At 48.3% G+C, this 1,153,433-nt stretch overlaps 3 protein-coding genes and 2 long non-coding RNA genes across 24 annotated transcripts; 2 read left to right on the top strand and 3 right to left on the bottom strand.

The window, feature by feature from the left end:
• Positions 1-26,541: 26,541 nt before the first annotated feature.
• LOC140392520 (solute carrier family 2, facilitated glucose transporter member 1-like) lies at positions 26,542-68,526 on the top strand. Its single transcript, XM_072477774.1, has 10 exons — positions 26,542-26,791; positions 39,309-39,404; positions 50,120-50,280; positions 53,537-53,777; positions 55,203-55,365; positions 58,275-58,462; positions 60,331-60,435; positions 61,161-61,262; positions 64,185-64,388; positions 65,026-68,526. Exons 1-10 carry the CDS (start codon positions 26,777-26,779, stop codon positions 65,227-65,229), a joined length of 1,479 nt encoding a protein of 492 aa, XP_072333875.1. The 5' UTR covers positions 26,542-26,776; the 3' UTR covers positions 65,230-68,526.
• A 193,479-nt stretch (positions 68,527-262,005) lies between these two features.
• rap1gapa (RAP1 GTPase activating protein a) lies at positions 262,006-1,071,204 on the top strand. Of its 20 annotated transcripts, XM_072477760.1 has the most exons (27): positions 262,007-262,159; positions 431,983-432,173; positions 434,637-434,672; positions 556,985-557,017; positions 829,376-829,466; positions 919,236-919,271; positions 926,868-926,915; positions 928,932-928,970; positions 933,702-933,887; positions 934,725-934,828; positions 958,672-958,750; positions 963,699-963,752; positions 963,938-964,021; positions 969,258-969,358; positions 971,213-971,342; positions 980,377-980,532; positions 981,750-981,821; positions 985,765-985,851; positions 993,450-993,596; positions 1,005,878-1,006,009; positions 1,018,495-1,018,572; positions 1,026,428-1,026,537; positions 1,029,191-1,029,304; positions 1,030,618-1,030,741; positions 1,036,739-1,036,850; positions 1,038,756-1,038,856; positions 1,070,743-1,071,204. In XM_072477760.1, exons 6-27 carry the CDS (start codon positions 919,254-919,256, stop codon positions 1,070,851-1,070,853), a joined length of 2,187 nt encoding a protein of 728 aa, XP_072333861.1. In that variant the 5' UTR covers positions 262,007-262,159; positions 431,983-432,173; positions 434,637-434,672; positions 556,985-557,017; positions 829,376-829,466; positions 919,236-919,253; the 3' UTR covers positions 1,070,854-1,071,204. The 20 variants fall into 20 exon arrangements, with proteins under 20 accessions (XP_072333864.1, XP_072333873.1, XP_072333861.1 ...); XM_072477761.1 differs by lacking the exon at positions 434,637-434,672; XM_072477770.1 differs by lacking the exon at positions 829,376-829,466.
• LOC140392519 (uncharacterized) lies at positions 404,928-523,675 on the bottom strand. Its single transcript, XR_011935385.1, has 4 exons — positions 523,423-523,675; positions 471,600-471,698; positions 436,449-436,596; positions 404,928-405,001 (listed from the first exon to the last, which is right to left on the bottom strand). It is a non-coding gene; the product is annotated as an uncharacterized lncRNA (long non-coding RNA).
• LOC140392327 (uncharacterized) lies at positions 739,633-740,438 on the bottom strand. Its single transcript, XR_011935286.1, has 2 exons — positions 740,153-740,438; positions 739,633-739,970 (listed from the first exon to the last, which is right to left on the bottom strand). It is a non-coding gene; the product is annotated as an uncharacterized lncRNA (long non-coding RNA).
• Positions 1,071,205-1,101,525: 30,321 nt separating the features above from the next.
• On the bottom strand, positions 1,101,526-1,117,576 carry ybx1 (Y box binding protein 1). The gene is given in 11 exon segments (XM_072477751.1): positions 1,101,526-1,101,757; positions 1,101,837-1,101,936; positions 1,102,651-1,102,816; positions 1,107,347-1,107,444; positions 1,108,177-1,108,368; positions 1,110,597-1,110,716; positions 1,110,954-1,111,043; positions 1,115,146-1,115,179; positions 1,115,416-1,115,479; positions 1,117,368-1,117,527; positions 1,117,529-1,117,576. Coding segments are annotated over 10 exon segments (1,026 nt in total). The 5' UTR covers positions 1,117,562-1,117,576; the 3' UTR covers positions 1,101,526-1,101,757; positions 1,101,837-1,101,867.
• Between the last annotated feature and the right edge of the window lie 35,857 nt (positions 1,117,577-1,153,433).

The following is a 1,153,433-nucleotide window of genomic DNA, read 5'->3' as shown; positions in this document are numbered from 1 at the left end:
GGTGTAAGGGCTGGAGGAGGTTACAGAGATAGGGAGGGGGTTTAGGGGCTGGAGGAGGTTACAGAGATAGGGAGGGGAGTAGGAGGCTGGGGGAGGTTACAGAGATAGGAAGGGGTGTAAGGTCTGGAGGAGGTTACAGAGATAGGGAGGGTTGTCGGGGCTGGAGGAGGTTACAGAGATAGGGAGGGGAGTAGGGGGCTGGAGGAGGTTACAGGGATAGGGAGGGGCTGGAGGAGGTTACAGAGATAGAGAGGAGGTGTAGGTGTTGGAGGAGGTTACAGAGAGAGGGAGGGGTGTAGGGGCTGGAGGAGGTTACAGAGATAGGGAAGGGCGTGGGGGCTGGAGGAGGTTACAGAGATAGGGAGGGGGTGTAGGGGGCTAGAGGAGGTTACAGAGATAGGGAGGGGGTGTAGGGGCTGGAGGAGGTTACAGAAATAAGGAGGGTTTTCGGGGCTGGAGGAGGTTACAGAGACAGGGAGGTGGTGTAGGGGCTGGAGGACATTACAGAGATAGGGAGGGTTGTAGGGGCTGGAAGAGGTTACAGAGATAGGGAGGTGTGAGGGGTTGGAGGTGGTTACAGAGATAGGGAGGGGTGAGGGGCTGGAGGAGGTTACATAGATAGGGAGGGGTGTAGGGGGCTGGAAGAGGTTACAGAGACAGGGAGGTGTGAGGGGTTAGAGGTGGTCATAGAGATAGGAAGGGGTGAGGGGCGAGAGGAGATTACAGAGAGTGGGAGGAGCGAGGGGCTGGAGGAGGTTACTTAGATAGGGAGGGGTGTAGGGGCTGGAGGAGGTTACAGAGATAGGGAGGAGTGGCGGGGCTGGAGGAGTTTCTTGAGATAGGGAGGGGTGTAGGGGCTGGAGGAGGTCACAGAGATAGGGAGGGGCGTAGGGGCTGGAGGAGTTTATAGAGATAGGGAGAGTTGTAGGGGCTGGAAGAGGTTACAGAGATAGGGAGGTGTGAGGGGTTGGAGGTGGTTACAGAGATAGGGAGGGATGTAGGGGGCTGGAAGAGGTTACAGAGGTAGGGAGGTGTGAGGGGTTAGAGGTGGTTATAGAGATAGGAAGGGGTGAGGGGCGAGAGGAGGTTACAGAGAGTGGGAGGAGTGAGGGGCTGGAGGAGTTTATAAAGATAGGGAGGGGTGTCGGGGCTGGAGGAGGTTACATAGATAGGGAGGGGTGTAGGGGGCTGGAGGAGGTTACATAGATAGGGAGGGGTGTAGGGGCTGGAGGAGGTTACAGAGATAGGGAGGGGTGTAGGGGGCTGGAGGAGTTTCTCGAGATAGGGAGGGGTGTAGGGGCTGGAGGAGGTCACAGAGATAGGGAGGGGCGTAGGGGCTGGAGGAGTTTATAGAGATAGGGAGGGTTGTAGGGGCTGGAAGAGGTTACAGAGATAGGGAGGTGTGAGGGGTTGGAGGTGGTTACAGAGATAGGGAGGGGTGTAGGGGCTGGAGGAGTTTCTCGAGATAGGGAGGGGTGTAGGGGCTGGAGGAGGTCACAGAGATAGGGAGGGGCGTAGGGGCTGGAGGAGTTTATAGAGATAGGGAGGGGTGTAGGGGCTGGAGGAGGTCACAGAGATAGGGAGGGGCGTAGGGGCTGGAGGAGTTTATAGAGATAGGGAGGGGTGTAGGGGCTGGAAGAGGTTACAGAGATAGGGAGGTGTGAGGGGTTAGAGGTGGTTATAGAGATAGGAAGGGGTGAGGGGCGAGAGGAGGTTACAGAGAGTGGGAGGAGTGAGGGGCTGGAGGAGTTTATAAAGATAGGGAGAGGTGTAGGGGCTGGAGGAGGTTACAGAGATAGGGAGGTGCTGGAGGAGGTTACATTGATAGGGAGGGACAAGGCCATGGAGAGATTTGTAAACATAGGTGAACATTTTAAAGCTGATGCAGCGTTGATCCAGGGGCCAGTGTAGACCAGCGAGTACAGGGGAGATGGTGAATGGGACGGTGCGAGGTTAGGGTGAGCAATAGAAGGAAGTGGCATTGCTGAGACTGGAGGTGCTTCTGTTGATGTAATAAGGAGGCTGTTCATGCAGAGAGCTGGTTGGGCAATGGGAATTCTGTACAGGCACCTCAGGGTGTTGGGTCTGACCCATCGGTGTGCAGTAACATTCATGAGTAACAGGATACAAGAGGGAAATGTACTCGTGTCTGATCATGTTCAGGGATGATCAGGAACAGGATTCTCCAATAATGGGGCTATGTCCCCATTCCAGCCTCAAAATGCGGGCGAATCACTCTGGACTTTCCTGAAGAAAGTTATTCTCCCACCTGGAGGGGGCTGGCAGGGCCCCGGACTGCTTCTCGCAGTTCCAGCTGCTGATACGGGGCCCTGCACTTCTGGTCGGGGGTCCGCGTATGTGTACGGAGGTGGCCTGCATCGTCCGCCCTGCGTGACATGGCGGACCCACACTGTGGCTAGGCTCCCCCCCCCCCGCGAGATCGCGGCGCCCGCGGATCGCTGGCCCCCGATTGATAGCCTGGTCATCTGAGAGGTTCCCCCCCCCCCGGGGAAGGATCGCCCCGCCCCCTACCAGGGCGCCCGCGGACTGAGTGCACAGCCGCCACGCTGAGTTCCCGACGGGTGGATCCATGAGAAACACACGCCGGAGGGAACTCGGCCGGTTACACTTGGACAATCGCCGCGGGTGCCTCTGTTAGTGGCTCCCTTACGCGCTGCATAGACCACGCACGTAGGATTCACGGCGATTCTCCGGGGACCGGAGAATCGTGGGAGCAGCGTAGCGGCGGATTTTGCCGTCACCCCCGCGGGTCTGCGCATGCGCTGTGGCTCCCTTCTCTGCACTGGCCCCGACGCAACACAGCATTGGGGGCTACAGGGGCTGGCGCGGGAAAAAAGAGCCCCCCTGCCCGAGAGGCCGGCCCACTGATCGGTAGGCCCCGATCACGGGCCAGACCACAGTGGAGGCCCCCCCTGGGGTCGGACACCCCATCACCCCCACCAGCCGCCCCGGATACATGCACACGGAGGTCCCGCCAGGTAAGACCACACCTGGACGGCGCCGGCGGGACTCGGATTTTTTGTACGGCCGCTCGGCCCATCGGGTGCAGAGAATCGCTGAGGGGGCCGCGTAGAGTGCCCGCCAACCGGCGCCGCGCCGACTGTACCGGCGCCAATGGTGCCGATTCTCTGCTCACCGGTGAATCGGCGGACTAATGTTCCAGACAGGGGAAGGTGACAGGGTGCATCAAAGACCGATCCGAGTGCTGCAACTGTCAGGAACAGACTAGCGACAGGGTTTCTAGCAAATTTTAAAATAAAGGTAAATGTTTATTATTCAACACCTGAACACAACTCCAACACTCACACACTGATACAGTCGCACACACAACTCCAACACTCACACACTGATACAGTCGCACACACAACTCCAACACTCACACACTGATACAGTCGCACACACAACTCCAACACTCACACACTGATACAGTCGCACACACAACTCCAACACTCACACACTGATACAGTCGCACACACAACTCCAACACTCACACACTGATACAGTCGCACACACAACTCCAACACTCACACACTGATACAGTCGCACACACAACTCCAACACTCACACACTGATACAGTCGCACACACAACTCCAACACTCACACACTGATACAGTCGCACACACAACTCCAACACTCACACACTGATACAGTCGCACACACAACTACAGCACTCACACACTGATACAGTCGCACACACAACTCCAACACTCACACACTGATACAGTCGCACACACAACTCCAACACTCACACACTGATACAGTCGCACACACAACTCCAACACTCACACACTGATACAGTCGCACACACAACTCCAACACTCACACACTGATACAGTCGCACACACAACTCCAACACTCACACACTGATACAGTCGCACACACAACTCCAACACTCACACACTGATACAGTCGCACACACAACTCCAACACTCACACACTGATACAGTCGCACACACAACTACAGCACTCACACACTGATACAGTCGCACACACAACTCCAACACTCACACACTGATACAGTCGCACACACAACTACAGCACTCACACACTGATACAGTCGCACACACAACTCCAACACTCACACACTGATACAGTCGCACACACAACTCCAACACTCACACACTGATACAGTCGCACACACAACTACAGCACTCACACACTGATACAGTCGCACACACAACTCCAACACTCACACACTGATACAGTCGCACACACAACTCCAACACTCACACACTGATACAGTCGCACACACAACTCCAACACTCACACACTGATACAGTCGCACACACAACTCCAACACTCACACACTGATACAGTCGCACACACAACTCCAACACTCACACACTGATACAGTCGCACACACAACTCCAACACTCACACACTGATACAGTCGCACACACAACTCCAACACTCACACACTGATACAGTCGCACACACAACTACAGCACTCACACACTGATACAGTCGCACACACAACTCCAACACTCACACACTGATACAGTCGCACACACAACTACAGCACTCACACACTGATACAGTCGCACACACAACTCCAACACTCACACACTGATACAGTCGCACACACAACTGCAACACTCACACACTGATACAGTCGCACACACAACTACAGCACTCACACACTGATACAGTCGCACACACAACTCCAACACTCACACACTGATACAGTCGCACACACAACTCCAACACTCACACACTGATACAGTCGCACACACAACTCCAACACTCACACACTGATACAGTCGCACACACAACTACAGCACTCACACACTGATACAGTCGCACACACAACTCCAACACTCACACACTGATACAGTCGCACACACAACTCCAACACTCACACACTGATACAGTCGCACACACAACTCCAACACTCACACACTGATACAGTCGCACACACAACTCCAACACTCACACACTGATACAGTCGCACACACAACTCCAACACTCACACACTGATACAGTCGCACACACAACTCCAACACTCACACACTGATACAGTCGCACACACAACTCCAACACTCTCACACTGATACAGTCGCACACACAACTACAGCACACACACACTGATACAGTCGCACACACAACTCCAACACTCACACACTGATACAGTCGCACACACAACTACAGCACTCACACACTGATACAGTCGCACACACAACTCCAACACTCACACACTGATACAGTCGCACACACAACTGCAACACTCACACACTGATACAGTCGCACACACAACTACAGCACTCACACACTGATACAGTCGCACACACAACTCCAACACTCACACACTGATACAGTCGCACACACAACTCCAACACTCACACACTGATACAGTCGCACACACAACTCCAACACTCACACACTGATACAGTCGCACACACAACTCCAACACACACACTGATACAGTCGCACACACAACTCCAACACTCACACACTGATACAGTCGCACACACAACTACAGCACTCACACACTGATACAGTCGCACACACAACTACAGCACTCACACACTGATACAGTCGCACACACAACTCCAATACTCACACACTGATACAGTCGCACACACAACTCCGACACTCACACACTGATACAGTCGCACACACAACTCCAACACTCACACACTGATACAGTCGCACACACAACTACAGCACTCACACACTGATACAGTCGCACACACAACTGCAACACTCACACACTGATACAGTCGCACACACAACTACAGCACTCACACACTGATACAGTCGCACACACAACTACAGCACTCACACACTGATACAGTCGCACACACAACTACAGCACTCACACACTGATACAGTCGCACACACAACTACAGCACTCACACACTGATACAGTCGCACACACAACTGCAACACTCACACACTGATACAGTCGCACACAGAACTCCAACACTCACACACTGATACAGTCGCACACACAACTCCAACACTCACACACTGATACAGTCGCACACACAACTCCAACACACACACTGATACAGTCGCACACACAACTCCAACACTCACACACTGATACAGTCGCACACACAACTACAGCACTCACACACTGATACAGTCGCACACACAACTACAGCACTCACACACTGATACAGTCGCACACACAACTCCAACACTCACACACTGATACAGTCGCACACACAACTCCAACACTCACACACTGATACAGTCGCACACACAACTCCAACACTCACACACTGATACAGTCGCACACACAACTACAGCACTCACACACTGATACAGTCGCACACACAACTGCAACACTCACACACTGATACAGTCGCACACACAACTACAGCACTCACACACTGATACAGTCGCACACACAACTACAGCACTCACACACTGATACAGTCGAACACACAACTACAGCACTCACACACTGATACAGTCGCACACACAACTACAGCACTCACACACTGATACAGTCGCACACACAACTGCAACACTCACACACTAATACAGTCGCACACACAACTACAGCACTCACACACTGATACAGTCGCACACACAACTATAGCACTCACACACTGGTACAGTCGCACACACAACTCCAACACTCACACACTGATACAGTCGCACACACAACTACAGCACTCACACACTGATACAGTCGCACACACAACTGCAACACTCACACACTGGCACAGTCGCACACACAACTACAGCACTCACACACTGATAGTCGCACACACAACTACAGCACTCACACTGATACAGTCGCACACACAACTCCAACACTCACACACTGATACAGTCGCACACACAACTACAGCACTCACACACTGATACAGTCGCACACACAACTGCAACACTCACACACTGATACAGTCGCACACACAACTACAGCACTCACACACTGATACAGTCGCACACACAACTCCAACACTCACACACTGATACAGTCGCACACACAACTCCAACACTCACACACTGATACAGTCGCACACACAACTCCAACACTCACACACTGATACAGTCGCACACACAACTCCAACACACACACTGATACAGTCGCACACACAACTCCAACACTCACACACTGATACAGTCGCACACACAACTACAGCACTCACACACTGATACAGTCGCACACACAACTACAGCACTCACACACTGATACAGTCGCACACACAACTCCAATACTCACACACTGATACAGTCGCACACACAACTCCAACACTCACACACTGATACAGTCGCACACACAACTCCAACACTCACACACTGATACAGTCGCACACACAACTACAGCACTCACACACTGATACAGTCGCACACACAACTGCAACACTCACACACTGATACAGTCGCACACACAACTACAGCACTCACACACTGATACAGTCGCACACACAACTACAGCACTCACACACTGATACAGTCGCACACACAACTACAGCACTCACACACTGATACAGTCGCACACACAACTACAGCACTCACACACTGATACAGTCGCACACACAACTGCAACACTCACACACTGATACAGTCGCACACAGAACTCCAACACTCACACACTGATACAGTCGCACACACAACTCCAACACTCACACACTGATACAGTCGCACACACAACTCCAACACACACACTGATACAGTCGCACACACAACTCCAACACTCACACACTGATACAGTCGCACACACAACTACAGCACTCACACACTGATACAGTCGCACACACAACTACAGCACTCACACACTGATACAGTCGCACACACAACTCCAACACTCACACACTGATACAGTCGCACACACAACTCCAACACTCACACACTGATACAGTCGCACACACAACTCCAACACTCACACACTGATACAGTCGCACACACAACTACAGCACTCACACACTGATACAGTCGCACACACAACTGCAACACTCACACACTGATACAGTCGCACACACAACTACAGCACTCACACACTGGCACAGTCGCACACACAACTACAGCACTCACACACTGATAGTCGCACACACAACTACAGCACTCACACTGATACAGTCGCACACACAACTCCAACACTCACACACTGATACAGTCGCACACACAACTACAGCACTCACACACTGATACAGTCGCACACACAACTGCAACACTCACACACTGATACAGTCGCACACACAACTACAGCACTCACACACTGATACAGTCGCACACACAACTCCAACACTCACACACTGATACAGTCGCACACACAACTCCAACACTCACACACTGATACAGTCGCACACACAACTCCAACACTCACACACTGATACAGTCGCACACACAACTCCAACACACACACTGATACAGTCGCACACACAACTCCAACACTCACACACTGATACAGTCGCACACACAACTACAGCACTCACACACTGATACAGTCGCACACACAACTACAGCACTCACACACTGATACAGTCGCACACACAACTCCAATACTCACACACTGATACAGTCGCACACACAACTCCGACACTCACACACTGATACAGTCGCACACACAACTCCAACACTCACACACTGATACAGTCGCACACACAACTACAGCACTCACACACTGATACAGTCGCACACACAACTGCAACACTCACACACTGATACAGTCGCACACACAACTACAGCACTCACACACTGATACAGTCGCACACACAACTACAGCACTCACACACTGATACAGTCGCACACACAACTACAGCACTCACACACTGATACAGTCGCACACACAACTACAGCACTCACACACTGATACAGTCGCACACACAACTGCAACACTCACACACTGATACAGTCGCACACAGAACTCCAACACTCACACACTGATACAGTCGCACACACAACTCCAACACTCACACACTGATACAGTCGCACACACAACTCCAACACACACACTGATACAGTCGCACACACAACTCCAACACTCACACACTGATACAGTCGCACACACAACTACAGCACTCACACACTGATACAGTCGCACACACAACTACAGCACTCACACACTGATACAGTCGCACACACAACTCCAACACTCACACACTGATACAGTCGCACACACAACTCCAACACTCACACACTGATACAGTCGCACACACAACTCCAACACTCACACACTGATACAGTCGCACACACAACTACAGCACTCACACACTGATACAGTCGCACACACAACTGCAACACTCACACACTGATACAGTCGCACACACAACTACAGCACTCACACACTGATACAGTCGCACACACAACTACAGCACTCACACACTGATACAGTCGAACACACAACTACAGCACTCACACACTGATACAGTCGCACACACAACTACAGCACTCACACACTGATACAGTCGCATACACAACTGCAACACTCACACACTAATACAGTCGCACACACAACTACAGCACTCACACACTGATACAGTCGCACACACATCTATAGCACTCACACACTGGTACAGTCGCACACACAACTCCAACACTCACACACTGATACAGTCGCACACACAACTACAGCACTCACACACTGATACAGTCGCACACACAACTGCAACACTCACACACTGGCACAGTCGCACACACAACTACAGCACTCACACACTGATAGTCGCACACACAACTACAGCACTCACACTGATACAGTCGCACACACAACTCCAACACTCACACACTGATACAGTCGCACACACAACTACAGCACTCACACACTGATACAGTCGCACACACAACTGCAACACTCACACACTGATGCAGTCGCACACACAACTACAGCACTCACACACTGATACAGTCGCACACACAACTCCAACACTCACACACTGATACAGTCGCACACACAACTGCAACACTCACACACTAATACAGTCGCACACACAACTACAGCACTCACACACTGGTACAGCCGCACACACAACTCCAACACTCACACACTGATACAGTCGCACACACAACTGCAACACTCACACACTGGTACAGTCGCACACACAACTACAGTACTCACACACTGGTACAGTTGCACACACAACTGCAACACTCACACACTAATACAGTCGCACACACAACTACAGCACTCACTCACTGGTACAGTCGCACACACAACTGCAGCACTCACACACTGATACAGTCGCACACACAACTGCAACACTCACACACTGATACAGTCGCACACACAACTACAGCACTCACACACTGATACAGTCGCACACACAACTACAGCACTCACACACTGATACAGTCGCACACACAACTACAGCACTCACACACTGATACAGTCGCACACACAACTACAGCACTCACACACTGGTACAGTCGCACACACAACTACAGCACTCACACACTGGTACAGTCGCACACACAACTGCAGCACTCACACACTGATACAGTCGCACACACAACTACAGCACTCACACACTGGTACAGTCGCACACACAACTGCAGCACTCACACACTGATACAGTCGCACACACAACTACAGCACTCACACACTGGTACAGTCGCACACACAACTGCAGCACTCACACACTGATACAGTCGCACACACAACTACAGCACTCACACACTGGTACAGTCGCACACACAACTACAGCACTCACACACTGGTACAGTCACACACACAACTACAGCACTCACACACTGGTACAGTCGCACGCACATTCAATAAAACATTGTAACAGAAGTAATGGCCGTGATTCAGTGACCATGTTAGGTCTGGCATGGAGCCGGGTGAATCCCGGGAGAGCCCAGCACCGGGCTCCATGCTGAGCCAATCATGTGCTGGGTGAAATCCAGACCTGCATATTGCAATGAGTCTCATGGCTCCTTTAAATACCCGGATGCTGGATTCAGCCGACGCCCAGGAGTCTATGGCCGTGGCTGCGACACCTCGACAAGGCACCGTTTAGTACTGCTTCACACAACCAGGTGAACCTGGCGTAACTGCACCTGGGGGGAGGAGCTTACAGGGCATTAAAGGCTCCTGAGTGATTGGGGGCAGTGTAGGGTGGTGCCTTGGCACTCCCCCAGCACCCAGGCACCATGGCACTGCCAGCCAGGCACTCTGGCTGTGCAACCCTGACACTGCCAGAGTGCCCAGGTGGCAGGTTGGCACTACCAGGGGTCAGGCCCAGCGGGGCCTTGCCAAATAGAGAAGGGGTTCCCAAGGACGTTGACAAGGTTAGGGGTGTAATGGGGGTGGCGGCTTGGGTCCAGAATGGATGGGGGGGGGGGGGAAGATCGGGGCTGCCGATCAAAATGCCGCCCGATCTGGGACCAGCGTTCCCGCTGCTGGATTGAGCTCGCCAGCAGAAAATCTCCCTGAATGTGGCCTCGGAAACTCCCGAAGGCCAAAGGAAGCGGCAATGTGCCATTTAAAGCGGATTCTCAGCACTGCAGCCAGCGAGAAACAACCCGCTAAACGCTCCCAAAGGCGGACTTAAACTTTTGTCCAGGGAATCGCGCCCAGTGAGTGTTTCCGTTTTGGATTTTGAAGATTCTCTGTTACACTCGTAAAGAATTGTAATGATGCGCTCTTTATGTCCACTGAGGGGGGTGGGGGGGGGGGGGGTCTCCCAAGCTATTGGAGACCCCTGGGCGGTCAGGGACAGGGTACTGTCACTCCCCCTGGCACCTGGGCACCTTGGAACTGCCAAATGAGCACTCTGGCAGTGCCACCCAGGTACCCTGACAGTCCCACCCTGACGTTGCCAAAGGGTGGCGGAGACACTGCTAGGGTGCTAAGTTGGCAGTGCCAGGATGCCTAGTTGGCACTTCCAAGTGTCGGGCCCCAGGGGGGCCTTGAAATTGGAGGGGGATGAGAGTGGTTCCCAGGGGCCTCGGCTATGTTGTCAGGTGAGGTAGGGTGCATAGAGTGGGGTGGGGGGGGGGGAGCTGTAAGGGGGTGGGAAAATTGGGAAATTTTCCAGCTGCGCCTGATCCTCTGGTCCTGCTGCTGTCTCTGGGGCTTCCTGTTTCATGCACCTCCACCACTGGGTCGAGAATGTTTCACACCCATCTTATTAATAATAATAATAATCTTTATTGTCACAAGTAGGCTTACATTAACACTGCAATGAAGTTACTGTGAAAAGCCCCTAGTCACCACACTCCGGCGTCTGTTCGGATACACGAAGGGAGAATTCAGAATGTCTAATTCACCTAACCGTACATAGAACATAGAACATTACAGCGCAGTACAGGCCCTTCGGCCCTCGATGTTGCGCTGACCTGTGAAACCACTCTAAAGCCCATTTACACTATTCCCTTATCGTCCATATGCCTATCCAATGACCATTTGAATGCCCTTAGTGTTGGCGAGTCCACTACCGTTGCAGGCAGGGCATTCCACACCCTTACTACTCTCTGAGTGAAGAACCTACCTCTGACGTCTGTCTTATATCTATCTCCTCTCAATTTAAAGCTATGTCCCCTCATGCTAGACATCACCATCTGAGGAAAAAGGCTCTCACTGTCCACCCTATCCAATCCTCTGATCATCTTGTATGCCTCAATTAAGTCACCTCTTAACCTTCTTCTCTCTAACGAAAACAGCCTCAAGTCCCTCAGCCTTTCCTCATAGGATCTTCCCTCTATACCAGGCAACATTCTGGTAAATCTCCTCTGCACCCTTTCCAATGCGTCCACATCCTTCCTATAATGCGGCGACCAGAATTGCACGCAATACTCCAAATGCGGCCGCACCAGAGTTTTGTACAGCTGCAACATGACCTCATGGCTCCGAAACTCAATCCCTCTACCAATAAAAGCTAACACACCGGACGCCTTCTTAACAACGCTCTCAACCTGAGTGGCAACTTTCAAGGATCTATGCACATGTACACTGAGATCTCTCTGCTCATCCGCACTGCCAAGAATCTTACCATTAGCCCAGTACTCTGTCTTCCTGTTATTCCTTCCAAAATGAATCACCTCACACTTTTCTGCATTAAACTCCATTTGCCACCTCTCAGCCCAGCGCTGCAGCTTATCTATGTCCCTCTTAACTTGTAACATCCCTCCGCACTGTCCACAACTCCACCGACTTTAGCCTATTCTGAAACAACGCCCATCGATACTATTCCACAGGTGGATCCAAGTAGAACAAGAATCGTTGTATTTTCCCAAGAATTTTATCACTTACGCCCATCTGCAACATTACAATATGGCTGGACATACCTGGCTGTTTGCTGGGTGGAGGGATTCTCTGGTCTCTCCGGCAATGCATCCCCACCCGTGGGTTTCCTGGTGGCGGGGGGTGCCTTCAATGAGAATTCCCATTCCCAACATCGAGAAACACGAGGCTGGGGAACGCAGAATCACGTCCAAAATTAGCATTTCCTGCTTTGGCCGGGGTTATATAATTACTGGTCCACATGGACAATGGAATCATTTCTGCCTTTCAGTTTCTTTTGGGTGGGGTGGGGTGGGGGTGAGGGGGGGGGGGGGTGGCGCTGAGTGTGGGGTGGGGGTGAGGGGGATGGGGTGGTGGAGTGAGGGTGGGGTGGGGTGAGGGGGGTGGGGTGGGTGGTTGAGGGTGGGTTGGGGTGAGGGGGGTGGTGTGGGGGGGTGAGGGTGGGGTGGGGTGAGGGGGTGGGGTCGGGGGTTGAGTGTGGGGTGGGGGTGAGGGGGGTGGGGTGGTGGGGTGAGGGTGGGGTGGGGGTGAGGGGGGTGGGGTGGGGGGTTGAGGGTGGGGTGGGGTGGGGGGGTGAGGGGGGGGGTGGGGGTGAGGGGGTGTGAGGGGAAGGGGGAGAGGGTGGGGGTGTTCCTCAAATTACTTTTCACAGCATCTGGTTCAGCAATTCAATGGTCACTTATATAGTTTGCGTTTAGATTGTCAAGTACTCGATTAAATTTAACAATTAAATCAGGTCCCTTTTAATCTTCTCTTCTCTAATAAAAACAAATGTAGCTCTCTTTATCTTCCTTCCTAACCTCGACTGTGCCCCAGAGCTAATGATTCTTCTTCTTCAACCTCTCTGCCATCTACCAGTGCCACAACCTCTCTGCCATCTACCAGTGCCACAACCTCTCTGCCATCTACCAGTGCCACAACCTCTCTGCCATCTACCAGTGCCACAACCTCTCTGCCATCTACCAGTGCCACAACCTCTCTGCCATCTACCAGTGCCACAACCTCTCTGCCATCTACCAGTGCCACATTCAAAATAGAGAAATATTCAAGTCCTGCAGATTTAAAAACAGCAACAGAGCTGGGGAATGTTTGCCCCCATAATACTGAGAATTCTTTTTTTAAAATATAAATTTAGAGTACCCAATTAATTTTTTCCAATTAGGGGGCAATTTAGAGCGTCCAATCCACCACATCTTTGGGTTGTGGGAGCGAAACCCACGCAAACGGGGAGAATGTGCAAACTCCACACGGACAGTGACCCAGAGCCGGGATCGAACCTGGGACCTCGGCGCCATGAGGCAGCTGTGCTAACCACTGTGCCACCGTGCTGCCCTTATACTGAGAATTCTGAGGGAATATTGTACCGATGGCTATGTGAAATCGATACCTGTTTATGTTTGAGTGTATTTTTGTAAGGAATGAACTTGAGGCTGTGTAAAGTGAACTGTTTATAAAGCTAAAGTATTATAAAGGAGGTGTTTATCCCTTTCATCGAACTGCCTAAAACCTGGAAATAGAGTGGCATGAGATAATCAGGTACAGATATTTAACCTTCCCATCTGGACATTTCCTGTTCCACACGAGGTTATTATTTCCCTTCAATCCATTCAAATTTCCAATCCCTCCCCATACCTTGACCCCACCATCAGGAGATCCTACCCGCGAATTTTACCCAAGTGACTTTGTCTGTCAGTCGGGATATGAATGTTGCCAAGATGTCGGTAATTGTAGCTGAAATTGTTCCCGTCACTTTTCGGCACCAGTCACAGGTAGCAATCAGGAGCAGGAGCCTGACTAATTATCCCCTCCCTGGCTCAGTGACACTGAGGCCAATTATAACAGTGCTACAATGTTGTCCTCTTCCCAAACATTCTGAGGTCACCTAATCGACTGATAATTGAACGTTGTCCAGGTTGCACATCACCATTCTGTAACCATCCATACATCATCTTACACAGTGCCTTTGACTAAGCTTTTGGTCACATGTCTTAACATCTTCTTTTTGTCCAATAATCACTTACTTGAAGCATCTAAAAATGCCCCACCACATTAAAGCTGCGACGTAAATGTAAGCTGTTGTTGTCATTGCTCAGTGCTGTCGCTGGCCGAGGTCTTGCTCCGCCATTTTTAATTCAAGGTTTGTGGCATTTGTTGGCTCTCCCTAATTGCCCTTGAACTGAGTGGCTTGCTGGGCTAGTCCACAGGTCAGTTAAGAGTCAACCACATTGCTGAGGGTCTGGAGTCACATATAGGCCAGACCAGGTAAGGACCGCAGATTTCCTTCCCTAAAGGACATTGGAGAATCAGATGGGATTTGCTGGGAATCGATGATTAGTTTCCTAGTCACTATAATTCTATGTAAAGATCCCACTAATGAGCCCAGCGATGTGAGCCTCCGCTTGCTCATCACGGGAGCTCGTATTCTATGAAGCCCCTGGGAAGATCAGTCAGCGATCCCTGGGGTCCTCGTGTGGGTTATCACAATCTACATTTATTCATTGAATTTAAATTCCACAAGCTGCCATGGTGGGAATTGAATCCAGGATTCCAGAGGATAAGCGTGGGCCTCTTGGTCACTGGGCCAGTCACATTACCACCAAGTCATCATCTCCCCGACCCTTGCCTTTCACATGCAGGATGTTGGTACAATTACAAGCTTCCTCCAGCAACACACCAAATTAAGGCATACAGTTCCTTCAGCTCTGCTAGTTTTCAGTCTCTTGTGTCAGGCAGCCAAGTGTTACAAAGGTTTTAGATTTGCTGTTTCCCAACAAGGTGGAAAATTACTGATAGCTCGCGTTTTACTCGGCAACACTCTCACTTGTCAGTTATCGAATTTGGGCTTTATCGTGGGATTTAGGGGCTGTTCAGGGGGGCACTATTGCTGCTTGTAAATTTGTTCAAGAACACTGTTTATTCTCATTATTTACAGAGTACATTTGGGATGAGAATATAAATCATTGAACACAGAGCCCCATGTCTGCAGCTGCTTCGTGACCAATGGGGGGAGTTAGGGGTGGTCTGAGTTCCACTGGCGACTTGTCCGAGGAGAATTGTGGGCATGGAGCCTGTAATTCCCAGAAATGATACCCTGCCACTGGCACAGACTCAAAACATTACTCCGTCCCCAATCTCCTTGCTCCAGCTCGGCTGACGTTAGTGGTTCTTGTTGGAACACCCTGGCGGTCGAAAGCCACACCTTTTCCTGTGTGTGGACAGGGAGTGTTCACTGTGAATGCCGAGCACAATTCTTTCTGCTCCTAATATGGACACACGCATCCCCTGTCAATCTTTCAGCACTTTTCATGTTTATACATCAGTAACATTCAACTACAACAATAACTTAGATTTTTATAGCACCTTTGACAGGATGAAATATCTCCAGGCGCTTCACAGGAATATTAGAAAACAAAGTATGGCACCGAGTCACATCAACGGCCGTATTCTCCATTCCCGGTGCCAATTTGATAATCAGTGATCGGGCGGAGAATACCTTTTTATGATGAAATCGTTGGCAGCGCCTGTTTTTGGATGCTCCGCCCCCTCCAAAACGACGTCATTGAGGAGTACGCCACACGCCATTTGGACGTCCTGAGGACATTACCTGAAGGCCTCCCTCGTGCTCCGCCCCCAACGGGCCCAGTTCCCAACCGCACGATTGACTCGGGGCGTCATTCTCCGACCCCCCAGCGGGTCGGAGAATGGCCGTTGGCCGCCGTGAATCCCGCCCCCGCCGGTTGCCGAAGTCTCCGAAGGGAGAAAAGTCGGCGGGGCGTTAATGGCGCCGCTGCCGCGGAGAATGTCACGGGTCTGCGCAAGGCAGCCGATTTTGGGCCTGCCGATATTCTCCCTTCCGGATGGGCCGAAGTCCCGTCGACGTGATGACCGTTCACGTCGACGTAAATGAAACCTCCTTTTCATCGGCGTGACCCGGTGCTCCAGGCTCACGCCGACCAGCGAGGAGGTGAGTGACGGCCTGGGGGGGTTGGCCGATGGGCAGGCGATGGCGTGGCCGCAGTCTGAATGTGTGGGGAGACGTGTGTCTCGGGTTGTGTGTGTGTGTGTGCAGCGGGGGGGGGGGGGGGGGGGTGGTTAGAGTGGGCTGGGCTCCGGGGGGAGTGCCGGGAGAGGGGTCCGTGCCGGGGAGGAGGATGGGGGGGGCAAGTGAGTTGGTCCACCTGGCCAGGTGCCAGCCTCCAACAGTTGGACCCATGCGGTCCATGCCACCTGGCTGGGGGGAGGAGGGGATATGGGCAATGATGACATGTCGTCGTTCCCCTCCCCCCCACCAGGCCGTCATGTTTTCAGACCATCCAGCGATGTTGGCCGCCGTGGTGGCAGCCGCTCATGTCTATGTTGCCCTGGATGAGGAGGAGGAGGAGGAGGAGGAGGAGCGTGCCAGAGAGGCGGCGCAGGCTGCCGCAGAGGGGCAGGCGGCAGCCGCCCAGGCTGGAGGGACACCTGACCGACAGGACGAGGAGGGGGAGGAGGACGTCGCGGCCCCACGGCAACGGAGGCACCCGAGGGCGCCCCGTGTGTACCGGCCCCGGCAGTCATACCAGGACCTCACGGACCGGGAATGCAGGAGGAGACTCCGGATGAGGCGGGAAACCGTGGCACACATCTGCCACCTGCTGGCACACCTGTCACCGCGTGGCACTGGCGGGGGACACCCTCTCCCCGTGTCCGTCAAGGTTACGGTTGCCCTGAACTTTTATGCAACGGGGTCATTCCAGGCACCGAGTGGGGACCTGTCCGGCATATCGCAGACATCGGTGCATCGGTGCATCCGGGCAGTGACAGATGCCCTATATGCCATGGCGCATCGCTACATCCGCTTCCCTGTGGACCAGGCCAGCCAAGATGCCCGGGCCGTGGGCTTCTCTGCCATGGCCGGGTTCCCCATGGTCCAGGGCGCGATCGATGGGATGCACGTCGCCATGCGGCCACCTGCAGATAACAGGGCCGTGTTCACTAATAGGAAGGGGACCTATTCGATGAACGTACAGGTGGTCTGCGACCACCTCATGATGATCCTGCACGTCTGCGCCCGTTACCCAGGCAGTGTACACGACTCATACGTGTTGTCGCGGTCCTCCATCCCCGGCATGTACGAGGGACGCCAGCCCCGGCTGAGGGGCTGGTTGCTGGGCGACAGGGGCTACCCATTGCGATCGTGGCTGATGACGCCTGTACGGAGGCCACGCAATGAGGCAGAGAACCGCTACAATGATGCCCATGTAGCGACAAGGGGAGTGATCGAGAGGTGCTTTGGCGTGCTGAAGATGCGTTTCAGGTGCCTGGACCTCTCTGGGGGCGCCCTCCAGTATCGGTCAGATAGCGTCGGCCGCATCATTGTGGTGTGCTGCGTCCTGCACAACATAGCCCAACAGAGGGGCGATGTGCCGCAGGCAGAGGAGGGCGGAGTGGAGGAGCAGCAGGAAGAGGCGCAGTCCTCCCCAGATGAGGGGGATGGGGGCAATGGTCAGGGCAGACGGGCTAGACACAGGCGGGTGGCTGTCCACCATTACCGGCTGGCCCAGCGGGCACGGGACAGGCTGATGGACGCCCGCTTCACTGACTAGATGGGCGTGGGAATCGGATAGTATGGCCACAGACCGCACACCATGGCAACAGCCGACCACCCACACCCCCCACCCATCCACCCACCCAGCACCCTCACCCCCCTTCCCTACCCCACCCACCCCACCCGCATGCGCACCCCCCCCCCCCCCCATTGCCGATCCACCTGCGGCACAACGGGCCGGGCTCACACAGTTGCGGGTGGACGCGTGTCTATTGCAGGCCATGGAGGATGATGACAACCCGCCCTGCGATGAGCTCCTGGCTCCACATCGTTGGACTATGTCTGACCCATGGCAACAGTACCACCATCCACCCGGACCATCCCTGCATGCGGCTGTGACACTGCAGCGCACGGTCCCGTCCTCTGCCCGGGGGGATGTTGATGGCGGGCCAGGGGGAAGGGGGCAGACTCACCTGGGGCTGAGGTAAGCCCACCCCTCACACACACACTTGCGCTCAACGTACATGACACCCCCGCACGCTTTGGACAGAGCACAAAGGCAGCTTCTGTAGATGTAACATTGACTTTAATAACCAAACGAGTTCATGCACGTGCCCTAGCCCCTAAAACTCATCTGTGCCCTGCACCCGTGCCAACTTACTCAGTGTCTAATTGTTTGGCCTTACGGGCCCTTTGACTACGTCTACGTGGTTCCCCAGACGGTACAGCAGAACTGGAGGTGGACTCCTGTGATTCCTGCCCTCTGACACTGGATCCCTTTGGCGGCCGTTTCCTGGGGCGTCCTGGCCTAGATGGGCCAGGCTGCGGCCCCGGGCGACTGGGATGGCGAGCTGCCAGCCTGTCCTGCCCGTTGCCCACCCGATGCACCTGGGACGGAAGGGGGGGAGTCCGAGGTGTCGCGGTGTTCCGGGACCTCCCCTACAGGGAGAGCCAGGACGGACCACACCACCTCCTCCTCCCTCGGGGTGCCCGATGGCCCCCAGAACTCTACATGGGTGGGGGATGCGAACGGACCGGCCATCCGACGCGCGCCCGACATCTGGCGCTGCCAGTCCTGGAGGCTCGTGCTGGTATCGACAGGGGTCTGCAGGTTTGCAGCCATGGAGCCCAGGGGGTTGTCAAACCCTGTCTGTGACAGTGCGACGCCGGCTCGCACATGGCCACTGGCGCCGATGCCCTCAGCGATGGCCTGCAGAGACTGGGACATGGCCTGCTGAGACTGGGCCATGGCGTTGAGCGCCTCTGCCATCTGGCGCTGGCACTGGCTCATGGCCTCCTGTGAGAGGGCAGCCATGTCCTGGGCCACAGATGCCGCCTGCACGGAAAGCCCCAGGCCTCGCAAACCGTTCCCCATGTCTGACACCGTCGCACCCATTGCCTCCACCGCGGACGCCACCCGTGCGGTGTCAGCCTGGGTGGCACGCATGACCGGCACCACTTCCAGTTCCTGGACGCGGGTGGACTCCTCCACCTGCAACTGCAGCCGCCGCAAGCCGGCCGTCACCCTCTTCGCTCGTCTCCGGGTCGGTGGTTGCATCGGATCTATGTGTGGGTGTGGTAACTCCAGGAACCCGGGATCCATCTGGGCGGCAGATGTTCGCATGGGCTGGGCTGCCCTCTGACCGCCCGGCCCCTCTGCTGCTCCTACCTCCACCTGCTGTACCGGGACGGCTGTGTTGTGCGCACCAGTGAGTGTACCAGACGCCTCATCACTAAAGTGCCCAACCGAGGTGAGTGTTTCTGCGATGGTGGAGGGTGTTGGTGACAGCAGTGGCGTTGTGTCGTGCTCTTCGTCCCACTCTGAGTCCATGGCACTTTGGGGTGGGGGTTCGTCTCCACCCATCCACTCTGAGTCACTGTCCGGTATTTCGTCTTCCTGGGTAGTGCTGTCCCGGGTAGGGGTGTCCTGGGCAGTGCTGTCCCGGGTAGGGGTGTCCTGGGTAGTGCTGTCCCGGGTAGGGGTGTCCTGGGTAGTGGTGTCCTGGGTAGTGGTGTCCTGGCCCGGATGTGACGGGGGCCTGTGCCTGTCCCCCTCGTCGCTGGGTGGTCGCTCCCGCACGTGACGGGGGTGTCGTCTCCCTGTTGCTCCAGGTCTCTCCGTCTCCCGTGGTGTGCGAGGGGCATCCTGCGGGCGTCGCATGCTGGAGGGTCCGGGTCTCTCCGTCTCCCGTGGTGTGCGAGGGGCATCCTGCGGGCGTCACATGCTGGAGGGTCCGGGTCTCTCCGTCTCCCGTGGTCTCCGAGGGGCATCCTGCGGGCGTCACATGCCGGAGGGTCCGGGTCTCTCCGTCTCCCGTGGTGTGCGAGGGGCATCCTGCGGGCGTCGCATGCTGGAGGGTGCGGGTCACTCCGTCTCCTGTGGCCTCCGAGGGGCATCCTGCGGGCGGTCTGCATCTGCGGGGATGGGTGCCTGGACGTTTGCTCCTGCGATACACAATGAAGCATGCATGGTTAGACACGCAGGCAGTGATCAGGTGATATGGGGGAGGGGGGATATGGGGGAGGGGGGATATGGGGACGGGCTGTCGGTGGCTCACTTGCTAGTACGCCCCCGACCTCTGCATCAGCAACCTCCCGGTCGTCAGGTCCGCCAGCCAGTTCCAGGGCCCTTTCCTCGTGTTCGGTCAGTGGCCTCTCATCAGCGGGGCCTCCTCCAGTCCTCACATGCTCCCTATTGTTGTGTGCGCACTTCTCCTGTGGCGAGGGGGTGGGTGGGGGTGGTGGCAGGGGTAAAAGGCAACAGTGTTAGGCAGGTATATGAATGCACGCCATCGGTTGCGCGTGCATTGCAGAGGTTAAGGTTAGGGCTGGATTCACTTGGGGATATGGGGAGGGGGATATGGGGGAGGGGGGTTATGGGGGATATGGGGAGGGGGATATGGGAAGGGGGATATGGGGGAGGGGGGTTATGGGGGATATGGGGAGGGGGGATATGGGGGGGATATGGGGGAGGGGGGATATGGGGGATATGGGGAGGGGGATATGGGGGAGGGGGGATATGGGGGAGGGGGGATATGGGGGAGAGGGGATATGGGGGACATGGGGGAGGGGGGATATGGGGGAGGTGGGATATGGGGGATATGGGGGAGGGGGGATATGGGGGGGATATGGGGACAGGGGATATGGGGGAGGGGGGATATGGGGGATATGGGGGAGGGGGGATATGGGGGAGGTGGGATATGGGGAGGGGGATATGGGGATATGGGGGAGGGGGGACATGGGGGAGGCGGGATATGGGGTAGGGGGATATGGGGGAGGGGGGATGTGGGGGAGTGGGGGATATGGGGGAGGGGGGATACAGGGGAGGGGGGATATGGGGGAGGGGGGATATGGGGGATATGGGAGAGGGGGGATATGGGGGAGGGGGGATATGGGGGAGGGGGATATGGGGAGGGGGGATATGGTGGAGGGGGGATATGGGGGAGGGGGATATGGGGGAGGAGGGATATGGGGGATATGGGGAGGGGGGATATGGGGGAGGGGGGATATGGGGGAGGGGGATATGGGGGAGGGGGGATATGGGGAGGGGGGATATGGGAGAGGGGGGATATGGGGAGGCTCACCCTGGCTGCTCTGACGAGGTTGTTCACCTTCTTGTGGCACTGGGTGCCTGTCCGTGGTGTCAGGGCCGCAGCGGTGACGGCCTCTGCCACCTCCCTCCACAGACGCCGGCTGTGGCGTGGGGCAACTCTGCGGCCATGCCCGGGATACAGGGCGTCCCTCCTCTGCTCCACTGCGTCCAGGAGCGCCTCCACATCGCGTGACTCGAACCTCGGGGCTGAGCGACAGCCAGCCATCCAGTCGGGTGTTCCGGTCGGGTGTTCCGGTCGGGTGGGGGGGGAGCAGCACGGCCTTATGAGCCGTCACGCCGTGCGGCGCGTATGACGCTGCACGGCGTGAACCACGTGCGCAATCGCGGATCCCGTTACGTCGCTGCTAGCCCATTTCGGGCCGGAGACTTTCGAACCATTTTTCTGACGTGACGCAAGTCGGATTTGCGCCGTTTTTTGCGCCGATCGGCGGACTTTGCGCCGATAACGGAGAATTTCGCCCCAGCTCTTTTGTCCATGTTTAGATGAAGGATCTGAGTGACCCTAAAGGAACCTAACCTGAGCATCAGTGAGTAGGTTATTGCTGAGTAAGTGCTGTTTGTTAGCACTCTTAATGGCCCTTCCATCACTTTATTGATGCTTTAGAGGAGACTGATAGGGCGGTAATTGGCTGGGTTGGATTTGTCCTGCTTTTTGTGTACACGACATACCTGGGCAAAAGAGTGACACGGTGGCACAGTGGTTAGCACTGCTACCTCACAACGTCAGGTCCCGGGTTCAATTCCGGTCTTGGGTGACTGTGCGGAGTCTGCACGTTCTTCCGGTGTCTGCGTGGGTTTCCTCTGGATGCTCCGGTTTCCTCCCACAGCCCAAAAATGTTCAGGTCAGTTGGATTGGCCATGATAAATTTGCCTCAGCGTTCAAAGTTGTGCCGGTTAGATGGGGCTGCGAGGGTAGGGTGGGTGATTGGGCCTGGGCAGGGTGCTCTTTCCGAGGGTCGGTGCAGACTCGAAGGGCCAAATGGCCTCCTTCTGCACTGTCGGGATTCTATGAGCCTGTGAATTTTCCACATTGCTGGGTAGATGCCAATGTTGTAGCTGTACTGGAACAGCTTGGCTAGGGGTGCAGTAAATTCTGGAGCACAGTTCTTCAGGACTATTGCCGGATTATTGTTAGAGTCCATAGTCTTTGCAGTATCCAGGGCCTTCAGTCATTTCCTGATACCATGCGGAGAGAATTGTATTGGCTGAAGACTGGCACCTGTGATGCTGGGGACATCAGGAGGAGACCGAGATGGATCATCCATTCGGCACTTTGGGCTGAAGAGTGTTGCAAATGCTCTGTCTTGTCTTTTGCACAGATATGCTGGGCTCCCCCGTCATGGAGAATGGGGGTATTTGTGGAGTCTCCTCCACCAGTGAGTTGTTTAATTGTCCCCCACCTTTCACGGCTGGATGTGGCAGGACTGCACAGCTTAGTTGGTTGTGGGGTCATTTAGTTCTGTTTATCACTTGCTGCTTCTTATGTTTGACACACACGTAGTCCTGTGTTGTAGCTTCACCACATTTAGGTGTGCCTGGAGTTGATGTTGACATGCCTTCCTGCGCTCTTCATTGAACCAGAGTTGATTCCCCGACTTGGTGGTAATGCTAGATTGAGGGTTATGCTGAGCCATGAGGTTACAGATTGTAGGTGAGTGCAATATTACAGCTATTAATGGCCCACAGTGCCTCATGGATGTCCAATTTTGAGTTGCTAGATCTGTTCAAAATCTATCCCATTTCGCAATGTGGTCGTGCCACACACAGGACTTTGACTCCACAATAATTCCTACTGATAATGTCATGGACAAATGCATCTGTGACAGGTAGATTGGTCAGGATGAGGTCAGGTAAGTGTTTCCCCTTTTTTGACACCCTTGCTCCAGTTGTAGACCCAATCTAGCAGCCATGTCCTTTAGGACTCCGACAGTTTGGCCAGGAGAGGTGCTACCGAGCCACTCTTGATACACTCACCCACCCAGAATACACTCTGTGCCCATTGCCACCCTCAGTGCCTCCTCCAAGTGGTGTTTAACATGGAGGGGTACTGCTTCACCAGGGCAGGCCATGGATTGATGGTGATCAGCAGGAGGTTTCCTCGCCTACTCCTTGTCCCTTTACTTAGTAATGGCACTACTGTCCCTTGGCATCAATCTCTTAATCGGATCCATTACAATATGCTTGCAATATGTTTATGGTACTTAATAACCTTTAACAAAAATCTGTGTGACAAAAAAATGAAGCAATTGAGAAATTACACCTTCACTAACCTTCGGATTGTGAGGTGAACAGTGCTTTTAAAATGCGTTTTCATTTTTTCTTCTGATTCTGAAAGTCATTGGAAAGGGTTTGTAATTTCAGAAATTACTCTTTCCACTTTTAAAATTCATTAAGTGACCTGTAGAAATATAATTGTGTAACCTACAGACAGTAATGAGCTGAACTCTGTTTCATGTCTAGGTATTGGGACCCAATTAATGTTCAAGTTAGCTATGCTTTTTAAACAAATTAATCTTATTTGTCAAATTCTCTGACAGTCATGATCTGAAAAGTAGAGATTTAAGTCTAAGATATTCATCAGTGTTTCCATGATAATGGCTTCACATGAAGAAAAACAATCTTTGAAATTTGAGTGGTAACATGCAGCATTGTGCAGTCAGGGAGGGAGTTCCAGGATTTTAGCCCAGCGACAGTGAAAGAACGGCGATATATTTCCCAGTCAGGATGGCTTAGAGGGGAACATGTGGGTGTTGGTATTCCCAGATATAAGCTGTCCTTGACCATCACATGGCAGGTTTGGAATGTTCTGTCTAAGGCACCTTGGTGAGTTTCTGCAATGTGTCATATAGATGGTGCGTACGGCTGCCACTGTGCATCGATGGTGGAGTGAGTGGGGTATTTTTTATTCATTGATTAGACGTGAGTGTCACTGTCTGGGTCAGCATTTATTACACATCCCTATTTTCCCTTGAAGGGGCATTGTACGAGTCAACCACATTGCTGTGGATCTGGAGTCACATTAAGGCCAGATCGGGTAAGGACGGCAGATTTCCTTCCCTAAAGGGCATTAGTGAACCAGATGGGTTTCTACAACAATCGACAATGGTTTTACGGTCATCATTAGCCTTTTAATTCCAGATTTCTATTGCGTTCACATTCTACTATCTGCTGTGGTGGGATTCGAACCCAGGTCGCCAGAGCATCACCCTGTGTGTCTGGAATACCAAAAGGTCACTGCCTGTACTTGTGGAAGGGGTGCCAATCAAGCAGGTTGCTTTGTCCTGGATGGTGTCGAGCTTCTTCAGTGTTGGTGGAGTTTTTTTTTAGAAATGTTTTTTATTGGGATTTTGAACATAGTATATTTACAGTTATGTACACAGATTAAAATATATATATATATAGAAGAGGAAAAATAAATAAAAATAAAACTGTGTAGAAGCTTCCAGAAACAATAATTTGGGACAAAATTAATAGTCATGTAGGCATATGTGGGTTAATCAAGGAAAGTCTACAATTTGTTAAAGGAGTGATGTTTAACTAACTTGAGGCAGCACAGTGGCACAGTGGGTTAGCCCTGCTGCCTCACGGCGCCGAGGTCCCAGGTTCGATCCCGGCTCTGGGTCACTGTCCGTGTGGAGTTTGCACATTCTCCCCGTGTCGGCGTGGGTTTCACCCCCACAACCCAAAGATGTGCATGACATGGAGATACATTTCATCCTATCCCGGAGCACAATTTATGGGAAAACCAGGGTGAATAAACAGAGAAAAAAAGTTACCAAAAAAAGGTTTTGGCGTTTGGTTAACACTCGGGAACTTTCCAGATTAGTAGTTTTCAATCTGAGCTGGCATGAGTCTGAGGAGCCAGAGTTATGTCTCCCTCTCCATTAATCACACATTCCCGTCGGTCCAGTGGCTGGTCAGGGTTCACTGTGCTGTAAATATATTGCACAGTGACTTTTAACATCTGACATGCAGTCAGAAATGTTCTTGTAAGTTTAGAAATGTACACGGAATGCAGTGGAGGATGAATCTGAGTGCAGTAGTGGCAGCGCTTGCTCCTGCGGAATGCTGCTTGCCAGCTCTGCAGGGAGAGGGAGGGGGAAAGCAGTCAAGACCACAGCAGACTGGCTCACTATGTCCTCAGCAAATGGGAATGTGGCAAGCCCATCACACACCTCTCCCAACGTCATTCTTGACATCCAATCCCATTTCAACCTCAGACACACAAAGAGCAGCTCGTTCTTCCCCCTCCCCTAGATTACATGAGCCATTGCAGGACAGAAGGACACACAGGAAACTTTCCACACTTGGCAGGCTGATTTCTACCCAAACTCGAAGAAGATTTGTTGTGAGGACTTATTACAGACTTTAATTACAGCAGGATTTGAACCAACGGCGAAGCAGATTAACCAGCCGAGGGTGTACTGGAACACCATCACAGTCAAAGGAGTCCATAACTGGGGGAGAAATAGGATGGCCACAGAAAAGGTAAGGTTTACATTGCTAACTGTGCTTCGGTGATTGTGTCCCCTTCCCCCACCTCCCCGAGCTGTAACTGAAAAGGAATTGAGACTTTTAACCTCTTGGCAGCTGTAAAGTCGCGATTTCACAATGCGGAAGGACATTGGACTTTAAAAAAAATGTGAGCCAGAATGGATTTCCCTGTGAAACTTTTCTCTGTGTGTTGGGGGAGCTGTAGTTTGTACTGAGACTGAGGAACAAGGCAGGCTGGAGTGAGGCGGAGGAGGGAATGATTGTATTTCCCACTGAGGGTGTGTGTGTGTGAGGGGCAATGTAAACATTACTCACTGGCTGCAATCACAAAGAGCTGGGTTAGAGAGAACGTGTTACTAACACAACCAGGAAAATAAACCCTTGGTTCAGTGATCCCAAACCAATGGACAGGTTCAAAAGAATTCAAAGCACGAAGAAGTGAAATCATTTCTAAGGAAAAGGTTTAGTTGCTGAAGGTGTTCTCGAGTTCCCAAGAATGCATTCCAGTGTTGGGAGGGTAAGGCTGTTTGATCAGGTATTTAAAAACAGGTTATGTGGATTGTTAGGCAGCTCAGGGGTCACACAACCTGAAGATTATCAGCGACCGTCACCTCTGCTTCTCTCTCTTGTGTTTAGTTAAATGGATTCATTGACAAACTGGAAAACAACACCAACATGTCAAATGTTTGTTTGGAATTTAAATCCTAACGTCAACATTTAAGCAGGGAACTGATAGAGCAGATGCCTGAATACAATATAGATCATTCTGATTGAAAAGAACTCCAGTTCATAAGTAAACACGATGCCACTAGATAGTCCAGGAACTTTTAGAGTGGGGAAAAAGACCCTTCGGCCCATTTGTCCGCACCTGCCCCAAACGTTCTGTTCCCATTTTCCAGTCTGTAGCCTTGCGCCCGCATCAAAATGCTTCTTGTATGTTTCAAAACTCGTTCTATTCATTGACAAAAAACAGTCTAACATCATTTACATATTTAAACATAATTTGTCGAACAACATTCTCTGCCTCCACATCGTTTTTGTTCCATCAGCTTCTTCCCCACTTTATCCATCAACACGCACTCCCCAGAGTCACCACTCTCTCCCCAGAATCACCACTCTCTCCCCAGAGTCACCACTCTCTCCCCAGAGTCACCACTCTCTCCCCAGAGTCACCACTCTCTCCCCAGAATCACCACTCTCTCCCCAGAGTCACCACTCTCTCCCCAGAGTCACCACTCTCTCCCCAGAGTCACCACTCTCTCCCCAGAGTCACCACTCTCTCCCCAGAGTCACCAGTCTCTCCCCAGAATCACCACTCTCTCCCCAGAATCACCACTCTCTCCCCAGAATCACCACTCTCTCCCCAGAGTCACCACTCTCTCCCCAGAATCACCACTCTCTCCCCAGAATCACCACTCTCTCCCCAGAGTCACCACTCTCTCCCCAGAGTCACCACTCTCTCCCCAGAATCACCACTCTCCCCCCAGAGTCACCACTCTCTCCCCAGAGTCACCACTCTCTCCCCAGAATCACCACTCTCTCCCCAGAATCACCACTCTCTCCCCAGAGTCACCACTCTCTCCCCAGAGTCACCACTCTCTCCCCAGAGTCACCACTCTCCCGGTGGGGGGTCGGCACCAACCAAACGCTGCTCAGTGACTTCCACTAAACTCCGCAGGATAGTGTCTGAGAGTGTGTGGGCGAAAAAAAGGAACAGATTACTTAATAGTGTGGGTGGGGGGGGGGGGCATTTTGCTGGTTCGTTGTACAGGACGTGTTGCAGTGGGTGTTCGCTTTTAACAGCAAGGTTTATTCTAAGAAGAAGGAACATGGAAAGTGACTGTGAATGAATCAGTTCAGTTGAGCTTTCGTTCTTGGAAGTCACTGTTCCCTAAAGTGTTCTTCACATTCCTGTGCTGACCAGTAACACTGTAAAAACTCCATGGGGAGAGAGAGCTGGCCTTGTGAATTTCAGTGGGATATCAGGATGTGACTAACTGCTGCGAGTGGTTCTGGAGTTAGCCAGTCACTCGGTAAGAAGTATGCAGGCTGCGTACGTGAGTTAGTGAGCATCCAACCCTCAAGCAGCTTGCTGGGAACTTGTGCAATTTTATGTTAGATTTCATGGATCTATAACTTTTCCATCCACTCTGTAATGGTTAACACTTTACATCCACATTCTCAAATCTGTTTGCCATTTACATCCTAAACACCAGTGTGTGTACATTGAGCAAATATGCCAACATGTTCAATCAAAACTATTGATTTTCAACCTATCTGTTGTGTATATTGACTAAATTAAACTTTAATTTCCGCACTTAAAATGATTGTAATCATTTCCAACATTAATTCATTTTTCTTATCTCGAGTAAGCAGAACCGAGGCAGCAGTTAGTGGATTAGATGGAAGGGAAGTGTAGTCACTCAGTCATGTGGAAGGAGTAAAACAGCTTAAGTGCTTTCAGGGATCTGTTGCTGTAGCAGCAATGAATCATAAATTCTTAATCAGCAAAATCCACATCTACTGAATCAACCAGGACCAGCAGAAAACCTATTTACCTTCATTCAACTGAAATAACACAGCTCCGCCGTCCATTATAATCATGGCTGATCATCAAGTTCAATACCCTGATCCCGCCTTCCCCCAGATCCCTTGATCCCTTTAGTCCCAAGAGCTGTATCTAATTCCTTCTATATAATTCCTTTTTGAAATTCCACAACGTTTTGGTCTCAACTACTTTCTGTGGTAGTGAATTCCACAGATTTGCCGCTCTCTGGGTGAAGAAATTTCTCCTCACCTCAGTCCTAAAAGAACTCCCCACCACCGGGAACATTCTTTCTGAACCTACCTGGTCTAATCTTGTTAGAATTTTGTAAGTTTTTTACAGATCTCCTCTCATACTTCTAAACTCCAATCAATATAATCCTAACTGATTTAGTCTCTCCTCATATGACAGTCCCACCATCCCAGGAATCAGTCTGGGAAACCTTCGCTGCACTCCCTCCATAGCAAGAACATCCTTCCTCAGATAAGGACACCAAAACTGCCCACAATACTCCAGGTGTGGCCTCACCAATACCCTACAACTGCAGTAAAACATCTCTATTCCTGTACTCAAATCCACTCTCTACCAAGGCCACTGCTTTGGCTGTGAAGTGCTTTTGGGACGCCCCAAATTAAGGAAATGTGTTCAATAAATCCAAGACCTTTTCTTTTACTGAGTCACAAAATAATCTGTGGAGGTCATCAGAAAAATGGTCACATGGAAGAAATGACAACCTAAGCGTTTGTCATGGGTGGGGAGACCCCCCCTGTAGACAGATCCCGCAGCTTTCTACAATTACAGCTATGATATAACTTGCTGTCTGTGTAAAACAATTTGTCAGAAAAGGTATTGGAAGCATGAGTGCTGTGAGCAATATCATGTTACTCGCTGCAGGAAAGTCACTTGACTCACTCACATGCAGGACACTGTCAAGGTTAAAAGGACAGGATAAGTCAGGAGGCAGTGATTATGTTACATTTGGAGACTGCGCTGGTGAACTTTATTTGGAACAGTTCTTGATGCAGTATTAAATAATTGTGCAGAGGAAAATGATATACTCATTACGCCTACTCGCCGATGCAAATGCACCGGGCCGGGGCGGGGGGGAGATACTGCTGGGTCAACTGTTAATATGGGATGAGGTGGAAGCAAGCTAAAGTTTTTGGAATAACTGGTGGACAATGGCAGCCTGCTGGTACTGCGGGCAAAGGGTGAGGGTCCCGTCGTGGTGAGCGAGGGGAGGAAGTTATGTGTCTGTATAACATAAACCCTCCTTGTGGGGCCCACATGAATACCCCAGCCCCTCCTGTCGCCATAAAAAGGAGAGTGAGAAGAACTTACCTGGATAAGGCCTGTTCAGCTGTGCAATCCCCACCACACTGGCTTTCATCTGGCAGGAGGACCAGGCCAAACTTCCAAACTTGGGCTGAAGTTAAAATCACCTTTGGGGTACAATAATGTCATTCGATCCTGATTAGCATTATGTGAATTAGGAACCCATCAGTTTTGAGCAGTCACCTTCATTTTGAAAGGTATGTTGAAGTTGTAAGCATCAAAAGTCCAGGCAGCCGTTCAGTGGGCGAGTCAACCTGGTTATTTTATATCAGGAGGAGGTGGGGTTAAAATCCAACTTCTTCAACCCCATCATCTTTTCAAAATGTTGTATATATTTTTTAAAAAATTGAATTGCAGAAGGTGGCACATTGGTTAGCATTGCAGTCTCACAGCGCCAGAGACCCGGGTTCAATTCCGGCCTTGACTGTCTGTGTGGAGTCTGCACGTTCTCCCCGTGTGTGCGTGGGTTTCCTCCGGGTGCTCCAGTTTCCTCCCACAGTCCAAAGATGTGCAGGATAGGCGGATTAGCCATGATGTATTGCTCCTTAGTGTTCAGGGTTGTGCGGGTTAGGGGAGGTTACGGGGTGGCAGGGATAGAGTGAGAGCCTGGTTAGGGTGCTCTTTCAGAGGGTTGGTGCAGATTTAATGGGCCGAATGGCCTCTTTCTGTACTATGGGAAGATCTCACCCTTTCGACCAACACCCAGAGTTTATACTGTTTAATATATTTGATAACAGACCCAACTAAAGCTTAGTCTGTTCGTCTGTTGCTCTGGATAGCACATTTGTTTAACACAAGCAGAAGGTGAGAGGCAGGCCCCTGCACTGGGCTCCAGAATCCAAATTCAAGGAATAGAATATAGTTTAAGCTGAGAAATATGTATGTGGAACTCTGACTGTGTTTGAGATAGTAATACTGTGAAATGGGAATGACAAATGGAACATTATTTACATTGTGTACATAGTCCAGGAAAAGCTGCATGCAAATGGAGGCTCCTGACCTTTAATCTGCTGCTTGGCTGTCTTTACTTTTCTTCCTGCTCCTGCCAATAATGAAAGCTACAGTCACGCAATTTTGTTAGATAAATAGAAGGAATCTGACTCCACAATTGAAAGTTTAACTGCAAACATGACAGCAGCTAAGGGCTTGTGATTCCTGTTTATTTGTTCATGAGATATGGGTGTTGCCGGCTAGACCAGCATTTATTGCCCGTCCCTAGTTGCCCTTGAGAAGGTGGCGGTGTACAGTGCTTACTGTACAGTGCAGAAGGAGGCCATTCGGCCCATCAAGTCTGCACCGACCCACTGAAAGAACCCTACCTAAGCCCATGCCTCCACACTATCCCCGTAACCCAGTAACCCCACTTAATCTTAGGACACTAAGGGCAATTTAGCATGGCCAATCCACCTAACCTGCACGTCTTTGGAATGTGGGAGGAAACCAGAGCACCCGGAGGAAACCCACGTAGACACAGGGAGAACGTGCAGCTCCGCACAGACAGTGACCCAGCCAGGAATCGAACCTGGGACCCTGGAGCTGTGAAGCCACAGTGCTATCCACTTGTGCTACCGTATTTATATAGCGCCTTTAACATCCTGAAATATCCCAGGGTGCTTTCCAGGAGCATTAAAAAGCAGAATATGACACTGAGCCCCATAAGGCCCTATTAGGCCAGATTGTCAATGTTTGGTCAGGGAGAAAGTTTTTAGTGGCATCTTAATGGAGGAAAGTGATTTGGGGAATGAACGGGTTAGCGAGGGAATTTCAGAGATTGCCGCCTGGGGACCAATGTTGGTGCGATGAAAATATATAATATTTAAATACACCTAGGATGATATGTGACCAATCCTGAGCGATGTATAGATTTGGACGATTTCAGATCAACCTTTTGGCTGCAGGATGCAGTGCTTACAGTCAGGGGGCAATTATCCCCAAAAATGACTAAGGCCGGGATTCTCCGTTGCGAGTCCGCCCGCGGCCAACAAGGACGGAGAATCTGACGCTCAGGCAAATTTCCCGTTCAATGCCCCCCCCCCCCCCCCCCCCCCCGGCGGCATGTTCCCTGTCACAACGTATCCGTACTTAACTCAATTTATTTGATTTTGGGGAGATTCTTATTGAATTGTCCCGCTTGTTGGTAAGACCGGCTCCTCCGAGATCGGGGCACCATTTTAAAAAGTTGCCCCCATCTCAAAGTTAAGTTGAAGATGCCGCACATCGCTCCGCCCGACAGACATGGGCAACAGTCTGAACCATTGATCCCGGAAGGGCAAACTCGCACCATCCGTCGCCAAATGTCTGCACCATCCCACCACACTATGTAGGTATGAGGGTGCCTCTACCCCATCCCACCATCCATCCTGGATGGCATTGGGCCCCCCTAGGTGAGCAATACCCTGATATGGGGTGTCGAGGATTCCCTCTTTCAGCACTCCCCCTTTCTGTCCCCCACCCTTTCATGGCCATGACCCCACCTCAGGCCTTACCCCTTAGCACTCTAGCACTGCCCTGGAACCCTGGCACACTGGCAGTGCCAACCTGACACCCTGGCACTTGAGGGTGCCAGGGGGCAGTGCCAAGGCACTGTCATGTCCCCAACCACCTGGGGGTCCTATGGCCTCTGAACCACACATGTCATTTCAGTCACGTTACCGTCATAAACAAGCAATGATGATGCTCTAATGTATTTAAAAGTGAATAATGTCATTGGATTGGATATTGTGACGAGACTAAAATGGGTTTCCCTCTGACGTCACTGCCTCTTTCATGGTCACTGCAGTTGGAGGTTTTCTGAATCATTTCGAATTAGAACTTCACAGCGGTACACAGGGAACAAATATCCCTTTGAACAGAATGTCTTTGCCCGAAGCTTTCAATTTCCCTTCCTCAACCTCTCTGCTTCTTTCTCCTTTATACACACTGCTTAAAACCTACATCCTTCACCAAGCTTTTGGTTACTCCTTATGTGAGTCCGTCTTAAATTAGTGGTCCGTCCTTTGAAGTCAAATTGCAGCTCTTTGCTGATCTATTCCTAAACGCTAACACTAACCCCTGTACCTACTCCCTGCAGCGCTCCGTTCCGTCTGCAAGAGTGACCCTGAGCCTCTGGACCCACAATGACAATCATTTACATTTATATAGCGCCTTTAACATGGTTAAGATTTTACAAAGTGCTTCACAGGAACAGTGTCAGACAAACCTTGACCCCAGTGACCAAAAGCTAGATCAATGGGACATGTTTTCAGGAGCCCTTTGAAAAAAAAAGGTAATACACAGGTTTTTGGGAGGAAGTTCTAGTGCTCGTGGCTCGGACATCACTGCCCTGTTCAATAAATCTCTTTTTTCTCCTCCCCTTGAACAATGTCGCCTTTTCACACACAAACATACGAATGAGGAGCAGGACGAGGCCACTCTGCCCCTCCAGGCTGCTCTACTATTCAATATGATCATGGCTGATCTGATTGTGAACTTGACCCCACATTCCAGCCGACCCCCAATAACCTTTCACCCCCCTTGTTAATCAAAAATCTATCTCGCTCAGCTTTAAAAAGATTCACAGATTCTGCTCCCACCGCCTTTTGAGGAAGAGAATTCCAGACACTCAACACCTTCTGAGAGAAGAAATTTCTCCTCATCTCCATCTTAAATAAGTGACCCAATACTTTTAAACAGTGACCCCTTGCCCTAGAATCTCCACAAAGAGGACACATCCTCTCCACATCCACCCTGTCAATACCCCTCAGGATGGTATCAAGACCACCTCTTATTCTTCAAAATTCTAGTGGGTACAAACCAAACCTCTTCAACATGTCCGAGTCTGCCGGCCTGGTGGCGCTGTGGTTAGCCTCACAGTGCCAGGGACCTGGGTTCCGGTGACTGTCTGTGCGGAGTCTGCACGTTCTCCCCGTGTCTGCGTGGGTTTCCTCCGGGTGCTCCGGTTTCCTCCCACAGTCCAAAGATGTGCAGGTTAGGTGGATTGGCCATGATCAATTGCCTCTTAGAGTCCAGGGATGTGCAGGTCGGGTTGTGAGGTTACAGGGATAGGACGGAGTGGATGGGTGAGTGGACATGTGTAGAGTGGTCTTTCTAAGGGTCGGTGCCGCTCAATGGGCTGAATGGCCTCATTCTGCACTGGAGGGATTCTATGTCATTCCTGGTATTATTCCAGTAAACATTCTCTGAACTGTTTCTAACGTATTTACATCTTTCTTTAAATAATGAGACCAATACTATCCACAATACCCCAGATGTGATCTCATCAATGTCCTGTACAACTGAAGCATAACCTCCCGACTTTTGTAATCAATTCTCCTCACATTAAATTCTAACATTTTATTAGTTTTCCTAATTATTCACTGCACCTGCACACTAACCTTTTGTGATTCATGCACTAGGACCCCCAGATCCCTCTGTACCTCCGAGCTCAGCAATCTCTCACCATTTACATAATCAGCTTCATTTTTATTGTTCCTGTCAAAATGGACAATTTAATATTTGCTCACACTGGGTGTAATTTTTCTCTTCCCGCACCCTCCACTCGCAGGCACCGGGCATCCTCCTCCTGCTAATTACCGGCATCAGGACCCCTCCCCCGCCCCCAATCGCTGGTACCAGTGCAAACCCCCCCCCCCACCCCCACCCCACAGATGTGTGACACCCCCCAATGGGGCTGCCAAATGCCCTGCCCCCTCATGCCCCACTCCCTCCCTGAATATTGCCTCATGGAGCCCTGGCAGTGCCAACCTCATGATGGTCACTGGGAATTGTAATCCAGATTACAGATGGATGGCTCTGTCCTTGTTTGTTTATATGGGAGCTAGTTTATTGAATTCCCTCTCAGTGTGAGTGTTCAGCTAGCTCCTGCCCAATGGAAGAAATTGGAAGAGTGAGTAAGCCGGGTGGGAGGGGTCTTTGATTATGCTGCCCGCTTTCCCCAGGCAGCGGGAGGTGTAGATGGAGTCAATGGATGGGAGGCAGGTTCGTGTGATGGACTGAGCGGTGTTCACGACTCTCTGAAGTTTCTTGCGGTCCTGGGCCGAGCAGATGCCAGACCAGGCTGTGATGCAGCCAGATAGGATGCTTTCTATGGGGCTGGTTTAGCACAGGGCTAAATCGCTGGCTTTGAAAGCAGACCAAGGCAGGTCAGCAGCACGGTTCAATTCCCGTACCAGCCTCCCTGAACAGGTGCTGGAATATGATGACTAGGGGCTTTTCAAAGTAACTCCATTTGAAGCCTACTTGTGACAATATGCGATTTTCATTTCATTTCATTTCTGTGGTGCATCACTAAAAGTTGGTAAGATTTTTAATTTCCTTAGTTTCCTGAGGAAGTATAGGCGCTGTTGTGCTTTCTTGGTGGTAGCGTCGACGTGGGTGGACCAGGACAGATTTTTGGAGATGTGCACCCTAGGAATTTGAAACTGCTAACCATCTCCACCTCGGCCCCATTGATGCTGACAGGGGTGTGTACGGTACTTTGCTTCCTGAAGTCAATGACCAGCTCTTTAGTTTTGCTGGCATTGAGGGAGAGATTGTTGTCGCTACACCACTCCACTAGATTCTCTATCTCCCTCCTGTATTCGGACTCGTCGTTATTCGAGATCCGGCCCACTATGGTCGTATGGTCAGCAAACTTGTAGCTGGAGTTGGAACCAAATTTTGCCACGTGTGTATACAAGGAGTAGTAGGGGACTAAGTATGGCATCTCATCTAGGTACAGTGATTTACACCTCAAGCACTATTCAATTTTCTTTCAGATGGCAGGCACTGGTGACGGACAATGGTTGTACAAGCACAATTGTTGAGAGTGTGGGCTTGTGCTTTGGGTGGGGATATAGACACGGGGATGGGAGCCAGGGGAGAGCTACTTGTCTTTCTTCTCACACAGTCCCAATCCACAAAAGCATTCCCTTTTCCATGTTACCCAGACTTCCTTTCCTTATTGTAACCATTCTTTTGTTTCCCTCCTCACGTTATCACCTCATTTTATCATCAGCTCTTTGGCTATTCCTCCCCTCCCCCATTACAAATCTCTCACTTTTGTTCTTTCCCAGATTTGCTTCAAACCTGTTCACCTCAATCCCAGTTCTGATGAAAGCACGTTGACCTGAAGCTCGGTTTTACTATTCTTTCTGGATTGTCAGGAATGCATTCCTGCATTTTCAAATTTTCTTTCCGATGTTTGCTTTGAATTTTGAAACTATTAAAGAGCTTTTGCTTTTGTACAAAATAGGGAACTACTTCATTTGATTCAGAGTTCATGATTCCAGCTCAGCTTAAAAAAAGGCTACATTTTGAATTTGCATTAAAATAATGAGCAGAATTCACCCAAAACATTTAAGTGTCATTTTGGGCGATTTGGCGAGGTGTTTTTCGCCAATTTATTTGGGTGAGATCCACAGCGCTATTCTCCCAGTCATTTTTTTTGGCCCTGGTCTAGCCCACAATTAGAAGTGTTTTCAGCAGTGGGGAGCTGAACTCGCCGGCGAGACCGGATCCTCAGAGATCGGGGTGCCATCTTGAAAGGGTGCCCTGATCTCGAAGTGAGCGGGAGGGTCCCCCACCCACCCCACCCATGGGCAGTGTCACCCCCCAACCTTTATGAGGCCCCTTCATACCCGCCCCTCCCTCCCCCAACCCTTCACAATCCCCCTTGTCCCCCGCTTCATGGGCATGGCCCCTCTCAGGCTGATCATTGGAATGGCTCCCTGGTGGTGCCACCCTAGCACCATGGCTGTGCCCCTACCAGCCTGTCAGTGCCACCTGGACACCCTGGCAGTGCCAAGGTGCCTGGGTACCAGAGGGAGAGCCAGGGAGCCACTCAGTGGTCTCAGATGGCCTGGATACCCCCTAGGTGCTGTAACACCTGCTCCACATTTGTGTGGACCAATAATAAATGACGCCTGGTCGAGACCTCGCTGGGGAGGCCTCGCGCGAGATTCAATGGCCTCGTCACGTCACCAAGTCGGGCACGACAAGTGCGATAAATTGTGCCCAAAGCCTTCATTAAAGTAAGGAAAGGCTTCACTTTAAAGGAAAGGGTTTTATATTTTGAAAGTGATTATTTGACATTTTTAGGTTCGAGGAGGATGTACTTTACTTAATTGCTCAGCTACGCAAATTTATTGAGCAGGATTTAATCTAAAGTGTTTTTCAATCAATTCAGTTCTTTGTGTTACGAGGGAAGTAAATAAAGCTGCTTAATGTACATGTTGAAAACAAGGATCTCCGATTCTGACAAGTGCAGCGTTTACTGTGCCCATTCTGAGATTTTTGCTGAGACAGAGTAAATGGATTAAACAATGTGACCCGGCTCATTAATGGTAACAAATGAATAATTGTTCTGTTAATGAAGCAGAATCAAGATGCAGACAGACTCTGGGCAACAAACCAGGAATGTGGCCATTCAATTAAAAGTTGGGTTTTGTTCAGGGTTGGTCAGCTGACTTTCTCCTTGAAGAATAAACGGAAAATGGGAGACATTTTAGTCAAACATAAAGTTGTTAATTGCTTATAATGACGACACATTTTCACTGAAATACATGGAAAACCATGGCAGAAAAAAGAAAATAATGAATGGGGGGGGGGATAAAAAAGTCTTCACGAACCAAGCATCTGGTGATTTTATTGGAATAATGGGAATGCGCCTCCAGGAAATGTCTTACCCAGAAACGCAGCCTGTTCTCAACTTCCCCCATGTGCGATATCTCTGAGTTTACATTGGTACACAAAGTACGGAATGTGGAGCTGGATTCTCCATTCTGGAGGCTGAGGCCGGGATTCTCCGAAATCCCGGTCAAGTGTTGACACCAGCATCAAAACCGGTGTCACCGGGCCTCCAGGCCCAGGCATTCACCCCTTCCTAGGGGGGCTATAACGGCGCGGAGTGCTGTGCGCTGCTCCGGCGCTGAAAGCCGGCCCACCACGGCTGGCACTTCGCCGCGCTGCAATATGGCGGAGTCCTATACCAGCCCGGCGTGGAGGAACATAGGCCCCCTCCTGGAATGAGCCCGCCCGCCGATCGGTTGCCCCCGATCGCGGGTCTGGCCACCGTGGAGCTCTCCCCCCCCCCCCCCCAAACCAGGACGGCCCCCGCAGCCAGAACGCCGAAGTCCCGCCGGGTAGGACCATACGCAAATGACGCCGGCGGGACTCGGCGGGCACTTGGCACGTCAAGCGCGGAGAATCGGCGGAGAGGCCGTTTTCAATGACCCCCGATCGGCGCCACGGCAATCTCGCCGGCGCGATTGCCACCGATACTCTGGTAGCCGGGGGACACCGAAGTTATGCACTTGACTCACAGCGGGATCCACCACGCCAGGGTCACTCTTGGGCAAACATGCACCAATTCCCACCGGAGGACTTCCCGCTGTGGGGATCGGTATATAATGAGGGCGGTGGAGTGGGCGTTGTGGAGACTCGACCGTCCTGCCCATTAATCAAAAGAAAAGGTTGCAAATCAGTGGCGGGCGTGTAGCTCAATTCTGCTCCCGATGGGAGATCGGAGCATTGGAAAGTGTTTGGTATCCGGCACTAATCCCATTTTTTCTCCCCTGGATCAGGAAACCGGTTACCAGCATCGGACAATGGCGAATCAATCCCGCAATCTTATCTGTACTTTATTTTTTTCAGAAAGTTACGGGAAGGTTAATATTTGCAGTGAGCACAGCAGTGCTGGGGTCGGTGCAGTTTGGATACAACACAGGGGTCATCAATGCTCCGCAGAAGGTAAGATGTTCAGAGCTGCTTCAAGTCAAAACATTAATTCAATTGTTTTATAACAGGGTTGTGCAAAGTTTGATGCACTTGGCATATATTACGGTAATAAGTTTCAAGCCCCTTATATTAATAGAATTTGAATAGGAATTCTTCATTTTATTGTAGAGTCGGACAAAATGTTGGAGAATGCAGCGTCCATTTACCCTTATAAAATGGGTTTATCCTGTAACCAGTGTTGCATTAAATGTACCTGGACTGAACTCACTGCACTGTATATTTTTCCCTCACACTAAAAGCTGCAAGATTACAGTTCACAGCCTTCATTAACTGGTCAAGTTGCCATTCTTAAGGTGTGAGCCGTCGACCGCAACTGCCTTGGATTGGCATCACCCTGTCCCTTGCTCAACATTCATTCCCTTTGTCTCAGGGGTCAGTAAATAACTATCTGGAACAGAAACATTGACCATTTTCTTCTAACTGTGTTCTCTGGGTTTTCACTGCAGCAGAGGTGAGCTAGTACAGTAGAGATCAGTGATAGAACTGCTCAGCCTGAAGGTGCAGTGCTAGTGATAGGCTGTGGGTTTAGTGGTAACCAAAGACCTGGAAGGTGCTGAATAGAAAATACTTTCTTCTACGTGGAATTTCTCACCGAGGAACTTCCAAGAAATTCCTCATGAAACATTTTGGTCTGTGTGAAATTGTTCCTGTTAATACCTATCTACAAATCAGCTTGAAGCCTTTGAAAATATAATTATTGGTTATGTATACATTCATCTGATTTGTAAATTAGTATTTGTTTCTTAATGTATTGTCAGTACATAGGGACAGCATGGTGGAGCAGTGGTTAGCACAGCTGCCTCAAGGCGACAAGGTCCCAGGTTCGATCCCGGCTCTGGGTCACTATCCGTGTGGAGTTTGCACATTCTCCCCGTGTTTGCATGTGTTTCACCCCCACAACCCAAAGATGTGTAGGCTAGGTGGATTGGCCACGCTAAATTGCCCCTTAATTGGAAAAAATGAATTGGACTCTAAAATTATTTTTATTAAAAAAAATATTGACAGCAATATTTTCCGTAAATAATTTTGCTGCTTGGAGATCCTTTCCACCAGCAGAAAGTAGATCGATAATCGGATCAATCTGGTCTCATGATGCACAGGATCTCAGGATGAAATATCATTGAATCAGTCAATGGGACATGGTGACATTAGCTGGATGTAGAGAGAAGCTTCTAGATCTTATCAATATTCTGTTTTTAAGTTGTTTTTATGTCACCGACTCTTATTAGTTTTCTTTCTTAAAGGGAAGGAAAATGCTAATACTTTGAAAAGTAAATTCATATTGAATATATTCCAGACTTTTCATTACGTTGCTGAAGTTGATAGCAGTGTTAATATCTTTTATCGAACACAGCCGCTGTTCAACTGTGTTTCCGTGATCTGAATCTATTATTGGAATTCTGACTTTGAAAAGCAAAATTACCAGGTAGAAATCAGGGCGGGATTCTCCCTTACCCGCGGGGCGGGGGGTCCCGGCGGGATGGAGTGGCGGGAACCACGCCGGCGTCGGGCCGCCCCAAAGGTGCCAAGCCCTCACCTTTAGGGGCTAGGCCCACGCCGGAGTGGTTGGCGCGCCGCTGGCCGGCGGGAAAGGCCTTTGGCGCCACGCCAGCCGGGGCCGAAGGGACTCTGCCGGCCGTCGGAAGTCCGCGCATGCGCGGGAGCGTCAGCGCGGGCATGTGCAGGGGGGGGTCACCTCCGCGTCGGCCATCGCGGATGCCATGGCCGGCGCGGAGGGGAAAGAGTGCCCCGGGGCACAGGCCCGCCCACGGATAGGTGGGCCCCGATCGCGGGCCAGGCCACCGTGGGATCGCCTCGCGCCCTCCCCAGGACCCCGGAGCCCGCTCGCGCCGCCTGGTCCCGCCGGTAAGGGAGGTGGTTTAATTCACGCCGGTGGGACCGGCATTACAGGGGCGGGACTTTGGCCCATCGCGGGCCTGAGAATCGGCGGGGGGGCCCGCTGACTGGCGCGGCGCGATTCCCGCCCCCGCCAAATCTCCGGTGCCGGAGAATTCGGCGGCCGGCGGGGGCGGTATTCACGCCGCCCCCCGGCGATTCTCCGACCCGGTGGGGGGTCGGAGAATCCCGCCTGAGCCTTAATTGCACCAAAGCTAAGTTTTCAAGTTCTGGCTATAAGGGCAAGGAAAATGTTCACTGCCAGTAGTCACTGAGCAGTCAGAAAAGGCAAAATAAAAATGTAAGTTGATATAACAAATTTCTTTTTTGCGTCTAACTTGGCAGCATCTCAGATTAGTGCTGGACAAGTGGGTTGTTTTGGCCAGAAGATCACTGCACATGTGCTCATGTTACAGGCAGTCATATCTTGGGTTAGAAACTGCAAAGATTATAACAGCCCACCAGTGCTTTACTGACTCGGGCAGTCAAACCTGTAGCACTGTATAAGTGTCGATATCAGTTCTGAGTGCCATCCTGTCAAGATGTGCAATGGATAATTCATTTGAAGCCTACTTGTGACAATAAGCGATTTTCATTTCATTTTTTCATTTCATAATGGAGCATTGGCATCAATTACAGCAGTTAGCAGAATGGATTACACTATAAGACTATCACCACATGGAGTAGTCTTTCCCAAAGAAAGTAAAAAATCCTTTCAACTGCTGAACAGCACTCTAACGTCACCAATGCAGACTTGTTTCCCATGGTTGCATCAATCTTGTCCAATTATGGTCAGCTTTGAGGTACGAGCACATTGACTGAATCTGCCCAAACTTGATTTACACTAGAAGCCAGGCAGTGAATAAGAGAGCTTTTTGTTTCAGAAACCGAATCTGTACAGGTTTCAAATACCTGTGCCACACATGAAAGCACAATGAGTCATTAGAGAGATCTCTAGCTTCTGACTGGGTTGATTGATATTATTTTGAACAAATTTACTTCGTAAACAATGATGTTTTGTTGTATTTAACTTAATACAAAACGCGAAAACATTTATGTTTCAATCCTTTGTGGACTGAAAGTGAACTTTCTTTTCATGGGAAGTGGCTGGCTGGGCAGGCATTTGTCGTCCATCGAACAGAGCGGTTTGCTTGACTATTTCAGAGGGCAGTTAAAAGTCAACCACATTGCTGAGGGTCTGGAGTCACGTGTAGCTAAGGGCGGCAGATTTTCCCCCTCGAAAGGAGACGAGCGAACTGGATGATTTATTTTTTCAACAATCGATGATAGTTTCATGGTCATCATTACTGAGACATTGGGCGAAATTCTCCATTATCGGCGGAAAGTCCGCCGATCGGCGCAAAAAACGGCGCAAATCCCACTTGTGTCACGTCATAAAAATGGGCCGATAGTCTGCGGCCCGAAATGGGCGAGCAGCAACGTAACGGGATCCGCGCTTGCGCAGTGGTTCACGCCGTGCAGCGTCATACGCGCCGCACGGCGTGACGGCTCATAAGGCCGCGCAGCTCCCCCCCACCCGACCGGAACAGCCGACCGCTACACCCGACTTGATGGCTGGCCGTCGCTCAGCCCCGAGGTTCGAGTCACACGATGTGGAGGCGCTCCTGGACGCAGTGGAGCAGAGGAGGGACGCCCTGTATCCCGGGCACGGCCGCAGAGTTGCCCCACGCCACAGCCGGCGTCTGTGGAGGGAAGTGGCAGAGGCCGTCACCGCTGTGGCCCTGACACCACGGACAGGCACCCAGTGCCACAAGAAGGTGAATGACCTCGTCAGAGCAGGCAGGGTGAGCCTCCCCATATCCCCCCTCCCCCATATCCCCCCCTCCCCCATATCCCCCCTCCCATATCCCCCCTCCCCCATATCCCCCCTCCCCATATCCCCCTCCCCCATATCCCCCCTCCCCCATGTCCCCCCTCCCCCATATCCCCCCTCCCCCATATCCCCCCTCCCCCATATCCCCCCTCCCCCATATCCCCCCTCCCCATATCCCCCCTCTCCCATATCCCCCCATATCCCCCTCCCCCATATCCCCCCTCCCCCATATCCCCCCTCCCCATATCCCCCCTCCCCATATCCCCCCTCCCCCATATCCCCCCCATATCCCCCCTCCCCCATATCCCCCCCCCCCATATCCCCCATATCCCCAAGTGAATCCAGCCCTAACCTTAACCTCTGCAATGCACGCGCAACCGATGGTGTGCATTCATATACCTGCCTAACACTGTTGCCTTTTACCCCTGCCACCACCCCCCCCCCCCCCACAGGAGAAGCGCGCATACAACAATAGGGAGCATGTGAGGACTGGAGGAGGGCCCGCTGATGAGAGGCCACTGACCGTACACGAGGAAAGGGCCCTGGAACTGGCTGGCGGACCTGAGGACCGGGAGGTTGCTGATGCAGAGGTCGGGGGCCCACGAGCAAGTGAGCCATCAACAGCCCGTCCCCATATCCCCCCTCCCCTATATCCCCCTCCCCCGTATCACCTGATCACTGCCTGATGTCTAACCATGCATGCTTCATTGTGTATCGCAGGACCAAACGTCCAGGCACCCATCCCCGCAGATGCAGACCGCCCGCAGGATGCCCCTCGGAGACCACAGGAGACGGAGAGACCCGCACCCTCCAGCATGCGACGCCCGCAGGATGCCCCTCGCACACCACGGGAGACGGAGAGACCTGGAGCAACAGGGAGACGACACCCCCGTCACGTGCGGGAGCGACCACCCAGCGATGAGGGGGGCAGCCACAGGCCCCCGTCACATCCGAGCCAGGACACCACTACCCGGGACAGCACTACCCAGGACACCCCTACCCGGGACAGCACTACCCGGGACAGCACTACCCGGGACAGCACTACCCAGGACACCCCTACCCGGGAAGACGAAATACCGGACAGTGACTCAGAGTGGATGGGTGGAGACGAACCCCCACCCCAAAGTGCCATGGAGTCAGAGTGGGACGAAGAGCACGACACAACGCCACTGCTGTCACCAACACCCTCCACCATCGCAGAAACACTCACCACGGTTGGGCACTTTAGTGATGAGGCGTCTGGTACACTCACTGGTGCGCACAACACAGCCGTCCCGGTGCAGCAGGTGGAGGTAGAAGCAGCAGAGGGACCGGGCGGTCAGAGGGCAGCCCAGGCCAAGCGAACATCTGCCGCCCAGATGGATCCCGGGTTCCTGCAGTTACCACACCCACACATAGATCCGATGCAACCACCGACACGAAGACGAGCGAATAGGGTGACGGGTGGCTTGCGGCGGCTGCGGTCGCAGGTGGAGGAGTCCACCCGCGCCCAGGAGCTGGGAGTGGTCCCGGTCATGCGTGCCACCCAGGCTGACACCGCACGGGTGGCGTCCGCGGTGGAGGCAATGGGTGCGACGGTGTCAGACATGGGGAACGGTTTGCGAGGCCTGGGGCCTTCCGTGCAGGCGGCGTCTGTGGCCCAGGAAATGGCTGCCCTCTCACAGGAGGCCATGAGCCAGTGCCAGCGCCAGGTGGTAGAGGCGCTCAACGCCATAGCCCAGTCTCAGCAGGCCATGGCCCAGTCTCAGCAGGCCATAGCCCAGTCTCTGCAGGCCATGGCCCAGTCTCTGCAGGCCATGGCCCAGTCTCAGCAGGCCATGGCCCAGTCTCAGCAGGCCATCGCTGAGGGCATCGGCGCCAGTGGCCATGTGCGAGCCGGCGTCGCACTGTCACAGACAGGGTTTGACAACCCCCTGGGCTCCATGGCTGCAAACCTGCAGACCCCTGTCGATACCAGCACGGGCCTCCAGGACTGGCAGCGCCAGATGTCGGGGGCGCGTCGGATGGCCAGTCCGTTCGCATCCCCCACCCATGTAGAGGCCTGGGGGCCATCGGGCACCCCGAGGGAGGAGGAGGTGGTGTGGTCCGTCCCGGCTCCCTCTGTAGGGGAGGTCCCGGTACACCGCGACACCTCGGACTCCCCCCCTTCCGTCCCAGGTGCATCGGGTGGGCAACGGGCAGGACAGGCTGGCAGCTCGCCATCCCAGTCGCCCGGGCCGCAGCCTGGCCCATCTAGGCCAGGACGCCCCAGGAAACGGCCGCCAAAGGGATCCAGTGTCAGAGGGCAGGAATCACAGGAGTCCACCTCCAGTTCTGCTGTACCGTCTGGGGAACCACGTAGACGTAGTCAAAGGGCCCGTAAGGCCAAACAATTAGACACTGAGTAAGTTGGCACGGGTGCAGGGCACAGATGAGTTTTAGGGGCTAGGGCACGTGCATGAACTCCTTTGGTTATTAAAGTCAATGTTACACCTACCGAAGCTGCCTTTGTGCTCTGTCCAAAGTGTGCGGGCGTGTCATGTACGTTGAGCGCAAGTGTGTGTGTGACGGGTGGTCTTACCTCTCCCCCAGGTGAGTCTGCCCCCTTCCCCCGGGCCGCCATCAACATCCCCCGGGCAGAGGACGGGACCGTGCGCTGCAGTGTCACAGCCGCATGCAGGGATGGTCCGGGTGGATGGTGGTACTGTGGCCATGGGTCAGACATAGTCCAACGATGTAGAGCCAGGAGCTCATCGCAGGGCGGGTTGTCATCATCCTCCATGGCCTGCGATAGACACGCGTCCACCCGCAACTGGGTGAGCCCGGCCGTTGTGCCGCCGGTGGATCGGCAATTGGGGGGGGGGTGGTGTGCATGCGGGTGGGGTGTGTGGGGTTGGGGAGGGGGGTGAGGGTGCTGGGTGGGTGGATGGGTGGGGGGTGTGGGTGGTCGGCTGTTGCCATGGTGTGCGGTCTGTGGCCATACTACCCGATTCCCACGCCCATCTAGTCAGTGAAGCGGGCGTCTATCAGTCTGTCCCGTGCCCGCTGGGCCAGCCGGTAACGGTGGACAGCCACCCGCCTGTGTCTACCCCGTCTGCCCTGACCATTGCCCCCATCCCCCTCATCTGGGGAGGACTGCGCCTCTTCCTGCTGCTCCTCCACTCTGCCCACCTCTGCCTGCGGCACATCGCCCCTCTGCTGGGCTATGTTGTGCAGGACGCAGCACACCACAATGCTGCGGCCGACCCTATCTGACCGATACTGGAGGGCGCCCCCAGAGAGGTCCAGGCACCTGAAACGCATCTTCAGCACGCCAAAGCACCTCTCGATCACTCCCCTTGTCGCTACATGGGCATCATTGTAGCGGTTCTCCGCCTCATTGCGTGGCCTCCGTATAGGCGTCATCAGCCACGATCGCAATGGGTAGCCCCTGTCGCCCAGCAACCAGCCCCTCAGCCGGGGATGGCGTCCCTCGTACATGCCGGGGATGGATGACTGCGACAACACGAATGAGTCGTGTACACTGCCTGGGTGACGGGCGCTGACGTGCAGGATCATCATGCGGTGGTCGCAGACCACCTGTACGTTCATCGAATAGGTCCCCTTCCTATTAGTGAACACGGCCCTGTTCTCTGCAGGTGGCTGCACCGCGACGTGCATCCCATTGATCGCGCCCTGGACCATGGGGAACCCGGCAACGGCAGAGAAGCCCACGGCCCGGGCATCTTGGCTGGCCCGGTCCACGGGGAAGCGGATGTAGCGGTGCGCCATGGCATAAAGGGCATCTGTCACTGCCCGGATGCACCGGTGCACCGATGTCTGCAATATGCCGGACAGGTCCCCACTCGGTGCCTGGAATGACCCCGTTGCATAAAAGTTCAGGGCCACCGTAACCTTGACGGACACGGGGAGAGGGTGTCCCCCGCCAGTGCCACGCGGTGACAGGTGTGCCAGCAGGTGGCAGATGTGTGCCACGGTTTCCCGGCTCATCCGGAGTCTCCTCCTGCATTCCCGGTCCGTGAGGTCCTGGTATGACTGCCGGGGCCGGTACACACGGGGCGCCCTCGGGTGCCTCCGTTGCCGTGGGGCCGCGACGTCCTCCTCCCCCTCCTTGTCCTGTCGGTCAGGTGTCCCTCCAGCCTGGGCGGCTGCCGCCTGCCCCTCTGCGGCAGCCTGCGCCGCCTCTCTGGCACGCTCCTCCTCCTCCTCCTCCTCCTCCTCATCCAGGGCAACATAGACATGAGCGGCTGCCACCACGGCGGCCAACATCGCTGGATGGTCTGAAAACATGACGGCCTGGTGGGGGGGGAGGGGAACGACGACATGTCATCATTGCCCATATCCCCTCCTCCCCCCAGCCAGGTGGCATGGACCGCATGGGTCCAACTGTTGGAGGCTGGCACCTGGCCAGGTGGACCAACTCATTTGCCCTCCCATCACCCACCCCGGCACGGACCCCCCCAACCCCCAACCTCCACCCCAGCACGGACCCCCTCCCCAACCTCCACCCCAGCACGGACCCCCCCCAACCTCCACCCCAGCACGGACCCCCTCTCCAACCTCCACCCCAGCACGGACCCCCCCCAACCCCCAACCTCCACCCCAGCACGGACCCCCCCCAACCCCCAACCTCCACCCCAGCACGGACCCCCCCCCAACCTCCACCCCAGCACGGACCCCCCCCAACCCCCAACCTCCACCCCAGCACGGTCCCCCCCCCAACCTCCACCCCAGCACGGACCCTCCCCAACCCCCAACCTCCACCCCAGCACGGACCCCCTCCCCAGCATGGACCCCCCCAACCCCCAACCTCCACCCCAGCACGGACCCCCCCCAACCCCCGACCTCCAACCCAGCACGGACCCCCCCCCAACCTCCACCCCAGCACGGACCCCCCCCCCAACCCCCAACCTCCACCCCAGCACGGACCCCCCCCTAACCCCCAACCTCCACCCCAGCACGGACCCCCCCCAACCCCCAACCTCCACCCCAGCACGGACCCCCCCACAACCTCCACCCCAGCACGGACCCCCCCCCCCAACCTCCACCCCGGCACGGACCCCCTCCCGGCACTCCCCCGGAGCCCAGCCTACTCTAACCACCCCCCCCACCCCCGCCGCACACACACACACACAAGCCGAGACACACCTCTCCTCACGCAATCAGTCTGCGGCCACGCCATTTCCTGCCCAGAGCCAACCCCCCAGGCCGTCACTCACCTCCTCGCTGGTCGGCGTGAGCCTGGAGCACCGGGTCACGCCGATGAAAAGGAGGTTTGATTCACGTCGACGTGAACGGTCATCACGTCGACGGGACTTCGGCCCATCCGGAAGGGAGAATATCGGCAGGCCGAAAATCGGCTGCCTTGCGCAGACCCGTGACATTCTCCGTGGCAGCGGCGCCATTAACGCCCCGCCGACTTTTCTCCCTTCGGAGACTTCGGCGGGGGCGGGGGCGGGGGCGGGGGCGGGATTCACGGCGGCCAACGGCCATTCTCCGACCCGGCGGGGGGTCGGAGAATGACGCCCATTAATTTATTAATCGAGTTCAAATTCCACCAGATATATCATCGGACTCTGTTGTTTTTTTTTCGGGGGGGGCTATATGGCGGAGAAAGGGGCCACTGCTGTTGGCAGCTTCAATGCCGCTTTTCCTGCTCGCTATCGGTCTTTGCTGATTTCCAGGGAAATTCAGCCCTTTGGCTTTGACTGAAGCAACATTCTAAAGGATGAAGACAGTTCCGTTTGTAGAAAATTACCTGGAAACTGCGAGGGCGGCACGGTAGCACAGTGGGGGTTGCACTGTTGCTTCACAGCCCCAGGTTCGACTCCCGGCTTGGGTCACTGTCTGTGCGGAGTCTGCACGTTCTCCCCGTGTCTGCGTGGGTTTCCTCCGGGTGCTCCGGTTTCCTCCCACAAGTCCCGAAAGACTGACAGGTAAATTGGACATTCTGAATTCTCCGTCTGTGAACCCGAACAGGCGCCGGGGTGTGGCGACTAGGGGCTTTTCACAGTAATTTCATTGCAGCGTTAATGTGAGCCTACTTGTGACGATAAAGATTATTATTATCATAGAAAGATACTAAAGCTCAAGCTTAACGACAATTAATTCGGACCATTCAGTTAAAATTCAGGGTCTGGTAACCAACTCACAGCATTTCCTGCCATGACTTCAAACATGAATCAGTGATACGGTTAAGTGGGTGAGAGGTAGCTGATAAGTCACAGTGATGTCAGTGAGCATAGAAAATTCAGTTAGAAAAGCCAGTGACAATAACTGCTATCAAAATGGTGGTATCAATGTGATATTGAGTTGGAGACCGATATGAAATCAGAAACATTAGCAGTGTGTTGCACTTGAAAGTCAATTTTGTGCCAAGATGGTAATAAGCGTACAATCAGGAAGATATCCTTTTGCTGTGACCTTTTTAGTAAATGCAAATTCTGTCAACGCCAGCAGATAAAACATGAAACTGTCATGGTAAAGGACGTGGTTTTCTCTGAACAAATGGCATCTTTGTGCCACCTAGTGGGAGGATTGTTTGGGCAGGATGGTCCATTTTGTTACCTTACTCGATGTTACTTCAAAAGCTTTTCACTAACATCCCACTCCCACTTAACTTTTCTCCCAACCTAAAGGAAGATCTGTAATATTATTCAATCATCGCAATATCAACATTTGGATTTCGTTATTTATTCAATATTTGGCAAACCCTGATGTACCAACTTATCACTGAGTTATTCTTAGCAAACAAGTATAAAATGAGGCTGCATTATTTGTCCCATGACCTCTGTTAATAGGACAATGGTAGAGCTGGTAGCAGAGCAACACTACATTCGAAATATGGGTCGACAACATTTGGAACAAATAGCGCTCGGGACAGAAGTCCTTGTTTAAAAGATTTTGGTGACTACAGTTCATCTGTTAGATTACTCAATGTTTCTGATTTCTCTTTCAGGTTATTGAAAGCTTTATTAATGATACCTGGATACAGCGTTACAATGAGCCCATCAGTTCATCATCTCTCACCACCGTCTGGTCCCTAGCTGTTGCCATTTTCTCAGTGGGCGGCATGCTTGGATCATTTTCAGTGGGACTATTCGTCAATCGGTTTGGAAGGTAATATTATTGATACAATAAATATATTTCCAATGCATACCAGATGTTCATTAACTTACTAATACACTGTAATAGCCCAGTGTTTGATATGCGACTTAACAAATATCACAGACTGGCACAGTTCTGGGGAATATATTTGCTGGTAGCAATTAAAGTGCTAGATTTTTACAGCAGGCTAACCACGTTATCGCTCATGGTGTTGCAAAGTCTGGCAACCCTGTTATACCAGCTTATCTCAGAATAATTCTTAACAAATATGTAGAAAGTGTGGTTGCATCTATTTGTGCCATGACCTCTGTCAATAGGACGATGATACAGCTGGTAGCTGAGCTCACTATATGCCAAATATGAGTTGGTGGTATTTAGAACAAATACCACCCAAATCTTCAGGACAGAACTCCTCATCAAGGACCGATTTATTGTTCAATATCTTTTGACGATTTCATGCTCTACTAATTTCCAAATACCAACATCAGGCATTTATCTACTCCCCTCCAATGCTCTGTCCGCTCTCCATTTCAATAACTTCAATTTCCACCGTGAAGATTGACTGTGAAGCAAATGAATGGGCCACATGACTGTGTTGTGTTCTTTCCTACAGCTGTGAATTGATTCTTCAGCTGGTTTGCTTCCTAAATTGGAGGTAAATCAACTGCAATTTACAATTGACTAACTGTCCTGAACATCTTACAGAGCTAAAGGACATGTCTGACCATCAACCATCTCTAACCAGCAGTTTCGACATCAAAAAGAATACTAAGCATAAAGTGGATGGTATAAGCAAGCCAAGTGGGACAGCCGCAAGTAGGACATTGCCTCTTGTATTGGGTTCTGTCTTCTCTTCAATAGATCCCGACCAAGCACGGGATGCTTAGTACTATACTGTGTTTCCAAACCTCATTAAGAAGCTAAGAAATGCACCAACTTTCAGCGCCAGTCTGAAGAAAATTAGACAATGGTGTTGGATATGGTGAGTGTCCTGGTCATGAACAGATTTAGTCATCAACACAACAGAGATGGTCGGAACTCTAAACGGTAGGATCCTCCGAATGGGTGACTGGGTGGTCAGAAATGATTGCGGTTTTGGGCCCAATCCCAACATCCCTTCAATGGACATGCTGACATTCCTGAATCTATTGGTGCAGAATGCTCATTTATGTTTCCAAAGTAATTTAGCAAAGGTTAGGGGAAAGCAAAGGATTCTAAAACAATTAGTCCAAAATAAGGCTCAAGGAAGGTAATCATCCCATTCAAATTTCAGGAATATTTTTGGCTCCACTGATAAAGATATTTGGGGAATTACAGCTCAACCCAAGGCATTAATTCATCCTCTGGTTAATTTATACCAACCTGTGTTTCAGAGAGTGTTGCATTATCTGAGTGACTCAACAAACTATCAGACAGGAAATGATCAAGGTCATCCCTGCCTTTGGAATTGTCCGTCACACCAAAGCAGATGTCCCAAACACTGTTTCACCATCAATTGTTTCCAGCCTGTTGACTTGCAACACTCTTTGTCCAATGAGTGAATTGGATTTCTCCACGATTCAACATCAAACAATAGTGCTCAACAGTTGAGTCATTCACGGAATTGTGTCTTGTTCAGAAAGTTATTTCTTGCAGGAAATCTGATTGACTGCTTATCTGACCATAGTTAATTTTCGTTGCTGAGGAGGGTGATTGGCAGTAACGGTGTTGCGATTCTGAAATCGAAACAGAAAATGCAGGAAATAATCAAGGGGTCTGGCAGCATCGACGGAGAGAGAAACAGAGTGTGGGCAGGAATCTCCGCTCCCCCAGCCACGTGTGCCTTGGCTGAGCGCCATTCGCTGGCGGTGGAATCCTCTCTTCCCGTGGCTTGTCAATGGGATTTCCCATTGAAGCTACCCCACGTTCCAGTGGCCAGGGTGTGCTTCCAGCGGGAAAGAGAATCCCAATGGCCAGGGAATTCCTGTCTCAATGTTTTGGGTCAGTGAACTGGCATTAGAGCTGGACAAAGGTAGCGATGTAACAGGTCAGAATCAAGTGCAGAGGTAGAGAAAGGATGGCTGGGAAGGGAAGGTCCGAGATCTTCAACTATATTGATCTCGCTCGCAATTCAACATTTATTTACTAATTACTCAGTCCATTTATGATTAAGGTAGAATTTTGTTTGGAGCTCAGGAATCTCACCCGTTGATAATTACTGTGCAGCACATAAAATAATAATAATAATCTTTATTATTGTCACCAGTAGGCTCACATTCACACTGCAATGAAGTTACTGTGAAAAGCTCCTAGTCGCCACACTCCGGCACCTGTTCGGGTACACAGAGGGAGAATTCAGAATGTCCAATTCACCTAACAGCACGTCTTTCGGGACTTGTGGGAGGAAACCGGAGCACCCGGAGGAAACCCACGCAGACACGGGGAGAACGTGCAGACTCCACACAGACAGTGACCTAAGCGGGAATTGAACCTGGGACCCTGGAGCTGTGAAGCCATAGTACTAACCAATGTGCCACCGTGCTGGCCTGATATTCCTGTGCCGTGCTTTTCTCCCAAATGTCAAGTCCTTTGTGGCACATTTGGGTTGAATCTTAATAACAGAAACTTTGAGCTTCTGCCTCCGGTTTCCTCCCACAAGTCCCGAAAGACGAGCTGTTAGGTCATTTGGATATTCTGAATTCTCCCTCTGTGTACCCGAACAGGCGCCGGAATGTGGCGACTAGGGGCTTTTCACAGTAACTTCATTGCAGTGTTAATGTAAGCCTACTTGTGACAATAAAAATTATTATTATTATTACAATAAGATTTCAATCCTTCTGTGACGTGTACTTAGTCATCAATTATGGGAACTGTTCTGCCCTGTTTTGCAACACTAGTGTACTTCCTCATGAGTTACTGTGTTTATGTTATAATTAAATATGAAAATAAAATCAGAAACATAAAATAATTGCGATAATTATTGGTCCTCTGTTTTATGTCCTCCTGTGAGTCTGACTCAGTTGCAAATTTGTCATCTATAAATGATGAAGTTGTTCTGGTTTGGACAGAAATATCTACCAAGCAATTTAACTTGGAATGTTGACGATAGAACAAACTGATCTGTGAAATCAGTGTGAAATGCATTTTGTAGTGAATCACTGTTTATAATACTGAGACGCATTTAATTTAATCTGGTAAACTAGTTCTTCACACTTTAAAATTAAATCATTTGAAGACTTGAAGATCTAATTCTGCTTCACTAACAAAATGTATTTGTTCTTCAATCCAGGCGGAATTCTATGCTGATGATTAGCGTCTTGGCCTTCATTGCAGCCATTCTCATGGGATTCTCCAAACTGGCCAAATCGTTTGAAATGCTGATATTGGGACGGTTCATTATTGGCATCTACTGTGGTTTGACCACAGGTTTCGTTCCGATGTACGTTGGTGAGATATCTCCCACGGCATTAAGAGGAGCTCTGGGTACCCTGCATCAACTGGGAATTGTGATTGGAATTCTCATTGCACAGGTGAGTGTTGGGCAGTCAAATCTTACATCGTTACAACGTTAACACAATGGCCGAGATTTTGCACACCCCACCGTGGAGGAGGTGGCTCACCTGGCGGGTTCACCATCGGTGGGAACAGGTGATCCCACTGGCAGCAACAGCTGGAAAATTCTGGCGAAGCAAAGAATTCCCTGTCTCCTTCACATTTCCTATTATCTGTTAGAGCCTTGGAAAATATGCAGCGTATCACTGCACTCATCTTCCAGACATGGATGACTATAATAATTTTATATTTAATGATTGTGGATTAATTGCATTACTCCTCCTAGAATGTGTGTATTCAACACCAGAACAGGGCCAAACTAGTCAGGATCAAGCACAAGCTTCATTTGTTTTGTTTTTATTGGCAATTTGCTGAAAGCACTGATTGGTTTCCCAGGGATTGATGTACGGGATGCCAGCTGTGCATCGTATGTCAATGGCAACATTTCCTCTGAATTTCAATTTTAAATCAGGCCAAAGAATTCCTGTTTAAATAGAGCATCACCGGGTCTCTGGAGCAGTGAATCCAGGAGCTGGGAAGTTGGGTTAGTATTCAGGGGCTGCAGTGTTGGAGATTGAAGTGAACCTACTGACAATGGGGTTGTGTTGCACTTCTCCACTTTGCTGATAATTAAATGGCGTCTCCCACTGTGGCCCACCTTCAGTTCCAACCCCTGCTCTGATTGTGATGTTGAAGTGGGATGCGGACCTCTTGCTGTGCTATCAGATATCTGAGCAGTCACACACTGTGTGTGACTCGTCCGCAGATAGGCTCACTGACAATTGGCTTGAGGGCTCTCCTGATGTTCTGCCATTATGGACTGATGTGAGGAGATGGTAGATGCTGATGCCCTCTTCAGATAGAATCTGTTCAGTGCAGAAGGAGGCCATTAGACCTATCGAGTCTGCACCAACCCTCTGGAAGAGCACCTTTGCTGAGGTCTACACCCCCATCCTATCCCCATAACCCCCCCTCACCTGCACCTCTTTGGACACTAAGGGACAATTGATCATGGCCAATCCACCTAAGCTGCACATCTTTGGACTGTGGGAGAAAACCGGAGCACCCGGAGGAAACCCACGCACACACGGGGAGAACGCGCAGACTCCGCACAGACAGTGACCCATGGCTGGGATTGAGTCTGGGTCCCTGGTGCGGTGAAGCAGCAGTGCTAACCACTGTGCCGCCCTAATTACTGATGTACTCAGACAAACAGTGGTCAGAACAGCATTACTGCATTCACACAGGCTGGTAGCTTTCTATGTAATTATCTGTGCTATTGCCAATCCTTCTAAATTCAGCAATTGTCAGACACTTTGATGTGATTAAACTAAGATGAACAGTTTTTTACTTTTTTGTTTCCAGATTGAAGGAATGAAAAATAATCTTTCTTGTAATTGCAGATTTTTGGGTTGGACTCTCTCATGGGAAATGAATCTCTCTGGCCATTGTTACTGGGGTTTCTGTTCCTCCCAGCCCTGTTGCAGTGTATCGCTTTGCCCTTCTGTCCAAAAAGTCCTCGTTTCCTCCTTATCAACAGGAATGAGGAAAGCAAGGCAAAAAGTGGTAAGACTCTAGTTGTTAAAAACACAGTTGTGTTTCCCCTCTGACTGGCTGAGGGATTGTTGTTTAAATCTATTGGGAGAATAATACCCGGGCCTGGATTCTCCCCTACCCGGCGGGGCGGGGGGTCCCAGCGGGATGGAGTGGCGGGAACCACTCCGGCGTCGGGCCGCCCCAAAGGTGCGGATTTCTCCTCACCTTGAGGGGCTCGGCCGGAGTGGGTGCCGTGCCGCCGGCCGGCGGGAAAGGACTTTGTGCCGTGCCAGCCCGGGCCGAAGGGGCTCCGCCGGCAGGCGGAAGTCAGCGCATGCACAGGAGCATCAGCGGCTGCTGACGTCATCCCCGCGAATGCACAGGGGAGGGTCACCTTCCGCAATGGCCGAGGCAGAGGGAAAAGAGTGCCCCCACGGCACTGGCCCGCCCGCGGATTGGTGGGCCCTGATCGCGGACCAGGCCACCGTGTGGGGCACCCCCTGGTGCCAGATCTCCCCGCGCCCCCCCCCCAGGACCCCGGAGCCCGCTCGCGCCACCTGTCTCGCCAGTAAGAGAGGTGGTTTAATTCCCGCCGGCGGGACTGGCATGACAGCAGCGGGACTTCGGCCCATCGCAGGCCGGAGAATCGCCGGGGGGTGGGGGGGGGGGCGCCGACGGCGCGGTGCGATTCCCGCCCCCACCAAATCTTTGGCACCGGAGAATTCGGCGGTCGGCGGGGGCGGGATTCACACCGCCCCCTGGTGATTCTCCAACCCGGCGGGGGGTCTGAGAATACCGCTCAAGGAGTTTAACTATTTAACAAACCACAGTGTGAGGAAGGTTTTATGGACATTCATTTGCTTCTTGGCCACTGGGTGCGATTGTTCAGCACAATTGAGAAATTGCAGAGTGTGTGAAGGAAATGAGGTGGAATGGTCGCTCTCGCAATGGCCGGTGATTTCAGTGGTGCCTGGTGTCTCCAGCGAGCGCTGAGGGTGACTCACTAAACCTGGTGTCTCCAGTGAGCGCTGAGGGTAACTCACTAAAACCTGACAACACAAATGGAATCGAGGGAGCCCGATTCATGGTAGGAACCATCGGGTCACATTGCTGTTTGTGGGAGCTTGCTGTGCACAACATGGCTGCCTCATTTCATACAGCTGTGAGTGCACTCAGTGGCTGGATAATGCCCCGAGGGCATGAAAGGGGTTATAGAAATGTAAATCTTTTTTTCTTTCTTATAGAAATGTCCTCAATACTCACTTCCTTGTCATGTAAAATTGCAGACAGCCCTGTTGTGTTTAGTTTGCATCAGATATCTATTAGAAATCTACCAATGAGATAAACACACTTTTTGAGTAATTTACTGCCCCCTCATCGCGGAAAATGCTTTGTGATCAATAAGTTCTGTAGGCACTCTCTCTGTTATGGATGCAAACATGACAACTAATTCTGTCTGCATCAACATCCCATAAACAGCAAAGGCGATGAGCACCCAATTCATCTGTTTTTGATCAAGAGACAAATATTGGCTTGGTCAGCGAACCATCCTTGCTCTTGAAGTAGTGTCACAGGATCATTTACATCGGCCTGATCATCTGGATGGAACCTTAATTCCAAATCTCGGGCGAAATTCTCCGGAAACGGCGCGATGTCCGCTGACTGGCGCCCAAAACGGCGCCAATCAGACGGGTATCGCGCCGCTCCAAAGGTGCGGAATGCTCCGCATCTTTGGGGGCCGAGCCCCAACATTGAGGGGCTAGGCCGACGCCGGAGGAATTTCCGCCCCGCCAGCTGGCGGAAACGGACTTTGTTGCCCCGCCAGCTGGCGCGGAAATGACATCTCCGGGCGGCGCATGCGCGGGAGCGTCAGCGGCCGCCGACAGTTTCCCACGCATGTGCAGTGGAGGGAGTCTCTTCCACCTCCGCCATGGTGGAGACCGTGGCGGAGGCGGAAGGGAAAGAGTGCCCCCACGGCACAGGCCCGCCCGCGGATCGGTGGGCCCCGATCGCGTGCCAGGCCACCGTGGGGGCACCCCCCCGGGGTCAGATCGCCCCGCGCCTCCCCCAGGACCCCGGAGCCTGCCCACGCCATCTTGTCCCGCCGGTAAGGTAGGTGATTTAATTTACGCCGGCGGGACAGGCAATTTATCGGCGGGACTTCGGCCCATCCGGGCCGGAGAATCGAGCGGGGGGGGGCCCGCCAACCGGCGCGGCGCGATGCCCGCCCCCGCCGAATCCCCGGTGCCGGAGACTTCGGCAACCGGCGGGGGCGGGATTCACGCCAGCCCCCGGCGATTCTCCGACCCGGCGGGGGGTCGGAGAATGTCGCCCCTCATCTGGCAGACAGCAGCTTGATAAAGCAGCAACTCCCAGTGCACTGAGCTCCTGCCCAGATTCTCTGCCTTGTTGATTAAACATAAGATGGGCTACCCAATATCTCAGGAAATGTACCCATGTAAATGTGGATACTGAGGAATTGTTTAATCCGTGCTGGTGCAGTGTGGGCCTTGTGTGGGCATTGCAATTAAGCTCACTGCTTAAGAGTTGGGGAAAGACGCTGGGGGCTGGCGCTCTTTGTTTCTGCCCCACAGTTGCTGCAGAGGGGTGTACGTGTTTGGATATTAGCCGAGTGAAAGGTTAGCCTTACCTGTGATGTGTCTCAGGTGGCACTCAGTTTTAGTGTGGGACTGATCAAACAGCCATGGGGAAGAGACGGAAGAGTTCGAGACATCCTTGGAGCTCTGGAGGAGGGTTCTCACTTTGGCATTCCTGGGAAATTGTATGTGTCCAGCATTGGGATTTTCTATCCATTCCTTTAAAGCCCCCCCCTCCCGAGTGCATCAAATTGTTGAATTCAATAAGAATATCATACCTGCCACTATTTTTATGGGCTGGGAATTAATATTTCTTAATGTAACACACGCAAATATTTTTAGTCCTGAAGAGACTTCGTGGAACAACAGATGTCAGCAGTGACTTGCAGGAGATGAAGGAAGAGAGCAGACAGATGATGCGAGAGAAGAAAGTCACAATTCCTGAACTTTTCCGATCGCCAATGTATCGTCAACCCATCATCATCGCGATTGTGCTGCAATTGTCCCAGCAACTATCTGGCATCAATGCTGTAAGTAGGGGCAAACGGTTCTTTGTCAATGGGCAAGGCCCATTAGACCCAGCAAGCCTGGCCTTTCCTGGTACCTTAATCCCAATCGCAACCTCCACATCATTCCCCTCAATCTCTCTTCAGACATTCACCTCATTGAAGGGGATTTTTCCTGCAGGAAGTCCGGAACCCAGTTATTTGTCTCTTTGATTCCACGAATCTTCCTCCCGTTGAGTTGCCTTCCTAATTTTAACGTCCACATTTATAATTGGTACCTTGCCTTTTGAACCCTTTCCTATGGCAACCCTTTTGGTCCAGTCCCTTCCCTTCATATTCTGGAAAACTCCAATGAATCAGCTCCGACCTACCCTCTCTGAAAGGAAACCAGCTTCTTGACACCTCAAATGGTCTTTCTTGCCCACTTCTCAAGAAAGGCCATTGGATAAGACAACCAGATATTAGGGGTAGGGGTTCTCTGGTCCCCAGCCGTCTGTTTCTCGGCAGTGCACCATTTGGGGGCGGCTGGAATCTCTACTCCCACCGCTTGTCAAAAGGGTTTCCCGCTAAAGTCACTGGGAATCCCGCAGGTGTGGGTGCATGGCCGGCGGGAGAAGCGAATCCCAACGGCCGGAGTGTTCTGGCCTAGATCTCCTTATTCGGAATGACGTTTGACTGCTGCCTTATGCAACAACACAGCCTTGTTTACACGTAAAATTGACACTTCCATAAGGAGTTTCATCTGCTCATGGATCATAGAACATAGAACATACAGTGCAGAAGGAGGCCATTCGGCCCATCGAGTCTGCACCGATCCGCTTAAGCCCTCACTTCCACCCTATCCCCGTAACCCAATAACCCCTCCTAACCTTTTTGGACACTAAGGGCAATTCAGCATGGCCAATCCACCTAACCTGCACGTCTTTGGACTGTGGGAGGAAACCGGAGCACCCGGAGAAAATCCACGCAGACATGGGGAGAACGTGCAGACTCCGCACAGACAGTGACCCGGCGGGATATCGAACCTGGGACCCTGGAGCTGTGAAGCCACAGTGCTAGCCACTTGTGCTACCGTGCTGTCCTAATGGTGAGGATTTGGACAAATGGGAAAGTAGCAGCCATTGCATTCCACACCCCCGTTCTCAATATTGTCACTGGTGATGGAAACTCCAGAGTGATTAGAAACCCAGGTAGGAGTTAGATTCACCTTTCCTCTCCTGGTGCGTGGAATCCGTAAGTTTCGCCTTCTGATTATCAGGATGTTGCCTGGTATGGAGGGCATTAGCTATGAGGAGAGGTTGAATAAACTCGGTTTGTTCTCACTGGAACGAAGGAGGAGGGGAGACCTGATAGAGGTCTACAAAGTTATGAGGGGCATAGACAGAGTGGATAGTCAGAGGCTTTTTCCCAGGGTAGAGGGGTCAATTACTAGGGGACAAAGGTTTAAGGTGCGAGGGGCAAGGTTTAGAGGAGATGTACGAGGCAAGTTTTTTACACAGAGGGTAGTGGGTGCCTGGAACTCACTACCGGAGGAGGTGGTGGAAGCAGGGACGATTGTGACGTTTAAGGGGCATCTTGACAAATACATGAATAGGATGGGAATAGAGGGATACGGACCCCGGAAATGTAGAAGATTTTAGTTTAGTCGGGCAGCATGGTCAGCGCAGGCTTGGAGGGCCGAAGGGCCTTTTCCTGTGCTGCACTTTTCTTTGTTCTTTGTTCCTACCCTGACTGAAACTCCCTGAGGCTCCTCATTATTTTATTTGGTGTGTACCAATGGTGAGAATGTTGCAAATTCCTGACTGAAAATGTGTGATTTTGAGATTGGAAATGCCTGTTGCACCATCATTTATATCAGCATTTTCTCAGAGTGTATTCTATTTTCTCCGCAGATATTCTACTACTCGACCAATATTTTTGAGAAGGCTGGTGTAGCGCAGCCTGTCTACGCGACCATTGGATCTGGTGTGGTCAACACTGCTTTCACAGTTGTGTCAGTATGTATCCCTTCAACAAATTGTTGAATTTCCCAACTGTACTGTACAATAACATTCGGAGTTAAAGGTAATAATGGAACACAACGCTCCGAAGGCTCAGTGTGAACCTGGGCCACTAGTGAGATTCCAGCTTTGGTCCTTTGTTTGTACTAAGCTAGCTGACTCCTGTTGGGGTCCCCGTACAACTGTTGCCACTGACCTGATATAAGGTCAGTCGGGGTGTTCACACTTGTGGACACGAAGCATAGCCGTAGCCCGCACATGAAGAAGGAGCCTCTTGAGTGGGGTCAGAAAGTTAGTTCAGTGTGTGGATCAATATAACTGAAGCTCTATAGAGGTCAAAACTCTCAAGGGACGAAGGGAGAACATTTCTTTAGGAGGGAGAGGAAAATTAAAGAACCTCTTATAAAGTCAAAAGCATCGCAGTTGAAACTGTTTGATCATTTTGGCAAAGTGCGGGAAATAAAATTCTCTGGGATAGAATTTGGATTCTTGTGTGCCTATATTTTGGTTGTAGAATGTGGACCAAAATCACCAGGTTTTGCAGTGTCTGTCAGCATCCAAGGGCACCTTAAATATTCCCAACGGCCTATTAGCTCCAGTGACGTTTAGACACCCCTGATGGCTGCCAAAGGCAGGTTTTAATCTCCTTGCGTTCTGCACCCTCAAACGGACAGGATTGTTTCTAGGTCTCAGTTTCAAATGCAATATTTTTGTTTCCGCAGTTATTTGTGGTGGAACGAGCTGGGCGGCGTACTCTTCACCTGATTGGCCTGGCCGGCATGGGGATCTGTGCAATTCTGATGACCATTGCACTTGTTCTTCTGGTGAGAAACTTGTTGAGTGATTCATTCTCTGTGCTTGTATTACGAAAACAACTTGCTTCATTTAGGTACACCATAGTCAAAGGAACACAACTTTAAAAGTAAAGCAGTGGTCTCGTAACAGTGAGATAGCCAAAGTGCAGCATGGTGGCACAATGGTTAGCACTGCAGCCTCATGGCACCGAGGTCCCAGGTTCGATCCCGGCTCTGGGTCACTGTCCATGTGGAGTTTGCACATTCTCCCCGTGTTTGCATGGGTTTCGCCCCCCACAACCCAAAAGATGTTTAGGGTAGGTGGATTGGTCACGCTAAATTGCCCCATAATTGGAAAAAAAAAATGAGATGGGTATTCTAAATTTATAAAAAAAGAGAGATAGTCAAAGCCACTTCATGTGGGACCAATAGAGCTCGTGGCAAAAGAAAACCTTCATGGCATTTGGGTCCATGTTCTAATGAGGAAAGGGCAGACTTTAATTCAACACCAATGGTGAGAGATATATGATGGCTATTCACACCTACTTGTGAGTAACTGGTTTTCATAGCCACCTTTTGTTAAATATTGAGCTCAGAGTCTGTGAGTTTAGGATAAGCAATAGCAGGTATAAATACCACAGATCGGTTTTGTCTTGGTACGTCCATTTAAATGGAAGGCCCACCCATGGTTATTCTATCTGGAACATTCTGGAAACCTGATGCAGAAATTGCAAAAGTCCCCTGACCCTCAGCAGCCATCTGGGCCACCTGTTAATATTGATTTTTTTTTTTTAAAGAACGTTTTTTCCAGAAGGTTCTAAACCGATTACAGCCTGTGTTTTAAAGTTATGGATAAGACATGTTTTTACTGGGTGTGACAGGAGCAAGATATGGTCACATTAACCCCATCAAATCCTCTCCTTCGATAGGACCTGTGGCACTTGTGCAAATTGATTTTATCCAGTTTACTTAATTTACTGTTGCGTGACCATGAATTTCCATGAATAAAGCTCTGTACAATCTTCCTGTGCCCTATTAACTCACACCAAATGATTGATTCGAGGATACAGCTCTCCAATGCCCTGATTTACACAGTGCTCATTGCAGAATGGAAATACTCCCAATGATTTAATACCAAACGGGAATTGGATATATAACTGAAAAAAAGCAGGGGTAGTTGGGGAGGGTGGGGGCGTGGAATAACTAATTAGCTTTTTCAAAGAGCTGGCACAGAAATGATGAGAAGAACAGCCTCTAGTGGTGTTTGATACGAAGAAAATGTTCGTTCAGTGACAAAAATCAGTAGTTGTAAAACGTTGTAATGGGATGTGTGACTTTTCCTCGGTGACTATTTTGAGTCTCTTTGGGCGACTTTACGCAAGTGTTCCATTTTAGCCACAGTTTGGGAAAATTGTGGCTCATGACAACTGTCCTTAAACCTTTGGGCATTCTCTGAAGACAGGTTCCATAAACTGGGCCCAAACTTCCTTCAGTATAGAAGATTAAAAGGCTGGAAGATGCTTTAAGGATTTGATAGGTAATAGAGAGAAGCTATTTGTCGTGATAGAGAGCATCCAGGATAAGGAGGAAGAACTTCAAAATTAGATGAGCCATTCAGGGGCGATTTCAGGAAACACTTCTTCATCCAAGTTGGTGTGAAAATCTGGAACTCTCACACCACCAGAACATTTTGCATCTGGGGTCAATACAAAATTTCAAAAATTAGTCAATATTGGGTTTGTGGATTCAGGTAAATGGAGCCCAGGTGCGGAATGCTCCGCATCTTTGGGGGCCGAGCCCCAAACTTAAGGGGCTAGGCCAGCTCCAGACGAATTTCCGCCCCGCCAGCTGGCGGAAAAGGCCTTTGGTGCCCCGCCAGCTGGCGCGGAAATGACATCTCCGGGCGGCGCATGCGCGAGAGCGTCAGCGGCCGCTGACAGTTTCCCGCGCATGCGCAGTGGAGGGAGTCTCCTCCGCCTCCGCCATGGTGGAGACCGTGGCGAAGGCGGAAGGAAAAGAGTGCCCCCACGGCACAGGCCCGCCCGCGGATCGGTGGGCCCCGATCGCGGGCCAGGCCACCGTGGGGGCACACCCCGGGACCAGATCGCCCCTCGCCCCCCCCAGGACCCCGGAGCCCGCCCGCGCCGCCTTGTCCCGCCAGTAAGGTAGGTGGTTTAATCTACGCCGGCGGGACAGGCATTTTAGCAGCGGGACTTCGGCCCGTCCGGGCCGGAGAATCGCGCGGGGGGGCCCGCCAACCGTCGTGGCGCGATTCCCGCCCCCGCCGAATCTCCGGTGCCGGAGAATTCGGCAACCGGTGGGGGCGGGATTCACACCAGCTCCCGGCGATTTTCCGACACGGCGGGGGGTCGGAGAATCTCGCCCCAGATCTTATTGAATTGTGGGACAGGTTCTGAGGGGCAGAATTGTCTCCTCCTGTACCCATGTTCCTAAAAGTGGCAAATTGTCATTGGTCAATGGGAAGAGTTCCATTGCCAGAGAGCCAATCAAACTGCGGCAGGGCAACAAAAAATAAGAAAGAAACCCCAGTGGGGATAGTGTTGAAATGAACTTTGAACAGCGTAACTGTGATGAGGAAAAGGTTTCAGATGTGACCCAGCATGGTGGCCTGAGGTGGGCTTGTTCTGTTAGCTTTTCGTGGGGCACATTCCCTCCCAGTGTTTTGGGCAGGAACCGAGTGGAGGGTTAATCCTTGATGAAAACCTGGCCCCTGCAGCTAGAGCCTAAGAACAGAACTCTCTCTCTCATCAGCTTAGTCGGGCAGTCGTCACAAACAGACCGAGGAAACAGGACAAGAAAAAAGACAAACCAGTCCTGATCCTAAAGTAAATATTGTCACCAAGGCGATTTTGTTCCATTTTATGTTTTACAAATTAGTTTTTTTTGTTGTAAGTATAAAACATTAAATATGTTGTGTTGTTTGTTCCGCAGGACCAGCTGACCTGGATGAGTTACGTCAGCATTATTGCCATTTTTGGTTTTGTGGCCTTCTTTGAGATTGGACCCGGCCCAATCCCATGGTTTATTGTGGCCGAGTTGTTTAGTCAAGGCCCCAGACCATCTGCCATCGCCGTATCTGGATTGTGTAACTGGACTGCAAATTTCCTCGTTGGCATGGGCTTCCAGTATGTCGAGGTGGGTGCATTGTGTTGTGTCAGCTTAAATTATAGGCAGGAAAGTAGAGACGAATCATTAGCCAGAAGCGTGCAGTCCCACCGGCCACGGGACTGGAAATTCCCGTCTGAAATCAGCAGACCCTGGCCGGTCCGTCAGACTTTCCGCTGTGCCTGCAGCGGGAAAATTGTCAGCCATTATCAGGACAATATGGAGACAACAACACCAATCTCATCTTCAGGCTTTCAGTAAATTGGTGGCTTTTAACCTTGGAGTCAGCAGGAACCATAACTGAGTGGTGGCCATGCCTGGCTGGTGAGTGAAGTTGACTGGTGACCATGCCTCGCTGCTGGGTGAAGTTGACTGGTGGCCATGCATCCAAGGACAATGCATCCAAAGTTGGGATGCATCGGCAGAAAATGCTCAATTAGCTACTCTGAACTGATCCTTATCACCGGGATGGCACAAAATAGCCATCACTTAGCCAAAATAGCCATCAACATTAATTGTTGCTTTGGCAATAGCAAGTGGTTAGCTCCATTTGTCCGAAATTGTGGTTATTCATGATAGCAGCGCAGGTGTCATTGGCAAGTACTCTATCAGAGAATGTCAGAACTCCTTTTGGTCACTAATGAGATTTATTTTATCCTTTTAACAGCAAATCTGTGGGCCTTACGTCTTCATCATCTTCACTGTGCTCCTGGTCCTGTTTTTCGTATTCACCTACTTCAAAGTCCCTGAAACCAAGGGAAGGACATTTGACGAGATTGCCTCTGGTTTCCGTCAGGGAATGGGGTCCAATAATCCGGAGAAGCTCAGTCCAGACGAACTTAACAGCCTCGGGGCAGATTCGCAGGTTTAAGCGGGAGCTGTAACACAGCAACCAAATAGGAGCCAATGGGACTAGTGTGTGCCCACACTACTGACAAAATCTGTAACGGAATGGAGTGGCTGGCCTGTCAGCAGATTCCTTGACTGTGTAGGAAGCAAGTGCTGACTGTTTACCAGTACACATCTCCATTGTGTAAAATGTTATGGTCAGTAAGCAAAACTAACCTTTTGAATATTTTACGGTTTTGACTGACGTAATTATCAATTAGTGTTTCAAAGCTTTCCATGTATAGAGTTAAATATTTATATGTTGAATATGTTTATAGTGTTTATAGGACAATAAATTATAGAGCTAAAATTAATGTAAATATAATAAGCTACACACATGACATGTAATGTTTCAGCATCATAGAATGAGCTGTAGTTTCTGTAGAAACGGTTAGTTGTAAATGAATAGAATTATTTTTTTGTACAGTTCACATTGTAGAAAACTTTCTGGTTCAGCAAATCAGCTCTTAATATTTTTAAACAAAGTTTGTTATTAATGAGGAGCATTTTAAATCATCTAGAATTCCTGTGATATTAGCGGATAAATGCTTAACACATTTCAATACAGTTCCTCTGTGCATTATTGTAGCATTATCGCTAGCCCGGCTGGATAAACAGTTTATCCTCATCAGTGAAACATCAACCAGCAGAACATTATCCCAACAAGTACCTCCATATGAACATGGCCAGCAGCAGTTGGCGTTTGCCGCTATCAAACTAGTATAGTTTTGTTTCCCCCCTCACCCTGAAACCCTTTTGAATTGTCAACTGCTCAAAGTGTGTCAGTTAATAAAACAAGTGATCTGTTTTTCCTCTCAGAAGTACTCCTCCGGGTCCCTATTTTCAAATGAAACTTTTACTTCCTTTGTGAAAGTCACAATGTTTGCAAAATGCTATGTTGTGTAGTATTCATCTGTAATAACTGTGGACTTTGACACTTTCAGTCCCGTGTCAATCCTCAGCCTATCCAAGTTTTCATTAGGTAAACTCCAGGAACCGTCCTTGCACAAAAAGCTTTCATTGTCAATTTCTACTGACTTATTTGAGGATTTGAAAATAATTTCTCCCAAAACGAACAGACTTGCTCACTCTGTGCTTTCATCTTCGCTATTCCTCCGTCTTGTGAATCATCTGTGATTGATAACACAGTTTGCTGGGGGAAGTGTATTTTAGGTTCCTCACCATCCAGTACCTTGTCATGAAGAGATGTCACACTGATGCTAATTGTATCTTTGCTGCTTTCCTGAACCCACATTCAAATGTCCAGTCTGTTCATGATCTTTCTCCCCATCCGAGGTTTCCTGTGACCTCTTCATGCTAACTCTATAGTCTTTGTCACTGTGTCGAGGTGGTGTTGAGTACAAGCTCTTCATACCCAGTGGCTCTGAATTGTGATTGTGTAAAGTGGGTGTTAGGGAGTCAGCAGCCTGTTTTATATCTCTCCCCATTATTATTCCCTCATTTGAAGCTGAAGGTCAGGATGTGTGGAACAGAGATTACCATTTTGCACAATCCAATCAAACTCAGATCTATCCCTGCGTTTGAATCCCTACCCAACAGTTGAAGACTTTAAAAAATCATTTAAAACTATTGATTCATCCTAAGTAAAAGAATGATTTTGCTTTATTTAGGTTAGACAGTTTTTATACGTACTTTAATCGGGGAAAGAAATAGGAAATAGGTAAACAGTAAGCTGCAAATTTACATCAAATATATTTTATTTAGGTAAGATTTGTTTGAAACATTTTTTGTATTTTAAAGAATTAGAAATAAAACTCGGGCAAAAATCGGCCGAACAGCTGTTAACAGGAGGCTAAGGCGGGTTAGATGTGGCTAAACCAATGGAAGTGCAGCTCAGACATTACAATCATAGAGTCATTGAATTCTAGACTCATTATGGCACAACAGGAGGTCATTCAGCTCATTAAGCCAATGCTGGCTCTCTATCTCCATTGGTAGTCAGTATCCTCCCCACACTATCACCCCCTCGCTCTATCCCCCCCAGCTCTAAACCACCCCGCTCTACTCCTGCTCTGCTCTATCCCTGTAGCCCCACACATTTATTTCCCCTGAGTGCCCATCCAATTTTCTTTTCAAATCGTTTGTTGTCTCCACTTCCACCTCTCTTTTGGCTATTGAATCAATGACTTTACAGAGAGTTACTCAGTCACCGCTTGAGCTAGTTGAGTGCATGGCTCCCACAGGGGATGCCAGGAAGAGTGTTGAGTGAGTGTGGTTGAGTTCAGAGGGCTGATGTTGGGTTAGCCATGCTGCCAGCAGAGGATATTAACGTCGGGAAGGAGTGATCAAGTTGGAAAGATGCATTAGGTTAGAGAGCCTAGCGTCAGGGAGTTATGAGGATGTTGGATGGACCATGGCGAGTCAAGTCAGGTTAGGGCAGAGAATGAGGGTTACCCAGGCAGGGAGAGCCAAACGTTGGGAGTTGGGTTGAATTAGGAGGCCTACAATGAGAAACAAAAGCAGAAAATGCAGCAGGTCTGGCAGCATCAGTGAAGTGGAAGCAGTTTAGTGTTTTGAGTCCTATGACTTCTTCAGAGATGTTATAGCTAAAATCTACAATAAGAGCTGAGTTGAAGATTCACAAAAGTCTCCATTGGTCCATTGCTACTCTCGCTGACCTGCAGCTGGTTAAAGTCATTTACACGACTGGTGCTGTGATGACAGTTAAGTGCTTGAGATCAGGATTGACTTTAACCAAACATATCAGGCAAGGAACACGGGATTTGGCAAGGCATCAATTTTGCTCCAAGATCGCTGTCCAGTGACGTCGAACAGGAATAAACTCGGTGTTTAACTGATCCCGTCAGTTTCCCGACAGGAGTTAAATTTGGCCCCCATTATATCTGATGAGTTGCGAATGGCTGGTTTTCGGCCATTTCCGACCAATGGGAAGAAAACAACGCCGTCCTCACTCACCGAGAATCACACTTTAGAAATCGTGCGAGGAAATAAACTTTCTGAAATGGAGGAAGTATTCCCCGTGGCGATGTGGTGTTGCGAACCTATCGGCTGTTTTTTCCAACTTTTCCTTTGGGTTTGTAACTGGGTTTCATTCGAAATGGAAACAGCTTTCGGGAAACTGTGGATCAGAAAGTGAAAAGAAACAGACCGACTCGAACAGTAAACCTGCGAGCACCTTTCCACTCACACTCCTGCTTTGAATAGAGTTTGTACGTGGAGATTTTGTACGTATTTCTTGTGGAACTCACCTGAGTGACAAACTGAGCTGAAAATAAATTTGAAAACTGAACCAAAACAATCTGTAGTTTTCTGCTTTAATGAGCAACTAATAATTCATCTCTAAAACGTAAGTGTACTTGTGGCTTCAAATATTCTTTTGTTTCTTTCCTGCCAGCTTCTCCAGTGTAGGGCCATGACTATTCTCAATGGCCAGCCAGCATTGTTTCGTGGAAGGTTTTTCACAAACTGGTTAGAATGTTTTGTGTTGATCAATAACTCTGCGATGTACAACAACAGCAGCAGCCTGCATTTGTAGAGCACCTGGAATGCAGTAAAGCTTCTGGAGACGCTTCGCGGTATCATTTATCGAACAACATTTAACACGGAGTCGCACAGAGAGATATGGGGACAAGTGATTTGGTCACAGAGTTCGATTTTAAACGGAATCTTAAAGAAAACTTTAAGGAGGGATTTCCACAGATTCGGGCCCAGGGCTGATCGATGTGAAGGTGGAGCCAATGGTGAAGTGGAGGAAGTTGGCGATATGCAAGAAAGCAGGAGCAAAATTCTCCTACCCGCCCCGCCACATTTCTGCCCCGACCGGCCGGCGGGAGTCTCCGTTACACCGGCCAGTCAATGGGGTTTCCCATTGTGGGGCAGCCCCACGCCGTCGGGAAACCCCCGGGCGCCGGCAAAACGGAGACTCCCGCCGGCGGAGAATGACGCCTCACAAATGGAGTTTGAAACTGCTCCATTTTTAAAACTTTGAAACTGCATATAACCGCAATAAAAGTATATTTGTAAACATTCCAGAAAGTTCTTGGGATTGGCACAGAAACATTTAAACGACGCGATTCAGCCACCAGCCTGGCACTGCCAGGGTTCCTGGGTGGCACTGCCAGGGGTTGGGCTCGGGAAGGTCTTGCCTATTGGAGGGGGAGGGGGGGGTTCCAGGGTCCTGGAGAAGGTTGGGGGGTGGGGGCGCCTGAAAGGGGTGGGGATACAGAGATCGGGGCTGACAGTCAAAATGGCGGCCCGATCTGCGAGGAGCCGTTCCCGCGAGCTCGAAATCAACGAAAGTGTGGTCTCTGCTGGAGAAATTCCCCAAGGCTCCAAAAAAACGCAAAGTGCCGGTGAATAGCGGACTTGGTTTTCAGTCCGCTGAATAGCCCCTATCATTGTGATGTAGTAGAGTTGACTATGTCGTCACTAACCAGGAGGACGATTTAACCTAATGAACTCTCTAACAAATCCATACATGAATATCCACTGTACCAGCCCATCGCTAAATAGCCACAGGCAAGTACAGACTCAAATAAAAATAACTGGAATTCAAGAACGAATAGGGAAATGCTGGAAATACATTCCCGGTTTACCAGCGACTGACAATGTTGACATTTCTGGAGCAAATGCTTCATCAGAGTTTGATGAATGAGCGACGCTTAATATGACAAGCGACTCGAGGATCCAGGATCTTCACTTCCCTCTTCGTTAAGGTAATCCTCAAAACAAAACAAATTTCTGGTTTGTTAGAATGAAGAATCAGTAATATCTAATCTTGTTACTAAGGAGAATTCATTGTGAAAATGGACAACGAGCAAAGTTTTGAATGAAGTGGATAGAGGTGAGTCAAGCCGACATCTCAGGAGGCTGTTATTAGGCCAACAGGAATGAACACACCAAAGGTTGAAAATGGGTGAGGAAGGTACAGACAAAATAGTTCAGAAATGGGGAGAAAAGTCAAGGAAAAAGGTCAAATAACAGCAGAAAGCAGCAACAAACAAGCTTCAACCTGAGCAAGAAAACAAACTCTTTGAGAAAGCAGTTTTCAAAGGACACATTTAAGAGGCACGTGGATGGGTCCATGAATGGGGAGGAAGTAGAGGGATACGGACCGAGTAAGGGCAGAAGGTACTTTTTAGTTAGGGCATCATGATCAGCACAGGCTTGAAGGGCCGAAGGGCCTGTTCCTGTGCTGTATTGCTCTTTGTTCCTCAGCAATGACCCTCCAGTGCCAATATTGCCAGATGTTCAAGCCTCACGGCATTCCTGACAAAGCACTCAGGAATGATCGTCACAAATAAATATCCATTAAACCCAGAGTTTTACTAAGGCTTTTGCACTGTGATTGAAGATAACCCACTCCCATTTCTTCAGTAAATTGCAAGTCTTACGATCTGGGTGAGAACATTTTCCTGATGAAATGTCGAAATATCCATTAAAGGAATCAATCCACAATCAAGGATTGAGTAATGCATTTCTCAATGCAGGAAATCTGCATCATTTGTGCTTTTTTTTTGTCAGTTTCCTCTTTCCCAGCAGAAAATGACATTAAAATAAAACATTGGAGCCATGAATAGGTCCCGTCAGTCTGCAGTGCCAATCAATAAGGTCATAGCTGATCTGATCAAGGCCTCAACTCTACTTTTGTGTCTGTCCCCAATAGCACGTGACTCCCCTTGAGTTCAAAAATCTGTCAATGATCCTGTTTGCAATGCGCTCTGGGGAAGAGACATACAAACATTCACAAACCTGAGAGATAAAATTCCTTCTCATCTCTGAATGGGTAAATCCGTGGTCCCCTAGCTCCAGCCTCCCCTTGGAGCGGTGCCATCCTCTCAGCCTCCCCTTGGAGCGGTGCCATCCTCTCAGCCTCCCCTTGGAGCGGTGCCATCCTCTCAGCATCAACTCTGTCAAACCCTCTCACAACTTCCGATGAGCGGGAACTTCCAGATCCCGCCTCGGGCCAATGGGGCGCTGCCCCTGCCATCGCTGTAGGGAGTCATTCTTCTCAACTTCAATGAGCATCAGCCCAACTTGTTAACCTTTCCTCAACGACAGACCCCTTCATGGCATGAATCCCGGGGGGTCTACCCTGAGCTGTCTCTAATGCGAGCCCCGGGGAGACTACCCGGAGCTGCCTCTAATGCGAGCCCCGGGGAGTCTACCCGGAGCCGTCTCTAATGCGAGGCCCGGGGAGTCTACCCGGAGCTGTCTCTAATGCGAGCCCCGGGGAGTCTACCCGGAGCTGTCTCTAATGTGAGCCCCGGGGAGTCTACCCGGAGCTGTCTCTAATGTGAGCCCCGGGGTGCCTACCCGGAGCTGTCTCTAATGCGAGCCCCGGGGAGTCTACCCGGAGCAGTCTCTAATGCGAGCCCCGGGGTGTCTACCCGGAGCTGTCTCTAATGCGAGCCCCGGGGTTCTACCCGGAGCTGTCTATAATGTGAGCCCCGGAGAGACTACCCGGAGCTGTCTCTAATGCGAGCCCCGGGGAGTCTACCCGGAGCTGTCTCTAATGCGAGCCCCGGGGAGTCTACCCGGAGCTGTCTCTAATGCAAGCCCCGGGGTGTCTACCCGGAGCTGTCTCTAATGCGAGCCCCGGGGAGTCTACCCGGAGCTGTCTCGAATGCGAGCCCCGGGGGCTCTACCCGGAGCTGTCTCTAATGCGAGCCCCGGGGAGTCTACCCGGAGCTGTCTCTAATGCGAGCCCCGGGGAGTCTACCCGGAGCTGTCCCTAATGCGAGCCCCGGGGAGTCTTCCTGGAGCTGTCTCGAATGCGAGCCCCGGGGAGTCTACCCGGAGCTGTCTCTGATGCGAGCCCCGGGGAGTCTACCCGGAGCTGTCCCTAATGCGAGCCCCGGGGAGTCTTCCCGGAGCTGTCTCTAATGCGAGCCCCGGGGAGTCTACCCGGAGCTGTCCCTAATGCGAGCCCCGGGGAGTCTACCCGGAGCTGTCTCTAATGCGAGCCCTGGGGAGTCTACCCGGAGCTGTCTCTAATGCGAGCCCCGGGGAGTCTACCCGGAGCTGTCTCTAATGCGAGCCCCAGGCAGTCTACCTGGAGCTGTCTCTAATGCGAGCCCCGGGCAGTCTACCCTGAGCTGTCTCTAATGCGAGCCCCGGGGAGTCTACCCGGAGCTGTCTCTAATGCGAGCCCCGGGGTGTCTACCCGGAGCTGTCTCTAATGCGAGCCCCGGGGACTCTACCCGGAGCTGTCTCTAATGCGAGCCCCGGAGAGTCTACCCGGAGTTGTCCCTAATGCGAGCCCCGGGGTGTCTATCCGGAGCTGTCTCTAATGTGAGCCCCGGGGGGTCTACCCAGAGCTGTCTCTAATGCGAGCCCCGGGGAGTCTACCCCGAGCTGTCTCTGATGTGAGCCCCGGGTGACTACCCGGAGCTGTCTCTAATGCGAGCCCCGGGGTGTCTACCCGGAGCTGTCTCTGATGTGAGCCCCGGGGTGTCTACCCGGAGCTGTCTCTAATGCGAGCCCCGGGGTGTCGACCCGGAGCTGTCTCTAATGCGAGCCCCGGGGAGTCTACCCGGAGCTGTCCCTAATCCGAGCCCCGGGGAGTCTTCCCGGAGCTGTCTCTAATGCGAGCCCCGGGGAGACTACCCGGAGCTGTCTCTAATGTGAGCCCCGGGGTGCCTACCCGGAGCTGTCTCTAATGCGAACCCCGGGGAGCCTACCCGGAGCTGTCTCTAATGTGAGCCCCGGGGTGTCTACCCGGACCTGTCTCTAATGCGAGCCCCGGGGAGTCTACCTGGAGCAGTCTCTAATGCGAGCCCCGGGGAGTCTACCCGGAGCTGTCTCTAATGCGAGCCCCGGGGAGTCTACCCGGAGCTGTCTCTGATGTGAGCCCTGGGGAGTCTACCCGGAGCTGTCTCTAATGTGAGCCCCGGGGTGTCTACCCGGAGCTGTCTCTAATGCGAGCCCCGGGGAGTCTACCTGGAGCAGTCTCTAATGCGAGCCCCGGGGAGTCTACCTGGATCTGTCCCTAATGCGAGCCCCGGGGAGTCTACCCGGAGCTGTCTCTGATGTGAGCCCCGGGGAGTCTACCCGGAGCTGTCTCTGATGTGAGCCCCGGGGAGTCTACCCGGAGCTGTCTCTGATGTGAGCCCCGGGGAGTCTACCCGGAGCTGTCTCTGATGTGAGCCCCGGGGAGTCTACCCGGAGCTGTCTCTAATGCGAGCCCCGGGGAGTCTACCTGGATCTGTCCCTAATGAGAGCCCCGGGGAGTCTACCCGGAGCTGTCTCTGATGTGAGCCCCGGGGAGTCTACCCGGAGCTGTCTCTGATGTGAGCCCCGGGGAGTCTACCCGGAGCAGTCTCTAATGCGAGCCCCGGGGAGTCTACCCGGAGCTGTCTCTAATGTGAGCCCCGGGGTGTCTACCCGGAGCAGTCTCTAATGCGAGCCCCGGGGAGTCTATCCGGAGCTGTCTCTAATGCGAGCCCCGGGGAGTCTACCCGGAGCAGCCTCTAATGCGAGCCCCGGGGAGTCTACCCAGAGCTGCCTCTAATGCGAGCCCCGGGGAGTCTACCCGGAGCTGTCTCTGATGTGAGCCCCGGGGAATCTACCCGGAGCTGTCTCTGATGTGAGCCCTGGGGTGTCTACCCGGAGCTGTCTCTGATGTGAGCCCCGGGGACTCTACCCGGAGCTGTCTCTAATGTGAGCCCCGGGGAGTCTACCCGGAGCTGTCTCTAATGTGAGCCCCGGGGAGTCTACCCGGAGCTGTCTCTAATGTGAGCCCCGGGGTGTCTACCCGGAGCTGTCTCTAATGTGAGCCCCGCGGAGTCTACCCGGAGCTGTCTCTAATGCGAGCCCCGGGGAGTCTACCCGGAGCAGTCTCTAATGCGAGCCCCGGGGAGTCTACCCGGAGCTGTCTCTAATGCGAGCCCCGGGCAGTCTACCCGGAGCTGTCCCTAATGCGAGCCCCGGGGAGTCTTGCCGGAGCTGTCTCTAATGCGAGCCCCGGGGAGTCTACCCGGAGCTGTCTCTAATGCGGGTCCCGGGGAATCAACCCGGAGCAGTCTCTAATGCGAGCCCCGGGGAGTCTACCCGGAGCTGTCTCTAATGCGAGCCCCGGGGACTCTACCCGGAGCTGCCTCTAATGCGAGCCCCGGGGAGTCTACCCGGAGCTGTCTCTAATGCGAGCCCCGGGGAGTCTACCCGGAGCTGTCTCTAATGCGAGCCCCGGGGTGTCTACCCGGAGCTGTCTCTAATGCGAGTCCCGGGGAGTCTACCCGGAGCTGTCTCTAATGCGAGCCCCGGGGAGACTACCCGGTTCTGTCTCTAATGTGAGCCCCGGGGAGTCTACCCGGAGCTGTCTCTAATGTGAGCCCCGGGGTGTCTACCCGGAGCAGTCTCTAATGCGAGCCCCGGGGAGTCTACCCGGAGCTGTCTCTAATGCGAGCCCCCGGCAGTCTACCCGGAGCAGTCCCTAATGCGAGCCCCGGGGAGTCTACCCTGAGCTGTCTCTAATGCAAGCCCCGGGGAGTCTACCCGGAGCTGTCTCTAATGTGAGCCCCGGGGAGTCTACCCTGAGCTGTCTCTAATGCAAGCCCCGGGGAGTCTACCCGGAGCTGTCTCTAATGTGAGCCCCGGGGTGTCTTCCCGGAGCTGTCTCTAATGTGAGCCCCGGGGAGTCTACCTGGAGCTGTCTCTGATATGAGCCCCGGGGAGTCTATCAAGAGCTGTCTCTAATGTGAGCCCCGGGGAGACTGCCCGGAGCTGTCTCTGATGTGAGCCCTGGGGTGTCTACCCGGAGCTGTCTCTAATGCGAGCCCCGGGGAGTCTACCCGGAGCTGTCTCTAATGCGAGCCCCGGGGAGTCTTCCTGGAGCTGTCTCTAATGCGAGCCCCGGGGAGTCTACTCGGAGCTGTCTCTAATGCGAGCCCCGGGGAGTCTACCCGGAGCTGTCTCTGATGTGAGCCCCGGGGAGTCTTTCCGGAGCTGTCTCTAATGCGAGCCCCGGGGAGTCTACCCGGAGCAGCCTCTAATGCGAGCCCCGGGGAGTCTACCCGGAGCTGTCTCTAATGTGAGCCCCGGGGAGTCTTCCCGGAGCTGTCTCTAATGTGAGCCCCGGGGAGTCTACCCGGAGCTGTCTCTAATGCGAGCCCCGGGGAGTCTTCCTGGAGCTGTCTCTAATGCGAGCCCCGGGGAGTCTACTCGGAGCTGTCTCTAATGCGAGCCCCGGGGAGTCTACCCGGAGCTGTCTCTGATGTGAGCCCCGGGGAGTCTTTCCGGAGTTGCCTCTAATGCGAGCCCCGGGGAGTCTACCCGGAGCAGCCTCTAATGCGAGCCCCGGGGAGTCTACCCGGAGCTGTCTCTAATGTGAGTCCCGGGGAGTCTTCCCGGAGCTGTCTCTAATGTGAGCCCCGGGGAGTCTACCCGGAGCTGTCTCTAATGCGAGCCCCGTAGAGTCTTCCTGGAGCTGTCTCTAATGTGAGCCCCGGGGAGTCTACCCGGAGCTGTCTCTAATGCGAGACCCGGGGACTCTACCCGGAGCTGTCTCTAATGTGAGCCCCGGGGAGTCTACCCGGAGCTGTCTCTAATGCGAGCCCCGGGGAATCTACCCGGAGCTGTCTCTAATGCGAGCCCCGGGGAGTCTACCTGGAGCTGTCTCTGATGTGAGCCCCGGGGAGTCTTCCCGGAGCTGTCTCTGATGTGAGCCCTGGGGAGACTACCCGGAGCTGTCTCTAATGCGAGCCCCGGGGAGTCTACCTGGAGCTGTCTCTGATGTGAGCCCCGGGGAGTCTTCCCGGAGCTGTCTCTAATGTGAGCCCCGGGCAGTCTTCCCGGAGCTGTCTCTGATGTGAGCCCTGGGGAGACTACCCGGAGCTGTCTCTGATGTGAGCCCCGGGGTGTCTACCCGGAGCTGTCTCTAATGCGAGCCCCGGGGTGTCTACCCGGAGCTGTCTCTAATGCGAGCCCCGGGGAGTCAACCCGGAGCAGTCTCTAATGCGAGCCCCGGGGTGCCTACCCGGAGCTGTCTCTGATGTGAGCCCCGGGGAGTCTACCCGGAGCTGTCTCTAATGCGAGCCCCGGCGACTCTACCCGGAGCTGCCTCTAATGCGAGCCCCGGGAATTTACCCGGAGCTGTCTCTAATGCGAGCCCCGGGGAGTCTACCCGGAGCTGTCTCTAATGCGAGCCCCGGGGAGTCTACCCGGAGCTGTCTCTAATGCGAGCCCCGGGGAGTCTACCCGGAGCTGTCTCTAATGCGAGTCCCGGGGAGTCTACCCGGAACTGTCTCTAATGCGAGCCCCGGGGAGACTACCCGATTCTGTCTCTAATGTGAGCCCCGGGGAGTCTACCCGGAGCTGTCTCTAATGTGAGCCCCGGGGTGTCTACCCGGAGCAGTCTCTAATGCGAGCCCCGGGGAGTCTACCCGGAGCTGTCTCTAACGCGAGCCCCCGGCAGTCTACCCGGAGCAGTCATTAATGCGAGCCCCGGGGAGTCTACCCTGAGCTGTCTCTAATGCAAGCCCCGGGGAGTCTACCTGGAGCTGTCTCTAATGTGAGCCCCGGGGAGTCTACCCGGAGCTGTCTCTGATGTGAGCCCCGGGGAGTCTTCCCGGAGCTGTCTCTAATGTGAGCCCCGGGGTGTCTTCCCGGAGCTGTCTCTAATGTGAGCCCCGGGGAGTCTACCCGGAGCTGTCTCTGATGTGAGCCCCGGGGAGTCTTCCCGGAGCTGTCCCTAATGTGAGCCCCGGGGTGTCTTCCCGGAGCTGTCTCTAATGTGAGCCCCGGGGAGACTACCCGGAGCTGTCTCTGATGTGAGCCCCGGGGTGTCTACCCGGAGCTGTCTCTAATGCGAGCCCCGGGGAGTCTACCCGGAGCTGTCTCTAATGCGAGCCCCGGGGAATCTACCCGGAGCTGTCTCTAATGCGAGCCCCGGGGAGTCTACCCGGAGCTGTCTCTAATGTGAGCCCCGGGGAGTCTACCCGGAGCTGTCTCTGATGTGAGCCCCGGGGAGTCTTTCCGGAGCTGTCTCTAATGCGAGCCCCGGGGAGTCTACCCGGAGCAGCCTCTAATGCGAGCCCCGGGGAGTCTACCCGGAGCTGTCTCTAATGCGAGCCCCGGGGAGTCTTTCCGGAGCTGTCTCTAATGCGAGCCCCGGGGAGTCTACCCGGAGCTGTCTCTAATGCGAGCCCCGGGGAGTCTACCCGGAGCTGTCTCTGATGTGAGCCCCGGGGTGTCTTTCCGGAGCTGTCTCTAATGCGAGCCCTGGGGTGTCTACCCGGAGCTGTCTCTAATGTGAGCCCCGGGGAGTCTACCCGGAGCTGTCTCTAATGCGAGCCCCGGGGAGTCTACCCGGAGCTGTCTCTAATGTGAGCCCCGGGGAGTCTACCCGGAGCTGTCTCTGATGTGAGCCCCGGGGTGTCTTTCCGGAGCTGTCTCTAATGCGAGCCCCGGGGAGTCTACCCGGAGTAGCCTCTAATGCGAGCCCCGGGGAGTCTACCCGGAGCTGTCTCTAATGCGAGCCCCGGGGAGTCTTTCCGGAGCTGTCTCTAATGCGAGCCCCGGGGAGTCTACCCGGAGCTGTCTATAATGTGAGCCCCGGGGAGTCTACCCGGAGCTGTCTCTGATGTGAGCCCCGGGGAGTCTTTCCGGAGCTGTCTCTGATGCGAGCCCCGGGGAGTCTACCCGGAGCTGTCTCTAATGCGAGCCCCGGGGAGTCTACCCGGAGCAGTCTCTAATGCGAGCTCCGGGGAGTCTACCCGGAGCTGTCTCTAATGCGAGCCCTGGGGAGTCTACCCGGAGCTGTCTCTAATGCGAGTCCCGGGGAGTCTACCCGGAGCTGTCTCTAATGCGAGCCCCGGGGAGACTACCCGGTTCTGTCTCTAATGTGAGCCCCGGGGAGTCTACCCGGAGCTGTCTCTAATGTGAGCCCCGGGCTGTCTACCCGGAGCAGCCTCTAATGCGAGCCCCGGGGAGTCTACCCGGAGCTGTCTCTAATGCGAGCCCCCGGCAGTCTACCCTGAGCTGTCTCTAATGCAAGCCCCGGGGAGTCTACCCGGAGCTGTCTCTAATGTGAGCCCCGGGGAGTCTACCCGGAGCTGTCTCTAATGCGAGCCCCGGGGAGTCTACCTGGAGCTGTCTCTGATATGAGCCCCGGGGAGTCTATCAGGAGCTGTCTCTAATGTGAGCCCCGGGGAGACTACCCGGAGCTGTCTCTGATGTGAGCCCCGGGGTGTCTACCCGGAGCTGTCTCTAATGCGAGCCCCGGGGAGTCTACCCGGAGCTGTCTCTAATGCGAGCCCCGGGGAGTCTTCCTGGAGCTGTCTCTAATGCGAGCCCCGGGGAGTCTACCCGGAGCTGTCTCTAATGTGAGCCCCGGGGAGTCTACCCGGAGCTGTCTCTAATGCGAGCCCCGGGGAGTCTACCTGGAGCTGTCTCTGATGTGAGCCCCGGGGAGTCTACCCGGAGCTGTCTCTGATGTGAGCCCCGGGGAGTCTTTCCGGAGCTGTCTCTAATGCGAGCCCCGGGGAGTCTACCCGGAGCAGCCTCTAATGCGAGCCCCGGGGAGTCTACCCGGAGCTGTCTCTAATGCGAGCCCCGGGGAGTCTTTCCGGAGCTGTCTCTAATGCGAGCCCCGGGGAGTCTACCCCGAGCTGTCTCTAATGCGAGCCCCGGGGAGTCTACCCGGAGCTGTCTCTGATGTGAGCCCCGGGGTGTCTTTCCGGAGCTGTCTCTAATGCGAGCACTGGGGTGTCTACCCGGAGCTGTCTCTAATGTGAGCCCCGGGGAGTCTACCCGGAGCTGTCTCTAATGCGAGCCCCGGGGAGTCTACCCGGAGCTGTCTCTAATGTGAGCCCCGGGGAGTCTACCCGGAGCTGTCTCTGATGTGAGCCCCGGGGAGTCTTTCCGGAGCTGTCTCTAATGCGAGCCCCGGGGAGTCTACCCGGAGCAGCCTCTAATGCGAGCCCCGGGGAGTCTACCCGGAGCTGTCTCTAATGCGAGCCCCGGGGAGTCTACCCGGAGCTGTCTCTAATGCGAGCCCCGGGGAGTCTACCCGGAGCTGTCTATAATGTGAGCCCCGGGGAGTCTACCCGGAGCTGTCTCTGATGTGAGCCCCGGGGAGTCTTTCCGGAGCTGTCTCTAATGCGAGCCCCGGGGAGTCTACCCGGAGCAGTCTCTAATGCGAGCTCCGGGGAGTCTACCCGGAGCTGTCTCTAATGCGAGTCCTGGGGAGTCTACCCGGAGCTGTCTCTAATGCGAGTCCCGGGGAGTCTACCCGGAGCTGTCTCTAATGCGAGCCCCGGGGAGACTACCCGGTTCTGTCTCTAATGTGAGCCCCGGGGAGTCTACCCGGAGCTGTCTCTAATGTGAGCCCCGGGGTGTCTACCCGGAGCAGCCTCTAATGCGAGCCCCGGGGAGTCTACCCGGAGCTGTCTCTAATGCGAGCCCCCGGCAGTCTACCCGGAGCAGTCCCTAATGCGAGCCCCGGGGAGTCTACCCTGAGCTGTCTCTAATGCAAGCCCCGGGGAGTCTACCCGGAGCTGTCTCTAATGTGAGCCCCGGGGAGTCTACCCGGAGCTGTCTCTGATGTGAGCCCCGGGGAGTCTTCCCGGAGCTGTCTCTGATGTGTGCCCCGGGGTGTCTTCCCGGAGCTGTCTCTAATGTGAGCCCCGGGGAGTCTACCTGGAGCTGTCTCTGATATGAGCCCCGGGGAGTCTATCAGGAGCTGTCTCTAATGTGAGCCCCGGGGAGACTACCCGGAGCTGTCTCTGATGTGAGCCCCGGGGTGTCTACCCGGAGCTGTCTCTAATGCGAGCCCCGGGGAGTCTACCCGGAGCTGTCTCTAATGCGAGCCCCGGGGAGTCTTCCTGGAGCTGTCTCTAATGCGAGCCCTGGGGAGTCTACCCGGAGCTGTCTCTAATGTGAGCCCCGGGGAGTCTACCCGGAGCTGTCTCTAATGCGAGCCCCGGGGAGTCTACCTGGAGCTGTCTCTGATGTGAGCCCCAGGGAGTCTTTCCGGAGCTGTCTCTAATGTGAGCCCCGGGGAGTCTACCCGGAGCTGTCTCTAATGTGAGCCCCGGGGAGTCTACCCGGAGCTGTCTCTAATGTGAGCCCCGGGGAGTCTACCCGGAGCTGTCTCTGATGTGAGCCCCGGGGAGTCTTTCCGGAGCTGTCTCTAATGTGAGCCCCGGGGAGTCTTCCCGGAGCTGTCTCTAATGTGAGCCCCGGGGAGTCTACCCGGAGCTGTCCCTAATGCGAGCCCCGGGGAGTCTTCCTGGAGCTGTCTCTAATGTGAGCCCCGGGGAGTCTACCCGGAGCTGTCTCTAATGCGAGCCCCGGGGACTCTACCCGGAGCTGTCTCTAATGCGAGCCCCGGGGAGTCTACCCGGAGCAGTCTCTAATGCGAGCTCCGGGGAGTCTACCCGGAGCTGTCTCTAATGCGAGCCCTGGGGAGTCTACCCGGAGCTGTCTCTAATGCGAGTCCCGGGGAGTCTACCCGGAGCTGTCTCTAATGCGAGCCCCGGGGAGACTACCCGGTTCTGTCTCTAATGTGAGCCCCGGGGAGTCTACCCGGAGCTGTCTCTAATGTGAGCCCCGGGGTGTCTACCCGGAGCAGTCTCTAATGCGAGCCCCGGGGAGTCTACCCGGAGCTGTCTCTAATGCGAGCCCCCGGCAGTCTACCCGGAGCAGTCCCTAATGCGAGCCCCGGGGAGTCTACCCTGAGCTGTCTCTAATGCAAGCCCCGGGGAGTCTACCCGGAGCTGTCTCTAATGTGAGCCCCGGGGAGTCTACCCGGAGCTGTCTCTGATGTGAGCCCCGGGGAGTCTTCCCGGAGCTGTCTCTAATGTGTGCCCCGGGGTGTCTTCCCGGAGCTGTCTCTAATGTGAGCCCCGGGGCGTCTACCCGGAGCTGTCTCTAATGCGAGCCACGGGGAGTCTTTCCGGAGCTGTCTCTAATGCGAGCCCCGGGGAGTCTACCCGGAGCAGTCTCTAATGTGAGCCCAGGGGAGTCTTCCCGGAGCTGTCTCTGATGTGAGCCCCGGGGAGTCTTTCCGGAGCTGTCTCTAATGCGAGCCCCGGGGAGTCTACCCGGAGCAGTCTCTAATGCGAGCTCCGGGGAGTCTAACCGGAGCTGTCTCTAATGCGAGCCCTGGGGAGTCTACCCGGAGCTGTCTCTAATGCGAGTCCCGGGGAGTCTACCCGGAGCTGTCTCTAATGCGAGCCCCGGGGAGACTACCCGGTTCTGTCTCTAATGTGAGCCCCGGGGAGTCTACCCGGAGCTGTCTCTAATGTGAGCCCCGGGGTGTCTACCCGGAGCAGTCTCTAATGCGAGCCCCGGGGAGTCTACCCGGAGCTGTCTCTAATGCGAGCCCCCGGCAGTCTACCCGGAGCAGTCCCTAATGCGAGCCCCGGGGAGTCTACCCTGAGCTGTCTCTAATGCAAGCCCCGGGGAGTCTACCCGGAACTGTCTCTAATGTGAGCCCCGGGGAGTCTACCCGGAGCTGTCTCTGATGTGAGCACCGGGGAGTCTTCCCGGAGCTGTCTCTAATGTGTGCCCCGGGGTGTCTTCCCGGAGCTGTCTCTAATGTGAGCCCCGGGGAGTCTACCTGGAGCTGTCTCTGATATGAGCCCCGGGGAGTCTATCAGGAGCTGTCTCTAATGTGAGCCCCGGGGAGACTACCCGGAGCTGTCTCTGATGTGAGCCCCGGGGTGTCTACCCGGAGCTGTCTCTAATGCGAGCCCCGGGGAGTCTACCCGGAGCTGTCTCTAATGCGAGCCCCGGGGAGTCTTCCTGGAGCTGTCTCTAATGCGAGCCCCGGGGAGTCTACCCGGAGCTGTCTCTAATGTGAGCCCCGGGGAGTCTACCCGGAGCTGTCTCTAATGCGAGCCCCGGGGAGTCTACCCGGAGCTGTCTCTGATGTGAGCCCCGGGGAGTCTTTCCGGAGCTGTCTCTAATGTGAGCCCCGGGGAGTCTACCCGGAGCTGTCTCTAATGTGAGCCCCGGGGAGTCTACCCGGAGCTGTCTCTAATGTGAGCCCCGGGGAGTCTACCCGGAGCTGTCTCTGATGTGAGCCCCGGGGAGTCTTTCCGGAGCTGTCTCTAATGTGAGCCCCGGGGAGTCTTCCCGGAGCTGTCTCTAATGTGAGCCCCGGGGAGTCTACCCGGAGCTGTCTCTAATGCGAGCCCCGGGGAGTCTTCCTGGAGCTGTCTCTAATGTGAGCCCCGGGGAGTCTACCCGGAGCTGTCTCTAATGCGAGCCCCGGGGACTCTACCCGGAGCTGTCTCTAATTTGAGCCCCGGGGAGTCTACCCGGAGCTGTCTCTAATGCGAGCCCCGGGGAATCTACCCGGAGCTGTCTCTAATGCGAGCCCCGGGGAGTCTACCTGGAGCTGTCTCTGATGTGAGCCCCGGGGAGTCTTCCCGGAGCTGTCTCTAATGTGAGCCCCGGGGAGTCTTCCCGGAGCTGTCTCTGATGTGAGCCCTGGGGAGACTACCCGGAGCTGTCTCTAATGTGAGCCCCGGGGAGTCTACCTGGAGCTGTCTCTGATGTGAGCCCCGGGGAGTCTTCCCGGAGCTGTCTCTAATGTGAGCCCCGGGCAGTCTTCCCGGAGCTGTCTCTGATATGAGCCCCGTGGAGTCTATCAGGAGCTGTCTCTGATGTGAGCCCCGGGGAGACTACCCGGAGCTGTCTCTGATGTGAGCCCCGGGGTGTCTACCCGGAGCTGTCTCTAATGCGAGCCCCGGGGAGTCTTCCTGGAGCTGTCTCTAATGTGAGCCCCGGGCAGTCTTCCCGGAGCTGTCTCTGATATGAGCCCCGTGGAGTCTATCAGGAGCTGTCTCTGATGTGAGCCCCGGGGAGACTACCCGGAGCTGTCTCTAATGCGAGCCCCGGGGAGTCTACCCGGAGCTGTCTCTAATGCGAGCCCCGGGGAGTCTTCCTGGAGCTGTCTCTAATGCGAGCCCCGGGGAGTCTACCCGGAGCTGTCTCTAATGTGAGCCCCGGGGAGTCTACCCGGAGCCGTCTCTGATGTGAGCCCCGGGGAGTCTTTCCGGAGCTGTCTCTAATGTGAGCCCCGGGGAGTCTACCCGGAGCAGCCTCTAATGCGAGCCCCGGGGAGTCTACCCGGAGCTGTCTCTGATGTGAGCCCCGGGGAGTCTTCCCGGAGCTGCCTCTGATGTGAGCCCCGGGGAGTCTTCCCGGAGCTGTCTCTAATGTGAGCCCCGGGGAGTCTACCCGGAGCTGTCTCTGATGTGAGCCCCGGGGAGTCTACCCGGAGCTGTCTCTGATGTGAGCCCCGGGGAGTCTTTCCGGAGCTGTCTCTAATGTGAGCCCCGGGGAGTCTACCCGGAGCTGTCTCTAATGCGAGCCCCGGGGAGTCTTCCTGGAGCTGTCTCTGATGTGAGCCCCGGGGAGTCTTCCCGGAGCTGTCTCTAATGTGAGCCCCGGGGAGTCTACCTTGAGCTGTCTCTAATGTGAGCCCCGGAGAGTCTACCCGGAGCTGTCTCTAATGCGAGCCCCGGGGAGTCTACCCGGAGCTGTCTCTGATGTGAGCCCTAGGGAGACTACCCGGAGCTGTCTCTGATGTGAGCCTGTCCCTCCTTCAGTTAAGTCACATGCTGAGTCCACAGAGCATCAATAACTGAATTGTGCTGGTTTGTAAGCAGCGAGAACTCAGGATGAACGAACAGCGTTGGGTCCGGTCATGGTGGCCTGTTACTACACATACACTCTCCAATGATACACTTCAGAACCTCCTTTGGAAATGGGCCTTCAACTCTCACTTAATGACAGAGCAGTGCTGAATTCTGTAAGAGAAACAGAGAGCGTTATATTGATTTAAAGAGTTTAACTGGCCCAATATTACATCTTTTAGGACATTAAATAAAACCTAGTTTCTGCTTCTCATCTATTGCAGTGTTTTCAAACTTCTTTTCCTGGGACCCACTTTTACCATCTGGCCAACCTTTGGGACCCATGCCAGCCGATCTTTGGGACCCACCATTATTTTTTACCTTTAATAAGACAGTGGGCCTTGTTGGTGCTCATGACCTCACGCTGACATCAGAAGAGGGGGTAATCTGCCCCGCTGGGCTCCGGGACTGCGCACTGCTGCATGTGTCTGAGGCGGTACGCAAGCACAGGACGGCCGGCATTCTGGAAAGCCAGTCATGGCTGTGGGTCGCTTCCCCCACGATCGGGAACGCTGTGGTCAATCTCTCCGCGACACTCCTGATTCCCGCCTACGACCCACCCATGGGTCGCGACCTGGGGTTTGAAAACCCTGGTCTATTAGATAGGTTCACTTGGCATGAATGGTGAGTTAACTAGCATAACCCTCGATCACCAGCTAAGCACGTCATATTTATAAACTTAGCCAATCTTTTTGGAAAGGAATCCAGTCACACATAGATTTCCTTATTTGAAGATGTTTGGGATCAGCTCTGATTAAATTACAAAATACTTTTTTGAATAAGTAACGTTTGGTTCCAAGAATCTTTGGGATTTTGGAATTGCTGGTTTGATATTGAAGGCAACCCGACCCCTCCCACAGCTTCAGGGAGGGTGGTACTTAACCACAGTCAGAAAACAACGTACAGCTCAGAGACTGGAATCTTCCTGTCCACCAGCAGCGGGGAGCTTGGCGGGAGCGGGAAATTTAATTTGGCATGAGAGCAGAAATCAGTTTCCCGATGTTGGGATGAAGTTCAGGAATGAACTTCTCGGGACTGGAAAGGTCGGTTAAAGGTGGGTCGAGGTTTCTGATGTTCAACGTCAGGAAGTCTGTTTGCACACATTAGCACGTCACACGCTCATTAAAAGGCCACCTCACTGGAATAAAGCTCCCTCCAGTCAGAATGTTCACATTTACAATTGTATTTGACCAGCACAGTGGTTAGCACTGCTGCCTCACAGCGCCAGTGACCCGGGTTCAATTCCGGCCTCAGGTGACTGTGCGGAGTCTGCACGTTCTCCCCGTGTGCGCGTGGGTTTCCTCCGGGTGCTCCGCTTTCCTCCCACAGTCCAAAGATGTGCAGGTTAGGTGGATTGGCCATGCTAAATTGCCCTTAGTGTCCAAAGATTAAGTGGGGTTACTGGGTTACGGGGATAGTGTGGAGGCATGGGCTTAGGTAGGGTTCTTTCAGTGGGTCGGTGCAGACTTGATGGGCCGAATGTCCTCCTTTTGCACTGTACAGTAAGCAGCGTGGATCCGGTGAGATTGATTCTCCCACCACTCTGCGGAGAGGGGTGGCTGGTCACGAGACGGGGGAGAGGGGTAGGGAGGATGGGAGGCTGGACACGAAAAGGGGCAGAGGGGTAGGGAGGATGGGAGACTGGACAAGAGAGATGGGGTAGGGGAGGAGCAAAGGCTGGACATGGGAGTCAGGCTAATGGTGAAAGGGAGGGGATGGCTGTCCAGGGAAGGAACACGAGCTGTCCTGGTGGAGAGGGAGGCACCGAGGGAATGTGAGGGAATGAGAGGGAATGCGAGGGAATGTGAGGGAATGTGAGGGAATGTGAGGGAATGCGAGGGAATGTGAGCGAAGTGAGGGAATGTGAGGGAATTCGAGGGAATGTGAGGGAATGCAAGGGAATGTGAGGGAATGTGAGGGGATTCGAGGGAATGCGAGGGAATTCGAGGGAATGTGAGTGAATTCGAGAGAATTCGAGGGAATGTGAGGGAATGCGAGGGAATGTGAGGGAATGTGAGGGAGTTCGAGGGAATGTGAGGGAATTCGAGGGAATGCGAGGGAATGTGAGGGAATGTGAGGGAATTCAAGGGAATGTGAGGGAATTCGAGGGAATGCGAGGGAATGTGAGGGGATTCGAGGAAACGTGAGGGAATGTGAGGGAATGCGAGGGAATGTGAGGGAATGTGAGGGAGTTCGAGGGAATGTGAGGGAATTCGAGGGAATGCGAGGGAATGTGAGGGAATTCGAGGGAATGCGAGGGAATGTGAGGGAATGTGAGGGAATTCAAGGGAATGTGAGGGAATGTGAGGGAATTCAAGGGAATGCGAGGGAATGTGAGGGAATGCGAGGGAATGTGAGGGAATGTGAGGGAATTCAAGGGAATGTGAGGGAATTCGAGGGAATGCGAGGGACTGTGAGGGGATTCGAGGAAACGTGAGGGAATGCGAGGGAATGTGAGGGGATTCGAGGAAATGTGAGGGAATTCGAGGGAATGCGAGGGAATGTGAGGGGATTCGAGGAAATGTGAGGGAATGTGAGGGAATGTGAGGGAATGTGAGGGGATTCGAGGAAATGTGAGGGAATTCGAGAGAATTCGAGGGAATGTGAGGGAATTCGAGGGAATGCGCGAGAATGCGAGGGAATGTGAGGGAATGTGAGGGAATGCGAGGGAATGTGAGTGAATGTGAGGGAATGTGAGGGAATGCGAGGCAATGTGAGGGAATTCGAGAGAATGCGAGGGAATGCGAGGGAATGTGAGGGAATGCGAGGGAATGTGAGGGAATGTGAGGGAATTCGGGGGAATGTGAGGGAATGTGAGGGAATGTGAGGGAATTCGAGGGAATGTGAGGGAATGTGAGGGAATGCGAGGGAATGTGAGGGAATGCGAGGGAATGTGAGGGAATTCGAGGGAATGTGAGGGAATGCGAGGGAATGTGAGGGAATGCGAGGGTGCAGAGACATGGGGTCGAGGGAAGTGACTTGCTTCTTGGGTCTAGGGGTCGCACTGGTTGGATGGGGAGGGGGTTTCTGGGCAGGGGTGGTGGTAGCGAGATGGTCCCAGAGGGCGGGGTTGCTTCTGTCTATGTGGGGTCCTGGGGGTTGGACTGCGGATGCTGGGAAGCAGGGGGAACAGTCACAGTCAGAGGGGACAGTGGGGTGCAATTAGGCTGGCAGGTCCTGGGTGATATTCAGGGTGGCTGAAGGTTTCATGGTTGGGGGGGGGTCCTGGAAACAGCTGAAACAGGTGCTGGGATAATGGGAGGGGTCAGGGTCGGGGTGGTAATGGGTATCGGCTCAGACTGGAGAGAAAGCTCGAGGAGGGTGAGGGTTAAAGGTGCAAGGGTAACGCGGGAAGGTTCGAGGGTGACACAGGGATGAGGAGTGGTTACATTGTGTGGGTCCAAGGTGATGGGGGAAGTTGGTGGGTATCAGGGGGGCAGCAGAAGGTGATGGAGTGAGTCCCCAATGTCACACACACCATTTAGAGGTTCTCAACAATACATCACTAAGCTGGCACCGGGCGGGAATTAAAAGGATGGGGGATTTATTCATCGAGGGGACTTTTGCCAGTCTGAGGGCGCTGGAGGAGAAATTTGGGTTACCTCCGGGGAATGCCTTTAGGTACATGCAGGTTCGAGCGTCCGTGAGAAAGCAGGTAGGGGAATTCCCGCTGCTGCCTGCCCGAAGGATACAGGACAGGGTGGTTTCGGGCGTGTGGGTCGGGGAGGGTAAGATATCGGAGATATACCAGGAGCTGCAGGAGGCGGAGGAGGCCTCAGTGGAGGAGCTGAAGGGCAAGTGGGAGGAGGAACTGGGTGAGGAGCTGGATGAGGGCCTGTGGGCTGACGCCCTGGGCAGGGCCAATTCCTCCTCATCTTGCGCCAGGCTTAGCCTGATCCAGTTTAAGGTGGTGCACAGGGCGCATATGACAGGGGCGAGGATGAGTAAGTTTTTTGAGGTGGAGGACAGGTGTGTGAGATGTTTGGGGAGCCCAGCGAACCACGCCCATATGTTTTGGACATGCCCGGCGCTTACCGAATTTTGGAAGGGCTTCGCAAAGGCTATGTCCAAGGTCTTGGACACTTGGGTAAAACCGAGCTGGGGGATAGCAATATTTGGGGTATCGGACGATCGGGGAGTGCAGGAGTCGAGTTCTGGCCTTTGCCTCCTTGGTAGCCCGGAGGCGGCTCTTGTTAATGTGGAGGGACGTGAAGCCCCCAAGCTCAGGTCAGTGACATGGCGGGATTTCTCAGGTTGGAGAGGATAAAGTTTGCCTTGCGAGGGTCCTTGCAGGGGTTCCCTGGGCGGTGGCAACCGTTCCTTGACATTCTCGCGGAAAATTGGTGGAGATCAGCAGCAGCAGCCCGGGGGGGGGGGGCTGATTTCTTTTTCTTTTTGTAAGGGGCGCACACTTTGAGATGGGTGTTAGGGTTAATCGTTTAGAGGGTTTAGTTGTTTGGTTTTGTTGGTATATTGCCCTGTTTTCTTTGTATTATTTTCCTTTTTGGAGTGTTTTGTAAAAATTATTGAAAAACCTTGAATAAAAACATTACAAATAAAAAAACTGCGAGACCTCGAAATGGGAGGAGGGTCTTTTCTGGTGGGTGGAGTTCAAAGTCAGAACGATTAGCCGACTAAAGTGACACCCCAATAATCATGAGGTGACTGGATAGCTATCATATTCAGCTGTGTTCCCCTCTCTATGGTGTGACCCACACGGCAGCAGGTTTGTTCCTGACTCGTGGATCTCAGAAGATCGAGGACCCAGCGAGGTGTGGAGCTGACGCCCATTCTGTGCCATTAGCCATTGGCTGCTGTCAGAAGCAGGGATGAAGGGAGATGGAGGCCTCCAGGGGGCACTGCTGGTGGAGGGCAGCAAATCCGCGACTCCGATCCTCCATCTTCCCGAGTGAATGGTCACGGCTGACAAGGGAGACGGAGATTCCCTGCCCGTCCCCACCACGCGATTCGGTCAGATCCTCGCGGATAAATATGCAATGAACCAAAGCAGCACAAGATCTTGTGTGTTCAGTGCCACGCCCTGTCTGCCCCCAACAGGAATTACTCCCTTCCCACATCCACCACCGAACTTTGGGCTCTCGGGTGGAATATTCCGGACTTACTCATAGTGCCGTTGACATTGAGCCCAACGCCCTGCGTGGACAGGAAGATTCCGGAACCGGCTCTCGCGATCTGCTCTCTGTCATATTTTCACCTGTTTCTGTTTTTCAATCCTCCAATTCTGAAGACTTTAATTCATAATTCAAAACTTAAACCACTGCAAAGGCCCCAATTGCATTCTCTTGAATAATGTTGCAAAATGCTCAGGTTGTTTTGCCACTTAAAGCTATTCAACCAAATTAGCGATGCGCAAGCAACAAATTCCTTTCAAAATGTTGTAAGTTGCTCAATGAAAGGTTTCAATGTTGTTAACATAGTCATTCCTGAGGGCAGCATGGTGGCACAGTAGGTTAGCACTGCTGCCTCACGGTGCCAAGGTCCCAGGTTCGATTCTGGGTCACTGTCTGTGTGGAGTTTGCACATTCTCCCCGTGTCTGCGTGGGTTTCGCCCCCACAACACAAAGATGTGCAGGCTAGGTGGATTGGCCACGCTAAATTGCCCCTTAATTGGAAAAAATGAATTGGGTACTCTGAATTTATTAAAAAACAAAAAAAGAAGAGTCATTGCCCTCCTGGCAGTGCACTGAACTGGAGACACAGGCAGCTGCTGCCATCTGCTGGAATAGTGCACCAATTACACAATAAAAGCAGCTTTCAAAATAAAATTGGAAATTTTGGAAATATTCGGCAGGCCAGGATTTAGGGAGAGGAACCAATTTAACGTTTCAGGTCAATGTTGTTTTGTCAGGACTGAAAGAGTCTGGAGGGCTAAAAGGGGTCATGAAAAGTCATTGGCAAATAGGGTTAAGGAAAATCCCAAGGCTTTTTACACGTACATAAAAAGCAAGAGGGTAGCCAGGGAAAGGGTTGGCCCACTGAAGGACAGGGAAGGGAATCTATGTGTGGAGCCAGAGGAAATGGGCGAGGCACAAAATGAATACTTTGCATCAGTATTCACCAAAGAGAAGGAATTGGTAGATGTTGAGTCTGGAGAAGGGTGTGTAGATAGCCTGGGTCACATTGAGATCAAAAAGAGGAGGCGTTGGGCGTCTTGAAAAATATTAAGGTAGATAAGTCCCCAGGGCCTGATGGGATCTACCCCAGAATACTGAAGGAGGCTAGAGAGGAAATTGCTGAGGCCTTGACAGAAATCTTTGGATCCTCGCTGTCTTCAGGGGATGTCCCGGACCACTGGTGTAGCCACCTGGGTTGGCCAAGTCCCGACGTAAAATGGAGAACAGCAAAGGCTGAAGGGAAATTCAGCCAACACAGGCAGAAACCAGCAGGTGCAAGTTTACTGTGTATTAGACTTTGCAAAAGCCCAGACAGCACTGATACAAGCAGCCATCGGCATAATAATTTAGCAGCCATCTACATACTAATGAGCGATCCCCGGGAACAATCGAAACATTCGAGGTAAACAAGGCCAAGCCAGACTCCTCGGCGCCAGCAGGAGCCAACACAAAAGAGGTTAACGGACACCTAAAGACCGCCCATCGATCAGGGAACCGCTCCAGTATTGGAAAAATCGAACCAAGCGATTGGAACGAAGTCCAATCACTTGGGACCTGGTACGAGGTCCGTCCCGAAAGGCGGGAAGCCCCTGTGGACTATAAAGTAAAGCCCCCAAGTTCAAATCGTCCTTCTTGACCGGGTCACCCAGCAACGCGAAGCAACCCTCGACAGTGACCTGTCCAGCTGCCTCCAAGAACATAAGTTTCAAGTCAACGCTCGCTACGAGATAGGCGCTCCGAGCTACCAGTCCATACCAGCTTTGAATCCCGCAGACTCAGGACCTGAACGAAAGGCCATTTGTTCCCCTGACCTGGTGGGCCAGACCGAAGCTAAGTTTCGGCCGGTTAGTGATAGAAATAGCTTAAAAAGTACAGTTTATGCATGAGTAGTGATTTACTATGTGTAATAAATGTGCTTTGATTTGAATCTTACTAATTGGTGTATTGAGTTATTGATCATTACTTGAACTTGAACCTCGTGGCGGCATCATAAAGATACCTGGCGACTCGAGAGCAAAGGTTATAAAACAGAGCCAATTGAACCAACCAAAAGTTAGCAACACTGGAGAATAGTGAATGTTGTTCCTTTGTTTAAGAAGGGTAGCAAGGATAATCCAGGGAACTACAGGCCTGTGAGCCTTACGTCAGTGGTAGGAGAATTACTGGAGAGAATTCTTCGAGACAGGCTCTACTCCCATTTGGAAGCAAATGGACATATTAGCGAGAGGCAGCATGGTTTTGTGAAGGGGAGGCCGTGTCTCACTAACTTGATAGAGTTTTTCGAGGAGGTCACAACGATGATTGATGCAGGCAGGGCAGTGGATGTTGTCTATATGGACTTCAGTAAGGCCTTTGACAAGGTCCCTCATGGCAGACTCTTACAAAAGGTGAAGTCACACGGGATTAGGGGTGAGCTGGCAAGATGGATACAGAACTGGCTAGGTCATAGAAGGCAGAGAGTAGCAATGGAAGGGTGCTTTTCTGATTAGAGGGCTGTGACTAGTGGTGTTCTGCAGGGATCAGTGCTGGGACCTTTGCTGTTCGTTGTATATAAATGATTTGGAGGAAAATGTAACTGGTCTGATTAGTAAGTTTGTAGATGGCACAAAGGTTGATGGAATTGCGGTTATCGATGAGGACTGTCAGAGGATACAGCAGGATTTAGATCATTTGGAGACTTGGGCTGAGAGATGGCAGATGGAGTTTAATCCGGACAAATGTGAGGTAATGCATTTTGGAAGGTCTAATGCAGGTAGGGAATATACAGTGAATGGTAGAACCCTCAAGAGTATTGACAGTCAGAGAGATCTAGGTGTACAGATCCACAGGTCACTGAAAGGGGCAACACAGGTGGAGAAGGTAGTCAAGAAGGCATACAGCATGCTTGCCTTCATTGGCCGGGGCATTGAGTATAAGAATTGGCAAGTCATGTTGCAGCTGTATAGAATCTTAGGTAGGCCACACTTGGAGTATAGTGTTCAATTCTGGTCGCCACACTACCAGAAGGATGTGGAGGCTTTAGAGAGGGTGCAGAAGAGATTTACCAGGATGTTGCCTGGTATGGAGGGCATTAGCTATGAGGAGCAGTTGAATAAACTCGGTTTGTTCTCACTGGAACGAAGGAGGTTGAGGGGAGACCTGATAGAGGTCTTCAAAATTATGAGGGGCATAGACAGAGTGGATAGTCAGAGGCTTTTCCCCAGGGTAGATGGGTCAATTACTAGGGGGCATAGGTTTAAGGTGCGTGGGACAAGGTTTAGAGTAGATGTACGAGGCAACTTTTTTACACAGAGGGTAGTGGGTGCCTGGAACTCGCTACCGGAGGAGGTGGTGGAAGCAGGGACGATCGTGACATTTAAGGGGCATCTTGACAAATACATGAATAGGATGGGAATAGAGGGATACGGACCCCAGAAGTGCAGAAGATTGTAGTTTAGTCGGGCAGCATGGTAGGCGCAGGCTTGGAGGGCCGAAGGGCCTGTTCCTTTGCTGTACCTTTCTTTGTTCTTTGTTCTATATGTGAGGTGACTCATTTTTCAAAATGTATTTAATGTTTTGAGTCAGAATATAGCTTGTTCAGAATTTCAGGAAGGTGGAAATGTGTTGGGCTTTATGCCGTTGGAAGGAAGGACGGGGAGGTGAAGAATATGGAAGGTCTGGGATACGGCGGGAGGGATTACATGACCAAGGCGACCTGGAACAAAAGGCAATGGGAGTGGTAAAGGAACAAAACTTTGCCCAGAGTGAGTGTCAGAACAATGACTGGCTCTGTCCGAAAGTAAAGACACTGAAAACGAGATTGAGATCAGCACACGGGGGATATAAGCAGAATCAAACTGGGGGTTGGGCTCCATGCTCTGAAACTGTTGCTCTCGTTGCTGAGTCGGGAAGGGTGTAAAGTTCGGAATGGGAAGGTGAAGTGCGGACCCTCCACTTTGTGTTGGGCTTCACTTTGCAGTCGGCTGAGGACAGAGATGTGAGTGTGAGCAAGATGCGGAATTAAAACAGCATGTGGCCAGCAGTCAGCCCCATGGCTACGGACAGAATAGGGGTGTTCCATAAGGCGATCAACCAGTCTGTGTCCCGTACCGGCCTCCCCAAACAGGCGCCGGAATGTGGCGACTAGGGGCTTTTCGCAGTAGCTTCATTGAAGCCTACTTGTGACAATAAGCGATTATTATTATTATTATCTAAATGTATAGAGACAGGGCATTCACCATTGCATAGGAACAGGACATTCCCCACTGTATAGGGACAGGACATTCCCCACTGTATAGGGACAGGACATTCCCCACTGTGTAGGGACAGGACATTCCCCACTGTGTAGGGACAGGACATTCCCCACTGTGTAGGCACAGGACATTCCCCACTGTATAGGGACAGGACATTCCCCACTGTGTAGGGACAGGACATTCCCCACTGTATAGGGACAGGACATTCCCCACTGTATAGGGACAGGACATTCCCCACTGTAGAGGGACAGGACATTCACCATTGCATAGGGACAGGACATTCCCCACTGTGTAGGGACAGGACATTCCCCACTGTATAGGGACAGGTCATCCCCCACTCTATAGGGACAGGACATTCCCCATTGTATAGGGACAGGACATTCCCCACTGTATAGGGACAGGACATTCTCCACTGTATAGGGACAGGTCATCCCCCACTCTATAGGGACAGGACATTCCCCATTGTATAGGGACAGGACATTCCCCACTGTATAGGGACAGGACATTCCCCACTGTGTAGGGACAGGACATTCCCCACTGTATAGGGACAGGACATCCCCCACTATATAGGGAGAAGACGTCCTCCACTGTATAGGGACAGGACATTCTCCACTGTATAGGGACAGGTCATCCCCCACTCTATAGGGACAGGACATTCCCCATTGTATAGAGACAGGACATTCCCCACTGTTTAGGGACAGGACATTCCCCACTGTGTAGGCACAGGACATTCCCCATTGTATAGGGACAGGGCATTCACCACTGTATAGGGACAGGACATTCCCCACTGTATAGGGACAGGACATTCCCCATTGTATAGGGACAGGACATTCCCCACTGTATAGGGACAGGACATTCCCCACTGTGTAGGCACAGGAGATTCCCCACTGTATAGGGACAGGACATCCCCCACTATATAGGGAGAAGACGTCCTCCACTGTATAGGGACAGGACATCCCACACTGTATAGGGAGAAGACATCCTCCACTGTATAGGGACAGGACATTCCCCACTGTATAGGGGCAGGACATCCCCCACTGTATAGGGACAGGACATCCCCCACTGTATAGGGACAGGATATCCCCCACTGTATAGGGACAGGACATTCCCCACTGTATAGGGACAGGACATCCCCCACTGTATAGGGACAGGACATCCCCCACTGTTTGGGAACAGGACATCCTCCACTGTATAGGGACAGTACATTACCCACTGTATAGGGACAGGACTTCCCCCACTGTATAGGGACAGGACATCCTCCACCGTACAGGGACAGGACATCCCCCACTCTATAGGGAGAAGACATCCTCCACTGTATAGGGACAGGACATCCCACACTGTATAGGGAGAAGACATCCTCCACTGTATAGGGACATGTCATTCTCAACTCTTTCGGGACAGGACATCCCCCACTGTATAGGGACAGGACATCCCCCACTGTAAAGGGACAGGTCATTCTCGACTCTATAGGGCCAAGTCCTTCTCCACTGAGCTGGATGTGCAGCTCTGCACTGTCTCCCACGAGGGATAGGGGTTCCACTGGTACAGTCCCTATCAGGCAGAAAACCACTGGCTGCTCCTTCAACCAAGCACCTGGATAGCTCATGGCCTCCCCCACCCGCCATCTCGGTCTCTTCCCCCGTCCCTCCTACCCTCCGAATTGACAGAATCACTGCAAATTCCTTCCAATCTTCTGGGCAGGTTATTGTGGGAGTTGAGGGGATTGGGGAAGACATTGACCCTCCTGTTTGTCAATCAGCTGTAACTGGTTAGTGTGAGGAACAAGTGCGAGGATTCCTGCAATTCTCATCCTTTCCGGGGGCAGCACAGTGCCGCAGTGGGTTAGCACTGCTACCTCACGGCGCTGAGGTCCCAGGTTCGATCCCGGCTCTGGGTCACTGTCCGTGTGGAGTTTGCACATTGTCCCCGTGTCTGCGTGGGTTTCGCCCCCACAACCCAAAAATGTGCAGGGTAGGTGGATTGGCCACGCTAAATTGCCCCTTAATTGGAAAAAATTAATTGGGGACTCATCCTTTCCTGGTACATTGCATAGATTTTTTAAATAATGGTTTGAAATGTGAGCTTGCCTTTCAATAAAATTTGACGGTTTCAACATTGCGTGAATAGCGTGCATCACCATGGTAATTTGTCTAACATGCACAGATACACGGTGGTCATGTCAGACAGAGCCAGATATTTCTATCTTTAGATTCCATTTCCTAGTTAACAGTTAAAATGACACCTGTTCCACTTTCCAGTGGTGACCTCAATAATCTGCGGTTCAGTCCAGCCTCTGTCAGTTGAGTGAGAAGCCGGTGTCTCTCTGTGTTATATACACGGGACCAGCAGCATCCTTATTCCTCATGGGAGAAGGCCAAGACCAGCATCTGATTTCTGAAGACCAGGAAAACACTTCTCCCCCAACGTCAATCCCGGAAATTATCCCCACCCCCGGTGCCTACATCACAAACGGCAGGACCTAGAAATGAGCCCGGATCAGAACACACACTCAGCCCAGACAGAGGATTTCGACTTGTGGCAAAGAACCAAGCTAGAGGCCATCAATATGTGGGAGTGGGGAGAATGTGGGAGCTGCTCCTACCCCACAGGGCTGCCGTGGGTTCAAGAAGGCAGCTCCCCACCACCTTCTGAAGGGCAACTAGGGATGGGCAATAAATGCCGGTCTAACCAGCGATGCCCACATCCCGTAAAAATTTAGCCTTAGTGTCCGCCCCTGTGTATGCACCCCCCCCCCCCCCGGTGGCATGACATCACACCGGCGCAAATCACGATCAATTTTCGAAAATCAAGGTGACCACGACAGGGGTGTGGAGGTTAATAGGGGGGTGAAAAAGGCATATGGGACACTTGCCTTTATCAATCGAGGCATAGATTACAAAAGCAGGGAGGTCATGTTGGGAGTTGTATAGAACTTTGGTGAGACCACAGCTGGAGTACTGTGTGCAGTTCTGATCACCACACTATAGGAAGGATGTGATTGGACTGGAGGGGGTGCAGAGGAGATTCACCAGGATGTTCCTGGGATGGAACGTTTCAGTTATGAAGGGAGGTTGGATAGGCTTGGGTTGTTTTCTCTGGAACAGAGAAGACTGAGGGGTGACCTGATCGAGGTGGACAAGATTCTGAGGGGCACGGACAGGGTGGATAGGGAGCAGCTGTTCCCCTTAGTTGAAGGGTCGGCTACAAGGGACACAAGTTCTATGGAACTCCTTGCCCAGTGAAGCAGTTGAGGCTCCTTCATTAAATGTTTTTAAGATAAAGATAGATAGTTTTTTGAAGAATAAAGGGATTAAGGGTTATGGTGTTCGGGCCGGAAAGTGGAGCTGAGTCCACAAAAGATCAGCCATGATCTCATTGAATGGTGGAGCAGGCTCGAGGGGCCAGATGGCCGACTCCTGCTCCTAGTTCTTATGTTCTTATGTGAGGGGTGGGATGTTTAGGGGGGATTTGAGGAAAAACCTTTTTACCCAGAGGATGGTGAGGGTCTGGAATGCGCTGCCTGGGAGGGTGGGAGAGGTGGGTTGCCTCACATCCTTTAAAAAGTATCTGGATGAGCACTTGGCCGTCACAACATTCGAGTCTCTGGGCCAAGTGCTGGCCAATGGGCTTGGGTAGGCAGGTCAGGGCCTTTCATGCTCGGTGCTGATTTGGGCGCCGTGCTCTGGTCCCTCCCTGGTACTGATGACGAGGTTTGCACTCTGTGCCGGTGGGACAGGCGAAACTGCCACCTGTGTGCATTTAAGTGTATTGAGCGCGTTTGACTTGCTATGTTCCGGGCCTCACCCGGATCACATATGCCCTCGCATCCCCCTTCTCCCCATCCCTGATTCCCCGGCTATCCCCATCATTCCCATGCTTGCACTTATTTTCTTGTTAGTGCCGGTCCTGTAAAGCCCAGAGGAAGCCCCGGAATTGTGTGCAGAATGTAAAGGAGTGAAGCCTGACGGCACAGGTCTTCGCCACTATGTGGCGTACTTCACACATTCCCGAGGCAACAAGCACAGGAACATAGCCCAATATGCGTAACTTCACCAAATTAGGGATTGGTTAAGAGATCATTTGGTTTCTCCTTTAATCAACTTGTCTTTATAGCTCCAGTTATTGGCAACACGGAATCTTTCACTATGTGTATTTATCTTTAAATGCTTTTCACCACAATTTGCCTTATTTCTATAGTTATTCAGGATGCTGTGATCTACGTTGTAGTTTAATGCAGTAGTTTTGGATTGTTTTTGATGGGTATAATTTCCAACAACATGAAAATGCCAGAAGGTATCTGGCCATCTGGATAATTAAACATTTATTGTGACAGCTCATGCAGCAGAAGCCAATTGCCTCATCATTTGAACATGTAACCGCAGTGTGACGAGCGCAACCTTCACAGGCCTTCGACAGGGCACACGCAAAACATGTTTAAAATAGCACAGGGCGGAAAGGAAGATAAAATAAACGAGCATTATTAAGACAACGCTTTGAGCTTCTCGTGGTGTATCTTCCTCGGCAGATATACTCTGTTTAGTTGGCTTATTATTGCGAGATGCTTTTCTCGCTGAGGGGGTTGATTCAGGTTCAATCCAATCAAACTGTAACTGTGAATGAATTGAAATGTATTTACAGTGAGTCTGCGTGTTTGTTTTTGCTCAAAAGAACAGACTGAGCCACAAATATCAAATCTCCAGACTGTGATTATGTTGATCTATTTACTTTCTTTGCTGTTGTTCATTTTATTTCTCCCCCACATCAGTGGGATTTTATTCAGTTTGTACACTGTTCAAAATGCTCCTTTCATTTCTGTCTCAGTGGTTATCTTTGCATCAGTATTTTGAAAACTCCTCAAGGGCCCCATAATGGGGAGTTGTGTGGACACCCAAGAGAAGACCAACAGTCACCACTGAACCGAACTGGAAGCTCATTAAATCTTCATTATTGTCACAAGTAGGCTTACATTAACACTGCAGTGAAGTTAAGCGCTGGGATCACAACAGTTTACAATTTACATAAATTACTTTGGTGAATGAATTGCTGGGATGGTTGTCAAATAATAATAATAATCTTTATTAGTGTCACTAGTACGCTTACATTACTTTTTGGGGGTTATTCAGGAGGCACAACAGAAATTCATCCCAAGGAGGAGGAAACATGCTAAGGGGAGGACAAGGCATCCCTGGCTGACGAGGGAAGTCAAGGACAGCATAAAGGCTAAGGAAAAAGTGGCGAGGATTAGTGGGAAGCCAGAGGATTGGGAAGCCTTTAATAGTGAGCAGAGGACAACTAAAAAAGCAATAAGGGGGGAGAAGATGAAATATGAGTGCAAGCTAGCGAGTAATAACAAGGAAGCTAGGAATAGTTTTTTTCAATATATAAAAGGTAAGAGAGAGGCAAAAATAGACATTGGACCACTGGAAAATATGGCTGGAGAAGTAATAATAGGAAACAAAGAAATGGCCGAGGAACTGAATAGTTACTTTGCATCAGTCTTCATGGTGGAAGACACCAGTGGGATGCCAGAGCTCCAGGTGAACCAGGGGGCAGAGGTGAGTGCAGTGACCATCACTAAGGAGAAGGTTCTGGGGAAACTGAAAGATCTGAAGGTGGATAAGTCACCTGGACCGGATGGGCTACACCCCAGGGTTCTAAAAGAGATGGCTGAGGAGATTGTGGAGGCATTGGTGGTGATCTTTCAGGAATCACCGGAGGCGGGAAGGGTCCCAGAGGACTGGAAAGTGGCTAATGTAGCACTGCTGTTTAAGAAGGGAGGGAGGTGGGCAGCACGGTGTCGAGGTCCCAGGTTCGATCCTGGCTCTGGGTCACTGTCCATGTGGAGTTTGCACATTCTCTCCGTGTTTGCGTGGGTTTCGCCCCCGCAACCCAAAGATGTGCAGGTTAGGTGGATTGGCCACGCTAAATTGCCCCTTAATTGGAAAATAATAAGTGGATAATCTAAATGTGTTAAAAAAATCAAACTACCTCGCACCAAAAAAGAAGGGAGGGAGGCAGAAGACGGGAAATTATAGGCCGGTTAGCCTGACTTCGGTCATTGGTAAGATTTTAGTATCCATTATTAAAGATGAGATCGCGGAGTACTTGGAAGTGAGTGATAAAATAGGACTGAGTCAGCACGGCTTCGTCAAGGGGCGGTCGTGTCTAACAAATCTGTTAGAGTTCTTTTAGGAAGTAACAAGGAAGTTAGACAAAGCAAACCAGTGGACATGATCTATTTAGATTTCCAGAAGGCCTTTGACAAGGTGCCGCATAGGAGATTGTTGAATGAGTTAAGAGCCCATGGTGTTCAGGGTAAGATCCTGGCATGGATCGAGGATTGGCTGACTGGCAGAAGACAGAGAGTGGGGATAAAGGGGTCTTTTTCAGGATGGCAGCCGGTGACTAGTGGTGTGCCTCAGGGGTCAGTGCTGGGACCACAACTTTTCACAATATACATTAATGATCTGGAAGAAGGAACTGAAGGCACTGTTGCTAAGTTTGCAGATGATACAAAGATCTGTAGAGGGACAGGTAGTATTGAGGAAGCAGACGGGCTGCAGAAGGACTTGGACAGGCTAGGAGAGTGGGCAATGAAGTGGCAGATGGAATACAATATGGAAAAGTGTGAGGTTATGCACTTTGGAAGGAGAAATGGAGGCATAGACTATTTTCTAAATGGGGAAATGCTTAGGAAATCAGAAGCACAAAGGGACTTGTGAGTCCTTGTTCACGATTCTCTTCAGGTCAACGTGCAGGTTCAGTCGGCAGTTAAGAAGGCAAATGCAATGTTAGCATTCATATAGAGAGAGCTGGAATACAAGACCAGGGATGTATTTCTGAGGCTATATAAGGCTCTGGTCAGATCCCATTTGGAGCATTGTGAGCAGATTTGGGCCCCATATCTAAGGAATGATGCACTGGGTCCAGAGGAGGTTCACAAGAATTTTTTATTTGTAAATTTAGAGTACCCAATTATTTTCTTCCAATTATGGGGCAATTTAGCGTGGCCAAACCACCTAACCTGCACATCTTTGGGTTGTGGGGGTGAAACTCACACAGACACAGGGAGAATGTGTAGCCTCCTGTCATGTGAGAGTACCTTTAAGAAATGGGTGTTTATAAATGGGTGTGTATATAAATATCTGTAGTGAGAGTACCTTTAAGAAATGGGTGTTTACTACTGCAGTGATGTCAGAGAGTGGGTGGAACTGGGTTGTCTGTCAGCTTTTTACTTTTGTTTTAGGCTGTTTGCTGCAGGGTGTGTTGCAGTTTTGTTTTCTGAGCAGGATAGCTGCAGTCACAGCCAGAAGGTGTATGCATCTCTCTCTCTGTAATCTAAAGACTGTAAATCGATCCTTTGGTGATTTAAAACTAATAACTGCTCATAGTAGTGACTTTAACCTGATGTGCTTCCGTTTAAAGGTTTTTTTAAAGTCTTATGGATGTTAAAAGGACAGCCTAAGGATTACTTAGTGTTGTATTCTTTGGGGGTTGTATTTGATTTGATGGTTGCTAAGATGTTCACTGTATGTTTTAAAAAGGTGAACTTGAGTTCATAGAATAAACATTGTTTTTCTTTAAAAATTACTTTTCCATTTCTGCTGTCCCACACCTGTAGAGTGGGCCGTGTGCTCCCCATAGCACAATCTATTAAAAGTTGTGGGTCAGGTGAACTCCATGATACACTTTGGGGTTCTCTAAATCCTGGCCCATAACACTCCACACAGACAGTGACCCAGGGCCGGGATTCAAACCCGGGTCCTCAACGCCGTAGGCAGCAATGCTAACCCCTGCGCCACCGTGCTGCCCTCGGAGGTTCACAAGAAGGATCCCTGGAATGAAGACCTTGTCATATGAGGAACGGTTGAGGACTCTGGGTCTGTACTTGTTGGAGTTTAGAAGGATGAGGGGGGATCTTATTGAAACTGACAGGTTACGGCGTGGCCTGGATAGAGTGGACGTGTAGAGGATGTGGAGGCCAATTCACTGAGTGTCTTTAAGATAGAGATAGATTCACGAATGGACGGGGGTCTGACTATTTTCGGCTCCATAGAGGGACGAGGCAGGGATGTCCTCTGTCCCCGTTATTGTTTGCACTGGCGATTGAACCCCTGGCCATGGCACTGAGGGGTTCCAGGAAGTGGAGGGGAGTACTTAGGGGGGAGAAGAATACCGGGTATCTCTATATGCGGACGATTTGTTGCTATATGTGGCGGACCCGGCGGAGGGGATGCCAGAGATAATGCGGATACTTGGGGATTTTGGGGATTTTTCAGGGTATAAACTGAACATGGGGAAAAGTGAGTTATTTGTGGTGCACCCGGGGGAGCAGAGCAGAGAGATAGAGGATTTATCGTTGAGGAAGGTAACAAGGGACTTCCGGTACCTGGGGATCCAGATAGCCAAGAATTGGGGTACATTACATCGGCTTAATTTAACACGGTTGGTGGAACAGATGGAGGAGGATTTCAAGAGATGGGACATGGTGTCCTTGTCATTGGCAGGTAGGGTGCAGACGGTTAAAATGGTGGTCCTCCCGAGATTACTTTTTGTGTTCCAGTGCCTCCCGGTGGTGATCACGAAGGCTTTTTTCAAAAGGATTGAGAAGAGCATTATGAGTTTTGTGTGGGCTGGGAAGACCCCGAGAGTGAGGCGGGGATTCTTGCAGCGTAGTAGGGACAGGGGGGGGCTGGCACTACCGAGCCTAAGTGAGTACTACTGGGCCGCCAATGTTTCAATGGTGTGTAAGTGGATGGGAGAAGGGGAGGGAGCGGTGTAGAAGAGAATGGAGAGGGCGTCCTGCAAGGGGACTAGCCTGCAAGCAATGGTGACGGCGCCGTTGCCGTTCTCACCAAAGAAATACACCACAAGCCTGGTGGTGGTGGCTACATTGAGAATTTGGGGGCAGTGGAGACGGCATAGGGGAGGGACGGGAGCTTTGGTGCGGTCCCCGATAAGAAACAATCATAGGTTTGTTCCGGGGAGAATGGATGGGGGATTTGGAGCATGGCAAAGAGCTGGGGTAGTACAATTAAGAGATCTATTTGTAGATGGGACGTTTGCGAGTCTGGGAGCGCTGACGGAGAAATATGGTTTGCCCCAAGGGAATGCATTTCGGTATATGCAATTGAGGGCTTTTGTGAGGCAACAGGTGAGGGAATTCCCGCAGCTCCCGACGCAGGAAGTGCAGGATAGAGTGATCTCAGAGACATGGGTGGGGGACGGTAAGGTAGCGGACATATACAGGGAGATGAGGGACGAGGGGGAGATCATGGTAGATGAGCTGAAAGGGAAATGGGAAGAAGAACTGGGGGAGGAGATTGAGGAGGGGCTGTGGGCTGATGCCCTACGTAGGGTAAACTCATCGTCCTCGTGTGCCAGGCTAAGCCTGATACAATTTAAGGTGTTACACAGGGCGCATATGACTGGAGCACGGCTTAGTAAATTTTGGGGGGTAGAGGATAGGTGTGCGAGATGCTCGAGAGGCCCAGCGAATCACACCCACATGTTCTGGTCATGCCCGGCACTACAGGGGTTCTGGGTGGGGGTGGCGAATGTGCTTTCGAAGGTGGTGGGGGTCCGGGTCGAACCAAGCTAAGGGTTGGCTATATTTGGGGTTGCAGAAGAGCCGGGAGTGCAGGAGGCGAGAGAGGCTGACGTGTTGGCCTTTGCGTCCCTTGTAGCCCGACGCAGGATATTGTTAATGTGGAAGGAAGCTAAGCCCCCGGGGGTGGAGACCTGGATAAATGATATGGCAGGGTTCATAAAGTTAGAACGGATTAAGTTTGTGTTAAGGGGTTCGGCTCAGGGGTTCACCAGGCGGTGGCAACCGTTCGTCGACTACCTCACAGAAAGATAGAGGGAATGGAACAGAAGTAGACAACAGCAGCAACCCAGGGGGGAGGGGGGGGGGGGGGGGAGGGGGGGGGGAGGAATCGGATGGACTCTCAGGGATGTTATTGTACATGTATAGGTATTTGGTATATGTAATTGTATATTGGACTGTTGGACTGTAATTTTGGAGAGTATTTATTTTGGACAAGGCAGTTGCCATTTAGTTTTGTTTTTCTTTTGTTTTTGTTTATATATATAATTTCGTTATTCGTTTAAAACTGGCCACGGCTATTTATATTGCTTTATTGTTGTGTAAAAGAAACACTACGTATTGTTATGTTAGGCCAAAAAACTCGAATAAAATATATTTTTTTAAAAAAGATAGAGATAGATAGGTTCATGATCAATAATGGTATCAGGGGTTATGGAGAGAAGGCAGGAGAATGGGGATGAGAAAAATATCAGCCAGGATTGAATGACGGAGCGGACTCGATGGGCCGAATGGCCTAATTCTGCTCCTATGTCTTACGGTCTTATTAACACCGCAATGAAGTTACTGTAAAAATTCCCGAGTCGCCACATTCCGGCGCCTGTTCGGGTACGCAGAGGGAGAATTCAGAATGTCCAATTCACCTAACAAGCACGTCTTTGGGATTTGTGGGAGGAAACTGGAGCACCCGGAGGAAATTCACGCAGACACGGGGAGAACGTGCAGACTCCGCACAGACAGTGACACAAGCCGGGAATCGAACCTGGTGCTGTGAAGCAACAGTGCTAACCACTGTGCTACCGTACTGATGTCACAAAGACAGATAGCAGAGTAAGTTGTGAAGAGGTCATAAAGAGGCTACAAAGGGGTTTGGGAGATTACATAAGTGGACAAAAATCTGGCAAATGCAGTGTAATGTCGAAAAATGTAAAATTGTTGATTTTGGCTGGAGAAATAAAAAAGAAGCTGATTGTCTGAATGGTGAGAGATTGCTGGGCTCTGTGGTACAGAGGAATCTGGGTGTCTTAGTGCATGGATCACACAAACGCTGGGTTTTGGACAGGGAGGTTGTGGAGATGCAGATTTCCTCTTGTTGGAGAATCAAGGGTCATTTTTTAAAAATAAGGGTTCACCCATTTAAATCTGAGGTGAGGTGAAATCGATTTCCTCAGAGGGTCGTGAGTCTCTGGAACTCTTCCTCAAAAGCTGGTGGAAGTAGCGTCTTTGAACATTTTTAAAGCAGAGGTGGATAGATTCTTGGTAAGCTGGGGGCGGGGGGTGAAAAGTTATCGGGGGAAGGAGGGGAATGGAGATTTGAGGTTATCATCAGATCAGCCATGGCCGTATTAAATGGTGGAGCAGGCTTGAGGGGCTGAATAGCCTCTTCCTGTTTGACTGTTCCTGAACCTCCGCAGTCCGTGTGGTGTAGGTACACCTACTGTGCTGTTAGAGAAGGAGTTCCAGGATGTTGCCCCAGCTACAGTGAAGGAATGGCAAAATATTCCCAAGTCAGGATGGTGAGTGACTTGGAGGGGAACCTCCAGGTGGTGGGTTTCCCAGGTATCTGCTGCTCTTGTCCTTCTAGATGGTAGTGGTCATGCGTTTGGAAGGTGCTGACTGAGGAACCTTGGGGAATTACTGCAGTGCATCTTGTAGATGGTACACATGACTGCGTTGGTGGTGGAGGGAGTGAATGTTTGAGGAAGGGGAGCAATCAAGCAGACTGCTTTGTCCTGGATGGTGTTGAGCTTCTTGAGTGTTGTTCGACTTGTACCCATCCAGGCACGAGGAGACTATTCCATCACACTCCTGATTTGTGCCTTGTAGATGGTGGACAGGCTTTGGGGGGTGAGGAGGTGAGTTACTCGCTGCAGAATTCCCAGCCTCTGACCTGCCCTGTTAGCCACAGTATTTATATGGATAGTTCAACTCAGTTTCTGGTCAATGGTAACCCCCAGGATCTTGATAGTGGGGATTCAGCAATGGTAATGCCATTGAATGTCAAGAAGAGATAGTTCGATCCTCTCTAGTGGCAGATGGTTTCTTCCTGACACTCTATCAATGTGAATGTTACTTGTCACTAATCAACCCAAGCCTGAATATTGTCCAGGTCTTGCTGCATTTGGACACGGACTGCTTCAGAATCTGAGGAGTCGCGAATGGTGCTGAACATTGTGCAGTCATCAGCGAACATCCTCACTTCTGAACTTATGAAGGAGGGAATGAAGCAGCTGAAGATGGTTGGGCCTTGGACACTACCCTGAGGAACTCCTGCGGCGATGTCCTGGGACTGAAATTATTGAATTCCAACCACCACAACCATCTTCCTTTGTGCCGGGTATGACTCCAACCAGCGGAGAGTTTCCCCCCTGATTCCCATTGACTCCACCTTTGCAAAGGCTCCTTAATACCACACTTGGTCAAATGCTGCCTTGGTGTAAAGGGCAGTCACTCTCACCTCATCCTGATTCACATTCCACCATTTGGTACTGGTCTAGAAAGCAGGCTACTGTCAAAGCACAAAGTAATATAGATTTAATAATAGGTTCAAAAAAAATTACCACAAAGTTACAAAGAAGACATTAAGGAGTAGAGCTCTATCAGCAGAAAGCAACCCCCTTTAGACTTCCCTTCAGATTCGCTCAGAGAGGATGGGGTTTCAGATTTCAGGCACAATAAGTAGGAAGGGGGAACAGAGGCAGAACATCGAGACAAGGAACTGGTGGAATTGGATATAGAAAGGGGATTGGAAACTGAGAAATGGACTGTGGAGTAAAATAAATATAAATTAAAACTTGCTTTGTCATTTCAATCTTTCCCAATAAATTATATCTTAAAGTTCAGATGTCGTTTCCCACAGTAATGGCACCAAAGAACACACAAACTATTCCTGGGCAGCCTGAATGATTGAATTCAAGTCTAATATTTGCAGTTAATAGAATAAAACCCTGAAAAGCGTGCTGGAATTACTGTATCTCTGTGCATTTCACACTTTCTGTTTCGCAAATATTGAATATCTTGGTTAAGTGCACCCTTCGTGTTCCACATAAGACCTGGGGGAGATTGGGATGTGAACAAAAATGCAGATCTGTAGAAAGACAATGTGGCAAGGTCCCAGGATCTCAATGTCTTTGTATCTCTCGGACTCAGTGACTTGGTTCCACTTCCAGTTGCTGCATTTTAGGAAATTGTCTAGACTGAGATATCTTCCTGAGTACAGGCTGCTAGGCTCCTCCAAGCAACTTAACAGCCTTGATAAATTCCTTCATCATTTCAAACACTTGGAAATGTAACAGTTCACAGTCACTTTCACCCTCACAGTCACCAGTAATGCAATGGAAATTGCGGATTCATTATCTGACTCATTCTGAAAGTGATGGGTAATTTGAAGATTTTAGACAGACTGTGGCCTTCTCTGTGACCTGCTCCTGCCATACAGCTGTTTCTTCATGTACAGAAAAAAAAATCACTTTCTCCCACAACCAGAGCAGAGAAGTGGCTTTCGTGGAAAAAGGATTCAGTTTACACCTAATCCAGGAATTATTCAAACAAAATTTGGCAACTGGAACCTGGGGAATTTTCAGAAAATCGTACCTCAGATTATTGAGTTGATTATAAGGTAACAATTTGGTTATTATCATTACTTTCCGCGATGAAATTACTGTGAAAAACAGAGAGGCGGTAATTTTATTCAGAACTGATTTAAAGAGACACAACAGGGGACCACAATTCCCAGACTCCTCAAAGAACCTCAGACACAATGAATGATTTTGGAATGCAGTGACGAGTCTTATCCAATCAAACATTGTGAATACAGCATCAACCCAGACATAGCAATGAAACGAATGGCCAGCCCTGCGTTTTGGTGAGATTTGACCAGCAAAGTGTTGATCAGACATTTGGGAGAATGAATCCTCAGCTCTTATTCAAATAATGCCATGATTTTAACACAAAACTTGGGAACAGACAGTCAAGCATTGATACTTCAAAAATGCAGCACCCCACATAAACTGTGCTGAAATATTAAACTAAATTATTTGCGAAATTCCTTGCCTGGGACCTGAACCCAGAATGTCCGGACTCCGCTGGAAGTGTTCCTGTTTGAGGTTAGCTGTGGGTTGAATTGGCCGAAACACTCGAACACCAACCTCTTGTCAGTGATAAATCCACAAAGTGAGATCTCCTTCCTCCACCTGCCGGAGAACTTATTATTTGTTTTGTTGAGGTTTCCAGAGTTGATACGATGGACCCACCAAGGTACAGGCAGCTGCAATCACAGAATACTACAGTGCCAATGAGGCCCTTCGGCCCATCCAGACCTACCGACCTAATCCCATTTACCAGCACTTGGCCCAGAGACTCGAATGTTGTGACGAGCCGACCGCTCATCCAGGTACTTTTTAAAGGATGTGAGGCAACCCGCCTCTCCCACCCTCCCAGGCAGTGTGTTCCAGACCCTCACCATCCTCTGGGTAAAAAAGATTTTCCTCAAATCCCCCCTAAACCTCCCGCCTCTCACCTTGAACTTGTATCCCCCGCGTAACTGACCCTTCAACTAAGGGGAACAGCTGCTCCCTCTCCACCCTGTCCATGCCCCTCATAATCTTGTCCACCTCGATCAGGTCGCCCCTCAGTCTTCTCTGCTCCAGAGAAAACAACCCAAGCATATCCAACCTCTCTTCATAACTGAAATGTTCCACCCCAGCAACATCCTGGTGAATCTCCTCTGCACCCCCTCCAGTCCAATCACATCCTTCCTATAATGTGGTGACCAGAACCGCACACAGTACTCCAGCTGTGGTCTCACCAAAGTTCTATACAACTCCCAACATGATCTCCCTGCTTTTGTAATCTATGCCTCGATTGATAAAGGCAAGGGTTCCATATGCCTTTTTCACCCCCCTATTTACCTGCCCTTCAGCCTTCAGAGATCTATGGACAAACACGCCAAGGTCTCTTTGTTCCTCGGAACTTCCCAGTGTCAGGTTCTTCATTGATTACTTCCTTGTCAAATTAGAAGATGAAAAGATGCATCAAGTGGATTTGGAGAGGCTAAGCGAATGGACAGACATTTGGCAGATGGAATACAAGGTGGAAAAACGTGAGGTTATACACTTTGTCAGGAGAAACAGAAATACAAAGTATTTCTTCAATGGTGAGAGGCTAGGACGTGTTGAACTTCAAAGGGACTTGGGCGCCCAAGTCACTGAAAGCTAATTTGTAGATATAACAAGCAGTTAAGAAGGCAAATGGTACATTGGTCTTTATTATAAGAGGATTTTTGTACAGGAGTAAAGATGTCCTACTGTAATTATACAGAGCCTTGGTGAGGCCGCATCTGGAATGTTGTGTTGCAGTTTTCGTCTCCTTTCAGGAGGATGTGTAACTTGTTACAGCCGGGAATGGTGGCAGCGAATGGTGCATATGTATTGAAGGGAAATCTAGACAAACATATTGGGAGAGGAGAATGGAGGGTTCAGATGGTAAACCTAGATGAGAAAAGGTTGGGGGGGAGGCTCGAATGGAGTCAACAGCATGGATGGGTTAGTTTGAATGGCCTCTTCCTGTGCTCTATGTCCTCTGTAATTCTCAGTAACAGGCTCGAGGTTTGTTCCCCCAGTATTGGGGATAGCGTTTACAGCAACACATCATGGAATGGAAAAGGAAAGAGTCTAGTAGTTACATAGGTGTGAGATTATTTGTAACTAGAATGTCAAAAAAAAAAATTAACCAATTGCACATGTAAATCAAAAGCAACATGGATACAAAATGGGGATTGAATGGGGGTGGCATGGCGGCACAGTGGTTAGCACTGCTGCCTCCCAGCACAGGGTCCCGGGTTCAGTTCTGGCCTCAGGTGACAGTCTGTGCGGAGTCTGCACGTTCTCCTCGTGTCTGCGTGGGTTTCCTCCGGGTGCTCAGGTTTCCTCCCACAGTCCAAAGATGAGCAGGTTAGGTGGGGTTACGGGAGTAAGGTGGGGGAGTGGGCCTAGGTGGGGGTGCTCTCTCAGAGGGTTGGTGCAGGCTCGATGGACCAAATGGCCTCCTTCTGCACTGCAGGTATTCTGCAATTCTATGGATTGTATGCAGCTGGTTTGATGCATTATTGTTGAAGGTCAGGAGCCATTCCAGAGTCTATCGCTGTCATGGTTTTAGACATTTATCTTTTAATTTGTCTTTTTTTCTAAGTGGATTTTAACAGGTTTGTGGAACTCTGCTATAGAATTCTGATTGAAACTGTTTTTATTTTTGATCAAAGTGATACATATCAAAAGCGATGGAAGCAGTTTTAATTTATGCATCTGAATTGTAGGTGCAGTAGTCGTCAGATGTTGCCATGGTTCTGAATAAACTGTGCATCTAACATCACTTTCAGCGCTAACTAGATGGCAAGCTATTGATGTGACCCAATTTCTGTTCCGTTTTCAAATAAACAACCAGACGTCAGAATCATAGAACGCTTCAGCCAAGTAGGAATACATTTAGGCCATGTGCCTGGGGCAACACTTTGAAATTCCTCTGTAAAATCATCGAATGACACACTTCCTCTGAGCCTGAGTGGATAAGAATGTTATCAACAATAAACAAGAACTTCCTTTCTGCCAGATTTCCACCAATAAATTCCAGGTTTTTTTGTGGAGGATTGTTGACAACCGGGGCGAAATTCTCCGGAAACGGCGCGATGTCCGCCGACTGGCGCCCAAATCGGCGCAAATCAGACGGGCATCGCGCCGCCCAAAAGGTGCGGAATGCTCCGCATCTTTGGGGGCCGAACCCCAACCTTAAGGGGCTAGGTCGGCGCCGGACGAATTTCCGCCCCGCCAGCTGGCGAAAAAGGCCTTTGGTGCCCCGCCAGCTGACGCGGAAATGACATCTCCGGGCGGCGCATGCGCGGGAGCGTTAGCGGCCGCTGACGGCATTCCTGCGCATGCGCAGTGGAGCGGGTCTCTTCCACCTCTGCCATGGTGGAGACCGTGGCGGAGGCAGAAGGGAAAGAGTGCCCACACGGCACAGGCCCGCCCGCAGATTGGTGGGCCCTGATCGCGGGCCAGGCCACCGTGGGCCAGATCGCCCCGCGCCCCCCCCAGGACCCCGGAGCCCACCCGCGCCGCCTTGTCCCGCCGGTAAGGTAGGTGGTTTAATTTACGCCGGCGGGACAGGCATTTTAGCGGCGGGACTTCGGCCCATCCGGGCTGGAGAATCAAACAGGGGGGCAACCGGCGGGGGCGGGATTCACGCCAGCCCCCAGCGATTCTCCGACCCGGCGGGAGGTCGGAGAATTTTGCCCAGGTTGACTCCATGGTCTTTGCAAATATGGAATTTCAAAGCATGTGAAGATCAAGCCTTGCATGTGGACCGTGTGCACTGTGTGTGTTGTGTGTGCTGACTTCATGATGCTGTGCACGAGTGTTTCTGCACCTGGTTTTAGGAAGGAGGGGAAACAAAGTTTGTGCAGTTAGTCTATTTCTAAGGGGATCTGGGTTTTGTTTTGTTTCTAATGATTCTACGATTGGCTTCATTCTGCAACACACTCACACAGTCACCACACTGATAATCCCCTGAATGGTGATCAATCAGAGAGCACAGACTGTGAGGTACTGCTTGTCAAAAGCAGGGCCTCAACTATCCCCCTGTGCAAAGCCTCATCCAATTTTATACTTCTATTATTTTACATTGGCAGGTAAATGGTCGAGCAACAGTTTTACTTTGACGTGTTTTCACAAGTGAGCAATTTGTGACAGTCTTAGAAAAATTGTGCCTTGTTCTTCAACTTAAATATACTTTAAGGTGTCTTCCTCGTCTATTTGAGTTTTAGTGATGCTCAAAATAAAACTGATTTGTAATGCTATTTTTTCCACTGTTTACTCAGATTTGTTTTCCCCACTCATCTCAGAACAGCTAAACTACTAAAAGAAAACTGGTTTCAGATGTCCATACGAACAAATGTGGCTTTATTTGTATAGACATATGAGACAGGACTGTGAGAAGTGGTAATATATTCACAGAATGTGTTTGATGTTTGCTAAAACATTTGCCTCGCGTTAGATCAACCTTCTCAAAAAACGATGAAGCACAGAAATATGCCTTTGCAATATTGAAGGAGAGGAAAGGAACGCTCGACGTGACCGCTGGATCCTCACCACTTTGTTCGGTGAATCTGTCAGATCAATCAAGAAATATGTAACCGTGTCAGATTTTTGTTCTTCTGCCAGATAATAAAGTGAGAGGAGAAAAGGGATTGTGAGTAACCGAAAGGCTGGGAAATTATGTATAAAAACTGTGAGTTCTGTCTATTGGAAAATTATTTTATTCTTTTAGGAAACTGTCCTCTTGCAGTCTTCACTCCTCCCCGCTTCCTGAAGTTTGTAATTATTTTACAGGACACAGTCCCAAGGGTATCTTTGTGAATTAGGTTTTTCTAGATATTGAAGAAATGTTTTGGTAATCTGTTACTTTTTCCGGGACAGAAGCTATTCACATTTTGTTGGATCGTCTCGTAGAACCTCCGCTTGAATTTTCTTTTAACCGCTCACAAAGCAAATGTATTAAATGTTAACCCATAAATATTCTGGAATCATTTGTAGAGTTATATCATTATGTATTCTCTCTCTGTACAGAGTCCGGATTGTCCATTGGATTGTTAATGATGGGCCGGATGCTCCGGTTTCTCGACACCGAGCCGTTCGTTGGCTGCAGGATTCGCTCTTCCCGCCACTTGTCAACGGGATTTCCCATTGAAGCCACCCCACACCACTGGGAAACCCGTAGATAGGGGTGCGCTGCCAGCGGGAAAAGCCAATCCCCACGGCCGGAGGATTCCAGCCATGGATCTCCACGTATCACTCTGCTCTGATGTTACAATGGGGTAAGGAGAAAAGAGCAGCCCCGAGGATTACCTCAGCGAGTACAGGGACTGAACCCTCATCATTATCAGACACCACACTCTGGGACAACTGAGCTAGCCACCCCACCAATCATTCATTTCATTCCTAAATTCTGAGTTTGGTTTTCCCTCCCACCCTGGTTTTCCTGCGTTGTTCTCCTGGGGCAGATGATTTACGCTGGATGGTGCCATCCCTCCCCTGGGTGGAGTGGTTGTTTATTGATGTGATCTGGGCAGGGAGCGAAGGCGGGGTGGGTGGGTGGGGCTCTCCCTACTCTGTGCCCGCACAAGCCCACTTTTCAGCATAGGTCACTGGATCATTCTCAGAAATGGGATGCTGGTTACATTTTTCTCTGTAAAACTCTGAGAAGCTGCGGATTGCAATTTGTAACATCATCCAATCGTCCGACCTGTTCTGATTCACTGGTGTCTGAAGCGAGACTGATCTGCAGGCTAGTGCAAGCCCTTTGCCCCGCTCCCTCCCCCTTTCGAGAATCTTCAAAGGACAAAACATTAGTCAAGGAATCGAATTGTAATTTCTCTCTGACCGTACATATTACATTAACACTGAAATGAAGTTACTGTGAAAATATCGCAGGTGCTTAGTTTGACCAACTCAACATATTTCATGAATATTTGAATTTCTCAATAAAATATTCATAGAAGCTGTCGTTCATGAACTAATAGCAGAACTGTTACCAGAGATGTGAGTGGGATGGATTAAATAATGTAAGAATAGGATGAATTATAGATCCACAGAGTAAATAACAAACATCCAGGCCTGTGGCAAAATAAAATCTGGATTGTGCTGGCAATTAATGCAACTGGATATAATATAATTGAGCTGAATAACTCTTGTCAATCCAACGATACAGCCAAACTGTAGTTACAAATGAAACTGTTCAAACATCAAGAGTAATACGCTGAATAAAACGAGCGATGCTGAAATCTACACTTGATACATTACAATAAATTATACCATGAAGGAGCAGTGGGCAGATTATCAATTCACATATTGATATGAAAAAGCTGCAATCTGAATCGAGGTTGTGCATTTCTGTGTGAAATCAGCTAATTAAATTGTGGAGTTTAATGTAAACGATTGTCAAATGAAATTGGAGTGCCTTTAAATTGGGGCTGGTTTAGCACACAGGGCTAAATCGCTGGCTTTTAAAGCAGACCAAGGCAGGTCAGCAGCACGGTTTAATTCCCGTACCAGCCTCCCCGAACTGGCGCCGGAATGTGGCGACTAGGGGCTTTTCACAGTAACTTCATTGAAGCCTACTCGTGACAATAAGCGATTTTCATTTCATTTCAGCTACCCCTGGGCAACACTTTGATCAAAAGAAACATCTGAAATTATTTTTTTTAACAATTGCATCCAAAGTCATGGGAATGCGATGTGCGGGGAATATGGAATTGTGCTGCATGTTTAGTAGGATTATGTTTGGGATTTTTTATAAAAACTTGATCCATTCTTCAATCCGTGAAAAATAACTGCCTCAATTACCTGAGGAGTGTTTGTACAATAACGTTGTAAATGATAATCAGCAAGGCTTCAGAAATCCAGCCTGAGCAATCTGCTACATTTCTTTGAGGAAGTGACAAGTTAAGTGATCTGTAGGAATCCCTGTGGTGCAGTGAAATCTTCCAAAAACATTTGATGAAGTTCAACATGACAGTCAATAAATTAAGCTCAAAGGTGTTGGGATTCAGGGTAATTCAGGAGAATGGCAGATAAATTAATCGAAGAATAGAAAACAATGGAAAATTGTGAAAGGAGCCACGGTGGATGAGGACAGTTCTGAGTGAGAATCACAGAATCGTAGAACTTACAGTGAAGAAGGAGGCCATTCGGCCCATCGAATCTGCACCGGCCCTTGGAAAGAGAACCCAACTTAAGACCATACCTCCACCCTATCCCTGTAACCAGACCTAACCTTTTTGGGCACTAAGGGCAATTTAGCATGGCCAATCCACCTAACCTGCACATCTTTGGACTGTTGGAGGAAAACGGAGCACCCGGAGGAAACTCACGCACACACGGGGAGAAGGTGCAGACTCCGCACTGACAGTGACCCAATCCGGGAATGGAACCTGGAACCTGCATAAGATATGTTTTATAACCTCCTTACAAAGCTGTACATAACTGTAACGATATAGTTAGGGTGAGGGAGCAGTGTAATATATTCCTTGTTTAATAAATGTAATATTTGCCATTGAAGCCACCCCACACCGTCGGGAAACCCGTGGGTGTGGGTGCATTGCCAGCGGGAATAGAGAATCCCAACGGCCGGAGAATTCCGGCCTTAGTTTTACAAAAATCCTGATGGTGGATCCCACGACATCATTACGGCGGGGTAAGTTCTGAATGAGCTCGCTGTGTGGGTTCTGAATGGACTCTGAATGAGCTCGTTGGGTGGGTTCCGAATGGGCTCTGAATGAGCTCGCTGGGTGGGTTCCGAATGGGCTCTGAATGAGCTCGCTGGGTGGGTTCTGAATGGGCTCTGAATGAGCTCGCTGGGTGGGTTCCGAATGGGCTCTGAATGAGCTCGCTGGGTGGGTTCTGAATGGGCTCTGAATCAGCTCGCTGTGTGGGTTCTGAATGGACTCTGAATGAGCTCGTTGGGTGGGTTCCGAATGGGCTCTGAATGAGCTCGCTGGGTGGGTTCCGAATGGGCTCTGAATGAGCTCGTTGGGTGGGTTCCGAATGGGCTCTGAATGAGCTCGTTGGGTGGGTTCCGAATGGGCGCTGAATGAGCTCGCTGGGTGGGTTCTGAAAGGGCTCTGAATGAGCTCGCTGTGTGGGTTCTGAATGGGCTCTGAATGAGCTCGCTGGGTGTGTTCCGAATGGGCTCTGAATGAGCTCGCTGGGTGGGTGCTGAATGGGCTCTGAATGAGCTCGCTGGGTGGGTTCCGAATGGGCTCTGAATGAGCTCGCTGGGTGGGTTCCGAATGGGCTCTGAATGAGCTCGCTGGGTGGGTTCTGAATGGGCTCTGAATGCGTTTGCTGTGTGGGTTCCGAATGGGCTCTGAATGAGCTCGCTGGGTGGGTTCCGAATGGGCTCTGAATGAGCTCGCTGGGTGGGTTCCGAATGGGCTCTGAATGAGCTCGCTGGGTGGGTTCTGAATGGGCTCTGAATGAGCTCGCTGTGTGGGTTCTGAATGGGCTCTGAATGCGTTTGCTGTGTGGGTTCCGAATGGGCTCTGAATGAGCTCGCTGGGTGGGTTCCGAATGGGCTCTGAATGAGCTCGCTGGGTGGGTTCCGAATGGGCTCTGAATGAGCTCGCTGGGTGGGTTCTGAATGGGCTCTGAATGAGCTCGCTGGGTGGGTTCTGAATGGGCTCTGAATGAGCTCGCTGGGTGTGTTCCGAATGGGCTCTGAATGAGCTCGCTGGGTGGGTTCCGAATGGGCTCTGAATGAGCTCGCTGGGTGTGTTCCGAATGGGCTCTGAATGAGCTCGCTGGGTGGGTTCCGAATGGGCTCTGAATGAGCTCGCTGGGTGGGTTCTGAATGGACTCTGAATGAGCTCGCTGGGTGGGTTCCGAATGGACTCTGAATGAGCTCGCTGGGTGGGTTCCGAATGGGCTCTGAATGAGCTCGCTGGGTGGGTTCGGAATGGGCTCTGAATGAGCTCACTGGGTGGGTTCCGAATGGGCTCTGAATGAGCTCGTTGGGTGGGTTCCGAATGGGCTCTGAATGAGCTCGCTGGGTGGGTTCTGAATGGGCTCTGAATGAGCTCGCTGTGTGTGCTCATTCGCTGGGTGGAAAACTCTTCCTGGAAATGGTTTGCACTGAGTGCTGAATTTGATGCATTTGAGTGCGATAGTGAGAGTTTGGTGACCGAGGGAGTATAAGGCTTCATTTTTATCTAAAGTTTAGTCTTTCTTTTATTTAGTTAATTAACTTAAAAGTTGCTGTTTGGTTTAGAAGAAGGTGAATTTTCAATAAGCTTTAAACAGGCTTCTACTTGTGGGCACTTGCAGCTGGAGCTTGTTAATTAGTTAATTGGATTAGGCCAGTTTTCAGAGGCTAGATTCACAGTATAAAAGTGATCCCCTACAGTGCAGACTTTGTTTGCACTGAGTGCTGAATTTGGTGCATTTGAGTGCGATAGTGAGAGTTTGGTGACCGAGGGAATGCTGAATTTGGTGCATTTGAGTGCGATAGTGAGAGTTTGGTGACCGAGGGAGTTAGCTGAGGAGGGAGTAAGGTGCTCCTTTCATTTTGTTTCTGACATTTCCGCAAAGAGTGCGAAGAGAGCTAGGAGTTTACAGAAAGTGTAGCTGACTGGGAGCAGGGTCGGAGAGCGGAGATCTAGTTAGTCCACAGGGCAGCTATATTCTGTCAGGTAAGAGGGGATGGAGGCTAGGCTAGTTACATGCTCCTCCTGTAGGATGTGGGTGGTGAGGGATACCACCGGTGTCCCCACTGACTATACCTGCGGGAAGTGCACCCAACTTCAGCTCCTCAAAGACCGTGTTAGGGAACTGGAGCTGAAGCTGGATGAACTTCGGATCATCCGGGAGGCAGAGGGGGTGATTGAGAAGAGTTACAAGGAGGTAACCACACCCAAGGTACAGGACAAGAATAGCTGGGTTACAGTCAGGGGGAAAAAAACAAACAGGCAGAAAGTGCAGGGATCCCTCGTGGCCGTTCCCCTTCAAAACAAGTATACCGTTTTGGATGCTGTTGGGGGGGATGACCTACCGGGGGAAGGCCCTAGCGGCCAGGTCTCTGGCACTGAGTCTGGCTCTGGGGCTCAGAAGGGAAGGGGGGAGAATAGAAAAGCAATAGTTGTAGGAGATTCAATGGTTAGGGGAATAGATAGGAGATTCTGTGATCGCGAGCGAGACTCCCGGAAGGTATGTTGCCTCCCGGGTGCCAGGGCCAGGGATGTCTCGGATCGTGTCTTCAGGATCCTTAAGGGGGAGGGTGAGCAGCCAGAAGTCGTGGTGCACATTGGTACCAACGACATAGGTAGGAAAAGGGGTGTGGAGGTAATAAACAAGTTTAGGGAGTTAGGCTGGAAGTTAAAAGCCAGGACAGACCGAGTTGTCATCTCTGGTTTGTTGCCGGTGCCACGTGATAGCGAGGCTAGGAATAGGTAGAGAGTGCAGTTGAACACGTGGCTGCAGGAATGGTGTAGGAGGGAGGGCTTCAGGTATTTGGATAATTGGAGCGCATTGTGGGGAAGGTGGGACCTGTACAAGCAGGACGGGTTGCATCTGAACCAGAGGGGCACCAATATCCTGGGAGGGAGGTTTTCTAGTACTCTTCGGGAGGGTTTAAACTAATTTGGCAGGGGAATGGGAACCGGATTTGTAGTCCAGCAACTAAGGTAGCCGATATTCAGGACGCCAAAGCATGTAATGAGGCAGTGGGGAAGGGAACACTGACAAAGGAGAGTACTTGCAGGCACGGAGATGGGTTGAAGTGTGTATACTTCAACGCAAGAAGCATCAGGAATAAGGTGGGTGAACTTAAGGAATGGATCGGTACTTGGGACTACGATGTGGTGGCCATCACGGAAACTTGGATAGAAGAGGGGCAGAAATGATTGTTGGAGGTCCCTGGATATAGATGTTTCAATAAGATTAGGGAGGGTGGTAAAAGAGGTGGGGGGGGGGTGGCATTATTAATTAGAGATAGTATAACAGCTGCAGAAAGGCAGTTCGAGGAGTATCACCCTATTGAGGTAGTATGGGTTGAAGTCAGAAATAGGAAAGGAGCAGTCACCTTGTTAGGAGTTTTCTATAGGCCCCCCAATAGTAGCAGAGATGTGGAGGAACAGATTGGGAAACAGATTTTGGAAAGGTGCAGAAGTCATAGGGTAGTAGTAATGGGCGACTTTAACTTCCCAAATATTGAGTGGAAACTCTTTAGATCAAATAGTTTGGATGGGGTGGTGTTTGTGCAGTGTGTCCAGGAAGCTTTTCTAACACAGTATGTAGATTGTCCGACCAGAGGAGGGGCAATATTGGATTTAGTACTGGGTAATGAGCCAGGGCAAGTGATAGATTTGTTAGTGGGGGAGCATTTTGGAGATAGTGACCACAATTCTGTGACTTTCACTTTAGTAATGGAGAGGGATAGGTACGTGCAACAGGGCAAGGTTTACAATTGGGGGAAGGGTAAATACGATGTTGTCAGACAAGAATTGAAGTGCATAAGTTGGGAACATAGGCTGGCAGGGAAGGACACAAGTGAAATGTGGAACTTGTTCAAGGAACAGGTGCTACGTGTCCTTGATATGTATGTCCCTGTCAGGCAGGGAAGAGATGGTCGAGTGAGGGAACCATGGTTGACAAGAGAGGTTGAATGTCTTGTTAAGAGGAAAAAGGTGACTTATGTAAGGCTGAGGAAACAAGGTTCAGACAGGGCATTGGAGGGATACAAGATAGCCAGGAGGGAACTGAAGAAAGGGATTAGGAGAGCTAAGAGAGGGCATGAACAATCTTTGGCGGGTAGGATCAAGGAAAACCCCAAGGCCTTTTACACATATGTGAGAAATATGAGAATGACTAGAGCGAGGGTAGGTCCGATCAAGGACAGTAGCGGGAGATTGTGTATTGAGTCTGAGGAGATAGGAGAGGTCTTGAACGAGTACTTTTCTTCTGTATTTACAAATGAGAGGGGCGATATTGTTGGAGAGGACAGTGTGAAACAGATTGGTAAGCTCGAGGAAATACTTGTTAGGAAGGAAGATGTGTTGGGCATTTTGAAAAACTTGAGGATAGACAAGTCCCCCGGGCCTGACGGGATATATCCAAGGATTCTATGGGAAGCAAGAGATGAAATTGCAGAGCCGTTGGCAATGATCTTTTCGTCCTCACTGTCAACAGGGGTGGTACCAGGGGATTGGAGAGTGGCGAATGTCGTGCCCCTGTTCAAAAAAGGGACTAGGGATAACCCTGGGAATTACAGGCCAGTTAGTCTTACTTCGGTGGTAGGCAAAGTAATGGAAAGGGTACTGAAGGATAGGATTTCTGAGCATCTGGAAAGACACTGCTTGATTAGGGATAGTCAGCACGGATTTGTGAGGGGTAGGTCTTGCCTTACAAATCTTATTGAATTCTTTGAGGAGGTGACCAAGCATGTGGATGAAGGTAAAGCAGTGGATGTAGTGTACATGGATTTTAGTAAGGCATTTGATAAAGTTCCCCATGGTAGGCTTATGCAGAAAGTAAGGAGGCATGGGGTAGTGGGAAATTTGGCCAGTTGGATAACGAACTGGCTAACCGATAGAAGTCAGAGAGTGGTGGTGGATGGCAAATATTCAGCCTGGAGCCCAGTTACCAGTGGTGTACCGCAGGGATCAGTTCTGGGTCCTCTGCTGTTTGTGATTTTCATTAATGACTTGGATGAGGGAGTTGAAGGGTGGGTCAGTAAATTTGCAGACGATACGAAGATTGGTGGAGTTGTGGATAGTAAGGAGGGCTGTTGTCGGCTGCAAAGAGACATAGATAGGATGCAGAGCTGGGCTGAGAAGTGGCAGATGGAGTTTAACCCTGAAAAGTGTGAGGTTGTCCATTTTGGAAGGACAAATATGAATGCGGAATACAGGGTTAACGGTAGAGTTCTTGGCAATGTGGAGGAGCAGAGAGATCTTGGGGTCTATGTTCATACACCTTTGAAAGTTGCCACTCAAGTGGATAGAGCTGTGAAGAAGGCCTCTGGTGTGCTTGCGTTCATTAACAGAGGGATTGAATTTAAGAGCCGTGAGGTGATGATGCAGCTGTACAAAACTTTGGTAAGGCCACATTTGGAGTATTGTGTACAGTTTTGGTCGCCTCATTTTAGGAAGGATGTGGAAGCTTTGGAAAAGGTGCAAAGAAGATTTACCAGGATGTTGCCTGGAATGGAGAGTAGGTCTTACGAGGAAAGGTTGAGGGTGCTCGGCCTTTTCTCATTAGAACGGAGAAGGATGAGGGGCGACTTGATAGAGGTTTATAAGATGATCAGGGGAATAGATAGAGTAGACAGTCAGAGACTTTTTCCCCAGGTGGAACAAACCATTACAAGGGGACATAAATTTAAGGTGAAAGGTGGAAGATATAGGAGGGATATCAGAGGTAGGTTCTTTACCCAGAGAGTAGTGGGGGCATGGAATGCACTGCCTGTGGAAGTAGTTGAGTCGGGAACATTAGGGACCTTCAAGCAGCTATTGGATAGGTACATGGATTAAGGTAAAATGATATAGTGTAGATTTATTTGTTCTCAAGGGCAGCACGGTAGCATTGTGGATAGCACAATTGCTTCACAGCTCCAGGGTCCCAGGTTCGATTCCGGCTTGGGTCACTGTCTGTGCGGAGTCTGCACGTCCTCCCCGTGTCTGCGTGGGTTTCATCCGGGTGCTCCGGTTTCCTCCCACAGTCTAAAGATGTGTGGGTTAGGTGAATTGGCCAATGATAAATTGCCCTTAATGTCCAAATTGCCCTTGGTGTTGGGTGGAGGTGTTGAGTTTGGGTAGGGTGCACTTTCCAAGAGCCGGTGCAGACTCAAAGGGCCGAATTGCCTCCTTCTGCACTGTAAATTCAATGATAATCTATGATTAATCTAGGACAAAGGTTCGGCACAACATCGTGGGCCGAAGGGCCTGTTCTGTGCTGTATTTTCTATGTTCTATGTTGTATGTGTGGGTTCTGAATGGGCTCTGAATGAGCTCGCTGGGTGGGTTCCGAATGGGCTCTGAATGAGCTCGCTGGGTGGGTTCTGAATGGGCTCTGAATGAGCTCGCTGGGTGGGTTCCGAATGGACTCTGAATGAGCTCGCTGGGTGGGTTCCGAATGGACTCTGAATGAGCTCGCTGGGTGGGTTCCGAATGGGCTCTGAATGCGTTTGCTGTGTGGGTTCCGAATGGGCTCTGAATGCGTTTGCTGTGTGGGTTCCGAATGGGCTCTGAATGAGCTCGCTGGGTGGGTTCCGAATGGGCTCTGAATGAGCTCGCTGGGTGGGTTCGGAATGGGCTCTGAATGAGCTCGCTGGGTGGGTGCTGAATGGGCTCTGAATGAGCTCGCTGTGTGGGTTCTGAATGGGCTCTGAATGCGTTTGCTGTGTGGGTTCCGAATGGGCTCTGAATGAGCTCGCTGGGTGGGTTCCGAATGGGCTCTGAATGAGCTCGCTGGGTGGGTTCGGAATGGGCTCTGAATGAGCTCGCTGGGTGGGTGCTGAATGGGCTCTGAATGAGCTCGCTGGGTGGGTTCTGAATGGGCTCTGAATGAGCTCGCTGTGTGGGTTCTGAATGGACTCTGAATGAGCTCGCTGGGTGGGTTCCGAATGGGCTCTGAATGAGCTCGCTGGGTGGGTTCTGAATGGGCTCTGAATGAGCTCGCTGGGTGGGTTCCGAATGGGCTCTGAATGAGCTCGCTGGGTGGGTTCTGAATGGGCTCTGAATGAGCTCGCTGGGTGGGTTCCGAATGGGCTCTGAATGAGCTCGCTGGGTGGGTTCCGAATGGGCTCTGAATGAGCTCGCTGGGTGGGTTCCGAATGGGCTCTGAATGAGCTCGCTGGGTGGGTTCTGAATGGGCTCTGAATGAGCTCGCTGGGTGGGTCCGAATGGGCTCTGAATGAGCTCGCTGGGTGTGTTCCGAATGTGCTCTGAATGAACTCGCTGGGTGGGTTCCGAATGGGCTCTGAATGAGCTCGCTGGGTGGGTTCCGAATGGGCTCTGAATGAACTCGCTGGGTGTGTTCCGAATGTGCTCTGAATGAACTCGCTGGGTGTGTTCCGAATGTGCTCTGAATGAACTCGCTGGGTGTGTTCCGAATGGGCTCTGAATGAGCTCGCTGGGTGGGTTCCGAATGGGCTCTGAATGAGCTCGCTGGGTGGGTTCTGAATGGGCTCTGAATGAGCTCGCTGGGTGGGTTCCGAATGGGCTCTGAATGAACTCGCTGGGTGGGTTCCGAATGGGCTCTGAATGAACTCGCTGGGTGTGTTCCGAATGTGCTCTGAATGAACTCGCTGGGTGTGTTCCGAATGTGCTCTGAATGAACTCGCTGGGTGTGTTCCGAATGGGCTCTGAATGAGCTCGCTGGGTGGGTTCCGAATGGGCTCTGAATGAGCTCGCTGGGTGGGTTCCGAATGGGCTCTGAATGAGCTCGCTGGGTGGGTTCTGAATGGGCTCTGAATGAGCTCGCTGGGTGGGTTCCGAATGGGCTCTGAATGAACTCGCTGGGTGGGTTCTGAATGGGCTCTGAATGAGCTCGCTGGGTGGGTTCCGAATGGGCTCTGAATGAGCTCGCTGGGTGGGTTCTGAATGGGCTCTGAATGAGCTCGCTGGGTGGGTGCTGAATGGGCTCTGAATGAGCTCGCTGGGTGGGTTCCGAATGGGCTCTGAATGAGCTCGCCCCACCAGCAATCTCGGCAATCAAGAGATCGGGTTGCCCTTTTAAAAGGGTGACCGAATCTGAAAAAAAAAGACCACCCCACAGACATAAGGAACACCCCCCCTAATGCAGAGGTCCCCCCCTCCCACAGTCCTCCCGAATGGAAGCCCCGCTTCACCAGGATCAGTGCGAGGATGCTGCCCAGGCATCACCCTCCTCCCCTGGGGGCTTAACTTCCCTGTGTGCCCCAGTGGGTTTTCTTTGCCAGGTCCCCATTTGTCAGGACCTGTTGCAAACCCTCGTGTTGTGATGTTGGCTGGCAGTGGGGTAAGTGGGGATTATGATGTTGGCTGGTGGTGGGGTGGGGTGGGGGGGGGGGGGTGGGGGGGGGGGGGGGGTGGTGGGCGGGGGGGAGCGGTGGGGGAGACGATATAGTGGGGAAGCCCGCTCATGATAGTTAACTGGATAGTAATGGGTTTGCGATCATTCATGGTGGGAACCGCATTAAATCGTTGGTGGGAGGCACGGCCAAAGGGAATGGGAATCCTGCAGGTTTAAAAGCTGTTTGGGGACTTGCGTTGGATCCTCCGCTCCCTCTAGTTTTCTCGCCTCATGAATACGGGGTTGGAGGGGCAGAATTCTGGCCGATTACATATTTCCTAACACGTGAGATGTGTTTGGATGTATGATGGGTTTATGAGAGTGAGGGTTGAGAGTGATGAGAAGAGTGACTTATTCTGGTGGAACGGGAAAGATCATTGACCCTCTTTCGGCGCTGAGTGGCTGGCCTGCCCTCTTTGCAGAGTCATGGCTCTGACCACCATTCGCACCACCCCCCAGGGTAGATTGGTGACCTTGTATGGCCTTACCCCAGAGAGGGTATAGAGGGATACATGGTGGGCCTCCATTGCGTCCAGTTGGTGTCTGAGGAACTCATCACAAATTTTGGGACAGCATATTGCCTCCTTTTGGCAGCCGTAACGTTTCAGAAACTTTAGATTCCTCAGAGAGCGTGCTCACATCGTGCAGGGTCATCCTTTCAATATGGTACCTGGATTACTGACGGTCTGAGGTAACAGAGGGATGGGCAAATGAGAGGCCACTCTGCCAGCAATCCATTGACTCCTGAGAATGCATTATTAATTAGGTGTGGCACGATGAGAATGGGAGGATAGGGCACAAAAAACGATCATTGGGACCAACGGGTAAAATATCCTTTTCCCACGCACTGCTCCACATTGTGCAAATCCTCCCTGACTCTAACCCCGAGTGCCAAATGCCTCAGGTGACTGTCCACACCCTACACACCATTCTGGGAAAAAACATCACTATCCAGAGAGACGTCCTCCTGCTCAGACTGGGGCCAAGACATGGGGCGAAATTCTCCCGAAATGGCGCGATGTCCGCCGACTGGCGCCCAAAACGGCGCCAATCAGACGGGCATCGCGCCGCCCCAAAGGTGCGGAATGCTCCGCATCTTTGGGGGCCGAGCCCCAACATTGAGGGGCTAGGTCGGCGCCGGAGGAATTTCCGTCCCGCCAGCTGGCGGAAACGGCCTTTGCTGCCCCGCTAGCTGGCGCGGAAATGACATCTCCAGGCGGCGCATGCGCGGGAGCGTCAGCGGCCGCTGACAGTTTCCCACGTATGCGCAGTGGAGGGAGTCTCTTCCGCCGCCGCCATGGTGGAGACCGTGGCGGAGGCGGAAGGGGAAGAGTGCCCCCACGGCACAGGCCCACCCGCGGATCGGTGGGCCCCGATCGCGGGCCAGGCCACCGTGGGGGCCCCCCCGGGGCCAGATCGCCCCGCGTCCCCCCCAGGACCCCGGAGCCCGCCCGCGCCGCCTTGTCTCGCCATTCAAAAGGAGGTTTAATCCACGCCGGCGGGACAGGCAATTTATCGGCGGGACTTCAGCCCATCCGGGCCGGAGAATCGAGCGGGGGGCCCGCCAACCGGTGCGGCGCGATTCCCGCCCCCGCCGAATATCCGGTGCCGGAGACTTCGGCAACCGGCGGGGGCGGGATTCACGCCAGCCCCCGGCGATTCTCCAACATGGCGGGGGGGTCGGAGAATGACGCCCATGGTGTGTGGTGCAGAGCCCTCTAACATGGCCCACAAAGACCCAGGACCGTACCTTCAATATGCCCCCGGTGGCATGGCCTCAGGCCCAGGACACTCTGAACCTTACCTGGGCAATATTTTCCCTATTACCCAGGACAGTCTTTCACTCTTTCCCTCTCACCTTCGCCCCCTCTTCCCCCCACAGTCCTGCCTCCGACTCCCCCTTCCCCACTGGTTGGGCTTCCTGTCTGCATCTTGTGCTACAGGCGCACAATATAAGCAGGATTTTCCCGTCCGCCAGCTGCGTTTTCTTGCGCGGCGCCCTCGCCGGCAGCGGGTCAATGGGGGGCGCGATTCTCCACTCCCGCGCCGGTTGGGAGAATCGCCTGGGCCGCCAAAATTTCCGGGGACGCCCGTCCGACGCCCTCCCGCGATTCTCCCAAGTGGCGGGAACGGCCCCGTCGAGCTTCGCGGGCCGCAGGCCGGAGAATCGCCGGAGACACCCAAAATGGCGATTCTCCGGCACCCCCGCTATTCTCAGGCCCGGATGGGCCGAGCGGCCAGACCAAAACGGCGGGTTCCCCTCTTCCGGCGCCGTCCACACCTGGTCGCTGCCGTCGTGGGCGGTGCGGGAACGCTGGGGGGGCGGCCTGTGGGGGGGCGAGGGGGGATCCTGCACCGGGGGGGACCTCAAATGTGGGGTGGCCCGCGATCGGTGCCCACCGATCGTCGGGCCGTCCTCTCTGAAGGAGGACCTCCTTCCTTCCCGGCCCCGCAAGATCCGTCCCCCATCTTCTTGCGGGGCGGACTCGGGTGACGTCATCTATGCGGCGCCGCCTTTACGCGGACGACAAGGCCTGGCACGTGTAGATGACGCGGCCCCGCTCCTGGCCCATTGTCAGGGCCTGAATCGGTCGGGATCGGGGCCGTTCCGCGCCGTCGTGAACCCCGACGGCATTCACAACGGCGCGGCCACTTCGGCGTGGGAGTGGAGAATCCCGCCCAGGATTTCCCATTGTGGCCACCCCACTCCGTTGGGAAACCCGCGGCGTGGGAGTGTCCCGGCAGAGCTGGGGGAGGATCAGGTCACTCGGGACTCACCCCCCCGTCCCCGGCACTCACCCCCCCCGTCCTCGGCACTCACCCCCCATCCCTGGCATCCCCCCCATCCCTGGCACTCACCCCCCCCTACACGGCACCAACCCCCCATCCCCGGCACTCACCCCCCATCCCTGGCACTCACCCCCCCCCCCCCCCGGCACTCAGCCCCCCGTCCCCGGCACTCACCCCCCATCCCTGGCACTCACCCCCCATCCATGGCACTCACCCCCCTCCCCGACACTCACCCCCCCCCCCCCGGCACTCAGCCCCCCGTCCCCGGCACTCACTCCCCATCCCTGGCACTCACCCCCCCTACACGGCACCCACTCCCCGTACTCGGCACTCACCCCCCGTACCCGGCACTCACTCCCCATCCCTGGCACTCACCCCCCGTCCCCGGCACACACCCCCCATTCCTGTCACCCCGTCCCCCCTCGTCCCCTTCCCCGGCACTCACCCCCCGTCCCCGGCACTCACCCCCCGTCCCCGGCACTCACCCCCCATCCCTGGCACTCACCCCCCATCCCTGGCACTCACCCCCCATCCCTGGCACTCACCCCCCATCCCTGGCACTCACCCCCCATCCCTGGCACTCACCCCCCCTACCCGGCACCCACCCCCCATCCCTGGCACTCACCCCCCATCCCTGGCACTCACCCCCCCTACCCGGCACCCACTCCCCATCCCCGGCACTCACCCCCCGTCCCCGGCACTCACCCCCCATCCCTGGCACTCACCCCCCATCCCTGGCACTCACCCCCCGTACCCGGCACTCACCCCCCATCCCTGGTACTCACCCCCCGTCCCCGGCATTCCCCCCCGCCCCCATACCCGGCACTCACCCCCCATCCCTGGCACCCCCCCCATCCCTGGCACTCACCCCCTGTCCCCGGCACACACCCCCCATCCCTGTCACCCCGTCCCCCCCCGTCCCCTTCCCCGGCACTCACCCCCCCATCCCTGGCACTCACTCCCCATCCCTGGCACTCACCCCCCGTCCCCGGCACTCACCCCCCATCCCTGGCACTCACCCCCCGTCCCCGGCACACACCCCCCATCCCTGGCACCCCCCCCATCCCTGGCACTCACCCCCCCTACACGGCACCCACCCCCCATCCCTGGCACTCACCCCCCCCGTCCCCGGCACACACCCCCCATCCCTGGCACTCACCCCCCCCGTCCCCGGCACACACCCCCCATCCCTGGCATTCACCCCCCCTACACGGTACCCACCCCCCGTACCCGGCACTCACCCCCCCTACACGGCACCCACCCCCCGTACCCGGCACTCACCCCCCATCCCTGGCACCCACCCCCCGTACCCGGCACTCACCCCCCATCCCTGGCACTCACCCCCCATCCCTGGCACCCACCCCCCTCCCCGACACTTACCCCCCCCCCCCATCCCCGGCACACACCTCTCCCCCACACACACAGACAGCGGCCACGCCATCACCTCTCCTGCGGCCACCCCCTAGGCCGTGACCTACCACCACGCTGGACGCCGTCACCATCAGCACTGGTTGACGCCGTTAAAACGGTGTTTAGATTAACGCTGACGTGACCCGTGGTCATGTCGGCGGGACTTCGGCCCATCCGGCCGGGAGAATATGGGCAGCCCCGGAGTCCATTGTCTCCCGCCCGCCCCTGCCATTCTCCCTGGCGGGCGGCAGGACTGTCCCCCCGCCGACTTTTCACCCTTCGGAGAATTCGGTGGGCGGCGGGGGCGGGATTTACGCCGCCCCCCAGCGATTCTCCGACCCGGCGGGTGGTCGGAGAATCCCGCCCCGTTCCCAACATTGCTCGGCGGGAAATTCAACCCACCTTCCACCTACCTGAAAAGTCAGGGGGAAAAAATCCCAAATTATTTTCCTGCAGCTTGCAGGGTGATTTTTCATTCATGCCAATCTGAGTGCCCCTGCCCACCACTGGTGTCAGGAGCAGACGATTCCACCCACCGACAGCTTCGCTGGCGATGGGGCTGACTGCCAGCTGGTTCCTCATGTCCCTGCCACTGGGGACTGTGACCTCCAACATCACAGAAACACTTCACACAGCAACAGAGCTGTGCGGAAAACGGAATTTCGTTTATGTCACTTTTGAGCCACTTTTGAGCTCCTTGTTTAGTTATTGACGGAGATTGATCATTTTAGAGTCTCCCATTGAATTGGCAGAAGCGTCTCAGTTGTTCTGAATGTATGGATAGGACAAATACCCAATTGGGAATTCATGCATTTGGCTGCACATGTCACATGGAATGCCAGATGAAGCAGATCTCTGGCAGACAGACCTGACCAAGAATCCTCAAATGCATTCAAATCAACTTGGGGGACATACTGACAGCTGTGATCTGTCAGTGACTTCGCCATCCCACACCTGGGTTGCAAGATGTCTTAGATTTTTTTAATAGCAGTTCGTTTGTTCAACTCTGTTTTGGTGTCCAGACTGTAACATGTTGCCGAATTCAGCTTGGGAATTACATAATCAGGGAGGTGAAGGATATGGCCCCACAAACTCAACCAGAGTTGTTCAATCGGGTGATAAGCATTGGCACAGTCACGTTGAGGCAAAGTGATCTGCTGTGATGTTCTGCGATGGATTATGGATTAAAGGAGATTGAATTCTGGCAGTGATGACAATAGAGGAATGATCACTGACAGGTTAGGTTCCGATGGCTTTGTAGCTGTCAGTGCGAGCTTGTTGTAGCTGATTTTATTGATGATGCCAATTTCTGTTTGGTCAGGGGTTAAGCCATGATAACTCGATCTAAACTGAGATAGAGTGGATTTCAAGGTCACCTACATACTGAAGGAGGGAAGGTTCCAGCACTTTGCCCTGTCTGGTGTGAGGTAGTTTGATTTTTTAAACACATTTAGAGTACCCACTTATTATTTTCCAATTAAGGGGCAATTTAACGTGGCCAATCCACCTACCCTGCACATCTTTGGGTTGTGGGGGTGAAACCCACGCAGACACTGGGAGAATGTGCAAACTCCACACGGACAGTGACCCAGAGCCGGGATTGAACCCAGGTCCTCAGCACCATGATGTAGCAGTGCTAACCACTGCGCCACCGTGCCGACCTCGGGTTGTGGGGTAGTTTGGCTGGAAATCTTTGTCTAATTTGTGGAATGATGGAAGAACGTCCTGGGTGTAATGGTGGGGTCGGGAAAGCAGTGAAGGGTGCCCATTAATAATGGACCAGCAACATTAATTCACGGGGCAGCACGGTAGCACAGTGGTTAGCACTGTGACTTCACAGCACCAGGGTCCCTGGTTCGATTCCCCGCTGGGTCACTGTCTGCGCGGAGTCTGCACGTTCTCCCCGTGTCTGCATGGGTTTCCTCCGGGTGCTCCGGTTTCCTCCCACAGTCCAAAGACGTGCAGGTTAGGTGGATTGGCCATGATAAATTGCCCTTAGTGTCCAAAACGGTTAGGAGGGGTTATTGGGTTACCGGAATAGGGTGGAAGTGAGGGTCTGAGTGGGTCGGTGCAGACTCGATGGGCTGAATAGCCTCCTTCTGCACTCTATGTTCTATGTTCTATTCGATCTACTTGGGCCCTTAATGAAAGAGCTAATTTTATGAGAATTTAATAATTTGTTTTGGGAAGGACTAGGGAATTGGCAATTCCTCCTGAGCTGAGGAATGGCAGCTGAAACCTTCTAGATCTATTGAGACGCCATGTTTTAAACATCTGGGGCAAGCCGAGAATAATAAATAGCCTTCCTTATAAATCTCCAAAAACAACTTGATTCTGAAATTTATTTTAAATGAGGAAAGATCACTGAGGATAAGGAAATACACACACCATATACCATGGACTGGAAGAATTGAACCTCAGCAGTAAAGGGGGGGGAGGGGGAGAAAAGAGGAGGCATGGCAGTGTTAGATAAGGACAGGGAACTCAATATAGGTCATTAGGGAATGGAGCGTGGGCATTAGGGGACATGGCTTTTTAGGTTTTTTTGTGTGTGTCGGCCCATGCGGCTGTTTAAGAAATGTTAATGTGTTAAACTGTGAAAATTCCAAATGCTTCAATAAAATTTTTTTCTTAAAAATAAAAAAAAGATAATGGACTGGAAGGGACCATTTAAATTTTGACTGCAATAATATTCAAGGGGGGGCGGCATGGTGGAGCAGTGGTTAGCACAGCTGCCTCACAGCGCCGAGGTCCCAGGTTCGATCCCGGCTCTGGGTCACTGTCCGTGTGGAGTTTGCACATTCTCCCCGTGTTTGCGTGGGTTTCGCCCCCACAACCCAAAGATGTGCAGGGTAGGTGGAGTGGCCACGCTAAATTGCCCCTTAATTGGAAAGAATAATTGGGTAATCTAAATTAAAAAAAAATAAAATAAGAATATTCAAGGGGAGTAGGGTTTTCCTGATTTTTGTTTTTCAAACCTTTTTTCCCAGGACCAACCGGCCACTCTTGGTGACCCATGTGGCCCGAACTTTGCGACCCAGCATTTCACTTGTCTTTAATGCGACAGGTGAACCTGCTTGGTCCTCACAATCTCACTTGCTTTGTCAATGTTACATTTCTGCTAAGCATGTCAGCTGACGATTTAAGTTCTCGCTGCATCCTTTGAAAAAGAGCAGGAGATTTGTCCTCGGACTCGCCATGCCTTCGTCTACAAATGCCTTTGATGTTTTGAGGGTTTTCATCTTTGATTTGCCAGTACTTCCCTGCAATTTACACACAAAGGGCGGGATTCTCTGACCCACCAGCCCCGTTTTCCTGTGCTGCGCGCACTTGCTGGCAACGGGATTCCCCGTTCCCGCAGCAGACCAATGGGGATTCCCAGTGTGGGCCACCCCACGCCTTTGGGAAATGCCCAGCATGGGTGCACTGCCAACGGGGTGGAGGATCTTGCTGATGGAGGATCCCACAACAGGGCTTTGCATCCTGATTTGCATTGGCACAATTAATAAAACCATACCTCGAGAAATCATCTTTCTACTGCTTTGTTCCAGATTTCAGCTTCTTCTCAATCTGAGGTCCTGGAGGTCACACCACCACTGCTTTGTCCAGCCATGGACTCTCCCGACAAGCTCTCTCCAGCAGATTTAATTGTGGCCCTCTCTTCCTTATTCTGTAACAATCCATTTTCAATTCTTCAGTCCTGTTGCTGGCAATGACAAAATGGAGGAATCTCTCCTCCAATTTTGCAGCAAGAGCACATGGCGTCAGTGTATGGGGAGCGTGACTTGCTCTCTTCCACGGCTTCTGGTGGGAAGACTCCATCAATGAAAAGAAATCTGGTCCTGGGACAGAGCGCTGACGTCAGGAGGACGTACCGCTGGGCTCCAGGTCTGTGCACTGCCAGATCCAACTGGAGAGACACGCATGCGCGAGACAGGCAGAATTCTGATCAGTGATCAGGAATACTGCATCCGATCGCTCGGCAACCCTCCCAACAACTGCCCGCCAGTCACCTGTGGGCCGCGACCTTGAGTTTGAAAATGACTGCTCTACATTATTCCTTTCTCAGCCAAAAGCAGCTAAGCAAATTTACTGGCTTTCATCTCTCTGCCTTTTTGTGGGATCATGCTTCCATGTTTGTCAATTTAACAGTTCATTTCAAAGCAGGTTGAGACATTTTGGGGAGGTCCCAGGTTCGATTCCAGCTTGGGTCACTGTCTGTGCGGAGTCTGCACGTTCTCCTCGTGTGTGCGTGGGTTTCCTCCGGTGCTCCGGTTTCCTCCCACAGTCCAAAGGTTAGGTGGATTGGCCATGATAAATTGCCCTTAGTGTCTAAAAAAGTTTAGATGGGGTTACGGGGAAAGGGTGGAAGCGTGGGATTAGGATGGAGGTATGGGCTTAGGTAGGGTGCTCTTTCCAAGGGCCGGTGGAGATTCAATGGGCTGAATGGCCTCTTTCTGCCCTGTAGATTCTATGATAATATCCGATTATTTAAATGTTAATCTTATTGGGCGGGATGCTCCGTCCTGCCAGCCCCGTTTACCGCCGCGCACCCTCACCGGCAGCGGGATGCTCCATCCTGCCAGCCCCGTTTACCGCCGCGTGCCCTCGCTGGCAGCGGGATGCTCCGTCCTGCCAGCCCCGTTTACCGCCACGTACCCTCGCTGGCAGCGGGATCCTCTTTTCCGGCAACCAGCCTATGGGGCTTTCCATTGTGGGTTACTGTCGGGAAACCCACGGGTGTGGTGCGCTGCCGGTGAAGCAGAGGATCCCACCGATGCAGAAACCCACATCAGTTTAAATTGAGTTTAAATTATTGCTTTGTCTCCGATATTGCTGACATGGTCCACCTTCACAGCTTCTCAGCTTATTGCAGGAGCAAAGAAGTAGAAGAAATTGATTTGAGCCAGAAACATCAGGAGATAGCTCGACCTGGGTAACATCAGATTGCACGGAACGCTCCTTTATTGTCATAGCTTTCCAGAATTGCTTCATACAATGCACATGTCCTTCAGCTAACTCAATCCAAACCAACCATCAAAACAGGAACTGGGTTTGAATAGATTTGTCTCTGCTTGAGACAGTACCACAGTATTGATTTAGTAACAGAACTCCCTCCTTGCCACACATTTGTCAACACAATTATTTTAATTTTAATTGCAAATTAATTCAGATACAGCTGCATAGCAATTCAGCTGTGATTTTGAAACATCTCCCCCATATTGTAATAGAGTTATTCCAATATCAAAGACAGGGGTTTAAAAAATATCCATATTCCCTGTTCTGATTGTCTGTCCTCCTGCCCAGAAGAGCCAATGAGTGCACAATGCGAGCTTCCCTTCAAAGGGCGACATTTATCACAGCTAATTGTGCTACTCCTCCACAGTCCTGGAAATCGTTGTTCCTGTGATGGGGTTCACTCTGTCTTCCGGCTCCTGGCACACCCACAACACAATACATCGACTCTAAGAGGGAACGTTTTTATCCATCAAATTCACCACCGATGTGCGGCGCAGTGGTTAGCCCCGCTGTCTCATGACGCCGAGGTCCCAGGTTCGATCCCGGCCCCGGGTCACTGTCCGTGTGGAGTTTGCACATTCTCCCCGTGTCTGCGTGGGCCTCACCCCCACGACCCAAAGATGTGCAGGGCAGGTGGATTGGCCACGCTAAATTGCCCCTTAATTGGAAATATTTTTTAAAAAATCACCCCCTCTTCTGTGCTACTTCTGCAGCAGGGTAGAACGTGAGGGTTACATAAAGAGAAATAACTAAAGTGCAGAAGATACATAGAAAACAACATCAGGAAACAAGTAGGAAATGAACAAGAATTGTGTGAAGAGAAACACATTTTCCTTCCTTTTTGTCCAGGGGCCACACCATGGGAGAAAAGCACACTTATAAAATGAGTTGTAAAGGGTATTTTTGGGACAACATCTGGGGTATTGCAAAGAACTGGTCTTCTTAATAAAGGAAAGGTCGAAATGCGTTAGAACCAGTTCAGAGATGGTTTACTGGACTAATACTGGGAATGGGTAGGTTGGTTTATGAGGAAAGGTTGACAAGGCTGGGCTTGATTCTGCCGGAGTTTAGAAGATTAAGAGGTGACTTGATTGAAACATACCAGGGGCGTCATTCTCCGACCCCCCGCCGTTGGCCGCCGTGAATCCCGCCCCCGCCCCCGCCGAAGTCTCCGAAGGGAGAAAAGTCGGCGGGGCGTTAATGGCGCCGCTGCCGCGGAGAATGTCACGGGTCTGCGCAAGGCAGCCGATTTTCGGCCTGCCGATATTCTCCCTTCCGGATGGGCCGAAGTCCCGTCGACGTGATGACCGTTCACGTCGACGTGAATCAAACCTCCTTTTCATCGGCGTGACCCGGTGCTCCAGGCTCACGCCGACCAGCGAGGAGGTGAGTGACGGCCTGGGGGGTTGGCTCTGGGCAGGAAATGGCGTGGCCGCAGACTGATTGCGTGAGGAGAGGTGTGTCTCGGCTTGTGTGTGTGTGTGTGCGGCGGGGGGGGGGGGGGGTGGTTAGAGTAGGCTGGGCTCCGGGGGAGTGCCGGGAGGGGGTCCGTGCCGGGGTGGAGGTTGGGGGTTGGGGGGGGTCCGTGCCGGGGTGGAGGTTGGGGAGGGGGTCCGTGCCGGGGTGGAGGTTGGGGGCGGGTCCGTGCTGGGGTGGAGGTTGGGGGTTGGGGAGGGGGTCCGTGCCGGGGTGGAGGTTGGGGGGGTTCCGTGCCGGGGTGGAGGTTGGGGGGGGGTCCGGGTTGGGGTGGAGGTTGGGGGTTGGGGAGGGGGTCCGTGCCGGGGTGGAGGTTGGGGGGGTTCCGTGCCGGGGTGGAGGTTGGGGGGGGGTCCGTGTTGGGGTGGAGGTTGGGGGTTGGGGAGGGGGTCCGTGCCGGGGTGGAGGTTGGGGGGGGGGTCCGTGCTGGGGTGGAGGTTGGGGGTTGGGGAGGGGGTCCGTGCCGGGGTGGAGGTTGGGGGGGGGGTCCGTGCTGGGGTGGAGGTTGGGGGTTGGGGAGGGGGTCCGTGCCGGGGTGGGTGATGGGAGGGCAAATGAGTTGGTCCACCTGGCCAGGTGCCAGCCTCCAACAGTTGGACCCATGCGGTCCATGCCACCTGGCTGGGGGGAGGAGGGGATATGGGCAATGATGACATGTCGTCGTTCCCCTCCCCCCCACCAGGCCGTCATGTTTTCAGACCATCCAGCGATGTTGGCCGCCGTGGTGGCAGCCGCTCATGTCTATGTTGCCCTGGATGAGGAGGAGGAGGAGGAGAAGGAGGAGGAGCGTGCCAGAGAGGCGGCGCAGGCTGCCGCAGAGGGGCAGGCGGCAGCTGCCCAGGCTGGAGGGACACCTGACCGACAGGACGAGGAGGGGGAGGGGGACGTCGCGGCCCCACGGCAACGGAGGCACCCGAGGGCGCCCCGTGTGTACCGGCCCCGGCAGTCATACCAGGACCTCACGGACCGGGAATGCAGGAGGAGACTCCGGATGAGCCGGGAAACCGTGGCACACATGTGCCACCTGCTGGCACACCTGTCACCGCGTGGCACTGGCGGGGGACACCCTCTCCCCGTGTCCGTCAAGGTTACGGTGGCCCTGAACTTTTATGCAACGGGGTCATTCCAGGCACCGAGTGGGGACCTGTCCGGCATATCGCAGACATCGGTGCATCGGTGCATCCGGGCAGTGACAGATGCCCTTTATGCCATGGCGCACCGCTACATCCGCTTCCCCGTGGACCGGGCCAGCCAAGATGCCCGGGCCGTGGGCTTCTCTGCCGTTGCCGGGTTCCCCATGGTCCAGGGCGCGATCGATGGGATGCACGTCGCCGTGCGGCCACCTGCAGAGAACAGGGCCGTGTTCACTAATAGGAAGGGGACCTATTCAATGAACGTACAGGTGGTCTGCGACCACCGCATGATGATCCTGCACGTCTGCGCCCGTCACCCAGGCAGTGTACACGACTCATTCGTGTTGTCGCGTTCATCCATCCCCGGCATGTACGAGGGACGCCATCCCCGGCTGAGGGGCTGGTTGCTGGGCGACAGGGGCTACCCATTGCGATCGTGGCTGATGACGCCTATACGGAGGCCACGCAATGAGGCGGAGAACCGCTACAATGATACCCATGTAGCGACAAGGGGAGTGATCGAGAGGTGCTTTGGCGTGCTGAAGATGCGTTTCAGGTGCCTGGACCTCTCTGGGGGCGCCCTCCAGTATCGGTCAGATAGGGTCGGCCACATCATTGTGGTGTGCTGCGTCCTGCACAACATAGCCCAGCAGAGGGGCGATGTGCCGCAGGCAGAGGAGGGCGGAGTGGAGGAGCAGCAGGAAGAGGCCCAGTCCTCCCCAGATGAGGGGGATGGGGGCAATGGTCAGGGCAGACGGGGTAGACACAGGCGGGTGGCTGTCCACCGTTACCGGCTGGCCCAGCGGGCACGGGACAGACTGATAGACGCCCGCTTCACTGACTAGATGGGCGTGGGAATCGGGTAGTATGGCCACAGACCGCACACCATGACAACAGCCGACCACCCACACCCCCCACCCATCCACCCACCCAGCACCCTCACCCCCCTCCCCAACCCCACACACCCCACCCGCATGCACACCACCCCCCCCCCAATTGCCGATCCACCGGCGGCACAACGGGCCGGGCTCACCCAGTTGCGTGTGGACGCGTGTCTATCGCAGGCCATGGAGGATGATGACAACCCGCCTCCGATGAGCTCCTGGCTCTACATCGTTGGACTATGTCTGACCCATGGCCACAGTACCACCATCCACCCGGACCATCCCTGCATGCGGCTGTGACACTGCAGCGCACGGTCCCGTCCTCTGCCCGGGGGATGTTGATGGCGGCCCAGGGGGAAGGGGGCAGACTCACCTGGGGCTGAGGTAAGACCACCCGTCACACACACACTTGCGCTCAACGTACATGACACGCCCGCACACTTTGGACAGAGCACAAAAGCAGCTTCGGTAGGTGTAACATTGACTTTAATAACCAAAGGAGTTCATGCACGTGCCCTAGCCCCTAAAACTCATCTGTGCCCTGCACCCGTGCCAACTTACTCAGTGTCTAATTGTTTGGCCTTACGGGCCCTTTGACTACGTCTACGTGGTTCCCCAGACGGTACAGCAGAACTGGAGGTGGACTCCTGTGATTCCTGCCCTCTGACACTGGATCCCTTTGGCGGCCGTTTCCTGGGGCGTCCTGGCCTAGATGGGCCAGGCTGCGGCCCGGGCGACTGGGATGGCGAGCTGCCAGCCTGTCCTGCCCGTTGCCCACCCGATGCACCTGGGACGGAAGGGGGGGAGTCCGAGGTGTCGCGGTGTACCAGGACCTCCCCTACAGAGGGAGCCGGGACGGACCACACCACCTCCTCCTCCCTCGGGGTGCCCGATGGCCCCCAGGCCTCTACATGGGTGGGGGATGCGAACGGACTGGCCATCCGACGCGCCCCCGACATGTGGCGCTGCCAGTCCTGGAGGCCCGTGCTGGTATCGACAGGGGTCTGCAGGTTTGCAGCCATGGAGCCCAGGGGGTTGTCGAACCCTGTCTGTGACAGTGCGACGCCGGCTCGCACATGGCCACTGGCGCCGATGCCCTCAGCGATGGCCTGCTGAGACTGGACCATGGCCTGCAGAGACTGGGCCATGGCCTGCAGAGACTGGGCTATGGCCTGCTGAGACTGGGCCATGGCCTGCTGAGACTGGGCTATGGCGTTGAGCGCCTCTGCCATCTGGCGCTGGCACTGGCTCATGGCCTCCTGTGAGAGGGCAGCCATTTCCTGGGCCACAGACGCCGCCTGCATGGAAGGCCCCAGGCCTCGCAAACCGTTCCCCATGTCTGACACCGTCGCACCCATTGCCTCCACCGCGGACACCACCCGTGCGGTGTCAGCCTGGGTGGCACGCATGACCGGGACCATTCCCAGCTCCTGGACGCGGGTGGACTCCTCCACCTGCGACCGCAGCCGCCGCAAGCCACCCGTCACCATATTCGCTCGTCTTCGTGTCGGTGGTTGCATCGGATCTATGTGTGGGTGTGGTAACTGCAGGAACCCGGGATCCATCTGGGCGGCAGATGTTCGCTTGGCCTGGGCTGCCCTCCGACCGCCCGGTCCCTCTGCTGCTCCTACCTCCACCTGCTGTACCGGGACGGCTGTGTTGTGCGCACCAGTGAGTGTACCAGACGCCTCATCACTAAAGTGCCCAACCGTGGTGAGTGTTTCTGCGATGGTGGAGGGTGTTGGTGACAGCAGTGGCGTTGTGTCGTGCTCTTTGTCCCACTCTGAGTCCATGGCACTTTGGGGTGGGGGTTCGTCTCCACCCATCCACTCTGAGTCACTGTCCGGTATTTCGTCTTCCCGGGTAGGGGTGTCCTGGGTAGTGCTGTCCCGGGTAGTGCTGTCCCGGGTAGTGCTGTCCCGGGTAGTGCTGTCCCGGATAGTGCTGTCCCGGGTAGGGGTGTCCTGGGTAGTGGTGTCCCGGGTAGGGGTGTCCTGGGTAGTGGTGTCCCGGGTAGGGGTGTCCTGGATAGTGGTGTCCTGGGTAGTGGTGTCCTGGCTCGGATGTGACGGGGGCCTGTGGCTGCCCCCCTCATCGCTGGGTGGTCGCTCCCGCACGTGACGGGGGTGTCGTCTCCCTGTTGCTCCAGGTCTCTCCGTCTCCCGTGGTGTGCGAGGGGCATCCTGCGGGCGTCGCATGCTGGAGGGTCCGGGTCTCTCCGTCTCCCGTGGTCTCCGAGGGGCATCCTGCGGGCGTCGCATGCTGGAGGGTCCGGGTCTCTCCGTCTCCCGTGGTCTCCGAGGGGCATCCTGCGGGCGTCGCATGCTGGAGGGTCCGGGTCTCTCCGTCTCCCGTGGTCTCCGAGGGGCATCCTGCGGGCGTCGCATGCTGGAGGGTCCGGGTCTCTCCGTCTCCCGTGGTGTGCGAGGGGCATCCTGCGGGCGTCGCATGCTGGAGGGTGCGGGTCTCTCCGTCTCCTGTGGTCTCCGAGGGGCATCCTGCGGGCGTCGCATGCTGGAGGGTGCGGGTCTCTCCGTCTCCTGTGGTCTCCAAGGGGCATCCTGCGGGCGGTGTGCATCTGCGGGGATGGGTGCCTGGACGTTTGGTCCTGCGATACACAATGAAGCATGCATGGTTAGACATCAGGCAGTGATCAGGTGATACGGGGGAGGGGGATATAGGGGAGGGGGGATATGGGGACGGGCTGTTGGTGGCTCACTTGCTCGTGGGGCCCCGACCTCTTCATCAGCAACCTCCCGGTCCTCAGGTCCGCCAGCCAGTTCCAGGGCCCTTTCCTCGTGTACCGTCAGTGGCCTCTCATCAGCGGGCCCTCCTCCAGTCCTCACATGCTCCCTATTGTTGTATGCGCGCTTCTCCTGTGGGGGGGGCGGGTGGTGGCAGGGGTAAAAGGCAACAGTGTTAGGCAGGTATATGAATGCACGCCATCGGTTGCGCGTGCATTGCAGAGGTTAAGGTTAGGGCTGGATTCACTTGGGGATATGGGGGATATGGGGGAGGGGGGATATGGGGGAGGGGGGGATATGGGGGAGGGGGGGATATGGGGGAGGGGGATATGGGGGAGGGGGGATATGGGGGAGGGGGGATATGGGGGATATGGGGGAGGGGGGATATGGGGAGGGGGGATATGGGGAGGGGGGTATGGGGGATATGGGGATGGGGGGATATGGGGGAGGGGGGATATGGGGGATATGGGGGAGGGGGATATGGGGGAGGGGGGATATGGGGGAGGGGGGATATGGGGGAGGGGGGATATGGGGGAGGGGGGATATGGGGAGGGGGGATATGGGGGATATGGGGGAGGGGGATATGGGGGAGGGGGGATATGGGGGAGGGGGGATATGGGGGATATGGGGGAGGGGGGGATATGGGGGATATGGGGAGGGGGGATATGGGGAGGGGGGGATATGGGGGATATGGGGAGGCTCACCCTGCCTGCTCTGACGAGGTCGTTCACCTTCTTGTGGCACTGGGTGCCTGTCCGTGGTGTTAGGGCCACAGCGGTGACGGCCTCTGCCACTTCCCTCCACAGACGCCGGCTGTGGCGTGGGGCAACTCTGCGGCCGTGCCCGGGATACAGGGCGTCCCTCCTCTGCTCCACTGCGTCCAGGAGCGCCTCCACATCGCGTGACTCGAACCTCGGGGCTGAGCGACGGCTAGCCATCCAGTCGGGTGTTGCGGTCGGGTGTTCCGGTCGGGTGGGGGGGAGCTGCGCGAGCCGTCACGCCGTGCAGCGCGTATGACGCTGCACGGCGTGAACCATTGCGCAAGCGCGGATCCCGTCACGTCGCTGCTAGCCCATTTCGGGCCGGAGACTATCGGCCCATTTTTATGACGTGACGCAAGTGGGATTTGCGCCGTTTTTTGCGCCGATCGGCGGACTTTCCGCCGATAACGGAGAATTTCGCCCCAGATCCTGAGGGGTATTGACAGGGTGGATGTGGAGAGGATGTTTCCTCTTGTGGCCTAGAGGATCACTGTTTGTAAATAAGGCGTCATCCATTTAAGGCAGAGGTGAGGAGAAATGTCCTTCTCTCAGGGTCCTGAGTCTCTGGAACTCTTTTCCTCAAAAGGCAGTGGAGCAGAATCTTTGAATGTTTTGGGGGATGAGCCAGATTGCATCTTGATTAACATGGGGGTGAAAGGTTATTGGGGATCGACAGGAATGTGGAGTTGAAGTTACAATCAGATCAGCCATCTTCTTATTGATTGGTGGGGCAGACATTACAGGTTGATTGGCCATGCCTGCTCCTAATTCGTGTGTTTGTGTGTATGTCAGAGTTTATCGGACAGCACAGCGGTCATTTCTTTCTCGTTGATGGTTTTTAGCTGACCTATTGATTCGTTGTTCCTTTAGACATCTGTCCATTATTTTCCAACTCTTAAATGTTTCAATCGCAGAGATTCAGAGCCATTTCCCTTCCTTGAAGGTCAATTAAGAGTGAAGCACGACACGGTTAAGCATTGTGAAGAATTGCAAGTGCAGCCGCCTGTCACACCTGTCCATGGGGCCCCATTTCGGAATACTCCTGAGAATGGACTCGAGGCTAATGGTCATTAGATGAGGCCAACTGACCTCATTCTCAGGCAATTCAGTGAGAACGTTCGTTCCACCAGATATCAGTCACTGCATAAATCTCAATTTAATATACTCGACTCAAATCTCAAATCCAATGGTTGGCTATCTGTTGAGCAGCGCTACTCCCATACAGGAACATTTCACGGAGATTTAAAGTATGTTAAGTTGAAATGACTCAGGTGCAGTCCTGATGGAGAAATCTGTCTGCTGCTATTACTGGATAATCCTGGATTAAAATGCCTTTTTTAGATCACTGCTTCAGGACTCTCAGGGCGATGATCCTTCTGGCCAAGAAGGTTATAAAAATAGAATACAAAATGCTTTCCTTTCATGTACTGTCACAAAGTGACCACGCTGAGTAAGAGGGCACAATCTTCAGACATCTATTCGAGAGAAACCAATTTTTACCAGATGAGAAACAGTAGTCTAAATTCAGGATAAATGTCTCTCCTGCACTTAAAACTATTAATACTCAGATTTTCCTGTACTTTTGAATTTAAACATTTTCGCTCCATTAACTGCCAGCACTGCAACAGGTGGGTGGGTGATGGGGGTGCAATTCAACTTCACCTTACAGTCTCCTGGTTTCTGATAGTTTCATCATGTCCAGAGGAATTCTGAAATAATTCTGAGACTATCAAATTCATTAATGTGAGTCCTTCAAATACCTCATCTGTAAGTCCAGTAAGAAGTCTTACAACACCAGGTTAAAGTCCAACAGGTTTGTTTCGATGTCACTAGCTTTCGGAGCGCTGCTCCTTCCGCAGGTGAAGGAAGCTTTCTCACCTGAGGAAGGAGCAGTGCTCCGAAAGCTAGTGACATTGAAACAAACCTGTTGGACTTTAACCTGGTGTTGTAAGACTTCTTACTGTGCTCACCCCAGTCCAACGCCGGCATCTCCACCTCTCATCTGTAAGGGCAGTGTTATCTAACCCCACTGTTAGAAATGTTACCCTTTTCCTTGCGACCAACTTTTTTGCTTTATTAAATTCTATGGCTTTAATATAAAAAATGCTTTCTGCTCAACCTTTCCACTCTGAGCTCAGCGAAATTTCAATTGTGGTATTAAAAAGATTGTAAGAAGTCTTACAACACCAAGTTAAAGTCCAACAGGTTTGTTTCGATGTCACTAGCTTTCGGAGCGCTGCTCCTTCCTCAGGTGAATGAAGAGGTATGTTCCAGAAACATATATATAGACAGATTCAAAGATGCCAGACAATGCTTGGAATGCGAGGATGCGTGTGCCAGGATGTCCCGAAGCGTGGTACATTGGCGAGACCATGCAGACGCTGCGACAACGAATGAACGGACATCGCGCGACAATCACCAGGCAGGAATGTTCCCTTCCAGTCGGGGAACACTTCAGCAGTCAAGGGCATTCAGCCTCTGATCTCCAGGTAAGCGTTCTCCAAGGCGGCCTTCAGGACCCGCGACAACGCAGAATCGCCGAGCAGAAACTTATAGCCAAGTTCCGCACACATGAGTGCGGCCTCAACTGGGACCTGGGATTCATGTCGCATTACATTCATCCCCCACCATCTGGCCTGCGAAATCCTACCAACTGTCCTGGCTTGACACAATTCACACCTCTTTAACCTGGGGTTACCCCATCTCTGGATCTGTAAAGATTTAATCACCTGCTAATGCTCGCATTCCAAGCATTGTCTGGCATCTTTGAATTTGTCTATATATTGTAGCCACCTAAATTGGCCAGCTCCCGATTTAAAATGGCGAACGGCAAAGGCTGATGGGAAAGTCAGCCAACACAGACAGAAACCAGTGGCTGCAGGTTTGCTGTGTATTTACCTCTGCAAAGGCCAGACAAGATCGATACCAGCGACCATCAGCATAACAATGTAGCAGCTATCTGCATACTGATGAGCAATCCCCGGGAACAATAAGTAACATTTGGGACACACAAAGCAAAGCCAGACTCCTCAGCGCCAGCAGGAGCCAACACAAAGGAGGTGAACGAGCACCTCAAGACCGCCCATCGATCAGGGAACTGCTCCAGTATTGGAGAAATCGAACCAAGCGATTGGGACAAAGTCCAGTCACTTTGGACCAGGTTAAGGGTCCGCCCCGAAAGGCGGGAAGCCCCTGGGGACTATAAGAGTTAAGCCCCAAGTTCAAATCGCTCTCTTCACCTCTGCGTCCTGCCCGGGTCACCTAGCAACATGAACCAACATTGACCGTGACCGGTGCAGTGACTCCCGACAGAGGTAAGTCTTAATTCAACGCACGCTACAAGATAGGCGCTCCTAGCTACCAATCCGTACCAACTTCGAATCCCGCAGACTCAGAACCGAACGAAAGGCCATTTGTTCCCCTGACCTGGTGGGCCAGTCCGAAGTTAAGTATAGGCCTGTTAGTTGTAGAAGTAGCTTAGACGTAGAATTTGTGCATGAGTAGCGATTACTGTGTATAATAAATGTGCTTTGATTTGAATCTTACTTATCGGTGTATTGGGTTATTGATCATTACTCGGACTTGAACCTCGTGGCGGTATCATAAAGATACCTGGCGACTCGAGAGCAAAGGTAATAAAACAGAGCAATTGAACCAAGGAGAAAGTTAGCAACAATATATGTTTCTGGAACATACGTCTTCATTCACCTGAGGAAGGAGCAGCGCTCCGAAAGCTAGTGACATCGAAACAAACCTGTTGGACTTTAACCTGGTGTTGCAAGACCTCTTACTGTGTTCACCCCAGTCCAACGCCGGCATCTCCACAGCATTAAAAAGATTGACAATGCATTAAATTCTTAATAGAGGCTGCTTTCTTTCAGTGAATTGTTCACTATGGGTCTGCACAAAATACGTTCCCATTTTTTTGCCTTTCCTGCAACATTTCTCAACTGGTACTGATGGAGAAAATGAAATAAAATCTATGACATGAAGATTATTCAGAAAAAAGCAGTAAAACATCTGTGACCAAGTCCACTCAATTAGGAAGGCTCGTTTTAAATCATTGTAAAAAAAAAATCTACTGTGATCACTCAGTCAGTTGAATGAGTCCAAACGTCTATATGCACTGTACAAGCTGTTCTTGCTAACCTGATTTAATGGGAATGACACTTAACTATAATACTATGCAAATGAATTAACAGGAATTGGTGCTGATGCTGTGCCTTACCTTAACAATGGAACATTGCAGTATTCCCCCCACCCCACACACTCACACAATTATAGCCTGTGCTCAACTCACATCAAATTACGGTCATTATGTGCTACAAAGGCTATTGAAATGGATGGGGTATGAACAAGACAGCTGCAAAAATGGGGACATCTTTTTAATTAGGACTCTGTGCTTTTCCTGCCTTATTTCGTGGTTTGACTGTTCAGCATTTGCTACAATTAGCAATGTGTATCTTCCTAGCTTGGTGGCATCTTGTGTGCTAACTTTCACACAATGGGTGCTGAATCTGAAGAAATTTTCAAGAGAAGAGATAACACAATTGTGCTGTAAGTCGACACAGAATATTGCTTCTATTGATAGCTGCTCCTATCCGATATATAGGGAATGCACAGGGTAATCAGATAGAGGCAGTGACCTATTGCAGCACAGACAGAAACAATATGATCCTGCATCACTGGCTGCTGTTAGATTTTTTGGGGAGTAGAGACATATGCTGAAATCAGCCATGATCGTATTGAACGGTGGAGCGGGCTCGAGAGGCTAAATTGCCTACACCTGCTCCTAGTTCTGAAGTTCCAAGAAAGAGCTATTTTGTCTGATTTCACCATTTAGTTCTTGGTCAGTAGCCTGATAGGTAACAGCATCTCAAGCACAATTCTGGTGCTCTTGATTAAAAAGAGGATTTCCTGATTAATATGAGATCAGGGATTATGGAGAGATGGCAGGAGAATGGGTATGAGGAACATTTCAGCCAGGATCGGATAAGATCTGTAAGATCTGCCCTCTCTGTTTCTGGTGCGGAGGTGATTTTTCAGCACTTGATACAGTTGGGCAAGTGCATTAGCTAAGTCAGGGTGAACTTCGAATAATACACAACAATCTGAATGAATGGGCAGCACGGTAGCACAGTGGTTAGCATTGTTGCTTCACAGCTCCAGGGTCCCAGGTTTGATTCCCTGCTTGGGTCACTGTCTGTGTGGAGTCTGCACGTTCTCCCCGTGTCTGCGAGGGTTTCCTCCGGGTGCTCCGGTTTCCTCCCACAGTCCAAAGATGTACAGGTTAGGTGGATTGGCTATGCTAAATTGCCCTTCGTGTCCAAAAAAGGTTAGATGGTGTTACGGAGATAGGATGGAGGTGTAGGGATAGGGTGGAGGTGTGGGCTTGGGTTAGGGTGCTCTTTCCAATGGTTGATGCAGACTCGATGGGCCGAATGGCCTCCTTCTGCGCTGTAAATTCTATGTTACTATGAATGTTTGAAGTTCTTCCTTGTTTTCTCATCTTGTTCCTTTTGAATTTACCTCAACCTTCTTGGGTGTTGAGTGGATACCTTCATCATCTATTTGGTGACCCAGGTATGTCACACCTGACATCAAGAAGTAACACTTGCACTTTTTAACTTTGATGCCGTACTCTTGAAGTTGATCTAGTACTTTGGTCAACCTTACAGTGTTCTTTTTATCTACCTTACTGCTAATTTGAATGTCATCTAAGAAGTAGCAGAAGCCTTTGTCATGATATGATAGGTGGTAATTGCCAAGCTAACCAAATCCCAAAGGGTAACTTGACAAGCTATCACAAGGTTTTTCAATTTGTTTTTTACTATGAGAAGATACGTGTACTGAAGTCAGGAGTCACAAATTCCAATAATATGTTTGGAGATTTTAAATAGTAAATAAAAAATTTATTAACAAAAGAAAAGTAAACGTAAACACACAAGGTTACATTTACACAGTTAAAATTAATCTTTCAGAACGATTCCCCCGAAAGGATTTCCACTTGGCTAGTCTCATAAATAAATATTCCTTTAGGCAACAGTTCCTATAGATACTTAATCTATAAACGTTCCAGTAATGTTACCACAAGGCACCTACTGTTCCTATAAAGAAGATTTCTCACAGGGCTTCTCTCGCTCTCTCACTCTGCCATGGAGAATTTCAAAAAGCTTTGGAACAAAACCCTGCTTTTTGAAAACAACAGGTTTTCTTCTGGACTGGCTTCACTGCACTTCGTCACAGAAGTGTTCCAGAACAGAGCACACTCCAGGGGCTTACATGGCATTCCTCCCAAAACAGATCCCAACCTTTCCTTAAATATTTTTTCTCTATCATCCTTAAAACCATCACCCGCAGCAGCATCTCTCTAAACATGACTGTCTCCAAAATACAAAAATCTTTAATGTTTACTATTGACCCCACTCTTGGGTCAAATAAAGCTTAATAACTTTATAAAAACTTAGTAACTTAATAACCCTTCCCAAAGAGTCAAATATTTTATTTCCCTTTGAAAGTTAACAACAGAAATCAAAACCCTTACCTGTCACCTCATGCAAATTTCAACCCATGTCTCATTTACCTGCAGAATTTCCAACTTAGCCAGTTCGCTTCAAGTGCCTGCTTTTCACACCCAGCCCCATGGAGGTTTTCAGCTCTCTTCAGTTTAATGAAATCAGCCACACACAGGCACAAACCTTTTACTCAGAGTGCCACAATACACCCTAAAGAATATTTTTTTAAATAAAATTTTCTACAGTCCATTCAACCACTTATTCCCTGATCCATACCTCTCTGGGGCACGACGGGAATAGCCGACATCCCAAATGATAATCTAAGAAATGTGCAGAAAACTCCTTGGGAAAGTCACTTGCAGCTAAAATCACTCCTCGTGGGAGGCGGAATAAACCATTTGTCTTGGAGGAGTAAGAAGCGCTAAAGAAACACCATCACAATAACATTGCTCAACTTCACTGTGCCTGTATCATGTAAAAATACTTCGTTCTGATTCAAGGTATAGAATTATTGGAGATATCTGAGCATTGCCACATAGGGGGAGAGTTTTATCTTTTGGGCAATTGATCAGAGAGGGCGGGCGTCATTCTCCGACCCCCCGCCGGGTCGGAGAATGGCCGTTGGCCGCCGTGAATCCCGCCCCCGCCCCCGCCGAAGTCTCCGCTCCCGGAGATTGGGCGGGGGCGGGAATCCAGCCGCGCCGGTTGGCGGGACCCCCCGCTGGATTCTCCAGCCCGGATGGGCCGAAGTCCCGCCCAGGAATTGCCTGTCCCGCCGACGTAAATCAAACCTGGTATTTACCGGCGGGACCAGGCAGCGTGGGCGGGCTCCGGGGTCCTGGGGGGGGGCGCGGGGCGATCTGACCCAGGGGGGTGCCCCCACGGTGGCCTGGCCCGCGATCGGGGCCCACCGATCCGCGGGCGGGCCTGTGCCGTGGGGGCACTCTTTCCCTTCCGCCTCCGCCACGGCCTCCACCATGGCGGAGGCGGAAGAGACTCTCCCCACTGCGCATGCGCGGGAAACTTTCAGCGGCCGCTGACGCTCCCGCGCATGCGCGGGGAAACTGACAGCGGCCGCTGACGCTCCCGCGCATGCGCCGCATTTCCGCGCCAGCTGGCGGGGCAACAAACGCCATTTCCGCCAGCTGGCGGGGCGGAAATCCCTCCGGCGTCGGCCTAGCCCCTCAATGTTGGGGCTAGGCCGCCAAAGATGCGGAGACTTCCGCACCTTTTTGCCGGCGCGATGCCCGTCTGATTTGCGCCGGCTTTGGCGCCAGTCGGCGGGCATCCCGCCGTTGGGGGAGAATTTCGCCCGGCATTCCTGCCACTTCAGGGTCAGGGCTTTGGTTGCGATGAGCTGGAACTGCAGAGGGTTGACTTCAAACTGATGCGTTATGGTGACTTTAATGCTTTACCTGTCCATAGTGGGACCATAACATCATAGAATGATATTCCTCCACTCATCCCTCATAGCCCGACAAATGCTGTACCCCCATTCTTCAGGTATTTATCCAATTGCTTTCTGAAAGCTATTGCTGAATCTCTTTCCATCGCCCTCTCAGACAGCACCTTCCAGATCACATCAAGTCGCTGATTAAACCATCTTTCCAAGTCCCCTCTGCTTCTTTAACCAATTACCTTAAATTTGATCTGCCTGCTTACTGTCCCCTCTACTGTTGGAAACAGTTTCGCCTCATTTGTTTGTCAAAATCCTTCATGATTTTGAGCCTCTTCATCAAAACTGACCTGAACCTTCTCTGCTCTATAAGAACAATCACAGATCCTCCAGTCTTTCTACAAGCTGAATTCCTCATTTTAGTAAATCTCCTCTGCATCCTCTCCAAGGCCTTGCGATCCTTACCAAAATGCGGTTCTCCCAACTGGACACCGTACTCCAGCTGGACCTTCCTCAGCTTTTTCTGAAGGTTTAGCATAACCTGATTGCTTGTACGCAGGCTTCAAATCATTTAGCGAAAAACTCCACAACTATTGGTTAAAAACCCTCGTTGTGGCTTCCCTTTCACCAAGCGAGATGTCACCTCCTCAGGGAAAGGGTGGTATTGGCATTCAAAATGAAGCTGTTACTCAGTGAGAAAATTGGATTGCTTTCAACAAAAATTAAATTGTGGATGTTTACATAATTTCTGGATGAGTTGGGATTTCATTTCGTGAGCAGGCACGCAGCATTGAGTTACAGTCCAGAGGCATCACACTCATCCAGTCTCAGCCAATGGCAGCGTGAGGGTATCATTGCCCATACTAATTGGACATCTTTCTCACTGACAATTGAAATGTTTTGGCAGGTGCGCATCTCAGCTTATCTTCAAATCCAAATGCTGGACAATGATTGATTTCCGAGATCAATCAGCCTTGAAATTTGTCTGTGACATCTATTGATTCGGAGCCAGGCGACTGACAGTCAGCCTGACATTCTGCTGATGCTTTAGTTAATCTTGCTTCCAGTCTGCTGCCTTGTCTATCAGCATTGCTAGCAGACTAGCAGTAGTCAGGATGTGGGACAGAAAATAAATCAAGAGATAGAGGAAGCATGTAAAAAAGGCAATATCACAATAATCATGGGGGACTTCAATATGCAGGTGGACTGGGAAAATCAGGTTGGTAGTGGATCCTGATGTGTTGGGTATGCTGGGTCTGCGAGGACTGCGTTTACTGTAGCAGTGAGAGAGACAGGCTTCCAACGCTTGAAGAAATGCAACTCGATTTTATTGAACTCTTAACTATCAGACATACTTTAACTGTGGGTTGACACTATGCTGACTTGACTGGAGACCGGAGGCTAACCTGACCAGACTATCTTACTACCACATGGTGTATGTTCTAGTTGCTGCTCACGGGCTCTGACTGTCTCAGAGGCTGGATCCCGAGAGAGCGGGAAAACTAGTGCCCTCTGGCTTTATAGTGGTCGTGTCCTGTCTGGTGATTGGCTGCTGTGTTCTGTGTGTTCACTGGTCACCCTGTGTGTCAATCACTGCCTGTCTGTGCGGCATCATATACCTGTGTGTATATTATGACAGATCACAAGAAAAGGAATTTGTGGAATGTTTGAGAGATGGTTTTTTGGAGCAGCTGGTGTTAGAGCCCACTAGGGGCAATTCTGGATTTGGTGATGTGTAATGAGGCAGACTTAATTAGGGAACTTAAGGTGAAGGAACCCTTAGGGAGCAGTGACCACAATTAGATAGAATTTACCCTGCAGTTTGAGAGGGAGAAGCTGCAATCAGATGTAACAGTATTACAATTAAATAAGGGCAGCTACAAAGATATGAGGGAGGAGCTGGCCAGAGTTGATTGGAGAAGGAGCCTAGCAGGGAAGACAGTGGAACAGCAATGACAGGAGTTTTGGGAGGTTATTCGGGAGGCACAACAGAAATTCATCCCAAGGAGGAGGAAACATGCTAAGGGAGGACAAGGCATCCCTGGCTGACGAGGGAAGTCAAGGATAGCATAAAAGCAAAACAAAAAGCATACAAAGTGGCGTGACTTAATGAGAAGCCAGAGGATTGGGAAGCCTTTAATAGTGAGCAGAGGACAACTAAAAAGCAATAAGGGGAGAGAAGATGAAATATGAGTGCAAATTAGCGAGTAATATAAAGGAAGATAGGAAGAGGTTTTTCAATATATAAAAGGTAAGAGAGAGGCAAAAATAGACATTGGACCACTGGAAAACATGGCCGGAGAAGTAATAATAGGAAACACAGAAATGGCAGAGGAACTGAATAGTTACTTTGCATCAGTCTTCACGGTGGAAAACGGCAGTGGGATTCCAGAGCTCCAGGAGAACCAGGGGGCAGAGGTGAGTGCCGTGGCCATCACTAAGGAGAAGGTTCTGGGGAAACTGAAAGATCTGAAGGTGGATAAGTCACCTGGACCGGATGGACTACACCCCAGGGCTCTAAAAGAGATAGCTGAGGAAATTGTGGAGGCATTGTGATGATCTTTCAGGAATCATTGGAGGCAGAAAGGGTCCCAGAGGACTGGAAGGTGGCTAATGTAACACAGCTGTTTAAGAAGGGGGGAGGCAGAAGACGGGAAATTATAGGCCGGTTAGCCTGACTTCGGTCATTGGTAAGATTTTAGATTCTGTTATTAAAGATGAGATTGTGGAGTACTTGGAAGTGCATGATAAAATAGGACTGAGTCAGCACGGCTTCGTCAAAGGGAGGTCATGTCTGACAAATCTGTTAGAGTTTTTTGAGGAGGTAACAAGGACGTTAGACAAAGGAGAACCAGAGGACATGATTTATTTAGATTTCCAGAAGGCATTTGACAAGGTGCCGCAGAGGAGATTGTTAAATAAGTTAAGAGCTCATGGTGTTCAGGGTAAGATCCTGGCATGGATAGAGGATTGACTGACTGGCAGAAGGCAAAGAGTGGGGATAAAGGGGTCTTTTTCAGGATGACAGCCGGTGACTAGTGGTGTGCATCAGGGGTCGGTGCTGGGACTACAACTTTTCACAATATACATTAATGATCTGGAAGAAGGTACTGAAGGCACTGTTGCTAAGTTTGCAGATGATACAAAGATCTGTAGAGGGACAGGTAGTATTGAGGAAGCAAGGGGGCTGCAGAAGGACTTGGACAGGCTAGGAGAGTGGGCAATGAAGTGGCAGATGGAATACAATGTGGAAAAGTGTGAGGTTATGCACTTTGGAAGGAGGAATTTGGTCATAGACTATTTTCTAAATGGGGGAAATGCTTAGGAAATCAAAAGAACTTTGGAGTCCTTGTTCACGATTCTCTTAAGGTTAACTAGCAGGTTCAGTCGGTAGTTAGGAAGGCAAATGCAATGTTAGCATTCATGTCAAGAGGGCTAGAATACAAGACCAGGGATGTACTTCTGAGTCTGTATAAGGCTCTGGTCAGACCCCATTTGGAGTATTGTGAGCAGTTTTGGGCCCCATATCTAAGGACGGATGTGTTGGCCTTGGAAAGGGTCCAGAGGAGGTTCACAAGAACGATCCCTGGAATGAACAGCTTGTCGTATGAGGAATGGTTGAGGGCTCTGTCCTCGTTGTACTTTAGAAGGATGAGAGGGGATCTTATTGAAACTAACAGGATACTGCGAGGCCTGGATAGACTGGACGTGGAGAGGATGTTTCCACTTTTAGGAAAAACTAGCACAAGAGGACACAATCTTAGACTAAAGATTAAAACAGAGATGAGGAGGAATTTCTTCAGCCGGAGGGTGGTGAATCTGTGGAATACTTTGCCGCAGAAGGCTGTGGAGGCCAAATCACTGAGTGTCTTTAAGACAGAGATGGATAGGTTCTTGATTAATAAGGGGATCAGGGGTTATGGGGAGAAAGCAGGAGAATGGGGATGAGAAAAATATCAGCCATGATTGAATGGCGGAGCAGACTCGATGGGCCGAGTGGCCTAACTCTGCTTCTATGTATTATGGTCTTATAGTCTTACTGCTTTGTTGGCCAGAGATTTGCAACATGTGCTCAGCCTCCAACGCTGCTGCAGGTGAGGCTTTGAGTTCCGATATTTATTTGATGGAGTGTGAAAACTGATTGAAAACATCAACAGACCGGGAGAGAAATGAACTCGCTGCTTTTAAACGTCAGATTGTTTGCAGCGAGGAAGTTTCCGACAGTCGAAATCTGAATGCGGAAGGTCGGCATTTCTGTTATGGGGGACAGGTGGCCGCTTGATACATATTCAATGTGTTTTACAAAACTAACATCTCAAAGCGAAAGCTACTTCTTCACTTGAGAAAGTCGGGGGCCTAAAGTGTTTTGTTTACAAGAAAGAGGCACAGTTTTGTTCACAAATTAGCAAGTGTGGTCTTTCTTTGATCGGATACAGTGTAATTAAATGTGAATATACATACAGCAGTCAACACCGCATGATGTCATTTCTGTTTATTATTCGGTGTTGAGGGGGTTCCGTGGAGATGTGCAAAAACCCAGGAAGGAACGACAGGAACGAGACAGAACCTATAGCACAGAGACATGGCCGTCAGCCCATCGAACCCATGTTAGCCTTCATAATCCACATAAATCTTCTCCTACTTTTTCTACCCAGTTCCTGCTGCTCTTTATACATCAAGTCTCTCTGTTTCTGTACACTGTCTGCTACAAACCAGTCTATGCATTGGTGAGATCCACAGTCACAACATTCTGAGGCAATAAATTCTTCCTAAATTCTTGTAAGAAGTTTTACAACACCAGGTTAAAGTCCAACAGGTTTGTTTCAAATCACTAGCTTTCGGAGCACTGCTCCTTCCTCAGGTGAATGAAGAGGTATGTTCCAGAAATATATATATATCGACAAAGTCAAAGATGCAAGACAGTGCTTTGAATGCGAGCATTTGCAGGTAATTAAATCTTTACGGATACAGAGAGAGGGGTAACCCCAGGTTAAAAAGGTGTGAATTGTCCCAAGCCAGGACAGTTGGTAGGATTTCGCAAGCCCAGGCCAGATGGTGGCGGGCTGAATGTAATGCAACATGAATCCCAGGTCCCGGTTGAGGCCGTACTCATGTGTGCGGAACTTGGCTATAAGTTTCTGTTCGGCGATTCTGCATTGTCGCGCGTCCTGAAGGCCGTCTTGGAGAACGCTTATCCGGAGATCAGAGGCTGAATGCCCTTGACTGCTGAAGTGTTCCCCGACTGGAAGGGAACATTCCTGCCTGGTGATTGTCGCGCGATGTCCGTTCACTCGTTGTCGCAGCGTCTGCATGGTCTCGCCAATGTACCACGCTTCGGGACATCCTTTCCTGCAGCGTATGAGGTAGACAACGTTGGCCAAGTCGCACGAGTATGTACTACGTACCTGGTGGGTGGTGTTCTCACGTGTAATGGGTCTTATGGGTGATTGGCTTTCTAATATTTGTAACATTTGTTCTGAGCTCGCTCACAAGTGGAAGCAATTTCTTCACCTTCATCATTTCAAACTCGTGTAAAATATTCAAAACACCTGGCTATTTCGTCTTCTCTTTGAGACGTGAGTGAGACCCAGTCTCCTCAGTCTGCCCTGCAGTTCTGTCCTTTTGATCCTGGTAACATTCATTTTCGACAGAGTTTCAATGTGCAGACCTGTGCCCATTGTAGTCCAGCGGAGATTCCAGATAAATTTAACATCGGCCGTGATTCAGCGAATGTGTTGCATGATCCACGCCAGGTCATTCGCGAGAGAGGGCAAAATCGAGACTTGCGTTAGGCGTGAGACAGTTTGCGATTCACCTGGCTCGGTCCCAATGGTGATGTCGCCCAAAAATGGCAAGAATATCATTCACCTTAATTTTTGATCTCAAACCACCATGCCTGGGGGGTAGGGGTTGGGGGCAGCTGAGCCCAGGGGGGGTGGGAGTGTGGGCAGTCCCGCTGTGAAGATTAACATGACAGAGGCTTCACATGTATGAGAGGTGACATGTTTTAATAGTGAACATTTTACTGTGACAGATTTCCATTCCCCCCTAGCTACAGACAGTGACCCCAATAGTGCCCACTCAGTGTTCCTCACTCTTCTTGATTTTTCGTGGGCTACTGCTATGTCTAGATGTGTCCCCAGGATGTACATCCGAGGTGGAGGCAGCTCACTGCTTCCCGTGCCCCGTGGCCTTTGATGCTGTGGACCAATGGCCTCTGGAGGGCCCGGAGTCGGGTGGCCCCCGGCTGACTTACTGATGTCACTGGCATCACCGTGCCACCCTTCTCTGCCCACTGCCCTTGAGATGCACCGGTGTCAGGAGGGGCGATTCGGAAAAACTGGAGTACACCAGAGTATCCTTGGTGTCTGGCCCTGTGTTGGGCTCCAGCGCTTCCTCCTCCCTGATGGCATCCTGGGGTCTCCATGGGATGGAGGGGCTGCTGGAGTGAGCTCCAGAAGCCTCTGAATCATCTGGCACTGCCAGTCCTGGAGGCTCTGCATTGTCTGTACCATGGTGTCGACACCCTCTGATGCCCCTCAGTGACAGGATCACGCTCTGCAGTGCCCTGCCAATGTCCACTTGTGTCTGGGACATGTCCCTCAGCCATGGTCGTCACAGATTGAGCCATGCTTTGGACACCACCACTCAGGTAGTATGGAGGAGGTGGGGAGGCTGCAGAAAGATTTAGACAGTTTAGGAGAGTGGTCCAAGAAATGGCTGATGAAATTCAACGTGGGCAAGTGCGAGGTCTTGCACTTTGGAAAAAAGAATAGAGGCGTGGACTATTTTCTAAACGGTGACAAAATTCATAATGCTGAAGTGCAAAGGGACTTGGGAGTCCTAGTCCAGGATTCTCTAAAGGTAAACTTGCAGGTTGAGTCCGTAATTCAGAAAGCAAATGCAATGTTGTCATTTATCTCAAGAGGCTTGGAATATAAAAGCAGGGATGTACTTCTGAAGCTTTATAAAGCATTAGTTAGGCCCCATTTAGAATACTGTGAGCAATTTTGGGCCCCACACCTCAGGAAGGACATACTGGCACTGGAGCGGATCCAGCGGAGATTCACACGGATGATCCCAGGAATGGTAGGCCTAACATACGATGAACGTCTGAGGATCCTGGGATTATATTCATTGGAGTTTAGGAGGTTGAGGGGAGATCTAATAGAAATTTACAAGATAATGAATGGCTTAGATAGGGTGGATGTAGGGAAGTTGTTTCCATTAGCAGGGGAGACTAGGACCCGGGGGCACAGCCTTAGAATAAAAGAGAGTCACTTTCGAACAGAGATGAGGAGAAATTTCTTCAGCCAGAGAGTGGTGGGTCTGTGGAATTCATTGCCACAGAGGGTGGTGGAGGCCGGGACGTTGAGTGTCTTTAAGACAGAAGTTGATAAATTCTTGATTCTCGAGGAATTAAGGGCTATGGAGAGATAGCGGGTAAATGGAGTTGAAATCAGCCATGATTGAATGGTGGAGTGGACTCGATGGGCCGAATGGCCTTACTTCCGTTCCTATGTCTTATGGTACGTATCAAAGGATCGATGATCTCCGGATGTGTGATTGACGGGCAAGCGTGGCCAAGTGGGAATCGCCAAAGTGGAGAGCGGGTCTGTGCGCTGCCATGTTTCTGTGTTGACTGGGAGTGAGTGATGAGGGGACGTTTAAAAGCTGCTCCCCCTTGTCAGCGGCGAGACGCTGAGGTGCGAGTCAGATGAATCAGATGGCGAGGGTGCCAGTAATGTCCAGAATATCATGGGGGTTCATTTTTGGCACTATGTGCCATTTTATACGGGCCGCGATCTCGCCAATAAGGCCGTTGGCAAACTTCCCTCCTAATGCGCCCAAAACCGGACTTTAATGTTGGTCCACTGACTCACGTCAATTAACCTCCAGCTTGTGTACTTTGTTCCTCTAGAAATAAGGCCCAGTGCTTTGTTGCTCAATGAAGATGCTCCCGCAATGCTGTTCCCGAGGGAATTCCAGGATATTGAGCCAGTGACCAATGAGGAACAGTCATATATTGTCCAGAACGTGGAACAGTGAGTGACATGCGAGGTAGTTTGATTGAATTGAAGAGGCTAGATGAGAAAGAAAGGATCAGAAGGATTTGGAGATGATGCAAGGAGTGGGTGTTGGTTTGTGCGAGGATAGAATCCAGCAGGGACCTTTTGGGCTGAATGGTCTTTTTTAAATTCAGTGCAATTCCATTTAACTGTCCGACTATCAGGTAAAATCAGCCATCGGGACAGCATTTGCTGGTGGCCCAGGGAATCCATTCTTTAAGGGCTGCTGCAATTGAGGATGTTTGAATTTGAAACCGAGCGGCTGATTTGCTTATGATGACGACAAAGGAATGTCTGCAGCCAATGGGACAATTACTTCCTGGTCAGAAGAAAGACTCGGGCTGGAATTCTCCAGCCGTTGGGATTCTCTGCTCCCACACTGCAGCGCACCCCCGCCCATGGCTTTCCCGGTGGTGCAGGGGTGGCTTCAATGGGAACTTGCCAAGTGGCAACAGGGTAGAACCCGCTGTCAGTGACCAGCACGCCACCGAGAATCCCGCCCTGAGTGTCCTTTTGGGAGAGGGTCAGCACACAGAGAGTGACCCCACCCAACCTGAGGACAGACACCCTCCTCTCCCCCAATCCCCACTCCAAGGACCAATCCCTCCCGATTTCCGGCCCCTCCACCTGATCTTCAATCCCGCCCGGATCGATCACCCCCCCCCCCCCCCCGCCCCCGCTGACGTCTGCCCCTGACCCTCCGACCTCGGTCACCCCAACTCTGCCCAACATGCCATCAGCTTCCCTCAGACACTTCCCTTCTCCTCGGCCTGTCAAGGACCTTTCAACACTCCTGGTGTACAGGGGGCGGGTCCTATCTCCTTCACTTCTGGATTTCGTCATTGGGTCGTTGAGTAGCTGCCTTGATCTCACCTGGCCTGAGTCGGAAGGTTGGGAAACAAATCTACATACATAATTGGACACGGAATCTGATGTTGATTGCCAGTGGAACCGGGTACACTGGTGCCAGTGGAATCGGGTTCAGTGGTGCCAGTGGAACTGGGTGCAGTGGTGCCAGTGGAACTGGGTGCAGTGGTGCCAGTGGAACAGGATGCAGTGGTGCCAGTGGACCTGGGTGCAGTGCTGCCAGTGGAACTGGGTGCAGTGGTGCCAGTGGAACAGGGTGCAGTGGTGCCAGTGGAACAGGGTGTAGTGGTGCCAGTGGACCTGGGTGCAGTGGTGCCAGTGGAATCGGGCACAGTGGTGCCGGTGGAATCGGGTACAGTGGTGCCAGTGGAATCAGGTACAGTGGTGCCAGTGGAATCGGGTGCGGTGGTGCCAGTGGAACTGGGTGCAGTAGTGACAGTGGAATCAGGTACACTGGTGCCAGTGGAACAGGGTGCAGTGGTGCCAGTGGAACAGGGTGCAGTGGTGTCAGTGGAACTGGGTGCAGTGGTGCCAGTGGAACTGGGTGCAGTGGTGCCGGTGGAACTGGGTGCAGTGGTGCAGTGGAACTGGGTGCAGTGGTGCCAGTGGAACAGGGTGCAGTGGTGCCAGTGGAACAGGGTGCAGTGGTGCCAGTGGACCTGGGTGCAGTGCTGCCAGTGGAACTGGGTGCAGTGGTGCCAGTGGAACTGGGTGCAGTGGTGCCAGTGGAACAGGGTGTAGTGGTGCCAGTGGACCTGGGTGCAGTGGTGCCAGTGGAATCGGGCACAGTGGTGCCGGTGGAATTGGGTACAGTGGTGCCAGTAGAATCGGGTACGGTGGTGCCAGTGGAACTGGGTGCAGTAGTGACAGTGGAATCAGGTACACTGGTGCCAGTGGAACAGGGTGCAGTGGTGCCAGTGGAACAGGGTGCAGTGGTGTCAGTGGAACTGGGTGCAGTGGTGCCAGTGGAACTGGGTGCAGTGGTGCCAGTGGAATAGGGTACAGTGGTGCCAGTGGAACTGGGTGCAGTGGTGCCAGTGTAACTGGGCGCAGTGGTGCCAGTGGAATCGAATACAGTGGTGCCAGTGGAACTGGGTGCAGTGGTGCCAGTGGAACTGGGTGCAGTGGTGCCAGTGCAACTGAGTGCAGTGGTACCAGTGGAATCAGGTACAGTGGCGCCAGTCGAATCGGGTACAATGGTGCCAGTGGAATCGGGTTCAGTGGTGCCAGTGGAACTGGGTGCAGTGGTGCCAGTGGAACTGGGTGCAGTGGTGCCGGTGGAACTGGGTGCAGTGGTGCAGTGGAACTGGGTGCAGTGGTGCCAGTGGAACAGGGTGCAGTGGTGCCAGTGGACCTGGGTGCAGTGCTGCCAGTGGAACTGGGTGCAGTGGTGCCAGTGGAACTGGGTGCAGTGGTGCCAGTGGAACAGGGTGTAGTGGTGCCAGTGGACCTGGGTGCAGTGGTGCCAGTGGAATCGGGTACAGTGGTGCCGGTGGAATCGGGTACAGTGGTGCCAGTGGAATCAGGTACAGTGGTGCCAGTGGAATCGGGTACAGTGGTGCCAGTGGAACTGGGTGCAGTAGTGACAGTGGAATCAGGTACACTGGTGCCAGTGGAACAGGGTGCAGTGGTGCCAGTGGAACAGGGTGCAGTGATGTCAGTGGAACTGGGTGCAGTGGTGCCAGTGGAACAGGGTGCAGTGGTGCCAGTGGAATAGGGTACAGTGGTGCCAGTGGAACTGGGTGCAGTGGTGCCAGTGTAACTGGGCGCAGTGGTGCCAGTGGAATCGGGTATAGTAGTGCCAGTGGAACTGGGTGCAGTGGTACCAGTGGAATCAGGTACAGTGGTGCCAGTGGAACTGAGTGCAGTGGTACCAGTGGAATCAGGTACAGTGGTGCCAGTGGAATCGGGTACAATGGTGCCAGTGGAATCGGGTACAGTGGTGCCAGTGGAATCAGGTACAGTGGTGCCAGTGGATTCGGGTACGGTGGTGCCAGTGGAACTGGGTGCAGTAGTGCCAGTGGAATCAGGTACACTGGTGCCAGTGGAATCGGGTACAGTGGTGCCAGTGGAATCAGGTACTGTGGTGCCACTGGAATCAGGTACGGTGGTGCCAGTGGAACTGGGCACAGTGGTGCCAGTGGAATCAGGTACACTGGTGCCAGTGGAACAGGGTGCAGTGGTGCCAGTGGAACAGGGTGCAGTGATGCCAGTGGAACTGGGTGCAGTGGTACCAGTGGAACAGGGTGCAGTGGTGCCAGTGGAATAGGGACAGTGGTTCCAGTGGAACTGGGTACAGTGGTGCCAGTGGAACTGGGCGCAGTGGTGCCAGTGGAATCGGGTACAGTAGTGCCAGTGGAACTGGGTGCAGTGGTGCCAGTGGAACTGGGTGCAGTGGTGCCAGTGGAACTGGGTGCAGTGGTGCCAGTGAAATCAGGTACAGCGGTGCCAGTGGAACCGGGTACAATGGTGCGAGTGGAACAGTGTGCATGGTGCCAGTGGAATCGGGCACAGCGGTGCCAGTGGAACAGGGAGCAGTGGTGCCAGTGGAATTGGGTACAGTGGTGCCAGTGGAACTGGGTGCAGTGGTGCCAGTGGAATCGGGTACACTGGTGCCAGTGGAACTGGGCGCAGTGGTGCCAGTGGAATCGGGTACAGTGGTGCCAGTGGAATCGGGTACACTGGTGCCAGTGGAACAGAGTGCAGTGGTGCCAGTGGAACTGGGTGCAGTGGTGCCAGTGGAACTGGGTGCAGTGGTGCCAGTGGAACTGGGTGCAGTGGTGCGAGTGGAATAGGATCCACTGGTGCCAGTGGAACTGGGTGCAGTGGTGCCAGTGGAATCGGGTACAGTGATGCCAGTGGAACAGGGTGCAATGGTGCCAGTGGAACTGGGTGCAGTGGTGCCAGTGGAACTGGGTGCAGTGGTGCCAGTGGAACAGGGTACAGTGGTGCCAGTGGAATCGGGTGCAGTGGTGCCAATGGAACTGCATGCAGTGGTGCCAGTGGAACAGGGTACAGTGGTGCCAGTGGAATCGGGTGCAGTGGTGCCAGTGGAACTGGGTGCAGTGGTGCCAGTGGAACTGGGTGCAGTGGTGCCAGTGGAACAGGGTGTATTGGTGCCAATGGAACTGGGTGCAGTGGTGCCAGTGGAACAGGGTACAGTGGTGCCAGTGGAATCGGGTGCAGTGGTGCCAGTGGAACTGGGTGCAGTGGTGCCAGTGGAATCAGGCACGCAGTTCCTTGGCATTATCTTCACAATCTTCACAATTAGGCATACAAAATGATCAGGGGGTTGGATAGGGTGGACAGTGAGAGCCTTCTCCCGCGGATGGATATGGCTGGCACGAGGGGACATAACTTTAAACTGAGGGGTAATAGATATAGGACAGAGGTCAGAGGTAGGTTCTTTACGCAAAGAGTAGTGAGGCCGTGGAATGCCCTACCTGCTACAGTAGTGAACTCGCCAACATTGAGGGCATTTAAAAGTTTATTGGATAAACATATGGATGATAATGGCATAGTGTAGGTTAGATGGCTTTTGTTTCGGTGCAACATCGTGGGCCGAAGGGCCTGTACTGCGCTGTATCGTTCTATGTTCTATGTTCTATGTTCTAATCCGGTCGGGCAGGAACGTTAGGAACTGAAGGAGGCCATTTCGATCTTTGAGGTGGTTCCACCATTCAGTGGTGATATGTGACTGTATGACACGTATTCAGCTTTACCTCATGTCCTTTATTCCCTTTGGTTAACGAAAGCCTTTCAATCTCCGATTTCAAATGTAGAACTGACCCAGCATTATTTGTCATTGTGACAGAGAACTCAAACTTCTCCCCTTGTGTGTAGAAATGTTTCCCGCTGTGCTGTGAAAACACATCACCATTTATTTCCCTTCAGCTTCATTGTTTTGTTCTATTATCGTGGCGAAGATTTAAAAGTCGAAGGAAAAGATTTGTTTCAGAAAAACACATTGAAGTGATTAATCTGAAAAAGGGGTTAATTTGTGCCCGGAAGGTTTGAGACAAAGACTGATTGACGGTGGTTATAGGACATCTTCAATCCTCTGGTTGATGTCACAATGTGTTTGTTGTACCTGCAGTTTCTTCCAGTATTTATTTTACTTTTATTATATAATTAATTGGGAGCATGGTGTTGTTTCTTCTTCCTGTAACTAGTAGTGCAGCGCACGGTAGCACAGTGGTTAACACTGTTGCTTCACAGCTCCAGGGTCCCGGGTTTGATTCTGGCTTGGGTCTCTGTCTGTGTGGAGTCTGCACGTTCTCCCCGTGTCTGCGTGGGTTTCCTCCGGGTGCTCCGGTTTCCTCCCACAAGTCCCGAAAGACGTGCTGTTAGGTGAATTGGACATTCTGAATTCTCCCTCTGTGCACCCGAACAGGCGCCGGAATGTGGCGACTAGGGGATTTTCACAGTTACTTCATTGCAGTGTTAATGTAAGCCTGCTTGTGACACTAATAAAGATTATTATTATTTTAAAAAATAAATGTAGGTTACCCAATTATTTTTTTTCCAATTAAAGTGTAATTTAGCGTGGCCAGTCCACCTACCCTGCACGTCTTTGGGTTGTGGGGGTGAGATCCACGCAGATACGGGGAGAATGTGCAAACTCCAAACGGACAGCGACCTGGGCCAGGGCCGAACCCGGGTCCTCGGCGCTGCGAGGCAGCAGTGCTAACCACTGCGCCACCTTGCCGCCCAAAGATTATTATTATTAAGGCAGACTTGCATCTGATTCCAGCGCTCTTTACTCCTGAAACAGGTCACTAGTCTGTTGCCAGAGGCTTATAGCTCGAGAGATGCCATTCCACATCAAGCGTGGCTATAACCTGCTCTTACTGCCAGCCATTTTGCTGGTTGATATTTAACCTGTTTGACCGCGTTATGAATGTATCGCCCTTTGCCTTCGAGCCCTTGGGTGGGACTTGTACCTAGAACGTCTGGCTCAGGGGAGGGGCACGACTCACTGAACCGCAAGACCTTCAGGAAGAATGTGTAATTATTATTAAAATGATGACAGTGTCCTGAGCTAAATCAAATTAGCTTTGCTACATAAATCCAGAAGAAATATTTTTAAAATCCTATTGAAGAATCTTGATGACGATACCTGGGAATAGAGCTTTTTATATATTGCAAATCTTTATTCATGGAATCCTCAAACCTAGTCATCTCTAAATTTAAAAGAGTGAACACTTATTCTGTGCCTCTCCAGACTCCTTTTTAAATAAATCTTATTGTTGATTGATAGATCCATGTTCCATTTCTCTCTCCACCTCACCTTAGGCCTCAATTTAACGGAGAATTACAGCAGCTTGCAGCACAGTAGGAAACCTTTCAGTTCAGCATGTCTGTGCTGACCTTTTGGATGAACTTAATCTCACACCTGCATTTTTGACCATCATTTTCCTGATCCTCAAATACTTGTCCAACTCTCTTTAAAATTATTTATGGAATTTGCTGCCTGTTTGTGTCGAAGCTTTCAGTTCCTGACAACACTCTGAATAAAATAATTCTCATCTTCTCTAGATCTTTGGCAAATGATTTTTTGAGACCACAATTGGGCTTCTCTATCATGGTCACTGATCTCCCCTGACCTTCCTCAGTCTCTCTGCTGCCCTATGATCACACACTGGCCACCACCCTAATAGCCAGGCTGTGTAACCACCCCCCTTGCAATCTCTAAGCTGAGGAGTAAGAAGCCTTGCTGTTCCTGGGCAACATTCCCCGTCCGACAGGGGAAACCAGGCTGTCCTTTAAGCTGGGAACTTGCTTAAACAAACTCGGACGGCTTGGAGTTAACATTTTGTCAAACCTGAACTCTTTCCCCGAGTTGGAAATTCAACCCTAACAAATATCATCGCTATTACTCAAGAAAGTAGCCCTGTCTACATAACAAAAATTCCTACCCTCCACTGTCCTTGATGTGGAGATGCCGGCGTTGGACTGGGGTGGGCACAGTAAGAAGTCTTACTGTCTTCCATCCCTGGCATGATATTTTCCCAGCCTCCATTAGGGTATTTGCAGTCTCCTGATATTACTACTCTGTTGCCGGTTACATTCCTTTGAAACATAAATTTGTTCCTTCACATCCTTCTCACTATCTGGATAAATATAACAGCCTCCCCTTCTGTTCCTTAACTCATGTTGAATAGTTCAGTCCCACTCGAACCATCTGGTATCGCCTTTCTATTTAAAACTCATGTCAAATCATCCTTAATCAATATTATGTCCCCACCCGCTTTTCCTTCTGTATCGTTTCTTAATATTTGATAACCAGGAATATTACCCTTTTTTGAGCCACATCTCTGTCATTGAAAATTCATCAGAATACCCTGTGCACCAGCCTCGGAGGATACAGCATAGATGTTGAACTACAAAGGCCCGGTGGCACAGTGGTTAGCACTGTTGTTTCACAGCGCCAGGTGTCATAATATACACCAGTATATCATGGTGTAGACACACACTGATGGACATGCAGTAGGACCAATCAGCATACACAAAACCGCAGCCAATCACCAGTGAGAGCACACGCACTATAAAGACAGGGGACAGGAGAATTCCCGCTCATTCTAGTAGCAGCCAGCTCGGAGCACAGAGCTCACAGCCTGCAGCACAGACATTCACCATGTGCTGAGTGCATCACCTGGTTAGGACTAGGCAAGGGTCAACAGTTAAAGCTGGTATTGCATTTACCCACAGTTCAAGTATGTTAATATAGTTAACCTTATAATAAAATAGAGTTGCACCACTTCCAGTGTTGGTGACCTGTTTGTGATCCAGAACACCGAACACATCACCAGGGTCCCAAGTTCGATTCCCGGCTCAGGTCACTGTCTGTGTGGAGTCTGCACGTTTTCCCCGTGTTGCGTGGGTTTCCTCCGGGTGCTCTGGTTTCCTCCCACAAGTCCCGGAAGATGTGCTTGTTAGGTAAATTGGACATTCTGAATTCTCCCTCCGTGTACCCGAACAGGGGCCGGAATGTGGTGACTAGGGGCTTTTCACAGTAACTTCATTGCAGTGTTAATGTAAGCCTAATTGTGACAATAAAGATTATGACAAATTTAATACCTTCAGATGAAATAAAATGCAAGTTTTTCTTTCCTTGTTATTTTTGATAACGTACTCAATCCGGTGCCTACAATATTTGGGATATTTCTTTTTTTTACGGCTGATCCTTTTTCTGCTTCACCTCAACTTCAAAGAAGTTTAAACTCTTCCCAGCTGTGCTTGTTCACCTTAGTGTGATGTTGCCCCTGGTACTATTTGATGTGTTGGGTAGGCTGGGTCGATGCGGACTGCACTTGATGCAGTGTAGCGAGAGACAGACCACCAATACTTGATAAGATGTAACACGATTGTCTTTAACATCTAAACTATTATACATGTTCAACTGTGGGTTGACACTATGCTGACTTGACTGGAGACCTGATACTAGCCTAACCAGACTTACTAGCTACCACATGGTGTTTGCACTGGCCAGCTCACTAACTCTGACTGTCTCAGAGGCTGGGTCCCGTGATAGCGGGAAAACTGGTGCCCTCTGGCTTTATAGTGGTCGTGTCCTGTCTGGTGATTGGCTGCTCTGTTATGTGTGCTTACTGGTCATCCTGTGTGTCAATCACTGCCTGGCTGCACTCCATTGTATACATGGATGTATATTATGAAACTATTCAGGTACAACCTGCTCATCTTATAGTTGCATACCCTCAACTGAAACCCAGTCCAGGGCCCCAAGGATCTGAACCGTCTCTCTCCTTCAGCTCTTCTCCAATCAGACATTTACTACTGTGCCTGGGTCACGTTGGTCAATACCTTCAGAATCATGGCTTCCATCGGTTTGAAAGGTCACCAACCTGGAACAGGGGAAATTTTATCAAGACAACAGGAGTGTCGGCCAGAGACTGGAGAGTTAGGAAGAGACCCTCAGACTGGAGAGTTAGGAAGAGACCCTCAGACTGGAGAGTCAGCAAGAGATTCACAGACTGGAGAATCAGCAAGAGATTCACATTGCCTCCTTTGGAGAGGTCCTGCTAAATTCCAAGCCAATCACATAAACACGCACACACACACAAACACGCGCACACACAAACACGCACACACACAAACACGCACACACACAAACATGCAGACACACAAACACGCCGGCACACACAAACATGCAGACACACACAAACACGCAGACACACACAAACACCCACACACACAAACACGCACACACACAAACACGCACACACACAAACACCCACACACACAAACACGCGCACACACAAACACGCACACACACAAACACGCACACACACAAACATGCAGACACACAAACACGCCGGCACACACAAACATGCAGACACACACAAACACGCAGACACACACAAACACGCACACACACAAACACGCACACACACAAACACGCACACACACACAAACACGCGCACACACAAACACGCACACACACAAACATGCAGACACACAAACACGCCGGCACACACAAACATGCAGACACACACAAACACGCAGACACACACAAACACCCACACATGCACAAACACAAATGCAAATACACATCCACAAACATACACACACAAACACATCCACAAACATTTACACATCTACAGACATGCGCACACAAACACACACAAACTGAGCGGAACCTTCCCAGAATTTGGCAAAGCGTCCGGCTCAGAGCGAAAACTGGTATGTAAAACTCTCCAGTTGTAAATCCTCGCCAATCGCAGAGCCTCTTAGGGAGATGAAAATGAGTGGGTGTGGTAGTGTGGCCCCTTTAAGGGGGCGACTCAAAGGATCATGTGACTGGCTCAGGCCAATCGCAGAGGAGCCCGCGAACCCTGGCCAGTAGGGAGTGGGTGTGGGGCCCAGCGAGGAGGACAGTGGGTAGTGTGGACTCTGGAGCTGAAGTGATCAGACCTGTTATATTGATTTCTGTGCCTGTTTTTTCCGGTCTTTGCCTTTAGTCAATAAACCCCTTGTTAACTACTGTAGTCTCCAGTTTATGTCTCGAGCCACCACTCAAACCTTAGCTATGCTGTATAATTGGCCCCTTTCCCTTGTGAATTTGAATGGTCTGAAGTTCAGAATCCAGGAAATCCTAAAATCCTTCTGCAGGATTTTTGAAGTGCTGTGCAATTTCGATCCAGACACCTGATTGAAAGAGTTGGGGAGGAGCTGATTAGTTGGAAGCTCCTTAAAGGAAAATCAGTTAAAATTTCGAAGGAACAATTTGGTTAAATAGACTCCATCATCAGTGCTAAAAAATATTAAGACAGTAACATAGAGATTATTTTGTTCATTTATTACTTGGGTGGAAGAATGTACACTGTAAATAAATCATCAAATTATGTGATAGTACTTTTTAACTTACTCTGTATCACTAAAGCATAAATTGATACAGACACAAAAGGAAACCATTCAGCCCACCCTGCCTGTGGAGAAAGAACTATCCAGTTAGTCCCACTTTCCTGTCATTTCCCACCAGTCCTGCAAATTTTCCCTTTGAAGTATTGATCCAAACACACTGAGGCAGGAAATTAATTTCACAATGAGCTGTGTGTTTTTTCTTTGTCTAATTGATGTAGTCTTTCAAATAAATCCCACCAGAATTCACTAGAGTAAGTGATCATTGATTCCAACCCTTCCTGACGTGACACAGAGGTTCCTTTGCTGTTCCGCTGTCCTGCACTCGGCCAGACTGATGGATCAGCTCAGGCACTTCACCAAACTAATCATTTCAATAAAGTGACTGTGATTAAACAACTCACTTGAAAGTCAATGAATACACAATCTAGATTCGAAAGAAAGTATTTCAAGGGATTATTGTATTTTAATGAATTCTATCCTGCTGTAATCTGGGAAATAGGTTTCACAAAACCAGTTTACATTTATATAAAATAATCAAAATCTAGATCATGTTAGATCCATGTTTATTGAAATTGCGAGCATGGCTGTAATTTTCTGGTTATCCCCAAATGCTAAGCTTTATCAAATGAATTAACCTTTTGATTGATTTTGATGTGAAGCTTGTTTATTTATAGGTGTGTCACACACTCTGCATCTGTTCCAGATATTCTCTTGGGATTGTAAGAGGTTCCCTCACCTTTTGCATTAGGAATGCGCCTGCACCCTTCAATATATGGCACCTTCAGGGTGGAACAGTCCAATACTCCGACAATCGGAACCATATATTGGCCGGAATTCTCTGGCATTTGGGTTTCAGTCTTGCCACCGGAAGCGGACCCTTTCCTGTGGGTTTCCCGGTCGCGTGAGGTGGATTCAATGGGAAATTCCATTGAGAAGGGGCGGGATATTAGAATCCATCCGCCAGCGAACAGCGCGTTGCCGAGAGAAACACACGGCTGCGGAACCGGAGTCTCCAGTCCATTGCGTCTTTCACATATTGGGCCATCAAGCTGGAATTTTATTCTTCCAGGCGAACAGGAGTTTGAGGGAAGACCACCAGAAAGTCATCCTCCTGTCCGCCTGTGGGCCCCCAACATTTGGAATTATAGAGTCTCACTTACCCGACCACAACAGTCTTCCTCATCTACGGGGGGGCACGTGCAGCACCCTGGCGTGCAGGGATCTCAGAGGCTGCCTTGGGTGGCATTGTCTGTGCTGATTTGGATGGCTCTGGCCAACAAGTGTCCTCCAACCACAGATTTGGCAATGTGGCCGACTCTCCCCTCGTCCCCCGGGCAAGGAGCCACAGGTCTGCGGTGGCTCCGGAGTGTTTGGCCCGGCTGCAACTACCACAGGGGAATAAAAAAGCAAACCACAGGCTCTCTGGGCAGGTGACTGGCTCGGTTCATTTTTAACTACCGCACAACGCCACACGGAGATAGCCCCTGCGGAAGGGCTGATGGGCTGAATGCTCAGAGCCCGGTTGAGACTCACATTTCCAAACCTCGGCAAAAAGGTGGAGGTGCAGCAGGGGGCACCGAATCAGCACCATGACCGGAGGACACCAGGGCGGTGGTTCCACTCGGGGAACGTGACCGATTGTGTAGATCGTTAGGTCTACACAAAGCCGGCCCAAGCAGGGCCCGGAGATGTTTGTTGTCCCAATACATCAAGCTGGACTGGGAGAGAGTTACTGCCGCGGGCAGAGTAAATCATTTTTCGACTATCATTGGGTTCCTTAGTTACTAAGACAGTGGGCAAAATTCTCCTCCACCGCCGGAAGCAATGTTCCCGATGCAGCAGAGAATCGGGCGTCGGGGAAGAATTGGCATTGGAGACCATTTCTGATCTCCAACCCCCTACTGGAGGTGGGATCAAGGTTTACTCCTGTTTGCCAGCGGGAGGATGCAAATAGATCTTAATGGTCCATTTTACTTCCACGTGACGGCACCGTATTCACTGGTCCTCTGGGCCAGGGGTCACATGGGCGAGAATCACGACAAGTATTTCCCAGCATTCCCTGACGTGGTGGACATCGCCAAGGGCCAAGGGAGGTTCCCACAGAGTCAATCCGAGGGAGTCAATCCATCAAGTCTGCACTGACCCTCTGAAAGAGCATCCTACCTAGGCCCCTGCCCCTACCCAATCCCAGTAACCCCACCTAACCTTTTGAACACTAATGGGCAATTTAGCATGGCCAATCCATCTTTGGACTGTGGGAGGAAACCGGAGAACCCGGAGAAAACCCACACAGAGAATATTCAAACCTACAGTCACCCAAGGCTGGAATTGAACTCAGGTCTCCCGCGCTGTGAGGCATCAGTGCTAACCACTGTTGCACCATGCTGCCCCATATCCAATCACAATCTTGTTTACCTGGACATTAATCCACACTTTGCACCCTTGTCTTCCGTGAATTTAGCTCCTCAAGATCAAACTACATTTAGCTTAATTGTGGCAATTTTAAAAACATTTCACCAAGATCCCCTCCGAGAAGCAGAGTGGAAAATCCCAGTCTGTAGCACTTGGCAATATCCTGAATTATTTTTATTTTTAACCTTAGCAGAATTCTTCACTCTCCATTTTGCTCCATTTGTTTTCTTGATTAAAAAAAAAGAAATCAACCACATTCAAAAACAGGCCTTAATCCTTGTGCAGGTTTAAGTACTTAGGAGTAATTTCCGGAAATTAAGTATGTAATCCCATCATGTATCACTCCTTATACTATTAAATAAGCTTAGGGCTACGCTCATACCATCTCCCACAACGATCTACTTACTCATTAAAATAGTACAGGATAGAAACCTGCCCATGGAAAGTTGTCCCAGCTACTTTTTATAAAGCGTCGAAGGAGTCCACACCGCGGAGTTCAAAGATACTTAGTTTATTTACTATAACTATTACATACGCCACACGGTAGATCCCAATTGGTTCTGCCTTGCCAGCGCCGAACTAGCCGGATTTATGTACCCCACAACTAGACATTGTTCAGAGGTCCCTCGTCCCATTAACGGGGGAGTTTGTATTCTGCGAGGTTCACGGGGAAATTAATTGTTTCCACCCCGTAAGGTACTTGCAGGATATACACTACTCCTTCCTCATTTAGTGGGAGGGTGGGTGGAGCTGGAGTGGGGAGAGGGGTGGAAGGTTGGGATTGATGGGGTTAGTTCACTCTCGCTGTGATTATTTGCATCTCTCTCTTTATCTGTTTCTTGATACTATTGTCACTGTGCGGACTGAGGTGTCGTCAGTAACTGGAGTTTAAAAAAAAATTTAGAGTACCCAATTCATTTTTCCCAATTAAGGGGCAATTTAGCGTGGCCAATCCACCTAACCTGCACATCTTTGGGTTGTGGGGGCGAAACCCACGCAAACACGGGGAGAATGTACAACCTCAACACGGACAGTGACCCAGAGCCGGGATCGAACTTGGGACCTCAGTGCCGTTAGGCTGCAGAGCTAACCACTGCGCCACCTTGCTACCCCCAGTAACCGGAGTTGAGGATAGGGGGTGAGGGTAGCCCTGGGCTTTCTTTGCATGGCGGTGGTTTCTGACAATTGGTTTGGGTGGCACCTCCCTGAGGGTCTCTTATTTCCTCTCTCGACTGGGCGAGTGTGGGTCTGGTCCTGGTTTTGGTACGGCGGGGTGGATTGGGGGGAGCTCTTGGGATTTGTGGAGGAGGGCAGCCTTCCCTGTCAGGGCACCCAGTCATTGGGTGTTTTGATGGTCCGTCTTCCTTTGGGTGGGATACCATCCTGGCTAGGGCTGGAGGATTATCCTTTCTTTCCTTGTGTGAGTGGAGTGGTGCCCTGGCCTAGATGGTGTTGGGTAGGTGCAGGCTCGGTGGGGTACAGTTCGGGGTATGTCCTTTTTTTTTAGTGCGGTGCTGGGCCAGGCCAGGCTCAGCGCCGTGGTGGGTATCCTGGTGCCCCTGTGGATCGGGGGTGCCCTCTTCTGGGAGGCCTTTGGGGTGGGTCTTGGGGGCAGGTGGATCCCCCAAGTGTGTGAGGACTTGCAGGTGCTGAACGGTCCCTAGGGTAGGTGAGATGCCCCTTTGTTGACCGAGTAGTTCATTTCCCCTCTCGTTAGCTTGAGTTGGGCTATTGGCCGAGAGGTGCCGGTTTAGGGTTGGATGTTGCTTCGCTGTTAACCATGTGATTAGCTATTGCTCCAAGATGGTTCTTGCTTTTCTTTCCCTCGAGGTTGAGCCCTTCGCTGAGTCCCTCACTTTGCCTTCACTTTTTCCCTGAGCTATTTGCAGGTGTAGGTCAACACTGACCGTGCTCAGGTCGGCTGAGTTTCAGTGTTCGTTGGTTTCTGGTGCTGTTGGCTTTTTTCCTGGGTGGTCCCAGTTGAAGGGGTGGTGCTAGCGGGCGGGGGGGGGGGGAGTGGGTTGGCCTTCTCTCCCAGGGCATCTTGATGGCTCCCCTTCTCCCCGGGACAGGGCCTCTTTTTGGCAGTGACTGGAATGATTATCCTTTCAGAAGGTATGGGCTTTGCGAGTATCCTGTCCTTCCCCAAGGGTGAGGGTCAGTTCTGGGAGCTCTGGTCTTGAGGGAGGATCAGTTTTGGGAGCTCTGGTCCTGAGGGAGGGTCAGTTCTGGGAGCTCTGGTCCTGAGGAAGGGTCAGTTCTGGGAGTTCTGGTCTTGTGGGAAGGTCAGTTACCATAGAACATAGAACAGTACAGCACAGAACAGGCCCTTCAGCCCTCGATGTTGTGCGAGCATTGTCCGAAACCAAGATCAAGCTAGCCCACTCCCTGTTATTCTGGTGTGCTCCATGTGCCTATCCAATAACCGCTTGACAGTTCCTAAAGTGTCCGACTCCACTATCACAGCAGGCAGTCCATTCCACACCCTAACCACTCTCTGAGTAAAGAACCTACCTCGGACATCCCTCCTATATCTCCCACCCTGAATCTTATAGTAATGCCCCCTTGTAACAGCTACACCCACCCGAGGAAATAGTCTCTGAACGTCCACTCTATATATCCCCCTCATCATCTTATAAGCCTCTATTAAGTCGCCTCTCATCCTCCTCGGCTCCAAAGAGAAAAGCCCTAGCTCCCTCAACCTTTCCTCATAAGACCTATCCTGCAAACCAGGCAGCATCCTGGTGAATCTCCTTTGCAACCTTTCCAATGCTTCCACATCCTTCCTATAGTAAGGTGACCAGAACTGCACACAATACTCCAAATGTGGTCTCACCAGGGTCATGTATAGTTGCAGCATAACCCTGCGGCTCTTAAACTCAAGCCCCCTGTTAATAAACGCTAACACACTATAAGCCTTCTTCACGGCTCTATCCACTTGAGTGGCAACCTTCAGAGATCTGTGGACATGAACCCCAAGATCTCTCTGTTCCTCCACATTCCTCAGAACCCTGCCGTTGACCCTATAATCCGCATTCAAATTTTTTCTACCAAAATGAATCACCTCGCACTTATGAGGGTTAAACTCCATCTGCCATTTTTCGGCCCAGCTCTGCATCCTATCAATGCCTCTTTTCAGCCTACAACAGCCCTCCACCTCAGCCACTACTCCACCAATCTTGGTGTCATTAGCAAATTTACTGACCCACCCTTCAGCCCCCTCCTCCAAGTCATTGATAAAAATCACAAACAGCAGAGGACCCAGCATGTACCCTGTGGTACACCGCTGGTAACTGGTCTCCAGTCTGAAAATGTTTCATCCACCAGCACCCTCTGTCTTCTGTGATAGCCAGTTACTTATCCAATTGGCCAAATTTCCCTCAATCCCACACCTCCTTACTTTCTTTATGAGCCGACCATGGGGAACCTTATCAAACGCCTTACTAAAATCCATGTATACAACATCAACTGCTCTATCCTCATCTACACACTTAGTTACCTCCACAAAGAATTCAATCAAATTTGTGAGGCAAGACCTACCCTTCGCAAATCCATGTTGACTATCCCGGATTAAGCTGCATCTTTCCAAATGGTCATAAATCCTATCCTTCAGGACCTTTTCCATTATCTTACCGACCACTGAAGTAAGACTAACTGGCCTATAATTACCAGGGTCATTCCTATTCCCTTTCTTGAACAGAGGAACAACATTCGCCACTCTCCAGTCCTCTGGCACTATCCCCATGGACAGCGAGGACCCAAAGATCAAAGCTAAAGGCTCTGCAATCTCAACCCTTGCCTCCCAAAGAATCCTTGGATATATCCCATCTGGCCCAGGGGACTTGTCGACCCTCAGGCTTTTCAAAATTGCTAATACATCCTTCCTCAGAACATCTAGCTCCTCCAGCCTACCTGCCTGAATCACACTCTCATCCTCAAAAACATGGCCCCTCTCCTTTGTGAACACTGAAGAAAAGTATTCATTCAACCCTCTTCTATTTCTTCTGACTCCATGCACAAGTTCCCACTACTGTCCTTGACCAGCCCTAACCTCACCCTGGTCATTCTTTTATCTCTCACATAAGAGTAAAAAGCCTTGGGGTTTTCCTTGATCCGACCCGCCAAAGACTTCTCATGCCCCCTCCTAGCTCTCCTAAGCCCTTTTTTCAGCACATTCCTTGCTACCTTGTAACCCTCAAGCGACCCAACTGAACCTTGTTTTCTCATCCTTACAAACGCTTCCTTTTTCCTCTTGACAAGACATTCAACCTCTTTTGTGAACCATGGTTCCCTCACATGGCCATTTCCTCCTTGGTCTTGGGGGAGGGTCAGTTCTGGGAGTTCTGGTCTTGGGGGAGGGTCAGTTCTGGGAGTTCTGGTCTTGGGGGAGGGTCAGTTCTTGAAGTTCTGCTGCGGGATTTTCCGTCTCGCCAGCCGCATTTTCCTGGGCGCGTGCCCTCGCCGGCGGCAGGACCCTCCGTTCCGGCAACCGGCAAATGGGATTTTCCATTGTGTCCCACATCATCGGGAAACCCAGGAGCGTGGGTGCACTGCCGGAGGAGTGGAGGATCCCGCTGACGGAGAATTCCGCCCCTGGTCCTTTCTTTCTTCTTCTTCCATGGGAGATTCTGGGTCTGGGAACTACCTGGACTTATTGTTGTCGCTCCTCTCTTCATTATGTTATTGACTATATGATTGGCATTGATTCTGTCCCTGGATGGGGGTTTAATTGTGTTTTGGATGTGCTTATATCTTCCTCTTAAAATTGGGATTTCATGGACTTTCTTTGTTTTTTTTGTAATGCTGAGTATGATCGTCCCACCTTGGCTTTTGAGTGGGTGCCGTTGGGTTTGATATCTGAGAGGAATGGCTGGGTTGGGTGGCTGATGTCTGTGGTGCTGCAGGAGACGAGGGTGCTGTGCGTTGCTATGTGCCCGATCTGGCTGCGGGTAGTGAAGTGTGGGACGGTCCACACCCTCCTGCCATGTCAGAGTTTTGCACTTAATCCTGATCTTGGTCTCTGGTAGGGTCGTGGGAATATTCGGTTTTGCCCAGTGACTGTACCGAGCCAGGCATGATGTCGTTCTCCTGTCCCATTTTGTACCCAGTTTATTGAGCCGTGTTTTTGTTTGCTGTTATCCTTCTGGTTTGAATTATTTTGTAACTTTGCTGTGTCTCTTTCTAAAATGTAAAATTCCAATAATTTACTTTAAAAATCAATTGCATGGTACTATTCAAACCAGAGCAGGGGACAGCCTTGATCAATCCTTATCCCTCAAATTACATCATTAAAATACCAGTCAGGGTTGCGATGAATGATCTCCATTTGCTTTGATGGGTCTGAATGCATCTATTTGATTGGGACACCATCCACCAGCTTAAACATTTATTCCCGCCACCGCTGTATTGTAGCTGAATGTGTACCTTCCACAAGTCACCAAAACTACTTTGGGAGGATCCCACCACTGAGAAGGATACAGATAGCAGCCACAGCAGCAAACCATCACCTTCTAGTTCCCCTCCAATTCAGGCAACATCTAGTGAGTTCAACAGATATTGCTGTTTCTTCACAGTGGCTGGGTTAAAATCCTGGAAGCCCCTTCATAACAGCACTGTGAGTGCATCTTCAACAGCACTGTGAGTGCATCTTCAACAGCACTGTGAGTGCATCTTCAACAGCACTGTGAGTGCATCTTCATCATCACTGTGAGTGCATCTTCAACAGCACTGTGAGTGCACCTTCAACAGCACTGTGAGTGAATCTTCAACAGCACTGTGAGTGCATCTTCAACAGCACTGTGAGTGCATCTTCAACAAATAGACTGCAGCAATTCAAGAAAAGATTCTCAAGGAGGGCAGCACGATGGCGCAGTGGTTAGCACTGCTGCCTTACAGCGCCGCGGACCCGGGTTCGATCCTGGCCCCGGGTCACTGTCTGTGTGGAGTTTGCACATTCTCCCCGTGTTTGCGTGGGTCTCACCTCCACAACCCAAAGATGTTCACGGTTGGTGAATTGGCCACGCTAAATTGCCCCTTAATTGGAAAAAAAAGCTATCTTCTCAAGATAGCAATAGCAATATATTTCAACAACAGCAAGAGTGAATAATTAATAATAAATGAAAGGATTTTTACATCAATAAGTTTTCCAAATATACTACAGAAACAAAAAATTGAAATAATCATGGAAATATAAAATTTTATTAGTAGACTGTTCTCATATACACCAAAGTGTTGTCAAGATTTTATATGAAACATCAATTATCAGGTTTTTAATAAGATTTGGTCCATAGTGGGAAGAGATATTGAATTATTACTACTTACGGTATTCTACCTGACTTAATCAAACATATTATTGCACAGTCTGTCTTCACGTTTGTTTTGTTAAATGGTTGCTGCAAAAAGAATATTGGGAGCCATGTTTAGAAAATTAGCAGGTACGTCTGATGCACACATACTTGCTTAATTCTTTTACATAAATGTTTGAAAAACAATCTTCAATGCAGCTGAGGGATGATGGCGTGTAGTTTTGTAATTTTGTAGTTTTGTAATTTTGTAGTTTTGTAATTTTGTAGTTTTGTAATTTTGTAGTTTTGTAATTTTGTAGTTTTGTAATTTTGTAGTTTTGTAATTTTGTAGTTTTGTAATTTTGTAGTTTTGTAATTTTGTAGTTTTGTAATTTTGTAGTTTTGTAATTTTGTAGTTTTGTAATTTTGTAGTTTTGTAATTTTGTAGTTTTGTAATTTTGCCACGATTACGCTCCCCATTGATTTCCAACACCCTACACTCGGAGCTTTGTCACATTATTGCGATGTTAACTCAATAGTCTCCTGATTGCAAAATGAAAATTCATGTTGACTGACCGCTCTGCGCTTTCTTTGTATTGAGCACATTAGGGGAGGCGCTGGCGTAGTAGTATTGTTGCTGGACTGGTAATCCAGGCACCCAGGGTAATGCTTTGGGGTCCTGGTTTCGAACCCCACCATGGCCGATGTTGAAATTGGAATTCAATAAAATATCTGGAATTAAAAGTCTAAAGATGAGCATGAAACCATTGTCGATTGTTGTAAGAACCCATCTGGTTCACTAATGTCCTTCAGGGCTGTCCTTACCTGGTCTGGCCTACATGTGACTCCAGATCCACAGTAATACGGTTGACTGTTCGAAAGCCACTCAGTTCGTGGGCAATTAGGGACAGGCAACTAATGCTGGTCTTGCCTGCGATGCCCTCATCTCATGAAAGGAAATAAAAAAGGAGCGTGCAATGAAAGTAATCATTCTCCAGCGGTGAGAGTTTCATTACTTTCTATTTCGATAGACAGTTGCAGCTTCATTCAATATGTGCAGAGCATTGAGACAACAGAATTAAACTTTGCCTAAAAGATACGATAATTTGAATTAAGCAGCTGTTGAGTGCACTGTCCAGGATTCTTCTTACTTGCCCACAAAGCATCTGAAGTGCTATTACCTGATGCAATTTATTTTGCTGCTTTCAAACCTGAGGAACCAATTTGGCAGTAGTACGTGTTTAAGAGATGTATAAAAAGTGGGGACACCTGTTCTGGTGGCACGGTAAGTCATGCTAAGAACGGAGCCCTTGTGGTGTAGCTGGTAGTGTACTGACCTCTGGCTCAGAAACTCTGGGTTCAAAGACTTGATGGTCACAGAAAGTGTGTTTGTAATCATAGAATCATAGAATTCGCAGTGCAGAAGGAGACCATTCAGCCCATCGAGTCTGCACCGGCCCTTGGAAAGAGCACCCTACTTAAGTCCCACACCTCCACCCTTTATTCCTGTAACCCAACCTAACCTTTTTGGACACTAAGGGCAATTTATCATGGCCAATCCACCTAACCTGCACATCTTTGGACTGTGGGAGGAAACCGGAGCACCCAGAGGAAACCCACGCACACACGGGGAGAACGCGCAGACTCCGCACTGACAGTGACCCAAGCCGGAATCGAACCTGGGACCCTGTTGCTGTGAACAAAGAACAAACAAAGAACAAAGAAATGTACAGCACAGGAACAGGCCCTTCGGCCCTCCAAGCCCGTGCCGACCATACTGCCCGACTAAACTACAATCTTCTACACTTCCTGGGTCCGTATCCTTCTATTCCCATCCTATTCATATATTTGTCAAGATGCCCCTTAAATGTCCCTATCGTCCCTGCCTCCACTACCTCCTCCGGTAGTGAGTTCCAGGCACCCACTACCCTCTGCGTAAAAAACTTGCCTCGTACATCTACTCTAAACTTTGCCCCTCTCACCTTAAACCTATGCCCCCTAGTAATTGACCCCTCTACCCTGGGGAAAAGCCTCTGACTATCCACTCTGTCAATGCCCCTCATAATTTTGTATACCTCTATCAGGTCGCCCCTCAACCTCCTTCGTTCCAGTGAGAACAAACCGAGTTTATTCAACCGCTCCTCATAGCTTATGCCCTCCATACCAGGCAACATTCTGGTAAATCTCTTCTGCACCCTCTCTAAAGCCTCCACATCCTTCTGGTAGTGTGGCGACCAGAATTGAACACTATACTCCAAGTGTGGCCTAACTAAGGTTCTATACAGCTGCAACATGACTTGCCAATTCTTATACTCAATGCCCCGGCCAATGAAGGCAAGCATGCCGTATGCCTTCTTGACTACCTTCTCCACCTGTGTAGCCCCTTTCAGTGATCTGTGGACCTGTACTCCTAGATCTCTTTGACTTTCAATACTCTTGAGGGTTCTACCATTCACTGTATATTCCCTACCTGCATTAGCCCTTCCAAAATGCATTACCTCACATTTGTCCAGGTTAAACTCCATCTGCCATCTCTCCGCCCAAGTCTCCAGACAATCTAAATCCTGCTGTATCCTCAGACAGTCCTCATCGCTATCCGCAATTCCACCAACCTTTGTGTCGTCTGCAAACTTACTAATCAGACCAGTTACATTTTCCTCCAAATCATTTATATATACTACAAAGAGCAAAGGTCCCAGCACTGATCCCTGTGGAACACCACTGGTCACAGCCCTCCAATTAGAAAAGCATCCCTCCATTGCTACCCTCTGCCTTCTATGGCCTAGCCAGTTCTGTATCCACCTTGCCAGTTCACCCCTGATCCCGTGTGACTTCACCTTTTGTACTAGTCTACCATGAGGGACCTTGTCAAAGGCCTTACTGAAGTCCATATAGACAACATCTACTGCCCTACCTGCATCAATCATCTTAGTGACCTCCTCGAAAAACTCTATCAAGTTAGTGAGACACGACCTCCCCTTCACAAAACCGTGCTGCCTCTCACTAATACGTCCATTTGCTTCCAAATGGGAGTAGATCCTGTCTCGAAGAATTCTCTCCAGTAATTTCCCTACCACTGAAGTAAGGCTCACCGGCCTGTAGTTCCCGGGATTATCCCTGCCACCCTTCTTAAACAGAGGAACAACATTGGCTATTCTCTAGTCCTCCGGGACATCCCCTGAAGACAGCGAGGATCCAAAGATTTCTGTCAAGGCCTCAGCAATTTCCTCTCCAGCCTCCTTCAGTATTCTGGGGTAGATCCCATCCGGCCCTGGGGACTTATCTACCTTAATATTTTTTAAGACACCCAACACCTCGTCTTTTTGGATCACAATGTGACCCAGGCTATCTACACCCCCTTCTCCAGACTCAACATCTACCAATTCCTTCTCTTTGGTGAATACTGATGCAAAGTATTCATTTAGTACCTCGCCCATTTCCTCTGGCTCCACACATAGATTCCCTTGCCTATCCTTCAGTGGGCCAACCCTTTCCCTGGCTACCCTCTTGCTTTTTATGTAAGTGTAAAAAGCCTTGGGATTTTCCTTAACCCTATTTGCCAATGCCTTTTCATGACCCCTTCTAGCCCTCCTGACTCCTTGCTTAAGTTCCTTCCTACTTTCCTTATATGCCACACAGGCTTCGTCTGTTCCCAGCCTTTTAGCCCTGACAAATGCCTCCTTTTTCTTTTTGACGAGGCCTACAATATCACTAGTCATCCAAGGTTCCCGAAAATTGCCGTATTTATCTTTCTTCCTCACAGGAACATGCCTGTCCTGTATTCCTTTCAACTGACACTTAAAAGCCTCCCACATGTCAGATGTTGATTTGCCCTCAAACATCCGCCCCCAATCTATGTTCTTCAGTTCCCGCCTAATATTGTTATAATTAGCCTTCCCCCAATTTAGCACATTCATCCTCGGACCACTCTTATCCTTGTCCACCAGTACTTTAAAACTTACTGAATTGTGGTCACTGTTACCGAAATGCTCCCCTACTGAAACATCTACCACCTGGCCGGGCTCATTCCCCAATACCAGGTCCAGTACCGCCCCTTCCCTAGTTGGACTGTTTACATATTGTTTTAAGAAGCCCTCCTGGATGCTCCTTACAAACTCTGCCCCGTCTAAGCCCCTGGCACTAAGTGAGTCCCAGTCAATATTGGGGAAGTTGAAGTCTCCCATCACCACAACCCTGTTGTTTTTACTCTTTTCCAAAATCTGTCTACCTATCTGCTCCTCTATCTCCCGCTGGCTGTTGGGAGGCCTGTAGTATACCCCCAACATTGTGACTGCACCCTTCTTATTCCTGATCTCTACCCATATAGCCTCACTGCCCTCTGAGGTGTCCTCTCGCTGTATAGCTGTGATACTCTCCTGAACAAGTAGCGCAACTCTGCCTCCCCTTTTACATCCCCCTCTATCCCGCCTGAAACATCTAAATCCTGGAACGTTTAGCTGCCAATCCTGCCCTTCCCTCAACCAGGTCTCTGTAATGGCAACAACATCATAGTTCCAAGTAGTAATCCAAGCTCTAAGTTCATCTGCCTTACCCGTAATGCTCCTTGCATTAAAACATATGCACTTCAGGCCACCAGACCCGCTGTGTTCAGCAACTTCTCCCCGTCTGCGCTGCCTCAGAGCCACACTGTCCCTATTCCCTAGTTCTCCCTCAATGCTCTCACCTTCTGACCTATTGCTCCCGTGCCCACCCCCCTGCCATACTAGTTTAAACCCTCCCGTGTGACACTAGCAAACCTCGCGGCCAGGATATTTATGCCTCTCCGGTTTAGATGCAACCCGTCCATCTTATACAGGTCACACCTGCCCCGGAAGAGCTCCCAGTGGTCCAGATAACAGAAACCCTCCCTCCTACACCAGCTGTTTAGCCACGTGTTTGTCTGCTCTATCTTCCTATTTCTAGCCTCACTGGCACGTGGCACAGGGAGTAATCCCGAGATTACAACCCTCGAGGTCCTGTCTTTTAACTTTCTGCCTAGCTCCCTGAACTCCTGCTGCAGGACCTCATGCCCCTTCCTGCCTATGTCGTTAGTACCAATATGTACAACGACCTCTGCCTGTTTGCCCTCCCCCTTCAGGATTCCCTCTACCCGTTCGGAGACATCCTGGACCCTGGCACCAGGGAGGCAACATACCATCCTGGAGTCTCTTTCACGTCCACAGAAGCGCCTATCTGTGCCCCTGACTATAGAGTCCCCTATAACTATTACTCTTCTGCGCTTTGACCCTCCCTTCTGAACATCAGAGCCAGCCGTGGTGCCACTGCTCTGGCTGCTGCTGTTTTCCCCTGATAGGCTATCCCCCCCGACAGTATCCAAAGGGGTATATCTGTTCGAGAGGGGGACAACCACAGGGGATTCCTGCACTGACTGCCTGCCCTTTCTGGTGGTCACCCATTTCTCTGCCTGCACCTTGGGTGTGACCACACTTACATAACTGCGATCTATGACGCTTTCCGCCACCTGCATGCTCCTAAGTGCATCCAATTGCTGCTCCAACCGAACCATGCGGTCTGTGAGGAGCTGCAGTTGGGTGCACTTTCTGCAGATGAAGCCATCCGGGACGCTGGAAGCCTCCCGGACCTGCCACATCTCACAGTCAGAGCACAGCACCCCTCTAACTGACATTGCGTCAATTAATTAAAATTAAAATTTGTCTTTTTTTTTTTATAAATACTTTTTTTAAATTTCAAAGTTACTGTCAACTATCTGTTTCCTAGCAATAGATTTCTAATAGAAATGCGATAGCTAACTATAATATTCTCCGATCTCTGGCTTAGATATCCTCTAAATTATAATTAAGTTATTATGTTTAATTAGTTCCCAAATACTCAAAAAAAATTTAGGTTAGAATCCCAACCAGCCACTCAGGTCACAGCTTTTCTGTGATGTCACTTCAGTTTCCCCCCGACACACACAATTTGAAAAAAAGGTATAAAAGTAAAAATCACTTGCTTACCTTCTGAGATGTTCTCAGGTTCTCTCGCTGACAGAGACTGCTCCTCCACCTCCAATCCTTGACCTGCACAATGCTAATAATATAATATGGCACTTACCTTACACCAATGGGTCTTATTATTAGGTTAGAGGAGGAGGGCGGGTGGGAGACACTACACGTGTAGTGTCTCGGGTTTCCTCTCCACCAGAATTTATTGGTTGGGGGGGGGGGACTTGCCAGAGGTCGAACTTCCGGTTCCCGCCGAAATCCAAAGGGCTGCTCCTGTAAAGGTAAGTGCTTTTAAATTCACTACTCACCTCCAAGAAGGCCCCTGCGCACCGCTGCCGCCGAAATCCAATGGGCTGCTCCTGTAAAGGTAAGTGCTTTTAAACTAACTACTCACCTCCCAGAAGGCCCCTGCGCACCGCTGCCGCCGAAATCCAATGGGCTGCTCCTGTAAAGGTAAGTGCTTTTAAACTAACTACTCACCTCCCAGAAGCAACTGTGATAACCACTGTGCGACCGTGTTGCCCCTAATGTGTTCATAACATGGCCAAACAGGTTGTTACTCGTTCCAGTACACCTGATGGCAGGGATACGTGTGGGAGAGTTTCCTGGTCAGGCCTGCTTCGGCAGGGTGCAGCAAACCACTGCAAAATTTTGCCAAACATAATCATGGACCAATCCAAACGGAACTCCATGGACAACATGTAGTTGTCTCTCAAAATGCCATCTGAAATGGTCGAGCAAGCCACTCAGTTGTAACAAACTGCAATAAAGTCAATAGGGAATTGAACTGGATGGATGAACTGGCATTGACCTCGGCACCAGAAATAACAGCGGCCGGACATAGTCATACTGACAGAATCATACCTTACAGACAACGTCCCAGACACCACCATCACCATCCCTGCTCTGTCCCAAAGGCAGGACAGACCCATGAAGTCTCATGGCATCAGGTTAGACATGGGCAAAGGTAGCTCCTGCTGATTACCACGTAACGTACCAAGACAAGGACATCCATGAGCACTGTGGGCCAGCAACAGCAGCAGAGTTGGACTCAATTACAGTCTGTAACCTCACGGCCCCGCATAACTTCCAGTCTACTGTCCACCAAGCCAGGAGTCAATACTGGTTCAATGACAATTGCAAGTGGGAATGCAAGGAACATCACCAGGCATACTGAAAAATGAGGTGCTACCCTGATGAAGCTTAAACTCAGGACCACTTGCATCCACACAGCACAAGCAGAATGTGTATGACAGCAAGGAGCCCGAGCAAAACTGGAGTCAATGGGAATCAGGGGGGAAACTCTCCGCTGGTTGGAGTCATACCCGGCTCAAAGGAAGATGGTTGTGGTGGTTGGAGGTCAGACATCTCAGCTCCAGGACATCATTGCAGGGGTTCCTCAGGGTAGTGTCCTGGGCCCCAACCATCTTCAGCTGCTACATCAACGACCTTCCTTCCATCATAAGGCCAGAAGTGGGGATGTTCGCAGATGACTGCACAATGTTCAGCACCATTCACGACTCCTCAGATACTGAAACAGTCCCTGTCCAAATGCAGCAAGACCTGGACAATATCCAGGTTTGGGCTGACTAGTGGCAAGTTACATTCATGCCACATAATATCAGGCAATGATCATCTCCAACAAGAGAGAATCTAACCATCTCTCCTTGACATTCAATGGCATTACCATTGTCAGTGTCAGGCTCTGACAGAAAACCGGAGGGCATCTCTCCAGACACAGTGGAGTTTTCAGACCATATTTGCTGACACTGCGCAGAAAGTCCTGGGGGGGGGGGGGGGGGGGGGTGCTGGTTTGTGCCATCACTCTGGCGCGGCTGGGCCTGATAGAATCGACAAGGCCGGCTCCACAGAGACCGGGGCGCCAGCTTAAAGGGCATTCTGATTTGTGCAGAAAACATACACCCTCCCTGGGCCATGGAGAGCCCCCCTACAAACATCGGGGAGACGCCCCACCAACACGGCAGTATCGGGGCAATCTCCCCCCTCACAGTCATCAACTCTTTCGTCCCAATACACATAAGGGATGCCCCAGAGGGCCCCTGGCAAATGTTGGCATGGCCAGGTTGGCACTGCCAGGGGGCAGTGTCAGCTTGTGGTGGGCAGTGCCAACCTGTGCAAAGGACCTCTTCCCCTGGGGATTTACCTACCTTCTCACCCCCAGCAGGTTCTCCTCAACTGATTCCTATTTTCATAAAGCTCGCAAATGTCCTGGCAGGTTGGCAAGGTGTGAATATTCAGCGAGGGGGGAGTCATATATAACCATATTAAAATTTATTGAAATTAGATTTCTGCCCTTTCTTGATGAGGTGGTGAGGGAGGGTGTGGGTCCGAAGGAGGGGTGGGTATTGCAGGAGATAGGGATTGACATCAAGACCTTCACTAACAAGCTCCCTTCCTGATGCCATGTCCCTCGATCAGGCACGGAATACCTGTGAATGAGGGATTCCCCCCCACCCTCCCCGGGAGCTATTAATGACGTTTAACGTAATGAATGTCTGTTCAGGTTCTGTATTGTTAAGAGACTTAGTTAGGTGTTTCATGTTTTGAAATTCAAGTGGTCCTCCAGCTGGAGACTTTTGCTTTGATTCTATTCTGCTGTTTAACCTTCACTTTGAATGTGCCTGATTCAGAGTTTATAGTCAAAGCCACAGAGTCTTCCATTCTCAAAGGACCAGGAGACCATGAAGGAACTTGTGACAATTCCTGTAAGCGAATAAAGCAGCAGGGCTTCTGACTGACGAACTCATATTCGCAGACATCGTGCACGATCAGGTGTCAGTTTATATGGAGAGGTGAGGATCTTGCTGCACAACATTAATATCAGGGATCAAGTCTAAAAATGTAAAAAAGGCCTATTAAGAAATAAACATTACAGGTCTGGGATAATTGCAGGATGTAAATTATTGTGAACAATCTCAACAACCTTCAGCTGTGGAGGTACAGGACCAGTCAGGAGTCCCAGCCTTGATTACAATCCACTTAACTCTGCGGAAACACATGAAAGGTTAAATACCAGATCAGGACTCAATTGATTTTTGTTGCCTCCAGTGTCAAACACTGGTATCCCGGCTCATTCTGACGTTGGGTGGGATTTGGGTGGGTGGGTAACAAAGCGATTTGAACTTTGTGGGCAGCACGGTACCACAGTGGTTTGCACAGTTGCTTCACTGCGCCACAGTTCCAGGTTCGATTCCCGGCTTGGGTCACTGTCTGTGCGGTGTCTGCACGTTCTCCCCGTGTGTGCGTGGGTTTCCTCCGGGTGCTCCGGTTTCCTCCCACAGTCCAAAGATGTGCAGGTTAGGTGGATTGGCCATGCTAAATTGCCCTTAGTGTCCAAAAAATATTAGGAAGGGTTATTGGGTTACACGGATAGGATAGAAGTGAGGGCTTAAAGTGGGTCGGTGCAGACTCGATGGGCTGAATGGCCTCCTTCTTTGATTTGATTTGATTTATTATTGTCACATGTATCAGTATACAGCGAAAGGTATTGTTTCTTGCATGCTGTACAAACAATGCACACCGTACATAGGGAAGGAAGGAGAGACTGCAGAATATAATGTTACAGTTATAGCAAGGTGTAGAGAAAAGATCAACTTAATACGAGGTAGGTCTATTCAAAAGTCTGATGGCAGTAGGGAAGAAGCTGTTCTTGAGTCGGTTGGTACGTGACCTCAAACTTTGGTATCTTTCACCTGACAGAAGAAGGTGGAAGAGAGTATGTCCGGGGTCGTGGGGTCCTTAATTATGCTGGCTGCCTTTCTGAGGCAGCGGGAATTGTAGATAGAGTCAATGGATGGGAGGCTGATCTGCGTGATGGACTGGGCTACATTCACAACCTTTTGTAGTTTCCTGCGGTCTTGGGCAGAGCAGGCTCCATACCAAGCTGTGATACAACCAGAAAGAATGCTGTCTATGGCGCATCTGCAGAAGTTGGTGAGAGTCGTAGGTGACATGCCAAATTTCCTTAGTCTTCTGAGAAAGTAGAGTCGTTGGTGGGCTTTCTTAACTATAGTGTCGGCATGGGGGGACCAGGACAGGTTGTTGGTGATCTGGACACCTAAAAACCTGAAGCTCTCGAGCCTTTCTACTTCTTTCCCATTGATGTAGACAGGGGCATGTTCTCCACTACGCTTTCTGAAGTCGATGACAATCTCCTTCGTTTTGTTGACATTGAGGGAGAGATTATTGTCGTCGCACCAGTTCACCACATCCTTTATCTCATTCCTATACTCTGTCTCGTCATTGTTTGAAACCCGACCCACTACTGTGGTGTCATCAGCAAATTTGAAAATCGAATTGGAGGGGAATTTGGCCACACAGTCATAGGTGTATAAGGAGTATAGTAGGGGGCTGAGGACACAGCCTCGTGGGGCACCGGTGTTGAGGATGATCGTGGAGGAGGTGTTGTTGCCTATCTTTACTGATTGTGGCCTGTGGGTTAGAAAGTTCAGGATCCAGTCGCAGAGGGAGGAGCCAAGGCCAAGGCCACGGAGTTTGGAGATGAGTTTCATAGGAATGATGGTGTTGAAGGCTGAGCTGTAGTCGATAAATAGGAGTCTGACATAGGTGTCTTTGTTATCCAGGTGTTCCAGGGTGGAGTGCAGGGCCAGGGAGATGGCATCTGCTGTGGACCTGTTGCAGCGGTAGGCGAACTGTAGTGGATCAAGGCAATCCGGGAGGCTGGAGCTGATTCGTGCCATGACTAACCTTTCGAAGCACTTCATGATGATGGATGTCAGAGCCACTGGACGATAGTCATTAAGGCACGCTGCTTGGCTTTTATTTGGTACAGGGATGATGGTCGTCTTCTTGAAGCAGATAGGGACTTCTGATTGTTGTGAAGAGAGGTTGAAGATGTCTGCGAATACCCCCGCCAGCTGATCCGTGCAAGACCTGAGTGCCGCGGTACCCCACCCGGGCCAGCGGCTTTCCGTGGGTTGACCTTCGAGAAGGCTGCTCTGACGTCTGCAATGGTAATCTCAGACACAAGTTCATCCGTGACTTCTGGGGTGGAGGGCTCACTCTCGCTGACCTCCTGCTCAAAGCGGGCACAGAATGCGTTGAACTCATCAGGGAGGGGTGCGTTGGAGCCGACGATTTTACATGCCTTCATCTTGTAGCTCGTTATGTCTTGCAGACCTTGCCATAGTCGGCAGGGGTCCGTGTGGCTAGCCTTAGACTCGAGCTTGGTCCAGTACTGTCTTGCACTGTGTTCTGCACTGTATGTTCTATTTTCTAAACACCGCAACATCCAAGCCACTCCCCACCCTGACTTGGAAATATATCAGCCGTTCCTTTACTGTCGCAGGATCAGAATCCTGGAACTCCCTCCTGTCATAACATACACCAGTATATCATGGTGCAGACACACACACACACTGATGGACATGCAGTGGGACCAATCAGCATACACAACACCGCAGCCAATCACCAGTGAGAGCACACGCACTATAAAGACAGGGGACAGGACAGTTCCCGCTCATTCTAGTAGCAGCCAGCTCGGAGCACAGAGCTCACAGCCTGCAACACAGACATTCACCATGTGCTGAGTGCATCACCTGGTTAGGACTAGGCAAGGGACAACAGTTAAAGCTGGTATTGCATTTACCCACAGTTCAAGTATGTTAATATAGTTAACCTTATAATAAAATAGAGTTGCACCACTTCCAGTGTTGGTGACCTGTTTGTGATCCAGAACACCCAACACATCATGGTACAAGGAGTGGTTGCATACTAGCATTTCTGAGACCCACCTGCAACTAATCAGCGTTCCGGCATCCTGAAGTATGGAGAACATCAACCCTCCGCCGCCGCTCCGCATCGCCAGCACCTCAGCGTACAGTGACAACCAGCAACGATACCCAGGCAAGATGTTCAAGATCCGGGTTCCGCAGCAGCTCCAGTGCCACGACGATCTCCGCGAAAACTGGCGGGCATTCCGGCAAACGTTTGAAACCTTCCTGCTGGCAGCCGAACTAGAAGACCGGGCTGCTCCTGAAAAAACAGAGCTTCTCCTCACCATCGCCGGTGCCAGAGCAGAAGAAATCTTTTAAAAATTCAAGTTCTCCAAGAGGCAAAACAGGAGCGACTTCCAGGCAGTCCTGGACAAATTCGGCAAATACTGTGAGGAAAACACACTCCAACCAGCAAGAAAAGGTAGGAGAAGCGCCAGTACTCACCTCGAGGCCGAAATCCCGGAGCAGAGAACGATTTTGGTCGGCGGCAATCTTTCTAAAGGGACTGCACATGTGCAGTTGCGCGACGCCGCCATGCGCAATCACGAAAACGGCCATCAGTAAAGGAACCGTGATCTGCACATGTGCAAACGCCTCCTACGTGCTACGTCACACGCGTCATGATGTCAGAGGCCCTGGACCATGCCCATTTAAAGGGGAAACGTCCCAAATCAAAGAGAAAATCTTTTAAAGCTGTAAAACAACCTTCCTTCACCTGGAATGACAGCACAATGCCTCAAATTGAACCAGGAAATGAAATAAACCTCCGAGGAACCCTGCAACAAGCAGTTACCTACGCCCAAACCAAGTCCGATTCCGACTTCCCGCAGACCAGTGACACCGAGGACCCGAGGGAGCCTTTTCGAGTCGCTATTATAACAAAGAACAGGCTGTCCCCGAATCAAAACCACCAGCCGCTGTCGGTGCACAGCAATGATCCAGACGACGAGTGGTGTGCCACCCTGACGGTCAACCAGAATTTGTCGTCCACCTCAGAGACTTGAATTATGAGTTTTACGATGTTGGACTCTTTGATCTGATCTGTTATCCTGTTTCATCGTGACAGTAGTATGTATATAATGTTCATTGCGTTGTTGGTGTGACACCCTATTTCCCGTGTAAATAGATTAGCCTCATGTACATAGTCATGTAAATAACACGCACACACATAGTCAGGTACATTCACTACACGATATTTATTGTCACGCAGGCACATGTTCTTTATATAAAAGGGGGGATGTCATAACATACACCAGTATATTATGGTGCAGACACACCCACACACTGATGGACATGCAGTGGGACCAATCAGCATACACAACACCGCAGCCAATCACCAGTGAGACCACACGCACTATAAAGACAGGGGACAGGAGAGTTCCCGCTCATTCTAGTAGCAGCCAGCTCAGAGCACAGAGCTCACAGCCTGCAACACAGACATTCACCATGTGCTGAGTGCATCGACTGGTTAGAACTAGGCAAGAGTCAACAGTTAAAGCTGGTATTGCATTTACCCACAGTTCAAGTATGTTAATATAGTTAACCTTATAATAAAATAGAGTTGCACCACTTCCAGTGTTGGTGACCTGTTTGTGATCCAGAACACCCAACACATCACCTCCCTAGCAGCACTGTGGGTGTCCCTACACCCCATGGACTGCAGCGATTCGAGAACCATCACCGTCTCAAGGGTAATTAGGGATGGACAGTAAATGTTGGCCTCGTCAGCGACGCCCACATACCATGAAAGAATTTTTAAAATCCTCGGAACATAGGCAGAGATGATTTGAAGGCTTTCCTCCAATGTCACAGGGGAACAGAGTTGATTGCACTCAATTCATTGACTGAGTGGGAAAATCACCTCCTTTGTCAGGGGAAATAAAAATGCACCTCTTAAAGCAAGGTTATGCCTCTTTGCCAGTTGCTGGAGTATTAAAGCATATCTTTCTCAGCAGCAACACTCTACAGTAGATATCTGAAAGTAGGTTCTATCATGTCACGCATCGCTGCAAGTCGCCAGAGCAGAGATTGACATCAGTCAGGTGCACCAGCTTTCAGGAGCGACAGTAAATCGAGACTCCTGCTGCCCATTCAAATGGATGAGAAAAATCCTGCGTACTATTTGAAGATCAGTTGTCTCTCAACGAACACCACTCACACAGATGAATTTTTAATGAACTCATTTGCTCTTTGTAGAGTGTTGCTGTCCACAAACGTATTTGCCACATCAATATGAGCACACTTTGAAAATGAATTCACTCGCTTTGAAAGGCTTAGGAATGTCCTGCGGGGTTAAGGATATCTGAAACCTTTGTGTTCTTCCATCAGCTTTCAACAAAGTGGAAAATCCTACTCTGCTTATGTTTATGAATACTGATGGAATTCAACAATGGAATATCAATATCTAATAAGTTGAGCAGCAAATGAAAATTGATTTGATATAATAACTTGCAGCAGAGTTATGCTTCCATCAGACATACCTTGATGTGACGTTAACTTTATTCTCAATTTGCAGTGAGACAGACTTGTCAGAGTTTGAACAGATACCTGGGGAAGATTTTCAGCATTTTCAGCATGATCTCAAGCTGGATTTATTTAAAACAAATCAACAACATCGCAAGCTGGGAAAATAAGGCTAAGATTGTGATACCAACTCATCCGTTTGTTGTGTGTAACCTTGTCTGTTCTTTCCTATAAAAGATTCAATTCTCAAAACTGAATAACGATACAAGGTAGTGAATGATTCATTATTGAAGGAAACATTCGTGTAATGTCCTCTAACCAATTATAGAGTGGATTTTATTCACAATAGGATTGCCTTTCAGGGGCTCGATTCGCCGCAGCCCCACACCGAAATCGCATTTGGTGCGGGGGCGGAGAATCCAATTTCACGCCAGAATCGAGCAAGGAGCCAGTCCGCCGGTTCCCCGGGACCCGAGAATCGGTGTGTTCACGGAGTACTCTGTGCGGCTGTGGGCCCATTGACAGAGGCCCGCCCAGTGATCCTCCGCTCCCGACCGGCCGAGTTGCCGGCGCCATGGTTCTAACCACCTATCGCCAGCCGTGATGCTCGCATGGCGGCTACGGACTCAGTCTGCGGCCGCCCTGGTGGGGGGTGTTGCTAACTTTGGTTGGCTCTTAATTCATTGCCCGTTGGATCTTTACTGAATTTGGTCTGTTTCTATAACCTTTGCTCTCGAGTCGCCAGGTATCTTTATGATACCGCCACGAGGTTCAAGTTCAAGAACTGATCAATAACTCAACACACCAATTAGTAAGTTTCAAATCAAAACACATTTATTATACACAGTCAATCACTACTCATGCATAAAACTCTACGTACTAGACTATTTCTATCACTAAAAGGCCTTTAGCTTCGGAACTGGCCCACCAGGTCAGGGGAACAAATGGCCTTTTGTTCGATTCTGAGCCTGCAGGATTCAAAAGCTGGTATGGACTGGTAGCTAGGAGCGCCTATCTCGTAGCGAGCGTTGACTGGAGACTTACTTGGTTGGTGCGGCAGCTAGGCAGTTCACTGTCGAGGGTTGGTTCGTGCTGCTGAGTGACCCTGCCAAGAAGACCGATTTGAACTTGGGGGCTCTACTTTATAGTCCCCAGGGGCTCCCCGCCGGTCGGGGCAGACCTCGTACCTGGTTCCAAGTGATTGGACTGCGTTCCGATCACTTGGATCGATTTCTCCAATACTGGAGTTGTTCCCTGATCGCTGGGCGGTCCCTGAGTGTCCGTTGGCCTTCCTTTGTCTCGGCTCCTGCTGGCGCCGAGGAGTCTGGCTTGGCCTTATTCACCTTAAATGTTTCCATTGTTCCCGGGGATCGCTCATTAATATGCAGATGGTTGCTAGTTTCAGTGCTGTCTGGGCTTCTGCAAGTTCTAATACACAGGAGACTTTGCACCTGCTAGTTTTTCCTGGCTTGGCTGAATTTCCCTGCATTCTTTGCGGATCTCCACTTTAAGTCGGGAAGTGGCCAACCCAGGTGGCTACAGGGGTGGGGGTATCGGACACCGGGGGCGGGGGGCCTCATGGGCGGCTGGGGGACAGATTGGGCCGGTCGGATCTTCGGGCGCGCGGATGATCGGGGGGGGGGGGCCTACATTCTGCAGCTGCCTCCGCGGTCCGAGTCCCCCATGGTGCTCGGTGTGACTGCTGGAATCCGCTGCCGGGCGCATGCGCGGACTCAAAAACGGAGGAGCGGGGGCCGTATCCGCAGCTGCGTGAATCACTCTGGGTCCCTGAAAGCCCCTTGAAGGTGAGTGAATTGGCTTATCTTTTATCGGAAACTCGGGAGTGAAACGCCAGCGTTTTTACATCGGTGTGGGGACATAGTCCCATTTTGGGAGAATCCAGCCCCATATCTTTGTGGTGAGCACAATTTGGTAGCAAGTGGAATTATTTGGAAGAAATACATTTTGACAAATAATCAGAGAGTGGACAATCCCAATCAGAAATAGGGGTAAGTAAAGAAGAGTTGAAAGTCAGGTGGGTGGGGGTGCAGTTGATAGTGCAGGCTGCTCCCACCGTGCTGTAGCCTCATACAAGCAGTGAGCGGCTAAGGCAGTCCTAGCTGGGTTCTTCAGTGGAATTATATCTCTGATGCACCACTGCCCCCTCACAGCTCCAGGGGCAAACCGACCTCGGGTGACTGTGTGGAGTTTGCACGTTCTCCCCGTGTCTGCGTGGGTTTCCTCCGGGTGCTCCGGTTTCCTCCCACAGTCCAAAGATGTGCAGTTCAGGTGGATTGGCCATGTTTAATGTGGGAAGTTACAGGGATAGGGCGGGGGAGAGGGGCTAGGTAGAGTGCTCTTCCAAAGAGTGTCAGCAGGCTCGGTGGGTCAAATGGCCTCCTTCTGCACCACAGGGGTTCTATGCATTCTGGGAATCGCTAGGGGAGGCAGTGACAGAGAGATGTCACCCACTGTGATGATACCTGTCTATCCACTCTATCCATGCCTCTCATCACCTTGTACACCTCTATCATGTCACCTCTCTGCCTTCTTCGCTCCAGTGAGAAAAGCCCGAGCTCCCTCAACCTTTCTTCATAAGACATGCCCTCCAGTCCAGGCAGCATCCTGGTAAATCTCCTCTGTACCCTCTCCAAAGCATCCACATCCTTCCTATAATGAGGCGACCAGAACTGGACACAATATTCCAAGTGTGGTCGAACCAGTGTTTTATAAAGCTGCAGCAAAACCTCGCGGCTCTTAAACACAATCCCCCTGTTAATGAAAGCCAACACACCATACGCCTTCTTAACAACCCTATCAACCCCTGGGTGGCAACTTTGTGGGATCTATGTACGTGGACCCCAAGATCTCTCTGTTCCTCCACACTTCCAAGAATCCTGCCTTTAACCCTGTATTCAGCGTTCAAATTTGAACTTCCAAAATGTATCACTTCAAATTTATCTAGGTTGAACTCCATCTGCCACTTCTCAGCCCAGCTCTGCACCCTGTCAATGTCCTGTTGTAACCTGCAACAGCCCTCGACATTATCTACAACTCCACCAACCTTTGTGCCATAGGCAAACTTACTAACCCACCCTTCCACTTCCTCATCCAAGTTATTTATAAAAACTACAAAGAGCAGAGGTCCCAGAACAGATCCCTGCGGGACACCACTGGTCACCGACCTCCAGGCGGAATACTTACCATCCACTACCACTCGCTGTCTTCTTTCGGCCAGCCAATTCTGTATCCAGACAGCCAAATTTCCCTGTATCCCATGCCCCCTGACTTTCTGAATGAGCCTACCATGGGGAACCTCATCAAATGCCTTACTGAATCCATATATACCACATCCACTGCCCGACCTTCATCAATGTGTCTCGTCACATCCTCAAAAAATTCAATGAGGCTTGTGAGGCATGACCTGCCCCTCACAAAGCCATGCTGACTATCTTTAATCAAACTATGTTTTTCTGAATAATTATAAATCCTATCTCTCAGAATCGTTTCCAATATTTTGCTCACCACAGACGTAAGACTGATGGGTCTGTAATTCCCAGGGATCCCACACCTCCACCCTATCCCCATAACCCCACTTAACCTTTTTGGACACTAAGGGCAATTTATCATGGCCAATCCACCTAACCAGTGATGTCTTTGGACTGTGGGAGAAAACCGGAGCACCCAGTGGAAACCCACGCAGACACGGGGAGAATGTGCAGACTCCGCACAGACAGTGACCCAAGCCGGGAATTGAACCTGGGACCCTGGAGCTGTGATGCAGCAGTGCTAACCACTATGCTACCGTGCTGCCCCTCACATCATCCGGTACTTCTTCAGTGGAGAGTGGCGATGCAAAGATCATCGGCAATGGCGCAGAAATCTCTTCCCTCGCTTCCTGTTGTAACCTTGGGTATTTCCCGTCTGGCCCAGGGGACTTATCTATCCTGATGCTTTTCAAAATTTCCAGCACATCCTCGTTCTTAATATCAACCTGTTCGAGTCTATTAATCTGGTTCACACGGTTCTCTGAGCAACAAGTCCCTCCCTCTAGTGAATACTGAAGCAAAATATTCATTTAGGGCCTCCCCCATCTCCTCAGATTCGAGGCACAAGTTCCCTCCACTGTCCCCGATCGGCCCGACTCTCACTCTGATCATCCTCTTCCAATTGGTTTGTAAAAAAACATTTCACAAAGTCTTATCTTTCAGCAAACAACTCGTTCAGATTTGCTGCCTGTTTCTACAAAAACGTCATCGGTCTAATGACTTTCATCGGCCCAAAGGGCTTGTGCTAATTTTATGAACAATGTTGTTGTGGGCAGATGAGGAATCAGTTTTTAATGCAAAGCTTGTCAGGAGACCATTGAACCCAGTTTGACAAATGCAGAAAACGTCCATTCTCATTCCGAGACTCAGTGCAGTTCAAAATGTTCAATACCAAGGTGGCAGGAAAATAGTTTGCTCCGATCACACCTGGAGTATTGTTTGTGACTCACCGTCCCTCATTGGACAATGCCAGAGTTCAGTCTAATACCAGGATGTCAGCTACTGCTCAATTGGCCATGTTTTCACTCTGAGTGAGAAGGTTCTGGATTTGAATTCATGATCACTCTAGAACTTGATTCAAACAAATCTAGGTTGCCACTGTGAGAGTGCTGCAATGTCGGGTGTGCTGTCTTTTGGTCAGTGATATTAAACCAAGGTCCTTCGGTGGACAAAAAGATTGCGTGGCATTAGAGCAGAGATGAGCAGGAGAGTTCATGTCACAAGGAACACAACGATTTGAATTGATGACTCTGTGGCTGGGCGGTATGTAATAATCCACTTAACTAATCATGCCATGACCAAAATGTTTCAGCTTACCCATGCCTACCACAGGACGGCCTTTTTATTGAAACCATCTACCATAGGTCATTTCCCAGTGTCCTGGTCAAAATTTATCCCTCAATCAACAGCACAGAAACAAATGATCTGATTGTTATCACATTGCTGTGTGTGAGATCCTGCTGTACATAAACTGGCTGCTGTGTCTCCTTCATTACAACACTGACCACACTTCAGAAATACTCCATTGGCTGCAAAGTCATTTGGGACGTCCTGAAATGATGAAAGGTGTGACAGAAACACATTCATTTTCTTTCTTTCAAATTAACCATTGCCCCTGAGACGGCCGAGAAAACATGTGAAGAACAACTGAGGGGCAAGGACGGTAATTGCCACATCCTTCTGCATTCGAAGTAAAAGCCAACAATCTTTGAGCCAAACAATTTTGTTACTGCTGGAAATTATTCTACTTTTGATGGTAACCTTGGTGATACTATTCAGAAACGTAAAAGATAGGGGGTGCGATTCTCCGACCCCCCGCCGGTTGGGAGAATCGCCAAATTTTCCCGCGACGCCGGTCCGACGCCCTCCCGCGATTCACGGAAGCCGCTAGATCGGCACAATCGCGTTTTGCGCAGTGCGGTACAGTGAATCGCCCGAGACAGCCAAAATGGCGATTCACCGGTACCCCCGCGATTCTCCGGCCCGGATGGGCCGAGTGGCCTGCCCAAAACGGCGGGTTCCCCCGACGCCATCCACACCTGGTCGCTGCTGGCGAGAACAGCACGGGAACGCTGGGGGGGCAGCCTGCGGGGGGGTGAGGGGGGATCCTGCACCGGGGGGGCCTCAAATGGGGTCTGGCCCGCAATTGGTGCCCACAGATCGTTGGGCCGTCCTCTCTGAAGGAGGACCTCCTTTCTTCCGCAGCCCCGCAAGATCCGTCAGACATCTTCTTGCGGGGCGGACTCGGAGAGGACGGCAACCACGCATGCGCGGGTGACGCCAGTTATGCGGCGCTGGCCACGTCATGTATGCGGCGCCGCCTTTACGTGGCGCCAAAGCCTGGCATGCGTAAATGACGCGGCGCCGCTCCTAGCCCATTATCGGGCCCTGAATCGGTCGGGATAGGGGCCGTTTCGCGCTGTCGTGAACCTCGACGGCGTTCACGACGGCGCGAACACTCTGCCTCCATTTCGGAGAATCCCGCCCAGGGAACTTGGACATGATTGAGCCCTCAGAATATCTTGATAGATAAAGGAGAAAGAGAGAAAGAAAGAGAGAAAGAGAGAAAGAAGGAGAAAGAAAGAGAGAAAGAGAGAAAGAAAGAGAGAAAGAAAGAGAGAAAGAGAAAGAAAGAGAGAAAGAAAGAGAGAAAGAGAGAAAGAAAGAGAAAGAAAGAGAGAAAGAGAGAGAGAAAGAAAGAGAGAAAGGAAGAGAGAAAGAGAGAAAGAAAGAGAGAAAGAAAGAGAGAAAGAGAGAGAAAGAGAGAAAGAAAGAGAGAAGAAAGACAGAAAGAAAGAGAGAAAGAGAGAAAGAAGGAGAAAGAAAGAGAGAAAGAAAGGGAGAAAGAAAGAGAGAAAGAGAAAGAAAGAGAGAAAGAAAGAGAGAAAGAGAGAAAGAAAGAGAAAGAAAGAGAGAAAGAGAGAGAGAGAAAGAAAGAGAGAAAGGAAGAGAGAAAGAGAGAAAGAAAGAGAGAAAGAAAGAGAGAAAGAGAGAGAAAGAGAGAAAGTAAGAGAGAAAGAAAGAGAGAAAGAAAGAGTGAAAGGAAGAGAGAAAGGAAGAGAGAAAGGAAGAGAGACAGGAAGGAAGGATGGAAGGAAGGAAGGAAAGAAGGACAAACAAATGGATATGTGTTTATTGTTCTCTACTGAGGGTGATCTGTCCATCTGTCATGTTCAGGTCTAGACCATGTCTTAACTAATGCCTTGTACATGGAACTTCTGAGAGACGTATTAAGGAGGAGTGGCTGGGATATTTATCCCGTTTCCTTCCTCAAAATTTCTTAACGCACAATATCTGCCCCTAGGCAAGCCGCATCTTCAATGGGAGAAGGTCACTTCCATTCATCAGACACATCTACCCAGCTGGATGGGGACTTGGTTTGTAGAATTGGTTCACTGGTCTTTGTTAACCAGGACTGTTCGCTATAGAGTTTACACAAAACCCTTCTAACTGCCACTGAGCTAGTGGTCACACTGTTGATTGAGGTGGAAAGCTTAGCTATCACTGAGGTGAGAGTTTCAGATTCTACCACCCACGCCCCATTCCCCAGCCCCTCCCCCCTCCTCCGCTAACATGACCTTTTTAAACTTCAGCCAAAGGATTTCATGCCCTGGCTTTCTGCAGTCTATTCTGAACATCTGATTAACCGGACTCACACTGTGAACAAATCATGACTATAATTATCCTCTGTAATGTCTATGGACAGTAACATTTTAATCATGTGCTACATGCTTATTAAGATAATAGTGCAGTGAACACAATGTTTAGGATATAATGCTGCGTCAGAAACAAGATGCTCATTTAGTGCCTCGCTATATGTCATGTAAAATATTGTTACTTTGGACACTTGTTTGAACCGTGTTTGTGCAAACTGAATGAGGGAAAATGATGTTAAGCTACATGATGACATGGTTAAAAATGTTTGTTTTTAAGATGTTTCGAGGATCAGCGAATTGCTGGGATACATGATTTGTCACATTCTCTCCCCACCGTTCGAAACCTCCAAGAAACTGAGATTTCAAGAAAAGTTTAGGCCAACTTTCCTAACTCACCATGGCATCCGTTCTGTAAACTATTTTGAATAATTTTTGCTCCCCTGTACTCGAAGGTTGTTGCATAAATAGAGTTTATTCATAAAATCAGCTCTAAAATCTTTCTTGTTGTAAAATGCTAAAACGTGAGTACTCCACAGATATGAGGATGTAATGCTGCAGTGCCTCAGTAACCTGAACTAAAACACACAGCGTGGACAACCAGCATGAAAATGACTTAGTGAAATTGGTGGCTGACTCATAGGAAATAGCGATTCATTGCTTTTCTCCCTGTGGAGACTTTCTATTTAAACATGACTGTGGCATTGCTTCTATCAGGTCCTTTCCCTTCACAGAACATGTAGAATATGCTTCACAGACCATTCCCCAATTTATTTAATCCCTTCAGGAAAGGGTTTTGAAAGGTGTTTCTTGCCCTCTCAATGGTAGATTTTTAAATCTCTGCCAATTTAACATTCCTATCCACTAGATTCTTTGTTATTATTGTTTAGCTTGTGTCAAATGGAGATGACTATCCCATCCAAACCCGTGAAGATCATTGCCAGCATGAGCGTGTATCTTGTGATCAAATGCTTCCTTGAAATAGGAGCACCCAAGGGAATATTCATGAGAAATGCAGTATACCAGTGAGAAACCTTTCACAAATCGCTGCCTTCGGTCTTAGATGTCACTAGCTTTCGGAGCGCTGCTCCTTCCTCAGGTGAATGAAGAGGTCTGTTCCAGAAACACATATATAGACAAATTCAAAGGTGCCAAACAATGTTTGGAATGCGACCATTAGCAGGTGATTAAATCTTTACAGATCCAGAGATGGGGTAACCCCAGGTTAAAGAGGTGTGAATTGTCTCAAGCCAGGACAGTTGGTAGGATTTCGCAGGCCAGATGGTGGGGGATGAATGTAATGCAACATGAATCCCAGGTCCCGGTTGAGGCCGCACTCATGTGTGCGGAACTTGGCTATAAGTTTCTGCTCGGCGATTCTGCGTTGTCGCGGGTCCTGAAGGCCGCCTTGGAGAACGCTTACCCGGAGATCAGAGGCTGAATGCCCTTGACTGCTGAAGTGTTCCCCGACTGGAAGGGAACATTCCTGCCTGGTGATTGTTGCGCGATGTCCGTTCATTCGTTGTCGCAGCGTCTGCAAGGTCTCGCCAATGTACCACGCTTCGGGACATCCTTTCCTGCAGCGTATGAGGTAGACAACGTTGGCCGAGTCGCACGAGTATGTACCGCGTACCTGGTGGGTGGTGTTCTCACGTGTAATGGTGGTATCCATGTCGATGATCTGGCACGTCTTGCAGAGATTACCATGACAGGGTTGTGTGGTGTCGTGGTCACTGTTCTGAAGGCTGGGTAGTTTGCTGCAAACAATGGTTTGTTTGAGGTTGCGCGGTTGTTTGAAGGCAAGTAGTGGGGGTGTGGGGATGACCTTGGCAAGATGTTCATCGTCATCAATGACGTGTTGAAGGCTGTGAAGAAGGTGACGTAGTTTCTCCGCTCCGGGGAAGTACTGGACGACGAAGGGTATTCTGTCGGCTGTGTCCCATGTTTGTCTTCTGAGGAGGTCGGTCCGGTTTTTCGCTGTGGCGCGTTGGAACTGTCGATCGATGAGTCGAGTGCCATATCCCATTCGTACGAGGGCATCTTTCAACGTCTGTAGATGTCTGTTACGCTCCTCCTCGTCTGAGCAGATCCTGTGTATACGGAGCGCTTGTCCATAGGGGATGGCTTCTTTAATGTGTTTAGGGTGGAAGCTGGAGAAGTGGAGCATCATGAGGTTATCCGTAGGTTTGCGGTAAAGCGAAGTGCCTCTGATCTCCGGGTAAGCGTTCTCCAAGGCGGCCTTCAGGCTCTTTAACCTGGGGTTACCCCATCTCTGGATCTGTAAAGATTTAATCACCTGCTAATGCTCGCATTCCAAGCATTGTTTGGCATCTTTGAATTTGTCTATATATGTGTTTCTGGAACAGACCTCTTCATTCACCTGAGGAAGGAGCAGCGCTCCGAAAGCTAGTGACATCGAAACAAACCTGTTGGACTTTAACCTGGTGTTGTAAGACTTCGTACTGTGCTCACCCCAGTCCAACGCCGGCATCTCCACATCATTCGGTCTTAGAATCATCGAATCCTTGCAGTGCATAAGGAGGCCATTCAGCCCATTGAGTCTGCACTGACCCTCTGAAAGAGCTCCGTGCCTAGGCCCACTCCCCTGCCCTATCCCCATAACCCCACCTAACCTTTGGACACTAAGCATGTCCAATCCATCTAACATGCACATCTTTGGACTGTGGGAGGAAACTGGAGCACCCGGAGGAAACCCACGCAGGCACAGGGAGAACGTGCAACCTCTACACAGATGGTCACCCAAGGCCATAATAGAACTTGGGTCCCTGGCGCTGTGAGGCAGCAGTGCCAACCACTGTGCTACCGTGCCATCCCCATGGAGAGATTTTGGTCCATACCCGGTAAGGTCCCTATATAGACACGTGTAAAGAGATCACCATCACTTTTCAACGTTGTTCAAATTGTTTTTTAGATTAATTTCAGGATTGTGGGTGTTGTTAGCAAGGCAGCATGTGTTGCCAGTCCGAATGACTCTCTAGAAGATGGTGGTAAACCACCTTCTTGGGTCAATTGAGTGATTTGCTGGACCATTTCAGGGTCCATTTAAGAGTCAACCACATTGCTGTGGGTCTGGAGTCAAATGTAGGCCAGACCACCTGAGGACGGCAGATTTCCTTCCCTAAAGGGCATTAGTGAGTAATACGTGTTTTTATAACAATCATGGTCACCATTACTCTCAATGGCTTTTTATTCTGGCTTTATTTTACGAACTGAATGGTGGAATTTGACACCTGCCCTTTAATGATTGGTCCAGACTTCAGCCAACCATAACCAGGCTGGCAGCTTATGTTGTATATCAGAGCTGTCAGGACATAAAACATTCAAAACCTAGATCTTTTAATGCTAATGGCCCAGCAATGAAGGTGATTTATTCCCTCGATATGAATACTACCACCATAACTGCTCAGTTATGAACATTTAGAAAGTTCTTTTGCATGTGACTAAGGCTATCATTGTACTACAGGTGCCAATTTGTGGCTGGCATATGCTTAGGGCAACAGAAAATCTCCAGGTCGAAGCTCTCTGCCAGGGAGGGTCAATACGAACGCTGTGTATCCCTGCACAGCGCCAAGAGCAAATATTCACATGTAAGTTCAATTTTCATGTTACCCAAAATTGATGTGATTTCAGAGGCTTCAACATGCCAACATTTTAGTGTTCACTTCTCTCCATTTGTGTCTATAGTGCAGTCGATACAAAGGCACCTCCTCACCAGGGTTTAAACTGTTACCCTAATTTTGATGTGTGTGTGTGTGATATCACACTAGGATCTCAATGCATTGGAGCAAGGGAATGCATATTGTGACTGACCCATTGTGGGTCTATACTGTCGACAGGGACTCTCATCAGTCTGTAGCACCAACAGGAAAATTCATGACCAGCAAACCACAGCTGTCTGAATTTCAATCTTTGCCTAGTCTGGAGTCCCCAGTTGGCAGAGTTTGTTCATAAACTCAGCTCTAAAATCTTTCTTGTTACTGGTTGCAATGATCACACTGAATTACTGCTGGTATCTGGACTATCAGCTCTGAGCTCCCCATGAATGGATATCTAATCCAGTTCTGCATGAAAAGAGAAAAACAATTGTGCACATTTGTCAAATGTATGTGGGCAACACACACCAATTATTATTTTGATAAATCTTACATGTCTTCAAAGATAGGTAAGGATGCACAAAACAATATTGATCACAAATACTTTTTTTAATTGATATTGCAGATTCATTGCATATTACACTTTGCCTGGTCTTCAATTCCCCTCAAGTTGAGCCCCTAAGTGAAAACCTTGGCCGGAATTCTCTGGTCGTTGGGATTCACTTTTCCCGCTGGCAGCGCACTCCTGCCCGTGGGTTTCCTGGCAGCGTGGGGTAGCTACAATGGGAATTTCTATTGACAAGTGATGGGAAGATAGAATCCCAACACCAGCGAACGGTCCACGGCCAAGTAACACGGGGCTGGGAGACCGGAGAATCCAGCTCCTTATTCAGGAACGCTGCAGCAGTGTTCATATTGAAACACGTTACACCGCTAGTCGGTGCTTATTCCCGGATAGAACAGCTGCTGCTTTCTGTCAATCTGTCATATACCTCAACTGAAAGGTTTGTTCATCAGTGCACCTGTTGGAACACTAAATATTCATGCAAAAGTCATAAATCAGTTCATTATTTCTTGCTGGCATCTGTTCAATCCATCAACTGCTCTGTGAAGAAAACATAGTTCTTCCATAACAACTTATGATTACACAGAGCCACTGACACAAAAAAAATGCCTTTGAGCACTTTGCACAGAGACATGATCAAACCATGGAAACTGACTCTGAGAAGAAGAGAGCTGGACTGGTGAAGCTTAATTGGTTTTCATGAGATCATAGAGGAGGCGGGAAAGTTGATGACGCAAAGGGCTTTATTAGGGAGAGCATTGTAGCGCACGTGGCCTATAGCTGAAGACTTAGCCGCCAGTGGGTGAAGGGAAAGAGAGTTGCACAGGAGACGAGACCCAGAGGAACAGAGAGCTTGGGGGGTGGGATGGGGGGGTGGGGGGGGGGGTGCAGTACTAACAGTAGGACTTAATGTGTTGGGTACTCTGGATCTGTGGAGACTGCGTTTACCTTAGCAGTAACATAGACAGGCTACCAACACTTGTAATAGTACAACTCTATTTTATTTAACTAAGAGCTGTTAAACATACTTGCACTGTGGGTCGACACTATGTTAGATTGACTGAAGACCTATGCCTAACCTGACCAGCCTATACTGCCAGCACATGGTGGCTGTTTGTGCTACTGACTGCGGGCTCTGTCTGTCTCAGAGGTGCATCCCGAATGAGCGGGAAAACTAGTGCCCTCTGTCTTTATAGTGACCATGCCCTAACTGGTGATTGGCTGCTGTGTTGTGTGTGTTGATTGGTCTTGCAATGTGTCAGTCAGTGTGTGTCTCTGCACCATCATATACTGATGTGGATATTATGACATTCCCCCTTTTCTAAAAAAAATGTGTGTTTGTGGCAATAAATAATGTAGTATGTGAATGTTCCTAACTATGTGTGGCACATGCATGCATATTTACAGGACTATGTACAGAAACTCTAAGATATTTACATTGGAAGGTGTCTAGAGCAGATGGACAGTATGTAACACAAAATATAACTAGAACAACAGTATGTACAAACCAGTGAGTTAATCAAACAGGGTAACGAAACAATCAGTTCATGAGTTCAGAGAGTCCATGAATTCAGGCAGCTCATAAATTCAGTCTCTGAGGTGGGTGACGAATTCTGGTTGACCGCCTCAAGGGTGGGTCAGGGGCCGCCTGTTCTGGAATGGGCGGGACTGTGTCAGACTCAGAGGGTGGCAGAGCAAAAGGGAGATCTGCAAAGTCCGTGATGGATTCGTCGTGACGGCGGGGCAGGACATGATGATCTGGTGGCGAGCGAGGAAGGAGTCGTAGTGCCCGTCTATTTCGGCGAAGAAGAGAGCCGTCTTGTAGACGAACCAGAAATGACCTGGGGGCCACTTGTCTGAGCACCACAGCGGTGGTGGACCAACCACCATCGGGAAGATGGACACTGACCTCGTCATCAGGAGCCAGAGCAGGGAGATCCGTGGCGCGGGCGTCGTACGCCGATTTGTGTTGGGCCCGAGACAACTGCATTCGACGAAGGACCTGAAGGTTGTCCAAGTCCGGGACATGAATGGCCGGCACCGTCGTCCGCAGCGTGCGATTCATCAACAATTGAGCCAGTGACAGGCCGTGGACAATGGAGCTGATCTGTAAGCAAGCAGGGCGAAGTAAAAATCGGATCCTGCATTGGCCGCCTTGCACAGGAGTCGTTTGACAATGTGCACCCCCTTTTCAGCTTTGCCATTGGATTGGGGGTAATGGGGACTGGACGTGACATGTGTGAAGTTGTATCATTTGGCAAAATTGGACCACTCCTGACTGGCAAAACACGGGCCATTGTCATGACCGTGTGTGGGAGCCATGGCAAGCGAAGGTTTCCTTGCACGCATGGATGACCGCAGTTGAGGTGAGGTCGTGTAGCCCAACTACCTCCAGGTAGTTTGAGAAATAGTCCACTATGAGGACGTAGTCCCGGCCAAGTGCATGGAACAGGTCGATGCCCACTTTGGTCCAGTGGGACGTGACCAACTCATGGGGTTGCAAGGTCTCCCTTGGCTGAGCAGGCTGGAAACGCTGGCATGTTGGGCAGTTAAGAACGGCGTTGGCAATGTCCTTGTTGATTCCAGGCCAGTAGACTGCCTCACGGGCCCGTCGGCGGCATTTCTCCACTCCCAGGTGGCCCTCATGGAGCTGCTCAAGGACGAGCTTCCGCATGCTGTGCAGAATGACGATCCTGTCCAGCTTCAGTAGAATTCCATCTGCCACCGCCAGGTCATCTTTAATGTTATAGAATTGAGGGCATTGGCCGTTGAGCCACCCGTCTGTCAGGTGGCGCATGACACGTTGGAGCAGGGGATCGTTGGCCGCCTCACGACAAATCTGGATGAGTCGTTCATCCGTGGCGGGCAGATTGGATACGGCGAATGCCACCTGAGCATCAATTTGGTACACGAAGCCCGCTGGGTCGCAGGGTGTGGTGACAGATCGGGAGAGTGCATCGGCGACGATGAGCTCCTTACCCGGGGTGTAGACGAGTTTGAAGTCGTACCGCCTGAGTTTAAGGAGAATGTCGTTAAGGTCTTTTTGAATGATATTGACCAGTGGCCTGTGGTCTGTCTCGACTGTGAACGTTGGGAGTCCATAGACACAGCCATGAAATTTGATGACTCCGGTAAGAAGGCCCAGGCACTCTTTTTCAATTTGCGTATAGCGCTGTTCGGTGGGCGTCATTGCACGTGACGCGTGTGCGACAGGAGCCCATGAGGAGGCGTTGTCACGTTGAAGGAGCACTGCTCCAATGCCGGACTGACTGGCATCCGCGGAGATCTTTGTTTCTTTGGCCGGATCGAAAAATGCCAACACCGGGGCCTTGGTCAGCTTCGCCCTGAGTTCCCGCCTTCTTGTTCGTGGGCGGGGAGCCATTGGAACTCGGTCGTCTTCTTAACCAGGTTCCTGAGAGCCGTGGTGTTTGAGGCGAGGTTAGGGATGAGTTTCCCCAGGAAATTGACCATGCCCAGGAAGCGGAGGACCGCCTTCTTGTCCTCCGGTGTCTTCATGGCCTTAATGGCAGATACCTTGTCAGCAGCCGGCTGCACACCAAACTGTGAAATGTGGTCTCCGAGGAGTTTAAGTTCTGTTTGACCAAAGGAGCATTTGGCCCTGTTGAGGCGGAGGCCGTGCTCATGGATTCGTCGGAAGACGCGTTGGAGGCGATCAATGTGCTCCTGCGGGGTGGTAGACCAGACGATGATGACGTCCACATATACACGAATCCCTTCGATACCTTCCATCATCTACTCCATTATTCTGTGGAACACTTCCGATGCAGAGATGATGCCAAACGGCATCCGGTTGTAGCAATACCGGCCAAACGGGGTGTTAAATGTGCAGAGCTTCCGACTGGAAGCGTCGAGTTGGATCTGCCAGAACCCCTTGGATGCGTCTAGCTTGGTGAAAAATTTGGCGCGAGCCATCTCGCAGGTGAGTTCTTTGCGCTTTGGAATGGGAGTGTTCTCTCATAATATTGCGGTTGAGGTCCTTGGGATCAATACATATGCGTAATTTGCCGGATGGTTTTTTCACGCACACCATAGAGCTGACCCAGTGAGTCGGTTCTGCAACTTTCGAAATTACGCCCTGGTCCTGGAGGTCCTGCAGCTGCTGCTTGAGGCGGTCCTTGAGGGGTGCTGGTACCCTGCGAGGTGCGTGCACCACAGGCGTGGCATTTGGTTTTAACAAGATTTTATAAGTGTATGGGTGTGTGCCCATGCCCTCGATACACCGTGGTATCGGGTGATGATGGCGTTCAGCTGTGTCCGAAAGTCAGCGTCCTGAGATGCGGAAGCGTCAGCGGGTGACAGGGAGTGAACCCTTTGGACAAGGTTTAGAAGTTTGCATGCCTGAGCACCAAGCAGGGAGGCTTCAGTGGATCCCACTATTCCGAATGGCAGGTTAGCCTTTAATGACCGGTGCGACACTTCAAGCTGGCAAGAGCCACTGGCAGCAATGGCATTACCATTATAGTCCAGAAGCTGGCAGGCGGATGGAAGCTTGACATGGAGGCTTTCGAGGTCTGACCGCGCAATGAGGTTGCTGAAGCGCCGGTGTCCAGGCGGAATCGGATGCGGGATCGGTTGACCGTGACGGTGGCACACCACTCGTCGTCCGGATCAATGCGGAATATTGGGAGAGACTTGGCTTTTGTCTTCTGGAGCATCTTGTGTTTGGTGATGATGCCCACCCGAAATGGTGCTTTAGGGTCCTCGGTGTCAAGGTCCGGAATCAAGTCGGAGTCGGAATCGGTGACCGGTGGCTGGATGGTTCAGATATCCCTGCGTGGCTGGTTGGAGCGACGAGAGGTAGTAGGTTGCCTGCATAGGGCTGCATAGTGGCCAAGCTTGCCACATTGGAGACAGCGTCGGGATTTTGCAGGACATTGCCGCTTTAAGTGGGCGGAGCCACAGTTGCCGCACGTCGTGACGTCAGAATGTTCGGTAGGCGCCCGCGCATGCGCGGTGCGGTCGTACGTAGTGCGCGCCTGCGCAGTGCGGTCTTCGGCCTCGCCATCCCCTCGGTCAGTGTGCACCTGCCGGGAGTCCGTGAAAAGCGGGTGAAATGGCCGCCATCATCCAGGCTTAGGCCCTGGAGTTGTTCAATGACTTGCACCCGCTCTGCCTCATGGGGACCTTGCCGCGCCGTTTCAGCCGCTTGAATGTGCGAGTATTGGTTAGTGGCGTGTTCATGCAGTACGCAGGTCTCGATGGCTATCGCAAGGGTGACCTGTTTAATCTTGAGGAGCTGCTGGTGAAGGGGGTCCGATTACACCGAAACCGATCTGGTCACGGATCATCGAGTCGGAGGTGGAGCCGTAATTACAGGACTGCGCGAGGATGTGAAGGTGGGTGAGGAAAGATTGAAAAGGTTCATCCTTACCCTGCAGACGCTGTTGAAAGACAGCGCTGAAAACTTTCATTGACCTCGATGTCACAGTGACTGTCGAATTTGAGCAGGACTGTCTTGAACTTGGACTTGTCTTCACCTTCAGCGAAAGTGAGAGAGTTGAAGATATGGATGGCGTGGTCCCCGCCGTGGAAAGGAAGAGAGCAATCTTCCTGGCGTCTGAGGCAGCTTCCAGGTCTGTAGCTTCGAGGTATAGCTGGAATCGTTGTTTAAAGATTTTCCAGTTCGCACCGAGGTTGCCGGTGATGCGGAGCGGCGGGGGAGGGCGGACGCTGTCCATACTACCGGATGGCTGATTGCTGGTCAAAGGCAGATCGCTTGAAGGTGGGTCTATTAAACTCTAACATCACATACTGGTACCATGATGTGTTGGGTACTCTGGATCTGTGGAGACTGCATTTACCTTAGCAGTAACATGGACAGGCTACCAACACTTGTAATAGTACAACTCTATTTTATTTAACTAAGAGCTGTTTAACATACTTGCACTGTGGGTCGACACTATGTTAGATTGACTGAATACCTATGCCTAACCTGACCAGCCTATACTGCGAGCACATGGTGGATGTTTGTGCTACTGACTGCGGGCTCTGTCTGTCTCAGAGGCTGCAACCCGAATGAGCGGGAAAACTAGTGCCCTCTGTCTTTATAGTGACCGTGCCCTAACTGGTGATTGGCTGCTGTGTTGTGTGTGTTAATTGGTCTTGCAGTGTGTCAGTCAGTGTGTGTCTCTGCACCATCATATACTGATGTGGATATTATGACAGGACTTCCTGCTGGAGAAGTTCATAGTTAGGTAATGGTGAGGCCCCCTTTTCAAGCAAGGTTGCCTTGAGGAGAAGTATCCTAACTTTCTAGACCAGCCTCTGGAATGCTAGGTCACTGCAGGTGGAGGATCACTGCAAACAGGACATCCCAAAAAGATTCAACCATGTCACCGTTTGAGGGTCGATAAAGGGAAGTTAAAGTCCCTGTAATCTGACCTGCAGCTGACTGAGTGGTTACTGCATCACTTACAGATTTAGTTACTTCATTTAAATGCCGAATGCTGATACTTATTAAACGTTGCATGTTAGCTTCCTGTGCTGGAATACTTAGTGCTGGTGTTGTGTGAAATTTCAGCAGTAGTATGCTCTTCCCACACACTCCAGCATTCTAATAAAACCCTGCAGGCTTCTTATGCTGAGTAATGCGGAAAGTACAGTTCTGTGTAGTTAATGCTTAATGAATAAGAGCCTTGCAGCCGGGCCTGGGATGTATGTAGCGGATTCATAGCACGGATCAATAGTATGTCAAAATAATCTAACAAATGACAATAACATGAAAAAAACACAAGACTGGAGTCAAGCAATGAAGTTGCACTAAAAAAGACTCCCTTGGCTTCTACTCTGCAATAGTAAACAAATGACTATTTATAACAGTCTAACAGCTAAACATTATCAGTGTTGACTTTGTTTAGTTTGCTGTGTGTGCATTGCACTGTTGTTTGCCCGGTAGTCTGCCATCTTCCATTGTTGGTATTCTTTGGTTTCCAAGTGGCACAGTTTATGACAACAGAGATGTCGCTTACAAAAGAATGCCAAAGGCCTGACACCTCCCCCATTCCACAACAAAAGCAATCGGCAAAAGGACCAGAGGAGAACGAGGAGACTTTTTTATTATGCAACAAATTGTTATGATCTGGAGTAGGCTTTCTGAAAGTTTGCTGGAAGCAGATTCATCAATTTAAATGGGGAATTGGATGAATATTTGAAGGGAGAATATTTGGCAGGGCGTGGGGACCTTGGCAGGATGCGGGTTAGAGCTAATTGGATGACCCTAAACATTTTTTTAAAAATAGCACGGAACTAAAAGCTTTTTTTTGATAAGGCAACCTATTTTTCCCACAGGGCCATGTCCAGTTCCGTTGGCATGACCTTCAACTTTATCACAGCCAGTTATTGTAATGAGGGGAATTCTGCATAAATATTCCATAATTCCCCAAAATGATCAAACAACGCTCCAGACTGTTCATCCATCACCAACACTCTGTATAAATGCAGATCTTTATTTTACTCACTGCGGAGTGCCCTTTGCCTCAATATTTTCCACTCACATTCTAGATGTGAATTAGAGGAATTATTGTACCCAAGATATTGAAGGAATGGATGGAAGGGTACAGATTAACAGGCAACGGGTTTGAACATTTTTGCTGCAGTGCTGGAATGCTGTTAAATAAGTAATTTGTCTTTCCTGCAAGCCTTTTATGTTGAATGATTTGGCCAGTAAATGTTATTGGTAGGTTTATAACGACATGCATATTTCATGCATTCTGCAGCATATTGTAAGCCTCAGTTGCTTTCCCTTTTCCAGGAATACCTCGTGATGTTGTTGCAATACCAACTAAAGAAGCGGGGCTTTACCTGCCAAGGTTTAAAACGACCTGCTACAATTAGTGCTGTAATATATTTCTTGATGCACCAAACGTTGGCATCACATCAGAAGTTGACTTCAAAGAATGATACTGCTGGCTTGTGGCCACTGGCAGTGTAAGGAGGTTTAAGGAGCTCCAAACTCTGTTTTTGATATTCCTTTGTTATGTCAGGCTATTTTCAATTTAAAAATATGTGGCAAGATCCATGGGCTCTGTGGAAACCAATCTAACGTGTATTTGGGAAAGAAATAGGTTCAAGTTTTGTGAAGAAAAGAAAATGTTCCTTGTGAGTGAAGTGAGAAGCTGATTGATGTGGAGAATTTTCACTTCTTACGGTTCTGTAAATTTGCTTCAGAGAATTCACCCTAATGCTCATTCTGAAACCACACTTCAACATTCAGAGGGAAATCATTGTGTACTGAGAGCGGCTGATTGGGAGAATAAGTAAACATAAGATTTGCCATCCTGTCTTGGGAGCACCCTGCTCCTAACCTGCTGGGTGGCACGGTGGCACAGTGGTTAGCAGTGCTGCCTCACAGCTCCAGGGACCCGGGTTCGTTTCCAGCCTCGGGTGACTGTCGGTGTGGAGTTTGCATGTTCTCCCCGTGTCTGCGTGGGTTTCCTCCGGGTGCTCTGGTTTCCTCCCACAGTCCAACGATGTGCGGGTTAGGTTGATTGGCCACGATCAATTGCCCCATAGTGTCCAAAAAGGTTAGGTGGGTTTATGGGGACAGGGCGGGGATTAGGCCAGTGTAAGGTGCTCTTTTAAATGGTCGGTGCAGGCCCGATGGGCTGAATGGCCTCCTTCTGCACTGCAGAGATTCTATGATTCTATGAAACACCATTGGCCTCTCCTTCACCACACCATATTGACAAGTGGGCTGCTGAGAGGTTTAGGTCCTCTGCCTGTGATGCAAAGTGTTGACAAGTTCAAGCTAAGAGAAGGAGCCGTAAAACCCTCGGCAAACCCACTTCACTGAGGTCCTATGGATTCCATATGGTATCGCTAGAGCTGGTGGGCTTTTAGACTCCATGTCCATTTTTTGATTAGAGGGTTGTGACTAGTGGTGTTCCGCAGGGATCAGTGCTGGGATCTTTGCTGTTCATAGTATATAAATGATTTGGAGGAAAATGTAACTGGTCTGATTAATAGGTTTGCAGATGACACAAAGGTTGGTGGAATTGCGGATAGCGATGAGGACTGTCAGAGGATACAGCAGGATTTAGATTGTTTGGCGACTTGGGTGGAGAGATGGCAGATGGAGTTTAATCCGGACAAATGTGAGGTAATGCATTTTAGAAGGTCTAATACAGGTAGGGAATATACAGTGAATGGTAGAACCCTCAAGAGTATTGAAAGTCAGAGAGATCTAGGAGTACAGGTCCACAGGTCATTGAAAGGGGCAAAACAGGTGGCGAAGGTAGTCAAGAAGGCATGTGGCATGCTTGCCTTCATTGGCCGGGGCATTGAGTATAAGAATTGGCAAGTCATGTTGCAGCTGTATAGAACCTTAGTTAGGCCACACTTGGAGTATAGTGTTCAATTCTGGTCGCCACACTACCAGAAGGATGTGGAGGCTTTAGAGAGGGTGCAGATGAGATTTACCAGGTTGTTGCCTGGTATGGAGGGCATTAGCTATGAGGAGCGGTTGAATAAACTTGGTTTGTTCTCACTGGAACGAAGGAGGTTGAGGGGCGACCTGATAGAGGTCTACAAAATGATGAGGGGCATAGACAGAGTGGATAGTCAGAGACTTTTCCCAGGGTAGAGGGGTCAATTACTAGGTTGAGGGGGCATAGGTTTAAGGTGAGAGGGGCAAGGTTTAGAGTAGATGTACGAGGCAAGTTTTTTACACAGAGGGTAGTGGGTGCCTGGAACTCGCTACCGGAGGAGGTGGTGGAAGCAGGGACGATAGTGACATTTAAGGGGCATCTTGACAAATACATGAATAGGATGGGAATAGAGGGATACGGACCCAGGAAGTGTAGAAGATTGTAGTTTAGTCGGGCAGCATGGTCGGCACGGGCTTGGAGGGCCGAAGGGCCTGTTCCTGTGCTGTACTTTTCTTTGTTCTTTGTTCTTTGTTCATGAAAAGAACCAACATGCTGAGCAAAAACAAACAATGGCAAAGCAATAAATTGATGACTAAAAATGAGTAATAAATAACGATGACTATTAATGTGCGACAGGGTGAGGATGGGTGTGACTGGCTCACTCTCAGTCTCAGGGCATTCACTCACTCACCTTCACCCACTGTGAGAGTGCAAGTTTGTGTGTGGCGATGAGGGTGATTGAGAATCCTGAGACTGTGAGTGAGCGAGATTTAGTCACACACACACACACACACACACACTCATACACACGCATTCATTTCTGTCTCTGATAAACACACACGCTCCTCTGTCACACACAAACATCTGTGCTCAGCAATTTCAACGTGAATTTCAATGTTAGAAATGTGAAATTCAAAGTAGTTTGCAGACTTAGTTCAAGGCGATCAGTTTGTTTTAACCTGCCAAAGTTACAAATATGAATTTTTAGAAGATTTAATGAAGCAATCCCAAGAATAATTTAAGTCTGTGTTTGGAAATGATTTGGACAAATATCCTGAAGGCAACAGAGGAGAATAACTGAGTTCTTTATTATTCATCTTTTCCTACGCAAGATCAAAATCGCTGATTACCTTGTCATATTTAATTCAAGTCTCTATTGAGAGTTACTAATAGGATTAAATATTCAAATATCCACAGCTTGTCAAATGAAATGCCTTACAGGTTTTTCTGAATCCATTGCATGATCTTTCAGTTAATGACAATTTTGTTCTCCAAGGTCCTCACAACTTACTTTCTTCTGGGCGTCTCCATTATATAGAAGAAAAAAATTGATTAAAACTGATGTGACTGTCAGAGATGTAGCAAGAGTCGAGAACGGCGAGTAGTAAGATCTGGGCTGCAACTTCAGTGGAGGAACCGTGGGAACTCTGGTCTATAAAACTGGCTGCATTGCGGCAGTTTATTGGGCACTAATGATCAAACTAAGCCCCCAATTTGACAAACAGGAAGGATGCACATATTTCAGTTCAGAAGGGTCCACAGTCCATCGCACCTGATACTAATTAGACCCAGGCCTGAATGTTTGCTCCTGGTTCAGAAGCGCAGGGTTGTGGCAATTCCTGACTCTGCAAATCCGACCCGAGAAAGATTGCCCTAGAAAATCCGATTTTGTTTTGGGGACGTGGGGGCGAAGGGGAGGGGGGTGTTGGTGGATTGGAGGTGAAGAGAGAGTTGGGCCCACCACCCCCAGAGGGAGTTTGAAGGTAGCATGGAGCATGGGGACTGCCAGGTGTAGAGCTGGGTGGCAAAAAAATTGCACGTTTTGTGTCCTTTGGCACTGCAAAAGGACGAATAAAGCAAAGGCTAGCCAGCCCTCACCCCTCACACCCCCAGCCTTCACAGTGTCCACATCCATGACAAACTATGCCATCTCTACCCATCACCTAAACCCTCATGCCAACCTATACCCCGCTACTCGAAACCCATGGTCCTTCACAACCTCTATACCAACTTAATCCCGACTCATGCCATCCAAGTTGTCCACCCATCATCATTTGCCCTTCCACTTTCTTGCCAACTCGCTCAGTATCGACCATTGTCAGACCTCAAAAACCAAATTGGGATTATTTTTTGAAGTGTCTAGTGATGCAATCATTATTTTTTTTTTAAAACACTCTCATTGGTAAAAATTCATTCTCTATAATTAAAAAAATTATGAGAATAAATGTGTGTATTCATAGTCCCACTTCAAAGAAGTTATTAGCATCTGGAGCTGTCAGTCAAACTGTGAATGGGGAGGCCCCCTGCTGTGATAACTATCCTGTGAAATTGGTCATGCAGCACTAATCCTGTATTTTATTTTATAAATATTGGATTTTTTATTGGGTTTTTGAACAATATATATTTACCGTTATGTACACAGAATAAAATATAGATATAGATGAGAAGAGCACACACACAATAAAATAAAATAAAATAACTGGTTGGGTATTATGCACTAGCTCAACAACAACAACACTGTACAATTGGCAATATTATTTTCAACACATGAATAGACACCTGTTTGTGGGGGGGGGGGGGGGGGGGGCGGGGGGGGGGGGGGGGGGGGGGGGGGGGTGCAGGGGGGGGGGGGGGCGGACTGGGGAGGTAGATATACATTTGGGTGCCGGAGAAACAATTACAGAGGGCAATACTCGAATGGGTCTGGTGTTGGTGTTGTCACTTGCTTCTCCCAGACGGGTTTTGCTGCCGTTGTCGTCTCGCGCTCACCTCCACTTCAGCCGTTCCTCCCGTCTTTCCCCCGGATTTTCCTTGTTCTCTGTTCCTGTACATGCCAAGTTTTTTTTAGTTTCCCGTGCCCTCCTTCCGGCTGTCATTTTCTTGCTTCCCCCCACCTCTCTGGTTCCCATCTATTGTTCCCTGTCTCCTCCCTCTTCCCCCCTCCCCCCCCTTCTGTTCCCCCCCCTCCCCCCCCCCCCCCCACTCCCCTTCTCCTGTGGTTCGCCTTTCTTTTCTCTTAGGATTAGTTGCTATCCCCCCCCCCCCCCCCCGCCGCCCCCCGCCCCCGGTCTATCCCTCCCTTCCCCACCTCGGCTACTTTCCCCCGTTTCTTGGCTACCTGGCTATTCTTCTGCTTGTTTGTTGGCCACAAACAGATCCCGGAACAATTGGGCGAATGGCTCCCACGTTCTGTGGAAGCCGTCGTCCGACCCTCGGATGGTGAATTTGATTTTCTCCATTTGGAGAGATTCCGAGAGGTCAGACAGCCAGTCTGCAGCTTTGGGCAGTGCTGCTGACCGCCAGCCAGTCTGCAGCTTTGGGTGCTGCTGACCGCCAGCCAGTCCGCAGCTTTGGGTGGTGCTGACCGCCAGCCAGCCTGCAGCTTTGGGTGGTGCTGACCGCCAGCCAGTCTGCAGCTTTGGGTGCTGCTGACCGCCAGCCAGTCCGCAGCTTTCGGCGGTGCTGACCGCCAGCCAGTCCGCAGCTTTGGGCGGTGCTGACCGCCAGCCAGTCTGCAGCTTTGGGTGGTGCTGCTGACCGCCAGCCAGTCTGCAGCTTTGGGTGCTGCTGACCGCCAGCCAGTCTGCAGCTTTGGGTGGTGCTGACCGCCAGCCAGTCTGCAGCTTTGGGTGGTGCTGACCGCCAGCCAGTCTGCAGCTTTGGGCGGTGCTGCTGACCGCCAGCCAGTCCGCAGCTTTGGGTGGTGCTGACCGCCAGCCAGTCTGCAGCTTTGGGTGGTGCTGACCGCCAGCCAGTCTGCAGCTTTGGGTGGTGCTGACCGCCAGCCAGTCTGCAGCTTTGGGCGGTGCTGCTGACCGCCAGCCAGTCCGCAGCTTTGGGTGGTGCTGACCGCCAGCCAGTCTGCAGCTTTGGGTGGTGCTGCTGACCGCCAGCCAGTCTGCAGCTTTGGGCGGGGCTGCTGACCGCCAGCCAGTCTGCAGCTTTGGGTGGTGCTGACCGCCAGCCAGTCTGCAGCTTTGGGCGGTGCTGCTGACCGCCAGCCAGTCCGCAGCTTTGGGCGGTGCTGACCGCCAGCCAGTCTGCAGCTTTGGGTGGTGCTGACCGCCAGCCAGTCTGCAGCTTTGGGTGGTGCTGCTGACCGCCAGCCAGTCTGCAGCTTTGGGTGGTGCTGACCGCCAGCCAGTCTGCAGCTTTGGGTGCTGCTGCTGACCGCCAGCCAGTCTGCAGCTTTGGGTGCTGCTGCTGACCGCCAGCCAGTCCGCAGCATTGGGTGGTGCTGCTGACCGCCAGCCAGTCTGCAGCTTTGGGTGCTGCTGACCGCCAGCCAGTCCGCAGCTTTGGGTGCTGCTGACCGCCAGCCAGTCCGCAGCTTTGGGTGCTGCTGACCGCCAGCCAGTCTGCAGCTTTGGGTGGTGCTGACCGCCAGCCAGTCTGCAGCTTTGGGTGCTGCTGACCGCCAGCCAGTCTGCAGCTTTGGGCGGTGCTGACCGCCAGCCAGTCTGCAGCTTTGGGTGCTGCTGACCGCCAGCCAGTCTGCAGCTTTGGGTGCTGCTGCTGACCGCCAGCCAGTCCGCAGCATTGGGTGGTGGTGCTGACCGCCAGCCAGTCTGCAGCTTTGGGTGGTGCTGACCGCCAGCCAGTCCGCAGCTTTGGGTGGTGCTGACCGCCAGCCAGTCTGCAGCTTTGGGTGGTGCTGCTGACCGCCAGCCAGTCTGCAGCTTTGGGCGGGGCTGCTGACCGCCAGCCAGTCTGCAGCTTTGGGTGGTGATGACCGCCAGCCAGTCTGCAGCTTTGGGCGCTGCTGACCGCCAGCCAGTCTGCAGCTTTGGGTGCTGCTGACCGCCAGCCAGTCTGCAGCTTTGGGCGGTGCTGACCGCCAGCCAGTCCGCAGCTTTGGGCGGTGCTGCTGACCGCCAGCCAGTCTGCAGCTTTGGGCGGTGCTGACCGCCAGCCAGTCTGCAGCTTTTGGCGGTGCTGACCGCCAGCCAGTCTGCAGCTTTGGGCGGTGCTGCTGACCGCCAGCCAGTCTGCAGCTTTGGGTGCTGCTGACCGCCAGCCAGTCTGCAGCTTTGGGTGGTGCTGCTGACCGCCAGCCAGTCTGCAGCTTTGGGTGCTGCTGACCGCCAGCCAGTCTGCAGCTTTGGGTGGTGCTGCTGACCGCCAGCCAGTCTGCAGCTTTGGGTGGTGCTGCTGACCGCCAGCCAGTCTGCAGCTTTGGGTGGTGCTGACCGCCAGCCAGTCTGCAGCTTTGGGTGCTGCTGACCGCCAGCCAGTCTGCAGCTTTGGGTGCTGCTGACCGCCAGCCAGTCCGCAGCTTTGGGTGGTGCTGACCGCCAGCCAGTCTGCAGCTTTGGGTGGTGCTGCTGACCGCCAGCCAGTCTGCAGCTTTGGGTGGTGCTGCTGACCGCCAGCCAGTCTGCAGCTTTGGGCGGTGCTGACCGCCAGCCAGTCTGCAGCTTTTGGCGGTGCTGACCGCCAGCCAGTCTGCAGCTTTGGGCGGTGCTGACCGCCAGCCAGTCTGCAGCTTTTGGCGGTGCTGACCGCCAGCCAGTCTGCAGCTTTGGGCGGTGCTGCTGACCGCCAGCCAGTCTGCAGCTTTGGGTGGTGCTGCTGACCGCCAGCCAGTCTGCAGCTTTGGGTGCTGCTGACCGCCAGCCAGTCTGCAGCTTTGGGTGGTGCTGCTGACCGCCAGCCAGTCTGCAGCTTTGGGTGGTGCTGACCGCCAGCCAGTCTGCAGCTTTGGGTGCTGCTGACCGCCAGCCAGTCTGCAGCTTTGGGTGGTGCTGCTGACCGCCAGCCAGTCTGCAGCTTTGGGTGGTGCTGCTGACCGCCAGCCAGTCTGCAGCTTTGGGTGGTGCTGACCGCCAGCCAGTCTGCAGCTTTGGGTGCTGCTGACCGCCAGCCAGTCTGCAGCTTTGGGTGCTGCTGACCGCCAGCCAGTCCGCAGCTTTGGGTGGTGCTGACCGCCAGCCAGTCTGCAGCTTTGGGTGATGCTGCTGACCGCCAGCCAGTCTGCAGCTTTGGGTGGTGCTGCTGACCGCCAGCCAGTCTGCAGCTTTGGGTGGTGCTGACCGCCAGCCAGTCTGCAGCTTTGGGTGGTGCTGCTGACCGCCAGCCAGTCTGCAGCTTTGGGTGGTGCTGACCGCCAGCCAGTCTGCAGCTTTGGGTGGTGCTGACCGCCAGCCAGTCCGCAGCTTTGGGTGGTGCTGCTGACCGCCAGCCAGTCCGCAGCTTTGGGTGGTGCTGACCGCCAGCCAGTCCGCAGCTTTGGGTGGTGCTGACCGCCAGCCAGTCTGCAGCTTTGGGTGGTGCTGACCGCCAGCCAGTCTGCAGCTTTGGGTGCTGCTGACCGCCAGCCAGTCTGCAGCTTTGGGTGGTGCTGCTGACCGCCAGCCAGTCTGCAGCTTTGGGTGATGCTGCCCGCCAGCCAGTCTGCATCTTTGGGTGATGCTGACCGCCAGCCAGTCCGCAGCTTTGGGTGGTGCTGCTGACCGCCAGCCAGTCTGCATCTTTGGGTGATGCTGCCCGCCAGCCAGTCTGCATCTTTGGGTGATGCTGACCGCCAGCCAGTCTGCAGCTTTGGGTGGTGCTGCTGACCGCCAGCCAGTCTGCAGCTTTGGGTGGTGCTGACCGCCAGCCAGTCCGCAGCTTTGGGTGGTGCTGACCGCCAGCCAGTCTGCAGCTTTGGGTGGTGCTGCTGACCACCAGCCAGTCTGCAGCTTTGGGTGCTGCTGACCGCCAGCCAGTCTGCAGCTTTGGGTGGTGCTGCTGACCGCCAGCCAGTCTGCAGCTTTGGGTGGTGCTGCTGACCGCCAGCCGAACAGGATTCTACGGCGGGCGATCAGGGAGGCAAAGGCAAGGGCGTCCGCCCTCCTCCCCAGGAATAGATCTGGCTGGTCTGAAACCCCAAAGACCGCCACTTTCGGGCATGGCGCACATGGAGGTGGAGTTGACCCTATGCAGTGCTTCACTCCAGAGTCCCCACCCAATTTCAATCCCCAGGTCTTCCGCCCATTTCTTTCTTGTTGCGTCCAGTACGGTGTCGGCCCTTTCTACCAGTCGGTCATGACGACTGGTCATCGTCATGGTGACTACAGTTCCCATTATCTAGGATGGTTGCATCCAGTAACTCTTCCAGTACTGTCTGTTGTGGCGGTTGTGGGTACGTCCTTGTCTCCTTTCGTAGGAAGTTTTTGAGTTGCAGGTACCTTAGCTCGTTCCCCCTGGCTAGCTGGAATTTATCCGTCAGTTCACCCAGTGTTGCGATCCTGCCGTCCGTGTACAGGTCCCTGACTGTCAGTGTCCCCCCGTCCTGCCACCACCTTTTAAAGGTGGCGTCAGTCAGCGCTGGTGCGAACCTATGGTTGTTGCAGACGGGAGCTTTGTCCGACATTTTAGTCAGGCCAAATTGCTGCCGTAGTTGGTTCCAGGACTGGAGGGTGGCTATCACCACCGGGCTGCTGGAGTGTTTTTTGGGTGGGGATGGGAGTGCCGCTGTGGCGAGGGCCCGGAGGGAAGTCCCCATGCAGGAGGCCTCTTCCGCGCCCACCCACTCGGCTTCTGGCTCCTTGATCCATCCCCTTTTTCGCTCGGCTGTCGCCGCCCAGTGGTAGAATTGTAGGTTTGGGAGGGCTAGCCCCTCCCTGGATTTACTAATCCTGTAATGGTAACCCTCAAGCTTATGTCAACAGAGCGAACTAGCAAGCACTAGTTCTTTTCAGTGCTGCAGGCGGTTTTTGCAAACACATAAAGGGTGAGTTATTTAAATGCTTTGATAGCTTGACAACTTCCTTTGACAACTCCCGTGGACCGTTCCGATGAGTTTGCCAGTTCCAATATGTTTGTCCAATTTTTATGCACATTCATGTCCATTTTTAACAATCTTCACCAGCACTTGACCTTTCTCAAAGGACACCTGTCCTCTCCAATAAGTAGCCCAGGAACAGATCCAAAAGACTACCCTTCCTTTCTAAAGAACATTACATTTAGAATTTCTCCTATTTATGTGCGCACTTTCTACTCTCTCCTTGTGAAACTCAGACTGAAGGCAGCTTTCTCCATGAACCAAGTGTGCAATGTTCGACCCCCACCCCCCTTCACGTACTTGGTGGGGGCTGGGTTTGGGAGACTGCCTTCTGGATTTAGGCCTCCGGACACACTGGGCGACATTCTCCGACCCCCCGCCGGGTCGGAGAATCGCCGGGGGCTGCCGTGAATCCCGCCCCCGCCGGTTGCCGAAGTCTCCGGCACCGGAGATTCGGCGGGGGCGGGAATCGCGCCGCGCCGGTTGCCGGGCCCCCCCGCTCGATTCTCCGGCCCGGATGGGCCGAAGTTCTGCCGATAAATTGCCGGCGTAAATTACATCACCTACCTTACCGGCAGGACAAGAGGGCGCGGGTGGGCTCCGGGGTCCTGGGGGGGGGGGCGGTGGGCGCGGGGCGATCTGGCCCTGGGGGGTGCCCCCACGGTGGCCTGGCCCGCGATCGGGGCCCACCGATCCGCGGGCGGGCCTGTCCCGTGGGGACACTCTTTCCCTTCCGCCTTCGCCACGGTCTCCACCATGGCGGAGGCGGAAGAGACTCCCTCCACTGCGCATGCGCGGGAAACTGTCAGCGGCCGCTGACGCTCCCACGCATGCGCCGCCCGGAGATGTCATTTCCGCGCCAGCTGGCGGGGCAACAAACGCCGTTTCCGCCAGCTGGCGGGGCGGAAATCCGTTCGGCGCCGACCTAGCCCCTCAATGTTGGGGCTCGGCCCCCAAAGATGCGGAGCATTCCGCACCTTTGGGGCGGTGCGATGCCCGTCTGATTGGCGCCATTTTGGGCGCCAGTCGGCGGACATCGCGCCGTTTCCGTTGAATTTCGCCCACTTTTATTTCAAATTCACTTTTCCTCCCTATTCCCATATCCTTTGGTTCCCTGAGTGTCCAGAAATCTATTGATTTCAGCCTTGAATATTCCCAGGGGCTCCGCAGCTTTCGAGGCGACAGAATTACAACAACAACCTTCTCAGTTTCCCTCATCTCAGTCAACCCTGATTCTGAGGCCAGACTCCTCAGTTCTCCCTGCTCCCGCCGGGAGAAGCAGCCTCTCAGTATCTATCCTGTCAAACAACCCAATACTTTTCTTTTACTGATGTCAATGGGAACAATGTGCTTCTTCAGTATTTAAAAGGTCAAACTAATTAAAGAAGCAAATATCGTTCCCGTTAGTGTTTTTCCCCTCCCCAGAAAATCCCCCCCCCCCCAATCAGACTGGAAATAATTTCTATCCATTTGAAGATCTCTGACAACCATGATATTGCTGTGGCAATATCATAGCCACCTAGGCAGCACGGTAGCATAAGTGGCTAGCACTGCGGCTTCACAGCGCCAGGGTCCCAGGTTCGATTCCCGGCTTGGGTCACTGTCTGTGCGGAGTCTGCACGTTCTCCCCGTGTGTGCGTGGGTTTCCTCCGGGTGCTCCGGTTTCCTCCCACAGTCCAAAGATGTGCAGGTTAGGTGGGTTGGCCGTGATAAATTGCTCTTAGTGACCAAAAAGGTTCGGAGGAGTCATTGGGTTACAGGGATAGAGTGGAAGCGAGGGCTTAAGTGGGTCGGTGCAGACTCGATGGGCCGAATGTATGTTCTATGTTCAATGTGACCAGAAAAATACCACAACGTTTGTTTAATTGGGATTCTGAATTCAAATGTGCTGTCATTATCCTATTTGGACTGTTAGGATATCGGAACAGATCCCAACTTCTGTCAGGATAAAGGACCAGACCCCAAGCAATTTTTCTATTTGTAAAACTATGAGGAAAGGATACTTCACCCCAGCAGTGATGACTCTGACCAATAGATATCTTTTATGTTAAAACAGACTTTAATTTAAACACAGAATTAACCACATTGACAGCAAAGAAATAGCTTTACCATTACCAATTGAACAATTTTTAAATAAAAGAAAAAACTTGAACTTACAACTTCCTGTTTCATTAGCCCTTTATCTGTAACCAAGTTAGTGGTTGGAATGAATTATTACCTCACCTTTTACATCACTTTAATTACAGCTTCAGCAGGCATACTGCCTGTATGTATTTTAAACCAGGTTTTTAAAATAATATTACTCCACAAGTATGAAATATAATATGTAACAATTTCTACATTCATCACACCACCAATTTAGGCAGCAGTGGAGGCTGGGCCGGGATCCTCCATTCTTGTGACGAAGTGCTCCCGCCAGTGGAGAATTGGGACTGGTCTCCACTGGAGTGGGGCCCTGGTGCGGGTCTCTTTCCTTAACCAGGCAAAGGTTTGCATGGTGGATAGTTCATCGGATTCCATCGGAATGCCAGTATCAGGTTGCTATTTTCAGCAGGTGGCCCGATCCAAGTATCCGGCGGAAGGCTCCCCGCCCCCCACAATGCTAATCCTGTACCTCTCCTTGCTGACAATGAGGAGACTTGTAAACACTGCTGGTTTAAAGGCATTTGTCTGAGGCAGCAGATGTTAGGGAAGGGTGAGTGAAAATGCAGCAATTTTTCACTCTACTGCCTGGACTGCTCTTAAGCTTTAAAGGAGGGGTGACTGATGGGGGTCTCTGATTGGGCGGGTTATCTGATGGGGGGTCTCTGATGGGGGGTCTCTGATGGGAGACCTGATGGGGGTGACTGATGGGGGGGGGGGGCGGTCACTAATTGGGGGTTTCTGATGGGGGGGGGTGTCTGATGGGGGGTTAGGGGCTTTTCACAGTAACTTCATTGAAGCCTACTTGTGACAATAAGCAATTTTAATTCCATTTCTATTCTGATGGGGGAGTCTCTAGTGGGGTTGACTGATTGGGGGGGGGGGTTGCTCTGATGGGGGTGAATAATGGGTGGTCTGAAGTGGGGACGGTGGGGGGGGACCCAAACCCCGGGACCCTTGGGTGATCCCCCCATTTGCAGCCTGACACTTCATCAGTACCTGCAGCCCCCCCCCCCCCGACCTCCCTCGGGCTCCATTGTGGGGGGGCTGCACCTGAGCAACCTGGCAGTAAAGCCTGCCCGGTGGAGTTTCCGATGAGCATCATAGTGGATGTCAGATTCACACTTCAAGCCCATTAATTGCCTGCTTAACATTGAGTTACACGTTCCCGCCGACGCGGAGCAGGTATCGTGCAGCTGCCGGTGGCGGAGGAAGGAATATAGCTATGGTCGCCAAACCCATTTTGGGGGGTGGCGCTCCATTCTCCTCCCCATCAGGAATCCCCATTCCAGGGTCCGGCATTGAAGAATGTACTCGTGGTTTATGTATCAGTTCTTTGAGAAAGTAACAAGCAAGTTAGACAAAGGAGAACCAGTGGACATGATTTATTTAGATTTCCAGAAGGCCTTTGACAAGGTGCCACATAGGAGACTGTTAAATAAGTTAAGAGCCCATGGTGTTCAGGGTAATATCCTGGCATGGATAGAGGATTGGCTGACTGGCAGAAGGCAGAGTGGGGATAAAGGGGTCTTTTTCAGGATGGCAGCCGGTGACTAGTGGTGTGCCTCAGGGGTCTGTGCTGGGACCACAACCTTTCACAATATACATTAATGATCTGGAAGAAGGAACTCAAGGCGCTGTTGCTAGTTTTGCAGATGATATAAAGATCTGGGGCGTCATTCTCCGACCCCCCAGCGGGTCGGAGAATGGCCGTTGGCTGCCGTGAATCCCGCCCCTGTCGGTTGCCGAAGTCTCCGGTACCGGAGATTGGGTGGGGGCGGGAATCGGGCCGCGCCGGTTGGCGGGCCCCCCCGCTCAATTCTCCGGCCCGGATGGGCCGAAGTCCCGCCGAGAAATTGCCTGTCCCGCCGGCGTAAATTAAAGTAGGTATTTACCAGCGGGACAAGGCGGCGTGGGCGGGCTCCGGGGTCCTGGGGTGGGCACGGGGCGATCTGACCCCGGGGGGTGCCCCCACGGTGGCCTGGCCCGCGATCGGGGCCCACAGATCCGCGGGCGGGCCTGTGCCGTGGGGGCACTCTTTCCCTTCCACCTCCGCAACGGCCTCCACCATGGCGGAGGCGGAAGAGACTCTCCCCACTGCGCATGCGCGGGAAACTGTCAGCGGCCGCTGACACTCCCGTGCATGCGCCGCACGTGGATGTCATTTCCGCGCCAGCTGGCGGGGCAACAAACGCCATTTCCGCCAGCTGGCAGGGCGGAAGTCCCTCCGGCGCCGGCCTAGCCCCTCAATGTCGGGGCGGCGTGATGCCCGTCTGATTGGCGCCGTTTTGGGCGCCAGTCGGCGGACATCGCGCTTTTGGGGGAGAATTTCGCCCCTGTAGAGGGACAGGTAGTATTGAGGAAGCAAGGGTGCTGCAGAAGGACTTGGACAAGCTAGGAGAGTGGGCAATGAAGTGGCAAATGAAATACAATGTGGAAAAGTGTGAGGTTATGCACTTTAGTAGGAGAAAGTTAGGCATAGACTATTTTCTAAATGGGGAAATGCTACGGAAATCAGATGCACAAAGGGACTTGGGAGTCCTTGTTCACGATTCTCTTAAGGTTAATATGCAGGTTCAGTCGGCAGTTAAGAAGGCAAATGCAATGTTAGCATTCATGTCAAGAGGGTTAGAATACAAGAGCAGGGATGTACTTCTGAGGCTGTATAAGGTGCTGGTCAGACCCCATTTGGAGCATTGTGAGCAGTTTTGAGCCCCATATCTAAGGAAGGATGTGCTGGCCTTGGAAAGGGTCCAGAGGAGGTTCACAAGAATGTTCCCTGGAATGAAGAACTTGTCATATGAGGAATGGTTGAGGACTCTGGGTCTGTGAGTTTAGAAGGATGAGAGGGAATCGTATTGAAACTTACAGGATACTGCGAGGCCTGGATAGAGTGGACGTGGAGAGGATGTTTCCACATGTAGGAAAAACTAGAAGCAGAGGACACAATCTCAGACTAAAGGGACGATCCTTTAAAACAGAGATGAGGAGGAATTTCTTCAGCCAGAGGGTGGTGAATCTGTGGAACTCTTTGCCGCAGAAGGCTGTGGAGGCCAAATCACTGAGTGTCTTTAAGACAGAGATAGATAGGTTCATGATCAATAATGGGATAGGGGTTATGGGGAGAAGGCAGGAGAATGGGGATGAGAAAATATCAGCCATGATTGAATGGCGGAGCAGACTCGATGGGCCGAGTGGCCAAATTCTGCTCCTATGTCTTATGGTCTTATGGGTCATTGAATATATCCAAGGCTTGAGTTAGACAGATTGACAAGTGAGTCAAGGGCAGACAGGAAAGTGGAGTCAAGGCCATAATCAGATGAGCTGTGATCTTACTGGATGGTTAAGCAGGCTCGATGGGCTGATTTGCCTATTCCTGCTCCTAGTTCATATGATTTAATGATCTCAACCTCCAATTTCCCTCAGGCCTCGGTAAGACAATTTGGGATGGTTACTGTGTTAATGGTGCTATGTCACTGCAACATTTAATTGTTGTTTTATCATTTTTACAGCGCATGTTCTGGTCAGCAGGCAATCATCTTGCATCAGAAAGATGGGGCCTTATTGGAATTCCAAGTTGGACGGTGATGATGTCATTCAGCTCCTAACTCTATTTTAATTGTTATTGCCCACAGTTAACACCCACCCCCTGAGCTGGATGTAAAGCTCCAGGGCACTGTTTGGAAGAGGAGCAGGAGAGTTTCCCCCGGTGTCCTGGCCAATATTTATCCTTCAAACAATATCACTAGAACAGGTAGCAGAACAAAGAAGGCAGATTACAATGGTTGTAAGTTGAGAGAGGGTAGTGTGCATCAGGACCTGGGTGTCCTTGTGCACCAGTCGCTGAAGGTAAGCATGCAGGTGCAGCAGGCGGTAAAGAAGGCTAATGGTCTGTTGGCCTTCATTGCGAGAGGATTCGAGTACAGGACAGGGATGTGTTGCTGCAATTGTACAGGGCCTTGGTGAGGCCACACCTGGGGTATTGTGGGCAGTTTTGGTTTCCTTCTCTGAGGAAGGATGTTCTTGCTCTCGAGGGAGAGCAGCGAAGGTTTACCAGACTGATTCCAGGGATGGCGGGACTGTCATGTGAGGAGAGATTGACTAGGTTGGGATTGTTCTCGCTGGAGTTCAGAAGAATGAGGAGGGATGTCATAGAGACGTATTAAATGCTAGCAGGACTGGACAGGGTAGATGCAGGGAAGATGTTACCAATGATGGGTATGTCCAGAACCAGGGGTCACAGTCTGAGGATTCAGGGTAAACCATTTCGGACAGAGATAAGGAGACATTTCTTCACACAAAGAGTGGTGAGCGTATGGAATTCATTCCCACTTGAAGCTAAGGCACTGAATACATTCAAGAGGTGGCTGGATATAGCCCTTGGGGAGAATGGGATCAAAGGCTATGGGGAGAAAGCAAGATTAGGCTATTGAGTTGGATGATCAGCCATGGCCGTGATAAATGGCGGAACAGGCTCGAAGGGCCGAATGGCCTCCTCCTGCTCCTATCTTCTATGTTTCTATAGTGTAGTCATTATCACATTGCTATCTGTGGGAGTTTGCTGTGAGTAAATTGGTCGTCTTGTTTCCTACATTACAACATACATTTCAAAACTGCTCTATTGGCTGGAAAGGGCGTTGAGATGTCTGGTAATTATGTAATTATGGGTTTCTTTCTCTATTGCATTCTTGCTGTTTTCATTGCTTCAGGAAATACAAGAAAAGGTGATTTTGGAATATTCACTCTCTCCCACTGCCAACACCCCAATCACAACAAAATGGAGTACAGTAGTGTGACTGACTAGACTTTGTACTTTTTATGCTTTTAACTTTTTATTATTTGAAAGTTGCAAAATTAAATATAGTCGCATGCTGAGCAAAATGATTAATGACTATAATTCTATTTTCAATAGCTGGTAGGCCGTTGATACTAGATCACTAGACTCTGCAATAAATCACTCTCACCTGTAGACTAAATTTATCCTGCTCAATAACTTTTAAAATGATGACAAATTTTGTTCAGTTTCGACTGTGGTGATTAGTGCGAGCACTGGAGATAGTTAACACAACTGCCACCATTCACCATGCTATTGTTTTATTCCATTTTCTACAAAGGAATGGCATCAAGATTATACTCAAATTATCATTCATATTATGGAAAATAATTACATTTCAAATTTTAATAATAGAAATTTAGAGTACCCGATTCATTTTATCCAATTAAGGGGCAATTTAGCGTGGCCAATCCACCTACGCTGCACATCTTTGGGTTGTGGGGCTGAAACCCACGCAAACACGGGGAGATTGTGCAAACTCCACACGGATAATGACCCAGAGCTGGGATCGAACCTGGGACCTCGGCGCCATGAAAGAGCAGTGCTAATCACCGCCCCACCGTGCCGCCCGGTATATTTCAAAATTATTGGCAGATAGGAATCAAGATTTTTGAGGGGACACATTTTTATTCTCACCACAGATGAAATGGGAAATGTTCTCATTGATTGGCAGCATCAAGCCCTCCTGGGCCAAGCAAACCATGGATTAGAGGGATATTGATGCTCGATCAGCACAACTCCAATCTTCAGGCACCCACTATGGCACAAACCAACCTTCTGTGCTGTTTGAGTGAGCCAAACAATAATTAAATAGATGCAGTTTTGGATTGAAACGTCAGTAGCGTCGGTATGACACGCCATTTCACTCAAGATTGTTATAGAATCATAGAATTTACAGTCCAGAAGAAGGCCATTCGGCCCATCGACTTTCCACCGGTCCTTGGAAGGAGAACCCTACCTAAGCCCACACCTCCACCCTATCCCCATAACCCAGTAACCTCACCTAACCTTTTTTTGAACACTAAAGGCAAATAAAAATGGCCAAACCCACCTAACCTGCACATCTTTGGACTGTGGGAGGAAACCGGAGCACCCGGAGGAAACCCACGCACACACGGGGAGGATGTGCAGACTCCGCACAGACAGTGACCCAAGTCGGGAATCGAACCTGGGACCCTGGAGCGGTGAAGCAACTGTGCTAACCGCTGTGCTATTGTGCTGCCCGATTGTTCAAGGTATCAGAGACACAGCAGATATTCCTTTCAGGTATAAGCGAATGACTAGGGAAAGAGTAGGACCAGTCAAGGACAGGGATGGGAAATTGTGTGTGGAGTCTGAAGAGATAGGCGAGATACTAAATGAATATTTTTCATCAGTATTCACTCAGGAAAAAGATAATGTTGTGGAGGAGAATGCTGAGCCCCAGGCTAATAGAATAGATGGCATTGAGGTACGTAGGGAAGAGGTGTTGGCAATTCTGGACAGGCTGAAAATAGATAAGTCCCCGGGACCTGATGGGATTTATCCTAGGATTCTCTGGGAGGCCAGGGAAGAGATTGCTGGACCTTTGGCTTTGATTTTTATGTCATCATTGGCTACAGGAATAGTGCCAGAGGACTGGAGGACAGCAAATGTGGTCCCTTTGTTCAAAAAGGGGAGCAGAGACAACCCCGGCAACTATAGACCGGTGAGCCTCACGTCTGTAGTGGGTAAAGTCTTGGAGGGGATTATAAGAGACAAGATTTATAATCATCTAGATAGGAATAATATGATCAGGGATAGTCAGCATGGCTTTGTGAAGGGTAGGTCATGCCTCACAAACCTTATTGAGTTCTTTGAGAAGGTGACTGAACAGGTAGACGAGGGTAGAGCAGTTGATGTGGTGTATATGGATTTCAGCAAAGCGTTTGATAAGGTTCCCCACGGTAGGCTATTGCAAAAAATACGGAGGCTGGGGATTGAGGGTGATTTAGAGATGTGGATCAGAAATTGGCTAGCTGAAAGAAGACAGAGGGTGGTGGTTGATGGGAAATGTTCAGAATGGAGTACAGTCACAAGTGGAGTACCACAAGGATCTGTTCTAGGGCCGTTGCTGTTTGTCATTTTTATCAATGACCTAGAGGAAGGCGTAGAAGGGTGGGTGAGTAAATTTGCAGACGATACTAAAGTCGGTGGTGTTGTCGATAGTGTGGAAGGATGTAGCAGGTTACAGAGGGATATAGATAAGCTGCAGAGCTGGGCTGAGAGGTGGCAAATGGAGTTTAATGTAGAGAAGTGTGAGGTGATTTACTTTGGAAGGAATAACAGGAATGCGGAATATTTGGCTAATGGTAAAGTTCTTGAAAGTGTGGATGAGCAGAGGGATCTAGGTGTCCATGTACATAGATCCCTGAAAGTTGCCACCCAGGTTGATAGGGTTGTGAAGGAGGCCTATGGAGTGTTGGCCTTTATTGGTAGAGGGATTGAGTTCCGGAGTCGGGAGGTCATGTTGCAGCTGTACAGAACTCTGGTACGGCCGCATTTGGAGTATTGCGTACAGTTCTGGTCACCGCATTATAGGAAGGACGAGGAGGCTTTGGAGCGGGTGCAGAGGAGGTTTACCAGGATGTTGCCTGGTATGGAGGGAAAATCTTATGAGGAAAGGCTGATGGACTTGAGGTTGTTTTCGTTGGAGAGAAGAAGGTTAAGAGGAGACTTAATAGAGGCATACAAAATGATCAGGGGGTTGGATAGGGTGGACAGTGAGAGCCTTCTCCCGCGGATGGATATGGCTGGCATGAGGGGACATAACTTTAAACTGAGGGGTAATAGATATAGGACAGAGGTCAGAGGTAGGTTCTTTACGCAAAGAGTAGTGAGGCCGTGGAATGCCCTACCTGCTACAGTAGTGAACTCGCCAACATTGAGGGCATTTAAAAGTTTATTGGATACACATATGGATGATAATGGTATAGTGTAGGTTAGATGGCTTTTGTTTCGGTGCAACATCGTGGGCCGAAGGGCCTGTACTGCGCTGTATTGTTCTATGTTCTATGTTCTATGTTCTATGTTCTATATATCCTGTCTCCGCAGGTCGCGCAGCATCTATGGAGGGAGAAACTGGAGGTAACAATTCAGGTCTGTGACCTTTCACCTGGGAAAAGCTGGAGATGGAATAGGGGACGGGATTGTCTGACCCCGGGGCAGGGTCGGAGAATTGCCGGGCCGGGCGCCATTCACGCGACGCCGGCCCCACGCCGGTCCGCCGATTCTTAATCGGTGCCATTGGCGCGGCGCGGTCTGTGCGGCGCCGTTCGGGGGCCGCTCTACCCGCCCCCCCCCCAGTGATTCTCCGCACGGGATGGGTGAGTGGCCGCCAATATAGCCCAGTCCCGCCGGCACTGTTCCCATGTGGTCTTACCCAGCGGGATGTCGGCGTCCATCCTGTGGGGGGCGGCCTGGTGGGGAGGAGGGGGGATCTGACCCCGGGGGGGCCTCCACCGTGGCCTGGCCCGCAATCGGAGCCCACCAATCGGCGGGCCGGCTTCTCCTGGTGGGGGCCTCTTTTACTTCGCGCCGGCCCCTGTAGCTCTATGCCATGTTGCGTCGGGGCTGGCGCGGAGAAGGAAGCTACAGCGCATGCACGAGTCCGAGCCGGTTGCAGCGTGCATGTGTGAATTCACTCCAGCCTCAGCACGCATGTGCAGACACGCGGAGCCCGTTTGACGCCGGTATCGGCTGCTGGAGCTGCGTGAGTCGCTCCAGTGCCGTGCTGACCCCCTGTAGGGCGCAGGATCGCTGCTCCAGGGGGCATGTTGGTGCCGTCGTAAAACGCGACGGCGTTTACTTAGCTTCAGGATCAGAGAATCCCGCCTAGGGTTTGAGCAAGGGGAGGGCGGGACAAGGACAAAAGGAAAGTCTGTGATAGGGTGAAAGACAGGAGAGGTTGAATAACAGAAGAGTTCAGTTTCCAGGGCCAAAGGGAATGCCGATGGAGCAAGAACAGAAACGAAAGAGAGAAAAGCCAAAACAAGCAAAATGGGGGCAGAGATGACATTCTGAAATTGTTGAACTCAATGTTGAGTCCAGAAAACTGTGAAGTGCCCAATCGAGAGAGGAGGTGCTGTTCCTCAAGCTGACACTGAGCTTCGCTGGAACGGTGCAACAGGCCAAGGGCAGAGATGCCTGCGTTAGAGCGAGGTGAAGAATTAAAATGTCAGTTCAGAGGAAGCTCCAGGCCATGTTCGTGGGCTGGATGCACTCACTCAGACAAAGCCACGCTCTATTATTGGAACATAAATAAAGGCATTAGGTACTCGGATACAATCCGAGTTTAACAATCAAAGGGTTAAGACGCACTGCATTCAGCTCTGCGGAGCTAATGTTAGTTCTCAGCCCAAGGGAAAGGCATTGAAGATCAGCCCTTGCTAATGGCTGTTCAAGGTCACAACTGAAGTGAGCACAGCAAACAGCCTTTTTGTTCCTAACTCCATCCTTATTTATTTATCGCCTGCAATCAAAGTGTTCCACAATGGAAGGCTCTAACTATCACCCGATTGCTGATAAGCTGCCTTCTCTGCAAAATATCAGTAGCTGCTGGATAAATTTTAGCTTGCCCTAGTAAAAGCTTATGCTTCCTTGTGTTGTGAAATCTCATTGAACTGATATCCAGATCGACTAAACTGCCATCGGTGAGGTGCTCCTTTTCAGTCAAATACAATGACAGCATCTCTTTGTTTCGATGCTATATTTTCTTGAATAAATGCAGGTACATATGTTTCATGCAAGCAATTTATTGAATGGGCATAAAAACTGAATACCTGGAACAAAGAGAAATCCTGATATTAAAAGAAAACCCACGAGGAGGTATCTTAAATGTCAACTGACAGCCACTGTGCGTGTCTGCTAAAAATACTGTCGGGTTGAAGTCATTCTAGCCTACAAGAGGATTCAATCTATCACAGGGAAACAATACATAAAAGTGGATTTCACATGTCATTGCCCCTGCTGGGTACTATTTACATTGATTCCTTCAGTTGTGCACTCAAACTTTAGCTGAACCATTTCGTAAAGATGATGTGGAGATGCCGGCGTTGGACTGGGGTGAGCACAGTACGAAGTCTTACAACACCAGGTTAAAGTCCAACAGGTTTGTTTCGATGTCACTAGCTTTCGGAGCGCTGCTCCTTCCTCAGGTGAATGAAGAGGTCTCAGAAACACATATATAGACAAATTCAAAGATGCCAAACAATGCTAGGAATGCGAGCATTAGCAGGTGATTAAATCTTTACAGATCCAGAGATGGGGTAACCCCAGGTTAAAGAGGTGTGAATTGTCTCAAGCCAGGACAGTTGGTAGGATTTTGCAGGCCAGATGGTGGGGGATGAATGTAATGCGACATGAATCCCAGGTCCCGGTTGAGGCCGCACTCATGTGTGCGGAACTTGGCTATAAGTTTCTGCTCGGCGATTCTGCGTTGTCGCGGGTCCTGAAGGCCGCCTTGGAGAACGCTTACCCGGAGATCAGAGGCTGAATGCCCTTGACTGCTGAAGTGTTCCCCGACTGGAAGGGAACATTCCTGCCTGGTGATTTTGTAAAGACACAGCAGACTGGGGATAGGGTGAGGAGAGATTCCAGCAATAGGGATCTTGTGGGAGGGTTTCATTGGCAAATTTGAATGCACATTTCCCTGTAGGTTGTGGCAAATTTATTTTTATTCATTCACAGGATGTCGGTATTACCTGGCAAGGCCGCCGCTTATTACCCACGCCTTCAGGGAGCAGCTTGGTTTTTGAACACAACTTAAGTGTCTTGCTCGGCTGTTTCAGAGAGTGGTTAAGAACCAATCACATTGCCGTGGGTAAGTCACATGTAGGCCAGACCATCTCCTACAAAACAGAGTCTAACCATCTCCCCTTGACATTTAATGGCATTTCCATCACTGAATCTCCCACTATCAGTTGTAATTGACTAGAAACTGAACTGGACTAGCCATATATTTCCGTAGAATCCCAACAGTGCAGAAGAAGACCCTTCAGCCCAGCAACTCTGCACTGACCTTGCGAAAGTGCACTCTAGCTAGGCACACTGGCCACCCCACGCCCCCATATCCCCGTTGTCGTGTTGGGTGTTCCGCTATACAAACGAACCAACACTGTTGTAGATGATACAACTCTGTTTTATTATTCTTGATAACATCTACTGTATACTTCTGGCTGTGGTTCGTACTTTACCAGTTAAGACCATAAGACATAGGAGCGGAAGTAAGGCCATTCGGCCCATTGAGTCCACTCCACCATTCAATCATGGCTGATTTCAACTCCATTTACCCGCTCTCTCTCCATAGCCCTTAATTCCTCGAGAAATCAAGAATTTATCAACTTCTGTCTTAAAGACACTCAACGTCCCGGCCTCCACCGCCCTCTGTGGCAATGAATTCCACAGACCCACCACTCTCTGGCTGAAGAAATTTCTCCTCATCTCTGTTCTAAAGTGACTCCCTTTTATTCTAAGGCTGTGCCCCCGGGTCCTAGTCTCCCCTGCTAATGGAAACAACTTCCCTACATCCACCCTATCTAAGCCATTCATTATCTTGTAAGTTTCTATTAGATCTCCCCTCAACCTCCTAAACTCCAATGAATATAATCCCAGGATCCTCAGACGTTCATCGTATGTTAGGCCTACCATTCCTGGGATCATCCGTGTGAATCTCCGCTGGACCCGCTCCAGTGCCAGTATGTCCTTCCTGAGGTGTGGGGCCCAAAATTGCTCACAGTATTCTAAATGGGGCCTAACTAATGCTTTATAAAGCTTCAGAAGTACATCCCTGCTTTTATATTCCAAGCCTCTTGAGATAAATGACAACATTGCATTTGCTTTCTTAATTACGGACTCAACCTGCAAGTTTACCTTTAGAGAATCCTGGACTAGGACTCCCAAGTCCCTTTGCACTTCAGCATTATGAATTTTGTCACCGTTTAGAAAATAGGCCATGCCTCTATTCTTTTTTCCAAAGTGCAAAACCTCGCACTTGCCCACGTTGAATTTCATCAGCCATTTCTTGGACCACTCTCCTAAACTGTCTAAATCTTTCTGCAGCCTCCCCACCTCCACCATACTACCTGCCCCTCCACCTATCTTTGTATCATCGGCAAACTTAGCCAGAATGCCCCCAGTCCGTCATCTAGATCGTTAATATATAAAGAGAATAGCTGTGGCCCTAACACTGAACCCTGCGGGACACCACTCGTCACCGGTTGCCATTCCAAAAAAGAACCTTTTATCCCAACTCTCTGCCTTCTGCCTGACAGCCAATCGTCAATCCATGTTAGTACCTTGCCTCGAATACCATGTTAACCTGTGGACCCAGCCCCATCACTATCTTAGAGAGGCACTCAGCACATGGTGTATGTCTGAGTGGCGCGCTGGGAGCTCTGTGCTCTGAGCTATCTCCTGCTGGAATGAGCGGGAACTGTGGTGTTCCCTGTTTTCTAGTGCGTGTGCTCTCACTGGTGATTGGCTGTGATGTTGCGTGTGTGTTGATTGGTCCGTCGATCTGTCCATCAGTGTGTGTGTGTGTTTGCGCGATGATATGTTTATATGAATATCACGACACCCGTAACCTCACGTATCGATCATGGCCAATGTACCTAACCTGCACATCTTTGGACACTAAGCGACAATTTTATAAATACTGGGCTCGATTCTCCGGCTGCCGATGGCGAAATCGCGTTCAGCGATCAGCGGGAGAATCACAGTTCCCGCATCAAATCGGGGGCGTCACCACTTCCACGATGCTCTGCCCCCTCCAAAGCACCACCTCGGAGAGTATGCCCCGTGCTATATCGACGGCCTCAGGCCATTGCCTGAGGCCCACCCGCGGTGCTCTGCCCCCGACCGCCGAGTTTCCGACGGCGTTGGTCACGTGTAGTCTCAGCCGTCGGGTACTCGGCGTGGCCGCTGTGAACAGTCCAGCGCCGCCAGTCGGGGGAGGGTCAATACACAGGCAGGGGGGTCTTTATTAGGGGCTGAGGGCACTGTTGGGTGGTAGTCTGGAACACCCGAGCCGGCCAAAGGGGTGGTACTATTTTGCGGGCCGCGTCTGCGAGCGGCCTCCGCCATGTAGCATGGCGCAGCGGCTGCAGGACCACCACCACGCGCATGCACGGCCACGGAGCCGCCAGTTCTTCAGGTCGTATCGGCAACTCGGGCCAGGTGCTACACGCTGTCTTCCTGCTAGCCCCCAGCAAAACAGCGAATCGGTGGCTGTTTTACGCCATTCTTTCTGGCAACACCGCCGTTCCCACGCCTGCGTGGGGACATACCCCAGAATCGGAGAATCCAGCCCACAGTGGCTACAAGAGCATAGAACATACAGTGCAGAAGGAGGCCATTCGGCCCATCAAGTCTGCACCGACCCATATTAAGCCTCACTTCCACCCTATCCCCGTAACCCAATAACCCCTCCTAACCTTTTTGGACACTAAGGGCAATTTAGCATGGCCAATCGACCTAACCTGCACATCTTTGGACTGTGGGAGGAAACCGGAGCACCCGGAGGAAACCCACACACACACGGGGAGAACGTGCAGACTCCGCACAGACAGTGACCCAGCGGGGAATCGAACCTGGGACCCTGGAGCTGTGAAGCCACAATGGTATCCACTTGTGCTACCGTGCAGGTCAGGGGCTGGGAATTCTGGGTGAGTAACCCACCTCCTGATTCCCCAAGGCTCAAATCAGGAGCATAGAGGCTAGCACTGTTGCTTCACAGCTCCAGGGACCCGGGACTGTCTGTGCGGAGTCTGCACGATCTCCCCATGTCTGCGTGGGTTTCCTCCGGGTCCTCCGGTTTCCTCCCACAAGTGAGTGGATGAAAATAAAGATGATTTCCTTTGTGAACCAAATGGGTTTTTAAACAATTCAGTAATTTCATGGTCACCATTAGTAATGCATCTTTTTAATTCCAGATTTATTGAATTGAATTTAAATTCTGTGTGCTATGATGGAATTTGAACTCATGTCTTTGGATCAGACATTGGGATTATTGGAATAATCACTGGATAAAAGCAAATTACTGCGGATGCTGGAATCTGAAACAAAAGAGAAAATGCTGGAAAATCTCAGCAGGTCTGGCAGCATCTGTAGGGAGAGAAAAGAGCGAACGTTTCGAGTCCGATGACTCTTTATCAAAGCTAACAGACAGAGGAAGTGGGAAATATTTATACTGAGAAGTGAGAATGAAAGATGAGTCAGAGCCACAGAAACCCAGGGGAACCGGGTGCTAATGGCCACAGAAACCCAGGGGAAAGATGCTAACGGCAGTCCCCAGAGAGAACAAAAGATGTGAAAGGTCAAACAGCAGGGAAACTAACATCAGAGGGTGAACTGTAGATGTGGGGGTGGGGTGGGGGTGGGGGGGGGGGGTGGGGGTGGGGGTGGGGGGGGGGGGGTGGGGTGGGGGGGGAAGCAAAGAGGAGAAAGGTTAAGGAAAGGTGGATAAGATTGGCGGGGGGGGGGGGTTAAATATATATTAAGAAAGAAAGAAATGGTAAAAGACAGTTAAAATGAAATGGGATGAAAACAAATGGGTCGAGGTGGGGTAGAGTTGATCATCCAAAGTTGTTGAATTCGATGTTCAGGCCGGAAGGCTGTAGCGTGCCTAACCGGAAGGTGAGATGTTGTTCCTCCAGTTTGTGTTGAGCTTCACTGGAACATTGCAGCAGGCCAAGAACAGACATGTGGGCCTGGGAGCAGGGTCTTGTGTTAAAATGTCAAGCAACGGAAGGTCAGGGTCCTGAATGTGCACAGACCGATGATGCTCAGCAAAGCAATCACCCAGTCTGCGTTTGGTCTCTCCGATATAGAGGAGACCACATTGGGAGCAGCGAATGCAGTAGACCAAATTGGAAGCGATGCAAGTGAAACGCTGCTTAACCTGGAATGAGTGTTTTGGGCCTGGGATGTTAAGCATGGAAGAGGTAAAGGGGCAGGTGTTACACCTTCTGCGATTGCATGGGAAGGTGCCATGGGTGATGGGAGAGGTACTGGGTATGGTGGAGGAGTGGACTAGATTATCTCGGAGGGAACGGTCTCTGCAGAATGCTGACAGAGGGAGTGAAGGGAAGCTGTGTTTGGTGGTGGCATCACGCTGGAGTTGGTGAAAATGACGGAGGATTATGCTTTGCATACGGAGGCTGGTGGGATGAAATGTGAGAACGAGGGGGACTCTATCCTTGTTCTGGGAGGAAGGGGAGGGGGCGAGGGTTGTGGCGCGGGAGATGGACCGCACACTGTTGAGGACCCTGTCCACAACTGTAGGTGGGAAATCACGGTCGAGGAAGAAGGAACACATTTTCGAAGCACCATTTTGGAAAGTTGGCATCATCGGAACAAATGTGACGGAGGCGAAGGAGCTGAGAGAAAGGAATGGAGTCCTTACAGGGTGTAGGGTGCGAAGAGCTGTAGTCCAGATAGCTGTGGGAGTCAGTGGGCTTGTAGTGGATATTAGTGGATAGTCTATTGCCGGAAATGGAGACAGAAAGATCAAGGAAGGGAAGGGAGGTGTCTGAGATGGACCAGGTGAAAGTGATGGAGGGGTGGAAACTGGAAGCGAAGTTGATGAATTTTTCCAGGTCCGGGCGAGAGCATGAAGCAGCACCAAAATAGTCATCAATGTATCGGTAAAGGAGTTGTGGGAGGGGCCCAGATAGGCCTGGAACAAGGAATGTTCCACATACCCCATAAAAAGGCAGCGTAGCTAGGACCCATGCGGCAACCCATTGCTACACCTTTGATTTGGGGAAAGTGAGAGGTGTTAAAGGAGAAGTTGTTGAGAGATAGAACGAGTTCAGCCAGGCAGAGGAGAGTGGTGGTGGATGGGAATTGTCCGGGATTCTTTTTGAGAAAGAAGCGGAGAGCTCTCAGGCCATCCTGGTGTGGGAAGGAGGTGTAGAGGGATTGCACATCCCTGGTGAATAGAGTGCGGTTAGGGCCCGCGAGCTGGAAGTTGTCAATATGACGCAGGGCATCAGAGGAATCCCGGGTGTAGGTGGGGAGGGAATGGACCAGAGGAGTGAGGATGGAGTCAAGATGGAGTCAAAGGCAGCACGGTAGCACAGTGGATAGCACAATTGCTTCACAGCTCCAGGGTCTCAGATTCGATTCCCCGCTTGGGTCACTGTCTGTGCGGAGTCTGCACATCCTCCCCGTGTCTGCGTGGGTTTCCTCCCACAGTCCAAAGATGTGCAGGTTAGGTGGATTGGCCAGGCTAAATTGCCCTTAGTGTCCAAAATTGCCCTTACTGTTGGGTGGGGTTACTGGGTTATGGGGATGGGGTGGAGGTGTGGGCTTGGGTAGGGTGCTCTTTCCAAGAGCCGGTGCAGACTCGATGGGCCGAATGGCCACCTTCTGCACTGTAAATGCTATGATTCTATGAAGATAAGAGGAAATAAGTTTGGTGGGCAGGAGCACGCTGACACAATGGGCCTGCCGGGACAGTCCTATTTGTGGATTTGGGGAAGTGGAATAATCACTGGGAACTGGAATAATCACAATGCTACAGTACCTCCACGCTCATTGTCTGGAAATATGAACAGCACACTGATGCTTACTTTAACTAAATCTGTGCCTTAACTTCATCAGGAACCTGAAGGGGCGCCATCAAATGTGGCACTCTGTCCTTGCAAGCAGCAACTCCGATCAGAAAACCTGGTAGTTGAAAATGCCAATAAAAAGATTTTAAAACAGTAAGAAAACTTGGTAGTAATTGCATCATTAAAGTCGATGTAGTTATTAGTTGATGAATGACTAACATATTTGGATAATATTGCTCTGTCAGCTATTTAAAAAAATGCCAACCCTGCTTATTCAAAATGAATAACATTTCCTTTAAAATACTGGTAATTCGCTGCTAGTATTTTGTCAAATTAATTTACAGGATCTGAACGTCACAGGTTAGGCCACAATTTATTGCCCTCAAGAAAGTGGCGGTGAGCTGCCTGGTGAGTTTCTTGATTTTGACCCGGCGACAGTGAAGGAACGGCGATATATTTCCAAGTCGGGGTGGTGAGTGACTTGGAGGGGAACCTCCAGGTGGTGGGGTTCCCAGGTATCTGCTGCTCTTGTCCTTCTAGATAGTAGAGGTTGTGGGTTTGGAAGGCTGCCGTAGGAGCCTTAGTGAGTTCCTGATGTGCATTTCATAGAATCATCACGTATACGTCTGATAGAAAAATGGGTTAAAGGGATATGGGGAGCAGGTAGGGAGGTGGATTTGAGACCAGGAAGAGATCAGCCATGATCTGATTGGATGCCGGAGCAGGCTCGAAGGACTGAATTGTTCCTATGTTCCTAGACAGTACACATGCCACAGTGCATCGATGGTGGAGGAATTGAATGTTTGCGAAATAGCTACCAATGAAGCGGAGCTGCTTTGTCCTGGATGGTGTTGAGCTTCTTGAGTGTTGTTGGAGCTGCACTCGCCCAGGCAAGTGGAGAGTATTCCATTACACTCCCGACTTGTGCCTTGTAGAGGGTGGACAGGCTTTGGGGGGTGGGGTCAGGGGGTGAGGTACTCGCTCCATTTTTACTAATTCTGGCCTGTTCATGGAGCCACAGTATTTCACTCCAGTTCAGTTTCTGATCAATGGTAACCCCCAGGATGTTGATAGTGGGGGACTCAGCGAAGATAATAACATTGAATGTCAATGGACAATGGTTAAACCCTCTCTTGTTGGAGATGGTCATTGCCTGGCACTTGTGTGGTGTGAATGTAACTTCCACTTGTCAGCCCAAGCCAGGATATTGTCCAGGTCTTGCTGCATTTGGACAGGGACTGCTTCAGAATCTGAGGAGTCGCAAATGGTGATGAACATTGTGCAGTCATCAGTGAACATCCCCACTTCTGGCCTTATGGAAGGAAGGTCACGACTGAAGCAGCTACAGATTGTTGGACCTAGGATACTCCCCTGAGGAACTCCTGCAATGATGTCCTGGAGCTGAGATGATTGACCTCCAACTACCATAACTATCTTCCTTTGTGCCGGGTCTGACTCCAACCAGCAGAAGGTTTTCCCCTGATTCCCATTGACTCCAGTTTAGCTCGGGCTCCTTGATGCCACACTCGGTCAAATGCTGCCTTGATGTCAAGGGTAGTCACTCTCACCTCACCTCTTTAGTTCAGTTCTCTGTCCATGTTTGAACCACGGCTGTGATGAGGTCAGGAGGTGAATGGCCCTGGCGGAACCCAAATTGAGTGTCCGTGAGCAGGTTATTGCTGAGTAAGTGCCGCTTGATAGCACTGTTGATGGCTCCTTCCATCACTTTGCTGATGATGGAGAGGAGGCTGGGCGGTAATTGGCTGGGTTGGATTTGTCCTGTTTCTTGTGTACAGGACACCAGTACTGTTGCTGTGATATTGTCAGGGCCCAGAGCCTTTGCAGTGTCCAGTGCCTTCAGCCGCTTCTTGATATCACCTGGAGTGAGTCGTATTGGCTGAAGACTGACATCTGTGATGCTGGGACCTCCGGAGGAGACCGAGATGGATCATCCACTCGGCACTTCTGGCTGAAGATTGTTGCGGATGCTTCAATCTTATTTTCTGCTGGACTCCTCCATCATGGAGGATGGGGATATTTGTGGTGCCTTCTCCTCCAGTGAGTTGTTTAATTGTCCACCACCATTCACATCTAGATGTGGCAGGACTACAGAGCTTAGATCTGATCCGTTGATTGGGAATTGCTAAACTCTGTCTATCACTTGCTGCTTGTGCTGTTTGGCTCACAAATAGTCCTGTTTTGTACCAGGTCAACGCCTGATTTTAAGAATACCTGATGTTGTTCCTGACATGCTCTCCTGCACTCTTCATTGAACCAGGGTTGATCCCCTGGCTTGGTGGTAATGGGGGAGTGGGGGATATAGAATTTACAGTGCAGAAGGAGGCCATTCAGCCCATCCAGTCTGCACCGGCTATTGGAAAGAGCACCCTACTTAAGCCCACGCCTCCACTCTATCCCCATAACCCAGTAACCCCACCTAACCTTTTTGGGGGGACAGTAAGGGGCAATTTAGCATGGCCAATCCACCTAACCTGCACATCTTTGGACTGTGGGAGGAAACCGGAGCACCCGGAGGAAACCCACGCAGACACGGGGAGGATGTGCAGACTCCGCACAGACAGTGACCCAAGCCAGAATCAAACCTGGGACCCTGGAGCTGTGAAGCAGTTGTGCTATCCACAATGCTACCGTGCTGCCAAGAGGTTGCAAATTGCGGTTGAATACAATTGAATACTAAGATTCCCAGTCTTGAGTTGCTGGATCTGTTCGATGTCTATCCCATTTAGCACAGTGGTAGTGCCACACAACAAGATGGAGGGTATCCTCAATGTGGAGACGGGACTTTGTCTCCACAAGGATTGTGCTGTGGTCACTCCTACCGATACTGTCATGGACAGATACACCTACAGCAGGCAGGTTGGTGAGGATGAGATTAAGTATGTTTTTCCCTCTTGTTGGTTCCCTCACCACCTGCTGCTGTCCCAGTCTAGCAGCTCAGTCCTTTGGGACCCGGCCAGCTCGGTCTGTGGTGGTGTTACCCAGTCACTCTCGGTGATGGACATTGAAGTCCCCACCCAGAGTACACTCTGCGCCCTCGCCACCCTCAGTGCTTCCTCCAAATGGTGTTCAACATGGAGGAGCACTGATTCATCAGCTGAGTGGGGGCGATACGTGGTAATCAGCAGGTGGTTTCCTTGCCCTTTTCCCATGGGGTCCCGAGTCGATGTTGAGGACTCCCAGCGCAACGCCCTCGTGACTGTATCCCACTGTGCTGCCACCTCTGCTGGGTCTGTCCTGCCGGTGAGATAGGACATACCCAGGGGTGGGAATGGTGATGTCTGGCACATTTTGAGGTCAAGTATGATTTTGTGAGTATGACTGTGTCTGAGAGACAGCTCTCCTAATTTTGGCACAAACCCCCAGATATTAGTAAGGAGGACTTTGTACGTCAAGAGGACTGGGTTTGCTGTCGTTGTTTCCGGTGCCTGAGGCCAGGCAGCATTCGGCCAATTTCATTCCATTTTATTTTCTTTGTAGCGGTTGGGTACAAGTGAATGTCTCACTTGGGCCATTTCAGGGGACATTGCTGTAGATCTGGAGTCACATGTAGGCCATCGATACAACGGACAGTAGGCTGTCAATTGGTAGGTTATCAGTGTAAGAGAAAGCCAATTTAGTTGCATTTCTTTTAGCTACAAAGCTGTTTGTTGTGGTAACGGTATTCAAGCTATTCTGGGACATAGAGATAAGTAACTAGGAAAGCAGATATGAGTGACATTCTAAGGAAAGTTAATCCTTGTTTATCACACTCATCTGTATCAGTGTTCGACACAGATATTTTAATTTGCATAGTTTGGGAATTTGTTGGCCTTTTGACAGATTTCACAGAAAACCTGATTTTTGGTCCTGTTCCGACGGTGTCAAAATTCATTAAAATCATCAGGCTGGCCCCATACCAGAATCCGTCTCCGACTCATCAGGAAGAACATCTTGAGTTTTCTAAAAGGCTCTGCTGGATTCAGTATCAATTAGTTTCTGTCACCTCAGTCACATCTCCATGTTTACGTCAGGATACCTCAACATTCTGTTTCAATTAAAAATTCAGAACGAGGGCATCACGGTGGCGCAGTGGTTAGCACTGCGGCCTCACGGCACCATGGTCCCAGGTTCGATCCCTGCTCTGGGTCACTGTCCGTGTGGAGTTTGCACATTCTCCCCGTGTTTGCGTAGATCTCACCCCCACAACCCAAAAGGATGTGCAGGGTAGGTGGATTGGCCACGCTAAATTGCCCTGTAATTGAAAATCAATCAATTGAAAAAAATAAATTAAAAGACAGAACAGAATACTAATGGAAAGGTTTTCTATTTGTGCAGATAATGTCCAGTATTATTCTGTGAAAGGCAGTCTCTTACAGCTTCAAATTCATACATTGTTCAGAGAACCATGGTTAACAAAACGACACATTACATCTGTGTACCTTTCACACAGTCAAACATCCCCAGGCACTTAACAAGAAGGAAAAATGGATGGCTCAGCTATCCACCACTGTTTGCCCATTAAGGACAGAAAGCAGTGGCAACACACCCTTCATTTCCTGAAATGAGCAGTTAGTGGGTCAGGTACACCCCAGTGTTGCACACATCCATAAAATCCAGCCCCAACAACCCTGGGGGTTTGCCCTGACTTTCGCCCCATTTTCACTTGACAAACTGGTGCAACCTGAACCAATGAGAGTGGGGGCACAGAGTGGGGTGATGGGGTGTGTAGTGGTGGGGGACAGGGAAACTCAGTCAAGAAGCCAATCCTACCAATCTCCTCTTGATATTGCTTCTGGGATTTTCAGCTGGTACTGACAGTGGGTGTGTAATGCATTTACCCAATTGGTGTTGTTAAGAATACACAGATTTGTCTACTTTGACGAAGGCATGTTGTAACAGGCATCATATATGGTGTCATGTTCTTGTGCACTGGCTGATAGAAATGATTCACTACAGAACATCTAGTTCTTGACTAGTTAAAATAAGTTATAAAACAAATGCGTGGTAAAGATGACTGGAATAAATATATTATAAACTACTAACACTAACTAATTATTCTTGAGCGACTGCAAAATACGTCTATCCACCAACACGGCTTACTTCCAACTCCCCAAGGCCCAGAGTCATATGGTAGGTTTACACTGCCATCTGCTGGTCGGAGGTCATGTACATTATTATATACAAGATTGCTTATGCATATCATCACATATAGTTCACACCTCTGCATGTGAAATGAAATGAAAAATGAAAATCGCTTATTGTCACAAGTAGGCTTCAAAATGAAGTTACTGTGAAAAGCCCCTAGCCGCCACATTCCGGCGCCTGTTCGGGGAGGCTGGTACGGGAATTGAACCGTGCTGCTGGCCTGCCTTGGTCTGCTTTCAAAGCCAGCGGACATTTCAGGAGTGAATGACTTCAACTCCCATCCAATATTCTGATAACAAACTGATTTCAATGAACATCTCCTCCACACTTTGACCAAATAGATTATCAGCATCGTAAGTTGGTAAGAATTAAATCATTATTCTTTGTTGCCTGTATCATTTGACATAGGCAGAGCTATCAACTGAGAGCAATATTTTGCTGACTTATTCCTGGTCTTATTCTGCAGTTCCACCAAGGACCTGAATGTTCCCTCTCACCTGGATCAATATTTTCAATAGTTTCAAAATTTTGGGGATAAATATTATGAATATAAAAATATCAACTGTTCCAAATATACCTGAATCAATAATGGGAATAAAATATTCATCAGTCGTCACATCATCACTTGTGGATGCAATCTTTCTTATTGGTAAATGTGGCTCGATCTTTACTCTGCAGTCCTGTCAGAGTTGGGGCCTTTGGGTCTTGTCATCGATTTGGTATCCTCGAGGAGGGAGATGCTTATGACTTAAATGTGGTGAGAGGAAGGCCCAGGTCGGGCTATAAGAGGACAACTTTGTCCTGTGAGGAGAGTATAAACGGGCCTATACTCTCTGGAGTTTAGAAAAATGAGAGGTGATCTCACTGAAATGTAAAATTCTTCAGATGGTTTGATGGGGAAAGGTTGTTTCCCGTGGATGGAGTGTCCAGAACTAGGGAGACAACGCCTCAGGAAAAGGAGTCAGCCATTTAGCACAGAGATGAGGAGAAACTTCTTCACTCAGAAGATTGAGAATGTAAGAAGTTGCCTACAACTCAGGGCTGCAGATACTCAATCCTTGAATGTATTCAAAGCATAGATATTTGGACACTAAGCAAATCAAGGCGAGAGTGGGAGAAAGTAGAGTTTCTCTAGAAAATCAACCATATACGTGTTGAATGGGAGAGCAAACTTGAGGGGCTGAGTAGCCTTAATGTTCTTAAACATACAATTTCTCAATTTGTGTCCTATCCCTCTGGTAATACAACCTTCTTTTTAATCGCATCCTGATACTGCACTCATGTTTTCAAAGATTCTCGACAGAAATCCATCCTGGGTTAATACACCACACCACTGATCCAATTAACTAGGAAGCTGGTAGAACTGGATTTATGGCCCACAGTTTCTCACACAGCCAAGCTTAATAAAGGGGTGACATTGGAGAGGGAAGGCAAAAAATACTTTTCATAAGAAAAATGCTTTCAGGCAAAAGTCTGACTTCACAGAGACTGTTCAAGAAACCTACACTTGTAATTTCTAATAGACATAACTTGTAGACTGGTGGGTAGCAGATTCAATCACTCTGTAAGCCTCTGACCTACTTCACAGTCTGAGTGCTCTCAGTTTCGTAAGCTCTTCAGTAAATGTTACAAGGCTGCAGAGCTAGAATTCTCGAAGGAGGCAGTCCTCTGTAGTGCGTACTCCAATTCCAACACAGGGCCTGCTCTTAATGTTTAATGTCATCATTTTGGAGCTCTTGACTTCATCAGAGTATTGCCTGGAAAAACTGCAATTTCCTGTGAACTTTAACATTGACTTAATGATTTTATAGAACAGTGACTGACAGGTACCCCAGTTGTTCCGTTAATTGTAGTTAATGCATTGATCAGTGGAGATGCCACCATTTAGAGCACTTTCTAATCTAGTTTCGGCTCCCAAAAGTACAGCACACAGATTTATAGCAGCATTGCAGAGTGGATACAGACAGCAGTAAGTGTCATCAACGTGGGCATTCATGCATAGCAGTTATGCTTTACAATTTCCAATGAAAATCATGTTTCCATAATATAGGAGCCTATAATCAGCACATGGCTATTAAGAACATAAGAACTAGGAGCAGGAGTGGGCCATCTGGCCCCTCGAGCCTGCTCCACCATTCAATGAGATCATGGCTGATCTTTTGTGGACTCAGCTCCACTTTCCGGCCCGAACACCATGACCCTTAATCCCTTTATTCTTCAAAAAACTATCTATCTTTATCTTAAAAACATTTAATGAAGGAGCCTCTACTGCTTCACTGGGCAAGGAATTCCATAGATTCACAACCCTTTGAGTGAAGAAGTTCCTCCTAAGCTCAGTCCTAAATCTACTTCCCCTTATTTTGAGGCTATGCCCCTTAGTTCTGCTTTCAGCCATCAGTGGAAACAACCTGCCCGCATCTATCCTATCTATTCCCTTCACAATTTTATATGTTTCTATAAGATCCTCCCGCTTCCTTCTAAATTCCAACGAGTACAGTCCCAGTCTACTCAACCTCTCCTCGTAATCCAACCCCTTCAGCTCATGGATTAACCTAGTGAATCTCCTCTGCAGACCCTCCAGTGCCAGTACGTCCTTTCTCAAGTAAGGAGACCAAAACTGAACACAATACTCCAGGTGTGGCCTCACTAACACCTTATACAATTGCAGCATAACCTCCCTAGTCTTAAACTCCATCCCTCTAGCAATGAGGGACAGAACTCCATTTGCCTTCTTAATCACCTGTTGCTCCTGTAAACCAACTTTTTGCGACTCATGCACTGGCACACCCAGGTCTCTCTGCACAGCAGCATGTTTTAATATTTTATCATTTAAATAATAATCCCTTTTGCTGTTATTCCTACCAAAATGGATAACCTCATATTTGTCAACATTGTATTCCATCTGCCAGACCCTAGCCCATTCACTTAGCCTATCCAAATCCCTCTGCAGACTTCCAGTATCCTCTGCACTTTTTGCTTTACCACTAATCTTAGTGTCGTCTGCAAACTTGGACACATTGCCCTTGGTCCCCAACTCCAAATCATCTATATATATTGTGAACAATTGTGGGCCCAACACTGATCCCTGAGGGACACCACTACCCACTGATTGCCATACACCCATTAATCACCACTCTTTGCTTTCTATTAATTAACCAATCCTCTATCCATGCTACTACTTTCCCCTTAATGCCATGCATCTTTATCCTATGCAGCAACCTTTTATGTGGCACCTTGTCAAAGGCTTTCTGGAAATCCAGATATACCACATCCATTGGCTCCCCATTATCTACCGCACTGGTAATGTCCTCGAAAATTTCCACTAAATTAGTTAGGCATGACCTGCCCTTTATGAACCCATGCTGTGTCTGCCCAATGGAACAATTTCCATCCAGATGCCTCGCTATTTCTTCCTTGATGATAGATTCCAGCATCTTCCCTACTACCAAAGTTAAGCTCACTGGCCTATAATTACCCACTTTCTGCCTACCTCCTTTTTTAAACAGTGGTGTCACGTTTGCTAATTTCCAATCCGCCGGGACCACCCCAGAGTCTAGTGAATTTTAGTGAATTATCACTAGTGCATTTGTAATTTCCCTAGCCATCTCTTTTAGCACTCTGGGATGCATTCCATCAGGGCCAGGAGACTTGTCTACCTTTAGCCCCATTAGCTTGCCCATCACTACCTCCTTAGTGATAACAATCCTCTCAAGGTCCTCACCTGTCATAGCCTCATTTCCATCAGTCACTGGCATGTTAGTTGTGTCTTCCACTGTGAAGACCGACCCAAAAAACCTGTTCAGTTCCTCAGCCATTTCCTTATCTCCCATTATTAAATCTCCCTTCTCATCCTCTAAAGGACCAATATTTACCTTAGCCACTCTTTTTTTGTTTTATATATTTGTAGAAACTTTTACTATCTGTTTTTATATTCTGAGCAAGTTTACTCTCATAATCTATCTTACTCTTCTTTATAGCTTTTTTAGTAGCTTTCTGTTGCACCCTCAAGATTTTCCAGTCCTCTCGTCTCCCACTGATCTTTGCTACTTTGTATGTTTTTTCCTTCAATTTGATTCTCTCCCTTATTTCCTTAGATATCCACGGTCGATTTTCCCTCTTTCTACCGTCCTTCCTTATTGATACATAAAATTCAGTAAGAAGAAAGCAAGCTTGTTTTTATTTTTGATATTAAGCCTCTTTTATGCATTGAAGTTACATAACAGTGAAATGACTCGTTAATGGAAAAAGTAATTGAATTAATCATTTATTGAATTACATGAGGATCGACTAGTTTAGGTTGCAAAGGGGCCTTAACTGTTTGTTTGAACAGGAATTTTGTCTTTAATGAATAAAGAAGCTTTCAATATAGTGCCCTTTAATAATACTGACATCACTGTATCTCAAAAAATAAATAAATAGTGAAATATTTTGAATCACTAAATCAAGATGCTAATTAGAGAATGAAGATCCACATCCTGGGTTGCAACTGAACTGGACTGCCATGTAAATGCCATGGATCAGTGGCTCAGAATTCTGCAGTGAGTAACTCACTTCCTGAACGCCCCCCCCCCCCCCCCCCCCCCCCCCCCCCACCAAAGCCTGTCCACCATCTACAAGGCACAAGTCCGGAGTGTAATGGAATACTCTCCACTTGCTTGGATGAGTGCACCTCCAACAACACTCAAGAAGTGTCTTGTTATGCTCTAGGCATAGCATAAGCGGCTTCCTTGTGGTGCACTTGACAAAGGAAGGTTCAGGCGTGGAGATAACTTCAACACGTTTATTAAACTATTTACACTTCTATTACTCGGGTTCGACACCACTGCTAATCCTACTATAGCTACCCAGACTGACTAACCAGTTGTTGCAATCCACGTGGTGGGTGTAATATTGAATCAACCCTGTATCTCTACTCACTGACTGTCTCCACTGGAAAGAGGAAGATCATGTGTGTTGTGTCCTTTATATATGGGTTGGTGTAATGCCCTCTTGTGGTCGTGTCACCTCTTGTGTGTATTGTGAATGCCCATTGGTCGTGTCCTATCTAACTGCTCTATTGGTTGAGTGTCTGTGTGTCGTGCCTCTGGTGCTCCCTCTAGTGTCTAGCTGATCTACTTGTATTTGCATTAACCCCTTGTGTCTTTACAGTGATGCACAAGAAGCTCAACACCATCCAGGAAAAAGCAGCCCGCTTGATTGTCACTCCATCCATAAGCATTCACTCCCTCCACCACCAACGCACAGTTGCAGCCGTGTGTACCATCTACAAGATGCACTGCATCAAGAGCCCTTCGACTGTGTGACATTATGTGTAATGTTTAGCACATTAAGGGTTAATGTAATACTCTAACCAACCACTAGATGGAGCTGGGGAGCAGCCATACAAAAAAAAATGCCTCTCAGTTACACCTGAGGAAGGAGCTGTGCTCCGAAAGCTAGTGATTCCAAACAAACCTGTTGGACTTTAACTTGGTGTTGTAAGACTTCTTACTGTGTCTCAGACTTCTGGAAGAGAGTGTAAGGAGAATGTAGAGAGAATAGGAGCAGAGCGGAGAACAATTTAAGATAGAGTGCATGAGACAGGTGTTAGTATAATGTAGATTGTAGTTTAGTTATAATATTGTTTGTTTTAAGAATAGTGGTCAAACTATATAATAAGTAGTGTAATAAATTTAGCTTTGTTTATTCGACTTCGCTTCTTGTGGTCTTTGTGTACACTATGAAATCCATCCTGAGTAATAGCAGCACAAAAAACACCACAGACAGTACCTTACAAGTCCACGGCCACTACCATCTAGAAGGACAAGGGCAGCAGCCACAAATATCCCCACCTGCAAGTTCCTCTCCAAGCAGCACAACATCCTGACTAGGAAATATAATCGCTTTGCCCTCACTGTCGCTGGATTAAAATCCTGGGACTCCCTCCCTAACAGCACTGTGGGTGTACCTACACCACACGGACGGCAGCGGTTCAAGAAGGCAGCTCACCACCACCTTCTCGAGGGCAATTAGGGAGGGACAATACATGTTGATCTAGCCAACGCTGCCTGCACACATGAAAGAGTACTTTTAAAAATAGATGGTAATTTAGAAAGGTGGAATTGATGGAAATCTGAAATACAGAGAGAAATGCATATTCACTAGCACCTGGCCAAGGATCAGTATTTGAAGCCCATCTATTCTCTCACTGTTTTCTGTTGAATCTGCTGTGTATTTCAATGAAGAAGTTCTCCATCTAAATAGGACAGCTCATTCACTTAAATTCAAATTGCAAACTAGTATTTTTAACATATCGGGCATTATTTTCCCTCCGCAGCGCGCCTGCCGCCAATCCCATTGGGCACGGAAGTAACCAGTCACTCTGACACGGATTAGTACTGCTCTCCACAAATGGAGAGCAGGCATGGTGGCCATTCTGGGGGGGTTCAGATGCCATCGAGCCCCCCGACTGATTGGTGACAGGGCAGTCAGTACTCTGGCACTGCCCCTGGAAGGCTGGCACTGCAAACATGGAACCCGGTCACCTTGGCAGTGTCTGGGTTGCCAAGGGTCAAGTTGGCATTGCCAAGGGGCGGGGCCTGAGGGGGCCCATGACCACGAGAGAGTGTGTGAAGGGGGGGGCATGAAGGGTGTTATAAAAGGTGGGGGGAGTTGAAGAGAGGAGGGGCCTGAAAGGGGGGGCACAAGGATGGATAGTTCACTCTCATGCCTGGGTGATGGGGAGAGGGTCACGCTAAGTGTTAGAGATGGGGGAAGGTTGCCCCTCGGGAGACGAGGGTTGCGTTTGTTGCCAATATCTGCGGAGGGGGGGGGGCTCGTGATGTCCGTGGGTGGGGCGTGTGCGAGACCCTCAAACTCACTTTGAGATGGGGGCACCCTTTCAAAATGGCGTCCCAATATCTGAGGAGCTGGTCTTGCTGGTGAGTTTGGTTACCCAATGCAGAATAGATTCTAACGGTGTGATCTACAGGCCACACTGCGGACAAAAAGCAGCTTGCCGCTCCCGGGATCTATCCGTCTCGCCACACCTCACAAAATCTAACGTGATCTGGTGAGACGGCGCGATGGGAAGCCCGCCCATTGTGGGCGGGGTCACATTTTGGGAAATCTGCAGATAGAGCTGGGCAGCTAGTCTCATTGTAATGTGCAGTTCCCTGTGGTAACCGAGGCGTTGGGATCGATCCCCTTCGCCTCGGGGACGTCGGGCGAGCGCCGTTCAGTGCTGGTCTCCACAAACGGGGACCAGGCGGAATGGCACGCGGGGTCTCGCAGGGGATTGGAGGTCTCCAGGTGCTAGCTCTGTGGGCTGGGTGGAAATAGAAAATAGGTGCAGGAGGAGGCCATTCGGCCCCTCAAGCCTGCATCACCATTCAATATGATCATGGCTGATCATGAAAATTCAGTATCCCTCCCGCTTTCTCTCCATACCCCTTGATCCCTTTAGCCACAAGGGCCACGTCCAGCTCCCTCTTGAATATACCCAACGAACCGGCCCCAACAGCTTTCTGTGCTGGAGAATTCCACAAGCACGCAACTCTCTGAGAGCCTCTCTGGGCACCATGGCGCCTCGATCTCTCCCTGTACTGTGGAGTTCCGGTGAGCGGGGCTCCTCAGTGCAAGAAACAGGAATAAATGTGGCCTCGGCCGCACGTTCCCCATTGAGGCCCCACTGAGCCACATTAGATAGTGTTTTGTTTCCGATGCTGCGAGCGCTGGAAACATGCGGCTAAATGCACTCGCTGTGGGACATAGTTCCCATTTAGTTAAATCGCACCCTAGGTGTGGGGTTTACCGATGGGAAACGCCCCAAGCTCCAAACAAATGGACCAAGTGCGGGAGAATACCGGTCTGGATCTCATCAGCAAACCCAACACAATTAAACTAATGCAGCAGGGGCATGGGAACCTGGATTGTAGTTTTAGGGTAAGGGAGATTGAGAGTATAGAGGTCAGGAGCACAGATTTGACATCGCAGGAGGGGGCCAGTGTTCAGGTAGGTGGTTTGAAGTGTGTCTACTTCAATGCCAGGAGTATACGAAACAAGGTAGGGGAACTGGCAGCATGGGTTGGTACCTGGGACTTCGATGTTGTGGCCATTTCGGAGACATGGATAGAGCAGGGACAGGAATGGATGTTGCAGGTTCCGGGGTTTAGGTGTTTTAGTAAGCTCAGAGAAGGAGGTAAAAGAGGGGGAGGTGTGGCGCTGCTAGTCAAGAGCAGTATTACGGTGGCGGAGAGGATGCTAGATGGGGACTCTTCTTCCGAGGTAGTATGGGCTGAAGTTGGAAACAGGAAAGGAGAGGTCACCCTGTTGGGAGTTTTTTATAGGCCTCCTAATAGTTCTAGGGATGTAGAGGAAAGGATGGCGAAGATGATTCTGGATAAGAGCGAAAGTAACAGGGTAGTTATTATGGGAGACTTTAACTTTCCAAATATTGACTGGAAAAGATATAGTTCGAGTACAATAGATGGGTCGTTTTTTGTACAGTGTGTGCAGGAGGGTTTCCTGAAACAATATGTTGACAGGCCAACAAGAGGCGAGGCCACGTTGGATTTGGTTTTGGGTAATGAACCAGGCCAGGTGTTGGATTTGGAGATAGGAGAGCACTTTGGGGACAGTGACCACAATTCGGTGACGTTTACGTTAATGATGGAAAGGGATAAGTATACACCGCAGGGCAAGAGTTATAGCTGGGGGAAGGGCAATTATGATGCCATTAGACGTGACTTGGGGGGGATAAGGTGGAGAAGTAGGCTGCAAGTGTTGGGCACACTGGATAAGTGGGGTTTGTTCAAGGATCAGCTACTGCGTGTTCTTGATAAGTATGTACCGGTCAGACAGGGAGGAAGGCGTCGAGCGAGGGAACCGTGGTTTACCAAGGAAGTGGAATCTCTTGTTAAGAGGAAGAAGGAGGCCTATGTGAAGATGAGATGTGAAGTTTCAGTTGGGGCGATGGATAGTTACAAGGTAGCGAGGAAGGATCTAAAGAGAGAGCTAAGACGAGCAAGGAGGGGACATGAGAAGTATTTGGCAGGAAGGATCAAGGGAAACCCAAAAGCTTTCTATAGGTATGTCAGGAATAAGCGAATGACTAGGGAAAGAGTAGGACCAGTCAAGGACAGGGATGGGAAATTGTGTGTGGAGTCTGAAGAGATAGGCGAGATACTAAATGAATATTTCTCGTCAGTATTCACTCAGGAAAAAGATAATGTTGTGGAGGAGAATGCTGAGCCCCAGGCTAATAGAATAGATGGCATTGAGGTATGTAGGGAAGAGGTGTTGGCAATTCTGGACAGGCTGAAAATAGATAAGTCCCCGGGACCTGATGGGATTTATCCTAGGATTCTCTGGGAGGCCAGGGAAGAGATTGCTGGACCTTTGGCTTTGATTTTTATGTCATCATTGGCTACAGGAATAGTGCCAGAGGACTGGAGGACAGCAAATGTGGTCCCTTTGTTCAAAAAGGGGAGCAGAGACAACCCCGGCAACTATAGACCGGTGAGCCTCACGTCTGTAGTGGGTAAAGTCTTGGAGGGGATTATAAGAGACAAGATTTATAATCATCTAGATAGGAATAATATGATCAGGGATAGTCAGCGTGGCTTTGTGAAGGGTAGGTCATGCCTCACAAACCTTATTGAGTTCTTTGAGAAGGTGACTGAACAGGTAGATGAGGGTAGAGCAGTTGATGTGGTGTATATGGATTTCAGCAAAGCGTTTGATAAGGTTCCCCACGGTAGGCTATTGCAGAAAATACGGAGGCTGGGGATTGAGGGTGATTTAGAGATGTGGATCAGAAATTGGCTAGCTGAAAGAAGACAGAGGGTGGTGGTTGATGGGAAATGTTCAGAATGGAGTACAGTCACAAGTGGAGTACCACAAGGATCTGTTCTGGGGCCGTTGCTGTTTGTCATTTTTATCAATGACCTAGAGGAAGGCGCAGAAGGGTGGGTGAGTAAATTTGCAGACGATACTAAAGTCGGTGGTGTTGTCGATAGTGTGGAAGGATGTAGCAGGTTACAGAGGAATATAGATAAGCTGCAGAGCTGGGCTGAGAGGTGGCAAATGGAGTATAATGTAGAGAAGTGTGAGGTGATTCACTTTGGAAGGAATAACAGGAATGCGGAATATTTGGCTAATGGTAAAGTTCTTGAAAGTGTGGATGAGCAGAGGGATCTAGGTGTCCATGTACATAGATCCCTGAAAGTTGCCACCCAGGTTGATAGGGTAGTGAAGAAGGCCTATGGAGTGTTGGCCTTTATTGGTAGAGGGATTGAGTTCCGGAGTCGGGAGGTCATGTTGCAGCTGTACAGAACTCTGGTACGGCCGCATTTGGAGTATTGCGTACAGTTCTGGTCACCGCATTATAGGAAGGACGTGGAGGCTTTGGAGCGGGTGCAGAGGAGGTTTACCAGGATGTTGCCTGGTATGGAGGGAAAATCTTATGAGGAAAGGCTGATGGACTTGAGGTTGTTTTCGTTGGAGAGAAGAAGGTTAAGAGGAGACTTAATAGAGGCATACAAAATGATCAGGGGGTTGGATAGGGTGGACAGTGAGAGCCTTCTCCCGCGGATGGAAATGGCTGGCATGAGGGGACATAACTTTAAACTGAGGGGTAATAGATATAGGACAGAGGTCAGAGGTAGGTTCTTTACGCAAAGAGTAGTGAGGCCGTGGAATGCCCTACCTGCTACAGTAGTGAACTCGCCAACATTGAGGGCATTTAAAAGTTTATTGGATAAACATATGGATGATAATGGCATAGTGTAGGTTAGATGGCTTTTGTTTCGGTGCAACATCGTGGGCCGAAGGGCCTGTACTGCGCTGTATTGTTCTATGTTCTATGTTCTAATTACTGCACCAAACTCACCCAAAAAGACACTTCGGGCTGGTTCTTCCGTCCCGCCCGCCGCAAGATCGCCACTGGCGGGACACAGGCCATGTAAATGCTCATTGACCTCGGGCGGAAATTTCCGGTCGCTGGGCGGGTATGGCTCGAGAATCCCGCCCTCAGCCATTTTGGGGCGAATCGCGCCCATAGGCCCTGGACTCAGTTATTACAACCTGCATTTATATATCACCTTTAACTCAAGTTGGTTTACAGTGTCTTGAGGAAAAACAGCCAAAGAAGGAAAGGTTAGGGCATGACCAAAAACTTGGTCAAAGAGGTGGATTTTAAGGAGAGTTTTAAAGGAGGAGAGGGTAGCTGAGAGGCAGAGAGGTTTAGGGAGGGAATTGGAGAGTGTGAAGAGTAACTTGCTGAAGGTGGAATTGCCAGTACTGGGGCTATTCACACATCACTCCATACTCACTCGTCTAATTGGCTCCAGCTCTCTCACACCTCATTTGAAATTCTCAATCTCTTCTTTAAATCTCTTTGTATCGATTTAACCTCCTGCAATCCTGCAGTATCTTCACACACACAAACTGTCTGCCCCTTTAAAATTGGCCTCTGGCCAATTCCCCTCCTCTCTCTATCCCACCACCGTTTTGTCACTTGCTGCCACACCGTGAAATTCCAAACCTCTCCTGCCTCATTCAATTCCTTTTAATGCTCTCTTTAAAACCAACCTTTTTCACCAGGTGTTTTGCTAACCTCTCCCAGTATGGCCCCCTTTGGTTAACCAATCTCCAGGTGCAATTTAACAGCCGGGTTGCGCTCGGCGTGGATCTGTGCAGGCCGGTTAGATCGTGGAAGAGGCCCAAATCTGTAATCGTGCCAGACGGTGAGCGGTTTGCGATCTAACCGGCCCACTCCAGTTGGCAGAATCCGGTTCCCACCTAAACTCGGCGCAAAGCTAATTGAGGCCGATTAAGGACAATCTCCATCTCATTCGCGAAATGGAAGTCAGTGATGGAATCCAGTACATGGTCCAAAAATTGTCATTAATGGATGATTCTCCATCAATGATGTGAATTTCCTGCCATGCAGGAATTGATAGAACCATTTCATACTAAAGGAAATTCCTCGGGCTCCTTTCTCTCTCTGCACAGTATTGTTTCCGGCTTCACTCAATGTTCTGGTTCCGAAGGCTGTCGGTTTCCCTTCACCTGTCGGCTTTGTCATAATATACACCAGTATATCATGGTACAGACACACACTGATGGACACACGGTGGGACCAATCAACATACACAACACCGCAGCCAATCACCAGTGAGAGCACACGCACTATAAAGACAGGGAACATCAGAGTTCCCGCTTATTCGAGTAGCAGCTAGCTAGGAGCACAGAGCTCACAGCCTGAAACACAGACATTCACCATGTGCTGAGTGCATCAACTGGTTAGGACAAGGCAAAGGTCTTTAGTTAAAGCTGGCATCGTATTTACCCACAGTCTAAGTATGTTTAAACAGTTAATGATTCAATAAAATAGTGTTGCACTATTTCAAGTGTTGGTGACCTGTATGTGATCCAGAACACCCAACACATCAGGCTTGATGTGAGAAACCACCGCCCAACACCATTGGGTGATGTGTCCCACGCCAACTGCAGGGGTAGGTTTGGATCAAAATGTGTCAGCAGTGATGCAGTGGTTAGCACTGCTGCCTCACAGAACCGAGGACCCGGGTTCGATCCCGGCCCTGGGTCACTGGTTAGTTTTTGGTCCATAGCCCGATGGAGCAAAGTCGGAGCTGAAGGGATGCAAAATGATAATCTTCTGTATCAAAATAATTATTTGTGGGAAATAATCGTCGGGAAGCATTGTGAATCCTAATCTATGTTCATTTGTAAATATACTTGACCTCCAGCCAACCCTGCGAACAGGCCGCCAATCAGAGGAAGAGGATATTGTGGGTGGAATGCCAGCACAGTGGTTAGCACTGCTGCCTCACAGCGCCAGGATCCCAGGTCCAATTCTGACCTTGACTGTGTAGAGTTTGCATACTCTCCCGAGTCTGCGTGGGTTTCCTCCGGGTGCTCCGGTTTCCACCCACAGTCCAAAGATGTGCGGGTTAGGTGGATAGGCCGCACTAAATTGCCCCTTAGTGTCCAGCAATGTATAGGTTACAATGATGGGGCGGGGCATCGGGCCTGGGTCGGTTGCTCTCTCAGAGGCTAGGTGCAGACTCGATGGGCTGAGTTGCCTACTGGAGGGATTCTGTATTTATGCACGCAGTACAGGATTAATAGCTATTTTGAAATCATCACAAATCCTTACAGACCCATCTTTTCTCATTCCTGGCACGATCGGTGTAGCCCATTCACTCACGGTAACAGGTTTGAGGACTCCCCTGTTGACCAGTCGATCTAATTCTGCCTCTACTTCAGGTCTGATTGCATAAGACACCGACATAGCCTTTAAGCATTTTGCCTGATTCTCCTCTTTGATCTTCACATTTATTAAGAGATCCTTCATTCCTCCCAGATCACTGTTGAAAACAATAGCCTGTTTCTTCTGGATTTTGGTAAGGCCTGATTCAGAATCTGTCATGAGATTTATCTCGGCCCAATTTAACCTGATATTTCCCAATCAAGTTCTTCCCATTAGTGCTGGATAATTTCCTTTGACTATGTTCAAGGAGAAATCTGCCGTCTGTCCGTTCATTGTACTGTGACATCAATATGGTCCCTCAACGAACCACTTCTCCAGTGTAAATTTGTAAAGCTATCTTTGAGGGTTTCCGAGAGATGTCATCGAATCCCTTCAATGCAGAAGGCAGCCATTCATCCTTTTGAGCCTGCCCCACCCCTCTATAAGGGCACGCTACCCAGGCCCAATCCCCACCCAGTCCCTGTAACCCCTCCTAACATTTGGACACCAAGGGGAAATTTAGCATGGCCAATCCACCAACCAATTCTCATCAATTGGTCCCACGGTGCCAAAAGCTCCTGTTATTTTTCTCGAAGGAAGGGCCTGAGTGTGCACAATATGCCACAACATCTTAGCACTAAAACGAAAGAGAAAATTCTGGAAAATCTCGGCAGGTCTGGCAGCATCTGTAGGGAGGGAAAAGAGCGAACGTTTTGAGTCCGATGACTCTTTGTCAAAGAGTCATCCAACATTTTATCCAACATTTTAGCACTACCTTGCTTCCCTTCTGCCAAAACAAGGCACAACTCGAGCTCAGCCTGATTTTCTTTGAGTTTTACAACATACCAGCTCTCAATTTGTTGCTGCAGGTGAATTACTACTCACGGCTATCGAGTTAATTACAGGCAGAGCATGTGGTGACCTTCTCTCGAAGGTTATTTTCTGTGTTCTTTATGATCCTCCAGATGGCTGCAAACCTGTCCCGCTTCCTCGTCGCCAGTTCCTGTGTGTGGTGTTCAAAGGATTGACTTTAGGAGGTTGTGGAGGTTCAACAGAAAACTAGGAGCTTTATTCATGTTACGGTGTTATACTGCTCCGTTACCAACACAAATGGTCGATGGCACAATCCCCGAAGATGTCACTCAAACATTCTCTTAAACTGCCCCGTTCAGCTGCAAGGCTGCAGGTAAGGAATCACTGAAAATATTATAAATTCACAACAATTGGCCAGACCTTCATTTATTTCCCACCCTAATTCTCCTTCAGTAGGTGGTGGTGAGCTGCCTTCTTGAACTGCTGCAGTCCCTGAGGTGTAGGTACACCCACTGTGCTGTTAGGGAGGGAGTTCCAGGATGTTGACCCAGCGACAGTGAAGGAACGGCGATATATTTCCAAGTCAGGACGGTGAGTGACTGGGAGGGGAGCCTCCAGGTGGTGGGGTTCCCAGGTATCTGCTGCTCTTGTCCTTCTAGATGGCAGTGGCCGTGGGTTTGGAAGGTGCTTCCTAAGGAACCTTGGTGAGTTGCTGCAGTGCATCTTGTAGATGGCACACACGGCTGCCACTGTTCACCGGTGATGGAGGGAGTGAATGTTTGTGGAAGGGGGAGCAATTTGCGGGCTGCTTTGTCCTGGATGGTGTTGAGCTTCTTGTTGGAGCTGTACTCATCCAGGCAAGTGGGGAGTATTCCATCACACTCCTGACTTGAGCCTTGTAGATGGTTGACAGACTTTGGGGAGTCAGGAGGGGAATTACTCGCTGTAGGATTCCCAGCCTCTGACCTGCTCTTGTAGCCACAGTATTTATATGGCTGGGTCCAGTTCAGCTTCTGATCAATGGTAACCCCCCCGGATGTTGATTGTGGGGGACTCAGCAATGGTATTGCCATTGAATGTCAAGGGGCGATGGTTAGATTCTCTCGTGTAGGAGATGTTCATTGCCTGGCACTTGTGTGGCGTGAATGTAACTTGTCACTTGTCAGCCCCGAGCCTGGATATTGTCCAGGTCTTGCTGCATTTGGACATGGACTGCTTCATTATCTGAGGAGTCACGAATGGTCCTTAACGTTGTGCAATCATCAGTCATGGGGTCTTTCTTGTCCATGTGTGTGACGAGGCTGTCTGCGTGGAATGTCTCATAAAAAGACAGAGGGCTGGATTCTCCATCGGCGGGATCCTCCCTTTCACCGGCAGCGCACTCACGCCCGGGGATTTCCCGACGGTGTGGGGGTGTCCACAATGGGAAACCCCATTGGCCGGCTGGCGGGATGAAGAACCCTGCTGACGGTGGGGGCACACCGCACCAGAAAATGGGTGCAGGAGGACAGAGAATCCCGCCCAGCATCTCTGACAGTGCAACACTCCCTCAGCACTGTATGGAATGTTGTCTGCCTAAAGGGAAAAACCAAGTTAAAGGATGGGTTGGGCATGTTGAAGATATAACCAGATCAATCTTGAGTCCTACGCTATTCAACTGTCTCAAAACAACTCCCAAAGTCTATCATATTCAAACAATTACCTTTCCATCTCAACATTACAGTCAGGGCAAATAGAAATGATTTGAAGCTTTAAAAAATGGAATTGAGATAATACAGTGCTGAATAAAACCATTTTGCTTGTGCTGAGTTTCTGAAAGAAATATTTCTTTATTTCTGTTTTCCTTTTGGGTGAAGATAAATCTCAGTGAATTGATGAGCGGACAGTGAAGAGGAATCAGAATGGAGGTGGGTCCTTTTTTTAAACTGTAGCTTTGTGGATTTTAATCATTCTGGGATCACGTGATAATGATGGATCTATTCTCTGAGTATCTTTGATGTTGCAAGCAGAATTTATTTGAACATCATAACTTTGTCCAGCACAGAAATCCAGAACAAGCCAACAGCCCTGCAGTTAAACTGACTTCGAAACGCAGTTTCCAATCGCACTTACCCTCCATGCTGTAGAATGACATCATTGTGGCAGTCGACACTGTATCGAACCTAAAGTTTGGAGGATGAAATGAGTTTACAACAACAAATATAACAACTTGCATTTATATAGCTCCTTTGACATAATAAAATCATAGAATTTCATAGAATTTACAGTGCAGAAGGAGGCCATTCAGCCCATCGAGTCTGCACCAGCTCTTTGAAAGAGCACCCTACCCAAGCCCACATCTCCACCCTATCCCCATAACCCAGTAACCCCACCCAACACTAAGGGCAATTTTGAACACTAAGGGCAATTTAGCACGGCCAATCCACCTAACCTGCACATCTTTGGACTGTGGGAGGAAACCGGAGCACCCGGAGGAAACCCACGCACACACGGGGAGAACGTGCAGACTCCGCACAGACAGTGAACCAAGCCGGGAATCGAACCTGGGACCCTGGAGCTGTGAAGCAATTGTGCTAACCACCATGCTACCGTGCTGCCCACGGTATGGCCAATGTCTCTTCCCAGGGGGCCATTGTCAAGCAATACTTGACACCAAGCTACGTCACGTGATATTAGAACAGATGACTGACATCTTGGCCAAAGAACTAAGTTTTAAGGAGCATCTTGGAGCAGGAGAGAGAGGCAGTGACAGGAATGAAAATGGGGGATGTGCAGGAGTCTGGGATTGAATAAGCGCAGCAATCTCAGAGGGATGTTGGACTGGAGGAGATTCCAGTTGCTTGCAGGTGCGATTGCCACTGGTGGAGTTGCAGCATCAACGGGGCTAACATGATCATGCTGCGTCTGGTATTCTGGGCAAAGTTTCATTTGCTTTGGGGGCCTCATTACAATAATGCAAAAAAGTATCACTGGTTGCTCACAGAGAGCATAAACAGAGCATTGTAAATCAGCGGGGCTGCCATGCCAATAATTTAATGGTGGGACCATTACAAATCAGATGGTTTACACCTGGGCAGGACTGGAACCAATGTCCTAGGGGGTGCTTTTGCTAACACTGTTGGGAAGGTTTTAAACTAATGTGGCAGGGGGATGGGAACCAGATTAGAAAGTTAGAGGTCAGTAAAGAGGCAGCAACTAAAGCCAGTAAGGTACTAGATAATAAACTCAATGTGACTAAGGGGAAGAGTAGACAGGGAAGAGATGATGAACGCAAAGAGACAGTTGGTCTGAGGTGCATTTGTTTCAATGCGAGAAGTGTAGCAGGTAAGGCAGATGAACTTAGGGCTTGGATTAGTACCTGGGAATATGATGTTATTGGCATTACTGAGACTTGGTTGAGGGAAGGGCAAGATTGGCAACTAAATATCCCAGGGTATAGATGCTTCAGGAGGGATAGAGAGGGAGGTAAAAGGGGTGGATGAGTTGCATTACTGGTCAGAGATGATATCACAGCTGTGATTAAGGAGGGCACGATGGAGGATTCGAGCACTGAGGCAATATGAGTAGAGCTAAGAAATAGGAAGGGTGCAGTAACATTGTTGGGACTTTACTACAGGCCTCCCAAAAGCGAGCGTGAAGTAGAGGTACAAATATGTAGACAGATTATAGAAAAATGTAGGAGCAATAGGGTAGTCGTGATGGGAGATTTTAACTTCCCCAACATTGAATGGGACTCATGTAGTGTTGGAGGCGTAGATGGAGCAGAATTTGTAAGGAGCATCCAGGAGAGTTTTTTTAGAGCAGTATGTAAATAGTCCAACTCGGGAAGGGGCCATACTGGACCTGGTATTGGGGAATGATCCCGGCCAGGTGGTTAAAGTTTCAGTCGGTGATTACTTTGGGAATAGCGATCACAATTCCGTAAGTTTTAGAATACTCATGGACAAAGACAAGAGTGATCCTGAAGGAAGAGTGCTAAATTGGGGAAAGGCCAAGAATAACAAAATTCGGCAGGAGCTAGGGAATGTGGATTGGGAGCAGCTGTTTAAGGGTAAATCCACATTTGAAATGTGGGAGTCTTTTAAGAAAAGGTTGATTAGAGTGCAGGACAGACATGTCCCTGTGAAAATGAGGGACAGAAATGGCAAGATTAGGGAACCATGGATGACGGGTGGAATTGTGAAACTAGCTAAGATGAAAAAGGAAGCATACATAAGGGGCGGGATTCTCCCCTACCCGGCGGGGCGGGGGTCCCGGCGTGATGGAGTGGCGGGAACCACTCCGGCGTCGGGCCGCCCCAAAGGTGCGGAAGTCTCCGCATCCCACAATCCAAAGATGTGCAGGTTAGGTGAATTGGCCAATGATAAATTGCCCTTAATGTCCAAATTGCCCTTGGTGTTGGGTGAAGGTGTTGAGTTTGGGTAGGGTGCTCTTTCCAAGACCCGGTGCAGACTCAAAGGGCCGAATGGCCTCCTTCTGCACTGTAAATTCAATGATAATCTATGATTAATCTAGGACAAAGGTTCGGCACAACATCGTGGGCCGAAGGGCCTGTTCTGTGCTGTATTTTCTATGTTCTATGTTCTATGTTTAGGGGCCAAGCCCTCACCTTGAGGGGCTAGGCCCACGTCCGGAGTGGTTTCCGCTCCACCGGCTGGCGTGGAAGGCCTTTGGCACCATGCCAGACAGGGTCAAAAGGACTTCGCCGGCCTGCATAAGTCCACGCATGCGCAGGGGAGGGGGTATCTTCCGCTTCCACCATGGTGAAGACCATGGTGAAGGCGGAAGAAAAAGAGTGCCCCCACAGCACAGGCCCGCCCGTGGATCGGTGGGCCCCAATCGCGGGCCAGGCCACCATAGGGGCACCCCCCCGGGGCCAGATCGCCCCGAGCCCCCCCCCCCAGGACCCCGGAGCCCGCCCACGCCGCCTGCTCCCGTCGGTAAGGTAGGTGGTTTAATCCACGGCGGCGGGAGAGGGTTGACAGCGGCAGGTCTTCGGCCCATCGCGGGCCGAAGAATCGCCGGGGGTGGGCATGCCGACTGGCGCGATTCCTGCCCCAGCCGAATCTCTGGTGGCGGAGAATTCGAGACACAGCGGGGTCGGGATTCACGCCAGCCCCCGGCGATTCTCCGAACCGGCGGGGAGTCGGAGAATCCCACCCAAGATCTAGGCGACTTAAAACTGATGAAGCTTTGGAGGAATATCGGGAAAGTAGGATAAATCTCAAACGTGCAATAAAGAGGGCTAAAAGGGGTCATGAAATATCTTTGGCTAATAGGGTTAAGGGAAATCCCAATGCCTTTTATTCGTATATAAGGAGCAAGAGGGTAACTGGAGAAAGGATTGGCCCACTCAACGACAAAAGAGGGAATTTATGTGTGGAGTCAGAGGAAATGGGTGGGATTCTTAATGAGTACTTTGCATCGGTATTCACCAAGGAGAGGGACATGACGGATGTTGAGGCTAGGGATGGATGTTTAAATACTCTAGGTCAAGTCGGCATAAGGAAGGGGGACGTTTTGGGTGTTCCAAAAGGCATTAAGGTGGACAAGTCCCCAGGTCCGGATGGGATCTATCCCAGGTTACTGAGGGAAGCGAGGGAAGAAATAGCTGGGGCCTTAACAGATATCTTTGCAGCATCCTTGAGCATGGGTGAGGTCCCGGAGGACTGGAGAATTGCTAATGTTGTCCCTTTGTTTAAGAAGGTTAGCAGGGATAATCCAGGGAATTATAGACCTGTGAGCTTGACGTCAGTGGTAGGCAAACTGTTGGAGAAGATACTGAGGGATAGGATCTATTCACGTTTGGAAGAAAATAGACTTATCAATGATAGGCAGCATGGTTTTGTGCAGGGAAGGTCATGTCTTACAAACCTAATAGAATTCTTCGAGGAAGTGACAAAGTTAATTGATGAGGGAAGGGCTGTAGATGTCATATACATGGACTTCAGTAAGGCATTTGATAAAGTTTCCCATGGCAGGTTGATGGAAAAACTGAAGTCGTATGGGGTTCAGGGTGTACTAGCTAGATGGATAAAGAACTGGCTGGGCAACAGGAGACAGAGAGTAGTGGTGGAAGGGAGTGTCTCAAAATGGAGAAAGGTGACTAGTGGTGTTCCACAGGGATCCATGCTCGGACCACTGTTGTTTGCGATATACATAAATGATCTGGACGAAGGTATAGGTGGTCTGATTAGCAAGTTTGCAGATGATACTAAGATTGGTGGAGTTGTAGATAGCGAGGAGGACTGTCAGAGAACACAGCAAAATATTGATGGATTGGAGAGTTGGGCAGAGAAATGGCAGATGGAGTTCAATCCAGGCAAATGCGAGGTGATGCATTTTGGAAGATCTAATTCAAGAGCGGACTATACGGTCAATGGAAGAGTCCTGGGGAAAATTGATGTACAGAGAGATCTGGGAGTTCAGGTCCATTGTACCCTGAAGGTGGCAACGCAGGTCGATAGAGTGCTCAAGAAGGCATACAGCATGCTTGCCTTCATCGGACGGGGTATTGAGTACAAGAGTCAGCAGGTCATGTTACAGTTGTATAGGACTTTGGTTAGGCCACATTTGGAATACTGCGTGCAGTTCTGGTTGCCACATTACCAGAAGGATGTGGATGCTTTAAAGAGGGTGCAGAGGAGGTTCACCAGGATGTTGCCTGGTATGGAAGGTGCTAGCTATGAAGAAAGGTTGAGTAGATTAGGATTGTTTTCGTTGGAAAGACGGAGGTTGAGGGGGGACCTGATTGAGGTCTACAAAATGATGAGAGGTATGGACAGGGTGGATAGCAACAAGCTTTTTCCAAGAGTGGGGGTGTCAATTACAAGGGGTCACGATTTCAAGGTGAGAGGGGGAAAGTTTAAGGGAGGTGTGCGTGGAAAGTTTTTTACACAGAGGGTGGTGGGTGCCTGGAACGCTTTGCCAGCGGGCACGATAGTATCATTGATAGTATCATTTAAGATGTATCTGGGCAGATATATGAACGGGCGGGGAACAGAGGGAAGTAGATCCTTGGAAAATAGAAGACAGGTTTAGATAAAGGATCTGGATCGGCGCAGGCTGGGAGGGCCGAAGGGCCTGTTCCTGTGCTGTAATTTTCTTTGTTCTTGTTCTTTTAACTGAGTGTTAATACAGAGCCATTAGCAATGAATGAGTAACCCTCAAATATTAAATTTGGTAAACTGATATCTGGGAAGGTTATGGCAAGAATGAAAGAAACAAGCTTATCTTTGTCATATCTTTGATGTGCTTCAAGGTGAATCGTTGCACCTTATTGTGGACAGTTTTTGACAGATGATTTCACTAATTTACTTTCTTTCTGCGTCAGCCAGGGTTACAGAGCATTCCCAGTTAATAAACAGATCCCATTAATTTACTAATACCCTGTCCGAGGGAGATAGGATTCTTTTTTTATGGAAATTATATTTCCCACTTTATTGCCAAGTCAAGTTTCCTTTAAAGCGAATGGCGGGACTTGCTTCAGCCTAGCGACCACATACATTACTGTGCAAGTTTTCAAATACAGACTGCTTCAGCAAGTTAAGAGATTTAATGACTGCGTATTTTTAGGATTCTAGCACACGGGTGGGTTTTAAAATGAGCCATTCCAGTCAGAATGCAGCATGCTCTGAACTGTGCAAAGGAGCAAATCATGTGACACAGGCAATTTTAAGAGAGAGAGAATAAAACAGAGCTTCGTCCTGCCGTCCTGCAAGCTGCATTGCTGTGGAGTTTCCACACTGTACAGGATGGCGCCTCACAGCTGATTTCCCATCCCACCTCCTATTGATCTGCCCTGATTACTAACACCATTCAGTCCTGCAGCTCTCTGCCGAATGCTGCTAGTTCTTCAGCAAGCACTGGACAAGGTAAATAGTTCACTTCTTGCCTTTAACTAATGCTTGTGGGGTCGAATTTCCCCCCATTCGCCTTTCCTGCTGCTGAAATTCATCTGCTTCATTTGAAAATGCAAGGAGCAGAAGTGCTTTCAGGTCACCCTGAAGAATTCTCTCTGTCAGCATTTTGTGTGTGTGTGTGGGGGTGGGGGGGGGGGGGGGGCGGGATTCTCATGTCACTCGTATTAATTTGACATTCAGAGTAGCAAGGGACTGTGTGCAGAGCAAGAATCAACCGAGTCCACCTGGAAGTCATTGAAACGGGACTGGACAGTGTCTCCTTCCACGGCGCACTCAGCTCCGGGAAGAAGTTTGCAAATCTCTGTTGCACATTGCGAGGGCGCAGGAATCTATTTGATATTTCAGGCTAGTAGCTGGACAATATGAGGCATTAGAAGCTTCAGCGATCCAGCTCTGATCTGCTGAAGAGTTGCTGTGTGTTCTGTGTCTCCCTGTTTGAAATGGATGGCAGTCTCCTCAGTGAGGATAGTTCCTCAGTGAGGACAGTTCGCCTCCTGTCATTCTCGCATTGAGCTCAGGGTAAACCAGGGACCAGTTTGGGACCAGCGGGCATTTCCATTCATCTTTTCTAGAAGACAAGTTCTGATCAGTGGAAGGTAACTGGCCACTCACCATACATCCCGATCCTAGAATATTCTGTCCCAGTCGCTTCTTGTATGTATTTTTCATTGATATCCATGGTTACGAGCAAAACCAGGGTAACTTTTGTGTCCCACCCCTCCCTATTGTGGTTAATGTGACATCTGTGCTATTGCTCCAGTTGAATTCAGCTAACTTACCAGCGAAGAGGGACCAATCCATGTGAGGCAGCAGCGTTACACACACTCCATTAACTCACTAATCCTATAGGAATTTTATATAAATTCCCACATTGCAACATTACCTAATCACAGCCCTGTTTATGTCACATGGTTTAAATCTATGATGGAGATGTAGTTTGAGCTGAATTTGCCAACATTAATAAGGTACAGGCACAGCAGACAATGCTCAGTACAGAAGTCACACCACCTCCCGAGATCACTGCTCCCAAAGCAGAGGGTGACTAGTAGTGAGAGTCTTGGCGATATCCGACATTTCCTCTGCTCATTCCACTAAAACTGGCCAAGTATCTAAAATCTCCTGAAATTCTTAATATTTTTCAGGATATTGGTTAGAGAAATCTTTAAAATGAAGGTCCCAGAAGATACTAAGTTAGATTAAGTTACTGATGTAGTGCCTCTATCTAATTCACCTGAACACATTTAAACCCCGTGACTATTTTTGAAGGATTAGCTGACAATCCTTCATGACTGTCATTTATTTTATACGAGCAGATAGTAGATTTTGGGAGGTCTTCTCACCCCCCTACCTCTGGCCAGAAGTCTGAGCCTACTCTGGGATTTGATGACCCTGGAAAGTGTGTTCGCAAGGTGGCCAAACTGGTAGATTATCAACCTGTAAATCCTTCCAACATGCCTGATGGCAGGCAGCAAGAGTGAGAGAGTCTCCTATCCAGCCAGAACATGCAGAGACAATGGTACTACCTTGACAATCATACTGGACAACACATTGAGGTCCATAGTCACCAATGCCCTCCAGGCCATGGTATCTGAAATGAGAGAGAATGTAGGGAACTTTTTGATTTGTGGCAGATTTAGAGGATTGTTGGAACGCCAATTGCATTTTGGTTCAAAAGTCTGAAATACCCACTGTCATGCAGGGCAGTGATAAGAATTGAATATAAACTTGGGTGAACATTCACTCTTTAACAGAAATGTAAGGGTTAAAATTCAAGTCAATTCTTTGTCAGCCACAGTGCTTTCTGTACCTTTTTAATTTTTGTGATTGAGATTTTTTTGTCAGAAATTGTTGGGCGATTTTGATCATTTGACAGCTGTTGACGGAATTTTCCAGGCCACTCTGAAGGCAGGATTAGTCCCGGGGGGCTGGAGGATTGCAAATGTGATGCTGTTGTTTACAAAAAGATATCCCAGGAAACGACAGATCTGCCAGCTTGACATCAATAGTGGGAAAACTGATGGAGCCATAATACAGGATGAGATAAATATACACTTGGAGAAAAATAAGTTAATGCTAGTCAGTCAACATGGCTTTGTCAAGGGCAGGCCATGTCTGACAATTTTCATCGAGTTCTTTGACGAGGTGGCACAGGCAGTGGATGCAGGTAGTGCCATGGATGTCGTATATTTGGACTTTCAGAAAGCATTTGATACAGTGCCACATGGCAGGTTACTTAGCAAATTAAAAATAGGGTGGCATGTTGGTGCAGTGGTTAGCACTGCTGCCTCACGGCGCTGAGGACCCAGGTTCGATCCTGACGCCAGATCACTGTCCGTGTGGAGGTTGCACATTCTCCCCAGTTTCTTGTATAATTTCAAGATGGTCAGCAAGAGAGCTGAGGACAAAGCTTGTTACTCAGAGAATTGTTGGGGTTTGGAATGTGCTGCCTGGGAGAGTGGTGGAGGTGGATTCCATAGGAAGTTTCAAAAGAGAGCTGGATATATATTTGAAAGTGATGAATTTAGAGGCTACAGAGATAGGGCTGGAGAATGGGACCAGCTAGGTAGCTCTTTTGGGAGCCTATGCAGACACGATGGGCCGAATGGCCTCATTCTGTGCTGTAAATAATAAAGAAAATAACAAAATTTGTAAACAATTTTGACAGTTGATGAAATAAACAAATGCTAAAGATGTGTACAATTGTATTCAGAATATTAAAATACTTGCAGCAAACCAGGGTAGTTCTCTGATAACCTGTAAACTCAGCTGCAAGTTTGAGATTCAACAAAATGAAGAATCAAATTACTGATGTCTGTATGCAGAATTATACTAATACAGCTTTCAAGGTGTGTCTCTGTTTCTGTCTAATTAAGACTCAATCCATAAAGATGTTGCTTTATATCGTACGTTTACAAGAATAAAATCATTACAGTTCACTAAAGTTTTGTCAGTGTACGATCTTTCATTATTCGTTTGATAATTGGCAGGGCACTGCTGAATTCAATAGTTTTTACTGCGTGTCAGAGATAGATTAAAAATGAAAGAATATGATATTTATGCATCGTTACTGATACAGAGCATTAATTACACTTTAAAATATTCACAGTTCTGTTATTTACTGTCACTGCCATTTACTGTATGGAGTGAGAAGCAGTGAGAGAGAGAGAGTCTAGTTGCATGCTGTTTGGCTGGCTTCACTTCACAAGTAAACTCACGTCACCAACACAATTAGTCTTGGGGCGAAGATGCACCATTCCTGGCTCCTTGCGAAGGAAAAGAAGGGAAGCAGAAGGCATGATAGAGAATTCCAAATTAGTCCGGTGTAATGCCTGGGTAGGGGTTTGCTACAACTGTCTGGAATAGATATGATTAGTCTGGCAAGAGGCAAGGTACCACTGCATAAACCACAGAATGGAAACATAAATGTACGAGCCAGGTGTGTGTTAACAATGAGTGGCCAAAAACCCATGTAACCATTACAGGATGTGCCAGGACTTTCAATATAACATCTCAATCCGGCTTTGTTGAAAGAGCAAAACAAGGAACCAGGCAGTCACTTTTCCTCAGCTCTTATAGATGCAAACTATGTTTCCTGGAATTATAGACAAATGGAGAAATGAAAACCAGAATGGGGATCATGAGGGTACAATTCCTGATTTATTTAGCATAAAGAAACAATTCTTGATTCATGTAGCATAAAAGGCTATGGAGCAAGTGCGGGAAAGTGGGATTGATGGCTGACACTGACAAGATGGGCCAATGACCTTTGTGTGCTGTAAAGCTCTATGACTCTATTTTAATTTAAAGTCTGGGAGAATTGAAAAGGTGAAGCCAGTCCCTCCAGGGGGTGGCCACAGTGGTAAAATATCAAGTCACTGAGTGAATTTTGTGAATGCCAGACCCAGCTGTAGTTTTGCAGAAGGGATAGAATTGAATTTCTTGCAGTTATAGACATAGTTAATTGAACCGATGGGATGATGGGTATTATTTGATATCGTTATGAAACTGAGATTGTACAACATGCAGAAACCCAAACCCTCTTTAATTTTCTTTCCCCCTTGGCAGAATATTGAAAAATGGACATGCTATATTACATTCCGACCCAAGAGCTCAATTTAGAAATTGCATCGCCTCATTCAGAAAGCAACTTATTTTAATAGCTTTCATAATGAGCCAAGCATTCTGGTCAACATAACTTTTTTATTTTGCTAAACCAAAACAAACTTCAAACTAAAGAATCCGTATTCTTTTTCTCGGTCTTGAACTTTTGATTGTTACTTCTGTAACGTTATAGTTTTTATTTGTGTGTAAGTTCTGAATTCCATCACAGTGCTATAAGACATCCAGCAGGAAAAACATTGCTTATAATAAATTATGGTTGGGATTGAGTAGGACTTTCCAGACGCAGATTAGTAGGTTTTATCTGTAGACAGAACCTATATGTAATCTTTGACCTACTCAGGACATCACAGTGTGTAATTAGTCTGGACTCTCGAGACAGCATATACTGAATGTATTATTAACATGTAGTTATTCCCTATCCAATTATCATATCTGGGAATGTATTGAAAAATACATTACTATACGGCATTATCTGTCATATGACACCACAGTGGTGAAACATCACAAGCTGCTGTCGAATCACTGGCATTTCTATACTGTGCTCCTGTTCCTGATTGCCAAGTTAAGGAGATAAACCTTGAGCTTTTTAAATGCATTTTGAGGCAAGGAAATTAACAAACAAATCACATCTTAAATATACAAGGACGTGAGGTAATAACAAAACTCCCAAGGCTCATGTATCCGAGAATGAGATTGAAAAGACATTGCACGAGAGAATCAGTTTCATGTAAACAGCTTTATGTTGTTCTCTCACCCAGCATTAACATCCCATAAATGATGTAGAATAAGGAACGCCGTATTGTGCCGACTTCCAAGAAGTTTATTTTAACGTTTCCATACATTTATGGTGGTTTATGACTGACAGAGCTAAGATGACCTTTATTTTCATGTTAGAGTGCTTTCCTTCAGACCTTTTCAGAAAATGATATTGAATCCAACGTTTTCTTGCCTAGATAACCTGGCTAGTTACCCTTCTGCGGCTAACCTCTTCCCCTTTTATCAGTGCAAGGACAATCCTCTGGTCAACCACCAATGGTGGTCAAACTTTGCAGTTTCCCAAATTTGTACTTCTTTCCCAAAACTGGTAGCACACTTTTCAGTTGATGTGCTTCACTTTGTGAAGTTCAGTTCATTCAGTTCTTAAGAAGATGTTCTGCAGTTTTGGTTTGAATTTTGTGAATGCAGCAACAGAGGTTTGCAATAGGTGCTGGGTAATTCGCCAGGTGCAGGGTGATATCCTCAAGGCATTTAATAGACTGTGCACTCACAGTTAGTTCAGTGTAATGGAGGAATTGGGGTTTAATAAATTAACGCTTCGAGGCAGTATCTCTTCTTTGCACGTTCTGACAGATCTCGTTTATGTTAAACATCTCGAAAGATACAAGCCGGATACAAGGGATTCTCTCAGCCCACGCCGGGTCGGAGAATCGGCGGGCACGAATCGGGCGACGCCGCCCTGACGCCGGTCCACCGATTCTCCGGTGAGCAGGCCAAGTGGCCGCAAAAGAAATCCGAGTCCTGCCGGCGTCGTCCACGTGTGGTCTTACCCGCAGGGACCTCGGCGTGCATTCTTTCGGGGGCGGCCTGTTGGGAGGAGAGGGGGGTCCGACCCGGGAGGAGGGGAGGGCTTCCGCTGTGGCCTGGGCCCGCGATTGGGGCCTACCGATCGACGGCCCCTGTAGCCCTACGCCATGTTGCGTCGGGGCCGGCGCGGAGAAGGGAGACATCGTGCATGTGCACAATCGCGCCGGTCGCAGCGCGCATGCACAGACCCGCGGCGCCCATTTGAGGCTGGTATCGGCAGCAGGAGCGGCGTGGGTCACTCCACTGCCGCGCTGGCCTCCGATAGGGCTCAGAATCACTGCTCCTGGGGGCCTGTTGACACCGTCGTAAAAGGCGATGGTGTTTACGACAGCGTCAACACTTAGCCTCAGGATCAGAGAATCCTGCCCATAATTTGGGTAATGCAGTGGGTTGTCACAATCCCCACTTTCAGATTCTGAGTTCAATTCTAACACAGAATGATAGATGAAAACCTTCCCTTGAATGTAAGGCCTATGTGGATAATGAGTAGATACAGTCTGAACTCTTCATTTCTTGGACATGGACCAACACAATCTGTCTCAATTTGTATCAGTGCAATGTTTTGATGTGATTGTTACTGTTGAAGAATTCTGCATGGGCTGGGGCTTTTATCTGTGATTGTTTACTGACCTGGGAGTGCCAGGCGCTGTCAAACTGTGTTTGAAATGGGTTAGTATTCATTAATATCCTAAACTTTGTACTCTCAATTCATCAAAATGTTCTTGATCTCTCATTCAGATTTTCTTCAAAAAATGTAAATCAAAAAAGATTAAGGAACCAATTCATGATATCATTTCAAAGCATCCCAAAATGGTACATTATTATTACAGCCTGCAAAATAAACTATGAAGACTTTTTCAAGAAAATCATTTAGAAATTATAGAGCGTTATTCTGTTATATTTTCCTTGCGTTTTCAAAATATTTGTTTCGGAAGCAGCATTGATGACTTCAGCAGCAGCGTTATCAATGTGGACAGCTGTTTGCTTTTCCATTTCTCTGGCTGTGTGTCATTTCTAAAAATTGGTTAATATTTGTGTTTACCCTGAATCGCTCCTGCTTGAGATCTGTTTACTATGCAGAGAATCTCCTGCCTGCTTTCGGTGGCATGGAGGTTGTGTTCGTGGATCTGTGATCCGGGGCCACGATTTCATTTCCACCCATGGAATCTCGCGCATTTCAATTCGGTTAATTAAATAAATTTCAACGCTTCAAAATATAGGCCCTGTCTACTCCATTTCTCCGTATATAACAATCCCCTTTTCCCAGGAATCAGTCTTGTGTATCTTTGTTGCACTCGCTCAGGAAAGGAGACTGAAGCTGTGGACAGTACTCCAGCTGTGCTGTCACCAAGGTCCTCCACAACTGCAAATCAGATTTCTCTACTTTCAAACTCAAATCCCTCTATAATAAAAGTTGATATATCGTTCACTTTACTAATCGCATCTGCATGTTAATTTACTGTGATTCATGTATAAAAATATCCAAACCTCTCCGAAGCCTTTCCTCCATTATAGGGTTAGAAATGGAATGGTCTCTGAGGATTACAAAGTGATCAGTTCCATTTGCCCTTCCTCACATCCTGAAGCAGCCCATGCCTGTGTGCAGCAAGACATGGACAATATGCAGGCTTGGGCTGAAGAGGCAAGTTACATTTGCGCCACACAAATGGTCGGCCATGATCAATGCCAACAAGAGAGAGAATCTAACACCTTTTCTTGATGTTTAACAACATTACCATTTCTGAATTCCCCATCAACAGCTTGGATTTTAACTATTTAAATGGGTCAGCCATTTCAATATTGTGACTACAGGAGCAGGTCAGAGGTTAGGAATCCTGTAGCGGCTAACTCACCTCCTGACTTCCCGAAGCCAGTCCACCATCAACAAGGAATAAGTCAGGAGTGAAATGGAATACGCCCCACTTACCTGGATGAGCGCAGCTCCATCGACAAGAAACTCAAAACGGCCCAGGAGAAAGCCGGCTTGATCGGTATCTCATCCACCACCTTAAACGTTCATTCCCTCCTCCATGAGTACACAGTGGAAACTGAGTGTCTCCAAGATAGAATTCAGCAGCTCACCAAGGTTCCTTCGAAAGGCCTTTCCAAATTCTCAATCTCCAGCATGTGGAGCGACAAAGGCAGAAGGCGCCTGGGAAGCTGCAACATCTCCTCCAAGTCACTCCCCACCCCGACTTGGAAATACATCGCCATTCCTTCACTGTCGCTGGAACCCGCTAACAGCACTTGGGGTGTACCTACACTACATGGAGGGCAGTAGCTCAAGAAGGCAGCTCATCACCACAGTCTGAACGGCAATTAGGGATGGGTAATAAATGCAGGCCTAGCCAGCATCTTCACAACCCATGAATAATAAAAAGAAACATTCCAGATCTGATGAGCACCGATTTATGGTTTGACAGGGGAAAAAAAAGCTCTTTCCTCCTCGGTTCCATCAGGATTATGGATTAGACGATTATGTTTTAAAACCTCGTTGTCATCTATTTGGGAATGTTTTTCTTTGGCTGATTTTCACGTGCAGGAGTACCGGCGTGTACCAGGAGTACCGGCGTGTACCAGGAGTACCGGCGTGTACCAGGAGTAGCAGGATGTTCCAGTGCGTTGCTTACTGAGTGATTGTGAATTGTGGATGCATCCTTTCGGCAGCAACCTAGAAACTGAGGAAGCAGAATTCAGAACGGGATCTAGGGTGCGGTTCTGAGGGGCCTTTTGACTAAAATAATTTTAAAAACTCAAATGTACAGGGAGTTTAAATGAGGTGCTGGAATTAGAACAGGAGCTGTGGGATAACCCTGCGGACATGTACAAGTGCTAGGTTCTGTTGTTAACCCAGGCCCCTCCTCCGACCTCCATCACTTTCCTCGTGTTTTTCTCATGCTTCGTGTGGCTTTGACAGTTTCAGATTCTGAAGACCCAATCACCATCTCAGTCTGACCACCTCTACCTCTCACCAGGATACTCTCCATGATAGGTCCTTCTTCTTCCGCTAATAACAACGTGAATCTCCGTCCATAATCCCCAAACATTGGTTGTTGGCTTTTAGTAACTTGTATTTATCTCCCGGGACCACGATGGGCCTGGCGGGGGGTGTGGAATGGTGGTGAAGGGGAGGTGGGGGAGGGGGAGTCTCTTTCCCTATGGATAGAGAGTTATGAATTCCATATTGGGAAACAGGGATTCTATCTGTGTGGATTTCGCAGTAGCTTAGCCTGATGATATGGTTCAGACACCCAGCTGAGCACACTTCCCATATAATTCTACCATCTCAACCCCAGCCCAGCCCTGTGCTCGGGAATGTCATGTGAGTGTCCCTTTAAGAAAAGTTTTGTCTTATCACATGGCATCAGTGATGTCATTTTGTGGGTGGAGCTGAGCTATGGCTGTGAGGTTTTCTTAGTTTCACTTTCACATTTGACTGCTGTGGACTCAGACAGAGAGCAGAAGTGTTTTGATCTGTCTCTCTACTTTCATTTTAAATATCCGTTTCAGTAAAAAAACATTGATTATAGCTACCTGCTGTATGGTAACTCAAAATATATAGTTTGCTTTCCAGAAGGAGTTACACCTGTGGGTGAGACGGTGTCAGAATTTCAGGAAAAGCCAGTCTTATTCAAGAGAGAATGCAGAGTGCTGAGGCACGCCATTGAAAAGGGGATTTTGGTTTATAGGATTTTGTTTCTGAATTGGAACAGTTAAGGGGGAATTCATTATGGTTATATATAGATTACTGTAGCTGTGTGGGGTCTTTGTTTGTAATTGATAAAAATTCTCGCTGTGTATGTTTATACAAATGTTAACTAAGTTCTTAGAATAAAGCTTGTTTTGATTGAAGTGTCGTGGCAGACTATTGAATCACAACTGAAGAGAAGGCTCTTGTGTTCATCCTAGCCAAATTCAACAAAAAGTTATTGGCCAGGTGAACTCCATAATATACTTTGTAGTTTTTAAACCCTGGCCCATAACGGGGAACAACCAACTCGCTGCAACAGGGGCCCAGGTTCCCCGTCAATCGGGAAACTACCCATTTGAAAGAGGTTTCCAGTTCCCTGGTGTCAGGGAATGTCAGCCAGCATCGGTGTTTAATGGAAAGCCACAAGCAGTGCTCTCTCCACTTTCCAAATGTAAGGATTCCATGACCAAAAAAGTAATTCCGTTTATCATTTAACAATTATCCTGAATTTGATTGGCAGTGAGCTGCTGTCAGATCATTCACACCCTCTGTGATTGGGATGCCTGCTCTCTTATCAATTTCTTACTTATCTTTCAGTTATCACCACTGATGAAAGATTACCCTGTTTTGTGTTTACAATTCTGACGAACCCCTGCATTATTTTTAGCTTTCCCTATTTTTGTTTTGAGAACTCATTGCATTCATAGTCAGTGCCAACCGTGCCACTTGCCCAGTTAGCAAACTGCGATGCATCATTGCATTCGTAGTCAGTGCCAACCGTGCCACTTGCCCAGTTAGCAAACTGCGATGCATCATTGCATTCGTAGTCCGTGCCAACCGTGCCACTTGCCCAGTTAGCAAACTGCGATGCATTCATTGCATTCGTAGTCAGTGCCAACCGTGCCACTCGCCCAGTTAGCAAACTGCGATGCATCATTGCATTCGTAGTCAGTGCCAACCGTGCCACTCGCCCAGTTAGCAAACTGCGATGCATCATTGCATTCGTTGTCAGTGCCAACCGTGCCACTCGCCCAGTTAGCAAACTGCGATGCATCATTGCATTCGTAGTCAGTGCCAACCGTGTCACTCGCCCAGGTAGCAAACTGCGATGCATCATTGCATTCGTTGTCAGTGCCAACCGTGCCACTCGCCCAGTTAGCAAACTGCGATGCATCATTGCATTCGTAGTCAGTGCCAACCGTGTCACTCGCCCAGGTAGCAAACTGCGATGCATCATTGCATTCGTAGTCAGTGCCAACCGTGCCACTCGCCCAGTTAGCAAACTGCGATGCATCATTGCATTCGTAGTCAGTGCCAACCGTGCCACTTGCCCAGTTAGCAAACTGCGATGCATCATTGCATTCGTAGTCAGTGCCAACCGTGCCACTCGCCCAGTTAGCAAACTGCGATGCATCATTGCATTCGTAGTCAGTGCCAACCGTGCCACTCGCCCAGTTAGCAAACTGCGATGCATCATTGCATTCGTAGTCAGTGCCAACCGTGTCACTCACCCAGTTAGCAAACTGTGATGCATCATTGCATTCGTAGTCAGTGCCAACCGTGCCACTCGCCCAGTTAGCAAGCTGCGATGCATCATTGCATTCGTAGTCAGTGCCAACCGTGCCACTCGCCCAGTTACTGCGATGCATCATTGCCGATGAGCTCAGTTGCTGAGGTTTTTTCAGCAGAGAGTTGATTTGTGGCTTTGCAAACTTTAACACTTTGGCGTACCGGACTGTGTACCAGCATTCCCAGGAAGGAACGCCATTCCTGCACGGCGGGATTGGGAAATCACAGACAGGGAAAAAAGCTGCAGTGGAATTCTCTGTCAGCGGGATCCTTCGTTGCGTTGGCAGCGGACTCACACCTGCGACTTTACCCATGTTGTGGGATGGCCACAATGGGAAACCCCATTGGCCGGCTGCGGGAACGGAGAATCCGGCTGCTGGCGGGGACGCACCGCTCCGGAAAACGGGGCTGGCGGGACGGAGAACGTTTCATGTAAAATAGGAGGGTTCTCTTTGGGAGAAACAGTTAACGACAAGCACACAGAATCTGTGGAATTTATCCAGACGGAGACTGTCAAAGGCTGATTAGATTGGGCTGCTGCACAAGTCAACTGATATATCCCTTATTAATCACAACCGCCTGAATTTTTACAACACATTGTAACAAATTGATTGTTTAACAGCTCCTGTTACTCAAATAGAGAAGGACTTTGGGCTTTAATAATAATCTTTATTATTGTCACCTAACAACATCTCTTTCGGGACTTCTGGGAGGAAACCGGAGAACCCGGAGGAAACCCACGCAGACATAGGGAGAATGTGCAGACTCCGCGCGGACAGTGACCCAAGGCGGGAATCGAACCCGGGACCCTGGCGCTGTGAAGCAACAGTGCTAACCACTGTGCTACCGTCCATTCTAATCTCATTAGACTCTGTCCAAATTAAAATAGGCGTATTTTCTTTTATTCATTTATGGGATGTGGGCGTCGCTGGTTAGGCCAGCATTTATTGCCCAATCCCTAGTTGCCCTTCAGAAGGTGGTGGTGAGTAGCCTTCTTGACCCGTTGGAGTCCTCAAGGTGTAGGTACACCCACAGTGCTGTTAGGGAGGGAGTTCCAGGAAGTTGCCCCAGTGACAGTGAAGGAACTGCGATATATTTCCAAGTCAGGATGGTGAGTGACTTGAGGGGAACTTCCAGGTGGTGGGGTTACCAGGTATCTGCTGCTCTTGTCATTCTAGATGGTAGTGGTCATGGCATTGGAAGGTGCTGAGTAAGGAACCTTGGTGAGTTCCTGCAGTGCATCTTGTAGATGGTACACACGGCTGCCACTGTTCATCGGTGGTGGAGAGACTTACGTTTTGTGGATGGGGTGCCAATAAAGTGGGCTGCTTTGTCCTGGATGGTGTCAAGCTCCTTGACAAGTGGAGAGTATTCCATTACACTCCTGACTTGTGCTTTGTAGATGGTGGACAGGCTTTGGGGAATCAGGAGGTGAGTTACTCACTGTAGGATTCCCAGCCTTTGACCTGCCCTGGTAGCCACAGTATTAATCTGGTTGAGTCCAGTTCAGTTTCTGATCAATGCTAACCCCCAGGATGTTGATTCAGTTTAAACAATCGAAATGCCATATATTTTGTCTATGAATCTTAAGATTTAGATTTCAACCTGTTGAATCATCAAACATGGAATGAGTTGCTACTGGGAAGGTATTTAGCATTTCACATCATTTATGCTTGTGCCATGGAAATCACTTCAGAGTAGATCTCGGTGTAGTTAAATCTAAAGTATGTACAGACTAACAATTGCAAATATTGACATGTTCAGGCAGTTGACCTCCCCAGGCAGGTTCAATTGTTTATCGGGCTGTTGGGTGGAGCTGCTTTTTTTTGGTGGGTGTATATAGTCACCACCAGGAGCTGCAGCATCAACTTGTTTCCATTGTCAAGTTTGGAGAGTTGTCACTGGTAACACGTCGGCAATGTCTCCGAGTCTTTACAGTGCAGGACGAGGTTATTTGGGCCATCGAGTCTGCATGCTCTGAAAGAGCATCTACCCAGACCTGCTCCCCCGCCTGGTCCCCATAACCTCGCACATCTTTCTTTTCAGATAGCAAACTCATTGATCTTGAATACCTCGATCAAGTCTCCCCTCATCCTTCTTTTCTCCAAGAAACACAGTCCCAACCTCCCCAATCCATCCTCATAGCGACAGTTCTTTATCCCATGGAATCATTCTTGTGGGTCTTCTGAAGCCACATTAAATACTGTTTTGATTAAGATTCAATACAAGTTGAGCAGTACTTCTCATACTCTTTACCTGTATGACCCCATTTTAATGCCCCAGACTGTGCATGACTGTGCAGAAGAGTGAAAGTTTAGGGAGTGTTATTGGATGGGGAGGCAGGGGGTGGGGGGGGGGCAGGGGTTGGGGGAGGGGGGGTTAGTGCAGGTGGGAGGCCTTCGTCTGCTGAGCGGGAGCAATGAGGGGGAAGTCAGGTGGAGCATGGTCGGAGGTGTTTAAAGTGCAGGGTTTTTGCCTACCTTTTCAAGCCATTTTTTTTACAGCAATCAGGGCCGGGATTCTCCCCTACCTGGCGGTGTGGGGGGTCCCGGCGGGATGGAGTGGTTCCCGCCAGTCCCGCCGGGAAGGTAGGTGGTTTGATTCACGCCGGCGGGACTGGCATGACCACAGCGGGACTTCAGCCCATCGCGGGCCGGAGAATTGCCGGGGGGCCCGCCGACCGGCGCGATTCCCTCCCCCACCAAATTTTCGGTGCCGGGGAATTCGGTGGTCGGCGGGGGCAGGATTCACGTCGCCCCCCCAACGATTCTCCGACCTGGCGGGGGGTTGGTGCATCCCGTCCCAGGTCTCAGAAATCTGTCTGTTAGGCTACGCCCAACAATGGAGAACAGCACAAGGAGTTAAAGAGACATCGATTTTATACCCATTTGTTTTCAGCCAGAGATTGATGTATGGTTTTGGAAGACTGTTTAATTCAGATTGATGACAATAGTCTGATCTGGTCCACTGCATTCCCACATTCCTTCATTCCCCAAAATCACTGCAACAAATCCAATGTTCCTTGTCTTCCCGTCGTTTGGCACGGAAGACCATCTCCAAGTGCAGATGCATCTCTCCCCACCTTCGTTCAACTGAGTAATCTGTCTCCACGCTAATTTACAGAGTGAAGGAACTCTCTCTCTGCAGTCTCCTCTTTTTCAAAGAACAAAGAACAAAGAAAAGTACAGCATAGGAACAGGCCCTTCGGCCCTCCAAGCCCGGGCCGACCATGCTGCCCGACTAAACTACAATCTTCTACACTTCCTGGGTTCGTATCCCTCTATTCCCATCCTATTCATGTATTTGTCAAGACGCCCCTTAAATGTCACTATCGTCCCTACTTCCACCACCTCCTCCGGTAGTGAGTTCCAGGCACCCACTACCCTCTGTGGAAAAAAACTTGCCTCGTAAATCTACTCTAAACCTTGCCCCTCGCACCTTAAACCTATGCCCCCTAGTAATTGATCCCTCTACCCTGGGAAAAAGTCTCTGACTATCCACTCTGTCTATGACCCTCATATTTCATTATTGTTACCTTAATGCCTGGCTGACATGGTCTCACCACGTTGTTGGTGTATTAGTCTCTTCTTTTAAAAGCTTCTGTCAAAATCCAGCCAAACTTGACTACTCTCTCTCTCTCCCCTTCTCCAGACTTGCTTGCCAATAACTCCCAACTAAATTCCAATCAATTGAATAGTCACAGCAGCAGTGGGAGAAGATTCTGAAATGGTAATTTATCTTCCGTTGTCCCTTGAATATTGGGCTTTAGAATCTGAAACTCAGTCCAGACCTTCTAGTCGTAGTTAACCTTTGATCTGAAAGCACATCTTAAAATAACTCCGATTTAGACCATTATTGCGTGGGGAAAATGACCAAAGTATCAAACATGAACTACCACTCCTCTCATTAGAAATGGGCCTAATTTGACCCTAGACAAGAAAAAAATGTACAAGGGGTGAACAACAAACTTTCTTTTTTGTTGACAGTCACGTCAAGTGACCTTCGTCAAGTGCATCGCTCTTCATGGCAGGACTGTCGTCCATGATGTACCACCTGTAATATAAACCATATTACCTCATCTGTCACGTTTTAATGTCATCTTGAGATATATACTCATGTCACAAATGTGTTGATTTTCTTAATTTAATTTTTAATTTATGGCTGTCAACCAACAGATCAACACAAAAGATTGATTTGCTAACAGCTGCAACAATGGAAAAACATAATGGCCCATGAATTTTGTATGAAAATACCTTAATTAATCTTTGTCACTGTTTTGTTCCCATTGTTCTTTTATAAAATGCAATAGCAACTGTCGGTCATGGTCTTGTGGTTCAATGGTGGCGTCCTTACCTTAGCGCAGAAGCTCCGGGTTCTAGTCCCACTCATGGAAATGTGGGGAGACAGGTTTCTATCAGCCCACAAATCTGTCCAAGCACGTGAGAGGTTTTCTTTGTTGCAAAAAATGTACTTTATTCATAAACTATCTGAAAGAATATTGCAAACATTTCAAAATAACCATCACATACACTGCAATAATATCTACGTTATCTACGTAGAGCATGTTACACTCTGAGGTGCTTTACAGGCATTTCAAAATGGTCATTACAAATGGTGCAATGGCATTTAATTTGTCTGCATAGATCGAGTTGCACTCCGAGGTGCTTCTGGTCAGCCAGAACCTGCACAAAGCAATGACAAACCACTGCACCTTGTCAAGCAAGTCCATGATTGTTCGTGCCCTCTAAGGGAGAGAGAGAGAGTAACTTTAATGTCAGCATTCTCACCTGTGTTTAACATCTGCCAATGTGACGGTTTTGTAACATTGGACCATTTTTAATTCAATAGGCAGAAAACGGCAAGTCAGGGTAATTGTTGGTACTCTGGGTAGAATTCGGTGGGGTCATCAAAAAACATCCTGGGTGGGATTTTCTGCTTAACCCCCCAACCCCAGGATCAATACTTCATGTCTGAGGTCAACGGACCTTCATTTAAATGTAACCCCCCCACCCACCCTCCCAGAGAATAGAGAAAGAGGCTGCCTGGGTGAAAATGGTTCTATAAAGATCTGAAATAGTAGCCATCTATATGTGTGCAAACTTTCACCTGCCTAAGGGGTAGTCCATTTCTAAGTATCTCTTTCCATTTCCGATGATAGATTACCACCCCTTCATGTTATTACAGAATTTTAATTGGAAGTAATGTCTTAGTGATGTATATACCTGCATTCTCCATCCTAAAATCCTTTGCCAACTGGCACCAGGTGTGTAGAGGGTCCAGTGACTTTCCTTGTGTAACAACAGTGAAGGAATGAGTCAAATATAACTGAAGCAGCACAATGAACGATCCCTTCGAATGTGGCGACTAGGGGCTTTTCACAGAACTTCATTGAAGCCTACTTGTGACAATAAGCAATTATTATTATTCCTTTATTTTTACCGTTACATTTTTGATCCATAGATGATTTATGGACATGTTAAGGTAGTCAGTATCTTTAATTCAATCCTTGGCTCCCTAGCATTTCTGGGAAGTTATTTGTGTTTTCCTCCATGAAGACAGAACTAAAGTAGTTGTTTAATTGCTCGGCCATTTCTTTGTTCTCTATGATAAATTCTTCTGTTTTGGACTTTAAGGGACCTGCATTTGTCTTCACTAATCTTTTTCTTTTTACATACTTATATAAGTTTTTACAGTCCACTTTTATGTTCCTTGCATGTTTACTCTCATACTCTATTTTTCCCTCTGAATCAATCTCTTGGTCCTCCTTTGTTGAATTCTGAACTGCTCCCAATCCTCAGGCTTGTGCCTTTTTCTGGAACCTTATATAGAATTTACAGTGCAGAAGGAGGCCATTCGGCCCATCGAGTCTGCACCGGCTCTTGGAAAGAGCACCCCACCCAAGTCCACACCTCCACCCTATCCCCATAACCCAGTAACCCCACCCAGCACTCAGGGCAATTTTGGACACTAAGAGCAATTTAGCACGACCAATCCACCTAACCTGCACATCTTTGGACTGTGGGAGGAAACCGGAGCACCCGGAGGAAACCCACGCACACACGGGGAGAACATGCAAACTCCGCACAGACAGTGACCCAGCGGGGAATCGAACCTGGGACCCTGGAGCTGTGAAGCAATTGTGCTAACCACCATGCTACTGTGCCGCCCTAATGCCGCCCTTATATGACTTCTCTTTGGGTCTAATGCGATCCTTCATTTCTTTTGGTAGGCCACAGTTAGGCTGCTTTTCTTGTGTTTTTGTGTCAGAAAGTAATGTATAACTGTTGGAATGCATACATTCGTTTCTTAAATATTAGCCATTGTTTATCCACCGTCATGCCTTTTAATGAAGTTCCCCAATCTATCTCGGCCAACTCACTACTCACACCTTCATAGTTTCTTTTGTTTAGATTTAGATCAGGTCCCTAAGCTCTTAAAACAAACTCCTTTAAGCATCATTGTGAGGTGGTGCCATCACATTAATAGTTAAAAGTCTGAGTGGTTTGAAGTTAACCCAATAATCACTAAGTATTCAATTGTAGTTGACCCCCACCATCTCCAAAATGGATGAGAGTGCAACCATTCTCGGGTCTAGTTCTGCATTCTATGCTCACAGCAACAGAGTATTCCCCACTTGATGGCCCCAATGCTACACCAACCCTTCTCTTCTCTGATGTTCCTGTCTTCATTATGCATGCCCTCCTGCTCCATAGTTGTCTCAGATTGACAGTAAGAAACTCTGATGGACATTAGCTCAGCCTCTGCTCCATCTTTGGTGCAAGCTCAGTGTGCCTGAACCGTTTTGCTGCCTTTTGATAAAGTAACATTTCCCATCTGTTTATTGTATTTGCCAATATTTATCCTGTTCCACCCACTGTTTGCTGCAGACCTTTTCGTTTCACACAAAACAACACGTGTGCAGATTTATGACTTGATAATTGAGGCAGTAGAGAATGACAACCGATACAACAAGTGGTCATGATACTGACTGGAAACATCTTTGAGTTCCTGCTGTTTGTCAGTTCTGATCCCTGAGCTGGGATTCAGTGAGGTAGGTTTCAACAATCAGACGCAGGGTGACCAATCAACCCTTCTTTCTTGGGATCTTTCTGTACCTGTGTCCATGTCCCGTGTGCCAGGCTGTATGGTGCTGTTTGTCCCATTATTCAGACCTTTAAATCATACACAAGGACAGTATTTGCTCTTCTCAGAGTCTTGGCAGTACTCCCACCCTCTGCCCTGGCAGCACCCCCACCGTCTGCTCTACCAGAAGCCCCACCCTCTGCTCCATCAGCTCTGGCAACATCCCTCCCCCACCCCTGCTTGCACGGACCCCCAATCCTTCCAGAGGGGAGTGAAGTGGGGGTGAAGAGAAACCTTGTCGATCTTGGGGGCAGTACCTCATCCCAGGCAGCCTGTAAGATCTGAGCACAAAGTAGCCCCCCATTCCCACTGGCTGACCATTGGCAGCCCAATATTCAGGCCTGAGATGAACCCTGTTGTATTACTGGGTCTCGTAATGTGTATCGTTACTAGTTGCTGTTGATGCCGATGCCTGATGGTGTGATCCTGAAGAAACCACGAGTCTTCAACTTAAAGCAAACTAATTTATTAAAATAACGATTACTTATATCTGAGTTCGACACTCTACAGAACTATCTCTAGAAATCAAGTAATTAAATATGATGGAAATAACTGATTCACAACTATAAATACTAACTACACTGAGAGCTATCTAAATACACAACTGCTTACTAAACACTCCTGGGTAGAAAGAGACTAAGATCGTCTAGAAGCTGATATTTATACTGGATCTTGTAATGCCTTCTCGTGGTAGTGTTACATATAGATATTATAATTAACCCTTTAATTATATACGCATATACACATCTTTACATCCCCACCTTTTTATTACATTTCTGACCTGGTTTAACAAAGGAAAAATGAAGAACAATAAGTAAACCAAAACAGGATACGAATAATGTTGTACAGAGCAAATCGAGTAACTAGTATATAAATTGACTGTGAAGCCTTTACAAATTAAGTCTATTAAGTGTCTTTCTTCTCGTAGATCTTCTGAGTGGACGAGGTGGAGATTCTGATTTATTGACAGTTCTTTGAGTGTCAGCGTTAGTGTCAGCGTTGCTTTGAGTGTCAGCGTTAGTGTCAGCGTTCCCTAGGTTTGCTAGTGTCACACGGGAGGGTTTAAACTAGTATGGCAGTGGGTGGGCACGGGAGCAATAGGTCAGAAGGTGAGAGCATTGAGGGAGAACTAGGGAAAAGGGACAGTGTGGCTCTGAGGCAGAGCAGACAGGGAGAAGTTGCTGAACACAGCGGGTCTGGTGGCCTGAAGTGCATATGTTTTAATGCAAGGAGCATTACGGGTAAGGCAGATGAACTTAGAGCTTGGATTAGTACTTGGAACTATGATGTTGTTGCCATTACAGAGACTTGGTTGAGGGAAGGGCAGGATTGGCAGCTAAACGTTTCAGGATTTAGATGTTTCAGGCGGGATAGAGGGGGATGTAAAAGGGGAGGTGGAGTTGCGCTACTTGTTCGGGAGAATATCACAGCTGTACTGCGAGAGGACACCTCAGAGGGCAGTGAGCCTATATGGGTAGAGATCAGGAATAAGAAGGGAGCAGTCACAATGTTGGGGGTATACTACAGGCCTCCCAACAGCCAGCGGGAGATAGAGGAGCAGATAGGTAGACAGATTTTGGAAAAGAGTAAATACAACAGGGTTGTGGTGATGGGAGACTTCAACTTCCCCAATATTGACTGAGACTCACTTAGTGCCAGGGGCTTAGACGGGGCGGAGATTGTAAGGAGCATCCAGGAGGGCTTCTTAAAACAATATGTAGACAGTCCAACTAGGGAAGGGGCGGTACTGGACCTGGTATTGGGGAATGAGCCCGGCCAGGTGGTAGATGTTTCAGTAGGGGAGCATTTCGGTAACAGTGACCACAATTCAGTAAGTTTTAAAGTACTGGTGGACAAGGATAAGAGTGGTCCGAGGATGAATGTGCTAAATTGGGGGAAGGCTAATTATAACAATATTAGGCGGGAACTGAAGAACATAGATTGGGGGCGGATGTTTGAGGGCAAATCAACATCTGACATGTGGGAGGCTTTCAAGTGGCAGTTGAAAGGAAAACCAGCATGTTCCTGTGAGGAAGAAAGATAAATACGGCAATTTTTGGGAACCTTGGATGACGAGTGATATTGTAGGCCTCGTCAAAAAGAAAAAGGAGGCATTTGTCAGGGCTAAAAGGCTGGGAACAGACGAAGCCTGCGTGGAATATAAGGAAAGTAGGAAGGAACTTAAGCAAGGAGTCAGGAGGGCTAGAAGGGGTCACGAAAAGTCATTGGCAAATAGGGTTAAGGAAAATCCCAAGGCTTTTTGCACGTACATAAAAAGCAAGAGGGTAGCCAGGGAAAGGGTTGGCCCACTGAAGGATAGGCAAGGGAATCTATGTGTGGAGCCAGAGGAAATGGGCGAGGTACTAAATGAATCCTTTGCCTCAGTATTCACCAAAGAGAAGGAATTGGTAGATGTTGAGTCTGGAGAAGGGGGTGTAGATAGCCTGGGTCACATTGTGATCCAAAAAGACGAGGTGTTGGGTGTCTTAAAAAATATTAATGTAGATAAGTCCCCAGGGCCTGATGGGATCTACCCCTGAATACTGAAGGAGGCTGGAGAGGAAATTGCTGAGGCCTTGACAGAAATCTTTGGATCCTCGCTGTCTTCAGGGGATGTCCCGGAGGACTGGAGAATAGCCAATGTTGTTCCTCTGTTTAAGAAGGGTAGCAAGGATAATCCCGGGAACTACAGGCCGGTGAGCCTTACTTCAGTGGTAGGGAAATTACTGGAGAGAATTCTTCGAGACAGGATCTACTCCCATTTGGAAGCAAATGGACGTATTAGTGAGAGGCAGCACGGTTTTGTGAAGGGGAGGTCGTGTCTCACTAACTTGATAGAGTTTTTCGAGGAGGTCACTAAGATGATTGATGCAGGTAGGGCAGTAGATGTTGTCGACTGTGGCTAATGTGGACTAGATGTTATGTGTTTAAAATTGTAGAGTCTTGCAAACTTCAGATCCTTCCCAAGTGTGTAGATGAGATCGAAATCATAACGCCAGAGCTTCATTAGAATTCTTTGGAGTCGTGGAGTCATGTCGTTGAGATCCTTTTTTATAATGTGCAGCAATGGTCTGTGGTCGGTCCCCACAGTGAAAGTGGGTAATCCATACACGTAATCATGGAACTTTAAAATTCCTGTTAGTAGACCCAAACATTCTTTTCCGATTTGAGTGTAGCAACATTCTGTTGGTGTCATCGCTCCCGATGCAGCGACAGGGGCCCAAGACGAACTGTCGTCCTTCTGCAACAAAACTCCCCCAATTCCATTCTGACTGGCGTCAGTCGGAATTTCTGTCTCCTTACTTGAATCGAAGAATGCCAAAATCGGTGCAATGGTGAGTTGTGATTTCAAGTCAAACCACTCTTGTTGATGATCCTCCGTCCAATCAAACGTGGTTGATTTCTGAATCAGGTTTCTCAGAGCTGTTGTGTTCGACAAATTAGGGATGAATTTGTCGAGGAAGTTGACAATGAAGAACTGCTTTTTTGTCCTCAAGGACTTTCATTCCTTCAATGGCTGCGATTTTGTCAGTGTCAGTTCACACACCTTTTTCTGAAATTTGGTCTCCGAGGAAAGCGCCAAAACTGCATTTGGTTTGATTAAGCTTGAGGCCATACTCATGTATGGGTTGAAAGACTTGTCTCAGCCTTGAGACATGCTCTTCTGGTGTTGATGACCATATGATGATGTCATCTACGTAGACACGTACAACCGTCTATTCCTTCAGTCTTCTGTTCCATAATGCGGTGGAATATTTCAGATACCGAGGTAATTCCGAAAGGCATCCTATTGCAGCAAAATCTGCCAAAAGGTGTATTAAAGGTGCAGAGCTTTCTGCTTGAGTCTTCCAATTGAATTTGCCAGAAACCTTGCGATGAATCTAACTTGGAGAAGATGCGAGCATTCGCCATTTCGCTGGTGATTTCCTCTATTTTCGGTATGGGATATTGTTCCCTCATTATGTTCTCATTGAGATCCTTGGGATCAATACATATCCGCAGACCACCTGACAGTTTCTTTATATAAACCATCGAACTGACCCACTGGAGCAGATAACACTGAGGACCACTTCCTGCACAGTTCTGTTGCTTTATTCATTGAATCAAGGATGTTGCCTTCCCCCACGGAATCTATGCAAGTCCGGGAAGCACCAAAGAACAAAGAAAAGTACAGCACAGGAACAGGCCCTTCAGCCCTCCAAGCCCGTGCCGACCATACTGCCCGACTAAACTACAATCTTCTACACTTCCTGGGTCCGTATCCTTCTATTCCCATCCTATTCATGAATTTGTCAAGATGCCCCTTAAACGTCACTATCGTCCCTGCTTCCACCACCTCCTCCGGTAGCGAGTTCCAGGCACCCACTACCCTCTGTGTAAAAAACTTGCCTCGTACATCTCCTCTGAACCTTGCCCCTTGCACCTTAAACCTATGCCCCCCAGTAATTGACCCCTCTACCCTGGGAAAAGGTTGACGCATATTTTTTCCTCTTTGAACCCAGATGCCTGCCATTGGCCATAACGTCCCTGAGTGGGTCTTAAACCTGGAGCTTCAAACTCAGAGGCAGGATTGCTGCCCATCATTCCACAAGACCTCTTCAAACCAGTGACACAAACCAACAAATTGTACCATCTCCACCCTTGACTTTGTACCTAGAAAAAAACTATTTGAACACAAGAAGCCTGACCGTTAGAAAGTCAGCAAAAGGAATAAAAGAAGTGACAAAAATTTCAAATGGAACATTCCGACATCTTTTGTAATGCATTTCAGATGTGGCTCGCATTAAGTTGAGACAAAAATACAGAGATAATCGAAATGTATCTGTTCGTCGTGTGTCAAAAGGCATGTCCCGTTCATAACTTTAACCATGGACTGCACTCAGTATAGAGTTTTCTAGACCAGTCTTTACTTGAAAGGGGACACTGACAAGACTGTTAAGGGTCAGGTGACTTGTGCAGTTTCGGCACAGACAAAGCAAGAATTCCTGTCTGAAAATGCGTTTGGAAAATTCTCAAATGCAGATGTGGTTCTCAGGTGGAAAGGACCATCCTTTCAGCTCAATGGGAGAGATCTAATAAAGAATGGCTGGCAGTGACACCTGGGCACCATACTCGGGCAATATAAACACAAATATACGTCATCATCTTTGGCATCAAAGTAGAAGGTAGTCAATAAGATGCCCTCAAAATCAGAAGTAAAAAGGAATTCTTAAATGCAAAACATAATTTATCAAAAACAGCAAAACTTGTGCATTTAACATAAAAGCAAAATACTGCAGATGCTGGAAATCTGAAACAAGAATAGAAAATGCTGGAAAGAACTCAGCAGGTCTGGCAGCGTCTGTGGAGAGAGTTAACGTTTCCAGCCCGTGTGACTCTTCCTCAGAGTTAAAGGGAGGGAGATGCGGTGGGTTATATCCCGTGTAAGAGGAGGTGGGGCAGGTGGAGCAGAGTGGAAGGTCAGTGATTGGTGGGAGCCGGGAGAGATTGGGCAAAGATGCGATGGTCACAGGGCAGAGGAATTGTTAATGGCTGTGTGAAGGGAGAGAGAAGGTGCTGATAGCGGTGAAAAGGTAAGGGGTGGGATTCTCCGCCGGCGGGATGCTCCATTGTGCCGGCAGCCCGGGGGTTTCCCGACGGCGTGGGGCTGCCCCACAATGGGAAACCCCATTGACCAGCCAGCGTAACGGAGAATCCTGCCGGCGGGGTGAAATAGAAATGTGGCGTGGCGGACAATCCAGCCCAAGATGTCGGAATGTGTTATCGGGAGGTCGGTGCTCCGTGAAAGATGTTCCAAATGATTTGCAAATCAAATTTGTCACTGAACCGTAGAGGGCGATATTATAACAGGTGAGGTTGTCGACAGCAAGCAGCATCCTAAAGGAGGAGAAAAGGAACAGGAGACGCAGAGAGATTTAGCGGGAGAATTTCAGAACTTAGGGCCTAAGCAGCTAAAGGCAAATTCACCAATCATGAGAAGTCATGTCGTATCAATTCAATACTTTGCGAAGGAGAACTCAGCTCAGGGATGTACAGGATCCTGAGTCTGCAATTTGGTTCAGCTTGAGACAGCAAATAGGGAGTGAGATGGAATAGTGCTGTTTCAACACACTTAAATCAAAGATATTACTGCCCATTTCAGACTGGATCTCAGATGAAGAGGCTGCCACAATAGAGGTAGTGGAGGTGTAGTCAGAGTTATTAGAGAGGGTAGAGCAGGGTGAGCTCAATCAGCATATTTGTGAAAGGTGGCATGTACAGAGTTGGGAAGAGAAGCCATTGTTGGAGATGTTCTGGCAATGGTCAAATAGGGAACAATGGGACTAATTGGGGGCAACCTCACTGAGCTGGTGTCCAGAGGAGCGGCCTGGGTGGACTCTCAGATGATCAGAGGCTCTCTGAGCATTCACAGGACACAATGAGCTGTCAGCAGAATGAGCAGCCAGGGGCCTGTGAGCAGCACTAAACAGGTGTGTTTAAAAGACATACAGCAGCAATGGCGGTCTGAGCCAGGCCATGCCCCCACCCTGAGGGGGACACCTGGAGCCACAGACTTGGCACCAAGTTGTTCCTGCTACTGCCCCCAGCCCGGGCAACCACCCGCCCAGCAAGCCCGACAATGTTTGAGTGGTTTAAAGCTTGTTAGCGTCCCTGTCCCCCTCAGCAGCTGTGATGCCCAGTTCCCACTTGTAAATACTTTCACCAATTTGCGCCCGTGAGACTTCTGCCTAAGAGGGGCGGAGCATCGCGGGGGATGGAGCATGAAGTCTCAGAGCCACAAATGATATTTAAATGCATGAAAATGACAGTTTTGTATGGATCCGCCATCACAGGCACAAACTTCAGTATCGCCGTCAGCGAGGGACCGGAATTGATGCAGGGTGCAAATGGCAGTTTTTCCATTGGCTGTTATTCTCCACCCAATCACAATTCTCGCTGCCAGCATCATGAAGAGGGGAATTCAGCCACAATGTTTTACACCTCACCTTAATTTTCTGGTTAATTAAAATCACTGGAAAGGGAAATGGGGAAATTGTAGGAGACCAGTTGCTTCCCCACTGTCCAGAAATCCCTTCATGTCTTTTGCAAAATATTGGTGCCAATTTCTAATTTTGTATTAGTTGATTATTAGTTGCCCAGGAATAATCTCATGAAATGGAGCCGTAATCAAATGTCGTGTCGTGATATAAATTATGTTGAGAATCACTGATCAGAGCTAGAATAGCTGTGAAAATGCCCAACATTCCTGGAATTGTGGCGTTTCTCTGGTATTTGATGTGAATTTTCTACCTTTCCCTCTCTATAATGTGAACTGTTTACATGAATCATGGGGGAAGGTCACCAGATCCATGATGATTACTTTGTATTTTCTACGCTCGTGTTCTAAGCTACCTTGTGTGGAAGAGACAATCTCATTTTAAATGCAGTGACTCACAGTTGCTGCAACAATTCCACTAACATCTTTTTTTATAACATTCCCTCATTTAGAAAGAGAAATGTATATTCCGTCGAGGCACTGTAAATGTTCCAATTGTATTTGATGCACGAGTAGTGACATTTCTAATATTAATCACAAAAGTTGATCTGTCCTCGAGTTGCTAAGTGGATAATGGAGCTTGAGAAACAAATTAATGCTTTGTATTAAAACATGACACTGCTACCTTTAAATAGCACAGAGAGAATGATGAAGTTAATTATCCATAAGGAGGAAAAGTGCAATTGTTAAAGTAAAAAGCCTTCTTTCCTCCATTGTCTTCACCCTGACTGGGTTAAGATGCTAAAACTGCGATTATAAAGGGATTTAGAGGGAAATTTCCAATTTATTCCTGTATTTACCCAAACAGTGAAACTGACAAATTCAAAATGGGGGAAAAAACAAATTGCAGTCCTCCTAATGTACTGTTGGGTAAATCTTATGGAATAAATTAAATTGCAACTGTCGGTTTCCCCTGCCTCCTACTGTTACAACCGGATCTGTTTGATGACGGTGTGGAAACATGAAAAGGTTTTGTGTTTCTACAAATACAACAGATCATATTGGCCAAAATCTTCCAGTCTCCAGATTGTTGATTTCATTGGAAGTTGCCCAGGAAGTTTCAGTTTCTGATGGCCAATCAACTTGTTCCCCTGACCCTCTGCAAATGTTTCTGACTCTGAATTAGACACTTTGGGCAGTTCCAGTGTACCCACCATGACTACCCTCCAACCCTCTACCAGACCTGACTAACCCCCAGCCCACCTCACCCATCTACTATCTTACCCCCCATCACATCACTCACCTTACCCATCCACCATCTCAACTGTCATCTTACCCATCTCCCATCTCACCTGCCACCTTACCCATCTACCATCTGACTCACTCTACCCACCTAGCCATTTACATTTACCCACCTACCCTACTCACCCTGCCACCTTACCCATTCACCAACATTCACTCAGGCCTTTAAACTTACCATATCACAGCTACTATCAAATGATTAAGGCATGTCCTGCCTCTGCTGACTCCACAGCGCTGCGAGAGAGCTCTCGGGGGACACTGTGCTACCAATTCCTGGTAACGCTGGGCTCAAAAGCACCAGCCAGAAATGCAGAGCAGTGCCAAGGTTGGGAATAGTCTGCACAGAATGGCAATCGGATAATGGCTGCCGCTCCTCAGGAAATCGGGGTTTTATCCCAGAACCCAATGTGACAAAATGTGAATGTTACAAGTTACAGTCTGCATCACTACAAATAGTCCTTGCCTCCCCTATGACCAGGATTGTACCATTACTATCCATAACCAATTGATACATTGGCATAACTTGGAAATCATAACAGTTCGATGTTCCTTGTATGCACTTTGTGATTTCAAGATGCAGAACCCCTGTGTAGTTTTCGAATTGTTCACGAGGTGATTTGAAAGCAATGCTCATGGGAAGAGGGCAATTATAAATCAACAAATTGGTTTATTGAACATGAAATATTTAGCAGTGCATAGTGTTCCAGTAAAATACAATCTACAGCATTTAATATTTCCCTTCATGCCGATTATCAAAGTCGGCCATTATGCACCTGTTAATGGGCTCATCTCGATGAGCAATTCTGAACAGTCAGCTCTCGCCTGTCCTGTTCTGGGCAGTAAATATTCCCGTCTCACTGCAGTGTTTCTCACAAGAGTTCTCCAGCTGGACACCAAGTGACCGCCTTCTGCCTCAAATGCAATCAGAATGCAATCTTGCCACAAACTCCTCTTACCACCTGGAGAAAGAAAATAAAAATGAGCCGAACCCACATCCTCCCTCAAGCGCTCAAATGAGGATTTGATTTACCTTAACAAAAATTAAATTGCGATTCCAATACAAATGTATGTTCCAGCAAAATTGTTAATGTAGCAGCCCTTAAGAGATTATAACAAGGACATTGCTGACAAAGACAATATTCAAGATGTTGATACATCGAGAGTGATCTGACACTTATACGGAATATAAGGGCAAGCAAAGGTTGTGCTGAAATTACACATTCCTGAAGCGTAGCTGACAAGTAAGGTGACATGGATAACCAACACTGGACGTCTGCTTTCATGAAGAAAGCACAATAAGGAGACCATGGAATTGGTCCCTCAAGTGAATTTTAAAAAACATGGGGCGAAATTCTCCCCCAACGGCGCGATGTCCGCCGACTGGCGCCCAAAACGGCGCCAATCAGACGGGCATCGCGCCGCCCCAAAGGTGCGGAATGCTCCGCATCTTTGGGGGCCGAGCCCCGACATTGAGAGGCTAGGCCGACGCTGGAGGAATTTCCGCCCCGCCAGCTGGCGGAAACGGCCTTTGTTGCCCCGCCAGCTGGCGCGGAAATGACATCCCCGGGCGGCGCATACGCGGGAGTGTCAGCGGCCGCTGATGGCATTCCCGCGCATGCGCAGTGGAGGGAGTCTCTTCCGCCTCCACCATGGTGGAGGCGGAAGGGAAAGAGTGCCCCCACGGCACAGGCCCGCCCGCGGATCGGTGGGCCCCGTTCACGGGCCAGGCCACCGTGGCGGCACCCCCCGGGGCCAGATCGCCCCGCGCCCCCCCCAGGACCCCGGAGCCCACCCGCGCCGCCTTGTCCCACCGGTAAATACCTACTTTAATTCACGCCGACGGGACAGGCAATTTATCGGCGGGACTTCGGCCCATTCGGGCCGGAGAATTGAGCGGAGGGGCCCGCCAACCGGCGCGGCCCGATTCCCGCCCCCGCCGAATATCCGGTACCAGAGACTTCGGCAACCGGCGGGGGCGGGATTCACGGCGGCCAACGGCCATTCTCCGACCCGCTGGGGGGTCGGAGAATGACGCCCATGGAGAGGATAAGGAAACTGTAGTTATTAAGAGTATAGGAGATGGAAGATGACCATCTCCAAAAAATGAAAATAGAACTCAAAATCCTGGTTTGTTTGGATGAAAGTCCACACAATGGGCGGCCGATAGCACAGCGGTTAGCACTGTTGCTTCACAACGCTAATATCCCGTGTTTGATTCCCGGTTTGGGTCACTGTCTGTGCGGAGTCTGCACGTTCTCCCCGTGTCTGTGTGGGTTTCCTCCGGGTGCTCCGGTTTCCTCCCACAAGTCCCGGAAGACGTGCTGTTAGGTGAATTGGACATGTAAAACAAAAAAGAGTGGCTAAGGTCAATATTGGTCCTTTGGAAGATGAGAAGGGAGATTTAATAATGGGAGATGAGGAAATGGCTGAGGAACTGAACAGGTTTTTTGGGTCGGTCTTCACAGTGGAAGACACAAATAACATGCCAGAGACTGATGGAAATGAGGCTATGACAGGTGAGGACCTTGAGAGGATTGTTATCACTAAGGAGGTAGTGATGGGCAAACTAATGGGGCTAAAGGTAGACAAGTCTCCTGGCCCTGATGGAATGCATCCCAGCGTGCTAAAAGAGATGGCTAGGGAAATTGCAAATGCACTACTGATAATTTATCAAAATTCACTAGACTCTGGGGTGGTCCCGGCGGATTGGAAATTAGCAAACGTGACTCCACTGTTTAAAAAAGGAAGTAGGCAGAAAGCGGGTAATTATAGGCCAGCGAGCTTAACTTCGGTAGTAGGGAAGATGCTGGAATCTATCATCAAGGAAGAAATAGCGAGGCATCTGGATGGAAATTGTCCCATTGGGCAGACGCAGCATGGGTTCATAAAGGGCAGGTCGTGCGTAACTAATTTAGTGGAATTTTTTGAGGACATTACCAGTGCGGTAGATAACGGGGAGCCAATGGATGTGGTATATCTGGATTTCCAGAAAGCCTTTGACAAGGTGCCACACAAAAGGTTGCTGCATAAGATAAAGATGCATGGCATTAAGGGGAAAGTAGTAGCATGGATAGAGGATTGGTTAATTAACAGAAAGCAAAGATTGGGGATTAATGGATGTTTTTCTGGTTGGCAATCAGTAGCTAGTGGTGTCCCTCAGGGATCAGTGTTGGGCCCACAATTGTTCACAATTTACATAGATGATTTGGAGTTGGGGACCAAGGGCAATGTGTCCAAGTTTGCAGACGACACGAAGATGAGTGGTAAAGCAAAAAGTGCAGAGGATACTGGAAGTCTGCAGAGGGATTTGGATAGGCTAAGTGAATGGGCTAGGGTCTGGCAGATGGAATACAATGTTGACAAATGTGAGGTTATCCATTTTGGTAGGAATAACAGCAAAAGGGATTATTATTTAAATGATAAAATATTAAAACATGCTGCTGTGCAGAGAGACCTGGGTGTGCTAGTGCTTGAGTCGCAAAAAGTTGGTTTATAGGCGCAACAGGGGATTAAGAAGGCAAATGGAATTTTGTCCTTCATTGCTAGAGGGATGGAGTTTAAGACTAGGGAGGTTATGCTGCAATTGTATAAGGTGTTAGTGAGGCCACACCTGGAGTGTTGTGTTCAGTTTTGGTCTCCTTCCATACTGGCACTGGAGGGTGTGCAGAGAAGATTCGCTAGGTTAATCCCAGAGCTAAAGGGGTTGGATTAAGAGGAGAGGTTGAGTGGACTGGGACTGTACTCATTGGAATTCAGAAGGATGAGGGGGGATCTTATAGAAACATATAAAATTATGAAGGGAATAGATAGGATAGATGCAGGCAGGTTGTTTCCACTGGCGGGTGAAAGCAGAACTGGGGGGCATAGTCTCAAAATAAGGGGAAGTAGATTTCGGACTGAGTTTAGGAGGAACTTCTTCACCCAAAGGGTTGTGAATCTATGGCATTCCTTGCTGGAGCACTGTTCAGGTCTGGTCGCCACATTATAGGAAGGATGTGATTGCACTGGAGGGGGTGCAGAGGAGATTCACCAGGATGTTCCTGGGATGGAACGTTTCAGTTACGAAGAGAGGTTGGATAGGCTTCGGTTGTTTTCACTGGAGCAGAGAAGACTGAGGGACGACCTGATCGAGGTGGACAAGATTCTGAGGGGCACGGACAGGGTGGATAGGGAGCAGCTGTTCCCCTGAGTTGAAGGGTCGGCTACAAGGGACGCAAGTTCTATGGAATTCCTTGCCCAGTGAAGCAGTAGAGGCTCCTTCATTAAATGTTTTTAAGATAAAGATAGATAGTTTTTTGAAGAATAAAGGGATTAAGGGTTATGGTGTTCGGGCCGGAAAGTGGAGCTGAGTCCACAAAAGATCAGCCATGATCTCATTGAATGGTGGAGCAGGCTCGAGGGGCCAGATGGCCCACTCCTGCTCCTGGTTCTTATGTTCTTATGTTCTGAATTCTCCCTCTGTATTCCCGAACAGGCGCCGGAATGTGGCAACTAGGGGCATTTCACAGTAACTTCATTGCACTGTTAATGTAAGCCTAATTGTGACAATAAAGATTATTCAATTATTTAAAAAAGGTCTATCTAAGAACGTGCATGTGTTTATGGAATGTTAATACTAAACAGCCAAAGTTAGCTAGCAACTCATCATGAAATTAAATAAATATTGAAGATTAATCAAATCACTCTTTGGCTTCGATCTAATTAGCAATTACAGGTTTGACACTGCCCGACGAATAGGTGGGTACGTTGGGTATCTTGAGGATCAGTATTCAATTGAAGAAATAAATGAACTTTGATCTACTGTGTGTGTGCGCATGTGTGTGTGTGAGTTTGCTAAACAAAATTATCATCTCCAATAAGATATCCTGCTGGGCCCAATTAATAAAACCATGCTAATATTTCAGGTGCAAATATCTCTGGGAGCAGCTGGATGATTCTCATTTACTCAAATTAATCTTGTATAATTATATTAACGGCTTTGTCTGATGGGCCAGAGAATGGATCTAATCACCAGCCCACATAGTCTGTCTGTCGCTGGCAGTGGATTAATTTTAATTTCACAGCAGCATCCTGATAGATTACAAGGTTATGTTGATGTGGTTGTTGAGGTAACGAAGGATGGGAGGCTTATGTGCAGAATAAAAACCAACATTGGCGCATCAAATCTGGATGACCAAGATGTATGTGGTGAATTCGATGTGATTATTATTGCTGGGTGAGTTGTGAAGGGAGATCAATTGGGGAGTATGGAGTGAGGCACTGCGCAGGGTAAACGGGACCTCCTCATGTGCAAGGATGAGCCTGATACAGTTTAAGGCTGTATCCTATCGGGCTGCATCACAGCCTGGTAAGGCAACTGCTCGGCCCAGGACCGTAAGAAACTACAGAGAGTCGTGAACACCGCCCAGTCCATCACATGAACCTACCTCCCATCCATTGACTCCATCTACACCTCCCACTGCCGGGGGAAAGCGGGCAGCATAATCAAAGACCCCTCCCACCCGGCTTACTCACACTTCCAACTTCTTCCATCAGGCAGGAGATACAGAAGTCTGAGAACACGCATGAACAGATTCAAAAACAGTTCTTCCCCGCTGTTACCAGACTCCTAAACGACCCTCTTATGGACTGACCTCATTAACACTACACCCTGTATGCTTCATCCGATGCCGGTGTTATGTAGTTACATTGTATACTTTGTGTTGCCCTATTATGTATTTTCTTTTATTTCCTATTCTTTTCATGTACTTAATGATATGTTGAGCTGCTCGCAGAAAAATACTTTTCTCTGTACCTCGGTACACGTGACAATAAACAAATCCAATCCAAGGTGGTGCACAGGGTGCATATGACTCGGGCGAGAATGAGTGGGTTCTTTCAGGGGGTAGCAGATGAGTGTGAGAGGTGTGGGAGGGGCCAGCGAATCGCGCTCACATGTTTAGGGGTTGCGGAAAATTGGGAAGATTCTGGGCGGGAGTGTTCGCGGTCTTAGCAAGGATAGTGGAGGAGAAGGTGGACCGGACCCTTTGATATTGATATTTGGGGTTTCAGAGAAGCCGGAGCTCATGGAGAGGAGGGAGGCCGATGTTGTGGCCTTCGCCTCTCTGCTTGCACAGCGGCAAACTTTACTGGAGTGGTGGTCGGCATCGCCACCGGGGGTAGTAGCTTGGTTGGGTGACCCGTACAATTTCCTGCAGTTGGAAAGGATAAAGGGCAGGATTCTCCCAGCCGGAGAATACCCGCGAACGGGCAGTGCGGAGAATCGGCGCCATTGGCGCGGCGCCGGTCGCGGGCCGCTCTGCGTGGCCGGCCACGCTGATTCTCCGGCCCGCATGGGCCGAACGGCCGTAGGAAAGGAGCCGAATCCCACCGGCGTCGTTCAAACCTGCTCTGGGCCAGCGGGACCTCAGTGTGTAAGGGTCAGGTGGCGCCTGTGGGGAGGGGGTGTACCGTGGGGAGGGGGGTTCCCCCCCCCCCCACTCCCCCACTGGCTGCCACCTGACCCTTACACGCTGAGGTCCCGCTGGCCCAGAGCAGGTTAGAATGACGCCGCCTCCTTTACACCGCGATCGGGACCCACAGATCGGCGGGCCAGCCTCTGTGGCTGGGGGCTTCCTTTCCTACGCGCCGGCTCTGTAGACCTGCGCCATGTTGCGTCGGGGCCGGCGCATTGAAGGAGGCCACTGCGCATGTCCTCGACCAGCGGTGCGAACCCCTCCAGCGCCCTGCTGGCCCCCTGTAGTGGCCAGAATTAGACGTCGGAGCGGCCCATTCACGCTGACGTAAAACGTGACGGCGTTTTACTTTGCCAAGGGCTGGCAAAAGGGGTTACTTTTGCTCCGATTGAAATGGGATGTTTTGGAAATGCTCAGCCCATCTGGCAGCGTCAGTGTCGAGAGAAACAGAGGTCAGAACTTCCTCAGAACTAGTGCTGATCGTGGACCTGAAGCGTTGACCGCTTCTCTCACTGCAGACGCTGCCTGACCTGTTAGTATTTCCGGTACTTTCTTGGTGTACTTCAGATTTCCAGCATCTACAATACTGGAGCATACAGTCGGCTATCATTCGTTCCATGCTGGGCATTTGTAAGTTTGGTTAGTTTCAATTTAAAATGAGAAAATATTCATCCGGGAAGTCACAGTGACTTGCAATGCAATGTAAAGTATATTAATGTTTCTGTTCTGTCACACATACTGACTGAACCTGTGTCTATTTCTTGCCTTTTCCATTTTTATTTTGTATTTCCAGGATTCGCAGTTTTCACTTTTTTTAAATCTGTGGAATTTTTATGTGTATTGTTTAAATATTCTGTAGCTTCATAAAAACAGCTTGCTCAGAACGTGTAATGCTGCATGTTAGCAACTGCACACCAGGCATAGACGCACAGCTCTACTCCCCCACTGCGAATTATTATTCTTTTTGTTGAATTTACCTTTAAATTTGACATGGGATTGCTGTTGGAAACAGTTTGTGATGGATTAGAATTCACCTGACTGCAGGCCTTGTCCACATAATCTCGCCTGACACCGCAGTGCTCGAATGACATTGACGAAAGAGCCCAGGGCATTACTTAAAAGCAGATCCATTCACCCCGTGTTCTGGGAACAAAAAATATCCCTCAATTAACACCACCAGGACAGATTAACTAGTTGTTAATCTCATGCCTGTTTGTAGGTTCTCGGTGTGTGAACATTGGCTGTTGTGCTTCACTACAGGACACTTAAACAGTAATTGTTTCAACATCAAGCTCTTTTCTGAGGTTGTGGACTCACTGTTCAAATGCAAGGTTTTCCTTCTATTTATCCTTTTTCTTCCTGCCTTCCCTCCCTTCCTTTGTTCCTTTTCTCTGACGACAAGTAACAAGTTCAACGTTTCTGAAGATGTTTTGAAATCCATGAGCCATTGTTCTCTGGGCTGACTTTTTTCTGTTGGAAGAATCTTGTTAACTTTTACATCGATAAGATTGTATCAAAGCTCCACCCGACTTCTGAAACTCTTTCGTCGTGGTTTCATCTTCGATTAAGAGGTGATTAGTTGTTACAATGAAGTGTGTTTCATCTAGCTTGTCCATCACCCAGATAGTCTCCAAAAGGGAAATGGCTGAAACAGGCACATTGTAAAATCCATGAGAGTTGGAGGGATGTGACAGCTGTTGGTGAACCTCAACTGCTGCTGCAGGCAGAGGCAAACGACAAAACCGAGGAAAATTATTCTAATTTATTCCATTTGCAAAACACCTTACTGTTGGAAATTTGCTGACATATTGCTGTGTGTTCCCATTGTCAACCTGCCCATACATTCTGGAACCCAGTATTTGCACATCAAAGCAGATTGCGCACAATTCTGTTTCATTACATTCTGTAACATCGCAGACTTAAAAGAAATAGCATTTACTGGCAATATCTTGGAGCATTTCCTTGACTTCCCCATTGGGTGCAGTGCTGACTGAATATATAATTCGATGTTCATTTACTAATTTCTCGGTAAAGTAACAGCTCGGACCCTGGGTGAGAGGGGGGAGCAGCCAATTAGGCAACTAGCTCCTGAACATTAACTTGCCCTGGATAATATACTTCTGTGAATGTTGATCACACTCCATTATAAATGTAAAAAGGAAATAATTTGTATTTTCTACAGCAACTTCCATCTGCTCCATCAATGGAAATAGGCCCCCTTTCTGTACGAATGAGTCACTGTATTATTTTAACTGCAAACTCTTGAATTAAGAGTAATGTCTTTGTTCTTTGCTAAAAACAGGGGCGAGATTCTCCGATCCCCCGCCGGGTCGGAGAATCGCCGGGGGCTGGTGTGAATCCCGCCCCCGCCGGTTGCCAAATTCTATGGCACCGGATATTCGGCAGGAGCTGGAATCGCGCCGCGCCAGTTGGCGGGCCCCCCCCCCCCCCCGCGATTCACCGGCCTGGATGGGCCGAAGTCCCGCTCCTAAAATGCCTGTCCCGCCGGCGTAGATTAAACCACCTACCTTACCAGCGGGACAAGGCGGCGCGGGCAGGCTCCGGGGTCCTGGGGGGGGCGCGGGGCGATCTGGCCCCGGGGGATGCCCCCACGGTGGCCTGGCCCGCGATCGGGGCCCACCGATCCGCGGGCATGCCTGTGCCGTGGGGGCACTCTTTCCCTTCCGCCTTCGCCACGATCTCCACCATGGCGGAGGCGGAAGAGACTCCCTCCACAGCGCATGCGCAGGAATGCCGTCAGCGGCCGCTAACGCTCCCGCGCATGCGCCGCCCGGAGATGTCATTTCCGCGCCAGCTGGCGGGGCACCAAAGGCCTTTTCCGCCAGCTGGCGGGGCGGAAATTCGTCCGCCGCGGGCCTAGCCCCTTAAGGTTGGGGCTCGGCCCCCCAAGATGCGGAGCATTCCGCACCTTTGGGGCGGCACGATGCCCGACTGATTTGCGCCGTTTTGGGCAGCAGTCGGCGGACATCGCGCCGTTACCGGAGAATTTCGCCCCAGCTTTCAGAAAAGTGAAGCAAACTGCGAGATATCTGATGATGAAGTGGGTTTTATCGGCAACTTCAGAAACCTAGGGTAAGAGTTGTGTTTTACTGAGTATCAGTACAAACTCTGGTCATCAACAGCAGCAGATGTGTCATAACAAGCAAGAAACATAGTTTGAGATGGTAAACCACAAAAACCTATATTTAAATGGTGCCTTTAATGTCATAGAAGGTCCAGGAGGCCAGAATTAGAGGAGCCCAGCTATCTCGGAGAGTTATAGATTTGGAGATTACAGAGATGGGGAGGGGCTGGGCCATGGGAGGGATTTGAAAACGAGGATGAGAATTTAAAAATCAGGACCTTGCTTGACCGGGAGCCAATATAAATTGTGATGGTTAAAAGCTTCCAGCAATAAACAAAGGGGTTTACCGTTGAACGGCAAAGGCAGTCAGGAAACAGGCACAGCACACGATACAGCAGGCTTTTACACTTCAGCCCACTGTCCACACTGCCCAGGCGGTGTCTTGTTCTCAGGGCCCCGCACAAACTCCCCATTGGCTGGAGTTCACGCGCTCCATATGATTGGCCCTGAGCCAGTCACGTGGTCTGTGGAGCCCGTCCCCTGAAAAGGGTACACTACCACATAGGTCAACAAACGCAGAGGTGATAGGTGAATGGGACATGCTGTAAATTAAGACCCAGGCAGTCGAGTTTTACAGATTTACATATGATAGAATGTGAGACGCAGGAGTGCAATGGAATAGTTAAGTCTCGAGGCAACAAAGGCATGAATGAGAGTTTAGATTTAGATTTATTGTCACGTGTACCGAGGTACAATGAGAATTACTGTTCTGAGTACAGTCCAGATCGATCACTCCATACATGAAAAAAGCATAGGACATACAATAGCTACACAATGTAAATACATAAGCATAGACATCGGGTGAAGCATATGGAATATAGTCTGCACCTGTAGAGAGATCAGTTCAGTTCAAGCAACTGAACTGAAATCAGGCAACGTTATGAAGGTGGAAATGGGTAGTCTTCGCGATCCATGAATATGAGATCGGAAGCTCTTCTCAAGGTCAAATATGCTGCAAACAGACAATTCTGCAACAGTCTTTCAAATACTTGGTGTGTAGCTTTTTAGTGTTGAGATAAAAATACCAAATGGGGAAAGTACAATGAACCTGCCTTATTGGAAATTATGAATTGTTTTGGAAATTGTGCAAAGAATTGATGCTAAAAATCACATTTAAACCAGGTTTCAACAACACTGGTAAATTAAAGTCAGTTTTCCAGGAAGATTCTTATCTCGGGGTCATGTGTAGTTGTCTTCAGCCGTCGATATTGTTCAAACCAATTTGCACTAGCAAGCTGCCTGTGACACTGCCAATTATTGAAACATCCTTTTTCCTGCTCAATATATGAAGCAGACAGATTGGAATATTTCAGTACACAGCTGGTGTACACAATGGTGAAGGAGGCATTACACAGACTGAATGATTTCCCAGAGTGCAGTTATTGGTGGATCTTTGAACAGCAGTTCAGTATACAACCAGGAGACAAAGTCACTTCTGTTCAAAGAATCATTCCTGTCCACATGACCTTCACTATTTCTGCTTGGTGTTATTTGTTAAGGTTTCTTGGATCACCGATGCCTTCGATTCTCCGAGTGTGACCTGGCTGTTATTGCTGTGGATGGGAATTTTCCCGTCAGCAACCTTTCCTGGTTCAGAATTTAAAACACTTTAATCTTCAGAGCTCTAGCAGTCAGCTGGCTGAATAACTGGGTAGTGAGCCAACATTTCCAGTGTTGGATCCCACCTCCAAAACAGACACAAGAGCCTGAGAATATATGGTAAGAAAAGGATTTTTAATTTTAAGAATGGTGGGATTTTTTTTTGTCATTTAAATCAAAGTAAAGACAAAGTACAAATAACAAAATTAAGGTAGCGGAAAAGGAAGATAGATTGAACAAATTTGAAAGGACATTCCATTATGCTTAGAATTCAGCGAATTTATCCTATTATTACTTTAATATTTATGCTTGTCTCCATGACATTGAATGAACTGAAATGAAAACTAGATAGTATATGGAGAGTTAGGAGTAGAAATGACTTTTGATGTTAAAGGGCTAACATTAAAAACATCAGTACGATTACCTCTTCAATGTTCAAATAAAGAGTTTGAGAACAGCTAGACCAACGTAATGACATGATTGGACCACGTTAAATGCTTTTGCTAATATCACCAACAGAATTTGTAAACATAGAGGTCTAAGGGTTACGTTGATATCAATGAAGAGCGAGAATCTCAAATGTAACATTTGTAACATTGCCTTAATTGAAATGACGATGATTGAGGCCGGAGGAATGATCCTGCCACATCTAGTAAACAAGATGGAGATGCTGGGTTCTGACTCCTAAAAGAACAAATTATTCAAAACAAATCATTTATTCAAGAATTCTTTTGCCAATGTTCCCCCAGAGTGCTGGTATTCCACTGGTTTATCCAAATTAGCCAGGGACATTAAGCCTGTTCCTCTCTCCACAGATGCTGCCAGTCCTGCTGAGTATTTCCAGCGTTTCCTGTTTTTGTTTCAGGTTAATTATAATCTTGGTGAACAGACATTAATGTTTTTCAATCCACAAGCGTCTGACTGATTCTCCCCATTGCTGCCTATCAGCCTGTTTCTGACAAAGTGACTTTTGACTTGTTTTTTGAGAGTTGATGCAGATTGTGTGAGTTGTCTTAAACTCCCAAAACCCCACCCCCCATCTTTTCATGTTTTTAGGCAGATATTATGGGAGCTCACAGTGTGAGAGTTTTAAGGGTGATCTTACACCTTATTTATCTAGGGGGTTTTGCGCTTTCGTACAACAACAAGCTATTTAAAGGGATGAGTTGAAAGTAAGAGCAGATTGAGGCGGCACGGTGACACAGTGGTTAGCACTGCTGCCTCACAGAGCCAGGGTCCCAGGTGCGATTCTGACCTTGAGTGACTGTGTGAACTTTGCACATTCTCCCCGTGTGTGCGTGGGTTTCCTCCGGGTGCTCCGGTTTCCTCCCACTGTCCAAAGATGTGCAGGTTAGGTGGATTGGCCGTGATAAATTAGCCCAATAGTTAGATTGGGTTATGGGGCTAGGAGTAGGGGATTGGGCCTGGGTAGGGTGCTCTATCGGAGCAAGGGCCGGTGCAGACTCGATGGCCTGAATGGCCTCCTCCTGCACTGTAGGTATTCTGGGATTCTATGATTGAACTCCTTCCCTAACAGCAGTGTGGGACTGCATCCATTTAAGGTGCCTCCCAGCTTCTCAAGGGGCAGCAGGGAATGGGCAGCAAAGCTCACACCCCGAGAACAAATCTTTAAAAATCAGATTAAAACTGTTCTGCAAACAGCATAGTCTGATTACACAAACATTATTATTTATCAGCTGGCCGTCATGCATTAACAGCCCATTTCAGTGTTTTTGCTAATGAACCCAATTATTACCCTTAATTATATTTGTATTCTGTGCAGATGGCACACACAGATTACAGCTGAACAGGATGCTGGATGTCAAGTGTGATCCAGCAATCATTATGCAAGCTCTGATATATCATTAATCTGAAGGAGAATCTACATAGCTACAGTCGCGGGTCTGGCAAATTCCCCTCATTGCACTGACTACATCACTGAAGGAACTCCATAGACAACAAGACAGTGTTTGCTAAGTTGCTCCTGAGCAACGTGTGCCAATTTGTTCCTGGTTGCAGATCTTCACAAGTATTGCTTAAATGTACTTCTGTGGACAGGCTGAGAGATCAGCAGGCACGGGGCCAGAACGGAAAGGGGCTGCCGTGGCAGGAACTTGAGGCTGTCATTCAGGAATTTGAACTGCAGATACGGGGGCAGCACCGCCTTTCACCACTGGGGGTTCTGTGCTTCAGCTGGCATCTCCATTTAGAAGGTGAAAGTGCACTTTCTGTCAAAGGAATGCTTGCCAATGGGGAATAAATTATTAAATTGTCCGAGTAAAAGTTTTGTTTAAGGCCTGGCTATCTGTGAGGAAGTTTGTAATTTTTTTAACCAGCCGATCGCTTGAGTAAGCTTTTCTGTAAATGGGGTTCTCCTTAAGTTAAACCGAGTTCCATGTATTTCCATGTAGCAAACTGTAATTCAATCTGGGATCCAGCTGTCTTTTCGTAGGCCTCAGGCTTCCTCTCGTGGCCAACATAGATTTTAAAGTTACTGGTTTGAATGACGGGGTTCAGGGTGCTGATTGGTAATTCGTTACCGTAGTAATTTTAAGAAACTGAGGTGAAGAGCTTGGGTTGATCATTCAGCAAAGCTAGCTGCCAAGGTCAACGGCGAGGAATTGAACTGCTTCCATACATTTGCACAGGAATAGCATCAGATGTCAGTGTTGCTGGTGTGTCAGATGTGAATGGTGCAATCGGTCTCGCACAACAAAAAAATAGGGTCACGGATCCAGATTTTGGTGCATCAGCTTTCATCTGTTTGAGTTTTATTAGACGAGTAACCTCTGTTATTTTACAGAGAGCTCAAAGAACAGGACAGCTGGTTGAGTAAGTCACAAAACAATAATCAGATGGCAACAAGGGCTGCATTTGACCAGGCTTTGTGGGAGGTGGAGGGGCAGAGACCTGGGAGGAGTACAGAGAGCTGGTAAAATAGCCGAGAGCCACCATTGGGACACCATTGTCCCATTCCTGGGAAGGTTCTATACCGTGTGGGGAGGCTGCTGGCTTCCCAAAGGTGTCCTCTATGGGGCAGCTTGGGAAGGGTGAGGGTGGGGAGGGGAGGTCAGCAGGGCCAGGGATTCCGTGCCTCACAGACAGGGGGCACAGACAGGAAAGGCAGCTCCCTCCGCCCTAACAATGCCCCGTGGATTTCCTCTCTGATCAGCATGGCCAACAACCTTAGCCATCCTGAGTTTTGATTTTTACTTACCTGTCTGTATCGGTATAAATGGGGAGGCGTGGCTTGATAGTATTGTCAAAGATTTAAAATTCTTTAAAAAAAAATAGGGCAGCACGGTAGCACAGTGGTTAGCACTGTGGCTTCACAGCTCCAGGGTCCCATGTTTGACTCCCTGCTGGGTCGCTGTCTGTGTGGAGTCTGCACGTTCTCCCCGTGTGTGCGTGGGTTTCCTCCGGGTGCTCCGGTTTCCTCCCACAGTCCAAAGATTTAGAAAAAAAAAAAATTTAGAGTACCCAATCAATTTTTTCCAATTAAGGGGCAATTTAACATGGCCAATCCACCTACCCTGCACAACTTTTGGGCTGTGGGGGTGAAACCCACACAAACACGGGGAGAATGTGCAAACTCCACAAGGACAGTGACTCAGAGCCGGGATCGATCCTGGGACCTCGGCGCCATGAGGCAGCAGGGCTAACCCACTGTGTCACCGTGCTGCCCGAGCCACAGTCCAAAGATGTGCAGGTTAGGTGGATTGGCCAGGCTAAATTGCCCTTTGTGTCCAAAAGGATTAGGAGGGGTTATTGGGTTAGGGGGATAGGGTGGAAGTGAGGGCTTAAATGGGTCGGTGCAGACTCGATGGGCCGAATGGCCTCCTTCTGCACAGTATGTTCTATGTCTGAGGCACCTGGAGATGTTTGTGCTGCCTCCCAGCACTCTCTCCCTCTCTCACCAGCAGCCTGCCCGGTATATTTACATGACTAGCAGCACGTTGGTGACCAGTTGGGAGGTGTCTGCAGTATTCTCGCTGAGCCTGTCTCTCAGTCAGCCGGTGCAGGTCCCGGGACCTGCTTTTTTGTCTAACGTCAGGGTCCTCATAAATTCCGCTTTGAGCATTCGATAATTCCCCATGTCAATAATGATCCATTCGGTTGCCTATTGCCGTTCAATTGTGGGTGAGAGAAAGATTGCTTTATTCTTGCTGTACACCACTGCAGGCATACCTAAGGTCAGATTGGACAATGTTATTCCAATAGTAATGTCTCCTCTTAACTCGGATAAATCAGTTTCCTTACCGCAGCGAAGCTGCAGATAATGTCCGAATCCATTCAGGGCTTTGTACATGTGCAGATCATCTTAAAGAAATTGAAATACTTCAAAATAATTGATCACAATAGTCCAGAATGTATTTCAGCTAAACACCTCCAGCACATTTCAAGATGCTAATTTATTGTGCATCCATATTTACTACTGCAATATTAAATTATTCAAAAAAATATTACATTGGTGAATGTCTCTTGTTTCATCGTTGTTCTAATAACAATCGAAATGTAATCATTAGATGTGCTGCCATATTCCCACTGGGAATCCATTTACAAGCAGCAATATTCTAAGAATGTTTGTATGAGAGGGGAGTGGGGGTCGAATATCTCTGAACAAATGAGCCTTGTGCAGCGCTGCCTGTGCGGGATCCTGTCTCTACCAAGGTCACCCAGGAGAAATCGTGCAACTTCCATCTAACTGCAATGGGGCGGGGAGGGGCTCGAAGCCAGCTTTATGCAGGAACATCAGGAAATACAGAACATTACTTATCAATAAATAATGGCTTGACAGTACACAGCTTGATGGATGGGGTTGAGCATCCTATATTCTCAGCAGGTTTCCAGGATAGTTTCACCAGGATTGAAATTTAATTATTTTCTGATACCTCGGGGCCTTCCCCTGCTCTGTGTGTGTGTGTGTGTGTGTGTGTGTGTGTGTGTACACAATGATATTTCTCTTCTCCAGAGCGAGATGTCAGATTCGCAACACACTGGCAGGTATGATTCTATTCAATTTTGTATTGATAACAACAAGAATATTTATGTTTGTTTCATTAGGATTTGATTTATCCGATGCTGGGAAGGGCAGCGGACAGGCCCTTCTGATATCACTTTATTTAAATGGACCTCACATAGGCCAAGTCCATGAAATATAGTCTGTTATATAACTAAAGAAGCAGTTAATGTGCAGGGTGGAAAATATGTTGCAGGACATAACTGTCCAGCTGATTAATGTGGATCGAATCTGCATTATTATAGTGGAAAAGAGTCAATGGGAGTGCACGGGGCTCCCTGGATGTTATGTATCCTGTGTCATTTCAGGACTTTTCCTTCTGACGTTGAATATTAATCATTGACTGGCATTTTTCTGAATGTCTTGTACAGTTTATGCAGGGGAGTGGCGGGGGAGGGGGAGTGGCGGGGAAGGGGGTGGCGTTGGGGGGGGGGGTTGTGACCGGGGGAGTGGCAAAATTTGGCCCAGCTGGTCGATTGTGTTGTTTATGCTCCTTGCTATCCCTCTTCATCTTGCCTTATCCTCATCTAACTTCCCTTTAAACACATTCGCTCCAGTCACCTCAACCATTCCTGGTGATGGTACAGTTCCCGAATTCTCCTGAATTCCTGATTACATAGGTGGACTTATACTTTTGGGATCCCAGCGCTCTCCCGCTTTTCGGGGCCCCACATCATGGCCAGCCCCCTGGTGATGCAGCGGCCCACTCCATGACATCCAAGCCCTGCCCAAGATGACATCAGACCCCTCCCAGAATAACCTCAATGCCCTCCTGACCCCCACACAATACAAGACACAGGGACCCCAAATCACCACCTGGCAGTCTGCTGTGTTGCTCCTTAACTTATGAAAACAATGAGTCTGTACTAATTGATAAATTGAAATCCAAGTCTACCTATTGTCAGTATGATGGTAGAGATGGTCAATATTGTGATCTCTGTGTCTTGAGGCGAGCAAACATGAACTGGCTGATGAGCAACGGGGATGGGGAAATCGGCTGATGATGTGACTGCAGCACAGCTCAGGCCAGTGCAGGACAGAATGAGCCAGAAAAAGTTTATTGCAGGAGCAAATACTCCAATGAAGTGCAATGTCCAGTCCAAATATAATATCAGTGGCTTTGCTGATAACCGTCTGGCAGGATTCCATTCTTTAATTGTACTGGAGAGTAAGAAGAGACTTTCTGAAGGCGATTAAAGAGCGATGAGGGATTAGGGTTACTCACTGGTTATAACTGTCTGCATGTGACCACCAGCTATTATATCAGACCAGCAAATGTTCTCTCTTGAAGAATAGAATTTACCTGGAGAACATGGTAGAGGGACAAATTGTTAAGATTTTCTTGCTTCATCATTACAATCCGTGGCAAACTGCAATTTTGCACTTTTTTTCACAAAATCATCAATCACGTCATTGTAGGTAAAGTCTTGTAAGGATGCATTTTCAATGGTCAGTATTGCTGAACTTGTCAAATGTTCCTGACTTATCGCACTTCGCAGATAATTGTTCACTCATTTCAATACACAATTGCTTCACAGCTCCAGGGTCCCAGGTTCGATTCCGGCTTGGGTCACTGTCTGTGCGGAGTCTGCACGTTCTCCCCGTGTGTGCGTGGGTTTCCTCCGGGTGCTCCGGTTTCCTCCCACAGTCCAAAGATGTGCAGGTTAGGTGGATTGACCATGCTAAATTGCCCTTAGTGTCCAAAATTGCCCTTAGTGTTGGGTAGGGTTACTGGGTTATGGGGATAGGGTGGAAGTGTGAGCTTGGGGAGGGTGCTCTTTCCAGGAGACGGTGCAGACTCGATGGGCCGAATGGCCTCCTTCTGCACTGTAAATTCTATGAAATCTATGAAATCTATGAAATACAGAGAAAGGATGCCACAGGAAGCTTTTGTGACAGGTATTGTTAAAAAAGATCTTCAGAATGGTTTCCACATTTGGAAAGGTTACATGTAACCCATCATGTACAAATCAACTGATGATCTCGAAGCACAGAGCTCATTATTATTGGTGAAATGAATGAATTGCTTCATGGTATCTTCAGAATGATTTGTGTCTATGTCCTCCCGGTAGAATTCAATTAACCTCTTACTACAGTGGTTCTTAGCATTCTCATCCAAAATGTTAACAAAAAGCACACAAAATAATTCAACAGTCTTCTTCAGAGATTCACTTCTACTCTGCAATTGAACCAGTATTGTGTCACAAATAACACTGACAGTCTCAGCAATGATCTTCTCTTTCCCTCTTAAAGAGATTTAATTGTCTCCAGTTTCATCAAAAAATTACTTCCAGTATCTTGTAAGCGTCTCATCATCAGAGGGACCTGTATTCTTTGTTATTGTTAGTGCCTCTGCTTCCACAGAGGTATAGTCCTTTCGAACTTCCATGATAAATCTTCTGAGGTTAAGAATTGTAAAACATTATCTCAATAAACATTTTTCAACATTTTGTAGTGATTTACAGACAACATCAATTCTTTGAAGTAAACAGTTCCACAAAACAGTAAAAACTGCAATTTTGTAATTTTCAAACTTTTCTGCTCAGGATCTTGCTTCAGCTTTCACACATGGAGCGCAATCCAACGGCCGTGCTGCTCCCGAAAAGTAGCGCAGCATGGCTGATAGAAGTCGGGAGATCCTGTTCCCGGGATCTAGCAGGCTCGCAATGCCTCACGAGATATAACGCGATCATGCGAGATGTTGCAATGTCACAATGTCCATTGTGAGCGGGATCACTTTTTAGCAAATCTGCATAATTGAGGGAAATGGCTCGTCTCACTTTAATGTGCAAATTCCCGAGTTACCCGAGGCTTTGGGATCTATCCCCTTCACCTCGCTGACCTTGGGTGAGTGCTGTTCAGAACTGATATGCACAAATTGGGACCAGATGGAACGGCGCTCGATGGGTCTCTCAGGAGATTGGAGACCCCCAGGTACATAGGGGCTGGATTCTCCATCCTGTTGCGGCACATTTCTGCCCCGACCCGCTGGCGGGATTCTCCGTTATGTCGGCTGGTCAATGGGGTTTCCCATTGTGGGGCAGCCCCACGCCGTCGGGAAACCCCCGAGCACCGGCAAAGCAGAGCATCCCGCCCATGCTCTTTGGGCAGGGTGGTACAGTGCCAGCCTGGCATCCTGGCACTGCCAAGGTGCCAAGCTGTAATCTTTTGTATGCAGGTGATCGGGCCAGGGTACCCTGCACCGGTGTTGGGGGGGGGCGTGCGGGGACCCTCCCGTAGTGTGTTGGGGCTTGGGAGGTCAGGGGTAGCATCTGGGGCCTCGAAGAATGGGACACATTTAAAAATGTGAGCGGAGCTCCTCGGTGTAGTAAACGGGTCTCTGTGTGGCTGAGGCCCCTTATTTCACACAAGCAGTGTTGTATGTTGTATAGCCATATGCTTCTAGGTGCTTTAAGCACCGTGAAACAAGCAGCTGAACATGCTCGCTGTGGGATTTTGTTCCCATTTAGTTATTTAGTTGAATCACGCACGTAATTTCTCTGAATTCGACCTGGCTGTGTCTGATTAGCATTCCTTTATATCGGATCACTTGGTGTCATAAATTCTTTTGACCATCAAATATATACCATGCACCTGCTCCAAGCATGATTGCAGCATATTCCCCTAATCTGTGGAAACTGAAAAAAAGGCATACATTTTTTGAACAAAGTCAAAAATACGTGTGGTTTCCTCACAGGATTCAGCTGCAGCATTACATATAAAATTCAAGGAGTGATGAAACATGGGATGAATAATGCGTAGGGACTTGCATTGTTCAGTCTTGCTTGAAGACCTGAATATTTTCCTGCCGTATTTGCAGCATTATTGAGGCTCTGCCCATGACAACTTTTGATGTCCAAACCTACATTTGAAATGAAACCCAGAACTGTTGTCTCCAGCCACTCCGATTGTAGCGTGTCAAAACAGAAAAATCGCTCGACAACTTCGCCACCACTGGTCACATATCTTAAGATTGATGATAATTGGTCCACATGCCTCACATCTGGTGTTGAATCAACTATTGTGGAATAGTATTTGGATTCTTGGATTTCATCAGTGAATTAGTTTCTGAGCCTCCCTCTGGCTCATTATAGAAACATAGAAAACAGAAGCAGAAGGAGGCCATTATGCCCTACGAACCTGCTCCGCAATTCACTATGGTTATGGCTGATCATCAAGTTCAATACCCTGATCCCCCCGCCCCCCCCCCCCCATATCCCTTGATCCCTTTAGTCCCAAGAGCTATATCTAATTCCTTCTTGAAACTACACAACGTTAACTATTTTCCATGTTTGTGAATTCCACAGATTCACCACTCTCTGGGTGAAGAAATGTCTCCTCACCTCAGTCCTAAAAAGTTTACCCCTTATCCTCAAACTATGACCCCTAGTTCTGAACTCCCCCACTATCGGGAACATTCTTTCTGAATACTCCAGGTGTGGCCTCACCAATACAATTGCAGGAAAACATCTCTATTCCTAGACTCAAATCCTCTCGCTATGAAGGCCAACGTACCATTTGTCTTCTTCACTGCCTGCTGTACCTGCGCGCTTACATTCAGCGACTGATGCACGAGGACACCAAGGTCTTGCTGAGTATCCGCCTCTCTCAATTTACACCCATTCAAATAATAATCCGCCTTCTTATTTTTGCTACCAAAGTGGATAACCTCACATTTGTCCACATTATACAGCATCTGCCATGCATGTGCCCACTCACTCAGCCTGTCCAAATCCCGCTGAAGCATCTCTGCATCCTCCTCACAGCTCACCCTCCCACCCAACTTTGTATCATCTACAAAGTTGGAAATAATGCTTTTAGTTCCCTCGTCCAAATCATTAATATATAATGTAAACAGTTGGGGTCCTAGCATAGATCCCTGTGGTACCCCACTAGTCACTGCCTGCCGATTGGAAAAAGACCCATTTATTCCAACCTTTTTCTTCTTGTCTGCTGACCAGCTTTCTATCCATCTCAAGCGGCACAGTAGCACAGTGGTTAGCACGGTTACTTCACAGCTCCAGCTCCAGGTTCAATTCCTGGCTTCGGTCACTGTTTCTGTGCAGTTTGCACCTTCTTCCTATGTCTGCGTGGGTTTCCTCCGGGTGCTCCAGTTTCCTCCCACAGTCCAATGATGTACAGGTTAGGTGGATTGGCCATTCTAAATTGCCCTTAGTGTTTTAAAAAAAAAAGATTAGGTGGGGTTACTGGGATAGAGAGGAGGTGTGGGGCTTCATTGGGTGCTCTTTCCAAGGGCTGGTGCAGAATCGATGGGCCGAATGGCCTCCTGCACTTTAAAGTCTATGATTCTCTGAAGACACCACCCACAATCCCATGCTTTTTAACTTTTTATAGTAATCTGCTATGTGAGACCTTGTCGAAAGCCTTCTGAAAATCTAAATAAACCACATCCACTGGTTCTCCCTGGTCAACTATACTAGTTACATCTTCAAAGAATTCTAATAGATTTGTCAAACATGATATACCTTTTGTAAATTCATGCTGACTTTGTCTGATTACACCACTGCTTTCCAAATGCTGTGCTATTAAATCCTTGATAATGGACTCCAGCAACTTCCCTACTACTGACGTTAGGCTCACTGGTCTATAGTTCCCTGTTCTCTCTCTACCTCCCTTTTTGAATAGCGGGGTTACATTCTCTACCCTCCAATCTGTGGGAACCATTCCAGAGTCCAAAGAATTTTGGAAAATGACCACCAATGGATCTATTATTTCCAGGGCCACTTCCTTAAGTATTCTGGGATGAAGATTATAGTGATGAGGTCATCGTGGATTTTGTGCGTTTAGAGGTTGGTATTTTCTGAGCCACAATATTGAAAACTTTTCAAATGCTCTTCGAGAAGGTCTTTGATTTGATTTGATTTATTATTGTCACATGTATTAGTATACCGTGAATAGTATGGTTTCTTGCATGCTGTACAGACAACGCACACCGTACATAGAGAAGGAATGAGAGACTGCAGAATATAATGTTACAGTCATAACTGGGATGTAGAGAAAAGATCAACTCAATACGAGGTAGGTCCATTCAAAAGTCTGATGGCAGCAGGAAGAAACTGTTCTTGAGTCGGTTGGTCAGTGACCTCAAACTTTGGTATCTTTCACCTGACGGAAGAAGGTGGAAGAGAGTATGTCCGGTGTGCGTGGGGTCCTTAATTATGCTGGCTGCCTTTCTGAGGCAGCGGGAATTATAGATAGAGTCAATGGATGGGAGGCTGGTTTGCGTGATGGACTGGGCTACATTCACGACCTTTTGTAATTTCCTGCGGCCTTGGGCAGAGCAGGCTCCATACCAAGCTGTGAGACAACCAGAAAGAATGCTTTCTATGGTGCATCTGTAAAAGTTGGTGAGAGTCGTCAGTGACATGCCAAATTTCCTTAGTCTTCTGAGAAAGTAGAGTCGTTGGTGGGCTTTCTTAACTATAGTGTCGGCATGGGGGGACCAGGACAAGTTGTTGGTGATCTGGACACCTAAAAACGTGAAGCTCTCGACCCTTTCTACTTCTTTCCCATTGATGTCGACAGGGGCATGTTCTCCACTACGCTTCCTGAAGTCGATGACAATCTCCTTCGTTTTGTTGACATTGAGGGAGAGATTATTGTCGTCGCACCAGTTCACCACATCCTTTATCTCATTCCTGTACTCTGTCTCGGCATTGTTTAAAATCCGACCCACTACTGTGGTGTCATCAGCAAATTTGAAAATCGTGTTGTCAATTAACTAAGATATTCAAGACAGATTGAGCCTATCAGCAAATTTAAACCCACCAAGGTTCTGATTGGTGTTCCCACCATAACAGTCACCTCTCCATATGGGGCCCCTCCATTGGCCGGGGCCCTGCCCTGCCATGCTGTGCATTTCATTGAAAGTCCACCTCTACCTCATTGGATTTATTGTTGACCATCTTATGCTGATGGCCATCTATTACTGGTCTCGCCAACAAGAAAGAATATCTTCCCTTGGTCTACGCTGTGAAACCCTTTCATAATCTTCAATGGAACGATGGATTGGAATGTTTCTGCGCGAGTGCAAGGACTGAGAAGCAGCAACAGCAATAATGACCAAAACCACGTCTTGAATCCCTCCCCATTTGTCATTCTCGATAGTCACTGCGAACTTCTCCTCCACTTGGGTCAAATGGGTCTTCCATGTTAGGACCTCTTTAAAATGAGTTTGTTGGTAAATGATACATTGATCCATAAACAGTCATATCACACAGTGGGGGACCATGTCTTTTGTTGTGGATTTACTGAAATATCAGGGCGGGATTCTTCGTTGCCCAAAGCTTAAATCATCGTTTGGGCGGAGAATGTGCTCTGACGATGGGGCCGGCGCCAGTTTGACACCGGTCAGCCATGCTCCGGCCCCTTTGAAATGATGTCATCGTGAGGCGCACTGCGCGCAGTCGCAATGCCATTGACGCCTCATCAGCCGGCCCACTCGTGATGCTTCGCACACGTGCTCACACAAATCGTGAACCCGACACGGCGGCTGCGGAATGTGTCCAGCGTCGCCGCACTCAGCCGGGATCCGTGCCGCTGGCTGGGTGGCTTCTGCGAGGGCTGGGGGTCTGGTGGGGGGTGGCCAGGGGGTGGGCTGTGGGGTCATGAATGGCGGATTGTGTTCGCGCATGGTTGGCGCCATGTTGTACGGCGCCACCGCTGCAGGTCGTCAGCCGTGTGCATGTGTGGCCTGGGACCCAGCCATTCTCCGGCCGTTTTTGGTGTGGGAGGCGTGAGTTTCAGTCAGCGCCGGTTCAAGCCCCTCACCAGTCTCAAAATTGCTCGATTTTTTTCACATATGCCTCCTGCGGATTGTCTGCTCGAACCGGTACTTAGCCGCAGGAACAGCGAATCCAGCTCCAGATTTCCACATGTGCAGGTGTTATGTATCAGACTAACACCATTGGCTGGTGAAGTGTCACGTGTTACGCCATGATGTCATTGGAACATTTTACGGGCTTTTGTGGAGTTTACCATTGTAACCGGTTTGAACAGCATCTTGTAAGTAAACCCCTTGCACGATGTGATACAAATTCAACGTGTGCCACCTCTAATGCTCTCTCTTTGCAGCTACAATAGAGAACAGAACACTGGGGAACGCTGAGTACTGTATCATAGTACCGATATAGGACAATTACATTTCACCGATTGGAGAGTAGCTGGTGAATCAGACGCTATCAAACCTAAAAGACTTTAAGAAATATGAAACCTCTGGGTAAAAATATTCAAAGAAGTAAGAAGGTACATCTGTCGCCATTTGAGACATGCTGTCAGCTATCAGTCTAGGAAAAGAGCTACCAAGAAATGGGCTTACAATTGTTCTTCAAAACAGAACAGAAAGTTCTTTTCCAAAGAGGACATTTCTAGTTATAGGAACAGAAAATTGCGCATTGAGATTATAATGCATCATGAGTAAAAGCAATTTATTGAAGATTGCTTCATTGCCTGAAGGAGTAAAAGTAATGTTTCCAGAATTGATTGAAGATTTTTTTCCTTTTATCTGCACTCAGAAAGAAGTGTTGTTGAGAGCTGAGTGGACGGCGCTCACACCATCAAACACACACATAGGAAATAGAAGCAATAGGAGGCTATTCGGCCCCTCGAGCCTGCTCTGCCAATCATTATGAACATGGTTGATCATCAAGTTCAATACCCGAATAAGCTAAATTAGAGCAGGCAGGAAAAATGTAATGTGTGTACACAACTACTGTTTATAAATGTAATGTGTGTACACAACAACTGATTATAAATGTAATGTGTGTACACAACAACTGTTTATAAATGTAATGTGTATACACAACAACTGTTTATAAATGTAATCTGTGTACACAACAACTGTTTATAAATGTAATGTGTGTACACAACAACTGTTTATAAATGTAATGTGTACACAACAACTGTTTATAAATGTAATGTGTGTACACAACTGTTTATAAATGTAATGTGTGTTCACAACAACTGTTTATAAATGTAATGTGTATACACAACTGTTTCTAAATGTAATGTGTGTACACAACAACTGTTTATAAATGTAATGTGTGTACACAACAACTGTTTATAAATGTAATGTGTATTCACAACAACTGTTTATAAATGTAATGTGTACACAACAACTGTTTATAAATGTAATGTGTATACACAACTGTTTATAAATGTAATGTGTATACACAACAACTGTTTATAAATGTAATGTGTGTACACAACAACTGTTTATAAATGTAATGCGTATTCACAACAACTGTTTATAAATGTAACGCGTGTACAGAACTGTTTATAAATGTAATGTGTATTCACAACAACTGTTTATAAATGTAATGTGTACACAACTGTTTATAAATGTAATGTGTATACACAACTGTTTATAAATGTAATGTGTATACAGAACAACTGTTTATAAATGTAATGTGTGTACACAACAACTGTTTATAAATGTAATGTGTATACACAACAACTGTTTATAAATGTAATGTGTGTACACAACAACTGTTTATAAATGTGATGTGTGTACACAACAACTGATTATAAATGTAATGTGTGTACACAACTGTTTATAAATGTAATGTGTATACACAACTTCTTATAAATGTAATGTGTACACAACAACTGATTATAAATGTAATGTGTGTACACAACAACTGTTTATAAATGTAATGTGTGTACACAACAACTGTTTATAAATGTGATGTGTGTACACAACAACTGATTATAAATGTAATGTGTGTACACAACTGTTTATAAATGTAATGTGTATACACAACTTCTTATAAATGTAATGTGTACACAACAACTGATTATAAATGTAATGTGTGTACACAACAACTGTTTATAAATGTAATGTGTGTACACAACTGTTTATAAATGTAATGTGTATACACAACTTCTTATAAATGTAATGTGTACACAACAACTGATTATAAATGTAATGTGTGTACACAACAACTGTTTATAAATGTGATGTGTGTACACAACAACTGATTATAAATGTAATGTGTGTACACAACTGTTTATAAATGTAATGTGTATACACAACTTCTTATAAATGTAATGTGTACACAACAACTGATTATAAATGTAATGTGTGTACACAACAACTGTTTATAAATGTAATGTGTATACACAACAACTGTTTATAAATGTAATGTGTACACAACAACTGTTTATAAATGTAATGTGTATACACAACAACTGTTTATAAATGTAATCTGTGTACACAACAACTGTTTATAAATGTAATGTGTGTACACAACAACTGTTTATAAATGTAATGTGTACACAACAACTGTTTATAAATGTAATGTGTGTACACAACTGTTTATAAATGTAATGTGTGTTCACAACAACTGTTTATAAATGTAATGTGTATACACAACTGTTTCTAAATGTAATGTGTGTACACAACAACTGTTTATAAATGTAATGTGTGTACACAACAACTGTTTATAAATGTAATGTGTATTCACAACAACTGTTTATAAATGTAATGTGTACACAACAACTGTTTATAAATGTAATGTGTATACACAACTGTTTATAAATGTAATGTGTATACACAACAACTGTTTATAAATGTAATGTGTGTACACAACAACTGTTTATAAATGTAATGTGTGTACACAACAACTGTTTATAAATGTAATGCGTATTCACAACAACTGTTTATAAATGTAACGCGTGTACAGAACTGTTTATAAATGTAATGTGTATTCACAACAACTGTTTATAAATGTAATGTGTACACAACTGTTTATAAATGTAATGTGTATACACAACTGTTTATAAATGTAATGTGTATACAGAACAACTGTTTATAAATGTAATGTGTGTACACAACAACTGTTTATAAATGTAATGTGTATACACAACAACTGTTTATAAATGTAATGTGTGTACACAACAACTGTTTATAAATGTGATGTGTGTACACAACAACTGATTATAAATGTAATGTGTGTACACAACTGTTTATAAATGTAATGTGTATACACAACTTCTTATAAATGTAATGTGTACACAACAACTGATTATAAATGTAATGTGTGTACACAACAACTGTTTATAAATGTAATGTGTGTACACAACAACTGTTTATAAATGTGATGTGTGTACACAACAACTGATTATAAATGTAATGTGTGTACACAACTGTTTATAAATGTAATGTGTATACACAACTTCTTATAAATGTAATGTGTACACAACAACTGATTATAAATGTAATGTGTGTACACAACAACTGTTTATAAATGTAATGTGTGTACACAACTGTTTATAAATGTAATGTGTATACACAACTTCTTATAAATGTAATGTGTACACAACAACTGATTATAAATGTAATGTGTGTACACAACAACTGTTTATAAATGTGATGTGTGTACACAACAACTGATTATAAATGTAATGTGTGTACACAACTGTTTATAAATGTAATGTGTATACACAACTTCTTATAAATGTAATGTGTACACAACAACTGATTATAAATGTAATGTGTGTACACAACAACTGTTTATAAATGTAATGTGTATACACAACAACTGTTTATAAATGTAATGTGTGTACACAACTGTTTATAAATGTAATGTGTGTACACAACAACTGTTTATAAATATGAGAAAAGCCAATAAAAAGATTTTCAAAAAAAAAAGTTCAATACCCTGATTCCCCCCCACCCCATATCCCTTGATCCCTTTAGCGCCAAGAGCTATCTCTAAATCCTTCTTGAAATTTCACAACGTTTTGGCCTCAACTACTTTCTGTGGTAGTGAATTACACAGATTCGCCACTCTCTGGGTGAAGAAATTTCTCCTCAGATCAGTCCTAAAAAGTTTACCCCTTATCCTCACGCTAGCACCCCTGGTTCTGGACTCCCCCACCATCAGGAACATTCTTTCTGAATCTACCCTGTCTAATCCTGTTAGAATTTTGTAAGTTTTGGTGAGATCCCCGCTCACGCTTCTAAACTCCAATGAATATAATCCGAACCCACTTAGTCTCTCCTCATGTCACAGTGCTGCTATCCCAGGAATCAGCCTGGTAAACCTTTGCTGCACTCCCTCCATAGCAAGAACATCCTTCCTCAGATATGGACACCAAAAAACACTCCAGGTGTGGCCTTACCAATGCCCTATACAATTGTAGTAAAACATCTCTATTCTTACACTCAAATTCTCTTGCTATGATGGCCAACATACCATTTGCCTTCTTTGCTGCCTGCTGTACCTGCGTGCTTACTTTCAGTGACTGATGCACGAGGACACCAAGGTCTCGCTGAGTATCCGCCTCTCTCAATTTACACCCATTCAAATAATAATCTGCCTTCCTATTTGTGCTACCGAAGCGATAACCTCACATTTATCCACATCTGCATCTGCCATGCATCTGCCCACTCAGCCTGTCCAAATCCCACTGAAGCATCTCTGTATCCTCCTCACAGCGCACCCTCTCACCCAACTTTGTATCATCTGCAAATTTGGAGCTAATACATTTTGTTCCCTTGTCCAAATCATTAACATATAATGTGAATAAACACACAGAATTGGTTTGATAAGCCTGATCATCGCCTCTAATATTCATGTAAGTGGCTGGTTTAGCACAGTGGGCTAAACAGCTGGCTTGTAATGCAAAACAAGGCCAGCAGCGTGGGTTCAATTCCCGTACCAGCCTCCCCAAACAGGAGCCGGAATGTGGTAACTGGGGACTTTTCACAGTAACTTCATTGAAGCTTACTTGTGACAATAAGTGATTATTATTATTATATCCTAGAATCCTACAATCCAGAAGAAGACCATTCGGCCCATCGTCTGTGCTTCCTCTTTGAAGAAGCTATCCATTTAATCCCATTCCCTCTGCTCTTTCCCCTATAGCCCTTCAATTTTCTGCCCTTACGTATTTCACCAATTCCCTTTTGAAAGTTACCGTGAAATCAATCACATCAATTTTCTGTGGAACAAAATGTCTCCTCGTTTCGCCTCTCAGTTCCAGTGGGTTTGCAGTCATGGGTGTAACGTCCTTTCCTTTTAGATTGTTGATTACCCTCCCCCATTCCCCGGTCTTCCAGAATCACTTGCACACTACCTACCCCACACCCCACCCCTCAGCTTGGCTTCTGGGGCCAGAGTTTTCTCAGCAATATCTCTGGTCAGCTGCAAAACTCTAGTGTACAGACTCAAAGATAGGAACATCTGCAGCTGAATTGAGGAAGTGACCCTACATCGATTATCTGTATCAGTTAGACAGGAAGTCCCATCCATTAGGTTTTCTCGAATGTGTATGGTGAGATTTTTTAAGTTAGCAGAAGTAATATTCAGTATTTATAGTCAGTTATTATATCTTTGTGCCAGTCTTACAGGAGAAGCATTTGCAGTTCACCTGAAGTTTATTATCACCATGATTACAGGCAATCTGAAAATGCCACCAACTGTTTTTTTTAAAGAAACAATTTTAATGAGGTATTTTTGGCATTACAAACAGCAGCAGTATAAAAACGGTGTACAAAGAACAATAGACGTGGTGCAATCACCGACTCCCATCCCGCCAAGACCCGCCTAATTGTCCCCCTATTCTACACTACCCTAACCCCCCCACCCACCCCCACCCCCCCTGCTGATGATTAATTCTCCGCAAAGAAGTCGACGAACGGTTGCCACCTCCGGGCGAACCCCAACAGTGACCCTCTCATGGCAAACTTAATCTTCTCTATGCCGAGAAAGCTCACCATGTCAGTTAGCCAGGTCTCCGGCTTCGAGGGCTTTGAGTCCCTCCAAGCTGGCAGTATCCGTCTCTGGGCTACCAGGGAAGCAAAGGCCAGAACATCTGCCTCTTTCTCCTCCTGGATTCCTGGGTCTTCCGACACCCCAGAAATCGCCACCTCTGGACTCGGTGCCACCCTTGTTTTCAATACTCTGGACATGGCGTCCGCAAACCCCTGCCAGAATCCCCTAAGCTTCGGACATGCCCAGAACATGTGAACATGGTTCGCTGGTCCTCCCGCACATTTTACACACCTGTCTTCCATCCCAAAGAATCTACTCATCCGGGCCACTGTCATGTGGGCCCGGCGTACCACCTTGAATTGGATCAAGCTGAGCCTGGCGCATGTTGCAGTCGCGTTGACTCTGCTCAACGCGTCCGCCTATACGCCATAGGCGTATACCTCCATCTCACCCCAAGCTCCTCCTCCCACTTACGCTTCAGCTCCTCAGTTTGCATCTCCTCCGCCCCCATGAGTTCTTTGTAGATGTCCGAGACACTCCCCGCTCCCACCCATCCACTAGACACTACCCTATCCTGGATCCTCCATAGTGGCAGGAGTGGGAAAGATGATACCTGCCTAATCAGAACGTCCCGCACTTGTAAATATCTGAATTTGCTCCCCCTTGCCAACCCAAACATCTCCTCCAGTGCCCTCAAGCTAGGGAAGCTCCCTTCCAGGAAAAGGTCCCCCATCCTCTCAATTCCCACCCTTTGCCATACTCGGAACCCCCCATCCAAGCTCCCCGGGGCAAACCGGTGATTGTCACATATTGGGGACCAGATCGATGCTCCCACTGCGCCAGCGTACCTCATCCACTGACCCCAGATTCTCAGGGCCGCCACCACTATGGGGCTGGTGGAGTACCTCACCAGCGGGAACGGCAGAGGTGCCGTTATCAACACCCCCAGACTGGTGCCCCTACACGAAGCTGCCTCCACCCGCCTCCAAACCGACCTCGCCCCCACCACCCACTTCCTTATCATGGCTATGTTAGCCGCCAGTAATAATTACTAAAATTCAACAGCGCAAGCCCCCCCTCCCCGATTCCACTCGCGGGGACTTACCCGCCCACACAAAGGCCCAGGATGATTTTATTAACCCTCTTGACAAAGGACCGCGGGATGAAAATTGGGAGACACTGAAATACGAACAGAAATCTCGGTAGGACCATCATTTTGACCGTTTGCACTCTCCCAGCTAACGACAGCGGGAGCGCATCCCACCTCCAAAGCTCGCCCCTCATCTTTTCAACCAACCGGGTGATATACCCTCAATTATGACACGAGAGAGTGTACTCGTAAAACGAAGGCTTTAATAAACCGAGAACTTCGCCAGCCAGAGAGATGAGTGCTCACTGAACACCGCCCACAGGATGTCACCTTATATCCGGCACCTGGGAGGTGGAGCCGGAGGTTCCCACCGGGGTTCCAAACCCAGTGTTAAAGGGACATTACATGCATGATCTTAAAGGCACATTACCCATTCATCACATTCACCCCCTGTTTAAGAAAAACAAAGAGTCCGTCGGGGGTGAAGTAGGATTACATGTCCATTCTCTTCGGAGGTCTGATCGTCCTTGTCGACCTTCTCAGCTCGGGCGGTGGTGCGGCGGACATGGACGTCTTTGATGAGGGTACATCCGGGAGCACGGTGGTCGGAGCTTTTGTGCGGTGCAGGGTAAGGTGTTGGGGAGTAGGGAGGGTAGCTGGGGGTGGCGGTGACATCGCCGGCGTGGAGGAAGGAGGAGGAAGCGCGAGGAGGGGGTGCGGTAGGTTGCGACAGGTGGTGTGGGGGTGCAAGGGGGAACATTGGCGAGGGGGGGAGCGTCAGTAGGGGAACCAGCGGGGGCCAGATCCCACAGGGAAACCGTATCTTGCCATCCGTCTGAGTGCGCACCCCATGCGGACTGGGGGTTTGCATGTAGCAGCTGGACCCTCTCGACCAGAGGGTCCGTCTTCTGGCTCCTCAGGTACCTCCGGAGAAGGACAGGTCCCGGAATTGTAAGCCAAGGTAGAAGTGAGACCCCGGAGGTGGACTTCCTGGGGAAGACAAACAAGCGGTTGTGAGGGGTCTCATTCGTGGCCGTGCAGAGGAGCGACCTGATGGAGTGGAGCGCGTCGGATAGGACCTCCTGCCAGCGTAGGGCCAAAAGGACAGCCTTACAAACTGTCGCTTTCTCCCTCACCACCTGCCCGCTTCCCCGCGGGTTATAGCTGGTCGTTCCGCTCGAGGAGATGCCCTTGCTGAGCAGGTACTGACGCAGCTCATCGCTCATGAACGATGTACCCCGGTCGCTGTGGATATAAGCGGGGAAACCGAACAGGGTGAAGATGCTGCGCAGTGCCTTTATAACGGTGGCCGAGGTCATATCGGGGCAGGGGACAGCGAATGGGAAGCGGGAGAAGTCGTCAATGATGGTTAGAAAATAGGTATTGCGGTTGGTGGACGGAAGGGGCCCTTTGAAGTCCATGCTTAGTCGCTCAAAGGGCCCAGAGGCCTTCACTATGCGAGCCTTGCCTGGTCGATAGAAGTGCGGTTTGCACTCCGCGCAGATTTGGCAAGCCTTGGTCATGGCTCTGACCTCCTCGGTGGAGTAAGGTAGGTTGCAGGACTTAAGAAAATGGGCGAGCCGGGTGACCCCCGGGTGACAGAGGTCATTGTGGATAGCCCGCAGGCGATCCTCCTGCACGTTGGCGCACGTGCCGCGAGACAGGGCATCTGGGGGCTCATCCCCTGGACGATACTTAATATCGTACGTGTAGGTGGAGAGCTTGATTCTCCACCTCAAGATCTTGTCATTTTTGATCTTGCCCCGCTGCGCGTTATGGAACATGAAGGCGACCAACCGTTGGTCGGTGACGAGGGTGAACCTCCTACCGGCTAGGTAGTGCCTCCAGTGCCGCACGGCCTCCACAATAGCTTGCGCCTCCTTCTCGACTGCAGAGTGCCGGATCTCAGAGGCCTTGAAGGTTCAGGAAAAGAATGCTACTGGCCTGTCTGCCTGGTTGAGGGTAGCGGCCCGGGTGACTTCTGACGCATTGCTCTCGACGTGAAAAGGGATGGTTTTGTCCACCGAGTGCATAGCGGCCTTGATGATGTCGGCCTTGATACGACTGAAGGCCGACCGGGCCTCAGCCGAGAGGGGGAAAATCGTGGCCTTTATGAATGGGCGGCTTTGTCCGCGTATTTGGGGACCCACTGGGCATAATAGGAGAAGCCCCAAGCATCGTTTAAGGGCCTTGAGACTATGGGGTAGGGGGAGTTCCTTGAGGGAGCGCATGCGATCGGGGTCGGGCCATAGGACCCCGTTTTCCACGACGTAGCCGAGGATGGCTAGTCGGGTTGCGTGGAAAACGCATTTTTCTTTGTTGTAGGTCAGGTTGAGGGCCCGGGCGGTCGGGGGAAACTTTTCAAGGTTTGAGTCATGGTCCTGCTGATCACGGCCGCAGATGGTGACATTGTCCAAGTACGGGTAAGTAGCCCGCAGCCCGTACTGGTCCACCATTTGGTCCATCGTCCTCTGGAAGACGGAGTCCCCATTAGTAACGCCGAAGGGGACCCTGAGGAAGTGGAAAAGCCGGCCAGCTGCTTCAAAAGCAGTATAGAGGCGGTCTTCCGGGTGGATAGGGAGCTGGTGGTAGGCAGATTTCAGGTCGACCGTGGAGAATACCCGGTATTGCGCGATCCGGTTGACCATCTCTGTTATGCGGGGGAGAGGGTACAATCAAAGACGTCCGTGTCCGCCGCACCACCGCCCGAGCTGAGAAGGTCGACAAGGACGATCAGGCCTCCGAAGAGAATGGATATGTAATCCCACTTCACCCCCGACGGACTCTGTGTTTTTAAATTGATAGACCCTCAATTATGAAATGAGAGAGTGTACTCGTAAAACGAAGGCTTTAATAAACAGAGAACTTCGCCAGCCGCAGAGATGAGTGCTCACTGAACACCGCCCACAGGACATCACCTTATATCTGGCACCTGGGAGGTGGAGCCGGAGGCGGAGTCCCCCGGGGTTCTAATCCCGGTCTTAAAGGGACATTACATGCATGATCTTAAAGGCACATTACCCATTCATCACACTGGGACAAGTTCAACTTGTGTAACCGGCCCCAGTCGCATGCCACTTGTATCCGTAAGTACCTGAAACTGTCCCCTAACCTAAACGGCAGCTCCCTCAGCCGACCCTGCTGACCCCTCGCCTAGACTACAAACATCTCACTCTTTGTCATATTCAGTTTATACCCCGAAAACCGGCCAAATTCCCCCAAAATCGCCATAATTTCGCCCATCCCTCCCCTGGATCCAATACGTACGAGAGCCGAGACTCTATGTTCCACCCCCCCGAACCAGCCCCTTCCAGCCCCTTGAAGCTCTCAGAGCAATTGCCAGCGGCTCTGTAGCTAACGCATTGTCAATTGTTGTAAAAACCTTTCTGGTTCACTAATGTCGTTTACAGAAGGAAATCTGCCATCCTTCCCGGTCTGGCCTAATGTGACTCCAGGCCCAGAGAAATATGTTGGACAGTAAAAAGGTCCAACAAGCCACAGTTCTATCAAACTGCTGGAAAGCCATTAAGGAATGAAGCTGGACAGACCACCCGGCATCGACCTGGGCATGGAATCAACAAGACCAAACCCAGCCCTCTCGATCCTGCATCGTCCTCCTTACTAACATTAGGGAGGTAGTGCCAAAGTTGGGAGAGCTGTCTCACAGACTAGTCCTGACATCATTATATTCACAGAATCATACCTTACAGACAATGTCCCAGACACCACTAGCTCCATTCCTGGGTATGTCCTGTCTCACCGGCAGGGCAACGTCAGCAGAGGTGGCGGGGGCACAGTGGGATACAGTCGGGAGGAAGTTACCCTGGGAGTCCTCAACATCAAATCCAAAGGATTCTTATGGCATTAAGTTAAACACGGGCAAGGAAACCTCCTGCTGATTACCACGTACCGGCCACCATCAGCTGACAAATCAGTAACCCTCCATGTTGAACACCACTTGGAGGAGGCACTGAGGGTGACGAGGGCGCAGAGTGTACTCTGGGTGGGGACTTCAATGTCCATCACCAAGAGAGGCTCGGTAGCGCCATGACTGACCTAAAGAGCATAGCTGCTAAACTGGGTCTGCAATTGATGGAGAGGGAACCAACAAGAGGGAATAACAAGGGGCGGCACGGTGGCACAGGACTTAGCACTGCTGCCTCTTACGCTAGGGACCCGGCTCAATTCTGGCCTCGAGTGACTGTGTGGGGTCTGCACGTTCTCCCTGTGTCTGCGTGGGATTCCTCTGGGTTCTCCGGTTTCCTCCCACAAGTTCCGAATGACGTGCTGTTAGGTGTACTGGGGATAGGGTGGAAGTGAGGGCTTAAGTGGGCCGGTGCAGACTCGATGGGCCGAATGGCCTCCTTCTGCACTGTATGTTCTATGTTCTATTGGACATTCTGAATTCTCCCTCTGTGTACCTGAACAGGCGCCGGAATGTGGCGACTAGGGGCTTTTCACAGTAACTTCATTGCAGTGTGAATGTAAGCCCACTTGTGACACTAATAAAGATTATTATTATTGACATTCAATGGCATTACCATCACTGAATTCCCCACTATCAACATCCTGGGTTACCACTGACCAGATGCTGAACTGGACCCAGCCACACTAATACTGTGGCTACAAGAGCAGGTCGGAGGCTGGGAATCCGGCGGAGAGCAATTCACCTCCAGACTTCCCAAAGCCTGTCCACCATCTACAGGGCCCAAGTCAGGAGTGTGATGGAATACTCTCCACTTCCCTGGATGAGCGCAGCTCCAACAACACTCAAGAAGCTCATCACCATCCAGGACAAAGCAGCCCCACTTGATTGCTCCCCCTTCCACAAACATTCACTCCCTCCACCATTGATGCTCAATGGCAGCCGTGTGTACCATCAACAAGACAAAAATCAACAAGGCTCCTTAGATATGACCTGCCAAACCCACGACCAGAATGATAAGGGAAGCAGATAGCTGGGAATACCGCCATCTGGAATTTCCCCTCCAAGTCACTCACCATCCTGGCTTGGAAATATATCGTGTTCCTTCACTGTCTCTGAGTCAAAATCCTGGAACTTCATCCCTAACAGCACTGTGGGTGTATCTACACCACATAGACTGCAGCGGTTCAAGAAGGCAGCTCATACCACCTTCTCAAGTGCAATTAGGGATGGGCAATAAATGCTGAGCTAGTCAGCGACACCATATCTCATGAATGACTAAAAATAAAGTGGTGGGACTCCACTAGCCCCAACATTGTCCGGGCATGTTCCTCTTCCCCCGGGGGCTACATCTATGTGCATCCCCGTCAGGTTCCCCTCGGTTGCATCCTATTTTTCAGAATCGGAGGGGAATTCTAAATGTGGGGGGAACATATGGCGAGGCAGCCCGATTATTATATTTAAATTTATTAAAATGTATTTTAATGAAAGGTGGCATATGGCGCAGTGGTTAGCACTGGGACTGCGGCGTTGAGGACCCGGGTTCGAAATCCGGCCCTGGGTCACTGTCTGGGTGGAGTTTGCACTTTCCACCCCCACAACCCAAAGATGTGCAGGTTAGGTGAATTGGGTAATCTAAATTTATTTAAAAAAAAAAAAATTACCCCTTATTGGGGGCAAAAAAAATAATTGGGTACTCTAAATTTTTTTAAAATGAAGTTCCCGTGGGCGGGAACCTCAACATCACTGCAGAGGGGCGGGGAAAGTTTGGAACACGTGATCCAGCCGGCGATAATAAAATTTTCTGATTTTCGCAGGATTTTGCACCCATGTCGCCATCTGTGCTCACAGCGAACATGGACTCAAAATCCCCACTGTATCTGTATGAGTAAATAGTGAGGCTTGAATCCAGGTCCTCTGGTAGAGAAAGTTGCTGCTAACTGAATCAAACTGACACCTGAAGGTGGCGGGATTTTAACAGTTGAGACTTGAATTGATTCAGCATTATTTGATGTTCCGCTTCTCTATTCTTTCAGGATATTGCAATATTTTTATAAAAAGAAAGATGGAGTTGTTGCAAAGTGCACATCTTAAAATCATCAGCAATCCTTAATTGTGAATGGCAAGGTTTCAACATAATTTTATGCAATGATAAATGACAGATGTAGTGATCTGATTGCACCAGTGATGGTAAAATCTGGTTAAGCCTGGGGTAAGGAATTTGATCGGGCAAAAAGTGACGCATGACGGGTCAGTTCCAAAAGCTGCAATTGTTAGTTAACCATTGACAAACTGAATTTGCTCCACATCGGGATGTGACATGCAGGAAACAGGCAGGAAATCAGATCTACATTTGCCATGCTGCCACCAGTCAAAGTAAACATTGGCACTGAGGAATCTAACACTTCCTTCCTCACCATTGCTGTGAAATCTGATTATGAATGCAGAAAAGAAAAGGACAGATTGCAAAATATACAAGTTGGATCCAAATGGATGCTGAGCAATTTGCCCCCAACAAAAACAAATAAAACTGTTACCCATAGTCTGCATGTACCATTTTATTATTACACATTTCACAAGATTAACCATTAAATAATTGCATTTAATTACAAATGCTCATTCTCCAGAATTAAGCAGTGTCTCCAGGGCTCAATGCTGAATTGGTGTTTCACTTGTGAGTTGGTTAAAATCTCAAATAAACACCATTTTGGAAAGAACAGAGCATTATTTCCATTGCCCTGAACAACATTCCTCCCTCAATGAACACCACAAAAATCAATTGACTCATTCATCATCTCACCTGTGGTCTGTTGGACTTTGCTGTGTGAAAACTAGCTGTCATATTTGTCGAGATAACAACAGGACCCACATTTACAAAGTAAATAAATTGGTGTGAAAAGGTGAGATGTGTCTTAAAGGCGGAATCTTACCAACATTAGGCAGTTATGGCGAGCACAGCAGACCAATATAACAAAGAACAACAAAGAACAAAGAAATGTACAGCACAGGAACAGGCCCTTCGGTCCTCCAAGCCCGTGCCGACCATACTGCCCGACTAAACTACAATCTTCTACACTTCCTGGGTCCGTATCCTTCTATTCCCATCCTATTCATATATTTGTCAAGATGCCCCTTAAATGTCCCTATCGTCCCTGCTTCCACTACCTCCTCCGGTAGCGAGTTCCAGGTACCCACTACCCTCTGCGTAAAAAACTTGCCTCGTACGTCTACTCTAAACCTTGCCCCTCTCACCTTAAACCTATGCCCCCTAGTAATTGACCCCTCTACCCTGGGGAAAAGCCTCTGACTATCCACTCTGTCTATGCCCCTCATAATTTTGTATACCTCTATCAGGTCGCCCCTCAACCTCCAATATGGGGCGGATTGCCCTCTGGGGACTGGTCCAGGTACTGGAACCACATCTTGAGCAGCCCGATTGTCATCTTGACCAGCTCGCCTTGTTCTAGTGCGTCTCCATTGGTGTTTGTGGCCTCTGCACTGGCATCATCAGCCACCTCTTGAGTGGGTGCCCCCTGTCCCGAGGAACCGTCCCTCCAGCCGCTGCTTTCCTGCAAAGACGTCAGGGCTCTGAGAGCATCAACTCTCATGGAGGCTCCCTGGGGAACAGGCACACATCTGCATTGTGCGCATCGTGTGGTCACAAACGACCTGGACATTGAGTGAGTGATATCACTTCCAGTTCATGAATGGGCCACATGATCCTACGAGGTTCCACCATAGGTGTTGCTGCTCCCGGCAACAGACCCAGCCTTCCCCTCCTGTGCAGGCCGCTGGTCCTGGCCACGTGCAGCGTCACGCCGATTTCTCTGCTGCTGCTCGATCGCTATGAGTAGAAAAGTCAACTCGACAGGCTCTGTGTTCTCCGGAATCACACACTGAGAAGATCCTGACGGAGCCCTGACCCTCAGCCCTCCACACCTGGGACATCCACCCACCCGCTTCCCCCTCAGTGAGTACCTGTCCACTAACCCGCCCACCCTCCTCTCACACTCCCCTCTCACACAATAGCCACTTCCCCACAGTTCTCCCTCTCAACTCCACCAGGATGAGGCGCGTGGTCCCTTTAGAGTCTCAGTGTGGCCTTACCCCTGATCATTCCCCCTGCCCCCCCCCCCTCCCTCCACCCTACTGCGAGGTGAAAGGGCAGCTGAGTGGAGGCATGAAACCACCGCCCGCACCCTCATAGGGTCCTGAAAGATACCTCCCATCAAGACCTTGAATGGGGTAGCACAGCTAGTGCCGGATCAAAATCGGTGGGAAATTAGTTTGGAATTTTGTTCTTCTGGCTTTGATTGAATGCCCCACCTGTGGTCTGTTTCGCGACCGTGTATATGTGATTTGCACCTGGAGAGTTCACTTCATCAATGACTTTGAGGCATGCTGACACTGTTGTGCCTACCTTTTAGAGAATTGCTGCGATGTTTCGGTGCCTGCAGCACCTGTTGCGGCAAAGCTGGCCATGGGTGACAATACCAGGGAGATGGCTAAGATGAAGACCGGACTAGGGGGTGGTCATGGAACAGAGTGGACTAGTGAAAGACTGTCTCGGTTAGAGTTAGAAACTGTCTTGGGGCTGAAGCCACACTGTCAGGGTAAAATTGTGCAGGCTTTTATGCCTTTGGTGTGGGAAAGCCTCTCCAGGCAGTGACGGTCAGTCTCCTGAGGAATATAGTCCGGTGGGGAGTGTGGTTAGAGCCATGGTACTATGTGGCAGATGTCACAGTCACGGGAGGCACCTGTATGTTGTAAGTCAGTCAGGGGTTATTGAATGGTCTCATGGTTGGGGAGGGGAGGGATGCCAGGGTGCATGTGACCTCGAGGAATGGTCAGGTCAACAAAGAGCTTGGGTCATTGACATTAAAGGGTTCAGGAGGGAGCACAGGGATATCCACAGAGATAATGTTGGGTTCAAAGGTAAGAGGGGAGGCTGGCTAGTGATAGGGAGAATGGGAATTGGAGGGGTGAGGACGGAGGAGGCTGGGAGGCACATGTTTGAAGATGCTGTCCCAGACACAGGTCAGCAGCACCATTTTCAAACTCATTGTCAATGACGCAGTTCGAAAAGCAACACAGAAAAAAAACAATCCGATGCAGAACATCCCTTACAACTGGTCAGTTTCAGAACAGAAACTCCCCCACCAGAGCCCTTCCCCTCCCTGCTGTGTCCCACAATTCTCGATGCCCTGGTTAACGTAACTCTTTCAACCAATGTCACCAATAAAAATAGATTAACTGATCATTACTGATTCTGGGATCTTGCTGTACTTACAATTACTGAGCTAGCAGATCATCCACATAACAATAATGAAAATCGCTTATTGTCACGAGTAGGCTTCAATGAAGTTACTGTGAAAAGCCCCTAGTCGCCACATTCCGGCGCCTGTTCGGGGAGGCTGGTACGGGAATTGAACCGTGCTGCTGGCCTGCCTTGGTCTGCTTTTAAAGCCAGCGATTTAGCCCAGTGAGCTAAACCAGCCCCTGGTAGTTATCTGACCTTCTAAATAACTTTTTAAAATTCATTCATGGACCAGCATTTATTACCCATCCCTAATTGCCCTTGAGAAGCTGGTGCTGAGCTGCCTTCTTGAACCGCTGTGGACCAAGGACCACAGTGCTGTTAGGGAGGGAGTTCCAGGATGTTGCCCCAGCGACAGTGAAGGGACGGCGATATATTTCCAAGTCAGGGTGGTGAGTGACTTGGAGAAGGACTATCAGGTGGTGGGGTTCCCAGGTATCTGCTGCTCTTGTCCTTCTAGATAGTGGTAGTCGTGGGTTTGGAAGGTGTTGTCTGAGGAGTCTTGGTGAGTTACTGCAGTGCATCTTATAGATGGTACACACGGCTGCAACTGTGTGTCAGTGGTTCGGGGAGTGAATGTTTGTGGAAGGGGGAACAATCAAGCGGGCAGCTTTGTGATATTTCTGTGACTCGATGAGATTCTATGTAAATGCATACGTTTCAAAACCTAACATTTAAAGGGTTAAATGGAAATGCAATTTAGTTTTGTGAAGCTGTTAATATTGTTGTAACCTGACCCCTCGAGGTGACAATAGTAAAAGCATTAGAAGCCATTTTCAGCTTAATTTACACCGTGGTACTGCTTATACCAACTATAATCAGCTGGAGCAGGAACATGACTCAAACTTTTCACCATTAATCATTTTTATTAAGCATGGCAAACCCATTAAAGTGTGACTTAAAGAATAGAGGATTGTGGTCTGAGGTTATTGTTAAAGCAATCAACATCAGACAGGGGAATCAGTTGGGACTTTAATGATGGTTCTATCATGAATCATGTCTGCCCAGCATCATGAACATTGTGCTGGGTATTCACATTGCTTTGCAGACGTTACTGTCACATGTAAAAACATGTCCATGGCCATAGTTGTGGAAGGACAATTACTCCCCTAATGTCCTCAACATTGGCTCTGCGCCTTGCTGATGATGTAGGTGGTGGCGATTCGGTAAAAGCTGCGACTATAACAATTTGAGGCATTGCGCCAAGCAATGAGATTGTCATAACCAGTTAACACATTAAATAACATTTTCTTAAAAATATTCTTTGCAACCTCACATGACATCTCACACTTCTCATGTGATGAAGCAGTTTAACTGTTGTGATTTTTAAATTCTGTTCACAAGTATCTATTTAAAGCTTGAACTTTGAACTGTTTTGTTTATTTTGTTTAGTAACGTGAAGGGGGCGATTCTCCGAGCCCCGCGCCGGGCCGGAGAATCGCCGCAACCGCGCCCCGACGCCCCGATGCCGGCGCGCGATTCTGCGAGGTGCGGAGAATTTGCGCCGGCGCGGCGCCGGCTGCGGGCCGCTGGATTCGGCAGGGTCGCCAATTCTCCGGCCGAGCGGCCACGTGGATACGACAGAGTCCCGCCGGCGCCGTTCACCCCCGGTCGCTGCCGGCGGGAACTCTGCGTGAACGGTCGGGGGGCGGCCTGTGGGGGGGGCCTCCGATGGGGTCTGACCCGCGATCGGGGCCCACCGATCGGCGAGCCGGCCTCCCCCCCGGGCTAAAGACGTCCCCCACGCATGCGCGGGTTGGCGCGGTGCCCATTTGGCGCCGGGAAGGGAGGCTGGAGCGGCGTGAACCGCCGTGGGGGCCAGAATCAGTGGTACCCGGGCCTGGTTCGCGCCGTCGTGAAACGCGACGACGTTCACAACGGCGCAAACACTTGGGCTCCATTTTGGAGAATCGCCCCCGAAAACTCTGGAATGTTTATTTTGTGTTCCTTACTGGTGAATTCTGCTTCTATTTTCAAAACTGTGCAAATACACAGTTGTATTTGGTTGAAATGAGATGGTTGAGCAGAGCAGCTCCAAGAATACAATTAACGAGATTACATTTTACACATTACATAGGATTATGTGGGATTGGCAATTCTGGACAGGCTGAAAATAGATAAGTCCCCGGGACCTGATGGGATTTATCCTAGGATTCTATGGGAGGCCAGGGAAGAGATTGCTGGACCTTTGGCTTTGATTTTTATGTCATCATTGGCTACAGGAATAGTGCCAGAGGACTGGAGGACAGCAAATGTGGTCCCTTTGTTCAAAAAGGGGAGCAGAGACAACCCCGGCAACTATAGACCGGTGAGCCTCACGTCTGTAGTGGGTAAAGTCTTGGAGGGGATTATAAGGGACAAGATTTATAATCATCTAGATAGGAATGATGTGATCAGGGATAGTCAGCATGGCTTTGTGAAGGGTAGGTCATGCCTCACAAACCTTATTGAGTTCTTTGAGAAGGTGACTGAACAGGTAGACGAGGGTAGAGCAGTTGATGTGGTGTATATGGATTTCAGCAAAGCGTTTGATAAGGTTCCCCACGGTAGGCTATTGCAAAAAATACGGAGGCTGGGGATTAAGGGTGATTTAGAGATGTGGATCAGAAATTGGCTAGCTGAAAGAAGACAGAGGGTGGTGGTTGATGGGAAATGTTCAGAATGGAGTACAGTCACAAGTGGAGTACCACAAGGATCTGTTCTGGGGCCGTTGCTGTTTGTCATTTTTATCAATGACCTAGAGGAAGGCACAGAAGGGTGGGTGAGTAAATTTGCAGATGATACTAAAGTCGGTGGTGTTGTCGATAGTGTGGAAGGATGTAGCAGGTTACAGAGGGATATAGATAAGCTGCAGAGCTGGGCTGAGAGGTGGCAAATGGAGTTTAATGTAGAGAAGTGTGAGGTGATTCACTTTGGAAGGAATAACAGGAATGCGGAATATTTGGCTAATGGTAAAGTTCTTGAAAGTGTGGCTGAGCAGAGGGATCTAGGTGTCCATGTACATAGATCCCTGAAAGTTGCCACCCAGGTTGATAGGGTTGTGAAGAAGGCCTATGGAGTGTTGGCCTTTATTGGTAGAGGGATTGAGTTCCGGAGTCGGGAGGTCATGTTGCAGCTGTACAGAACTCTGGTCCGGCCGCATTTGGAGTATTGCGTACAGTTCTGGTCACCGCATTATAGGAAGGACGTGGAGGCTTTGGAGCGGGTGCAGAGGAGATTTACCAGGATGTTGCCTGGTATGGAGGGAAAATCTTATGAGGAAAGGCTGACGGACTTGAGGTTGTTTTCGTTGGAGAGAAGAAGGTTAAGAGGAGACTTAATAGAGGCATACAAAATGATCAGGGGGTTGGATAGGGTGGACAGTGAGAGCCTTCTCCCGCGGATGGATATGGCTGGCACGAGGGGACATAACTTTAAACTGAGGGGTAATAGATATAGGACAGAGGTCAGAGGTAGGTTCTTTACGCAAAGAGTAGTGAGGCCGTGGAATGCCCTACCTGCTACAGTAGTGAACTCGCCAACATTGAGGGCATTTAAAAGTTTATTGGATAAACATATGGATGATAATGGCATAGTGTAGGTTAGATGGCTTTTGTTTCGGTGCAACATCGTGGGCCGAAGGGCCTGTACTGCGCTGTATTGTTCTATGTTCTATGTTCTATGTTCTATGTTCTATTACATAGGATTTCATAAAATTACATTGGATTGCATAGAATTTAATAGAATGACTTCCGGTTGTGGCTATGCGGAGCTAAGCCGCACGATTCGGCAGCTCCCGCGATCACGGACTTTCGGGCTCGCTACAGGAGCCCCAACGGAATTTTTTTCACAGACAATCCATGGGGAAGAGAAGAGAGAGGTCCCCTACCGACTTTTATGGACTGGACCCGAAGTGAAACGGCCAAAAAAGCGGCATTGGAGCAGCGGGAGAAGCAAGGGAAAAAAGCAAAATGGCGGCGGCCGGGGACAAAGAGGAGATGCAGGAATTCATCAAGCGCTGCTTCGAGGAGCTGCGTAAGGAGATGCTGGCGCCTATGTTGGCGGTAATTGAAGGACTAGGGATAACCCAGAAGGGCCACGAGATGAAGATCCAGGAGATCCAGAAAAGAGTGAGTGAGAATGAGGACGAGCTCTTGGGCCTGGCGGTGAGAGCGGAGCGGCACGAGGCGCTGCACAAGAAGTGGGCGGGAAGACTCGAAGACCTGGAGAACAGGTCGAGGAGAAATAATCTGAGGATCCTGGGTCTCACAGAAGGAGTGGAGGGGGCCGATGCCGCGGCATATGCGGGCACAATGATCGGGGCGCTGATGGGCGCGGAGGCCCCTTCGAGGTTGCTGGAGCTGGACGGGGCACACCGGGTGCTGGTGAGGAAGCCCAAGGCAAATGAGCCGCCAAGGGTGATGGTGGTGAGATTTCACCGGTTTACGGACAGAGAGAGGGTCCTGAAATGGGCCAAGAAGTAGCGGAGCAGCAAGTGGGACAATGCAGAGATCAGGATATGCCCAGACTGGAGCACGGAGGTTGCTAAGCGGAGAGCGGGTTTCAACCGGGCCAAAGCGGTGCTGCATCGGAATGGAGTGAAATTTGGAATGCTGCAGCCAGCGCGACTGTGGGTTACACATAATGGCCAACACCACTACTTCGAAACGCCTGAAGAGGCGTGGACCTTTATACTAACTGAAACGTTGGACGCTAATTGAGGATTTGTGAGGGTGGGGGGTGTTTGAGGGTTGAAGTATGATGGTTGTTGTATATAGGGGGTCAATCACGCGCAGGAAATGGGCTGGGGGAGAGAGACAAGGCCGCGACAGGAGCTGTGCCAGAGGGGGCGGGGCAGGCTTTGGAAAGCGCGGGGTTCTTTTCCCGCGCGCGGGAAGAAAGGCGGGAAGGGGAACGAAGGAACGTATATTGATTGGGAGACTCCCACACGGGGGGGGGGTCAAAGGGATGGCGGGGAAGCCGGGGTCAGCAGGTGTCAGCTGACCTCTGGGAGTGATATGGGGGGAGCAAAAAAGCTAGACAGGGGTCTGGGGGGGGGGGGGGCGCGGTTGCTGCGGCACTGGCTGAAAGGGAATGGGACACCGAAGAGGTGGTCGGGACGGAGGACGAGGGAGACGCGGACACGGGACTGGCCCAGAAACGGAGATGGCTGGTCGGCGGGTGGGGGGGGGGGGGGGGGGGGGGGGGGTGAGAGCCCCTCCAATCCAGCTGATAACGTGGAACGTGAGGGGCCTGAATGGGCCGGTGAAGAGGGCTCGAGTGTTCGCGCACTTGAAGGGACTGAAGGCAGACGTGGCCATGCTCCAAGAGACACACCTGAAGGTGGCGGACCAGGTTAGGTTAAGAAGGGGATGGATAGGACAGGTATTTCACTCGGGACTGGACGCGAAAAATAGAGGGGTGGCAATTCTGGTGGGAAAGCATGTGTCATTTGAGGCCAAGACTATCGTAGTGGATAATGGAGGGAGATATGTGATGGTGAGCAGTAGGTTGCAAGGGACGTGGGTGGTGTTGGTAAATGTATACGCCCCGAACTGGGATGATGCTGGATTCATGAAGCGCATGTTGGGGCGCATTCCGGACCTGGAGGTAGGAGGCCTGATAATGGGAGGGGACTTCAATACAGTGCTGGACCCAGCATTGGACCACTCCAGATCAAGGACGGGAAAGAGACCGGCGGCGGCCAAGGTACTTAGGGGGTTTATGGATCAGATGGGGGGAGTGGACCCATGGCGGTTTGCAAGGCCACAGGCCAGGGAATTTTCTTTCTTTTCCCACGTGCACAAAGCCTACTCCCGGATAGATTTCTTTGTTCTGGGCAGGGCGCTGATCCCGAAAGTGGAGGGAACGGAGTATTCGGCCATAGCCATTTCAGATCACGCCCCGCACTGGGTGGAAATGGGGCTGGGAGAGGAGAGGGACCAACGCCCGCTGTGGCGGCTGGATGTGGGACTGCTGGCAGATGAGGTGGTGTGTGGGAAGGTGAGGGGGTGTATCGAAAGGTACTTGGAGGCCAACGACAACGGGGAGGTGCGAGTGGGGGTGGTATGGGAGGCGTTGAAGGCGGTGATCAGGGGAGAGCTAATCTCCATCAGGGCTCATAGGGAGAAGACAGAGGGCATGGAAAGGGAGAGGTTAGTGGGGGAGATTCTGAGAGTGGACAGGAGATACGCAGAGGCCCCGGAGGAAAGATTACTTGGGGATTGACGACGGTTCCAGACGGAGTTTGACCTGTTGACCACAGGGAAGGCGGAGGCACAGTGGAGGAAGGCGCAGGGGGCGACCTACGAGTACGGGGAAAAGGCTAGTCGGATGCTGGCACACCAGCTCCGTAAGAGGACGGCAGCGAGGGAAATAGGGGGAATCAAAGTTGGAAGGGGAGCCACGGTTCGGAGTGCAATGAAAATAAACAAGGTATTCAAGGCCTTCAAGGTGTACAGATCCCAGCCCCCAGGGGGGGAAGGGGGGATGAGACAATTCCTAGACCAACTGAGGTGTCCGAGGGTGGAGGAGCAAGAGGCGACTGGTTTGGGGGCACCAATCGGGTTGGAGGAGCTGAGCAAGGGTTTGGGGAGTATGCAGGCGGGGAAGGCCCCGGGGCCGGACGGGTTCCCGGTGGAGTTCTACAGAAAGTATGTAGACCTGTTGGCCCCGCTACTAGTGAGGACCTTTAATGAGGCAAGGGAGGAGGGGACCCTGCCCCCGACAATGTCGGAGGCGACAATTTCCTTGATTCTAAAGCGAGACAAGGACCCACTGCCATGTGGATCGTACAGGCCGATTTCGCTCCTCAATGTGGACGCTAAGTTATTGGCAAAAGTGCTGGCCACGAGGATTGAGGACTGTGCCCCGGGGGTGATTCATGAGGACCAGACAGGATTCGTAAAGGGCAGGCAATTAAACACTAATGTGCGGCGGCTCTTAAACGTGATAATGATGACATCGGAGGAGGGAGAGGCGGAGATAGTGGCAGCTATGGACGAGGAAAAGGCCTTTGACCGAGTAGAGTGGGAGTACCTCTGGGAGGTGTTGCGTAGGTTTGGGTTCGGGGGTGGGGGGTTTATTAGCTGGGTTAAGCTCCTTTACAGCGCCCCAGTGGCGAGTGTAGTGACGAACCGGCGGAGGTCGGAGTACTTTCGGCTGTACCGAGGGACGAGGCAGGGGTGCCCCCTGTCCCCCCTGTTGTTTGCATTGGTGATCGAACCCTTGGCCATATCACTGAGGGAGTCCAATAAATGGAGGGAGGTGGTCCGAGGGGGAGAAGAGCATCGGGTGTCGCTATACGCGGATGACCTGTTGCTGTACGTGGCGGACCCAAAGGAGGGGATGGTGGAGGTCACGCAGACTCTGAAGGAGTTTGGGGAGTTCTCGGGCCATAAGCTCAATGTAGGGAAGAGTGAGCTTTTTGTATTACAGGCAGGGGACCAAGAAAGAGGGATAGGGGACCTACCGCTGAGGAGGGCGGTGGGGAGTTTTCGGTATCTGGGGATCCAGATAGCCAGGAGTTGGGGGGCCCGACATAAACTGAATCGGACGAGGTTGGTGGACCAAATGGAGGAGGACTTCAAAAGATGGGACATGTTGCCGCTCTCGCTGGCGGGTAGAGTGCAGTCGGTCAAAATGGTGGTCCTTCCGAGGTTTTTGTTTGTGTTTCAGTGCCTTCCCATCATGATCACCAAGGGCTTTTTCAAGAGAGTAGGTAGGAGTATTATGGGGTTTGTGTGGGCGAATAAGACCCCGAGGGTAAGGAGAGGGTTCCTGGAACGCAGTAGGGACCGAGGAGGGTTGGCGCTGCCAAACCTAGGGAGCTACTACTGGGCAGCAAATGTGGCAATGATCCGCAAGTGGGTTATGGAGGGAGAACGGGCGGCATGGAAGAGGATGGAGATGGCGTCCTGTAAAGGAACGAGCTTGGGGGCGTTGGTGACGGCACCGCTGCCGTTCTCGCCTTCAAATTATACCACGAGCCCGGTGGTGGCGGCAACGTTAAGGATCTGGGGCCAGTGGAGACGGCACAGGGGTGCAGTGGGAGCCTCGGTGTGGTCCCCGATCAGGGGTAACCACCGGTTTGTCCCGGGGAAGATGGACGGGGGGTTCCAGGGCTGGCATCGGGCGGGAATTAGAAGAATGGGGGACCTGTTCATTGACGGGACATTTGCGAGCCTAGGGGCACTGGAGGAGAAGTTTGAGTTACCCCCGGGAAATGCATTTAGATATATGCAGGTGAGGGCTTTTGTGAGGCGACAGGTCCGGGAATTCCCGTTGCTCCCGGCACAAGAAATTCAAGACAGGGTGATCTCGGGTGTATGGGTCGGGGAGGGCAAGGTTTCGGCAATACACCAAGAGATGAAAGAAGAGGGGGAAGCGCTAGCAGAAGAGTTGAAGGGTAAATGGGAGGAGGAGCTGGGGGAGGAGATCGAGGAAGGTCTGTGGGCTGATGCCCTGGGTAGGGTTAATTCCTCCTCCTCATGTGCCAGGCTCAGCCTGATACAATTTAAGGTGGTTCACAGAGCACACTTGACGGGGGCGAGGTTGAGTAGGTTCTTTTGGGTAGAGAACAGATGTGGAAGGTGTTCAGGGAGTCCGGCAAACCATGTCCATATGTTTTGGTCATGCCCGGCACTGGAGGGGTTCTGGAGAGGAGTGGCGGGAGCAATATCTCAGGTGGTGAAAGTCCGGGTCAAGCCAAGCTGGGGGCTAGCAATATTTGGAGTAGTGGACCAGCCGGGAGTGCAGGAGGCGAAAGAGGCCGGCATTCTGGCCTTTGCGTCCCTAGTAGCCCGGCGAAGGATCTTGCTAATGTGGAAGGAGGCGAAGCCCCCTAGCCTGGAGGCCTGGATAAACGACATGGCTGGGTTCATAAAGCTGGAGAGGATTAAGTTTGCCTTGAGAGGGTCTGTGCAGGGGTTCTACAGGCGGTGGCAACCGTTCCTAGACTATCTCGCGGAGCGTTAGAGGAAGGTCGGTCAGCAGCAGTAGCAACCCTGGGGGGGGGAAAGGGAGATTGCCTGGGAGGGTGGATGAGCAGGAGATAACATGAAGGGTGGGGGAAACTGGCACGTGCGGGCGAGAGCCAGTGTATAAAGCTATGTAAATATACCATTTTGCCATGTATATATCTTGCTCAGTGCGATTTTGTGTCATTTTGTTACGGGGGTGGGGGGGGGGGGGGGGGGGTTATTGTTTGTAAGGGGGATAAATTGTGTTGTTAAAAAACTTTAATAAATATTTTTTTTTAAAAAAGAATTTAATAGAATCATAGAATTTAGTGCAGAAGGAGGCCATTTGGCCCATCGAGTCTGCACCGGCCCTTCGAAAGAGCACCCTACTTAAGGCCACATCTCCACCCTATCCCTGTAACCCAGTAATCCCACCTAACGTTTTTGAACACTAAGGGCAATTTTAACCTGACCAACCCATCTAATCTGCACATATTTGGACTGTGAGAGGAAACCGGAGCACCCGGAGGAAATACACACAGACACGGGGAGAACGTGCAGACTCCGCACAGACAGTGACCCAAGCCGGAATCGAACCTGGGACCTGTCATAATACACACCAGTATATCATGGTGCAGACACACACTGATGGACACACAGTGGGACCAATCAACACACACAACACCGCAGCCAATCACCAGTGAGAGCACACACACTATAAAGACAGGGGGCATCAGAGTTCCCGCTCATTCGAATTGCAGCTAGCTAGGAGCACAGAGCTCACAGCCTGAAACACAGACATTCACCATGTGCTGAGTGCATCGACTGGTTAGAACAAGGCAAAGGTCTTTAGTTAAAGCTGGCATCGTATTAACCCACAGTCTGAGTATGTTTAAACAGTTAATGATTCAATAAAATAGTGCTGCACTCTTTCAAGTGTTGGTGACCTGTATGTGATCCAGAACACCCAACACATCAGGACCCTGGAGCTGTAAGCAACAGTGCTAACCACCGTGCCATCCTGGATTTCATAGGGCGACACGGTGGCACAGTGGTTAGCGCTGCTGCCTCATGTGCCTCATGATTCATAGCTCTGTGCGGAGTTTGCACTTTCTCCCCGTGTCTGCATGGGTTTCCTCCGGGTGCTCCAGTTTCCACCCACAGTCCAAAGATGGTAAGAAGTCTTACAACACCAGGTTAAAGTCCAACAGGTTTGTTTCAAACACTAGCTTTCGGGGCACTGCTCCTTCCTCAGGTGAAGGTGAGGTCATTCACCTGAGGAAGGAGCAGCGCTCCGAAAGCTAGTGACATCGAAACAAACCTGTTGGACTTTAACCTGGTGTTGTAAGACTTCGTACTGTGCTCATCCCAGTCCAATGCCAGCATCTCCACATCATCAGTCCAAAGGTGTGCAGGTTAGGTGGATTGGCCGTGATCAATTGCCCCTTATTGTTTAGGGGTTATTAGGATGGGGTGGGGAAGTGGGTTTGGGTGGAGTGATCTTTCAGAGGGTCGGTGCAGACTCGATGGGCCAAATGGCCTCCTTCTGCACTGTAGGGATTCCGTGATTCTGTGTATTTCCTAGGATTACACAGGATTTACAGCACAGAAACTGGCCCTTCGGCCCCTCCAGTCCACTCAAGCTTCCTCCTGTTTTTTACATCTACCATCGTAACCCTGTATTGCCTGCTCCCTCATCTGCTAGTTTAGCTTCCCATCAAATCCATCTATACTCAAGGTGCCTGGTGCAGAAACACTCCAGCTGATGCATTCAACTTGCTGCTAAATCTTGAAAACATTGTCAAATAACAGACCAGGATATGAAATGCGTTTTCTTAAACTGAACCACAGTTTTGGATCTGATTTCAGGAATGATTGACCAACATAGTTTTGAGCATTTTAAATAAAAATATTTGGGAAATGGCTCAGATTAACCATTGTAATAAATTTCAGTTTCAAATTCAGGATCGTCCCAAAGTCTCCAGGAATGAAAGATGTTAGAGATTCCCGCAAAATCCCAGGAGAAAAACTACAGGGGAACAAAACATGACTCATGGTATTTCTTTGTGTTTTCCTGAACACTTTGTTAGATATAAAGATTTTGGAGATAGAAGAAGGCTATTTGATTGGTGGGGAGATTGAAGGCGGGCATTCAGATAATGAAACCTCTTGGCAGATGTCCAATCAGAGGTGGCGACCCCGAACAAATTAACAAAAAGCAGGTCACAAGTTACCTTAATTCTCTGCCACTCACATTCAGACCTCTCTCCCTCTTCAGCCTTCTCTCTCCCTCTCTCTTCAACCTTCTCTCTCTCTCTCTTCAGCCTTCTCTCCCTCTCTCTCTTCAGCCTTCTCTCTCTTTCTCTCTCTCTCTTCAGCCTTCTCTCTCTTTCTCTCTCTCTCTTCAGCCTTCTCTCTCTCTCTCTCTCTTCAGCCTTCTCTCTCTCTCTCTCTTCAGCCTTCTCTCTCTCTCTCTCTCTCTCTCTCTCTCCCTCTTCAGCCTTCTCACTTCCTCTCTCTCTCTTCAACCTTCTCTTTCTCTCTCTCTTCAGCCTTCTCTCTCTTTCTCTCTATCAGCCTTCTCTCTCTCTCTCTCATCAGCCTTCACTCTCTCTCTCTCTCTCTTCAGATTAAAGCTGTAAAGGACATTGGTGACCATGGATTCCCATGTGTTCTCCATGGTTATGTTTGACAGGCACTCCTTCTGCAGGTTTCAGCTGACCAGGAGACTCCCATTCAAGCACATTGGAAGGATTTGTAGTTTGACCCTCAACCAGTTTGGCCGTGTTATTAACTCACCTTCCTTGGCCATCACGTCCTAGGGTGGGACTTGAACCTGGAGCTTCTGGGATGCTATCCCGGAACATCTAACAACTATCCCTGCCCCTGTGAAATCCATGTTTCCGTAATGGCCACAACATCATAGTTCCAAGTACCGATCCATGCTCTAAGTTCATCTCCCTTATTCCTGACACTCCTTGCATTGAAACAGACACACTTTAACCCATCCCACTGAGTGCAACTTTGCCCTATCAACTGTCTATCCTTCCTCACAGACTTGCTGCATACTATTTCTGCTTGTTCAACAGCTACCCTATCCTTTGATCCATATCTCTGGTTCCCATCCCCCTGCCAAACTAGTTTAAACCCTCCCGAAGAGCTCTAGCAAACCTCCCACCCAGGATATTGGTGCCCCTCCAGATTAGGTGCAATCCGTCCTTCATGTACAGGTCCCACCTTCCCCAGAAGATATCCCAATGATCTACATATCTGAAGCCTTCCCTCCTGCACCAGCCCTGTAGCCACGTGTTCAGCTGCACTCGCTCTCTGTTCCTTGCTTCACTTGCACGTGGCACCGGTAGGTATCCTGAGATCACTACTCTGCTCGTCCTGCTCTTTAGCTTCCAACCTCACTGAGGATCCTCATGTGGCGCATGAACAGCAGCTGAATGGCCTGTTCTGTGCTGCACATTCAATGAAATTAAATCTGATGATTTCTCTGCCGGCAGGATTCTCCATTCCTTTGGCAGCGTTCCCACGCCTGTGGGTTTCCCAACCGCGTGGGTGGCCACAATGGGAAATCCCATTGGCTGGCGGCAGGAATGGAGAATCCCGCTGCCGGCGACGGTGCATTGCCAAGGGACACGTGGCTGGGCAGGCGGAGAGTTCACCCCAATCTTTCGTTTGTCAGTTTTTGTATTTTCTCATGGCAGTATTGTGCACTGCTACCCTGCTCCAGTGTCCATTGTCCACATGTGAGCCATGACCTTGGATGTTGGCAATCTGTTCCACTACAAGATGCTTCGCACCCAAGTCCAATGCCCCCACGCCATTGGTTTTGATTAGGAGTGCAGATGGCTAAAATGGATCGTGAATGGATTCTATTTGATAATGACAGACTAGGTGAATCCACTCAACCCGGATACCAACTTTCAGAAGTGCAAAGCGTAGAGACACTAATTATCCAATAAGTCAAACACTCCAGGAGCAGTGTGGGGGGGGCGGGGTTGCTAAAGAAAGGTGCAAATATCTTTGTTTGCTTTTCATTAGGCACCATAGAGCTTGCTTTGTTACATGAATGTTCTTTCCCTAAACTGATTAGCTGCAGGGAGGAAGCAGACTCTGTACTTTACTCATGTTGAACAAAAGATGCAGAATAATACCTTGCATTATGTGAGTGCGTCAGTGCTGGATCGCATGTACTTTTCCAACACTTGTCCATTTTCACAGGTTGAGCAGGAGTGTGGGTTTGAAATAAAAGATTATTATAGCTGTCATAATCGGCGTGTGTGGGCGGATTACTGCCGAACGGAATGGGGCATTATATTGTGATCGCAATTGATGAAGCTCTCTCTGCTCATCCAATGTAAAAAGTGACCAAGTTACATTTTCTCTCTTTTACACCTTACGATTTTATCCAATTGTTTCCTTCAGAATGTAAATCGCCACATGGTCTCATATCCATTATCAAAGTGATTGCTATATTTGCTGAACTTAATTAGTCTTTTTATGAACTATTGTTTCAATTCATTAGAAAACATAGTAAGGATAGAATAAATGCAGATCACTTCTCTCAATTTTTGTTTGATCCATATTTGCAGTACTACTCCCAGTTAGTGAGATGTTCTTTAAAGGATGACATCAGTGCAATAGTAAGGGATGACATCGGTGCTATGGAGGATAAGGTTGAATCCATTTGGGTGGAAATCAGGAATAGTAAGGCGAAAAAGTCACTGATAGGAGTCGTCTATAGGCCACCAAATAGTAACATTATGGTGGGTCAGGCAATAAACAAAGAAATAACGGATGCATGTAGAAATGGTACAGTAGTTATCATGGGGGATTTTAATCTACATGTCGATTGGTTCAACCAGGTCGGTCAAGGCAGCCTTAGAACATAGAACATAGAACATAGAACAATACAGCGCAGTACAGGCCCTTCGGCCCACGATGTTGCACCAAAACAAAAGCCATCTAACCTACACTATACCATTATCATCCATATGTTTATCCAATAAACTTTTAAATGCCCTCAATGTTGGCGAGTTCACTACTGTAGCAGGTAGGGCATTCCACGGCCTCACTACTCTTTGCGTAAAGAACCTACCCCTGACCTCTGTCCTATATCTATTACCCCTCAGTTTAAGGCTATGTCCCCTCGTGCTAGCCATTTCCATCCGCGGGAGAAGGCTCTCACTGTCCATCCTATCTAACCCTCTGATAATTTTGTATGCCTCTATTAAGTCTCCTCTTAACCTTCTCTCTAACGAAAACAACCTCAAGTCCATCAGCCTTTCCTCATAAGATTTTCTCTCCATACCAGGCAACATCCTGGTAAATCTCCTCTGCACCCGTTCCAAAGCCTCCACGTCCTTCCTATAATGCGGTGACCAGAACTGTACACAATACTCCAAATGCGGCCGTACCAGAGTTCTGTACAGCTGCAACATGACCTCCTGACTCCGGAACTCAATCCCTCTACCAATAAAGGCCAAGACTCCATAGGCCTTCTTCACCACCCTATCAACCTGGGTGGCAACTTTCAGGGATCTATGTACATGGACACCTAGATCCCTCTGCTCATCCACACTTTCAAGAACTTTTCCATTAGCCAAATATTCCACATTCCTGTTATTCCTTCCAAAGTGAATCACCTCACACTTCTCTACATTAAACTCCATTTGCCACCTCTCAGCCCAGCACTGCAGCTTATCTATATCCCTCTGTAACCTGCTACTTCCTTCCACACTATCGCCAACACCACCGACTTTAGTATCGTCTGCAAATTTACTCACCCACCCTTCTGCGCCTTCCTCTAGGTCATTGATAAAAATGACAAACAGCAACGGCCCCAGAACAGATCCTTGTGGTACTCCACTTGTGACAGAACTCCATTCTGAACATTTCCCATCAACCACCACCCTCTGTCTTCTTTCAGCTAGCCAATTTCTGATCCACATCTCTAAATCACCCTCAATCCCCATCCTCCGTATTTTCTGCAATAGCCTACCGTGGGGAACCTTATCAAACGCTTTGCTGAAATCCATATACACCACATCAACTGCTCTACCCTCGTCTACCTGTTCAGTCACCTTCTCAAAGAACTCGATAAGGTTTGTGAGGCATGACCTACCCTTCACAAAGCCATGCTGACTATCCCTGATCATATTATTCCTATCTAGATGATTATAAATCTTGTCTCTTATAATCCCCTCCAAGACTTTACCCACTACAGACGTGAGGCTCACCGGTCTATAGTTGCCGGGGTTGTCTCTGCTCCCCTTTTTGAACAAAGGGACCACATTTGCTATCCTCCAGTCCTCTGGCACTATTCCTGTATCCAATGATGACATAAAAATCAAAGCCAATGGTCCAGCAATCTCTTCCCTGGCCTCCCAGAGAATCCTAGGATAAATCCCATCAGGTCCCGGTGACTTATCTATTTTCAGCCTGTCCAGAATTGCCAACACCTCTTCCCTACGTACCTCAATGCCATCTAATCTATTTACCTGGAGCTCAGCATTCTCCTCCACAACATTATCTTTTTCCTGAGTGAATACTGACGAAAAATATTCATTTAGTATCTCGCCTATCTCTTCAGACTCTACACACAACTTCCCATCCCTGTCCTTGACTGGTCCTACTCTTTCTCTAGTCATTCGCTTATTCCTGACATACCTATAGAAAGCTTTTGGGTTTTCCTTGATCCTTCCTGCCAAATACTTCTCATGTCCCCTCCTTGCTCGTCTTAGCTCTCTCTTTAGATCCTTCCTCGCTACCTTGTAACTATCCATCGCCCCAACTGAAACTTCACACCTCATCTTCCCATAGGCCTCCTTCTTCCTCTTAACAAGAGATTCCACTTCTTTGGTAAACCACGGTTCCCTCGCTCGGCACCTTCCTCCCTGCCTGACCGGTACATACTTATCAAGAACACGCAGTAGCTGATCCTTGAACAAGCTCCACTTATCCAGTGTGTCCAACACTTGCAGCCTACTTCTCCACCTTATCCCCCCCAAGTCACGTCTAATGGCATCATAATTTCCCTTCCCCCAGCTATAACTCTTGCCCTGCGGTGTATACTTATCCCTTTCCATCATTAACGTAAACGTCACCGAATTGTGGCCACTGTCCCCAAAGTGCTCACCTACCTCCAAATCCAACACCTGGCCTGGTTCATTACCCAAAACCAAATCCAATGTGGCCTCGCCTCTTGTTGGCCTGTCAACAAACTGTGTCAGGAAACCCTCCTGCACACACTGTACAAAAAACGATCCATCTAATGTACTCGAACTATATCTTTCCCAGTCAATATTTGGAAAGTTAAAGTCTCCCATAATAACTACCCTGTTACTTTCGCTCTTATCCAGGATCATCCTCGCCATTCTTTCCTCTACATCCCTAGAACTATTTGGAGGCCTATAGAAGACTCCCAACAGTGTGACCTCTCCTTTCATGTTTCTAACCTCAGCCCATACTACCTCGGAAGATGAGTCCCCATCTAGCATCCTCTCCGCCACAGTAATACTGCTCTTGACTAGCAGCGCCACACCTCCCCCTCTTTTGCCTCCTTCTCTGAGCTTACTAAAACACCTAAACCCCGGAACCTGCAACATCCATTCCTGTCCCTGCTCTATCCATGTCTCCGAAATGACCACAACATCGAAATCCCAGGTACCAACCCATGCTGCCAGTTCCCCTACCTTATTTCATATACTCCTGGCATTGAAGTAGACACACTTCAAACCACCTACCTGAACACTGGCCCCCTCCTGCGACGTCAAATCTGAGCTCCTGACCTCTATACTCTCATTCTCCCTTACCCTAAAACTACAATCCAGGTTCCCATGCCCCTGCTGCATTAGTTTAAACCCCCCCAAAGAGCACGAACAAATCTCCCCCCCAGGATATTTGTGCCCCGCAGGTTCAGATGTAGACCATCCTGTCTGTAGAGGTCCCACCTTCCTCAGAAAGAGCCCCAGTTATCCAGAAATCTGAATCCCTCCCGCCTGCACCATCCCTGTAGCCACGTGTTTAATTGCTCTCTCTCCCTATTCCTCATCTCACTATCACGTGGCACGGGCAACAACCCAGAGATAACAACTCTGTTTGTTCTAGTTCTGAGCTTCCATCCTAGCTCCCTGAAAGCCTGCCTGACATCCTTATCCCCTTTCCTACCTATGTCGTTAGTGCCAATGTGGACCACGACTTGGGGCTGCTCCCCCTCCCCCTTAAGGACCCGGAAAACACGATCCGAGACATCACGTACCCTTGCACCTGGGAGGCAACATACCAAACGTGAGTCTCTCACGCTCCCACAAAATCTCCTATCTGTGCCCCTGACTATCGAGTCCCCAATTACTAATGCTCTGCTCCTCTCCCCCCTTCCCTTCTGAGCAACAGGGACAGACTCTGTGCCAGAGGCCCGTACCCCATGGCTTACCCCTGGTAAGTCGTCCCCCCCACAAGTATCCAAAACGGTATACTTGTTTCTCAGGGGAACGACCGCAGGGGATCCCTGCACCGACTGTTTTTTCCCAGTCCCTCTTACAGTTACCCATCTATCTCCAATCTTTGGTGTAACTAATTCCCTGAAGCTGCTATCTATGACCCCCTCTGCCTCCCGAATGATCCGAAGTTCTTCCAACTCCAGCTCCAGTTCCCTAACTCGGTCTTGGAGGAGCTGGAGATGGCAGCACTTCCTGCAGGTAAAATCAGCAGGGACACTAACGGCATCCCTCACCTCAAACATCCTGCAGGAGGAACATTGCACTCCCTTCCCTGCCATTCCTCTAACTTTCTACCAAGATCTGGCTAACAACTAAATTAAATTTTTTATATAAAAAAAAATATTAATAACAATAATAAAATATGGCACTTACCTCAGACCAATGGGTTTTATTATTAGGTTAGAGGAGGAGGGCGGGTGGGAGACACTACATGTGTAGTGTCTCGGGTTTCCTCTCCACCAGAATTTATTGGTGAGGGTCTTCCCAGAAGTCCGCGGGTCGACTTCCTGTTCCCACCTTAAACACTAGAATTTAAAAAAAAATTTAAAGGAGAAACTCACCTCCCTGAAATGGACTAGCCTGCTGAAATCGACTTGGCCTGCAAGGTAAGTAAGTTGTTAATCTGTACTTACCTCACCACAGGCAGCGACCTTTTAAATGGTCCCCTCTGCCTCGCAGCCCCCGCGCCTTTTCAAAATTCCCGCGCTGATTCTAAGGTCCCAGCTCTCACTCCCGAACTAAACAGCTGACCTGCCTCTCCTCCTTGAGGAGGAGTTTATAGAATGTATCCACGATAGTTTCCTAGAACAGTATGTAATGGAGCCTACGAGGGAACAAGCGGTCCTAGATCTGGTCCTGTGTAATGAGACAGGATTGCTTAATGATCTCATAGTTAGGGATCCTCTCGGAATGAGCGATCACAATATGATGGAATTTAAAATACAGATGGAGGGTGAGAAGGTAAAATCAAACACTAGTGTTTTGTGCTCAAACAAAGGAGATTACAATGGGATGAGAGAAGAGCTAGCTAAGGTAGACTGGGAGCAAAGACGTATGGTGAAACAGTTGAGGAACAGTGGAGAACCTTCCAAGCGATTTTTCACAGTGCTCAGCAAAGGTTTATACCAACAAAAAGGAAGGACGGTAGAAAGAAGGAAAATCGACCGTGGATATCTAAGGAAATAAGGGAGAGTATCAAATTGAAGGAAAAAGCATACAAAGTGGCAAAATTAGTGAGAGACTAGAGACTGGGAAATCTTTCGGGGGCAACAGAAAGCTACTAAAAAAGCTATAAAGAGTAAGACAGATTATGAGAGTAAACTTGCTCAGAATATAAAAATAGACATTATAGGTTTCTACAAATATATAAAACAAAAAAGAGTGGCTAAGGTAAATGCTGGTCCTGCAGAGGATGAGAAGGGAGGTTTAATAATGGGAGATGAGGAAATGACTGAGGAACTGAACAGGCTTTTTGGGTCGGTCTTCACAGTGGAAGACACAAATAACATACCAGTGACTGATGGAAATGAGGCTATGACAGGTGAGGACCTTGAGATGATTGTCATCACTAAGGAAGTAGTGATGGGCAAGCTAATGGGGCTAAAAGTAGACAAGTCTCCTGATCCTGATGGAATGCACCGCAGAGTGCTAAAAGAGATGGCTCGGGAAATTGCAAATGCACTAGTGATAATTTACCAAAATTCACTAGGCTCTGGGGTGGTCCTGGCGGATTGGAAATTAGCAAACGTGACACCACTGTTTAAAAAAGGATGTAGGCAGAAAGCGGGTAATTATAGGCCGGCGAGCTTAACTTCGGTAGTAGGGAAGATGCTGGAATCTATCATCAAGGAAGAAATAGCGAGGCATCTGGATGGAAATTGTCCCATTGGGCAGACGCAGCATGGGTTCATAAAGGGCAGGTCGTGCCTAACTACTTTAGTGGAATATTTTGAGGGCATTACCACTGCGGTAGTTAACAGGGAGCCAATGGATGTGGTATATCTGGATTTCCAGAAAGCTTTTGACAAGGTGCCACACAAAAGGTTGCTGCATACGATAAAGATGCATGGCATTGAGGGGAAAGTAGTAGCATGGTTAGAGAATTGGTTAATTAATAGAAAGCAAAGAATGGGGATTAATGGGTGTTTCTCTGGTTGGCAATCAGTAGCTAGTGGTTTCCCTCAGGGATCAGTGATGGGCCCACAATTGTTCACAATTTACATCGATGATTTGGAGTTGGGGACCAAGTGCAATGTGTCCAAGTTTGCAGACGACACTAAGATGAGTGGTAAAGCAAAAAGTGCAGAGGATACCGCAAGTCTGCAGAGGGATTTAGATAGGTTAAGTGAATGGGCTAGGGTCTGGCAGATGGAATACAATGTTGACAAATGTGAGGTTATCCATTTTGGTAGGAAGAATAGCAAAAGGGATTATTATTTAAATGATAAAATATTAAAACATGCTGCTGTGCAGAGAGACCTGGGTGTGCTAGTGCATGAGTCGCAAAAAGTTGGTTTACAGGTGCAACAGGTGATTAAGAAGGCAAATGGAATTTTGTCCTTCATTGCTCGAGGGATGGAGTTTAAGACTAGGGAGGTTATGCTGCAATTGTATAAGGTGTTAGTGAGGCCACACCTGGAGTATTGTATTCAGTTTTGGTCTCCTTACCTGAGAAAGGACGTACTGGCACTGGAGGGTGTGCAGAGGAGATTCGCTCGGTTAACCCCAGAGCTGAAGGGGCTGGATTACGAGGAGAGGTTGAGTAGACTGGGACTGTACTCGTTGGAATTTAGAAGGATGCGGGGGGATCTTATAGAAACATATACAATTATGAAGGGAATAGATAGGATAGATGAGGGCAGATTGTTTCCACTGGTGGGTGAAAGCAGAACTAGGGGGCATAGCCTCAAAATAAGGGGAAGTAGATTTAGGACCGAGCTTAGGAGGAACTTCTTCACCCAAAGGGTTGTGAATCTATGGAATTCCTTGCCCAGTGAAGCAGTTGAAGCTCCTTCATTAAATGTTTTTAAGATAAAGATAGATAGTTTTTTGAAGAATAAAGGGATTAAGGGTTATGGTGTTCCAGAAAGTGGAGCTGAGTCCACAAAAGATCAGCCATGATCTCATTGAATGGCGGAGCAGGCTCGAGGGGCCTGCACAGTGGGTGGACCTGCATCTCAAGTCTGCAGCGGTTCAAGGAGGGAACTCGCCACCACCTTCTGAAGGGCATTAAATGCTGCCCTAACCAGCGACGCCCACATCCCATAAATGGATTTTAAAAAATGTTTTACAACTGCCAGTGGAATTTTCAAAGAATGACATTAGCCCACCTTGGGGGTGCACTGTTGGTACAGATGTACTGCTGGTATGTTGTGTGTGTGACTGCCTAAATCCACATGTCTCGTTTGTTTTTTAGTGTAGTAGCTGCCTTTCTCTGCAAACTCATTGTAACTGTGGCCGAATCAATCTGAATGTCCCTCACTGACTGTGCTTCAGGGTCAGATAACAGCATCGAGAGGGAATCGATATCCAGAAGAACTCATGGGTCAAATGTGTTAAAAGGTTTGGTGCAGTATCCTAAATTATTAATTAGTGTTGTACCCTGCTGCATTAGCGACATGTTCAGTGTTGTCTTTGTTTATGCAGCTTGGGAACTGCTACCGAAGCATTAAACATTGTTAAGGCAGGTACCGTCTGAGTATTTGGGTTGTTGACATCCAAGAAAACCAATTTACACACTCCGTCATCTCTCAGAACTGCAACACGCACCTGCCGTCTTGATGGAAGCAAGTCACCATGTTAAAAATGAAAATTTGAGATGCTAATATTTGACATAAATGTCGGAATCCTTACCCAATTTTTCTCAAGTATGTTAATTTTTTCTCCCTTCCTCCTGAGAATGTAGCTACTTGTATTGCGAGATATTGTGCTAGTTGCAGCCACAATTTCATAGAGTTATCATAGAATTTACAGTGCCGAAGGAGGCCATTCGGCCCATCGAGTCTGCACCGGCTCTTGGAAAGAGCACCCTACCCAAGGTCAACACCTCCACCCTATCCCCATAACCCAGTAACCCCACCCAACACTAAGGGCAATTTTGGACACTAAGGGGCAATTTATCATGGCCAATCCACCTAACCCGCACATCTTTGGACTTGCGGGAGGAAACCGGAGCACCCGGTGGAAACCCACGCACACACGGGGAGGATGTGCAGACTCCACACAGACAGTGACCCAAGCCGGAATCGAATCTGTGACCCTGGAGCTGTGAAGCAATTGTGCTATCCACAATGCTACTGTGCTGCCCAATTTGACACCTGGGTCCTATTACTGAGAGTTTATAGAGTGAGTGTTGGCAGGCTGGGCTATAGTGGGGGAAGGGGTGTTGCAGTTAAACTGTCTAACCTGGCCTTTATCAGATACAAATAGGATTTACAGTTTAAGATCAGAAGGCCAGCAGTACTGAGGCAAATTATAACAGGCCAAGAACCACCCAATTCTAAGATCAGTTCAAATTCTATAGCAAAACCACAGAGGCTTGGCAGGTAGGTAATAAAATCGACAGCTCAAAGTCACCCGTGTTTGCAAACATTCGATAGTCTAAGTGCGCAAGTAGTTATGAAGATATTTTAGCTCTTATGAACGCTGGTAAAATCCCATTAAGTATGGCAGCTTGATGGAGTATTACGAGGAGGTGGGGAAATTGTCAAGCAAAATGTTTAATTAAACGGTAGCAACAAACGGTCGCAACAAATCACCACCAATCAGGACAGCAACAAAAAGTGAGGACAGGACAGATTGTCATTGCAAAAACAAAATTGACTAAGTTATTGATGAAAGTATTGAGATAGCGAAATGTATGTTTGCGGACCTGTCAGTCATAACCTTGGAAGTAGCATAGAATCATAGAATTTACAGTGTAGAAGGAGGCCATTTGGCCCATCGAGTCTTCACCGGCTCTTGGAAAGAGCACCCTATCCAAGTCCACACCTCCACTCTATCCCCGTAATCCAGTAACCCCACCTAACCATTTTGAACACTAAGGGGCAATTTATCATAGCCAATCTGTCTAACATGCACATCTTTGGACTGTGGGAGGAAACCGGAGCATCCGGAGGAAACCCACGCAGACACGGGGAGAATGTACAGTCTCCACATAGACAGTGACCCAAGCCAGGAATCGGACCTGGGACCCTGGAGCTGTGATGCAGCAGTGCTAACCACTGTGCTGCCACGCCATCCATTGAGGACTGAACTCCCAGGAGATTTCTTATTCTGGTTGCGAGTACAATTTATTTCTCTTCCCACTGAATCCCCTTCGGTTTTGGCAACATAACTGGCTGTGATAGGCCAACAATTTATACTGTCGTGTGATAGTTCCACAGTCCATACTGTCATGTGATAGGCTCAGAGTTTATACTGTTGTGTTTTGGAGATGGTCTCGGAGTTAAAGTGAACAGTTAAAGTTTACAAGAGAGATGACACTTTGAGTGGGATAATACATTTTCTAATATCATGAATGTTGGAAAAGTGGTAGGATATTTAAGAACAACTATCCCAGATAGACACTATAATATCAACAACCAGCAGAACGGAGGATTGATGTTTCAACATCCTCACATCCTATATTATGTATGCCCACCTCTTCATTCACCTGAGGAAGGAGCAGTGCTCCGAAAGCGAGTGATTCGAAACAAACCTGTTGGACTTTAATCTGGTGTTGTAAGACTTCTGACTATATTGTGTATGTGATTGTCACAGTCTCCACTGTGGTCAGACATTCTGCATTGAAGTAATTTATCATAAGCATCATGCCTGTCCAGTCGGATTCTTTTGAACACTTACTGATAGTTGTTTGAATGGGGATATGCAAATTGATGAGATATTGAAGTTAATGGAATCGATTATTGGTGACCTGAATTGGCTGATAGCTGACTTTGCGCGAGAGTGATGCGGAGTGGAGATTTGTGAGTGTTTTGTGTCGGATATGAATCACAAAATCTTCTGATGACAAAGCTAATCTCCAGAGATAACAACGAGACACCAGGCTGATGGCATTCACGGGATTGAGACCAATTAGCCAGATGGCCTGAGGAACAACAGATTAATTTTAATGCGGTTGAACACAAATAATTCACTTCGAACAGTGAATAAATGGATGACATGAAAAATTGTTTATCAACAAGGGAGTTAAATGAAAAGGGTTAGTTAACTCGATGGGCCGAAGAGCCTCTTTCTGCACTGCTCACATTATTACACCCGTCCTGACACACCCGCGCCCCACCTACACACAGCTTGAGATTTCTTCCATTTGGAGGAACACGTCCTTTTAAAAACTCAACTCATTCACTGGAGACTTGTTTCAGAGGTTGCTGACTTTCTATGAAAAGTAGTGGTTGTTATCTAACCAAACTGTCTGCTTACATAACTTGTACGGATGACTTCAATTTCTGTGTTGCATATCAAGCTCAAATAATCTATCGCATGGACAGAATGTATTCCCTTCACAATTTTATAGACATCAATCATACCCAATCAAAATCAATGCCATGCTAAGCCTCTGCTGGTTATTAATGAGGTTCCAACTGCAATCTGAATAGTTCAGTATCATCCTCATTGGGAAAACTGACGCAAACCAGCTCTATGATACCTCAGCTGTAGCTAGGGCTTTCACCCCACTCCACTCTCTGCCACCCTCCTCCGTCACCCTTATGCTCTCTGGTCACAGATTCAGTTGCCCTAAGCTGTGACGGGTACCCATACTAATTCACCTGCTTTCATTTGATTAACCTTAGGACCTGAGCAGCTATTGCCCTTCTCTGAACTTGAGGGACCTACCTTGGTTTAATTAATTTTAACTGCAACTTCCAACTTTGCAGCTTCAGTAAGAAGGCCGGTGAGCCAGCAGGTAAATCAATGATGCACACACTGCACCGTAGCTGATTTCCAACCATTTAGTTGAATTTGTGTCCAGATTTCGGTTTTGCATTGTACACTGGGTGATGCTCCCACTCAACACCGGTTGAATAAATACAGGTCTATGGTTTGTTGAAAAGTCTGACACTTTTAAACATTTATATACATGAAGGCCGGTTGATAATGCTGGCTGTCATTTGAAATATTTTGGAACAAAGCAATGGAGCATGAATGTGTGAACTTAACACTGAGGTGGAGAATTTTTCAGGCAGTTCCAGCCTAGACGATCGTTGACTGCAGGAGATGTGAGCTTTTGATTATTAAATTACGGCGCGTGGACCCATTTCAGGGGTCAGTTAAGATTCAACCACATTCCTTTCCGAAAGGACTTTAGCAAAGTTTAAAAAAAAAAAATAGAGTACCATTTTTTCCAATGAAGGGGCAATTTAGCGTGGCGAATCCACCTACCCTGCACATTTTTAGGTTGTGAAGGCGAAACCCACGCAAACACGGGGAGACTTTACAAACTCCACATGGACAGTGACCCAGAGCTTCCCCACCCCTGCAAATCTCCACGCTCGACAGGCCGACTGCCCGCCAAGTTCGGCCGAGCCCCGCCGGCGTCATTCGCATTTGGTCCTACCCGGTGGGACCTCGGCGTTCATGCTGCAGGGGCCGTCCTGGTGGGGGGAGGGGGGATCCGACTCTGGGGGGGCCTCCATGTTGGCCAGGCCCGCGGTCGGGGCCTACCGATCAGCGGGCGGGCAAATCCCGGGGGGGGACCTATGGCCTCCGTGAGCGGCCGCTGTAGGGCTCCGCCATGTTGCCCGGTATCTTTTGAAGCTTTTTAGAATAGAATATTCCCCATAATAATTCCATCTGCAGACCCACAATCCATTTAGAAAGCAACAATTGCTGTAATATTATAAACTTTCAATTTATAGTGGTTTGGTAGTTCAGAACCTGAGTATTTCTGAAAAAAGAGACATGCTATTGAAGTTTTTGTCTTGCACTCATCAGTATAGCTTGCAAGAAATTACCGACAGTAAAGGGAAAAACAATTTATACTGCTTGAGAAGAGAGTTCTGATTGGTTGGTAAGTGGGCTCAAATTGGTAGAGGCATTGTCATGGGGAATGCATCAGGGAACAGTTAACTGCCCAGATCCCATGAATTAATACATTTTTAAAATGTGTTGAAATTCAAACCAGGCAGGTCGACTCTGATTGGTTAAGGCATTGCCATGGAGAAAGAACCAGGGGATGGCTGTTCCCCAAGTTTTCATTTGGTTGGGAAAAGCGCAATGAATGGATATGCTCCTTCTGTCTGCAAAGGACAAACCCTGTGTGTGAATGTGTGTAGTCTTCTAGCATGCATAAATGAGCCGCATTGCAAACTTGACTGATAATTTTAAATTGGTTGTCAGTGTAATTCTTAGCACAACCAGGATTGTTTAGCAAGTGTTGCCCAATTGTGCAATTGCACCAAATGTTGGGCACTGTGTTTGGTGTTTTGCAAGCGCGGGTTGGTTGGGTACCTTGCCCATTGTGAACAGTGGCTGGGACATGCTGTTTAATGTGATGCACCAGTTTTTGGAACATATAGGGCAGGATTCTCCATTAGCCGACATTGAAATCAGAAAATACGATTGGGCGGGGAATAGCTACCGACACCAAAATCGCGGCAGCCGCCATTTGACGGCAAATCGTGATTCTCCATCACTTTGAAAACGGTACAATGCGTTCCACTCTGCACGTGCAGTAGGCACCGCTTACATAACATAGCGAGCCCGACCCGATATTCTTCATGGCCACCGCGATTCTCTGCCTCCGATGGGCCGAGTTCCTGACGGCGAGGTTCATTTGTGCTTGTAAAAACTATTAAACCGGCATGGTGGCTGCTGAGGGATAGAGAGGGTGTACGGAAAGTGTCCAACATCACCATAGTTTTCTGGCAGTTGTGCCGTGGCTGTGTGGCTTCTACCAGGGCCGGGGGGTAGTAGTGGAGGTGTGGCCAGGAGGTGGGCTGTGGGGTCGGGGTGGACGGACACAGAACTCCATTGCCACGGCCGGCAAGGCAGCCATGCAGCTACGCACGCCACTGACTGTCCGCTGTGAACCCGGGGCCACACGGGTCGTATAGAGGGCACCCCGCCCCCCCTTCCGGGTGCCCTCTGGCCCCAGCCGACCCATCAGCGGGATGGGCGCACTCCAGCAGAACCAGTACCATCTTGTTGTCTGGGATGAGTGTGTGTGGGGAGTGTGTTGTCTGGGGTGAGTGTGTGTGGGGAGTGTGTTGTCTGGGATGAGTGTGTGTGGGGAGTGTGTTGTCTGGGATGAGTGTGTGTGGGGAGTGTGTTGTCTGGGGTGAGTGTGTGTGGGGAGTGTGTTGTCTGGGGTGAGTGTGTGTGGGGAGTGTGTTGTCTGGGATGAGTGTGTGTGGGGAGTATGTTGTCTGGGATGAGTGTGTGTGGGGAGTGTGTTTTCTGGGGTGAGTGTGTGTGGGGAGTGTGTTGTCTGGGATGAGTGTGTGTGGGGAGTGTGTTGTCTGGGATGAGTGTGTGTGGGGAGTGTGTTGTCTGGGATGAGTGTGTGTGGGGAGTGTGTTGTCTGGGGTGAGTGTGTGTGGGGAGTGTGTTGTCTGGGGTGAGTGTGTGTGGGGAGTGTGTTGTCTGGGATGAGTGTGTGTGGGAGTGTGTTGTCTGGGATGAGTGTGTGTGGGGAGTGTGTTGTCTGGGATGAGTGTGTGTGGGGAGTGTGTTGTCTGGGGTGAGTGTGTGTGGGGAGTGTGTTGTCTGGGGTGAGTGTGTGTGGGGAGTGTGTTGTCTGGGGTGAGTGTGTGTGGGGAGTGTGTTGTCTGGGATGAGTGTGTGTGGGGAGTGTGTTGTCTGGGATGAGTGTGTGTGGGGAGTGTGTTGTCTGGGGTGAGTGTGTGTGGGGAGTGTGTTGTCTGGGGTGAGTGTGTGTGGGGAGTGTGTTGTCTGGGGTGAGTGTGTGTGGGGAGTGTGTTGTCTGGGATGAGTGTGTGTGGGGAGTGTGTTGTCTGGGATGAGTGTGTGTGGGGAGTGTGTTGTCTGGGGTGAGTGTGTGTGGGGAGTGTGTTGTCTGGGATGAGTGTGTGTGGGGAGTGTGTTGTCTGGGATGAGTGTGTGTGGGGAGTGTGTTGTCTGGGGTGAGTGTGTGTGGGGAGTGTGTTGTCTGGGATGAGTGTGTGTGGGGAATGTGTCAAACACGCACCCGGCGAGTCCGGCACCGTTTCTCATTGGAATCGAGTATGTTCCACACGGCACTGGTGCGAAACCTTCCGCAGTAACGGAATCGTTCCCGGTGCGGCACCGTTTGTTCTGTCGTAAAAGTCCACGGATCCTGTGTTGGCATCAACACTTCGTCTCAGAAACGGAGAATCCTGCCACGGTCTACATATCTGGCACTACACTGGCACTGAAATTCATATATAATATTACTCATTTGTGAGATAGGCAGAATGTCTTTTTGGCTCGACAGCAGCGGTTAGTGGTGAATACCACTTGTGTTGTTGGTGCATAGTAGCAGCGTCAAACAGCTAGCCTCATCTGATACGGGGAGAAAGTGCAAACTCCGCACAGACAGTTACCCAAGGCCGGAATCGAACCTGGGGCCCTGGCGCTGTGAGGCAGCAGTGCTAACCACTGCTACTGTGCTGGCTGCAGTTCACTCCTGGGAGCACAAGCTCATGCAATTAGTCCTGGAATTAAAGTTAAACAAAAACCATGTTATACAATAAGCGAATTAAGATGTGTGAGTGGGAGAGAGTACAATATATCGGATAGGGACTGTCGTGGTTTAAGAAGGCAGTTTGTCAGGGGTTGTGGTCTGTGTTTAGATTTTGGATGATTTCTTCCCATTCCTGCTGCCTTCATAGATCTGAGATTGTGGGAAGAGTTCCTCTGCTTTGGTCAGAATTGGACTTCCATTCCGGACCTTCAGTAGTAACTTTCTGAAAGCGATCTGCTTCAATCCAAAACTTAGCTGATATAATCGTGCTTTTGCCGTCTCCCTGTCTGTCACTCAGAATCAAAAGCGATGTATTTATTTCATTCCAAAAGCTTGTCAAAATCCATGACTTCAAATCATGTGTGCTAAATCCTGCTTTGGAATAATCACAACTGTTGGAGATGTAAACACATACAGACTGGAGCGGTGTGGCAGCGTCGCCTGAAACTGAAGCATGTGAGCAGTAGACTCTGCCAGAAAAAGTTCTGCCTTAAACAATAGAGGTTGATTTAACACAGTCACTGTAACCTTGTTCACATCTACAAGCAATACTTCCAAGTCAAGCAGTGCATTTGCTGTTTATAAACTGATATCAGATTTTGATGGAGTACCTTAATTGCACTGTGTGATCCAGAGGTGCCTATGCCAGCTGTTTATGTATGGTACAGTACTCAGGAGTAATTTTAGATTGGGTTTGATGTAGTTCACAAACTACGGTTCATGTCCAATTACCTGGGCAAACAGGCTATTTTATGACAAAGTCTAATTACTTAACAGAGTTTTAAAAATTCACTTAGGGGTGTAGGCGTCGCTGGCTAGGCCAGCAATTATTGCCCATCCCTGATTGCCCTTGACAAGGTGGTGGTGGGCTGCACTCTTGAACCGCTGCAGTCCATGGGGTGTAGGTACACCCACAGTGCTGTTAGGGAGGGAGTCCCAGGATTTTAATCCAGTGACAGTGAAGGAACGGCGATATATTTCCAAGTCTGGATGGTGAGTGACTTGTTTGTTCAAAAAGTGTCTCCATGAACTACAGCAAATTGGACCTATGATCTGAACGACAGCAGTCCCACATGTTCAAGGTGATGAGAGCTCTGGACAGAGCAGACGGGAGAAACTGGTCCCCTTGGTGGAAGGGTCAAGAACTGGAGGTCACCAATATAAACTGAACATCAAAACAAGCAATTGTAAAATGAGGAAAAATGTTTTGCACAGTCAGTGGTTAGGATCTGGAATGTACTATCTGAGGGTGGTGGAGATACGTTCAAATATGGCTTTTAAAAGGCCATTGGCTAATTATCTGAAGAGAAAGAAATTGCACAGCTACGAGGAATTGGTGAGGGATTGGGAATAGCAGAGTTACTCTTGCAGAAAGTGAGCATGGACACGATGGGCGGAATGGCCTCCTGTGCTGTATCCATGCTCGTATTCTAGGGTAACGTCTCCAGCACAGTGCAGAGAACGGGGGATGGTTACAGAATAACTATTCAGTGCGTCAAATGGTCACTGGTTATTTACCGCAGAATGTGATCGACAGGGAAATTCACCAAACAGCTCCATTCTAGTTGGGAAACATGGGGCTGGATTTGCCGGCAGCCCGGGAGTTCCCCGATGGCATGGGGCTGTCCCACAATGGGGAACCCCATTGACCGACCGGCGTAATGGAGCATCCCGCCGGCGCGCTGACCCAGAAATCTGGTGCGGCGGGGCGGAGAATCCTGCCCCATGGAACATCTCTACCTGAACAAAGAACAAGAACAAAGAAATGTACAGCACAGGAACAGGCCCTTCGGCCCTCCAAGCCCGTGCCGACCATGCTGCCCGTCTAAACTAAAATCTTCTACACTTCCGGAGTCCGTATCGCTCTATTCCCATCCTATTCATGTATTTGTCAAGATGCCCCTTAAACGTCACTATCGTCCCTGCTTCCACCACCTCCTCCGGTAGCGGGTTCCAGGCACCCACTACCCTCTGTGTAAAAAACTTGCCTCGTACATCTCCTCTAAACCTTGCCCCTCGCACCTTAAACCTATGCCCCTAGTAATTGACCCCTCTACCCTGGGGAAAAGCCTCTGACTATCCACTCTGTCTATGCTCCTCATAATTTTGTAGACCTCTATCAGGTCGCCCCTCAACCTCTGTAGTTCCAGTGAGAACAAACCGAGTTTATTCAACCGCTCCTCATAGCTTATGCCCTCCATACCAGGCAACATCCTGGTAAATCTCTTCTGCACCCTCTCTAAAGCCTCCACATCCTTCTGGTAGTGAGGCGATCAGAATTGAACACTATACTCCAAGTGTGGCCTAACTAAGGTTCTATACAGCTGCAACATGACTTGCCAATTCTTATACTCAATGCCCCGGCCAATGAAGGCAAGCATGCCGTATGCCTTCTTGACTACCTTCTCCACCTGTGTTGCCCCTTTCAGTGACCTTTGGACCTGTACACCGAGATCTCTCTGACTGTCAATACTCTTGAGGGTTCTACCATTCACTGTATATTCCCTACCTGCATTAGACCTTCCAAAATGCATTACCTCACATTTGTCCGGTTTTAACTCCACCTGCCATCTCTCCGCCCAAGTCTCCAAACGATCTAAATCCTGCTGTATCCTCTGACAGTCCTCATTGCTATCCGCAATTCCACCAACCTTTGTGTCGTCTGCAAATTTATTAATCAGACCAGTTACATTTTCCTCCAAATCATTTATATATACTACAAACAGCAAAGGTCCGAGCACTGATCCCTGCGGAACACCACTGGTCACAGCCCTCCAATTAGAAAAGCATCCTTCCATTGCTACTCTCTGCCTTCGATGACCTAGCCAGTTCTGTATCCATCTTGCCAGCTCACCCCTGATCCCATGTGACTTCACCTTTTGCACTAGTCTACCATGAGAGAACTGTCAAAGGCCTTACTGAAGTCCATATAGATAACATCCACTGCCCTACCTGCATCAATCATCTTTATGACCTCTTTGAAAAACTCTATCAAGTTAGTGAGCACGACCTCCCCTTCACAAGAGCATGCTGCCTCTCGCTAATACGTCCATTTGCTTCCAAATGGGAGTAGATCCTGTCTCGAAGAATTCTCTCCAGTAATTTCCCTACCACTGATGTAAGGCTCACCGGCCTGTAGTTCCCTGGATTATCCTTGCTACCCTTCTTAAACAAAGGAACAACATTGGCTATTCTCCAGTCCTCCGGGACGTCACCTGAAGGGAGTGACGATCCAAAGATTTCTGTCAAGGCCTCAGCAATTTCCTCTCTAGCCTCCTTCAGTATTCTGGGGTAGATCCCATCAGGCCCTGGGGACTTATCTACCGTAATTTTTTCAAGACGCCCAACACCTTGTCTTTTTGGATCTCAATGTGACCCAGACTATCTACACACCCTTCTCCAGGCTCAACATCTACCAATTTCTTCTCTTTGGTGAATACTGATGCAAAGTATTCATTTAGTACCTCGCCCATTTCCTCTGGCTCCACACATAGATTCCCTTGCCTATCCTTCAGTGGGCCAACCCTTTCCCTGGCTACCCTTTTGCTTTTTATGTACGCGTAGAAAGCCTTGGTACTTTCCTTAACCCTATTTGTCAATGACTTTTCGTGACCCCTTCTAGCCATCCTGACTCCTTGCTTAAGTTCCTTCCTACTTTCCTTATATTCCACACAGGCTTCGTCTGTTCCCAGCCTTCTAGCCCTGACAAATGCCTCCTTTTTTTTTTTGACGAGGCCTACAATATCTCTCGTTATCCAAGGTTCCTGAAAATTGCCGTATTTATCCTTCTTCCGCACAGGAACATGCCAGTCCTGAATTCCTTTCAACTGGCATTTGAACGCCTCCCACATGTCAGATGTAGATTTACCCTCAAACATCCGCCCTCAATCTAGGTTCTTCAGTTCTCACCTAATATTGTTATAATTAGCCTTCCCCCAATTTAGCACATTCACCCTAGGACCACTCTTATCCTTGTCCACCAGCACTTTAAAACTTACTGAATTGTGGTCACTGTTCCTGAAATGCTCCCCTACTGAAACTTCTACCACCTGGCCGGGCTCATTCCCCAATGCCAGGTCCAGTACAGCCCCTTCCCTAGTTGGACTATCTACATATTGTTTTAAGAAGCCCTCCTGGATGCTCCTTACAAACTCTGCCCCATCTAAGCCCCTAGCTCCAAGTGAGTCCCAGTCAATATTGGGGAAGTTGAAGTCTCCCATCACAACAACCCTTTTATTTTTACTCGTTTCCAAAATCTGTCTACCTCTCTGCTCCTCTATCTCCCGCTGGCTGTTGGGAGGCCTGTAGTATACCCCCAACATTGTGACTGCACCCTTCTTATTCCTGATCTCTACCCATATAGCCTCGCTGCCCTCTGAGGTGTCCTTCCGTAGTACAGTTGTGATATTCTCCCTAACCAGTAGCGCAACTCCGCCACCCCTTTTACATCCCCCTCTATCCCGCCTGAAACATCAAAATCCTGGAACGTTTAAGCTGCCAATCCTGTCCCTCTCTCAACCAGGTCTCTGTAATGGCAACAACATCATGGTTCCAAGTACTAATCCAAGCTCTGAGTTCATCTGCCTTACCCGTAATACTTCTTGCATTAAAACATATGCACTTCAGGCCACCAGACCCGCTGTGTTCAGCAACTTCTCCCTGTCTGCTCTTCCTCAGAGCCATACTGGCCCTATTCCCTAGTTCTCCCTCAATGCTCTCACCTTCTGACCTATTGCTCCGTACCCACCCCCCTGCCATACTAGTTTAAACCCTCCCATGTGACACTAGCAAACCTCGCAGCCAGGATATTTATGCCTCTCCAGTTTAGATGCAACCCGTCCTTATTATCCAGGTCACACCTGCCCCGGAAGAGCTCCCAGTGGTCCAGATAACGGAAACCCTCCCTCCTACACCAGCTGTTTAGCCACGTGTTTAGCTGCTCTATCTTCCTATTTCTAGCCTCACTGGCACGTGGCACAGGGAGTAATCCTGAGATTACAACCCTAGAGGTCCTGTCTTTTAACTTTCTGCTTTACTCCCTGAACTCCTGCTGCAGGACCTCATGCCCCTTCCTGCCTATGTCGTTAGTACCAATATGTACAACAACCTCTGCCTGTTTGCCCTCCCCCTTCATGATGCCCGCTGCCCGTTCTGAGACATCCTGGACCCTGGCATCAGGGAGGCAACATACCATCCTGGAGTCTCTTTCACGTCCACAGAAGCGCCTATCTGTGCCCCTGACTATAGCGTCCCCTATTACTATTACTCTTCTGCGCTTTGACCCTCCCTGCTGAAAATCAGAGCCAGCCGTGGTGCCACTGCTCTGGCTGCTGCTGTTTTCCCCTGATAGGCTATCCCCCCCAACAGTATCCAAAGGGGTATACCTGTCAGGAGGGCTAGAAGGGGTCATGAAAAGGCATTGGCAAATAGGGTTAAGGAAAATCCCAAGGCTTTTTACACTTACATAAAAAGTAAGAGGGTAGCCAGGGAAAGGGTTGGCCCACTGAAGGATAGGCAAGGGAATCTATGTGTGGAGCCAGAGGAAATGGGCGAGGTACTAAATGAATACTTTGCATCAGTATTCACCAAAGAGAAGGAATTGGTAGATGTTGAGTCTGGAGAAGGGGGTGTAGATAGCCTGGGTCACATTGTGATCCAAAAAGACGAGGTGTTGGGTGTCTTAAAAAATATTAAGGTAGATAAGTCCCCAGGGCCGGATGGGATCTACCCCAGAATACTGAAGGAGGCTGGAGAGGAAATTGCTGAGGCCTTGACAGAAATCTTTGGATCCTCGCTGTCTTCAGGGGATGTCCCGGAGGACTGGAGAATAGCCAATGTTGTTCCTCTGTTTAAGAAGGGTGGCAGGGATAATCCCGGGAACTACAGGCCGGTGAGCCTTACTTCAGTGGTAGGGAAATTACTGGAGAGAATTCTTCGAGACAGGATCTACTCCCATTTGGAAGCAAATGGACGTATTAGTGAGAGGCAGCACGGTTTTGTGAAGGGGAGGTCGTGTCTCACTAACTTGATAGAGTTTTTCGAGGAGGTCACTAAGATGATTGATGCAGGTAGGGCAGTAGATGTTGTCTATATGGACTTCAGTAAGGCCTTTGACAAGGTCCCTCATGGTAGACTGGTACAAAAGGTGAAGTCACACGGGATCAGGGGTGAACTGGCAAGGTGGATACAGAACTGGCTAGGCCATAGAAGGCAGAGGGTAGCAATGGAGGGATGCTTTTCTAATTGGAGGGCTGTGACCAGTGGTGTTCCACAGGGATCAGTGCTGGGACCTTTGCTCTTTGTAGTATATATAAATGATTTGGAGGAAAATGTAACTGGTCTGATTAGTAAGTTTGCAGACGACACAAAGGTTGGTGGAATTGCGGATAGCAATGAGGACTGTCTGAGGATACAGCAGGATTTAGATTGTCTGGAGACTTGGGCGGAGAGATGGCAGATGGAGTTTAACCTGGACAAATGTGAGGTAATGCATTTTGGAAGGGCTAATGCAGGTAGGGAATATACAGTGAATGGTAGAACCCTCAAGAGTATTGAAAGTCAAAGAGATCTAGGAGTACAGGTCCACAGATCACTGAAAGGGGCTACACAGGTGGAGAAGGTAGTCAAGAAGGCATACGGCATGCTTGCCTTCATTGGCCGGGGCATTGAGTATAAGAATTGGCAAGTCATGTTGCAGCTGTATAGAACCTTAGTTAGGCCACACTTGGAGTATAGTGTTCAATTCTGGTCGCCACACTACCAGAAGGATGTGGAGGCTTTAGAGAGGGTGCAGAAGAGATTTACCAGAATGTTGCCTGGTATGGAGGGCATAAGCTATGAGGAGCGATTGAATAAACTCGGTTTGTTCTCACTGGAACGAAGGAGGTTGAGGGGCGACCTGATAGAGGTATACAAAATTATGAGGGGCATAGACAGAGTGGATAGTCAGAGGCTTTTCCCCAGGGTAGAGGGGTCAATTACTAGGGGGCATAGGTTTAAGGTGAGAGGGGCAAAGTTTAGAGTAGATGTACGAGGCAAGTTTTTTACGCAGAGGGTAGTGGGTGCCTGGAACTCACTACCGGAGGAGGTAGTGGAGGCAGGGACGATAGGGACATTTAAGGGGCATCTTGACAAATATATGAATAGGATGGGAATAGAAGGATACGGACCCAGGAAGTGTAGAAGATTGTAGTTTAGTCGGGCAGTATGGTCGGCACGGGCTTGGAGGGCCGAAGGGCCTGTTCCTGTGCTGTACATTTCTTTGTTCTTTGTTTGTTCTTTGTTCGAGAGGGGGACAACCACAGGGGATTCCTGCACTGACTGCCTGCCCTTTCTGGTGGTCACCCATTTCTCTGTCTGCACCTTGGGTGTGACCACATTTATATAACTGCTATCTATGATGCTTTCCGCCACCTGCATGCTCCTAAGTGCATCCAACTGCAGCTCCAACCGAACCATGCGGTCTATGAGGAACTCTAGTTGGTTGCAATTTCTGCAGATGAAGCCATCCGGGATGCTGGATGCCTCCCGGAGCGGCCACATCTTACAGTCAGAGCACTGCAGCCCTCTAATAGACATTGCGTTAATTAATTCATCAATTAAATTTAAAAAAAATGTTTTTTCAAGTTACTGTTAACTATATGTTTCCTAGCACTCGATTTCTACTATAAATGTGAAAGCTAAATACAGTACTCTCCAATCTCTGGCTTAGATACCCCTCTAAATTAAAATTAAGTAATTAAGTAATTATGTTTAATTAGTTTAACAATGCTTAATTTTTAAATTTAGTGTAGATTCCCAACCAGCCAATCAGGTCACAGCTTTACTGTGATGTCACTTCAGTTTTTCCCCCACACAATTTGAAAAGGTAATGAAAATAAAAATCACTTACCTTCCCAGGATGCTCTCTGGTTCTCTCCCTGCAGATTAACAGTTACAGGCCAGAAGAAAGAGAATAAAACAGTAGGGAAAAAGCAACTTCTCCCACTCTGCACCAAATTCCCTCACTGCACCAAATTACCAAGTTCCAATTCCCACTCTTGATGTGTCTCACTCAGGCTGTATCTCCTTCACCTGCGCAAAGCTTACTGAGTGCGCTTTCTGTCTGTCTTTTATAAAGATCTCAGCTAACCAGGGTTTAAGCTTCAAAGAAAAGAATACAATGTACAGCTTTGTGCCGCTAAACAGGCCTCAGGTGACCGACAGATAACTGCCTCTCAGCAATTAGGGTGGGGGCAACTTCAGCCAATCAGGCACTATGCTACACACTGCACTTTTAACTGAGAAACAGCTGGCTGCAGTCACATTTCAGTGGTTCTGGGTTGGAGCAGGCCTGATGTGCTTTCTAATCTGTCCCGTTAATTTTCCAGGGTGAATTTAACCGTGCTGACAGCAGCAAGGGAAACAATGACTGATATTTCAGTTTGTTGGATCTTCATGCATAGTTGTACAAATGGAGTAACTTTTCGGATAAATCATTAAAAAAATTTATTTTTAAAAAAAATTTAGAGTACCCAATTTATTTTTCCAATTTAGCGGCAATTTAGCGTGTTCAATCCACCTGCCCTGCACACCTTTTGGGTTGTGGGGGGGAAACTCACGCAGACACGGGGAGAATGTGCAAACTTCACATGGACAGTGACCCAGAGCCGGGATCGAACCTGGGACCTCGGCACCGTGAGGCAGCAGTGCTAACCCACTGCACCACCGTGCTGCCCTCTTTTTGGGTAAATCTGGGTGATTTAGTTTTACTGTTTGTTTTGACAGCTGAGTATCAATACTACAGCGAGAAAGACATTGCCCATGTCTGAAAAGGTTTATTAGGATCAATGTGCATGATTTGGGAGCACTTAACTGCAGGGATATAAAATCTACATTGAACCTGCATTGATCTCTGAATTCACAGTTTAAACATCGGCTATATATACTTTATGTATTCATTTCCATCGAGGTGCATTAAGAGAGCAATTGGCTGTTAAACTGGTTTTGGGAACTGTGTCAAACAGCCTGTGGATTTACCATCTGTACAGGCATTTCCTGCGCAGAATTGTGTCCATGGGATTCCTATATGTTTTGCTGTTGGTACTTATTCATTTGAAAGTGTGTTTTTGTTCCAAACCCTGGTCAAAGTAAGTTTGTCTTTAGGGGTTATATTATCACCAGTGGATTAATCCTCCACACCTCTGGGTGAAAGGGGATTCACCTGACATGACACAATAGGTGAGCAATCTCTGCTTCTGTCTGTTGTGGTTACTCCATCATTCTGGCCATTTATTTTGATCTGCCAAAGACTGCCATATCGATGTATCTGTAATTCTCCATTTTGTGCACGGTGTGACCTCTGGACTGCGCTGGCCCTAACCTCTATTTCCAGTGTTTTGATGGTCAGCATTGTGTGCCCCAAGGAGGTAACACGAGTGACGAAAATAAATTGTTGCTTATTGAAAAGGAGAGTGTTTACACGTTTTGTACAGGTCCCAGTCGGGAGTTCTCTGCTCGGCTCCCACTCAGGTTGAGCTTGTGTACCCTGTTTCCGTGGCTCCGCTGATGGGGCCCGCCCCTCCGCGGGGAAGCTCGTACTCAGAATCCTCAACCTCACTCGTTTCTGCATCGGGACCCCTTGGGGTAACGCCCTCGAAGGCGCTAGTGCCGGTGCTAGCCCTTCTGGATTAGTTTTGCATATTGCCGGCCTGCTGGCCAGGAGATGGGCAAGGTGCCGCTTCATTGTCATATGTCACCAAAGGAGGTCCCACCTCTGGATTCTGGTCAGTGCTTTGGACGGAATGGCCTTATCCTCTTTGAAGAGTCCCATCAGCGGCTTGTGGTCCATCAACACCGTGAAACTACACTCATCCATGTACTAATGGAACTTCTTCACAGCAAGGACCATGGCCAAACCTTCTTTCTCAATTTGTGCATAACTGCGCCCAGCAGCCTCCAGTGTTCTCGAGGTGAATGCAATCGGCCGCTCCCTACCATCATCATCCAATGTGATAGAACGCCACCGATGCCATTTAACGAGGCATCACATGTGACCAGGAGTGGTTTGGCAGGATCGTAGTGCGTCAGCAGGCCGGAGGAAGTCAGCTGCCAATTTACGTTAGCAAACGTTTCTTCCTGCGCCACTCTCCACGCCTACTCCGGATTTATTTTAGCAGGGCTTGCAGGGGGGTGTAGAATGGCCACGACACCCAGGATAAATTTACCGTAGTAGTTTACTAGTCCCAGAAACTATCGTGGTTCGGTTGTATTTTCTTGTGCGGCGGTTTCTTTGGTGGCAGGTACCTTTTCCTCCACTGGGAGCAGATTCACCCGGTCCACCCGATACTCCAGATAAACAACCGCTTTAACATGAAAACGCACTTCATACTCTCTTGAAGTGTACGCCCGTCTCTGAAAAGTGGCGGAGTTCCTCATTCAGATGCTCAGGTGCTCACGTTCCGTCATGTCTGTGACCAAAACATCGCCCCAATAGACCGCCACAAGTCGCAGGCTCTGCAGAATATTTTCCATAACTCCCTGGAAAAGGCAGTGTAGTGTACTCGTAAAGCCCCCTCTGGGTAGTTATCGTCCCGTACTGCCGAGACTCAGGGTCCAGTTCCAATTTCAGGTATGAATGGTGTTATTGAGCTTCGTGAATGAGACATCTCGAGCCAATTTTGCATTTAAGTCGTTGATCCGCAGCATTGGGTATCGATCCCGCCTGGAGGCCCCATTTACAGTCAGTTTATAATCACCACAAAGTCGAAGGGTTTTGTCCGGCTTCAGGACGGGGACCACCGGTGCAGTCCAGTCTGTGAATTTAACCGGCTTAATGATCTACCCATCCAAGTTCTGCCTCAACCTTTGGTAGCAGCGCGCGGGGAACCAGACGAGCCCGATAGGTTGTGCGTCAGGGTCTACATTAATTGTCCATGGCCCGCTTTATTTTCCCTGGAAAACCTCAGGCTGCTTCCCCAATATCTCGCAGAGGCCTCCGGATCCCATCTGGAAAATTCACTGCCAATCAAGGTGGAGATGCTGCAGCCAATCAGGTCCCAGCAAACTGGGGTCATGTCCTTTACTATGAACAGCGGTAACCGAACGGGCGGTTGTCCGTAGACTACTGGGGTCATCGTAGTCCCGCTGTGGCCATCGGTTCCCACGTATACGTGGCCACTCTTGCCTCAGCATCTAATAACTGCTAACATTGCACTCACGATTTCATCTTCAGAAATGTTTGCCTGTCAATAATCGCAAGGGTGACTCCCATGACCAACTCCATTTCCAAGGAATGGCTACTTACTTGAATGGTGATTCCAAAGGCTGTCTCGATGCAGTTTAGCTACAGACACTCAGCCTCTGGCTGTTCTATGAGAAAGGTGCTAGATTGGGGTTGATGCCTACCTCTGGTGGAGCAGTGAGCTGACTGTCCAACCCTGTGGTTTCCACTCACTGTGGCTTCTCACACACCCCATGCCCCACATGGCCTAGGGTCTTCCTCTTGGGTTTCCCTGGATGGGTACTGCCTGGTTGACTCATTCCTAGACCATCATCCCGAACCTCGTGGTGTTCCCTCCAGGGTGGGGTCCTGGGAGTTCCTTGTTAGACGTTTTAGTTGCTGTGATATGAAGAGTCTAAAGTTCTGTTCCTTTTTCACAAACACACATTTATTTCATTCCAACAGCCTTTGCACAAAACTCTCACGATACATCACCTGACAGAGGCCACCTGAAGCCCCTTTTCATATCAGTGTCAATTAATGGATACTTAACATAAATGAGACAACTAATTGCAAAGTCTCTTAACCCATTACTTAACAGTCTCCCCTTCCTTGGAGAAAAAAATAATAATTAGGTGAAACAAAATATCAAGAAACTCAAAAATACACACATGATTTTCCCACTTTTTTTTTGTTTGGACGAGAAAGAAAAAAAAAACAGTCACAGAAACAAGCGCCCTTCATTAACAATATCCAAAAGTTTCTGTGAACTCGCCCCTCTTTTCGTAAAACAGTCTGACAGTTGATAGCTCCTGTCGACCCATCTAATTTTTGTTATTTCCCCTCTGTCCAACATCTGCTTCAAACTTGCGATGTCTATCCGTAACCTCTTTTCATTGACACTTTTTGTAGAGTGCACATTTTCCCACAGGGATTTACTGTCAATGTGACAGTCAATAGGTATATTACCCAAATCCCCTAATCCCAAAATTTCTGTCAATATCATACTTATATAAAAGGCCATATCCACCGCCTCTACAAGGCTTAATGTCTCAGCAGCCAAAGTGCTTTTTACCACTCTCCTTATTTTCTTTGTTTCCCACACAAGCGGGCAACATTTACCATTGTTCCACAAAAGGGAAATTATAAAACCTCCTGCGCTTGAAACCCCATCACATAAATTTGCATAGGACGCATCACTATAAACTATGAGTTTCAAGTGCCTAAGGCCACCTAAAACCGGGAACTTCAAAACACACTCCTGCATTTTTAGTTTGGCCAACGCTTTATTTGCTCTTATTATATCTTCCACTTTGGGATCATTCATTTTTGTACTCAACTCTAAGACATCAAAACTCACATCTGGTCTAGACTGTCTACCTAACCAGTTCAGTTGCCCAATTAAACTTCGCAGTTGCACTTTTTCTATCTTTGAAACCATTGCGTCTTTTTGTGAAACTCGGCAACAACTAATTGCTATTGAGCTGATGCTTTCCAAATAAGATTGCTGACGTAAAGTTGCCCCTAACTTAGTCTGTCCAATTTCCAGTCCAATATATTTAAATGCATCGGAGGCCTGACTTCCAACCCTGAACCAGAGATTATAATAGCTTCAAAATCACTAGTCCCACCCCACAAAAAATCATCGACATGCATCATAAAAATGCCAGAAAGATTTCCTTTATAGTGCCAGTAAAACATTGCAGGATCTGCTTTCAACTGGCAACAGCCTAACTTTAACAAAACTGACCTTACCGAAAAATACCAGACTCTAGATGCATCATTTAATCCATATACACATTTGTTCAACTTCCAGAGTACCCCTTCTATGTTAGCTGCTTCTTTAGGAGGACGGAGAAAAATGTCTCTCTGGTGCCCCTGCAAAAAGGCAGCTTTTATATCTATAGATTTGCATTCCCATGCCTTTGTGCCTAATAGAGCCAAGAAGATCTTTAAAATAACCTTCCCTGCTGTAGGTGAATCTACCCTTAAATCCTGATCTTCTAAGTTTTCTTCAAATCCCCTTGCCACAAGCCTGGCCTTTGTCTTATAAGTTCCACCCGGAAGAACCTTTCCCGTGCAAAACCATCTGTGGGATAGAGTTCTTTGTCCCCTATCCGGTTCTTCTGTGTATACCCCAAATTCACTCCAACTATGCAATTCTTGCTGTTTAGCGTCTTTGATAAGTTTTTCATCTAATTTATTTGAATCCACCAAAATCTCACGTGCATGTGGGCTTCTACTCCTATTAGTATTTGTAGTCTTACTCATGTTCCGAGATCTTGATAAACTACGTCCCCTCTCCCGCCTGGTATCTCGTTCTGTACTGCTACTACTTGATCTTTACCTTCTGCTGTGGGATGTCCTTTCAATAGTTCTCGACCTTTTCCTGCGGACCTGTTCACTATCCGATGTACTATCTGAACTGGCATTGCGTTTCTGTGCCCTCCATTTTTGAACTTCGTTTTCCCAATCCATTGTCTTGACTCCTTCCCCTGAATGCTGTACATTCAACCAATGTTTATACTTTCCAGTGGCCTTCCCTGCTCTACTAATAACAGTTGCATCCTTCCATTGACTAGACCCTTCAGGCAAGTATGTCACTTTTGTACCAACTTTTGGCAGTTGCCCTTTCGGAAAAATGGCCTGTTCTAATTCATCAGAAGTGTTGTGTTCCTCCACAGAAACCCTGTCTATATCAGTTAATTGGTCCTCATAACACATGCGCACCTATGATCAGTGCTCGGACTTTTTCCCTGCTTCATTCCCAAAACACAGAGGTGTTACATTCCAATTTTAACCCTGAGACTCCAGACAGAAACCCTGAACTCATTTAACAGGTACCTGGATCTGCAGCTGAAGGGTTGGGACCTGCCAGGCTGCAGACCGGGTCCTGAAGGTGGGATTAGAGTGGGTGGCTTGTGCTTTCAGCTGGTGCAGGCACGATGGGGTAAATGGCCTCTTTCTATGCCATAACCTTTCTCCGGTTCTATGGTTCCAGCCCACTAAATTTCCACTTTCTGGAAAATAAAATTAGTGATGTTTTTATTGTATTTGTGGGATTGAATCTCTTATTTCAAAGTATATTCTTAAAAAAATTATTTTATGGGAATGTGGCATTGCTGGCTAGTCCATCATTTATTGCCCATCCCTAGTTGCCCTTGAGAAGGTGGCGGTGAGCTGCCTTCTTGAACCGCTGCAGTCCATGTGGTGTAGGTACACCCACAGTGCTGTTAGGGAGGGATATGCAGCATTTTGACCCAGCGACAGTGAAGGAACAGCGATATATTTCCAAGTCAGGATGGTGAGTGGCTGGGTCCCATTTTAAAGCTTTCTCATTGTTATTGCATTCTTGCAAAGTATATTAGCCAACTTGATAGCATGTATTATGCAGAATGACTTTAAACCAAAACAATTACATTTCACGCAGTTTTGGCACCGTAACATTTGCCTCATTTATGTTGCAGGGCGATTCGATAGAATTAAGAGCAACATGAAAACTACATATGGAGTGAAAGGTGTTCCTGCCAGTTATTGCCTGATTACTGAGTGAGACCCGTCACACCTATGTGGCTTCGTGGCAGCATTGTTTCCTCTGAGTCACTAGGTTGTGTTGTCAAATCTCACTCCAGGGTCTAGGCTGCTGTCTGGTCATTCCAAACTCCCGCATACACAGGTCGAACCTGCCCCTCTCAAAGTTATTGGGGGAGTCAGGAAGAATGAGTAAATCAGTGGCTGGTTTTGAAAGAGCTGCACGGTTGGTCTGTTAACAGTTGCTTCTTTTTTCAAATTTGGGGAAATGAACTTTGTTATAGGAATGATCTGGCTGGAGATTGACATGGTCACTAAAGGACATTTGAGTGACTGGAATCTGGTGAAGTGTGTGGATGGCGTGACCATCTGGCCGTTACTGGAAAGGTGGCTGAAATTTCCACCCAGAATGTCTGTCTGATTGATTCCCTGCTAGATTGGAGCATGAGAATTAGTCATTCTGCATTCAAACAAATGGCCTTTGACAAGCCAACAAGTTATGTCTGATGTCTTGCCAGGAAACGCAGAAGCCGTACATGAAACATCGGCGGGAGAAAAAAGACAATAAGACACAAATACACTTTAGATTCCTTGTACAATTACAAATGAAAAGTTAATGACCTTTAAATTACCATTTCAGTCACAGATATTAAATGAATGTACTTTTAATTACCAGAGCAATTTGTAATGAAATGCAGGAGGATAAGGCAGATCAGAGTTTCAAATTAAAGGACACATGAGTAGGCACTTTTGATGGGATTTTTAAATATAGATTGGAAGTAAAATTGAAAATAAAATTATTTAATGCATTGTATTGAGGTGCATTAATTTCATGTTGTCGCATAGCTAATGTTTAATGTATTCTTCCTGTGCTTTCTGTGTCAGACAATGGTGATAAACAGCAGGATTTGGGTGATTTGTATCTACAGAAGCTGATGGCAGAGAGAGTCTTTACAGTATTCTGCTGAACAGAGCAGGAAGACTTTTAAACGGGAGACATCTGTAAAGCTCCCCTCAATATTCATGGTCACTTGACTTGACATTGCCTGTCTGTATTTACCTGGAAGCGACACCAAGCAGAGTACCCGCTGACAAATTTCCATTGCCAAAATAAAAGCAAAATATTGCAGATGCTGGAAATCTGAAATAAAATCAGAACATGCTGGAAAAATGCCCTGTCTGGCAGCGTCTGTAGAGAGAGAGAGATAGAGTTAATGTTTTGAGTCCGAATGACTGTTCTTCAGAGCTGAAACGGGGTGGGTTTTATACCGTTTGGAAAAGAAGGGAGGCAGGGTCAAAAGGAGCAACGGAGAAGATCAGGGCTTGGTCAGAGGGCAGGGAGATTAAATGACAAAGATGTCATGGAACACAAAGTAGGGGCGGGATTCTCCGACCCCCCGCCAGGCCGGAGATTCGCTGGGGGGCGGCGTGAATCCCGCCCAGCCGCCCCGACACTGGCTGCCGGATTCTCCAGTGCCGGTTTTTCGGCGGGGGCAGGAATCGTGTTGCGCCGGTTGGGGGCCATTGGCAGTGGGCCCCCCCAGCGATTCTCCGCTCTGCGATGGGCCGTGTGGCCGCCCGCTTTCGGCCAGTCCCGCCGGCATAAATCAAACAAGGTCCTTGCCGGCAGGACTTGGCTCTGTGGGCCGCCTGCGGAGTCCTCGGGGGGGTCGCAGGGGGATCTGGCCCTGGGGGGACTGGGGCCCCCACGGTAGCCTGGCCCGCGATTTGGGCCCACCAATCTGCGGACGGGCCTGTGCCGTGGGGGCACTCTTTCCCTCCACGCCGGTCGCTGTAACGGTCCCCTATGGCCGGCACGGAGAAGAACCCCCCTGTGCACGCGCTGGGATCACGCCAGAACACGCTGACGCTCCCGCGCATGCGGCAACTCACGCCGGTCGGCGGAGGCCCTTCGGCGTCGGCTGGCGCGGCGCCAACCCCGCCGGTGCTGGCCTAGACCCTGAAGGTGCAGAGGATTCCGCACCTTCCGGGCGGCCCAACGCCAGAGTGGTTCACACCGCTCCTCGGCGCCAGTACAGCCCACCCAGCCGGGTAGTGGAGAATCCCGGCCTAAGTGAGGCAATAATTGTATTAAAGACACAAAGCATTGGTCCAGAGTAGGTGTCAACAGCAGAATAATGCTCAATGCTGAAAGCAAAAACAGGAGAACAATATACAAACCAACACTTGGCGGTTGGAGAGATTCAAAATGGAGGACAGAGTTCATGGTCTGAAGTTGTTGAGCTCAATGTTGACTCCTGGGGGCTGTAAAGTTCCTAATCAGGAGGTGAGTTGCTGCTCCTCAGTTTGTATTGGGCTTCACTGGAACATTGCCTGAGAGCGCATGGTGAATTGAAATGGCAAATGGTAGGTAGGCTGGGACCCTGCCTGTGGACTGAGTGAAGGTGTTCCGCAACGTGGCCGCCCAGCCTGTGTTCAGTCTCCCCAATGTAGAGGAGACTCCATTGGGAGCAGCGAATACAGTCGACCAAATTGAAAGGAGCTGCAAGTGAATCCTTACTTCACCTGGAAGGAGTGTTTTGGACCTTGGACAGTGAGGAGGTAAAGGGGCAGGTGTTAGACATCCCATAATTGCGTGGAAAGGTGCATGAGAAGGACATGAGGTGTTGGGGTGATTGAGCAGTGGACCAGGGTATTAGAGGGAACAGTCTTTTCAGAATGCTAGGAGAGAGGGGGGTGATTTTAACTTCACCAGCTCAGTGTGAACCTGGCTAATAGGATTGGCTAACTGCTTACACTCCATATAGGAAAGTAAAATTGGGCAGAGTGCAAAGGAGTCGACAAAACAATTTACTTATTTTCCCAATGAGCACCTGAGGTTAAATTAACCTCCAACCATTGGTGCTTTGGCCACTGAGGTAAAACCTGGGATTATAATCATTGGAGTTTAGGAGGTTGAGGTTGGAGATCTAATAGAAACTTACAAGATAATGAATGGCTTAGATAGGGTGGACGTAGGGAAGTTGTTTCCATTAGCAGGGGAGACTAGGACCCGGGGGCACAGCCTTAGAATAAAAGGGAGTCACTTTAGAACAGAGATGAGGAGAAATGTCTTCAGCCAGAGAGTTGTGGGTCTGTGGAATTCATTGCCACAGAGGGCGGTGGAGGCCGGGACGTTGAGTGTCTTTAAGACAGAAGTTGATAAATTCTTGATTTCTCGAGGAATTAAGGGGTATGGAGCGAGAGCGGGTAAATGGAGTTGAAATCAGCCATGATTGAATGGTGGAGTGGACTCGATGGGCCGAATGGCCTTACTTCTGCTCCTGTGTCTTTTGGTCTTATGGTCTTTCGCCACATGAAGATTAAGGGAGAACAAAGAGTTGAGCCCAGATTTTATATTCCTGGGTTGAGTTTGCTGAGTGGAACCTTTAAAAATGTCTGACTGCACATTGGATTTAGGGCCAGTGGGGGGTGGGTGGGCTGAAAGCAGAGTCGGACCGGGTGACCCTAGAATGAACGTGGAGGCTGCTGGGCGCAAAGTCTGCCTCTGTACCCTGGTCTGGTGTTTAAATAAATACTGGATTAATACCAGGACTGGGCGGGTTGTCTTTATGAGGAAAGGTTAGATTTGTATCCTTAGAGTAAGAGGAAATGTGATTGAAATCTTTAAAATCCTGAGGGGTATTGACAGGGTGGACGTGGAGAGGATGTTTCCTCTTGTCGGGATGTCTAGAACTAGGGGATCACTGTATAAAAATAAAGGGGTCGTTCGTTTAAGACAGAGATGAGGAGAAATGTTTTTCTCTCAGAGGGTTGGGAGATTCTGGAACTTTCTCTGTCAAAAGGCAGTGGAGGCAGAGTCTTTCAATACTTTCAAGGCAGCGTGAGGTAGATTCTCGATGAACAAGGGGGTGAATGGTTATTGGGAGTCGGCAGGTATTTGGGGTTGAGTTGACACTCCGATCAGCCAAGATCATATTGAATGGTGGAGCAGCCTCGAGGGGCCGAGTGATCTCCTCCTGCTCTTAATTGTTTGTACGTTTGGTGTATGTTCGGAAATAAAAATTAATTAAAAATCAAAAAACATTCTTCCAGCCCTCATCAATCGGCTGCTGCCACACCCCCGACACTCCCTATGCTCGAACATGCCAACCAATGCCAAACCATCACCCCCACACACTTCATGACCTCTCACACCCTTATGCCAACATCGTGTCCCTCTACCCCTATTTCCCAATACCTTCTATGCCAACTTAGTGGCAACTAATTCCAATCCATGCCACATCCCCACAACCCATTTCCCTTACCTTTCCCCCCTCCATGCCAGCTCACCGAACATCCTTGGACAGCTCCTTGACAATATTGATGATTCCTGGATACCTTTGACAGGTTTGAGACCTTGACAGCTCTTTCACAGTTCCTTGACAGCTGGGACAGCTCTTTCACAGTTCCTTGACAGCTGGGACAGCTCTTTCACAGCTGGACAGTTTTAAAGATTTATGAGTAAAAAGGTGCATAATCATTTTCACTGTTAACAATCCCAGACAGTTCTGTACTTCTCGAAGCAGCGTCCTGGCATCATGTCCTTACCTCTCCAAAGCAATACCCTGGCTACCCAAACACAACTGCCAAATTCAGACCTCCACTTACCTGTTCCAATCTGCACACACATGTTCTCCCCAAATCCCACTTCGGTGGAGGCAACTGCCAACATGGATCGCACATACGTTAACCCCAGCTTAATTCCTGTCCCGCCCCTGCGAAGATGGGAAATGTTGGGTTCGGGAGAGGAACTTTCGAATTTTAGTAATTCCTGGGATTCCCACTGTGTTGGGGGACCTCTCAGACACGGCGGAAATCCAGGTCTTACATCCCTCTAACATCATTCACAACTGCAAAGTGCTTTACAGTCGATGAAGTACTTCTGAAGTGTCATCACTATTGTAATGTTGCAAACCCAGCAAACTGGAATGAAACAGTGGGCAGATAACCTGTTATTGTGATATTTCGTGAGGGATAACTACTGGCCTGTAGACGGTGTAAACCGCCCTGCTTTTCTTCAAGGAGTACCAGGGGATCTTTTATGTCCACCTCAGAGGGTAGAAATACATATTGGAGTCAGCCATTCGGCCCATCAAGCCTATTCTGCTATTTGACGATTGATCTGATTGTGGCACCATCTCTACTTTCCTGTCTACCTCCTATACCCTTTAACTCCCTTGTCAATCAAGAATCTATCCAACTCAGCCTTGAATATATTCAATGACACAGTCTCCATTGTTGTCTGGGAATAAAATGCCATAGGTTAACCGCCCCGGGAGGGAAAAAACCTCTCCATCTCTGCCTTAAATGGAAGAACCATTTAATTGGTTGGGGTTTTAGTTTTAATATTTCATTGGAAAGATAGCACCCCCGAAAGTGCGGCACTCCCTCAGTACTGACCATCTGACAGTGCGGCACTCCCTCAGTACTGACCCTCTGACAGTGCAGCACTCCCTCAGTACTGACCCTCTGACAGTGCAGCACTCCCTCAGTACTGACCATCTGACAGTGCGGCACTCCCTCAGTACTGACCCTCTGACAGTGCAGCACTCCCTCAGTACTGACCCTCTGACAGTAAAGCACACCCTCAGTACTGACCTTCTGACAGTGCAGCACTCCCTCAGTATTGACCCTCTGGTAGTGCATAACTCCCTCAGTACTGACTCTCTGATAGTGAAGCACTCCCTCAGGACTGACCCACTGATAGTGCTGCACTCCCTCAGTACTGACCCTCTGACAGTGCAGCACTCCCTCAGTACTGACCCTCTGACAGTGCAGCACTCCCTTAGTACAGACCCTCTGACAGTGCAGCACACACTCAGTACTGACCCTGTGATGTGCAGCAGTCCCTCAGTACTGACAGTCTGACAGTGCAGCACTCCCTCAGTACTGACCCTCTGACAGTGCGGCACTCCCTCAGTACTGACCCTCTGACAGTGCGGCACTCCCTCAGTATGGACCCTCTGACAGTGCGGCACTCCCTCAGTACTGACCCTCTGACAGTGCAGCACTCCCTCAGTACAGACCCTCTGACAGTGCAGCACTCCCTCAGTACTGACCCTCTGACAGTGCGGCACTCCCTCAGCACTGACCCTCTGACAGTGCGGCGCTCCCTCAGTACTGACCCTCTGACAGTGCGGCACTCCCGCAGTACTGACCCTCTGACAGTGCGGCACTCCCTCAGTACTGACCCTCTGACAGTGCGGTGCTCCCTCAGTACTGACCCTCTGACAGTGCGGCACTCCCTAAGTGCTGACCCTCTGCCAGTGCGGCACTCCCTCAGTACTGACCCTCTGACAGTGCGGCACTCCCTCAGCACTGACCCTCTGACAGTGCAGCACTGCCTCAGTACTGACCCTCTGACAGTGCGGCACTCCCTCAGTACTGACCCTCTGACAGTGCAGCAATCCCTCAGTACTGACCCTCTGACAGTGCGGCACTCCCTCAGTACTGACCCTCTGACAGTGCAGCACTCCCTCAGTACTGACCCTCTGACAGTGCGGCACTCCCTCAGTACTGACCCTCTGACAGTGCGGCACTCCCTCAGCACTGACCCTCTGACAGTGCAGCACTCCCTCAGTACTGACCCTCTGACAGTGCGGCACACCCTCAGTACTGACCCTCTGACAGTGCAGCAATCCCTCAGTACTGACCCTCTGACAGTGCAGCGCTCCCTCAGTACTGACCCTCTGACAGTGCAGCACTCCCTCAGTACTGACCCTCTGACAGTGCGGCACTCCCTCAGTACTGACCCTCTGACAGTGCGGCACTCCCTCAGTACTGACCCTCTGACAGTGCGGCACTCCCTCAGTACTGACCCTCTGACAGGGCGACACTCCCTCAGTACTGACCCTCTGACAGTGCAGCACTCCCTCAGTACTGACCCTCTGACAGTGCGGCACTCCCTCAGTACTGACCCTCCGACAGTGCAGCACTCCCTCAGTGCCGACCCTCTGACAGTGCGGCACTCCCGCAGTACTGACCCTCTGACAGTGCGGCAATCCCTCAGTACTGACCCTCTGACAGTGCGGCACTCCCTCAGCACTGACCCTCTGACAGTGCGGCACTCCCTCAGTACTGACCCTCTGACAGTGCGACACTCCCGCAGTACTGACCCTCTGACAGTGCGGCACTCCCTCAGTACTGACCCTCTGACAGTGCGGTGCTCCCTCAGTACTGACCCTCTGACAGTGCGGCACTCCCTAAGTGCTGACCCTCTGCCAGTGCGGCACTCCCTCAGTACTGACCCTCTGACAGTGCGGCACTCCCTCAGCACTGACCCTCTGACAGTGCAGCACTCCCTCAGTACTGACCCTCTGACAGTGCGGCACTCCCTCAGTACTGACCCTCTGACAGTGCAGCAATCCCTCAGTACTGACCCTCTGACAGTGCGGCACTCCCTCAGTACTGACCCTCTGACAGTGCAGCACTCCCTCAGTACTGACCCTCTGACAGTGCGGCACTCCCTCAGTACTGACCCTCTGACAGTGCGGCACTCCCTCAGCACTGACCCTCTGACAGTGCGGCACTCCCTCAGTACTGACCCTCTGACAGGGCGACACTCCCTCAGTACTGACCCTCTGACAGTGCAGCACTCCCTCAGTGCCGACCCTCTGACAGTGCGGCACTCCTGCAGTACTGACCCTCTGACAGTGCGGCAATCCCTCAGTACTGACCCTCTGACAGAGCGGCCCTCCCTCAGTACTGACCCTCTGACAGTGCAGCACTTCCTCAGTACTGACCCTCTGACAGTGCGGCACTCCCTCAGTACTGACCCTCTGACAGTGTGGCACTCCCTCAGTACTGACCCTCTGACAGTGCGGCACTCCCTCAGTACTGACCCTCTGACAGTGCGGCACTCCCTCAGTACTGACCCTCTGACAGTGCAGCACTCCCTCAGTACTGACCCTCTGACAGTGCAGCACTCCCTCAGTACTGACCCTCTGACAGTGCGGCACTCCCTCAGTACTGACCCTCTGACAGTGCAGCACTCCCTCAGTACTGACCCTCTGACAGCGCGGCACTCCCTCAGTACTGACCCTCTGACAGTGCAGCACTCCCTCAGTACTGACCCTCTGACAGTGGCACTCCCTCAGTACTGACCCTCTGACAGTGCAGCACTCCCTCAGTACTGACCCTCTGACAGTGCAGCACTCCCTCAGTACTGACCCTCTGACAGTGTGGCACTCCCTCAGTACTGATCCTCTGACAGTGCGGCACTCCCTCAGTACTGACACTCTGACAGTGCGGCACTCCCTCAGTACTGACCCTCTGACAGTGCGGCACACCCTCAGTCCTGACCCTCTGACAGTGCGGCACTCCCTCAGTACTGACCCTCTGACAGTGCGGCACACCCTCAGTCCTGACCCTCTGACAGTGTGGCACTCCCTCAGTACTGACCCTCTGACAGTGCGGCACTCCCTCAGTACTGACACTCTGACAGTGCGGCACACCCTCAGTACTGACCCTCTGACAGTGCAGCACTCCCTCAGTACTGACCCTCTGACAGTGCGGCACTCCCTCAGTACTGACCCTCTGACAGTGCGGCACACCCTCAGTCCTGACCCTCTGACAGTGTGGCACTCCCTCAGTACTGACCCTCCGACAGTGCGGCACTCCCTCAGTACTGACCCTCTGACAATGCAGCACTCCCTCAGTACTGACCCTCTGACAGTGCAGCACCCCCTCAGCACTGACCCTCTGACAGTGCGGCACTCCCTCAGTGCTGACCCTCTGACAATGCGGCACTCCCTCAGATCTGACCTTCGAAAGGGTCCAGATGAGGCTCACACATATGATCCCTGGAATGAAGAACTTGTCGTATGAGGAGCGGTTGAGAACTCTGAGTCTGTACGCAATGGAGTTTAGAAGAATGAGGGGGGGGAATCTCATTGAAACTTAAAGTATACTGTGAGGCCTGGATAGAGTGGATGTGTTTCCACTTGTAGGAAAAACTAGAACCCGAGGACACAGCCTCAAGCTGAAGGAACAAACCTTTAAAACAGAGATAAGGATGAATTTCTTCAGCCAGAGGGTGGCGAATCTGTGGAACTCTTTGCTGCAGAAGTCTGTGGCGGCCAAGTCACTGAGTGTCTTTAAGACAGAGATAGATAGGTTCTTGATCAATAAGGGGATCAGAGGTTATGGGGAGAAGGCAGGAGAATGGGGATGAGAAACGTATCAGCCATGATTGAATGGCGGAGCAGACTCGATGGGCCGAGTGGCCTAATTCTGCTCCTCTATCTAATGGTCTTTGGTCTAAAAGGGAGGAATGTTAGCCATGTGACCATTTTGCCATCACATTAGTGTAGATATACAGCACAGAAACACGGCATTCAGCTCAACAAGATAGTCTTTGAACAAATGGCTTGAGATCTTCAATGTCGACCCAAATTACAGGAACATACAACCAGAGTGAAGGATAAATCCTTGAAGCAATTCGCTCAGTGGAGGACCCTGGTGGAAATCCACCTTCACTGCTTGGGCCATTTTCTGATGAAGTAAATTCCTGGCCTTTTTTAGACAGTGAATTACTCGAGGGATAGTGAATTGGATTGGGAGAAGGGTATCATTAGCCTGATCCTCTCCACAATCTCATATAGACACATCTTTAATAGGAATGAACAACTTCAAGCAGAAACCTCACCTGCTTCCTATACGGAGGACACAATTGGCCAATTGCAGCATCCAAAATACCCTGTTGGTTGCACAGCACAACACCGACCACCCCGGTGTGGGAGTAATAACCCTCCAGCTGTGTCCTGGCACCTTCAGAACTTAAGGAATAATCTTCTGGAATTGCTGTGAGTATTAAACACATGATATATGTTTTTTTCCCCTCTATCCTGCTGTGGCTGTATTAGTGCATCAGCAGCCAACATAGAAATGGACAGAGGTTATCTTAACCCCAGCTGCTCAGTGGGAAACTGACCAAATTGGCCACTCATTTAAACACTCCTGGATGTTACTTTCCTAGATGGAATGCAAAGACAGGTGAGGGAGGAAAGCAGATAGCCAATCCCGCCAGGTTCCCACTGAGCAGGTGAGATATACCTTTAAACACGTTTATTGATTGTGTACAGGAATATTGGATATGGGGGGGAAATGAGACAGTTTAACTTGGAGGACAGCTGGAGGTGAGAGTTAACGTGATGGAACCTGCAAGAACGTTTCTTTAGGTGTCAGTCTTAGATTGGAGACTCTCCTGTTCAATGTTACTGTGTTTGCCAGGCAAAGCACTGAACACAGGCTTTGTCCTTTTCCCAGATACTTTTCACTCCGTAAATAACATTGAGAAGTGCCCAGCTTTATTACTCTGAGTGTAATATAATGCACCTTGTACTTTTTCACTTTGAGGAAAAGGTCATCTGAAAAGCTGCAAATTGTCATTTCCCTGAAAGCCATTGCAGTTATGCTTTCCATTTAACATCTAAAAGCTTTACAGCAGCAAGCTGTCCTTCCCCTGACTCTTCCTAACCTTCTGTGCTGAAATTGTAATTATTTCTGACACCATTTTGTTTCAATTTATGTGAAACTTTCTTTTATTCATTGAACAATTTTTGGATTATGTTGCATTGTGGATTCTTGTGTTTGAACGTTGAGAAGAGGAACACATTTGAAGCTGGGTGTAGACTGACAGAAAATAAATGCTTCAGTTATTTTACTGGAAAGGAAGTGAAAGATGTGCAGAAGTAAAAACATTATTGTGAATATTTTACCCTCCATATTACCATCCCTACGTTGCTGGTGTCACTGGTTTTGCTGAGGTGCAGTCTTATGAATTTTGGATACTCTCCTGTAGCTCGCAGAAGTCCAGGCACGTCAATATTAATACTCGATTGGCAAAATAGGGGCAGAATTTGACTTGTGTAACAACACAAGTTGGCATTGCCCATGATACACCTAACCAATGTTTAGGTCCATTGAATACAGCCAAATATTGTGTATTGTCTAATGGTAGCTGAAGCTATATTAGATGTTTAGGGTTAGTGCCCAAGACCTATTTCTATGCCCTTGATTTCCTCTTCATATTTATTGAGGTACTTTGGGAATTATTATTTCACAGCGCCAGGAGATTCTCTCACTCTGAATTCTGGACAGTCAGAATTTGTGTATAAATTCGTGTTTGGCTCTTTGTTTCACCAAATTGAATTTATTTTGGGTGCAAACATTTTGACATCTCCATTAGTGTTCCCAGATTCCCAGGATTCTGAAAGCTGGTGGGGGCAGCAATAGGTAACGTCAGAACATTACTAACTCAGCAGCACGGTGGAGCAGTGGTTAGCACTGCTGCCTCTCGGCGCCGAGGTCCCGGGTTCAATCCCAGCTCTGGGTCACTGTCCGTGTGGAGTTTGCACATTCTCCCCGTGTTTGCGTGGGTTTCGCCCCCACAACCCAAAGATTATCATAGAATCATAGAATTTACAAGATGTGCAGGGTAGGTGGATTGGCCGCGCTAAATTGCCCCTTAATTGGAAAAAATGAATTGGCTACTCTAAGTTTATTTAAAAACTCATTTTACATCCACCAAATAGCCAAACTGACTCTGTTTTCCTCAAACCTTTTTGATTTGCTCCTGTGACAATTTGTTTCAAAATTCTCGAGCAAACAGAAATTCATTTGTGTGCATGCGAAATGATGAAATGTGTGATACTTTTCAGAAAAAATTAAGAGCACTTTTTTCCAGCAGGAGATGTATTTCTTCTCATAAACTAAATCAAGATTGTTGATGTATGTTGAGAATGGAAGATTAATTACGATTGAAGTATGATGCCGATGTTCAGTCAAGTGCGGACTCCAATTTAGAGCGGTTTTCTTGAACAATCCCTCGATGTCTGTTTTATAGAGTGGGTTTGCTGGGGTCACTGGGGTTTGCAGGGGAAGCTAATACCTGGTCTATTATAAAAGGACTGATATGGTTCATGGATAAACAAAATTGCTTAGAGACGGCTAAGGCACAGACAGTGTGATTCATCGACTGTCAATTCTGAGATACAGCCACTTTAGTCTCACAGAAAAGGTTTTAATGAGTAATTGAAAAAATAAGAAGATGGATTATGAAGAGCAATTCACATCAGTCAATCAAACTGTCCTGAACACCTGCAAGAGATATTGGATGCCGTCTGAAGCACTGACTTGTGTCGTATTGTAGAGACAGTATTAGTGCCTCACTCAGAGACTGACGTTTCAGAACTACTGTGTACAAATACAAACTTGTAGTTTTTCTGAATAATTTACAATCTTGCCTCAGTTCTGACCTGATTTTTTGGGAAGTTGATGTCACTCGTGTAGATATGCTGTGGGTACAAGAGACCCAGGTGACCAGGAGCCTCCGGTTTCTTCGATGTCCATTCACTTCGTGGAGTCAAAGCCCAACATCAGTGTTTTTCAAATGGTATTTCCCAGGACCCACTTTTACCGACCGGCTGACCTTCGCAACCCATGCCAGCCGACCTTCGCACCCCATGATGGCTGACCTTCGTGACACACCATTGTCATTCAATGTTACATTTCTGCTAAGGACTTTAGCTGACGATTTAAGTTCTCGTTGCCTCCTTTGAAACAAATAGAGGTTTGCCCTCGAACCCGCCATACTTAGTCTTCAGATGCCTTTGAAGTTTTGAGGGTTTTAAACTTGCATTTGCCAGTACTTCCCTGCATATAACACCCAAGGGCTTTGCATTCTGATTTGTATTGGCAAAATTAACAAAGCCATACCTCAAGAAATCATCTTTATACAGCTCTGTTCCTGATTTCAGTTTCTTCTTAATTGTTTGTTCACCAGAGGCCCTGAAGCTCTGGATACAGCTCACACCAGCACTGCTTTGTCCTGCTGTGGACTCTCCTGAAAAACTCTCTCCAGCAGATTCAGATGTGGGATCCTGGCCTTTTTGTGTCGCTGGCCCTCTTTCCCTTGTTGCAAAATAATCCAGCTTCAGTTCTCCACACACTCCTGTTGCTTGCTTGCTGGCAGCTACAAAACGGAGGAACCTCCCCCCATGATTTAGCTCCCAGAGCATGGACCACGTGACGCCAGTGTACGGGGCCTGTGACCTGCTCTCTGCCGCCGCTTCTGGTGGAAAATCTCCATCGATTTTTAAAAACAAAATCTGCTCCTGGGTCAGCGTGCTGATGTATGGAGGAGGGGGGTCTGCCCTGCTGGGCTCCGGGTCTGTGCACTGCTACATCCGGCTGAGGGGGTATGCATGTGCGGGACGGCTGGCATTCTTGAAAGCCGGCTGTAGTCAGCATTTTTAAAAGCCGATCGTGGCCGTTGGGCACTACTTCCCACGGTCAGGAATCCCGCGACCAATCACTCCGCGACCGTCCCAACACCTACCCACCCGCTGGAAAATGAATGCCCTACATCATTATACCTGCAAAGCTGGTGAAACTGTAACTGCAGAGGCCCGCACCTGAGTAATTATCATGGAGATCACCATAGCACTACACTTCGGGGAGAAAGTTGGGCTCGTTCTACCAATGGCTGTCAGGGCAGCACAGTGCCGCAGTGGTTAGCACTGCTGCCTACGGCGCTGAGGACCCGGGATCGATCCCGGCTCTGGGTCACTGTCCGTGTGGAGTTTGCACATTCTCTCCGTGTCTGCGTGGGTCTCACCCCCACAAGCCAAAGATGTGCAGGGTAGGTGGATTGGCCGCGCTAAATTGCCCCTTAATTGGAAATAGGCAATTGGGTACTCTAAATTTATAAAAAGAACAATGGCTGTCACTTTCCCAGCACCAAGAGAGGACCTCCCCAGACTCCGGGCAGATGAACGATCTGCCCAAGCCACAAAATTTATGCATTTTTTCAGTCCACCTTTGTCTTGCTATTTGTATGTTGACACAAACGAGGTCAAAGAGAATAAGAACGTAGCAACTGGAGTGGGTGTAGGCAATTCAGCCCCTCGCATCTGCTCCGCCATTCAATACGATCATGGCTGCTCTCATCGCTGCCTCCTCTACACCTTCCTGCCCGTTCCCCATAGCCCTTCAGCCCACTGCTAATTAAAAACCGACCCATCTCTTCCTTAAATTTGTTTAGTGTTCCGGCATTTTAGGAGGAGTTTAAACTAGTTTGGCAGGGGGAAGGGATGCAGACTGTTAGCAGAATAGGGACACATTATAACATAGAAAAGCAATCCGGTCAGAGGGAATACAGTGGCAGTAAGTTTCAGGAGAGTAAGACAAGGCTGATTGGCCTCTACTTTAATGCCCGGAGTATTACAGGTAAAACGGATGAGTTAAGGGTGAGGGTTGACACGTGGAATTATGATATAATAGCCATCATGGAGACGTGGTTGAGGGAGTGGCAGGATTGGCAGCTCAACATCCAGGGATACAGAATCTTCAGGAGGGACAGGGGCGGGGGAAAAAGAGGGGGAGGCATTGCACTATTAGTTAAGAGATCAATTACTGCAGCAAGGAGAGATGATATCTTGGGGGTGGCGTTAAATGAAGCTTTGTGGGTAGAGCTTAGGAGTAAAAAAGGAACAGCCACATTGCTTGGTGTTTATTATTGACCCCCAGATAGTCAGAGGGAAATTGAGGAGCAAATATGTGTGCAATTTGCAGAAGTGTGTAAAAATAATAATACGGTAATTATAGTGGGTGATTTCAACTTGCTCAACATGAACTGGGATAATCATTGTGTTAAGAGTTTCAATGGAACAGTTTATAAAATATGTACAAGAGAACATTTTAGTTCAACATGTGGATGGTCCAACAAAAGGGGGGGGGGGGGGGTGCAGTGCTGGACCTAATTCTGGGGAATGAAGCCAGACAGGCGGTTGATATGTTGATGGGGGAACATTTTAGTGATACTGACCACAACTTGGTGCGATTTAAGTTCATTATGGACAAGAAAACAGACAAATTGCAGAAAAAGGTCTTGGTTTGGGGAGAGCAGACTTTAGTAAAATACGGCAGGATCTGGCCAAGGTAGATTGGAACACGTTACTGATGGGGAGATCTACAGAAGAGCAGTGGGGGGTGTTCAAAGAGGGAACAGGCCCAACATGTTCTCTCTCGGGTAATAGGAACGAATAACAAGCCCAGAGAACCATGGATGGTCAGAGACATTCTGCATACAATGAGAAGGAAGAGAGAGGCTTTTAACAAGTATAAGGGGAGCAAGTCTGCAGAGGCAGTGGTGGAGTACAGGAAGTGCAGGATGGAGCTTAAGAAAGCAATTAGGAGGGCAAAGAGGGGATATGAGAAATCGTATTCTGGTAAAAGTAGAGAAAATCCTAAGATATTCTATAAGTACATCAATGGGAAGAGGATAACCAGGGAAAGAGAGAGGCTCATTTGGGACCAAGGGGGAAATCTGTGGGTGGAGCCAGAGGACATTGGTAGGGTGTTGAATGAATATTTCACATCTGTCCTCACCCAAGAGAATGAGGAGGCAGATATGGAACTCGGGGAGAGAGACTGTGAGGTTATTCAGCAAGTTGCCACAGGGAGTGACAAGGTATTGGAGGTGTTGGCACACTTAAAAGTGGCCAACTCTCCAGGTCCGGACGAACTGTGTCCCAGGCTGCTGTAGGAGGCGAGGGAGGAGATTGCAGGTTCCCTGATCCAAATTTTTAATTCTTCTCTGGCCATGGGGGAGGTGCCAGAGGACTGGAGAACCGTGAATGTGGTCCCACTATTCAAGAAAGGCTGGAGGGGTAAGCCAGGGAACTACAGACCAGCATGTCTCACATCAGTGGTACCTCCAATACCTTGGGACTTCGATGTTGTGGCCATTTCGGAGACATGGATAGAGCAGGGACAGGAATGGATGTTGCAGGTTCCGGGGTTTAGGTGTTTTAGTAAGCTCAGAGAAGGAGGCAAAAGGGGGGGAGGTGTGGCGCTGCTAGTCAAGAGCAGTATTACGGTGGCGGAGAGGATGCTAGATGGGGACTCTTCTTCCGAGGTAGTATGGGCTGAAGTTAGAAACAGGAAAGGAGAGGTCACCCTGTTGGGAGTTTTCTATAGGCCTCCTAATAGTTCTAGGGATGTAGAGGAAAGGATGGCGAAGATGATTCTGGATAAGAGCGAAAGTAACAGGGTAGTTATTATGGGAGACTTTAACTTTCCAAATATTGACTGGAAAAGATATAGTTCGAGTACAATAGATGGGTCGTTTTTTGTACAGTGTGTGCAGGAGGGTTTCCTGAAACAATATGTTGACAGGCCAACAAGAGGCGAGGCCACGTTGGATTTGGTTTTGGGTAATGAACCAGGCCAGGTGTTGGATTTGGAGGTAGGAGAGCACTTTGGGGACAGTGACCACAATTCGGTGACGTTTACGTTAATGATGGAAAGGGATAAGTATACACCGCAGGGCAAGAGTTATAGCTGGGGGAAGAGCAATTATGATGCCATTAGACGTGACTTGGGGGGGATAAGGTGGAGAAGTAGGCTGCAAGTGTTGGGCACACTGGATAAGTGGGGCTTGTTCAAGGATCAGCTACTGCGTGTTCTTGATAAGTATGTACCGGTCAGGCAGGGAGGAAGGCGTCGAGCGAGGAAACCGTGGTTTACCAAGGAAGTGGAATCTCTTGTTAAGAGGAAGAAGGAGGCCTATGTGAAGATGAGGTGTGAAGTTTCAGTTGGGGCGATGGATAGTTACAAGGTAGCGAGGAAGGATCTAAAGAGAGAGCTAAGATGAGCAAGGAGGGGACATGAGAAGTATTTGGCAGGAAGGATCAAGGAAAACCCAAAAGCTTTCTATAGGTATGTCAGGAATAAGCGAATGACTAGGGAAAGAGTAGGACCAGTCAAAGACAGGGATGGGAAATTGTGTGTGGAGTCTGAAGAGATAGGCGAGATACTAAATGAATATTTTTCGTCAGTATTCACTCAGGAAAAAGATAATGTTGTGGAGGAGAATGCTGAGCCCCAGGCTAATAGAATAGATGGCATTGAGGTACGTAGGGAAGAGGTGTTGGCAATTCTGGACAGGCTTAAAATAGATAAGTCCCCGGGACCTGATGGGATTTATCCTAGGATTCTCTGGGAGGCCAGGGAAGAGATTGCTGGACCTTTGGCTTTGATTTTTATGTCATCATTGGCTACAGGAATAGTGCCAGAGGACTGGAGGACAGCAAATGTGGTCCCTTTGTTCAAAAAGGGGAGCAGAGACAACCCCGGCAACTATAGACCGGTGAGCCTCACGTCTGTAGTGGGTAAAGTCTTGTAGGGGATTATAAGAGACAAGATTTATAATCACCTAGATAGGAATAATATGATCAGGGATAGTCAGCATGGCTTTGTGAAGGGTAGGTCATGCCTCACAAACCTTATTGAGTTCTTTGAGAAGGTGACTGAACAGGTAGATGAGGGTAGAGCAGTTGATGTGGTGTATATGGATTTCAGCAAAGCGTTTGATAAGGTTCCCCACAGTAGGCTATTGCAGAAAATACGGAGGCTGGGGATTGAGGGTGATTTAGAGATGTGGATCAGAAATTGGCTTGCTGAAAGAAGACAGAGGGTGGTGGTTGATGGGAAATGTTCAGAATGGAGTACAGTCACAAGTGGAGTACCACAAGGATCTGTTCTGGGGCCGTTGCTGTTTGTCATTTTTATCAATGACCTAGAGGAAGGCGCAGAAGGGTGGGTGAGTAAATTTGCAGACGATACTAAAGTCGGTGGTGTTGTCGATAGTGTGGAAGGATGTAGCAGGTTACAGAGGGATATAGATAAGCTGCAGAGCTGGGCTGAGAGGTGGCAAATGGAATTTAATGTAGAGAAGTGTGAGGTGATTCACTTTGGAAGGAATAACAGGAATGCGGAATATTTGGCTAATGGTAAAGTTCTTGAAAGTGTGGATGAGCAGAGGGATCTAGGTGTCCATGTACATAGATCCCTGAAAGTTGCCACCCAGGTTGATAGGATTGTGAAGAAGGCCTATGGAGTGTTGGCCTTTATTGGTAGAGGGATTGAGTTCCGGAGTCGGGAGGTCATGTTGCAGCTGTACAGAACTCTGGTACGGCCGCATTTGGAGTATTGCGTACAGTTCTGGTCACCGCATTATAGGAAGGACGTGGAGGCTTTGGAGCGGGTGCAGAGGAGATTTACCAGGATGTTGCCTGGTATGGAGGGAAAATCTTATGAGGAAAGGCTGATGGACTTGAGGTTGTTTTCGTTGGAGAGAAGAAGGTTAAGAGGAGACTTAATAGAGGCATACAAAATGATCAGGGGGTTGGATAGGGTGGACAGTGAGAGCCTTCTCCCGCGGATGGAAATGGCTGGCACGAGGGGACATAACTTTAAACTGAGGGGTAATAGATATAGGACAGAGGTCAGAGGTAGGTTCTTTACGCAAAGAGTAGTGAGGCTGTGGAATGCCCTACCTGCTACAGTAGTGAACTCGCCAACATTGAGGGCATTTAAAAGTTTATTGGATAAACATATGGATGATAATGGCGTAGTGTAGGTTAGATGGCTTTTGTTTCGGTGCAACATCGTGGGCCGAAGGGCCTGTACTGCGCTGTATTGTTCTATGTTCTATGTTCTAAACTAAAGGAGAAAATTTAAAGGAGTCTATCTCCATTTGGAGAGGAAAGGTTTGATCAGGGATAGTCAGCATGGTTTTGTCAGAGGGAGGTCATACCTGACAAATTTGATTGAATTTTTTGAGCACGTGACTAAGTGTGTAGATGAGGGTAGTGCAGTTGATGTAGTTTACATGGATTTCAGCAAAGCATTTGACAAGGCCTCACATGGGAGACTTATAAAGGAAGCAAATGCACATGGGATAGAGGGGAACTTGATAAGGTGGATTCAAAGCTGGCTGAGCTGTAGCAGACAGAGGATGATGACAGACGGCTACTTTAGTGACTGGAAGCCAGTGACCAGTGGTGACCACTGGGATCTGTGCTGGACCCCCTATTGTTCGTCATTTATATAAATGACTTAGATGGGGAGGAGGATCAGTAAGTTTGCGAACGACACAAAGATTGGCCGGGTGGTAACAGTGAGGCTGAGAGTCTTGAGTTACAGGCAGATATAGACAGGATGGTCAAATGGGCAGATACGTGGCAGAAGGAATGAGTTGTTACACTTTGGAAGGAGTAATTTGACAAGGAATTATTCAATGAATGGCCTGACACTGGGAAGTTCCGGGGAACAAAGAGACCTTTGTGTGTTTGTCCATAGATCTCTGAAGGCAGAAGGGCAGGTAAATAGGGGGGTGAAAAAGGCATATGGAACCCTTGCCTTTAACAATCGAGGCATAGATTACAAAAGCAGGAAGGTCATGTTCGAGTTGTTTGGAATATTGGTGAGGTCACAGCTGGAGCACTGTGTGCAATTCTGGGCACCACACTATAGGAAGGATGTGATTGGACTGGAGGGGGTGCAGAGGAGATTCACCAGGATGTTCCTGGGATGGAACGTTTCAGTTATGAAGGGAGGTTGAATAGGCTGGGATTGTTTTCTCTGGAGGAGAGAAGACTGAGGGGCGACCTGATCGAGGCGGACAAGATTATGAGGGGCATGGACAGGGTGGATAGGGAGCAGCTGTTCCCCTGAGTTGAAGGGTCGGCTACGAGGGACACACACGTTCAAGGTGAGGGGCGGGAGGTTTAAGGGGGATTTGAGGAAAAACTTTTTTACCCAGAGGATGGTGAGGGTCTGGAATGCGCTGCTTGGGAGGGTGGGAGAGGTGGGTTGCCTCACACCCTTTAAAAAGTACCTGGATGAGCACTTGGCCGTCACAACATTCGAGGCTGTGGGCCAAGTGCTGGCCAATGGGCTTGGGTAGGCAGGTCAGGGCCTTTCGTGCAGCGGTGCAGTCTCGATGGGCCGAACGGCCTTTTCTGCCCTGTATTTTCCTGTGATTCTGATTCTGCATCCAGTGCACTCTGGGATAGAGATTTCCACAGATTCACAACCCTTTGAGTGAAGCACGCTGCCTCGTGTTGGAGAAGAGAAATATCCAAATCAGAAACAATGAGTTGCTGAAAAATATCAGAACGAGCCAGAAGACAGGGTCTGAGAGACTGCTGTTTTGAAGCTATTTCTCCAGATTTTCTGCAAAATCTTCCACAAGAGTTATGGTGGATGTTTGGCAGAATCCCAGCAGATACTTTACTGCTATGGGATTGGGTTTGATCCATTACTTTCTAACTCAGTGAGACACAAGTAATTGAGCCAATCTAACCCTCGATGGATGTCATTTTCTAAATAAAGAGGCAGCAACAATGTGTGCAAAAAGTAAAAAAGTACCAGGAACTTAGACGCTGACATTCACGAGACTTGCAGATAAGCAGAATCGAATTCACCATGCTATTGGTGATTTTAACTCTTTATTTACCAGGATGACCAAACTGCCGAGCCTCTTCCACTCCTCAGCAATCTCTTCCCCCGACAGCATAAAGGCATTCGAAACTCAAAGTCAGCTTCATCCAATCAGAGGAAAAAGGACTTAGGAGCAGGAGTAGGCCATTGAGCCCGGCCTACATGGTGCACCAGTCAGTAAGCTCATGGTCTCACTCCACCTTGCTGTCTTCATCACTCCATAACCCTCGACTCCATCGTCAATCAAAAATCTGTGTAACTCAGCTTGGAATCAATGACCGCGCCTCCAGTGCTCTCTGGGGAAGACACTTCCACAAATTAGCAACCTCCCGAGTGAAAAACATTCTCCTTATCTCTATTTTAAACTGTAGTCCTCGTATTCTTAAGTCCCTGCTTCTGGCGTCTTCCACAACTGGAGACATCCTCCCAGTGTCCATATTAGGTCACCTCTCATTCTTTTAAACTCCACTAATCTGCCCAATATTTCTCCACAAGATGAGCCGCTCATCTCAGGAATGAGTCCAGTGAACCTTCGCTGAACTGCTGCTGACACAACTATAACATTTTTCAAATAAGGAGACTAAAACTGTACAACAGTATTCCAGATGTGGTCTCACCAGGCATTGTACAGTTGCATCAAAACATATTTACTTTTAATTCCATTCCCGTTGCAATGAACACCAACATTCCATTTGTCTTCCTAATCACTTCATAATAATCTTTATTAGTGTCACAAGTAGGCTTACATTAGCACTGCAATGAAGTTACTGTGAAAATCCCCTAGTGTCCACATTCCAGCGCCTGTTCGGGTACACAGAGGGGCAATTCAGAATGTCCAATTCACCTAACAGCACATCTTTCGGGACTGTGGGAGGAAACCGGAGCGCCCGGAGGAAACCCACGCAGACACGGGGAGAAGGTGCAGACTCCGCACAGACAGTGACCCAAGCCGGAATCGAACCTGGGACCCTGGAGCTGTGAAGCCACTGTGCTACCGTGCCTTGTTGTACCTGTAGACTAACCTTATTAAGATTCATGCACCAGGACACCCAAATCCCTCTGTACATCAGAGTTCTGCAATCTCTCTCTATCTAAATAATATTCAGCTTTTCTATTCTTCCTGCCAAAGTGGACAAGTGCACATTTTCTCACAATACACTCCATCTTCCAACATTTTCCCCACTCACTTACCAGTCTATAATCTGTTTGCAGACTCTCTACCTCCTCTTGTCAATTTACTTTCTTACCTAACTTGATGCCATCGGTTAATTTCACTAACATACATTCACACCCTTCATCCGAGTCAGTGATGTAGATTGCAAATAGCTGAGGCCCATCACTTGTCACAGCTCACCAACCTGAAAAAGACCCAGTTATCCCTATTCTCTGTTTCCTGTTAGACAACCAATCCTTTATTCTTGCAAATATGTTATCCCTTACAGCATGCAATCTTATTTTGTCTAGTAACCTTTGATGTGCTGCCTTATCGAAGGCCTCCTGGAAATCCAAGTACACCACATCCACAGCTTCCCCTTTATCCACCTTGCTTTTTACTTCTTTAAAAAATGCTAATGAATTGGTTAAATGTGATTTTGTTTTCAGAAAACCATGTTGACTCTGATCAATTTCCCATGACTGATATCAGGCTAACTGGCCTCGAGTTTGCTGCCTTCTGCCTTACTCCTTTCTTGAATAAAAATGTTACCTTAGTTATTTTCCAATCCATTGGGGCCCTTCCAGAATCTGAGGAATTTTGGAAGATTATAACCAATGTACTTACTATTCCTGCAGCCATTTCTACAAAGGTGCAAGGATGGCCCTGGGGTCCTGTCAGCCTTTGGGTCTAATGGTTTTCCCAGCACCATTTCCCTACTGATGGTGATTAATTTTAAGTATCTTGATTTTCGAGAATCTTTGTGGCCAGGATTTACAGCCCCTCCCACTTGAAGGGATATTATGGTCCCACCTGACTGAAAGGCTCACAGCTTCCACCCGTGGGAGACACGCTATGGCGGGACTATAAAACCCTAGACTGGGCAGTTTATCAGTCTTCTACCTTGAAGACAGACACAAGGAACTGGAATTCTCGTTTGGCGCGGGGGCAGAGAATGGGCATTCACGCGGGAATTGTGGCCGGTGCCGCTGGAGTGATTCACCGATCCCCAGAGAAACGCTCGCCTATTGCGCGCACACGGTCTACTCGGTGCGGGTAGGGGGCCATTGACAGTATTCCAGATGTGGTCTCACCAGGCATTGTACAGTTGCATCAAAACATATTTACTTTTAATTCCATTCCCCCCCCCCCGCCCCGCGATTCACCCAGGGTAACTGGCCGAGTTCCCGACAGTGTGGTTCTAACCACGTATCGACCGTCAGGAATCAAGTGGCAACTGCGGACTCAGTCCGTGGCCGCCCTGGTGGAGGACGAGGGGATCCTTCACCGGGGGGTGGGTGGGGAGGGCTCATATAAGGCCAGACAAGTGATTGGGCGGCACCAATCTGCGGGCACGCGCAATCTGGGGGGGGGGGGGAAACCTACTTCTTCCATCCCGGTCCGCGGTGCGTGTCCGCCATGATGCACGGGGCAACCGTCGCAGGCCGCTGCCGTGCGCATGCACGGACTCCCAACCGGAAGCGCAGGGCCGCATATCCGCAGCCAGAGCTGCGTGGAGCACTCCCAGGCCCTGCAAGCCCCCTGCGGGTTGGAGAAACACTCTGAACTTTCTTCAGGAAAGTCCAGAGTGAAACGCCCGCGTTTAGACGTTGGAGTGGGAACATAGCCCCATTTTGGGAGAATCCAACCCCAAACACCTGTTCAAAACTTCCGCCATTTCTTTGTTTCCCATTACCTCTTCCCTCAATCTCTGGAGGACCAGCACTCACTTCCATTACTCTTTTCTTATTTAAATACTTGCAAAATCTCTAACCTTCTGCGTTTCTATTACTAGCTAACTTTCTCTCACGTTCTGCTTTCTTCCTTATGTTTCTTTTAGTCATTATTTGCCGAGTTCTTAAATTTGACCAATCTTCTGACCTGCTGCTAATCTTTGCCAGTTTGTACAGTGCTTCTTTCAATTTGATACAATCCTTCACTTCCTTATTCAGCCATGGATGATGCATCTTTCTTAAAGAGTCTTTCTTTCACCCTGGGGTAAATCTTTGCAGAGAGTTCTTAAATATCTTCCAAAAAGTGCCTGCCACTGCATCTCTACAGTCCTACCTTTCAACCCAGTTTCTCAATTCACTTTCACTAGATCTGCTTTCATACTATGAGGAATGTAGGAATTTCACATATATTTTGTATTCTCTGGATCGGGTGCAGTAATCGTTAAAAGCCTGGGTTAGTGTGTGTGTGACTGCTGCAGGCATGTTTTTTAAAAAAATGCTGGTATAAAAGTCAGACACTGGGGCTACAGAAGGGATAATTAAAGCATTGTAAAAGTAAGATCATCATTCATTCCAACCATGTATAGTATTTATCAAAATAGGGCGAATGGAATTTTGGTTATAGAAAGGAGGTTTCCGGGGAATTAAATAATTAGAGACCTTGAGATTCTCTGTCCTGCCAGCCCCGCTTTCTGACGTGGCGAGATTCTCCGTTCCCGCAGCCGGTGGATGGAGTTTCCCATTGTGGCCACCCCCACATTGTCGGTAACCCCTCGGGCGTCGGTGCGCTGCCAGGAGAGCGGAGGATCCCGCCGACAGATAATTCCGCAGCTTGTGTTTGGTAAGATGGTCAAAACTCAGCTAGTGGGATAGAGATTATGTAGTTGATGGGACGAGCCAGGGGCTGAAGCAGTCGGGTGTTTAGTTTAGATTTGGACTGTGAACAGAACAGTGACTTTTTGCCAAATTCTGGGAAGTGAAACAGTAGTTTGACACAGGCAATAGTGTGCAGGCTGTTTCCTGAAGGATCTTTCTCTCTCAAAGCAGTTTATCCAGAACATGTCTATTTAGCAAGTATTCCTGGGTTTGCTAAGTGTATTTAAAAGTGGATTGTGACCTGAGATGGGGTTTGCTGGATTGGAGATAAAAGATAGCAGTTAAGAGTTAGTGTTTCGTTTTATTGTTAAGCATTATTTAACCAGTAATTGTAAGCTATTTCTTGTATGATAAAGTTAGTTTGATACTGTATTAATAATAAAGTTTGTTTTAACATACCATCCCCTATTTGTTTGTGGAGTCACTGCTAGAATGAAGTATCCTTTCCTCACAGTCTTACAAATTAAATAATATATTGGGGTTTCTGTCCAGTGTCCTAACCACTGCTGGTGTTTGGTCCAGGATCACAATAATACCCTTACCCTAACTTCATCTATCTGCTCTCCCATAAAATTGAGGCCAACAGTAATGATGCATTTAAGGTAAAGCTGACTATTAACATGCAGGGTAAGTAACAAGGAGCAAGGTGAAGAGGAGGAAGAGGTTCAAGTGACAAATGAACGCGAGCATGGACTCTCCAGAGGGCTGAACGTTTATCTGTTATAAATTTTGTGCAATACACTCTTGTCCATCTCAGTGATGTTCTGTAAAAAGGGATCAGAGGCCAGGTTATGTTTTTTACCTGCGCACTAGTCACATGGTAATTCAAAAGAGCTTTTGCCCCTTTCAGATTGACAAAATAATTTCCAAATTGAGGTCAGGCGATAAATGTCATGGTTCTTATAAATATGGATTGACATATAGTTCTTGGATGCCATGGTCCTTGAATTTAATGACTGTGTGGGAACCATTTACTGCTTGGAACTGGAAATAATCATTGATATCAGAACAATAATAGACCATGAATCATGTCACAAATATGTTCTGGACACTGCCATGATGGATGTCTGCCATATTCAAGGAACTTAAATGTAAGAGAACAAATAACAGGTACAACTGAGTGACATATTAACAGGACATGGGCTGCTCCCGCTCCCCCAGCTCACCCAGGTCTTGTATTCCCCCCTTGTCCCTCAATTCAGCTTCCAAATCCTTATGTGGCCTCAATTTCCCCCACTTTTGGGGAGGCCTTGGATCACGTCAATGTAGGGACAGTACCTTCGTCGTCGTCCCCCCTCCCCCCCACCTCCAGCTTTTGACCCCAATCCAACACTCTGTAATGGCTGCACCCAGATTTTTACCCCTGTTCAGTCAACTAACTGGATTATCAATCCAGAAAGGTTTATTTGAGGTACAGTGGTTGTGGTGCTGGCTTCATAAGTAGGAATTGATCTCCAGAGGGTAATAAGACCATAAGACATAGGAGCAGAATTAGGCCACTCGGCCCATCGAGTCTGCTCCGCCATTCAATCATGGCTGATAGTTTCTCATCCCCATTCTCCTGCTTTCGCCCCATAACCCCTGATCCCATTATTAATCATGAACCTATCTATCTCTGTGTTAAAGACACTCAGTGATTTGCCCTCCACAGCCTTCTGCGGCAAAGAGTTCCACAGATTCACCTCCCTCTGGCTGAAGAAATCACTCCTCATATCTGTTTAAAGGATCGTCCCTTTAGTCTGAGATTGTATCCTCTGGTTCTAGTTTTTCCTACAAATGGAAACATCCTCTCCACATCCAGTCTATCCAGGTCTCGCAGTATCTTGTAAGTTTCAATAAGGTCCCCCTCATCCTTCTAAACTCCAACGAGTAGATACCCAGAGTCCTCAACCGTTCCTCAAACGACAAGCTCTTCATTCCAGGAATCATTCTTGTGAACCACCTCTGGATCCTTTCCAAGGCCAGCACATCCTTCCTTAGATACGGGGCCCAAAACTGCTCACAATACTGCAAATGGGGTCTGACCAGAGCCTTATACAGCCTCAGAAGAACATCCCTGGTCTTGTATTCTCGCCCTCTTGACATGAATGCTAACATTGCATTTGCCTTCCTAACTGCCGACTGAATCTGCACGTTAACCTTGAGAGAATCGTGAACAAGGACTCCCAAGTCCCTTTGCGCTTCTGATTTCCTAAGCATTTCCCCATTTAGAAAATAGTCTATGCCTAAATTCCTCCTTCCAAAGTGCATAACCTCACACTTTTCCACATTATATTCCACCTGCCACTTCTTTGCTCACTCTCCTAGCTTGTCCAAATCCTTCTGCAGCCCCTTTGCTTCATCAATACTTGCTGCCCGTCTACAGATCTTTGTATCATCTGCAAACTTAGCAACAGAGCCTTCAGTACCTTCTTCCAGATCATTAATGTATATTGTGAAAAGTTGTGGTCCCAGCACTGACCCCTGAGGCACACCACTAGTCACCGGCTGCCATCCTGAAAAAGACCCCTTTATCCCCACTCTCTGCCTTCTGCCAGTCTGCCAATCCTCTATCCATGCCAGGATCTTACCCTGAACACCATGGGTTCTTAACTTATTTAACAGTCTCCTGTGCGGCACCTTGTCAAAGGCCTTCTGGAAATCTAAATAAATCACGTCCACTGGTTCTCCTTTGTCTAACTTCCTTGTTACCTTCTCAAAGAACTCTAACAGATTCATCAGACAAAGCCTTGCTGACTCAGTCGTATTTTACCATGCACTTCCAAGGCCTCTATCTCATCTTTAATAACGGATTCTAAAATCTTACCAATGACCGAAGTCAGGCTAACCGGCCTATAATTTCCCGTCTTCTGCCTCCCTCCCTTCTTAAACAGCGATGTTACATTAGCCTCTTTCCAGTCCTCTGGGACCCTTCCTGCCTCCAGTGATTCCTGAAAGATCACCACCAAAGCCTCCACAATTTCCTCAGCTATCTCTTTTAGAACCCTGGGGTGTAGTCCATCCGGTCCAGGTGACTGATCCACCTTCAGACCTTTCAGTTTCCCCAGAACCTTCTCCTTAGTGATGGCCACTGCACTCACCTCTGCCCCCTGGTTCTCCTGGAGCTCTGGCATCCCACTGGTGTCTTCCACCGTGAAGATTAATGCAAAGTAACTATTGAGTTCCTCTGCCATTTTTTTGTTTCCTGTTATTACTTCTCCAGCCACATTTTCCAGTGGCCCAATGTCTATTTTTGCCTCTCTCTTCCCTTTTATATATTGAAAAAAATCCCTTGCTGTCTTCACAATGGGATTGCCGATTGCCACTCTGCAGGACATCAGAAACCCATCTCAGGGTCCATTTCTCGGTATATTATTTGCACCTTGTTATATTACTTGAAGTAATATATGTTACTCATTTGTTTATGCCGAGATGTCCTTAAACTTGATGACGATGAATACTCAAAGTCGTCCAATGAAAACAAGTAATTTATGAAGTAACTAATCACTTAACTTGTGAGTTTGATTCTTTAATACTTTTACTAGCTATTAAATTAAACAAGATAGAACAAGATTAAACTATGAATATTTATACTTGCACTCTGAGCTAACACAACACCTCTGGTCTCTAGTCACAATACACACGAAAAGGTGGGAAAACAGGTTGAGCCTGTTTTTATACTCCCTGTTGGTGTTGCCCTCTAGTGATCATTTAACAGTAATGACTATACATTAACCCCTTATGTATATACAGATACAGAGATCACTACACACATAATCTCTCTCCATATATGGGGCGGAATTCTCCCCAAACGGCGCGATGTCTGCCGACTGGCGCCCAAAACGGCGCCAATCAGATGGCCATCACGCCGCCCCAAAGGTGCGGAATGCTCCGCATCTTTGGGGGCCGAGCCCCAACATTGAGGGGCTAGACCGATGCCGGAGGGATTTCCGCCCCGCCAGCTGGCGGAAACGGCCTTTGTTGCCCCGCCAGCTGGCGCGGAAATGACATCCCCGGGCGGCGCATGCGCGGGAGCGTCAGCGGCCGCTGACAGTTTCCCGCGCATGCTCAGTGGAGGGAGTCTCTTCCGCCTCCGCCACGGTGGAGACCGTGGCAGAGGCGGAAGGGAAAGAGTGCTCCCACGGCACAGGCCCGCCTGCGGATCGGTGGGCCCCGATCGCGGGCCAGGCCACCGTGGGGGCACCTCCCGGGGCCAGATCGCCCCGCGCCCCCCCCAGCACCCTGGAGCCCGCCCACGCCGCCTTGTCCCGCCGTTCAAAAGGTGGTTTAATCCACGCCGATGGGACAGGCAATTTATCAGCGGGACTTCGGCCCATCCGGGCCGGAGAATCCAGCGGGGGAGCCCGCCAATCGGCGCGGCCCGATTCCCGCCCCCACCGAATATCCGGTACCGGTGACTTCGGCAACTGGCGGAGGCGGGATTCACGGCAGCCCCCGGCAATTCTCCAACCCGGCGGGGGGTCGGAGAATGACGCCCATGGTATCTGGGTGCCAGAAATTCTAGCTTTATCTGGACAATAATCGATCCATTTGAATGGGACGGATTATCTGCTGTTGTGTTGTTGACAGGCCAGCCCCAGACTTGTCCTGGTAGTATATCTGTGTTCAACGTATTTGCACTTGGCCGAGTTTGAATTCTCATCAGGTCCTGGAGCTGACTGTGATTTAATTTAAAATATCCAATTCTTCATTTAAAGTGTCCAATCTATATCAGGCCTAAAATTCGGGACGGTGTCCAATTTACCACAGGAAGAAGATTAAATCATAGAACTGCCTCGCCAATTAGATACACCTGGAGAGGAATAGCATTTCCAGTGAGGACCGGTTGGGAACCTTTGGGGCTGTAGCTGGCAATTTGCTGCCACTAATTTCCCCATGAGCACGGTTCCTCGTCACGGTGTCTAGTAAGGGAGCCCAACGTCCAATCCTTCACCCAAGTTAATGTCAACGTGCCAATCTCGATAATGTACTCCACTGCCTCCCATGGTGTCAGAACACAGAACTGACCTCCAGCCTTGGAGAAGCAGAAATTATCTCAAGGTGTTTGATTTCCAGCACAGATATGATTGGCCAAATGGCCTCTTTTTGCGCAGTATGACTCACATTGGTATGTGAGCCATAGACCCCAGCCATTACCTTGTGTGCCCTATACAAATTCTGTCCCCGGCCCCTGATTTCATGCCTTTCCCCTCTCCACTCCCTCAGGTAGAAGATAAATATTCATCATCTCAGCACTCTATTCAATACCAGGCTCAACTTCTGTCTCCAGATTTTCCCTACCTTAAAGATACCGAACTCAACTTCCGTAACACCATCCATCACTGCTCCTATCTGAGCTATCAACCGCTGAAACCCACAACCATGACTTTGTCATCTCCAGATTCCAACATTTTTCCAGCCAACTTGTCAATCTCATTTTGCAAATTTCTGCTCTTCTAAAACTCTGCTGCTGGCAGCCAATCCTGCAGCAAAGGGCATTTAGCGAATACTCTAGTCCTCGTTGTCCTACAGTGAATCCCAGTCTCCATCCACTCAGAATTTAAAAGCTGCTTCACCACGTTTAAATCCCTTTGTGGACTTCCTCTCCCTCTCTCCGTAACCTCCTACAAACACCTCCACATCACTGTCTTCCTTCAATTGTGGCCTCCTGTGCAACCCATTCAGCCCATCCACGATGGTCAGTCTACGTCCAAAACTGTGCAACGCTTCCTTCAATACTTTATTTCTCTCCAGATCTCAGCCTTCCTGAAAATGTTTTGTTTTTCTCAAACTTTTGATGATCGCCATCACCACCCAACCCTCTACCCCCTACCTAGACCCCCACCCTCTCCCCCCCCCCCCCCCCCCCCCCGCCCCCACAATCCCGAACTGCAATATAACTTTCTTTAGCTTGCACCCATTGCTATCTGAATATGTAGAATATTTTGGGATGTATTTTCAGTCATAATATACACCAGTATATCATGGTGGAGACACACACACTGATGGACATGCAGTGGGACCAATCAGCATACACAACACCGCAGCCAATCACCAGTGAGACCACACGCACTATAAAGACAGGGGACAGGAGAGTTCCCGCTCATTCTAGTAGCAGCCAGCTCGGAGAACAGAGCTCACAGCCTGCAACACAGACATTCACCATGTGCTGAGTGCATCACCTGGTTAGGAGTAGGCAAGGGTCAACAGTTAAAGCTGCTATTGCATTTACCCACAGTTCAAGTATGTTAATATAGTTAACCTGATAATAAAATAGAGTTGCACCACTTCCAGTGTTGGTGACCTGTTTGTGATCCAGAACACCCAACACATCATTTTCCATATTAAAGGAGCTCTTTGTTGTCTGCAGTGACAGCGATAGCTTTATTATTCATTTTATATTTTAGGTAAATCTCCAGTTTTAAATTCATATAATTTTAAAATTGAAACATATAAAAGTCAATTTTCTCCCATGCCTTTACCAGTAATTCAATAACTGTTTCTTCTGAGTCAAATGTTCTCTTATCTTAACCTTCATTTGCCATTTTGTTCTCCTCAATGTTAATAATTCATTTCACGTCGAATGTCAAAGGTGTAAAATGTTTTTTTCTCACCGATGCTGGCTTTCCATCCTCATTAATTAATTCTCCCAGCTCCAATCTTAATGCGTATAAATCCTCAATTCATCTTTTGAACTTTCGGTCACAATTATTACTTAATTTCATTTGAAATGTTAAAGTTATTGAACTTTATTTTCTCCCATGCTGCCATATTGCAATAGTTTCTCTGGAATTATTAAACCAATGGATTGGTCAGGTCACTGCCCTGATTTCAAAAAATAAATAGCATTAATATATTAAAATAAATAATTGTAACACATTGAACTCCTTCCCTGTCTGAATTAATCCCCTTTTCTTAGATGAATGCATTATTAATAAACCGCACTGAAGTCTTATCTATGGCTTTGTTATTACTGAATTGAGTTAATCTTAATTATGAAGCAATGACCATTGTAATCCTTGGTTGGCCCTTTCACTTAGAAACTGACCCAATCTAACTAAATATCTATAAACTGTGTTTTGACTAATGGCCTTTAATAAATGTATCTTTGAGGGCCTCCACTTTCTCCCTGGCACCTTTTACCGCGTGGAGTATCCACGGTGAATATTTTGTTATTATGCTGCAGAAGAGGCATTCTTCAAATAAGCAAATATCTCTCCTCCTTGAGGACCATACTGGGCCGCTGATGTCGTGGAAAAAGCATTTTGCTCCCAGTCCAAGGTGAATGCTTTAAAAAGAAAACTCCAAGTGTCTAAATAATGCAACGTCGACCCACATTTTGAAAGGAAATACAATTCTTGAAGATATGGGGTCAGATTTTCCGTCCATACCCTCCCCACCGCGTGTTTCGCTGAAGGTGGTCCACCCTGGCCAGCGGCGGATCTTCTGCTCCCACCTTTGCCAACGGGCTTTCCCGTCGAACGCCCCCCTCGCTGCTGAGACACCCGCCACAGGGGTGCGCCAGATCCGGAAGATTCCGCCGACATGAACGGGCATGAAATTCTGGCCATGTTTTTCCGACAAGAGCTTGAAACTCAACAAATTCTCGGATTGAGATTTGTTTCAGGTGTGCCATGAGATGTCTGCTTGGTATTAATTGGACATTAGTCTTCTCAAAGTCTAAGCATCTCATTGCATTCATTAACCTTTGCAACAATGGTGATTTGAGACTTCCTTTGCCCTCCCTAATTAACCATATTCCCATGTTGGGAAATGGATGTGTTGTACCGGGTGCTGAATATCTACTTGACAGGGTTAACGTTTCGGATCTAATGACCCATCCACAGACCTAATCTGTAGAAGGGCCATTCAGACCCAAAACAATAACTCTGTTTCTCTCCACAGATGCTGTCTAACCTGCTGAGTTTAGCCAGTATTTTCTGATTTTGTTTCCGATTTCCAGCGTCCTCAGTATTTTGCTTTTATTTAAATTGGATTATTTGTCTCGTGGGAGTGGTTTAATTTTACTGATCTAAGTGGATAATTTCAAACATTTGACTTTATCTCTGGTGAGGTGGTTTAACATCCCCCACAATGACCACCCAGTGTTGTTCATTCAGGGCTGGAATCTCCGACCCCCCAGTCCAGTGTAACTCGCGGAGCACCGTTTTCTCGCTACTCGTCAATGGGATTCCCATTGAAGCCACTCCAGACCGCCGGGAATACCGAGAATTCATGCCTTGAAAAGAGACTAGGAAAGAAGTAATAATAATAATGATCTTTATTAGTGTCACAAGTAGGCTTAGATTAACATTGCAATGAAGTTACTGTGAAATTGCATTTATATACTGCCTTTCTCCACCTCCGACATCTCAAAGTGCTTTACAGCCAATAAAGTGCTCACGTGTAATCTCTGTTACAGAAACAGAGACGCTGCGAAGCCCATTTGCACACACACAGCTTTCACAAACAGCAAAATGATGATGACCAAATAATGTGTTATTGGGGCCATTGCTACTATAAATATACCTGCAATGTGCTTATATCCACCAATCCCAGTCTTTCACAGACTGTCCACAACGTAGGTTCCAAGATAGTAGTCGCGTCCCAGTCGCGTCCTAGTCGCGTCCTAGTCGCGTCCTAGTCACGTCCTGCATGTTAATGTAAACCTGAACAACTTGGCTTCCACTGACAGAAACTTTCCTCTCTGGCAGCTGCACACTTGTTACACCAGTGAACAAGGTGATCCATCAACTTTTATGGACGCTTTAAATATCTTGATAGGTCTGTAATCATCACCTCCATTTCCAAAGTGAGCACTTTGAGATTTTCCTGCAGGATTGGAGGATGGTCTTTTTGATAAGGAGTTTTATGCTGCAAAGGATAATGTTCCATTAACAGATCAGAAATGACAATAAATTATTTTCTATGCTTCTCTGGCAAAATTATAAAATTGAAATAATTTGATTCACCACAAGGCCCACAACATCACCAATCGGTGTCTACATAGTGATGTAGAATGTCTTGCGCAACAAACAGACATTTTGAACAAAGACATAAGAATTTATAAACAGATTCTTGAAACAGCGTTCGACTGATCTTGATCTCCTTGGCGTTCTTCTGGCTCAGCGGCATTTCTGTCTTTTGTTGTACAATGTACATAGTTGCTACGTGGGTAAAGGTCACATTGTCCACTCAGTGCGGGCTCTCAGTTTTGGAGCCACATGCATTTCCATAGCTGTTGAAAAGGAAAGAGAAGTATTCTACTTCACAGCTCATTCAGGGTTGTGACAGTGTATTTACAAACCAACACGAGAGTTGAACCTGTACTACAATTTACTTGGTTTGGTTTAAGATGTAAGGGTACCTTTCACAAATCCATTTTCCAATTTTGAACTTTGCGTGCCATCAGCAGGCACCGGGGATTTGGCTGTGGGATCAGTGTGGCTGATGAAACAGATGGGGAAATCCTGCAGGGCTCTCCATAGCTAGATTCTCCAAATAAACCTCTGCGAAATGAATCTCTGCACTGACTGAGGATCCATTAAAATATATCCTTTATTGTATAAAGCACAGCTCTTGCGCTAATGTCACCCTTATGAGATTATTGATGTGCTATTCTTGTGAGGAAAACTGAACATTTGTAGCTTTCTTGTTTTAAGTTTTCAGAGAGATACAAATAAGTCCATATTTTTTGTAACAATTGTACACTTCAATTGCTCAGAGTTTGTGGGGAGTTCAATTTTTGGCAAGAGTTCCTCAAACATTGGGGCAGTGCATGATTCAGGACTGAGGGAATTAACTTAAGACCGATCTACTTATTTGGATTTGTTCAACCATGGAAAATAAAACTTCCTGACTAAAATATCCAGTATTGTGTTAGTTGAATAACCCTGCCCTTTCCTGCCTTCAGAATGGCTGCACCTGTGATCTGCTTTCTTCTCCATTTGGAGTATTGTGAGCAGTTTTGGGCCCCGTATCTATGGAAGGATGTGCTGGCCTTGGAAAGAGTCCAGAGGAGATTCACAAGAATGATCCCAGGAATGAAGGGCTTGTCGTATGAGGAATAGGTTGAGGACTCTGGGTCTGTACTCATTGGAGTTTAGAAGGATGAAGGGGGATCTTATTGAAACTTACAGGATACTGCGAGGTCTGGATAGAGTGGATGTGGAGAGGATGTTTCCACTAGTAGGAAAAACTAGAAGCAGAGGACACCATCTCAGACTAAAGGGACGATCCTTTAAAACAGAGATGAGGAGGAATTTCTTCAGCCAGAGGGTGGTGAATCTGTGGAACTCTTTGCCGCAGAAGGCTGGGAAGGCCAAGTCACTGAGTGTCTTTAAGGCAGAGATAGATAGGTTCTTGATTAATAAGGGGATCAGGGATGATAGGGAGAAGGCAGGAGAATGGGGATTGTGACATTGTACAAAAGTACAGCATGTGAAGAGTTAATGTGATGTTACGCCAAGACACTAGAGGGAGCTAAGGAACAGTACTATAAATTGCACTGACTCTGGAGCTAAAAGGAGGGGTTTAGGCAGGAGCTGAAGAAGATAAGATTTCTAGTGTATTGCAGAGTTCGTTAAAATATAATAGTTATAGTTAGTAAATAGAGTTAGTGTCAGTGAGTGTAGTTTAATTTTTACATGTATATTTGCTATTCAGAATAAGTGTCAAACTCAAATTTAGCAGTATTAATAAAATTAGTTTAGTTCTTCAAAAGAGCTTTGTGTATCTTTGTGATCACTACGCCCTGGAAACCATCAGCCATGATTGAATGGCGGAGCAGACTTGATGGGCTGAGTGGCCTAATTCTGCTCCTATGTCTTATGGTCTGATGGGAGTGATTAGAATTGTAGAAGAGAGCATGGGCTGGATTCTCCGGTTTCCACACTGACGCCAGCGTGCGAATAGTGGCGTTTTACGCCAGACAAAACGGTGCAACAGCTGCACCGATTCCGGGACCGTGGGGGGCCTAGCAGCCGTGACGGGTAAAGCTCCCGGCGTCCACGCCATAAACAGCTGGAGAATGGGCGGGTCCGTGGTCGCGTATGCGCATGGCAGCGACCTGCGACGGCCACGCCGTGCTACACGGCACCGGCCGTGCACGGGCCCAGCCTGCCAAATATTGACCCCCAGTAACCCCCCTCGCCACCCCCGGACCACCCCTCACCACTCCCCCCAGCCCTCATTGAAGCCCCCCCCTCTCCCCCTAGCCAGTGGCACGGCTCCCCCCCCCGACTGTGGCGGTGCTGGACACAGTCCGCAGCCGCCACACGGGGTTCGCGGAAAAAATACCTTAAGTGTTCCACGCCGTCGGGAACTCGGCCCATCAGGGGCGCCGCATCGGGGGAGGGCCTCCGGTGACGTCCTGAGGGCGTCCCGACGGTGGGTATGACGCTTTTGAGGGGGTGGAGCATCGCAAAAGCGGCACCGCAGCCGATTTCGGTGCAAACGGGGATTCTCCGGCCGATTGCCGAACGCGATTTGAGCGCTGGCGATCGGAGAATCCCGCCCCATGTGTTTACTGAGGTTCCAGGACTCAACCCCTTTATTCGTCTGTTCCAATCCTGGCTTAGGCTGAATATCATTGGATTTGTTTGGTGGTGGCGGAGGTACTTTAGCACCATGTTGTGAGGGGGGACAGTAAACATTGGGTGTTGTACAAACTTGACAATGAGAGAATTGTGGGATGGGATGGGATAGGAGGGGAGGAGAGGGACCCTAGTGGGTAAAACCAGCAGGAACCAAAAGTAATGTATTGCCAGTCGCATGTTTCTGACGTTAACAGTTGAATGTGGTAACAAAATGTATATTGGGGTATACCTCTCCAGCGATGGATGTACCACTTTTTCCTCCCTACATTCTATGTCCAAAGGCAGGTCTGACCCACAGCACCACAACCTCCATGACGGGTATGTCCAGGAGGCCAGTCCCAAGTTCATGCCAGCCAGAACGGGATCAAACCCTGTGCTGTTTTACGCTGTTTTTGAAAACTCACCACTATTCTTAGAAGTCCCCCTATCCCAAAAAGAGCCGACATTCTAAATGGTGATCAGGGATTCTCACTCCCCGACTCCGATACAGGCTTCAATGGGTGCAATTTGGTCAAACTATGTTTTCAAGTTATCCCCCGGTATAACCCATACCTTCACCGGAGATTTCATCTAACTACCACTTAGTTGCATTGATCCTGGGTCCCGCATTGCTAAGTAAGTAAAGTAGACTTTGGAATAACCACTATTTCAGGTTAAATTAAGTTATTTTATTGTATTATATTTTTTCTTTTAAAAGCTGCAATTACTTTCTTCACAGAAAGGTACAAAGATCTTGCTTCTGGATCTTTCTGGTTGGTTGAAGGGACCTTCAGGCCCACCTTGACAATCAATCTTCTTTAAAGTCTGGTCTTCTTTAGATGTATTCGCTGGTTAGCTCGGTTGCTGTGCCTTATCTTTATCATGTACCGAGCTGTGAGAGCTGACTCTGCTGGCTATCTCTGAGCTGACTCTGCCTACTCTTTAAATTCTAGTCTTCCTTGGATGTATTAGCTGTTTTAGCTCGGCTGCTTTGCACTATCTCTTTCCAATGGTCGAGCTGACTGTAATCTGACTCTGCTTCTCCTCTGGTTCTGGTTCTGGTTCTGCTTGCTGTTCCCTTTCTTCGGGTTTATATATTTTTCTAACAGTTATCTAGTTTTTATGACTTTATTGTAAAGTAACTCTTGATTTAACTTTGATTGTAAAAAGTATCTTTGATCTAAACTTTCTAATCCAACTAAGTATTCATTTTTACATGACTTCATCTCATAGATCTGATTACATTGTTTCCTTTGTGATGTTCAAAATGCTTTGACTTCAAGAGGTGTTACTTTTAATTCCTGTCATTTCTATAGTTTAATTTTCCAATTGTGTCCTCAGCTCATAATTTTGACTCTGATTTTGGCTTTGAATTATGTTTCTCGTAGACTGATAGTCTCCAGTTTTCTTTAATTTACCTGGTATTAGCAAATTTTCACACCTAGAACCTCATTCTTTCTTTTCCAGATCCTTACTAAGATAGTTACTTTCAATGAAGGTGTGAGCCATTGTTTTTGGCTTCATTCAAAATCCAGTTTGTCTTGTTTGCTGAGCCTGCTTGACCAAGGATATCTGCATTTTACAATCCTCTCCTGGCAGCTGCTGTTAACCCTTTGTGGGATATTTCCCTGTATCCTCTCATGTTTCTCTCAGACCAGATATTGCCAGACTTCCATGTTTCAAATGACACCTCTTTCCATATTTTCAATAACAACGCCAATGACACCAATCTGACATATCGACCGTCCGGCCAACTAAACCAACCACATGGAGTCCACGTTGTCATGGTAACGTGCATGTCTACATGAATTTTGTAGTCCAGACCTATGCATCTTGACGGTAGACGCTCCAATATTCTTTCCACCACATGCCCGACCAGGAGTCTCTCCCGCTCTGACCACCAGCCGTTATTGTGTTTGGAAGGATTCTGCAGGGTGATTCTCAACCTGTTTGGCCTCGTTATGAAAGCACTTTCCTTGGACATCAGGTCCTGGGGTGGGACCTGGAGCCGGAGCTTCGGGCTCAGATGCAGTATGACGCCCACTGCGCCACAAGACCTCATCAATACCCTATTGCTAATATTTTATTTCAACAAGGGTAAGTGTTATATTGGGCGCAATTTACTGGCCGAGTCCCACCGGAATCGGGGGGGGGGGGGGGGGGGGAGGGATGTGGGCAGTAGATCCCGAGAGTGCCCCTCCTCCCAGGATTCCCGATGGACGTTATACCTCGCAAGATCATTGTGGACGGGACCCAGTCTCGCCGGTTCAGTGAGTTGAGAAACAGCCACCTGGCATCTACTGGCGTTGCCGAGGAGACCACAGGCAGGCGCAAACGGGGACCAAGCGGAATGGCACTTGGGGGGGGGGGGATCTCTCAGGCGATTGGAGGCCCCCAGGTGCTCAAACTGTGGGCTGGGTGGCACCCTGGCATTGCTGGTGCCACCTGGGCACATTGTCACTGCCAGCCTGGCACTTTGACTGTTCCACCTGAATACCAACCTACCCCTCCCCCCCCCCCTTGCCCACCATTGAACCCCCTGGCAGGGGCATGGGAAAATTCCACCTAAACACTTCCATCCTAAGATAGGGCTTCTTGAACAGCTGCACCCTGTGTGGTGTTCTTAGAACAAAGAACAAAGAACAATACAGCACAGGAACAGGCCCTTCGGCCCTCCAAGCCTGTACCGGTCATGATACCAACCTTAGCCAAAACCCTCAGCACTTCCTTGTGCCGTATCCCTCTATACCCATCCTATCCATGTGTTTGTCAAGATGCCTTCTGAACGCCGTTAATGTATCTGCTTCCCCAACCTCCCCGGGCAACCCGTTCCAGGCACTCACCACCCTCTGCGTAAAAAACGTGCCTCGCACGTCTTCTCTGAACTTTGCCCCATGGACCTTAAACCTATGCCCCCTGGTGACTGACCCCTCCACCCTGGGAAAGAGTGCCTGCCCATCCACTCTATCCATACCCCTCATAATCTTGTAGACCTCTATCAGGTTGCCCCTTAACCTCCGTCTTTCTAATGAAAACAGTCCCAGTCTATTCAGCCTCTCCGCATAGATAACACCCTCCAGACCAGGCAACATCCTGGTAAACGTCCTCTGCACCCTCTCCAAAGCCTCCACATCCTTCTGGTAGTGTGGCGACCAGAATTGTGCGCAATATTCCAGGTGCGATCTTACCAAGGTTCTATACAACTGCAGCATGACTTGCCAATTTTTATACTCGATGCCCCATCCAATGAATGCAAGCATTCCGTCTGCTTTCTTGACTACCGTGTCCACTTGTGTTGCCACCTTCGAAGATCTGTGGACCTGCATGCCCAGATCTCTCTGTCTTTCTATATTCCTAAGAGTTTTGCCATTTACTGTATATTTCCCCTCTATGTTAGACCTACCAAATTGCATTACCTCACATTTGTCCGGATTAAACTCCATTTGCCATTTCTCTGCCCAAGTCTCCAACCTATCTACGTCCTGCTGTATCCTCCGACAATCCTCAACACTATCTGCCTCTCCACCAACCTCGGTGTCATCCGCGAACTTACTAATCAGACCGGCTACATTTTCCTCCAAATCGTTTCTGTACACCACAAACAACAGAGGCCCCAGCACAGATCCCTGTGGAACACCACCAGTCACAACCCCCCATTCAGAAAAACATCCTTCTCCTGCTGCCCTTTGCCTTCTGTGACCGAGCCAGTCCTGTATCCATCTGGCCACCTCACCTCTGATCCCGTGTGACTTCACCTTTTGTACCAGTCTGCCATGAGGCACCTTGGCAAAGGCCTTACTGAAGTCCATGTAGACAAGATGTCGAGTTTCTGACACTGACTCTGTCATAAGGCGGTTAATTATCTTGTTGTGAGATTAGAGTCACACACAGGCCAGATTGGGTAATAACAACATATTCTCTTCTCTTTCAAAACAAACATGAAACATGTTGGATTTTCTACAACACCTTCATTCCGGCAGCTTTTTCTTCCCAGTTTTCTTTTAAAAATAAATTCAACTCCTCAAAACTGCTGTGTTTCCTGGAGTTGCTGGGAACGCATCAATTTTCCCAATGAACCTCCCTCCATGTGCCGGTGCAATAGGTTTGGATTAACAAATAATTTCAGCCATCCTTCAAGCTGTGAATTCATGCACCTCCCCAGCTGTGGTGGCCCTGTGGATAATCCCAGGATTATCACTCAGATTTTAATTTAGCAATTATCTCCTCTTTTCCCAGTATATTCACTCCTTGAAGCCCAGCTGACCCTTCATAGAATCATAGAATCCCCACAGTGCAGAAGGAGGCCATTCGATCCATTAAGACTACACCGACCATCCGAAAGAACACTCCACCCAGATGAACTCCCCTGCCACCCAGCTCTATCATTGTAATCTAACCTGCATATCCCTGGACATAGATACATATAAGATAGGAGCAGGAGGAGGCCTTTTGACCCTTCGAGCCTGCTCCGCCATTCATCACAATCATGGCTAATCAAGCATCAATTACTTCCTGTGGTAATGAATTCCACAGGCTCACCACTCTTTGTGTGAAGAAATGTCTCTTATCTCTGTCCGAAATGGTTTACCCTGAATCCTCAGGCTGTGACCCCGGGTTCTGGACACACCCATCATTGGTAACATCTTCCCTGCATCTACCCTGTCCAGTCCTGTTAGAATTTTATAAGTCTCTATGAGATCCCCCCTCATTCTTCTGAACTCCAGCGAGAACAATCCCAACCTAGTCAATCTCTCCTCATATGACAGTCCCGCCATCCCTGGAATCAGTCTGGTAAACCTTCGCTGCACTCCCTCGAGAACAAGAACATCCCTCCTCAGAGAAGGACACCAAAACTGCCCACAATACTCCAGGTGTGGCCTCACCAAGGCCCTGTATAATTGCAACAAGACATCCCTGCTCCTGTACTCGAAATCTCTTGCAATGAAGGCCAACATACCATTAGCCTTCTTTACCGCCTGCTGCACCTGCATGCTTACCTTCAGCGAATGGTGCACAAGGACACCCAGGTCCCGCTGCACACTCCCCTCTCCCAATTTACAACCATTTGTAACAAATTTGTAGCAAAGGCAGGTAGCAATCTGCCTTCCTGTTTTTGCTTCCAAAATGAATAACCTAACACTTATCCAAATTATACTGCATCTGCCATTGGTTTGCCCACTTGCCCAACCTGTCCAGATCTTGCTGTATGATCCCTGCATCCTCGTCACAATTCATCCTCCCACCTAATTTGGTATCATCTGCAAACTTTGAGATGTTACATTTAGTTCCCTCATCCAAATCATTAATATATATTGTGAATAGCTGGGGTCCCAACACCGATCCCTGTGGTACCCCACTGGTTACTGCCTGCCAATTTGAAAAGCACCCAGTAATCCCTACTTTTTGCTTCCTCTCTGCCAACCAGTTTTCTATCCACCTTTATACATCTGCCCCAATCCCATGCACTTTAATTTTGCACAATAATCTCTTATGCGGGACTTTGTCAAACGCCTTCTGAAAGTCCAAATATACACATCGACTGGCTCCCCCTTGTCTACTGTAGTGGTTACCTCTTCAAAGAATTCCAACAGATTTGTCAAGCATGATTTTCCCTTCATAAGTCCATGCTGACTCTGACTGATCCTGCCACTGCTTTCTAAATGTTCCGCTATAAAGTCCTTGATAATGGATTCAAGCATTTTCCCCACTACCGATGTTAGGCTTACTGGTCTATAATTCCCTGCTTTCTCTCTACCTCCCTTTTTGAATATCGGAGTGATATGAGCTACCTTCCAATCTGCAGGGACAGTTCCAGAGTCTATAGAATCCCGGAAGATGACCACCAATGCATCCACTGTTTCTAGAGCCACCTCCTTAAGCTCTCTGGGATGCAGATTCTCAGGCCCTGGGGATTTATCTGCATTCAATCCCATCAGTTTTCCCAGCACCATTTCTCTACTAATGTTGATCTCCCTCAATTCTTCCCTCTCACTAAACCTTTCATTCTCCAACATTTCTGGGATCTGATTTGTGTCCTCTTTTGTGAAGACAGAACCGAAGTCTGTATTCAATTGCTCAGCCATTTCTTTGTCCCTTATTATGCATTCCCCTGTTTCTGACTGTGGTGGCCTACATTATTTTTAACCAATCACTTTCTCTTCACATATTTATAGAAACTCTTAGTGTCAGTCTTTATGTTCCCTGCAAGCTTCCTTTCGTACTGTACCTTCCCCTTCTTAATCAATCCCTTTGTCCTTCTTTCCTGAATTCGAAACTGCTCCCAATCCTCAGACCTATTATTTTTCTTGGCCAATCTGTATGCTTCTTCCTTGTGTTGGAAACTATTTCTAATTTCCTTTGTGAGCCATGGATTGGCCCTCTCACCCCCGTTGCTTTTGTGCCAGACAGGAATGAACAGTTGCTGTAGTTCCCCCATGCGTTCCTTGAATGTTTGCCATTATCTGTCCACTGTCATCCCTTTAAGTAACTCTCCCCAATCTATCAAGGTCAACTCACGCCTCATATCCTCATAGTTCCCTTTATTAAGATTCAGCGCCCTTGTCTCCGAATCAACTACTTCACTCTCCATCTTGATAAAAAATTCTATCATGTTATGGTCGCTCATCCCCAATGGGTCTCGTACAGCCAGATTGGCAATGATTCCCTTCTCATTATACAGTACCCAGTCTAAGATGGCCTGCTCTCTAGTTGGTTCCTCCACATATTGGTCAAGAAAACCATCCCGTATACACTCCAGGAATTCCTCCTCTACGGCATTGTGGCTAATTTGATTTGGCCAATCTATGTGAAGATTAAAATCACCCATGATCACCGATGTTCCCTTATTACATGCATCTCTAATTTCTTGTTTAATGCCACTCCCAACCTCACCACTGCAGTTTGGGGGTCTATATGACACCCACTAATGTTTTTTGTCCCTTGGTATTTCTCAACTCTACCCATACAGATTCCACATTGTCAGAGGTAATATCCTTTCTCACTATTGTGTTAATTTCCTCTTTAACCAGCAGGGCCACGCCACCACCTTTGCTTTTATGCCTGTCCTTCCTAAATACTGAGAACCCTGGGACATCCCATCCCTGGTCACCCTGCAGCCATGTCTCCGTAATCCCAATTATATCATACCCATTTATAGCTATCTGCGCGATTAGTTCATCCACTTTATTGCAAATGCTCCGTGCATTAAGACTCAGCGCCTTTAAGTTTGTCTTTGTCACAATGCTGGTCTTGCTCCCAATATTTTTCTCTCCTGCCCTGTTTGAATTTTGTCCCTGGTTTCTCCACCTATCACTTTTCTTATTCACTTTCTACCTTTTGCTTTTGTCCTTGCTCCCTCTTTCTCTGACTCCTTGCGTAGGTTCCCATGCCCCTGGCATATTAGTTTAAACCCTCCCCAATCGCTCTCGCAAATAGACCCCTTCGGACATCAGTTCCAGTCCTGCACAGGTGTAACCCGTCCAGTTTGTACAGGTCCCACCTCCACCAGAACCAGTCCCAATGTCCCAGGAATCTGAAACCCTCCCCCTGACACCACCCCTTCAGCCACGTATTCATCCTATAGGGGCACGTTAGCATGGCTAATCCAACTTCTTCCTGGGCAGTCCATTAGGATCGAGGATGCCTTGCTAACAGTCTGGGGAGGTGGGTTCTGCGGTGGCTGAATAATCCAATCCTGGAACCGCAGACTCTGCCACAGGTTTGGCAGGTGGTGCCCGATGCGGTGGGTGGGTGGAATGCTCTGGATTCTGCACCCTCCTTCCGCTGTTTACACTTGGCACCCACGTGCTCCACCCTGTGACACTCGAGGTGATTGGCACCTTCGCTGATGCTTTTTCTCCAGTTTGTGCGTTCTGAAGCAAGCGATTCCCACGTGTCGGTGAGGGTGTTGCATTTATTTAGGGAGGCTTTCAGAGTGTCCTTGTAGTGTTTCCTCTGCCCTCCTAATGATTGTTTGCCATTGCGGAGCTCAGAGCAGAGCACTTATTTCGGGAGTCTTGTGTCGAGCATGCGGTCAATGTGGCCCGGCCATCGCAGCTGGTCGAGCGTGACCAGTGCCTCGATACTGAGGATATTGGCCTGGGAGAGGACGCTCTTGTTGGTACGCCTATCCTGCCTGTGGATTTGCAGGATTTTGCGGAGGATGCGTTGGTGATATCTCTCCAGGGATTTGAGGTGTCTGCTGCACATTGTCCATGTTTCTGATGTACACAGGAGGGCGGGGACCACGGCTGCTCTGTAGACCATGAGTTTGGTGCTGGGTTTGAGGTCTCGGTCTTTGAATACTCTGTTCCTCAGGCATTCGGAAACTGCACCAGCGCATTGGAGTCGACGCTGGATTTCATTGTCAATGTCTGGTCGCATTGAGAGGAGGTTCCTGAGTTCTGGGAATGATCCACATTGTCCAGGGGATCACTGTGGATGATGATGGTTGGGGGGCAGTTTTGTGTGGCAGGAGCGGGTTGGGAGAGAACAAAGAACAACAAAGAACAAAGAAAAGTACAGCACAGGAACAGGCCCTTCGGCCCTCCAAGCCCGTGCCGACCATGCTGCCCGTCTAAACTAAAATCGTCTACACTTCCTGGGTCCGTATCCCTCTATTCCCATCCTATTCATGTATTTGTCAAGATGCCCCTTAAATGTCACTATCGTCCCTGCTTCCACCACCTCCTCCGGTAGCGAGTTCCAGGCACCCACTACCCTCTGTGTAAAAAACTTACCTCGTACATCTACTTTAAACCTTGCCCCTCACACCTTAAACCTATGCCCCCTAGTAATTGACCCCTCTACCCTGGGGAAAAGCCTCTGACTATCCACTCTGTCTTTGCCCCTCATCATTTTGTAGACCTCTATCAGGTCACCCCTCAACCTCCGTTGTTCCAGTGAGAACACCAAGTTTATTCAACCGCTCTCCATAGCTAATGCCCTCCATACCAGGCAACATTCTGGTAAATCTCTTCTGCACCCTCTCTAAAGCCTCCACATCCTTCTGGTAGTGTGGCGACCAGAATTGAACACTATACTCCAAGTGTGGCCTAACTAAGGTTCTATACAGCTGCAACATGACTTGCCAATTCTTATACTCAATGCCCCGGCCAATGAAGGCAAGTCTGCCTTCTTGACTACCTTCTCCACCTGTGTTGCCCCTTTCAGAGACCTGTGGACCTGTACACCTAGATCTCTCTGACTTTCAATACTCTTGAGGGTTCTACCATTCACTGTATATTCCCTACCTGCTTTAGACCTTCCAAAATGCATTACCTCACATTTGTCCGGATTAAACTCCATCTGCCATCTCTCCGCCCAAGTCTCCAGACAATCTAAATCCTGCTGTATCCTCCGACAGTCCTCATCGCTATCCGCAATTCCACCAACCTTTGTGTCATCTGCAAACTTACGAATCAGACCAGTTACATTTTCCTCTGTTTTCAGGAACCTTTGTTTTCAGGATGTTTAGCCTGAGGCCCGTTCTCCCATATACCTCGGTGAATGTTTCGACGATGGTTTCTCGCTCGGTCTCTGAATGTGCACACACACCGGCATCGTCTGCGTACCACAGCTCAATGACAGAGGCTGGGGTGGTCTTGGTTCTGGCCTGGAGGCATCGGAGGTTGAACAGTTTCCCCCTTGTCCAGTAGGTTAGTTTCAGGGTGAGGGGGTGGAGTGTTGCTGCGAGGAAGATGGACAAGAGTGTTGGTGCGATGGAACAGCCTTTTTGACCCCAGTTTGCACATGTATTGGGTCTGTGGAGGTTCCGTTGGCAAGGATCACGGCTTGCATGTCATCGTTGAGCTGGCTGAGAATGGTGGCGAATTTCTGCGTGCAGCCGAACAAAGAACAAAGAAATGTACAGCACAGGAACAGGCCCTTCGGCCCTCCAAGCCCGTGCCGACTATGCTGCCCGACTAAACTACAATCTTCTATCATTCCTGGGTCCGTATCCCTCTATTCCCATCCTATTCATATATTTGTCAAGATGCCCCGCAAGGAGGATGCTCCACAATCCCTTGCGGTTGACAGAGTCGCCAGCCTTTGTGAGATCAAAGGCCATGCTGCTTTCTGCACTTTTCCTGGATTTGTCGCGTGCTGAAGATCATGTCCATTGAGCCTCTTGATGGGCAAAAGCCACGCTGAGACTCAGGGAGGAACTCTTTAGCCACTGGGAGGAGGTGCTTGAGGAGGATTCTCGAGATGACCTTTCCCGTGGCGGAGAGTAGGGAAATTCTTCTGTAATTTCCGCACTCGGTTTCCTTTCTTCAAAGTGGTGCAAATTAAGGCACCTGTGAGATCTCCCAGCATTCTCTCTTCCTTCCAGACACGGGTGGTGAGGTTGTGGATCCTTCTCAAGAGTGCCTCTCTGCCGCATTTTAATACTTCTCCGATGATTCCATCTGTGCCAGTGGTCTCGTTGTTCTTCACCTGTGGGATGGCCTTTTCGACCTCACCGCGCGCGAGCTGAGGCTGTAATGAGATGGTAACGGGTAGCGTGTCGCAGTGTGGTGTCGAGGGCACTTGAGTCGAAGGATGTGTCTAACCTGCACATCTTTGCACTGTGGGAGGAAACCAGAGCTCCCGGATAAAGCCCATGCAGACATGGGGAGAATGTGCAAACACCACCCAGGCAGTGACCCTGGCGCTGTGAGGCAGCAGTGCTAACCACTGAGCTACCATGTCACCCCTTCAAATGGAGTCTTTGGTTTCAGGTGCAGGGAGATAGATCTACTCTTTCAATGCTGAAAGCCGCTCTTACGATTACTCCCCTTTTCTCATTGCAGTTTCTGTTCCTATTGGAGAAGCATTCACACTCGTATATAAGCATTAATTTTTATACAGAAGAGTTCCTTAGATGAAGGTGCAGTTTTTTAAACCTTTCGGCATAATTCTTGCCGCAGTTCAGTTTTTAAATTAATTTATGGTAAATAGTTTTCCCCACTTGTGAAGCCAAATTGTTGATTGAACAAATGTGAAATGTTGGAGTGCTGTGATCAAAAACTGAAGCTTCTTTGAAATCCAGCCAAATTTTCCACATTGTCATCAGCAATAGACTGTCCAGACTGTGCACTCCTCTGCTTCAACATGGTTGTTTATTGGTGCTGAGTATGACATCAAAGGACTTGTTTTAAAAATTAAACATTTCAGCTTGTTTGTGACAGAGGCAATGAAATATTAACTGTAGAAAATGTATCAGAATGTGGAGGAGTTTTCTGCACTTATAAATGGGACAAATTCAGCAATGTTTAGTCAAAAAATGTTCAATTATAAATGTCCCTGTGTGAAATACTTGGTTGAATTTATATCAACCACCTTATACAGTGCAGAAGGATGTGTGTGCTTGAGTGGGGTGCTCTTTACAAGGGCCGGTGCAGAATCGATGGGCCGAATGGCCTCCTTCTGCACTGTAAATTCTATGATTCTATATAAAAGATTTGAGTTTTATGGGCGATGAGGCTGGTTGAACACAATCTTGTTTCCTGTGCTTTGTGTTTGGACTCCAGCACTCATGTCATTGAATGATCCAATCAGTAAACATCATCTCAGTTTCTGTGAATGTTATTGGCCAGCTCATTGGGAAGGACCACTTCTGGTTGAGCAATGAGAGCCTATTCCCCAGAGGCACCATTCTTCACTCCCGCCACTGCTGTTATCTGTGAGCAAGGACATTGGGGGTAACTATAAATATGTTGGCTAGTGTAAAATGGGTAATAACCAGTCGGCTTTGATGGAAATAAAAATCTAGAGAGATGCAAAATGCACTGGCGAATTGGCATTATTCAATTTCGACCATCACATCCCCAACCCCTAAAGCCCCACTGTCTGACAAATTCTGGCATTCATAGAATACTGATGTTATTGTTCCTTCAAAGTCTGTGTCACAAGTAAATTGACATTGCATCCTTCAGCTATCCTATTATACACTTCAGGTACCCTATTGTAACCTTCAGTTACCCTACTGTGTCCTTCAGCTACCCAATTGTATCCTTCAGCTACCCTACTGTGTCCTTCAGCTACCCAATTGTATCCTTCAGCTACCCAACTGTGTCCTTCAGCTATCCTATTGTGTCCTTCAGCTACCCTATTGTATCCTTCAGCTACCCTATTGTATCCTTCAGCTATCCTATTATACACTTCAGGTACCCTATTGTAACCTTCAGTTACCCTACTGTGTCCTTCAGCTACCCAATTGTATCCTTCAGCTACCCTATTGTATCCTTCAGCTATCCTATTATACACTTCAGGTACCCTATTGTAACCTTCAGTTACCCTACTGTGTCCTTCAGCTACCCAATTGTATCCTTCAGCTACCCAACTGTGTCCTTCAGCTACCCTATTGTATCCTTCAGCTACCCAACTGTGTCCTTCAGCTATCCTATTGTATACTTCAGTTACCCTACTGTGTCCTTCAGCTACCCGATTGTATCCTTCAGCTACCCAACTGTGTCCTTCAGCTATCCTATTGTATACTTCAGTTACCCTACTGTGTCCTTCAGCTACCCTATTGCATCCTTCAGCTACCCTATTGTATCCTTCAGCTACCCAACTGTGTCCTTCAGCTATCCTATTGTATACTTCAGTTACCCTACTGTGTCCTTCAGCTACCCGATTGTATCCTTCAGCTACCCAACTGTGTCCTTCAGCTATCCTATTGTATACTTCAGTTACCCTACTGTGTCCTTCAGCTACCCTATTGCATCCTTCAGCTAACCTATTGTATCCTTCAGTTACCCTATTGTATCCTTCAGCTACCCAACTGTGTCCTTCAGCTATCCTATTGTATACTTCAGTTACCCTACTGTGTCCTTCAGCTACCCTATTGCATCCTTCAGTTACCCTATTGTATCCTTCAGGTACCCAACTGTGTCCTTCAGCTACCCTATTGTATCCTTCAGTTACCCTACTGTGTCCTTCAGCTACCCGATTGTATCCTTCAGCTACCCAACTGTGTCCTTCAGCTACCCTATTGTATCCTTCAGCTACCCTATTGTATCCTTCAGCTACCCGATTGTAACCTTCAGCTACCCTATTGTATCCTTCAGCTACCCTATTGTAACCTTCAGTTACCCAACTGTGTCCTTCAACTACCCTATTGTATCCTTCAGCTACCCTATTGTATCCTTCAGCTACCCGATTGTAACCTTCAGCTACCCGATTGTAACCTTCAGCTACCCTATTGTATCCTTCAGCTACCCAACTGTGTCCTTCAACTACCCTATTGTATCCTTCAGCTACCCTATTGTATCCTTCAGCTACCCTATTGTATCCTTCAGCTACCCTATTGCATCCTTCAACTATCCTATTGTATCCTTCAGCTACCCTATTGTATCCTTCAGCTACCCTATTGCATCCTTCAACTATCCTATTGTATCCTTCAGCTACCCTATTGCATCCTTCAGCTACCCGATTGTATCCTTCAGCTACCCTATTGTATCCTTCAGCTACCCTATTGCATCCTTCAACTATCCTATTGTATCCTTCAGCTACCCTATTGTATCCTTCAGCTACCCTATTGCATCCTTCAACTATCCTATTGTATCCTTCAGCTACCCTATTGTATCCTTCAGCTACCCTATTGCATCCTTCAACTATCCTATTGTATCCTTCAGCTACCCTATTGCATCCTTCAGCTACCCTATTGTATCCTTCAGCTACCCTATTGTATCCTTCAGCTACCCTATTGCATCCTTCAACTATCCTATTGTATCCTTCAGCTACCCTATTGTATCCTTCAGTTACCCTATTGTATCCTTCAGCTACCCGATTGTAACCTTCAGCTACCCGATTGTAACCTTCAGCTACCCTATTGTAACCTTCAGCTACCCTATTGTAACCTTCAGCTACCCTATTGTATCCTTCAGCTACCCTATTGTATCCTTCAGCTACCCTACTGTGTCCTTCAGCTACCCTATTGCATCCTTCAGCTACCCTATTGTATCCTTCAGCTACCCTATTGTGTCCTTCAGCTACCCTATTGTATCCTTCAGTTACCCTATTGCATCCTTCAGCTACCCTATTGTATCCTTCAGCTACCCTACTGTGTCCTTCAGCTACCCTATTGCATCCTTCAGCTACCCTATTGTATCCTTCAGCTACCCTATTGTGTCCTTCAGCTACCCTATTGTATCCTTCAGCTACCCTATTGTAACCTTCAGTTACCCTATTGCATCCTTCAGCTACCCTATTGTATCCTTCAGCTACCCTATTGCATCCTTCAGCTACCCTATTGTATCCTTCAGCTACCCTATTGTGTCCTTCAGCTACCCTATTGTATCCTTCAGCTACCCTATTGTATCCTTCAGCTACCCTATTGTGTCCTTCAGCTACCCGATTGTATCCTTCAGCTACCCTATTGCATCCTTCAGCTACCCTATTGCATCCTTCAGCTACCCTATTGCATCCTTCAGCTACCCTATTGCATCCTTCAGCTACCCTATTGCGTCCTTCAGCTACCCTATTGTGTCCTTCAGCTACCCTATTGTATCCTTCAGCTACCCGATTGTATCCTTCAGCTACCCTATTGTGTCCTTCAGCTACCCTATTGTATCCTTCAGCTACCCTATTGCATCCTTCAGCTACCCTATTGCATCCTTCAGCTACCCTATTGCATCCTTCAGCTACCCTATTGTGTCCTTCAGCTACCCTATTGTATCCTTCAGCTACCCTATTGCATCCTTCAGCTACCCTATTGCATCCTTCAGCTATCCTATTGTAACCTTCAGCTAACCTATTGTATCCTTCAGTTACCCTATTGCATCCTTCAGCTACCCTATTGTATCCTTCAGCTACCCTATTGTGTCCTTCAGCTACCCTATTGTATCCTTCAACTACCCTATTGTATCCTTCAACTACCCTATTGCATCCTTCAGCTACCCTATTGCATCCTTCAGCTATCCTATTGTAACCTTCAGCTAACCTATTGTATCCTTCAGTTACCCTATTGCATTCTTCAGCTACCCTATTGTATCCTTCAGCTACCCTATTGTATCCTTCAGCTACCCTATTGTATCCTTCAGCTACCCTATTGTATCCTTCAGCTACCCTATTGTATCCTTCAGCTACCCTATTGTATCCTTCAGCTAACCTATTGCATCCTTCAGCTAACCTATTGCATCCTTCAGCTACCCTATTGTATCCTTCAGCTACCCTATTGTACCCTTCAGCTACCCTATTGTATCCTTCAGCTACCCTATTGTATCCTTCAGCTACCCTATTGTATCCTTCAGCTACCCTATTGTATCCTTCAGCTACCCTATTGTATCCTTCAGCTACCCAATTGTATCCTTCAGCTACCCTATTGTATCCTTCAGCTACCCTATTGTATCCTTCAGCTACCCTATTGTATCCTTCAGCTACCCTATTGTATCCTTCAGCTACCCTATTGTAACATTCAGCTACCCTATTGCATCCTTCAGCTACCCTATTGTAACCTTCAGCTACCCTATTGCATCCTTCAGCTACCCTATTGTATCCTTCAGCTACCCTATTGTATCCTTCAGCTACCCTATTGTATCCTTCAGCTACCCTATTGTATCCTTCAGCTACCCTATTGTAACCTTCAGTTACCCTATTGTATCCTTCAGCTACCCTATTGTATCCTTCAGCTACCCTATTGTATCCTTCAGCTACCCTATTGCATCCTTCAGCTACCCTATTGTATCCTTCAGCTACCCTATTGTATCCTTCAGCTACCCTATTGCATCCTTCAGCTAACCTATTGTATCCTTCAGCTACCCTATTGTGTCCTTCAGCTACCCTATTGTATCCTTCAGCTACCCTATTGCATCCTTCAGCTACCCTATTGTGTCCTTCAGCTACCCTATTGCATCCTTCAGCTACCCTATTGTATCCTTCAGCTACCCTATTGTATCCTTCAGCTACCCTATTGTATCCTTCAGCTACCCTATTGTATCCTTCAGCTACCCTATTGTATCCTTCAGCTACCCTATTGCATCCTTCAGCTACCCTATTGTATCCTTCAGCTACCCTATTGCATCCTTCAGCTACCCTATTGTATCCTTCAGCTACCCTATTGTATCCTTCAGCTACCCTATTGCATCCTTCAGCTACCCTATTGTATCCTTCAGCTACCCGATTGTAACCCTCAGCTACCCTATTGTAACCTTCAGTTACCCTATTGTATCCTTCAGCTACCCTAATGTATCCTTCAGCTACCCTATTGTAACCTTCAGCTACCCTATTGTAACCTTCAGCTACCCGATTGTAACCTTCAGCTACCCTATTGTATCCTTCAACTACCCTATTGTAAACTTCAGTTACCCTACTGTGTCCTTCAGCTACCCTATTGTATCCTTCAGCTACCCTATTGCATCCTTCAGCTACCCTATTGCATCCTTCAGCTACCCTATTGTATCCTTCAGCTACCCTATTGTAACCTTCAGTTACCCTACTGTGTCCTTCAGCTACCCTATTGTATCCTTCAGCTACCCTATTGTATCCTTCAGCTACCCTATTGTATCCTTCAGCTATCCTATTATACACTTCAGGTACCCTATTGTAACCTTCAGTTACCCTACTGTGTCCTTCAGCTACCCAATTGTAGCCTTCAGCTACCCTATTGTATCCTTCAGCTATCCTATTATATCCTTCAGCTACCCTATTGTATCCTTCAGCTACCCGATTGTAACCTTCAGCTACCCTATTGTATCCTTCAACTACCCTATTGTATCCTTCAGCTACCCTATTGTATCCTTCAGCTACCCTATTGCATCCTTCAGCTACCCGATTGTAACCTTCAGCTACCCTATTGTAACCTTCAGCTACCCTATTGTATCCTTCAACTACCCTATTGCATCCTTCAGCTACCCTATTGTATCCTTCAGCTACCCTATTGTAACCTTCAGTTACCCTACTGTGTCCTTCAGTTACCCTATTGTATCCTTCAGCTACCCTATTGTATCCTTCAGCTACCCTATTGTATCCTTCAGCTACCCGATTGTAACCTTCAGCTACCCAATTGTATCCTTCAGCTACCCTATTGTATCCTTCAGCTACCCTATTGTATCCTTCAGCTACCCTATTGTATCCTTCAGCTACCCTATTGTATCCTTCAGCTACCCTATTGTATCCTTCAGCTACCCTATTGTATCCTTCAGCTACCCTATTGTATCCTTCAGCTACCCTATTGCATCCTTCAGCTACCCTATTGTATCCTTCAGCTACCCTATTGTATCCTTCAGCTACCCTATTGTATCCTTCAGCTACCCTATTGTATCCTTCAGCTACCCTATTGCATCCTTCAGCTACCCTATTGTATCCTTCAGCTACCCTATTGTATCCTTCAGCTACCCTATTGTATCCTTCAGCTACCCTATTGTATCCTTCAGCTACCCTATTGTATCCTTCAGCTACCCTATTGTATCCTTCAGCTACCCTATTGTATCCTTCAGCTACCCTATTGTATCCTTCAGCTACCCTATTGCATCCTTCAGCTACCCTATTGTATCCTTCAGCTACCCTATTGTATCCTTCAGCTACCCTATTGTATCCTTCAGCTACCCTATTGTATCCTTCAGCTACCCTATTGTATCCTTCAGCTACCCTATTGTATCCTTCAGCTACCCTATTGTAACCTTCAGTTACCCTATTGTATCCTTCAGCTACCCTATTGTATCCTTCAGCTACCCTATTGTATCCTTCAGCTACCCTATTGCATCCTTCAGCTACCCTATTGTATCCTTCAGCTACCCTATTGTATCCTTCAGCTACCCTATTGCATCCTTCAGCTAACCTATTGTATCCTTCAGCTACCCTATTGTATCCTTCAGCTACCCTATTGCATCCTTCAGCTACCCTATTGTATCCTTCAGCTACCCTATTGTATCCTTCAGCTACCCTATTGTATCCTTCAGCTACCCTATTGTATCCTTCAGCTACCCTATTGCATCCTTCAGCTACCCTATTGCATCCTTCAGCTACCCTATTGTATCCTTCAGCTACCCTATTGCATCCTTCAGCTACCCTATTGCATCCTTCAGCTACCCTATTGCATCCTTCAGCTACCCTATTGTATCCTTCAGCTACCCTATTGTATCCTTCAGCTACCCGATTGTAACCCTCAGCTACCCTATTGTAACCTTCAGTTACCCTATTGTATCCTTCAGCTACCCTAATGTATCCTTCAGCTACCCTATTGTAACCTTCAGCTACCCTATTGTAACCTTCAGCTACCCGATTGTAACCTTCAGCTACCCTATTGTATCCTTCAACTACCCTATTGTAAACTTCAGTTACCCTACTGTGTCCTTCAGCTACCCTATTGTATCCTTCAGCTACCCTATTGCATCCTTCAGCTACCCTATTGCATCCTTCAGCTACCCTATTGTATCCTTCAGCTACCCTATTGTAACCTTCAGTTACCCTACTGTGTCCTTCAGCTACCCTATTGTATCCTTCAGCTACCCTATTGTATCCTTCAGCTACCCTATTGTATCCTTCAGCTACCCGATTGTAACCTTCAGCTACCCTATTGTATCCTGCAACTACCCTATTGTAACCTTCAGTTACCCTACTGTGTCCTTCAGCTACCCTATTGTATCCTTCAGCTACCCTATTGTATACTTCAGCTACCCTATTGTATACTTCAGCTACCCTATTGCATCCTTCAGCTACCCTATTGTATCCTTCAGCTACCCTATTGTATCCTTCAGCTACCCTATTGTATCCTTCAGCTACCCTATTGTATCCTTCAGCTAACCTATTGTATCCTTCAGCTACCCTATTGTATCCTTCAGCTACCCTATTGTATCCTTCAGCTACCCTATTGTATCCTTCAGCTACCCTATTGTATACTTCAGCTACCCTATTGTATCAATCAGTTACCCTATTATTGATTACAGCAGGTATATAAATGAAGGTGTTGGAATAAAGGAAGCTCTACATCCTTTGGGGGGGGAGGGGAGCGATTGCTCAATATCGTAACTAGGTCATTTCTAGTCAACGTCCTCGCAAATCATAGAATTTACAGTGCAGAAGGAGGCCATTTGGCCCATCGAGTCTGCACCGGCTCTTGGAAAGAGCACCCTACCCAAGGTCAACACCTCCACCCTATCCCCATAACCCAGTAACCCCACCCAACACTAAGGGCAATTTTGGATACTAAGGGCAACCTGCACATCTTTGGACTGTGGGAGGAAACCGGAGCACCCGGAGGAAACCCACACACACACGGGGAGGATGTGCAGACTCCGCACAGACAGTGACCCAAGCCGGATTCGAACCTGGGACCCTGGAGCTGTGAAGCAATTGTGCTAACCACAATGCTACTGTGCTGCCCAATTTCTGTAATTTCTGTAATTTCTTTCTCAGGTTTCACATTTTGCAAACCGCTTGAAACTGTGGGGTCATTGACGTCAACTAGCTAAAAGGTCCCATTGTACGTTAAAAACTGGGCGGCTTTCCAAAGAACAAAGAACAAAGAAAATGACAGCACAGGAACAGACCCTTCGGCCCTCCCAGCCTGCGCCAATCCAGATCCTTTATCTAAACCTGTCACCTAATTTCCAAGGATCTACTTCCCTCTGTTCCCCGCCCGTTCATATATCTGTCTAGATGCATCTTGAATGATGCTATCGTGCCCGCCTCTACCACCTCCGCTGGCAAAGCGTTCCAGGCACCCACCACCCTCTGCGTAAAAAACTATCCACGCACATCTCCCTTAAACTTTCCCCCTCTCACCTTGAAATCATGACCCCTTGTAATTGACACCCCCACTCTTGGAAAAAGCTTGTTGCTATCCACCCTGTCCATACCTCTCATCATTTTGTAGACCACAATCAGGTCCCCCCTCAACCTCCATCTTTCCAATGAAAACAATCTTAATCTACTCAACCTTTCTTCATAGCTAGCACCCTCCATACCAGGCAACATCCTGGTGAACCTCCTCTGCACCCTCTCTAAAGCATCCACATCCTTCTGGTAATGTGGCGACCAGAACTGCACGCAGTATTCCAAATGTGGCCTAACCAAAGTCCTATACAACTGTAACATGACCTGCCGACTCTTGTACTCAATACCCCGTCCGATGAAGTTAAGCATGCTGCATGCCTTCTTGTCCACTCTATCGACCGGCGTTGCCACCTTCAGGGTACAATGGACCTGAACTCCCAGGTCTCTCTGTACATCAATTTTCCCCAGGACTCTTCCATTGACCGTATAGTGCGCCGTTGAATTAGATCTTCCAAAATGCATCACCTTGCATTTGCCTGCATTGAACTCCATCTGCCATTTCTCTGCCCAACTCTCCAATCTATCTATCTTTTGCTGTATTCTCTGACAGTCCTCCTCGCTATCTGCAACTCCACCAATCTTAGTATCATCTGCAAACTTGCCAATCAGACCACCTATACATTCGTCCAGATCATTTATATATATCACAAACAACAGTGGTCCGAGCACGGATCCCTGTGGAACACCACTAGTCACCTTTCTCCATTTTGAGACAGTCCCTTCCACCACTACTCTCTGTCTCCTGTTGCCTAGCCAGTTCTTTATCCATCTAGCTAGTACACCCTGAACCCCATACAACTTCACTTTTTCCATCAACCTGCCATGGGAAACTTTATCAAACGCCTTACTGAAGTCCATGTATATGACATCTACAGCCCTTCCCTCATCAATTAACTTTGTCACTTTCTCAAAGAATTCTATTAGGTTTGTAAGACATGACCTTCCTGCACAAAACCATGCTGCCTATCACTGATAAGTCTATTTTTTTCAGTCCAGTACGAGTAGTTCCGTTTCTATGGAAACAGCCAGTCTAGAGATATAATTTCTCAGCAGAAACTGTGTTTTTCTAATTAATGATAGATGCAGGTGTATGGCAAAGTCACACCAAGATATTTAAATACATATACCTCTTAGAATTGATCGGCAGACAGTTTGGCCGAATTGAGTGAATTCTAAATTAGTTAAAGCCAATCAGAAGTAAAAAGAAGGCCAGACCTGAAGATAATAATCTCCTTAAGAATCACATACCGGGATAGAAAAATTCATTCCGGAATCAAAGCACAAAGAACAAAGAAGAACAAAGAAAAGTACAGCACAGGAACAGGCCCTTCAGCCCTCCAAACCCGTGACGACCATGTTGCCCGTCTAAACTAAAATCTTCTACACTTCCTGGGTCCGTATCCCTCTATTCCCATCCTATTCATGTATTTGTCAAGATGCCCCTTAAATGTCACTATTGTCCCTGCTTCCACCACCTCCTCCGGCAGCGAGTTCCGGGCACCCACTACCCTCTGTGTAAAAAAACTTGCCTCGTACATCTCCTCTAAACCTTGCCCCTCGCACCTTAAACCTATGCCCCCTAGTAATTGACCCCTCTACGCTGGGGAAAAGCCTCTGACCATCCACTCTGTCTTTGCTCCTCATAATTTTGTAGACCTCTATCAGGTCTCCCCTCAACCTCCTTCGTTCCAGTGAGAACAAACCAAGTTTATTCAACCGCTCCTCATAGCTAATGGCCTCCATACCAGGCAACATTCTGGTAAATCTCTTCTGCACCCTCTCTAAAGCCTCCACATCCTTCTGGTAGTGTGGCGACCAGAATTGAACACTATACTCCAAGTGTGGCCTAACTAAGGTTCTATACAGCTGCAACATGACTTGCCAATTCTTATACTCAATGCCTCGGCCAATGTTGTATTGAAAATAAGTTTACCAGTGGGCACAGCTGACAAATAAAGTTCCAGTGGACTTTGCCAGAAAGCACAGACTTGACCTCTGTTATTTGGGAACTGAGAAGGGATAACGGATATCCAGGGTTCCGAATAGACACAGAGATCCTTGAGCAGGAGAATGGGGATGAGAAAAATATCAGCCATGATTGAATGGCAGAGCAGACTCGATGGGCCGAGTGGCCTAATTCTGCTCCTGTGTCTTATGGTCTTATCCTTACGCACACACCCATAAACACACATGTAAATATATATACATGTATAAATGCACATTTACATATATAATCAATACATGTATAAACACGTGTATGTGTGTGTGTATATATATGCTCACAAATATAAACACACATGTACATATATACTCACATTTTTAAACATATCTACATATGTACTCAAGTGTAAATGCACATTGACATATATAAACATCCATGTACATATATGCTCACATGTGTAGACACACGTATATGTATATGCTCACACACACCTTCTCCTGTCATTCACTTTTCATTTAAGTACAATAGACTTAACCTGTGATTCTCAGATTAAAACAGAACAGTTCACGGGGAAATTGAGCAGGAATTCTCTCTCGCACTTGGAGATCAATAAAGATTGGTGTCTTTTGACTCAAAATTCTGCCTGCATTTTGGAATCCAGAACCCTAAACCTAACTCTCCATATTCATTAATGTTGCTATTGGAGAGGAAGATCGCAGAATGGAACCCTCAGAAAACCAGAACATTCATTTTTTCAAAAAATGTGGATAAATAGGGCTTTCACCAACAAAGAAAGCATTTATTAAACATGAAACATTTGAAAATAATACAATCCTCTTCCACTTCCACTTATCTTCAGAAATGTATCTATTTTAAGGATAACACACGTTTAAAAATATATCTTATGCTATGATGTTCTCAGTAAACATGCAATGTCTCAGGTACTCAGTCCCCAGCTGAATACTATTGTTCCAAAGTCTGGAATAAGAATTCCAACCTTACGATTGCTTCAGATACCTGACTTTTCTTTAGCCAATTTCCATTTCCGTCTTTAACTTCAATGAACAGTATCCTGCTCAAATCCCAGTTCCTGTTTTCCTTTTTACTTCAATCTTTCTGGAAACTTCTCTTCATTCTCTAGTTTCTAGAACGAGCTGTCCTTTAGTTTGTGGACTTGCTTTCTTGCCCATTACTCCATTGTATGGCTTTTCTTCTAGCAGAACTGAGAGAGACATCCTTCTCCAGCTTCCTAGTTCCAACTGCCATGGTTTTAGGCAAAACTCAACTCAAAAAGCCTTCCTACCCTAAAAGTGCCCCTGGTTGCTAAGCAACAGCTCATTATTTCTCCACCTCCTTGTTTACTTTTTGTGCCATAAACTTTCGAAGCACACCTTAAAATGAAACCAAAGCCCCCCATACAGGTAAACACCTTTGTTTAACATGAATCTAAATAGAGTTTCTTACTAAGTTAAACCCACTGACATCTCTATACCTTAGTTCTAATTTCCAATAATACAAACATGGATCACTTAAACATACCTCTGCTTCCTGACACCCCAAGCTACATATCCCCTAATCCTAACCCCTAACCCTCCAAATCCATAATCCACCACATCTATATAACAGTCTCAAATCACTTTTGTTTCCAATTGCTGCTTCCACACAAAGATTTACCATTTCTCCCATGATTGAGGATCTAACCTTTTTCTTTTTCATCTGTTAATACACAGCCTTGCAGAATTTTTTGTGATTATTGGCTGGGATCATAAGACAATTCTGCCCCAATTCCAGAGCATAGGCCCTGGTTTCATTGCTTTGGGGCATAATCGAACTGCCTCGCTGCGCCCGGCTCGGTGACGCGAAGAAGCCATTAAAACTTGCGAGAGGCCTCTCGCGAGATTTGCGATGTTCGGAATACCTCGCGAGATCTAACACATCTTGCGAGACCCTCGGTGGGTGAGATCCAGATTAACATATTTAAGTGAGCAATTAGGCTCATTTAAATATGACAGCGGCCAATTCTCCTGAGGCTTGGAAGCTAACACCTGTGCCTGGGAGACCTCATTTAGCACTGGTCAACACAAACGTAACGGTGTAACTGCACCTGGGAAGCGTCTCCCAGGCCATCGAAGGAACCTGGGTGGTCGGGCTCTGGGCAGGCTGATAGCCTGGCACTCCTGCTGGCACCCAGGCACCTTGGCACTGCCAGCCTGTCACCTTGACAGTGCTGCCTTGGGAACGCTGGCACTGCCTGGATAACTGGGTGGCACTGTCAGGTTGGCAGGGGCACAGCCAGGATTCCAGGCTAGGAGTACCAAGGTATCTGGGTGCCAGGTTGCTCATGCCAGGGATCAGGCCTGGGGGTGCACTGCCTTTAGGAGCTGGGTGAGGAGGGGCCCGAGGACTCCCTACGAGGTAGGTTGGGGCAATGGGAGGATGGTCTGGAGGCCATGGTGGGGTGTCCCACGGGGGTCGGAAGGTCAGTGTGACATTTAAAAATGGCGCCCCGATCTCTTCCTGCACTGACGAGCTGAGCTTGTCGGAGCAGGAAATGAGGTAACTCATTGAGGCATTCCAGACCAAGACCAGAGAAAACGACAGTCCTGTTTAATAGTGGGGTCGTTCTCGACTCTGGAGGTACCGTGAAAGACTCCACTATACGTGCCCAAAATTAGACTGTTTCTGAGCTTACCCTTGGGATGGGATGTCAGTCCAAATTTTAGCAGTTCAAGCTCTTCTAGCAGGTTCAGATCAGTCAGATTCTGGCTATTTTTTCCCAGGAAAAGTTAATGGCCCTGATAAACCTGCCAGTAATATAAATGGTAATGCACTGATTCTCAGAGGATCCACGGAGTCCATCAAAATCTTTACCTGCTTGATCAAACAGATTTAATCTCACAGTAAAAGCAGCGAGGAAAATCATAAAGATCTTCTTCTCCACAGGAGCTCAGTTATCTTCCAAGAAGGCATTGTGCCAAATCAGACTCATGACTGTCTTAAACTCCCTCCATCAACTGAAAGGAATCAGAACAACTCCCGCATTGGAAAGCAGTTGATTGTAAAGGTCTAAAAATAAATCTTCAATCTCCAGCCCCGAGAACGAGTAACCAACAACATCAACAGTCATCCGGAAGGTAGGCTTTGGACGTAGACAGTGGAAATCATTATTGTACCAAGTGTTTTGCAGTGTGACACAGGGAAACAAACATTACAGAACATATCAGCTGTCCTGAGGTGATGTGAAGGATAAACAGGTTGTGATTACCTGGGAGGTATGAGCGAAGCAACTGGCAAATAAATGTATTTTTACACAAAAGCGTCCCAAAATCTGACAAACTATTCCGAACATCATTGCTTGTGTTTACTGTGGATTGGGAATGGTTGCTTGTACTTTGAGTGAAATCTTTCACTCAATATTACCCAGAGAGCATTGAGTGTAGAATTATTCAGGTGAGATTATTCACATGGCAATGCTTGCAAAAGGACTGTAGCTCATCAAATGTTCAAATGTTGGCCTCAGAAACAGCTATCTCTGTCTCAAAGGTTAGCCACAGTGTTCAATACTGAAAACCTCCAACATGTTGTCAGGATTTATTGTATCAGCTGTGGAGAAGTTGTTAGCGCTCTTGGTTTTAGGCCACAAAGTTATGGGTCCAAGACCCAGTCTAGAATTGTAGCACAAAAAACACACAAATTGTCTGTCCTCTGGGGTTGATGTAAAAGATTCCATGACACTATTTTGAAGAAGAGCAGGAAGGTTCTCCCCGATCTCTGGGCCAATATTTATCCCTCAGTCATCATCATAAAACTCTTCCAATTTGGTCTATTGCATTCACTGCTCCCAATGTGGTCTCCTCTATATCGGAGAGACCAAACGCAGACTGGGCGATCGCTTTGCTGAGCACTTTCGGCCTGTGCGCATTCAGGGCCCTGACCTTCCCGTTGCTTACCATTTTAACACATCCTTGGCCTGCTGCAATGTTCCAGTGAAGCTCAATGCAAACTGGAGGAACAACATCTCATCTTCCGGCCAGGCACGCTACAGCCTTCCGGCCTGAACATCGAATTCAACAACTTCAGATGATCAGCTCTACCCCACCTCGACCCATTTGTTTTCATCCCATCTCATTTTAACTGTCTTTTACATTTTATTTATTTTTTGTCTTTCTTTATATATATATTTCCCCCCCTGTATCTTATCCCCCCTCTCCTCACCTTTTTCTCCCCTTTACTTCACCCTCCCCTGTCTACACCTGTCACAGTTTACCCTCTGATGTTAGTTTCTCTGCTGTTTGGCCTTTCACACCTTTTGTTCTCTCTGGGGACTGCCATTAACACCCGTTTCCCTTGGTTTCTGTGGCTATTACCACTCTGTTCCTTTGGTTTCTGTGGCTATGCCTCATCTTGCATTCCCTCACCCCACAGTATAAATATCTCCCACTTTCTATGTCCTTTAGCTTTGACAAAGGGTCACCTGGACTCGAAACGTTAGCTCTTTTCTCTCCCTACAGATGCTGCCAGACCTGTTGAAATTTTCCAGCATTTTCTTTTTGGTTTCAGATTCCAGCATCCACAGTATTTTGCTTTTATCATAAAACAGGTTATTTGGTCATTATCACATTGCTGTTTATGGGAGCTTGCTGTGCTCTTGTTGGCTGTATTTCATTTGCTGTCAGGCGCTTCGGTTAGTCCTGTGTCTGTGAAAGGCTCCATATAAATTCAAGTTTTTCTCTTTTTAATTGTAATGTTACTCTTTATGATACCGAGTCATTGAGAATAACAGTGATAATGCTCAGGAAACTAACTGTAAAAGGAGAATAATTAAAACTAGGATTTTTCTGCAGATTCCAAATATTCCAAACAATTTAGCCGTGAATTAATATCTTTCCTCAATGATGCTCTGTAGTTTGGAATTTCAGTTTAAGGAGTGGGTTTCACGGACTGCTGGATGCGAGGGAAGGGTGGGGGGGGGGGGTGGGGGGGGGGGGGGTGGGGGGGGGGGGTGGGCGGTGCGGAAGCTGGGCGCGGGGGCAACAAGTCTGAATGTGTGCCCGACAGCCAGAATTTGACTGCAATGTCGAGTGTCATTAACAGCGATGCAGCCAAGAGATTTCACCTCGGGAAACCTCGGGGTGAATCTGAGCAAATTCTCCCCAAAAAACATTTAATCCCTGTGGCTGACAAGGCTAGAAATGTCAACTGATGGTTAATTGATTGGGACAAGGCCTCGAAGGAACACGAGCAGTGAACCTGTCATCTTTCGTTAAGTGACTGAATTGAAAAATATGCTTTTTTTGATTAGAATCTTTGTTTAAATCAGTTACACCGTGATAACTTGGAGAATAACATAAATGTGGAAATTACTTTAAGACATTTTTGCCATTGAGGGATCTAAAACATTTCTTTCTGTTATATTGTTATTTTATTTGTAAAGAGCTGAGAACTAATTATTAAGTGAATATATATCGAGGATGCCACATTTTAATTTTGCACTGCACTTGTGCTGAGTAACAACATATAAGTCACGTGGAAAAAGAAATACATTCATTGAAAGTCCAGAATTTTGAGTCTAAGGTGTGTTTATTTCTAATTTATAGGAATCAGAAGGTGTAACATGGTGACAGCAAGTGTCTGTGAGTAACAACCCAAACATTTCAAATGTATTTAATGCTAAATTAGATTGAAAAGTCAACCTGAATTAGAATCATACAAACCCAGGATGGCCACCAGAGCACGAGCCAATGATCAATTGGGTGCTGCTATCATTGAGGTGTTTGAGAAGTTCAAGTCCAGACTAACACTCAGTACTTTTTAAAAGGCGCTCGTGAAGAAGAATAGGTCAGCTTTTGTGGGCAGGAGGGGAAAGATTACATTTGTTTAATAGTTGGGAGCGGAGTTCAGATGAAACCCAGAAAATTGTTTTGTAAAGTTCAGCGCATATTTGCAGCCAAAGTCAAATTATCAGATCTACTTCGGTCAAATTCCTAAAAAGGCTGAAGAATGCATCCAGAAAATGTAAATCCAAGTGCACAAGTGAAAGTCCTGCGATTTCAGCTGATCGGGGCTCTGCACACCCAGGAAAGCTTTAAATGGAGAGAATGAACTCACTATGTCGCAGGCTGTAGACAGAGCTGTCAGTGCACGTGAAGCAACGAGTTGACAGATGAACACATTGAAGACCATAACAACTAGCTTTCAGTTCACGTCAAGAGAAAGGCAGCCGGGATGATGCAATGAAGCAGCACCAAAATTGTGCGGACAGAAAGATTTGCTCGAGCTGTGGATGACCACACACGTTGACAGGCAGAAGGAAATGTCCCACATATGGATCAAACTGTAGAGCTTGGAAAGTCAACTGACTGGGAAAAGATGAGGTGGATAAGGGAAGATGATGGTAACTGAGCTATCAGAGAGAGAGAGGGAAATGTGTGAATGAGAAATGAAAGAATTGAAGAGTCCACCCTCCGGAAGATGACAGTGGGTTTGAGGAGGGAATGGACTCAGGAACCAGACAGCTGAGTGACGTCACTGGATGCGACAGTCCCTGAGAAAAGAAATTGGCGCAACCATTCGGACCAGGAAGTGGGTGAGAAATCCACGCACTGTCATTGGAAGCTGAAGAGTGATACCAAAATGCAGAGTAACATCATCCCACTCAGATAATACCAAACGGTCGGGGCAGCACAGTGGTTAGCACTGCTGCCTCACAGCTCCAGGGTCCGGGGTTCAATTCTGACCTTGGTGACTGTGAGGGAACCTTTCAAAATGGTGGCCTGATCTCTAAGGAGGCGGTCTGGTCAGCGGGTTCAGCTCTGCAGTGATGGAGAACATTCTGGCCAGAATTTACCGGCTGTTCACACTGGTGGGATCCTCCATTCCCACTGGCAATGCACCCCCGGATCAGGTATCTTGGTGACGAGGGGTGCATTCACCGGGAAATCACCTTGACAACAGCGGGTCCAGAAGATCCCGCTGACGGACTGCCTCTGCCACCGAAAAACATCCGGCGGGTTGTGCAGAGTGTGGGCTAGCCCCAGAGGGAACTCCTCAGCGCCTGAACAAGTGACAGTGTGGTTAGACAGCAGTGGGAACTCGCCAACAGAACTGGGGAGAAAGTCCCAGCTAAACCCGCCTCAAATGTCACTGAGAAACTCTTCCCTTAGATCACGCCCCATAATGTTCAACATCCTCACCTCATCAGCATATTGCCCAAAATGTTTCTAGAAAGGTTCACAAAGAGATATGTGCAGATGGTCGCTGGAACCCTCACGACGTATCGAGAGAGACAAAGGACGACACAAACCTTGTGTTATTATCACTTCAGTCAGATACTCCCTCCAAATGATCTGAGGGGAGTAGAATAACAAACTGACTGATGCACAGGTAGAACAAACATGCTAAATGCCTACCTGGGCTGTTGAAAGGACAACTGTACAAGTAGAGGACCCAGCCATGTAAACCTGGGACCCAGTGGAGGTTGTTGGTGAAGCTGAAACTCCAAAGGTCACTTGAGTGTCAATGAGAAGGAAAAGAGTCCTCATTCAACCTGGACCTGAACTGGAAAAAGCAGAAAAGATTAGCAACAACACCAGCAACATCGGCAACCAGGAGAAAACATCACCAGTATCACCAACATGGGGGATTGTGCTGGGCCGGAGGGGCTCGGGTTAGGGGTCTTTGCTGGGACGGGGCTAGTTTACCTGCTGTCCCCATCTGCAGCTATTAAACACTATAAACAATCAGTGTGTACACGTTAAAGTTTTTGCATGATAAAGTGTAAGTGATCCCACCTGTACCCCTGAACCCTTTAAAAAGTCTGTATTCCAAGTTTAAAGGTCTGTGAGATGACGGTGAAAGTCATGCCTTTAAAATGGTGTAAACCTTTGAAGTAGATTTCACACATTCAATTCCATTCCCCTTTAAAGTATAGACGTCTGTTTGTATGCTTGGAAGGCTGAACGCTTTGATCTGCACTGCTTACATTCAATTTTATGTGCTCCTGCACTTTCTAGGAAGCACTTGAGAACAAAGAGTCAGACTCATTAAAAAAACTGTGGTTCGGAAACCAGCTGCTCCCCTGAGTTAATGGATCCCTGCGGAGCTTTATAAATAAACAATCCGAATCTCCCCTTTGAAACTGCTTCAGCCTGCCAATCAGAAAGCTTTTAGCAGGCAATGGGGCATGAGGTTTACTGATGGAGCAGTCCTGCCAGAGTGGCACCATGAGACCCATCTCCACCATTTGTTTGGACTAAGTTTCAAAAGAGACAATGGGAGAAGCTGGCAGTGGAACTGACGGGAGGGAGTACATGGCGTTTCCCGCCTGGATTGACACAAAAAATGAGAATACTCTGCTCACAGAGTTTCTTTTCAAATGCCATTTCCTCCTCTGGGAGTTTGGAAACCAGTTCGAAACATTAATCTTCGGCATTTAACAAAAGATTTGTGCTTCCTCATATTTTATTAAATAATTGTATTCCTGTGTTAAATGATGGATTGTATTTGATGTGAATGAATGCCGACATTCGTCTCTCTGATAATCACAAGCCTTCATTTTGAAACATCTTCTTTGCTCCCCATGTTCAGCAGTGAAAATCTCCAGCTGCTCCTTAATCTTCATGGAAAGAATTTTCTCATGCTGCTCATTAAAATAATTAATCTTAAAACATTGAAGCCAATTGTTCTATGCATTAAATTAAATGTAAAAAAGCGAGAAGTGAATTTCTCCTGTCAATACCTGTGGGATGAGATGCAGATTGGGATCTTCATTGCCTTGTCTGAAATCCATCTCCATTATTTTTAATGGATCAAAGTCTCCACTGTTGCTAACTTTTGGTTGTCTCTTAATTCGTAATTTGCTCTGTTTGTTTAACCTTTGCTCTAGAGTTGCCAGGTAGCTTTATGATACCACCACGAGCTTCATGTTCAAGTAATGATCAATAACTCAACACAGCAATTAGTAAGATTCAAATCAAAACACATTTATTATACACAGTAAATCACTACTACATAAGAACATAAGAACTAGGAACAGGAGTAGGCCATCTGGCCCCTCGAGCCTGCTCCACCATTTAATGAGATCATGGCTGATCTTTGTGGACTCAGCTCCACTCTCCGGCCCGAACACCATAACCCTTAATCCCTTTATTCTTCAAAAAACTATCTATCTTTATCTTAAAAACATTTAATGAAGGAGCCTCTACTGCTTCACTGGGCAAGGAATTCCAGAGATTCACAACCCTTTGGGTGAAGAAGTTCCTCCTACACTCCGTCCTAAATCTACCTCCCCTTATTTTGAGGCTATGACCCCTAGTTCTGCTTTCCCCGACCAGTGGAAACAACCTGCCCGCATCTATCCTATCTATTCCCTTCATAATTTTATATGTCTCAATAAGATCCCCCCGCGTACTTCTAAACTCCAATGAGTACAGTCCCAGTCTACTCAACCTCTCGTCATAATCTAATCCCCTCAACTCTGGGATCATCCTAGTGAATCTCCTCTGCACTCCCTCCAGTGCCAATATGTCCTTTCTCAGGCAAGGAGACCAAAACTGAACACAAATACTCCAGATGCGGCCTCACCAACACCCTATACAATTGCAGCATAACCTCACTAGTCTTGAACTCCATCCCTCTAGCAATGAAAGACAAAACTCGATTAGCCTTCTTAATCACCTGTTGCACCTGCACACCAACTTTTTGCGACTCGTGCACCAGCACACCCAGGTCCCTCTGCACAGCAGCATGTTTTAACATCTTACCGTTTAAATAATAATCCATTCTGCTGTTATTCCTCCCAAAATGGATAGCCTCACACTTGGCAACATTGAATTCCATCTAGCCCATTCACCTAACCTATCCAAATCCTTCTGCAGATTTCTGGTATCCTCTGCACTTTTTGCTTTACCACTCATCTTAGTGTCATCTGCAAACTTTGACACATTGCACTTGGTCCCCAACTCCAAATCGTCTATGTAAATTGTGAACAACTGCGGGCCCAACACTGATCCTTGAGGGACCCCACTAGTTACAGGTTGCCAACCAGAGAAACACCCATTTATCCCCACTCTCTGCTTTCTGTTAGTTAACCAATCCTCCACCCATGCTACCACTTTACCCTCAATGCCATGCATCTTTAGTTTATGCAGCAACCTTTTGTGTGGCACCTTGTCAAAGGCTTTCTGGAAATCCAGATATACCACATCCATTGGCTCCCCGTTATCTACTGCACTGGTAAGGTCCTCAAAAAATTCTACCAAATTTGTCAGACACGACCTACCCTTTGTGAACCCATGCTGCGTCTGCCCAATGGGACAATTTCCCTCCAGGTGCCCCGCTATTTCCTCCTTAATGATAGATTCCAGCATTTTCCCTACAACCGAAGTTAAGCTTACCGGCCTATAATTACCCGCTTTCTGCCGACCTCCTTTTTTAAACAGTGGTGTCACGTTTGCTACTTTCCAATCCTCTGGGACTACCCCAGAGTCTAGTGAATTTTGATAAATTATCACTAGTGCGTTTACAATTTCCCTAGCCATCTCTTTTAACACTCTGGGATGCATCCCATCAGGGCCAGGAGACTTGTCTACCTTGAGCCCCATTAGCTTGCCCAATACTGCCTCCTTAGTGATTACAATCATCTCAAGGTCCTCACCTATCATATCTTTATTTCCATCAGTCAATGGCATGTTATTTGTGTCCTCCACTGTGAAGACTGACCCCAAAAACCTGTTCAGCTCCTCAGCCATTTCCCTGTCTCCTATTATTAAATCTCCCTTCTCATCTTCCAAAGGACCAATATTTACCTTAGCCACTCTTTCTTGTCTTATATATTTGTAGAAGCTTTTACTCTCTGCTTTTATGTTCTGAGCCAGTTTACTTTCATAGTCTACCTTACTCTTCTTTATGGCTTTTTTAGTAGCTTTCTGTTGTCCCCTAAAGACTTCCCAGTCCTGTAGTCTCCCACTAATTTTTGCCACTTTGTATGTTTTTTCCTTCAATTTGATACTCTCCCTCACCTCCTTAGATATCCACGGTCGATTTTTCCCCTTTCTACCGTCTTTCTTTTTGTCGGTATGAACCTTTTCTGAACACTGTGAAAGATTGCTCGGAAGGTTCTCCACTGTTCCTCAACTGCTTCACAATGAAGTCTTTGCTCCCAGTCTACCTTAGCTAGTTCTTCTCTCATCCCATTGTAATCGCCTTTGTTTAAGCACAAAACACTCGTGTTTGATTACCTTGTCATCCTCCAACTGTATTTTAAATCCCACCATATTGTGGTCGCTCCTTGAAAGAGGATCCCAAACTATGAGATCATTAATCAATCCTGCCTCATTATTGAGGACCAGATCTAGGACCGCTTGTTCCCTTGTAGGTTCCATTACATACTGTTCCAGGAAATTATCCCGGGCACATTCTATAAACTCCTCCTCAAGGCTGCCTTTACCAACCCGGTTAAACCAATCGATATGCAGATTAAAATCTTTGGAAGGATGCGGGTGGATCCTATTGAGACATATAAAATTATGCATGATACTCATGCATAAACTCTACTTTCTAGACTATTTCTATCACTAAAAGGCCTATACTTAGCTTCGGAACTGGCCCACCAGGTCAGGGGAACAAATGGCCTTTCGTTCAGGCCCTGAGTCTGCGGGATTCAAAGCTGGTATGGACTGGTAGCTAGGAGCGCCTATCTCGTAGCGAGCGTTGACTTGAGACTTACTTGGTTGGCGGCCGCTGGACAGTTCACTCTCAGGGGTTGCTTTGCGTTGCTGAGTGACCCTGTCAAGAAGAACGATTTGAACTTGGGGGCTTTACTTTATAGTCCCCAGGGGCTTCCCGCCCTTCATGATTGGACTGCGTTTCGATCACTTGGATCGATTTCTCCAATACTGGAGTTGTTCCCTGATCGTTGGGCGGTCCCTAAATGTCCGTTGGCCTTCCTTTGGCTTGGCTCCTGCTGGCGCCAAGGAGTCTGGCTTGGCTTTATTCACCTTAACTGTTGCCATTTGCCTTGGAATCGCTCATTACTATACAGATGGCTGCTGTATTACTATGCAGATGGCTGCTGGTTTCAGGGCTGTCTGACTGTTTTGCAGGTTTCAGTATACATGATTTCTGCACTTGCTAGTCTTTGCCTGTGTTGGCTGAATTTCCCTTCAGCCTTTGCGGTTCTCCATTTTAAGTTGGGAAGTGGCCAACCCAGGTGGCTACACACCCTCCTTGTGATCCCGAACGCGAAGTGTGAAGGATCACATAACTGCGTTGTCTTCATTCCCTGACCCGGTGAGCACTCTTCTATGGCCTCTACACTGACCATAACTATGCAAGAAAAATTTTAACTAACAATTTCTAAGTGGCGCTATGTCAAAACAGGGACATGCATTACAAAATTTTAAAAAACGGTACCTCTAACTGTCCTCAATAAACTACACTCATTAAACATTCAGTCATATTAACTTCCTAAACAATACAAAATAATAGCAGCATTTACATTTTTCCTGGCTTGGCAGTCAAGCACAGGGGTGTACAACATTTCCATTTCTTTATTTACAGAAGAACGCAAACGAATGTCCTTTATTATAGATCGAGGGGTTCGGGGTCCTGGGGATAACTGAACATAGGGGATCTTATTCTGTATACCGGGGTGCGAGCACGGTAGTCTCTCCTTCTCCATTTCCTCATGCGGATAGTCTGCACGATGCTGCAGAGTATCGCCAACACTGATAGAGATTCGACTACGTAGGAAAGGGGGTATCACGTTATGAGCTTATCACACCATGATGGTGTGGTGTTGCCTGTTACTGGGCTCTGGGTGCTATGGGGAAGTGAATCATTAACGGCTGGGGGGGGGGGGGGGGGGGGGTTGGGGTCAAGGGGTTCGCGTTCGCGTGCAACCGGGTACACATTATGACGAAAAACACATATGCCGTCTCCATTGTTGTCTTCTTCTTTCTCTTCTCTTCCTTTCCGATTCGTCTTTTTTCCTGGAGCTTCTGGAGTTCTGTGGGATCAAGCATAGTGTCTGTTACTATCTTGGTTAATATCTCGTCTGTTAGTATGTCTGTCCTTTCGTGCCAATTCTCCCTTTACAATTTACCATGTGTGACTCCCTCATTTTAAAAAAAAAACGAATATTCAGGACAAGATACACTTAAAAAATACTGAAACAGTGCGAGCCGTCTCGCAGGCTGTGCGATTTACCATCCAAATAGCATAGGGATGGCAACCTAAGGGTCGCCCGAAAACAAAATAAACCTTTTTGAACCAAGAGTGCCGAAATGAGGTGCGTATGGGCTGCGACGGGTAAGAATTGGATGCAATCCCCGGGTAGGACGGCGACCAATGCCATGTGTGCTCTACCCGAGTGTAGTTGACCAGAGGGGGCTCCTCAAGCAGGGCGGGGACCAATGCCGTTTCTCCACTGCCTGAGCAACCGGCAAGAACGGGCAAAAATGTAGTCATCGTGGGGGGTTGCCGTATTGGTTCTACCTTCGAACCAGAAGAGCAGTTATGAACGGGGGCTGGCAAGCTCTCAGCGGATTCGGCCGATGAGCGTGCTGGCAAGTTCTCAAAGGTTTCGGCTGCAAAATAAAATTCCGATGTTAAAAACAACATTTAATACTAACAGTAACAAACAACATTAAACAACATGCTGCAGGTTCCATCAGAAAGGACACCGTTTTCTCCCAAGCGGTTCCTTTTTAAAACATCATCTGGACACCTTAGTTATCGGTTGCGAACAGGGTCGCAAAGGGGTTCTCGCTTTGGGAGTCAGACTCAAAGTCGTCATCTTCTCCCGGATGCCATGCTCTCGAATGTATAAGGGCTGATAGGGCTGCATGGTGCGATTTTGGGTCCATCTCGTCGTTCCGGATGAGCCTGAATGAATTATCGCGGTGCCAAAAGGTGGTGTCTAGTTCTGTGGGGACGGAATCGTCATTGTAGGGCAGTGGTGTTTGTTGGGGAATGTGATGAGGAAGGGATCACTCGAATCGTGGTCAGATTCGCTGGGTGTGGGTTCTGTTGCCTGGGGATAGTAGGGAGGCGTGCTGTGGTTATTGTCTGAGTCACAGTCGCTGTCGCTGCTGCTGCTGTCTGTGGGCGTTCCGGGGCGGAGTCTAGAGGTCGTGGGTGGAGTCAAGGGTGAGTCCGTGGATGTGGTGGGCGTGTTGGGGGAGGGTAGGGATACGTTGGCTGTGGGCGGGGCATGGTCTGCTGCGTCGAGCATGACGTGATGTGTGTGGTTGGACTGTGGGCCATATGCCTTAAGCTGGTTAATATGGAACCACGCAGTCTTTACGTTGGGGTACTTAATTTTATAGAGGGAGGGGCTTACTTTGTCCGCAATGGGGTACGGGCCCGAATACTTCGGTGACAGGAATGTGCTGGGGTTGTAAATTGAGAGCATGACCTGCTGTCCTACCTCAAACTCAGTCGCGTGCACTGTCTTGTCGAAACAGGCCTTGCTCTGTTTCTTCCTTGTGCCTAATCTTACTGCGGCTGCTAGCTGAGCCATTTTTACATTCTCAACTAGTTGTTTTACTGTGTTCTTGTGTGTGAGGGCCGTCACTTCGGGGCTGGTCAAGTCCAATCCTAATAAAAATTCTGTGCCCTTCATGGGGCGTCCGGTCATGAGAGTGTGTGGGGTGTAACCTGTGGAAGTTGAGACAGTATTTCTCAAAAACATCAGCGCAAAAGGGAGGACTGAATCCCAAGTGGTGTTGTTTTGTTGGACCATTTTTCAGAGGGTAGCTTTTAGGGTCCGATTCTTGCGCTCCACGATACCACTTGACTGGGGGTGGTATGCGATGTGGAATTTTTGGGTAATGCCAAATATCGTGAGGACGTTCTTCATGACACGTCCAGTAAAATGGGATCCTTGGTCGGATTCAATGCTGCGGGGGAGTCCCCATCTCGTAAAGATGTGGTGGGTTAAGATCTTGGCTGTGGTCTTTGCCGTGTTCGTTCTGGATGGGAATGCCTCTACCCATTTCGTAAACGTGTCTATGATGACTAATACGTATTTGTAACCATTCCTGCAAGAAGGCAATGGTCCTATAAAATCGATCTGGAGGTTAGTCCAGGGGCCATTAACGGGGTCGATGTGACTAAGCTGAGCCTTCTTTGCATATCTGTCCGGATTGTTCTGGGCACAGATAAGGCAATTCTCAACGTAGTGCGTTACATCTTCCTTTAAACTTGGCCACCAACAGAGCTGCCTGAGGTGGGCTGTAGTGGGATCAATTCCTTGATGCCCATGACTGTCATGGAACAAACAAATGAGCTGATTCCTGTCCTGTTCAGGAACCACATAAAGGGTGTCTTTAAACACCACACCGTCATGTGTGGTCAGTGCATTTTTAAATCTATCTTAAGGTACCGTAAATATTCCTTTCAAAATCTCCCTGAGATTGTTATCCTGTTTCTGGGCCTGCACTAAATCCTCGATATTAGTCTGCGAGACCTGAACTGCATTCACTGGTGCACTTTCGGGGGGTGTCCAAAAATATCCATGCCTGGAACCTGCTTTTGCCAGTGCGTCGGCTTTTACATTTCCAGGGGGGGAGGAACGGTGGTGACTTCGAACTTTAACAATTCCAAATGTCCTGTTCTGTGCTTTTTCTAAAATGTGGCGGAGCAATGGGGCTGAAGGGAGGGGTTTTCCGTCTGCGGAAACAAATCCGCTTGCTTTCCACAGGGGTAGGAATTCCATATAAGGTATGACTATTCTCTTGTTGAATACTAGCAAGTCATCAATAACAGTGAGGTTCTTGTGCTGTTCAAAGTATTGACATAGTATCAGATTACTGGGCATATGGTCTGGCCAGTCTTCCACTCAATACTCTCAGATTTAAAGATATTTTGGGGGTTGCTTCATTTCCTGCAACTTGCAGGTGCTGCTATGTGCTGAGTGATTAAGGATGTATATGTTTCAAACTCCTTGATGACGCTCCAATCCTCCTGTTCGGTTCTTTCTGATGGTATTCTGGACAGTGCATCCTCTGTTGTTTGACAGATGCCTTGCACGTACTCCGCGATGGAGTCGTATCTCATTAATATTAATCTGACCGCTGGATTCTTGCCAGCATCTTTGCAATTTCTTTCTCATTCAGAAGGCTGACTCATTGTTTATGGTCTGTCTCAATTTTGAAACGTAATCCCATAACATTGTCTGGAATTATTTACGCCCAAAGTTGCTGCCTGAGCTTTTTCAGCCATGGACTATCATTGTGAGGTTTCTGTTAGTGATCGAGAGTCAGAGTAGACTGGTCTACATTCGCCGCCTCTCTGCACTTGAAATAATACTTTCCCCAGGCTTTTAGACAATACATCTGCTGATGTTATAGCCATTAATCTGAGTCATAATTTCAGAAAAGGTTAAAACTTGTTTAATCCTTTCAAAAGCATTTTGCTGCTCCACATTCCAGTACTACTGTTGACCTTGTCTCAAAAGCTATCTCAGGGGCTCATTGGCCCGTGTACTACAATAGGAACTTGCTTACTTAGTTCAGCTTTCTGAGGCACCTTTGGAACTCAGTTACATTCCTGAGTTGCAGAAATTCTATTAGAACGTGCATTTTTTGTCAGTCAGCTGTGATGTCAATGGCTTGCACTATGACCTAGAAAGCTGGGTTTGGCAAATTCACACTCTTTACTCAATGTTCGGCCAGGCTCCGCCCGGCAGGACCTTCAGGACACCTCCAACTCGGCGATCATGATCTTCTCACCTGGATCCATGTATAAGTATGTCGGCCATATGGCATATCACTCCTTCCGTGTCTTCCAAAATGTTAGATATTGTTCTTTCAAAAGATTTCTGGAGCGCCGTGAAAGGACAATAGATTGAAAAAGTAATGATGGGCAGCATAGTGGCGCAGTGGTTAGCACTGCTGCCTCACGGCGCTGAGGACCCGGGGTCGATCCTGACCTCGGATCACTGTCCGTGTGGAGTTTGCACATTCTCCCCCGTGTCTGCGTTGATCTTAACCCCACAACCCAAAGATGTGCAGGGTAGGTGGATTGGCCACGCTAAATTGCCCCTTAATTGGAAAAGAAATGAATTGGGTACTCTGAATTTATAAGAAAAAGAAACAGTAATGGTGTTCTAACTAATCAACAATCCGGATTCTTGTTCCAGAGACAGCTGCAAAATCCAGTTTGCTGAATAAGCTGTTCGGGGCTCGTTTTGCTCGTCGCTCCTAAACTGGATCTCACTGTTCACTGATTATCTTTACTTGCGTTAAATCCACGCAGATTCTTCGAGAGCCACTTGATTTGGGTTCAGTAACCATACCTGATAACCATTTTGTTGTCGTGGTGACCATTGAGCTAACCCCTTGCTGCTGCACCTTTTCGACATTGACCTTTGTCCTCGGTGTAAAGAGACCCAATGGACCATTCTCAGCTGCTGGGGGTGATCTGGCACTCCGACTTTACTTTCCCATGGCCTGTAAACAATTCTGGGAAAATATTTGGGAATATAATGCTGTAATTCTCAGCAACAACTTCATCTATCTCACAGATTAATTTAAATTTTAGGCTTGTCGTTCTGCTTAGTAAAGAACATTCTTGATTTTGAATGATAGGTTTGACAATTTCTTGATCTTTATGTTTCAGCATTGCCAAAAGATGATTTTTCACTTTTAATATAGTGACTCAGGACCCTGTAATATAATAGATAAGGGTTGTAATCTAATCTGTTTGAGCCATTTGACTTCATCTCATAAAACAGAAACCCCTGCTCCTGGGTCTAATTTAAACTCTCTGCGATCTCCGTTCACTTTGACATTAAATTTAGATTTATTGTCATGTGTACTGAGGTACAGTGAAAAGTAATGCTCTGCGTACAGTCCAGGCAGATTGTTCCATACATGAAAAACATAGTGTGGAGATGCCGGCATTGGACTGGGGTGAGCACAGTAAGAAGTCTTACAACACCAGGTTAAAGTCCAACAGGTTTGTTTCGAATCACTGGCTTTCGGAACACTGCTCCTTCCGCAGGTGAGTGAAGAGGTGGGTTCCATAACCACATATATTGACAAAGTCAAAGATGCAAGACGATATTGTGACTGCGAGTATTTGCAGGAAATTAAGTCTTTACAGGTCCCGACTGGAGAGAGAGGTAATCCCAGATTAAAGAGGTGTGAATTGTCTCAAGCCAGGACAGTTGGTAGGATTTTGCAAGCTCAGGCAAGATGGTGGGGGGTGAATGTAATGAGACATGAATCCAAGGTCCCCGTTGAGGCCGTACTCCTGTGTGCGGAACGTGGCTATAAGTTTCTGCTCGGCGATTCTGCGTTGTCGCATGTCCTGAAGGCCGGCTTGGAGAATGTTTACCCGAAGATCAGAGGTTGAATGCCCTTGACTGCTGAAGTGTTCCCCGACTGGAAGGGAACATTCCTGCCTTGCCGCGCGATGTCCGTTCACCCGTTGTCGCAGGGTCTGCATGGTCTCGCCAATGTACCACGCTTCGGGACATCCTTTCCTGCAGCGTATGAGGTAGAGAATGTTGGCCGAGTCGCATGAGTATGTACCGCGTACCTAGTGGGTAGTGTTCTCACGTGTAATGGTGGTACCCATGTCGATGATCTGGCACGGCTTGCAGAGATTGCCATGGCAGGGTTGTGTGGTGTCGTGGTCACTGTTCTGGAGGCTGGATAATAGTTTGCTGCAAACAATGATCTGTTTGAGGTTGTGCGGTTGTTTGAAGGTAAGTAGTGGGGGTGTGGGGACGCCCTTGGCAAGATGTTCGTCTTCATCGATGACATGTTGAAGGCTGCGAAGAAGATGTTGTGGTTTCTCTGCTCCGGGTAAGCACTGGACGATGACGGCTACTCTGTCAGTTGTGTCCTGTGTTTGTCTTCTGAGGAGGTTGGTATGGTTTTTTGCTGTGGCGCGTTGGAACTGTTGATCGATGAGTTGAGCGCCATATCCCGTTCTTACGAGGATGTCTTTCAGCATCTGTAGATGTCTCTTACGCTCCTCCTCGTCTGAGCAGATCCTGTGTATACGGAGGGCTTGTCCATAGGGGATGGCTTCTTTAATGTGTTTAGGGTGGAAACTGGAGAAGTGGAGCATCGTGAGGTTATCTGTGGGCTTGCGGTAAAGCGAAGTGCTGAGGTGACCGCCCTTGATGGAGATGAGTATGTCCAAGAATGCAACCGATTTTGGGGCATAGTCCATCATGAGTCTGATGGTGGGATGGAACTTACTGATGTCATCGTGTAGTCGTTTCAGTGATTCTTTGCCGTGGGTCCAAAGGAAAAAAATGTCATCGATGTATCTGGTGTATAACGTAGGTTGAAGGTCCTGTGCGGTGAGGAGGTCCTGTTCGAACATGTGCATGAAGATGTTGGCGTATTGAGGTACGACTTTGGTCCCCATGGCTGTTCCGTGCGTCTGGATGAAGAACTTGTTGTCGAAAATGAAGACGTTGTGATCCAGGATCATCCGTTTCATTCTGGATCACAATGTCTTCACCTTCAACAACAAGTTCTTCTGTAGAGTGAGATCCACATTCTGGGATCTCTGCAGAGTGAAGATCCACATCCTGGAATCGCTGCAGAGTGAGATCCACACCCTGGTTTCTCTGCAGAGTGAGATCAACATCCTGGAATCTGCTGCAGAGTGAGATCCACATCCTGGAATCTCTGCAGAGTGAGATCCACATACTGGAATCTCTGCAGAGTGAGATCCACATCCTGGAATCTCTGCAGAGTGAGATCCACATCCTGGAATCTGCTGCAGAGTGAGATCCACATCCTGGAATCGCTGCAGAGTGAGATCCACACCTGGCATCTCTGCAGAGTGAAGATCCACATCCTGGAATCGCTGCAGAGTGAGATCCACATCCTGGAATCTGCTGCAGAGTGAGATCCACATCCTGGAATCTCTGCAGAGTGAGATCCACATCCTGGAATCTCTGCAGAGTGAGATCCACATCCTGGAATCTCTGCAGAGTGAGATCCACATTCTGGAATCTCTGCAGAGTGAAGATCCACATCCTGGAATCGCTGCAGAGTGAAGATCCACATCCTGGGATCTCTGCAGAGTGAGATCCACATCCTGGAATCTCTGCAGAGTGAAGATCCACATCCTGGAATCTCTGCAGAGTGAGATCCACATCCTGGAATCTCTGCAGAGTGAGGTCCACATCCTGGAATCACTGCAGAGTGAAGATCCACATCCTGGAATCACTGCAGAGTGAAGATCCACATCCTGGCATCTCTGCAGAGTGAGATCCACATCCTGGAATCGCTGCAGAGTGAGATCCACATCCTGGAATCTCTGCAGAGTGAGATCCACATCCTGGCATCTCTGCAGAGTGAGATCCACATCCTGGCATCTCTGCAGAATGAAGATCCACATCCAGGCATCTCTGTAGAGTGAGATCCACATCCTGGAATCTCTGCAGAGTGAGATCCACATCCTGGAATCGCTGCAGAGTGAAGATCCACATCCTGGAATCGCTGCAGAGTGAGATCCACATCCTGGAATCTCTGCAGAATGAAGATCCACATCCTGGAATCTCTGCAGAGTGAGATCCACATCCTGGAATCTCTGCAGAGTGAAGATCCACATCCTGGAATCGCTGCAGAGTGAGATCCACATCCTGGAATCTCTGCAGAGTGAGATCCACATCCTGGCATCTCTGCAGAGTGAGATCCACATCCTGGAATCTCTGTAGAGTGAGATCCACATCCTGGCATCTCTGCAGCGTGAAGATCCACATCCTGGAATCTCTGTAGAGTGAGATCCACATCCTGGAATCTCTGCAGAGTGAGATCCACATCCTGGAATCTCTGCAGAGTGAGATCCACATCCTGGAACCTCTGCAGAATGAAGATCCACATCCAGGCATCTCTGTAGAGTGAGATCCACATCCTGGGATCTCTGCAGAGTGAAGATCCACATCCTGGAATTGCTGCAGAGTGAGATCCACATCCTGGCATCTCTGCAGAGTGAGATCCACATCCTGGAATCTCTGCAGAGTGAGATCCACATCCTGGAATCGCTCCAGAGTGAAGATCCACATCCTGGAATCGCTGCAGAGTGAGATCCACATCCTGGAATCTCTGCAGAATGAAGATCCACATCCTGGCATCTCTGCAGAGTGAGATCCACATCCTGGAATCTCTGCAGAGTGAGATCCACATCCTGGAATCGCTGCAGAGTGAGATCCACATCCTGGCATCTCTGCAGAGTGAGATCCACATCCTGGAATCTCTGCAGAGTGAGATCCACACCCTGGAATCTCTGCAGAGTGAGATCCACATCCTGGAATCTCTGCAGAGTGAGATCCACATCCTGGAATCACTGCAGAGTGAGATCCACATCCTGGAATCTCTGCAGAGTGAGATCCACACCCTGGCATCTCTGCAGAGTGAAGATCCACATCCTGGAATCTCTGCAGAGTGAGATCCACATCCTGGAATCTCTGCAGAGTGAGATCCACATCCTGGAATCGCTGCAGAGTGAGATCCACACCCTGGCATCTCTGCAGAGTGAAGATCCACATCCTGGAATCTCTGCAGAGTGAGATCCACATCCTGGAATCTCTGCAGAGTGAGATCCACACCCTGGAATCGCTGCAGAGTGAAGATCCACATCCTGGAATCTCCTGCAGTACAAAGCACCACGTGATGGATGGTCCACCCACTGCTGTAAGTGCTGCTCAAGGACCCACGATCTCTGGAGGTCCCCATCTTCCACTCGCCACAAACTGCCCAGAGCTTTCTTCCAGGACAGTCCCGACATGTCCACGTTATGTTGAACCAGACATGTTCCAGATCGGTATGATCTCCCACTGGTGATGGGAGGGTGTGGTTGGGCAATGCTGGTTGGGGCTTCATCTGCTTCACATTGAGTGGATGTAAAACAGCAACATGCCGGCCTCCGTCAGGACTGGTGGCCCCCCATGATCGGTGGGAGCGTACGTTCCCACCATCACTTTATATTAGAGGGAAACTGAATTTTCAGCTCCCATCGTATTGTCCCCCCCCCCACCCGCCATTACACTCTCCACAGGCGGGACTGGAAAATCCAAGTCTCGAATTGGAGGGGTGTGTAAGGAGTATAGTAGGGGGCTGAGGACACAGCCTTGTGGAGCATCGGTGTTGAGGATGATCGTGGAGGAGGTGTTGTTGCCTATCTTTACTGATTGTGGCCTGCGGGTTAGAAAGTTCAGGATCCAGTCGCAGAGGGAGGAGCCAAGGCCAAGGCCACGGAGTTTGGAGATGAGTTTCGTAGGAATGATGGTGTTGAAGGCTGAGCTGTAGTCGATAAATAGGAGTCTGAGATAGTCTTTGTTATCTAGGTGTTCCAGGGTAGAGTGCAGGGCCATGGAGATGGCATCTGCTGTGGACCTGTTGCAGCGGTAGGCGAACTGTAGTGGATCAAGGCAATCCGGGAGGCTGGAGTTGATTCGTGCCATGACTAACCTTTCGAAGCACCTCATGATGATGGATGTCAGAGTCACTGGACGATAGTCATTAAGGCACGCTGCTTGGCTTTTTTTTGGTACAGGGATGATGGTCCAAGGACCGGTGCAGACTCGATGGGCCAAATGGCCTCCTTCTGTATTGTAAATTCATTGATTCTGTGAACATTGGAGATGAAAAAACAAAGTTATTGCCTAACGATTAAATAACTAAAGTATGAAAAATGAAACAATTAAAATGATTGTATTTTGAATCTATAATATTTTTTTAATTGTCGGTATTCTTTCTTATTCATTAATACAACAAACGCCTGATCATATGTAAAGGTTAAAATATGAAGCTACAACGACTTGATTAAGAATTAATTTAAAATATCATTGAACATAATCTCATTGTTTTAAGAATATGACAAAGTCTCCTTTGGGGCAATGGAGCACTCTATTAAAAGTAAATGTTGATGCTTTTTGTATCTATGCAATTATTTGACTTCACCATCACAGAATTATTAAATATTAAATCAGTTTTCGTGTACAGAATCGTACGGACTCTGAATACAGATGTATTCTTTTAGCCAACAGTGCAATGCGATGGCTACACACCTACTAACAACTCCAAATGTGACTCCAAGTCTACGTTCAGCTAACAGTAGCAGTTGAAAGGCTGATAGGAATGAGTAAATATTGAAGAGAATAAAGAGTTGTCTAATTTTGAGGTTTTGGCAAAGAATTAATTATTGCACGAGACAATTCGCTTGGTTCTGATTTTGTGTGAAAGATGCAGGAAGAAGAAATGGTGTCGTCAGCTATGTCAACGGGAGCTCGTTGAGATGGCCTGAGATTAGCGATAAGGTCTTCCTCTCCTTTTGTATCAAAGCAAATGTTCAAAAAATTGTTGTTACTACCTTCATTGTTAATATCCAGCTATGACAGAAGCCTGGGTATCAATAAATATTTACACAGCGAACCAGTTACTGTGATCTGGAATGTGCTGCCTGAAAGGACGCTGGAAGTAAATTCAGTCGTAACTTTCAAAAAGGAATTGGATAAGTAATGGCAGGCAAATATTTCCCGATCTATGGGGAATAAACAGAGGGGGGGTGAGTAATTGGAGGAGCTGGCACAGGCATCATTCTGTGCTGTAGAATTCTGTGATTCTGTGAAGTTGAATTTTTGGCCCACATCTCCATTGAAAACAACACCGGGGAGAATTTCTCTGGACTTCCCACTGCCGCTTTGGTGGAAAGCAGAGACAGCAGCCAATCACACCATCTCTCTCGAGATGCCCCAAAGCTACATTTGGAAATCAAAGGAACCCCGTGGGGAAATTCCACCCCTACCTCTTTGTCCTCTTCCCAGATGCACAACCAGCCTATTTTCCTTTTCATTGCGAATCTTTTCATCATTTGCTTCTGACTCGGGGCATAGAGGTGAACAGGAAACAAGTGTTTTAAATATTCTCCTTGAAAAGGCGATCAGAATGCGAGAATGGATTAGGAAACAATGTCAAACCTGAACTAAAAGTTAGAACTGAAACTTATTTTCACAGTAACTTCATTGCAATGTTAATGTCAGCCTACTTGCGACACTAATAAAGATTATTATTGTGTATGAGGAAGCTTAGAGAATCAAAATTGAAAATATAAAGGAGAACGCTGCTGAAAGTTTCAACAGAAAACAATTTAATATGTTTATTAAGTTTATGTTTATGGCGGCATGGTGGCACAGTGGTTAGCACTGCTGCCTCACAGCTCCAGGGTCCTGGGTTCAATTCCAGCCTCAGGTGACTGTCTCTGTGGAGTTTGCATTTTCTCCCTGTGTCTGTGTGGGTTTCCTCCGGGTGCTCCGGTTTCCTCCCACAGTCCAAAGATGTGCAGATTAGGTGGATTGGCCATGATAAATTATCCTTAGTGTCCAAAAAGGTTAGGTGGGGTTACTGGGTTACGGGGATGGGGTGGAGGTGTGGGCTTGGGGAGGGTGCTCTTTCCAAGGCCAGTGTGGACTCAATGGGCCAATTAGCCTCCTTCTGTACAGTAGGGAGTCTATGATTCTATAATTCTCAGTTTAATTTAATGAATGATAGTGATACAGACAATAGACAGAGGAACTAAACTAAACTAGAGGGCAGGATGGTAGCACAAGTGGTTAGCATTGTGGCTTCACAGCGCCAGGGTCCCAGGTTCGATTCCCCGCTGGGTCACTGACTGTGCGGAGTCTGCACGTTCTCCCCGTGTCTGCGTGGGTTTCCTCCGGATGCTCCAGTTTCCTCCCACAGTCCAAAGACGTGCAGGTTAGGTGGATTGGCCAAGCTGAATTGCCCTTAGTGTCCAAAAAGGTTAGGAGGGGTTATTGGGTTACAGGGATAGGATGGAAGTGAGGGCTTAAGTGGGTTGGTGCTGACTCAATGGGCCGAATGGCCTCCTTCTGCACTGTATGTTCTGTGTTCTTTATCCTCTCCCCATCTGTCCTTAAGGAGAGGTATTTTTGGATTATTTTTAAGAGTAGTCAGTGAGCGTGTTTCTCCAATGTCTTTGACCCAATTTAATAATAACTCACAGCAAATTTGCATTCTGATTAATAGAGAAGGTTGGATTATTCACATTCAGACTGGGCCGGGGGGGCGGGGGGCTGTGCTGTGGTCGGTGATGGTGGGGTTTGTAACCTCACACACACACACATTTACATGAATGCTGTGGGGGGGGGGGGGTAGAGAAAATATTTATAAACACTATGATTAAAAAACAGGAACGGAAAGCACTTAGCTGCTTTGAAGTTGCTTGCAACTGTCAAGCAGAACGAGGATGTTTATAAACATTGCGGTTCGGATCAGTGGGGGCTACTTCAGATTAATTTAAGGAAAATATAAATAAGCAAAGCTCTTGCCTGCTATGCAAAAACCATTAAGCTGTCAATCAAAGGCTAGTTAAAGATACTGGTCCATGAAATTGAATTAAAACAAAGCTTTTCAAAGGTTGTGAGCATCCTAGGAGACTTGGAAAAAAACTGCAATGTTAACAGCATGGGACTGAGTGTGGAGAAAGGGAAAGTACTTGAGATTTCCTGGTTTGTATCAATAATGAGCTGTTTGATCTGTCTGTAGCTGTCAGGCGGAGCAGTTAAAAGTGACCAGGCCACTTCACAGCACACAGACAAGAACGAAGATATTGATCAGACAGCTGCCTGAAATTGCCATGCCAAGATTGATCTTCAATTTTCCCAATTCTAGTAGGAGCAGCCCAGCCATGAGACCCCCATCCCGGGAGAGAGTCCCCAGGTGAACCCCTTGCCCCCAGCCTGAGCCCAGCCAAACCCCAGGACCCGTGGGGTACCCTCCTTCTGCAGCATGGTAGTGGCAGAGGGGCACATGGGCAATGGATTTACCTCCTTGATTCCTCCTGGGGTCCAACACGCCAAGTCTCCGCTTGTCAAGACCTGGACCAAAGCCCGCTCGGTGAAGTTTTCCCTGGGTGAGGTTGAAACATTGCAGGAGGCCTTAGAATTAGGGTTCAAACCCACTAATGATATTAAAAAAAGGTTTTTGCATAATAATAGGGTTCCCATGAGGAAGCCCATTTTGGGCGGTGGGGTGGGACCGTTGACTTGCAATGGGCCTGGCGCCCGGTGTGATCCCGGTTTTGGGCAGATGTGGGTTTCTCCATTTGACTGAAATTTTAGAGGGAGGAGTGGAGGCGGAATCCTGCCCAACAACACGAAAATCCCCGAAACACTTTACAACACTGCAAGGTGGGATTTCTGTGCTTCAATCATTTGGCAGGCAATTATCAGAGACTTTAAATATCAGACAGGCTTTGAGGAGTTAAGAGGTGGTAGCGGGCTGCTTGCTCAGCTTGGAGCTGCTGCCGTTTTTTACGGTTACTGTTAAAGCAGCAGTGAGGGTAGAAATGTAACATTAAAATGATAAAAAAGTCTAGGAACATGGGGTCACGCTACTTGCCTTTCAATGAATTAGTTGCAGCTTCACAAGTAGTTTCTGTGCTTCTGGCAAAAATCCATTGTTTCCCTCAGGATTCAAATGGTGGTTGTTAACACTTCCTCAGGCATAACGAGTTTCAATGTCTCTATCTTTGTTATTATCCTGGCCGGGGGAGTCAGTTCTTCCGTGAATTGTCTAGTTTTGTGATTATAATGTCGGCGACACTGTGGCACAGTGGTTAGCACTGCTAGGGACCTGGGTTCAATTCCGGCCTTGGGTCACTGTCTGTGTAGAGTTTGCAAGTTCTCCCCGTGTGTATATGAGTTTCCTCCGGGTGCTCCAGTTTCCTCCCACAGCCCAAAGATGTGCAGGCTAGGTGGGGTTACGGGGATAAGGTGGGGGAGTGGGCCGAGGTAGAGTGCCCTTTCGGTGCAGTCTTGATGGGCCAAATGGCCTCCTTCTGCTCTGTAGAGATTCCCCGGACTCTATGAAATGTGGCCTTACCTTGGTGTGTGAGATTCCACAAGGATACAAGTGGAACTCTTTTGATCTTATCGTCTCTCTTAGAAACTTCCAGAACAGAGCGCCAATCTTGTGATTCATGTGACATGTAGCAGCCATTTTATGATTCAGCAGAATTACTGAATAGCAAAATAGCAAATACATGCAGTTTTGGATTTCTATTCATGCTTTATTTACATAACATGGCATGTGAAGCATTGTTTTTATTTGTGCCAGGTTCAGTAATAAAGTTACTCCTGATATTTGTTGACTGCTTGTCTCATCCCTCTTTTATCTCTGGCATCTAAACTGGTCATCTCCAATGTAGTTCTTCTTTCCATCCACTCCGTTACAATTCTAAACACAACCTTTAGTCATTGTATGTAGGTCAGAGCATTGGAATGCCTTAGCTTTTTTTTAAGACTGATCATTATGGTCTGCATGAAGTCCTCTGTCTGTTCTCAATATCTTTGCACAGCCAAGTGAACATTGAAGTTCTTGCCCATGTTTCTGACCAACTCTGGGTTTTTCATGTAACTCCAGCTACTTTTCCAGTTCTTATCTCATTTATTGCTACTCTCATCTCACGAGTATTTCTGGTCCAATGAAATCAATATCAACATCTGCTCGAATAACATGTTTGTTTTGTTGATTCTTCAAAGTTTTGAGTAGATTAAGCATTTGAAACCGTGGAAAGACATTGGATTAGACTGGATAAACAATTTCAAGAAATCTGTACATGGGACAAACAGCAACAGTGAGAGTAGCTAGGGGGCCAAAAGCCATCCGTAATTCACAGCGGAGTTCAAAAAGGGTGCAGCCTATCGCCAGTCCTCTTTAATGTCTGCAGAAGCTATGATTAAAGAAGTATTTGAAGACACACAATCTGGTGTTGCGATTGGAAGGGATGAATGTTGACATCAGTTAGATTTACAGATGACTAGCACTTGTAACTAGCACAGAGGAAGGATTACATGACCTATGGATAGATCAGTAACAGCAGGTAACATTTAGAATGGAAGTGAATATTGGCAAAACGAAAGTGCTGCATGTCGCAAAATGACCAAGAAATATTAATATATTTAAAGAAGGAAAGGAGGGCAGCACGGTGGTGCAGTGGTTAGCACTGCTGCCTCATGGCGCCGAGGACCCGGGTTCGATCCTGGCCCCGGTCACTGTCCGTGTGGAGTTTGCACATTCTCCCCGTGTCTGCGTGGGTCTCACCCCCACAACCCAAAAAGATGTGCAGGGTAGGTGGGTGGGTTGGCATCGCTAAATTGCCCCTTACTTAGAAAAATAAAAATAAACATTTCTAGAAGGATATGAACGAGAACAAATCCAAAAATTCCAGTATTTCGGAAGCATAATATCTGCAGATGGAAAATGCAACAAAGAAATAAGAACCATGATGGCAATTAGGAAGGTTGTTTTTGGTCAGGCGAAATGGTTGCTGGTCAGAAAGCTGAATAAACTCGAAACGTGACTTGTAACAAATTCGATTTAGAGTGTTGTTTTGTATTGATGCGAAACCTGGACCTTAGGAAAGTGGAGGTCAACTTGCCAAATAGCTTTGAGATGTGGGTTTGGAGGAGATTGGAAAGGTTCAGTTAGAGAGAAAAAGTAAAAAATGATGACGTGTCGAGGAGAGTGAATGAACAAAGAATATAATTAGGAAAAGGGCAGGTGACTGGGAGGACACATCTTCAGAGGAAACAGACTTGGATGAGAGGTTGGAGGGAAGGGTTCAAGGAAGAAGAGAACGGAACAGAATATCAATGCTGGATGGCTTAGAAATTGAAGGAAGTTATTGGCAAATTAAAGGACTGGCACAGGAGAGTTGGTGGGAAGATTACTGAGTCAAGCACCTGCCTTCAGGTCGTGAACCCATGATGACCAAGAAACAATCATGATTGTTTCAACATCATCGTCTCTGAATTGAAAAATTTTAATAAAAGATTGGCTGTATTAGAGAATGTTGAGTGATTGGATTAGCTAAGTCACGTTCTCAGACGGGTTTTACATTTACCAGAAACTGTTACTTTTTATCTTTTAGTTCTGTGTTTCATTATTAGCATGACTAAAAAACAACTTCCTCAAATTTGCGAGTGGTTAAAAAATGAAACCAACTTTTACTGCCCAACACAATGTGAACAATTAGACCTGGTTTTCAGGGCTGCAGGGAGAGAGCCAGCAAGTGAGACGATTGGGAAAGTTTTCTCGAAGAGTTCATCACCATGGATTGGAATGCCTTCCTCTGTGCTGCATTAGTGTATGATAACAAGGATAAAACTACAGCTGTAGACTACTCCATGGAAGCACAGCCACAAGAGGGATGTTTAAGTTGCCAATATTAAATGCTACAATAGTTTAATTGCTTCTATTAAATGACGAGTATTATGACTCCATCATCTCTCACAGATGGAAGGCTGCCGATCAATCCATTGCATTGTCGTTGTCCTGAGATGATGTGGCTAAGACTGAGAGATGAATTCTGACTTAACCCAGCTGGTGAAAATGGCAGAGGATCACACAGATTGGCCCCCGGTTGAAAGTAGCCTCTTTCCCAACTCAGGTGATCTTCAACTGAAGAATTGTGAAGGCAGCTGAGGTGGCTGTAGGGCCCCAATTGCAATGTCACCAGGTGCTGAGAAGGAACATCACCTTGGCACTCCCAGCAGGTTAAACTAAAACTCCAACTTTGGAAAGTCCAAAGCAAGTTACAGAGTTGAGAAGTTACCCCTCCTATCCCTGCAACTTCATTCAACTCTAAAACTTACCCAAATACTTGCATTTCTCCAATTAGCTTGCTGTTAATCATTGTTTTAATCACTCCACCAGTGGTGACCATGTCTTCCATGACCTGGAATTCTCCCCTTAAACATCTCAGCCTCTCTGCCTTTCTCCATCTTGTGGAGATGAAATTCTGTCTTCACAAGTGATAGATGAAGATAAGCGATTCCACAATCATCAGATCAGGTCTGAATTCTGCGATCCTGCCGCATCCTGTCGTGAATGGTGGTGGACAATTAAACAATGCAGCGAGGAGGAGGCTCCACAAATATCCCCATCCTCAGTGATGGGGGAGCCCAGTACATCCGTGCAGAAAATTAGATTGAATCATTCATAATAATCTTCAGCCAGAAGTGTTGAGTGGATTATCCATCCCAGCGTTCTCTGGAGGTCTCCAGCATCAGAAGTACCAATCTTCAGCCAATTCGATTCATTCCATGTGATACCAAGGAATGGCTGAAGGCATTGAATAGTGCAAAGACAATGAGCCCAGAACTTGTCACGCCCCTAACAAAGCTCTTCTAGTGCACCTATAACACTGGCATCTATAACCTGAAAATTATTCCTCTTCAAACAACAGCCTAAGTCATTTTGACAGCCTCAATTGAAACTGCCTCCACCACATCCTCAGTCAGTACATCCCAGATCTTAACCATTCGCTGTGTGAATCTGCCTCCACCACACTCACAGACAGTACATTCCAGATCCTAACCACGTGCTGTGTGAATCTGCCTCCAACACACTCACAGACAGAACATTCCAGATCCTAACCATTCGCTGTGTGAATCTGTCTCCACCACACTCACAGACAGTGCATTCCAGATCCTAACCACGCGCTGTGTGCATCTGCCTCCAACACACTCACAGACAGAACATTCCGGAACCTAACCACTCTCTGTGTGAATCTGCCTCCAACACACTCACAGACAGTGCATTCCACATCCTAACCACTCACTGTGTGAATCTGCCTCCAACACACTCACAGACAGAACATTCCGGAACCTAACCACTCTCTGTGTGAATCTGCCTCCACCACACTCACAGACAGTACATTCCGGATCCTAACCACTCGCTGTGTGAATCTGCCTCCACCACACTCACAGACAGAACATTCCAGATCCTAACCACGCGCTGTGTGAATCTGCCTCCAACACACGCACAGACAGTACATTCCAGATCCTAACCACTCGCTGTGTGAATCTGTCTCCACCACACTCACAGACTGTACATTCCACATCCTAACCACTCGCTGTGTGAATCTGTCTCCACCACACTCACAGACAGAACATTCCGGAACCTAACCACTCGCTGTGTGAATCTGCCTCCACCACACCCTCAGACAGTACATTCCAGATCCTAACCACTCGCTGTGTGAATCTGTCTCCACCACACTCACAGACAGAACATTCCAGATCCTAACCATTTTGCTCCATTTGACCCTCCCCAGTTTCAACATAAAACCCATCTATTGTAGTCAATGCGGAGCCGCGAACCAATGAGTTACAAAAAGTACTTTACTTCCTACTCACAGTTGGGAAATACAGCAACTTAGCAACACTCCAGTCCCATCCGGGATCATCCCGAGATTCCGGCTCCTTCCTGGGCTGGCTTTTATCTTGGGGAATAAACAAGCCTCTGCGCCACAGCGGGGGAGCCCGTACTCCATGAACCCTACAGGGAGATCAGGGGTCATCCCGTGGGTCTCGTGGAGGGACACAACACCATCCCATTTCAATCTCTCTCCAACACCAAGGAAGAATCACATTGGATTCAGAGCGTTAACTCTGGCTAGGGTTTTCTAGTGCGACTGGAAATTCCTGCTCAAAGCGGATGGATGTTTGGCCACCTCTCGGAATTTCCAAACCCACCTGCGATGGGTCCCACTGTGGGCAGGATCGGAAAATCGAGGCCACTCCCTCTCTCCCCACAAGTCCCCACGGGGCAGCACGGTAGCCTTGTGGATAGCACAATTGCTTCACAGCTCCAGGGTCCCAGGTTCGATTCTGGCTTGGGTCACTGTCTGTGCGGAGTCTGCACGTTCTCCCCGTGTGTGCGTGGGTTTCCTCCGGGTGCTCCGGTTTCCTCCCACAGTCCAAAGATGTGCAGGTTAGGTGGATTGGCCATGATAAATTGCCCTTAGTGTTCAAAATTGCCCTTAGTGTTGGGTGGGGTTACTGGGTTATGGGGATAGGGTGGCGGTGTTGACCTTGGGTAGGGTGCTCTTTCCAAGAGCCGGTGCAGACTTGATGGGCCGAATGGCCTCCTTCTGCTCTGTAAATTCTATGAAAGTGCTGTCAGACCTGCTGTGCAATTCCACCATTTTCGGTTTTTATTTCAGATTTGCAATATTTATTTGGCTTTAGTTTAAGGAGGTATCAGAAGGAGTTTTTGAGACTTGAGAAAAGAGTTGGGTCTTTAGGAGGACCTGAAAGGGAGAAAGGGAGAAGGAAAAGGGGGGATGTAATTGGTAGAGTTGATGAGGGGGAGCTAGTGGATGTGGTATATTTGGACTTTCAGAAGGCTTTTGTCAAAGTCCCACTTAAGAAATCAGTGTGTAAAATTAAAGTCCGTGGGATTGGGGTAATGTATTGAGATGGAATGAAAACTGGTTGGCAGACAGGAAACAAAGAGTAGGAATTAATAGGTCTTTTTCAAATTGGCAAGCAGTAACTAGTGGGGTACCACAGGGATCGGTGCTGGGGCCCCAGCTATTCACAATATATATTAATGATTTAAATGAGGGAGAAAATGTCTTATCTCCAAATTTGCAGATGACACCAAGTTGGGTGGGAGGGTGAGCTGTGAGGAGGATGCAGAGATCCTTCAGTGTGATTTGGACAAGTTGAGTGAGGGGGTAAATGAATGGAGATGCTGTATAATTTGGAGAAATGTGTGGTTATCCACTTTGACAGCAAAAACGAGAAGGCAGACTGTTATCTGAATGGCCATAAGTTAGGAGAGGGGAATGTGCACCAAGACCTGGGTGTCCTTGTACACCAGTCGCTGAAGGTAAGCATGCAGGTGCAGCAGGCGGTACAGAAGGCAAATGTTATGTTAGCCTTCATTGCGAGAGGATTCGAGTACAGGAGCAGGGATGTGTTGCAACAATTATACAGGGCCTTGGTGAGGCCACACCTGGAGTATTGTGGAGCAGTTTTGGTCTCCTTCTCTGAGGAAGAATGTTTTTGCTCTCGAGGGAGAGCAGCGAAGGTTTACCAGGCTAATTCCTGGGATGGCGGGATTGACGTACGAGGAGAGATTGAATTGGTTAGGATTGTATTCTCTGGAGTTCAGAAGAATGAGGGAGGATGTCATAGAAACCTATAAAATTCTAACGGGACTGGACAGGGTAGATGCAGGAAGGATGTTCCTGATGGTGGGTGTGTCCAGAACCAGGGGTCACAGTCTGAGGATACGGGGAGACCATTTAGGACAGAGATGAGGAGAAATCTCTTCACCCAGAGAGTGGTCGACCTGTGGAATTTGTTGCCACAGGAAGTAGTTGAGGCCAAATCATTGTATGTTTACACAAAGCAGTTAGATATCGCACTTAGAGCGAAGGGGATCAAAGGATATGGTGGAAAGTGGGATTAGGCTGTTGAGTTGGATGATCAGCCAGATCATAATGAAAGGTGGAGCAGGCTCGAAGGGCCTCCTCCTGCTCCTATTTTCTATATTTCTATGGAGCAGGTGGTGGTGTTTTCAAAGTGCTTTTTGGAATATCGAGCTGAATCAGATGAAGGCACGCTTGTTAATGATTGAGCAAAGGGTGATGGGGGAATTTCCCAAAAATCAAAGAATATTTCTTCAGGTGGTTATGGACGTTGTGATGATTTGCATAAGCAATCTTGTTAATAATGATGTACACAACCTCCAACCAGCAGATGGCAGTGCATACCTACCATGTGACTCTGTGCTTCAGGGAGTTGGGAGTAAGTCGTGTTGGTGGATAGATGTATTTTGCAGTAGCTCAAGAATAGTTAGTTAGTGTTAGTGATTTGTAATATATTTATTCTAGTTATTTTACCACACATTTGTTTTATAATAAATCATTTTAACTAGTCAAGAACTAGATGTCCTGTAGCGAGTCATTCCCATGCGCCAGTGCACAAGAACAAGACAGAAGTTAGAGATTTGAGTCAGGCTTCTGCCGCGTTAAATAACGGCATCATTGCTGATCTTGGAGCTTCTCGATCCCCGTCATCTTTAAACTCCATTCTCCGATATGTATATTTTGTTGACACCCCACTGTGCTTTTTCACCTGCCTGAAAGCTATTTTGTTCACTCACATTCTTTGCCAGGCTTTTTTGTGCTCCCATTCTGTGTTACGTTATTTTAAAACTTGCATGCAGCATTGTCTCACTTACGCTCTATCATCTTGCGCTCTCAGTTTCACTTGAACTCATTCTGTGAACTCTTGGCTGCGTTCCTTCCTCATTGAAATTCTGTTGCCACTCTGGATTATTATAATCTTTTGAAATACCCTGTTCCATTGTGTTGTTTAAGGCTCATTAACAGATCTGCCTGACATTTATTGCCAAGTGGAAAAATTGCCCAACATTTACTCTGGCTCCAGAAACTCCAGACTGTAAAATACGCTGACTTTTTCAGCTTTTATAACCAGGTATTCATTTTTTGGTCAGTTACAAATGTTCTCCCCATGACTTTGAATCTTCTATTTACAGCTCGTTCTAATAAATTTCCTTCCATTCCTGCACATGAGGTGCGATTTAATGGAAATGTTTCTAAGTGTCGTAGCGAGCGGGAATTGCTGCCGCTTCCTGCCGCTAGACCTGGCGAGGCCCTCACCGATATCAAACATTAATTGGACTACATAACGTGGTCCCACGGGATTCATGTTGCAAATGATGGTCCTGCCGGCTGATTCGCCGGGACCGTGCCCACCAGCTCCCCGCCAACAAGGGGGAGCAGACCCCACACAGCTCACAGCCATGCCACTGAGGAGACCAGCCCCACGATTCAGGGATGCCAACCTGGTCAGATTGTTGGATGTGGTCGCGTTCAGACGGGATGCCCTGTTCCCCTGAGGGGCTCGGCGGGTCAGCCACAGGGCAGCCAGTGCCGCCTGGGAGGAAGTGGCAGCGGCCGTAAGCTCGGGGAGCGTCACCAGGAGGACCGGCACCCAGTGCCAACCACCTCCACCAGGCTGCATCGGGGGGGGGGGGGGGGGGGGTTGGCACCTGCCACTGGCCCCACCCACCATCCCTGCCCTCCCCACGACCATGTGCCTTGCACCATCCCCCCCCAACTCCCCATTCCCCTCCCATACTCCCCATCCCCCATGCCCCCATACTCCCCATCCCCCCACATTTCTCCACCTCCCCCCACTGTCCCCCTTCCCTCCGCGATGAGTGAAGTGTGTGGCTGACGATACCTCTCTGTGTCCCCGCGGAAATGTTGGCCCACAACAGACAGGCGAGGGCCCAGACGTGCGGCTGGATGTCAGACATCAGAGTCCTCGCCCCCGATGAGAACAGGGTCGTGGGGGTGGCCGAGGGCAGATCTGTCACCGACGTGGAGGTTGGCGTAAGGCGCAGATGTGAGGATTCACTGGCTCCCACCCAGTTGACCTGCCACATGGGAGTTGTTAATGCCAGACAGACTGCCCCATTCCTCCCACTGACCACATGTCCATTCTCTTGCAGGATCCTCATCTGACAGTGCCGGCCCATCTGGGGTGGCCCCTCCCCCCTCAACCCCTCTCCCCATCCCGCAATAGAACATCTCTGAAGGGAGCTCCGAGCAGACCACTGTATTCGTGGCACAGCTGTCACCGCCACCCTCCCCCAGCGCAGATACACGCATCTCGGTGGGTGACAGTAGTGGACAGGTTTCAGGGGCACAATCTGGTCAGCATCGCACAGTTACTGATGTACATCAGGTGGAGGCAGGAATCCCCCCCCCCCCCCGGGCGAGACAGCAGTCGGAGGGCTTCCGGATCCCAGGACCCAGCTGGGTCCCAGCCTGATGCTAAGCCTCTGGGACAGAGTTACCCGGAGCTGATGGAGACGATAGGGAGCGACCGGGACATTCAGAGGGAGATGTCAGCGTCACTCCAGCAGATCCACAGCCGATTGGAGGAGTCCCAGAGGCTACGGGAGATGACAGCGGCAATGAGTGGCAGCGAGGCCAACACTGCCAGGGTGGTGACCACAGTGGAGAGCCTGGTGCACGGTGTTGGCACCATGAGTGAAGGTGTCCAAGGCGTTGCGCAGTCGGTGATGACTGGGCGCCTTGACAGCATATCTGACTCGCTGGGGTAGGTGTCCCAGTCCCAGGTGGACCTGTATGAGGCGCTGCGGAGCACGTCCCAGTCGCAGGTGGGCATTGCGTGGCGCGCCAGAGCATGTCCCAGTCACTGAGGAGCATCGCCGAGGGCCCCAAGATCAAGGTGCAGACTTTGAGGAGCCGCCAGGACTGGCGGAGCCAGATGACGCGGGGGCAGCAAGGCTCAATCCAGCTGCCCACCCAGGGCTCTATTTGCACTGACCGTGAGGAGGGGGTACAGTGCCAACCTAGAGCCACCCTGTGGAGTGGCGACGGCGGCCACCAGCTCCCCCGAGTTCCACCCCCCCCCCCCGACAATGGCACGCCTCGGAGTCAGCACATGGGACAGGGTGGCATGGTGGGGGGCATGCGCTGCCAGCAAGTGGGCCAGGGCCCTCCAGCCCCAGGGCTTCCAGGGGACGTCCCCAGGGTCATCAAAGGCCACGAGACCTCTGATGTGCATCCTGGGGCACACCTCGATGCAGTGGTAGAGCACGGAAGGCTAGGCAGATAGAGGATCACTGAGTGGGCACTGGGGGGGTAATAGGGGGAGGGTGGGGTGGGGGAATCGTGCGGGGAGGATTTGGGAGGGGTGGAGAAGGTGGGGCACATGATTAGGGAATTGGGGCAGTTGGGGACACAAATATACAGCATTAAAAACCTTGCACCCAAAAAGTATGAAGCCTTCCTCCTGACGGTGCTGACAGTGTCCCATCATCCTGCAGTGATGTTACACAGATCCTGGGGGGGTGCAACAGGGTGCTGAGGGTTGGGGGGGGGTGGGGGGTAGGAAGTGAGGAAGGGGGTGGATTGGAGGTGGAGTGGGGGAGAGGGAGAAAGGGGGGGAATGTGGAGTGAGATGACTGGGATCATATAGAGGTCTATAAAATTATGAGGAGCATCGATAAGGTAGATAGTTGACATATTTTCCCAAAGGTAGAGGAGTCTAGAACTAGAGGGCAAAGGTTTAAAGTGAGAGGGGAGAGATATAAAAGAGACCAGAGGGGAACTTTTTTCACACAGAGGGTGGTGAGCATCTGGAACGAGCTGCCAGAGGTAGTGGTAGAGGCGGGTATGATTTTTCCCTTTAAGAAACAGTTAGACAGTTACGTGGGCAGGGTGGGTATAGAGGGATATGGGCCTAATGTCCACGTGGCCAGTAGCCTCCATGGTCATTTGCAGTTATGGCTGGAAGGTGCCTAGGGCCTGGGGTTGCCCCCGTAATGGGTATACCCGATCCAGGGAGTGGCATGGTGGACTCACAGGCGCTGAGACACCCACCCCACCCCTCCCAGCCCAGGGGCGACCCGCCCACTGATGGCGACCCACCCTGACCGAGGCTGCCCCCCATGGGGGCTCCCCCACAGCTATCCCCCCAACACAGGCGCAGCAACCCCAGAGCCCCCGGGCTCATTGCCCAGCGCGAAGATGGCTACTCCCCTCCTCGAATCCCCGCAGCAGCCATTCCCCCAACTTCATGTTTTTTGGACGGCGTACTAATCGGTGCCCGCGTGACCACTTGCTGGGGAGGCCGTTAGATCGGGGGTCGTTCCCGTTAATTGTAAGGAAGTTGGCTTTAAGTTGTGATTACTGGTTTCTCGCTGCGCTACGGCGGGAACCTGATTTTACCAACAGGAGCGGGCCGGTTAGATCGCAAACCGATCGGCGCGTGGCGCGGTTCTCGATTTTGGCCTCTCCCGCGATCTAGTGGCCACGTCGCGCTCTCGCTCAAGCGCGAAGCAACCATAAAATCGCGCCCTTTGTCTTTAATAACTGCTATTCGTATGACCAGGTGACATTCCCGATTTCATTCAAATAGAAGATTTGAATTTTAAAAAGATGTATCGTCAATTTCGTGACTATTTGACTGTGTGGACCTGTACAAGAACTGAGCCTGATAGGTCTTCTCGTGTTAGTAAGGGGTTAGTTATATTGTGCTAAAACTCACCCAGGTAAAAACATTAATGATACCAAAATGTATAAACATGTCCCGACTGTCGCAATGACGCACGTGACCCAAACGTGCGAAGAAAAGACAAATGACAGGATAGCGGAGGCTAGCTTTACCGAATAAAATCCAACAAGAAAAGGCAAATAAATAGAGAATTCACACATTATAATTCCTGATGCTGTTGTTTGCAACTGAGGCAGTTCTTCAAGTTGCAGTCGATAGTCTTTCTCCTGGAAACGCTGTGGAATTGCAGAGCGGAATTTTACAATCCAGCCTGCCAGCCGGATATACCGGGCGAGATTCTCCACTCCCGCGCCGGTTGGGAGAATCGCCTGGGCCGCCAAAATTTCCCAGGACGCCGGTCCGTCGCCCTCCCGCGATTCTCCCAAGCGGCGGGAACGGCCTGGTCGAGTTCCGCGGGCCGCAGGCCGGAGAATCGCCGGAGACACCAAAATGGCGATTCTCCGGCACCCCCGCTATTCTCAGGCCCGGATGGGCCTAGCGGCCAGGCCAAGACGGCGCGTTCCCCCCGGCGCCGTCCACTCCTGGTCGCTGCCGTCGGGAACAGTGCGCGAACGCTGGGGGGGCAGCCTGTGGGGGCGCGAGGGGGGATCCTGCACCGGGGGGTACCTCAAATGTGGAGTGGCCCGCGATCGGTGCCCACCGATCGTCGGGCCGTCCTTTCTGAAGGAGGACCGCCTTCCTTCCGCGGCCCCGCAAGATCCGTCCGCCATCTTCTTGCGGAGCGGACTTAGAGAGGACGGCAACCATGCATGCGCGGGTTGGCGCCGGCCAACCCGCGCGCGGGTGACGTCAGCTATGCGGCACCGGCCACGTCATTTATGCGGCGCCGCCTTTACGCGGCGATAAGGCCTGGCGCGTGTAGATGACGCGGCCCCGATCCTAGCCCATTGTCGGGGCCTGAATCGGTCGGGATCGGGGCCGTTTCGCGCCGTCGTGAACCTCGGCGGCATTCACGACGGCGTGGGCACTTCGGGGCGGGAGTGGAGAATCCCGCCCACCATTCCTGCTGATGTCAATGGCGTTTTGAACTGCTCGCTGCACCTTCCACACCCCTATTCCCTGCCCATACCCTCTCCCCTATACCCTGCCCATACCCTCTCCCCTATTCCCTGCCCATACCCTCTCCCCTATACCCTGCCCATACCCTCTCCCCTATACCCTGCCCATACCCTCTCCCCTATACCCTGCCCATACCCTCTCCCCTACACCCTGCCCATACCCACTCCCCTATACCCTGCCCATACCCTCTCCCCTATACCCTGCCCATACCTTCTCCCCTATACCCTGCCCATACCCTCTCCCCTATACCCTGCCAATACGCTCTCCCCTATACCCTCCCATTACCCACTCCCCTATACCCTGCCAACACGCTCTCCCCTATACCCTGCCAATACCCTCTGTTACGGACATCTAGTCATCTCTGAACAGTGGCTAAGAGACTGGACCAGAACCATCTCTTGTTTAAGTTTTTAAGACGGTGTTGAAAGATCGATTTGTTCCAAGAGTGATAATATAAGAAATAGGGCTTGGTTATTTTTATAAACAAACGTTATTAAAGGCAAAAGAAAAGAAAACAATATTTAAACATTTGAACTTCAACTCTAACACTAATAGATTACATGTAATTTCTTAACCTTAATATTCTAGTTCCCATTAAACAACACTTTAATAAACATGCAGCTCTTGTTCCAAAGCCTTCTTCTCTGTAACTTTCATGACCTCTCCTGGTCGATACCCAAAGCCTTCTTCCCTGTACCTGTTCAACTCCGGATTCTTTCTCTTTCACTCTCTCTCTTAGCTCTACCCTGTTCTCCTCTGGGGTTTCCAGGCTTGAATCCATCAGCGTTATCTTGGCTGTTTGATTGCCCACTCCCGTTTATACAAAAGGACAGAGCCATGCTATTGATATGTAACTAACCTCCCACTGATGGACAAAGAGGCCAGCAGACTCTGTAATGGGCTAATGGCTGGTCAGACAGGAGTGTCCCAAAGAACAATGGATCTTGAGCATCCTGTGCATTCCCACTAATGAAGTTAAGTCTGACTGGGACAATGTAACACAGCCAGGTGTGGGTGGATCCCTCTGACTCTGTGAACATAGAACTTAGACCATACAGTGCAGAAGGAGGCCATTCGGCCCATTGGGTCTGCACCGACCCACTTAAGCCCTCACTTCCACCCTATCCCCGTAACCCAACAACCACTCTAACCTTTTTTGGTCACTAAGGGGAATTTAAAAAGGCCAATCCACCTAACCTGCACGTCTTTGGACTGTGAGAGGGAACCGGAGCACTCGGAGGAAACCCACGCAGACACGGCGAGAACGTGCAGACTCCACAAAGACAGTCACCCAGCAGGGAATCGAACCTGCGACCCTGGCGCTGTGAAGCCACAGTGCTATCCACTTGTGCTACCGTGCTGGCAGGTTTTTGTCCCCTCAGTCTGTTTGATCCCTAAACTGCCTACTACATCGGGGTCTCATTTCTGGACACAATTCTTTAATATCTTCCTCGCATAACACCCTTAAATACTCTGCCAATACCCTCTCCCCTATACCCTACCAATACCCTCTCCCCTATACCCTGCCCATACCCTCTCCCCTATACCCTACCAATACCCTCTCCCCTATACCCTACCAATACCCTCTCCCCTATACCCTGCCAATACCCTCTCCCCTATACCATTCCAATATCCTCTCCCCTATACCCTGCCAATACCCTGTCCCCTATACCCTGCTAATACCGTCTCCCCTGTACCCTGCTAATACCCTCTCCCCTATACCCTGCTAATACCCTCTCCCCTATACCCTGCTAATACCCTCTCCCCTATACCCTGCCAATACCCTCTCCCCTATACCCTGCCAATACCCTCTCCCCTATACCCTGCCAATACCCTCTCCCCTATACCCTGCTAATACCCTTTCCCCTATACCCTGCCAATACCGTCTCCCCTATATCCTGCTAATACCCTCTCCCCTGTACCCTGCTAATACCCTCTCTCCTATGCCCTGCCCTCTCCCCTATACCCTCACCCCTATACTATTCACTCACTAACCAGTTATTTATTTCAATTCCTTTGTTACTTTATTACAAGTTGCTAGGGATCAGGTATCTTGTCTGCCCAATGAATAATGGAAGTTTACAACACAGAGGAGGCCATTTGGCCCACAAAGAGCTTTCCCCCTCCTCCCTTACTGCTCTTTCTCTGGTGCCTTTCAAATATTTTGGGCAGGATGCTCTGTTCCCAGAACGCTGACAATAATCAAAGAGATGTAAGTACATTCCAAGCACTAAGTGCATTCCAATCACTCAAGTGTGTGATTTCACTACACTTACCTCTCTTTGATTTGGTCAATGTTTAGAAACACTGGAGTTTCACCACTTAGGGCACTGAAGTGTGAAAGGATATGAATGGATCAAAGCTGCAGATGATTTTTACAAGCTGTAAATCACACCACTGCTGGAAAGCTATGAATGGCTTCCAGATAGTGGATCAGTGGGAACCAGAGGCAGGTCACAGCTGCTCTACTTCTGGGATTGGACACGCGGAGCTGCAAGGTCAGTGTTACAGCTATAGTGCTTCCCACGACACCTGTCTGGCCTGTTCTCTAGCCTCCAGGCAGGGGTTCCTTTATTGGGTGGGGTGGGGGGGGGGTTCTGTTTGTGGGAGGTCTGTGTGGGGAGGGATGGGTGTTCTGTGGATGGGGTTATTTTATGCGGTGGTCCCTGTTGGGGGTCCCCCTATTACAGGAGGTCCAGAGGTCCCCCTATTACAGTGGTCCCTGGGGATTCCCTTATGACAGAGGTTTCTGGGGGTCCCCATATTATAGGGGTCCTTGTGAGGGACCCCCTATTACAAGGCTCCGATTCCTGGAGAGGGGGGGGGGTTTGGTCACCCTCTTACTTGGGGTAGGGGACGCATCCAAGTAATCTGGGGATGGGGGGGGGGGGTCGGTGCTGACTTGTGGTGGTGGGTGGGCGGGGGGGGGGGGGACTGCGGGACCTCATTATCAACTCACTCGCTCAAGGTGGCAGCCGGATAGCGACATTCACTAGGTATCCCTCATATTCCACGCCATGGATAAATTTGCATGGTGTGGATCCCTGAATTGCATCCCGCTTTACAACTACAAGGGGATTATAAAACTGGCGAATTCTGCTCCACTGGGAGAACATAGCCTCCAAAACAGAGAATCCAACCCTGTATCTTTCGATAACAATCCAATTTGCTTTTGAAAGCCACCTTGACTCTGCCTCCACCACACACTCAGGCGGTGCATTCTATTTAAGGTGATTGGCTAAAGAGCCAAGTGGATGGTCAGTGTCCTCTTATTCTCTACCTTTCTGCCAATGGGAACAAATTCTCTCTCTCGACTCTTTCTAAAGCACTTCATTGTTTTTGAACAACACCTCTAGCAAATCTCCTCTCAACCTTTCCTTCTCAAAGTGATAACTTTCCAGGTTTCTGCAATCTCTCCATTTAAATGTAGTCACTCATCTCTGGAACCATCCTCGTGAATCTTTTCTGCACTCTCTCTGATACCTTCACATCCTTCCTGAAGTGGGCTGCCCAGAACTGGACACAATACTCCGGAACCGGTGTTTGATGGAGGTTTAGCAAACTTTCTTACTTTAGTATTCTGTGCCCCTGTTGATGAAGGTTAGGATCTTGTACGCATTTTCTCAAGCTGGCATCCTCCTTTAACAATTCCCATCCTTAAAAAACACTCCTGTGGATTGATTGAAAGTTACTGAGTAAGAAAAGTGTCAGAGTTAGCAATTTAGAAGCAGCAAAAGCAGTTGGGGTTTGACTTCCTTGCAGTCTGTGTGAAAGCGGGATTGAACGCGAATCTTCCGAGGTAACTTTGCCCTGTATATTGGTTAATAAATCATGTTGCAGGTATAAGAAATGATACTTTTCACTGCAAAGTTGGCAAGATTTCATCTTTATATTTCCTAACGTAGCCCAAATAGTTACAATTTCAATTAAATTAAATTATTTGTATCATAGAACTCAAGAACATCAAGCAAAAATTAAACAATGTAAGTGTAAATTTTTAATAAAAGTTAATTACTGCGGATGCTGGAATCTGAAACGAAAGAGAAAATGCTGGAAAATCTCAGCAGGTGTAAATTCTTGAAGCTCAGTCCTATCATCTAGGCTAGAAAGGGAAGTTCTGAATAGAACTCCTGAAATTAAACATATTTCTTTTCCAATTAAGGGGCAATTTAGCGTGGCCAATCCACCTACCCTGCACATCTTAGGGTTGTGGGGGTGAGACCCACGCAGACACGGGGAGAATGTGCAAACTCCACACAGACAGTGATCCAGGGCCGGGATCAAACCCGGGTCCTCGGCGGGGTGAGGCAGCAGTGCTAACCACTGCACCACCGTGCCCCCCCCCCCCAACATATTTTTGTACCACTGTTGATGAGATAGATGATAAAGCCGAAAAGCTGCCGAATAGTTTATTTGTGAATTTACACTTGCCTTGGCCCCATTATGAAGCCTAGCCTGAAATAGACACTTAACTGGTCCCCAGATAAAATGCAGAGATTTTCTAATTTGACTGCAGCACTTGAGGAAGACAAATGGAGCATTAATTATTTTCCAGGAACCTATTGAAAAAAGGCTTACTTCTCTGTCCCTGAGATGATCTCTTAATACTAATTAACCAAATATATTGGAAACGCACAGTAGTCACTATGTCCCATATATAACATTGCCCCTGACTCCATGAGCAACATTATGGGAGGTCACGAGTGTAACAAAAAATATCTACATATTTACAGCACATTCTTTTAAAATGCGTTTATTTAAGAAATCCAAAAGGAGCACTCATGAGGTTGCAGTCGCCATAGCAGCGACGCCGGGTGTATTGTCTGTCGGATCTTTGATGTGTTTCTACATCAGTATTTTATGTAAATCGAGTGCCCAGTGAGCGTGGCCACTCCGGAAAGAAGCCATTGTGACCATGTGCACAAAATGCACGTAAAACACGGTTCGAAAAGCACAGACGTCAATGGGAAGTCAAACTTTGGGAGGAAACGGCTAGAAGTCAAAATATATAATTTAACACTCTTTAAAAAATACAACATTTGCTTTCCTGATATTGGGAACTGACTGCACAGTTAATGTGCAGCAACAAAGCCGCACAAAGGATGGTATTCAGACCTGACTTTACATTCCATATCTAACAAAGCAGACAGTGTCTAATCTGACACTTGAAAAATATGAGGTTGAAAGTAAATGAGATCTGGCTGTAAAGGGGGGAGATGGGGTGGGAGCGCGTGTACCACAGCTCTGGGTAGTTGGAACAAGGCTATCTCTATCTTCAACTATCTGTCATTTAAATTGCCTAATTGTCATGCACGGTTTTCCTCAAAAGTGATGAAAAGACAGACTGTCCCTTGTGATAAATAACAACATTGCTCTTATTTGACCCAAGTGGAATTTGAGATATACTGAAACTGTTTGGAGAAAGATTTGCACCAGAAATGTTTCCACATAGAAACTGAAGGTAACTTGGATGGTCAGATTTGTGAGTTTCAAAAGAAACTCGTTCTCACTAAAAGTTGTGGCTGACGGGGAGTGTGGCTGTTGCCATGACACACGAAATGCAGTTTTGTCCTCCTTTTTCTGCCTGAATGGTAACAGTTGAGCTGCCCTAAAAGCTGCACCGTGCAGTTACAGCACAGTGGCGATACAGCACCGTGGAGTTACAGCACAGTGGCGATACAGCACCGTGGAGTTACAGCACAGTGGAGAGACAGCACCGTGGAGTTACAGCACAGTGGAGATACAGCACCGTGGAGTTACAGCACCTCCAGGGATTTTCAACCTCCCTGACTGTCTTATTGCAAAAAACCTCCTCGGGGAACCTTTTATTTTCCATTGGATAAAACATGGAGAGAAGAAAAAGAAGCTTTACTTTTGGAGCTTATGGGGGGTAAGTGCTGCTGCTTTTACTGGGAGACAATGCCTATCGTACAGCTGGTGGGGAATCACATATATTCAACCTGCCTAGTATGGAAAACGCCAGCGAAATCCCATTGGACGCAACTGCTATCTGAAGTTCATTTTCCAACCTTTGCCCCTTGCAGTTTATTAATTGCCCTGAGGTATTGTGTGAAAGATGTTCCGAGATTTTGTTTTTGTTGAATGAGTTACTCTCATTTTGAACCATCTGAAGTTAGCCTAGCTGGAGTTGTGCAGCTTCTGCGAACTTTATCCCATCTGACACTTTGTTCTGACACAAAGCTCTTCAGTGTTCAGCACAGACAAAATGCATGTGACATGTGCTGGGATAAATTGTTTAAATTGATAAATTCGGTATCAACTCCTGAAATTAGACAACGCCGTATGTTAGCTTAAAACAACTGCACCCTGTCTCCACTCATTTACTGAGTCCACTTCCCACAGTTAGTGGAATTCTAGCCAGCAGAGTCTGATAAAGAGCAGGCTGGTTACGAGCTGGCCAAATCAGCAAGGGAGTGAGTTCATTACATGACTCGTCTTTTGACAGCGCTACAATTTACTGCGGCCCCCTGGGTTAGGGAGTGGATCGGGAAGAATCTGCCAGGATTAATGTCCCTGATTCTCATCCAGTGACTGATACTAGGGCGTGTGTGTGTCAATGTGTGTGTGTGTCTGTGAGGGGATGTGTGTGTGTGAATGATGGGTGTGTGAGTATGTGTCAGGGGTGTGTGTGTGTGTGTGTGTGAGTGATGGGTGTGAGGGGTGTGTGTGTGTCAGGGGTGTGTGTGTGTGAGTGACGGGTGTGAGGGGTGTGTGTGTGTGTGTGAGTGATGGGTGTGAGGGTGTGTGTGTGTGTGAAGGTGTGTGTGTGAGGTGTGTGTGAGAGGGGTGTGTGAGGGGGGTGTGTGAGGGGTGTGTGTGTGTGTGGTGTGTGCGAGGAGTGTGTGTGAGGGGAGTGTGTGTGTGTGAGGGGTGTGTGTGAGTGAGGGGTGTGTGTGTGTGTGTGTGTGTGTGATGGGTGCGTGTGTGTGAGGGGGGGTGTGAGGGGGGGGTGTGAGAGGGGTGTGTGTGTGTGAGGGGTGTGTGTGTGTGAGGGGTGTGTGTGTGTGTGAAGAGTGTGTGTGGGGGGTGTATGTGAGGGCTGTGTGTGTGTGAGGGATGTGTGTGGTTGTGAGGGGTGTGTGTGTGAGGGGTGCGTGTGTGTGTGAGGGGTGTGTGTGTGTGGAGTGTGTGTGTGTGTGAGGGGTGTGTGTGAGAGGGGTGTGTGTGTGAGGGGTGTGTGTGTATGTGTGAGGGGTGTGTGTGTGTGTGTGAGGGGTGTGTGTGTGTGAGGTGTGTGTGTGAGGGGTGTGTGTGAGAGAGGGGTGTGTGTGTGTGTGTGAGGGGTGTGTGTGTGTGTGAGAGGGGTGTGTGTGTGTGTGAGAAGTGTGTGTGTGTGGTGTGTGTGTGTGTGAGGGGTGTGTGTGTGTGTGAGGTGTGTGTGTGTGTGAGGGGTGTGTGTGAGGGGTGTGTGTGTGTGTGAGGAGTGTGTGTGTGAGGGGTGTGTGTGTGAGGGGTGTGTGTGTGTGTGTGAGGGGTGTGTGTGTGTGAGGAGTGTGTGTGTGTGTGAGGGGTGTGTGTGTGTGAGGGGTGTGTGTGTGTGTGAGGGGTGTGTGTGTGGGGGGGGGGTGAGGGGTGTGTGTGTGTGAGGAGTGTGTGTGTGAGAGGGGGTGTGTGTGAGGGGTGTGTGTGTGTGGGGTGTGTGTGTGTGAGGAGTGTGTGTGTGAGAGGTGTGTGTGTGTGTGTGAGGGGTGTGTGTGTGAGGGGTGTGTGTGTGTGTGAGGAGTGTGTGAGGGGGGTGTGTGTGTGTGAGGGGTGTGTGTGTGAGGGGTGTGTGTGTGTGTGAGGGGGGTGTGTGTGTGAGGGGTGTGTGTGTGTGAGGGGTGTGTGTGTGTGAGGGGTGTGTGTGTGTGTGTGAGGGGTGTGTGTGTGTGAGGAGTGTGTGTGTGAGAGTGGTGTGTGTGAGGTGTGTGTGTGAGGAGTGTGTGTGAGAGGGTGTGTGTGTGTGTGTGTGTGTGAGGGTGTGTGTGAGGGGTGTGTGTGTGTGTGAGGGGTGTGTGTGTGAGGAGTGTGTGTGTGTGTGTGAGGGGTGTGTGTGTGTGTGAGGGGTGTGTGAGGGGTGTGTGTGTGTGAGGGGTGTGTGAGGGGTGTGTGTGTGTGGGGTGTGTGTGTGAGGAGTGTGTGTGTGAGAGTGGTGTGTGTGTGAGGAGTGTGTGTGTGAGAGGGGGGGGTGTGTGAGGGGTGTGTGTGTGTGTGTGAGGGTGTGTGTGAGGGGTGTGTGTGTGTGTGAGGGGTGTGTGTGTGAGGAGTGTGTGTGTGTGAGGGGTGTGTGTGTGTGAGGGGTGGGTGTGTGTGTGTGAGGGGTGTGTGTGTGAGGGGTGTGTGTGTGTGTGGGGTGTGTGTGTGTGAGGAGTGTGTGTGTGAGAGGGGTGTGTGTGAGGTGTGTGTGAGAGGGGTGTGTGTGTGTAAATAAATCAGACACAATCTCTCCCTCCACACTTTGGGAGCTCTCAGGACCGTCATTAGGAAGGGGGGACAAACATTATTTTGTACAAGGTTTATTCTCTGAAATCGGAGAGGCTGGAGCGGCAGATGTTGGTGGACTCCATCCTAGAAGTGGATCACTGGCACTCAATCGCCCCGACTCCGGAGCTATAGGCGCACAGGAAAAAGTTACAAACCCAGATCAAACTGGTGTCCACTGGTCAGGCTGTGCGCCAGTTACTACGCTCCATGGGTACTTTCTACAAGCATTAGAAGGCGAGCCATTTCCTGGCACATCAAACCAAGCAGCAAACTGCCTCATGAAAGATGCCTGAGATACCTAATTAGGATGGCAATCTTTTGTCTGCCCCTCTCCAGGTCATTGCAGCTTTTAGATTGTACCATCGTGGCCTGCAGGAGTCAGGACTCCTGCGGCCAAAGGGAGTAAGGCTAGCTTTTTGGATGGTTTGCACATCCCAATGGCCAAAATGAGCAGGAGATTCGAGTTGGATCCCCCATTGAGCATGGGGAGGTTTAAAATGTATTGGACTGCAGCCTGGCCAGGCTCCTGGTCCCGATGACGTTCAGAGCGAGTTTTAGAAAACAATTTTGGAACAGCTCATATCCTTAATATTCAATATGTTCAACGACTCAGTGCCTCGGGTTTATTGCTTCCGACCCTTACTCAAGCCTCAATCTCAATATTCCCTCTGTCCCTGGCGGGCAGGATCCAAACAATTAAAACTCCCCAAGCTTTTATACTTTTTCAATGTGTCCTTATTTTCTTTGCCTAAATCCTTTTTTAAAATTGAGGTTAATACATCGATTCCTGCGTTTACTTGGGCGGGAAGCATCCCAGAATCTGCATTGGCTTGTTCCAGAGACACAGAGGGTGGGGAGTACTCGCTCTCCCAAATATTTAGCTTTACTCTTGGGCGGCCAACATTCAAAATATTTTGCAGTGGCTCAGCCACCAGAATGGAGGCTCGTCTATCTGCCACTTCCACTCTTCATGCCATTATTAATGCCCCTTTGGACTTCTCTCCTGCTAAACCTTCCTCACATCTTGTAAGGATCTCCTCTCTCTGGATTTGGAAACAGTTTCATCGAACATTACAGCGCAGTACAGGCCTTTCGGCCCTCGATGTTGCGCCAACCTTTGAAACCACTCTAAAGCCCATCTACACTATTCCCTTATCATCCATATGTTTATCCAATGACCATTTAAATGCCCTTAATGTTGGCGAGTCCACTACTGTTACAGGCAGTTTCGGCATCACTTTCAGCTTTTCTCCCTATCTTATTTGGCCTCTGTTTGTAATAATCATCTATTTTTACCCTCCGTCCTGGACCCCTCGTTTAAATCTTTGTGGGCAAACGGACCTGAGTATTTTGGGGACCTATTTGTCGAGAGGAGATTTGCCAGTTTTAGGGAACTGGCTGACAAATTTCAGTTGCCCAATCCTAGCCTCTTTCATTACTTTCAGATTCGTAAATTTCCCGTCACGTTTTTCCTTCCTTCCCTGTGGCCCCTTGCCCCTCCTGGCTGAGGAGGGTTTTATCTTTGGCTCAATATGCAAAGGGTCTATTTCAGATCTGTATGGCCATATTCTCTCGTCAGATCCCACCCCTTTGGAGAGAAGTATTTGGATCCTGTTCTTACGGATGAGGCTTGAAGAGAAGCCTCTAGAGGGTGAGCTCCACAGCTTCCTGGTCCCGGCTGAGTTTCATCGAGTTCAGAGTTTTACACAGGACCGCACTTAACCAGGGTGAGGATGAGTGGGTTTTACCCAGATGTGGAGGACAAATGTGATTGTTGCTCGGTTGCCCCAGCTAACCACACTCATATGTTCTGGTCTTGTCCCAAACATGCCAACTTCTGGATTTCCTTTTTCACCACTATATCGGAGATTCTTCGGGTGGTTCGAGAACCATGTCCATTAATAGCCATATTTGGGATCTGAGACTGGTCAGCATTTCACTCTGAGGTAGGGACGGATGTTGTTGGCCTTGCCTTATTGGTGGCTATGGAGGCGAATGTTGCTTGCCTGGAGATTTCCTGCTCCACCCAATGGGTGACCAGATGTCATTTCTGCACTTGGAAACATGTAAATATACCATCAGGGGATCAGTTGGGAAGTTCGACCTAAGGTGGCAACCATTTATCTCCTTTATTAAGGATCGAGACACCGTCAGCTGTTAGGGGGTTTAATTGTAGGGCTTAATTTTTAATTTGTGAGTTTAATGGAAGATTTGTTTATGGCGTTTTGACATTGTACCTTTATATCTTTGTTGGTTGATTGTTTATAATGTGGTTAGAATTTTTATATAAAACTTCAATAAATATAATTTAAAAAATATTAGGAAACAGAAGGCTGTTTTCTGTAGAATCTACAAACAGAAGACAGGACGAGGGTGTGGGAGTTGGGAAGGAGGTGGGGGGGCGTGGGAGGACGTTAAAGGTATTTGGTCAGGTTAATGGAAATGGTATTCACCGAGATTGGGTCTGGGACCACCGTTGTAAATGACCATTTCCATCAATGATTTAAACTTGGAAAGCAGACATACAATTTCAAAATTGGTGAATTGTATCAAATTGGGCGATGTATTTAAACTGAGGAAAACTGCCACAAAGTCACAAATTCATTAATAAACTTTATTTCTGGATGTGCAAATGATAAATAAATTTTAATATCGATAAATACGATATGGTGTACATTGTTTCTCTTCATTCATGGCATGTGGGCATTTTTGGCTCGGCGATATTCCCATCCCCAGTTGTCTTTGAGAAGGGGCTGGTGAACTGCCTTTGCAAACTGCTGCAGTTCATGTGGGGCAGGTATTGTTAGGGAGGGGTTGCCAGGGACAGTGAAGGAATGGAGATATATTTCCAAGTCAGGATGGTGAGTGGCTTCGGAGGAGAACATCCAGGTGGTGGTGTTCCCAGGTAACAGCTGCCTTTGGATTCAGAAGTTTGTGGAGTGAGGTTTTGTCCTTGGTTCTGATTCCATTGAAATCCATGTGAATGTGGGACATTGTTTTAAAACAAATAAACAAGTTACTTATTTTGACACAACACAAAAAGCAATACAGTCATGAGACTATGGATGGTATTCACTGTGTAAATGCCCCAGTGGCCCTGGAATACGCCCTGTATTCTATGGGGAGCTTTGACTAAAATTATTCATATCAGATCTTTCTTACAAATGAAGGGCAGGGCATATTGAGAAAGTGCTCAATAAGGCAAATGGAATACTGGGCTTTATAAATAAAGGCAGGGAGTTCATAAACAAGGTGAACCTTTATAAAACACTGATTTGGTCTCAACCAGAGTATTGTGTCCAACTAAGACATATTTCAGGAAGGATGCGAGGCCATTAGAGGGGGTGAAGAAAAGATTTCCAAGAATGGGTCCAGGGATCAAGGACTTCAGTTAAACGGTCGGGATTTGAGAAGTTAGGTCTGTTATTCTGAAAGAAGAAAATGTTGTGAGGAGATTTAATAGAGGTGTTCAAAATCATGATTCATCCGGACAGCATAGATTGGCAGAGCCTTTTGGATTTGGATTTGTTTATTGTCACGTGTACTGAGGTACAGTGAAAAGTATTTTTCTGCGAGCAGCTCATACAGATCATTTAGTACATGAAAGAAAATAAAATCAAAAGAAAATACATAATAGAGTAATGTAAATACATAGGCACTGGCATCGGATGAAGTATACAGGGGTGCAGTATTAATCAGGTCAGTCCATAAGAGGGTCGTTTAGGAGTCTGGTAACAGCGGGGAAGAAGCTGTTTTTGAGTCTGTTCGTGCGTGTTCTCAGACTTCTGTATCTCCTGACTAAGAAGTTGGAAGAGTGAGTAAGCCAGGTGGGAGGGGTCTTTGTTTATGCTTCCCACTTTCCCCAGGCAACGGGAGGTGTAGATGGAGTCAATGGATGGGAGGCGGGTTTGTGATGGACTGGGCTGTGTTCACGACTCTCTGAAGTTTCTTGCGTTCCTGGGCCGAGCAGTTGCCATACCAGGCTGTGATGCAGTCAGATAGGATGCTTTCTATGGTGCACCTGTAAAAGTTGGTAAGAGTTAATGTGGACATGCTGAATTTCCTTAGTTTCCTAAGGAAGTAAAGGCTCTTTCTTGGTGGTAGCGTTGACGTGGGTGGACCAGGACAGATTTTTGGAGATGTGCACTCCTCGGAATTTGAAACTGCTAACCATCTCCACCTCGGCCCCGTTGATGCTGACAGGGGTGTGTACAGTACTTTGCTTCCTGAAGTCAATTACCAGCTCTTTAGTTTTGCTGGCATTGAGGGAGAGATTGTTGTCGCTGCACCACTCCACTAGGTTCTCTATCTCCCTCCTGTATTCTGACTCATCGTTATTCGAGATCCGTCCTACTAGGATTGTGTCATCAGCCGGGGGGAGGAGAGCGGTATCAGGTCGGGGGTTGTGGGTGGGGATCTAGCGGGTGCCAGGTCCCGGAGGGAGACTGTGTCCTGTCGCCCGTCGGGGTGCGCCACGTAGGCGTACTGCGGGTTTGCATGGAGGAGGTGGACTTTCTCGACCAAGGGATCCGATTTATGGCTCCGCACATGCTTCCGGAGGGGGACGGGTCCAGGAACTGTCAGCCATGTTGGGAGCGAGACCCCGGAGGTGGACTTCCTGGGGAAGGCAAACACATGTTCGTGAGGGGTCTCATTAGTAGCGGTGCACAGGAGCGACCGGATGGAGTGGAGCGCGTCGGGGAGGACCGCCTACCGGCGGGAGATTTCTAGACCGAAGGGCCAGCAGGACGGCCTTCCAGACCGTCCCGTTCTCCCTCTCCACCTGTCCGTTACCCTGGGGGTTGTAGCTGGTTGTCCTGCTCGAGGCGATGCTCTTGCTGAGCAGGAACTGAAGCAGCTCATCACTCATGAAGGAGGATCCCCGATCGCTGTGGATGTAGGTGGGGAAACCGAACAGTGTGAAGATGTTGTGCAGGGCTTTGATGACCGTGGCAGAAGTCATGTCGGGGCATGGGATGGCGAAAGGGAACCGGGAGTACTCGTCAGTCACGTTGAGGAAGTACACGTTGCGGTCGGTGGAGGGGAGGAGCCCTTTGAAGTCCATGCTGAGGCGCTCAAAGGGGTGGGAGACCTTCACCAGGTGCGCTCTATCTGGCCGGTAGAAGTGCGGCTTGCACTCTGCGCAGACCTGGGCTGTCCTGGTTACGGTCCTGACCTCCTCAGTGGAGTAGGGCAGGTTGCGGGCCTTGACAAAATGGAAGAACCAGGTGGCAGTGGTCATAGTGGAGAGCCCGGAGTCGGTCCACTTGTGCGCTGGCACATGTACCGCGGGATAGGGCATCAGGGGGTTCATTGAGTTTCCCTGGGCGATACAAGACCTCATAGTTATAGGTGGAGAGCTCGATCCTCCACCTCAAGATCTTGTCATTTTTTATCTTGTCCCGCTGCGTATTGTTAAACATGAAGGCAACCGACCGTTGGTCAGTGAGGAGAGTGAATCTCCTGCCGGCCAGGTAATGCCTCCAATGTCGCACAGCTTCCACTATGGCTTGGGCCTCCTTTTCGATCGAGGAGTGCCGAATTTCGGAGGCATGGAGGGTGCGGGAAAAGAAAGCCACGGGTCTGCCCGCCTGGTTGAGGGTGGCGGCCAGAGCTACGTCTGATGCATCGCTCTCCACCTGAAAGGGGAGGGTCTCGTCGACCGCGTGCATCGTGGCCTTGGCAATGTCCACCTTGATGTGGTTGAAGGCCTGGCAGGCCTCAGCCATCAGGGGAAGAACTGTGGACGTGATGAGTGGGCGGGCCTTGTCCGCATAATTAGGGACCCACTGGGCGTAATACGAGAAAAACCCCAGGCATCGTTTCAGGGCCTTGGGGCAGTGGGGAGAGGGAGTTCCAGGGAGGGGGCGCATGCGGTCGGGGTTGGGCCCTAGGACTCCATTTTCCACTACGTAGCCAAGGATTTCTCCTTATTGTAGGTGAGGTTAAGGAGTTTGGCGGTATGGAGGAATTTTTGGAGGTTTGCATCGTGGTCCCGCTGATCGTGGCCGCAGATGGTGACATTATCTATGTACGGGAAGGTGGCCCGCAGCCCGTACTGGTCAACCATTCGGTCCATCTCTCGCTGGAAGACTGAGACTCCATTGGTGATGCCGAAGGGAACTCTAAGGAAATGATAGAGGTGGCCAGCTTCGTCGAAGGTAGTGTATTGGTGGTCCTCCGGGCGGATGGGGAGCTGGTGGTAGGCGGACTTCAAGTCTACTGTGGAGAAGACTCGATACTGCGCAATCTGATTGACCATGTCAGATATGCGTGGGAGGGGGTACGCGTCGAGCTGCTTGTACCGGTTGATGATCTGACTGTAGTCAATGACCATCCTGTGCTTCTCCCCAGTCTTCACTACCACCAGTTGAGCTCTCCAGGGCCTGTTACTGGCCTCAATGATCCCCTCCCGCAGAAGCCGATGGACCTCCGACTTGATAAAGGCCCTGTCCTGCGCACTGTTCCGTCTGCTCCTAGTGGTGATGGGCTTGCAGTCCGGGGTGGGGTTTGCAAACAGTGAAGGTGGATCGACCTTAAGGGTCGTGAGGCCACAGACGGTAAGGGGGTCAGGGGTCCGCCGAGTTTCAAAGCAGCGCCTTACCGTAGCAGGGTGGATGAAACTCTCTGTGCTCCCGGAGTCAAAGAGGCAGGTCGTCTCGTGCCCGTTGATCTTTACCGTTGTCGTAGCGGTCGCGAGGTTGTGGGGCTGAGACTAATCCAGGGTGATGGAGGCGAGCTGCGGAAGATGCTGGGAGGTCCCGGGCTGATCAGTGGGCAGCGGACGGCCAGACGAGCAGGGTCCTGAGGCGCGGTCCAAGATGGCGGGGCCCACGGGGCACACATGGCGGGCGGCATCAAAGATGGCGGCGCCCACGGGCCGCACATGGCTTGTGGTGGAGAAGATGGCAGCGCCCCTGGATCACACGTGGGGGGTGTAGCAATGCTGGGCCTGGAAACAGCGGCGACCGACCGGGCCTGGCAAACGGAAACAAAGTGGCCCTTCTTCCCGCACCTATTGCAGTTCGCGCTCTGTGCCGGGCAGCGCTGCCTGGGATGTCTGCTCTGGCCACAAAAATACACTTGGGCCCCCCAGAGTTGGCTGGCTGCCGCGTGGCGCAGGCTTGCAGTGAGCTCGAGTTGGCAGCTCGTGGGGCCCACGATGCCCACGAGGTGCCGCACGGTCGGAGGTGTAGGCCTCCAGATTACGGGAGGCCACTTCTAGGGAGTTAGCAAACTGCACAGTCTCTGCAAGATCGAGCGTACCCCCTTCCAATAGTCGCTGGCGAATGTATGTAGACTTCATACCCGTGACATAAACGTCTCTGATTAATAGTTTGGTGTGTTGGACTGCCGAAACTGCCTGGCAGTCACAGTTCCTACCGAGAATCTGTAGGGCCCGCAAGAAATCATCCAGAGTTTCCCCCGGGAGTTGCCGTCTCGTGGCCAGGAGGTGCCTGGCGTACACTTGATTCACCGACTTAATGTAATGTCCCTTTAGTAGCGTCATCGCTTCCGTGTAGCTGGGCGCATCCCGGATGAGGGGAAAAATTTCAGGGCTCACCCGTGAGTAGAGGACTTGGAGCTTCTGTGGGTCCGAGAGTTCTTCAGTGGCTGCTCCGAGGTAGCCTTCGTAGCAGGCTAGCCAGTGCTCGAAGGTGGACGTGGCGTTGGCTGCGTGAGGGCTCAGCTACAGGTGATCAGGCTTGATTAGGAAGTCCACCTTTTAAAATCTTGTGGAATAAATTGATGTACCTTCAATAACCACGAGACGAGAACGGCGAAACAATCGAGGCTTCATTGCACAAGGTGTTGTGCCTCCTGCAGCTGGAACCAGAATGGCTGCAGCACCGGAGAGCACACACATTTATACACCGCCTGCTGGGCGGAGCCAGCAGAATGGGATTTACCGTGGTACCTGTAATGCATGGGCAGTATCGTAATAAATGTGTTACTAGTGATGTTTACCACAGAAGTACTTTCTGAAGTCTCAGAAATTTGCCGCAAACAGGGAAGTGATAATGAGCAGAAATCTGTTTTTGTGATGCCGATTGAGAGGTTAATATTGACCAGGTCACTAGAAGGAACTCCCAGCTCTTCTTGGGATTTTGACACTCACCTGAGAGGGAAGACAGAGTCTCGTTGTAACATCAGATCCAAACGACAGCAGATTTGACAGTGCAGCTCTCCCTGATTACTGCCAAGTGTGTCAGTCTAGATCTGAGAGCTGAAATCCTTGAGTGGACCCTGAATCCAAAATCTTCCGATTCAGAGGTGGGTAACTGAACCACAGCTGCCCTGAAGTATGCTTGGGTTCTGTACATTTTCCTGAGCTACGTCTGAGGAAGATACGGATTTTACATTCCGTCTAGCAAGCTGAATGACACAACTCCCGCCATTTGTAAAGTGTGTCCCTGGGCCCGGTCAGGCAGCAGTCACGTGGTTCGTGCTATAACCCCCCACGAGGCCCACGGGGAAATCCTCATCGTACCACTCGTAGAGTACGAGCTTCCCAGATAGGGGGTGAAGGCTATCCAACTGGAGCCCATTGCAGACTTACGTAAAAGCCGGCCAAAGCAGGGCCTGGTGTGGATCGCTATTCCAGCAAGAACTGTACTGGGTGCGAGTTACTGCCTTGAGCAGAATATTGTTTTTTAAATAAATCTCTATTCTACTACCGCTGGCTTCCTCAAGTTACTAAAGTGCCAAATTAGAGGCTAAAAAGGAGAACTCCCTGATTTGCTTCATTGCTGCTTCGAGACTTATTCTCATAGAATACGTGAGAACTTCTTTAAAAATGAAAATTGTTCCAGTGCTCTCGCTTGTGTCAAAGTGATTAATTCTGGCCGTACATGGGCTCTCGTGATTTCACCGGGTTACTTTCCAAAGGCATTGTGACCCACTCATTGCAAATTACTGCTGGTGGAAGCAGCCACCAAAATCACCAAAGTCAAATCTGATTATTCATATCCAACTGAACAGTTTCTTTTTAACAAACACTCTCCTTTGTTTCAGGTCATGTGAATACTTGGCACCATGTCTTGTTTGGGGAGGTGATGGTCACTTTAGGGGATTGTTCCCAACATTTTCCCTGTTGTGTCCTGAACGTACTGGCTCCGACTGCGTTAAAGTCTTACAGGGATCAGTCGGAGGCTGGATGACAAGCGGTTTGCCTTGAAGACTACGAATCCCGATTGCTTTCCCAGCAATAATTCTCACTTTGCCATTTTTGACAATGATTACTGGCTATTGGGTTGAATTTTTCCCGACCCTGGGTCGTGGGCTGGGAGGCGCGAGGCCATTAAAATCACGGTGTGCCGTTCTCCCCAGGTAAGTATACGAGTAACCCAGTGGTGGAGTCATCAATTAGAATTTGGAACCTCGGGCACTAGTTGGTGTTGGCCCTGTTCTGTGGGAATGGTAGGTTTATGTCGGTGGAGGGGGGAGATGTATTGAAAGTGAGGAAGGGATAGTGCAGAAGTGGGAGAAGGAGCTGGGGATGGAGATGTGGTGGGGAGTTTGCAATGAAGCAATGCACTTGGGCAAACTCAACCTCCTCCTGCGCAAGGGTGAGCCTTGTACAATCCAAGGTGGTGCATAGGGTCCATCTGACGGGTTGGGATGAGGGGGTTCTTCCCAGGAGTGGCGGATGTGTGCGCGAGTCCAGGAGGGTCCGGTGAACCATTCCCACGTGATTCGGGGGTGCACAAAATTGGACAGCTTGTGGGAGTCGGTGTTCAAGAGTCTGTTGGGGATTGTGGGGGTGAAGGAGATGCCGGACCCTGTGGTGGGGTTTTTTGGGGTGTCGGAGGTACTGGGTGTGCTGAGAGGTGGGAGGAAGGGGGTCGATGTTGTGGCCTTGCCTATCTGATTGCCTGCCGACAGATTCTGTTAAATTGGGAATCGGCAGCATCACCGGGCGTCATGGCCGAGTTTCTCAGGTTGGAGAAAATGAAGTTTGCCCTGAGGGGATTGGAGGAGGGGTTTGTCGTGCATGGGGGGCTCTTTCAGTCCTGGGATTGAGGATTTGTTTGTCAGGGTGGGGGGAGATTAAAAGCGGGAAAATTGAACAAACTGTCTGCACTATGCTTTGTTGGTGCATGTGGATTTTTAAAAGAATGTTTGGAATAAAATATATTTAAAATCACGGTGAGGGGGGGCCATGTGATGTTTGCGTGAGAGCGCCTGCATTTTGCAAGCTCTGGACCTGCTCATCTTTCCATCTTTATTTTTATCCCTTTGCTCATCTTTTGTTTTGTCTTTTTTTGGTCTGCCTGGATAGTGCAATGTATGAAGAATTGTTGGTCAGTGTTTGAACTTTATTGAATGGAGACAAAATGCTTTAATTCTCGTTGATTTGTGGGATCTGGAGAGAGTTGGGGTGGGGCCTTGTATTTGGTGCTGCAGCTGATTTTGAGGGGGTTCTGCCCTGACGGGATGGTGTTACCCAATGGATGATGGCTGCCAGTGATGAGGTTAATCCATCTCATTAGCTTGACTTTATGATGCAGGACATCAAAACCCAGTGTGAGGAGCTGCGAGGTGTCCTTGAGAAGGCAGTGACGGCGAATGAGGGGGCTCTTGTGACAGAGAGAGCACTGTCCTTGCTGCGAGTCCGCCCCCACAGGGTTGAGCTTCCATTGCATGGCCTGTCGTCCATCCTGAGGGTTGTGGACGAGGACGAGGGGGGACCAGGGAGGTCTCTGGTGAGGTGGTAGATAAGTTCCTGGCCCAGTTTGCGAATTGGGTGCCATTTTCAGGAATCTCTCTGGTGGACGAGCAGCTCAGATTCGATGGAGCACATTTGATCCTGTCGCCAAGGCCTGGGGTTGGGATGGCTTCCCAACCTAATGGTCTCTGTGGTCCTGTTCCTGCTGTTGGCTGAGATGGGGGGGAGGGGTACCTCCTGAGCTGACCGGGCTGCCTCCTCCTATCAAAGCCTGGCTTGATGACCGCCTGGGCCTGGAGGAGGGAGTCGGTCACTTCTCCTGAATTGGATCTTCCTCTTTGACTGTTCTTCTGCTGTCAGGACGTTTGTGGCGAGGTTGGCCTTAGTATCCTCTAGTTTTAGGTGGTAGTTGATGTGTCTTGTTGAGTGGTCCCTATTATTGTGCCACCGCTGGGTTAGGCCAGGCCCAGTGTCGCGGTCATTATCCTGTTGCTCCTGAGGTGATGCCACCTGCTTTGGGACCCCTGTGGGGGCCTCGAGGTGGGGAATCCACATTTGGAGATAAGGGGCGAAATTCTCCTACCCGCCCCGCCACATTTCTGCGCCGACCGGCTGGCGGGAGTCTCCGCAACACCGGCCGGTCAATGGGGTTTCCCATTGTGGGGCAGCCCCACGCCGTCGGGAAACCCCCGGGCGCCGGCACAACGGAGACTCCCGCCCGCGGAGAATGACGCCCAAGAGTCTTGACCGCAGGGTTGCCCCTTTTACCCTATTGGGGGCGCTGTTGGTGGTTCGATGATCTGTTTTGTATCACGATTTTAAAATGGTGTCGGAATTAATTACAATTTCAGCACAGAAGGTTAGGAAGAGTCAGGGGAAGGACAGCTTGCTGCTGTAAAGCTTTTAGATGTTAAATGGAAAGCATAACTGCAATGGCTTTCAGGGAAATGACAATTTGCAGCTTTTCAGATGACCTTTTCCTCAAAGTGAAAAAGTACAAGGTGCATTATATTACACTCAGAGTAATAAAGCTGGGCACTTCTCAATGTTATTTACGGAGTGAAAAGTATCTGGGAAAAGGACAAAGCCTGTGTTCAGTGCTTTGCCTAGTAAACACAGTAACATTGAACAGGAGAGTCTCCAATCTAAGACTGACACCTAAAGAAACGTTCTTGCAGGTTCCATCACGTTAACTCTCACCTCCAGCTGTCCTCCAAGTTAAACTGTCTCATTTCCCCCCATATCCAATATTCCTGTACACAATCAATAAACGTGTTTAAAGGTATATCTCACCTGCTCAGTGGGAACCTGGCGGGATTGGCTATCTGCTTTCCTCCCTCACCTGTCTTTGCATTCCATCTAGGAAAGTAACATCCAGCAGTGTTTAAATGAGTGGCCAATTTGGTCAGTTTCCCACTGAGCAGCTGGGGTTAAGATAACCTCTGTCCATTTCTATGTTGGCTGCTGATGCACTAATACAGCCACAGCAGGATAAAGGGGAAAAAACTATATCATGTGTTTAATACTCATAGCAATTCCAGAAGATTATTCCTTAAGTTCTGAAGGTGCCAGGACACAGCTGGAGGGTTATTACTCCCACACCGGGGTGGTCGGTGTTGTGCTGTGCAACCAACAGGGTATTTTGGATGCTGCAATTGGCCAATTGTGTCCTCCGTATAGGAAGCAGGTGAGGTTTCTGCTTGAAGTTGTTCATTCCTATTAAAGATGTGTCTATATGAGATTGTGGAGAGGATCAGGCTAATGATACCTTTCTCCCAATCCAATTCACTATCCCCCGGGTAATTCACTGTCTAAAAAAGGCCAGGAATTTGCTTCATCAGAAAATGGCCCAAGCAGTGAAGGTGGATTTCCACCAGGGTCCTCCACTGAGCGAATTGCTTCAAGGATTTATCCTTCACTCTGGTTGTATGTTCCTGTAATTTGGGTCGACATTGAAGATCTCAAGCCATTTGTTCAAAGACTATCTTGTTGAGCTGAATGCCGTGTTTCTGTGCTGTATATCTACACTAATGTGATGGCAAAATGGTCACATGGCTAACATTCCTCCCTTTTAGACCAAAGACCATTAGATAGAGGAGCAGAATTAGGCCACTCGGCCCATCGAGTCCGCTCCACTATTCAATCATGGCTGATATGTTTCTCATCCCCATTCTCCTGCCTTCTCCCCATAACCCCTGATCCCCTTATTGATCAAAAACCTATCTATCTCTGTCTTAAAGACACTCAGTGATTTGGCTTCCACAGCCTTCTGCGGCAAAGAGTTCCACAGAATCACCACCCTCTGGTTGAAGAAATTCCTCCTCATCGCAGTTTTAAAGGATCGTCCCTTCAGTCTGAGGCTGCGACCTCAGGTTCTAATTCTATCTAAGTCTCTCCATATTCTCTAAGTTTCAAGACATTCCCCCCAGATCCTTCTAAACTCACACAAGTAGAGATCCAGAGACCTGAACCGTTCCTCATACAACAAGCTCTTCATTCCAGTGATCATTCTTGTGAACCTCCTCTGGACCCTCTCCAAGGCCAGCACATCTTACAGGGCCCAAAACTGCTCACAATATTCCAAATGGGGTTTGACCAGAGCCTTATCCAGCCTCAGAAGTACATCCCTAGTCTTGTATTCTAGCCCTCGCGACATGAATGCTAATGTTGCACTTGCTTTCCGAACAGCCAACTGAACCTGCACATTAACCTTAAGAGAATCTTGAACTAGGATTCCTAAGTCCCTTGTGCTTCAGATTTCCAAAGCCTTTTTCCAATTAGGAAACAGTCTATGCCTCCATTCCTCCTTCCAAAGTAAGATGTTAGTCTTACAACACCAGGTTAATTCCAACAGGTTTGTTTCGAATCACTGGCTTTCGGAGCATAGCTCCTTCCTCAGGTGAATGAGGATCTATTCCAAAGTGCATAACCTCACAGTTTTCCACATTGTATTCATCTGCCACTTCGTTGCCCACTCTGCTAGCCTGTCCAAGTCCTTCTGTAGCCTCTCCACTTCCTCAACACTACCTGTCCCTCTACAATTTTTGTATCACCTGCAAACTTAGCAACATTGCCCTCAGTTCCTTCTTCCAGATCGTTAATGCATATCGTGAATAGTTGTGGTCCCAACACTGACCCCTGTGGAACTAGTTACCGGCTTTTAGCCTGAAAAGGACCCCTTTATCCCCACTCCCGGCCTTCTGCCAGTCATACAATCATCTATCCTTGCAGATGTCGTTGAGTCAGAAGATAAGAGGAATGTAAATGGCAGTGATCGAGGCTGATCGAAGGGAGCTGATAGTGGCACATAACGAGATTAGAACATGTGAATGGCAGAACAAAGGTGAGCAGTGTGTCAAAGGGCAACTAGGGACCGGGAACAGGCGGCCCAAGAGGGGTGGGGGGAGGGGGAGGGACAATAATGAGGGAAAAACAGATCAATGGAAGAAATGAAAATAAATGGATAGAAATAACAATGTGGTGAAGGTGGAGGAGAGAGTTCACAGTCTGAAGTTGTTGAACTCAATGTTAAGTCCGGAAAGCTGTAACGTTCCCAATCGGAAGAGGAGGTGCTGCCCCTCCAGATTGCGCTGGGCTTCCCTGGAACATTGCAGCAGGCCAAGGACAGACATGTGGACATGTGTGCAGGACGGTGAGTTGAAATGGCAGCGACAGGAAGGTCTGGATCCTGCTTGCGGATGGATCGAAGGTGTTCTACAAAGTGGTCATCCAGACTGCGTTTAGTCCCTCCAATGAAGAGTCAAGCGCTTTACAATTTCCCGTCTTCTGCCTCCCTCCCTTTTTAAACAGTGGTGCTACATTAGCCACTTTCCAGTCTTCTGGGACCCTTCCAGCCTCCAGTGATTCCTGAAATATCATCACTAATGCCTCCACAAATGCTAGCTTGCACTCACATTTCATCTTCTCTCCCCTTATTGCTTTTTAGTTGTCCTTTGCTCACTATTAAAGGCTTCCCAGTCCTCTGGCTTCCCACTAATCTTCGCCATCTTGTTTTCTTTTTTTTGTATGCTGTCTTTGACATCCCTTGTCAGCCATGGATGCCTTGTCCTCCCTGTAGCATGTTTCCTCCTCCTTGGGATAAATTTCTGTTGTGCCTCCCTAATAACCCCCAAAAACTCCTGCCATTGCTGTTCCACTGTCTTCCCTGCTAGGCTCCTTTTCCAATCAACTCTGGCCAGCTCCTCCCTCATGTCTTCATAGTTACCCTTATTTAATTGTAATACTGTTACATCTGATTGCAGCTTCTCCCTCAAACTGCAGGGTAAATTCTATCATATTGTGGTCACTGCTCCCTAAGGGTTCCTTCACCTTAAGTTCCCTAATCAAGTCCGCCAAATCCAGAATTGTCTGTTCGCTAGTAGGCTATGTCACAAGCTGCTCCAAAAAACCATCTCATAGACATTCCACAAATTTCTTTTCTTGGGATCCACTACCAACCTGATTTTCCCAGTCCACCTGCATATTGACGTCCCCCATGATTATTGTCATATTGCCTTTTTTACATGCCTTTTCTATCTCGTGGTTCATTTTCTGCCCCACATCCTGACTACTGCTAGGGGTGTCATGAGAATGTCGCTTGAAGAAATGTTTGGCTGCTCATGTTACTGCAGTGATGTCAGAGGGTGGGTGGAGCTGTGCTCTGGCTCTGCTTTTTAGTTTCACTTTGAGAAAAGCTTGGGTGCGTCTGTTTTTTTGGTTTTGTTTTCAGTGTTGAAGCTGAAGCCAGACAGAGCAGCTGTACTGCTGTTCTCTCTGCCATGAAAAGACTATCTCTTGATCATTTGGTGTATTCAGAATTATAAATGTTTTCAGTAGTGAATGTAAACCTGATGTGCTTCTGTTAAAAGGTGTTTCTTTTGTCTTCTGGATGTTGTTTGGGAAGTTATTAAGGATTACTTAGTGTTGTATTCTTTGGGGGTTGTACTTGAATTAATGGTTGTCAAGGTGTTCACTGTATGTTTTAAAAAGGTTAACTTGAGTTCATAGAATAAACATTGTTTTGCTTTAAAAATTACTTTTCCATTTCTGCTGTCCCACACCTGTAGAGTGGGCCGTGTGCTCCCCATACCACAATCTATTAAAAGTTGTGGGTCAGGTGAACTCCATGATACACTTTGAGGTTCTCTAAACCCTGGCCCATAACAGGGGGCCTGTACATAATTCCTATCAGGGTCTTTTTACCTTTGCGATTCCCCAACTCTACCCATACAGATTCTATACCATCGATTCTTGCTCTTGATTTAACTTCATTCCTTACTAACAATGCATCCCCTCCCCCTTTGCCCATCTGTCTGTCCTTTCGATAGGACACATATCCTTGGAAATTTAGTTCCCAGCCCTGATCCCCTTGCAGCCACATCTCTGTGATGCCCACAACATCGTACCGGCCAATTTCAATGTGTGCAACAAGCTCATTTACCGTGTTCCATATACTGCGCACATTTAGGTACAACACCCTCAGTCCTGCATTGACTGTCCCCCTTCTCATAGTTGTCCCCTTTTTTGCTGTGCCTGAAGTTAGATTCCTGCCGCTTTCCAATCTCTCTGCTCTATTACTTATTCTGGAAACTTTACAAGCCTTTTTTTTCCTTCTTTAAATCTGAGGGATTTTCCAATTTCCACCAGCAATTTGTAATCTAGTAACACTGTGAGCAATGAATGTTAGATTTAAAAAGAATTTTTAAAAAGATTAAGGTTAATCCTCTAAAACTCCCATTCTTCCTTTATCTCCCAGCCCTCAGATCAAAATGACACTCTGTGAGATTGTAATCTCTACCTGGATTATTTTGAATTTGGTACATTTGATTTTTTCTGGGGCATAATGATTCATATCTGTTATGTACGGAAATCAATGCCCTTCTGTATGTGACATGATGACATCATCAGAGGCACTTGGGAGATTGTCCCTCTCTTTCACCCCAGACTGTGAACAAGCAACATCTATGTAATAAACTCGGAAAACTAGTTAAGCAACCTACCGTGTGGCAACCTGGTTATCCGTTGTCTCTACTGTGAGCAAAAGCAAAACCTCTTAAGACATAACAGTAAAAGGTAACGCTGGCGACGAGGATAATTTTCAATTAAATAGTCAGAAAATGCAATTCACCTCAAAACCTAGAAAACGAGCAAAGTAAAGAAATAAAGGGGTGGGCTGTAAAAGACCAAGTTACTTATTGAAACTAAGGAGTCTTTTCCAGTTGCCTGTCTTCATATGTGCCGGGCTGCAGTGTTACAGCCTTGAACTCTGAGAAAGAGAGAGAGAGAGACAGAGAGAGAGACTTGCTTTTGGGATAAGCAGCTGCTCAAAAACAAAAAACAACGTGATAGTAACCAAGATTAATCTGGATTACAGCTGATATCTTCTGATTTTAAAACAGATTGGTTTTTGCAGTAAAAAAATTCTTCAAGCCACAATCCAGCCACGGAAAGAACATTTTAAAGAAATAAAATAAATAATACAAATTAAATTGGAAGAGAAAGAAATTGAAGAGGCGGAAAAGTTTAACAAAGTATTACAATTTGAGAAAATGTGGCTTTGTGGAACCATTCAATGAGAATGCAGAAATTCGGATTCCTATGAAGGGAGATTCCAGTACTTCTTCACTGAAAACAGGATACTGGGTCAAATTAAAGTAGCAACTTCTTTCAGTGCAATAGGATGGAAAACCTTCAACCTATTACAAAGTCTTGTCCATCCTGCAAAGCTTGGTCTGGTTCAATAACGTATGAGGAATTAATGAAGACCCTCGAAGAATATTTCTCACCCAAACCATTAACCATAGCAGAGTGATTCAGATTTCACTGACATAGTCAAGAAAAGGGTGAAAATATTCCACAATTTGCACCTGTACTATGGGCGGCACGGTAGCACAGTGGTTTGCACTGTTATGGAATTTTTTTTCCAAATCTCGCCTCCACATTAAAACCAGCTCACACTTTATTATGTGTGAACCAACAATGGATTTGGAGGAGAGACTGCGAAGAGGCAGATACTGAAGTCAAAAACGTGCTGAAGAAATCGGAACTCTTAGTTCATTTTGATCCTAAGTTGAAAATACAACTAGCATCTGACACATCGCCCGACGGGATGGGTGCAGTTGTCGCTCTTGGAGATGAGCAACCTATAGCTTTCACTTCAAGAATGTTGACAAATGCTGAACAGAATTATGTTCAATTGGAAAAGAGAAGCCTTGAGTATAATATTTGGAGTCAAACAATTTCATCACTACTGGTGTGGAAGACATTTTACTTTGTTAATGGTTTTTGGTCCATACAAGGATGTACTGTTTCCAGCTGCGGGCCGCTGCAGAGATGGCCCCTCATCTTATCAGTGCGTAATTATGAGATTAAATACAGAAGATCTGAGCATCGGGAACGCCGAGGCTCTATTATGTTTACCAAAACTGGACAAAGCTGAATCTCAAGAGAACGATGTAAACGGTATGTACTTTTCCCAGGTGGATAGTGAACTTAATTAATTACTGCCTCTCGTACAAAGACACACGAGGTCAGATCCGGTGATGGGGAAGGTCATGGACATGATCTTGAAAAGGTAAAATTGGATAAACAGAAGAGGAATCAAAATTCAAGTTGTACCGAACAGGGGAACTTGAATTAATGGTACAAAACAGATTACTTAATGGGGGATCCGGGTTATCGTTCCTCCAGGCTTGAGAAGTAATTTACTGGATCAACTCCACCAAAGACATCCAGGAGTTGAACGTCTGAAAGAACTCACAAGGAGTTACTACTGGTGGCCAGGACTAGACTCACAGATTGAAGAAAGATTAGGTCAATGTCAGTCTTGTGCTAAGATATGAAATACGCCACCTCTTGAACCACTTCACCCGTGGGATTGGCAATAGCCACCATGGCAAAGAGTACATATGGATTTTGCGGGACTAATTGAAAGATAAATGTTTCTTGTCCAAGTGGATGCACATTCCAAATGACCTGAAATCATCATAATGAAGTCAACAACAATGAAAAAGAGGATGGAGAGTCTGGATGAAGTACTTGCACGAGTTGGCAAACCGGAACAGCTAGTTAGCAACAACAGGATTCAATTCATGTCGAAGGTGTGCTACCTTCGAAACAGTGCCAAACAACATATAAAACTGCACCTTATCATCTTTCCACAAACAGATTGGCAGAGAGTTTGGTACAGTTATTGAAGAATGCCACAAAAGCATCGAAGGACGAAAGACCATTTTCTAAGAGAGTACACAAGTTCTCATTCCCTATAGACGTGCTGCCCAAGCAACAACCCAAAGCTCACCGGAATATGGTTTCTAAAACGAAAGCTGAGAACCAAGTTTGATTTGCTATTACTGCCTGACACTTCTACCATTGCAGAGTCACAACTCGCCGTGAACAGACATCGGAAACAGGAATCTTTGAGCAAAAAGAAGGAGGTTTAACAAGAAAGTACTTTTCAATGAGGAGTGGTACCTGCCAGAATACTCGCAAAGACCTACTTCTTATCTGGTGCAAACCGATGATGAGAGAGTTTGGAGGAGACACGCCAGCCAAATCCTCGCTTCAAAATGAGAATTTGCAGAGTTGGTATCTGACAGGCCAACATCGGACACTCAGAGCTGGAAGACCCCTGGACCTATAATTATGACTGAGAGGAACCGACAACCGCTGTACAAGCTGAAGAAGAACCATCATTATGAGATGATGTGCCTGAGCCAAATGAGGAACAGACCGAGTGTGTGAAAACAAACTCCTGAACAACAAATTCTGCCTCAGCGGAACTGATGTCCATTTAAAATGCAATCGTACTGATGTGTATATATAATTGTACAATAATAATTGGTTAAATAATCACTGTTCACTATGAGTAAAAATGTAAGTTAATATTTGTCAATAGTTGTTGCACAACAGGAGTAAAGGGGAGGGATGTTATGTGTTGTAACCAATGCCCATCTGTGTAGCATGTCACATCATTATGTGGTGACATCACCAGAGGGATCTTGAGAGATTTTCCCTCCCTTTCACCTCAGTTTGTGAGGAAGCAACATCTCTGTAAATAATGTCTGATGACTGGTTAATTAACCTATGGTGTGGCAGCCTGGTTATTCTTTGTCTCAAAGAATAACTACAGTGTAGAAGGAGGCCATTCAGCCCATTGAGCCTGTAATGACCTTCTGAAAGAGCACTGTGCCTGGGCACAGCCCCTACCTTATCCCCATAACCCAGTAAGCCCACCTAACCTTTTGGACACGAAGGACAATTTATCATGGCCAATCCACCTAAACTGCACGTCTTTGGACTGTGGGAGGAAACCGGAGCACCCGGAGGAAACCCACACAGGCACGGGGAGAATGTGCAGACTCCACACAGTCACCCGAAGCTGGAATTGAACCTGGGTCCCTGGCATTGTGAGGCAGCAGTGCTAACCACTGTGTCTCTATTGTGAATAACAGCAAAACTACTTATAACATAACAATAGCCAAATCTCAAACTGCAAAATATAAAGTGGTTAGCACTGTTGCTTCACAGCACCAGGGTCCCAGGTTCGATTCCCGGCTTGGGTCACTGTCTGTGCAGAGTCTGCACGTTCTCCCCGTGTTTGCGTGGGTTTCCACCGGATGCTCCGGTTTCCTCCCACAGTCCAAAGATGTGCAGGTTAGGTGGATTGGCCATGCTAAATTGTCCTTAGTGTCCAAAATTGCCCTTAATGTTGGGTGGGGTTACTGGGTTATGGGGATAGGGTGGAGGTATGGACCTTGGGTAGGGTGCTCTTTCCAAGAGCCGGTGCAGACTCGATGGGCCGAATGGCCTCCTTCTGCACTGTAAATTCTATATTCATCTTTTACTCCTATTATAAATAAACAGTTTGATATTGTTTTACTGATAGATCTGGGGCGAAATTCTCCTACCTGCCCCGCCACATTTCTGCGTCGACCGGCCGGTGGGAGTCTCCGTAACACCGGCCGGTCAATGGGGTTTCCCATTGTGGGGCAGCCCCACGCCGTCGGGAAACCCCCCGGTGCCGGCAGAACGGAGACTCCCGCCGGCGGAGAATGACGCCCCTGGTGTCTGTATCTCATTGCAGCAGTTCAGGGTTAAAGATCTTAGGAAAATATACACATTATTGGTTAATTCATTAATGTTGAGAGTCCGGGGTCTGTGGGGCTGAAACTGACTGCTGCCGCCCAGGATACCGTAACAGTAGAAAATGTATATGGTTTTAGTTTAGGCGGGCACCATGGTCGGCGCAGGCTTGGAGGGCCAAAGCGCCTGTTCCCGTGCTGTAATGTTCTTTGTTCTTTGTTGTGTGAAGAAATGTCTCTTCTCAGTTATAAATAATTGTCCCTTTTTCAGAGATATTCCGGGCCCCATATTTTAGATTTCCCAGCCAGGGTAACAATTTCCCATTTCTACCCTGTCAAATCCCTTCAGAATCTTGTATGTTTCAATTAAATTCCCTCCATTCCTCTCTCCAATCTTCAAATACTGAAATTTGAATTCATCAAATCATTTCCTGTTCAAACTCATTATTTTCCAGGATCTTTGCAACCTGTGCTGTTTTACTTCTTTCAGCTTGTCGTTCTATTACAAATGGCAGTTTTTTAAACTCTAGCTTCCCATTGTCTTGGCGTACATGAGGGAGAAGAGAATGGAAGGATATGGGGCTGCGTAGGAAGATTTCCTCAGACAAAAGCTCACCACCATCTTCTCAAGGGCAATTTGGGATGGCCAATAAATGTTGGCCTCGCCAGCAAGGCCCACAGCCCATGCATGAATGAATAAAAAAACAAGGCTGATGTACTGGCAAGCATCTCCAGCCAGAAGTGTCAGGTGGATGATACACCTCATCCTCATCCTTGATATCAAGAAATAGCTGCAAGCATTGGATACAACTCCTGTAATAGCACCATCTTGTATAAATATATACACAAATGGCCACAATAGGGGGCTAATAGAGATATGTGCCTTGAAAAACTCTAATGGTTGGAATCATGGCCAGCACAAAGGAAGATGGTTGTTGAGGGCAAATCATCTCATCCCCAGGACATTGCAGGAGTTGTCTGCGGCCAAACCATCTTCAGCTGCTTCATCAATGGTCTTCGCTCCATCATAACGTCAGAAGTTGGAATATTCACCGATGATCGTTCAACATCATGCATAATTGATCGGATAATTAAATAGTTTGCGCCCATTGGCTGCAAGGTCTGGACAGGCCATATGAATACCCTGTCTGCAAGAGCAGATCAGAGACTGGGAATTATGTGGAGCGTGACTGACTTCCTGACTCCTCAAACTCAGTCCACCATCCACAAGGCACAATATAGTGTGATGGAATACTCTCCACTTGCCGAGATGAGCACAACTCCAACAATTCTAGAGGTTTGACACCATCCAGAACAAAGCAGCCCGCTAGATAAACACCCGCCCCATCACTTTCAACATTCACTCTTCCCACACTGCCGCACAGTGGCAGCAGTATGTACTATTAGAAGATGCACTGCTGCAGCTCACCAAGCCTCCTTCATCAGTACCTTGCTAATCTGTAACCCCTACCACTGAGAGAGACCAGGGAAGCAGGTACAAATGTACAATAGGAGCAGAAGGAGGCCATTCAACCCCTCGAGCCTGCTCCATTATTCAATAAGATCATAAGACCATAAGACATAGGAGCAGAATTAGGCCACTCAGCCCATCGTGTCTGCTCCGCCATTCAATCATGGCCGATAGTTTTCTCATCCCCATTCTCCTGCCTTCTCCCCATAACCCCTGATCCCCTTATTAATCAAGAACCTATCTATCTCTGTCTTAAAGACACTCAGTGAATTGGCCTCCATAGCCTTCTGCGGCAAAGAATTCCACAGATTCACCACCCTCTGGCTGAAGAAATTCCTCCTCATCTCTGTTTTAAAGGATCGTCCCTTGAATCTGAGATGGTGTCCTCTGGTTCTAGTTTTTCCTACAAGTGGAAACATCCTCTCCACGTCCAATCTATCCAGGCCTCGCAGTATCTTGTACGTTTCAATAAGATCCCCTCTCATCCTTCTAAACTCCAACGAGTATAGACCCAGAGTCCTCAAACGTTCCTCATACGACAAGTTCTTAATTCCAGGGACCATTCTTGTGAACCTCCTCTGGACCCTTTCCAAGGCCAGCACATCCTTCCTTAGAAACGGGGCACAAAACTGCTCACAATACTCCAAATGGGGTCTGACTAGAGACTTATACAGCCTCAGAAGTACATCCCTGCTCTTGTATTCTAGCCCTCTTGACATGAATGTTAACATTGCAATTGCCTTCTTAACTGCCGACTGAACCTGCACGTTAACCTTAAGAGAATCGTGAACAAGGACTCCCAAGTCCCTTTGTGCTTCTGCTTTCCGAAGCATTTCCCCATTTAGAAAATAGTCTATGACCAAATTCCTCCTTCCAAAGTGCATAACCTCACACTTTTCCACATTGTATTTCATTTGCAACTTCATTACCCGCTCTCCTAGCCTGTCCAAGTCCTTCTGCAGCCCGCCTGCTTCCTCAATACTACCTGTCCCTCTACAGATCTTTGTATCATCTGCAAACTTAGCAACAGTGCCTTCAGTACCTTCTTCCAGATCATTAATGTGTATTGTGAAAAGTTGGGGTCCCAGCACAGACCCCTGAGGCACACCACTAGTCACCGGCTGCCATCCTGAAAAAGACCCCTTTATCCCCACTCTCTGCCTTCTGCCAGTCAGCCAATCCTCTATCCATGCCAGGATCTTACCCTTAACACCATGAGCTCTTACCTTATTTAACCGTCTCCAATGCGGCACCTTGTCAAAGGTCTTCTGGAAATCAAAATAAATCACGTCCACTGATTCTCCTCTGTCTAACTTGCTTGTTACCTCCTCAAAGAACTCTAACAGATCTGTTAGATACGACCTCCCTTTGACAAAGCCGTCCTGTCCTATTTTACCATGCACTTGCAAGTGTTTCACGATCTCATCTTTAATAACAGACCTAAAATCTTATCAATGACCGAAGTCAGGCTAATCGGCCTATAATTTCCCATCTTCTGCCTCCCTCCCTTCTTAAACAGCAGTGCTACATTAGCCACCTTCCAGTCCTCTGGGACCCTTCCTGCCTCCAGTGACTCCTGAAAGATCATCACAATGCCTCCACAATTTCCTCAGCTATGTCTTTTAGGACCCTGGGGTGTAGTCCATCCGGTCCAGGTGACTTATCCACCTTCACATCTTTCAGTTTCCCCAGAACCTTCTCCTTAGTGATGGCCACGGCACTCACCTCTGCCCCCTGGTTCTCCTGGAGCTCTGGAATCCCACTGCCGTTTTCCACCGTGAAGACTGATGCAAAGTAACTATTCAGTTCCTCTGCCATTTCTTTGTTTCCTATTATTACTTTTCCAGCCACATTTTCTAATGATCCAATGTCTATTTTTGCCTCTCTCTTACCTTTTATATATTGAAAAAATCTCTTCCTATCTTCCTTTATCTTACTCGCTAGCTTGCCTCGTACTTCATCTTCTCCCCCCTTATTGCTTTTTTAGTTGTCCTCTGCTCGCTTTTAATGGCTTCCGAATCCTCTGGTTTCCCACTAATTCTCGCCATTTTGTATGCTTTTTCCTTAGCCTTTATGCTGTCCTTGACATCCCTCATCAGCCAGGGATGCCTTGTCCTCCCCTTAGCATGTTTCCTCCTCCTTGGGATGAATTTCTGTTGTGCCTCCCTAATAACCCCCCAAAATTCCTGCCATTGCTGTTCCACTGTCTTCCCTGCTAGGCTCCTTCTCCAATCAACTCTGGCCAGCTCCTCCCTCATGTCTTTTAGTTACCCTTATTTAATTGTAATACCGTTACATCTGATTGCAACTTCTCCCTCTCAAACTGCAGGGTAAATTCTATCATATTGTGGTCACTGCTCCCTAAGGGTTCCTTCACCTTAAGATCCCTAATCAAGTCTGCCTCATTACACATCACCAAATCCAGAATTGCCTGTTCACTAGTGGGCTCTGTCACAAGCTGCTCCAAAAAAACATCTCTTAGACATTCCACAAATTCCTTTTCTTGGGATCCACTACCAACCTGATTTTCCCAGTCCACCTGCATATTGACGTCCCCCATGATTATTGTAATATTGCCTTTTTTACATGCCTTTTCTATGTCCTGATTTATTTTCTGCCCCACATCCTGACTACTGCTCGGGGGGTCTGTACATAATTCCCATCAGTGTCTTTTTACCTTTGTGATTCCTCAACTCTACCCACAGAGATTCTATGCCTTCTGATCCTATATCGCTCCTTGCTATCGATTTAACTTCATTCCTTACTAACAATGCAACCCCGCCCCCTTTGCCCATCTGCCTGTCCTTTCGATAGGACACATATCCTTGGATATTTAGTTCCCAGCCCTGATCCCCTTGCAGCCACGTCTCTGTGATGCCCACAACATCGTACCGGCCAATTTCAATGTGAGCAACAAGCTCATTTACCTTGTTCCGTATACTGCGCGCATTTAGGTCCAACACCCTCAATCCTGCATTGGCCACCTCCCTTTTCACACTCTCCACAGTCACTGTATCCTGCACTGTGGCCCTTTTTGATTTTTGACTGTGGCTTCTCTGCCTTACACTTTCCCCCTTACTGCTTTTTGTTTCTGGCCCCGTTTTACTTCTCTCCGACTTCCTACATTGGATCCCATCCCCCTGCCACATTAGTTTAAACCCTCCCCAACAGCTCTAGCAAACACCTCATCTGTTTGTGTTGAGTTCCACATGCCCCAACTATGGCCGATAACCTTTGACACCCTTGTCTAATAAGAATCTATCTACCACTGTCTTAAAAAAATTCAATGACTCCACCTCCATCCCCTTCCGAGGCGAGAGTTCCAAAGTTGCACATCCCTCGGAGAGAATTCATTTCTCCTCATCTCCGTCCTAAAACGACCATACCTAATTTTAAAACCGTGCCCCCCAGTTCTGGATGCATGAGAACTCCACCGCCTGCAACGCACCATCCCGATTTGGAAATATATTGGCCGTTCCTCCACTGTCACTGGGCCAAAATCCTGGCACTCCTTGCCAAGAGCATTGTGTGTGTAGCAACACCACCGGGACCGCAGCAAGGAATCGGCTCTCCACCACCTTCTCAATGGCAGTTAGGGATGGGCAATAAATGCTGATCTTGCCAGCGACACCCACAGGAATGAATAATAATGAGAAGGAATGGGTCTTGTGTGGAGGGGAAACATTAGTTTGATTTTGCTGAATGACCTGTTTCTAAGCTGTAGCTTCCCCCAAAATATCATAATCACTATTTTGATTTATTTCACCGTTTACACCCTGGAAAATATCCTGAACAACATGTTCCCCTTTTTCTTGTTCCTCAGTCTGGAGGAGAAATGTGTTTGTTAGTTTAGTCCTTTCCATACTTTATATAACATACAGAAATACTAATATTTCCCCCGTGACTGTGCTGTGATCTGCTTGGGTAAATTTTACTCGATTATTTGTGCTTTTATTTTTCAAAAAAATACAGGTGGAGCCCGGCACAAGTTATATTGACCTGTCAGTGTTTATTATTAACTTTGAGCTCCTTCACTTACTTCCATTGTTTTCTATGGGAAAGAATGCCGGATAGAATCAGCAATAGAACATATTGTGAGTTCCATCGAATTGGACCACGGGATCCACTGTTGCGGTGCCAAGTGTGGTTTTGCCATGTTTTTGAATTGTAATAAGTCTGGCAATATAACATTCGCTTCACCTCCAGCCCCCTCAGCTAATTAGGCTTTTGCTGTAGTTCCTCCGCGGTAGGCCCTCTGGTCAGCAACATTGGTTGCTTTGTGTTGATGTTACAGAGCATGGATCAGCGGGGAGAGTGTGGCTAGAGATCACATCTCCTTTTCCAATTGCTGAACGGACGGTTAATGTTAACGGTGGCAGCCTATCAGAGAAAATCATAGGGTAAGGGTTAAACTGAGGAAAAGGGTGTAGACAAGCGATTTGTTTAAAAGATTAACTGTGGGATTATACCGGTACATGTACTCTTGATATTAATAACAGTTTGGTTAATAAATGGATAATGTGTGCATGTGTGTTTTAGCTATGATCTAGTTTTTGACAAGCATTCCTCCTTAAGGTGACTATGGACATTAATGTTATAGACATGACCCTTTCATGGTGAAATAGAAAACGCCCAATTTATTGAAGTTGCTCATGCCTGAGCAGTTTGTCTAGTGAGACAGGAGAGAGACAGTCAAACTTTGGTGGGAGTGTCGAGAAGAGCAGTGAGGCTGATTGTAAATATCACCGGGCTTATAAAATAAGTAAAGATGAGGGAGACACTATCCTGGAAAAGAGCATTGCGAGACAACCATACCGGAGGAGTATAAGTTTGTAAATTTAAAGAAAGTGTTGTAAATTAACTTGAGAGCAAAACAAAGATCCACAAGTCAAAATAGTGAAAGGTAAAATGAAGATTGAGATCAGGAAGCTTTTCTTCATCTTAAAAGTAAGTACGAATTGACTGTTGGACAGAGCAGTAGAGACAAAAGTCCTGGAATAATTTAAGAACAAATTGAATACTAGAGTTGGGAGGTTTAGAGTCATTTGGGATGGATATAATAGACTGGATTGAATCATTCATATTGCCTCTCTTCCAACCACACTATCTCATTTCACACTTCTCTCATCCTCCGTGTGTCTGACCATTTCACCAGGTCTGCCGATGTCCTCCTGCAGTCTGAATTATCATCCTCATTGTTTCCTACATTTCTGAGTTCTGTGTCAGTTGCAAACTTTGAAATGATGTTGTGTATCCCCAATCCCCGGTCACTTATATATCCCAAACAACAGTGGTTTTAATCTGGTCTCTGGGTAGACACCACTGTATACCTCCCTCCAATTTGTTCACCATTATTATCTACTTTCTTTTAGCTCGTTCTATTGCCCCGTTGACACTGTTAGTTTAATCCTTTGGGTTTTAACTTTACTTGTGTCTAACATGTAGTGCTTTATCAAATGCTTGTTGAAGTCCATTGCCACAATACCAAACAACACCAACTTCAATGTGGTTTTAATTTTCTGCGAGGATGTTACTGAGTTAGAGTTGGAGACTTGGCAATAGACCAAACGTTTAAAACTGAGGACTATAAAAACCATTTCCTTTTAGTGTTTTTTTATGATAGTTACAGGTCATCTCATTTCAAATTATTGAAAAGTGAGAAAGGATGAGATGCTTGGGGGCAATAACAAGGTTACAGTACAAGTGTTGATGATAAATTCAGGAAAACCCTTCAATTCTCAGGAGTTACCTGTATAATCCAAGAGAAGAAGCTCTATTACAACACAACACACCATTAGCCTTGTTAGTAAAAGCTTGACATTGGCGCAATACTTTCAGTTGAAGGTTGCTTACTTTCTGTGAGAGAATAGGGGTTCACAGTTTTCTTGTTGACATAGAATAGAATAGAATAGTGTAGAAGGAGCCACTCGGGCCACAGAGTCCGCACCGACCCTCTGAAAGAGTACCTTACCCAGCCCCTAGGCCCATTCCCTCGGCCTAGCCACGTAACCCCACCTAAGCTGCACATCTTTGTCCTGTGGGAGGAAACCGAGCACCCGGATCACACAGACATGGAGAGAATGTGCAGACTCCACACAGTCACCCAATGTCGGAATTAAACCCGGATCCTGGTGCTGTGAGGCAGCAGTGCCAACCACTGTGCACATGCTGCCCCTAATAATTTGGGATATTTCGAAACAAGTGAGCAAAAATATACAAGTTTCGGAGCAATAGATTTCTTTGCCGTAAACCAGAAAATGTAGAGAATGGAGTGTATGTAAATAACACAGACACAATGTTTCTTGTTCCTTCACAAGAGATTATTGTGCAAGATTTATTTTGTGTTGCTCTGGGGTTAAATGACTGTGAAATGCGACATTGTGAACAAACCCCAATGAAAATTAAAATGACTGATGGAGTCGACACTGAGGCAAATCCTTTGTCAAAAATTAGTTCCCATGTTACAACTGTATTTTGGGCAAGAAAATTATTCATTGAAACCACATCTGAAGTTATTGACTCAGCTATGTAGAAATCATATACATCCCAAATTTCATCTTTTGTTGTGCAGAGTTAGTTGCTCTCAAGGCATGGTCTGTGGGGATACTGAGGGAGATCTGCCAAGATTCCACTATATAAGATCACCAAAGGGAATTGACTCATATGGACTTTGTCAAGGAAGAATTGGTCTTTTCTGTGAAGGTTTAGAAGTTAAATAGCAGTGCGAGGGCCCACACATGAATAATGCCTCTTGGGAGGGATACTGGAATTTTCTTCCATTGAGCACTCAATGGGCGGGATTCTCCGATCCTGCGCCGGGTCTGAGAATCGCCGGGGGGGGGGGGGGGTGAATCCCGCTACGCCGCTCCGACACCGGGCTGCCGATTCTGCTGCTGAATGCGGGCCCCCCCTCCACGCTCGATGGGCCAAGTCCCGCCAGCGTCGTTTGCGTGTGGTGCTCCCCGGCGGGACCTCGCCGTTCTGGCTGCGGGAGTCGTCTTGATGGGGGGGAGGGGGGATCCGACTCGGGGGGGGGGGGGGTGGCGTCTCCGGTGGCCAGGCCCGCGATCAGGGGCTCATTCCGGGGGGGGCCCATGTTCCTCTGCGCCGGGCCCCTCTAGGGCTCCGCCATGTTGCGTGGGGGCCGGCACGGAGACCGCCGTTGGGCGCATGCGTGGACCCGCGCCACCGTGCTGGGGCCCCTATCGGCAGCTGGAGCTGCGTGAAGCGCTCCAGTGCCGGGCTGGCCCCATGTGGGTTGGAGGATCGCTGCTCCTAGCAGCCAGACGACGTCGTCGGAAAACACTGCGGCGTTTACGACGGTGTCAACACTCTGCCGCTAAAACAGAGAATCCCGCCCGATGTCTTCAGGATAGGAAGCTACAAGATTAGAGGACTGGAGATTGTTGCAGAAGTTCAGTGAATTTCAACACTGCCTGGCCTTGGTAATTGTGGAGTATTTGGAGAGTATTTTCATTCTGGCCTAATGAGGCACAGTTTACCTTGTGTGTGCAGAAGGAATGGGCCATGCTTGTGGTATGACTTACCTGGGAGTTACACTTTTCCTCGGTATTACACAAGTACATGGTCACTTCACATTGAATGACTTTTACACCTGATTGTGTCGACTGACTTCAGTAAAATGAACATCCTCCTGGGTAATCCCATAGCAAACATAGAATCTAATATCTGTCTTGTACCAGTGATGCAGTAGAGAAATGTATGTCAGAACATTGTTTAATCTTTGAAAGTGCGTGATATTTTGTGTTAAAATTGCTTTCAGTGGTGAAGGCCCTGGCCATTTTGGAGCATGTTTCAAGGAGGAATGTTCTCACAAAGACCTCGGGAGAAATCGCTGATTGGTCGCCCCATGGGCTTCCTAGAATATGGGTTCCTGTGTTGAATGGCCGGTGGCCTATCCAATAGGAGTTCACCAACGGGACCTTAAATATCGACTCGCAGAGCTGAACCTGTAGTTCCCAATTGTCGCGGGGGGAAAATTGTTTTGTTCACCGTGGCTGCGGTTTTATTTGTGTTGGATAATAAACCAGCTTTGCCTTTTAACCTGAGTCTCCCGGAATGAATATATAAAATTGCAGATCCTTCATTCGCTGGGATCAATGTCAGATTTTACTGTGAATCCAGAAAATGTGTAACTGAAACTGCCTCAAAAATCAATGGAATTGAATAATGTTGCAGCTTTGAATGTTGTGCGTGTCCAGACTCTGAGCGCTCTCCACAAAGGGCTGTTCTGTAAATACACAGAATGGGCAGGATGGTTCAAGTGGACACAATGCTGTAGTGAGAAAATATATTTTGAGTTCCAAGTGACAAAATTCCAGTACAAAGTGCTATGTGATGGGAATCAATCGCAAAGGTTTTCGGTTGAGGTTACCATAGTAACGGCAGCAGTTTCGACAGAGGTCTGAGCTTCCAGCATCTGGACAACTCCGCCTCTTACCGGCAAAGCTGACCTCAGATGCACACAGAGCTCACCTGCTCACCAACATCAAAATGGGGTCAGAGTGCTTACTGCACTGTGGCCTTTCCACTGCTGCACTAACATTAAAGGGACGAAGCATTCTTCATCACTTGTGAGGCCATAGCAGTGAGGGACTCAAACTCAATTTAATCACGCTGAGCTTGGCTTCCTTAAGCATCAAGCTACACTGCAGATTCTGTGTCAGAGTTACTGTGTCACGTCAAAACAATCTGCAACATGCGTGGCTCCAGATGGAACGTCAGAAGAATATTTAGCTTCCACGTCTGTGGTGTAATCTGGCGTCATTGAAAGGAATTAAAATTATATGGCTTGTATCCCAAATTAAAGCACCCCGGCCTCAAGCATTTAGTTGCCATGGTAAATCTTATTGATACATAGCATAAGAAGGGCAGGAATCACTGCCAAACACTCCTAGTGACAGGGTTTTCAGACAGAACGGAGAGAGGGTTAAAACATAGAGGTGGGGTTCACAATATTGGAGAAAGAAACAATCACGGCTGAGAGGGGGATAGTAATGGAAGTGGGGCCATATGATTGTAACTGGAGGGCAGTCACTCTGCTGGGAGTGAAATCCAAACAGGGAGAGGAAGATACAAAGGTAGGGAAATTGCTGAAAAGTGCAAAAACAAAATGGGCAGTGACCATAGGTAATTTCAGCGACATAATTCAGGGTTTTTCAAACTCGCGACCCGTGGGTGGGTCGCGGGCGGATGTCGAGACGATCGCAGAGCGATCGGTTATGCCGTTCCCGATCGTGGAGGAACGCCCAACATCCGGGACTGACTTTTAGGTTGAGAATGCCGGTCGCGGCAGCCAGCAGCTGCAGCATTTTGTCTCGTTCCATCTGATTGGCACCCAGATTATCCAACGATTGATTACCTTTCCTAACGTCACATCCGTGTCTAATTGTTCCGCTGACCATTGGGAGGAGGCGGGAGCAGTACGTCCGGCAGTGGGACTGTTGGAGCTCGGGACCTGTGAAGGACACAGAGAGCGGCCGAGTGAAGTTTGTGTGAGGGATATGAATGGCGGGTCACGATGCTGGCTGCCAGCACCAGTTCACTGGCTTCCACAAGTACTTCAATGTCTACACCATCACAGGGAGGAAGAAGTTTGTGACAGCTCCATAAACAGGAATAGCAGCAATTTGTTTGTTCTTCAAAATGATTTCCAAGACGAAGGCACAGCACCAATCACAGAAAAGGAATGTTTATTGTAGTTCTCCTCTAGGGCAGGGCGAGTGGAATTTAAGCAACAGCAAGTCCTGAAAGACGTGCTGTTAGGTAATTTGGACATTCTGAAATCTCCCTCCGTGTACCCGAACAGGCGCCGGAATGTGGCGACGGAATTTTTCACAGTAACTTCATTGCAGTGTGAAATGAAATGAAAATCGCTTATTGTCACGAGAAGGCTTCAAATGTAAGCCCACTTGTGGCAATAAAGATTATTACAGTAGAACCCGTCAATCGATTCCCTCACTGTAAACTTGACCTTCTCAAGGTGCAAAAACCCATCCGGTCACCGAGCCACGCCGAGGCATTAGGTGGCGTTGCCTGTCTCCAGCTCAACAGAATTTGCCTCCTGCGCCCGTCCTCAGCTCCAGCCTCTCCAAGACCCCAAATATAGACAGGACTCAAAATCAATATTTAGGATTGCTGATATCGTGCTCGAGAAAGACACCCAAAAACCCACCAATTGTGTATTTGATTCGCGGACACTCTTGAAAATCACTCACACTGATCCTCAGCCCCTTCAAAAAACTGACTCCACCTGGATTTGGTGAGTGCGCCCTGAACACCCACTTGAGCTGAATCAAACTCAGGTTCGTGCAGGATGTGGCAGCATTCCCCTGCGGAGAGACTCACTCCACACCTCCCCCTCCAAAATGGGTCTCAGCTCCTCCTCCCACCTGGCCTTCAGCTCTTCAATCGGGGCCTGCTCCTCCCCCAAGATCCATCCATTTATCCTGGACATGCTGCCCTCCTCCGACCCGGCTCAGGAAAGAGTAAAGTGGAAGGTGGCGCCACCTGGAATGTCGGAAATGTTCTACGAACCAAATCTCGTACCGAGAAGTACCGAAACATATCTGCCCCCAGCAGTCCTGCTTTCTCAATCAGCTCCTCCAAGGTGACAAAGCACCCTGACCCTAACCCAACCCCTTCCTTTTCCACCCCCAAATGTGGCATCTAATCTCGCCGACTCAAACAAACGATTCCTGCAGATAGGGGCCCACCTTGACACTGTCCTCAGCTGAAAATGCTAATAGTGTTGTCACATATCTTCAAAGTGGAGACAACCACCAGGTTCGAAGAATCTTTCACCGGCATGAACGGCAGGCAGGCTGTCACCAATGCCTCCAAGTTAGATCCACTGCATGACCTCAACTCCATCCGTACCCAGGTAGCCTCCTGCTCGCCACACTACCCCAACACCTTCTTCGCATTGGCTGCCCGATTTAAAAAAAAACAACTCATTTTGCCGCGCCAACCCCCCTCTCCCCCCTGCCTGCCTGTAAGAACCCCCTCAAATTGGTGGAGTCCTCCCTGCTCATATAAAGCCCGCTCGGGAGGCCGAGGTGTAGTGGTTATTGTCACTCAACTAATAATCCAGAAACCCAGGGTAATGCTCTGGGGACCCGGGTTCGAATCCGGCCATGGTAGTTCGTGAAATTTGAATTCAATAAAAACCTGGAATTAAAAGTCTAGTAATGATCATGAATCCAGTGTCGATTGTCGTAAAAGCCCACCTGGTTCACCAATGCCCTTCAGGGAAGGAAATCTGCCGTCCTGACCTACACGTGACTCCAGACCCACAGCAATGTGGTTGACTCTTAAAATGCCCCTCAGTTCGAGGGCAATTAAGGATGGGCAATAAATACTGGTCTTGCCTGCGACGCCCACCACCCATCAATGAATTGTTTTGAAAGATGAGCCGCTCCAACCTTTACTTCAGTTCTAATACTAATAGATTACATGCAGTTTCTTAACATTAACACATTAGTCCCCATTATGCAACACGTCCAATAAACATACAGCTCTCATTTCAGTTACATAGATAGGGAAACACGATACTTGCATTTACAAAGTAATTCTCTGCTGTAAGCCAAGTTCTTTTAGAACACTTTATGAAAGTCTGTAATCTGGAACAGCTTCCTCCATGACCTCTTGGCCGCTACAGCCTTCTCCTGTAACTGTTCAAAAAAGCATTTCTTCCTCTCTCTTTCTCTCTAAGCTCAGCCCATCCCCTCAAACAAAGGTTCTCCCCTAAGGTGGCCAGACTTAAATCCCTTATCGTTACCTTGGCTGATTATCCCTCCCATTTCTACAAAAGAAAAGAGCTATGCCATTCATATGCAACTAACCTTCCATTGACAGACAAATAGGTCATCAGACTCTGTGATGGGATAATGGTTGGTCAAACAAGGTTGTCCCAAAGGACAATGGATCTTGAGTGGATCACAATGGCTGATTCAGAGCATACTGTTCCTCGCAGTCTTTCCTTCAATCTGTTTAACCCCTGAATTGCCAGCTACATCTTGGACCCTATTTCTGGATCCAAGTTCCTAATATTTCCCTATCATAACAATGGGACCATGGATGGTCTGTCCTTCCTGTCCTTGATGGTTCTCTCCACATTCAGCATGATGTTCTTTCAACAGACCATTTACATTGTCACAACTGTATGGGAAATCCATTACTACAGGGGATAAGGCATTGGATATACCAAACTATAAATCAGATTAGGTCGTAAAATACTTAAAGGAACAAACAATTCCAATGGCTGCTTGACAGATCATCATGTGATTGAAATTAATCGATTTGTTTTATGGGATGCAATTAGATCTGTCATGTGAGATTCTATTTCATTTGATCACTTTGCAAAATATAATCTTACGTATATCCCATAGTTGATTGATATTTGACATAACTTCTGATCTCCGTTTGGCTGATACTTTATTTGAAAGGTAAGGTTTTAATTTGTAGCATTGTGCCCCTTTCAAATATTGCCACGGTGATGCATTATTAAATGTCTCTTCAGGACCATGATTCTTTTCAAACAGAAAATATTGAATGAATAGATTCACAAAGTTCTTGGCCCCTGCTGATTTCTCCCAAGTTCTCCTTGACTATTCAGAATTTTCTCGACATCAAAAACAGCTGAATAGGTGGTAAATCCTTCCTGCAGTTGGTGTCTGGATAAATCTGACCCAATCCATTCTGTTCTTAATGTTCCAACAGCCTGAGTTGCCTTTGGTGAGGGGCGAGTATTCTCTTCCACAAACAGCCATCTTTACTCAAAGGCAGGACTTTCCTTAAAGTTCTGCAATTTGAATTAGATTGCAGATGGCATTGTGTGCTGGTGACCAGCGATTGTCACGTAGGAAAAACGCATTGATTTTTACATCTCTCTATTGAATTACTCAGCACTAGATGTCCCTTTACACAATGTTTCTATCCACTTCTTCTATTGATTTTGGTTTGCCCTCTGGCAATTTGAGTATTTCTTTTAAAACAGAATCCAAGTCTACCATTTACAGTTCAAGACATATGAGTGCCCTACCTGAGAGTGTGCAACAGTGATATCCTCTTTCAGTTATGTCCTTTCGTACATACTTCAATCTAAAGTATCAAAAAACATCAATCGTTTTACCTTGTTTCACCAACCCTTTAACTTTGCACAAAGATTAAACATTTCAGGACTCTCCCGCTCAATCACTAACTGGCCACACTTTGAGGCAATTACCCTGTAAGTATCTTCCTTCTGTAATTCCAGCTAGCTCCTCCTGAGGTGGTTTAAAATGCTGGACCATCATATTCACCAAATAGTATCTTACTGAAAACCCTTCTTGAAAATTGATTTGCGCAGCAAGGAGGCAATTTCACCCTCTCTCAGGGAAGGGTAAAAATATTCCCAATGAATGCATCACCTGGAAGAAACCACATTTGGTCAGTCTTCAATTAACAATGCAATCTGGACTGCAATACCTAAGGAGTGGGGATAAAGAACCAATGTCCTCGAGAAGGAAGGTAAATGGGACAAAACTCTCCCTGAGGCGTTGAAACAACAAATGGCATTTTTGTGCCGGCCACTTAAAATGTTTTTTTCTGCTAAATGTTTCCAAAGTGGAGAATAGTAACTTAACAACAGACTGTAATTAATCTGGGAGGGCCCCAACCTTGAATCCCTTGCAGGAGAAATCGTTTATCTGATGTGATGTGCCTCTAGGGTTGCCACTTCCCTGTCTTTGATTGGTTGACATGTCTTTTCATGGGTTGTCCAACTTTAAAATGTTTTATATCCAGTCCAATTGAGGGTGGAGCGCAGTTTTCTCAACCATTGCCAAGTACATACCTTCGAAGCAGTGGGCTTGACTGCCTGAGTTACTGCTGAGATTCTGTTCGGTAAGACAATTATTTAATATCATAGTAAACCTTTCCCAGCTACTGTATTTCTGATTTGTTTATAGATTGTGGGTATTGCAGGCTGTTCAGCATATATCGGCATCACTAATTGCCCTTGCAAGGGTGGTGGGGGAGGCACCTTTTGAATTGCTGTAGTGTCGGTGCTGTTGGGGAGGGAGTTACAGGTTTTGACTTTCTTGCAACTTGTATTTATATAGCTGGTTCAGTTAAATTTCTGGGGACAAGTAATCCCAGAAACCTGATGGTGGAGTGTCTAATCATGATAATGCTGTCAAATGTCATAAGGTGGTGGTTAAGCTATGCCCAGGCACTTGAGTGGCACAGATGGGAATCCCACCACCTGGAGGTTCCCCTCCAAGTCTCCGGAATATCTCACCATTCCTTCACTGTCGCTGGGGCAACATCCTGGAACTCCCTCCCAAACAGCACAATGGGTGTGCCTACACCTCAGGGACTGCAGCGTTTCAAGAAGGCAGCTCATCACCAACTTGTGAAGGGCAACTAGGGATGGGCAATAATTGTTGGCCTAACCAGCGACGCACACATCCTGTAAATGACAACAGAGAATACTGTAGCCTAGTGGTTATTCGAGATTGGTAATCCAGTGGCTTGGATTCTGGACTAGTGACATGTGTTCAAATCAATGGCAACTGGGGAATTTAAAATTGTCCGGAGGGATATCAAGCTTCTTGAGTGTTGTTGGAGCTGCACTCATCCAGGCAAATGGAGAGTATTCCATTACACTCCTGACTTATGCCTTGTAAATGGTGGGCAGACCTTGGGGGGGGCCAGGAGCTGAGTTACTTTCTGGAAAATTCCCAGCCCCTTGAAGTGGATTGTAACTCCAGCCCCAAATCTAGACCACCCTAAATCAGGAGCACTCCCTCAACAATCGCCCTCATCTGAGTTCAAGGCATCCACTTCACACAAATACTTATTTTGGGTCTGAGAACCATGAGATATTGGGAGTGATTTTCAGCTGGTGTTCGCTGTGAGCGACACTGCAACATGGATACCAAATCTCCCGAGAATCGGAAAACCAGATTCTTGCCGACGCGATTTCATTTTCCCCACCCCGCACCTGTGACATAACAAAGTTCTGCCCAGAATAATAGGAATGCTATTTCAATACATTTTAACAAATTCTAATATAATTAACGGGCTTCCCCACCGTATGTTCCCCCCACATTTATGTTTCCCCACTTGCCGGCGTCTTGCCACCAAGGTTTACAACAGTTATTTAAAAACGTGACGCAGTCAAAGGGACATGCCCCCCGGCACTGCCCCTGTCACTGCCCCCATCACTGCCCACTGGCACTGCCCCGTCACTGCCCCCTGGTTCTGCCCTCCTGGCACATTTAGCGATACGTTCCTCCACTTAAATGTGTTTGAATATTCACTACAATCTAATTGTTAAAATGGTTTTATTATCCATGCTGTAGCTTATATATGGTCATCAGGGGAGGGATTCTCCGATATCTGCTCGATGTCTGCCGACCGGCGCCAAAAACGGCGCAAACCAGTCCGGCATCGTGCCGCCCCAAAGGTGTGGAGGTCTCCGCATCTTGAGGGGCCGAGCCCTCACCTTGAGGGGCTAGGCCCGCGCCGGACTGATTTCCGTCCCGCCAGCTGGCGGGAAAGGCCTTTGGTGCCCTGCCAGCTGGCGCGAAAATGACTTTGCCGGGCGGCGCATGCATGGGAGCGTCAGCGGCTACTCACGGCATCTCCACGCATGCGGAGTGGAGGGAGTCTCTTCCGCCTCCGCCATGGTGGAGACCATGGCGAAGGCGGAAGGAAAAGAGTGCCCCTACGGCACAGGCCCTCTCGCGGATCGGTGGGCCCCGATCGCGGGCCAGGCCACCGTGGGGGCACCCCCCGGGGCCAGATCACCCTGTGCCCCCCCCCCCCACAGGACCCTGGAGCCCGCCCGCGCCGCCGTCCCCCGCCGTCCCAAAGGTGGTTCAATCCACGCCGGCTGGCGTGGGTTGACAGCGGCGGGACTTCGGCCCATCGCGGACCGGAGAATCGCCGGGGGATTCCCGCCGACCGGCGCGGCGCGATTCCCGCCCCCGCTGAATATCCGGTGGCGGAGACTTCGGGACACGGCGGGGGCGGGATTCACGCCGGCCCCCGGCGATTCTCCGACCCGGTGGGGGATCGGAGAATCGCGCCCCTGGTTCTTAAATGTGTCTTTAATATCTTTTCTGTTTACTTCCAATTGTTTCTATGTTTTGTAGAAGTGATTATAAACTTTTAGTCGAGGAATTTTTCTAATTGACTAAGTTAACATCTAAGAATGCCTCCTGAATAGATAAGCACAGACAATACCATCATAAAAGCTTTTAAAATTCCTTTGACAATGAATTTAGAGCTTTTCCGTATCTATCCTTCATGTGAAGAGAACTTAAAAGGCCCTGGTTTTACTTAATGGATGGTACAGACATCTAACACCAGCTAAAGCCAAAGCTGCACAGCTAATGCTACCCATGTATATCCTTGATGTGGAGATGCCGGCGTTGGACTGGGGTGAGCACAGTACGAAGTCTTACAACACCAGGTTAAAGTCCAACAGGTTTGTTTCGATGTCACTAGCTTTCGGAGCGCTGCTCCTTCCTCAGGTGAATGAAGAGGTCTGTTCCAGAAACACATATATTTGTCTATATATATGTTTCTGGAACAGACCTCTTCATTCACCTGAGGAAGGAGCAGCGCTCCGAAAGCTAGTGACATCGAAACAAACCTGTTGGACTTTAACCTGGTGTTGTAAGACTTCGTACCATGTATATCCTTTAAGGCTTCTGGGTAAAAATGGCTACACACCAACAAGTGCCTAGTTTCTCAATTCTAAAGTATAGCATCATAAATGTAGATGAAATCTACCTATTTATTCAAGTATCTCTTTCACACTGTGATCAGCTGTTGTAGCCGCAGTATTTATATGGCTAGTCCAGTTCAGTTTCTGGTCAATGGTAACCCCAGCATGTTGATAGTGGGGGATTCAGTGATGGTAATGCCATGGAATGTTGAGGGAGATGGTTTGATTGACTCTTGTTGCAGATGGTCATTGGCTGACACTTGTGTAGTGCAAATGTTATTTGCCGCTGGTAAGCCCAAGCCTGATTATTGCCGAGGTCTTGCTGCATTTGGACATGGACTGTTCCAGTGTCTGAGGAGTCGTGAACATTGCTGAACATTGTGCAATCATCAGTGAACATTCCCATTTCTGACCTTGTTGTAAGGAAGGTCATTGATGAAGCAGCTTAAGGTGGTTGGGCCACGGACACGACCCTGAAGAACTCCTGCAGTGATGTCCAGGGACTGAGATGACTGATCTCTAATAACCACAAACATCTTCTTTTGTGCCAGGTATACCTCCAACCAGCGGAGAGTTTTGCCCCTGACACCCGTTGACTCCAGTTTAGCTCGGGCTCCTTGATGCCACACTCGGTCAAACGCTGCCTTGAAGTCGAGGGCAGTCATTCATACCTCATTTAGCATTCAGCTTCGTCCATGTTTGAACCAAGGCTTTTCAGTATGTCTGGTGTTGTTTCTGGTATGCTGTCCTGCACTCTTCATTGAACCAGGGTTGATGCCCTGGCTGGGTGGTAATGGGGGAGTGGGGGGATACGCTGGGCCATGAGGTTACAGATTGTGGTTGATACAATTCTGCTGCTGCTGATGGCCCACAGCACCTCTTAGATGCTAAGTTTTGATTTGCTAAATCTGTTTGCACGATGGAGGGTATCCTCAATGTGAGGACAGACTTTGTCTCCATAAGGACCGTGCGGCAGTCACTCCCACCAGTACTGTCATGGACAGAAGCTTCTGCAACACATCTTCAACAGGTAGATTGATGAGAATGAGGTCAAGATTTTCTCCCTTGTTGGTTCCCTCATGTGGTAACTTGACCATAAAATGGTGGTTAAAATGTTGTGAAAGTTAATATTCATTAATATATAGAATCATAGATTTTACAGAGCAGAAGGAGGTCATTCGGCCCATCTAGTCTGCACCAACCCTTGGAAAGAGCATCCTACTTAAGCCCACACCTCCACCTATCCCCGTAACCCAGGTAACCCTACCTAACATTTTGGACACCAAGGGGCAATTGATCATAGCCAGTCCACCTAACCTGTACATCTTTGGGCTGTGGGAATTAACCGGAGCACCCGGAGAAAACCCACGCAGACACGAGGAGAACGTGCAGACTCCGCACAGACAGTCAGCCGAGGCCGGAATTGAACACTGGTCCCTGGATCTGTGAAGCAACAGTTCTAACCACTGTGCCACTATGCTGCCCATATTAAAATAAGAACATTTAAAATATAGTATGGACTCAAATGGGAGCAGCTTATTAAATATTGAATAAACGGTAATGGAATAGAATTACAACTAACGGCAGTTAAATGCAAATATACACCGGTCACAACAACAACTACTGATGTCACAGCACTCAGTGATGACATCAGCATTGTATATAAATAAGAAGATGCATAATAATAACACTATAACACATCTCCCCCTTATATTTTAATCCTCCTTAAAGATAGAAATACATTGAAACTAATGTATACATCAGTCTTCAGGAGCTTTGTGACTACGTTGTGATCTGTCAGTAATACTGATGACACCACCAGCTCCTCCTCCATTTTGCCGATCATGGCACGGGGTACTGTTTGAGAAAGTGAATAGACTGAAGATCTATGAACAATTTAACTGTAGTGCCCCGAAATGTACCAGGTTTATCTTTGAAAACCTCAGGATATTTCTGAATGACATCTTCTGTCACTTTTACGAACTTTATCTCACCTCATTTTCCTAAGCCAGTCAGTTCCAAGTACACTTGCCCAATGCCCTTTTACCACCTGGAGCCGTGCTCTTGCTTCTTGGCTGTTATTTGCAATGTCTACCTCTCACACTCCAAGCGGTGGTATAGTCTCACCGGAGTTTCCCGATCGTCTCCCTGTGGCATGTTTCCCGGCAGCAGGATGCGTCCCGCCATTGGTCCTGCCGCTGCCGATGGGATTTCCCATTGAATCCACCCCAGCTGCTGGGACCGCGGTGGGACTGGAACATCCCGCTGGTGTGAACAGCTGGACGATCTCACCCAGGTAGTCTTGCAATTATTCTGATGGGAGCAACAGGTAAAGCTTTGCCAAAATATCTTTTTACGGCAATTCTCAAATTATGTATTGAAAATTAATATTTGTCTTTATTGTAAAATGTCTAAGTTGAAAGGCACAATTTTGGTTAATATCTGTACTTCAAATAACAAAAAAGTCTACAGTGAAAACCACAAAACAAAAGTCCTGAAAATAATGTGATTTTATTCTATTTTCTTTGGATTTGGAGGTAGGAGAGCACTTTGGGGACAGTGACCACAATTCGGTGACGTTTACGTTAATGATGGAAAGGGATAAGTATACACCGCAGGACAAGAGTTATAGCTGGGGGAAGGGCAATTATGATGCCATTAGACGTGACTTGGGGGGGATAAGGTGGAGAAGTAGGCTGCAAGTGTTGGGCACACTGGATAAGTGGAGCTTGTTCAAGGATCAGCTACTGCGTGTTCTTGATAAGTATGTACCGGTCAGGCAGGGAGGAAGGCGTCGAGCGAGGGAACCGTGGTTTACCAAAGAAGTGGAATCTCTTGTTAAGAGGAAGAAGGAGGCCTATGTGAAGATGAGGTGTGAAGTTTCAGTTGGGGCGATGGATAGTTACAAGGTAGCGAGGAAGGATCTAAAGAGAGAGCTCAGACGAGCAAGGAGGGGACATGAGAAGTATTTGGCAGGTAGGATCAAGGAAAATCCAAAAGCTTTCTATAGGTATGTCAGGAATAAGCGAATGACTAGGGAAAGAGTAGGACCAGTCAAGGACAGGGATGGGAAGTTGTGTGTGGAGTCTGAAGAGATAGGCGAGATACTAAATGAATATTTTTCGTCAGTATTCACTCAGGAAAAAGATAATGTTGTGGAGGAGAATGCTGAGACCCAGGCTAATAGAATAGATGGCATTGAGGTACGTAGGAAAGAGGTGTTGGCAATTCTGGACAGGCTGAAAATAGATAAGTCCCCGGGTCCTGATGGGATTTATCCTAGGATTCTCTGGGAGGCCAGGGAAGAGATTGCTGGACCTTTGACTTTGATTTTTATGTCATCATTGGCTACAGGAATAGTGCCAGAGGACTGGAGGATAGCAAATGTGGTCCCTTTGTTCAAAAAGGGGAGCAGAGACAACCCCGACAACTATAGACCGGTGAGCCTCACGTCTGTAGTGGGTAAAGTCTTGGAGGGGATTATAAGAGACAAGATTTATAATCATCTAGATAGGAATAATATGATCAGGGATCGTCCGCATGGCTTTGTGAAGGGTAGGTCATGCCTCACAAACCTTATTGAGTTCTTTGAGAAGGTGACTGAACAGGTAGACGAGGGTAGAGCAGTTGATGTGGTGTATATGGATTTCACCAAGCGTTTGATAAGGTTCCCCACGGTAGGCTATTGCAGAAAATACGGAGGCTGGGGATTGAGGGTGATTTAGAGATGTGGATCAGAAATTGGCTAGCTGAAAGAAGACAGAGGGTAGGGTGGTGGTTGATGGGAAATGTTCAGAATGGAGTACAGTCACAAGTGGAGTACCACAAGGATCTGTTCTGGGGCCGTTGCTGTTTGTCATTTTTATCAATGACCTAGAGGAAGGCGCAGAAGGGTGGGTGAGTAAATTTGCAGACGATACTAAAGTCGGTGGTGTTGTTGATAGTGTGGAAGGATGTAGCAGGTTGCAGAGGGATATAGATAAGCTGCAGAGCTGGGCTGAGAGGTGGCAAATGGAGTTTAATGTAGAGAAGTGTGAGGTGATTCACTTTGGAAGGAATAACAGGAATGCGGAATATTTGGCTAATGGTAAAGTTCTTGGAAGTGTGGATGAGCAGAGGGATCTAGGTGTCCATGTACATAGATCCCTGAAAGTTGCCACCCAGGTTGATAGGGTTGTGAAGAAGGCCTATGGAGTGTTGGCCTTTATTGGTAGAGGGATTGAGTTCCGGAGTCAGGGGGTCATGTTGCAGCTGTACAGAACTCTGGTACGGCCGCATTTGGAGTATTGCGTACAGTTCTGGTCACCGCATTATAGGAAGGACGTGGAGGCTTTGGAGCGGGTGCAGAGGAGATTTACCAGGATGTTGCCTGGTATGGAGGGAAAATCTTATGAGGAAAGGCTGATGGACTTGAGGTTGTTTTCGTTGGAGAGAAGAAGGTTAAGAGGAGACTTAATAGAGGCATACAAAATGATCATGGGGTTGGATAGGGTGGACAGTGAGAGCCTTCTCCCGCGGATGGAAATGGCTGGCACGAGGGGACATAACTTTAAACTGAGGGGTAATAGATATAGGACAGAGGTCAGAGGTAGGTTCTTTACGCAAAGAGTAGTGAGGCCGTGGAATGCCCTACCTGCTACAGTAGTGAACTCGCCAACATTGAGGGCATTTAAAAGTTTATTGGATAAACATATGGATGATAATGGCATAGTGTAGGTTAGATGGCTTTTGTTTTGGTGCAACATCGTGAGCCGAAGGGCCTGTACTGCGCTGTATCGTTCTATGTTCTATGTTCTGTTGAAAATATAAAATGTAACAGTCTGTCAAATTGACTGGACAGAAGAGACAATTCTGTAATAGTGGGAAAGGCAATATACTGGAGGTTAGATTTTATTTGCTGTCCCTTACACCTGACTACATATAGACTGTTGATTTTGACAGACTTCAAGAGGGAGTGTAACTGTCATCGTCGCTAATGGATAATGTGTTCACTGGAAGCCCTCTGAACTGCACTCTTCAAATCATTTCATGCTTGTTTAACTTCAGCGACACTGCAATGTGCACTTTTCTGCCTGTTTCCTTTAGAGTTGATAGGTCAGTTATGGTGATCTCTTCGATTATGGCAGCACAGCAGCCCAGTTACGCTGCACAGCAGCCCAGTTACGCTGCACAGCAGCCCAGTTACGCTGCACAGCAGCCCAGTTACGCTGCACAGCAGACCAGTTACGCTGCACAGCAGACCAGTTACGCTGCACAGCAGCCCAGTTACGCTGCACAGCAGCCCAGTTCCGCTGCACAGCAGCCCAGTTACGCTGCACAGCAGACCAGTTACGCTGCACAGCAGCCCAGTTCCGCTGCACAGCAGCCCAGTTACGCTGCACAGCAGACCAGTTACGCTGCACAGCAGACCAGTTACGCTGCACAGCAGCCCAGTTACGCTGCACAGCAGCTCAGTTACGCTGCACAGCATCCCAGTTACGCTGCACAGCAGTCCAGTTACGCTGCAGAGCAGCCCAGTTACGCTGCACAGCAGCCCAGTTCCGCTGCACAGCAGCCCAGTTACACTGCACAGCAGACCAGTTACGCTGCACAGCAGACCAGTTACGCTGCACAGCAGCCCAGTTACGCTGCACAGCATCCCAGTTACGCTGCACAGCAGACCTGTTACTCTGCACAGCAGACCAGTTACGCTGCACAGCAGCCCAGTTACGCTGCACAGCAGACCTGTTACTCTGCACAGCAGCCCAGTTACGCTGCACAGCAGCCCAGTTACGCTGCACAGCAGCCCAGTTACGCTGCACAGCAGACCTGTTACTCTGCACAGCAGCCCAGTTACGCTGCACAGCAGCCCAGTTACGCTGCACAGCAGCCCAGTTACGCTGCACAGCAGACCAGTTACGCTGCACAGCAGACCAGTTACACTGCACAGCAGCCCAGTTACGCTGCACAGCAGCCCAGTTACGCTGCACAGCAGCCCAGTTACTCTGCACAGCAGACCAGTTACACTGCACAGCAGCCCAGTTACACTGCACAGCAGCCCAGTTACGCTGCACAGCAGACCAGTTACGCTGCACAGCAGCCCAGTTACGCTGCACAGCAGCCCAGTTACACTGCACAGCAGCCCAGTTACGCTGCACAGCAGACCAGTTCCCCCCTCAGTACAAGACAGTGAATGAATTTAGATCTATCTATTATGGGTGGAATTTTCCCAACAAAGTGTCGGGTTCTGACTGAATACCAGCGAGTTCCTCCATGTTTCCTCCGCCGATTTGTGGACACTTTGCCAAAAAAGAAGCGGGGGCGTGTTTTGTGGGGCCTCATAAAACCGGCAAGAGCAAAAAGGCGCACTGATCTCAAAGTGAAAGTGAAGGATTAATTACTGGCATCAGTGCCAACCCCCTCCTCCCACCCCCACCCCCACCATCGCCGCGATCCCCACACAGCGGGAACCCTCCACCCCCCACCCCATGGGGTTCCCTGGAGGCCCTGCTTCCAAGCCTTGCCCCTGGACCCCTCAACCAAAGGGTTTAGGATCACCCGATTAACCCTATTTACACCCTTCAGATTTTACATTCTTCAATTAGATCTCCCCTCAGCCTCACCTGTTTCAAAGAAAATAACCCCAGCCTATCCGATCTTTCCTCAGAACTAAAATTCTTCAATCCTGGTAACATCCTGGTAAATCTCTCCTAGACCCTCTCTCGTGTAATCGCAGCATCTCTGCAGTGTGGTGATCAGAACTGCATTGCAGTAATCCAGCTGTGGTCGAATCAGTGTTTTACAGAGTTCCAGCACAACCTCTCTACTCTTAGATCCTCTGCCACAGTTAATAACGTAAGTATTCTGTATGTCTTCTTAACTATCTTATTTATCTGTCACGTCATCATCAGGGACATTCATTTCATGGTCCTTCTGTATTTATCAATATTCCCTCATTTGTATTTTTTATCTTGTGAATCTTCGGTAAACCTTCCCTAACCTCTCACATCTCGGGATTGAATTCTATTTGACAGTGTTCTGCCACAAATATCTTCCCCACTGTCAACCACACACACACAACTTCTTTATCATCGAATTTACAGTGCAGAAGGAGGCCATTCGGCCTATCGAGTCTGCACCGGCTCTTGGAAAGAGCACCCCACTTAGGCCCACGTCTCCACCCTATCCCCGTAACCCAGTAACCCCACCTAACCTTTTTAGACACTAAGGGGCAATTTATCATGGCCAATCCACCTAACCTGCACATCTTTGGACTGTGCTACCGTGCTGCTCTATCATCTGCAAATGTTTTAATCATACCCCCTACATTCAAATCCAAATCATTGATACACACCACAAAAAGCAAGGCACCCATTACTGAGCTGTGTGGAACCCCAGTGGAAAAGGCCTTTCAGTCACAAAAACACCCCTCAGCCGTCATCCCATGAGCCTTTGCTTTGCCTCCGAGTCAATTTTGGATCCATCTTGTCATTTTGCCTTGGGTCCCACAGGCTTTTACTTTCAAGGCCAGTCTGCCGTGTGGAACTTTACAAAGAGTCTTACCGAAGTGCAAATGGACCACAGCCTCTTTACCTTCAACAACCCTCCTTGTTACCTTCTCAAACAAATCAGTCAGGCATGACCTTCCCTCAACAAATCCTTGTTGGATGTCTTTCCATCCTCTCTCCTGTTAATTCCATTAACAGCCAAAGATACATTTCATCTGGACCTAGGGATTTCACCACATTCAAAATGTGGTTTTGGAGAGACTGTGGCTCAGTGGAAATCTCACTGGACGGGCAGTCCAGAGACCCAGGTAAATGTTCTGGGGACACCGGTTCAAATTTAAATTTAATTCATAAAACGTAGAATATAAAGCTCCGTGATGGTGACTATGAAGCTATCACTGATTGTTGTATAAATCTGGTTCACTAATATCCTTTAGAGAAGGAAATCTTCCATCCTTACCTGGTCTGGCCGAGATGTGACACAAAATCCACGGTGATGTGGTTGACTCAAAGTGCCCTCTAAAAAGGCCGAGCAAGCCACTCAGTTCAGGGGCAATTAGTGATGGGTAACAAATGCTGGGCCAGCCCAGCGATGCCCACATCCCCTGAAATAATTAAAATAAACAAGTCCCCTTCGTCTATCACTGTATTAATTTTATCGAATGATGAACGGCACGTTGGTCTTGGAGAATGCGAAGGAGTTACATTATGAGGACAGGTTGTGAAAACTTGGCTTGTATTCCTAAAGTATAGGGGATTGTGGGAAATCTGATTAAAGTGTTTCAAGTATTGAAAGATTTTGGGAGGACGGATGCAGAGAAACATTTTTTCTAATCAATAAATAAGGGGCATAATTTTAACATTAATTTGTGACATTTAGAGGAAAATCTGGAAACTCCTTTTGACGCCAAGGGTCAAAATCTGCAAAGTTTCAAGAAAGTGACTCACCGCCACCTTCTTGAGGGCAATCAGGGATCGGCAGTAAACACTGGCCGCACCGAGAATGCACACATACTGTGAAAGAATAAAAATGATGCTGCCGACAGGTCATTGTGATCAGTAAATACCAGCCAGTGCTTCACAGAATCACAGGATTATTGCGGTGCTGAAGGAAGTCATTCACCACTCCAAGTGTAAGGAAATTCTATATTTTGGTTTTGATAGAATAAGACGGATGTTCCATTCTTGTTGTATGGAAGGTGTGCTGGTTCCCATGCCCATCTAGCCTCCTCTACTCGCTCCTGATGGAGGCTAAGAAAGGGAAATAGTATTAACCTGTAGCTTGGTCAATATCCCAGAGCTAGATAGTCATGAAAAAGTCATATGGACTCAAAATGTTAACTTTTCTCTTTCCACAAATGCTGCCAGACCTGCTGAGTTTATCCAGCATTTTCTGTTTTAATGTCAGTTTTCCAGAATCAGCAGTATTTTGCTTTGATTATGTATAGTAATGACTGATGGGAAGCTGGGGTACTGGGAGTTGAAGTATTCAGCCATTGCGATCTTGGATTGTTTTCTTTGGAGCAGAGATGGTTGAGGGGGTGATTATTGAGGTCTATAAGATTATGAGGGGTTTGGACAGGGTAGATAGGAAGCAGCTCTTTCCCTTGGCCGAGGGGTCAGTCACAAGGAGGCATAGTTTCAAGGGGATTTGAGAAAAACAAATTTCGCTAAGGGGGTGGTGAGAATCTGGAATGCGCGGCCTGGGAAGGGAGTGAAGGCTGGAGACCTCAGAACCTTTAAAAAGCAGTTGGATGAGCAGCTGAAACACCCTCACATTCAAGGATATGGGACAAGTGCTGGGTTGTGGGTTTAACGCAGACTCGACGGGCCGAAGGGCCTTTTCTGCACTGTATGGCTCGAATACAAAATCTCATGGGGAGAAAGAAGAATACAGAGTGGAATGACCAAATAACTATTTAGAAATCACTGTGGGCTCACAACTTTGTTTTTTTTGTGCACAATCTGGGGCGAAATTCTCCTGAAACGGCGCGATGTCCGCCAACTGGCGCCCAAAACGGCGCCAATCAGACGGGCATCTTTGGGGGCCGAGCCCCAACATTGAGGGGCTAGGCCGACGCCGGAGGAATTTCCGCCCCGCCAGCTGGCGGAAACGGCCTTTGTTGACCCGCCAGCTGGCGCGGAAATGACATCTCCGGGCGGCGCATGCGCGGGTGCGTCAGCGGCCGCTGAAGGTTTCCCGCGCATGCGCAGTGGCGGGAATCTCTTCCGCCTCCGCCATGGTGGAGACCGTGGCGGAGGCGGAAGGGAAAGAGTGCCCCCATGGCACAGGCCCCCCCGCGGATCGGTGGACCCCGATCGCGGGCCAGGCCACCCCCCGGGGCCAGATCGCCCTGCGGCCCCCCCCAGGACCCCGGAGCCCGCCGCGCCGCCTTGTCCCGCCGTTCAAAAGGTGGTTTAATCCACGCCGGCGGGACAGGCAATTTATCGGCGGGACTTCGGCCCATCCAGGCCGGAGAATCCAGCGGGGGGGGGGCCCGCCAACCGCCGCGGCCCGATTCCCGCCCCCGCCGAATATCCGGTACCGGAGACTTCGGCAACCGGCGGGGGCGGGATTCACGGCAGCCCCCGACGATTCTCCAACCCGGCGGGGGGTCGGAGAATGACGCCCCTGAACTCTGTTCAATTGCTTGTTCTGTCGATTCTTCATCCTTCAAATGGAAATGTTTCTCCATTTATCACAAAACCAAGTCTTGGTTGTCAAGCAAGAGTGGAGAACGATGAAGTTCAACTTGATGTGAAGGTTCGCATCTGACACTACAGAAATGAGAACTGCTCTAAATGAGAGAATCTTGAAGCCAGTGCTTGGGTTTGGAGTGAGCACCCACCATACTTTGCTTCTTGGAAAATGATCCGACAGCAATGAGATCAATGAGATCACGGCAAGGTGACAATGTGCCTCCATGAACATCTGGAGCTTGAAAAGAGAATTTACTGCACAACAGGTTAGTTTGTAAGAACTTCACCTTGATAAGGAGAGATGTCCCATATCAATGTGGAGATATTCTGTACAAACACCGAGACTGAAAGTGCTTTGTAATTATTGCACTAAATGGAGGAATTTGTAAATTGACCTGAAAAAGCACGATATTGAGTTTACAAGTCAATTTTTTGAGCAATGTGACAACAAAGATTCAAAAAATCGATTTCTTCAAATCACATTCAAGCGTGAAGTAAATGTTAGAGCTGCTGTGATAATCACTTTAACCTTCCTGAATGAACGGAAATTCTGCTGAAATACAGTAAATTCTGCCAATTGTTGCACAAAATCTAGGAAGATAAATTGACATAATTATAGTTGCTGTATGAATATAGAAACTTCCTGCTTTCACTTAGCTGCTGCTGTCGTGCCAATGATTCAGTTGAAGCACGACATTCAAATAAATGCTGAGTGCCAAAAATCTGAAAACTTGTCAGACTTGTGTCTCAGCTGCTTTATCGGGTGGATATAAAGTGCCGCTATTTCAAAGAAGAAAAGGGCTTCCATTCCCAGTGTCCTGGACAACATTTACCCCTCAGTCAACATGGAATCACATTACAGTATTTAGGGAGATCGTTCAGTCCATTGTGCTGTGCTGGTTCCTTGAAAGAGGAGTCAAGCTTTGTCCCACACCCCTGTTTTTTGACCTCATCATTGATCATAGAATCATACAGTGCAGAAGGAGGCCATTTGGCCCATCGAGTTTGCTCTAACCCTCTGAAAGAGCACCCTACCTAGGCCCATTCTCCTGCCCTATTCCCATAACCCTGCAACCCACCTAACCTGCACATCCTTTTGGCAATTTTATCATGGCCAATCCACCTCACCTGCACATCCTGTGGGAGGAAACCGGAGCACCCGGAGGAAACCCACGCAGACACGGGGAGAACGTGCAGACTCCGCACAGTCACCCGAGGCTGGAATTGAACCCGGGTCCCTGGCGCTGTGAGGCAGCAGTGCTAACCACTGTGCCATCCCCGTACCTTTCCAGATCCCTTGTGAAACTCTTTATGGAATCACGATTCACTATTTTTGTGTTGAGCATTCCACTCATCAGTGAGAATAGCTTACTCTATCTATTCTATCAGAACTACAGATCATCTTGAAAACCTCCATTCGATCATATGTTGACCACTCTGTTCCATGTCTTTTAACTTTCCTAAACTCTCCTCCTAGCTGAAGAATTGCCGGCCATATCCTGGTAAACCTCCTCTTGAACCATTCTAAGATGTGTAAACAATGCCTTGATTTGAAAAATGTCATCTTCTTTTCAAATCTCTCCAAGGATTCGTCCCTCCCAATCTCTATAACCTTCTGCAGCCTCACAACCCTCCAACAAGATATCCGTGCTCCTCCAGTGTTGGCCCCTTGTGCATCCTTGGCCCAGAGCTTAGAAATTCCCCCCCCACCCCCAAAACCTCTGCATCTCTCGATTTTACTTTCAACCTTTAAATCACTCCTTTTGTCATCTGACCTAACACAGACGTATCTGGCTCTGGGTCAGATTTTGTTCGGTAACACTCCAGTGAAATGTCTTGGGCCAATTTTACCATGCTATAAGCACTATTGAAATGCAGGTTGTTGTTGTATGCATCTTCCCTGAAGTGTGGTGAGCAGAATTGTCTGCAATACTCCCCGTGAGATTTATTCAGTAATTTACCAAGTTCCAGCCTGGCTTCTGTACTTTTGTATTCATTTCTTCTATTTATAAAGTCAAGTAACCCACAAGCTTTTGTAACCTCCTGATAAACTTACCCTGCTTGCTCCAGTTCAGGATTTATGTATACGGACACCAAGGTCCCTCTGCTCATGTCGACTTTTCACACTCATGTCATTTACGGTATTCTGTATCTCCATATTAATCCACCCAAAGTGCATCAGGTCACATTTCTCTGAATTCAACTCCGTGCGTTGCCCATTTCACCACCGTCTCGATGACATCCTGCTTCTGTATCTGCTATTTTGCCAAGTTCTGTACCGTCTGCATACTTTATAAAGTTAATAATAATAATAACCTTTTATTGTCACAAGGATGAAGTTACTGTGAAAAGCCCCTAGTCGCCACATTCCGGTGCCTGTTCGGGTAAGCTGGTATGGGAATTGAACCCATGCTGCCGGCCTTGTTGGACATCACAAACCAGCTGTCTAGCCCACTGAGACCCCCGGTCCCGGGACCGACCCGGCTCGCAATGCCTCGCGGGATCACTTTTTGGTAGATCTGTAGCTTCACTTTAATGTGCAGATTCCCGAGGTACCTGAGGCTTTGGGATGCATCCCCCTCGCCTCGGACCTCGGGCGAGCGCTGTTCAGCACTGGTCTCCACAAACCGGGACCTGACAGAACGGCACTCGTGGGGGGTCTCTCCAGAGGGTCCGAGGCCCCCAGCTGCATGCCCTTTGGGCAGGGTGGTGCCACCGGGGCACCCTGGCAGTGCCACCTGGCTGCCAGCCTGACACAGTCAAGGTGTCCATGTGGCAATGCCAATGTGCCAAGCTGACACGATCTGGCTGGGGGTACCTGGTTTGATTGTTGGGGGGGGGTGGGGGGTGGGGGGGGGGGGCTGGGCGTAGATCCTCCCATTGTGCGTTCAGGCTGGGGGAGGGACGGGGGTCATTTCGGGACCCTCGGACATCGGGACAGCATTTAAAAATGGCGTCCCGATCTCTTGCTACACTGGGGAGCTGCTCCCCACTGTACAAAACAGGGATATGTGCAGCCTCAGCGACACTCCCCCATTCAGGCCCCTTATACAACACGAGTCGCTCTGAATAACCGTGTGTTTCTTGGCACTGCGAGGCTGCAGAAGAGGATTCTGGGAGAAGTCAACTCAGTCACTTCAACTGTACTGTGGGTAGCCGAAGAACGGGGGGGTGGATTTCCCGCCCCGTCACATTTCTGCCTCGACCCACCAGCGGGATGCTCCGTTTCACCTGCTGATCAATGTGGTTCCCAGTGTGGGGCAGCCCCACGCCGTCGGGAAACCCCCGGCTGCCGGTAAAACAGAGCATCCCGCTGGCAGAGAATCCCGCCCCTGCGCGGGGAAGCTCGAAGGCCAGCCAGCGACACCCACATCCCAATAATTAATTAAACATTACCTTCTTCATCGAATAAACAAACTGGAACAAGGAAAATAAATGAAAAGGAGATGGTCTTAATGTATATCTGCTCTACCAGTAATAAATAATATAAATGATAAATTCCAACTGAGTCCAATCATATCAGCTCAGATCCAATCTCACAACTGGGACGCTGAGCATTGAAAATAGCAACAAAGTGCATTGTAAATGTTAGACAAATCATTGCCAAAATCTTTTAGAGTACAGGTATTTCTGTTATGAAGTACATAATCTAATTTCAATGTCTACATCATCGATTTGGGCATTCTGAGACTACGGGCCGGGATTCTCCCCTACCCGGAATTCTCCGCACCTTTAGGGGCCAAGCTCTTACCTTGAGGGGCTAGGCCCGCGCCGGAGTGATTTCCGCCCCGCCGGCTGGCGGGAAAGGCCTTTGGCACCACGCCAGCCGGCGCCGAAAGGACTTAGCCGGGCGACGCAGGCGCAGGAGCATCAGCGGACGCTCACGGCATCCCCGCGCATGCGCAGTGGAGGGGGTCTCTTCTGCCTCCGCCATAGTGAAGACCATGGCGAAGGCGGAAGAAAAAGAGTGCCCCCACGGCACAGGCCCGCCCGCGGATCGGTGGGCCCCGATCGCGGGCCAAGCCACCGTGGGGGCATCCCGCGGGGCCAGATCGCCCCGCGCCCCCCCCCAGGACCCCGGAGCCCGCCCGCGCCGTCTGCCCCTGCCGGTAAGGTAGGTGGTTCAATCCACGCCGGCTGCCGAAGGTTGACAGCGGCGGGACCACGGCCCATCGCGGGGCGGAGAATCGCCGGGGGGAGCCCGCCAACCGACGCGGCGCGATTCCCGCCCCCATCGATTCTCTGGTGTCGGAGAATTCGGGACACGACGGGGGCGATATTCACGCCAGCCCCCGGTGATTCTCCGACCCGGCGGGGGATCGGAGAAACGCGCCTCATGGTCTGGATTCTCCGATTTCCAAGCTATGTCCTGCGCTGGTGTGGGAACGGTGGCGTCTTATGACCGAACGTTTGGCGCAAAATGGCCACCGATCCTCCGTTTGGCCGGGGGCTAGCATGACGGCAGCGTAGAGCACCCGGCTCTCACTGCCGATACGGGCTAGAGAATCGCCGGGTCTGTGGCCGCGCATACTACCTCCCCTTTGGCTGACCCGCAAGCCCCGGGTCACCCCCCAACAGTGCCCCCAGGACCTGACAAAGCACCCTCTGCCCGCGGATCCGCCCTCCCCCGAGTCTGGCGCAACTGTACTGAGTCCGCAGCCACCATGCCGAGTTCCCAGAAAGAAATACCATGAGAGACCCAGGCTGTCGGGACTCCCAGCGTACGCAGACCCAGGCTGTCGGGACTCCCAGCGTACGCAGACCCAGGCTGTCGGGACTCCCAGTGTATGCAGACCCAGGCTGTCGGGACTCCCAGTGTATGCAGACCCAGGCTGTCGGGACTCCCAGCGTACGCAGACCCAGGCTGTCGGGATTCCCAGCGTACACAGACCCAGGCTGTCGGGACTCCCAGCGTACGCAGACCCAGGCTGTTGGGACTCCCAGCGTACGCAGACCCAGGCTCTCGGGACTCCCAGCGTACGCAGACCCAGGCTGTTGGGACTCCCAGCGTACGCAGACCCAGGCTGTCGGGACTCCCAGCGTACGCAGACCCAGGCTCTCGGGACTCCCAGCGTACGCAGACCCAGGCTGTTGGGACTCCCAGCGTACGCAGACCCAGGCTCTCGGGACTCCCAGCGTACGCAGACCCAGGCTGTTGGGACTCCCAGCGTACGCAGACCCAGGCTGTCGGGACTCCCAGCGTACGCAGACCCAGGCTGTTGGGACTCCCAGCGTACGCAGACCCAGGCTGTCGGGACTCCCAGCGTACGCAGACCCAGGCTCTCGGGACTCCCAGCGTACGCAGACCCAGGCTGTTGGGACTCCCAGCGTACGCAGACCCAGGCTGTCGGGACTCCCAGCGTACGCAGACCCAGGCTGTTGGGACTCCCAGCGTACGCAGACCCAGGCTGTCGGGACTCCCAGCGTACGCAGACCCAGGCTGTCGGGACTCCCAACGTACGCAGACCCAGGCTGTCGGGACTCCCAGCGTATGCAGACCCAGGCTCTCGGGACTCCCAGCGTACGCAGACCCAGGCTGCCGGGACTCCCAACGTACACAGACCCAGGCTGTCGGGACTCCCAACGTACACAGACCCAGGCTGTTGGGACTACCAGTGTACGCAGACCCAGGCTGTCGGAACTCCCAGCGTACGCAGACCCAGGCTGTCGGGACTACCAGCGTACGCAGACCCAAGCTGTCGGGACTCCCAGTGTATGCAGACCCAGGCTGTCGGGACTCCCAGCGTACGCAGACCCAAGCTGTCGGGACTCCCAGTGTATGCAGACCCAGGCTGTCGGGACTCCCAGCGTACGCAGACCCAGGCTGTCGGGACTCCCAGCATACGCAGACCCAGGCTGTCGGGACTCCCAGCGTACGCAGACCCAGGCTGCCGGGACTCCCAGCGTACGCAGACCCAGGCTGTCGGGACTTCCAGCGTACGCAGACCCAGGCTGTCGGGGCTCCCAGCGTACGCAGACCCAGGCTGCCGGGACTCCCAGCGTACACAGACCCAGGCTGTCGGGACTCCCAGCGTACACAGACCCAGGCTGTCGGGACTCCCAGCATACGCAGACCCAGGCTGCCGGGACTCCCAGTGTACGCAGCTTTGGTGGGGGGCAGTGCATCACGAAAGCGGCGCCACCCCCGGTTCGGTCAGAAACGCGGATTCTCCGGCCGATCGCCAAACGCGATTTCGGGGTCGGTGACAGGAGAATTCCGCCCCATGTCTTCTGGGCCTAGACTCTCCCACGAGGTGAAACATCCTCTCAGCATTCACCCTGTCAGCCCCGTAAGAATCTGAGATATTTCAATGAGACCACCTCTCATTCTTCTAAATTCCACTGAGTAGAGTCCCAACCTGTTTAATCTTTGCTCATAAAACAATCCCTCCATACCGGGATCATCCCAGTGAACCTTCTCTGAACCGCTTCCAATAAAATAATGGCCACGATTCAGCCACTCTGTTGTGCCCGGTGTGGATCCGGGCACAGCGGGTGAATCGTTCGAGATCCCCAAATCAGGTTCCGTGCCAGGCTGATTGCAAGTCACCTGACTGGCACGCGGATCCCTCCCTCACTGGACGAGGTCCAGATCAGCATATTTAATGAGGACTCAGACTCGGATTCACCTGGTGCCCAGCAGTCAATGCGCCTGCGACACCTCGTCAGCTTGATGTTTAGTACTGGCACACAAATATAGACCAGGCATAACGGCACCTGGGTGGTTGGGACAGGGAAGGGTAATACCCTGGTACCCCCTGGCACCTGGGTGCCTTGGCACTGCCAGTCTGGCTCCCTACCAGTCATCCAGGCACACTGGCTGTCACTCTGGCACTGTTGGGGCACCTGGGTGGCATTTCCAGGGTGCCAGGGGCTCTGCCAGGGTGGAAGGGGTACAGGCTAGCCGTGCCGGTGTGCATGGCTGTCAGGTTGGCACTGCCAGGGGTCAGGCTCGGGTGGACATTGCCAATTGGAGTGAGCTTGAGGAGGGGTTCGCAGGTGTTTCTACACGTTTCGTGGCGTGAATAAAGGGTTGATAATGCTGGGGGTGGGGGGTCGGGGGTGGGGGAGGGAGATCTGGGCTGCCGATCAAAATGGCGCCCCAATCTGCGTTCAGCCATTCCATTCAGCAAGCTGATCTGGGCAGCAGGAACTATCTCGGAGTGTGGCCTCGGCGAGGAGCAACTCCCCAGGCCCAAACAACTGTGGCTGGATAGCGGGGTGACTCCCCGAGTTGCAGCTTCCGAGAAACACCCCAGCGAACACTTCTGTCCACTGAATCGTGCACAGTCTCTTTCCTTAAATAAGGGACCAAATCTGCTCACACTGCTCCAGATGTGGTCTCACCAGAACCTTGTACAGCTGCAGCAAGACTTCCCGACTCTTACTCCAGCCCCCTTGAAATAAGAGCCAAGGTTCTATTAGCCTCCCTGATTACCCGCTGCCCTGTGCGCCAGCTTCCTGTGTTTTATGCAATTCCAATGATCCCAAATCAGAATGGAGCATAAAAACTGAATTGTCCTGATCTTCACTCAGGAAAATTATTCAATAGAGAAGAGGGACAGTTCAGTGACTGGGATAAAGATTGGACTGTCAGCTCCACACACAGCAACTCATACTGACTGTTAGTCATGACCACAAACTCATGGGGCGCGATTCTCCGAGCCCCGCGCCGGCCCGGAGAATCGCCGCAACCGCGCCCCGACGCCCGCACGCGATTCTCCGAGGTGCGGAGAATCAGCGCCATTTGCGCCGCGCATCGGAATCGGCAGGGCCGCCGATTCTCCGGCCCGAATGGGCCGAGCGGCAAGAGCAGAGTCCCGCCGGCGCCGTTCACCCCTGGTCGCTGCCGGCGGAAACTCTGCGCGAAGGGTCAGGGGCGGCCTGTGGGGTGGGGAAAAGCGCTCCTTCACCTGGGGGGGGGGGGACCTCCGATGGGGTCTGGCCCACGATCGGGGCCCCCCAATCGGCGGGACGGTCTCCCCCCCCCGGGCCTACTTTGTTGCGCGGCCGGCCCCTGAACCCCCATGCCATGTTGCGTCGAGGCCGGCGCGGTGAAGAAGTCCCCCGCGCATGCGCAGGTTGGCACGGCGCCCATTTGGAGCCGGGAAGGGAGGCTGGAGCGGCGTGAACCGCTCCAGCGCCGTACTGGCCCTCTGTGGGGGACAGAATCGGTCGTCCCCACGCCCGTTTCACGCCGGCGCGAACACTTAGCCTCCATTTTGGAGAATCGCCCCCAATGGTTTCTATGGATGGTTTTAAACTTGGGTTGTTAACTTGCAAAACATTCCTCGGAGCTGGGCTTTATAAATGTGACCTTGGAGCAAGTTACACTGCAGACCTTAATTAGGAGATAATAGTAAGTGGGTAATTATTCAATTAAGTTGATTGAATGTCATCAGCTGATTTTCATTGTCGTTCAATTATTGATTAGGGAGCTGCCCTCTTATTAATGCCTGAGGTTTAGTTCTTAAATGGCTTCAATTTGGCTTTTAAATAACTTATAATTGCTTCAAAGCAAAGTTTTGTTTTTGCTTCCAGGCTGGAGTTCAGCTTGACTTCAGTCTCAAACTTGAAGTGTGTTCACCTGTAGCTCCTGATTTTTAGAGTTTCAATAGGATCAAATGTTCCAGACTCCTGGTCAGTCCGTAGCAGATGGACCCCCTCCCAGAGGAGCTCAGGCCCTTCAGCTGGAGCAGGACCAGCATCCTCTACTTGAGAGGATCTTTGCCCGGCTGAGGAAGCCTGGCTGGCAAACTGGCAGGAGTTGGAGGCCAAGGTCACCGCTCACCTGGGACGCTGGACAGGACTGCTCATAAACCAGCTGGTTGCCTCCATGTTGTGGTACCAGCTGGCCACTCCTGACATTGTCTCACACATCCAGAGAACTGTCTTTTGGGACAAGAGATTGCACTGGGTTGCTATGGAGGTCTTGCGCCTTCTGCTTGGGCAGCGTAGTCAGGCGCTGGTGTGCCTTCACACCCAGGTGGTGACTTTCCACCTTCAGACTCTGCAGTGATACCTGTACATCGAGCCTCCTCACCTTGAGATAGTGAGCCCTGGCAACACATTTCTTCCATCAGGTGCACTGCCTGAACTACGACGTGCAGCTCCTGTTCATTGACGAACAGGGTCTTCAGAATGTCTTGCTGGCGCTGCCCGTCTAGTACCAGTATCTTCTCAAAGTCTGGAGCATGATCACCCCGCGCCGCAGCTCCCCTGTCAGGAGTAGTGGCTATCGTTAGGGAGCCGCTGCTCAGGAATCCACACCTCCGCCAATATCCATTCAGATAGCTGGCAGAGCGGAGGGCTGTGGCCGGCTTGACCAGGATCAGGGACATGCTGGGTGGTGGAGGAGTGGGCTTGATGACCCTCTGTGAGCTTGTTGAGCGCGGAGCGGTGTCTGTCCAGTGTACGGCCGAGGCAATTCAAGCCTCAAAATGGTCGTGTTCGGACCCGAGAGCGTACTCTGTCTTGAGGCGGTGCAGATGAGTGATGGCATCCCATCTGATTGGACCACTGCTTGGACGGAATTCCACATCGGCCCCAGGGCCTGAAACCTCCTTCGGGCGCCATTGCCCCACAACCCCAGCCGCCTCACAGAAATACCCTTGTGCCTTTTCGCACTGCACGGAGGTGTTACCTGTACGGCCTGCTGCTCACACCTTCCACCTCTTTGTCCTCACCCAATGTACGGACGTGCCTCATTGCTGTCCGGCAGCAGAGGTCCCCACTGGAGGTCCCTCTATGGAGGTGTCCACCCCGTAAAGCTTGGGGACCTGGGGTGGAGGGTGACGCACGCAGCAGCACCATGTAATCACCGTCTGCACCGTCTCACAGACTCTCCAGAAACCAGCCATTTTGCGGCCTTGTGGAGTCTGTGAGCCACGTCTATGTTGTGTGTCCTAGGTTGCGCTCTTTTTTGGTTTCTTGACAATATTGCTGTTAAGGTTTTGTTTGCACTTCAGCCCCACGCTTCTGATCTACGGGCATCCGGTTTGGAGAGGTGCGGGGAGGCGGAGGACCTCCTCGTGAACCTGCTCCTGGTGACGCTCGCCAATAACAGGTCCAGGCACTGGGCGACCGAGGCGGTCGTCCAACCGGACTGCCTGTCCCTCATTCACGCCTTCGTTCGTGGCCAGGTGTTCCTGGAGAGGGAGCATGCAGCGTCCACAGGCAATCTCGAGGCCTTCCATGCTTGGTGGGTACCACAGGTGTTGGATTGCTTCATTGACCCCTCTTTTCACATTATGATTTGATCTTGATAAGTTTCCCTTGCTCTTTGTTATTTTGGGGCCTTGTCCATACCGGGAGTGGCCCCTTTTAATTTGTCCCTCAGTTAATTTATGTTATTCTATTTAGTTGATTGGACCCTGAAATAAACCATCACTGGGAGTAATGCAATGTTAAAACTCCTGGGCAGTTAACAATATTTAGTTAACATTCTGTGTAAAAAGTTCAGGGTTTCCTCTTTGGTGGAAGTTAAAGCTTTGAGCACTGTGTCTTAAATGCAGTAATAGGGGAACTTGTTTTGTTAGATAGTGGTGCCTGTGTATATTTAAATGTCAGTGCCAGAGACGAGGAGCAGAATGGATTGAAGGATAGGTACAAGACAGAAAAGACCAGGAAGGAGTTGAGGCTGGTTTTTCAGACGAGCCTGAAATCCAAACTAATGTCCTAGTGTTGTTCATGTGTGTGTATATAGGTGACTTAGACTCAGAAATTGAAGCTATGATAACATTTGGAGATTATAACTAATAATGTTCAGAACTGCATTCAGACCTAAATGGGTTACTGGGTGGATAAATTGTAAATGAAATTTTAGTACAGAAAGTGTGAGCTGGTTCATTTTGGTAGGAGGAATATGGTGAAATATCTCTCTGTAGAGGAACAAGGTGATCTTGTGCAGATAGCTAGAAGTAGCCGTTTGCTACCACAGTGATTGCTTCGAGTAGGTGGTTATTTATCTTTGGAATTCTCTTTGAGAAGAGTAGGTGTGGAGCCATTAAACTCAAAAGCTCAGTTAGCCAGATCGTTGATCATAGAATCATAGAATTTACAGTGCAGAAGGAGGCCATTTGGCCCATCGAGTCTGCACCGGATCTTGGAAAGAGCACCCTACCCAAGGTCAACACCTCCACCCTATCCCCATAAACACAGTAACCCCGCCCAACACTAAGGGCAATTTTGGACACTAAGGGCAATTTATCATGGCCAATCCACCTAACCTGCACATCTTTGGACTGTGGGAGGAAACCAGAGCACCCAGAGGAAACCCACGCACACACGGGGAGGATGTGCAGACTCCGCACAGCCAGTGACCCAAGCCGGGAATCGAACCTGGGACCCTGGAGCTGTGAAGCAATTGTGCTAACCACTATGGACCCTGAAATTGTACGAGTCCAGACTTCTGGGAGACCATTCAATGGTTCTTGTCTGAATTCCCAAGAATAATCTTCAGAGTCCATCTCAAAACCTAGGTGTTTTTTGGACCAGCATTATTTTAATTTACATCCTGACGTCTTTGTATGAAACATGTTAAATTAAGACTCAATCAGCTGTTTGAGCACTGGGATCATGATCAAGTCCATTTTGTGGTCCCCTCACACCCACATCTGTAATTATTTGGAACAGTCCAAATGAGAACTTTCCCGAACTAATCCTCTCCTTTGCCTCAGGACAGTTGTGCTGAATTACCCTGAGATTAACCTTGACACCGTGCCTGGCCAGTATAGCTCTTAATAGTAATAATCACTTATTGTCACAAGAAGGCTTCAATGAAGTTACTGTGAAAAGCCCCTAATCGCCCTGTGTTGTATATTTACCAAAAGAACTAATAATAAAAAAGGACTTGTGTTTTTATCCTGTTTTCTCACAGCCTTGTGATGTCCCAAGTACTGTCCAGAATATTTAAAAGCTGTTGAAGTGAATTTCACTTGGTTTTGGCCTTGACAATGATTTTTTTTCCTGTAAGAGACATTCAGTTATTGAAATTGTTAATGTGGTAAATGTTCCACAGATGATTCCATAGTAGGTTGGCCGTCATGTCAATGGACAAGTTCTCTGGCTGAGCAACGCAGAGGAGGTATGTTCTGTAGATTAATGGTTAAAATGGGTTAATTTGGTTAGTAGTGAACAATACTAACATTGGGAAATAGGACGTTTTCCGTTCTTGGCATCCAAATCAAGGTAGATATAATATCCATAAATATACTGTACATGCTATAAATAAACAATAAATTAAGCTACCAAAAATGTCAATTTCAGATTGTAGTTCATTAGCATTTGTTAAAATGTTGACTGTTTAGTCAGTGAAAATCAATCTTTATACCAGTGTTGCACCAGATTACCAAGTATCAAACTTAGTGCAAGTAAGATGACTGTGAACCTCCATTTTTACCAGATATAAACATCTTCTGGAAAATTACATGAATGAGGAAATGAGCTACTGAGAACGCTTCAGGGATTCTACATATGGGACACTTTGTGAATGTGCAATAAATAGATTTGGTAGATGTTATAACCTGCCTGCTTACCATTGGCTGGGGACTAATGACAATCCCACAATCCTGTGGGAGTATGAGCTTCCCCAATGAGAGGGGGGGGGGGGCACGGATAAATCATTAGCAGACTCCCTGTATAATGTGTATATATATATGTTATTGTAAATAAATGTTATTTCTTTATATCCTTGAAACTTGTGCTGGATTCTTCGTGTCCCTCACAAAAGTGGCCATGCTTGTTTATGTTGTCGAAGGGTCACTCAGGAATGTCTCACTGCAGAGTAACAGCACGTGGACCTCCAGCAGTGAGCAGTTTTTAATGCTATCGCTTTAGGCAGGTATTAAGTGGAAGGGAGGCATTTCCTCACTGGAACAGCAGAAACGTTCTAGAGTGGCTGGGCAAGTTGATAAGGTTATTTAAAATCACATGGGATTTTGTGCTTTAAATCCAAGCAAGTTATGCTTTTGAAATCGTTGCTTGTGCCCCAGCACGACTGTTGTGTCCAATTCTGATCACAGTTTAGGAAGAATGTGAAGTGATTGGAGAAGGTGTGCAGGTGATTTACTCGACTAATACCAGTGGCCTGTGACTTTATTTGTGGAGAGACTGATTAATAAAACTGGTGTTATTCCCTTATAAATATAAATGGTTAAGAGGAGATTTATTTGAGGCTTTCAAAATTATGAAGGATTTTAATAAAGTAAATGAGGAGGAATTGTTTCCAGTAGTCGGAGAGTCAGTAAGCTGGGATACCCTTTAGAGGGTAAGAAATATCCAAACAAGTTATGACCTTGTATAGCGAAGACTGAACGGATGCTAGAAACAGATACAATAATAACTATCAAAGGGGATTGGAAACATATTTCGAAGGGAATGGGGGAACGAGCACGGGAGTGAGGTGAATAGAATAGTTCCACCAAGGAATGGCTATTTCCTGAGGAGCTGGCTTTTTTTTCCATTTTCTCTTGGAACACCTAACAACTCCGTATTTATGGACATTTTCTAATTACCTCAGGCAGTGGGAAATTATAAAGGCAAGCACACAGCTTTGGACTAATGTTGCACGAATACCAGGCCCAGGAGCTGGAGTAGGTCCCCTCCCAGAAGGATGTTACTGAGCTCGTTGGATCCAGTATCTTCATAGACATCACCTACCCAAATTAAATTTCCTAACTTGATATGGTGGGATTTGAACTGTTGCCCTGTGTTCTTAGTCTGTTAGGACGAGATGGCTATGCTCTGGAATCATGGGTAGGATGAGTGGTCAGCTTGTCGTGACCTCCTAGTTTTTCACGACAACATTACTTTGCACTGAGTACGCATTGATTCATTATGGGTGGCATGGTAGCACAGTGGTTAGCACTGTTGCTTCACAGCTCCAGGGTCCTAGGTTCGATTCCTGGCTTGGGTCACTGTCTGTGCGGAGTCTGCACGTTCTCCCCGTGTGTGCGTGGGTTTCCTCCGGGTGCTCCGGTTTCCTCCCACAGTCCAAAGACGTGCTGTTAGGTGAATTGGACGTTCTGAATTCTCCCCCTGTGTACCCGAACAGGCGCCGGAATGTGGCGACTGGGGGCTTTTCACAGTAACATCATTGCAGTGTTAATGTAAGCCTACTTGTGACAATAATAAAGATAATTATGTTACAACACCCTGGGCTCCTCCATGATCAATTTCAGCCCCACTTGACATGAGTCGCAACACAGGTGAAATTAGATTTTGTGTTCGTACCTGAGGCCTTGGTTGAGTTAAATTGACCACAATCACCAGGGGCAAAATTCTCTGGAAACGGCGCGATGTCCGCCGACTGGCGCCCAAAACGGCGCAAAGCAGATGGGCATCACGCTGCCCCAAAGGTGCGGAATGCTCCGCATCTTTGGGGGCCGAGCCCCAACCTTAAGGGGCTAGGTCGGCGCCGGACGAATTTCTGCCCTGCCAGCTGGCGGAAAAGGCCTTTGGTGCCCCGCCAGCTGGCGCGGAAATGACTTCTCCAGGCGGCGCATGCGCGGGAGCGTCAGTGGCCGCTGACAGTTTCCCGCGCATGCGCAGTGGAGCGAGTCTCTTCTGCCTCCGCCATGGTGGAGACCGTGGCGGAGGCGGAAGGGAAAGAGTGCCCCCACGGCACAAGCCCGCCTGCGGATCAGTGGGCCCCGATCGCCGGCCAGGCCACCGTGGGGGCACCCCCCGGGGTCAGATCGCCCCGCGCCCCCCCCCCCCCAGGACCCTGGAGCCCGCCCGCGCCGCCTTGTCCCGCCGGTAAGGTAGGTGGTTTAATCTACGCTGGCGGGACAGGCATTTTAGCGGCGGGACTTCGGCCCATCCGGGCCGGAGAATCGCACAGGGGGGGGGGGCGAGGCGAGGCGCGATTCCCGCCCCCGCCGAATCACCGGTGCCGGAGACTACGGCAACCGGCGGGGGCGGAATTCACGCCAGCCCCCGGCGGGTCGGAGAATCTCGCCCCAGATTTGTAAAATTGTAACTAGAGTAACCTTTCAGTATTAGCAGTAATTATAATTAAATAGGCAAAACGACCCTACAGACAAACAACACAGAGGGAAAGGGTGGTAGCGAGGGAAGAGGAATATTAATAAAATAAAAGAATCTGCATTTTTCATTCAGATGGATGCCTTCCAGTTAGTTTCTTTCTCAAGCTTAGGCCTTCAGTTGGGTACTTTCTTTTCCTTCAGTTTGTAATAATCTTCACTGCGGACTCACAGAGGCAGCAGGCAACCAGCAGCCGAGAGAGGGAGAAACACGGCTCCTCTTCCTTCTAGGATCTGCAGGCTTCTGGCAGATTCCCTCTGAAAATGCCACCTGGCAGGAACTACTGACTAACTGTTGTTGTTGATCTCCTATTTTCTTTCTCTGTCAGTCTGGCCTCAATAAAAGTTGAGACGGATTCGCACGTAAACAGAAGTTATTTATTTAGCTTGCAAGCTTTATCATCTTACAGAATGTAACAGGACGTCCTGCCTCTTACACTCCAGAAAACGACTGAACTAACAGACAAAGGAATCTCTGCAAAATCAGTTCAAATGGTATCAAGTTTCACATACTCGACGGACATAGGTCAGCCTAGGTCCCTCCTGACCTGTTTAATCCATTCTGATTGGCTCACTTCCAATCCCTTTCTCTGGCCCCTATCAATGCATCCTCACTCTTATAGACACACCTCTTCCTGCTTTTTCCATGCGGTCCCAAATTCCTTTGTCCCTAACTGCAAAAATCAAAGTGGCTTATTTCTACATTACATTAACTAGTATCTCTAAAGTAACTATTTTATATCACATTCGTCATTCCCTCCTTTTATCATTCCATGATAACCGAACTATCCAATCTATAGCTACGGTTCCTCATCTAAAAAGATTCGTCGCTGCATTGCCAATTCCTGTCTTAGCCCCCCTTCATCTGCTTCACCCTCATGGATTTTAACAGTTAAATTTTTTTGGCCGGTGATTGGGGTGGTGATCTGATCCAGTGCACCCCGCATTCTACCCATCACACATTTAAGGATGGCCAGGCCCACAAAGATGCAGCCGATAGCTACCACTAGATACATGGCCATATTTATCAACCAGTCCTTCCATCCCCCAAATCCCCAGTTACCCCAAGAGCCAGGATCCTGCATCCCGTCCAAGTGATCCCGTATGCGATCCATAAATTTAGTGATGTTAGCGGTCAAGTCTTGAACACCCATAATACACTTGCCCTGTACTATGGCGCATACCCCACCCTCACGGGCCAGAAGATAGTCAAGAGCATACCGGTTCTGCATTGCAAACAACCGTAGCTGAGACAACTCCTTGGTTATTGCCCCGAGGGCTCCCAAGGTTTACTACCCGTGTTTTCCTCAGTTTGGCCTTTAACTAACTTAAGTGTATCTCCCGGTAACCTACGTTATAGCTGTACTTCCCTTCTCATACGCCCCATCCTCTCTCTAGTCCCTTTCACTTCCTCATAGCCTCTTCCTACGCTCTTCTGACAGCCTGATATTACCTTTCTTGCACCACTCTTAACACATCCAAAATCAAATTTACATGTATTCCAAAAACAAGGCAATGTCCATATAATGTTCCCTTCCCATCGCCGGGACCGGTGCAGCTGCTTCATGACTCCCGCATTCTCCTTAACTTTGATGACCTTCCATGAGTCGATACCATGTCCTCGTATATGGGGGCAGCGAAGAACATCACCTGTGCATAGGTGATGTAACCTTGTAGATTGGTTGGGGCTACACAGATACATAATATTCCCCTTTTCCATGTCCATCGCCAATAACACGCCAAGCGAAGTGAGGCCAAATATCAGACAGACGATGCGTAGCCACTCCATCATGCTCCACACCTGTAAAATAGCACTGGACAAGGGAGGCAGGTTAGTATCCGACCTTTTACAGTAGTGGAGATGGACTCAATGTACAGTGATGTAGGTGCACCCAAGCACTTCGCCCCTCCACTTTAACTGCTGTGGGGGTGGCAAGGAGAACTTGGAAGGGCCCGTCCCATCGCGGCTCCGACCCCTTCCTAGTCCAATTTTTGACCATTACATAACTACCGGGCTGGACTGAAAGTGAGCTAGGTACTGGGGGCAATGGCTGGTGAGCCGCGCGGACCTGGCCATGGAGTTCCTTGAGCACTTGCGTAAGGGCCAGAACATAGGTGGTCATTTCCTCAGTCATCTGATGAAACTGAACCCGTCTGGGAACCTGCAGGCTCCAAGGAGTTCTAAGAGGCCTGCCATAAAGAATCTCGGCGGGAGAAAGCCGGACCGGTCCCGCAGGTGTAACCCGCAGCTGGAAGAGGGCAACGGGGAGCAACTTAAGCCATGTCAGTCCCGTGTCTGCTCTTAATTTAGCCAATTTAGTTTTGAGGGTCTGATTGTGTCTTTCAACCAACCCGGCTGCCTGCGGTCTGTAAGCACAGTGTAACTGCTGGCGTATGCCCAACTGGGAGCAAAACTCCTTGTTAATTTGTCCAATAAAATGAGGCCCATTATCAGAACTTAACTGAGCTGGTATACCGTACCGGGGAATGATTTCCCTCATCAAGACTTTAACCACAGTAGCAGCTTTACTATAGATAGTCGGATACGCCTCAACCCATCTGCTGAACACATCCACAATGACCAAAACATATTTATAACATTGACACCTTTCCAACTCAATGTAATCCATTTGGAGCGTCTCAAAGGGACCACTGGGCAACGGGGTTTGCCCCTTCCCACAAGGGATACCTTTTCCGGTGTTATATTGCTGACAAATCAAACACCGATTACTGATACTTTGGGCCAACCCCTGCATTTTAGGGTGCCACCAAGTGTCCAGCAACAAATCACTAGTCCCCCGAGCCCCACAATGAGTTGCAAAGTGTACACATTCGATGACCCATAAAGCCAGCACATCAGACATACAAGTCTGATGTGCAGGCGTGGTCCATAAAGAGGAAACAGAATCATATGTACAACCTAACCGTTTCCACATTTGTTTATCACTCTCAGGAGCGTCCTCCTGTAACCTTATGACGTCTTGGATGGTTGGCATTGGCTTGTCAGAAGCAGACACATTCATAGTAGATCGTTTAGTCTGACTTAACATTTTAGGCACCATCACTTGCTGAATTTGTGCGGCTGTGCGCGCTGCACGATCTGCTCGTTCATTACCAACGTCAACTGGGGTTGTACCATTCGTGTGGGCAGCGCATTTAATAACGGAAATCTGCGCTGGCAGAAGGAGGGCCTGCAGTAGGTCATTAACTAAACCCCGGTGGGATATTTGACCACACATAATCATGTCAGGTTGTTCTGACGAAATGTCACTCAAATCGCCCCTTATTGTGGTAGTTTCCTGAATCAAGGCTAACCAGTCGTGGCCAGGTGCGTCTTCATGGATAGGGGGACCACTAAGAAAACAGGCTGGATTGATAGTGGTACAGTATTTAAATGTCAGACGTGGATTGTTCAAAAGGTATATCTCATACCTATTCTGACGAGCTGCGGTAAGATGCTGACCATTCGCCCCATATCCCTGGCATGGTACCGGTCATGGACCTGACGTGTAATATGAGGGCTTACCGAAGCTGACTGTGGCCATAAATGTGGTGATATTGTAACAAAATCGGCTGTACCTTCTTTTCCCGTGACTGTGGCTGTAACCTTGACTGGCCATTCGGTCTCAAGTAATGGCCAGTATTTGTCCTCCAACTCCCTGTTTCGTCCAGTTCTGTCATAGGCCAGGGTAACGTGATGCAGTGACTGTTCAACATCTAACGTCCACCACTGGGGGGTGATAGAAATATAGCACTGTTGTCTCATCCTCCATGATGTAACCGTTACCCCCTCATCTCCCCATTCTAGCTGTAGCTGGAAGATACACAGTAAATCTCGGGCCAACAAATTACAGTCCAATCCAGTAGTCACTACAACCTGATGCTCTGCAGACTTATTCTCGTAAGTGACTGTCACAGGTTCAGAAATAGGATACTCACACACCTGTCCTTGGAACCCTGACAATTGCTGCGTGTGGTCGGATAATGGTAATTTAAGTGCTGATTGCACAGAAGACATGGCTGCCCCGTCCTCTTCTTCCAGTAGACCAATGGCCCCTCAGAGGGGGCTGCGGTTGTAGAGCTGTTGATTCGTTCGGTGGGCCATAAAAAGGGGGTGAGGGTCCCTTTGGGTGGGTTTGGTATCCTCCTCTTCGCTGATCCACCCACCCAAAGTCACTATATTGGGGCTCCTGCTGGTAAACTACCATTTCTGCCGCTTGTTGGGGTCGTAGATCATCCTTTTTCATTACATACTCAGTCTTAACCTTTGTAACTGAGCCTCCTTCTGGGCCTACACCCTCCTTCCAGTAAAATCTGACTGCCCTTGCCATCTGGGAAGGGTCGTTCTCCGTCCAATTCATGTTATTACATTTCACAGCAGTAACCACAGAAGGTGGTAGGCAATGCATTAACATAGCACAGTATTGAGGGGAATTCTGACCATTTTGATACAGCAAATCGCCTGACTGCCCCCGGTAGATTTCATTAAAACGCCCCAGAAATTCCTCTGGGTCTTCATTCTTCTTAGGTTTTAGGTCTAAGATAACAGAAAGATTTATGGGCCTTTGAAATGTGCTATTCAATGCATTTAAGATCTGTGTCCTTCTATCGTCGTCTAACGCATAGGCCTGCTGGAGTGCGGCATGACTAGCATAATTCAGGTGGTTAAGACAAGTGCGGTACTCTGCTGGGGTTAAAATCTGCTGAACTAGGGCCCAGAGGTCCCTTGAATCAGCTTGATAAATTGAGATAGTAGTTCTCAATGAATCCACAAAGGCAGCAGGAGATTTTTTTCTATCTGGGATTGTAGCCATAATAGCCATCATCTCACTGGGTGTCCATGGGAAGTAAACGTCTATTGTGGGGTTTGCAGCCGCCGTCCCTGGATCGGGGTTTCTCATCTTCCTAATCGGTAACTGTCTCCGAATGTCACCAGGGGGCACTCTAGGTATTTCCCCTGGTTGTTCCAAGACTTCAACGTCTCTCCCTGTCACTAGGGGGAGTTCTTTCTCTTCAACCGAAGTTGTTTCAGCTTTCTTTGTTCCCAACTCTTGTGATTTCTCCTTAGTTTGGGGAGACTGAGGTGATATGCTTAATTGTTTCTGGTGAGCTTCAAGCCCCTCTCTTGCTGTCCGAGATCTTGTCCTAGAGCTAACTGGGCTTGTGGGACAAAGTTCCTTTTGCTCTTTCGGTTGTGAAGTTGGTAAAACAGGACCCACACTATCACCCAAAAGGGCTTGAGTTTCTGGCATATTTGAAATCTGGGGAGCAATGACTGGGTATATATTATTGTACTCTGGTGGTTCTGGAATGAGCGCAGACCGTGCTATGGGTGCAGACGGAACTTTTACTGACTTTTCCAAATTATTGAATTTTTCTTCTTCTGTCAATTCAAGGCCAGCCATTAAACTACGTAGCTCATCTCTTGTGTGACCCGTGTCCTTCCTCTACTTGCGCTTTTTTTAAAAACTTAAAAATGTTTGAAAATTCAAATTGGATTACTGCAACTTGCAAGCTCAGCTCTGATCTCAACTCAGAACTAAATTTACAATTTGCTTAACACAAACTTGTACAACATTTACAACTTAATTATTTCTTTATCTTAACAATTTTTCTTTTAACAAGTTTTTTTTCTTTTACATACACATAAGTATTAGCAAAATCAACTATAATTTCCAGATTTACACTTTTTAAAATGGTGTCCATGATCTTCTTTAAGTTTCTATTAATCTCCAGATAAAATGAGATAAACCTTATTTCAAGTAAGTAAAACTTAAGATTCTGGCAATTTCAATCAATTGCTTTCGAAAATAATAACTTTTATCAAAGAGGTGGAGAAACCCACTGGTTTCCTTTAATTAATTCAAAACGTAACTTTGCTGGTGTTCACTGACTCAAAGGAAAGGTATCCGATTACACTGCAGACTGTTATCTCAAGGCCTGAGTGAGAAGCACTGTCTGTTTTCAACTCCGCCTGCTGCTGTTAACCCTTTGAGAGACTTCTGCTTCAACCTCACAATCTCAACTAGACCTCGGAACTTTACAGTCCAAGGAGACAATTTTAGCTTAATCAACTATATATTTAAAACACTCACACATAGAGTTGAACCATCTTCAGATTTAAAAACAGTTATACTGGACTGAACCCCCATTTATTTAAGTCACATCAGCCTCTGAACCCCGATAATAGACTGAACCTTTATTATTTAAAGTCACATCAGCCTCTGAACCCCAATAATAGACTGAACCTTTATTATTTAAAGTCACATCAGCCTCTGAACCCCAATAATAGACTGAACCTTTATTATTTAAAGTCACATCAGCCTCTGAACCCCAATAATAGACTGAACCTTTATTATTTAAAGTCACATCAGCCTCTGAACCCCAATAATAGACTGAACCTTTATTATTTAAAGTCACATCAGCCCAAAACCCTAACCCAAGCCGAAACAACAATATGAAATCCCATCAATTAAAGTGCTAATCCCCAGACTGACCTGTGATTTCGTCGAGGCGGTCTTTCTGTGCCAACCGCGAGTGACCAGACTAATCAGACAATAAGAAGAGGGGAACAATCAATGCTGGTCGTTTTCCATTTCTACATTGAGGGCCCTTTGTTCCCGTCCTCCTGTTCATAATCAGTCTAATTCTGATTTCGCAGTTGGAACAGGATCGCCCAGAGAAATCCCGGGTTTCGGCACCAAATGTTGATCTCCTATTTTCTTTCTCTGTCAGTCTGGCCTCAATAAAAGTTGAGACGGATTCGCACGTAAACAGAAGTTATTTATTTAGCTTGCAAGCTTTATCATCTTACAGAATGTAACAGGACGTCCTGCCTCTTACACTCCAGAAAACGACTGAACTAACAGACAAAGGAATCTCTGCAAAATCAGTTCAAATGGTATCAAGTTTCACATACTCGACGGACATAGGTCAGCCTAGGTCCCTCCTGACCTGTTTAATCCATTCTGATTGGCTCACTTCCAATCCCTTTCTCTGGCCCCTATCAATGCATCCTCACTCTTATAGACACACCTCTTCCTGCTTTTTCCATGCGGTCCCAAATTCCTTTGTCCCTAACTGCAAAAATCAAAGTGGCTTATTTCTACATTACATTAACTAGTATCTCTAAAGTAACTATTTTATATCACATTCGTCATTGTCAGGCAGAAGACTGTCCCTGGCCAACCCATCGTTGCCAGTTAGCCAATCGAACCAACTTCATAGAATTAGAATTCCTACCGAATGCTTACAGTGAAGAAGTGCTTCTGCACCAATCCTCTGAAAGAGCACCCTACGTACGCCCACTCCCCCGCCCCATCCCCATCTAATCTGCACATCGGACACTTATGGGCAATTTTAGTATAGCCAAACCGCCTAACCTGCATATCTTTGAGCTGTGGGAGGAAACCGGAGCACCCGGAGGAAACCCACACTGACACGGGGAGAAGGTGCAAACTCCCCACAGACTTCCCCCAAAACCGGTTCTAAGATTCACTCGGCACCAATGCATCTGGTTTTTCCTCTCCAGAATACAAAACCTAGGAACACACTGTCCTCTCAAGCCACTCTTCTGCTTAAAGGCACATCCTGATTATGGGTCCACGGACCAAAAATAATAAACTAAAGAAATGGGAATAAAGGACATGAACAGGAAAGACTCTTGCGTTCGAGGGATCTCAATTTAGCCTCTGTGATCATTTGTTTTTCAAACAAGATTGTTCCTATTGATCACTGAAAATGATCTTCTGTCAGAGTAAACACTAACATTTCAGAATTACTGACCATAAACTCGCCAACAACAAGAAATAGCCTAATGGAGGCAAGCTGATCTATTTCTCCTGAAATTGACATTGATATTGAGGTAGTGTCTCTGCGACCAAACTGAAAAGGGAATGTATATCTGATGCATTTTATTCCTCTCCGTCTGTGATATAGCCACATGAGGACGGGGAGAGATGTTTTTCTTACTACCCTGAGTCTGACCGTAACAGGTTTTGCGAAGGATTTAGAAGGAAAAAGGTTTTTCTCAATGTCTGTGTTTGGTGATTTAAATACCGATTGCAAAGAAACAAGTCTGACGAGCTTTCATGAGGTTTAAAACAGAGGGGTTGGTTCAAATCACACCCAGGTAAAGGTTAAAAGGTAAGCGAATGCTTCTTGAACTTTCCTGACACGCATTCACACACACGCCAGGAGGCATTTTACAAATCATTCTGTAGGTAGCTTGTTTTTTTAGCAAAATTAAAATTCAGCGCTGCAGGAGTTTTAAAACACGGGTTGGCCGTTTGAGGCCTTGGCCGGTCACTGAGGCTGCGGCAGAATGCTTTCCAAAGTCCTTGAGTTTCCAAGAATTGAGAGATGAAGGTCTGCAAATGCCAGGGAGAATTCCTGTTTCATCCGTAATCCGTCTCTTCCAGAAGTCGATGGTCCAACCAGGTTCTTTTCATTGGAAAATTCACTATCTCTGTGTTGGATATTTGAACTGAAAGAGATCTGGGCGAGGAGAGAAGGGAGCTCCTCATTCTTCATTGGCAGCGTTTCCAGACCACTCCGTCTTACTGTCTTTAGCAGTTTGTCCGAAAGAGATTTTTAAGTGCTTACTTCAATCACATGACCTCTCCTCATAATGATTTCAGAAATGGGTTGTTTATTTGATGTCTAAACCAACAGTTGTCTTTGTTTTATGACCAGGGTTTGGGTAGAATCTGTAACGTCCCAGCCAGTAATCCCCTGAGTCATTATCGATATTTTTTTTAGAATTTACAGTGCAGAAGGAGTCCATTCGGCCCATCGAGTCTGCACCAGCTCTTGGAAAGAGCACCCGACCCAAGGTCAACACCGCCACCCTCCCCGTGACCCACCAAACCTTTTTGAATACTAAGGGACAATTTAGCATGGCCAATCCACCTAACATGCACAGCTTTGGACTGTGGGAGGAAACCGGAGCACCCGGAGGAAACCCACGCAGACACGGAGAACGTGCAGACTCCGCACAGACAGTGACCCAAGCCGGGAATCGAACCTGGGACCCTGGAGCTGTGAAGCATCTGTGCTAACCACTATGCTACTGTGCTGTCCGTGCTATCTTGATGAGATAGGAAGACCAATCTCCACATAACTATTCTTCTAGAAATGCAAATGCTTTGTCTTGTATAGAACCTTAGTTAGGCCACACTTGGAGTATAGTGTTCAATTCTGGCCGCCACACTACCAGAAGGATGTGGAGGCTTTAGAGAGGGTGCAGAAGAGATTGACCAGGATGTTGCCTGGTATGGAGGGCATTAGCAATGCGGAGCGATTGAATACACTCGGTTTGTTCTCACTGGAACGATGGAGGTTCAGGGGCAACCTGATAGAGGTATACAAAATTATGAGGGGTGCAGAAGAGATGCATAGGAACAGGCCCTTCGGCCGTGCCGACCATGCTGCCCGACTAAACTACAATCTTCTACACTTCCTGGGTCCGTATCCCTCTATTCCCATCCTATTCATGTATTTGTCAAGATGCCCCTTAAATGTCACTATCGTCCCTGCTTCCATCACCTCCTCCGGCAGCGAGTTCCAGGCACCCACTACCCTCTGCGTAAAAAAACTTGCCTCGTACATCTACTCTAAACCTTGCCCCTCTCACCTTAAACCTATGCCCCCGAGTAATTGACCCCTCTAACCTGGGGAAAAGCCTCTGACTATCCACTCTGTCTATGCCCCTCATAATTTTGTAGACCACTATCAGGTCGCCCCTCAACCTCCTTCGTTCCAGTGAGAACAAACCGAGTTTATTCAACCGCTCCTCATAGCTAATGCCCTCCATACCAGGCAACATGCTGGTAAATCTCTTCTGCACCCTCTCTAAAGCCTGCACATCCTTCTGGTAGTGTGGCGACCAGAATTGAACACTATACTCCCAAGTGTGGCCTAACTAAGGTTCTATACAGCTGCAACATGACTTGCTAATTCTTATACTCAATGCCCCGGCCAATGAAGGCAAGCATGCCGTATGCCTCCTTGACTACCTTCTCCAACTGTGGCCCCTTTCAGTGACCTGTGGACCTGAACTCCTAGATCTCTTTGACTTTCAATACTCTTGAGGGTTCTACCATTCACTGTATATTCCCTACCTGCATTAGACCTTCCAAAATGCATTACCTCACATTTGGCCGGATTAAACTCCATCTGCCATCTCTCCGCCCAAGTCTCCAGACAATCTAAATCCTGCTGTATCCTCTGACAGTCCTCATCGCTATCTGCAATTCCACCAACCTTTGTGTCGTCTGCAAACTTACTAATCAGACCAGTTACATTTTCCTCCAAATCATTTATATATACTACAAACAGCAAAGGTCCCAGCACTGATCCCTGTGGAACACCACTGGTCACAGCCCTCCAATTAGAAAAGCATCCTTCCATTGCTACTCTCTGCCTTCTATGACCTAGCCAGTTCTGTATCCACCTTGCCAACTCACCCCTGATCCCGTGTGACTTCACCTTTTGTACTAGTCTATCATGAGGGACCTTGTCAAAGGCCTTACTGAAGTCCATATAGACAACATCCACTGCCCTACCTGCATCAATCATCTTAGTGACCTCCTCGAAAAACTCTATCAAGTTAGTGAGACACGACCTCCCCTTCACAAAACCATGCTGCCTCTCACTAATACGTCCATTTGCTTCCAAATGGGATAGATCCTGTCTCGAAGAATTCTCTCCAGTAATTTCCCTACCACTGAAGTAAGGCTCACCGGCCTGTAGTTCCCTGGATTATCCTTGCTACTCTTCTTAAACAGAGGAACAACATTGGCTATTCTCCAGTCCTCCAGGACATCCCCTGAAGACAGTGAGGATCCAAAGATTTCTGTCAAGGCCTCAGCAATTTCCTCTCCAGCCTCCTTCAGTATTCTGGGGTAGATCCCATCAGGCCCTGGGGACTTATCTACCTGAATATTTTTTAAGACACCCAACACCTCGTCTTTTTGGATCTCAATGTGACCCAGGCTATCTACACACCCTTCTCCAGACGCAACATCTACCAATTCCTTCTCTTTGGTGAATACTGATGCAAAGTATTCATTTAGTACCTCGCCCATTTCCTCTGGCTCCACACATAGATTCCCTTGCCTATCCTTCAGTGGGCCAACCCTTTCCCTGGCTACCCTCTTGCTTTTTATGTACGTGTAAAAAGCCTTGGGATTTTCCTTAACCCTATTTGCCAATGACTTTTCGTGACCCCTTCTAGCCCTCCTGACTCCTTGCTTAAGTTCCTTCCTACTTTCCTTATATTCCACGCAGGCTTCGTCTGTTCCCAGCCTTTTAGCCCTGACAAATGCCTCACTTTTCTTTTTGATGAGGCCTACAATATCTCTCGTTATCCAACATTCCCGAAAATTGCCGTATTTATCCTTCTTCCTCACAGGAACATGCCGGTCCTGAATTCCTTTCAACTGACACTTGAAAGCCTCCCACATGTCAGATGTTGATTTGCCCTCAAATCAACGCCAGGTGGCTTGTTGTAGCTATGCTTAGTCAGTGTCTCTTGTCTTTAAACGTCCTTTGTAACACTTTCAACACGTGTGTGATCAGCTGGTGAAATTACAGATTAATATCACTCGCGCAAAAGCCACATCATCACGACTCCCTGGTCCCAGGTTCGATTCCCTGCTGGGTCACTGTCTGTGCGGAGCCTGCACGTTCTCCCCGTGTCTGTGTGGGTTTCCTCCGGGTGCTCCGGTTTCCTCCCACAGTCCAAAGACGTGCAGGTTAGATGGATTGGCCATGATAAATTGCCCTTAGTGACCAAAAAAGATTAGAGGCGTTATTGGGTTACGGGGATAGCGTGGAGGTGAGGGCTTAAATGGGTCGGTGCAGACTCGATGGGCCGAATGGCCTCCTCCTGCACTGTATGTGACTCCTTCATCTCTTGTGGAGTGAAATGTGAATTTCAATGAGCATTTTGTTACAGATCTCTAAACATTTAAGAGAATGAGAGACATTCTCTTCATCACGCTCTTAGTCTAATTGCATCCATGAGCTTATTGAATGGTGGAGCAGGCTGAAAGGGCCAGATGGCCTACTCCTAGTTCTTATGCTGTGTTCATCCTGCTCCATGTGTTCCTCATCCTTCCATAGCCTGAACTGAATCACACTCTGGACAACCTGCTCTGACATTGCTTTTCCCTTTTCAGCTGGTTGGGTGCAGACAAAACTCATAGTCATTTGGAAAGGTTAGGCTGGCTTCCGGGCCCTGATGTTGCTTTGTTCTTTTGGTGGGAGACATGACAGATAATTTTGGCAGTAACCCTGTGCCTATTCCTTGCTCTAACCTCGGATGAAGTATTGTCTGAGGGTTTTATTTAACGCGGTGATTAGCCCTCTCGAATACGGTGATTCGCCCTCACGTTATTGGTAACAGCCACGCTGCTCGTGGTTACTGTCTGGGTTGGGGTATTCTGGCCCCGTCGTCGTGCTGTTTAGCACAGCGGCTTTTAACTTGCAAATGTTTCAGATTGTTAACCTTGCTTGTTCTGATTGATTTTTAACCCCTCGCTGTCCCCTGCTTTAACCTGTGAAGGTATTAGCTCAAACCCGGGAACCTTTATCAATCTGATTGCTGGAAGATCAATCGGCTGTTATTTGATATTTCACTCCTGTAAGGATTCTGGATTAGTGTCTGGCACATCCATTTTAATGAATTTTCCATCGGATTGAGGTTTATAATTTCGTCAGTTTCATTTTGCTTACCAGTGGTTAGTGCTGCTGTTTCCCTTCTGATCCCACAGGTATTGTCTGCTTTCTCTCACTCTTTTGTTGGGAATGGGTGTTCCCCAAACCTGTTCCATGTTTCCTGCTCCCAGGTGGATGTCCAGCTCCTGCTCTTCATCTGAGTCGGGAATCACCCTCACTTAGTCTTTCTTGGTCGAGTTGGGAACTTTCCTGGCCCCTGTTTAAATCTACCATGGAGGTAACTGCTAAATAGATCACTGGATCTTTTCCTTCATCCTTTACAGCCCCTCATGGACGTCTTTTACTCCTTCTGGCTGGGTGTCAGTCCTTTATTAATTCATTTACGGGATATGTGCATTGCTGGCTAGACCAGCATTTATTGCCCACCCCTAATTGCCCTTGATAATGTGGTGGTGAACTGCCTTCTTGAACTGTTGCAGTCTTGTGGTGTAGGGGCTCTGTGTGTTTATGTTGCCTGGACCAGTGCAAAGGGTGCAGGAGAGCTGAATCCAAACCTGTCTCCATTTGGATTGGGGCAGGAGATAATCCCTCAGCATCTCAAACTTCCCACTTGCTGAGATTTGATTTGATTTGATTTATTGTCATGTGTACCGCGGTACAGTGAAAAGGACTGTTCTGTGTACAGACCAGACAGATCGTTCCATACATGAAAAAGCATAGGACATACTCGGGTGAAGCGTTCAGAGTGTAGATGTAACAGTAACCTATGGAAATCAGAGAATCATAGAATTTACAGTGCAGAAGGAGGCCATTCGGCCCATTGAGTCTGCACTGGCCCTTGGAAAGAGCACCATACCCAAGCCACACCTCAACTCTATCCCCACAACCCAGTAACCCCACCCAACCCTTTTTGGACACTAATGGCAATTTAGCATGGCCAATCCACCTAACACCTAACCTGCACATCTTTGGACTGTGGGAGGAAACCGCAGGAATCCCATGAACTTGAAACATAAAGGTCCAACTTCAAAAGGTTCTTGGCCAATTTGGTGAGTGACCTTTCCTGATCCATGGAGTTGGTCATTCACTAACCTAAAAATGGTTTCTGAATGTCAGTGAGCAGTGTGTGACTGTGTGACTGAGACGTTGTGGATGCCACTCTGCTGTTATGCACATTGAGTGTGGTATAACTCTGTTAAACCTGTACAACCCTGATTTACATTATAACACCTGTCCCAAGAAATGTTGGTCCCAAGTTACAGGCTGCATGATAACCTTGAATGAACTGTGACTTAAGATGTTCGCAGGCATAACCACAGGGTGATCTTAAAGGGTTGCGCATATTGAAAGGACATTAGAGGCAACATTTGTTCAAAGGCTCTTGTCAAACAAATTTCATACAGAGGCACAAGTTGTCAAAGAGATGGGCTTTACAGAATATCTTTAAAAAGGAGAGGGTGAAAGATGGAGAGGTCTGAGGTCTGGACGGCTGGGAGCAGAGTACCAGAACTTTGGACCCAGGTAGCTGAAGACATCGGCTAAGTTTGCTGATGATACAAAGATAGGTGGAGGGGCAGGTAGTATTGAGGAGGTGGGGAGGCTGCAGAAAGATTTAGACAGTTTAGGAGAGTGGTCCAAGAAATGGCTGATGAAATTCAACATGGGCAAGTGCGAGGTCTTGCACTTTGGAAAAAAGAATAGAGGCATGGACTATTTTCTAAACGGTGACAAAATTCATAATGCTGAAGTGCAAAGGGACTTGGGAGTCCTAGTCCAGGATTCTCTAAAGGTAAACTTGCAGGTTGAGTCCGTAATTAAGAAAGCAAATGCAATGTTGTCATTTATCTCAAGAGGCTTGGAATATAAAAGCAGGGATGTACTTCTGAAGTTTTATAAAGCATTAGTTAGGCCCCATTTAGAATACTGTGAGCAATTTTGGGCCCCACGCCTCAGGAAGGACATACTGGCACTGGAGCGGGTCCAGCGGAGATTCACACGGATGATCCCAGGAATGGTAGGCCTAACATACGATGAACGTCTGAGGATCCTGGGATTATATTCATTGGAGTTTAGGAGGTTGAGGGGAGATCTAATAGAAACTTACAAGATAATGAATGGCTTAGATAGGGTGGATGTAGGGAAGTTGTTTCCATTAGCAGGGGAGACTAGGACCCGGGGGCACAGCCTTAGAATAAAAGGGAGTCACTTTAGACCAGAGATGAGGAGAAATTTCTTCAGCCAGAGAGTGGTGGGTCTGTGGAATTCATTGCCACAGAGGGCGGTGGAGGCCGGGACGTTGAGTGTCTTTAAGACAGAAGTTGATAAATTCTTGATTTCTCGAGGAATTAAGGGCTATGGAGAGAGAGCGGATAAATGGAGTTGAAATGAGCCATGATTGAATGGTGGGGTGGACTCGATGGGCCGAATGGCCTTACTTCCGCTCCTATGTCTTATGGACACCACTAATGGTAGGGTGATGAAAATTGGGGATAGTTAAGAGGCCAGAATTGGAGAGTTTTGGAGCTGAATAAACCTGAGTAAGGGGAGAGGCCTTGGAGGGATTTGAAAATGAGGGCGGTGAATTTCAAAACTGAGATCCTGCAGTATGAAAACAGTCAAGGGAGCTTTCTGTTTTCTAACCTTGCTACTTCCACTAAGAACCTAAACAAAAAGCATCTGCCTGGATTAGTGTTGGTGAGAATGTACTTTAAGAGGTTTACAATTACTTTGTTTAATGATTAGTCTCCAGTTATGGCATTAATCCCTGGTCCAGCCCATTTTATTTATGAAAGCCTTTAATCGCATTGAGCTGCTCAGATCACAGGTCCATGTTGTTTTAGCTCATTCGAAATTAATTTGTTTCCCTGGGCTTGTCACTATCTTATGTATTTAATTTAATTTGGCTTTATTGATTTCCCAATTAAGGTAAGTTTCCAAAGTAATTCCACTGCAAAATGTGTATTATTTTAAAGTCAAATACGAGGATAGATTGTGCTAACTCTTCAAATAGTAATTTGATGAAGTCAGATAATATATTGTAACATTAAAAAGTGTTCACAAGATAACATTTCTTCAAAATGCATTTGGACAAGCAACAACATTTGGAATATGAATACTGATATATTTGTATTCTACAGAAGCACTTCAACTTTTCAAGTGGATTGTAAATATTTTCTGGAGTGCAAGATCCCAAATATAAAACTATGGCAGAGTGTACAAAATGCTTTTACGATCATGGGCGAAATGTTAGCCTTCACTTAGAGAAATAAACAAATGAATGAACTTGCACCTCCCAGTGTAAGAAAGTGAAATGACGAAAGATGATGGTGTTTATTGTAATCATGAATTATGTTGAATTCTAGAGTGAGAATTTAATACGTTCAAATGAGTGTGTAACTCAGAAACCCTTCTGGAGAAACTAGCCACGTTAGTACAGGCTTAATAGTGCAACACGTGTTTAGTGATTTAACGTGCATGCAATTAAATCTAAAGGCACAATATCTGTGTATTGATGTCTTATCATTTTCTAATCTTCAAATAATTCCAGGACAATTAAACTTGTGTCTAATTGCTTTCTTTTATTTATTTTGTTTTCAGGATAGATAAGTCTTTTATTCGGAGAAGTACACAGTAAGTAACTTTTCTATGTAGCTTGTGCTGATGGTGCCTTGCTTCCGAAATCATGTTTTATTTGATGCTGTTTTTATCGATTATGTGGAGGACTGTGATTTTAAAAATTACTGGTAACTTGATATGAGGACAATAGAATAGAAAATTAATTCAACAATATGATTGTCTCAGTTTTGTTGAGGTTTAACAGGTTAAAATTGAAAAAGTTATTTGGTAGTACAGAACCTGGGGAATGTTGCTATATTTACTTGCTATAAATATGGCAGTTAATAAGGTCGCCTTTCTTAATCCTAATTATGAGTATGCTTTCAGAGTCGCCAGGTATCTCTCGATACCGCCACAAGGTTCAACCGAATACCGATCAAAGAGCCAATACACCAGTTAGTTAGTTCAAAGTCAATGCTACTTTATTCACACACAGTATGATTTACTCATGCACAATAACACTACAAGCTAAACTATATCTATCACTAACGCCTATACTTAACTTCGGGTACCCGCTTAGGTCAGAGGAACAATGGCCGTTGTTCGGATCTGGGCCTGTTGGGTTCGAAGAGGTAACAGGAGAACAGCTAAGGTCGTCCGTCCGGTAGCGAGCGTTGAACTTGAACTTACTTGCTTCTGGCGGTGCTGGTGGATGGGTCTCTCTGCTTGGGAGGCAAATCCAAGAGACTGAACCTTTCGCGGGGGTTCCTTCTTATACTCGGAGGGGCTTCGCGCGCTTTTAGGCAGGCCTTAAACTTGGTCCCAATTAATTGGGCAGCTTCTTGATCATTGCCATCGATCTAAGCCAATAAAGGGGCGGGTGCCTTGATGGCTGGGCGTGTCCCAAGTGGCCGTTGGCCTTGCTTTGTTTGTGTCTTCTTGTTGGGGTAGTGGCGCCGGAATGTCCGAGACAGTATCGGCTGCCTGAGCACTAGTTCTTTGTTCCTCGGAGATGGGCCATCAATATGTAAATCGGCCCAGAGTTTCGGTTCCGTCTGCAGACTGCCTTCCAAATATACATTCAGGCTCTGTGCTTGTTGCTTTGCATTGTCCATATTTCCCTATAGGCTCTGCGAGTGTCCATTTTGTAGACTGAAAATGGCCATCTCAGATGGCTACAGTATTGCTGAAACACAGAGACACTGTCAAAGCTTCTCATCTTGTACTCATTAGAATAGTTCGTAAGAACACCAAATGTAAAGAGAACAACAATTTATACTGCATGAGAAGAGAGAGCTGATTGATTGATTCGCTGAGGCATTGCCACGAAGAGAGCATCACAGAACAGAACAGCCAAGCTTTTGATTAAATTCAGACCGGGCAGGCTGACTCTGGTCACGGCATTGTCATGAGGAATGAATCAGCAAAAGACTGCCCCCAAGCTTAAAATTCCTGTCAAAGCATGCCTATTAACCTGCTGCACGGAATCAACTTTATCTATGCAAATTAGCCCCAGTTCAAGAATACCAGTTCCATAAGTTCATGGATACTGAAACCTCAATAATGTGAAGCTGAGTTACTCTGAGTACATGCTTCCTACAATATCAAACACTTGTTAAGAGTTTATCAAAGATAGTTTGTGCGGTGTTAGTGAACAGTTCTAGAGGGTTGCTTTGCTTGTTCAGTGTAGGTGCATGTATACTCAACGGAAATGCTTCTACTTGCACAGCGGCGCATCAAGGAATTAATGTATTCCGTGATACCCAGGCTATCTTCACAATTTTGGCAAATTGAAGGGAGTCTGACTCCCCGAACCCATTAGTGAGAAGCTGATTCTAGTGAATCTTCTCCTTGAAAGAATGGAGACAAGTAGCAACTCTGGGCATCGGAAATGTCACTTAACACAAAGGGTTGGAGGTTGGACTTATCTTCATTGAAGAAGAGAGACTGAGGTATTTGTATTCAGTTTTTCAAGTTTATGTTGGAGAATGGAGAACTAAATGTAAAGAGGGTGTGCAAAGCTACTAAACACTAATGATGTTAGAGATTCAGAACAGGCGTCATTTACATTACACCTTTACATCAACAGTGACATTTCAGCAGAATTCTCAATTTAAGATCAACGCATCCCTCCCAAACCCCGGTGGTACGTGACTCTCTCCATGTAGGGTCTTATAGCTTGGTTTCGCCACAAGCAGTATAACTCCTGTTCAGTATAGACTAGTCTCCAAGGTTGTGCAGTGTGTCCTTGGATGCCAGGGCCCTTTGGATCCACTCCAGGTAGATTTTTACAATGTTTAGAAAGCACAGAAGCTCCTTCCTGCATTTCAAACATTCAGACTTCAACCTGTGAAATGACCTGAGAGAGGCCTTGTGTAACTGACGTCCACTCTTTTTCAGTTTCATCAAACTCTCACCTTACTTCCATCTCTCCCTTGAATGGAATTCATGAACCGTGGCAATGTTTGAGGGAAGTAGGGAGGATGGCTAGGAACGGGATTAACTCTAGATAAACGGTGGAGTTTTCTTTGAAATTGATTGTGCCGCTAAACTTGCCGAGTTCCTTAAATTCTATTGGAAAAAATAAACATCTGACGAAAACACTGTACTGAGCATTGTTTTTGTGAGCGAGTCAATGCTGGCAGTTTGTTACTTAATGCCACCCAAACGCTGGCACCAGTCTTTGTCTGAAAGTGTCCTGCAGACATATGGAAGCTGCTCAGTTTCTGGGTGGGTCTATCAAAATAACAAACCTAATGAAAACCTGGCTGTGGAATTATGACTCTCTTTCTCCCCCCCCCTCCCCCTGCCCACCAACGTTAACATCAAGTTACCTAGTTGCACATTTGATCGTGTCTCGAGTGTCCATGTGACTATGTCAAAAGCTACCCCCTCTGTGTGTGTCATTAACTCCAGTGTGATCTTTGCAGTTATGTTGTATCAATGAGGAAAATGAGCTTATCATTGGAGAACACACAGACCTTGCCTTGTGAGCAAGCTGAGGATCATTCAACCTTCCCGAGTTAATAAGTCCCGACTTTGCTTTATAAACACTGCTATAACGTCACTGGTAATGCTGTTATTTTAACAAACTGTTTGGGGATAAGTTACTCTGTTGTAATTAGGAATGTGCAAAAAGATGCTTGCTAGAACATGCATATTGCTGAAAACAGAGACATGTCGTTGAAGATTTCCATCTTGCACAAATTGCAAAAATACCAAATCTAAGTGGAATATTTAATGATGTGATTGGGCTTCACTCACTTATCTGAGTCACACGTGGCTGCACTGAATATGGGGGGGGAGGGGAGGGCCCAAAGCTGTTAATTTGCATTTTGATTGTTTTTTGAAATCCTGCACACAACATTGCGAGCATTCGAGCACTCACTGGGTTTTACATCAGAAAGGTGCAACTGACCAGGCAAATCTTTATTAACATCAAAAAACTGGTCCATTTCCAAACTCTGACCTCGCGCACGCGCACGGTATCCTGACTTGGAAATATATCGCCGTTCCTTCACTGTCGATGGGTCAAAATCCTGAAACACTCTCCCTAACAGCACAGTGGGGTACCTACACCACACAGACTCAAGAAGACAGCTGACCACCACATTCTCAAAGGGCAATTGGATGCCCACAACCCAAGGCACAACTTTAAAAAAATCCTTTGTTGAACTTTGAAAATTAAGTTTCATTTCCTGGTTTTCTGATAGTTATAGTTTTGTTTCAACTGGCAATGCCAAAACTGCCTCCTTAAGTTCAACAACACTGATAGGAAAGATTTACGTTGTCCCCCGCGGGGGCCACTTACTGATTTTCATATCCTGCTACAATTTATGAGAAAACAAAGTACCTTTGTGTGTTTTTAATGATTCCCACTAGAGGGAAGCAATGTTTTACTTTATGAATCCAGCTCCACTGAATTCTGCAGATCCATGCTCTGCCTGCTCTATCCACCAGATGTCACTTTCTGAAAAGTTAACATCGCCCAACGATCTTCTGAATCGATCGCACAAGTTCATTAACTTTACACTTCGAGCTTGAACTTCCTCACTGACTTAATTAACATCGGCACTTTTGACATTTAATATGATTTCATGGGTTAAGCATTTATTCGGAAAGAGCAGGTCATCCGTTGACGAGACCACGGTTCATTATTGTTAGAATTTCTGATGGTAAATTGGCTGACTGTTATTCCCGTGTCCAGTGAGTTCAAGCAGTTGTGTCACCAGGGGAAGAGGATTGAAGCTGTATGATGAGGGGGTCAGAGGTCAGTCTGTCGCGTTTTCTGTTTCTCTAAGTAATTGGGCCAGAAATGGCATTAAGAGAATCCTACGTTAAACCTCCCTCAACCCCAGCTCATCCACACATCTGATGCTGGCTGTATTTCAGTCACGTTGGAAAATATCTCTGGTGTGCCAGCACCTGCACACTTCTTACTACGATTACGCTAGATTCTAGTGGAATAGAATCTCAACCCAAATCTTCAGCCCAGACATTCTTTTATTCCACTGTTCCTAAAATCATAGAAAGGTACAGCACAGATCTTTCAGCTCACTGATCTGTACCAGCTCTTTCTGCACTGTCGGAAGGGCAGCGCTGAGGGAGCGCCGCACTGTCGGAAGGGCAGCGCTGAAGGAGCGCAGCACTGTCGGAAGGGCAGCGCTGAGGGAGCGCCGCACTGTCGGAAGGGCAGCGCTGAGGGAGCGCCGCACTGTCGGAAGGGCGGCGCTGAGGGAGCGCCGCACTGTCGGAAGGGCACGCTGAGGGAGCGCCGCACTGTTGGAAGGGCAGCGCTGAGGGAGCGCCGCACTGTCAGAAGAGCAGCGCTGAGGGAGCGCCGCACTGTCGGAAGGGCAGCGCTGAGGGAGCGCAGCACTGTCGGAAGGGCACGCTGAGGGAGCGCCGCACTGTCGGAAGGGCAGCGCTGAGGGAGCGCCGCACTGTCAGCAGGGCAGCGCTGAGGGAGCGCCGCACTGTCGGAAGGGCAGCGCTGAGGGAGCACCGCACTGTCGGAAGGGCAGCGCTGAGGGAGCGCCGCACTGTCGGAAGGGCAGCGCTGAAGGAGCGCAGCACTGTCGGAAGGGCAGCGCTGAGGGAGCGCCGCACTGTCAGAAGGGCAGCGCTGAGGGAGCGCCACAGTGTCGGAAGGGCAGCGCTGAGGGAGCGCCGCACTGTCTGAAGGGCAGCGCTGAGGGAGCGCCGCACTGTCGGAAGGGCAGCGCTGAGGGAGCGCCGCACTGTCGGAAGGGCAGTGCTGAGGGAGCGCCGCACTGTCGGAAGGGCAGCGCTGAAGGAGCGCCGCACTGTCGGAAGGGCAGCGCTGAGGGAGCGCCGCACTGTCGGAAGGGCAGCGCTGAGGGAGCGCCGCAGTGTCGGAAGGGCAGCGCTGAGGGAGCGCCGCACTGTCGGAAGGGCAGCGCTGAGGGAGCGCCGCACTGTCGGAAGGGCAATGCTGAGGGAGCGCCGCACTGTCGGAAGGGCAGCGCTGAGGGAGCGCCGCACTGTCAGAAGAGCAGCGCTGAGGGGGCGCCGCACTGTCGGAAGGGCAGTGCTGAGGGAGCGCCGCACTGTCGGAAGGGCAGCGCTGAGGGAGCGCCGCAGTGTCAGAAGAGCAGCGCTGAGGGAGCGCCGCACTGTCGGAAGGGCAGCGCTGAGGGAGCGCCGCACTGTCAGAAGGGCAGCGCTGAGGGAGCGCCGCACTGTCGGAAAGGCAGCTCCGAGGGAGCGCCAAACAGTCGGAGGGGCAGTGCTGAAGGAGCGCCGCACTGTCGGAAGGGCAGCGCTGAGGGAGCACCGCAGTGTCGGAAGGGCAGCGCTGAGGGAGCGCCGCACTGTCGGAAGGGCAGTGCTGAGGGAGCACCACACTGTCGGAGGGGCAGTGCTGAAGGAGCGCCGCACTGTCGGAAGGGCAGCGCTGAGGGAGCGCCGCACTGTCGGAGGGGCAGCTCTGAGGGAGCGCCGCAGTGTCGGAAGGGCGGCGCTGAGCTAGTGATGCTCTGTCAGAAGGACAGCGCTGAGGGCGCGTCGCGCTGGCGGAAGGGCAGCAGTGGGGGAGTGATGCTCTGTCGGAAGGGCATCAGTGGGGGAGTGATGCTCTGTCAGAAGGGCACGCTGAGGGAGCGCCGCACTGTCGGAAGGGCAGCTCTGAGGGAGCGCCGCACTGTCGGAAGGGCAGCGCTGAGGGAGCGCCGCACTGTTGGAAGGGCAGCGCTGAGGGAGTGCCGCACTGTCGGAAGAGCAGCGCTGAGGGAGCGCCGCACTGTCGGAAGGGCAGTGCTGAGGGAGCGCCGCACTGTCGGAAGGGCAGCGCTGAGGGAGCGCCGCACTGTCGGAAGGGCAGCGCTGAGGGAGCGCCGCACTGTCGGAAGGGCAGCGCTGAGGGAGCGCCGCACTGTCGGAAGGGCAGGGCTGAGGGAGCGCCGCACTGTCGGAATGGCAGCTCAGAGGGAGCGCCAAACAGTCGGAGGGGCAGTGTTGAAGGAGCGCCGCACTGTCGGAAGGGCAGCGCTGAGGGAGCACCGCAGTGTCGGAAGGGCAAAACAAAACAAAGAACAAAGAAATGTACAGCACAGGAACAGGCCCTTCGGCCCTCCAAGCCCGTGCCGACCATACTGCCCGACTAAACTACAATCTTCTACACTTCCTGGGTCCGTATCCTTCTATTCCCATCCTATTCATATATTTGTCAAGATGCCCCTTAAATGTCCCTATCGTCCCTGCCTCCACTACCTCCTCCGGTAGTGAGTTCCAGGCACCCACTACCCTCTGCGTAAAAAACTTGCCTCGTACATCTACTCTAAACTTTGCCCCTCTCACCTTAAACCTATGCCCCCTAGTAATTGACCCCTCTACCCTGGGGAAAAGCCTCTGACTATCCACTCTGTCTATGCCCCTCATAATTTTGTATACCTCTATCAGGTCGCCCCTCAACCTCCTTCGTTCCAGTGAGAACAAACCGAGTTTATTCAATCGCTCCTCATAGCTTATGCCCTCCATACCAGGCAACATTCTGGTAAATCTCTTCTGCACCCTCTCTAAAGCCTCCACATCCTTCTGGTAGTGTGGCGACCAGAATTGAACACTATACTCCAAGTGTGGCCTAACTAAGGTTCTATACAGCTGCAACATGACTTGCCAATTCTTATACTCAATGCCCCGGCCAATGAAGGCAAGCATGCCGTATGCCTTCTTGACTACCTTCTCCACCTGTGTAGCCCCTTTCAGTGATCTGTGGACCTGTACTCCTAGATCTCTTTGACTTTCAATACTCTTGAGGGTTCTACCATTCACTGTATATTCCCTACCTGCATTAGCCCTTCCAAAATGCATTACCTCACATTTGTCCAGGTTAAACTCCATCTGCCATCTCTCCGCCCAAGTCTCCAGACAATCTAAATCCTGCTGTATCCTCAGACAGTCCTCATCGCTATCCGCAATTCCACCAACCTTTGTGTCGTCTGCAAACTTACTAATCAGACCAGTTACATTTTCCTCCAAATCATTTATATATACTACAAAGAGCAAAGGTCCCAGCACTGATCCCTGTGGAACACCACTGGTCACAGCCCTCCAATTAGCAGCGCTGAGGGAGCACCACACTGTCGGAGGGGCAGTGCTGAAGGAGCGCCGCACTGTCGGAGGGGCAGCTCTGAGGGAGCGCCGCAGTGTCGGAAGGGCAGCAGTGGGGAGTGATGCTCTGTCGGAGGGGCAGCTCTGAGGGAGCGCCGCAGTGTCGGAAGGGCGGCGCTGAGTTAGTGATGCTCTGTCAGAAGGACAGCGCTGAGGGCGCGTCGCGCTGGCGGAAGGGCAGCAGTGGGGGAGTGATGCTCTGTCGGAAGGGCAGCAGTGGGGGAGTGATGCTCTGTCAGAAGGGCACGCTGAGGGAGCGCTGCACTGTCGGAAGGGCAGCGCTGAGGGAGCGCCGCACTGTCGGAAGGGCAGCGCTGAGGGAGCGCCGCAGTGTCGGAAGGGCAGCGCTGAGGGAGCGCCGCAGTGTCGGAAGGGCAGCGCTGAGGGAGTGCCGCACTGTCGGAAGGGCAGCGCTGAGGGAGCGCCGCAGTGTCGGAAGGGCAGCGCTGAGGGAGGCCGCACTGTCGGAAGGACAGCGCTGAGGGAGCGCCGCACTGTCGGAAGGGCAGCAGTGGGGAGTGATGCTCTGTCGGAAGGGCAGCGCTGAGGGAGCGCCGCACTGTCGGAAGGGCAGCACTGAGGGAGCGCCGCACTGTTGGAAGGGCAGGGTGAGGGGGAGTGATGCTTTGTCAGAAGGACAGCGCTGAGGGAGCGCCGCACTGTCGGAAGGGCAGCACTGAGGGAGCGCCACACTGTCGGAAGGGCAGCACTGAGGGAGCGCCGCACTGTCGGAAAGGCAGCTCAGAGGGAGCGCCAAACAGTCGGAGGGGCAGTGCTGAAGGAGCGCCGCACTGTCGGAAGGGCAGCGCTGAGGGAGCACCGCAGTGTCGGAAGGGCAGCGCTGAGGGAGCACCACACTGTCGGAGGGGCAGTGCTGAAGGAGCGCCGCAATGTCAGAAGGGCAGCGCTGAGGGAGCGCCGCACTGTCGGAGGGGCAGCTCTGAGGGAGCGCCGCAGTGTCGGAAGGGCGGCGCTGATTTAGTGATGCTCTGTCAGAAGGACAGCGCTGAGGGCGTGTCGCGCTGGCGGAAGGGCAGCAGTGGGGGAGTGATGCTCTGTCGGAAGGGCAGCAGTGGGGGAGTGATGCTCTGTCAGAAGGGCACGCTGAGGGAGCGCCGCACTGTCGGAAGGGCAGCACTGAGGGAGCGCCGCACTGTTGGAAGGGCAGGGCTGAGGGGGAGTGATGCTTTGTCAGAAGGACAGCGCTGAGGGAGCGCCGCACTGTCGGAAGGGCAGCACTGAGGGAGCGCCACACTGTCGGAAGGGCAGCACTGAGGGAGCGCTGCACTGTCGGAAGGGCAGCGCTGAGGGAGCGCCGCACTGTTGTGGTTGTATTATGACTGACTGATCTGACAGGAGGGCCACATTTGTCTCTGAAATCGTACTAGCATGAGCTCCTTTTTTTAACCGATGAATGAGGTGACAAAATTAGTTTTCATATACATGTCAGAAATCCAATAGTAACCTTAAACTATACGGAAACTGTACTCGCTTCTCGCTTTCATATAATTTAGTTTTACTCGTTCTATTTTCGCCAATCCGAAGGGCTACTTTGTTTAGTTCCACTCCTATAAAAGACTTTGTCAGGTCTGGAAGTGTGTTAGTGATGCTACCTATTGTTAATTCTCCGTGTCAACTGCATTCAACTTCACACAAATATTATATAATCTTTCTCAACTTCGAGAACTTTATAATTGTATCTAAATATTTCATCTTGCTTTGTTTGATTAATAAATAGCTGGTACCTCATTTCTTGTTTTGTCTCATTTCTGTTAAGCTGAGGTAAAGTGTGGTGATGGATCCGTCAGCCACAGGTCCAAATATAGTTCAAACCATTTCATCTGGGACAGGTCATTAAACCTGTCTGCTGATGCCTTAGCCATGCTTTCCATAGTGTATATGTGGTTCCAAATATAATTGAAAAGGTCTAGACGAGTGGCTGCAGGGGCTGAACTAATGGATTTTGCCTGTGGTGTGCATTGTACTGGGGTAATGACCTCCAACACTTGTATCATTTTCAATCATTTCTGACCATCCCATCGGTCCCTCACTGCAACCTGAACAACTTGGGTCCTTCACTCCCTTGATAAAATGTTTGAAGTTAGTATCTTAGTTTTGATTTTCCGCAAGGAAGGAGTTTCCGGTCCATCAAGCCAATGCTTGTACTCTGAAGGAGGTGTCCCGTTACTCCCATTCCTGTCTCCATCCGTCTACCGTTTTGTATTTACATCCAACATTTCTCCATTCTCTGCGTTGTTGTGATTTCTGCTTCCACTATTGGTTCCATTAGGGCATTCTACATCGAGATAAAAGCCATCACATTCAAATGAAGACCAGTGGTTAGATTTGCCGTGGCTTCTTATCTTTGGCAGATGAGGAATAAATGCACTGGGATAGGTTCTCCCTGGAAAACTGCTGTAAAAAAAATCTAAACCAGTGTGTTGTCCTTCGATACAGTATTGAGTCCAGTAAGTATCACATTGGAACTGCATTGTAGCTCAGAATATGAAGCTGGTTTTGGTAATGGTGACCATGAAACTATCATTGATTGTTGTAAAAACCCACCTGGTTCACCAATGTGAATTTAGGGAAGGAAATCTGTCGTCCATGTGGTATATCTGGATTTCCAGAAAGCTTTTGACACGGTGCCACACAAAAGGTTGCTGCATAAACTAAAGATGCATGGCATTGAGGGTAAAGTGGTAGCATGGGTAGAGGATTGGTTAACTAACAGAAAGCAGAGAGTGGGGATAAATGGGTGTTTCTCTGGTTGGCAACCTGCAACTAGTGGGGTCCCTCAAGGATCGGTGTTGGGCCTGCAGTTGTTCACAATTTACATAGATGATTTGGAGTTGGGGACCAAGTGCAATGTGGCAAAGTTTGCAGATGACACTAAGATGAGTGGTAAAGCAAAAAGTGCAGAGGATACCGGAAGTCTGCAGAAAGATTTGGATAGGTTAGGTGAGTGGGCTAGGGTCTGGCAGATGGAATTCAATGTTGCCAAGTGTGAGGCTATCCATTTTGGGAGGAATAACAGCAGAATGGATTATTATTTAAATGGTAAGATGTTAAAACATGCTGCTGTGCAGAGGGACCTGGGTGTGCTGGTGCACGAGTCGCAAAAGGTTGGTGTGCAGGTGCAACAGGTGATTAAGAAGGCTAATCGAGTTTTGTCTTTCATTGCTAGAGGGATGGAGTTCAAGACTAGGGAGGTTATGCTGCAATTGAAAAGGTGTTGGTGAGGCCACATCTGGAGTATTGTGTTCAGTTTTGGTCTCCTTACCTGAGCAAGGACATATTGGCACTGGAGGGAGTGCAGAGGAGATTCACTAGGTTGATCCCAGAGTTGAGGGGATTAGATTATGACGAGGGGTTGAGTAGACTGGGACTGTACTCATTGGAGCTTAGAAGGATGCGGGGGGATCTTATTGAAACATATAAAATTATGAAGGGAATAGATGGGATAGATGCGGGCAGGTTATTTCCACTGGTCGGGGAAAGCAGAACTAGGGGGCATAGCCTCAAAATAAGGGGAAGTAGATTTAGGACGGAGTGTAGGAGGAACTTCTTCACCCAAAGGGTTGTGAATCTCTGGAATTCCTTGCCCAGTGAAGCAGTTGAGGCTCCTTCTTTAAACGTTTTTAAGAAAAAGATAGATAACCTTTCTAAAGAATAAAGGGATTCGGGGATATGGTGTACGGGCCGGAGAGTGGAGCTGAGTCCACAAAGATCAGCCATGATCTCATTGAATGGCGGAGCAGGCTCGAGGGGCCAGATGGCCTACTCCTGTTCCTAGTTCTTATGTTCTTACCTGGTCTGGCCTACATGTGACTCCAGACCCACAGCAATGTGTTTGACTCTTAAATGCCCCCTGAAATGGCCCAGCTAGTCACTCAGTTCAAGGGAAATTAGGGATGGGCAACAGATAGAGAAAAAGTGGTTGAAACTAATATTAAGACTGTAGTGTCACCTGAGGTAGTTGGGGATATTGTTGTTTGTACATCTGGAATCTTAGATAATTGAAATCCATTCAGGTGAGAATCTGAGGGGGTCATTTTGTGTAGGCCCACCGGCCTGTCCCCATCACTAGCTCCTATTGGGAGATTACACCAGAGGGTAATGCTGGTTTTACTGACCCCACTCCCACATATTTTAGTGTCTGTTAAAGTCAGTGTCGAGTTATATTAGTGTAAAGCTGGCACTTCACCCAATCCTGTGGATTTTCTGTCTCTCGGGTGACGTGAAATTGGTCCCCTTTATTAATTTAGAGTATGTCATTAATACACAGGAAATGTGAGCCTTTCATAACCAAAATAACTGCTTTTTATCTGTTTGAAGAGGTTGGCGAAAGTTGAATAATAAATGTTTGGTTTTGATTCCTATTTAAAATATAACTTTGACAATTGAACAGTTGAATGCCTTTCTTCCGTGCATCCTGTAAACGTGTGATGGGTCCTATTAAACTGGAGTAATTATGTGATATTACAGCATCTAAATCATAGGTAAGCAATTTAGATTACATAAAGATGCAGCGAGCTAGGCTGCATATGCAACGACTCTTATCAGTCTTTGTGCTTAATGAATTGGCGAAGGTAATATTCCATAGGAAATTGACTTGAAGAAAGTAATTATGGATTTTTAGGTGAATATCTTTTCCTTCTGGCTGTCTCGCTTTCTTCTTTGCTACTCAAATTAAACTAACCTATTTAACTGAGCTAAGTTGTTTTGTTACAGTTACATTTGCAAAGGTTTACATAGAACATATGGCACAAGTATAGGCCATCCAGCTAACTATTTGACCTTTGTGCTCCACTCCAGTCTCCACCTGTCATTCCTCATGTAACTCGATCAAACAACCTTCGTCTCTCCTGTGTTTATCCAGCTTCCCTTTAAATGTCCATACTCTATTTGCCTCAGTTATTCCTTGTGGTCACCAGGCCCACATTTTCACCAGTCTCTGGGCAAAGAAGCTTCTCCCGAATTTCCGATTGAATTGATTAGCGATTACCTTTTATTGATCACCTCCTCCCCACAAATGGAAATACTCTCCCTGGGCTGGATTTTCAACGCCAATTCAGGACTCCCACGCCCAAATCAATTCCAAGTCCTGACCCCATGCCTGAACTCCATCGCCCATGGAATATTATTCCAAGAACCTTTCCCTCACCCATTCATAACTGGCGCCAAACTGCTCGCGTCCATTGATGGTCGTTTGAAAATAACAGTGTTGACCTAAAGGAGCCCAATAGGACATTAGCTGGAGGTGAGGAGTGTCATTCCCCCCCCCCCCCCCAAATCAGAGCCTGTCCCTGGACAGACACATCCTCTGGGACTGCAATATTCAAAGTGCATCAACATCAAATGCTGTGGGATTGGGATTGGAAAATCCAGCCATCTGTGTCCACTCGATCACCGTTTTAAAGACCTCTTTTCAAGAGAAAAGTAAATCGCAGCCTATTCAAGATTTCTTGTGTCCATTCCTCCCATCATTTTAGTGAATCTTTTTTCTACCCAGGCCGTCTATATCCTTTATACAAGCTGGGAGCCAGAACGGAACACAATATTTTTGTGTGTACTGGGACCAAGGTTTAATAATAATAGCATAGATTCCCCACTGATACAGCACTTGTTTTTCTTAAATGACTTTATTGACCTCCATCGCTACGATTAATGATTTGTGTATTTATATTCTCGGATATTGCGCCTCTATCCCATATTTTCCAACTTGTCATTTCCTTATTTTTCTTACCTCCAATGTAATACATCACATTTATCTGTGAAATTAATTTGTCAATTATACACCCCCTTATAATGTTTTCTTGTAATGTTGTTGCACTCCTCCTCAGTATGAACAGTGCCTAGCACAAACCCAACTAGGATCCTTTTATCAACCTCCAGCCATATGTGTTCAAATCCTCTCTGCACCCCAGACCAGTAAATTGCCTGATAATCCAGATCCTGTTGCAGTGTTTCACCCACTACTTTGTGAAGATCAGACAGCTCAAATGGGGCTTCATGTCTGTAGTATTGCTTTGAGATCCGGACGCAACCAGTCAATTGACTTTGATTTGTGTTCAGAACAAACTTGACACGCCTCAATCAATGGCTGGCAGCCAGGGTCGCTTAACAAGGGGTCATTCAGCCAGGAGCGCTGCAGTCTCCATGTTTGAAGAGGGTTTAGGTGAACTCGCTACTCTGCTATGCTTACCCATGTTCTCCAACACAACATTATCCTTGCCTGATAGGAGGGATTTCTTTTGCCCTCTGCCGTCCTGGCTCTTTGGTTGTTTATATATTCTTATGGGAACCTCTTTTCTGTCAATTTCCTTAAGTTGTTCTTGCGTACAAATTGCCCTGTATCTCACCAATTTTAAATGTCTACCTTCTTCATATCAAAGATAAAATATAGCACACATTCTGATTTCTAAATCATTAATATTTTCACAATATATCCTAAAGATTCTTAATGTTGTCATGCAAAGGTTGTGACATCAGTTGTGCATTCATAGCTCCAAGAATGATTGATTTAACTTTGAAATAAGTGCTTAAAGAACTGGCCAACATATCTGAGTTGTGAAGGGTTTGAACATATGATCTAGGGCAGGAATGGGAGTCTGCTAACAGAGGGCCCATTGGAATGGTTGTGGTAGGGGGTGTGATGGGAGGATGTTGGGAGGACATTGCGGTCATGTGAGAAGATGGGGGAGGTGTGTATGGGGAAGGTCAAAGGAGGTGAAGTCATTGCTCTAATTTTAACCGTTCTTCCACCTGGTTTCTGCTGGATGGGCAGAGTTAAAATCGAGGCTTTAGACTATTTATTGAAGAGGAAGTATCTTTTATGTTGGGGATTTCCAGCATTCCCTGTTGAGTTGACACATCAAGAATTCAGGGGCTCACTGCCTCTGAGTTTCAATTCACTATTCCAAAAATAGTTTTAATCTCACATTGGAAGTGTAAGAACCGAATGATGCCATCTCTGTACAAAACAGAAGGAATAGAACTGGAAAATCAAGCCAGTAGTTTCTTAGCTGTCTGGATGTACAAAGTAGACATGTCTGACCTTTTCAATCTTTATCCTATAGCTCCTGTGTGGAAAGGTACTTGCTCTCAAATCTGATATCTTGCTCAATAGAATTTCTGACTGGAGTGATGCATTTGTAGCAAGGACTGAATGCCAGTGTAATATATTCAACGCTGTTCAAAATAGCAAAATAAACCATATATTTGGTGACATGTCTAAGAAGGGGAGGTAGCAAGAGAAACTTTGAAACAAGGTAGCTTTTTATTGACATCTATACAGAATGTACAAAAGCTATTTGTATTGAACATAAGCTGACTGTATGTTCTAATTCACATGGCATTTTAAAGCTACATTGACATGTTAGGGTCGATTCTTTGGATTTCCACTGTTGACTCCATTTATTGAAGATGACACTGCCAGTGAATTGACAGTCCGAGGCACTGCCAGTGAATTGACAGTCCGAGACACTGCCAGTGAATTGACAGTCCGAGACACTGCCAGTGAATTGACAGTCCGAGGCACTGCCAGTGAATTGACATTCCGAGACACTGCCAGCGAATTGACAGTCCAAGGCACTGCCAGTGAATTGACATTCCGAGACACTGCCAGTGAATTGACAGTCCGAGACACTGCCAGCGATTTGACACCCCGAGGCACTGCCAGTGAATTGACAGTCCGAGACACTGCCAGTGAATTGACACCCCGAGACACTGCCAGTGAATTGACACCCCGAGGCACTGCCAGTGAATTGACATTCCGAGGCACTGCCAGTGAATTGACAGTCCGAGACACTGCCAGTGAATTGACACCCCGAGACACTGCCAGTGAATTGGCAGTCCGAGGCACTGCCAGTGAATTGACATTCCGAGGCACTGCCAGTGAATTGACAGTCCGAGACACTGCCAGTGAATTGACACGCCGAGGCACTGCCAGTGAATTGACAGTCCGAGGCACTGCCAGTGAATTGACAGTCCGAGACACTGCCAGTGAATTGGCAGTCCGAGGCACTGCCAGTGAATTGACAGTCCAAGGCACTGCCAGTGAATTGACAGTCCGAGGCACTGCCAGTGAATTGACAGTCCGAGGCACTGCCAGTGAATTGACACCCCGAGGCACTGCCAGTGAATTGACAGTCCGAGGCACTGCCAGTGAATTGACAGTCCGAGGCACTGCCAGTGAATTGACACCCCGAGGCACTGCCAGTGAATTGACACCCCGAGGCACTGCCAGTGAATTGACACCCCGAGGCACTGCCAGTGAATTGACATTCCGAGGCACTGCCAGTGAATTGACATTCCGAGGCACTGCCAGTGAATTGACACTCCGAGGCACTGCCAGCGAATTGGCACCACGAGGCACTGCCAGCGAATTGACACCCCGAGACACTGCCAGTGAATTGACAGTCCGAGGCACTGAAGTGAATTGGCACCCCGAGACACTGCCAGTGAATTGACACTCCGAGACACTGCCAGTGAATTGACACCCCTAGACACTGCCAGTGAATTGACACCCCGAGGCACTGCCAGTGAATTGACACCCCGAGGCACTGCCAGTGAATTGACAGTCCGAGGCACTGCCAGTGAATTGACAGTCCGAGGCACTGCCAGTGAATTGGCACTCCGAGACACTGCCAGTGAATTGACACCCCGAGACACTGCCAGTGAATTGGCACTCCGAGACACTGCCAGTGAATTGACACCCCGAGACACTGCCAGTGAATTGACACCCCGAGACACTGCCAGTGAATTGGCACTCCGAGACACTGCCAGTGAATTGCCACTCCGAGACACTGCCAGTGAATTGACACCCCGAGACACTGCCAGTGAATTGGCACTCCGAGACACTGCCAGTGAATTGACACCCCGAGACACTGCCAGTGAATTGGCACTCCGAGACACTGCCAGTGAATTGGCACTCCGAGACACTGCCAGTGAATTGCCACCCCGAGACACTGCCAGTGAATTGACACCCCGAGACACTGCCAGTGAATTGACACCCCGAGACACTGCCAGTGAATTGGCACTCGAGACACTGCCAGTGAATTGCCACCCTGAGACACTGCCAGTGAATTGCCACCCGGAGACACTGCCAGTGAATTGCCACCCCGAGACACTGCCAGTGAATTGCCACCCCGAGACACTGCTAGTGAATTGCCACCCCGAGACACTGCCAGTGAATTGCCACCCCGAGACACTGCCAGTGAATTGCCACCCCGAGACACTGCCAGTGAATTGCCACCCTGCGACACTGCCAGTGAATTGCCACCCTGAGACACTGCCAGTGAATTGACACCCCGAGACACTGCCAGTGAATTGACAGTCCGAGATACTGCCAGTGAATTGCCGCCCCGCAGCATTGCCAGTGAATTAACACTCCGAGACACTGCCAGTGAATTGACAGTCCGAGGCACTGCCAGTGAATTGACAGTCCGAGGCACTGCCAGTGAATTAACACTCCGAGACACTGCCAGTGAATTGACACTCCGAGGCACTGCCAGTGAATTAACACTCCGAGGCACTGCCAGTGAATTGGCACCCCGCAGCATTGTCAGTGAATTAACACTCAGAGATACTGCCAGTGAATTGAAACTCCGAGACACTGCCAGTGAATTGACAGTCCGAGGCACTGCCAGTGAATTGACAGTCCGAGGCACTGCCAGTGAATTAACACTCCGAGGCACTGCCAGTGAATTGGCACCCCGCAGCATTGTCAGTGAATTAACACTCAGAGATACTGCCAGTGAATTGAAACTCCGAGATACTGCCAGTGAATTGAAACTCAGAGGCAGTGAGCCCCTGAATTCTTGATGTGTCAACTCAACAGGGAATGCTGGAAATCCCCAACATATGTCTGTCAGCATCTGTAGGGAGAGAAAACAGTTAACGTTTAGAGTCTGTATGACTCTTCATCAGTGTTGGGTCATTGCAGGGGACGGAGACCCACACTCATTGTCACGTCATATGCCAATCACATACAAATAGGTGATACCGAGACCTGATTTAAACAAATTGTGTATTAACGAGCCAGGTTGTGTTGTGACAGAAGTGTGCACTAGCACATATCAAATTTGCTGCCAAATAACATTTAATTATGTTTCTCTGAAGTGCCTTGTGACAGTTTAGCACATTCATAGTGCTACATAAATACAAGCTGTCACTGTTATCGTCCATTTGAAGCTACTGTAAAAGTCAAATTTCACTCTCCCGTAATGTCCAAAAACCAATGTTGGTGAGTGTCGCCAAGAGAATTAATGAAATCTTCTGTAAACCCTGAAAAATGGCGCTGTTATGTGCAGTTGGAACCAAATAATGTTTCCCAGTGTCCATCTGTTAGTATTAAACTGTTAACCTGCCAACCATTTTAACTGTGTCATCATTTACCCGACTAAAGAGTAACTGATGATGCGCTTTTTAAGATTGTTATTCATTCAAAAACTGAGTATCATTTACATAAATGTAATAATAAAACATGGAACATACAGTGCAGAAGGAGGCCATTCGGCCCATCGAGTCTGCACCGACCCACTTAAGCCCACACTTCCATCCTACCCCATAACCCAATAATTCCTTCTTACCTTTTTGGACACTAAGGGCAATTTATCGTGGCCAATCCTCCTAACCTGCACGTCTGTGGACTGTGGGAGGAAACCGGAGCACCCGGAGGAAACCCACGCACACACGGGGAGAACGTGCAGACTCCGCACAGACAGTGACATCGAACCTGGGACCCTGGAGCTGTGAAGCCACAGTGACTAACCACTGCTGCACAAACAATGCTCTGATTTTGACACCGAACAAATGAACATTCTGCTGATCAGTCTGTGCTTTAACAATCCTTCCGTTTCCAGAGAAAGAAGTGTTTTCTACCCTCGGGTAGAAGTTAACTCGAATCGGATTAATCGTTAAAATGGTTTAGGAGCAGATCATGAGATGCAGTTATACATCATACTGGGCTGCGAATTAACGCAATGCCACACCTGGTGACACTTGAATAATCCCAACAAGTTTGCATTTATACAAAAAAGTAGCAGTTGTTCATTGCAAGTGTTGATCTAGCCACCATTTGGCCATATAAAGTTTAATAAGGACATGGGAAGTCCACACCGAGTTAAATAGGAAAGGGTTTTTACAGCACAATACATACATGGTCTGGCCGATCACTACCGGGTTTCTCTCTGATCGGTGCTTTATTGGCTGACCTTTTATACAAAGGTCAATATAGATCCCCCTCCCCTCATGGGAGAGCTTGCACTCCCCAAGGGTCACCGAGGAGATAATCATTCCCGCCCCGTGCGGGCTATTTACATAAAGTCTCACATGAATTATAAAGTAATTTGTGTTCGATGTCTTCCGTTAACATTTGCAGGGGAAGGTGAGCTTTTCCCGAATCATCGCCTGCCTCAAGTTCATATTCAAATAAGTTCCTCATGAGGTGGAACTATTTTAAAGAAAGACAAACCAATCGCCATTAGCACATTGTTTTAAAAAAAAAACATTCGATTAATTGCCTTTGGGTGCTAAACTAGATTCCTGTCAATGCACTTTATATATGAGGGGAAGGATGGGGGGGTTCTACAATTCATGGGCGTTATTCATTATGCACTTTCGAGAATTGGATCACATCGAATATTAGTTGGGGGGGGTGGTGGCGGGTTGGGGGGAGGGGGCTGTGTGTGTTAAGGGTGACTATGGATGATTCCTGATTCCTTTTTGTCATTTGTTTATGTTAACATGCGGGCTAATGTTTGGGGTTTGGTGGGAGGATGGGATGGTTGTTATTGATATGGGGATTGATATTACATTCATTACTGATGATTGTTGGGTGTAAATTTGGGAGAAAATGTGAAAAAGGAGAATAAATTTTTTTTTTTTTAAATGCACTTTACTAATAATCAGAAACGGTTCTAGCTCTCTTCAATATCATCTCAACTCTTGCCCATGATTGTAAAAGTATCCTGTATTCTGTTATCGAGGAAGGCAGCTTCAGCTACAATGTGTGCTATCATTCTACTACATCCTTGGCAGCAGCCATCATTCTGCATCTACCAATTAAGCAATTAGTGGGCTGGAGGCAGAGACAGTGCCATGAAATAAAGGAATGGTATTCCCACATGACACTCCACAAGAGCAGGGAGGTCTGCTTCATTAATTTAATCTTCTGCCTTTGGTCCAACTTGTTAAAATACCATCCTTTTTTATAAATTGCTTTTGGATAATGTTGACAGTAACTCAATTTAATGGTTAATCTGCAATGTGGGCAGAATGGGGACTGTCAGTTTATTATTCATCATCCCACATCCCCCTATGTGGGGGGCAGCACACATTTCCGAGTCATTCCCCACTAAAGGAGCTAATTCAGTTATGTCTGTGCTCACACAGAGAGTCGTAGAGTCATTGAAGGTTACAGCATGAAAACAGGCCCTTCGGCCCAACATGTCCATGTTGCCCAATTTTTACCATTAAGCTAGTCCCAATTGCCCACATTCGGCCCATAACCCTCCAAACCCAGCTTTCCCATATCACTGTCTAAATGCTTTATAAAAGACAAAATTGTACCTGCCTCTACTACTGCCTCTGGCAGCTCGTTCCAGACACTCACCACCTCTGTGTGAAAAAATTGCCCCTCTGGACCCTTTTTGTATCTCTCCCCTCTCACCTTTAACCTCTGCCCTCTAGTTTTAGACTCCCCTACCTTTGGGAAAAGATGTTGACTATCTACCTTATCCATGCCCCTCATTATTTCCTTGACCTCTAAGTTCACCCCTAAGCCTCCTACGCGCCAGGGAAAAATGTCCCAGCCTATCCAACCTCTCCTTATAACTCAGACCATCAAGTCCTGGTAGCATCCTCGTAAATCTCTTCTGCACTCTTTCTAGTTTAACAATATCCTTCCTATAATAGGGTGACCAGAACGGAACACAGTATTCCAAGTGTGGCCTTACTAATGTCTTGTACAACTTCAGCCCGAACAGGTGCCGGAATGTGGCGACTAGGGGCTTTTCACAGTAACCTCATTGAAGCCTACTCGTGACAAGCGATTTTCTTTTCATTTCATTTCAATTTAATTTCATTTCATTTCATTTCATTTCAGCAAGACATCCCAACTCCTGTATTCAATACTCTGACCAATGAAACCAAGCATGCCAAATGCCTCCTTCACCACCCTGTCCACCTGCGACTCCAAGTTTAAGGAGCTGTTAACCTGTACTCCCAGATCTCTTTGTTCTGTAACTCCCCCCAACTCCCTACCATTAACTGAGTAGGTCCTGCCCTAATTTGATCAACCAAAATGCATCAGCTCACATTTATCTAAATTAAACTCCATCTGCCATTCATTGGCCCACTGGCCCAATTGATGAAGATCCCGTTGCAATCCTAGATAACCTTCTTCACTGTCCACTATGCAACCAATCGTGGTGTCATCTGCAAATTTACTAACCATGCGTCCTAAATTCCCATCCAACTCATCAATAGAAATAACAAATAACAGTGGACCCAGCACCGATCCCTGAGACACACTGCTGGTCACAGGCCTCCAGTTTGAAAAACAACCCTCCACAACCACCCTTTGGCTCCTGTCATCAAGCCATTGCTTATCTGCTGTCTGATATAGGACAGCATTTTAACACTGTGCACGCACACATCCCATAAAATGTGCCTCCCAATCCTCTAGACCCAATCACTGTCCTGCCTATTCCCCATCTTAACCACTCACCAGATGGTGATCTTTTATTTCTCTTTCCTGGCAAACTGTCCGAGACGCCTGTTGGCTATCCAAAGTTCGATGGCTTGATGATGAAGAGGTTCCAATTTTGGGAGCACCTTGGGCCTCTTCATTCGGGCACAAGTTTCGGATTCTCGTGCCGCAAAGAAAAGCTCAATTTTGAGGCTTGTAAATTAAACAAACTGTTTAAATGTCACAGTTTACCACAAGAAATTATTGCTTCACAGCTGGCATCCATACCAGCCTCCCCTTTCCCGTACCAGCCTCCCCGAACAGGCGCCGGAATGGGGCGACTAGGGGCTTTTCACAGTAACTTAATTTGAAGCCAACTTGTGACAATAAGCATTTTTCATTCATTTCATCCTATCTCCACTGAGAGCTGGGATTGTGCACTTCCACAGCATGAAAATAAATGTATTTAATTCAACATCAACTCACAAATGACAGCTGCCCTGAAAGGAGCAATGATTAAATTGTGGGATTTAATAAGTATGCAGATGGTTAACATTATTAATAAATGACATCCTATGACAATCAACAGAGCTACACACTGATGGCTGGAATAGTATATGGTGGCCTTTGATATGATGCTGTATCATACTGGAAGCACAATAGTGTGATCATGCCTGGAGTGTGTGTGAAATTCACATCTTGATTGTGGTATTTTTTCAAAGTTTTGTTTATTTCGGGCTGCATTGTAATGGTCTTATTTTATTAAAATGTACCTGGTAACTGATATAGTATATGTTGTCAGCATTTGGGGCTGGTTTAGCACACTGGGCTAAACAGCTGGCTTGTAATGCAGAACAAGGCCAGCAGCCCGGTTCAATTCCCGTACTGGCCTCCCCGAACAGGCGCCGGAATGTGGCGACTAGGGGCTTTTCACAGTAACGTCATTGAAGCCTACTTGTGACAATAAGCGATTTTCATTTTCATTTCATTTTTGTTTCCTGACAATTCATTTGGCCCAATAGATCTTTATGCCGCAGAAGGTTTTTCGGGTTCAATTTGCATCCTCGAGGTGGGTAGCAGGAATTGTGTAAATTCCCGGTTTGGCCCTCCAGTGCCCACCAAGCCAGGATCTTCATTGCCAGGGCAAGGTGCGAGTGCGGGCTGAAGTCGCTGATTTCCACTGTCAATTTTACAATGTTTATTTTCACAAGGTTCAGTGGTTTCCCAGGATTACAGTTTCTAATATTGACATTTAAAAAGTTCTGGGTGATTCACACTTTTATTGTCCTGCAGTAAAATTACTTTTTTTCATGGAAATAAATAAATGATGCCCTTTTTAAAAGATTTTTAAAACCGCTTTAAAAATGTCTTTCATTTATTTTTTTTCTCCTCTAAAGACATTTAAATGTAGGACAATAAAAGTGTAAATCACCCAGACCCTTTTAAGTGCCTATAACAGAAACTGTAAACCCTTGAAACCATTTAACCCTGTGTAAATAAACATTTTAAAATTGACAGCAGAAATCTGAGACTCGGAGCTGTCAATGGAGCAGTGTTCTCTATGGAGCACAGGCATTTCAACAAAGGTAATGGATTTGCGAGCTTTCAGTCAATTGTACATGATGAGGCTTGGCTGAGGTGCCATGAGGTGTGAGTGGAGGGCCTTACATTGTCATGGGGGGGGCATGAGGAGGATCTTCTGAACTCCCCTTTCAAAAGGTCCCCTCAAGCATTCGCAGGTTCACAACTTCTCTGAGGGGCTGTGAACCAGGACGCTTTTGAAAACCTGGCCCATCTCTATGAAATTGCAGATGCGTAGGACATGGCAATCCCCATAATAGAGCAGACAAGATTAGCAGTGCCGAGTGTGTGCTTCTGTCTTGAACTAACATCACCCTCTCAAAGGGACTCCTGAAATCAGACAGTTCAGCAAAGTTGACTTGGTAAAAATCCAGCCCTTCCTATTTGAAACAATGCCCGATTCTGTGTTAGGTAAAGTCATTTCATTCTGAAACAAACCTAGGCGGGTTCTATAAAAGTAAAGTCGCCTTAGTCCCAGATGACCATAGGCTGCTTTTCCCTTTGAGGGGGGAGAGCGGACTGGTGGTGATTTAACCTGAGAATCACCACAACTCCGGCGAGGGAAAAGGAAAATTGGAATCATAGAATTTACAGTGCAGAAGGAGGCCATTCAGCCCATCGAGTCTGCACCGGCTCTCGGAAAGAGCACACCACTTAAGCCTACCCCTCCCCGTAACCCAACCCAACCTTTTTTGGACACTAAATGCAATTTATCATGGCCAATCCACCTAACCTGCACATCTTAGGACTGTGGGAGGAAACCGGAGCACCCGGAGGAAACCCACGCAGACACGGGGAGAACGTGCAGACACCGCACAGACAGTGACCCAGCGGGGAATCGAACCTGGGACCCTGGAGCTGTGAAGCAATTGTGCTAACCACTGTGCCACCGTGCTGCCCAATGTTGATTCAGACTTTGGGAAGTTGAACATCAGCAGGTTTTGATCCACCGTCTATGAAAATTGTTTTTTGCAGCAGGTGAAGGAATATATTAATCTTTGTAACTGGTACTTTTTCTAATTGGGTTTAACTGTGCATGCAAAATTTTGAAATATTGAAGGAACATGTAATTCTGTTTGGAGAAGGGAGTAGTTTGACTTGCAAGAACTTTGACACGTGTGATTGCTATAATTTCAATGCTTTGTCATAGCAGAACACATTATTGGGCAAATCCCGCTATGTCAGGAGATTTCCAGTAGAGGCCCGAAACGGGATTTGCGCCAAACCGTTTCCGATGCTCCCGGCCCGCTCCAGCTGCCATGATCTGTTTCCGTCCTCGCTGGGCATGAACCAGATTAGGATATTTAAATCTTCATTTCCCGGCTCCTGCAATTCTCCCGCCGACCGACACAATGTGAAGCCAGCGTGAGTCACTACTGGTGACTAGACATGAAAAATGAAATGAAATGAAAACCGCTTATTGTCACAGGTAGGTTTCAAATGAAGTAACTGTGAAAAGCCCCTAGTCGCCACATTCCGGTGCCTGTTCGGGGAGGCTGTTACGGGAATTGAACCGTGCTGCTGGCCTGCTTTCAAAGCCAGCGATTTAGCCCTGTGCTAAATAGCCCCTGCTATAATAATAACCTTATTGTCACAAGTATTAAGTTACTGTGAAAAGCCCCTAGTCGCCACATTCCGGCGCCTGTTCGAGTAAGCTGGTGCAGGAATTGAACCCATGTTGCTGGCCTTGTTCTGCATCACAGACCAGCTGTCTAGCCCACTGAGCTAAATGTTGCCGGGGGTGTCGGGGGGGGGGGGGGGGGGGGGGGGCGGCGGCATGGCGCTCGGGGGCCATTGTAGCACCGGGGTGGTTGGAGACATGGTGTGCTGAAAGGGGGGCATTTGGCGACCCCCATGGTGGGGGGGGGGGGGTCACTGGTACCGGCAATTTGGGGAGAGGAGGTCTTGATGCAGGCGATTGGGATGGAGGGGGGCAAAGCTTTAATGAGTTTGGTGCACCCTTTTTCCCTGATCTCTGAGGGGCCGGGACTGCCAGGGCCTTTAGTTCCCGCACACCTCCCTCACGGCGCAGTGCACCCCAGCCTCTAAAGACGTTTCTAAGTGTGGGTGGAGTGCGAACTGGGTTGCGCGACCAACTGGCCAGGAATCGCACCAACTTCCCTGCTGAACACCCAACTTCACCTGAAAAATCTCTTCTGCGTTTCTCAAATCTTCAGCGTAGGTTACAGAGCCCAGTTTGTCTTTCCCTGATGTGGTCGGAAAGTGGTTAAGCATTTGTGCACATTCTTCCAGAAAGGTCAAGTGCAAAGTCTCTAATGTAACTTAATTTACATAATTGTTCAATGTACATTCTGAGCTCAGCTCAAGTTTGTCCTCACTACATTTTGTTTGCAAATCTTTGCTGCAATTGCTTTGGGGTAAATCGCTGGCTTTGAAAGCAGACCAAGGCAGGCCAGCAGCACGGTTCAATTCCCGTAACAGCCTCCCCGAACAGGCGCCGGAATGTGGCGACTAGGGGCTTTTCACAGTAACTTCATTGAAGCCTACTTGTGACAATAAGCGATTTTCATTTCACTTCATTCCTGTATCTCTTAACTTTCTGCCAGAAGGTAGCAGAGAGATGGAAGCTACCTGTATAGTTCTGATATGTCCCCTTATGTTAGACTGCCACACATTGGCAGATTTTAAATAAATGATTCCTCTCACAGGGCTGATCCATGCAGTTCCTCCGATCAACCTTCATCCCTTCACTATTTGCTTTTCTGTGTTGAATTTTCTATTTGATCTTTGCATTTTCTTAATTTTTCAAGGTTAATGTGGCCCTAAACTTTACAATTCTATGTTCACTATTTTCCATTTTTCTGCTTCTGATTTCTTTATCATGTCCTTGGTTGCTTTTTATGCTCATGCCCAGTACCATCTGTGCTCACGTGAGGTTTTTGACCACCTTGACCAAATGTCCCATCTAACTCCAGGATCCTGCACTCGCCAATCTCACCCTGAAAAATGATACCTTCCATTACAGGAGGGAGACTTTTCCCTCCTGTTTTCCATATTCAGTAATTCCACTTTGCCCACACCTTGGCCACAGAATTAAAGCTCCTTTATAATTTAATTCTCTTCCTCTATTGACCAGAAAATTAACTGCACCCGATATATAAATACTGTGGCTACAAGAGCTGGTCAGAGGCTGGGAAACCTGTTGCAAGTAACTCACCTCCTGACCCCCCCCCCGCCCCCCCCCCAAAGCCTGTCCGCCATCTACAAGGCACAAGTTAGGAGTGCGATGGAATACTCTCCACTTGCCTGGGTGAGCGCAGCTCCAACAACACTCAAGATGCTCGACACCATCCAGGACAAAGCAGCCCCGCTTGATCGGCACCCCATCCACAGAAATTAACACCCTCCACCACCGATGCACAGAATCAGCCGTGTGTACCATCTACAAGATGCACTGCAGTAAGTCACCAGGGTTCCTTCAACAACACCTTCCAAACCTGTGACCTCTACCATCTGGAAGAACCAGGCAGCAAATACCTGGAAATACAACACCCACAATCCACATATCATCCTGACTTAGAACTATATCGCCGTTCCTTCATGTTGTTGGGTCAAAATCCTGGAACTCCCTCCCTAAAAGCACTGTCGGTGTATCGACACCACATGGATTGCAACGGTTCAAGAAGGCAGCTCGTCACCACAATTAGGGATGGGGAATAAATAGTGACCTCGCCAGTGACCTCACATCCCATGTACAGTGGTCAGTTTCTTAGTGATTTTTAAAAAATGAATTAAACAGTATCTATTTGTGCTTTTCCATCAAAAAGGCATCAAATTTAAGAGCCTCTTTGAAGATGCACAGAATCAACAGGAACTCTCCATGGGGATTGAACTATCTGAAGCAGGTGTTTTGTGGGTGGGGTCATGTTCCATTCTGATATCTGAATGAATTACATTGAAAAATATATCTCCTGATAGTTGTGTGAGAATATCCTGAAAAGAGTTTGTTAAAATTGAGGAAACTGTCCATAATATCTATCTGTGTGTATAATCAGAGATAAATTTGAATAACTTATCAATGAGCGTCTTGACTTGATGTGGTACAGCTGCATTTAAACATGTTGTAGACTGCTTCCTTTATACTGCATTCAAAGTGTAACTGGAAAGGGCAAATTTACTCCCTCAAATAAAATTGTGCAGTTTCTGCATCCTCTTTCCACGGCCTAGTAGCAGAAGCCGTTAAGTTGTTCAATTTGTAGCATTTTCAGTCTAATGTGAGAGCGGGTGTGCTCACCGTGAATGCTAGGGTGTAATAAAGTTCAGAACCTCATTTAAGTGAATTCCAGACCATCTGCTTTCTGTTAATTAAGTATTTTTAAGCCTCATAACATTTGGTTTATTGGTCCACGATGAGTTTCTTGCTGCATTTGTTTGGTTGCTTTTCCCACTTGGTGCTAATGTTATTCATGTGCAATGGCATTCGTTCTTGACCTTTGAGTCAGTTTAATACTTAATATCTCTGCTATAACCTAATGTTAAAATACTTGTATTTAATGAAAAGTGATTTTACTGCCATAGTTAATTAATACTTTCAGTAAAGTCTGAGGGGAGAAATAAAATTGCATCCTAAATATTGTTTAATTTGTAAATGTAAGTTGGACAATGAAAGTATTTTGGTTTCCTTAACACAGCTATTTATTGTGAGCTAATATACCATTCATCTATAAGCACATGTGGCTTCTGTCCAACACGCAGCATCGAAACTAACCTCGTCAAAGCTACAAACAGCGTTCAGTATCACTACAGCACCTTGTGACATGGCTCCACAATTGGAACCTCTCCAGTATTTCACACGGTCAACTTCACTCACCTCTTCCCACTTTCTGTCGTTGTGGTACTGCTCTCACCTTGTTCTGCTGCTCCATCCCACCACAGTCATTTCTAGTAATGGCTTCTCTTCCGCCCGAGGACCCTTTGTTGTGCCAGTTCCTCATCTATGTGTTCTCCTTCAGTTACATCAGCCATTAGCATACCGGAAGTGCGAGCTTTATTCACCGACTAACTATGTCTGACAGCTAGACCCCAAGTTGTAAATGAGATAGAAATTTCAGTGACTCAACATCAGCAAGTCTGAAGACATCATCTTCGATATTCTTCTGTTGGCAAAGTCTAACTCCGAAATATCTTTGATTCAGATCTGCATATTTAAATGTGCCATTAAGCTCAAATATGCGTTGGCGGGATTCTCCTGGCTCCCGGCGCCCAGGACTGGCGTCAAGGACCTCGGCGACCTCGCCAGGGTGTCATTTAGTCCTGATTTCCACCAACATGGATCAGTCGTAATTGAACCTCTGGGGGGTCTCCCAAGCCATTAGAGACCGCCCAATGATCAGAGACCGGCACTGCCAGAGTCCCCAGGTGCCAGGTTGGCACTTCTAGGGATTAGGCTGGAGGAGGGGCCTTGTCAGGTGGAGGGGGGGGGGGGGGGGGGGGGGGGGTGAGGAGTGTGTTCCTGGAGGTTGGGGGGGGGGGAGAGGGGAAGTTGAAAGTGATGGGCAGTGGGGGGGGGGGGCGGGGGAAGAGACATCAGAGGAGCAGATAAAATGTTGCCCCGATCTGTGAGCCGCCTTTCCTGCTGGGCTCGCCAGAGGAAATGGCTCAAAATGCGACCACGGTGGAGAGAAACTCGCCGAGACCACGCAAAAAGACACAGTGCCGCTGAATCGCGGGTTGTTACTCAGCGCTGCAGCAAAAAACTCCGCCAAACACACCCCAAAATCCCAGCAGAAATAAATCCTTTTCTATTGAACCGTGCTCTACATCCTTCGCATTGCAATCAAAGTGTAGTTGGAAAGGGAAACTTTCTTTCCTCAAATGTCACAACAAGAAGAGAAAGACTCAAAAAGCTTCCCTTGAACTGCATCTCAGCCCATTAGTGACCTTTGTCAAAAAGACGAGGAATTAAAGAGTGACAGGAAATGGAAGAGCGAAGCATCAGGTTGCTGGTGCCAGGAAAACCCAGAGCCCAGCGCTCGGTGCTGTGTGGGATCGTTTCAAGGGAGGTTACCTTCTGTGTCACTTCACAAAATCGTTCCAGCGCATCTACACTGCATCATGGTTGCAAGGATGTAGAGGCAGGTCTCGGGGATTATTTGACTCTTCCCTTCACTGAACATGCCAGCCCTTTGCTGAATGGTCGTTTCAGGTGCCCTTGCAGCTGGTTACGCAGCTCTGGATCTGGCTTTGTGCTGCCACCAGTCACGGGCAGGTGTATGCTTTGTTACCTGAGCTGTGATGGATGTGGATGTTGAAGGAGAAAGCTTAAAGGGTTAAGTTATATAAGAACACGTTTTGTCAACTCAGCTTGTCTTCCCTTGTGTTGAGAGGACGGAGAGTATGAACGGACTTCATACGCGGAATGATAGAAACAACTGCCAGGACGGTGTGGGGCGGGACACGCCTGACTCCACAGGCAGGAGGGTGTGGGGAGGGACACGCCTGACTCCACAGGCAGGAGGGTGTGGGGAGGGACACGCCTGACTCCACAGGCAGGAGGGTGTGGGGAGGGACACGCCTGACTCCACAGGACGGTGTTTGTAACACACGATCATTTGCAGATTTCTGAGCAGCGAACAGAGCTGGATTCTGCTCTATTAGAGCCAGTCTTCCAGAGGACCTTGACCATGCAGACGGCGTGCTAGGGAGTGAGCAGCTGTTGTAATCGGCTGCCTGGATTGCAGGAACACTAGGATAGCAGTGGGCCATTCGGCGTATCATGTTTACTCCACCATTGAAGCAAATCTATTTCTACACCACTATCTCGCGCTATCCCCATCATCTCTTGGTGTCTTTAATATCCAGAAATCTGGAATTTCCTGTCCACATGCGCAGTGTCTGAGCTTCCACAGCCTCGGGTGTCAAGGATTCGAAAGATTCAGCATCTGGATGAGGAAATTCCTCCACATCCCAGTCGAAATTGCATGCCGCTCATTCTGAGACTGCCCCCAGGTTATCATAGAATTTACAGTGCAGAAGGAGGCCATTCGGCCCATCGAGTCTGTACCGGCTCTCGGAAAGAGCACCCTACCCAAGTCCACACCTCGGCCCTATCCCCAGCAACCCCACCAACACTAAGGCCAATTTTGGACACTAAGGGCAATTTATCATGGCCAATCCACCTAACCTGCACATCTTTGGACTGTGGGAGGAAACCGGAGCACCCGGAGGAAACCCACGCACACACTGGGAGGATGTGCAGACTCCGCACAGACAGTGACCCAAGCCGGAATCGAACCTGGGACCCTGGAGCTGTGAAGCAATTGTGCTATCCACAATGCTACCGTGCTGCCCTTGGTTCTGGACTCACCAGTCACATCTACCCTGTTGAGTTCTGTAAGTATCTTGTAGATTTCAATGAGGTCACCTCTCATTCTTCGGAACTCCTGAGGAAATCAATCTCTCCTCCAATCCTGCCATCCCAGTCATTAGTCTGGTGTATCTCCATTGCACTCCCCAAATGGCAATTATATCCTTCCCTAGATAAGGAGGCCAAAAATTAACATGATGTGGTCTTACCAAGGATCTGTACAGTTATAGAAGGACACCAATTATCCTGTACTCTAATCCCCTTGCAATCACGGCCAACATGGTATTTATCTTCCTGATTTCTTGCTGCGCCTGCATGCTAGCTTATAGTGACTCACAAACAAGGTCACCAGGTTCCTTTGGACACCAACACTTCCAACCTAACACAATTTAACAAATATTCTGCCTTTTTCTTCTGCAAAAGTGGATAACCTCACACCTATTTGCATTATGTTCCATCTGCTATGTTCTTCCCCACTCACTTGGCCTGTGCATGTCATTTAGGGGTATTCTTGAATCCTCCTCACAACTTACATCCCCGCCTAGTTTTCTGTCAGTAGCCAACTTGGAAATGTTACATTTTGATCCCACATCCAAATCATTTAACTTGTGAAGAGCTGTGGCCCCAAGCACCGACCCTTGCAGTATCCAACTCATAACAACCTGAGAGTATTCCTACTCTGTTTTCTGTCCATTAGCCAGTACTCAATCCATACCAGACTATTACCGCTAATTCCATGTGCAGTAATTTTGTTTAACTAACATCCTATCTGGGACTTTCTCGAAAGTCTTCTGAAAATCCAAATACACCACTCCCACTGACTCTCCTTTATCTATGCTACAGGTAACATCCTCAAAAAAACTCCACAGGTTTGTCAAAATATGATTTCCCTTTAATAAATCCATGTTGACTTTACCCAGTCATAACATTATTTTCCAAGTGTCCAGTTATCACAATGTTTATAACAGATTCTAACATTGGCATCAAACCAATCTTTAGTTATCCCTTTTCTTCCTCCCTTCTTAAATAATCGGGTTTAATTTGCTACTGACCAATATGCAGGGACCTTTCCAGAACCGAGAGACTTTTCAAAGATAAACACCAATGCATCCATTCTGCCAAGTGCCACCTGCTTCAACATTGAGATGTAGCTGATCAGGATAGGAGATTCATCAGCCTTCAATAAAATTAATTTTTCGAGTACGACCTAATACCAATTTTTTTCAGTTTCCATTTTCACAAGCCCATGGTTCCCGAATATTTCTGGGAGATTTTCTGTATCATCCTCCAGTGAAAACACATCCAAAGTAATTGTTTAGTTTCTTCGCCATTTCCCTGTTCTTCATTATAAAGTGGGGACGAGGGGCTTTTCACAGTAACTTCATTGCAGGTTAATGTAAGCCTGCTTGTGACAGTAATAAAGATCAATCGATAATTCTCCTGTCTCCACCTGTAATAGACTCAATTTGTTTTTGCTGTTCTTTTCCTTTGCAGATTCATAAAGAAGCTTTTACTGCTTCTCCCTGACACGCATATTCACTTTTCCCTTTCTTTATCAGCTTCTTTGTTATCCTCTGCTAGGTTCTGAATTGCTCCCAATCTACCAGTTTATCACCTTTATCTGGCAATTTTATAAGCCACTTCCTTTGATCTAATGCAGTTAATTAACCTTTCCTGTTGGGTTTTTGTATCTTAAAGGAATGTATGTTTGTTATAGACCATGTAATACTTTTTGAATACTAGCCATTGCCTGTCTACTATTGAATATTTTAGTATATTTTCCCAGTCCACCATAGTTAACTTGCTCCTCATGCCTTCATAGTGTCCTTAGTTCTGATTTAAGATGCTAGTTTCAGAATAAACTCTGTCACTTTCGAACTTAAAGTAAACTTCCATTATATTATGGTCACTATTTCCTAAAGGCTCCTTTTACACCAAGGTTACTGATTAGCCCTTCCTCATTACATAATACTAAATATGAAATGGCCCAATCCCTTGTTGGTTCTTCAAGGTACGGCTCCTGAAAATCATCTCATGCGCTCTCCAGAAATTCATCATCCACAACATTAGAGCTGGTTAGGTTTACCCATAAGACATAGGAACAGAATTAGGCCACTCGGCCCATCGAGTCTGCTCCACCATTCAATCATGGCTGATATGTTTCTCATCCCCATTCTCCTGCCTTCTCCTCATAACCCCTGATCCCCTTATTAATCAAGAACCTCTCTATCTCTGTCTTAAAGACACTCAGTGATTTGGCCTCCACAGCCTTCTGCGGCAAAGAGTCCCACAGATTCACCGCCCTCTGGCTGAAGAAATTCCTCCTCATCTCTGTTTTAAAGGATCATCCTTTAGCCTGAGATTGTGTCCTCTGGTTCTTGATTTTCCTACAAGTGGAAACATCCTCTCCACATCTATCTATCCAGGCCTCGCAGTATCCTGTAAGTTTCAATAAGATCTCCCCTCACCCTTACAAACTCCAACGGGTACAGCCCTAGAGTCCTCAAACGTTCCTCATATGACAAGCTCTTCATTCCCAGCATCACTCTTGTGAACCTCCTCTGGACCCTTTCCAAGGCCAGCACATCCTTCCTTAGATACGGGGCCCAAAACTGCTCACAATACTCCAAATGGGGTCTGACCAGAGCCTTATACAGCCTCAGAAGTACATCCCTGCTCTTGTATTCTAGTCCTCTCAACATGAATGCTAACATTGTGTTTGCCTTCCTAATTGCATACTGAACCTGCACGTTAACCTTAAGATAATCTTGAACAAGGACTCCCTTTGTGCTTCTGATTTCCTAAGCATTTCCCCATTTAGAAAATAGTCTATGCCTCCACTCCTCCTTCCAAAGTGCATAACCTCACACTTTTCCACATTGTATTCCATCTGCCACTTCATTGCCCGCTCTCCTAGCTTGTCCAAATCCTTCTGCAGCCCCCTTGCTTCCTCAATACTACCTTTCTTTCCACAGATCTTTGTATCATCTGCAAACTTAGCAACAGTGCCTTCAGTTCCTTCTTCCAGATCATTAATGTATATTGTGAAAAGTTGTGGTCCCAGCACAGATCCCTGATGCACACCACTAGTCACTGGCTGCCATCCTGAAAAAGACCCCTTTATCCCCACTCTCCGCCTTCTGCCAGTCAGCCAATCCTCTATCCATGCCAGGATCTTACCCTTAACACCATGGGCTCTTAACCTATGCGGCACCTTGTCAAAGGCCTTCTGGAAATCTAAATAAATCACGTCCACTGGTTCTCCTTTGTCTAACTTCCTTGTTACCTCCTCAAAGAACTCTTTGTCAGACATGACCTCCCCTTGACGAAGCTGTGTTGACTGAGTCCTATTTTATCATGCACTTCCAAGTACTCCACAATGTCATCTTTAATAATGGACTATAATAATAGACTCTGTCTATATGTAAATTGAAATCTCCCATTACTGTATTTCCCATGTTACCTGCAGCTCTAATTTGCTGAATTATACTGTGTTGAACATTCCCACTAATAGTTTGGTGGCTATAGATGGCTACCACAATTTCTGCTGCCCTTAGTTGTTTCTTAGCTCCACCTAAACTGATTCTACTACTTGACCCTTTGTTCTAAGATCCTCACTCTCTAATGTACGGGTGTCGTCCCTTATTAATAGCGATACCGCCCTGCCCTTTCCTTTTTGCCCATCACTCTTAAATGGTTAATATGCTTGAATGTAGTGGCTAGCATTGCTGCCTACGGCGCTGAGGACCCGGGTTCGAATCCCGACCCTGGGTCACATTCAATCCGTGTCTGCATGGGTTTCACCCCCACAACCCAAAGATGTGCAGGGTAGGTGGATTAGCCACGCGAAATTGCCCCTTAATTGGGGGAAAAAAAATCACTGGGTACTCTTAAATTTACTGAAAGAAACATGCTTGAATATTTACTTCCTAGTCTTGCTCACCCTGTAACCAGGTCTCCTGAACAATAACTAAATCTTACCTATAATGTAGTTTTGGGATGCACCACCCAACTGACCTATTTGCTGCCTGCCAGGGGCTGGTTTAGCACAGGGCTAAAGAGCTGGCATTTAAAGCAGACCAAGGCAGGCCAGCAGCACGGTTCAGTTCCTGTACCAGCCTCCCCGAACAGGCGGCGGAATGTGGCGACTAGGGGCTTTTCACAGTAACTTAATTTGAAGCCTACTTGTGACAATAAACGATTTTCATTTCAAGTACCACACTGAGTGAATGACACTGCCAAGAAGACTATCATCATCTGTAAATAAGAGACTTTGAACAATCAACGTGCTGGGAGGAATGCCTGTTACAGAAACACCATTGGAAGCAAAGACTCTAGGCGGGATTCTCTCAGCCTGGGGCCGGGCTGGTGAATCGCGACACGCCACCCTGACGCATTGGCGCCTGTGCGGTGCAGGCTGGGGGTCGCTCTACAGGGCCCCCACCGCTGATTCTCGGCCCGGGATGGGCCAAGCGGCCGTAACAAAACACATTCCCGCCGGCGCCGTTCTAACCTGCTCTTAGCCGGAGAGATCTCGGCGTGGAATGGTCCGGGGGCGGCCTGTTGGGGGGGGGGATCCGAGGGTCCGACCCCGGGTGGGGTGAATCCGAGGGTCCGAACCCGGGTGGGGGCTCCGTTGTGACCTGGCCCGCGATTGGGGTCACCCGATCGGCGGGCTGGCCTCTCGGGCTGGGGGCCTCCTTTCTTCCACGCCGCCCCCTGTAGCCCTGCGCCATGTTGCGTCGGGGCCGGTGCAGAGAAGGGAGTCACTACTTGTGAGGTAGCCTGTACCCCAAGATATTTTCCCTTCTGGTTTCCAAAAATACAGAATCTCTTCTGAAAAATGAATGAACTTTGCTTTTAATCCGTGCCTGTTTTACAAGTTGAGTTGTGTGATGCTTCGTGTTGAAGTGTGATATTTTACAGGAAGGAGTTGTAGTCCTGGATTGCTCAGTAACAAGATGCTGACAGCAGAAGCAACTATCCGACTCTTAAGCAGTTAAGAAGATGACGTACTTACAAAGCATAAAGGGTCCGGTGGTGGAAATGATGCTGCATGACATTAATATCAATCTGACTTTGATTTAATTTAATTTACATCATGTACATGGGTCTTTAGCCTTTACAAATCTCTTCTGAAATTGTTTTTTTTTTTGCCTCACACCAGGGGTGAATCTGATAATTAGTGAGGGTGGTGCAGAGGGGGCGCGATCCCCCGGCCACGCTGCGCTGGGACAGAATCTCGCCGCGGCACAGCGTGGCCTGTGAAAGCTGGGAGACTCCCTCCCAGGATCTACACGGCTCATAACGTCCCGCGAGATTCAACGCGATCTTGCGAGATGTTGCAAGGGGAATCCAACCCACAGTGGGTCCGATCACCTATTGACAAATCTGCATATTCGAGCGAGGGCAGAAAGCCTCACTTTGATGTGCAGATTCCCGAGGTTACTGAGGCTTTGGGATTCAATCCCTTCGCCTCGAGGACCTCGGGCGAGCGCTGTTTAGCACTGGTCTCCACAAATGGGGACCAGATGGAATGGCACTCGTGGGGGTCGCCAAGACAATCGAAGGCCCCAGCTGCATTCCTTTGGGCAAAGTGGTGCCCTGGCAGTGTTCGTCGGGGGGGGGGGTGCTGTCTGGGTACCCTGGCAGTGCCACCTGGGTGTCAGCTTGGCACTGCCAAGGTGACCAGATGGCATTACAAGCTGGTAGGGGCACTGCCAAGGTGCTAAGCTGGCATTCTTTGTAAACGGACCAGGGTTGCACGGCATGGGTGTTGCGGAGTTGGGGGGGGGGGGTTCCGAATTGTGGCTCCGCCCACTTAAAGCAGCAATGTCCGGCAAGAGGAATCCGGTGTCTACAGTGTGGCAAGCTTGGCCACTACGCAGCCCTTTGCAGATCTGCTCCACCGCTCAGCAGCCAGCGATCCCTGCTACGGCGCAACAGACGGGCACAGCGAAGAGTTCCACACCCGCTACCTGACTGGTGTGCCCCGCCGCCTACGCTGCCTCCTCTGGACATACCCTACCACGAGGCCACCGATCTACCAGCAATCCTGCCAGTCCACACTCCACCCGCGATGCCAGCGATCCCGCCTCTTCAAGGGCAGGCGGCTCCTGATCCGCCTCTGCGGCGATCAACAAGAATTTGTCGCCCACCACAAAGACTAAATCTATAGACTGAGCTTCTGTACATTTTTGTGACTTCACCAATTAGACCTCTGTAAATATCGTTTTGTTTGCCATGTATCTGCACTATCGCAACCTTCCCATGTATATACGTTCGTTTAGACATCTTTCTGTATATAATCAGGCACATATATATATATTTATAAGCATCCACACCTTGGTATTTTTTTTTTTTAAAAGGGGGGAGATGTCATAATATCCACTCATGTATATAACGAAGTGCAGACAGGCAGTGATTGACACATAGGATGACCAGTAAGCACACAGCACAGTGCAGCCAATCACCAGACAGGACACCACCACTATAAAGCCGGAGGGCACCAGGTTTCCCGCTCTCTCGGGACCCAGCCACTAAGACAGTCAGAGACCACGAGCTAGCACAGTGCAAACACCATGCGGTCGCTAGTAAGTCTGGTCAGGCTACTACAAGGTCTCCAGTCAGGTCAGTGTAGTGTCGATCCACAGTTAAATATGGATGTTAGTTCTTTCGTTCAATAAAACTGTGTTGGATCTTCTACAGTGTTAGACGTCTGTTTCTCGCATCGCTGCATCAAGTGCAGTCCACACCGAACCGACCTGCCTAACACATCAGCCCCAATTTTGCGAATTCCTGACGACCTCCTAGACCTACTCTCCTCCTTTTAAATTGTTTAAAATTGGCCATTTGACTAAGAACTTGGTCATTTGGTCAAATATGTCGTGATGTGACTCCGTTTTGTTTGATATGTTCCTGGGAAGCACCTGGGGTAATTTTGCTATGTTACCCAGGTGCCATATAAATGAAAGTTGTCATTGAATAGAACCGCTCGCTCGCTTATAACTTTGAAACTTTCAACATTGTATTAAAATACACATAGTACAGAAATCTGAACTGTAGTTTATTAAATAAAACTCCCCTTGTGGATTGTGATTTTTAAACATTGTTTCCAATTAAGGGGCAATTTAGCGTGGCCAATCCACCTACCCTGCACATCTTTGGGTTGTGGGGGTGAGACCCACGCAGACACGGGGAGAATGTGCAAACTCCACATGGACAGTGACCCAGAGCCAGGATCGAACTGGTGATCGGTGCTGTGAAGCCATTATGCCGCCCGTGAGGCATGATTTTTTTTAAAAATGTGTTTTATTACAAACATGTGTCAAAACAGGTTACAGCAAATAAACACCCCGGGAAACATATTTCCCAGCAATCAACTATACAGTCTGTACAGACTTTTCCCCTTTTTCACCCCCCCCGACGAACAGCTCCTCAAACACGATCACAAACATCCTTTTCTCAAACCCGCTTAACTCATGTGAGACTGAATTTTCAAAGAACATCCAAAAAACTAAGACAGGACAAAGTGCCTAATTTGTTGTTGTTTACCTGTTGCTTTGAGTCACCAGATAGATACTAAGTAGATTTTATGGTTGAATAGTCTCGGTGTAGAACGTCGCAGCAATCGAGCAACCATTGCGAATTTGGGGTAAATGTCACTCCACAATTATCTGAACTTTTTCTGTATTTAAATTCCTGAAATACATTCTTATTGAAAACTGTGCCCAGAGCATTTTACCCACCTGCCTGAGCAACTCATGTACACGCAGAGAGAATTAGTTCAATTTTCACATTAGCGTTGGAATGTAAGGAGAATATAAGGAGATTGAAGGAAATATACCCTGCCGCGTCAGAATATGAATCCTGTTTTAAGCAAAAATTGAATTTGAAAAAACTTCTGAAATGTTTCCCTGAGATTTATAAATTCATATTCTTTGTCCTAAATGGATTTACATGTTATTTTATAAAGTGAACTGCTTTTTGAATTGCCCTTGTACTAGTGATATTGGAACCTCCTGTGTAAAAGCTTCACATGAGCTATTTATACCAGTGATCAATGTCTGTCCTTTTACAATGAATGAATTACACTGTAGCATGTTCAGGCATTGCAGACTTTGCTTCCAAACTGATAAGTTCTTACTCGTAGTCTGTTGGCTAAAGCTCCACAATTGATTTCCAAGTTTTTTTAAAAATCAAGTCCCCAGTAGAATGATGGAAGCAAATTTGCAGAATGAAGCACAGCAGCGGGCACCCATGGTTCATTAGGTTGCTATGGTGACGAGAAACAATATTCCAATTTTTTTTTATATCTCTTCTGGCGCACAGGGTTCTGGTCAGGTATCACCACCAGCGGCCCATGGAGGACCAGGCGTACAGGAAGCTGGTACTGTCCTCATCCTTGCTCACTCCTGGGTTAACGAGCAGCATTTTGAATATGTGCAGGGCCTCTCAATCATCTGCGGGTGGGCTTTCCTCTCGCTGAGCTCAGCGGTGTTTCCTGAAGTAGCTGCTGCTGACTGACCCCGTCAGTGAGCAGCAACCCACTGCCAGCCTGAGGAAACACTTTGAAAGCTATCAACTGTTCACCAGAGCACGGTTTGCAGTTAAACAGCTCTCTGCAGTCAATCAACATGCCATGTTCTCCTTTCAGGATCGGGAAAGCCAAAAAATTCTGGTAAGTTATTAAAATGTTTAATATTTTTTGAGGCTGTTAGAAATAGCTTTTCACGTCCTCCCCTAAAACGGCATAACCACAGCGACCTTTCTCTTTTCGTCCATTATCATAATCGTAGCATTACACGCTCACACTTCATTCCAATCCCACTTTTTATTTAATTCTGATTGCTTAACTATATAGGGATTTCTCTCTCTGTTTTTCCTCCATTCTGCTTCATCCAGTACCCCCATTACTTTGGTTCAGAAATTGCATCGATTTGCAATGCTGTTTCTTCGGCAGGGTATATTTCCTTCAATCTCCTTATATTCTCCTTAATGTTGGAAAGCATGATAGAGCAGAATACTCATTTGTCAATATAAGTCGCATTAGCACTCCTCAATTAATCTTGTTGTTTACCCAAATGCAGTGCTTCAGGCAAAAGCAGCTGCTGTTTGCAATAAATAATAATCCTGCTTTTCACCTTGTAGCCAGAATCCAAAGTAGCCAGAAGGCTATCCATAAACTGCAGTAAGGAAGATTGACACAAGTAATGTGACAGAAAGTAGCTTGCTTTAGCGTCTCATTAACAATGCAGGCAGTGAACTTTACAGCCATCCCTCATCAAATGTTATGGAATTAAGGAAGAAATTCCGCCAAGCGTCATTTTTAAATTAAAATGTTGATGCAGCTTCTTGTAAAATTGTCAGTGAGGGCGATTCCACCCCTCTATTCATTATACTTATTTTTCTGATACAGCTTCAAACATACAGTATCTTGAATCCCATGCAGATTGGAATTCACTCAAATCAGCTTGTTTGTTGAGAGATTCGTGTTGACAGCAAAGATATTGTCTTCCTTCCCTTTTTACCATAAACTTCATTCGTATTCCAAGAGCATTTTGTTCAGCTGAGTTCCAGCGAATGGCATAGAAAACTCAATCGTTTTTTATTCCACAAAGGCTGTAAGATAGATTGAATCATGGAGCAAGTTTAATACTGATTCCATCACTGTTTAGCCTGATGCTGAATTACAAAATGGAACGCGCAAACCAGCAGCAAGCCTTGTCCATGGTCCTGGCAATAGTCTGTAATTGTATCAAGTCCAGTAGCTCAATCTACTTTACATTCATAACCAGAGGCAGACAGCTGTGTTATCACTGGCATTTCAATTTTACAATTGGGTGTACAAGGTGTCTGTGCATCAGCAAAACATCTTGAAGTAAACTATATTGAAGGGGCTGTAACTGCAAATAGGTTCATTTTCAAGCTGTAGGTGAACCTTGGATGACTTTCACTAGTGTGACACAATGGCACAAGGTTCAGTACAACCTGTTGTCTGTTTTATTCTTGAACTCAGTGGGATTATTTGTGTCATCTGTGTGTGAATAAATCATTACATGTTTGTGTTTGCATCTATTTCCACACCAGTAACCCAGCCTGTCCGATATTGTTATTGTCTTTTTCTTTTCACTTGCCCTCTCACTGGGCAGATTGCTCCTCCATCAGCACTCTTAATTTAGAGTGCCCAATTCTCCAATTTAGCGTGGCCAATCCACCTACCCTGCACATCTTTGGGTTGTGGGGGTGAGACCCACACAGACACGGGGAGAATGTGCAAACTCCACACGGACAGTGACCCGGGACCAGGATCGAACCTGGGACCTCGGCGCCAATGGGCAGCAGCGCTAACCACTGCGCCGCCGTGCAACCCCCTCCATCGGTACTCTTTGTAAAGTCTCTATAACTTAATGGGATGCTCCTGTAATTAAGGTTACACATCAGTCTGCTTGAAAGCTTTTGCCTTCTTCCTTCACATCTCCCCAATATTTAATAGACTTGCTCAAAATTAACGGGTGGAACATTGTAAAAGTTTAATAAAAGAATGAATATTCTTTTTAATGCTCCTTCTAGTGTAGCCATTCCATGTCAACTGGCAGGTGTTTAAATTACATAAGTTTAATTAACTTACAACACTTCCAGTTGTGTCCAACACCATCTTTTATTCGGATGACGACACATTTGCTTAACTGAAGTAACAGTATCTTCAGTACCTACCTAGAGTTGTACATCCACAATCAGTTTTCCAAATTTCCCTCCCCCTCTCCATAGCCCTCGATTCGCTGACAAACCAAAAGACTTTCTATCCCAGCCTTAAATATATTCAACAATGGAACATCCACACCTGCTGGGATAGAGAACGCTAAAGATTCACAGCCCTTGAGTGAAGGAATTTCTCTTCATCTCAGACTTCAATGAATCACCCGCTTATCCTGAACCCCCGTGTTCCACCTTCCCCAGCCAGAACTGGAGAATAAAGGGATATGGAAACAGAATGGGCACCAGAGTTTAGGACTACTGTTTGTTTGGCGAATAATCACCAACCTGGTGGGATGAATGTAGGAATTGGTCTTTATTATATTTTTTATCTGTTACAGTAATTTTTTTAAAAGCCTAGGTGAACGTCTATATTTGTTGTAAAAGTATTATTAAAGAACCTAGATTATGTACCCAGACTGTGTGTCTGCTAAAGCTGCAATTAGGGAGTTGTAAAAGGTGAGGTCATGATTGATTCCAACCACTCACTTGGTGACAGAAAAATGGCTAATGGGATATTGTTATGATTGCTGGAGATTCCCTGGAGAGTAGATACTTTGAGGAGTTGCATTTAGTGCTAGTTAAGCAGGTCATGTGACATATTAGTGGGATACAGATGAAGGACTTAATGGGAGGAGCCAGGTCTGTTTGTAGTTTTGCAATTTGCCATAGGACTTGAGTCTGACAAGGCAGAAGGAATTTAGGTTGAACAGCAGTCTTGCCAAATGCAGTTGGGTTGAGCAGAAGAGTAGTAAATCTGCTCTTGAAAGGAACTCTCTGCAAAGATCCCTACACAGCGGAGCAAGAAAATCTGTTTTAAGTCTTATTTGAACTGTATTGGGTTGCTTAATTTGAGTTAGTGGCAGGAGTAGATAATAAGTTCAAGTTTTTCCTTTTGGTTAAGAACTGTTTAATTGATAATGGTAAAGCTATTTTCTTTGATGTCAATGTGGTTAAATCTGTGTGTAAATTAAAGTCTGTTTTAACATAAAAGGTATCTATTGGTCAGAGTCATCACTGCTGGAGTGAAGTATCCTTTCCTCGTAGTTTTACAAATTAAAAAGAAATTGGGGGTCTTGTCGGGATCGGCACAATCGTTGGGGTCTGGTTTCCATGTAATACTCCCTCCTTTTTCTGAAGATATTGTGCCATATATTGCTTTGGCGCATCCAACTCTGTTTGTGTTAGAATTGCCTGACGTCAACTGATCTTCCAGGGGTCAGTCTAAATTCCCATAATTTTAAATGGCCCCTGATGAGCAAGCCATGCTTGAAGTGGGTATGTGTAGGGTGGAAGAGAAGGTTCATAGCGACCTATCTTGGGGGCACCTGAACCAGTGGGGCGAGGGGAGATTATCGACTGATAGCCCGTCAGCCAGTGTTGCCTGAAATTAATGGCAATAAATCACTAATACCCACTTTGAATATTCCTGCACATATCTGGGTAGATCTATTCAGTGAGTGCCACCTGTGCCGGTGGAATATCCTAGAACTGGTGACTGTTGGTGGGGAGCTGGTACAAAGGCCTTCCCTGGGACTGGCTAAATTCAAACAGATTTCAGGAGTATATCAATCCTATGGAGACATGCTGGGGTAAAGCTGTGTGGGCACTGGCTGCTCATGTAGACACTGACAGAATATGCTGGCTGGTCATTTGAAGATGTGATTGTTCACATCATTCTTGTAGCTCCCTTACATTCAATGTTAAAAGGAAACTATTGTTCATAGAGACTACGTAGAATATTCTGTATACGCACAACATTGACAATTTAAACAGAATATCAAAACTGAGACTTAGTGCAAGGTTTTATTAAAGAAAAGCAGTTGCAAACCTTTTCCATCTTATAAATTATTGCAAGTTCTTATTTCACTTGCACTATGCTGCAGTGTAAGGATATACACCAGCACACACTATGCTGCAGTGTAAGGATATACACCAGCACACACTATGCTGTAGTGTCAGGATATACACCAGAACACACTATGCTGTAGTGTATGGATATACGCCAGCACACAATATGCTATAGTGTAAGGATATACACCAGCACACACTATGCTGTAGTGTCAGGATATACACCAGCACACACTGCTGTAGTGTAAGGATATACACCAGAAGACGCTATGCTGTAGTGTCAGGATATACACCAGCACACACTGCTGTTGTGTAAGGATATACAGCAGAACACGCTATGCTGTAGTGTAAGGATATACACCACCACATAGTACACTAGTGTAAGGATATACACCAGCACACACTATGCTGTAGAGTCACGATATATACCAGCACACACTGCTGTAGTGTCAGGATATACACCAGAACACACTATGCTGTAGTTTAAGGATATACACCAGCACATACTATGCTGTAGTGTATGGATATATGCCAGCACACCATATGCTATAGTGTCAGGATTTATACCAGCAGCCACTATGCTGTAGTGCAGGATATACACCAGCACACACTGCTGTAGTGTCAGGATATACACCAGCACATTGCTGTAGTGTCAGGATATACACCAGAGCACACTATGCTGTCATGTAAGGATATCCGCCACCACACACTTTGCAGTAGTGTAAGGATAGACACCACCACACACTGCTGTAGTGTAAGGATATACACCAGCACACACTATGCTGTAGTATCAGGATATACACCAGAACACACTACGCTGCATTGTAAGGATATACACCAGCACACACTGCTGTAGTGTAAGGATATACACCAGCACACACTATGCTGTAGTGTCAGGATATACACCAGCACATTGCTGTAGTGTCAGGATATACACCAGAGCACACTATGCTGTCATGTAAGGATATCCGCCACCACACACTTTGCAGTAGTGTAAGGATAGACACCACCACACACTGCTGTAGTGTAAGGATATACACCAGCACACACTATGCTGTAGTATCAGGATATACACCAGAACACACTACGCTGCATTGTAAGGATATACACCAGCACACACTGCTGTAGTGTAAGGATATACACCAGCACACACCATGCTGTAGTGTAAGGAAATACACGAGCACCGACTGCTGTAGTGTCAGGATATACACCAGAACACACTATGCTGTATAAGGATATACACCAGCACATACTATGCTGTAATGTATGGATATACACCACCACACAGTATGCTGTAGTGTAAGGATATACACCACCACACACTATGCTGTAGTGTCAGGATATACACCAGCACACACTATGCTGTAGTGTCAGGATATACACCAGCACACACTATGCTGTCATGTAAGGAAATACACCACCACACACTATGCTGTAGTGTAAGGATAGACACCACCACACACTGCTGTAGTGTAAGGATATACACCAGCACACACTATGCTGTAGTATCAGGATATACACCAGAACACACTATGCTGTAGTATCAGGATATACACCAGAACACACTATGCTGCAGTGTAAAGATATCACCACCACACACTGTGCTGTAGTGTAAGAATAAACACCATCACACATTGCTGTAGTGTCAGGATGTACACCAGCACACACTATGCTGTAGTGTAAGGATATACACCACCACACACTATGCTGTAGTGTAAGAATAAACACCATCACACACTGCTGTAGTGTCAGGATATACACCAGCACACACTATGCTGCAGTGTAAGGATATACACCAGAACACACTATGCTGCAGTGTAAAGATATCACCACCACACACTATGCTGTAGTGTAAGAATAAACACCAGCACACATTGCTGTAGTGTCAGGATATACACCAGCACACACTATGCTGCAGTGTAAGGATATACACCAGAACACACTATACTGTAGTGTAATGATATACACGAGTACACACTGCTATAGTGTCAGGATATACACCAGAACACAATATGCTGTAGTGTAAGGATATACACCAGAACACGCTATGCTGTAGTGTAAGGATAAACACCATCACACACTGCTGTAGTTTAAGGATACACACCAGCACACACTATGCTGTAGTGTCAGGATATACACCAGCACACACTATGCTGTAGTGTAAGGATATTGTCATGTGAGGGTACCTTTAAGACATGGATGTTTAAGCAATGTACCTTTAAGAAAACAGTGATGTCATAGAGTGGGTGGAGCTCAGCTCAGTTCAGCCATTTTGCAGTTTAGTTTTGCAGGTTTTGTTTGAAAAGAGCTGGGTGTGTGTCTGTGTTTTGCAGTGAGCTGGATTTGCTGTGAGATCTCTGCCATTCTACAGAAAATATATATATCCTTTAACCTGATGTGATTCTGTTTAAAGGTGTTAAGTCTCTTGGAAGTTTGAAGGAACATTTTAAGGAGTTATTTACTGTTGCAATATTTTCTGAGTTATCTTTGAAGTAAGGGGTGTTAAAAGATCCAATGTTTATTTAATATGTTAAGTTGAGTTAATAGAATAAACAGTGTTTTGTGTTTTTAAAACCCACGTGTCCATAAATTGTAATCCCACACCTTGGGGGGAAAAGCACATACTATGCTGTAGTGTCAGGATATACACCAGCACACACTATGCTGTAGTGTAAGGATATTCACCAGCGCACACTGGCCCAATTATACTGTCATTCTTACATGGCTGCGTTGCAGCATAATTGGGTTTCAGAGCCCCAGGAAAGAGGTTTTGAGACTCCCAGGGGGGGGTGGTACTGTCTCATCTTTTGGTTTCAGTGCCTGGAATCCACTTTGTTCCACTTGGAGTTGTATTTCAGCCGCAGTGATGCTGAAATGGTGAGAGACAGTTCAAACTTTCGAATGGCAACAAAGAGACGACAGTCACATCAGTATTTTATTAACGCTTCGAATGTAATCAGCAGTTAGATATGGGGGAGCTCTCTGAACTATACCGCCAATTGCATTCACACACACACACACATTCACACACATTCACACACACACACACACACACACACACTCACACACACTCACACACACATTCACACACACACACACTCACACACTCACGCTCACACACACTCACTCACATCCACACACACTCACATTCACACACACTCACACACATTCACACACATTCACACACATTCACACACACACACACACACACACACACACACACTCACACACACTCACACACACATTCACACACACACACACTCACACACTCACGCTCACACACACTCACTCACATCCACACACACTCACATTCACACACACTCACACACATTCACACACATTCACACACATTCACACACTCACACACTCACGCTCACACACTCACGCTCACACACATTCACACACATTCTCACACACACACACACACACATTCACACACATACACACACACACACACATATTCACACACATTCACACACTCACACACATTCACACACACTCACATTCACACACATTCACACACACACACACACACACGCACACATTCACACACACACACACACACACATTCACACACACTCACTCACACACATTCACACACACACATTCACACACATTCACTCTCACTCACACACACACGCATTCACACACACACACACATTCACATACTCACACACATTCACACACACACACTCACACACACACATTCACACACTCACACTCACACACTCACACTCACACTCACACACATACACACACACACATTCACACACATTCACACACATACACACACACACACACACACACACACATTCACACACACTCACTCTCACACACACACACACACACATTCACACACACACACACACACACATTCACACACACATTCACACACACACACTCACACACACTCATTCACACACACACACACTCACACACACACACTCACACACACACACACTCACACACACACACACATTCACACACATTCATTCACACACACACACACACACACACATTCACACACATTCACTCTCACACACACACACATTCACACACACACACTCACACGCACATTCACTCACACATTCACACACACACATTCACACACTCACGCACATTCACACACACATTCACACTCATTCTCACACACACACACACACACATTCCCACACACATTCACTCACACACACACATTCTCACACACACACACACACTCTCACACACACACACACATTCACTCACACATTCACACACACACACACATTCACTCACACATTCACTCACACACACACACACACACACATTCACACATTCACACACACACACATTCACACACACACACATTCACACACACACACACACATTCACACACATTCTCACACACACACACACACTCACACATTCACACACATTCACACTCACTCACACATTCACACTCACACTCACACACACCGGCCATTCAGCCCCTTGAATCTGCTCAGCCATTTAATAAAATCATGACTGGTCTGTAATCTCAACTTCACATTCCCACCTTCCCCCTCAATTATGTTTCACCTCCTTGCTTATCAAGAATCTATCCAGCTCTGCCTTAAAAAAGGTTCAATAATTCTGCTTCCGCTGCCTATTTAAAGAAGGGAGACTCACGATTCTCAGAGAGCAAAACACATGTCACCTCTGTCCTAAACGAACGACCCCTTATTTTTAAACAGTGACCCCCTGGTTCTAGATTCTATGCCAAGAGGAAACATCCTCTCCACATCCACCCTGTCAATTACCTTCAGGATCTTTAATCAAGTTGCCACTTAATCTTCTAAACTCCAGCAAATACAAGCCCAGCCTGTCTAACCGTTCCTCGTAAGACAACCTGCCCATTGCAGGTATTAGTCTCATACACCTTCTCTCAACTGCTTCCAACACATTTACATCCTTCCTTAATTGAAGAGACCAGTCCTGTACACAATATCCCAGATGTGGTCTTATTGGTGCTCTTTATAATTGAGCCATGAGCCCAATACTTTTGTATTTAGTTCCCCTCTCCATAATCAATAACATTCCATTAGCTTTCCTAATTATTTGCTGCACCTGCATAATAATGTTTTACGATTCACACACCGACAAACCCAGATCCTTCCGTATCTCGAGAGTTCTGCAATCTCTCACCATTTATATTAAATGCTTTTTATTTTCCCTGCCAAAATGGACAATTTCACATTTTCCCACATTATACTTCATTTGTCAGATCTATGCCCAATCACTTAACCCATCTCTAACACTTTGTAGCCTCTTTGTCTTTCTTTCCGATCTATCTTTGTTTCATACGCAATTTAGCAATTATACATTCAGTCGCTTCAGCCACGTCATTTCGAGAACCAGTTAGTTGGGTTAACTATAGAGCATCCAAACTCTGTTATACCTCCCCAACCAGCAGTGACCACTGTATTGGAATCCTGATAAGTGTGAGGAATGCAGCAGTGTGAGTAATCCTGGGAAAGTGTGAGGGTGCAGTGTGAATAATCCTGGGAATGTGTGAGAGTGCAGTGTGAATAATCCTGGGAAAGTGTGAGGGTGCAGTGTGAATAATCCTGGGAAAGTGTGAGAGTGCAGTGTGAATAATCCTGGGAAAGTGTGAGGGTGCAGTGTGAGTAATCCTGGGAATGTGTGAGAGTGCAGTGTGAATAATCCTGGGAAAGTGTATGGGTGCAGTGTGAATAATCCTGGGAAAGTGTGAGGGTGCAGTGTGAATAATCCTGGGAAAGTGTGAGAGTGCAGTGTGAATAATCCTGGGAAAGTGTGAATAATCCTGGGAAAGTGTGAGGGTGCAGTGTGAGTAATCCTGGGAATGTGTGAGAGTGCAGTGTGAGTAATCCTGGGAAAGTGTGAGGGTGCAGTGTGAATAATCCTGGGAAAGTGTGAGGGTGCAGTGTGAATAATCCTGGGAAAGTGTGAGGGTGCAGTGTGAGTAATCCTGGGAAAGTGTGAGGGTGCAGTGTGAATAATTCTGGGAAAGTGTGAGGGTGCAGTGTGAATAATCCTGGGAAAGTGGAGGGTGCAGTGTGAATAATCCTGGGAAAGTGTGAGGGTGCAGTGTGAATAATCCTGGGAAAGTGTGAGGGTGCAGTGTGAATAATCCTGGGAAAGTGTGAGGGTGCAGTGTGAATAATCCTGGGAAAGTGTGAGGCTGCAGTGTGAATAATCCTGGGAAAGTGTGAGGGTGCAGTGTGAGTAATCCTGGGAATGTGTCTGGGTGCAGTGTGAATAATCCTGGGAAAGTGTGAATAATCCAGGGAAAGTGTGAGGGTGCAGTGTGAGTAATCCTGGGTATGTGTGAGGGTGCAGTGTGAATAATCCTGGGAAAGTGTGAGGGTGCAGTGTGAATAATCCTGGGAATGTGTGAGGGTGCAGTGTGAGTAATCCTGGGAATGTGTCTGGGTGCAGTGTGAATAATCCTGGGAAAGTGTGAATAATCCTGGGAAAGTGTGAGGGTGCAGTGTGAGTAATCCTGGGAGAGTGTGAGGGTGCAGTGTGAGTAAGCCTGGGAAAGTGTGAATAATGCTGGGAAAGTGTGAGGATGCAGTGTGAGTAATCCTGGGAAAGTGTGAATAATCCTGGGAAAGTGTGAGGGTGCAGTGTGAATAATCCTGGGAAAGTGTGACTGTGCAGTGTGAATAATCCTGGGAAAGTGTGAATAATCCTGGGAAAGTGTGAGGGTGCAGTGTGAGTAATCCTGGGAAAGTGTGAGGGTGCAGTGTGAATAATCCAGGGAAAGTGTGAGGGTGCAGTGTGAATAATCCTGGGAAAGTGTGAGGGTGCAGTGTGAATAATCCTGGGAAAGTGTGAGGGTGCAGTGTGAATAATCCTGGGAAAGTGTGAATAATCCTGGGAAAGTGTGAGGGTGCAGTGTGAATAATCCTGGGAAAGTGTGAATAATCCTGGGAAAGTGTGAGGGTGCAGTGTGAATAATCCTGGGAAAGTGTGAATAATCCTGGGAAAGTGTGAGGGTGCAGTGTGAATAATCCTGGGAAAGTGTGAGGGTGCAGTGTGAATAATCCTGGGAAAGTGTGAGGGTGCAGTGTGAATAATCCTGGGAGAGTCTGAGTAATCCTGGGAAAGTGTGAGCGTGCAGTGTGAATAATCCTGGGAAAGTGTGAGGGTGCAGTGTGAGTAATCCTGGGAGAGTGTGAGTAATCCTGGGAAAGTGTGAGCGTGCAGTGTGAATAATCCTGGGAGAGTCTGAGTAATCCTGGGAAAGTGTGAGCGTGCAGTGTGAATAATCCTGGGAAAGTGTGAGGGTGCAGTGTGAGTAATCCTGGGAGAGTGTGAATAATCCTGGGAAAGTGTGAGAGTGCAGTGTGAATAATCCTGGGAAAGTGTGAGGGTGCAGTGTGAATAATCCCGGTAATGTGTGAGGGTGCAGTGTGAGTAATCCTGGGAAAGTGTGAGGGTGCAGTGTGAATAATCCTGGGAAAGTGTGAGGGTGCAGTGTGAATAATCCTGGGAAAGTGTGAGGCTGCAGTGTGAATAATCCTGGGAGAGTGTGAGGGTGCAGTGTGAGTAATCCAGGGAAAGTGTGAGAGTGCAGTGTGAATAATCCTGGGAAAGTGTGAGGCTGCAGTGTGAATAATCCTGGGAGAGTGTGAGGGTGCAGTGTGAATAATCCTGGGAAAGTGTGAGGGCGCAGTGTGAGTAATCCTGGGACAGTGTGAATAATCCTGGGAAAGTGTGAGGGTGCAGTGTGAGTAATCCTGGGAAAGTGTGAGGGTGCAGTGTGAATAATCCTGGGAAAGTGTGAATAATCCTGGGAAAGTGTGAGCGTGCAGTGTGAATAATCCTGGGAAAGTGTGAGGGTGCAGTGTGAATAATCCTGGGAAAGTGTGAGGGTGCAGTGTGAGTAATCCTGGGAAAGTGTGAGGGTGCAGTGTGAATAATCCTGGGAAAGTGTGAATAATTCTGGGAAAGTGTGAGGGTGCAGTGTGAATAATCCAGGGAAAGTGTGAGGGTGCAGTGTGAGTAATCCTGGGAAAGTGTGAGGGTGCAGTGTGAATAACCCTGGGAAAGTGCGAGGGTGCAGTGTGAGTAATCCTGGGAAAGTGTGAGGGTGCAGTGTGAATAATCCTGGGAAAGTGTGAGAGTGCAGTGTGAATAACCCTGGGAATGTGTGAGGGTGCAGTGTGAATAATCCTGGGAAAGTGTGAGGGTGCAGTGTGAGTAATCCTGGGAGAGTGTGAGGGTGCAGTGTGAGTAATCCTGGGAGAGTGTGAGGGTGCAGTGTGAGTAATCCTGGGAGAGTGTGAGGGTGCAGTGTGAGTAATCCTGGGAAAGTGTGACGGTGCAGTGTGAATAATCCTGGGAAAGTGTGAATAATCCTGGGAAAGTGTGAGGGTGCAGTGTGAATAATCCTGGGAAAGTGTGAGCGTGCAGTGTGAATAATCCTGGGAAAGTGTGAGGGTGCAGTGTGAGTAATCCAGGGAAAGTGTGAGGGTGCAGTGTGAATAATCCTGGGAAAGTGTGAGGGTGCAGTGTGAATAATCCTGGGAAAGTGTGAGGGTGCAGTGTGAGTAATCCTGGGAAAGTGTGAGGGTGCAGTGTGAATAATCCTGGGAAAGTGTGAATAATCCTGGGAAAGTGTGAGGGTGCAGTGTGAATAATCCTGGGAAAGTGTGAGGGTGCAGTGTGAATAATCCTGGGAAAGTGTGAGGGTGCAGTGTGAATAATCCTGGGAAAGTGTGAGGCTGCAGTGTGAATAATCCTGGGAGAGTGTGAGTAATCCTGGGAAAGTGTGAGCGTGCAGTGTGAATAATCCTGGGAAAGTGTGAGGGTGCAGTGTGAGTAATCCAGGGATAGTGTGAGCGTGCAGTGTGAATAATCCTGGGAAAGTGTGAGGGTGCAGTGTGAGTAATCCTGGGAAAGTGTGAGGGCGCAGTGTGAATACTCATGGGAAAGTGTGAGGGTGCAGTGTGAGTAATCCTGGGAAAGTGTGAGGGTGCAGTGTGAATAATCCTGGGAAAGTGTGAGGCTGCAGTGTGAATAATCCTGGGAGAGTGTGAGTAATCCTGGGAAAGTGTGAGGGTGCAGTGTGAATAATCCTGGGAAAGTGTGAGGGTGCAGTGTGAGTAATCCTGGGAAAGTGTGAGGGTGCAGTGTGAATAATCCTGGGAAAGTGTGAGGGTGCAGTGTGAGTAATCCTGGGAAAGTGTGAGGGAGCAGTGTGAATAATGCTGGGAAAGTATGAATAATCCTGGGAAAGTGTGAGGGTGCAGTGTGAGTAATCCTGGGAAAATGTGAGAGTGCAGTGTGAATAATCCTGGGAGAGTGTGAGGGTGCAGTGTGAATAATCCTGGGAAAGTGTGAGGGTGCAGTGTGAATAATCCTGGGAGAGTGTGAGGGTGCAGTGTGAATAATCCTGGGAAAGTGTGAATAATCCAGGGAAAGTGTGAGGGTGCAGTGTGAGTAATCCAGGGAAAGTGTGAGGGTGCAGTGTGAGTAATCCTGGGAAAGTGTGAGGGTGCAGTGTGAGTAATCCTGGGAAAGTGTGAGGGTGCAGTGTGAATAATCCTGGGAAAGTGTGAATAATCCTGGGAAAGTGTGAGGGTGCAGTGTGAATAATCCTGGGAAAGTGTGAGGGTGCAGTGTGAGTAATCCTGGGAAAGTGTGAGGGTGCAGTGTGAGTAATACAGGGAAAGTGTGAGGGTGCAGTGTGAATAATCCTGGGAAAGTGTGAATAATCCTGGGAAAGTGTGAGGGTGCAGTGTGAATAACCCTGGGAAAGTGTGAGGGTGCAGTGTGAATAATCCTGGGAAAGTGTGAGGGTGCAGTGTGAATAATCCTGGGAAAGTGTGAGGGCGCAGTGTGAGTAATCCTGGGAAAGTGTGAGGGTGCAGTGTGAGTAATCCAGGGAAAGTGTGAGGGTGCAGTGTGAATAATCCTGGGAAAGTGTGAATAATCCTGGGAAAGTGTGAGGGTGCAGTGTGAGTAATCATGGGAAAGTGTGAGGGTGCAGTGTGAATAATCCTGGGAAAGTGTGAATAATCCTGGGAAAGTGTGAGGGTGCAGTGTGAATAATCCTGGGAAAGTATGAATAATCCTGGGAAAGTATGAGGGTGCAGTATGAATAATCCTGGGAAAGTGTGAGGGTGCAGTGTGAATAATCCTGGGAAGGTGTGAGGGTGCAGTGTGAATAATCCTGGGAAAGTGTGAGGGTGCAGTGTGAGTAATCCAGGGAAAGTGTGAGGGTGCAGTGTGAATAATCCTGGGAAAGCGTGAATAATCCTGGGAAAGTGTGAGGGTGCAGTGTGAGTAATCCTGGGAAAGTGTGAGGGTGCAGTGTGAATAATCCTGGGAAAGTGTGAATAATTCTGGGAAAGTGTGAGGGTGCAGTGTGAATAATCCTGGGAAAGTGTGAGGGTGCAGTGTGAATAATCCTGGGAAAGTGTGAGGGTGCAGTGTGAATAACCCTGGGAAAGTGTGAGGGTGCAGTGTGAGTAATCCTGGGAAAGTGTGAGGGTGCAGTGTGAATAATCCAGGGAAAGTGTGAGGGTGCAGTGTGAGTAATCCTGGGAGAGTGTGAGGGTGCAGTGTGAGTAATCCTAAAAAAGTGTGAATAACCCTGGGAAAGTGTGAGGGTGCAGTGTGAATAACCATGGGTAAGTGTGAGGATGCAGTGTGAACAATCCTAGGAAAGTGTGAGGGTGCAGTGTGAATAATCCTGGGAAAGTGTGAATAATCCTGGGAAAGTGTGAGGGTGCAGTGTGAATAATCCTGGGAAGTGTGAGGGTGCAGTGTGAGTAATCCTAGGAATGTGTGAGTAATCCTCGGAAAGTGTGAGTAATCCTGGGAAAGTGTGAGTAATCCTGGGAAAGTGCGAGGGCGCAGTGTGAATAATCCTGGGAAAGTGTGAGTAATCCTGGGAAAGTGTGAGTAATCCTGGGAAAGTGTGAATAATCCTGGGAAAGTGTGAGGGTGCAGTGTGAATAATCCTGGGAAAGTGTGAGGGTGCAGTGTGAATAATCCTGGGAAAGTGTGAGGGTGCAGTGTGAGTAATCCTGGGAAAGTGTGCGAGTGCAGTGTGAATAATCCTGGGAAAGTGTGAGGGTGCAGTGTGAGTAATCCTGGGAAAGTGTGAGGGTGCAGTGTGAATAATCCTGGGAAAGTGTGAGGGTGCAGTGTGAGTAATCTGGGAAAGTGTGAATAATCCCGGGAAAGTGTGAGCGTGCAGTGTGAATAATCCTGGGAAAGTGTGAATAATCCAGGGAAAGTGTGAGGGTGCAGTGTAAGTAATCCCGGGAAAGTGTGAGGGTGCAGTGTGAGTAATCCTAGGAATGTGTGAGTAATCCTAGGAATGTGTGAGTAATCCTGGGAAAGTGCGAGGGTGCAGTGTGAATTATCCTGGGAAAGTGTGAGTAATCGTGGGAAAGTGTGAGAGTGCAGTGTGAATAATCCTGGGAAAGTGTGAGAGTGCAGTGTGAATAATCCTGGGAAAGTGTGAGGGTGCAGTGTGAATAATCCTGGGAAAGTGTGTGGGTGCAGTGTGAATAATCCTGGGAAAGTGTGAGGGTGCAGTGTGAATAATCCTGGGAACGTGTGAGGGTGCAGTGTGAATAATCCAGGGAAAGTGTGAGGGTGCAGTGTGAGTAATCTGGGAAAGTGTGAATAATCCTGGGAAAGTGTGAGCATGCAGTGTGAATAATCCTGGGAAAGTGTGAATAATCCTGGGAAAGTGTGAGGGTGCAGTGTGAATAATCCTGGGAAAGTGTGAGGGTGCAGTGTGAGTAATCCTGGGAAAGTGTGAGCGTGCAGTGTGAGTAATCCTGGGAAAGTGTGAGAGTGCAGTGTGAATAATCCTGGGAAAGTGTGAGGGTGCAGTGTGAATAATCCTGGGAAAGTGTGAGGGTGCAGTGTGAATAATCCTGGGAAAGTGTGAGGGTGCAGTGTGAAAAATCCTGGGAAAGTGTGAGGGTGCAGTGTGAGTAATCCTGGGAAAGTGTGAGAGTGCAGTGTGAATAATCCTGGGAAAGTGTGAGAGTGCAGTGTGAATAATCCTGGGAAAGTGTGAGGGTGCAGTGTGAATAATCCTGGGAAAGTGTGTGGGTGCAGTGTGAATAATCCTGGGAAAGTGTGAGGGTGCAGTGTGAATAATCCTGGGAACGTGTGAGGGTGCAGTGTGAATAATCCAGGGAAAGTGTGAGGGTGCAGTGTGAGTAATCTGGGAAAGTGTGAATAATCCTGGGAAAGTGTGAGCATGCAGTGTGAATAATCCTGGGAAAGTGTGAATAATCCTGGGAAAGTGTGAGGGTGCAGTGTGAATAATCCTGGGAAAGTGTGAGGGTGCAGTGTGAGTAATCCTGGGAAAGTGTGAGCGTGCAGTGTGAGTAATCCTGGGAAAGTGTGAGGGTGCAGTGTGAATAATCCTGGGAAAGTGTGAGAGTGCAGTGTGAATAATCCTGGGAAAGTGTGAATAATCCTGGGAAAACGTGAGAGTGCAGTGTGAGTAATCCTGGGAAAGTGTGAGGGTGCAGTGTGAATAACCCAGGGAAAGTGCGATGGTGCAGTGTGAATAATCCTGGGAAAGTGTGAGAGTGCAGTGTGAGTAATCCCGGGAAAGTGTGAGAGTGCAGTGTGAATAATCCTGGGAAAGTGTGAGGGTGCAGTGTGAGTAATCCTGGGAAAGTGTGAGAGTGCAGTGTGAATAATCCTGGGAAAGTGTGAATAATCCTGGGAAAGTGTGAGGGTGCAGTGTGAGTAATCCCGGGAAGTGTGAGAGTGCAGTGTGAGTAATCCTGGGAATGTGTGAGGGTGCAGTGTGAGTAATCCTGGGAAAGTGTGAGGGTGCAGTGTGAGTAATCCTGGGAAAGTGTGAGAGTGCAGTGTGAATAATCTTGGGAAAGTGTGAGGGTGCAGTGTGAGTAATCCTAGGAATGTGTGAGTAATCCTAGGAAAGTGTGAGTAATCCTGGGAAAGTGTGAGTAATCCTGGGAAAGTGTGAGGGTGCAGTGTGAATAATCCTGGGAAAGTGTGAGTAATCCTGGGAAAGTGTGAATAATCCTGGGAAAGTGTGAGGGTGCAGTGTGAATAATCCTGGGAAAGTGTGAGGGTGCAGTGTGAATAATCCTGGGAAAGTGTGAATAACCCTGGGAAAGTGTGAGGGTGCAGTGTGAATAATCCTGGGAAAGTGTGAGGGTGCAGTGTGAATAATCCTGGGAAAGTGTGAGGGTGCAGTGTGAATAATCCTCGGAAAGTGTGAGGGTGCAGTGTGAATAATCCAGGGCAAGTGTGAGGGTGCAGTGTGAGTAATCTGGGAAAGTGTGAATAATCCTGGAAAAGTGTGAGCATGCAGTGTGAATAATCCTGGGAAACTGTGAATAATCCTGGGAAAGTGTGAGGTTGCAGTGTGAGTAATCCTGGGAAAGTGTGAGGGTGCAGTGTGAATAATCCTGGGAAAGTGTGAGGGTGCAGTGTGAATAATCCTGGGAAAGTGTGAGGGTGCAGTGTGAATAATCCTGGGAAAGTGTGAGGGTGCAATGTGAGTAATCCCGGGAAAGTGTGAGGGTGCAGTGTGAGTAATGTTGGGAAAGTGTGAGGGTGCAGTGTGAATAATCCTGGGAAAGTGTGAGTAATCCCGGGAAAGTGTGAGGGTGCAGTGTGAATAATCCTGGGAAAGTGTGAGGGCGCAGTGTGAGTATCCTGGGAAAGTGTGAGGGTGCAGTGTGAATAATCCTGGGAAAGTATGAGAGTGCAGTGTGAATAATCCTGGGAAAGTGTGAATAATCCTGGGAAAGTGTGAGAGTGCAGTGTGAGTAATCCTGGGAAAGTGTGAGAGTGCAGTGTGAGTAATCCTGGGAAAGTGTGAGAGTGCAGTGTGAATAATCCTGGGAAAGTGTGAGGGTGCAGTGTGAATAATCCTGGGAAAGTGTGAGGGTGCAGTGTGAATAATCCATGGAAAGTGTGAGGGTGCAGTGTGAGTAATCTGGGAAAGTGTCAATAATCCTGGGAAAGTGTGAGCATGCAGTGTGAATAATCCTGGGAAAGTGTGAATAATCCTGGGAAAGTGTGAGAGTGCAGTGTGAGTAATCCCGGGAAAGTGTGAGAGTGCAGTGTGAATAATCCTGGGAAAGTGTGAGGGTGCAGTGTGAGTAATCCTGGGAAAGTGTGAGAGTGCAGTGTGAATAATCCTGGGAAAGTGTGAATAATCCTGGGAAAGTGTGAGGGTGCAGTGTGAGTAATCCCGGGAAGTGTGAGAGTGCAGTGTGAGTAATCCTGGGAATGTGTGAGGGTGCAGTGTGAGTAATCCTGGGAAAGTGTGAGGGTGCAGTGTGAGTAATCCTGGGAAAGTGTGAGAGTGCAGTGTGAATAATCTTGGGAAAGTGTGAGGGTGCAGTGTGAGTAATCCTAGGAATGTGTGAGTAATCCTAGGAAAGTGTGAGTAATCCTGGGAAAGTGTGAGTAATCCTGGGAAAGTGCGAGGGCGCAGTGTGAATAATCCTGGGAAAGTGTGAGTAATCCTGGGAAAGTGTGAGTAATCCTGGGAAAGTGTGAATAATCCTGGGAAAGTGTGAGGGTGCAGTGTGAATAATCCTGGGAAAGTGTGAGGGTGCAGTGTGAATAATCCTGGGAAAGTGTGAGGGTGCAGTGTGAGTAATCCTGGGAAAGTGTGCGAGTGCAGTGTGAATAATCCTGGGAAAGTGTGAGGGTGCAGTGTGAGTAATCCTGGGAAAGTGTGAGGGTGCAGTGTGAATAATCCTGGGAAAGTGTGAGGGTGCAGTGTGAGTAATCTGGGAAAGTGTGAATAATCCCGGGAAAGTGTGAGCGTGCAGTGTGAATAATCCTGGGAAAGTGTGAATAATCCAGGGAAAGTGTGAGGGTGCAGTGTAAGTAATCCCGGGAAAGTGTGAGGGTGCAGTGTGAGTAATCCTAGGAATGTGTGAGTAATCCTAGGAATGTGTGAGTAATCCTGGGAAAGTGCGAGGGTGCAGTGTGAATTATCCTGGGAAAGTGTGAGTAATCGTGGGAAAGTGTGAGAGTGCAGTGTGAATAATCCTGGGAAAGTGTGAGAGTGCAGTGTGAATAATCCTGGGAAAGTGTGAGGGTGCAGTGTGAATAATCCTGGGAAAGTGTGTGGGTGCAGTGTGAATAATCCTGGGAAAGTGTGAGGGTGCAGTGTGAATAATCCTGGGAACGTGTGAGGGTGCAGTGTGAATAATCCAGGGAAAGTGTGAGGGTGCAGTGTGAGTAATCTGGGAAAGTGTGAATAATCCTGGGAAAGTGTGAGCATGCAGTGTGAATAATCCTGGGAAAGTGTGAATAATCCTGGGAAAGTGTGAGGGTGCAGTGTGAATAATCCTGGGAAAGTGTGAGGGTGCAGTGTGAGTAATCCTGGGAAAGTGTGAGCGTGCAGTGTGAGTAATCCTGGGAAAGTGTGAGAGTGCAGTGTGAATAATCCTGGGAAAGTGTGAGGGTGCAGTGTGAATAATCCTGGGAAAGTGTGAGGGTGCAGTGTGAATAATCCTGGGAAAGTGTGAGGGTGCAGTGTGAAAAATCCTGGGAAAGTGTGAGGGTGCAGTGTGAGTAATCCTGGGAAAGTGTGAGAGTGCAGTGTGAATAATCCTGGGAAAGTGTGAGAGTGCAGTGTGAATAATCCTGGGAAAGTGTGAGGGTGCAGTGTGAATAATCCTGGGAAAGTGTGTGGGTGCAGTGTGAATAATCCTGGGAAAGTGTGAGGGTGCAGTGTGAATAATCCTGGGAACGTGTGAGGGTGCAGTGTGAATAATCCAGGGAAAGTGTGAGGGTGCAGTGTGAGTAATCTGGGAAAGTGTGAATAATCCTGGGAAAGTGTGAGCATGCAGTGTGAATAATCCTGGGAAAGTGTGAATAATCCTGGGAAAGTGTGAGGGTGCAGTGTGAATAATCCTGGGAAAGTGTGAGGGTGCAGTGTGAGTAATCCTGGGAAAGTGTGAGCGTGCAGTGTGAGTAATCCTGGGAAAGTGTGAGGGTGCAGTGTGAATAATCCTGGGAAAGTGTGAGAGTGCAGTGTGAATAATCCTGGGAAAGTGTGAATAATCCTGGGAAAACGTGAGAGTGCAGTGTGAGTAATCCTGGGAAAGTGTGAGGGTGCAGTGTGAATAACCCAGGGAAAGTGCGATGGTGCAGTGTGAATAATCCTGGGAAAGTGTGAGAGTGCAGTGTGAGTAATCCCGGGAAAGTGTGAGAGTGCAGTGTGAATAATCCTGGGAAAGTGTGAGGGTGCAGTGTGAGTAATCCTGGGAAAGTGTGAGAGTGCAGTGTGAATAATCCTGGGAAAGTGTGAATAATCCTGGGAAAGTGTGAGGGTGCAGTGTGAGTAATCCCGGGAAGTGTGAGAGTGCAGTGTGAGTAATCCTGGGAATGTGTGAGGGTGCAGTGTGAGTAATCCTGGGAAAGTGTGAGGGTGCAGTGTGAGTAATCCTGGGAAAGTGTGAGAGTGCAGTGTGAATAATCTTGGGAAAGTGTGAGGGTGCAGTGTGAGTAATCCTAGGAATGTGTGAGTAATCCTAGGAAAGTGTGAGTAATCCTGGGAAAGTGTGAGTAATCCTGGGAAAGTGTGAGGGTGCAGTGTGAATAATCCTGGGAAAGTGTGAGTAATCCTGGGAAAGTGTGAATAATCCTGGGAAAGTGTGAGGGTGCAGTGTGAATAATCCTGGGAAAGTGTGAGGGTGCAGTGTGAATAATCCTGGGAAAGTGTGAATAACCCTGGGAAAGTGTGAGGGTGCAGTGTGAATAATCCTGGGAAAGTGTGAGGGTGCAGTGTGAATAATCCTGGGAAAGTGTGAGGGTGCAGTGTGAATAATCCTCGGAAAGTGTGAGGGTGCAGTGTGAATAATCCAGGGCAAGTGTGAGGGTGCAGTGTGAGTAATCTGGGAAAGTGTGAATAATCCTGGAAAAGTGTGAGCATGCAGTGTGAATAATCCTGGGAAACTGTGAATAATCCTGGGAAAGTGTGAGGTTGCAGTGTGAGTAATCCTGGGAAAGTGTGAGGGTGCAGTGTGAATAATCCTGGGAAAGTGTGAGGGTGCAGTGTGAATAATCCTGGGAAAGTGTGAGGGTGCAGTGTGAATAATCCTGGGAAAGTGTGAGGGTGCAGTGTGAGTAATCCCGGGAAAGTGTGAGGGTGCAGTGTGAGTAATGTTGGGAAAGTGTGAGGGTGCAGTGTGAATAATCCTGGGAAAGTGTGAGTAATCCCGGGAAAGTGTGAGGGTGCAGTGTGAGTAATCCTGGGAAAGTGTGAGGGTGCAGTGTGAATAATCCTGGGAAAGTGTGAGGGTGCAGTGTGAGTAATCCTGGGAAAGTGTGAGCGTGCAGTGTGAGTAATCCTGGGAAAGTGTGAGGGTGCAGTGTGAATAATCCTGGGAAAGTGTGAGAGTGCAGTGTGAATAATCCTGGGAAAGTGTGAATAATCCTGGGAAAACGTGAGAGTGCAGTGTGAGTAATCCTGGGAAAGTGTGAGGGTGCAGTGTGAATAACCCAGGGAAAGTGCGATGGTGCAGTGTGAATAATCCTGGGAAAGTGTGAGAGTGCAGTGTGAGTAATCCCGGGAAAGTGTGAGAGTGCAGTGTGAATAATCCTGGGAAAGTGTGAGGGTGCAGTGTGAGTAATCCTGGGAAAGTGTGAGAGTGCAGTGTGAATAATCCTGGGAAAGTGTGAATAATCCTGGGAAAGTGTGAGGGTGCAGTGTGAGTAATCTGGGAAAGTGTGAATAATCCTGGGAAAGTGTGAGCATGCAGTGTGAATAATCCTGGGAAAGTGTGAATAAACCTGGGAAAGTGTGAGGGTGCAGTGTGAGTAATCCTGGGAAAGTGTGAGGGTGCAGTGTGAATAATCCTGGGAAAGTGTGAGGGTGCAGTGTGAGTAATCCTGGGTAAGTGTGAGGGTGCAGTGTGAGTAATCCTGGGAAAGTGTGATGGTGCAGTGTGAATAATCCTGGGAAAGTGTGAGAGTGCAGTGTGAATAATCCTGGGAAAGTGTGAATAATCCTGGGAAAACGTGAGAGTGCAGTGTGAGTAATCCTGGGAAAGTGTGAGGGTGCAGTGTGAATAACCCAGGGAAAGTGTGAGGGTGCAGTGTGAATAATCCTGGGAAAGTGTGAGAGTGCAGTGTGAGTAATCCCGGGAAAGTGTGAGAGTGCAGTGTGAATAATCCTGGGAAAGTGTGAGGGTGCAGTGTGAGTAATCCTGGGAAAGCGTGAGAGTGCAGTGTGAATAATCCTCGGAAAGTGTGAGAGTGCAGTGTGAATAATCCTGGGAAAGTGTGAATAATCCTGGGAAAGTGTGAGGGTGCAGTGTGAGTAATCCCGGGAAGTGTGAGAGTGCAGTGTGAGTAATCCTGGGAATGTGTGAGGGTGCAGTGTGAGTAATCCTGGGAAAGTGTGAGGGTGCAGTGTGAGTAATCCTGGGAAAGTGTGAGAGTGCAGTGTGAATAATCTTGGGAAAGTATGAGGGTGCAGTGTGAGTAATCCTAGGAATGTGTGAGTAATCCTAGGAATGTGTGAGTAATCCTAGGAAAGTGTGAGTAATCCTGGGAAAGTGTGAGTAATCCTGGGAAAGTGCGAGGGTGCAGTGTGAATAATCCTGGGAAAGTGTGAGTAATCCTGGGAAAGTGTGAATAATCCTTGGAAAGTGTGAGGGTGCAGTGTGAATAATCCTGGGAAAGTGTGAGGGTGCAGTGTGAATAATCCTGGGAAAGTGTGAGGGTGCAGTGTGAATAATCCTGGGAAAGTGTGAGGGTGCAGTGTGAGTAATCCCGGGAAAGTGTGAGGGTGCAGTGTGAGTAATGTTGGGAAAGTGTGAGGGTGCAGTGTGAATAATCCTGGGAAAGTGTGAGTAATCCCGGGAAAGTGTGAGGGTGCAGTGTGAATAATCCTGGGAAAGTGTGAGGGTGCAGTGTGAGTATCCTGGGAAAGTGTGAGGGTGCAGTGTGAATAATCCTGGGAAAGTGTGAGAGTGCAGTGTGAATAATCCTGGGAAAGTGTGAATAATCCTGGGAAAGTGTGAGAGTGCAGTGTGAGTAATCCTGGGAAAGTGTGAGAGTGCAGTGTGAGTAATCCTGGGAAAGTGTGAGGGTGCAGTGTGAATAATTCTGGGAAAGTGTGTGGGTGCAGTGTGAGTAATGCTGGGAAAGTGTGAGAGTGCAGTGTGAATAATACTGGGAAAGTGTGAGAGTGCAGTGTGAATAATCCTGGAAAAGTGTGAATAATCCTGGAAAAGTGTCAATAATCCTCGGGAAGTGTGAATAATCCTGGGAAAGTGTGAGAGTGCAGTGTGAATAATCCTGGGAAAGTGTGAGGGTGCAGTGTGAGTAATCCTGGGAATGTGTGAGGGTGCAGTGTGAATAATCCTGGGAAAGTGTGAGGGTGCAGTGTGAATAATCCTGGGAAAGTGTGAGGGTGCAGTGTGAATAATCCTCGGAAAGTGTGAATAATCCTGGGAAAGTGTGAGAGTGCAGTGTGAATAATCCTGGGAAAGTGTGAATAATCCTGGGAAAGTGTGAGGGTGCAGTGTGAGTAATCCTGGGAAAGTGTGAGAGTGCAGTGTGAATAATCCTCGGAAAGTGTGAGTAATCCAGGGAAAGTGTGAGGGTGCAGTGTGAGTAATCCAGGGAAAGTGTGAGGGTGCAGTGTGAATAATCCAGGGAAAGTGTGAGGGTGCAGTGTGAATAATCCTGGGAAAGTGTGAGGGTGCAGTGTGAATAATCCTCGGAAAGTGTGAATAATCCTGGGAAAGTGTGAGAGTGCAGTGTTAATAATCCTCGGAAAGTGTGAATAATCCTGGGAAAGTGTGAGGGTGCAGTGTGAGTAATCCTGGGAAAGTGTGAGGGTGCAGTGTGCGTAATCCTGGGAAAGTGTGAGAGTGCAGTGTGAATAATCCTCGGAAAGTGTGAATAATCCTGGGAAAGTGTGAGGGTGCAGTGTGAGTAATCCTGGGAAAGTGTGAGAGTGCAGTGTGAATAATCCTCGGAAAGTGTGAATAATCCTGGGAAAGTGTGAGGGTGCAGTGTGAATAATCCTGGGAAAGTGTGAGGGTGCAGTGTGAATAATCCTGGGAAAGTGTGAGGGTGCAGTGTGAGTAATCCTGGGAAAGTGTGAGGCTGCAGTGTGAATAATCCTGGGAATGTGTGAGGGTGCAGTGTGAATAATCCTCGGAAAGTGTGAATAATCCTGGGAAAGTGTGAGCGTGCAGTGTGAATAATGCTGGGAAAGTGCGAGGGTGCAGTGTGAATAATCCTGGGAGAGTGTGAGGGTGCAGTGTGAATAATCCTGGGAAAGTGTGAGGGTGCAGTGTGAATAATCCTGGGAAAGTGTGAGGGCGCAGTGTGAGTAACCCTGGGAAAGTGTGAGGGTGCAGTGTGAATAATCCTCGGAAAGTGTGAGAGTGCAGTGTGAATAATGCTGGGAAAGTGCGAGGGTGCAGTGTGAGTAATCCTGGGAAAGTGTGAGGGTGCAGAGTGAATAATCCTGGGAAAGTGTGAGGGTGCAGTGTGAGTAATCCCGGGAAAGTGTGAGGGTGCAGTGTGAGCAATGCTGGGAAAGTGTGAGGGTGCAGTGTGAATAATCCTGGGAAAGTGTGAGTAATCCCGGGAAAGTGTGAGGGTGCAGTGTGAGTAATCCTGGGAAAGTGTGAGGGTGCAGTGTGAATAATCCTGGGAAAGTGTGAGGGCGCAGTGTGAGTAATCCTGGGAAAGTGTGAGGGTGCAGTGTGAATAATCCTGGGAATGTCTGAGGGTGCAGTGTGAATAATCCTTGGAAAGTGTGAATAATCCTGGGAAAGTGTGAGAGTGCAGTGTGAGTAATCCTGGGAAAGTGCGAGGGTGCAGTGTGAATAATCCTGGGAAAGTGGGAGTAATCCTGGGAAAGTGTGAATAATCCTTGGAAAGTGTGAGGGTGCAGTGTGAATAATCCAGTGAAAGTGTGAGGGTGCAGTGTGAATAATCCTGGGAAAGTGTGAATAACCCTGGGAAAGTGTGAGGGTGCAGTGTGAATAATCCTGGGAAAGTGTGAGGGTGCAGTGTGAATAATCCTGGGAAAGTGTGAGGGTGCAGTGTGAATAATCCTCGGAAAGTGTGAGGGTGCAGTGTGAATAATCCAGGGCAAGTGTGAGGGTGCAGTGTGAGTAATCTGGGAAAGTGTGAATAATCCTGGAAAAGTGTGAGCATGCAGTGTGAATAATCCTGGGAAACTGTGAATAATCCTGGGAAAGTGTGAGGGTGCAGTGTGAGTAATCCTGGGAAAGTGTGAGGGTGCAGTGTGAATAATCCTGGGAAAGTGTGAGGGTGCAGTGTGAATAATCCTGGGAAAGTGTGAGGGTGCAGTGTGAATAATCCTGGGAAAGTGTGAGGGTGCAGTGTGAGTAATCCCGGGAAAGTGTGAGGGTGCAGTGTGAGTAATGTTGGGAAAGTGTGAGGGTGCAGTGTGAATAATCCTGGGAAAGTGTGAGTAATCCCGGGAAAGTGTGAGGGTGCAGTGTGAATAATCCTGGGAAAGTGTGAGGGTGCAGTGTGAGTATCCTGGGAAAGTGTGAGGGTGCAGTGTGAATAATCCTGGGAAAGTGTGAGAGTGCAGTGTGAATAATCCTGGGAAAGTGTGAATAATCCTGGGAAAGTGTGAGAGTGCAGTGTGAGTAATCCTGGGAAAGTGTGAGAGTGCAGTGTGAGTAATCCTGGGAAAGTGTGAGGGTGCAGTGTGAATAATTCTGGGAAAGTGTGTGGGTGCAGTGTGAGTAATGCTGGGAAAGTGTGAGAGTGCAGTGTGAATAATACTGGGAAAGTGTGAGAGTGCAGTGTGAATAATCCTGGAAAAGTGTGAATAATCCTGGAAAAGTGTCAATAATCCTCGGGAAGTGTGAATAATCCTGGGAAAGTGTGAGAGTGCAGTGTGAATAATCCTGGGAAAGTGTGAGGGTGCAGTGTGAGTAATCCTGGGAATGTGTGAGGGTGCAGTGTGAATAATCCTGGGAAAGTGTGAGGGTGCAGTGTGAATAATCCTGGGAAAGTGTGAGGGTGCAGTGTGAATAATCCTCGGAAAGTGTGAATAATCCTGGGAAAGTGTGAGAGTGCAGTGTGAATAATCCTGGGAAAGTGTGAATAATCCTGGGAAAGTGTGAGGGTGCAGTGTGAGTAATCCTGGGAAAGTGTGAGAGTGCAGTGTGAATAATCCTCGGAAAGTGTGAGTAATCCAGGGAAAGTGTGAGGGTGCAGTGTGAGTAATCCAGGGAAAGTGTGAGGGTGCAGTGTGAATAATCCAGGGAAAGTGTGAGGGTGCAGTGTGAATAATCCTGGGAAAGTGTGAGGGTGCAGTGTGAATAATCCTCGGAAAGTGTGAATAATCCTGGGAAAGTGTGAGAGTGCAGTGTTAATAATCCTCGGAAAGTGTGAATAATCCTGGGAAAGTGTGAGGGTGCAGTGTGAGTAATCCTGGGAAAGTGTGAGGGTGCAGTGTGCGTAATCCTGGGAAAGTGTGAGAGTGCAGTGTGAATAATCCTCGGAAAGTGTGAATAATCCTGGGAAAGTGTGAGGGTGCAGTGTGAGTAATCCTGGGAAAGTGTGAGAGTGCAGTGTGAATAATCCTCGGAAAGTGTGAATAATCCTGGGAAAGTGTGAGGGCGCAGTGTGAGTAACCCTGGGAAAGTGTGAGGGTGCAGTGTGAATAATCCTCGGAAAGTGTGAGAGTGCAGTGTGAATAATGCTGGGAAAGTGCGAGGGTGCAGTGTGAGTAATCCTGGGAAAGTGTGAGGGTGCAGTGTGAATAATCCTGGGAAAGTGTGAGGGTGCAGTGTGAGTAATCCCGGGAAAGTGTGAGGGTGCAGTGTGAGTAATGCTGGGAAAGTGTGAGGGTGCAGTGTGAATAATCCTGGGAAAGTGTGAGTAATCCCGGGAAAGTGTGAGGGTGCAGTGTGAGTAATCCTGGGAAAGTGTGAGGGTGCAGTGTGAATAATCCTGGGAAAGTGTGAGGGCGCAGTGTGAGTAATCCTGGGAAAGTGTGAGGGTGCAGTGTGAATAATCCTGGGAATGTCTGAGGGTGCAGTGTGAATAATCCTTGGAAAGTGTGAATAATCCTGGGAAAGTGTGAGAGTGCAGTGTGAGTAATCCTGGGAAAGTGTGAGAGTGCAGTGTGAATAATCCTGGGAGAGTGTGAGGGTGCAGTGTGAATAATCCTGGGAGAGTGTGAGGGTGCAGTGTGAGTAATCCTGGGAAAGTGTGAGGGAGCAGTGTGAGTTATCCTGGGAAAGTGTGAGGGAGCAGTGTGAGTAATCCTGGGAAAGTGTGAGAGTGCAGTGTGAATAATGCTGTGAAAGTGCGAGGGTGCAGTGTGAGTAATCCTGGGAAAGTGTGAGGGTGCAGTGTGAATAATCCTGGGAAAGTGTGAGGGTGCAGTGTGAATAATCCTGGGAAAGTGTGAGGGTGCAGTGTGAATAATCCTGGGAAAGTGTGAGGGTGCAGTGTGAGTAATCCTGGGAAAGTGTGAGGGTGCAGTGTGAATAATCCTGGGAAAGTGTGAGGGTGCGGTGTGAATAATCCTGGGAAAGTGTGAGGGTGCAGTGTGAGTAATCCCGGGAAAGTGTGAGGGTGCAGTGTGAGTAATGCTGGGAAAGTGTGAGGGTGCAGTGTGAATAATCCTCGGAAAGTGTGAGAGTGCAGTGTGAATAATGCTGGGAAAGTGCGAGGGTGCAGTGTGAGTAATCCTGGGAAAGTGTGAGGGTGCAGTGTGAATAATCCTGGGAAAGTGTGAGGGTGCAGTGTGAGTAATCCCGGGAAAGTGTGAGGGTGCAGTGTGAGTAATGCTGGGAAAGTGTGAGGGTGCAGTGTGAATAATCCTGGGAAAGTGTGAGTAATCCCGGGAAAGTGTGAGGGTGCAGTGTGAGTAATCCTGGGAAAGTGTGAGGGTGCAGTGTGAGTAATCCTGGGAAAGTGTGAGGGTGCAGTGTGAGTAATCCTGGGAAGGTGTGAGGCTGCAGTGTGAATAATCTTGGGAAAGTGTGAGAGTGCAGTGTGAATAATCCTGGGAAAGTGTGAATAATCCTGGGAAAGTGTGAGAGTGCAGTGTGAGTAATCCTGGGAAAGTGTGAGGCTGCAGTGTGAATAATCCTGGGAATGTGTGAGGGTGCAGTGTGAATAATCCTCGGAAAGTGTGAATAATCCTGGGAAAGTGTGAGCGTGCAGTGTGAATAATGCTGGGAAAGTGCGAGGGTGCAGTGTGAATAATCCTGGGAGAGTGTGAGGGTGCAGTGTGAATAATCCTGGGAAAGTGTGAGGGTGCAGTGTGAATAATCCTGGGAAAGTGTGAGGGCGCAGTGTGAGTAATCCTGGGAAAGTGTGTGGGTGCAGTGTGAATAATCCTGGGAAAGTGTGAATAATCCTGGGAAAGTGTGAGGGTGCAGTGTGAATAATCCTGGGAAAGTGTGAGGGTGCAGTGTGAATAATCCTGGGAAAGTGTGAGGGTGCAGTGTGAGTAATCCTGGGAAAGTGTGAGGGAGCAGTGTGAGTAATCCTGGGAAAGTGTGAGGCTGCAGTGTGAATAATCCTGGGAATGTGTGAGGGTGCAGTGTGAATAATCCTCGGAAAGTGTGAATAATCCTGGGAAAGTGTGAGCGTGCAGTGTGAATAATGCTGGGAAAGTGCGAGGGTGCAGTGTGAATAATCCTGGGAGAGTGTGAGGGTGCAGTGTGAATAATCCTGGGAAAGTGTGAGGGTGCAGTGTGAATAATCCTGGGAAAGTGTGAGGGCGCAGTGTGAGTAATCCTGGGAAAGTGTGAGGGTGCAGTGTGAATAATCCTGGGAGAGTGTGAGGGTGCAGTGTGAATAATCCTGGGAAAGTGTGAGGGCGCAGTGTGAGTAATCCTGGGAAAGTGTGAGGGTGCAGTGTGAATAATCCTGGGAATGTCTGAGGGTGCAGTGTGAATAATCCTTGGAAAGTGTGAATAATCCTGGGAAAGTGTGAGAGTGCAGTGTGAGTAATCCTGGGAAAGTGTGAGAGTGCAGTGTGAATAATCCTGGGAGAGTGTGAGGGTGCAGTGTGAATAATCCTGGGAGAGTGTGAGGGTGCAGTGTGAGTAATCCTGGGAAAGTGTGAGGGAGCAGTGTGAGTTATCCTGGGAAAGTGTGAGGGTGCAGTGTGAGTAATCCTGGGAAAGTGTGAGAGTGCAGTGTGAATAATGCTGGGAAAGTGCGAGGGTGCAGTGTGAGTAATCCTGGGAAAGTGTGAGGGTGCAGTGTGAATAATCCTGGGAAAGTGTGAGGGTGCAGTGTGAGTAATCCCGGGAAAGTGTGAGGGTGCAGTGTGAGTAATGCTGGGAAAGTGTGAGGGTGCAGTGTGAATAATCCGGGGAAAGTGTGAGTAATCCCGGGAAAGTGTGAGGGTGCAGTGTGAGTAATCCTGGGAAAGTGTGAGGGTGCAGTGTGAGTAATCCTGGGAAAGTGTGAGGGTGCAGTGTGAGTAATCCTGGGAAGGTGTGAGGCTGCAGTGTGAATAATCCTGGGAAAGTGTGAGAGTGCAGTGTGAATAATCCTGGGAAAGTGTGAATAATCCTGGGAAAGTGTGAGAGTGCAGTGTGAGTAATCCTGGGAAAGTGTGAGGGTGCAGTGTGAATAATTCTGGGAAAGTGTGTGGGTGCAGTGTGAATAATCCTGGGAAAGTGTGAGGGTGCAGTGTGAGTAATCCTGGGAAAGTGTGAGGGTGCAGTGTGAGTAATCCTGGGAAAGTGTGAGGGTGCAGTGTGAATAATCCTGGGAAAGTGTGAGAGTGCAGTGTGAATAATCCTGGGAAAGTGTGAGAGTGCAGTGTGAGTAATCCCGGGAAAGTGTGAGAGTGCAGTGTGAGTAATTCTGGGAAAGTGTGTGGGTGCAGTGTGAATAATCCTGGGAAAGTGTGAATAATCCTGGGAAAGTGTGAGAGTGCAGTGTGAGTAATCCTGGGAAAGTGTGAGGGTGCAGTGTGAGTAATCCCGGGAAAGTGTGAGAGTGCAGTGTGAGTAATCCCGGGAAAGTGTGAGAGTGCAGTGTGAATAATCCTGGGAAAGTGTGAGGGTGCAGTGTGAGTAATCCTGGGAAAGTGTGAGAGTGCAGTGTGAATAATCCTGGGAAAGTGTGAGGGTGCAGTGTGAGTAATCCTGGGAAAGTGTGAGAGTGCAGTGTGAATAATCCTGGGAGAGTGTGAGAGTGCAGTGTGAATAATCCTGGGAAAGTGTGAATAATCCTGGAAAAGTGTGAGTGTGCAGTGTGAGTAATCCTGGGAAAGTGTGAGAGTGCAGTGTGAATAATCCTGGGAGAGTGTAAGGGTGCAGTGTGAATAATCCTGGGAAAGTGTGAGGGTGCAGTGTGAATAATCCTGGGAGAGTGTGAGGGTGCAGTGTGAGTAATCCTGGGAAAGTGTGAGGGTGCAGTGTGAATAATCCTGGGAAAGTGTGAGAGTGCAGTGTGAATAATGCTGGGAAAGTGCGAGGGTGCAGTGTGAATTATGAGTGTGCAGTGTGAGTAATCCTGGGTAAGTGTGAGGGTGCCGTGTGAATTATGAGTGTGCAGTGTGAGTAATCCTGGGATCAACGTAGTTTTGCTGAAGGTGGAGAACAGTGTATACATCGCAGGCTCGATGGGCTGAATCCTGCTCCTGTGTACCTATGTCCACATCGCAGCCAATACAATTGTGACAACTGAACGGAAAGGTGATCTTCTGTCAAAATGGTTTCCCTCATGTAATTTAGCAAATTCCAACTTGACATGTTAACTAACCGGGTGGCACGGTCCACAGTTGCTTCACAGCTCAGGGCTTTTCAAAGATAAACACCAATGCATCCATTCTGCCAAGTGCCACCTGCTTCAACATTGAGATGTAGCTGATCAGGATAGGAGATTCTTCAGCCTTCAATAAAATTAATTTTTCGAGTACGACCTAATACCAATTTCTTTCAGTTTCTATTTTCACAAGCCCATGGTTCCCTAATATTTCTGGGAGATTTTCTGTATTATCAGGGGCAGCACGGTAGCATTGTTGTTAGGACAATTGCTTCACAGCTCCATAGTCCCAGGTTCGATTCCCGGCTGGGTCACTGTCTGTGCGGAGTCTGCACGTTCTCCCCGTGTGTGCGTGGGTTTCCTCCGGGTGCTCCGGTTTCCTCCCACGGTCCAAAGATGAGCAGGTTAAGTGGATTGGCCATGATAAATTGCACTTGGGTTAGGTGGGGTTACTGGGTTAAGGGGATAGGGTGGAGATGTGGGCTTAAGTAGGGTGCTCTTTCCAAGAGCCGGTGCAGATTCGATAGGCCGACTGGCCTCCTTCTGCACTGTAAATTCTATGAATTTATCCGTTTTAGATACTGACTGACGAATGTGCTTCATATTTGGAACGTTTCGAACGTCCAGCACCAAAACACGCCACACACAGCCCGAGCTGTTCATCTCTGTGTCTATGTACCACACAATCCTTGTCTCAACCCCTCCAACACTTCAGCCGATCAACATAACCTTTGTATTCCTGTCTCCAACGGATGTTGATATCATAGGTTTCTTTTGTGATTTTTATTTACATTTACATCAAACCACATGAAGCCTTGTGACACTATCACCTGGTCAAAACAGCCCAAATCTGAGCTGAAACTAACCACACCCCGACGTAGTTGTAGGAACGATAAGGGCTGTAAAGTTGTTCCAAGCACTGTGTCAGTGAATGCCTTGTGACTGCTACGCCCATTGCTCCTGGCTAGGGGTGGTATTTATACAAGTCTAATTAAGTTGAACAGTCATTGCAATTAGCCACAGGTTAACCTGCACTGTTTCTCTTGAACAAATATGAATGGGAAATGGAATTCTTTATAAATTAGACTTCAGAATTCAGGTACGTTATCTCACTTAATCCAAGTACAAAGCAGAGGAAAAACAAAGTGGAGGCATCTAATGTTGGGAATATGGATGTGGCAGTATTTGAAAATTATCCAATTGTCACAATGATGTTAAAATGAAAAGGCAATATCTGTTTCTTCAATAATATTGCACATTCGTACAGAGATATCCTGACCTGGGGATGATGTACGGATCATTTACTCTAAATGTTAGAATTTAAAGTAACATAAGTTAGAAATATTGTTTGGAGTTTAATGTATCATTTTATTAGAAGAGTGTGTGGTTATTTTGGCATTAACGATGTGCAGTCTGTGGTTAATACCATAATCATCATCGTTTACATTTGGAACACCATCAAAATTGAAAAGCATAGAGTGATTTGATAAATTAGGCAGATTTTGTTGTTGTCAAATTTGAGGTTTTAAAGCACATAAATGGTAGGAAGGAACTGATTGTTAGATCTTGGTATGATCCAGATTGAGAACATGTCCCCCCCCCCCCGCCCCCCCCAACAGCAGGACTGGGTAACAGATCAATGTGCGATGTTGAATAGAATTTTTTGTCTCTTGTGAGTTGGGGTTTATCGAGTAACTCACTTACCTGCACACATCTGTAACCCAATGGCTGTTCCCTTCATTGTGATGTATATTGACGGTGGATTTGTGTGTGTCTGTCATGTGTGGCTGCAATGGGAATGTGTGTGTTTGGATGTACACCCAGAGTTTACTCCTGGTGTGGAGGGATGCAGCAATCCTGGGCTGGATTCTCCGCCCCTGCGTTAAAGATCGCGTTTGGCGCAGGGGCGGAGAATCGACTTTTACGTGGGAATCGGGCCAGGCGCCGCTCCCGCCATTCCCCGGAGAATCGTTCGCCCATGAACCACGACGTACGACTGGGTAGCCATTGCCAGAGGCCCTCCCAGTGATACTCCGGTCCTGACCGGCCGAGTTCCCGATGCCGTGGCTCTAACCACGCCTGGCCAGTCGGGACTCACGCGCGGCAGCTGCGGACTCAGTCCGTGGCCGCCCTGGTGTGGGAGGGGGGGGCCTTATGGGTGGGGTGGGGGGGGGGGGGGCTGATCGCAGGGGGGCTGAGCAGCGCGGGGCAATTCAGTGGGACCTTGTTTCTTGGTCCTAGTCCGCGGTCTGAGTCCGCCATCGCATTCGTCACAGGCGCTGGAGGCCGCCAGCACGCGCATGCGTAGACTCGGAACCGGAGGTGTGGGGGCCCGTATCCACAGCCAAAGCTGTGTGAAGCTCCCCGGGTCCCTGCCAGCCCCCTGAAGGGAAGTGAATTGCTCTTTATTTTTTTCAGGAAAGTCTGGAGTGAAACCCCAGCGTTTTTATGCCGGCATGGGGACATAGCCCCATTTTTGGAGAATGCAGCCCCCAGTGTTTCAAAGCTAATACCAGCTGGGGTACAGGCCAAGAGGTTGATTCAATCCATGCTCCACATTGAGTGTCCCCTGGTCCCAGGGTGACGGCAGAGAAGCACTGTCTCAGGCTCGAGGGGGGCAGCATTGGACTAAACTGCTTTGTATTTTACAGTGTTTCTTTGTTTTCATCTGAACACTGTAACGATCTCTTAGATATAAGCAAAACATTTTGCAACTGCTTTAGACCATGGGTGCTGATGAGATTTTTGAAGTTTTGAAAGCCTCACAGCTGAGCCTGAAACTGTCCTCACCCAATGAACATTCCAACGTCGATTAAATAACCAGGAACAGTGACTAGGAGCCCACAGTTAACCTAGAAAACTGATAAAAGCTAATGAACAACATAAAGGAAGCTGCCCGTGCCTGATGTCCAATATTGATGCCAGATGCACAGCTGTGAATGATGCACTCCAAATCCATTGTTAACACGAGGTCTGCAAAACCAGTTTAAAATGGAAGAAGAGGCTGCTCTCTCTGTCTTGTATCGACTTGAAAGGGACAGGCTCGGGCAAGATGTGTCTGGCTTTCCCTTTGCCAATAGAAACTTTGGAATGTGCAGATCTGAAAAAGGCCAATTGCGGCTGAACCAGACCATCCTGCAAGTAACCCCACCTAACCGGCACATCTTTGGACTGTGGGAGGTGACTGGAGCACCCGGAGGAAACCCACGCACACACGGGGAGAATGTGCAGTCCCACACAGACAGTCACCCGAGGCCGAATTGAACCCGGGTCCCTGGAGTTGTGAGGCAGCAGTGCTAACAACTGTGCCATTGTGCCACCCCCTGAATGGGATAAACCAATGACCATCGATAACAACAAATGGGGAAGCTCCAAAGAATGAAAAAAATTTAATTGATTCACAATGGGCCCCTGTTAAAAAGTCTAATTCGTGAAGAATGGGGATAGCACAATTGTGGTGTGTAATTTAAAACTGCATTAAAATAGGAAGGCAGGCAGGGGGTTTGGATCTCCCGAACCTGATGTATTATTACTGGGCGGCGAATGTGGAGAAGGTGCGGAGCTGGGTCAGAGGGGTTGATTGCCAGTGGGTCAGAATGGAGAGTTTGTGCAGGGGGTCGGGATTGAAGGCGCTAGCGACAGCGCCGCTTCCGACGGCCCTGGGAAGATACTCAGGAAGTCCGGTAGTAATAGCTTTGTTGAGAATTTGGAGGCAGTTTCGCCAACACTTCGGGTTGGGGGCAGGGTCAAGGGAAATGACGATTCAGGGGAACCATAGATTTGAGCCAGGGAAGTGGGATGGAAATTTTCAGAGATGGGAGGGGAAAGGAATTAGGATACTAATTTTCTTGTGGGTGGTTCTGCGGGATTGAAGGAACTGGAAGCGAAGTACGGGCTGGAGCAGGGGAAATGTTTAGAGACATGCAGGTTCGAGACTTTGCCAGAAAGGAGATACAGAGCTTCCCAGTAGAGGCGGCTTCCACACTGCTGGAGGAGGTGCTGGCGACAGGGGGACCGGAGAAGGGGGTAGTATCGGCGGTTTACAGGGCTATTTTGGAGGAGGAGAAGGCACCACTGGAAGGGATCAAGGCAAAGTGGGAGGAAGAGTTGGGAGAGGGTATGGAGGAGCGTTCTGGTGTGAGGTGCTCCGGAGGGTGAATGCCTCCACCTCGTGCACGATGTTGGGGCTGATATACCTGAAGGTGGTATATAGAGCACACCACACGAGGGCGAAGATGAGCCGTCTCTTTGAGGGGGTAGAAGATGTGGGAGAACGTTGCGGGGGGGGGGGGGGGGGGGGAGGGTGCGCAAACCACGTTCATATGTTTTGGTCCTGTCCAAAGCTGGAGGATTACTGGAAGGAGGTTTTTAGGGTCATTTCTAAAGTGGTGCATGTGAAACTGGACCCGGGTCCCCGGGTGGCCATATTCGGGGTGTCGGACCAGCCAGGGTTGGAAACGGGTGCGGAGGCAGATGTTGTAGCCTTCGCCTCGTTGATCGCCCGAAGGCGGATCCTGATGGGATGGAGAGCAACCTCTCCACCCTGTGCCCTGGCGTGGCGGGGGGACCTGCTGGAATTCCTGATGCTTGAAAAGGTCAAATTTGAACTGAGGGGAAGGATGGAGGGGTTCTACAATTCATGGGAGGGTTGGGGGGAGGGGGACTGTGTGTGTTAATGGTGACTATGGGTGATTCCTGATTCCTTTTTGTCATTTGTTTATGTTAACTTGCGGGCTAATGTCTGGGGTTTGATGGGAGGATGGGATCGTTGTTATTGATATGGGGATTGACATTACATTCGTTACTGATTATTGTTTATTGCTGGGTGTAAATTTGGGAGAAAATGTGAAAAAGGAGAATAAAAATATTCTTTTTAAAGACTGCATTAAAATGAATCTATTCATCTTTCACCTCAGTGTCCTTTATGGAAGAAAGACATACAGACCATTATGTTTCACCCCAGGTCTATGCTGGATTCCTCACCGTGTAGTGACTATGTCCACTCTGTCTGGGGAAAGTAAAACTGCCAGCCTGCATTCCCTGCTCCTGGTCGCAACCCTGTGATCTACAGTGAGCAAACATGTCGAGCTTGGGCTTCAGAATGTTGTTAATCATTAGGTAACTGCTTGGATTTATGCAAGAAGCATTCACGGGCCAAGTACTGGAGAGTATGAGTATTATCCTTAGAACTGTCCCCAAGAATGAGTCATAAATTCATAAGATATAGGAACAGAATCAGGCCATTCAGCCCATCGGGTCTGCTCCGCCATTCTATCATAGCTTTCATCAGTCAGTCCGAGAAGATAGAATTATGTTCAAACCTTCATTCTAAGTGAAATTAACAATTGCTTCTGGACCTTCTATCACAGCATCTATTTAAATTAAGTGAACACACTGTGCAGTTGTAAATGATTAACTGTCTCTTTGAACTGGTGTGATGGCCCCTTCAGATAGTTGGTCTTCCAGATTGGTTTCAATTATGAAATGCCAATCTTATCCATTGTGTTTCTCCAGCAAGGTCGAGAGACACCTGTCATCACAGCTGCTGCTGGCTTCTCCCTGTTGCACTGACCTTTGACACAATCATTGGTTATATTAACTGTCCTTTTGTTAAAAAAAACTACAGCGAGTAGAGGAATGAGGAAATCCGGACAAAGAGATGGAGAGAGATTAGTGTTCAGCAGCCAGCAGTACAGCTAGCAGAAGGCAGAGATGATTTAGTATGGTCTCTGTAACTATAGCATGAGAATTGCAGTGACCATGGAGTCAGATACCTGGACATGTATGAATCATAAGCTCTCAAACATCTGCTGTCCAACTATGAATAATGGGTCCTAGAGACCATCCTCCAGTCTACACAGCAGGGAAAGAGAGAGAAAAAGGCCAAGGTAAAAACCCCATAAATAACGAGGGACAGATACTGGAATGTGAACTTTTAAGCTGTAAATTTAAAGTTTCCATTTATATTTCAGGAGCAGGTAGAGCAGAGGAGAGGCGCTGGAACACATCGCTTTCATTCTTGTTCAGTGCAAGTAGCAGTCAGCCCCTTCCCTGAACAACAACAATTCTAACTTCCCTCCAGACCCACAGATCTTTAGGACCTGGTTTTAATCTCAGACCCTGGTTTAATGATCCACTTTCTCCCCTGATATTGTTGTAACATGAGTTTTGTCCCATGTCAACCAGCTGCTGAGAGAGAAATATTGAACCACTCTGAAATGATCGGCAGATTTACACTGTGAATGTGTAATTACTGAAAAATTGATCGAGACTTGCCAAAACTCATTCTGTTCAGCGACTTTACCAGTCCTGAGAGGAAGGTTAAATCTATCCTCAAATCAGCCAGAGTTTCATTAGGAGCGCGTATAAATGCCTGACAAATAACCAAGTCATCTTTTCACAAGTAACTTAATTGGAAGCGAAGGGAAAAATTATTACTGAAAATGTTTGACTTTCTCCTGCCAAGAGATAAATATCACTTTTAACTGAAATGCTGCATACAATTACTTTGAAACCACTCACCTACAGTTAGTGTGTTCATTCAGGCTGTCTCGAACAGCAAGCAATCTCACATTAAAACTTTTATTGATCTGCAAGTTTAAGCGACAATTAAAACTGGTTGACCATACACTTCACATATTGGAGCGGGAAAGATGAATCTTTCTATGTTTAATGATCGTTCCTGTTGTGCAGGACTGGGTAAGACTGTCTGTCCATTCTTAATGGCCATACTAGCCTCTCCTGAATTCTTCAAACTGTTTCTTTTGCCAAAAAAAATCCCCGTTGGTTCCTCCTCGAATTTACGATTTACCTTCACTGCAAACAAACTGCAACATGCCAGGGGATCATGGACTGAATTCTAAAATTGTTTTTTCAATTCATTTTCAAGTATAATGACCAACATCACCATCACAATGTGGAGCATGAAAGTGGGTAAACAAATATTTTTTGTTTTGGGACACATGTGCAGCTGACAAAAGTAGCACATTTTGGAGAGAAAATGAGAGCGGCAAGGTTTGCTCAGTACGACAGAGTCTACCGCTCCTCCAACTGTTGTAAAGACAAGATATAGAACAGTAATAAAGCCTCCAGACCATTGGAACCTGAGGGCGGAGAGGGGGTAGTAGAGCCGGGTAAATAGGAATGCATTGTAGATACATGGTGGGGAGGGGGGGGTAGTGTAAGGGTCTGGCATATAAATGGCTAACATGGGTTTGGGTACAGCACAGTGTGATGTAAAGTAACACATGACCCAAGTCTAGACGGCAGTCTTGTACTGGACAGAGCCTAACGTAGAGGCAAGCATGGGCTCAGCTCCGAATTTAAGACTGTGTGCTGTATTGTAATGGATAAACACTTATTGTTAAACTATTCAAGCCTCTGAACCTTTTCATGAGGCCTACTGAACTAAACACAACATCTTACAGCAACAAGTATCGGAGTGCTGGAGCACAACGCGCTAGCGAGTTCACCATTTACTATGTTTTAGAATTCTTCACTGGGCATCTCCATCCTGAGGTGCCTTACTGGCCTCAACAGGGCCCAGCTCTGCGGCAGGCCTGTGGCCAGACATGGACGAGGGTCGTTTGACTGGGCTACCTGAATCCCGTGTTATCCTTCACTGGATCTTGGGTTCCTGAAGGCAGCTTTCTCACTATGGCTGCTTCCCGCTTCTTGCCCAGAATGTCGATCGACATCAGGATTGCAACCCATTTGGGAAAGTTCAGCTCAGAGTCTCAGTTGGGCAGTGTTACGGCTGGTTTCTATTTTAGTTAAAATAGGAAAAATCTGTTCCCATTGGTGGAAGGATAGAGACCCAGAGGTCACGGACTTAAGGTAATTGGCAAAAGAATACGAGGGAAACGTTTCCACGTAGCGAGTGGTTAGGCTCTGGAATGCTGTCTGAGAGTGTGGGGGAGGCAGGTTCTATCATGGCATTGAAGAGGGAATTTGATTATTACTGAGAAGGAAGAATATGCAGCGTTGCTGGGAGAAGGCCAGAGAGTGGTGCTCGGCACATTGCTTCTTTCGAGAGCGAGCAGAAATATGACAGGCCAAATGGCCTTCAATGTTGTAAACATTCTGTGACGCATTTAAAACGGTAGAATGTATTTTTGCTGGTAGACTGAAGCGGACATTATTGGCTGGCCTGTTCCAGTTAATTTCAGCCACACTGGTATACAGACAGGAAGGGTATAAATCAGATCAAACTAAGTTCGTTAACATGGAAAATTCAGCAGAAAGGTAGCAACACACCTTCCAGTCAATGCCCCTTGGGAGGGTGAACAGGACAAGTAGGAAGTCAAGAGATTTCCACAATAAAACCATTTTCAGATGAGTAAATCTGCCATAAAACAGAAAGTGCTGGAAATACTCAGCAGGTCAGGCAGCATCTGAAGAGAGGGAGAGAGGTAAATGCACTGATGTTTCATTGGGAGCACAATGTGCCAATTTGGCAGATTTTGTCCATCAATTCAGACTCATCAGATTAACCAGACACAAGGGGCGGGATTCTCCACATCTTGAGGGGCCGAGCCCTCGCCTTCAGGGGCTAGGCCCACGCCGGAGTGATTTCCGCCCCGCCGGCTGGCGGGAAAGGCCTTTGGCGCCCCGGCAGCTGGCGTGGAAATGACTTTGCTGTGCGACGCCAACCGGCACGATTTCCACCGACCGGCGCGATTTCCGCCCCCTGCCGAATCGCTGGCGGCGGAGAATTCGGGACACGGCGGGGGCGGGATTCACGCCAGCCCCCGGCGATTCTCTGACCCGGTGGGGGGTCGGAGAATATCGCGCCCATGGGGCGCGATGTCTGCCGACCGGCGCCAAAAACGGCGCAAATCAGTCCGGCATCGCGCCGCCCCAAAGGTGCGGAATTCTCCACATCTTGAGGGGCCGAGCCCTCACCTTGAGGGGCTAGGGCCGCGCCAGAGTGATTTCCGCGGTTGGCGGGAAGCCCTTTGGCGCCCCACCAGCTGGCGCGGAAATGACTTTGCCGTGCGACGCATGCGCGGGAGCATCAGCGGCCGCTCACGGCATCCCCACGCATGCGCAGTGGAGGGGGTCTCGTCCGCCTCCGCCATAGTGAAGACCATGGTGAAGGCGGAAGGAAAAGAGTGCCCCCACGGCACAGGCCCACCCGCGGATCGGTGGGCCCCGATCGCGGGCCAGGCCACCGTGGGGGCACCCCCCGGAGCCCGCCCACGCCGCCTTGTCCCGCCGGTCGAAAGGTGGTTCAATCCACGCTGGCTGGCGTGGGTTGACAGCGGTGGGATTTTGGCCCATCACGGACCGGAGAATCGTCGGGGGTGGGCCCGCCGACTGGCTCGATATCCGCCGACCGGCACAATTCCTGCCCCCGCCGAATCTCTGGTGGCGAAGAATTTGGGACACGGCAGGGGCGGGATTCACGCCAGCCCCCGGCGATTCTCCGACCCGGTGGGGGGTCGGAGAATCGCGCCCCTGGTTACCATCTCGATCTCTGTAACTATCTGCTTGACCTTCCTGTATCCATTGTCGTAACTGAATCTATTCGAGTGCGGAGGGAAAACTCAGTGAATTAGCTGTCAGATATGTTCGTTTATTCTCTCTCTCTCTCTCCCGCTCTCTAGGTAGGGTGCTCTTTTGAAGGTTGGTGCATACTCGATTCTATACCCGATGGGCTGAATGGCCTCCACCTGCCCTGTAAGGATTCAATGATTCTTGCAGCTCATCTATAGTTCTCATTCTGCTTTTCTTCCCAATGTAATTGGCCATGATGCATGTTGGAATGGAAAATGTTGTTACGATCCCAGTTGGCGCTATAACTGGACAGGAAGATCCCAGAATAGAACCTGGCTCAAAAGACCACAACTTTTACATATAAAATGTGGAGGGACAGAGCCATAGGACCACTGATTAGTATTAACAACAAATTTTAAAAAAAACAATTATTAAATATGAAAAAATTGAATTATGATACAATACTCCTTTACTCTGCCCTTATCTGAACAATTACACATAGATTTTAAGATTACCATGGATTACAAAATACATCTTAAACTACAATGGTCTCATGACACAAAATCCCTTTCAGATAACTGTGGTCAGACACACTCCTCTCTGAACCCAAGTGAATGTCTGTGAATTTCTCCTCCTCCCCCCCCCCCCCCCAGATGATTCTTATACTGGGAGCCACCTCGTCTCACTAAACTCTGAGTGATTTCAAATTCTACTTTCAAAAGTCACAATTTTAATTCTTCTAAATGATGCTTTCTCTCTGCTGCTCCCATCAAGGTTTCTCTTTCAGGTTTCCTTCGTGTTTAAGGTTTTTACACAAACTCCGGGATCCAGCCACCGCTTTCCATAATTATTTCAAATAATGTCTCCAAAATTGAGGTAATTTCTCACACACCTTAGCACCAGTGCTGACATCTTTCTGGCCTCTCATGCCCTCATGCCTTTTCAACTCTCTGTGACTTTACTGAACAGCAATCACAGTTTCCTCTTTTCTGTTAACTTCAGACCTCTTGGAAACTTCTCTTCATTTCTCTAGTTTCCTTAACTAGCTGGGCTTTATGATTCCGGCATCTGTTTCTTAACCATGACTTCATTGTATGGCATTTTGCTCAGCAAGGCTGAGTGAGATATTCCTTCTTTAGTCTTCTAAAACAAATGGTTTCTAGCACCCGAGGAAGGAGCTGTGCTCCAAAAGCTAGTGATTGCAAACAAACCTGTTGGACTTTAACCTGGTGTGGTAAGACTTCTTACTGTGCTCACCCCAGTCCAACAAGAATCTCCACATCGTTGATGTCTTAAAGTATCTTAATGACCGGTATTTGAGCCAAAGGTTGAGGCTCTTCATGCTGATGGTTCATGCTTGACTATCTTCCATTGGAGGTGTCATGGTAACCATCTGAGTGGTTGGCTGGTGTGACCAACCAGGAGATTCTGGCATCTGCAAAGAAAGTGGACAAACCGGCTCTGTGAAGAGAATTCTGAGCTGAACATTCAGTTGAGAATATCTTTTCCATCGCGGCTCTAGAGAAATTGCAGATCAGTGTAATTGATAACAGACTTGCTCAAAGGTGGAGATTTAATGAAACCTAATTAGCTTCCCATGGTTGCTGGGTGGGCCAGCAGGTGCTGTCATTTCCCATCGGCGGGGGGGGTGGTGCGCGGTGCGGGGGAGTGTATCACCGCGATGTGAGATTCTCTAATTGTGTTCCTAGTCCTGTCTTCAAACCCATCTCCACAAGACCAGGAAAGTTCAGTCAGTTATCTCTGTTATTTGCATGGGGTTAGAGCCTAAGTTACTGATGGGCAGCTAATTGCTTTTGTTACACAGTTATGACCATTGCTAAGGCTGAGCTGAGAAGTGTTTGGATTTAGATAATGTTTCTGCTATCGGAACTGCAGCCAAAATACACATTTCAGATTTGTGTCCTGTAGAATTACTCATTGCTCCAGGTAGTGAAGTACAAGGTGAATAGTCCGGACACCATATTTTTAACTTCTTGTTTCCTTCTCACAGTCGCCTTTGTCATTTTTTTGGAGTATCAAGTTCATGTGTAATTCTGTATTTGGTTCAAAATGGGTTGTGTATTATGGTTATCATGTATATTGTGCAGAGTGCTTCCATTCAATGTTGCAAATAAGAAAAGACAGTTGTGTCTGATAAATTTTGCAAAAGGTCATCAGTGTATCACATTAATCAAATCTCTCCACTCTCTCCATGAACATCCAATTGTCTGTTGGAGCCGCTTTACTGTCAATTTTCCATGGGATCTTAATCCAGAGATCTATTTGCCTTTGGGTTATAAACTTTAATTCACTCTTCCAAGTTTTTAATTTGTGTCTTCTCGTGTTTGAACCCGCCAAGCACAATGGGAAACGGTGAAATGTGTGGCGGATTTTTAAAAAAAACTAACATTCCTGAAGAATGTGTGTACCTTGTGCAAAGATTAGTTTCAAGGTTATAAAAACACTGATTTGGATTCAAATGACTGAGGTTGTGTGTATTTGTTATAATATCACTAGTGTGTCTGGAACCTGTTGCTACGTGTGATTGTGTTGATCATTTATCTTGCCCATGGCATGTGATGCGTATTGGCTAATACAACCTTATAATCACGAGCGAGAGGTTCATATGGATCAGTGATATCACTATGAATGACAAGGTGTTGAAAACCTGTTTCAGCGCAATGGAACATGTTGACAGCCAGAACTGTTTTCAACAAGAAAAACTAACCTAAACACCGTACTTACAATCTAAACTGAGAAAGTAACCGGCATTGAGCAATGGCAAGCTGTACTGTCGTCTCTTATGGGGGTAGGGTTTAGATGATGGTTATAAATCTGCCAAACCTCTCTTCGGTGTTTTATGTTGGTCTCTGAAACCCCCACCCCCTTGACGGTTTTATTTCCGCCTTGTGATCATTCCCAAATATCGCCTAATGTCTGCCTTGCCTTAAAAGTAATAAAGAATTTCTGAATTTAATTCCTGTAACTGTAATGGCACTGGATAATGGGCTCTGCAGCATTGGTCAGAGTTCAATCCACATTTCATTTGCAGTTAATGAAGCTGTTTATGATGGCGATAAATAGCCATTACTTGGTAAGATTTTAACTCCACCAGATCAATATCTACTTTCATAAATAGAGGTCATCATGGAACAGAGGTTTTTTTTGTAGAACTGAAATATCCAGCATCATCTGTACTGAGCAACCTCATATTCCAAATATTTCCACATCACAAAGTGATTTACTGCAGCCTGCAAGATAAACTCTCTTAGATCATTAAGTTATTATTGCATTAAGATATTATAAATTAGCCAGCATCAACCACTTGGCCAAACCATCAAACTCTGATTTTGTATTTATGCCTGCTAACCCCATTAACCCCCTGCAGTTCACTTGGCATTAATTACATCTCATTTCAGCTTTGACAGTAATGTGTATACACTTAGAAATATATGCAGAAATATAATGAAGGCCATTGACTTCCAGCAGAAATGGTGGGGTACAATTAATTCCACTGCCACAGCTACTGTGCGGAGAGCAACTGTTATTTAAATCTCTCCGTTTCAAACCATGTCATCTCAGAATCAGTTTGCTACTTGGCAATTAAGAGATGCTGCAAGTGAGACACTGACATTTTTACCCCTGGGACCCATGTGCGAGAAGATGAATGTGTCCTTTGTCAGAGTGTCAGGGTCTTGGAGAACGTGTGCGGGCAGCCCCCTGGTGCGGTTCCTTGTGCACAGCTTGAAGCTCTCCTGCACTGACTAATTTCTAGAGGTCACCGGGTGCCTGTGTGGGGAGATGGAAAATGTGATTTTCTGGGGGAGTTATTCCTCTGAAGGGAGATGGGGCATCTTCACTCTGCGTCGAACCATTCCTGCACCCGGACCGCGTAAGGGTAAGTCTTCATTCATGAACTCTGACATGTCATCTTAATTAATGAACAATAATATTCAGGAGAAGAAAACCTGAATCAATGCTATGCTGGATCCAGGCATAATTCTGTACTGTCCCTTCTTCTTACACTAGCATGGGTAATAAGGGTGGTGCTCCGATTGTGGTGAATTTGTAATATATTCCTTACCGCCAGCCCAACTCCTCCCAAGCCCAGACTTTATTGCTGCCCACCTACATTGTCAGCAGTTATTTTAATTATCTTGCCTTGGAGAGAAGGAGCTCTCTAACACCACGCAGCTGCCAGTAATATTTAGCACTGACCCAAACTGAATGGATGCAGGAAAATCCTCTGAAAATTCATCAGCTATTAACAAGGGAAAGGATTGGGGGTTTTTAATAGTAAGTTGTATTTATGGTATGATTGGGCATTACCTGAATATGTACATCATCCTGTGTAGTTTTATTGATAGATTTGCTGTGGGAGGATTTACCTTTTTAAAATATGTTGACTTGTGTAAACGAAAGGGGAATTTTAAATCCAGGCGGAGGAGGGGTGTGTGTCAACTTCCTGGGGAAGCAAAGGTGATTGTAACTCCAGGACCTCCTTGTCTTGGCACCATCAGCTGCCTGGACAGAGCAGGTGGGAAGGGGCAGCTGGCTAGCGAGGATGGGGGAAGAGAGGGTTGAAGTGGCAAGAGAGGGGTTTCACAATGGTCCCATGAGAGGGAAGGGCTAGGAGGCTGAGGAAAAGACAGCTTCAACTAAAATGTTGCCGCCATCGTCACCTGACAGGACACCTACATCAACATGTGCAGACAGGTCCGCTTTAAAATTGCAGCTGAAAACTGATGAGGTAACTAGACTCCAGTCTGCATATTTAACAGGCAACTCTGTCAGCTCCGAGCCTTGCTACCTTTTCGGAGGAGAAAGCTGAAATAGTAGAAGGTGAGATCCAGGTGGATAAGAATCCAGGTTGAGTTTCAGTGTTTTACATTTTCAGGTTTGTACCTTTTCATGTGCTTTGATTCAATAACCTTCACACTGTGACCGATCAGGTTGTTATAATTTTCCCTTTCAAATGACCTGCCAGGTTATTCAAATGCTTCATGTGGCAAATTTAGTTTTAAACTTGTCCCACTTTGAATTGACAGTGAACAATAGGTATCAGCTTCCAATTGTAGATATTTTAACTAATGATTGATGCCATGGTATAACTACCAATGTTCCCCATTGCAGAATTCCCCTGTTTAAAATGTCTGAATTAAAATGTAATCAAACCAGGGGAAATCCATGTTTGTGCTACGTCTGGAGCATTAAAATCACATTCCGGAATGAGGATTGTGTGCATTGATTAAGCCTCCAATTGAGGGCAGCATTACCACTGCCAGCAAGGGGAGCAACAATACCAGACTGTCCGTGGGTGGGTAGTTTCAGAGTTGGTCAGGGTTACCAACAGGGAGGTGATGCACAATTCAAGAGTTTCTTCCTTTAAAATGGTGCCTCAAGTGAAACAGATCCTTACCTTACATAATCTGTTGCTGGACATCACAAATTATAAATGAAAATTCAAATGATTAATGTACGGAAGAACCTTTCTTCCTTAGCCCTCGATTTCAATTTGACCTACATTCCTCCCTGGTAGATCCTATTGCGTGCATTTGTTAGAAGTGTGAATTGTGCTCATGTCGAGGCTCATATGAGTGTGTGAATTAAAAACAGAAGGAGGCCACTCGGCCCCTCGAGGCTGCTCCACCATTCAAAGAACGAAGAACAAAGAAATTTAGTGTGGCGACTAGGGGCTTTTCACAGTAAAATCATTCTGTGTTAATGTAAGCCTACTTGTGACACTATTAAAAAGGTTGACCAGCTTCGGGAAAGTTCCACTGTGAACTGCAATTCAGATTTGCCTTGCCATCCTGTACTAGAACAAAGAAAAGTACAGCACAGGAACAGGCCCTTCGGCCCTCCAAGCCTGCGCCGACCATGCTGCCTGTCTAAACTAAAATCTTCTACACTTCCGGGGTCCGTATCCCTCTATTCCCATCCTATTCATGAATTTGTCAAGATGCCCCTTAAACGTCACTATCGTCCCTGCTTCCACCACCACCTCCTCGTACATCTCCTCTAAACCTTGCCCCTCGCACCTTAAACCTATGCCCCCTAGTAATTGACCCCTCTACCCTGGGAAAAAGCCTCTGACTATCCACTCTGTCTATGCCCCTCATAAATTTGTAGACCTCTATCAGGTCACCCATCAACCTCCGTCGTTCCAGTGAGAACAAACCGAGTTTATTCAACCGCTCCTCATAGCTAATGCCCTCCATACCAGGCAACATCCTGGTAAATCTCTTCTGCACCTTCTCTGAAGCCTCCACATCCTTCTGGCAGTGTGGCGACCAGAATTGAACACTATACTCCAAGTGTGGCCTAACTAAGGTTCTATGCAGCTGCAACATAACTTGCCAATTCTTATACTCAATGCCCTGGCCAATGAAGGCAAGCATGCCGTATGCCTTCTTGACTACCTTCTCCACCTGTGTTGCCCCTTTCAGTGACCTGTGAACCTGTACACCTAGATCTCCCTGACTGTCAATACTCTGGAGGGTTCTACCATTCACTGTATATTCCCGACCTCCATTAGACCTTCCAAAATGCATTACCTCATATTTGTCCAGATTAAATTTCACCTGCCATCTCTCCGCCCAAGTCCCCAAACAATCTAAATCCTGCTGTATCCTTTGACAGTCCTCAACGCTATCCGCAATTCCACCAAACTTTGTGTCGTCTGCAAACTTACTAATCAGACCAGTTACATTTTCCTCCAAATCATTTATATATACTGCGAACAGCAACGGTCCCAGCAATGATCCCTGCGGAACACCACTAGTCACAGCTCGGCAATCAGAAAAGCACCCTTCCATTGCTACTCCCTGCCTTCTATAACCTAGCCAGTTTGTATCCATCTTACCAGCTCACCTCTGATCCTGTGTGACTTCACATTTTGTACCAGTCTGCCATGAGGGACCTTGTCAAAGGCCTTACTGAAGTCCATATAGACAAAATCCACTGCCCTACCTGCATCAATCATCTTTGAGACCTCCTCGAAAAACTCTATTAAGTTAGTGAGCCACGTGTCCCCCTTCACAAAACCATGCTGCCTCTCGCTAATACGTCCATTTGCTTCCAAATGGGAGTAGATCCTGTTTCAAAGAATTCTCTCCAGTAATTTCCCTATCATTGACGTAAGGCTCACTGGCCTGTAGTTCCCTGGATTATCCTTGCTACCCTTCTTAAACAAAGGAACAACATTGGCTATTCCCCAGTCCTCTGGGACAGCACCTGAAGACAGTGAGGAATCAAAGATTTCTGTCAAGGCCTCAGCAATTTCCTCTCTAGCCTCCTTCAGTATTCTGGGGTAGATCCCATCAGGCCCTGGTGACTTATCTACCTTAATATTTGACCCAGGCTATCTACACACCCTTCTCCAGACTCAACATCCACCAATTTCCTCTCTTTGGTGAATACTGATGCAAGGTATTCATTTAGTACCTCGCCCATTTCCTCTGGCTCCACACATAGATTCCCTCCCCTGTCCTTCAGTTGGCCAACCCTTTCCCTGGCCACCCTCTTGCTTTTTATGTACGTGTAAAAAGCCTTGGGATTTTCCTTAACCCTATTTACCAATGACTTTTCGTGACCACTTTTAGCCCTTCTGACTCCTTGCTTAAGTTCCTTCCTACTTTCCTTATATTCCACGCAGGCTTCGTCTGTTCCCAGCCTTTTAGCCCTGACAAATGCCTCCTTTTTCTTTTTGACGAGGCCTACAATATCTCTCATTATCCAAGGTTCCTGAAATTTGCCGTATTTATCCTTCTTACTCACAGGAACATGCCGGTCCTGAATTCCTTTCAACTGACACTTGAAAGCCTCCCACATGTCAGATGTTGATTTACCCTCAAAACATCCGCCCCCAATCGAGGTTCTCCAGTTCCCGCCTAATATTGTTATAGTTGGCCTTCCCCCAATTTAGCACATTCACCCTAGGACCACTCTTATCCTTGTCCACCAGCACTTTAAAACTTATTGAATTGTGGTCACTGTTACCGAAATGCTCCCCTACTGAAACTTCTACCACCTGGACGGGCTCATTCCCCAATACCAGGTCCAGTACAGCCCCTTCCCTAGTTGGACTATCTACATATTGTTTTAAGAAGCCCTCATGGATGCTCCTTACAAACTCTGCCCCATCCAAGCCCCTAGCACTAAGTGAGTCCCAGTCAATACTGGGGAAGTTAAAATCTCCCATCACAACAACCCTGTTGTTTTTACTCCTTTCCAAAATCTGTCTCCTTATCTGCTCCTCTATCTCCCGCTGGCTGTTGGGTGGCCTGTAGTAAATCCTCAACATTGCGACTGCACCCTTCTTATTCCTGATCTCTACCCATATAGCCTCCCTGCCCTCTGAGGTGTCCTCCCGCAGCACAGCTGTGATATTCTCCCTAACCAGTAGCGCAACTCCTCCACCCCTTTTACATCCCCCTCTATCCCGCCTGAAACATCTAAATCCTGGAGCGTTTAGCTGCCAATCCTGTCCTTCCCTCAACCACGTCTCTGTAATGGCAACAACATCATAGTTCCAAGTACTAATCCAAGCTCTAAGTTCATCTGCCTTACCCTTAATACTTCTTGCATTAAAACATATGCACTGCAGGCCACCAGTCCCGCTGTTTTCAGCAACATCTCCCTGTCTGCTCATCATCAGAGCCACACTGTCCCTATTCCCTAGTTCTCCCTCAATTTTTTCACCTTCTGACCTATTGCTCCCGTGCCCACCCCCCTGCCATACTAGTTTAAACCCTCCCGTGTGACACTAGCAAACCTCGCGGCCAGGATATTTATGCCTCTCCAGTTTAGATGAACCCGTCCTTCTTATACAGGTCACACCAGCCCCGGAAGAGCTCCCAGTGGTCCAGATAACTGAAACCCTCCCTCCTACACCAGCTGTTTAGCCACATGTTTAGTTTTAAATAGCATTAGCGATGAGGAGAGGTTGAATAAATTCTGTTTGTCCTCACTGGAACGAAGGAGGTTGAGGGGTGACCTGATAGAGGTCTACAAAATTATGAGGGGCATTGACAGAGTGGATAGTCAGAGACAATAAGCCAAAGGGCCTGTTCCTGTGCTGTACTTTTCTTTGTTCTTTGTTCTTTGTTCATATGATCATGGCTGATCTGATTGTGACCTCAAAACCACATTCCTGCCTTATAACCTTTCACCTCCTTGCTTATCAAGATTCTATCCAGCTCTGCCATAAAAAGACTCTGCTTCCATTGAGGAAGAAAGTTCCAGAGACTCTCGAACCTCGGAGAGAAAAAACGTCTCCTTATCTGTCTTAAATGAGTCACCCATATTTTAAGGGACCTTCAGGCTCTACATTCTCTGACAAGAGGAAACATCCTCTCCTCAGCCACCTTGTCAATGCCCCTCAGCATCTTAAAGGTTCCAGTGATGATCTGATTTACACTATATCAACAACAAGAAAACTCCTGTCGAATTGAGGACACGTCTTCATGTGGGTTTGCACACAGGAGGATCCCAAGACTTACTATGTCCAAAGCGGAACAGATGTTTGATATGTCAGTTTTGTCAGTGAAGGAAACCCCTTTTCTCAGGGTCTCGTTGGCTGGGCCAGCATTTAAAATGAAAAAGAAATGCCCATCCCTAATGGCCCTTGGACTTAGTGACTCGCTAGGCCATTTCAGAGTCAACCACATGGGTCTGGAGTCACATGTAGGCCAGACCAGGTAAGGACGGCAGATTTCCTTCCCTAAAGGACATTAGTGAACCAGATGGGTTTTTTATGACAATCGACAATGGCTTCATGGTCATCGTAGACTTTTAATTCCAGATATTTATTGAATTCCGGTTTCACCATCTGCCCGGTTGGGAGTCGAACCTAATTCCCAGAGCATTACTCTGGGTCTCTGGATTACTACCCCAGTGACAATACCACTACGGCACCACCTCCCAAGCAAACCTGGACCTTTAGGGCATGGACCCAGAAAAGAGGGGGTTGGGGGGTGTAGCGGGATCCCCTTTTACCTCCACAATCGTGGGCTTCTACCAGGCTTGGCACCCCGTCGTCCAAGCTCCACCGCTGCCCGGGTGATCCTCTCTCTCTCACCGGTGGATTCGCTACCACCTGCGCCTGCTTCACCTGAGCAGCGCCCCCAAGAGAGAGAGGAAAGGAAAACCTCTGCCCACCTGTACCTGGCAGCCTTTCCTGAGTGAGCGGGTTCGAATCGCCCAGGGATTTCCCTCCGTTCTCGACACCGGATTTATGGTAAGGAGTATTTTAATAGTGACTTGGCTAGAGCTCGTTGGTGAGGGATTGAAGGAATTGAGACAGACTCCAATTCCAAAATCCAAACACATATTTATTAATTGCCAAGATCAACCACCACCAAATACAGAAAACACACAATTATCTTATACTTTAATGACTATTACTATGGAAGGAATACTATCGCAGCGCAACGTAAAACTTCGACACAATTTTAGCAATCTTTTAAAAAGACAAAATAGGAGCATGCACCCCCTTTCCCCAAAGCCTCAACCACTATACTAGTCCCGGGAGCTTCGCAAGCTGCTGCGGGATACTTACAGGGCTGATGTTGTGGGAGCAGAGAGTTCAGCACGAGCAGAAGATCCTAAGAGATCGAATGGCCGTTTGACCACCCTTTTTATCGTCCAAAATCCAAGTTTTTTCGCTCCAGTCCAGCTTCTTTTGTGTGAGCATGTCAGTTAGCATTTCAAAGTTCCCGCAGGTCCCGCCCCTTCTCCTGATAGGTCCAGGTAGCCAGCTCCAGTCTCCGGGCAGTTTCCCTCCAGGGTAAACTGCTTCCTGCCCGCTCCATTGTCCTGGGAGATCGCAGTCTTCCACACCTCGTTAAGAAGATGGGATTTTCGAGTCTGCCATTCGCTCGAGATTGCTGCCATTATGACCTGATTATGCTGATGGGTTTTTCAGCTCCGATGGAGACAAGGTCATTATCATATGTAAGGAGTTCTTACCAACACATTGTTTCTTGGCTGGGGGAGTTTCAGGGCTATTAGTATTTCCATTGTGTCCTTTGCTGATCCAATTAGTGCTGTCTGTCTACTGATGAGTTGTAAGTCCAGGGGGGGTTGCTGCAAACATTCCTTTCACACTCACAGACAGCCCTGCAAGCCAAGCTTGCTGAGAAAAATTTGGCCAAGAAAGGTGTCCATTTGACAGTTTCTGAGGTTAAAGTCCGGTTTCGCAGTTCAAGGGGACCAGGGGTTGCCCGAGATTCTTACAGGGAGGACCATTCAGACTCAGCCTTGGAGTCGGTGGAACTATGCATGTGTTAGTGTTGTAATTATATGTATAGACAGCTCTTCAGTTTGTTAATAAATCACTGTTGTTATTTAACTCTTCCTCGTTACATTCCAGAATCATAGAACCCCTACAGTGCAGAAGGAGGTATAACCTCACACCACAATCAGATTTCCATCTGGTCAATAGAATTGTTGCAGGAGTTCTGCATTTAAAGGAACGCCTGCTTCCTGTAGGAAGGAACAGTGAGAACGATACAGTTTCATGTCCACAACCTGGACTATTGCTCTAATTTATTATCTCACACAGACACCACAGTTGATTTTGGAATTCAGCAACAAAGCGCCTCACAGATGTTACGATCCCAGTGATCACACACCCCTCTGACTAGAATGAAAGTGAGACTAATGACCCGAGCTGACACTCCAACAAGGCACTGTCCTCTTTGCTAAATGTTGGGACAGATCCAAAGCTAATTATTATTGAGGACAACATAAACAATACTCTATTACTACTGTAATACAGTGACCAGTGTCACCAAGCACATGTGGAAAGTTACTGCACATGCGCCAGCTCTGCTGGTCTCCACAGAAGCTGTGTGCTATCCACCAAGTCAAGCAGAATCAAACATGATAAATTAGAACATAGAACAGTATAGCACAGAATGTTGCTGAAAAGTCCTGGATTTGAGTTTCCTTGTGCGATTTATTTTTAATTACTGAAAATGATGGCTCAATGCTTCCATTGCATAGCTAATCCCATTGAAGAGACATTTGTATATCATAGTTACTATCTGACCACTCACAATAAGGCTAATTGTTAACTGACCACTCACAATAAGGCTAATTGTTAACTGACCACTCACAATAAGGCTAATTGATAATGGGGGTGGTTTATTTTACAAACTATCCCAATACTGTGCTTTTTTTTGGTTATGTAAATATCAAAAAGGAAAATGTAACAATTATAGTTTCAACCTTTTGTTAGTTTCAAATCCTTTACTTCTATGAAAACGTAAGCATGTTTTCTACCTCGTGGGAACTCTGCGAATTGTATTTCCCCTGCGATTGCTGATTATCTACAATCTAATTGTCTGCACTCTTCATTCCAGTTTTATTTGTATGCTTGAGTAAATCAAGATCACAAACCGCTTTTGGATTTTACTGAGTAACTGAATTACTGAAAACGTATAAAATATTTAATAAAAGCATTCAGCTGCTTCATAAAGAGTCAGAAAATTGCATTAAACTGCGAGGACTGAAAGATTATTTATTTTAATAAGTTTGCATTTGCTCGTGTCAATATTTCCTTGGGTCAAAAGCAATTTGATTTGAACTTTAAGCAAATTATTGGATGAATACATTTTCTGAGATGAGGAATATGATAACCTTTATTGTCACAAGTAGGCTGGCATTAACACTGCAATGAAGTTACTGTGAAAATTCCCTAGTCACCATATTCCGGCGCCTGTTCGGGTGCACTGAGGGAGAATTCAGAATGTCCAATTCACCTAACAAGCACATCTTTCGGGACTTGTGGGAGGAAACCAGAGCACCCGGAGGAAACCCACGCAGACACGGGGAGAACGTGCAGACTCCACACAGACAGTGACCCAAGCCGGGAATCGAACCTGGGACCCTGCAGATGTGAAACAACAGTGCTAACCACTGCGCTATCGTGACGCCCCACATAAATTAATGTTGGTTTCCATTGTTCTGACTAAATGCAAAACTGTCAAAAGCTGTTCGAAATACCAAGAAATTAAGCCATCAATTACAAATGTGGACTGAATAATGATGTCCTTTTGAAAGTTGAGCACAGTAAGAAGTTTTACAACACCAGGTAAAAGTCCAACAGGTTTGTTTCAAATCACTAGCTTTCGGAGCACTGCTCCTTCCTCAGGTAAATGAAAGTTTTGAAAGTTAGCATTGATTACACCAAATAATGGAAGGGAATGAGCAAACACAATGTTCCACTTTAGAATTGTAGAATCTTACAACATGCGAGAAGGTGGCAGCTCACTGTACCAGGTCTTTTAAAGGCCATTCAATTAATCTTTTTCCTCTGCTTTTCCCCAATGGCCTGCATCCTTATCTTTGTTCAGTTCACTTTTGATAATCCTTCAGGCTGCACATTTTTAAAACTTGAGCTTTATTTTGAGTTGTTTTCTATCATTGGTTGCACACATTCCTTTGTGTATTCTACATAGAACATAGAATGATACAGCGCAGTACAGGCCCTTCGGCCCACGATGTTGCACCGAAACAAAAGCCATCTAACCTACATTATGCCATTATCATCCATATGTTTATCCAATAAACTTTTAAATGCCCTCAATGTTGGCGAGTTCACTACTGTAGCAGGTAGGGCATTCCACGGCCTCACCACTCTTTGCGTAAAGAACCTACCTCTGACCTCTGTCCTATATCTATTACCCCTCAGTTTAAAGCTATGTCCCCTCGTGCCAGCCATTTCCATCCGCGGGAGAAGGCTCTCACTGTCCACCCTATCCAACCCCCTGATCATTTTGTATGCCTCTATTAAGTCTCCTCTTAACCTTCTTCTCTCCAACGAAAACAACCTCAAGTCCATCAGCCTTTCCTCATAAGATTTTCCCTCCATACCAGGCAACATCGATTTCGGCGGCGTGAGAGCAGCTGGTTAGTCAATTTCAGCGGGAGCATTGCGGAAGGAGGTTGCTGGGAGGTAAGTCAACCTTTAAAAGCACTTCTCTTTGCAGGGGCAGGCCAGTCGATTTCGGCGGCGTGAGAACAGCTGGTGAGTGGTGAGTCAGTTTCAGCGGGAGCATTGCGGAAGGAGGTTGCTGGGAGGTAAGTCAACCTTTAAAAGCACTTCTCTTTGCAGGGGCAGGCCAGTCGATTTCGGCGGCGTGAGAGCAGCTGGTTAGTCAATTTCAGCGGGAGCATTGCGGAAGGAGGTTGCTGGGAGGTAAGTCAACCTTTAAAAGCACTTCTCTTTGCAGGGGCAGGCCAGTCGATTTCGGCGGCGTGAGAGCAGCTGGTTAGTCAGTTTCAGCGGGAGCATTGCGGAAGGAGGTTGCTGGGAGGTAAGTCAACCTTTAAAAGCACTTCTCTTTGCAGGGGCAGGCCAGTCGATTTTGGCGGCGTGAGAGCAGCTGGTTAGTCAGTTTCAGCGGGAGCATTGCGGAAGGAGGTTGCTGGGAGGTAAGTCAACCTTTAAAAGCACTTCTCTTTGCAGGGCAGGCCAGTCGATTTCGGCGGCGTGAGAACAGCTGGTGAGTGGTGAGTCAGTTTCAGCGGGAGCATTGCGGAAGGAGGTTGCTGGGAGGTAAGTCAACCTTTAAAAGCACTTCTCTTTGCAGGGGCAGGCCAGTCGATTTCGGCGGCGTGAGAGCAGCTGGTTAGTCAATTTCAGCGGGAGCATTGCGGAAGGAGGTTGCTGGGAGGTAAGTCAACCTTTAAAAGCACTTCTCTTTGCAGGGGCAGGCCAGTCGATTTCGGCGGGAGTGGAGCTGGCTGGTTAGTCCATTTCAGCAGGAGCTGAGAATTTTTCTTTTTTTTAAAATTAGTTTTTTTTTAGGCGGGATCAGGAAGTCGACCCGCGGACGTCTGGGAAGACCCTCACCAATAAATTCTGGTGGAGAGGAAACCCGAGACACTACACGTGTAGTGTCTCCCACCCGCCCTCCTCCTCTAACCTAATAATAAAACCCATTGGTCTGAGGTAAGTACCATATTTTTATTATATTATTATTATTTTTTATAAAAATTTAATTTAGTTGTTAGCCAGATCTTGGTAGAAAGTTAGAGGAATGGCAGGGAAGGGAGTGCAATGTTCCTCCTGCAGGATGTTTGAGGTGAGGGATGCAGTTAGTGTCCCTGCTGATTTTACCTGCAGGAAGTGCTGCCATCTCCAGCTCCTCCAAGACCGAGTTAGGGAACTGGAGCTGGAGTTGGAAGAACTTCGGATCATTCGGGAGGCAGAAGGGGTCATAGATAGCAGCTTCAGGGAATTAGTTACACCAAAGATTGGAGATAGGTGGGTAACTGTAAGAGGGACTGGGAAATGAAAGTTTTGAAAGTTAGCATTGATTACACCAAATAATGGAAGGGAATGAGCAAACACAATGTTCCACTTTAGAATTGTAGAATCTTACAACATGCGAGAAGGTGGCAGCTCACTGTACCAGGTCTTTTAAAGGCCATTCAATTAATCTTTTTCCTCTGCTTTTCCCCAATGGCCTGCATCCTTATCTTTGTTCAGTTCACTTTTGATAATCCTTCAGGCTGCACATTTTTAAAACTTGAGCTTTATTTTGAGTTGTTTTCTATCATTGGTTGCACACATTCCTTTGTGTATTCTACATAGAACATAGAATGATACAGCGCAGTACAGGCCCTTCGGCCCACGATGTTGCACCGAAACAAAAGCCATCTAACCTACATTATGCCATTATCATCCATATGTTTATCCAATAAACTTTTAAATGCCCTCAATGTTGGCGAGTTCACTACTGTAGCAGGTAGGGCATTCCACGGCCTCACCACTCTTTGCGTAAAGAACCTACCTCTGACCTCTGTCCTATATCTATTACCCCTCAGTTTAAAGCTATGTCCCCTCGTGCCAGCCATTTCCATCCGCGGGAGAAGGCTCTCACTGTCCACCCTATCCAACCCCCTGATCATTTTGTATGCCTCTATTAAGTCTCCTCTTAACCTTCTTCTCTCCAACGAAAACAACCTCAAGTCCATCAGCCTTTCCTCATAAGATTTTCCCTCCATACCAGGCAACATCGATTTCGGCGGCGTGAGAGCAGCTGGTTAGTCAATTTCAGCGGGAGCATTGCGGAAGGAGGTTGCTGGGAGGTAAGTCAACCTTTAAAAGCACTTCTCTTTGCAGGGGCAGGCCAGTCGATTTCGGCGGCGTGAGAGCAGCTGGTTAGTCAATTTCAGCGGGAGCATTGCGGAAGGAGGTTGCTGGGAGGTAAGTCAACCTTTAAAAGCACTTCTCTTTGCAGGGGCAGGCCAGTCGATTTCGGCGGCGTGAGAGCAGCTGGTTAGTCAATTTCAGCGGGAGCATTGCGGAAGGAGGTTGCTGGGAGGTAAGTCAACCTTTAAAAGCACTTCTCTTTGCAGGGGCAGGCCAGTCGATTTCGGCGGGAGTGGAGCTGGCTGGTTAGTCAATTTCAGCAGGAGCTGAGAATTTTTCTTTTTTTTAAAATTAGTTTTTTTTTAGGCGGGATCAGGAAGTCGACCCGCGGACGTCTGGGAAGACCCTCACCAATAAATTCTGGTGGAGAGGAAACCCGAGACACTACACGTGTAGTGTCTCCCACCCGCCCTCCTCCTCTAACCTAATAATAAAACCCATTGGTCTGAGGTAAGTACCATATTTTTATTATATTATTATTATTTTTTATAAAAATTTAATTTAGTTGTTAGCCAGATCTTGGTAGAAAGTTAGAGGAATGGCAGGGAAGGGAGTGCAATGTTCCTCCTGCAGGATGTTTGAGGTGAGGGATGCAGTTAGTGTCCCTGCTGATTTTACCTGCAGGAAGTGCTGCCATCTCCAGCTCCTCCAAGACCGAGTTAGGGAACTGGAGCTGGAGTTGGAAGAACTTCGGATCATTCGGGAGGCAGAAGGGGTCATAGATAGCAGCTTCAGGGAATTAGTTACACCAAAGATTGGAGATAGGTGGGTAACTGTAAGAGGGACTGGGAAAAAGCAGTCAGTGCAGGGATCCCCTGCGGTCGTTCCCCTGAGAAACAAGTACACCGCTTTGGATACTTGTGGGGGGGACGACTTACCAGGGGTAAGCCATGGGGTACGGGCCTCTGGCACGGAGTCTGTCCCTGTTGCTCAGAAGGGAAGGGGGGAGAGGAGCAGAGCATTAGTAATTGGGGACTCTATAGTCAGGGGCACAGATAGGAGATTTTGTGGGAGCGTGAGAGACTCAAGTTTGGTATGTTGCCTCCCAGGTGCAAGGGTACGTGATGTCTCGGATCGTGTTTTCCGGGTCCTTAGGGGGGAGGGGGAGCAGCCCCAAGTCGTGGTCCACATTGGCACCAACGACATAGGTAGGAAAGGGGACAAGGATGTCAGGCAGGCTTTCAGGGAGCTAGGATGGAAGCTCAGAACTAGAACAAACAGAGTTGTTATCTCTGGGTTGTTGCCCGTGCCACGTGATAGTGAGATGAGGAATAGGGAGAGAGAGCATTTAAACATGTGGCTACAGGGATGGTGCAGGCGGGAGGGTTTCAGATTTTTGGATAACTGGGGCTCTTTCTGGGGAAGGTGGGACCTCTACAGACAGGATGGTCTACATCTGAACCTGAGGGGCACAAATATCCTGGGGGGGAGATTTGTTAGTGCTCTTTGGGGGGGTTTAAACTAATGCAGCAGGGGCATGGGAACCTGGATTGTAGTTTTAGGGTAAGGGAGAATGAGAGTATAGAGGTCAGGAGCACAGATTTGACGTCGCAGGAGGGGGCCAGCGTTCAGGTAGGTGGTTTGAAGTGTGTCTACTTCAATGCCAGGAGTATACGAAACAAGGTAGGGGAACTGGCAGCGTGGGTTGGTACCTGGGACTTCGATGTTGTGGCCATTTCGGAGACATGGATAGAGCAGGGACAGGAATGGATGTTGCAGGTTCCGGGGTTTAGGTGTTTTAGTAAGCTCAGAGAAGGAGGCAAAAGAGGGGGAGGTGTGGCGCTGCTAGTCAAGAGCAGTATTACGGTGGCGGAGAGGATGCTAGATGGGGACTCTTCTTCCGAGGTAGTATTGGCTGAAGTTAGAAACAGGAAAGGAGAGGTCACCCTGATGGGAGTTTTTTATAGGCCTCCTAATAGTTCTAGGGATGTAGAGGAAAGGATGGCGAAGATGATTCTGGATATGAGCGAAAGTAACAGGGTAGTTATGATGGGAGATTTTAACTTTCCAAATATTGACTGGAAAATATATAGTTCGAGTACAATAGATGGGTCGTTTTTTGTACAGTGTGTGCAGGAGGGTTTCCTGAAACAATATGTTGACAGGCCAACAAGAGGCGAGGCCACGTTGGATTTGGTTTTGGGTAATGAACCAGGCCAGGTGTTGGATTTGGAGATAGGAGAGCACTTTGGGGACAGTGACCACAATTCGGTGACGTTTACGTTAATGATGGAAAGGGATAAGTATACACCGCAGGGCAAGAGTTATAGCTGGGGGAAGGGCAATTATGATGCCATTAGATGTGACTTGGGGGGGGATAAGGTGGAGAAGTAGGCTGCAAGTGTTGGGCACACTGGATAAGTGGGGCTTGTTCAAGGATCAGCTACCGCGTGTTCTTGATAAGTATGTACCGGTCAGACAGGGAGGAAGGCGTCGAGCAAGGGAACCGTGGTTTACCAAGGAAGTGGAATCTCTTGTTAAGAGGAAGAAGAAGGCCTATGTGAAGATGAAGTGTGAAGTTTCGGTTGGGGCGATGGATAGTTACAAGGTAGCGAGGAAGGATCTAAAGAGAGAGCTAAGACGAGCAAGGAGGAGACATGAGAAGTATTTGGCAGGAAGGATCAAGGAAAACCCAAAAGCTTTCTATAGGTATGTCAGGAATAAGCGAATGACTAGGGAAAGAGTAGGACCAGTCAAGGACAGGGATGGGAAATTGTGTGTGGAGTCTGAAGAGATAGGCGAGATACTAAATGAATATTTTTCGTCAGTATTCACTCAGGAAAAAGATAATGTTGTGGAGGAGAATGCTGAGCCCCAGGCTAATAGAATAGATGGCATTGAGGTACGTAGGGAAGAGGTGTTGGCAATTCTGGACAGGCTGAAAATAGATAAGTCCCCGGGACCTGATGGGATTTATCCTAGGATTCTATGGGAGGCCAGGGAAGAGATTGCTGGACCTTTGGCTTTGATTTTTATGTCATCATTGGCTACAGGAATAGTGCCAGAGGACTGGAGGACAGCAAATGTGGTCCCTTTGTTCAAAAAGGGGAGCAGAGACAACCCCGGCAACTATAGACCGGTGAGCCTCACGTCTGTAGTGGGTAAAGTCTTGGAGGGGATTATAAGGGACAAGATTTATAATCATCTAGATAGGAATAATATGATCAGGGATAGTCAGCATGGCTTTGTGAAGGGTAGGTCATGCCTCACAAACCTTATTGAGTTCTTTGAGAAGGTGACTGAACAGGTAGACGAGGGTAGAGCAGTTGATGTGGTGTATATGGATTTCAGCAAAGCGTTTGATAAGGTTCCCCACGGTAGGCTATTGCAAAAAATACGGAGGCTGGGGATTGAGGGTGATTTAGAGATGTGGATCAGAAATTGGCTAGCTGAAAGAAGACAGAGGGTGGTGGTTGGTGGGAAATGTTCAGAATGGAGTACAGTCACAAGTGGAGTACCACAAGGATCTGTTCTGGGGCCGTTGCTGTTTGTCATTTTTATCAATGACCTAGAGGAAGGCGCAGAAGGGTGGGTGAGTAAATTTGCAGACGATACTAAAGTCGGTGGTGTTGTCGATAGTGTGGAAGGATGTAGCAGGTTACAGAGGGATATAGATAAGCTGCAGAGCTGGGCTGAGAGGTGGCAAATGGAGTTTAATGTAGAGAAGTGTGAGGTGATTCACTTTGGAAGGAATAACAGGAATGCGGAATATTTGGCTAATGGTAAAGTTCTTGAAAGTGTGGCTGAGCAGAGGGATCTAGGTGTCCATGTACATAGATCCCTGAAAGTTGCCACCCAGGTTGATAGGGTTGTGAAGAAGGCCTATGGAGTGTTGGCCTTTATTGGTAGAGGGATTGAGTTCCGGAGTCGGGAGGTCATGTTGCAGCTGTACAGAACTCTGGTCCGGCCGCATTTGGAGTATTGCGTACAGTTCTGGTCACCGCATTATAGGAAGGACGTGGCGGCTTTGGAGCGGGTGCAGAGGAGATTTACCAGGATGTTGCCTGGTATGGAGGGAAAATCTTATGAGGAAAGGCTGACGGACTTGAGGTTGTTTTCGTTGGAGAGAAGAAGGTTAAGAGGAGACTTAATAGAGGCATACAAAATGATCAGGGGGTTGGATAGGGTGGACAGTGAGAGCCTTCTCCCGCGGATGGATATGGCTGGCACGAGGGGACATAACTTTAAACTGAGGGGTAATAGATATAGGACAGAGGTCAGAGGTAGGTTCTTTACGCAAAGAGTAGTGAGGCCGTGGAATGCCCTACCTGCTACAGTAGTGAACTCGCCAACATTGAGGGCATTTAAAAGTTTATTGGATAAACATATGGATGATAATGGCATAGTGTAGGTTAGATGGCTTTTGTTTCGGTGCAACATCGTGGGCCGAAGGGCCTGTACTGCGCTGTATTGTTCTATGTTCTATGTTCTAACATCCTGGTAAATCTCCTCTGCACCCGCTCCAAAGCCTCCACGTCCTTCCTATAATGCGGTGACCAGAACTGTGCCAATACTCCAAATGCGGCCGTACCAGAGTTTTGTACAGCTGCAACATGACCTCCTGACTCCGGAACTCAATCCCTCTCCCAATAAAGGCCAACACTCCATAGGCCTTCTTCACAACCCTATCAAGCTGGGTAGCAACTTTCAGGGATCTATGTACATGGACACCTAGATCCCTCTGCTCATCCACACTTCCAAGAACTTTACCATTAGCCAAATATTCCGCATTCCTGTTATTCCTTCCAAAGTGAATCACCTCACACTTCTCTACATTAAACTCCATTTGCCACCTCTCAGCCCAGCTCTGCAGCTTATCTATGTCCCTCTGTAACCTGCTACATCCTTCCACACTGTCGACAACACCACCGACTTTAGTGTCGTCTGCAAATTTACTCACCCACCCTTCTGCGCCTTCCTCTAGGTCATTGATAAAAATGACAAACAGCAACGGCCCCAGAACAGATCCTTGTGGTACGCCACTTGTAACTGAACTCCATTCTGAACATTTCCCATCAACCACCACCCTCTGCCTTCTTTCAGCTAGCCAATTTCTGATCCACATCTCTAAATCACCCTCAATCCCCAGCCTCCGTATTTTCTGCAATAGCCTACCGTGGGGAACCTTATCAAACGCTTTACTGAAATCCATATACACCACATCAACTGCTCTACCCTCATCTACCTGTTCAGTCACCTTCTCAAAGAACTCGATAAGGTTTGTGAGGCATGACCTACCCTTCACAAAGCCATGCTGACTATCCCTGATCATATTATTCCTATCTAGATGATTATAAATCTTGTCTCTTATAATCCCCTCCAAGACTTTACCCACTACAGACGTGGGGCTCACCGGTCTATAGTTGCCGGGGTTGTCTCTGCTCCCCTTTTTGAACAAAGGGACCACATTTGCTATCCTCCAGTCCTCTGGCACTATTCCTGTAGCCAATGATGACATAAAAATCAAAGCCAAAGGTCCAGCAATCTCTTCCCTGGCCTCCCAGAGAATCATAGGATAAATTCCATCAGGCCCCGGGGACTTATCTATTTTCAGCCTGTCCAGAATTGCCAACACCTCTTCCCTACGTACCTCAGTGCCATCTATTCTAATAGCCTAGGTCTCAGCATTCTCCTCCACAACATTATCTTTTTCCTGAGTGAATACTGACGAAAAATATTCATTTAGTATCTCGCCTATCTCTTCAGACTCCACACACAACTTCCCATCCCTGTCCTTGACTGGTCCTACTCTTACCCTAGTCATTCGCTTATTCCTGACATACCTAGAAAGCTTTTGGGTTTTCCTTGATCCTACCTGCCAAATACTTCTCATGTCCCCTCCTTGCTCGTCTTAGCTCTCTCTTTAGATCCTTCCTCGCTACCTTGTAACTATCCATCGCCCCAACTGAAACTTCACACCTCATCTTCACATAGGCCTCCTTCATCCTCTTAACAAGAGATTCCACTTCTTTGGTAAACCACGGTTCCCTCGCTCTACGCCTTCCTTCCCTGCCTGACCGGTACATACTTATCAAGAACACGCAGTAGCTGATCCTTGAACAAGCTCCACTTATCCAGTGTGCCCAACACTTGCAGCCTACTTCTCCAACCTATCCCCCCCAAGTCACGTCTAATGGCATCATAATTGCCCTTCCCCCAGCTATAACTCTTGCCCTGCGGTGTATACTTATCCCTTTCCATCATTAACGTAAACGTCACCGAATTGTGGTCACTGTCCCCAAAGTGCTCTCCTACCTCCAAATCCAACACCTGGCCTGGTTCATTACCCAAAACAAAATCCAACGTGGCCTCGCCTCTTGTTGGCCTGTCAACATATTGTGTCAGGAAACCCTCCTGCACACACTGTACAAAAAACGACCCATCTAATGTACTCAAACTATATCTTTTCCAGTCAATATTTGGAAAGTTAAAGTCTCCCATAATAACTACCCTGTTACTTTCGCTCTTATCCAGGATCATCCTCGCCATCCTTTCCTCTACATCCCTAGAACTATTTGGAGGCCTATAGAAAACTCCCAACAGGGTGACCTCTCCTTTCCTGTTTCTAACCTCAGCCCATACTACCTCGGAAGATGAGTCCCCATCTAGCATCCTCTCCGCCACCGTAATACTGCTCTTGACTAGCAGCGCCACACCTCCCCCTCTTTTGCCTCCTTCTCTGAGCTTACTAAAACACCTAAACCCCGGAACCTGCAACATCCATTCCTGTCCCTGCTCTATCCATGTCTCCGAAATGGCCACAACATCGAAGTCCCAGGTACCAACCCATGCTGCCAGTTCCCCTACCTTATTTCGTATACCCCTGGCATTGAAGTAGACACACTTCAAACCACCTACCTGAACACTGGCCCCCTCCTGCGACGTCAAATCTGTGCTCCAGACCTCTATACTCTCATTCTCCCTTACCCTAAAACTACAATCTAGGTTCCCATGCCCCTGTTGCATTAGTTTAAACCCCCCCAAAGAGCACTAACAAATCTCCCCCCCCCCCCAGGATATTTGTGCCCCATAGGTTCAGATGTAGACCATCCTGTCTGTAGAGGTCCCACCTTCCCCAGAAAGAGCCCCAGTTATCCAGAAATCTGAATCCCTCCAGCCTGCACCATCCCTGTAGCCACGTGTTTAATTGCTCTCTCTCCCTATTCCTCATCTCACTATCACGTGGCACGGGCAACAACCCAGAGATAACAACTCTGTTTGTTCTAGTTCTGAGCTTCCATCCTAGCTCCCTGAAAGCCTGCCTGACATCCTTGTCCCCTTTCCTACCTATGTCGTTAGTGCCAAAGTGGACCACGACTTGGGGCTGCTCCCCCTCCCCCTTAAGGACCCGGAAAACACGATCTGAGACATCACGTACCCTTGCACCTGGGAGGCAACATACCAAACGTGAGTCTCTCCCGCTCCCACAAAATCTCCTATCTGTGCCCCTGACTATCGAGTCCCCAATTACTAATTCTCTGCTCCTCTCCACCCTTCCCTTCTGAGCAACAGGGACAGACTCCGTGCCAGAGGCCCATACCCCATGGCTTACCCCTGGTAAGTCGTCCCCCCCCCCCACAAGTATCCAAAGCGGTATACTTGTTTCTCAGGGGAACGACCGCAGGGGATCCCTGCACTGACTGCTTCTTCCCAGTCCCTTTTACAGTTATCCATCTATCTCCAATCTTTGGTGTAACTAATTCCCTAAAGCTGCTATCTATGACCCCCTCTGCCTCCCGAATGATCCGAAGTTCTTCCAACTCCAGCACCAGTTCCGTAACTCGGACTTGGAGGAGCTGGAGATGGCAGCACTTCCTGCAGGTAAAATCAGCAGGGACACTAACGCCATCCCTCACCTCAAACATCCTGCAGGAGGAACATTGCACTCCCTTCCCTGCCATCCCTCTAACTTTCTACCAAGATCTGGCTAACAACTAAATTTAAAAAAAATAATAATAATAATAATAATACAATATGGTACTTAGCTCACACCATTGGGTTTTATTATTAGGTTAGAGGAGGAGGGCGGGCGGGAGACACTACACGCGTAGTGTCTCGGGTTTCCTCTCCACCAGAATTTATTGGTGAGGGACTTCCCAGAACTTCCTGTTCCCGCCTTAAAAAAATAATTTAAAAAAAAAAAACAACAGCAAAGAGGGACAGAAACGGGACCAGGTAAGTGTTTACTTAAATACTCACCCAGCAGCAGCCCCCGCACTCCGCTCCCGCTGAAACTCCAAGAGATGCTCCTGTAAGGTAAGTTAATTTAAACTGCAATACTCACCCACCAGCAGCCTCTGCACTCCGCTCCCGCTGAAACTCTCTTCTCTGATCGCCCACATATCGCTCCACTGAGAGGCTTTTAAAAGGATGCTTTTAAATTTGAGAAAAAGAAAGGATTGAGAAACATGTTGAGGGAATGGGTTTGCGAGCATTTAATTTCTTGTTGTTAACAGGTGACTGACCCACCCAAGACAGACTGGTTGGGAGAAGAATCAGTCTTTCCGAACGAGAAATGAGACAGCCCAAATTCAACACAGTTTCTTTTGTCTGTTGTCTGACAGTTCAATGCTGTATAGCCGGTTTAGCTCTGTTGGCTGAAAGGTTGGTTCGTGATGCAGAGCGAGACCAGCACCATGGGTTCAATCCCCGTACTGGCTGAGGTTACCCATGAAGGCTCTGCCTTTTCAACTTTGCCCCTCGCCTAAGGTGTGGTGACCCTCAGGTTAAATCATCAAGACCAGACAATCCCACCGTTGAGTTGTGAAACTTTGCCTAGACGAAGATAATCAATCCTGGAGCTTGTGTGGTTTCTTTTCTCGAGATCCAATGGGTTTTGAGGGACATCAGGTGGAACAAGTGTCAGTGATGCAATCTTGCCGATGCTCCTACCCACACGCTGTAATTGACCTCACCTTTGGGATTGAGGATAGAGGGCGAAATCTACCAGCTGCGTTGCGCTCTAGCTCACCCACCTGGGTGCCAGCCTGGCACTGCCAAGATCTCTCACTACACTGGGGAGTTCCAGCAAGCGAAGTTCCTCAGTACAACACGGGGCTATGTGCAGCCTCGGCCGTATGTTCCTCGCTGAGGCCCCTGATTCAACGCGAGTCGCGTTGTATAGCTATGTGTTTCTCAGCACTGCGAGTGCCGGAAACACACTGCTAAACGCGCTCACTAGGGGACTTTCTCCCCAATTAGTTGAATTGTGCCCTCAGTATCGTTTGATAGCGGCGGGGAACTCGCTGGCAGAGTCGGCGGGAAACACCTTGGAAAAACCCGCCATAAATAAACTTTGAAATGTATCCATTATATTCCGCCCAGAGTCTCTGCCCTGTAGTGCTTAGGGGTTCAGCAGAACAGAACAAACTCTTTGAAATTTTGAAGTCAGGCTCTCCTATCTTTTGAGAAAAAATCTTACAATGTGGGAAAGACCATTTTTTATTCAGCCCGTGTACATTCCATCTGCTCATTTGTCCATCCAAGGGAAAATCTTTGCATCAAATCTCTCAAGCCTAAAGTTTATCAATTTCCAGATCTGCACTAATTTCTCCTCAGATACATCTTCCTCCTCCCAATTCTACTATCCCATCTGTCAACCCAGTATTGCTGAAACCATCGTAACGTGACCTATTTGATCATCTTCCTTTCTTTATATCCAACCTCATTCAATCCCCAAACCGTTTGTTATGGGGTATACTGAATAATCTTAGCAAAATGGATTGATATGAATAAAATGATCAGTCATATCTTGTTTGGTTAATGGCAAAAGTCATTCGGTAGCCAGTCTATGCTCTACATCACTCGCAAAAAATCAACCTTTCCCCCCACACACACACACACACATACAGGGAAGCACGGTGGCACAGTGGTTAGCACTGCTTCCTCACCCCACCAAGGACCCAGGTTTAATTCCGACCTTTGATGACTGAGTGAAGTTTGCACATTCTCCCCATATCTGCGTGGGTTTCCTCCAGACGCTCCAGTTTCCTCGCACAGTCCAACAGGTTAGGTGAATTGGCCATGATAAATTGCCCAGTGTCCAAAGTCGTGTAGGTTAGGTTAAGGGGTTATTGGGATAGGGTGGAGGGTCTGTGCAGACTTGATGGGCCAAATGTGCTCCTTCCCTGTAGGGATTCTATTACTTCTCTTAGGTTTCCTCCCACAAGTCCCGAAAGACGTGCTGTCAGGTGAATCGGACATTCTGAATTCTCCCTCCAGGTGCCGGAGTGTGGCAACTAGGGGCTTTTCACAGTAACTTCATTGCAGTGTCAATGTAAGCCTACTTGTGACAATAATAAAGATTATTCTTATTAATATTATTATTACTTCTACAGATGGAGAATACGATACAAAACCAATTGCTCTTGGTAGAAATGTTGCAGTCTTGCCTTTCAATGCTGGTCACATCCTTGGCCATAGGCTTGTACCAGGACAGGTTTTTTTCAAAGTTATAATCCATTGTTTTTATTTTCATTTCCATTCCATTGAACATTCCTGATGTGTTGGGGAAGTTCTGTGGAAGCAAAGAATGGGAAAAGTGTGTCATCGAACAGAACGGGTGGGTGGTGAAGGATCGCCAACGCTGCCTGAAACCGTGTTTCGCATCATTGCTCTTGTGGTGGCATTTGATAAAGTTATTTGTTTAAAAGTTTTCAGTTTCATGCTGGCTTTGCCTTCAGGCCTGCTATATTAATGTGTAAAAATCAGCTACGATTGAGGAGTTATTTTCCAATAGGCGATGAATATTTTGTATATAACGTTCTTCCCACCAGTATTTTCCCTTCTTCAGAGGTTTTTGGTGATGTACCTGTGTTTTCCAGTCAGATTTCTGTCTGATACACTGCTGTGAATGTGGACACACTCAGTTAGTCACATTCACCACTTCTCATAGAAAACACTTCACAAACACTCCCAATCAAGGGAAATACATTTTTCTGCTCACACTTAATGTAACCCCCCCCCCCCCCATTTAGTAACAAAGGAAGTAAAACACTCAAAATAATCCAAAATACATTCAAACTCTGCTTTTCATCACAAGCGACTGACTTCCACAGCTACCTTGACTGTACCTCCTCACACCCCACTTCCTGTAAGGACTCTATCCCATCCCGTGGTTCCATCGCCTCCATCGTATCCGTTCCAATGGTGCCACTTTCCAAAATGGTGCTGCTAACTCGTCTTCATTCTTCATGACCATGGTTTCCCATCCACTGTGGTCGACATGGCTCTCAACCATGTCCAACCCATCTCCCGGACTTCTGCTCTCACCCCTTCCCTCCCTCCCAGAACCAGGATAGGGTCCCCTTTGTCCTCACTGTTCACCCCACCAGCCTCCGCATTGAAAGAATCATTCTCCGCCAGTTCTGCCACCCCCAGCATGATTCCAGCACCAAACACATCCTCCCCTCAGTCAGGAATGTGTCATCGAACAGGATGGGTGGCTGAAGGATAGCCAGCACTGCCTGAAACAGTGTTTTGCATCATTGCTCTTGCGGTGGCACTTCCTGACATTTCGCAGAGACCATTCCCTCCGGGATGCCCCAGTCCACTCCTCCATCCCCCCAACACCTCACCCTCTTCCCACGGCACCTTCCCATGCAATCACAGAAGGTGTAACAACCTGCCCCTTTACCTCCTCCCTGCTCATCAAACAAGGACCAAAATATTCTTTCTGAGTGAGGCAGCGCTTCACGTGCACCTCAATCTGGTCTATTGCATTCACTATGTCCAATGTGGTCTACTCTTCATTGGAGAGACTAAACGCTGACGGGGTGACTGCTTTGTAGAACATCTCCGGTCTGTCTGCAAGCAGGATCCAGACCTTCCTGTCGCTGCCATTTCAACTCACCGTCCTGCACTCATGTCCACATGTCCGTCCTTGGCCTGCTGCAATGTTCCAGTGAAGCCCAGCGCAAACTGGAGGAACAACACCTCATCTTCCGATTGGGAACGTTACAGCCTTCTGGACTGAACATTGAGTTCAACAACTTCAGACTGTGAGCTCTCTCCTCCACCTTCACCACATTGTTATTTCTATCCATTTCTTTTCATTTCTTCCATTGATCTGTTTTTCCCTTACTATTGTCCCTCCCCTCCCCCACCCACTTGGGCCACCTGTTCCCGGTCCCTAGTTGCCCTTTGACACACTGCTCACCTTTGTTCTGCCATTCACACGTTCTAATCTCGTTATGTGCCACTATCAGCCCCTTCTTAGCCTTAATCACCCCTATTTACATTCCCCCTGTCTTTCTGTCCTCGACATCTTTGTCTGTCTCCACCTGCCGCTGGCCCCCTATCCAGCCCCACCGCTCACCCCCCCCCACCCACCCCCACGACAGTATAAATCTGACCCCATTTCCAGTTCTCTCCAGCTGTGACAAAGAGTCACCCAGACTCCAAACGTTAGCTCCATTCTCTCTCCACAGAGGCTGTCAGACCTGATGAGATTGTCCAGTATTTTCTGTTTTTGTTTCCGATTCCAGCATCCGCAGTAATTTGCTTTTATCTGCTCTTCACCTTATTTATTTAACAACAGAAATTCACAAATGTGTCACGCGAATATGACTATTGGGATCACATGCCTGATAACTGTACCTATTAGTTATTTACTCATCAGAAATATAATATGCTCCATCTCAATTTCCAATTAGCCCCTCCTTGGGGCTACACAGATGGTTCTGATGCTTGTTTTAGCCTTAGTTTAATTGCTCTTGTTCTATCACCTTTGCTCTTGAGTCGCCAGGTATCTTTCTGATACCGTCACGTGGTTCAAGTCCGAGTAATGATCAATAATCCAACACACCGCTTAGTAAGAGTTAAATCAACGCACATTTATTATATACAGTAATCAATACTTATACATATAACATCTACTTCTAAGCTACTTCCTACAACTAACAGGCCAATACTTAACTTTGGGAATGGCCCACCAGGTCAGGGAAACGAATGGCCTTTCCTTTGGGTTCTGAGCCTGCGGGATTCAAAGCTGGTACAGGTCGATAGCCAGGAGCACCTATCTCGTAGCGAGCGTTGGAGTAAGACTTACGGTTCTCGCGGCTGTTGTAGAGGGTCAGCAGAAGGGTCTCGAAGGATGGAGAGAGGAGAAGAAGGGTTGATTTGAACTTGGACTCTATTTTTATAGTCCCCAGGGGCTTCCCGCCTTTCGGGGCGGACCCTGTACCTGGTCCAAGTGATTGGACTTCGTCATGTCCACATTAACCCTTACCAACGTTTACAGGTGCACTATAGAAAGCATCCTATCGGGCTGCATCACAGCCTGGTATGGCAACTGCTCGGCCCAAGACCGCAAGAAACTTCAGAGAGTCGTGAACACCGCCCAGTCCATCACACGGACCTGCCTCCCATCCATTGACTCCATCTACACCTCCCGCTGCCTGGGGAAAACGGGCAGCATAATCAAAGACCCCTCAAACCCGGCTTACTCACTCTTCCAACTTCTTCCATCGGGCAGGAGATACAGAAGTCTGAGAACACGCACAAACCGACTCAGAAATAGCTTCTTCCCCGCTGTTACCAGACTCCTAAATGACCCTCTTATGGACTGACCTCATTAACACTACACCCTGTATGCTTCATCCGATGCCAGTGCTTATGTAATTACATTGTATATGTTGTGATGCCCTATTATGTATTTTATTTTATTCCGTTTTCTTCCCATATATTTAATGATCTGTTGAGCTGCTCGCAGAAAAATACTTTTCACTGTACCTCGGTACACGTGACAATAAACAAATCCAATTCTCCCCCCCCCCCCCCCCCTCCCCTCCCCTCCCCAACACTTCCTCCTGATGCCTTGTGGGTGACACAGCACCGACCGGAGATCAATCATTCCGGCCTGCGTGACCAACACTGGGATGCAGATTTCCCGGCTTGTTTAGTGTGGGTATGGAGTTACTCAAACAGCCTCTACTGAAGCTGAACTCACGCCCACATTTTGGAAAACACAAGAGCTGAAAATAGAAACTTGCTGACCAATTATTCATTTGATTTCCCATTTTGCTTTTGGCACAGGTCAGCCTGTCTGAACAATGCCTTGTGCTTTAATGAGCTCGCGCTGACTGAGTGCCTCCCACAGGGTGCTGCACTGATATTTCTTGTTGACCTTTAGCGGATAAATAGCCACAGTTCTAGAGTTATGGTAATGAGCTTGTTCAATCCTTGCTGAAGTTAATACATTAGCCAGGACATGGACACGTTTGGAGAAAAACATAAACAGCCTGCTGTAACCTTGTTTGCAACAACCGAATCTCAAACCTCCTGCCTGTTGTTATTGATATTTAAAACCCAGACAAGAGTAACGTTGATTAGTGCTGGAATTAGAACTCCAGCTCCGCACCCATCGCCAAGGCGGGGTATGAAATGGCTGATTAGCACTCCTAAAGGAATGGGGTTTATCCAGGGCTGATGTGAGATTAAATTCAGTAGAAAATACCTCGATTCTGCCACTTGGAAAGAATCACGAGGGAAATTTGGAAAATGAATGAAATGAAATGAAAATCGCTTATTGTCACAAGTCAGCTTCAAATGAAGTTTCTGTGAAAAGCCCCTAGTCGCCACATTCCGACACCTGTTCGGGGAGGCTGGTACAGGAAATGTCACTGTAACTGGGTTAAGTCTGGAAATGAGGTACATTGAGGCAGGATCAATGGAAACTGCATTTTGCTAACCACGATTCACCCAGGAGCACTCTGCTGACACGGGGGTGGGGTCCAAAAAAGAGAAGTGTTGCATTCTGTACAATCTGAACATTGCACTTCCCCTCCCCAGTTAGGAGCATACAAATTCACCAAACACAACTTAAAAGGCTTGATGCACGATCAATGACCACTAAAGCGAGGTTGTAGCCCAACAGAAGGCTTTAATAAGCTAGATGTTTCCCCCAGCAGCTCAGGTACAGAAAAAAGGCTGCTGGGGCGGAACGGGCTCTTATACCCCGCCTTGCAGGGCGGAGCTACCATACAGCTTGACCAATAGAAAACATACAATATCTACCAATGGTGTTCCAGCATTACCAGGTACTGTAATACCTCTACACAGCCTACCACATTCACCCCCTGTTAAAAAAAGAGTCCGGCGGGGGTGGTGGCTTGATATTACAACATGGTAACGTGGTAGAAATTATTGATATGGAGGTACCGTAATACCTCCGTACAGCGTTTTGTAACTAGTTACAGATTCACAATTAACTATATATTTAAAATGAAGCAATCAGTCGATCGGGGGCCCTGGTCGTCCTCTGTGATCGTCGAAGCTCTGGTGGTGACGGCGGTGGAGGCTCGGGCGTCTGTGACTCCGGGAGCGTGGCCTCGATCTCTGTGGCAGCTTCAACACCCCTAGACGGCGCTGGTGGGGAAAACGGTTGACCTGGGAAGGGAGCGTCTGCGGGGTGCGTCGGTGGGTGGGGGGGGGCCTAGACGGGGCCGGCGGAAGGACCAATCCTCCTGCAAGGTGCACCGGTGGGAGGGAGGGTGGGACTGGTGGCTGGGGTGTGCGTCGGGATCCGACGGGCAGCAGGTCCTGTAAGGAGACCGTATCTTGTCGGCCGTCGGGGTACGCCACGTAGGCGTACTGGGGGTTAGCATGGAGACGATGGACCCTCTCGACCAACGGGTCCGACTTGTGCGCCCACACGTGTTTTCGGAGCAGGATGGGTCCGGGAGCTGCCAGCCAGGTCGGGAGCAAGGTCCCGGAAGAGGACTTCCTGGGGAACACAAGGTGACGTTCGTGAGGTGTTTGGTTGGTTGTGGTACAAAACAGTGACCGGATGGAGTGGAGGGCATCCGGGAGGACTTCCTGCCAGCGGGAGACTGGGAGATTCCTGGACTGTAGGGCCAGTAGGACGGTCTTCCAGACCGTTCCGTTCTCCCTCTCTACCTGTCCGTTACCCCGGGGGTTGTAACTGGTCGTCCTGCTCGAGGCGATGCCCTTGCTGAGCAGGAAATGACGCAGTTCGTCGCTCATAAAGGAGGACCCCCTATCACTATGTATGTAAGCGGGGAACCCGAACAGTGTAAAGATACCCTGGAGGGCCTTGATGACGATGGTTGCGGTCATGTCGGGGCAGGGGATGGCGAATGGGAACCGGGAGTACTCGTCAATCACGTTCTGGAAGTACGTGTTGCGATCGGTAGACGGGAGGGGACCTTTGAAGTCCATGCTGAGGCGTTCAAAGGGATGGGAAGCCTTTATCAGATGCGCCCTCTCTCGTCGGTAGAAGTGCGGTTTGCACTCCGCGCAGATTTGGCAGTCCCTGGTGACTGTCCTGACCTCCTCGATGGAGTAGGGCAGGTTGCGGGTCTTGATAAAGTGGAAACATGGAGTGACCCCCGGGTGACAGAGGTCCTCGTGGAGGGCTCGGAGGCGGTCCACTTGTGCGTTGGCACATGTGCCGCGGGACAGGGCATCAGGAGGCTCGTTCAGCTTCCCGGGACGATACAAGACCTCGTAGTTGTAGGTGGAGAGTTCGATCCTCCACCGCAAGATCTTATCGTTTTTATCTTGCCCCGCTGTGCATTATCGAACATGAAAGCAACCGACCGTTGCAGTGAGGAGAGTGAATCTCCTGCCGGCCAGGTAATGCTTCCAATGTCGCACAGCTTCTACTATGGCCTGGGCCTCCTTTTCGACTGAGGAGTGGCGGATTTCGGAAGCATGGAGGGTACGGGAGAAGGCCACGGGTCTGCCCGCTTGGTTGAAGGTGGCCGCCAGAGCTACGTCAGACGCGTCGCTCTCGACCTGGAAGGGGAGGGACTCGTCGATGGCGCGCATTGTGGCCTTTGCAATGTCTACTTTGATGCGGCTGAAGGCCTGGCAGGTCTCTATCGACAGGGGAAAAACTGTGGATTGGATCAGGGGACGGGCCTGATCCGCATAGTTGGGGACCCACTGGGCATAGTAAGAGAAAAACCCTAGGCTGCGCTTCAGGGCCTTGGAGCAGTGAGGGAGGGGGAACTCCATAAGGGTGCGCATGCGTTCAGGGTCGGGATCTATAACTCCATTTCGCATTACGTAGCCGAGGATGGCTAGGCGGTCGGTGCTAAACACGCATTTATCCTTGTTATACGTAAGGTTAAGGATCTTTTCAGTCTGGAGAAATTTTCGGAGGTTGGTGTCATGGTCCTGCTGGTCGTGGCCGCAGATGGTGACATTATCGAGATACGGGAATGTTGCCCGTAAACCGTACCGGTCAACCATTCGCTCCATCTCGCGCTGGAAGACCGAGACCCCGTTAGTGACACCGAAGGGAACTCTTAAGAACTGGTAGAGCTGCCCATCTGCCTCAAAGGCAGTGTATTTGCGGTCATTAGTGTGGATGGGGAGCTGGTGGTAGGCGGACTTAAGATCCACCGAAAGGTAGCCTGGTTGAGAAGTTCACAATGTTTCTGGGATAGTTTCGTAGAACAGCACGTTCTGGAGCCAAGCAGAGAGCAGCGATGATCTTATTAAATGCTGGCACAGGCTCGAGGGACTGAATGCCCCTTGTACATATGACCCTCAGTTTCAATAGTTTATTTTTGAGACTGTCACAGATTTCCGCTCTCTTTGTGTGAAGATGTGCTTCCTGAATAACCAAGCTCGATTGCAAGGTTCTGGCTTTTTTAAGGAACAGTTACTCTCGATCTTTAATCATCAATTAGATCAATGCTTCATTTTCTATAGCCAGTGGAATATGAATTCCATTTGTAGATCACTCTTTGTAGAAAGAAGAACCATAGTCAGGATTATTGCGACCCCGCGCCGGGTCGGAGAATCCCCGAGCCCCGACGCCGGCTTCCCGATTCTCCCCCTCCGATTCTCGGGCGCCCGCGGGATTCCCGCCGCGCTGAGGGGGGGGCCATTGAAAGAGCGCACCCCCCCCCCCCGGCGATTCTCCGGGCCCCGATGAGCCGAGTGGCTGACAAGTTTGGCTGAGTCTGCCCGGCGTGGGTTACTCCAGTCCCAGACGGTGTGTCTGCGGGGCCGTCCTGGAGGGGGGGGGGGGGGGGGGTCTGACCCGGGGGGGGGGCACGAACCAGGGGGGGCACACGGCGGGACCTGGAAGATGTGCCTGCGGGGGCCGTCCTGGAGGGGGGGGGGTGGGTCTGACCCAGGGGGGGGGGCACGAACCGGGGGGGGGGCACACGGCGGGACCTGGAAGGTGTGTCTGCGGGGCCGTCCTGGAGGGGGGGGGGGGGGTCTGACCCGGAGGGGGGGGGGCACGAACCGGGGGGGGGGCACACGGCGGGACCTGGAAAGTGTGTCTGAGGGGCCGTCCTGGCGGGGGCTGACTCCGGGGGGGACCACGCGGCCCGGCCTGCGGTCAGGGTCTATCGATCGGCGGGCGGGCTGGTTCCATGGGGGCCTATGTTCTTCTGCAACGGGCCCCTGGAGGGCCCTGCCTTATTGCCCGGGGCCGGCGCGGAGACGGGAACCCTGCGCATGTGCGGAATCACGCTGCTGTCCAGCGCATGCGCGAACCCGCGCCGGCCATTCCGCGCCGGCTGGAGCTGCGGGGACCACTCCGGCGCCGACCTCGCCCCTGAGAAAGGGGGGCATTCCCCATTATCGGGGGCTGTTGACGCCGGAGTGGTTGGCGCCGCTTTTCACGCTGGCTTGTGGACATAACCCCATTATTGGAGAATCCCGCCCCGGATCAGTGGTCATTTGCAAACTGCTATTTTTAAATCTGTACTTTACTGCCATGAATTAATGTTTCTGAATCGGAATGTAAGAGATTGGAAGCCCTTTCTACAGTGCATTTGGGGTGGTTTTGATTCAAAACAGACGGAAATATATCTCCTCTATGACGCAAGACGATCACTGAAATGAAATAATTGCTGAATTGTTCATGCGATCGAACCGTTGAGTTTCTAATTATTCCATTAACCTTCCCTCTGGGAAATGCTTTGTCTGAGTCACCCTCCTCAATGGCCCAGTTGAAAGGAATCTTTACATCCTGCTGGTTAACAAATAAACTGCTCTTCAGAAAATGTCCTCTTCAACCTGTTACCAAGTGTGTAATAAATAATCCTCAATAGTTCGAATCAGAATCGAACACAGCAGATGAAAGTAGAACAAGGAAATACCACGCGCTTCAATTAGCTCAATTCTTCAATTCAGCCTGAATTCTGGTGGATCGATCATTACATTTGTCTGTGGACAGATAAACAATTTATAAAGTGTATTGGAAGAATGCTGAAAGCGAGCCTCTATTAATAGCTAATTAACACCAATTGTATCATGTTTTTGGATTAATTTTCTGACTTGTCAGTAGCATATGGAAACGGAGGAACCGAGGAAACCATTCACCTTCTCCAACCTTATCCAGCAAATAGGAGAGCTGAAAAATAGCAGATCCGGATATTACTTGATTCGAACCTGAAATAGTGCATCATTTTTCACGAAATGTTGATCAACCATTTAGAAGTGCGACAGGCCATGGCCTCCTGATTTAATTTACCCCCTTTCTCTTCTTAATTCTCCTCTCAACCTAATTGTTGATCAGAAACATTAGATGGGCGGGATTCACCGACCCTCTGCGTCAAAGTCACGCTTGGCGCGGAGAATTACCCAAAATAGGCCCCCACTCCGGCACGCGATTCTCCGTCGACCAGAGAATCGCTGCCTTTCGCGCTCCGCGATCGACGCAGCGCCGGTCGGGGGCCGTTGGAAAAGGCCCCCCCCCTCCCCGGGATTCTACGCGCTAGACGGGCCAAGTGCCCGCCGAGTCCCCCTGGCGTGGTTCTAATGTGGTTCCAGAGCTGCGGGACTCACGCCGGGGTCCTACTAGCCCTCTGGAAAACGGGGAATCACCCACGACTTTTGAGGCAGGCATGGGGACTTAGTTCCCCAAAGGGAGAATCCCGCCCATTGTTTGTGAACTCACTAATTTAATGCGTTGAACTGGAAACTGTGTGCTTTGAGATGTGCTGTGGTTGTGAACGGTAATATTTAAATGCAAGTCTGTCTCTTCCATCAGTTTCATGGACTATCCTACTATCTGATCTCTCGAAACTGGACAAAAGCACATCTCTAGTTTGCATTTGATTTTTGTTTTTAATAATTATATTGTTATGGGCCAGGGTTTAGAGAACCCCAAAGTGTATCATGGAGTTCATCTGACCTGCAACGTTTAATAGATTGTGGCATGGGGAGCACACGGTCCACTCGACAGAGGGGGTACAGCAGAAATGGAAAAGTATTTTTTTTAAAGCAAAACAATGTTTATTCTATGAACTCAAGTTTACCTTTTTAAAACATACAGTGAACATCTTAGCAACCATCAATTGAAATACAACCCCCAAAGAATACAACACTAAGAAATCCTTTGAGCTTTCCTTTTACCATCCATAAGATTTAAAACAAAACCTTGAACAGAAGCACCTCAGGTTTAACTTCACTGCTGAGAACAGTTACCACATTGAAATCAGCAAATGGACATTCATAAGCTTGCAGAGATTCACACACATCCTGCTGTGATTGCAGCTTCTCCAAAACTAAAATGAAACCAAACCCACCCTGCAGCAAAAAGCCTAAAGCGAAAGTAAAAAGCTGACAGACAGCCCAGCTCCACCCACTCTCTGAATTCACTGCAGTAATAAACACCCATTTCTTAAAGGTACTCTCACATGTCAATATGTATAACTTTCGCCTTAATTCCCGGTGTCCAAAATCTGGTGTCAGTATAATCTATTGTCATGTGTGAATTGGATGCATTCTCCATGCAGCCTTCCATGCGCAGTGTTTTTAAGGACTGAGCCACATTCCATCATTGAATAAACTTGAGGAATTGCTAAAGGATGAATATTAGGTGAGGTGGGAGTGACTGCCCTTGACATCAAGGCAACATTTGACTGAGTATGACATCAGGGAGCCCGAGTTAAACTGGAGTCAATGGGAATTGGGGGTGAGGGGTGGGGTGGGGGGGGCGGGCGGGGGTGGGGGTGGGGGAGGGGGAGAGAGACTCTCCCCTGGCTGGAGTCATACCCGGCACAAAAGAAGGTGGTTGTGTGGTCGGAGGTCAATCATCTCAGCTCCAGAACATCACTGCAGGAGTTCCTCAGGTTAGTGTCCTCGGCCCCAACCAGCTTCAGCTGCTTCATCAATGACCTCCCTTCCATCATAAGGTCAAAAGTGGGAATGTTGGTGATGACTGCACAATGTTCAGCACCATTCGCAGCTCCTCAGATACTGAAGGAATCCATGTCCAAATGCAACAATACTTTGAGGTGACAAGTAGTAAGTAACCATTGCCAATGAGAGGATCTAATCATTGCCCCTTGACATTCAATGGCATTACCATCACTATATCCCCCACGATCAACAACCTGGGGGTTACCATTGACCAGAAACTGAACTGGACCCAGCCGTATAAATACTGTGGCTACAAGAGCGGGTCAGAGGCTGGGAATCCTACAGCGAGTAACTCACCTCCTGATTCCCCAAAGCCTGTCCACCATCTACAAGGCACAAGTCAGGAGTCTGATGGAATATTTTCCACTTGTCTGGATGAACGCATTTGTAACAACCCTCGAGAAGCTCAACACCATCCGTAAGCAGCCCGCTTGATTGGCACCCCTTCCACAAACATTCACTCCCTCCACCGACGCACAGTGGCAGCCGTGTGTACCATCTACAAGATGCACTGCAGTAACTCACCAAGGCTCCTTAGACAGCACCTTCTGAAACCATGACTGTTACCATCTAGGAGGATAAAGACAGCAGATACCTGGGAGCCCCACCACCTGGAGGTTCCCCTCCAAGCCACTCACCACCCTGACTTGGAAATATATCACCGTTCCTTCACTGTCGCTGGGTCAACATCCTGGAGCTCCCTCCCTCACAGCACAGTGACGAACATTTCATAAAATCCATAGAATTCCTACAGTGCAGAACGAGGTCATCCATCCCATTGAGTCGAGACCAACCCTCCGAAAGAGCACCCAGCCTACACCCACTCCACTGCCCTATCCCTGTAACCCTGTGCATTAATCATGGCCAATCCACCTAACCTGCACCAGGAGGGGCTGGTTTAGCACACTGGGCTAAATAGCTGGCTTTGAAAGCAGACCAAGGCAGGCCAGCAGCACAGTTCGATCACCGTACCAGCCTCCCCGAACAGGCGCCGGAATGTGGCGACTAGGGGCTTTTTGCAGTAACTTCATTTGAAGCCTACTTGTGACAATAAGCAGATTTCATTTTACGAGTGGGATTCTCCTGTACCCGGCGGGGCGGGGGGTTCCGACGGGACGGAGTGGCGTGAACCTCTCTGGCGTGGTGCGGAATCCTCCTCAGGGTCTAGGCCCCGCCCCGGAGTGGTTGGCGCCCCACGGGCCGGCGGGATAGGGGCTTGGTCCTCCGAAGGTCCTCCGCCGGCTAGCGCATGCGCGGGAGTGTCAGCGCATGCTGGCGTCATCCCCGCGCATGCGCACAGGGATTCACTTCCGCACCGGCCATCGTGGAGGACCACAACAGCTGATGTGGAAGGAATAGAGTGCCCCCCACGGCACAGGCCGCCTGCGGAACGGTGTGCCCCGACCGCGGCCCAGGCCACCGTGGGGGCACCACCCGGGGCAAGATCCCCCCCCCCCCCCGCGACCCCCCAGGAACCCCGGAGCCTGCCCGCGCCGCCAGGTCCCGCCGGTAAGGGACCTAATCTGCTTTACGCCGGCGGGACCGGCTACAGACGGGCGGGACTTAGGCCCATCGCGGGCCGGAGAATTCGGGCACCCATTGAGTCGCGCGGACCCCGCCATTCTCCGAGGTGGGCGGCGTGACTCACGCCATGCTGGTTTTTGGGGGGTGGGAGAATTGGGAGGACGGCGGGGGTGGGATTCACGCCGACCCCCAGCACTTCTCCACCCGGCGGGGGGTCGGAGAATCCCGGCCCACATCTTTGGACTTTGGGAGGAAACCAGAGCACCCGGAGGAAACCCACGCAGACTCTGGAAGAATGGACACATACTGTTGGTGTATCTACACTCCTCCAAAAAATCACCAAAAGAATCTGATTTATTTTCAATCTGAATATGAGCTCAAATTCCCTTTTGTGTAGCGAAGAATAGATTGCCAACATTAAACAGAATCGTAAAAGGATCAGTTATTAAACACAAATTAGTTTGTGATCCGGGTGAACAAGGGCGGAATTCTCCCAGCCCTGGGCTGGGCCGAAGAATCCCCGCGACCGGGCTACGCCACCCCGCCGCCAGCACGCCCGGGATGGGCCGAGCGGCCGCAGCTAAAACGCTGAGTCCCGCCGGTGCCGTCCACACCTGCTTGCAGCTGGCGGGAACTCTGCGTGCAAGGGTCGGGTGGCGTCCTGTGGGGTGGGGGGGGGGTGCTCCGACCCCGGCGGGGGCCTCCGATGCGGCCTGGCCCGCGATCAGGTCCCACCAATCGGCGGGCTAGCCTCTCTTCCCCCGGCCTCTTTTCCTACCTGCCGGCCCCTGTACTCCTGCGCCATGTTGCGTCGGGGCCGACACGTTGAAGGAGGCCACCGCGCATGTGTGTGTTGACGCTGGTGCCACTGCGCATGCGCGGATCCCGCGGCGCACAGCTTGCGCTGGGATTGGCAGCTGGAGCCGCGTGTACTGCTCCAGCGCCGTGCTGGCCCCCTGTAGGAGCCAGAATTACTCCTGGCAGCGGCCCGTTCTCCCCGTTGTAAAACATGTTTACGACAGCGTGGACACTGCTGCGGGATGGGAGAATCCCGCCGGAGATTTGTCAGTGGGAGTGTCTGTGTGAATGAGTTCTGGTGGAGAATTAATTTCATTTTTGAGTTTCTAATCTGTCTCCTTTATCATATAAAATCTGTGAGTGAGTGGAAAGAAAGTTATGGTCTGGCTGACACAGAATGGAGAAAAACCTATTCTAGAAAATAAATCTCAAGATAGTGACCGATTCTTAAGGTTTGGAAAGCTTGTGGGCAACAGGGGAATTTGACAGTAATGTCAATCCATAATCTACAAGAATCTACCAAAAGCTCTTGTTATTTTGTCTGGCTGGGCATGAAAGATTTTGTGGCACTATTCAAAGAGGAACATACTTCCTACGAAGAGAATCAAAACTGGTTATTCCTTTACGACTGTGTGGGATAGTGGTAATGTCACTGCCTCATCCTCCACAGGCCCAAACTCATCCCCTGGGGACACCGGCTTAAATTCCACATCTCAACTGGTGGAATTTAAATTCAATTAATAAAACTCTGGAATATAAAGCAAGTGTCAGTAATGGTGACCGTGGGTAGAATTTCAAGCACTCGCCGTCCCAAGAGTTGGTGCCCAACACAGAACTGCCGACTCTGGAATTCCTACTTCCATTTAACGTTCACTTGAGTGTTCATTGGCAGGTGGGCGGGACTTCCGTCTGCTCTCGGAAGGAAGTCGCACCGGTGAGGGCTGTCGGCCCATCAGATTGGCCAATAGCTCTCCAGGGGCAGCACGGCAGTGCCCAGAAACAGCGTTCTGCCTGGGACTAGGTTACGGGACCGGGAAAGGGATTCCAGGAGCGGAGGGAAGAGGGATACCTGGGTTGGGGAGGGTCGGCAGGGGAGGAGGGTGGGCGATTGTGACATTGGAGGGGTAGGCTAGGGGGGGGGGGGACGGTCCCAGAGCTCCAATGTTTCAAAGGGAGGGTGGCCCCAACTGAGGGCACCTTCCCACCCAAGATGAGGAAATGCATAAATGTCACTTCCCCACCCTATTCCCAACCTAAAAATTGAGGCTGGGCGGGAGAAGGACCTTAATCCGAGGCCCTGCCTGCCCAAGCATGAAATTGAGGCTTGAGGCTTCAATAAAACAGACCACTTGCTGGGAGGAAACGACGCTCGCTTTGATGTGACTGGAATAAATCTGCATTTTAAAATTTACATAGTTTCTGCATAAAATTGAGGTTTATCTCCAACTTTGCTTTTCTATACTTGCCCTGTGTATGATTATAAACTAAACACGGTGAAGAGCCAGAGGGGATGATTTACATCCCCACCATAAATCACTCATACGTTTGCTGGAATGAACCTGCTCATTTATGATGAAGTATACCCACAAGACGCGATCAGAGATCGTTTACCTGCTCCTTGAATCAGACGCAATGTCACAATTAATGTTCAGAAATGAAGCAATCCAACAACCATGTTATTCATGCAATTAATGTTTTGGAATAATTTATTCACCAACTGGACCTTTTGCAATAAGGTGTGGACGTGCTTTATGATGTGTTCTGCTCAGCTTTGGCCTGACGTCTATTGAAAGGAGGTGGAAGAAATCAGATTAATGAAAACAGCGTAACAGACAAAGCTGCAGACCAAGTGCTGGGAAATGGGATTAGAATAGAAAGGGGCTTGCTGGCTGGCACAGCCACGATGGGCTGAAGGGCCTCGATCTGGGCTGTAAAACTCTCTGCAAAAGGTCCAGTTTTCCATCAGTCGATTTACAATGCCTGCAATATCTCAAAAACCAGCAGTTATTTCACATTCCCAATAATCAGCCACGAACAGGTAGGAGGAAGTCGGAACTTTAACAGGCTTGAATGAAATAACAAATTGAATCATTCACAATGTGGATTTATTTTTTTGGTAGCCTGAATTAATTGTGTTCAGTGAAATATTCCAGACTGGGATGTTAGAGTGTAAACAAGCACAACATGAATCCTCCATTGATTGTGCAAAGAACAACTGAACAAGGCGGCGCAGTGGTTAGCACTGCTGCCTCACTGCGCTGAGGTCCCAGGTTCGATCCTGGCTCTGGGTCGCTGTCCGTGTGGAGTTTGCACATTCTCCCCGTGTCTGCGTGGGTCTCGCCCCCACAACCCAAAGGTGTGCATTTCTGATTTTGAGCACCCATAGTGTTACTTTTGCTTTTGAATTGGAGATGATCAGATTTCATGGATTTGCTTCAAAGGACAGCTGTGATTATCCAACCAAATACGACCTAATTAACATTCACCAACAATAACAATTACAAGATCGTGTCGAACTGCCATGTCAATGTGATATTAATTTACAGTTAGGTTCCTGGGCGTGACATTTGCCCAGAGGTTTTGTAAAAATGATATTTGGGTTGAATTTGGTTTTATATCTACTACTTGTGTCTAGGAGGAATGGTAATTATGTTGCTCTGATATATACATTATGGGATGCGTGGGAGCAGATTCATTCCTTCAATGCTACTATTCAACTGATTTTGAGTAAGTTGTTTGTACTGCAACTGTTCAGCACAATTGCATATGGGTTAAGTTTTATTTATGTGATCTCGCCATGGATTATAATGCCAATGTAATTTGGGTAATTATGTGATTTAAATGTGTGAAATGCACAAAAACATATTTCTGTTAACACGTGCGGGATAAAGCTGCTCAACGCAATTTACAAGCCTCTAGTATTTGGGTTTACATTAAACAATTGTGTGACTGACAGAAGAAGCTGGTCATGGTGCGAATGCTGTAACACACTGGATAAGCTCTTACCTACAATCTGTGCCCAGTAAATTAGAAAATGTATGGTCCAAGTTATATCCACTCGCTGGTCTGGTATCTGGAAGTGACGGGCAGGGGGTAGCGTCACTGCCTCTGAGCGAGAAGCTCTGGTTTTGAGTTCCACCCCAGGACCTGGTGAAAGGTGCGTTCATTACGCGGCACACAGGTAGAGTATTGACCTGGTAAATTCTTCCCACATTCCAATGGCAGGCGGTAAGAGTGGCAGAGATTCCTAGTCAGCTATGCTTGATGCGGAGTAGCGCCCCTCAAGCTATGAGCCTCTGGCAACAGACTGTTGACCTGTTCGAGGAATTAGCAGCTCTGGAAACAGATGAAAGTCTGCCTTGTGCATCAGTAGGTGCGAGAAGAGAAATGACAACAGTGGTCTGGTAAAATGAATGGATACTTTGTATTTTCATTCAGAACAAAGTTCCACTCATACAAGTGCATTTTCATTAAAAGAAAAACCACAGCATCGACTCAAGTAGAAATCCAACAGAAGCTGGTTGTTGATACATTCATCAAATAGTTGACTTTTGCTCAACTTGAGGCACCTGGGGATTTGTACCTTTCCTAAAACATGGCATGAAGCCTCGGAAAGTATCCCATTGCAGACGTGAAGTCAGCATCCCACTGAAGTGATTTCTTCCAGTGTCTTCTGTCTGCAGTTGTTTGGGGGGATTATGATTCCACTTTGTGTCCAACATGATGATGTAGAGATGCCGGCATTGGACTGGGGTGAGCACAGTAAGAAATCTTACAACACCAGGTTAAAGTCCAACAGGTTTGTTTCAAATCACTAGCTTTCGGAGCACTGCTCCTTCCTCAGGTGAATGAAGAGGTGGGTTCCAGAAACATATATATAGACAAAGTCAATGATGTAAGATGATACTTTGAATGCGAGTCTTTGCAGGTAATTAAGTCTTTACAGGTCCAGATGGAGTAAAGACCTGTAAAGAATTAATTACCTGCAAAGACTCGCATTCAAAGCATTGTCTGGCATCTTTGACTTTGTCTATATACATGTTTCTGGAACCCACCTCTTCATTCACCTGAGTAAGTAGCAGTGCTCCAAAAGCTAGTGACTCGAAACAAACCTGTTGGACTTTAACCTGGTGTTGTAAAACTTCTTACTGTCCAAAGTGAAGAAGAGGCATGCGGTGGTCAGACTCTTTGGTTATCTCTGGGAAAGGGTTGCTCTTGCTGATTGAATCTGGGTGATAGGGGAGGGAAGGTGCTAGTGAAATGTACCTAACATCACCTCTGATTCCTAGTAGACCGGTTGCATCTCTGTCCCAAGGCAACTGAGGAAGCTCACACTAGCTTCCATTATCCAAACCTTGGTTTAGTTTTAGTCCAACTGAAACAATAAGCAACAAACAGTCCAATAACGAGATGGAGAATCATGCAAATTGCCTTATATCAGAATTGGTAATTGATACAAATATGTATCACCCTGGAATTATCTGTCTGCATAACTATTATTTAGCAAAGAAACTTTCTTAATTTACTATCCACAGATGAGAGAGAACTGAAACTGTTTGCTGAGGGGCTACAAAATAGCGTTAGTAATTAAATGAATTTCCTAATGTAATTTGGAGGCAGGGGCATATATTCTATGAAAATCTCTGTATCAATTTCTCAGTATTGAGGTTGAGCTTGTGAGGGGGCAATAATTCCTATCCAATAGCCCATGCTGGAACTGCACATGAATGGGCATTCAGGAAGATGAAGACTGTTCAGTTATATTCCACAACACAGTTGCATATCCAACAATACTCCCTCACCTGAGGTATCAGCATGAGTCTCTGCTGTTAGGAGAGGGAGATTTATTTATTTATAAGTTGGATAATAATTGGGGAATAACCTGTGTGATCGGTTAATGTATGTGGAATGATTGAAAAAGGAAATTCTGTAAGTTTCAATCAATATCTTTATTTTCCAGAAACTGATTTTTGGGATTGTTGGCAAGTTAGATTTTAATGTACAATATTGCAGAACGTCGACTGCCTAGAATTACCGGAGAACATTTATTCTAATTGATTGAATCTATAAGTAAAACACGACAATCAGGATCTTTCAATTACAATTTAGGAACTTAAAACAAAATTGTAAACAGCACAAAGTGGCCTTGTAGTTTTTGTTCCCTAAATAAATTCTTCTTGAGGAAAGCTATTGCTTGTGGGTTTGAGACAACTAGAGTTGTTTAATACTTTATGTCGAGTTATAGAATTGAAGGATTCTAGTGGGGAAAGGAAGAAAGATTTGCATTTATAGAGTGCCTTTCACAACCCAAACATCCAAAGTGTTTGTAGCCAACGTTAGAATTGTTGTCACCATTGCTGAGGACAAAATGCCAATTGCAAACTCCCACAAACAACAATGTGCTGATGAAAGATAATCTAGTTTTTTTTTAAGTACTATTGGTTGAAGGCAAAATATTGACAAGGACACTGGGGCGAACTCCCCAACCCTCCTTCAAAATAATCCATGGGATCTTGTACATCAACCTCAGAGGGCAGACAGGGCCTTGGCTTCATGTCTTCCCTGAAAAGCTACACCACTGGTAGTTCAATGCTACCTCAGTATTGCACTTCAGCCTTGATGTTTGTGCTACTTGCCTTTTGGGTTATTTAAAATGAGTGGTCTTGTTGAATCAAATGCTTCTTCCCATTTCTTAAACATTTCTTGTGTTAGTAAAGCTTGGGAATTACATTGCCACCAGGGGTGATTGAGTTTGCATCAGACCACCATTCCATTATGAGTTGAGTTGGATTACTACAATGAGACTGTGGCAGGGCTGGTCTGCTTAAATTTGGATGGGTGCGAATGGAGCATACTAATATGTTAATACTATGCTTAGAGCTTAGTCTGAATGGAACATTTGCACTCTGCCATCTAATCTCATGAATGAATACATTTAATGCAAATTATTGCTGGCACGGCTGTGATTTTTAATATTCCACTTATTTTGATCTTTCTGTCGTCACTTGGATAGAATCTGCTGGAGTCGATCACCCACCCATTGCAGAACCCATTTCATTCTGAAAGAAATCTAGGCGGGTTCTATAAAAGTAAAGTCGCCACAGTCCCAGATGACCAGAGGCTGCTTTTCCCTTTGAGGGGAGCGCTGACTGGTGGTGATTTAACCTGAGGATCACCACACCTCAGGCGAGGGGCAAGGTTCAGAGGTCGGGGCCTTCAGCTGGTACGGGGATTGAACCCACGCTGCTGGCTTCACTCTGCATCCCAAACCAGCTGTCCAGCCAACAGAGCTAATCCAGCCCCCATTGGGTTCTATAATGCACTGACAAACCAGACACGCAAACTATCCCCCAGGCAGTGGAGATGAAAAATTATTTGTGGATCAAAATACTTTCAACCTTGCGATTGTGCGAATCACTCTAATTTGGGCTGAATTGATCGAGATGACTTTGATTTACTTTGAGGCCCTCTCGCCAATTATGTGTTCATGGTTGGAAAGTTCCTCTCCGATTCTCAAGCCCATGTGTAAAGTTGTGTGTTGCCAGCCAATAACATCTCTGATCAGTGATCCATGCGTTTAATAGGTTCCTTTTGGGGAATTAGCTGCAAAACCAGACTGCTTAATTAACTGAAATGTGCCAATTCATTTTCAGCTTGTGGGAAGAGATGGACAGTTCCCGGGGAAACAATATTGAATTGAGTTGATTTCCAATTAAATAACAGAACTTGAACAGCTTGTAATAAATAGTCACAAAATAGTTTGAAATTAATTTGTTATGACAGATAACGCATGCTTAGGCCAAAGAACAAATGGAAATTAATATCATCAAATCGCCTTCCAGTAGGAACTGTGGGGATCAGTTTAATTACTGCCGTGATAATTGCTGAAGCATTTAATTTGCTACCATTCACTTTTAATTACAAGGTAGAGCCAACTGTGTTTTGAAAACTTGTGAAGGGGAATACACTCTAAGGACAAGAACCTGTAGGTAATGGGTTGTGGATGGGGTTCAAAGCTACCACATAGAATATGGGGTGGGATTCTCTCAGGCCGCGCCGGTTCGGAGAATCCTCGGGCCAGGCGCAATTCGCGCGACGCCGCACCAACGCCAGTCCGCCAATTTTCTGGTGACCGGAGAATCGCTGCCATTAGCGCCGGCGCAGTCAGTGCAGCATCGGTCGGGGGCCGCTCTATGGGGTCCCCCCCCCCCCCCGGCGATTCTCTGCCTGGGATGGGCCGAGTGGCCGCCAAGAAAGCCCGAGACTCGCCGACGCCATTCATAGAACATAGAACATAGAACAATACAGCGCAGTACAGGCCCTTCGGCCCACGATGTTGCACCGAAACAAAAGCCATCTAACCTACACTATGCCATTATCATCCATATGTTTATCCAATAAACTTTTAAATGCCCTCAATGTTGGCGAGTTCACTACTGTAGCAGGTAGGGCATTCCACGGCCTCACTACTCTTTGCGTAAAGAACCTACCTCTGACCTCTGTCCTATATCTATTACCCCTCAGTTTAAAGTTATGTCCCCTCGTGCCAGCCATATCCATCCGCGGGAGAAGGCTCTCACTGTCCACCCTATCCAACCCCCTGATCATTTTGTATGCCTCTATTAAGTCTCCTCTTAACCTTCTTCTCTCCAACGAAAACAACCTCAAGTCCATCAGCCTTTCCTCATAAGATTTTCCCTCCATACCAGGCAACATCCTGGTAAATCTCCTCTGCACCCGCTCCAAAGCCTCCACGTCCTTCCTATAATGCGGTGACCAGAACTGTACGCAATACTCCAAATGCGGCCGTACCAGAGTTCTGTACAGCTGCAACATGACCTCCCGACTCCGGAACTCAATCCCTCTACCAATAAAGGCCAACACTCCATAGGCCTTCTTCACAACCCTATCAACCTGGGTGGCAACTTTCAGGGATCTATGTACATGGACACCTAGATCCCTCTGCTCATCCACACTTTCAAGAACTTTACCATTAGCCAAATATTCCGCATTCCTGTTATTCCTTCCAAAGTGAATCACCTCACACTTCTCTACATTAAACTCCATTTGCCACCTTGCGGCCCAGCTCTGCAGCTTATCTATATCCCTCTGTAATCTGCTACATCCTTCCACACTATCGACAACACCACCGACTTTAGTATCGTCTGCAAATTTACTCACCCACCCTTCTGCGCCTTCCTCTAGGTCATTGATAAAAATGACAAACAGCAACGGCCCCAGAACAGATCCTTGTGGTACTCCACTTGTGACTGTACTCCATTCTGAACATTTCCCATCAACCACCACCCTCTGTCTTCTTTCAGCTAGCCAATTTCTGATCCACATCTCTAAATCACCCTCAATCCCCAGCCTCCGTATTTTTTGCAATAGCCTACCGTGGGGAACCTTATCAAACGCTTTGCTGAAATCCATATACACCACATCAACTGCTCTACCCTCGTCTACCTGTTCAGTCACCTTCTCAAAGAACTCAATAAGGTTTGTGAGGCATGACCTACCCTTCACAAAGCCATGCTGACTATCCCTGATCATATTATTCCTATCTAGATGATTATAAATCTTGTCTCTTATAATCCCCTCCAAGACTTTACCCACTACAGACGTGAGGCTCACCGGCCTATAGTTGCCGGGGTTGTCTCTGCTCCCCTTTTTGAACAAAGGGACCACATTTGCTGTCCTCCAGTCCTCTGGCACTATTCCTGTAGCCAATGATGACATAAAAATCAAAGCCAAAGGTCCAGCAATCTCTTCCCTGGCCTCCCATAGAATCCTAGGATAAATCCCATCAGGTCCCGGGGACTTATCTATTTTCAGCCTGTCCAGAATTGCCAACACCTCTTCCCTACGTACCTCAATGCCATCTATTCTATTAGCCTGGGGCTCAGCATTCTCCTCCACAACATTATCTTTTTCCTGAGTGAATACTGACGAAAAATATTCATTTAGTATCTCGCCTATCTCTTCAGACTCCACACACAATTTCCCATCCCTGTCCTTGACTGGTCCTACTCTTTCCCTAGTCATTCGCTTATTCCTGACATACCTATAGAAAGCTTTTGGGTTTTCCTTGATCCTTCCTGCCAAATACTTCTCATGTCCCCTCCTTGCTCGTCTTAGCTCTCTCTTTAGATCCTTCCTCGCTACCTTGTAACTATCCATCGCTCCAACCGAAACTTCACACTTCATCTTCACATAGGCCTCCTTCTTCCTCTTAACAAGAGATTCCACTTCCTTGGTAAACCACGGTTCCCTCGCTCGACGCCTTCCTCCCTGTCTGACCGGTACATACTTATCAAGAACACGCAGTAGCTGATCCTTGAACAAGCCCCACTTATCCAGTGTGCCCAACACTTGCATTCACATGTGGTCTTACCCGGTAGGACCTTGGTGTCCATCCTGTCGGGGGCGGGCTGGTGGGGGAGGGCATGTCCAACCCCGGGGGGGGCCTCCTCCGTGGCCTGGCCCACGATCGGGGCCTACCGATCAGCGGGCCAGCCTCTCCTGGTGGGGGCCTCTTTTACTCCGCGCCGGCCCCTGTAGCCCTGCGCCATATTGCGTCGGGGCCGGCGTGGAGAAGGAAGCTACCGCGAGTTCGCGCCGGTCGCAGCGCGCATGCGCAGACCCGTGGCGCACGTTTGACGCCAGTATCGGCAGCTGGAGCGGCGTGGGTCACTCCAGTGCCGTCCTGGCCTCCTGTAGGGCAGAGGATCACTACACATAGCGGTCCGATGATGCTGTCGTTAAACTCTCCGGTTTTTATGATGGCGTCAACACTCTGCCGTCAGATGGGAGAATCCCGCCCAGGGTTTATAGATATACTAATGATCTTTGTCTGGTATCCATGACTTGACAACAACTTCCATAAGCAGACTGAGATCTAGAAATGTTTCGGCATGTTGGGAGTGGAGAAAGTAAAAATCAACTCATTGTCTTACTTTGATGTCAAACTGCTCTGTGATTCGGAGGAGATGCTGATTGTTAAACCCACCCATTTTCAAAAACTGTGTTACTGCATCCCTTCCTCTTACAGCCAAAGCCGGACGTAGTACCACCTGGCAACGATTTATCTTGCCCCATCCCCTAACAATGAGTCAAAATACAGGGTTAAGCTAATAATCTTTATTATTGTCACAAGTAGGCTTACATTAACACTGCAATGAAGTTACTGTGAAAATCCCCTAGTCGCCACATTCTGGCGCCTGTTCAGGTGCACAGAGGGAGAATTCAGAATGTCCAATTCACCTAACAGCACGTCTTTCGGGACTTGTGGTAGGAAACCGGAGCACCCGGAGGAAACCCACGCAGACACGGGGAGAATGTGCAGACTCCACACAGACAATGACCCAAGCCAGGAATCGAACCTGGGACCCTTGCGCTGTGAAGCAACAGTGCTGACCACTGTGTTACCATGCCACACTAGATAGAGAACCTAGTGGAGTAGTGTAACAACAACAATCTCTCCCTCAATGCCAGCAAAACTAAAGAGCTGGTAATTGACTTCAGGAAGCAAAGTACTGTACACACCCCTGTCTGCATCAATGGTGCCGAGGTGGAGATGGTTAGCAGCTTCAAATTCCTAGGTGTGCACATCACCAACAATCTGTCCTGGTCCACCCACGTCAACGCTACCACCAAGAAAGCACAACAGCACCTATACTTCCTCAAGAAACTAAGGAAATTCGGCATGTTACAAACTTTTACAGATGCACCATAGAAATATGGATACCAGACAAAAATCAGCCTATCGGGCTGCATCACATCCTGGTGTGGCAACTGCTCGGCCCAAGACCATAAGAAAGTACGGAGAGTCGTGAACACCACCCAGTCCATCCCACGAACCCGCCTCCCATCCATTGACTCTGTCTACACCTCCCGCTGCCTGGGGAAAGCGGGCAGCATAATCAAAGGCCCCTCCCACCCGGCTTACACACTCTTCCAACTTCTTCCATTGGGCAGGAGATACAGAAGTCTGAGAACACGCACGAACAGATTCAAAAACAGCTTCTTCCCCGCCGTTACCAGACTCCTAAACGACCCTCTTATGGGCTGAACTAACCTCTTCACACATCTTCTCTACTGAGTAGTGCTACACTCCTATAGGCTTCACTCGATTCCTGTGTATGTATTTACATTGGGTATTTTATGTTTGCCTTATGTATTTTCTTTTCATGTACGGAATGATCTGTGTGAACTGTACACAGAACAATACTTTTCACTGTACATGTGACAATAAATAAATCCAATCCAGTCCAACTGTTTAACCTTCCTGCTGTCCTTCCCTGCAGGCCTTGCCTCTTCATTTACACTCTTCAAATTTGAGAGAAAACGCCAATTGCGGTGGTTTAATTTTGTGTTTAATTTCAAACACTCTTTTATTCTTGAAGTCCATTGATTTCATTCTTTCTGAATTCTTTCTCAGTTCTAATAAAATAATTTTGTGCCCTGAGCTGTGACTCAGCCTTCATGAACATGAATGAATGATTCTGTCTTTCAAAAGAGTCTACACTCTGGAAAAGCCACTTAAGGGAAGTTAATTTCTTCTTTCTGCCTGATGTTAACCCAGGCACCCAAAGCTGCTGTTAGTATTGATTGAATTGCACGAGAGAACAAACCATAATTGTTCCCACCTAAAGTGCTAAACTTGGAATGCATTTTCACTTTCAAATTAATAGGATTCTGCATCCTGAAGTCAATGGTATGTGTAAGTGGAATGGTGACCGTGTCGCTGTGAGCTTTATACTAAAGCTTGACTGACATGCAAGAAGCTGGATCTTAGCCTAAAACTCCCACTTGCTGCTCTTAACTATTAGCTGTGACTGAACAGTACAAAGCTAGGTGGGATTGTGAACTGTGTGGAGTCATTAAGTGACAAAAGGAGGCCTTTTGGCCCATCTAGTCCATGCTGGTTCTCTGTAGGCCAGCCCAGTCAATCCCATTCCCCCCACTGTATACCCCTAGGCCTGCAAATTTATTTTCCACAAACGCCCATCCAATTTATTTTTGAGATCAGTCTTTGTTTCCACCACTTTCATAGGCAGAGAGTTCCGGGTCATTGCCACTCACTGTGGAGAAACCTTCTTCATACATCTCTTGTCAAAAATCTGCAGAATGTGCTGTCCACTCCTTGTACTATCAACTGATGGGAGCAGCCTTTCTTAGTCTATCTGATCAAAACCTGTTATCATTTTGTACTCCGTTATCAAATCTCCCCTCAATCCCCGCTCCCAGAAGATCAGCCATAGCTTCTCCTACCCAACCTTGTAGCTCACCCCTGGGACCATCCTGGTAAATCTACCTGCATCCACTTGAGGACCTTCACTTCCTTCCTAAAGCCTGGTGACCAGATCTGGATACAACATTTTGGGGGAACGGGAATTGAACCGTGCTGCTGGCCTGCCTTGGTCTGCTTTAAAAGCCAGCTATTTAGCCCAGTGTGCTAAACCAGCCCCTTGTTGCTTCACATCCAGATTATGGTATTGATTTTCCACATATGTGACCTAAAAAAATATGAAATTAAAAACTAGGAGGACTGACTCATTCAGTTTCATTGTTCAACTGTACCAGGGCTGCTTTAGACCTCAAATACATTGTGTATAAGCTACAGTCGACTTGTGCAGAGTATATAAACCAGCATTGACAGCCAGATTCTAGGCTATCTGTCCTAATAACTGGTTATGTGGCTGAATTCTAATATACCTTTATAATTCCTCCACAAATCCCCCTGAGATGTTTTATTATGTTAAAGGTACTATTTAAATAAAAGTAGTTGAGTGAAATGGCCCAGTTCTCTGCTGAGTATTGTGTTTGAGAATTTTGCATCAAGTAAATCTCTCCAGACACACGAGTCCTATTGGGATTCGTTTACAGAGCTCACTTTTGAATGAATTGGAAAAGCAGAGGCAGCAATGGGCCACAGGGGGATCATTTTCCGTCGGTAGCAAGTACTCGCTTGAGCTGATCTGTCAGTTTTCATAATATCCAGATGGAAGAGAAATGGATCTTAACAGATGTTCCAGATATGTACCAGAGATATCCTCTGCTGTCAGACACTTACTGACATCATATTATTATTGGGATGAAGATGAGTTCGGTTATGTGCCACTGGTTATTTACTGGAAATTTGACTGCAGTTGGTTATTGACTGAAAACTAATGTTGCTGAAGGTAAGCATGCAGGTGCAGCTGGAGGTAAAGAAGGTGATGCGCGATCAATTAGACTCGAAGACAAGGTTGTATCATAACTGAAGGCTTTAATAGACTAGATCTGTTCCCCAGCAGCTTCGGTACAGAATGAGGGCTGCTGGGACGGCACCTGTTCTTATACCCCGCCTGTCAGGGCGGAGCCACATACCAATCAGCCAATGGTAAGCTGCTAGGCTTACCCTATGGTCTACAGCCTCTCGGGTACTGCAATACCTGATACTACCACATTCACCCCCTGTTAAAAAAGAGTCCAGAGAGGGTGGTGGCCAGTGGTTACAATTGCATTGAACATGGTATGATCAGATATGGAGGTACCGTGAGTATTTACAAGTGTGGGAGAGATATATATAGTCAGTGTTCGTGTACAGTTACAGTTACAGCGTGGCAATCAGTCGGTCGGGTGGCCTGGTCGTCCTCCTAGATCGTCTGAGCCTCTGTGGTGATTCTGGTGGGGGACCGGGCGTCTGCGACCCCGGGAGGGTGGCTTCATCGTCCATGGCAGCTTCGTCACCCCTAGGCGGTGCTGGTGGGGCAAACGGTTGACACGAGAGGGGGGTGCCTGTAGGGGGCGTCGGTGGGTGGGATGGCCTAGGTAGGAGCGGCGGGAGGACCGACCCCCCAGTGAGGTGCTGTGGGGGGGAGGGGGAGGGGGCAATGGTTCGGGTGCGCGTGGGGTTCCGGCGGGCGCCAGGTCCCGGAGGGAGACTGTATCTTGCCGGCCGTCAGGGAATGCCACGTAGGCGTACTGGGGGTTAGCGTGCAACAGGTGGACCCTCTCGCTCAACGGGTCCGACTTGTGCGCCCGCACATGCTTCCGAAGCAGGATGGATCTGGGTGTCGCTAGCCAGGTTGGGAGCGAGGTCCCGGAGGAGGACTTTCTGGGAAAGACAAGGAGACGTTCATGAGGTGTCTGATTGGTAGTTGTACAGAGCAGCGACCGAATGGCGTGGAGGATCTCCGGGAGGACGTCCTACCAGCGGGAGACTGGGAGATTCCTGGACCATAGGGCTAGTTGGACAGTCTTCCGGACCGTTCCGTTCTCCCTCTCTACCTGCCCGTTTCCCCGGGGGTTGTAACTGGTCGTCCTGCTCGAGGCGATGCCCTTGTGGAGAAGGAATTGACGCAGTTCGTCGCTCATAAAGGAGGACCCCCTATCGCTGTGTATGTACGCGGGGAAACCGAACAGTGTAATGATACCCTGGAGGGCCTTGATGACAGTGGTAGTGGTCATGTCGGGGCAGGGGATGGTGAACGGGAACCGGGAGTACTCATCAATCACGTTCAGGAAGTACGTGTTGCGGTCAGTGGAGGGGAGGGGGCCTTTGAAATCTATGCTGAGGCGTTCAAAGGGACAGGAAGCCTTTATCAGGTGCGCCCTCTCTGGCCGGTAGAAGTGCGGTTTGCACTCCGCGCAGATTTGGCAGTCCCTGGTGACTGTCCTGACCTCCTCGATGGAGTAGGGCAGGTTGAGGGCCTTAATGAAGTGGAAAAAGCGAGTGATCCCCGGGTGGCAGAGGTCCTCGTGGAGGGCTCGGTGTCCTTTCACGAGTAAGGAGACCAAAACTGAACACCATACTTCAGGTGTGGCCTCACTAACACCTTATACAATTGCAGCAGAACCTCCCTAGTCTTAAACTCCATCCCTCTAGCAATGAAGGACAAAATTCCATTTGCCTTCTTAATCACCTGTAAACCAACTTTTTGCGACTCATGCATTGGCACACCCAGGTCTCTCTGCACAGCAGCATGTTTTAATATTTTATCATTTAAATAATCCCTTTTGCTGTTATTCCTACCAAAATGGATAACCTCACATTTGTCAACATTGTATTCCATCTGCCAGACCCTAGCCCATTCACTTAGCCTAGCCAAATCCCTCTGCAGACTTCCAGTATCCTCTGCACTTTTTGCTTTACCACTCATCTTAGTGTCGTCTGCAAACTTAGACACCCAACTCCAAATCATCTATGTAAATTGTGAACAATTGTGGGCCCAACACTGATCCCTGAGGGACACCACTAGCTATTGATTGCCAACCAGAGAAACACCCATTAACGGTTAATAAAACACAGTATCCTGGGCTTTATTACTGGGTGCATAAGCGTACAAGAGCAAGGAGTTTAAGTTGAACTTGTATAAGGCAATAGCACTGAAGAGAGTGAAGAAAGGATTGATGTGAATGGTTCCAGAGATGCAGAATTTCAGTTAAGTATATAGATTGGAAAGTTCAAGACTGTTTTCCTTGGAGAAGAGAAGGTTGATAGAGGTATTGAAATAGATAACTGTACTTCATTTGAGAATATATCTTCTATTTAAAAAGTCATGACCCAGAAATTCCATTGAATTCAAATTTTTGGGGACAATTTTAAGCCCTTAAAATAAATGGCTGTGTGACTCTCTGCTTACAATCCCACCACAAGAGAGAGCCACCAAAATGCTATTCACTCAGAAATGCAATCCTGATTATCGCTCACTCCACCACATGTAAATGGGGTTAGTGGGCATGCCCAAAATACTTGTGAAATTTCCCCATATAGTCCCTAACCCAACCATGGGGAACAGCTTCATGATGAGGGCAGCACGGTAGCACAGTGGTTAGCACTATGGCTTTACAGCGCCAGGGTCCCAGGTTCGATTCCCCGCTGGTTCACAGTCTGTGCGGAGTCTGCACGTCTCCCTGTGTCTGCGTGGGTTTCCTCCGGGTGCTCCGGTTTCCTCCCACAGTCCAAAGATGTGCAGGTTAGGTGTTAGGTGTTAGGTGGATTGGCCATGCTAAATTGCCCTTAGTGCCCAAAAAGGTTAGGAGGGGTTATTGGGTTATGGGGACAGGGTGGAAGTGAGGGCTTAAGTGGGTCGGTGCAGACTCGATGGGCCAAATGGACTCCTTCTACACTGTATGTTCTATTATATAAATGACTGAACAGCCTACTTGAGGCATATATCCAGTACAAGCCACTGTCACAGAAGTAATCGGTTGTGAAAGAACATTGGGATTTCTATTTTTATTTCTATAATTATGGAGTTAATTACCATTTGTGAATATTGAAGAAATTAAAATTTGGAGAGGAAATGGATTCCTCTTTGGGCAGGTCCAGGGGAGGACGGATATATAAGAGATGAGATTGGAAGAATTCAGAGTGAGACACTAGGGAAGACATTGGATTCCAACTTATCGATACATACTCCATTGGCCAGGAAGGTTACTTTTAGATTGTTTGGCCTATCAATGTCTCGAAGACTATTTTTCCATCCCAGGAGCAATTAGGTTGAAGGTCTGCAGCCCCCCTCAACAAGATGTGTATTCAATGCGTAACAGTGAAAGTGACCCCGAGCTTGAATTTATTTTCCAGTGAATTTCCAGACCGCTTGGGTTACAGTTGCCGCATTAGTCAGGCTGCAACTTCGGAAAGATGGACACCGAAGATGTGTGATACTTATACTGAGATATCAGAAAAACATGATGCTTCCGAAACAATGCTGATATGAATGGTTGAATTTATGAACATAAATTTGTGGGTTGAAGCTTTAGAGTGATTTAAAAACAAGGGGAAGGATCTGTGTTCGTGTGGGAGTAAATTTATGGAGATCAATGACACTATGTATGTGACAGGCTCTTGTTGTGTTTCAAATAAGAACTTATCATGGAATCTCTATCAATATAATTTGAGGTGGTTGGGATTGTGATGCATTCCCGCAGTCCAAACCAGCTGTTCCCTAAAATCCCAGTTTTATTGGGGTGTTCCACAGACAGATTGTATCTGAAAGTGGCCGATAAGATAATCAATGGTGAGACTTCCATTATCTGATAAATGTACAGTGCAATGAAGAGATTGGCATTTTGTGATTGTAAATATGACAAATGTATTCACTCACGGGTTGTGGGCATCGTTAGATTGGCCAGCTCATCACTAATTGTTTTTGAGAAGACGGTGCTGAACCACATTCACCTGGTGTAGGTACACCCACTGTGCTGTTAGGGAGGGAGTTCCAGGATTTTAAGACAGTGGCTGTGAAGGAACGGCCAATATATTTCCAAGTTGGGGTGGTGTGTGGCTTAGAGGGGAATCCAGGTGGTGGTGTTCATATATGGTAGATACCGCTGCCTTTGTACATCAGTGATGGAGGGAGTGAATGTTTGTGGAAGGGATGCCAATCAAGCGGGCTGCTTTGTCCTGGATAGTGTCGAGCTCCTTGAGTGTTGTTGGAGCTGTGCTCATTCAGGCAAATGGAGAGTATTCCAGCACACTCCTGACTTGTGTAGATGGTGGACAGGCTTTGTGGGGGTCAGGAGGTGAGTGACTCACCATAGGAATCCTAGCCTTTGACCTGCTCTTGTAGCCAGAGTTGTTAATGGCTGGTTCAGTTCAGTTTCTGGTCAATGGTACCTCCCAAGGCACCAAGATGCCATGGTTATTAAGTACTTTAGTCTTTGATTTTATCTGTGATGCTATTTCATCTCTTTTCTTTCACCAACTTCACAATGGATTTTGATGAAAAGGATAAAGAAGGGTTCAGAGAATATTTCTCCTCAGTGGGTGCCTGGAACTCGCTGCCGGAGGAGGCGGTGGAAGCAGAGACGATAGTGATGTTTAAGGGGCATCTTGACAAATACATGAATAGGATGGGAATAGAGGGATACGGACCCCGGAAGTGTAGAAGATTGTAGTTTAGTCGGGCAGCATGGTCGGCGCGGGCTTGGAGGGCCGAAGGGCCTGTTCCTGTGCTGTACTTTTCTTTGTACTTTGTTTAGTTGCTATCTGTTCTTCAGAGCTGCGGGATAGAGCAGGATTATTAATGGGGGTCAACAGTGGGATTCAAGGTCCAATCACTGTCCTTTCTTTAAAATGAATGAGAAACCGCCTTCGGGCTGTGATAGTTTAACAACAGACTGATGTCACGTTGCTGCCGCATTTCTGGGAATTGCTGTCAGAATGATTTGATTTACTGTCCGACTTTAAAGCTTTTCTTTACTGAGTGTTAATTTGCACCTTGAGACCAAGGGTTTTTAAATTGATTTTGTTTCATGAAATGAATTAAGGCACGTTTGTAAAATGAATCCGAATGTGGATGACTTTTGGTGCATTCCTTTATTTGTGTTTTATGATCTCAATACAAATCTGATTTCTGCACTAAAATACTGGCATTTTTTGTAATGAGACAGGGGATTTCAGATCATCGCTATGCAAAGACAGTTAAAGCAGGCATTATAAATTAGGTCCAGACCCTATTTGTAAATGCCTGTCAGACACAATTACAATCAGACTTCACTCTGTGTGTTAAATCTTGCATGGTTCAGTTACACCTTATGGAATCCTCCACACTTCACATGCACAGGGTGGCAATGTAGCACAATGGTTAGCATTGTGGCTTCACAGCTCCAGGGTCCCGGGTTCGATCCCTGGCTTGGGTCACTGTCTGTGCGGAGTCTGCACGTTCTCCCCGTGTCTGCGTGAGTTTCCTCCGGGCGCTCCGGTTTCCTCCCACAAGTGTGAAAGACGTGCTGTTAGGTGAATTGGACATTCTGAATTCTCCCTCTGTACCCGAACAGGCGCCGGTATGTGGTGACTAGGAGCTTTTCACAGTATCTTCATTGCACTGTTAATGTAAGCCTACTTGTGACAATAAAGATCATTATCATCATTATTATTCTAATCCATCAGATGTTGCTAAAACATAATTGTACCGTTACCACAAAGCAAATAGTCCATATCCATTCAGACCACAAATACCACTGGCATCTCTTAGATATGACTGTATCTTAGAACGATGCCCTGACATAGGTCTCTGATATTTTCATTTAAATTATCTAAATCATCCCTCTGGAATGATACACGTTCACAGACTTCATTAGAGGCACGAAAGATATTTATTAATAAGAAAATCTGTGCAGTGGCCGGCAGTCCCTCGGGAGCCCTCGGGCAGTCGGCCAGGTGCCCCAGTCCCTGTGTGCCCCCTGCCCAAGAGAGGACTCCATCCCCTGGGGTGATTACCCTCTCCTGTCCCAATTGGTCCCTCAAGCCAGGTGACCCTTGCTCTGCTGTGTTGCCCTTAAAGGATTAAACACCACACCCTCCATGTCCTATGGTGAGAGGCTGAGTAAATGGGCCTAATCCAGAGTTTAGAAACAGATGAGATTCTGAAGGGGTTTGACAGGGTGGACACCGAGAGGCAGTTTCACTGGTCTGGGAATCGAGAAAACAGAGGCGTAGTTCCAAAAACAGGGGTCTTTCGTTTTGGGCTGAGGTGAGGAGAATTTCCACTGAGCATTGTGAATCTTTGGAAAGGGGATAGAGTTGGGGCTAAGGCTGTCACTTTCAGTCCTGAAAGGTGCACAGTTTACCTCATTATCCTGGAAGGGTGAGGCAGATTCCACACTGCTATAGTGCAGCAGCAAGACAAGTGGCATTTGTCACTGACAGGACGCTGCCATTAGGCCAAAAGAATGTTCTACCTACCACACAAATGAGTAAGGAGTTGTATGAATTTCAGTGCCGGTGTGATGCTCGGTATGTAGGCCGTACATCCCAAAGACTGGCAGGTCATATCAAACAGCATGGCCCAGCCGCTGTTCGCAATAGACCTACCCAACTAGCCCATGCCTCCAAAACCCAAAACACAACATTCGCAATTGGAAAAACGTTGCTCAGTAATCCTCAGAATGCTAAGAATCATGCTGAAAACCAATTTAAGATTGTTAATTGGGCTTACAGTGTGACACATTTGCCTGTACTGGAAGCTACATATAGAAATACACAGGGCCCTGTTCTTTCCAGACAGAAAGAACATGTACACACATTGTGCCTGTTTCAGTTAAACAAAATAAGTGATAGTAATTCACTGATTCATGCCATCAGGCATTGCCTTGACCAATCAGTTTCAAGCTGCCTGGTTTAAATGTTAAACAATGCATGACAGTTAACTGTCAGTCACCATTAACTGGTGCATTCTCTATGGCAATGCCTCTGTCAATCAGAATCACGGATCCTTCGGCCCATCCAGTCTGCACCGATGCATGAAAGGCCCTGACCTGTCGACCTAATCCCATTTGCCAGCATTTGGCCCACAGCCTCGAATGTTGTGACGGCCAAATGCTCATCCAGGTACTTTTTAAAGAATGTGAGACAACCCGTCTCTACCCCCCTCCCAGGCCGCGCGTTCCAGACCCGCCTCTACCCCCCTCCCAGGCCGCGCATTCCAGACCCGCCTCTACCCCCCTCCCAGGCCGCGCGGTCCAGACCCGCCTCTACCCCCCTCCCAGGCCGTGTATTCCAGACCCTCACCACTCTCTGCGTAAAAAAAGTTCTTCCTCAAATCCCCCCTAAACCTCCTGCCTCTCACCTTGAACTTGTGTTCCTTTGTAACTGACCCTTCAACTAAGGGGAACAGCTGCTCCCTCTCCACCCTGTCCATGCCCCTCGTAATCTTGTCCACCTCGATCAGGTCGCCCCTCATCTTCTCTGCTCCAACAAAAATAACTCAAGCCTGTCCAACCTCTCTTTATAACTGAAATGTTCCATCCGAAGCAACATCCTGGTGAATCTCCTCTGCACCCCCTCCAGTGTAATCACATCTTTCCTATAGTGTGGTGACCAGAACTTCACACACCAGGGGCGGGATTCTCCGAGCCCCCGCCAGGCCGGAGAATGGCCGCTGGCATTAATCCCGCCCCTGCTGGTTGCCGAATTCTCCGGCACCGGATATACGGCGGGGGCGGGAATCGCGCCGCGCCGGTTGGCGAGCTCCCCCCCCCCCCCCCCCGGCGATTCTTCGGCCCGTGATGGCCAGAAGTCCCGCTGCTGGAATGGCTGTCCCGCCGGCGAGAATCAAACCACCTCTCTTCCTGGCGGGATTAGGCGGCGCGGGCGGGCTCCGGGGTCCTGGGGGGGGGGGGGGGGGGCGAAGGGCGATCTGGCTCGGGGGGTGCCCCCATGGTGGCCTGGCCCGCGATCGGGGCCCACCGATCCGCGGGTGAGCCTGTGCTGTGGGGGCACTCTTTTCCCTCCGCCTCGGCCACAGTTTTCACCATGGCCGACGCGGAACAGACCCCCCCCCGCTGCGCATGCGAGGGGATGACGTCAGCAGCCGCTGACGCTCCCGCGCATGCGCGGACTTCCGCCGCCCGGCAAAGTCCTTTCGGCCCCGGCTGGCGTGGCGCCAAAGGCCTTTCCCGCCGGTCAGTGGCGCGCCAACCACTCCGGCGTGCGCCTAACCACTCACGGTGAGGGCTTGGCCCCTAAAGGTGCGGATTTTTACTCCGCACCTTTGCGGCGGCCCAACACCGGAGTGGTTCACGCCTCTCCATTACGCCGGAACCCCCCGCCCCGCCGGGTAGGGGAGAATCCCGGCCCAGGTCTCACCAAAGTGCTACACAGTTCCCAGAATGACCTCCCTGCTTTTGTAATCTATGCCTCGATTGATAAAGGCAAGTGTCCCATATGCCTTTTTCACCCCCCTATTAACCTGCCCGTCTGCCTTCAGAGATCTCTGGACAAACACGCCAAGGTCCCTTTGTTCCTCAAAACTTCACAGTGTCAGGTTCTTCATTGAATACTTCTTGTCAAATTGCTCTTTCTAAACTGTGTCACCTCACACTTTTCAGGGTTAAATTCCATCTGCCACTTTCTGCATATTTGACCATCCCGTCTGTATCTCCCTGTAACCCGGGACACTCAACCGCACTGTTAACCACCCGGTCAATCTTTGTGTCATCCGCAAACTTACTGATCCTACCCCCCCCACATAGTCATCCCATGTCATTCATATAAATGATAAATAATAGGGGGCCCAGCACGGATCCCTGCGGTACGCCACTGGTCACTGGCTTCCAGACACTAACGCAGCCGTCTGTCATCATCCTCTGTCTCCTACAGCTCAGCCAGCTTTCAATCCACCTTATCAAGTTCCCCTCTATCCCATGTGTATTTGCCTTCTTTATAAGTCTCCTATGTGGAACCTTGTCAAAAGCCCTGCTGAAATCCATATAAACTACATCAACTACACTACCCTCATCTACACACCCTGATGACCTCCTCAACATTTTTTGTTTGGCATGGCCTCCCTCTGACAAAACCATACTGACTCCCTGATCAAACATTTTCTCTTCAAATGGAGATAAATTCTCCTCTTCAGAATTATCTCCAAGAGTTTCCCCACCACTGACGTGAGACTCACTGGCCTGTAGTTCCCTGCCTTGTCTCTACAACCTTTCTTAAATAGTGGGACCACATTCACGGTTCTCCAGTCCTCTGGCACCTGCCCCATGTCCAGAGAGGAATTTAAAATTGGGGTCAGAGCCCCTGCAATCTCCTCCCTCGCCTCCCACAGCAGCCTGGGACACAATTCATCTGGAACTGGAGATTTGTCCATTTAAACCCTCCAATGCCTCGTCACTCCCTATGTCAATTTGCTCAAGAACCTCGCAGTCTTTCTCCCCGAGTTCCATACCTATATCCTCATTCTCTTGGGTCAAGATCAATGTGAAATATTCATTCAACGTCCAACCAATCAGCACTCTCTTCTCATACAGTATAGAACATAGAAAATACAGCACAGAACAGGCCCTTCGGCCCACGATGTTGTGCCGAACCTTTGTCCTAGATTAATCATAGATTATCATTGAATTTACAGTGCAGAAGGAGGCCATTCAGCCCCCTGAGTCTGCACCGGCTCTTGGAAAGAGCACACCACCCAAACTCAACACCTCCACCCAACACCAAGGGCAATTTGGACACTAAGGGCAATTTAACATGGCCAATGCACCTACCCTGCACATCTTTGGACTGTGGGAGGAAACCGGAGCACCCGGAGGAAACCCACGCAGACACGGGGAGGACGTGCAGGCTCCGCACAGACAGTGACCCAAGCCGGAATCGAACCTGGGACCCTGGAGCTGTGAAGCAATTGTGCTATCCACAATGCTACCGTGCTGCCCTTAAGAACAAATAAATCTACACTATATCATTTTACTGTAATCCATGTACCTATCCAATAGCTGCTTGAAGGTCCCTAATGTTTCCGACTCAACTACTTCCACAGGCAGTGCATTCCATGCCCCCACTACTCTCTGGGTAAAGAACCTACCTCTGATATCCCTCCTATATCTTCCACCTTTCACCTTAAATTTATGTCCCCTTGTAATGGTTTGTTCCACCCGGGGAAAAAGTCTCTGACTGTCTACTCTATCTTTTCCCCTGATCATCTTATAAACCTCTATCAAGTCGCCCCTCATCCTTCTCCGTTCTAATGAGAAAAGGCCTAGCACCCTCAACCTTTCCTCGTAAGACCTACTCTCCATTCCAGGTAACATCCTGGTAAATCTTCTTTGCACCTTTTCCAAAGCTTCCACATTCTTCCTAAAATGAGGTGACCAGAACTGTACACAGTACTCCAAATGTGGCCTTACCAAAGTTTTGTACAGCTGCATCATCACCTCACGGCTCTTAAATTCAATCCCTCTGTTAATGAACGCGAGCACACCATAGGCCTTCTTCACAGCTCTATCCACTTGAGTGGCAACTTTCAAAGATGTATGAACGTAGACCCCAAGATCTCTCTGCTCCTCCACATTGCCAAGAACGCTACCGTTAACCCTGTATTCCGCATTCATATTTGTCCTTCCAAAATGGACAACCTCACACTTTTCAGGGTTAAATTCCATCTGCTACTTCTCAGCCCAGCTCTGCATCCTATCTATGTCTCTTTGCAGCCGACAACAGCCCTCCTTACTATCCACAACTCCACCAATCTTCGTATTGTCTGCAAATTTACTGACCCACCCTTCAACTCCCTCATCCAAGTCATTAATGAAAATCACAAACAGCAGAGGACCCAGAACTGATCCCTGCGGTATGCCACTGGTAACTGGGATCCAGGCTGAATATTTGCCATCCACCACCACTCTCTGACTTCTATCGGTTAGCCAGTTCGTTATCCAACTGGCCAAATTTCCCACTATCCCATGCCTCCTTACTTTCTGCAGAAGCCTACCATGGGGAACCTTATCAAATGCCTTACTAAAATCCATGTACACTACATCCACTGCTTTACCTTCATCCACATGCTTGGTCACCTCCTCAAAGAATTCATTAAGATTTGTAAGGCAAGACCTACCCCTCACAAATCCGTGCTGACTATCCCTAATCAAGCAGTGTCTTTCCAGCTGCTCAGAAATCCTATCCTTCAGTACCCTTTCCATTACTTTGCCTACCACCGAAGTAAGACTAACCGGCCTGTAATTCCCAGGGTTATCCCTAGTCCCTTTTTTGAACAGGGGCACGACATTCGCCACTCTCCAATCCCCTGGTACCACCCCTGTTGACAGTGAGGACGAAAAGATCATTGCCAACGGCTCTGCAATTTCATCTCTTGCTTCCCATAGAATCCTTGGATATATCCCGTCAGGCCCGGGGGACTTGTCTATCCTCAAGTTTTTCAAAATGCCCAACACATCTTCCTTCCTAACAAGTATTTCCTCGAGCTTACCAGTCTGTTTCACACTGTCCTCTCCAACAATATCGCCCCTCTCATTTGTAAATACAGAAGAAAAGTACTCGTTCAAGACCTCTCCTATCTCTTCAGACTCAATACACAATCTCCCGCTACTGTCCTTGATCGGACCTACCCTCGCTCTAGTCATTCTCATATTTCTCACATATGTGTAAAAGGCCTTGGGGTTTTCCTTGATCCTACCCGCCAAAGATTGTTCATGCCCTCTCTTAGCTCTCCTAATCCCTTTCTTCAGTTCCCTCCTGGCTATCTTGTGTCCCTCCAATGCCCTGTCTGAACCTTGTTTCCTCAGCCTTACATAAGTCTCCTTTTTCCTCTTAACAAGACATTCAACCTCTCGTGTCAACCATGGTTCCCTCACTCGACCATCTCTTCCCTGCCTGACAGGGACATACATATCAAGGACACGTAGTACCTGTTCCTTGAACAAGTTCCACATTTCACTTGTGTCCTTCCCTGACAGCCTATGTTCCCAACTTATGCACTTCAATTCTTGTCTGACAACATTGTATTTACCCTTCCCCCAATTGTAAACCTTGCCCTGTTGCACGCACCTATCCCTCTCCATTACTAAAGTGAAAGTCACAGAATTGTGGTCACTATCTCCAAACTGCTCCCCCACTAACAAATCCATCACTTGCCCTGGTTCATTACCCAGTACTAAATCCAATATTGCCCCTCCTCTGGTCGGACAATCTACATACTGTGTTAGAAAAGCTTCCTGGACACACTGCACAAACACCACCCCATCCAAACTATTTGATCTAAAGAGTTTCCACTCAATATTTGGGAAGTTAAAGTCACCCATGACTACTACCCTGTGACTTCTGCACCTTTCCAAAATCTGTTTCCCAATCTGTTCCTCCACATCTCTGCTACTATTGGGGGGCCTATAGAAAACTCCTAACAAGGTGACTGCTCCTTTCCTATTTCTGACTTCAACCCATACTACCTCATTAGGGTGATACTCCTCGAACTGCCTTTCTGCAGCTGTTATACTATCTCTAATTAACAATGCCACCCCCCCACCTCTTTTACCCCCCTCCCTAATCTTATTGAAACATCTATAACCAGGGACCTCCAACAACCATTTCTGCCCCTCTTCTATCCAAGTTTCCGTGATGGCCACCACATCGTAGTCCCAAGTACCGATCCATGCCTTAAGTTCACCCACCTTATTCCTGATGCTTCTTGCGTTGAAGTATACACACTTCCACCCATCTCCGTGCCTGCAAGTACTCTCCTTTGTCAGTGTTCCCTTCCCCACTGCCTCACTACACGCTTTGGCATCCTGAATATCGGCTACCTTAGTTGCTGGACTACAAATCCGGTTCCCATTCCCCTGCCAAATTAGTTTCAACCCTCCCGAAGAGTACTAGAAAACCTCCCTCCCAGGATATTGGTGCCCCTCTGGTTCAGATGCAACCCGTCCTGCTTGTATAGGTCCCACCTTCCCCAGAATGCGCTCCAATTATCCAAATACCTGAAGCCCTCCCTCCTACACCATCCCTGCAGCCACGTGTTCAACTGCACTCTCTCCCTATTCCTAGCCTCGCTATCACGTGGCACCGGCAACAAACCAGAGATGACAACTCTGTCTGTCCTGGCTTTTAACTTCCAGCCTAACTCCCTAAACTTGTTTATTACCTCCACACCCCTTTTCCTACCTATGTCGTTGGTACCAATGTGCACCACGACTTCTGGCTGCTCGCCCTCCCCCTTAAGGATCCCGAAGACACGATCCGAGACATCCCTGATCCTGGCACCCGGGAGGCAACATACCTTCCGGGAGTCTCGCTCGCGACCACAGAATCTCCTATCTATTCCCCTAACCATTGAATCTCCTACAACTATTGCTTTTCTATTCTCCCCCCTTCCCTTCTGAGCCCCAGAGCCAGACTCAGTGCCAGAGACCTGGCCGCTAGGGCCTTCCCCCGCTAGGTCATCCCCCCCAACAGCATCCAAAATGGTATACTTGTTTTGAAGGGGAATGGCCACGAGGGATCCCTGCACTGTGTAGAAAGTTGTTGTTTCCCCTGATATGAAAAAATGAAAATGAAATGAAAATCGCTTATTGTCACAAGTAGGCTTCAATGAAGTTACTGTGAAAAGCCTCTAGTCGCCACATTCCGGCGCCTGTTCGGGGAGGCTGTTACGGGAATTGAACCGTGCTGCTGGCCTGCCTTGGTCTGCTTTTAAAGCCAGCAATTTAGCCCTGTGCTATCCTGATGAGTGCAAGATTCTCTACTCCCCTACTCTACTCCCTGTACACACACGACTGCGTGGCAAAACTTGGTTCCAACTCCATCTACAAGTTTGCTGATGATACGACCATAGTGGGCCGGATCTCGAATAACGACGAGTCAGAATACAGGAGGGATAGAGAACCTAGTGGAGTGGTGCAGCGACAACAATCTCTCCCTCAATGCCAGCAAAACTAAAGAGCTGGTAATTGACTTCAGGAAGGAAAGTACTGTACACACCCCTGTCAGCATCAACGGGGCCGAGGTGGAGATGGTTAGCAGTTTCAAATTCCTAGGGTGCACATCTCCAAAAATCTGTCCTGGTCCACCCACGTCGACGCTACCACCAAGAAAGCACAACAGCGCCTATACTTCCTCAGGAAACTAAGGAAATTTGGCATGTCCACATTAACCCTTACCAACTTTTACAGATGCACCATAGAAAGCATCCTATCGGGCTGCATCACAGCCTGGTATGGCAACTGCTCGGCCCAGGACCGCAAGAAACTTCAGAGAGTCGTGAACACCACCCAGTCCATCACACGAACCAGCCTCCCATCCATTGACTCCATCTACACCTCCTGCTGCCTGGGGAAAGTGAGCAGCATAATCAAAGATCCCTCCCACCCGGCTTACTCACTCTTCCAACTTCTTCCATCGGGCAGGAGATACAAAAGTCTGAGAACACGCACGAACAGACTCAAAAACAGCTTCTTCCCCACTGTCACCAGACTCCTAAATGACCCTCTTAGGGACTGACCTCATTAACACTACACCCTGTATGCTTCATCCGATGCCAGTGCTTATGTAGTTACATTGTGTACCTTGTGTTGCCCTATTATGTATTTTCTTTTATTCCCCTTTTCTTCTCATGTACTTAATGATCTGTTGAGCTGCTCGCAGAAAAATACTTTTCACTGTACCTCGGTACACGTGAAATAAACAAATCCAACCCAATCCAATCCAATTAAAAGCTTTGACAAAAATTATTATTGATGGAATTCTCAAGTATTGTACTTTCAAACGATTAAATCTATTAACCTCCGTCCTGAAAGCTCCAATTGTTTTTCATTCCCATCCTTTTGGGAGAGAGCATTCCTAATTTTTGTTACCCTTTGTGTGAAAAAGTACTTGCTGATTTCACTGGTGATTGGTTGGGAACTTCTTTCACTGATTGGGGGATCTGAAACATGGGGTCACAGGTTCAGAATCACACCGTTTAGTTTGGACTGAGATTGGGGGAAATTACTCTAAGGAATGCAAATCTTTGGAATTAGAGAATGGGCTAAATTATCTCCAATTTTAAAATTATACCTCTTTGTTCTAGATTCCTTACTAGAGGAAACTTATTTATCTACCATCTACCTATCAAATCTTTTTAGCATTTTAAACACAACTGCATTGCCGTTCAATCTTCTATACTTTTACCTGGATTCCAGAATGACTGAGTAACTATAAGGAAGCATCGGTCACAACAGATGTCTTCTAATCCAAGGTCTGATAGCCACAATATGGACTCTGATCAGGCCCAGGATATTAATAGATTAGGGCAGATTGCACAGTAACAATTCAAATTTACGAGAGACTGAATGTGTAAACAATATTGGTATTATAAAGATTAGACTGAAAATATTTTTATCTTGTTGGATTGATAGATCTCTGCTGTTTAGTGGTTGGTTTTTAAAAAGCCACCTATGATACGGCAGACTCCAGTTTTGTGAATCTGGACACATTTTGCTACCTCTCTGTCTAATTTGAAGTTTAAGGTTTTGGGAGAGAGTTTGGGGGGGGGGGGGGTGACTTTTTAACACCGTGAATGGTATTGACCGTCAGCACGCTGCCAATGAGGGTGGTGGAATTAGAGATGATTGACTTCAAAAGGAAATTGGATGGGCATTTGAGAATTAGACTTTCAGGTCAGAGAGATTGAGTGTGGAGAGTGACATGGATTGTGTGGAGAGCGTGGATTGCTCTGAGGGGAGCTAGCATGGGCTGAGTGGGCGAAATGGCCTTCTTCTGTGCCATAATGAGTTGAAACATTGGGTTGAATTTTCATTATGGAGTTGGGGCCCCAATGTTGGGTACATTTCTGGATCCCATTTACACGCTGCATTGGAGGCGGTGATTTTTAATGAGTTGACCCTTTCATAGCCAGGATGCATGCAGAGGGGCCACCGTCAGAGGTGGGACCTAAACAAGGATGCGCCCTCTTAAGATTTTGTAAACAAAACAATATGTGGCACAGCTGCAGGGGAGGGGATCCAATTTCACAGTGCGGCCTCAGCTTTGGCAATTTCACAAACAGGGCCATGAAGAAGGGATTACAAACAATCAGTGTCTCCCCCCACCCCCCCCCCCCCGGGAGACCGCCTCCAGTCCTCCAGCCAAGACCAGGGCCGAATTCTCCATTGGAATCCACCCTGGCTGCCGCTGCGAGCGAGGACGGAGAATTTAGCCGCACTGTTCGCTGGCGGGGGGGAATCTCTGCTCCCACCTTTTGTCGATGGGATTTCACATTGAAGCCACTCCACGCCTCCCGGAAACCCGCAGGTGGGGGCGCAGTGCCAATGGGAACAAGGAATCCGACCGCCAGCGAAAAGCCGGGGATTTCCAGCCCAGGTCTCACTTCCCAACTGGAAAATAATTCCGGTCAGCATCGAAACAGTAACCTTAAATGGCCTTATTTAAGGGACTTCATTGACTACCTGCCACTTGTGGCCGGGAAACCATCGCCAGCTGTCCCCCCCCCCCCCCCCCCCCCCATTTTCCTGTATTTTTCTGTTTTTATTTCCGATTTCCAGCATCCTCTGTGTTCTGTTTAAGCTAAGTAGTGAGCTTTACTGAGCGGTTAATATTGGCCCAATCAGTTCTTGTGCAATATACCAGTTGCCTGGCTGAGGGAGTTGCCGCCTCGAGCAGTCACCTCATTATAAAAAATGGGCGGGATTCTCCGACCCCTCCGCCGGGTCGGAGAATTGCCGGGGGGCGGCGTGAATCCCGCCCCACCGCTCCGACGGCGGCTGCCGAATTCTCCGGCGCTGGTTTTTGGGCGGGGGCAGGGATCGCGCCGCGCCGGTCGGGGCCATTGGCAGCAGCCACCCCCGGCAATTCTCCGGGCCCCGATGGGCCGAGTGACCGCCCTTTTTCGGCCAGTCCTGCCGGCGTGAAATGAACATGGTCCCACACAGCGGGGACCTGGCTGGTAGGACATCTACTGGAGTCCTCGGGAGGGGGGGTGCGGGAGGAACCAGCCCCGGGGGGGGCCCTCACAATGGTCTGGTCTGCCAACCGGGGCCCACCGATCTGCGGGCGGGCCTGTGCCGTGGGGGCATTCCTTCCGGCTGGCGGTTCTACGCATGCGCAGGACCACGGCGGCCCTTCGGCGCCGGTTGGCACTGCGGCAATCCCTCTGGCGCCGGCCTAGCCCCCGGAAGTGCGGAGGATTCCGCAACTTCCGGGTGGCCCGACGTCGGAGTGGTTCACGGCGTTCTTGGCGCCGGCGTCGGGCAATCCCGCCGATTGCAGGAGAATTCTGCCCATAGTGTTATCAGGAATCAGGTCAAACTTTAGAATAAGCTTTTGCATTTTTAATAAGTGTTTTAATCAGAGAACAAGCCAGGTGTACTTCTGGTGTGAGCCCTTTGAATGGGAAATGTTAATAAAAACATTAAAAGAAACATAGAAAACCTTAGTGCCAAGGAGGAGACCAATTATTCCTGTGCCATTGTTGTGATAAAGAGCTCTCCAGTCTAATCCTACCGCCCAGTTCTTGGTCAGTAGTCCTGTTGGTTCAGGCGTCACAAGTGCACATCCAATAAAAGTGTGACGCACGTTTCTGCCTCCACCAGCCATTCGGCAGTGAGTTCCACACTCCTGCCATCTACTGAGTGAAAAACCTTCTTGACCAGGGTAGAGGGGTCAATTACTAGGGGGCAGAGGTTTAAGGTGAGAGGGGCAAGGTTTAGAGGAAATGTACGAGGCAAGTTTTTTACGCAGAGGGTAGTGGGTGCCTGGAACTCGCTACCGGAGGAGGTGGTGGAAGCAGGGACAATAGGGACATTTAAGGGGCATCTTGACAAATATATGAATAGGATGGGAATAGAAGGATACGGACCCAGGAAGTGTAGAAGATTGTAGTTTAGTCGGGCAGCATGGTCGGCACGGGCTTGGAGGGCCGAAGGGCCTGTTCCTGTGCTGTACATTTCTTTGTTCTTTGTTCAACCCCCCTCAATTCTTCCTTCCAATTACTTACGTCCACTGGTTGTTCATCTCCTTGCTGAGGGAAATAGGTCTTCGAACCCACTCTACCTAGGCCCCTCATGATTTTATACACCTCACTACCTAGGCCCCTCATGATTTTATACACCTCACTACCTAGGCCCCTCATGATTTTATACACCTCACTACCTAGGCCCCTCATGATTTTATACACCTCACTACCTAGGCCCCTCATGATTTTATACACCTCACTACCTAGGCCCCTCATGATTTTATACACCTCACTACCTAGGCCCCTCATGATTTTATACACCTCACTACCTAGGCCCCTCATGATTTTATACACCTCACTACCTAGGCCCCTCATGATTTTATACACCTCACTACCTAGGCCCCTCATGATTTTATACACCTCACTACCTAGGCCCCTCATGATTTTTTACACCTCAATCAAATCTCCCCTCAGCCTGTTTCTGAAAATTGAACAATAAATGGCCATTTCTCACAAATTGGAAGTTGATAAATTGAATCAATTTATAGCCTTCATGTGCAAACTGTTTGACTGGATCTCTTCGAGCATCGACAATTTTGGTTGCTGGGTAACATTTTTATAAATAGCATGACTGTGTATAATTTTGTTTCTGTTGAAACAATTTGTCATAATGTGGCAGTAAATGTAAATGGATTTAATGAACTGGACAGTGTGAAACAAGGTGCTTACAGTGTTCACTCATTTCAATCTGGGAATGTTGAATCTGTGATCAGTAAATGATCTGCAGAGTTATTCGACTCCATGGTGTCTACAGTATTCTTAAAGGTAAACAGTAGTTCCATAAGGCAGCACACATTTCAATAAAACTTGGGCTAAAGGGCAAAAATGGAAAGTGAACTTTAAATGAATGTTTGGAGATTCAGGAGTTGAGTTGATTTCCTTTTACAGTTTCTCCTGTTTTCCTGTGGAGAAATGCAGAGCCGATACTACAGACAACCTGAGTTGATCCCGGATTGAAACTTCTATGGTAGCTGTGGGTCCATTAAACCCAAACCAGGTGGCCATTTTGCGTCTGAACAGTTTGCGGCGTGCACCTGGTGGCTTTATATGATCCCATTGTCAATATGTAACACAGAATTTGATGGACTAGGTTTTAAACAATACTATTTACTTTAAGGTGCCTCACTGTCCACCAGCTGGTTCCATGTTGGAGGAACAAATAAGTCATTTTGATCATGTTGTCACTTTGCAATCAGAAACAATCCTGTGCTCTGGGCAATCTACTATGTTGTCACGTATAACTGCATCACACGACACGGAATGGTGCCGGAGTGTGTGGCCTCCGGAGTGATCAACCCTGCCTCTGAATCAGTGAGAGAAATGGAACAAAATGATATTACTGTCCTTGTATTCATGGAGTGTGGTGCTACTGTATGATATAATGAGATATGATCTAATGAGTGGTAAATGTACAAGGCAAATTCCCTTTAGATATTGACAGTGAAAAAACAGATATAAGCCAGTCTGTGTGGCGAGTAATATAAAAGTCAGATATGAAATGAACTCTCCTAGTTTGAAAAATAAACTAAAAACTTGGCAGCAAAAAGGTAACTGGGCTAGACTTGGCATGGAGCCCTGCTGTTTAAGTATCAGTATTCACATCAACTGCTCCTCTCTTCCAATACTGTGAATCTCTCCATCAACCTACAGGGCTAATGCTGCTTCCAAAATAATGGTGCGAGACCAGGGAATCGTGCGGCAATGAAACTGTGATTAAAATGATTTATAAATTGCAACACTGTTAAATCTGCGCATAATTAGCAATGTAAATGTTTCAAGAGCAAGGATTGCTGGGGCACGAGCAATCTCTAATGTATTATTTCTGTGAAAATGTTTTAACAAGGTCTGTGTGGGTGTTTTATTAGCAGTTTACTTACAGAAGCTACTAAATGACTGCAACTGTGATTAAAACCTTATCATCAGAAACAGGTTCAATGTTTTGGAGAATTGTGTGTGCAGAAGCTGCACATTCCATCAGGGCAGTGTGATAAATGTAGCAATTTCACATATGTATTTGGTAGTGTAAGGGTTAAAATCCTGAGTCAGTGTGTGTGTGTGACGGCTGCAGTAGTGTTTTTAAAGAATCCTTGTTTGAAAGGTTATGGGAGCCAGAGGTGCAATTAAAGAATTGTAAAAGCTTGGGCTAAAGGATTTTTGTTGGTATTAAGAGAGTTCCCAGGGGAGCAGATAGTTGGAGACATTGGGTGGCATTCTCCGTAGCCCGACGGCGATTGGGCGGAGGATGGTTTCCGACGCCTGATTCAGGGCAGGCACCGGCTTGACGCCGGTTCGCAATACTCCGCCGCCTCCAAATTGCCACCATCGGGGCACGCGCCGCACACAGTCGCAAGGCCGTTGCCGTGTCATAAGGTGGCCCACCCATGATGCTCCGCCCCCAATGGGCCAGTTTCCTGATGGCACGGGCCATGTGTGGTCCCAGCAGTTGGGAAGCTGGCGTGCCGGCTGCGGACAGTGTCTACCGCTGCCATTCTCGTCCAGGATCCGTGCCGCTGGCTGGGGGGCTGCTGCTAGGGCTGGGGGGAGTGGTAGGGGGTGTCCAGGAGGTGCGCTGTGGGGTCGGGGTAGGCGAGTTAGGCTTCTAGTGCGGACAGCGCCATGTTTTCTGGTGTGACCGGTGCAGCTCGTTAACCCTGCACATGCATGACCTGGGTCCTGGCCATTCACCGTCCGCTTTCCATGTGACCCACAGGTGTTCCATGTGGCACCGGTGCTAGCCCCTTACTGGTACTGGAATCGGTGAGGGGTGTGCACCGAATCTCCCGTCATGAATCACCTACGGAGTCTCCGTTGGCGCCGACACTTAGCCTCCGCAACGAGGAATTCCGCCCATTGTCTTTCCGCCTAATAAGATGATGTGACTAATGGCAGGAGCTAGAGTACAAGGCATTTTGAAGAAAAACAGTTTATTTTTGGATTAGGATGTGAACGGAAGTCAAGCATCTACTCTTGATGCAGTTCAGTTAAAGATCGATCTGTAGACAGACTATCAGTTTCTTTCTAAACAGTTCAGCGAGTTAATTGATTCCTGCTCAAACCATGAAGACAGTTTCTGAAGATTTCAGCGAGAGGTCCTGCATTGTTCTGACAGGATTCTGGTCTATCTCTGAAAACCGTCTCAAAGAACAGCTCTTCAGCAAGTATGCCCGAGTCTGCTAACTGTATTTAAAAGTGGATTGAGAGTTGAGATGGTTTTGTTGTTTGAGTGGGAATAAAGGTAGCAGTTAAGAGTTACTGTGTCTCTGTGTTGAGTGGTATTGTTTAAGGGGTAATGTTAAGATATTTTCTCAGATGATGTTTAAGATATTTTAATATTGTGTTAGTAATAAAGTTTGTTTGAATTTACCATACCCCTATTTCTTTGTGAAATTCCTCCTGGAGTGAGTTCTCGTTTCCTCACAGTCTGATGAAATTAAAATAAATTATTTGGGCTTCTGTCCTGTGTCTGAGCTACCGTTGGGATCTGGTCCACAATCTTACCAATAGGGAAGTGACTGAGAGCTCATTGCACTCTCAGTATTTTTATGCTCGTCACCAAAGAAAGAATTACAAAACAAAAGAGGGTTTTAAAACACGGGTGCGCTTTATGATCCATGTTTTATTGGTTTGGAAACTAGAAGGGCTAAAATGTTAAACATTTTGAGAATGCAGCAACATCACGGAATGACAGTCGAGGCCGCTCCATGTGTAATTGCACAAAGACCTGGATTTCCAATTCTATAAAGTAGGGATCAATCTCACTCACACTTTCGACAGCAGATTCGGTTGTATTTTTAGATGATCTTTAACACCTGTACTTAGTCACAAATGAAGAAAAATTATAAAAATTCCCAGCTGATTTATCAAAGTCTGAAAGAGAGACAAAGTGCTGTGGACTTGGTGTCCTTCACATATTCAAATATCGGAGCTCATCAGTGTGAAAGCTGCAAATCTGTCCATTCTAACTTGTCTTCAATTCTTACTATGTGCTGTACTGCCAGCTTTATGTCAACACATGTACATTAACAATACCAAGAGTCAGGCTGTTAAACACGCAATTGCATTAAAGACAGATTGATTTAGAGCAGTTGTGGGTAACCTCTGGCTCGGGCGTCACATGCAGCCCATCTGGGTTGGGTGTGCCCCACATTTTGTTGTCCCTTTGCCCACGCCCTGAGTTGCCACACTCCACTGATTTCCATCCATGTCATTTTTTTCCTATTGGTTTGACTGAGGTGATTCGCACGTAAAGCGAGGGTGAGTGAAGTGAGGTGTGAGCTGATTGCTCCCAACACTGACTGTGAGAGCCGTGCACACTCTCTGTGTCCAACATGTAAATATTTATTTTGTTTTTACTATTTGAAGTTGATAGTTGTATTAATTTATTTTATTTGTTCATGGGATGTGGGTGTCGCCGGCTGTGCCAGCATTTATTGCCCATCCCTAATTGCCCCTTGAAGGGTAGTTAAGAGTCAACCACGTTGCTGTGGGTCTGGAGTCACGTGTAGGCCAGACCGGGTAAGGACGGCAGATTTCCTTCCCTAAAGGACATTAGTGAACCAGATGGGTTTTTATGACAATCGACAATGGTTTTACTAGTCCGGTGACAATACCACTACACCACTGCCTCCCCAGACATGATTATATAAATATATATAAATGATTAAGCATTTTCTATAACTCGTTACGAAATATTCACGGGAGACTCCGAAATCGGGAAATGCGCAGGGTGGGTCTGAAGGGGCCTCTGAAAGGTTGGGAGGTGAAGGGTGGGCCTGAAAGGGGGTGTGGGAAGGACTGAGAAGGAAGGCCCTCAGCGACCCCACAGCGGGGTGGCATCACTTGGGGGGGGGGGTCAATGCCCATGTGTATGGGGGTGACGTTGCCCATGGGGGGGGGGGGGATGTGGGGCACCCAAAAGCACACTTAGAGATCGGGGAACCTTTCAAAATGGGGGCCCAATCTCTGAGGTGTTGGTCCGGGCAGCGAGGTCAACTCCCTCCCAGTCATGAAAATATTTATAACCGTGGGCTTGACGGAGGAGAATCTCCCTGACCCAGAAACGTGACGAAGTGTGGTTAGATAGCGGTGGGGATCTCTCCCACAGAGCCGGCAGGAAACTCAACAAAACCTGCCACAAATGACACTTAGAAACTTTTCCGTTAATTTGCGCCAAACGTATTTCATCTTATTGATGGGATCACGGTTAGTGAACAAGCCTGATTTTGATCTTGAGGTGGAGGAAGGCCATTCATGCGACCCACTCACTAGCCGAGATTTCTGATAATTGATTTAGAGATACCTCCTTTCTGCTCTCATCTGCTCAAACTTTGCACAAGCTTTGGGAGAACTCCAACCTGATGAAAGCAAAGTGTGACAGTCACATCCATCATTTTACTCGTATTCAATGCAGCAAATTGAACCAACGCAACGAGAAGATCCCAAATTCAGGCAGTCACAGGTTGGTATTTTCAGTTTCATTCTTCCTGGTGTCTGCTCACCAAAGATGGCCATTAAACAACCTTCTCTCCATTTCCCAAAAGACAAGATCTCAGCTAGCCACATTCTCCCGTGATCTTTCCATCTTCCTTTCCAGGCCTTGATACATACCCAACATTACAGATACTAACTGGGAAAGTCTCCAACTCTTTGATCTCGCCTCCCTCCCAGAAAATAAAGATCTGGCATTTCCTGGAACTTTATTCTTTTTTAGTTACAGCTGAGTCAACATCAAGGATTTCCTTAAGAACATGTTTTCTAAGTTACAGGCCCATATTGAATGAAATCTGCATACTTGTGTTTTGAGCTAACATATTTCTATAAATACATGAATATTGGCTCTGATGCATATTTTCTTCATCACACCTCACTTCCTCCATCATTTCAAAGATTTCAAAACACTTTAAAATTACAACTGAAGATGCCGAAACCAGACTGATAAACTAAATGGGTAAGCACCTCCGAAAGGCATGGCAAGTGGTGGAGTTCAAATGGGCAGACAGCAAGGAAAAAGCAAAGAAATGAATTAAATCCATTCAAACCTATTTTTCAATTTGATTCTCCATTAATCTCAGCATATATTGTAAGCATAATCAACACATTAAAAACTAGCAATAAAGTCAAAAGGAAATTATTATTTTCCCCATCCAGCAGCAGTGTATCATCCCAGATTGGTGCACATACATTGAGTAAGACCATCAAGGTGCCTGCGAACAACCCAGTAACCAATACATACCTCCCATTCAGATCCATCGCAACCCCATGGGTCTTGTCAAATCCCGAATGAAATACTTGCCCTACCCAGTCCTTCCGTAAACTTGTCTGATCTTTAATCCACAAGTGGATCTCCTGCAACACCACCACGTCAGCCTTCAAACTCCTAAGGTGTGCAAACACCCTAAATCTTTCTACCCCTCACATTCCAATTGACCAGCGAACAGGGGGTCGTTTAGACCCCCCTCCCCCGACGCAGAGTCAGCCATTCCCACCCTGTGGGGCAGCCCAGCAACTACTCAGAGCCGCCACTAGTCCCACCCAAGATGACCGCCAAATCACCTCCCCCCTCTCCCTCCCAAACCAAAATCAAAACAAAACTCCTAAGCTCATGTTAACCCTCCCCTACAGAATGAGCTGCAGAAAACCCCCACTCCTCCACTCCCGTTAGCTCGCTATTCAGCTATTTGGCTAGCCGGATGGCTCCCACACAGAGCAAAAAGCATAACAACAAAAACCCATAACATTAACCAGCCTCCAGCCCAAATCCAACTTTAATTGTTCCAGGAAAAAAGAAAGATACCTGATCAACAAAAACACCCGCAGTAAAATCCGGGTGCAAAGCTCCGAAACGCCCAATAAACACCCACCAAACTCCCAAAATGCACACTCCCAACCCCAGACACACTTTTTCCAACTAATATAATTCACAGCTATTACGATCGCAGTCCACGTTTCTGCACAAATGCCTTCGCCTCCTCCGGAGTTTCAAATAGTAATCTTACATTCATCAGTCACTCGGAGGAGTGCAAAATCAAACATTGTTCTGATACAACACAGCTTGTTGAATGCTGCACACCTCTTGGTCAGCTCCACTCCAACACGGCCCTCGCAACGGAGCCCTCCAACTGGAGTCCTGGTGATCTTTTGCCCACCGCCAAACTCTTTCTTTGTCTTGAAAACTGAAAGTGGACAATGGTTGCACGCGGTGGTTCTCCGCATCAGCAAACTGTGGGCCCGATCCAACCCAGGAGGGGGTGCCATTTCCACTTCCCCCACCATCTTCCAAAACAACTGCGACATAAACTTTGTCGGACTCGGACCCTCCAAGCTCTACGGCAACCCAACCACCCTCAAATTCTGTCTTCTGGAGCGATTTTCCAAATCGTCCACCTTGGCTCTTAATGCCTTATAGAATCATAGAATTTACATTGCAGAAGGAGGCCATTCAGCCCATCGAGTCTGCACCGGCTCTTGGAAAGAGCACCGTACCCAAGCCCACACCTCCACCCTATCCCCATAACCCAGTAACCCCACCCAACACTAAGGGAATTTTATCATGTCCAATCCACCTAACCTGCACATCTTCGGACTGTGGGAGGAAACCGGAGCACCCGGAGGAAACCCACGCACACACGGGGAGAATGTGCAAACACCACACAGATAGTGACCCAAGCCAGGAATCGAACCTGGGAACCTGGAGCTATGAAGCAACTGTGCTAACCACTATGCTACCGTGCTGCCTTGTTGTCACTGGTCACCCGGATTCTCCACTTCTAGAGAGCTGATCTGGTCACTTTACCTTGGGAGAGCCACCTCCACCTCCTTTAGCTCCACCCACAGGATCTTAACCACTTCATCCATTTTTGCCGCTTGAATGGAGGACATCGGCCCCTCAATCCCTATTTCATGATCCTTGGAGACCTCCCGCTGTGGTTTCTGCAGTTCCCCCGCTTGGAAGTCTGTAAACATCTCAGCAGCTAGTGGAGTGGCCACCGATTCTGCAGGAGCCTCTGTCTGCCATTTTCCTCACAGAGCCTCTGTCCGCCATTTTCCTCACAGACAGAGCTCTCGAGACTTCCGAGTTCAACAACCTTTCCTTATTTTTCTGCTGAAAAGTTTTGTAGTTATTGGGCATCGCTTTGTCTTGGGAATATTAACCCATTGACCTAACCAAACCCCAGCCCAAAGCTCCTCCAAAAATCAGGCGAAAAGGGCTGAAATAAAAGTTCTCTGGCAGGAGCCACCTCATGTGTGACTGCTCTTCTACATGTCGCCACTGGAGGTCCCAGCAGCAGTTTACATTGACTGATACAACATCATTGCTTGTGCCAATCCTTTGGAAAAGATGTTCCATTTATCTCACTCCCTTGCTATTTCCCTCACCTTTGTAATTTTTTTGCTTTCAGATATTTAGCCAATTACCTTTTGAAAGTTACTATTGAATCTGCTTCCAAGTCCTTTCAGGCAGTGTTTCCTGTTTGAACTGTTTTCTATCAGACAGAGAGCTTCATCGTGTCAGCTCCTCAACCTGCACGTGACTGTGCCTACACTACCTGGAAATAGTTTGATTTCAAAGTGAGATTGGGAATTAACAGAGAATGCCAGGTCTTGCTCTCGGTGAGCCCCGTTAGAACAAAGAACAAAGAGAATTACAGCACAGGAACAGGCACTTCGGCCCTCCCAGCCTGCGCCGATCCAGATCCTTTATCGAAACCTGTCACCTAAAAGAACAAAGAAAGTTACTCCCGATGGAAAAGTGTTGAGTGTGAACGTTTAATCAGTATTAGATCGAACCATCATTTGTTTATCCTTTTTCTGAAACACAGAAAATGTAAACCATTAACTCGACTGCTTTTGAGTTACATCGGAAGTAATCAATCTAAATCCACCTGCGTTACTGTCGCTGATGAGATCTCTTTTGGAGTCATTCCCAAGCTCTGTACACCTTTCACAATTAAATGTCCAGTGTGATCAATGCCAAAGTAGGTCACCTGTGTAAAATAAACAGTGCAGCCATTGTACTTGTAAACTACATATTGAATCTGATCATTTCCAAATGTGTGTGATCAAACTTTACCAAATTGGCTGCTGTTATCCTGAGAATTACAGGGATGTCCTGGACTGTTTTACAATGAAGTGTTCACAGAAATTGTGAACCAAAATATTAGTCAATATTTTTATCATTAAATCTTGGAACGGCAGTTTGATTTTTAGGGTCTGCTGCAATGGGCGAGGAGTAGCCTGTACTTTGTAATGATGTGAAGCTAAATGTCATGCAGGATGTGAAAAAATACAATGGATGCTTTCAATTGGATCTAAAATAATTCACCAATGAGGAGGGAAATCTCCCCGACTGGAAATTCTGTTTAAATTGTCAAACACCAGGTGGCAGCAAACGACAAATTACCTCTCGATCAACTTTGAAAAGTTGGACTTTGCAAGAAATGAATTGAAGTACGGATACGAATTTTGGTGCAAGTTTTGTAAATCTTGTGGTCTCACTCGATCAATGCTGCTCTCCTGCCAAAGAAAATGTCTTTCTTTCAAACCAATTAGATTTCTCGACACACCAATTCCATTAAATCATTGTCACAACTTTAGAATAATAATAATAATCTTTAATATTGTCAAAAGTAGGCTTACATTAATTAACATTGCAATAAAGTTACTGTGGAAAGCCCCTAGTCGCCACATTCTGGCGCCTGTTCGGGTACACAGAGGGAGAATTCAGAATGTCCAATTCACCCAACAGCACGTCTTTCGGGACTTGTGGGAGGAAACCGGAGCACCCGGAGGAAACCCACGCAGACACGGGGAGACCGTGCAGACTCCACACAGACAGTGACACAAGCCGGGAATCAAACCCGGGACCCTGGAGCTGTGAGGCAACAGTGTTAACCACTGTGCTATCGTGCCGCCCATGTGTTTACAATGATTTGGGGCTGTATTTAATCTTTCCCCCACTAGAGGGTTTGAAGGTGGCCAATCACGTTAAATCCAACGAGTGCTATACCAGTCCCCTCTTCCTGCCACAATTTCACCAGAGACGGGATGGGCACCAGGCAGCCAGTCTGCCCTGAAGCGGGCAATTAACCAGCAGGCCCACAGCAAACCAGCAGCCTCACAGCTTTCCCTGCACAGGATGGTGGGGTCAGGTCCTTCTTTAATGGATCTCTCGAGCCATCAGAGGGCACCCCAAGGTGTAACCCCCCCCCCACCGCCCCCCAAAGCTCCGCTTCCCTCCTGAACTTTCTACCCATGCTCTCCCATCCCACTTGGTGCCCTCCCTTGCCGGGCCTGTCAGCTTGGCACTAGTGAGGCTCTAGACTCTCTTGCGATTCACAGGGCCGCTTTCCTTCTCGTGAGCTCACTGCAGTATCGGCAATGGCCACCACTCCTGACGGCTCTGCCACTACTGGAGAATTGTCTGGAAAACTGTGAAAGTGCATGACTACTGCGTCCTGTTAAATCCAGCTCCTGGAATATGGAGCGCTCTTCACCACAAACTATTTGAACACACATTCCTTGCCCAGTGAAGCAGTAGAGGCTCCTTCATTAAATGTTTTTAAGATAAAGATAGATAGTTTTTTGAAGAATTAAGGGTTATGGTGTTCGGGCCGGAAAGTGGAGCTGAGTCCACAAAAGATCAGCCATGATCTCATTGAATGGTGGAGCAGGCTCGAGGGGCCAGATGGCCGACTCTTGCTCCTAGTTCTTATGTTCTTATGTACATGTTTTTAAGATTAGCCTTGCTTGTGACTAAAGCCTTTGTTCATTCAAGTTAAAGGTCTGTTTTTTTTTGTGAATATTCTGTGTGCGAGGGATATTACTTCTGGGAAATGGAACTTGCTCCATTTCTGGCATTCAGTATAGAAACATAGAAAATAGGAGCAGGTGGAGGCCATTCGGCCCTTCCAGCCTGCTCCGCCATTCATTATGATCATGGCTGATCATCCAACTCAATAGCCTAATCCAGCTTTCCCCCCATATTCTTTGATCCAATTCGCACTAAGGGTGATATCTAACTGCTTCTTGAAAACATGCACTGTTTTGGCCTCAACTACTTTCCGTGGTAATGAAATCCACCACTCTCTGGATGAGGAAATGTCTCCTCATCTCTGTCCTAAATGGTCTACCCGTATCCTCAGGCTGTGACCCCTGGTCTGGACACGTCCACCATCGGGAACATCATTCCTGCATCTATCTACATGAATGCACATCCAGGTCACAGAAAATATAGTTAAAAGCTTCAATAAAATGTCTCTTGGTCAATTACATGAATGTTGTCTATTGGACCGATGTGACTTTTCTATTTGCTTTAAAATTGTCGATTGCTGCTAAATAAGGAGTTGTTTTGCTTTGAAGTCATGTCAAATGCACACACTTCATAAAAAAAAAAAAATTTTGAGTACCCAATTCTTTTTTTCCAATTAAGGGCAATTTAGCGTGGCCAATCCACCTACCCTGCGCATCTTTGGGTTGTGGGGGTGAGACCCACGCAGACACGGGGAGAATGTGCAAACTCCACACGGACAGTGATCCAGAGCCGGGATCGAACCTGAGACCACGGCGCCGTGAGGCAGCAATGCTAACCACTGCATCACCGTGCTGTCCCCACACACAACGCTATTAACCAATAGACAGGGAACTTTCATTTGATTAGTCTGGACTGGAATTGAGCCAAATTCAGAGGTTCAAGGTCAATGTCTAAGATTCCTCACCACCCAGTCCACAATATTCAAATCTATTCAACCTTGTTGCTGCTGTCAGTGGGAGGGTTTCATGTCGTTGGTCTAAGTAGATTTTCTCATGAACTGTGTTTGCTTTCAGCCATAGGGATTCAGTTTTTTGACCGATTAATTTACTTAGCCATGTAAAATGATGATGTGCTTTTGAGGAATACCTATCCACAATTTTAAATCATTGGAATATCGGAACATGAGGCCATTCAACCCCTTAGAACCTCTGCTATCATTCAGTGGCTGTATCTTAGCTCCATCTTTGGTGCCCTGAATCTTAATATCCTTCATTAACAATAAAATCTACCTTTCTAACGGCAGCACAGAGGTTAGCACTGCTTCCTCATGGCTTTGAGGACCCGGGTTCGATCCCGGCTCTGGGTCATTGTCCATGTGGAATTTGTGCATTTTCCCCGTGTATGCGTGGGTCTCACCCCCACAACCCAAAGATGTGCAGGCTAGGTGGATCGGCCACGTTAAATTGCCCCTTTATTCAAAATTTTGTTTTAAAAATCTACCAATCTTAATTTTGACCATTTTCAATTGACACCGCCTCCCATTTTAGCTGAAACAGTTTTTTGGAGGAGAGAGTTTCAGATTTCCACTTCTCTTTGCATGAAGAAGCATTTCCTGATGTCACCCTTCAATAGATTGGCTCTAATTATAATGTTGGTCCACATGTTCTGGACTCTGTTCTCAACAGAACAAACAGTTTCTCTCAATCAACCCGATCAAATTCTTTAAAGATCTACAGCGTGTCAATTAGATTACCCCTAAATCGTCTTCACATGAGGGAAAAACGCCTCAGAGTCGGGAGTGTTCGAGTTGTTTGCAAAGTGCACCGAGTTTTGAAAAATGAACGTGTCTCTGATAGGCCACGTGTATGACCTGGGGTTTGTGTACACATATGTGACTGCTGCTGAAGACTTTGGGCGGGATTCTCCGGCCACACACGCCAAGCAACCGGAAATTCTCGCCTGAGGTCAATGGACCTTTACATGGTCCCCGTCCCACCCGTGGCGGGACGGAAGAATCCGGCCCTGTGTGACTATCACCTGGAGCAAGGGCATGTCCCCCACTCAGATACAAAGGGGGTAATTTTAACCCCTTGAAATGGGTGGTTTCTGATTGGGTGAGATGTTAAAATTTTAAAGACCTCAAATCCATCTCAAGCCATGTTAAATAATGGGTTAAGAGACGTTGCAATTAGTTGTCTCATTTATGTTAAGTATCCATTAATTGACACTGATATTTAAAGGGGCTTCAGGTGGCCTCTGTGAGGTGATGTGTAGTTAGAGTTTTGTGCAAAGTCTGTTGGAATAAAATAAATGTGTGTTGGTGGAAAAAGGAACAGAAAGGTTGCTGTGTAAATGTGAAGGGTTGAAAGATACAACTTTTCCAGATCGAACCAAGGAGTGAGTGAGAAAAGAAAAAAGGGATATATGGCTGAACCGAGGATAAAGATGGCTGGATATGACTATCCTCCCTTATTTTCTGAAAGGGAATCGTACGACCAATGGAGAAGTGCAGTAGTTATGTGGACTAAGGTGACTGCTTTGGGAAAGAGAAAACAAAGTATGGCATTGGCTCTTTCTCTACCATATGGCAGTAAAATCCGAAACAGAGTGCTTTCTGAGCTGGAATTGGAAGAGTTAGACTCAGAAGAAGGTCTGGAGATTTTATTACATTATATGGATAAGATTTTTAAGAAAGATGACTAGTTAAGTGCGTATGAAGCATGGTCGGATTTTGATAAGTTCCGGAAAATGGAGGATATCTCCATGGAAGACTATATAATGGAATTTGGCAGACTATATAAAAGGCTGCAGAAACACAACCTGGAATTTCCACAGTCTGTGTTGGCCTTTAAATTACTTGACTGTGCTAGAGTGAGCAACATGGATAGGCTCCTGGTTTTGACAGGAGTTCAGTTTACTGATAAGGATACCTTATTCGAACAGATGACAAAAGCTTTACAAAAGTTTCTGGGGAAACATTCGATTCCGATGGCTCTGATGACCCAAATAGGTCAGCCTGCAATAAGGCAGAATATGGAAGATACACTACTAACAGGATGGCGAAATCGTATGGCTACGAACAGGGCTCAAGACTATAGAAGGAGACCGAGACAAGGAAATTATGAAGACAGAAACCCAGTTAGAACCTACAACAGGAAGATGAACCCCAGAAATGCACGGGGCATGATAAATCGATGTTTTCGATGTGACTTTCAATACCACTATGCTTTCAACTGTCCAACTCGTTATGATAGAGTGTTTGAAGCGACACATAACACGGAAGGGTCAGAAGAGGAAAAAGATAGTGACCAGAAAGAAGGCATTGTCCTATTGACGAGCAGCTTTACGCCAGTAATGAGGGTGTTGGTTGCAGAATCCTTCAACTATGCTGTATTGGACAGTGGCTGCACATCTACTGTGTGTGGAATTGACTGGTTAAAATGTTATCTGGACTCCTTGAATGCTGAAAATCGTAACAAGGTTAAGGAATTTGAAAGTTCCACAAGTTTCAGGTTTGGGGATGATAATATTCTGAAGTCGCTGAAAAGAGTGGTGATCCCTTGCAATATTGCCGGAGTGAATCATTTCATTAGCACGGATGTTGTATCAAGAGAGATACCTTTGCTTCTGAGCAGACCGTCGATGAAGAAAGCACACATGAAACTGGATATGGAACAGGATAAGGCAACAGATTTTGGAAAGACGGTGGACTTACAATTTACACAGTCGGGACAGTATTCCATTACTGACAATTAATATTTCAAGTAGAGTGGTTAAGGATGTGTTAATGGCAGTTGAAAATGGGACTTTAGCTGATAAAAAGCTTGTGGTATTAAAACTGCATAGGCAATTTGCACATCCGTCTCCTCGGAGGCTAAAAAATTTATTAAAGGACGCAGGGGTAAGGGATGACGACTATACTAAACTGATAGAAGAGGTTAGTGACCCCTGTGAAGTTTGTAGGAAGTACAGAAGGACACCAGCACGACCGATAGTAACCCTACCTTTGGCCAGGGATTTTAACGACATTGTGGCCATGGACCTTAAGATCTGGGATAAAGCAAATAATATATTTATTTAGCATTTTGTGGATTTAGCAACCAGATATAGTCAATCAACGATTGTACGAAGTAAAGAAAAGAGAGTAATTCTGGATCAAATCGTGGAAAAATGGATAGGGACAGGAATGGGTCCACCAGCAAAATTCCTTACGGACAATGGGGGAGAATTTGCTAATGATGAGTTTAGGGATATGTGTGAAAACGTGAATATCAGAGTTATGAATCCGGCTGCAGAAAGCCCATTTAGTAATGATATCTGTGAAAGAAATCATGCTGTCATCGATGACATGCTTTGAAAAATTTTGGCAGATCGACCAAATTGCAGGCTAAATTCAGCTTTAGCATGGGCGGTACATGCAAAGAATTCATTGCAGATGGTTGGGGGCTATAGTCCTTATCAATTAGTGTTTGGTAGAAATCCTAAAATTCCGTCCATTTTAGATGACCAGCCTCCAGCTTGGGAGGGGACTACAATTAGCTCTGGTTTTGCTGAACATTTAAATGCATTACACAGCAGTAGAAAAACTTTTTTGGAAGCAGACGTCTCTGAAAGAATTCGCAGAGCTTCAAGACATAACGTACAGCCATCAGATGCCGTTTTTCAGCAAGGAGGCATGGTATACTATAAGAGAGACAATTCTAATGAATGGAAAGGCCCAGGGAAGATCATAGGCATAGATAGCAAAACAATTATTTTGCAACATGGTAATCAAACTGTTAGGGTACATTCATTAAGGATAATGGGTACAGATTACAAATTTTCAAATTTATACAGAGCAGACAGACATGACGAGGAACCAGAGTCACCTGGTACGCATGTGTTATAGAACTATGGGGACAGTTAACTGATAAAGACAGGGTTTCTGATGAATAAGAACAGGCCATTTTTCCGAAAGGGCAACTGCCAAAAGTTGGCACAAAAGTGACATACTTGCCTGAAGGGTCTAGTCAATGGAAGGATGCAACTGTCATTAGTAGAGCAGGGAAGGCCACTGGAAGTATAAACATTGGTTGAATGTACAGCATTCAGGGGAAGAAGTCAAGACAATGGACTGGGAAAACGAAGTTCAAAAATGGAGGGCACAGAAACGCAGTGCCAGTTCAGATAGTACATCGGATAGCGATCAGGTCCGCAGGAAAAGGTCGAGAACTATTGAAAGGACATCCCACAACAGAAGGGAAAGATCAAGCAGTAGCAGTACAGAACGGGATACCAGGCGGGAGAGGGGACGTAGTTTATCAAGATCTCGGAACATGAGTAAGACTACAAATACTAATAGGAGTAGAAGCCCACATGCACGTGAGATTTTGGTGGCTTCAAATAAATTAGATGAAAAAGTTATCAAAGATGCTAAACAGCAAGAATTGCATAGTTGGAGTGAATTTGGGGTATACACACACGGAAGTACCGGATAGGGGACAAAGAACTCTATCCCACAGATGGATTGCATGGAAAAGGTTCTTCCGGGTGGAAGTTATAAGGCAAAGGCCAGGCTTGTGGCAAGGGGATTTGAAGAAAGCTTAGAAGATCAGGATTTACGGGTAGATTCACCTACAGCAGGAAAGGTTATTTTAAAGATCTTCTTGGCTCTATTAGTCACAAAGGCATGGGAATGCAAATCTATAGATATAAAAGCTGCCTTTTCGCAGGGGCATCAGCTCCAGAGAGACATTTTTCTCCGTCCTCCTAAAGAAGCAGCTAACACAGAAGGGGTACTCTGGAAGTTGAACAAATGTGTATATGGATTAAATGATGCATCTAGAGTCTGGTATTTTTCAGTGAGGTCAGTTTTGTTAAAGTTAGGCTGTTGCCAGTTGAAAGCAGATCCTGCAATGTTTTACTGGCACGATAAAGGAAATCTTTCTGGCATCTTTATGATGCATGTCGATGATTTTTTGTGGGGTGGGACTAGTGATTTTGAAGCTATTGTAATCTCTGGTTTGAGGAAAGGATTCAGGGTTGGAAGTCAGCCTTCTGGTAAATTTAAATATATTGGACTGGAAATTGAACAGACTAAGTTGAGGGCAACTTTACGTCAGCAATCTTATTTGGAAAGCATCAGCCCAATAGCAATTAGTCGTGGCTGAGTTTCACAAAAAGACGCAATGATTTCAAAGATAGAAAAAGAGCAACTGTGAAGTTTAATTGGGCAACTGAACTGGTTAGGTTCAGACTAGACAGACTAGACCAGACGTGAGTTTTGATGTCTCAGAGTTGAGTACAAAAATGAATGATCCCAAAGTGGAAGACATAATAAGAGCAAATAAAGCGTTGGCCAAACTAAAAATGCAGGAGTGTGTTTGAAGTTCTTGGTTTTAGGTGACCTTAGGCACTTGAAACTCATAGTTTATAGTGATGCACCCTACGCAAATCTATGTGATGGGGTTTCAAGCGCAGGAGGTTTTATAATTTTCCTTTTGGGGAACAATGGTAAATGTTGCCTGCTTGTGTGGGAAACAAAGAAAATAAGGAGAGTGGTAAAAAGCACTTTGGCTGCTGAGATGTTAAGCCTTGTAGAGGCGGTGGATATGGCCTTTTATATAAGTCAGATATTGACAGAAATTTTGGGATTAGGGGATTTGGGTAATATACCTATTGACTGGCACATTGACAATAAATCCCTGTGGGAAAATGTGCACTCTACAAAAAGTGTCAATCAAAAGAGGTTATGGATAGACATCGCAAGTTTGAAGCAGATGTTGGACAGAGGGGAAATAACAAAAGCGAAATGGGTCAACAGTAGCTATCAACTGTCAGACTGTTTTACGAAAAGAGGGGCGAGTTCACAGAAACTTTTGGATATTGTTGATGAAGGACGCTTGTTTCTGTGACTTTTTTTTTCTTTCTCGTCCAAACAAAAAAAAACTGGAATAAAAAAGGGGGGGGGAAATCATCTGTGTGTTTTTGAGTTTCTTGAAATTTTGTTTTTACCTAATTTTTTTTTTTTCGCCAAGGAAGGGGAAACTGTTAAGCAATGGGTTAAGAGACATTGCAATTAGTTGTCTCATTTATGATAAGTATCCATTAATTGACACTGATATATAAAGGAGCTTCAGGTGGCCTCTGTGAGGTTATGTGTAGTTAGAGTTTTGTGCAAAGTCTGTTGGAATGAAATAAATGTGTTGGTGAAAAAGGAACAGAACTTTAGACTCTTCATATCACAGCAACTAAAACGTCTAACAAGCCACCTACCTCCATTTTTAGCAAAGGTTCCAGGGGAAAACCAACCTGCTTCCAAGAGAGAGGCTGCTCATTTCAAGATCTTTAGTGAGGTTGCACAGCTCGATTAGAACCCCTGGCTTTAGTGATAGAATGAAAAACAGGGGAGCTCGAAAGAGACTTGGGATCTGAGTACGTAGATCGTGGAAATATCATCGACAAATACAGAAAACAATGAAACAGGCTAATAATGATAGCCTTTTTACCGAGAGAATAGACTACACGAGGATAGGCCTCCTGCTTCAGCTACACAAAGCTGGAGAATTATGACCAGTTCAGGGCAGCACATTTTAGGAGGGAAAAGATTGCCAAGTAAGGGCGTGCAGTGCAGATTTACCAGATTAATACCTGGCCTCCCGTGATTAAATTAGAAATGATTCCACAAAGTGGGACAATATTCCCTGGAATCTAGAAGGTTAGCCATGATTTGATCAAAGTTTCCAAGGTAATAAAGGGAGCAGATAGGGTTGACAGAGACCTGTTCACCTGTTGTGGAGTCTAGGATTAGGGGGCAAAGTCTAAATATATAGAGCCAGACAGACCTTTAGAGGGTGAAATTATGAGATTGTCCTCCGCAAAGTTTGAAATTTTCATCAGCAAATGGCAATTAATTTTAAACCAGATAATTTTTTGCTCACTTACAGTATTGAGAAATATGGGCAAATGGAGTGAGGTCAGTTGAATCGCAGAAAGGGGTGGAGGGGTTAAATGGCCCCTGTTCCTGTGAAAAGTGCTTTTCCAGAACTGCTGTTGGCCAGGAGGAACGGGAATATTTGCCCTCAGCTCCTCGATCACCCCAAGGTTAATCTGCTTCTCTCTGTAAAATTTGAACTGTCACCCAGACACGATCAGATACTTTTGCTACCCACAATCAGGTCGACATGGTATATCCTACTCTGAACAAAGAACTGGTTAACAACCTGAGTAAAAACTCATTCAACCAAAATGCAGCATGATTTCTCACCTGTAATATTAATCTGCCTTGTGTTTTTTTAAATAATCGTTATGATCTTGTTGGGGCCCATTAACTTGTAAAGAGGAAATCTGAACATTCAGCAATTGACTGACATAACTACGCCTCAAATATCACATTTTAAACAAAAGCAAACATTATTGTATCTACATTGAAATTAAACAAAATGAGCACCATTAACTTAACACAATAGCTTATAAAGTCCAGTGCTATAAACTCAGTTCTACTGTTTATTTCAAACACCCCCACCACCACCATAATATTCTGCAGCTTGAAAACTGCTGTTATGGGCCAAGGTTTAGAGAACCCCAAAGTGTATCATGGAGTTCACCTGACCCACAACTTTTAATAGATTGTGGTATGGGGAGCACACGGCCCACTCTACAGGTGTGGTACAGCAGAAATGGAAAAGTATTTTTTAAAGCAAAACAATGTTTATTCTATGAACTCAAGTTAACCTTTTTAAAACATAGTGAACAACTTAGCAACCATCAATTCAAATACAACCCCCAAAGAATACAACACTAAGTAATCCTTTAAGCTTTCCTTTTAACATCCATACAACTTAAAACACCTTTTACCAGAAGCACGTCAACTTAAAGTCACTACTGTCATTAGTTTTAAATCACCAGGATCGGTTTACAGTCTTTAGATTACAGAGAGAGATTCATACACCTTCTGGCTGTGTCTGCAGCTATCCAGCTCTGAAAACGAAACGAAAACACACCCTACAGCAAACAGCCTAAAACAAAAGTAAAAAGCTGACTGACAGCCCACCTCCACCCACTCTCTGACGTCACTGCAGTAGTAAACATCCATTTCTTAAAGGTACTCTCACTACAGATATTTATATACACACCCATTTATAAACACCCATTTCTTAAAGGTACTCTCACATGACACCTCCCCCCAAGAAAAAATAAATAAGCCATCAATTTCAAGATGGTTTCATTTTTCACCTTTTCACTATCCTTTAAGAAATGCACACAGTAAATATACTTTTTTGTTTAAAAAAAACCCAACACGCAAACAGGTACAATAATATAGTCCATTTTTGTTCTTCTTCCTCCAACTGAAATTCATCTCAATCGACAGTCTCTTTGAACAAGAATGTCTCTGCACGATCCGTCCATTTCTCTACGCCTCGGCATTTCTCATTAAAGTCAGATACTTTAGTTCAATCTGATCGCAAAGTCCCTTGTAATTCTCCAACACAGGTGCATTGGTTATCACAGCGCTCAGGCTGTCAGATGCCTGTTGAATGTCTGCTGTCCACAAATTTTCGACGTTTCTTCAGCAAGTCCATCAGTGGAACAACCACGCTACAAAACTTTTGCACAAATGTTCAATCAAATCCACTCATGCCAAGAAATCGCATTATTTCCCTTTGTCTTGAGGGTATCGGAAACTCCTCAATAACCATTGGTTTTACATCCCGTGTGACCATTCGAACCTGTCCGATTGTATGGCCAAGGAAAGTGACTTGGGCTTTTCCAGATTCACTTTTGGCTAGGTTTATCACCAAACCCGCCCCCTAAAATCGATCAAATAACTCCATCAGATGTTTTAAATGTTCTTTCCATGTCTGGCTGATAATCACCAGATCGTCGATGTATACCGCACAATTGGGTAATCCTGAAACAACTTTGTTAGTTAACCGTTGAAATGTGACTGGGGCGTTTTTCATGCCAAATGGCATAACTTTGAATTGGTATATACCATCTGGAGTCACAAAAGCTGAAATCTCCTTCGCCCTTTCGGATAAAGGGCGAGAAACCTTTAAGTAAATCCAGTTTGAAAATAAAAGCTGAATGTCCCACTTTCTCAGTGCAATCCTCCAAACGTAAGATAGGATAAGAGTCCGTTTTTGTAACTGCATTAACCTTTCTATAGTCCACACACAACCGTTGGGTACCGTCTGGTTTAGGTACCATCACTATGGGTGAGCTCCATTGGCTGCAACCCACTTCAATTATGCCATCTTTAAGCATACTCGCAATCTCTTTGTTAACTTGTGCCAATTTTAAAGGGTTAAGTCTTTATGGATGTTGTTTGATTGGAACAGCATTTCCCACATCTACATCATGTATAGCCATTTAAGTACTTCCCAATTTATCTCTACGAATATGCCCATGTGATATCAATAACTCTTTCAGGCCAGTCCGTTTTTCCTCTGGAAGTTAACTCAACAATTTATCACAATTTTTAAGAACATCCTCATTTTCCAATTTAATTTGAGGTATGTCAAATTTCAAGTTACTTTGAGTTAGAATCATTAGAACCTCCTCCTTTTTCTCTCCTTCCCTTTCGAGGTACCTTTTAAGCATATTCACATGACACACTCGGTGAGTCTTCCTTCTGGTGTTTTTACCACATAATTCACCTCACTTAATTTCCTGTCAATCTAATACGGTCCACAAAACCTTGCTTTTAAAGGTTCACCTACCACTGGTAACAACACTAAAACTTTACCTCCACTGGCAAAACTACGAACTTTGGATTTCTTGTCCGCGTCCCGTTTCATCACATTTTGTGCAACTTTTAAATGATGTCGAGCCAATTCACCTGCTCTATTTAATCGTTCCCTGAAATTTGACACTTAATCCAATAATGCAAGTTCTGATTTCTCACTCACCAATTTTTCTTTAATCAATTTAAGTGGTCCTCTTACCTCATGACCAAAAATTAGTTCAAAAGGACTAAATTTGGTTGACTCATTAGGTGCATCCCTAATTGCAAACAGTACGAATGGAATTCCTTTATCCCAATCCTCTGGATAACCTTGACAATAAGCCCTCCACACTGTCTTTAATGTCTGATGCCACCTTTCTAACGCTCCCTGCGATTCTGGATGGTACGCAGTTGATTTAAATTGTTTTATTCCTAAGCTATCCATAACTTCTTTGAATAACCTGGAGGTAAAATTTGATCCTTGATCCGATTGTATTTCTGTGCGTAGTCCATATCTAGAAAAGAATTTAAGTAACTCCTCCACAATTTTTTTAGCTGTAATATTATGTACTGGAATGGCCTCTGGAAACCTACTGATTTTCCAATGGCTTATCAACCACAGTAGGCATCACTCCCACCTGCGATCCAGCTATATCATTACCCAAGATAAACTGTATTCCTGGACAAGATAGTTTCTCTATTACTCCTACTACCACTTCACCACTCTTCTCTGGACTTTCCAACCTTACCATATAATTGAACACTACTTCTCTCACCCTGTATTCCACATATTACCACCTTTACTGGCAACATTCTTCCCATAATACATAACTCCTCACCTCTTACCATTAAAAGATTGACTAGCTCCCGTATCTCTTAAAATTGTGACTTCTTTACCTGCTCACCCTGATACACATGAGTAAACTTTACCCACACAAGTAAATTATTGGAAGAGATCTGGCACCTTCTTATCAATCACCTCTTGAACTGGCTGTACAATCGTTTGCACCTCCTTCGCTTCACTTGGGCTTTCCTTTACCACTTTAACAAACCCCACTGTCTTATCCTGTTTTACCACATCAGCCTTCCCAGTGCTTTTCTTCAACCACCAACACTGTGACTTTACATGGCCTAGTTTATTACAGTGAAAACATTTGAAACTTTTAATTTCTCTTCCACCCTCCTGGATTTCTTTTTTAATCTGAGGTACACTCTCCTTATTATCTCCCATCAGATCACCTTTACCTTTACCACTTGAGTATTTCTCATGTCCCCGGTTTCTATCCCTCACAGGCTGAAACTGATGTCAGAAACCAAGCTTTGATTTAGGAACTAATTCATAATCATCTGCCGTTTCTGCTGCTAATCTCGCAGTTTTAACCCTCTTGTCTTCCACATGAGTTCTCACTACATCATGAAATGAATTTTTAAACTCCTCCAAAAGTATAATTTCTCTGAGAGATTCATACGTTTGGTCTATTTTCAAAGCCCTTATCCACCTATCAAAATTACTCTGTTTGAGCCTTTCAAACTCCATGTATGTTTGACCAAATTCTTTCCTTAAATTTCCAAACGTTTGTCTGTAAGCTTCAGGCACTAGTTCATATGCACCTCAGATGGATTTTTTCACCTCCTCATACGTCCCAGGTACCTCCTCCGGTAGTGATGCAAACACTTCACTAGCTCTACCTACCAGCTTTGTTTGAATCAGTAACACCCACATGTCCTGTGGCCATTTCATTTGTTTAGCTGTCTTCTCAAATGAAATGAAAAAGGCTTCCACTTCCTTCTCGTCAAACCTTGGCAATGCTTGGACATATTTAAATAGATCCCCACCAAGCCTTCGACTATGACGCTCTTTCTCACTATCCTCATCACTATCCTCCAACTGTACGTTTCCCTTTACGTCTGCCAATTTGAACTGACTCATGTTTCATAGCCATTTTCTGAAGTTCAAACTCTCTTTTTTTCCCTTTCCTCCCTATCTCTTTCCTTTTCCTCTCTATCTCTTTCTGTGTTTCTTTCTTCTCTCTCCTTTTCTTTTTCCCTGATCTGTATCTCCCTTTCTCTTTCTTTTTCTCTCTTTGCATATTCAAGCTGCTTTAATTCCTTTTCATGTTCAAGTTGCTTAATCTGCAACTGGATCTTTGCCATTTCTAATGAGTCAGACTGTATCTCAGGCAACTTTAAATGCTCAGCCACCGCCATAATTACCTCATCTTTTCGCATTTTGTCAGGTAATGTTAACTGCAATGTTTTTACCAAATCTAACAGTCTGCTTTTAGTCTCTGTCCGTAAGGTACTGCATGTGACAGTCTCCGCCCTCAAGAACTTCTGAGCCTCTGAAAGAGCCATTGTCCACAACACTCTCCCCACTTAAACTAAAATACCACACCTGAAAAGCAACCACAATATGCTCACCCCTCACTGTCTTTAAATTCATTAAGCCAATCCAATACATAGACTTTTATCCCCCTCGAGCCCCCAATTGTTATGGGTCAGGGTTTAGAGAACCCCAAAGTGTATCATGGAGTTCACCTGACCCACAGCTTTTAATAGATTGTGGTATGGGGAGCACACGGCCCACTCTACAGGTGTGGTACAGCAGAAATGGAGAAGTACTTTTTAAAGCAAAACAATGTTTATTCTATGAACTCAAGTTAACCTTTTTAAAATATACAGTGAACATCTTGGCAACCATTACAACCCAATACAACCCCCAAAGAATACAACACTAAGTAATCCTTTAAGCTTTCCTTTTAACATCCATACGACTTAAAACACCTTTTACCAGAAGCACATAAGCTTAAAGTCACTACTGTCATTAGTTTTAAATCACCAGGATCGATGTAGTCTTTAGATTACAGAGAGAGATTCATACATCTTCCGGCTGTGACTGCAGCTATCCAGCTCTGAAAACGAAACTGAAACACACCCTGCAGCAAACAGCCTAAAAGGAAAATAAAAAGCTGACAGACAGCCCACCTCCACCCACTCTCTGACATCACTGCAGTAGTAAACACCCATTTCTTAAAGGTACTCTCACATGACACTGCAAAGATTTTCTTTTAAATTAAGTTATGTTAATGTTGATGGCAATTCTGTGTGAAAATAATATTGCAAAATCCAGGCTACAAAATCTGAGAGAATTCTTAGAATTCTAACAGAACAATTTGGAGATAAATTGCCAGGTATATTTAGAATTTCTGAAACAACCTTACAATATTACTAAATATGGGAATAACTGGAATTCTTAAAATAATTATTTGATTTATTCAAAATGGGAATAATTTGGCAGGCATTGGGTCTGGCCGGCACTGTGGGGATCGGGGTGTCTGATCAACACTTAATCCCATTTTGGTTCAATGTTTTTCCATTTGTGATTTACTTTTTGTTCAGGCAGTATCTCTTTAATTTGCCCCTCAGTTTATTTGTTTTTGGTACAATTGGTGATTTGATTCGTTCAAAATCAGAATAACTGAAATTCTATTTAAAATCAGAAAATAGGTTTTAAAAAAAGGGAACCGAAAATGTTCCTTGTGTTGTGTGTTATATTTATTTCTTGTCTGAGATATTTCACAAAGCTGTAAAGTTTGACATAAAATAGTAAATGAAGAAGGTATAAAGCACTTTCATTGATGGTTGGTGAATTAAAATTGTCCATCAATTCAAGCTGCAATTGTTACTGATTTTCTTGACACCAAAGTCTGTACTGCCCACCCAGAGGTATACTGCCAGCTCTGCAATGGCCAGGTGTTGTTCAACCAGAACCCAAGTAATGGGACACTACGATTAAGAGTGAGCTAACTTGCTGCCATTTCACTGACCATGGAAACCTAAAGCCGATTCATCAGAGCTTTGGAATTTAAAAGGCTGGATTCACACCGATTGTGGTCATTATGTTGTACGAGTATTTAAGAAGATCACTCTGGGAGAGTAATGCAGAGCCAAATAGGAATACAGAGCGATGGAGAGAGTGTAAGTAGGAGAATAGTTTCGAATAAAATCTTCTGAAGGTTTCAACTTGAAGCATTGTGTAATTGAGTCGCTCACAATGTCGGAATGTGAGAGATAGGGAAACTGGAAGATTGACACCAGCAAAGGAAAGTTAGCAAATCAATGCTGCAGCTGGAAGGAATTGCAGGATTAGGGTTCTGTGAGGTTAGTTAAGACCTTGTGCGACACTTCAATTAATTTCATCGAAAATGAATGGATTAAAATTACATGTGGAGTTGGAGCATGTTTTTTTTCTCAGAAGGACCTTGGACATCATGTCCATTATAAATATTCCAGCTTTTTAATGTATTTGTTGAGGTGTAAACATATCTGGCTGGTTTCTCCGTTTGGGGTCTATGTTCTCCAGCTGGAACTTATTCGCTGGCTCTATGAACGGCGCTCAGAAGCGATTCACTCTCCTCAGCCAGGCAAATTTATGTATGGCGGGGACCACTAGGATTCCATTCCGAGTCCCGATATCGGACCGCCGTTTTGAGCAGGTAGCCCAACAGCGAGATCAGGTGGATGCCCCCCAGTAACAATGCAAATAGTGCCCCCCCACCACAGGAATTGCTCAGTCAACCCCCCCCCCCCCACCACGCCCCTCCCGCAGCATGCACCCATAGGGGTCACCTGATTCCTTCACCCGAAGCACTCCCCATCAAGTTATGCTTGACAGCTCCTGACCGCATCAAAAACAGTTCAGTGCTTTCTACTGAGAGAAACAGGAAGTGAAAGCAGTTAACTCCTAGATGTTTATAAACACTGAGGTTAGGTTCAAAACAGAGTACTTGAAATGCATTCAAGCTGCCTGGAAGTCTGTCATTTGTAGCCTCCTAAAAGCGTTTTCTCTTTGAAAGTGAATAGAAGCCTTGCAGATCAAAGGATCTGAGGGAGTTTAAAGACTTGTCTGTCTGAGGCAGCAGGTGTAAGGGACAGATGAGTGAACAAGCAATGATATTTCACTGTTTCTGCCTGGACTGTCCTTTAGCTGCAAAACAGGTGTCTCTGATATTTGCGGGGGGGGGGGGGGGGGGGCTCTGATAGGTGGGGTGGGGTGGGCAGGATTTGTGTAGTAGGAGTAGAGTCGGCCCTCTGATGGACTTTGGTGAAACCTACATTAAATATCTACCTCCTTGGCCCATGGCGAAGTCCTCCACGTCAGGGGCACGCTGGAAAATACTTGCACCAATCCACATCCCTGTGAATCCTGGCCCAGTGGGCTGGAGCATCACATGGACAAGGAGAATCCGAGGTCCAGCCCTTTAATAGGATGCAAATGGGTTAAAATACGCTATTTGCATCCTCTTGCTGATGTGGGACGTCAACCTCTATGCTGCCCTGCCAACAGGGACCACAACGCAATCCCGTTATTTGCCCGACACACAATTCTCTGCCGCATCTGGAACTCGGCTACCGATAACACGTGTCAGAATCCCCCCCCCCCCGCCGCCCTCACCACCATGAACTTCTAATCGGTTTCCTATTTTCTCATTTACAATAAACCCACCAGTGAACACATTGCTTCTTTGTGGCAGCAGATGTACCACCTCGAGACCTGCACTGGATCTCGTTGAGTCAGGATAACTCGGGAACCATTTAAAACAGCAGCTGGAATTGCCTGTGGTATTCCCAACTCCATTCCCAACGTTTCTGATTTTCAGGAATGCCTTTTAAGGATTTGGGCTGGTCCAGGTCACGTGCCCGCACTCCCGACCTAGTGGTGCCATTATGGGGTAGACATATCCCTGCCCTCCACAATTTTGATGCCATCGGGCCAGGCTTTCAAAGCATCATAGTTCACGGCATCTCAGAGGTGTCGTAAACCATAGTCTGCATGACGGGACCTTTGGAAAGTTAATAGTCCTCCTCCTGGCCTCTCTCGCTGAGCTATGGCACTTACATGTCCATTTGCCAACTATACAATGTGACAATAGAATACAATAGAACCAATGAACCCTATAGTGACAGTAGAATGTTTAAAAATAAACTTTAAAAAACAGTACTTTGTTGATAAGTTTGTCCTTTTTTTAAGCATCTTACTATGGCCCAATAAAAGTTAACTGTTCCAGTATTTATCCCATTCCCTTTAAAGCATCACTGGTTGAAATTGCAAGCACTTGAAACCTCTTTATATTTTTTAAATAAGCATTTGCAATTGACAGCATAGATCAGAGAGCCAGAGTTTTCAATCAAGCAATGCTTTCTCAGGGGGGTCAGGTGTTTTAACAATCTAATGGATGTCCAGGCTCTCAGCCGAGAATCCTTACGTATTTGTGGCTGTGAAACCAGTGGGTGAGTTGTGAAAGAGCATGGAATTGTCAAAGCTTGGCAAAAGGGGGCATGAGGGACCATATGGATGGTCTGAGGGGTATATCTTGACATGGGGGAGTCATAGGAATGGGTGGTGGCATGAGGTGGAATGGAATGTAAGGCAGGTGAGGAGTTGTGAGGGGAGAGATCATGGGCGTCATTCTCCGACCCCCCGCCGGGTCGGAGAATGGCCGTTGGCCGCCGTGAATCCCGCCCCCGCCCCCGCCGAAGTCTCCGCTCCCGGAGATTGGGCGGGGGCGGGAATCCAGCCGCGCCGGTTGGCGGGACCCCCCGCTGGATTCTCCGGCCCGGATGGGCCGAAGTCCCGCCCAGGAATTGCCTGTCCCGCCGACGTAAATCAAACCTGGTATTTACCGGCGGGACCAGGCGGCGTGTGCGGGCTCCGGGGTCCTGGGGGGGGGCGCGGGGCGATCTGACCCCGGGGGGTGCCCCCACGGTGGCCTGGCCCGCGATTGGGGCCAACGATCCGCGGGCGGGCCTGTGCCGTGGGGGCACTCTTTCCCTTCCGCCTCCGCTACGGCCTCCACCATGGCGGAGGCGGAAGAGACTCTCCCCACTGCGCATGCGTGGGAAACTGACAGCGGCCACTGACGCTCCCGCGCATGCGCTGGGAAACTGACAGCGGCCGCTGACGCTCCCGCGCATGCGCCGCATTTCCGCGCCAGCTGGCGGGGCAACAAACGCCATTTCCGCCAGCTGGCGGGGCGGAAATCCCTCCGGCGTCGGCCTAGCCCCTCAATGTTGGGGCTCGGCCGCCAAAGATGCGGAGACTTCCGCACCTTTTTGCCGGCGCGATGCCCGTCTGATTGGCGCCGGCTTTGGCGCCAGTCGGCGGGCATCCCGCCGTTGGGGGAGAATTTCGCCCCTGGTGTGCCTCTATACTTCAATTTTAATTGGGATGAAGTCCCACAGCATTGAGGGGGGCCTTTTAAACAGCCCCTGTGGCTGCTTCCGCACTTTTTCCTGGTCAGCTGGTCTGACTGCAACCCATGCCCCACCCCATGCAGTGAAAATCCTATCCTTACGGACACTCACCCCCAAGAAGGATGGTCCAAGCTGCGAATTGACCCCAGAGTCATTTGCAGAACAGAAGGAGGCTATTGAGCATATTGAGTCCATGCCAGCTCCCTGTAGATCGATCCAGTCAGTCCCAATCCCCCAGCTCTATCCCCATAGCCCTCTAGGCCTGTTCCCATCCAATTTATTTTTGAATCAAAAGTGCAATATTTACAACCAATTATATTTTAATCTAGGTGTGCGAACGATATATATATTGCACCTGTCATGGAGAAGGATGTCTGTATTAAAGAATTCAGTAGAATACCGGTCACTGAAGGAAGCATCTGCTTATAATTCCTGTGCTTGCCTTTTTAAACAAACTCTCTCATTAGCTCCACCACTCTGCTCTTTACCCACAGTGCTGCAAACGTTAACTGTTCCAGTATTTATCCCATTCCCTTTTAAAAGTTACTCTTGAATCTGCTAGCAGTGCTCCTTCTGACAACTTCTTTCAGAGAATATTGTGTTGACTTAGCGACTCAATGCTGGTAAGAAAGGACCCTAATTCAGCTGAAGCCAGTTACACAGCACAGACGTTCCTCCATACTCCGCCTTGACAGCATGCCTTCTCCTAACCTTCAGTTCCTACACCAGGCACCTTTGTGGCCATTCTGGGCGACGCGAACAACTCGGTAAATCAGTGCTGTGAAAAGCAAATGCTGAGCACTGGGCTGTGATTGGCCCAGCTCATTGACAACTAAAAGTCCTCATAACCACAGAGACTCCAGATAAAGACCCAACTCCCTGTACCTTGGTAGTTCCAGTAACTCCTGGACATGATATTCGAATATATCAAACATTGCAAGTTTCAGTAGGAGCAAATGAGGAAAAGGTAAAGAACAAATCTGTATTTTTAAATAGTAGGGGTACTGAAATTATTTTGTAGAGTTTTGTATTGAACCCAAGAAATTTCAACGGCTAATTTTCCAACTTTGCTTTGTCAGTAGATTACTACCTAACGAGCTATCCGGTTACTACCTAATAAGCTATCAGGTTACTACCAACTAGCTATCCGGTTACTACCTAACGAGCTATCAGGTTACTACCTAACGAGCTATCAGGTTACTAACTAAAAAGCTAGCAGGTTACTACCTAATGAGCTATCAGGTTACTACCTAAATAGCTATCAGATTACTACCTAACAAGCTATCAGGTTACTACCTAATGAGCTATCGGGTTACTACCTGACTAGCTAATGGGTTACTACCTAACTAGCTATCAGGTTACTACCTAATGAGCTATCAGGTTACTACCTAAATAGCTATCTGATTACTACCTAATGAGCCATCAGGTTACCACCTAACTAGCTAATGGGTTACTACCTAACTAGCTATCAGGTTACTACCTAATGAGCTATCAGGTTACTACCTAAATAGCTATCTGATTACTACCTAATGAGCCATCAGGTTACCACCTAACTAGCTAATGGGTTACTACCTAACTAGCTATCAGGTTACTACCTAATGAGCTATCAGGTTACTACCTAAATAGCTATCTGATTACTACCTAATGAGCCATCAGGTTACTACCTAACTAGCTAATGGGTTACTACCTAACTAGCTATCAGGTTACTACCTAACGAGCTATCCAGTTTCTATCTAATGAGCTATCAGGTTACCACCTAACTAGCTATTGGGTTACTACCTAACTAGCTATCAGGTTATGACTTAACTTGCTATTGCTATTGGGTTACTACCTAACTAGCTATCAGGTTACTACCTAATTTGCTATTGAGTTACTACCTAACTAGCTATCAGGTTACTACCTAATTTGCTATTGGGTTACTACCTAACTAGCTATCAGGTTACGACTTAACTTGCTATTGCTATTGGGTTACTACCTAACTAGCTATCGGGTTACTACCTATTGCGCTATCAGGTTACTACCCAACTAGCTATCAGGTTACTACCTAATGAGCTGTGCATATCAGTAGACGGAGGGCACCCTGCTCTCAATAAGGGCTGGTTTAGCTCAGTGGGCTAGACAGCTTGTTTGTGATGCAGAATAAGGCCAGCAGCGTGGGTTCAATTCCCGGACCAGCTTACCCGAACAGGCGCCGGAATTTGGCAACTAGGGGCTTTTCACAGTAACTTCATGCTTGTGACAATAAAAGCTTATTCTTATCAATTCTACACCTATTACAATTATTGGACAGGAGGTAGCAGCTCAGCTGTCTCTCACTATAAGCAGCAGCTCAGAAAATTGTCTTTTTATTGCCAATATATGTGTAAAACCCACAGGTTAACCTTCAGGGGCAGTGGTCTCAATTAAAGGGATATTAATTGCTCTCTGTGTAACGTGTTTGGAACTTATATTTTTATGCATCGTTTTTATCTGCTTGTCTTTGTGCTCAAGAGATGTAACTGAATTTCAAGGCAATTAGTGTCTGAACAAGCTGGAAAAAGCTTTGTGAAACATTAGAAGATGGAGTTCCTTTCAAGTGTCGAGCATTGATTTACAATTCTCAGGAAGGAGGTGGGTGTATCAAATGAAACCCTGTTAATTAAATCTGATAGTCAGTCCTTAGGTTTGCTTCAAATGTATGAACATAATTTTTATTGACCTTCTGTACAGCCCTGCATAGTTTTTCAGGCTCTGCTGCCTGGTCCTATAGAGTAGGTGTGAATCGGCAGGAGTTCTCAGATTGTGAGGTAAGGATGTGGTTAGGTTGGTTTATGTTGATTTTCTAAGTGGAGTGGGTCAGATTGTTATTTCTCAGTCACTTGATGAATGATAAAGTAACGGAAGCGAGCAGCATCACCCCCACCCTTCTGAAGCTAGCAGTGTGTCGTGGGAATTGATTCAAACCTGTGCGTTAATCCAATTAACCTCATTGATGAAGCTAGTGATTCATTTTAATGATGAGCGCAATCCAACAGCCCGCTGCACCTGCAAAGCAGCTCACCGCAGCGTAATGTGGCCGATAGAAGCCGGGAGACCCGGCTGCCTGGATCTACTCGGCTCACAGCGCCTCGCGAGATCTAGTTAGATCTCGTTAGAGCTGCAATGTGAATCACGCACATTCTGGGCAACTCTACATATTAGAGCGAGACAGCAAGTCTCTCTTTAATGTGCAGGTTCCTTAGTTATCCGAGGCGAGGGATCAATTTCCCTCCCCTCGGAGACCTCGGGTGAGCGCCATTCATTACTGGTCTCCACAAACGGGGACCAGGCGGAACGGCACTCGTGGGGTCTCCCAGGGGATTGGAGGCTGCCAGGTGCTTGCCGTTTGGGCATGGTGGTACCCTGGCAGTGCTGATGCCACTTGGGAACCCTGGCACTGCCAACCTGGCACCCTGGCAGTGCCCAGGTGGCACTACCAGCTTGCAGGGTCACTGCCAGGGCACCAGGTTGGCACTGCTCACTTTTTTTGTGCGCTGACGATCGGACTGAAGGTGCACTGCACTGGTATTTGGGGGGGGGATCCTGACGGAACAGCACTGATGGAGGACTCCCAGGGGATCAGAGGCCCCCAGGTGCATGCCCTTTGGGCAGGGTGGTACAGGGCACTGCCAGGTTGGCACTGGCGATTGGGACGAAGGTGTTTGGGGAGGCGGGGCGGGGGGGGCGCGCGGGCATCTCTATTTCTTGCCGCACTGAGGGGCTCTGGTGTGCGGAGCTCCTCAGTACCAGTACACAAATGGGGCTATGTACCACCTCGGCCGTGTGTTCCCCACTTAGGCCCTTACCTAACGTGGGTGGCATTTTAGAGCCATGTGTTTCTTGGTGCTGCAAATGCCAAGAAAGAAGCGGTTAAAAGCGCTCGCTATGGGGCTTTGTTCCCTTTTAGTTGAATCTCGCCCGTTGTATCACACAACGATGACCTGTGCAAAGGTAAACTTCAAAAAGTATTGCCTGGTACCAAATTCCTGAACCCTCTGTAAAACTGTCATTAATATCCAGAATTGAAAGGTTTTATTTGATGAAATGTCATGTGCACACAACACAGAGTGAATGAAGTGAATGTGTAAACATGTTCAAGTTTTCAATCTCAAGTTTTTGTTCGGGGAATAATAACAATATGATTTCTGGGACCCAAGTCTGTTCCTCGCACATGTTAACGAGGAGAAGTGACGACGATCGCTTCTTCTGTCGACGATACTCCGGAAAACCAAATTCTGCAAAAGGCTAAATGGGCACTTCCGGAAATTAATCTCGTTATTAAATCCATATTTCTAGCCTTGAGTTACTTTGCTATTTCCTCGCACACTGCCGGCTTGTTTATATCATCTGGAAAAAGTAAATCAACGTAAATCTATTACAAATATTTTATTAATAACCATTATTGGAAAAAGAGAGAATAATTCTTGAGCTAAAAATAATTTGTATTTCAAAAGCTGTGAATGACCTTTTACATTTGAAACAGAGGTTTCACAGAGTGACACATTTGTATGGAATTAAGACAATCCTACCTCATAATTTCCTTTTTATATCTGCCAGAATCCACAGTTTCGTACTTTGGCAACGGCAAGTGCTCACTTCTCCAGGACTGTACATGATTGCCAGAGATCGGAGCAGTCTCTGTGATTTGAATTTGCATCTCAAGAGTGGACTTTGACATAAAAGTGTGGAGCTTCCTTATGAGTTCAAACTATTCCAAAGAATTAAAATTAATCTGAAGATATATTTCTACCTTTTTTTACACTTTGAATATTTCCACATTCTCTTCTGTTGCTACTGCTAATGCTAGTCACCGAGCTCGAATATACAAACATGCAAATTAGGACTAGGAGGAGGGCACTCGAGCCCTCGAGCCTGCTCCACCATTCAGTAGGATCAGGGCTGATCTGATTGGAATCTCAAGCTCACATTCCTGCCCATCCCCCGATAACCTTTCACCCCTTGTTAATCAGAAATCTACCTGACTCTGCCTTAAAAATATTTAGACTCTGCTTCCATTGCCTTTTGGATGGAGAACGTTCCAGAGACTCAACCCTCTGAGAGAAAAACATTTCTCCTCATCTCTGCCTTAAACGAGCGACCCCTCTTTTTTAAACAGTGACACCTCCCCTCTAGTTCCAGATTCTCCCACAAGAGGAAACATCCTCTCCACGTCTACCCTGTCAATACCCCTCAGGATCTTAAAGGTTTTCGATCAAATCGTCTCTTACTCTTCTTAACTCTAGTGGATACAAACATAGTCTCTCCAACCTTTCCTCATAAGACAATCTGCCCATTCCTAGTATTAATCTGATAAACCTTCTCTGAACTACGTCTAATCCACTTGCATCTTCCCTTAGATAAGGAGATGAAATACTGTTCACAATTCTCCAGCTGTCATCTCACCAATGACCTATTCACCTGAAGCATAACCTCCCCACTTTTGGAATCAATTCCCCTCACAATAACCAATTAACATTTGATTAATTTTCACTGTAATGTCAGTAATATGATGTATCAAGGGGAAGCGGTGGTGTATTGGTACTGTCACTGCACTAGTGAACTAGAAACCCAGGATAATGTTAGCACAGTGGTTAGCACTGTTGCTTCATCGCACCAGGGTCCCAGGTTCAATTCCCGCTTGGGTCACTGTCTGTGCGGAGTCTGCACGTTCTCCCTGTGTCTGTGTGGGTTTCCTCCGGGTGCCCCGGTTTCCTCCCACTGGTCCCGAAAGACGTGCTGTTAGGTGAATTGGACATTCTGAATTCTCCCTCTGTGACCCGAACAGGCGCCGGAATGTGGCAACTAGGGGCTTTTCACAATAACTTCATTGCGGTGTTAATGTGAGCCTACTTGTAACACTAAAAAAAATTATTACTCGTTCCTACAATTCTTAATGGACTAATAACTTCTAAAGAGATTTGAATTTCTCAGAGACTGACAGAAATAAATTGTACCACAAAATTTCACGTTTTAAAACCTTTACCATAACGAACAAACTAAAATCAACAATGATAAAACATTACTTAAAAGGCAACTAATACACCAGAAAACCTCCTCATTGGCTAATTAGCAGAACCAAAAATAATTTATGGCTCAATTGTACATTACGTCATGCTCTCAACAGATATGTAGTCTTATAGATTAAATTGCACATTCCGCATAACTTTTTAGTAGTCCCCTTCTCCCTGCCACACCATGTGACTCATCCAGTATCCTTTGAAAGGCACTTCAGTGGTCTTCTGAATATCCTGAACTGACTTCCAACAGCAAGGTTACCTCGAGCGACTTCCTGGTCCTTAAATCAGCACACATGTGGTCTCTTTGCCCAGAAAATCAGTTCTCCATGATATCTTTGTGTTTCCCCAATATAAAACTGTTTTGTTCTCCCTCGTGAGATCTCTGATTCTCGGAGCCTTTGTCCAATTAAAAAAAAAAAACAGCTGTCCCTCTTTTGCATCAAGATGTGAAAACTGGCGTTCAATTTTCTACAGGCTTCAGCCTGGGCCTCCTTCCCCATGACGACCAAATCACATGGGTCCGTCTCCAAACAGAGTTTAGTATTAATTCACCATCCCCCACTTCAGGACATTTTGTTTTAAAGGTGGCAGTTTAAAACCTAACGCTATAAAGTTTCGCATTCATAATGTAATGATTATCTGTAAGAATTAATGAAATAATTCTAACATGTTTGGACAAATGAAGACCATCAATCAAACGGAGAGAGTCATCCCATTCAGTGGTAATATTGAACCTTCTGTCACTTCACATAATAAATAACATGTATATTTACCCTGAAGGACATACATGCGCAACAAAAACCTATTTTTTGTAGAGGTTAGAAAGAATGATCTAGTTGATTAATTGGTAAGTGATGAAAATGTTAGAAGGTTGGTGGCAAACACAGGAAATAACATAAACTGCATTTCTCCAAGGATTCTGCTAATCTCTAGCTTATTAGGAAATAAATGCTGACGATTAGGTATGGCCTTCATGTTGTCAACAATGCCTCTTATTAATAATGAAACATGAAGATAAAAGTAATAATAATTGTTACAGTAACAACTTGCATTGAGATAGAGCCTTTCATACCGTCAGGAAAGGTACTTTGCAGGAACAATTATCAGGCAATTTATTTGATACCGAACATCTTTGGGGTAATTAGGACAGGTGACCATTATACAGTGAATGGTAGAACCCTCAAGAGTATTGACAATCAGAGAGATCTAGGTGTACAGGTCCACAGGTCACTGAAAGGGGCAACACAGGTGGAGAAGGTAATCCAGAAGGCATACGGCATGCTTGCCTTCATTGGCCGGGACATTGAGTATAAGAATTGGCAAGTCATGTTGCAGCTGTATAGAACCTTAGTTAGGCCACACTTGGAGTATAGTGTTCAATTCTGATCACCACACTACCAGAAGGATGTGGAGGCTTTAGAGAGGGTGCAGAAGAGATTTACCAGGATGTTGCCTGGTATGGAGGGCTTTAGCTATGAGGAGTGGTTGAATAAACTATGTTTGTTCTCACTGGAACGATGGAGGTTGAGGGGCGACCTGATAGAGGTCTACAAAATTATGAGGGGCATAGACAGAGTGGATAGTCAGAGGCTTTTCCCCAGGGTAGAGGGGTCAATTACTAGGGGACATAGGTTTAAGGTGCGAGGGGCAAGGTTTAGAGGAGATGTACGAGGCAGGTTTTTTACGTAGAGGGTAGTGGGTGCCTGGAACTCGCTACCGGAGGAGGTGGTGGAAGCAGGGACGATAGTGACATTTAAGGGGCATCTTGACAAATACATGAATAGGATGGGAATAGAGCGATACGGACTCCGGAAGTGTAGAAGATTGTTGTTTAGTCGGGCAGCATGGTCGGCACGGGCTTGCGGGGCCGAAGGGCCTGTTCCTGTGCTGTACATTTCTTTGTTCTTTGACCAAGAGGTGGGGCAAGAGGAATGTTTTCAGCAGCATCTTGATGGAAGGGAGAGAGAGGCAGAGGGGCTTAGGGAGGGAATTACAGAGCCTTGAGGCCTGAATAGTTGAATGCCCTGTCATCAATGGTAAAGTGATTAAAGAAGGGGATTGGCAAGAGGCCGGAATTGGTGAAATGCCGGGATCTCGGAGGGTAGTTGGCCTGGAGTTGGTGACAGAGTTTGGGATTAGGTGATAGAAACCAGGCTGGAGCTGAATGAAAACCTTTGACTGGAGCACCTGCCAGTTTATCTGAATCTCACTTCATCTCTTACTCGTTACAATATCTCAACTACATCGGTACAAATCCATTTACTGGTTAGATTCATTCAAAATAGGCTTGTGAAGCCTTTTATATTGAATGTGACGGGCTCTTGATGTGTGGGCACCAATCAATCTTTATCGTTTCAGGATCACGCCCAATGATTTTGTCAGCAGATAATAATGAAATAATTGTTGTTTCACTCATATTTCCACTTTTCTTGTTCGCATTTGCATTGATTCAACCTTATTTTGACTGAAATGGAAATGCCATCCAGAATCTCCATCCTGTTGTGCCTGTGCTACTATATTGAACATAATTATTGTTCATCGCTTCAAATGTCAAACATGAGGCCGTTCTCACTGTGAAAATTACTTAATTAATTTTCCATTTGTCGTTTCTTCTTTAAATTAGCCTTGATTTTATGAAAGAAAGATTCATTAGAATGTGAATGCTGTTTATTTTTTTTACTTTAGAAAATATTAGGTTTACAATGAAGTCTTTTTCGACGTTATACTGAAAAATAGCTTACTGATAAAAGATGAATGTTTTTAAAGTCATAACATGTTTTCAAGATTAGTATATAGGGTGAAAAATGTTTAATTAAACCAGCCTTCTTCAAAATCAAAGATTATGCAACTTAAAATGGCTACACTGTACAAGTCAAGTTTGTTCTGTTAAATTGGAAATGCTGAGAGCATTTTTCTAGAGAGCTTAACTGAAGTTATTGAGCATGATACTGGGGCCACCGGTATCATCACAGTAAATGTGTAAATAAATGAGTTAGCCTGTGCTGTTTGAGACACTCAGCCAGCCCGAGCTTTTTGTAGTTATCTAAATTTTATTTCGAACAGGATAATTTAACTAATATTAGGGCCAACATTGTAATGTTAGAATTCAGGTACAACGTCTGCTGAGAGAATCAAAGTAACAAAATCTAAAGTCACTGACTTTGAATTGAAACTCCTTCAGCCGATCTCTCATCTCCACCCCCAGGCCCGCCCCTTCAGCACTTAAAAGAATGCATTTCATTTCTATCAATGAAAGGCAGTAAATGTTATTAAGGTGGTCTCAGTTGACACTAATGCATTATGAAGTGAGTGGCTATTCTGATAGTTAGTTCCTGTAGCGTGATTGTAAAAACAGTCTGTTCAGATAACAGAAGCTTTAATCTCTGCTTCATTTTGTAAAGGCCAGTCGCTGAATTAAGCCACAAGGGGATATGGCATAAAGGTTTATCAAAGAGTGAAAGAGTAACACGATGCAATGGAATTGAAAATGTGAAGCAAAAGGCTTTTTGCGGTGATTGAGACGTCTAGTTTCGAATTTTCTTGAAGCAGAAGTGATTGTAAAATAATTCTGCCTTCCAAACTGGGTTTGTCATCTTATGTATGATGTGCAAAATGGTTTAAACTTTAAGAAAAAGGTGTTTGAATAAGTATCAGCAGACTCTACGCTTCCCTCCAGCTCTTGTGTTTCTGGGATATTTGCTGTTGATTTTTTTCTCATTGTTAGAGATTCCCTGCTTTTAGGCCTCCTGATTAGTTTTTTTGGCCACTGGGAAATGTCCTCTGCTGATTGGAAAGGAGTTAGTTGTCGTGGAATGAGGTAATATATATTGACCCACAGAAAGTACATCTGGTCACAGATCTGACCTGAAAGTTAGTCCCACTTTTCTCCTGGCAGTTTAAATGCCTGCATGTATATGAGGGGGAGGGAGAGCTGATCCCCTGTTGACTATAAGACCGTAAGACATCGAAGCAGAATTAGGCCACTCGGCCCATCAAGTCCGCTCCGCCATTCAATCATGGCTGATATTTTTCTCATCCCCATTCTCCTGCCTTCTCCCCATAACACCTGATCCCCTTATTAATCAAGAACCTATCTGTCTCTGTCTTAAAGACACTCAGTGATTTGGCCTCCACAGCCTTCTGCTGCAAAGAGTTCCACAGATTCACCACCCTCTGGCTGAAGAAATTCCTCCTCATCTCTGTTTTAAAGGATCGTCCCTTTAGTCTGAGATGGTGTCCTTTGGTTCTGTTTTTTCCTACAAGTGAATGAAAATGAGATGAAAATCGCTTATTGTCACAAGTAGGCTTCAAATGAAGTTACTGTGAAAAGGCCCTAGTCGCCACATTCCGGCGCCTGTTCGGGGAGGCTGTTACGGGAATTGAACCGTGCTGCTGGCCTGCCTTGGTCTGCTTTCAAAGCCAGCGATTTAGCCCTGTGCTAAACAGCCCCTGAGTGGAAACAAGTGGAAACATCTTCTCCACGTCCACTCTATCCTGGCCTTGCAGTATCCTGTATGTTTCAATAATATCCCCTCTCATCCTTCTAAACTCCAACGAGTACAGACCCAGAGTCCTCAACCGTTCCTCATACAACAAGCTCTTCATTCCAGGGAACATTCTTGTGAACCTCCTCTGGACCCTTTCCAAGGCCAGCACCTCCTTCCTTAGATACAGGGCCCAAAACTGCTCATAATATTCTGAATGGGGTCTGACCAGAGCCTCAAAAGTACATCCCTGGTCTTCTATTCTAGCCCTCTCGACATGAATGTTAACATTGCATTTGCCTTCCTAACAACTAACTGAACCTGCACGTTAACCTTAAGATAATCATGAACAAGGACTCCCAAGTCCCTTTGTGCTTCTGATTTCCTAAGTATTTCCCATTTAAAAAATAGCCTATGCCCCCATTTCTCCTTCCAAAGTGCATAACCTCACACTTTTCCACATTGTATTCCATCTGCCACCTCTTTGCCCAGTAGAAGTAGACTGTACATAAATATCAAGTATATGTTGTGATTTTCAAATAGTGAACAGAGAAAATATCTGTCCTGATGTGGTCAGTAAATGGTCAGTGTTTTCATGTCCTGTAGCAGGTACTAAACATTAAGACCATAAGACCTAGGAGCGGAAGTAAGGCCATTCGGCCCATCGAGTCCACTCCACCATTCAATCATGGCTCATTTCAACTCCATTTATCCGCTCTCTCTCCATAGCCCTTAATTCCTCGAGAAATCAAGAATTTATCAACTTCTGTCTTAAAGACACTCAACGTCCCGGCCTCCACCGCCCTCTGTGGCAATGAATTCCACAGACCCACCACTCTCTGGCTGAAGAAATTTCCCCTCATCTCTGGTCTAAAGTGACTCCCTTTTATTCTAAGGCTGTGCCCCCGGGTCCTAGTCTCCCCTGCTAATGGAAACAACTTCCCTACATCCACCCTATCTAAGCCATTCATTATCTTGTAAGTTTCTATTAGATCTCCCCTCAACCTCCTAAACTCCAATGAATATAATCCCAGGATCCTCAGACGTTCATCGTATGTTAGGCCTACCATTCCTGGGATCATCCGTGTGAATCTCCGCTGGACCCGCTCCAGTGCCAGTATGTCCTTGCTGAGGCGTGGGGCCCAAAATTGCTCACAGTATTCTAAATGGGGCCGAACTAATGCTTTATAAAGCTTCAGAAGTACATCCCTGCTTTTATATTCCAAGCCTCTTGAGATGAATGACAACATTGCATTTGCTTTCTTAATTACGGACTCAACCTGCAAGTTTACCTTTAGAGAATCCTGGACTAGGACTCCCAAGTCCCTTTGCACTTCAGCATTATGAATTTTGTCACCGTTTAGAAAATAGTCCATGCCTCTATTCTTTTTTCCAAAGTGCAAGACCTCGCACTTGCCCACGTTGAATTTCATCAGCCATTTCTTGGACCACTCTCCTAAACTGTCTAAATCTTTCTGCAGCCTCCCCACCTCCCCACCACATTAAATCTATAAATGAACTGTTATGGAGAGCGAATAAGCAAGTTTGGAGTAAGATATGTTTTAAATTGTCAGCCCTGCCATTCATGAATAAATGGAGGTGATACAAACCTTCGATGGAGTTAATCTTGTTCAGTAATCCAGCATACAATCAAACCCAGGAGAATTAAAATTGGATCGGGTTTCCACCAGGGTTCTGCAGATCAAACAGAGTCATAAACTCGTGTCTGAATCTCTATCTCTCTATAATACTCAGTGTTTCTGCACAGGGCTACATTGAACAATAGCTTTTGAAACAAAAATTGAAAAAGGAAGTGGAATAATTTACTGCTATTAATAATATAAAGTGGGGCAGCACGGTGGAGCAGTGGTTAGCACTGCTGCTTCACTGCGCCGATGCCCCAGGTTCGATCCCGGCCCTGGGTCACTGTCCGTGTGGAGTTTACACATTCTCCCCGTGTCTGCGTGGGTTTCGCCCCCGCAACCCAAAGATGTGCTGGTTAGGTGGATTGGCCACGCTAAATTGCCCCTTAATTGGAAAAAATTAATTGGGTACTCTAAATTTTAAAAAAAATAATATAAACAGTTATTCACCTGAAATCTAACTGCAAAAATAGAATGATGAAAAATTCAAAAGGAAGAGTATGTAAATTCTGGTTTACCCTCTGAGCTGTTTAGCACCACTGGGTCAAGTTCTTAGCAGCTTGAATCAGACCTAAACACCTGGCTGTGTTTCGAAAGTACATTGAAGTGATCAAATTCAAATATATTACAGCTGGGACACATTCATTAAAAGGGCTTCACTAATTGGTACAAAATAATCCTTCATCACAGTTCTAATGAAGAATTAAATGCAGCATTACCGTAGATAACAGTGTATAAGTCGACCGTTGAGAACGGGACACTTGATGCTCCCATGTGAATCACTGATTTTGATTCTGTTCCACACGTGTCAGTCACCAAGCATGGTCTGCGCTGTGTGGGTGCGTCATAAACATCTGCACATGTCATAAAAGTCTGCACATCTTCTTACCACACAGCCTGTACCACCAGCTTGATCACTTGTGCTGACACCTATTTGATTTGATTTATTGTCACGTGCACTGAGAGACAGTATTGTTCTGCGTACAGTCCCGACAGATTGCTGACACCTATTTGATTTGATTTATTGTCACGTGCACTGAGAAACAGTATTGTTCTGCGTACAGTCCCGACAGATTGTTGAAAAATCATAGGACAGGTGATAGATACATAATGTAAATACATGGGCACAGGCATTGGGTAAAATCATCACTTATGATCTGAGTATAACCTTAAATATGTATTTCTTAGCTGAAGAAATCAGACTGTCTCCTAATGTGAGTATAGCCATAAAAATGCATTCGCCACCTGAAAAATGGGCCGTTGATTTATACACTGGCATGGGCCCAAACATGCACTTTGACGTTGAGAAAATAGGATTGTTTTATGCACCAGGTTCACTGGTAGACCGAGATATGGTCATTTGATATCTTTGACCCTATTTTTTTATTCGCAAAAGCAACACTTGCTGGAAAATGGAGAGACATCTTTATTCAAGAGCTACTGAATTACATCCATTGAATAAGACAAATCTCAAGGCCGTCAGCAACATAGCAACCATCTGCCTCTGCTACCACTCTGCACTAGTACCAGTTAGCTTCAGCAGAAGTAAATCCCTCTGTCCATAGACTCTGGGGAGAGGCTCAGCCAAGATTCTTGCTCCTAATTACAGTCGTGCAGTCTGGCTGAGGATTGATCCACTTCCAGTCAAGATTCCCAGTTCGAATAGCTTACTGGCACAATCGTGGCTCGGTTACAGAATGGCCATTTGCATGACCGGATATCTAACGCCTGAAATTAAACCTCATTATGCATCACAATCTCTGGAAATGAGATGAAAATTATGAAAACAATCAGTATATTCAGTTATCAGTTATCAGTATTTCAGCTATACAGTGAATGATAGAACCCTCAAGAGTATTGAAAGTCAGAGAGATCTAGGTGTACAGGTCCACAGGTCTCTGAAAGGGGCAACACAGGTGGAGAAGGTAGTCAAGAAGGCATATGGCATGCTTGCCTTCATTGGCCGGGGCATTGAGTATAAGAATTGGCAAGTCATGTTGCAGCTGCATAGAACCTTAGTTAGGCCACACTTGGAGTATAGTGTTCAATTCTGGTCGCCACACTACCAGAAGGATGTGGAGGCTTTAGAGAGGGTGCAGAAAAGATTTACCAGAATGTTGCCTGGTATGGAGGGCATTAGCTATGAGGAGCGGTTGAATAAACTCGGTGTGTTTTCAAACGGGTAGGTAGGAGCATCATGGGTTTCGTGTGGGCAAATAAGACCCCGAGGGTAAAGAGGGTGTTTCTGGAGCGTAGCAGGGACAGGTAGGGCTGGCGCTGCTGAATCTGTGTGGCTACTATTGGGCAGCCAACGTGGCGGTGATCCGTAAGGGGGTAATGGAGGGAGAGAGGGCGGCATGGAAGAGGTTGGAGATGGTGTCCTGCAGGGGCATGAGCCTGAGGGCGTTGGTGACGGCACCGCTGCCACTCTCGCCGACAAGGTACACCACGAGTCCGGTGGTGGCGGCAACGTTGAAGATCTGGGGGCAGTGGAGACGGGAGCCTCGGTTTGGTCCCCGATTCGGGAGAACCATTGGTTCGTCCCGGGAAGGATGGATGGGGGGTTTCGGAGCTGGCATCGGGCAGGGATCAGAAGAATGGGGGACCTGTTTATAGATGGGACGTTTGCGAGCCTAGGGGCGCTGGAGGAGAAGTTTGGATTACCCCCGGGAAATGCGTTCAGGTATATGCAAGTGAGGGCGTTTGTGAGGCGGCAGGTGAGGGAATTCCCGTTGCTCCCGGCACAGAGGATTCAGGACAGGGTGATTTTGGGTGTATGGGTCGGAGAGGGAAAGGTTTCGGCGATCTATCAAGAGATGAAAGAAGAGGAGGAGGTTTCGGTAGAGGAGCTAAAGGGCAAGTGGGAGGAGGAGCTTGGGAAGGAGATTGATGAGGGTCTGTGGGCTGATGCCCTGAGTCGGGTTAATTCTTCCTTCTCTTGCGCCAGGCTCAGCCTAATACAATTCAAGGTTACTCACAGAGCGCATATGACAGGGGCGAGGATGAGTAGGTTCTTTGGGGTGGAGGACAGATGTGGGAGGTGCTCAGGAAGCCCGGCAAATCACGTCCACATGTTCTGATCGTGCCCAACACTGGATGGGTTCTGGAAGGGTTTTGCGAGGACTATGTCCAAGGTGGTGAAAGTCCAGGTCAAGCCGAGTTGGGGGTTGGCATTATTTGGGGTAACGGACGAGCCGGGAGTGCAGGAGGCGAAAGAGGCCGGTATCCTGGCCTTTGCGTCCCTGGTAGCCCGGCGGAGGATCTTGTTATTATGGAAGGATGCAAAGCCCCCCAGTGTGGAAGCCTGGATAAACGACATGGCAGGGTTCATCAAGTTGGAGAGGATAAAGTTTGCCTTGAGAGGGTCTGTGCAGGGGTTCTTCAGGTGGTGGCAACCGTTCCTAGACTATCTCGCAGAGTGCTAGGAGGAGGTCAGCAGCAGCAATAACTCAGGGCGGGGGGGCCTCTTTCGGGGGGGGTATTTGGGCGGGCGGGGGGGGGGGGGGTTCCCCAAGGGTACTCTTGAATGTCATATGGGGGGGTGAATATATGCGGGAGAAACCCAATGTATAAGGAGTTTATTATTTTTGATTGTGGAGTTTGTGTTCTTTTTGTTATGGGGGGGGCTTGTTTGTTAAAAAATTTTGTTGGAAAAATTTGAATAAACATATAAACAAATACATGAATAGGATGGGAATAGAGGGATACGGACCCAGGAAGTGTAGAAGATTTTAGTTTAGACGGGCAGCATGGTCGGCACGGGCTTGCGGGGCCGAAGGGCCTGTTCCTGTGCTGTACATTTCTTTGTTCTTTGTTCTAATCTAAGAATCCAGGTATCAAATGATACCACCACAAGGCTTTACCGGATATCGATCAAAGGACCACACAACCAGTTAGTCAGTTCAAGTTCAAAGATGGTTTATTTACACACAAGAATTACTTCGACATGCAACACAAAACACTACTAAACAGCAGGGGCTGTTTAGCACAGGGCTAAATCGCTGGCTTTGAAAGCAGACCAAGGCAGGCCAGCAGCACTGTTCGATTCCTGTAACAGCCTCCCCGAACAGGCGCCGGAATGTGGCGACTACGGGCTTTTCACTGTAACTTCATTTGAAGCCTACTTGTGACAATAAGCGATTTTCATTTTCATTCATTTCAAGTTAAACTACACCTAACAACTACAATAACCTATACTTAACTTCAGGGCAACAGGCACTGTGCAAGTGGATAAGGCCTTTATCTTGATCACGTGGCTGGTTTGAAGAAGTGGCTCTGTCTCTGCTGGGCTCATCCATCTGGTAGCGATCATTGGTCTTGAACTTGGCTGTCTGGTCGTTATGCTGCAGCTGGGCTGGCACAGGTCGGATTCAAAGGAGGCTGGCACAGGGCGGGTCCAAAAGAGACAGAACACATGGCTGCATTGTCTTTTAACTGGCTTGAGTTTTCCCCGCCCCTTTTGTGGGCAGATCCTGGGTCACTGTCAATCAATTCCTCAGGGCCCCACCCTCCACAATCAGGGGCTGTCACATCACTTTTGGGGTGGGCATGAGTGGCCAATCCTGGGAGGGCTCCGAGCAGGACCTCGGTGCCGCCTAGTCTGGAAGATGATGTGATGGACCTGATGGTCTCACTGTTATTTTAATCGTCTTGAATGGCCCATTTGCAGGTGTGAATTCCTGCATACGTCTGGGCTGTCGTTTGCAAAGATACAAAGCTGCAGCTTGTCTGTGTCCCAAACCTGGCCATGATTCCCATCATTCTTTGCAGCTGGCCATCTCAGATGGCTGTAAGTTCCACATGAATGATTAAGTGACACAACTAGGGGGCAGGTTTCTGAGATGAGCCGGAAAAAGCAGTGGTTGACTGTGAATGAAGCTTTGGGAAGACAGCAAGTGGCCACTCATGGACTCACACGGGGCTCAGTGTTGGACCTGTTCTGCGTTGTAGTTTGTACACCTGATTTGGAGTAAGGGACAAAATCGAACTGTTTGAGAAAAGCCAAACCAAATACAAATGGACAAGTTTACACAATGGACTGATGATTGCCAAGTGACATTTAATGAGGATAAGGAGAGGGAAATGGGATTGAGTAAAGGAAATAAACCAATGGGAAAACAAACTGAATGGTTCTTGGTCACAGAATACAACACAAGGGCAACTCTGTAAAACCAACTAATAATAATAATAATCTTTATTGTCACAATTAGGCTTACGTTAACACTGCAATGAAGTTACTGTGCAAAGCCCCTAGTCGCCACATTCCGGCCCCTGTTCGGGTACACTGAGGGAGAATTCAGAATGTCCAATTCACCTAACAAGCACATCTTTCGGGACTTTGTGGCTGGAAACCGGAGCACCCGGAGGAAACCCACGCACACACGGGGAGAACGTGCAGACTCCGCACAGATAGTGACCCAAGCGGGAATCGAACCTGGGACCCTGGAGCTGTGAAGCAACACTGCTAATCACTGTGCTACCATCAGTGCAACAGCAAGAAAAACTAATGGGATCTTGGGGTGTGCAGCTGGAAGGCAGGTTCCAAGAGACTATAATGCATCAGTTCAACTTTACAAATACACCGTGCCGAGTATAATGAGTGCAATTCTCCTCGCCACCTCAGAGCAAGGATTTCCCGGCTTGAAAGGCGGTACAGAGAAAGGAAACTCAGCTGATATGTGGCTCGGTGAATGGTCACTGGTATGAACAATAACATTTTCGTCCAGCAACAGGATATTGTGGACTTTGATGAAATAAAATTGTCAAAATCACAAGCTTCAAATTTCTGGTGGGTGTGTGAGTTGGGTTTGACAAAAGTTCCAGCCTCTGCCTGAAGGCGTTTCGATAGGTTCCACTGAAATTCAATAATGGGGAGGGCGAATGGATTGTACTGAAATGCCTGTGAGTACAGGCGGCTGTGTTTTATTGTGACACTGCTTGATGGAACACGGACTGCTTCTTTATTACGTCTACAGCACAGGAAGCCGCAGGCACTTCTCCAAAAGTTCTAAGCTCATGTTGGCAAAATGTTCTGGTTACAATGAATCATGTCTGAGATTTTGGTCTGTTTTGCTTAGCTTGCTGGCCAAGTTTGACACACACCTTCACCGACAAGGGCACAATGTTTGATGTTTTATTGAAATACACCCAAACGAACATGGCAACGTAATTGAAAGTGTGGTTTCACTCTGTCCAAGAAATGAAAGATGCAGACAGAAAGATGAGGCTTACATTTATATAGTGCCTGCCACAGTCTCCGAACTTCCCAAAGTACTTTATATCAATGGCCGCATTTTATGAGACGAGAAATATTTTGAAACGATGAATAGTGCAGCTGACATTGAGTTAATTACTGTTCATTCTGGATTCTTTTTCTGTCACTATTTACTTTTCATTGATACTCATTTGTTAATTTATTGGATTTGAATGCTGCACATATCAAACAATTTCATGGGGGTGAGGATATGATAGATCTGATCAGCCTGTTACAATATGAGCGATAATCCTTGATTACTGGTGCTGTGGGTAATGAATGTCAAAGGCAGCATTTGTGTTCAGAGCTCTGAATATGTGGCTATTATAAACGTTTAATTACCAAAAGCCAGGACAGCACCGTGGCGCAGTGGTTAGCACTGGGACTACGGCACTGAGGACCCGGGTTCGAATCCCAGCCCTGGGTCATTGTCCGTGTGGAGTTTGCACATTCTCCCCGTGCCTGCGTGGGTTTCACCCCCACAACCCAAAGATGTGCCGGTTAGGTGGATTGGCCACGCTAAATTGCCCATTAATTGGAAAGAAAATAATTGAGTACTCTAAATTTTTTTTTAAATGACCAAAAGCCCATGGTCGGGTTTGAAAGAGAAGTTGGGATTCCGACTCACAGTCCTGTCCAGCCCAAGGACATCTGGGGCGGGATTCTCCAGTCGCCGATGGCAAAATCGTGTTCGGCGATTGGCCGGAGAATACCCGATTCCAACCAAATCGGGGGCGGTGCCTCTTTTGCGATGCTCCGCCCCCTCAGGACATTGCCTGAGTCCCGCCCCCCCCGATGCTCCGCCCCCGACCATCCGAGCTCCCGTCGGTCGCGTGTAGTCTCATCCATCAGCAACTCGGTATGGAGACTGCATACTCAGACCAGCGCCGCCACAGGGGGGACTGTGGTGGGGGGGGAGGGGGTGGTCCGGGGCGCGTGAGCTGGCCGAAGGGGGCTATTTTGCGGGCCGGTCCGCGAGCAGCCGCCGCCATGCGTATGCGCGACCACTGACCCGGCAATTCTCCGGGGCGTATCGGCAGCTCGAGCCGGGTGCTCTACGCTGCCGTCCTGCCAGCCCCCAGCAAAATGAGGAATTGGTGGCCGTTTTGCACCATTTGTTCTGGTGTAAAACGCCAGCATGGGGGACATAGCTCCAGAATTAGAGAATCCAGCCCATGGTTTTTATCGGAAAACATCAACAAATCACCTTGGGTGATAATCCCTTAATAATGGATATGGTAAATAGTTCTCTTGTTAATGAGGGCAGGATCCTATTTGTGGTATTAATGAGATAACATATCCTTTTGCTGCCTATGCGATTTGATTAAGTGTTGAAGAGATGTGGATCTTTTTCAGGTTGTGATATTTATGTTGCTTTCCCCCATTGCACTCTTTGCTGAGATAGTGGCTTCTTGCTGAAGGGAAGTGCCATGTACATCAGTAAGCCCCACTGTACCTCATACAAAATATAATTGCACCTTCTTCCATCTGGTGAAGTGAACATGAGAAGGTTCTGTTCACAGTTAACACTCCACCATCATCGCTCAACATCCACACTCCCACCGATCAGGAGGAGGAACCCAGGCCACCTCGCCCAGGGAAGCTGTGATTACCTGCCGTCTCCAGTCTAGTCCAGCTCAGCACCAAGATTCAAGTTTGGGGCATTCTGGTACATATGGAACTTAAATGTAAACCAAGCCAATTGCAAAGCTTTGGGAGACAAGTTGGCTGAGTAGATTGGGAACATTATACCAAAATATATGAATTTAGATAATCTATTCAAAGAAATAACTTAATACTCAACAAATGGACATTTTCTCAGGGCCAACGAGAACAGTTAAGGATAGATAAAAAGGACAAGGTTTATATTGACCCAAAAAGCAGAGGAAGTCTAAGTATTGGGAGGGGTTTTTAAAAAATAAACAAAAACATGACCAGGTAATTGTTTAAGATGGAGAAAGTCAAACATGAAAGTAAACTAGCAAGAAATATAAAAACAGATTATAACCGCTTTAACAAGTATGTAAGATGGACTTGATTAGCCAAAGTAAGCACGGGGGAATCCTTCAAGGCGAGACAGGAGAAACTAGAATGGACAATATCGACATGATGGAAACACGAAAGGTTTTTGTGTTGATCTTCACAGCAGAAGACAAAAATAACAGTGGAAATTGTAAGAAAGATCTAATGAGACTGAGGAAAGTCATTAACATTAGTAAGAAAAGTGCTGGAAATATTATTGAGAGTAAAAACCATGGATCCCTGGACCTGATAATCTACAGCATAGAGTTTTAAACAAAAATTAAAGGCTTTATGGCAAATTGGAGCAAAGTCCAAACCTCCAATTTTTCAATGGGAATGTTAAAACTTTCTAAACGATCCATTAAGTTGGATTAACTCTGGGTGGGTAGGCTCCTGCGTGACCTTCCCACCCCACCACCAGTTGAGACCTTGAGCTGGAAAATTAACAATCTAACCCCCAGCACCTTTCCTCCAATCTCCTTCCCCTCCTCCTGAACAGCCACAGCCACACTTTGGTGGTGCTGTCTGCAATGGAGAGCTGCCAGTCTCTTATTGGCCAGCAGCCCTTTGGGGAAGAATTTCTGTCTGCAGGGACCGTTGATCACAGCATAAGCCTGCCAATGGCCACTTTTAATTGGGGCTGGTTTAGCACACTGGGCTAAATCGCTGGCTTTGAAAGCAGACCAAGGCAGGCCAGCAGCACGGTTCGATTCCCGTACCAGCCTCCCCGAACAGGCGCCGGAATGTGGCGACTAGGGGCTTTTCACAGTAACTTCATTGAAGCCTACTCGTGACAATAAGCGATTTTCATTTTTTCATTTCATTTAATTCCAGATTGTTGTTGAATTCAAATTTCCCAACGTGCTGTGGTGGTATTACCCAGTGTCTCTGGATTACTAGTCCAGCGACAATACCTCCTTGTCACCACCTCCTGTTCTACATGCCACAGAGAAATAGTGCTTGATATTTCTAATTTGCCTTTTGTCTGTAAGATATGAAAAAAATCAGACACAATAAAATTGGGGATGATCTGGATCTCCCTCCCCCGCCCCCCCCATTGACTGTTAAAGAACTGCCCCCAAAAAATCACCTTCCCAATCATTGGAATTACATCCCGTGCCCCTGGATTGTGAGGGCGAAATTTAGCTGGGTTTCCGCATCCTGATTGGTGCTTGGTGACTGATGCCAAGGAAGGTTAGGATAGGAAAGGGATCAGCTGAGATGCTTTGTGGTCAATGCTCGTGATTATTAATGGCCATTCAGCTGAAACATTTTGTTGCCCATTGACACATTCTGGCAGACAAGGAGTATATCCCTCATAAAGGAGAGTTCATGTATTGAGTATACGATTAGCTACGTATGGTGATGATGAATGAGCACGGTAGCAATTAGCCTTCTGAGTCATGTTTCTAGTCATCTGGATGGAAATATATTCACTTTCATGGGAGTGGGTAACAACAGTGTGAATATCATGGGGACTGAGAGATTGGGTTGTTCCGAATATTGTATTGTTGACTGGGTCAGTGCTTAGAATAGAGCGTGAATCTATTGACTATAAATTACCAGAATGTTCTCCCACCGCAGCTGTGAATTCTTTTGTTTGTGTGTTAACCTGAGCCTTAGCAGATTGTTCTGTACATCACTCTGATGTGAGAACAAGATTAGCCAATAGGAGGATTAAATCATGTCTTTGGTAGAGCCCAGCTACTAGCTGTACACATCGTTAGTCATGAACATTTAAAACTAAGTGTGGGTTTATGTGTGAGAATGTGAGGGAGAGGAGAGGCTCTTTGGTAGCAAATGGCTGATGTTTGATGGGGGGGGGGGAGGTATGGAGGATTTATTCTGTTACGCTATGTGATTTCAATGTTGTGTCGGAAGTGTATAAAATGCATTCGTGGGACTCTGAATGCTTGGACCTTTCTTCCAAAAGTAATTGTTGCCTTCTGCTGGAGAGTAACTTTGAGTAGGTCAGACCTTTTATCCCCCCCCCCCACTCCTTTTAATCATGACCATCTTCCTCTGGACAGTTGCAGCTTTGAAACTCTGCAAAGTCTTCCTCAGCCACTGTGTTCAGTTTGGGCTGTGACTAACTTGGCAGCTCATCTCCCTGCGGCTCACAAAGCAGCTGCTTGGAGCTGTGTTAGATCCAGCAGAGGTTGAAGAAACCGCACTGAAGGCAGTTGTTCTGAAAGCCCAGGTGGACAACACTGAAAGCTACTGACATGCCTGCCAGGAGTGTTAAATTCCGAGCTCTGGTAATCTTAATCAGCCTGCTTCACAGAGCAAGGAGGAAGAAGTGCCTAAGGTAGAATGTTTGCTTTTTGTCTTCCCATCCCTTTTTTAGTTTGCTGCTGAAAGCCGCTCACACTGATTTAACTCTGCAAATGACTAACTTTGAGGCGTGCCAGCAACACTGTTAAAGCACATAGGTGTTTCTGTGTTCCTGCGTGTACAGCAGTGCAAGACTGACCTTTTTGAAGATTTACAATTCATTTTTGGATTGAAAAATAATTGTCTGTGTTGGAGGGAATCGTGTAGGGAAGTTTCCTATCAAAAACTATCCAGGTCGTAGAACTGAAGTCGTTTCTAACCACAGAGCCTGGATATTTATAACACTGGATATTTAAGCGGCGTATGACAAGTATTTGAACACTGGCTGATAGTCTCAATGGAAGGGGAGACACTTTAGCACCCATATCGCCAATCCCAGCACAGCGCAAGGTGAAGCCAGGAGTATTTGAACAGATACTTTGCGCCGATCATCTAGTGGCTCAAAATTTAAGTCCAAAAATATACTTCCTCGAGACAAACAGCTGCTCTTGTCTGAAATCTTGTAACAAGAGCTTAGCTTGAAAATAGCAGTGGTGGTGGCTACATTTTAAGAAAAAAAATGCTTGGTACCTATTTAAAGTTCTGGATATTGAGAAACTGACTACATTTATCATCACTGAATAATTTGGCAAGTGAGATCTGTAACCAGTTACCGTCGGTCACACAGTCACCCTACAAGGTGTGAACTGATGTTTTCCAAGACCAAGGTGGTGACGCTGTTCTGAAGGAGAAAGGGAGAGTTGTGTTTGAATGTCGCATCCAGGAGAGCTATTTACGTGTTAACAGCAGATTAGAAATATGAGGAAAGTGGAACTTGTTTAGAAATTCTATTGTAGAAAATACCAGTGATGGTGCTCGTTCTAAAAAAAGGATTTCTTTAATGTTGAGTTAGGTAAAATGAGATTTCAGTGCAATCGATAGTATTGTTTTATGGTTTATACAGAACTGTATGTGCAGTCAACTAATCACCTTGACATGACATTTGCTAATCACAGGATGAGGCTGGTTTTTGCTTGTCTAGTGAAAGTCTCGAGGTTTTAGAAAACAAAAGCTTGGTTATATGTTAAAATTCGCTAAATTAAAATCATCTACAGTCATTCTTTATTTAAGATTCTTCAAAAAAAGTAGATGTATGATGGAAGAGATTCTCCAAGAGAGCTCTGTGGTCCTCGAGTTATTTCGAGATAATCCTGGCTGTCCATTGATCCTTGTTTATTCAGTGGAATTGTTTTGCTTCATGGATACAACTATTTAAAGTATTTTCCCATAAAGCCATTCAAACCTGTTTCTTTGGTATATAAACTGAAAATACTGAAACATTCAGTAGGTCAGGTGGCAGCTGTGACGAAAGGAGAAACTGATGAAAATCTCACCAGCTTGAAATGTTAACTGTTTCTCCCTTTTTCACAGATGGTGATTTTTGGATTTTGGATTTATTTGCTGGTTACAGTAATGCAAACACACCTCAAATAACCAATCCACAACTTCCGTCAGTGTAATAGTTTCACATTGAGCTTACAGAATGGCTCTTTGTATTAAATATTAAACCACAGCATGTATTGGATACACACTGTAGTGGAACTGTTAACAGAAGGCATAGAATTTATTTTCAGTTTTTCAGTTGTAAGAGTCCTTACAAAAGGGGTGAGGGTGGTGCTCGATCCCAATTCTGGCTGGCGTGGATTCGGGAGCTGCCTCATGGATGATCGTGGGGGCAGCACGGTAGCACAGTGGTTAGCACAGTTGCTTCACAGCTGCAGGGTCCCATGTTCGATTCCCGGCTTGGTCACTGTCTGTGCGGAGTCTGCATGTTCTCCCCATGTCTGCGTGGGTTTCCTCCCACAGTCCAAAGATATGTGGATTACGTGGATTGACCATGCTAAATTGCCCTTCGAGTCCAAAAAGGTTAAGTGGTGGTTGCTGGGTTACCGGGATAGGGTAGCTACGTGGGCTTGAATAGGGTCGGTGCAGACTTGATGGGCCGAATGGCCTCCTTCTGCACGATAAATTCAATGATTCTATGACTCTATGATCCATCAGATTAATAGCATTTCAGGGTGTTCGAAGGACATCTACCTTTTATTACAGTGCGTATTAATGGGAATAGACCCAGTGGCTAGAATAAAAGATTTTCCCAGCTGACTGGAACGTGACAATGTTTGTATGGGATTCCTGTTACTGTCATGCCACTGAGTTGCACTTGCCACCTGTTGGACCTTTATGATCATTACAGTTTGATGTGAAAGTATCAATACCCGGGTGGAGCGCAGTGGTCTATACAACACAGCATATTTAAAAGGTAAAACAGTTTCAGGATGCTGGTATTGTTGATCCATATCAATATCATCAGAATGATGCAGAAATATATTTTACTGTTGCCTACTATTGCTGCTATGAGTGGTGTCGTCCCTCAGCTTGCCAATTATGGCCATTTATGTCAGAGCAGAGTCACATCCCTGTAAATACAGAGGTTGCGATTTAACAGAAATGAAATGGTCCAGTTTGGGGCGCGTGTAGCCGGGATTCCAGGTGTTTCTAGTGCAGAAAACAATTCCATTATTGAATGGGATTCTGCTTCATTTATGGGCGCCGGCATGGAGCCCCCCACTCTTCACCCCCCTCTCTTCCTCCCCTCTCCTTTCCCCCCCCCCCGCCGCTGAGACAGCACTTACCCCCATATCCTGCACTTACCCCCATATCCTGCACTTACCCCCATATCCTGCACTTACCCCCATATCCTGCGCTTATCCCCATATCCTGTGCTTACCCCAATATCTTGCGCTTATCCCTATATCCTGCGCTTACCCCCATATCCTGCGCTTACCCCAATATCTTGCGCTTATCCCTATATCCTGCACTTACCCCCATATCCTGCGCTTATCCCCATATCCTGCACTTACCCCCATATCCTGCGCTTACCCCCATATCTTGCGCTTATCCCCATATCCTGCACTTACCCCCATATCCTGCGCTTATCCCCATATCCTGCGCTTATCCCCATATCCTGCACTTATCCCCATATCCTGCGCTTATCCACATATCCTGCGCTTACCCCCATATCCTGCGCTTACCCCCATATCCTGCACTTACCCCCATATCCTGCGCTTACCCCCATATCCTGCGCTTATCCCCATATCCTACGCTTACCCCCATATCCTGCGCTTATCCCCATATCCTGCACTTACCCCCATATCCTGCGCTTATCCCCATATCCTGCGCTTACCCCCATATCCTGCGCCTATCCCCATATCCTGCGCCTATCCACATATCCTGCGCCTATCCCCATATCCTGCGCTTACCCCCATATCCTGCGCTTACCCCCATATCCTGCGCTTACCCCCATATCCTGCGCTTATCCCCACATCCTGCGCTTATCCCCACATCCTGCGCTTATCCCCACATCCTGCGCTTATCCCCATATCCTGCGCTTACCCCCATATCCTGCACTTACCCCCATATCCTGCACTTAGCCTCTTTTCCGGCACTAATGAGCTCAGCTTGCCAGTGCCAAAAGAGATCTGCCCCCCCCCCCCCCGATCTCTGGCCTCCCTGATCTCTGCGCCCCCTCCCGATCTCTGGCCCCCCTGATCTCTGCCCCCCCCCGATCTCTGCCCCCCCCCCCCCAGATCTCTGCCCCCCCCTCCCGATCTCTGCCCCCCCCGATCTCTGGCCCCCCCAATCTGGCCCCTCCCGATCTCTGCCCCCCCCCCCCCCCCCCGATCTGCTCCCCCCCCCCCACCGATCTCTGGAACCCCCACAATGTGGCCTCTGGATCTCACCTACATCTCAACTCACTCATTCGGGGTCCAGAGCCCCCCTCCCCGCACTTCACCTCACACAGGTTGGGTACCCTCCGCCCAATGCCCATGTGCACCTTAACACTGCCAGCCTGGCAGTAATGCAGTGCCTCCTAGGTACCCTGGCACTGCCAGGGTGGTGCCCAGGTGGCACTGTCAAGCTGCCCGGGTGCCATTGGGGTTGCCAGGGTACCACCCTACCCAGAGCTGAACCACCCAGCGGCCCCAATCGCCCGGGAGACCAACCCCCGCCCCCCCCCAAAAGTGCCGGTACACCTGGTCCACGTTTGTAAAAAATAGTGGTAAACGTCGCCTGCTCACGGTCTCCGAGGTGAGTCCGTTAGGTCCGGCCCCTTGGGTAACTCTGCCGCGAACATATTTAAGTTTGCTTCACTGCGGGGTCCAGATCGTAACGCCTTGTGAGATCTCATTAGAGCTTGCGAGGCGTAATGAACTCCATAAATCTCACGAGACGCCTATAGCATCCAGAGTCGTGCGTGACAAGGCCATGAGATTGCATCAGGGTATTACTCTGATAAGAAGTCATTCATTGAATATAAACAGGGTTGCGAGTCAACCTTAATTAGCTGCAGGAGAACATTTAAAACTCAATATTTAAACTTTGCAATGTTAGTGGTAACTATCCTGACAGTACATTCATATGAAAATATTACTGGTCTTAACTGCTCGAATAGCTCTGGTTCAGGCAGTAAGTAGCTGAACCACACAGAATAGAAATGTCTTCGATTCCTAGCCTGTGCCAGCCCAGTTTGGTGAGGAGCCACTGCAGACATCAGACAGGCTAGCATCCCTCAATCTGAGGCAACAATCCCGTTTCCCTGATTTCATCCAATCCTGGAAAAGGACAGATTGATGCCCCTTGAGTCAAATAGCCCACTGTCTGGGTTCATATGAAGGGTAACAACTTGGGTGGGAAAACAATAAAGTTAAGGATCAGAAAAGGCTATTTAACTCATGTCCCTCCTGCTAAAGCTTACATGAAAGTATCCAGGCTGCGTTCTGAATCTTTTTGCCTCTTAATTGTCAGGCAGTCTGTCCCAAATATTTATCAGTCCATCCCAAACATTTATCAATCGTCCCATGTTTTCTGATCATAGCTTCCCTACCACACATTGAAGTAATATGTGGTTTACATTATCTACACCATTCAATTAAATCAACTCGGTGAGCATCCCTTTCAATTTGTTGCTTTTTAAAGTTGTAAAGCTTAATCTACTCGAGTCATTCCTCCCAGTTGCCATATTGTCCTTCACCTTCTCCGTGTTTATCCTCAATCAACGCCACTAAAACATATTAACTGGTTTAGCTCAGTGGGCTAGACAGCTGGTTTGTGATGCAGAACAAGGCCAGCAGCGCGGGTTCAATTCCCGTACCAGCTTACCCGAACAGGCGCCGGGATGTGGCGACTAGGGGCTTTTCACAGTAACTTCATACTTGTGACAATAAAAGGTTATTATTATTAACTGTTCAGTGTCTCAATACTATTCGTGGGATCTTGCTGTGCATTCTCTGGCTGCTGCGTTTCCTAGATTCGAACAGTGATTACAATTTTTTTTTAATTCCTTGGTTATAAAGTTCTTTGCTGCAAGCTGCAACATGCAAGGTATCAAGTCTCTTTTTATGTGTACAGCTGCCATTGCACAGACGTATGGTTAAAAGAAACTCCCATTCATGAACACATCAAAGCTTTTAAATCTCAAGCGTTTAATCTCTTATATAAAAGAAAACACACTTCTGTTCATACTTCTAATCAGTTAATAGCCTCTTTCAGGTCTTTTTAATAATCTTTGTTGTCACAAGTTAGGCTTACATTAACACTGCAATGAAGTTAGTGTGAAAAGCCCCGAGTCATCACACTCCGCCGCCTGTTCAGGTACAATGAGGGAGAATTCAGAATGTCCAAATTACCTAACAGCACGTGTTTCGGGACTTGTGGGAGGAAACCGGAGCACCCGGAGGAAACCCACACAGACACGGGGAGAACGTGCAGCCTCCGCACAGACTGTCTGACACAAAACTCAGAAGCTGAGGTAAGTGTACCTTCTGAAACTCCAATGGCATTCAGCCTCTTATCTTCGGATAAGCGTTCTCCAAGGCGGCCTTCAGGATGCGCAACAACGCAGAATCTCTGAGCAGAAACTTATAGCCAAGTTCCGCACACATGAGTATGGCCTCAACCGGGACCTTGGATTCATGTTGCATTACATTCACCCCCCACCATCTGGCCTGGGCTTGTGAAATCCTACCAACTGCCCTGGCTTGAGACAATTCACACCTCTTTAACCTGTGATTATCCCTCTCTCCAGTTGCTCCGCCTGGACTTAATTACCTCGCATTCAAAGTATGGTCTTGCATCATTAACGTTGTCTATGTATATGTTTCTGGAACCCACCTCTTCATCCACCTGAGGAAGGAGCAGTGCTTCGAAAGCTAGTGATTTGAAACAAACCTGTTGGACTTTAACCTGGTGTTGTAAGACTTCTTACTTCTGAAACTCAACCAAGCATTCATACTGAATATCCCTTGGGGAAATGTCAATAACACTTCTGAATCTGCTCCAGCAGATGCTACTCCAGCTGGCCTGGCATTCAAAGCGGGCCCCAAAGAAGTTTTTTAAAACAATAACTGACAGCTGAAGTCTTTTTTTTAAAGTTCAAAGTGTATGGTATTTAAATAAATTTAAAACCATGATAGTTAGACATACTTTATCCACCTTTCAAGAGAGTTTATGTCAACTCCATCAACTCATGACTGTGGGGTAAGGTCGTTGCAACAGCCTAAATGGAGTATATTTGAACTGAGCACTAAGTTGAAACTGCCTTGCAGTGTTTGATTCCCTCCTGTACCATTCATGCCCTATTCTCCCTTTCCCCTACTGGCAAAAATGGGATCTGGCAGAACTGGGTCTGAACTTTTGCATCCAGGTCTCACCTGCCATTGTTAAAGTTCCGTGGAGTCTTCCCAACTTTGTGAAAATTGGACCCTTTGTCTCTGCTGTTCTAACCCCACCCATTATATTCCCATGAAGTTCATTTGGGTTAAGACTTAATATTTATCAGTGTGGGATTTTATCTGTCATTTTCCTGTTGGCTGCCTGGCCAATCTGAATCTTGATCGTCTCTACTCTTCGTACTACTCTCTCTGCCTTTGTGCCATCAGCACATGACCAATATGCACTGGGGTGGCTGTGGGGTGGGGGAAGGAGTTTACCTGCTCAAAGGGTGGTATCGGGAAACCTCTAGATTCAGTGCGATTCCGACCAGCTGAGGCAGATTAAGATCATTGTGATTTTGATCAACAGACCTGTTGGGACTTTTATTTTACCTTCTAATAGGAGTCGGTAGCCGGTTGTTTGGAGGTGTCAAAAATACAACTTTATTGCTAATTACTCACTCGAATACACTTCAATAAGATCTGAATCAAAACTTAGAAACAAAATACCAAATAATGAATAAAAAGATCAATCACATGGCATAAAGCATAAAAGAAATCCCTTGAACACAAACAAACAGATCAATGATTCAGGAATTCAGGAATTTTCCACTTGTAGGAAAAACTAAAACCAGAGGACACCATTTCAGACTAAAGGGACGATCCTTTAAAACTGAGATGAGCAGGAATTTCTTCAGCCAGAGGGGGGTGAATCTGTGGAACTCTTTGTCGCAGGAGGCTGTGGAAACCAAATCACTGAGTGTCTTCAAGACAGAGATTGATAAGTTCATGATTAATAATGGAATCAGGGGTTATGGGGAGAAGGCAGGAGAATGGGGATGAGAAAATATCAGCCATGATTGAATGGCGGAGCAGACTCGATGGGCCGAGTGGCCTAATTCTGCTCCTATGCCTTATGGTCTAACAAAGACCTCGACCAATAGGACTTACTTTTACAGAAATTCCTATCTCTGGTTTAACCCCTCATTTACTCTCATTAGTTTCTAATTCTCAGCTGAGACCTCCTGTTTTTTCAAATGAATGTCTGCTACTTAGAGGATAATTTGTTAATCAAACATTGGGCATTACTTAAGATTGACTGGTGACTCAAAACTGGCTCAGCGTCTGCACGCGTAGCCTTAGGAAAATTACGGGATATGTTTCCCACACTTGTCACGTTGCAAAACTTGGTGGAGACCTTGCTGTAACTGAATAGTTGATTAGACCGAGAACAATACATTTTTATTGCTGAATACACTGGAATACAATGGTTAATTCATTATGTAAAACAATGACTGGATTTCCACACTCATGACACTTTTAATAATTTTACCTCTCAGCTACATGCATTCAACTAGCACCTATATGAATAAATCTCTGAATAAATCAATACTCTATCAAGACAGGCCATTGGCTAACCTAATTCCAGAGAAAGCTTTCTTATTTTTCTTTTTCTTGCATGTTCAACATTACAGCTTCCATTGTTTCCGAAGTGTGATGATATTCTGCAATATTGAAGGTATGAAGAGGGACGTGAGAGTGGAAATTTCAGAGTCACTGGCCGTAATTTTCCAATCTTTCTTCGACTCGGGTGGTGCCAGAGGACTGAAGAATTGCGGAAGTTGCCTCCCTTATGACAAAAGGGTGTAAAGATAAGCTCCGCATTAACAGACCAATGGTGGGGAAGGTTCCAGCAACAATAATCGGGACAAAATTAATAGTCACTTGGGATAATGCAGGTCTATTAAGGAAAACCAGCATGGATTTGATGAGGGCAAGTTTGTTTAACTAACTTGCTGAAGATTTTTAATGAGGTAACAGGAAGGATTGATCAGGGCAATGCTTTGATGTGGTGTATGTGGATTTTCAACAGGCATTCGATCGCGTGCCCCCCAGAAACGTGAGCAAAGGTGGAGCTCATGGAATAGGTAGGCGGACAACAGCAATATGGATACAGAATTGGCTGAGTGACAGGAAACAGAGAGTATTGTTTAATGGATAATTTGGGGGGGGGGGCTGGAGGATGGTTGTAATGGAGTTCCCAAGGGATTGGGATCTTTCCTTTTCCTTATATGTATTAAGGACCTGGACCTCGGTGTACGGGGCACAATCTCAAAGTTTGCAGAGGTTCCAAAACTTTGTCTACAGGAATAGTGCCAGAAGACTGCAGGATAGCAAATGTTGTCCCCTTGTTCAAGAAGGGGTGTAGAGACAACCCACTATAGACCAGTGAGCCTTACTTCTGTTGTGGGCAAAATCTTGGAAAGGTTTAAAAGAGATAGGATGTATAATCATCTGGAAAGGAATAATTTGATTAGAGATAGTCAACATGGTTTTGTGAAGGGTAGGTCGTGCCTCACAAACCTTATTGAGTTCTTTGAGAAGGTGACCAAACAGGTGGATGAGGGTAAAGCAGTTGATGTGGTGTATATGGATTTCAGTAAAGCATTTGATAAGGTTCCCCACGATAGGCTACTGCAGAAAATACGGAGGCATGGGATTCAGGGTGATTTAGCAGTTTGGATCAGAAATTGGCTAGCTGGAAGAAGACAAAGGGTGGTGGTTGATGGGAAATGTTCAGACTGGAGTCCAGTTACTAGTGGTGTACCACAAGGATCAGTTTTGGGGCCACTGCTGTTTGTCATTTTTATAAATGACCTGGATGAGGGCGTAGAAGGATGGGTGAGTAAATTTGCAGATGACACTACAAAGTCGGTGGAGTTGTGGACAGTGCGGGCGGATGTTACAAGTTACGGAGGGACATAGATAAGCCGCAGACCTGAGCTGAGAGGTGGCAAATGGAGTTTAATGCAGAAAAGTGTGAGTTGATTCATTTTGGAAGGAATAACAGGAAGACAGAGTACTGGGCTAATGGTAAGATTCTTGGCAGTGTGGATGAGCAGAGAGATCTCGGAGTCCATGTACATAGATCCCTGAAAGTTGCCACCCAGGTTGAAAGGGTTGTTAAGCAGGCGTACGGTGTGTTAGCTTTTATTGGTAGAGGGATTGAGTTTCGGAGCCATGAGGTCATGTTGCAGCTGTACAAAACTCTGGTGCAGCCGCATTTGGAGTATTACGTGCAATTCTGGTCGCCGCATTATAGGAAGGATGTGGAAGCATTGGAAAGGGTGCAGAGGAGAGTTACCAGAATGTTGCCTGGTATGGAGGGAAGATCTTATGAGGAAAGGCTGAGGGACTTGAGGCTGTTTTTGTTAGAGAGAAGAAGGTTAAGAGGTGACTTAATTGAGGCATACAAGATGATCAGAGGATTGGATAGCGTGGACAGTGAGAGTCTTCTTCCTCAGATGGTGATGTCTAGCACGAGGGGACATAGCTTTAAATTGAGGGGAGATAGATATCGGACAGATGTCAGAGGTAGGTTCTTTACTCCGAGAGTAGTAAGGGCGTGGAATGCCCTGCCTGCAACAGTAGTGGACTCACCAACACTAAGGGCATTCAAACGGTCATTGGTTAAACATATGGACGATAAGGGAATAGTGTAGATGGGCTTTAGAGTGGTTTTACAGGTCGGCGCAACATCGAGGGCCGAAGGGCCTGTACTGCGCTGTTATGTTCTATGTTCTAAAAGCAGTGTAAAGTGTGAGGAGGGCAGTGTAGAATTTCAAAAGGACATAGACAAGTAGGTGGAACGGATAGACAAGTGGCAGATGAAGGTCAATGCAGAGAAATATGATTCATTTAGTAGGATGAAGATGGAGAAGCAATATCAAATACAGAGTACAATTCTAAATGGAGTGCAGGAGCAGAGGGAAATGGATGTAGTGTGCATTGGACAACTTGTGAATGTGGTTAATAAAGTGGAATCCTAGACTTTATGAATAATTGCACAGAGTACCGCCAGGAGACATTAACCTGTATAAACAGTGGTTCACCGTCAGCTGAATGATTACAACCAGTTCTGGCCACTACACTTGAGGAAAGATTCATGAGAATGATTTCAGGGGTGAGGAACTGCAGTAAAGTAGAGAACCTCAACTTCTCCGATCTGGTATCCTCGGAGAGAATAAAGTTGAGAGATTTGATAAGAGTTATTCTAAAATCATAAGGCATCTGCACAGAAAAATAATTCCAAAGGGTGCAGGGATCAAGAACCAGAGATCACAGATTTAAAATACTGCAAATGGCAGAGGAAGCATTGGCGACATGAAGAAAATCATCTGTACTCAGCGAGTGGTTAGGATCTGGAATGTTCTGTCTGAGAGTGTGGTGGAGGCAGATTCACACAGCGAGTGGTTAGGATCCGGAATGTACTGTCTGAGAGTGAGAGAGACAGATTCACACAGCGAGTGGTTAGGATCTGGAATGTACTGTCTGTGAGTGTGGTGGAGGCAGATTCACACAGCGAATGGTTAGGATCTGGAATGTACTGTTTGTGAGTGTGGTAGAGGCAGATTCACACAGCGAGTGGTTAGGATCCGGAATGTACTGTCTGAGAGTGTGGTGGAGGCAGATTCACACAGCGAATGGTTAGGATCCGGAATGTACTGTCTGAGAGTGTGGTGGAGGCAGATTCACACAGCGAATGGTTAGGATCTGGAATGTACTGTCTGTGAGTGTGGTGGAGACAGATTCACACAGCGAGTGGTTAGGATCTGGAATGTACTGTCTGAGAGTGTGGTGGAGGCAGATTCACACAGCGAGTGGTTAGGATCTGGAATGTACTGTCTCAGAGTGTGGTGGAGGTAGGTTCACACAGCTGTCATGTGAGAGTACCTTTAAGAAATGGATGTTTAAGCAATGCACCTTTAATAAATGGAGCTGATCATATTACTGAAGTGATGTCAGAGGGTGGGGTTAGGGTCTGGAATGTTCTGTCTGTGAGTGTGATGGAGAGATTCACACAGCGAGTGGTTAGGAACTATAATGTACTATCTGAGAGTTTGGTGGAGGCAGATTCACACAGCGAGTGGTTAGGATCTGGAATGTACTGTCTGAGAGTGTGGTGGAGGAAGATTCACACAGCGAGTGGTTAGGAACTGGAATGTACTATCTGAGAGTTTGGTGGAGGCAGATTCACACAGCGAGTGGTTAGGACCTGGAATGTACTGTCTGTGAGTGTGGTGGAGGCAGATTCACACAGCGAATGGTTAGGATCCGGAATGTACTGTCTGTGAGTGTGGTGGAGGCAGATTCACACAGCGAATGGTTAGGATCTGGAATGTACTGTCTGTGAGTGTGGTGGAGGCAGATTCACACAGCGAATGGTTAGGATCTGGAATGTATTGTCTGTGAGTGTGGTGGAGGCAGATTCACACAGTGAGTGGTTAGGATCTGGAATGTACTGTCTGTGAGTGTGGTGGAGGCAGATTCACACAGCGAGTGGTTAGGATCTGGAATGTACTGTCTCAGAGTGTGGTGGAGGTAGATTCACACAGCTGTCATGTGAGAGTACCTTTAAGAAATGGATGTTTAAGCAATGCACCTTTAATAAATGGAGCTGATCATATTACTGAAGTGATGTCAGAGGGTGGGGTTAGGGTCTGGAATGTTCTGTCTGTGAGTGTGATGGAGAGATTCACACAGCGAGTGGTTAGGAACTGGAATGTACTATCTGAGAGTTTGGTGGAGGCAGATTCACACAGCGAGTGGTTAGGATCTGGAATGTACTGTCTGTGAGTGTGGTGGAGGCAGATTCACACAGCGAATGGTTAGGATCTGGAATGTACCGTCTGTGAGTGTTGTTGCTCTTTTTAACCTTAGTTTATTACCTCTGATTATGTCACCTTTGCTCATGAGTCGCCAGGTATCTTTCTGATACCGCCACGTGGTTCAAGCTCGAGTTATGATTAATAAGTCAGCACACCGCTTAGTAAGATTGAAATCAACAGTCATTTATTATATACAAGTAATGCTCACACAATAATGCTATTCTCTATATAGAAACCTATCACTACTGGCCAATACTTAACTTTAGGAAGGGCCCACCAGGTCAGGGAAACGAATGGCTTATCGAATCTGATCTGGCCTGTGGGATTCAAAAAGGCTGATACGGGTCGATGGCTAGGAGTCTTTATCGGGTAGCGATCGCTGGAGTCAAACTTACAGTTTCTGGTTGATGTTCTTGCGAAGGTCGCGAGCAGGCGAAGAAGGGAGAGAGAGAGAGATCTGAACTTGGCCCCGTACTTTATAGGGCCCAGGGGCTTCCCGCCTCTCGGGGCGGCCCTTGACCCTGAGTCCCAAGTGATTGGACTTGTTCCCAATCACTGGGTTCGATACGTCCAATAACGGGCCGATTCCTCGATCGGGGGGGTGGTCGTTCACCTGTCTTTGTTTCGGCCACTGCAGGCGCCGACAGGTCTGGCCCGGCATTCAATTGCTAATATGTTGCAATTGTTCCCGGGGATAGCCGATTAAACTGCAGATGTCTGGGTTGATGTGCTGCTAATGGTCTTGAGTATCGATCTGGGCCGACTTCCCCAGAGCCGAATACGCTATTCTGTCTGCAGCTGTCCGTTTGTGTTCTGTTGGCTGCTTTTCCCATCAGCCTTTTCGGTGAACCATTTTAAATCGGGTTTTGGCCAAATTAATAGGGAATCAGCCATTTTAGGTGGCTACAGTGTGGTGGAGACAGATTCACACAGCGAGTGGTTAGGATCCGGAATGTACTGTCTGAGAGTGTGGTGGAGGCAGATTCACACAGCGAGTGGTTAGGATCCGGAATGTACTGTCTGAGAGTGTGGTGGAGGCAGATTCACACAGCGAATGGTTAGGATCGGGAATGTACTGTCTGAGAGTGTGGTGAAGGCAGATTCACACAGGGAGTGGTTAGGATCTGGAATGTACTGTCTGAGCGAGTGGTAGAGGCAGATTAAATTGAAGTATTCAAGAGGGAATTGGATTATTATCTGAAAAGGAAGAATGTGCAAGGTTACAGGGAGAAGGTGGGGGGTGGCACATCGTGAATTGCTGATTCGGAGAGCCCAGACACGATGGGCTGAATGGCCTACTGTAACAATTCTGGCATTTCCCAGTTATTTTTTAGTTCATCCTCTTTCTTTAAGACTTGCTGCTAAAATCACCCTCCACCTTGACCCAGTTTCACAGGCTGAACTCTATCAGAAATGTAATTGTGTTGTTTCTGATCTTCACAATATAATTTTGTGTTGTGAATTAAATTCTGGCCACCTCTGTGAACTCAGTCCAGGTGTGAATTACTTCTCGCCAGTCCTATTGAGTCAGCAATCAATTCTGTACTTCATTCACTCGGCCTGATACTGATGAATTTCTCCTGTATCTATATCATCATTCTGACCATGTTCAGGTGATTTTTTTCCAGACCTCAATTTGTTCATCTTGGCTTCCACCCACTTGTTAACAAACCTGCCAATTGCTTGTTTTTATTAGTGTAACCATTACATACCATTCAGTACTTCTCGGGGCAGCATGGAAACACAGTGGTTAGCACTGCTGCCTCACAGCGCCAGAGACCCGGGTTCAATTCCAGCCTTGGGTCACTGTCTACGTGGAGTTTGCACGTTCTCCCCGTGTCTGCGTGGGTTTCCTCCGGGTGCTCCGGTTTCCTCCCACTGTCCAAAGATGTGCAGGTTAGGTGGATTGGCCATGACCAAGGCCTCTTCTGGGATTTACTCAGCTCGCCCTGCCTCGTGAGATGTAATGGTATTTGGCAAATGTGCATATTACAGTGAGTAGCTAACCTCCCTCTAATATGCAGCTCACCTGATCTACCCGAGGTGTTGGGACCTAACTCCTTCGCCTCGGAGACCTTAGGCAAGCACTGTTTCGTACTAGTCCCCACAAACCCGAACCAGCAGAATGGCATTTGGTGGGGTCTCCCAGGGGATTGGAGGCCCCCGTCCGGGTGGTTGGTCTCTGAGCAGGGTGGCACCCAGGCACCGCCACCCAGGTGCCAAGCTTGCATTGTGCCCGCACCCAGGGCTGCTCTGCCCGTGTGGGGTGGAGTGCGGGGTGGTGTTGTGGGTGAGGTGGAGGGCCTGGGGTCGAGCCAGGGTGGTTGGGAGATCAGGGCATCAAATAACGGTGGCACCCCAATCTCTTGGAGAGGAGTCCGAGCGAGTGGAGCGGCTCCGTGCAGGAAACGGGACGAAGTGCAGCCTCGGAGTGGCATTCCCCAATGAGACCCCAAATTGTAAGTGTGCCATTCGATAGTGTGGTCTTTCTCAGTGCTGTGAGCGTTGGAAAACACAGGACACTGTTGCAATTCAGTTAGACCGTGCCCTCTATCTCCTCGTTGCTTCCTAATAATAATCATCTTTTTATTGTCACAAGTAGGTTTACATTAACACTGCAATGAAGTTACTGTGAAAATCCCCTAGTCTGGTACGGGAATTGAACCCGTGCTGCTGGCCTTGGTCTGTATCACAAACCATCTGTCTAGCCCACTGAGCTAAACCAGCCCCCTAAACAGCATCTAATTCTTCATGTTGCATTCACTCCTGTCTGCTGGTGTAAGCCAATGTTCTGTCATTCCTATAACTAAGTCGGCCTTTAACTTGAGTGCATTGGACCATGTGTTTCGTGTTTGTTGCTTATGGCATGAAGAAACCCTGGTGGTTAAGAAAGAAAAGTAAGTGCAGTAATTTTAATTATTTTAACAACATGGCTTGAAAATAAATTAAATGAAAGTTAAAATAATAAAGGGAGGGAGAAAAAATGGACATGGTCACAAAGAAACCTTGAATGTTCGTAGAGCCTCACCATGTTGCTCAAACAATTAAATGGACTTAGAACAGAAAATGCTGGATAAACTCAGCAGGTTTGGCAGCATCTGTGGAGAGAGAAACAGGATTAACGTTTCACGTCCGTGTGACCCTTCTATAGAACAGAACAGAATTTTCTGTTTTATTTCTGATTTCCAGCATCTGCAGAATTTCACTTTTAGCTAAATGGCAAACTCTGAGTCTCTGGCCTGCATTTGGCTTTTATTGTTTGTAAGTCAGTCTCTCAGTTAAAATACCTCATCTTTTTAACCAGTGTGATGCATTGCATTGAAGGTGCGAGTCTCTCACAAGGGTTCACTGTTTGAAAAATTACACCACGCGCTTCAAGCTGAGGGAGATATTTGTGATGCGGAAATTATTGACTGACTTTTCATTTTAATGATGCATCTTGTGGCAGCAAGCGGAAACATGGTGGCCCGTCACTTCCTGGTTCCCCTGCGTCACATTTAAGGGTAGCCAATAATGCGCTGGGGAATCCCTCGAGGAAGTTCCCATTAAAGAGTTTACCGGCAATTCTCCAGAAGCTCTAACTTCCTCTGGACAATCGCACTGGGATCAGAACCAACCGACAGAAGCCATTTAAAGACACTAACTTCGGGTGGTTCTGCCAATTTTACCCTGATACTTACTCTCCATGCGTGAGAGAAAAATACGTCACTCCGACCTCAACGTCATATCTACAATTTTGCTTGCAATTTCCACCCCTCTCTCGCCTTCACATGGTCCATCTCCAGCACCTCCTTTCCCTTCCTGGACCTCTCTCTCAATTTGGGGGAAATCAGTTGAAGCTCCTGACCAGGCTCACTGTCCAGTGACCTCAGCTGTCACGTTCGGGAGTTTTTCACACCAGCTTCAGGTTTAGCAGTGATGGCTCCCAATCCTTGGATCGCATCCTCGGATACTGACATTCTAGCCCAGATTGTCTTCTGCTATAGCCATTTAAAATATTACTAAACAGAATGTACAACCTTCGCCCAATGAACGAGGTGTCAGAGAGCAGGTCACCGGTATGTGGTGCCCCAGCCCAGGATTGTGCTTTCACAAGAGGAGGTATGGGAGAAGTTCTGTAGTCTTCCTGTGTCATACTGTGAGGTGAATGAGTTCTGACCTTCAATGTGAGTATCTTGGTGAGTTACAGACAGAAGGAGGCCACTCGGCCCATCGTGTCCATGCCAGCCCGAGGACATCCAGGTGCCCTTTCTAATCCCACATTCCTGCACCCGGTCCTTAGCCCTGTAGCTTAGAGCACTTACGGTGCAGATCCCATTCTCCCCAGGTGCTATATCTTGCCGCCGAATATATTCAATGTTTTAGCATCAACTACTTCCTGTGGTAATGAATTCCACAGGCTCACAACTCTTCGGTTGAAGAAATGCCTCCTCATCTCATGTGGGACTTTGTCAAACGCCTTGCTCAAATCCATGTACACCACATCCACTCCACTACCTTCATCAACCCTCCTTGTCACTTCCTCAAAGAAGTCAATCAAATTTGTGAGGCAAGACCTTGCTTTTACAAATCCATGCTGACTATCCCTGACTAGTCCATGCCTTTATATGTGACAGTTAATCCTAACTTTCAAGATTGATTCTACTAATTTGCCCAAGAGTATCCACTCCACATCTACCTGATCCATATCCCTCATCATCTTGTATACCTCAATCTGATCTCCCCTCATTCTTCCAGACTGTTCAATCTCTCCTCATACGACAAACACCCCATCACTGGAATCAATCTAGTGAACCTCCTGTGAACTGCCCCCAATGTCACTACATCTTTCCTCAAATAAGGAGACCACAACTATGCGAAATACTCCAGGTGAGATCTCACCAATGATTTGTACAGTTGTAAAAACACCTCCTTACCTTCATATTCTATTCCTTTTGCTATAAATGCCAACATTCCATTCGCAGTGTTCCTCCTGGGCTACTATATCTGCATCATCTATTTGTCAAGTTGTCTTTTGAATTGAAAGCTTTTGTGTGATGTTTGATTTTGATATTTTATAACAATTAGGATTGAATCTTCACTTCCAAGTCGGAGAAACTCCTAATTGCACCAATCCAACTGGAATAAGTGGCCCGAATCTTTGCATTTCTATTCTGGGCGGTGGGTGCTAACTACAGTATGGTTCTACCCCATCCCCTGCAAAGAGATTGGTGGCACTGTCAGCAGCTGCTCGGTGCAGAGACAAGCTGGTTAAATGGCCTGATTTACTGTTTTACAAAAAAGTTAAAAAACATCCATCCCACTGCCTCACACAGAGTCTGTGAAAGTATTTCCTGTTCACCCTGAAGGTGAGTGAATACTGACTCTCAGCTCCTTTCCTGGGGATTAATTTTCAGCCAAATATTTACTTAATCAGTTTCATAATAACCTAAGATCAGTTAGATTTTTATATTTTGTGTGCTTCAAAACAATTGAAGATCATTAAGTTTGAGTTGCTGAGGCTGTGTAGAGCACAAAGTGAATTAAACTGAACTTTCGTGAAATGTTTTGTGGGCTTCTGGTGACTTCTTTGGTGGGGAAAGTAAATATTTAAACTGCACAAGCATGTCATAGACACATACCAGCCATTTATCCTCTTAATTATAAGGTTCTGACAGGTGTAAAAAAGATAATGTATCAGCAGACAGGTACACAACATAGTAAGCACCTGGCAAATGGGCTGGAGCATTTACTTTGCGAAATGTGGGGCAGCAGGTTCCAGCTAATGGCTCTTCAAGAGTAATGCAAATATTTGCTAGAACAAAACATTTGCTTGGACATGAATTCAGTCTCTAGTCAATGAGAATGGTTGATTTTTTGTTTACATTGGGCTTGGATCAGAATTGCAGCTTCTGGAGGAATAATTTGTCTTTCCTGTCTTGTACCTTTCCACCAACTTTCCCATGGTATTTTTTCTGACTAAAATCCCATTCGCCCCATTCCCAATGGCCTCTTTCAGGGGAATGTGAAATGAGCATCTGGTTGGCTTCAGGTAGGTCGAGTTCTTTGTAAACTTTTCATAAAAGCTGTCATGAATCTCTTCTTTAGATTCAGAAAGAATGTTCCTGATGGTGGGGGAGTCCAAAATTGGGGTCAAAGTTTGGGGATAAGGGGTAAACCTTTTAGGACTGAGGTGAGGAGAAATTTCTTCACCCAGAGAGCGGTGAATCTGTGGAATTCGCGACCACAGAAAGTAATTGAGACCAAAACGTTGTGGAATTTCAAAAAGGAATTATATATAGCTCTTGGGGCTAAAGGGATCAAGGGATCTGGGGGAAGGCGGGATCAGGGTATTGAACCTGATGATCAGCCATGATCATAATGAATGGCGGAGCAGGCTCGAAGGGCCAAATGGCCTCCTCCTGCTTCGATTTTCTATGTGTCTATGTTTATGTCCATTTTGGCTGCCACTTTGTAAGGGTAAGAATTAAGACCATTACTAATGCCCACCCGAAACCCTATCATTGTTTGAAGTTCACTTCTCATGTTTACTCACTTCCATTTTGCCAACAGTGTGTCACATCCGGAAAGTAACTGTGAGGCTGATAAGAAGGCTGAAGAAAATGTATTTTAATTTATTTTAATATATTCATGAAATTTAAGGATATGGCTCTTAAGGGGATACAAGAGCAGAGGGACCTGGATAAGTTATGTGGATGAGTCATTGAAAGTGGCAGGACAGGTTGAGAGAGCAGTTAGTAAAACATACAGTTCCCTGAGATTTATTAATAGGGCAGAGAGTACAAGAGCAAGAGGGGTTATGTTGAATTTGTATAAGACGTTAGTTATACCTCAGCTGGAGTATTGTGTTCCATTCTGAGCACCAGACTTTAGGAAAGATATGAAGGGTTTAGAGGATGCATAAAAGATGAATGAGAATGGTTAAGGAATGAGGAAGTTCAGTTCTGCAGATTGGAGAAGTTGGGACTGTTCTTGGAGAAGTGAGAATGCAGAGAGGAGATTTATAGAGGAATTCAAAATCATGAGGGGTCTGGACAGAGTAGATAGGGAGAGATGAATAGATCAAGAGCGAGAGATTTAAAATAATTCACAAAAGAAACTAAGCAATATGAGGAAAAAGACATTTCCACACAGCGGGTGGTTAGAGTCTGGAATAACCTTCCTGTGAATGTGGTGGAGGCCGGGTCAACTGAAGCATTCAAAAGGGAATTAGGCTTCCGGGTGCGGCGATGACCAGCTGAGTCGCACATTTCGGCAGCTCCCGGTGGAACGGACTTTTGGGCTCTTAATAAGAGCCCCAACGGCAATTTTAACGGCTAAAAGTACTGTGCGGTGAACCAGAAGGGAATCCCCCCTGGATACGGATGAAAAAAGGAGAGGAAGGTGGCCGGATTGTGGTGGATCCTTTAGAGCAGCGGCAAGGAAGGCAAGCAAAAACCAAGATGGCGTCGGAAGGTGGCAGTTTAATATGGGGCCCTGAACAACACGAGTTTTTGAAACGCTGCGTGGAAGAACTCAAAAAGGAAATGAAGAAGGAGCTGTTGGCCCCGATATTACGGGCGATCGAAGGGCAAAAGACCCAGGAGCGGGAGCTTCGGGTCGTGAAGGCAAAGGCTGCCGAGAATGAGGACGACATACAGGGCCTGGTGGTGAAGACGGAGATGCACGAGGCACACCATAAACGATGTGTGGAAAGACTGGAGGTGCTGGAGAATAATGCGAGGAGGAACAACCTAAGGATTCTTGGTCTTCCTGAAGGTGCAGAGGGAGCGGACGTCGGGGCATATGTGAGCACGATGCTGCACTCGTTAATGGGAGCGGAGGCCCCGACGGGTCCGCTGGAGGTGGAGGGAGCATACCGAGTGATGGTGCGAGGACCGAGAGCAGGAGAAATTCCTAGAGCCATAGTGGTGAGATTCCTCCGTTTTAAGAACAGAGAGATGGTCCTTAGATGGGCAAAGAAAACTCGGAGCAGTAAGTGGGAGAACGCGGTGATCCGCGTATACCAAGACTGGAGTGCGGAGGTGGCGAGAAGGAGGGCGAGCTTTAATCGGGCCAAGGCGGTGCTTCACAAAAAGAAGATAAAATTCGGAATGCTGCAGCCGGCAAGACTGTGGGTCACATATCAAGGGAGGCACCACTACTTTGAGACGGCGGATGAGGCGTGGACTTTTATCGTGGAAGAAAAATTGGAATGAGCGGGTTATTAAAAAAAGAACGTTTGAAATAAAGTGGTGGGGCGAGTATGGGGGGCGAAGAGGGGGGTAAAAAGGGGGGAAAGAGGAGTTTTATGTTATTAATCCTGCGATGTGGTAACTTTTCTCTCTTCCACAGGAGGTGGTGGGGGAGGAAAGGAGGTGGAAGAGATGGGGCGTTGGCCATTGGGGGCGGGGCCAAGGGGGAAGCGCGGGCTCGGTTCCCGCGCTATGATAATCATGGCGGGAATAGGGAAGCAGGAAGCAGGGGGCGTCGCACGGTGCGAGCCGAGGTCACGGGGGGAAGCCAAGGTCGGCCAGAGTTTGCTGACTTCTGGGAGCAACATGGGGGGTGTAACTACGCTAGTGGGGGATCTAGCGGGGGGGGTGGGAGGGGGGAATTATTGGGCTGCTGCTGCTGGGGAGAGGGGGGGGGTGGGATGGGCGGGGGGGGGGCACCGCCTGGAGGGGACACAGCTGCGTGGGAACCGGGTGAGGAGCTGGAAAAAGGGGATGGCTAATCGACAAGGGGGGGGGGGTAAAAAGCCCCCCAACCCGGCTGATCACGTGGAACGTGAGAGGGCTGAACGGGCCGATAAAGAGGGCACGGGTACTCGCACACCTTAAGAAACTTAAGGCAGACGTGGTTATGTTACAGGAAATGCACTTGAAACTGATAGACCAGGTGAGACTACGCAAAAGTTGGGTGGGGCAGGTGTTCCATTCGGGGCTAGATACGAAAAACAGGGGGGTGGCTATATTAGTGGGGAAGCGGGTAATGTTTGAGGCAAAGACTATAGTGGCGGATAGCGGGGGCAGATACGTGATGGTGAGTGGCAAACTACAGGGGGAGACGGTGGTTTTGGTAAACGTATATGCCCCAAACTGGGATGATGCCAATTTTATGAGGCATATGCTAGGACGCATCCCGGACCTAGAGGTGGGAAAGTTGGTAATGGGGGGAGATTTCAATACGGTGTTGGAACCAGGGCTGGACAGGTCGAGGTCCAGGACTGGAAGGAGGCCGGCAGCAGCCAAGGTGCTTAAAGATTTTATGGAGCAGATGGGAGGAGTAGACCCGTGGAGATTTAGCAGACCTAGGAGTAAGGAGTTTTCGTTTTTCTCCTATGTCCACAAAGTCTATTCGCGAATAGACTTTTTTGTTTTGGGAAGGGCGTTGATCCCGAAGGTGAGGGGAACGGAGTATACGGCTATAGCCATTTCGGATCACGCTCCACATTGGGTGGACTTGGAGATAGGGGAGGAAACAGAAGGGCGCCCACCCTGGAGAATGGACATGGGACTAATGGCAGATGAGGGGGTGTGTCTAAGGGTGAGGGGGTGCATTGAAAAGTACTTGGAACTCAATGATAATGGGGAGGTCCAGGTGGGAGTGGTCTGGGAGGCGCTGAAGGCGGTGGTTAGAGGGGAGCTGATATCAATAAGGGCACATAAAGGAAAGCAGGAGAGTAGGGAACGGGAGCGGTTGCTGCAAGAACTTCCGAGGGTGGATAGGCAATATGCGGAGGCACCGGAGGAGGGACTGTACAGGGAAAGGCAAAGGCTACACGTAGAATTTGACTTGCTGACAATGGGTACTGCAGAGGCACAGTGGAGGAAGGCACAGGGTGTACAGTACGAATATGGGGAGAAGGCGAGCAGGTTGCTGGCCCACCAATTGAGGAAAAGGGGAACAGCGAGGGAAATAGGGGGAGTGAGGGATGAGGAAGGAGAGATGGAGCGGGGAGCGGAGAGAGTGAATGGAGTGTTCAAGGCATTTTATAAAAAATTATACGAAGCTCAACCCCCGGATGGGAGGGAGAGAATGATGGGCTTTATGGACCGGCTGGAATTTCCCAAGGTGGAGGAGCAGGAAAGGGTGGGACTGGGAGCACAGATTGAAATAGAGGAAGTAGTGAAAGGAATTAGGAGCATGCAGGCAGGTAAGGCTCCGGGACCGGATGGATTCACAGTTGAATTTTACAGGAAATATGTGGACTTGCTCGCCCCGCTACTGATGAGGACCTTTAATGAGGCAAAGGAAAGGGGACAGCTGCCCCCGACTATGTCTGAGGCAACGATATCGCTTCTCCTAAAGAAGGAAAAGGACCCGCTGCAATGCGGGTCCTATAGACCTATTTCCCTCCTAAATGTAGACGCTAAGATTCTGGCCAAGGTAATGGCAATGAGGATAGAGGATTGTGTCCCGAGGGTGGTCCATGAGGACCAAACTGGGTTTGTGAAGGGGAGACAGCTGAATACGAATATACGGAGGCTGCTAGGGGTAATGATGATGCCCCCACCAGATGGGGAAGCGGAGATAGTGGTGGCGATGGATGCCGAGAAAGCATTTGATAGAGTGGAGTGGGATTATTTGTGGGAGGTGCTGAGGAGATTTGGTTTTGGAGATGAGTATGTTGGATGGGTGCAGCTGTTGTATAGGGCCCCAGTGGCGAGTGTGGTCACGAATGGACGGGGATCTGCATACTTTCGGCTCCATAGAGGGACAAGGCAGGGATGCCCTCTGTCCCCATTACTGTTTGCACTGGCGATTGAGCCCCTGGCAATAGCATTGAGGGGTTCCAAGAAGTGGAGGGGAGTACTTAGAGGAGGAGAAGAACACCAGGTATCTCTGTATGCGGATGATTTGTTGTTATATGTAGCGGACCCGGCGGAGGGGATGCCAGAGATAATGCGGACACTTCGGGAGTTTGGAGAATTCTCAGGATATAAACTGAACATGGGGAAAAGTGAGTTGTTTGTGGTGCATCCAGGGGAGCAGAGCAGAGAAATAGAGGACTTTCCGCTGAGGAAGGTAACAAGGGACTTTCGTTACTTGGGGATCCAGATAGCCAAGAATTGGGGTACATTGCATAGGTTAAATTTAACGCGATTGGTGGAACAAATGGAGGAGGACTTCAAGAGATGGGACATGGTATCCCTGTCACTGGCAGGGAGGGTGCAGGCGGTTAAAATGGTAGTCCTCCCGAGATTCCTCTTTGTGTTTCAGTGCCTCCCGGTGGTGATCACGAAGGCTTTTTTCAAAAGGATCGAAAAGAGTATCATGAGTTTTGTGTGGGCCAGGAAGACCCCGAGAGTGAGGAAGGGATTCTTACAGCATAGTAGGGATAGGGGGGGCTGGCACTACCGAGCCTAAGTGAGTACTACTGGGCTGCCAATATCTCAATGGTGAGTAAGTGGATGGGAGAAGAGGAGGGAGCGGCGTGGAAGAGATTGGAGAGGGCGTCCTGTAGGGGGACTAGCCTGCAGGCTATGGTGATGGCCCCATTGCCGTTCTCACCGAAGAAATACACCACAAGCCCGGTGGTGGTGGCGACTTTGAAAATTTGGGGACAGTGGAGACGGCATAGGGGAAAGACGGGAGCCTTGGTGGGGTCCCCGATAAGAAATAACCATAGGTTTGCCCCGGGGAGAATGGATGGGGGATTTGGAATATGGCAAAGAGCAGGAGTAACGCAACTGAAAGATCTGTTTGTAGATGGGAAGTTCGCAAGTCTGGGAGCGCTGACCGAGAAATATGGGTTGCCCCAAGGGAATGCATTCCGGTATATGCAACTGAGGGCTTTTGCGAGGCAGCAGGTGAGGGAATTCCCGCAGCTCCCGACGCATGAGGTGCAGGACAGAGTAATCTCAAAGACATGGGTGGGGGACAGTAAGGTGTCAGATATATATAGGGAAATGATGGACGAGAGGGAGATTATGGTAGATGAGCTGAAAGGGAAATGAGAAGAAGAGCTGGGGGAGGAGATTGAGGAGGGGCTGTGGGCGGATGCCCTAGGTAGGGTAAACTCATCGTCCTCGTGTGCCAGGCTAAGCCTGATTCAATTTAAGGTGTTACACAGGGCGCATATGACTGGAGCACGGCTCAGTAAATTTTTTGGGGTAGAGGATAGGTGTGCGAGATGCTCGAGAAGCCCAGCGAATCACACCCACATGTTCTGGTCATGTCCGGCACTACAGGGGTTCTGGGTGGGGGTGACAAAGGTGCTTTCGAAAGTAGTGGGGGTCCAGGTCGAACCAAGCTGGGGGTTGGCTATATTTGAGGTTGCACAAGAGCTGGGAGTGCAGGAGGCGAGAGAGGCCGATGTTTTGGCCTTTGCGTCCCTAGTAGCCCGGCGCAGGATACTGTTGATGTGGAAGGAAGCCAAGCCCCCGGGGGTGGAGACCTGGATAAATGACATGGCAGGGTTTATAAAGCTGGAACGGATTAAGTTCGTCCTAAGGGGATCGGCTCAAGGGTTCACCAGGCGGTGGCAACCGTTCGTCGAATACCTCACAGAAAGATAGAGGGAATGGAAAAGAAGAAGGCAGCAGCATCAGCCCAGGGGGGGGGGGGGGGGGGGGAGGAACCAGAAGGAGTCTCAGGGTTATTAATATATATGTATAACATGTATAGGTCGTTGCTATAAATAATTGTATATTGGACTGTTAAATCATATTTTTGGAGAGTGTTTATCTGAGACAAGGCAGTTGCCATTTAGTTTTAGTTTTCGTTTTTGTTATATATTATTTATTCTTTGTTTATAAAACAGGTCATTGTTATTTATACTGTTATATTACTGTGTAAAGGATACACAATGTACTGTGATGGTTGACCAAACATTTTCAATAAAATATTTTTTTTTTAAAAAAGGGAATTAGGCAGTTACCTGAGAAGGAAGAATGTGTCGAGTTCTGGGGAGATGGCTGGGGAATTGCTTATTCGCAGGTTCAATCCCGATGGACCAAATGCCATCCTTCTGCAACCGAACAATTGTTTGATTTGATATTGTGACAAAATAATGATTCCAATGCTGGGACCTTCAATTCTTTAAATCTAATATTTTAAATCAAATATTTTAAGGACAAGGGCAGCAGATACCTGGGAACCCCACCACCTGGAGGTTCCCCTCCAAGTCACTCACCACCCTGACTTGGAAATATATCGCCGTTCCTTCACTGTCGCTGGAGCGACATCCTGGAACTCCCTCCCTAACAGCACTGTGGGTGTACCTACACAGACCGTAAGGACGGCAGGTTTCCTTCCCTAAAGGACATTAGTGAACCAGATGGGTTTTTACGAAAGTCGACAATAGTTTTAATTCCATATTTATATTTAATTCAAATTTCACCATCTGCAGTGGTGGGATTCAAACCTGGGTCCCCAGAGCATTGATTCCCTTCCAACAGGGAGTTTCTGGGCAGGACGGTGGCACAGTGGTTAGTAGCAGGGATTCGGGTTCATTTCCGACCTTGGGTCACTGTCTGCGGAGTCTGCACGGTCTCCCCGTGTCTGCGTGGGTTTCCTCCGGGTGCTCCAGTTTTCTCCCACAGTCCAAAGATGTGCAGGTTAGGTGGACTGGCCATGCTAAATTGCCCTTGGTGTCCAGGTTACATTACAGGGATAGGGCGGGTTGGACGGGGGAAATGGACATGGGTAGGGTGCTCTTTCGGAGGGTCGGTGCAGACTAGATGGGCCAAATGGCCTCCTTCTGCACTATACGGGTTCTATGGTTCCATAAAAAGGCTGTGGATGCTTGTAAAATTGGAGCTTTTGGGACTGAGATTGATAACAAGGGGTATGGAGCAAAGGCGAATGGATGGATTGAGATACTGATGAGCCATGATTGAATTGAATGGTGAGTAGATTCAAAAGGGATGCATGGGTGTGGATAAATCATTGAATGTGGTGTCGTGATATACATCACTGTATATACACAAGGGGTGGGATTCTCCGATCCCCTGCCGGGTTGGAGAATCGCCGGGGGCTGGCGTGAATCCCGCCCCCGCCGGTTGCCGAATTCTCCGGCACCGGATATTCAGTGGGGACGGGAATCGCGCCGCGCCAGTCGGAGGGCCCTCCCCCCCCAGCAATTCTCCGGCCCGTGATGGGCTGAAGTCCCGCTGCTGGAATGCCTGTCCCGCCGGTGTGGATTAAACCACCTTTCTTACCGGCGGGACAAGGCAGCGGGAGCGATCTGGCCCCGGGGGGTGCCCCCACGGTGGCCTGGCCCGCGATCGGGTCCCACCAATCGGCGGGTGGGCCTGTGCCATGGGGGCACTCTTTTCCCTCTGCCTCGGCCACAGTTTTCAACATGGTCGATGCGGAAGGGACACCATCCCCTGTGCATGTGCGAGGATGACGTCAGCAGTCGCTGACGCTCCCGCGCATGCGTGGACTGGCGAAGACCTTTCGGCCCCGACTGGTGTGGTGCCAAAGACCTTTCCCGCCGGCTGGCGGCGCGCCAACCACTCCGGCGCGGGGCTAGCCCCTCAAGGTGAGGAGAAATCCGCACCTTTGGGGTGGCCCGACGCCGGAGTGGTTCCCGCCACTCCATCTCGCCGGCCCCCCCCGCCCCGCCGGGTCGGGGAGAATCCCGCCCCAGGGGTGAATGCAACCACGAGAGGGAACATCAGAGATGTCATGACATGCAGACATACAACCAATGGGTCAATAGAACAGGTCACAACCAATGGATAATCAGGACACCCAGAGGTGGCATTACCACAAGGGGGCACTACACGACCCATATATAAGGACAGGGCACACAGGCTCTGCCTCTTTCCACAGACAACATCCAGAGAGTTAGACAGGGTGGATCAGCAGCACACCCCAGCACGTGGCTTAGAGCAAGCTGCTACAGTTAGACTGAGTTACTGCAGTTAGATTAGCAGAGAGTCAAACACATTTCAGAACTGTGTTAATAGTTCAATAAACACGTTGAACTCATTTCATAGTCTGGAGCATCCTCTCGTAAAGACTACAACAAGGAAGCAGCCTGTGTTATCCGAAGCAGCAGAACACAACATGTGGCAGGACAGGTTGTGAATGTGATTAATAAAGCATACAGTTTTATTAATGGGGGTACAGTGTACATGAGTAAGGAAGTTATGTTCAACTTGTATAAGACACTAGATTGACCACGAAGCGTTCAAAGGGGGATTAGACTCTTATCTGAAAAGGACAAATGTGCAGGGCTACGGGGAGAAGGTGGGAGAATGGCCCAAAGTCAATTGTTCATTCGTAGATCTGACACAGGAACACTGGGCTAAATGGCCATGTCGTGCTGTAACAATTGTGTGATTCTGAAGTAATATCCAAGAATATCGTCTCCCATGGTTTCAGTTTCAAATTAACACTCAGGAGTTTGATTAACGCTCCGGTGAGGAGAGTGAGTTCTGCAGTCTGTTCCCTGAGGAGTTTTACACATTAGTAAGTGTGATAATAGCCTGAGAGACTTCCTTCTTTCAGTCTAATTATAACGAGTGATCTGCAGGAGAGAGCTGCAAGCTGTCTTAACTCCAGTGTAACTGAAAATCTACAAGATTGATTGAGATGATAGATGAGAAAGCACTTACACCTGAAACCAGGTGATGAGCTTGAGGGGCAGTGGTGGGGGGGGGGGGGGGGGGGGCGGGAAGAGAAATATGTTGGAGTTAGGATACCAACAGATGAATCTTGATTTCAGCACTGTGAGGATGGAGGGAGAGAGAGAGGAAGAGAATAAGATGATGTCACTGAAACCTAGCAGGAACAAGAGAGGAAAGTTCAGAGAGTTGATGACCATGGCAACATCGAAAATCTAGATGTGGCCAAGACATATTCCTGGGAGGCAGCATGGTTAAAGAACAAAGAACAAAGAAATGTACAGCACAGGAACAGGCCCTTCGGCCCTCCAAGCCCGTGCCGACCATGCTGCCCGACTAAACTACAATCTTCTACACTTCCTGGGTCCGTATCCTTCTATTCCCATCCTATTCATATATTTGTAAGATGCCCCTTAAATGTCCCTATCGTCCCTGCTTCCACTACCTCCTCCGGTATCGAGTTCCAGGCACCCACTACCCTCTGCGTGAAAAAACTTGCCTTGTACGTCTACTCTAAACCTTGCCCCTCTCACCTTAAACCTATGCCCCCTAGTAATTGACCCCTCTACCCTGGGGAAAAGCCTCTGACTATCCACTCTGTCTATGCCCCTCATAATTTTGTATACCTCTATCAGGTCTCCCCTCAACCTCCTTCGTTCCAGTGAGAACAAACCGAGTTTATTCAATCGCTCCTCATATCTAATGCCCTCCATACCAGGCAACATTCTGGTAAATCTCTTCTGCACCCTCTCTAAAGCCTCCACATCCTTCTGGTAGTGTGGCGACCAGAATTGAGCACTATACTCCAAGTGTGGCCTAACTAAGGTTCTATACAGCTGCAACATGTCTTGCCAATTCTTATACTCAATGCCCCGGCCAATGAAGGCAAGCATGCCGTATGCCTTCTTGACTACCTTCTCCACCTGTGTTGCCCCTTTCAATGACCTGTGGACCTGTACTCCTAGATCTCTTTGACTTTCAATACTCTTGAGGGTTCTACCATTCACTGTATATTCCCTACCTGCATTAGACCTTCCAAAATGCATTACCTCACATTTGTCCGGATTAAACTCCATCTGCCATCTCTCCGCCCAAGTCTCCAGACAATCTAAATCCTGCTGTATCCTCCGACAGTCCTCATCGCTATCCGCAATTCCACCAACCTTTGTGTCGTCTGCAAACTTACTAATCAGACCAGTTACATTTTCCTACAAATCATTTATATATACTACAAAGAGCAAAGGTCCCAGCACTGATCCCTGTGGAACACCACTGGTCACAGCCCTCCAATTAGAAAAGCTACTCTCTGCCTTCTATGGCCTAGCCAGTTCTGTATCCACCTTGCCAGCTCACCCCTGATCCCGTGTGACTTCACCTTTTGTACTAGTCTACCATGAGGGACCTTGTCAAAGGCCTTGCTGAAGTCCATATAGACAACATCTACTGCCCTACCTGCATCAATCATCTTAGTGACCTCCTCGAAAAACTCTATCAAGTTAGTGAGACACGACCTCCCCTTCACAAAACCGTGCTGCCTCTCACTAATACGTCCATTTGCTTCCAAATGGGAGTAGATCCTGTCTCGAAGAATTCTCTCCAGTAATTTCCCTACCACTGAAGTAAGGCTCATCGGCCTGTAGTTCCCGGGATTATCCTTGCTACCCTTCTTAAACAGAGGAACAACATTGGCTATTCTCCAGTCCTCCGGGACATCCCCTGAAGACAGCGAGGATCCAAAGATTTCTGTCAAAGCCTCAACAATTTCCTCTCCAGCCTCCTTCAGTATTCTAGGGTAGATCCCATCAGGCCCTGGGGACTTATCTACCTTAATATTTTTTAAGACACCCAACACCTCGTCTTTTTGGATCACAATGTGACCCAGGCTATCTACACCCCCTTCTCCAGACTCAACATCTACCAATTCCTTCTCTTTGGTGAATACTGATGCAAAGTATTCATTTAGTACCTCGCCCATTTCCTCTGGCTCCACACATAGATTCCCTTGCCTATCCTTCAGTGGGCCAATCCTTTCCCTGGCTACCCTCTTGCTTTTTATGTACGTGTAAAAAGCCTTGGGATTTTCCTTAACCCTATTTGCCAATGACTTTTCGTGACCCCTTCTAGCCCTCCTGACTCCTTGCTTAAGTTCCTTCCTACTTTCCTTATATTCCACGCAGGCTTCGTCTCTTCCCAGCCTTTTAGCCCTGACAAATGCCTCCTTTTTCTTTTTGACAAGGCCTACAATATCACTCGTCATCCAAGGTTCCCGAAAATTGCCGTATTTATCTTTCTTCCTCACAGGAACATGCCGGTCCTGTATTCCTTTCAACTCCCACTTGAAGGCCTCCCACATGTCAGATGTTGATTTGCCCTCAAACATCCGCCCCAATCTATGTTCTTCAGTTCCCGCCTAATATTGTTATAATTAGCCTTCCCCCAATTTAGCACATTCATCCTCGGACCACTCTTATCCTTGTCCACCAGTACTTTAAAACTTACTGAATTGTGGTCACTGTTACCGAAATGCTCCCCTACTGAAACATCTACCACCTGGCCGGGCTCATTCCCCAATACCAGGTCCAGTACCGCCCCTTCCCTAGTTGGACTGTTTACATATTGTTTTAAGAAGCCCTCCTGGATGCTCCTTACAAACTCCGCCCCGTCTAAGCCCCTGGCACTAAGTGAGTCCCAGTCAATATTGGGGAAGTTGAAGTCTCCCATCACCACAACCCTGTTGTTTTTACTCTTTTCCAAAATCTGTCTACCTATCTGCTCCTCTATCTCCCGCTGGCTGTTGGGAGGCCTGTAGTATACCCCCAACATTGTGACTGCACCCTTCTTATTCCTGATCTCTACCCATATAGCCTCACTGCCCTCTGAGGTGTCCTCTCGCAGTACAGCTGTGACATTCTCCCGAACAAGTAGCGCAACTCCGCCTCCCCTTTTACATCCCCCTCTATCCCGCCTGAAACATCTAAATCCTGGAACGTTTAGCTGCCAATCCTGCCCTTCCCTCAACCAGGTCTCTGTAATGGCAACAACATCATAGTTCCAAGTACTAATCCAAGCTCTAAGTTCATCTGCCTTACCCGTAATGCTCCTTGCATTAAAACATATGCACTTCAGGCCACCAGACCCGCTGTGTTCAGCAACTTCTCCCCGTCTGCTCTGCCTCAGAGCCACACTGTCCCTATTCCCTAGTTCTCCCTCAATGCTCTCACCTTCTGACCTATTGCTCCCGTGCCCACCCCCCTGCCATACTAGTTTAAACCCTCCCGTGTGACAAAGTTAAAATGTCTGTTCAAGTTGAAGTTTGCATCGCACCTTCATGTAATACTGAGTGTCAGTAATAACCTCTGGGCATTTGTAGGACTGTTGCATTTGTTTTTGCATTTGGATTTACTGTCAGAACTTCAGAACTACTTTGCGACCCTAGGTACATGTAGAAGGCAATGAGTAAACCTCCACATCCTCGCAAAACTCCAGCCACCGACCCTATTGTGGGCATCTCCAAAAATACAAACAAAATAGCACAGATTCTGAAATCTGAAATAAAAAGCAAGTTGTTGCACAGCTCAGCAGGTGTGGCAGTATCTGTGGCGAGGGAAACCGAGTTAACGTTTCCACTCCGAAGAGTCATATCGACCTTGAAATGTTAACCCAGTTTCTCTCTGCACAGGTGCTGCCACACCCACTGAGATTTTTCAACTGTCCCAGCCAGGGGACAGGAATGAACGTGTAGATCTACGTCAACCTGGCTACTCTGTAAAATTAATATTTTTATTTTTTAAATGAATAAGGCTTTACCCTGTCTATCCATGACTCCTCCCAGAGGAATTCATAACCTACGGAAAATCAGCAGGGATCTCGTTATCATGAAAGAGGTGCTAATACCTCCTGTGTCTGTTGACAATCAAAGTCCAAAGAAATACACCAACATCCTTTTGCGTTTCTAAGGCAGAACTCTGGCGAATGGAGACGGTTTTGTCTGCAAGGGACAAAAGGAACCCTGACTTCTCTATCAAACACCCTTCCATACCTGTGCCTTTCTTTGTGTTGCTGATTTAGGATGGTTGGCGTAGTGTTCCACAAAGGCCACAGTATGGCTTTCACTTAAACAAAGCTATGATTTTATTTACCCTACTAAACTGGGATTCGACACTTAGTCTTTTTACACTCATGTACTGCTAATCTCACTACTGGTATAAACTATAATCTAACCTTCTCACACTAACTGCTCTATGACCTTCACTAACTGTCTCCTGCACACACACCTCCCCTAAGGTCTAGCAAAACTGCTTTATGTAGTTGTATCTGTAGCTCCCTCTGGTGTTTACTCTCGCCACTACATTAACCTGTGTAATGCTGATAGTTATGATAATACCACAAGTCTAGGGCAGTATATCCTTTGTCCAACACCAAGGAGAAGAATTGGGAGGTATTGAACATTGGATTGGATTGGATTTGTTTATTGTCACGTGTACCGAGGTACAGTGAAAAGTATTTTTCTGCGAGCAGCTCTACAGATCATTAAGTACATGGGAAGAAAAGTGAAGAAAAGAAAATACATAATAGGGCAACACAACATATACAATGTAAATACATAAGCACCGGCATAGGGTGAAGCAGACAGGGTGTAGTGTTAATGAGGTCAGTCCATAAGAGGGTCATTTACGAGTCTGGTAACAGCGGGGAAAAAGCTGTTTTTGAGTCTATTCGTGCAAGTTCTCAGACTTCTGTATCTCCTGCCCGATGGAAGAAGTTGGAAGAGTGAGTAAGCCGGGTGGGAGGGGTCTTTGATTATGCTGCCTGCTCCCCCCCCCACACACACACACACACATGAACCCCCCCTCCCCACCTTCCCAAGCTGCTCGAACCTGTAATATTGCCACGTAACAATGAGCCCAGGCAGTTTCACATGTTACCATCACTGAGGTAGCAGCAGATACAGCTCTGGTCAGGTAAATAGTCCGGCTCTCTACACGGTGAACAATGAAATCATTAGAACTTCTATATTTGTGCCTGCAAGACTAATTCATCTCTAAGTGCCTCCTCACCTCATGTAAGCCCTTGCTTTTGGAAAGACAGATCACTCTGTAGCAGTTTCAGCCTGCCTCGTTGAACTTTTGATTCTGGGCTCTGGATTCGTGTGAACCCATAACTCTTATTTTTACCGTAGCCTTGTCTATATCCCTTGCTTTATTTTATCCCTTTTTTGTTGTAGGAGTGCAAAAGGGGCGGATGTTAATGTTTTTTTACTTGCTAAAACTAATTGGTGAATCTGTGACTCTGTTGCTCCATTTTTTGAAGTTAAAAAAATAAGAAGTTCTGGTTTTTTAAACCAGGTTCCATTCTGGGATCTTCCTGTCCGGTTTTAACACCAACTGGGATCATAACGAAGGATAGTGGGAGGAAGAATCAGGACTGTTAATTCATCTCTCTCTGATCCATAACACAGCACCTTCTGTTTTTATTTATCTGGGCATGTCCTATAAGGCCTTAAATCCCAGTTACTAATGTAGCAAATCAGCAGCAGCTCTGCATATGTGTGTCATCAGCATAATCATCTTCCATGAATCAAAATCAGTGCTAAAATTTATTCACACCTTACAGATAATGTACCAGGCACCACCATCATCCACTCTGGCTATGTCCTCACCCACCAGCAGGACAGGCACAGTGGTGTACAGCCGGGAGGAAGTTTCCCTGGCACTTCCACCATGTATGAAATATAATGACATCAAGTCAAACATGGGCAAGGAAATCTCCTGCTGATTACCACATGCCTCCCCACCCTCAGCTGATAAATCAGTACTCCTCCATGTTGAACACCACTTGGAGGAAGCACAGAGTGTCGCAAGGACACAGAATATACTCCATGATGGACATTGATGTTCTCCATCCAAAGAGTGACTCGGTATCACCGCTACTGACCAGCTGGCTGAGTCCTATAGGACAAACATTGGCACCCATCTTCAGCCAGAAATGCCAAGTGGATGATCCATCTCTGCCTTCTCCGAAGGTCGGCAAAAGTCACAGATGTCAGCCTTCAGCCAATTCGATTCACACCACATGATTATCATAGAATTTACAGTGCAGAAGGAGGCCATTCAGCCCATCGAGTCTGCACCAGCTCTTGGAAAGAGCACCCTACCCAAGGTCAACACCTCCACCCTATCCGCATAACCCAGTAACCCCACCCAACACTCAGGACAATTTTGGACACTAAGGGCAATTTATCATGGCCAATCCACCTAACCTGCACATCTTTGGACTGTGGGAGGAAACCGGAGCACCCGGAGGAAACCCACGCACACACGGGGAGAACGTGCAGACTCCGCACAGACAGTGACCCAAGCCGGAATCGAACCTGGGACCCTGGAGCTGTGAAGCAATCGTGCTAACCACTGTGCTACCGTGCTGCCAAGAAGCACTATCAAGAAGCGGCTAAAGGCACTGGATGCTTCAAAGGCTATGAGCCCTGACAATATTCTGGCAATCGTACTGAGACTCATGTTCCAGAACAGGCCGCTCCCCTAGCCCCTAGGACAGCTACAACACTGGCATCTACCCGGCAATGTGGAAAATTGCCCAGAATGTCCTGTCCACAAAAAACAGGACAAACCCAACCCGGTCAATTATTGCCCTAGCCGTCTCCTCTCCATCATAACTAAAGCGATGGAAGGGGTCAAGGCCCACTTACTCAGCAATAACCTGCTCACAGATACCCAGTTCAGGCTCTGCCTGGGTCACTCAGCTCCTGCCCTCATTACAGCCCTGATTCAAACATGGACAAAAGAGCTCAACTCCAGAGGTCAGATGAGACTGCCCCTGTCATCAAGGCAGGATTTCACCCAATATGGCATCCAGAAGCCCAAGCAAAATGGAGCGGCAGGGAGGCACAGTGGTTAGCACTGCTGCCTCAGCTCCAGGGTCCCAGGTTCGATTCCCCGCTGGGTCACTGTCTGTGTGGAGTCTGCACGTTCTCCCCGTGTGTGCGTGGGTTTCCTCCGGGTGCTCCGGTTTCCTCCCACAGTCCAAAGATGTGCGGGTTAGGTGGATTGGCCATGATAAATTGCCCATTAGTGTCAGGGATGTGCAGATTAGGGGGTTGGGATGCCTGGGGGGTGGATCTGGGTGGAATGGTCTTTGAGAGGATCAGTGCAGTTCACGTGACAATGCAGCAAGACCTGGACAATATCCAGGCTTGGGCTGATAAGTGGCAAGTAACCTTCCCGCCAGACAATGACCATCTCCAATAAGAGTGGATCTAACCATTTCCCCTTGCTATTCACTGGCATTACCATCACTGAAGTTCCCACTATCAACATCCTGGGGGTTACCAGTGACCAGAAACTAAACTGGACTAGCCATATAAATACTGTGGCTACCAGAGTAGGTCAGAGGCTAGGAATCCACAATGCAAAGATGTGTAGAGTAAGTGGATTGTCACGCTCAATTGCCCCTTCATTGGAAAAAAAATGAATTGGGTACTCTAAATTTACAAAAAAGATGCAGATTATCATCCAGGACAAAGCAGCCCACTTGGTCGGCATCCTATCCATAAACATTCAATCACTTCACCACCGACACACAGTGTCAGCCGTGTGTCCCATCTACAAGATGCACTGCAGGAACTCACCAAGGCTCCTTAGGCAGCACCTTCCAAACCCTCGACCACTACCATCTAGAAGGACAAGAGCAGCAGATACCTGGGAACCCCACCAGCTGGAGGTTTCCCTCCAAGTCACTCACCACCCTGACTTGAAAATATATCACAGTTCCTTCACTGTTGCTGGGTCAAAATCCTTGAACTGCTCGCACAGCACAGTGGGTGTACCTACACCAGAGTGACTACAGCGGTTCAAAAAGGCAGCTCACCACCACATTCTCAAGGGCAATTGGGGGTGGGCAATAAATGCAGGCCTAGCCAATGAAACCCACACCCCATCAATTAATTTTTAAAAAATTATTTGTTGTATTACAATTAATATCAAAGAACAGTACAGCACAGGAACAGGCCGTTCGGCCCTCCAAGCCTGCACCGATCACGTGTCCTATCTAGACCAACCGCCTGTGTCCTTCTATGCCCCGTCTGTTCATGTGTCTTTCCAGATAAGTATTAAAGGTCGCTAACGTATCTGCCTCAACCTCCTCACTTGGCAGTGCATTCCAAGCCACCCTCTGTGTAAAAAAACTTTCCCCGCACATCTCCACTGAACCTATACTCCCTCACCTTGAACTTGTGCCCCCTCGTGATTGTCATTTCTGCCCTGGGAAAAAGCCTCCAACTGTTCCCCCTATCCAAACCCCTAATAACTTTATAAACCTCTATCAGATCGCCTCTCAGGCTCCGTCTATATAGGGAGAATAATCTCAGTTTATTCAATCTCTCTTCATAGCTCATACCCTCCATACCAGGCAACATCCTGGTAAACCTTTTCTGTACTCTCTCCAAAGCCTCCACATCCTTCTGGTAGTGCGGTGACCAGAATTGGACCCAGTATTCCAAATGTGGCCGAACCAACGTTCTATATAACTGTAACATAATTTGCGAACTTTTATACTCGATGCCCCGTCCGATGAAGGTAAGCATGCCATATGCTTTCTTTACCACCATTTCCACCTATGCTGGCACTTTTAAGGATCTGTGGACCTGCACGCCCAGATCTCTGTGCTCCTGATGGTTCTACCATTTATTTTATAGCTCCCACCTGAATTGGATCTACCAAAATGCATCAACTTGTATTTGTCCGGGTTAAACTCCATCTGCCATTTCTCCGCCTAATTTTGCAGCCTATCTATATCCTGTTGTATTCTCTGACAATCTTCATCACTATCCGCAACTCCTGCAATGTTAGTATCATCCACAAACAAATCAGACCCGTTACGTTTTCTTCCAAGTCATTTATAGATATTACAAAGAGCAGAGGTCCCAGTACTGATCCCTGCAGAACACCACTAGTTACAGACCTCCATTCGGAAAAACATCCTTCCACTGCTACCCTCTGTCTTCGATGGCCAAACCAGTTCTGGATCAATCTAGATATTCGAGAACTTCTGGGAGAAAGCTAATTTGCAAACTATTACCATGTGATAGGCGGCTCTTTATTGGATTTTCAGGAGCCCAGAGCAGACACTTGCTGATGGGATAGTGACTTTTACAAACTGTAAAACAATAACATGCACCCTATTACTGAGATCATCATTAAAATAAAAGCATAATAGAGTGGATGCTGGACATTGGAAAGGACAAAGATAATCACCACAGGGTCATGTGGTGAAACTTTACTCCCAGTGTGAATTCTTGAAGTGTAGATTATTCCTTCATGGAATACAAAGACCTGGGTTTTCACAACAATCGAGAACCTTGCCAGCGCTGTGAAAATGGAAAAGATGTGAAAAATTGAAAGGCCCTCAGCCAAACACAGCACCGATCACTTTGATGGGGGTAGGAATGGACCCAAGTTGGGATTTGCGCATGTTTCACGAAGGAAGCTGCTCAGATAAATCATCTCCTGCTGGCTTCCAATTTTGGTGACCCAGGTGTGTAAAACGCGACGTTTGCATTTTCGAACTTGTCGGAGTGGGCCTGAACATTGCGCATTCCTTTGGAGAGATCATGCACATTTTTGGATATGGTCCTGGGAAACCATTCAAGGAAGGTCAGGTGACTCTTGGGAGAGGTTAGGTGTCCCTTCAGATTGTTAAATGTCGGTATGAGTCTGTGGGAAAAAAAGTAAATAAACTCCTTAACTGTGAAGCTCATTGGACGCCATGGGCAGCATGGTAGCACAGTAGTGTAGCGCACAATGACTTAATAAATTGTAGCGCACAATGACTTACGCGAGACGAGAAGCGATGAAGTCGATCTAGGCTTTATTAAGCGAGACTTGTCCCCAGCAGCTCAGCAACAGAATGAGGCTGCGGGGAGAAGCTCGAGCTCTTATACTCCGCCTTCAGGACAGAGCCAGAAGTCGGCAGGTCCAACCAGCACCCGGGACCTGTCAGCCAATAGCCTCTCGGCTTCACAGGTACCGCAGTACCCCTAATACATACCACCACAAGTAGTTAGCACTGTTGTTTCACAGCGCCAGAGTCCCAGGTTCGATTCCCGGCTTGGGTCACTGTCTGTGCGGAGTCTGCACGTTCTCCCCGTGTCTGCGTGGGTTTCCTCTGGTGCTCTGGTTTCCTCCCACAAGTCCCGAAAGACGCGCTGTTGGGTAATTTCGACATTCTGAATTCTCCCTCAGTGTACCCGAACAGGCGCCGGAGTGTGGCGACTAGGGGCTTTTCACAGTAACTTCATTTGCAGTGTTAATGTAAGCCTACTTGTGACAATAAGGATTATTAATATTATTGAATAATCAGAGGTGTAAAAATGAACAGTCAAATGCAACTGTCAGTGGTCTAGGCATTTAAAATTGCTGCCCTGTAAATCTGTGAAAAAATGTCTTGCCATTTTTTGAATCATTGCTTGCTGTCTGTTGACATAAGCCAGAGGGCCTAGCATTACTGGCCTAGCACTGCATGCAGGAGAGTGCATTTAAAAAAAAAAAAGAATTATGCACTAGACAGTTAGAACGTTATTTTTATTATTATTTTTTAAATTTTATTTAATCTCAGCATGGGTTCTGATGTCTGCTCAGGGTCAACTGGATGAGTAGACATGGTAGGTGAGAGGGTGAAGGATGGGACCATGTGCTGGTATAAGTTGGTGGAGGGGCTATAAAGGGCTACGTGGATGGGTGGAGGGGATATGTTGGCATTGAAGGGCTGGGACCATGGGAGTGGGTGTGCAGAAGGCATGAGGTTGCCTGGGTTGACATAGATATGGGACGAAATTTTAGTAAGAGACAGGCCTCCCCAGCAGCTTAGTAAGAGACAGGTGACCCAGCAGCTTAGTAAGAGACAGGTGACCCAGCAGCTTCCACACTTGTTCCAGGGGCAGCAGGCCCAGCTCTCGGAGAACCCCGCCACCCCAGAACGATAGTTTGACTTCCTGGGACACTTTCTCCTGAATCGGGTTTGCGGAGAATCTGCACTCCCAACCCAGAAGGACAATTCAGGTCAGAGTGTGAGGAATAAAACCTGGGCAATTTCAAGATAGTTGCAGCCACTGGGAGCAGGTATTGGAAATGGACGAGCCTGTTTACTCACCTTTATGTTTCTTAGATAATTAATTTGATAATTCCACTAATGATTTTGAGACCAGCTTCTTCCCTTGATTAGAGCAACTGAACAAGTATACTCCATGAGTAACAGCTTATTTATCCAACACACACACATACACGTATAACCCATTCGTGACCTCAATACACCTGTCTTGTTGGGTTGTATCTTGTGCTTTGGATGGCTATCAACCCCCAAAACAATCCCAGTATGTGTTCTCTGTGTTTCTGTCTGTTAGTGCTGACTTAGTTGCTAAATAACTGCCTTCACTGCCTAGATATTGCTGCAATGTGACAGAGTGTATTGTGCTCTGTAATTAAACCCCCATAATTGAAGTAAAACTGTCATTTCGCTTTAGGGTCCTTTACAATATTCCCAGCAAAACACAGCCAACTGTTTCAATTATTTACTGAGAATGGATCCAACTGTTGTGAGGTTTGATGATTCAAACTTCAGTGCAATGTTCCAAACTCCAATCTTGTTTTTCCTGGTCTCATTATGATTCCTTGACTGTGCTGCCATCTTGTATTAATCCACAATTCCCTTTTATTCTCCACATAGTCCGCAACATGTGAAATGTTCTTAACTTAAAAAGTTTACATGTTAGATTGCTAATTGTATATCGGTTATGGTTGTGGTTAACTATATGCAGATGGCCAGCTGTTTCTTGAGCACATGTAAAGAGACACTAATGCTGTGGAATGAGGGGAGGGGGGGGGGAGCGGTGAGTGAGGAGGGATATACTTGTAATGTTTCAGTCTGTGAATAAATCTAAACTGAGTAGTGATTGGCTCCAGATTTTTCTTTCATCGACTCGCTGTCAGGAATGTAACAGAATAACGCATTGCGATTGCTCTGGGTATAAATGCTCGATGTGGTATTGAGGGACGAAGATTTGGTCTTTTGCAGCTTATAACAGCAGTTAATGCTGAGTCGTGGTCGCTCAGTCATACCACCACTGGGTGCATTTGATATTTTTGTTCTACTTTGGAGTTGTAAGGTTCTTGAGAAGGAACAGCAAGATTCAGTAAGAAGCATTCAGGAAGAGATCTGCTGTTTTTTCTCTTTCCAGATTCCCTTTATTGGGTATATCTCTCTGGTAGCCTTCAGTGGACATAATACACAATTCAATTCTCAATACAGTACATCACTCACATAAACATAACATGAAAACATAACACTATTGCACATTCGAGCTTTAGTATCAACGTGCCAATACATTCTGTCATCTACAATGAGATAAAAGATAATAATAGTAATCACCATTTTTTTATTGTCACAAATAGACTTACATTAACACTGCAATAAAGTTACATAGAACATAGAACATAGAAAATACAGCACAGAACAGGCCCTTCGGCCCACGATGTTGTGCCGAACCTTTGTCCTAGATTAATCATAGATTATCATTGAATTTACAGTGCAGAAGGAGGCCATTCGGCCCCCCGAGTCTGCACCAGCTCTTGGAAAGAGCACCCTACCCAAACTCAACATCTCCACCCAACACCAAGGGCAATTTGGACATTAAGGGCAATTTATCATTGGCCAATTCACCTAACCCGCACATCTTTGGACTGTGGGAGGAAACCGGAGCACCCGGAGGAAACCCACGCAGACACGGGGAGGACGTGCAGACTCCGCACAGACAATGACCCAAGCCGGAATCGAACCTGGGACCATGGATCTGTGAAGCAATTGTGCTATCCACAATGCTACCGTGCTGCCCTTAAGAACAAATAAATCTACACTATATCATTTTCCCGTAATCCATGTACCTATCCAACAGCTGCTTGAAGGTCCCTAATGTTTCCGACTCAACTACTTCCACAGGCAGTGCATTCCATGCCCCCACTACTCTCTGGGTAAAGAACCTACCTCTGATATCCCTCCTATATCTTCCACCTTTCACCTTAAATTTATGTCCCCTTGTAATGGTGTGTTCCACCTGGGGAAAAAGTCTCTGACTGTCTACTCTATCTATTCCCCTGATCATCTTATAAACCTCTATCAAGTCGCCCCTCATCCTTCTCCGCTCTAATGAGAAAAGGCCTAGCACCCTCAACCTTTCCTCGTAAGACCTACTCTCCATTCCAGGCAACATCCTGGTAAATCTTCTTTGCACCTTTTCCAGAGCTTCCACATCCTTCCTAAAATGAGGCGACCAGAACTGTACACAGTACTCCAAATGTGGCCTTACCAAAGTTTTGTACAGCTGCATCATCACCTCACGGCTCTTAAATTCAATCCCTCTGTTAATGAACGCGAGCACACCATAGGCCTTCTTCACAGCTCTATCCACTTGAGTGGCAACTTTCAAAGATGTATGAACATAGACCCCAAGGTCTCTCTGCTCCTCCACAATGCCAAGAACTCTACCGTTAACCCTGTATTCCGCATTCATATTTGTCCTTCCAAAATGGACAACCTCACACTTTTCAGGGTTAAACTCCATCTGCCACTTCTCAGCCCAGCTCTGCATCCTATCTATGTCTCTTTGCAGCCGACAACAGCCCTCCTTACTATCCACAACTCCACCAATCTTCGTATCGTCTGCAAATTTACTGACCCACCCTTCAACTCCCTCATCCAAGTCATTAATGAAAATCACCCTGTTACTGTGAAAAGCCCCTAACATAGTTCACTTTGCGACATAATCACTGAAGTATGTATAGTGGATATTTTCTCTCACGAGTAGGATGTTGTCCGACGTTAGGTGTAGTCTCATTTAAGTCCTATTCTCCACTTGAGAGGTTGATGTTTAAATCCGGATCAATGCTAACGAATGGTTTCTGGTGCTAATGCAGCATTTCATGTGATTTGTGTTTGGCAGGGTCATTGATCCTTGCGTTCATCACAATAAATGGTTGGATGCCAGAAGGAGTTGTTTGCTTTCCGATCTGACCATCACGTTTCACAAGCATTTTATCTCAAGGCTTTAGTGCTGGAGTTCTGAATTTCATGTTATTCTCTGCAATTACTTCCATTCGGTCCTTCTGCTCTTGAGCATTCGCGTCCGTGTTGATCATGAGTTTTCGAGGGGTAGCGCAGGAAGAAATCTTTGAGTTCTTGGTAAGGAACACGCGAGGCAGTGTACACAGGACAGTGCACACGTATGGTAGCCTGAAGTGGACAATTCTACAGAAGTTGCTTTTTTTTCATTAGTGAGATGGCTGTTGACATATTTTCAGGATCCAAGCATTCCACCCACTATCAGTTGAAAGTTCTGTTCTCACTTTTTAATATTTCCTGGTTCATTAAGTGTCTGTTTTTGTCACATATTACAGCATTGAAACAAGGCCCTGCAGTGGGACGTTGTGGGTAATACTCCCGCTGCACCTTAGAATATGAACACATATAGGTGCAAACTGATCTATTAGTAACTTTATTAATTAAATTACTTTTACAGTAATACAACAGGTGTGTCACCGAATGTGGGGACATGGTTGGGTTTGAAAGAACGATGATATGATTTCTTCCCAAATGTTTCCTCCTCGTATCCTGAAGGCACTGGTTCACAGTGGGGCACAAGTCCCTGCTAAGTGTTGCCTTCCATTGCCCTATCTGACTACCAATTCTCAGTGTGTGATCTTTGACAGTAAGTGTTGACAAAGAGACAAGTTAAATCTAAGCCTGATCCTGTTCTCATCCAATGCCCATGCAGATCCCAGCAGAAGCCACTGAGAAGAGATTGGGTGGGTGAGAACCATGGTTAATTTGCACCCTGCTCCCACTCACCCCCTGTACCCCAGCTGGGAGGCACTGGTACAGCACAAATTAATGGAGACAAACACTCTCCTGACCTTTGGGACACAGTACTACATCAGGAAATGCATTATCCACTTACATTAGGAGAAGATTCCCTCGGTGTTCCATCCGCAGAAAGATTTCTAAAAGGCATGTTCTTGGTTTTTTAAAATAATTTTTATAAAAGGTTTTCATAAAATATCAATAACAAAATGAGAAAGAAAAAGGAGCCCAACAGGATTAAGTACAAAACACAATCTAAAAAAGCAACCCCCCCAAACCTCTCCCCCCTGTACATAAATAATAAATTAACATTAACACCCCGACTTAAGACAACAGGTGTATACACCCCCTCAGACCCTCCAGTATAAATAACATAAACAAAAATAAAGTAAACCCCCCCCCCCGCCCGAGCTGCTGCTGCCATTGACCAATGTCTATCGTTCTGCCAGGAAGTCCAACAAAGGTTGCCACCGCCTAAAGAACCCTTGTACCGACCCTCTCAAGGCGAATTTCACACTCTCCAATTTAATGAACCCTGCCATATCGCTGATCCAGGATTCCACGCTTGGGGGCCTCACATCTTTCCACTGAAGGAGAATCCTTCGCCGGGCTACCAGGGACGCAAAGGCCAGAATTCCGGCCTCTTTCGCCTCCTGCACTCCCGGCTCCTCTGCCACCCCAAATATTGCGAGCCCCCAGCCCGGCTTGACCCTGGATCCTACCACCCTCGACACCGTCCTCGCTACGCCCTTCCAAAATTCCTCCAGCGCTGGGCATGCCCAGAACATATGGGTGTGATTTGCTGGGCTCCCTGAGCACCTAACACACCTGTCCTCACCCCCAAAGAACCTGCTCATCCTTGTCCCGGTCATGTGTGCCTTGTGCAGCACCTTAAACTGTATGAGGCTGAGCCTCGCGCACGAAGAGGAAGAGTTCACCCTCCCTAGGGCATCTGCCCACGTCCCCTCTTCGATCTCCTCTCCCAACTCCTCCTCCCACTTACCTTTCAACTCCACCACCGAGGCCTCCTCCTCCTCCTGCATCACCTGGTAAGTTTCCGAGATCTTCCCCACTCCCACCCACCCCCCCGAGAGCACCCTGTCCTGTACTGTGTGTGGCAGTAGGCGTGGGAATTCCACCACCTGCCGTCTGGCAAACGCCCTTACCTGTAAGTACCTGAAGGTGTTCCCCGGGGCGAGCCCGTACTTCTCCTCCAGCTCACCCAAGCTCGCGAACTTCCCGCCCACAAACAGGTCCCCCAACTTTTGTATCCCTGCCCTGTGCCACCCCGAAAACCCTCCACCTGTTCTTCCTGGGGCGAACTGGTGGTTCCCCCGTAATGGGGTCCACGCCGAGGCCCTAACTTCCCCCTATGCCGCCTCCACTGCCCCCACATTTTCAGGGCCGCCACCACCACCGGGCTCGTGGTATACCTCCTTGGAGGGAGCGGCAGAGGCGCTGTTGCCAGCGCCCCCAGACTCGAACCCACACAGGACGCCGTCTCCAGCCTCTTCCATGCAGCCCCCTCCCCCTCCATCACCCACTTGCGCACCATTGTCGCATTGGCGGCCCAGTAGTACCCACAGAGGTTGGGCAGCGCCAGCCCCTCCGCCTTATCTCTACTCCGCTCCAGGAACACCCTTCTCACCCTCGGAGTCCCTCGCGCCCACACAAACCCCATTATACTCCTGTTAACCCGCCTGAAAAAAGCCTTTGGGATAAACACGGGGAGGCACTGGAACAGGAACAAAAGCCTTGGGAGCACCGTCATTTTGATTGACTGCACCCTACCCGCCAGGGACAGCGGCAATGCGTCCCACCTCTTGAACTCCTCCTCCATTTGCTCCACCAGACTTGTAAAGTTAAGCCTATGCAGGGCCCCCCAGCTCCTGGCCACCTGGACCCCCAAATATCTGAAGCTCCTCTCTGCCCTTTTTAGTGGGAGCTCGCCAATCCCCCTCGCCTGGTCCCTGAGCTGAACTACGAACAGCTCACTCTTCCCCATATTGAGCTTGTACCCTGAAAAGTCCCCGAATTCCCTAAGGATCCTCATTACCTCTGGCATTCCTCCCACCCGGTCCGCCACATACAGCAGCAGGTCGTCCGCATAAAGCGACACCCTATGCTCCTCCCTACCCCGCACCAACCCCCTCCAGTTCCTCGACTCTCTCAGTGCCATAGCCAGGGGTTCAATCGCCAGTGCGAAGAGCAGGGCGGATGGGGACACCCATGTCTCGTCCCTCTGTGCAACCAAAAGTACTCGGACCTCCTCCTATTTGTGGCCACACTCGCCATTGGGACCTGATATAACAGCCTAACCCACCTGACAAACCCCTCCCCAAACCCGAACCTCTTCAGCACCTCCCACAGGTACCCCCACTCTACCCTATCGAAGGCTTTCTCAGCGTCCATCGGCACCACTATCTCCGCCTCCCCCTCCCTCGCCGGCATCATGATAACGTTCAAAAGCCTCCGCACATTCGCGTTCAACTGTCTCCCCTTCACAAACCCCGTCTGGTCTTCATGGTTGATCTGCGGCACACAATCCTCAATCCTCGTGGCTAAGACCTTCGCCAGCACCTTGGCATCTACATTTAGCAAGGAAATCGGTCTGTAAGACCCACATTGCAGGGGATCCTTGTCCCGCTTCAGGATCAAGGAGATCAGTGCCCGGGACATCGTCGGGGGTAAAGCCCTCCCTTGCCTCATTGAAGGTCCTAACTAACAGCGGGCCCAACAGGTCCATATATTTTTTATAGAACTCGACCGGGAAACCGTCCGGCCCCGGTGCCTTCCCCGCCTGCATGCTTCCTTGCCCTTTGATCAGCTCCTCCAGCCCAATCGGGGCCCCCAGTCCCTCTTCCACCTTTGGAAACCTCAATTGGTCCAGGAAACGGCCCATCCCTCCCTCCTCCCGTGGGGGCTCGGATCGGTACAATTCCTAGTAGAAGTCCCTGAAGACCCCATTGATGCCAACCCCACTCCGCACCACACTCCCTCCCCTGTCCTTAACTCCCCCGATCTCCTTAGCTGCGTCCCGCTTCCGAAGCTGATGCGCCAGCATCCGGCTTGCCTTTTCCCCATACTCGTAAATCGCCCCCTGGGTCTTCCTCCACTGCACCTCCGCCTTCCTGGTGGTCACCAGGTCGAATTCGGCCTGGGGGCTGCGCCTCTTCCTCCACAATCCTTCCTCAGGTTCTTCCGCATACCCCCTGTCTACCCTCACCATCTCCCCCACCAGCCTCTCCCTCTCCCCCCGCTCCCTCCGCTCCTTGTGGGCCCTGATGGAGATCAGCTCTCCCCTCACCACCGCCTTCAGTGCCTCCCATACACTCCTCATTTGGACCTCCCCATTGCCGTTGGTCTCCAAGTACCTCTCTATACTTCCTCAGACCCGCTCGCTCACCTCCTCGTCCGCCAACAGCCCCACCTCCAAGCACCACAGCGGGCGCTGGTCCCTCTCCTCCCCCACCTCCAAGTCCACCCAATGCGGGGCGTGGTCCGAAATGGCTATTGCTGAATACTCGGTATCCTCTACTCTCGCTATCAGCGCCCTACTCAAAATGAAAAAGTCGATTCGAGAATAAGCCTTATGGACATGAGAAGAATGAAAATTCCCTAGCCCCCGGCCTTGCAAATCTCCAAGGGTCCACCCCTCCCATTTGGTCCATAAACCCCCTCAACACTCTAGCCGCCGCCGGCTTCCTACCCGTCCTAGACCTGGAGCGATCCAGTGCCGGATCCAGCACTGTGTTAAAGTCTCCCCCCATTATCAGGTCCCCCACTTCCAAGTCTGGGATCCGACCCAACATACGCCGCATAAAACCCGCATCATCCCAGTTCGGAGCGTACACGTTGACCAGTCCCACCCTCTCTCCCGGCAAATTACCAATTACCATTATGTACCTACCGCCATTATCTGCCACAATGCTCGACGCCTCGAATAACACCTTCTTTCCGACCAAGATCGCCACCCCTCGATTTTTGGCATCTAGCCCCGAGTGAAACACCTGACCTACCCACCCTTTCCTCAGTCTTACCTGGTCTGCCACCTTCAGGTGTGTCTCCTGGAGCATAACCACATCCGCCTTGAGCCCCTTCAGGTGCGCGAACACGCGGGCCCGCTTAACCGGCCCATTCAGTCCCCTTACATTCCAGGTTATCAGCCGGATCAGGGGGCTACCCGCCCCCCTCCCCCGCCGACTAGCCATGACCCCTCCTCGGCCAGCCACGCGCCCGCACCCCACACCCGGCCCGTTCCCCACAGCGGCATACCCCCGTCTCGACCCACCCCACTCGGTCCAGCTCCTCCTTGATCTTAGCAGCAGCAACTCGATACCCCCCCACCCACCCCCCCCCACCCCCCACCCCACCCCCGGCTAGGACCCATCCTAGCTGGTTTACTCCCCCCATTGCACTTCCGCAAGTCAGCTGACTCCTGCTGACCCCGGCCACTCCCGCCTCCCCATCGACTCCTCCCATTGTGTGGCACACCCTCCTCTCCCGCTCCCCATTCACAGGCTCTCCCCTAAGTTCTAAGCGCGGGAAACAATCCTCGCTTCCCCGCCCCGGTCACGCCCCCCCCCCCCCCCCAGTCTTCGGCGCGGGAAAAAATCCCACGCTCTCCATCTACCAGGCCCCGCCACCAACCAAAACAGTGCCCAACCCGCCCCATCCACCCTCCCCAACCCGAAAGAGAAAAACACAGAGAAAAAGAAACCCAAAACAATGCAAAGGCCCCACCCCCGAACCAAAATTAGGCATAACATATCCACCGCAGTCCCCAGTCGCCCATCCCGACCCTCAGTCTGTGTCCAGCTTCTCGGCCTGAACAAAGGCCCACCCCTCCTCCGGAGACTCACAATAATGGTGCCGGTCCTTGTAGGTAACCCACAGTTGCGCCGGCTGCAACATGCCAAACTTCACCCCCTTCCTGTGCAGCACCGCCTTCGCTCGATTGTACCCGGCCCTCCTCTTCGCCACTTCCGCACTCCAGTCCTGATATATCCGAACCTCCGCGTTCTCCCACCTGCTGCTCCTTTCCTTTTTGGCCCACCTGAGCACACACTCCCGATCGACGAACCGATGGAACCGCACCAGCACCGCCCGCGGAGGCTCGTTAGCCTTGGGCCTCCTCGCCAGCACTCTATGGGCCCCTTCCAGCTCCAGGGGCCCCTGGAAGGACCCCGCTCCCATCAGCGAGTTTAACATGGTGACCACATAGGCCCCCACGTCTGGCCCCTCCAGCCCCTCCGGGAGGCCCAGAATCCGCAGATTCTTCCGCCTCGACCTCCATCTCCTCGAACCGCTCCTGCCATTTCTTGTGGAGCGCCTCGTGCGCCTCCACCTTTACCGCCAGGACTAAGATCTCGTCCTCGTTGTCAGAGATCTTTTGTTGAGCCTCTCGGATCGCCACCCCCTGGGCCGTCTGTCTCCAGCAGCTTATCAATAGAAGCCTTCATCGGCTCTAGCAGGTCCGTTTTAATCTCTCTGAGGCAGCGCTGGATAACCTCCTGTTGCTCCTCCGCCCACTGCCTCCACGCTGCCTGGTCTCCGCCTGCCGCCATTTTTCCACACCGGGAAACGTCGAAAAAGTGCCCTTTGGGGGCCCTGAAAAGTCAGTTTTTGTGGGAGCCGCCGAATGTGCGACTTAGCTCCGCATAGCCGCAACCGGAAGTCTCGAGAGGGAATCCTTTTGGCAGTGTTCATTTCACCAATCTGCCCCAAAATGCCTGTGGAAACTCCTGAAAAAGGTCTAAGAGTCCGTTCCAGACGGGAGCTGCCGAATGCGTGACCTACTCCTCCATGGCCGCCACCGGAAGCCTCGACCCCGCTTTTTCAGTGGCCTTGGTGAGATCTTTTCACAGTTGTTCCCTCTGCTGTTAGAATTCACCTTTGATAAAAGCCCTCAGGTCAGTTTGCAGCTTTAAGCTTGCCCTTCCCCCGCCTGCATGCTGGAAGAGGCCCTGTTTATCCTGTTGCAGCCAAATCTTTTACTGTTTCTGCCGGGTCTGGTAGCCAAAAGACATAACATTCCTGGGGGACACTGTCAGGGGAATGTTGCAGTCTTCTTGCCACACCGGGAAATGTCAAACAAATGCCGTGGGGGCCCTGTAAAAGAGCCCAAAAGTCCGTTCCAAGCGGGAGCTGCCGAATATGCAACCTAGCTCTGCATAGCCGCACCCGGAAGTCTCTAAATGGCATGTTAATGATTGTTCAACAAGCATAATGGAAACCTGCCTATGATGCTTAATTAATTGTTCAATTTATGTTTTTTTGTATAAAAATGTCAAAGGAAGAGATACATTCATTAAAATATGTCGAAACGTATAAAGAACATCTCGACAAGCCGAGTTTCTGAGGAGACTTATCTCCATTGGTATTGCAAGAATAAGTGAATCCCTTTCCAAACACGAAGTTCAAAACTACAGATGACAAAGCTCAATATTTTCTTCATTGAAATCTGCGGCCAACACCTTCCTAAATGCTACATCGTGCAATTTGTAATCAGATGATAATCCACCCATCATCCCTTTCATCCAAATTCAGAGGGCTGATCCAACAGCAGTGACAGGAGGCTGAAACCAAAGAGAAAATGCTGGAAAATCTCAGCAGGTCTGGCAGCGTCTGTAGGGAGAGAAAAGAGCGAATGTTCCGAGTCCAGATGACCCTTTGTCAAAGCTGGCAGGAATGTACCTGTCACGCTGGGGGCTGAAAACGTGCTTCCTTTTCAATAACCTCACCAGCCTCACTTGTGGGAATTTGCTAATCGAGTGAGATAAAAGAGCCTCTGTTATTGCTTTGCGAATCTCTGATACAATTGGTATCTATTCGGAATATTACCATGTTTATCAATTCATGTGGTTTGCGTGAACGTGCCTTTTCTAAAGTTTCACATAATTCTACTCTCTCATCACGACTTCTTCACTGCCAAGCGTATTCCTGACAAAGAACTCAAAGCCTTGCTTTACCAGTCCATTCACAGACTTGAAAGATCAAAGGCGGGATTCTCCCATCGGGCAGCTAAGTGCCGACGCTGGCGTACAAACGGGAGTGTTTTACTCCGGTGTCGGCGCCCGTTCCGAGACCCGATTCTCCGGGCCACAGTGGGATAGCACGGCGCTGGAATGGCCCACCCTGCTCCAGCTTCCGATCCCGGCGTGAGCCCGGTGCCGCAGGGTCCGCGCATGCACAGTGGCCTTCCTCCCCGCGCCAGCCCCGACGACAAATGGCGCAGAGTTACAGGAGCCGGCACGGAGGAAAGGAGGCGCCCAGACAGAGAGGCCGGCCCGCCGATTGGTGGGCCCCGATCGCGGGCCAGGCCACTACGGAGGCCCCCCCCCCCACCGGGGACAGACCCCCCCCTTCTCCCCCCCCCCCCCCCTCCCACCACAGGCCGCCCCCGGACCCTTCAACGCCGAGGTCCCGTTGCTCAGAGGATGTTCGAACGGCGCTGGCGGGACTTGGATTTCTGTTGACGGCCGCTCGGCCCATTCGGGCCGGAGAAACGGCCTGGGCCGGAGGGTCGCCGCATACCCCGACTGGCGCCGCGCCGACCACGGAGAATCGCGTCCCGGCATCGGGGCGACATAGTGCGATTCGGCGGCGCCGCGACGATTCTCCGACCCGGCGGAGGGCGGAGAATTCCACCCCAAGCTTGTTGTCATGTGACTTGACTTATCCTTTCATTTCCCCTGGTCTATGAAACCGTGATGTTGTTTCCTGTACTATACAGCCCCATCCTTCACTGGTGTTTTCATACTGAGAACAATATAGAGTGAAATCCTGGTGAACCAAACTCAAATGGCACAAAGTTCCGGTTCTGTTGAAAGTCATCAACCATTCCCACTGGGCGAATAGCAAGTCCCGTAGAATGATGCCTGTGAGAAGCTGGAATACAGGCTGGTTTAGCTCAGTGGGCTAGACAGCTGGTTGGTAATGTAGATCAAGGCCAGCAGCGCGGGCTCAATTTCCGTACTGGCTTACCCGAACAGGCGCCGGAATATGGCGACTAGGAGCTTTTCACAGTAACTTCATATTTGTGACAATAAAAGATTATTATTATTATTAAATTCCAAACTGGTAACTCTGGGTCAGCTGAATTTTTCCAAAATGGTCATATGACCGGGCCAACCAATCAGAGTGGAGTTAGACCACACAAGAGTGTACAATCATGGACCCCTGTGAAATCCATCATTTGACATTGAAATCTCTCGTGAAAGGGTGTGCAACTATGGGTGACATGCGAGAAAGTTATAAGCGGTGTTGATCGCAGGTTGGTTTCAGATGGGTTATGGACTGAAAAGGAGCAGGCTGTGACCAACGTGGGACTGGGCACTTTTCGCAAACCTACGGGAGGTTGCCATGGAAATTCCAGAACAAACGCTGATGGAATGTTGTGTGGAAGTGGATGGTGGAACGGGATGATGATGCAATCGTAGATACGATATGTTCTTCAACCAAGGAACCCGAGGAAGCCACTAACCCTGGAGAGTGTAATGGATATCTACCAGCCTGAGGGGAGGAAGATTCCGGAGCTTTTCTGGAACTAACTCCTGTCATTTTTCAACGCAAAGCTCCAGCCTTTTAAAAGATCAGTCCGTTCTGAGGTGTGAACAAAGTGAATACATTTTTTTCACGCATTTTCTGTCTTACTGTGTTTTCGTTTGGCATTTGAATTTGTTGTTTCTGGCAGAGATCGCATTTGTAGGCACATGCACAGTTTGTAGGCTGGTTTATACAAATCAAGGCCCACTGGCTCCAGAGGAATGCAACAATCTGGATACAAAACTGACTCCATGGCAGGAATCCAAGAGTAGTTGTTGCCAGGTGTTTGTGACAGTGAGGATTCTGCAGGGTTCAGTATATAGGAAATGATTTGGATGTAAATCTGCTGGTGATTATGGAAGTACTGTGCTCCAAATGGTGACTCTCACAGCTGAATGTTCCTTCCCACTCAGAGGGGACCGTGCGGATATCTCTGATGCCTCCTCCTGTGCCCTGTTGCTGTGTCATGAATGAAATGAATGAAAATCGCTTATTGTCACAAGTAGGCTTCAAATGAAGTTACTGTGAAAAGCCCCCAGTCGCCACATTCCGGCGCCTGTTCGGGGGAGGCTGGTACGGGAATCGAACCGTGCTGCTGGCCTGCCTTGGTCTGCTTTCAAAGCCAGGTCATTCACCTTATGCCACTGATTTTACATGTGTTACATTCCTCATGTGCTGAAATGCCACCTGATCCGTCCTCCTGTGGATGATCTGGCCTGTTGGGGTGGGGGAGGTGTTGTGGTGTTGTTTGAGGGGTGTGGGGATGGGCGGTGCATGAGGGAGCAGAGCGTGGACCTGTGTGAAACACCAGTTATTCGGGTATAGCCCATGCCATTGTGAAAGCGTGCTCTGATACATGTCCTTGCGATTAACCATGCTCAGGCTGTCCTCAGGCACAAATACATCATTATACTTCCTATTATGCTAATGTCCCCTCAGAGCTCTGAAGGAGACGGACTTGAAACGTTAACTCTGGCAGACTCACTGGGTTTCTACAGTATTTTCTGTTTTTATCTGTTGTCCCCACCCAGTCTGGCCTACATGTGACTCCAGACCCACAGCCGTGTGGTTGGCCTGTAAACCATTCAGTTCAAGACTAATCAGGAATGGAGAACAAATGTTGGCCTTGCCACTGAAGATTTTATCTCATGAAGGAGTACAGGAAAACAGAATGTTCTATGCACAGGAACATGAGCTGTGTACGCGCACTAGCCTCGATGGTAAAGCAGAGGTGTCTGGCACCTCCGTTGCAGCATGCCGATATGACCCTTCCTTTGGAGCTCTGTGTGGATGAGGAAAGCTATTCACCTTGCTGGTTAATGAACCTATCCTGCACTCAACCCAGGAGCACTGACGGTCTCCTGCATTCACCACAGCTGCTGTGTCCCACAAAGATTGGCGGGCAGGCAAGTGGGGAGGATGACACCCATTCTGCAGAGGCAGGGAGGCAGGTTATGTGAGTGGGCAAAAACCTGGCAGATGGAATATAATGTAGGAAAAAAATGTGAAGTTCTGCAACTTGGTAGGAAGAATAAAGAAGCTAAATATTATTTAAATGGAGAAAGACTGCAGAAAGCTGCAGCACGGGGGGATTTAGGGGTCCTCATGCATAAATCACAAAAAGCTAGCCTGCAGGTTCAGTGGGTAATTGGGAAGACAAATGGAATGTTGGCCTTCATTTCAAATGGAATGGAGATAAAAATAAGGAAGTCCTGCTCAAACTATACAAGGCACTAGTTGGACCACACTTGGAATACTGTGAGTACTTTTGGTCGCCTTATCGAAGGAAAGATATGCCAATAACGGAGGCAGTCCAGAGAAGGTTCACTCGGTTGATCCTGGGGAGGGAGGGATTTTTTTATGATGAGAGGTTGAGTAGGTTGGGCCTGTGCTTATTGGAGTTTAGAAGAATGAGAGGCAACCTTATTGAGACATATCGGATTCTCAGGGAGTTTGACAGGGTCGATGCTGAGAGGTTGTTTCCCCTTGTGGGAGAGTCTGGGACCAGATGGCAGAATCTCAGAGGGAGGGGTCACCCATTTAAGACAGACATGAGGAGGGATCTCAGAGGATAGTGACTCGGTGGAATTCTTTACCGCAGAGAGAGCTGTAGAGGCTGGGTCGTTAAGTATGTTCAAGGCCGACATAGACAGATTTTTAATCAGGGAGGGAATCGAGGGTTATGGGGATAAGACGGGAAAGTGGAGTTGAGGATTATCACATCAGATCAGTCATGATGTCATTCAAGGTGGAGCAGACTCGATGGGCCGAGTGGCCTGCTGTTTGAATCCAGGCTGCTTTGGTTGCTGCAGGGACATTACACCAGCTGCATACAGGACTGGTCGCCTCATCTACATCATGTCATCAAAATGTGAAGATCCTGGTCAGAGAACTCTGGGGCGGGTGGACCCATCCCTTCCCCCAAATCTCCTCCGTGACATTCTATAAATAGAAATGGACAGTGATGGGTTAGGAGTCATTCAGATTACAATGCTCTCATTCACTTTCGTGTGCTTACACACGCTAACCACTTTCACCATATCATCAGTGATCACTGGTAAAGTTTGATGGGGAAAATGGTTCTGCACAAATGCTTGGTGCCGTCTACAATGTGGCTGTAGCTGCAAGGAAACTTGCTGTGCTCCCGGGCCACTGACAGCCCAACTGGGTTCCTGCCTCTTAGTCACAATGTATGGCTGTGGTAGTGTGCCGCTGTGAGGAACTTGGCCAAGGGTCAACAGTGTGGGCATTTGCTGATAGATGGGTGCGATAATGATCAGTCAACCACCTGCTCAGTCTTGACAGTTAACTGCATTAACTGCATGGCTGCAGAATACCTGTACCAGGTAGAGGTGCCAAGAAAAGTGCCATCGCCATGGCTGTTTCTTGAGAATAAACTCCATGTTTTCAGTGGGTCAGTAGGGTACACTTTGATTAGTGAGCGACAATGACAATGACCCCGTTGGGAAAGTCCATGATGGACCATCCATTCCAGGGTCAGATTAACATTTGGACCACGTTTACAGCTTGCACACTCATCTGAAAAGGAAATGCTGTCTCCTCTGAGGCACAGGGCCTTCACCATTGGCCACCTACCTCTCAAGTGGGCCTCTCTGAAGGCCCTGCTTTTTATCTGCGCTTAAGTTGCTCAATCCGTGTTGTGCCCACCTCAAACAACTCCCTCTTCCAGGGTTGCTCATCCCGACTATTGATCCAGCCTGCACCACTGTCCTGAAAATTGGAAGTTCAGGCAGACATTTTTAGAGTTGGGTTTCAGAGCCGGGAATTCTCACGTTTCTGTGCATCTGGCCCAAGGAAAATCTAATGGTGTTTGACAAATGATGATAGCTGTTTTTATAATAAATGATAATATGTGTAATGATTAGTTTTGATATGGCATGAGAAATCAATTCAACATTATTGCAATAGCCCTGTGGTTCCTGTAACTCCAGGCAGCTCTGTTTACTCTTTGATCAGATTGGAACTGATTGTAAATAAAAACAAAGGGAGAAGAGGGGATAAGATAAAAATAGATCTTTAGTCAAACAATCGTTGCTGCTCGCACCATTTCTCAGAAAAGATAGTAATCAGGAACAGGTGTTACTGTAATGTGGATAAAGTAAATTGCACACAAGTGCCATAAAGTAGTGAGAATATAAGAGTAACAGTGAAGGACCTCCGCAAGTCTGTTAGAATGATGCATCTTGTTTGTGGGCACTTGCATTTTAAGATCATAAGAAATAGGAGCAGGAGAAGGCCATCGAGCCTGAGCAGGAGAAGGCCATCGAGCCTGAGCAGGAGAAGGCCATCGAGCCTGAGCAGGAGAAGGCCATCGAGCCTGAGCAGGAGAAGGCCATCGAGCCTGCTCCACTAGTCAATAAGATCATGGCTGGTCCGATTGTGGCCTTAACTCCACTTTCTTGCTTGTCGCCCAATGCTTGCTTGTTCTAGATTGCCCTATGAGAGGATCTGACCTCTCGGAATCTACCCTGTCAAACCCATAACTCTGGGTTATATCATTGGCCAAGCTGATTGAAAATGATGGTTTAATTTATATTGCCTGAAATGAATTATTCGGGATACCTGCAGTGATTGTGGAAACTGGTTGGCTTTAGTTTTCTCTGTGGCCACATTCTCAGCTGGCAATAGAAACCTAACAATCCTTCTAGCAACACAAGGAATCTGTGCAATTGACGCAGATTTTCAATCTGGAAGAAACTGTGAGGTGACTGGAGTCTGGTTACACTGGGGAAGAAGCTATTTCTGAGTCGGTTCGTGCGTGTTCTCAGACTTCTGTATCCCCTGCCCGATGGAAGAAGTTTGAAAAGTGAATAAGCCGGGTGGGAGGGGTCTTTGATTATGCTGCCCGCTTTCCCCAGGCAGCGGGAGATGTAGACAGAGTCAATGGATGGGAGGCAGGTTTGTGTGATGGACTGGGCGGTGTTCACGACTCTCTCTAGTTTCTTATGGTCTTGGGCCGAGCAGTTGCCATACCAGGCTGTGATGCAGCCTGATAGGATGCTTTCTATAGTGCACCTGTAAACGTTGGTAAGAGTCAATGTGGACATGCCGAATTTCCTTAGTTTCCTGAGGAAGTATAGGCGCTGTTGTGCTTTCTTGGTCATAGCATTGGCGTGGGTGGACCAGGACAGATTTTTGGTGATGTGTACCCCTAGGAATTTGAAGCTGTCAACCATCTCCACCTCGGCCCCGTTGATGCTGACAGGGGTGTGTACAGTACTTTGCTTCCTGAAGTCAATTACCAGCTCTTTAGTTTTGCTGGAATTGAGGGAGAGATTGTTGTCGCTGCACCACTCCACTAGGTTCTCTATCTCCCGTCTGTATTCTGACTCATCATTGTTCGAGATACAACCTATTTTTGGTTGTGTCATCAGCAAACTTGTAGATGGAGTTGGAGCCAAATTGTGCCACACTGTCATGTGTGTATCGGGAGTATAGTAGGGGGTTAAGTATGCAGTCTTGCGGTGCCCCGGTATTGAGGACTATCGTGGAGGACGTGTTGTCTTGTATCCTTACTGATTGTGGTCTCTGGGTCAGAAAATCGGCGAACCAGTTGCAGAGGGAGGAGCCAAGTCCTGGATTTTGGAGCTTTGATATGAGCTTGGTTGGGTTTATGGTGTTGAAGGCAGAGCTATAGTCAATAAATAGGAGTCTGATGTAGGAGTCCTTGTTGTCGAGATGCTCCAGGGATGAGTGTAGGGCCAGGGAGATGGGATCTGCTGTGGACCAGTTGCGGCAGTATGTGAATTGCAGTGGATCTAGGCGTTCTGGGAGTATGGAGGTGATGTGCTTCATGACCAACCTCTCGAAGCACTTCATTGTGATCGATGTCAAGGCCACTGGACGATAGTCGTTGAGGCACGTTGCCAGGTTCTTCTTTGGCCGACCGGTATGATGGTGGTCTTCTTGAAGCAGATGGGGACCTTGGAACAAAGTAGGGAAAGGTTGAAGATGTCCGCGAACACATCTGCCAGCTGGTCCGCGCAGGCTCTGAGTGCACGACCAGGTACCCCGTTCGGACCCGTCGCCTTCCGAGGGTTCACTTTCAGGATGGCCGATCTGACTTTGGAAGGTGTGACGGTGGGTATGAGTATGTTTTGGGCTGCTGGGACAGTCGACAGCAGTTTGATGGTTTCCTGCTTAAACTGAGCAAAGAATGCATTGAGTTCATTGGGGAGGGGTGCGCTGCTGCTGGAGATACTGCTCGGCTTCGCTTTGTAGCCCGTTATGTTGTTTAAGCCTTGCCACAACCGCCGAGAATCTGCGACTCTAGCTTGATCTGATATTGTCTCTTGACATCCTGGATGGCTTTGCGGAGATTGTACCTGAATCAGGATCGCCTGACTTGAATGCCTCAGACCTGCCCTTCAGGAGGGAGTCAATCTCCCGATCGAGCCATGGTTTCCGGTTGGGGAACGCACATACTGCTTTCTATGGCACGCAGTCGTCCACACATTTGTTGATGAAGTCTGTGATGGTGGTGGCATACTCATTTATGTTGGTCGCTGAGTTCTTAAATATGGACCTGTCCACTGTCTCCAAAGAGTCACGTAGGAGCTCTTCTGTTACATCGGACCAGCACTGCATGACCTTCTTAACTGGATTCTCCCGTTTAAGTTTCTGCTTATTTGCCGAGAGAAGGAGAACCGTCTTATGGTCAACGCAGTGAAGGCAGACATTCCTGCTAGTGTTCTCCTAATCCCAGGTCAGCTCAAGTTCGGACCTGGGCTTTTGTCCCAGACTCCAGGCCAGTCTGGGCAGGATGTGGCATTCCCTCAGCCCACCCACATTAAAGTTGACAGCTTAATCAACATGAGTTCATTCCTTTGTGATTTTTAGAGATTTTTCAATCAGATGCATCATTTGGGTCGTGTTCACTGATAAATGTGTCTTCTAATTGAAACGGAACTGCATCTATAATCAGCCAGAATGCCCTGTAAGCCGGTCTGTTACTTACCTTTTTGGGACCTGCTGAGATTGAGATTCTAAATGGCAAACACTGGAGAAGTTTCAGTGTCATCAGTCAGGAAGAAGAGGATCTGTGTTGACTGACTTGGAACAGTGTAATGCGAATTTGATGCACTTTGATGTCATCCATCATTCTGAATGCTTGAATGGGGTCACTGTGTGAAGGGCAATGACTTCATGTCCACGGAAGAAACATTACATGCTTCAGATTCCCTATTTCCCAGGACTATTCTCTCAACTCTCATCAATATGAAATTCTGTTGAACAATTGGATATAATGCAGTTGGAAGACACTGCCATTGGTGAGGAGTGAATGAAGCAATAAATTGAGTCTAACTTGAATGCAAGGACCATTTTAGCGGAGGTTACATGGGTCAAGGAAGAATTACTATCACACTGCTTTAATTTTCCAGAAATTAGTGGAATACACTTGATACACGGCAGAAAACCATGGAAATTCTCCAGCATCCACAGAATTGTGTTTTTGTCAAATATTGGTAAAATGTGGTTGGCATAATCTTTGGCTTGTGGGGGGGGCTTCTGAATAAGGGTCCAGATGTTGTAGTCAGCAGTGCAGTGAGGTCTCTGGGCATTGACCTCAAAGAAAGCAGTCCACAAAGATGCAATAATCTCTATAGTGCGGATTTCCTCTTTCCTGATATTAGTTTGAATCTGATACCAAGTCAAGGGGATCTCTAGGCTTCCAGCAGTCGCGATGTCATCAGGTAAGGTAAGCGAATCACATTGAAGTATTCTCACAGGTAACAAAATAGGAAGTAAAAGACACCGATCACCCTTCATTTCTTTCTAAATTTTGCAGAAAGTGAAGTAAAGATTGGGACATACCTACTGGAAACATTTTTTACAATGTTCGATCTAACATTTAAAAAAATTATTATTCGAAAAAATATATAATTTCATCCAAATGAAAAAAACTGGAATTGCACAAACACCAAATTTGGTTTTCAGGGTAGAGAAGTTGTTCGGGAGTAATTATGACTCAATTCCTTAGAAAATGCAGTCACGCCTCATTACCAAGATGTAACGTTTTTATGGGAGGGGTACGTTTTAACAGCGATAATACAAGCCAAAGAGAAACTTCTCGGCCGTTCAGTGATTTCTAAAAATTGGCAGCTGCAGGAAAATAATCAGTGCTCCCTGTGGAGAAGCAAGGAACTACTGACAACAACTGCCTGGTTTTACGGAACATGCATTGATCCTGATGTTGCTGTCAGTTTCACAGGGTAATGATGGAAAAAGCTGATTCAAGCTTACTAACACTGACCCTGCCAGCCTCCTGATATGGCCAGAGTAGGTTTGTCTCGGAGATAAATATTCTGTTGACGTTGTCTCCAGCTCGTTATACGGATTTGGGTATGAGGAAACGATTTACTCAGTTCTTTGCTTTAGAAATGGAAGTTGGCCTGACATGTGTTCAGACAGCAAATAGATCAATTTAACTGTAACACTCATTTGGTCAAAGTAAACACCAAACATTCTGGAGATATTCAGCACATCTGGCAGCATCTGTGCAGAGAGACACAGAGTTAATGTCAAGTCAGTGACCTTTCGTTGGTGTAGATGGAATTGGACCACCCAAGGCGGCACGGTGGGGCAGTGGTTAGCACTGCTACCTCATGCCGCTGAGGACCCAGGTGCGATCCCGGCCCTGGGTCACTGTCCGTGTGGAGTTTGCACATTCTCCCCGTGTCTGCGTGGGTCTCACCCCCGCAACCCAAAGATGTGCAGATTAGGTGGATTGGCCACGCTAAATTGGCCCTTAATTGGAAAAAAATAACTGGGTACTCAAAATTTATTTTTTGAAAGGAATTGGACCACCTAGAAACCACATTTCTCAGATACTTGGAAAAGTAATTCTGATTATAGTTACAGTGTTCCTTCAGGCAATCTAAACAACACCACACTCATGTGTGCGACATTGTTTAAAGCACAGCCATGTTCTTACAATTCTTTTTTGTTTGGAACTGCCCTTTTTAATTATATACTGTTAGCAATCAGAAGCTTCTTTCGGTATATGACTACTGTGGTTCTGAGCCTCCCAGATCCCAGGTTCCAGCCCCCAGGTTCCAGCCCCAGTCTGTGCTCAGGTAGCTGACCATGGTTGGGGCAACTGTAAGGTGCCGGAATCTACAGCAGCACGAGGGCCAGGTCTTCCTATCAGATTCCACTTATCTGTGGGTGAGAACAGGATTTACTGATCCAGTAATGCCTCTCCCACATACCGTTAACAATAGCATTGAGACTGGGTGAGTTCACACAAGTTCCCCCTTATTCAGCCTCATCAGTTTGTCACAACAAAGATTTCAAACATGTATTTTCCCCATGGATGTCTTTTCCAATCCAAGTATGTGAGGAGCTAATCATGCCAGGTTTTCTTGAGTCAAAGAATAAATTTATTACTTACTAAAGCAAAGACAAAATAATAAAAGACAAGATGGCGCGCACGCATGCATGCACACCAGAAGAAAGAAAAGTTAGAGTCCAAATAAAAGGTAAAAGAATATTTTCTCTGAGGTGTAGATGAGTGCATGATGTTGCTGTCTGAAGTTAGCTGGTTTCTTTTAAAATCCCAGAGTTGAATTGAAGCCAAGATAACTGCAATTTGCTGAAGACAATTTCCTTCCTTTTCATTTTGTGATGCATAAGACCATAAGACCATAAGACATAGGAGCGGAAGGCCATTCGGCCCATCGAGTCCACTCCGCCATTCAATCATGGCTGATTTCAACTCCATTTACCAGCTCTCTCTCCATAGCCCTTAATTCCTCGAGAAATCAAGAATTTATCAACTTCTGTCTTAAAGACACTCAACGTCCCGGCCTCCACCGCCCTCTGTGGCAATGAATTCCACAGACCCACCACTCTCTGGCTGAAGAAATTTCTCCTCATCTCTGTTCTAAAGTGACTCCCTTTTATTCTAAGGCTGTGCCCCCGGGTCCTAGTCTCCCCTGCTAATGGAAACAACTTCCCTACGTCCACCCTATCTAAGCCATTCATTATCTTGTAAGTTTCTATTAGATCTCCCCTCAACCTCCTAAACTCCAATGAATCTTATCCCAGGATCCTCAGACGTTCATCGTATGTTAGGCCTACCATTCCTGGGATCATCCGTGTGAATCTCCGCTGGACCCGCTCCTGTGCCAGTATGTTCTTCCTGAGGTGTGGGGCCCAAAATTACTCACAGTATTCTAAATGGGGCCTAACTAATGCTTTATAAAGCTTCAGAAGTACATCCCTGCTTTTATATTCCAAGCCTCTTGAGATAAATGACAACATTGCATTTGCTTTCTTAATTACGGACTCAACCTGCAAGTTTACCTTTAGAGAATCCTGGACTAGGACTCCCAAGTCCCTTTGCACTTCAGCATTATGAATTTTGTCATCGTTTAGAAAATAGTCCATGCCTTTATTCTTTTTTCCAAAGTACAAGACCTCGCACTTGCCCACATTGAATTTCATCAGCCATTTCTTGGACCACTCTCCTAAACTGTCTAAATCTTTCTGCAGCCTCCCCACCTCCTCCATACTACCTGCCCCTCCACCTATCTTTGTTTCATCGGCAAACTTAGCCAGAATGCCCCCAGTCCCGTCATCTAGATGTGCAGAGCCACAAGAGTTGGGTGAGATCCTGAATGAATATTTCTCATCGGTATTCACAGTGGAGAAAGGCATGGATGTTAGGAAACTAAGGGAAATAAATAGTGATGTCTTGAGAAGTGTGCATATTACAGAGGAGGAGGTGCTGGAAGTCTTAAAGCGCATCAAGGTAGATAAATCCCCGGGACCTGATGAAATGTATCCCAGGATGTTGTGGGAGGCTAGGGAGGAAATTGCGGGTCCCCTAACAGAGATATTTGAATCATCGGCAGCCACAGGTGAGGTGCCTGAAGATTGGAGAGTGGCGAATGTTGTGCCCTTGTTTAAGAAGGGCAGCAGGGAAAAGCCTGGGAACTACAGACCGGTGAGCCTAACGTCTGTAGTAGGTAAGTTGCTAGAAGGTATTCTGAGAGACAGGATCTACAAGCATTTAGAGAGGCAAGGACTGATTCGGGGCAGTCAGCATGGCTTTGTGCGTGGAAAATCATGTCTCACAAATTTGATTGAGTTTTTTGAGGGAGTGACCAAGAAGGTAGATGAGGGCAGTGCAGTAGACGTTGTCTATATGGACTTTAGCAAAGCCTTTGACAAGGTACCGCATGGTAGGTTGTTGCAGAAGGTTAAAGCTCACGGGATCCAGGGTGAGGTTGCCAATTGGATTCAAAATTGGCTGGACGACAGAAGGCAGAGGGTGGTTGTAGAGGGTTGTTTTTCAAACTGGAGGCCTGTGACCAGTGGTGTGCCTCAGGGATCGGTGCTGGGTCCACTGTTATTTGTGATTTATATTAATGATTTGGATGAGAATTTAGGAGGCATGCTTAGTAAGTTTGCAGATGACACCAAGATTGGTGGCACAGTGGATAGGGAAGAAGGTTATCTAGGATTGCAACGGGATCTTGATCAATTAGGCCAGTGGGCCGACGAATGGCAGATGGAGTTTAATTTAGATAAATGTGAGGTGATGCATTTTGGCAGATCGAATCAGGCCAGGACCTACTCAGTTAATGGTATGGCGTTGGGGAGAGTTATAGAACAAAGAGATCTAGGAGTACAGGTTCATAGCTCCTTGAAGGTGGAGTCGCAGGTGGACAGGGTGGGGAAGAAGGCATTCGGCATGCTTAGTTTCATTGGTCAGAACATTGAATACAGGAGTTGGGACGTCTTGTTGAAGTTGTACAAGACATTGGTACGGCCACACTTGGAATACTGTGTGCAGTTCTGGTCACCCTATTATAGAAAGGATATTATTAAACTGGAACGAGTGCAGAAAAGATTTACTAGGATGTTGCCGGGACTTGATGGTTTGAGTTATAAGGAGAGGCTGGATAGACTGGGACTTTTTTCCCTGGAGCGTAGGAGGCTTAGGGGTGATCTTATAGAGGTCTATAAAATAATGAGGGGCATAGATAAGGTAGATAGTCAACATCTTTTCCCAAAGGTAAGGGAGTCTAAAACTAGAGGGCATAGGTTTAAGGTGAGAGGGGAGAGATTCAGAAGGGCCCAGAGGGGAAATTTCTTCACTCAGAGGGTAGTGAGTGTCTGGAATGGGCTGCCAGAGGTAGTAGTAGAGGCGGGTACAATTGTGTCTTTTAAAAAGCATTTAGATAGTTACATGGGTAAGATGGGTATAGAGGATTATGGGCCAAGTGCGGGCAACTGGGACTAGCTTAATGGTAAAAACTGGGCGGCATGGACTGGTTGGGCCGAAGGGCCTGTTTCCATGCTGTAAACTTCTATGATTCTATGATTCTGTAAACTTCTAGATCGTTAATATATAAAGAGAACAGCTGTGGCCCCAACACTGAACCCTGCGGGACACCACTCGTCACCGGTTGCCATTCCGAAAAAGAACCTTTTATCCCAACTCTCTGCCTTCTGCCTGACAGCCAATCATCAATCCATGTTAGTACCTTGCCTCGAATACCATGGGCCCTTATTTTACTCAGCAGTCTCCCGTGAGGCACCTTATCAAAGGCCTTTTGGAAGTCAAGATAGATAACATCCATTGGCTCTCCTTGGTCTAACCTATTTGTTATCTCTTCAAAGAACTCGAACAGGTTTGTCAGGCATGACCTCACCTTACTAAATCCATGCTGACTTGTCCTAATCCGACCCTGCACTTCCAAGAATTTAGAAATCTCATCCTTAATAATGGATTCTAGAATCTTGCCAACAACCGAGGTTAGGCTAATTGGCCTATAATTTTCCATCTTTTTCCTTGTTCCCTTCTTGAACAGGGGGGTTACAACAGTGATTTTCCAATCCTCTGGGACTTTCCCTGACTCCAGTGACTTTTGAAAGATCATAACTAACGCCTCCACTATTTCTTCAGCTATCTCCTTTAGAACTCTAGGATGTAGCCCATCTGGGCCCGGAGATTTATCAATTTTTAGACCTCTTAGTTTCTCTAGCACTTTCTCCTTTGTGATGGCTACCATATTCAACTCTGCCCCCTGACTCTCCTGAATTGTTGGGATATTACTCATGTCTTCTACTGTGAAGACTGACGCAAAGTACTTACTTAGTTCCTCAGCTATTTCCTTGTCTCCCATCACGAGATTACCAGCATCATTTTGGAGCGGCCCAATGTCTACTTTTGCCTCCCGTTTGTTTTTAATGTATTTAAAGAAACTTTTACTATCATTCCTAATGTTACTGGCTAGCCTACCTTCATAATTGATCCTCTCTTTCCTTATTTCTCTCTTTGTTATCCTCTGTTTGTTTTTGTAGCCTTCCCAATCTTCTGGCTTCTCACTACTCTTTGCCACATTATAGGCTTTCTCTTTTGCTTTGATGCATTCCCTAACTTCCTTTGTCAGCCATGGCTGCCTAATCCCCCCTCTGATAACCTTTCTTTTCTTTGGGATGAACCTCTGTACCGTGTCCTCAATTACTCCCAGAAACTCCTGCCATTGCTGTTCTACTGTTTTTCCCACTAGGCTCTGCTCCCAGTCGATTTTCGTCAGTTCCTCCCTCATGCCCCTGTAGTTACCTTTATTTAACTGTAACACCTTTACATCTGATTCTACATTCTTTCTTTCAAATTGGAGATTGAATTCTACCATGTTATGATCACTGCCTCCTAAGTGTTTCCTTACTTTAAGATCTTTAATCAAGTCTGGCTCATTACATAACACTAAGTCCAGAATGGCCTGTCCCCTCGTGGGCTCCATCACAAGCTGTTCCAAAAAGCCCTCCTGTAAACATTCAATGAATTCCCTTTCCTTGGGTCCACTGGCAGCATTATTTACCCAGTCCACCTGCATATTGAAGTCCCCCATGATCACTGTGACCTTGCCTTTCTGACATGCACTTTTTATTTCGTGGTGCATTTTGTGCCCCTGGTCCTGACCACTGTTAGGAGGCCTGTACATAACTCCCATTATGGTTTTTTTGCCTTTGTGGTTCCTCAACTCTACCCACACAGACTCCACATCATCTGACCCTATGTCGTTTAGTGCTATTGATTTAATTTCATTCCTAATTAACAAGGCAACCCCGCCCCCTCTGCCCACCTCTCTGTCTTTTCGATAGGTTGTGAATCCCTGGATGTTTAAATGCCAGTCCTGAACCCCCTGCAACCACGTCTCTGTGATGCCTACCACATCATACCTGCCAGTCACAATCTGGGCCACAAGCTCATCTACCTTGTTCCGTACACTGCACGCATTTAAATATAGCACCTTTAATTCTCTATTGACCGTCCCTTTTTGTTTTCTTAGTGTGGTGGACCTTGGTTTACTGAGCCTTTCCATACACTGTGTCATATTTTGTGGGATGGGGACTATCGTAACCTCTCCTGCGTTCTGTCTTTTCGTGCTTTTTTGTATTCCTAAGCAGCTACGCCTCCCACTGATTACTTCACCTCTTGGTTCCCTGACTTTCCCTTCCCCCCCAATCTCTAGTTTAAAGTCCGTCTCGCAGAAATCAATGAGTCTTTCCTGAGGTCCTTTCCGTTGGACAGTTGCTACCTCTTTGAAAGATATGAGACTTTTAAGAGATCGGGTTTTTGTTAGCTTTGGAGGGAGAGATTTCTCACTGCTCCAGATGACTTTGATGAATTTTCTCTGTCTCTGACTTGGCAAAACCAGTTCTTAGAAACCTCCTGTCTGTGTCTTCCAAGAATTTTTGATCTCTCGCCTCAGAAATGATGGGAGAAACCAAACGAGATGGGTTATTTAATCCTCCAGAGGGGCAGGCTTGAGTGACCGCTGGGTGTATCCCGGCTGGCTAACAGTTCCCCATTGTTTTGACAGAATTACAGTTGATTAAAGACCAGCACTTTTCACTTTTAATGTCTTCCTTTCAAAATGTGGAGATGTCGGCGTTGGACTGGGGTGAGCACAGTAAGAAGTCTTACACAGCAGGTTAAAGTCCAACAGGTGTGTTTCAAGCACCAGCTTTCGGAGCGCTGCTCCTTTCAAGAGTCCCTTTTTGAAGTAAACCTTGACACCCCCTCAAGGTGTGAAATGTCAGGAAACATGTCAGGGCAGGTCTGTACTGCAATCCAAATAGGAACTTTCCAGAAAAGTAGTCAACTTACAATACCCGACATCAAGTGGCTAGTGTTTCAATGTTTTTTCTTGTGTTTTTTGAAGGAAAAGTCCTCTCTAAACAGTTCGGTGTGTTTTTTGATCAGCTGGTGAAATTATAGGTAGATCTCACTTTGTCACAATTTCACGTTGTTGTGACTATAGTCACTTTAGGGCAGCTCTCTCCTCAGCCTTGACTAGGTGATGGCACTTTTATCTAAGTCGAATATAACGGTGTTACAAACCACACTGATGTGGTATCCCAAGACATAGAAGGATAGCTTGGAACATCAGTTTGTAGTGATGTGTGTGTTTTTCTGGTATAATGTGAGGAACGGTGTACAACGCAGTGAGGAACAATCCAGTCATTGCGTGAACAATTAATAAAGAATATTTATCAACTTAAAAGAAAATCAAAAACACACACACACAACAAGAAAGATTCTAATGCACTATGAAACCTAAGTAGACTGGTGACTATACACACATGTGGGCGGCACAGTAGCACAGTGGTTAGCACAGTTGCTTCACAGCGCCAGGAACCCGGGTTCAATTCCCGGCTTGGGTCACTGTCTGTGCGGAGTCTGCACGTTTTCCCCGTGTCTGCGTGGGCTTCCTCCGGGTGCTCCGGTTTCCTCCCATAAATCCCGAAAGACGTGCTGTTCAGTGATTTGGACATTCTGAATTCTCCTTCAGTGTACACAAACAGGCGCCGGAATGTGGCGACTAGGGGACTTTCACAGTAACTTCATTGCAGTGTTAATGTAAGCCCACTTGCGACAATAATAAAGATTATTATTATTAATCTTACTTGAAACTATCCCTTGGTTCCCAAATCTACATAACCTAAAACTTTTAGACACCCCTATTCCCAAACAACATCCAATTTCAAGTAACTTTATCAGCTAAATCCAGCGAATAATTACCACAACCAGTTTAACGTGGCCACGTCTTTGAAATAGTCTTCAGGTTCAGCGAAGGTGGAAAATGGCTATTTCTTTCAGGAGACTATCTGCCACTGCTGCAGTTTTGATGTCAGCTGTCTCTCTTTCCTCTTTCCAGTAGTTAGTGTTCTGCAATTGTACTATTTATTTTCCTTTGATGTTATTCACCTTGTGGAATCGGCTTTTGGCAGGAACGTGTCATTTTCCTTATCTCTCCACTTTGATGGTACCATCTCTGTAAGCCCCATTGTTTGCTGCAGTCACGTATAAAATACGTGTTTTCCACTGATTAGCATCTCCTTTCTCCAAACCTCTGCCTCGAATCAACACTCTGTTTTACCTTGTTCTTCATCTTAATTTTCCCTAATTCTTAACATAAGAACATAAGGACTAGGAGCAGGAGTCGGCCACCTGGCCCCTCGAGCCTGCTCCGCCATTCAATGAGATCATGGCTGATCTTTTGTGGACTCAGCTCCACTTTCCGGCCTGAACACCATAACCCTTAATCCCTTTATTCTTCAAAAAACTATCTATCTTTATCTTAAAAACAATGGGTTCAGACCCACGCCAGACACTTGAGCACATCATCTCAGCCCACACTTCAGTGCAGTATTGAGGATAGTGCCACACTGTTGGAACTGCCACCTTTTGAATGAGGTGTAAAATCCTGGTCACTTAAGACTGCCCCCTCAGATGGGGATGGGATATTCTACGGCATACATTGAAGAAGAGCAGTTGTACCTGCCAATATTTGCCCCTTAATCACTAAAGCAAACTATTTGGTCATTTATCCAATTTTTTGTGGGGTTTGCTATGTGCAAATTGGCTGCTGTGTGAGCCATTACATTTCAAATGTAGTTAACTGACTGTGAAACATTTTCAGATGTCTTGAAACCTCGAAACGTGCTATACAGATGCAAATTCTTCATTCTTTCTGTTAAATATTAGTGTTACTTACTGATGTATCTAGAAATTCAAACGAGTTCCTGTGCTGAAATATTAGCTGTCAGGATGTAAGGTTGCAGTGTGCATGTGGAACATGAAAACAGATCAAGGTTGTTATCCAAGTTGGATTTATAGCAGTAATGAGGTTCGGGCGATGGATTGGTCGCCATTTGTGACTGCTGCCTTATACACCCAATGTCACTTCTGTGCTTCTGCAATGACTGTAGGTGGACCTGCTAGTTCTTGGACCGGTGTCATTCCTTCCAAGAAGAGATGTTACACACACTTTTCAATGTTACTTTACACTTTTCATCTTTGTGGAAGCAAGGTGTTGAACACTTGAAACCTATGTGTGAAAACATTTCACACAAGTGTGGAGATCTCTGCAAAATTTGCCCTTAAACCAGTTGGAAAAAGCTTCTTTGAGTCATTCATTTATTCTATCCCTGCTGCTTTTAAAGTCACTCAGGTTTTTAATGCTAATTCATTCTGTTCCAGAATTACTTGCTTTTTATAATTATATGTTTCTGAGAATGATTTTTGGCAGGAATTGTAGAAAATAAGATGCTATAATTAGAAACGGCATGTTCACCTTCTTCAATTTGTATCAAACATTGATTAATTACAGCAATTAATGTTTCTTTATTTTAAAGTTCAGCCAGTGATGTTTTTGTTAAATGACATATAATCTGTTTTATGATCCATTATGTAACTGCTGCAGTGCTGCCCTAATTCAAACTGTGTTATACTATCCGAAAACTTGGGCAAGTGTAGGAAAGTCATTCATTTTCTTCTTCAGAAAATAAACGTGGGTTTTTTTTGATACGTGAAGCAGTTCCCGGCTGTCATTCCTGGGGTTTAAAGTTGGGAGGGAAATACTTGTTTGCTGACACAGGTGTACCTCACACAAAAAATAAATACATTTGTAAACACTTATGACAATTACTGTGTTTGTTTGTGCCTGAAAACTCTATTTCCTAAGTTAAAGGCAGAATTGTTCTCCATCTCTGAAAAGCTCCTATTGCCAGAGAAAGTCCAGGTAATATTCTCTGGAGAAAGGCCAGTCTAATATTAATAGACCTGACACTATTAAAGATTACACCTGCTTCAGCCAAGCTCTTGGTAAGGTTGTAATTACGGTCCTCTCACATAGCTGCAACATCCAGGACAATATGAGCAAAGAAGCCCCGAGGATACCGAATCTGCCAGTAACATTCTCTCTCTGTCCTTTCTCCCCGACCTCCTCTCTCCTCTCTCCCCACTACACTAGTGCCAAATGCCGATAGGTCTGATGTGAATCCCAAAACTCGTTGCCATGGTGACATTCCTTCTGGAGAGGTCTGCTTAATTAAGCCACACTTCATGAATGCAAAGACTCAAATAGTGTGTGCTTTAGTGGGTAATTTCCATTTCAGGGAAACGGTGTTTGTAAAGAGTGGGTGGCTTTCTTCTCCCTCAGCGGTAGTGTGTGCTGATGGTTTTAACTGGAGTTTAAGCTGCGACAGAAGGGGCAATGTTGCGCTGCTTTGTTGTAAAGGCTGGTTTGAATCTCTGCAGTGATACAGCCCTTCAAATCTGACAGTGCCAAGTCTTTATTTTTTGACTGCTTAAACAAAGTAAGTGAAGTTAAATCATTGTTTTGTCTTTCACCTGCAGCAGGTTTTAGTCGAAGACCTCAATGTACAGGTGAAGCTTTTACATATTTAGATATTTCTGTTTCCCAATAAGCAACGTCTGATTCTGATGTATTTTTATTTTGATCTGAAAATGCTCCAAAGATCCACCGAGATATTTTGGGTGGATGTTTTCTGGCATTGGCCATTAGCAGTAGCTGAGGATCATCATAGCTGCTAAAAGGGTTGGATAAATCTTTTCCACTGTGGCAGTATTTCTGTCTGTTAACAAGAACCCCAACTGGGTTATGAGTAGATGGTCGGTCTTTCTGCTCTGCTCTTTTGTAATGAATCTCAGCCTGGTTACAGTAATCTAGGGGATTCAAGCATTCTGCAGGTGATGGGTCTGCACTAAAGAGGTGTATGTCCCACATTAATCCGAGATCCAGCAGCCTTTATAACCGAAGGGAAATCTTCATTTTCATTTTGATCATATTATTGCAATGTTTTAAGTATTTTGCAAAGTGCAAATGAAGCTGAGTTGCTTTAATGCATTGTGTAATTATTTTAAATGTTAAAGGAACCTGATGCGAGTACATTAAAGATGTCGAATGTTGCATTTGGGAGTGAACGAGCTGAGGTTTACTGCTGTGAATCTGCTTCAAATCAGTCAGCTGTCGGTAACTGTTCCTCCCTGATTACATTGGAACACAGGAGAATCTTTCGGATAAATTTCCTGATGGACAAAGTTCAGCTGAATGAAGGGGGAGAAGCAGTGAGGATGAAAATAAAGAAAAAATTATATTGGTTTATGTCAAGTATTATTGAAAGTATGATGGGACTTTGCAATGTTGTAAATATTTGAACACAGTTTCATGAAGGCAAACTCCCTTGATAGCCCCATAGCCTGGAGTGAAATTGAGATGTACAAAGTTGGTGGGCCTCTGGTTCAGTCCCTGCGCTCTGTCAAATTAGATCATCTTTGGCACATTAGTGGAAGGGTCGCAATAATTGGTCTCGGTGCACTCGGCAGAAGGGAAGCAAATCATCCAGGGATTCCACTTTTCAGGAGCACAGTTTGCCTCGTGTTCTGCTACATCAATAACGTCAAGATGGTTAAATTTATAATTGGATCTGCAGGTTCTGCACAGCACTCCACTATCCATTAACTCATTCTCGAAGATATCCTTGTGGCCATGTTGAGTCAGGAGAGGGGTGGACATGGCCTTGACGTTCCTATGCTGACTTGTTGGACTCAGCCAGGGAGTACCAATTGGTTACTGGATGTTGACTTGTAGAAATGTATCCAGTTTAAATTTCTACCGCTGGAGGAAGAGTGAAAGAAATTTACAGGAAAGAAAATAAACAAGTACTGTTGCACCAAGTCAATAATTAATTTTCCCCACAACAGGAAGCATGATGGAGGAGATCACATCTCCAATTCATTAGAACCACCAAGTCCAGAATCTCAGCCTTCGTTCGCTACACCATCATACCTCAAGGTAGGAGGCTCCAAAATTTCTTGTTACATTGTCTGTTGTCACTGTTTCACAATTTTTTTTCAATTTGCATTATGAAAATAGTATGTGTGTGTTTGACACCTGCTACACTGGCAGCTGCATCCTGCCCAGTGCCTGTTGTGCAGGCATCCACTGCAGAAACACTTGGAGCCAGAAAAAAAAATTATACGCCAGGATTATTGTCGTTTATCTTTGTCACCCCAGCCCCAGCCTCCATAGGCATCGTGAAAAAGCCACATTTTCTCTGGAGTCTTGCTGCCTCCAAAGGCAGAAGTTACTCATCGCCTTGTCGTTCTGTGGCCAAAGGTGGAGCTGTTTCTGGCGGGAGTGCTGTAAACCTCCATCAGCAGTTACAGGAGCTAATCATTACATTTACACAGAAAGATGAGCAAGAATCCATGTCCACAATGTCCATGTTCAAATTACCCAAAAAGGTAACGCAATAATGTGTTTCATGGCAAAGAAGTAACTCAAGGTGCAGTGGTAAGGTCACAGTAAGGTCACAGTTTGAGTAACCTGTGCCCATTTTTGGGTTCCATGTTAAAGCAAGGGTGTGCAGTCACATAGAGAGGATTCACTAGGTATAAGGAAATACAAACATGAGGACGGGCAAGGAAATACTGGGTGTGTTTTCATTAAGACAGAGCAAGTTACAGGGCAATTTGAAGATGGTGTTTAAAATGATGAAGGCACAGATGTACAAAATAGATTCAAAGTGTTTTGGGTGACTGACAGATTCGGAAGATAACCGGAAATCTGTTCTGCCTAAGCAGTTTGGACAGGGTGGTAGATTGTATGACCAGAGATGATGGCTAAAGGAGAGAACATGTGAACATTTAAGACTAGGTTTGATAGGTGGTTGAAGGAAGCGGGAATAAATAAATATTTCAGCAACGCATGAAATTGGACTGTTACTTGTCGAGATAGTAAAGACCAACACAGGATAGTTGGGATGAACACTCATTTTCTTGTATTTCTTTATATTTTTTGTAAAATTCCAATAAAGGGACAATTTAGCGTGGCCAATCCACCTACCCTGCACATCTTTGGGTTGTGGGGGTGAGACCCACGCAGGCACGTAGAAAATGAGCAAACTCCACATGGACAGTGACTCGGGCGCGGGATCGAACCTGGGACCTCGGCGCCATGGGGCAGCAGTGCTAACCGCTTTGCCACCATGCTGCCCTCTATATTTTTATCAATACATAAAATACAATGTGTTGCCCAGTCTGCTGAAGAACCGTTCATTTCTTCTCATTTAACTTTTAAAGTTGAATACACACAGGAGAGCTCCAGAATCGGGGGCGTCATTCTCCGACCCCCCAGCGGGTCGGAGAATGGCCGTTAGCCGCCGTGAATCCCGCCCCCGCCGGTTGCCGAAGTCTCCGAAGGGAGAAAAGTCGGCGGGGCGTTAATTGCGCCGCTGCCGCGGAGAATGTCACGGGTCTGCGCAAGGCAGCCGATTTTGGGCCTGCCGATATTCTCCCTTCCGGATGGGCCGAAGTCCCGTCGACGTGATGACCGTTCACGTCGACGTAAATGAAACCTCCTTTTCATCGGCGTGACCCTGTGCTCCAGGTTCACGCCGACCAGCGTGGAGGTGAGTGACGGCCTGGGGGGTTGGCTCTGGGCAGGCGATGGCGTGGCCGCAGTCTGAATGTGTGGGGAGAGGTGTGTCTCGGGTTGTGTGTGTGTGTGTGCGGCGGGGGGGGGGGGGGGGAGGGGGGGGGTGGGGGGGGGGGGTTAGAGTAGGCTGGGCTCCGGGGGAGCGCCGGGAGGGGGGTCCATGCCGGGGAGGGGGATGGAGGGTCCGTGCCGGGGAGGGGGATGGGGGGGTCCGTGCCAGGGAGGGGGATGGGGGGGTCCATGCCGGGGAGGGGGATGGGGGGGTCTGTGCCGGGGAGGAGGATAGGGAGGGGTCCGTGCCGGGGAGGAGGTTGGGGTCCGTGCCGGGGATGGGGGGTCCGTGCTGGGGAGGGGGATGGGGGGGGTCCATGCCGGGGAGGGGGATGGGGGGGTCCGTGCCGGGGAGGGGGATGGAGGGGTCCGTGCCGGGGAGGGGGATGGGGGGGCCCGTGCCGGGGAGGGGGATGGGGGGGCCCGTGCCGGGGAGGGGGATGGGGGGTCCGTGCCGGGGAGGAGGATGGGGGGGGGAGGGGTCCGTGCCGAAGAGGATGTTGTGGTCCGTGCCGGGGAGGGGGATGGGGGGTCTGTGCCGGGGAGGGGGATGGGGGGGTCCGTGCCGGGGAGGGGGATGGGGGGGGCCGTGCCGGGGAGGGGGATGGGAGGTCCGTGCCGGGGAGGGGGATGGGGGGGTCCGTGCCGGGGAGGAGGATGGGGGGGTCCGTGCCGGGGAGGAGGATGGGGTGGGGGGGGCCCGTGCCGGGGAGGAGGTTGGGGTCCGCGCCGGGGAGGGGTTGGGGGGTCCGTGCCGGGGAGGGGGATGGGGGGGTCCGTGCCGGGGAGGAGGATGGGGGATGGGGGGTCCATGCCGTGGAGGGGGATGGGGGGGTCCATGCCGGGGAGGAGGTTGGTGGGGGGAGGCCCGTGCCGGGGAGGAGGTTGGGGTCTGTGCCAGGGAGGGGGATGGGGGGTCTGTGCCAGGGAGGGGGATGGGGGGTCCGTGCCGGGGAGGAGGATGGGGTCCGTGCCGGAGAGTAGGTTGGGGTCCGTGCCGGGGAGTGGGATGGGGGGTCCGTGCCGGGGAGGGGGATGGGGGGTCTGTGCCGGGGAGGGGGATGGGGGGTCTGTGCCAGGGAGGGGGATGGGGGGTCCGTGCCGGGGAGGAGGATGGGTGGGGGCCCGTGCCGGGGAGGAGGTTGGGGTCTGTGCCGGGGAGGAGGATGGGTGGGGGCCCGTGCCGGGGAGGAGGTTGGGGTCTGTGCCAGGGAGGGGGATGGGGGGTCTGTGCCGGGGAGGGGGATGGGGGGTCCGTGCCGGGGAGGAGGATGGGTGGGGGCCCGTGCCGTGGAGGAGGTTGGGCTCCGTGCCGGAGAGTAGGTTGGGGTCCGTGCCGGGGAGTGGGATGGGGGGTCGGTGCCGGGGAGGGGGATGGAGGGTCCGTGCCGGGGAGGGGGATGGGGGGGTCCGTGCCAGGGAGGGGGATGGGGGGGTCCATGCCGGGGAGGGGGATGGGGGGGTCTGTGCCGGGGAGGAGGATAGGGAGGGGTCCGTGCCGGGGAGGAGGTTGGGGTCCGTGCCGGGGATGGGGGGTCCGTGCTGGGGAGGGGGATGGGGGGGGTCCATGCCGGGGAGGGGGATGGGGGGGTCCGTGCTGGGGAGGGGGATGGAGGGGTCCGTGCCGGGGAGGGGGATGGGGGGGCTCGTGCCGGGGAGGGGGATGGGGGGTCCGTGCCGGGGAGGAGGATGGGGGGGGGAGGGGTCCGTGCCGAAGAGGATGTTGGGGTCCGTGCCGGGGAGGGGGATGGGGGCTCTGTGCCGGGGAGGGGGATGGGGGGGTCCGTGCCGGGGAGGGGGATGGGGGGGGTCCGTGCCGGGGAGGGGGATGGGAGGTCCGTGCCGGGGAGGGGGATGGGGGGTCCGTGCCGGGGAGGGGGATGGGGGGGTCTGTGCCGGGGAGGAGGATGGGGGGGTCCGTGCCGGGGAGGAGGGTGGGGTGGGGGGGGCCCGTGCCGGGGAGGAGGTTGGGGTCCGCGCCGGGGAGGGGTTGGGGGGTCCGTGCCGGGGAGGGGGATGGGGGGGTCCGTGCCGGGGAGGAGGATGGGGGGGGGGGCCCGTGCCGGGGAGGAGGTTGGGATCTGTGCCGGGGAGGGGGATGGGGGATGGGGGGTCCATGCCGTGGAGGGGGATGGGGGGGTCCATGCCGGGGAGGAGGATGGGGGGGGAGGCCCGTGCCGGGGAGGAGGTTGGGGTCTGTGCCAGGGAGGGGGATGGGGGGTCTGTGCCGGGGAGGGGGATGGGGGGTCCGTGCCGGGGAGGAGGATGGGGTCCGTGCCGGAGAGTAGTTTGGGGTCCGTGCCGGGGAGTGGGATGGGGGGTCCGTGCCGGGGAGGGGGATGGCGGGTCTGTGCCGGGGAGGGGGATGGGGGGTCTGTGCCGGGGAGGGGGATGGGGGGTCCGTGCCGGGGAGGAGGATGGGTGGGGGCCCGTGCCGGGGAGGAGGTTGGGGTCTGTGCCAGGGAGGGGGATGGGGGGTCTGTGCCGGGGAGGGGGATGGGGGGTCCGTGCCGGGGAGGAGGATGGGTGGGGGCCCGTGCCGGGGAGGAGGTTGGGGTCCGTGCCGGAGAGTAGGTTGGGGTCCGTGCCGGGGAGTGGGATGGGGGGTCGGTGCCGGGGAGGGGGATGGGCGGTCCGTGCCGGGGAGGGGGGGTGCGAGGGCAAGTGAGTTGGTCCACCTGGCCAGGTGCCAGCCTCCAACAGTTGGACCCATGCGGTCCATGCCACCTGGCTGGGGGGGAAGGAGGGGATATGGGCAATGATGACATGTCGTTCCCCCCCCCCCCCCCCCAAACCAGGCCGTCATGTTTTCCGATCATCCAGCGATGTTGGCCGCCGTGGCGGCAGCCGCTAATGTCCATGTTGCCCTGGATGAGGAGGAGGAGGAGGGGGAGCGTGCCAGAGAGGCGGCGCAGGCTGCCGCAGAGGGACAGGCGGCAGCCGCCCAGGCTGGAGGGACACCTGACCGACAGGACGAGGAGGGGGAGGGGGACATCGCGGCCCCACGGCAACGGAGGCACCCGAGGGCACCCCGTGTGTACCGGCCCCGGCAGTCATACCAGGACCTCACGGACCGGGAATGCAGGAGGAGACTCCGGATGAGGCGGGAAACCGTGGCACACATCTGCCACCTGCTGGCACACCTGTCACCGCGTGGCACTGGCGGGGGACACCCTCTCCTCGTGTCCGTCAAGGTTACGGTGGCCCTGAACTTTTATGCAACGGGGTCATTCCAGGCACCGAGTGGGGACCTGTCCGGCATATCGCAGACATCGGTGCACCGGTGCATCCGGGCAGTGACAGATGCCCTATATGCCATGGCGCACCGCTACATCCGCTTCCCTGTGGACCGGGCCAGCCAAGATGCCCGGGCCGTGGGCCTCTCTGCCGTGGCCGGGTTCCCCATGGCCCAGGGCGCGATTGATGGGATGCACGTCGCCGTGCGGCCACCTGCAGATAACAGGGCCGTGTTCACCAATAGGAAGGGGACCTATTCGATGAACATACAGGTGGTCTGCGACCACCGCATGATGATTCTGCAAGTCTGCGCCCGTTACCCAGGCAGTGTACACGACTCATACGTGTTGTCGCGGTCATCCATCCCCAGCATGTACGAGGGACGCCATCCCCGGCTGAGGGGCTGGTTGCTGGGCGACAGGGGCTACCCATTGCGATCGTGGCTGATGACGCCTATACGGAGGCCACGCAATGAGGTGGAGAGCCGCTACAATGATGCCCATGTAGCGACAAGGGGAGTGATAGAGAGATGCTTTGGCGTGCTGAAGATGCGTTTCAGGTGCCTGGACCTCTCTGGGGGCGCCCTCCAGTATCGGTCAGATAGGGTCGGCCGCATCATTGTGGTGTGCTGCGTCCTGCACAACATAGCCCAGCAGAGGGGCGATGTGCCGCAGGCAGAGGAGGGCGGAGTGGAGGAGCAGCAGGAAGAGGCGCAGTCCTCCCCAGATGAGGGGGATGGGGGCAATGGTCAGGGCAGATGGGGTAGACACAGTCGGGTGGCTGTCCACCATTACTGGCTGGCCCAGCGGGCACGGGACAGACTGATAGCCGCCCGCTTCACTGACTAGATGGGCGTGGGAATCGGGTAGTATGGCCACAGACCGCACACCATGGCAACAGCCGACCACCCACACCCCCCACCCATCCACCCACCCAGCACCCTCACCCCCCTCCCCAACCCCACCCACCCCACCCGCATGCGCACCACCCCCCCCATTGCCGATCCACCTGCGACACAACGGGCAGGGCTCACACAGTTGCGGGTGGACGCGTGTCTATTCCAGGCCATGGAGGATGATGACAACCCGCCCTGCGGTGAGCTCCTGGCTCCACATCGTTGGACTATGTCTGACCCATGGCCACAGTACCACCATCCACCCGGACCATCCCTGCATGCGGCTGTGACACTGCAGCGCACGGTCCCGTTCTCTGCCCGGGGGGATGTTGATGGCGGCCCAGGGGGAAGGGGGCAGACTCACCTGGGGCTGAGGTAAGACCACCCCTCACACACACACACTTGCGCTCAACGTACATGACACCCCCGCACGCTTTGGACAGAGCACAAAGGCAGCTTCTGTAGGTGTAACATTGACTTTAATAACCAAACGAGTTCATGCACGTGCCCTCGCCCCTAAAACTCATCTGTGCCCTGCACCCGTGTCAACTTACTCAGTGTCTAATTGTTTGGCCTTACGGGCCCTTTGACTACGTCTACGTGGTTCCCCAGACGGTACAGTAGAACTGGAGGTGGACTCCTGTGATTCCTGCCCTCTGACACTGGATCCCTTTGGCGGCCGTTTCCTGGGGCGTCCTGGCCTAGATGGGCCAGGCTGCGGCCCGGGCGACTGGGATGGCGAGCTGCCAGCCTGTCCTGCCCGTTGCCCACCCGATGCACCTGGGACAGAAGGGGGGGGGAGTCCGAGGTGTCGCTGTGTTCCGGGACCTCCCCTACAGGGGGAGCCGGGACGGACCACACCACCTCCTCCTCCCTCGGGGTGCCCGATGGCCCCCAGGCCTCTACATGGGTGGGGGATGCGAACGGACTGGCCATCCGAAGACCCCCCGACATCTGGCGCTGCCAGTCCTGGAGGCCCGTGCTGGTATCGACAGGGTTCTGCAGGTTTGCAGCCATGGAGCCCAGGGGGTTGGCAAACCCTGTCTGTGACAGTGCGACGCCGGCTCGCACATGGCCACTGGCGCCGATGCCCTCAGCGTTGGCCTGCTGAGACTGGGCCATGACCTACTGAGACTGGGCCATGGCCTGCAGAGACTGGGCTATGGCCTGCTGAGACTGGGCCATGGCGTTGAGCGCCTCTGCCATCTGGCGCTGGCACTGGCTCATGGCCTCCTGTGAGAGGGCAGCCGTGTCCTGGGCCACAGACGCCGCCTGCACGGACAGCCCCAGCCCTCGCAAACCGTTCCCCATGTCTGACACCGTCGCACCCATTGCCTCCACCGCGGACGCCACCCGTGCGGTGTCGGCCTGGGTGGCACGCATGACCGGCACCACTCCCAGCTCCTGGATGCAGGTGGACTCCTCCACCTGCGACTGCAGCCGCCGCAAGCCGGCCGTCACCCTATTCGCTCGTCTCCGGGTCGGTGGTTGCATCGGATCTATGTGTGGGTGTGGAAACTCCAGGAACCCGGGATCCATCTGGGCGGCAGATGTTCGCTTGGGCTGGGCTGCCCTCCGACCGCCCGGCCCCTCTGCTGCTCCTACCTCCACCTGCTGTACCGGGACGGCTGTGTTGTGCGCACCAGTGAGTGTACCAGACGCCTCATCACTAAAGTGCCCAACCGAGGTGAGTGTTTCTGCGATGGTGGAGGGTGTTGGTGACAGCAGTGGCGTTGTGTCGTGCTCTTCGTCCCACTCTGAGTCCATGGCACTTTGGGGTGGGGGTTCGTCTCCACCCATCCACTCTGAGTCACTGTCCGGTATTTCGTCTTCCTGGGTAGTGCTGTCCCGGGTAGGGGTGTCCTGGGCAGTGCTTTCCCGGGTAGTGGTGTCCTGGGTAGTGGTGTCCTGGGTAGTGGTGTCCTGGGTAGTGGTGTCCTGGCTCGGATGTGACGGGGGCCTGTGGCTGCCCCCCACGTCGCTGGGTGGTCGCTCCCGCACGTGACGGGGGTGTCGTCTCCCTGTTGCTCCAGGTCTCTCCGTCTCCCGTGGTGTGCGAGGGGCATCCTGCAGGCGTCGTATGCTGGAGGGTCCGGGTCTCTCCGTCTCCCGTGGCCTCCGAGGGGCATCCTGCGGGCGGTCTGCATCTGCGGGGATGGGTGCCTGGACGTTTGGTCCTGCGATACACAATGAAGCATGCATGGTTAGACATCAGGCAGTGATCAGGTGATATGGGGAGGGGGGACATGGGGACGGGCTGTCGGTGGCTCACTTGCTAGTACGCCCCCGACCTCTGCATCAGCAACCTCCCGGTCGTCAGGTCCGCCAGCCAGTTCCAGGGCCCTTTCCTCGTGTTCGGTCAGTGGCCTCTCATCAGCGGGGCCTCCTCCAATCCTCACATGCTCCCTATTGTTGTGTGCGCGCTTCTCCTGTTGGGGGGTGTGGGGGGTGGGTGGGGGTGGTGGCAGGGGTAAAAGGCAACACTGTTAGGCAGGTATATGAATGCACGCCATCGGTTGCATGTGCATTGCAGAGGTTAAGGTTAGGGCTGGATTCACTTGGGGATATGGGGGAGGGGGGATATGGGGGAGGGGGGATATGGGGAGGGGGGATATGGGGAGGGGGGATATGGGGGAGGGGGGATATGGGGGATGTGGGGAGGGGGGATATGGGGAGGGGGGATATGGGGGATATGGGGAGGGGGGATATGGGGGAGGGGGGATATGGGGGAGGCTCACCCTGCCTGCTCTGACGAGGTCGTTCACCTTCTTGTGGCACTGGGTGCCTGTCCGTGGTGTCAGGGCCACAGCGGTGACGGCCTCTGCCACTTCCCTCCACAGACGCCGGCTGTGGCGTGGGGCAACTCTGCGGCCGTGCCCGGGATACAGGGCGTCCCTCCTCTGCTCCACTGCGTCCAGGAGCGCCTCCACATCCCGTGACTCGAATCTCGGGGCTGAGCGGCGGCCAGCCATCCAGTCGGCTGTTCCGGTCGGGTGGGGGGGAGCAGCGCGGCCTTATGAGCCGTCACGCCGTGCAGCGCGTATGACGCTGCACGGCGTGAACCACGTGCGCAAGCGCGGATCCCGTTACGTCGCTGCTAGCCCATTTCGGGCCGGAGACTTTTGACCCATTTTTCCGGCGTGACGCAAGTCGGATTTGCGCCGTTTTTTGCGCCGATCGGCGGACTTTGCGCCGATAACGGAGAATTTTGCCCCTGTTTTCTCATTTAAAAGCTTATTTTTCATGATGTGGCTTCATTCTCATTGTTCTATTCAGAACTGGTGGGTTACCAGGTACTGAAATCTGAAGTTACCTTGAAGAGACGGTTGCCTTGTACTTTGCTCTGAGCTGGCTGCAGTATCATTGCAATTGGTGCAAATCACACCTGAAATTAGGAGCATGATTTTTATGTTTCCTGTTTGCAGAGACCCAACTCATTCACTGCCCATGGAAGAGTCATTCTTTGTTACAAATTAACTTGCTTTTATAATCTGGTGACAGAAGTTCAGTGTGCGTGTGAAAACACTCACGCTCAATCTCCTACTTGCCTGCCCCCAAAAATGATGCAGTGGAACTGAGCAATGCTGACATCGATGATGCCTCCCACATAGGGCATTGCTGCAATTTCACTCTTCATGCAGACCTGCGAATCATACAGCTCCTCTCCAATACTGACTTGCCTCAATGCTCACCTAAAAGAGGACGTGCTCTTCGTCCGCAACAAACCTTGTACCTACTGACTGTATCATTCAGTCTTCATTCCTCCGCCAGGTCAGTGGCATATTTTTCCTGTTAGTATAAATGGGGAAACATGAAACGTTTGCTGACAGCAAAAAGGATATTTCGAAACCGAATTCTGCATCTTTACGCAGGTTAACATGCTGTAGGAATAATGATTGTCCTCCGCGCACTGCTCATCGATACCTTCTTATCTCTCCTCCGAAAAATGGTAACTGTTGGACTGAAGCATTCAGGTTCAAGCCGATGGTCAGATTTATTTACAGTTAGAATTACTCAGAAAGATACAAAAACAGCAAAGTATAGAAGACCAGAAATTCTAGAATGTGGGAGGGGAGGAATTTGGGAACACAACGGGAGACAAGCAAAATGGGAGACACCTATCATTTGCTTGGTTTCTGTCTCATTCAGAAAGTGACTCATCTGGTCAGAGAAATGAAAGGAAATGAAATGAAAATCACTTATTGTCACAAGTAGGCTTCAAATGAAGTTACCGTGAAAAGCCCCTAGCCGCCACATTCCGGTGCCTGTTCGGGGAGGTTGGTATGGGAATTGAACGGTGCTGCTGGCCTGCCTTGGTCTGCTTTCAAAGCCAGCGATTTAGCCCTGTGCTAAACCAGCACCTGATAAGCAATTCTGTTTGTCTGATGGACATAAACTACCATCGGAATCGTGCTCATTGTGAGAGCCACATCTCCTGAGACCCCTTTCAAGTTCTTCCAAAATCCATTAGCTCAGGTAATCGATCCCAAAAGAAATCCATTGAAATAAAGCCATGTTTCCCTCAACTCCAATCTCCAATTCAAAAAAAAATTCAAATCATGAAACAGGACTAATGTTAAGTAACTAGAGTTGTGATTTATGCAAAAGAAATAATTTCCAGTTTCAACCTGCTGTATGAGGTGGATATGAATGCTTAGGTGCCAAAATCCACGTGCAAATCTTTAATTTAATTTTAATGGTTCAGCAATCAGATTTGTCTATTTAAACTGCAGAGAGCTGAAACCGCAGCTATTGTAAAGAGCTTAGAGTTTTGAGTTTCCTCACCGGCTATTTTGGTGCATTTGTGTGTGAGCATTTTATGCACAGTTTTATTTAAGTGTGCAATAATATGTCATGAAGAGATTTTACTGTGAAAACTTACTGTGGGCTAAGGAACAAATAATGCCCTCTTGTGAAATTCCCCTTTTCTGCGATTTTAATTGGGGTATAAGTTGTTTATATTAGATGAATGAGCGCAATGATTTTGTACAAATGGTGCAATTTTGTGGTGTTTAACTGTACTGGAATGTAATACTTCTTCAACTATAATAACCCTCTAGTTGTGAAAGTTTGGGGAAATGGTGAGGGAAAGAGGAGAATGGTTGCTTTTCTTGTTTATACAAATAAGGCAAACATTTCCTGGGAAAGTGATTCTGAAAATCCCCTTTGAATTTCACAACAGAATCCCTGAGGATTGTCAAAGTCTACATTAGTGAACACTCAGTTACAAGATGTGCACCAGTTTGAGTCCTTAAAGAAAGGACAAAGAAGTTCCCCGCAGAGTATAGAATTGAAATAATTCTAGGCCAATGCAATTTCCAAAATGTGAATATTTTGTTTCAAATTCTCACATGCTTCCATGAAATTGCTGACTTAATTGCTGTGGACTAGTTTGAAGGACATTGTCATCCCTCCAGCAGATTGTCTAAATCATCATTCCCTGTGTGTAAATGCAGGCAGTAAGATAGGTTTGCAAACTCGATGGTGGCAGAGTAGCTGTCTGTTGTATGCCCCGCACTGATTCCTTTTTGGTGGTTATGCTGCCACCCATTATCTGTCCCTGTTGAATCGGAGTACCTAGCCCAGTGAGCACCTTACTCCCCTTTTCTCTCGCTCACTGTCTCTCTCCCCCTGACCCTCACTGGACTGCAGTTATTTTCAGTCTTCTAATTGCTGCCCAGGCTGAAGATCCTACAGAATTAATCTGGGCTGTTTTTGGTTTATATTCTCCAGAATAATGCTTGGCAGTGCATTCACTGTTTGAACCAGTTAAAGGATCAGGTTTATGTAGCAGAAGTTTGGGTTTTCATATTTCATGTTCATTAATCTGCTTTTTTTGTGACCTGGAAGAACACAATACAGTTCATTGAATTCTGTCCATGGCCTTTATTTAGGCAGTTTTCAGTTGCCTCAATAAATCTGACATATTTTTCTGCAAAAAGGGTTTACATTTAGAATATATTCCAGCTTGTTATCTTGCTGTAGAACAGTGAGGCTTTTGAATAAAACTTTGGTTCGGCCGCATTTGGAGTATTGTGTGCAGTTCTGGTCACCACATTATCAGAAGGACGTGGAAGCTTTGGAGAGAGTGCGAAGAAGGTTCACTAGGATGTTGCCTGGTCTCGAGGGTGTTGACTCTGAGGAGAGGTTGAATAAACTAGGATTGTTTTCACTGGAAAGACAGAGGCTGAGGGGAGACCTGATAGAGGTCTACAAAATTATGAGAGGCACAGACAGGGGGGATAGTCAGAGGCTTTTTCCAAGGGTGGAAGTGTCAATTACACAGGGCACAGGTTCAGGGTGAGAGGGGGAAGGTTTAAGGGAGATGTGTGAGTAAGGTTTTCACACAGAGAGTGTTGGGTGCCTGGAACGCGCTGCCAGAGGATGTGGTGGAAGCAGCACATTAGCAATATTTATGAGACATCTGAGGCTGGATTCTTTGTTTTTGGGACTATGTCCCCACGGCATCGTAGAAACTGCAGGGGGCTAGCAGTGAACCAGCGTGAAACTAGCAACTTTTGCTGCAGATATGGCCCCCCACACTTCTGGGTCAGAGGCCGCGCATGGTGGCGGCCTCCAGCGGCCGCGCCGTGCTCCATGGCGGACTCAGACTACGGAGCTGGACCCTCCAAATAGTGCCCCCAATCGGCCGCGCGCCCGACCCGGACCACCCGCCAATTATTAGTCCGGTGCCATATAAGGCACACACCCCCCCCCCACCCCCACAGTCCGATCAGCCCGCCCCCGGCCAGCAGGACCACATCAGATCCACGCCGTCGGGACTTCGGCCGGTCGGGGGCAGAGAATGACGGAGCGGGCCTCCAGCAATGGCGCTTTGCGGCGCGGCGTACTCTACGAGTACGGCGCTTTTCGGGGCCCGGAGAATCGGGGATCCGCCGCCGGTCCCAGTTTTGTGCGGCAGAATGGATTCTCCACTCCAGTGCTGGCCGCGATTTCGGCGTCGGGGTGCAGAGAATCCAGCACCTGGATGGGTACACGAATGGGGGGGAAGTAAAGGGATACAGACCGAGTAAGGGCAGAAGGTTTTGTTTTTAGTTAGGGCAGCATGATCGGCACGGGCTTGGAGGGCTGAAGGGCCTGTTCCTGTGCTGTACTTTTCTTTTATGTTCTGATCCCTTACACCCCATAGTGGAGAGTCATGGAGGTCAATAAACTGACTTGAAACAAATGATAGGGTTGAGATTGAACCTTGGCAGGAGGGTAGGCAGACATCAGATTGGCTCCTTGTTGTACACCATTGACTTCAAATGAAAGCAAAATGAGGCAGGAGGGGTATCACCAGATTTTCTGGAAATCTGTTTTGGGAATTTATTTTCTGTGATATCTGTGCTCATGACGTGAGGGATATTGATGCTGGGGTTTGGAGCATTTTGCCAATATAGTCACGTGGTCTCTGCTCCGAACATCACAAGGTCAATGTCTAGTATAGTCCTATGAATCATATAGCTCCCTCTCCAATACACCAGTGACCTGCTCAATACAAACCTATAAAGACTTTGTCTTTGCCAGTAACAAAATGCTCCTTATCTCCAACATATCATTCAGTGCTCACTACACTGTCGTGTCAACAGAATATTTCCCTATTATCATAAGTAGGCATGGAAACTGACTAACAAAGCAATTTTACTCATTGAATAGTGGCTGACTGAGCAGTATATTGTTATACTAGGTACAATGTGTAGCTTTAAGCTTCATTTATATTTTGAGCTTGTATGTTAAGCAAGATGAAACCTGGATCTATTTTCAGTTAGAGGCTTTTTTTAGTTAGTTAGATGCTGGCAAGTCTGGGGCCTTGTTTGTATGCATTCATTTTTAATGATCTTTTACAATTCTTGAAGTGACGAGTTGGGTTTCCAAGGGGTTAGCAGTATCGTGAAGTTAAAACAAAAACATAAAGCAGAAGAGATTTACCAGAATGTTGCCTGGTATGGAGGGCATTAGCTATGAGGAAAGGTTGAATAAACTCGATTTGTTCGCACTGGAACGACGAAGGTTGAGGGGTGACCTGATAGAGGTCAACAAAATTATGAGGGGCGTAGACAGAGTGGATAGTCAGAGGCTTTTCCCCGGGGTAGAGGGGTCAATTACTAGGGGGCATAGGTTTAAGGTGAGAGGGGCAAGGTTTAGAGTAGATATACGATGCAAATTTTTTACACAGAGGGTAGTGGGTGCCTGGAACTCGCTGTCGGAGGAGGTGGTGGAAGCAGGGACGATAGTGACATTTAAGGGGCATCTTGACATACGTGAATAGGATGGGAATAGAGGGATACGGACCCAGGAAGTGTAGAAGTTTGTAGTTTAGTCGGGCAGCATGGTCGGCACGGGCTTGGCGGGCCGAAGGGCCTGTTCCTGTGCTGTACATTTCTTTGTTCAGTTTAAATCTATGCTGCTGCCAGGTTAGAGTCCAGGCTCACACAAACACACGAAACGACAGAAGAGTAGGCAGTCAGTCAGCGTGTCGACACCCAAGGATGCAGGCAGAAAGTCTAAAACCCTTTATGGAGACATTGTGTGGATTTCTAGGGAACCTGAGTTTAGGGAACGCATGTTTATTCTGAAGCTAACGTAGTGAGCGATTGCGTTTTGGAATTTCCCAGGCAGAGACACCATTTGGGGAAGAGCGTCGTATGAATGTTTAGAAGAGAACTTTCAAACCAAACCTCGATGAGAGAGTGGTAAATCTTCACTGGGGTATTTATGCCTGGAAGGGTGTTGCTGGAGGATTGTGAGATTGAATCATTTTCTGGTGTTTGTTTGAGATCTTTCCAACCTTTTTGTCTGGTGTAATATAGTTCATTTTTCTTGTTTAATAAAAGTTTTATTCAGTGTTTAAAAGTATACTGCCTGATGTCTCTTGTGAATGTGTTCAGTAACTAACCTGCACGGGTTTCTTAAAAAAAGATGTTAGAACCTATGAAGCCACGTTTCTGGGATCTGACTTGTCCAATATTAACATCAGCTTGTATCATAACAGTATTTTATATCCTATTTGAGCAATAATTGAATACTTAGTAATATTCTGCAAGGAAAGGAAAGTCAACTGAAGGTTTTCTTTACCAGGAAAGTGTGAGAGGAGGGAATTCATGCTGGTGCTCTCAGACTTGAGATGGGAAGATGCATAAACCCCACAGTTATTTCCACTCTGCCAAATGATGAGGGTTGTTGAGTGGATACCTTTCCTGATGCTTTGTATTGATTGTTCCAGCTAGGCACTGGCCACAATACGGTACTTTTCAGCAAAGCTCGAAGACGCACTGAAGCAAGTGAAATGTTGCATCATTCACAGGAATGATCCAACTGGAAAGAGTTGGAGGCACTTTCTATTCAAAGTGCCCACTCCGGGTAATCTTGGAAAAGTGGCCATTGCTGTAAAATTGTTTCCAACAGTTAGCTCTCACATCATAAATATATGGGCAGGACAGCATCATGTGTAACAAGATACTGCAATAAAAACAAACAATGCTGGAACTATTCAAAAGGGTTGGCAACATTTGTGGAGCAACTGTTAACATTCTGGGTTTTGCACTAATTCATTGATATTTTTTGCAGTCTCATTCATAAGAAAATCCAAAATGCATAGAACTTACGACAGATTGTGTAGAATTATGCAGTTTTTTAAAAATGTCATTGGTTTTCTAGTCCAACAGTTACAAAATTGTTGAGAATGGCCCCTCTGATTTGGCATGTGTTTTAACACTTCAAGATTTCCACATTAATTCATTGGACATTTGGAAATTCTCCCCTAGGCTTTTAATATCAACGTGTAGTTTATTGTGTATGTCTTCATTGGTGCTAAATATACTCACATTGCCTCGATTAGATGTTTGAAAACCGCAGACTGTCACAGCAACAGTGCAGTGCCATCTGTTGTTTTCACTACATTATCAGATCTTTGTGGAATTACTCACACACAGAGTTTTGCTTTTAGACTCTCCATTCAAAACCATTGTTTCATTTATTGCATTAATGTCTGATTCAAATCTCTGACATAAAGAATGGTGAACTGTACGTAAATCATTTCATGGTCATTTTAGGAATTTGACAGCGACAACAGATCAGTGGGTATGGACAGTCTATAACCTTCTATAAAAATCCCATCAATCGTATTGAATGAATAAAAACTCAACGTACATGAAACGTGGTGAAAAATGTAGAAAGAATAAAATGAGCAGTGTCTTCTCCTTGTGACAATCAAGATATGTCGCAACAGGAGCAAGGCCATTTAACCCCTCAAGCTTGTCCTACCTTTTCATTAAATCACCAATTAGTACAATTGAGAACCAAGCTGAATATAGAAGGCTCGGACAGGAATTGAAAAAGCAAATAAGAGAATAAATTAGAGAATATGAGGAGAGATTGGAAGTGAACATAAAAAGGAATCCAAGAGTTTAGATAAAAAGTAAAGGAGTAAGGAGGCAGTGTGCCAATTAGGGATTAAAAAGGGGATTTGAAGGCTGGGGACATAGCTGAGGTATTCACTGAATACTTTTCATCTGCCTTTACCACGGGGAAATATGCTACCAGTTCACGGTTATTAGGATGTAGTTCAGACACTTGAAGGGTTTTAATGATGAGGGGGAAGTGTTGAACAGACTGTACGTGAGGTTGAGAAAGGAACACGACTGGATGAAGTGCATCCAACGATACTGAAGGAAGTGAGAATGGAAATTGCAGAGGGGCTTCCATCTTCCTTAGAGTCAGGGATATTTCCACAGGATTGGGCAACTTGTAAAAGTCTTGATTCAGGCTATGTCAAAGAAGGGTGAGGAGAAAAGCCGAGCAACTTCAGATCGACCCGTTTAACCTCCAGTGGTGGGAATATTTGCTAAAATGTTTAAAGTTTAAAGTTACAAAGCCAATGCAGAGTGGACAGGACACTCCTTTAATCCATCACATTGCCTGCTCCAAAAATCAATTCAAATTCAAAATAAATTCATGGTCTCCACAAGGGAGACATACAAGATCCAAACTGACAAGAAAAGACATTGCACCTCATCTTGGGCTCGATCTGACGCTTGATCTTTTAGAAACAGTAATTCAGGATAAATAATTCTCTGAAGCAAATGTGGGTTAATTAAGGAAATTGAACACCGATGTGTGAAGGGCAGATTGTGATGATCGTGCTTGAGAGACTTGATGAGATAAGAGAGGAGCTTGATAAGGGCAATGCTGTAGTTGAACTTGTACATGAACTTCCAACAGGTATTTGATGCAGAACAGACTTGTGAGCAAAGTTAGAAATCCTGGAATAAAAGGGACAGTAACTTCATAGACACAGTGATGGACAGTTGTTTTTGATACTAGAGATATTATGGCAGATGGTCAAACCTTTGTCAAAAAACGTTCTTGTGGAGTGTCTTAATGGAGGCAAGTGAGGTAGGGAGGCAGAGGGGGGATGGGATGGAGAGGCAGAGAGGGGTAGGGAGGGAGAGGCAGAGAGGGGGAGCGAGGGAGAGGCAGAGAGGTAGAGGGAGGGAGAGACAGAAGGGGAGGGAGGGAGAGGCAGAGGGGGAGGGAGGGAGAGGCAGAGGGGGAGGGAGTGAGAGGCAGAGGGGGAGGGAGGGAGAGGCAGAGGTGGAGTGAGGGAGAGGCAGAGGGGGAGAGAGGGAGAGACAGAGGGGGAGTGAGGGAGAGGCAGAGGGGGAGAGAGGGGGAGTGAGGGAGAGGCAGAGGGGGAGTGAGGGAGAGGCAGAGGGGGAGAGAGGGAGAGACAGGGGGAGGGAGAGACAGGGGGGGAGGGTGGGGAGGGAGAGGTGGAGTGTGAGGAGGCAGAGAGAATCATAGACGTTTACAGCATGGAAACAGGCCCTTCGGCCCAACCAGTCCATGCTGCCCAGTTTTTACCATTAAGCTAGTCCCAGTTGCCCGCACTTGGCCCATAACCCTCTATACCCATCTTACCCATGTAACTATCTAAATGCTTTTTAAAAGACACAATTGTACCCGCCTCTACTACTACCTCTGGCAGCACATTCCAGACACTCACTACCCTCTGAGTGAAGAAATTGCCCCTCTGGGCCCTTCTGAATCTCTCCCCTCTCACCTTAAACCTATGCCCTCTAGTTTTAGACTCCCCTACCTTTGGGAAAAGATGTTGACTATCTACCTTATCTATGCCCCTCATTATTTTATAGACCTCTATAAGATCACCCCTAAGCCTCCTACGCTCCAGGGAAAAAAGTCCCAGTCTATCCAGCCTCTCCTTATAACTCAAACCATCAAGTCCCGGCAACATCCTAGTAAATCTTTTCTGCACTCTTTCCAGTTTAATAATATCCTTTCTATAATAGGGCGACCAGAACTGCACACAGTATTCCAAGAGTGGCCGTACCAATGTCTTGTACAACTTCAACAAGACGTCCCAACTCCTGTATTCAATGTTCTGACCAATGAAACCAAGCATGCCGAATGCCTTCTTCACCACCCTGTCCACCTGCGACTCCACCTTCAAGGAGCTATGAACCTGTACTCCTAGATCTCTTTGTTCTATAACTCTCCCCAACGCCATACCATTAACTGAGTAGGTCCTGGCCTGATTCGATCTGCCAAAATGCATCACCTCACATTTATCTAAATTAAACTCCATCTGCCATTCGTCGGCCCACTGGCCTAATTGATCAAGATCCCGTTGCAATCCTAGATAACCTTCTTCCCTATCCACTGTGCCACCAATCTTGGTGTCATCTGCAAACTTACTAACCATGCCTCCTAAATTCTCATCCAAATCATTAATATAAATCACAAATAACAGTGGACCCAGCACCGATCCCTGAGGCACACCACTGGTCACAGGCCTCCAGTTTGAAAAACAACCCTCTACAACCACCCTCTGCCTTCTGTCGCCCAGCCAATTTTGAATCCAATTGGCAACCTCACCCTGGATCCCGTGAGCTTTAACCTTCTGCAACAACCTACCATGCGGTACCTTGTCAAAGGCTTTGCTAAAGTCCATGTAGACAACGTCTACTGCACTGCCCTCATCTACCTTCTTGGTCGCCCCTTCAAAAAACTCAATCAAGAGGTGGAGGGAGAGAGAGGTGGAGGGAGGGAGAGGCAGAGAGGTGGAGGGAGAGAGAGGTGGAGGGAGGGAGAGGCCGAGAGGCAAAGGGAGGGAGAGGTGAAGGGAGGGAGGGAGAGGCCGAGAGGTGGAGGGAGGGAGGGAGAGGCAGAGAGGTGGAGGGAGGGTATTCGAGAGCTTGTGAACAAGTGAACTGAAGGCAAGGCCACAATCGACGAAGTGATTACAATTAGTGATGCTAAGAGGCCTGAATGAGTTGAATGCGGATATCTGAGTTGTGGGGCTGGCGAAGATTAAAGAGATAAAATGGGGAGAGGTCATGGAGGGATTTGGAAAAAAGATGAGCATTTTAAAATCAGGAACCAGTGTAGGTCAGTGAGTAAAGAGGTGATAGGGAAATAGGACTTAGTGTGAGTTAACACCTGTCAGCAGAGCTTTAAATGGCCTCCAGTTTACAGATGAGAGAATGTGAGGGAGCAGCCTGGAGAACATTGGAATAGTCAGAGCTTGAGATACGATAGACATGAACAAGGATTTCAAAAGTAGATGAACTGAGGCAGGAATAAAGTTGGGCAACATTACAGAGGTGGAAACGGGTGAGCTTACTGTTACAATCCTCTCAAGGACCATTAGGTTTAAAGATGAAACCTGAACACCCAGCAATTATCTGACAGAAGCACAAAACCAGCTTTTATTGTATTTAAAATGAAATTAAACAAAACAAGCACCACTAGCCTAACATTAAAGAGTTGTGCACTGAAGACAGTTCTACATTTTGCTCTTCCTCTCTCCACCAATCCGCCCCTCCCCAAGAAATCCTTTATCTTACAAAATCTTGAACCTTCATTCACTTTTCCTGGCACCAACCCAAATGTATGTTACGGCCCTCTGGTATTCACTTTAGTTCGTCCCAGCTATGAGGTAAGATTCTATAGGGGTCCTTCCACTCGCCTTTTGCCGATCCAGCCCTCCATCTTTTCTTTTGCAGACCTCATGACTGTGGATGCGTCAGCTCCTTGTTCGTGTTATGTAGATACCCACCTGCCTTCCCACAGCATTCCAAGCCAACTCTGCCATCTACTTTCGAACACAAGGCTCCCAGGGCCATTGTAGATTTCTTCCACCAGCTGCAAGCTGAAGCAAATCTTCCACCTGTTGTCGCTTCACAAATTTCAAACATGTACAGGTGCTGCTGTCAGCAAACATGCGCCGATAAATCAAACAAAATAACTTTCTAATCAACGCTCCACCCTAAAATACTATCCCAAGGAATGTGACACATGCAGCCTGTTCTCAGGTAGAAATGCAGATGAGCTACCTTTTAATGCCAGAGTTTTCATTGATTTTGAGAAACCATAAATGACCTCTATTTTGAACATTGACAGAAGAATGCTTCCCAGATTTACGCTGTTACAAAACTAATAGCGAACTCCTGCTATCTATCATCTTGCCCTCTACCTCTGATCTCTTCAGTCAACAGCAGCCCAAACCTTTTCCTGCTAATTACCTTAGGTTTGTTTGATTTAATTTACTTCAGGGTTTCTCAACAGTTTCTCAATCAGATGTCCCAATTTTTCAACCATTAAAACTTTAATTCCCAAAGCTAAAAGTTATATTCTAAAACATATAAACCATGAACTTGATGATGATGAGATGCTGCTAGTTTTAAGGAGATTTAAATCTTTAAATCCATTTTGCGGTTCATTTGAATGTTAATTTTTTATAAGCCAGTCTGATATTTTCTCTCTGGTTTTTGATGGTCAGATTCTCAAGTTACTGACTTCCTTGCTGTCAGTGTCCTGCAGCTGAACACCGCTTCATAATTGACCATCCATTTGACTCCATGTTCTAGCTGGAGACGCTGCTCATATAGATGTTTTTGTGTTTTTCCTTTGCTTCTCTAAGCTAGTGTTTCATGCCCAGCTTTTCTAAAGGGACCTTCAAACATTTTCAAAATCAAAACCGTTCAATCCTTTACTGAGTCCTTTGTATAGTTTTCTCAGTGCCTTCCCAATGTGCTTTCAAACTGACCATGGTCATTTCATCTGAGACTTTGGAGCTGAGAAGGAAACATTCACCCGACCGATCTGGATGGATTTGAACTGCTATCCGGGGTTGAAATGTCCGAGGACGAAATGCTTTGATTAGCTGTGAGCCCAGTCTCTCTAAAATTGGGAATTGTGTTCAGCGGCACAAATGCACAGGCTTCAAAGTCTCGATTTTCACTTGAAGTTTATCGATGTTTATACTGTGCTCACAATCACCTGAACACGACATTGCTTCAAGTCAAATTACATCAAAGCACTCCCAAGTTCCAGTGAATACTTGATTTTCTATTGAATATTCGAAAGAGAAATAAAAACTACTATTGTGGCCGCTTATTCTGGGGAATGCAACACATCCACTCCCCCACACTTCCCATTACAGACTTCAAACAACATTAACACATCCTGTACATCACCATTAAAACACAGTCCTCTCTCCCAGACGATAGTACAGGAGGCATCATTGATCTTGCTGAATGAGGTTAGCAATCTGCTGCCTCTCGCGAGATTTGTGACGTTTGGAACACCCCAAGAGATCTAATGAGTCCTCACAAGATGTCGCGATCTGGATCTCATCCTCACTGGGCGAGATCCAGATTAACATATCTAAGTGAGCAGTTAGGCTCCTTGAAATATGTCGGCACCCGATGCTCCTGAGGCCTGGAAACGAATGCCCGTGCCTGGGCGACCTCATCATGGCGCCATTTAGCACTGACCCACACAAACGGTGCCTGGGGGAGGGGGTATCTCCCAGACCATCGGAGGCCCCCGGGGTGTCAGGCTCTGGGCAGGGTGTGATCCTGGCACTCCACTGCCCCCTAGCACACTGTCACGGCCAGCCTGGCACCTTGCCTGTCTGTCACTGCCAGGAAGCCTGGCTGGCCGTGTCAAGGTGCCCAAGTGCCAGGTTGCCTGTGCCCGGGGATGCCCTGCCTTTATGAGGCGGGGTGAGGGGGGGCTTGAGGACCCCTTAACAGGTAAGTTGGGGTGCTATGGGAGGGGTGCGGAGGCTGCGGTGGGGATTCTGAGGAGGGCATTTAAAAATGGCGCCCTAATCTCTTGCACTGACGAGCACTTAGGAAGCGAGGTTAGTGCTGCCTCGGTGGGCCGTTCCTCGCTAAAGCCAAAAAAAAGGGTTGTTCACCGCGCTAAACGCGCCCAAAACGGGACTGTCTTTTTCCTGTTAAATTGCACAGGTATCTCAGTCAGTTATCTGTAATCTCATTGGTTCAAGGTAATTATATGGCCACTAAATCTGACCTTTTTTGCTCCATTTACCATCAGCTGATTGGTTATCACAAAGCACATCATGCTGTTACCCCCCCTTCCGCCAATCTTGCCCGATGTAATTTGCACTCCATTCCTTTTCCAACTATGTTTCAATGAAATCCCCCTGCCTGCACTCTCCCCCACTCCCACACAAACCCACTCCACTCTATCCCTGCCTGCACTCTCCCCCACTCCCATACAAACCCACTCCACTCTATCCCTGCCTGCATTCTCCCTCACTCCCATACAAACCCACTCCACTCTATCCCTGCCTGCACTCTCCCTCACTCCCATACAAACCCACTCCACTCTATCCCTGCCTGCATTCTCCCTCACTCCCATACAAACCCACTCCACTCTATCCCTGCCTGCACTCTCCCCCACTCCCATACAAACCCACTCCACTCTATCCCTGCCTGCATTCTCCCTCACTCCCATACAAACCCACTCCACTCTATCCCTGCCTGCACTCTCCCCCACTCCCATACAAACCCACTCCACTCTATCCCTGCCTGCACTCTCCCTCACTCCCATACAAACCCACTCCACTCCATAAGACCATAAGATGTGGAGCAGAAGTAGGCCATTGGGCCAATCAAGACTGCTCCACCATTCAATGAGATCGTGACTGATCTGATATAATCCTCAACCCCATTTTACCCCCCTTATCACCATAACCATTGATTCCTTTGCTGATTAACAATCTGTCTCTCTCAGCCTTGAACATACGACCCAGCCTCTACAGCTCTCTGCGGTAAAGAATTCCACTACCCTCTGAGAGAAGAAATTCCTCCTCATCTCTGTCTGAAATGGGAGACCCCTCACTCTGAGATTCTGCCCTCTGGTCCTAGACTCTCCCACAAGGGGAAACTACCTCTCAGCATCGACCCTGTCAAACCCCCTGAGAATCTGATATGTCCCAATAAGGTCGCCTCTCATTCTTCTAAACTCCAATGAGTACCAGCCCAACTTGTTAGGGGAGGCAGTGGCGCAATGGTAGTATCACTGGATTAGTAATCCAGAGACCCAGCGTTATGCTCTGGGGTCTCGGGTTCGAATCCCACCGTGGCAAATGATGAAATTTGAATTCAATAAAAATTGGAAATTAAAAGTATAACTATGACCATGAAACCATTGTCAATTGTCGTAAAAACCCATCTTGTTCACTAATGTCCTTTAGGGAAGGAAATCTGCAGTCCTTACCCGGTCTGGCCTACATGTGACTGCACGTAACAATATTTTAAAAATAGATGGATGGACAAAAGAGCCTGTGGTTTAACATTTCAATTGGTCAAAGTAACTGAACTCATTCTCAGAGCCAGAGTGTGCTCAAAGTTTTTTGTAAAAACTAGAATCTATTTTTATCTGCATTAGAACATTAAACGATTAGTTGGAGCTTTTCAAAAACACAAATGCATGACTAATGTTTCTTGGTTTAAGGTGCTCACCTTAGAGAATACACACTGGCTAAAGAGATTAAATAAATGTATTTACAGAACAAACGGTACTGTTTGAGGAATGTGTTATACTACAGGTACCTGATTGAGTACAATGTTTGTTGACAATGAAATGGAATTGCTGGATTCGAGGTAGAAAACCTGCAGTTAGATACAACCTGAGGCCTGAGTTATACTGGCAGCCACACATTACAGATTGAAGCAGAGCTTTTGCCTATACAGTCCAAGGACATGTATAGAGATATGTTCAACAGCATGGGGATGCTGGTTACATTTTAATGTTAACAGACACCTCCACACAACTAACGTTCAGGAAATATATTCAGTATCTCTTGTTGCTGCAGTAACTGGCCCTGGATGACGTCACCCTGTTCGCAGTTCTGCTGCAGCAGTTGGCAATCTGCCAAGGACTCCAACCTGCTAGTTTAGGAAGATTTGTCCAACAGTCTAGTTTCATTGTATTTTGGGCATGGATTGTCCCTTAATTCTGCAAATCCCCCCCAAAAAAATTTAAAGCCACATTTCAAAATAAAATCAGAGCACGTAAGAAGTAGTTTAATTTGAAATCAGTGCGGGTATCGACTCTGTCACAAGGTGCTGCAACTGGTAACTAGTCAGATGTGTACAGCGGAGGAGTCTGTGAAAATAATTGACCAAACGATGCGTGTCCAGAGGACGTGCGTTATGGAGCCGTCCGTCGCAATTTGGGAATGCTAAATCTTGCTGTCTTCGAGATATAAAATTAGCCAAATGCACCACTGTGCTTGAAGCTCAATCTGAGTGAAATGCAGATCAACATGTTTGTATATCCGTCATGGCAGATGGGCGAGAATTAAAAGTGAGACCACGGAACTTCCGGTGACGGCAGGCGGGAGGCAGCCGCACACTGGAGGGCTCTCGCTCAGGAATAGAAATTTCGGAGTTTTAACAACCGGTCTCGAGGGCAACGGAGGCTGAAAAGCTGTAGGAAGGCACAGGGAGGAGAAATGTCCAAGTTTGGGGAAAAAACAGCCTTGAAAAAGGGGGTTAATGAAAGTCTGCCAGTGAGTGGAAAAGTTAGTGCAGGAACTATAAGGAAAGCGGAGGCTGGAGCACCAGGGGAGGCCGCTTCGCTCACAGCAGAAAAAATGACCAAGGTGATGGCCGTGGAACTTGAAACAGTTCACAAAGCACATGGAAGCGATGAAGAAGGAGATAGGGGCGGTATTGAAAGTGCTAGTGGAGGAGGCGATTGCCCTGGTGAGGGCGGCGGTATCAAGTGCAGCGGCGGAGGTGCGGGAGCAAGGTGAGACACTGAAGGAAGTGGAAGAGGCATTATCGCAGCACAGTGATCAACTCACCTCGATGGGGAAGGAGATGCGGAAGGTAATAGAGACCAACAAGGGTCTGCGAGACAAAATGGAAGACCTAGAAAACGTAGAACATAGAACATTACAGCGCAGTACAGGCCCTTCGGCCCTCGATGTTGCGCCGACCTGTGAAACCACTCTAAAGCCCATCTACATGATTCCCTTATCGTCCATATGTCTATCCAATGACCATTTGAATACACTTAGTGTTGGCGAGTCCACTACTGTTGCAGGCAGGGCATTCCACGCCCTTACTACTCTCTGAGTAAAGAACCTGCCTCTGACATCTGTCTTATATCTATCTCCCCTCAATTTAAAGCTATGTCCCCTCGTGCTCGACATCACCATCCGAGGAAAAAGGCTCTCACTGTCCACCCTATCCAATCCTCTGATCATCTTGTATGCCTCAATTAAGTCACCTCTTAACCTTCTTCTCTCTAACGAAAACAGCCTCAAGTCTCTCCGCCTTTCCTCATAAGATCTTCCCTCCATACCAGGCAACATTCTGGTAAATCTCCTCTGCACCCTTTCCAATGCTTCCACATCCTTCCTATAATGCGGCGACCAGAATTGCACGTAATACTCCAAATGTGGCCGCACCACAGTTTTGTACGGCTGCAACATGACCTCATGGCTCCGAAACTCAATCTCTCTACCAATAAAAGCTAACACACCGTACGCCTTCTTAACAACCCTCTCAACCTGGGTGGCAACTTTTAAGGATCTATGTATATGGACACCGAGATCTCTCTGCTCATCCACACTGCCAAGAATCTTACCATTAGCCCAGTACTCTGTCTTCCTGCTATTCCTTCCAAATTGAATCACCTCACACATTTCTGCATTAAACTCCATTTGCCACCTCTCAGCCCAGCGCTGCAGCTTATCTATGTCCCTCTGTAACTTGTAACATCCTTCCGCACTGTCCACAGCACCACCGAATTCCGTGTCATCTGCAAATTTACTCACCCATCCTTCTACGCCCTCCTCCAGGTCATTTATAAAAATGACAAACAGCAGTGGTCCCAAAACAGATCCTTGTGGTACACCACTAGTAACTGGACTCCAGTCTGAACATTTCCCATCAACCACCACCCTTTGTCTTCTTCCAGCTAACCAATTTCTGATCCAAACTGCTACATCACCCTGAATCCCATGCCTCTGTATTTTCTGCAGTAGCCTACCGTGGGGAACCTTATCAAACGCTTTACTGAAATCCATATACACCACATCAACTGCTTACCCTCATCCACCTGTTTGGTCACCTTCTCAAATAACTCAATAAGGTTTGTGAGGCACGACTTACCCTTCACAAAACCGTGTTGACTCTCTCTAATCAAATTATTCCTTTCCAGATGATTATACATCCTATCTCTTATAAACCTTTCCAAGATTTTGCCCTCAACAGAAGTAAGGCTCACTGGTCTATAGTTACCGGGGTTGTCTCTACTCCCCTTCTTGAACAAGGGGACAACATTTGCTATCCTGCAGTCTTCTGGCACTATTCCTGTAGACAAAGATGACTTAAAGATCAAAGCCAAAGGCTCAGCAATCTCCCCCCTCGCTTCCCAGAGAATCCTAAGATAAATCCCATCCAGCCCAGGGGACTTATCTATTTTCACACTTTCCAGAATTGCTAACACCGCCTCCTTATGAACCTCAAGCCCTTCTAGTCTAGTAGCCTGAATCTCAGTATTCTCCTCGACAACATTGTCTTTTTCCTGTGTGAATACTGACGAAAAATATTCATTTAGCACCTCTCCTATCTCCTCGGACTCCACGCACAGCTTCCCACTAGTGTCCTTGACTGGCCCTACTCTTACCCTAGTCATTCTTTTATTCCTGACATATCTAAAGAAAGCTTTAGGGTTATCCTTGATCCTACCTGCCAAAGACTTCTCATGTCCCCTCCTGGCTCTTCTTAGCTCTCTCTTTAGGTCCTTCCTAGCTAACTTGTAACTCTCGAGTGCCCCAACTGAACCTTCATGTCTCATCTCTACATAAGCCTCCTTCTTCCTCTTGACAAGTGTTTCGACTGCTTTAGTAAACCACGGTTCCCTTGCTCGACCACTTCCTCCCTGCCTGACAGGTACATACTTATCAAGGATACGCAGTAGCTGTTCCTTGAACAAGCTCCACATTTCCATTGTGCCCATCCCCTGCAGTTTTCCTCTCCATCCGATGCACCCTAAGTCTTACCTCATCGCATCATAATTGCCTTTCCCCCAGATATAACTCTTGCCCTGCGGTATATACCTATCCCTTTCCATCACTAAAGTAAACATAATCGAATTGTGGTCACTATCACCAAAGTGCTCACCTACCTCCAAATCTAACACCTGTCCTGGTTCATTACCCAGTACCAAATCCAATATGGCCTCGCCTCTCGTTGGGCTATCTACATACTGTGTCAGGAAACTCTCTTGCACACATTGGACAAAAACGGACCCATCTAAAGTACTCGAACTATCGCGTTTCCAGTCAATATTTGGAAAGTTAAAATCCCCCATAACAACTACCCTGTTGCTTTCGCTCCTATCCAGAATCATCTTTGCAACCCTTTCCTCTACTTCTCTGGAACTTTTCGGAGACCTAGAGAAAACCCCTAACAGGGTGACCTCTCCTTTCCTGTTTCTAACCTCAGCCCATACTACTTCAGTAGACGAGTCCTCATCAAACGTCCTGTTTGCCACCGTAATACTGTCCTTGACTAACAATGCCACCCCTCCCCCTCTTTTACCACCTTCCCTGAGCTTACTGAAGTATCTAAACCCTGGCACCTGCAACAACCATTCCTGTCCCTGCTCTATCCATGTCTCCGAAATGGCCACAACATCAAAGTCCCAGGTACCAACCCATGCCGCACGTTCACCCACCTTATTCCAGATGCTCCTGGCATTGAAGAAGACACACTTTAAACCACCTTCCTGCCTGCCGGTACACTCCTGCAACTTTGAAACCTTACTCATGACCTCACTATTCTCAACCTCCTGTATACTGGAGCTACAATTCAGGTTCCCAAGCCCCTGCTGAACTAGTTTAAACCTTCCTGAAGAGCATTAGCAAATTTCCCCCCCAGGATATTGGTACCCCTCTGGTCCAGGTGTAGACCATCCCGTTTGTAGAGGTCCCACCGAACCCAGAATGAGCCCCAATTATCCATAAATCTGAAACCCTCCCTCCTGCACCATCCCTGTAGCCACGTGTTCAACTCCTCTCTCTCCCTATTCCTCGTCTCGCTATCATGTGGCACGGGTAACAACCCAGAGATAATAACTCTGTTTGTCCTAGATCTAAGTTTCTACCCTAGCTCCCTGAATTCCTGCCTTACATCCCTATCCCTTTTCCTACCTATGTCATTGGTACCTATGTGGACCACGACTTGGGGCTGCTCCCCCTCCCCCTTAAGGATCCCGAAAACATGATCCGAGACATCACGCATCCTGGCACCTGGGAGGCAACACACCAACCGCGAGTCTCTCTCGTTCCCACAGAATCTCCTATCTGTTCCCCTAACTATGGAGTCTCCAATGACTAATGCTCTCCTCCTCTCCCCCTTCCCTGCTGAGCAACAGGGACAGACTCTGTGCCAGAGACCTGTACCCCATGGCTTATCCCTGGTAAGTCGTCGTCCCCAACAGTATCCAAAGCGGTATACTTGTTACTAAGGGGAACGACCACAGGGGATCCCTGTACTGACTGCTTCCTCCCAGCCCCTATCACCGTCACCCATCTATCTTTATTCTTCGGAGTAACTACATCCCTGAAGCTTCTATCTATGACCACCTCTGCCTCCCGAATGATCCAAAGTTGATCCAGCTCCAGCTCCAGTTCCCTAACGCGGTTTCTGAGGAGCTGGAGAGGGGTGCACTTCCCACAGGTGAAATCAGCAGGGACACTGACGGCGTCCCTCACCTCAAACATTCTGCAGGAGGAACATTGCACTACCTTCCCTGCCTCCCCACTAGATAAAAAAAGAAAAAGAAAGAGCTTACCTGTTATTCACTCCCCTTCTCAGCAAGCACTAACTCAGCAACTTCTATGCCCCGCACGATAACACCTGAGGGAAAATAAAAGAAAAACTACTTACCAGTAACCAGCCTATCCCTTACCTGCAGGCTGTGACATCACGGTTCAAATTCTTTCTACTTCTACCTGCCCTCGAACCTTCCTCTTGATCTTTACAGATCCAGGCGGCAGAATCTGAGGATCGTGGGTCTGCCCAAAGGAGTGGAAGGCCCGAGGCCGACGGAGTATTTTGCCAGGATGTTGGCGGAGCTACTGGGGGAGGGGAACGATCCCTCTCGATATGAACTGGATTGGGCTCATCGGTCGTGGAGGCCTATAGCAAAGGCGAGTGAGCCGCCAAGAGTAGTAACTGTGTGTTTCTGTAGGTATAGCGTGAAGGGGAAAGTCCTGTGCTGGGCAAAGCAGAAGCGGGTGGTGCAGTGGGCTGGAGCTGGTATACGTGTATACCAGGACTTTACGGTGGAGCTGGCGAGGAGGCGGGCTGCCTTCAGCCGGGTGAAGAGGGCACTGTACATCAGCACGGTGCAGTGCGGCATAGTATATCCAGCGAAGCTGAGGGTGACTGACAAATTCAAGGACTTTTATTTTGGAACGGTGGAAGCGGCGGAGGAGTTTGCGAAGGCAGAAGGACTGTGGCAAAATTGAGAAATGGGACTGAGAGCGGGTCCTGTACTGATGTAGCCTCATGTAATTTTATTTTTTCACTGCGTGTTGGTGTATGTACTAAATGAGTCGACGCTGTTTATATTTGGACAAGGGAAGAGTTGGGACTTTCATTTGCAATGATGGTTCTTTGGGTCTTGGGTGTGCATGCTGGGATTGAATGCTAAAGGGGATTTCTTGGGACCGGGCAAGGGGGAAGGAGACCCGGACGGGGGCCTCCACGCTGGCCGGTAGAAGTCGGCCAGTGAACGGGAGTGAGGTGGGGGGAGGGACTGCGGCCATCGGGGCCTGGTAGAACAGGTTTCAGTGAGTCTAGCCGGGTGAAAAGTTGGGGAAGGTACCAAGATTGAGGGGAGGAGTTTACAAGAGGAAGTGGAGGGGAGGAGTCTGGGAGGGGGGTGGGGGGTGTCTACAATTCATGGGTTTCATTCACGGTACTCTTTCGGGGATTGGATGGCGTTGAATATTAGGGCGGGGGTTGGGGGGTGGACTGTATCTGTCACTGGTGACCAGAGGTGAATCTTGATTTCTTTTTCTTCTTTTTTTCTCTCCTTGGGAGGTTTTGTTTTATTTGATGTTTATATTGTCAGGCGGTCCGTTGTTTGGGGGGTGGTGGGAGAATGGGATCGTTGGTGTTGGTAGGGGGATTGACATTGTTTTCATTACCGTTTACTGTTTGTTGGTGGGGTGTAAATTCTGAAGAAAATGTGAAAATGGAGAATGAAAATATTTTTTTAAAATGTGAGACCACACCAGACGGAAGCACAAGAGTGACATTTCTTTTCTTAACCTTCATGCTAAATGAAGCACAGTAGCACAGTGGTTAGCACTGTTGCTTCACAGCGCAGAGGACCCAGGGTCGATTCCCGGCTAGGATCACTGCCTATGGGAGTCTGCACATCCTCCCCGTGTGTGCGTGGGTTTCCTCCGGGTGCTCCGGTTTCCTCCCACAGTCCAAAGATGTGCAGGTTTGGGGGATTGGTTACACTAAATTGCCCTTAGTGTCCAAAGGTTAGGTTGGGTTGATGGGTTATGGGGTGGAGGTGTGGGCTTAGGTAGCGTGCTCTTTCAGGGGCTGGTGTAGACTCGATGGGCCGAAAGGCCTGCTTCTGCTCTGTAATTGTTATGATTCTATGAAGTACCCTGGGAGAAAGCTGGGAGCAGGTTGTTGTGATGCAAAGAACAGACAAAGTGGTCATGGCCGTAGTCTACCAACCTCAGCGCACTAACTCGGGAGGCGACAAGTCTGCTAAATCTCACGAGAGGCTCTTCACAAGATTTAGCAACCTTGTTACTCCTCACGAGATCTAACGACATCTCACAAGGCATCGCAATCTGGATCTCATCCACAATGGGTGGGATTCAGATTTGCATATTTAAGTGTGCAGTCCAGCTGAATATGTTCGCGCCAAAGTTACTCCAGGCACGGGATCTAACACCTGCGCCTCAGACCCCGAACCAGCATGTCTTACACCGATGAACCAGCACATTGGAAGGCCTCCTAGGTAATTGAGGGGCCCTGGGTGGTCAGGATCTTTTCAGATCCTGGGTACCGTGGCCCTGGCACCCTGGCAGTGCTACCCATGTGCCACTTGGCATTGTCAGGGTGCCCAGCTGGAAGCGCCAGCCTGGAAATGCCAAGATGCCTGGATAGCATCATGCCCACTCGAGTTAGCAGCTGAAATTCAGACCATGTTGCTGTTTAAGAACAGGTCTTCACTTCACCCATTACTGCTCCCTTTCACTCTTGTATTCTGCCTTTTAATCTTTCCTGCCCTCCACCCTATCAATTACCTTCTTTCTGGTTAACTTCCCCCTCCCCCTTTCACTTCACAAAACCCATTTCATCTCTATCCTTTCCATGTTCTGGTGAAAGGTCGTCAATGTGCAAAGTCAACCCTGATTTCCTGGCGGAGGAGATTCGACAGATATCCCCGTCTCTAATGATGGGGGAGCCTAGCACATCAGACATTGCCAAAGCATTCGCAACAATCTTCATGGAGAAGGGCCGAGTGGACAATTCATTTCTGCCTCCACCAGAGGTCCCCAGCATCACAGATGCCAGTCTTCAGCCAAGTCCATTCACTCCATGTGCTTTCAACCAATGGCTGACGGCTTTGGATGCGGCCAAGGCAGTGGGCCCTGTCATGGATTTGAGCAGGAACAGCAGTAACACCATCTTTTTATTAAAATATTTTAATTCTATATTTAACATTTTAAATATACAACACAGCAAAGTAAAACAAGAAACGAAAAAGCCCCAAACAACCCCCAACATTCTTCAACAGCCCAGTAACTCAGATTAAACCACCCCCCCCCCACCCCCACCCCCACCCCCTCACAGCTGATGATAACCATCTCTTTAAAGTGTAATATAAACAGACCCCATCTCTTATGGAACCCCTCACACACCACTCCCCCTCACAATGAACATAACCTTCTCCAAATACAGGAACTCCATTCAGTCTCCCAGCCATATTGAGGCCGAGGGCGGAGGCACTGTACTCCACCCCTACAGGACTCGCCTGTGAGCAATCAGCAAATGACTGGCTTCTCCCCATATTCGGATACTACCCCCCTTGACCCACCTTAGCTGCCAAACCGCCTTCCCTGTGGACAGAAGGTCAAACCGTGCCTGCAATTCCTTTCTCCTCACCAGAAATTCCGGAGCGGGATCCTCCACATAACTTCCCATCCACTTCCAGGATTTCCTCTACCAGCCGCTGCGCTCCTCGCTTGCCTCCCTGAGCACCTGACCCTTTATCGGGATGATCTCGCCCCTTACCACCTCCCAGACCACTGACGGCGAGATCTCCCCGTTCCTATTGAACGCATACAGTCATCAATCACCAACCCACCTTTACACAGAAATCCTGGTCTCCCCGCCAGCCTCTGCGCTGGCTCATTCTCTGGGATCACATCCACCAAATGAAATGAAATGAAATGAAAATCGCTTATTGTCACAAGTAGGTTTCAAATGAAGTTACTGTGAAAAGCCCCTAGTTGCCGCATTCCGGCGCCTGTTCGGGGAGGCCGGTACGGGAATTGAACCGTGCTGCAAAGGCAGAGCATGGTCCGAAATAACAATCGGCGAGTATTCTGTTTCCCTTACACCGACAATGAAAAGAAGGAATACTCCCCACCCCACAGATGCAGAAACCTCCAAGGATCCGCTCGGTCATCTCCTTCATAAACGCGACCAACACCTTTGCCCCCCCCCCACACCCCGAGGGGGTCAGCGGGCGCAGCTTAAACTTATCCACCTTCTGATTCTGTATTCCAGTCCCCACCCAGAATAAACTGATCCAAATTCAGACTGGCAGCCGCCATCCTCTTCATAACCGCAATGGCATCCCAATTCGGAGCAGACACGCTAATCAACACCACCGGCCACCCCTCCAAAACACCCATCACAATAACGTACCTGCCCCCCTCCCCCTGATCCGCAACCAGCTTCTCCATCTAAAACCTCACTCTCTTACCCAGCAGTATCGCGCCCCCCCCCCCCCCCCCTCCCGAACCCTGCTATCAAATCCCGAGTGGAACACCTGACTCATCCAACCCTTTCGAAACCTCACCTGGCGCTTCACCCTGGGTTGGGTCTCCTGCAACAGAACCTGGCCGGCTCTCAACCTCTTCAAATGCAAGAAGACTTGCTCGCTTCAACGGTCCACCCAATCTTCGCACGTTCCACGTTACCATTCGGATCGGGGGAGGTCTCTCATCCCACCCCCCCTCCTGTCAGTCATGATCGCTGCTCCTGGATCCGCCCAGGCAGCAGGACCCAACCCTGCCCCGAGTCACTGACAGCCAGCCACCCCTCACCCCCTTCCCAGAAACTCCCCAGCCACTTCCTCTCAAAACCACTTCTCTCTGCACACTCCCCATCTCCCACCATCCACACCCCCAGACCCATCGGAACCTGTCCACACAGGTTCCAAATCCACGACCCCTCCCCCACCTCACTCCTGTTCACCAGCCAACTTGCGTTTGCGAACGTGGGGGCGCCAACCAGAGCCCCCCTCCTCCACATGGCCAATACCAAAAAAACAACATCAAGGCCCCCCACACCCAATCCTTCCAAGCAGCACAACATAATAGACCCCAACCACAGGGAAATAAACCCCAACATTTTACCCCAATGTCCCAAAACCATCCCTTCCCAACCACATCATCAGTAAAACAAAGTCCAAACTCCGTTCAGTCCCAGTCCTTCAGCCTCCGCCTCCTCCGCCTTCTCAAACTAATAGTCCCTGGAGTTGTGTGTAACTCTCATCTTTGCCAGGTAGTACACCCCAAACCATACTTGCTCTTATACAACACTGCCTTCACCCTAACTAAGGCCGGCCGCTGTCTTTGTCAGCTCCGAGGTCAGATCTTGGTAGATACGAATACCACTTCCCACCTTGCCTCTCGATTCTGATTCGTCCATCTCAGCAATTTCTCCTTCACCTGGTAGCTATGGAAACAGGCTATCACAGCCCCTGGTGGTTAATTCGCCATTGGCTTTGGTGAGCCTTGTCCACCTGGCAGAGCTGTTCCAGTACAGTTACAACATTGGCGTTTACCCAGCAATGTGGAAACAGCCCGTCGTGTTCTGTAGACTGGCCGAAGTAAATGATAAACCACAGAACATCTCATTTAAATATTTTATTATTTAACAACTGTGATTAAGATAACTAATATAAATAAAATACTGAACTGCCGACACTAATTAACTAATGTAGAGCTACTGCAAAATACGTCTGTCTCCTAGCACGCGTAACTCCCACAACCAGAGTCACGTGGTGGGTTAACACTGCCACCCAGTGGTCAGAGGTCATGCATAACATTATGTACATAACTGCTTTACGCATATCATCACATCCCCTTTCCTTCAGAGAGTGAAATTATTGACATACATTGGAGTTCTTTTCATTACATCATGATCTGCATAACTATTTACATGGTCAGGATTCTTTTTGCAGTCTGTCATAAGTTCAGTCTTTCTGACTTGCGCCCGATTCTTGTCGATCTTCCCAGGGTCTGCTGATCTTGCAGTGGTTCTTCATTTTGTGTATTGTTTGTCGGTTGGGTTTGATGTTCCTTGTGTATTGATGTGCTATCCTCTTGTTGCGCTTGTTCCATGTGTTCTTCAGATGTTTTGGGATTGTTGCCTGCTTCTTCTGCTGGTTGCATCACAGACGGTTTGAGGCATTTCGTAGACTCATCGGCAAACCTCTTTGTGGATTTGGCCAGAAATCTCTCCCTTGCCCTTTTTTTTGACAGAGTGGTTGCCTCTCTGCTTCTGGATGAGCAGATCCTCCAACACTTGAAACTGATGCAGTTTGCTCCATGTGCCTTTTGCTTGCTTCCTGCACTGTGTGCAGAAGTTCACTCTCCTACATTGGGTGCAGTTTCGTACCATTCTGTCGATAACCCGGAGGATGCCCAGCCAATAGCCCGTGTCTTCAGCTCCCTTTTCAAACTTTCTACTTCCATTGTGCTCTGCATGGAGCTCACTTCTCTCATTTCGGAGCAAGACTCCCATCTTCGACACTCAACTCTGCTCTCGCACTGGAGCAGGATTCTCTGGGCCAACCTTCACGAAGATACCTTATTGTGCTTCTTTACACAGACCGTTGAATTAACCCAGTCTATGGGGACCTCAGTTTGCTTAATGACACCCAACGCAGTCATTCTCTCCAGCTCTGCCTTTTGTTTGTCCCTTAATGGTGCCAGCCCACGTCTGGACGCATGAATCACAGGATGTGCATCTTCTCTTACCTGAATCTTGTAGGTGTATGGCAACGTACCAAAACCTTGGACAATTTCAGGGAAATTATTCAGTATGGAGTCTCCTGAGGGATGAGGGCCTGTTGCAGCATTGTCTGCACCATAGACTCGTCGGACTAGCTGCAGCTCCTCATATGCCACAACTCCAATTAAAGACTCGCGGTCTGTCGGCACCACAGAGAATTTCAACTTGTGCATTTTATTCTTTACCTCAGCCTCCAGCTCACAAGCTCCTAACAACAAGATTTTGTTACCGTTATAATCTCATAGCAATACCGTTCTGGTAACTAATTTTGGTGCAACCCGCAGCTTTTTTACATCAGACAGGTTGATGAGGTTGGCCCGCGCACCAGTGTCGAGCTTGACTGTTATCACTGTGCCATTTATCTTTAATGACAGTCCATTTATCCTCATGATTATCTGCCTTCAATTCACTATTGCTGCAGATTGGTACAAATACATTGTTATTTGATGTGACTTGAGTCTCCTTGGCAGGATTCTCCGACCCCCCCCCCCCCCCCCCCCCCGCCGGGTCAGAGAATCGCCAGGGGCGGAGTGAATCCCGCCCCCGCCAGCTGCCGAATTCTCCGGCACCGAAACTTCGGCAGGGGCGGGAATCGCGCCGCGCCGATCGGCAGGCCCCCCTGGCGATTCTCCGGCCCGCAATGGGCCGAAGTCCCGCTGCTGTCATGCCAGTCCCGCCGGCGTGAATCAAACCACCTCCCTTACCAGTGGGCCTCGGCTGGCGTGGCGCCAAAGGCCTTCCACACCAGCCGGCGGGACGGCAACCACTCCGGTGCGGGCCTAGCCTCTAAAGGTGAGGGCTTGGCCCCTAAAGGTGCTCCGCACCTTAGGGGCGGCCCGACCCGGAGTGGTTCACGCCACTCCATCCAGCTGGACCCCCCGCCACGCTGGGTAGGGGAGAATCCCCCCCTTTGTCTTTGCTGGAGGTCATGTCTACAAAGAATGTGTCCACTAGGCACATTCATCAATAGCGCTGATACTCTTTGTTCAGGCCTTCTCCTGGAATAACCCTGTGTTGCAAAATAATTCCTGCCATTGCAAATAGCACATATTTTCTATAATCAGGGCATTGCCATAGCAAATACCATTTGCCACATTGTGAACATAAAATGGAGGATCGTCAAAATGGGCACCCGCACTGGGAGCACGTTTCTTAATCGGCTGCGTCACCACAGTAATGCCGTCTGCCGCCTCTTCTGCCTTTGCGCCAAAATGCCGTAGATTCAGCGTGCTGAGCCGCTTTGCAGAAAGCTCACTAGCGTGACGTATTTGAATCGGACTTTCGAGTTGCTGGTCTGTTTCCCGCAGAAGCCGCTCGTGCACTTTATCATTGGAGATTCCGAAAACTATCTGATCATGTACCATTGACAACTGAAGTGTGCTGAAGTTGCACATCTGCGCCTTCAATCACAAGTCAGTAAGGAAGCTATCGAATGCCTCTGCACGTTATACCGGTATACGTTATCGGTAATTTGAAGCTGTTGAGGTGCCTTGATGCCTTCCATCCCAGACTTCGAAGTTTTACCACGTGTTGAGCACAAGATGCGAGAGGTTAGGAGCAAAGATGTGTTGTCTACTTTGTTTTCTTTGGAGATTATCTTCCGTGGTTCAGATTTGTTTTTATTACTCTCAGTAAATCATAAATATCGATACCATGTCATGTTCTATAGACTGGTCAAAGTAAATGATAAACTACAGAACATCTAACATAAATTATTTATTATTTAACAACTATGTGATTGAGATAACTAAGATGAGGGCAGCACAGTGCGGCAGTGGTTAGCACTGCTGCCTCACGGCGCTGAGGTCCCAGGTTTGATCCCAGCTCTGGGTCACTGTCCGTGTGGAGTTTGCACATTCTCCCCGTGTTTGCGTGGGTCCCGCCCCCACAACCCAAAGATGTGCAGGATAGGTGGATTGGCCACGCTAAATTGCCCTTTAATTGGAAAAAAAATGAATTGGGTACTCTTAAAAAAAGTTTTTTTTAAAAGATAACTAAAATAAATAAAATACTGAACTACCAACACTAATTAACTAATGTGGAGCGACTGCAACATACGTCTGTCTCCTAGCACGATCTACTCCCAACTCCCAGAACCAGAGTCATGTGGTGGGTTGACATTGCCATCTAGTGGAGGTCGTGCATAACATTATGTACATAACTACTTTATGCATATCATCACATGGCCTAGGTATATCCTGTACGCAAAACCAGGTCAAATCTAACCTGGCCAATTACCTCCCTACCCGTGTACACTTGATCATTAGCAAAGTAATGGAAAATGTTCTTAACAATGCTATCAAGTGGCACTTACTCAGTAAAAACCTGCTCACTGATGCCCAGCTTGGCTTCAGCGAGGGTCACTCAGCTCCTGACCTCATTACTTGGTTCAGACATGGATAAAAGAGCTGAGCTCTGAGAGTGACTGTCCTTGACCAAATGATAGGATATGGTATCACAGAGCCCTCCAAAACTAAAGTCGATAGGAATCAGTAGGAAAACTCTCTGCTGGTTGGAGTCATGCCTGGCACAAAAGAAGATGGTTGTGGTTGTTGGAGGTCAGTGATCTCAGCTCCAGGACATCACTGCAGGAGTTTCTCTAGGTAGTTTAAAAAATATATATATATTTATTAAAGTTTTTTAACACAATTTTTCTCCCTTACAAACAATAAACCCCCCCCCCCCATAACAAAAAAAAACGAGAAATCACGCAGCGCAAGATATATACACGGCAAAATGATATATTTACACAGCTTTGTACACTGGCCCTCACCCGTACGTGCCAGTTTCCCCGACCCTTCATGTTATCTCTTGCTCATCCACCCTCCCAGGCAGTCCCCCCTTTCCCCCCCCCCTCCCCCCCCCCCGCCCCCCCCAAGGTTGCTGCTGCTGCTGACCGACCTTCCTCTAACGCTCCGCGAGATAGTCTAGGAACATCTAGGCTGATGCAGAGGTCGGGGGTGTACTAGCATACTGCCACTACCCAGGACACCCCTACCCAGGACACCCCTACCCGGGACAGCACTGCCCAGGACACCCCTACCCGGGACAGCACTACCCAGGAAGACGAAATACCGGACAGTGACTCAGAGTGGATGGGTGGAGACGAACCCCCACCCCAAAGTGCCATGGACTCAGAGTGGGACGAAGAGCACGACACAACGCCACTGCTGTCACCAACACCCTCCACCATCGCAGAAACACTCACCTCGGTTGGGCACTTTAGTGATGAGGCGTCTGGTACACTCACTGGTGCGCACAACACAGCCGTCCCGGTACAGCAGGTGGAGGTAGGAGCAGCAGAGGGGCCGGGCGGTCGGAGGGCAGCCCAGCCCAAGCGAACATCTGCCGCCCAGATGGATCCCGGGTTCCTGGAGTTTCCACACCCACACATAGATCCGATGCAACCACCGACCCGGAGACGAGCGAAGAGGGTGACTGGCGGCTTGCGGCGGCTGCAGTCGCAGGTGGAGGAGTCCACCCGCGTCCAGGAGCTGGGAGTGGTGCCGGTCATACGTGCCACCCAGGCCGACACCGCAGGGGTGGCGTCCGCGGTGGAGGCAATGGGTGCGACGGTGTCAGACATGGGGAACGGTTTGCGAGGCCTGGGGCTTTCCGTGCAGGCGGCGTCTGTGGCCCAGGACATGGCTGCCCTCTCACAGGAGGCCATGAGCCAGTGCCAGCGCCAGATGGCAGAGGCGCTCAACGCCATGGCCCAGTCTCTGCAGGCCATGGCCCAGTCTCAGCAGGTCATGGCCCAGTCTCAGCAGGTCATGGCCCAGTCTCAGCAGGCCATAGCCCAGTCTCAGCAGGCCATGGCCCAGTCTCTGCAGGCCTTGGCCCAGTCTCAGCAGGCCATGGCCCAGTCTCAGCAGGCCATGGCCCAGTCTCAGCAGGCCATGGCCCAGTCTCAGCAGGCCATGGCCCAGTCTCAGCAGGCCATGGCCCAGTCTCTGCAGGCCATGGCCCAGTCTCAGCAGGCCATGGCCCAGTCTCAGCAGGCCATCGCTGAGGGCATCGGCGCCATTGGCCATGTGCGAGCCGGCGTCGCAGTCACAGACAGGGTTTGCCAATCCCCTGGGCTCCATGGCTGTAAACCTGCAGACCCCTGTCGATACCAGCACGGGCCTCCAGGACTGGCAGCGCCAGATGTCGGGGGGGGCGTCGGATGGCCAGTCCGTTCGCATCCCCCACCCATGTAGAGGCCTGGGGGCCATCGGGCACCCCGAGGCAGGAGGAGGTGGTGTGGTCCGTCCCGGGTCCCCCTGTAGGGGAGGTCCCGGAACACCGCGACACCTCGGACCCCCCCCCTTCCGTCCCAGGTGCATCGGGTGGGCAACGGGCAGGACAGGCTGGCAGCTCGCCATCCCAGTCGCCCGGGCCGCAGCCTGGCCCATCTAGGCCAGGAAACGGCCGCCAAAGGGATCCCGTGTCAGAGGGCAGGAATCACAGGAGTCCACCTCCAGTTCTGCTGTACCATCTGGGGAACCACGTAGACGTAGTCAAAGGGCCCGTAAGGCCAAACAATTAGACACTGAGTAAGTTGGCACGGGTGCAGGGTACAGATGAGTTTTAGGGGCTAGGGCACGTGCATGAACTCGTTTGGTTATTAAAGTCAATGTTACACCTACAGAAGCTGCCTTTGTGCTCTGTCCAAAGCGTGCGGGGGTGTCATGTACGTTGAGCGCAAGTGTGTGTGTGAGGGGTGGTCTTACCTCAGCCCCAGGTGAGTCTGCCCCTTCCCCCTGGGCTGCCATCAACATCCCCCCGGGCAGAGGACGGGACCGTGCGCTGCAGTGTCACAGCCGCATGCAGGGATGGTCCGGGTGGATGGTGGTACTGTGGCCATGGGTCAGACATAGTCCAACGATGTGGAGCCAGGAGCTCATCGCAGGGCGGGTTGTCATCATCCTCCATGGCCTGCAATGGACACGCGTCCACCCGCAACTGTGAGAGCCCGGCCCGTTGTGCCGCCGGTGGATCGGCAATGGGGGGGGGGGCGGGGGGTGGTGTGCATGCGGGTGGGGTGGGTGGGGTTGGGGAGGGAGGTGAGGGTGCTGGGTGGGTGGATGGGTGGGGGGTGGGGGTGGTCAGCTGTTGCCATGGTGTGCGGTCTGTGGCCATACTACCCGATTCCCACGCCCATCTAGTCAGTGAAGCGGGCGGCTATCAGTCTGTCCCCTGCCCGCTGGGCCAGCCGGTAACAGTGGACAGCCGCCCGCCTGTGTCGACCCCGTCTGCCCTGACCATTGCCCCCATCCCCCTCATCTGGGGAGGACTGCGCCTCTTCCTGCTGCTCCTCCACTCCGCCCTCCTCTGCCTGCGGCACATCGCCCCTCTGCTGGGCTATGTTGTGCAGGACGCAGCACACCACAATGATGCGGCCGACCCTATCTGACCGATACTGGAGGGCGCCCCCAGAGAGGTCCAGGCACCTGAAACGCATCTTCAGCACGCCAAAGCACCTCTCTATCACTCCCCTTGTCGCTACATGGGCATCATTGTAGCGGTTCTCCGCCTCATTGCGTGGCCTCCGTATAGGTGTCATCAGCCACGATCGCAATGGGTAGCCCCTGTCGCCCAGCAACCAGCCCCTCAGCCGGGGATGGCGTCCCTCGTACATGCCGGGGATGGACGACCGCGACAACACGAATGAGTCGTGTACACTGCCTGGGTAACGGGTGCAGACTTGCAGGATCATCATGCGGTGGTCGCAGACCACCTGTATGTTCATCGAATAGGTCCCCTTCCTATTGGTGAACACGGCCCTGTTATCTGCAGGTGGCCGCACGGCGACGTGCATCCCATCGATCGCGCCCTGGACCATGGGGAACCCGGCAACGGCAGAGAAGCCCACGGCCCGGGCATCTTGGCTGGCCCGGTCCACAGGGAAGCGGATGTAGCGGTGCGCCATGGCATAAAGGGCATCTGTCACTGCCCGGATGCACCGATGCACCGATGTCTGCGATATGCCGGACAGGTCCCCACTCGGTGCCTGGAATGACCCCGTTGCATAAAGGTTCAGGGCCACCGTAACCTTGATGGACACGGGGAGAGGGTGTCCCCCGCCAGTGCCACGCGGTGACAGGTGTGCCAGCAGGTGGCAGATGTGTGCCACGGTTTCCCGCCTCATCCGGAGTCTCCTCCTGCATTCCCGGTCCGTGAGGTCCTGGTATGACTGCCGGGGCCGGTACACACGGTGCGCCCTCGGGTGCCTCCGTTGCCGTGGGGCCGCGACGTCCTCCTCCCCCTCCTCGTCCTGTCGGTCAGGTGTCCCTCCAGCCTGGGCGGCTGCCGCCTGTCCCTCTGCGGCAGCCTGCGCCGCCTCTCTGGCACGCTCCTCCTCCTCCTTCTCATCCAAGGCAACATAGACATTAGCAACTGCCGCCACGGCGGCCAACATCGCTGGATGATCGGAAAACATGACGGCCTGGTGGGGGGGCGGGGTGGGGGGGGGGGGAGAGACGACGACATGTCATCGTTGCCCATATCCCCTCCTCCCCCCAGCCAGGTGGCATGGACCGCATGGGTCCAACTGTTGGAGGCTGGCACCTGGCCAGGTGGACCAACTCACTTGCCCTCGCATCCCCCTCCCCGGCACGGGCCCCATCCTCCCTCCCGGCACGGACCCCATCCTCCTCCCCGGCACGGACCCCCCATCCTCCTCCCCGGCACGGACCCCCCCCCACCCATCTCCCTCCTCGGCACGGGCCCCCCATCCTCCTCCCCAGCACGGACCCCACCCCCATCCCCCTCCCTGGCACGGCCCCCCCATCCTCCTCCCCGGCACGGACCCCAACCTCCTCCCCGGCACGGACCCCCCATCCTCCTCCCCGGCACGGACCCCCCCCCACCCATCTCCCTCCTCGGCACGGGCCCCCCATCCTCCTCCCCAGCACGGACCCCACCCCCATCCCCCTCCCCGGCACGGCCCCCCCATCCTCCTCCCCGGCACGGAACCCAACCTCCTCCCCGGCACGGGCCCCCCATCCTCCTCCCCGGCATGGACCCCAACCTCCTCCCCGGCACGGCCCCCCCAACCTCCTCCCCGGCACGGACCCCAACCTCCTCCCCGGCACGGACCCCAACCTCCTCCCCGGCACGGGCCCCCCATCCTCCTCCCCGGCACGGACCCCAACCTCCTCCCCGGCACGGGCCCCCCATCCTCCTCCCCGGCACGGACCCCAACCTCCTCCCCGGCATGGGCCCCCCATCCTCTTCCCCGTCACGGACCCCCCATCCTCCTCCCCGGCACGGACCCCAACCTCCTCCCCGGCACGGGCCCCTCATCCTCCTCCCCGGCACGGACCCCCCCCCATCCTCCTCCCCGGCACGGACCCCCCCCCCCATCCCCCTCCCCGGCACTGACCCCCCTCCCGGCACTCCCCCGGAGCCCAGCCCACTCTAACCACCCCCCCCCCCCCCCGCTGCAGACACACACACACAACCCGAGACACACCTCTCCCCACACATTCAGACTGCGGCCACGCCATCGCCTGCCCAGCGGCCAACCCCCCCCAGGCCGTCACTCACCTCCACGCTGGTCGGCGTGAACCTGGAGCACAGGTTGATGCCGATTAAAAGGAGGTTTGATTTACGTCGACGTGAACGATCATCACGTCGACGGGACTTCGGCCCATCCGGAAGGGAGAATATCGGCAGGCCCAAAATCGGCTGCCTTGCGCAGACCCGTGACATTCTCCGCGGCAGCGGCGCCATTAACGCCCCGCCGACTTTTCTCCCTTCGGAGACTTCGGCAATCGGCGGAGGCGGGATTCACGGCGGCCAACGGCCATTCTCCGACCCGGCGGGGGGGTTGGAGAATGACGCCCCTGATCTCTGTAAAATGTTTGATTTAGTGGGTGACCCACAGCCCAATGTCGGACTTGGGGGACGTGGTAGGCAAGAGGTTGCTGCAGCCAATTACACGATTAATGATAATGGTATAATTTGTACAGCTGTTCATATCTGACATTATAGATGCTTCATTCTAAAAACTATACAGCAGGTAATCAATGCAATTGATACGGGAATCTCTGCAACTTTACAGGGTCCCCAGGGAGGAAGACTGTTCATGAATACTAGGACTGTAATTTGCAGAAAGTTTTGTGGATGTGACAAACAGCTTGTGGTGACAGGCCTGTGTCTCTTTGCATGGTGGAATGAGTCACAGTGCCTTTGAACATGTCAGAACTAACATTGCATTTAAATGACTGGTGAATTAACATGAACGTAAGGCTGTGGCTGAGAAATGCACACAGCCATCGTTTTACTGCCAATTGTTTGTTTGTTGTTAAAAATGCATTGGCATTGGAGGCTTGAAATTCATGCCTGGCATTGGCAAGGTGCCTGGAAGTTGCTTGTGGCATACTGGTGCCTTGCTGCTAGAAGGCAGTATTCAGCTTGGTGACACAGTAAACTACACTGAAAGACTGAATGGCTTTAATAGAAAAAGCACTGATTACACAAATCACTGAGCTAAAATGAAACCATGTCCGTAATGGGAACAACTTTGTCTAATTTCCAATTCCAGTCTCTTGAGCAACACGGATTTTCATTTCTCCAACATTGGCGAAGTTAGATCCAGACAGAGCGCCCACAGGAAGCGATGATGAAAGCAAACAAAGGCTTTAATCACACGATAAACTACAATAATTAGCTCCACTTCCCGAAAGGACCCTCCCCCCAACCCACATCCAGGTCGGGTTTTTATGTCCAGACGGCTTCCCTTGTTGAGGGAAAGTTGTGCCCCCCGGAGGGGGAAGCTCGTATTCATCCGAGGTCACGGGGAATCTGGCAGTCCACATTCCGTGACTCTCGTGAGGGTTGTAACACTTCCTCTCCAATACCCCCACTTCCCCAATCCAACCCCAAGTCCGGAACGGTGTCCGTCGTGATGGGTCGTCAGGCAGTAGCTCTGCTCCACTTTGTACTGGGCTGGCACTCGGGCATCGTCTGTGGGGTCCCGGCGGGGTGCAGCACAAAAGGACCGTCGTTTACAAGCTGAGCTCCTGAGCGATGCTGCTCCCGGTGGACCAGTATCCCCCCCCGGTCCCGAGAACAGGTATCCACCCCCTGGTCCTCGGGACCGGTATCCCCCCCCCCCAGTCCCGAGAACAGGTATCCGCCCCCTGGTCCTCGGGACCGGTATCTCCCCCCCCCAGTCCCGAGAACAGGTATCCACCCCCTGGTCCTCGGGACCGGTATCTCCCCCCCCCAGTCCCGAGAACAGGTATCCGCCCCCTGGTCCTCGGGACCAGTATCCCCCCCGGTCACGAGAACAGGTATCCACCCCCTGGTCCTCGGGACCGGTATCCGCACCCTGGTCCTTGGGGACCGGTATCCGCCCCCTGGTCCTCGGGACCAGTATCCCCCCCCCCCCCGGTCACGAGAACAGGTATCCACCCCCTGGTCCTCGGGGACCGGTATCCGCGCCCTGGTCCTCAGGACCGGTATCCGCCCCCTGGTCCTCGGGGACTGGTATCCGCCCCCTGGTCCTCGGGGACCGGTATCCGCCCCCTGGTCCTCGGGGACTGGTATCCGCACCCTGGTCCTCGGGACCGGTATCTGCATCCTGGTCCTTGAGGACTGGTATCCGCCCTCTGGTCCTCAGGACCGGTATCCGCCCCCTGGTCCTCGGGGACCGGTATCCGCACCCTGGTTCTCAGGACCGGTATCCGCACCCTGGTCCTCGGGACTGGTATCCGCGCCCTGGTCCTCGGGACAGGTATCTGCGCCCTGGTGCTCGGGACCGGTATCCGTCCCCTGGTCTTCGGAACCGGTATCCGCGCCCTGGTCCTCGGGACCGGTATCCGTCCCCTGGTCTTCGGAACCGGTATCCGACCCCTGGTGCTCGGGACCGGTATCCGTCCCCTGGTCCTCGGGGCCGGTATCCGTCCCCTGGTCCTCGGGACCGGTATCCGCGCCCAGGTCCTCGGGACCGGTATCCGCACCCTGGTCCTCGGGACTGGTATCCGCCCCCTGGTCCTCGGGGACCGGTATCCGCACACTGGTCCTCGGGACCGGTATCTTCCTCCGGTCCTCTGGACCGGTATCCGCCCCCTGGCCCTGGGGACAGGTATCCGCACCCTGGTCCTCGGGACTGGTATCCGCGCCCTGGTCCTGGGGACCAGTACCGCTCCCTGGTCCTCGGGACCGGTATCCGCGCCCTGCTCCTCGGGACCAGTATCAGCGCCGTGGCTCTTGGGGACTGGTATCCGCGCCCTGGTCCTCGGGGACCGGTATCCGCGCCCTGGTCCTCGGGACTGGTATCCGCCGCCTGGTGCTAGGGACCGGTATCCGCCCCCTGGTCCTCGGGGACCGGTATCCGCTCCCAGGTCCTCGGGGACCGGTATCCGCCCCCTGGTCCTCGGGACCGGTATCCGCCCCCTGGTCCTCGGGACCGGTATCTGCCCCCTGGTCCTCTGGGACCGGTATCTGCCCCCTGTTCCTCTGGGACCGGTATCTGCCCCCTGTTCCTCTGGGACCGGTATCTGCCCCCTGGTCCTCGGGACCGGTATCTGCCCCCTGTTCCTCTGGGACCGGTATCCACCCCCTGGTCCTCGGGACCGGTATCCGCACCCTGGTCCTTGGGGACCGGTATCCGCCCCCTGGTCCTCGGGACCAGTATCCCCCCCCCCCCCGGTCATGAGAACAGGTATCCACCCCCTGGTCCTCGGGGACCGGTATCCGCGCCCTGGTCCTCAGGACCGGTATCCGCCCCCTGGTCCTCGGGGACTGGTATCCGCCCCCTGGTCCTCGGGGACCGGTATCCGCCCCCTGGTCCTCGGGGACTGGTATCCGCACCCTGGTCCTCGGGACCGGTATCTGCATCCTGGTCCTTGAGGACTGGTATCCGCCCTCTGGTCCTCAGGACCGGTATCCGCCCCCTGGTCCTCGGGGACCGGTATCCGCACCCTGGTTCTCAGGACCGGTATCCGCACCCTGGTCCTCGGGACTGGTATCCGCGCCCTGGTCCTCGGGACAGGTATCTGCGCCCTGGTGCTCGGGACCGGTATCCGTCCCCTGGTCTTCGGAACCGGTATCCGCGCCCTGGTCCTCGGGACCGGTATCCGTCCCCTGGTCTTCGGAACCGGTATCCGACCCCTGGTGCTCGGGACCGGTATCCGTCCCCTGGTCCTCGGGGCCGGTATCCGTCCCCTGGTCCTCGGGACCGGTATCCGCGCCCAGGTCCTCGGGACCGGTATCCGCACCCTGGTCCTCGGGACTGGTATCCGCCCCCTGGTCCTCGGGGACCGGTATCCGCACACTGGTCCTCGGGACCGGTATCTTCCTCCGGTCCTCTGGACCGGTATCCGCCCCCTGGCCCTGGGGACAGGTATCCGCACCCTGGTCCTCGGGACTGGTATCCGCGCCCTGGTCCTGGGGACCAGTACCGCTCCCTGGTCCTCGGGACCGGTATCCGCGCCCTGCTCCTCGGGACCAGTATCAGCGCCGTGGCTCTTGGGGACTGGTATCCGCGCCCTGGTCCTCGGGGACCGGTATCCGCGCCCTGGTCCTCGGGACTGGTATCCGCCGCCTGGTGCTAGGGACCGGTATCCGCCCCCTGGTCCTCGGGGACCGGTATCCGCTCCCAGGTCCTCGGGGACCGGTATCCGCCCCCTGGTCCTCGGGACCGGTATCCGCCCCCTGGTCCTCGGGACCGGTATCTGCCCCCTGGTCCTCTGGGACCGGTATCTGCCCCCTGTTCCTCTGGGACCGGTATCTGCCCCCTGTTCCTCTGGGACCGGTATCTGCCCCCTGGTCCTCGGGACCGGTATCCGCCCCCTGGTCCTCGGGACCGGTATCCGCCCCCTGGTCCTCGGGACCGGTATCCGCCCCCTGGTCCTCGGGACCGGTATCCGCCCCCTGGTCCTCTGGGACCGGTATCTGCCCCCTGTTCCTCGGGGACCAGTATCCGTGCCCTGGTCCTCGGGACCGGTATCCGCCCCCTGGTCCTCGGGACCGGTGTCCGCGCCCTGGTCCTGGGGACCGGTATCTTCCTCCGGTCCTCGCTACCGGTATCCGCCCCCTAGTCCTGGGGACCGGTATCTGCGCCTTTGTCCTCGGGACCGGTATCCGCGCCCTGGTCCTGGGGACCGGTATCCGCGCCCTGGTCCTGGGGACCGGTATCCGCACCCTGGTCCTCGGGACCGGTATCCGCGCCTTTGTCCTCGGGACCGGTATCCGCGCCCTGGTCCTGGGGACCGGTATCCGCTCCCTGGTCCTCGGGACCGGTATCCGCGCCCTGCTCCTCGGGACCGGTATCTGCGCCCTGGCTGTTGGGGACCGGTATCCGTGCCCTGGTGCTAGGGACTGGTATCCGCACCCTGGTCCTCGGGTCGGGTGTCCGCCCCCTAGTCTTCGGGGACCGGTATCCGCGCCCTGATCCTCGGGGACTAGTAACCGCCCCCTGGTCCTCGGGACCGGTATCCGCCCCCTGGTCCTCTGGGACAGGTATCTGCCCCCTGTTCCTCGGGGACCAGTATCCGCGCCCTAGTCCTCGGGACCGGTATCCGCCCCCTGGTCCTCGGGACCGGTATCCGCCCCCTGGTCCTCGGGGACCGGTATCCGCCCCCTGGTCCTCGGGGACCAGTATCCGCACCCTGGTCCTCGGGACCGGTATCCGCGCCGTGGTCCTCGGGACCGGTATCCGCCCCCTGGTCCTCGGGGACCGGTATCCCCCCAGGTCCTCGGGACCGGTATCCGCGCCCTGGTGATCGGGACCGGTATCCGCTCCCTGGTCCTCGGGGACCGGTATCCGCGCCCTGGTCCTCGGAACTGGTTTCCGCGCCCTGGTCCTGGGGACCGGTATCTGCCCCCTGGTCCTCTGGACCGGTATCTGCCCCTTGGTCCTCGGGACCGGTATCCGTGCCCTGGTCCTCGGGACTGGTATCCGCCCCCTGGTCCTGGGGACCGGTATCCGCACCCTGGTCCTCAGGGACTGGTATCCGCGCCCTGGTCCTGGGGACCGGTATCCGCCCCCTGGTCCTCGGGACCGGTATCCGCCCCCTGGTCCTGGGGACCGGTATCCGCACCCTGGTCCTCAGGGACTGGTATCCGCGCCCTGGTCCTGGGGACCGGTATCCGCCCCCCGGTCCTCGGGACCGGTATCCCCCCCTGGCCCTCGGGGACTGGTATCCGCGCCCTGGTCCTGGGGACCAGTATTTTCCACCTGGTCCTCGGAACCGGTATCCGCACCCTGGTCCTCGGGACTGGTATCCGCCCCCTGGTCCTCGGGGACTGGTATCCGCTCCCTGGTCCTCGGAACCGGTATCCGCACCCTGGTCCTCGGGACTGGTATCCGCCCCCTGGTCCTGGGGACCGGTATCCGCTCCCTGGTCCTCGGGACCGGTATCCGCGCCCTGCTCCTCGGGACCGGTATCCGCGCCCTGGCTCTTGGGGACCGGTATCCGTGCCCTGGTGCTGGGGATCTTCGTCATGTAGACTTTAAAGTTGTCCAGCAAAGCGCGGTGTTGGGCCCCGTACTGAATGAGGTGCCGGACACGGGTTAGCTGGGGGTCCGTCTGGGTCCAAACACAGATTTGGGATGTTGCAACGGGCTAAGTGTCCGTAATATGTAAAGCCGCGATGACCTCATTGGCGCCAGCGGGTGGCGGCTGTATGTCGTGGCCCCGCAAGCCACGAGGAGAATGATTGTCTGGCGCTCATCCCCAATGATGGCATTGGCACAAAGAAAATATTGCACTCTCTCCACAGTTTGTGACCAGTCCTGTGTACCTGCATCGAATTGGAAAGATGCAGAAGTCACAGGGTAGTAGTCATGGGCGACTTTAACTTCCCAAATATTGAGTGGAAACTCTTTAGATCAAATAGTTTGGATGGGGTGGTGTTTGTGCAGAGTGTCAAAGAAGCTTTTCCAACACAGTATGTAGATTGTCCGACCAGAGGGGATGCCATACTGGATTTGGTACTTGGTAATGAACCAGGGCAAGTGATAGATTTGTTAGTGGGGGAGCATTTTGGAGATAGTGACCACAATTCTGTGACTTTCACTTTAGTAATGGAGAGGGATAGGTACGTGCAACAGGGCAAGGTTTACAATTGGGGGAAGGGTAAATACGATGTTGTCAGACAAGAATTGAAGTGCATAAGTTGGGAACATAGGCTGTCAGGGAAGGACACAAGTGAAATGTGGAACTTGTTCAAGAAACAGGTACTACGTGTCCTTGATATGTATGTCTCTGTCAGGCAGGGAAGAGATGGTCGAGTGAGGGAATCATAGTTGACAAGAAAGGTTGAATGTCTTGTTAAGAGGAAGAAGGAGATTTGTGTAAGGCTGAGGAAACAAGGTTCAGACAGGGCACTGGAGGGATACAAGATAGCCAGGAGGGAACTGAAGAAAGGGATTAGGAGACCTAAGAGAGGGCATGACAAATCTTTGGCGGGTAGGATCAAGGAAAACCCCAAGGCCTTTTACACATATGTGAGAAATATGAGAATGACTAGAGCGAGGGTAGGTCCGATCAAGGACAGTCGCGGGAGATTGTGTATTGAGTCTGAAGAGATAGGAGAGGTCTTGAACGAGTACTTTTCTTGAGTATTTACAAATGAGAGGGGCCATATTGTTGGAGAGGACAGTGTGAAACAGACTGGTAAGCTCGAGGAAATACTTGATAGGAAGGAAGATGTGTTGGGCATTTTGAAAAACTTGAGGATAGACAAGTGCCCCAGGCCTGATGGGATATATCCAAGGATTCTATGGGAAGCAAGAGATGAAATTGCAGAGCCGTTGGCAATGATCTTTTCGTCCTCACTGTCAACAGGGGTGGTACCAGGGGATTGGAGAGTGGCGAATGTCGTACCCCTGGTCAAAAAAGGGAATAGGGATAACCCTGGGAATTACAGGCCAGTTAGTCTTATTTCGGTGGTAGGCAAAGTAATGGAAAGGGTACTGAGGGATAGGATTTCTGAGCATCTGGAAAGACACTGCTTGATTAGGGATAGTCAGCACAGATTTGTGAGGGGTATGTCTTGCCTTCCAAGTCTTATTGAATTCTTTGAGGAGGTGACCAAGCATGTGGATGAAGGTAAAGCAGTGGATGTAGTGTACATGGATTTTAGTAAGGCATTGGATAAGGTTCCCCATGGTAGGCTTATGCAGAAAGTAAGGAGGCATGGGATGGTGGGAAATTTGGCCAGTTGGATAACGAACTGGCTAACCGATAGAAGTCAGAGAGTGGTGGTGGGTGGCAAATATTCAGCCTGGATCCCAGTTACCAGTGGCGTACCGCAGGGGTCAGTTCTGGGTCCTCTGCTGTTTGTGATTTTCATTAATGACTTGGATGAGGGAGTTGAAGGGTGGGTCAGTAAATTTGCAGACGATACGAAGATTGGTGGAGTTGTGGATAGTGAGGAGGGCTGTTGTCGGCTGCAAAGAGACATAGATAGAATGCAGAGCTGGGCTGAGAAGTGGCAGATGGAGTTTAACCCTGAAAAGTGTGAGGTTGTCCATTTTGGAAGGACAAATATGAATGCAGAATACAGGGTTAACTGTAGAGTTCTTGGCAATGTGGAGGAGCAGAGAGATCTTGGGGTCGATGTTCATACATCTTTGAAAGTTGCCACTCAAGTGGATAGAGCTGTGAAGAAGGCCTATGGTGTGCTCGCGTTCATTAACAGAGGGATTGAATTTAAGAGCCGTGAGGTGATGATGCAGCTGTACAAAACCTTGGTAAGGCCACATTTGGAGTACTGTGTACAGTTCTGGTCGCCTCATTTTAGGAAGGATGTGGAAGCTTTGGAAAAGGTGCAAAGGAGATTTACCAGGATGTTGCCTGGAATGGAGAGTAGGTCTTACGAGGAAAGGTTGAGGGTGCTAGGCCTTTTCTCATTAGAACGGAGAAGGATGAGGGGCGACTTGATAGAGGTTTATAAGATGTTCAGGGGAATAGATAGAGAGTCAGAGACTTTTTCCCCGGGTGGAACAAACCATTACAAGGGGACATAAATTTAAGGTGAATGGTGGAAGATATAGGGGGGATGTCAGAGGTAGGTTCTTTACCCAGAGAGTAGTGGGGGCATGGAATGCACTGCCTGTGGAAGTAGTTGTGTCGGAAACATTAGGGACCTTCAAGCAGCTATTGGAAAAGGTACATGAATCAAGGTAGAATTATATAGTGTAGATTAATTTGTTCTTAAGGGCAGCACGGTAGCATTGTGGATAGCACAATTGCTTCACAGCTCCAGGGTCCCAGGTTCGATTCCCGGCTTGGGTCACTGTCTGTGCGGAGTCTGCACATCCTCCCCGTGTGTGCGTGGGTTTCCTCCGGGTTCTCCGGTTTCCTCCCACAGTCCAAAGATGTGCAGGTTGCCCTTAGTATCCAAATTTGCCCTTAGTGTTGGGTGGGGTTACTGGGTTATGGGGATAGGGTGGAGGTGTTGACCTTGGGTGGGGTGCTCTTTCCAAGAGCCGGTCCAGACTCAATGGGCCGAATGGCCTCCTTCTGCACTGTAAATTCTATGATAATCTATGATTAATCTGGGACAAAGGTTCGGCACAACATCGTGGGCCGAAGGGCCTGTTCTGTGCTGTATTTTTCTATGTTCTATGTTCACTTGTCCTGGCTTTATGTCCGTATTGCTTCAGTCATATCGCTAGAAAAGAAACTTCACAGATAGAAATCCGGGAATGTGGCGACTCTGTACACGAACAGCAGTCAACAAAATGTCTCAGCGACCGCATTGAGAACCCAAATGGGCCGCATATGGCTCCTGGGCCACAGGTTTCCCATCTATGGGGCAGCATCTACAAGATGCACTGCAGCAACATATCAAGGCTCCTTTGGCAGCACCTTCCAAACTCATAGAATCACACCAGTGCAGCTGGAGGCCATTCGGCCCATCCAGTTTGCACTGACCCTCCGAAAGAGGACAGCAACCAGGCGCCCGCCCTATCTCTGCAACCCCATCCAACCCGTACATCCCTGGACACTCCACCTAACGTACACATCTTTGGGACTGTGGGAGGAAACCGGAGCACCCGGAGGAATCCCACGCAGACAGGGGGAGAACGTGCAAACTCCACACAGTCATCCATGGCTGAAATTGAACTGGGTCCCTGGCGCTGTGAAGTAACAATGCTAACCACTGTATCACCGTGCTTCTACTCCTTAAAAGGACAAGCCAGCAGCCACGTGGAACATAACTACGTTTGCTGATGACACGACCGTAGTGGGTCGGATCTTGAACAACAAAGAGTCAGAATGCAGAAGGGAGATAGAGAACCTAATGGAGTGGCATCAAGACAACAATCTCTCCCTCAATGTCAGCCAAACTAAAGAGCTGATCATTGACTTCAGGAAGCAAAGTGTCGTACACGCTCCTGTCAGCATCAACGGGGCCGAGGTGGAGATGGTTGACAGCCTCAAATTCCTAGGAGTGCACAACTCCAAAAATCTGTCCTGGTCCACCCACGTCAACGCTACCACCAAGAAAGCACAGCAGCGCCCATACTTTCTCAGGAAACTTAAGGAAATTCGACATGTCCATAGGTGGGGTTACATAAGAACATAAGAACTAGGAACAGGAGTCGGCCATCTGGCCCCTCGAGCCTGCTCTGCCATTTAATGAGATCATGGCTGATCTTTGTGGACACAGCTCCACTCTCCGGCCCGTGCACCATATCCCCGATTACTAGGTTACAGGGATAAAGGGGATAAGGTGGAGGCGTGAGGCTTAAGTAGGGTTCTCTTTCCAAGGGCCGGTGCAGACTCAATGGGCTGAATGGCCTCCTTCTGCACTGTAAATTCAATGAAATCTATATATGACTCTTACCAACTTTTACACCATAGAGAGCATCCTATCTGGCTGCATCACAGCCTGGTATGGCAACTGCTCGGACCAAGACCGTAAGAAACTACAGAGAGTCGTGAACACCACACAGTCCATCACACAAATCTGCCTCCCATCCATTGACTCCAACTACACCTCCCGCTGCCTGGGGAAAGCGGGCAGCATAATCAAAGACCCCTCCCACCCGGGATATTCACTCTTCCAACTTCTTCCATCGGGCGGGAGATACAAAAATCTGAGAACACGGACGAACAAATTCAAAAACAGCTTCTTCCTCACTGTTACCAGACTCCTGAATCACCCTCTTATGGACTGAACTGATCTCTTCACACATCTTCTCTACTGAGTAGTGCTGCACTCCTGTCTGCTCACCTGATGCATGTGTCTTTGTATTTACATTGTGTATTTTATGGTTGCCCATTATGGATTTTCTTTTCATGTACGGAATGATCTGTCTGAGTTTCACGCAGAACAATACTTTATAAACAAATCCAAATCCAACCTGTATGTCCCCACCAAGCCATCCTGACCTGGAAGTATATCGTCGTTCCTTCATAAGACCATAAGACATAGGAGCAGAATTAGGCCACTCGGCCCATCGAGTCTGCTCCGCCATTCAATCATGGCTGATATTTTTCTCATCCCCATTCTCCTGCCTTCTCCCCATAACACCTGATCCCCTTATTAATCAAGAACCTATCTATCTCTGTCTTAAAGACACTCAGTGATTTGGCCTCCACAGCCTTCTGCGGCAAAGAGTTTCACAGATTCACCCTCCCTCTGGCTGAAGAAATTCCTCCTCATCTCTGTTTTCAAGGTTTGTCCCTTTAGTCTGAGGCTGTGCCCTCTGGTTCTAGTTTTTCCTACAAGTGGAAATATCTTCTCCACATCCACTCTATCCAGGCCTCGCAGTATCCTGTAAGTTTCAATAAGATCCGCCTCATCCTTCGAAATTCCAACGAGTACAGACCCAGAGTCCTCAACCGATCCTCATACGACAAATTCTTAATTCCAGGGATCATTCTTGTGAACCTCCTCTGGACCCTTTCCAAGGCCAGCACATCCTTCCTTAGAAACGGGGCCCAAAACTGCTCACAATGCTCCAAATGGGGTCTGGTAACAGTGAGGAAGAAGCTGTTTTTGAATTTGTTCGTCCGTGTTCTCAGACTTTTGTATCAAGACCAGAGCCTTGTACAGACTCAGAAGTACATTCCTGGTCTTGTATTGTAGCCCTCTCGACATGAATGCTAACATTGCATTTACCTTCCTAACTGTCGACTGAATCTGCACGTTAACCTCCCAAGTCCCTTTGTGCTTCTGATTTCCTAAGCATTTCCCCATTTAGAAAATAGTCTATGACCAAATTCCTCCTTCCAAAGTGCATAACCTCACACTTTTCCACATTGTATTTCATTCGCCACTTCATTGCCCACTCTCCTAGCCTGTCCAAGTCCCTTGCTTCCTCAATACTACCTGGGAAGATGAACAGCCAGTGGTCGTGGTACACATCGGTACAAACGACATAGGTAAAAAAAAGGGATGAGGTCCTAAAAGCAGAATACAGGGAGCTAGGAAGGAAGTTAAGAAATCGGACCTCAAAGGTAGTGATCTCAGGATTACTACCGGTGCCGCGTGCTAGTCAGAGTAGAAATGACAGGATATATCGGATGAATACGTGGCTGAAGGGATGGTGTCAGGGGGAGGGTTTCAGATTTCTGGGGCATTGGAACCGGTTCTGGGGGAGGTGGGACCTGTACAAACTGGACGGGTTACACCTGGGCAGGACTGGAACTGATGTCCTAGCGGGGTTATTTGCTCGAGCGGTTGGGGAGTATTTAAACTAATGTGGCAGGGGGATGGGAACCGGTGCAGGAAGTCGGAAGGTAGTAAAACAGGGACAAAAACAAAAGGCAGTAAGGGGGAAAGTGTAAGGCAGAGAGGCCATCGTCAAAAATCAAAAAGGGCGACAATTCAAGGTACAGTGACTGACGGGAGCTCAGTGAATAGGCTCAGTAGTACTAAAAGGAATAAAACGGGAAGTAAAAACATAAATGGAAAGCGACGCGGCAGGTTGTTACATGAAGATCTTGGTTCAACGACAAGGAACATTTGGAGAAAAGTTAAGAGGAAAATAACTTAGGAGAGGTTACTGATCAAGGTTTTAAGATTCAAAACAGAGGTTTCAAAGTCAACATAAGTGTACTTTACCTGAATGCTCGTAGTATTCGGAATAAAGTAAATGAGTTGATGGCGCAAATCATCGTGAATGACTATGATTTAGTGGCCATTATTGAAACATGGTTAAAGGATGGTCACGACTGGGAGTTAAATATCCGAGGGTATCAAACTATACGGAAGGACAGAGTGGATGGTAAGGGAGGTGGTGTAGCTCTGTTATTTAAGGATGACATCCGGACAACAGTAAGGGATGACACGGTGCTATGGAGGATAAGGTTGAATCCGTTTGGGTGGGAATCAGGAACAGTAAGGCGAAAAAGTCACTGATAGGAGTAATCTATAGGCCACCAAATAGTAACATTATGGTGGGTCAGGCAATAAACAAATAAATAACTGATGCATGTAGAAATGGTACAGCAGTTATCATGGGGGATTTTAATCTCCATGTTGATTGGCTTAACCAGGTCGGTCAAGGCAGCCTTGAGAAGGAGTTTATAGAATGTACCTGCGATAGTTTCCTAGAACAGTATGTAATGGAACCTACGAGGGAACAAGCGGTCCTAGATCTGGTCCTGTGTAATGAGACAGGATTGATTAATGATCTCATAGTTAGGGATCCTCTCGGAAGGAGCGATCACAATATGGTGGAATTTAAAATACAGAGGGTGAGAAGGTAAAATCAAACACTAGTGTTTTGTGCTTAAACAAAGGAGATTACAATGGGATGAGAGAAGAGCTAGCTAAGGTAGACTGGGAGCAAAGACTTTATGGTGAAACAGTTGAGGAACAGTGGAGAACCTTCCAAGCGATTTTTCACAGTGCTCAGCAAAGGTTTATACCAACAAAGAGGAAGGACGGTAGAAAGAGGGAAAATCGACCGTGGATATCTCAGGAAATAAGGGAGAGTATCAAATTGAAGGAAAAAGCATCCAAAATGGCAAAGATTAGTGGGAGACTAGAGGACTGGGAAATCTTTAGGGGGCAACAGAAAGCTACTAAAAAAGCTATAAAGAAGAGTAAGATAGATTATGAGAGTAAACTTGCTCGGAATATAAAAACAGATGGTAAAAGTTTCTACAAATATATAAAACAAAAAAGAGTGGCTAAGGTAAATATTGGTCCATTAGGGGATGAGAAGGGAGATTTAATAATGGGAGGTGAGGAAATGGCTGAGGAACTGAACAGGTTTTTTGGGTCGGTCTTCACAGTGGAAGACACAAATAACATGCCAGTGAGTGATGGAAATGAGGCTATGACAGTGAAGGACCTTGAGATGATTTTTATCACTAAGGAGGTAGTGATGGGCAAGCTAATGCGGCTAAAGGTAGACAAGTCTCCTGGCCCAGATGGAATGCACCCCAGAGTGCTAAAAGAGATGGCTAGGGAAATTGCAAATGCATTAGTGATAATTTACCAAAATATACTAGACTCTGGGGTGGTCCCGGCGGATTGGAAATGAGCAAACGTGACACCACTGTTTAAAAAAGGAGGTAGGCAGGAAACGGGTAATTATAGGCCAGTGAGCTTAACTTCGGTAGTAGGGAAGATGCTGGAATCTATCATCAAGGAAAAAATAGCGAGGCATCTGGATGGAAATTGTCCCATTGGGCAGACGCAGCATGGGTTCATAAAGGGCAGGTCATGCCGAACTAATTTAGTGGAATTTTTTGAGGACATTACCAGTGCGGTAGATAACGGGGAGCCAATGGATGTGTTTTATCGGGATTTCCAGAAAGCCTTTGACAAGGTGCCACACAAAAGGTTGCTGCATAAGATAAAGATACATGGCATTAAGTGAAAAGTAGTAGCATGGATAGAGGATTGGTTAATTAATAGAAAGCAAAGAGTGGGGATTAATGGGTGTTTCTCTGGTTGGCAATCAGTAGCTAGTGGTGTCCCTCGGATCAGTGTTGGGCCCACAATTGTTCACAATTTATATAGATGATTTGGAGTTGGGGACCAAGGGCAATGTGTCCAAGTGTGCAGACGACACTAAGGTGAGCGATGAAGCAAAAAGTGCAGAGGATACTGGAAGTCTGCAGAGGGATTAGGATAGGCTAAGTGAATGGGCTAGGGTCTCGCAGATGGAATACAATGTTGACAAATGTGAGGTTATCCATTTTGGTAGGAATAACAGCAAAAGGGATTATTATTTAAATGATAAAATATTAAAACATGCTGCTGTGCAGAGAGACCTGGGTGTGCTAGTGCATGGGTAGCAAAAAGTTGGTTAACAGGTGATTAAGAAGGCATAGAACATAGAACAATACAGCGCAGTACAGGCCCTTCGGCCCACGATGTTGCACCGAAACAAAAGCCATCTAACCTACACTATGCCATTATCATCCATATGTTTATCCAATAAACTTTTAAATGCCCTCAATGTTGGCGAGTTCACTACTGTAGCAGGTAGGGCATTCCACGGCCTCACTACTCTTTGCGTAAAGAACCTACCTCTGACCTCTGTCCTATATCTATTACCCCTCAGTTTAAAGTTATGTCCCCTTGTGCCAGCCATTTCCATCCGCAGGAGAAGGCTCTCACTGTCCACCCTATCCAACCCCTTGATCATTTTGTATGCCTCTATTAAGTCTCCTCTTAACCTTCTTCTCTCCAACGAAAACAACCTCAAGTCCATCAGCCTTTCCTCATAAGATTTTCCCTCCATACCAGGCAACATCCTGGTAAATCTCCTCTGCACCCGCTCCAAAGCCTCCACGTCCTTCCTATAATGCGGTGACCAGAACTGTACGCAATACTCCAAATGCGGCCGTACCAGAGTTCTGTACAGCTGCAACATGACTTCCCGACTCCGGAACTCAATCCCTCTACCAATAAAGGCCAACACTCCATAGGCCTTCTTCACAACCCTATCAACCTGGGTGGCAACTTTCAGGGATCTATGTACATGGACACCTAGATCCCTCTGCTCATCCACACTTTCAAGAACTTTACCATTAGCCAAATATTCAGCATTCCTGTTATTCCTTCCAAAGTGAATCACCTCACACTTCTCTACATTAAACTCCATTTGCCACCTCTCAGCCCAGCTCTGCAGCTTATCTATATCCCTCTGTAACATGCTACATCCTTCCACACTATCGACAACACCACCGACTTTAGTATCGTCTGCAAATTTACTCACCCACCCTTCTGCGCCTTCCTCTAGGTCATTGATAAAAATGACAAACAGCAACGGCCCCAGAACAGATCCTTGTGGTACTCCACTTGTGACTGTACTCCATTCTGAACATTTCCCACCAACCACCACCCTCTGTCTTCTTTCAGCTAGCCAATTTCTGATCCACATCTCTAAATCACCCTCAATCCCCAGCCTCCGTATTTTTTGCAATAGCCTACCGTGGAGAACCTTATCAAACACTTTGCTGAAATCCATATACACCACATCAACTGCTCTACCCTCATCTACCTGTTCAGTCACCTTCTCAAAGAACTCAATAAGGTTTGTGAGGCATGACCTACCCTTCACAAAGCCATGCTGACTATCCCTGATCATATTATTCCTATCTAGATGATTATAAATCTTGTCTCTTATAATCCCCTCCAAGACTTTACCCACTACAGACGTGAGGCTCACCGGTCTATAGTTGCCGGGGTTGTCTCTGCTCCCTTTTTGAACAAAGGGACCACATTTGCTGTCCTCCAGTCCTCTGGCACTATTCCTGTAGCCAATGATGACATAAAAATCAAAGCCAAAGGTCCAGCAATCTCTTCCCTGGCCTCCCAGAGAATCCTAGGATAAATCCCATCAGGTCCCGGGGACTTATCTATTTTCAGCCTGTCCAGAATTGCCAACACCTCTTCCCTAGTACCTCAATGCCATCTATTCTATTAGCCTGGGGCTCAGCATTCTCCTCCACAACATTATCTTTTTCCTGAGTGAATACTGACGAAAAATATTCATTTAGTATCTCGCCTATCTCTTCAGACTCCACACACAATTTCCCATCCCTGTCCTTGACTGGTCCTACTCTTTCCCTAGTCATCCGCTTATTCCTGACATACCTACAGAAAGCTTTTGGGTTTTCCTTGATCCTTCCTGCCAAATACTTCTCATGTCCCCTCCTTGCTCGTCTTAGCTCTCTCTTTAGATCCTTCCTCGCTACCTTGTAACTATCCATCGCCCCAACTGAAACTTCACACCTCATCTTCACATAGGCCTCCTTCTTCCTCTTAACAAGAGATTCCACTTCTTTGGTAAACCACGGTTCCCTCGCTCGACGCCTTCCTCCCTGCCTGACCGGTACATACTTATCAAGAACACGCAGTAGCTGATCCTTGAACAAACCCCACTTATCCAGTGTGCCCAACACTTGCAGCCTACTTCTCCACCTTATCCCCCCCAAGTCACGTCTAATGGCATCATAATTGCCCTTCCCCCAGCTATAACTCTTGCCCTGCGGTGTATACTTATCCCTTTCCATCATTAACGTAAACGTCACCGAATTGTGGTCACTGTCCCCAAAGTGCTCTCCTACCTCCAAATCCAACACCTGGCCTGGTTCATTACCCAAAACCAAATCCAACGTGGCCTCGCCTCTTGTTGGCCTGTCAACATATTGTTTCAGGAAACCCTCCTGCACACACTGTACAAAAAACGACCCATCTATTGTACTCGAACTATATCTTTTCCAGTCAATATTTGGAAAGTTAAAATCTCCCATAATAACTACCCTGTTACTTTCGCTCATATCCAGAATCATCTTCGCCATCCTTTCCTCTACATCCCTAGAACTATTAGGAGGCCTATAAAAAACTCCCAACAGGGTGACCTCTCCTTTCCTGTTTCTAACTTCAGCCCATACTACCTCGGCAGAAGAGTCCCCATCTAGCATCCTCTCCGCCACCGTAATACTGCTCTTGACTAGCAGCGCCACACCTCCCCCTCTTTTGCCTCCTTCTCTGAGCTTACTAAAACACCTAAACCCCGGAACCTGCAACATCCATTCCTGTCCCTGCTCTATCCATGTCTCCGAAATGGCCACAACATCGAAGTCCCAGGTACCAACCCACGCTGCCAGTTCCCCTACCTTGTTTCGTATACTCCTGGCATTGAAGTAGACACACTTCAAACCACCTACCTGAACACTGGCCCCCTCCTGCGACGTCAAATCTGTGCTCCTGACCTCTATACTCTCATTCTCCCTTACCCTAAAACTACAATCCAGGTTCCCATGCCCCTGCTGCATTAGTTTAAACCCCCCCAAAGAGCACTAACAAATCTCCCCCCCAGGATATTTGTGCCCCTCCGGTTCAGATGTAGACCATCCTGTCTGTAGAGGTCCCACCTTCCCCAGAAAGAGCCCCAGTTGTCCAGAAATCTGAATCCCTCCCGCCTGCACTATCCCTGTAGCCACGTGTTTAAATGCTCTCTCTCCCTATTCCTCATCTCACTATCACGTGGCACGGGCAACAACCCAGAGATAACAACTCTGTTTGTTCTAGTTCTGATCTTCCATCCTAGCTCCCTGAAAGCCTGCCTGACATCCTTGTCCCCTTTCCTACCTATGTAGTTAGTGCCAATGTGGACCACGACTTGGAGCTGCTCCCCCTCCCCCTAAGGACCCGGAAAACACGATCCGAGACATCACGTACCCTTGCACCTGGGAGGCAACATACCAAACGTGAGTCTCTCACGCTCCCACAAAATCTCCTATCTGTGCCCCTGACTATAGAGTCCCCAATTACTAATGCTCTGCTCCTCTCCCCCCTTCCCTTCTGAGCAACAGGGACAGACTCCGTGCCAGAGGCTCGTACCCCATGGCTTACCCCTGGTAAGCCGTCCCCCCCACAAATATCCAAAGCGGTATACTTGTTTCTCAGGGGAACGACCGCAGGGGATCCCTGCAATGACTGCTTTTTCCCAGTCCCTCTTACAGTTACCCACCTATCTCCAATCTTTGGTGTAACTAATTCCCTGAAGCTGCTATCTATGACCCCTTCTGCCTCCCGAATGATCCGAAGTTGTTCCAACTCCAGCTCCAGTTCCCTAACTCGGTCTTAGAACAAAGAACAAAGAAATGTACAGCACAGGAACAGGCCCTTCGGCCCTCCAAGCCCGTGCCGACCATGCTGCCCGACTAAACTACAATCTTCTACACTTCCTGGGTCCGTATCCCTCTATTCCCATCCTATTCATGTATTTGTCAAGATGCCTCTTAAATGTCACTATCGTCCCTGCTTCCACCACCTCCTCCGGTAGCGAGTTCCAGGCACCCACTACCCTCTGCGTAAAAAACTTGCCTCGTACATCTACTCTAAACTTTGCCCCTCTCACCTTAAACCTATGCCCCCTAGTAATTGACCCCTCTACCCTGGGGAAAAGCCTCTGACTATCCACTCTGTCTATGCCCCTCATAATTTTGTAGACCTCTATCAGGTCTCCCCTCAACCTCCTTCGTTCCAGTGAGAACAAACCGAGTTTATTCAACCGCTCCTCATAGCTAATGCCCTCCATACCAGGCAACATTCTGGTAAATCTCTTCTGCACCCTCTCTAAAGCCTCCACATCCTTCTGGTAGTGTGGCGACCAGAATTGAACACTATACTCCAAGTGTGGCCTAATAAGGTTCTATACAGCTGCAACATGACTTGCCAATTCTTATACTCAATGCCCCGGCCAATGAAGGCAAGCATGCCGTATGCCTTCTTGACTACCTTCTCCACCTGTGTTGCCCCTTTCAGTGACCTGTGGACCTGTACTCCTAGATCTCTTTGACTTTCAATACTCTTGAGGGTTCTACCATTCACCGTATATTCCCTACCTGCATTAGACCTTCCAAAATGCATTACCTCACATTTGTCCGGATTAAACTCCATCTGCCATCTCTCCGCCCAAGTCTCCAAACAATCTAAATCCTGCTGTATCCTCCGACAGTCCTCATCGCTATCCGCAATTCCACCAACCTTTGTGTCGTCTGCAAACTTACTAATCAGACCAGTTACATTTTCCTCCAAATCATTTATATATACTACAAAGAGCAAAGGCCCCAGCACTGATCCCTGTGGCACACCACTGGTCACAGCCCTCCAATTAGAAAAGCATCCTTCCATTGTTACTCTCTGCCTTCTATGGCCTAGCCAGTTCTATATCCACCTTGCCAGCTCACCCCTGATCCTGTGTGACTTCACCTTTCTAGTGTACTAGTCTACCATGAGGGACCTTGTCAAAGGCCTTACTGAAGTCCATATAGACAACATCCACTGCCCTACCTGAATCAATCATCTTAGTGACCTCCTCGAAAAACTCTATCAAGTTAGTGAGACACGACCTCCCCTTCACAAAACCGTGCTGCCTCTCACTAATATGTCCATTTGCTTCCAAATGGGAGTAGATCCTGTCTCGAAGAATTCTCTCCAGTAATTTCCCTACCACTGAAGTAAGGCTCACCGGCCTGTAGTTCCCGGGATTATCCTTGCTACCCTTCTTAAACAGAGGAACAACATTGGCTATTCTCCAGTCCTCCGGGACATCCCCCGAAGACAGCGAGGATCCAAAGATTTCCGTCAAGGCCTCAGTAATTTCCTCTCCAGCCTCCTTCAGTATTCTGGGGTAGATCCCATCAGGCCCTGGGGACTTATCTACCTTAATATTTTTTAAGACACCCAACACCTCTTCTTTTTGGATCTCAATGTGACCCAGGCTATCTACACACCCTTCTCCAGACTCAACATCTACCAATTCCTTCTCTTTGGTGAATACTGATGCAAACTATTCATTTAGTACCTCGCCCATTTCCTCTGGCTCCACACATAGATTCCCTTGCCTATCCTTCAGTGGGCCAACCCTTTCCCTGGCTACCCTCTTGCTTTTTATGTACGTGTAAAAAGCCTTGGAGGAGCTGGAGATGGCAGCACTTCCTGCAGGTAAAATCAGCAGGGACACTAACTGCATCCCTCACCTCAAACATCCTGCAGGAGGAACATTGCACTCCCTTCCCTGCCATTCCTCTAACTTTCTACCAAGATCTGGCTAACAACTAAATTAAATTTTTTATAAAAAATAATAATAATATAATAAAATATGGTACTTACCTCAGACCAATGGGTTTTATTATTAGGTTAGAGGAGGAGGGCGGGTGGGAGACACTACACGTGTAGTGTCTCGGGTTTCCTCTCCACCAGAATTTATTGGTGAGGGTCTTCCCAGGCGTCCGCGGGTCGACTTCCTGTTCCCGCCTAAAACACTAATTAAAAAAAAAAAAAATTCTCAGCTCCTGCTGAAATTGACTAACCAGCCAGCTCCACTCCCGTCGAAATCGACTGGCCTGCCCCTGCAAAGACAAGCGCTTTTAAAGGACAGACTTACCTCCCAGCAGCCACTTCCGCACTGCTCCCGCTGAAACTGACTCACCAGCTGTTCTCCCGCCGAAATCGACTCAAGGCAAATGGAGTTTTGTCCTTCATTGCTAGAGGGATGGAGTTTAAGACTAGGGAGGTTATGCTGCAATTGTATAAGGTGTTAGTGAGGCCACACCTGGAGTATTGTATTCACTTTTGGTCTCCTTACCTGAGAAAGGACGTACTGGCACTGGAGGGTGTGCAGAGGAGATTCACTAGGTTAATCCCAGAGCTGAAGGGGTTGGATTACGAGGAGAGGTTGAGTAGAGTGGGACTGTACTCGTTGGAATTTAGAAGGATGAGGGGGGATCTTATAGAAACATATACAATTATGAAGGGAATAGATAGGATAGATGCGGACAGGTTGTTTCCACTGGCGGGTGAAAACAGAACTAGGGGGCATAGCCTCAAAATAAGGGGAAGTAGATTTAGGACTGAGCTTAGGAGGAACTTCTTCACCCAAAGGGTTGTGAATCTATGGAATTTCTTGCCCAGTGAAGCAGTTGAGGCTCCTTCATTAAATGTTTTTAAGATAAAGATAGATAGTTTTTTGAAGAATAAAGGGATTAAGGGTTATGGTGTTCGGGCCGGAAAGTGGAGCTGAGTCCACAAAAGATCAGCCATGATCTCATTGAATGGCGGAGCAGGCTCGAGGGGCCAGATGGCCGACTCCTGCTCCTAGTTCTTATGTTCTTATGTACCTGTCCCTCTGCAGATCTTTGTATCATCTGCAAAATTAGCAACAGTGCCTTCAGTTGCTTCTTCCAGTTCAATAATGTATATTGTGAAATGTTGTGGTCCCAGCACAGACCCCTGAGGCACACCACTAGTCACCGGCTGCCATCCCGAAAAAGACCCCTTTATCCCCACTCTCTGCCTTCTTCTAGTCAGCCAATCCTCTGTCCATGCCAGGATCTTACCCTTAACACCATGGGCTTTTAAAACTTATTTAATAATCTCCTCTGCGGCATCTTGTCAAAGACCTTCTGGAAATCTAAATAAATCACGTCCATTGGTTCTCCTTTGTCTAACTTCCTTGTCACCTCCTTAAAGAACTCTAACAGATTTGTCAGACATGACCTCCCTTGGACAAAACCGTGCTGACTCAGTCCTATTTTATCATGCACTTCCAAGTACTCCACAATGTCACCTTTAATAACAGACTCTAAATCTTACCAATGACCGAAGTCAGGCTAACCGGCCTATAATTTCCTGTCTTCTGCCTCCCTCCCTTCTTAAATAGTGGTGTTACATTAGCCAGTTTCCAGTCCTCTGGGACCCTTCCTGCCCCAGTGATTCCTGAAAGATCATCACTAATACCTCCACAATCTCCTCAGCTATCTCTTCTTTTCACTCTCCTAAAACTCCCTCTCCAACACTACTTTGGCTGTACCTACACCACAGGAACTGCCGGGGTTCAAGAAGGTATCTCACCAGTCCCTGCTTGAGGATAATTCGGGTGGGACATAAATGCTGGGCTAGCTAGTGATACCCACAACCCATGAATAATTTTTTTAAAAACTTAATTGCCCAAAATAGCAATGAGTTTAACCAACGAGAGCAGCGTCTAGTTTGATCCATCTCTGTGCTGAGTAACTACTGTCAGCTGGGGCAATAGTGGAGATGCTGCACTTACAATTAGCACCCTTGGAGATAAAAGATCATTGCAGATTTCCAGTCTTTGATTGGCCTCATTGGCTCCCAGTCCAACAACACCTCAGTTTTAAAACTTCATCCCCATGTTTCTATGCCTCTATTAGCTGATGCCTCTCTTTCTGTGACCTTTTAACAGCCCTACAATCCTCTGGAGAATTTAAAATTAATCCAACAACTGAACATCCAAAGCTCTCTGGTGTAGAAAATTCTAAAGTTCACAAACCTTTGAGAGAAGAGGTTTCTCTTCTTTTCACCCTGAAATGTCTGACGCCTTATTCAGAGACTGTGACGGCAATTCTAGTCTTCCCAGCCAGGGGGCGCAAACAGCTTCCCAACCTCTACCCTGTCGAGCCCCATTAGAATTGATATGTTTCATGAGATCATCTCCCATTCTTCTAAACTCCAGTGAGTGTAGACCTAATCTACTTGACCTCTGTATAAGACTGTATAATGCCCGTGTCCCAGTAATCAATCTGGTAAAACCTTTATTGTTCTCCCTCCAAATGTATCCTCCCTTAGATAAAGAGACTAGAACTATACTCCGTACTCAGGCATGGTTGTACCAAAGCCCGATAAAATATTAGTAACACGTTATTATTCTTTCAGCCAATCACTTTGTAAACATGGCTAATCTTATACAATTTGTTGTCCTAATTACTCGCACATTCCTGGCTTCCAATGTTTAAACTCCAAAATGATCCGGAGGAAACGGATTAAATTATGAGGACAACTTTCATTGGCTGGAAGTGTATCTGTTGAATAGAGAAGATTGTAATGTTTTAAGACGATCAAAGGAATCGATGGGGAAGATAGAAGCTATTCCCCGAGGGTGGGCCAAGAGAGAGAACAAGGCGGCCTAACTTCAAAATATTAGACCTAGGCCATTCAGGATGATAACAGGAAGCACTGCTTCACGTGAAGGCTGATGGAAAGCTGGCTCTCTCACCCCCAAACACCTGTTAGACTCGGGGAAGGGGCCAGTAGAAGACATTGGGCGCGATTTAATAGAAAACAAAGAGTCCCGTTTTGGGCACGTTTAGCGGAGTGTTTCCTGGATTTTGCAGTGCCGTGAATGACCCTGCTATTAAATGTGACTTGGCTTTTTCGGACATTGGCGTGCAGCGCCCCATCAAGCCCACACGTAGACTCAATTGCTGCACTAACGAGCTCAGCTCGCCAGTCAGGAAAAGATCAAAAATTGCCACCCTGATCTCTCAACCCCCCACCGCAGTCTCTGAACCCCACCCCAACGCCCCAACTTTCCAATTAGGGATCCTCGACCCCCCCCCCCCTTTACCCCACCTCATAAGGGCAAGGCAATGGCCCAATTCCAGGCATGTGCAAGATGCCACCTGAGCACCTTGGCATTGCCAAGGTGGCACCTGGATTGCCCTGCCAGGTTGCTAGGCTGGCAGTACCACAGTGCCCATGTGACTTTGGGGGTGCCAGGGTACCACCCTGCCCAGAGCCTGACCACCCAGGGGCCCCTGACCGCCTGGGAGACCCCCCCAATTGCCTTTATGCCTGGTCCTCTGTGGAGGCCGGTGCTAAATGACGTGGGTCGCAATCTCCGACGTGAGGCCATTGATCTCGCTCCTTGGGTAACTCCGGCGCAGACATATTCAAGTGAGACTAATTGCTCAGTTTCACATCCAGTGAGGACAACATCCAGATTGTGACGCTTCACGAGATCTTGTTAGATCTCGCAAGGCATAAGAAGCATCGTAAATCTCGCGATCGGCTCTCATGAGATTTACCTGGGTCCTGAGTCGGTGTGTCAAGGCCGTGAGATCACGCAGATTGATCCTGATTTTGATAGGTTCTTTTAGGCAAATATATGAAAGGGTTAGGTACAGATGAGCTCTGATCTAATTGAATGGTGGAGCAGTTTTCAGTTCAATATTCCTAATTTCCTCCCTACGCTTCTCCACCTCTCTTTCCTCCTTCAAAGGTTTTCTCTTTAGCTGTTCTGGTTGTTGTTCTCGTGACTCCTCCTTTGACTCAGTGTAATTCTTTTCTGATTCTACACTGCAATCATTCACCATAGGACATTTTATTACGTTAAATGAACAATATAAATGCGAATTATAGTTGTTCATTGTTATCAAATGACCCCTACAGGACCATTTCTTCCAGAAGCAGTCAAAAGAAAGTTGATGTATGTTTACAGGTTTAGGGCAGCACAGTGGCGCAGTGGTTAGCACTGGGACTACGGCGCTGAAGACCTGGATTCGAATCCCGGCCCTGCGTCACTGTCCGTGTCGAGTTTGCACATTCTCCCCGGGTCTGTGTGGGTCTCACCCCCACAACCCAAAGATATGCAGGGTAGGTGGATTGGCCACGCTAAGTTGCCCCTTAATTGGAAAAAATTAATTGGGTACTCTAAATTTATAATAACAAACAAAAAAAAAATGTTTACAGGTTTGGCAGTAATCGACCAAGCTAAATGTAGCAATGATTACTTAACATATCAAAAGTACTCTGTCCTTTCTCAAATTGAATCCTGATGAATTTAAATCTACTTTTTGAGCAACACTTGATTAGAATCAACAACAAGAAAGAAGTGGAAAAAACTCAGCAGGTCTGGCAGCATCTGTGGAGAGAGTTAAAGTTTGAGTTAATATCCTCATCACAACATGCCCTTCCACCTATTTTCATATCATCGGCAAATTTGGAAACTTTATATTCTGTTCCTTCCTCCAGATGTAAATAGTGAATAATTACAGACCAAGAACTGATTCTTATGGCATTCCACTAGTTGCATCTTTCCACTCTGAAAAGGACCCATTTATTCAACTCTGTTTTCTGTGTGTCAGCCAGTTTTCAATCCAAGCTAACACACTTACTCCAATTCCATGGGCTTTTACTTTATGCGCCAGCCTCTCATGCAGCACCTTGTCAGATACCTTTTGGAAATCTAACTACGCTACATCTACAGGTTCCCCTCTTTCTACTCTCCCTGTTACATCCCCAAAGAATTCGAGCACATTCATAGAAGGAAGAATAGGCCATCTATCCCTGCCATGTGACTAGCTCATGGCTGATTTGTGTCTTGATTTTCTACAAATCCCTCGATCCCCTTGTTATATTACTCTTCGGTAATACATTGTTACTCTTTGCTTCATGTTCCAGAATGGTCTGACGGTGTGACTCTGAAGAAACCACCAATCTTCAACTTGCAGCAAAACAGATTGACTGAATAATGAAATGATTAATATTGAGTTTGCACACTCTACAGAACTATAACTAGTAATCAAGTAATCTAGAATAAAGTATTAACTAATTTAAACTACACGTGCTAACTATGCTGTGATCTATCTCTCTAACACTCTGCTGTCTAGTCACTCCTGGTTGGAAGAGACCCAAAATCTTTGAGTTCTCATATTTATAGTGGAATCTAGTGTTGCCCTCTAGTGGTTGTGTTACACTAAGATGTAATCATTAACCCTTTTTTATGTCTCTATATATACATATCACTACACCCCTTACCCAACAGGAATCTATCAACTTCAGTCTTGGGTCTTTCAATTGCACCCCAGCATCCACATCCTCTGGGAGACAGATTGCCCCAGCTTTTATCCAAATATAATCTGCCATTTTCAAATTGTTAGCTCCAATGTGATGATTGTTGCTGTGTTATTGGAGGACAATAATGAGATCCATAAAGCGAGATGATTTTCTTCACTTATTGTCAGCATAACAAATGGCCGGTTTGCTTTTAATCTGAACTAATTTAGCAAATAATCTGAGAAGATGCATTTCTTGGCATAATACCCTTTTAAAGTTGTGAACATGCTCAGAATATGATTCTACAGTTAAATGTTCTTCAATTTTTAATTGAAAAATCTACCTGCGGGGAAAGCGATGACTAATGAAGTTAGTGAATGTTTCTCCACAATGAGGCTGGAAAGAAACTTGCAACAAACATCATTTCAGATAACGCAAGCACTTCAAAACAATTCCTTCAGTTTCCATGGCAACTATTCAAATTTAAGTCTCCGAGATTAGTTTGATCATACTGTTCTTATTTCCTCTTGAGTGCTTTTAGTTAGATCTTCCCTGTTATTACTGCAAATATCTTCTTTGTGTTATTTTCATTCTTTGCGCTCGTTTCTATTTCAGAGCTTCCTTTGCTTTACACTTTGACATTTTGTCCTCGCCAGTTTTCTCCCCGGAATATACTGACTAGTACCTCACCCAACTGATAATCGTTATTAATGTCAGGAGATGGTGAGCACAGGAAGCTGTTGTACCAGGGTCGTCCTATTCATTACGTGACAGTTAAACATGATTCTGCTCTCACCTGAACTTTCCACCAAGATTAGAGATGGGGACAGAAGCCTGGGAATGACCAGGGGAACTGTATAGTTAATTGTAAAAAGTCTTACAACACCAGGTTAAAGTTCAACAGGTTTGTTTCAAATCACTAGCTTTCGGAGCGCTGCTCCTTCCTCTGGAACCCACCTCTTCATTCACCTGAGAAAGGAGCAGTGCTCCAAAAGCTAGTGATTTGAAACAAACCTGTTGGACTTTAACCTGATGTTGTAAGACTTCTTACTGTGCCCACCCCAGTCCAACGCCGGCATCTCCACACCATAGTTAATTGTGTTAGTGCTATTCTGTCTCAGTGCTGTCTTTGTGCAAATAACATATTTTCCCTTGTGAGTGGCTATGCAAATTGATTTAAGTTTTTATTTGTATGGACTGATTGTGCTGAAGAATGAACGTATTACCAACAGCCAGTCGAAGTTCGATGAAGTCATTCTGTGCACCCAGCAGGAAGCTGTATTCCTAGATCAGAGAACCGGGGGGGGGGGGGGGGTGAGAATCATAGCTGCAATGATGTATTTCAAACATCTATCTTCTGGGTGCACAATTGCTATTTTTCTCCAGCATTTCTTATTTTTCCAGAATAAATGTCTACTATTGATGTGGTGGATGGTATTTGTCAAATGATTTGATCATGTAGATGGAATTTAAGCTGCCATTGTATATAACTGATGTACTCAGCCACAAGCTCTTATTGTGGAAGCAGTTGCTTCATGTCCTTTGAAAAAATATATTTCTGTCGAGTGTTAAACTGACGGCTCTCCCCATCATTTGCATATCTGAACTTTTTTGTGGGGTTATTCTGTGCGGAGTTCTTTGATGCTGAAGATTGTTTGCTAAACAATGGCTCAGTCACTTGCAAATTTCGCTAAGTTTTGGCGTTTTCCATGCTTATAGGTCAGGAATGGTTTTTTCATGAAACCTCTAGAGTTACAAGTTTAAAATAATCCTTTGGTGCCTTTTAATTTCCTGCATAAATTCCTCATGAATTGCCTCCTCCACAGGGAAAAGACAAGATAAAGAAAAATGTTAGTATTTGACATTCCAGGATAGGTGCTCTTTTTATGATTCTCTAATATCAGTCTGCAACATGACCAAACACTTTTAAGCATTCCTTCCTTCCTTGTCTCATCTGTCAGACGTCAGCGTGGGATCATTTAAATGCTGCTGCCTGAATTATGTGGTGTTACTGGTGACAGAAGCTTTGTGAGGCTGGACATGTGCAGAGTAATGTGGAAATCCAGAAGTTGCCATCAGTGAGTCTGTGCTCCTCTAGAGGACAAGCTGCAAAATTCCCACAGATTACAATCCCTCAGCAATCATCACACGATCGGGATTTCCACTTTTTACTCTGCTAGTCTCGCTGTAAAAATCCTGGTATGTTATAACCTTGTTGAATGAGGTGTAATTAGGTTTCAACAGCGTACTGGCTTTATAATTACTGCTACATACCCTCACTGAAACCAAGAAACTAATGTTAGATTTGTGGAATGTCAATTTTTTTTATAATGATAACATTTACACATTTCTGAAACCATGGTTCTTTTCTTTTTCAAAAAAAACAAATCTGATATCTTTATTTTAGTTTCTATCTTAATGAAGGTGTACGTTTATTTAACGATTTGAAAATTTCAATTAAAAGTGAAGGAGTGTTTTTAACTTCCTGGTTTGCTGTTTGTGTAAATACTTACAGGGCTAAATCGCTGGCTTTTAAAGCAGACCCAGGCAGGCCAGCAGCACGGTTCAATTCCCGTACCAGCCTCCCCGAACAGGCGCCGAAATGTGGCGACTAGGGGCTTTTCACAGTAACTTCATTGAAGCCTACTTGTGACAATAAGCGATTTTCATTTCATTTCATGTGATTGGCTGCTTGCTGACATCACTGCTGCTGCACACCAAAATATCCACTTGACTTGCCACCAAATTTAACCTGTTCTCACTGAAGGAAAATCCACAAAACAAATCACAAGCATCAATAGGTCCTTGCAGACAACTTGTTTTTAAGGGTGCCTTGCTTCACTTCCTGTTGCAATGTTTCGGTAAAACATTTTGGCACAGTTAGTAGATTCTCCACCTGTGACAGAAATCGGAACTTAACAAGCAGACCGACTAGTTTAAACAGGGAATCCAGCTCTGTTTGTAATTTCTGTGGGGAAGAAATCGGGAGAAGAGCCGGGAAACAACTAAAAGTTCAACAGGAGAAGCAGTTCTGAAAAATACACTGCAATTATATTGTGTATCTCCTCATACCATATCAGGAAACTGTGTGGAGTGTAGAGGGTTAATTTCTAGCCCCACTTTTCCTAATAATTTGCATCAAGGAAATGGAATCCCTCCAAGTTATTTCAGCAGTTCCGAAAGAGAAATCTACCTGTGGTCATAAAAGGAGGAAATGCTGGGAAAACGTGGCAGGTTTGGCAACATCTGTGGAGAGTGAAACTGAGTTCATGAGCGAGATCTTCAGCTGATCATACCCGCACCATCTCCCATTCCTACCAACACCGCGCTCCCGCCGTGCAGCCTGGGGTGGTTTCAATGGGAAATCCCATTGACAGTGGCAGGATTGATTAATTGATAGATAGATATTGATTGGTATTTATTGTCACACGTACCGATGTACAGTGAAAAGTATATTTCTGCGGCCAAGGGAACGTACACAGTACGTACATAGTAGACAAAAGAATAATCGACAAGAGAACATTGACAGTGGTGCATCAACAAATAGTGATTGGTTACAATGCAGAAGAAGGCCAAACAAGAGCAGCATAGGGCGTCATGAATAGTGTTCTTACAGGGAACAGACCAGTCCAAGGGGAGTCGTTGAGGAGTCTGGTAGCTGTGGGGAAGAAGCTGTTCCTATGTCTGGATGTGCGGGTCTTCAGACTTCTGTACCTTCTGCCTGATGGAAGGGTCTGGAAGAAGGCAATGCCTGGGTGGGAGAGGTCTCTGACAATACTGTCTGCCTTCCTGAGGCAGCGGGAGGTGTAGACAGAATCAATGTGAGGGTGGCAGCTTGTGTGATGCGTTGGGCTGAGTTCACCACACTCTGCAGTTTCTTGCGATCTTGAATCAAGCAGTTGCCGTACCAGCTGTGATGCAGCCGGATAGGATGCTCCCTATCGCACATCTATAGAAGTTTGTGAGAGTCGATGCAGACATGCCGAATTTCTTTAAACGTGAGTGGACCAGGACAGACTGTCGGTGATGGTGACCCCAGGAACTTAAAGCTATCGACCATCTCCACTTTGGAGCCATTGATGCAGACGGGAGTGTGTGTCGTGCTGCGCTTCCTGAAGTCGATGATCAGTTCCTTGGTCTTTCCAGCATTTAGAGAGAGATTGTTTTCGGTACACCATGCAACCAAGTGATCTATCTCTCTGGTGTAGTCTGATTCATTGTTGTTTGAGATACGACCCAGCACAGTGGACCCGCCTCCCCTGACCAATGGCTGACCATCTCCCGTCTTCGTGGAAAGGCCAAAGGAACTCGGCCAATGTTTCGAGTCCACATGACTCTTCTAAATGTACCCGAGAGTTTATTAGGGCTATAAATGGAAGCTGGCATTTTTATTCTTCAGTAAAACTGTTCAAAAGAGAATGTTTCTCTCTCTCTCTCTCTGGTTATTATGAATTAATTTCTGTCGCAGGTCCATTGGCATCAGTTGGGTCCGTAGATGGATCACACCGTTTGCCTGCTCGAGTAAACCGCCATGATCCAATACCAATTTACACAAAGCATTATCGATAAGTCTGACAAGACACTCACTTTTTTGAGAAAGGGGACATCTGAGCTTTGAATAAAGGCCCTTGCGTGCTTCCCCAGACTTAGTGGAGAAGGAAACACTTGGTAGCTCAAAGCCTGATACAAATCAATAAGATGTTTTATTTCACAACATGAACGTACAGGTCAGCAACCAGGTGAGGATTTACAGCATCCAATCAGCTCGACTTGTTTTCAGAACACTTTCTTGTAAGATAATTAACCTGCCCTATGTTCACACGCCATTGGTTCAACAGAAACCAATGTGGAGAGCTGGGAGATGTTGGATGAAAAAGTGGTCAGAGCATTTTTGGTGGGGGGGGGGGGGGGGAGTTAAAAAAAATGAAAGAAAGATTTGCATTTGTATAGCACCCTTCATTGCTTTGTAACCGTTCTGTGTGTAAGACCTGAAGCCATCCGTGATTGATCTTTGGTCCCACCTCCAATGTACAGATTCCTGAAGGAGTTACTCCTTGATAGTTAACTGCGGTTGATTCAGGAATCTCTGTTGTGAAGGTACAACCTGCACATTGATGTGATCTATCGATAGAGGCACCTCCTGAGATTCAACACTTTGATAGGGTTGAAGTAGCTTCATCTGCAAATGATATTTCAGAAGTTCACTTTATATTTTACTTCTGCTAATGCAACTAATGGAATTTTGAAAATAATTTCAACCTAAGTCATGTCCCACTGCATTCCTTTGTTGCAACTACTTTTTGAATCATTTATATATGTACTATTGGTTTCACTTTTCATAGAAAACCAACTCGAATTGCAGAATGTGATCAAAGAACATAAACAATTGATATTTGACAATATTCTCAAGAAATAGCTAAACATACTCGCTTCACGCCCTTGTGGAGACACATAAAGGCCGGGAGACGCAAATCCCGCCCCGCCGCCGGCTGCCCTATTCTCCGGCGCCGTTTTTTGGGCGGCGGCGGGATTCCCGCCACGCCAGTCGGGGGCCGTTGACAGCGCCCCCCCCCCCCGGCGATTCTCCGGGCCCCTATGGGCGGAGCGGCCGTCCATTTATGGCCAGTCCCCCCGGCGTGAATTACTCACCTCACGCATGCCGGGACCTGGCAGGTAAGTGTGCGGGGGCAGTCCTCTGGGGGGGGGGACAAAGGGGGATCCGACCCTGGGGGGGGGGCCCACAGTGGCCTGGCCCACGATCGGGGCCCACCGATCTGCGGGCGGGCTTGTTCTGTGGTGGCACTTCTTCCTTCCGCCCCGGGCCCCTGTAGGGCTCCATCATATTGCCTGGGGGCCGGCGCGGAGAAGAGAACCCCCTGCGCATGCGCGAACGTACGCCGGCTGGTCTGCGCATGCGCGGAATCACGCCGGCCATTCCACGCATGCGCAAACTCGTGCTGTCCCTTCGGCGCCAGCTGGAGCGACGCCAACCCCTCCGGCGTCAACCTCGCCCCCTAGAAAGGTGAGAATTCCTCACTTTGGGGGGCCGTTGACGCCGGAGTCATTGGCACCGGTTTTCCTGCCGGCGTGGGGACTTAGTCCCCAGAAGGAGAATCCCGGCCAAAATGTCCAGTTTCTGCTGGGATACTGGAGTCAATAATATGGTTGATGAAATCCAGCTGACATCATGCAAATTGTTGGTAACATCTTTTCCTTGTGGATATGAAACAAACCGATTCCTCAGCAGGTTAAAGTATGTTTATTATGTTAGTGAGGATACTGCCAACTCCAGTATTGTTCCCTAATTGAAAGAAGGTGTATGATGTTAAACAGCTGAATGTCGTGGTTATTGGGGTCGGTGTGGAGAAACAAAAAGGCAATGAAATTTCTTAGCTGAATAAAATTAATAATTGCAATTGTGACAGCAATCTTTTTGGTAACTAAAATATGTGAAATACACAATGGGGGCAATCCAACAGCTCTCCACAGCGCAGTATGGCCGATAGAAGCCCGGTGACTCTCTCCCAGGACCTAACGGGCTCGCAAAGCCTCGCAAAATCTATATTGATCTTGCAATTGTCAAGTAATTCAAATTAATCAGAGATTAAGTTGCACAGTAGGAATTTTGAGATGTAAATCCCACCCATTGTGGGCGTCATCACTTTTTAGCAAATCTGCATATCAGAGCGAGACAGCTAGTCTCACTTTAACGTGCAGAATCCTGAGTTACCCGAGGCATTGGGATCTTTCTCTATCACCTCGGAGACCCCCAGCGAGCGCCGTTCAGTACTGGTCTCCACGAACATCCTGTTGGCCACCTTTGTGTCCAGCTGCATCAAGCTGTGCATGGACCCCCGGTATGCAAACACCAAGTGTCTCTACATACTGAGGTTCTACCTGTCCCCGGTGTTATGGATGATGGGCCTGGCCTCATTGCCGCGGAACGCTCCAAGTAGTTGGACCGTGCCGTACCATCTGTCCCTCGTGGAAAACATTTTGAAGAAAAACACCTTTGACCACAAGGCAATGAAGCAGTGGTCAACACGTAATGTCCTCGAGGCCCTCAGGGAAAAGCAGACTGTGGAGGATGTTGGACGGTTCCCTGAGCAGACTGTCAGAGTCTTCTGGCAGAACGCCTCATCACCAGAACTTACAAACAAGCACCAAGACCTAGCTTGGCTGGTGGTGAGAAGGGCCCTCCCCGTCAGAATCTTCATGTACACCCGAAGGCTCAGCGCCGTTGCACGCTGCCCTCGGAGTGGCTGTGGGGGAAATGAGACGGCCACCCACGTCCTTGTGGAATGCGCCTTTGCAAAGAAGGTCTGGAGAGAGATGCAGTGGTATTTGTCAAGGTTCATCCCGAGCAGCTCTGTGACACAAGACTCTGTGCTCTACGGACTGTTTCTAGGGACACACACCGAGACAAACATCAACTGCTGCTGGAAGGTCATCAACTCGGTGAAAGACGCTCTTTGGTCTGCCCGAAACTTGCTGATCTTCCAGTGCAAAGAATTGTCCTCGACCGAGTGTTGCAGACTGGCACATTCCAAGGTCCAGGACTAAGTGCTGAGGGACGCACTCAAGCTTGGGGCAGCTGCCGCCAAGGCGCAATGGGGAAAGACCACTGTGTAAGGTCTTTCCAGCAAATGTACACCGAGGGGCGGGTAACAGTGTAAACCCTCCCTCGGTTTGGGTCATTAACACTCCAATGTATAAAACAAACATGACAATGTAATTATTTAAGAAAGGATTGTAACGTAAAGAGGGATATGTGTATAATGCATCAAAATTGAATGGAAGAAAGTCCAGGGGATGTGTAACTCTGATGGAAATGTACAGTCAAGACAATTTGAAATGTTCTGTAATGTTTATTATAAATTTTATGAATAAAGTATATTTTTTGAAAAAACAACTGGCCTCCACAAACAAGGACCAGATGTAATGGCACTCATGGGGGGGCTCCCAGGGGACTGGAGGCCCCCAGGGCATGCCCTTTGGGCAGGGTGGTACCCAGGCACTCCTGGTGCCACCTGGGTGCCAGCCTGGCACTGTCCAGGTGCCAGCCTGGCATTTTTTGTGTGTTGGCAATAGGGCCAGGGTGCCCTGCATGGGCGCTGGGGGTGTTCAGGGGGCCCCTGGGGAACTTCCCATAATGTGTTGGGGTTTGGGGGGGAGCTGTAGGTCACCTCGGGGGCCTCGGAGATCGAGATGCCATTTAGAAATGGCGAACCGATCTCTCGCTATACTGAGGAGTTCCAGATAGAACCCTTATTTAACACAAATGGTGTTTCCGGCGCTGCGAGCACTGAGAAGCACATGGCTAAAAGGGTAGCACACTGGTTAGCACTGTTGTTTCACAGCTCCAGGGTCCCAGATTCAATTCCGGCTTGGGTCACTGTCTGTGCGGAGTCTGCACGTTCTCCCCGTGTCTGCGTGGGTTTCCTCCGGGTGCTCCGGTTTCCTCCCACAGTCCAAAGATGTGCAGGTTCGGTGGAATGGCCAGGATAAATTGCCCTTTGTGTCTAAAAAGGTTTGGTGGGGTGCTGGGTTACGGGGATAGGGTGGAGGTGTGGGCTTAAGTAGGGTGCTCTTTCCAGGGGATGGTGCAGACTCAATGGGCCGAATGGCCTCCTTCTGCACTGTAAATTCTATGATTCTATGAAAAGCGCTCGCTATGTGATTTTGTTCTCATTTAGTTGAAACATGCTCAACAAGTCAACAAACAGTCCTGATATATATCCATCTGGTATCCACCTTGTCCATGCTCTCCATGGTGACCAGAATTGCATGCAAACTCTTAAGTCTAACCCAAAATTTGATACAGATTTAACATAACTCCCCTTAATTTTCACTTCTATCCCTCTACAAATAAAGCCTAGTGCTTAGCTAGTTTGTTAATGGCTTTGCTCACCAGTTGTTCACTGTTTAGTTTTGATATATTTCCCCGCCTGGGTCCCTTTGTTCCACTACCCCACCTGTACTTGCATCTCCCAAATAACGTGACCTCCATTATTATTCATCCCAAAATGTACTGCCTCACATTGATTTGCCAATTATTGTCCAGTCTGCAAGTTTATTAATGTTCTCCTGTAATTTGTTGCAGTCCTCCCCGGTGTTGACTTCTTCTTGTAGTTTTGCAAGTTCAAGTGCGTGTTGTCCAGCCCCAGTCACAACATTGTGTCTGGTGAGATAGATCAGCTTGAAAGATGTGCCAAATATTTGTACGTCATTTCATTAAAAATTTGTTTGAACAGCCACAAGCTGGGGCTGTCCTGAAGTTCCACTTATGGCGGAGGTGTAATGTCCATGTCGTAGAGTTGTAGATCCTTCTGGCCACTCCCTCTGAGAAAGATCAATCCATGGAGGCTCTATTATCGGACCATTCACCCGATCTTTGGTGATATTGATGTTAGCCCAGAGGTTGTGGCATTTGCCTTCTTTGTAAAAACCTGCATCATTCAAAGCATTTGATGGGCTCCAGAGAAGTTTGCATGAATTGAGTTGGTAGATTCTGAAGGTTCTCATAGATTGGCAGTTCTGGATCAGCTTCAATGCGGTCAAACCCTTTCAGTATTTTGCTTTCCAGTGCATGTCAGGGTGTGGAATATTAGGCAGAACACAAGACAGATGAAGACTTCTGGTGACGGCGGGCGGGAGGCAGCCGCGCGTTGGAGGGCTCCCGTTCGGGAACGGCATTGTCGGGGGTTAACGCCCGGTCCTAGGGCCAGCGAAGGCAGTAAAAGTCGGGAGACAGCACAGAGGAGGGGAATGTCGAAGACCAGCAAAAAAACGGCCGTGCAAAAAGCGTCTGAAAGTCCGTCGGGGAGTGGAAAGATCACCGCGGGGTCAGTAAAGAAAATGGAGGCTGGAGCTCCAGGGGAGGCCGCATAGCTTACGGCTGAAGAAATAACTAGGGTGATGGCTGCGGAATTCGAAAGGCAGTTTGCAAAATGCATGGAGACGGTGAGGAAGGAGATGAGGGAGGTCTTGAGTGCGCTGGTGGAGGAGGCGGTTTCCCCGGTGAGGACGGAGGTGGCGAGCGCAGTGGCGGAGGTGCGAGAGCAAGGGGAGACGCTGAAGGAAGTGGAGGAGACGTTATTGCAGCACGGTGATCAACTTACCTCGATGGGGAAGGAGATGCGGAAGGTGATGGACACTAACAAGGATCTGCGAGGAAAAATGGAAGACCTGGAAAACAGATCCAGGCGACAGAATTTGAGGATTGTGGGGCTGCCCGAAGGAGTTGAAGGACCGAAGCCGACTGAGTATTTTGCCGCGATGCTGGCAAAACTACTGGGGGAGGGGAAGTTCCCGATATGAACTGGATCGGGCTCATCGGTCGTGGAGGCCTGTACCAAAGGCGAGTGAGCCGCCAAGGGCAGTGACTCTGTGCTTCCGTAGGTACAGTGTGAAGGAGAAGGTCCTGAGCTGGGCCAAGCAGAAGCGGGTGGTGCAGTGGGCTGGAGCTGGTATACGTGTATACCAGGACTTTACGGTGGAGCTGGCGAGGAGGCGGACTACCTTCAACCGGGTGAAGAGGGCACTGTACATTAGCAAGGTGCAGTGCGGCATTGTGTATCCAGCGAAGCTGAGGGTGACTTACAAGCTCGGGGACTTTTATTTTAGAACGGCGGAAGCAGCGGAGGAGTTTGTGAAGGCAGAAGGACTGTGGCAGAACTGACAAATTGAGAAATGGCCATGTGCCGATGTGACCTCATGACTGTATTTTCTTATTTTTTGTTTCACTGCGTGCGGGAGTAGGGGCTAAAGGAGCCAATGTTGTATATATTTGGACAAGGGAAGGGACGGGACTTTCACTCGAAATGAGGGCTCTTTGGGGTGTAGGTGGATATGCGGGGTATGTGTGCTAAAAGGGGATCTTTGGGCTTTCCTGGGGCCGGGCAAGGGGGAAAGGGACCCGGGCGGGGGCCTCCACGCTGGCCGGTTTAAGCCGGCCAGTGAACGGGAGTGAGGTGGGGGGAGGGGCTGCGGCCATCGGAGCCTGGCAGAACAGGGTCCGAGTGGTCTAGCCGGGGTGGAAAGTTGGGGGGAAGGAACCAAGGTTGGGAGGAGGAGTTTTACAAGAGGCAGTGGACGGGGGGAGCTGGAGACTTGGGGAGTGGGGGGGAGGTTTACAACTCTTGGGTATCATGTACGGTACTCTTTCAGAGGTTGGATGGCGTTGAGTGTAGTGGGGGAGGGGGGGAGTGGACTCTAGAGGTCAATGGTGACCATGGACGGTCCCGGACTCCTTTTTCTTTTTCTCCTTTGTTTTTTGTTGCCACCGTGGGAGGGTTTGGTTTATTGGATGCATATATTGACAGGTGGGCCGTTGTTTGGGGTGGTGGGAGGATGGGATCATTGGTATTGTTAAGGGGATTGATTTTGTATTTGTTACCGTTTACTGTCTGTGGGTGGGGTGTAAATTTTTGAAGGAAAATGTGAAAATGTAGAATAAAAATTTTTTTTAAAAAAAGAACACAAGACAGATTATCGACTGTCGACCTAAATTGAAGTCAACTGCAAAGTTAGAAAATACTGGCGGGGATTCTCCGACCCCCCTGCCAGGCCGGAGAATCCCCAGGGGGAGGCGGGAACCCCGCCCCGCCACCCCGTCGCCGGCTGCCCTATTCTCCAGCGCCGTTTTTCGAACGGTGGCAGGATTCCCGCCATGCCGGTCAGGGGCTGTTGACAGCGCCCCCCCCCCCCGCGGCGATTCTCCGGGCCCCAATGGGCCGAGCGACCGTCCAGTTTTGGCCAGTCCTGCTGGCGTGATTTACTCACCTCACGCACGCGGGACCTGGCAGGTGAGTATGCGGGGGCAGTCTTGGGGGGGGGGTGCAGGGGGATCCAACCCCTGGGGGCCTCCCACGGTCGCCTGGCCCGCGATCGGGGCCTACCGATCCTACGGGCGGCTGTTTCCATGGGGGCCTTCTTTCCTCCGCGCCGGGCCCCTGCAGGGCTCTGCCACATTGCCCTGGGGCCGGCGTGGAGAAGAGAAACCCCCGCGCATGCACGGAAATACGCTGGCCGGTCTGCGCATGCGCAAACTATCGCCGGTCCTTCGCCGCCGGCTGCAGCAGCGGGGACGACTCCAGCAGCAACCTAGCCCCCTAGAACGGTGAGAATTCCTCACCATGGGGGGCCGTTGATGCTGGAGAAGTTGGCACCGGTTTACCCGCCGGCGTGGGGACGTAGCCCCATTTTCAGAGAATCCCGCCCTCTATTTTTGATTCCAAATCGTTATTGTAAATTGTGAACAGCGCTGATCCCAGTGAAACACAATGTTCCACCTCTGCTACTCGGAATAACGACCCTTTAACCCAACTCTCTGCTTCGTGGGTTCAAGCCAACTTCTGATCCATTAATTACCCTGGCTCCACATTCTCGGACTTTCTTCATTAGTCTATCATGGGGCATCTTCTCGAAGGCCCACTGAAAATCCAGTTCAGTTACATCCACTGTGTCGCCTCCATCTTGCCCTCTGTTACCTCCTCAAAACATTCAGCAATGTTGGCCAAGCAAGATTTCGCCTTCTGAAGTTCAATCTGACTATTCATTCTAATATTTTAATTTTCTGTAAGGTGTGCTGTGTTAGAGTTAAGAGCAAGGATTTGTTGTTATAAAGCACCTTTAATGGAATAAAATATCTCCCAAGCTTCACAGGAGAATTATAAAGTAAAATCTGACACCAAGCCTCATGTGATATCAGAACAGTTTGCGAAAGGCTTGGGCAAAGTGGTAGATTTTTAACAGTTTAAAGGAGCAAAGAAAGTTCGGGAGGCAGAGGTTTCGAGATTACCAACCTGGAAGGTGCTGTGCGCAAATTGTCCCCTGAAGATATCGCACATGCATGGTCACCCACATGAATGCAAATGTTCAAACGAATAGGCTGACTCGGTGGGTTGTGGACTTGGAAAAGATTTCAGAGATAAGGAAGGGAAAGATTTGAAAACAAGAACTGGAATTTTAAAATCCAGGCATTAACTGGGGACATGGTATGGGTCCATGAACAGAGGGCTGCTGGGTGAATGGGATTTTGCTGCATTTTAGGATAGGGGCAGCAGAGTTTTGGATGATTTCAAGTTTACTGAGGTCGCCGGGAGAGCATTTGAATAATCCAGAAATGAGGCAACAAAACTCACCAATGCAGTGAAATGTTTCAATAAAAGCTCTGGGGCTGCGTTTAGTGAAGAGATAAAGGATTAACTTTGTCACAGGTTTTCATATTTTTGTGAAAGAAGAGTTTTGTGGCTGGCTCTTAGTGGTTTGTTTTCCTACTTTGAAGCACTATTGTTGCGACATGCTGTCATTTGCCAGGTCTTGCACTGTCAGTTCTACTGTTCTGGCACGGGACCAAGTGTTTCACTCACTGATGCAGCTCGATATGGCAAATGTGCACAACCACTGGCATATTCTGCCGGAGAAGGGAGGAAAACGTTTAAACTAATGAGCGTAAGGAGGGAGAAATGGTCACCTGTCCTACTCTGATCTAGCATGCTTGATATGAATGTTGAGAGAAAGAATAGTTAGATTTTCCAGGTCAGCCTAAACATGCCTAAACATCAGCTGCTGCACTTGAGCGCTGACATGGAGAGAATCGACTCGCAGCTCCAACACTGGTCTGAAATTGTGAGTACACCTTGTTAATTTATGTGTAGCTTTCAATCATTAACTCTGTCTGGTTACTTGCAAAATAGTGTAATCAAAGGTAGATAGTTATATACTTTTGAATGTACTTGAAGAAGCATTTACGCGTTTCTGTTGTTCTGCCCTTGGCTTTAGTCCCCGAATTCACTGAAAGTTAATAGTCGGGCATGTTTAATTTTGAAATAGCACAGCTGAATGATGTTTTGCAAGGGATCAGTATTGAAATGAGGGTTCTGCAGAAAAAAACGCAACTGCAATGTAATGGCTACTGAAAACACATAGAATTACAAAGGAAAATTATACGCTATTGTGCCCAGCTGCTTTACAAGTAGCATTTATTAGGTTTCTGCTGTTGATAGTTAAAATCACTTGTAATAATATATAATCCACCCCAAACACCTGACAGAAGATTACGGTTTAAAAAGGTAGGAAAGTCCAAGGGACTTTTTACGACTTCAAATCTGTACCACAAAAAATATGCAAGATATCTTCCAGTTGTACAAAGCACCTTTTCATGCTCTACTTTCACTCCCATTCCCAGATCTCCACCCTTCATAGTGCTGGCCACATCTTCCTATCAAATTTCTCACATTCAGCAGGAAAGTGCAACTCCTGCCGAGATGTTGTAATTTCCAGTGTGTCGGATAGTTGTTAGAATCATCGAATCCCTACAGTGAGGAAGGAGGCCATTCGGCCCATCGGGTCTGCACTGACCCTCCAAAAGAGCAACCCACCTCTCCTCCCTATCCTCACAACCCTGCAATCTAACCTACACATCTTCGGACAGGTCCATCACAATGCCCAACACAACGTTGGAAATACTCGATTAAAACAATTAGCTGACCTGCCATTGAAATTGCAAATGAAAAAAGCAAGGGGTGAAGCATCTTCTCTCATCAAGGTTCATACTGGCTCACCCCTTGCTCAATGATATCATCATTCTCGGTATGACAACAGCTCAATTTTAAAATTCTGTCCTTGTGTTCAAATTCCTCCAAAATCTTGGGTGGGATTCTCCATAGCCCAACGCTGAAATCGGGGCCGCCGCCGGCTTGACGGCGGTCAGCCATGCTCAGCCCCCTTTGAAGTGGCACACCACGCACCATAGCAACACCATTGGCCGGCATCAGCCAGCCCTCCTGCGATGCTCCGCCCCCAATGGGCCGAGCTCCCAACGGCGCAGGACACGTAAGGCCTCAGCCGCGCGGGAACCTGGCATAGCGGCTGCGGACTTTGTCCAGCGCCGCCACACTGGGCTGGGATCCGTGCCGCTGGCCGGAGGGGCTTCTGCGAGGGCTGGGAGGACTGGTGGGGTGTGGCCAGGGGGTAGGCTGTGGGGTTGCGGATGACAGGTTGGGTCCACCCATGGCCGGCGCCATGTTGAATGGCGCGACCGCTACAGGATGTCAGCCATGCGCATTCACGGCCCGCGACCCGGCCATTCTCCGGCCGTTTTCGGCACGGGAGGCGAATGTTTCACCGAGCACTGTGCTAGCCCCTCACCGGTCCCGGAATCAGTGAGGGTTTCACGCAGGTTTTTTTGGTCGTAAAAGACCACACATAGGCCACTGAAATGGAGAATCCAGCTCCTAGTCTCTATCTGTACCCTACAGCCCTCCAACTCTCCAAGATCGCTATACGTTTCCGATTACAGCCTCGTGTACATCACCCATTTTAATCACTGTTAACGGTTGCCAGGTCTTCAGTTACCTGGGTCCTAAGCTCTAGAATTCCTCCTTAAACATCTTCACCTCTTTACCTATTTTTCCTCAACTAAGACACTGTTTAAAACCTAATACTTTGACAAAGCTTCTGTTTATCTGTCCTAATGTCTCTTTTTATCAGGCTTGGTGTCAAACTTCATTTGATGACACTTCTGTTGGAAGGTTTTACTGTGTTAAAGACATTATATCAAAGCTTGTGGTTGGATTCCAACACGGTTATGGTGGGTCCAGTGTGCTTCTGTACTGCAGTGTCTGTCAAGGAGCTCGCGCGGTGGACGCGAAGGAAGAGATTCCAGTGCAAACTCGAGTGGATGGAGGGAATAAGGTCAAAGCTAGTCTCTGAAACGAAATGAAATGAAAATCGCTTACTGTCACAAGTAGGCTTCCAAATGAAGTTACTGTGAAAAGCCCCTAGTCGCCACATTCCGGCGCCTGTTCGGGGAGGCTGGTACGGGAATTGAACCGTGCTGCTGGCCTGCCTTGGTCTGCTTTAGGAGCCAGCTATTTAGCCCAGTGTGCTAAACCAGCCCCTTGGAGGTGCTTTCAGAATGAGTATTGGGAAAGGTTAGTGAGGTCCATATGCTTTTCTTTGCAATACTATTGCAAGCACCACATTTCAGTCAAGGAGTGTATTTCATGCTTTCTGGACATTTTGCTTCACTTTGCAGATATTTTTGTACAAACACAAAGAGAAGCTTTAATTACGCACAGGGTGAAATTCTCCATTTGGGAGACTATGGGCTGGATTCTCTGATTCTGCGGCTATATCCGCCGGATTCGTCTGGTAATATGACCAAAACGTCGGTACCGCCCCTGCACTGATGCTCCGCCTGGTGGGGGGCTAGCATCTGCGCCACATAAAGCCCCCGCTTGACCTGCCGATACAGACACGGAATGGCCGGCACCGTGGCCGCGCATGTCGGCGGACTGCGCCGTAAAACATGGTGCCGGCCGCCTGCGGACCCCATCTGCCAAGAACTGCCCCCCTGTAATCCCCCAGACATCAAGCTTTGAGTGACAGCTCCTGGACCACTTCAAACAGAGTTACGTGCTGTCAATTTCCAGCTGACCACTTCAAAATGAAGGGAGGTGATTGGAAAGGGATCTCTTTTCTGAGTGGGGGGGCTTTCTGACAGGGGTTTCTCTTGGGGAGGAGGTCCTGACATGAGGCTGTCTTCTGGGAGTTCTGTGAGTGGGCCCTTTATTTAATGAGTCACTAGGGAGATGGTTGTGGGTCTGGTGGGGTGGGCAGGTCTTACATTGTGGGGGGGGATAGTAGCCCTCGGATCGGACTTTGGGGGAAGCTCCCTTAGTTACCCCTTGGCCCATCGCGAGGTCCACCACGTCAGAGCCACGCTTGTCAAGATCAGTAGTGATTCTCGCCCACGTGATTCTCGGCCCAGAGGACCGGAGAATCCGTGGGCTCGGGGAGTATGATTCCTGCCAGCTCAGTGCAGGTACCCTCTGGCGCAGCGTACGACCCTCGCCCCTGCCTTCAGCAGGGGCAACTGGAGCATTGGAAACAGGTCCTCACCTGGCAACAATCCCGTTTTTTCACAAATGCAGGATTCTCTGCCTCACCAGGAACTCCGCTACTGGTGCTGCGAGGCGGAGAATTCCACCCACTGCCTTGTGTTCCCCAGTGAGAGGGAACAAGAAAAACCCATCATCAAATCCCACAGGGTAGGTCGTCTGTGGTGAGAAATACAGAAAAATGGAAGTGGAAATAGGATGATGCAGAATACAAAGAACAAAGAACAAAGAAAAGGACAGCACAGGAACAGGCCCTTCGGCCCTCCAAGCCCGTGCCGACCATGCTGCCCATCTAAACATAAATCTTCTACACTTCTGGGGTCCATATCCCTCTATTCCCATCCTATTCATGTATTTGTCAAGATGCCCCTTAAATGTCACTATCGTCCCTCCTTCCACCACCTCTTCCGGCAGCGAGTTCCAGGCACCCACTACCCTCAAAGGATTATAAATGGGGAACTGAATAAATTAATGGCTCAGATCTTGATTCTCCAGCGGGACATATCCTGGAGGTCGCCCAGAAAATGTGCTGTGGGACTCCTCGGAATTCCCCACACAATGACTGCACGGGAATCGCACAGGGAATATTAGCTTTTGTCGATCAATTACGCTGCATCTGGAACACTCCGATACTCTGGTTTAAAGTTGAAGACTTTGATGGTCCCAACTCAATCAGTCCCGCCAGCACTTGTGAACAGTGGCAGCCGTGTGTACCGTCAACAAGATGCACTGCGGGAACTCGCCAAGGTTCCTCAGGCAGCACCTTCCAAACCCACGACCACTAACATCTGGAAGTACAAGAGCAGCAGATACCTGGGAACCCCACCACCTGGAGGTTCCCCTCCAAGACACTCACCACCCTGACTGGGAAATATATCGCCGTTCCTTCACTGTCACTGGGTCAACATCCTGGAACTCCCTCCCGAACAGCACAGTGGGTGTACCTACACCTCAGGGATTGCAGTAGTTCAAGAAGGCAGCTCACCGCCACCTTCTGAAGGGCAACTAGGGATGGGGGATAAATGCCGGTCTAACCAGCGACATCCACATCCCGAAAATTAATTTTTAAAAACTTAGCAGGATTGTTAGCCAGTTAAAGTTAGAAAGATTAAAACCAGTTCCAACTCCTGCATAGCTATAATACTGACTTCTCTGACAGCTCCTCCCCCACTGCACTCCCTAACAAAACCTCCAGACTGCAGTCCCTACCCCACTGACTGCCCTCTTACTCCCTCTTCGCCGCCCCCCCCTCACCCAAGCTGGCTACCGTCTTCAAACCCCCACTCATTGATTACCCCCACAACCCACAACTGCCCCCCAATCCCAACTACACCCTGACTATTGGACCCCTCCGACCACCCAACTAACCCTACCGAACGCCAGCTACTCGCCCCCCCCCCCAACTACTCCCCTGACCACCCCCTCACCCACTTACTTTACACACTTGTCAAAGTGACTTTGCACATTTAAACTGTCCAGAATGTGGCAGCTTCGTGCTGTAAAAAGTGATTGTGGCTTTGCTTCCCCCGATGATCTGCACTCTGAGGGAAGGACTCCAAGAACAGGTACACAACACGACCGTGATTCCCACTGCATGGAATATCCGAGCCAGTGTCTGTGGCTATCCACAGTGCCTGTGCCTGTGCCTGTGCCGGTGCCTGTGCCTGTGCCTGTGCCTGTGCCTGTGCCTGTGCCTGTGCCGGTGCCGGTGCCGGTGTCTATCCCCTCTGGGCTGTGTCACAGGATTGGTGGTATTCCTCTTTTTGCCGCATTTGTTGTTTCCTTCACCCTCTGATTTTCCATCAGTTTCTCACTCCCTCTCTTGCGGATTCTGCAGGATTTGATCCCACCCTTTGGGCGGGATTCTCCAACCCGCCGCGCCAGACCCGCACCCGGTGCGGGGGCGGAGAATAGCCGTTCATGCCGGAAATCTGGGGCGACGGTGCTGCCGCGATTCTCCGCGGACCCGGCAGTCGCGCACGCGTGGTCGACACGGCGCCGGTCGGGAGCCACTGAAAGTAGCCCCCGCGGCGATTCTCCGCAGTCGAATGGCCGAACTCCCGCCGGCGTGGTTTACATCTGATACCACCCGGCGGGAGCTCGGACCGGCGGCCGCGGTGGCGGTCCTGGTGGGGGGGCGGGGGGTATTTGACTCCCTCAGCGGTGGCCAGGCCTGCGATCGGGGGCCACCGATTGGCGGGCCATCGTGAACTGGGGGGGACCTCCCTTACTCCGCGCAGGCCCGCAGGTTCGCCGCGCGCATGCGCGGACTCGCTTGCGGCCACCGTGTGCATGTGCGTCCACGCGGTCTGGACAGCAGGGCTCCGCCAGCAACCAGAGCTGTGGGACCTATGCCGGGGCCCTGCCAGCCGCCTGGAAAACGGAGAATCACCCCAGAAAGGGAGAATCCCGCCCCAGAGATCACCCAAGCAGTTGTTTTTCACATGTGAACAACGGAATGGTGATGCTAAATTATACAACATGGAGAGCCTCACAGGCCCACCCAATCCCATCCTCATCTGGCCGCAGCATCCATTACCCTTCCAGGAGAGAGAACGGAAGAGGACTTGTCCTTGTTCCTGGGCACTGGGGTAAAACAGTTTGCCCCACTCACTGCCTGGTTAGCAAAGACAGGGAGTGAAAGCTGTGAGTCTCCTGGTCGATGTCACCTGGCTAACCACTGCTTTAGCCACATAAAGGGAGGAATTGCATGTCCATCGCTTTGATACGAATGGTTACATTGTGCATTGCTTCATAATGGAAGTGAAACAGGAGCCTCTACTCCAGAACGTACCAGAGCATTGGGGCTCAGAAAGGAGCCAATATTATTGGCTCTTGCAATGTAAGAGGCAGTTGGGTGGATTAAGAAACATCACACACCTGTCTTTGAAGAAGAGAAGGAGCTAATGTTATTGCCTCATTATTGATAACAAAGTGCAGTGGTTCAGTGATTGGTAAAGGATTGGAGTGAGAAAACGTACAGTCAATAGAGTTGATCACAACTTTGATTAAGTCGCAGAATGTGTCATCGGTTGCAGCAGACACAGCATATTCCTGTCAGCGAGACAGCAAGTCTGACAGGAATAGAAAGAGTAAAGGGAGGTCAGAATCAAAGGACATGTTTGGAAGTTTATAATGCCAGATTCCCCTGAATGCTTTAGAAATGGCCAAGGCACTGTCTACAATTCACCAGAATATTGAAGATGTGTGCCCTAAGAGGTGCTACACATGAACAAGATCTCCAGTAATCGTGGTGAAATTGGAATTGTGATTATGGATGAGGACAGGTTAGGATTGAGTTGTACAGAGTGAGGACATCCCTGTTTTGATCTCTGACTGATATACAAGTGGGAGGCCATACTCAGTCTTGGATCCCAGAACAAATGGAGGATAAGGGTTACCCATCCTGGAAGCTAATGAGTGAGGCCTGTCGGAAAGTATGTGTGTGGACATAGATCGAGAATAAGATTGGGCTTGATTGTGATGCACAACACAGGCGAATTGCCTCTGAACTCGCCCTGCTAGACAAGCATCTAAAGAATGGTCCCCTTGATGATCATCGATCATACCCTGTCAAAGCTATATCAGAGAAAGAGTTAAAAACAATTTCTCTACCAAAATCTTGGGGACTAAAAGACAGAAGATAATCTCGTAGCTATGAAACCGTACACAAGTTTACTGAAACATTTCTAATAATACAGTTTCTGGGTTAAACTTGGCAAAACATATTTAAGGATAAATTCTGCGTGTGTCTCCCAACACAAAGCATTGCCGTGAGAGCCTCACTTTGGAACATCTGCCCTTTCGAGCAGGCTTGTGTGATTTCACTCTTCCTTCAAACTGATATTCTATTTTTTTGTCTCCTCAGAACAGTGACCTGTTTGAAATGATTGAAAAGATGCAGGTAAGCAGGTGCTATTCAACCTCCGGCAGAGCAATTGAAGGTTTAGAAAACACAATTTTGTTTGTTCTGTGCAATATCACGGGATTGCTTTTTAGCACATTTCTCACTGTCATAAACGTCACAAACTATTAAACAGAAAGATGTTCACATCAAATAATTGATTCATTAATTGTTAACATCTAAAACCTGGATAGTAAAGCAGCAGCCACATTTACTGTTGGACATGTGCACTCCAGCAGTACAAGACAGGGGTGATCCTGGTTTCCAATGGGAGAAACTGGAGACAAGGGATTGAAAGTCCTGCAGTAATAAATCAGGAACTCACTTTTTCCAACCAGTAGAGTGGGAACAGGGGGAGAAACCTTACTTCCAACAGAAAATTGATCATCTTCCTCTACCCCCCTTGTCGTTTGGTTCTTCCTGTGTACTGACTGCCGAGAATGTCTTTGATTCTGGAACAGTTCCCACGCATTGGATGGAAGCGAGCATAACCGTGTTATTTGTGAAAGGAGAAAGAGAGAAACTATAGACCTGTTAACCTCAGGAGGGAAATGCTAGAATGTATTCTAAGGAAGATGGCAACAGGGCATTGGAAAATGATAGTATCATTAAGTAGAGCCATCACAGATTCATGAAATCTGTTTGACAAAGTTTTTTTGAGGATGTAACATGTAAAATTAGAAGGAATGTAGTGTATTTTGATTTTCAAAAGCTGTAAGGTATGACAGCAAAGGGTATTACACAAAAGTAGGGCTCCTGGGATTGATATATTAAAATTGATTGATATATAATATATTAGCATTGATTGAGGTTTGGTTAATCAACAGAAAATGGAGAGTAGAAATAATCGGGGTATTTTCAGGTCAGCAGACTGTAGTTAATGGGGTACCACAAAGAAAAGGCCAACCCACAATCCCCCAGCAAGTGAAAAACACAAACCCACAACAAAACAATGGCCTCAAACACAGAGCACCCCAAACAGACCTCAAAGGAACAAAACGGGAACATCTCCTCCAAAGTTCAACGTCCTCCTTGTTCTGCCGGTTCATTGGACGGAGAATTGCTGTGTCCGTGGCCACGCATGTGCATGGCATCGACCTGCGGCTGTCGCGCCGTACAACTTGGTGCCAGCCACGCGCGGACCCAGCCTGCCAGATAGTGCCTCCTGTGATCCCCCTCACCAACCCCAGACCACCACCACCAGTCCCCCCAACCCCTGCCGAAGCCCCCCCCCCTCCCCCGGCAAGCGTAACAGCTCCCCCCCCACCCTCACCCCCACCCCCGACTGTGGCGGCGCTGGACACAGTCTGCAGCCGCCACCCGAGGTTGACGAAAACTCAGAGCACACGCGCGCCACGCCATCAGGAAGTCGGCCCATCGGAGGCGGAGGATCGGGGGAGGGCCTTTAGGTGACATCCTGAGGCCGCCCCAACGGCATACTCCCTGATGATGCCGTTTTGGAGGGCGGGGCATCTGAAAACAGCAACCCCCCCCCCCCCCCCCCCCCTCCCGATTTTGACGTCAAAACGGATTCTCCGGCCATTAACCGAATGCAATTTCGGCGTCGGCAATCGGAGAAATCAGCCTATTGAATTTTTGAAGAAACATGTGTGTTTTAAAAAAGGACATACAAGCTAGAACTTCTGAGATGGCAGTGGAATTCCTATGTGGACTATACTCAGTCCTGAGAGAGACAACAAAATGTGGCACCCTTTTTCAAACCGAGGCATTTCAAAGGAAACGATGCAATGCAAAAACTAAACTGTAATCTCCTGTGGAAACAATGGAAGTTGATTTCCTTCTCAGCAGAAACCATCTTCTGTGAGTTATATCCCAGGCATGTTTGTCATGTCCCCTTCCAGGAATACACAAGAAAAGGGGTTGACTGCAAAGCTGGTCGCTATCTGTTGCTCTAGAGTTCCAAATGCGAGTGAGTGCTGTGAGGATCACAGCTGAAAAACATCTAGGCACCCCCTGCTCTTGCAGGTAGAAAGTCTGGTTCCCTCTCTCTCACATTGCTGGAAACAAGTCGTCAGCAAAGCCATAGTCAGAAAGGAAGCAAGACAACTTCTTTCAGCTAACCTACAAAACCAAGAATCTCCAAACCAATTGCTCAACTGCCAAAGTCAACGCTGCTGGAATCACCCAACTTGATGGCCGCAATGTTACACCAGTTACTCTTCATGAACAAGCCAAAGACTGACGCGTATATCTTTCCTAACGCGGACTCACTTCTCATTTACAATCTGTGTGTATATGTTGGGTTTTATGATTTTTCCTCTCACGTTTTAGTACCTAATACACTCACTCCTTATCTCAAGAAATCCTGTTTAAATGGAGGGAATATAGTGAAGGGTGATTCTTGGGATGTCATATGAGGAGAGACTAAGTCGGTTAGGATTATATTCTTTGTAGTTCAGAAGGGTGAGAGGTGGGGCGGGATTCTCTCAGCCCAGGCCGGGCCGGAGAATCGGCGGGACGGGCGCGAATCGCGCGACGCCTCCCCAACACCAGTCCGCAGATTTTCTGGAGAGCGGAGAATCGGCACCATTGATGCCGGCGAGGTCGGCGCAGCGCCGGTTGGCGACCGCTCTACGGGCCCCCCCCTGACGATTCTCGGCCCAGGATGGGCCGAGCGGCCGTACAAAGACACCCAAATCCCGCCGGCGCCATTCATACCTGGTCTGACCCGGCGGGACCTCGGCGTGGATGGATCCGCGTGCGGCCTGGTTGGGGGGGGGGGGGGGATGGGGGTCCAACCCCGGGGGGGGGGGCCTCCGCTGTGGCCTGGCCCGTGATCGAGGCCTACCGATCGGCGGGCCGGCCTCTCTGGCTGCGGGCCTCTTTTGTTCCGCGCCGGCCCCGATGCAACATGCTCATGCGCAGCAATGGCGCCGGTCCCACCGCGCGTGCGCAGACCCGAGGCGCCCATCTGACGCCGGGATCGGCAGCCGGAGCGGTGTGAGTCACTCCAGTGCCGTGCTGGCCCCCTGTAGGGGTCAGAATCGCTGATCCTGAGGCCGTGTTGACACCGTTGAGAAACGCGAGGGCGTTTACCACCGCGTCAACACTTAGTCTCAGGATCACAGAAACCCGCTGGGATCTCTTAGAAACATGTAAAATTCTAACAGGATTAGACAGGATAGATTCAGAAAAAATGTTCCCGATAGTGGGGGAGTTCAGAACTAAGGGTCATAGTGTGAGGATAAGGGGTAAACAATTTAAGACTGAGGTGAGGAGACATTTCTTCACCCAGAGAGCGGTGAATCTGTGAAATTCACTATCACTGAAAGTAGTTCAGGTGAAAACGTTGCGTAATTTCAAGAAGGTTTTAGATACAGCTCTTGGAGCTAAAGTGATCAAGGGATATGGTGTGAAGGCGGGATCAGGGTATTGAAATTGATGATCAGCCATGATCATAATGACTGGCGGAGCAGGCTCGAGGGGCCAAATGGCCTCCTCCTTCTATTTTTCAATGTAAATTGGCTTCTTTTAAACCATACATACTGGAGCAAGAGTTCACAGGGAACAAATGCTTTTTAAATTAACCTCATTCCAACCAACTGAAGCAGTTGAGTAAAGACAGGGAGATGGTTTATATTTCCTCTCCCAACACAATGATAATTTGGGGGGAACCTGGTCATAATTATAACAAACAGGAGGCTTCACTCCGAGATCCGTGTAAGTCATCAACAGTTCCATTTCGCACTGATGGGAAAGTGGTTCCATGGTTTGTTCCTTCGATAATAGGACCTCTTAATGTTGCAGATGTTCCCTCTAGTCTCCTTGTACGTGCTGCAATCTAAACTCTGCATTCTAATCTCCATGCACCCCCACTTTCACTCCCATTACAATACACTCTAATCTCCATGCACCCCCACTATCACTCCCATTACAATACATGCTAATTTCCATGCACCCCCACTATCACTCCCATTACAATACACTCTAATCTCCATGCACCCCCACTATCACTCCCATTACAATACACTCTAATCTCCATGCACTCCCACTATCACTCCATTACAATACACTCTAATCCGCATGCACCCCCACTATCACTCCCATTACAATACATGCTAATTTCCATGCACCCCCACTATCACACCCATTACAATACACTCTAATCACCATGCACCTCCACTATCACTCCCATTACAATACATGCTAATTTCCATGCACCACCACTAACACTCCCATTACAATACATGCTAATTTCCATGCACCCCCACTATCACTCCCATTACAATACGTGCTAATCTCCATGCACCCCCACTTTCACTCCCATTACAATTCACTCTAATCTCCATGCACCCCCACTATCACTCCCATTACAATACACTCTAATCTCCATGCACTCCCACTATCACTCCCATTACAATACACTCTAATCTCCATGCACCCCCACTATCACTCCCATTACAATACATGCTAATTTCCATGCACCCCCACTATCACTCCCATTACAATACATGCTAATTTCCATGCACCCCCACTATCACACCCATTACAATACAGGCTAATCTCCATGCAACCCCACTATCACTCCCATTACAATACATGCTAATTTCCATGCACCCCCACTATCACTCCCATTACAATGCACTCTAATCTCCATGCACCCCCACTATCACTCCCATTACAATGCACTCTAATCTCCATGCACCCCCACTATCACTCCCATTACAATACATGCTAATTTCCATGCACCCCCACTATCACTCCCATTACAATACACTCTAATCTCCATGCACCCCCACTATCACTCCTATTACAATACATGCTAATTTCCATGCACCCCCACTATCACTCCCATTACAATACACTCTAATCTCCAAGCACCACCACTATCACTCCAATTACAATCTAATCTCCATGCACCCCCACTATCACTCCCATTACAATACATGCAAATTTCCATGCACCCCCACTATCACTCCCATTACAATACACACTAATCTCCATGCTCCCCCACTTTCACTCCCATTACAATACACTCTAATCTCCATGCGCCCCCACTATCACTCCCATTACAATACACGCTAATCTCCATGCACCCCCACTATCACTCCCATTACAATACACGCTAATTTCCATGCACCCGCACTATCACTCCCATTACAATACACTCTAATCTCCACGCAGCCCCACTATCTCTCCCATTACAGTACACTCTAATCTCCAAACACCCCCACTATCACTCCCATTACACTACAGGCTAATCTCCACGCACCCCCACTATCTCTCCCATTACAATACACTCTAATCTCCAAACACCCCCACTATCACTCCCATTACACTACAGGCTAATCGCCACGCACCCCCACTATCACTCCCATTACACTACAGGCTAATCTCCATGCACCCCCACTATCACTCCCATTACAATACACTCTAATCTCCACGCACCCCCACTATCACTCCCATTACAATACACTCTAATCTCCATGCACCCCCACTATCACTCCCATTACAATACACACTAATCTCCAAATACCCCCACTATCACTCCCATTACAATACACTCTAATCTCCACGCACCCCCATTATCACTCCCATTACTCTACAGGCTAATCTCCATGCACCCCCACTATCACTCCCATTACAATAGACTCTAATCTCCACGCACCCCCACTATCACTCCCATTACAATACATGCTAATATCCATGCACCCCCACTATCACTCCCATTACAATACACTCTAATCTCCAAGCACCACCACTATCACTCCAATTACAATCTAATCTCCATGCACCCCCACTATCACTCCCATTACAATACATGCAAATTTCCATGCTCCCCCACTATCACTCCCATTACAATACACACTAATCTCCATGCTCCCCCACTTTCACTCCCATCACAATACACTCTAATCTCCATGCGCCCCCACTATCACTCCCATTACACTACAGGCTAATCTCCACGCACCCCCACTATCACTCCCATTACAATAGACTCTAATCTCCACGCACCCCCACTATCACTCCCATTACAATACATGCTAATTTCCATGCACCCCCACTATCACTCCCATTACAATACACTCTAATCTCCAAGCACCACCACTATCACTCCAATTACAATCTAATCTCCATGCACCCCCACTATCACTCCCATTACAATACATGCAAATTTCCATGCACCCCCACTATCACTCCCATTACAATACACACTAATCTCCATGCTCCCCCACTTTCACTCCCATTACAATACACTCTAATCTCCATGCGCCCCCACTATCACTCCCATTACACTACAGGCTAATCTCCACGCACCCCCACTATCACCCCCATTACACTACACTCTAATCTCCACGCACCCCCACTATCACTCCCATCACAATACACTCTAATCTCCATGCACCCCCACTATCACTCCCATTACAATACACTCTAATCAAAACGCACCCCCACTATCACCCCCATTACACTACAGGCTAATCTCCATGCACCCCTACTATCACTCCCATTACAATACACTCTAATCTCCACGCACCCCCACTATCACTCCCATTACACTACACTCTAATCTCCACGCACCCCCACTATCACTCCCATTACTCTACAGGCTAATCTCCACGCACCCCCACTATCACTCCCATTACACTACAGGCTAATCTCCACGCACCCCCACTATCACTCCCATCACAATACACTCTAATCTCCACGCACCCCCACTATCACTCCCATTTCACTGACCACCCTTGAATGAATTGCTAAATAAATTGAGCAGTAAAACTCTGAAGGAATCAACTCTGAAGATGATAAGTGATGCGACTGTTCTCATTGGTGCAAATCCATTCTAATTCACTCAAATTTTGGAACTAAGGCAGCAAATGGTAAGCAAATAAATCCCCCCAAAAAACAAACCTTCTGTTAAAAAGACTGGATCTTGTTTTCATGGCACTTCTCCAATTGCTGTGTGGTGGCTTTGCTGACCTTGCCTCTTCATGGCATCCCCTTGGGGCACATCATCTTTTGCTGCTCATTATAACTGTGCATTCTGTTTTATACTATGGACAGGAATGACTTTACACTGTGGCAGCTTTGACATTAATGACTGACAGAAGCTTGTTGCCAATCGTTCACAATGGTGACAACTTGGCCATCAAGCTGCATCACACTTTGAGTGTCAACGTCTTGATGCTGAGTGGCAAACAGAAGCAGGTTCTGCAACCCGGATCCCATTACCTTGTGGGACATCCTGTCCCATGTGCTCGCAAATCTGCGGCAAACCCACGGCCTTGAATGTACATCAACCCAAATCGAGGGACTTGCTGCTAATGGAGAGGAAAGGCCCCTATGCTATCCTTGCTGCCTGGCCTGGGTAAATGCCCAGTGTGAACTGGGTCACAATGAGGACAAGGCTCCAACTCTCTTCACCTGTGGAGAGAAACAGGCTGTCGAGCTTTGCCAGTTGCTTGCACTGAGTATCAATTGGGTGCTTTACATCTGTCATTGTTGTTGCTAATCTGCAATGCAAAGCATGGATTTGATTGGTAAATTGTGGGCTTTTATTTGGTTGCTGTGGTATTTGCCTATAACTAATGAGCTCCATGGTTTTCTTCCCTCTTGTGTGGTTTTATTATCTAGGGATGCAGAATGGATGAACAGAGATGCCCTCTTCCACCACCTCTTAAAGTAGGTGCTATCTGTTGCTGTTCCCTGCCAGGTTTATAACCAAACACTTAATAAGAGAACCCTAATAATAATATTATAATAATCGCTTTCTATTCAATACAAGGTGATTAGGAGCCAGTCAGCATGTACTCAATACCCCAGCTTCACAAACAATTTCTCCATGAACAGCTGTCAGAGTTCAGAGACACTGGGGGCATCTTTGGTCTGGACCAGGTAACAAGGTTGAACACTTCACGCACAGTGAGAGCACCTGGGCTCAGATAATGACACGGGTGTACCTGTACCACTACACAGACTGCAGCAGTTCAAGGCAGCTCACCACCACCTCCTCAAGGGCATGGGCACGCAATGCTGGCCTTATCGACTATGCTCACATTGCTGAGAATACATTTTTTTTAAAGTTTCAATACTCTCTGCCACGGACTAGCCCTTCACCATCGTGAATTTCCATGTGGTGACCAAATGCAGGGCTAAATCCTGAGGGGAGGGATTTTTGCTCAGAGTGGGAGGTCAAATCAGCATGTCTGTGGTTGCATTTCTGAGCAGACAGCTGTAGAATAGCTTTATTCTATATTTTTATTCTATAGCATTGGACTAAAACCAAGGACGGGTCTTTAGGCAGTGACATGGAAACGTAAAGATGTCTGGAAAAAAAATTAAATAAAAATCATCAATTTTTAATTTGATTCTTCGGATATGGGCATTCCCGGCAAAACTGACACTTATTACCCATCTCTAATTGCCCGAACCAGTTGAGTGGTTTATTAAGCTGCTTCAGAGGAACGTTAAGAACCTAACACACTAGCATGAGATTGGAGCCACACACAGGCCAGGCCAGGGAATGACAAAATGATATCCCTCCATTTGGGTCATTAGGACAATACAGCAGCTTCATGATCACTTTTACTGATAAACAACGTTCCCTCTAAGGTGTGTAGTTGTGCAGCTGTTGGGAAGTGCCACACACTGACTATTCCTGTTCCTAATTCATGTGTTTGTACACAGTGAGCAAACAGGCTGGGCATGAGCGGTATTTCCTTTAAGATGCACAATGTGCCTGTCAGTCGGAAAGAGGTCACACTTCGTTCTCCCCGTGTGTGCATGGGTTTCCTCCGGGTGCTCCGGTTTCCTCCCACAGTCCAAAGATGTGCGGGTTAGGTGGATTGGCCATGCTAAATTGCCCTTAGTGTCCAAAACGTGTAAGTAGGGGTTACTGGGTTACAGGAATAGGGTGGATACGTGGGCTTGGGTAGGGTGCTCTTTGTAAGGGCTGGTGCAGACTCGATGGGCCGAATGGCCTCCCACACTGTAAATTCTATGAAATTCACAACTAGCCAGCTGCACACGATGTTGGAGATATTGTTGATAACCAACTATTTTTTCAATTTACAAAATGTTTTAAATTGGATTCAAATTCTCAAGCTGCCATTGTGGGATTTGAGCGCCGTTCCCGATAATGAAATGAAAAAAAATGAAAACCGCTTATTGTCACAAGTAGGCTTCAAATGAAGTTACCGTGAAAAGCCCCTAGTCGCCACATTCCGGCGCCTATTCAGGGAGGCTGGTACGGGAATTGAAACGTGCTGCTGGCCTGCCTTGGTCTGCTTTCAAAGCCAGCGATTTAGCCCTGTGCTAAACAGCCTCTTAATGCACGGCCAATAACAATGATTGGAGGGTTACAATCCAAACATAATGCAATAATCAAAGTCATCCACTCCACAGATCATTGTTGCTATTCTGGGAGATTTTGAGGAGCAGTCATTCTGTCTGATTGCCTCCTCCAGTAATCCTCAGAGCCCCTCCTATAATCCTACCTGAGATCCTCAACTTCATCCCCATCTGGAATGTGAGCAGGAAACATGCTGGTCTTGTGTTTGACTGCTGAGCTGGTTAATGCCCCAACCAGTAAACATCGTAGCCAGATTTTAATGTAAAAATGTCTTGAAAAATACTCATATGAAATATCACAGAATTCAGTGATCATGTAATAAAATGACTTTGTCTTGTATGTTCCAGACAGAAGAAGATTACATTCCTTACCCCAGTGTTCATGAGGTATGGCACCCTGATTGTTTGTTTATTTTTTCATGACATGAAGATAATGGTATTTGCCAAAAAATGCAATTACTTTTGCAACAGGACACAAATCCAGATGTTGTAAAAAGGGTCTCCATTGTTGTTATAAGTTTACACTCACTTGGATGTTTCATCTACTTCTGCAAACGCCTGTACTTCTGCCTGCGCTGGGACCACAGTGTTCGGCCATCTCAGAATGAACAGGCAGACACATTTACTTGCGTCCAGTTGGCTTTTTACTCTGGAACATTCAGGTTGGATGATGAGGGGGGTTTCCCTGCACTCTTGCTGGCTGTGCTGTTGGGCACTTGTTGATGGGATTAGATTCCAGCCCCACTAAACTTGGGGAACTACAATTCATTCAAAGAGCTTCTAAATTTAACAACTGGACCATAGGTTCTATCCTGCACAAATGTTGGTGCAAGGATTGGGGTGCAGTGGATTTTCTTACATGGGGAACACCATACCTAAATCAAGAGAGAGAGAACAACTGTGTCCCATTAACTGCTTTTAATCTTTGTTGAAATTTAAGTTTAAACAATTGTCATGGTGGGTGTGACCTCAGTGCCGATGTTTACAGTTGGAGGCGAAATGTATTCTGTGTAAAAAGGCTTTCAGCATGTTATTGTGTATATAATTAGATTCACTCTTTAGACTCTGGTGTACAAATTCGAAATAATTGCAAGAAGAATTGAAGATGAAGTTTTCAAAAGCTCTTTACTCACAGGAATTTCACAATATGAAATGCTATCCTCCCAACTATTGTTGAAGCAGATTTCAATCAGATAGATGCATGAAAAATGAACATAGAACATAAGAACTAGGAGCAGGAGTCGGCCATCTGGCCCCTCGAGCCTGCTCCACCATTCAATGAGATCATGGCTGATCTTTTGTGGACTCAGCTCCACTTTCCGGCCCGAACACCATAACCCTTAATCCCTTTATTCTTCAAAAAACCATCTATCTTTATCTTAAAAACATTTAATGAAGGAGCCTCTACTGCTTCACTGGGCAAGGAATTCCATAGATTCACAACCCTTTGGGTGAAGAGGTTCCTCCTAAACTCAGTCCTAAATCTACTTCCCCTTATTTTGAGGCTATGCCCCCTAGTTCTGCTTTCACCCGCCAGTGGAAACAACCTGCCCGCATCTATCCTATCTATTCCCTTCATAATTTTATATGTTTCTATAAGATCCCCCCTCATCCTTCTAAATTCCAACGAGTACAGTCCCAGTCTACTCAACCTCTCCTCATAGTCCAACCCCTTCAGCTCTGGGATTAACCTGGTGAATCTCCTCTGCACACCCTCCAGTGCCAGTATGTCCTTTCTCAAGTAAGGAGACCAAAACTGAACACAATACTCCAGGTGTGGCCTCACTAACACCTTATACAATTGCAGCAGAACCTCCCTAGTCTTAAACTCCATCCCTCTAGCAATGAAGGACAAAATTCCATTTGCCTTCTTAATCACCTGTTGCACCTGTAAACCAACTTTTTGCGACTCATGCACTAGCACACCCAGGTCTCTCTGCACAGCAGCATGTTTTAATATTTTATCATTTAAATAATAATCCCTTTTGCTGTTATTCCTACCAAAATGGATAACCTCACATTTGTCAACATTGTATTCCATCTGCCAGACCCTAGCCCATTCACTTAGCCTATCCAAATCCCTCTGCAGACTTCCAGTATCCTCTGCACTTTTTGCTTTACCACTTATCTTAGTGTCGTCTGCAAACTTGGACACATTGCCCTTGGTCCCCAACTCCAAATCATCTATGTAAATTGTGAACAGTTGTGGGCCCAACACTGATCCCTGAGGGACACCACTAGCTACTGATTGCCAACCAGAGAAACACCCATTAATCCCCACTCTTTGCTTTCTATTAATTAACCAATCCTCTATCCATGCTACTACTTTCCCCTTAATGCCATGCATCTTTATCTTATGCAACAACCTTTTATGTGGCACCTTGTCAAAGGCTTTCTGGAAATCCAGATATACCACATCCATTGGCTCCCCGTTATCTACCGCACTGTTAATGTCCTCAAAAAATTCCACTAAATTAGTTACGCACGACCTGCCCTTTATGAGCCCATGCTGCGTCTGCCCAATGGGACAATTTCCATCCAGATGCCTCGCTATTTCTTCCTTGATGATAGATTCCAGCATCTTCCCTACTACCAAAGTTAAGCTCACTGGCCTATAATTACCCACTTTCTGCCTACCTCCTTTTTTAAACAGTGGTGTCACGTTTCCTAATTTCCAATCCGCCGGGACCACCCCAGAGTCTAGTGAATTTTGGTAAATTATCACTGGTGCATTTGCAACTTCCCTAGCCATCTCTTTTAGCACTCTGGGATGCATTCCATCAGGTCCAGGAGACTTGTCTACCTTTAGCCCCATTAGTTTGCCCATCACTACCTCCTTAGTGATAACAATCCTCTCAAGGTCCTCACCTGTCATAGCCTCATTTCCATCAGTCACTGGCATGTTATTTGTGTCTTCCACTGTGAAGACCGACCCAAAAAACCTGTTCAGTTCCTCAGCCAATATGACATTTTATAGAGTAAGTTATGTGTTAGCATTTACAATTGGCAGATTAACCTGTTGCCATGTGGTGACATTCAGTGATTCTATAAGGCAGAATTCAGGCAGTTGGACTAATCTCAAATTTGATTTCTAAGCCACAGGCAGAACGGACAAAAACAAAGGGCGGGATTCCCTCATCCCACGGCAGAATGTCCACGCCGTCGTAACCGGGTCGCTCCCAGGACTAATTCTGGCCCCGACAGCGAACTGGGCACCGCGGGGTCCGCGCACGCGCCTTCAACGCGCCGGCCCTGTCAAAACATGGCGCAGGACTATCGGGGCCGGCACATAGGAAATTAGTCCCCCAGCCAGAGGGGCCGGCCCGCCGATCAGTGGGCCCCGATCGCGGGCCAGGCCGCATCTGACCCCCGGGGTCAGAGCCCCTCTCCCCCCACACAGGCCGCCACCCGACCCTTCCACGCCGAGTTCCCGCCGGCTGAGAGCAGGTGTGGACGGCGCCGGCGGGACTCGGCGTTTCCACGATGGCCGCCCAGCCTGAGAATTGGCGGGCCGGCCGTGTAGAGCGACCGGCGCCGCGCCAACCACGCCGGCGGAGAATCGCGTGCCGGCGTCGGGGCAGCGTGATCCGGTCGCGGGGATTCTCCGGCCCGGCCCAGGGCTGAGAGAATACCGCCCAAAACACTTTAGTTTCTGTAAATCTGAAATAAAAAGAGCTGATCAGTCGGTTGAGCTTCGCCCGTGAGAGAGAGAAACAGCTCCGATTTTCTGAAGGAATGTCAGATTCAACTCAAAACATTAACTAACAACATTTTGATAAATAACTTGAGGTAAATTTAGGTAAATAACTTAAACCAACACATACCCATGTCCATCCATTTGATCACATTATTTTCATTGGCAATTTTATTTCCTTTCAGGAAAACATGTCACTAGAAATATATTCTGGTGAATCCATATATTTATAAAAATCAGTTATCTCAGTGTCTCAATTCTTTGCTCCATGTTAGCAGTATAAAAAACACCCCCCCCCCCCCCCCCACACACACACAGCTGATGAACCTGTACACTTCCAAGTTGGAGCCTATTTAGAAGACGTACTGAAGGTGGTAAGGGCACAGAAAGTACTCTGGGTGGGGGACTTCAATGACCATCACCAAGAGTGGCTGTAGCACCATGACTGAACAAGCTGGACATGGCTGCTGGACTGAGTCTGTGGAAGGTGGTGAAGGAACCAACAAGAGGGAAAACCTCTTGACCTTGTTCAATTTGCCTGGTATAGATGCATCTGACATGAAACTACTGCTTGGAGTGCCCATCGCACAATCCTTCTGGGGACAAAGCCCTGTTTTCACTACTGCTGTGTTAAATGGGGTAGACTTCAAACAGATCTAGCAGCTCATCACTGGGCATCCATGAGGTGCTCTGGGGCATCAAAAGCAGCAACAGATTGTGCTCCGCCAGAGAATTCGGCAGCCAGCGGGGCGGGATTCACGCCACCATCCGGCGATTCTCCGACAGGGCGGGGGGTCGGAGAATCCCGCCCATTATCTGGGTAACCCCTGATGAAGCAGTCAACACAGTGAAAGGTGAATGTTTCAGCTGGGAGTTCCACTGGAAATAGAGAGAAATCTGCAGTAATTCTCCCATCAAATCTTTCTCTCTACTTCACCCCACAAATCCATTTTCTCATTCTCAGCTTTTCTTGACTCCCTGTTTTATTTGTATCATTGTGCTCAGTAATACTTATATAACTTAAGTAGCAAAGTATTCCGTGCAGTGTCGCAGATCGGAGTCCATGCACATTAGGAATTTTCCTCCCAAGCTTTAACTATGTCCTATCTTATCTTTGCGGTGTTGAAATCAAAATTCAATCGTACTCTGCCCCATTCTGTCCTTCCCTTTTTAAACAGTTTAAAAACCCAAGTTTGTTGCTGTGGATCACTGCCATTCCATTCATCAATATTTACATCATTTTTCAATTTTGCAGATCCTAAACCCTTCACTGAATTTCTCTATCTTACTTTGAACAAAATCCTCCACTTCGTTCCTACCTACCTAGATGTTTGACCCTAACTGTCTTTATGCTCTGTTCCCTCTGATAGTTTTTCACATCTCGAGGTGAGGGGATTAGTTGAGTGTTTTGGTCTTTATTCTAGGTCCTGCAACGTGAGCCTCCTTATCCTATCATCCTGCTCCCTCAGTTTGGAGGTTACTGGATCGAGGGAACAAACCATGAGATAAGAAGCTCGCCTGAAACAGAGCAGCTGCCATCCCCTCCTTCCAAACTCAAGTTGGAATGTAACTCAATCGCCAAACTCTACAGGAAACAGTTCTTGGGAAAGGTATGAAGAAACTGAGTGAGCTGAGATACACAGAAGAATCCATTGGTTGTAAATAAACTGTTTCTAGGACAGAAATAAAATCATGAGTGCATTTAAGAATTGCAGAAATACTACATAGAAATTCTCGATTTGTGACCCACAGTGTATAAACTCATCCTGTTCACTTCCTGTCTCCGAATGGCCCTCTTACCAGTTAATTTGGGTTTCAAAGGCCAACATCTGCAATATTGCACAATGCAAATCTCAGTCTCCATTCGTAGATATATCGCAACGACCAGGGAACCCCAAAGCAACAGTGTGGACCAGTGATGGGTAACCAGCCACCCAGGCACCACACGCGGCCCACCTGGGTTCGGAATGTGGCCACGAGACGGAGTGACAGTCATGCGGCCCACTCACTTGCCCAGGTTTCTCATCACTTGGGCAGACAGTTAAAAATTAATGTTGCCACTGGATCTGTGAGGATTCCACAGCAGGAAATCAACAACCGAGGGGAAATTCTCCTGTCAAGTCCTGCTCCTGCCTCTTGTGTGCAAATTCATATTCTCTGACACAAGTCTATTTATAGCACTGTACTGAGCAAGCCCTACTGTTCAACTGGTGAATGAACACACTGCTTTCAGAAAGTGGAAGAAAGTGGCAGATGAGATACTTTAATTTTTCTGAATTTGGAAGTGAAAGCGTGAGAGAGGTGTAAATAACAAGGATAGAAATGTCATTCGACATGTGCAGACTAGTGTATGTCAGGAATGTTTGGAATGTGATCGCGGGAGATGTAGGTCTTGATCAAAATCTCGGTCTGAATATTGAATTCGCTCTTTGTTCTTTCTGAACCAGGAACATTTTAATTATTACTGCATTGACAGTGCACTGGGTCACTTAGTATTCTCCCTCAAGTATGATGTCATTGGCGACCAAGAACATCTCCGACTCTTGCTAAGGTAGGTCCACGAGCCCAAGAAGGCCCGTCTCTGTGAGCACAAAGAAGGTTGGTGTCCTCGAGTGATGAGGGGAAGGTCCCAAATCACAGGCGAGGCTGAAGGACCTGGGCAGGCGTATTTAAACAATATAGAAGTACCACTCATCACTAATGAAGTCCATGCTTGTCAGAGAAAGCTGCTTGAACTGGAGAAGCGTCATTCATGATTCCCTCGCAGAGTCTGGTAGAAAGGCACCACTTGGAACCCATTAACCATTTTGACAATCAGACAATTGAATAAATACATAGAACATAGAACATACAGTGCAGAAGGAGGCCATTCGGCCCATCGAGCCTGCACCGACCCACTTAAGCCCCCACTTCCATCCCATCCCCGTAACCCAAGAACCCCTCCCAACCTTTTTGGTCACTAAGGGCAATTTAGCATGGCCAATCCACCTAACCTGCACGTCTTTGGACTGTGGGAGGAAACCGGAGCACCCGGAGGAAACCCACGCACACACGGGGAGGATGTGCAGACTCCGCACAGACAGTGACCCAAGCCGGGAATCAAACCTGGGACCCTGGCGCTGTGAAGCCACAGTGCTAGCCACTATGCTACCGTGCTGCCCTTTATAGTTTCCCGTATTTATCTATTTTAAAAGCCCTGATAATTTCACAGAAAACAGACTCTTCAAACAGCTTTACTCAAGATCTATTCATCGTATGACCTATATTTTTCATGTACGGAACGATCTGCCTGGATTGTACACAAAACAATCCTTTTCACTGTACCTCGGTTGCTCCTGTACTCGAAACCTCTCGCAATGAAGGCCAGCAAACCATTTGCCTTCTTTACCGCCTGCTGCACCCACATGCTTACCTTCAGCAACTGGTGCACAAGGACACCCAGGTCTCGTTGGACATTGCTCTTTCTCAATCTATAGCCAGTCAGATAATAATCTGCATTCCTGTTTTTGCTACTAAAGTGGATAACCTCACATTTACCGATATTATATAGCATCTGCCATGCATTTGCCCACTCACTCAATTCTTTGAGGACATTACCAGTGCGGTAGAAAACGGGGAGCCAATGGATGTGGTATATCTGGATTTCCAGAAAGCCTTTGACAAGGTGCCACATAAAAGGTTGTTGCATAAGATAAAGATGCATGGCATTAAGGGGAAAGTAGTAGCATGGATAGAGGATTGGTTAATTAATAGAAAGCAAAGAGTGGGGATTAATGGGTGTTTCTCTGGTTGGCAATCAGTAGATAGTGGTGTCCCTCAGGGATCAGTGTTGGGCCCACAATTGTTCACAATTTACATAGATGATTTGGAGTTGGGGACCAAGGGCAATGTGTCCAAGTTTGCAGACGACACTAAGATGCGTGGTAAAGCAAAAAGTGCAGAGGATACTGGAAGTCTGCAGAGGGATTTGGATAGGCTAAGTGAATGGGCTAGGGTCTGGCAGATGGAATACAATGTTGACAAATGTGAGGTTATCCATTTTGGTAGGAATAACAGCAAAAGGGATTATTATTTAAATGATAAAATATTAAAACATGCTGCTGTGCAGAGAGACCTGGGTGTGCTAGTGCATGAGTCGCAAAAAGTTGGTTTACAGGTGCAACAGGTGATTAAGAAGGCAAATGGAATTTTGTCCTTCATTGCTAGATGGAGTTTAAGACTAGGGAGGTTCTGCTGCAATTGTATAAGGTGTTAGTGAGGCCACACCTGGAGTATTGTGTTCAGTTTTGGTCTCCTTACTTGAGAAAGGACGTACTGGCACTGGAGGATGTGCAGAGGAGAGTCACTAGGTTAATCCCAGAGCTGAAGGGGTTGGATTAAGAGGAGAGGTTGAGTAGACTGGGACTGTACTCGTTGGAATTTAGAAGGATGAGGGGGGATCTTATAGAAACATATAAGATTATGAAGGGAATAGATAGGATAAATGCGGGCAGGTTGTTTCCACTGGCTTGTGAAAGCAGAACTAGGGGGCATAGCCTCAAAATAAGGGGAAGTAGATTTAGGACTGAGTTTAGGAGGAACCTCTTCACCCAAAGGGTTGTGAATCTATGGAATTCCTTGCCCAGTGAAGCAGTAGAGGCTCCTTCATTAAATGTTTTAAAAATAAAGATAGATAGTTTTTTGAAGAATAAAGGGATTAAGGGTTATGGTGTTCGGGCCGGAAAGTGGAGCTGAGTCCACAAAAGATCAGCCATGATCTCATTGAATGGTGGAGCAGGCTCGAGGGGCCAGATGGCCGACTCCTGCTCCTAGTTCTTATGTTCTTATGTGACAATCAATCTAAATCTAAGAGTTTGCACTTTGTTAATGTGCAGTAGGAGAAACATAGGAAATAGGAGCAGGAGGAGGCCATTCGGCCCTTCGAGCCTGCTCCGCCATTCATTATGAGCATGGCTGCTGGTCCAACTCTATGACCTTTCCCAGCTTCCCCCATATTCTTTGATCCTCTTTGCTCCCAGTACCATAGCTAACTACTTCTTGAAAATACACAATGTTTTACCTCAACTGCTTCCTGGGGCAGCGAGTTCCACAGGCCAACCAGTCTCTGCATGAAACACTGTCTCTTCATGTCTGCCATAAAAGGTTTACCCGGTACCCTCAAACTATGATCCCTGATTCTGGACACACCCACTATCGGGAACATCCTTCCTGCATCTACCCTGTCCAGTCCTGTTAGGATTTTATAGGTTTCAATGAGATCCTCCCTCATTCTTCTGAACTCCAGCGAATATAATCCAAACCGATTCAATCTTTCCCCATATGACATTTCCGCCATCCCTGGAATCAGTCTGGTAAACCTTCGCTGCACTCCCTCAAGAGCAAGAACATCCCTCCTCAGATAAGGACACCAAAACTGCCCACAATACTCCAGGTGTGGCCTCACCAAGCCCTGTGTAATTGCAGCAAGACTTCCCTGCTCCTGTACTCGAAACCTCTCGCAATGAAGGCCAACATACCATTTGCCTTATTTACCGCCTGCTGCACCTGCATGTTTACCTTCAGCAACTGGTGCACAAGGACACCCAGGTCTCGTTGGACATTGCTCTTTCTCAATCTATAGCCAGTCAGATAATAATCTGCATTCCTGTTTTTGCTACTAAAGTGGATAACCTCACATTTACCGATATTATAGAGCATCTGCCATGCATTTGCCCACTCACTCAATTTGTCCAAATCACACTAAAGCATCTCTGCATCCTCCTCACAGCTCATCCTCCCACCCAGCTTTGTGTCATCTGCAAATTTGAAGCTATTACATTTAGTTCCTTTGTCCAAATCATTAATATATATTGTGAATAGCTGGGGTCCCAGCACCGATCCCTGCGGTACCCCACTAATCACTGCCTGCCAATTGGAAAAAGACCCGTTCATTCCTCCTCTTTGTTTCCTGTCCGACAATCAGTTTTCTATCCATCTCAATACACTGCCCCCAATCCCATACGTTTTAATTTTACACGCTAATCTCTTGTGTGCAACTTTGTCAAAAGTTTTCTGAAAGTCCAAATAAACCACATCCACTGGCTCCCCCTCATCACCTCTATTAGTTACATCTGTTATGGGCGAGGCGTTTTCAGAACCCCAAAATATATCAGGAGTTAAACCAACCTCTCCCTTTAATGGATTTGTTGCTTTTCCGAGCACACGGCTTGTTCCCTAGGTGTGGGATTACAATTATGGACACGTGGGTTTTTAAACACAAAACAATGTTTATTCCATGAACTCAACTTAACATCTTAAATAAACATTGGATCTCTTAACACTCCTTACTCCAAAGATAACTCAGAAAATATTGCAACAGTAAATAATTCCTTAAAATGTTCCTTCAAACTTCCAAGAGACTTAACACCTTTAAACAAAATCACATCAGGTTAAAAGATTCACTTTAATGGCAGATATTCAGCTCACTGCAAAACACAGACCCACACCCAGCTCTTTTCAAAACTTGCAGTGCTCTGGAAATACACAGACACACACACACACACTGGGCGCGATTCTCCGCTCCCGCGCCGGTTGGGAGAATCGCCTGGGTCGCCAAATTTTCCCGCGACGCCGGCCCTCCCCGATTTACGGAAGCGGCCAGATCACCACAATCGCGTTTTGCGCGGCGCGGTACAGTGAATCGCCCGAGACAGCCAAAATGGCGATTCACCGGTACCCCCGCGATTCTCCGGCCCGGATGGGCCGAGCGGCCTGCCCAAAACGGCGGGTTCCCCCCGGCGCCGTCCACACCTAGTCGCTGTCGGCGGGAACGCTGGGGGGGGGGGCGGCCTGTGGGGGGGCAAGGGGGGATTCTGCACCGGGGGGGCCTCAAATGGGGTCTGGCCCATGATCAGTGCCCACCGATCGTCGGGCCGGCCTCTCTGAAGGAGGACATCCTTTCTTCCGCAGCCCCGCAAGATCCGTCAGACATCTTCTTGCGGGGCGGACTCGGAGAGGACGGCATCCTCGCATGCGCGGGTTGGCGCCAGTTATGCGGCGCCGGCCTGACACCCGTAAATGATGTGGCGCCGCTCCTAGCCCATTATCGGGCCCTGAATCGGTCGGGGTAGGGGCCGTTTTGCGCCGTCGTGAACCTCGGCGGCGCGAACACTCTGCCTCCATTTCAGAGAATCGCGCCCACTGTTTTTAAACTGAAACTAAACTGCAAATATGGCTGACCTGACCTCAGCCCCACCCACTCTCTGACATCACTGTTTTCTTAAAGGTACATTGCTTAAACATCCATGTCTTAAAAGTACTCTCACATGACACATCCTTGAAGAGTTCCAGTACAAAGAACAAAGAAAATTACAGCACAGGAACAGGCCCTTCGGCCCTCCCAGCCTGCGCCGACCCATATCCTTTATCTAAACCTGTCACCTATTTTCCAAGGATCTACTTCCCTCTGTTCCCCGCCCATTCATATATCTGTCTAGGTGCATCTTAAATGATGCTAGCGTGCCCGCCTCTACCACCTCCGCTGGCAAAGCGTTCCAGGCACCCACCACCCTCTGCGTAAAAAAATTTCCACGCACATCTCCCTTAAACTTTCCCCCTCTCACCTTGAAATCGTGACCCCTTGTAATTGACACCCCCACTCTTGGAAAAAGCTTGTTGCTATCCACCCTGTCCATACCTCTCATAGTTTTGTAGACCTCAATCAGGTCCCCCCTCAACCTCCATCTTTCCAACGAAAACAATCCTAGATTCGTCAAACATGATTTTTCCTTCATAATTCCATGCTGACTGTGTCCGATCCTGCCACTGTTTCCTAAGTACTCTGCTATAAAATCTCTGATTATGGCTTCTAGAATTTTCCACACGACCGACGGCAGGCTTACTGGATAGAATTCCCTGTTTTCTCTCGACCTCCCTTTTTTGAATAGTGGAATTACATTATCTACCCTCCAATGTGTAGGAACTGATCCAGAACCTATATAATCCTGGAAGGTGACCACCAATGCATCCACTATTTCTACTTCCTTCAGTACTCTGGGATGTAGATTATCAGGACGTGGTGTTTTATCAGCCTTCAACCCCATCAATTTCCCCAACACCATTTCTCTACTAATACTTATTTCCTTCAGTTCCTCCCTCTCCCTAAACCCTGTGTTCCCCAACATTTCTGGTATCTTATTTGTGTCCTCATTTGTGAAGACAGAACCAAAGTATGTATTTAGTTAGCCAGCCATTTATTTGTTCCCCATTATAAATTCTCCTGTTTCTGACGATAAGGGACCTACATTTGTCTTCGGCAATCTTTTTCTCTTCATAGACCAATAGAAACTTTCACAGTCAATTTTTATGTTCCCCACAAGCTTACTTTCACACTCTATTTAACGCTTCTGAATTAATCCCTTGGTCTTCCTTTGCCAAATTATAAATTGCTCCCAATCTTCAGGTATGTTGATTTTCTTGACCGATTTGTAAGCCTCTTCCTTGGATCGAACACTATCTCTAATTTCTCTTGTAAGCCATGCTTTGGCCACCTTTTCTGTTTTACTTTTGTGCCAGACAGGAATAAACAATTGTTGCAGTTCCCCCAATTGCTCCTTGAATGTTTGCCATTTATGTTATTACTTAATGGGACAGTGAGGGGGATCAGGGTGACACTCCCCATCAGAAAAGTCACATTTAACATCACTGTTAGTCAATGAGCTGGAGGCAGGAATGAGACTAGGAACCGTCAGGTTATCCATCCCTGTCACACAGCGACACTCTCTGATTGACACAGGAATGACCTCCTTTCTGACGAGCAATGCATGGGTCACTATGACCAGGAATAAGTAATACTGGGGTCACTGTGACCAGTAATACTGGAGTCAACTGACCAGAAACAATGCAGTCACTCTAACTGGGAATGCTGGGGTCACCATGACTGGGAATCTGGGGTCACTCTGACCAGGAATGCTGGGGTCACTCTGACCGGGAATGCTGGGTTCACCATAACTGGGAATGCTGGGGTCACTCTGACCGGGAATGCTGGGGTTACTCTGACCGGGAATTCTGGGGTCACTCTGGGGCCACTCTGACCGGGAATGCTGGGGTCACTCTGGGGTCACTCTGACTGGGAATGCTGGGGTCACTCTGACCGGGAATGCTGGGGTCACTCTGACCGGGAATGCTTGGGTCACTCTGGGGTCATTCTGACCGGGAATGCTGGGTTCACTCTGTCCGGGAATGCTGGGGTCACTCTAACCGGGAATGCTAGGGTCACTCTGACCGGGAATGCTGGGGTCACTCTGACCGGGAATGCTGGGGTCACTCTGGGGTCAATCTGATCGGGAATGCTAGGGTCACTCTGGGGTCACACTAACCGGGAATGCTGGGGTCACTCTGTCCGGGAATGCTGGCGTCACTCTGGGGTCACTCAAACCGGGAATGCGAGGGTCACTCTGACCGGGAATACCGAGGTCCCACTGATCGGGAATGCTGGGGTCACTCTGGGGTCAGACTGACCGGGAATGCTGGGGTAACTCTGACCGGGAATGCTGGGGTCAATCTGGGGTCACTCTGACCGGGAATGCTGGGGTCACACTCACCGGGAATGCTGGGGTCAATCAGACCAGGAATGCTGGGGTCACTCTGGGGTCACTCTGACCGGGAATGCTGGGGTCACTCTGACTGGGAATGCTGGGGTCACTCTGGGGTCACTCTGACCAGGAATGCTGGGGTCACTCTGACCGGGAATGCTGGGGTCACTCTGACCGGGACTACTGGGGTCACTCTGACCGGGAATGCTGGGGTCACTCTGACCGGGAATGCTGCGGTCACTCTGACCGGGAATGCTGCGGTCACTCTGGGGTCAATCTGACGAGGAATGCTGGGGTATCTCTGACCGGGAATGCTGGGGTCACTCTGACCGGGAATGCTGGGGTCACACTGGGGTCACTCAGACCGGGAATGCTGGGGTCACTCTGACCGGGAATGCTGGGGTCACTCTGACCAGGAATGCTGGGGTCACTCTGGGGTCACTCTGACCGGGAATGCTGGGGTCACTCTGACCGGGAATGCTGGGGTCACTCTGGGGTCACACTGACCGGGAATGCTGGGGTCACTCTGACCGGGAATGCTGGGGTCACTCTGACCGGGAATGCTGGGGTCACTCTGGGGTCACTCTGACCGGGAATGCTGGGGTCACTCTGGGGTCACACTGACCGGGAATGCTGGGGTCACCCTGACCGGGAATGCTGAGGTCACTCTGACCGGGAATGCTGGAGTCACTCTGACCGGGAATGCTGAGGTCACTCTGACCGGGAATGCTGGGGTCACTCTGGGGTCACTCTGACCGGGAATGCTGGGGTCACTCTGGGGTCACACTGACCGGGAATGCTGAGGTCACTCTGACCGGGAATGCTGGAGTCACTCTGACCGGGAATGCTGGTGTCACTCTGACCGGGAATGCTGGGGTCACTCTGACCAGGAATGCTGGTGTCACTCTGACCGGGAATGCTGGGGTCACTCTGACCGGGAATACTGGGGTCACTCTGACCGGGAATACTGGGGTCACTCTGACCGGGAATGCTGCGGTCACTCTTACCCGGAATGCTGGGGTCCCTCTGACCGGGAATGCTTGGGTCACTCTGACCGGGAATGCTGGGGTCACTCTGACCGGGAATGCTGGGATCACTCTGGGGTCACTCTGACCGGGAATGCTGGGGTCACTCTGGGGTCACACTGACCGGGAATGCTGGGGTCACTGACCGGGAATGCTAAGGTCACTCTGACCGGGAATGCTGGGGTCACTCTGACCGGGAATGCTGGGGTCACTCTGACCAGGAATGCTGGGGTCACTCTGACCGGGAATGCTGGGGTCACTCTGGGGTCACACTGAACGGGAATGCTGGGGTCACTCTGGGGTCACACTGACCGGAATGCTGGGGTCACTCTGACCGGGAATGCTGGGGTCACTCTGACCGGGAATGCTGGGGTCAGTCTGCCCGGGAATGCTGGGGTCACTGTGACCGGGAATGCTGGGGTCACTCTGACCGGGATTGCTGGGGTCATTCTGACCGGGAATGCTGGGGTCACTCTGGGGTCAATCTGACCGGGAATGCTGGGGTCACTCTGACCGGGAATGCTCGTGTCAGTATGACCGGGAATGCTGGGGTCACTCTGACCGGGAATCCTGGGGTCACTCTGACCGGGAATGCTGGGGTCACTCTGGGGTCACTCTGACCGGAAATGCTGGGGTCACTCTGACCAGGAATGCTGGGGTCAATCTGACCGGGAATGCTGGGGTCACTATGCCCGGGAATGCTGTGGTCACTCTGACCGGGAATACTGGGGTCACTGTGACCGGGAATGCTGGGGTCACTCTGGGGTCACTCTGCCCGGGAATGCTGGCGTCACTCTGACCGGGAATACTGGGGTCACTGTGACCGGGAATGCTGGGGTCACTCTGGGGTCACTCTGACCGGGAATGCTGGGGTCACTCTGACCGGGAATGCTGGGGTCACTCTGACCGGGAATGCTGGGGTCACTCTGGGGTCACTCTGCCCGGGAATGCTGGGGTCACTCTGACCGGGAATGCTGGGGTCACTCTGGGGTCAATCTGACTGGGAATGCTGGGGTCACTCTGACCGGGAATGCTGGGGTCACTCTGACTGAGAATCCTGGAATCACTCTGACTGGGAATGCTGGGGTCAATCTGACCGGGAATGCTGGGGTCACTATGCCCGGGAATGCTGGGGTCACTCTGACCGGGAATACTGGGGTCACTGTGACCGGGAATGCTGGGGTCACTCTGACCGGGAATGCTGGGGTCACTCTGTGGTCACTCTGACCGGGATTGCTTGGGTCACTCTGACCGGGAATGCTGGGATATCTCTGGGGTCACTGTGACCGGGAATGCTGGGTTCACTCTGGGGTCACTCTGACCGGGAATGCTGGGGTCACTCTGACCGGGAATTCTGGGGTCACTCTGACCGTGAATGCTGGGGTCACTCTTACCGGGAATGCTGGGGTCACTCTAACCGGGAATGCTCGGGTCACTCTGGGGTCACTCTGACCAGGAATGCTGGGGTCACTCTGGGGTCACTCTGCCCAGGAATGCTGGGGTCACTCTGCCCGGGAATGCTGGGGTCACTCTGACCGGGAATGCTGGGGTCACTCTGGGGTCAATCTGACTGGGAATGCTGGGGTCACTCTGACCGGGAAGCTGGGGTCACTCTGACCGGGAATACTGGGGTCACTCTGCGGTCACTCTGACCAGGAATGCTGGGGTCAATCTGACCGGGAATGCTGGGGTCACTATGCCCGGGAATGCTGGGGTCACTCTGACCAGGAATACTGGGGTCACTGTGACCGGGAATGCTGGGGTTACTCTGACCGGGACTGCTGGGGTCACTCTGACCGGGAATGCTGGGGTCACTCTGAGGTCAATCTGACCGGGAATGCTGGGGTCACTCTGACCGGGAATGCTCGGGTCAGTCTGACCGGGAATGTTGGGGTCACTCTAACCGGGAATGCTGGGGTTACTCTAACCGGGAATGCTGGGGTCACTCTGACCAGGAATGCTGGGGTCACTCTGGTGTCCCTCTGACCAGGAATGCTGGGGTCACTCTGCCCGGGAATGCTGGGGTCCCTCTGGGGTCACTCTGACCGGGAATGCTGGGGTCACTCTGTGGTCACTCTGACCGGGATTGCTGGGGTCACTCTGACCAGAAATGCTGGGGTCACTCAGCCCGGGAATGCTGGGGTCACTGTGACCGGGAATGCTGGTGTCACTCTGACCGGGAATGCTGGGGTCACTCTGACCGGGAATGCTGGGGTCACTCTGACCGGGAATGCTGGGGTCATTCTGGGGTCAATCTGACTGGGAATACTGGGGTCACTCTGACCCGGAATGCTTGGGTGAGTCTGACCGGGAACACTGGGGTCACACTGACCGGGAACCCTGGGGTCACTCTGACCGGGAATGCTGGGGTCACTCTGACCGGGAATGCTGGGGTCACTCTGACCGGGAATGCTGGGGTCATTCTGGGGTCAATCTGACCAGGAATGCTGGGGTCACTCTGCCCGGGAATACTGGGGTCCCTCTGGGGTCACTCTGACCGGGAATGCTGGGGTAACTCTGGGGTCACTCTGACCGGGAATGCTGGGGTAACTCTGGGGCCACTCTGACCTGGATTGCTGGGGTCACTCTGGGGTCACTCTGACCTGGATTGCTGGGGTCACTCTGGGGTCACTCTGACCAGGAATGCTGGGGTCACTCTGCCCGGGAATGCTGGGGTCACTGTGACCAGGAATGCTGGGGTCACTGTGACCGGGAATGCTGGTGTCACTCTGACCGGGAATGCTGGGGTCACTCTGGGGTCAATCTGACCTTGAATGCTGGGGTCACTCTGACCGGGAATGCTTGGGTCAGTCTGACCGGGAATGCTGGAGTCACTCTGACCGGGAATGCTGGGGTCACTCTGGGGTCACTCTGACCGGGAATGCTGGGGTCACTCTGACCAGGAATGCTGGGGTCAATCTGACCTGGAATGCTGGGGTCACTCTACCCGGGAATTCTGGGGTCACTCTGACCGGGAATACTGGGGTCACTGTGACCAGGAATGCAGGGGTCACTCTGGGGTCTCTCTGACCAGGAATGCTGGGTTCACTCTGCCCGGGAATGCTGGGGTCACTATGACCGGGAATGCTGGGGTCACTCTGGGGTCACTCTGACCGGGAATGCTGGGGTCACTCTGGGGTCACTCTGCCCGGGAATGCTGGGGTCACTCTGCCCGGGAATGCTGGGGTCACTCTGACCGGGAATGCTGGGGTCACTCTGGGGTCAATCTGACTGGGAATGCTGGGGTCACTCTGACCGGGAATGCTGGGGTCACTCTGACTGAGAATCCTGGAATCACTCTGACTGGGAATGCTGGGGTCACTCTGGGGTCACTCTGACCAGGAATGCTGGGGTCAATCTGACCGGGAATGCTGGGGTCACTATGCCCGGGAATGCTGGGGTCACTCTGACCGGGAATACTGGGGTCACTGTGACCGGGAATGCTGGGGTCACTCTGGGGTCACTCTGCCCGGGAATGCTGGGGACACTCTGACCGGGAAAACTGGGGTCACTGTGACCGGGAATGCTGGGGTCACTCTGACCGGGAATGCTGGGGTCACTCTGTGGTCACTCTGACCGGGATTGCTTGGGTCACTCTGACCGGGAATGCTGGGGTATCTCTGGGGTCACTGTGACCGGGAATGCTGGGTTCACTCTGGGGTCACTCTGACTGGGAATGCTGGGGTCACTCTGACCGGGAATTCTGGGGTCACTCTGACCGGGAATGCTGGGGTCACTCTTACCGGGAATGCTGGGGTCACTCTAACCGGGAATGCAGGGGTCACTCTGGGGTCACTCTAACCGGGAATGCTCGGGTCACTCTGGGGTCACTCTGACCAGGAATGCTGGGGTCACTCTGGGGTCTCTCTGACCAGGAATGCTGGGTTCACTCTGCCCGGGAATGCTGGGGTCACTATGACCGGGAATGCTGGGGTCACTCTGGGGTCACTCTGACCGGGAATGCTGGGGTCACTCTGGGGTCACTCTGACCAGGAATGCTTGGGTCACTCTGCCCGGGAATGCTGGGGTCACTGTGACCGGGAATGCTGGGGTTACTCTGACCGGGAATGCTGGGGTCACTCTGACCGGGTATGCTGGGGTCACTCTGAGGTCAATCTGACCGGGAATGCTGGGGTCACTCTGACCGGGAATGTTGGGGTCACTCTGACCGTGAATGCTGGGGTCACTCTGGTGTCACTCTAACCGGGAATGCTGGGGTTACTCTAACCGGGAATGCTGGGGTCACTCTGACCAGGAATGCTGGGGTCACTCTGGTGTCCCTCTGACCAGGAATGCTGGGGTCACTCTGCCCGGGAATGCTGGGGTCCCTCTGGGGTCACTCTGACCGGGAATGCTGGGGTCACTCTGCCCGGGAATGCTGGGGTCCCTCTGGGGTCACTCTGACCGGGAATGCTGGGGTCACTCTGTGGTCACTCTGACCGGGATTGCTGGGGTCACTCTGGGGTCACTCTGACCAGGAATGCTGGGGTCACTCAGCCCGGGAATACTGGGGTCACTCTGACCAGGAATGCTTGGGTCAGTCTGACCGGGAACGCTGGGGTCACACTGACCGGGAACCCTGGGGTCATTCTGACCGGGAATGCTGGGGTCACTGTGACCGGGAATGCTGGGGTCACTCTGACCGGGAATGCTGGGGTCACTCTGACCGGGAATGCTGGGGTCATTCTTGGGTCAATCTGACCAGGAATGCTGGGGTCACTCTGCCCGGGAATGCTGGGGTCCCTCTGGGGTCACTCTGACCGGGAATGCTGGGGTCACTCTGGGGTCACTCTGACCTGGATTGCTGGGGTCACTCTGGGGTCACTCTGACCAGGAATGCTGGGGTCACTCTGCCCGGGAATGCTGGGGTCACTGTGACCAGGAATGCTGGGGTCACTGTGACCGGGAATGCTGGTGTCACTCTGACCGGGAATGCTGGGGTCACTCTGGGGTCAATCTGACCTTGAATGCTGGGGTCACTCTGACCGGGAATGCTTGGGTCAGTCTGACCGGGAATGCTGGGGTCACACTGACCGGGAACCCTGGGGTCACTCTGACCGGGAATGCTGGGGTCACTCTGGGGTCACTCTGACCGGGAATGCTGGGGTCAATCTGACCGGGAATGCTGGGGTCACTATGCCCGGGAATGCTGGGGACACTCTGACCGGGAAAACTGGGGTCACTGTGACCGGGAATGCTGGGGTCACTCTGACCGGGAATGCTGGGGTCACTCTGTGGTCACTCTGACCGGGATTGCTTGGGTCACTCTGACCGGGAATGCTGGGGTATCTCTGGGGTCACTGTGACCGGGAATGCTGGGTTCACTCTGGGGTCACTCTGACCGGGAATGCTGGGGTCACTCTGACCGGGAATTCTGGGGTCACTCTGACCGGGAATGCTGGGGTCACTCTTACCGGGAATGCTGGGGTCACTCTAACCGGGAATGCAGGGGTCACTCTGGGGTCACTCTGCCCGGGAATGCTGGGGTCACTCTGCCCGGGAATGCTGGGGTCACTCTGACCGGGAATGCTGGGGTCACTCTGGGGTCAATCTGACTGGGAATGCTGGGGTCACTCTGACCGGGAATGCTGGGGTCACTCTGACTGAGAATCCTGGAATCACTCTGACTGGGAATGCTGGGGTCACTCTGGGGTCACTCTGACCAGGAATGCTGGGGTCAATCTGACCGGGAATGCTGGGGTCACTATGCCCGGGAATGCTGGGGTCACTCTGACCGGGAATACTGGGGTCACTGTGACCGGGAATGCTGGGGTCACTCTGGGGTCACTCTGCCCGGGAATGCTGGGGACACTCTGACCGGGAAAACTGGGGTCACTGTGACCGGGAATGCTGGGGTCACTCTGACCGGGAATGCTGGGGTCACTCTGTGGTCACTCTGACCGGGATTGCTTGGGTCACTCTGACCGGGAATGCTGGGGTATCTCTGGGGTCACTGTGACCGGGAATGCTGGGTTCACTCTGGGGTCACTCTGACTGGGAATGCTGGGGTCACTCTGACCGGGAATTCTGGGGTCACTCTGACCGGGAATGCTGGGGTCACTCTTACCGGGAATGCTGGGGTCACTCTAACCGGGAATGCAGGGGTCACTCTGGGGTCACTCTAACCGGGAATGCTCGGGTCACTCTGGGGTCACTCTGACCAGGAATGCTGGGGTCACTCTGGGGTCTCTCTGACCAGGAATGCTGGGTTCACTCTGCCCGGGAATGCTGGGGTCACTATGACCGGGAATGCTGGGGTCACTCTGGGGTCACTCTGACCGGGAATGCTGGGGTCACTCTGGGGTCACTCTGACCAGGAATGCTTGGGTCACTCTGCCCGGGAATGCTGGGGTCACTGTGACCGGGAATGCTGGGGTTACTCTGACCGGGAATGCTGGGGTCACTCTGACCGGGTATGCTGGGGTCACTCTGAGGTCAATCTGACCGGGAATGCTGGGGTCACTCTGACCGGGAATGTTGGGGTCACTCTGACCGTGAATGCTGGGGTCACTCTGGTGTCACTCTAACCGGGAATGCTGGGGTTACTCTAACCGGGAATGCTGGGGTCACTCTGACCAGGAATGCTGGGGTCACTCTGGTGTCCCTCTGACCAGGAATGCTGGGGTCACTCTGCCCGGGAATGCTGGGGTCCCTCTGGGGTCACTCTGACCGGGAATGCTGGGGTCACTCTGCCCGGGAATGCTGGGGTCCCTCTGGGGTCACTCTGACCGGGAATGCTGGGGTCACTCTGTGGTCACTCTGACCGGGATTGCTGGGGTCACTCTGGGGTCACTCTGACCAGGAATGCTGGGGTCACTCAGCCCGGGAATACTGGGGTCACTCTGACCAGGAATGCTTGGGTCAGTCTGACCGGGAACGCTGGGGTCACACTGACCGGGAACCCTGGGGTCATTCTGACCGGGAATGCTGGGGTCACTGTGACCGGGAATGCTGGGGTCACTCTGACCGGGAATGCTGGGGTCACTCTGACCGGGAATGCTGGGGTCATTCTTGGGTCAATCTGACCAGGAATGCTGGGGTCACTCTGCCCGGGAATGCTGGGGTCCCTCTGGGGTCACTCTGACCGGGAATGCTGGGGTCACTCTGGGGTCACTCTGACCTGGATTGCTGGGGTCACTCTGGGGTCACTCTGACCAGGAATGCTGGGGTCACTCTGCCCGGGAATGCTGGGGTCACTGTGACCAGGAATGCTGGGGTCACTGTGACCGGGAATGCTGGTGTCACTCTGACCGGGAATGCTGGGGTCACTCTGGGGTCAATCTGACCTTGAATGCTGGGGTCACTCTGACCGGGAATGCTTGGGTCAGTCTGACCGGGAATGCTGGGGTCACACTGACCGGGAACCCTGGGGTCACTCTGACCGGGAATGCTGGGGTCACTCTGGGGTCACTCTGACCGGGAATGCTGGGGTCAATCTGACCGGGAATGCTGGGGTCACTATGCCCGGGAATGCTGGGGACACTCTGACCGGGAAAACTGGGGTCACTGTGACCGGGAATGCTGGGGTCACTCTGACCGGGAATGCTGGGGTCACTCTGTGGTCACTCTGACCGGGATTGCTTGGGTCACTCTGACCGGGAATGCTGGGGTATCTCTGGGGTCACTGTGACCGGGAATGCTGGGTTCACTCTGGGGTCACTCTGACCGGGAATGCTGGGGTCACTCTGACCGGGAATTCTGGGGTCACTCTGACCGGGAATGCTGGGGTCACTCTTACCGGGAATGCTGGGGTCACTCTAACCGGGAATGCAGGGGTCACTCTGGGGTCACTCTAACCGGGAATGCTCGGGTCACTCTGGGGTCACTCTGACCAGGAATGCTGGGGTCACTCTGGGGTCTCTCTGACCAGGAATGCTGGGTTCACTCTGCCCGGGAATGCTGGGGTCACTATGACCGGGAATGCTGGGGTCACTCTGGGGTCACTCTGACCGGGAATGCTGGGGTCACTCTGGGGTCACTCTGACCAGGAATGCTTGGGTCACTCTGCCCGGGAATGCTGGGGTCACTGTGACCGGGAATGCTGGGGTTACTCTGACCGGGAATGCTGGGGTCACTCTGACCGGGAATGCTGGGGTCACTCTGACCGGGTATGCTGGGGTCACTCTGAGGTCAATCTGACCGGGAATGCTGGGGTCACTCTGACCGGGAATGTTGGGGTCACTCTGACCGTGAATGCTGGGGTCACTCTGGTGTCACTCTAACCGGGAATGCTGGGGTTACTCTAACCGGGAATGCTGGGGTCACTCTGACCAGGAATGCTGGGGTCACTCTGGTGTCCCTCTGACCAGGAATGCTGGGGTCACTCTGCCCGGGAATGCTGGGGTCCCTCTGGGGTCACTCTGACCGGGAATGCTGGGGTCACTCTGCCCGGGAATGCTGGGGTCCCTCTGGGGTCACTCTGACCGGGAATGCTGGGGTCACTCTGTGGTCACTCTGACCGGGATTGCTGGGGTCACTCTGGGGTCACTCTGACCAGGAATGCTGGGGTCACTCAGCCCGGGAATACTGGGGTCACTCTGACCGGGAATGCTTGGGTCAGTCTGACCGGGAACGCTGGGGTCACACTGACCGGGAACCCTGGGGTCATTCTGACCGGGAATGCTGGGGTCACTGTGACCGGGAATGCTGGGGTCACTCTGACCGGGAATGCTGGGGTCACTCTGACCGGGAATGCTGGGGTCATTCTTGGGTCAATCTGACCAGGAATGCTGGGGTCACTCTGCCCGGGAATGCTGGGGTCCCTCTGGGGTCACTCTGACCGGGAATGCTGGGGTCACTCTGGGGTCACTCTGACCTGGATTGCTGGGGTCACTCTGGGGTCACTCTGACCAGGAATGCTGGGGTCACTCTGCCCGGGAATGCTGGGGTCACTGTGACCAGGAATGCTGGGGTCACTGTGACCGGGAATGCTGGTGTCACTCTGACCGGGAATGCTGGGGTCACTCTGGGGTCAATCTGACCTTGAATGCTGGGGTCACTCTGACCGGGAATGCTTGGGTCAGTCTGACCGGGAATGCTGGGGTCACACTGACCGGGAACCCTGGGGTCACTCTGACCGGGAATGCTGGGGTCACTCTGGGGTCACTCTGACCGGGAATGCTGGGGTCACTCTGACCAGGAATGCTGGGGTCACTCTACCCGGGAATTCTGGGGGCACTCTGACCGGGAATACTGGGGTCACTGTGATTGGGAATGCTGTGGTCACTCTGGGGTCACTCTGCCCGGGAATGCTGGGGCACTCTGACCGGGAATACTGGGGTCACTGTGACCAGGAATGCAGGGGTCACTCTGGGGTCACTCTGACCGGGAATGCTGGGGTCACTCTGGGGTCACTCTAACCGGGAATTCTGGTGTCACTCTGACCGGAAATGCTGTGGTCACTGTGACCGGGAATGCTGCGGTCACTCTGACCGGGAATGCTGGGGTCACTGTGACCGGGAATGCTGGGGTCACTCTGGGGTCACTGTGACCGGGAATGCTGGGGTCACTCTGGGGTCACTCTAACCGGGAATGCTGGGGTCACTCTGACCGGGAATGCTGGGGTCACTGTGACCGTGAATGCTGCGGTTACTCTGACCGGGAATGCTGGGGTCACTGTGTCCGGGAATGCTGGGATCTCTTTGACCGGGAATGCTGGAGTCACTCTGACCGGGAATGCTGGGGTCACTCTGACCGGGAATGCTGGGATCTCTTTGACCGGGAATGCTGGAGTCACTCTGACCGGGAATGCTGGGGTCACTCTGACCGGAAATGCTGGGATCTCTTTGACCGGGAATGCTGGAGTCACTCTGACCGGGAATGCTGGGGTCACTGAACGGGAAGGCTGGGGTCACTCTGACCAGGAATGCTGGGGTCACTCTGACCGGGAATGCTGGGGTCACTCTGACCGGGAATGCTGGGGTCAGTCTGACCGGGAATGCTGGTGTCACTCTGACCGTGAATACTGGGGTCACTCTGACTGGGATTGCTGGGGTCACTCTGACCGGGAATGCTGGGATCACTCTGGGGTCACTCTGACTGGGAATGCTAGGGTCACTCTGACCAGGAATTCTGGGGTCACTCTGCCCCGGAATGCTGGGGTCACTCTGACCGGGAATGTTGGGGTCACTGTGACCCGGAATGCTGGGGTCACTCTGACCGGGAATGCTGGGGTCACTCTGACCGAGAATGCTGGGGTCACTGTGACCCGGAATGCTGGGGTCACTCTGACCGGGAATGCTGGGGTCACTCTGACCGAGAATGTTGGGGTCAATCTGACCGGGAATGCTGGGGTCACTCTGACTGGGAATGCTGGGGTCACTGTGACCCGGAATGCTGGGGTCACTCTGACCGGGAATGCTGGGGTCACTCTGACCGAGAATGCTGGGGTCAATCTGACCGGGAATGCTGGGGTCACTCTGACCGGGAATCCTGGGGTCACTCTGACCGGGAATACTGGGGTCAATCTGGGGTCACTCTGACCGGGAATGCTGGGGTCACTCTGACCAGGAATGCTGGGGTCAATCTGACCAGGAATGCTGGGGTCAATCTGACCGGGAATGCTGGGGTCACTCTTACCGGGAATACTGGGGTCACTGTGACCGGGAATGCTGGGGTCACTCTGACCGGAATGCTGGGGTCACTCTGACCGGGAATGCTGGGGTCACTCTGGGGTCACTCTGACCGGGATTGCTGGGGTCACTCTGACCGGGAATGCTGGGGTCACTCTGACCGGGATTGCTGGTGTCACTCTGACCGGGAATGCTGGTGTATCTCTGGGGTCACTGTGACCGGGAATGCTAGGGTCACTCTGACCGGGAATTCTGGGGTCACTCTGACCGGGAATGCTGGGGTTACTCTGACCGGGAATGCTGGGGTCACTCTGGGGTCACTCTTACCGGGAATGGTGGTGTCACTCTGACCGGGAATTCTGGGGTTACTCTGACCGGGAATGCTGGGGTCACTCTGGGGTCACTCTAACCGGGAATGCTGGGGTCACTCTGGGGTCACTCTAACCGGGAATGCTGGGGTCACTCTGGGGTCACTCTGACCAGGAATGCTGGGGTCACTCTGGGGTCACTCTGACCGGGAATGCTGGGGTCACTCTGGGGTCACTCTGACCGGGAATGCTGGGGTCACTCTGAGGTCAATCTGACCGGGAATGTTGGGGTCACTCTGACCGGGAATCCTGGGGTCACTCTGACCGTGAATGCTGGGGTCACTCTGGTGTCACTCTAACCGGGAATGCTGGGGTTACTCTAACCGGGAATGCTGGGGTCACTCTGACCAGGAATGCTGGGGTCACTCTGGTGTCCCTCTGACCAGGAATGCTGGGGTCACTCTGCCCGGGAATGCTGGGGTCCCTCTGGGTTCACTCTGACCGGGAATGCTGGGGTCACTCTGTGGTCACTCTGACCGGGATTGCTGGGGTCACTCTGGGGTCACTCTGACCAGGAATGCTGGGGTCACTCAGCCCGGGAATGCTGGGGTCACTGTGACCGGGAATGCTGGTGGCACTCTGACTGGGAATGCTGGGGTCACTCTGACCGGGAATGCTGGGGTCACTCTGACCGGGAATGCTGCGGTCATTCTGGGGTCAATCTGACCGGGAATACTGGGGTCACTCTGACCGGGAATGCTTGGGTCAGTCTGACCGGGAACGCTGGGGTCACACTGACCGGGAACCCTGGGGTCATTCTGACCGGGAATGCTGGGGTCACTGTGACCGGGAATGCTGGGGTCACTCTGACCGGGAATGCTGGGGTCACTCTGACCGGGAATGCTGGGGTCATTCTTGGGTCAATCTGACCAGGAATGCTGGGGTCACTCTGCCCGGGAATGCTGGGGTTCCTCTGGGGTCACTCTGACCGGGAATGCTGGGGTCACTCTGGGGTCACTCTGACCTGGATTGCTGGGGTCACTCTGGGGTCACTCTGACCAGGAATGCTGGGGTCACTCTGCCCGGGAATGCTGGGGTCACTGTGACCAGGAATGCTGGGGTCACTGTGACCGGGAATGCTGGTGTCACTCTGACCGGGAATGCTGGGGTCACTCTGGGGTCAATCTGACCTTGAATGCTGGGGTCAATCTGACCTTGAATGCTGTGGTCACTCTGACCGGGAATGCTTGGGTCAGTCTGACCGGGAATGCTGGGGTCACTCTGACCGGGAATGCTGGGGTCACTCTGGGGTCACTCTGACCGGGAATGCTGGGGTCACTCTGACCAGGAATGCTGGGGTCAATCTGACCTGGAATGCTGGGGTCACTCTACCCGGGAATTCTGGGGTCACTCTGACCGGGAATACTGGGGTCACTGTGATTGGGAATGCTGTGGTCACTCTGGGGTCACTCTGCCCGGGAATGCTGGGGCACTCTGACCGGGAATACTGGGGTCACTGTGACCAGGAATGCAGGGGTCACTCTGGGGTCACACTGACCGGGAATGCTGGGGTCACTCTGGGGTCACTCTAACCGGGAATGCTGGTGTCACTCTGACCGGAAATGCTGTGGTCACTGTGACCGGGAATGCTGCGGTCACTCTGACCGGGAATGCTGGGGTCACTGTGACCGGGAATGCTGGGGTCACTCTGGGGTCACTGTGACCGGGAATGCTGGGGTCACTCTGGGGTCACTCTAACCGGGAATGCTGGGGTCACTCTGACCGGGAATGCTGGGGTCACTGTGACCGTGAATGCTGCGGTTACTCTGACCGGGAATGCTGGGGTCACTGTGTCCGGGAATGCTGGGATCTCTTTGACCGGGAATGCTGGAGTCACTCTGACCGGGAATGCTGGGGTCACTCTGACCGGGAATGCTGGGATCTCTTTGACCGGGAATGCTGGAGTCACTCTGACCGGGAATGCTGGGGTCACTCTGACCGGAAATGCTGGGATCTCTTTGACCGGGAATGCTGGAGTCACTCTGACCGGGAATGCTGGGGTCACTGAACGGGAAGGCTGGGGTCACTCTGACCAGGAATGCTGGGGTCACTCTGACCGGGAATGCTGGGGTCACTCTGACCGGGAATGCTGGGGTCAGTCTGACCGGGAATGCTGGTGTCACTCTGACCGTGAATACTGGGGTCACTCTGACTGGGATTGCTGGGGTCACTCTGACCGGGAATGCTGGGATCACTCTGGGGTCACTCTGACTGGGAATGCTAGGGTCACTCTGACCATGAATGCTGGGGTCACTCTGCCCCGGAATGCTGGGGTCACTCTGACCGGGAATGTTGGGGTCACTGTGACCCGGAATGCTGGGGTCACTCTGACCGGGAATGCTGGGGTCACTCTGACCGAGAATGCTGGGGTCACTGTGACCCGGAATGCTGGGGTCACTCTGACCGGGAATGCTGGGGTCACTCTGACCGAGAATGCTGGGGTCAATCTGACCGGGAATGCTGGGGTCACTCTGACCGGGAATGCTGGGGTCACTGTGACCCGGAATGCTGGGGTCACTCTGACCGGGAATGCTGGGGTCACTCTGACCGAGAATGCTGGGGTCAATCTGACCGGGAATGCTGGGGTCACTCTGACCGGGAATACTGGGGTCAATCTGGGGTCACTCTGACCGGGAATGCTGGGGTCACTCTGACCAGGAATGCTGGGGTCAATCTGACCAGGAATGCTGGGGTCAATCTGACCGGGAATGCTGGGGTCACTCTTACCGGGAATACTGGGGTCACTGTGACCGGGAATGCTGGGGTCACTCTGACCGGAATGCTGGGGTCACTCTGACCGGGAATGCTGGGGTCACTCTGGGGTCACTCTGACCGGGATTGCTGGGGTCACTCTGACCGGGAATGCTGGGGTCACTCTGACCGGGATTGCTGGTGTCACTCTGACCGGGAATGCTGGGGTATCTCTGGGGTCACTGTGACCGGGAATGCTAGGGTCACTCTGACCGGGAATTCTGGGGTCACTCTGACCGGGAATGCTGGGGTTACTCTGACCGGGAATGCTGGGGTCACTCTGGGGTCACTCTTACCGGGAATGGTGGTGTCACTCTGACCGGGAATTCTGGGGTTACTCTGACCGGGAATGCTGGGGTCACTCTGGGGTCACTCTAACCGGGAATGCTGGGGTCACTCTGCGGTCACTCTAACCGGGAATGCTGGGGTCACTCTGGGGTTACTCTGACCGGGAATACTGGGGTCAATCTGGGGTCACTCTGACCGGGAATGCTGGGGTCACTCTGACCAGGAATGCTGGGGTCAATCTGACCAGGAATGCTGGGGTCACTCTGGGGTCACTCTGACCGGAATGCTGGGGTCACTCTGACCGGAATGCTGGGGTCACTCTGACCGGGAATGCTGGGGTCACTCTGTGGTCACTCTGACCGGGATTGCTGGGGTCACTCTGACCGGGAATGCTGGGGTCACTCTGACCGGGATTGCTGGTGTCACTCTGACCGGGAATGCTGGGGTATCTCTGGGGTCACTGTGACCGGGAATGCTAGGGTCACTCTGACCGGGAATGCTGGGGTCACTCTGACCGGGAATGCTGGGGTCACTCTGACCGGGAATGCTGGGGTCACTCTGACCGGGAATGCTGGGGTCACTCTGGGGTCACTCTTACCGGGAATGGTGGTGTCACTCTGACCGGGAATTCTGGGGTTACTCTGACCGGGAATGCTGGGGTCACTCTGGGGTCACTCTAACCGGGAATGCTGGGGTCACTCTGGGGTCACTCTAACCGGGAATGCTGGGGTCACTCTGGGGTCACTCTGACCAGGAATGCTGGGGTCACTCTGGGGTCACTCTGACCGGGAATGCTGGGGTCACTCTGGGGTCACTCTGACCGGGAATGCTGGCGTCACTCTGGGGTCACTCTGACCAGGAATGCTGGGGTCACTCTGCCCGGGAATGCTGGGGTCACTCTGACCGGGAATGCTGGTGTCACTCTGACCGGGAATGCTGGGGTCACTCTGACCGGGAATGCTGGGGTCACTCTGGGGTCAATCTGACCGGGAATGCTTGGGTCACTCTGACCGGGAATGCTCGGGTCAGTCTGACCGGGAATCCTGGGGTCACTCTGACCGGGAATGCTGGGGTCATTCTGGGGTCACTCTAACTGGGAATGCTGGGGTCACTCTGGGGTCACTCTAACCGGGAATGCTGGGGTCATTCTGGGGTCACTCTGACCAGGAATGCTGGGGTCACTCTGGGGTCTCTCTGACCAGGAATGCTGGGGTCACTCTGCCCGGGAATGCTGGGGTCACTCTGACCGGGAATGCTGGGGTCACTCTGGGGTCACTCTGACCGGGAATGCTGGGGTCACTCTGACCGGGAATGCCGGGGTCACTCTAACCCGAAATGCTGCGGTCTCTTTCTGCCCGAATTCTAATGTTGTTCTATACAGTGAAGTGTCTTCATAGTTAGAATTCCTGTTGTTTGGAAAGTTTCTAGCTATTTCCCTTACTGTGTAAAGTGGGAAAATAGTGTTGGCTCCAATTCAGCCATGAATCTGAGGAGTTGAGTGATTGATAATCAGTGTCGTTGGCTTTACTCATCATTGGCACTCGTTACCGCAATAAAATAGCCACACACTGCTGTCCCAACCTTTTACAATGGCTGTTGCCTTATTCTTCATATATATAACAGTTGAACTGATTTCAAGCCAATTATTGGTTTTAGAAAATGTATTAAATCATTTTATAATGAGCACATTCATTTTTTTTGCCTGAAGCCTTAATTAAAAAGTGTTTGGCAAAATAGTTCTGCTTTGTTTGGAAACATAAAGAGAATGATATTAATCATCCTGTGTGTATTTTTATTAATTTTAATATTTTCTCCATAGAACCAAATACAAAACCTATCAGGATGTGATTCCCATATCTTGTCTGACTGAATTCCCTAATGTGGTTCAAATGGCAAAGGTGTGTAAATACTCTTTTGTCTTTCTTTAGACATAATCATGTTTCTCCTGGGTAAATGTTTTGATGGAGTAAACACTGTCGATAATAAACGATGTCAGTTTGCTGTCCCCAAAATGGCTGCCGGCTAGGAACTGGTAAACCTCAGAGCCGTGGTCGTGCACGGCAGCATAGTGGTTAGCACAATTGCTTCACAGCTCCAGGGTCCCAGGTTCGATTCCGGCTTGGGTCACTGTCTGTGCGAAGTCGGTACGTTCTCCCCGTGTCTGCGTGGGTTCCCTCCGGGTGCTCCGGTTTCCTCCCTCAGTCCAAAGATGTGCAGGTTAGGTGGATTGGCCATGATAAATTGTCCTTAGTGTCCAAGATTGCCTTTAGTGTTGGGTGGGGTTACTGGTTTATGGGGATAGGGTGGGGGTGTGGGTTTGGATAGTGTGCTAGTGGTAATACCAGGTATTGCGGTACCTGAGAGGTGGATGACCATTGGTTAGACCCAGGAGTCTACCATTGGCTGATTACATAGCTCCGCCCTGAGAGGCGGAGTATAAGAACCAATGCCGTCCCAGCAGCCTTCACTTTCTGTATCGAAGCTGCTGGGGAAGAGTTCTAGCAGATTAAAGCCTTCAGTTATGACTCACCTTGTCTTGAGATTAATTGATTGCGCATCAGTGCTCTTTCCAAGAGCTGGTGCAGACTCGATGGGCCGAATGGTCTCCTTGTGCACTGTAAATTCTATGAAAAAGTCACCAGGGCCAAGTTGGTACGATGCAGAAATTGAGAGTTGCTGCACTCGTCCAGGCAGGTTGAGAGTTTTCCAACACACCCCCGGCTGGTTCCCTGTAAATGGTGGACAAACATTGATTGCTTTGATCTCCCTACTTTCCCCGGTTTTTACACTGTCAGTTTATAAAGGAGAAAAAAATTAGAGAGAGATCGATGGGTACAAGCAAAGGTTTTCAGTTTTTAACACAATAGAATCCATCCTTCCAAATGGGGCCGGGCGAGGGGGCTATTGTCATTATCCTCGCAATCCAGAGTAACACCGTAATGCTGTGGGGACCTGGGTTCAAATCGCACCGTGACAGATGGTGAAATTTAATGAATATCTGGAATGAAAAGATGACAATGAAACCATTGTTAATTGACGTAAAAACCCATCTGGGTGACTATTTGCCGCCTTTACCTGGCCTGGCTTACATACGACTCCAGCAGTGTGATTGGCTCTTCACTGTGCTCTGAAATTGTCCAGCAAGCCTCTCAATTGTATCAAACCACAAAAAGGTTTGAAAGGAAGGAAACCGTGCGGACCACGCAGCATCAGCCTAGGCACCAGAAACGGCACTAGCAAACCCAGCCCTGTCAACCTGGAAACCAGCTGGGAGAGCTTTCTTACAGACTAGTCAAGCAACAACTTCCACATGGAATCATACTTTACTGATGATGACCCAGGCATCATCATCATCATCCCTGGATATGTCCTGTCCCACTAGCAAGACAGAGCCAGCAGAGGTGGTGGCACGGTGGTATACAGTCAGGAGGGAGTTTCCCTGGGTCCTCGGTACAACCCCCTTCAGCTGCTTCATCAGTGGCACTCCTTCCATCGTAAGCTCAGAAGTGGAGATGTTCATTGATGATTGCACCATGTTCAGCACCATTCATGTCTCGTCAAATAATAAAGCAATCTGTGTCCATATCCAGCAAACTCTGGATCACAAACAGGCTTGGGATGACCAATGGTCAATAACATTCACACCACACAAGTGCCAGGCAATGACCATCTTCAACAAAAGAGAATCTAACTATTGTCCTTTGACATTCCGTGGAATTACCATCGCTGAATCTCCCACGATCGATGTCCGGGGGTTACCATTGATCAGAAACTGAACTGGACGAACCATGTAAATACTATGGCTACAAAAGCAGATCAGAGGCTAGGAATCCTGCAGCAAGTAACTCCCCTCCCGACTCCCCAAAGCCAGTCCACCATCTGCAAGGCACAAGTCAGGAGTGTGATGGAACACTCTCCACTTGCCTGGATGAGCACAGCTCCAACAACACTCAAGAAGCTCAACACCATCCAGGACAAAGCAGCCTGCATAATTGACACTCCATCCACCAACGTAACTCCCACCACCACTGACACACAGTAGCTGCAATGTGTATTTACAAGATGTACTGTATGAACTCATCAAGGTTTCTGAAACAGCACCTTCCAAATCCATGTCCACTACCATCTAAAAGGACAAGAGCAGCAGATACTGGGAACCCCACCACCTGGAGGTTCCCCTCCAAGTCACTCACCACCCTGACTTCGAAATATATCGACGTTCCTTCACTGTCGCTGGAGCAACATCCTGGAATCCCTCCCTAACAGCACTGTGGGTGTACCTACACCACATGGACTGCAGTGGTTTGAGAAGGCAGCCCACCACCACCTTCTGAAGGACAATTCGGGATGGGTAATAAACGCTGGCCTGACCAGCGACGCCCACACCCCACAAATGAAAATAACTCTTCCCAGAGGTGTGTGGTATTAATACCAGTTCCAATTCTAGATTAAAGAGATCAAAGGGGACTTGTCTCTACCTGTTTTTCTGAAGCTTGCCTTTATATGTACTGAGCTTTCTCACAATATTCCGTAAGGGAACGACAAACCGCTGTTACATTTTGTGTTAATCTTGGATGATTGGTTGTGCTCCATATTTTGCTTTGTTAGAAAATGTTTTTGCTCTCAGCCAAATATATAGTATACTTGAAATTGATTCAGCCTTCGACTGGGTGCCAGAAGAAATGTTGTCATTCCAGCTTTTCTCCTGCTGAAGTAAACCCACAGGAATTGTGTAGCAAACAGTCCAAAGCTGAATCTGAAGAGCAGAAACTTTTATTGCTGATGGCAGTTACTTAATTAGTTCAATTGTCATCTTACCCCATTCTTCAAAAAACAAATAGCGGAATCTTAAGAAATACATTTGAACTATTATTAGACGAGCCTGTAAAGTTTTAGAAATTCCCACTTTTAAGTTCTTCCCCTTGGTTTTCTGAAGACAGAATAGGATTTTCAGTAATGTTGAAAGAGAGAGAGAGAAAATCCCTCAGACTACCCTGGGGGAGGGTTGGAGCTTTAGAGGGACTGGACCTCTTAAGGTCAGGAAACTGGAAATTCTTAATGTGATGTGGGGTATCAGAGGATGGGACTGGACCAGGGGAAAGAGAATAGAGTCAAGATGGGAAGAAATGAGTTCAGTGGGGCAGGAACATGCAGAAAGGATGGGTCTACCAGGGCAGTCCTAGTTGTGTATTTTGGAAGGAGGTGAAAGCAGGGTGTCCGTCATTGGGAGACTATAAAGTTGGAGGCTGTGGAGGGAAGAGGTTCACAGCAGATGAGATCAGTGACAGTCCTAGAAACAATAACTTGATGTTTGGTGGTGGGGTCATGATGCAGGGGGAGGTAGGAGGAAGTGCCTGAGAGTTGGCACTCAGCCTCTGTGGGATCGAGGTCACTAAGCCAGAGAACAAAAACACTCCCGTGTCACCCCCCCCCCTTGTCAGAATGCGAGTGAGAGAACAGAGCGCAGCAAGTTCAGAGAGAAACAGGTTAGAGTGGGTCTTCAGGAGTCAACGTTGACTTCAATAACCTCAGACCATGAACTTTGGCCTCCATTTTTGATTTTGTTTTGCTAAGTGCATCTTGTTTTTGCTTTTAGACAGCTGCCGTTTATTCTGCTATTGACACCTATTCTGGACCTATGATTTGTTTCTTTATTGCAACCAGAATGAGAGGTCACGGATGTAGGTTGAGAGGCGGTAGATTTGGAACTGAGATGAGGAGGAACTACTTCTCGCAGAGGGGGTGAATTAGTGGAACTTGCTGCCCCACAGTGCAGTGGAATCTGAGCCTTTAAATAGTTTCAATAAGGAGATAAATATATTTCTGATTTTATAAAAAGAGTAGGAGGGAACAGGTAAGGAGGTGGATTTGAGAGCAGGAAGAGATTAGCCAGGATCTGATTGAATGGCGGAACAGGCTTAAAGGGCTGAATTCCCCACTTCTGCTCCTAATTTCTATGTTCCTAACCATTACCACTCCCATTGCCTCCTCTTCCATGACATCTTTGTCATTTAATCTCTCCCACCCTTTTACCTACCCCTGACCTTCCCTTTTTCTTCCACCCAATCCTCCCCCTTTTTACAACAGCATTACACCCATCGCTGCCGCAGAGTTTTTTTCCACACTCTCTGTTTTTATTATAAAAGAAACCAACCTTTTGCAGTGTTACAAGTCATTTCTATCAAATCTCATGAATGCATTTCAAATACTTATCCAAAGAATGAAATGGCTTGAGATTGAAGTCGCCTAACGAATAGCAACTCCCATCTGTTAAATATCATCACTGACTTGGGTCTGTATTATCTCTCGTTTCACTCTTGTAGTAGCTAGCCCCTTTCTCTCTCTGCCCTCCTTTCACTTTCCAACCACTCCCCACCTCTCCCTATCTCACCCCTGCAGGAAATGCAACCAGGCAAACTGAATGTGTGTCTGACCTTGCCCCCCTCAGGCTGTACCACCCTCCAGGTGCAGCCGAGCTGGGGAATGGCCTCTGGAGCCAGCCTCCTCGTGTTTACCTTGTCGTATTTTATTCTCATTAATTTTCCTCTTTGAACATTTGTCAAATTCCTTCTTCCTCATTGGTCTAGGAGGGCTTCCCAAGTGGCGAGGGACTAAAGGATGTTTGTTGAACCTGAGTTGGGGCCACAGGAAATCAAAGCTGCCTGAGAGGGAGCAGAGATTCCAACATCTCCCGTTGCAGTGTGAAAAGGAGAAAACAAACTCCAGATCTCGGACTATTTGGGAGACCTGGCACATAGTTTAATAATTCTCACTGCAGGAGGATTCCTGCTGTTGCTGATCACTGAACGAAATGCGTGAAATAATCTTTTGTCCCTCTATTTGTAGCTGGTTTGTGAAGAAGTAAATGTGGATCGTTTCTACCCAGTTTTATATCCTAAGGTAGGTGTCAGCTACAGTTTCCAATTCCTTTCATTCCTCTGATCTACCTTTCATCATCTCATTTCTGTCGCTGTTATTTGCTCTTGCTGTGAATGTTAAATACAAAATGCTTGAGGGAGTGTTGCTGATGTAAATGAGTGCTTTGCTTTGGAGAGACTTTGTTATGCTTTTTCTGTCTCTTTCAGGCCTCGCGGCTAATTGTGACATTTGACGAGCATGTGATCAGCAATCATTTCAAGTTTGGGGTTATTTATCAGAAGTTTGGTCAGGTGAGTTGTTGCCACCATAGACAGGTGTCAGCCAGGTCCCCGTACTGTTAATGGGATGTGAGTTTTAGTTGTCCATTTATTATTGTTTGTGGGAACTTGCTATGAACAAGTTTCCAACATTGCAGCAATTTGAAAATTCAGAAAATGTTTCACTGGCAGGGAAGTGCTGGGACACACTGAGGTAGTGGAAGGCGCTATATAAATGCAAGTTACTTATTCTTACTGAACAACTAGATCTTCCGTTCAGGTTGTCACATCTAGACCTGCCTGTTCCAACATACTCCTGGCCGGTCTCCCCATTTTACCTTCCATGAGCTTAATGTCATCCCAAACTCTGCGGCCCCTCTCTTACCTTGCACAAAGATCCATTCCCCCTCCACCAGCCATACAGAGGAATCTAGGACTTGGGAACAGGTGACGACCATTCGCCCCTTTGAGCTGGCTCTGCCGTTCAGTAAGATCAGAGCTGAGCTGGTGGTGTCTCCCCTCCACTTTGCTGTCTGTCCCCCATAACCCTCGACTCTCTTGTCTATGAAAGATCGGTCTAACCCGGCCTTGAATAAATTCAATGACCCAGCCTCCACTGCTCTCTGGGGAAGAGAATTCCACAAACTAACCACCCGTTGAAAGAAAGAAATTCTCCTCATCTCAGTCTTAAAAGGGAGATCTCTTATTAGTGGTTTCTTCATCTGTGAGAGTGACCATTTGATGGTTGCAATGCTCGGAATCCCCAGGTGATTATTCAGCTGATTCTTCCTCTGGGAAATGGGCCCACTACGATCAGGATGTTCTGGCAGTCTGTCACTGCATCATGAAGGAAACCTTTGCTTTCTTTAATTAACCTTACCGTTGAGCTTTTTACTGTCTACTTTGTTTTCTGCTCCCCCTCGTGTTGAGGATGAGATTTACTCGGGATTCCGGAGTCTCGGTCATGGGTCTTCGCAGGACTGAACGAGCTGATTCTTGACCTGCAGGTGCCGGGTCCATGGAGCAGGACATCTGGGATCTGGTGTGCAGGAATTTCTTCCTTTTCTTTCCTATTCACCGCCGTTCTGCTCATCATTTAGGCATTGGGATTTGATGCATGATGCAGCTTGATGGGCAATTTGTCACCATGTTGAATGTTCGGCAGCAAACTCCTCCCGGTCATCAATGCCAATTCTGCCACACTTAAAGGAGAGTTTCAGAGTGTCTGTGAAGTATTTTCTCTGTCCTTCCCTGGAACATTGGTGGAACAGTGGCACAGTGGTTAGAACTGCTCTCTCAGTGCCAGGGATCCGGGTTCGATTCCGACCTCGGGTCACTGTCTGTGTGGAGTCTGCACGTTCTCCCTGTGTCTGCGTGGGTTTCCTCCGGGTGCTCCGGTTTCCTCCCACAGTCCAGAGATGTGTAGGTTGCGTGGATTGGCCATGCTAAATTCCCTCATAGTGACCAAAGGTTGGGTGGGATTGCGGGGGAGTGGGCCTGGGGAGGGTGCTCGTTTCAAGAAGGGCAACTGGCATTTTATTGATCATCTGCCCACTGAATCCCGAAAATAAGAAGTTTCTACCATGGCCAATGCATTGAGGAAACTATCACCAGAGCAGGACTCTGTCAGTCTAACCAAGTAGATGAGTGAACACAGCATCATTTAAATCCACAACAGGAGTGTTTAAAAATGGACTCAAACGGCCCAATTATAACCAGTTCAGAACCCCAGAACTCCAATTATGGTTAACTAAAGTGGGAGGGGTGATTGTTTAAACTGTAACAATCTGGTCTTTTGCATAAACAAGTATTTGTTGGAAGTGACGGTCCTCAGTACATTTTTAAAAGTAGGTGAACAAAGTGATCCAGTCGTGTTGCATATTTCCTTTTTCAATTCGATTTTTGCACAGCTCCAATGTATTATAAATGGTACATCAGCCGTTCAAAGAAGCCTTTGAAATCTAAGCAGCAAAAAGATATTCAATGTAAGCATCAAAATAATTGATTTTGTGCCACTTGAATGCACTTTTCTCCCTGCCCAGCTACTCTTCGCTAACCTTCCTAGCTGGCAGTGAAGCTCTCGTCAATTCAATTGGGTTTAAAGAGTATTTCATTTGTTTCAACAGAGACGCACTCATCAATGAAAGTGTACACTTGAGAGTTTAATTATAATATAATTGAAATCCGCAAAATAGAATCGTTCATTGGGTATTATTAATCAGTGTGACTTCCTGTACAATGCCAGTTATTGAGCAGCCAATTGTAGGTACAATGACAAACCTATTTTAAAGAAGAGAGGGTAGTCTATTTTATTTGTGATTTAACAAAGTGTATTCAACATTTCCTTAATAGGAAACATGTAATAATTCTGATTCATTTCATTATTAACCGACAACCTTGATTGTATTTTGTAGGAAGTAAATATAACAAGGGACTTGCATTTCTACAGTCCTTTGAGAAACTCAGACGTGATTCTGTCCTGTTGTAATGTCAGTTTGTTATTGGCAATCGCTGATTTCATGGTGTGGACTGTGTCTTAGAAATAGTTTATTGTTCGGCTGTGCCCTTATTTTACGATTTCTACCGTGCAGTCTGTAATCTCCTCCATCCCCGCAACCCTCTGTGCACCTTTGATTCTGACCTCTTGAACATCCCCAATTCTAGTTGCTGCACCATTAGCCTCATTCTGCACGGTAAATCCTATGGTTCTCTGAGACGCCTTGGAATATTTTGCCCTGTTAAAGGTGCTATATAAATGCAAGTTGTTGTTGCTGCTGCAAGGATTATTGAATCCAAATAATGAAATCACCAGTCTGAGTGCATTGAAATTAGACAAATCACAGGAAAGTCCCACGCACCCATTGAAGTACAATGTTACAAAGTTACAAAAGCAAAAATTCCAAAAGTTTTGTATGTTGAAATATTACATTTAAAATATATTAAAGTTATAAAAAGATCATTAAGTAAGCTAGGTCACTGTTAGCAGGGCTGGTTTAGCACAGTGGGCTAAACAGCTGGTTTGTAATCCAGAACAAGGCCAGCAGCGCGGGTTCAATTCCCGTACCGGCCTCCCCGAACGGGCGCCGGAATGTGGCGACTAGGGGCTTTTCACAGTAACTTCATTGAAACCTAATAAATAAGCGATTATTATTATTATTATTTTATACTTCCCATGTTGATGAGAGAACAAATTCCTGGTGGTTGTTAAATTCAGAATTTACACATCTCCAGTGGAGCTCCCCCCTCTGCTTATCCGAATCAGCAATATCTAAATCTAATCCATCTGTCATAGTCATAGTGGCATACAGCACAGTACGAGGCCTTTCAGCCCATCGGGCCTGCGCAGTCTATCAAATACCTCTCTGTTCTAATCCCATTTTCCAGCACCTGGTGCGTAACCCTGTCTGCTCTGACATTTGAAATGCTCATCTCAATGTTTCTTAAGTGTTGTGAGGGTTCCCACCTCCAGCACCCTATCAGGCAGCGAGTTCCAGATTCCCACCAACCTCTGGGTGAAAAGGTATTTCCTCAAGTCCCCTCTTAAATCTCCTGCCCCTTACCTTAAGTCTGGTTATTGACCCCTCTACTAAGTAGAAAGGTTTCTTCCCATCCACCCTATCTATGCCCCTAATAATTTTATACACCTCAATCTGGTCCCCCCTCAGCCTTCTCTGCTCTAAGGAAAACAATCCCAGCCTAACCAGCCTCTCATAGCTGAAATGCTCCAGCCCCAGGCAGCATCTTGGTGCCTCTCTGTACTCTTCCGAGTGCAATCACACCCTTCCCCTGGTATGGCAACCAGAACCGCACTGTGTACACTGTGTACACTGTGACCTGACGGGCATTTTATACAGCTCCATCATAACCTTTTTTTAATTCATTTACGTGTGATGTGGGTGTCACTGGTTAGGCCAGCATTTGTTACCCATCCCAAATTGCCCTTGAGAAGGTGGTGGTGAGCTGCCTTCTTGAACCATGCGGTGTAGGGACACCCACAGTGCTGTTAGGGAGGCAGGACAGGTTCCAGGACAGTTAGTTACTTGGAGGGGAACTTCCAGGTGGCAGTGTTCCCAGGTATCTGCTGCCCTTGTCCTTCTAGATGGTAGTGGTTGTGGGTTTGGAAGGTGCAGTCTAAGGTGCCTTGGTGAGTCACTGCAGTGCATCTTGTAGATGGCACACACGGCTCCACTGTTTGTTGGTAGTGGAGGGAGTGAATGTTTGTGGAAGGGGGAGCAATCAAGCGGGGCTGCTTTGTCCTGGATGGTGATGAGCTTCTTGAGTGTTGTTGGAGCTGCGCTCATCCAGGCAAGTGGAGAGTATTCCATTACACTCCTGACTTGTGCCTTGTAGATGGTGGACAGGTTTTGGGGAGTCAGAAGGTAAGTTACTCGCAGTAGGATTCCTAGCCTCTGATCTGCTCTTGTAGCCACAATATTGATGTGGCGAGTCCAGTTCAGTGTCTGGTCAATTCTAGCCCCAAGGATGTTAACAGTGGGGGATTCAGTGATGGTAATGATGTTAAATGTTAAGGGGCAATAGTTTGATTCTCTCTTGAAGGAGATGGTCATTGTCTGGGAACTTGTGTGACACAGATGATACTTGCCACTTGTCAGCCCAAGCCTGGATATTGTCCAGGTCTTGCTGCATTTGAACATGTCTGCTTCCGTGTCTGAGGAGTCGCGAATGGTACTGAACATTGTGAAATCATCAGCGAACATCCCCATAGTTTCTATGATAGGGCGGTAATCGGCCGGGCTGGATTTGCCCCGCTTTTTGTGTACAGGTCATTCTGGGGAAATTTTCCACATTGCCGGGTAGATGCCAGTGTTGTAGCTGTTCTGGAACAGCTTGGCGAGGGGGAATAACAAGTTCTGGAGCACAAGTCTTCAGTACTGTTGCCGGGATATTGTCAGGGCCCAGAGCCTTTGTAATATCCAGTGCCTTCAACCAAGGTATCATGTTGGGTGAATCGAATTGGCTGAAGACAGATATCTGTGATGCTGGGGACGTCCGGAGGAGACTGAGAGGGATCACCCTGCTCTTATCTTCTATGCCGTGACTGGACGTCTCTCAGCCCAAGAAGTACAGGTGCAACAATTGATAAACGGATGACCAGAAAATATGCAACGGTGATTCTATAATTGTTTTACAAATGTGGGAACCACAGGTCCAAGATTAGAATATTTGGGTAGGTTCAATGAATATTAAATGCCAGCAGCCAAGCATGTGAAAGCAGCAAAAACCAATATTGCTTTTGCTTGTCCAACAGACGTCCGAGGAAGAACTATTTACCAACAATGAGGAAGGCCCTGCCTTTGTCGAGTTTCTGGAGCTGTTGGGAGAGAAAGTTGAGCTGCAGGATTTCAAAGGGTGAGTGCTTTTTTGATGCCATGCTGACCAAGTGCGTGCATGTGTACATGTGTGTGTGTATGTGTGTGTGTGTGTGTATGTGTAAGTGTGTGTACATGTGTGTGTATGTGTGTGCAAGTGTGTGTACATGTGTGTATGTGTGTGCAAGTGTGTGTGTGTGTGTATGTAAGTGTGTGTACGCGTGTGTGTGTGTGTATGTAAGTGTGTGTGCATGTGTGTGTATGTGTGTGCAAGTGTGTGTACATGTGTGTGTGTGTATGTGTGTGCAAGTGTGTGTGTGTGTGTGTGTATGTAAGTGTGTGTACGCGTGTGTGTGTGTGTATGTAAGTGTGTGTGCATGTGTGTGTATGTGTGTGCAAGTGTGTGTACATGTGTGTGTGTGTATGTGTGTGCAAGTGTGTGTGTATGTAAGTGTGTGTATGCGTGTGTGTGTGTGTGTATGTAAGTGTGTGTGCATGTGTGTGTATGCGTGTGCACACCTGGACACAAATAGACTACATTGGAGACTCTAGAAATAGTGAATGATTTCAGTTAATTTTGTAACCCAGAGGATTTGGTTCCTGACTCACTGAGCCAGGGTCTATCTGATGACGCCTGACTTTACCTGAGCATGAGTGGGTCCAGGTGGAAAATAGGAATACCACCCAGAGCTATTCTGTAACTAGGTCATTGCCAATCTGCATTTATCCATCTTGGTTCTGGACCTCCTAATATTCTCGCCTAACAAACATTTATCAGTCTCAGATCTGAAATTTCTAATTACCCCTTCCCCAGCTTCAACAACTTTTTGGAATAGATTTCCAAATTTTCCCTGTCCTTTGTGCGAAGATGTTCCTGAAAACATCTGAATGATTTGGATACAATTTTAAGGTGTTATCTGTTCAGGACTTTTTGTTCGCCTCACCCCGTTTCTATTTCTCTATCAATCCATCAATCATACCAAAACCTTTAATCACTTTATACACCTGAAATATATCACTGCTAAAGCTTCTAAACTGAAGGGAAACAAATTGAGTCTATACTAAACTAAAAGCAAAATACTGTGGATGCTGTAAATCTGAAATAAAAACAGAAAATGCTAGAAAAAGACCGAGCTGGATTCTGCGGAGAATCCGAGGGAGGTTGACATGGAAAGAAATTGTTGCGAATCCCTCACCAATTCCGGTACTGGTGAGGGGCTAGCATCGATGCCGACTTGAACTCCCACCTCCCGCACCGAAAACCTACAACATGGCACCGGCTGTGCATGGACCCAACCTGCCATCCGCAACCCCACAGCCCACCCCCTGACCACCCCACCAGTCCCCCCAGCCCTCGCAGAAGCCCCTCCGGCCAGCGGCACGGAACCCGGCCGAGTGTCACGCCGCTGGTCACAGTCCGCAGCCGTCCCGCCAGGCTCGCGATTTGTGTGAGCTCATGTGTCCCGCGCCATCGGGAACTCAGCCCTTTGGGGGCGGAGCCTCAAGGATGGGCCGGCCAGTGACGCCCCAACGAGTCGCAATGACACCATTTCCGAGGGGGCGGAGCATGGTTGACCGGCGTCAAACCGGCGACAGCCCCGATCTTGGCAACAGAGAATCCCACCCAGAGCCTATACCAGCTGGCCCGTTATTTTAACCTTTTAGTTGTAATTTTAATTATAGGAATCTTAACCTGAGTGAGACTTAGTGGGTGAGGGGAGGGGTAAATGCATTGTTTTATCTGCCATTTTAGCAGAGATGCAAACCAATTCCAGATACACAGGTTACAAAATGTTAGAAGTGAATGCCATGGGAATGACGCATTGGAAAAGTTTGCTATGTTGAAGAAACTTCATGAATGTGCGTTGTAATAATCAAATCCTTTGTTCCCCAGGTTTAGAGGAGGCCTTGATGTTGCACATGGCCAAACGGGGACAGAGTCAACTTACTGCAGATTCCGAAGCAAAGAGATAATGTTCCATGTATCCACGAAGCTCCCATACACTGAAGGTGATGCACAGCAAGTAAGTCGATGTTTGTATGGATTGGGAATGTTACACTTGAGGGAAAAGGGATGTGATCATTCTTACAGCTCAGGGACAGTTCTGTAGACAGTACGGAGCAGACATTTAATCCATTGAAATATATCCGTGTTCTGTCTCCCCACCAATCTCCAAAGGTCCTGATGGTTGAAAGGATAAGTGGATCACTTGGTATTCTTTATGCAACATGAGCAGCTCGGAGGTACACTAACAAATCTGTACACAGTTAACTGACCTCTTTGACCCCGGTCTGTGAGTCGGGGGGTCGATGCTCTTTGACCCCGGTCTGTGAGTCGGGGGTTCGATGCTCTTTGACCCCGGTCTGTTAGTCGGGGGGTCGATGCTCTTTGACCCCGGTCTGTGAGTCGGGGGGTTGATGCTCTTTGACCCCGGTCTGTGAGTTGGGGGGGGGGGGGGAGTCGATGCTCTTTGACCCCGGTCTGTGAGTCGGGGGTCGATGCTCTTTGACCCCGGTCTGTGAGTCGTGGGGTCGATGTTCTTTGACCCCGGTCTGTGAGTCAAGAGGTGGATTCTCTTTGACCTTGGTCTGTGAGTCGGGTGGTCAATGCTCTTTGACCCCGGTTTGTGAGTCGGGAGGTGGATGCTCTTTGACCTTGGCCTGTGAGTCGGGGGGTCGATGTTCTTTGACCCCGGTCTGTGAGTCGGGGGGTCGATGCTCTTTGACCTTGGTCTGTGAGTCGGGGGGGGGGGGGTCAATGCTCTTTGACCCTGGTCTGTGTGTCAGGGGGACATTGCTCTTTGACCCCGGTCTGTGAGTCGGGTGGCCGATGCTCTTTGACCCCGGTCTGTGAGCTGGGGGGGGGGGGTCAATGCTCTTTGACCCCGGTCTATGAGTTGGGGGATCGATGCTCTTTGACCCTGGTCTGTGAGTCGGGGGGTCGATGCTCTTTGACCCCGGTCTGTGAGTCGGGGGGTCGATGCTCTTTGACCCCGGTCTGTGAGTCGGGGGGTCGATGCTCTTTGACCCCGGTCTGTGAGTCAGGGGGTCGATGCTCTTTGACCCCGGTCTGTGAGTCGGGGGGTCGATGCTCTTTGACCCCGGTCTGTGAGTTGGGGGGTCGATGCTCTGCTGGTCTCTGGTTTGACATTGATCAACAATCTATAGGAGATTGACAAATGGACAGGTACTGCCTGTGGAGCAATAACCAATCATAAAGCATTGGTTTGTGGATCCAATGACAAAAGGAAAATTGAAGAACACCATGTTTAATGGTCAAATCGAAGGGAACCTAATTCTAGTCATTGTAAGAAATTGATCTAAATGCTGGCGCGGGGTTGTAAGATTCCCTATAACTATTTTATAAAGTTTTTAGTTGTTTTACTCAGGGATCAATCTAGTCTTTAAAAAATAATCTTTCATGGGATTTCATCACTGGCGTTTGAAGTGAGTGTCTCGCTCATCCAGTTCAGAGTCACCCACATTGCTGTGGGTCTGGAGTCACGTGTAGGCCAGACCGGGTAAGGACGGCAGATTTCCTTCCCTGAAGGACATTAGTGAACCAGATGGGTTTTTACAACAATCGATTTTCAGTGAATCGGAAACTGGAGCAGGTTAAGTACTTTCGCTCTCTGACCATTTGTAGCGAGTTTGTCTTGTTTTCTGGCAGGCTGATAGGTAATGGTTCTGATAGATCTTTTGGGTCTTGGGTAAATAAGCGTGCAGTACTTGAAACCCGTTTTGGTCGTGTGTCCACTAACCCAGTCTAGTTTGGATGGACAAAGCAATCATAATACAAAGCGAGGTTGACAGAGGCCATTGAGTTTCAATGTTCCCATTTATCCAATATGAAACATGGTGACATGTAGTCTGGAAACTCCATAGTCTTTGTGTGTCAGCCGATCCTTAAACAATGAGATGTGTGAATTCCACAGGTGGCTGTGAGGTAGGCTCACCTATGTACATATTTAATTAGGTATTCTATGGTGACTAAATGTTAAACGTTAATTGATTCGCAGCAGTCGTCTTAACAGCTTGTTTGTGATCAGTTTACCCGATTGGAATATAAAGTGTGGGTTCTCCATTGCCCAATGCCAGTCCCGGGATTCCTGATTGGAGGGAGAATGGAGCATCGAGGGAACAACAGGTTTGGTATCTGCTCCAATCCCCCACTGCCAGCCTCAACACGCTGCACAGGCTTTGCCATTTCCATTTGATTAATGGGCTAAAAGTCTGACCCATCACCCCCACTCCCCACCCCCATTACTTACCGACCCCCACAGCGGCAGATCCACCGGCTGGGATTTGGTGAATGTTTTCCCAAGCTCGCCCCTGCCGCAGTGAACCTCATAGAACATAGAACATTACAGCGCAGTACAGGCCCTTCGGCCCTCGATGTTGCGCCGACCTGTGAAACCACTCTAAAGCCCATCTACACTATTCCCTTATCGTCCATATGTCTATCCAATGACCATTTGAATGCCCTTAGTGTTGGCGAGTCCACTACTGCCGCAGGCAGGGCATTCCACGCCCTTACTACTCTCTGAGTAAAGAACCTACCTCTGACATCTGTCCTCTTTCTATCTCCCCTCAATTTAAAGCTATGTCCCCTCGTGCTAGACATCACCATCTGAGGAAAAAGGCTCTCACTGTCCACCCTATCTAATCCTCTGATCATCTTGTATGCCTCAATTAAGTCACCTCTTAACCTTCTTCTCTCCAACGAAAACATCCTCAAGTCCCTCAGCCTTCCCTCATAAGATCTTCCCTCCATACCAGGCAATATTCTGGTAAATCTCCTCTGCACCCTTTCCAATGCTTCCACATCTTTCCAATAATGCGGCGGCCAGAATTGCACGCAATACTCCAAATGCGGCCGCACCAGAGTTTTGTACAGCTGCAACATGACCTCATGGCTCCGAAACTCAATCCCTCTACCAATAAAAGCTAACACACCGTATGCCTTCTTAACAACCCTCTCAACCTGGGTGGCAACTTTCCGGGATCTATGTACATGGACACCAAGATCTCTCTGCTCATCCACACTACCAAGAATCTTGCGATTAGCCCAGTACTCTGTCTTCCTGTTATTCCTTCCAAAATGAATCACCTCACACTTTTCTGCATTAAACTCCATTTGCCGCCTCTCAGCCCAGCGCTGCAGCTTATCTATGTCCCTCTGTAACTAGTAACATCCGTCCGCACTGTCCACAACTCCACCGACTTTAGTGTCATCTGCACATTTACTCACCCATCCTTCTACGCCCTCCTCCAGGTCATTTATAAAAATTACAAACAGCAGTGGCCCCAAAACAGATCCTTGTGGTACACCACTAGTAACTGGACTCCAGTCTGAACATTTCCCATCAACTTCCCCCCTTTATCTTCTTCCAGCTAGCCAATTTCTGATCCAAACTGCTAAATCACCCTGAATCCCATGCCTCCGTATTTTCTGCAGTAGCCTACCGTGGGGAACCTTATCAAATGCTTTGCTGAAATCCATATACACCACATCAACTGCTTTACCCTCATCCACCTGTTTGGTCACCTTCTCAAAGAACTCAATAAGGTTTGTGAGGCACGACCTACCCTTCACAAACCATGTTGACTATCTCTAATCAAATTATTCCTTTCCAGATGATTATACATCCTACCTCTTATATACCTTTCCAAAACTTTGCCCACAACAGAAGTAAGGCTCACTGGTCTATAGTTACCTGGGTTGTCGCTATTCCCCTTCTTGAACAAGAGGACAACATTTGCTATCCTCCAGTCTTCTGGCATTATTCCTGTAGACAAAGATGACTTAAAGATCAAAGCCAAAGGCTCAGCAATCTCTTCCTAGCTTCCCAGAGGATCCTAGGATAAATCCCATCCGGCCCAGAGGACTTATCTATTTTCACACTTTCCAGAATTGCTAACATCTCCTCCTTATGAACCTCAAGCCCTTCTAGTCTAGTAGCCTGAATCTCAGTATTCTCCTCAGCAACATTGTCTTTTTCCTGTGTGAATACTGATGAAAAATATTCATTTAGCACCTCTCCTATCTCCTCGGACTCCACGCACAGCGTCCCACTACTGTCCTTGACTGGCCCTACTCTTACCCTAGTCATTCTTTTATTCCTGACATATCTATAGAAAGCTTTAGGGTTATCCTTGAGCCTACCTGCCAAAGACTTCTCATGTCCCCTCCTGGCTCTTCTTAGCTCTCTCTTTAGGTCCTTCCTAGCTAACTTGTAACTCTCGAGCGCCCTAACTGAACCTTCATGTCTCATCTTTACATAAGCCTCCTTCTTCCTCTTGACAAGTGTTTCGACTGCTTTAGTAAACCATGGTTCCCTCGCTCGACCACTTCCTCCCTGCCTGACAGTTACATACTTATCAAGGACACGCAGTAGCTGTTCCTTGAACAAGTCCACATTTCCATTGTGCCCATCCCCTGCAGTTTTCCTCTCCATCCGATGCATCCTAAGTCTTGCCTCATCGCATCATAATTGCCTTTCCCCCAGATGTAACTCTTGCCCTGCGGTATATACCTATCCCTTTCCATCACTAAAGTAAACGTAATCGAATTGTGGTCACTATCACCAAAGTGCTCACCTACCTCCAAATCTAACACCTGTCCTGGTTCATTACCCAGTACCAAATCCAATATGGCCTCGCCCCTCGTTGGCCTATCTACATACTGTGTCAGGAAACCCTCCTGCACACATTGGACAAAAGCGGACCCATCTGAAGTACTCGAACTATACTGTTTCCAGTCAATATTTGGAAAGTTAAAGTCCCCCATAACAACTACCCTGTTGCTTTCGCTCCTATCCAGAATCATCTTTGCAATCCTTTCCTCTACATCTCTGGAACTTTTCGGAGGCCTATAGAAAACCCCTAACAGGGTGACCTCTCCTTTCCTGTTTCTAACCTCAGCCCATACTACCTCAGTAGACGAGTCCTCATCAAACGTCCTTTCTGCCACCGTAATACTGTCCTTGACTTACAATGCCACCCCTCCCCCTCTTTTACCACCTTCCCTGAGCTTACTGAAATATCTAAACCACGGCACCTGCAACAACCCTTCCTGTCCCTGCTCTATCCATGTCTCCGAAATGGCCACAACATCGAAGTCCCAGGTACCAACCCATGCCGCAAGTTCACCCACCTTATTCCGGATGCTCCTGGCATTGAAGAAGACTCTCACTTTAAACCACCTTCCAGCCTGCCGGTACACTCCTGCAACTTTGAAACCTTACTCATGACCTCACTACTCTCAACCTCCTGTATACTGGAGCTACAATTCAGGTTCCCACTCCCCTGCTGAACTAGTTTAAACCCTCCCGAAGAGCATTAGCAAATTTCCCCCCTGGGATATTGGTACCCCGCTGGTCCAGGTGTGGACCATCCCGTTTGTAGAGGTCCCACCGACCCCAGAATGAGCCCCAATTATCCAGAAATCTGAAACCCTCCCTCCTGCACCATCCCTGTAGCCTCGTGTTCAATGCCTCGCTCTCCCTATTCCTCGTCTCGCTAGTACGTGGCACGGGTAACAACCCAGAGATCATTTGTCCTAGATCTAAGTTTCCATCCTAGCTCCCTGAATTCCTGCCTTACATCCCTATCCCTTTTCCTACATATGTCATTGGTACCTATGTGGACCACGACTTGGGGTTGCTCCCCCTCCCCCTTAAGGATCCCAAAAACATGATCCGAGACATCACGGACCCTGGCACCTGGGAGGCAACCCACCGAACGCGAGATAAATCTCCTATCTATCCCCCTAACTATGGAGTCTCCAATGACTAATGCTCTACTCCTCTCCCCCTTTCCCTTCTGAGCAACAGGGACAGACTCTGTGCCAGAGACCTGTACCTCATGGCTTACCCCTGGTAAGTCCCCCCCCCCCCCCCCCCCACCCCAACAGTATCCAAAGCGGTATACTTGTTACTAAGGGGAACGACCACAGGGGATCCCTGTACTGACTGCTTCCACCCAGCCCCTCTCACCGTCACCCATCTGTCTTTATTCTTTGGAGTAACTACATCCCTGAAGCTTCTATCTATGACCACCTCTGCCTCCCGAATGATCCGAAGTTCATCCAGCTCCAGCTCCAGTTCCCTAACGCAGTTTCTGAGGAGCTGGAGATGGGTGCACTTCCCACAGATGAAATCAGCAGGGACACTGACGGCGTCCCTCACCTCAAACATTCTGCAGGAGGAACATTGCACTGCCTTCCCTGCCATCCCCACTAGATAAAAAAGAAAAGAAAAAGAAAGAAAGAGCTTACCTGTTATTCACTCTACCCCTTAGGTTAAAGAAGGTGGAATGGTGGGGGACAATACAAGTGTAGTGTCTAGGGTTTAGAAACTGCCCAACTTAAATACAGGTAAAAATAAAACACTTAACCAGCAACCACTGTGCCCCACACGAAAACAGCAATCAGCTGTTATGGGCCCGCGCAAACAATTTAAATCTTTACTACTTACCCAGCAGTCACTCTGTCCTCACTCCGACTGGATTCAGCTGGAAACTCCCTCCAGTAAGTTTTTAAAAATTTACTCCCCTTCTCAGCAAGCACTCACTCAGCAACCACTGCGCCCCGCACGATAACACCTCAGGGAAAAGAAAAACTACTTACCAGTCATCAGTCAATCACTTACATGCAGGCTGTGACATCACGGTTCAACTTCTTTCTACTTCTACCTGCCCTCGAGTCTTCCTCTCGGCTGGGATCCTTACAGCGGTTGGTTTTTTTGGTTAGAGTAGCGGGTAGGAAGGGAAGCACTGAAGAAGTGTTTCGGGTTTAAGTGTCACTTGACAACAGCTCCTCCACAAACCACCTTCAAGTTACGGTGACCACAATGCACGTATGCAAATTTCCCCCGCAACAGCCAACCAGCAGCTCTGCTCTACTGCCCTCTGCTGGATGCTTGCCTTCACTTGAACAGCTAGGGTCTCGGCGAGGGTCAAGGGGGTGAGTTCATAACTGAGGTGCCCCCAAAGTCCAACAGAAGGCCCCCCTCCCACCCCAATGCAAATTAGCATGGAGAAGGGGAGAGACCCACATAACTGGTCCCGCTCCCAGTGTCAGCGGAGACCAGGAGGAATTCTCTGCTGCAGGAGCACTTAGGCTCCAGAGAGGAGAATCCAGGCCATAGGATCCTGAGGGATGTTGACAGGGTGGATGTGGAGAGGATGTTTCCTCTTGTGGGAGAATGTCGAACTCGGGGGGTCACCATTTAGAAATGAGTATGTCATCCATTTAAAATGAAGATGAGGCAAAATATTTTCACTCAGAGGGTCATGACTCTTTAGAACTCTCTTCAGGCAAAGGTGGTGAAAGCAGAATCTTTGGAATATTTCTAAGGCAGAGGTGGATAGATTCTTGGCAAGCAAGGGGGCGATCGGTCGCAAGGGGGCGATCGGTCGCAAGGGGGCGATCGGTCGCAAGGGGGCGATCGGTCGCAAGGATGCAGATTGGAGGTGATCAGATCATCCACAGTTATTAAATGGCAGAAAAGGCTCAAGGGGTAGAATGGCCCTCCTGCTCCTTGTTCGCATGTTCATATTTATTAGTTTACAAATAACAGTCAGTCCATCAACAGTAATGTCAATCATTATCACAGTGCAGAAGGAGGCCATTCGGCCCATCGAGTCTGCACCGGCTCTTGGAAAGAGCACCCTACCCAAGGTCAGCACCTCCACCCTATCCCCATAACCCAGTAACCCCCACCCAACACTAAGGGCAATTTTGGACACTAAGGGCAATTTAGCATTGCCAATCCACCTAACCTGCACATCTTTGGACTGTGGGAGGAAACCGGAGCACCCGGAGGAAACCCACGCACACACGGGGAGAACGTGCAGACTCCGCACAGACAGTGACCCAAGCCAGAATCGAACCTGGGACCCTGGAGCTGTGAAGCAACAGTGCTAACCACTGTGCTACCGTGCTGCCCATAATAGGGTTTATTAATTGTAACTCAATTGAGAAAATTAATGAATTAATTCACACATAATAAAGATGGCAGAGCAGGTGATGTGTTGCGACTGCAGAATGTGGGAGCACAGGGACACCTGTGTGCTCGAGGGCGAACGCAACCACTGTAAGTGTTTGTGAGTCACTCAGAGTCGTTGAGTTTCAGAAACTGCGGCACATCAGGAGCGGGACGCTTTGTTCAAGAAACAGTCACACCGTTTACAATAGGATCTTCTGATTTGGTCAGTTGGCAGGAACAGGAGGGTGTGACTGAGTGAGACGGGTATGGAGACCCCAAAGGCAGAAGTAGCGGAGGCTCAGCCTTTACAATTGTCCTACAGGCTGATGGTGCTTGCGGCCTGCATGGATGAGAGTGGGGGCTGCAATGTTGCTGAGTGAACTGACCAAGGCACCATGGCATGAGGAGCCATTGAAACGGGGAAAGTAATTTGGAATTTGTAACAAAATGGCTGAATTATCAGTACAGAGAGAAATAAATATGTATGACCTGGTAACCTTTTACAGAGACATGGTTGTAGGGTGACTAGGATTCAGCAAGACAGGAAATGCAATGTTGATGCCTGTTCCCCTGCACCTCCCATTGTTTCTGTGATGAGTCAGTTTCTTGGTTTGAAAGAACCAGTGACATAACGTGCTGCATAGTACAACACGTGAAATCATTCAGAACACATTGGGCTGATTCTGTAATCAGCCACCAGTGATTTAACTGTACACTTAACAATTATGGTGAACTACGTATTGCTACTATATATATATTTACCGTTATTCGTTATACTGTTATCCATCACTGTATATATGTTCACTGTTGTTCTTATTCACTGTTACTTACTGTTGTTGTGTTGATGCTTCTATTGGCTCCGCCTGTGGCCCCGCCGCTCGGGGGAGGTATATAATTGGCAGACCTGTGGCCAGCTCTCAGTGCGGGAGCAGCAGCAGGCTGGCATACTTCTTAGCTTATTAAAACCACTGTTCTCTTCTCCAACTCGACTCGTGTGAATTGATGGTCCATCAACAATATATTTGATATTTACAAATATATATTTATACATGCCTTGTTTTTTGTTCAGCTTCAAAGAAAACGACACATAGGAAATGACATTGTCGCTATAGTCTTCCAGGATGAAAATACCCCTTTTGTGCCAGATATGATTGCATCAAACTTCCTACATGCTTACATTGTTGTTCAAGTGGAAAGCTCCTGCAGTAACAACACTGTCTACAAGGTAAGTGCTGTCCATCACCGTGATCCCCATTTGCTGCTGAGATCTGCTTTCTTATGAGAAGGAAACATTATTTATTTAATTTAATGTTACAAACTTTTTTTAAGCTGAGGCCTTCAGTGTAAACATTTCATTCCGAAAGAGTCACTCTCAGGAATGCAACACAATACACTGTCACGATTCACCCTGAGTTCAGTAAATCCAGATTGAGAAATTATTACATGACCCTTGCTGGGATTTGTCCAATAGACAAATCAAAAAAAAAACACAGCATTAGACCCCAACTCCAGTGACCCCCTACAGCCCAGTGAGCACCAAATGGGGAATCAATGACAAAAGGAGCAGAATGGTTGTCCCTGGCATTGTGAGCTTAGCTGCAAATCCTGATCTTTGTTCAATGAAGACCACTGGCCTAATTGACGTTGGAGGTGAATTCACAAATTGGCTTCAGCAGACATACTATATGGAGAGAGAATTGAGCCAGGAATTATCTTCCTGATGACTACCTGAAACATTTGACTGGAAATGTGTGTATGTGTAGAATGATTTTAAGATGTTTCTCAAGGATGTGTCACAGGTGAACTAACCTATTGCTGCTCATCATTTGGGTTCATGTACAAAAAACAGTCACTTGGCAGGAAAGCAGAGGGTGACAGGAACCCCTAGAATAATTGTCAATGTTTAAATTAGCGTTTTCAGAAAGGGAAACTCAGAAATAGAAGAGATAATAGGAAATGTAATAAATTGACTACAACAAATCAGTGCCTCGCTCCAGTCAGACTTCCTGGTGTAGACAGAGGAATATGCAAATGTTTTGCAATTGATGATGAGAGTCAAGACTTTGCTCAGATGGGATCTGGTGGAGGTGAGCTTCAATTCCACACAAGTTGAAAATCTAATGTTGAAGGTCCTCACCATCCATTCATTGATACAGCAGAACATGCACCACCTATCGGCAAGCCAGCAGGAAGGATAATGATACCGCATTAATATCGTTGGTTTGGGATACTTCTTTATTGTAAAGAATTGAAAAATATCTGCGATGATAGATTCACAGAGATTCAATCAAACACATGTACTTCACTCGCACGTTTTATCGCCAGAGGCCCCTTTCTTCAGTGGCCATTTTATTTGTGACTGTTAATCATCCATTAACTTGGCAACCTGCCCTTCCTGCTTGTATCTCTCTCAACTGTCCAATCAACTCCTCCATTTCCCAGGTCTCTGTCACTGCAAGAGATGACGTTCCGTTCTTCGGTCCGGCACTTCCTGATCCAGCCATATTTAAAAAGGTAACTGCTTATCCAATCACTTTGAACTTGAAATTACTCTGGTACTGATGTGTCTGAACACCTGAGGAGTTTGTGTGGAATTATCTTGCTGCCCAAGCTCACAGTTTTCACTCTTACTTGATGATTCTTTTTCCCACCTTTCTGTCTTAGAGGTTTTAAAAACAAGAGCGTGAATTTGTGTATAATACACACAAGTCTGTGTGAGGTATCGCGAAGCGCAGGACCTTATCTGCGAGGGTATCCCAACTAGCAACACCGGTTCGTGGGGTGTAAAGTTTTGTTTTGTTTCGGTGGAAGGAGACAAGTGAAACCCCAGTTAGAATAAACACCCCAATCATCGGGTAACAATTATGAAAGACTATTTATTAAAGTAAAGAAAAGGCAAACATACACAAACAGGGCAACTCTTTGACAATTAAGGTATATGAATTACTACAACACACAGTTTATGTAGAACATACCCCTTATTCCAAAAGATATCTATAATTCCTGGACTCCTTAAGACTACCCTGTTTCCCCAAACAACATCCCAAGTATGACATAAGAACGTAAGAACTAGGAGCAGGAGTCGGCCATCTGGCCCCTCGAGCCTGCTCCACCATTCAATGAGATCATGGCTGATCTTTTGTGGACGCAGCTCCACTTTCCCGCCCGAACACCATAACACTTTATTCCTTTTAAATCTATAAGTTATAAATCTATAAGTTAAAAACCCAGCTTGTAGTTACCACACAATACAGGAATGATAGTCAAGTCTGGGAAATGTCTTTTCCTGGTCCAGCAAAGATAATTAAACTGCCCTTCACAAAGATTTTCTGCACTGCCTTGACTATAAGACGGGCAGCACGGCAGCATGGTAGCATGGTGGTTAGCACAATTGCTTCACAGCTCCAGGGTCCCAGGTTCAATTCCGGCTTGGGTCACTGTCTGTGCAGAGTCTGCACATCCTCCCCCTGTGTGCGTGGGTTTCCTCCGGGTGCTCCGGTTTCCTCCCACAATCCAAAGATGTGCAGGTTAGGTGGATTGGCCATGATAAATTGCCCTTAGTGTTGGGTGGGGTTATTGGATTATGGGGATAGGGTGGAGGTGTTGACCTTGGGTAGGGTGCTCTTTCCAAGAGCCGGTGCAGACTCGATGGGCCGAATGGCCTCCTTCTGCACTGTAAATTCTATGATAATCTATGATAAGACTTTGAAGCTGTTAGCTGGAAAACCACTTGTCTGCTTCCTGAAGTTGTTGGGTGTTAACTGGCCTGCCTTGCTTGTGAGGGTCCGGTCAATTATATTTTTGTTGTACTTTGATTCTGCCTTCTGTGTATTTGGCTATCTGCCCCTATCAACCTCCTTGACTAGATATGAACACATACACCTCATTGATCTTCCCAATCGTCCATGTAAACTGTTGCAAGCCATTCACATCGGAGTCTTATTTAAACTGCCTTCTAAACCCTTAACTGGGAGAGACGCATCTCTCACTGGGGCCTTTTGAATACTAGCTACTGCTGTCTCTAGGCAGATTTCTACCTGTTGCTGGGCAGGTCATGTCCCATTATGTTTGTTAAATTTGTTTGAATGTTGTTGCTCGGCAAATTCATGACCGAGGAATGGGTTTGTATTGCAGCATTGCCACAGAGGAATCCTGATTCCATCAGCAAGGATAGATTAAAATTGGCAAACACAGGCACCTATCTCAGGTGATAGCCCCTCACAACATATAAACTGCTGGCTTTCAGCACTGATATTTTTCTGGGAAATGATGGACAGTATGGCAACTGCTCGGTCCAAGATCGCAAGAAACTACAGACTGTGGTGAACTCTGCCCAGCGCATCACACAAGCATGCCACCCTCACATTGATTCTGCATACACCTCCCATTGCCTCAGGAAGGCAGACAGCATTATCAGAGACCCCTCCCACCCAGGCATTGCCTTCTTCCAGACCCTTCCATCAGGCAGAAGGTACAGAAGTCTGAAGACCCGCACATCCAGACATAGGAACAGCTTCTTCCCCACAGCTACAAGACTCCTCAACGACTCCCCCCCGGACTGATGTGTTCCCTGTAAGAACACTATTCACGACACCCTATGCTGCTCTTGCTCATGTATTTGCTTTGTTTGGCCACATGTTCCGCACTGTAACCAATCACTGTTTGTACCATTTGTCAATGTTCTCTGTTGATTATTCCCTTTGTCTACTATGTGCGTACTGTGTATGTTCAATTGGCCGCTGAAAAATACTTTTCACTGTACTTCAGTACATGGGACAATAAATCAAATCAAATCGGATTTCAGTTCTATATGTAGAAGTTTGCATATCCTGAGATTGTTCGGTGGATTGGCCGCCCCAAATTGCTCTTAGTGTCCAAAAAGGTTAGGAGGGATTATTGGGTTACGGGGATAGGGTGGAAGTGAGGGCTTAAGTGGGTTGGTGCAGACCCAATGGGCTGAATGGCCTCCTTCTGCAGTGTAAGTTCTATGTTCTATGTTCCTTGGTACTGTTGCAGAAAACCAGCTACCATGGGCAATGAAGACTAGAGGTCACTGTTAGTGATCCTAAAGATGAATTGATTTTTTGTTATCGCAGAATTCACATTGCTAATAGTTGAAATGGTCATCATATTGAGGCTGTCGATGCTTTCATATTCACCCCATCAATGTTTCAACAACAATCTGCTTTTTTATAGCACCTTTAATGTTGCAAAATGTCCCTGGGTACTCCACGGGATCTTTACTTAATGGCATTTGACATTGTGCCACATAAAGAGATATTAGAAAAAATTACCAAAAGCTTGGTCAAAGAATTAGGTTTCAGGAAGTGTCTTTAAGAGAGAGGAGGAGGAGAGGTTTTGGGGAATTCCAGAGCCTAGGTCTTGGGCCGCTGAAGACAAGCCCACCAGTGGTGGAGTGAAGGGAATTGGAATTGACAGCACTGGCGACAAAGAGAAAAAAATGTTTAAATGCAAATCGCAATTCCCTCTCAACTTTCTAGCCATAGACCAGTCCTGAAGCTGGGGGAAATCCTGTCTAGAACAGCAATGCACAGTGGCCTCGACTGAGTGATGTCCTATCGGGCTGCATCACAGCCTGGTATGGCAACTGCTCGGCCCAGGACCGCAAGAAACTTCAGAGAGTCGTGAACACCGCCCAGTCCATCACACGAACCTGCCTCCCATCCATTGACTCCATCGACACCTCCCGCTGCCTGGGGAAAGCGGGCAGCATAATCAAAGATCCCTCCCAACTGGCTTACTCACTCTTCCAACTTCTTCCATCGGGCAGGAGATACAGAAATCTGAGAACACGCACGAACAGACTCAAAAACAGCTTCTTCCCCACTGTCACCAGACTCCTAAATGACCCTCTTATGGACTGACCTCATTAACACTACACCCTGTATGCTTCATCCGATGCCAGTGCTTATGTAGTTACATTGTATATGCTGTGTTACCCTATTATGTATTTTCTTTTCTTCCCTTTTCTTCCCATGTATTTAATGATCTGTTGAGCTGCTCGCAGAAAAATACTTTTCACTGTACCTCGGTACACGCGACAATAAACAAATCCAATCCAATCCAAGACTTGCGCACAGTCAGATTGAAAACTGAATGAAATGCTACTTGAAACTACCTCCAGGTTTTCTGTTGCACTGCGCATTAGCTTGCTCACTCCCAAGCATCTCACAACTTCTGTGCATCACATAATGTTGGATATATCCCCAGGTGGAATATTAAGGAATTATTGCATTGCTGTTCTCCCCCCCTCCCCTTGCCCCTCCATCCCTTCTTCATATTTCTGTGATCCTTACTGTCTGCCACGTACGGTGGGTGTGTGGGGGTGTGAGAGAGAGACACACTCACTCACTCCTTCAGCCTGAAGTACTAAAATGAATACTTTTCCTCTGTATTCACCTGTGCCCTGTTTTTTCATATATTTTTCATACTTTAGGGTCCCGAATTTCAGGAGTTCTTGCTCACAAAACTCATTAATGCAGAATATGCTTGCTACAAGGCAGAAAAGTTTGCTAAATTGGAGGTAAGTTCTGAACTTTTCATAGCCCTGTGGACAGATCCTACGTAATGTGTGTCTCTGAGCTCTCACGTTGAACTGAGAACGAGAGTAACAAAAAGACATTTCGATGTATCCATTCTGGAAAGTTAACTTCAAATATTCACAAGTTTGACCTGCTTTAAATTGAAACATCTATTTCCTTCTGAATGTAAAATGTGTCTTGTTTGTGATTTTAAAACAAGGGATTATTAATAAACCTGAAAGAAAAAAGTGCAGGGCTTGGGGACTGATGGGAAATATGGGATTAATTGAGTAAAACTCTTCCAAAGAGTTGACAAGATGGGTTAAACAGTCCACCAGGCTGCATGATTCTATGAAAAGAAGACCAACAGTGGAAACGACTGGTGTTGCTCTTGAGAGATATGGCTTTGGAAGATTGTGAATGTTTCACATAACAAATTATACATTACAGTTGACAATCGGAGATGTAATAACAAAGTCTGGTCTGAATTTGCATTGATGCAATTGACCTGATTTGCATTTGAGTTCAGGGGTAACTGAAGAGTTTTAAATCGCTGTGTAGGCACGATATTTGGGTCAGTACTGTAACAAATCAAAGTCTGAGGAACATCATAGTTGGAGATTATGGTGATATACATCACTGTAAGTACACAAAGGGTTAATGTACATACACTACACCTAGCTAGACACTAGAAGGAACACCAGATACATGACACACAGACAGTCAACCAATAGGTCAGTAAGATAGGACACGACCAATGGGCAATCACGATACACACAGAGGTGACACTACCACAGGGGGGGCATTACACCAACCCATATAAAAGGACACATCACACATGCTCAGTCTCTTTCCACTGGAGACACTCAGTGAGTACAGACACAGGATTGATTGAACATCACACCCACGTGGATTGTAGCAGACTGGTTCATCAGTCTGAGTAGCTACAGCGGGATTAACAGTAGCGTTGAATCCAAGTAGGAGAATTGTTAATAGTTTAATAAACTTGTTAAAGCTATCTCCAAGTCTGAACCTTCCATTGTCAGAGTGCACATCAAGGAAGCAGCTTATGCTACCTCAAGAGCATAACAAAACATGGTACTCAGGCGTGACTGTTAAATCTATATAGTTGCAACTCAGCAAACAGTGACAACCAGCAACGGCACCCAGGCAAGATGATGTCCGGGATTCCGGTTCCACAGCAGCTCAGGTACCAAGGCAACCTCAGTGCAAACTGGCGTTGGTTCCGCCAGAAATTCGAGATCTACCTGGTAGCGTCCGACCTAGATGGCGTGGCGGATGCAGAAAAAATAAAGCTTCTACTTACCATCGCGGGTCCAGAAGCAGCTGAAATCTCCCAGACCTTCAAATACTCAAAGGGGCAAAACAAGAGCGACTTCCATGCAGTCCTGGACAAATTCCGAGAATTCTGCGAGAAACATACAGAAAAAAACAGTAAAAGAGGCGCCACAACTCACCGTGAGGTAGGCTTGCAGCAACGAACGGCAGTTTTGATTTGTAGCCATTTTGGAAAAGGTACTGCACGTGCGCAGTTGCGCGAAGAGCGCACAGAACGGGAAGGTCCGTTTGCGAAAAAGGCCTCAAGTAAAGGAACAGCGATATGCGCAATCGCTTCCTACGACCTACGTCACACGCTTCATGATGTCAGAGGCCCCGGACCACGCCCACTTAAAGCAGAAATGTCCCAAAACACAGAAAAAAACTTAAAGCCTCAAAACTAGATTCTTTCACCTGGAACGACAGCACAATGCCTGAAATTCGACCAGTAGCTAAAAGTAACCTCCAAAGAACCCTGCAACAAGCAGTTAGCACCGCCCAAAGAGATGATACGGTCCTTGAAGACTATGACTCAGATCTTGAATTTTTCTTTGGACATCGCGAGCCCAATGCCAGCTCCAACACAAAACATGATGATATGGTCTTGGAAGACAACGACTCAGATGAAACTTTCACCTTGGGAGGTGGCTACCCCAGTACCAAATCCGAATTGCAACGAGATGTGTTCTAAAGTAAAGAATCCGACACAGACACGGATGTGTTCTTCGGATTTGAGGATCTTCAGCCCAGCACATATGACATCCCAACTCGTGAGTGCAGGATTATGCTGCAGCCTGACACCAAGAGACAGAGAGCGGTACAAGCCCACAGAGAGCGGCCTGCTGCCACACAGAGAGTGGTCCACGCACCACAAAAGGTCCCAGCCTCCACACAGAAAGCAATGAAAGACTCCACAGCGAGACAACTGCACGTCTCCACACAAGAAGTGACTCGAGTGACACAAGCCTCCACAGAGAGCTCGTGGACAGACTCCACGATAGAAGCAACACAAGACTCCAGAGCGCAGTCCTTGCATGAACAAGAAGTGATGACAGTTTCCACAGAGAGACCAATGCACGATTCCACACAAGGAACGCTGCAAGACTCCACAGAGGGAGTGACACAAGCCTCCACAGCGAGCTCGAGGACAGCCTCCCCGATAGACGCAATGCAAGACTCCAAAGCGCTGTCTTTGCATGAACAAGATCATGAGGGTCTAGCAACCTCCTCTGAGCAACCAGCAGCAGACAATGCAAGTCTGCCACACTCAAGTGAACAACAGAAAGACTATGACAGTCTGCCACGCTCAAGTGTACAAAGAGAGACTCTGACAGTCCACCCAGATTATTTGAGCCACCAGAAGAAGACTCTGACGGTCTTCCCAGCTCAAGTGAATGACAAGAAGACACTGAGGCTCTACCCACTGTATGTGAGACAAGTGACGACGGCATCCCACTTCCCATATAAGATGTGCAACGTGACAGACCTCAGCTAGAATGTACAGAGGCACTCGACAATCACAGTGAGACTACTGGTGACTCCGGTGACACCAAGTTACGTCAAACCTCACTCGCTCGAGCCTCTCCACAAGCAAATGTGAATGTTTTGACTCCGGACGTGGAGCATCAAGAAGCCAAAACTGACTCAGGTGAAACAGACCAGACTCCAGACGGGGAGCGTCGCAAACTCAGTGATGGCACGCTCAAGGAGACAGCAGATGCCACAAAGCACGCTGACACGAGTAACTGTGTGAAGGACTCGTATTATCCACAGAGTGTGGTCCTTGAGCGCAGCAAACACGGCAACAAAACCAACCCAACAACAACATCAAAGACAAGAGCAAGAAGCGTACCAAAAGCAACAACGTCGACAACAAGCACGACAAAGACAACACCAATGGAATTACGACTGGAACAACATGGTACAACTCTGCAAATGAGGAGCACTGTTACTGCTCAGCTCAGTACAATGACATGTCATGGCAGGACGATGCATCTTACCAATTCACGTTTGCTGCACTACCAACAGGCAACCTGGCTTTCAGGACCAATGCCATCAAGAATTACCACCACAAGCATCGAAAAAAAAGAGCCTCAAATCCGACAACGAAGTGATGTGACCACTTCTTGGTTCCTTCAGCACAGGGACACTGATGGCGTTTACAATGCAATGCCACCATCAATGTTACTAACTCACCAACCAAACAAGAAAGCCACTCGACCATAATAATTATTGAACTTTGGACTCATGCATATGATTTAGACTTATTGTTTAATGATCACTGTTATCATAACTTGTACAGAGTATCACTCATCTACCTAGTTCAATTTTCTTTAACACTGTACAGAAAATATGTAACACGAAAAAAGGGGGGATGTGGTGATATACATCACTGTAAGTACATAAAGGGTTAATGTACATACACTACACCTAGCTAGACACTAGAGGGAACACCAGAGACATGACACACAGACAGTCAACCAATAGGTCAGTAAGATAGGACACCACCAATAGCCAGTCACGATACACACAGAGGTGACACTACCACAGGAGGGCATTACACCAACCCATATAAAAGGACACAGCACACATGCTCAGTCTCTTTCCAGTGGAGACACTCAGTGAGTACAGACACAGGGTTGATTGAACATCACTCCCACCACGTGGATTGGAGCAGACTGGTTCATCAGTCTGAATAGCTATAGCAGGATTAACAGTAGCGTCAAATCCAAGTAGGAGAATTGTTAATAGTTTAATAAACGTGTTAAAGCTATCTCCAAGTCTGAACCTTCCTTTGTCAGAGTGCACATCAAGGAAGCAGCTTATGCTGCGTCAAGAGCAGAACAAAACAATAATGCTCCACTAAAGTCGAAGCATTTGCACCTTCCAGGTGTAGAAATCCTTGTTAATTTTCCCCAGGTGGAGTGGAGGATCATTGTAATATTTTCATCCACATCCAAATTAAGGTCAGGTGACTGGGTGGAGAAGTCAAATTTCTGTTCCGCAGCCAAACCATGGAATACAATGGTCCAGTCATACCAGGCAAATGAGAAATATAGTTTGTCAAATAAAACCGAGAACCAATTGATATGTTGGTTGGCCAAAGAAACTGTCCAGTTTCAATATTGGTGGCAATAAATAACAATGGCCTGGATTTTCCAATCAGCAGCAACCTGCTGTTTCTTACCCCTGATCTCGAAGAGAGCCCCCCAAAAAGATCTCAGGGTCTCTCTGACCCATTGGTTTACCCCGATTCAAAGGCAGTTTCAATCTGGAGCCAAGTCGAGCGGTCAGTAAGCAGGCATGCATTCAAACTGAAGTATTCACACCAAACAACCCAGCAAGTTAAAAGCGTTTAAAATCCCTCAATTTTAATGCAAATTTTCCAATAATAAAATAGTTGCACGATTGTGTTAAGATTGATGCTGAAGTAAAGTTAAATAGATTTTTTTTAAATGTTTTACTTTTTTTTAAATATGTGGAATTTTTTAATGTTGTGGAGAAATTTGACTCTTCATAAATTATAAAATTAGTTTCTGAGGACCAGCAAATTATTAAATACTGCATTAAAATCCCAGTTTCATCTCATTCAGCAAGATGCAGCTTTTTCAAGAGTTTTTAAAATGAGAATGGCCTTTACTGCAAGGGGGATGGAGTATAAATACAAGGGAAGTCTTGCTACCGATATGTATAGTGCATTACTGAGACCACAGCTGGAGTACTGTGTACAGCTCCGGTCCCCTATGTGAGGAGGGATATACTCACATTGGAGGCAGTTCACAGAAGGTTCACTTGCCTGTTTCCTGAATTAAAGGGGCTGTTTTATGAGGAAATGTTAGCAGGTTGGGCCGATACCCATTGGAGTTTAGAGGAACAAAAGGTAATCTTAGTGAAACATATACTATTCTAAGGGGTCTTGATGGAGTAGATGTTGGGAGGGTGTTCCCATTTAAGACGGTGATGAGGAGAAAATTATTTTTTGAGGGTCATTCGTCTTTTAATTCTATTCCACAAAGATCAGTGGAGGCAGCGTCATTGAACACATTCAAGGCTGACTTAAACAGATTTTTGATGTGTAAGCCAGTTAACGATTATGGAGACAGGCAGGAAGCTAAGGCCACAATCAGATCGCTGATAATCTATTGAATGGTCGAGCAGGCCAAATGGACTAATCCTCCTATCTCTTGAGACATTAGGGGATTATTAGTGTTAGAGTGGGAGTTCTTAGCAATTCATGTGTGTGGTGGAGATTCAACCTGTAGGAACCTCTACAGCTCACCCTCTGGGAAGCATAGACTTATACGCAGCAAATTCTGGATTTCTACATTATTCCGCACATTCCCAGACTCGTTAAGGTGCTGTTAGTTTCAGTCCAGTAATAAGGCTGAACAATGACAATCCCTGTCATTAGTACTGGAAAATCTGGGCCGTTGTTTCTGAAGTATCAGCTAGGTTGGTTTCAACAAGTTAATTCCACAAGTTTACTATTAGTTCCTATGTGTTTGCTTCTGTGTCATGGCCCAATCAAAATATAAGACTGAAAGTGTTTGATATGAAGAATAGTAATTAGTGCAATGAGAGTGGATTAGAAAACAACATTATTTATGGTAGTAGATTACCAATGTTTCTGACGTGCTTTTAGAATAAAGATTGGTCATTTTTTATTTATTCTTGATTTTAAATTATCTGCATTCAATGGAGTTGAGGTTTACTCGTTTTGCGAGTACAAGTAGCAGGACAACATGACAAGAGGCCGATGACTTTATATCAGATCAGACTGCAGTTGCCATGAATCTGAGCTGGTAACTAGCAAGGACTACTGTTGTATCGGCTTTGATGTGGAGATCTAGGATACTTCAAGCCAAACATCAATGTCAACATTTATAATTAATCATCAACTCAAATGTGACTCAGATTGTGCTGTTGGGTAGTTGTAATGTGATGGCTGAGGTATCCAGGCTGTCCCAAGGGTCAGTGTGGTATGTCTGAAATCTGTACGTATGCAAGCATACTCTTAACAGGTGATGCAACGCTGATTTAGCAGAACATGCACAGGGACATTGTGGGATTATCCTAACTATCAGAACTGCAAGGGTTAATGAAGTGTCAAGAGTAGGCACTAGAGGGAGCTACAGTTACAACTATATAAGGCAGTGATGCTAGGCTTTGTGGGAGAATGTGTGCAGGAGTTAGCCAGAGAGAGGCAGAAGTACAGATAGTGGGTGGGATTCTCTCAGCCCGAGGCCTGGCCGGAGAATCGCCGCGACCGGCGTGAATCGCACCACGCCGCCCCAAGACCGGGAAGCGATTCTTCGCAGAGCGGAGAATTGGTGCCATTGGCGCCAGCCGGGGGCTGCTCTATGGGGCCCTCCCCGGCGATTCTCCGCCCGGGGTGGGCCGAGCAGCCATACCGAAAAACCCGAGCCCCGCCGGCGCATTTCTAACCTGCTCCTAGCCGGCGGGACCTCGACGTGGAAGGGTCCGGGGGCGGCCTGTGGGGGAGGGGAGGGAGGCTCCAACCCCTGGGGGGCCTTCACTGTGGCCTGGCCCGTGATCGGGGCCCATCGAACGGCGGGCTGGCCTCTCGGGCTGGGGGCCTCCTTGCTTCCGCGCCATCCCCTTTAGCCCTACGCCATGTTGCGTCGGGGCCGGCACGGAGAAGGGAGCCACCGCGCATGCATGCGTTGCCGCCGGTGCCACTGCGCATGCGCGGACCCTGCGGCGCCCAGTTGACGCCGGGATCAGCAGCTGGAGCGGCGTGGGTGGCTCCAGGGCCGTGCTGACCCCCTGTAGGGATCAGAATTGCTGATCCTGAGGCCACGTTGATGCCGTCGGGAAACACTTAGCCTCAGGATCAGAGAATCCCGCCCAGTGAAAGTGAGTGCAGATCATAGTTTAAACCAGTAGTGAGATTAGCTGTAGATGGGTGTAGTTTAGATGTTATTAATCAACTGTGTATTCTTTAGGCGTACGTGTTGAATCCAAGTTAGTAGTGTTAATAAATTTATAGCTTTGTTTAAGTTCAAACTATTTTGTGGTCTTTGTGAACACTACGCCAACCGTCCTGAATTAAGCAACACAAAGAACATCACAAACATCTCTGAGCTTTCTGGAGAAAGCTTGACCAGTGAGCATAGCTTGGCGAGCACATTGTATTATAAGATCGTTAGAGTCACTGGTACATAGCTTTGACAGAGTGAAATTTGCCTATTTACTCTTATATTTATTTCCTGATGTATTTTTTCCTGTACTTGTAACGAAGGAGAGGACGAGATCAGCCTTACTGGAGACTCTCTATGAAGAGCTCCACGTAAATAGTCAGGCTATGATGGGCCTGGGAAACGAGGATGAAAAGATTGAGAATGGAGGGAGTGGAGGAGGAGGAGGAGGTTTCTTTGAATCCTTTAAGGTAACATCACCTTTTATCTAATGCATTTCATTAAGTGAACATTCAATTCCTTTTGTTGGTTTAAGCAGTTTATTCATAGCATTTAATTTAATTTAAAACTACCTTGATTATTCTTCGCTAAACTAACAAAATAATGCATCTGTGGGGCTGATATGTCTTATTTGGATTGAGAAAGTGGATTACAAATATTATTATGTGAATTAATGCAGTCATGGAAAAGCTATCTGAAAATCCCGTGAACGTTTCTTCAACATAATGAAGAAGTGTGGAAATTAAAGCTGATGTTTTGTCTGTTCCTAAAGCATCACTTTATTGTAGTGAAGCCTGTGGCACTATTAGATATATTGGACATGTGTAAGATTGGATCTTATTTAGTATCCATTGCAATGGAGAATCACTGTAAATATGTCACTGTTACATGTTTTACAAATATTGAGTTATCACAGAAAATGGTAATTATATAGATAATCTTTTATCAAAGATTGTCAACTTGTAGTGTTGCAAGTAAACGCTGTGCCTCCTTCACACATTCTGGGTTTTAACCCTCCAAATATTAGCAGGTTCAGGAAAATATTTGCATTCCTCAACTTTCTACTTTTTGTAGGTTTTTAACATACGACTGGGGGGAAAAGAAATCACATAATACAGAAATAATATACTCGATGGGTGGCTTAGATTAAACCTTTGCCCATACTCTCCATCTCATTGCAACATTGTTCATTACTGCAAAATATATCCATGCCTCTGGGAAGGATGGTACTGACCATCCTATGATGATGTCGCTGTCAACACGTCTGCCCAACTGAATATAAACCAAAGTCAAAGCTTAAATGGACTTCTTAAATTCTTTGTTAAGATCCAAATTGTTGCCCAATGGATGATTCATGTTTGCGTCCACTGTTTAAACTGAACAAAGTGAAGCCATTATTCAATGTTTTTGTTTCTTTTGTCTGATCTGTACATGTACTGGTACACATTGCTGATCTGTACATGTACTGGTACACATTGCTGATCTGTACATGTACTGGTACACATTGCTGATCTGTACATGTATTGGTACACATTGCTGATCTGTACATGTACTGGTACACATTGCTGATCTGTACATGTACTGGTACACATTGCTGATCTGTACATGTACTGGTACACATTGTTGATCTGTACATGTACTGGTACACATTGTTGATCTGTACATGTACTGGTACACATTGCTGATCTGTACATGTACTGGTACACATTGCTGATCTGTACATGTACTGGTACACATTGCTGATCTGTACATGTACTGGTACACATTGTTGATCTGTACATGTACTGGTACACATTGCTGATCTGTACATGTACTGGTACACATTGCTGATCTGTACATGTACTGGTACACATTGTTGATCTGTACATGTACTGGTACACATTGCTGATCTGTACATGTACTGGTACACATTGCTGATCTGTACATGTACTGGTACACATTGCTGATCTGTACATGTACTGGTACACATTGCTGATCTGTACATGTACTGGTACACATTGCTGATCTGTACATGTACTGGTACACATTGCTGATCTGTACATGTACTGGTACACATTGCTGATCTGTACATGTACTGGTACACATTGCTGATCTGTACATGTACTGGTACACATTGCTGATCTGTACATGTACTGGTACACATTGCTGATCTGTACATGTACTGGTACACATTGCTGATCTGTACATGTACTGGTACACATTGCTGATCTGTACATGTACTGGTACACTTTGTTGATCTGTACATGTACTGGTACACATTGCTGATCTGTACATGTACTGGTACACATTGCTGATCTGTACATGTACTGGTACACATTGTTGATCTGTACATGTACTGGTACACATTGCTGATCTGTACATGTACTGGTACACATTGTTGATCTGTACATGTACTGGTACACATTGCTGATCTGTACATGTACTGGTACACATTGCTGATCTGTACATGTACTGGTACACATTGTTGATCTGTACATGTACTGGTACACATTGCTGATCTGTACATGTACTGGTACACATTGCTGATCTGTACATGTACTGGTACACATTGTTGATCTGTACATGTACTGGTACACATTGCTGATCTGTACATGTACTGGTACACATTGCTGATCTGTATATGTACTGGTACACATTGCTGATCTGTACATGTACTGGTACACATTGTTGATCCGTACATGTACTGGTACACATTGCTGATCTGTACATGTACTGGTACACATTGCTGATCTGTACATGTACTGGTACACATTGCTGATCTGTACATGTACTGGTACACATTGCTGATCTGTACATGTACTGGTACACATTGCTGATCCGTACATGTACTGGTACACATTGCTGATCTGTACATGTACTGGTACACATTGTTGATCCGTACATGTACTGGTACACATTGCTGATCTGTACATGTACTGGTACACATTGCTGATCCGTACATGTACTGGTACACATTGCTGATCTGTACATGTACTGGTACATATTGCTGATCTGTACATGTACTGGTACACATTGCTGATCTGTACACATACTGGTACACATTGCTGATCTGTACATGTACTGGTACACATTGCTGATCTGTACATGTACTGGTACACATTGCTGATCTGTACATGTACTGGTACACATTGCTGATCTGTACATGTACTGGTACACATTGCTGATCTGTACATGTACTGGTACACATTGCTGATCTGTACATGTGCTGGTACACATTGCTGATCTCTACTTGTCTGAAATTTTAATTTGGTTTAAATAAGGTAACCAGTTACCCAAGCATTAGGCTGGGGGTGAAGAGGAGCTACTGCAACGAGAGAAGTGAAAATAATAGCAATTATGTCCGAGAATGATAGCAGAATTATAAATGTAACCAATCATCATAACATTTCTTTCTCAAATATTCTCTTTTGTCATCCGCCATTTGTTAATTCATTCATGGAATGTGGGAATCACTGGAAAGGTGAGAATTTATCACCTATCTCAAATTGTCCTGGAGTCATTCCACTAGCAATTGGTGTTTTGCTCGTTCTCCAGTTCAAAAATGTAAAGCACCTTAATATTTAAGTGAGTTTTCACTGTTCATCCCCCCTCCCTCCTGTACACGCTAACTCATCCTGGAGTACATTGCCATAAAACTTTAGGCTATCTCAATCACTTTCCAATTCTTCACATGCGACCCCAGACCTTGTGAGATGTGAAAATAGCTGCTGATTCACTATGACCCATTTTACACAATCATGAACATTCCAGACCTCTCCCAGTGTCTGACAGAGTGAGAGATGCAGGGGCTGAAGATCCAGCATTTTTTCATGTTTTTGCATTTCTCTTCAAGAAATGACACATTTACATTCTCAGACGTCAAAACAGAAAATACTGGACAATCGCCACAGGTCTGACAGCCTCTGTGGAAAGAGAAGGGAGCTAACGTTTTGAGTCTGGATGACTCTTTGTCACAGCTGGAAAGAGCCGGAAATGGGATCAGATTTATACTGTGTGGGTGGTGCGGGGGGGGGGGGGGTGCGTGCAGCGGTGGGACTGGATAGGGGGGTCAGCGATAGGTGGAGATTGATCCCATTTCTGACCCCATTTCCAATTCTCTCCAGCTTTCAGACTCGAAACATTAGCTCCCTTTTCTTTATTACGAGGTACTTGTTATGAGACAATGGGGCAGTTGATATGTCAGCACACACACTTGGGCAATGCGCTATTAAAACTCAAATTTTTAACTTTTTGCACTCCATCATAACATTAGGTAGAGCATGGGTCAGACACGGAATTGCTGCCTCACAATCCAAGAGCCGTCTGCTCTCACTCATTTGGAGTAAGAACAACTTCAATCTTAATGCAAAGGTGGCCTGTTTTCACATACTGCACCTCCGATTAACAAGCAGGGCTGCATATTTTATACATTGGTTTGTGATCCACATCATTCTTTTTGACTAATTCAACACACTGCAAACATATTTACCAAATGTTAATAGCATCACTTTAACTATCACCCTCTTTAAAAAAATAAAATCCTCTTTTTCCAATTCCCACAATAAATCCCTTATGGTCTCCTTCAGATGGCCAATTTGGTAACAATTAGTGCTTGTTTAAAGAGCTGTTTTGTGTCATGGTTTGGACACCGTACAAACTGGATTGAGACCAAACCCATTTCATGCACCTTTAACCCTGATATTTAGAACCAGGACTTTGTCAGTAATTTTATAGTTTGTATTACAATCGGTCCCAGCTGACTGTTCTGTGCTGCAGTGAGGCACAAGCTGATGACACCGTGTTGGATTGCTATTTATGTAGTTTCAGCTTTGGACCCGAGCCACTCTGAACCACATGCATGGCGTTAAACATTCAATAACATTTTTAAATGTTTATGGTAATGCAAAGCTAAGACCTGATTCTTTAGTTATTAATATTAGAAATAGAACGATGGTTCCATACCAGTTATTATTGAAAATAAATGAAGCAAAATAAAGTAACGTATCCACATCCTAATCTGACCACCATCTGGCCTGACCATGGTGACTGTGTTTTTATACAAATCTATTTTTCCACAACTGCTTGAGGTGATGTGTAGAGTATTCCTCTCAATCCAAATGGGATACTTTCGCAATCAATAAAATTATTATCAAGATATAAAACATAGAACATTACAGCGCAGTACAGGCCCTTCGGCCTTCGATGTTGCGCTGACCTGTGAAACCACTCTAAAGCCCATTTACACTATTCCCTTATCGTCCATATGTCTATCTAATGTCTATCCAACACTAAGGACACTTGAATGCCCTTAGTGTTGGCGAGTCCACTACTGTTGCAGGCAGGGCATTCCACACCCTTACTACTCTCTGAGTAAAGAACCTACCTCTGACATCTGTCTTATATTTATCTCCCCTCAATTTAAAGCTATGTCCCCTCGTGCTAGACATCACCATCCGAGGAAAAAGGCTCTCACTGTCCACCCTATCTAATCCTCTGATCATCTTGTATGCCTCAATTAAGTCACCTCTTAACCTTCTTCTCTCTAACGAAAACAGCCTCAAGTCCCTCAGCCTTCCCTCATAAGATCTTCCCTCCATACCAGGCAACATTCTGGTAAATCTCCTCTGCACCCTTTCCAATGCTTCCACATCCTTCCTATAATGCGGCGACCAGAATTCCACGCAATAGTCCAAATGCGGCCGCACCAGAGTTTTGTACAGCTGCAACATGACCTCATGGCTCCGAAACTCAATCCCTCTACCAATAAAAGCTAACACACCGTACGCTTTCTTAACAACCCTCTCAACCTGGGTGGCAACTTTTCGGGATTTATGTACATGGACACTGAGATCTCTCTGCTCATCCACTCTGCCAAGAATCTTACCGTTAGCCCAGTACTCTGTCTTTCCTGTTATTCCTTCCAAAATGAATCACCTCACACTTTTCTGCATTAAACTCCATTTGCCACATCTCAGCCCAGCGCTGCAGCTTATCTACGTCCCTCTGTAACTTGTAACATCCGTCCGCACTGTCCACAACTCCACCGACTTTAGTGTCATCTGCAAATTTACTCACCCATCCTTCTACGCCCTCCTCCAGGTCATTTATAAAAGTGACAAACAGCATTGGCCCCAAAACAGATCCTTGTGGTACACTACCCGTAACTGGACTCCAGTCTGAACATTTCCCATCAACCACCACCCTTTGTCTTCTTCCAGCTAGCCAATTTCTGATCCAAACTGATAAGTCACCCTGAATCCCATGCCTCCGTATTTTCTGCAGTAGCCTACCGTGGGAACCTTATCAAACACTTTACTGAAATCCATATACACCATATCAACTGCTTTACCCTTATCCACCTGTTTGGTCACCTTCTCAAAGAACTCAATAAGGTTTGTGAGGCACGACCTACCCTTCACAAAACCGTGTTGACTATCTCTAATCAAATTATTCCTTTCCAGATGATTATACATCCTATCTCTTATAAACCTTTTCAAGATTTTGCCCACAACAGAAGTAAGGCTCACTGATCTATAGTTACCGGGGTTGCCTCTACTCCCCTTCTTGAACAAGGGGACAACATTTGCTATCCTCCAGTCTTCTGACACTATTCCTGTAGACAAAGATGACTTAAAGATCAAAGCCAAAGGCTCAGCAATCTCTTCCTAGCTTCCCAGAGAATCCAAAGATAAATCCCATCCGGCCCAGGGGACTTATCTATTTTCACACTTTCCAGAATTGCTAACACCTCCTCCTTATGAACCTCAAGCCCTTCTAGTCTAGTAGCCTGAATCTCCATATTCTCCTCGACAACGTTGTCTTTTTCCTGTGTAAATACTGATGAAAAATATTCATTTAGCACCTCTCCTATCTCCTCGGACTCCAAGCACAACTTCCCACTAATGCCCTTGACTGGCCCTACTCTTACCCTAGTCATTCTTTTATTCCTGACATATCTAAAGAAAGCTTTCGGGTTATCCTTGATCCTACCTGCCAAAGTCTTCTCATGTCCCCTCCTGACTCTTCTTAGCTCTCTCTTTAGGTCCTTCCTAGCTAACTTGTAACTCTTGAGCGCCCCAACTGAACCTACATGTCTCATCTTTACATAAGCCTCCTTCACCCTTAGCACAGGGCTAAATCGCTGGCTTTGAAAGCAGACCAAGGCAGGCCAGCAGCACAGTTCAATTCCCGTAACAGCCTCCCCGAACAGGCGCCGGACTGTGGTGACTAGGGGCTTTTCACAGTAACTTCATTTGAAGCCTACTTGTGACAATAAGCGATTTTCATTTTTCATTTCATTCTTCCTCTTGACAAGTGTTTCGACTGCTTTAATAAACCACGGTTCCCTTGCTCGACCACTTCCTCCCTACCTGACAGGTACATACTTATCAAGGACACACAGTAGCTGTTCCTTGAACCAGCTCCATATTTTCATTGTGCTCAATCCCTGCAGTTTTCCTCTCCATCCGGTGCATCCTAAGTCGTGCCTCATCGCATCATAATTGCCTTTCCCCCAGATATAACTCTTGCCCTGCGGTATATACCTATCCCTTTCCATCACTAAAGTAAACGTAATCGAATTGTGGTCACTATCACCAAAGTGCTCACCTACCTCCAAATCTAAAACCTGTCCTGGTTCATTACCCAGTACCAAATCCAATATGGCCTCGCCTCTCGTTGGCCTATCTACATACTGTGTCAGGAAACCCTCCTGCACACATTGGACAAAAACGGACCCATCTAAAGTACTCGAACTATAGCGTTTCCAGTCAATATTTGGAAAGTTAAAGTCCCCCATAACAACTACCCTGTTGCTTTCGCTCCTATCCAGAATCATCTTTGCAATCCTTTCCTCTACATCGCTGGAACTTTTCGGAGGCCTATAGAAAACCCCTAACAGGGTGACCTCTCCTTTCCTGTTTCTAACCTCAACCCATACTACCTCAGTAGACGAGTCCTCATCAAACGTCCTTTCTGCCACCGTAATACTGTCCTTGACTAACAATGCCACCCCTTCCCCTCTTTTACCACCTTCCCTGAGCTTACTGAAATATCTAAACCACGGCACCTGCAACAACCCTTCCTGTCCCTGCTCTATCCATGTCTCCGAAATGGCCACAACATCGAAGTCCCAGGTACCAACCCATGCCGCAAGTTCACCCACCTTATTCCGGATGCTCCTGGCATTAAAGAAGACACACTTTAAACCACCTTCCTGCCTGCCGGTACACTCCTGCAACTTTGAAACCTTACTCATGACCTCACTACTCTCAACCTGCTGTATACTGGAACTACAATTCCGGTTCCCAAGCCCCTGCTGAACTAGTTTAAACCCTCCTGAAGAGTATTAGCAAATTTCCCCCACCCCAGGATATTGTTACCCCTCTGTTCCAGGTGTAGACCATCCCGTTTGTAGAGGTCCCACCGAACCCAGAATGAGCCCCAATTATCCAGAAATCTGAAACCCCCCCTCCTGCACCATCCCAGTAGCCACGTGTTCAACTCCTCTCTCTCCCTATTCCTCATCTCGCTATCACGTGGCACGGGTAACAACCCAGAGATAATAACTCTGTTTGTCCTAGATCTAAGTTTCCACCCTAGCACCCTGAATTTCTGCCTTGCATCCCTATCCCTTTTCCTACCTATGTTGTTAGTACCTATGTGGACCATGACTTGGGGCTGCTCCCCCTCCCCCTTAAGGATCCCGAAAACACGATCTGAGACATCACGCACCCTGGCACCTGGGAGGCAACACACCAACCGTGAGTCTCTCTCGTTCCCACAGAATCTCCTATCTATCCCCCTAACTATGGAGTCTCCAATGACTGATGCTCTACTCCTCTCCCCCCTTCCCTTCTGAGCAACATGGACAAACTTTGTGCCAGAGACCTGTACCCCATGGCTTACCCCTGGTAAGCCCCCCCGCCCCCAACAGTATCCAAAGCGGTATACTTGTTACTAAGGGGAACGACCACAGGGGATCCCTGTACTGACTGCTTCCTCCCAGCCCCTCTCACCGTCACCCATCTATCTTTATTCTTCGGAGTAACTACATCCCGATAAATAAAATTTCTGCTTTGAAGATTTTAGAGATAATATTCTGGGAAGATTTATGCCTAAATGTTTATTCAACTGCCTGAATTACCACAATTAGCCAATGTGACATTAATAGTCAATACAAAAAAATGTATTTTGCTGTAGGTTTCAAATTATGGATCTACCGAGTGAGAGCTCGGTTGTGAATTGTGAATTCTATGTGTAATGTTACAGTAAGTCGGCTCGGAATGATTGGCATTACCTGATGATGATGATTTAAGGAGATGTCCTTGTTGAGTCTCCCTAAATGTGTGTGCATCAGCCTGTGTATATGTGTGTGCCAAAGTTATTCTGGTTGATAGTCAGCATGTTTGCATCTGATCTCCTTGGTGGGCTAAGAGGATGCATGCAGTTCTGGTTAATTACTTGTCTGTACTTGTCTGACCTCCCTTTTTGCCTGGGCTCTACCTTGTGTTTCAACAGAGGCTGCATCTGTTTGATCTCCTTCACGGTCTAGTGAAAACATGTCTGTTTGATCACCCTTATGATCATGAGCATGCCTACACCTAATCCCCCTGATACTTTATCAAACTTGCATATGTGTTTACCTCCCTGGTGATTTGATGCATGTGGCTCAGTTTTACTGGTGTTTATGATGAGTTTATACATGTCCGGTCTTCCTGAGGTACAGCAGATATACATGTCCAGTCTTCTGCCCAGTCGTCTTCTTGTACAGCAGATATACATGTCCAGTCTTCTGCCCAGTCTTCCTGTTGCACAGCAGATATACATGTGCCTGACCCCAGGCTCTTCCTTATGTTTCTACAGAAGCTGCATCTCTTTGATCTCCTCCATGGTCTAGTGAAAACATGTCTGTGGGTTAATAAGGTCACCTCACTCTAGGGGAATATATGTATTATATTTGAATAAACTTATTCTGTTGGTTAAGTGCTGTCCTCTAGAATTGAAATTTAAATAGCTTATCAATTCGGACAATTTGAATTCAAAGCTCCAAATCAAACCCAAAAGTTTAAGGAACTGGAAAGTATCTTTGAACACCAAAGATCAATTTATCGATTTGTCAAAGCATCTCTTGTGTTGGGATAAATCTTGCAGATCTTTAGCAGCTATCTTTAAAGATGAGAGATTTATTTTTGTGCTCAGTGAATAGCTCAAACTCTCATCAACCTCCCGTTCTGCAGGAGACCGTGCTAGCAAGTGATAAGCTTCTTATATCAATTGTGCTTGTTCTGTCTATTCCATGGAGAGTTACTTTGAGTCTAGAATGCACCAGTAGCAGAGATCAATTCCTTCCAGTATGTAAGCTACATTAGAAAAATCTGCCTGACCCTGAAACTAATTTGTTCTTACATTGAGGACCTAGAATATTTGCTGTTGAGTGTTGTATAAATTGCCGCATTTTAGTGTTTGATTTGACAGAATGTAACTTGGGTAAATCAGCTGCATACACAGTGTCAAACCCGATGTCAAAAGATTGTCCTCCTAAATGATTCCAATAAAATTACAGTCCGCAATGTTTATAGAGAACATCTTCACCTGCTATATGTCATCACAGGTCTAATGTGGCAGCGTTAATAAATTAAAAATCATTTCAATTCATCAGTGGCTGCTGGCCCATTTTAGTCAGTGAACAGTTCCAGTTGTGGCTTTGCCCGTTATCAGTTTAAAATTACATCAACCATAGTTTCAATAGGATGAAAATAACAGCTATTTTTCAAAAGAATATAATTTCTAGAATATCTCCTTTAAAGGACATGTTTTACGAAAGGCAGCTCGAGGGAGAACAGTTTGAAACCTCAGTGCTGAAATATTTTTTGCTACCTCCGATGTCTTCATGAACAAAGGCCGGGGAGAATAGGACAGAACGTGAGAAAGATGGAGATGGGACAGAACGTGAGAAAGATGGAGATAGGACAGAACCTGAGAAAGATGGAGATAGGACAGAACCTGAGAAAGATGGAGATAGGACAGAACCTGAGAAAGATGGAGATAGGACAGAACCTGAGAAAGATGGAGATAGGACAGAACCTGAGAAAGATGGAGATAGGACAGAACCTGAGAAAGATGGAGATAGGACAGAACGTGAGAAAGATGGAGATAGGACAGAACCTGAGAAAGATGGAGATAGGACAGAACGTGAGAAAGATGGAGAGGCAGTTTTCAGGGAAACCAAATATACATTTTAAATTGAAGGAATTGAAGCCTGCCTCAATAAAACTCTTCTGTTACATTCATTGCACCTTAGCAAGATACAAGTGAGTGAGTGATTAAACCCTGTAGTTTTTGCCTGAAATAAATAAAGCGTTTAAACCAGTATAACTACGAATAATGGATCGGAGGCTTCAAATAGGAAACTCAGGCTCCAACATACAATGAGATCAGCCTGATTAACCTTGATCCAGGAAGATCTCTCTGTTCCACCTACCTGAGATAGAACTGAATGTCTGGTGAAATAGGGATGCTATTTGATTTTGTTCTTTGTTAAGTGAAGTACAGGCAGATTGTGACAAGTCCAACTACCCGAAAAACAGCCATGCCCAAAAACCGGTCGTTTTTTTAATTTGCCGAGTATGAATTTTAATTATTTACGAGTAAACTAACATGTTGACCAGTTATTGGCGCACATGTCTGTCTTTTCCTACGCTCAGAGGTGACCAAGCAACTATTGAACCCTGCAACCTGTCTCAGCCCCAACTGCCCAGCCCAAAAACTGACCAGATCCAAAATCCAGCATGGACTCCGTCCCGAGGTTGTTCGTTTTGAAACTCTGGACCTGGACATTTACCTTTAACCATCAACATCAAGATTTTGAGCAAGTCAGTGAGAGATTGAATTACAGCTGCTTATCGTGCCCCATAAAACTTGGGTCAATTAAAAAGTCACTTTGCACCTTTGATTAAATGTTAACTTCTGTTTTGGCATCAATTGAAGCTGATCGATGGGATGGAATAGGATGGGGACCAATGGAACATCTGTTTTTGGTAGCTATACAATCCAATCCATGAGCGCATTTTGTCAACATAAAGTTGATGCAATATTTCAGCAGGAAAGGAATCTTATGCATCACGACGGCACAGTGATTAGCACTACTGTCTCATAGTGCCAGCGACCCGGATTCAATCCAGGCCTTGGGTCACTGTCCCGTGCCTGCGTGGGTGTCTCCCCGTGCCTGCGTGGGTTTCCTCCGGGTGCTCCGGCTTCCTTCCGTAGTCCAAAGATGCGCAGGTTAAGTGGATTGGCCATGATAAATTACCCTTAGTGCCCAAAGGTTAGGTTGGGTTACGTGAATAGGCCGAGGGAGTGAGCCTAGAGCCTAGGTAGGGTGCTCTTTCAGAGGGTATGGACAGACTCGATGGGCGAATGGATTCCTTCTGCACTGTAGGGATTCTATGAATGCTGTCCTTTATGTTAAAGCTCCCGAACCTAAACACATGAACTAACAATAAAGACTTGAGTGGGAACATTCTACATCGAGGTAGCCTGGATCATCAAAGACAAATGATCATCGTTCTTAACTGAATTTAGGTCTGATGTGACACATTCTCCAAGTAATTTCCTCACATTTGACAAATCATTCACCGTTGTTTCAAATGAAATAAAATGGAAATTAAATGAATTTCTCATTCTCCAACTACAACTGCTGCTGCCCATATTAATTTAATTCGGAGCATTCCATAAAACGTGACATATGACTGATTAAACCTTTCTTATTCAGCGGGTGATTAGAAGTCGAAGCCAGTCGATGGATGCCATGGGTCTCAGCAATAAGAAACAGAACACTGTCTCTACCAGTCACAGTGGCAGTTTCACCCACAGCACAGGAGAAACCATCAAAACCCCTGGCATTGTAAGTATCAGCCCCCTTTAGACTTGCACACAATGAAATCTAAAGGAGTATAAGTACAGAAATCAACAACATAACATCAAAAATCAGTTTGGAATGTTTAATCCTTTAAACTCATCATTACCAAGTCAAAGATAAATTGAGCAAAAAGTACATTCCAATCTCATTGTAACAGAATTCTGAAGAATCAAGAAACGTGTCTTACAATGAGGTACATGTTTCAGTGAATGTTACGCAGCCGAGTGGTAAGTCACATGGCAAAAAGTTACAAAACAAGATCCAATCGTCTTCTGAGGCAGTAACTAAGGTCACGGATGATTTTGTACGAATACATTGAAAATAAAGAGTTTGATTTGTCTCCATTACAACAGCTTAAGGATCTGTGTATGAATCTGTTGTTTTTTACAATATCAACAAGTGTTACAAGTCATTCTTAGAAAATGAATACAATCGATTAAGCTGTTTGAGCCTTTTAAACATTGTCTATAAATTATTTAGGACCTAACGTAGAAAAGCAATTTTATTTCTGGAGGGCGATGCAAGATTATTCTGAACAACATGCCTTCTTGGCTAAAAAAATCTTTTGAAAAGCTAAACTTTCTGGTATCTTGCAGAAACCATGAACACTAATGTTCTTTAATTTTTACATGGGATGGGGGCGTCGTTGTCAAGGCCAACATTATTGCCCATCCCTAATTGCCCTTGAACTTAATGGTTTGCTTGGCCATTTCAGAGGGCAGTTTAAAGTCCTACGGGTCAGGCCACATGAAGTTGGCAGATTTCCTTTCCTAAAGGACATTAGTGAATCAGATGGGTTCTTTTGACAATCGATGGGAACCATTATTGAGACTAGTTTTCAATTCCAGATTTTATGAATTGAATTTAAATCCCACTGGTGGCCGTGGTGGGATTTGAACTTGTGTCCACTGAGAATCAGAGAATCATAGAATTTACAGTCCAGAAGGAGGCCATTCGACCCATCGAGTCTGCATCGGCCCTTGGAAAGAGCACCCTACCCAAACCCACACGACCACTCTAGACCTGTAACCCAGTAACCCCACCCAAACGTTTTGGACACTAAGGGCAATTTATCATGGCCAATCCACCTAACCGGCACATCTTTGGACTGTGGGAGGAAACCGGAGCACCCGGAGGAAACCCATGCAGACACAGGGAGAACGTGCAGACTCCACACAGACAGTGACCCAAGCCAGGAATCGAACCTGGGACCCTGGAGCTGTGAAGCAACTGTGCTAACCACCATGCTACTGTGCTGCCCGTGCTAAGCATCAACCTGGGTCTCTGGATTACTAGTCCAGTGACATTATCACTGTACCGTGCTCCATCAGTGCTTCAACTCCAACAGTTGTTACTTTGGTGGCTGTGCTGAACTCACATTCACAAGGTGAGGGCTTCAAATCCAAAGTCGGCATGTTTGCTGTTCTTGCTGAGGAGTGATTCCAGTTTGGACTGTAGATGTTCCAGCTGATGAGGACGGGAAATGTTGGCCAGCCATACATTCCCCACTGGAAGTGCATCTTTATCTGGCTGCTTTTGGCCTGTCATTAAAAGTGAACATGTGGAGGAACCTGCCCCACAGGTTGATTCTTTGAGAGGTTTGAGAAGCTCCCTTGAGCCTACGCCACCATTTAATAAGATCAAGGCTAATCTTTTACTTCACCTCCACTCACCTGCTTCTCCTATCCCTTCATCAACTTTGTGTGCAAAAATCTATTGATTTCAATTTTGAATAAACTCATGGAGTAAGCATCCATCGGCCTCTAGAGGCGTGAATTCCAAAATTCACTAGATCTGAGTGACCAGGTGAGAAGGGGGGGGGATTGGCTCCCCTCGATTCAACCACCTTGCTTGATCACACAAAAATGGAAGTTTCTTTTTCACGAGGATATGTCTTTTCCAAACCAGAATGCATTTCACGATTTATGCAGTCAGAACAAGGAACCAATCAAACAACGGTTTCTTGAGTCGGGGAAAGAGCACATTTATTAATACCCCATTAATACCCCCCAAAAATAATAAAACACAACGGCAAGTATTCGGCCTCAGTGAAATCAATTTGAGACAAATGCACGCACGCATGCGCACACACATTCACACGCACACATGCATGCACACACTCACACACGCGCACACACGCACACAGCAAAAATAAGGGCAAATTAGAGTCCTTGCTTTTGACAAGGTGCCACACAAAAGGTTGCTGCACAAGATAATGATGGATGGCAAAGGTAAAGTAGGAGCATGGATAGAGGATTGGTTAATGAATAGAAAGCAAAGAGTGGGGATTAATGGGTGTTTCTCTGGTTGGCAATCAGTAGCTAGTGGTGTCCCTCAGGGATCAGTGTTGGGCCCACAATTGTTCACAATTTACATAGATGATTTGGAGTTGGGGACCAAGGGCAATGTGTCCAAGTTTGCAGATGACACTAAGATTAGTGGTAAAGCAAAAAGTGCAGAGGATACTGGAAGTCTGCAGAGGGATTTGGATAGTTTAAGTGAATGGCTAAGGTGTGGCAGATGGAATACAATGTTGACAAATGTGAGGTTATCCATTTTGGTAGGAATAACAGCAAAAGGGATTATTATTTAAATGATAAAATATTAAAACTATGCTGCTGTGCAGAGGGACCTGGTGTCCTAGTGCATGAGTCGCAAAAAGTTGGTTTATAGGTGCAACAGGTTATTAAGAAGGCGAATGGAGTTTTGTCCTTCATTGCTCGAGGGATGGAGTTTAAGACTAGGGAGGTTATGCTGCAACTGTGTAAGGTGTTAGTGAGGCCACACCTAGAGTATTGTGTTCAGATTTGGTCTCCTTACCTGAGAAAGGCAGTTCTGGCACTGGAGGATGTGCAGAGGAGATTGACAAGGTTAATCCCAGAGTTGAAGGGGTTGGATTACGAGGAGAGGTTGAGTAGACTGGGACTGTACTCGTTGGAATTTAGAAGGATGCGGGGGGGATCTTATAGAAACATATAAAATTATGAAGGGAATAGATAGGATAGATGCGGGCAGGTTGTTTCCACTGGTGGGTGAAAGCAGAACTAGGGGGCATAACCTCAAAATGAGGGGAAGTAGATTTAGGACTGAGTTTAGGAGGAACTTCTTCACCCAAAGGGTTGTGAATCTATGGAATTCCTTGCCCAGTAAAGCAGTTGAGGCTCCTTCATTAAATGTTTTCAAGATAAAGATAGATAGTTTTTTGAAGAATAAAGGGATTAAGGGTTATGGTGTTCGGGCCGGAAAGTGGAGCTGAATCCACAAAAGATCAGCCATGATCTCATTGAATGGCGGAGCAGGCTCGAGGGGCCAGGTGGCCTACTCCTGCTCCTAGTTCTTATGTAACACAAAAAAAATGGTTAAATATCATTTAATTATTCTTGCAGCCTAGATTCTAAACACTGCAGCTGGTTTGCATTAGCTGGTTTCTTGGATGTGGTCAGTTGTAGAAGATGTTGCAATTAATATGAGATCTCAGCATTGGGGGAGGGTTCTGGTAGAATTAAGAGTCTCAAAACTGGCCAACACACTTATTCCAAAAAAGAGAGGGAGAGAGTGAAACCTCAGCTTGTTTCCTTGGTGAAGATTTACACCTGTGGCCTTAGATTTTGAAGCTTTGTTCTGTCTCAATTCAAACTGAAAAATATTCAGTCAGTTAAGCTGAAAAATCATATTTTCAAAATATAAAGAGGCACAACCTTGTAACAACTCTTAAATATTGCTGGAAAAAAAGCTATTTATTGTTGAAACTTTTCAGCCTGCACTCATCAGGATCATCATGAGTTTACCAAATGTAAAATGAGCAATTTGTACTCTTATGTGGATTGGTTGGCAAGTGGACTCTGATGGGTAAAGATGTTGTCATGGAGCATGCACCAGTTGATGGTGACGGACAGTTAGCTGCCAAGCATAGTTTGAAATTTAAACCCGGCAGCTTGACTTTGGAAGATGGTACCACTGCTGCCACTGTGCATCGGTGATGGAGGGAGTGAATGTTTAAGTTAGTGGATCAGGTGCCAATCAAGCAGCCTCCTTTGTCCTGGATGGTGTTGAGCTGGTTGAGTGTTGTTGGAGCTGCACGCATCCAGGCAAGTGGAGATTACTCCATCACAGTCTTTAAATGTGCCTTGTAGGTGGTGGACAGGCTTAAGGGAATCAGGAGATGAGTTCTTCACTGCAGGATTCCCAGTCTCTGGTAAGATGCTGAGAAATATATAGGAGCAGAGGGATTTGGGAGAGTAGGACCCAGATCTCTGAAGGTAGCAGGATAAGCAGTTAAGATGGTTAAGAAAGCAAACAGAATATGTCCCTTTGTTAGTTAAGCACAGAGTATAAACACAGGGAGATGGGTCGGATTTTTCATTTCCACGACATAATTCCCACCCAAAGTGAACTGACCGTTTGCTGCTCCGTCAAGTTTTCTGTCCATGACAATTCCTGTGGTGGGCAGCATGGGAGAGTTTAGGGCATTATGCTAGGACTGTATAAAGCACCATTTGGGTCACAGCTAGAGTACTAGTGTACTTCTGATCATCACATTACAGGAAGGAGGTGATTGCACAAGAGACAAGATTTATACACCAAAAGTTGAGAATTGTAACTATGGGGGGAGATTCAATAGGCTGGGATTGCTTTCTTAGCAACAGAGAAGGCGAAAGAGAGATTTAATTGAGGCTTAAAAAAATTAACAGGTGCCTAGCTGAGAATCGATAGGAAGATAGGATAGGCAGAGAGGTCAGTTAATAGAGGGCACCTTAACGTAATTGGTGCAAGAATTGGAGGATGTCAAGGTGACCTTTTCATTCTCTGGTTGTGATAGTTTGAAACTCATTGCCTGAAAGGATGCTTGAGACAGAAATCCTCATCGCATTAAAAGAACCCTAAATAAACAGTTGAAGTGCAGCAGCATACAGAGTTACAGGCCAAGAAATAGGGAATGGGTTAGGTCGCTATTTTCATCTGACACAGACACGATGGGCTGAATGGTCTCCTTATGTGTTTTAACTTTCTGTGCCCTGCAGTTTGAGGTCAATTATGACAGTTTAGAAACCTTTATAGATTCTCTTTGAGTCAAATGAAACACAAAATATGCTGAAGGGGTTGGTAATTTTTCCTGGCTCTGTAAGCCGTCAGGTTTATATATAAATAGTATGAAATGGTTTAAAATCCTTATTCTTTACCTTCAGTTTGAATATCATGTTTACACAAGTCCCTGCTGCTCTCATTGGACTGTTTAATCTTAGCCACTTACAATTTATCTGCTAATTCCACTGGAACAGACCACAAAATACCTTGCAAAGTGACTGGTGTTGTGCAAAAAAGCACAAAAGGTGTAGATTCAGGAACCTGAACTTTCAAATGCTGTTTATATTGGGGATTTGTTGGCCGTGGTGATAGTTGTGGAGATATAAATGATTCTAGACTGTCAGTAACTCGTTGTTGATGGTTACGAGGAGATTGGCTCTGAAATGTCTACAGTCTGAATGTTGAATGAGAACAATGTTTGATTGTGATAAACTCCAGCCTCCATCTGAAATAAGAAGGGAAATAATCAACTATTTTTTATTCCTTTCCAGTGGTGGGAATGTGTGGGTGCGGGATGATAAAGCGTCAAATTTCCTGCCAACCTTTCACTGCGGCCAATTTTTAACACTCACCACCTGGCACTGAGGGAATTGCCTCAAAGTAGAGCCACTTCCAAAATGCTCCATTAATCCCAACAATGCAGTGCCTACTACTGGCCACCTGAAGCATTGGCCTGTTACAGGTCCAAGGCCCAATTAGTTCACAAATCAGAGCCCCAGGACCCTGACTGCCCATTAGTTGTGGAAAGGTGTTTTTAAGGTGATGTCCATGGTTGCCATTATGTACAGTTTATGTTCAGCTGCAAGAGCATTTTTGTCATTTTTATTTACTTACATGGTTGGTTTGCTGGCAATTTACAATTTATGCATCTGCTTTTGTTTTTCTTTGCCATAGCAACCAAACTGTTCACAATTTGTCAAACCAAACAAATATTGTAAAACTAAATTTCAAAAAATAGTTTTGATTGTGCTTCAGTTACTGGGGCAAGCGTTCAGCCCTTGGCAGGAATGAAGAGCTCCCTGCAGCACCAGCCTCGTTGGCATTGGCTGCTGCCCTGCCACTTCTCACTGGGTGATGCCACCAAGAGTTAATTCCAAAATATTCCACCAATGAGAAAGGGTTAAATAGACCAATGAAATATTCTGGGAGAAATGGAGATTACAAACAAAAACACAATCTCAGCCGCACATTGGGTTCAAATAAATCTTTCACCTTTGGGTCCTGGGTTCTGATTGAACAAAGACTAGTGATGTACGAGTGTGCTTCTCTGCAGTACTCCCCTGTGAAACAGGATGGATTTCTGCAGTTCCAATCCATTTCCTAGTGGCATGGGGAAATGGGAAAATTATTACAATGGACAGTTGGAGAGTGATTCCTGAAGTTGGACAGGGAATTCAGCATCCTGCACTCTAACTGACCCGGGTGTACTCCTTGTTTACACTGGCTTCCTGAAATGTGCTGAGCAATCCCCTTGCTAACACTTTGAGTCTGAAAACTATTTTATTTCAAAATAAAATTCAAATATTATCATCACCCTCTTGCCGAGGGCTCGGTGAGTGAGTGCGCAGTGTGATGCGGCAGGTCACCAGACTAGGAAGGCCCCCGGCTCAAACCCTGGCCGGTGCTGATCTCAATCCAACATGTCCAATGTATTTGGCTGCAATGGTACAGCTGACCTCGGATCCCTATCTTGATGCAGAAATACAACTCTCCAATGCCCATGAAACCATCCCCCAACAAAAAACAGCAACATTCAAAAGAGGAACAATTGGGAACAAATGAAAAAAATTGCTTACAATATTCTTTTAGCACAAATATAAGATTTTCCTGTTGGTTTCTAAGCTAATGTTCAGTTTGAGTAAATAAAGCTCATTTTGCACTCGCAAAAAGTGACACAAGTCAGAGATAGAGTGACAACATTGTCGACATAATTCTTCATTGCACGCCTTCTATGTGCAGACTCCCACTGCGATCACAATGCAGTATAATTCCTGGAGGTCTTTCAAGTCTGTAAAGAGTTATAAGGAATAATATTAATACTTCTCTGTCCTGAATGTCTTTGCTGAATGAAGCTATTGGGAACTACAGATGAACCATAGCAAGAATATGTGCCAAATTCCTAATGTGGTCTTTTGGAAAGATCCAAACAGAGAATAGCAATGGGAATAAAAATTGAGAGAGACTTAGACCAGGCTGTGATCTCACAACAACAAGATACTGTGCTTATTGGAAATCTGAAATAAAGTCAAACGGAGCTGAAAATACTCGGCAGGCAGTGTCAGGCAGTATCTGTGGTGAGGAAGACCGAGCTAGCGTTGCAGGGCAGTGAAATTCCATCAGAATATCTGTTGTCTTGAGTTCAACATTATCAAACACTCCCGTAAGTGGCCCTCATATTCTCTATATCTTTAACTGCAAATGCCTGGGTCTATATTAGCCAAACAAAATGATCAAATTGATAACCCTTTGTACAGAATAGCAGCTTCCTGGAGTGTCACGTGTATCACCTTGTGATTCCAATCTTTTGTAGGTGGGTTGAGTTGGCAGCCTATCATTATCATAGCTCGAGATGTAAACAGTCTGACAATGTAATTAACATAGAAAAATAGTCATTACGTAGTCTGTTTACAGGAATTTATAATCTGCGTTATCAGTGATACATCAAAACAATAAATATGCTTCCCGTGAACAATCTTTCAGCAAAGTTAAAAATAGTTATTGACTCTTTATGCCATGAAATGTTGCTGCACTTATAAACAAATCCAGACCTTCTCCTGAATGTAGACTGACTGGCAGGTGTTTCAAAGATCCCCATAGAGATCGATAACTTTAAAAAAAAAATCTGAATTCCCAGTGACCAACCAAAAGAATCTTGTGAAAAGATTTCATATTTTATGACTTTAACTGTAACAAACTAAAATTGACTAAACATGACTTAGCAGGAAACTCCTACATTAACCTACAGAAAAGATTCCCCCTCGCCCCTTAATTTCCTAACACGGCTGAAAACCACACTCCAAGGCCGGAATTCTCTGATCACTGCGATTCACTCTTCCCGTTGGTATGGCACCCCCGCCCGCAGATTCCCAGCACTTGGGGTGGTTACATTGACAAGTGGCAGGAAGATAGAATCTCACCACCAGCGAACAGCAGGCCACCGAGAAACTCACAGCTGGGGTATCGGAAAATCCAGTCCTACATTTCTGCATTACACTGCGCTCTCCACAGAACTGTAGGCTCAAATCTTCCTATCAGTGTGGGAACCACTGCACCCATCCTTGATCAGCCAGGAAAATGCGCATTCAGCTGCTTACGTTTAAAGGAAGCCACCCTCTGCAAAGGGCTGAAGCCAATCATAGGAATGGGAGGAGGAAACTCAGCCACTTGAGCCTGTTCCACTGTCCATAGCTGATCTGAATCTTACCTGCAGATATCCACCTTGATCCTGTAACCCTTCATACAATTCGCCTATTAAAATCAAACATTTTTTTCAATCGGATCAACGTCAACACCTTTTGGGGAGAGATTGCGACTTACCCCTGCGCTTTGTGTGAAGGCTCTGTCCCTTCTCCCAAACCCCTGTGATAATCATGAGCTGTAAAACCCATTTTTACCGGTATCGATCTTGGATCTGTGCCAGGAAACAGACGCATTTATTTGAAAGTCATTTGAAAATGTGGAGAGAGCAGATAGTAACATTGGATTGTTCCAATTTGAGCAAATCTCTTCATATTACAGTAATAACTATCATTCAGAGAAATGTGCATTCTTGGAAAGATTGCAGAGTACAAATGCCAGTTTCTCCTTCAATTTGTCAAATGAAATGATTTGAAAGAATTTGCTCATTCGCTGGGGTTTGATACTGTCGAATGTAAAGCAGCATTCAGAGCTGGTGATTATTGTTAAACAACATAGGGCTCCAGTACAACTCCTATCCTTCAATTTCTCCGGCAATTGAATTCTTTAACAAAAATAGCAATTCTGGTTGCTAGGCAAAACAAAAATCATTACCACTAGATAAGGTTACCTGACTTGAATTAAGCTGCCCGCTCTATTGGCTCGCTAAGGTAAATTAACTGTGTTTTACACATGACAGTAACTATCGCGACAGCTGGTCGATTAGTGTTCTGATGTCATGAAGCAGGCACAGCAAGAGGTCATTCATTTTTGTCCTCCCTCCTAATTGTTAATCAAAGCCTGTTACAATCCACTTGTCCCTCTGCACAAATATACGTTGACTGGCAGAAAGGCGTTGAGATTAAATTTAATAAATGTAACATGAGCCAGTGGGTCAATTACTTATATCCTTTGGATCAAGCATGAGGGACATACTCAATGCTAAGAGGTTCCCAACAATAGCACAGATTTCAGATGTTAATAAATTAATGGATAACTGGTGATGTGGTGGTTATTTGCAAGACCTAGCAATTCTTTTGCACATGCCCCTGTTTTGATGGTATAGTGCATGCACACTCAACCGGTGTGTCTGCACAAACACCTGGGGCTGAATTCTCCAAGCTGAAATCGGCACGAATCGCGTGTGCGCGGTCTACGTGACGCGGGTAGGGGGCCATTGACAGGACCCCTCGCCGATTCTGCGAAGACAACTGGCCGAGTTCCCGACGGCGTTGTTGTAACCACATTTTGCCTGTTGGTAACGGCCGATGGTGGCTGCGGACTCAGTCGGCGGTCGCCCTGCTGGGAGGCGGGGGGGATCCTTTATCGGGGGGGGGAGGGGGGGGGGGGCTCACAGAATGCCAGGCAAGCAATCGGGCGGCACCGATCGTGGTTGTGCACGATCCCGGGGGGGACCCACGTTGTTCATCATGGTCCGTGGCGGGAATCCGCCATGTAACACGGGCCGCCGCCTCAGGCCACCGCCGTGCGCATGCGCGGACTCCCGAACGGAAGTGCGGGGCCCTGTATCCGCAGCCAGAGCTGCGAGGAGCACTCTGAGGCCCTGCCAGCCCCCTGCAGATGGGGGAAACTTTCTTCAGGAAAGTCCAGAGTGAAATGCCCGTGTTTTGACGCTGGTGTGGGACATAGCCCCATTATTGGGGAATCCCGCCCAGGGTGTGTCAAAAACACATTGTCTTCCGAAATCGCATGTCGCACTGCTAATAGCAGCATTTTTCTTGAGAAGTAGTTCATTTCTTGGTCTCCTCGTGACATACAATGAATAAAAATGGGGAGTGATGTGAAAGTTAACTCACTATCGCCAATTTCACACTATCGCACAAAATTAAAATGACCCCCATATCTCTAGCATCAGTTGACATGGCAGTTGATGACCTTTGACAAGGCTTGATGTGCCTCTGCTGTTTGAACAGAAGTTGCTTGACAATAGGCAGGTATAGGACAAGACCACATCCCTAATCAAATGTCCCCGACTGTGGAGAACTGTCTGAACAAAGGGACAAGTGGGGAATGGGAGTTTTTGGGAATCACTAATAGGTAGCGAATGAATCTTTCAAAACACCTTTTTCTATGGATTTTGAGCAGGACTTTAATTATAAAGAAACTTGACATGTCCCACATTTGACTATAAAAAAAAATTTCATCCCAAAGTTGCACAGTGTTACTCTGGTGCATCTTGCAACACATTGAAATGCTATGTTCTAGTATCTCGTGACAAATAGGAGCATTTTTTTACTTTTATAGCAGTTCCGGATAAAGTTTGCTCAAGAAATAGTAAATCTGCACATTAATTACCTTTCATGGCTTGGCTAAAACCTAACCAGACTCAATATTATGACAGTGCTGGTCACAAGCATCTACGGTGTCAGTGTTATAATTGAATTGTGCCCTTAATCATGACTTTCCTTTTCAGTCTAACTAGAGAAAGAATAAAAGGTGCCTGCGCAAACAGATACACAGCATCTTTGAGAAGCAGCAATTGTCAAGTAGGCACTTTGGATATCAGAAGTTTTTGTAATGTTTGGGAGATGCTATTTATTTTAAATGAAGGATATGGCCTGGATAGATTTTCATAGTTTACATTTTGTGTTTTGAAAGGAGACTAAATGAGTTTGCAATAGAGCTGAGTGGTCTTCCCTGATCTCTCAAAGGTACTAATCAGCATCGAGTTACAGTCCCTTGATTTTCAGCTACCTCAGCCAAAAGGGCATTGATTGCCAGCGGAACTTTTAATTGTAGAATGATTGTCACAGTCTCATCACATTCTCACTTGATGCCCACGCCTGTGCTCTTTCCAACAGGATTGCTAGCTGCTGATGTGGAGCAAAAACCTGATTAATTTTCTTTTCCCAAGTTGAGTGGGGGGGATTTAGCCAACCAGCCATTGGTTCAGTATCAAAGCTGGGAAATTCCTTAACTATATGCTCACTTATACACTGGGCTGGGGTTCAGAACCTTGATGGGCGAGAGGAAGTGAACTTGGATTGGAATTACCACTATTGCAAAATGACTGTGATAAGTGATGAAGATTAATTTGGACCTATTTCTGACCTTATTCTGGCCCTACATTTCTGAGTTAATGATGGCTGAGCCTGAATTCAGCACTACAGCGGGTTTTCAACAATCCAGTATTATAAATATTGCTCATTGCTTACTATGAAATGGCACTTTTCATCAAATCTCTCGTGTATTGATAAGAGACAGATTCTTCAAGCACATTTATTATTTCTGAAAATCTACTAAAAATCAAATCGCCCAATCCAAACCAGCTGGATGGCAATTCAGCTAACTTAACCAGTAACTCAGTACATGTTATTCATAAGTTGGGAGGGCGACTGCATGTCACACTTTAGTAGGATGTGAACCATCAGTTCTCATTGTTGCCTCTGAATCTTCCATTCTCTAAAATTACTATCGGCTTATGATTTGCACAGAACATGTAGATTCATACAAAACAAAATGGATGTGCTGGCAGGGAATGAGATGCAGATTGTATCTGTGCTCTGCTGCATAAAGAGTTCCCAGTCGCCGCCATTTGGCTTAGAGAACCACCAAATGGAGGCCTTGTATATTCCTCAAAGGAAAGACCGAGTGAGTCGGTCAGGCCCTTTTTCTGCCCTTTGTAGCCAGCTGCTAAATAATGTTAGTGGAGGCCTTTGGTGAAAAGTCTCTAACCTGTCATTCTGGTCTTGGGTTTCACTCAGCAGGAATCAAAATGAATATAATTCACTTGGAAGAAATGTTGCAAAAATGTACTTCCCGGTGTTTCAGATGAACCACGTAAACTGCACAGGCCTCAGTTTCAAAGCATTCGTTGTTCATCTCTGCAATTTCTTTGGATGTTTTGAACCCCACACCCTTCCATAATTTTCACTTCACAGCGCTGTTCTTGTTAGTCATTGTCAGTCTTTGTTGTGAGGATAGCTCTGCATGATTCATTTTGTATTTTCTCCTTTCCCTTTCCTTAGTCGTTGCTCGTGCCTGGAAAAAGCCCAACTAAGCACGGACGCCGAGGCAGTGCTATAGGCATAGGAACAATAGAAGAGGTTTCTGCTTTACACTCACTCTTCCGTCTCTGCTTTCAATCCTGCTTCTCCTGTGTGATGCTCATTGCATGGTCACTTATTCAAATCTACTGCATGACTTTGTATTTTAAAAGGAGCAAGTTGCTTTTGAATGTTTAGAAACACACTATCTTAAATTTATATTCAGAGCATCTCTTCCCATTGCCTTATCGCTGATCTTGCAGCCTGCATTCCAAACCTTTCTCAAAGAAACAATCAAAACAGGCGGCAAAATCAGCTAACTGGATCTCTAAATAGATGGATTCTAAATATGAATTGGTCTGATAGTTGTGAATGCGTTGATTTCAATTAATTTGCTCTGTGCATGACGTAATCTCAATGGCAATCACGTTTAACAAGTTATGGTCTTGGGAATTGATTATTGAGAGGTGTCTGAACTGTATTGTTTAAATAGTGACTGATTAGTAACAACAGTGTTAAACTACTGTCCACGAGATTTGGAACCAGCTAACAGAGGCACCTCCTTTCGCCTGTTGGTACCTCCAATACCTCTGCACTGGATGCTGGGGTACAGTGGCTATCAGGGAGTTGGGTGGCTTGGAAAACAGGCTTCTTAAACAGCAACGTCACATTGGAACAAATATCTGATGTTTGTCCACCCAGGGTGTCCAGTGAGCCTTTCCCGAACACAGTGAAATCTCCCCCGTATCATTTATTTTCTTTTGTCTTTCTTTTGTTTTTTCGCTCCTCCTCTATATGCACCTCTGCATTGGCCAGACAAAAAACTGCTTGCTGCCACTTTTGTAACTTAAGAAATAGGAGCAGGAGTAGGCCATCTGGCCCATCGAGCCTGCTCCACCATTCAATGAGATCATGGCTGATCTTTTGTGGACTCAGCTCCACTTTCCGGCCCGAACACCATAACCCTTAATCCCTTTATTCTTCAAAAAACTATCTATCTTTATCTTAAAAACATTTAATGAAGGAACCTCAACTGCTTCACTGGGCAAGGAATTCCATAGATTCACAACCCTTTGGGTGAAGAAGTTCCTCCTAAACTCAGTCCTAAATCTACTTACCCTCATTTTGAGGCTATGAGCCCTAGTTCTGCTTTCACCCACCAGTAGAAACACTCTCCCCACATATATCCTATCTATTCCCTTCATAATTTTATATGTTTCTATAAGATCCCCCCCCCCCCGGCATCCTTCTAAATTCCAACGGGTACAGTCCCGTTTACTCAACCTCTCCTCGTAATCTAACCCCTTCAGGTCTGGGATTAACCTAGTGAATCTCCTCTGCACACCCTCCAGCGCCAGTATGTCCTTTCTCAGGTAAGGAGACCAAAACTGAACACACTACTCCAGGTGTGGCCACACTAACACCTTATACAATTGCAGCAGAACCTCCCTAGTCTTAAACTCCATCCCTCTAGCAATGAAGGACAAAACTCCATTTGCCGCCTTAATCACCTGTTGCTCCTGTAAACCAACTTTTTGCGACTCATGCACTAGCACACCCAGGTCCCTCTGCACAGCAGTATGTTTTAATATTTTATCATTGAAATAATAATCCCTTTTGCTGTTATTCCTACCAAAATTGATAATCTCACATTTGTCAACATTGTATTCCATCTGCCAGACCATAGCCCATTCACTTAGTCTATCCAAATCCCTCTGCAGACTTCCAGTATCCTCTGCATTTTTTGCTTTACCACTAATCTTAGTGTCGTCTGTAAACTTGAACACATTGCACTTGGTCCCCAACTCCAAATCATCTATGTAAATTGTGAACAATTGTGGGCCCATCACTGATCCCTGAGGGACACCACTAGCTACTGATTGCCAACCAGAGAAACACCCATTAATCCCCACTCTTTGCTTTCTATTAATTAACCAATCCTCTATCCATGCTACTACTTTCCCCTTAATGCCATGCATCTTTATCTTATGCAGCAACCTTTTGTGTGGCACCTTGTCAAAAGTTTTCTGAAAATCCAGATATACCACATCCATTGGCTCCCCATTGTCGACCGCACTGGTAATGTCCTCAAAAATTTCCACTAAATTAGTTAGGCACAACCTGCCCTTTATGAACCTGTCCAATGGGACAATTTCTATCCAGATGCCTCGCTATTTCCTCCTTGATGATAGATTCCAGCATCTTCCCTACTAGCGAAGTTAAGCTAAGCCTACTTAATAAGACAGCAAAACTGTCTACAAGTAAAACAGCGTCACTGCCCATTGGATTATTGACTTCCCAGCTTTTGGCCATGTACATAGACTTTTCCTACCATGTACTCCAGCCTGTGAGCAGTTGATGCTGAGCAGTTGCCACGTGGGCAGTTGCAGGGGTTATTGTGAAGCCCAGTGCTCTGGTACGTGGTGGATTGGCCCTTCAGCCTGAATTATTCAATCACCAATGAGCGATCAGTAGTTTAGCAATATGGTTGGAGCTAATGTCATTGTTGCATCTGAAATCTAAAATCACTCCTCTGTATAAACTGAGTGATTGGTTTCATACTGAGTCTGATCTGAATATTTGCAGATTTGATTTGCTGATCACTGCATGAACAGATTTGTAATAGGTTTTAGCTGTTAATTTATTATGTGTGATTTTAGTTATAATGATTACAGCACTAAACTAAGTAATTATTGATTAACAAAAACAAATCCATTATTAATTAATTTGTGTATTAGTCATTGAATATTAATATTTACTAACCTTGAAATACTTGGTTCCTGTTGTATGCAAATAACTCCCGGTAGGTACCATTCACTTGTATTTAACTCACCCATTTCAGTTCTTTGTGTTTAATTGTTTCACTGATATTAAAGGTCTATGGTGTTAAACTCAACGAATGGTTAAAAACATTACTTAATTTAGAAATAATGATTAGATAATACTAAATTTCAGTTTGGAAAGCCTGTGGTGAGGAAGGAGTGTCACTAAAGGAATGAATTCTAGTGTAACAGGGAAACCGTGGTCTTGTTTTCCGTCATCAGTTTCTGTAGGTCAGAGGGAATGTGTGTGAATCCAGTCTTGGGAGTATAGAAGAAACTAATGAAGCTGTTTCAAAGGAAGAATGACCAAAGCTGTACTGACAATATAGAAAAACGCAAGATAGGAGCCAGTGGTTGACGATTAGGAAGGGCTGCCCATCAACAGACTGTTGCTTGGTAGCCTGACCAGGAAGGGAAATGGGTCTTGGAATAATCAGTGGCATGTACAGTAAAGTCTTGGTCACATTTAGAGTTCAGTGGAAAAAAAAGTGGCATGAAATAGGAAAGTGAAACAGGAAATGTTGGAAAATCTCAGCAGTGTGTAGAGTTAACATTTTGAATTGAATGTGATTTCTCTTCAGCATTTTCTGCTTTTTTATTCAGGGGCGTCATTCTCCGACCCCCCGCCGGGTCGGAGAATGGCCGTTGGCCGCCGTGAATCCCGCCCCCGCCCCCGCCGAAGTCTCCGCTCCCGGAGATTGGGCGGGGGCGGGAATCGGGCCGCGCCGGTTGGCGGGACCCCCCGCTGGATTCTCCGGCCCGGATGGGCCGAAGTCCCGCCCAGAAACTGCCTGTCCCGCCGACGTAAATCAAACCTGGTATTTACCGGCGGGACCAGGCAGCGTGGGCGGGCTCCGGGGTCCTGGGGGGGGTGGGGGGGGCGCGGGGCGATCTGACCCCGGGGGGTGCCCCCACAGTGGCCTGGCCCGCGATCGGGGCCCACCGATCCGCGGGCGGGCCTGTGCCGTGGGGGCACTCTTTCCCTTCCGCCTCCGCTACGGCCTCCACCATGGCGGAGGCGGAAGAGACTCTCCCCACTGCGCATGCGCGGGAAACTTTCGGCGGCCGCTGACGCTCGCGCGCATGCGCGGGGAAACTGACAGCGGCCGCTGACGCTCCCGCGCATGCGCCGCATTTCCGCGCCAGCTGGCGGGGCAACAAACGCCATTTCCGCCAGCTGGCGGGGCGGAAATCCCTCCGGCGTCGGCCTAGCCCCTCAATGTTGGGGCTAGGCCGCCAAAGATGCGGAGACTTCCGCACCTTTTTGCCGGCGCGATGCCCGTCTGATTTGCGCCAGCTTTGGCGCCAGTCGGCGGGCATCCCGCCGTTGGGGGAGAATTTCGCCCCAGATTCCAGCACTGCAGTATTTTGCTTTTAGGAAGTTGAACCTTGGATATAAACATAGCAAAGTGAAATCAGAGGAATTTGTAGAAGCCACGAGTGTCAATGTGTAAAGGGGGACCGAGAGAAGAACATCAGAAATAGGGGACGGCAATTGTAGTTAGATATTTAAGTCAAAGGGCGGCACGTAGCGCAGTGGTTAGCACTGCGACTCACGGTGCTGAGGACCCAGGTTCGAATCCCGGCTCTGGGTCACTGTCCGTGTGGAGTTTGCACATTCTCCCCATGTTTGCGTGGGTCTCACCCCCACAACCCAAAGATGTGCAGGGGAGGTGGATTGGCCACGCTAAATTGCCCCTTAATTAGAAAATAAAATAAATGGGTATTCTAACTTTATAAAAGAAAAAGATATTTAAGTCACAGCCACAGTTTGCTTCAAAGAATTGAAAGAAAAATCATTTTAACTTTCTCCTTAAATGATATAGAAGCAATGAAGACTGAGTCATTCAATCATTGCAGTGTGTGAGGGATGAAGGTTTTGTGCCATGCTATCTGGAGGAACCCACTGATTGTAGGTTAGAAACATCAGTAAAAGAATGGGTTTTAAGTACAGGAGATTACAGACCAAGTGGAGAGCAGAACAGTAAGAAAACCCATGTCAAAGTGAAGGTAGTTGGAGGTAACGGTAGTTGGTAGTTACAGCACTTAACAATTTGAGAGGGAACTGAGGAGTATGAGCTGTGCTGAAAGAACATCCTTTTAAAAACTGCACAATGCCAGGCACCATAAAAGGTCTTGAGGATGTCCAAGGTAATGATAAATGATTCACAATCTGCTCAGGAGCAATGTGCAAGAGACCGTTCACCACAGAAAAGAAAACTGTGCTTTCGGACAGAACTTTCTCCATGAGGGATTTTGCAAGGTTTAACGGAAGCTACATAACTTTACAAAGTAAGGACAGTAGGATGGTGTCTGCTAGCATAAAGACGGGATATTTTTAGGGATGGAATAAATAACAGCAAATTTTCAGGACAAAAGAAAAGTTAATTGTTTCAGAAGTAATTAACTCCAAAAATACTGGAAAATTAAAGTAAGTAAAAAAATATCAAACTCATCTTGGTCATTTTAAAAAAAAACAATTCTCAGGCATTTGTAACCTTCAAAACCTATGGTTATCCGACCATTTATTTCCTGCTGGGTGAAAACTAGGGAAAGCTCCCTACCGCAAAAAAGATGATAAAGTTCTTTATTAATTTGGAACAACGACAGATTTTGAGGGTTACTTTAATGTTACATTTCTAACGATTAAGTTATTGATGTAATTGTTCAGTGCATTTGCTAATTAATAGTTTCAGAAATGATATTGCATTGGCTGCTGTAAAATTTGACGTTCTTCTAATTTTCATATATCTCTGTGGACTTAAACACACCCAAGGCCTTAAAACTGGCTCACAGTGAAAGTCTAAATTAACTTCACAGCTCATGCTCGGAAATGCCTACTCTTAATTTTAACACAGTATAGCCAGCATTATTATTCACACAGACTGGATCTGAAGAGCATAGATACTCCTCGATTCAAAAGAGCAGATGCAAAGTGTGAATCCAGAGCCTAAAGGAACTTTGCTGATGTGGGCAACATTTATTGAATTTTCCCCAAAATAAATTCACAAAGACCCTAAATCCTTAAATTGCTAAATGACTATAAAAATATTGTAATCAGCAAATTCTGGCATGTTGCTTCATGTCACGGATTACATAAGACGAGAATAAATTCTAGACATGAGGCACAAGGTCATAATAAACTCGGCATTGTAGCCTCTGGAGCAAAGAGCTGCTTGGATTTCTCAATGTGGCCATTTCTGGTATTGTAGGAGTTAGTTCTAAACAGTCCCTTGCACTCCCAAAACGTTCTGGGATTCATTTTCATGGAATGCATTCAAGGCTTTGATGCAGTTCAAACAAATAGAATCTGGCATGATGGTAGTGGGAGAGAGAAAGATGTGGGGAAGGATATTTACATGTTGCACAGACTGAGTACCAGCTGGCCAGCCCAACACTTCAACTTCATAGATTCACAGCGATGAGCGTGCCCAAGAATGCTATTGGTAGAGTTCAACATAGTAACATAGGAATTAGGAGCAGAAGTTGGCAATTCAGCCCTTCGAGCCTGCTCCACCATTCATTCAGATCATGGCTGATCTCTTCCTGGTCTCAAATCCACCTTCCTACGTGTTCCTCAAATCCCTTTAACCCATTTTTAAAATCAGAAATATATCTATCTCCTTCTTGAAACCATTTAATGATTCAGATTCCACCGCACTATGGGGCAACGAGTTCCACAAATTCACCCCCCTCTGCGAGAAGTAGTTCCTCCTCATCTAAATCTACCGCCTCTCAACCTATATCCGTGATCTCTCATTCTAGATTGCCCCACAAGGGGGAACATTTGGTCTACGTTTTATTTATCAATCCCTTTTAGTATTTTATACACCTCAATCAGATCCCCTCTCATCCTTCTAAACTCCAGCGAGTATAAACCCAACCTGTTTAATCTCTCCTCATACATTAACCCTTTCATCCCTGGAATTAATCTAGTGAACCACTCCAGAACAGCCTCCAATGCCACCACATCCTTCCTCAAACAAGGAGACCAAAACTGGACACAATGCTCCAGATGTGGTCTCACCAACACCCTATACAATTGCAACAACACTTCTCTACTTTTATACTCCAGTCCTTTTGCAATAAACGCAAACATTCCATTTGCCTTTTTAATTACACGCTGTACCTGCATACAGACTTTCTGCGATTCGTGAACAAAATTCAGGGAATAGACTTCAATCACTAACGGGACTTCAGCGTTGGGGAAAGGTCAAAACTAAAAAGGTGAAGTCTTACAACACCAGGTTAAAATCCAACATGTTTATTTTGAATCACTAGCTTTCGGAACACTGCTCCTTCCTCAGGTGAGTGACTCCTCTGATCAAGGAGCTGCGCTCCGAAAGCTAGTGTTTGAAACAAACCTGTTGGACTTTAACCTGGTGTTGTAAGACTTCTTACTGTGCTCACCCCAGTCCAACGCTGGCATCTCCACATTATAAAAAGGTGAAACAAGGGCAAGTATGATCAGTTGGAAGAACAGTAATTAAAAAGTAAAAAGGGATATTTACAATTTCCAGCAAATTCCCAAAAGGTTGAAAGATAATAATAGCCACTCAGGAATTAAATATTTTAGATCATTTAAATAAACTTTTCCTTTTCATTTAACCTATTGTTAGAAATCCTCTGGTTAAGCAATGGGCTGAGAAATCGCTGTTCCAGTACAAAGAGTTCAACTATTTGTGCATTTTAATTAGGATAAAAGCTTCACGGAAATAGCAGGGGAAAGAAGATCAAATATACCATTGTTTGTTTATTCACCTGGGCCATAGACTATGATCCTGTCCCACCTTGTTTGCCCAATGTAAACTGGCTGTATCTAAACATGTCTCTACAGAGATTAAAGCCCAGTATTGGTAAAGGTTCAATTAAGTTTTTACAGTATATAAACCCAGCAATAAGACTGGCAACCATCGTGCTCAGCAAATTCCAAAAAGTAAATGTGACTTTAAAAAAATAATCTATTGACTTTGAAATAGGACTGTATGCAAATCAATGTATGCTGAAGAGGTCAATTATGTAAAATGACAGAATGTAAAACCAGTTTTGTGTGTTTTCTGGTGGGTGGGTGACACTTGAGTATATTTTCACAGTCGTTGATCATTCCTGGGAAAAGTCCAACGAGGAAGAAATCTGGACCTTTCAGCTCTCGCCGGAGCAGTGCCATTGGAATAGAGAACATTCAGGAAGTGGTGGAGAGAAGGTGCGGGTCAGTCTTTGCTGTTTTCCAACAGTACACGTTTTACTGAAAACCATTGAATCGTGATTACCATTAGATAACTTCCAAAACATGCAGCATTGTGGCCTTGGCAACCTCTTCACACTGAAGGAGAACCTGAAGCAATAATCCCTCTGTGAGAATTGACAAGCTCTTATTGAACGTGGAGCAGAATCAAGGTCAAGCCTGTCCCCATACAAATTGACACATGCGCTTCCCTTCAAAGGGAGTGATCGGGAGCGCAAACCCTGGCTGGCTTTCTCTCCTATCCTATTCTACTCTACAGGCACTGAAGCCAATGAAGTCACACCTTCTAATATAGTATCTGCTAACTCTTATTTGATTGAGTTTTTTGAGGGGGTGACCAAGAAGGTAGATGAGGGCTGTGCAGTAGACGTTGTCTACATGGATTTTAGCAAAGCCTTTGACAAGGTACCGCATGGTAGGTTGTTGCAGAAGGTTAAAGCTCACGGGATCCAGGGTGAGGTTGCCAATTGGATTCAAAATTGGCTGGACGACAGAAGGCAGAGGGTGGTTGTAGAGGGTTGTTTTTCAAACTGGAGGCCTGTGACCAGTGGTGTGCCTCAGGGATCGGTGCTGGGTCCACTGTTATTTGTGATTTATATTAATGATTTGGATGAGAATTTAGGAGGCATGGTTAGTAAGTTTGCAGATGACACCAAGATTGGTGGCACAGTGGATAGGGAAGAAGGTTATCTAGGATTGCAACGGGATCTTGATCAATTAGGCCAGTGGGCCGACGAATGGCAGATGGAGTTTAATTTAGATAAATGTGAGGTGATGCATTTTGGCAGATCGAATCAGGCCAGGACCTACTCAGTTAATGGTATGGCGTTGGGGAGAGTTATAGAACAAAGAGATCTAGGAGTACAGGTTCATAGCTCCTTGAAGGTGGAGTCGCAGGTGGACAGGGTGGTGAAGAAGGCATTCGGCATGCTTGGTTTCATTGGTCAGAACATTGAATACAGGAGTTGGGACGTCTTGTTGAAGTTGTACAAGATATTGGTACGGCCACACTTGGAATACTGTGTGCAGTTCTGGTCGCCCTATTATAGGAAGGATATTATTAAACTGGAAAGAGTGCAGAAAAGATTTACTAGGATGTTGCCGGCACTTGATGGTTTGAGTTATAAGGAGAGGCTGGATAGACTGGGACTTTTTTCCTTGGAGCGTAGGAGGCTTAGGGGTGATCTTATAGAGGTCTATAAAATAATGAGGGGCATAGATAAGGTAGATAGTCAACATCTTTTCCCAAAGGTAGGGGAGTCTAAAACTAGAGGGCATAGGTTTAAGGTGAGAGGGGAGAGATTCAGAAGGGCCCAGAGGGGCAATTTCTTCACTCAGAGGGTAGTGAGTGTCTGGAATGGGCTGCCAGAGGTAGTAGTAGAGGCGGGTACAATTGTGTCTTTTAAAAAACATTTAGATAGTTACATGGGTAAGATGGGTATAGAGGGTTATGGGCCAAGTGCGGGCAACTGGGACTAGCTTACTGGTAAAAACTGGGCGGCATGGACTGGTTGGGCCGAAGGGCCTGTTTCCATGCTGTAAACTTCTATGATTCTATGATTCTTCTATGAACTCAGTCCAGGAATGAATCCCGGAATGATGACCAATTGAACTTTTGGGGGAACATCTCCCAGCTTTTAAGAATTTGCTACTGGAGTGTAACTACTAAATCTGTAATATCAAAACACTTTGGTTTGAATAGTGACCCAGAAGAGACAAACGCTAAATCATAATGTCAGGAAGCTATAAGGGGGGAGAGACCGTACAGATGAAATGCTGAATGGCTTTCTCCATCATGTGTTTGGATTATAGTAACAGTGCACATATTTTGAAATAAGGTGGGGAGGGAATAGGCTGGGAGGCATGGCAGGGGGCGGGGATGGTGGATGGGGGGATGCTGTGGCATTATTTGAGATACAGCAGGGAGTTCTCCAAATGACCTGGTCCACATTTAACCTTTAACAACCAGCCATAAATAGATTATCTGGTCATTATCACTTTGTTGTTAGTGGGAGCTAGTTGTGCATAAAATTGGCTCACACATTTCCTACATTACAGCAGTGAATAGAATTCAGAAGAAGGATTTCCTGCTCTGTAAGTTGCTTTGGGATGTTGTGGGACCATGAAAGGGGCTATCAAAATCCTAGTCTGTCTTTCCTTAAAAATTTTCATTGCTCAATGAGTTTATAATTGGGGAACATAAATTTAAGATCATCACCAAAAAATGAAGAGAGTGGCAGAGGGTAGGGTCCATGTAGAATATCCTTCCAGAAACAGATTCCACAATATATTTATTCTGGAAAGTGAATATGTATTTGAAAAGGAAAAATGCAGGGGAGCTGGGGCAGAGGACTGGAGGAAGGGACGAAGAGGATAGTTCCGTCAGAGGACTAGCTGAATGGCCACTCTGCTGTAAAGGTCGACAGTTCTATTTTCTGTTCTTAGCATTGAGTTGTCAGCTGCTATATAGGAAACTGCAGGTGCAGACTTATCACATCACTCTGCACATTTCATACTGGTCTTATGGACACTGATTTTTAAAATTGAGTTACGGAAAGTTATTCTTGCAATAAATTTACTTTTAAATATTCATGTTCTTTGATCTCCACAGAGAGAGCACAGCAAGTACCCAGAAAACCCCAGATAGTGGCCATGTATCACAGGAACCAAAGTCTGAGAACTCCTCAACCCAGAGCTCTCCCGAGATGCCCACAACAATGAACAGGTGATTCTGCCTCTGTCTGAGTCGGTAAATAATTAAAGAATCTTCTGACCATTGACAGAATCTCAATATTCCCACAGAAGGAGATTTCAGAAATAAGGCTGGTTTGAAGCAAAGGCCTATGTTGCTTTTCAGTGCATTTTATATACAGTTTCTCAACAGGTTTATACCATGATTCCAGATTTACACATAAAAGGAATGCAGAAAGCTTTATATTTAGAAATGTCTATAATCTCCTTGAGAGGACTCCATTAGCAGCCTCACTTTGGGACGTCTGCCATGTGCTGTTGATACTGGAGGGTGACCCATGGTAAAAGTGGCATATTTGGCTCTTCTTGGAGCTGTTTTGGTACTGCCTCTGGAAGGTGCGCTGTATTTCCTGACTCACTGTTTTTCCATTATTCGCCCTTTCACATCTTACCCTGTCGGCAGAAATGAAAACTGTGATTGTGATTTTTAACCTATCGGATTAAATGCAACTGTACCAAAGCAAAGGTCAAATCAATCAATTCTTCTGTCTGTAGCTCAAAGCCCGGTTTCTGTCTTGTGAAATACGGGCCAGAACTTTCTATCAAATAAATAATAAGGCTGATGGCGCTCACTATCATTTAGATGTAAATTGAAAATTAACTTCAAGTGAGGGTAGCTAATTTTGCTCTGCTATTAGCTTTCTGCAAACACCATCTCACTCTCTGACTCAATATTCTTAATGTATTGAATTGTGTGGCGTTCCTGTATTTTTGCAATAGATACACAAACTAAACTTGCCACAGAGAGTTGGGGCTTGTCAATTTCCATTGACCTGATGATCATTAATTACTGCCAAACAACTTCTCTGGCACTGAGATTTAACTAATACATGTCTTGAGTCCCATTTGTTCAACTGTTTTTACTGTTATTTATTGTACTTTATCTTTCTGTCCTTTTTTTATTTTCTCTCAGACCCAATTTTCTTTCCCTCTCTCGTGACTTTGTTTTCAGTACCTGATTTTGTATTGCATTCACTGATTGATAAATTCTGGCCCAATGAGAGGTCAGTGCCAATGGAGTGAATTGTGAATGAATGTTCATTTATAACCATGTCACATGGGTGTCATAAATATGAGGCACATAAACATCCTGAATCCCTGTGACAGGACTTATTTTAATTTTACAGGGACAGTGAAATGGAATTTAAACTTTAGCCTTTGTCATCAGAAATAAAACCTGTAGAAAAATGTTTTTTTGTTAAATGTGCAATGAGGAAAAACAATCTAATCTTTGTTCTAGAAGATAAAGAGTTACTTTAGATAAATATACATTTTCCCCACTTCTAGGGTAATATTAAATCAGAAGGTTTCCAATGAAGGCCAGGATCTCTCACGATCATCGTCAAATGCCAGCAGCTTTGCCAGTGTTGTGGAGGAGAATGAAGCTCTCGAAGACTATGACACTGGAATGGTAACTGAAAACGTAAAATTATGCTGAGGTTCTTGTTAACCCAATCATTGGCACAAATCTACAGTTAAGCTTGAATTGTCTCTCGCCAACTATTGCTAACTGATATTTGTTCTGTTTGAGTTTTCTTCCCATTTATTCATCCCCTCTGAATTTCACACCGGGATAGAATTTCCTTGGAGTTGTCACAGAGGATCATTCTTCATGTGTTAATGCAGTGGATGTTAAATTATTCAGCTGCAGTCAGGCCTTCACAATCCAGCTCATGAATGTCCCATCTGACAGCCAAAAATATTGGGTGGGATTCGCCGGCCCCCCAGTCACGTTTTCTCAGCGCCGTGCCGTTCGCTGACATCGGGATTCTCTACTCATGACGCTTGTCAATGGGGTTTCCCGTAGTGGCCACCCCACGCCGCTGGGAAACCCACACTGCCAGCGGGAACAGAGAATCCCAAAAGTCGGAGAATTGTGGTAAACCACTGTTGCACCTCTATTAGGTGATGTACGGTAGGACCTGTACTACGGGTACGTTGGTAGTCCCTGCCTGCTGGCTCTGCCCAGTCGGCTGAGTATAAATATGTGTGTCCTCCATGCTACAGCCATTTTGCCAGCTGCTGTGGGAGGCCACACATCTCCGAGCAATAAAGCCTCAGTTGTACCCAACTCAAGTCTTTGTGCAATTGATCGTGCATCAATTTATTGCTCTAAGATTCTCAAAAGATGGACCTCCGTATCAAACCGGATCGCCTGCAGCTGGATCCGCATTCAAGCGATGCCAAAAAGGACTTTCAACACTGGCTAGCTTGTTTCGAGGCGTACATCAACTCGGCATCCCCCCCTGTCCCGGAGGCTCAGAAGATACAGATCCTGTACTCGAGGTTGAGCTCCAGCGTCTTTCCGCTAATCCAGGACACCCCGAACTACGCCGAAGCCGTGACGCTTCTCAAAGAGAATTATGCTCAGAAGACGAACACGCTCTTCGCCAGGCCCGTACTCGCCACTCGCTCTCAACTCCTAGTGGGCCCTAACCCCACTCATCCGGGACTGTGACTCTCAGGCCATTACGGCCACTGAACATTCAAACCTCCTTATGCGGGACGCGTTTGTTACGAGGATTGGGTCGGACCTCATATGCCAGCGACTGTTAGAAGGGGCCACACTCGACCTAGCAGAGACAAAGAAACTAGCGCTCTGTATGACAGTCGCCTCGCACAACGTTCAGGCCTACCCCCCCAGCCGTGCGGCCCAACCCTCTTACGCATCATGGACCCCACAGACGGCCGCCCCAGCGGGGACCTTACCCAGCCAATACGCCTGCGCCACGCCCCAGCCAGCGAACCCCGTGGGTCCCCGATGTAACTTTTGCGGCCAGCAGAAACACCCCCGCCAACGGTGCCCGGCCCACGCTGCCCTTTGTAAGGCTAGCGGCAAGACGGGACACTTCGCCGCGGTGTGCCAGGCCCGTGCAGTCGCCGCTATCGCCCCCACCCCCCTCGTTTACGGACAATGGGTGGCACCATCTTCACCTCCCCGGACCACGCACAGCCAGTGGGCGCCGCCATCTTCTCCCCCTCAGACCAAGCGCGGCAGTGGGCGCCACCATCTTCCCCTCCGAGCAACACGTGCGGCCCATGGGCGCCACCATTTTGTCCTCAAGATCTTCAAGCGCCGCCATCTTGTCTCCCCCATGGCTCATGGGCACCGCCAGCGTTCCAGGACCTGTGCCCCCGAGCTCCCCATCATCCAACACCAGCGACGACCGACCACGACTCGCCTCAGTGACCATCGATCAGTCTCGTCCACACAACCTGGCCACCGCATCGACCAGCGTTAAAATCAACAGACACGTGACCTCTTGCCTGCTGGACTCCGGGAGCACCAAAAGCTTCAGATACGGTAAGGCGCTGCTCCCTCGCGGTACACCCCGCCAACCAAAGAATCTCCCTGGCCTCCGGATCCCATTCCATGGCGATCCAGGGGTACTGTACGGTCACTCTCACGGTCCAGGGCGTAGAATTCATCGGTTTCCGCCTCTATGTCCTCCCTAACCGCTGCGCTGCCCTACTACTGAGCCTGGACTTCCAGTGCAACCTCCAGAGCCTAACCCTGAAATTCGGCGGGCCTCTACCACCCCTCACTGTGTGCGGCCTCGCGACCCTAAAGGTCGATCCGCCTTCCCTCTTCGCAAATCTAACCTCGGATTGCAAACCCGTCGCCACCAGGAGCGGACAGTACAGCACCCAGAACAGGACCATCATCAGGTCCGAGGTCCAGCGGCTGCTTCGGGAAGGCATCATCGAGGCCAGCAACAGCCCCAGGAGAACCCAAGTGGTAGTAGTTAAAACTGGGGAGAAACACAGAATGGTCGTAGACTACAGCCAGACCATCAATCAGTACACACAGCTAGACGCGTACCCCCTCCCACCCATATCTGATATGGTCAATCAGATTGCACAGTGCCGGGTCTTCTCAACGGTAGACCTCAAATCCACCTACCACCAGCTCTCCATTCGTAAATCGGACCGTCCATACACTGCCTTCGAGGCAGACGGTCGCCTCTATCACTTCCTCAGGGCTCCCTTCGGCGTCACCAACGGGGTCTTGGTCTTCCAAAGGGAGATGGACCGAATGGTCGACCGGTACGGTTTGCGGGCCACCTTCCCGGCCATGATCAGCAGGACCACGACGCCAACCTTGCCAAATTTCTCCGCATCTGAACCGCCACTCTCTTAACCTCACCTACAACAAGGAGAAGTGCGTGTTTAGCACGACCCACTTAGCCATCCTTGGCTATGTGGTCCAGAACAGAGTTCTGGGGCCCGATCCCGACCACATGCGCGCCCTCATGGAGCTCCCCCTCCCCCACTGCCCCAAGGCCCTTAAACACTGCATGGGTTCTTTTCGTACTACGCCCAGTGGGTCCCTAACTATGCGGACAAGGCCCGCCCACTTATCCACTCCACAGTTTTCCCCTGACGGCCGAGGCTCACCAGGCCTTCAACCGTATCAAGGCCGACATCGCCAAGGCCGCGATGCACGCGGTCGACGAGACACTCCCCTTCCAAGTCGAGAGCGATGCATCAGACGTGGCTCTGGCTGCCACCCTCAACCAGGCAGGCAGGCCCATGGCATTCTTTTCCCGCACCCTCCATACCTCCGAAATTCGGCACTCCTCTGTCGAAAAAGAGGCCCAAGCTATCGTTGAAGCTGTGCGGCATTGGAGACATTACCTGGCCGGCAGGAGATTCACTCTCCTCATTGACCAATGGTCGGTAGCCTTCATGTTCAATAACACACAGCGGGGCAAGATCAAGAATGATAAGATCTTGCGGTGGAGAATCGAGCTCTCCACCTACAACTACGAGATTTTGTATCGCCCCGGCAAACTCAACGAGCCCCCCGACGCCCTATCCCGAGGTACATGTGCCAGCGCACAAGTAGACCGACTCCGGACCCTGCACGACAGCCTTTGTCACCCGGGAGTTACACGGTTGTACCATTTCATAAAGGCCCACAATCTGCCCTATTCCGTCGAGGAAGTCAGGGCTATCACCAGGGACTGCCAGGTCTGTGCGGAGTGCAAGCCGCACTTCTACCGGCCGGACCGTGCGTGCCTGGTGAAGACCTCCCGCCCCTTTGAACACCTCAGCGTGGATTTCAAAGGGCCCCTCCCCTCTACCGCCCGTAACACGTATATTCTCAGTGTGGTCGATGAGTACTCCAGATTCCCCTTCGCCATCCCATGCCCCGATATGACGTCTGCCACCGTCATCTAAGCCCTCAACACAATCTTCGCTCTGTTCGATTTCCCCACCTACATCCACAGTGACAGGGGATCCTCCTTCATGAGCGATGAGCTGCGTCAGTTCCTGCTCAGTAGGGGTATCGCCTCCAGCAGAACGACAAGCTACAACCCCCGGGGAAACGGGCAGGTAGAGAGGGAGAACAGGACGGTGTGGAGGGCCGTCCAACTGGCCCTACGGTCCAGGAACCTCCCGGACTCCTGCTGGCAGGAGGTCCTCCTTGATGCACTACACTACTGTGCACCGCCACTAACAACACACCCCATGAACGTCTTTTTGCCTTCCCCGGGAAGTCCACATCCGGGGTGTCGCTCCCGACTTGGCTCGCAGCTCCAGGACTCGTCCTATTCCGTAAGCACGTCCGACTCCACAAGGCGGACCCGTTGGTGGAGAGGGTTCAATTGCTCCATGCAAACCCCCAGTATGCCTACGTGGCGTACCCCGACGGCCGCCAGGACACTGTCTCCCTCAGGGACCTGGCACCAGCAGGTTCCACACACCCACACCTGGCCCGGCACCACCCTCCCCTCCCCCGGCGCTCCCAGCAGCAACCCCCCTGGGACCATCCGTCCTCCACCTGCCCACGCCCGAGGATGAACAGGATTTCGACACGCTCCCGGAGGCACCGGACATCAGACCATCATCGGCGTCGCCTCGCTCCCGGCGGCACATCAAGGCCCCGGACCGGTTAAACCTCTAACTGGTCCACTGGACTTCAAAAGACATTTAATTCTCTCAATCAAATATTGTAAACGTAAACGTAAAAAAAGAAAACCATTTGTTGTATATAGTTCTCCACCATCCCCGCCGGACTCAATTTTAACAGGGGGTGAATGTGGTAAACCACTGTTGCACCTCTATGAGGTGATGTATGGTAGGACCTGTACTACAGGTACGTTGGTAGTCCCTGCCTGTTGGCTCCGCCCAGTCGGCTGAGTATAAATATGTGTGTCCTCCATGCTGCAGCCATTTCGCCAGCTGCTGTGGGGGGGCCACACATCTTAGAGCAATAAAGCCTCAGTTGTACCCAACTCAAGTCTTTGTGCAATTGATCATGCATCAAGAATTCCGGCCACCCACTTCTTAGCTACAGTCGCTGAGGGGGATCAGTAAGCTGGGACCCTGGCTTTGTTACTTTCTGCTCAGGGCTCTAATTAATACAGCAGAACAAACCTGGCCGTGTCACCCTGGATCCTCCTCGCCTGCAAGGTTCACATATAACAGCACATTCCTCTCTGAATTATTCCTCTCTGAATTACCTGGGTTAACACCATCTCCAATGTGAATTTCAATTCTTCTTGATGTAAAACTCTTTATGAAAACATTTCAAAAGGAGGAATTGACAGTAAAACTGTGTGGTCGTTAATGACGATTCTTTTTCTCTTTTTGAGAGATCTCTTTAGTGGTGGTTCTATTGGTCAGTGGCGTGGCATTTCTGCACACACGGGTCCAGATGAACTCAAGGTTATATTTCCAGACAAGTTTTTGTTTAAAGAGCAAAGGGCCCCCAATCAGGGGTAATTGTGACCCTCACGACAGTTGCCAACAGGTGATGTCTGTAGCTGTCAGCTTGTGCTCATCATTCCCACATTCAACATAAAGCCTGAAAGAGCAGGAACGACTCTGATGGTTTCACAGTCGCTGGTGGCTGGAATGTCCACACGGACACTCGGATGGAATTTAATGCTTTCCCGGAATGAGTTTGAAAGCAGGGGTGAGATTTGATTGGACGGAGCCCTACCTAATATGAGGCATATTAGCCATGATCTTATTGAAATGTGGAGCAGGTTCATGGGGTTGTATGACCTCCTCCTGCTTCAGTTTGGGTCAATGGCCTTAGTGAGAATGAGAGAATTTATTATCTGCGTCCAGCTTTTTGGGCTATGTGAACCTCTATTCACTATTTTCCAATTGGATTTTGTTACACTGAATAAAAACTGCACCTGCAATCTATCCAAACTCTCAGTCGAGTTTAACTGGCTGAAAATAGCAGTATAAGAAAGTAATCACTTTCCCTAAACTCATTCCCTCGCATATTCCCCACCTTAACACTCCAAAGGATCCTATCATTTTAAACAAATTTGCATTGTTGTCTACATATGATTAAGGTTTCCCTTAGTTTCTCCGCCAGGCCATATTGTTCTTCCTTGAATTACCCATCGAAAGATTAATCTATGATCTTTGTTTATGTTAACAGGACAGCCTTTCATCTGTGGGGACACCTCATAAGAGGGATTCCTTCACCTACAGCACATGGCTGGATGATAGTATAAGCGCGACCAGTGCATTGAGTGGAGGAAGCTCAACAGGTATGTTTGAACTGGTTAAGACCCACCCTCTGTGTATCGATACAAACAGCATGGACTGACAAGTGACAAGTGATATTCACCATTACATAAGTGCCTGGCAATAACCATTGCCAACAAGTGAGAATCTAATCATCACCCCTTGATATTCAATGTCATTACCATCACTGAATTCCCCCAATATTAACTTCCTGGGGGTTACCATTGGCCAGAAACTGAATTGGACCAGTCATATAAATAGTGTGACTACAGGAACAGGTAGAGGCTGGGAATCCTCCAGCGAGTAGCTCACCTCCTGACTCCCCAATGCCTGTCCACCATCTACAAGGCACAAGTCAGGAGTGTGCTGGAATACTCTCCACTTGCCTGGATGAGTGCAGCTCCAACAACACTCAAGAAGCTCAACACTGTCCAGGACAAAGCAGACCGCTTGATTGCTCCCCTTCCACAAACATTCAAACCCTCCACCACCGACGACGTGACAGCCGTGTGTACCATTTACAAGATGCACTGCAGCAACTCACCAAGGTTCCTTAGGCAGCACCTTCCAAACCCACGACTACTACCATCTAGAAGGATAAGAGCAGCAGATACCTGGGAACCCCACCACCTGGCGGTTACCCTCCAAGTCACTCACCATCCTGACTTGGAAATATATCGTCGTACCTTCATTGTCGCTGGGGCAAAAACCGTGAACTGCTCCCACAGCAGTACCTACCCCACATGAACTACAGTGGTTCAAGAAGGCATCTCACCATCACCTTCTCGACGGAAATGAGGGATGGGCAATAAACACTGGCCTAACAAGCAAACCCACATCCGATGAATAAATTAAATAAAAATACATCAATCAACCACAAATGTGTCATTCACATTTTGTCCATTGGTCCTGTTCACTTTTCCAATATCTGACTGAGATGACCTGAAGCACTTTACAGTTCTTTGCAGTGTTTTCAAATCTATTAATAAACCATTTTATTTACTCACTGCATCTTTGTGGAAACAGCATTTCTGAACTTGTATTTTCCATTTCCTCTTTTCTTTAAACTCGCTTGTCCAATGAATGAAATGCTGAAATATCCAGACCGTTCCAATGTCTGACATTTTCTGAGACCCTCTCCCAGAATTCATTTTTCTTTTTGATTAATTATATTTAGGAACTTTGGATGGGAAATTGGTTTGCGGCAGTTTCCGAGCTGTGCGTACGTGACAGATTCAGAACCAGGCCCGAGGCTCAGGCGAAATTGAGCCTCGAGTATAATCAGCATCACCTTGGCCAAGCTGTGGACATCCGTTGTCAATTGCTCACCATCAATCCGGTTCCTCCTGAAAAAAATCATTCCAGTTCCTAATGGGCATGTTCACACAGAACAAAACTGCCCTGATCCACCTCAGCCTGAACAGTGATCGAACCCCACGCTAATGACACCAATCTGATCCACGCTGGCCATCCAACCAACTGAACTGACCCGTCCCCAGGGTGTCCAAGTTGCTTTGCGCACTTCTGTATGAAAGCTGTGGTCTGAAGCTGTAGATAGTGATGGCTGAGACTCCAATATTCTTTCCATCTCTGGTGACCAGGAATCTCCCCTGCTTTTCTGGTGCTTTTCGCCAATTTATTTTCATGACTTGTTCTGAGCAGAACTGGCAAACAGCTGTGAACTAACTCCGAAAACTACAAATGCTCACGGCTTAGTCTAAAAAGACTTTACAATAAGAGTGTTTTTGTAGCTTCTTAGTCAGAATGATGTTTAGTTTATCTTAGCTTCAAACATTAGCCACAGTGTCAACTTTCAGAACACCTTAACCAAACTTGGGGCTGAAATGGGTTTTCCTGCCTGCTGGCATTCTGTGCTTTTCCTGTGTTTCATCTTCCGCATTAAACTCCTGCCAATTGTCTGTGTGCAGGTGGTCCACGTCCACTCCTCGATGTTAGCAAAGCTGGTGACTTACTGAGACCAGAGATCAAAATTAAACTTGAGAGACCTGAGCAGCAGAGACTCGGTCAGGTAAGAGAGTGCTGCACAAATTAGCATTCCTCGTGCATTTTCATTTAATCCATAAATTTATTTTTCCAACTTTGCGTACATTGTACTTGTACAAATTGTGGGTTCTCAACTGGTACCTTGTGTTGCTTGGTGCCAATTTCGGTTTGTTCAACACTGATTTTTCAGTGTAGCCTTCAACACTTTTCTTTGGTAATAGCAAAATGCTACAACCTCCAGTGATTTCTTTCCTTCTGTGCTCTAGTGTTACATCATGACATTACACCCTGAGAACCCAATGTTATTTTACCTGTCAGTTTGGTTGACTGCTGGGAGAAAAATGGTTAAACAAATAGAACACCTCCATGCTCCCTGGATTTTCTGGGATTTTCCTCCTAATTAGTGCACTCCCCAGAAATAGAGGAGCCAGAATTCCCTGGTAAATCGAGCCTTTTAACACACTCGCACTTCATAACTTTTCACACACCTTCCAGACTGGTGAAAATGAGAGAGAAAAAGGCACAAATCAGATGATTTTAGTTACCAGGGATGCAATGTTCTATTTACATCATGTATTGTAAGGAAACATTTGCTTAAAGAACAGAGGAGGGGAGTGGCTTTGTGGTTAATGTTTGAAGCTTAGGTAGCTTGTAAACTAAGCACTGTTCTCACGAAGAAACAATGCCCACAAAATTATTGGAAAATCTTTTTGGACTAAGCTGTGAGTAGGTGTCGTTTTCAGAGTTATCTCACAGATGTTTGCCAGTTCTGCTGAGATCAGTCATTGGTTAGTTCTTTCAAATACCTGACACACTTACAATGGGTCAAATGGCCTTCGTCTGTAATAAACACGGCAAATACTCACCAGGCCAGGCAGCATCTGTGGAGGGACGCTCCACTGTATTTTGCTTTTGGGTCTGAGCCTCATGATTATCAACAGCTTCAAATAGAAAGAGCTCAGATATCTTGCGATACTCAATCAATGATCACTAAAGCGAGGTTGTAGTCCAACTGAAGCCTTTAATAAGCTGTTTCCCCCAGCAGCTCAGGTCAGAAAGAAGGCTGCTGGGGCGGCACGGGCTCTTATACCCCGTCTTGCAGGGCGGAGCTACCATACAGCTTGACCAATAGGAAACATACAATATCTACCAATGGTGTTCCAGCATTACCAGGTACCGTAATACCTCTACACAGCCTACCACATTCACCCCCTGTTAAAAAAGAGTCTGGCGGGGGTGATGGCTTGATGTTACAACATGGTAACATGGTAGAAGTTATAGTTATGGAGGTACCGTAATACCTCTGTACAGTGTTTTGTCTTATTGTCGTAACTATTTACAGATTCACGATTAACTATATACACTTTAAAATGAAGCAATCAGTCGATCGGGGGCCCTGGTCGTCCTCTGTGATCGTCAAAACTCTGGTGGTGACGCCGGTGGAGGCTCGGGCATCTGTGACTCTGGGAGCGTGGCCTCGATCTCCATGGCAGCTTCAACACCCCTAGTGGGTGTTGTGTTGGGCGCTCTGGATCCGTGGAACACATACAGGTCACCAACACTTGAAATAGTGCAACACTATTTTATTAAGTCAGAAACTGTTTAACAGAATCTCACTGTGGGTTACCACAATATTAGCTTTAACTAAAGACCTTTGCCTTGTCCTAGCCAGTCGATGCACTCAGCACATGGTGAATGTCTGTGCTGCAGGCTGTGAGCTCTGCCCTAATGGGAAGCTGCAGCTCGAAATGAGCGGGAACTCTGATGCCCCCTGTCTTTATAGTGCGTGTGCTCTCACTGGTGATTGGCTGCGGTGTTGTGAAAATTAAATGAAAAATGAAAATGAAAATCGCTTATTGTCACAAGTAGGCTTCAAATGAAGTTATTGTGAAAAGCCCCTAGTCGCCACAATCCGGCGCCTGTTCGGGAAGACTGGTACGGGAATTGAACTGTGCTGCTGGCCTGCCTTGGTCTGCTTTCAAAGCCAGCGATTTAGCCCAGTGTGCTAAACCAGCCCCTGTATGTGTTGATTGGTCCCACTGTGTGTCCATCAGTGTGTGTGTGTGTCTGCACCATGATACACTGGTGTATATTATGACATCCCCCCTTTTATAAAAGAATGTACATGTGTGGCAATAGAGAGTGTATGGTGAGAATGTCCCTGACTACGTGTGGGGTGCGAAAGACATATTTGCAGGACTATGTACATGAGAACTAAGCTATTTACATGGGAAGGTGCCTGGTGCAGAAAACCAGTATGCAACAAGAATAACGAGATGAACACTATATACAAACCATGTGAACGATCAAACGGAAGAACAAAACAATTCAGAAAGTCTATAAGTCCACAAAGTTCACAAATTAAGTCTCTGAGGTGGGCGACGAATTCTGGTCGACTGCCTCAAGGGTGGGTCGGGAGCCGCCAGCTGAGGAGCGGGCTGGACTGCATCAGAGTGAGGAGGATGCAGAGTGACCGGAATCTCTGCATAGTCCAAGGCAGGGTCAGCAGGAGGGCGAGGCGACAGTGGAGGATCACGTGGCGAGCGTGGAACGAGACGAAGGGCGCGTCGATTGCGGCGCAGAATGGAGCCATCCGGTAGACGAACCAGGAACGAGCGGGGGGCCACCTGCCGAAGGACAACTGCCGTTGCAGACCAGCCACCATCCGGATGATGGATGCGGACGTTGTCATCTGGAGCCAGAGCAGGGAGATCAGCTGCACGGGAGTCATGAGCCACCTTGTGCTGTGCACGAGGCAGCTGCATCCGACGAAGGGCCGGAACGTGGTCGAGGTCTGGGACATGAATGGACGGCATCGTCGTCCTCAGGGTACGACTCATGAGCAATTGGGCTGGCGACATGTCAGTGGACAGTGGGACGGAGCGATAGGCCAGCAGGGCGAGGTAGAAATCGGACCCAGCATCGGCAGCCTTGCAGAGGAGCCGTCTGACTATATGTACTCCCTTCTCCGCTTTGCCGTTGGATTGGGGGTACAGGGGACTGGATTTCACATGGGCAAAATTGTACCGCCTGGTAAAGTTGGACCATTCCTGGCTCGCGAAGCAGGTTCCTGGGAGCCTTGGTATGAGAGGCGAGGTTAGGGATGAACGGCCCTAAAAAGTTGACCATGCCCAGAAATCGGAGGACCGCCTTCTTGTCCTCTGGCGTTTTCATGGCTGTGATAGCAGCCACCTTGTCCGCCTCCTTCCGCACACCCAACTGGGAGATGTGGTCCCCGAGGAACTTGAGTTACATCTGACCAAAAGAGCATTTGGCCCTGTTGAGGCGGAGGCCCTGCTCACAGATACATTCGAATACACGCTGGAGGCGACTGACATGCTCCTGCGGGGTGGTGGACCAAATGATTATGTCGTCGACATAGACGCGAACACCTTCAATGCCTTCCATCATTTGTTCCATAATCCTATGGAACACTTCTGAAGCAGATATAATCCCAAACGGCATTCTGTTGTAACAATATCTGCCAAAGGGGGTATTAAATGTACACAGTTCCCTGCTGGATTTGTCGAGCTGGATTTTGCAGGGTCGAGCTGGATTTGTCGAGGTGGAATCCTTTTGAGGCGTCGAGTTTGGTGAGGAGCTTGGCGCGATTCCCTATCTCTTCACGCTTGGGAATTGGATAATGCTCCCTCATGATATTGCGATTTAGATCCTTGGGATCAATGCAAATTCTCAATTCGCCGGAAGGCTTTTTTACACATACTGACCCGGTCGGTTGGTTCCGTGACTCTGGAAATCACTCCTTGGTCCTGGAGGTCTTGCAGTTGCTGCTTGAGGTGGTCCTTAAGGGGTGCTGGATGTCTAACCCTAGGAGTGTGGCCGCGCAGAGGTGGGGAAGGACATAGAGCCGGTAATTTTTAAACTCCCTTCCCTGGACCGTGAGGTTTGCTACACAAATCCCCTTTATCTCGACTGAGTGGGAACCGGAGGCCAGGGAGAGTTTTTGATTAACGGGGTGGACGGGGAGAGAACAGCGCCTTACCGTGTCGGGGTGTATGAAGCTCTCCGTGCTCCCAGAGTCGATTAAGCAGGACGTCTCGTGCCCGTTGATTAGTGCTGTTGTTGTAGCCGTTGAGAGTGTTCGAGGCCGGGACTGGTCCAGGGTCACCGAGGCTAATCGCGGCAGCAGTTGAATGTTCTCTTCGGGCGGTGTGTGGTCAGCCGAGCTGGGGTCCTGGGGGTCCATCCAAGATGGCGGCGCCCATTGGTCGCACATGGCTGGGGGTGCACAAAATGGCAGCGCCCATCCATCACCCGTGGTGTCCGCGGGACAAGATGGCGGTGCCTGGAGGCTGCACGTGGCCCTGGAGGAGGAAGATGGCGGCGCCCGCTGGCCGCACGGGGACCGTGGAGAGGATTGTGGTGGCGGTCCGCATTCACCACCGGAGACCGCAGCGACCGCCCGGGCCTGGCATACCGCCACAAAGTGGCCCTTTTTACCGCATCCCTTGCAGGTGGATGCGCGGGCCGGACAGCGCTGCCGGGGGTGCTTGGCCTGCCTGCAAAAATAGCAGCGGGGACCCCCCAGGGTTGCCAGGCCGTCTTGCAGCACAAGCTTGTGGGGGGGTGGGCAATGTCTCGGGGTTGGCCGCGGGGGGGGGGGTTCCACGCTGCCCAGAAGGCTGCCGCGCGGTCGGGGACATAAGCACGGGCGTTTCGGGAGGCCACATCTAGGGAGCCGGTAAGTGCCCGTGCCTCCTTGAGGCCTAGGGTGTCTTTCTCCAGCAATCGCTGGAGGATTTGGGGGGACAGCATACCTGCGACAAAAGCGTCCCGGATCAAAAGTTCTGTGTGGTCGCTCGCCGAAACGTGCGGGCAGCTGCAGTTTCTCCCCAACACCAGGAGCGCACGGTAGAATTCTTCCAGCGATTCCCCAGGGATTTGTCGCCTCGTCGCTAGCAGATGTCGGGCGTAGACCTGGTTTACCGGGCGAATATAATGTCCTTTTAGCAGCTCCATTGCTGCACGAAGTCGGCCGCGTCCTCGATGAGGGTGTAAATTTCCGAATCACCCTCGAGTGCAGGACTTGCAATTTCTGTTCTCCCTTGGGTGTGTTTTCGGCCGTTCCAAGATATCCGTTAAAACACGCCAGCCAGAGTTTGCCGCCTGGGGGCTGAGTTGCAGACACTCCGACTTGATTCGGAGCTCCATCCTTTTAAATCTAGCTTATTAAATTGATACACGATCAATGACTACTAAAGCGAGGTTGTAGTCCAACTGAAGGCTTTAATAAGCTAGATGTTTCCCCCAGCATCTCAGGTACAGAAAGAAGGCTGCTGGGGCGGCACGGGCTCTTATACCCCGCCTTGCAGGGCGGAGCTACCATACAGCTTGACCAATAGGAAACATACAATATCTACCAATGGTGTTCCAGCATTACCAGGTACCATAATACCTCTACACAGACTACCACATCTTGGCACCTGGTTTCCCTACAATCCCTAGCCTGTTTACACTGTGAATGGTAGATTTTGGAAAACCATGTCAACACAGGAACAGCTTTACATTAACCCAACACAACAAGGCAGGAAACAAACCTAGAATATTTTACTGAGTAAGGCTGAGTTACTCAGTGCAGATCACATTCATCAGCCGTGTACTGGGAAAGCCCATCTTTAAGATTTTCATGCATGATCCCTTCATATAGATGCATGTACATGCACACATGTGTACAATATATATACAGACAAAGATGCTAAAGATAGAATCAGCAAATAAACATCTAACTTAATCATTCCTGTGAGATGGGAAGGGTACGCGAGCACAGGGAAATCTGCATAATCAGACTGCTGGATAATAAATTGGCGTTTTATTGAATGATGGGTATAAATGGGAATCATTACATATACCACACTATGTTTGCAGTTTGCATGTGATTGCATGTAATGCATGTTCATGTGTGAATTCAACATTTCACTCATGTACTAACATGTAATCCAGGGATTATGCCTGATCATTATAATCCTCCCATGCTGTCACTTATCAGCCCTATTAATAGATCACAGCAGTGAGGTGCTTATCGTATATTTTCACCCAGAATAATTGTTATCATTTCATGTTTCACATTAATGAAGCTATCCTGAGCTTGTCCTTTCAAACCCATGCAAGCTTCAGAATGGTTTCTACCCAGGAACTGAAATCTAGAAAGGCTGCTATTCTTGTTCCTGTTAAACAATCTGCTGTTATTAACAAAGAATCTGAGCTGTAACTCAGTCGTTCTGACCATTCTCAATGTCTGATATCACAATTCATGCAGTCAGCACATTGCAGTTTCTCTGCTTAGCGCGATTAGCAAATTTAATCCGATTTGTCCATATACGTCTGTTGCAAAAAGTTGGAATACTCAAATTCTGATTATCTGGATTCCCAGTAAGTTGATCAGCAGGGTTATGTGTAATTGAGACATTCTGCACATGTGGAATGATGTTTAAAAACAGGAATTAACATTCATTCCAAAGCATTAACAGATTGACGTCACCATAATCTTTATTAGTGTCACAAGTAGACTTACATTAACACTGCAATGAAGTTACTGTGAAAAGCCCCTCGCACAACTGCAAACAGTTTGTGATGAAACTGTCCAGCCTAAAAACTGGCCAACGCCGATGCCACAGACTGAATGATGTTGGTGTTAACAGTAATGTTTCTCCAATCATTTTGAGATGTAGGATAACAGGAAGGTTGTAGATGGAAATGGTGCATAGGATATGATGGGCGCGATTCTCCAGCCTCCTGGTGCTCTAGCTTGAGCGTAACGAAGCCGGTGAATAGCGGGAGAGGCCAAAAACCAGATCCGTGTCAGGCACCAAACAGTTTGTGATGCGACCGGCCCGCTCCCGTAGGTGAAATCGGAATCTCGCCGTAGCGTGGCGAGAAGCCAATTATCACCACTTAAACCCTATTTCCATACAATTAACGGGAGCCACCCGTCATTCAGCTGCCTCGCCAGCAAGTGGTCACGCTGGCGTCGATTAATATTCCTTTTGCAAAACGTGACCCTGGCGGGAGGGCGTCAGTGGGGAGCCGAGGAGATGAGGACCCACCTTCGCTCACAGGCAAAGATACCGGGGGCGCTGGGATTGCTGCCCCTGTGCCTGGCATGGGGGGTGGGGGACCTTTGGCTGGGGGTGGAGCACCCCCTGCAGGGGTGGGTTGTCATTGGAGGGTAAGGGGGGAGGCGCTGAGGGGGTCAACCGCTCGCGGCACCACCATGCCAACCCCTGGATCATGTGTTCCTGTTCTGGGGGCAAGCCCATCTCCCCCACTGACCACCCATAACCCCCAGCGACTGCTGAGGCCATCTAGCTGAAGGGGCGGTTAAGGTGCCTGGAGAGATGAGCAAACGTCCAGAGGTTGCTCCGCATTACGGAAGAAAGTGACAGAGCACGGTAGCATTGTGGATAGCACAATTGCTTCACAGCTCCAGGGTCCCAGGTTCGATTCCGGCTTGGGTCACTGTGCGGAATCTGCACATCCTCCCCGTGTGTGTGTGGGTTTCCTCCGGGTGCTCCGGTTTCCTCCCACAGTCCAAAAGATGTGCAGGTTAGGTGGATCGGCCGTGATGAATTGCCCTTAGTGTCCAAAATTGCCCTTAGTGTCCAAAATTGCCCTTAGTGTTGGGTGGGGTTACTGGGTTATGGGGATAGGGTGTAGGTGTTGATCTTGGGTAGGGTGCTCTTTTCAAGAGCCAGTGCAGACTCAATGGGCCGACTGGCCTCCTTCTGCACTGTAAATTCTATGATTATCTATGATAATGGCTGGACAATACCCCACTCCCGGTGGTGCCTCCCCCAACCCCTCCTCCCTCCCCATTCCTTATCCACTGTCCTCACCATTTCCTGGTGCCCTCAGTGATTCTCAATGTGCCTGGAACTCCCAGCTCTCCAGCGACGTCTACGTGTGTCCCCAAGATGCACATTTGAGGTGGAGGCAGCCTGCTGCTTACCTCATCCCCTGGCCTTCGATATCCCTGGTGGGCACCCTCTGGGGGGCTCTGGGGCTGGAGGGACCCGGCTCACGTCAGTGGCACCTGCACAGCCGTGCCGCCCTGTCCCGTGTGCTGACCCCGAGATGCAGACTCTTCAGAGGGGTGGAAATCGGGGGGAGCTGGTGCCCACCGTCACCAGTCCATGTGGCGGATCTGCGTTGGCACTCAGCGCCCCGTCCTCCTAGTCGATGCCCATTGGGTTGGTGGGGGAGAGGTTGCGAGGGGGGTGGGCTGGGGGCCGTGGGAGTCTACTCACTCGTGCTGCCCGGTGTAGGTCGTTGACCTTCTTCCGACATTAGAGGCCAGTCCTGGTCTGCTGACTGCTGACTGCTGCCACCACCTCATCCCAGGCAGCACTGGCTGCCCTGTGGCTGACACTCCAAGACCCCCGGGGGAACGGGACAGCACTCCTGGCCTCCACCGCGTCTCAGGTCAGTGTCCCTGAATCCTGGGGCCGGTTTCCTCGGCACCATTTGAGCTGGCTGGGGTTGGCTGAGCAAGTGCAGCTTAAGTGCTGCTCGACCTTGTTAGCGGGGGGCTGGCGAACGTGGTCCCGGCGAATCAGCTGGCGAGCCTACATTTGTGGTGAGAAGCCAAGCTGAGGCCTCGTTAAGTGGACCAATTAATGTTGAATAGCGTTGCCGGCCTCACTGGGCTGAGTGCCAGGTAATTCACGGCAATTCCCATTCGCTACCGCACTTGGAAATATCTCCGGAGAAGCACGCCCAATATATCTAATATAGGATGGTGACGTTCTGATCGTGCATCAACCAAATAACACAACACAATGGCAGCCCCACATTGATGCCAATACTGTAAAGTCACTGTGTTATTCTTGCCTCCAAAGAGCAAACCAGCCTGGATCATAAATTTATTGTATAGCAACAACTGGGATTCATCCCAGTAATCTCCAGATCAGCAATATCTAACAGTTGGAATGGATGTGGTGGGTGAAGCTCAGTGCTGTTGTGGGTTTGTAAGCTGCATGACCATTTTGGAAGGTCTAATGCAGGTAGGGAATATACAGTGAATGGTAGAACCCTCAAGAGTATTGAAAGTCAGAGAGATCTAGGTGTACAGGTCCACAGGTCACTGAAAGGGGCAACACAGGTGGAGAAGGTAGTCAAGAAGGCATACGGCATGCTTGCCTTCATTGGCCGGGGCATTGAGTATAAGAATTGGCAAGTCATGTTGCAGCTGTATAGAACCTTAGTTGGACCACACTTGGAGTATAGTTTTCAATTCTGGTCGCCACACTACCAGAAGGATGTGGAGGCTTTAGAGAGGGTGCAGAAGAGATTTACCAGAATGTTGCCTGGTATGGAGGGCATTAGCTATGAGGAGAGGTTGAATAAACTTGGTTTGTTCTCACTGGAACGACGGAGGTTGAGGGGCGACCTGATAGAGGTATACAAAATTATGAGGGGCATAGACAGAGTGGATAGTCAGAGGCTTTTCCCCAGGGTAGAGGGGTCAATTACTAGGGGGCATAGATTTAAGGTGTGAGGGGCAAGGTTTAGGGGAGATGTACGAAGCAAGTTTTTTACGCAGAGGGTAGTGGGTGCCTGGAACTCGCTACCGGAGGAGGTAGTGGAAGCAGGGACGATAGTGACATTTAAGGGGCATCTTGACAAATATATGAATAGGATGGGAATAGAGGGATACGGACCTTGGAAGGGTAGAAGATTGTAGTTTAGTCGGGCTGCATGGTCGGCACGGGCTTGGAGGGCCGAAGGGCCTGTTCCTGTGCTGTACATTTCTTTGTTCTTTGTACATCAGCAGATGCTCTTCGAGCATCATCCTTCTGCACAATGGAGGGTTCTACAAGCGATGCATTGGTTATCTGCGCCTACGTTCTCTCAACTTGTGGAAGTGAGATGGATCCCTATTAAAAGATAGTGGCCGGTCACCGGGATTCTCTTTTCCGTTGGCAGCGCACTCTCACCAGGGAGGTTTTGACCGGTGTTACATAGAAACATATAACATACAGTGCAGAAGGAGGCCATTCGGCCCATCGAGTCTGCACCGACCCACTTAAGCCCTCACTACCACTCCATCCCCATAACCCAGTAACCCCTCCTAATCATTTTAGACACCAAGGGCAATTTATCATGGCCAGTCCACCTAACCTGCACGTCTTTGGACTGTGGGAGGAAACCGGAGCACCCGGAGGAAACCCACGCACACACGGGGAGGACGTGCAGACTCCGCACAGACAGTGACCCAGCGGGGAATCGAACCTGGGACCCTGGCGCTGTGAAGCCACAGTGCTAACCACTGTGCTACGGTGCTGAGGGGCTTTAGTGGGAAATCCCATTGACAAGCGACAGGAAGAGAGAATCCCGCCTCCAGCGAACGGTGCGCAGCCGAGAAACACGGGACCGGAGGACCCGAGAATCCAGCCCAGTGTGTACTCAAAATTGGCAAATGCAAACTAGCTTTGGCTTAGTTGACATAATGATGCGACTTAATGTCTGAGGTATCCACTTAACAAAAGAAAAGCTTCACCCTTTACTGTTTCAACACTATTTGCACCTTGGGGGCCTCCCAGTGGACATGCCGGAAACTGCAGGGCTACGGACCAAATGCTGCAAGTGGGATTAGGCTGGGGGGGGCTATTGTTTGGCAGGCTCAGACATGAGGGGCCGAAAGGCCTCTTTCTGTGCCATAAACTTTCAATGATTCTATGTCCACTACTGTCTGCATTGAATTTGTCCCAAACTTCTACCCATTTACCCTGCTTCTCCAGCCCTCACCCACTTCTCCAGCCCTCACCCACTTCACTTTCATACTATCTGTGAATTGGACCAATTTTCAGTCAGTTTCTGAGTTAAAGTTGTTCCGGTTTGGGTACCTCTTTTTACTGCCCCTAAGCCCAAGGCCATTCACCTGACTGGCACCTGCCTGTTGATGCTTTTCTTCAGTCAACATCTGATTCATCTGTAGATTTATCACTGAAATCACACAGCGTTCAAATTACATGACAGCAACTTTTTGGAAATCTGAAAACCCCACACCATTTGGTTTTCTGCATTTTACCGTGGATGATATTCCCTCAAAGACAACACCGAGGAGATTACCAGGTAGATTTCATTCCTCTTTTTGACTGGAGCAGCATTATCATTATGGAGAGATGATATATGACTCTTCCTGTCCTTTGAAACGCAGATAATGGAGTCATCTGGATCTATGTCTCACACAATAACACACATGACTGCAGTTAAACCCATTGGTCTTAAATTATACCATTTCCATCACAAGTCAATGCAGCATGAAGTTGAATGATGAGTCGTGGGTGTGTTTCAGTGCCTCACTGTATTGGTAAACAGGCAGTGAATGCAGCTCTTGGTCATAGAGTGAGCATAGGTGTTTGCAGCATGGAAACAGGTCCTTCGGCCCAGCTTGTTCATGCTGTCCAGTTTCTATCACTAAGCTAGTCCCAATTGCCCGCATTTGGCCCAAATCCCTCTTTCCCCACCCTGCCCATGTAACTGTCTAACTGTTTTTTAAAGGACAAAATTGTACCCCCCTCTCCCACTGCCTCTGGCAGCCCGTTCCAGATGCTCACCACCCTCTGTGTGAAGGAATTTCCCCTCTGGTCTCTTTTGTATATCTCCCCTCTCACCTTAAACCTATGCCCTCTAGTTCTAGACTCCTCTACCTTTGGGAAAAGATGTCGACTGTCTACCTTATCGATGCTCATTATTTTATAGACCTCTATAAGATCACCCCTAAGCCTCCTACGCTCCAGGGGAAAAAATCCCAGTCTATCCAGCCTCTCCTTATAACTCAGACCATCGAGTCCTGATAGCATCCTCTTAAATCTCTTCTGCAATCTTTCTGGTTTAACAATATCCTTCCTATAATAGGGTGACCAGAACTGAACACAGTATTCCATGTGTGGTCTCACCAATACCTTGTACAACTTCAGCAAGATGTCCCAACTAAAGTGATGTTGGTTTTATCAAACATTGTTGGTGTAAAGAAGAATTCTGCAATGGGTAGAACTAAAAATGACTGGAAGAGAAATTGGGCAAGTTAAAGGCATCAAAGGTATCTCAAGAAGAGAGCACAGAAAAATAGTCGTTGAGACACATCGATAGTGAGAGAGCCAGTGGCTAACTGGTTAAGATAAATGACTAGAAGAAAGAAATGCTCAGCTAGAATAAATTTGTAACCGAAGACTGGGGAAAGCTGAGCAGAGCTGGTAAATGGACAGTAGGATGTGGAGAGAGATGTGGATAATCCTGCCTGTGATGTGGTTCCTCAACACTGAACTCACCCCAGAGCTTTGTGGACCTACTGCTTTTGATTGTTTGCCCACCAATGACTTTGCATCAAACAAGCTCTCGTGGAATATTTACACTCTTTTGGAAAAAAGGAAAAGTATAATTAGAGAGGGCACAGTGCCAGTGGAGATAAATAGCATGAAACAGTTTTTAATCAGTTGTTTTGTTTTGTGTTTTTAATCATGTTTCACAGGGCAGAAAGCAGAGTCATGAGAGAATGAAAGGATAAATCAAAATACATTAACAAAGAAAAGGCACTCATGTTTGAGATGGAAAACAAACTCATGTTGTTTTTAAACACACACAATGGCCCTGAGCTTCTGATCTCCAGGTAGCTGTACCCTGGAGGTGCCCCCAAGAGGCACTGACTACACAGGAACCGCCTGGCAGGTTCTGAGTACCAGTCGAAGACTTCAGATCGTTCTGACTCACTTACCAGAATGATCACCCCGGAGAAATTAGAAAGATTAAAGCCAGTTCTAACCCCGAGGTAACTGTACTACTGACCCACCGACTCCCCACGAACCATCCTCCAACCGCAACCCCAACAGTAACCCCCCGCCACCGATGCTCAACCACCCCCCACCCCCCCAACCATCTGACTAACCTCCCAAAACTACAACTACACCCTCTACCCCTGAACTATCCCTGAACTACCTGCCAACCTCCTGGTTACCCCTGACTTCCCAGATCTGACCCGTCTGAGCTACCCACCCCCCTCACCCACCCACTTCCACTCCACCCCCTCACCCACCCACTTCCACCCCACCCCCCTCACCCACCCACTTCCACTCCACCCCCTCACCCACCCACTTCCACCCCAACCCCCTCACCCACCCACTTACCACCCCACCCTCCACCCACCCACTTCCACCCCACCCCTCACCCACCCACTTCCACTCCACCCCCTCACCCACCCACTTCCACCCCAACCCCCTCACCCACCCACTTACCACCCCACCCTCCACCCACCCACTTCCACCCCACCCCTCACCCACCCACTTCCACCCCTCACCCACCCACTTCCACCCCTCACCCACCCACTTCCACCCCACCCCTCATCCACCCACTTACCTCCTCACCCACCCACTTACAACCCCACCCCCTCACCCACCCACTTACAACCCCACCCCCTCACCCACCCACTCACTTCCACCCCACCCCTCACCCACCCACTTCCACCCCACCCCCTCACCCACCCACTTCCAACCCAACCCCCTCACCCACCCACTTGCAACCCCACCCCCTCACCCACCCATTCACTTCCACCCCACCCACTCACCCACCCCAACCCCCTCACCCATCCACCTTCCACCACCCAACCCCCTCACCCACCCACTTACCACCCCACCCCCCTCACCCACCCACTTATCCACCCCACCCCCTCTCCTACCCACCCACCCACCACCCCACCCCACCCCCTCACCCTGTCCACCTTCCACACACCCCTCCTCAGCCACTTACCTTGCAAGTTTACCTTCTCTCTTTGGCTTCTCAAAGTGGCTTTAGGAATGTGGCAGCTAGTGTCTTAAAGAGTGGGAATGGCTTGGTTTTCCCCCGATGATCCTGTGCTCCCAGAGCAGGAGCTCTCTGCGTTTCTGAGGAGGCTGGGTACGGACATCCAGGGAGGGGTGTGGGACTCCAGGGAGGAGTAGGAGTGTGGGACTCCAGGGAGGAATATGGGATTCCAGGGAGGGGTGTGGGACTCCAGGGAGGAATGTGGGACTCCAGGGAGGGGTGTGGGGCTCCAGAGAGGGGTGTGGAACTCCAGGGAGGGGTGTGGGACTCCAGGGAGGAATATGGGATTCCAGGGAGGGGTGTGGGACTCCAGGGAGGAATGTGGGACTCCAGGGAGGGGTGTGGGGCTCCAGAGAGGGGTGTGGAACTCCAGGGAGGGGTGTGGGACTCCAGGGAGGAATGTGGGACTCCAGGGAGGGGTGTGGGACTCCAGGGAGGAGTGTGGGACTCCAGGGAGGAATGTGGGACTCCAGGGAGGAATGTGGGACTCCAGGGAGGAATGTGGGACTCCAGTGGAAGGTAGGACAATGGAGAAATGGCTGCCACTGTTAAGGAGAATCAGCCCCAAACGCCAGCTGTACATCAACAACTATTCACATTATTTTTAAATTCAGAACAATCGTTTCAATTCCAATGATGGATTCCAATCATTGCTTTGCAGAGAGAGCAGCCACAACACTATAGGATTCAGCCTTTTACCTTTTTGTTTGAATCTCTGCTCCAGTTGTTATGTATCAAGTTGAAACTTTCTTGCATTTGGGATGATGTTTTGCAGTTTATATTTAGCAGTTGTACCCTTAACATCATTAAATGTTTGATCACTTTTAATCTTAGGAATTGGAATGAAAGGCTTTAGACTGAAATTAGATGAATTTAATGTAACTTTTTTGCAGCAAGATCTGGAGAATTAAATGTTGAAGCAGTTTAACAAGAAGGTAAGTTTGGAACTGGATTAAGTTTAGTTTTTAATATTCCGACGCTCTATGAACTAACATGTTGAAGTGGATGTTTGATTTGCTTGCTTTTGTCTGAGTGCCTTGTTACTGTCTGCTTCAGCTGTGATGCTGTGTGTCTGTCAATCGCACACATTAGATCTTGGCAATTCTAAAAGCTGCATGATGACAAATTCTAAAGGTGGCAGAGAACTGAGTTCGAAATGACAGAGGTTTTTCAGTAAACATTTCTGGAAGCAGCCAGTTTGGGCTCATCATTATAACCTCCATCTGCTTCACTAATATCTACCCTGAGATTGCTAATTTCACTCAAATCCAAACCTGGAGTGGTATCTCTGAGCAATGCAGGGGGGGTGAATTGGCTAAATCACGCAGGGAAGCTCGGTGAGAATATATGGCAGTAGATTAGCAATGTGTACATTTGCAGAATCAGTTCATAACTTGAAGCCAATCTACATTCAATGGTAGGTAGTACAGAACATGAATACCCACGAGGGGCACGCTGCCCAAGCTTTTTAGCAAATATACATTCCCGAAGGAATTCAGACCTCACAGGAAATGTGGCTAAGGAGAGAATTTGAAGATGGTTCAGATATGCTTATAATGTTGCCAAAAATAATAGCCTGAAGATTTGGGAGGATTTTAGAATTCAGCAAAATATGAGCCAGAAATTGTATTTTTTTTGAGAGAATATCAGAGTAAACCAGCAAGGGACACAAAAACTCTATTGATCTGTAATAGGAAAAGATTAGTGAAAGTAAATGTGGCCCATTGGAGGCAAGGCAGGATAAATGATCATGGGAAATGGCAGAGGTAAAACAATTGCCATGTGACTGTCTTCACAATGAGAAATTCTGGGAGTAGTTTAATGAAGGTCGAGTAAAAGTGAGGAACTCGAAGACAGCGGTAAAGAAATTAATGAGTCCAAACGGTGACAAATCTCCTGGAGCTGATGGCCAACATCCCAGAGGTTTAAAGAGGATGTAGTGGATTTAATCGTCCAGAATTCCCTAGATTCTAAAACAAAACCCAGTAGATAGGAGGAAGCAAACACAACCTTGCTGTCTGAGAAAGGAGGGAGAGAGAAAACTAACTACAGGATTGGGAGCTCAATGCCAGGAGTAGGGAAAATCTAGATTCTGATATTCGAGATGTGAATTTATGAAAGGAAACTCATGTTTGACAAATCTGTTCATTTTTTAATGTTGCTAGTAACTTAAACGTTAGAGATGAAGTGAGAGCAACTGCCCTGAGAATCATAGAATTTACCGTGCAAGTGGTGGCCATTCAGCCCATCGAGTCTGCACCGGCTCTTGGGAAGAGCACCCTCCCCAAGCCCACACCTCCACCCTACCCCCGTAACCCAGCAACCGCACCTGACCTTTTTTGGACACTAAAGGCAATTTAGCGTGGCCAATCCACCTAACCTGGACATCTTTGGACTGTGGGAGGAAACCGGAGCACCCGGAGGAAACCCACGCAGACACGGGGAGAACGTGCAGACTCCGCACGGACAGTGACCCAAGCCGGGAATCGAACCTGCGATCCTGGAGCTGTGAAGCAACTGTGCTACCCACTGTGCTACTGTGCCACCCTTGACATCAAGGCAGTACCTGACTGGCATTGCACCAAGGAACCGTAGCTAAACTGGAGTCAATGGGAATCAATGGGATAACTCTACTGGGTGATCGTACCTAGCAGAAAAGAAGATGGTTGAATTTGTTGAAAGCCAATCATCCCAGAACATCGCTGCAGTTCCTCAGAATAGTGTCCGAGGCCCAACCATCTTCAGCTGCTTCGTCAATGACCTCCCTTCCATCATAAGGTCAGAAGTGGGGATGTTTGTGGACAATGTTCAGTACCATTCGCAACTCCTCAGATAATGAAGCAGTCCATGTCCAAATGCAGCAAGACCTGGACAATATCCAGATTTGGGCTGACAAATAGCAAGTAATATTTGTGCCAAACAAGTGCCATCCCCAATGAGAGAATCTAACCATCACCCCATGACATTCAATGGCGTTACCATCGCTGAATCCCCTACTATCAACATCCTGGGGGTTACCATTGACCAGAAACTGAACTGGACTAACCATATACATACCGTGGCTACATGAGCAGGTCAGGGCCTAGGAATCCTGCGATGAATAACTCACCTCCTGACTCCCAAAAGCTTGTCTAACATCTACAAGGCACAAGTCAGGAGTGTGATGGAATACTCTCCACTTGCCTGGGTGAGCGCAGCTCCAACAACACTCAAGGAGCTCAACATCATCCAGACAAAGTATGCCACTTGTTTGGCACACTATCTGTCCTCCTCCGCCGATGCACATGGCAGTGCAACAACTGCACAGTGGGTGTACCTACCCCACATTGCAGAGTTTCGAGAAGGCGGATCACCACCACTTCCTCAAGGGCAATTCGGGATGGACAATAAATACTGACGCAGTCAGTGACGCCCACTTCCTTGCAAGATTTGGAAAAATGATCTGATGATGCTTTACATGGTCAGATCTGGTGGTCGATGATTAAACTAATTGTCCGTCATATCCTTTCCCGTCTTTGCCCAAAGGGACTGAAGGGAATGGACCAGATCAGTGGCTGCAGAAAGGTTGTGGTGAATCGAGGGCCACAGGCCCGATAGTTGGGATTTTGAAAGCAGTTGTAAGTGAATAGCAGATAATATTTTCCAGGGAGGGATACAGAAGGAGATAGGGCTGGGGTATGGAAGGGGAATGTGAGTGGTGAGTGATGAAAAGTACTGATCAGAGAGAGGTTGCCTTATCTGTGGTTGATACGATGAGATTAGCAAGACCACATGAGACGACAGGGTCAGGAATCTGGGTTGGGCAGTTTCGATGCAGGGAGAGATTTATGAAGGATAAGACGATTGAGGCAAGAAAGCATGATGAGTGGAGATGGAGTTTAAAATCACCGAGGTTGAGCAGTTGTTTGGTGCTTAGGCTGAGGAAGAAAAGCAGTGAAAATATCATAGTGCAAAAATTGTTATCATTGCTGGAAGGGGAATAGAGAACAAGTATTTTCAATGAGAGGTGAGGGGAGGCATCAACACGATAGCAACACAATGAGGATACCATTCAGTTACCTCCCTCGACAGCAAATTCTCCCAACCGACGGTGCATATATCACATCATATCTAGCATCCGAGCAAGGCCCAGTAATTAGCTAAAGTGCTTCAGCAGTTGTGTTCTCCTAACCATGTATTCTGTTATTTCACCTGCATGCTCTCCACCCGCTCTCATTCAATTCCCCTGTCCACTAATACAGTGAAACCTGGATAAACAGACCCCTGCAAGAAAACTGCACTTGGCAGACCCAAGTAACTTTGACGTTAAGATCAGAGACACTCTGAAACCACAGACTCTAGCTAATTATAAACTTCAGACACTCTTCAATGCACCAAGCTGTTTGACAATTTAAAACACGGAACTTGGAGTCAGTGCAAAGCTGCTGCACAGTTTGTGAATGGAACAGTTTTTATACAACTTGTATCCGTCGTAGAGAATTGGACTGCTCTGTGACTGAACAGTGGCACAGCAAGATCCCAGGGATACGGCAGTTTCCCTGCTGCTGTGGATGCTGGGTAAAGAGTTCCCCATTCTACTGACATTTTTATTCATGCAAAGAATGACCATTTTGCCAGCAAGAATACCTGCAAAAAAAATGCTAGTCCCGAGGTGTCTGTAATTTACAGATTTCACTGTATTGTTACTTAAAGGTGTCCAGGTAAGTGGTGCTCACGTTTTAAGAAGCAAGTTACTGTAACAATTATTAGAAAATATCCTGTGTATGGATTGACAAAAACAAGCATCACTGAGGTAAAGATGATGTATTTGTCTTAAATTTTGCTTTAATGTCTGTCTTTTTGAAAGTCAGTGATAATGCTGTGTCAAAATAAAAGCACAGTAAGAAGTCTTACAACACCAGGTTAAAGTCCAACAGGTTTGTTTCGAATCACTAGCTTTCGGAGCACTGCTCCTTCCTCAGGTGAATGAAGAGGTATGCTCCAGAAACATGTATATAGACAAATTCAAAGATGCCAGACAATGCTTGGAATACGAGCATTAGCAGGTGATTAAATCTTTACAGATCTAGAGATGGGGTAACCCCAGATTAAAGAGGTGTGAATTGTCTCAAGCCAGGACAGTTGGTAGGATTTCGTAGGCCAGATGGTGGGGGATGAATGTAATGCGACATGAATCCCAGGTCCCGGTTGAGGCCGCACTCATGTGTGCGGGACTTGGCTATAAGTTTCTGCTCGGCGATTCTGCGTGTCGCGCGTCCTGAAGGCCGTCTTGGAGAACGCTTACCTGGAGATCAGAGGCTGAATGCCCTTGACTGATGAAGTGTTCCCCGACTGGAAGGGAACATTCCTGCCTGGTGATTGTCGCGCGATGTCCGTTCATTCGTTGTCGCAGCGTCTGCATGGTCTCGCCAATGTACCACGCTTCGGGATATCCTTTCCTGCAGCGTATGAGGTAGACAATGTTGGCCGAGTCGCACGAGTATGTGAAGCTAGTGATTCGAAACAAACCTGTTGGACTTTAACCTGGTGTTGTGAGACTTCTTACAGTGCTCACCCCAGTCCAATGCTGGCATCTCCACATCACAAATAAAAGCAAATTATTGCGGATGCTGGATTCTGAAACGAAAGAGAAAATGCTGGAAAATCTCAGCAAGTCTGGCAGCATCTGTAGGGAGAGAAAAGAGCTGACGTTTCGAGTCCGATGACTCTTTGTCAAAGCTAACAGACAGAGAAAGTGGGAAATATTTATACTGTGGAGTGAGAATGAAAGATGAGTCATAGCCACAGAAACCCAGGGAAACCGGGTGCTAATGGCCACAGAAACCCAGGGGAAAGAGTGCGAATGGCAGTCCCCAGAGAGAACAAAAGGTGTGTGAGGCCAAACAGCAGAGAAACTAACATGAAATGAAAATGAAAATCGCTTATTGTCACAAGCAGGCTTCAATGAAATTACTGTGAAAAGCCCCTAGTCGCCACATTCCGGCGCCTGTTCGGGGAGGCTGTTACGGGAATTGAACCGTGCTGCTGGCCTGCCTTGGTCTGCTTTCAAAGCCAGCGATTAGAGGGTAAACTGTAGATGTGGGGGAGGGGAAGGGATAAGCAAAGGGGAGAAGGGGTAAGGAAAGGTGGATAAGATTGGGGGGGGGGGGGGTTAAATATATATTAAGAAAGACAAGAAAGAAAGAAATGGTAAGAGACAGTTGAAATTAAATGGGATGAAAACAAGTGGGTCGAGGTGGGGTAGAGCTGATCATCTGAAGTTGTGGAATTCAATGTTGAGACCAGTGTCATGCAGTGTCACACCAGTTGGCACTGAGATTGCACGCAGGGCAGGGCTGCAAATGCACTGTTCACAACCTCGCTGTATAAGGGCTGGTTTAGCGCAGTGGGTTAAATCACTGGCTTGTAATACAGAACAATGCCAGCAGCACGGGTTCAATTCCCGTACCAGCCTCCCGAACAGGCGCCAGAAAGTGGCGACTAGGGGCTTTTCACAGTAACTTCATTGAAGCCTACTCGTGACAATAAGCGATTATTATTATTAATGGTCTTTCTGTTACCAAATCCAACACAGGATTTCAAATGGCAGGGAGTTGGTCCAGATTCAATTTGGCTGTCGGTTCCCGTTTTATTGAGAGGTCTGATCCTTCAAATCGAAGCAGAGCCGTTAACTCTTCACCAGTACATGGAAAATGGTGTTTCTGGGCAAGGGTGTGAATTTGGAAAATTTCCTGGGACAGTTTAAAATCTAACTAATCATTGAGCAATTGTTTGAAAATCTTAAAAACGATAGGTCAAAATTCTTGAATAATGTGAAATGTTTTTGTAAAGCTTGAACATTTATAGAAGGCCACAATTCTTTTATCTACTAGAGCTAGGAAAATATAGAACTATTTAGCAGTTGATTCATAGGAACCTGAACAAGACCATTCAGCCCTTTGAACCTGTGCTGTACACAGGGTGATGTTAAGAGTAAAATACTCATTCTGTACTGGACATGGAGACATCAGCCTGTACTGTTGTTCAGTGAGATCACACCTGACTCGAATCTCAATTCCATTTACCTGCCTTTGGCACATATCAATTTTTTTTTTTAAATTTAGAGTGCCCAATTAATTTTTTCCAATTAAGGGTCAATTTAGCGTGGCCAATCCACCGACCCTGCACAACTTTGGGTTGTGGGGGTGAAACCCATGCAAACGTGGAGAATGTGTAAACTCCACACGGACAGTGACCCAGAGCCGGGATCGAACCTGGGACCTTAGTGCCGTGAGGCCGCAGTGCAAACCATTGTGCCACCATGCTGCCTTCGATGCATATCACTTAAAGCTCTTTCTTAACACAAACCTGTTGATCACAGTCTGAAAAATGTCAATTGACACCACAGCACCCCCGCCCAGACACACATACACAGCCTGTTGGCGACGGAATCCCATATTTCCACTCCCATTTCTGAATAAGCACCTCCTGACTGCGTCCCTGACTGTCCTCCCGAGCAGTGGGTCTAAGTTTAAGATTTTACCTACTGTTAACCCACCACAAAGGCCCGAATTCTCTGTTCCAGAGACTAAGTGCTGACGCCGGGACTGAATCACATGAGTTCTACAGTCCTGAAAACGGCGCCAGTCCCGGAGCGAGGGACATTCTAAAGGGCCGGCACCAACGCCCGGTGGAACTACTGCAATTCCAACGAGCACTGGCTTCTGATTCGCTGGGGTTGGGGTTCGAACTCGAGAGCCTGACAAGCAGGAGCTGTCTATCGGCACTCCACTCCCCACACACCCTCGCCACAGCCAAGTAGATGGCACCGGTTGCGCTGGCGCATGCCCATCCCATTGATGGGTTGACTAGGGTCAAAGAGTACCATGGTGCTAAGTTACATAGATACATAGAAGATCGGAGCAGGAGGAGGCCTTTTGGCCCTTCGAGCCTGCTCCGCCATTCATCACGATCATGGCTGATCATCCAACTCAATAGCCTAATCCTGCTTTCTCCCCATAGCCTTTGATCCCATTCTCCCCAAGTGCTATATCCAGCCGCCTCTTGAATATATTCAATGTTTTAGCATCAATTACTTCCTGTGGTAATGAATTCCACAGGCTCACCACTCTTTGGGTGAAGAAATGTCTCCTTATCTCTGTCCGAAATGGTTTACCCTGAATCCTCAGACTGTGACCCCTGGTTCTGGACACACCCATCATTGGGAACATCTTCCCTGCATCTACCCTGTCCAGTCCTGTTAGAATTTTATAAGTCTCTATGAGATCCCCCCTCATTCTTCTGAACTCCAGCGAGAACAATCCCAACCGATTTAATCTCTCCTCATATGACAGTCCCGCCATCCCTGGAATCAGTCTGGTAAACCTTCGCTGCACTCCCTTGAGAGCAAGAACATCCTTCCTCAGAGAAGGAGACAAAACTGCACACAATATTCCAGGTGTGGCCTCACCAAGGCCCTGTACAATTGCAGCAACACATCCCTGCTCCTGTACTCGAAACCTCTCGCAATGAAGGCCAACAGACCATTAGCCTTCTTTACCGCCTGCTGCACCTGCATGCTTACCTTCAGCGACTGGTGCACAAGGACACCCAGGTCCTTGGCTATTTGCCAAGTATTTGTCCACTCAGCCAGCCTGTCCAAGTCATCTAAAGCCTCTTTGCATCCTCCTCACTGCCACCCAGCTTAGTGTCGTCTGCAAATTTGTATATTGTGAACAGCTGGGGTCTCAGCACTGAACCCTGCGGTACTCCACTAGTCACTGCCTGCCACTCTGAAAAGGGGCGGTTATTCCCACTCTGCTTCCTGTCTGCCAACCAGTTCTCTATCCACGTCAGTACATTATCCCCAATACCATGAGCTTTAATTTTGCTCACTAATCATTTGTGTGGGACCTTGTCAAAAGCCTTTTGAAAGTCCAGATACACAACATCCACTGGTTCACCCTTGTCCACTCTACTGGTCACATCCTCAAGAAATTCTAGAAGGTTTGTTCCCTTTAGTGAATCCATGCTAACTTGCTCCAATCCTATCCCCACTTTTCAAATGCTCAGTTATTTCATCCTTAATAATTGACTCCAGCATTTTCCCCACCACCGATGTCAGGCTAACTGGTCTATAGAGTCATAGAGTCAAAGAAGGTTACAGCATGAAAACAGGTCCTTCGGCCCAACTTGTACATGCCGCCCAGTTTCTATCACTAAGCTAATCCCAATTGCCCGCATTTGGCCCATTTTCCTCTGTACCCATCTTACTCATATAACTGTCTAAATGCTTTTTAAAAGACAAAATCGCACCCGCCTCTACCACTGCCTCTGGCAGCTCATTCCAGACACTCACCACCCTCTGTGTGAAATAATTTCCCTTCTGGTCTCTTTTGTATCTCTCCCCTCTCACCTTAAACCTGTGCCCTCTAGTTTTAGACTCCCCTACCTTTGGGAAAAGATGTTGACTGTCTACCTTATCTATGCCCCTCATTATTTTATAGGCCTCTATATGATCATCCCTAAGCCTCCTACTCTCCAGGGGAAAAAGTCCCATTCTATCCAACCTCTCCTTATAACTCAGACCATCAAGTACCGGTAGCATCTTCGTAAATCTCTTCTGCACTCTAAAATATAATAACCTTTCTTTAAGAAGTGGCCAGAATTGTTGACAGTATCGCACGTGTGGCTTGACTAATGTTTTGCACAACTTAGCAAGAAATCCCATCTCCTATATTCAATGTTCTGACCAATGAAACCAAGCATGCTGAATGCCTTCTTCACCACCCTGTCCACCTATGACTCCACTTTCAAGGAACTATGAACCTGTACTCCTCGAACTCTTTGTTCTATAAGTCTCCCCAACTCCCTACCATTAACTGAGTAGGTCCTGCCCTAATTCGATCGACCAAAATGCATCAGCTCACATTTATCTAAATTAAACTCCATCTGCCATTTATCGGCCCAATTGATCAAGATCCTGTTGCAATCCTAGATAACCTTCTTCACTGTCCACTATGCCACCAATCTTGGTGTCATCTGCAAACTTACTAACCATGCCTCCTAAATTCTCATCCAAATCATTCATATAAAAAACAAATAACAGTGGATCCAGCACCGATCCCTGAGACACCCCACTGGTCACAGGACTCCAGTTTGAAAAACAACCCTCTACAACCATCTTTGTCTTCTGTCATCAAGCCAATTTTGTATCCTATTGGCTACCTCATCCTGGATTCTGTGAGATTTAACCTTATGCAACAACCTACCATGCGGTACCTTGTCAAAGGCCTTGCTAAAGCCCATGTAGACAACGTCGACTGCACTGCCCTCATCTACCTCCTTGGTTACACCTTCAAAAAAACTCAATCAAATTTGTGAGATTTGATTTTCCACTCACAAAGCCATGCTGTCTGTCCCTAATTAGTCCTTGCCTCTCAGAATACCTTCCAACAACTTGCCCACCACAGACGTTCGGCTCACCGGTCTGTAGCTCCCAGGCTTTTTCCTGTAGCCCTTCTTAAACAAGGGCACAACATTTGCTACCCTCCAATCTTCAGGCACCTCACCTGTGGCTGTCGATGATTCAAGTACCTCTGCTAGGGGACCCGCAATTTCCTCCCTCGCCTCCAACAGCGTCCTGGGATACATTTTATCAGGTCTTGGGGATTTATCAACCTTGATGCACTTTAACACCTCCGGCACCGCCTTTTCTGTAATATGTACACTCCTCAAGACATCACTATTTATTTCCCAAGTTCCCTTACATCCATGCCTTTCTCAACAGTAAATAGCGATGAGACATATTAATTTAGGATCTCACCCATCTCTTGTGGATCCACACATAGATGACCTTGTCGATCCTTAAGGGGCCCTACCCTCTCCCTAGTTACTCTTTTGCCCTTTATGTATCTGTAAAAGCTCTTTGGATTTTCCTTTGCCTTATCTGCTAAGACAATCTCACGTCCCCTTTTTGCCCTCCTGATTTCTCTCTTAACTCTACTCCGACAACCTCTATACTCTTCAAGGGAAGAGTTTGATTAGCCCAATCAATACGCAGATTGAAGTCACCCATAATAACTGCTCTACCCTGACTGCGCGCATCTCTAATTTCCTGTTTGATGCCATCCCCAACCTCACAGCTACTGTTGGTGGTCTGTATACAACTCCCACTAACGTGTTTTGCCCTTTGGCGTTCCGCAGCTCCACCCTTACAGATTCCACAGTGTCCAAGCTTATGTCCTTCCTTACTATTGAGTTAATCCCTTCTTTAACTAGAGACGCTACCCCACCTCCCTTTCCTTTCCTTCTATCTTTCCTGAATATTGAATATCCCTGGGGGTAGAGTTCCTATCCTTGGTCACCCTGGAGCCAAGTCTCCATGATCTCAATTACATCATAGCCGTTAATGATTGTTAGCGCAGTTAATGAAAATGAAATTTGCTTATTGTCACAAGTAGGCTTCAAATGAAGTTACTGTGAAAAGCCCCTAGTCGCCACATTCCGGCGCCTGTTTGGGGAGGCTGGTACGGGAATTGAACCGTGCTGCTGGCCTGCCTTGGTCTGCTTTCAAAGCCAGCAATTTAGCCCTGTGCTAAACCAGCCCCTGATGAGCAACTCTGTTTGTCAACCTTATTACAAATGTTGCTTACATTGAGACACCGAGTTTTCAGACTTGTTTTTTTGACATTTATTGCTCTTTTAGAGTTATGATGTAATGTGGCCCTTTCTGATTTTTGTCTTTGGTTTCTCTGCCTTCCACTTTTTCCTTTACTGCCTTTTGTTTCTGTACCCGCCTTACTTTCCTCCGACTTCCTGCATTGGTTCCCATCCCCCTGCCATATTAGTTAAAACCCTCCCCAATAGCACTAGCAAACACTCCCATAGAACATAGAACAATACAGCGCAGTACAGGCCCTTCGGCCCACGATGTTGCACCGAAACAAAAGCCATCTAACCTACACTATGCCATTATCATCCATATGTTTATCCAATAAACTTTTAAATGCCCTCAATGTTGGCGAGTTCACTACTGTAGCAGGTAGGGCATTCCACGGCCTCACTACTCTTTGCGTAAAGAACCTACCTCTGACCTCTGTCCTATATCTATTACCCCTCAGTTTAAAGTTATGTCCCCTCGTGCCAGCCATATCCATCCGCGGGAGAAGGCTCTCACTGTCCACCCTATCCAACCCCCTGATCATTTTGTATGCCTCTATTAAGTCTCCTCTTAACCTTCTTCTCTCCAACGAAAACAACCTCAAGTCCGTCAGCCTTTCCTCATAAGATTTTCCCTCCATACCAGGCAACATCCTGGTAAATCTCCTCTGCACCCGCTCCAAAGCCTCCACGTCCTTCCTATAATGCGGTGACCAGAACTGTACGCAATACTCCAAATGCGGCCGGACCAGAGTTCTGTACAGCTGCAACATGACCTCCCGACTCCGGAACTCAATCCCTCTACCAATAAAGGCCAACACTCCATAGGCCTTCTTCACAACCCTATCAACCTGGGTGGCAACTTTCAGGGATCTATGTACATGGACACCTAGATCCCTCTGCTCAGCCACACTTTCAAGAACTTTACCATTAGCCAAATATTCCGCATTCCTGTTATTCCTTCCAAAGTGAATCACCTCACACTTCTCTACATTAAACTCCATTTGCCACCTCTCAGCCCAGCTCTGCAGCTTATCTATATCCCTCTGTAACCTGCTACATCCTTCCACACTATCGACAACACCACCGACTTTAGTATCGTCTGCAAATTTACTCACCCACCCTTCTGCACCTTCCTCTAGGTCATTGATAAAAATGACAAACAGCAACGGCCCCAGAACAGATCCTTGTGGTACTCCACTTGTGACTGTACTCCATTCTGAACATTTCCCATCAACCACCACCCTCTGTCTTCTTTCAGCTAGCCAATTTCTGATCCACATCTCTAAATCACCCTCAATCCCCAGCCTCCGTATTTTTTGCAATAGCCTACCGTGGGGAACCTTATCAAACGCTTTGCTGAAATCCATATACACCACATCAACTGCTCTACCCTCGTCTACCTGTTCAGTCACCTTCTCAAAGAACTCAATAAGGTTTGTGAGGCATGACCTACCCTTCACAAAGCCATGCTGACTATCCCTGATCATATTATTCCTATCTAGATGATTATAAATCTTGTCTCTTATAATCCCCTCCAAGACTTTACCCACTACAGACGTGAGGCTCACCGGTCTATAGTTGCCGGGGTTGTCTCTGCTCCCCTTTTTGAACAAAGGGACCACATTTGCTGCGCTCCAGTCCTCTGGCACTATTCCTGTAGCCAATGATGACATAAAAATCAAAGCCAAAGGTCCAGCAATCTCTTCCCTGGCCTCCCAGAGAATCCTAGGATAAATCCCATCAGGTCCCGGGGACTTATCTATTTTCACCCTGTCCAGAATTGCCAACACCTCTTCCCTACGTACCTCAATGCCATCTATTCTATTAGCCTGGGGCTCAGCATTCTCCTCCACAACATTATCTTTTTCCTGAGTGAATACTGACGAAAAATATTCATTTAGTATCTCGCCTATCTCTTCAGACTCCACACACAATTTCCCATCCCTGTCCTTGACTGGTCCTACTCTTTCCCTAGTCATTCGCTTATTCCTGACATACCTATAGAAAGCTTTTGGGTTTTCCTTGATCCTTCCTGCCAAATACTTCTCATGTCACCTCCTTGCTCGTCTTAGCTCTCTCTTTAGATCCTTCCTCGCTACCTTGTAACTATCCATCGCCCCAACCGAAACTTTACACTTCATCTTCACATAGGCCTCCTTCTTCCTCTTAACAAGAGATTCCACTTCCTTGGTAAACCACGGTTCCCTCGCTCGACGCCTTCCTCCCTGTCTGACCGGTACATACTTATCAAGAACACGCAGTAGCTGATCCTTGAACAAGCCCCACTTATCCAGTGTGCCCAACACTTGCAGCCTACTTCTCCACCTTATCCCCCCCCAAGTCACGTCTAATGGCATCATAATTGCCCTTCCCCCAGCTATAACTCTTGCCCTGCGGTGTATACTTATCCCTTTCCATCATTAACGTAAACGTCACCGAATTGTGGTCACTGTCCCCAAAGTGCTCTCCTACCGCCAAATCCAACACCTGGCCTGGTTCATTACCCAAAACCAAATCCAACGTGGCCTCGCCTCTTGTTGGCCTGTCAACATATTGTTTCAGGAAACCCTCCTGCACACACTGTACAAAAAACGACCCATCTATTGTACTCGAACTATATCTTTTCCAGTCAATATTTGGAAAGTTAAAGTCTCCCATAATAACTACCCTGTTACTTTCGCTCATATCCAGAATCATCTTCGCCATCCTTTCCTCTACATCCCTAGAACTATTAGGAGGCCTATAAAAAACTCCCAACAGGGTGACCTCTCCTTTCCTGTTTCTAACTTCAGCCCATACTACCTCGGAAGAAGAGTCCCCATCTAGCATCCTCTCCGCCACCGTAATACTGCTCTTGACTAGCAGCGCCACACCTCCCCCTCTTTTGCCTCCTTCTCTGAGCTTACTAAAACACCTAAACCCCGGAACCTGCAACATCCATTCCTGTCCCTGCTCTATCCATGTCTCCGAAATGGCCACAACATCGAAGTCCCAGGTACCAACCCATGCTGCCAGTTCCCCTACCTTGTTTCGTATACTCCTGGCATTGAAGTAGACACACTTCAAACCACCTACCTGAACACTGGCCCCCTCCTGCGACGTCAAATCTGTGCTCCTGACCTCTATACTCTCATTCTCCCTTACCCTAAAACTACAATCCAGGTTCCCATGCCCCTGCTGCATTAGTTTAAACCCCCCCAAAGAGCACTAACAAATCTCCCCCCCAGGATATTTGTGCCCCTCCGGTTCAGATGTAGACCATCCTGTCTGTAGAGGTCCCACCTTCCCCAGAAAGAGCCCCAGTTGTCCAGAAATCTGAATCCCTCCCGCCTGCACCATCCCTGTAGCCACGTGTTTAAATGCTCTCTCTCCCTATTCCTCATCTCACTATCACGTGGCACGGGCAACAACCCAGAGATAACAACTCTGTTTGTTCTAGTTCTGAGCTTCCATCCTAGCTCCCTGAAAGCCTGCCTGACATCCTTGTCCCCTTTCCTACCTATGTCGTTAGTGCCAATGTGGACCACGACTTGGGGCTGCTCCCCCTCCCCCCTAAGGACCCGGAAAACACGATCCGAGACATCACGTACCCTTGCACCTGGGAGGCAACATACCAAACGTGAGTCTCTCACGCTCCCACAAAATCTCCTATCTGTGCCCCTGACTATAGAGTCCCCAATTACTAATGCTCTGCTCCTCTCCCCCCTTCCCTTCTGAGCAACAGGGACAGACTCCGTGCCAGAGGCCCGTACCCCATGGCTTACCCCTGGTAAGTCGTCCCCCCCACAAGTATCCAAAGCGGTATACTTGTTTCTCAGGGGAACGACCGCAGGGGATCCCTGCACTGACTGCTTTTTCCCAGTCCCTCTTACAGTTACCCACCTATCTCCAATCTTTGGTGTAACTAATTCCCTGAAGCTGCTATCTATGACCCCTTCTGCCTCCCGAATGATCCGAAGTTCTTCCAACTCCAGCTCCAGTTCCCTAACTCGGTCTTGGAGGAGCTGGAGATGGCAGCACTTCCTGCAGGTAAAATCAGCAGGGACACTAACTGCATCCCTCACCTCAATCATCCTGCAGGAGGAACATTGCACTCCCTTCCCTGCCATTCCTCTAACTTTCTGCCAAGATCTGGCTAACAACTAAATTAAATTTTTATAAAAAATAATAATAATATAATAAAATATGGTACTTACCTCAGACCAATGGGTTTTATTATTAGGTTAGAGGAGGAGGGCGGGTGGGAGACACTACACGTGTAGTGTCTCGGGTTTCCTCTCCACCAGAATTTATTGGTGAGGGTCTTCCCAGACGTCCGCGGGTCGACTTCCTGTTCCCGCCTAGAAAACTAATTTTAAAAAAAAGAAAAATTCTCAGCTCCTGCTGAAATTGACTGACCAGCCAGCTCCACTCACGCCGAAATCGACTGGCCTGCCCCTGCAAAGACAAGTGCTTTTAAAGGTTGACTTACCTCCCAGCAGCCACTTCCTCAATGCTCCCGCTGAAACTGACTCACCAGCTGATTCTCCCGCCGAAATCGACTGGCCTGCCCCTGCAAAGACAAGTGCTTTTAAAGGACAGACCTACCTCCCAGCAACCACTTCCGCAATGCTCCCGCTGAAACTGACTCACCAGCTGTTCTCACGCCGAAATCGACTCCCCCTGGGACATTGGTGCCAGTCCTGCCCAGGTGCAGACCGGCTGGTTTGTACTGGTCCCACCATCCCCAGAACCGGTTCCAATGTCCCAGGAATTTGAATCCCTCCCTCTTGCACCATCCCTGAAGCCATGTATTCATCTTATCTATCCTGACATTCCTACTCTGACTGGCATGTGGCACTGGTAGCAATCCTGAGATTACTACCTTTGAGGTCCTACTTTTTAGTTTAACTCCTAACTCCCTAAATTCAGCATGTCGGACCTCATCCCATTTTTTACCTATAGCGTTGGTGCCTATAGGCACCATGACAGCTGGCTATTCACCCTCCCCCTTTAGAATGTCCTGCTGCCGCTCCTAGACATCTTTGACCCTTGCACCCGGGAGGTAACATACCTTCATGGAGTCTTGTTTTCAACCGCAGAAACACCGTCTATTCCCGTCACCATAGAGTCACCTAACACTTTAGCTCCACGACTCTTTTTCCTGCCCTCCTGTGCAGCAGAGCCAGCCATGGTGCCATGAACCTGGCTGCTGCCATCTTCCCCTGGTGATCCATCTTCACCAACAGTATCCAAAATGCTACATCTGTTTTGGAGGGAGATGACTGCAGGGGGCCCCTGCACTGCCTTCCTACTCTTCTGTCTGGTGGGCACCCATTCCCACCAAGTTGGGCGCCGTGACAAATCCGGTACATTGCACCCGTGGCCTATCTAAGGCTCAGTATAATTGAAGAGGATCATCCTCCTGTTTTATTTTGAGGGATCTGGGATTCAAAGTCAACATTCCATTAGCCTTTTGGATTACGTCTTGTTCCTAGGGCCTTGCTTTTGTGTTTTGTTGACCCAGACATCCAAATCCCTCGGCTCTTCCACAATTCATTCACCCCGAAGAAAATAATGACTTCGCATTTCCTCATCATTGGATTCCGCCTGCTGCACTTTTTGACTATTTTCTTGGTCTGTTTATGCCACTTTGTTTCTCTTCCTGTCACCTCACTGTCCCTCCAAACTGAGTGCCATTAACTCACTGTCCCTCCAAACTGAGTGCCATTAACTCACTGTCCCTCCAAACTGAGTGCCATTAACTCACTGTCCCTCCAAACTGAGTGCCATTAACTCACTGTCCCTCCAAACTGAGTGCCATTAACTCACTGTCCCTCCAAACTGAGTGCCATTAACTCACTGTCCCTCCAAACTGAGTGCCATTAACTCACTGTCCCTCCAAACTGAGTGCCATTAACTCACTGTCCATTATCCAGGTTACTGTTTCTGTTGAAAAACTGAGGAACCGATAGAGATCTCTGGGGAATCAAAGTACATTCTCTTTAATCCTACTCTCCATCTGCTGCCTCCCAACCAATTTTTAACCCACAAGCTCATTATTTGTTTGATAAAGTTGCCTTGCATTTTAAACTTTAAATAGAATCATATCTTATGGAGATATATGAAAGCTAATAGCAATTCCAAAATGGGGTTTGTTAGCTAAATACATGATGCAAAAAGCATGCAAGGCAAGATTAGAGAACCCAAAAGGTTTAGGAAGTTGGGACGGACCCTGGGAGTGCCCATGAGAGGGTTGCAAGAAGGAATAGTCAAAATATTCAAGGACAAAATGATTAGTAAGAACCAAAGTATCATAACCACAGGAATGACTGATTAAGCTAATAAAGATCAGGGACTTGTTTCCAGTCTGCCTCCAGCCTTTACAACCCATATTCAGTACACACGGTATTGAGCTTGTATTGACTTGAATCAACAACACTGAGAATAATCTTCATGTTTTTGATTTCATAGAATTACCAAAAGAGACATAAGCTGTTGGAGTTGAGGAGAAACCGAATGTTTGCCACTAATGAAGATGACGCCTTACTCTCTAAAGGAAACCAGCAGAAACCAGGGTTGTAAAAATGAAGAATTTATTTGGAATTTAGAAATATATTCTCAAACTGCATTGCACTTTGATGGAGATTCAGTTTCAACTGGTTCTGTGTTGAAACTCTTGTGATTGTCTATTTCTTGTGTTTTGGTGTTAATATTGTCATTGGATATATTCTAAAAGCACAAATGGTAAAGTTAGTGAAGCACTGTCAACACTGTTTAAACACTGCATTAGGCATATTTATGGAAATTGGTGCTGTGTTTTGGTGATTATTGCTAAAGCTGGCTAAATATCATCGCTGAATGGAAAAATTGTAAATATGCTTCTGTAAATAATGCAAAATAAAAATCTTACATGTTACAATCAAAATCATAAAATGTGTTTCACAGGTTAGTGTTTTTTGTAACAAACACTGGATCCCAGATGTTGTACATAATGAGGCTGGGAAGGCTTAAGACCGGTCCTCCTGATAAAGCCATTCATAAAGTAATGATTTTATCTAAATATTTGGATTCCGTTTTCCTCAAGCCCTCCACAGAACGAAGACAGTTGTACAAAGAATCATCCTTTCCTTAGGCAGACCCTTGGGGTCAAGGATGACTTGCTTCTGCTCTGGTTCAATGGGTTCTGCGATGGCCGATAAGTCCACACAAAATAGGAGCACAAGTGGCCATTTGTCTCCTTGAGCCTGCTCCGGAATTCAACAAGATAACGACGGATTTGTTTGTGTTCAGGTTTTACATTCCCATCTACCCCCAATAATACTTGATTCCCTTGTCTGACAAGAATCTATCTCCCTCCGCATTATAAATATTCAGTGACCCGATTTCATCAACTTCTGAGGCAGAGTTCCAAAGTTACACAACCCTCTGAGAGAAAACATTTCTCCTCAAAGATCCTCAAGTCCAAAGATGTGCAGGTTAGGTGGATTGGCCATAATAAATTTCCCCTTCGTGTCCAAGGGTTAGGTTGGGTTACGGGATAGGGTGGGGGAGTGGGCGTAGGTAAGGTGCTCTTTCAGAGGCTCTAGCCCTGTATCCCCACCCAACCTTTGGACACTAAGAGCCAATCCACCTAACCTGCACAGGGAGAAAGTGCAAACTCCACACAGTCACCCGAGGTCGGAATTGAACCTGGGTCCCTGGCACTGTAAGGCAGCAGTGCTAACCATTTGCCACTGTGCCGCCCCAAGTCACTGATGCAAATTGTAAAATGTGAGGCCCCAGCACAGACTCCTGAGAGACTCCGCTCGTCACATCCAACCGAACAAAAAAAAACATTTATGCATACTCTGTTTTCCGCCCGCCTGCCAATCTTCAATCCAGGCTAATATATTACCCCCTACACCATGAGCGTTTATGCTCCACAACAACCTTTGATATGGTACCTTATCAAATGATTTCTGGAAATCCAAGAACAGTACATCTACTAGTTCCCCTTTATCCATAGCACATGTTACTCCTTCATCAAACTCCCAATTAATTAGTTAAATGTGATTTTCTTTTCTCAAAACCTTGCCGACTCTTCCCGATTACCGTCAATTTTTAGAAGTGTCCAGTTATGACCTCAATGATCAATTCTAACAACTTACAACAGATGTCAAGCTAACTGGTCTATAGTTTCCTGTTTTCTTGTCCCTCCCTTCTTGAATGAAGGGGTTATATTTGCTACTTTCCAGTCTGTTGGAACCTTTCTAATCTAATGAATTTGGAAAATTAACACCAGTGCATCTACCATCTCATCCAGAGATTCCGGCTCCTTCCTGGGCCAGCTTTTATCTCGCGGAATTAACAAGCCCCCTGTTGGGCCTCTGCCTTTTTCCACCTCTTTTAAGACCTTAGGATGAAGTCCATTTGGACCTAGAGACTTGCCAAACGCAGCTCCATCAGTTTTCTCAGTACTACTTCCCTCGTGATTGTAATTTCACTGAGTTCCTCTCTCCCTTTCACCTGATTTACACCTATTACTGGAATGTTTCTTGTATCCTCAGTAGTGAAGACTGAAGGAAAATATTTGTTCATTTCATCTGCTATTTCTTTATTATCCACTATTAACTCCCCATTGACACTATCTAGAAGACCAACACTCAATTTACTTATAAGTTTCTTTTTCAAATACCTGTAGAAACTCTTTGTTATCAGCCCCATGAGGATGAGCGGATCCATGTCCACAAGGGGCACATGGAGTACGAGCTCCCCGCTGAGGGGCGCAGGCCCAACAGCGGGCTCGTTAATTCCCCGAGATAAAACCTGGCCCAGGAAGGAGCCGGAATCTCGGGATGGTCCTGGCTGGAACAGGGATGGTGCGAACTTGCTGTGTTTCCTCGCGCTAAGTAGGAACTAAACAACTTCTGTCTTATCTTTTTGGGATTCCTCATTGACTACAATAATAATAATAGTATTTTATTGTCACAAGTATGAAGTTCCTGTGAAAAGCCCCTAGTCGCCACATTCCAGCGCCTGTTCGGGTAAGCTGGTACGGGAATTGAACCCGCGCTGCTGGCCTTGTTCTGCATTACAAACCAGCTGTCTAGCCCACTGAGCTAAACCAGCTGTACTCTTACTATCCATTTTCTGTTCTAGCCAGGTCCCCCTCAGAGTCTAAATTCTTTCTCCTTATTAACCTTCCAATCATCATCTGTCATTTTTTATATTCTGACCAATCATCTCTACCACTCAGCTTTGAGCAGCTTTTTCCCCCAAGTTTGATGCTTTCCTTAACTTATTTAGTTAACCACAGATGGTGGGTTCCCCCTTTAATATTCCTTTACATTAGGTTTAAAGATATTCTGAAATATACCCTTAAATGTCTGCCACTGCTTCTCTATCGATCTAGCCTAATGTCCCCGTTCACTGCAGCTTGCTCAGCTTTCATGCCCACATAGCTACCCTGATTTAAGTTTAAAGTACCAGTCTTAGACCCACTTTTCTCCCTTTCAAACTGAATGTAAAATTCAATTATACTGTGGTCACTGCTACCTAGGGGTCCCTTCACTCTGAGGTCATTAATTAATTCTGTCACATTACACAATACCAAATCGATTACAACCTGCTCTCTGATTGGTTCAAGAATGTGCTAAGAAATTATTGGCTCATTTCAGGTGGGTTCCAGGTTCTAAGCTTTCGTAGAACTCCTCATTCAGGCTCTTACTGCCAATCTGATTTTTCTAGTTTATATGTAGATTGATATCACCCATGATTATTGTCGTCCCTTTCTCACAAGCTCCCAATATTTCTTCCTGCAAACTTTGTCCTATATAGAGTAGTCCACTCCCACTAGTGACTTTGTTTCCACTACTACAGCTTATCTCCACCCAAACCGTTTCATCATCCTGATCTCCTGAACCAAGGTCATCTCTAACTGCTGCACCATTGCCGTCCTTGATCAACAGTGCTGCCCCTCTACTGAACTTCCTATTCTTTGTAAATGTCATATACACATCAATATTCAGGATACAATCTGTCATCCGGAAGTACATCTCTGAAATGGTTATTAGATCATATTTATTTACTTCAATGTGCGTTATCAATTAATTTACTTTGTTAATGAATGCTGCGCATATCCAGATACAGAGGGTGGGATTCTCCAAGCCCCGCCAGGTCGGAGAATCCCCAGGGGACGGTGCGAATCCCCCCCCAACGCCGGCTGCCGCAATCTCCAGCGTCGTATTTTGGGCTGGGCGGGGGCCAGTCGGGGGCTGTTGGCAGCGGCCCTCCCAGTAATTCTCGGGGCCCCGATGGGCCGAGCCGCCATCCGCTTTTGGCCAGTCCCACCGGCCTGGGTCAGACAGAGTCCCACACAGTGGGACCTGGCAGGTAAGTCGGCTGGGGCGGTGCGCGGGGGGATCCGACCTGGGGGGGGGCCCCAAGGTTGCCTGGCCCGCGATCGGGGCCCACCGATCTGCGGGCGGGCCTGTGCCATGGGGGCACTCCTTCCCTCTGCGCCGGCCCCTGTAGGGCTCCGCCATGGCCGGTGCGGAGAAGAGAACCAAAACACGCCGGCGGTTCCACGCAGGCGCGAAGTCGCGCAGTCCCTTCGGCGCCGGTTCGAGCGGCGCCAACCCTTCTGCCGTCCACCTAGCCCCCTAGACAGGTGAGAATTCCTCACCTTGCGAGCCCGGTGACACCGGAGTCGTTGGCTCCGGTTTTCCCACCAGCGTGGGACTTAGTCCCCGGAAAGGAGAACCCAGGCCAGAGACTTTAGTTTTGTCTTTTTGTTATCTTTGTAACATCCAGTCTTGACTATTGGTGTATTCTTTTTATCTTTCTGTCCCTTCCTGCTATCCTATGACCCTCATTTCCCATATTATTAATAAGGTCTCCTGCCTTAAATCTATCTCTTGATTTGCTACATTTACTCGAGCTTTATCCTCCCCCCCCCCCCCCTCTCCCCTCCCCTTTGTTTAGTTTAAAGCCCTTTCCACTTCCCTAGCTCCACAATTAGCAAAATCACTGGTACCAGCAGAGTTCAGGTGTAGCACCGAGACAATGGTACAGATCCCACTTTCCCCAGTACTGGCGTTCTTTAACCCGGAATCCACCTCCCACGCCACTCTCTGAATCCCACATTTATTCCTCTAATCTTATTTATTTGCAGCTCAGGTAATAATCCAGAGATTATTACTTTTGAGATTTTGCTTCTTAATTTGGTGCCTAGCTCCTCACGCTGGCTACACAGAACCTCTTTCCTTGTCCTGCACATGTTCTTGGTACCTACATAGACCATGACAACTGGATCCTCCCCCTCCCACTGCAAGTTCCTCTCCAGCCTGGAGCAGATCTCCCAAACCCTGGCACCAGGCAGGCAACTCAGCCGTCTGGCTCCTGGCCCTTTGCTACAATATAAAATCCCTCACTATACTGCCCCCACTGTCACTACATTCCTGTTTGTTTCCCCTACTTAAACAGTTCCTGTCCCACGGTGCAATTGTTATTCTGCCCATCCACCCTCCAGACCTCGCCTTCGTCCACTTAGAGTGTGAGCTCCTCAAACCTGTTTGACAATTGCAAAGTCTGAGGCTCCTTCCTACATTTTATTCAAATGGCTGTTTTGTGTGGCCTGTCTGTGTGGTGTGTGGTTAAATGTTTTTTGCAGCACCAAAATATAACACAAGTGGTGAAATCTACCGTTTGGTTAAGTGTAGTCTTGTATACACTTTAACTCAGTCAAAATTTGTGTTACACCTTTCGGGTGCGAAATGTAATCTTTGTTGGGTGTCTATTGATTATAATTGAGAGTTTGAAATCTCCTTGTGGTTACAAATCAAATGTTCTCAATAAAGCTCCTGCCAGCAGAAGACTTTAGGAGATATAATTAAACTTAGTAGCGTACAAACGATCTGAACTTTCAAAAATACAGTAATGGTTTCTTGCTCAAAGCAAAACAGCTTGCGCAGACTTAGAGTTAGAGTGGAAATATGAAAATACGAAATAAAGACAGCTAGGCAAATAGTATAGAGTGATTCTAGAATGAAAAATGGCAACCAGTCCACTATTTTAAGGAATTTGTTATCAATCTAAGTCAATCTGTTTCTACTCCTGTAAAATGCTGATTGGTTTGGATGAGTTTCCAATACATTTGATTCGATGATTGGGTTGTCAGTCTTCAATATGCAACATTATCTCGTTGAACTTTAAAGTTAATATAAATGTTGCATGTGGAATTCTTAAATGTGTGTTGGAATGCAAACTCTGCTCTTATCATTGAACTGGTAGGTGCTGAACTCTGCGATTCTGTTCATTTGAGCAATGGAGAGTTCATATGAACTACAACGTCAATTTGACCTGCAGTAGAAATGTTGCATTTGCTTCTAGTTCGACTGCAAATGTTTCAAATTCTATGCTTTCATTTTTGCAAGCTATGTGCTTTTGCAATCTGAGGTTATGTTTGATCATATTTGCAGTCTTATGATGGGATCAATTTTAAAATGATTTTTGAACTGGGCTTTAGTATTTATAACAAAATGGCTAAATCAATTATCCTTTTACCTATCAGAAATAGCAGGTTTCCTGCAGTCCTTCCTTTTGATAGATCGAAAGATTAAGTGAGATGTATCATAATAAAATAAAAGGAAGACGAAATGCGATAGGATAGGTAAAAGTGCAAAGAGGAACTAATTCACATTGTCTTTGATGATTTCCTTGTTTGAAATGAAATGAAATGAAATGAAAATCGCTTATTGTCACAAGTAGGCTTCAAATGAAGTTACTGTGAAAAGCCCCTAGTCGCCACATTCTGGCGCCTGTTCGGGGAGGCTGGTACGGGAAACAACCTTCAACAATTGAGTGGCCAAGCTTTGCTTTTCAAGCATTACAGCAAAAATTCTTTAAATTCTTAACGAATTATTATACAATAACAATTAATCAATTAATTGAATTTGATTCTACTGATTCAGTATTAATCTTTTAGCAATACATTAGTAATACAGTCAAATAATTGATGGTTAGTAACGGTTCAACAATAATATTTTAGTTCCATTTCATTAACTGGTGCTACAGTGGGATTAATGTGAATCATTCTGATTGGTGGGGCCCTGCGTTTAGTGAATAGTTGGCTAACGCATTTGATCAACAGAATGTCATATAGACGATGAATCCTGCTACACAAAAGAAAAAGATTCCCTGGATATGGGCATTCCTGTGGGTCCCAACCACCCGCAAAGTTTCTCCCAGATCGAGATATCTGAGGGTGTGTCAATCTTTCTGACTTCTTCTTGAATGTGTGCTGCCAGATCTTTGACTTCTTTTGAATTATCTGGAATGAAAGTGCAACACTCCGCACCAATCAGGGCGCAGGTGCCACCTTTTTCGGCTAACACATAGTCAAGTGCCATTCGATTTTGTAATGTCACGCTTCAAATTGCTTGCATTTCATCAGATTTTATTTAGGGCAGTGGTGGTATAATCAGCTACATTTTGTATGATGGTTGTTGTTTTATTTAATTCGTTGGCAACCCTTGTCTCCCAATAATAAGGAATAATTTTAGCATAGATTGCGTCTCGTGTACTGAGGGCACGTTTATTTCTTTGAGTGATTGGTTCTGATAGATAAGGGAGATGACAATAGCAATAACTACATATCCTAAATAGCAAGATCCTGACCAGAATTTTGGAAGCAGGAGTATGCTTTGTCATTACAGATAAAGTAAGTTCCATTATAAGCTGAATATTGGTAAATATCCTCGAAGAACCAATGGTCCAAGGATGTTTTATTGCTTGTGATATTGTGTAGGCCTGTTATTGTTGAGGATCGAAGAACTCTTTGTGATAATTCTCAGGTACATTTGTAGGCTGTGTTAACATCAAAATAATTTGTACAAATACTACGGCCCATCTTCATCCCTTTGGGGGGATTACTAGTGAGACATATTGATCCTTCTTGTTTAAGAGTAGCTGGGAGATTGATATGTGGAGGATTTTTGTTTGTGTTATATTTAGATTGATACCATCCTGAAAAAGTGTTTAATGGATAACCTGCAGATTTCCATAATTTAACTAATTTCTTTAAATAAACTTTGTACTTTCTTTTCTCACATGAATCTGCTCCAGAACGGACTACTGTAGAGCGAGAGACGCTCTGATAGATGTACCATTCTGCTGTTTGTGAAGCATTAAAAGGGATAGTTAAGAAAGGAATATCTTCCCCTGAGTGGGCGTTGATTGCAATGCATCCCCAACAATTGGAGATATTGAAATTTTCAACATATATCTTAGACGTGTGAAGAAATGTGTTTTCATTTAACTCTGTGACAAGGTTTACAAGGCCAATTATATAACTGAAAATGAACATTATGGCAGACATTTTTACAGATCTTAATATTTATACGCGCGCTTCACATGTGACTGGGTGGTGAGGAGGATTAAATAGGGACCCTCCCACTTAATCCTAGAGGCTCTTTCTGTAGTTTTTTCACATACACTACCTCACCAGGCACGAGACTGTGTCCGTCTTCTGGGGGATCTCCCCAAACTGCCAACACCTGTTGAGAAGCAGAACTAATAGCGTTTGTTAAATTTTGACAAGTAAGCAAAGTATCACTCATTAAATGACAGTCTACCTTTCGCAAGTCAATAGTTCCTGGCAGAGACATTGGTTAGGCCTGTTGTTCTGTTTGGGGTTCCTCTGATACTGCATAATACTATTGGCAAGGCTTGGACCCAATTCATGCCTTCCTGGCTGTATTTAGACAATCTTTCTTTCAAAGTTCAATTCATACGTTCCACTTGTCCTGATGATTGTGGGTGATAAGGACATTGTAAACTCCAGTCAATGTTTAATAATCTGCACACTTCCTTACATACAGCACCTGTAAAGTGTGATCCATTGTCTGAGTCAATGCTAGCTGGTACTCCACATCTGGGGATATAGTCTTTGCACAGCACTTTGGCTGTATGGGCAGTTGTGGCCCTCCTAGCTGGAGCAGCCTCTACCCATCTAGAGAATTTATCCACTATTACAAGGTCGTCAATGTACTTTTGGCATGTAGGAAGGGTGATGTAATCTACCTGTATGTCCTGGAATGGTCCTGCAGGAGCAAGAGCTTTTAGTTGAGGTACTGATGTTATAGGTCCCAAGTTATTCTTTTGACAGGTTACACAATGGTTTGACACCAATTGTGCATGTTTTTTGAACCCTTTACCACACCAACTCCTCTGGAATCGATCCATCATTTGTTGAGGTGATAGATGTCCCCATGAATGGATTTGTTGGGCCAGAAAAGGCATCAGTGCTTGTGGTGCTACTGGTTTATCAGTCTGAACTTGTCTCCAAATATTTATGGGCAGCACGGTAGCACAGTGGTTAGCACAGTTGCTTCCCAGCTCCAGGGTCCCACGTTCTCCTCGTGTCTGCGTGGGTTTCCTCTGGGTGTTCCGGTTTCCTCCCACAGTCCAAAGATGTGCAGGTTAGGTGGGGTTACTGGGTTACGGGGATGGGGCGGCGGTGTGAGCTTGGGTAGGGTGCTCTTTCCAGGGGCTGGTGCAGACTCGATGGGCCGAATCCCTCCTTCCGCACTGTAAATTCTATGATCAGATTCTATGTATATGTACTGGCAGGTCAATCTCTTTAGCTGCCTCGCACACATTCACACCGTCCTGTCCCTCACCACTGACCAAAACATTTAACCCTATTCTAAGAGACATGATCATCTTCTGGAACAATGTTTCCAGGTATTTCTCCCCCTCCCTGATGCTGCACAGCGTCCCCAGTTCAGCTTCCAGATCAATAATCCTGATCTGGAATTCCTCTTACTGCAGATTTGTTTGACCCGGATCACCTTGGCATCCAAAAATGGCCGCAATCCAGAGCTTCAAAATAACACCCATCCTGACATTGTTACTTATGTTATTTAGTTAACTTCCTTTAATTGAGAGGAATTCCAATGTACGCTGCAATTTATTGTGACAAATTTCAGTGTCTGATCTGAAGACTCGTCCACATGTGGGGCAGCTGGTGCCTGAAGGGCTGGGTAGATGAGCTGTTTCACGGTCTGTGTGCTTGATGTATCGCTTGTGTTTGCCTCTGTGTGTTCCTGATGAAGTGTCACCGTCTCTGGTGCCTTCCGAAATAAACCTCCTCCATTTTGGTCGGTCACAAGGCAGGGATTCGGTTGGGATGTTTGACCCCCTCAGGAATGTTTTGAGGACATCCGAGACTGTTTCCGCTGTCTCCCCGGCAGTTCCTGCCATCACAAAGTTGTGAGTAAAGCAGTTGTCCCAGGAGTCTGGTGCCAGGAGCACAAACACCATGGCCCACTCAGCCACGCTGCTTTTGAGTGATTGGCACCTCGAGGCTGGGGAAAGAATGCTGCTGTCGGGCCACCTTCCCTGTCACTGGACGTGGAGCATTTTCCAAAGACCCAGCTTGGGGCACCTCTGCAGTATTTTGAGGTACCTGCGGTAGGTTAGTCAAGTCTCCAAAGCATTTAGAAATGGAGGCTTCGCCTCTGCCGGGTAAACCATGACCATAGTCTCGGTTTGAGCTTCTTTTACTTAGTGGGCTGAAGGTTGAGCCAATACATTAGAGACAACGAGGTTCATTTTCAATCGCTGCCTTGAATAGGAAGCCACATTTTCCAGAATCTCACCATTAGTCAATTAAGATCAACAAAGAATTATAACAATGGCCTGCCTAGCTGCTTAGGTGGAGTGTAGATGTTGTGATGCACAAGGCATTGATCGCATTTGTGTGGGACAAGTGAGCACGCTTCTCCTGCCAATATATTTGTATATCCTCAGGAGAAGACAATGACTGTGGTACTATGAGAAGTTAAACTTGCTGCTTCAACTTCTTGTAGTTGTTGATTGTTTAACTTTTTTTTAAATTTAAAATGCCCAATTATTTTTTCCCCAATTAAGTGGCAATTTAGTGTGGCCAATCCACCTACCCTGCACATCTTTTTTGGGTTGTGGGGGTGAGACCCATGCAGACACGGGGAGAATGTGCAAACTCCACACGGACAGTGACCCGGGGCCGGGATCGAACCTGGGACCTCGGCACCATGAGGCAGCAGTGCTAACCACTGTGCCACCCTTAATGTTTTAAAAACTTGTGAATCACAGCCTTAACTTCATATCTGACGGTCAATCAATTTGAGCTTTTCTAAAGATTGGGAAAACATGGCATTTCCATTCAACAAGTTACAATAACTGCCCCCCCCCCCCCCCCCCGCCCCCTACACACACACCCACACACACTAAATTACCAGATGCAAGAGTTTACAATTAAGTTTGTGACTCATTAAAACTAATCCTTGGTACTGAACACAAGAAAGCACTATCTGGTGTAGTATGAAATCAGAACAGAGGATTCTCCTATTCTGATCTTGATTATCTTGGTAAAGGCAAAAGGTGAGCAAAGAAGATGAACTACTTCATTAACAGAGTTGGGGGGATACTATCAGAATTACAACTGACTCAAAAAGGAAGTGCATGGCTCCACTTTGGTCTGGGAAGAGGGAGCGGGAGATCAATTGGAGTTCGGAGCTGTAAATACTCCTTCATATTATTTCACAAGTTCACACAAGGTGAGTCTTTAAGCCTCCACAGAAGCAACACTCTTGATCGCAAGAGGTAACACTCCACTTCAGAGTTTGTATTTCTTGGCTCTCAATCAAGCCGCTTTCAGCCAAATATCAACACAAAGCAGGTATATAAACACGAGTTTCTCCGACTCAAAGAATTGTCAAAACTCAGCATAAAATGTAAAAACTTAACTTGTAGTAATGAGCATATATCAAAAGGTTTGCTTCACAATATTTCTCTGATATCTATGAAAATATATACATAAAACCTTTTACTTTGTTTGTTTTCCTGATTGTTTAATTTCGAGTTTTTCTTTACAAAATTGCTTTCTCACAAAATAGTCAATCCCATTCTGCCATTAAAAAATTACTTTTATCCATTCACAATCTCGCAAAACCCAGTTAGATTCTATTTATAAATGACGCACTGTTCTGCTGAACTAAAGCTTAACTCCTGAAGGAATGAGATATGATTGGTGTGACTCCTCCAGAGCCAAGATGTTGTGCTTTGTCAAAGGGTTGACTCTGCACTGAACCCATACAAAGATCCACATGTTCCCGCCGGAATTTGTAAAAACACTCTTTTCAAATAAAAGAAGCAAGTTATCGAACTTGGAACCCTTTTAACTTCCTTCCTTCCGATGTGGTGTTAGAGTCATAGAAGTTTACAGCATGAAAAAAGGCCCTTCAGCCCAACTTGTCTATGTTGCCCAGTTTTTACCACTAAGCTGGTCCCAATTGCCCACATTCGGCCCATAACCCTCCAAACCCAGCTTTCCCATATCACTGTCTAAATGCTTTTTAAAAGACAAAATTGTACCCACCTCTACTACTGCCTCGGGCAGCTCGTTCCAGACACTCACCACCCTTTTGTATCTCTCCCCTCTCACCTTAAACCTATCCCCTCTAGTTTTAGACTCCCCTACCTTTGGGAAAAGATGTTGACTGTCTACCTTATCTATGCCCCTCATTATTTTATAGACCTCTGTACGATCACCCCTAAGCCTTCTACTCTCCAAGGAAAAAAGTCCCAGCCTATCCAGCCTCTCCTTGTAACTCAGACCATCAAGTCCTGGTAGCATCCTCGTAAATCTCTTCTGCACTCTTTCTAGTTTAACAATATCCTTCCTATAATAGGGTGGCCAGAACTGAACACAGTATTCCCAGTGTGTCCTTTCTAATGTCTTGTACAACAACGTCCCAACTCCTATATTCAATACTCTGACCAATAAAACCAAGAATGCCGAATGCCTTCTTCCCCACCCTGTCCACCTGCGATTCCACCTTCAAGGAGCTATGAACCTGTATTCCTAGATCTCTTTGTTCTGTAACTCTCCCCAACTCCCTACCATTAACTGAGTAGTCCAGCTCTGATTCAATCAACCAAAATGTTTTTTTATCTAAATTGAACTCCATTTGCCATTCATCGGCCCAATGGCCCAATTGATCAAGATGCCATTGCAATCCTAGATAACCTTCTTCACTGTCCACTATGCCACCAATCTTGGTGTCATCTGCAAACTTACTAACCATGCCTCCTCAATCTCATCCAAATCATTAATATAAACAACATAACAGTGGACTCAGCACTGATCCCTGAGGCACACCGCTGGTCACAGGACAATTTTGTATCCAATTGGCTACCTCACCCTGGATCCCGTGAGATTTAACCTACCATGCGGTACATTGTCAAAGGCCTTGCTAAAGTCCAGGTAGACAACGTCGACCGCACTGCCCTCATCTACCTTCTTGGTTACCACTTCAAAAAACTCATCAAATTTGTGAGACATGGGGCGGAATTCTCCGGCCTCCGACACCGGAATCGCGTTCGCCGATCGGCCAGAGAATCCTCGTTTGTGCTGAAATCGGGGGCAGCGCTGCTTTTGCGATGCTCCGTCCCCTCAAAAATGGTGTACTCCATGCCGTATGGACGGCCTCAGGAGTCACCTGAGCACCTCCCCCCATGCTCCGCCCCTGATGGGCCGAGTTCCTGATGGCGTGGAACACCTATGGTATTTGCTTTGTGGGCTCCGCATGGCGGCTGCGGACTGTGTCTGGCCGGGGGGGGGGGGGGGGGGGGGGCTTCAGCGAGGACAGGGGGGATTGGTTGGGGGTGGCGAAGTGGGTTACTGGGGGAAATTATTTGGCAGGCCAGGTCCGCATGCGGCTGCCGCTGAGCGTGTGCACGGACCCGGCAATTCTCTGGCCGTATCCGCAGGTGAAGCTGGGGGCATTACGCCCCCCAACGGTCCAGGAATCGGTGCAGCTGTTCTGATGTTTTTTCTGGCGTAAAACGCCACTGTTCCCACACCAGCGTCAGCACTTAATCCTCAAATCGGAGAATCCAGCCCCTGATTGTCCACTCACAAACCATGCCGACTGTCCATAATCAGTCCTTCGCTCTCTAAATGCCTGTAGATCCTGTCCCTCAGAATACCTTGTAACAACTTACCCACCACAGACGTTAGGCTCACCGGTCTGTAGTTCCCGGGCTTTTCCCTGCTGCCCTTCTTAAACAAAGGCATAACATTTGCTACCCTCCAATCTTCAGGCACCTCACCTATGGCTGTTGACTATTTAAATATCTCTGCTAGGGGACCCACAACTTCCTCCCTAACCTCCCATAACGTCCTGGAATACATTTCATCAGGTCCCGGGGATTTATCTACCTTGATGCCCTTTAAGACTTCCAGCACCTCCTTCTCTGTAATATGTACACTCCTCATGATATCACTGTTTATTTCCCCAAGTTCCCTAACATCCATGCCTTTCTCAACAGTAAATGCTGATGAGAAATATTTATTAGGATCTTGCCCATCTCTAGTCAATCCGCACATAGATGATTTTGTAGATCCTTAAGAGGCCCTACCCTCTCCCTAGTTACTCTTTTACCCTTTATGTATCTGTAGAAGCTCTTTAGATTTTCCTTTGCCGTATCTGCCAAGACTATCTCTTGTCCCCTTTTTGCTCCTGATTTCTCTAACTCTATTTCAACAAGTTCTATACTCTTCAAGGGATCCACTTGATCCCAGCTGCCTAGGCAGGTCATATGCCTCCTTCTTCCTTTGGACCAGGGTTTCAATATCCCGAGTTACCCAGGGTTCCCTACTTCTACCAGACTTACCCTTCACTCTGAAAGGAATGTGCTCACCCTGAACCCTGGTTAACACACTTTTGAAAGCCTCTCACTTACCAGCCGCCCCTTTGCTGCCAACACACTCCCCCAATCAATCTTTGAAAGTTCCTGTCTAATACCATCAAAATTGGCCTTCCCCCCCCCATTTAGAATTTGGGCTAGAACTATCATTCTCCATAACTATCTGAAAACTAATGGAATTATGGTCACTGGTCCCAAAGTGATCCCTCACTAATACTCCCGTCACCTGCCCTTTCTTATTCCCCAAGAGGAGGTCAAGTTTTGCCCCCTCTCTTGTCGAGCCATCCACATATTGAATGAGGAATTCTTCCTGAATACACTCGTCAAATTTCTCTCCCTCCAAACCCCTAGTCCTATGGCTGTCCCAGTTGATGTTGGGAAAGTTAAAGTCCCCAACTATTACCACCTTATTTATCTTGCAGCTATCTGTAATCTCCTTATATATTTGCTCCTTAATTTCCCGCTGACTATTTGGGGGCCTATAGTACAGTCCGATCAAAGTGATCTCTCCCTTCTGGGGCGAGATTCTCCGACCCCCCGCCGGGTTGGAGAATCGCCGGGGGCTGGCGTGAATCCCGTCCCCGCCGGTTGCCGAAGTCTCCGGCACCGGATATTTGGCGGTGGCGGGGATCGCGCCGCGCCGGTTGACGGGCCCCCCCGCTCGATTCTCCGGCCAGTATGGGCCGAAGTCCCGCCGCTAAAATGCCTGTCCCGCCGGCGTAAATTAAACTACCTACCTTACCGGCGGGACAAGGTGGCGCGGGCGGGCTCCGGGGTACTGGGGAGGGCGCGGGGCGATCTGGCCCCAGGGGGTGCCCCCACGGTGGCCTGGCCCGCGATCGGGGCCCACCGATCCGCGGGCGGGCCTGTGCCGTGGGGGCACTCTTTCCCTTCCGCCTCCGCCACGGTCTCCACCATGGCGGAGGCAGAAGAGACTCCCTCCACTGCGCATGCGCAGGAATGCCGTCAGCGGCCGCTGACGCTCCCGTGCATGTGCCGCCCGGAGATGTCATTTCCGCGCCAGCTGGCGGGGCACCAAATGCCTTTTCCGCCAGCTGGCGGGGCGGAAATTCGTCCGGCGCCGAACTAGCCCCTCAAGGTTGGGGCTCGGCCCCCAAAGATGCGGAGCATTCCGCACCTTTGGGGCAGCGCAATGCCCGTCTGATTTGCGCCGTTTTGGGCGCCAGTCGGCGGACATCGCGCCGTTTCCGGAGAATTTTGCCTCTTATTTTTCAGTTCTACCCATATAGACTCAGTGGGTGAACCCGCGGATATATCCTCTCTCTGTACTGCCGTGATACTGCCCCTAATCAAAAACACAACTCCCCCTCGTCTCCTATCTCCTGGTCTATCTTTCCTATAGCATCTGTACCCCTGAACATTGAGCTGCCAGTCCTGCCCCTCCCTTAGCCATGTTTCAGGAATAGCTATAATATCCCAGTCCCATGTAGCTATCCATGCCCTGAGTTCATCTGCCTTGCCCGTCAGGCATGCATAGACATACACATACACTCGCACACAGACACAGACATACACACACTCACTCAACGTCTCTACTTCCTACGGAAGCTAAAGAAATTTGGCATGTCTGCATCGACTCTCACAAACATTTACAGATGTGCCATAGAGAGCATCCTATCCGGCTGCATCACAGCCTGGTATGGCAACTGCTCAGTCCAAGATCACAAGAAACTGCAGAGTGTGGCGAACTCAGCCCGACGCATCACACAAGCCTGTCACCCCCACATTAATTCTGTCTACACCTCCCACTGCCTCAGGAAGGCAGACAGTATTATCAAAGACCCCTCCCACCCAGGTATTGCCTTCTTCCAGACCCATCAGGCAGAAGGTACAGAAGTCTGAAGACCCGCACATCCAGACATAGGAACAGCTTCTCCACCACAGCTACAAGACTCCTCAACGACTCCCCCTCGGACTGATCTGTTCCCTGTAAGAACACTATTCACGACGCCCCATGCTGCTCTTGCTCATGTATTTGCTTTGTTTGGCCCCTTGTTCCGCACTGTAACCAATCACTGTCTGTCGATGTACCATTTGTCAATGTTCTCTGTTGATTATTCTTGTGTCTACTATGTACGTACTGTGTACGTTCCCTTGGCCGCAGAAAAATACTTTTCATTGTAGTTCTGTACGTGACAATAAATCAAATCAAATCAAATCACATACACGCACACGCACACAAACAAACACACATGCATACAAACACATACACTCACACATGCACACAAACACACATGCAGGTGCACACACACATACATGCACACAAACACCATTTTTCTCTTTTGGGGAATATTGGGAAAGGGTTGGAAGTATTCCCAAGCTGATTATCAGCTTATTGATCCGTGTTATAAATGCTCCTTCTGTGGCCAACATGCCTTGACTTTGGAGAGCTTCTGATCTGGAGGTTGTGCTACCACTGAGTCACAAGACCTCTGCTGTAGCAGCAGACATGTGATATTCTGATCAAACGCTGTATGTAACAGTCCCTGATTAGGATACAATATAAACTGTTATCAGCAGCTAGTCCACTAAGACTAGAGGTTAGGCAGATATTCCCCATGTTACAGTAATAAGCACTGCTCCCTGGAATAATGCACAGAAATCTCCAATCAACTGAACAGCCAATCCAATGTGGTGGCATGTTAGCACAGTGGTTAGCACTATGGCTTCACAGCGCCAGGGTCCCAAGTTCGGACCCAGCTGGGACACTATGTGTGCGGAGTCTGTATGTTCTCCCCGTGTCTGTATGGGTTTCCTCCGGGTGCTCCAGTTTCCTCCCGCAAGTCCCAAAAGTCGTGTTGTTAAGTAATTTGGACATTCTCAATTCTCCCTCTGTGTACCCGAACAGGTGCCGGAGTGTGGCGACTAGGGGCTTTTCACAGTAACTTCATTGCAATGTAAGCTTACTTGTGACAATAAAGATTACTATTATTATTATGCTGCCATGCGCCTCATTCCAGCTATTATGATCATTTCTGAAAATGTAAATGTTTTTCAGCCAAATACCAAATATTCCATTGGAATCAACGGCTCCGTCAATTTGCAATTCAGACTTTTAATTTGGAATTATGATAATCCCCATGAGGCAGGAATGACAGCAAATGATTGACACTGGTGATTGGACACAGTACAGGTGATCAGTGCTGAGGACAATGCTGCGATATTGATCATTCACATCGATACTGAAAATCCCAGCCCTTTGCTCAGCCGAGTAGAGCCCCTCGTGGCTGATGTGGGGACAGCCAACATGTTCCCCATTCTGAAAGAGTTAATGATTCACGACAGAGCACAAACATTTATGAATTCTGCAATAAAAGTAGAAGCTTCATACACGCTACATTGTCAGGTTGTAAAGTGCAATTACACAAGAATGCTTCAAAGTTAAAACCAATGTAATTCCAGGCAAATTAGCCTCAGATTTCACAGCATCATTGGAGAAGCAAAGAGCTGTTTTTAATCACATGATACCCGAAATTCAAAACTGCTCTTTCTTGTTTACACTTGCCATACAAATTCCCTGTTCTCTTCTGCAATGCCATCCACTCCCATTCTTTCTCCATACTTAGATCCAATAAATCCCCATTGTTCGTATACCAAAGCTTTATGTGTGGCGATAAGCAGGGTCAGGGAAAGGTCAAGGTGTCTAAAGATGCTCATGATGCAAACTTGTACGTTTTATCTTCAATAAACTTCACAGCATCAAAATCACAGAAGATGACAGCCTCTTTTGGAATTAGAATTCAGTCCACCCTGGATTGTGACGTGTTGCTCTTTTTGTTCAGCAATCACAGGGCTCTCTGCTCACCTTGATTTTGCCTCATTACGAAGACATTAGCGGGACTCCCCACTGCCCGATGCTGAAATCGGGAACGGCGATTGGGTGGAGAATAGCGGTTTGCCGCTGGGTCATGATGCTCCGCCCCCTCCAAATTGGCGTCATGGCGATGTGCGTAGTTGCAATGCCATTCGCATCTCATTATCAGGCCCAAGCACGATGGGCCGAGCTCCTGAAGGCGGAGTCCACGTGTGCTCTCACCGATTGTGAACCTGGTGTGGTGGCTGCTGAGCGAGAGAGAGGGCCAGCACCGCCGTACTTCATCAACAGTCGTGCCGCTGGTCGGGGGGGGCTTCTGCCAGGGCTCGGGGTGGTAGTGGGAAGGTGGCTGGATGGTGGGCTGCGGGGTCAGGGTGGACGGGTACTCGGTCCAGCACAACTGCCACCATCTTTTCTGCCCACTTGACCCACACTGTCGGGAACTTGGCCCGTCGGAGGTGGAGCATCATGGGTGTGCCTGTTAATGACATTCAAACGTGGTTGCGACTGCGCAAAACGCATGTTTCAATGACGCTGATTTGGTACCAGTTCCAACTCCAAGGAACATCAGAAAAGTTCATGGGAATGTGGAATCAAGTGGCAAATTTTTTTTAAAAACTAAACAGAGTTCAACGATCCTACTGCGTCAGCTGTTACACCGAGACAGCAAATGGTAAAAGAAGCACACCAAAAATCATTCAGAAAATCAAGGCAAGGTTGATATCATCAGAAATCGTAACATTTTACAATCTGGAGTTACCTACAATTATTGCGGAGGGCACATACTCTACAAGATTGGCTTCAGTACTGTTTAGGTACAGAGTTGAAAAAGCCAGACCAGTCTGTTATGCAGCACAGCCATTAAGAGATGCAAAGGCGGGAGTAATCGAGAAGGAAGCATTTGCAGCCACATAGGCAAGTGAGAAAGCTGCTGATTATATTGTCACTTTGTGACAGAAACAGATCCCAAACCTTTAGCCACACCATTGAATTCGAAAGAGCTTGAAATGAGGTTCAACAGTTTAAATTAAGGCTGATGAGGTTTGATACTCTCATACAATATATGTTTTTAAAATAAATTTAGAGTACCCAATTCATTTTTTCCAATTAAGGGGCAATTTATCGTGGCCAATCCACCTACCCTGCCCATCTTTGGGTTGCGGGGGCGAAACCCACGCAGAGACGGGGAGAATGTGCAAACTCCACACGGATAGTGACTCAGAGCCGGGATCGAACCTGGGACCTCGGTGCCGTGAGGCAGCAGGGCTAACCCACTGTGCCACCGTGCTGCCCATACAATATATGTTCAAGGGCAACAGCAGACTCATTATCACGTATTCAAACTGCAAATCCAGAAAAACGTGATATTGAATTTGCGAAAGAAATCGAGGTCAAAGACACAGACTTAGAGAAAGTATGAGATAGAGAGGAAAATTACTGAACTAAACAGATGAAGCCATCCGGGACGCTGGAAGCCACCTGAGATCTCACATTGTCCAGATAGAATTGGCCGCTGTAGGAAGATAAAGAAGAGCTTCGATTGCATTTAAGCAAAAGAATAAAAATCAGAGACCAGAGAGGTTCCAATCATCACAAATGAAAGAAAACATTAATGCAGGTGATTCTGAACCATTGACTAGTTTGAATTGTGTTCAACAGCATCCAGAAAACCGAGGTTAGAATGCGAATGTTTTATTCCCGACAAACGAGGAGAACTAGATGCACTATACTCTTGAAGGCTCCACAATGCTTAGCAATGTGAGAGAGATTATACCAATTATTGACTGTGAGATGTGGCAGGTCCGGGAGGCTTCCAGCGTACCGGATGACTTCATCTGCAGAAAGTGCACCCAACTGGAGCTCCTCACAGGCCGCATGGTTCGGTTGGAGCAGCAATTAGATGCACTTAGGAGCATGCAGGTGGCGGAAAGCGTCATAGATCGCAGTTATATAAATGTGGTCACACCCAAGGTGCAGACAGAGAAGTGGGTGACCACCAGAAAGGGCAGGCAGTCAGTGCAGGAATCCCCTGTGGTTGTCCCCCTCTCGAACAGGTATACTCCTTTGGATACTGTTAGGGGGGGGATAGCCTACCAGGGGAAAACAGCAGCAGCCAGAGCAGTGGCACCACGGCTGGCTCTGATGTTCAGAAGGGAGGGTCAAAGCACAGAAGAGCAATAGTAATAAGGGACTCTATAGTCAGGGGCACAGATAGGCGCTTCTGTGGACGTGAAAGAGACTCCAGGATGGTATGTTGCCTCCCTGGTGCCAGGGTCCAGGATGTCTGCGAACGGGTAGAGGGCATCCTGAAGGGGGAGGGCAAACAGGCAGAGGTCGTTGTACATATTGGTACTAACGACATAGGCAGGAAGGGGCATGAGGTCCTGCAGCAGGAGTTCAGGGAGCTAGGCAGAAAGTTAAAAGACAGGACCTTGAGGGGTGTAATCTCGGGATTACTCCCTGTGCCACGTGACAGTGAGGCTAGAAATAGGAAGATAGAGCAGCCAAACACGTGAAATGAAATGAAAATCGATTATTGTCACAAGTAGGCTTCAAATGAAGTTACTGTGAAAAGCCCCTAGTTGCCACAGTCCGGCGCCTGTTCGGGGAGGCTGGTACGGGAACATAGAACATAGAACGATACAGCGCACTACAGGCCCTTCGGCCCACGATGTTGCACTGAAACAAAAGCCATCTAACCTACACTATGCCATTATCATCCATATGCTTATCCAACGCTGGTACGTGGATAAACAGCTGGTGTAGGAGGGTGGGTTTCCGTTATCTGGACCACCGGGAGCTTTTCCAGGGCAGGTATGACCTATATAAGGACGGGTTGCATCTAAACTGGAGAGGCATAAATATCCTGGCTGCGAGGTTTGCTAGTGTCACACGGGAGGGTTTAAACTAGTATGGCAGGGGGGTGGGCATGGGAGCAATAGGTCAGAAGGTGAGAGCATTGAGGGAGAACTAGGGAATAGGGACAGTGTGGCTCTGAGGCAGAGCAGACAGGGAGAAGTTGCTGAACACAGCGGGTCTGGTGGCCTGAAGTACATATGTTTTAATGCAAGAAGTATTACGGGTAAGGCAGATGAACTTAGAGCTTGGATTAGTACTTGGAACTATGATGTTGTTGCCATTACAGAGACCTGGTTGAGGGAAGGGCAGGATTGGCAGCTAAACATTCCAGGTTTTAGATGTTTCAGGCGGGATAGAGGGGGATGTAAAAGGGGTGGCAGAGTTGCGCTACTGGTTAGGGAGGATATTACAATTGTACTGCGGGAGGACACCTCAGAGGGCAGTGAGGCTATATGGGTAGAGATCAGGAATAAGAAGGGTGCAGTCACAATGTTGGGGGTTTACTACAGGCCTCCCAACAGCCAGCTGGAGATAGAGGAGCAGATAGCTAGACAGATTTTGGAAAAGAGCAAAAACAACAGGGCTGTGGTGATGGGAGACTTCAACTTCCCCAAGATTGACTGGGACTCACTTAGTGCCAGGGGCTTAGACGGGGCAGAGTTTGTAAGCAGCATCCAGGAGGGCTTCTTAAAACAATATGTAGACAGTCCAACTAGGGAAGGGGCGGTACTGGACCTGGTATTGGGGAATGAGCCCGGCCAGATGGTAGAAGTTTCAGTAGGGGAGCATTTCGGGAACAGTGACCACAATTCAGTAAGTTTTAAAGTGCTGGTGGACAAGGATAAGAGTGGTCCTAGGGTGAATGTGCTAAATTGGGGGAAGGCTAATTATAACAATATTAGGTGGGAACTGAAGAACCTAGATTGGGGGCGGATGTTTGAGGGCAAATCAACATCTGACATGTGGGAGGCTTTCAAGTGTCAGTTGAAAGGAATTCAGGACCGGCATGTTCCTGTGAAGAAGAAGGATAAATACGGCAATTTTCGGGAACCTTGGATAACGAGAGATATTGTAGGCCTCGTCAAAAAGAAAAAGGAGGCATTTGTCAGGGCTAAAAGGCTGGGAGCAGACAAAGCCTGTGTGGAATATAAGGAAAGTAGGAAGGAACTTAAGCAAGGAGTCAGGAGGGCTAGAAGGGGTCACGAAAAGTCATTGGCAAATAGGGTTAAGGAAAATCCCAAGGCTTTTTACACGTACATAAAAAGCAAGAGGGTAGCCAGGGAAAGGATTGGCCCACTGAAGGATAGGCAAGGGAATCTATGTGTGGAGCCAGAGGAAATGGGCGAGGTACTAAATGAATACTTTGCATCAGTATTCACCAAAGAGAAGGAATTGGTAGATGTTGAGTCTAGAGAAGGGTGTGTAGATAGCCTGGGTCACATTGAGATCCAAAAAGACGAGGTGTTGGGCGTCTTAAAAAATATTAAGGTAGATAAGTCCCCAGGGCCTGATGGGATCTACCCCAGAATACTGAAGGAGGCTGGAGAGGAAATTGCTGAGGCCTTGACAGAAATCTTTGGATCCTCACTGTCTTCAGGTGATGTCCCGGAGGACTGGAGAATAGCCAATGTTGTTCCTCTGTTTAAGAAGGGTAGCAAGGTTAATCCAGGGAACTACAGGCCGCTGAGCCTTACTTCAGTGGTAGGGAAATTACTGGAGAGAATTCTTCGAAACAGGATCTACTCCCATTTGGAAGCAAATGGACGTATTGGTGAGAGGCAGCATAGTTTTTGTGAAGGGGAGGTCGTATCTCACTAACTTGATAGAGTTTTTCGAGGAAGTCACAAAGATGATTAATGCAGGTAGGGCAGTGGATGTTGTCTATATGGACTTCAGTAAGGCCTTTGACAAGGTCCCTCATGGTAGACTAGTACAAAAGGTGAAGTCGCACGGGATCAGGGGTGAGTTGGCAAGGTGGATACAGAACTGGCTAGGTCATAGAAGGCAGAGAGTAGCAATGGAAGGATGCTTTTCTCATTGGAGGGCTGTGACCACTGGTGTTCCGCAGGGATCAGTGCTGAGACCTTTGTTGTTTGTAGTATATATAAATGATTTGGAGGAAAATGTAACTGGTCTGATTAGTAAGTTTGCAGACGACACAAAGGTTAGTGGAATTGCGGATAGCGATGAGGACTGTCAGAGGATACAGCAGGATTTAGATTGTTTGGAGACTTGGGCGGAGAGATGGCAGATGGAGTTTAATCCGGACAAATGTGAGGTAATGCATTTTGGAAGATCTAATGCAGGTAGGGAATATACAGTGAATGGTAGATACAGTGAATGGTAGAACCCTCAAGAGTATTGAATGTCAGAGAGATCTAGGTGTACAGGTCCACAGGTCACTGAAAGGGGCAACACAGGTGGAGAAGGTAGTCAAGAAGGCATATGGCATGCTTGCCTTCATTGGCCGGGGCATTGAGTATACGAATTGGGAAGTCATGTTGCAGCTGTATAGAACCTTAGTTAGGCCACACTTGGAGTATAGTGTTCAATTCTGGTCGCCACACTACCAGAAGGATGTGGAGGCTTTAGAGAGGGTGCAGAAGAGATTTACGAGAATGTTGCCTGGTATGGAGGGCATTAGCTATGAAGAGCGGTTGAATAAACTCTGTTTGTTCTCACTGGAACGACGGAGGTTGAGGGGCTACCTGATAGAGGTCTACAAAATTATGAGGGGCATAGACAGAGTGGATAGTCAGAGGCTTTTCCCCAGGGTAGAGGGGTCAATTACTAGGGGGCATAGGTTTAAGGTGCGAGGGGCAAGGTTTAGAGGAGATGTACGAGGCAAGTGTTTTACACAGAGAGTAGTGGGTGCCTGGAACTCGCTACCGGAGGAGGTGGTGGAAGCAGGGACGATAGTGACATTTAAGGGGCATCTTGACAAATATATGAATAGGATGGGAATAGAAGGATACGGACCCAGGAAGTGTAGAAGATTGTAGTTTAGTCGGGCAGCATGGTCGGCACGGGCTTGGAGGGCCGAAGGGCCTGTTCCTGTGCTGTACATTTCTTTGTTCTTATCCAAAACTACATCATTTACATCAATGTTTTTGGCTTTGCATTAATAAAATCTGCATAATATAAACAGGGGGTCAAACTGTTGCAGGCAAACCAATGTACACCAACCACACTTTAGGGGTTCAAAAGATATGCATGTTTTATATCTTTATATATTTTATACATTTCCTCGTTCTAGAAAGCTGCTCATTCTGCAGTGCCGCCAAGTGGCTGTGATCAGAGCTACTCTGCAGCGCCATCCCGTGAAAAAAGGAAGAATTACATAAAGTTAAAATGTTTACCAGCTTAAAAGAGTATCAGGAGCTCCAACAAGAATTAAACGCACAATTATTTTTCAATTAGAAACGGAGGAGCAAGCGTAGGCCATTCAACCCCTCTAGCCTGCTTCGCATTCATAATAATAATCACTTATTGTCACAAGTAGGCTTCAATGAAGTTACTGTGAAAAGCTGGTACGGGAATTGAACCCGCGCTGCTGGCCTTGTTCTGCATTACAAGCCAGCTGTTTAGCCCACTGTGCTAAACCAGCCATGGTTGATTTTGCTCCTCAACCCCATCTCCCCACCCCCGCCAGCATCCCTTCATGTCATTGGCATCTCGAAATCTATTGACCTCTGCTTTGAACATGTTAAATGATTCGGTTTCCACTGCTACCTGGGGTAGAGAATCCCAAAGATTCACCACCATCTGCCAGAAGAAATGTCTCCTCGTCTAAGTTCTAAATGGCCTGTTCCTTATTTTGAGAGTGTCTCCTGAGTGGAGGGCTGTGACTAGTGGTGTCCCGCAGGGATCAGTGCTGGGACCTTTGCTGTTTGTAGTATATATAAATGATTTGGAGGAAAATGTAACTGGTCTGATTAGTAAGTTTGCAGACGACACAAAGGTTGGTGGAATTGCGGATAGCGATGAGGACTGTCGGAGGATACAGCAGGATTTAGATTGTTTGGAGGCTTGGGCGGAGAGATGGAGTTTAATCCGGACAAATGTGAGGTAATGCATTTTGGAAGGTCTAATACAGGTAGGGATTATACAGTGAATGGGAGAACCCTCATGTGTATTGACAGGTTGAGGGACATGGGTGTACAGGTACACAGGTCACTAAGTGGCAACGCAGGTGGAGGTGGTCAAGAAGGGATACGGCATGCTTGCCTTCATCGGCCGAGTATTCAAATTGGCAAGTCTTGCTGCATCTGTATAGAACCTTAGTTAGGCCACACTTGGAATATAGAGTTCAATTCTGGTCGCCACACTACCAGGAGGATGTGGAGGTTTTGGTGAGCGTACAGAAGAGGTTTAACCAGGATGTTACCTGGTATGGAGGGCATTAGCTATGAAGAACCTGGAGAAACTCGGTTTGTTCTCACTGGAACGGCGGAGGTTGAGGGGCGATCTGATAGAGGTCTACAAAATTATGAGGGGCATGGACAGAGTGGATAGTCATAAGCTTTTTCCCAGGGTGGAAAAGTCAAGGTTAAAGTGCGAGAGGTAAAGTTTACAGATCTGCGAAGGAAGTTTTTTTTTACAAAGACTGTGCCTGGAACTCGCTGCCGGAGGAGGTGGTGGAAGAAGATGCAACATTGACATTTAAAGGGCGCTTTCACAAATACATGAATAGGATGGGAATAGAGGGGTACCCACCCCGGAAGTGTAGGTTTCAGGTCAGATGGGCAGCATGGTAGTGACCCAAGGTCAGAATTGAAACCGGGTCCCTGGCCACCCCTCAAACTGCAGTCCTTTGTTCGAGATCCCTTCCTGCATCCAGTCTGTGCAGTCACGTCAGAATTTCAATTTGATGTTTCAATTAGATCCCCACTCGTTTTTCTAAACTCCAATGAACAGGTCCAGTCGTCCCAATCTCTCCTCATATGATAATCCTGCCATGCCAGCAATCAGTCTGGTGAACCTTCGCTGTACTCCCTCGATGGCAAGTATATCCTTCCTTAAATAAGGAGACCAAAACGGCACACGAATAACAAGATGGAGGCAGAGGTTATGATCTAAGTTTTCTGAACTCTATATCCCCCAAGGGGTCTCGCACAACTAGAAGACAATTTACTGAGACAAAAGATGAGGTGCTCCTTGAATTGCGCTGAGCTTCATTAGAACACTGGAGCAGGTCAGACATCAGAAAAACAAGATGCCTGAAGGGGAGATTGTGCTGGGTGATTGAGTGGAATAGTCCCTTTGGAATGCTGAAAAGGGAGGGCAGGGGAGTGTGTTTGGTGATGCCATTCTACTGGAGCTGGCAACAAATGGCAGAGAATGCTTAGAATATAGAACGTAACAGCGCAGTACAGGCCCTTCGGCCCTCAATGTTGCGCCGACCTGTGAAACCACTCTAAAGCCCATCTACACTATTCCCTTATCGTCCATATGTCTATCCAATGACCATTTGAATGCCCTTTGTGTTGGCGAGTCCTCACTGTCCACCCTATCCAATCCTCTGATCATCTTGTATGCCTCAATTAAGTCACCTCTTAACCTTCTTTTCTCTATGTGTTGGATATGGAGGTTGGTGGGTTGGAAGGTGAGAACAAGGTGAAGCCTATAACGGCATGGTTCTGGAGGTGATGAGAGCAGAAGTGCATGAAATTGTGCAGAGCCCAGTCACCCACATTGGGTGCATTCTCCCTGTCTCTGCATGGGTCTCACCCCCACAAACCAAAGATGTGCAGGGTGGGTGAATTGGCCACGTTAAATTGCCCCTTAATTGGAAATAAAAAATGAATTGGGTACTTCAAAGTTTAAAAACACACCGAGTGGGAATCCTCTGTTGAGGAAAAATGAAAACATTTCAGGAGTGCATGGAAAATTGCACCATCAGCACAGATGTGAGGGAGACCTGGGAGAATGGAATAGGGTCCTTACAGAAGGTGGGAGCCCTTCCTTACAGGGAGGAGGGTGGAAGCTCTTCATTCCCCATGCCTCCAGCTTTTTTCAAAATATTTACCCACATGCCTTTTAAAAACTGAATTGTGCCTTTGCCAGTTTGTGCTGGACCATTCCACATTCTAACAAGCTGTGTAAAATAAATCGAAACCAAAATACTGTGGACGCTGGAAATCTAAAAGATAAACAGGAAATACTCAGCAGGTCTGGCAATATCTGTGAACGAGAAACAGGCTTAACGTTTTAGGTCAATGACCTTTGATCAGGGCAATGTAGTACAGAAGCAGGGAACGGAGGGTGTGTGGTGAGGGGGGCGGGAGAGGCACAAGTGAGGATGGAAATCAGATTAAATAACTGGAGTTTAGAAATATAGGAGCAGGAGGCCATTCGGTGGTTAGGCCACAGCTGGAGCAGTGTATGAAGCTCTGGTCACCTCACGAAAGGGTGATTGCACTGGAGGGATTAGAGGAGATTCACCAGGATGTTTCCTGGGGTGGAGCATCTTGAGCTATAAGGAGACTGGATAGGCTAGGATTGTCTTTGCCGCAGAGAAGGTTTGGGGGCGAGCGATTATTGAGGTGTATAAGATTAAGGGGGTTGGACAGGGTAAATAGGGACCAGCTGTTCCCCTTGGTTGAGGCGTCAATGACAAGGGGGCAGTTTTAGGGTGAGGGGCAGAATTATTTTTCTCAAAACCCCTCAATAGGGTGGTGAGAATCTGGAATGCACGGCCTGGGAAGGTAGGAGACTGGAAGCCTCACAATCTTTAAAAAGCACTTGGCACATTCAAGGATATGGGACAAGTGCTGGTAAGTGGGATTACTGCCAGATCACAGGAAGTCATTGCTACCAGGGCCAAGCACCTTTCTGCACAATGACCGACTATATTTCAGGTCCGACTTCTCAACTTTCTTCCTAACTTCTGCTTTCAGGACATCTTTGTTGTTTGTACCAATGTGTACCATGACCACTGGCTGTTCACTCTCCACCTCCAGTATCATAGAATCTCCAATGCGGGAGACCATCGGGTCTGCACCGGCCCCTAGAAAGAGCACCCTACTTCAAAAGCCCATGCCTCCACCCTTTCCCCATAATCAATAATACCCCATCTAACCTTTTGCACTCTTAAGGGCATGGCTGCTCCACCTAACCCTGCGAGAGGAAACCAGAGCACCCGGAGAAAACCCACGCAGACACCAGGAGAAAGTGCAAACTCGTCATCGGAGATGGGATTTGAACCCAGATCCCCTGAGCTGGCCACCTGCCACCGCTGAGACATTCTTGACCCTAGCACCAGGGAGGCAACATACCATCCTGGAGTCTCGTTTGCCACCACAGAAACACCTGTCTATGCCCCTTAAAACTAAATCCCCAGAACTATTGCATTCCAACACTTTACTATGCCCCTCTGCAGCAGAACCGTGGTGCAACAAATTTGGCTGTTGTGCTTTCTCCTCTCCCCCCCCCCCCCCCCCAAACACACCTTTGGAACTGGGGGAGGGAACCGGAGGAAACCCACGCAAACAGGGAGTGTGCAAACTCCAGTCGCCTCAGGTTGGAATTGAACACAGGTCCCTGGTGTGATGAGGCAGCAGTGCTAACCACTGTGCCGCCCTTGAATCATGAGTCAGATACCTGAAATCAAATCTGCCGATTCTCATTCACAGACAATTGACGTGGAATAAATTTTTGTTTTCATGTCAACCCGGACCTATAGAACCGGTTTAACAAAATCAGATATCCTTAATCAGGTGTGTCCTAAATGATACACTGCATGGAGTGTCATAAAATTAGAATGCAAATTTATAACAGGAAATACAGGAAAGTGTCAGCAGGTTTGTCAGCATCTGTGCTGAGAAACAGTTAACATTTTCAACTTGCTGGTCATTCATCAGAACGGAAAAAAGTTAGATGTAAAAAGGCTGAGTACAGATGCAGGTTTGAGGGGCAGAAGAGATTAAATGACCAATGGGTTGATGGTGCAAGACAAAAGGAAATGGGACAGATAAGGAGCCAAAACAGGTGTAAATTGTAAATTAGAATGAATTGGGGTAGAATGGGCCTTTTCACTGGACAATTATCTTATTGAAACGTAGAATTATTTGAAAGTGAATGCCGAGGGGTCAGCCAGTCAGGACTCCCACTCAGTGGGTTGTGAATCGTTGCAATTCCCGAGTTACACAGCAGCTTTGGGGTGGAGCAGGTGACTCCTAGGTTCAGAGGGGAAATGGCAGCATACAGCCACACCACCATTCCCATCTGGAGTGGATTGGCTAATTTCCCCCTCATTCACAACTGGAGGGGGCTAATAGCTCAGATCCCCAATTGATCTGGAGGAGAGCCACGGTCTTGAAGCACTCTTGCCCATGTGGTGTAGGTAACATGTACAGTGCAGTTAGGAATGGGGAACCGGGCAGCACAGTGGTGCAAGTGGTTAGCACAGTTGCCTCACAGGACCAAGGTCCCAGGTTGAATCCTGGTTCTGGGTCACTGTCAGTGTGGAGTTTGCACATTCTCCCAGCGTTTGCGTGGATTTCACCCCCACAACCCAAAGATGTGCAGGATAGGTGGGTTGCCCCTTAACTGGAAAAAATGGGATACTCTATAAATTTATTTACAGAAAGGAATGGGGTTCCAGGACTTCAGTACAAGGGGAAAGTAAACAGACAACAAGCCAAAGGATATTAGGAGTAATCAAAGCTTGGTGGTACCATATTAAAGGTGGAAACAAGACAGGGAAATGGAGATATTGGGGGGCAAAGGTAACACACTGCAATGCCACCAATCTGGAGACTATGCACAAGGGGCCAGAGATGGATTATTTATGGGGTGGGGGCTGTAATTAAATATGAAATAGGGATACAAGATCTGGAAACAGGTCGAAACTCAATAGGAATTTTAAATTTGAAGTACATCCTTTTTTTAAAAAAAGCAATACTCATTCTGTATTCTTGAACAACTATTTGTAAACATGCCCAATCGAGACGCAGTAATTAATTCTAACCTACAACTAACACTTCCATGGCACCAGCAACAGGGAGAGGTGGCAGGGGAAAGGAGAGCACGAGCAAGAGCAAGCAACTAAATGTTCCATCACACTCCCTACTTCCACCTCATTAGATGGTCAGACTTAACTGCCTCCAAAATGGAGGTTTATTTTATTTTATTTAAAAAAAGTTTTATTCAAAGCACCACCTTCTAAAGGGATGAGCAATGAATGTTCACCAGCAACACTCTTCAATTTGGGACCCCCTGCTTACCAAGACCAGCACCTCTAATTGTGTAGCAGTCCTGCAACACTATATTGGATTAGGTATCAGAGGGAGACTTGAATCCACAAGTCTATTCAGATTCAGGAGGGGGAGATGCACAAGCATAATCCTTCACTGTCACTGGGTCAAAATCCTGGAACTCCCTCCCCAACTGCAGGTCTACAGCGGTTTTAAAAATGGTAGTGAGCTGCTTCCTTGAAGGGCAATTAGGGATGGGTACTAAACTAAATGCTGACCAAGCCAGCGATGAGCTGCTGCCTTGAAGGGCAATTAGGGATGGGTACTAAATGCTGACGTAGCCAGCAATGCCCACATCCAATTTAACATCTGAGCTTTTACTGAATCTTTACTTCCATCTCAAAAGACAGAAAATCAATATAGATGGGGAAAGCAGATTATTTCACAGCATATTCTGCCAAGACTTCATAGCATTAAATATAGTCATACCACAAATTAAGACATCAAATGGTGTTCTTTCGGACCTTTATTAGATGCCCGGTTGTACTTAAATTTCAGGTGTACAATGCTTACAAATTAAAAACTGGTATTTCAAAAATTCAAATTGACCAGATATCAAATAAGCTTAAAAACCATCTGAAGTAAAAAGGAAAATAGACCATCTACAAAAATCTGTTTTAAGCCAGTTCCAAAAAGCAGTTCCAGGAAAGGTTAAGAAACCATGCTGCATAGGTTTACTAGTGTGAAACGTTCTGGTATCTGGTCAACTGTATGCAAGCATTGCAGATCTTCATTACAGTCGAAAGCTCACTTCTTATTATTGCTGGAATTTGACTTTGATGGTCTTCGTTTGATGACAAAACTGCAAGACAAATGTAGAGTAATTACCAAAGTTTTGGTACAACAATAAGGACAATCAATACAAATATCCAAATACTTACTTAGTTGATGTTAAGAGATGCTGAGCTGGTGTTACTCAGCATTGCCCTGCTCGGTCTCCGGAGCAGAGATGTTCTCAGCTGGTGTTTCGGGTGCCTTGGTCTGAAAGACAGAAATAACCATAATCAAGGATGTGCTTTGCTATGGAACAATAGACCAAATTTAGACAATGCTGCAGCTTCCCCATTTTTTCAGCATCAACTTGAGCTGGACAATGCAATGCAAAGATCTGTTCCAGATGCAGATTTCAGCAGATTAAAAAAAAAAAAACTGTTCACATGCCAGGTAGCGAGGAATCTCATGGTCACAGATTCAGATTATAGCATTACAATTAAATCACTGCTAAAGGAACTTTTGTTCCCACCTGTTGCACTGATACACAATCTCAGGTGACAAATAAAAGTGGCCCACCAAAGCCCAACCAGCACAGACCCCAACAGCCAGCAACAGGACCATTAGCTTTTACAATAGTTCACAAATAGAAATTCAGCTGGGAGTGGTAATGTTGAGGAAGAGGGAGAGTTGGATAAAAGGGATTAACATGTTAAAAACAGACATTTGGAAAGTGGGAGCCAGTGGATGCTTGAATGGTAACAATTTATATCAACTAGCAGGAGGCTGGATTGGAAACTTGGGTGTCAAAAGAGAACCAAGTCTGATACACAAGACAAGCTCGAGAGCACAAGGCAAGATAGGAAAAAACCCAGAAATAAGTTGGTCAAGTGCTAAAGAAAGGGAGGAACGTGGCAGAGAACTTCAACTGATAATGTTTACCTCCATATGGCCAGTTTCCACAGGCACCAACATTAATCTTACCTCCTCGCCATCTTTTGGTTTAGGGTTTTGTGGTCGGCGACGCCTATAATTGTAGTTGCGGCGAAATCGCCTGGGGTGCGACTGTTGATCTTGTTGGCCATCCCCTTGGTTTTCTTTATCTTCTTCACTACTTCCCTCCCTTGGTGGACGTGGGCGAGGAGGTCCTCTGGCAAAACAATTAAATTAAATTCAATACAGCATTAGACACTACCCGAGTTTTCAATGCATCAACCTGAACCAAAAGATATTTGCCAGCAATCTTGTGGCAAGTAGAATAAGTCCAAACACAAATTGTAGTGGGAGGAATTTCTTCAGCCAGAGGGTGGCGAATCTGAGGAATTCTTTGCCGCAGAAGGCTATGGAGGCCAAATCAGTCTTTAAGACAGAAATAGATAGGTTCTTGATTAATAAGGGGATCAGGGGTTATGGGGAGAAGGCAGGAGAATGGGGTTGAGAAAAATATCAGCCACTATTGAATGACGGAGCAGACTTAATGGGCCGAGTGGCCTAATTCTGCTCCTATGTCTTCTGGTGAAATTAAATAAATCGGACAATTTTGAGCAATGTAATTGCCGACAGAATTTCAGATAAGACTGACAATGATAGTGTGTCGAGGTGCTGTACATATACTATACTCTGCGGCCAATGTGCAACGGTGGCAGAGTGTGTTCATGGATGGGATATCAAGTGGGCAGTCTAAAGCTCATGTTGTTGGATCTGCACTCACGCAAGCAACGTTCCATCACACTCCCTGCTTCTGCCTCATTAGATTTAAAAGATTAGAAGAGTTTCCCACTGAAGAATTGCTGATCTCTTGACCCATGTAAATAGCCGGTCCAGTTCAGTTCCTGGTAACCCAAAGGATGTCAATAGTGGATGATTCAGCAATGGTAATACAATCAAGATGGCGATAATCACGGAGCGAATCAGCAGAAATGCTACATGCCACTTATCAGCCCAAGGGCTGTCGAGGTCTTGCTGCAGATTTGCATGGGCTGCTTCAGTACAAGTTGCCACATGTGCCGAGCAGTGTGCAACCATGAGCAAAGCATTCACACTTCTGGCATTAGGATGAAAGGAAGGACATTCACAAGGCTGAAGATTCCCCCGTTGACTGTTTTGTTAGGGCTCCTTTATGTCAGTTGGTCAAATGCTGCCTTGATGCAAAGGGCGGTCGGTTTCACCCCAGCCAGATCTTTTGTCCATGTTTAGGGGCTGGTTTAGTACACTGGGCTAAATCGCTGGCTTTTAAAGCAGACCAAGATAGGCCAGCAGCACGGTTCAATTCCCATACCAGCCTCCCAGTGTGTGACAATAAGAGATTTACATTTAGACCAAAGTGAGGACAGGAGCAGAGCAACGCTGGCAGCCCTGCCAGATCAACACCTTCAGCTGCTTTCTGGTGTATCAGAATGTATCAAAATTGGCATGCGATGCCGAGCACCTCAGGAGGCAGATGGATCATCCACTTGGCACTTCTGGCTGAAGATGGTTGCGTTATCTTTGGCACTAATGTGCTTGGCTCCCCCATCATAAGAGATTTGTGGAGACACCATCACCTGGTTGTTCTGTTTAACATAAGTAGCTGGACACCAGATATGCCTGGTGTTGCTCCTGGGGAATAATGGTGCCATGGTAATGCCACTGGACTAATCCAGCAGCCCCATCTAAAGCTTTGGCGACATGGGTTAAAAATTCCAAAAACCCATCTCATTGCATTAAATTTAATGTCCTCTCAGTCTGGCCTACTACGTGGCTCCAGATCCACAGCAATGTAGTTTGACTCTTGGTAACTTGACCACAAAAGTGGTCAAAATCATATTGTTAATGAAGTTAAAGTTAATTAATATATAAAAATATATGTTTGAGAGAAAAGATTGATTCAAAGGAGCAGCTAGCTCAACATAGAAATAACAGTAACAGAATAGAATTAGAACTAGTGTCAGTTAAATACAAACATACAAAGGTAACAGCAGCAATCGTGACATCACAGCACTTACTGATGTCAACAACATGCACTGAGTTCCAAAAACAGCTTCTTCCCCAGTTACCAGATTCCTGAATGACCCTCTTATAGACTGAACTGATCTCTACAGTTGTAGCACCATATTCCATATGCTTCACCTGATCGATGTCTGTACATTGCATTTATATATGTCTGATGCTTTTCACATATGGAGCAATCAGCCTGGACTGCACGCAGAATACTTTCACTGTACCTTGGCACACAGGACAATAAATCTAAACAATGTTAAATAACATGCAGAATTATAACAAACTCCCCCCCCCCCTAAATTTTACTTGCCTTTATGGAGACAGAAATACAAATGAAATGAATGCCTTAGTTATACATCAGTCTTTCAAGAGCTTTTAAGACTACTGATTTGCACCACTGGTGACTTGTGAATCCTGGTGATGCTGGACTTGTGCAGGACTGCCCTTCTCCTGAAGTAAAGCTCACTGGAAGGCTTGGGACAACTGGAACCACTTGAATTGTCACAGCCATATTTCCTTCTATTTTGTTACATGGAACTTGCTGTGTCAGAGTCACGACGTAGACTGGGATGATCTTGGTGCCTGCATACTCTTACATGGTTCTATTTCATACCAAATATATTGGACTACTGCGGTTAAGAATAAGTCCAGGGAGCCAACACTGGTTACTGTCAAATCTCCTGATATAAACAGTCATTCAGGCTAAAAAAAATTCCCGAGCACAAGAAATTGGTCTCTCCTGCTTTTCTGGTCTCCTCCCCACTTGTGCTTTGACATCTAGATGTAGCAGATCCAGGTGAAACGGTCTTCTACCCACCAAAATTCAGCTGGAGTCCCATAGTTTGTAGTGTGATACAATGTTGAAACAAGCACCTAAAGAACTTAGTCCCTAAAGTATCACCTGCCGTCCTCTTCAATCTTACCGTTGATGCCTGAACAGCTCACTCAGCCAAACCATTTGAAGCCGAATGCAAAGGAGTGGTACAAGCACATGGTGTCCACCATTCCTTTACACAACTCACTTGTAAATGTCATAACCATTATCAGAATCAAGAGAATCCAGTAACCCAGGAGTTGCAAAGACATGGTGTAGTTTCTCTATGGTGCTGGGAGCCATAACGTTGCTCATGTAAACTTCTAACCACTTAGAATGCGTATCTGCAATGACCATAAAGCATGTGACCCATGGAAGAATCTGCAAAATCCACATCAATTATCAACCAAGGATGAGCAGGCCATTCCCATGAATGCAATGGTGCTATGGAACCACTTTCTGCTAGGATTGACATGCAGAACAGGATTTCACTTTCCTGGTCCATATTAGGGAACATGCAACCTGGCTAGAGTACCTTTCATTCGAGAGGCACCCGGACAAGTCACATGAATTTCATCCGTTACTTGCGAACGACCCGGGGTGAGACAACCACACTCGACCCCCACAGTATTCAATCATCTTGACCATCCTTTAATCAGAATAGGTACTCTTGTCCGACCATTATTTAATTTGTTTAGCACTCACTGGAGATTGGGAAAGTTTCAAGGAAGTAGTCTCAGGACAGGCTACCTAGCTTGTAAATGGCAAGTTTTTATCTCCACATATGCACATTACCATCATTTTTAAAGGTCAATTGGAGCTGCCAACATGAAAACTGAATGGACTCATAATTCCCGCCTTTGCAGCCGCTCGAATTAGTCTACTTTGGCTTTCATGGCGTAGGGCACAGTCCTCCGCTTGAAACTGTGAGTAGCCCAAGGATTTACAGTTTAGTCCTGCAATGTACCTAGTTTATCTGACACCTGCAGAGTCCCATCTCGTCCATGGGCCCTGCACGTCCTTCACTCATTAAATGTTACAATAATGCTCCTCTGCCTGGTCTGAGCTTTACCAAGCAACATCAACTGAGGAAAGATCCCTAATCACCCTTCAACTTTCACAGCACCCGGCACTTCTTTGGCAAATGCCCCTTGTAGCACTGGTGTCCCTTACAATGACCCACAGTGTTTACTTTCTTCACTCGTTTACTTGCAGCACATCTGCCTGTGTGCTGTCATTTGCCTTCTGAATATCTTTTGCATTATTGGTAGCCATTTCATGAGATTGAATCGGTTAGGATTGTATTCACTGGAGCTCAGGAGAAATGAGGGATCTCCTCAAAACCTATAAAATTCAAACAGGACTGGACAGGGTAGATGTAGGGAGGATGGGAGTGTCCAGAACCAAAGGTCAGCCTGAGGATACGTGGTCAACCATTTAGGACAGATGAGAAATTTCTTCACCCAGAGTGGTGAGCCTGTGGAATTCATAATCACAGGACGTAATTGAGGCCAAAACATTGCATGTTTTCAAGAAGCAGTTAGATATAGCACTTGGAGCAATGGGGATCAAAGGATGTGGGGAAAAGCAGAATTAGGCTGCTGAATTGGATAATCAGCCATGATCATGATGAATGGCAGATCAGGTTCGAAAGGCCTCCTCCTGCTCCTATTTTCTTCAAAATCTTTAATATATAAAAATAAAGCAGCTTAAAATACAATGTTGACTCAAAAAGGCACAGCTAGCCAAACATCAAAATAATAACCGAATAGAATTAGAACCAACGGCAGTTAACTACGAATATACAGTTAACAATTAATGACATCACAGTTCAATAGCTATACAAGTTATTTGGATCTCATTTTCCAAAGCGAAGCTGCAGCATACCTGCGGTAGCGTGGACGGTAGCCCCTAAAACGATTTTGTCCTCTGTTGGGTTTACCACCTTCTTCCCCAGCAACTTGATTTTCATTTATTTCACCACCCTTTTACAACAAAAGGAATGAAACTATTAGAACATTAACGTGTCCCTCGTTTTCAAAGGCCCAATATACATAATGTCTCTAATTACATCAAAGCTTTCACCGGCAAGCCAACATTAGTGGCTCAGATTGAATGTCTCTAATTACATCATAGCTTTCACCTACAATCGAACATTAGTGGTTCAGATTGAAGTCACAAATCCATAAAGATGCAGGTAATGAGGAAATTCAAATGGCCAAAAAGGAATAAAATGAAAAATAACCTACACCACACAACAGACTCATATGAACAAGAGCTGCCATGGAAACATTTCTGGTTTTAGCCTATTTTTGCATTATTGCTGTTCTTTTTGGCATTAGTGTTGCAAAATTTGTGCAATACAGCAAACAGAAAATTTAGGTTAAAGTTCACCACTGTGATCAGGATGTGAAATGGATGAAGACAAAAATATGAGAGTCGTTCCAGAAATGATACCGGAAAGAAAGGAGCCTATTTTTCCTGGCTCAGTTGGACTCGATCAAAAGGTTTTCCTCATCTAGAATTAAAGACTAGCTCCCTCTAGTGAAATGAATGCAAGTTAATACCTGGCAGTTCAAGGGTCCCTCTAATTTTCCTGATAAGCAATGGGTGCAAAGTCACAAAATCTTTGAAACTTTTGGAAAATCGCCAATACTTCAATAAACCAAATGAACAAATTTTCAAAGAGCAATCTCAATAATATGTCTTTATGCTACCTCAGTAATTTCTCCCTGAGGCTGGTTGCTATATTGTGGACGGCGACCATAGCGGCGACGAACAAAGTAGGGTGGATAACGCTGTCTTCTGTATGGAGGGCGCTGCTGTTGATTTTGATATTCCTGGTTTTCTCCATCTGTTGCTGTCTCTGCTCCATCTCCTTTCTCTCCACCTTCAATGTTCTGTTGGTACTAATTAAAAATCATACCAAAGCAATTGTTTTTAAATGCAAAATTAACAGCCAACAAACACTATTTGAGCACATGCCAGTAAATCTACAACAAGGTACAGATAAAAGGTAGACTTTCCTTGGATGTAATAATCTCAATCAATCTGGGGAGACAGTGGCACAATGTCACTGGATTAGAGATCCAGGTGCTGGGGATGTGTTCAAATTCCATCATGGCAACTGGTGGAATTTAAATTAGTCTCCGTAATGGTGCCATGAAACTAATCAATTGCTGTAAAAACCCATCTGATTCACTCATGATTGTTTAGGTAAGGAAATCTGCCACCTTTACTTGGTCTGGCCTGCACGTAACTGCCATCTGAAATAGCTTAGCAAGTCAGTTCTGTGGCAATTAGGGATGGGCAACAGATGCTGGCATAGCCAGCAACACCCACAAGCCATGAAACCATTTGGATTTGACTACCACTCTAGAAGGAATGCAAATTCTGAACAATGTCAAACTAGTTACCACGTGTCTTAATGGCATTTTCTTTTTCTAATATAAATATGAACAATACAAAACTCCCTTCAAATTAGTGTCTTCCACCAGAGTAAATGTAGTAAAACCAGCTTCCCCATCCGAGTGCACTCAAATTATTCAACAATGTCTTAGCAATTTGGGACGCAATAAGCTCCAAGGTTCACATTTGGGCAGTTGTACAGAAACCGGTTTTTGTTTAGACATCAAGGAAAATTAAACTATGCTTGCAAAGCAATCTCTATCAGCAAAATACAAAATTATTCAAGGCAAAAACCCTCAATGAACTGCTTAATATCCTCCCTTTCATAATGAATGGATGTGTCTTCAATGCCATCATTTGAATTTACATGTGCCCATATCAAATACCTGGGATTAATAGGTGTGATTTTGTGTCCAACTGAAACATGAGAATGGGTGAATCATACAGCCTGAGCCTTCTCTGCCGTTCAGTATATTATGACAAATATTTGGTTTGAACTACTCCTTTCTTAGCCACTTCCCACATGCCTGCGATTGTTGGGTTCCAGTTGTACAGGTTAGTCCATGTCCAAATGCTGCAAGATCTGTACAATATCCAGACTTGGGCTAAGTTGGCAAGTTAATTCTGTCACACAAGCGCCAGGCAATGACTATCTCCTACAAGAAAGCATCCAACCATCATCCCTTGACATTAAATACCATCTCGGAATCCCCCACAAACAGCATCCTGGGGGTTACCATTGTGAGAAACTGAACTAGACTAGCCATATTAATACTGTGGCTACCAGGGCAGGTCAGAGGCTAGGAATCCTAGTGAGTAACTCACCTCCTGACACCCCACCATCTACAAAACACAAAGGGATACTCTCCACTTGCCTGGGAGAGTGCATTTCCAACAACACTCAAGAAGCTCAACACCATCCAGCATAAAGCAACCCACTTGATTGCTCCCTTTCCACCAGCATTCAATCCCTTCACCATTGACAAACAGGTGACAGCAATGTGCACCATCTACAAGATGCACAGTTCCTTAGGCAGGACCTTTCAAACACATGACCACTACCATCTAGAAGGAACAGAGCAGCAGATACCTGTAAACCACACATTTAAGGGGCATCTTGACAAATACATGAATAGGATGGGAATAGAGGGATACGGACCCAGGAAGTGTAGAAGGTTGTAGTTTAGTCGGGCAGCATGGCCGGCACGGGGTTGGAGGGCCGAAGGGCCTGTTCCTGTGCTGTACATTTCTTTGTTCACACCAACTGGAGGTTCCCCTGGAGGTCACTCACCATCCTGACCTGGAAATATATCGCCGTTCCTTCACTGTCACTGGGTCAAAATCCTGGAGCTCCCCAACAGGACTGTGGGTGGAACTACACAAACGGGATTGCAGCAGTTCAAGGCTGCAGCTCACCACCACCATCTGATGGGCAACTAGGTATGGTCAATAAATGTTGGCCTAGCCAGAGATGCCCACATCCCATCAATGAACAATATTTTTTTTAATTTTTTTTATAAAGTGCACGAAATCCATAGATTAACCTCACACACAGCCACCTCTAGTGCTCTGCCGCTCCACACCCAGGAAAAAGCAGATATTTAGCTCCATATGGAGGCACGTCCTCAGTGACATTGTCACCTAGCTGCCCTCGCAAATGAGGACAGGATTATCTGCAATGCAACCATCAGGACATTAATGGAAGCCAAAACAAACGTTCTATATTTACATTACGCGGTGGGCCTCGGCGGCGAGGGTTGTAGCGACGGTAACGATTTCGGTCCGCAGCATATCGGCTTCCTTGGACTGGAACTCCACCTGGACCAGTGACATTTGCCGCCTCTGCACCCTATAAATCATAAGTACTATATTAAAATTAAAAACAATTTTGTCGGTGTACATATGAAATTAAGTAAGGCCCAGAACATGCCATGCATTATTTGTATTTCTATAGGAACAAAATATTACAAACCCCTACATCAAAGATCTAATTTGAAGAATTAGAAACTCCTGTTAGTAAAGGTGCATCAGACTCAGGCGGACTTCACAACTGTGTATTAATATCCTATTACAACTTGTGCAGTACCTTTTCGCCTTCCACTACGTCAAACTCCACAGTTTCACCGTCTCCAACACTACGTAGGTATTTCCGTGGGTTATTCTTCTTTATGGCAGTCTGTAAAGAATTCAGCACCTCATTTAAGATTTAAAATCATTGCCTTCACATTTACAGCCTTCAAGTAATGCATTATTTTACATTTCCCAAAATTGTCACTTATTTGGCGAAGCAGTCATTAAGAACCAATGTTAGAATGCCACTCAGTTCTTGCAGAGGAAAGAGTTCTGCTGAACAGTCATCAACTGGAAACATTAACCATTTCTCTCTGTATGCGAGGCCCAGATGCTGAGTATTACAAGTACTTGGTTATTGAGGGCTGGAACTACAGGAGCAAACTACAATACATGGAATATATAGAGCACTGTACAAGTAAAAAATCTCCAGATCCTTAGCCAGGCAAGAACCATCAAGTCTGCTGAAAATATATCCCAGTTGGCTATCCATTAGATGGGTTCCAACAGTACTTAGCTGCAGCGTTTGGAATTTCAACACTAGGTAGTAACCACAAATAACATACTAACTAAAAAGGTAATTGGATTAACGCGAAGCAAGAATTGTCAACAGTAACAAACTCCTGCAGAACCTAATTATAGCAACTTACATTTGGATTCATGTGCACATGGCTCAATAACTTAATTACCAGCCAGAAGCAGAAGAATATCAAGCCTCCGTGTACTATTGATATGACCTGCTATTCACTTACTGGAGACCATTCCAATACTCCCTGCATGAAAATGCTTTTGAAGAATCGTCCCTCCACCTGCAGTTTCCAATCTGTCACAATACTTCACTTATCAGCTCCCTTGAAGCTCAAAACAGCTACTCCTACCTCACTCATTCATTCTACCTACAATCTATTTTTAAAGCTGCACATTACCCTTCAACCAAGATGTATATTCGATGAAGGACGATGATTGTTTAAAGCAGTGGTTCTCAAATAGGGATTTTTTAAACCCCTGAAGAGCACAGAGGATCATCAATGAGACTCGTTGTCATAATGGTGCAGCTTAAACTCTGGCCACTCAGGTCTCTATACTAGTAAACTACAAGTGACAATCTCAAGAGCCAGATAAAAATACAAATGCAGAAGAGCCAGAAAGGCACTTCCCACAGTGCTAGAATGCAAGCAGTTTTCCTGAGAACCTACCAATTATCTAACCCAACAATGGAAAAAATAATTCATACTGACCTCCCCATGCCCAAGTTGATTTTGAACTTTAAGTTTTAACTTTGACAAAAGGCACATAGTACATTTCATCTGATAACTATCTGTGATAGTTATAGCAGAAAAGTAACAATGTGTCTACTACTTGGGTTTTGTGCTATCAATTACAAACTTCTGTAGTCAATTCCCAGACAGATCCATGCAATTGCAGATAACCAAATACCCATTGAGAAATGGCTGTCCCCAGTATCTATCCTCACCAAGATGTAACATGCACCTACCTCAATACATCAGATTCTCTTTAATAATTTCATGCTCCTGCCTTAGGAAAATTTACCTAGTTTGAACATAGAACATTACAGCGCAGTACAGGCCCTTCGGCCCTCAATGTTGCACTCTCAAGCCCATCTACACTATTCCCATATGTCTATCCAATGACCATTTGAATGCCCTTTGTGTTGGCGAGTCTTCACTGTCCACCCTATCCAATCCTCTGATCATCTTGTATGCCTCAATTAAGTCACCTCTTAACCTTCTTTTCTCTATGTGTTGGATATGGAGGTTGGTGGGTTGGAAGGTGAAAACAAGGTGAAGCCTATAACAGCATGGAGTTTGCATTTAAGATTATCCTCCTGGCAACAACTATTTACCCATTGCCTCAATTCTTCAATACGATCATTCACTGGTAATCGTGTTTGCTTTGAACATCTGCAAATCTACTGCAACAATTCAGCAATCATTCAACACTGCCAACATCTAAAGCCTAACCATATCTCAGTGCACAATAATCAACCCAACATTGCATAATCTTCCACATGCCCACTTCCTTTATTGCTTGCACAGTAAATGGCACAAAGCATGGTCCTGTTCTTTTTAGAAGTCTAACCAGTGTTCTCAAAAGGTGCATTTCTTCCTCCTTTGGAACAAGAACAAAGAAATGTACAGCACAGGAACAGGCCCTTCGGCCCTCCAAGCCCGTGCCGACCATGCGGCCCGACTAAACTACAATCTTCTACACTTCCTGGGTCCGTATCCCTCTATTCCCATCCTATTCATGTAAAAGCAAGCGTTAAGGGGCTACACTGCTCAGATTAGCTCCTCTTATACAAGCTTCTGTTATAATCAAGACCTTTCCATAAGACATAGGAGCAGCAGAATTAGGCCACTCAGCCCATCGAGTCTGCTCCACCATTCAATCATGGCTGATATTTTTCTCATCCTCCTGCCTTCTCCCCATAACCCCAGATTGGTCATCAGGCTATCTATCGCAGTTTTAAAAGCTAGTTTGTTGTTCCAGTGTGGCATCAGGAAGGACTTTATGAAAGGTATTCAGAAATACTCATTGTTTCGCTCCACAGGTATTGTTAGCACCCAATATTTCAGGTTAACGGTCCTTTGTTCAAACTAATCTGAGCAAGACACCAGCCTGAAACTTTGCTCTCCAAGATGCTGCCAGCTGTAAGAATTTGTTGAGTACTCTGCTGTTCAACAAAATCATCCAATTAGAAACTCAGCTCCACATTCCTGCCCACTCTAGATAACCTCTGCTAGCTCAGTTGGTTGGTCAGCTGGTTTGTGATGCAGAGTGAGGCCAACAGCACGAGTTCAATTCACGTAAAGGTTGAGGTTATTCATGAAGGTCCCTCCCAAGGTGAGATAACCCTCAGGTTAAATCTCCACCAGTCAGCTCTCCTCCTTCAATGGGGAAAGTAGCCATCTGGGACTATGGTGACTTTACTTCATCAAGAATCTAACCATCTCTACACTAGTTCAGACTCCGACTCTGCATTACCACCTTTTCAAGAGGTCCAAAGACTCTCAAATGGGTGGCCTGTTATTTTTAAGCAGTGACACCCCATTCTATAATTTTCCCACAAGAGGACATATCCACCCTGTCAAGACCCCTCAGGGACTGGTGTTGTAAGCACGTCACCTTTCGGTACTAAGCACCAGCAGATACAAACCGAGCCGGTCAGACATTTCCACGTATGACAACCCATCCCTTCCTATTAGTCTAGTAAACCTTCTCTGAACCGCATTTACATCCTTCCTTAAATAAGGAGACCAATACTGTAAAGGACTCCAGATGTGCAATGCACTGTATTTCTGAAGCAATTACATTAACTTTCCCAATTACTTGCTGCAACCTGCATAGTAACTTTTGCAATTGATGCACTAGGATATCCAGATCCCTCTACAATCTCGCACTTTTTAGTTTCTTTTAATTCTTCCTGCCAAAATGGACAATGTCACATTTTGCCACATTATATTCCCATTTGCCAGATCCTTGCTCACTTACCTAACCTACTTATACCCCTTTGTATCCTCTCAACTTACTATCCTCACTTCATCCAAGTCATTGATACAAATTGAACAGTTGAGGCCCCAGCACTGACCCGTGACACCACTAACACATTGCACCCATTTATGGGTTCCGTTTCCTGTGAGCTCGCCAATCTTCAATCATGCCAATATGCTACCCCCTACACCATGAACTTTAATTTTCCACATAACCCTTAATGTTGCATCAAATGACTCCTGGAAATGGTTCCCCTTTATTCACAGCATGTTACTTTTTTCAAATAACTCCAATAAATGCTGGATATTTCAATAATTCATTGGTTTCATTCAGAATTCTAGCATCCACAGCAATTTGCTCTTTGGCTGTGTTAGGCATGGATATTAAGGGTTATTGTGGAAATACAGAACAGCAACAATCCAAACGAATGACAGGAACCAAATAGAATACTCACTATACAAATGCAAGTCGGTCTCCTCGAATGCCATTCAACCAGAGCAGTGCTCTTAGTTATAGGCAGCAGCACGACATTTAAGCAAATTAAGACATAGCTGATCCCAGTAATTAGCTCAACATATTTACCTACATAACTGTCCATGATATTATCAGCATGACTGCCTGAGACATCGCCGACCTGTATGGTCATACAGGGGCATCTACTATCAGTACACATGCATTCCTTAAAACAGACTCACCTGATGTACAAATACATCTTCCTTCGTATCATTCCTACAAAGCAAAAAAAGTTATACTTCACATATTTGTGCCATACATTAATACTAGTCTGCATGTCTGAAATCATTTTCCTTCACCAGTCACATCCACAGGGCAATTTATCTCAACATTTCAGAGTAGTATGATAAACTGCTGTTAATAATTTTATGCGGTTCTATGTAGAAGTTTTAAAACTGCAATGACAAAAGTCTCCCGGTTGTAAATGCTATGCATGGAGACTGTCCACTGACCTGTTGATAAATCCGTAGCCATTTCGTACATTGAACCACTTTACTGTTCCAAGAACCTTTGTTGCTGGAAAGAAAAAAATACGGCTTCCAATATTTGAATCACGATTTTGATACACAAGCTTAACTTTCAATGAACATCTGATCTAATGTAAAATATAAGCAATAAAATCCCTACAGAACTTCAAACCACAGGAGCAGCAGTTTACTGAAGACACAACTGGCAAATCACCATCTGACTGAAAATTAACTGGGACAGATGGGATAAGGATTTGCACCCAAAACAGGACCGCAATTTGTGTTCCTATAAAGAGCAATAAACATTTGAAAATGTGAACATTAACATATATCGTCCAAATAGCCTTGCACCTGCTCCTCCATTCAATAAGATCTCAGTTAATTTCCCACAAAGCTAGAACCCAATCCCAAATACCTAGCCAAACATAGGAGCAGGAGTAGGCCATTCAGCCTTTTAAGACTGTCCCTGGCTGACCGATGACCTAACTCCATACACCCAAATATATTTGAAGACCTGGCTTCAACTGCTGTTTGTGGGAGAGTTCTAAACTTCTAACACCCTTTGCGTGAAGTTCTTCCTAACATCGCTCCTGAACGGTCTATGCCCCTTTGTTGTAGAATCTCTACCAGTGACAATATCTCTTGCCAAAATCTTGACTAGCTTGATCAGATCACCCCTTAAAATGGGTCTAAAATGTAGGTTGCACTCCCTCCAAGGCTAAATTAATTGCTGACTGCAGGTGGGGTGGAACCAGGTTTTGTACACCTGCAGCTGTATCTCTACACAATCCAGTCTGTAAATGGCAAAAGCATTGATGACCTGGAACATTAACAAATTGAAATGCCTAAACAAACCAAATGCCAGATTTATTCAGTGTCATTCAATTGGGAATCAGAGTGACTGCAGATGACATCAGTCCCGATGTAAAAGGGTTTATTTACTGAGCTCAGCAGAGCGCCAAATGAACTGACCTGTCATTAGAACTGTTATTTTGTTTAATCCAGCTACACCACGATTTGACTTATTGTTTGATGAGAACTACCTACATGTCAGTTGACAATTGCACCCAACACCCTCACGCAGATGCTATCTATTCAAACAGAGGTGATCAGTAGCCAGCAATACCCATTTGGCAAGGGGGCAGATTTGAACAGTCAACACCTGGGAAATGCAAAAGCAGCAGCGGGTTAGGCGGCACAATGAATTTCCTGGCCTAGTTGAAAGAGGGGTTTTAGTGAAAGCCCTGCCTATACAGGTGGGGAAAGGGGGCTGCCCACAGGCAGTGTGGAAAGGCTGCCTCTTGCAGCATGGTCCCAGCTCTCAGGGCAGACATGCTCAGTCTGGTGCTTTGTTCTTGGCAGCTGCCAAAGTTTGAGTGTCCAGTCGGATGCTGAGCTGCTGTTGGTCCGGGGCCATGTCAACAAATGCGGATTACAGCCCGGGAGCTGTCACAGCGCGAACCTCGCCAGGCCCGGGCGGGAGTCGCGCGGGGATCCCGCCCGGCGGTTGGGCGGCGGGTTCCACGCCGCCGTTTGAACCGCATTCCAATGCGGCGGCACCAACGTGCGCCGGGCGGCGGTTTGAGGCGGGCCCCGTCCCCGCGGCCCACACGCTGCCGACATGTGGCGGGCGCCCGGGATCAGGCAGCCCGGCCCCGGCTACACGTGGCCGCCGCCCCCGGGGAGCGGCTCCTCACCGCCGCCACCCCCGGGCTCGGGCCTTGCCGGCGGGCTCCCAGCCCCGAGCCCGGCTGCCGGCGGGGTTCCCGCCGCCGCCCCGCGGCCGTTGCTTTTTGAATCCACGCGAGCTCGAGGCGGGCAGCGGTTGCGGCCCCGCGGGGAGCCGGAGCCAGGCCGCGGGGGAAGCCCCGGCCTCGCGTCCCCGCCGCGCCCGCCCCCCGGGGCCTCCTGCCCGGCCACACGCTGGCCTCACCCACCGATGACTTTCTTCTCCCCAGGGGATTTGGGTTTGTCTGGCTGTTGCTGCTGTGGTTGTTCGGGTTGTTGCTCTGTCTCGGCCTCGCTCATGGTGTTGTCAGGCTGCGGGTGATGGTACAGTGGGGCCGCTCTCAGCTGGGGGCTGCGCTCTCTCCGCTCCGCTCCTCTCCCGCTCCCTCCGCTGAAAGAACATGGCCGCCCTCTCGCGAGAATTTCAAATAAATACCGCCACGGGGCCCGCCCCCTGCACCAGCGCCCATTGGCCAGCCTGCCCGTTCATCACCCGTTGCCCGGCTTCCATTGGCCCGCCCGCCCGTCCATCAACCGCTGCCCGGCTTCCATTGGTCCGCCCGCCCGTACATCACTCTCCGCCCGCCCCACATTCCACCACTAACGGCCCTAATTGGGGGCCGGTCCCCGAAGCCCGCTCCTCATTGGCCCGTAGCCCGCTCCCCATTGGCTGGGATCCCGCACCCCATTGGATCGCCGCCCTGTCAATCATCGTGACGCGCCTCCTTTGTCTCCGCGATGCCTCGCCCCCGCCTCGCTCTGATTGGCCGCTTCCCACCGCCCGCCTCTTTGATTGACAGCAGTGGGCCGCTGAGCTGCTGTCAATCACTCGTAGACAGGTCAATCCTGGCACACGCTGCCTGCTAGGACCAAATTAGACCATAGGCTGCCTGCTGGGACCAGCTGGGAGAGCACAGGCTGCCTGCTGGGACCAGCTGGGAGAGCACAGGCTCCATGCTGGGAGAGCACAGGCTGCCTGCTGGGATCAGCTGGGAGAGCACAAGCTGCCTGCTGGGACCAGCTGGGGAAGCACAGGCTACCTGCTGGGACCAGCTGGGGAAGCACAGGCTGCCTGCTGGGACCAGCTGGGAGAGCACAGGTTGCCTGCTGGGACCAACTGGGAGAGCACAGGTTGCCTGCTGGGATCAGCTGGGGAAGCACAGGCTACCTGCTGGGACCAGCTGTGAGAGCTGAGAGACAGCACCTTCCAAACCCATGACCACTACCATCTAGAAGGACAAGTGCAGCAGACACCTGGGAACCCCACCATCCGGAGGTTCCCCTCAAGTAACTCACCACCCTGACTTGGAAATATATCACCGTTCCTTCACTGTCGCTGGGTCAAAATCCTGGAACCCCCTCCCTATCAGCACAGTGGGTGTACCTACACCTCAGGGACTGCAGCGGTTCAAGAAGGTAGCTCATCACCACCTTCTGAAGGGCAACTAGGGATGGACCACAAATGCTGGTCCAGCCAGCGAAGCTCACATCGCGTAAAAATTAATTTGAAAAACTCACTGGAACAAAACTGTTAAATGGGGATGTCCAGTGGCGTTTCAATAAAGGTTCTGCTGGCAGCCAGATACCCTAGTGTCCTTCCACAGGTGCTGCCAGACCTTCTGAGTTCATCCAGCATTTTGTGTTTTTATTTATTATCTTAGTGTCGTAACAGTTTTCTCCAAATTGCTGAAATTTACTGGTTTTCAGCTCCCCGGATTGCCTTCCCCTGTAACCCATCCTTCGCTTACCCTTTATAGCCCTCAAATCCCAGAAATGGCCTCATGTGTTGCACTGCACCCCGGGATCCAGACTGGCCCACTCACCCATCCAGGACACTCCTGCACTTGCAGACATCATCTGCCAGAATTCAGAGCCGGAGGCTGACGACGGACATTTGACAGCGCAGTCCGACCAGCAACAATCCACACTTGATGAGGTAGTCAGACAGCACCCATTGAACAAACACCTGTCAGCACTGAGGAAGGTGGTAGGCAAGCTCGATTGAACCAAAATCCTTATTGAACAATTACATGCTTTCCTGCTTGTGGCTCTGGATGCAAGCAAAATCTCCCACACTTGAGGTACATTGGTTCGTTCCAACGCACTCCTTCCCCTATTCAATTTCTCCAAGTTCTACTGAATGCACATGCCTTAGAAAATTGCCTTTAAAGGCCGTCTTCAAATACCTGTTATCCTATCCGACTGCAGTCCCTTCCATCAATATTCTCCACTTATGTCCCTTCCAACTTCATGTCCCATCAATATTCTCCACTCCTCTAACAAAAGCCTTGTCTCCCGCTCCCACTGTTACACCATTGACAGTTCTGTCAGCTGTTACACCATTGGGAACACTTTTCCACAGCACCAAAGAAAGAAAGACTTGTTAAACTGGACCTTTTTTATAAATTTAGAGTATTCAATTCATTTTTTCCAATTATGGGGCAATTTAGTGTGGCCAATCCACCTACCCTGCACATCTTTGCGTTGTGGGGGCGAAACCCACGCAAACATGGGGAGAATGTGCAAACTCCACACGGACAGTGACCCAGAGCCGGGATCGAACCTAGGACCTAGGCGGCGTGAAGCAGCAATGCTAACCCTCTGCGCCACCGTGCTGCCCTCAAACTGGACCTTTTAAAAGTGTAGATTGTATGTTATGATAGATATGTTTAAAATTATGAAAGTGAAGGGCCATAGTTGTAAGATTAAATATATAGACATATTTTAGAGATTCAAAATTCAATTCCACAGTGAGTGGTGGAAGGAGCTTTAATCTCATTTGATTAAACAGAACAGATGAAAGAAGGCACAAGGGATGGGGGAGCACGACAGGAGGTATGATTCGAACAATTTACTGCCATGGAAGAAATTTCTTCCAACTAAGTATTGTGAAGATCACAGACTCCATTTCTCTCCCTGACAACTGTCTGACGTTGAACCAAACTGTTGGTAACCTTGATGTCCTATATGAGCCTGAGAATGCAAATAGATAGCTACATCATGACTAGGACCACTAAGTTTCACCTCTGTAACAATTATACCTATATCTCAGCTTATCTGCTGCCACGGTGGTGCAGTGGTTCACACTCCTGCCTCACAGCGCCGAGGTCCCAGGTTCGCTCCCAGCTCTGGGTCACTGTCCGTGTGGAGTTTGCACATTCTGCCCGTGTTTACGTGGGTTTCGCCCCCACAACCCAAAGATATGCAGGGTAGGTGAATTGGCCCTTAATTGGAAAAAAATAATTGGGTATTCTAAATTTTTTTTAAAAGGATGAAACTTAAAGCTAATATTAATTCTAAAACATGCCTGTGACATTATAGGAAATGGACAGATAACAAAGGGTTAATGTAATGATGTAGGTAACCACTAGATGGAGCTAGTTTCAGAAGTATATAAAGCTGTGACTCTCAGATTTCTGGGGGAGAGCTGGAGAGGAGAGCTAGAGAGAGCAGTGATAGAGAGTGCAGTGATAGAGAGAGCAGTGATAGAGCGGTGATAGAGAGTGCAGTGATAGAGAGAGCAGTGATAGAGAGCGCGGTGATAGAGAGAGCAGTGATAGAAAGTGCAGTACAGTATTAGAGTGTTGAGACTAGTGTAGTTGAGTATAGAGTATAGATTAGCTTTTTGTTTACTTTATGAGTAAGTGGCAGCTTAATTTAAGTAGTGTAAATAAATGTTAACTTTGTTCATGAACTTAGCTTTTGTGGGCATTGTGAACACGATAACATTCAACGTGAGAACAAGAACCACAAGGAACACCACAATGCCCATTTAAAGTCCCAAGTCACAGTCTCATGCCCTGATATCTGTAATTTTTTAATTCAAACGATTCATGACAATTGTAATGAAAAATATTCAGATGCTTCTCAAAACACAGTGCCTGATAAATCTTTTTCAGTGTTCGGAATCTTACTCTGGAAAGTTACCTAAGTAAGTGTTCTCCTCTTCTACTTGAACTCAGTTACATAATTGGAAAATGATTACAAAAAGTGTCAAATTTTCAATATGTCTCCAGAATTTAACTTCTGCCATTAATCACAAATTTCTCCATGTAAACAGTTGGTGACTCGTGAGAATCAAATTGTTTTAAAAAGAAACATCATTTGCCGTCTTTCCCAATTGTTGAAACATGTAACATTCAACTTAAATGTTCAGGTGCAACAGGTGATTAAGAAGGCAAATGGAATTTTGTCCTTCATTGCTAGAGGGATGGAGTTTAAGACTAGGGAGGTTCTGCTGCAATTGTATAAGGTGTTAGTGAGGCCACACCTGGAGTATTGTGTTCAGTTTTGGTCTCCTTACTTGAGAAAGGACGTACTGGCACTGGAGGGTGTGCAGAGGAGATTCACTAGGTTAATCCCAGAGCTGAAGGGGTTGGACTATGAGGAGAGGTTGAGTAGACTGGGACTGTACTCGTTGGAATTTAGAAGGATGAGGGGGGATCTTATAGAAACATATAAGATTATGAAGGGAATAGATAGGATAGATGCAGGCAGGTTGTTTCCACTGGCGGGTGAAAGCAGAACTAGGGGGCATAGCCTCAAAATAAGGGGAAGTAGATTTAGGACTGAGTTTAGGAGGAACTTCTTCACCCAAAGGGTTGTGAATCTATGGAATTCCTTGCCCAGTGAAGCAGTAGAGGCTCCTTCATTAAATGTTTTTAAGATAAAGATAGATAGTTTTTTGAAGAATAAAGGGATTAAGGGTTATGGTGTTCGGGCCGGAAAGTGGAGCTGAGTCCACAAAAGATCAGCCATGATCTCATTGAATGGTGGAGCAGGCTCGAGGGGCCAGATGGCCTACTCCTGCTCCTAGTTCTTATGTTCTTATGTAAAGGTGTGACATATAAACATTTCACAATTACCTGATTTAAATTACTATAGAGTTGCCTTTTGTATCTTTTAATAGCTACACTAAATAAGCTTCAGCCTTTCTTAAAAACCTGATTATTTTACCTGGTAACACTTGTCCAGAATTTTCAGTTATTGTCTGCAATCTGAGTTGTGTTGTGTGCAGAATTCTCTGGAATATAATCTGCTTCATTAGGGGTTGAAGATATCCGAGGGGCTCCCCTCATTCTCTTTGAGTGAAGGAGGAACTTAAAACAATCACCATCTCTGGGGAAAAGATCCTGCGAAAACTATGAGACCCAAGGTTGACAGGTCCCCAGGGCCAGATGGCCTGCACCCTAGGGTCTTAGCAGAAGTGGAGCAGATATATTACGAGTATTGGTTAGAATTTTCCAATATCCCGTAGACTCTAGAAGGGTTCTGACGGATTGTAAAATAGCAAATGTAACATCTTTATTCAAGAAAGTGGGAAACTACAGGTCAATTAGCCAAAATACTGTCATAAAGAAATTTCTAGAACCCATTATTAAGGCTGTTATTGCAGAATACTTCGAAAATCATCATGTAATTGGGTAGAGTCAGCATGGTTTGTGAAAGAAATCATGTTTAACTAATTTATTGGAGTGCTTTTAAGGAAGTAACAAGTAACATGGATAAAAGAGAACTTGGATGAAGGGTGTGCCTGGATTTTAAAGGGCATTTGAGAAAGTGCCACATCAAAATTCCCTACAGAAGAACAACAGCACACCGTGTCGTGGGTAATAACAAGTATAAAGGATTGACAAGAAGCAGAGGGTAGGGATAAATGGGTATTTTTCTGGATGGGTAAGCGGTAACTAGTGGAGTGCCGCAGGGATCAGTGCTGGAGCCTCAGCTATTTACAATTTACATCAATAACTTGGATGAAGGTTGCGAATGTATGGTAGTGAAATTTACCGATGGCACCAAGATAGGTTGGAAAGTGAATTGTCAAGAGGCAGAGAGTCTGCAAAGACATTATAGACTGGCAAATAAGTGGGCAGAAAATTGGCAGATAGGGCGGCACAGTGGTTAGCACTGTTGCACAAAGCGCCAGGGACCCGGGTTCAATTCAGGCCTTAGGTGACTGTCTGTGTGGAGTTTGCAAGGTTTCCCCATGTCTGCTCCAGTTTCCTCCCACAGTCTAAACATGCGCAGGTTCGGTGGATTGGCCATGATCAATGCATGGGGTTACGGGGATAGGGTGAGGGAATGGACGTTTCGGAGGGTTGGTGCAGCATCGATGGGCCAAATGGACTCCTTCTCCACTGTGGGGATTCGATGGATTCTAACCAAATTACGTGCACATTGAGAAGATCCTAGTCAACCATTTGAGGTATTCTTGATATGATTATGCAGGGAGCAGTTTTGAACAGGGAATGATTTGTGGTCACAGCCTTGTGTTAATTGCCATTTTGGATGATATGGCATCATAAATGAAATGTGATAAACTGGGGAAAAACCTTGCACAATCTGCCCCTCACTCTAACTTCAGAAGAATTCTCGCATTCCAATTTTACAGAAGTCAGCACCTCGCTGATCTCACACAGATAATAACAAGAGTTCAGTTGCTGGAGGAACTTTGAGTAAACATGTAGCAGGCTTGTGAACACACTGACCCGCTGAGCTCCCGTGGATAATCTCAGGAGATTGTGCACCAAAAGAGCACAGACTGGAAGGTAAAACAAGTCTGCTCTCTCTCAGTAACTGCACGAGAAAGTAGCTTGTCCAAAGATATTGGCGGATTCCACATCTGCCCTTTCAACCCGGGAGTAGTGAGGAATGTGACAAGGGTTGGACCTAAATAAAGGAGAAGAAAAATAAATGTAAAACAGAACACAAGATTAAATGCTTGGATTATAATCATAGGAATACATCCCGAATAGAATTCCAAAGTAATAAACGGACAGAACTCTGAACCTAAAGCTGCTGGAAATAAGCACTGCCACACAGATTCGAGAGTGATACCACATTTAAAAAATGAATACACTTCATCAAATAACAGCGAAGAAGTCACTGGGTGTTAAGATGGATAATTCCTGAAAACTGATGTGGAGGTCACTGTACACAATTAAACTCTGCCTGTTCATAATGTGTGGGGCTGACACTACCATCCATTTTGGTACCTGTAAGGAATTGGAGAAGGAAAGAGACTGACAATCAGTCAAGGCTTCCACCCCGGGACCCTCAAATCCCCCAAGCCTCCCACCCTCACGTGTCCCACCTTCTCTCAGAGTGCCATCCAGCGAGCCACTTCTGCTGGCAAACCTTGCTCTGCACACTCACTCCCGACCACACCAGGAGCCCTTAGAGCCCACACCTCTGCCGGGAACATGAGGGAAGCTGAGCTCAGCTGCCCTCTGCTGATCCCTTTGGTCATGAGAGGATCCCCAGAGCTGAAGCCCTGCTCTTTAGTGTTTGATTGTTGGCAGCTGCCTCTGGTTCTGACGCACCTACAGTTCAGACACACTGTTCAGGCATCAAAGTTTGATTGAAATGATGGGCACTAACATCCTCTTAGACATGGCACATGTGCCCTTGAGAGTCCACTTGAGAGTTGAGGAGTGTGAAGTGCTCTCACAACTAACAAGGTCATTTCCTCATTAGTAATAGTCTTCACCTATGAAGCTAGAGGCTGCTCACAGTCAAAGGGAGTTAAAGTGACTTTCAGCATAGAACCAAGAGCAGGGCTCTGTTCTGGGGGAGTTTGGTGGGACAGACAGGCTGTAGCTGTGGTTGCCCCTCTTGTGGGTCTCCACAATATTTAAAGATGGTTTGAAGGTTTCACAGACACAAAGCCCTCACCCTTCGGCCCACAACCAAACCCCCAACCTGGAACTCTTCAGTCCCCCGACTAAGCCCCCTGAGGGATGTCCCTTAACCCATCTCCCCCCAGTCTGGCATGAATCTTGACCCAGGGTCCCGGGTTTACTTTCTGGCTTGGTTCACTGTCTGTGCAGAGTCTGCACGTTCTCCCCGTGTGTGCGTGGGTTTCCTCCGGGTGCTCCGGTTTCCTCCCATAGTCCAAAGATGGGCAGGTTAGGTGGATTGGTCACGCCAAATTCTCCCTCAGTGTCCAAAAAGGTTAGGTGGGGTTATTGGGTTACGGGGATAGGGTGGAGGCGTGGGCTTAAGTAGGGTGCTCTTTCCAAGGGCCGGTGCAAACTCGATGGGCCGAATGACCTCCTTCTGCACAGTAAATTCTATGATTTCCTATCAATAAAACAAACTATTCTGCTGGCCTGAAAAACTTAAGAGTTGAAGTTCTTTGCTCTAGTATTGAGGGTGGGGGGTGGGGCTGTAAAATGAGGGTACGGAACAGGACTTCCCAACTGAGTCTGTGATTTATTGTCTGGGAATGATTGCAGGGTCAGTGTCAATGACTTGATTGGTGCGCTATCCTATCTCTACTCGCCTGATTTATTCAGTTACTTTCCAGCAACAATGGGTGAGATGAAGGAAAATGTAGCAAGAGTTCTTGGAGTCGTGGTTCCTACAACTATGCATTGCAGGCATTGAGTTTTGTAAATATTTTCAATTCACCAGTAACAAGGGTTGTTTCAGGAAAGTAACAATGAAGGGGCTCAGAGCAGCTATTAGGCATGAATGCCGTTCTTTATGTATACTGTACTATTATTCATATAATGTAAGATTCACAAAAAATAATGTAAAACTATTCTCCACCAATTTAATTAATCTTTGTCAATCAAACAATTCCAAACGTCTTCATTTAAAATTAGCTGACCACTATGGGGGGCGGTTTCAAATCCAAGGCCATAAACGCGGAGTTTATGGCATTAATTGCAGGTGCACTTTAGAATGTATAGTGCAAATTAAAATACTTGTGACGATGATATCATTAAACATGAAATTTACAGAGAGAAGTGAAAATCTGAATTAACTAACTGGTACAGAAATTATTCACACCTTAGTTTCGTTTTACTCAGGATTTTTGGTTAAGGTATTGAGAACGGAAAACAGAAAGCTATTGCAGTTAAATAAAGCTCAGGGAGATATAGTTTGAATTATTTGAGCACTATTTAATTTTCAAGAGGCTGATATGGGGAAATGGGTGCAAGTACTTCCTGTTGTAATGTGTCGAGCACGGGAGCAAAGTTCATTTTCCTACAGGGAGGGACATCAATAGAGGAAACAGCCACTTAAATGAATATACTCACCCTACAGTGCAGGAGGCCATTCAGCCCATCAAGCCTGCTCCGACCCCCTACACTTAATTTAAACATAACATTTTAGTTCTATTGGATTTACACATATTTTTTCACTATTCTGTCAAGCAGATTACACGCTATTAACAAATGCCACAGGTGATATTTATATTAAATATACATTACATATAAATAGCTTGTTAGCCCAGAACTTGCACAATGTGGGGGAAAAAACACATGCTGTTGAAGCTTTTCATCTCGCACTCATCAGGACGGATTCACAAGAATACCAAACCTCAACAGGAGCAATAATTTGTGCTGCATGAGAAGAGGGTGCTGATTGGTTGGCAGCTGGTTGATAGAGGCGTTGGCGTTGGTGAACGCACTCAATTGCCAAGCTTTTGTTTAAATTCAAACTGGGCAGGCCGACTCTGATTGGTCAAGCGATAGTCATGGGGATTGAATCAGGGATTGCAATAAGTCATATGTATCCTTGCTAACTAGTATTGGATGCGTGACGTGCTCCAATCACTTTCTATTGTCTTCAGTAGCACAGTAAAAAAGGCAGGGGTGAGACCACACCTGGAATATAGCCGTAACAGCCTCCCCGAACAGGCGCAGGAATGTGGCGACTAGGGGCTTTTCACAGTAACTTCATTTGAAGCCTACTTGTGACAATAAGTGATTTTCATTTCATTTCATTTTCATTTCATTTCGTATAGTGAGCAGTTTTGGTCTCCTTACGCAAGAAAGGATATAATTGCTATAGAAGGAGCACAGGTTCACCAGACTGACTCCTGGGATGACAGGATTATTGTAAGAGGAGAGATTGAGTCATGGAGGTCTGTATTGATGGAATTTAATAGAATAAGAAGGGATCTCATTGAAACGTATAAAGTTTTGATGGGGCTGGACAGACTGGATGCAGGGATGTTGTTTCCTCTGGCTGGCGGGGGGGGGGGTTAGAACAAGTGAGTCACAGACTCAGGATATGGGGTAGGCCATTTAAGACTGAGATGAGGAGAAATTTCTTTACTCAGAGGGCGGTGAACCTGTGGAACCCGCCACTTCCGAAAGCTGTGGAGGCTGTTACTGAATATATTTAAGAACAAAATAGATTTCTAGACCTAAGGTGTTAAGGGGTCTGGAGAGAGCTCGGAGTGAGCATGTGTATGTGGTGTTGAGAGAGGAACAGCCATCATCATATTGAATGTTGGAGCAGGCTCGAGGGGCCGAATGGCCTCCTCCTGCTCCTATTTTCTCAGGGCCAATCTTCATGTCACGTTGTGCTTGGTGCAAATCCTGCTATGTCACGAGAATTGTGGGCCAGCTCCAAAATGGGCTCTTCACCGGGTGCAATTCATTTCTGATTTCCCCTGACCAGTTCCAGCTGGCGTGATCAGGATCTGACCCAGATACAGCGAGAAACTGATTACAACTAATTTCCATTCATTTTAATCTGATTAGTGAGATTATAGTTGAATGCAGCGGCCTCTCATTCTTCACCTGCCCCCCCCCACTCTGCAAGGTCACATGGGCATGATTCACTACTGGTCCCTAAAAGTGGGGGCCAGGTGCCATGGACACCGAAGGAAGGCAAGACAGTGAGTACCATCCCTACACTTACCTCCAGGATGCCAAAAGGGGTCCTTCAGGGATGGGAGGTCTTTCCCGGGATGGGGGTCGTGTGGCAAGTCTTCCCTTAGTCGTGTTGAAAACCTTTGATGTCTCAGCCAGCATGTTAAGTTCAAAGATCTGTCAGATCGTCCCTCTAATACGTGGAACTCTTTGAAGTGCATTTTTCACATTCAGCTTCATTCCCATTAACGTTTTCAAGTATCTGGGCATGATGAGAAGCCTAAAAGCTTTGAACTGCATTGTTTACAGTCAATTCCATGGTCCATTACCTTTGAGAAGCCTCTTGATTGATACATCCAGGCCTATTTCAAAGGAGAGTTTGCTTTGTTTGTTTTTATAGCTCATCACAGCCCACTAACTCTGAAGTGCTTCCTCTTTTGAGTAGGTGTTGTTTCTAACCACAGTTTTTTCATGGAGGGTTTTTCTTTGAAATCCTTCCTAGAAGGACCAGGGGAGGGATTCTCCATCCTGCCAGTCTCGCTTTCTGGCAAGGTGCCCCCCACCAGCAGCGGGATTCTCCGTTCCTGCAGCCGGCCAATGGTGTTTCCCATTGTGATCACCCCACACCATCGGGAAACCTGTGGGTGTGTGCGCTGCCAGCGAAGCAGAGGATCCCATCGACAGAGAATCCCGCAGCAGCTGCTCTGTCTGACTGCTTTGTTTTGCTCAGTGGATCTTTATCAACCTCTTATTGTGGAACAGCAGCCTGTGCTGGAGGTTATTTTCAGCCACTGAAGAAGGTGTCTCCATAGTGGAGTGTCTCTGTCTTGTCTGTGTGGGGGGGTGGGGGGGGGTCAATAATGCCTCTCACCTTTTGGGGGGTGCAATGATACCTGTGACTGCAGGGGGGGGGGGGTTCCTGTGTGATGTGGGGATTAACCTGATTATTTAATGATGGGGGAAGGATTTACCCATCTGTCGTGAAGGGTTGGGGATGCTCCCTTTGTCTACAGGGGGTTGCGATGTCTCTGGAGGCGGGTGGCAGGGTGGGGGCCTTGTCACTTTACTGAGAGATTGGGGCGCTCTTGGAAAACATTGCCCTGATCTCGGAGGAACCGAATCTGCCGGCGTGTTTAGCCCCCGCCCGCTCCGAACCAGTGCAAAACCCGCCCCCAATGACTAAGTGTGGGTGAATTGTGATCAGGATCACGCCCACCCATCCCGCGGGAATCACATTGCACCGGAGACGACTCCGAGTCATTTTTTGGGCTGAATTCCACCCATAATAAACATTTCCACCTGCACTTGTACACCTTCCTGATGTCACAGTGGGTCATGGTCTTTGCAGGGTCTGAGTCAAGAGGCAGATGCAAAGCCATGTTCCAAACAGCGAGGTCTAGCTGCAGTATACTCCTGAGAAATCTTTTGACAGAACTAACAGCTGGCTGCATCCTTAAACATGGTTCTTACCTTCCTGGAACCTTACTCCAATATTGATTGATGATGATATGGCCAACCTCCTCCAACCACCGGCTTGTAGAGTATTGAGAGTATGGAGAGTGTGGAGAATATGGAGAGTATTGAGAGTACATAAGAACATAAGAACTAGGAACAGGAGTAGGCCATCTGGCCCCTCGAGCCTGCTCCGCCATTTAATGAGATCATGGCTGATCTTTGTGGACTCAGCTCCACTCTCCGGCCTATACACCATATCCCCGAATCCCTTTATTCTTTAGAAAGGTATCTATCTTTTTCTTAAAAACGTTTAAAGAAGGAGCCTCAACTGCTTCACTGGGCAAGGAATTCCAGAGATTCACAACCCTTTGGGTGAAGAAGTTCCTCCTACACTCCGTCCTAAATCTACTTCCCCTTATTTTGAGGCTATGCCCCCTAGTTCTGCTTTCACCCGCCAGTGGAAACAACCTGCCCGCATCTATCCTATCTATTCCCTTCATAATTTTATATGAGTACAGTCCCAGTCTACTCAACCTCTCGTCATAATCTAATCCCCTCAACTCTGGGATCAACCTAGTGAATCTCCTCTGCACACCCTCCAGTGCCAATATGTCCTTGCTCAGGTAAGGAGACCAAAACTGAACACAATATTCCAGATGCGGCCTCACCAACACCTTATACAATTGCAGCATAACCTCCCTAGTCTTGAACTCCATCCCTCTAGCAACGAAAGATAAAACTCGATTAGCCTTCGTATTGAGAGTATGGAGAGTATGGAGATTATGGAGAGTAGAATTTACAGTGCAGAAGGAGGCCATTCGGCCCATTGAGTCTGCATCGGCTCTTGGAAAGAGCACCCTACCCAAAGTCAACACCTCCACCCTATCCCCATAACCCAGTAACCCCACCCAACACTCAGGACAATTTTGGACACTAAGGGCAATTTATCATGGCCAGTCCACCTAACCTGCACATCTTTGGACTGTGGGAGGAAACCGGAGCACCCGGAGGAAACCCACGCACACACGGGGAGGATGTGCAGACTCCGCACAGACAGTGACCCAAGCCGGAATCGAACCTGGGACCCTGGAGCTGTGAAGCAACTGTGCTAACCACTGTGCTACCGTGCTGCCCATGGAGAGTATGGAGCTATTGAGCTTGTAGAGTATTGAGCTATTCCATTACCTGTCATTCAAGCATATCTGCACTTGGGTTCCTTTTGCGTTAATTTTTGCTGATTTCTTTAGTCTTTGTGAAGATTATAAATAGACTGAATGTCCTTTAAGACTGTAACAGTCTGAGTTTTGTCCCCTTTTTATCACATTTCTCTTGTCCCATCTTTCCACTTGAACAATTCCATAATGTGAAGAATGTCAAACCTATTAGCAGCCCGCAGCCACTTGTTAGAAAACTGGTCAATATATTGAATTCTTGTCCTTCGTCAAGGGGAGGTCATGTCTGACAAATCTGTTAAGAGTTTGTTGAGAAGGCAACAAGGGTGTTCGACAAAGGAGAACCAGTGGACATGATTTATTTAGATTTCCAGAAGGCCTTTGACAAGGTGCCGCAGAGGAGATTGTTAAATAAGTTAAGAGCCCATGGAGTTCAGGGTAAGATCCTGGCATGGATAGCGGATTGGCAGACTGGCAGAAGGCAGAGAGTGGGGATAAAGGGGTCTTTTTCAGGATGACAGCCGGTGACTAGTGGTGTGCCTCAGGGATCAGTGCTGGGACCACAACATTTCACAATATACATTAATGATCTGGAAGAAGGTACTGAAGGCACTGTTGCTAAGTTTGCAGATGATCCAAAGATCTGTAGAGGGACAGGTAGTATTGAGGAAGCAGGCTGGCTGCAGAAGGACTTGGACAGGCTAGGAGAGCGGGCAATGAAGTGGCAGATAGAATACAATGTGGAAAAGTGTGAGGTTATGCACGTTGGAAGGAGAAATGGAGGCATAGACTATTTTCTAAATGGGGAAATGCTGAGGAAATCAGAAGCACAAAGGGACTTGGGAATCCTTGTTCACGATTCTCTTAAGGTTAATGTGCAGGTTCAGTCAGCAGTTAGGAAGGCAAATGCAATGTTAGCATTCATGTCTGGAGGGCTAGAATACATCAGGGATGAACTTCTGAGGCTGTATAAGGCTCTGGTCAGACCCCATTTGGAGTACTATGAGCAGTTTTGTGCCCCGTTTCTAAGGAAGGATGTGCTGGCCTTGGAAAGGGTCCAGAGGAGGTTCACAAGAATGATCCCTGGAATGAAGAGCTTGTGCCGTATGAGGAACGGTTGAGATCTCTGGGTCTGTATTCGTTGGAGTTTAGAAGGATGAGGGGGAATCATATTGGAACTTACAGGATACTGCGAGGCCTGGATAGAGTGGACGTGGAGAGGATGTTTCCACTTGTAGGAAAAACTAGAACCAGAGGACACCATCTCAGATCAAAGGGACGATCCTTTAAAACAGATGAAGAGGAACTTCTTCAGCCAGCGGGTGGCGAGTCTGTGGAACTCTTTGCCGCAGAAGGCTCTGGGGGCCAAATCACTGAGTGTCTTTAAGACAGAGATAGATAGGTTCTTGATTAATAAGGGGATCAGGGGTTATGGGGAGAAGGCAGGAGAATGGGGTGGAGAAAAATATCAGCCATGATTGAATGGCGGAGCAGTCTCGATGGGCCGAGTGGCCTAATTCTGCTTCTACTTCTTATGGTCTTCCCGCCTCTCCCTACTTCCTCAAATCACATCCTTACTTTTGTTTAATCACATTTAATGTGCTTTGCCAGCATAAATTTGAGGAAGCTGCTTTCAGATGTTGTGGTTTCTCAGTGCTTTTGGTTTTGAATTATATACATCATATATATTGTATTATATATAGCTCTCACAATGTTTTACATTATGCTTCTAATATGAATACGTTAACCCTGAGAAAATCTGCCCAGGAGTTTCTGCTGTGATCTGTTTGAAAGTACAGTATTCATAGACAGTTGTACAATTGGTTTTGGGCAGGAATGTGTTTATCAGAGAGAGGACAGCACCTCACAAGAGAAACTGATAAAAATAAGGGGCGGGATTCTCCGTCCCAGAGACTAATTGTTGATGCCGGTGCAGTTCCACAACAGTAAAACTGGCGCCGCACCTGGACCAATCCAGCTACCGCTGAGGGGCTAGCACCGGGGCCACGTGGGACACAATCCATTCCAATGAGAAACGGTGCGGAATTCGCCAGGTTCACGATTCACACTCAGGAGGCTGACAAGCTGCAGTCGCATTTATACACTGCACTCCCCACACACACTGCACTCCCCTCACACACTGCACTCCCCTCACACACTGCGCTCCCCGCACACACTGCACTCCCCACACACACTGCGCTCCCCACACACACTGCACTCCTCACACACACTGCACTCCCCTCACACACTGCACTCCTCACACACAATGCGCTCCCCACACACACTGCGCTCCCCACACACACTGCACTCCTCACACACACTGCGCTCCCCTCACACACTGCACTCCTCACACACACTGCGCTCCCCACACACACTGCACTCCCCTCACACACACTGCACTCCCCACACACACTGCGCTCCCCACACACACTGCACTCCCCTCACACACTGCACTCCTCACACACACTGCGCTCCCCTCACACACTGCACTCCCCTCACACACTGCACTCCTCACACACACTGCGCTCCCCCCACACACTGCGCTCCCCACACACACTGCACTCCCCTCACACACTGCACTCCTCACACACACTGCACTCCCCGCACACACTGCACTCCCCGTACACACTGCACTCCCCGCACACACTGCACTCCCCGCACACACTGCACTCCCCACACACACTGCACTCCTCACACACACTGCAGCCCCCACACACACTGCACTCCCCACACACACTGCACTCCCCACACACACTGCACTCCCCACACACACTGCACTCCTCACACACACTGCAGTCCCCACACACACTGCACTCCCCACACACACTGCAGTCCCCACACACACTGCACTCCCCACACACACTGCACTCCCCACACACACTGCACTCCCCGCACACACTGCACTCCCCGCACACACTGCACTCCCCGTACACACTGCACTCCCCGCACACACTGCACTCCCCGCACACACTGCACTCCCCACACACACTGCACTCCTCACACACACTGCAGCCCCCACACACACTGCACTCCCCACACACACTGCACTCCCCACACACACTGCACTCCTCACACACACTGCAGTCCCCACACACACTGCACTCCCCACACACACTGCAGTCCCCACACACACTGCACTCCCCACACACACTGCACTCCCCACACACACTGCACTCCCCGCACACACTACACTCCCCACACACACTGCACTCCCCGCACACACTGCACTCCCCGCACACACTGCACTTCCCGTACACACTGCACTCCCTGCACCCACTGCACTCCCTGCACCCACTGCACTCCCCGCACACACTGCACTCCCCGCACACACTGCACTCCCCGCACACACTGCACTCACCGCACACACTGCACTCCCCGTACACACTGCACTCCTCACACACACTGCACTCCCCGCACACACTGCACTCCCCTCACACACTGCACTCCCCGCACAGACTGCACTCCCCGCACACTGCACTCCCCACACACACTGCACTCCCCGCACACACTGCACTCCCCGTACACACTGCACTCCCCACACACACTGCACTCCCCACACACACTGCACTCCCCGCTCACACTGCACTCCCCGCACACACTGCACTCCCCGCACACACTGCACTCCCCGCACACACTGCACTCCCCGCACACACTGCACTCCCCGCACACACTGCACTCCCCGCACACACACTGCACTCCCCACACACACTGCACTCCCCGCACACACTGCACTCCCCGCGCACACTGCACTCCCCACACACACTGCACTCCCCGCACACACTGCACTCCCCGCACACACTGCACTCCCCGCACACACTGCACTCACCGCACACACTGCACTCCCCGTACACACTGCACTCCTCACACACACTGCACTCCCCGCACACACTGCACTCCCCTCACACACTGCACTCCCCGCACAGACTGCACTCCCCGCACACTGCACTCCCCACACACACTGCACTCCCCGCACACACTGCACTCCCCGTACACACTGCACTCCCCACACACACTGCACTCCCCACACACACTGCACTCCCCGCTCACACTGCACTCCCCGCACACACTGCACTCCCCGCACACACTGCACTCCCCGCACACACTGCACTCCCCGCACACACACTGCACTCCCCACACACACTGCACTCCCCGCACACACTGCACTCCCCGCGCACACTGCACTCCCCACACACACTGCACTCCCCACACACACTGCGCTCCCCGCACACACTGCACTCCCCACACACACTGCACTCCCCGCACACACTGCACTCCCCGCACACACTGCACTCCCCACACACACTGCACTCCCCGCACAGACTGCACTCCCCGCACACACTGCACTCCCCGCACACACTGAACTCCCCACACACACTGCACTCCCCCCACACACTGCACTCCCCACACACACTGCACTCCCCGCACAGACTGCACTCCCCGCACACTGCACTCCCCGCACACACTGCACTCCCCACACACACTGCACTCCCCGCACACACTGCACTCCCCCCACACACTGCACTCCCCACACACACTGCACTCCCCACACACACTGCACTCCCCGCACAGACTGCACTCCCCGCACACTGCACTCCCCGCACACACTGCACTCCCCGCGCACACTGCACTCCCCGCACCCACTGCACTCCCCACATGCACTGCACTCCCCGCACACTGCACCCCCCACACACTGCAGTCCCCGCACTCACTGCACTCCCCGCACACACTGCACTCCCCGCACACACTGCACTCCCCGCACACACTGCACTCCCCGCACACACTGCACTCCCCCCCACACACTGCACTCCTCGCACACACTGCACTCCCCGCACACACTGCACTCCCCCCACACACTGCACTCGCCGCACACACTGCACCCCCCGCACACACTGCACTCCCCACACACACTGCACACCCCGCACCCACTGCACTCCCCACATGCACTGCACTCCCCGCACACTGCACCCCCCACACACACTGCACTCCCCCCACACACTGCACTCCCCCCACACACTGCACTCCCCGCACACACTGCACTCCCCGCACACACTGCACTCCCCGCACACACTGCACTCACCGCACACACTGCACTCCCCGTACACACTGCACTCCTCACACACACTGCACTCCCCGCACACACTGCACTCCCCTCACACACTGCACTCCCCGCACAGACTGCACTCCCCGCACACTGCACTCCCCACACACACTGCACTCCCCGCACACACTGCACTCCCCGCACACACTGCACTCCCCGTACACACTGCACTCCCCACACACACTGCACTCCCCACACACACTGCACTCCCCGCTCACACTGCACTCCCCGCACACACTGCACTCCCCGCACACACTGCACTCCCCGCACACACTGCACTCCCCGCACACACACTGCACTCCCCACACACACTGCACTCCCCGCACACACTGCACTCCCCGCACACACTGCACTCCCCGCACACACTGCACTCACACACACACTGCACTCCCCACACACACTGCACTCCTCACACACACTGCACTCCTCACACACACTGCACTCCCCGCACACACTGCACTCCCCCCACACACTGCATTCCCCACACACACTGCACTCCCCGCACACACTGCACTCCCCGCACACACTGCACTCCCCGTACACACTGCACTCCCCGCACACACTGCACTCCCCGCACACACTGCACTCCCCACACACACTGCACTCCTCACACACACTGCAGCCCCCACACACACTGCACTCCCCACACACACTGCACTCCCCACACACACTGCACTCCCCACACACACTGCACTCCTCACACACACTGCAGTCCCCACACACACTGCACTCCCCACACACACTGCAGTCCCCACACACACTGCACTCCCCACACACACTGCACTCCCCACACACACTGCACTCCCCGCACACACTGCACTCCCCACACACACTGCACTCCCCGCACACACTGCACTCCCCGCACACACTGCACTTCCCGTACACACTGCACTCCCTGCACCCACTGCACTCCCTGCACCCACTGCACTCCCCGCACACACTGCACTCCCCGCACACACTGCACTCCCCGCACACACTGCACTCACCGCACACACTGCACTCCCCGTACACACTGCACTCCTCACACACACTGCACTCCCCGCACACACTGCACTCCCCTCACACACTGCACTCCCCGCACAGACTGCACTCCCCGCACACTGCACTCCCCACACACACTGCACTCCCCGCACACACTGCACTCCCCGTACACACTGCACTCCCCACACACACTGCACTCCCCACACACACTGCACTCCCCGCTCACACTGCACTCCCCACACACACTGCACTCCCCGCACACACTGCACTCCCCGCACACACTGCACTCCCCGCACACACTGCACTCCCCGCACACACTGCACTCCCCGCACACACACTGCACTCCCCACACACACTGCACTCCCCGCACACACTGCACTCCCCGCGCACACTGCACTCCCCACACACACTGCACTCCCCGCACACACTGCACTCCCCGCACACACTGCACTCCCCGCACACACTGCACTCACCGCACACACTGCACTCCCCGTACACACTGCACTCCTCACACACACTGCACTCCCCGCACACACTGCACTCCCCTCACACACTGCACTCCCCGCACAGACTGCACTCCCCGCACACTGCACTCCCCACACACACTGCACTCCCCGCACACACTGCACTCCCCGTACACACTGCACTCCCCACACACACTGCACTCCGCACACACACTGCACTCCCCGCTCACACTGCACTCCCCGCACACACTGCACTCCCCGCACACACTGCACTCCCCGCACACACTGCACTCCCCGCACACACACTGCACTCCCCACACACACTGCACTCCCCGCACACACTGCACTCCCCGCGCACACTGCACTCCCCACACACACTGCACTCCCCACACACACTGCGCTCCCCGCACACACTGCACTCCCCACACACACTGCACTCCCCGCACACACTGCACTCCCCGCACACACTGCACTCCCCACACACACTGCACTCCCGGCACAGACTGCACTCCCCGCACACACTGCACTCCCCGCACACACTGAACTCCCCACACACACTGCACTCCCCCCACACACTGCACTCCCCACACACACTGCACTCCCCGCACAGACTGCACTCCCCGCACACTGCACTCCCCGCACACACTGCACTCCCCACACACACTGCACTCCCCGCACACACTGCACTCCCCCCACACACTGCACTCCCCACACACACTGCACTCCCCACACACACTGCACTCCCCGCACAGACTGCACTCCCCGCACACTGCACTCCCCGCACACACTGCACTCCCCGCGCACACTGCACTCCCCGCACCCACTGCACTCCCCACAGGCACTGCACTCCCCGCACACTGCACCCCCCACACACTGCAGTCCCCGCACTCACTGCACTCCCCGCACACACTGCACTCCCCGCACACACTGCACTCCCCGCACACACTGCACTCCCCGCACACACTGCACTCCCCCCCACACACTGCACTCCTCGCACACACTGCACTCCCCGCACACACTGCACTCCCCCCACACACTGCACTCGCCGCACACACTGCACCCCCCGCACACACTGCACTCCCCACACACACTGCACACCCCGCACCCACTGCACTCCCCACATGCACTGCACTCCCCGCACACTGCACCCCCCACACACACTGCACTCCCCCCACACACTGCACTCCCCCCACACACTGCACTCCCCGCACACACTGCACTCCCCCCACACACTGCACTCCCCACACACACTGCACTCCCCACACACACTGCACTCCCCCGCACACACTGCACTCCCCACACACACTGCACTCCTCACACACACTGCGCTCCCCACACACACTGCACTCCCCTCACACACACTGCACTCCCCACACACACTGCGCTCCCCACACACACTGCACTCCCCTCACACACTGCACTCCTCACACACACTGCGCTCCCCTCACACACTGCACTCCCCTCACACACTGCACTCCTCACACACACTGCGCTCCCCACACACACTGCGCTCCCCACACACACTGCACTCCCCTCACACACTGCACTCCTCACACACACTGCACTCCCCGCACACACTGCACTCCCCGTACACACTGCACTCCTCACACACACTGCACTACCCGCACACACTGCACTCCCCGCACACACTGCACTCCCCACACACACTGCACTCCCCGCACACACTGCACTCACACACACACTGCACTCCCCGTACACACTGCACTCCTCGCACACACTGCACTCCCCGCACACACTGCACTCCCCGCACACACTGCACTCCCCGCACACACTGCACTCCCCGCACACACTGCACTCACACACACACTGCACTCCCCACACACACTGCACTCCTCACACACACTGCACTCCTCACACACACTGCACTCCCCGCACACACTGCACTCCCCCCACACACTGCATTCCCCACACACACTGCACTCCCCGCACACACTGCACTCCCCGCACACACTGCACTCCCCGCACACACTGCACTCCCCGCACACACTGCACTCCCCGCACACACTGCACTCCCCACACACACTGCACTCCTCACACACACTGCAGTCCCCACACACACTGCACTCCCCACACACACTGCACTCCCCACACACACTGCACTCCCCACACACACTGCACTCCTCACACACACTGCAGTCCACGCACACACTGCACTCCCCGCACACACTGCACTCCCCGCACACACTGCACTCCCCACACACACTGCACTCCCCGCACAGACTGCACTCCCCGCACACACTGCACTCCCCGCACACACTGCACTCCCCACACACACTGCACTCCCCGCACACACTGCACTCCCCCCACACACTGCACTCCCCACACACACTGCACTCCCCGCACAGACTGCACTCCCCGCACACTGCACTCCCCGCACACACTGCACTCCCCACACACACTGCACTCCCCGCACACACTGCACTCCCCCCACACACTGCACTCCCCACACACACTGCACTCCCCACACACACTGCACTCCCCGCACAGACTGCAGTCCCTGCACACTGCACTCCCCGCACACACTGCACTCCCCGCCCACTGCACTCCCCGCACCCACTGCACTCCCCACATGCACTGCACTCCCCGCACACTGCACCCCCCACACACTGCAGTCCCCGCACTCACTGCACTCCCCGCACACACTGCACTCCCCGCACACACTGCACTCCCCGCACACACTGCACTCCCCGCACACACTGCACTCCCCCCCACACACTGCACTCCTCACACACACTGCACTCCCCGCACACACTGCACTCCCCCCACACACTGCACTCGCCGCACACACTGCACCCCCCGCACACACTGCACTCCCCACACACACTGCACACCCCGCACCCACTGCACTCCCCACATGCACTGCACTCCCCGCACACTGCACCCCCCACACACACTGCACTCCCCCCACACACTGCACTCCCCCCACACACTGCACTCCCCGCACACACTGCACTCCCCCCACACACTGCACTCCCCACACACACTGCACTCCCCACACACACTGCACTCCCCCGCACACACTGCACTCCCCACACACACTGCACTCCTCACACACACTGCGCTCCCCACACACACTGCACTCTCCTCACACACACTGCACTCCCCACACACACTGCGCTCCCCACACACACTGCACTCCCCTCACACACTGCACTCCTCACACACACTGCGCTCCCCTCACACACTGCACTCCCCTCACACACTGCACTTCTCACACACACTGCGCTCCCCACACACACTGCGCTCCCCACACACACTGCACTCCCCTCACACACTGCACTCCTCACACACACTGCACTCCCCGCACACACTGCACTCCCCGTACACACTGCACTCCTCACACACACTGCACTACCCGCACACACTGCACTCCCCGCACACACTGCACTCCCCACACACACTGCACTCCCCGCACACACTGCACTCACACACACACTGCACTCCCCGTACACACTGCACTCCTCGCACACACTGCACTCCCCGCACACACTGCACTCCCCGCACACACTGCACTCCCCGCACACACTGCACTCCCCGCACACACTGCACTCACACACACACTGCACTCCCCACACACACTGCACTCCTCACACACACTGCACTCCTCACACACACTGCACTCCCCGCACACACTGCACTCCCCCCACACACTGCATTCCCCACACACACTGCACTCCCCGCACACACTGCACTCCCCGCACACACTGCACTCCCCGCACACACTGCACTCCCCGTACACACTGCACTCCCCGCACACACTGCACTCCCCGCACACACTGCACTCCCCACACACACTGCACTCCTCACACACACTGCAGTCCCCACACACACTGCACTCCCCACACACACTGCACTCCCCACACACACTGCACTCCCCACACACACTGCACTCCTCACACACACTGCAGTCCCCACACACACTGCACTCCCCACACACACTGCAGTCCCCACACACACTGCACTCCCCACACACACTGCACTCCCCACACACACTGCACTCCCCGCACACACTGCACTCCCCACACACACTGCACTCCACGCACACACTGCACTCCCCGCACACACTGCACTTCCCGTACACACTGCACTCCCTGCACCCACAGCACTCCCTGCACCCACTGCACTCCCCGCACACACTGCACTCCCCGCACACACTGCACTCCCCGCACACACTGCACTCACCGCACACACTGCACTCCCCGTACACACTGCACTCCTCACACACACTGCTCTCCCCGCACACACTGCACTCCCCTCACACACTGCACTCCCCGCACAGACTGCACTCCCCGCACACTGCACTCCCCACACACACTGCACTCCCCGCACACACTGCACTCCCCGTACACACTGCACTCCCCACACACACTGCACTCCCCACACACACTGCATTCCCCGCTCACACTGCACTCCCCACACACACTGCACTCCCCGCACACACTGCACTCCCCGCACACACTGCACTCCCCGCACACACTGCACTCCCCGCACACACTGCACTCCCCGCACACACTGCACTCCCCACACACACACTGCACTCTCCACACACACTGCACTCCCCGCACACACTGCACTCCCCGCGCACACTGCACTCCCCACACACACTGCACTCCCCACACACACTGCGCTCCCCGCACACACTGCACTCCCCACACACACTGCACTCCCCGCACACACTGCGCTCCCCGCACACACTGCACTCCCCGCACACACTGCACTCCCCGCACAGACTGCACTCCCCGCACACACTGCACTCCCCGCACACACTGCACTCCCCACACACACTGCACTCCCCGCACACACTGCACTCCCCCCACACACTGCACTCCCCACACACACTGCACTCCCCGCACAGACTGCACTCCCCGCACACTGCACTCCCCGCACACACTGCACTCCCCACACACACTGCACTCCCCGCACACACTGCACTCCCCCCACACACTGCACTCCCCACACACACTGCACTCCCCACACACACTGCACTCCCCGCACAGACTGCACTCCCCGCACACTGCACTCCCCGCACACACTGCACTCCCCGCGCACACTGCACTCCCCGCACCCACTGCACTCCCCACATGCACTGCACTCCCCGCACACTGCACCCCCCACACACTGCAGTCCCCGCACTCACTGCACTCCCCGCACACACTGCACTCCCCGCACACACTGCACTCCCCGCACACACTGCACTCCCCGCACACACTGCACTCCCCCCACACACTGCACTCCTCGCACACACTGCACTCCCCGCACACACTGCACTCCCCCCACACACTGCACTCGCCGCACACACTGCACCCCCCGCACACACTGCACTCCCCACACACACTGCACACCCCGCACCCACTGCACTCCCCACATGCACTGCACTCCTCGCACACTGCACCCCCCACACACACTGCACTCCCCCCACACACTGCACTCCCCCCACACACTGCACTCCCCGCACACACTGCACTCCCCCACACACTGCACTCCCCACACACACTGCACTCACCACACACACTGCACTCCCCCGCACACACTGCACTCCCCGCACACACCGCACTCCCCGCACACACTGCACTCCCCGCACACACTGCACTCCCCGCACACACTGCACTCCCCGCACACACTGCACTCCCCGCACACACTGCACTCCCCGCACACACTGCACTCCCCTCACACACTGCACTCCCCGCACACACTGCACTCCCCACACACACTGCACTCCCCGCACACACTGCACTCCCCCCACACACTGCACTCCCCACACACACTGCACTCCCCGCACAGACTGCACTCCCCGCACACTGCACTCCCCGCACACACTGCACTCCCCCCACACACTGCACTCCCCCCACACACTGCACTCCTCGCACACACTGCACTCACCGCACACACTGCACTCCCCCCACACACTGCACTCCCCCCACACACTGCACTCCTCGCACACACTGCACTCGCCGCACACACTGCACCCCCCGCACACACTGCACTCCCCACACACACTGCACACCCCGCACCCACTGCACTCCCCACATGCACTGCACTCCCCGCACACTGCACCCCCCACACACACTGCACTCCCCCCACACACTGCACTCCCCCCACACACTGCACTCCCCGCACACACTGCACTCCCCCCACACACTGCACTCCCCACACACACTGCACTCCCCGTACACACTGCACTCCTCGCACACACTTCACTCCCCGCACACACTGCACTCCCCGCACACACTGCACTCCCCGCACACACTGCACTCCCCGCACACACTGCACTCACACACACACTGCACTCCCCACACACACTGCACTCCTCACACACACTGCACTCCTCACACACACTGCACTCCCCGCACACACTGCACTCCCCCCACACACTGCATTCCCCACACACACTGCACTCCCCGCACACACTGCACTCCCCGCACACACTGCACTCCCCGCACACACTGCACTCCCCGTACACACTGCACTCCCCGCACACACTGCACTCCCCGCACACACTGCACTCCCCACACACACTGCACTCCCCACACACACTGCAGTCCCCACACACACTGCACTCCCCACACACACTGCACTCCTCACACACACTGCACTCCCCACACACACTGCACTCCTCACACACACTGCAGTCCACACACACACTGCACTCCCCACACACACTGCAGTCCCCACACACACTGCACTCCCCACACACACTGCACTCCCCACACACACTGAACTCCCCGCACACACTGCACTCCCCACACACACTGCACTCCCCACACACACTGCGCTCCCCGCACACACTGCACTCCCCACACACACTGCACTCCCCGCACACACTGCACTCCCCACACACACTGCACTCCCCACACACACTGCACTCCCCGCACAGACTGCACTCCCCGCACACACTGCACTCCCCGCACACACTGCACTCCCCACACACACTGCACTCCCCGCACACACTGCACTCCCCCCACACACTGCACTCCCCACACACACTGCACTCCCCGCACAGACTGCACTCCCCGCACACTGCACTCCCCGCACACACTGCACTCCCCACACACACTGCACTCCCCGCACACACTGCACTCCCCCCACACACTGCACTCCCCACACACACTGCACTCCCCACACACACTGCACTCCCCGCACAGACTGTAGTCCCTGCACACTGCACTCCCCGCACACACTGCACTCCCCGCCCACTGCACTCCCCGCACCCACTGCACTCCCCACATGCACTGCACTCCCCGCACACTGCACCCCCCACACACTGCAGTCCCCGCACTCACTGCACTCCCCGCACACAATGCACTCCCCGCACACACTGCACTCCCCGCACACACTGCACTCCCCGCACACACTGCACTCCCCCCCACACACTGCACTCCTCGCACACACTGCACTCCCCGCACACACTGCACTCCCCCCACACACTGCACTCGCCGCACACACTGCACTCCCCGCACACACTGCACTCCCCGCACACACTGCACTCACACACACACTGCACTCCCCACACACACTGCACTCCTCACACACACTGCACTCCTCACACACACTGCACTCCCCGCACACACTGCACTCCCCCCACACACTGCATTCCCCACACACACTGCACTCCCCGCACACACTGCACTCCCCGCACACACTGCACTCCCCGTACACACTGCACTCCCCGCACACACTGCACTCCCCGCACACACTGCACTCCCCACACACACTGCACTCCTCACACACACTGCAGCCCCCACACACACTGCACTCCCCACACACACTGCACTCCCCACACACACTGCACTCCCCACACACACTGCACTCCTCACACACACTGCAGTCCCCACACACACTGCACTCCCCACACACACTGCAGTCCCCACACACACTGCACTCCCCACACACACTGCACTCCCCACACACACTGCACTCCCCGCACACACTGCACTCCCCACACACACTGCACTCCCCGCACACACTGCACTCCCCGCACACACTGCACTTCCCGTACACACTGCACTCCCTGCACCCACTGCACTCCCTGCACCCACTGCACTCCCCGCACACACTGCACTCCCCGCACACACTGCACTCCCCGCACACACTGCACTCACCGCACACACTGCACTCCCCGTACACACTGCACTCCTCACACACACTGCACTCCCCGCACACACTGCACTCCCCTCACACACTGCACTCCCCGCACAGACTGCACTCCCCGCACACTGCACTCCCCACACACACTGCACTCCCCGCACACACTGCACTCCCCGTACACACTGCACTCCCCACACACACTGCACTCCCCACACACACTGCACTCCCCGCTCACACTGCACTCCCCACACACACTGCACTCCCCGCACACACTGCACTCCCCGCACACACTGCACTCCCCGCACACACTGCACTCCCCGCACACACTGCACTCCCCGCACACACACTGCACTCCCCACACACACTGCACTCCCCGCACACACTGCACTCCCCGCGCACACTGCACTCCCCACACACACTGCACTCCCCGCACACACTGCACTCCCCGCACACACTGCACTCCCCGCACACACTGCACTCACCGCACACACTGCACTCCCCGTACACACTGCACTCCTCACACACACTGCACTCCCCGCACACACTGCACTCCCCTCACACACTGCACTCCCCGCACAGACTGCACTCCCCGCACACTGCACTCCCCACACACACTGCACTCCCCGCACACACTGCACTCCCCGTACACACTGCACTCCCCACACACACTGCACTCCCCACACACACTGCACTCCCCGCTCACACTGCACTCCCCGCACACACTGCACTCCCCGCACACACTGCACTCCCCGCACACACTGCACTCCCCGCACACACACTGCACTCCCCACACACACTGCACTCCCCGCACACACTGCACTCCCCGCGCACACTGCACTCCCCACACACACTGCACTCCCCACACACACTGCGCTCCCCGCACACACTGCACTCCCCACACACACTGCACTCCCCGCACACACTGCACTCCCCGCACACACTGCACTCCCCACACACACTGCACTCCCCGCACAGACTGCACTCCCCGCACACACTGCACTCCCCGCACACACTGAACTCCCCACACACACTGCACTCCCCCCACACACTGCACTCCCCACACACACTGCACTCCCCGCACAGACTGCACTCCCCGCACACTGCACTCCCCGCACACACTGCACTCCCCACACACACTGCACTCCCCGCACACACTGCACTCCCCCCACACACTGCACTCCCCACACACACTGCACTCCCCACACACACTGCACTCCCCGCACAGACTGCACTCCCCGCACACTGCACTCCCCGCACACACTGCACTCCCCGCGCACACTGCACTCCCCGCACCCACTGCACTCCCCACAGGCACTGCACTCCCCGCACACTGCACCCCCCACACACTGCAGTCCCCGCACTCACTGCACTCCCCGCACACACTGCACTCCCCGCACACACTGCACTCCCCGCACACACTGCACTCCCCGCACACACTGCACTCCCCCCCACACACTGCACTCCTCGCACACACTGCACTCCCCGCACACACTGCACTCCCCCCACACACTGCACTCGCCGCACACACTGCACCCCCCGCACACACTGCACTCCCCACACACACTGCACACCCCGCACCCACTGCACTCCCCACATGCACTGCACTCCCCGCACACTGCACCCCCCACACACACTGCACTCCCCCCACACACTGCACTCCCCCCACACACTGCACTCCCCGCACACACTGCACTCCCCCCACACACTGCACTCCCCACACACACTGCACTCCCCACACACACTGCACTCCCCCGCACACACTGCACTCCCCACACACACTGCACTCCTCACACACACTGCGCTCCCCACACACACTGCACTCCCCTCACACACACTGCACTCCCCACACACACTGCGCTCCCCACACACACTGCACTCCCCTCACACACTGCACTCCTCACACACACTGCGCTCCCCTCACACACTGCACTCCCCTCACACACTGCACTCCTCACACACACTGCGCTCCCCACACACACTGCGCTCCCCACACACACTGCACTCCCCTCACACACTGCACTCCTCACACACACTGCACTCCCCGCACACACTGCACTCCCCGTACACACTGCACTCCTCACACACACTGCACTACCCGCACACACTGCACTCCCCGCACACACTGCACTCCCCACACACACTGCACTCCCCGCACACACTGCACTCACACACACACTGCACTCCCCGTACACACTGCACTCCTCGCACACACTGCACTCCCCGCACACACTGCACTCCCCGCACACACTGCACTCCCCGCACACACTGCACTCCCCGCACACACTGCACTCACACACACACTGCACTCCCCACACACACTGCACTCCTCACACACACTGCACTCCTCACACACACTGCACTCCCCGCACACACTGCACTCCCCCCACACACTGCATTCCCCACACACACTGCACTCCCCGCACACACTGCACTCCCCGCACACACTGCACTCCCCGCACACACTGCACTCCCCGCACACACTGCACTCCCCGCACACACTGCACTCCCCGCACACACTGCACTCCTCACACACACTGCAGTCCCCACACACACTGCACTCCCCACACACACTGCACTCCCCACACACACTGCACTCCCCACACACACTGCACTCCTCACACACACTGCAGTCCACGCACACACTGCACTCCCCGCACACACTGCACTCCCCGCACACACTGCACTCCCCACACACACTGCACTCCCCGCACAGACTGCACTCCCCGCACACACTGCACTCCCCGCACACACTGCACTCCCCACACACACTGCACTCCCCGCACACACTGCACTCCCCCCACACACTGCACTCCCCACACACACTGCACTCCCCGCACAGACTGCACTCCCCGCACACTGCACTCCCCGCACACACTGCACTCCCCACACACACTGCACTCCCCGCACACACTGCACTCCCCCCACACACTGCACTCCCCACACACACTGCACTCCCCACACACACTGCACTCCCCGCACAGACTGCAGTCCCTGCACACTGCACTCCCCGCACACACTGCACTCCCCGCCCACTGCACTCCCCGCACCCACTGCACTCCCCACATGCACTGCACTCCCCGCACACTGCACCCCCCACACACTGCAGTCCCCGCACTCACTGCACTCCCCGCACACACTGCACTCCCCGCACACACTGCACTCCCCGCACACACTGCACTCCCCGCACACACTGCACTCCCCCCCACACACTGCACTCCTCACACACACTGCACTCCCCGCACACACTGCACTCCCCCCACACACTGCACTCGCCGCACACACTGCACCCCCCGCACACACTGCACTCCCCACACACACTGCACACCCCGCACCCACTGCACTCCCCACATGCACTGCACTCCCCGCACACTGCACCCCCCACACACACTGCACTCCCCCCACACACTGCACTCCCCCCACACACTGCACTCCCCGCACACACTGCACTCCCCCCACACACTGCACTCCCCACACACACTGCACTCCCCACACACACTGCACTCCCCCGCACACACTGCACTCCCCACACACACTGCACTCCTCACACACACTGCGCTCCCCACACACACTGCACTCTCCTCACACACACTGCACTCCCCACACACACTGCGCTCCCCACACACACTGCACTCCCCTCACACACTGCACTCCTCACACACACTGCGCTCCCCTCACACACTGCACTCCCCTCACACACTGCACTCCTCACACACACTGCGCTCCCCACACACACTGCGCTCCCCACACACACTGCACTCCCCTCACACACTGCACTCCTCACACACACTGCACTCCCCGCACACACTGCACTCCCCGTACACACTGCACTCCTCACACACACTGCACTACCCGCACACACTGCACTCCCCGCACACACTGCACTCCCCACACACACTGCACTCCCCGCACACACTGCACTCACACACACACTGCACTCCCCACACACACTGCACTCCCCGCACACACTGCACTCCCCGCACACACTGCACTCCCCGCACACACTGCACTCCCCGTACACACTGCACTCCCCGCACACACTGCACTCCCCGCACACACTGCACTCCCCACACACACTGCACTCCTCACACACACTGCAGTCCCCACACACACTGCACTCCCCACACACACTGCACTCCCCACACACACTGCACTCCCCACACACACTGCACTCCTCACACACACTGCAGTCCCCACACACACTGCACTCCCCACACACACTGCAGTCCCCACACACACTGCACTCCCCACACACACTGCACTCCCCACACACACTGCACTCCCCGCACACACTGCACTCCCCACACACACTGCACTCCACGCACACACTGCACTCCCCGCACACACTGCACTTCCCGTACACACTGCACTCCCTGCACCCACAGCACTCCCTGCACCCACTGCACTCCCCGCACACACTGCACTCCCCGCACACACTGCACTCCCCGCACACACTGCACTCACCGCACACACTGCACTCCCCGTACACACTGCACTCCTCACACACACTGCTCTCCCCGCACACACTGCACTCCCCTCACACACTGCACTCCCCGCACAGACTGCACTCCCCGCACACTGCACTCCCCACACACACTGCACTCCCCGCACACACTGCACTCCCCGTACACACTGCACTCCCCACACACACTGCACTCCCCACACACACTGCATTCCCCACACACACTGCATTCCCCGCTCACACTGCACTCCCCACACACACTGCACTCCCCGCACACACTGCACTCCCCGCACACACTGCACTCCCCGCACACACTGCACTCCCCGCACACACTGCACTCCCCGCACACACTGCACTCCCCACACACACACTGCACTCTCCACACACACTGCACTCCCCGCACACACTGCACTCCCCGCGCACACTGCACTCCCCACACACACTGCACTCCCCACACACACTGCGCTCCCCGCACACACTGCACTCCCCACACACACTGCACTCCCCGCACACACTGCGCTCCCCGCACACACTGCACTCCCCGCACACACTGCACTCCCCGCACAGACTGCACTCCCCGCACACACTGCACTCCCCGCACACACTGCACTCCCCACACACACTGCACTCCCCGCACACACTGCACTCCCCCCACACACTGCACTCCCCACACACACTGCATTCCCCGCTCACACTGCACTCCCCGCACACACTGCACTCCCCACACACACACTGCACTCTCCACACACACTGCACTCCCCGCACACACTGCACTCCCCGCGCACACTGCACTCCCCACACACACTGCACTCCCCACACACACTGCGCTCCCCGCACACACTGCACTCCCCACACACACTGCACTCCCCGCACACACTGCGCTCCCCGCACACACTGCACTCCCCGCACACACTGCACTCCCCGCACAGACTGCACTCCCCGCACACACTGCACTCCCCGCACACACTGCACTCCCCACACACACTGCACTCCCCGCACACACTGCACTCCCCCCACACACTGCACTCCCCACACACACTGCACTCCCCGCACAGACTGCACTCCCCGCACACTGCACTCCCCGCACACACTGCACTCCCCACACACACTGCACTCCCCGCACACACTGCACTCCCCCCACACACTGCACTCCCCACACACACTGCACTCCCCACACACACTGCACTCCCCGCACAGACTGCACTCCCCGCACACTGCACTCCCCGCACACACTGCACTCCCCGCGCACACTGCACTCCCCGCACCCACTGCACTCCCCACATGCACTGCACTCCCCGCACACTGCACCCCCCACACACTGCAGTCCCCGCACTCACTGCACTCCCCGCACACACTGCACTCCCCGCACACACTGCACTCCCCGCACACACTGCACTCCCCGCACACACTGCACTCCCCCCACACACTGCACTCCTCGCACACACTGCACTCCCCGCACACACTGCACTCCCCCCACACACTGCACTCGCCGCACACACTGCACCCCCCGCACACACTGCACTCCCCACACACACTGCACACCCCGCACCCACTGCACTCCCCACATGCACTGCACTCCTCGCACACTGCACCCCCCACACACACTGCACTCCCCCCACACACTGCACTCCCCCCACACACTGCACTCCCCGCACACACTGCACTCCCCCACACACTGCACTCCCCACACACACTGCACTCACCACACACACTGCACTCCCCCGCACACACTGCACTCCCCGCACACACCGCACTCCCCGCACACACTGCACTCCCCGCACACACTGCACTCCCCGCACACACTGCACTCCCCGCACACACTGCACTCCCCGCACACACTGCACTCCCCGCACACACTGCACTCCCCTCACACACTGCACTCCCCGCACACACTGCACTCCCCACACACACTGCACTCCCCGCACACACTGCACTCCCCCCACACACTGCACTCCCCACACACACTGCACTCCCCGCACAGACTGCACTCCCCGCACACTGCACTCCCCGCACACACTGCACTCCCCCCACACACTGCACTCCCCCCACACACTGCACTCCTCGCACACACTGCACTCACCGCACACACTGCACTCCCCCCACACACTGCACTCCCCCCACACACTGCACTCCTCGCACACACTGCACTCGCCGCACACACTGCACCCCCCGCACACACTGCACTCCCCACACACACTGCACACCCCGCACCCACTGCACTCCCCACATGCACTGCACTCCCCGCACACTGCACCCCCCACACACACTGCACTCCCCCCACACACTGCACTCCCCCCACACACTGCACTCCCCGCACACACTGCACTCCCCCCACACACTGCACTCCCCACACACACTGCACTCCCCGTACACACTGCACTCCTCGCACACACTTCACTCCCCGCACACACTGCACTCCCCGCACACACTGCACTCCCCGCACACACTGCACTCCCCGCACACACTGCACTCACACACACACTGCACTCCCCACACACACTGCACTCCTCACACACACTGCACTCCTCACACACACTGCACTCCCCGCACACACTGCACTCCCCCCACACACTGCATTCCCCACACACACTGCACTCCCCGCACACACTGCACTCCCCGCACACACTGCACTCCCCGCACACACTGCACTCCCCGTACACACTGCACTCCCCGCACACACTGCACTCCCCGCACACACTGCACTCCCCACACACACTGCACTCCCCACACACACTGCAGTCCCCACACACACTGCACTCCCCACACACACTGCACTCCCCACACACACTGCACTCCCCACACACACTGCACTCCTCACACACACTGCAGTCCACACACACACTGCACTCCCCACACACACTGCAGTCCCCACACACACTGCACTCCCCACACACACTGAACTCCCCGCACACACTGCACTCCCCACACACACTGCACTCCCCACACACACTGCGCTCCCCGCACACACTGCACTCCCCACACACACTGCACTCCCCGCACACACTGCACTCCCCACACACACTGCACTCCCCACACACACTGCACTCCCCGCACAGACTGCACTCCCCGCACACACTGCACTCCCCGCACACACTGCACTCCCCACACACACTGCACTCCCCGCACACACTGCACTCCCCCCACACACTGCACTCCCCACACACACTGCACTCCCCGCACAGACTGCACTCCCCGCACACTGCACTCCCCGCACACACTGCACTCCCCACACACACTGCACTCCCCGCACACACTGCACTCCCCCCACACACTGCACTCCCCACACACACTGCACTCCCCACACACACTGCACTCCCCGCACAGACTGTAGTCCCTGCACACTGCACTCCCCGCACACACTGCACTCCCCGCCCACTGCACTCCCCGCACCCACTGCACTCCCCACATGCACTGCACTCCCCGCACACTGCACCCCCCACACACTGCAGTCCCCGCACTCACTGCACTCCCCGCACACAATGCACTCCCCGCACACACTGCACTCCCCGCACACACTGCACTCCCCGCACACACTGCACTCCCCCCCACACACTGCACTCCTCGCACACACTGCACTCCCCGCACACACTGCACTCCCCCCACACACTGCACTCGCCGCACACACTGCACCCCCCGCACACACTGCACTCCCCACACACACTGCACACCCCGCACCCACTGCACTCCCCACATGCACTGCACTCCCCGCACACTGCACCCCCCACACACACTGCACTCCCCCCACACACTGCACTCCCCCCACACACTGCACTCCCCGCACACACTGCACTCCCCCCACACACTGCACTCCCCACACACACTGCACTCCCCACACACACTGCACTCCCCCGCACACACTGCACTCCCCACACACAATGCACTCCTCACACACACTGCGCTCCCCACACACACTGCACTCCCCTCACA

This window comes from Scyliorhinus torazame, chromosome 16 (assembly GCF_047496885.1).
Source record: "Scyliorhinus torazame isolate Kashiwa2021f chromosome 16, sScyTor2.1, whole genome shotgun sequence".
Taxonomy (NCBI): Eukaryota; Metazoa; Chordata; class Chondrichthyes; order Carcharhiniformes; family Scyliorhinidae; genus Scyliorhinus; species Scyliorhinus torazame.
The sequence above is the reverse complement of the archived record's forward strand: the minus strand, read 5'-3'. Positions and strand labels throughout refer to the sequence as shown.

Coding starts and splice junctions, on each gene's coding strand:
- LOC140392520 (XM_072477774.1), top strand. Junction 39,405..50,119: donor TCATCAATGCTCCGCAGAAG/GTAAGATGTTCA, acceptor TTTCTCTTTCAG/GTTATTGAAAGCTTTATTAA. Junction 50,281..53,536: donor TTCGTCAATCGGTTTGGAAG/GTAATATTATTG, acceptor TCTTCAATCCAG/GCGGAATTCTATGCTGATGA.
- rap1gapa (XM_072477752.1), top strand. CDS start 758,268: ATGCCTGCCAGGAGTGTTAAATTCCGAGCTCTGGTAATCTTAATCAGC. Junction 981,822..985,764: donor ATCCAGCCATATTTAAAAAG/GTAACTGCTTAT, acceptor TTCATACTTTAG/GGTCCCGAATTTCAGGAGTT. Junction 1,036,851..1,038,755: donor GAGTGGAGGAAGCTCAACAG/GTATGTTTGAAC, acceptor GTCTGTGTGCAG/GTGGTCCACGTCCACTCCTC.